The sequence below is a fragment of the Lissotriton helveticus genome, chromosome 11 (assembly GCF_964261635.1).
Source record: "Lissotriton helveticus chromosome 11, aLisHel1.1, whole genome shotgun sequence".
NCBI classification, from domain to species: Eukaryota; Metazoa; Chordata; class Amphibia; order Caudata; family Salamandridae; genus Lissotriton; species Lissotriton helveticus.
The window spans coordinates 500,999,117-502,152,549 of record NC_136072.1 but is presented as its reverse complement, the minus strand read 5'-3'; the positions used below and the strand labels follow the sequence as shown (position 1 = coordinate 502,152,549).

The 1,153,433-nt window shown below is 44.2% G+C and overlaps 1 long non-coding RNA gene across 1 annotated transcript; it reads left to right on the top strand.

The window, feature by feature from the left end:
* The first annotated feature begins 1,068,118 nt into the window (after positions 1-1,068,118).
* LOC144791077 (uncharacterized) lies at positions 1,068,119-1,068,512 on the top strand. The gene is made up of 3 exons (XR_013602293.1): positions 1,068,119-1,068,201; positions 1,068,298-1,068,378; positions 1,068,472-1,068,512. It is a non-coding gene; the product is annotated as an uncharacterized LOC144791077 (long non-coding RNA).
* The last annotated feature ends 84,921 nt before the right edge of the window (positions 1,068,513-1,153,433 follow it).

Here is a 1,153,433-nt window from a genome sequence, read left to right as displayed (position 1 = left end):
GGGATTGACAGATACGTTAGAAATCCTGTGTATCTGTCGGTGGAAAAATGGTACATTGCTGTAGTGTGTCTGGAAACATCTGCAACTCTAGAAATGTGCCCTGTCACATGGGTAAAGCCCCATGTGAAAAGGCCTGCTTCGCCCCTTACGCCTGCTTCAAGCAGGCGTAAGGATTTAACGCAGTGAGGCCGCAGAAGTGTTGCAATGAAACTTCATAGAATTCACTGCAACACTTCTACGAGGCTTTTCTGTGCTGGAACGCCCACTGTGTGTACATTATACCTGTCGCAGGTATAATGTAGCACAGGGATTTGCAAAGTGATGCATTTGCCTAGTTGCATCACTTTGTAAATATGGCACAATATGGCACATTTTTTACGCCGCCGCAGTGTCACAAAAAGCGACGCACCTGCCGCGCAAGGGGCTTGTAAATATGCCCCTATGTGCGCTTCTCTAAATCACGTTTGTGCAGGTGTTTTTTCGCACTAGCTTCCGTGAAGTTTGGACGTGGTCATTCAAATGGGCGATCTTAGCCTTCTATCTTGGGTATCCAGTCTGAGGATTACTGTGTAATTGACCGCTTGTACGATTTCTTGATGAGAACTTTGCCAACAATCAGCAATGGCTTTATTCACAATCAATTATACATTTGCTCAATCAAATCCGTTATGACTACCTATCGGCAATAACAGCAGTGAATAATTGCCTCAAATAATTAATTGTACCTGTGGTAATAAAATTCTAAATAATTCAGTGTCTCTCCTAAAATTTTAACTGCAAGGCTAAACGCCAGAAATGCTACTTCACGGTTCAGATCTGTCGATTTACCTCCTTAATCTGTGCCACTTACTTTTTGGGAGTTCAGCTTTTTGCCTTAAAGCATTGTTAGTTGAAGCAGCACGAAAAGGTGAAATAGTTGCATAATGACAGTGATTCAAGTTGGCAAATAGTCAAGTTTGATAATTCCTCATATTTCAAGCCAAATGATGCATATGCTCCCCTCCCAAATGTTAGACAGCAATCGATGTACATACGGGTTCCCCAGAAAAACGGTTGGGCCTAAGGCAATTTCAAACAGTGTCCCACACGTCATACATCAACATCACAAGATCAACCATGAACACGACAAGCTTAATGGCAGCTTCTGTCCTAAAAGAATACAAGTTGACTGTGCAGCAGAGGCCAGGATTGTTCTTTCATTTTGTAACTAGTTAAATTCAAACGTTGTTATTTAGATGTACTATCATCATCTTGAAACTAGTGGTTTGGTGGACATGTATTCAAGTAAAATGTATTAATGTTTAATGCACAATACTTACTTGCCCAAACCCATAAAAATATCTCTCGTGGTGACTTCAAATTCTGACGGTGGTATCCTGAGATGTGTAGATCAGATTCTCCAAGGACGGGCAACCAAGATGCCCTGACAAGCCTTAACTTGCTCACTTTGCCACTGGATTCAAGCAAGCCTGGCTGAAGACGGCTGAAATGCCAGAAACCGGTCCTAGGAAGCTTGTTTTCGGTCCTTGGGAGGCATGGCTTGGCAGTTCAGGCTGGACTGTTCCCATGAGGCCCAGGGTCAGACTGATTTGCATATGGCCATGTCTGAACTGGGGTGGCAGAGTGGGCTAAAGAACGGTGATGGATTAAACCCAGATCTGTTGAATGGGTGTTTGATTGGTTCAGATGCTCCGTACATCACCACCCCCTTTTGTACCGCTTAACATTCACGGCCCTGCCTGCAGAAAGTGAAAGGGTGCTGGGGCAGAGTGCAGCCTCTATTACAAAAAATATACATATACAAAACTTCAATGTTGTCACTCATAATGTTGAGAAATATGAGGGGAATGAACGTGCAAATCCATGCATATTTTCTACTTTGGGATAGTTTGCAGATAATTTAATCTGAGAGAAAGGGTTTTATGAAGCATATGAGTAAATTAGAAGCAGTACCATAGAAAAGATCTTGTCAAGTGTGAAGCCGAATCACGTAGAATATTAAGGTGCTATATACAATCAACCTCCCACCCCATGACTCCATTGGGTACTGTTGCGAGTCGGTACTATTTATCAAATATGTTATTAGAAAGATCTAAAGTCAGGAATAAAGCAGGGGTTCAGTACATTCTGCAGAGATTTCAGGCAGGTTATAGTAAATTTGATAAAAGGCATTTTTTTAAAGTCAATATGTGCCCTTTGTTACTCAGCTAGGCTGTCTTCCTCATCTTGGCTGATCATCCACTGATCATCAAGGAGATAGGTTTCAGTGATAATTCAGAGAAGGACAGAATTTTGTGGTTAATAGCAGAGGTTCGCAACACAAATGTCTGCACATTTTGTAGTGGCTGGGATTCCTAATGTCGCTCCCACTCACAGTAAATTGAGGTGGAATTGAAATTGAAATGCAGTGGGAAAGAATTACAAGTTTGGGTTCAGTTGATTTCGGGCATTTGTCTTGCCCTAAGATAGAGCAGAAACATCAGGACATTTCCCTTAAATGTTATTTTATCATCTTTTAGTTTTGTGCAGAATACATTACCATAATAATTGAATCTGGGTGATGTCATGTTATATGTATATTTGTAGAAAAGCTCTTGCTCTGTAGGTTACTTTATTTGAAATTAATATGGTGCTTTCAGATATTTCAGAAGTACAATACTCCTCTCATAGGTACTTAGGATCTGATTTAAAGGTTGGTCTATGGGTTCTCCATCACAAACATGACAGATATCCCATACACCTCACTACAAGTGCCATTGAACATAATGCACTTGTAATAAGGCAAACAAGATATTCATCACTTTTGTGACAGTGTAATCCCTCTGCCAAACCCTAAATCAGATCCTCATTTCATGCTTATTAGTCAGTACAATCTGTCAATGAAGAGTAAACTTGACTGTCTGATTGATGAAGTATCATCTAAGATTTTTTAGTAGAGGTCAGCTCGAGCATATGCTCGACTTTGGCCTTCCAATAGTGTCAACCAAATGAGTATTTCTCTTCAACCTCAGAGGTTTGTCCTTGAATGCATTATAAATGCAAAACCCTTTTGTTTGTGGTCTAGTTGCAGTCAATACATACACATCCAAGTGATTGAAGGTATGCTTTAATTAATCTCAGCCACTGGCAATTATTGTTGGAGCAGGACCTACGCAGATTTGCATGTGTTTTTGTCCATTGTGAGGTGGCAATCTGAGCACAAAAAAAAAGATGGCCTCTCATGCGGTGCAAGTAATTACCACTAGCTGAGATTAATTCAAGCTTTCCATATATCTCTTTTTTGAGTTCTACGTTGTGGCACCCTAAGTGTGACAGTTTTGTTCAAATGTGGGTCTCGTACCACTGGAAACAAGCTGCACCCAACTGAGGAGGCCCAATCTGACTGAAATCAATCTTGGGATGCTTGCGTTTCGGTTTAGAGAGGACTTTTTTTCTTTTTTTTACAGAGTTTTATATAGCGCGAACTTGACCCAAATCGGGTATCAGAGCACTTTACATAGCACCAGTTTCATTACATTAGGACACATTCATTTTTGTTAGGTATGGGTAGATTAAGTGATTTGCCCAGAATCACAGGATGTTCACCATCATTGCCGAGACTCAAACCCAGTTCCCCAGATTCAATTCAGGCTGATTGCATATAATCTGAGGTCCCATGGTGAACAAAAAACCTTTGGACTAGGATGTAGGACAAGTAATTTCCAGTGGCTGATATTAATTCTAGTACTCCATCTACCATTTTTGTTAAGATCTGAGCATTTACATTTTGGTTGATGTTCCCCCGGCTCATTTACCTACTCTAGTTGGGAGCGTTTGTCTCGGATACAGGAAAGCTCCTCATCTTCAGCATGAACATGCCTTGACAGTTTGCAAGGCCCAATATATTCATATGTAAAACTTGATTGGATTTATTACATTAAGTTATGTGGACTAAACCTACATATTAGTCATATTCAGATATTATACTAGTAAAGAAACAGAAACCCATGTTTTCTCCTTTATATGAAGAATAGGCAGATGCTGAATATATTTTGAGTGAATTAAAGGAGATTGAAGGAGTAGATTTCCAATTCAGAATGTGTTGTGGGGCTACTGGAAAATATATGTGTTTTGTTATGTTCCCACTGTTACATTTTCATTAGCAAAATATTTTATTTTAGCACAAATGCCATAAACGCACATATAAGCAAAAACACATTATCAGAGTAAGAACACATCAGATTATCATGGCCAAACTTAAAGGTGTAAAAATATACACATCTTTAAAAGCAATAGAAAATCATTCATAATTTGTAATGGTCACATGAATTAATTAGCCCGAGGGCCAGAATATAAAGCATGAAATCAATAATAGTTGGTTTTATACAGCACGTACAGAAGGACTACCTTGGTTCTCTGGGGAGATACTCAGTTTTTGTATAACTTTCCAAATTGACATCAGATAGCAGGTGAGTGCCGAAGCCATCAATTGAGCAAACTTTTAAAACTTGTCGATCAGAGCACAATTCAGGGTTGGTCCAGATTATTTACCAATAAAGGGTGGTTCTCAATTCTTTTTTATTGGAGATGGGTCTAAGCCCTAGATCCAGTCTGAGGGTGTGTAGGTGGGTGCTGATAGCAACCCTTTCAAAAGGCGCATAAATAGATTTTCTGCTGTTAGTAGTGGAATCACTTCCCTAAATCCTCATAATTCTGCACCATTTAAAGCTAAACCTAAGGCCTGATGATTATAGAGCTGGATTGCTGGAGAGATAGGGCAAAACTGTGAACCTTGGAACAGTTTTAAAATTCCCCCAGCTACTTGTTCCAATTTAAGCCTGCACTGGACTACATGGGTATGCCAGTCTAACTGCTCCATAAGTGTGATTCCCAAGTAATCAAAGGGGTGTAGACGCTCCAGAGGGGTCTCCATTATCATAGGATTGAGTCTAGTTATATAGCAATTGTTCAGGGCCATGTACGTGTTTTTCTCTTCATTGATCTCCAATCCCCTCTGCCTACAAAAACATTTAAAGTGATCCAATAATTTTTGTAGGGCCATAGGTGACTTGGAGAGATGTAGGGTGTTGACAGCAAACATAAAAGCAGGTACCCTCATGTTTGCCAGGCTGGGGGCGTCGTTGTCACATTGATACAGAAATGGAACTTGACCATTAATATATAACGTGAACAAAGTGGGTGCAAGTACACAACTCTGCATGACACATCTTTTGACAGAGATTGGATCAGTCAATTTGCCCACTGTGCCACATCAAAGCTGCGCAAAATTGTTTTGATGGTACTTGGGAAACCCCCATTCCGAAAAGCACCTGCCAGAGAGAGGATCTTGGTACCAGATCAAATGCAGAACACAGGTCCACAAAAACAACATAAAGACGACCACCAGATAATGTAAAAGTTTTCCAAGACAATAACTGCAACCAGAACACTTGATCAATACTGTTTATGTGTTCTCAGAAACCCGCTTGCAAAGGAGTCAAAATTGTATTTATGGCTGACTACTCCTTGAGTCTATCTAAGATTAACATACTAAACAATGTTGGCCGCTATCTATGAGGCTCATGCGTCTGCAGTTAGTTGCTAAAGCTCGAGAACCTTTTTTAAAGATGGGTGTGATTTGAGTTGGTGGAATAAGAGCCCCTCTCATTATAGTATTAAAGATCACTGAAAAGTAGAAACTACATATGTATACTTCATCCAAGAACAAGTCCCCAGGGATCTTATCTAGCCCTGGAGCTTTTGCCAAGGGTAATTCTCTTACTGGTCGCGCTTACTTCCAGGGGCTATAATTGAGGGCTCATTCTGATCACCTGGGTCAGTAAGCCCATGCAGCATTAACGTGGAATTGGTGGGCTGGAGCACTCTGCCTTCACAGAGTTGCCAAAACAGTTGATGGCCTTACCTGATCACTACGGGGATTCTCTAATTCTCCCGTTAGAGTATTAGGACTAGAAAAGTGGGCAACCCAATCACTTGCTTGGATGTTATTCTCAATAGGGCAAAGACCATCTTTACTCCTGGCAGACACTATATTCCAATTAATTAATTCTTGGAAAAGAAAAGTAAAATGTGACATATTGTTTTAGGGCTTATAAGATTTGTTTTTTCAGGTTAACTGAGTTCACGTTAGAAGAAGAGTTTAGAAGAAAATTACATAAAAGGGCAGAATAAGAAATCATAGAAAAAAGTGTATGGTACCGAAGAGCGAAGTAGACTAAATAAGGTAGAATGAAATGGAACAAAGTGGAGTAGAAGAGTCTTTAAGCGATTGAAATAAATGTGAATGCATTTGAAGAGGGAGAAATTGTCATACTTAGATGGCTTTAAACTAAATGTTATTTATATATAATGGTAAATGCATGAATCCCAGCTCCACATTATGTAGCATTGCAAGCTTTCTTAAAGAAATGGTACAGGTCAGTATTGATAAATAGTACATCTGCTGCTACTCCTATGCTGCATTCCAAACCTGTATGTATTTATGCACTCATTCATTTTCATAAAGCACTCAAAATAAAAATGTTGCAGTCTCAAAGAACTGGGGGCAGGATGCAGCTGACCGACCATTGTTGCGCAAGTTATTCCAAGTTTGGCATAAAATGAAAATGAAATAGAAGCCATCCATCAAACCAAGTTTTTGTATCTACAGGTTGAAAAGTCATGGAAAGGAAAGCATTCAGCATTTTAGCCTTAGGTATCTGACTAGGAAGTAAGGATAGAGTGTGCATGAAGGAGTCATGAAGTATGATAGCAAAGGTGTGCAGAATCCAAGTAGTTAGAGGCATGAAAAAATGTGTATTTAAGCCTCGAATGTATACTTTTCTCACTCACAGTGGCGAGGATGAGACATCCGGAGGGAGCCCAGTACAAGGAGTCATCTATCTACAAATGCTTTGAGTTTAGAAGGATGAATAGCTAGTATTTTTGGTTTCAGGTCCCTAAATGGAATGTAGGTTTGAAAGTTTCTTGATAACCTGGTGTATGGCCATGAACAGAAAATTAAAGAAGCAATGCATTTTAAAGTGGCATCTGTCTTTGATGGGTAGCTAGTGTCAAGATCTGATGGTTGGGATGATGTGATCAATGCATATTGGGGAGCCCATAAGACTTGGTGTTGGTCTTTTTAATGAATGAATGCAAAGTATTGAATAGTGGGGCATATTACCAAGGGTGGCGATAGGCAATTATCGCCGGTTTAGCGTCCGTTTTCGGCCGCTAAGCGGCGATAATTCTATCGCTCTATTAACAAGCTGTCGCTAACTGATGTTAGCGACAGCTTTTAGGCGATAGCGAGCGGTTTGGGGCCCGCTTTGCATGTCAGCGATATTTATCGCTAATGACATGCAAAGTGGGCGTACCCAACCTGTTAGCGACTGAAAGCAGTCGCTAACATCGCTATCGCCTATTAGCAAGGAAGGCATAGCGATGGAAATATTCCCGCTATCGCCAAAAAACAACGCCTGCTCAGACCAGTTCTTAGCCATGTTATCCAATGGGAGATGGATAACATGGCTAAGAGCATTTTGTCGCTAATGCGTGAATATCGCTGTATTTTCAGCGATATTCACGCATTTTGCCTGATTTATATCGCTTTTGAGATAAACCTTGCTAATATCAAGTTATCTCAGCTATAAAAACTGGTGATGCGCGGCGATAAAAATATTGCCTCTAACCCTACTTAGCGATAAATATCGTTATTTGTTGGTAATATGTCCCACTGTTCCCATACCTGACTCTAAAATCACAGCCTAAGTACAACAGCAAAGATCTGAGATGTCTGGCATACTTCAGTCATCCTTCTTCTTGAATCACATCATTTACCCACTAATGAGAGGACCTACTCTCTGGTATTCAACTCTTTTACGATCTCAGTCTTCATCTGTGGCCTTTCTTCCTAGTGCCTACAAGCACTCTACTGCTTCATGAGAACCACTTCCATTTTTAGATATTATCATGTGGAATGCAAGAATGATATTTTATATTTAAGTCAGCAGCCAACAGCTTCTGTATTTTTTTCAAAAAAGAAAAAAAACTAGAATCAACATTTTTCTGAGAGTGTTTTATCAATAGCTGTGGGCACCTCAGCTCCTACCCTTTGACTAGACATCAGTGAATGCCCACTAAGTAATCTGCGTAGTGAGGTGTTTAGAGAAACACGTGTCAAGGCTCCAATGACTTTGGAAAATATAAAACTCTTTTCTTGAATAGACACATTACATTTTTCTTTCAGTCAAAGATGAGCGGAGCAATAGAAATCAATAATATTGGAACAAGGGGGTATGATTTGGTGTTAAAAAAAGAGTCCTCTTGAGAATTATTTTGCAGGAGCAAGAATGTGTGCGGCTTCCCTGTTCATTCGTCTTTGCTGCTGCACCTCCAGTGTATGAAAGGGCGCTGTCCTTCAGGCCTTTCAGCCAGGCTGACAGCCGCCTTCTGATTAATTGACAAGTTAAAAAGATTGATTCCGCGTGTCAGCGCTCTAACCCTCACCAGAACAATGCGGCTGTCAGTGGGACTGTAAAACAGACGCTTGCATTAGCAGCCGTGACAGCGGTGGCGCAGGAACACATGCACCTGTCTTTATGGCGCTCCTAAACACATAGCCGCGCGCAGATTAATCATCTTGAAAGCAAGATCAGAAAACAAGCTTGTGTGGCGGGAGACTGGCAGGCTGGCATGCCCGCCCTCCGCCAGCACCCACAGATGGCGCCCATTGGGCCTAGTTGGTGTGACATCTGTGGAAGGGGGTGGGAGGGAAAGAGGAAGTTGGCTGTGCAATCAGCGTGGGGCTGTGGGACTGCACATTAACAACCCACTGCATAGCATACACCTGCCACTCATAACAAAGACTAGGAAGTTGGGGTGTATATGTATTTCCACCTGGGATGTGCAGGTGAGAGTTGGATTAATGTACACGAACCTATGGATAGAGGACACGCTGTGCAAAGGGAAAGAGGGGATATTGTACCCACTCCAAAACTTCACATATTAGCAAAAAAATAGCTATGTTGCTTATAGTGCAGATGGTGTATTCATATATTATTATTTCTGTGCAGCATACGTGGGCTTGTATGTCTTAATTGGAAGAAAGATAACCACCACTTAACCCACAGTAAATCAGGAAGTTCAATAATTTAGTTGAAGGGACATTTAAAGGTGTAGTCACCAAGAACGCAAAGCAATATGAAACAACGTGTGACGCATATGTCTATCACTAATCTCGTACACGGCAATTCTTAACCTGGGGTCTGCGGACCTTTGGAGGTCGCCTACTCGCAGTAATCGTTTTCGTCATGCTTTACGACTCTTTAGAAAATTCAATAACATTAGCAGATTATTAAAGCATGTATGCATATGGAAGCAAAATTAAAAATGTTAATGAGCTCTGTGAATTTGAAATCATTTAAAAGTGAAGGCTAAACATTAAGCTGGCATCCTTATCTTCACACGAGGAAGCAGTGTACATACAGCAAACGGAATGCACTATTTACAGTTAATGGCCTCAATTGAAGCAACATCTGCAAAAAGAGAGCTTGCATTGGATTTACAAAAAGAACAAAGTGATATGCCAGAGTCTAGCATATTTGCTAGTCTAGCATATTGCTTTATCTTTGTGAAATAAAACTAAATTACGAAAAGCATCAACCTTCCCATTACAATTTACATTTTGATTTTTGCATATGTATTTGTGAATTAAATGAAATATTTCATAATATTTGCATCTGATGTGTATTTGGTTGTATAATTTTGTGTGTTGTTTTTAAGTTTAAATCATACAAATTGTTTAGGCTCGGTCTTCCAAAACTGATTAAATGGGAGTCATCATCAGTCAAAGGGTTAAGAACGGATGTCATAGGCCAAGAAGTCTGAAAGATGCTCAGGAAGAAGAAGTGCCCCTCTACAAGCTACTACCTCCCCGCACCATATAACACCATGGGAACATTCTCCTGTACTTTCTTCACATTTTCATGCACTTACCCACACACAACACTCACCTCACTGACAGCACCCTACACCCCACTCTCTCACACTCACACAGTCCTGCATCCGCCCACACAACTCTCAACTTCCGCATGCATGTTCCTCATTACCCACTCACTCACCAAACTCACCACAGAGATCTTGGACCTGTCCCACAGCAATGCCCTGACCTACTTTTCCTCACAGAAAACTAGCAGTACTCTCCACCTGCACTTGACATCACCACAGACATCCCACCTAGCTACAAGATTGCCAGGAAAGACGTACTTCACAAGCCCAGAGGCGTAATCATCATCATCCACAAGAATACCATCAGCGGCACCACATTTATTGACACATCATCCTTTAACAAAGACCACTTGTCATTCTAGCCCCATGTAACAGCCAACTTCGCTGAAGAACCGGGTCAATCAGAACCGGCGGCATCAGGGACACGCCCGATGTCTTCGGATTCCCCTGTCCTGGCAAACAGAGACACGGAATGCTTCTAGGTGGCGTCAGAGATCCTAGAAGTCCTAGAAGTCATCACGGTATGAGTTCTCAGGAGACTGCTCAATTTTACAAAGCAAGTCATCCCTTTTTATGCCAAACATTGTGCTTCAGACAAACATTCCTAGTTTACAGTTCAACCAATCACATGTTTCCACAGCAATAAGTATTGCATAACGACAAACCCATTTTACAGTTGTCCGGCACATGATCAATCACTGAATAAACCCAACATTCTTCTTTAGACAAGCCGGACAAACCCATAATAAAAGGACCACAACCCATATCATAAATAGACCATAAAAGTAGGAACAGAAAACAGATAGAAGTAAGATAAGGCATGTTTGTGTGCAGTAAAATTTTACGACGTCCTGTGTTCTGATCCTTAATCTAGATCAGCTAAAGGGCAGGAACTGGTTCAACAAGGTCAGCTCAGGCAACAGGGTCAGTTCACTCAGGTCAAACAGAAGTCAGCACGAACTGGAGCTAAGGTATGCGTATACTTAAAAAGACTAGTTCATCCACAGTCGTCGGCCTATGTGAGGGCAACCACAAAATGGCTGCCACACACAAAATGGAACCCAAGGGTTCAAAACGAAATCCCTAAATACGTAGTGAATCCATCGGTCTAACATGACGAAAACACTCATACTTGCCGCACTAACTAGTTACGGTTCGCTAATATCGAATTCGTAACGAAACCATGCCATTTATAAAACGGGTTCAGAATTCACGGAACCACAGCCCTCCTTTTGCCCTTACATAGGCAATCACTCAGTCTGCGTCTGAGTCGATGTCAATATTCATCAGATCATCAAGATGCTGCTGGAGCATCATCCTATTACTCAGGACTTCTCTCGAGACAGGTTTCCTCACACACGTAGTAGCACAAAGGCCACATATGGCAGGGCCACACTGTACACAGAGACAACATGAGAAGAGAATCGCGAAAACCATCCCAATGATCATCAGAATCTTCCATCCCCAAGTGGATAACAATCCCCAAAACCATACAGTCAATGACCAACCGTCATTATCCACATGGATAGACTCGGAGATCTTATGTAACTTAGAAATGGCCTGGTATACTGTAGGAGCATTGTCTGGAATGAAAACGCAGCAACTCGATTGGATCACTTTACATACCCCACCACGGTCCGCAAGTATGACATCTAAAACCATTCGATTCTGTAATGTCATAAGGCGATCCGCTTGAAGCTCAGCGGTCAAATTACTAAGGGCACCGGCAGTTTCATTTATGGTGGATTCAACCACTCTCGTTAATTGCCGTAAGTTTCTACTGTTTGCCATAGGTCCCCAAAACGGTAGGAAACCCTTAAAGAAGTCTCCCACTTCTTGTCCAGTGGTATCTTCCTGATCGAAGACACCTCTAACAACTCTCGTTCTGTGGTAATCTACAGCAGCAGTATACGTAGGGGGCAACAAATACGCCATATAACATGTGCCCGAAAAATCAGGGGGCAACCATGTATATGCTCTATCATAGCAGACAAAATACGTGCCCTTAGCTGCTAAAAATGGTGGGGAAGTTTGGGACGCAAAAACATACGTCTGAGTACAAACACTCTTCCCTAACTGAGCTCTCGGATTCTTGCCTTTCCCTTGCAGACAAAAATGACCACGATGGGGTACAATCCAAATCGGAGGTGACCTTTTTCGTCTCTGCTTCTCACCCAGACTAATACTATATCCGGTTGCATTCCAGCCAACATATGCTAATAACTCATCCTTGGGAATAGTCTTATACGTTTCGATATCTCTACTCATATCTGTAATTCCCTTCACCAAGGCTTTATTACTTGAGTTATCTCTCATGGAACGCAGGGGATAGATTTCGATGGCATAAATAAACATCGTCTGATATACCCATACGGACCCATTGTAACTGAAGGGCAGAACCAGATAAGGAATACCTCTATCCATAGTATGTGGCATAAGACCACACACCCAACAATTAGTGGTGTTTACTACTAACTGGTGTTGATGCAGAAGTTGTACAAAAGATTTATTCACAAATTCCGACCTTCTAATTTGCTCGTGTTCAGGTAAAGTATGAAAAAATGCAAAGAGGTAGTAGTAGGAAAAGACATAGGTTGGGAGGTGGGTGCAGAAGTCAATTGGGAAGAAAAAACAAGATATACCACTAAGAACATCGTTATGCTAAGTAACATTAAAAGACATGTTATCAAAAAACATTTGCTACTCATTAGTTTACACAGTTTCATTTTCAAGTTCTTTTTCTCTGCAGCTCTCTCAATCTCAAAAAACTCCATCCTCTAACCGATGCCGTTCACGGCGGTTGGTTTTCTTCTGCTAAAGAATGCTTCTGTCAGCCCAGGGAACTCCCTTAGACCAACCAGAACCGTCGACCTTGCGTCTTCGGCTTGCACTCTCTAGTCTTTTCACCGTGACCCTACAGCTGAACCCGGATGGTGGTTCACAAAAATATACCAAAAAAGTTTCTTGGCTGAGAGAGTTCAGTTCCAAAAATCAAAAAGGAATTGTTCACTTTATTAGTTCATTGTCCCTAGGTCGTAGATTATAACGGTCTTTTCCAGGCTTCGTTTGACTTCGGAATAATAGTTCAGGTTCAGTGGTGTCCAATCTCAAATGCGGAGGCACAGCAGCTTGTAGAACTTCATCATCCTCACGTTCAGACCTTGTCCATGTCAAATGAGCATCACTAAATGGAATGAATCTAGGGACCTTCTCACAATCAAAATCAGCTTTACCATCCCTTACCCACTGATCATATGGTAAAGTCAAAGGAACTTTTTTACAATGGGTGGCATGCACCCAGTTCTTTTTGCCTGCTACTCTAACAGCGGTTCTAGTAACCAACAAAATCAGATAGGGGCCGGTCCATCTAGTCTGTAAGTTCTTAGTACGCTGAAATTTCTTCAAAAGAACGTACTGTCCAGGTTCAAGTACGTGGCCTGGATTTGTAGTGGCTGTCGGGAGAGTGTCATAGACCTGTTGGTGGGGAACATGTAATTTAGGAGTCAAGTCATGTAAGTAATCCACCAACATAGGGTATTCAATACTGCTGTATTCTTTCGGACGAGGCACTCCCCAAACATTCGCTGGACGACCAAACACAACCTCATACGGACTAAGTCCCACTCTAGAATGTACAGTAAAGTCCACATTTGTAAAGCGCACAATCACCCGTAAGGGTCTCTAGGCGCTGGGGGCCGTCGGGAAGATTAAGCGAGCTATTGCCCAGAATCACATGGTGCTGGGCTAACCTGCCGCCGGAGCCGGGGATCGAACCGTGGTCCCCAGATTCCAGCGTCAGTCGCACTGGCCGCGGCGCCACACCTCTCCCTCGACTGTCGTCCTTGTTGACAAAAGAGCCAACGGCAAGGCATCTGGCCATGTAAGACCAGTGCTCGCTTGTACCTTAGCTAATTTTAGCTTAAGCGTACCATTGTAACATTCAACAAGTCCAGCAGACTGGGGGTGATTCGCTGCGTGGAACTTTTGGTTAATTCCTAATCCAGAGCATACTTTCTTCATGATCTGACCCACAAATTCACTCCCATTGTCCGACCATACAATTCTCGGCAATCCATACCTAGGGAAATACTCTCTCAACAAACCTTGGCTGTAGACAAGGCAGTATTATCTTTTAGGGGGTAAGCCTCTATCCATCTAGAAAAGGCGCAAACAACCACAAGAACGTATTTTAGGTTGTTGCATCTCTCCATGTGAATATAATCTAACTGTATCACCTCAAACGGATACGTCGGAGGAGCAAAATGACCAGCTGGAGTTGGAATTCCCTTACCAGGATTATATTGCAGACAAATCATACAATGTTTCACCACGTTCTCTGCACATTTTGGGATTCCAGCATTCTGCCAAACTGGAGCCAACAACTTGCATATCCCTTTCGAACTTACATGAGCCAATCCATGAGCCATTGTACCCACTGGGAGCACATACGCATCTGGCAACAACCATCGCTGGTGTTCCGACAACTCAATCCAACAACCTGTAGAATCCAACATACCCGTACTCTCTCTCCAAACATTCATTTCCTTTTCTGTAGCTTCAGCCTGAATCATCCTCACACTTTGTATCGTGTCTTCACACATTATACCAGCCATAACCCATCTCGCTGGGCCTGCAACATACATACGGCTCATCATATCTTTCGCTGTTTCCTTCGCAACTTCATCCGCAAACGCATTCCCTCGACCAACATCGTCCACAACTTTCTTATGCGCACTACATTTTACAATTGTATTCTGCTTTGGGAGAGTGAGAGATTCCAAAAGTTCATTCACTAACTGCCCATGCTGAATTTTCGTTCCATGGGAAGTAAGGAACCCACGCTCTCTCCACAACCGCCCAAAACTGTGAGCAACACCTAACGCATACTGACTATCGGTATATACATTCACTCGCTTTCCTTCCGACAACACACACGCTCTAGTCAATGCAATCAGCTCTGCTGCTTGCGCAGAATTCTGTGGTATGCGTGCTGTCTCAACAACTGTATTTAAAATTGTGATAGCATACGCTGCAGTCGTTTCACCATTCGGAAGCTTACAACACGAACCATCAACCCACAGCGTACCATCAACATTATCAAAAGGAGTGTCCGTAAGATCCACTCTAGCTTTTGTTTCTTCCTCTGTACGAAGAAAACAATCATGCTGTGCTTGAGCATCCGTCTCTGTAGAGATCGGCAACAACGTAGCTGGATTCAACACGTTACATCTCCTAATATGAACATGGCTAGCCAACAGTGTCAACTCGTAACCTGAAAGACGTGCACTAGTAAGGTGCTGTGTCTTAGTCCTGTTTAATAAGGTATCCACTGCATGCGGAACCATCACAATCAACGTAATATTCAATACCAGACCAGCAGACTGTTGGATAGAAACGGCAGCTGCGGCTGTAGCTCTCAAACAACTTGGCAATGCTTTAGCAACTGGGTCTAACGTCGCTGAGAAATACGCGCATGGACGCTGCTTGTCCCCAAAAGATTGTGTCAACACTGACAACGCACATCCTTCTCTCTCGTGCACGTACAACGTAAAGGGCTTGCTATAGTCTGGAGTACCCAACACAGGAGCCGAACACAATGCATCACGTAATTCAGAAAAACTTTTCTGACATTCATCAGACCAGGGAAGAGGATACGGAGTATCTTTCGTTGTCAATGCTAACAGAGGTTTCGCCAACAGTGAAAAGTTGGGGATCCATTGCCTACAATATGACGTAATAGCCAAAAAAGCACGAACTTCTCTCTGTGTGGATGGCACACTCATTTGCGCAATCGCTTGAATTCTTTCTGGGGTAAATCGCCTTCCCTCCTTCGACAAGAGATGACCTAAGTAGGTTACTTCTTGTCTGCAATATTGCAACTTTTAAGGTGACACTTTATGGTAAAGGTCAGACAAATACCGCAACAACGAAAGAGTAGCCTCTTTACAAATCTTTTCATCATCAGCAGCAATCAACAAATCATCAACGTACTGAATAAGAGTAGCACCAGCAGGCAACACAAAACCATCAAGCTGAGTTTCAAACGCTTGACTATAAATTGAAGGACTTTCACAATAACCTTGGGGAGCTCTCTTAAACCGGAAGCTTTGTCCTCCTAAAGAGAAGCCGAAAATATCCCTACTCTCCTCAGCAATCAGAATGCTAAAGAAAGCATTATTCAAGTCAATGACAGAAAACCAAGCTGCCGAAGCAGGAATCAATGTCAACAAAGCAGTAATATCAGGTACCACGGGAAACTGTGGCACGACGATCTTATTGACCTCTCGAAGGTCGATCACAAACCGATACACAGGTGGCTTAGAAGCATCAGTACGCTTAAGAACAGGCAAAACAGGACTGTTACACACATTCCCTCTTGTTTCTTCAACTACACCCTTCTCAACCAAATCATAGACAATCGCCAAAAGAGCTCTCTCACCATCGCTCGATATTTTATACTGGGGAATACGAGGTAGCTTAGCATTCGTTTTAAGAGTAACAACATACGGTGGAATCTGCAAAAGACCAACATCATTTGGACCCGTAGCCCAAAGCGTATCAGGAAGCGAACGCAATTCCAGTGGCAAACAATCTTTAGACAAATACATTGGATAAATCACTTTCTTACCAAGAGTGAGCTGCACTCCCGAAGGAGAACAATGCAATGTCGCATACAATCTTTTCAGCAAATCCAAACCCAACAGATTCTCATTACGACCAGTCGTTAGAATAAGTGGAGCTTGCAATTCACAAGGCCCAATGGAAAGGGACAAAGGACTAGAAACTGGGTTACGAACTGGGGCACCTGAAAATCCTACGGAAACATTAGTTAAGCCAGACAAAGGTGCGCCAGGGAGTTTAGAATGCATAATAGAACTCTTTGTCGCACCAGTATCCAAAAGAAAAGGCTCTACTACACCTGATGTAATCACTTCAACATAAGGTCCACTCTGATCTACTGGAACTGACACTACCCCCTCTCTTTGCCCATGGCTGTCCTAGCTATCATTATAGCCAACACTCTCACCTTCGACACAGTAATCCTCAACATAATACTGGGCAGACTGTCCACTCGGAGCATTCTGTCTGTCAAAATAATTCACAGAATTCGGTAGGGAAGAGGACCGCTCATTCTGGGGGATCACACCACGACCTCTTCCTCTAGGCGCTTGCTGAAAACCACCACGACCTCTCTGACCAGGTGCACCATTCGCACGCTGTAACAGAGCCGGGCAACTATTCTTGAAATTACCTTCTTCTCTACAATAAGAACACTGATTAGGGCCAGGAAAGAATCGCTGAACATATGGCTCAGGTTTCTGTAACAATCTCTGAAATTGCAGAGGTTGCTGAAATTGAGGCTGATTCTGACGAGGCGGATAAGCTTGCTGCAAAAGAACTTTCGTCTTTAAATCTTTCGTTTTCTTCTCCGCTTTATCTTTCTCATCTTTATCCCTATTCTCCTAATATTGGGCATTAGCCAATATCTGGGCCGACGAAGAAACGGCCCATGAACTCTCAGAATCTTTCAACTTATTGGAAAGTTAGGGAAGCAAATTAAAGACAAATTTATCCACGAACAACCTTTGACCACCTTCCGTACTCATATCCTGACCACTGTGATCAATAAACGTCTCTTCAAACCTAGTGAAGAAGTCAGACACACTCTCGTCTTTCTTCTGCTTACATGCTGCTAACTTATCCCAATTCACTCGTAACGCAGGCATCATCGTTTTCATCAAAGTAATAATTCTACCTGGCAATTCTGACACCAAAGGTTCAGGTTTAGCACCTCCCTCTTGTCTACCATCTGCAGCAATAATATTCGCCCAAGTATCTCCTAATTCTGCTACATGATTCTCATGAAGAATCTTAGCCCACAAAGGTTGCGGAACTACATTACCCATCAACATATCTATATCAGCTAGATTCATGATACATGCTTCTACTGTCTGAGACAACTCCTTGTAATAACCAGCAGGATTCTTACGAGGCTCAGGTAAGGTCTGCTTAAGAGCCAAGACCTCTGATCTCTTCCAAGGAACATGTACCCATATTCACTGAAAATGCGCCGGAGCGGCAACAATACCCTGATTTACATCAGCCTGAACTGCTTCCTTCCATACAGGAGGAACTTCTCTCATTGGATACTGTCTCGCTTTTCTCCTAACAGAGGAATCAGGTTCGTACAATGTCTGAGGCGGAAGTCTAGACCTAAAAGCCAGTATCGTCTCTACGGCGTCTGTAATATCAGATTCCACTATCATCCCTTTAGCAAAATCCGACTGAACATCAAGTAGTTCCTGCGGGATCAAACCCAAATCATTATCTTCCCATTCCTGACGCAGAAACATACACATCACATTAAAAACATACCTTTGCTTAGGCGGTTCCCACTGAAAGAAAACATCCATAACTGCTGGCAAATCATACCTTGAAGCATTTATAATCCATCTACGAGCCAACAAATCCAACACAGCCCGTTCCTCGGAGCCAGGAAGCTGACTACGACTCTGCTTACGTTCCGAAACAGGGGTCATATTCAGTGACCCAAACAATGGAGACAACAGAGTAGAAACAGTCTCTGTCATTCGTTTTCGAACAGAAGGAGAAGAAGCAGACATAAGAACAGGAGAATAAGTGTTTTGAGGCAAAGAAGGTGTAGGAACAAGAACAGTAGGAGTCTCAGATACAGAAGCGGAAGGCAAAGGAGTTTGAGGCAAAGCTAGTAGCAAAGCTGGCGACCCTAGAGCGGGTTGCGCAGGAGGAGGCAAAACTATCTGTGGAGCACCGGGTGGCTGAACAACAGCAGGAGGTTGAACAACAAAGGGTGGAACAACCAGAGGTAATGGAGGCGCAGTAGCACCCTGTACATAAGGAGGTGGCAATCTCAACAAGTGAGAAATCAAAGGATCTTTCTCAAGATCTTCAATCGCTTTTGGAGGAGGGGACGGCACGGCCGGATAACATTTATCTATGGCCATACAACGCTGCCTATCTAAAACTTCACTCGCTCGCTCCTCTCCATCATCCCTATACTGCCTAGCAGCTTGTAGTACCGACATATTCCTATCTTTCCTATCTCGTTTAGCTTGTTTGATTTCTCTCTGTTTGGCTTCTTTACGCCAAAGGCAAAAAGAGTCAAACATTGCCGGCTGGGCTTTCTTCTTGAACAATTTTGTTTCTAGATTATCTAAAATCTCAGTATCAAAACTACCATGTTGGGGCCATCGTAAAACACCATCCTTTTTAGTGTAGCAGATCCATACTTCATTATAAGTAATAGGACCCACTCCGTGTTTCGAATAGAGCTCATAAGTAGGAGTTCCAACCGGAGGTATCGGACACGAGTCCTCAAGTCGGGAATCCTTGTTGCAACCACAACTAAACCATTTTCTAAGTTTGCTAAGACCAGGCATCTTATAGCTCACTAATCTAGCTTCCAACTTCAAGGGGTTATCGACTATCGATACTCTCGCAAATATACGAGCCCCTCGGCTTCGATTGCTGCAGCAGCCAAATCAACCAAGAACCAAAAACCAAGAACCAAGAACCAAACCAAGAACCAAACCAAGAACCAAGAACCAAGAACCAAACCAAGAACCAAACAAATTCGTGGGAGCGACCCACTTATACTTAACCAAAATATCTGTCACGCCACCAGAAGACCGTCTATCGTCTTGCTCTACAAATCATCTATCGAGGGTCCAATACAGGGCGACAGTCAGGGCAGCAGTCCTTCGTAGCCGTCAGAAAGCGGGAAGCCTCGCAGCAAACACCTTCAGTCCACATTCGACATGCCGAGGTCGATGAAGTGGTGGCCGTCCTCCAGAATTTCCTCACGAAGCTCCTCACGATCTTCAGGCTTGGACCGGTACCACTGAAGTCGCCCCACATTGGGCGCCAACTGAAGAACCGGGACAATCAGAACCGTCGGCGTCAAGGACACGCCCGATGTCTTCGGATTCCCCTGTCCTGGCAAACAGAGACACGGAATGCTTCTAGGTGGCGTCAGAGATCAAATTTATTGGCTGCAGCCAGTAACAGAAGTCCTAGAAGTCATCACGGTATGAGTTCTCAAGAGACCGCTCAATTTTACAAAGCAAGTCATCCCTTTTTATGCCAAACATTGTGCTTCAGGAAAACAGTCCTAGTTTACAGTTCAACCAATCACATGTTTCCACAGCAATAAGTATTGCATAACGACAAACCCATTTTACAGTTGTCCGGCCCATGATCAATCACTGAACAAACCCAACATTCTTCTTTAGACAAGCCGAACAAACCCATAATAAAAGGACCACAACCCATATCATAAATAGACCATAAAAGTAGGAACAGAAAACAGATAGAAGTAAGATAAGGCATGTTTGTGTGCAGTAAAATTTTACGACGTCCTGTGTTCTGATCCTTAATCTAGATCAGCTAAAGGGCAGGAACTGGTTCAACAAGGTCAGCTTCAGGCAACAGGGTCAGTTCACTCAGGTCAAACAGAAGTCAGCACGAACTGGAGCTAAGGTATACGTATACTTAAAAAGACTAGTTCATCCACAGTCATCGGCCTATGTGAGGGCAACCACCAAATGGCTGCCACACACAAAATGGAACCCAAGGGTTCAAAACGAAATCCCTAAATACGTAGTGAATCCATCTTTCTAACATGACGAAAACACTCATACTTGCCGCACTAACTAGTTAAGGTTCGCTAATATCGAATTCGTAACGAAACCATGCCATTTATAAAACGGATTCAGAATTCACGGAACCACATCACCCTCAGCGTCACTGTCATCTACAGACCACTGGGATTGCGTACCAATTTCACAGACAGAATCATAGACTTTGTTGCACCACTCGCCTTCGATGCTAGCAATTACATCCTACTCGAGGACCTTAACTTCCACCTGGAACATCATGCCAAATCCAACTGAACAGCAATCATCGAAGACCTTGGAAGTCTGGGCCTCACCCAACAAGTTAAGGGACCTAAGCACATCACGAGACACCTCCTGGACCCAAGTTTCACCAATTTCAAAAACATTCGAGCTGAAGGGCCCACACCATTACCCTGGATAGACCATGCCCATGTCAGTTTCAGCATATCCATCCCGGTTTAATGCACACACACCACCAACAGATCAGTCTATCGAAACTGGAATAGCATCACTGAAAATTAATGGAACACCACTTTCAACATCCATCGAACCAAACACAGCAACAGCATCCCCAAAGCCATCAAAAATTTCTGTTGGATCACCTGCTGTGCCGATTCACTGATCCCCCCTTCAACCACAGCAATACAACTAGATCCAGACCCCAGGACAGTTGGTTCACAGAGGAACTCATGATGAAACGCCAGTACAAACAACTGGAGTACAAATGGAGAATGAGCCAGAACAATGCAGGACAGGAGCTTATCAAATATGCCCTAAGATGTTACCACCAAATGATCGTACCACCAAATGCACAGCTCTTGCAGACCGAATCAATGCCAGCACCAACTGAAGCAAAGAAATCCTGCTATTTTGAAAGATTTCACATCACCATCGTCCACCTCCACCTTGATCACCCTTTCAGAGGACCTCTGCAACAATCTCTCTCAATGCTTTGTCAACAAAATCACCATCATTTAAAACAACTGCAACCCCCAGCTAGACCTTACAGTCCTCGCCAAATGCCTACCAATATCATCCAAAGAATCCATGCTAACCACAAGGCTCATCCTCAGCCCAGTAGTGACCAGCATCACCATGAAGTCCATCTACACAGGGTGCCTATCGTATGCCTGTCTTCACCATGCCAACTTCAGAGGACTACAGCCCATTAGTGCTACGCTGACACCCATTAAGAATACCTCCATCTCTTCCACCACCTTCCCAGATGCTTGTAAACATGCAACTGTCCTCCTGTTGCTCCAGAAACCCTCTGTGGGTCCTTCAACACTTGCCAACTACAGACCAATCTCCCTCTTACCATTCCCTGCCAAGATCTTAGAGAAAATGTATTTATTTATTTATTTTAACATATTTATAGAGCGCGCAGCTACTCAGATGAGTGTCCCGGCGCTAGCGGAGGCAAAGAAGTAGAAAAGGGGTGAGCAAAGGGGGTAGGGCCCGAGTTACTGCTTAAATAGCCATGTCTTCAGTAATTTCCTAAAGTGCAGAATATTTGGCGCTTGTCTGACTGTTAAAGGAAGTTCATTCCAAAGGTGCGCAACCTGAACTTGGAAGGAGCGTCCGCCCAAACGGGCACGATTGAATTTAGGCACACTCAGCCGATGTTGGAGAGATGACCTAAGGGCTCTACCAGGGATGTAGTAGCTCACTCTTTACCTAATATATGTGGCGCCAAAGCCATGGAGTGCCTTAAAGGCAATGGACAAGGCCTTAAACTTAATCCTGTGGCGAATGGGTAGCCAATGCAGCTTCCTAAGGTGTGGTGATATATGGACTCTCGGTCCCAGCATAAGTATGGCTCTGGCGGTCGTATTCTGCACGACCTGGAGCTTCCTAAGAAGGCATTCTGGGAGGCCCAGGTAAAGGGCATTCGCGTAGTCCAGCCTAGCGGTGATAAGGGCCTTGACCATGGCCCTTCTATGGGAAAGGGACAGGAGTGGAAGGAATCTCCGGAGCATTTTCAGGATTCCGTAACAGGTGCCGACCACAGATTGAACTTGTGTCTTCATATTCAATGAATTGTCCAGTTTGACCCCTAAGTTTTTAGCTACTCCCACGGAGGTCTGCTGGGGGTACATGTCAGATGGCCACCATTGTCTCCAGTCATCCTAGTCTAAATCTTCGAAAATAATTACTTCTGATTTAGCCGAGTTGCACTGAAGCTGATTCTGGCTAAACCAGTAGAAGACCTGATTTAAACAGTTCCTTATTTTATCACCATCCATAGCCTCTCCTTTTTTACAGGTGAACAGAAACTGGGTGTCATCAGCGTAAGATATAATCATGGCTCCAGCCGCTTCAGCTATTAGGGCGAGAGGGGACATGTAAAGATTAAATAATAATGGGCTCAGGATAGAGCCCTGAGGGACACCCACCTCCAAAGAAGGCATGCGGGAGGAGAAAGGTGGATTCCAAACTTCCTGCCTGCGGTCTTCTAAAAATGAAGAGAACCACTTCAACACCGTGCCCCCGACCCCACATTCTCTCAATCTCTGTAGGAGTCTCAAATGGGGCACAGTGTCGAAAGCGGCAGAAAGATCAAGCAGTATCAGAGCCGCTCTCCCACCAGAGTCAAGAGTCATTTTGATAGATTCCGATATTTCAAGGAGAGCTGATTCGGTGCTGAGACCGGCACGGAATCCAGATTGGCTCACGTGGAGACAGTTGTTCATCTCCATAAATTCGGTAGTAACAGAGTTCACATAGTTTTCGATGACCTTAGCAATGGAAGGCAGGAGTGAGATGGGTCTATAGTTGGACACAATTAAAGGGTCTGCTGTAGGCTTTTTTAGCAGTGGCAGGATTTTGGCATGTTTCCAGGTGACTGGGACCTGGCCACTGCTCAGGGATAGATTCAGTACAGTATTGACCTCGGTATTGATCACCTCGGCCACCGATGCCAGTATTTTAGCTGAGCAGGGGTCCAATGGAGAGCCAGATTTTAAGCTCTTCATGATTTTCAGAGATTGAGCTAACGTGATAGCAGGGAATTGAAGGAAGGTGGCAGTAGGTGGTGGTTTAACGTGTGGAGGTAATGTGTAAATGATTGTCTTAGATGAAGAGTTGAGAGAGGCTTGAATGTCGACTATCTTCCTATGGAAGAAGTTTGCTAATTGGTGGGTCCAGGCTTCCGAAATCACCAAAATACCACCTCAATGAATAACTTAATGATCACCAACTCTTCAACGCCACTCAGTCTGGTTTCAGACCCAACTACAGCATGGAAACTGCCCTCATCGCCGCCACAGATGACAACTACATGACTCTGGACAGAGGGGACACGGTGGCCCTCATCCTCCTGGGCTTCTCCACAGCAGTTATCACAGTCTCTCACCCATCCTCATTCAAGGCTCACATGACATCAGAATCCAAGCACACACACTCCGATGAGTCTGCTCCTTCCTGACTGGAAGGAACCAGTCAGTCAGGCTGACACTGTACATCTCTAATGCCGTTGACCTAATTTGTGGTGTACTAGAAGGAGTCTCTCTGAGCCTGACCCTCTACAACGCATACACGATTCCACTAGCCAGCATCATCCACTCTCATACCATCACTGTCTGCTCTTACCCAGATGACACACAACTCTTTCTCTCCTTTACCAACACGATGCCCAGTACTCAGATCAAGTTCAATACCTGCATGGCAGAAAAATTGTGCACTGGATTAAGACCAGCTATCAAAAGCTGAACTCCGACATGACCAAAACTGCGTTTTTGGAAAGGGCACATCACTGTAGGACTCCACCTGGTAGCCAAAAAAGCTGGGACTGACACCCATCCCCCCACCAACCCCAAGAACATCGGTATCATCATTAACAACACACTTGGCATGCCCATCTAAATTAATGCCATCACCACGATTTTTTAATGGCTCCTAAACAGCTCCAGGAAAACCATCATGCATGCCCTGGTCACAAGCAAGCTGGACTACAGGAACACCCTCTAAGCCGGGATAAACAAGAAACTCACCAGAAGCCTGCAGACAATTCAAAACTCGGTGACCAGAATCACTGTCAACATCCCATGTCAATCTCACATCACGCCACATCTGGAGGACCTCCACTTGCGCCCCATTCACAAACTAGCACAATTCAAACTCCTCACACACACTTTCAAGGCACTACACAACAGTGGACCAGCATGCCTCAGCAATTGCATCTGCTTTCACAGACCTTCCAGACACTTCCGCTAAACCAGACTCCTACTTGCACAAATCCCACACATATAAAAATCCAGATCTAGCAATTGAACCTTCCCCAACATCACTCTTACAGCATGGAACAACCTGCAGCAACACATAATATTATCCTCCTCAATTCTTGAATCTCGCAAGAAGCCGAATACCTTGCTTTTTGAGAAGTCCCACTAGGCCCTAGGGGTAGTTAGACGCTATAGAACCGGCTTTTTGGAGACCACCCCCACTAGGGAAGTCAAAGCCAGTGGCGCAGGGAAATGCCTTGAATCTACGGGTCCTTCTTACTCAAATCATACATTACCAAAGAGACCAGGACAACCAGCCGTGGAGGGAAGCAAGTAATTTATTAGCTCAAGCTAAGGACAGAGGTCCCCGAATGGTACAAAGACAATTCTATGGAGACTGCTGCTTTACTCCACAGCATTACACATATTTATAGCGCTAGCCATGCCCATTTACACAATACAAGTTCTGCTTTATTCTTTAAGTTCCTCTTTTGACATGTTCTCCGTCAGCCTCGCATGGTGTGATCGTGCCGGGGGATATCTGTCCCTGTTTACCCAATGTCGTCAGCCTCGTGCTATCTTGCCCAACCAGCGTGATCAAGTGGCATGGCCTCGTGCTACCTTGCTTCATTTGGCGTGATCATGTGGCACGGCCTTGTGCTACCTTGCGTCATCTGGCGTGATCATGAGGCATCGCTTCATGCTTCCCCTTTCTCATTGTGGTCACGGGGCAGTTGGTTTGTGACTGGCCGGATTTACCAACAATGGTCAGGAAGTAGCCGAGTCTCTGGCACAGCTGGGGCGAGGCACACGGGCGATTTCTCGGAATTGGCTCGACCACAAGGAGGAAGGAGGGTTTAGCAAGCTTCGGCAGGGACATGAAAAGCAATTGTTCACCAAGTTGCCGAGAGCATGGCAACACAAAATGGAGTCCTGCAGGCACTACGAAAATTCTGTTCAACAACGCACACTTGCTCAGTGCCAGGATACCCACCCAGGTGATAGTACACTCCACAAAACTGCAAAACTTAACATAGAAGCGTGATAAGGAAATCTGTAGTTTAGAATAAAATACTCCTCTCAGTGTTTGCTTTGCTTTATGTAGGTGACACAACTTTTACCACATGAATAGTCAAATATAATATTTTTTTACGTTGAAAAAAAAAAAAAGCGTTATAAGGAAATCTGGCTGAATATGAGATTGGACGTTACTCCAAATCTTAGAGTGTAGCCCTGCGAACGTCCCACTGCAAACTTATTATTAATCCCAGGTCCGTCCTACCGTCGTCCCATTCATTACGAAGTGCGATATAACTATCTTGCAGACAGAAAAAAAAGAATGAAAGGAATACTAGACCCCTACCCCCCTCCCACCAGGAGTACTTACATCCTACTTACCGAGCATTCCTGCTGTTCTTTTTTCTGTCTGCCCACGGAATTGGACAAGGACTTGGCTGGACCTGCAGGGTTGGAGTGGCAGTTGCGACAGTGATAAGGCATCTTCGCTGCAGGGCAGGGATAGTGCCGTCAGTATGCATATCTCCCTGGCTGCTGGGCTTTGCAGGGAGACATGAAGAAGTCGTCTTTGGTTTCTTCTGGTGGGACACTCAGAGTATCGTTACATGTACACGTGTCTCAGGTTGCCAGGCGGGCAGGGAGACGGGCATCCAAAAGCTTTTGGCTGGTCAGGACCCGGAAGCACGAGATTGTGTGAGTGCTTATTTGGTTGCCTGACTTCAGGCAGGAGACATGGTGGTATGGATCAGGCACACCACCAGATGCAGAGTGCGTGCCTGCATTATTGGTGTCAGCATCTGTTTCATCAATGGGGCATCCAGATGCCTAGGTATGCTGGTCCTGGGTGAGTACTGCACAGCGGTTGATGTTTATGTATCTACTGTGATTAGGGAAGTAGATTGCTTGGCATTTGTGGCTGTTTTGAGCATGGGCAAACATTCCAGGAAGTGGAGGTATATTGAGGAGTCCTCCTCTTCCTCTGTTTCTTCAGCTTCTTTGCATTCCCCTCCTAGGTCAAAGCAATGCAGGGAGACCTAAAGACACCGTCCCAGGGCAATCATTGCATTCTTTGGGGTTTGAGGATGAGAGTCTGGGTCCGGAAAGCCATATGGGTATATGTATTGATCAGGACATGTTGCCTGACTTGCTGAAATATGTCAAGGCGAATATGGGGTTCCCAGAGGAGAAGATTCCTGTCACTTCTTCTGGGTCCCTCCTGCTCCAGTTTCAGAGTTCTGCCACAGTGGATGTTCGATGTCATCCTTCCAACCATGAAGTTCTGAAGAGGGAGTGGAAAGATCCTGATAAGATCATGCTGCCAAGGTTTACGGCTAAGTTATTCACTCTGCAGGATATGCAAAAGGAGTTGCCAGACTCTATTCCCATTGATTCCTTTGAGGCCAGTTTGGTGAGAAGGACATCCCTGGCAGAGGATGCGGTGGTCAAGGATACGGTAGATAAGAAGAGGGGATACCTCCCTCTGGAAAGTGTATTTAGGCTCCCATCTAGCTCTCAGGGCTGGCATTTATGGTACATATGTGGCCCAACCCTGGATTTCTGATGTCAGGTCTCTATAGCGATACTTGGATGGCACATCTGACGTTTCTGGGCAGTTGGAGAATATCGAGCAACAGATAGAATTTCTCTCTAATGTGTCCTTTGATGTGGTAAGAGCGTCTGCACTGTCCGTTGGGGCTTGTGTGGCAGCTCACCGGAATATGGTCTCAAAGGACTGGTGAACAGATTCTGCACAGAAATCTTCTGCCCTAAGATTGCGGTTCCAGGGTACTATGCTGTTTGGGGCTGAGTTGGAGGAGAAACTCCACAAACTCTTTAAAGAGAAGAAACATTTGTCTTCCCTGAAGCTGGTCCTGCCTGTGAATCAATCTTTGAAGCCAAAGTCCACTTTTCACAAGCCTTCTCGGCATCAGTATCCTCGGTTTCATGGCCGGTTTCCATCTGGCAGAGGGAGGGACAGGAAAGTCAAGTCCCCTCTACTGAAGCCTCGTTCCTGACTATATGGTGGTGGGTTAGGAATTGGTGGTCGGTTGATGGATCCAGCACTTTCTTCAGGCCTTGGAGGGATCTACTTCAGATGCCTGGGTGTGGAACATTCTGAGGCATGGCTATCGAGATAGAATTTGCGGTGCCTTCTCTCAATTCAGGAGTTTGTCCTACTCCTTGGCCCTTCAACCCACAGAAAAGGGTGGTGTTGTTGTAGAGAATTTGCCCGCTTCTGTAGAAGAGTGCCATTGTGGAGAAAGGCAGGGGATTTTTACTCCATAATTTTTCTGGTGGCTAAATGAACCCGGGAATCCCAGCTGGTTTCGGATTTGAAGGCCCTGAACAAGTTTGTCCTGCACCTGCCCTTCAAAATGGAGACCCTGCAAGGGTGATCTCGTTAGTATTCAGGAATCATCTGATGTGCACCCTGGACCTGCAGGATGTGTATTACCATATCCAGTAGCGCTTCATGGTGGGAATGCTGCCAGGTGCTGAAGTGGGGTGGGGGAGGGGCAGGGTGGGGTGATGTAGTAAACTCCAGAATACGGACACATACAAATAAATAAAAGGAATTTATTTTGTTGCGCACGCTGCATCGCCAAACGCTCAGGTGCACAGGTTTTGTGCATGCAAACCCACAGCAATGAGTCTGTGGGATGGATGTTCTGACTATTTCGTGGCCATCCTAGCTGTTGTATACCTTTCTGCCAATTGCTCTGATTCTCAAATTCCTGACCTGTCTGATGGTGTGAGGGTGGTAGTGGTTCAATTTTTGCCCCGTCAGTCTTGGTTCTCCACCCTGAGGTTGTTTGCTGTTCAGGGGCCCTGATTGATTCCATGCTTCCCCTCTCCACTGCTGTCTGCACCTTTCTAGCCTCTAAGAAAGATGCGGCTGTCAGTGTGGAAGTTGAGAGGAAGCGGCTGCAGTGCAAGGGTGTCACCAGACACTTAGCGGTAGCCCTTCAGCAATCATGTAGGCCTTCTACTCTCAAGTCCTATTAAAGGCACTGGGGAATTTCCACCGTTGGTGTGAATCTCTAGGGCTGTCTCCCCAAGAGTGTTCCCTAATGGTTGTGTTGCATTTCTCTGAGATGGCTTTGAAAAACATTTGGCTGTATCTACCCGGCGGGCCCAATGGGCTGAAACTAAGGCATTTAGGTCTCCATTGGAGAATCTGTTGGAAGCGGACGATTTGGTGTCAAGGTTGTTGAGGAGTTTCTCTCTCGCCCTTTGGTAAAGCCTCTTTTTCCATTGTGGGATTTGCCCTTGGTTTTGAAGGTACTGGTTGCTACTCCCATTGAGCCTTTGGAACAGGTCAACATTAAGTTTGTTACATTTAAGTTGGTTATTTTGGTGGCCATTACTTTGGCCCGTGGCCTTGAGGAATTGGCGGGTTTGATGATCAGGGAGCCCTACTTGTCCTTTTCCGATGATTCCTGCGTTTGGATTGATGTTTTTTGCCCAAAGTGGCTTCTCAATTCCATCAGTCTTAGGAGGTGGTTTTGCATGCTTTGGGGGCTGAGCTAGAGTCTGCTGATGGTATTCCGTGGTCCTTATTGGATGTGAAATGGGATTTGTTGATTTATTTGGATCCTACGAGTTCCTTTAGGAAGTCGGACACTTTGTTTGTTTCTTTTGGGGTCTCCGCCCAGGGTGAGAGGGTCTCATCTCTGTCCATCGGTAGGTGGATTAGGCAGGTGATTGGACTGGCTTACACTCTGTTGAGGTCTCTGCCTCCTGTGGGGGTGCAGGTGAGCTCTACGCGTGGGGTGGTGGCTTCCTATTCTGTGTTATGGGGAGGTCTCCCTCTCTGAAGTTGGCAGGCCATGTACTTGGGCATTTTCTAATAGTTTTTTCAGCAATATAGACTCCAGAATTTGCTGGGCGATTATACAATTTTTGGATTGTGAGTGTTGCATGCTGTAACCTCCTGATTTGTGTTGTTTCCTGGAATAAAAATCACATTTGGGTTCTACTGTATGGTGTTGTATATGTTGTGATTTATTTTTTCGATATGAATGCCGGATGCATGGCTTGGGTATCCTCATTTCATAATGAATTGGACGAGGACAGGAGGGACCTGGAGGTAATATCCTATTACTTACTGATAATCTTCATTACTCTTGGTTGTGTTGTCCTCATCCGAATCGTTACTCCCCACCCTTCCTCTCTCCCGGACAATCCACCTTCATATGTGGGGGCTGGGTAGTTGAGATGGAATGCTAGGCAAGTAAGACTTTAAGTACTTCCGGTGGAAGGGGGTGGGGTAGGGGTCCAGTATTCCTTTCGTTCTTTTTCTGTCTTTGAGAAAGTTATATTTATTTCATAATAAATGGGACGAGGACAACAGGACTAGGAGTAATGAAGATTTCTGGTAAGTAATAGGGCATCAAGTGATTTTGGGCAGACTGGAGCTCTTCACCAACATGTGCACATGCATTTTTTAAAGCAGCTTATCTCCCACCTGTCTACAGACTATTATAGCGAAATGTGTTTTTTTGTGACCTTTACGTATTTCATTCAAAAATTACAAATAATGCAACAAATGTATCTTTATATTACGCTTGTAGGTGAAAATCGAGACTTTAGCAAAGATTTTAATATAGCTTTACAGCCCGATATTGAGGACTATACCGGTTGTACCAGAACCAGGATTAAAGAGATTTAGGCCTATAATGAGGGAGAGGGCCTTAAGCAATCGGTATAACCCAAGACGAAGGGCTATAAGGCTATTAGAATATTCTACCCACTGAGTGTAGAATGTTCTAAATTAAAAAGGCTGAAAGATAAAGACAAATATTGGAATGTTGAAGCAGAAGGACTGCGCCAGCCATCATTAGCCCTGAGCCACACCACTATCTTCAAGGGAGCTCTCAATATTCTAGTGTTGTGATAGCACAGTCTCCCCCTTTTCATTATTTTATAGGCAACGGTAAGTTACATACATTTCAAGCACAACAAACTAGTGACTTGCATACAAAACTCTGAACTTCAAGCTCCTTTCTACATATTTTAAGAATAGATGGACATTGAGAAAGTTACTTTGATACTTATGTCACATTTTCAAATGTGAATGCGTTCAGGGGCAGGAAAAAAACTATGCTTGGGCATTAAAAGCAGGAACCTTTTGGAACTATGTGGCTATGCAAGCCTATGACTGTGTAGTCAAAAAATTTCACACAACCCTGGTGCAGACTTCAGGTCTTCAGAAAAGCAGCACACATTTTTTAAAAACGCACTTTATTGAGACACATGCAAGTTAAAAAAAAACACGTCTAGTAGTTTTGTACACGGTTTCATAAATGTTTTTTGGGGGGGACAGACTTGTTGAACACGTCGTTACCATTCGTGCAGATTTTAGGGTGCTTTCGGCAGGGTCAGACTTGGACAGAAAATAGGCCCACACCTCAAATTAAAAGACTGCATGCATTTGTGCTTAATGCATGCCATGATTGTGGTAATAGCAAGGAAATCTATACAGTAATAATAAAACCCAGCCCACCACACATAAAACACTCCCAGGTTCAGCCAGCAAGACGGTCCATAATTTGATCTTTGGGGCCAGCCCTTTGGGCACTGCCAGATTGCCTTCCCTATTGGCCAGTCAGGACCATGGGCGGCTTACAGCTCAGAGGGGAAAAATCAGAAACGGCTCCCACATATGGAATGCCAGCTGCATTCGTGGGGGCTAGCCAAAAGGCCATGTTGACTGACAGAGTAAGGCACGAAATTGAAAATATAAGCCCTTTAGCCCTCCCTCTTTTCGCCTCGCACCCCGAGTAAACAGATAAAATAATAAAAAAAGCGTATAGCACATTTCTCAGCAAATCGTTTAAAAGCATTGAGCGCGCGATTCTTTACAAAACACAGCGATCAATTATCTTAAAAGCTTCGTGAATGGCGAGAAAATATTCCCCTCTTTAAACAGGTTTATTTCCATGCGCGCTTATCTTTGCTATTTAAACTTCATTGCTCGCACTTAATCTTTTGTAATGCAGCACAAGAGGGCTTATTTACTTTCTAATGAGTTCAATTGACCATAAATATTAGCCATCTCAGGTTCTCTCAAGCGGCAGGGACAGTTTTCCATTGCAGCTTGACATTTGACTATTTGCAGAGCTCCCGTCTGTTTGTTCTTGCGGGACTCACTTATCGGCTGTCATAGGTCTGGGTTCGATTTTATTTAAATGGGATGAATAAGTGCATTAGGCAGGCTGTCAGGAGGAGAGAAAGGACATGAACGCAACTTGGATGAGTGAAAAGTCAACACGCGGCAAAACACTGGTTTTCACTCAGCAAACAACACCGGCAGGCAACCGAGAGCAGCAGAAGGAAGAGACGGGAATTTGATTTAGCAAGGGAAGCTAGAAGAGGTGAATGTTTCAGAAGGATAGACAGCTGAAGGCCTCACAACATGTATTATGAGGCAGTGCTCATCCAATGGGAAGCAGCAGGCCTTACAGTCGAAGACCGCCATTTTGCAGATGGTACTGCATTCTGATTTGCAGTTACATCGGTGAACATTTACTATTTTAAAAATTATGAGCATAATTTTCAAAGGTATTTATACCCAAATTGAACTTGCAAATGCAACCCATGTTTGGTATTCACAAACATCAATTTAGACATGTTAGTGCATTTGTTCACCTGGAATATTCCACCAATATACTGTATTATCACTTGGCCCGTGCAAAGTTTTCATTATGCAGAGGAAATAAATTTCACAGCACTTTGCTAGATTTGACAAGTGTGAAATGTTGTGTAATTTTCTCCCCTGTACGCTTATTTAAGCAGTAAATATCTTGGGGAAGGATGAAATCATGGCCAAAAGACATTTTCCCCTCCAGTCTTCTGTTAGTATCTTGCGTGTGTTTGAATAAAACACACACCCCAATATTAAATTTTCACAAAAGATACCGGCTATGGAAAATTCAGTAAATACATGTAATTTCGTAAAAACGTATGCATGTTTTGCGGAAGAAAACATTATAGAATTTACCCTAAGCATTACGTGTGAGCAAATGTCCTCTCAGCTGTGTCTGTTGGCAGTCCAGAGCAGGGATTTTTGCAAATGTAGAATAACACTCACAAACTTATGAGATAGGCGTCACATTATCACCCTGGATCTGATTTAATGTAAGTCCCCAGCCTGCTTGGAAAATGGGGAGGGGACTCTCCTAAATTTAGAGGGAAAGTTAGAAGGGAAGGTCTTTCTCCGCATTAAAATAGTGCGAAATAATTTATGTGCACTTGTGTGTTATATTCACAACTGAGTAAATGTACACCTTCTTCATTTATAATTGCAACAAATGATGGACGGAATTCTGAATGATTCAAACATTCTCCCCGAGTCAAGAAATCTGGGTTAAATCCATCGTTCTTTTGCCCACTAAGCCACCCCAGTTTGGACCCAGCTATATGCAAACCAGTCTTGACCCTGTGCCTCAGGGGAGCAGTCCAGACCGAACTGCCAAGCCAGGTCCTCCCTGGACCGGTAACAAGCATACTGGGACCGGTTTCAGGGTATGTCACCCTTCATCAACCCATCCCACTTCGGGCGAAAAGTGTAACTGCAACAAATGATGGACGGAATGCTGATTGATTCAAACATTCTCTCCCAGTCAAGAGATCTGGGTTAAATCCATCTTTCTTTTGCCCACTACGCAATCCCAGTATGGACTCAGCTATATGCAAATCAGTCTTGACCCTGTGCCTCAGGGGAGCAGTCCAGATCGAACTGCCAAGCCAGGTCCTTCCTGGACCGGAAACAAGCATCCTGGGACCGGTTTCAGGGTATGTCACCCTTCATCAGCCAAGCTAGCTTAAATCCAGTGGCACAGTGAGCAAGGGACCCGCGTAAGGGCATACCCAGCCCACTTAGGGTGAAAAGTGTAACTGCAACAAATGATGAACGGAATGCTGAATGATTTAAACATTCTCCCCCAGTCAAGAGATCTGGGTTAAATCAATCTTTCTTTTGCCCACTACGCCATCCCAGTTTGGACCTAGCTATATGCAAATCAGTCTTGACCCTGTACCTCAGGGGAGCAGTCCAGACCAAACTGCCAAGCCAGGTCCTCCATGGACCAGAAACAAGCATCCAGGGACCAGTTTCAGGGTATGTCACCCTTCATCAGCCAAGATAGCTTGAATCCAGTGGCACAGTGAGCAAGGGACCCACGTCTGGGCATACCCAGCCCACTTAGGGTGAAAAGTGTAACTGTAACAAATGATGGACGGAATGCTGAATGATTCAAACATTCTTCCCCAGTCAAGAGATCCGGGTTAAATCCATCGTTCTTTTTCCCACTACGCCACCCCAGTTTGGACCCAGCTATATTTTGGTCTGCACTCACTAGTAGTGTTCACCAATCACTGTACATGAGTCACAAATGCAAGTCCAGAATCCTCACCACTGACCACCAATGTTAGATATGGGGGTCTCTAGTTGGCACCCGTAGGTACTTGTGACAAATAGGGACACTTTCGTCTAGTCAGGGTAAGGGGGTACACTCCTAAAATAACCCCTGCTCACCCCCTTGGTAGCTTGGAACGAGCATACAGGCTTATCTCAGAGGCAGTGTGTAAAGCATTTGTTTCCACATACAGTAATCCAGTGACAACACTACAGATGGACACCACACAGGTTTTATATCAAAAAGAAGTATTCTTTACATAGACTTATCACAAGACCACAAAAAACAAAAATCCACAATACTGTACTTAAAATGGTAGTTTTAGCGGAGTTCTGTTCAGTTCTTAAAATGCGACACTTTAAGTCAATGTACCCTACGATGCGTGACACTTCCACAACAAAAGGGTTGCAGCGATGGAAATGCAGCAAAGTTCCGGTGCAGAGAAATAAAGACGTGAAGATCTTCTAGATGCGGAACGCTTTTCCGATGTTGCGAGAAGTCTTGGCTCGATGAGTCAGCTGCAGCGGCGACACCCTTATGCAGAGAAGCGACGACGACGACGGCTTTGGCGACGACACTCTTCTCCATCGATGCGAGATGCTACCGCTCGATGCGACAACTGCAGCGGCGACACCCTTGTTCAGAGATGCGATTACAGCTGCTCAAACAGCGGCACGCTTCTACGTGGATGCGAGGCGCTTTTCTTGATGCGGTGCAATGCATCAGCTACAGCGGCAACATCCTTGTTCAGAAATGCGACGGCAGCGGCTGCGACGCGCTTCATCTTCGGGGTGAGACGCTTCTCTCAATGCGGTGCAATGCATCAGCTACATGGCGACATCCTTATTCAGAAATGTGACGGCAGAGGTTGCGACGGCGACACATTTCTATTTCGGTGTGAGACGCTTCTCTTGATGCAGTGCAATGCGTTAGCTACAGCGGCGACACCCTTGTTCAGAGATGCGACGGCTGCGATGGCGACACGCTCCTTCCTCTTGAGTCGCGCTTCCAGCTCCTTGCGACACACAGTTCCTAGGAAGGCCCAAACAAGCAGCAGGCACTTCCAAAGAACTCTTGGGAAGCTAGAGGTTGAAGTCTGTCGTCCCTGAGAATTCAGCAAGCGGCAAGCTCTTCTCTTAAGCTCTTGGAGATCCTTACAAGTTGAAATAAAGTACACAAAGTTCCTTTCTCCTTCCTGTGGCAGTCAGGCAACCACTGCAGGCCGATCCCCAAGCAGCCCTTCAGCTTAGGGATAGTCTCTCCTCAGTTTCTTCAGGCTCCTTTCCTCAGTAAAGGTTTCTTCTTGTTTGTCCAAAAGTGATCTAATTTATACCCCAAAATCCTTTGTCCTCTGAGGGCAGTGGGGACTTTGCCTAGTCCAAACCAGTTCTGGAGCACTCTGTTTACAAGACTCTTTCTTTCCTTTCACAGTGCAGGGCAGAAACATCAGACGCCCCACAGGGGGTGGAGCCTGGCATTGTGGAAGGCAGGCACAGCCCTATTCAGGTCCCAGGCGCAACTCCTCCCACCCATCTAGATGCAGATTTCTCTATTTACCATTGGGCTTACTCATTCTGTCTCCTAGAATCCCCCAGCCCTGTCACTCTAAAACACCAGACAAGGAATACACAACCTAGCAGAGGCAGGCTTGGATAATTAGACAAGAAAATACCTACTTTCTAATAGTGGTATTTTAAGATGCATTTTATCATTCTGAGTACAGGCATACTAAACTCGAATTTCTACTGTGTTCCCTGAGTCAGTTAGGGTTATAAGACGTAATAATCTAACTGCCCATTCTGGCCTTTTAGGACATGCCACACACACCAGGGCATGCCCTACCTTATACTTACAATGCACCCTGCCCTTGGGCCTACCATAGGGGTGTCTGATATGAAGAAAAGGGAAGGTTTAGTGACTGGCCAGTGGGTTTACTTGCCCAGTCAGCATGGCAGTACCAGACTGCACACAGGCTCTGCAATAGCAGGCCTTAGACACACTTTTACAGGCTGCTTCTGTAGGTGGCACAACCAGTGCAGCAAGCCCACTAGCAGCATTTGGATTACCAGCCCTGGGCACTGCTGGTGCACTGTACTAGGGTCTGACAGATAAACCAAACCAGACAATCATGGAATCACTAATTCATACATTAATTTATAATAGGGAGAGAATATGCACTTTAGCACTGATCAGCAGTGGGAAAGTGCCCAGAGTCATACAACCAAAAAAACAAGACAAAATACAGGAGGAAGACAAAAAGTTCAGGGATGACCCTGCAAAACGGGCCAAGTCCAACACAACCCCCTTCCAGCCAAAACGCAGGGTAGACCTATCACTACCTTGATGGGCTTCCCTGATTTGGGCGATAGAACATGGACCTGGCCCGCAACAGCAGAGGCATATTCAAGTTCTACGCCAATCTGAACCCATTACAATTCCTCTGTCCATACTCTCAGGGCCCACCAAGCTAATCCATGGGGAACCCTTCTCCTCACCTGTGGACACTACCTGTGCAGCATCTAACCTTAACTTGCTCACAGGTGTGTCCCAACAGACAGACAGCAAGCCAGAGTGACCACCGACAGTAGTCAGTGATGAGACCCAGGCCTTATGCCTCTCAGGGCACTCAAACCTCTGTGGCATCAGATTGCGGGGGGCAGTAGCCCCAGGTGCTTGGCACTCTTTGTCCATCCTCCCTGCTGTCAGGTCAGGTTTGACATCCTGGCACTGACCCACCATCCCTAGCACTGATCAGCAGTAGGAAAGTGCCCAGAGTCATAACACCCAAAAAAAAAACAGGTCAGACAAAATACAGGAGGACGGCAAAAACTTCAGGGATGAACCTGCAAAAAGTCCAACAACGAACATATGTGCCTGCGTCACCATAAATGCACATGCATACATCATGATGCACTGGCCATTTTGTGTTTTTAAATTTACTGTTCCACGATGGTGGGCGCCCATCTCAGAGAGGTACATAAGAAATATGAAAAACAGAATTAAAATAGATAAAATAACATTTTAACAAAACTGGGGGGCACTAGGTGACGCACGCGCGGAATGGCCGCATGGTCGTGAGGCTACCGCAGACCGGCTCCGAAATCTGTCATTAATCCGGCTCTTTGTCACTATTTCCAATAATAACGGTGCAGGCATCTGCCTCCGGTGCCGCGACGGTGCCAGTACGGGAGCTGCCTGTGATACAAGCATGGACCAGCGCGCGGGAGACGGCGCACCCGAGGGCTACCCCTGCTGACCCTGGAGCTGCTGGGCAGCAGGGTTGCTAACGAGAGGCCCTGGCTTCACAGGTGGTGGCTGGGCCGTGTCGGGGAGTTGCTGGGCAGGGGGCGTGGAGATGCCGCCCTGAGGTGGAACTATTGCTGGCTGTTCCTGCTGATCACGGGTGGGAGAGAGGACTGCGGTCTCTACCAGGTGTGGCCTGTTCCCCGGGACTGCGGCGGTGGAGTGCCCTCCAGCCTTTGGATTGCCGGGGCGGCCATCTTGAGGATCTTTCAGGCCTGCCGGGGCCTGCATCGGCACGGCAGGAGGAGCCGCCCCCCTCCCCGGCTGCTATGGACAGCAAAGTCCAAGCCTGGGAAGGTCTGTTCTGTGGCGACTAACCGTGCCTGTCACCCACTAGAATGAGACCTGCAGGCAGTGTGCAGTGCAGAGCGCCGCCATTATTTATTTGGCGCCAGAAGGTGAGACGAACTGCGCCGCAATTGCTGCCTCGCTTTTGACCAGTGCTGGGAGAGCGGTGTGCGCTGCAGGAGGGCGCCCGGCGGCAGGGCTACAGGGCGGACTGTGCTTTTTCTGGCAGACGCGGTGGAGAATACCTTTGGGAGGCCTGATTGAGCGTGAGGGGGAGAGAGGCACATCACGGATTGCAGTAGGAAGAAATCGCGCCAGGAGGCAGGACGCTCTTCCCACATGTAATGGTTGGGCACTCCATGCAGCATACTGTGGCAGGCGGCTGTCGCATAGTGCGGTTTCATTAGAAGGGCTTAGCCACGAAGTGCCCTGAGATGTGGGTCAAATTGACGTGGATATCGGCGTCCCGCCATCTTTGGGCGCTAGTGGCTATATGGCCTGGTGATTCTGGAGCTCCTTCTGGGACTTGTGGCGAACTGACGCCGGGTGCTTTGATTGCTGTGCCAGGCTGCTGGTGGAGTGGTGTGATCACACTACCTGCTACGCTAACACAGGGCCTGTGGAGTTAGTAAGGGGAAGAGCTGCTGCTGGGCTCAAAACCACGATGGGGCGCCCGGATGCCCGGCAACAACGACTTAATTTCGAGGCCAAAAAAGCGAGTAAACAGCAGCAGATGGAGGAGGAGGAAGGGCTGGAGGCTCTCTGACATAATCCCCCCCAGCCACAGGGAGATGATCTCAAGTCACTACTCACTGAGGTTAGACAGGGTTTTGCAACCATGGCTGATAAAATTGACACGGTTTCAACTCGCATGGATGCCATTGTGTGCACCATTGAAGGCCACGAGACACGTATTAAAGAAGCGGAACAACGTGTTTTTAATATAGAGGATAACACTACCCAGCTGAAAAGGGCAACGTCGCAAATGGATAAATTACTTAAGGTCATCGCAGCAAAGAATGAGGACATAGAGGCGAGAAGTAGGAGGAACAACATACGAGTGATAGGAATTCCGGAGAGTACAAATGCAGGGCAAATGGAGGAGTACATTGAAAATATGCTCAGGGCTGTGGCTGTGGTGGGTGCGAAACTCTTGTCTCCTCAGTTCGTGGTGGAAAGAGCACATCGGTCGCTCGGACCGTGCTTCCCCCCCATGTGACACCCCCCGGCCAATCATTGCTCGCCTCTTGAATTATAGGGACAGAGATGTTGCTTTACGAGTGGCCTGAGAGAAAAAGCATCTGTCCTATGCTGGCAATACGTTCACGATGTATCCGGACTTCATGCTGCATGTACAGGAGGAGCGCCGCAAGTTCCTGGGAGTTAAACAAAAACTCCGGCAAGCACAAATAGATTACGCTTTATTATACCCTGCTCGCCTTCGGATTACGCATCAAGGATCGCAAACAATTTTCACCACCCCACAGCAAGCGGAGGAGTACTTGACACAGTTGAAGAAACAGCACCGATTGCGACATGACCTGGAAGCTTCCCCTGGAGCACAGGTGTCGGATGGGGAACGGGGACCTTGATTCATACATGTTCTGCATTGCTTATATGCATGTCAAGGTGTATGGAAGTGGACAGTGGACTGATCTATAAAGAGATGATGGGATAAGATTCTATGCTACCCCCACTGCTTATCCAGGGATATGCAGTTATTACACTGGACAAAGAGACCCTTATGCATTACCGGTCACCCTCGAGTCAGCCCTGGGGCGCTCAGATGGAGCATATAACACCTGGGCTGAAGAGGGATACCCGTGGGCCACCTAAGCGTTGTTCCCCATGGGAGAACCCCATGTCCGTTGCTTTGATAGTTGGGCTTGTTCTTAGTCCTCTCTTTGGGTTCTGAGCGATTAGTCATGGCCCAGTTGGCCGCTTTAGTAATGTGGGTGATTGTTGGGAGGAGGGAGGGTTGTCGGGGTCTGGCATAATTGGGATGCTTCAGTGGGAGGGGGAGGTGTAATGGGGGATGTTCATTGTCACAGTGATGCTGATAGCATAATGCATGCCACCACTACTGTTTTGCAATGTATACAGGATATGGACTGCACACAGATATTACTTGTGAGCCAAGGGATAGGCTGCTGGCTTGATGACGCAAGAGGAGGGTAGTACCCTTAGGGTACTTTCTTGGAATGTTCGGGGCCTCGGAGATCAACGAAAACAGAGAAAGGTTTTGGCATACCTGGAGAGGCAGCAGATTCAGATGGCGCTTTTGCAAGAGACCCATATGCACCCAGAGCCACAATTTCGTTTGTTAGCCACTGGGCGAGCTGTCATGTGTTTTCCTCCTATTCTTCTTATGCCCGAGGTACAGCCAAACTTTGTAGTAGGGGAATACAGTTTGAGCGTATGGGAGTATTGGAAGACCCGCAAGGGAGATATGTCATACTTTGGGGGAGCCGGGTAGGGATACAGTTACAGTATCCAATTGTTACGGCCCTAATGTAGACTGTCCAGAATTCTTTACTAACTTCTGGGGCAAGATACTGGCGATTGGGTCGACTCATATCATAAGGGGGGGGGGGGGGCGATTTTAATGTAGCTCTAGATCCGCTTTTAGACAGGTCCAACACAGGCCCACTGCATTACACCAGGGCACAGGATGTCCTCCGGGGCATAATAAAGGAGGGTGGGTTGATTGACAGCTGGAGATACCACCATCCACTGCAACGTGAGGGTTCTCATTTTACGTCCTATAGGGGCACATGGGCACGCATAGACTATTGTTTGCTTACTAGAGGTCTTGGGCCCACTGTCAATAGTGTAGTGCACTTGGCCCAAGCTTTTTCAGATCATTGCCCCGTTAAAGTTACACTCTAACTGCCAGGATATGCTAGGCCTCGCCTGAATTGGCGCCTTCAGCCCACAGCCCTGTTGGATGCAGTTTTCCGAGACGAGCTCGGTGTAGAGATCAGAGATTTTTTTGCCCGGAATAAGGACTCGGTGGTTAGCGTTGAACTAATATGGGAGTCATTTAAAGTGACAATCTGGGGGCTTTTCATGTCTAAAAGCTTTGGGGTCTTACGGGATATACAGGGTACACTGCGCAAACTGGAGTTAACTTTGAAGAAGTTGGAGAGACGAATGGAGAGGGGTGAGGAGGGACAAGTACAGAGGGACTTTCGTGAGACGCTCACTGTATATGAGGAAGCTGCACATAGAGTGGCAAAATTTCGGGGTAGATATTGGACGGCTGTGTATATGGGGAAGGTGAACGCCCTGGGAAGGTGTTGGCTGCCCTTACAAGGAGCCCTCGCTTTAACACACATGTCCTGGAAATCCAGGGGTAGGATGGGGCCTCACATAGGGACACGCCACACATACTGGAGGCATTTACAGAGTATTACACCGCACTATACACCTCAAAGTGACATGATACCATTGACTTAGAGGACTTTCTGGGGGAGGTGGCACTGGGATGGCTGGGAGACACGCAACGTAAGTTTCTTAGCCTTCCGTTCGAGATCGACGAGATCAGGGAGGCTATAATGCAGCTGCGAAATGGAAAGGCGCCAGGGTCGGATGGCCTTCCGGCCGAATTTTATAAGGCTTATATTGACATTATGGCGCCTGTCTTGAAAGAGATTTACGAGGAATCATTGGAAGTGGAAGTGCTCCCTGCCACGATGAGGGAGGCGATAGTAATGAAGAACCGGAATAACCCACTTACAGGGTCTCGGCGGCGGGAGAACCGCCCAAATGTTCCATACCCTTTATACGTAGTAAAAGGAGACACAGGAGCCTTCGTCTGCAGGAGGAACCCAGATTTATTTCAATAGCCCAGGCTATGAAACAGAGTCCCAAGCTAGTCAAAGACAAGACAGAGGAGGCTGCTACTTAAATCCGTAGCTAACAAGCCTTTTAATACATTTCTTATTCCAGCCTTCTGGCTGCCAGACCATTGTTCAATCAGGGCAGTGTTTGTTGTTGATTAGCCGGATCCAGGTGGTGTTTGCAGTTAGTGACCTGGTCAAGGCAAGGTACACAGTCATTGTTAGTTTTGCTTTGATCGGGGCTTGGTTTCCTCAGGTTTCTTTGCCCAGTTGCCTTGATGAAAAGCCCCGGCTTTACGAGCCATTCTCCGATTGTCTGGATGAAAGTTCAGCAGTCAGACCATTGTCCAGATAACCTGATCATGGTGTTAAGGATGTTTTATCAGGCTGGGAGCAGTAGAGGAAAAATGAATCATTCACTCGAGGTGAGGGCCATGTGGCTTTCTGATGAATTGCAGTGAACAGGGGGTTGGGCGGGTGACAGTTCCTGGGCAGAAATGCAGGCCTGCAAAAATGGATTTTTGTCGTGCTGATAGAATTTTCCTCGTACATCAGGAAATACGACCAGGTGGGTCCTGTGAAAGTGTTTGCCATGAGATGGCAATGCAAAAACCAATGAAGTACTGTTAAAAATGATTGTCGATCGAAAAATACTTTTTTAAAACACTACGCTCTGAGCTGCTCAGATTGTTATGGGGGGGGGAAACAGGCGCGGCTTAGTTGGTCAGTACTAACGAAGCCTTATGAACAAGGAGGTTTTGATGTGCCCGATTTTGAGGTTTATTATTTAAGTGCACAAGCTCATTATGCTTATTATTGGATACACCCTCCCCGGTAGATGCCCCAGATAGCTGTTGAGGACTGGCTTGCTGACCCAATCCCACTGCATGGTATAATACAGGGACCTGTTCGGGAGCGTGCGACGCCACCTACTACTGTCACTGGTACGGTGGATGCATGGCACAGGATAGTAGCTCTGCTTGGGATGCCTCTTCTTTACTCTCCGCTGCTTCCATTGACATATCATCCTAATCTATCGCTGTTGCAGGAAAAAGGCTTCCAAGACCTGTGCAAGCGTGCAAACATTGTTCACCTGGGGAGATCTCTTCCAAGATGGACAATTTCGGTCCCTTGACCAATTATTGTCGGGTCTCCGGCCCACGCCTTTAGACACTTTTTTATATATTAGACTTAGGCAAGTAATGCGGGCCATCCTTCCGGCTTTTCCCCACGAACCAGCATGCCTTCTACCGCTACATCAGATGTTAGGATCTGAACAGGGGAAACATCTTGTCTCGTGGCTCTATAGCAGTATTCGGTCGCATAGGGCGGGACTAAGCAGTAGGTCGCGAGAGCACTGGAATACAGACTTGGGACGGGAGTTGACTGGTGAACAATGGCAGTATTGTTGTGGGCAGATGGCGCAAATCTCATCCAGTTGTAGGTTGAGAGTCATACATTATAAGTACCTGCACAGATTATATTATACGCCGGAGTGGAAATTGCGGTTCAAGTTGGTGGATACCGACAGATGCCTGCCATGTAGACAATTGGGGGCAGGATTCCTACACTTAGCGTGGGAGAGTCCGTCCATACTAGCGTATTGGGAGGAAGTCTTAACGGCGCTGGGTTACATGACTGGGAGTGTACTAGGGAGAGACCCATTGCTCATCTTGCTGGGATACACAGCACAGATCCCTTTGATGCATCGGAAGTTCACAGCTATGTCGTTACTGTTAGCTAAACGAAGGGTAGCATGTAGGTGGGGGCGGGGACGGGCCCCGAAATTTAAAGAGTGGATGGCGGATATGCTATACTGCCAGGAGCAACACACCACATATGCTGAATTGCTGCCATTGACGTCCCGACCCAAAGATATCTGGGGCCCTCTACAGGCATATTTGTCCAATACTAATAATGATGCAGGCATGACTACATGACCCCCTGTGGTTCGTTCGAAGCGTGTAGATAATGGTCATTGGTCTACAGCTCTACATGAACACTGTATTACGCAACACTGACTGCGGTCAATCGGAAAATTTGATTTGGCGATATCCAAATGTGTGTTTTTCATTGTATGAGAATTATCTGCGACACTGTATAAATCAGGGGGTGGGAGTATATGAATGATGACTGGGAACCAGATCACTGTGACATTGTTATACACAGCATATTTCTATTTGACAGTGTATGGAATCTATAAATACATTTTAAAAAAACATTTTCACAAAACTGCTTTTATGAAAATGAGCAGCACATTATAAAATTGCAACTGCCAGACCCTCTTTAGAAATTGATAAAAATCGGATGTGCAAGCAATGGAGTAGTGGGCAAGTCAGAGTGACAAATAACATTCAATGTTAACATACAGGGGAAACTAGGGGCAAGGACGCAAATTTATGAGTTACAAAGATTATTGAACCAAGAAGCCAGAACATGAACAACTATATACAACCACTGGCGCCTGCTACCGTAGGAATAGGATTGGCTTTCATTGTCCGCTCAGAGCTTTACGCTCTGCATCATTGTCGCTGGCCATGGTCCCGGCAATTAGGCGTACACGCAGCGGGGGTTGCTCCTTTAAACACCTTGCGCCACGGCTGTGGAACGCACTGCAGTTGTCATTAAGGCAGGCTGATAACTTGTTGTCATTTAGAAAAGATCTCAAAACTTGGCTGTTTGGCCAATAATTCCATCTACTTCCTTGTTCTGTGCCTTGTTGGGTCTGTTAGCGCCGGGACACTCTGCTTGAGTAGCTGAGCGCTCTACAAAACTCTGGATAACATAACATAACATAACATAACAACCCAATCCTTAAAATTACACTCTTGACATCCATCCTTAAATTTACACCCTTGACATCTATTGGGTTACAGGACAAATATCTAAATAAAATACAGCATGAGCAATAGTTTCTGGAGCAGGTGCCCTTCGACATCCCCACTTTGACCTTCAGGCCAATTCATACCACCGCAATTTCCTAAAAAAAATGTATTAAACATGAGAGTTGCTCGGATTGCAACAGATGCAGTGAGCACAATCTATAGAACATGTTCGATACTACCCTGAGAGTACAATTTAACCATTGGCTCCTGTGTGTATGTGTGGGGAGACAGCGTTTAAAACACTTGTCATACCACTCGAGTTGATAACAACGCGGACGTTACATTGTTCACATTGATACCACGCATGGTATTACATCACAAATCATTTCAACGACTTGCGCTAGGTGGCTTGCAACACCAGGGAATGTGTTGGATTTTAACCCCTTCCGTGCGGGGCACTTTCAGCAGACGTCGCGTGCACTACCTCGGTAGTGCTGCGCACGGCCGCTGAACGTTCCGGCCCCGCCCGTGCAATAGAACGTTCCGCACCAGCGCGGAACGTTCGGCGCAGCGGAGGGGTTAAATCCAACACCTTCCCTGCTGTTGCGCTAACTGGAGTAGGAATAGTAATTTATACTATTCCTAAATCCAGCGCGCCATCTAGCGCAAGTCGTTGAAATGACTGGCAATGTAATGCCATGCATGGTAACAACGCTGACGATGTAACAACCTCGTTGTTACCTACCGCATGGTAACACCACGCATTGTAACATCACATATTCGTATGTGTGTGGTATTTGTATAGCACAAATGTAGCCAAAATCTATCAGGGTGCTGTATATGGTCAGAGGCAAAGGTAAAGTCAACAGCTGATTGATGAGTTTGCCGGGTTGTGGGAGCTTTTGTGAACGGTTACTACTTTGTGATGTACTGTTCTTTAAAGACATGCATCTTCAGCTTGAAACTGAGTTAAGGAGGCCCTTATATATAGAAGGATTTTGTTTCAGATACTGGGTGCATATATAGAGAAGGCCCCCTGGGTTCTTTTTTCTTCTTGACACCTTTTTGCTTCCAGTCTGATGGTAATATGGCTGAGGGCATGCTGACAGCCACGAGTGACGGTCAGTTTGTCAGCCAGAAAGGAAGAGGGCTGGTTGTGACAGAGTTGTAAATAACACAGCTGGTTTTGAAGTTATTTAGTGCCAAAAAGGGGAGCCAGTGGAGTTCCACTTGGATAGGGTTGAAGTGGTCATATTTCTTCGGGCGTGGATGATATGTGCTGCAGCATGTGAGATGCATGTAAGATGCCCTTAATTCGGGCAAGGGAGGAGTTTGGAGGCAATGGAGTGGAGTTTTGCCACTATCCAGATGCAAGAGTATGAGAAATTGACAGAAGATCTAAAGTTGCTTTCTGTCAGAAATGGATTCTTTAGTAGAGAGAGATGGTCCCAAACTACTTTTTGGCAATTTGCTCCCGGGGAATGATGTAGATAGAGCTTGGCAGATGGAAATTCTCTCTGCCATTGTGACTGATTTTCCCTCCACTAAGGCTGCGAAGACCAATCCATTATATTTAGAGTTGTTTGCAGGGCAGACTCAGTTTCTCACCCATAGAAGAGGAATCTGACATTGAAATAGCTAATTGCAGGAGAAACAGCTGGTGTAAAATCCACCAAATTCGAAATTCCGAAAAACATGGTCACTGTAAATGTATCTCAACAAAGAGGTTGGTGCCTACATATCTAGTCTCCCCTACATGCTCAGGCTTATTTCCCAGGTTGTCTTGAGACTACAGTCATCTTAATGTGAAGGGCTGGCACCTTTTCCATTGTAGTGTTTCAGAGCGGAACTCAGCCAGACACATCACGGTGGCTCAGCTACAGAAGAGTTGGTAATTTTTCTGCTCCCTTTTCTATCAGAGTTTCGTCAACGCCTTCATAGTGCAGATGGTGAAGCTGGAGACTTTATTTGCCAAGGCATCACCACTATTCAACAAACTGAAATTCAGCAGTTTTTCCAACAAAATGATGTGATAAGAAATTTCCCACTGTTTCCCTATTTACCATAACAATCCAGTGGTGTAGTTTGGGGGTGGGGGGAGGGCTTACGGTCCACTTTTTTTGGGGGAGCAGAGGTCAGCAATTCTTGTCGTCGTCTTTAGACTCCCCTCCCCCACCTCACTCTTACCTGCACCGGCTGTCATTGGGTCCCTGGGCGGCAAACTCATAGACCGCCCTTGGCGGCAAAAGTTCTAGCTACACAACTGTATTGTTCTATAAATCATGCCCTTAGATAGTACAAAATGCATGGATTGACCTTGCTAAATCTTAACAAATGGCAAGACCACTAGGTACAACTGTTTTCAATTGTGCCATTCCAATAAATAACCAAGCAAATGCAAATAAGTCTTGTTCCTGCCCAAGTAGAGTTGCTAAGTCTGAACTACCGACAATTTAAAGAGAAACAGAAGCAAACACAGTGGCATTTCAGTCTTTGTGGCCGGAGGTGGAGAAGTGAAGCTTGAGCTGTTAGGTAACCATCAGATCAGGTACCAGATCTCAGATTTGTATATTGTAGGGAATTATGTAAATGTACTTATATAGCGCAAATCACCGACTCGGTATCTAAGCGCTTGCTTAGGGAACCCGTCCTGGTATTCCCCTGTGAGATACCCCAGCAGGGTATCCACAAGGTGAAAGCCAGGCATCCCGCCGCGAGGGGCCGTAGTGGAGATTAAGCAAGCTATTGCCCAGAGTCGCACCGTAGCGAGAATTGTTGAGTCCGTGGAATTTTTTGGAGCCCGAAACCCGCCAAGGCGGGGAATCGAACCCTGGTCCACGGCCGATCTCAGCTTCCGGGTCTGCCGCCTCTAACCACTGAGCCACGCTTCTCCACTGAGCCACGTTTCTCCAATTATGTTAGTAATCCTCACTAACCCTACACCTCTTTTACAACAAAAATTGATCAATCTGTCCTAAGTGAGTAGTATATAAGTGAGCAGTATAAGTGGTGTTAGCCTACCCTACCTGCTCTCTTGTAGTTCAACGCACAGATATAACCATGCGATGCTCATTACATCTGTTGTGGGTCAACCGCATCCGTAAGCATTGCACCTGGATTTACTCCTACTGCTGCGTATGGTCATTCTAGGGTGCCACATAGTTTTTTGCCGGGACTAGGAAATTACCAATGGAGCTAGCATTTGCACACCGATTCCCTCTTGCTTTTCCCTCTTCCGTGTTTGTTTCCCATGCACATTTTGACGGGTTTTCACCGGTGAAATCTGCACTAGGAAAAAACCAGTCTTGAGTGTCCTTTTTCCTGTAATCCTGGTTCGGACAGAAACTCACATTTGTGTCCTAATCGGAAATATTCCAACACCCTTACTGAATGCTGATGTTTATGCTCTGCCAGTACATGCACCAATGAGATTGTTTTTCTAAAATTAGACACTTCCAGGCGAGAACAAAACAAGCTTATATTTACCTCAGATTTTTTTATATAAAAAAAAAAAGGCTTTTTGGGGAGGCTGGTCATTCCAGTGACAAGTATAACGAGTATCTAATGCTACTTGTGTACTTGCGTGTCATTATTTCCAGCATTTAGGCAATTAAGTACGTGCCACTCACGCAAAGCACGCAGCACGAGGAGCTGCGCGTGCATGAACATTGTTCTTGTAGACATGACGATCTTAACTGCAGCAATTATCATCTGATGTTCTGGAGTCATCAGTCTGCTGTGTACTTAGTAAGCAATTATGGTGTAATTATAATGAATGCCCTTGTAATGTAATGTTCTACTTAATTTGTCCCCTTTCATTTAATTTAATTTTCTTCTCTCTCTGTTTTTAAGTCTGGCGTACGCCAGATTAACTGTCTCCCAGCCTCACGTTTGCAAAAATGTCCTAATAATTATACACACGTATTTACATACAAGGTCGGAGTGGCCTATAGAGCAATCCGGAAGTGCCCAGAAGGTTGGTCTGATAGATCACTGAATAGGCTGTTTGTGGGTCGATTTTATAGTCGGGTAGGGCCGGTTTTTATAGTTGATTTCTCCGAAATGACCACTAACATTGCCTGTTGCAAGCACAGATGTGTGCAGTATTACAACACACCTATACAGCTTGTCTTTACAGGTTAAAACAACCCTGATTTGCAAATGTGGGCCACTTTTTTTTAGCTCTCTCATTCACTAATGGGGGCCACTTTTAATTTGGTGCCCAGGAGTGTTTAATTTGAGCTGGTGTTTTCTGGTGCTCGGCAGAGGCACTTAAATGTCAGCACCAGCTCGTATTACAGTCTGCCGTGTGGTGGCGCTGTCTGCCTAATTAGGGATGAGCACAACAACAGCTGTTTATTAATTGAATGTACAATAACAATGACTAATAACTACCACCCAAGCTATTCTCATAGCTTTGGGGGGCCTGGAATGGTATGAATTGTCACACTTGTTAGAGTGCGACAGTTATTAGTTCAGTTGGTATTGTCATTGGCAGCACTGGCAGGTGCAATGGATTGTGCAAGCAGTAGTGGCCTTCTGGCTAGGGCCCTGGTACTTTTTTTAAAAACAAATTAAGCACTGGTGCCCAGGCCTATTTAGTGTCCCAGTACGACCCTGTATGCATAGAGAAACATTTGATCAGCACTCATCATCCATTGATCTGTTGTACTGTCAGTCACAAATTTCCTTGCTTACGTCCATCACCCATTTCCAAAGTATTAGCACAATATTTTGGTGGCCAGGTGGCTCCACTTTTAAGTATATTGGCTCGTATTCTTGGACTGGTTGCCTAATTGTCTGATAAAAGCAGTCTGGTACAATTAAAAGAGCTTTTAACAAATCTTGCATGTTTTAAAAAATTTCTATGTGAGTACTGGGCATATACTATCTCAATCAATCAATCAGGTGTGGTAAAGCGCAACTACTCGCACATGAGTGTCTCAAGGTGCCGGGGGAAGGGGGGGGGGGGTGTATCTGTGTAGATTGCATGATTTTCTTATTTTCTGTAAATAATAATAGTTATTGGGGTACATTTGCAGAATTGCATGATTAATCATTTTAACAGTATTAAACCCATCTCACATATCTGTTTTTCATGTTTACTATGTTTTAGTCCAATGATGAATGTTTATTTCGAAGATTCACCACATAAAACACATTAAAACAAGACAGCACATAAAATTAATCAATAATCAAAATAAAAAAAATGCACAATTCATACTAAATACACGGAGGAGGATGCAAAACACTAAAAAAAATCGCTCTTCAAGTGCACAATTCCCCATTGAACTATAAAAAAGAAGCCTCCTCTGCTTTCTTTGAATCTAAACTGCTTATAAAGACTTACTAAGACCAAAAACAGTGAACAAATTTGTGTCCGACTGTAATACTCTAAGTACAGTAATATGAGATCTAAAGCCCAGATTCCAGTAGAGAGGACTTTCCAGCGCAAAAAAACTGAATATGAGCAACATTTCCAACAATGTTGCAAAACAAGCAGTAACTGCTAGCATCATGACTTCAACTGGCCGTAACACTATTGGAGGTAAAATTCCTAATCTAAAATTGACCTACTGTTTTTTCGCATGATTTGGAAAATTGGATTTATCCACGATTTGAAACAGGGGAATGAATTATGATTAAAAAATGTATCAGTTAAACTTTCAATTTGCAGAATGGTGGGACTGCTCTGCAACATGACTCCGAAAAGCAATTTTGAAAGTACCCTTAGTAGCTTTTGCAATTGTTTACGGGTTAGTCAATTAATCAATCAATCAAACATTTGTAAAGCGCACTACTCACCCGAGAGGGTCTCAAGGCGCTGGAGGGAGGTGGGTGCTGCTACTGCTCGAACAGCCAGGTTTTGAGAAGGTTTTGAAGGTCAGCAGGTCCTGGGTTTAACGCAGGTGGATGGGGAGGGTGTTCCAAGTCTTGGCGGCGAGGTGGGAGAGTGATCTGCCGGCGGTGGTTGCTCTTCGGATGCGGGTGATGGCGGCTAGGCCGAGGTCAGTGAAGTGGAGCTGGTGGTTCGGGGTGTAGAAGGTGAGTCGTCTGTTGAGGTATGTTGATCCGATATTGTGGAGTGCCTTGGGAGCGTGGGTGAGGAGTTTGAAGGTGATCCTCTTGTTGACGGGGAGCCAGTGTAGATCTCTCAGGTGGGGTTTGATGTGGCTGTAGCGGGGGATGTCGAGGATGAGGCTGCAGAGGCGTTCTGTATGCGTTGTAGTCATTTCAGGAGTTTGGTTGATGCTCCTACATAGATTCCAAATAGTTTCCAGTCTATAGCCATCATTTAACATAAGTTATCCACCATAAAATAAAGTTGTTGTCTAGCCTTAAAATCTCTTCAAGCCCTCTTCTATATGGCAATAGATTTGGTGTTGCCCACTGTCTAACTCAATGCAATTATGGTTTAAGAACTTCAATATCACCTAATTTCTTCATACTAAAGTCAAAGGGTATAGAGGAAGTGCTTTTTGGAAGGTGTAATAATGATCTCAGAAAACTGCAGTCCTTCCTGGACAACTCTGTAATGTTAACACTGCCCACCATATTTCTACTACATAGAGCCCGGCCGTATAAATCTTTGCTCTATACACAGCAATCATCTGAGACACCGGTTTAGTAAATGAGGAGCCATGCATTTTCCTAGTTGCACCTGCTCTATGTAACATTAATATACTACTTTTTTTAATTTGAGCATTACGGTGAAGATTATTATCAATTTTGATTTCCAAGTAATCAAACTTGTTATCCTGTTCCAACATTAATCTTTCCATTCTCATTATGCCCCGAAAAGACCTGTTGTAATTGTAATTGCATTTATATAGTGCTTACTACCCCTGACGAGGCATCAAAGTGCTTTTTCGGCGAGTAGCACGCTACTTCAGAACCCAAAAAGGATTAGTGGTAAATTAGTATAGAGTAATATAACATTAATTTGAGCAGTTGACATGTTAGACTGTGATTTGGATTGAAAAGGATAATGGAGGGAAAAAAGTGAAGGGTTTGCCTTTATATAAAGTTTGCTAACCCTTATGGGGCGCTGAAGCGCTTTCCGGCATGTAGCACGCTACTCCGGAAACCAAGCAGGATTAGTGGGGGGATTAGTATAGGGGAAAATTAAATTAATTTGAGTGGTGTACATGCAAGTTTGTTATTTATATTGAAAAATGATAGTGGAGAGATAGAAGAGGGAAGAGTTTGCATTTACATCGCGCTTTCTACCCCTGATGAGGTGTTGAAGTGCTTTGTGGGGGATAGCAATCTACTCCAGAACCCAAAAAGGATTAGTGATGAATTAGTATAGGGAAATGTGAAATGAATTTGAGTGGTGGACATGTTTGTATGTTATTTAGATTAAAAAGGATAGTGGAGGGATAGTTCAGTTCAGTTCAGAGATCTTTATTGGATGAATAAAAAAACATCATAAAAGCACATACATACAGTTAAAAAATGATTAAATACAATCTCAGAACTCCATGTAGAAAACGTCAGTACAGATAAAAGGTAGAAACACATTTTATCTTAAACATTGATTAACTCAGACCTCTAGTGTTTCTCAGCCTTACTGACACCTTGATAAAATTCATAATACAGCATAAAGTGTGTGCGTCATTTGCTCTTTGTAAAAAGAGTAAGGCAACTTTGGCATGACAAAACTTCGCCTGTTTTAAAATGTCTACCAAATATTTCCGTCTGGGCATCCTGTAATAAGGGCATAAAAGTACAAATGAAGTGTGTCCTGCGGAGACCAATTGTCGGAGCCGCAGGCACCCTTCTGCTCAATTGTTGAGGTAAAACCTGGTGGATCAGCCAGTATATTAGGTAATAAATTGAGCCTAAAACGAGCCATTAAAAAACGATCCTGGGCGTTATGCATCAGATACAGATAAGGTTCCATACCCTCACTATTCTTAATGAGACAATGGGCACTGACTGTGCGTTTCGAGGCTTCCACTCGTACTCTACGTGTGTCAAACTGATCAAGTAGCATTTTTTTAATCTTCAGTTTTTCCAGGTTCGATACCGCTCTGGGGTTATTAAAAAGTTCCAACTCATCTAGATCTTCTAGAGTGTCCTTAATGTATTCAAGCCATGGGATCTGCTGGCTTCTGTCCCTATTCAGACAGTCTCTCATAATTTGTCTGCTTAGATCAGCCTCTGGTTTTCCCCAGATTCTTAACCATGCCATAATTGCTCCAAGCTTGACCTGATCCTCCATGAATGGTCTACCTAATTCTCTATGCGCAATTATTGCCGGGGAACTTGCTGGGATTTTTTAAATCCTTCTTAACTACTTATCTTCCTCCAGTTGTAACTGCTTGGTATCCACAAAGCCCCACACTTCTGCACCATACGTGGCTTTTGTACTACTTATGGCACCATATATGTTCATAAGCTGTTCTGGGGACCAGCGGCCAAGCCTATGGGCAAAATTTGTTATGGCGCCATTTGAGGATATGAGTTTGAAGCATCGCTCTTCTACCAGAGATTTAAATTTCAGTGCCCCATCAAAAAGCAGCCCAAGGTAAGAGAAAGACTGCACCTTCTTTAGGGTGTGGGTCCCTATCTTATACGCAAATTTCTTACAGGGATTCGTGCCTGCCAGCATCACAAAGGACTTACTCAGATTCACTGACAGATCTAAAGTTTCCATGAAATTAGTGAATCCGTCAATCAGACACTGCAGGCCCCTCGGAGTGCGGGCAAGCAGGACCGCGTCATCCGTGTACAAAAGCACCGGTATATGGCGCGAACCTGCTTTCGGACAGTCTGTATTTAGGGCAATCAGGGACCTCTCTAAATTGTTAAGGAAAGGGGCAAGAATGTACCCTTGTCTCATTCCACTGGTGCACGGGAAAGGTTCTGTGTTCTCCCCATCCATATTATAGCGCACTTTTGTGGTGGTGTCCCAATGTAACTCCCTAAGAATACCGATCAGACCTGGGTCAATACCCATCTCACACATCATGGCCCACAACTTACTCCTGTTCACATGATCAAACGCAGCCGCTAAATCCATAAACCCCATGTATATGGCTTCATTGCTGGCTTTGGTGTATTCAGCCACCAGAATATAAATATTTAAACATTGGTCACTAGTGGACCTTCCTGCTCTAAAACCATACTGGGTATCTGCGATAACACTATGTTCTTCAGTCCAGTCAATTAGCCGTTCAAGGATTACCCGACCCAGGATTTTGGCTGAGACATCGATCAGTGAGATTGGTCTATAATATTGAGGGTTGTCCGTGTTACCCTTCTTGAAAATAGGGACAATTATTGCGGTGGACCATGAGCGAGGCAATTCAGACTTGACTGCCGCATTTAAAACCCTTGTTAAAATGGGGGCCCATAAGTCTACATTGCTTAGATATAGGTCGGGTGGGGTACCATCAGGGCCTGGGGCTTTATTGCGAGACAGGCCTTGGATCCCCTTGGTTATTTCATCCAGTGAGAATTCAACGTCTGTGCTCCGCTTTCCCTCCCACCCCCCCATCTCCAGCGAGCTCATGATTATAAAGACCCTCAAAATGAGACACCCACTGGTCGGGTAGGATATTTGTCCCTATACCCGGGGTGTTATTATCCTGGAAGCATGGCCTATTAATTATTCTCCAGAATGCTGTCTGGTCTCTTTTTTCTCCAGCCTCCCTTAAATCAGCCCACGCTTCAGCTTGAAGAGAAGACTTTCTCTGTTTCAGAGCATTTTTATATGTCTGTATACAGAGAACTATCCTTAGTTTATGCCTCGGCTTAGATTTCAAGCTAGATTTTAGGTCTCTCAGAGCACGTGAGCATTTGTTATCAAACCATCTTGGTTGGGAGGTATTCCCCCCGGGGCCCTTTGCCTTCAATAGGTTTTCGACCAGGCTAGTGACTGACCGAAATGCCCCTACCAAGGGACTGCCCACTATCTCTAAATCTAGGCACTTCTCGATCAAGTTTATCCCTTTATCCATTAATGATTTATAAAAAACTTTACTATCGATTTTAGCCCACCTCAGTCGTCTACCCTGATCCATAGCTCTCAATTCGATATCCGAGTGTAAACACCTCTTGGGTCTACCTCTATCTATAAGTACTACAACCAAGGGGTTGTGATCACTAAATATGCTCCAGTCTATCCTAACAGAGCTAATACAGTTTCTGAAAAGCCTGGAAACCAAAACATAATCTATATAAGAGGAGCAACCTCTACCTTTAAAGGTAGGGGTCAAAGACCCATCATCCTCCAAGCTGGCCATATCAATCGTATGTTCCAGAGCATGAGATTTTAGGAGCTTACTAAGGGCTGTTCCCTCTACAGTGTGTTCGAAGTGTGAACCCTTCTCGATCGGGCAAGATGACCAATCACCATTCAATGGGAACAAGTTTGGGCATAGATGGCAATTTAGATCGCCCATCACTAGAACAGAAGGTTCTAAAACCCCTTTCTTGCGAGCTAGCTCCTGGCTCAGTGTGTGGTCTAGTTCCTGTATCGGGGAATTATTTCCTATTGCCAGCCCCGTGTTATAAATATTGAATAGAATCAACCTCCACCCGCCACCAGTAAATCTAGCCCCCTGAAGGGTATGCGAGGACCAGGGGGCAGTGTCCAGACTCCTTCTAGGTTTAGGTCTACATATAGCCCTAACCCTCCAATTGCCCTTCCCGATCTAGCTTTTTGTGCAGGCACAAAAAACATTACTAACCTGGTATGTGATAGAAGGTACTATCAACAGCCCATGTCTCCTGCAGAGCTATAACCTAGAACCCGCTAATATATTGTCGCCATTCTTTGTTGTCAAACTTCCCCGCCAAACCCGCTACATTCCATGACAGTATTTTCGCCCCCCCCCCTCTAATGAGTATTCCTTTATCATAACTATTGGTCCCGAGGGTGCATTTGTTGACCCATCCTCCCACCTTGCCAGCACAGGTTGTTCCCCTGGGCTAACGTAGATTGTTGCGCTGAAACCACCCGTTGCCCATTTACACTATTGGGGCCTTCTTGAATAGTATGTGGGTTCTCGTGCTCCTGAGGTTTCCCCCTTTTATGGTTTACATACAAATTTGTCAGATTCATATCAGGGGATTGTGGTGGGACATTAATATCAGTCAGCCCTGTCGTGGATTCTGCCAATTCCTGTGTACTAATGATTTCTAACTCCACCCCAAATATTTCAGTTGTATAGTTCGCTGACCTCGACAGTCAATCGTTCGCGTCCAGGACATAAGGCGACTAAAACTGTTTGTCCACTCGGCTGCACACTGTTCATTCTGCAAAAGGACCCTCCCGAATGTAATTAATAGCACTATGTGCTTTTAATCCCATCCCCGGTCTACCAAACAAGTGCCTTGCATTGAGCATAGCACATTGCATGGGATAAAGTAACCCAATGGATGCGGTCTTATCGAACTTGTAAGGCTTGTATAGCCTCTATACAGTATATATTCCACTAGACTTGTGTCCCTGAAGTTCACGATTATGCAATTACCTGCTGTATCTTTAATTCTAGTGCCTAGCCAGTTCACTCTTCTCACATGCAGGATCTCCCCACTTTTATTATCTGGCAAGGGCCTGTTCAGATTTAACCAGTTTTTTATCTTATTTTTTAGTTCAGTGTGTGTCTCTTTCTGTTCTGGCCCAAGTTCCGGGACCCCCACCAGTACAACCACGTAAGGACAGGCTTCAGGGGGTAAGTTAATGGTAGGCACGGAGTTAAAACTTCTTCCAGTGATCTCCTGCCTTGTGTGGAGTACCTCTACTGGTTTAGGGGTTGGGAGCTTGTTATTACGTGACTGCAATGGCACATGACTTGTTCCCCTATCTGCACCCGTTAGCTCTACCCCCATGCTGTTACCCACACCCATTGTTGTGTTAGAGGAAGTTGGTGCCTGGATGACAGGTTGATGCTTGTTACTGGTGCTTGTAACTTCTGTCAATAATTGAGGCTCCGTACTATTAACCATTGTGGCCGTGTTGGTTGGTGTTTTGGTAATCATAGCGGTATCCTGTGTCCTACCCCGTTTATTTAGTTCGTTTAGAATTCTATCTAGCCTGCTAGCTAGTGGTTTGATCTGGCTTGCAATAAACATTTCTAGATGGTTTTGTATGCCTGTAACTATTTGGGCCATCCACCTCAGTGGGACAGGGTCCTCTATTACTTGGGCTTCCCTGTCCTCTATATCTATGTGCTTCGATGACAATGTGATGGCCTTCCTTTTTGTTTTTTTGGCGCCTGACTTCTTTAGGTATGCTCTTCTTTTTTTACAACTAGATGCTTTCTTATCGGATACAGTTGTCAGCATTTCTGCCACAATGGGCATCTGGGCACAAGGGATATCATATGCGGGTGACACCAAGGTGACCAGGGGGGAGACCACCACTATCTCGTTGTCAATGATCTTCGGGGGGAGAATGGGTCAGTTGTTGGAGTTAGTGAAAGGCGTCTCTCAGTATCCTCAATCTCGCTAGAAACTGCCCCAATAGCTTTCCGCAGCATAATATCGATAGCGGTGGGATGTACATTCCGTGGGAGCGATAAGTTAGGCTCAGGCACTGTAAATCGGGTAGTAGGGGTGTTGTGCGATTTAACTTTTGACGAGCGGGTTTTCACACAACTAGCCATACTATAAATAAGGAGGCTAATACTAATACTAATTTGCGGGGACTACCCCGTTTTTCCTCAATACACACTCCCCTAGCAAATCAAAACACCCGGGCAATAACCGTTGACCATACCACATAAGATTTTTTAAATTTCCCGGGCTTAGTCCAAGATAACTCATAGACTAATTGTCTTACTTTGTGTAATGTTTATCAGATCAACAGGCAACAGGGGTCTTGAACACTCCTACATCCAAGGGGGGTGGCCCAGCCCGGCCTCCACCGTCCGCAGACTTCGCCCGGCGAGACCCGCGCGTGATCTTGCGACGCAGGCTTGTCCTGTAATTTATGCGCCTCCTGGCGCGGATTCAGCGTTGGCGTCTTCCTGCCGCAGGGGCTGATGGTGATTGTAGTTCCCCCCTCTGCTGCTGGCCGCGCTGTGCTGGTGTGTAGCTGCGGCGGCAGAGGAGGAAGGCTGGCGGTATGGCGGTGGGACAAAAGGTCACAATCAACACCACAGGTAACTGCCCGCAATAATGGCAGCTCCCCCACTCCTGCCGGGATTGTCCTGTAATTTATGCGCCTCCTGGCGCGGATTCAGCGTTGGCGGCTTCCTGCCGCAGGGGCTGACGTTGATTGTTGTTCCTCCCTCTGCTGCTCGCCGCGCTGTGCTGGCGTGTAGCTGCGGCGGCATAGGAGGAAGGCTGGCGGTATGACGGCGGGACAAAGGGGCACAATCAACACCACGAGTAACTGCCTGCAATAATGGCAACTCCCCCACTCCTGCCGGGCTTGTCCTGTAATTTATGCGCCTCCTGGCGCGGATTCAGCGTTGGCGTCTTCCTGCCGCTGGGGCTGACGGTGATTGTAGTTCACCCATCTGCTGCTGGCCGTGCTGTGCTGGCGTGTAGCTGCGGCGGCAGAGGAGGAAGGCTGGCGGTATGGCGGCGGGACAAAAGGGCACAATCAACACCACAGGTAACTGCCCGCAATAATGGCAACTCCCCCACTCCTGCTGGGCTTGTCCTGTAATTTATGCGCCTCCTGGCGCGCATTCAGCGTTGGCGGCTTCCTGCCGCAGGGGCTGACAGTGATTGTAGTTCCCCCCTCTGCTGCTGGCCGCGCTGTGCTGGCGTGTAGCTGCGGCGGCAGAGGTGGAAGGCTGGCGGTATGGCGGCGGGACAAAAGGGCACAATCAACACCACAGGTAACTGCCCGCAATAATGGCAACTGGAGGGATAGAAGAGGGAAGAGTTTGCTTTTATATTTATGTTGCACTTGCTACCCCTGATGAAGTGTTGAAGTGCTTTTCGGCAGGTAACAAGCTACTCTGAAACCAAAACAGAATTAGGGGGGAATTAGTTGAGGGAAATATTAAATTAGTTTGAGTGGTGGGCATGTTAGTCTGTTATTTTGATTGAAAAGGATAGTGGAGGGATAGAAGAGGGATTTCAGGGTCAAATATTTAGTTTTATTGACATTAATTTTCAGAACCAGAGTAAAATAGATCACAAAAAATGTTGTCAAGAGATTTTTCAGGCCGATTAAGGTACAGGATATAAGGAGGTTATGGTCAGCAAATAGTAATGAAGGAACAACACTGTTATCCAGCTTAGGAGCATCGTGGACACAGTCATTTATAAAAATATATGTCTACTTTAATATGTAAGGAAAACAATGTTGGGGCCAGAACGCATCCATGTCTTACACCTAACTCGACCGGGATGCGATCTATCAGCTCACCATGAATGCCCCAACGAACTTGAGTATAGTTGTGTTTGTATATCTGTATTATAATGTCTAATATATCTGCTGGAATTCCCATTTCCCTGAGGCTGCCCTATATTTTTCTCCTGGAAGAAGATCAAATGCAGCTCTCAGGTAAAAACATGTCAGTTACAGGGACTCTTTTTTGGATAATGCTAAAGCTAAAAACTTGGTCAATGGTTATTTTAGTCACTGCAAGCATAGTGTGATGGGAAATCCTTTTTTTAATTCCTTAAATGTGTTTTTTAATACATAGTGACAATAAAAGACACTTGTTTCATTTACTTGCCTTTGTGCTTAATTTGACACTTGACACAAGTGGCTCAAAAATTAAATACCCAAATACTTTATTATTTCAACGCCATATTGTGAATCTTTACTGAGGGCAAATCTCCATTACACTTTAGCCTATTATGGATATGGACATGCTTATTAAATTAAATGTTTCATTCCTTCTCCTTGATGGTTGTGGTTTAGTTTCTGACCATCAGATCAGACAGTGGCTTGTGGTAGATGGATCACATTCCAAAACCACAATCCAAATAATTTCTTATGTAATATTTTGAGGCCATATATCATTAATGATGAAGTGCTCTTAATGACCATCCCTCACATTAGTCTAATGTTTTGGTGCCATTTTCTGAGATGGTTAAAACGCGCACACACATATGCATGCACGCACATATATACACACATCCACACACACACATTAGGCATAAATATGCAGGATTTTTTTATTGCAGATAAAAGACATCATAGCTTCAAATCTATGATTGAAATACCTGTATACATTAACAGGATCCAAAGAGCACAATTCTCCAGGTGTCTTGTACTCAATATGTTTTATATTGGAATTTGCCTCTCGAAGAAATTCAAGTAAAACATCCCAAGCATACTCAGCACAGCTTAGGGTAAGAAACCATGTAGGAGTTCCTAAGTTCCGTAACATAAATGTAAGTTCTCCATGACGATGGTACCAATATTCATTAGTGCCATGCTGACATGCCATCAGATTAATCAGCTGAGATTCTAAATGATCATCTCTCTGATGCACTTTATCCATACAATTCTTTGCAGATAAATTTTGCAGATGTACTCTTGTTTTCAAAATGTGATTAACTGCATATGAAAGTCCAGACAAGTCACTTTCAAACAAAAGATGAAATGTATAAAGGATACATTGTCGAAATCTTGGATCTTCTGCATATAATCTTGTTGTCCGATATTCAGATGCAGGAATCTGCACAGGACGTTCATCATATCGTCCACCTTTTCCTGTTGGAAAAAACTGTGAAAATCAACGAGCTTCCAAGCTCTCTTCCCATACACTCATGGGACTTCCCTTTGCTTTTTTTCATTGAAACAACTCAATAGTGTTCCCCATCACTTCTTTTGAATGAAGTGGATGTACACTGTAATGTTCATAGACTTCTTCACATCTTGACATGTCCACTTTTTCAATTTGTCCACTTGACATTTCAGTATCTTCTGCTAAAAGAATTTCATCTTCTCCCATATAAACATTTTTATAGTACTTATTGTTTTTTATCAAATACAAAGTTGCCTTCCGTACTTTCCTAACATCCACTAACTCCTGCCAGATTTTCTTACTCTTAGTAGGCACACCATTAACTAGAATAACTAGTGCTTCACTTTCTACACTCTCTACAGCAATAATTTCAATATTTTTCTTTAAATCTAACGGTAAATACACAACTCTTCCTTTTATTCCTCTTTGTAAATCTGAAAGAGGCATTTTACCTGTTTTAGGCTCCACACGAACAATAGCCTGAAATGGGTGCACACATTGAATGAGAATAGACTCATAGGTATTTAAATCTATCAGTTCTGGAGGAATAGCAACCAACTCTAAATTATTATGGACAGCTCTAGCAGGCATTTAATTATCACCTAATTTGTTATAACAATATTTACAAATAAGCTTTTCAGAACCCAAATCAAAACAATTTTCTATCAACAAATAAGTTGCAAATTCCTTCCACATATTATTATTTTCTCTTTCATTTTTTAAATACAGATTAACACTCCTGGTCTGATCTTTATAGTGAGTTCGCCAACAACAAATACAAGAAAAAAATTGGCCTTTCACCTGAAAACACCTTAAACTTTGTAATTTGATCAACATTTTTTGTAATAGCATGTTCCACATTGTCTTCAACATTTTCTTCTCTTAATGTCTCAGTTTCTGCACTCTCTTGTTCAGGACCAAAGTAACAAAACTCAGAACATTATTCAACTCATTTAACTTTAGTGCTGGACTTTTTGTATGATACAATCTTCTGACTAACTTCGGCATTTGAGTATGATGTACTGCCAACATCCTGAAATGGTGAAAAACACTTTGACATACTTTCCTAGAAAGATAAGCCAGAGAATGACCTTGCAAACCAGTATTTGTCTTACTCTACAAGGGTGTAGTCCTTGCAAAATCCTAATCTTTTGTTTAACACTTTTTTTAGTGTATGCTTTTAAGAAATTGCTTCAAAGATCAATAGATTCTTGTCATACACTACAAATACTACTGCAATCCCAAGTGTACACTGGGGCTTTAGGACGTCTGCCTAGAACTTCATCAGCTATCACTTCTTCTGCATTTCTGGAAACCATTTTTTCTTTCTCAATTGGACAACCATTTCTAACCTCATAAGCTCGACCACTGGTGTCAACTGCATGCAACAAATCTTTGGTCTGAAAATAACTCTCTTCATTAAAGAAAGGCTCTGAACTTGAACTGTGTTTCCATTCCCCCCCACAAAATCACAAAAATTAGTTCTATTAATTACTCTTTTTCTTTTGGTCTTCATTAAGTGGATTGGTTTACCTAATGATCAAATTCTGTTTAAAACTAAAATAAATAATTTCCTCTTTACTTCAAAAGCCTTTTCAATATTAGATTCAATATGCTTCTTTTTATAAAACAGTGCTCTCTTGTTATATAACTTCATATCTTTCAACAAATTATGTACTACTCTATTATAAAATATTTTTTTTCGTATTTCTTTATACTGATATTCTCTTCTTTTACCATATGTTGGATCCTTTGAGTGTACATTGTTTTTTTTTCCTTTCCTACTTTTTTTACTTTTTTGTGGTTGGAACATTTTCAGTGGTTTCAACATTCTGAATATTCTTTCTGGGTCTAGTAAGATTTTTAATAAATTCCTTAGTGGTCTTAACAGCACATTTTCTCTTTTTAGTCACATTATGTTGGTCATACAATACTTGTTGTTGAGTTTTCTTCAAGTACCTGTACTTTAGCTCTCCTTTTCTCTTTGTTGATTTTTCAGGCATGATAACTTTATTTTGATGATGATAAACAGTATCTGAAAAAAATAAACATAAATAAATATATATTAATAACTTGATAAATTATACTTTTCTATTACTATACAAACACATTCTATATAGATACTGACTGATGAAATGTACACCTTAAATACAAGTGTGAAGGTGGTTAGACTTCCACATGCATAGTGCATAGAAGTTTGAAGCACTCCGTGCCCTAAAGCCTGGCTCACTGCATGAGTATATGCATACTAACTGAGTGATTATAATACTCTAAGAAGAGACAGTGGGTGAATTCATAATTGATTGAGTTTTACTTTAGTGAATGGATTAGTACATGGTACTGAAAGAGTCACTATGGTATGGCAAGAGCACTCACAGGGTGTTTGCTGGAGTGTATGCATACTAACTGGGGAATTTTAGGCCTGAAACACAAGTGTGAAGGTGGTTAGACTACTACATGCATAGTGCATAGGAGTTTGAAGCACTCTGTGCCCTAAATCCTGGCTCACTGCATGAGTACATACATACTGACTGAATGATTACAGTACTATAGGGAGAGGCACTGGGTAAATTCATAATTGGTTGAGTTTTACTTTAGTGAATGGATTAGTACATGGTACTGAAAGAGTCACTATGGGATTGCAAGAGCAGTCACAGGGTGTTTGCTAGAGTGTATGGATACTGACTGGGGAATTGTAGGCCTGAAACACAAGTGTAAAGGTGGTAAGACCACTACATGCATAGTCCATAGAAGTTTGAAGCACTCCGTGCCCTAAAGCCTGGCTCACTGCATGAGTATATGCATACTAACTGAGTGATTATAATACTCTAAGAAGAGACAGTGGGTGAATTCATAATTGATTGAGTTTTACTTTAGTGAATGGATTAGTGCATGGTACTGAAAGAGTCACTATGGTATGGCAAGAGCACTCACAGGGTGTTTGCTGGAGTGTATGCATACTAACTGGGGAATTTTAGGCCTGAAACACAAGTGTGAAGGTGGTTAGACTACTACATGCATAGTGCATAGGAGTTTGAAGCACTCTGTGCCCTAAATCCTGGCTCACTGCATGAGTACATACATACTGAGTGAATGATTACAGTACTATAAGGAGAGACACAGGGTGAATTCATAATTGGTTGAGTTTTACTTTAGTGAATGGATTAGTACATGGTACTGAAAGAGTCACTATGGCATTGCAAGAGCAGTCACAGGGTGTTTGCTCGAGTGTATGGATACTGACTGGGGAATTGTAGGCCTGAAACACAAGTGTGAAGGTGGTTAGACTACTACATGCATAGTGCATGTGCATAGGAGTTTGAAGCACTCCCTGCCCTAAAGCCTGGCTCACTGCATGAGTACATGCATAGTGACTGAATAATTACAGTACTATAAGGAGAGACACTGGGTGAATTCATAATTGGCTGAGTTTTACTTTAGTGAAAGTATTAGTACATGGTACTGAAAGAGTCACTATGGCATTGCAAGAGCAGTCACAGGGTGTTTGCTGGAGTGTATGGATACTGACTGGGGAATTGTAGGCCTGAAACACAAGTGTGAAGGTGGTTAGACTACTACATGCATAGTCCATATGAGTTTGAAGCAGTACATGTGCTAAGGCTCTGACTCACTGCATAAGTACTTGGATAATGACTGAATGATTATAGTAGTACAACCACACATAAAGTTACCAAATGCTTCTCTCACAATGCTTAACAAATGAACACACACTCACAGTGTGATTCTAGACATGCAACACTATTCACTAGTCTAGAAGAGTTAAGATGACTGCACACATTTCGGGGTACATCCTTTACAACGCAACTTTTACAATGACTTGCGCTGGGGGGGCGATCTAGGATAGGAAATAGTTTCCAACACCTTCCCTACTATCCACGGGTACTGGAGTTGGAATAGTAAATTAAACTATTCACTATCCAGCGCCCCCCAACGCAAGTTGTTGTAACGACTTGCGTTGTAAAACTTGCGTCGTAAAGGCATGCGTTGTAATAGCATGCGTTGTAACGTCATACACCCCACATTTCACATATTTCATTACTGCATTTGAGAGTACAAGCCTGACACATTTTAAAATACATAAGCAATGATTGCTTTAAAATTCTACCAAAAGCTTGGCACCATGATAGGTTTTTAACCAGTTATATATCTGCAAGCACATGAGGCTTCTCTCACAACAGTTCCCAAATGTACACTGACTCACAGTGTGATACTAGACAACCAAGACTATCCCTTGGACTTCATCAAAACACATTGACTGATCTACAAAAACTAGGGTGACGGCACACATTCCACATATTTCCTTACTGCATTTCAGTGTTAAAGCCTAACTCATTTTCCAACTACATAAGCAATGTTTATTTTCTAATTCTACCAAAACTTAACAAGAACGATTTTTAAGCACTTAGGTGTCTGCAAAGACATCAAGCAACCAAATGCTTTCCTCACAATTTTCCCAAATGTACAATGACTCACAGTGTGATTCTAGACAATTAACAGTATCCCTTGCACTTTAGCAAAACACATTTACTAGTGTAAACAGGTGACATGACTGCACACATTCCACATATTTTAGAAATACACTGTACTAAGGAAGCCTTACTCATTTTGCAAATACATAAGCAATGAGTGCTTTAAAATTCTACCAAAATTTGGCAACAACATAGGTTTTTAACCAGTTAGATATCTGCAAGCACACGAAATACCCACAGGCTTCTCTCACAACAGTTCCCAAATGTACACAGACTCACAGTGTGAGTCCAGACAACCAAGACTATCCCTTGGACTTCATCAAAACACATTGACTGATCTGCAAAAACTAAGGTGACAGCACACATTCCACATATTTCATTACTGCATTTCAGTGTTAAAGCCTAACTCATTTTCCAAACACACAAGCAATGTCTATTTTCTAATTCTACCAAAACGTAACAACAAGAAAGGTTTTTAAGCAGTTATGTGTCTACAACCACATGAAGCAACCAAATGCTTCTCTCACAATTTTACCAAATGCACACTGACTCACATTGTGATTCTAGACAAATAACAGTAACCCTTGCACTTTAGCAAAACACATTTACTAGTCTGGAACAGGTGACATGACTGAACACATTCCACATATTTTAGAACTGCACTGTACGGTGGAAGCCTTACTCATTTTGCAAATAAATAAGCAATGTTTGTAACCAGTCATATATCTGCAAGCACATGAAGTACCCACAGGCTTCTCTCACAAGAGTTCCCAAATGTACACAGACTCACAGTGCGATTCTAGACAAGCAAGACTATCCCTTGGACTTCATCAAAACACATTCACTGATCTACAAAAACTAAGGTGGCTGCACACATTCCACATATTTCATTGCTGTATTTTACTGTTAAAGCCTAACTAATTTTGTAAATACATAAGCAATGACTATTTTTTTAATTCTATCAAAACTTGACAACAAGAAAGGTTTTTAAGCACTTATGTGTCTGCAAACACATGAAGAAACCAAATGCTTCTCTCACAATTTTCCCAAATGCACACTGACTCACAGTGTGAGTCTAGACAAATAACAGTATCCCTTGCACTATAGTAAAAATATTTAATCGTCTGGAACAGGTGAGATGACTGCACACATTCCACATATTTTAGAACACAGTCTCACAAAGGGATTCTAGACAAGCAAGACTACTCGTTGGACTTTACCAAGAGGAACAGATTAATCTTATTAAAAACAAACACACCACACATAACCTCTCACAAATGAATAAGTTACTTTTCAAATTGATTTGTAGATTAAGAAGTATGTCATTCACACACCAGATTTTCTTATGCAGAATCTCTGTACTGTGAAGCTCTTAGCAAAACCAAAAAATGGCAAGCTTTCCCTCTCATTCTGCACACATATACATGTAAACATCAAATCACATTGCTTCCCACATTAATTCAAAAGCTAACAAACATTTCTATTGGTTACACATTCCAGCCCTTTCCAAATGACAGAAAGTTGAACCCTACCCCCAATCTGCTCACTGGCTGTTACCATAGAAACAGTCCATGGAACACTCAACTAAACTCATAGGTCACAAGCTCAGCAAACAATGTTGCTAATCCAAATACCAAGTTTGCTTGACTTTTCAAAATATCAGCTTATCCTATGTAATATTCCTTTCAAATACTTTTTCTTAACCAATAAGAAACATGCTTTTAAAAAACAAAAACATGCAACCTACTTTTCAGACTAGAATGATCTCAAACAGCCAATCATTTATTTTCTTTTTTCAAAACTGCATCTTATCCACTATTTTAGAAAAATCTAACTTATCAAACTGCCATTTCACATACAGAGACCATCTGAGTGCATCCAGACCTCCCTTCAAGATTCTTAGAGTGTGGATTGTGGGACACAGCTATATTATCTGGAGCCAAAGGTATGCAGAAAACAGAGGCATGGACAAAGACCTAACTTTGCCATATGTAGACATTCAATGGATTGAACAGAAAGGGTTAACGTGGTACCAATTGATGCCATTGGTAAAATCCTTTTTGCATCTCAAACACCCTGACCTCATAATTGTGCACTGTGGTGGCAATGACCTAGCACTTTGACTGGGGTAGGTCTGGAAATGCTTATAATGATACCTTTACAGAATTGATGTCACTTTTCCAACACAACTGCCTTTGTCTATTCTAACATGGAACTGGTCCAATTAATGTTGTCCACAGATTGAGAAAGCTAGGAAACATGTTAATAAATCTATTTCTGCTTTTCTCCGAGATTATAAGATGGGGTCCATTTACCACAACAATCTACGTTTCAATATGGATGGCATCTGTAAGAGAGATGGTGTACATTTTACAGATGAGGGTAACAGAGTCTTCCTCTTGAACTTGAGACTCTGCATAGGTACTTACTTGTAGGTACCAAAATATCTCAATAAACACAAGGGCTCTTTTTAGAGCCACCCAAGAACTAAACACAAAAGCTTGATGTATATCTGAACAATATTATGTTTTTTTTGCTTGGAGTCGCGCACCCAACACGTAGAAGTCGTGCACCAAATGCGCTGGAGTCACGCACCCTCCACGTTCGGAGTCATGCATCCAACGCGTGCACACCAGTGGGCCGTGCTTCGTGCGCCACTCCTAATTTTACAGTAAAAAAAAAAAATAGCCCCTAATACTAATTTCTATTATCCCCAGGGACCTCATCCCCCGGGTTTATATAAAACATTGGGGGAGACCCAATGCCCCCACGGTCCCAGCAGGCTCCCCGCGGCCTTCGGGAGCCGGCATTGCTTTTCCACATGGGGAGCTGCTAACATGCAGCTCCCTGTGTGGAAAAGCAATCTGGTTTGGATTTTGAAAGAGAGAGCAGGTTTCCCTGCTCTCTCTTTCAAAATCTAAACCAAGTTTGCTATGGGAGGGCGGAAGCCACAGCTCCCCTCCTCCCATAGCAAACAGCAGTGTCCCGGGGGTGGGCACCCCAGGACAGTGCACGAGCCGGCCGTGGGGGGTGGCGGTCCCCAGGGCCACAACAAGGCTCCAGGAGAGGGGCCACATGGCCCCCCTCCAACAATACATAAAATTCCCGGGGTGGTGGTCCCCGGGGCTTGAGGGGGCCCTTGAGCCCCCCAACCACATATTTTGCTGGGGGGGCCTTGGAGCCCCCCAACAATTTATTTTGTAGCCCCGGGGGGTGGCGGTCCCCAGGGCTGGGGAGCCCCTCTGGGACGCTCATAAATTTTAATAATTTACTCCCGGATTTGGCCCCCCCCGGGGCTCATTATTAAAGAAGCTCTGTTATATTTATTTTTTGGGCTTTGGGAGTCCTTGTGGAACCCCCTAAGCAGGTCTAGAGGGTCAGGGCATTTCTACCCTGCCCCCTTTACACATTTTGCACACTTACTCCACTAACTTCTTCAGCCTCGCATCTACCGAGGCACAAAATGGCTGCCAACACTTCCTGGTTTTGAATGTTGACAACCACTTGACAGTCAATTAGCATTTTTTTTTATATATCTTCATTGAGGCTTTTTTTACCCCCATTTTATGCAAGTGAATAGAACAGAACAGAGCAATTAATACAAATAAACCAGCACAAAAAAGTAGAAGAGAGCAAATTTACAGAAAATATCATCATTTCTAGACTTCAGTCGGTAAAAACAAAGAAAAAACAACATAAAAAACCATAACAGATGTGATAAAACAGAATTAACAAAAGAAACAGTATTAAACTCAAATAATTCCAGTAGTTGGTTAGTCCACCGCCCCTTGAATCCATTGCATTACCGGAGCCCAAATCTTCATACCTAATGTTCTTTTTTTCAGACCCTTTGTTCTATATATAGCAATTTCGATGTTATATGTAGCCAAAAGACGGGCTCTCCATGTTTCAAAAGATGGGGGGTCTGGGCTAATCCAATCTTGTGTGATACACGCCCGAATTAATGCCATAAAAATAAATACTAAACATTTCTTCTCTTCTAATACAGTGTCCGAATTTACTCCTATCAAAACTAATTCATCTGTCAAAATAACAGTCGTGCCAAACAAAACTGTCATAAAATTTTGGATTGATGAAAAAAAAATTTGGATAACTGTGGACAACGAAAAAACATATGTGGTGTGTCGGCTGCATATTCCCCACACCTACTACACGAGGTGCCAAAAGTTGTCCCCATTTCGATATCTTAAACGACGTATAATATAAGTCAAATAAAGCCATGTAATGTTGAGAACGTAATCTGCAGGTAATCAAGATTTTATTTGCTAGGGCAATTGATTCCTCAACATAAATTATATCCTTTGGCAATTTTACAGCCCATTTATTTTGAATTATTTCAATATCATCTAAACAGAAAGAAAGTATCAATTTATAATAATGTCCTATCGTTTTTTTGACAAACATACTATAGATAATCAAAATTCTCCGTAAATGAGATCGAGTTTGTATACCAAGAGAGTTGATAAAACTGTGAATCTGTAAGTACTTGAAAAAATTATTTGCAGGTATATGAAACTTATTTTGTAGTTCAGTAAAGGGAATCAGCTGATCATCTTGCCATAGATCCCCCAAATACTAAATTCTGCAGTTACGCCACCTATTCATACCTGAGTCTTGAAATATTGATGGGAGAGTGCGAGATGTTAAAAGAGGTGTGTACAGCGTGATCTTAGAAATACCTAAATGGCGCTTTATTATTCTCCAAGCTGCATAAGCTGCTTTCACTGTCTTAAATTTGTTTTTTTTAAGTAGCTAGGCTCTATGATCTTAATGAGGCATCCCCGACACTCTTCCCCTAATGCAAACTCGTATATTGAGGTGAGTGACTCAATGGTATCCGTGCCTTTTCCCCAACTACCAGTGGAGAAATAAACTGTATAACAGATGCCAAATAATAATAAAGAAAATGCGGTATGCCCCACCCTCCCCTATCCTTTGGCAAAATCATTCTTTTATACACTCTTCTCTGGCGTTTATAGCCCCACAAAAACCTAGCTGACATTCTCTCCAATTGTATAAAACAACTTAAAGGGAATTCGAGAGGGATAGCTCGGAACATGTATAAAAACTTGGGGAGAATAAGCGTTTTAAGAACATTCGCTCTACCCACTAAAGATAGGTGAAGATGATCGATGTGCTCAAGCGATGAGTTGACTTTCCTTAGCACGGTATTTAAATGTAATTCTGGAATAGCAGAAACCGGGAATGTGATTTTGATACCCAGATATGTGGTTTCTGAGACAGTTTTGATTTGAGTCGGCGGGTTCGGTCCAATACATAATATTTGCGTCTTAGCAAAGTTCAGCTTATAGCCAGAAAAGAACCCAAAGCTAGACGCTAACTCCTCAATTTTTGGTAATGCCTTCTGAATATCAGTTGTCACCACTACAATATCATCGGCGTAGGCAAGGTCTCTATAGTTCATACGTGACACTTGCACCGGTGTTATATCCTCTGTCTGATTTAATTTATTTAAAAAAAATGTCAATATAAAGAGCAAACAACAGAGGCGAACACGGGCAGCCCTGTCTCGTGCCACGAAAAATTGAAAAAGGGATAGAGTTCTGTCCTGCTAGTCTAATAGATGAAACTGGAGAGAGATAGAGAGCTTTTATAGCTGAAATCATCTGAGGGCCAAACCCTTTCAGCTGCAACATATCCCATAAGAACGGCCAAGCTACCTAGTCGAATGCCTTTTCGGCGTAATTAGCATTTAGCGCATATTCGGTATGGTGCGCTTAGGTGCACTCAGGATGCACGGATCCTGCGCAGCCATAGATACATATGTACTTTTAAATGTCTTTTTCTCAGGAACTACTGAACGGATTACACCATTTAAGCAAAAGGTACGAGACTGAACTAAGGACTACCTCTTTGCCAAATTTGGTGTAATTCCGTTCAGCAGTTCGGGATGTAGCCGCGATGAACGGTTGCTAGGGAAAGTTGCATAAGGAAAACACGTTTTGGGACCCCCCTTTTTTCTCGGCCACTGCTTGACGAATCACCCCGAGACTTTCAGGATAGGAGCGGACCGGAGCTGGCCATTAGTTTTGAATATTTCGCGTAGATTCGTCAACCGGCGCCAACGTTATTCCAAATAGAATGTTGCGGATTTCCTATGGAATATAGGTCCTAACTATAACTACCTACTGGCGACTGCCAGTAGGTAATATATATACATATATATAACTACAGGATAAACAATGCTACATAAGAATCAACAGCTCCAACCTTGCTAACACCAAAGAGAGATACCATAACAGTCTGTATGATTGGAGAAGTAAAGGCCTCTTGACTAAGCCGGAATTCACTTTGATGAAGAATGATCATCCCATAACCCCTCGAATCTACCTACTACCAAAGGTCCATAAGAATATTGACTGTCCCCCTGGCAGACCTATCATATCGGCCATAGGCAGTCTCTTCGAGAATACCAGTAAATTTATAGATTTCTTTCTACAGCCACTGGTACAGACATTACCAGCGTTCTTGAGAGACTCTGGAGATTTTCTACGTAAAATCTATGACTTTGCATGGCAACCTGACTATGTATTTGTAACATTGGACGTTCAAAGCCTCTATATTAGTATCAGACATATAGACGGTCTAAATGCAATGAAACATTTCTTGGGTGGTCGCAACATCACACTACATCAACACACCATGATGTTGGTACAGATGGCGGAATGGTGCTTAGTAAACAACACTTTCACATATAACAAACTCCTTTACCAACAGACCCAAGGCACGGCCATGGGTACTTGCTTCGCCCCCAGTTATGCTGATTTGCATATGGGCTGGTGGGAGGAGCAAGTACTTATGGCCCAACACAACCACATATACCTGGATCACATTGTTCTATATAAAAGGTATATAGACGACATCTTTGTTGAAGTAATCTATGATAACAGCCTTAACCTGAAGTTTACATGTACCACAGACACCACCAGAATTGCATTCTTAGATTTAGAGGTTTTTCAAGTTGATGGAAGGATTGAATCTAGAACATTTAGGAAGGATACAGCAGGAAATACTATCCTACATGCCACCAGCTTCCACCCTGTCAAACTAAAGGAGAGCATACCATATGCGGAATGCCTCCGCATGAAAAGAAATTGTAGTCTAGGAACTGACTTACATAACAACACAGACAGCCTCTTTTCTAGACTAAGAGAGAGAGGATACAAAGAAAAGACACTAGATCAAGCTAGAAAAGAGAGTAAAAACCTTACCCGACAGGAACTACTCAAAGTAAAACCCAAAGCAAAACCGAATGATGTTGCTCCGTGTAGTGAAAGTAAACTGTTTACTCCCAGAATGATCACAGGGTACAGCGAACACCATAGGGACCTTCGTAGAATCATGTACAAACATTGGCCACTCATCAAAATGGACCCCACCATTGGTCATAAGTGTGCTAAAGTACCTCAGTTAACTTTCCGCAGAGCAATATCAATGAAACAAGAATTGGTTAACTATGCCCCCACTGTGAACAAAAGTTTGAATACGAACACAAACAGGTTGCATGCCCAAAAAGGTTTCTTCAAATGCACAAAATGCAAGGCCTGTCTACATGGAGTCAATACTAAAATAGTAGACTTCCCCTTCAGGAAAATGTCCTACACAATCAGAGAACACTATACCTGTAAGATTGACCACGCGGTATATGTGCTCAGCTGTACCTGTAAAAAACTTTATGTGGGAAGCACTATCCATCCAGTCCATGTGAGGATCTTGCAGCACTTGCGTGCCATTAGTAATGATGATCCGACCTACCCGTTTGCCAGACACATAAATGCACACCACAGTGGGAACAAAGAAGACCTCAGATATTTTGTAATTGATAGTGTTGCACCAAAAGCAAGAGGTGGAAACAGATTACAAGCACTTAGACGCTTAGAGTCCAAATACATCATCCAGCTACATTCCAAGATACCGAATGGCCACAACGCGGATGAAGCACTAAACGTCCACCTTTAAGCTGTGCGCTCTATTTTGGAATCCTGAATTTTGAATTTCCTTAGCATCTCCTCACGTCTTAAATTAATTATTCCCAAGAAGCTGCTTGACATCTAGCTTCACCATCTTGGAAACTCAGTTTTTAAACCACATAACTCACATCAATTTTTACAAATTGATTTAACTTATTCACTTCTACCACTAAACGACATTAGTGGACACAGGTCTTTCAATCTCCGACCACAGTGCCTAGACACCCCACAGTTTGCCATTTTCACCCCCATGAGATTAGACTCCTATTTTTGGTTTATTTAATTTTGCATCGTGTATACCTCTTAATTTACCTTAAAGGGAGTTTTGTCACACATCATACAGTGCTTTTACTACACTGCCCACTTGGGCTAAATTCCCGCATTTTGCCACTGTACGTATGTTCGAATACCATCAATAGCCAGCCACATACCACTTTGGTATTTAACCAAAGATACGTTTTATAAACATTAACCCGGTATGTATGTGATGCTGAAACACTGTTCGACATTATTGCACTACCGCGATAAAAATTCAATCGCAGTTAGTGACATTATGTTTTCTCCCGAAATAGGCAATAAGACTTTTTTACGATGTTTACGCACCGGCCATTCTTTCACTAAAGCTGGCCTAAACCCTTAAGGGAATCACTAAATCACTCGATAACAATTTTAACTAAGAATTGAAACCCTGACATTAAGAGTCCCTTGTCATCATTATGCTCATATAAATCATTCTCTAACGGGGACAAGCCATGACTCACCTCTCTTCACTGCCGCCATAAACACTAGGTCTGACTGATGCTGTTGCTGGAAAATTATAGAATAGACTTGTGCTGACAGGTTTTAAGGAGGGCGAAAACTCTTTTTTCCATGTCTATAGCAACACATGCAGCAGTGAGAAAGTTTAGACACACTCAAATTCCGAATTTAGGCTCTCTTACTGTGGTCAAAATGATAAAACGTAAAGAAACGACGAGGGTAATCAATTTCAAATTGTAAAGAATTATTTACAAACATTGTTTTACACTTTAAACACAAAAATTAACAAATGTATGCCGATTTTTTTACCTTTTACCCTTTATGTCTATTACTGTGTCACATGTCAGTTTTGTCGTTTTTCTTTCAACCAATGGGTTACATTGTACCACTATATAAATGTCATTTGCACTTGGTGAAATCAGATGTAGTGAGAAAGGCGGACCTGTCCGCCGAAACGCGTCTGATCGTCTTTCTTGTAAATAAAGACCCTTGATTACGAATCCCACGGAGTCAGTGCCTGCTTTTTGGATAACTTGAACACAGGATTGGGTTCATATATATATATATATATATATTACCTACTGGCGGTCGCCAGTAGGTATATATAGTTAGGATTTTTTCTCTATGGGATTTTTGAAAATTCTATGTCTAATAACTTTGGCGTTTGTGGACGGAATTGGGTGAAATTTTCAGGAAAATGGAACATTTTGTTTCTGAGCAGCCCCTGAAAATTTGGGGGGGGTTCGTCAAGGGGGGGATTTGCACGAAACTTGGCAAAATTGTAGGGACTGGTAGCCCGATGTGCCTTTGCTAGGTCTCAATATATGTGCTCCAGTGGATTTTGAGAAATTAACGTTCAAAAAAAGATATATATCTGTAACAGCGGACCAGGCAGCGCTCCAGTTCGCGTACTTTTCGCGTTACGGAGCTTTGTGAAGCGAAGCTGATTGGTTCTCCGGGGTCTGTAAACATTGCAAACAGTCCGTAGCGGCCGCCATCTTGTCTCTCGGTAGGATCGAGAGACAAGAGGAGGCCAAAGCGAAGGGGCAAATGACCTAAGAAGGCATAGTAGATCCTCCTTGACCTCTTAGGTTTGATGTGGAGGTTTTAAAAGGGCCCCGCGGGGCAAAAAAAATAATAATAATAATAATCGAACGGCTGAATGGATTTGCACGAAACTTGGCAAAATTGTAGGGACTGGTAGCTCGATGTGCCTTTGCTAGGTCTCAATATATGTGCTTCAGTGGATTTTGAGAAATTAACGTTCAAAAAAAGATATATATCTGTAACAGCGCTCCGCTTCGCGGAGATAAAATTATCTCTGTATTACCTAGCTGTTGCTAACACCAGTTAGCGACCGCTAGTAGGAGATAGCGACCATCTTGGGCCCCACTTTGCATGTCAGTGATATTTATCACTAATGACATGCAAAGTGGGCATGCCAAGATGTTAGCGACTGGAAACAGTCGCTAACATCGCTATCTCCTATTACCAACTTTTGGAGATATTCACGCTAAGCGCGAATATCTCCAAAAGCTACCACCTGCCCTGAGCAGTTCTTAGCCATGTTATCCAATGGGAGGTGGATAACATGGCTAAGAGCATTAGCTCGGTAATGCATGAATATCGCTGACTTTTCAGCGATATTAATGCATTGCGGTCGTTTTTTATCGCATTTGCGATAAACCTTGATAATAGCAAGGTTTATCTGCGATAATTTCTGACGATGCGTAGCGGTAAAAAATTCGTTGCTAAGCATCGTTAGGGATAAATATCGCTTAACTTTGGTAATATGCCCCAACGTCTGTTAACGTTCGATTCGAAGGAAATCAGGAAGTGTTGAAAAACATTGTCTGCGCCATCTTGCCTTTTTCCAAATGCCACACTATTGTCGTGCACGGCAGTCATTTTAGATGCCTTGACCAGACCCACTCTCTGCACGCTGTCGATCCTTAGCAGAGGCTCCCCACCCTCGCAAGCATCTCCCCCAGGCACTGGTCACCCCCGCTCTCTGTCTTATGCATGGGTAATAAACCTCCCCCCATCTGCGCTGCTCTTCCCTGAGAATCACACCCTGTGCCCGCCCGACACCTCCCTTTCGCCCTATTCACTACCGCACCCTCTGACACTCCTTTTCCTCTGTGTCCGATTGTCCAGGCCGGTCCTAGGCTATCAGCTAGCCCTGCAGATGTAGTTTATGGCCCCAGCTGTAAAGAATCACCCCTCTTCAAAGGAGTTATAGTAGATCAAGGCCCACACTCGATGAGATCCGTCACAGCACACGCGTTCCTACTATCTGAAAACCATCCTGTATTGTGATTGGGGAGGGGACCGAGCCTGAAGCGGAAGATTCCAGGGATGACTCTTTGTACATCAAAGTTTTTACAATTATGTGTCACATTAAAAATATATAGCACTCCAACAAAGTAGTAGGATTATAAAACTTTAATAACTTATAAATATATACAACAAAACAAAAACAGTAAAAACATTTAAACATTTTTAGGGAAAAAGAAGGAAGTAGCCGTCGGTTGTGCGAATAGTCCCAACGCAGTACAACGTCCAGATTTCTGGACGGCACCCAGGTGATGTTGCCTGGGTGCCGCACTGATTTCGGTATCCGGCGTGGGGCGTCGCGGGGGGTGGGTCATCAGTAGCGGTCTGTTGTGCGAATAGTTCCAAGGCAGCAGAACGATGGCACCAAGGTGATGTCCAGTAAGTTGCCGCACTGGTTTTGGTATCCTACAATGCTGCTCCGAATAACGGCGTGGGGCGCCCCGGGGGGGGGGATGCGGCGTGAACGGTCCTCTCCAGGTGGAGTCTCGTCTGTTGTAGTGGGGCGCCCCTTTACCGTTTCAGTTGCCATTCCGTCCGTTTTTGGTCCACTGTGTCAAAAGCCGCAATTCAGCTGAGTTGCGCCCACTCTTGCGGTGCAGCGATAGGCGGCTGTCACAGGACTCTCAAAATGGCGGCAGGCTCTTTCCTTTTTGGGCCTGGTCCACTGAAATGGCCCTGGGACACCTTGGAAATCGGACACTTGTCTGCTAGGTCTTGGACCCCATTCTCGAAAGCGTCCCCTCCGCCTTGAGGATTCAACAAAAGTTTTGGGGGCCCCCGACTCCTGCAGGCTTCTGGTGGGGAGCGGCTGCCATGATTGCTCGCGGAATGACCACGACGGAGCCACGAGATGGTGGTGCTTTCATGCTGATGCCAGCTTCAGTCTGAAACATCCAGAAACAAGGTGGGGCTTTCATCGTTTGGGAAAAAAAAAAAGTTTTCATCCAATGAAAAGTGTTATTTTTAGGTCATATGATCAAGCCTTCCATCATTAGGAAACCAAAAGTAAAATGAACCAATGAAAAGTTTTATAAACAAGTCACATGACCTGTTATGCGGCATAGGGTATAAAATGCAGAGAAAATACGTTGGCACGTGAGGCGGCGTCAGTAGCGGACCGATGTGCGAATAGGCCGAAGGCAGCACAACGCGCCAAGATCCGGATGGCACCGAGGTGGTGTCCAGCAAGTTGTCGCACTGGTGTGGCCATCCTACAATGCTGAAAGTCGGCGTGGGGCGCCCCGTGAGGCGGCGTCAGTAGCGGACCGATGTGCGAATAGGCCGAAGGCAGCACAACGCGCCAAGATCCGGATGGCACCGAGGTGGTGTCCAGCAAGTTGTCGCACTGGTGTGGACATCCTACAATGCTGAAAGTCGGCGTGGGGCGCCCCGTGAGGCGGCGGCAGTAGCGGACCGATGTGCGAATAGGCCGAAGGCAGCACAACGCGCCAAGATCCGGATGGCACCGAGGTGGTGTCCAACAAGTTGTCGCACTGGTGTGGCCATCCTACAATGCTGAAAGTCGGCGTGGGGCGCCCCGTTGGCCTGTGAGATGGCGTCAGTAGCGGACCGATGTGCGAATGGGGCCAAAGGCAGCGCAACAATATTTTCTGAATAGAAGACACCACAAGGCGCTGAGATGCCAAGATCCGGATGGCACCGAGGTGGTGTCTAGTAAGTTGCACTGGTGTGGCCATCCTACAATGCTGAAAGTCGGCGTGGGGCGCCCCGTTGGCCTGTGAGATGGCGTCAGTAGCGGACCGATGTGCGAATGGGGCCAAAGGCAGCGCAACAATATTTTTGGAATAGAAGACACCACAAGGCGCTGAGATTCGGTTAGCACCGAGGTGGTGTCTAGCAAGCTATGCAGCTGAGTTGCGTGCGCACTTGCGGCGAATAGGTCGAAGGCAGCACAACAATGTTTTCTGAATAGAAGACACCACAAGGCGCTGAGATTCGGTTACCACCGAGGTGGTGTCTAGCAAGTTGCTGCACTGGTGTGGCCATCCTACAATACTGCTCCGAATAACGGCGTGGGGTGCCCGAAGGGGGGGGGGGAGGCGGCGTGAACGGGCCTTCCTAGGTGGAGGCTCGTCTGCTGTAGTGGGGCGCCCCTTTACCGTTTCAGTTGCCATTCAGCTGAGTTTCGGCCGCTCTTGATGCTACAGCGACAGGCGGCTGCAACAGGACTCTCAAAATGGCGGCCTGTTCTTTGGATTTGGGCCTGGTCCACTAAAATGGCCCTGGGACACCTTAGAACTCGGACGCTCGATTTTTTTTTCCTTTCCTCTACATGCAAAAAAAGGTAAATGCACGGTACGTTATACGCTTCATCTGCCACGATGTACTCTCCAGAGAAACCGAAAAAAAATATAGTTATGGTAACTATACCATGCATCGTCATATGGAGAGGTGGCACCAATTAATTATAGTGCTGCATAAAAGAGAGATTTGGAGGAGAACCCCCGACCTGCCAGTACATTCATCAAAGAAGTGGCACTGACAGCATCAGAGGCAAGGGAAACGGTCCCAAATATTTAGAAGAACTTTGGAAAGATTAAAATGACATGTTTAGATTGTGGCAAATTAATTTCATGTGGACAGATGAGTGTTACTCTATAAATACAGCATATGAACATCATCATAGTCGATGGTTGGTAGAGACATTTTGACTATATCCTGGACCTGCCCGTCCTCGCCCAAAATGGCGCCGGAATAAATGGGACTCGTAACTCCTTGTTGTGTACTGGTTGCAGAACCTTGAAATCACGAGATACGTATGCAGTTTTGAAGCACATGGCGGGCGGGGACGAGAATTGATTGAGTATTTCGACATCCCTATTGATATTAAGTTCTGATGTGTTATTGATTACTGTACTATTGAAAGTTCGAATTAACGTCACCCATGGTACTTGCCCGCAAATGTATATCTAGATAATTTTATTGTAACTGGCCCTGTCGTATTTTAATTATAAAATGTACGTCCACCGATTCCGCAACTGTTAGACACCTTAGTTCTTGCAACCTAATGGCCCGCCCGTTACGTTCCTCTACAGTGTAAATGTCTACTCATCATATACGATTACAGTTTGCTCCGTGGCCGGCCCACGTGGTTATAGGCTCGTATTTGTATAATGAAATTTTCACAATAAAGGTTTTTAAAAGAAAACATGGTAGTAGTATATACATTGGTTAAGTTTTTAATAATAGTCACTGTTTTAGAATCATTAAAAGGCAAGTGAAATAAAGCAGACCAATTACATGAAGGGTAAAAGGTATAATACGCAGGAACGCAGTAAAGATAAATGGTCAAGGGCTGTTGTGTTTTCTACTCCTGCAACATAAAGTGATCGATAAGAATCTCATATTCAGGCGTATCGGCGACTAAGACAGCAGGTCGACCCTCTTTTGCTCAACGGCTCCGTCATGGGACGAAGAAACGCCCTTTTTCTCGAAAAAAGAATATATTTTACTTGCAGGACAGTTGTAAATTTTCCGGGAAAGTACATTAGCCTGGAACATTATAACATATATTTAAGAAAAAATAATGTTCGGAAGTAATAAAAAGCGTAATTTTTAGGTCATATGACCAAGCCTTTCATCATTAGAATAAGAAAAGTAAAATGAACCAATGAAAAGTTTTATTAACAAGTCACATGACCTGTTATGCTTACGTTACGCGCTGCGCGTCGCGCCCCGGATGACTTCCGGATGCGCTAACGCGGCACGTCATATGACGCATTGCGCGACAACGCAGGTCCAGAATATAGTCAAAATGTCTCCACCAACCAGCGGTCGGAACACAACCCCTTTCAGCAGGCTAAATAGTTCTGTTAAATGACAACAGAAGGGACAGGCAACAAGAACCATCAGTCAAAGAGGGGAGGGCTAGTTCTTCTCTACCGGGTTACATTGGGGCGCTACCGGAACTGATCGAATTGGTAGTCTACAGTGTTTCTGGATGTTTCAGACTGAAGCTGGGGTTAGCATGAGAGCACCACCATTTCGTAGCTCCGTCGTGGCCATTCCGCGAGCAATCATGGCAGCCGCTCTTTATCGTTATTTTGGGCGGGGTGGGTGGCGGAGCCGAGCTGTATTGCAGCCATCATGGTGTGGAGTTCAGTTCATCTCACTAGTTTCGTATTTGTCATGAGGGGTTGTTCCTAATGTTTCTATTTTAGCGACGTCAAAAAGAGATCCCATTAGTGGCCTACTGATTTTGATCGATTCCTTTTGTTTTTTTACACGATTTTTCGTTATCTGCAAAGACTAAACAGAGTATTGCGACTCTGTGTTTGTTTGTAAATAGAGAATGAACCAAAGAGAACCAATTCTAAAACAGTAAATGCTTGGATAACAATCAATCAAATGGAGAGAGAAGCAGGCACGACGTATTACAACGGGGGCAAAGGCCTGCGTTAACTACCTTTCACTATCTGCAAAGAGAGAGTACTCCTAATAGAAATGAGGGGGGGGGCAGCATTCAAAGCAGATCAGTGTGCATAAACACGAAAATGTTTTTACTTACCACGTACTTGACATTCGACAGCTTATGATATTTGCTATTAAAAAACCATTGAAATTCACTGAAAAAACCATAGGTTAGACCATATATAGTTAGGAATTAGCATTTACAAAACCTTGAAAATTCACTGAAAAAACCATAGGTTATAGACCATATATAGTTAGGAATTAGCATTTACAAAACCTTGAAAATTCACTGAAAAAACCATAGGTTATAGACCATATATCGTTAGGAATTAGCATTTAAAAAACCTTATTTTACCCACACAAAACCATTGAAATTCCATATATAGTTAGTTGCACTAACTATATATCGCGCACCCGCAATCCACTGCTGATGATGTCACATATTACATCATTCATGACATGGTCAGTGACATCACTGATGACATCACTGATGACATCTCAAATGACATCACTGATGACATCTCATTTGACATCAATGACCACATCACTGATGATATCATTCATGTGACAATACAATGCATCTCCTCACATTTTAATATAACCTCTGTTTCACCCAGTGTTAAATACAGAGTATAATTTTTGAAACCATTGACACACCAATACTAGTTACTACATACGCACTCACTGATTCCTACGTCTACACACACCTTCACTCATTCACCCATACAATCATTCATACATACAATCACTCATCTTTACAACACTATCATATGCACTCATACACCTATACAGACACTCACAGTCTGCCACTCATCCATGGAGTTACTCACACACCTAGTCAGTCCTGTAAAGAATCAATGACACTTCCATTTTCTTGTCTATACAGTTAAACATAGAGCACCTTACATTTTCAAACATATACTAACACATACTTACCTTCTTATACAATCATTGATACAAGTACACATTGATCTGCACAGAGTCACACACCTCCCAGCCAGCCACACACACACTCAGTCTCCCATACAAATACTTGGACAATCAATCAGTAACCCACATAGTTAATCATATAGCTACTGATCAACACATGCAGCAGTTTACAGAACAACAGACATAATGATGCACAAATTAAGACAGTTTAGTCACTAACCCATGCACTCAGTGAGACACATTTAATCACTCACTCATACATTCAGTCATGCACCTACTAAATCCTTTGTCCAGACACTTATACTTCCACTCATTCTTCAATATGTAAGACACATTTTAACTTTACAGAAACATACAGTCACTGGATGTTGTCATCAGTGATGTCATTTGAGATGTCATCAGTGAGGTCATCAGTGATGTCACTGACCATGTCATGAATGATGTAATATGTGACATCATCAGCAGTGGATTGCGGGTGCGCGATATATAGTTAGTGCAACTAACTATATATGGAATTTCAATGGTTTTGTGTGGGTAAAATAAGGTTTTTTAAATGCTAATTCCTAACGATATATGGTCTATAACCTATGGTTTTTTCAGTGAATTTTCAAGGTTTTGTAAATGCTAATTCCTAACTATATATGGTCTATAACCTATGGTTTTTTCAGTGAATTTTCAAGGTTTTGTAAATGCTAATTCCTAACTATATATGGTCTATAACCTATGGTTTTTTCAGTGAATATATATATATATATATATATACTACTATTATAAAGAGAGAACTTTGAACCTTTGAGGCGGGTAAACTCAGGAACCACAGCACCAATCCAAACACCCGATACATCGTTGTAATTGTCAGGGTCTGCAGATGGACATAGGCTATATAAAAAAATAAAATATATACGTTCTTTAAAATATTTACGATTAAAAAAAAGTAGTCTCTTGGAAGTAGCGCCGGCCGCAGATTGCTCTGAAAGCTGTCAAGGAGCGAGCAGTGAAATGGATGCAAATAAACGTGCTGATCTGAACTTCGTGTGGCTTTGCTTTAATTTGGGGCTTCCTGTTTAGACTATATGGATATCGGCTATTTGCCCAGTCGAGAAGCGAGGCCCCCCTTACGAAGGGTTCGTGCAGGCTCTGAGAAGGGGCTTGCAAAGACGGAACGTAGACAAGAGCAGCTCCAATGCAGGTGGTGCTGCCTTGAGCACGAATTCACTGCTGCAAAGCGCAATCTGAGGGCTTACAGCGCTTTACTTTACTCCACTTGGTGAATACTTGGTTCAAATTGCAAGGACTGTTGAGTGGCCCCCCTGTGGGAAGAGGGCCAGCGTACTACAAGGCACAGAAGGCTTTGCGATCTAGCCACGCCCACTGTGGCAAGTGCCAGTGATTATATGAGCAGACGCGGCCAAAAACTGCTCTTCCAGCCCTTCGTGAACAATGCCTCTGAAGAAAGGATTATTTCCTGAAAGCGTCAGGCTTTACATGTTCAAAGATTGCTCTGAAAGCTGTCAAGGAGCGAGCAGTGAAATGGATGCAAATAAACGTGCTGATCTGAACTTCGTGTGGCTTTGCTTTAATTTAGGGCTTCCTGTTTAGACTATATATATATATAATTGTCAGGGTCTGCAGATGGACATAGGCTAGATAAAAAAATAAAATATACGTACTTTAAAATATTTACGATAAAAAAAAAGTAGTCCCTTGGAAGTAGCGCCGGCCGCGACGTGCGTGCTGACATCAGGAGCGCGGGGAGGAGCGGCGTACAGGAGCGCGAGGAGGAGCGGCGGACATGAGAGCGGGGAGGAGCGGCGGACAGGCGGGGAGGAGCGGTGAGTAGCGGCGGACAGGTGGTGAGAAGGGGCGGACAGGCGGGGAGGAGCGGCGGCTGAGGTAGGTGAAGCGGCCCGTGTGCGGCTCATTGGGGCCTTGAAAGTGGCGGGTGCGCTCCAGGGGACCCACGGACAACGTCGGGGCGGGCGGGGGCCCTGAAGCCTGAGACAATGTCGGGGCGGGCGGGGGCCCAGAAGCCTGATTGCTCCGGGACAACGTGGGGATGGGCTGCTAGTATATAATACATACATAATCTATACATAATATATAGAGTGTGAGAGAGAGTTATTTCTCTATATTTATATATATATGTAGAGAGAGTGTCTATATATCTATATACATATACATCACTTTTTTTAGTTTCTCTTGGGGTCGATCATGGACCCCAGGGAGAGTACACATCTATAAAAAAAAAATAAGGCCCCACAGGGGGTTGGCTCATGTATAGGAGGGCCAACCCCCTGACTATTTCAAGGTTTTTTCCCCATTTTTCAAAATGCATATTGTTTCCTGGGGGTGTGATCAAAAATCACTGTTATGCATAAAATTGCCCCCAAGTGGGGGCCGGCCCAGTACCAGGAGGACCAACACCCCCCCCCTTTACCAGGAGGACTGACCCCCGTGCCTTATCCCCGGCGGCCTAGTGGGTCCTAGTGGGATTCCTGATCATGGATCAGGGCGTGCAGCAATACACAATCAGAAATCTGTTTGTGAGAGGCATCGCTGGAAAGGGGAGACCGAACGCTTTCCAGCAATGCCCCCCACAAACACGAGGGGCATATAAACCCCCCAAAACCCTATTGCATGCGGCAGCAGAGCTTACCTGCTTCGTCCAAGCTGCTCCGGTGGGGGTTTGTGAAGTCAGCAAACCTCGCGTCATGCTGACTTCACAGATGGGCTGGAGGGGACCAGGAGAGACATGAAAATGATTCTATGTCTCCCCTTTCTTTTTTTTTTAAAGAAGGAATCCTCTTGTGCTTTGCACCAGAGGATCCTCTAAAGCCCGCTCTGGTGTTGGCAATTGGCGGACACATGCATAAAAGGGTATCATTTTTTAGGATTCGCCTAAATATTAAAGGGGTCTTAGAGCCACTCATTTACTTACTTTTACTTACCATAAGGTGGCTCCCACGTCACTGTTATTTTCTAGCTTCCCATTGGTGAGTTGCTCCTCTTGGCACCTGGGTTTCAATATTGGCTTCAGCGAGTTCAGTCCCTACCGTGGAGCATGGACCAAGTACTGCTTCCTGTGGTCAGTGTCATTCCACTCCACTCAAGTGACATTCAATCCTGGCCCTGTCATATCGCTTTTTTGCTTTAAGACATGGTGCACAGCAGCTCAACTGCTGTGAAACATGTAAGAAAAGCATTGACAAAGCCACTAGATTTTGCATAGGTGAACCCTATTGTTTTTGTCAATGCTTGTTAAACATTTATATTTCCATCCCCCACCACACCCCCAAATTCCGACATCAATACCATTAGTGAACTCAGAGGCAAGTCAGTTATCATGTAGCAGCATTATATTCCATTAATTCAAACACAAGATAATTCTTTGTACAGCACAATCCTTACATATTTCATACATTTCTTATGTGCAATAATGAAAAAAATAGGAGGCACAGTAAAATAAAATAATTGCCAAGGATCACAAAATTTGGTCATGTGGCTAAGCCTGGATTGATCCCAGATTTTCTGGTCTCACGTTGTGTAATTCAGCCACAGAAAGTCTATTGGATGATAGCTATACAGACAGAACAAAGGGGTAGCCTTGGACACGCTATGAACAGCATTATTATAGGAAAACTCTGCAAACGGCAAACAAGAAGACCAATTACTTTGGGTTGATTTGCAGATGCAACTGAGGTATGGTTCCAGCCCTTGATTAAGGCGTTTGGTTTGACCGTTGGTCTGTGGAGGAAACCCAGAGGAGAGATCCACCTCTTTATGAAGAGATTTACAGAAGTGTTTCCAGAACTGGAATATATACTGAGGATCTTGATCAAATACAATAGCCTGTGGAAGGCCATATAGATGAAACATCTCCTATATGAAGATCCTTCCTAACTCTTTTGCAGTAGGCAATTTCCTTAGGGCGGTAAAATGTGTCATCTTGGAAAATGAGTCCACTGTTACCATAATTACTTGGTTTCCTGCAGACGGGGGCAAGGAAGAAATGAAATCAGTGGACACTGTTTGCCAAGGTGCTGGAGGGATAGGCAAAGGTTGACCTAATCCTATAGGTCTGGTAGGAGGGGTCTGGACTTGAGCACATCTCGGACAGGAGTACACATGGATTTCGTGGTCTTCTCTTTTTAAAGGCCACCAAAGGGATCAAAGCAATAACTCATATGTATTCTTGAAACCACGGTGTCCTTCTATAGGAGAATTATGACAGATTTTCAAGGCCTCTAATTGCACCCTTTTAGTAGGGAGAAATAACGCCATTTATACATTGTAATGTTTATCACTTTGGTGTACTTGACTGGTCATCGTCTTCCATTCTTTTTGGTTAGGGTTGCATAGCCTAATTGGACCCTTTCAAGAAACGATTTGACGGCACCTATAATATGCTGTGGTCGATAATGTTTTGCTGAGGAAGAGTAGGACTTTCAGGATGTCTACGTTATAGGGCATCTGCTAGATTGTTTTGAGAACAGATCATGGTTAAGTAATAACGGTTGAAGAAATAGACCCACCGATCTTGGCAGCTATTCTGACACTGGATACTGCGAAGACAATGCCTGATTTCGAATGGTTCTTTAGTACCCAATAGGAACTGTCTCAATTCATGACAGGCTAGTTTCATTGCTAATAATTCTCACTCTAGAACAGAATAATTCCTCTCAGAATCTGACAGGACATGTGGTAGATAAAAACAGGATGTTCCAGACCATTGTCTTCTTGCTTTTAGAGTAGAACAGCCCCAACTTCCCTGTCCAAGCATTCGTCTCCACTATACATTTCTTGGTTGTATCAGGATGCTGCAAAATAGGTGCTTCAGTTAAGACCTTTTTTAAGGTCTCGAAAGCCCTTTCTGCAGTCTTGGTCCATTTAAATCCCTGCCAGAGGCTTTCATTTTTTAAGGTTTTGGAAATTAAACACGAGGGTGCTCACCAGTCCAGTATATCTGTTGTCTTTTATGGATCCATTGCAATCCCTGTTTTGTTGATGCGATAATCCAAATATTCAACTTTGGGCAGGTCAAATTAGCATTTTTCTGGCTTGCAGAACAGACTGTTCTGGTGTAGTCTTTACAGGACTTGAGTGACGTGTGAATGATGAACGTCAGGATTAGTAGAATAAGCAAGAATGACATCAAAATATATTATGACAGTCTGGTTTAGGAGATCTGCAAACACACTGTCCATAAATCTTTGAAAAATAGAACGGGCATTAGCCAATCCAGAGTGCATGACCCAAAATCGAAATGTCCCGGGGGTGTTCTGCATGCGATCTTCCACCTATCTCCTTCTTTGACTCAAAGCAGATGATATGCACCCCGAAGTTCTAGTTTGGTGAACAGCTGTGCCACTCGGATGGATTATAATATATCCTTAATAAGAGGCAAGGAAAACAATATTTAATTGTGAATTGATTCAATAATCTAAAATCTGTACTGAGCCATACATCCTTGGTCTTCTTTGGCATGAACAAGAGTGGTGCCCCTGCAAGTGATGATGACCGTGTAATTAGCCACTTTGAAGATTTTCTTCAAGGTATTGCCTTAGTGTCTCCTTTTTTTTGGTTTGGTGAGAGAATACACTCCACCGAAAGGGACTGTAGTCCCAGGTTCGAGAGGAATGGCACAGTCAAATTCTCTATGAGGAGGTAGTATCAAGTTCTTGGGTTTTTGGACCACTTCAGCATACCTTTGATAATGATCAGGGACTCCTTGTATCGTATTTATAGAGGTACATACTCAATCCTTCGCATTGGGCATCTTCTTAGGTGACCAATATTCCTCTTTGGCATAACAAAAATGGTGACAAAAATGTGAGGACAAGGAGATAGTCCTAGTTTTCCAAATGATATATGGATTGTTCCCGATCAACCAAGGGATTACCAATATCATGACATGATTGGGAGAGGCTATAGAGTCATTTCTTTGACTGGTCCGGAGGCAAGAGGTGTTCCATCCACTGTATGCACTTGTTCAGGTGTTTCCATATGAATGTGGAGTATTTGATTTTCTGTGGCCCAGTTCTCATCCAGATACAGTCCACCAGCCCCACATTCAAACAAGTCTAATAATATTTCCTCTGTACAATTAGGTAGTCCTAGGTGCATAGATAAGAGAAAAAGAGAATTTGATGTTTCTTTTGAGGAACAGATTGAAGGTATACCAGACCATCCTAACCTCTCTCTTCTTACAGAAGGTGGGACCCAGCGTTTCCCAATGGCTTTGGTGGACAAATAGGGCAGTTACGAATCACATGGCCAGAAGAACCACAATATGAGCACAACCCTTGTTTCCTCCCATGTTCTTGTTTTGCTTTGGACAGGGGTCTGCCTATCTGTATAGGTTCTTCTCCTGTTGAAGGAGGGGTTTCAGGCAGGGAAGTATCCATTCTACGATTAGAGGGACATGCTGTTTCTGTATATTGCTGGACACAAACCATTCATTTTTCTAGCCCTCATTCATTGAGACGGTGATTACCAGACAAAGCCTAATCCATCAGATCAGCCATAATATCTACTCGAGGTGAATGCATAAATTCATCCTTGACATCTTCTTGAAGACCTTGATGAAAAAGAGTAACTGAAGTGCATTTTACCCAAGTGGACTCTGCAGTTAGCTGTCTGAAACAAATTATGTATTGCAGGGTATTTTGGTTTTCCTGCTGAATATCATACAGGGATTCCTCAGCTGAGGTTTCTCAGCCTGGTCTTTCAAACATTTGCTTGCAAGTGGAGACAAAGGTTGTATAGTTGAACAATCGTGGATCTTCGGTGGCTACTAGGGGTGCCACCCAAGTAAATGCAGGACCAGACAAGACGCTGATCAGATATCCGACCTTATTTCTATCTACTAAAAACTGGGTTGGACAAAAGGTGAAAAAGACTGTCAATGAATCCAGGAAATACTTCAATTTATTTAGATCGCTACCATAATGAGGAATGGTGGCTGAGACCGAACATCAGGGGCTGTGTTGCAGGTGGTGCCCCGGGGCGCAACGGGCATTTACGCCTGCTTTGTTGGCCCCCGGGGCACTTTGGTATTATAGAAAGGGATGCAGACCCTTGTGCATTCCCTTCTATAATACTGATAGTGCTGGCTCACTTAAAGCACCAGCGCTATCAACAGATGTTGTTCCTGCATTTGCATAGGGGGGAGTCCTATGGAAATGAGGGAATTCCTTTCATTCTGCGCCCACGCCACATTACAGACACAGGCGCAGCATTAAAGAAGCCCTCTAGAGGCACACTGACAGTGCGCCATTTAAAAGGTGTCACACTGCCAGTGCTCTTCCTGACACTGGCAGTGTGACACCTTTTAAATGAGCAGCCCTGAGCAAGGGGGTGAAGGGGTCCCATGGACCCCACAGACATCCCCTTGCAGGTGGGTGCAGTCACTGACTGCACCAGCCTGCAAGGGGATCGCTTAACCCCTCTTGAAAGTGCAGGCGGGTGCCGCCTGCACTGTGAAAACACAGAGCAGCTGCTCCGTGTTTTCACATGAATGCGCTGCCACCAGGTCAGCACAAGTTTGTGGCTGTCCTGGGGGCAGCACATACACCATAATGGGGTGTATTATCACTGTTTGCGCCGGCACCTTTTGAAAGGTGCGCCAGGCGCAAACAGTGAGAATGTGTAATACGGCCTCAGATGTCCTAGTTGCAAGAACTTGATGGAACGCTAAATTCTCTTCTCGTAGTTGTTGCAAGTCCTGAGCTTGTTGCTGGACCGTGTGCATTAGGGCTTGAGCTGACTCCGAAGATCCATCTGAAGGCAACGCTTGAGGTACCTCCATAGTATCAAGACAGAAACAGGTTTTTGGGTGAGGCAATTTGTCACTTTTTGAGTTTTGATACCAACTTTGGTGTGCTAGAATGGTTCCCGATTCAGTTTCTTGAAGGTTCCGGTGTGCCTGAGGTAAGGGGGCCCTTTCCGGTAGCCACGGTGCTGCTGACTATGTAACGACAGAGCAGACCGTACCTTCCAGAAGGAGTCCCAAGATCTTAAACCCCAAAGGTAAAAAAAACTTTTACTGCAGACAGAGACCCCAGGAATGGAAAGGAGGCAATAGAAGATAGTCAGGGATGAAGCCAGAAATAGCCAACAAAGATGAATCATTCCAGAAGGCAGGAAACTCCAGGCGAGGACAAAGGCGCCAATGGAATCCAAATAGGAACAGAAAACCAGGGTGCTTCTGACTATGTAAAGACAAAGCAGATTGTGCCTTGCAGAAGGATTCCCAAGAGGATAAACCCCGAAGGGAAAAAACTCTTACTGCAGATGGAGACCCCAGGAATGAAAAGGAGGCAATAGAAGATAGCCAGGGGTGAAGCCAGAAATAGCCAGCATAGATGAATCATACCAGGAGACAGGAGAATGTGTGACAGAATATCGACGGACAAAAAATAGACCTACAAAAATATCGACACAGAAATATCGAAGTCAAAAATATCGAATTCCAATCTATGTAAAGGTAAGTACAAAAATATCGAGAAAAAAATATCCTTGTCAAAAATATCGATGTTAAAAATATCGTTTTTTAAAATGTTTTAATAATAATGTAAAATTAAGTAAATAATACATATAATTAAAAGAAATATAGTTCGAAATATTAAAACATATTTAAAAATCATAACTAATACGAATAATTTTTATATAAATTAAACATATACATATAAATTAGTATATATACTTACTCCACATGGTACAACAGTAGGTAAAGCGTTGGATAGCGTAGGGGTAAAAATTACTCTTCCCACTCCAGAGAGTGCAACAGTAGGGAAAGTGCTGGATAGCGTAGGAGTAAAAATTACAATTCCCTCTCCAGTGAGTGCAACAGTAGGGAAAGCGTGGGATAGGGTAGGGATACAAATTAATATTCCCACTCCAGAGAGTGCAACAGTTGGGAAAGTGCTGGATAGCGTAGGTGTGAAAATTACTATTCCCACTCCAGTGAGTGAAACAGTAGGGAAAGCGCTGTATAGCATAGGGGTAAACATTACTATTCCCACTCCAGAGAGTGCAACAGTAGGGAAAGCGCTGGATAGCGTAGGGGTACAAATTACTATCCCCACTCCAGTGAGTGTAACAGTAGGGAAAGCGTTGGACAACATAGATGTTAAAAATAACATACTTATACATGAAATAAATATTGTATTTAAATAATGCAATAAAAATTAATACCGAATTAATGATTAACAAAAGAATGTATCAATACCAATACATTTTTCTTAATTGATTACTTAATTACAAATAATTTACTTCCCACCCTATTCCCCTATAAACCCACAACCCACTCCAATAATAAATTAATACAAATTAAATAATTATCAATTAATAATAATTAATTACCAATTAATAATTAATTAACAATAATTAATTATTAATAACAATGATTAAAAAGTAATAATTACTTAATTAAAATTAAATTACTTCCCACCCTATTCCCCTATAGACCCTCAACCAGCTACAGAAATAAAACACAAAATTAATTAAAATAAATTAATAATTCCTAAAAAATATTATTTAATTTACTATAGATAAATTACTTCCCACCCTATTCCCCTATAAACCCACAACCTGCTATTGTACGAAAACACAACATTTACTTACATTTTTTTTACTAATTTCTGAAAAATGAATACATATATTTAAAAAACAGTACAATACTTAACAAGAAATATAGAATACATACATATAAAATGCATACTAAAATACATAACACTCATATAAATATCGATAGTATTAACATCTATAATTTAACTATCGATATTACTAACATCAATATTTGAAACATCGTTATTTCTTACCTTAACTTCGATATTCTAGTGGGCGATATTCTTAATTTCGATATTTTGTCCCTACGATATTTGAAACTCGATATAACTGTGCTTTGATATTTAAAAAACAATATTTTGATTGTCCATCAAGACAGAAAACTCTAGGCGAGGACAAAGGGACCAATGAAATCGAAATAGGAAGAGAAAATGAAAAACAGGAGTGACGATACATCAATCAGGAGTAAAGATGCAGCAACTGGTGCAAGGACACTCCAGCAGGAGCAGGGAGTGTTGCAACACAAGGAAATGAAGGATTCAACCCCTTATATACCCACAAACAGGAAGTGATACAACAGGAAATGAACTATCACCATTTTGGATAGGGAAATTGTAGTGAAACTGATGAAAAAGGTTGCCATCTTAGAATGCTGTAAAAACAACCCCTTTCCAGGCATTGTGTGAGCAAGGCTTTGGAATCATGGGAGGGTGACAAGGAGGAAGATGACCCCCATACAAGAGAATGGCTGCTGGAATCTTTATTATGTGCTTCCCCCAGGCCTGAGGTGAGAGAAACTAGGCTCCAACAGGGCAAAAAAACAGGGAATGGCGCTCCCTACACCGAAACCGCGACATACCCAAGATGCCACAGATATCGTAGCGGGCCAACGCACTGATCCGCGGTGTGCCTGAGAAAAGGAGAACTGCATTGCAGGCCGAACTACGGTCCACATTGGTAAAAATGAGAGCATCGTGGGGAGTACCCAAGAAGCTCTTAATACAACAGAGGGCCGCTGCAGAAAAAAGTAGTGTGCCAGAGAGGAAGTAGGAGATGCCATGAGTTGTACTGCGGCCCACAGCAGTGAAGATGAGGATGCCGTTGGCTGCAACGCGGCCCGTGGCAAGGATAATGAGGACACTGCGGGTTGCACTCATACCTCAGGGCTGTCCTTACACTTGTACCAAATCTGAAATGCTGCTTCTTCCTTGTATTCAAGGGAGGCCTTAATTAGTACTGTACAGTGCCACATGTTCCATGTCTTTGAAGGAAGCTTGTACTGGCTGCCCCTGCAATACCACATTTGTTCCATGTCTTTGAAGCAAGCTTGCACTAGCCCTGCAGAGCTACACTTGTTCATGTCTTTGAATGAAGCTTGCACTGGCACCTGCAGTACCGTGTTTGTTCCATGTCTTTGAAGGAAGCTTGTACTTACTGACCCTAGAGTAGTATACTTCTTCTATGTCTTCGGAAGAAGATTGCACTGGCTGGCACTGCTGTACCATGCTTTTTCCATTTGTTTAAAGGAAACATGCGTTGGTCTGCCAGTACCACCCTTGTACCAAGTCTCTCAGCGAAGATAGTGATGCTCTTGACCAGTGCTTTATATGTTTTGTGTGTGAACCAAGGACCCCCTGCACTGCTCCCTCTGCTTTTATCTATTTCTGGAATTTTCAGGTCTGACCAATAGACTGGTTTAGCAGTCTCTCAAGCCTTATGTTTTCTAGAAAATAATACCTGATCATGCATAGAGAAAATGGGCTTTAGTAAAGCACAATTCAGTTATTCATCAGATAGAGGGACATATGTGCAAGGGAAGTGGCGCAGTGAGGCACTAGCCTTCCTGGCTTAACGCCTCACTCCGCCACTTCAGAAACTCAGGGCTCCACCATATTTACAAGAATATGGTGCAGCCCTGCGTTTCTCCCTGCACTGTTGCCACACTTAGCAGCCTAGCGCCAGCGCAGGCACACTTGCACCGTAGTGCAAGGGTGTCTGCGTGCAGGGGGAGATTGTTTATGTGCCGGAAGTTCCCCCTTCTTGCACATGAACAATCTTTAAATGCCGCTTTGTAACTTCTGTATGTGCTGCTTAATGCAGCACACCCAGAAGTTGCTAAATGGCATTTTTATAAAAATGATTGTTTATGTGCAGAATAGGGGACCTTCCTGCACATAAACAATCATTTGCCTTTTGCTGTTTTCATGTGTGCAGCACAGCACAGCACACATGAAAACAGCAAAAACGAGGAGAAATGAAACATTTCTCATTGTTGCACCAGGATACGACCAGGTTTTCCCTGGTCTTAATTCTGGTGCTGCTTCATATTTACGCCTCTCTTGTAAATAGAAGGCTGCTTCAGAATCAATGGGTTTTGCAATGGAACACCCACAGCAACACCCATTGCCCTCCCCTTTCACGTTAATCATAGCATGAAAGGGTGACTTATTTACAAGGCAGCGTTAAGCCACATTAAGTTGGCTGTGGATGAACCCTCTTCAGCCATTGGCTTTGTTGCCAATGTTTGGCTCTGCCTAGTAGATATCCACCGGTCTTTAGAATATCAGGTTGACTGCTTACTCTGTTACTCTGGACCTCAGAAGACATTTCCTTCAGTTCATCCCCAGCAACTCACCTGCAAATACAGACTAGTGCTAATTGAGGAATAAGGAGAGTACCAACAGCTCTGTTGCTATTGGACCATAACTTTCTTATACAGACCATGAGGCATCACTGCTGCAAGCTTCAGAACCACTCCACCACCTTGAAATGGTATTCAGCATACTCCATCTTTTTTAACTGTTCTAAAATGGTAGACCAATGTGAAGCTTCACTTTTTAATGTTGTATTGATGCACTTGCCCTCTCACATTTAGTTTTCATATTTTGTTTTGTTTTTCTTCATTGTTAACTTTTTTTTATTTTATCATATGCTTGCTCCACCTCCTTGTTTTTAGAAGGCAAGTGCACCTGTTTTCTTTTACCAAGACACTTCCTCAGAAAAGTCCACAAAAATCAGACTCACATAGTCTGCTGCGCTGATCCTAGTGTGACTTATAACAGATTATATAACTTTGGAGGACTTTCAGGCTTCAGTTTAGCTTACTTCAAGAGCTTTGAATTACACTAGTGGACCAATGCACCAGATAATCAACCTGTTTCTCCTGTGCCACCATCTGTCCAAACTCTGATCTTTCCTTTTGAACGGTATATCTGTCTGTAAGCAGTGTACTTGGATAGCCATCATGTTTAGTAAATTCATTGTGAGGGAAGTGCTGATGTGAATGCAGGCTTAACATTGTCTTTTCTGAGTACATGGTAAATGGTCTATAGTTTGAAAGTTGTGCAGAGTGAGGCCTGTGTAAATGCGGCATGAGAGATGTGCCCATGTAAGGGCAGCTGTGTGGGTGTAGGGTGCCTGCATATGTCTTTGTGTGCATGAATTTTAAAAGAGCCAAACCTACTAGCTGTGGTAATGCTTTTTAGGGTTATGGCTTTGACTTTCAGAAATGCAGTCCAGGGAGTGGAATGACAATAGTGTGTGCATGAGAGGGGTAGGGAGTTTTGATATGGCAGATGCAGACTCTGTCGAAGAAGGTTGAGGAGTGTCAGGGGCAGCTGACAAACTGAGATGCCATCCTTGTGAAGGGTCCCAGTTAATTTGCTTGCACTAGGGCCCATGGCAATTTAGCTTTGCCACTGTTTTACATTTTCAGACCTGAGAAGAAATGTAGGTTTCTTAATTTGTGTATACACACTAATATCTATCAAGCAACCATTCAAGTGCTGCCTTTTTTTCTTGCCATTAAATAATACAATTACATAGAGAGACATTCCATTAGAGTGCAGGGAAATCATCAAAAATACCTTATATCAATAATTCATACAAATTCGTATAATAGACAGATTAGATGATCGTCACACTGAAGGAATAAATAATAGAAAACGAATAGGCTCAGATTTAATTCAGCATTCATATGATCTGACATTAACCCCCATATCCTTAAACCTATTGTCCGCCTCCGTGGTCCTATAAGAAAATATAAGCTGTGTTCTAAATTAAAAATGGTATAGAGTCTTGCTCTCCACATCTCAAAGGACGGGCATTTCTTCTGCAACCAAGAAGAGGCTATGATCTGTCAGGCCACCGCAGTTGCCATAAATATCAAATACCTGGCTTTCTGCGCAGACAGGCCAGTCACAGACCCCTCTGACAAGACCAATAGCAGTGCTATTCGTGTAATGGTAATCTCTTTACCGATCATATTGATTAAGAAAGCCTCCATTCTCCTGATGAATTGACTTAATTTAGAGCATGTGAAAAATATATGAAGGATGTTGGCCTGGTCAGCCCAACAGCGAAAACATTAACCATCAATTGTTCCACCACATTTAAGCATTTTAGCTGGAGTGTAATAAAGGTTAAAAATGGTTTTTAAATGCTGTGCCTTCAGATTAGAAGAAATCAAGATCTTCTCCGCCATCTCAATATTCCTGCAGAATTTCACCAGTTTATTCCATTTAAGATTTTGGGCCTCCAGATCGTCCTCCTGTATTTCAACAAAACACATATCTCTCCTGCTAATTGCTGCAAACAGAGTATTTTTGGTTACTATGACCTGGTTCAGCTTTCTCTGCAAAAAATCCTTAATCTGCAGAAACTTAAAGAAATCATTTTTGGGGAGAAGATATGTCCCACCCAATGTGGCGATTGAGTAATTATGATCTTTATTATAAAAGTCTCCTACTATCATAATCCCCTTTTGTCTCCATCTAGCCATCATAGTATCCCAGAAGATATAGGGTAATAACAATGATGCAGAAGTGGGTGTATAATAACAAATCCTATCAATCTTAAAGCATCTACAAACCTGCTTCCAAACCTTAAAGGCTGCTAAAAGAACCTTAAAGCAAGTCTTCTTATAGTAGCTTGGTTCGATCTCCTTAAAAAGACACCTCTCGAACTCTGAGCTAAACAGCATTTGATAAATAGAAGGTGCCTCTGAAACATCACTGATCCCTCCACCGGTAAATAAAATCTGCATGTTCTGCAAAAGGCATGCATAATAATAAAGTGAAAAATTAGGAACTGCCTTGCCTCCCCGATTTCTGGGTAGATTCATAAATTTCATTGCCCTTCTGGATTTTCTCTGGCCCCAGATAAACCTACCGTATATTGACTGCAAGTTCTGAAGCTGAGCACTGGTGTGCTCTAATGGTACTGACCTGAAGTAATAAAGCACTTTAGTTAATACGTTCATTTTTAAGACATTACATCTTCCCACCAGCAAGAGGTCTAAGCATTCAATTCTATTGAGCGTTTCTTTAATTCCAGCCAGCATTGGACCTCAATTGGCAACTACCAGTTTGTGCAAGCATATTCTAATTTTTGATGACTAGATACACTACTTAGTCAGTAACTCTTGGGTCATTGATGCAAGCTTGCTTTGTGCAAATAATCTGTTTTTTAGCTATATTAATTTTATTCCCAGAGAGTTGCCCAAATAAAAGAGCCAATCACTCTATTTGAGGCATTGCCACAGCTGTATCTGGGGTAACAATAGCCACATCATCCACATAGTCAAACACTCCATAATCTTCCCGCCTATATTGGACTGATTTAATAATCCTGTTGTGTTCCAACATAATAAAAAATTTATTGATTTCCAGAGCAAACAATATAAAGGAGAGCATGGGCATCCTTGTCTCTTCCCCCTGGATATAACATCTGGCTCTGATTCTAAAAGCATCACACAAATTCAGGCTGCAGGTGTCCTGTACGTAGCCCTAATGGATTTAATAAACCTGCCCCAAAGCCCAACCCCTCGGAGAACCATCCACAAAAACTCCCAGGAGACACGGTCAAATGCCTTTTCAGCATGAAGTAACGCCAGCTCCAACAGAGCATGGTGCACATTGGCCAAATCAAATAAAGTCACCACCCTGCTAATATGATTGACCGTGCCTCCTGCCGAGATAAAACCATGCTGACGGATCGAAACCAGTGGGGTAATAACCCTAGCTAAATGCATAGCCTGGATCTTTGCGTACGTTTTGTCATAACAATTCAACAAAAGAGGTAGGTCAATGTGACCCTGGTGATGTAGGTGGTTTATCTATTTTTTTTAAAATAACAATATTCACAGAATCCCAGGACAATGGTGCCTGCCCCTTCTGTGGCTACTGAAAAGTTATCAACATATCTATCTTCAACTCTTGAAAAAAAAATTAGAAGATTCTGAAAAGTAATTTATCGGAGCCAGATGCCTTACCTATCACTAATGAATTAATAGGTTCTTCCAACTCTTCTAATGTAATAAGAGTATCTAATGGCTCAGAGTCCTTGCGACTAAGAGTCTTCCAACACAGATTCTGCATCAGTGCCTCGGACACAAAATTCCCAGCTCTAACACCGGCTGCGTATAGATCTTGATAAAAAGTCCTAAACACTGTGAGAATCTTGGAAGGTGTCTTACCTAGCCTCCACGCCAAATCTTCAATAGAGGCTATCCCTCACTTGACCTCCTAATACCTAACTCATTTCGCCAAGCATCTGCCTGTGGCCTCACCATATTCATAACATTCCCTTCCATATACACGATATTTGCACACAATCTCTTTTGACCATTGTGAATTGATCCTAGCCTTGCAGCGGGCCACCTCCGTTTGCGTCGCAGTAGTTGATACAATGTCATGCAGACATTGTACAACATTGTGTTCAGCCCTTCTAGATCGTCGTATAGGCCCTGCATCAAGAGATTAAGCTGTCTTTGTTTATGAAGACCGAAACTCAGGATTTCCCCCCTGAGCCCTGTCTTTAAGGCATCCCATACTACCCCACAGGCATTCTGGTTAATTTCCAGAAATTGTGGAATCCACTGTTTAATATGACTAACAAACAAGTCATCTACTAGAAGTTTCCTGTTGAAAGAGCAAGATCTTTGGGACCGAAAGAAGGCCTGAACCGAGATATCAAATATAAGGGACTATGTTCAAATTAAACTCTGAGATGAATCTGGATTTTAACCGCTACAGCAGAAGTCCTCGATATAAAAAAATTATCTAGTCTGACAAGCTTATTATATGGTTAGGAAATATTTGTAAAAACAGGGTCAGCGTATCTCATTGTAAACCAAATAGTGATAAAACCATGATCAGATGGAAGCTGCTGCAACGCCCTGAATACCTTACGTTTCCTCCCCTTATAGCTGCTATTTCCAAATTATACCTCAGATCCATCTCAGTGAATATTGAGACCACCTCATAAGACCAAGGGTGTAAGCCAAGATGCAAGTTCTATATTGAGAAAATCCAGGATATGTACCTCATCCACATTAGATCAATAAACCGAGCATATGACGAATTTAGTAGAGCCAGCAACACATTCCGCAATCACCCAACACCCATACTTATCTACCAGTGTCCTGCCAGCTATATGTACATTTTGATTTGCCAGGATGCCCCCCCCTCGGTTTGCAGTGCACTGTTGTGTGCAGGCTAATAAAGTATACCCCAAGTCTGCCGTCATTCTATGCTTGTTCCATGGAATATGAGTCTCTTGTACACACACCACGTTGGGTTGTATTACTCGCAGCTCCATCGCAACTCTGTCTTTTAGCCCTATAATTCAAACCAGACACATTAAAAGAACAAATATGCAGCCTAGCGACCCTCAGCCCATCCCTCATCTTATCAAAAACATATCTTCCCATCTAAGAAATTTGACCTGGTTAATATAGGATTCTGTTTGAGACCATCTTGCTCCAACCTTATCCCAACATGGATTTTTCCCCCTTTCCCCCCAAACCCTCTCCACCAGTGCAACTTCCTTCCCCTGCCCCAGTGGCTCTGCACCCACACCACGCTTACATCCCCCCCTGTCCCCTACCACCCCTGTGTCCCTGCTAGAGCCCGCCCCGCTCCCACCCAACTGCTGAGGCATTAGGACCCTAGGGTCCAGTGTAATGGGAAGCTTCCACCCCCACCGATCTCCCCTCCTTTAAAAATCTCCTGCCGTGCCACATTACTTGAGTCTGCTGCATCCCCCTACCTAACACACATATTTTCCATATACCTGAGAATCAACTCAAAACCACAATTGTGATCCTAGACAGATTGCAAATACACCTTGGCTTGCACCTCGAAAGAAAAAAACTGGATATGATCAATATGAACAACCTTCAGTTTTGCAGGATTAAGGAGATAAGCCTGGACACCTTTGCCCTGGAACAATGGAATTAGTTGCTGGAGTTGCCACAGTTTGTTGACTGTCGCATGGCAGTAATTGGATCTGACAAAAAACTCGTTCCCCTGCCCTGCTGTTTTCCTGTTTGGCCGTGCAAGATCATGAACAGCCTGTCGAGCCGAAAAATTATTTAAGCAAATTATGATTGCCCTTGGTTTAGATGTTATCTGTCCTGGGTGCTGGTGCTGTTTAAAGGAGAACCGATAAGCTCTCTGAACTCCCTGATCCCAAGTCCACAGTGTATGCTCTGGAAATGTTGCCGTGAATACTTCTACAATGAATTTCCGAGCGTCCAGCCCTTCCAAGCCCTCAGGTATGCTAAGAACTCTTGAGGTTGTTTCTCCTGAGTCGATTCTCTAAACTTCCATGCGCAACTTCCATTGCGTATGGTCTTTCTGAGTCCTTAGCGAATCCGTAAAAGATCTCTGGCCCGACAGCTCGTCTCCCAACATTGAGATTCGAGTCTCCGCTTTGCTGATCCTCTCTGCAAATTTGAACATGATTTGGTGACTTGCGAATAGAGTTCCGTAGCCTGCGGCATGCCCCTTGAGTTCTTTGGCTCTCCGTCCTTGTCTCATTTCTGTGTGACATAATGCTTTGATAAATGACAGAGAGGGAGATTTCCTATGAGCTCCCTGGGGTGGTATACCTGGGTGCAGCAACCCTGTCACCCCCATGTCTCACAGGAAAATGAGTAGTCCCACGAGAGTTCCCCTGCAGCCTCTTTTGGCTCTGCCCCCCCCAGCAATTCATTTTCCACACTGTGCCTGGTTCTATGTCTGTATTCCTAGTAGCTTCTCTTCAAAGTGTAGACTGCTTGACTCACTCTAATCGTTGCCTGGTGCCTCTCTAACCCTGAACAATACTTTACGCCACCAGCAGTCTCGTCCCCAGATGAGTTGTATGAAAGAAAAGAACTTATCCCCAGAGTCTGACTACTTCAGAGCATCAGGGTTATCAAGACTGTCACTTTTGTCAGCCCAGCTCTTGTCCTTATAGCTTCCTGTCTTCAACTTTTTAGACTTCTTCACGTAGGTTCTCAGAGGCGCTATATCCTTTAACGGGGCTGATCTTGAATGTTTGTCAACTGCTTCTGTGCACGAGAGAATCTGTAAAGCAGGTATGAGCCCTGGACCAGCCCTAACAGAGGCCCCTCCACAATTCTCCCAAATCGCTTCAAGCTCAGAAGCCTCCCCAGCATTTCCTGTAGTAACCCCACTATCAAGGCTCACCTCAATGCTCTGGTCAATGCTCTGATCAGACACCCGAGCCTCCACTTGCCCGCTCCGCTGAATACCTGTACTGAGAGTTCTCCCATCTGCGGCGATGCTGACCATTTTCCAATTCATCTCCACTGGTTGTCTTTTTTTGGTTTTAGCTGGTAGAAAAAGTACCAGGAAAATTTTCTTCCCAGGGTCATCAGAAAGGTATTTCTCCGTGGCACTTTCCGGGTCAATTGCAGTACCTCCTGCAGCGCGCTGCACTCCATCGCTGCCCTTCGCCAACCCGTAAGCATCAGCCAGGCTGCGAGCTTTCGCAATCTTTGGTGGCATCGAGGTCACTGGAGAAGTCGTTCAGCATCCAAGCACATCGAACACTAGTTGGGAATCACAAGGTAGACACCAGGTGAGGCGGGATATTGAGAGTGAGCATAAAAGGAAGTAAACAGCGTGCACAGTCCAGATCATACCCACAAGAAAATCCCCAACCACATGGCTAGGCATGTAGTTCCACAGCAGTTTATAGCATACCATGAAGGGGGTTTACACGAGAGAGAGCTTACACAGTCGACTGAGCGGCTGCCATCTTGCCTCCCCCAATACTGCTTTGTTAAGTTAGCAGAGCAAGTGTTGCCTTTCGTTCTATAGTGCTGACTAATGCTAAAGTGAATACTATAGAATAAAAAGGAGCATCTAGTCAATAAATACATGCAAATCAAATATCCTAGAAATGGCAGGGGCATGTCAGTTAAGTTCTCCCAGCGATGTTGAAGAAAGTGAAAAGCTGTGTGGCATACTTAGAACAAAGCTCACATTTGAGCCAGCCATGGAAGGGTGCCATTTTCATTTCCATCTGTCCAGGACAGGGTCTTACTGAGACAGAAAATAGGCCCGGGCACCAAAATAAAATTAGCCCCCATTAGGGGAATAGAAAGCTGGAAAAAAGTGGCCCATGATTGCACGCTGAGGCAGTTTTGAAAATGTAAAGACAAGCTGTGTCAGTGTTTTGCAAGGAGTGGAAAACTGCATGGATTTTAGCTTTCTGATGGCAATTTTTGATTATAAAGTAGCAAAATCAGCAGTAAAAAACGGCCCAGCAGGCAATAAATGGGCCCACAAATAGTCATAAAAACCGGTCCACACACTAACCTGTGAGATCAGTACATCAAGTACTGCCTGATTGTCAATAGACCGGTTTGACACTGGTCCAGCTCGACATTGGTCCTGGATAGCAGACGGAAAAGAAATTGCCATCTAAAAGGCATGTCAATAACTGAATAAAGAGTGCTGTGGCAAAGCTAGGGAATACTTGAAGAAACTCTGGCAACCTAAACATTCTAGGCAAGTTCTTTGGGCTATGTCAGACTGGTAAAATATGGATGAATATTTTTCTGAATGGGATATGAGTAATTTTTCCAATAATAACTCCAGTTATGCAAATTAGGCTTGGACAATCTCCTGCATGAAAATTTGTGAGCGAGGCCTAAACTTATGCATGAATATTAAGTGACTTACCCGCTCAATGCATATTCCATACAGAATCTAAAAATATCACATTGAATATTGCTCGCACAGGTCATCCGGCTGTAAGCAACACCTGGTTTCATAGTTCTTGTGAAAAGTTTTTTCCTCAAACCTGTCTTCAGCAAGTGAAAATTATGCGTTAAGAGCGAACAGGCAAATCACAAAAATGTAAAGAAATACGCATACAGGTAGGTGTGAATTATTCGAGGTACTGTTCTTGTAATAACAATGTCACCTGGGCCTAAGGCTAACACACATTTGAGCCACAAGTGAAGATCTACATGAAGATGAATGCAAAATTTTGGAGTTCAGAGTCCCGGATTCTAAAATGCCCTCCCTTTCTGTGTTTCTGTAGACTGTTTTAAAATGAAAATGTTCAGATTGGCTGAAGTCTTTTAATGAAGACAACATCAGTTAAAGAACATTAGATAGAGGGTCCAACTTCATAGTCAGGTGGATTTTAAATATATACTCTTCTGCCATTCATACTAAGGTGTTCCATGACAATACATAGTGGCTCCTGTGCAAAATAGTGGGCTCTACAATAATCCCACTGTTGTGAGTTCCCTAAGGGCCCACTGTAGTTCCTATGTTATCCTAACTGTCAGTTCTAGGCCGCTTTTGCTTTGCACATGTTATGAAGTTACACATTTCTTTTTGTGCCACATTATCATTTCAGAAATAGGCAGCACATGTTTTTGTTATTGAGCTCTTCTGCTGGGGTTCAGTCAGTTCAGTCAGAACATTTCATATAAGATTGGACAAAACTGTGGCCTGTTTATCTCTGTGGCCAGTCAATAACAACCCTCACACATAGACATACCAAAGAGACCCAGCTGCTGTTTTCTAGAATGGCAGTTCTTATCATATAAGCAGAGACTTGCTGTTTTGAAAATAGAGACGCAAATTTCTCGTGGAGGAAGTTCCCTGGAACAAGCTTGCAAGCCTTGTGCAATCTGAAATGCAGACCAGCTAACAGCAAATGGCAGGTATGGGGCCTGGCTATAATCCCAGAGATCTGTGATATATCATTTGTGCTCACATAGTGAGGTTAGGCAACTATATAATTTGTCATTGTAGGGCTTTTTATTGTGTAAAGTCTATTGATAATGTCAATCACGTTATAAAGTTACATATGCTTCCTAATAACAGCACAGTTTCTTCATGATAGAGCACGGTAGTTTCAATAAGTATTGTAAACTTTTGTTGTGTCTCTTTTTGGCTTATTGTGTGCATGCATAAGTGAGAAAACAAAAAGGAGATGATCTGTTACCACGGTTCCCTGATGGGACTAGAGTGTTGTGTTCTAGGCTGTCAGATTACTTGTTACTCTGGGAAGGTTAGGAAGGAATGTAAGGCACTGTGAGCTCGTCAGGATTCAACTGCTTAATAGCTCCATTATGTATAGAGGGACAGGAGCTGAGAGATATTTGTAGTGGAGGGGAAAATTGATTGTCCACCAGTTTAATAATTTTCTTGAAGCTCCAGTTCTCCATGCCATAACTTAAATATTCTTATTCCCTACTCCCCCCTGACCCACACGACCTCTCCTCAATACCCTCCACTCATACTTTTAGACAGAGTGCCCTCCGCCAACAGCCCTGTCCCTGGCCACCGCTAACAGCCCCATTCCGCAGCGTCTAGCCGCCCCGCCCCCCTAGCTACAGAATAGCCCACCACAAAAGACACTATCCACACTAATCCTCACGATCATCCCAGTTAGAATGCCTTCCTCCTCGACACCCTTCCTCAACCCACTCTCCTCACCCTACATAAAACAGCACGGCCATAACTCCTTCTCGATCAACCTCCCACCCAATCTCTCTCCAAAATCTAAAAAAACCCTCAAACATAAACTAATCAGGCAATTCCCTGAATCCCTCTTTGCTGAATTATATCACTTCTCTGCCATAGGCTAAATAAAAATGGACCTCATATTCCACACAATCAGGCCCGCCTATTGGATATCCTCCCTGAAAGACAGATGCAAATCACCAAAACGACCAAGACGACACATAGCTGCAAACTTTCATTCTATGCACCCTCCCCCCTGCCACACTGCAGGATCACCTCGGTGACAATCTACTCTAACGGCACAGTCTTGATCCAAGCCAACAACGCCAACCTGGAGGCTTTTGACCTCCTCTTCCCCTCTGTAGTAACAAACATCACCCACACACTTCCCCTCCACCCGCCGCTCCCCACCCACCGGGAAAGTCAATCCCCCATACCGAACTCTCCCCAATTCCGCCTCCTGTTATCATAACCACCGTAGCGCATCCTCTGACCATCGACAATCCCCCCACCTCCAATGTCACGGCCACACCCCTGCTTTACCTCTTCCTCCAGAGCAACCCCCGGCACGGAACCCCCCGAATTCGGTTCTGGGTGACTGCAATCCACTCCCCAAGCCTCCCTTTCCCCGTCATCTACCCCCTAGCAAGAAAAATAGACTACCTCATCCCGATCCCTCACATCTGATCCTACGTCACACCCCATAACCCAAACTGACACATCCACTAACAACAAAAGTCAACACAACTCTGCCAGCACACCACCACGCCGAAAAGATCACTCCCAGCTGCAAACCGCCCCGTCAAGAAGAGACGGATTGACGACTCGCCTGCATTGAAAGCCAACTCTCCACCTTACTACAGGGCCTGAATCTTTTTCTAACCAACCTCTTGTCACTCCACAACCCCCCAACACCGACTCCAGCCCCATCTCCTCCCCACACCCACCCTAGGCCTCCCAATCCCCTGTCCTCTAATCAGTCAGTTTACCCTCCCTATTCCCAGGTCCCGAGACCAAAGAGGGCTATGGAAGCCATGTCCCCGGAGGAAGTGATCGAGCTGGCCTCCTCTTACATCACCCCTCCAACCCACAACCTGTAATCCGCAATCCAGGTAATCATTGGGATCAAAAATAAACACTCTGTCCAGAAACCCCTCAGACCCCCATCCTCCCTCATCACCATCCCTACGGAACCTAATAAAGAGACTCCCCGTACTAACTGCATGCTCATAAACTGCAGGTCTGCCACAAAACATGCTACAGAGCTGGCAGAATCCATTCTCAACCATGAAATTGACATAGCCTTCATCACCGAGACCTGGCTCAATGACTCCTCTCCTCCGATCCTGGATATGCTCGTACCCCCGGGTTTCTCCATCATCAATAAAGATAAAAAAGACCAAAAAGGCGGAGGTAGGCAATTATCCACAACAATAATCTATTGGTGTCCGAAACCGATAACATCACTTACACCTCCTTCGAATGCCTTACCGCCAACACCAAAACCACAAACAATAATCTAGTGCACTGCCACCTCTTGTACCCTCCCCCAGGCAACACCGTCATGTTCATGGAACACCTCTCAGACCTAATCGCACACTGCTCTCTCCGAGATACCAACAACATCCTTCTAGGTGACCTTAACCTCCACTGGAATGATAAAAACAGTGTTCTAGTACAAAACCTTAATGACCTACTCCATACCAGCAACCTCACCCAGCACTGTTCAAAAGAAATCCACAACAAAGGAGCAATCCTGGATGCCATCATCGCCAAACATGATGCAATCACTATTGATCACATCCTTCCGGTCGACTGGTCAGGCCATCACCTTCTACTATTCCACCTCCCCCAATAAATCTTGTCTCTTCCCTCCATCTCCGACCCCCCCTCATGGTCTAGAAACATATCGCAGATCAACACAGATGAGCTAGAAGAGAAAATATCCTCCCTCCTGCCCATCTCCCCTGAAGGCCTCTCAACTGAAGTACTCACATCCCACTACAATGTTACCATGTCCTCCATCCTAAACGAATTAGCCCCCTTGAAACTGAAAAAACCCAGGAACATGCCCTCCAGATCCTGGTTCAATGTGGCGGTTCAGAAGGAGGGACACGGACAACAGAGCTAGGTAAGTGAGGTTTTATTTTTATGAATGTCTTTTTCTTTCTCTGTGTCTGTCTTTCACGTGCTAAGGTGGCAGGGTCCAAGGTGTCAGCGAGGGCGCGGAATCTTCGAGGGCTGGTCCGCCTTTTATCCTCCTCTAGGGCTTCCAGGTCTCTCTCTCGGGCTGGGTTCCAACGCCACATGCGGGAGAAAAAGAGATGGCTTTAGCTCTCTGAACTATGGACAATGGTTCCCCTCAGGACGCCCGGGAAGTGCGGACACCGGTGGTTATGTGCTCTCTGCTATCTTAGGTGAACATGTGAGGTACAGGTAGTGAGGATAGAAAAGGGGGGTAATGGGAGAGTAAGGGACGGAAAGACAGGACGGTCTATACAATATTTCCACGGCTTTTCCACGCCGACTCAGCCAACCCGATACCCGGTCACGCACCTGTGTGAGCCACACTCCTCCGTGGGTGTGGCTGGGCGGTGCGTGGGAACGTTGGCCTCCAGGCACAGCTACTTCCGCTCTCCGCTCCTCCGCAATGTCCTCACGCAAATCTTCTCCGTCCTCCGCCGTCTCTCTTCGCTCTCCTCTCTTTCTCCAGGTGTCGAGACACGCCGAGGTCGTCACTTCCTGCTTTTTGTCCGCTCCTCTGGACGTCTCGTCATTCGGGGGCATGTACTGCTCCTCCAATGGGCTCGCTCGGCCTACCAGCACGTCATAAGGAGGTGTGTTCTCAGTTGTATCCTCGGCACCCTTAAAGGTACAGTTCTCCGAGGGAGATGGTAGGTGACTCCACCACGCTTCGGACTCCGTTTCCCAGGGGTCCTGAAGCGATGAAAGAGAGGGTTTATAATTGTCAGCTGACCACCAGTCCTTGTCAGTATCGGTCCCTGCCACCCCGCTACACTCCTTCCCCCTTAGATTCTCCCGTTCGGGGAGAGAACACAGTCTAGAAAGAAAGTCAGCATTGCCATGGTCTCTACCTTTCTTATGTTGTATGGTGAAAGAGTATGGCTGCAAAAATAGAAACCACCTCAGGACCCTCTGGTTTTGGGACTTCTGTCTGTACATCCACTGTAGTGGGGCTTGGTCTGTGAAAAGGGTAAAGTGTTTTCCCTCGAGGTAGTACTTGAGTTTTTCCACAGCCCAGCGGATTGCTAAACATTCACGTTCAATGGTTGGGTATTTTGTTTCTCGGGGGTGAAGTTTCCTGCTTATATACAAAAGAGGGTGCTCAAGGCCATCTTTTCCTATTTGTGAGAGGACTGCCCCGATTCCCTCGTCTGTAGCAACCAAAAAGGGTTTGTCAAAATCTGGGGCTCTTAAGAAGGGGCTGGTGGTTAGGGCTTCTTTCAGCTTTTGGAATGCTGCCATAGCCTCCTCAGGGGGAAACTGTATTTGTTTTGGGCTTACCCCCTTTTGAAGGAGATTGGTCAAAGGTGCTGCTAGTTCCGCAAAGTTGGCCAGGAACCTGCGATAATAGCCAATGAGGCCTAAGAAAGCCCTCAGTTCTTTCTTTGTGCTGGGAAATGGTGTGTCTCTTATGGCTTTTACCTTTTCCTCTTGGGGCGCTATAGCCCCCTCACCTAACATGTACCCCAAATATTTGACCTTGGAGTAGGCTGTTCTTGATTTTTTAGCGTTTATGTGCAAACCGGCGTCTCTTAAGGCAAGCAGTATGGTTTGCAGATGTTTCAGGTGGTTCTGCCAGGTATCACTGAAAATGACGATGTCGTCTAGATATACTGAGCAGAACCCTCTGAAAGGAAGGAGGATTTTATGCATTAACCTTTGAAATGTGGCTGGCGCCCCATGTAATCCGAATGGGAGCACATTAAATTCAAACAGTCCTTCGTCGGCGGAGAAGGCGGTTTTGTGTCTGTCCTCCTCCCGTAGAGGCACTTGCCAATAGCCTTTTGTTAGGTCTAATGTTGTTATAAAACGGGCTTCACCGATGCGCTCAATTAATTCATCTACCCTCGGGATGGGGTATGCATCAAAGGAGGAAATGGCAGTGAGTGCCCTAAAGTCCATACAGAACCTCGTGGTACCGTCTGGCTTAGGCACCATTACAATTGGAGATGACCAGCTGCTCCGTGACGGCCTGATTACTCCTAGGCGCAACATGTCCTGTACCTCTTTCCTTACGGACTCCCTTCTGGCTGCCGGAATCCTATATGGTCGTAGTTTTACCGTCTTCCCTGGCTCTGTGTCTATTCTATGTTCGATCAGCCTGGCACAACCTGGTTGATCCGAGAATAGATCAGCGAAGGGTCATAGGGTGTCATTCAGTTCCTGTTTCATGGCGGCACTGATCTCCTCGTTGATAGGTGGTCTGCTAGGGTGGTGGTATCCATAGAAGACGGTAAAGTAAACTGAGAGTTTCGGGGTATAGGTCCTATATATTTCTTTAACATGTTTATGTGAAAACATTGTTTTCTGGCTGGGGTTATTTGGAGTCTATAGGTTGTTGTTCCGATTACTTCAACCACCTGATAAGGTCCCTTCCACTCCCTCTGGAATTTGTGGGCTGTGGTTGGCATTAGGACCAAAGCCCAATCCCCTAAAGCGAGTGTTCTCCACCTTTTCCCTCGGTCATAGGCTGTTTTCTGTCGTATCTGGCTCCGTTAGATGTTAGAATAGGCCAGGTCCCTAAATTTCCCTAATTTGCTACGCAATGACTGCGTATATTCCAGAAGTGACCGTGTTTCCTCCTGTTTCTCTCTTTCCCAGGCATCTCGTGTGATTTCAAGCAGAGATCTGGGTTGTCTCCCGTAGAGCAGTTTGAATGCCGAATATGCAGTGGAACTCTGCACTTGGGCTCGTAAGACGTACAAGGCCAAGGGAAGTAAGCGGTCCCAATCTTGATTTTCTAGGGACAGCATTTTCCTCAAGGTGGTTTTGAGCGATCGGTTATAACGCTCAACCAAGCCGTCTGTCTTTGGGTGATACGCAGATGTCCGGATTTGCTGGATATTCAGTGACTTAGTGACCTCCTTCATCAGTTTGGAAACGAAGGGGGTTCCTTGGTCCGTTAAGACCTCTTTGGGGAACCCTACTCTAGCGAACAATTCCAGAAACTTTTCGGCCACATTCTTGGTGGTGGGAGATTTTAAGGCGAAGGCTTCTGGGAAGCGGGTAGCGTAATCTACGATTACTAGTGCGTAGGTGTTTCCTTTGGAGTTACGTGGCAGGGGCCCAATGATATCCATACCCACCCTCTCGAATGGTTGGCCTATTATTGGCATTCGCTGTAAGGGAACAGCTGGGGCTCTCTGTAGGTTTTTCTTCTGACACACCTCACAGGTTCTGCAAAAGGATGTGGCTTCTTTGTACAGGCCATGCCAAAAGAACCACTTCAATATATTCTGTAACGTCTTCTCTGCTCCAATGTGACCAGCAGTCAAGTGTGTATGTGCATAATACAGGACCTATTCTCGAAACTCTTTAGGGACTACCAATTGTTTGGGATCCCCTTTTTTTCCCTCCCTGTACAGTAAGTCCTTGTCTATGATGAATCTGGGATAAGGTGTAAGAGGATTACCCTGTCCTGAGTGGGCCGCCTCCCAGGCATTGAACAGTGTGGCGTCGTTTGCTTGGGCGAACCTGAAGTTACGGTCCAATGCCCACGGTTCTGCTGTTAGGAGAGTATTTGAGGTCGGGTTCTGGGTCTGTTTTGTAAACATAGCTACAAAGTCTGGGTTGTCTACCCCGAGGATCAGGTCTTCGGGAAGTGTCTCTATAGCTCCTACCTTCACCTTACAGGGTTTCCAACCCACTGGTTGTATCACAATCTCGGCCATGGTATAGGGCTTCACGTCCCCGTGGACACATCGGATAAACACCTGGGAGCCTGTCACATACTGTTGGGGTAGTACCAGGGACTTTTGTATTACCGATTGCCGGCAACCCGAATCCAACAATGCCCTAACCCACCTCTGGTTCACCATGACTCTTACGTAAAAGGATGGGCCCATTTTGGCTGTATACATGACAGCTCTAGGAGCATAGCCCACTTCCATAGGTTCTTCACTTGTTTTTTTTTTCGGGCACATCAGTGCTATGTGGTTCCGCTCCCCGCATTCGAAACACTGGGGCCCCCTCATCACAGGATATTCCACTCGAAACGGTTTTTGCTTTACGGGCTCCTGAACAGACTTCCCTCTTCTCTCTGTCTTGTTTGTTATTGGTGTTTTTAGTTTTTCAGTGTCCCAGGGATAAGTCTTTGGTTGTGCCCTATTATAAGTAGAGGCCATTTCAATCGCCTGAGCCGGGGTTAACCTGGCATGCTGTCTTAACCACCTCTGGGTAGCATAGGGTAATGCTTCCATAAACTGTTCTAAATAGATGCAGTCCATAATCTCTTCCTTGGTTTTGTTCTCTGGCTGTATCCACTTGTCAGCCGCTTGTGTCAGGCGAAAGTACAGTGTCTTAGGGTTTTCACCCGTCACTCCCTTTTCCTTGTGGAAGCGGACTCGGTAGGCCTCCGAGACCAGACCCAGGTGATCCAAGATTATTTTCTTTATTTGAGCTTATGGCGCTGTACCGGTCGAGTTCGCCACTTGGTACGCCGCCTGCGCCTCTCCTGACAATAAGGGAGCCAAGAAGAAGGGCCACTTGTCTTCCGGCCATCCGCAGGCTCTGGCTGCCCTCTCAAAGTTGGTCATGAAGGCATCCGGGTCCTCGCCAGGACTGTACTTCTGTAGTGACACACGTGAAGGATGTGGCACCGGCGTTCTCCTGTCTATCAGGGGGACACTACCTGGTTCTTTCAGAGCTCTTTGTAGTCCCTCCATCTGGGAAGTCATGGCTGCCTTGAACGTTTCCCTGTCAGCTTGCGCCGACGTCATCTGCCGTTCGACTGCCCATTCAAGCTTCTCTTGTCCTTTCACTATATGTTGAATCAACTGATCCATCTCTGCAGACGGGATGGATGGCTCAGATCCCATTTCTGACACCAGTTGTGGCGGTTCAGAAGGAGGGACACGGACAACAGAGCTAGGTAAGTGAGGTTTTATTTTTATGAATGTCTTTTTCTTTCTCTGTGTCTGTCTTTCACGTGCTAAGGTGGCAGGGTCCAAGGTGTCAGAGAGGGCGCGGAATCTTCGAGGGCTGGTCCGCCTTTTATCCTCCTCTAGGGCTTCCAGGTCTCTCTCTCGGGCTGGGTTCCAAAGCCACATGCGGGAGGGAAAGAGATGGCTTTAGCTCTCTGAACTATGGACAATGGTTCCCCTCAGGACGCCCGGGAAGTGCGGACACCGGTGGTTATGTGCTCTCTGCTATCTTAGGTGAACATGTGAGGTACACGTAGTGAGGATAGAAAAGGGGGGGTTATGGGAGAGTAAGGGACGGAAAGACAGGACGGTCTATACAATATTTACACGGCGTTTCCACGCCGACTCAGCCAACCCGATACCCGGTCACGCACCTGTGTGAGCCACACTCCTCCGTGGGTGTGGCTGGGCGGTGCGTGGGAACGTTGGCCTCCAGGCGCAGCTACTTTCGCTCTCCGCTCCTCCGCAATGTCCTCACGCAAATCTTCTCCGTCCTCCACCGTCTCTCTTCGCTCTCCTCTCTTTCTTCAGGTGTCGAGACACGCCGAGGTCTTCACTTCCTGCTTTTTGTCCGCTCCTCTGGATGGCTCATCATTCGGGGGCGTGTACTGCTCCTCCAATGGGCTCGCTCGGCATACCAGCGCGTCATAAGGAGGTGTGTTCTCAGTTGTATCCTCGGCACCCTTAAAGGTACAGTTCTCCGAGGGAGATGGTAGGTGACTCAACCACGCTTCGGACTTCGTTTCCCAGGGGTCCTGAAGCGATGAAAGAGAGGGTTTATCATTGTCAGCTGACCACCAGTACTTGTCAGTATCGGTCCCCGCCACCCCGCTACATTCAACAAGGACATTAATGAGGAAAGAAGGCAACTCAGAGCCTCAGAACGTCTCTGGAGAAAGAAGCCCTCCTCCAGCCGTTTCGATGATCTCAGAGCAGCAAGAAGAAAGTACAAACAACATTTCAATAATGAAAAATCCAACTTTTTCTGCAGCACTCTGGACAAGGCCAAAAACAGACAAAGAGAACTCTTTGACATCATCAAAAAACAAACGTCAAAGCCAGCGACATCCCTTGTCCAGCCCTCTAAAGCCTTATGTGACAGATTCGCCGACTTCTTTAACAAATAAATCACCATGATCAAACTCTCACTGGACAGTAACCTCCATCACCCCGACAAAGACTGCTCTCCAACAATTGAAACTACCACGAGAAGGCGACCAGCAACAACCTGGTCTTCCTTTGACCCATCACAGAATCTGAGATCCTCAATTTAATCTCCTCCTCCAAGCCACCGTCTCATAACCTCGACCCCATACCCTCTCAAATGGTCAAAGAGCTGAAACTCACCCTGGCTTCACTATGGTGCGAAATCATAAACAGCTCCCTAAAAACTGGCATCATACCAGATTCCCTTAAAGTCGGCCATGTCACTCCGCTTCTGAAGAAACCAGGCTTAGACTCAACCGACCTGAATAATTTCAGACATGTCTCCAATTTCCCCTTCCTTGCCAAAATCCTAGAAAAATGCGTTCTCCGTCAACTGAACAAACATATTGATAACATTAATTTGCTAGACCATCACCAATCAGGCTTTAGAAAAGGCTACAGCACCGAAATTGCAATCCTCAACTTCATGGACGACATCTTCAACTCCCTCGACTCAGACCACTGCTGTCTACTCATCCTCCTAGACTTGTCAGCAGCCTTTGACAATGTATACCATAGTCTTCTCATCAAAGTTCTCAAAGAGCGGGTAGGGGCAGACAAAGTGGTCCTCCAATGGTTCTCCTCCTTCTTCCAAAACCGCTCCCAAAGAATAAAAATCAAATCCTTTGCCTCCGAACTCCTCCCCGTGAACAGAGGCGTCCCTCAAGGATCCATTCTCTCCCCTCAACTGTTCAACATATATATGGAAACCCTCACCTCTATTTTAAAAAAAGCGTACATCCCTTTTCATCTATATGCAGATGACACCCAAATCTACTTGGAAACCACCTCCTTTAACGACATCCGAAGACTCAACAATACTCTCAGAGAAGTCCAAGAATGGCTATCAACGAACCACCTCAAACTCAATCAGGGAAAAACCAAGATCCTCCTCATCTCCAACAAGGAAGAAAACCCGCAAATCGTTGAATGGTTGAAAGCCATTGATGCCCTCAACAGAAATCTCACCCTGGCAACCTCGGTCAAATCACTGGGAATCACACTTGACCACAAACAATCTATGACCAATCACATCAAGAACTCCACCAAGAGCGCCTTCCTCAATCTGAAACTCCTCAACAAAGTCAAACCCCACATCCCTCCTACCGACCTCAGACAAGCCACCCAACCCCTGGTGTTGTCCAGACTGGACTATGGGAACGCAGTCCTCTCCGGTACAGCTCACTCCCACCTAGCCCCACTCAAAACCACCCTCAATGCAGCAGCCAGAATGGTCACCGGAATCAAAAAATTTGACCATATATCTCCCGCTCTCAGAGATCTAAAATGGCTCCCAGTGAAAATGAGGGTCAGCTTCAGAAGTGCCTGCCTCACACACAAAGCCCTGCACACAGGGAAACCGGAATACCTTGCCTCCAAAATCAAGAAGCCTCAGGAGTTCCAACTCCTTCCTACTCATTCCCCTGAAAACGTGCAAACAAAAGACTGCAGCCTGCTCTTTTGCAGGAAACGCTCAAAAAATCTGGAACGCCATCCCAGTCAACATCAGAATCACCCGCTCCTTTCCAAAATTCAAAAGCCTCCTAAAAACCCTTTACCTCAACCGCACCTTCCCGAACGCAATTACGTGATGCACACGCCTCCTCCAGGCAGTCACCTGACATCGCGCCCCCACCGGGCAGGCATCAGACATCGCACAACCACTACCTACCTCATGCCCTCTCCCCGAACATTCAACCCCTGGGTCGGCACTGCTAAGAGAATATTCCAGCATAAGACTTGCCTTCCCTAGGCTTTGAGACTACCTCTTGACCCCTCTACCTCATTGCTACTCTTCTGATCCCTCAACCTCTCGACCCTCTCGACCCCATCGACACACCTCTGGCGCTCAGCAGAACTGTAACATTTGAACTCTTCTGTATTTGCCTACCATGCCACTGTCCTGTATTTTGTTTCCTCTTCATCATGTTGTAAAGCGCTCCGATACCCTCGGGTCTGGCTAGCGCTATAGAAAACCTCTAAATAAATAAATAAATTCCAGTCTCTTGAAGCTTTAAACTTAAAGGATCATATTTTATTTGTTAATTTTGTCATTGACTTAGAAAACATTCACACATTATTTAACTGAAGCACAACAGATTACCCCCTTCTGGACTTGGTCTCCAAAGTCGCGACATTCTGCAAAACCTGGCCTCACTCACCATTCAGGGAGAAGGGGCGTTCAGACACAAGAGGGTTGCATTGACTATGCTTCAGTGTCACAAGGTGGTAACCATAGGAAGCATGTGAACGTTAGTCCCTTGAAACTATGTGCAGATTTGTGTCCTGTTATTCCACTTTCAAATTTATTGGAATCCAGAATTTTAGGACTTCAAATTCTCTATCACAGTCACTGATCCACTGGTAGAATCTTTGTAGTGGCTCTTGATCCTGAAAAATCTTTCCATCTTCAATCATTGCTACTATGAATAGCAGTGACATTGATTAGTGATGGGGATTCTGGTTTCCCAGGAAGTGCTACTTTTCTGGACCAGGCAAGGAATACAAATATTACTCAAATTTGAAGAACCTGTTTGGTATTTTGAAAGCTCAATTATTTTTTGTCCTGTTATATTACACAGACCAATCCTCGTTCAACACATTATGCCTCTCTTCCCAGACTATTAGGGACTTGCTCCAAGGCTCTGTCTGAGTTGACATTTGGGTTGCATTCCCAATTACTGAATCTGTCTGAAGGTATTCATCAAGGGTCTTGATTACTAATTACAAGGAATATCATACTGACATTCCCAGGGGTGAGAAGTACTGGTTCCAACAGGTATCTTTGCATGGAATTCCACCTATTAGAAGTTAGACCCCTTGGAATGGGTATAACTGTGCAGACATAGAATTACTGTGCAGAATTCAACACAGTATTCCCGATTCTGATGGAATTTTAAATTCCCATTTGCCACCTGCTTGGTGCAGGTGGTAAATGGAAGCAGTGGCTTTCCTGTGCAACAGTGAGTGGAATAAGGTGGGCTGTAAGGGTTTGGGAGGGAAAGAGAAAAATTCTCATTGATATTGTCGGAGAAATGGAGGCAAGGCTTGGCTGCCCTTGTAGCCAGTCTTAAGTGAGTTTACAGGCTGGAATTACAAGCCAGTAATATCATACCAGGTGTACCTACACCAAGGAAAGACAGTTGCAGGAACACTGGGTCAACTGTTGTCAGTTAGAGTGGAATTCCATGTGGTAGCTCTGCTCTCCCTGACTCACAGTCAGGACCAAAGTCTGTGAAATTGTTTGTGAGCCCTTTAACCTTCACGCTAGGGACTCTTCAGATCATTTCCTTTAGCAAATCAGTAAACAAGGGAACCATGGCCCATCTTTTCTAGTTAAAGAACTGGTAATTTTGCTGGTGATTTTGTGTCTAGACTGATCGTCTTCTCTCTTATAGTTTGCAGGTAATTCTGCAATTTGAAGGACGCCATTTCCCCGGGTCTCGCTACGTGTTTATTTCTCTTTGATTGGCCAGGGATCTATATTTTTAAAAACCTTAGGGTTAATGGAGCAGAAGGGGAATATTTTCGTGGCTAAATTTGACATCACCTTTTAATATCATCCAGTACTTAATTTGTAAAAAAGTAAATGCCAGGGCCCTTATGAAGAGGACAGGACAGCTTGAACCACCCATTGACTGTGGCAGCACTGCCAGTGGCAGCTTCAACAGAGCTACTAACCATTATTCTTGTATGTTACAATTCAGACTGTTCCGGGTCACCTCAAGCTTAAAAATGTCCTGAATGGACAACGAGCTCATCTGAATTAACAGAAAAAAATGTGCCACTAAGAGGTGGAGTTTTATAAATGCTATTGTAGAGAATTAAATGCAGGTGATAAACACTGTGAAAAACGTGCTCAAATTAGGAACTGATTTAATCGATGACTCCTTGGCTTACTTCAGTCATAGAGTTTCCTGCAGGATCATCACTTTGATCCAATGCTTTAGCTTGATGTAAAGTTCCTGACATGAATATTATGGTCTTTGTGGCTAGGATCTGTGAGTTCCCTTCCACCTACAGAATTGCTTCTGGTATGACATTTTGATACAGAAGTGGGATTCTTTGCTTGAACCAAATAGGCTTCCATATGTCTCAGAAGGATGTTGTGCCTTATTTTTCCATCTCCATCCTCCAGGTAGGAGGGGTGTTTACACCTGCTAGAAAACATATGGGCAGTAGTAATTTACATGAAAACGTCCAGATTCTTCAATATATGTAAACATTATTTGTTTGTCACATTTGTGATTTCGCTTTGGGGTCATAAGCCTTCTTGATCATAAAACGAGGAGTAAGGTATGGGGTACATGGACTGAGGTTCACATTTCCATCATACCGGTCATAGGTTGACCATGAAAGGAACACCAAGTTACTTCCTTATAAATTTCAATCTCCTGACTGAGATTTATAAGGAAGAAACGTGTCTTCCACATTATTACCTTTAGGTTCATGATGGTAGAGAAGTCCGTTCTCAGTTGGCAATCTTCAGGCAATTAGGACATTTTATGCCTGTTGAATTGCTTGAAATAAATTATCTGCTTCTCTAGCTGCTTTGGTCTTGGTGTGATTTTGTAATTTATTAATAAAGCATTGAATCCTAGGTCTACTGGAAAATACCTCAGGTGATGGGACTGGGAGCAAATAAAGAGGCATATAGAGATAATGACAGTGTAGCTTCACCCACATGTTGGGAGGTTCCAGAGTGGTGCCTGGGCCGCCCTTAACCCTCACTAAAATTGGTTTTAGTGGTGCATTATTTGTGGATGGAGTCCAAAGTGGCGCACTATTACTACACATCCAGAGAGCCTGTTTGCACCTGTGCCAAGGTCTAAGTTGTAGGTGGATTCTAACCCTCACCCAGGTGCATACTATGTGAACATGGGCAAAGTCCTGGCCTACACAACTCAGAACAACCAATGGCCATGCAACCTATTACAAAAGAAAATGTGCTGACCTGAGCGCAGATATTAACTTGTGCATGTACTGGGGGCAGCACAGTAGTAAAAGAAACACCAGAAGTTTCAAACTGCTGTGCCATACCTCAATGCAGTGGAAATGGACTGATACCTTACCCCCACCGTAAGGAGTAGTGAGTGGCCTCACCAACCTGAAGAGAAATTCCTGAAGGGTTGTGGAGTCTCCATAACCCTCCCAAAAGTTGCCAATGTAGAGCACTGACTGTGGGCTACTTCCAAGGTGGCAGACAGTGCACCTCCTGAGATTCTCTTTTGTGCCTGTGCCCCTGCAAATGTATTACCTCATTTCAATTTAAGCACACCCTCTGCAAATAAGGAGTTATCCCCAGACCTCAGGCAGGATGATGATGTGCATCTGCATGATGGCTAATTTAGAAGAGGCATTTTGCACCCACTGGATGGACATTTCTGTAATTAACAAGTTAGCAACAGATGTTCCTGCCTAGGATGTATGACCCATCTCACTTGCAAGAATTGTAACAAGGAAGAATCGGTCTCGGAATACTTGACATTACCATTATCAAATCTTGGTATCATGATTTCACATAAAATAGTCATGAATTAGTTTGCAAAAGGGTAACTATGGTAAAAGAGGACTAGTAATTCAAATGTGTATAACTAAGGAACTAAGAAAACATTCTTTTGACATGGAGAAGCTTTTGGAAATTTGTAGATAGGTACAAAAATGTAACCATACTATCAAAGCTCCAGCTGATCCTGTACAGGCACAATGCCTTTTCTTTTAGTTGGTAGAAAAAAAATGATATGAGTCCAAATGGATTCTGCTCAGAATTTAATCAATTGTTTTTGTAAATCCACAAAACTTTAATGATTTTTTGTGATACATCCAAGGTGGTGTTAATTTTATTGAAAAATAAACATATTTCCTCAAGAGCAAACTTGATGTCCTCCTAGCACGTTTTGAAATGAGGACTACAACATAAGAGGTACAAATGTAAGATTTGTCTTTAATGATAGAAGTAGATTCCTGACTGGAGGCTTTGGTCCAATTGCCAATGCTGGACTCATGTAATACATTGCTAGTGCTGCCTAATGGTTGGGGAATCGGAAAGCTTTCAGGAAATTGATCCTCATTGTGAGAGTTGGGTTTGCCACTATTTGACCTGCTGGATGAAGGAGACAGCCTTGAACCTTTGCACGGTCAGTCAATGTCTAATGTGCTAAGTGGGTGTTCCTTTTTTGCCATCACCTACACAAGCTACATTAGTTTGCTTTTAAAAATTGCTACAATTCCTTCCTTGTGTCAAGTCCTTCCTGTGTATCTAGGAATTCTCTCAGTAATTCATTCTCTGCATAACATACTTGTTTCATGGTACTTCCTTTTTCAAGATGGTTGAATAGCTCTTGATCGAGTAGAGGGCCTTTTAACTCAATGTAAACCAATACGTTTGAATCAAAGCAAAAGCCTTATTCACATCTCCAAACTGCATTGTCTAAGTGAACAGTCATTTCATGTGCTACTTTTCATATGAGTGATGAATGCGATGAGCTCTTACCTTTACCTCTCCTACTTGACAGCAAAGACTTACTGGCTTACTTTTTGAATGCCAAGAGTTAGGGATACGACTGTTACCGTCTTACTGTTGCTGATGATGCTGGCCTGCTGACAAGACACTCCAATGGGCTTAAGATCCCTTTGGACACATTTGTTGCCTTTATGTCTTATTCAAATTCCAAAATTAACCTAACCAAGACTTTTATTATGGGCTGTGGCCCAAAGAACCTCAAGTACAACAGTTTGGCCCTACAGGGAAAACATATTGCCAGAATGCATGAATTCCCATACCTAGGTGCCACTTTTGATTCAAAAGGTAGCTGGAGTCTGTGCTTGTCCACACGGGCACTGAGGTTGTCTAATGCTGTGGTTTTTTTTAAGCAATAGGCCCCCTGCTAGAAATCTATAATGGGAAATGTCTACCTCTTTAACATATGTCTCTGGGGTGTGGGATTATAAGGATGTAAGAGCCCTAAAATTGGAGGAAAATAGGGTCTGTAGAAACCTTTTGGGACTGCCTCCCAGCTGTCCCACTTTTGCTATTCATGAGGAGTTCGGATTTGCTTATGTCGAGGACTCTATAAACCATGCCCTATTATTATTATGGTGTTCGATTTGGTGCAATCCGTTGGTGGCTTCTAACAGGGATATCATCGAGGACTGCCTGTCTTCTGATTTAGGGTTATGAATCCCATGCTTTTCATATATTCAACTAGTCATTAAAAAAATGGGCAGGCCCTCAATTTATTCTAATCCCCGAAGTCTAAACTTCAAAGATGAAGGCTGGTTAAAAGTGATATTTTTGCCTCTAGCAAGAAATAGGTTGAAGTCGTTGAACTAGGTAAGGGCACAAATCTTGAGCACCTTATGATCTGCACAGCAATGGGAGCAGAGCTATACTTATGTGGTCATTATTACCTGGGACCCAATCCTCCTTGGTAATTTTGATTTGGCATTATTCGATTTTATTTATGTATTCTCCTGGGGTAGTTTGATTGATCGTCCATTACGATTTGTCCATGCGATGAGCCTATTGCACTTTTCCTTTCGTTGTACATTTTATGCTGCACATACCAAACAATTTTTAATCCCTATTTTGAGAAGTTTTGGCCTTCTTACCTACAGGTCAGATCTGCTATTCCTCCAGAAACGTAACTCCTTCCTCCTAAGTTCCAGTGTTGCTCTTTTCTAAATTCTGCCCTTTGTCACAGGGAAAAATTGCTGTTTGAGCAATCTTTTTAATGCTTTTGCCCATTTTTGTGTGTATTATCTACTGCATCATGATTTTTAATTTGAATGTTTGTATTATCTACTGATTCATGTCAGTTTATATTTAATGACTGTATGCTTGGTCTGCTTTTATGATTGTTTTTAAAAGATAGAATAAAGCTATGAATGAATTCCGAATCTCGTTTTTAAGCAATGTGTAGTTCAACAAAATGGCAATAGCTCACTATTTTATGTGGATAGCTCAACTCTACATTTTGTAGAATTTAATAAAAAAGGTCTGACTTTTCTGTGACACAATCTTCAATTTACTTCCCAGACAGGGACCATAATTTGATGAATACAATGATGCTGCCCATTAGTTTTGATTTACATCATAGAGTAACTTTTTTTTAAAGAATTAACTGAGTCATTTTAACATTACTTGTATGATTTATATAGGCCTTGTTCTTCCAATTATGTTTCGGTTTCGGTAATCCAGAGTGTTGTCCAATTATAAAAACAAATCAAACAACTGACTTGACCAGGTGCAAAATACAAAGAAAAGCAAAAAAGCTGGATCAGATAAAAATAGACAGCTGTACTACAGTCAGTGCTGAGTACAGGCAAACAGGCTTGCCACATTCACAGTGGTGTTATAACTAGAAGAGTATGAAATGTGTTCCATATAACAGGAGTGCCATTATTTTCCGTTTCTTCATTATCAATAAACATACCAAGTTAGTCTCTTTTAGATTTATCAGATAAAAATATGAAACAATAGAATAAAAGAAAGTTTTAGGGCATGAGCATAAAGATTTGATAATACACATTCTCTTCTCCTCAATGCCAGTATCTCTGAATAGTAAAGGTGCCATCAAATCTCTTCCGACCTTCACATATCTTTAATATCATCATACAAAAATGTCACAACACTTGGAGAAACTAGCAATAGCTTTTCTGGTAGAAGATTTCATACATTTGCTTTCACAGTTATTCTTGCACGTAAAAGAGGATTTATGTAACAAATGGAAAATTTCAACTGATGTAGGTCTTTATTAAAAAGGTACTTGTTTTAGTACATAAACTAGCTGTACGTGAACTAGCTATCATTCTGGGTAATGAACAAATTAAACATGTAATCGACCCTCATGTTTGAGGACTTTGTACATGTTGTCTTTTCCTTCAATGATAATTGTAATACATATGCATTATACAGACAGATGAGGATGGTCTTGTCATTAAGATGCCAGTGTCATCTTTTACTTACCTAGTGATTTGTTGATCAAAAGTATATCTAAATGATTTTCTCAATGTCTGTTTCTAGAACCCAAACACAAGAACATAAATCAGAGCGAATTGGTTAAGACAGACTATCCCACCAAATTGTGATTACCCTTGAGATTCAGGACTTAGAGGTTTGCTGTTTTTGAAAACCTCTGCATATCTCTGCGTGCATATTTTAAAATGAAATCTAGTGCATGTGTAATCAAAGCCATTGACACTAAGGGATCAACAGTCTTCCTCTAAGGATCATTTAATTTAGACTCCATTGATACATTCATTGAAAAATCTTCAATGTTGTGTAAACTATCATAAATTGTTGTATCCCCTTGTAATATAGATTAAGTACCAATAAGTCTGTGTAACAGTGTGTCAGATATTTGAACATCTTTTGCAACTCTGTTACAACTACGGTAGGTCCTGTGATAAACTTGTGCAGTAGTCCCGTGGCTGTTTTCATTAGTAGTCCTAACATTTTTAGGTTCTACAAAATTAGCAACAATGCAGTTTCTTCACATTTTTGTATCTCTAGCAACTTACCACATTACACTTGATGAGTGAAAGTGTGTTAACTTTTTGCATAGTTTTTAATATTTTGGTGAACACTATTCTGGACCTCTTATAACTTTATTATAGAGTTAGATTGACAAAAAAGTATACACTTAAATTGAAGCTCCACTGAAAAGGGGTCAAGGTTATTTGTAATTATTCTAGAAATCAGATAAAAGCTTTGGGCCTCTCTTGCCACGTAATTAAAAGTAATGGAAGTTGCTCCCTAAAAACGTAACCAGGCAGTAATTGTAATCAACTCTTACTCACATTGTGGATGATGCACTACGTATGCTGGACCAAAATGAGTCATGCCGTTTGATCCTCTTTGACCTCTCATCCGCTTTTGACACAGTCATACAGGATACCCTCATCAGTCTACTGGAGCACAGGATGGGGTTATCAGGGACAGTGCTTAAATTGTTTACTTGTTTTCCACACAAAAGATCCCAAAGGTTGAAGGTTAATCAGTCCCTGTCCAAGCCCTCTTCGCTCACTCTGGGGGTACCGCAGGGGTCCACTCTTTCACCCACTCTTTTCAACCTGTTCATGGAGCCTCTAACAGAAATCCTGAAATTGTCCAACATCCATCATCACATGTATGCCAATGACAACCAACTGTACCTGAAAATCTCCTCCCCAGACAATATAACGTCTCTCAACTCAGTACTTCAGGAAATGCAAAATTGGTTGACACTCAATCATCTGAAATTGAATGCTATCAAAACTGAATTCCTCCCCATCGCCCCTGACAAACAGTCCCCAGTCATTGCAAAATGGATGCACCAACTGACAGCCCTCAACTGCACTCCAACCATCATTGATTCTATGAGCTCATTCGGAATAATACTGGACAAACATCTGAACATGCAGAATCACATTAGTGCTCTCACCAAAGTAGCAAACTTCCATTTAAGCATCCTAAGGAAAATAAAACCATTCCTTCCCAACAACGACATCAAGACCACGGTGCAAGCATTAGTGATCACTAAACTGGATTATGGAAGTGATCACTAAACTGGATTATGGTAGTGCAACCCTTGTGGACTTCCGAGATGGAAGATGGCTCAACTTAAGGCCTGTCTCAATTCCCCTGCAAGGCTCATTACAGGCTCCAAAAGTTATCATCATATCTCGTCTGAGTTAAAAGCTCTTAATTGGCTCCCGTATGGAGCAAGGATACTTTTAAAGATTACTTGCCTGACCCACAAAGCTCTACACTTCAACACCCCACTAGATCTTGCACAAAATCCTGAGCTCTCAGAAGAATCCAGATCCTCTAGGGGCTCCAGCACCTTACCAATTAAACCACAGAAATTCCATAAAAAGAAAACGTACAATCAAGTATTCTCAGGTATTGCCCCTGGAATTTGGAACTCCTTACCGCCTGAAAGAAGACATAATAATTCTACAGCTTCCTTCAAAAAGGAAGTCAAACAGATTCTGATGAAGACATTTCTAGGCTAGTCCCCTAACCCACCAGAGGGCTCGCTATATTACTCTTGTCTAGAGTTATCTGCTAAGATTGTTATTATCTGTTTTGCCCCTGTCCTGTTCGGTTGTGATATTAACTATTGCTCCCTTCTTAAGAAAGTCAAAGGGATCTGCTGAAGAAATCACTGGTTAGACCTTCAGTCTCACCCTAGGATTTGCTCTCTTACTCCTCCCTCTATGGAAATCTTTGACTGTTGTGACCAATGTTGTCCTTTTCTGATCTAGTCTGTGCTACTGTCGTTATTTTTTGTACCCTAGTAGCAACCCTTCTGTAAAGCACTCTAATACCCCCTGTGGTCTTGTTCGGGCTATATAAAACTCTTTAAATAAATGCATTAAAAAAATAATAATAATTGTAACATGCAAAAATGATGTGCTCTGCAATTGTCTTACTTTTCTTTTGATTTGGACTGCTACATTTATTTTAATAATTAGAATGGCAAAGGTTGATTTGGGACCCTCATGTACAGACCTTTAATTGATCTAATTGGGTTCTTTGGAAATTCCTGCCACACATTTATGTGTAAAATTCGAGCTGCAGAGGAAATTTTATCAGAAGGCATGTTTCGTGAAGCTTTCTCCTCTACTCTACAGCTTAAATTCCAAGAGTATCATGAATACAAGAAAGGTAATGAAAGGTTTACAGCCGACAGCACCTTGCTTATTAGATCAAAAATCATATATGTTTACCCCATTGGTTTGTGCAAATGTCACTGATCTCAAGCATCAATTAACAAAACAATTTAAAAGCAAACAGTGGATTTTATTATTACGTTTGTTGACACATTATCTACTTAAATCGCAGATCTTAAGGCCAACACATGTTTCACATTGAGTGTATATCAGTTTAAGGCCTCCTCAAGGATTCATCAGGAAAATGAAAATTCATATTGACAGTTTGGAGTGTTGGAGCGTGAAGTGAGCCTTAATGCAATAATGGAGGTGTTGGGGTCTGCGGCTATAGATCAAAAGGAGGGTTGCAACCCAAAAGAATCTTTTTTATGAAGACATAACAAACTATTTCATCAGGGCTGTTATTCTTGGCAATTAATGTGGCTACTGTTCTTGAACTTCCCTTCAGTATTACTTTTTTCTCTTTCTCTCTTTTGCTCAATCCCTCGCATTTATTTATTATATGGCTATATTCATTATGTTACGAAACGTTTTATGTAGTGCTTTGTATAGAGAGAGTTGTATAGTGGTTGAACAGTCAAAGGTGGAGCTTCTCAGTTTTGTCAGATTTTGGGTATCGTTGGTGAGACTTATGTCACAGATTGGAGACTGGTTTCTGGTTGCTTGATTTGGGTAAGCAGTAGAATGGGTGTAGAAAAGCTTGAATTATGGGTCTGAGATACATTTAATGTACTGGATCTTTTCAGGGTCCACAGTATTCAACTAGATTGACTGTGGGATGTTGGGAGGGTGTTGGTTTAGTGCTGTATACGCTGTCAGGGTGTGGTATATTGTTTTGAATATTTGGTGCACTTGCGAGCTCAGTGAGTCCCAAGTAAATTGTGTCCCTGAGCTGTGTTAGTTGTATGTACAAAGTGCTGCCGTCTGATTTTTCTTCTTTGGGATTCTGATTGTTTATTGTGATCAGTATGTTATGTTATATGTTTATTTGTAGCGCGCGCTGTTAGTCGAAACTGTCCTGGCGCGATGAAAAGGTCATGGTGTCAGCTAGAGCAAGGGAAAGCTTACATAGTCTGCATAAATAAGTGAGTTTTTAGCAATTTTTTAAAGCTAGCAAGATTTGAGGAGTGTCTTAAGGCCTCAGGTAGGTTGTTCCACAGCTGAGCTGCACGAACCATCAGAGACTGCCCCCCCAGTCGAACATGGAGAAGCTTTTGGAAATTTTTCGATAGGTGCAAAAATTTAATCATACTATCAAAGCTCCAGCTGATCCTGTACAGGCACAATGCCTTTTCTTTTAGTTGGTAGAAAAAAAAATACTGTACTGAGTCCAAATGGATTCTGCTCAGAATTTAATCAACTGTTTTTTTAAATCCACAAACCTTTAATGATTTTTTGTGATACATCCAAGGTGGTGCTAGTTTTATTGAAAACTAAACATATTTCCTCAAGAGCAAACTTGATGTCCTCCTAGCACATTTTGAAATGAGGACTACAACATAAGTGGTACAAATGTAAGATTTGTCTTTAATGATAAAAGTAGATTCCTGACTGGAGGCTTTGGTCCAATTGCCAATGCTGGACTCCTGTAATACATTGCTAGAGCTGCCTAACGGTTGGGGAATCGGAAAGCTTTCAGGAAATTGGTCCTCATGGTGAGAGTTGGGTTTGACACTATTTGACCTGCTGGATGAAGGAGACAGCCTTGAACCTTTGCACGGTCAATCAATGTCTAATGTGCTAAGTAGTGTTCCTTTTTTGCCATCACCTACACAAGCTACATTTGTTTCCTTTTAAAAATTGCTACAATTCCTTCCTTGTGTCAAGTCCTTCCTGTGTATCTAGGATTTCTCTCAGTAATTAATTCTCTGCATAACATACTTGTTTCATGGTACTTCCTTTTTCAAGATGGTTGAATAGCTCTTGATCGAGTAGAGGGCCTTTTAACTCAATGTAAACCAATAAGTTTGAATCAAAGCAAAAGCCCTATTCACATCTCCAAACTGCATTGTCTAAGTGAACAGCCATTTCATATGCTACTTTTCATATGAGTGATGAATGCGATGAGCTCTTACCTTTACCTCTCCTACTTGACAGCAAAGACCTATTATCTTACTTTTTGAATGCCAAGAGTTTGGAATACGACTGTTACCGTCTTACTGTTGCTGATTATGCTGGCCTGCTGACAAGACACTCCAATGGGCTTAAGATCCTGTTGGACACATTTGTTGCCTTTATGTCTTATTCAAATTTCAAAATTAACCTAACCAAGACTTTTATCATGGGCTGTGGCCCAAATAACCTCAAGTACAACAGTTTGGCCCTACAGGGAAAACATATTGCCAGAATGCATGAATTCCGATACCTAGGTGCCACTTTTGATTCAAAAGGTAGCTGGAGTCTGTGTTTGTCCAAACGGGCACTGAGGTTGTCTAATGCTGTGGGGTTTTTATTTAAGCAATAGGCCCCCTGCTAGAAATCTATAATGGGAAATGTCTACCTCTTTTACATATGTATTTGGGGTGTGGGATTATAAGGATGTAAGAGCCCTAAAATTGGAGGAAAATACGGTCTGTAGAAACCTTTTGGGACTGCCTACCAGCTGTCCCACTTTTGCTATTCATGAGGAGTTTGGATTTGCTTATGTCGAGGACTCTATAAACCATGCCCTATTATTATTATGGTGTTCGATTTGGTGCAATCCGCTGGTGGCTTCTAACAGGTATATCATCGAGGACTGCCTGTCTTCTGAATTAGGTTTATTAATCCCATGTGTTTCATATATTAAACTAGTCATAAATAAACTGGGCAGGCCCTCAATTTTTTCTAATCTCTGAAGTCTAAACTTCAAAGATGAAGGCTGGTTAAAAGTGATATTTTTGCCTCTAGCAAGGTTGAAGTCGTTGAACTAGGTAAGGGCACACATCTTGAGCACCTTATGATCTGCACAGCAATGGGAGCAGAGCTATACTTATGTGGTCATTATTAACTGGGACCCAATCCTCCTTGGTAAATTTTGATTTGGCATTATTCAATTTTATTTATGTATTCTCCTGGGGTAGTTTGATTGATCGTCCATTACGATTTGTCCATGCGATGAGCCTATTGCACTTTTCCTTTCTTTGTACATTTTATGCTGCACTTACCAAACAATTTTTAATCCCTATTTTGCGAAGTTTTGGCTTTCCTACCTACAGGTCAGATCTGCTATTCCTCCAGAAACGTAACTCGTCCCTCCTATGTTCCAGTGTTGCTCTTTTCTAAATTCTGCCCTTTGTCACAGGGAAAAATTGCTGTTTGAACAATCTTTTTAATGCTTTTGCCCATTTGTGTGTGCATTATCTACTGAGTCATAACTTTAAATTGGAATGATTGTATTATCTACTGATTCATGTCAGTTTATATTTAATGACTGTATGCTTGGTCTGCTTTTATGATTGTTTTTAAAGATAGAATAAAGCTATGGATGAATTCCGAATCTCATTTTTAAGCAATGTGTAGTTCAACGAAATGGCAATAGCTCACTGTTTTATGTGGATAGCTCAACTCTACATTTTGTAGAATTTAATAAAAATGGTCTCACTTTTCTGTGACACAATCTTCAATTTACTACCCAGGCAGGGACCATAATTTAGTGAATACAATGATGCTGCCCATTAGTTTTGATTTACATCATAGAGTAACATATTTTAAAGAATTAACTGAGTCATTTTTACATTACTTGTATGATTTATATAGGCCTTGTTCTTCCAATTATGTTTCGGTTTCGGTAATCCAGAGTGTTGTCCAATTATAATAACAAATCAAACAATTGACTTGACCAGGTGCAAAATACAAAGAAAAACAAAAAAAAGCAGGATCAGATAAAATAGACAGCTGTCCTACAGTCAGTGCTGAGTACAGGCAAACAGGCTTGCCACATTCACAGTGGTGTTATAACTAGAAGAGTAAGAAATGTGTTCCATATAACAGGAGTGCCATTATTTTCCATTTCTTCATTATCAATAAACATACCACGTTAGTCTCTTTTAGATTTATCAGATAAAAATATGGAACAATAGAATAAAAGAAAGTTTTAGGGAATGAGCATAAAGATTTGATAATACACATTCTCTTCTCCTCAATTCCAGTATCTCTGAGTAGTAAAGGTGCCATCAAATCTCTTCCGACCTTCACATATCTTTAATATCATCAGACAAAAATGTCACAACACTTGGAGAAACTAGCAATAGCTTTTCTGGTAGAAGATTTCATACATTTGGTTTTAAAGTTATTCTTGCACGTAAAAGAGGATTTATGTAACAAATGGAAAATTTCAACTGATGTAGGTCTTTATTAAAAAGGTACTTGTTTTAGTACATAAACTAGCTGTACGTGAACTAGCAATCATTCTGGGTAATGAACAAATTAGAAATGTAATTGACCCTCATGCTTGATTGGACAATTTATGCAATTGAATGATATTCTGAGTGATAGAAAATCCTGCCAAATCCGACATTGGGTTTTTCTGATTGCCTTTTTATGCATACATACTCTAAACAAAATCCTCAAATTCTATCAATGGTTGAAGAAAAACTGTATCAGTTGTTTTTGTGATTCACATTTTTTTAGGTAAAAATTGTTAATTTAGATTTATTGAGGGGAATTTTCATCATTGGTTAGTAACTTGTACAGTGACTTTGTACATGTTGTCTTTTCCTTCAATGATAATTGTAATACATAAGCATTATACAGACAGATGAGGATGGTCTTGTCATTAAGATGCCAGTGTCATCTTTTACTTACCTTGTGATTTGTTGATCAAAAGTATATCTAAATGATTTTCTTAATGTCTGTTTCTAGAACCCAAACACAAGAATATAAATCAGAGCGAATTGGTTAGGACGGACTGTCCCACCAAATTGTGATTACCCTTGGCATTCAGGACTTAGAGGTTTGCTGTTTTTGGAAACCTCTGCATATCTCTGCATGCATATTTTAAAATGAAATCTAGTGCATGTGTAATCAAAGCCATTGACACTAAGGGATCAACAGTCTTCCTCTAATGATCAGTTAATTTAGACTGCATTGATACATTCATTGAAAAATCTTTAATGTTGTGTAAGCTATCAGAAATTGTGATATCCCCTTGTAATATAGATTAAGTACCAATAAGTCTGTGTAACAGTGTGTCAGATATTTGCACATCTTTTGCAACTCTGTTACAACTACGGTAGGTCCTGTGATAAACTTGTGCAGTAGTCCTGTGGCTGTTTTCATTAGTAGTCCTAACATTTTTAGGTTCTACAAAATTAGCAACAATGCAGTTTCTTCACATTTTTGTATCTCTAGCAACTTACCACATTACACTTGATGAGTGAAAGTGTGTTAACTTTTTGCATAATTTTTAATATTGTGGTGAACACTATTCTGGACCTCATAACTTTATTATAGAGTTAAATTGACAAAAAATATACACTTAAATTGAAGCTCCACTGAAAAGGGGTCAAGGTTATTTGTAATTATTCTAGAAATCAGATAAAAGCTTTGAGCCTCTCTAGCCACGTAATTAAAAGTAATGCAAGCCAATTAAAGTAATGTAAGCCACGTAATTAAAAGTAAAAACGTAACCCGGCAGTAATTGTAGTCAACTCTTACTCACATTGTGGATGATGCACTACATATGCTGGACCAAAATGAGTCATGCCTTTTGATCCTCTTTGACCTTTCATCCTCTTTTGACACAGTCATACATGATAACCTCATCAGTCTACTGGAGCACAGGATGGGGTTATCAGGGACAGTGCTTAACTTGTTTACTTCTTTTCCACACAAAAGATCCGAAAAGGTTGAAGGTTAATCAGTCCCTGTCCAATCCCTCTTCGCTCACACTGGGGGTATCGCAGGGGTCCACTCTTTCACCCACTCTTTTCAACCTGTTCACGGAGCCTCTAACCGAAATCCTGAAATTGTCCAACATCATCACATGTTTGCCAATGACAACCAACTGTACCTGAAAATCTCCTCCCCAGACAATATAACGTCTCTCAATTCAGTACTGAATTGATGATGACACTCAATCATCTGAAATTGAATGCTCTCAAAACTGAATTCCTCCCCATCGCCCCTGACAAACAGTCCCCAGTCATTGCAAAATGGATGCACTAACTGACAGCCCTCAACTGCACTCCAACCATCATTGATTCTATGAGCTCATTCGGAATAATACTGGACAAACATCTAAACATGCAGAATCACATTAGTGCTCTCACCAATGTAGCAAACTTCCATTTAAGCATCAAAACTGTTCCTTCCCAACAACGACATCAAGACCACGGTGCAAGCATTAGTGATCACTAAACTAGATTATGGAAGTGATCACTGAACTGGATTATATTAGTGCAACCCTTGTGGACTTCCGAGATGGAAGATGGCTCAACTTAAGGCTTGTCTCAATTCCGCTGCAAGGCTCATTACAGGCTCCAAAAGTTATCATCATATCTCGTCTGAGTTCAAAGCTCTTAATTGGCTCCCGTTATGAAGCAAGGATACTTCTAAAGATTACTTGCCTGACCCACAAAGCTCTAAACTTCAACACCCCACTAGATCTTGCACAATATGCTGAGCTCTCAGAAGGCTCCAGATCCTCTAGGAGCTCCAGCACCTTACCAATTAAACCACTGTAATACAATAAAAAGAAAACATACAATCAAGCATTCTCAGGTATTGCCCCTGGAATTTAGAACTCCTTACTGCCTGAAATAAGACATAATAATTCTACAGCTTCCTTCAAAAAGGAAGTCAAACAGATTCTGATGAAGACATTTCTAGGCTAGTCCCCTAGCCCACCAGAGGGCTCGCTATATTACTCTTGTCTAGAGTGATCTGCTAAGATTGTTATTATCTGTTTTTCCCCTGTCCTGTTCGGTTGTGATATTAACTATTGCTCCCTTCTTAAGAAAGTCAAAGGGATCTGCTGAAGAAATCACTGGCTAGACCTTCAGTCTTACCCTAGGATTTGCTTTTTTACTCCTCCCTTATTTGAAATGTTTGACTGTTGTGACCAATGTTGTCCTTTTCTGATCTAGTCTGTGCTACTGTTGTTATTTTTTGTGCCCTAGTAACAACCCTTCTGTAAAGCACTCTGATAACCCCCGTGGTCTTGTTCGGGCTATATAAAACTCTTTAAATAAATACATTTAAAAAAGAATAATAATTGTACCATGCAAAAATGATGTGCTCAGCAATTGTCTTACTTTTCTTTTGTTTTGGACTGCTACATTTATTTTAATAATTAGAATGGCAAAGGCTGATTTGGGACCCTCATGTACAGACCTTTAATTGATCTAATTGGTTTCTTTGGAAAATCCTGCCACACATTTATGTGTAAAATTCGAGCTGCAGAGGAAATTTTATCAGAAGGCATGTTTCGTGAAGCTTTCTCCTCTACTCTACAGCTTAAATTCCAAGAGTATCATGAATACAAGAAAAGAAATGAAAGGTTAACAGCCAACAGCACCTTGCTTATTAGATCAAATATCATATATGTTTACCCCATTGGTTTGTGTAAATTTCACTGATCTCTAGCATCAATGAGCAAAACAATTTAAAAGCAAACAGTGGATTTTATTGTTACGTTTGTTGACACATTATCTACTTAAATCGCAGATCTTAAGGCCAACACATGTTTCACATTGAGTGTACATCAGTTTAAGGCCTCCTCAAGGATTCATCAGGAAAATGAAAATTCATATTGACAGTTTGGAGTGTTGGAGCGTGAAGTGAGCCTTAATGCAATAATGGAGGTGTTGGGGTCTGCGGCTATAGATCAAAAGGAGGGTTGCAACCCAAAAGAATCTTTTTTATGAAGACATAACAAACTATTTCATCAGGGCTGTTATTCTTGGCAATTAATGTGGCTACTGTTCTTGAACTTCCCTTCAGTATTACTTTTTTCTCTTTCTCTCTTTTGCTCAATCCCTCGCATTTATTTATTATATGGCTATATTCATTATGTTACGAAAAGTTTTATGTAGTGCTTTGTAGAGAGAGAGTTGTATAGTGGTTGAACAGTCAAAGGTGGAGCTTCTCAGTTTTGTCAGATTTTGGGTACCGTTGGTGAGACTTATGTCACAGATTGGAGACTGGTTTCTGGTTGCTTGATTTGGGTAAGCAGTAGAATGGGTGTAGAAAAGCTTGAATTATGGGTCTGAGATACATTTAATGTACTGGATCTTTTCAGGGTCCACAGTATTCAACTAGATTGACTGTGGGATGTTGGGATGGTGTTGGTTTAGTGCTGTATACGCTGTCAGGGTGTGGTATATTGTTTTGAATACTTGGTGCACTTGCGAGCTCAGTGAGTCCCAAGTAAATTCTGTCCCTGAGCTGAGTTAGTTGTATGTACAAAGTGCTGCCGTCTGATTTTTCTTCTTTGGGATTCTGATTGTTTATTGTGATCAGTATGTTATGTTATATGTTTATTTGTAGCGCGCGCTGTTAGTCGAAACTGTCCTGGCGCGATGAAAAGGTAATGGTGTCAGCTAGAGCAAGGGAAAGCTTACATAGTCTGCATAAATAAGTGAGTTTTTAGCAATTTTTTAAAGCTAGCAAGATTTGAGGAGTGTCTTAAGGCCTCAGGTAGGTTGTTCCACAGCTGAGCTGCACGAACCATCAGAGACTGCCCCCCCAGTCGAACTTTCTTGAATCTGGGAATAACCACATGTCTGAGGGAGGCAGATCGCAGCTGGCGGGTCGGCTGGTAGAAAGCAAATCTGTGCTTAAGATAGAAGGGACAAGGGTCATGTAGGGCTTTAAATACAAGGACCAGGGCCTTAAAGCGCACTCTTTGGGCCACTGGTAGCCAGTGGAGCTCTCTAAGTTGTTTGCGAACGCTGAGTCTCCTAGGGATATTAAACAGGAGCCTCACCGTCGCATTCTGGACTACCTGTAATTTCCGGATCAAAAAATCCGGAATGCCGGTGTAGAGGGCATTTGCGTAGTCCAGTTGAGAGAGCACAAGTGCCCTAGCTACCGCTTCCCTAGCCACTTGGGGGAGAAGGGGAAAGAACTTCCGGAGAATGGATAGGGTGCCAAAACAAGTACCCGCCAGTCTCGAAATTTGATCGCGGAAGCACAAGTCTGCTCCGAACCAAACACCCAAATTCTTTGCCACCCCACAATCGCCACTAGGGCACGATGATCCAATGGGCCAGATGGATTCCCTAAAGTCTGCTGGGAATTGGCCATACAATAGAATTTCAGATTTGTCCTCATTGCATTTGAGGCCTGCCTGAGCAAGCCAGGCAAATACAGAGGACAAACATTGGCGGACACCCACTGCATTAAGGTTATCCTTATTCCATGTGAAGAGAAGCTGGGTGTCGTCGGCGTAGGCCATTATTTTCGCACCCAACATTCTGCCAGGTGGATTAAGGGGGTCAAATAGACATTAAAAAGGAGAGGACTTAAAGTCGACCCCTGGGGCATGCCTATCTCAACCCTGCTGCTTGAGGAGTGGTAGGGGGAAGCCAAACTTGTTGGCATCTGTCTGTGAGAAATGATCTTAACCATCTGAGAGCCACGTCCGTTATGCCAATGTCCTCTAGCCTAGATAGAAGCTGGACATGGGGAACCGTGTCGAACGCGGCAGAGAGGTCCAATAAAATTAGAGCCGCTCTGCCGCCTCCGTCCAGACATTCCCTAATGGCTTCGGTGACCTCCACGAGCGCGGTCTCGGTGCTAAAGAGGAGCGGAAACCAGACTGGGCAGGATGGAGAGCCTCAGATGATTCCACGAACCTCTCCTGCTGCCGAAAAGCAGCCTTCTCACAGACCTTGGCTAAGGCAGGGAGTAAAGAGATAGGGCGATAGTTTGAGGGAAGTAGCGGGTCCGCCGAAGGTTTCTTGATCAGCGGGAGAAGTTTAGCTTCCTTCCACTGTCGGGGTACCAAGCCTGATTGTAAGGACTCATTGACTAAGTCAGTCACCATCGGAGCTACAACCTCCGCCACGCCACTCAAGACCCTTGCGGGACACGGATCCATTGGAGATCCTGACTTCAATGCTTTTAAAATAGCCAGCACGTCCAATCCCTCTATGATAGAAAAACTTGACATCACAGCGGTCCTCTCAGTGCTACAGGGCATTTTAAACAAAGGGAGGGGTGGGTGGGAGTTCAGAGTGCCCTGTGATGCAAAAGTATTATTTATCTCAGGGGATTTGAGACTCGCTTGAATTTTTTGGATCTTGTCTATAAAATAGGCTGAAAGTTTCTCACACCATCCTGCAGACGTTGGAACTGACATTACTTCTGCCACTGGGGCCGTAAAGCTTTTAACAATGGAGAAAATGTCTTTGCTGTTATTTTTGGCCTTAATAATCCTGGCTGCATAATAATCCCCTTTAGCAGCCTTAATTGCTGCATAGTAGTCTTTTTGTGCTATCCTGAGCTCTGCTTTTGCCGCAGGGGAATACGGGAGTATGGCTGTTAATTCTGTGATTCCCAACTATTTGGAATATCTGAGCTGGATTGACTGTGTTGTCAGTCTTCTCTCTAATATTTTATGTGGGATTTTGTCCACTGTTGTATGTGTTGCTTAATATTGTTTGTGTTGTTGTGAGCATCTAGAAATTGTTCAAAACCCTTCAGTACTCTGTCTTTGGGCTGAATCAGCAAAATGTGTCTTTTGAAGGCTGTGACCACAAAAATGGGGGCAGCGGATACCCCCTTGACACCCCCGCAATCACCAAACATATCCACTGACTGAGGTGAGGCAATGCACATCTATGACCAGTCTCAAATGTTTCTACAACTAGAACTAGGGCACATGGGGACAGTTTTGATACCCTAAGCAGCAGGTGAATGAGTGAGATCATGAGGAGCAGGGAAACGGAGTGAATGTCCCTCAACTGTATTTAAACATTAAACTTTAAGCTTGGCATTCAACTATGTCAACAAACATCAATTTTCAAAACTACGCTACATGTGTACAGTACAACCCCATTATGGCTTATGGCTAATGCATTAATTGGACCAGCAATGCTTGGCTGCAGATTATGTGTTAAAAATGTAAGCACAATTAAAACCGTGCCTGTATCCAACTAAGCAGACAGTCTAATTTGTGTTGGATAGGTATGCATCTGTTATACCTTGGAGGTAAGTTTTGTTCTGAATCTGTTGATACCCACCTACACTGTGTATGTTTACTACATTGCATATGCAAGAGGTGGTTTGACAGATGTTTCATGTTGTATGCTATGCATGAACTCGCTGTCTAGATGTTCCTCCCCATGCTTTGGTGGATATATGTATTTTTCTGAACCGCTCCCAAAGGGAGCGATATAACGCATTCTAACCAGAGAAACAACCAAGTGTTGTGTCTACACTATAAGAGCGGATAAGAGGAGAAGGCCAATAATTCAGATAGTAAGATATGTGTGGCAGAGAAGTTGTCATATAAGTGTAATTATGCCACTGGAAAACAAACATAACAGTTGGAGCCGCCTTCTGAGCTGATGGCAGAAGCCATTCAAATTTTTAAAGCCAAAAGATAGTGCCTGTGTTTGTACATTTACATCACATGACTACCTACAACTTCCAATCAGACACTTCAACTTTTAATTATAAAAGGTAAGGGCATTTCCAAATTAACAAAACACAAACAGGCAGACAAAAGGCAAGTTGTGGTGAAAAAAAGAGTTAATATTTGTTTTAATCTTTCTAGCTGCTAAATTCAGTCTGGCAGTGGTAATTTTTTTATTTTTTATTTAAGCTTTATGCATTCATAATCTCTGAATGATTAATTTGTGAGTGTCTTGTTTTGTGGCTGCTCATACATTGTCACAATTGAATTGTATCACAGGTTCAGAGCTATGATGGGACTTGCATATGGCCAAAATGGTTTGCAGTAATGTTAGCAAGATTCTTGCTCAGTGGGTTTTCTTCTTGATCAAGCCTGTCATAGAATTTTATATTGAGCTTCAGGATTTTTATACACAACACTTCAGCACTTAACTCTCTGTAATGGTGTGTTGGTCCTGCAAAGCATGGACCACATAATTCTATCCATAGGGCGTTGTTTTGGAGTTTTTGCTTAAATGTTCACTACAGCCACTTACAACCACTCTATATGAGGAGACATATGACAGTGGAAATACTTCCTCTGTTTTCATTGCTTTAACTAGGACAACTAAATGGCATAGACTTGGTAGATGAAAGTTCTAAATTGTAACAGTTGCAATAAACAAAAAGTATATTTTCATGGTACACTCATTCTGGAAGTTACCCCTCCAAAAGCCACTCTACATTCATTTAAAGTATTCCCACTACTTTTCCAGACCATTTCTCTATTTCTGATGCCCCCACCAGCCACTGGCATATGATGTGCATTTCCACACTTGTTGAGTCAATGTTATATACTTCCCCATGCTTTTCCCAATATACCAAATATAGATAAATTACTCACTACTAAAAGTATTCACTGAGCTTTGAATATTAAGCAGCTATTTTTGTTTAAAGAACGTAGTACTCCCATTCACACACCACTGTGTGACATGCTTTATCCTCAAGTTCATATCCGGTCGAACAGTACCCCTGGATGGGTTTAATTCTTATCCTTTCACAGATGGGAAGGTGAGCGCTTTGATTTATATTGTGTGGGATCCAGTTTCTTAGAATATTAAAATAGTCTTCAGGACCCAAATGCTTTTTTTATTTACTTTTTGGGGGGGGAGGGGGGTCATAGACTGGGTTAAATACATATCGCAATGCGAGTGGGGAAAAATGTATCTCTGATATCTAAATGGATTGACATGTTTCAGGCAGGTTCTCGTGCTCTGAAGGGTCAATTGGCTTCTTCAGGACCATAAACGATACCTATTGATTAGGCTCTCTTGGAGTCCTATACCCTTACGCTCTTGTGCTTTGTTCTGAATGTATGTTTTTCACACATACAAACACTTTGTTTGACTGCACTAGGGCATTTCCTGGAGTTGGTTACCTGTGAAAAACAAGGAGAACAGCATAAAACTATATTTAATCAGAATGAATGCCTGATTTGGGAAACCATGTACCACTGCACACTATTTCTTGTTTTCTAGGCCCATTGTCTGGCCTTTCTAGGTTCATACGTCTTGGACCACTATGCTCCCATCTCCCAACTGGAACTTCATACTCAAGTATGTGTCATGCCACAGAAACTCACGCTCAAAGTCATGTGTGTTCTCTTTCAACCTTACTGTGATATGTGCTTAGGCAAGTGAAGTATTCACACTATTCCAAACTTTATTAGAAAAGAGGGCTGTCATGGTATTATGTGTTTTAGTATAGTCTCTCATGTGCCACTGTTTGCCTGGCAGCCTATGCTCACGAAATAAAATGGGGTACAATCCAGGAAATGAATACATGCATTTAATGGAGTTGTCTATTGCTCCAATGGATATAGTGGGAGGGCAGGCCCCGCTGTCACACTCTGGATGGAAATATGTAGGTACAATTCAAACTAACTAATCAATAACAAGTGTCTTGGTCAGGTTTTGTCCCCTAGTCCCTTTTCACTCACTACTCCATTGGGTTCCTCAGGTCCTTCATCTACGTCATCCCTGCACCTACATCGTCCATGCACTCCGCTGTCCCTCCACTGCATTGGTGGAGAATTTTCTGATAGTGAGCATTTTTTACTTCTGCCATCGTAATGAGTGGAATGGTATGACATGGTCACATGATGTGGAGGGTTCTTGGCAAATGTAGTTCCTGAGTATTTGTGTGTCAGTCTTTCTTTCATGTTTTGTCATCCTGTTCAACAGATAGTACAATTGTTGTCATGTCATGGTCACCTGACCAGGATGGTTGGTGGAAATTGTAGTTTCCGAGATATTGCTCATAGTCAAAGTGCCTGAAAACGGAAAGAAATCATCATTGTGAAAGTGAAACCTAACAGTTGCCCATGAGGTTTTTCTTGTGTATTCATGTAAAAGAGTCAGACTGAGTCCAGTTTATATTTTGTAGCAACTGCAGGATAGTCGTGCTCTCAAAAATTGAGCATTTGGGGAAATGTATTTTTTTCTACTGTGTAGGAAATTGGGTTACTGGCTGGGGGGGTGACATCCTATGCAAGCAGCAACTACACTCATTGTCTGGGTGAGGCACATGCAAACCCAAAATTAACCTCTGCTCATCCCTCGTGTGGCTTAGCACAGAAAGTCAGGCTTAACTTAGAGGCAATATGTAAAGTATTTACACAGTACTTCAAACTCTACACAAATTACAAAATAACACAAGAAAAATCCCAGACCAATTTAGGACAATGTATCAAAATGTAATGAATAAATCAAGACAAAAACAACAACAATCTAATCAGTAGAACTATAGATATCCAATTTTAAAGATTCAAGTGAAAATAGTGCCAAAAATCCCAAAAGAAAAAGTCACAAGTTCTGGCCGACCGGGATGGAGCATGTTGGACAGGCCACATGAAGGGCTCGCTCCCTCCCCGCAGGACAGGGCCCGGGCCACCGTCAGCACCATTGCCCGGCCCAGCCGCCATCTTGGACACGGCACCACGCGGCCGCGCGGCCTCAGCCCGACCCCAACCCTGGGCCTGGCCAGGCCCCGACATCCCGGCACCACCCTCCACCCAGGAGGTGAACGGCCCACTTGGCAGGTCAATGGGAGTACGAAGTGTCGACGGCTCTCCCCCGCCAGGTGCCGAGCACCCCCAGCCTCCTCAGGCGCTGGCTCCACCCCCCTGCTGGGTGTCTGGACTCCCTCATCCCAGACCTCCCGACCTCCAAGAGCGAGGGTCCGGACATCAAAGGGCGCCAGACCTATAACTGAGGCAGCCCCAGGACAGGAAGGCAGTTGTATCCTGGAGTCGAGAGACACCACGACGAACTCATCCTTGACGGACTGTTGGCGCTGCCACAGCCCTGCCTTGTGAACTATTGTCCTGCCTGCTGGCGCTGCCGCGGCCCTCTGCAACCTTCATCCTCGTGGGACCTGCTGGCGCTGCCGCGGCCCTCTGCAACCTTCATCCTCGTGGGACCTGCTGGCGCTGCCGCGGCCCTCTGCAACCTGCATTCTCGTGGGACCTGCTGGCGCTGCCGCGGCCCGTTGTAACCTTCATCCTCGTGGGACCTGCTGGCGCTGCCGCGGCCCGTTGCAACCTGCATTCTCGTGGGACCTGCTGGCGCTGCCGCGGCCCGTTGTAACCTTCATCCTCGTTGGGACCTGCTGGCGCTGCCGCGGCCCGTGCCACCTACGACCTCTTCGGGACCTGCCGGCGCTGCCGCGGTCTGACCCATCCGAACACCGAGCTCGAGGATTGTGAGCTATCACCGTTACACACCCGTACCCGTGGGTACCAAGACTGTCCCGCTACCCCCTTCCCTTACTAGAGACTAGAATTGAGAGGATCATCGTGTCCTGATCGCCCTGTATCGTACCACTCTACTACCCGAAGTGCCTATAAAAGGTGTTACCATAAGCTTTGTGTGGTGTCCATCTGTGGGGGGGAAGTTACCTGTCTGTGCCATCACTGTGCTCGGCCGACCCTCCAGGTCCCCGTCTAACATTGGTGGCTAGCGGCGCGATCCGAACCAACGCGTACCGTACAGACAGTGACTCACCCTACGACTAAAACCACAATGACGACCAAAGAGAGCGGATCGGCGGAGAAGTTCCAGATGGAAAAGCTGGAAGAATACAACCACCGAGAGCTCAAACAATTTTGCATGGACTTAGGCATTGCTACCACCGGGCTAAGCACAAAAGAAGACTTCAAAAACGCCCTAGAGGCCTGGACAGAGACAAATACCGCAACCCCCCGGGACCCCGCAGCCCCGGAAGTCAACACCACCCGGACGGAGGAACGGAGACCAGGCCCCTCCCATGAAGAGATCCAGGAGCGGGAAAAAAATAGATTACACGAGTTAGACTTGGCACGACTCAGATTAGACGGAGAATTGAAACTGGCGGAACAAAAAATAAACTTAGAACACTTACGGCTCAGAGAAGAGCGAGAGGAAAAACAGAGACAGAGAGACCTCGAAGAAAAAAGACTGGCATACGAGCACGAGTGCAAACTAGCGGAGATAGAAATACGCAAACTGAACAAAAACCTAGGGGTGCCCGAGCAACCGCACTCCCCGGGTCCTACCGAGCAGAAGGTCCACATCCCCAAGGATGTGGTCCGAGAATATCACCGGAACGACGACATACAGCAGTGGTTCAAAGCCTATGAGATTGCCATGACCGCCCACCGGGTCGCTCGAAGTGACTGGGGAGCCGGTCTATGGGGGAGATTCGTCAACGAGGGTCGTGATGCCCTGCTGCAGCTTCCGGACCATCAAATGACGTCCTATGACCATATGAAGGCCGCCCTCCTCAGTCGATATGGACTTACACCCGAAATGTACCGCCAGAGGTTCCGCAACTGCACCCGGATCCCAGGTACGACGTGGTTGGAATACGTGAACTATTTCAGCCGAGCCTTCGAGGGGTGGATCAAGGGTAACAACGTAACCACTTACGAACAACTCTTCAATCTCATTGTATGGGAGCACCTCTCCAACAACTGCTTTGTCGAGCTCAGGCAGCACCTCCTCGACAGTAAATTGACTGAACCCCGGCAGCTCGCCACCGAGGCTGACCGGTGGGAGAGCACCCGAGTGGCCCGGAGTGGGCCGAATGAGCAGAACAGAACCAACCAAGGTCACCATCGTCCCCGAGGAGGAGGAGGAGGCCCGGGCCGGGGCAGAGACGCCGCCCCGGCCGCACCCCCTAACGCCACCCCGGCTCCAGCAGGCCGGGGAAACCCCCCGATGCGCCCGGGGTTCCGAGCTAACGTGACGTGTCATCGATGCCAGCGAGTCGGCCACTATGCCAGTGACCCGACCTGCCCGAAGAACCAGGTCCCCGGGCCCCGCCAGATGGCGGCCGCCGCCCTGGGAGAAGAACAAATCTCCGAAGACACGGAGACCTATGAGTCGGAGCAGTTCGAGTGGGAACCCGCCGCCATGACCCTGGCATGCCTGGGAGGAAGAGACATGGTCCCGCGGACTCCCCTGCCCGCCAACACTCGGAAGTACAGCCAATGGGTGAGCATCAATGGGCGCAAGGCCGAGGCCCTGCGTGACACCGGGGCCAGTGTGACGGCCGTCCGCTGTCACCTGGTGACCCCAGAACAAATCCTACCAAACGTACTTTGCCCCGTCCGATCGGCAGACAACTCGGAGAGCCTGTGTCGGATGGCCTGCGTCCCCTTCGAATGGGGAGGAGTGTCCGGCATGCTGAAAGTAACTGTCCGTGACGATGCCCCCGTAGACTGCCTCCTGGGGAACGATCTCGAGAGCTCCCCGTGGGCCGCTGTGGAAAGAAGAGAGCATCTGGGGATGTTGGGTCTCCCGGACTGGGCATGCGTAACCACCCGGTCCATGGCCACCCGCACCATCCCTAGACCAGAAGAACCAGAATGGGCAGCGCCTCCGCCCTCGATCACTCCAGAAGAAGACTTCCTCCAGACCGACCACCCGGACCACACCCCAGAGGGGTCCACACAGCCCCCCGAGCTTCCCGACCTGGCTCAGTGGCGTCAAGAAGGGGGGCCCACCCAGGAACAATTCCGGCAGGAGCAAAAGACCTGCCCCTCCCTCGAGGGATTGCGACAGCAAGCGCTCGCCCAGAGCCAAGGAGACACCACCGGGGCCCACTGGGTTTATTGGGACAATGATCTCTTGTACAGCGAACAGAAAATCGCAGAACTGGGGGCCGGGCGAGTGCTGGTGGTGCCCCTCCACTTCAGAGACTTCCTGTTGAACCTAGCCCACGATGTCCCCCTGGCCGGGCACCTGGGCCAAGACAAGACCTACCACCGCCTGGTGACTCACTTTTTTTGGCCCAAAATGAGGAACGACGTATCCAACCATTGCCGGTCCTGCCCGACCTGCCAGGCCAGTGGGAAGAGCGGCCGCAAACTCAAGGCACCCCTACAACCATTCCCCGTGGTGACCACCCCATTCGAAAGGGTGGGAATAGACATTGTGGGGCCCCTGGACCCCCGAACAGCACAGGGACATCGCTTCATCCTGGTCCTGGTGGATCACGCTACCCGCTATCCTGAGGCGGTCCCCCTTCGTACGATAACAGCCCCAGTAGTGGGTCGAGCCTTGATGGGGATCTTCTCTCGAGTGGGCTTCCCCCGAGAAGTCGTCAGCGACAGGGGTACGAACTTTATCTCAAAATACATGAAGTCCCTCTGGCAACAGTGTGGGGTCACCTACCGATTCACGACCCCCTATCACCCTCAAGGGAACGGACTGGTTGAGCGGTTCAACCGCACGCTCAAAGGGATGATTGGGGGGTTGGAAGAGCCCCTCCGTCGCCAGTGGGATGTGCTACTACCGTGCCTTCTCTTTGCCTACCGAGAAGTCCCCCAGAAGTCCCTCGGCTTCAGCCCTTTCGAACTCTTGTATGGACACCCGGTGCGAGGCCCGCTCAGCCTAGTCAAAGAAGGCTGGGAAATGCCCCCTCTAAAGAACCCTCCAGATGTTTTCAAGTACCTCCTAACCCTCCGCAACCAGACCAGAAGGTTCAGAGAGATGGCAAAAGCAAACCTGGAGGCCAGTCAGGAGGACATGAAAAGGTGGTACGATAGAAATGCATCCTCCATCGAATTTGAACCCGGTCAACAAGTGTGGGTAATGTCTCCCACCGAACCATGCGCCCTGCAAGACAAATGGACGGGGCCCTTCAAAGTAATCGAGCGCAAGAGCCCTGTCACCTATCTCATCGATATGGAATCTTCCCGAAACCCTCTCCGGGTCCTCCACGCTAATAGACTGAAACCCCACTTTGTACGCTCCGAACTCAGCCTCCTGATGGCAACCGACAATGGAACCGAGGAGGACTCCGAACCCCTCCCTGACCTCCTACGGTCACGGGAGAAGGACGGCTCCGTGGACGGGGTCCGACTCTCGGAGGCCCTCACCCTGGAACAGCGCCAAGGCTGCCGAGTCCTCCTGCTACAGTTCTCCACCCTGTTCTCCCTCACCCCAGGGGTCACCCCCTGGTGCTTACACGACGTGGACACGGGAGACAGTCCCCCTATCCGCCATCGGGCCTACCGCGTACCAGATCGGGTACGGGCCTGCATCCAAGAGGAGGTGGCCAAGATGCTCACCCTCGGGATCATCGAGCCCTCAGACAGCCCCTGGGCCAGCCCAGTGGTACTGGTCCCCAAAGCGGCCGCCCCCGGCGCCACGCCGGAGCTCCGGTTCTGCGTCGACTACCGGGGCTTGAATGCGGTCACCAGAACAGACGCACACCCCATCCCCCGAGCAGATGAACTAATCGACCGCATGGGAGCTGCCCGCTACCTCAGCATCTTCGACCTGACAGCGGGCTACTGGCAGATCGGTCTCACACCCCGGGCCCAAGAACGATCGGCATTCTCTACCCCGGATGGCCACTATCACTTCAAGGTCATGCCATTCGGCATGAAGAATGCCCCAGCAACCTTTCAGCGGCTAGTAAACCAGGTCCTGGCAGGACTCGAAGGATTCAGCGCCGCCTACCTGGAAGATATCGCTGTGTACAGCCACCACTGGTCCGACCACCTCCACCACCTCCGAGAGGTGCTACAGGCCCTCCAACGAGCTGGCCTCACGATCAAGGCCAGCAAATGCCAAATTGGCCAGGGGTCCGTGACCTATCTCGGGCACCAGATGGGAAGCGGTCTGGTGGCCCCTCTGCAACTCAAGATCGCGGCCATCCAGTCGTGGCAGTCCCCCATCACCCAGACCGAGGTCCGCGCCTTCTTGGGACTCACGGGCTACTACCGACGGTTCGTGAGGGACTATGGCAGCATCGTAGGGCCCCTCACGGAACTCACCTCCAAAAACCAACCAAAGAAGGTCAACTGGACCCCAGACTGTCAAGCGGCCTTCGAGAAGCTGAAGGCCGCCATGTGCTCCGCCCCGGTGCTCCAGGCCCCCGACTACAGTCGGGAATTTATCGTCCAAACAGATGCCTCCGACCATTGCGTTGGGGCAGTCCTTTCCCAGCTGAACCCCGAAGGACTTGACCAGCCAGTGGCTTTCATCAGCAGACGGCTCCTGGCCCGAGAACGACGCTGGAGCACCATCGAGAGGGAGGCCTTCGCCGTGGTGTGGGCCCTCAAAAAGCTCCGGCCTTATCTCTTCGGCACCCACTTCCGGGTCCAGACCGATCATCGACCCCTGCAATGGCTCATGCAGATGCGGGGGGAAAACCCGAAACTACTACGTTGGTCCATCTCCCTGCAGGGGATGGACTTCACTGTGGAACATCGACCCGGCCAAGACCACGCCAACGCGGATGGCCTGTCCCGCTTTTTCCGCCTCGACGAGGAAAGTCCCCAAGAAGATGGGTGACTCTCCCCGCCTTCAGCTGGGGGGGACGCATGTTGGACAGGCCACATGAAGGGCTCGCTCCCTCCCCGCAGGACAGGGCCCGGGCCACCGTCAGCACCATTGCCCGGCCCAGCCGCCATCTTGGACACGGCACCACGCGGCCGCGCGGCCTCAGCCCGACCCCAACCCTGGGCCTGGCCAGGCCCCGACATCCCGGCACCACCCTCCACCCAGGAGGTGAACGGCCCACTTGGCAGGTCAATGGGAGTACGAAGTGTCGACGGCTCTCCCCCGCCAGGTGCCGAGCACCCCCAGCCTCCTCGGGCGCTGGCTCCACCCCCCTGCTGGGTGTCTGGACTCCCTCATCCCAGACCTCCCGACCTCCAAGAGCGAGGGTCTGGACATCAAAGGGCGCCAGACCTATAACTGAGGCAGCCCCAGGACAGGAAGGCAGTTGTATCCTGGAGTCGAGAGACACCGCGACGAACTCATCCTTGACGGACTGTTGGCGCTGCCACAGCCCTGCCTTGTGAACTATTGTCCTGCCTGCTGGCGCTGCCGCGGCCCTCTGCAACCTTCATCCTCGTGGGACCTGCTGGCGCTGCCGCGGCCCTCTGCAACCTTCATCCTCGTGGGACCTGCTGGCGCTGCCGCGGCCCTCTGCAACCTGCATTCTCGTGGGACCTGCTGGCGCTGCCGCGGCCCGTTGTAACCTTCATCCTCGTGGGACCTGCTGGCGCTGCCGCGGCCCGTTGCAACCTGCATTCTCGTGGGACCTGCTGGCGCTGCCGCGGCCCGTTGTAACCTTCATCCTCGTTGGGACCTGCTGGCGCTGCCGCGGCCCGTGCCACCTACGACCTCTTCGGGACCTGCCGGCGCTGCCGCGGTCTGACCCATCCGAACACCGAGCTCGAGGATTGTGAGCTATCACCGTTACACACCCGTACCCGTGGGTACCAAGACTGTCCCGCTACCCCCTTCCCTTACTAGAGACTAGAATTGAGAGGATCATCGTGTCCTGATCGCCCTGTATCGTACCACTCTACTACCCGAAGTGCCTATAAAAGGTGTTACCATAAGCTTTGTGTGGTGTCCATCTGTGGGGGGGAAGTTACCTGTCTGTGCCATCACTGTGCTCGGCCGACCCTCCAGGTCCCCGTCTAACAGAGCACGGGTGGAATACAGTGACCAGGTTAGTCCTGCTGAAAAGTTACCTTATCAATCCAGTGCAAAGGGTCCCTTTCGGGGTTAAGGGGGGCACAAGGAGCAGGGAAGTGTCACACATGGTTGTTGCTGTAATGTGACGAGCAGGCCTTGCATCACAGACAGTCGTTGCTGGAGCATGAAGAATCTTTTTTCTTCCCAGGCAGTTCTATCTGAGCTTTGCGGTTAATGCTGTAGCATCAAAGGTTGGTTTGACAGAACTTCATGTTGGCGGGCAGCATGAGCGACAAGGTTTTGGTGCCAAAGAGCCCGTTTGTGCTCGCGAATAGCCCAAAAACCTCACTTCAGCTTCACTGATCAGCACCAATGGTCCAGGCACGGAGCAGCATCACTGGGGGTCTGGGGTGTACTCCAGCTGGATCTGGGTGCTGGTTCAGTGGTTGGGAGTCTGTTATGTCCCTGTGTCTCAGAACAGGAGGCCTGCAGGCTAGCCCTTGGAGTCACTCCGGGTGTCCTGGGTTCAGGTGCATGTCCAATTGTTCTGATACAGACAGAAAGGTAGCAGGGCTAAAGGGGAGCAGTACTGCAAAGCAGCAGTCCAGCAAGGCAGTAATCCATCAGGGCGGCCGCCCAGCAGAATGGTACTGCTTTCAGCCCTTCTTCCTGGCAGATTCTCCAAACGTCCAGAGGTGTACTGAAGTGTTGGTGTCTGAGGTCCAATATTTATACCAGGTGCCCATTTGAAGTGGGATTTCCATTTGAAGTGCACAAGCTTTCTGCCTCCCCTTCCCTGGCTACAAACTACAGGGGGTATGCATTCTTGTGAGACAGCAAGACACAATGTATTCAAGTGTAATTAGGGCTGTGCCCAGCTCCATCCTCCCATCATGCCAGTGATGGCCCATCCAGGCACACCTAATCCCTCTATTGTGTGTGGCTGTTTAGGCAGAGACAGGCTGCAGGCACTAAATGGCTAAGGCAGGAACTTTCTAAAACTCGACAAAGGTGATTGGTTTTAACTCAAAGCATATTACTGAAGTCACAGTTAGTTAATACACTGAATTATATGTTCAAATCATCATACATTACAAATAGTTGATGCATTTAACAAGTCTTCAAAAGGGCATACCACACCTCTTTGCCACAGACCACATAAATAAAATAAATCAGTGATAATAGTGAAACCATAATAACATACCTAGAAACAAAAATAATCCTGATACATTTCAACAAAAGCAAACCATTTTCAGTGCATTTATACATTTGAAGACACACATAACATATTTAAACCAGTCCTAAATTGAGCAAGAGGGTCATATTCATGTAAATGAAAACACCAGGACCTATCAGTATTGGCAATCGGGTTCCAAGCTATCTATTATGGATGATGATCCTACCATTTCAGTCTACAGTCCATATAGTTATACAATCCATATAGTTATACAATGAGTGGAATCTCCGATACATCTAGCCAACGCGTTTCGAACCAAGGTTGCTCAGGGTTCTCTTCAGGGTTTTTGGGCTGGTGACGGTGCGTTTATTTCTAAAAAAGAATTTACATAACACTGTCTTATAATTTGTCTTAAACAGCCTCTCTCAACTGAATAATGTGCATGCTGCTTAATGGGTACATATTACCTTTTATCTTCAAAAGGGAACTAATCCCAAGATCAATATTGTTGCGCGGCGACTTGACGGCTGATTTTTACGGTTCTGAACTGAAAAAACTAAATTGATATCACTACATGGCCTAAATTTTTTTAACAATAACTGACAGATATAAGGCAAGAATTTGTACAGTCTGGAATTTTGAAAGAGAAAATTCTGTAATATTGTTTGTATGGCAGATCTGAACTAACTAACGCTTCATCGGGAAAAGAATTTCAACACGAATTTTGCACCAACATGCACAAGGAATCAGCTTTAAAACTAATAGCAGATTGGGTGTTGGATTCAACCTCTCTGGAACGGGTGAATGCCTTGAGTGTGGGATTGAATCTTTATAAATCAGAGGTATTGTACCAGTGTGGGACACTTACTTCATTTACTTGAAGACACGACTCGTTTAGACATCCATCTTCAATGTGAAACAAAGAGTGAAGTTGCCAGTGTGTACGTCCGTTTTTTAAGGAAAGAGGAAGGCACTCAATTGCCCATTGGAAGCTGAGTTGAATTATGGGCTTGTAGTGAATTCGAGCTGATAGTCTGATATCCTGGTGTTATAGCTTGTTGTAAATCTTTTTGCAGGGACAGATAACTGCATAGACTACATTTTTTGTCTTGCAATTTGAAACTTCATGATGTTTCCAGTGGATCACTGACATAATATCGATAACACAAATAACGATGTAGCAGAATATCGAGTAAAAAATATAGACTACAAAAATATCGAACTCCTATCTCCAAACAGGTAAGTGCAAAAATATTGAATCAAAAATATCGTTGTAAAAAAGTATCGATAGTCAAAATATCGAATTTTTTAAAAGTCTTAAAAGTAATTAAAAAATAATAAAATATTAACTATAATTAACTTAAACATCCTTAAAATACTTAAATAACCTTAATAATAATGACTAATTAATTTAAGTTAAAAATAAATAAACATACATTTAATTTTCAAACACATATATAAACATAATATTAATAAAACATATACAATATTTTTACCGTAGATTAGCGGGACAGTAAAATTTACTATTACCACTCCACTGAGTGCAACAGTAGAGAAAGCGTTGGATAGCGTAGGGGTAAAAATTACTATTCCCACTCCAGAGAGTGCAACAGTAGGGAAAGCTTTGGATAGCGTAGGGGCAAAAATTACTATTCCCACTCCAGAGAGTGCAACAGTAGGGAAAGCGTTGGATAGCGGAGGGGTAAAAATTACTATTCCCACTCCAGGGAGTGCAACAGTAAGGTAAGCGTTGGATAGCGTAGGGGTAAAAATTACTATTCCCACTCCAGTGAGTGCAACAGTAGGGAAAGCGTTGGATAGCTGGAAGGTAAAAATTACTATTCCCACTTCAAAGAGTGAAACAGTAGGGAAAACGTTGGATAGCGTAGGGATAAAATGTACTATTACCACTCCACTGAGTGCAACAGTAGAGAAAGCGTTGGATAGCGTAGTGGTAAAAATTACTATTCCCACTCTAGAGAGTGCAACAGTAGGGAAAGCGTTGGATAGCGGGGAGGTAAAAATTACTATTCCCACTCCAGGGAGTGCAACAGTAGGGAAAGCATTGGATAGCGTAGGGGTAATAATTACTATTCCCACTCCAGTGAGTGCAACAGTAGGGAAAGCATTGGATAGCGTAGGGGTAAAAATTACTATTCCCACTCCAAAGAGTGCAACAATAGGGAAAGTGTTGGATAGCGGGAGTGTAAAAATTACTATTCCCACTCCAAAGAGTGCAACAGTAGGGAAAGCGTTGGATAGCGTAGGGGTAAAAATTACTATTCCCACTCCAGTGAGTGCAACAGTACGAAAAGCATTGGATAGGGAAAAGGTAAACATTACTATTCCCACTCCAGAGAGTGCAACAGTACAGAAAGGATTGGATAGCGTAGGGGTAAAAAATACTATTCCCACTCCAGAGAGTGCAACTGTAGGGAAAGCTTTGGATAGCGGGAGGGTAAAAATTACTAGTCCCACTCCAGAGAGTGCAACAGTAGGGAAAGCGTTGGATAGCGTAGGGGTAAAAATTACTATTCCCACTCCAGTGAGTGCAACAGTACAGAAAGGATTGGATAGCGTAGGGGTAAAAATTACTATTCCCACTTCAAAGAGTGTAACAGTAGGGAAAACGTTGGATAGCGTAGGGATAAAATTTACTATTACCACTCCACTGAGTGCAACAGTAGAGAAAGCGTTGGATAGCGTAGGGGTAAAAATTACTATTCCCACTCCAGAGAGTGCAACAGTAGAGAAAGCGTTGGATAGCGTAGGGGTAAAATTTACTATTACCACTCCAGGGAGGGGAACAGGAGGGAAAGCGTTGGATAGCGGGAGTGTAAAAATTACTATTCCCACTCCAAAGAGTGCAACAATAGGGAAAGTGTTGGATAGCGGGAGTGTAAAAATTACTATTCCCACTCCAAAGAGTGCAACAGTAGGGAAAGCGTTGGATAGCGCAGGGGTAAAAATTACTATTCCCACTCCAGTGAGTGCAACAGTACGAAAAGCATTGGATAGGGAAAAGGTAAACATTACTATTCCCACTCCAGAGAGTGCAACAGTACAGAAAGGATTGGATAGCGTAGGGGTAAAAAAATACTATTCCCACTCCAGAGAGTGCAACTGTAGGGAATGCGTTGGATAGCGGGAGGGTAAAAATTACTATTCCCACTCCAGAGAGTGCAACAGTAGGGAAAGCGTTGGATAGCATAGGGGTAAAAATTACTATTCCCACTCCAGTGAGTGCAACAGTACAGAAAGGATTGGATAGCGTAGGGGTAAAAATTACTATTCCCACTTCAAAGAGTGTAACAGTAGGGAAAACGTTGGATAGCGTAGGGATAACATTTACTATTACCACTCCACTGAGTGCAACAGTAGAGAAAGCGTTGGATAGCGTAGGGGTAAAAATTACTATTCCCACTCCAGAGAGTGCAACAGTAGGGAAAGCGTTGGATAGCGTAGGGGTAAACATTATTATTGCCACTCCAGAGAGTGCAACAGTAGGGAAAGCGTTGGATAGCGGGAAGGTAAAAATTACTATTCCCACTCCAGGGATTGCAACAGTAGGGAAAGCATTGGATAGCGCAGGGGTAATAATTACTATACCCACTCCAGTGAGTGCAACAGTAGGGAAAGCATTGGATAGCGTAGGGGTAAAAATTATAATTCCCACTCCAGGGAGGGCAACAGTAGGGAAAGCGTTGGATAGCGGGAGTGTAAAAATTACTATTCCCACTCCAAAGAGTGCAACAATAGGGAAAGCGTTGGATAGCGGGAGTGTAAAAATTACTATTCCGACTCCAGTGAGTGCAACAGTACGAAAAGCATTGGATAGGGAAGAAGTAAACATTACTATTCCCACTCCAGAGAGTGCAAAAGTACAGAAAGGATTGGATAGCGTAGGGGTAAAAAATACTATTCCCACTCCAGAGAGTGCAACTGTAGGGAAACCGTTGGATAGCGGAGGGTAAAAATTACTATTCCCACTCCAGAGAGTGCAACAGTAGGGAAAGCGTTGGATAGCGTAGGGGTAAAAATTACTATTCCCACTCCAGTGAGTGCAACAGTACAGAACGGATTGGATAGCGTAGGGGTAAAAAATACTATTCCCACTCCAGAGAGTGCAACAGTAGGGAAAGTGTTGGATAGCGGGAGGGTAAAAATTACTATTCCCAATCCAGAGAGTACAACAGTAGGGAAAGCGTTGAATAGCGTAGGGTAGGGGTAAAAATTATTATTCCCACTCCAGAGAGGGCAACAGTAGGGAAAGCATTGAATAGCGGGAGGGTAAAAATTACTATTCCCACTCCAAAAAGTGCAACAGTAGGGTACGCGTTGGATAGCGTAGGGGTAAAAATTACTATTCCCACTCCAGTGAGTGCAACAGTAGGGAAAGTGTTGGATAGCGTAGGGGTAAAAATTACTATTCCCACTCCAGGGAGAGCAACAGGAGGGAAAGCATTGCATAGCGGGAGGGTAAAAATTACTATTCCCACTCCAAGGAGAGCAACAGTAGGGAAAGTAAATAATTCATATATAATTAAAAATAAATCAAATATTAATACCAATTACAAATTAATTAAAAATTAACTACCAATTTAATATATTATAATATTAATCAATTAAAAATAATTACAACTTAATTACAAAAAAAAGAATTACTTATTAATACGAATTAATTACCAATAACAATTAATTAATTAACAATTGGAAAATAATTAACAATTAATAAATAAAAAAATACCAATTAATACATTAAAATTTTTAATTAATTACAATTAAATTACTTCCCACCCAATTCCCCTATAAACACACAACCCGCTACAGGAAATAAATTAATAAAATGATCATAATTATCAATTAATAAATTAATAAAAATTAATTACCAATTATATTTTAATTAATTACCAATTAAAAATGAATTAACAATTACTTCAAAATAAATACCAATAAATAAATTAAAATATTTAATTAATTATAATTAAATTACTTCCCACCCTATTCCCCTAAAAACCCACAACCCGCTACAGAAAGTAAATAAATGAAATTAACACAATTATCATTTAATAAATTCATAAAAATGAATTAGGAATTATATTTTAATTAATTACCAATTAAAAATTCATTAACAATAAATTCAAAATAAATACCAATAAATAAATTAAAATATGTAATTAATTATATTTAAATTACTTCCCACCCTATTCCCCTATAAACCCACAACCCGCTCCAGAATTATATTACGCAAAAAATAAATACCATAAAATTAATTAATTAAAATAAATAATAAAATAAATATACACTTTTAACACATATACTAACATAAAAAACACGTACATATTTTTTTAAATATAAATATTAACTTACTTACCTAAAATTCGATATTTTTGTTGTCTATATTATGTCCATCGATATTTTTGTTGTCTATATTCTGTCCATTCGATATTTTGTCCATTCTATATTTTTGATTCGATATTACTGCTATTCTATTCTATATTTTTGTACTCTATATTCTGTCCATTCAATATTTTGCCCATTCTATATTTTTAACTCGATATTTTGAACATTCTATATTTTTTACTCGATATTATGACTGTATACCGTTTCCAGTGAACATGTCGGTGTCTACAAAATAGTTCATTCTATGGTCTGGTTACAAACAACACAATTGCCGCATTTATGGGGGCCTTGTACTGGTTTCAAATTCCATCTGGATAAAAGGTCGGCTTTTTTGTTAGCTGGTGACATGTTGCTCTCACTTGTTGCGTCCTTAAGCTGGCATTTTTTCTCAGGGCAAATAGCGGAAGGCCAAATGCACACCCAGAATTATTAATTAAATGCCAATTGCTACAAATTATTTTCTTGAAATTATTAGTTTGAGGACAAAACAAACACACGCATACCACTCTGGACAATGGAGTCTTGTGTTTTTTATGAGCAATTCTTCCCGTGGAGTAAACCATGTTCATTTCATAGCATGTTTGAGGAGCTTGTGTGGGTACCCTCTGTCTTTTAATTTCACATGGAAGATCTCAGCATGGGAAAAATAGTTCTCTTTTCTAGTGCAATTTCTTCAGATCCTAGGAAACTGTCCGTAAGGGAGATTCTCTTGTAGGTTCCTAGGATGGATGCTTCTATATTGCTATATATAAAAATGGTGGTCCTAGACATCACTCTAAATATCAATTAATGTGAATCTTGATTTTTCACAAAACAATTAATCAGATTGAATCTGTAACCAAAGAGAGGAGATATAATACTTGCATTATGAATTTAGTAAACCCAACACAACTAATTCAATGAAAAACATGTAACTAATAATCACATTTATATCACAATTTTATTTACATATTTATAAAATGATTACTATATTGCTAGGCATTGTTCTTATTGTTTGGTTTTCGATGTAGCGTTGCCAGTAAGGTGCTCTCAAAATGGTTGACTTCTACATACAAAAATGTCAGACAAGCATTGGTAATATGCCTTCTGGATTGTATATCTGGACTCCTGCTGTTTAGCTAGTTGACGAATTCCATCAATTGTTCAGTGTTAACATCCCATAGGCACCAGATGTTGTCTATATATCGCAGCCATTGTGCGATATAGCCAGAAAAAGGATTAATAGTGTAAATCTATTTGTTCTCAAAGAGTGGCATTAAAAGGACTGCCATCTCTGGTGCACAGGGGCATGCCATAGTGGTCCCTCTTATTTGCAGGAAAAATTGATCTTCACATTTAGAATAGCTCCTTTTGAGTGAAATGTGGCTAGCTTCAAAATTAATTCTGTTGGGACCGATGGGGGCGTGGTCTGTTTCCCCAAAATACTCAATTGCCTCCAATCAGTCATCTTGGGGAATCTGCCTGTACAAAGACACGTCATCTAATGTCATCATCAATTGATTTTGTTCATTGAATGGACGTCCTTCAACTTTGTTGATAAAGTCCATAGTGTCCCTAAGATATGAAGGGACTTCTTGAAGGAATGGTTTGAGAAAGATATCAACATATTGTGAGATTGGTTCTAAGACGGAATCACACCCTGAAACAATCGGTCGACCGGGCGGGGTTTGGGCATCCTTGTGTAACTTAGGTAGAAAGTATATCATGGGAACTCGCTGGGGCTTTTTTAGCAAGTACTCAAATTCTCGCGGGCCAAGAATGTCTTTTTCAAACCCTTCTTGGAGGATTTTAGCATTTTCTTTTGTTGGATCTTGGGGAATCGCTTGATACCATTCTTTATTGTTTACATGTTTCCTGCCTTCATTGAGATACTTGTCTTTACCCCAAACTACCACAGCACCTCCTACGTCTGCTGGCTTGATGACAACAGACATATCTTGTCTGAGTTCCTGTATCGCTATTGTTTGTTTCTTGGTTATGTTATTTTTCCAGAACTGCTTTTGACTTTCAATAGAGGCCTTGGGTGGTTGGTAGGGCGCAACTCTACAGTATTTTAACTTTCTAAAAGTGGCATTTTTAACATTGTAATTTAAAATCTGACTTTGCCATATGAAACAAGTTTTCATTAGAATTCCAAAGACACCAAACATGAACTGGTTATCTATTCCGACTTGGTAGTTACAACTTATTAAATGTAATAGGGTAATTTCTATGTTATCCTATGGGAGAGGTAGGCCTTGCAGTAGTGAAAAACAAATGTAAGAGTTTTTCACTCCCAGGGCTTGTAAAACTTAGAACTACATGCTCAACTTCTTAAATACACTCCACCCTGCCCTCTGGTCTGTCCAGGGCCTACCCTAGTGGTGACATATATGAATTAAAAAGGTTGGGTTGGGTCTGGAAAAGTTGTTTTTGCCTGGTCGAAATGGCAGCTTAAAACTGCACATACAGGCTACAATGGCAGACCTGAGACAAGTTTAAAGGCTATTTAAGTGGCTGACCCAATCAGTGCGCAGGCCTTTAATCGGCTGGCCCTGGGCACAGGTAGTGCCACTTTACTAGAGACTTCAAGTAAATTAAACATGCCAATTAGGTATAAACCAATTCTACCATGTTTTGTGGAGAGAGCACAAACACTTTAGCACTGGTTAGCAGTGGGAAAGTGTACAGAGTACTAAGAGGCAACAAAAACGGGGTTCAGAAAACAGGAGGCTGAAGGCAACATACTGTGCATCATAATTTTCTGTATTCAGGGTATCCATCAAGGGAGTATGGGCATCTGTGTATCCTATTGGCTGTTTGTGGTTGACCAGGTGACTTCATAATTCTACCTATAGTATTGGTGGATAGCTTTTAAATCCATCTCTGTTCCTCACAGACTTGAATTTGACAATTTTCCTCGTCAGGACCTGTTCCTGACAATTGTTCCATATTGACCACTTGAAATAATTTATTGTGCGGTCTGACTCTATATAGTGGGTTGCCATCCTAGTGGTCAGCCTTTTGCACTGTAAATTATTCCTTTGTTCTCCCATCTAGAATTTTGACTTGTTGCTAGTCATGCCAATATACCCCAGATCACAGGGGCAAGTAATACGTTATATGGCAAAACTAGAGGTGCAATTGGTATGGCTTGATTGCACACATTCTGTTTCCGGTCCCAAGTCCAAACTTTTTGTTGCTTGTTAAATGGAAAACACTGTACGTTCCACATGTGAAATTTCCTATAACCTTTGGGAGGTTCCACAAGCTGGGTGTTTTATCATTAACCTTCCTCCTCTTCCATGATCTAATGTGCACCAATTTATCCTTGAATTTCTTCTTCTCCTGTTTGCAAACAGAGGTTTATCCAGGTCAATTGTTCGTGTATTGTGAATTCTCCAGTTTTTGTTTATTATTTTCTTAAACTGGTTCGCAATGATACTGTGCGTAATTACACACACAATCTTCTCTTTCTTTATGTCTCTTGTGGTTGCAAGAAAACAGCCATCAACTAAATTGAGATCTGTGTGCTCCAACTGGATGGGAAAAGTCTTGATTAGATTCCTGGTCACGTCCTAAAAAGTGAGCCCCTTGAAGTATACAAAAAAGTGATGGAAGGAATGCTTGATTTAATCTCCTCCACCTGGCCTGGCAGTTTGGGCTGAAGTGTTCCTATTGAAGCAGGGTCAAGACTGATTTGCTTATGGCTGGATCTAAACCAAGGTGGAATTGAGTGCAAAATGACAATGGACTGGAATGTTGGCCAGAATAATAAAGTGGCTTAGATTAATTCAAGCATTCCATACTTCACTTGTCTGTATACTTTAGAACAAGTGAGCTCCCTCCACATCCTGGAAATTGTACCCTGAAATTTTCCAGGCACTCAGGAAGAAGAACATAAAAGAGACAACAAATATAAATAGCATTTGAAGTAGTGTTTTATTTAACATGGCAACATTTCAGCTCACAGATTGATGGGGATATAACAATACTTTAAGCGAAAGATAAGGTGCTTGATTAAATACTTTAAGATCATTGTGTCTACAGAACTCTTTTGACTATTAGTTATGATTTCCTACACTGACTTCTATGCAATTCATTTTTGTGGTCATTATTGATCTAATTTTCTGGTTTAATTAGGTTGACATCACAAATAATCAGGAATATTAATTATTTAGGAAGTACAGACATCACTCTAGCATGCTTGATATTTATATTCACTTTCTTGTCAATAGATTTCTTTATAGGTTTGTTCAGAGACAAAATCATGCTTTGCAGCTGTAAAAGACTTGGGAAAATTGGAGCAAGAGGAGGCACAGATTGTTCTGTCGTACTCTGGGTGTCATCACCAAACCTAGGGGCTCATTTATGAAGAAGTCATGCAGTGCATCGCAGCAAGTCACCCTGTTAAGCTGCACTGCGTGACATGGAAATGAAAGGAATGTGCCCTATTTAAGGCAATACAGCTCAATCCTGTGCTTTCCCATGCGCTGGCAACCATTTGGCTGTCTAGCGCCAATGCAGGCCTTCTTGCACCATGATGCAAGGGTGCCTTTGTTCCATGCCAGATTGTTTTTGCGCAGGAAGGGTCACCTTCCTGCACAAAACCAATCCTGGGAAACATTTTATATGTGTGTGGCAGAATGCAGCACAAATAGAAAGAGGAGTAAATGGGGAGGAATAGAGATATTTCTCCTCGTTATGCCTCCCCTGGGAAGGTATAAGACTTTCTTGTAAATCTGGTAAGGCGTCAAAATCCATAGCAGTTGCTAGGGAACAACACCGCAACACCCATGAAAAGCCTTCCCAGGGCAAAGTACCGCAACACAGCAATTTGTGCTGCGTTGTTTTACTCCAGATTTATGGAGCCAATCAGTGCCACGCAAAGTGGCTTTGCATGGCATAAAAAATCTGACTTAGAGGTTTGCCTCACACATGTACCATGTTGCGTAGCGCAATTCTGACGCAAGTCTCTCGTAAATATGTCACAACCATCAGGCATCTTGTGCAGACCCTTGACGTTCTTAAGATATTCCTAAAGAATGTCATCCACATTGCATTCATCAATGTAGGGCATAGGAGGCGTAAGACAGTAACAGCAATGGATATGGTATATGCTCTAAAACTGCGAAGATACACGCTCTATAAGTTTGGAGGATCAATGAATATTAGAGACACCATAAAGACACACGGAATCCAGATTGCAACCACCTACCTGGGCTTTTCAAGGATAATGAGCACTGAAAGCTGCACTATTGAAGAGATCCTTTTCAGAAAAATGAAGCACTGCAAACACTAAAAGAATTGTTACTGTTTCTCACTATAGCAAGTGAATATTTGAAAGGGGATTTAGATTTCAGTACATCATATTACGGTTAAACAAACTTTAGGATTTATGCTGGGCGCAGCACTATTATAACACATTTAATATTGTTGTAGAGTGCAAGGCCATTGGAAATATGTGGCAGGAGGGGACCAAATTATGCAGCAGGGTTGACTAAATTATGGGCAAGAAAAGTCCAATTATGAGGCACATTTTGTGTTCGTAATACTTCATTATTTGCTCATTTTTACACAGGCAAACACTGTCTGGGCAAATTTTTCACCTGATTAGTACTAGTTTAACACCCAAATAGAGCAGTACTCAACATAATGGTGATCAATCAAACTTTGCAAAGGGCTTTTCACTGCACGGCAGCACAGGTCGAAGTGCTTTTAGTAAATTTTAATCCGTCTGAGCTAGAAACATTGGGCCTTATTTATGAAGGCATTGCGCCGCAGGTGCGTCACTTTTTCCCATTTTAAAAGTGACGCACCGGCGGCGCAAGGCCTTCATAAATAAGGCCTATTATTTTTTTTGTTTCAATTTGCAGATTATGTAGCAGATGATGGATTATGTGGCAAATGTGACAAGTACATAATCATGCTGGAAAATCCACAGACACCAAATCGCATAACTCCAGTAGCTCAGGGTATATGTAGATAAATGCGTAGAGTATATGTAAGTAAGTGTTTTTCAGATAACTCATATGTTAAGCATGCTTTTGAATTGGTAATTTTATTGTACATTATGAATATATGTTAATTAAAAGAATTAAACATGAAATACGCTGATAAAGGAGCCAAAAAAAGAGACTGAACGTTTTGAAAATGATGGATATTATCCTATTGTTTTTGGCGCTTTACCGTACTTTATTAATGTGTTCCTTTTTATTCTTCGCCCAGTTTTCATTACCGATTTGCTATTTTATGTGAACTTGTATTCTTCAGTCAAAAAAAGGAAAACGGCATGGTGACATGTTGTCGGTCGATCAAGAGCTGCCTTCTTAAGTGTATAGAAGAATGTGGAACAATATCAAACATGGACAAGCAGGAGGACTGATGTGCTAAATATTTGTTATCTTTGGCTGTACACTGTCCCAAAATAAATATGTGTATTTGTGATGCAATGCTTCAGTTTGTGACATGATTGTCTAGTGCGAAGTATAGGATGCAACGTACTTAATCCCCAGAGAGAAAATCGAGAGACAACAAAATAAAGATAACAGTTGAACTCAAGGAGTCGAATAACTGAGGAAAAGTTGTGATTATATATATCCGAAGGAAAAAGTATGGATTACGTGAGTAAAAGCAATGTAGAGTTGGGGAAACAAAAAAATGATGGGGAAGTAACAAGGTTGAAAAGACAGGTGTTTAAAATGAATAAAGAGAGCACCTTAGAGGGTGGAAAGAAAGGCAGGAAGGAAGGAACACTACCTCTGATCTCCAAATTATGTCAGTGGTGCTTAGTGTAATGCCTATGAGTTGTTTAAAAATTAATAATCATATTTTCAGATAGTGGCTGATTTCGTAGGCACGCTTGGGAAATTGACCCACCACTTTTTCTCTCTGATTCTATTGCAGAGTTTCTGAAAAAGTAGTCTAAATAGCTGTCGTGAATAGTATTTCAGGCAGGAATGGCATGACAGTGCCTGGCTTTTATTGTCAGTCACTGTCACGCCCAAACCCTACATTTACCCGAGCACATGTCTTCAACAACCAGTGATGAGTTCCAGAATATGTGTTGGACCACTACCGCAATTTTCATAGCACAAATATGCATTCTTGTGAGTGTAGTCCTTCCATCTCTGCAGCATACAGTATCTCGGTCCACTAGATGGATTAATAATAGCCTGAACCGGCTTTACTAGTTATTTCTTTATTTAGACGTTTTATAGGGAACTACATGTCTCTGGTACTTCAGAGTGCTGGAATAAGTGTACTTGATTATTGGAGTCTAACTGGTTGAAGGGTATGGCAACAAAATGTGTAATGAGTCAGAGGTCGACCAGATATAAATAGTGAACATGTCCATACATTTGACTCCCCCTTCTCTGTCACTCCCAATAGGCACACATGAGAGCGCATGTAGTGGCTGAACATGAGTAGCCCCCTAACACCATGAAGGATCAGAAAATATAGTGGCGGTAACAGAAATTGATGGCTTTAACAAGTGAACATTGTTGACTAAGATTGATATACTACTATTCGGCTTTTGACTTATTTTGCAATTGTGAAATATAGCCATAGAAATAGATTCTCTGTTCTTCAAGGATTTATTATTCTTTCCCTGCTTTGCTTCTTCTATTCACATCTTTTCACAATCAAATTAGCAAATGATTGAGCAAATGTGCACCCTAGGGCAGAGACAGAGAGCTACAACAAATATTGTTATCTGCAAAGTAGTTATAAGTCAGAGTAAGTTCTACAGAATCTAGTAACATTTTAGTATGTTCTCTCATGCTGACTGAGGTCCATGTCTACTCTGTTACTCTAGATTTATCAAGCTATGCAAGGCCATGCATGGTTGCCTTGTGTGGCTTGACAAATCTCACTTAGATTTTGCATCACCTTTGCCCCCCCTCGCATGGCGCAAGGGTGATGCAAAACCTTGATAAATATGGCCTAAATGTGAGACTTATAAAAAAGCAAATACACCAAACAAAAGCAGAAATTAATCAAAAAACACTACTCCCTATAGTAGAGGAGTTGTGAGCTCATCAAACTTCTGGGAACCAATGTAGCTGCACCTGCTTCACTAATGATGGTTGCGGTCCTAAGTAGCAGGCCATATCCTCTGCTTTTATTTCACCCCTTCCCCATCATGCATGCCCAATACTTTAATCTTGAAACAGATTCAGTACCCTTTCAAAAAAAAATTTGGTCCTGCGTGTTGCCCATCTCTTTGCAGCAAGGGTGCCCTCAGCTCTAACACTATCAAGGAAAATGAGCCTCCATGGCTCTTTTGTAAAGTATTACAGTCATAATTGTGATGCTGTGGGCCCCTCACACTCCTGGGCACAATTTCCTCTGCACCTGATTCACTAATTAGATTATCTTGGGAAGCAGTCTCATCTGTCCCTTTTTTAAAATAATGGGTCACCATCTCGCTTCATCTCCCACCCGGTCATCTCTCTGAGGCCTCAGCTAAGGTGTCTCCTCTGCTGCAATTTTCTGCACTCTTGGGCCATTGGTTCTAGGCCACTGGACAGCCACTGCCGTGCAGGTAAGAACGGTGGAGCCAGGTGGGGGGATTTCGATGGAGGATGATGATGGAAAATTAGATAAATAATTTTCCCTCATCGTCGTCTGTCGAAATCCCCCCTCCCGGGACCACCGCTCTTACCTGCACGGGTCGCAGCTGCCACTGGCACATCAATGGTGAAATGGGCCCTAATGTAAGCAAGGAAGGACCATAAAACAGCAGGGTTTATGTGGCTTCTCACACCCATGGACCCAGTGCCATTGCACCTGCAGCACAAATGATATCTACTTCTCTGCCCACTCCATTTGGCTATCACACCTAGGCCCGAGGCCCAAATCAGATTGTCTGTCCCTTTGTGTTAAAAAAAAAAGAGGGGAAAAAGCCCCACATCCCTTCCTCATGTTTCTTGGGACCTGCTCTCTATGCTGCAAGGGTGACCTGATCCCTACTGCTAACATGGAAAATGGCTCCCCACACACTTTTGTGCGAGTAACACACCTATATTTCAGGTACAGTGATCCCTCAAACCAGTGCCAGTGCACCTAATGTACTAATGGTAGTAATGTTAGTTTAAAATAAATGAACCCTCATCTCTCTCCATCTTCCTCAGGGCATCTCTCTGAGCAAGCTGTCTCTCTCTGTTTGTGAACTACAAAATTAGCTTCCACACAGAGTAATGCCCAGGAGAAAGGATGCTGCCCTTTGGAAAGAGTACTTTTAATGGACTTATATACATGTTTGTGCTAAGTAAAGTGTGATTATCTATTACGAAAATGTATGCTTACAAAAAGCACTTGTTTTATCTTAAACTCTAAATCGTTTTGTGGCAGTCATTCCATACTCAGGGCCACTGGAATGATGCAATTTTGCAACTACGGTGTTTTCCACATAAACTATAGATTTGGCGCTTTTGCCACCTAATCTTTCATCTACTGCACAAACTGCTGACTTTAACAAAAAATGTGTTTCTATCTGAAATGGATCAAAAGTTACCCAAAACACAGCTACACACAGTGCTGAGCAGAGGAAGGCCCATCGTAAAGGTTGACTAGTTATGTTTCTGTTGCTTATTGCTGTATTTGGGTGTTAAACTGGTACTAATGAGATTAAGCTTTAGCTCAGGCAGTGTTAGCATGTGTAAAACTGGCAAAATAATGAAGTAATACTATCCCTTAAAGTGTTGCATTCAGCTGCATATTTTGCCTTTTGTTGCTGCGTAATTCAGTTAACCCTGCTACATAATTTGTAGGGGTGGGCGGAACTCAAAGAGTTTCAGTCTGCGGAATTCCAGTGATTTACAGAAAAAATCTGCGAGATTCCGTCAATGCACAAAAAATATGCAGCTCACGTGACAATTTAGAGCTGGTACCTCAAGCAGCGCTAACAATCTGTGCAAATTACACCATGCGTTGCGCAAGAGACTGCAGCTGTCGAGTTGATTTTGCTGCCGCTCGAGTAGAAAGTCTACTTTAATGGCAGCAAATTGAATGGCAACCCTCTGACCATGACCGCTTACATACACCGGCAACCCCTCGCGTTAGAAAATCACGCGGGATACACCAAATATCACTCACGCTTGCCAGCATGCTTATTCCGGAGCCTCATGCGAGAAAAATGACACCACACGACAGCTTGCAGAATTTGGCCGGAACTCTGCGTTAAAGAGTAACATGGAGTGACCTAAATTCCACCAATTCCAGTGGCAGAATGGAACATTCCTCCAACCCCTAATAATTTGATTCTTCCCCGACCTAATACCAGTGGCCATTCTTATACTGTATGTAATAAAATGTTTAAATAATGACATGCATATTCACAGTGGTTTGTGTTACAGGCTGGGAATCCATAGCATTATAAATACAGAAGTCAGTATTCCGCACTACACCAACTACTATTCAATTCTGTGACTATCTAATCTCACAAACGGGCATCTGCAGTGATCCCATTAACTAATTGTGTTTTTTACTGTATGTGCATTATTTTATATGCAGTTGGCTAAAGGTGAAAAAACAGCAAAATATTTCTAGAATATTTTAGTTTGTTTACCCATGTCTTGAACACCACCACCATAGCACTCAGAATCAAACTTGCCATGTTTTTTTATACACTTTAACGGCGGGATGTAAACGAACACAGCCTGAAAGCATGATAAATAAACGTAGCCATGGTTCCCGGCCATCTTTATTTACAAGTGCTTACAGATGCGTTTTGTCCCAAGGGAACACAGCCACGGACCTCCCGGGGCGGGGCTTCACAGTTTGAACACCTCTGCCCTACAGTGTCAAGGCCAAAAAACGATTTTCATTTTGTCAGGACTGGCCGTTCAATGTAGAATAGCAGAGTACGGATTAAAATACTAATCCTGTATCTCAGGAACGAGGACAGCTAGAAAAATAGCTAAACCACTATTTTTAATAGTTATTAAAAACCCAATTCAAAGGTGAGATTGAATTTTTTATAAATGTTAAAGAAAATTAACTTTTTGTAGGTTACCCTTTAACTGGCCAAGCTGTCAAAAGGCTAATTAGCATAAGCCTTTGCCAGCTCTCAGCCAGTGCTCAGCTTTGAATAGGTGCAAAATGGGTATAAAATGCCTTCCAGAAGAAAATAATAGGCTGACCTGAATGGGCAGAGATTACTCTCTGAACTCCACAGAATATTCAGAGTGGGAGCTGTAAGCATCGCTTTTGAAACTCCAATGTCAAATCCTGCTTGACAGGTCTCTTGAGCCACATGCAGTACTTTGGGCACCCATGAAAGGGAGAGCACAGAATGCCAGGACAGTTCATGTGAATCCCCTGTCTGGATGCTGTAGTACCCTACTTCTGTCCTACCAGACTTCGGTCTCTAAATGTGTTGTAGATACAGTGCTTGCTTCAAATTTGAATTTAATGTTAGATGTGGGAGTACACTAGGATTATCAAGATATAGTTCCCACTGACACCCTAGCCTCAGAGACTAAGTTTAGTGTTTCCTAAAACCTATGTCATCTTGGATTTGTCCTAACACATTGCATTTGGGCCTGCTCAAATTAAGGGAGACAGGAACTAAAGCAAAATTGGATAAAGTTGGCCCCATTGGTTAGGGCTTGCCCAGGAGTCACTCCTACCCACAAGCTGGTGCCAGGCCTAGATGTGATACCTCAATTACCCACTTCAGAACACTTTCTGGACCTGCAGAAGATCAGAAGAGGACTAGACCTGCAGTCTGTGACCTGAGAGGAGCACTAAATGGCTGGACATGCTTCTTCTTGCACCCACAACAAAGAAGTGGACTCCAAGGTTCAGTTGGTTGACCTCCTTTATGGCTACAAGGAGACAATGAGCGGTCAGAAGCAGGACCAGATGACCTGTGGCAACTGCACCTTCACTGGACCCTGCTGTTGGCCTCTACCTAGCATTCTGTGAGTCTCTAAGGGGATTTTTTTGTGAGAGGCTTGCAGCCCCCAACCGTCACCTTTTTTGATGCTCTTGCAGCGCAAGACTCTCAATCATATCTTTGAGGCGACACAAAGCCACTCTACATGGCTTTGCATGGCCCCATATATATATGGAGTAAGACAAGGCAACGCAAGTCGCTCCCTTGCCGTACTCTGCGTCAAGGAGGTGTTCCAGAAACGCTGCAGTGGGTTTTCTCTACTGAGGTTAATCATTATTATTTCTCCTCGTTTTTTCCTCTTTCCATGCGTGCTGCCTTCTGCGGCACACATGGAAAGAGAAAATTAAATTTTGAAATTGTTTTGTGCAGGAAGGTGCCCCTTCCTGAACAAAAACAATCCTGCCTGCAACAGATGCATCATTTCTCCATGGTGCAAGGGTGCCTAAATTGGTGCTAAATTGTGCAGCCGGACCAGGGAGAAGGACAGGAATGCACCGTATTTCATAAATACGGTACATTACTGCCCTCTCACATTGGCATAGGGCAGCGCAGCAAGAAGACTTGTGCTGCCCTATGCCAATTCCTCATAAATGAAGCCTTAAATGCCTTCCCCTGAAGTCGTGCATGACTTTAGAAGTGTACTCTTGTGGTTGACTGGAACTTAAAAGGCTAAGGGCCTGATTACAAGTTCAGCAGTGTGGGAGTGGGCTGCCATGCAGGCTCCCCACTCCCACACCGCCCAACTCGACTGCCAGCTGCATGCCAGATTAAGAGGTTTCTCGTGGTCTGGCAGGTGGTCCCATTGCAGTGCCCATTAAAAAGGCACCACAATGGGAGCACCGAAGCCTGTTCCTGCATGGCATGGACTGTGGAGTTCATGCCATGCAGGAACAGGGGGTACATGCACACATGGGGCCCCACCATGTGCGCCCTGCATGCATCCCCAGGCCCTGAGGCAACAGGGGGCCCTGTAGGGCCCCCTCTTTTTTCTTTACCACCACCCTTTTCATGGTGAGCTGACCCCCATGAAAAGGGTGGAAGTGTGGAAACTCATAATATGCTTGGCGGTGCGACAGTGGCACCTCAAGCATATTTCAGCCTCACGCCACTGCAACACCGCCGAGGGATCACGGATCCCCGGCAGTTGTAGCGGTCCTTTGGCAGTCTGACCACCAAACTCGTAATACGGCGGTTGGACCGCCTGTACGGCGGTGCCCGCACCCACCATGGCGACCGCCTTAGTCATAATCAGGGCCTAAATCAGAATGTAAAATCTTTGGCTGTGATGAACCTAGTTGGTGTATCTGGTCTAATCTCCATCGCTGTAAGCCCGAAATTGAGCCTAGGTACCAGTTTAAAGGAATCAAACACTATCATTGGCCCCTAGCACTTTATTTTAAAAAAAGTAATTTTTTTATTGTGCAGAATTATAATGAAGACAAAGAAAATCTTACATTAGAGAACGAGTTAATTTCACATTAAATATAGTTACTTAACCCCTCCCATGCTGATGACGAGCTCAGCTCGTCATCAGCCACGGTGCTCGTGTGCTGATGACGAGCTGAGCTCGTCATGGCCGTTAGAATGCTCACACGCGGGGATAATTCCCCTGCTGTGCTGAGCGTTCTAAGGAACGGGTGTGGCCGTGACGAGCTCAGCTCATCATCAGCACACGAGCACTGTGGCTGATGACGAGCTGAGCTCGTCATCAGCACCGGGGCGCTGTGCGCGCCCCCCAGCACAGCAAGTGAATTACCACCGCAGAGAAGGGGTTAAAGCTCATAAGATAAAAAAATACTTTTTTTTTAAAGATACATCCGGTGTTTTATAATTTCATCCTTAATAAACATAACAATAACCAAGCTTCAAAATAGAAAAAGTGATGGTAGTGCAGTGCATTCCGACCCTTTGAAGTGCCAAATCCCTTTACCCGACTTATAGAATTTGAGATCGCATATTCCTAGTAAACATTAAACTTTACATTTAGCCCAAAATTCATAGTTAACTTGGAAAGCAAAATACAATATCACTCTTCTAGCAAAAGTGTGGTGCATGTTCAGTAAAGTTCAAAATAATGTTTTAATAATTCAACCAATATCATATTTATTCAATCTGACCTTGAACCAGCTACTGACTTACTACTTTATCCATATACTTTCAGACAACTGTGAACCTGTTTATCGCACCAACCCATTTTGAATAGGCCTCCACAAAAGTTTTGGTCCAAAACATTTTATTATACCAATTTAAATAGTCTGGGGCTTTAGTTGTCCTCCAATTCTGTAGAATCAGGGACAGTGCCATAAGAGAGGATATTGCTAGAAATGCTTCCTCGCCTTTTAAAATTGGGGAGTAGTTTTGTCTGTGTCTTTCTATCCAAAAAAGTGCAATTTCCACCTCTGGGTGAAGTTTCCTCTGAAGGTCGTCACTTAGGGCGGAAAAAACATTCTCCCAGAATGGGGTCAATGCAGGGAAAGTAAAAAATATATGATGCCTGCCCCCTTGGTCCAGTTGCTGGCATCGGTAGGAACATCTATCCTCTATTCCTGGGTTTATTTTGTGTAGGACTCTATGAGTATATGAGTATAGTAAGCCAGCCAACGTGATAAAAATTACATTCTTTTAAAGTTAGCTGCTCTTAATGCCTTGTTACCACAATGCGAGATCACCTGCCACTCTGCCTCTGAGAAAGTGCACTGTGTTTCTTGAGTCATTTTATCTAGAAAACTTGATATTATGGTGCACTCCCTTTGGCTCCGTAAAAGCCTATACCAATTTCCCACCCCCTTAACTTAGTTCTAAATAGGGTAGCGCATACTGTGGCATGACTAGATGAAAGGCAGTCATTTTTTTGCAGTTGAATAATTTGAAGATACCCTAAAAAATGCTTGCATCGTATTCCATACCTCGCTTGTAAATCATGCCAATTTAAAAACCTTCACCCTACTATAAAATGGCCAAGTTCTTTAAAACTTTTATTTTCCCAGAACTTTATCTGACTATTCTATAAATATAGGCCCAGACTTTTGCATTCCGAAAGCTTCAAATATTCATATCCAGCATTGTAGCTTTCCCTGGAGTAATATCACTGAAGTCTAAGCCCATATTCCTGTAGTGTTTTTTATCCAGTTTTCTTTGGGAGTTTAGCCGTTTTGATAAAAACCGTAATCTGGGAAACTGCTTCCTGCACCATTTTCCACAAAAAACAAACTGTCCAGAGACCCCGTTGTAGCCTATCAAATGGTCCATTATATCTAAAAAAGAAGCTTGATAATAAATATAGTGGGAGTGCCAGCCCCCCCTTGGTTAATGTCTAGTGGAAGCACTGGGAGTTTTACCCTTGAAGCCTTCTTGCTCCAAATAAGCTGAAAAAAGTTTGCCTCTAAATCTTTAAAATATGACCAATTGATTTTGATATGGACATCTGAAAAAAGAAAAATCAATAATGGTAAAGTTGACATTTTTATAAGAGCAATTCGGCCGATTTATGTAAGCGGGAGGAGAGTCCATCTATCGAGTAAATTGCTAATCTTGGTAAGCATTAACCAAAAATTAAATTTCATAATGGTTGGTAACATGAATCCCCAAATATCGAATTCGGTCACGGGAGCACGCTTGCCTTTGACGATTGCATGGAAGAAATTGGCACCCAGAATTGAATACCAGAGTTTCAGTTTTATCACAATTGATTTTGTAGCTTCCAATTGATTCAAACTGTACAAACTCTGCCAAAGTGGTCTTGATATTTTGATCTTCAGGACTAAGATAGAGAATGATATTGTCTGCAAACAGTTTTATTTAGGCATACCCTCCATTGGTCCTTTTATCTCGTGGTTATTCCTGATCCTATTCGCAAGGGGGTCTATAAAAAAAAAACACAGGAGAAAGAGGGCAGCCATGATGGATGCCTCGATTTATTTCGACCATTCCTACGGGACAAGAATTTATATTAACCTGGCCTGGGCCTAGTGATATAGGTTCCATAGCATAGAAATCATTCCACTTGGAAACCCCATTCGTCTAAGAATATAAAAAAGTGCATCCCAATTTTCAAGATCAAATTCTTTTTCAGCATCCACCATCATAATTAATGCAGGAGTTTGGTTAGTGTTAAAGAAATCAAGTGCCAGTACTAAAAACCCAGTATTTGATAACATTGATCTGCCCACCACAAATCCGGTCTGATCATTATGAATCAATTTTTGTGCCCTAGGAGATAACCAATTTGACTAGATTTTCATCAGTGGTTTATAATCAACATTCAATAAGCCTGTATGCATTAATGTCTTTGGGATTCTTACCCTTCTTTTCGAAGCTGACTATGATCGATTCTTTAAAAGTAGATGGAACCACACCTCCCGCTTGCACAAAAGTGAGAAGCTCAATTAAACATTGTATTAATTCATCAGAGAATGCTTCATAAAAGAAAGTGGGAAGGCCATCATTACTGCAGGCCTTCCCGCCAGCTATTGAGGTAAGGACCCGCTGGATTTCTACAGCTGTAATTTCTGCTGTTATTTCCTCAGCCTGCATATTTGTTCATTGACGGAGCTTGGTGCTATGGAAGTATTGGCTAATCGCCTCATTTGAATCCATATATTTTGTTGCAAACAGCTTATGATAATGATCAATAACAATTTTAGCAATCTTTTCCTTCTCTGCAATGAAAAACCCGGTCCCTGGTTCCTCAAGTTCTGATATTACTGCAACCTCCTGTTTAACTCTGCTTGACCAAGCCAGTAGTTTCCCCACTATCCAACTTTCCTCATAAACATGCTGCTGGTATGTTCTTGAACTACTTATCTCTTTGAGTATAAAAAATTCCCTTAACTTCTGCTTAGGTGTGGTTAAGTGCTGCTCGGTGACAGAATGTTGCCCAAGGCTACTATTTCTCAGCATTGAAGCTAAATCAACTGTCTGTTGTAATTCTGTTATACAGGCTCTTCTAATTTTAGACTGTGCGGCTGTAAAAGCCAACATCTGCCCTCTAATTGCAGATTTAAAGGCCCCCCAAGCCAAGAAGAGTGCTGCTGTGCCCTTATTCTCCTGAAAAAAACTGATTATCCATTTCTTCATACTCTTAACCCATTGAGTATTCAAAAGGAGGAGGCGGTCCACCTGCCACCTGGACTTTTCCCTCCTCTTTGTCTCTATTTTGATTTCTATTTTAACTAATGAATGATCTGAGAAAGAATTAGCCCCAATTACTGCATTTAAACAATTAGAAACTCCATTTACATTTAACGAGACAATACGCACTTTAAGAACCATCGTATCTTGCAGGAAAAACGACATTTCAAAATTTGAAGCTTCTATATAATAAATTGATATACATTTTTCCCCCTTTTCATATTCCGCTGTTCTTGCTCTCAATATTCTGCTCTTTTTTTACTATTGCTCCTAAATCTACCCTCCACCCCCAGTCCCCTTGCTCCCCCAACCCTTACTACCCTCCCATGTACCCCCCACCTTTGGCAAATAGGGAATTACCCATCAAACCCCAAGCCAGCCTCCCCTGATTAGACCTAGGTCTGGGAGCCATGGGATTGCACCCTGAGTGAGCTACACCTCACCCTCATCCAGTGTATTCCGAACCCATTCAGAATAAAAAAAAAACATCCCCCATTATCTTTCATCATATACTTTTCAGTAGTAATTTCCTGTAGCAGCTTTTGAGCATCGTCAAGATTTGCAAACATATGAAACTTCCCTTGAACTACGACTCATAACTTGGATTGCTGAGCAATGGCTGCTTGAGCAACCTGTGCTTTAAACAAATACAAGAGTGTAACAAATTCCTTGCGCCAACAGGCAGCTGCTGTTGACACGTCTGAGAACATACGGCAGCTAGGAACTTCGCTGGTTGAGAAATGACTCTTTTGAATGGCCCTTGTAAGTATCTGTTCTTTCACTCGGAAATCTGCAAAGTTGACTAAAATTGTTCGAGGCAGCTTTGAATTGGGTAACGGTTCCTCTGGTACCCTGTGTGCTCTTGTGTTTGTTGGGTCACCTGTAAATCCTGGTAGGACGTTGTTTTTAATGAATGTTCCGACCCATTTGTGAGCTTTGGAGCCTTTACACGCTTCTGGGACTCCCACTAAGCACAAGTTGGAACATCGCAAATGATTGTCCAGCTCCTGGAGTTTGTTTTCAAGAAAATCTTTTTTTTTTGTGTCCAGTGTAGCCTGATGCTGCATCACACTCATTGGATCTTCAAGCTGAGAGATCCAAGATTCGGCCTCCTGCATTTTAGCCGGATAGCTACTGACTGCCTCTACAATTTTCGACAGAGACACAGTCTGACTTGCCTGTGTTGCTTTGAGCTCATGTATCTCGTCAATAATGAGGTTTAACATAGTTTGGATATCATATTGGACAGTATGTTCTCTTTCTTGGAATGTTTCTTGGACAGGTTCTGGCCCTTGTTTTCTGAGGACACATCTGATGCTCGTCGTGCTTGGTGTTGCTGATCCCCCTTTGGGGTTTTACCAAAGATGGAGACTATGGGCCATGGCTGGCAAACCATAGAGGTGGAATTCTGAGGCTCAAAGAGTCGAGGAGGAGTCCCTTTCTCTTTATCCAAAATACTTTGTGGTAGTGTGAGAGGTTGATCAGTTCAGAACAATTCTGCCTGTAAATTAATAGTGGATCCTCGTTCTTGTATTTGTGCAGCAGCCGTTGACGTTGGAATTATTATGGGCTTTGAAAAAAAGGACATTCCTTAGATTTACCTTGATTGGGGCTCCCTCTATATTTTCTGCTATCCAGCTCTTTTTGTTGGAAATGACCCCTTCACCAGCTAGGCCATTTTGAGCCGGAAGTTGTGCCTCAGAGCCTCCTTCTTCTGACAGTCTTTCCTGCTGAGAAGCATCCAAAGCTCTGCCATCCTCTTTTGCCCCCACTCTATTCTTCACCATATCTTCCTCTGAGCTCAGGGGGATGGGTATTGGGATTGACTCTGGACTGGATTTTTGAGAGCGCTCAGCTCTCGCTGACGTTAAAACAATGTTCATTTGAGCTGCTCGAGATTTAGATTTAGAGCCCACATTGGAATCAGCATGGGCCATTACACTGGCGACCTTTAAATGGTTTCCCATCATGACAAAGGCCAATGTGAATGGTCTTGTTGGCAAAGACCCGGACCGCAGTATATTCTCCTCACAAGAAGGATGACTGACCCAGTAGCATCAAAACAGGCAAGAATATATATATAGGCTGCCCTTTCTCAAAAGGCCTTCCGAATTTTGCCGCTTTGCCAGCACCCACTTAACCAGCGTACAAAGGGCTAAAGTTCAATAGACTGAGTAAACACCTTGGGAAACAACAACAACAACAAAAGGTGACTGCCAAACTTAATCCAATACTTCTAGGAATTGACTTCTGACCAACATTGAGCGAAGCTCCTGTACCTGAGGGTCGTCGTAGGTTTTAATGGAGCTGCAGCAGCTGCTGAATAGCACTCTCTGCAGATTCTCCTCATCCTTGAATGGCGCCACGACTCCTTCAACACCAGCCTATATCATCCACAAGAGCCGCCAAGAACCAGACGGGTCTCAGGCATCCGTGGACGCCCGACAGCAGCTTGCTTTTCCATAGCCGCAGCTTCTTCAGTATTTCAGCCTCACACAGCGGTGCACCGGATGCAGAAGCGGTATTGTGGCATTGTGTATATCGAAGGGGGGGGGCAGAGAGGTCCACTAGCGGCAGTGCATGCTGGGGTTGTGCTACTGCCCGCCCCCAGAGTGTACTTTAGTGCCCCTAGTACTTTTTGACACTTTTTTTATCAAAATTTAAAACTTTAGAAATTCATATCTCCTGTTCCCCTTGTTGGATGATTTCTTTTCATTTTGATGTCGGTATGTTTATTGTATGTTTCTCTATGTCTTGAATTCTGTTTGGTTATTTTTATTTTTGGGCATATTGCTTTATTCCTGTTTTGGTCCGGCATTAATGCTTTACACATTGCCCTAAGTTATGCCTGTCTGCCAAACTATATTCCCTGCACCTTCCTCTAAGTTACAATCCTCAGTTGAAGTTGACACACACACCTAGTGTGGATAGACAACTACACTCCAGAGACTTACATACTTTTGGGTATCTCTTCAATAATAATCACTTCATGTATTTTGCTGACTACTTGGGTGAAAACACCTGCCAACCCAATGCATACACTGACTTATTAACGATCTGAAACTCCTTGAAGGAGTTTTATTCCTCCTTCCCTGATGAAGTCCCTGAATAGCAACTTCTTACAATGCTCTTGACAAACGCTTGCTCCTCCGCATATGAAATGTAAATGGGAGTAAGAACTGTGTCATAATATATGGGTTGAACAGTGGACATATTGCTGTGAGCAGATTAAACGTGTCTCTTTCAAAGGGGAATTTTGGCTTATTCCGTTAAAGTTTTTTCAAAGGGTATATTTTACCCCTGTTAACATGATGCGCTATAGCCTCACTTCTGGCATGTACTGCTGGATATGTGGCTCCCCCACGCAGGTTTTCTACACATGGCCTGGTCCTGCCCCAAGTCTACAATTACTGGTAAAAAGCTTTGTAAGGCACCCCAGGTGATGTCCATTCTGACTTGTTTACCTTGCCTCTGATATCACCTCTTGAGTATGTGAAAGGAGTTGTTGAACCCTACTGAAAATTTGTTGCGCTCGCCTTCTTACTAGGCAAAAGAAGAATAATTATTAACTCGAGAGGAGGAGGTGTTCACAGGTATACCCACTGGCTTAAAGACCTTATCACCTGCTCTGAAAATACTGACATTTATAGCACTCTACTGTCTTCCACATCCCAACCCACAGACATATGGGGATCACCCCATGCATATCTCTTCAGCCTTAATCCGAATCTATCACCCCCCCATAGTCCGTGTCTATACACACTGCTGTGTATCTTCCTTATATTGATGTATTAGCCTATATGATATTCTGGTGAGTTGCATTTACTATACAGTATGTTGCGAAACTGAACTATGTTGTGTCCTCTTTACCCTCGTTGTCTGTTATAAAATGTAGCTGTTACACCACAACTGAAATGTCAAAACGCTTGTATTTGTTAAAATGGAAAATAAAAGTAAAAAAAAACATTAACTCTCTCTGCTCTGTGCCATAGCTTCCGGGGTGTGTGGGAGGGTGTGTGTGTGTGTGGGGGGGGGGGGGTGGTGGTGGTTGTTAAGCTCGGGATAATGTATGGTGTATAAGAGTTCACCATGATGAGGATTGTGATTATTCCTAGGTGTGGGCAGTCACACACTGCAAATAACAATCCAATTTCTTAAAATATGAAACCAATATGAGAGTAACGTTAAACTAGTCTTGGATCTCATCAATGACTGCAACCGATGTAACATAAAACTTACCACAATAGCTATGAACCATTACACGCATTATGTGGTCCTAGGTATGTGTGACTCTACCAACCTCACATGACCAAACACCAACAAACAAGAGACACAGTTGCCTGGAGGCCTTCTCATATCTGTTCAAAGGGGCACCCTGCTCGAGAAAAGTGCCAAGAAGCTATGACAATGGTAGTTAGCACACACACTGGCAATTTTATTTTAACATTACCTCCCATCCCTGCACTTGTAGGTCCAAGTCAGTTGGTATCACACATTTCAGATGTGGCTGCATTAAAAGTCAGGTTTGGATGAAGGTCTGGAGAGTGAGATGTGGTCTCTTAGCAGCTATTGTAGCTAACCTGCTGGACTGCTTAATGCATAGTGCATAATTAATGCATAGGCCACACAAACTGGAATATAAATATTTTTGCGACGATAATAAACAAAACACACCGCTGGCCTCTTCAATCCATCATCTCCTTGTCGCCAATTCAAGCCATCATGGTTTCATCCACACCATAGCAGCATTGTGATTTTCACAAGTGTCACGATCAGGATTTAAGTGGGACAGGCCTTGCCGTTGCTCTACACCGGCAGTTCTATAAAGCAGGTGCCAAATCGGGGGGCATATTATCAAGGGCTATATCTCCGCTATTTTGGCTTTAAAAGCCAAAAAAGCGGAGATAATATTATCGCCCTATTAACAAGGTGGCGCTAACATGCATTAGTGCATGTTAGCAGCCATTTTCCCCATGCCTGACCTTGCATCGCTAATGAGATGCAAAGTAGGCGTTCCTTTACAAAACAACATGAAAAAGATCGCTAACTGTACTTTGCGGTACTAACAAGCACCCATAGTGATAGTAAAAGCTGCGCTAACCGCGGTTATCGACGGAAGCTAACGTCTGCTAAATTTCAGACCTAGCTATATGTATAAAGGGAGGTGGATCATCAGGCTAAGACCACCATGGCCTATCAACAAGGAATTCCCTATCGCTGCAGTGTTATTGCTGGATTTAAAGCAATATACCCGCATTTCGCCGTATCACTGAATTAATTATCGCCTCGGAGAATAAAGTTGTTAAAGCGGGTAATAACATCCAGCGATAGCCGGCGATGAATGGAAACGCGATATGCACGCTTTGCGACATTCATCGCCATCTGTTGATAATATGCCCCCGGGTCTCTATCGAGCTCTCCATTTTTGCTCTCAGGGTAAAAAAAAAATCTTAACTCTGCAGTAGTACCACCCTTTACTGCTTTTGAGGTAACTTCAAAGAGACTCACTATAGTACTTTCACAGTCTCATTTCAGACCTGAAGCATTTTCAATATTCTATACAACGAAGCCATAGTTGTTGCTGATTTATCTTACACAAACAACAACCATTGGCAAAGCCAATAGACCTGGCTTGTAGGAGGTGTAATGTTACTTGTTGCATCAGTATTATATATCTGAATGCAATGACAGATGCAGCAAAATACAAGTTGGGTGGGACACCATGCTATGTAAGCACAGATTTTTAGCTTGCGTATATTTAAGCCACGTTCTTAATTACATCGGCCACGCCCCTTTGAGAGGCTTCCTAGTTTTTCATTCCACTTAAAGCCCTGGTCACGATCTTCTGTTTATTTTTCCATTGTATCAATGCTACCAACCGAAAACTCCATTTATGAAGTTCTCAGTTAAAAAAAAAAGAAAAAACGAATTATGTCTTGGAACGCCTACCACGATTTCCTTTGAAATTCAAGTCCACCCAACCCCACGTAGTCAGGATTAAATTCGCATGCCTCATAAACTAATCAAGCATGGCCTGCTCATCGAAAAGAGCACTTCCTGTGTGGGCCAGGCAAATTAAAATGCCTTGCCTGCTTTCCCTAAGTACTTCAAAATAATCCTTTCCATTTGGGGCCTTTCTTTCCCTCCTCACCCTTGACCCTTCTGAAGCATTAATTGGCCGCGTGCAATAAATCAGGCGTGACAGCTGATGAATGTTGGCTGATTAAAATCATTTGTTTAAAGCCGGCATAGTTTCCACTTCTGACACAACTTGGTGACATTGCCGACAGACTTTTTTTTTAAAAGCATTACTTCATGTTTTCTAATTGCTTTAATCCGAGGCCTCCATTTACAAGAGCCGGCTTGTTAACGCAAGTGACCTCTCCGCAGCTCAGCCAAAGTAACTCTCCTTAACTAACAGCAGCCAGAAACCCACAGCACACCTGTTCCTCTTTTTTTTGGGGGGGGGGGGGGGGGGGGTGGGGGTGAGATGGGAGACAAAAGCTTTTTATTCACTTTGAAATGTTGTGGATTAAATAGATGTGACTGCTGGATGTTCCGCCCTGACGTACCCTTACATCTCTTTCTAGGAGTGCGGGCACATTTATCTTACTAGGGGCCATATGAGAGAGGAATTTACGTGGTATCAATTACCCTTAATTGCAGAAGAATTTTCGAGAGTACCAGCACTTGCTGGCTGTTAAGCAATTTACGTGGGTGTTTGTGGGAAGGGGTGGGGCTGTGGTAAGGAACTAAAGTGTTAGAGGCTGTGAAAAAACTATATCAAATGATGGAAGGAAAAAGAGGCCTGGCTTTACCACGAATGTATGACGTTACAATGCATACTTTTACCACGCATGCCTTTACAACGCGGTATTTACAACGAATACCTTTACAACGCATAGCCCTTTGGGGTGCTGGATAGTGAATAGTTTAATTTACTATTCCAACTCCAGTCCGCGTGGACACTAGGGAAGGTGTTGGACAGTAAATTAAACTTATTCCCTATCCTAGAGCGCCCCCCAGCGCAATGCGTTGTAATGGTTTGTGTTGTAAAAGTTGCGTCGTAAAGGCACTGCGTGGTAAAAGTTGCGTTGTAAAGGTTGTAAACCCTTTACCGCCAGCAAAACATCAATGGTAACAGCACATGTAGAAAAGTGCAACAAAACAAGCAGTAACAAAGTTATCACACATTGCTGGGCACAGTCATCTGCACATCCCTAAATTCCCTATGCAAATTGGAATTCTACTGTAGGGTTAATTATTCCCCATATTTATTTGCAAATCTCTACATTTATTGACAAAGACCCATGTAAATGGGAATTCTGTTGCTGGGAATATAACTCAATTTTAGCACAGAGCTCTAAATTATTTCATCATATCCTCATTGCAAAGTCCCCATCATCGTCCTAGAAACCCCCCTCGCTCAAGGGATAGAAATACTGGAGCATTATTTACCCTGGTGGAAGGATTTACTTCGTTTTATGAGGTGTACCCCTATGGTAACTTCAGAAATATTTGCGTTAGTTACTAGTAATCTTCATTACTGTCATTCTTCCTGCTTTGTCACAGTACCTGATGAGTTAAAGACTCCAATAACAACCACCCACACTTTCTACCCAAATATTTTTTTTCTGTTCCCGTCAATTTAGAATCCATATCTGATAAATAACGGTCTCTTCCTGCCCAGTTCCTGTTTCTTTGTACAAAGAAGGGTGGGCCAAAAGTGCCGGGATGAGTAAGAAAGGATCAGCTTCCAAACCAACAGATTCAGACATTGACAAAGGGCCAGTGGGAGAAGAGGTTGCCATCGAATGAAATGTACCATATAGAGAATCCACACCCTCAACACTGCCATGAGCCTGAGAGGAGGAACCAAGGCCTTTTCGGCCAATAGGGTAGCACTGTTTACACCACTGTCTTCTTCCTATGAATGATTGCCATGATTCAGAGGAGGAATGCAATCATTGGGAAGTCATACAGTAGACCCTTTGGCTGTGCTACCAGAAGAGTATCTGTTCCTAAGACTAGAGGATCTTGAAATCTTGGGAGAAACGGAAGCAGAAGGGCATTGTGATTCACAAAAAGATCTATATTTCTGGTGTTACATACCGGAATCATATCACTTAGAAATTGGTGGCTGATTAGAAACCTCTGGGTTAATGGAAACACAAGACTCAGATGTTCTGATATTGCCTACCTTCCAAATATGGAATGCTTTGAGTAAGAAACTCTTTTCTGGGCATGAACAAATCTGGATTGATTGGAGGTGTCGAGTATTCAGAAAAGTCCCTTAATGACAGTTTAAATATACTTCCACAATCAAGTTGCCAAGATGCCAAAGTCATCGAGAAGATCGTCAACAGACAGCTTGCCGCCTTCCTCGAGACGAACGGATCCCTCGACCCCTCGCAGTCCGGTTTCAGAGCCAACCACAGCCCCGAGACCGCCCTCATCGCAGCCACCGACGACATCCGGGCAACGTCGGCATCCAAGAGAAGGCACTGGAGTGGATCATTTCGTTCCTCGCCGGAAGAACACAGAGAGTCCGCCTCCCCCGTATCGCTCCGAGGCCACCGAAGTCATCTGCGGCGTCCCGCAAGGATCATTTCTCAGCCCCACCCTCTTCAACATCTACATGAGACCCCTTGCTGCCATCGCACACCAACACAACCTCAACATCATCTCCTACGCCGACGACACCCAGCTGATCCTCTCCCTCACCAGAGACCCCGACACCGCCAGAACCAGCCTACACGAAGGGATGAAAGACGTCGCCGAATTGATGAAGAACAGCCGCCTGAAACTGAACTCAGACAAGACGGAAGTCCTCATCCTGGGACCATCGCCCTCCGCGTGGGACGACTCCTGGTGGCCCCCAGCCCTGGGCACCGCTCCCATGCCAACAGACCACGCACGCAACCTGGGCTTCATCCTGGACTCCTCCCTCTCGATGACCAGACAAGTCAACGCCGTCTCCTCATCAGCAAGATCTTCCGTTGGATCCCGACAGAAACCAGGAAGACGGTCACCCAGGCCCTCGTCACCAGCCGTCTGGAATACGGAAACACCCTCTACGCCGGAACCACAGCCAAGCTACAGAAAAGACTCCAACGCATCCAGAACGCCTCCGCCCGACTCATCCTGGACATCCCCCGATGCAGCCACATCTCCAGCCACCTGAGGGACCTGCACTGGCTCCCCGTCAACAAGAGGATCACGTTCAGGCTCCTCACCCACGCACACATATCCCTCCACGACCGGGGCCCCAAGTACCTCAACGACCGCCTGACCTTCTACACTCCCACCCGCCAGCTACGGTCAACCAGCCTCGCCCTCGCCGCCGTACCACGCATCCAAAAAGCCACCGCCAGAGGCAGATCCTTCTCCTACCTGGCGGCCAAGACATGGAACTCCCTGCCCATCCACCTTCGGCTGACCCAGGACCACCTCGCCTTCAGGAGACAACTCAAGACCTGGCTGTTCGAGCAGTAGCGAACCCCCTCCCCCAAGCGCCTTGAGACCCTTCCGGGTGAGTAGTGTGCTATACAAATGGCATGATTGATTGATTGATTTAAGTTAACTGTGCAAATTCATGCTTAGGCTTCCCTGATTTTGTGTGCAAAGTATTAAAAGGCAAATCAAACTACCATAATGTCCTTCTAATTGGATGAGGGAGCCTTCTCCAGAGTGGAGCAAAGGCTTTCAACTACATGCACAACTAATGTCAAGCCGAACTCAAAGTGCTGGAATCAGCCATCACGACCATTCGGACTGGAGTGGAAAACCAGGTCCCTATCTTCTGAGTTGGTGTAAGTAACTACCACTGAAGCAGACTCAAAATGGGCTGTGAACCTGGAATTAAGGACTCTTATTCCATCAGTGGAAGAGATCAATGATTGAGAATGTGAGAGGCCCATTCCCAGCTGTGCATCAGGGCCCATAAACTTACAAAATTGCTTCCCGGAGGTGAAAAAGATAGAAATAAAGGGAATGCTTAATACTGGCAATACGTCGAACAGGTGTATTGAGAACTGCGAGGGCTTTCTCAGTATGAATTTTTACCATATTATCTTGGACTCAAAACCACACTCTGCCTGAGGCTCTTTCCTTCGATAACTTGAAGATCAGATGACTGAATAATCTGATCCTACTGGAAATTGTCTGAAATACCTTGCCTATGTTTGTCTTGTACCATGCCCTACATACTCCAGACTCTAGGATGGACCGAGATGGGACTTTGCCTGATTGATCAGAAAACCAAAGTCTTGTATGTCTGATTTACAATTGTGGTATCTCTTAAAGTCTGAGCAACGGAGAAGGCCTGAATCTGGAGATGGTCTAGAAAGTGGTGGATTCCTACGATCCTGTTGTGGAGAAGAGCAAACTCTGGAGTTTCAAATTTTCTTACAATACTTAGAGGAGCCTTCAGATCAAAGACAACAACACCAAATTGTCAGTGACGTCCCCGACAGCAATTATGAGGAACGTCTGTGAGTTCCTGATCGGGATGTATTTTGTATGTCTTGTAAGTATATTTTCATCAAAAAATCTCTCTTCATTATCAACTGCTTTACTTGCTAAATTGAGTTCAATTGAAGTCAGCAGTAGGATGAACTTGTTCAGTAACTTCTGGTCTTTTACCATTCTGAAGATTTCATTACCAGGAAGACTATTGAATACCAGCCCCAACCCTTGTGTTGCGGACATACTGGAAGTGTAGCATTCTTCTGAAGAAGAATGTATCTCTGGGCCACGGAGCCTGAATAAAGTTAGAGATTGGCAGAATTGTATTGAACTCTATTCCATAGCCTACTAACACAACTTTCTGAAACCATCTGTCTGATTTTATTGTGAGCCACTGATCTTGAAACAAAGTCAGGCCTTCTCTAGCTGGCTCTGAATTTCCATTTATTTCGGTATAGTCATTAACACTGTCAAAGTTACCCTTGGGAGCCAGAAACAGCTTGGGAAGAATAGTTTTTCTGATAACATTTGGGTTGGAACAAAAATCAATTAAAATAGAACGTCTGTTTCCTTCACTTATTCATTTTGAAAGGGTCACCTGGTCCTTTCAAAGTACTTGGGAATCTAGCCAAAACAGTGTGTGGGAGATCAATTGGTCGTTGAATGCCTTATTAATCATTGACTCAAGCTCCTTACCCAAAACTCTATTCCCAGATAATTTAATTTTTAATAACCATGTTTTCTAAGAAGTTTCCACCTTCAATCCTATAAACTTTAAATGTTGATGTGCAACCATCGCTTCTTCAGTAGTCATGGCTGATGCTCTTAACACATAAAATATCATATCTGATAAAAATAATCTTCATCTGGACCACTAGTTGTGTGAATAACTGTGAGAAATCAATTCTCCTTCACTATTTGTATCCAACTAAAGGCAATCCTTAAAGCATAAGTGTAAGAAATTGGATTATCCAGGGGCAGTTGGGTACCCACCATAAGGAATGTTCACAACATTTGAGAGTGAACCTTCAAAGTCACTAAATCATCCTGAGGTGAACCCCGTTGTAGCTATGGCACAGAGCAGGCAGCCATGACTTAAGACAATGTGTAAAGTATTTATACCATACCAAACCTGTAATAGAGTCAGAATGCAATCAATAAAAATCCAAAATGAAATTACAAAAAAAATGATAATTTAATTAACAAAATGACACTAATATGACACAAATCCAATAAGGGGAACCAGAGATATGAATTTTTAAAGTTTTAAGTAGAAATAGCACCAAAAAGCAGATAGCACTAAAGATAATTAATGGTCATGGTAGACTGTCTTGGTGCAATTTGAGACTGACTGTGATGGAGCGTGGTACGGATACACCAACCAGAATTGTCCTGAGTCAAAGAGTTTACTTTCTGTTCAAATCCTTCAGTCCCAGTCCACCCCAGGAGTACGCTTCTAAGGCCCCCAGCACCTCAGGGGAGGCACTTAGAGACTCAAAAGGTGTCAGGCAAAGGCCAACAGCTAGGTCTAGTTCAGGTCCGGTTGCCACACTTCAGGTGAGTAGTTTCAGGAAGATACCTCTTTTAGTTTGTTTTGTCCATGTAATTTATTCTTATGACCCCTGGAGTCCAGTTCTTTTCCCTGGATACAAGAGCAGTGGCGGCTCGCTGAGGGAGTGCTATACGGCGGTAGGGCGGGGCAGGAGAGGGGCCGGGTGGGGGTTGTGGAGACCGACATACAACGTACAGGTGTAAGGTAAGTAATTAAATAAATGAAACTTTTGCAAGTAATAATCACATGAAGCAGATGCAGCTTGGTGGTTTATTTGTAGATAAGACCCTAAGATGTCATCAGTACAAGAGCTCAGCGGTAACTGACTCCTGTATTCCTATGTACACACAGTGGTCACTAACATTCTACAGGAATTAAAGGAACAGTAATAAAGTAGGAGAATGTAACACATCCTTCTTCTTAAATAAAAAAAAACAATTAAAAAAAACTATGTACATTGTATTGACACATTCTAAGTATAAGCAGAGTCACATTATATAATCTTTAAGCTTGACAGGTTTTACAATGATTCGTCCAGATAATCTTCTGGAACTGGAAACATCCACTTTTGGAAGTTCAGATGACGTGGGTTGAACATGCGGAGAACGAATAGATCTTGGAACAGAACTGGAACTAGATTCCCTTTCTAACCAAAGATGACGTTCTAAATCATTGCATTTAACAACATTACTAATATTCCACTTTTGTCCATCATCCAGCAGAACGCAATTACCTAAAACTTTCAATACCTTCTTGGGACGAGACCATCTGGAAGAACCATCTTTGGATAACCCAAAACGAGAAGACCTTACCAAATCACCAATTTGGAAACCACTTGCACGTTTCATAATTTTATCGTTATGCCTGTCCACATATTTCTTTTGGTAAAAACTCATCCTACTGTTGAGATTTTCTTTATAATTGCGACCTGCAGAGATCTTGAGCATCCAAGCAGGAGTCACCTTGTTACCAGCAGAACGCCCCTTTAAAAGATGAAATGGAGATACCTTGGTAGCAGAATGTGGAGTATTCCTATAACTCCAAACCAAGTTTTTGACAGCAACTTTACAATCATTGCCCCCAGAAACAGCTAATTGTATACAATCCTTTAAAACACGGTTGAACCTTTCTACCATGCCGTTCTCCCTTGGGCAATAAACAGCTGTAGTAATGTGTTTAATTCCACATGAATGCAAGTAACTTTGGAACTCTGAAGCAACGAACTGCGGACCATTATCAGTAGTGATGCTCTCAGGAAAACCTTCCCTATGAAAAACCTCCTCGCAAAAGTTAACAATGCTGGAAGCTTTAACCTCTTTAACAAATGCAACTTCAGGCCATTTGCTATAGTAATCCATTAATACAATGGCAAATTTACCTGTAATACTACCAACACTGAACGGGCCACAAATGTTTATGATCTGTTCTCAACTCAAAGTTAGTGCCCCAGACATAGTTCCTGAAATAATTAACACCCCAAAAGCATGCTAAAGCCTCTTTCTCGATGACAGAGTAAGATGATTCAGCACCTTTCAAAGTTCGTGAGGCAAAAGCTACCACCCACTCAAATTTGTCTTTCCCTTGCATCAAGACAGCTCCAAGCCCATATGCACTTGCATCCACTACGATGATCGACCTCTTGCTGGGATCATAAGGTTTAAGAGCAACTGCATTTGCAATTTCTTTTTTTACATCATCAAACACAGCTTGACACTCAGTGGACCACAAAAACTTTGCATCTTTTTTCATTAATAATCTTAAGCAGAAAACCTTAGAAGCAAAATTTGGTACAAATTTCGAGTAATACTCGGCAAGACCTAAAAAAGATCGGAGCTGGTCTTTATCAGATGGTGCCGGAGCGTTCTTGATGGCATCCAATAAATTCTTTTTTGGTTTAACACCATCTGCAGATAAAGTGTGTCCAAGATATTCTATTTCGTTGGTAGCAATTTTGCATTTCTCAGCAGCTACAGTCAAACCAGCCTTTTGAAGTTTACCCAATACATCATGCAGAATCATATCATGGTCACACTTATCAGCACCCCATACAAGTACATCATCTTGAAACACTAACATGTTGGGTATGCTTTCAAGGACTTTGCACATGATTCTTTGAAAAACGGCTGAAGCAGAGGATAGCCCAAAAGGCATTCTCAAAAACTGAAATGCACCCTCAGGAGTGATAAAGGAAGTCAGATGACGGGATTCTGGGTGTAACTTTATCTGATGATATGCATTTGACAGATCAATAGACGAGAACAATTTTGCATCTTTAACAGAAGCAATCATTTCATTAATCTTGGGTAAGGGAAAGCGATCTACCCAAATATTTTTGTTTAAATCTCTCAAATCTACACACATGCGCAATTTTCCGTTGGATTTGCGTGCCAAAACTACTGGACTAAGCCAATCAGATGCTTCGATTGGTTCAATAATGTTCAAGTTACAAAGGCGATCTAACTCCACTTTGAGTTGAGATCTTAACACTAACGGCACATTACGTACTTTATGAACAATGGGAGTACAATCAGGTTTAAGAATAATTCTGTGTTCAAATTTTTTGAGACATCCTAATTTGGGATTAAATAAATCAGGGAACTTTTTATGCAATTCTAACATATCATTGTCGTCTTGAGTTACTAAAACTTCTTCAGAATTGTTTTTATGCCAATTAGGAGAAAGTAAGACTTGGTCAGGATGGTTTGGATCAAGGATCAATCCTAAATTCCATAGTTCTTTCCAGCCTAATAAGGCTCTTCCCTTTTCTACCACATAGACAGTTCCAAGAGTGCTCCTGTCTTTAAAAATGATTTCAGATGAAAAACATCCAATCACAGGTAGTCTAATGCATAGATAACCTACAGGAGATCTTTGTGAACGAAGTAAGGTGGGTTTACCACACATTTCCCACATGGTCTTATCAATGATGGTATATAACGAGCAAGAATCAGCCCAAAGAAATAATTTGTGGTTGTTGATAGTGACTTCACATTTAGGTGGTTGAATCTCTTCAGAGATATGATTAACTTCATCGTCATTCCAAATGGTCATAACTTCAATGTCACTATCACTATTAGAGTAAAAGGATTCATCAATGAAATTTACAGAGCTTTTCCAAGCATTGGGATTCCCTGACCTGCACATTTTAGAAAAATGGCCAGATTTGTTACATTTGAAACATGTGACATTTGACGCTGGACACCAAGAATTTTCAGTGGTATGCTTGGCATTCCCACATCTAAAACAGAATTGCTTATTGTTAGGAATCATAGTCTTATTAGAAGGTACTTTGTTATATGATACAGTGCTCTTGTTGACACCAGAAAAATTGCGAGGTTTAGCTCTACTATCATGTCTAACATTATGCCTAGTATCAAAAGTTTTAGGCTTACAGGATACAGTACATACTTCACCAGAATCTTTACTGTCAGTTAACTTTCGATCTGTACCATGTGTATTATTTAACTCTTTGACATAACGTGAATTATTTTCCACTCTCCTGGCAATAGAAATAGTTTTATGGAGAGATGGATCTTTCAAGTCAAGTAATTTCTCTTGGATTTTAACATTGTTAGTTCTATTGATGAACTGATCCCTTATGATTTCCTCATGTAACTCTTTAAACTTGCAAGTAACAGCTAGCCTTCTTAAAGCAGTAACATATTGTTCTACAGTTTCCCCAACCATCTGTGCTCTTGAAAAGAATTTATGTCTTTCTACAACAATACTAGTTTTCTTACCAAAATTTTCTTCTAGTGCATTAAGTGCATCTATATATTCATCAGACAAAACTGGTTCAAGTTTTGAACAATCAAACACAATTTCCTCTTCACTGAGATCTTCATCTCCGCCTGCACATACCTTTGAATTAACAGAAGATACAATTGGTAATGTTTTCAGTACTTTTCTACCTTCCACGCCAAGACTGTGTTTGAGTAAAGCTAATTTTCGTGATGCAAGAAATACCTCCCCTCCTATTGCCTCCAAATAAGTTTCGAAGGATTCACGCCAATCCTCCCAATTCATAGGAGGTACACCAGGATCTTGTAAGAATTTGGGTGGGGCTAAAATATTATTAGTCTCCATGTTGAATAAAGACAAATTAATATAATATACACAATAACATCACAAGAATAATATTACAATTAAAGTCAATATTTTGAAAGAATGGAGACAAAATTAAAATTAACAACAAAAGTAGTCACCGTTGTCTGCGTCGATTCCCAGAAGAATACTGAAAAGGAAAACTGTTTTCTTGCTGAATACTGTTAGTTGTAAAAATTAATAAAGTATGTTTTTTTTTTTTTTTTTTTTTTTTAAATGTCCCAGAATGCTTTGTTATCAATTTCCCAGAATACAATGCGGAGGAAACGAAGAGGAAAGGCAGGTGAGTGTGTCACATCAATATTGCAGCAATAGTCAAAGTTAAGGTAATGAATAGTTGTTAAAAATGAAAAATATCGTTTATAGAGAAAGCTTGGCGAGTGCTTTGATTAGAGCGAGTTGATCGTTGTTTGCGTTTTTATTTTGGAGTGAAACGCTGGTTTAACGCTGTTGTGAACGGGGAAATCGGCAAAATGCGTTGCTATGCAACCGGGAATACAAAATGGCCGCTACGCAACGTGGTGCCTGACGCTGTCTGTAGTTCTTCCGCCTGGCGTATGACGCTTATGACGCTGGTACAGAATCAGCTGGAAGTTGTTGCATGCTGATACGCTCGAGTGTTCCAACAGATGCTCTCTCTTTTTGAAAGATGCAAAGTGAAATTACATGCCTTGTTGTGCGCTTACTCGAATAAACGAAGAAACGAGGTTTTTCACAATTTGACAGCGTTTAGAATAAATAGAATAATAGTCTTGGGGACACTGTTTCTTGGTATTAACAAGCGCTTCCCAGATAAGAAATAATAAGCGCTTCCAGAGAAACAGGAAATAACAAGGCAATAATAGTAAATTGAATACACTCACTGCATGAGACGCTGTTTTTCTTGAAATTGTTGTGAAGGTCGGTTTTGGTTATTGGTTCTTTAGTTGAAAAGAGATTTCTTTGGTTTCCATTTTTTTTTTTTTTTTTTTTTGCTTGTAGAAAAATAAAAGAAATTTTAAATTGATGAGAACATCAAAGGGTCAATTGGGTTGTTTCCTCCCTCGTCGCCACTTTTGCAAGTAATAATCACATGAAGCAGATGCAGCTTGGTGGTTTATTTGTAGATAAGACCCTAAGATGTCATCAGTACAAGAGCTCAGCGGTAACTGACTCCTGTATTCCTATGTACACACAGTGGTCACTAACATTCTACAGGAATTAAAGGAACAGTAATAAAGTAGGAGAATGTAACAGAAACAATTTACCTTGCGCACACTGCATCACCAACTTGGCGCTGCAGCGCACGCAAGGTAAATTTTTTTATTTATTTATTTACTTACCTTACTCCTGTCCGTCGTATGTCGGACTCCACTACCTCCCACCCTGCCCCTGCCCTGCCCCACCACCCCACAGTATTCTGTCGGCGAGCCACCACTGTACAAGAGTGAGCAGGTCCAGTCTTTCAGGGCTCCTCTCAGGTTATAGACAGCAGATCCAGTCCTCTTCTGATCTTCCACAAATTCAGAAACTGTTCTCAAGTAGGTGTATGGACAAAAACCTATCACACCTATTTAAGGCTAATTACTGGCTAGCGGAAGCAACAGAGGCAATTTCACATAATTTCAGGCGATGAAAAGGTAACTTTCAATAAGTTTCATTTCTAAGATACATTTTTAGGAATTTTATCTTTACTCTGGTTTTCTACATGGGACAGCTAGGCCTGCCCTAGTGTTAAAACGCTTTTGGGTGCTAGGCACTATAAGAACGTATTAACATAACATTTCTACACGTCCTACATTTAAATACCATGCACCCTACTTTGTAGCCACAAGTGTTACTTAGGGGTTACTTGATAACATTTAAAAGGGAGGTTTTTACCTGTCAAAAAGGGTTTATTTTGACAGGTTGCAGTGCATGTTTGCACTGTTACAATCAGCCTACAATGGTTCGCCTGAAGTGATTACACTGCCGTTATAGACAATGGCACAATAGGTGCAACAGTCTACTATTGGCATTTAACTATTGCCCTTGGGTACAATTTGTACAATATACAAGGGACTTATAAGCAAGTTAAATATACCAATTAAAAATATGCCAATTTGACTATGTTAAAAAGGGGAGCACTGTCACTTTAATATTGATTAGCAGAAGTAAAGTGCACAGAGTTCTAAAGCCTGCAAAAGGTGAAAGATCTGGGGTGACCACACATAAAATGTGGATTTCCTAAAGTAAGCAACATACATTTCAATTCTCATTTAGCTCCAGGACAACCGATTACAAGGAACCAGTTGTGGTATACAAATTTTGATAATCAATCAATGATTGACAGACTGAACACCACATAAGATGCCTCTATGACATCTCAAATAACAATGTTCTCCATCATTGGAGCAGATTGAGTATTTAAATCTGCCTTAAAGTGTCAGCCTGACAAACTCCTATGAATCGAAGAGATACTCAATGAGTCTTCCTCTTGATATTCTCAACTGCTGATTGCTATGACAGCATAGACAGTTGGGATGATCAAGAAAGGGAAGGGGAGGACAGGAACGCAACAGCGTGGTGGTAGAACTATAAGAACAAAATACACTGTTATTCCTAATTCCTTATTCATTATAACCCATCGTCACCGTTCAGTAGGTATTAATACCTGAAAAGAATTTCAACTTGAATATCCAATCATTTGGGTATTAGTCTGATGCTGTGATGAGTAGGGTGACAGTCTACTGAGAAAACAAATAATATAATGCAGAATTATAAACTGCCACAGATTGTGTTCTAAGATCTACATTGTCTCAGTCTATAATAAACATCACCTCCCACACCAGAAGATCGCTTATACATCACAAGGATATTTCTTCTCTTAGCAGATCTCTGTAGCACGCGTAATCAATTTAAAAGGAATGATCAAATCACCAAATGCTTCTCAAGATTTCGTTTCCAGTTCGCAGTTGGAAATTTGCCACAAATACATTGTATCTGATTAGTGCCCTTTTTCCTGAAAAGGCGGTCTTTGTTCCGTCTCCAATATAACTACAGTTTCCTTAATTGGGTCTTAGGTTATGCAAGAAAGTCAAATGCAAAAACAACAATTGATGGACAGAATGCAGAACAATGTCATACATTCACCCCAGTACAGAGATCTGGGCCTAAATCCATCGTTTTTTTGCACTCCACACCACCCCAGGTCAGACATGGCCATATGCAAATCAGCCTTGACCCTGTGCCTCATGGGAACAGTCCAGCCCGAACTGCCAAGCCATGTCTTTCCTGGACCGGAATCAAGCATCCAAGGACCGGTTTCTGGTCCACACCACTGGAGTCAAGCTATCCAGGCTGATGAAGGCTGATAGCCAGAAACCGGTCCTTGGATGCTTGATTCCGGTCCAGGAAAGACATGGCTTGGCAGTTCGGGCTGGACTGTTCCCATGAGGCACAGGGTCAAGGCTGATTTGCATATGGCCATGTCTGACCTGGGGTGGTGTGGAGTGCAAAAAAACGACGGATTTAGACCCAGATCTCTGTACTGGGGTGAATGTATGACATTGTTCTGCATTCTGTCCATCAATTGTTGTTTTTGCATTTGTCACCCGAGTAGGATGGGTGTGCTCAGACGTGAGTCCCATGCTCTCCACACCACTGGAGTCAAGCTATCCAGGCTGATGAAGGCTGATACCCAGAAACCGGTCCTTGGGTGCTTGATTCCGGTCCAAGAAAGACATGGCTTGGCAGTTCGGGCTGGACTGTTCCCATGAGGCACAGGGTCAAGGCTGATTTGCCTATGGCCATGTCTGACCTGGGGTGGTGTGGAGTGCAAAAAAACGATGGATTTAGGCCCAGATCATTGTACTGGGGTGAATGTATGACATTGTTCTGCATTCTGTCCATCAATTGTTGTTTTTGCATATGCAAGAAAGTCACTCACTGCAACACAGTTTTGTGCACCAAATGCTTTTGGAAATTCTTTGATCAATATTATTAACACAGGCTTTGCCATGCACCACTCTGTGTTTTACAATGTAATTTGGCTTTAAACCAAATGGGGCAGATTAATGGGAGGTTTGCGTTAGCAATGCATCTCAATCTGTGATGCAGCACAAGCTGTGAGTCATATTTATAAAGCGAGCCATTTTCCAAAATGTGTCGTTTTATAAGGCTTATGTGGGGCAAAGGCTGCCCTGGAACCAGCAGTACCGTGCATATTATATTATATGCAATGTAGGCCGTCATATTTATGGGTTTGGCAGCATGTTCTACATATTTGAGAAGCGCATTGCAAAGCCCAAACTGTGTCCTCATTGCTGTGCATCAGGAAATGATGCAGTGGCTGGGGTACAAAAAGAGCAACCCACGAAACATGTTGGCAAGTTCATCTACGCCATGGAGGTCATTTTACTGCAGTTAGGAGACCACCACCACCACGTACGTAGTGAAGGAGGAAGGAGAGTGCGTTCCGGCAGCGCATATCCCAAATTGACCTCAGGGAGGATGAGGTCATAAGATTATACAGACTCAGGAGGGAGTCCATCATTCAACTACTCCTCATTGATAAACTTTCTAGGGTGTGTAGAGAGGGGTGAAGTTGTTTTACACATGAGTAATATGTCAGGAGTATAGTATATAAGCGGATTAAGGGGAATCAGATGTAAGGAGATCACGTCTTTGCGTAGGGTTTAGAATCAGGATCTAATGATGTTTGAAGTAAACAGGAGAGCAAATGTATCCTCAATCGTGTCCAAAGTTGTGTGTCGTAAGATATATTCCAAAACATAGGAAGAGAATAGAGGCAAGATCAAGAGTTTTAGGTGTTGATTTCCTGTGTGAAACTTTAGGGAGGGAAGTAGTCGGCAGCAATAACTAGGTGAATGACAGCAGTAATGCAGGAATTAGCAGTGGACAAAACATTAAGGCCGTTGTTATTCACAAACTGTTCATCTGAAAGTTGCTGCAGCCAAGGGACCCACACAATAGTAACTTATTCTAGTTCAGAGCTGAAATAAGTACTGCACCACACATGACCAACCACTTGTACCACAACAAACTGACATGGAAAATAATGGTTGTCGGGACTTAAAATAAAACCCCATAGGAAATAATATTAAATCACTTAAAACAGTTACAGAATATAAATAATACATTTAGAGTCAACAATATATAAAAAAATGCATATTTATTATTTCATTTAACTTCCTCATTTAATTAAAAATTATAGAACACTAATTTGTAATAAAATATAATTAAATTACTTTTTTTTAACTTTAGGTGGGATTTTATTTTTTACTTTTTGACACACTATGAGGGCTGATCCACACAGTTTCATACCAGAATACCCACTATACCTGCAAGTGCCTTAAATATAGCGCACAATTAATTGGTCCTGAGGTTATGGAACCCCCTGAAATCAAGGGCAAGGTTGAACCAAATCATCTGCTAAATTCTCCAACATATCACGGAGTACTGCCAAATCTATCAGTCCTCCGAAATGACAGAAATGTGACAGCTATCTCTATATCAATTTACTGAATACATCAGTAAAATAATGTTATCATTTAGCTGCCAGAGGTATTAGACAATTTTGATTCTAAGGAAGAATCATCTCACAGTGAATAACATAATTTTATCCCATGTAGGTGTAATGAATTTAAATGATTTAGATGGGAAAGGATTAGCATGTGAGAAATGAAAGGAAGTCTATAAAGTTGGGAAGTTACCACCAGGTAAGTGTAAAAGGAAGAGTATGTAGTTGTGAATAGAATACTGCAAAACTGTGATTGGAAGGGTCTTTAGGTATGTGTGGATGTACGTTGTTACAACGCATGCTTTTACTACGCATGCCTTTACAATGCAGGTTTTTCAACGCAAGTTGTTACAACGACTTGCGTTGGGGGTGCTGGATAGTGAATAGTTTAATTTACTATTCCAACTCCAGTCCCCGTGGATAGTAGGGAAGGTGTTGGATAGTAAATTAAACTATTACCTATCCTAGAGTGCCCCCCAGCGCAATTCGTTGTAATGACTTGCGTTGAAAAACCTGCGTTGTAAAGGCACTGCGTGGTAAAAGTTGCGTCGTAAAGGATGTTTCCCGGTATGGTATGTACGTTGTTACAACGCATGCTTTTACTACGCATGCCTTTACAATGCAGGTTTTTCAACGCAAGTCGTTACAACGACTTGCGTTGGGGGGTGCTGGATAGTGAATAGTTAAATTTACTATTCCAACTACTGGAGTAGCATGAATACAAGAATAGCCTGCTATGTTGTTGCATTGTGTGTTGAACCACATAGATGTGAACAGAAAATAGATTCATAAAAGAAGTTCACATAGCTTATAACAGCAGAACATCACTTTTAAATGCGATATACTTTATGGCATTAAAAATATATCATGTGTAAAAGATGGTAAGAATTTAAAGTTGCGGGGAGAAAGGCATTTAGGTGGAAAGAATTGGATGAGTGAATGTGATTGGAAGGGCACATTGGTGTGGGTAGAAGTATATGTTTCAGTGAAAGCACAGTTTTCATAACGTAATGCTTAAGAAACAAATGTATAACTAAGGGAAAACCGATAAGCAAAAGACAACCACGTATTCACCCGGGGATTTCTTGGCACTGTGTAACTGGTGGTTTCTGTTACCTAATTCAATTGTTCTCATTTTTATGACCTCGAGAGGATCCAGGTCTGTGTTGACTCACCTGGCTTTGACTCTGAGACCATGTGAGGCAACACAGATTCCAGCAGTGGATGTATTAGTCCACTCAGCAATCCACAGGATTACATGGAACTAAATTAGAAAATATTATGAAATTGACCTGATAGGGTAGATTGTGATTCTTCTAAGAGTCTGATTATGAGATTATGAGTGTCCCTCTACTAGATCGCTATTTATCCAAAGTCTTCCTTGAAGTATCCCTGGATCGCCTAAGGTTCATAATCTATGAGTGTAACTAAAAAAATAAAAAAAAAGAGACTGCCCTTTGGTGCCTACCATTACACACAGAATAAGGACAGATTTGATGAGGGAAGCCTGCTTGTGTCACGTTAGTGGAATAAAGATTCGCCTTCCTGTCTCAATTTGAATGATAATATCATATTTTCGAAGAGACCAAACAAACAAAAGGACTTCAGCCCCCCCCAACATCATCTGAAAAGATTTGATACTGCATATTAGTATAAAGATTCAGCCCAGGCCCGCCTACCTACTGCCAAGGCACATGTCTTTTCCACCTGTGTCCACTCACTTTGTATTACAGGGTGGACAGCCCCAATTAGCTCTCACGAAGATTGTTTGGTAAAAGCAACATTTTCAAGCTAAGGACCCTGTGTAGCCAAGTTGGCTGCTGAGAGAAATTCTGAGAGAAACCACTTCTATTTTCACTTCTCTTAAATCAAATTAAAACAGCCTGATAGTTTAAAGCCAAGTTGTCTTCTATATTGCATGCACTTGAATATCTACTGATGCTACAATATACCCGGGGCGGATGATTGGGTGCTTAGGAATCTTTCCTATTTATTTTATTTATTTATTTATTTATTTACTGAAATGTTTTATATAGTGCGTGTCCCAAGGACAGTAGAGCGATTGAAACAGAATGCATTTTAGAGCTTGTCAAATGAAAATAGGTAATAATATGCAAACATGAACACCTCAGGTTCTGCATACAATATTTGCCACTATATACAAAGTGCAAAATGTATACATGATGTAAATACATCATTAATGACCTAAGGATATAGAGAATGATGCATTCTCTCTCAGTTAGGGAATATCAGCCAATGGTATCAATTTTCGCACATAAATGGTAAGAGAGTGAGCAATTAATTGGAGAAGGGCGAGCAGTAGAAGCTGTGAAGGAACTTCTTAAGCTCTCTTTTGACTGATGCCAAGGAGGTATTGGTCCAAATGACTGATGGAATTGAGTTCCAGGTTTTAGGCACACATATGCAAAATAATCAGTTAAGATTGCACTTGTTATTAATGACAGGGATTTTGAGTAAGAAGATATCCGTACTGCTTGAACCTCCAAATTTATTTGGTTTCTTGATAAGGTAGTGAGAATGATTAGAATGTATATGTTTGTGAGGAAGGAATGCAAGTTTAAAACTTGGTCTGCCTTCAAACGATGGGCAGTTCAAGAGAGAAGCACAAAAGTGATAGTCAAAGCGATTGGTCCCTGAGATGAGGAATGCTGCTTACTACATGTGGGTTTAAGAGTGTAGAGGTGAATATGCGTAATGTCAAAGAGGAGGAAGATATTCCCATAGTGAGGTCTGGCAAGAACATGGACTTCATCTACTTCTTTTCGGGCTAGTTCTGGCAGAAAGTGTTTGATGGTGCGTTTTAGTAATGGCATATTTGACAATGATGTTAATGTGCAGGTTGAAGCACTGTTTTGGGACAAACCCAAAGAACCTAAAGTCTTTGGTAATGGTGGACATGTGATCCAGGACATCAGAAGAATTAAGCTAGTTTTGGACTTGGGTAGACAGAGTTTGAGGTGAAAAAAGATCAGTTTTCAAGGAGTTGAATTTGGGGTGAAAGGCAGTCATCTAGTACTAAATGTTGTTCAGTTGTTGCTGAAAGGGAGATATCCTGTGAGAGAAGTCCTCCAAGTAAAGTTGGGTGTAAAGCTATGGTAAAGGGGCAAGATCAGAACATTGTGGAATTCCTTGGGTAAGAGGCAGTAGTTTGGAAAAAGATTTGTCAATCGTGATCATGTGCAAGCGTTGCAGTTTAGTGTCAGAATGAAAACCTTGTAGTTGATGGTATAAAATGCCAAAAAAAGGTCAAGTAATATCAATAGGTATGCTTTTCCGTTGTCCTAGATGTGAAAAGCATGATCAATTATTTGTACATTGATAGTTTTAGAACTATAACCAGTATTGATTCCTGACTGAAGATTGTTTGAAAATCAAAACAGTTGACTACACTTGATAATGAGTAGAGTTGGAATTCCTCAGATCTACAGAAGGCTAATCACAAGAGGGGAACTTGTCCAACTTTGAGGCAGTGGTGGAAACTCCTTTTCACAGTCAACAACTAATGAGGTTGGATCAATGTGACAGGAGATTAATTTGTTTCTCTTTGAAGGGTTGGTGAGCAAAGGATTCTTAACAGTGTTGGAAGGTTTATATCTGGAGATGACCAATAGGAGTTCAGTTTGGTATAGCTCGTCACATGAAGATTAATGGTTGAATGCACAAAATAGAGAGTGGTACGATATGGGGATAATAAATGTTCAATCATTTTGACCCTGTTCTCGAAAAAAATGTGTACATTCCTTGCATTTTCTTTTAAGTTTTTCCAGTTTCCGCTAAGGTAAGGGTCGACATAGGCTTTGTTGATAGTCTCTTAGGGCCCCATGCATCATGCATTTTTGCCCTCGCTAACGGGCCAATTAGCAGAATCGGCCCGTTTGCGAGGGCACAAAGGCCTTTTCTGATGCATCAAAGGCTTTCCATTCGCAAATTAGGTAATCACAATTTTTTGCGATTACCTAAATTACGAATGCATTTACGGAATCGCAATTCGCGATTCCCTAAATTTGATGCATCAAGGCTTTCCTAAAGGCAAACTGTGCATTCAGGACATGCTAATTACCATCAAGTTGATGGTAATTTGCGCATTCTTTGAAAAATGCACAAGAGTGACATGTGGCACACACACATGCCCTTAGGGCCACATGTGCACACTTACCTTTTAGAGGGCGTGCATCAGGGGGCCCTTAGGCCCCTGGCACCCTTGGAATTGCATTCGTAATTTGCGATTGCCAATTTGATCATCGCAATTTGCGAATGCATTCCCATTCATTCCTATGGCCGATAGGCTCATAGGAATGACAGAAGTGAGATTACCTATTAGCGATTCGCAATGTGTGGATCACTATTAAGTAATGTTTAGGAATCGCAAAATATAATGCAATTCCTACATGCATAACAAATTGTGACTCCTAAATAGCAATTCCTTAAAAATTGCCATTTAGGAATCGCAATTCCTTATGGTGATGCATGTGCACCTTAGTTTCAAAAAGCTGCTTTGATTAGTTTTTGTCGAAAACAATCTTGGATGTAACAGACAGCAGTTTAACTTCAGCAATAAGTTTTATGGGCTTGGCCCTGGTTGGTAACTTGACGGACGCATAGTGTTGAGGCTCCCACCAAGCCGCTTGGACAGCGCTGGCCATCCTGCACAAGCTCTGAAAGGAACGAGCCACCCGCCGAGGATAATGTCAAATAGACTCTGGTGAGCTACCTGGTCTCCACAAGGGCCCATCTGTACAGCGACCACAGCCTGGCGTGTCATAGTCAAAATGGTGGCCAAACAGTGAGCAGCATCCCATAAGGTGACACTGAAGATGCTGGGCGATGACTGCTCAGGACCTGTTGATGATGTGGCGTCGGGTGAAGCAAGGGCATAGCCATGCCTTTGCTGGGTGGTTTACAAGGTGGCCCCCACAGCTCCTTGGTAAGTATACTGGTGGGCATCTCAGGGTCTACCTACACAGTGTGGTCCTCAACATGGCCTGGATGAGGTGCCTTCTGGCCAGTGGGAGCATTGTTGCAGCTCGCTGGGCCAATGAGGAATTCTAGGGATGTGATAGGAGCAATGCAATGGAGGCCCCCAATATAAACATAATTTGAGCACTAATAAATCGAGCGCTTCTCTAAAAGACAAGCAACATATAGGAGGCAGGTCTCAGGGCCACCATCTAACTCAACTAGGTTGGCCAAAAATCGAGCTGCACTTACCTAGGTTGCTGCACTGGACACATTGTGCACATTGTGGCTGAGAACATAATTAGGTAAAGTACGGAAAGGTGAGCAAAGCGATTACTGCTGCTCTGCCTGGTATAGAAAGTATGGCGAGCCATGCTGAGTAATTAGAAAGTGACATCTGGGGGAAACTGTAAAAGGACCACGCATGTGGCAAGAGAATAGGCCATGACGGAGTTTGATAACCACTGGCAACAAGTTGACTTGCAAAGACAGAGTGCAAGTGACATCCTCGGGCATCATCAGACCCAATACCAGCCTCCAGGAAACAGCTAAGGGGAAAAAGGAAAATAAGAAACATTCCTGAAACACATGCCTCAGCAACCTTTGAAGAAGGAAAGCAAACCCAAAGGCAGAAAATGTGACCAAACACGACACAAACTGCACTGGTAGAGGAATAAGTCACCAGGAGCGTTCTTGCATGAGCTTTCAATGACTTCATGGGAGGAATACTCTGCATCAAAAAGCAACTAAAACAGGATCTCAAAGGAATCCATAGGAGTGTTGTGGATAAGGGAGACAGAGTGGACAACTTGCAGAGGACAGTAGATGAACAAACTGGAGAGACTAAAACCCTATAGGCAATTCTGCTGAACTAGAAGAATAACACATCATCCTCCATGCAAAATGCAAAGGCCTTGAAAACCGCTCCCAGCAGAACAATATATGTGTTTGAGGAATCCCCCAGTCTGTTCAAAACAAAGGCATTGTGGACTATGTTATAGGCTTTTTTGTGGCAGTCCTGGGAGATGCAGATGTTCAACTTTTGGACATCGATAGGGCACACAGGATGTCTCTGCTAAGACAGGGGAACAATCTAGTCACAGATGTGGTGATGAGGATGGGCGTTTACAGAGACAAAGGAAAAATCATGAGGTGAGCTTACTGATCTTCAATGGAGAAAAGATTCAACCCTATCAAGAATTGTCAGTGGCCACTGTTATCAAGCAAAAGGCTTTCCATCAGGTATCAGAATTTCTGAAAGAGAAGAAAATAGCCTGCAAATGGGGCTATCCCTTCAAATTGAGCCTCATGTGGCAAACAAAGCAGCATAGCTCGTCATTACTGTAAGCTGCTCAGAAATGATTAGGACTGCAGGGATATAGCGGCACAAGCTTGCCTCTAGCCAGCCTACACCCTGCATCCAGAGTGGCAGAGAGTAAAAAGTGGAAGACCATTTGTAAAGCCTAGCGAAGTGAAGACACTGGCTGAGAGAGACAAAGTTATCCAACGCCTCAGAATTGGTGGCAGTGAATATAACTTGCCCGCCCAAGAGTGAAGACCACATGGGGAGACTGAAGCAGTGGTGGCATGGGGGTCTGACTCTTTATTCATCTAGTTACATATTTAAACAAGCAGGGGCGAGGGGTCGGGTCCAGAGGTGGTGGGCTGGGTTTAGGACTATCAAAGTAGACAGGTTAGGCAAATAAGACCCCATGGTAATCGTTTATCTGTTTTTAACCACTACAGTGCAGGCAGCTGTTCGTCTGCCAAGGCAGAGTTTTGATATGTTGAGTAGTGTAAGGAAACAGGCTTTTTGGAGGTTTCCCCCTAACTTTTTGCCCCTCGCTGGACTGGTAGTTGCTGTTTTACCGACTCTGGGACTGCACTGTGGCCTGCTGACCAGACATCAATGCCAGTGTTCTTACCCATTGCAAAATAAAGCAAATGTTTTGATATTTGGAATAGGGACTCTGCTTATATGGAACACGCTTATGCAATTGTTCTGTATTGAATTAGCGATGATTTAAAAAGAGATTAATAAAACACTTTAAACTCATACCAAAATGTCATCATTGACCACCAGTAAAAGATGTTTAACTGTGATATGTAAATTGAATTTTAGTTTGCAGCTTCTGATTAATTCTTTACCTGCAGCAAAGATCCATAGCCTTGGGGCCCAGTAAGAGCAGGGACTTTCATTCCAGGTATGCTGAGAAACAAATTCTGAATTGTAAACCAAATATTTATGAAGGCCCCATGCTCTACCATTGATGACTCACAAAACTATGAGGTGGCTAAAGCATGTGAAATGTTCTGTAAGCTTGTGATGTATTTGAATGTTACCCGTGCCAGAATATATAACTGGGATAAAACTAAAGGTCAGGGCTGATGGAGGGACAGCCTAAAGGCTGATACCCTGACTCATATTGTGTGGGGATTTAGATAACTGATAAGCAACTGGGAGATGGTACTAACAGCCACTGATTAAATCTCTAAGATGAAAAGCACAAGAAAGCTTGGAGTGATAATTTTACAGTACAAATAGTAGAGATCACTGAGGATGCTTGGAGGCAAAATAATAATCATGGAATTGGGAGCAATGCTTATTGTGATTCTGGCGAAATTGGGAACCAAGAAAATAAATACCTACTTGGCAGAATTGGGTCTACCTGATATGGGAGGTTCTGTCCTGAAACAAGATACTGCTAGCCATAGAAGATAGAGAGAAAGCATATGAAGTCGACTGGGGACCGTAAATACCTATTTATCCCAGGAATACAGGGAAATTACATTGCCCATATATCTCATGGCACACAATTTATTCCAAAAGAAATCTCACAGATGTCAACTGAGCAAACCAAGGACAGAGAGCGAGGTAGGGAAATCTTCACCAAAGAGTTTAGAAGAATTGGTTGAAACCTACTGTGAGCTACACAAGACCTTTCTGCCTTTGTCTTTACATTCATGAGTTCAAGCATTAAGCACGCCTCACTAACATGAGGACTTAGGTGGGAGTATGTGCAAATACAATTTATTAAAATTAAAAATAGTTAAATCTAAAAATATGTCTTCATGGGCTCTTCTTGCACAAGCACTCTGACATTCTGAGGAGTTTATATCTCCACTAAGTTAATTTGGAGTGTCAGGGGGCAGACTTCTTACTTTTGGTTCTTTAGTCTTTCGGTGGAGCGACGTAATTGATAATTGCAGTCATGCAATCATTGGTAGCAACATGTATATCATAATCTTTGGGGAAAGCAAGAGAACAGAGTAGCAAAGCGAACAGTGAGATAACTGAGGTTTTAGATCCTTGGCTTCTCTCACCCAAATGTTGGGACTTTTGGATTGTCTGTATATCATTGGTTTGGAGAGAGATAGGCATGAATGAACCTGATAATACTCTGAGAAGTCTACTGGTACAGGGGCATGGGCTAATACCAGGTCCCTTTAAGATATGTGTCTGGTACCAATACAATTTAAATAAAAACAATTATTTCTGCACTCTTTTCACGCATCACACTGTGCACTGGGCATACATGTTCAGATATACTACAGCATGCGACAATAACTCCAGTGCATCCATTGACACAACTTGATAGCAAGGATAAGGTTTCAAGTTCATTTGAGAGAGAGTTGGTAAGTTGTGCCATATCCACCAGGCTTAGGGAAAGCATAGCATCCTGTGGGGTGAGAGAAGCATCTGTGCAACATTGTAGCATCAGTAAGGTTCATGCAGCCTGCTCGATAAGAGTGTGGTTGGTGATCTACACATATTCAGTCCTTACCGGATCGTATCTTACCTTGTGTTGTGATGTTTCCTGCATAGTAGTTTCGATTAAGAATCTTTCCCGAGTGGCTCCTCTCGCATGTTTGACGAACCACCATTCATACATGCCATCCGTTGCCCTGATCAACCTGTGTGGCTTGCTCATCCTGTGGAAAATACTGTCCATCTTTACTGCTTTGCATTTTGGAGATTCTTGTGAAAATCTACAAGATTGCAGTAAAACACTATTTATTTTTCTTGTTTAGAGTTTTCCCCACGTATTGGCCTGTACTTTTGCTTCCTCTAGCCTACAGTTCATGGTGACGGTACACTGGCTTGATTAGCATTAAAGGACTGCCGCAAAACTGTGTTTCGACAAAGACATCAACGAAAGGATAGGATGCCTTTTATGGAGAGCAATCAGTAGAGTCATCTGAGCAATGTGCTCTCTGCTCCTCATACAGTAGTTGTCACAATGCTGAACTTTCTCGAAATGAAGACCTTTTAATGAGGGTGCTCCCACCACAGTTACTGCCATGAGGCAGATGCACCAGGGATTGTGCCGCCAATGTTGACATGACTTCTCTGCAAGGGCCATATTGGCTATATTGGCCGTTATGCTAATTTGAAATTTTCCCTAGTGAGGCTGCTTTCAGAGGAGAATGAGCTGCCATCACCCAACCACTCCCACAGGGCCTAATTCTGATAGTGGTCTACTGCAGTTATGCCAGTTTGAACATTTATATACAGAACTGATGCCAGGGTTTATTTTGGTTACCAGTCCAGCCCTGTCTTCTCCCTGCACTGAATGCTCTATGCAGCATATGCAACCTGCTAGATAAGTGAGGGACTTTCGTTTGAAGACAAGCCAGCAGCATTTGTTATGGAACACTGGGAGGGGACTTATTGATGTTTGTGGAACATTCCTCAGAGTGAAATAAGGTGATGAGGGCCATATTGAAAAAAAAGCTAATTTTGAGTCAATGGAAAAGTGTCTCAAGCTTTTGGCGACATAAATAATACTATTGTGGGTGCTAGGGCATTGATGTCTTCGAGCTAGAGGGACGGCACCTGTGTAGTGAACTTGTCGAGTACCTCTGGGATAAGTGGCTTGTTAATGCAAAGTGGTGGTGAACCGGAGAGAGCGGTGGTATTCCCATCTAGCACACTTAGGCACTCAGAAACAAAGTTGGAGTGCCTCAGGTAGTGAAACATTTCTGCACCACTTTGTTGAAACAAAATAGGAGATTCACATTAATCACAAGTCATTGGTAAATAAGTTCTCAACTATATACACCAGTCAGACAACTCAGTAATCTGCGAATGCAACAGAATTGTTTCAATATCAAGTATGTACCAAGATCACATAATAATTATTTTGATTTGTTATCTTGATTGCTGATTCAAGGTGCACGATATGCAGTGGAAGATGAGTAGGAAGTGACTAGTTTAAAAGCGCTTACTATTGGGGAGATCATCAAAGAGGAACGGTTGACAGAATTTGATGAGAATGAGGGGTTGGTGGAAATCACAAAGTACATTGTGAAAACTATGGATACATTCAGTTGCATGAGTGATATAAGCTAGTTTGATTGGAACTGTCTGGCTGATTTCAATGGCAGTGAGAAGCACAGCCAATTCAGTGGTTCTGTTAGCGTTGAAAGGAAGTTGATGGAGGTGTTACATAAAGGGCATGGAGGTATGTCTGAGCTGAAATGACCAGTGGAGTTTGTGTTTTGGTGGCAAGGAATGGATAGAGACTTTACGAGATGTGTGAGAGGTGTATGTCATGTAAAAGAAAAGTTTCACATCACATGTAGTGAGGGAAGTTCAAATTGTGCCAATTATATAGCATCAAAGACCAGAGCAACGAATAGATGTTGACATTAGTGTTGCGTGGGAACACCCACAGCAACACCCATGGAACGCACCTTCCACGTAAAGTGCTGCATGTGAAGAGGCCATATTTACAAGGAGAGGAAAAGTCACGCAGGGTGGCTTTTCCTCTCCTTGTAAAGATGGAGAAGTGAAATGTGCCTCCAGGACGTCACAAAAAGCGACGTACTGGTGGCGCAGGGGGCTTGTAAATCTGCCCCAAAGTGTTTCATTCTCTATAACAATAATACAAATGGGGCACTGTTGGAGAACGACTACCCCTCATTGATAGTTCAAAGGGAGGAATTTGTATCTCAGTTTCAGATAAAGGGATGGTGATGATGTTGGTACAATCGAGTCTAGACTTACCCTCAGATGCGTCAAGCACCCATTTTGCTATTCCTTATTAGCAAAAAATAAGGATTCGCTAAGAAGGAATAGCAAAATGCTATGCATGAAGAAATCACAAAAAAGTTAGCAATTTCTTAGAATTCCTTAATTGCGACTCGCAACTTGTGAGTCGCAATTAAGGAATACCTCCCCATTCATTCCTATGGGCCTAGAGGCTGTTAGGGCCTAGAGGCTAGTAACTGTTGGCCCTAGAGGCCCAACAGTTACGTTTCTGCATCAGGTGCATCATCACCCCCAGCCCTGTCCCAGCCCCCTCCTTGCTTTAGCAACTACAGAGCGAGTTGGGGTCTTGATGGACCTCTTCTGTCTGCAGTTTGGCAGACAAAAGGGCACATGCATCAATATTGCTTTTTGCGATTCCTTAATTGCGAAAAATAAGGAATCGCAATTAAGGAATTGCAAACTGCAATGCATCAAGAAATCGCTAAAAAAATAGCGATTTCTTAAAATTCCTTAATTGCGATTCTCTAATGGAGAATCGCAATTAAGGAATACCTCCCCATCCATTCCTATGGGCCTAGAGGCCCTTAGGAATGAATGGGAAGACATTCTTAATTTGCGATTCTCCATTAGAGAATCGCAAATTGAGAATGCAATTTCAAGGGTGATGGGGTGTCCAAAGGACACCCTGTTGCACCCTTGAAATCTGCCTTTAAGTACATCTTGCACACACACATGCCCCAAGGGCATGTGTGTGTGTAAAATGGAACTTTGAAAAATGCACTTCAGTGCATTTTTCAAAGTTTTCGCAAATTACCATGAAGGTCAACTTCATGGTAATTTGCTCCCCTTATTTGCGAATTCGCAATTTTTTTAAGTTTGATGCATTGCATTTAAGGAATCTCAATTTGAGATTCCTTAAATGCAGTCGCAATGTAAGAAATCGCAATTTTGTGATTTCTTAAATTGCGAAAAGTACAAAAATGGTGATGCATCCCAAAAATTAAAATTGCATTCGCAAACGGCCGAATTTTGCGATTCGCACCATTTGCGAATGCAATTTACAATGATGCATGTGCCCCAAAGTCTCATAATGAACTTGGGAGGGTGAGTGAGTGAAAGGAAGGAAGGGTGGGTGGATGGATGGATGGATGAGTGAATGAATGGATGTAAGAATGGGGGAGTAAAAGGGAAAGAGTGAAAGGGAGGATGGAAGGATGGATGGGTGGGTGGGTGGGTGGATGGATTTATGGATGGATGGATGAGTGAAAGAATGGATGTAAGAATGGAAGAGTAAAAGGGAAAGAGGGTGTATGAGTGAAAGGGGGGGTTGACGGATGGATGGCTAAGTGGTAGTGTAAAAGGATGGATGAGTGGATAAATGGATGGAGTGAAAATATGGATGGATGAGCGAAAGGATGGGTGAGTGAAAGGATGTATGTAGAGATGCATGAATGAAACAAATGGATGAATGTAAGAAAGGCAGGGTAGATGGATGTCTGGATAAAAGGGTAGATGGATGAGTGAAAGCATAAATTACTGGATGGATGAATAGATCGATAGATCGATGAGTGAGTAAAAGGATGGAAGGCTGAGTGAAAAGGTGAATGCAGGGATGTATGAGTAGGTGGATGGATGAATGGGATGAAGGGTGGATGGATTGGTGTAAGAATGGATGGCTGAGTAAAAGGGTGGATAGTTGGATGAGCCAAAAGAAGGATGAAGAATGGATGGAGTGAAAGGATGGATAGATGGAGCGAAAGGGTGGATGGTTAAGTGAAAGGATGGATTGATGGAGTGAAAGGGTGGATGGATAAGTGAAAGTATGTATGGTTGAAAGTTGGACGAATGGATGGATGAAAGGGGGTGGATATGTGAAAGGATGGATGATTGAGTGGATGGATTGGTTTGAGGGATGGGTGTCCCTGGACCAGTGGCAGCTCTCCTTTATGGACTCAACAGCTACACTACACCTTCCTTGTTTTGTGGTCCACTTTTATTGTACCAAGAGTGAATCATTTTTCACTCTTGGTACAATAAAAATAAAATGCAGACCTGCTTCGAGTTCAGCAATAATAAACTGAGGCAGCTAGTAACATTGTTTGATTGCTGACACAGTTGCATGAAGGTGTCTGTGCCATTTCAGCACTGTGAGCATGTCTGTGTGACAAAGTGTATAAGTAAAAGTAATAGAGAGTCATTGAAGGAGTAAGTCAGAGTGAGTGAAAATGAGTGATAGTTAGGACAAGTATGTGTGAGAATTAATGTGAGTGAGTGAGAGAGACTGACATTGAGAATAACTAAGTGTTACTTTGTGTGAGGCACAGTAAGACTGAGTATTTCAGCATGAGTGAAAATTGTCACAGCACTAGAAGGCCGATCTATTTAAGGAGGTTAAAGCTCAGGGCTGCATCACTTTTGCGCCACCGGTGCGTCACATTTTGTGACGCACCAGTGGCTTAAAACATGCGCCATGTTGTGCCAGTGACGCATGTAGGTAGATGCGTCACTTCATAAACCCCTGCGCTACATTATACATGCTCCAGGTATAATGTATGCAGGGTGGGTGTACCCCCGCAAGAAAGGGTCATAGGAGTGGCGCAGCGAAATCTATGAGATTTCGCTGTGGCACTTCTAGGACGTTAATGTGTCAAAACCTTACGCCTGCCTCATGGCAGGCGTAAGGGTGACGCAGACCCTTTCACATGGGGCTTGCCCCATGTGAAAGGAACATTGCTGGAGTTGTTTCAAGCTTCGGACACAACTCCAGGAATGTGCCACTTTTAGCACTGACAGATACGTCAGTTATACTGACGTATCCGTCCTTGCGACATGATGCGTCATATTGTAAATAAGACGCATCATTGATGTCGCAAGGAGGGTGCACTGAGAAGTGACGCATTGCTGCTTTCGCGCAGCGATGCGCCACTTCTCATAAATGAGGCCCCAGGTTTCCTTGAATGTACATATCTGGTGCTTGTCGATGAACGTGCCAGTTGGGGTCCTCTAAATTATGCCCTGGCCTGGCACATGCCAGTTTAATACTTTAAATTAAGAAAGATTGTAGTTCTTAGATAAATGAGGTACTAGATGAGCCTGGGACAGCCTACCAGTGAAGTACTGCAGAGCATTGTGTCAGGAACTATGTTGAGGTTTACACAGGAGAGATTGGACAACCCATTCGCCTTTAAAGAGTTCTTGACAAGGTTTTTTTATTGCTTAATTGTGAAACCCTTGTTCAAGCACTGATCCTAGGTCGGATCGACTACTGTAATGGCCTGTTGCTTTCTGCCAACGAAGGGGTGTTGGCGAAGCTACAGGTCATTCAGAACACGGCAGCTCGCCTTGTTCTCAATGTCCCCCCGAGAACTGCCTCCAAACCTCTCCTTGAGCAGCTGCACTGGCTCTCAATACGACAAAGAGCCAAATTTAAAATATGCTATCTGATCCACAAATGTCTAAATGGACAGGGGCCCCCTATCTCGAGTGGAAATTTTTCCCTTACATTCCAACTCGATCTCTTAGGTCCAGTAACAATCTCCTCTTAGTGGTCCCCCGTGCCAAAAAAACCAGACACGGGTGTAAAGCTCTTTCTATTACCGGACCCATTCTATGGAACAAACTCCCTCTGTCTCTGAGACAATGTAAAGAACATCTTACATTCCGGAAACTCCTGAAAACTGCTCTATTCAGAAATTAGATCTAGTTTCCACTCACCCATTCACTACTTCTGTTATTACCGGCTCCAAAAGCGCAGAGATACTCCAGTCGGAGTCGATTCAAGCGCCATACAAACCAACAAATAAATAAATAAATTACAGGTGTTTTATAGTTACCTAATCAGGGAAACGTTTAAAAATATATACGTTTTGGATCCCTTAGGGTTTGTCAAGCTTAGGCATGCGAACTGGTTTGTCACCTGGTGCATCAATGCTCTTTTGGGGAGACTGGTTAACAAATATAAGGAGACATAGGTACTTTTCATGTGGAAGTTTTGGTACCGGCGTTCCTTGTTTACTCAGTAGTGACCTTTGGGCTCATAGAGTAGCACATGGGTAGTTATTCACCCATTCGTTCATAGATGAGAGAGTGTGGGAGGTTGTGTATGACTTTCACATATCTTCCCTTATGACACAAGTTATTTCACCACCAAATGCGAAAGCCCAGGGACCATTTGTTTCCTGCGTGTGATACTTGATCCTACAGAAATATAAGAAATAATAAGGGGTAGCACCACACCCACCAATTGGTGACATGTTTCTTCATTGGTATTTCCTCTCACCTCAGTAGGTCATTGCCACATGGGTGGGTTCAATAAAGCCTGGGAGCTGTAATATAAACTATTTTCTGGACAATTACAGGAGTCCAGTTTGTTGCTAAAGATGGTTATGGGTATACCCAGTTACTAAATCCATTATGGTGTATGATCTGGTTACGCATTTCCAGTTGTTTATCAGCCTTCTTCGACATGATCAGAAGCGAATGGGACTGAACTCAGAAACAAACCTTTATGTTGACAATTGGAGGCATGCCTAATGAAGAGGGTTGATTCAAATTCCCAGAAGAAAATATATTATATACAATTTTAGTCAAATCGAAAAGGTGAGTTTTGCAAGATATTTCAAGGAGTTGAGAATTGTTGCAACAATATGCTGGTAGCCTTTAGGTTACTGCTTTGAATCCAATCAGCCAACTTGGTCTTTCATCTTCATGAGATAGATAACATGAGTGACGTACAGCTGAATCGGCCAATGAAAGTATCTACTATTCACATGCCAAGATATAACTTAGAGGGTGTTATGATGCAAAGAAACTCGCAAGACAAAAGTGCGAAAAAAAAGGAAATGGCCTTGATTTGCCTGTGTGCTCTGGGGGCTCAGAGCGTTTCCCCTCAAGGAGCTCGCCCCTCCTTCGCCCCTCCTTCAGAAGAAAGGGCAGCATCTTGTTAACAGACCCCCTCTGCCCTGCGCGGTATCTGCATACATTAAACTTCAAGCCAGCCCCCTCCACTCCTGTCTCATGACAATGATTAATGGATTCGGAACATACATTTTTCTGCACCACTGTGTTTAACTTACAAACCATCACAAATGTTTTCAAAGTAAGATATATCCTCATTTCTCTGCCAAGTGCGGGAAGCAGGAGAATAAAGTACTGTGCCTGAAATGTAAACTGCTCAGCAAAGGAACATTCCGGTTTGAATGCAGTTGCAGGATAAGAAATCAAGACTTTGCAGATAAACACCTTCAGGATAAATGGGTCCCATTCAGCTGAGAGTTTTACTGGCTGTGTTTCGCACAAATATTCTCTCTTGAGAAATGACTGCTCGGCAAGTCAGCTGGGCTTTCACCCGGGCCTTGCCTTGGTTGAATCAATTCACTATTCGGGCAACCGCACTTCAACTAACCTGGGACAATCTAACATCATTACAACATTTGTAGATGTACCATAGGTTGAGGCCAGTAGCATAGCCAGTGTGTCATGGTTGCTAGTGCACAGAAGCAAATGTGGATGTGACCTAACAACTAGGGCGGTCGACCTCAAATCTGGGAACCAGGTTCACGCCTCGGCAAGGACGCCCAACCTGTGATTCTGGGCAAATCACTTAATTTCCTGTGCCTAACAAAAGTGATTGTGTCCTTGTGTAAGGCAACTGGTGCTCATGTAAAGCGCTCTGATACCTGATACCTTCGAGTCTATATAAAACTCTGGAAAAATAAAAAATATGACCTCTGACCGCTGTTTAAATGGAGAAATCCAGCAATAATCCGGATTCAGGTGGTAATCAGATCCCTGCACCCAGTGCCACTGCACCTGCTACTCTGATGGAAGGTAAGCACTTGGTGAGGCAGTTTCTTTGAGGTTGGTGTTGTGTTGCAATACGCACTAAGCTACCTTTATTGTCGGCATTACTAAGTCCCTTCATATGAGTTATCCATGGCTGTATCCCTGGAGGTATAGACCTCCATCCCATTGTGAGAGGGTTGGGGTTCCTGTGCCTAAAATTACCTGATATAGAAATACCACGCCCAGTTTTACTTTATGCATCTCTGCACCTGGGAAAACCACTCGGTGAATACGGGTAGACACCTCCAGAGCAGGGGTGGCTGAAGGAGGGAGTTATTGATGTGAGGATTGTAGTCTATTACATTATACAGTTGTGCGTCTTTACAGTGTAATGCACTCGCAAACCAGTCTTGGGTACAGTCAGGCTAGTTTGTAAAACCTTTAACTATCCTGGGTACCTGCCGCTTCAGGCAGCAAGGCTTAAACAAAAGAACTAGGGTATAATTTATAAGAACCAAACAACGAAATAAGAAAGACACACAACACAAAAGAAATCCGACACAATTTTCTAAAAAATAAAATAGATTATATTTTCATTTTTAGACACCAAGTTGAGCAAAATCTGCTAGGGGGTTCCAGAGATGCAGATTTTCAAGCAAAACGTAAATTTCAGCTTTTTTAGTCCAAAGCACAAACAAGCACTGGTAACCGTAAAGTTTAGAAACTTTTCAAAACTTTGAAAGAGATGTTTTCGGCTTCTCCGGCCAGCGTGGGGTAACCAAATCCAGTAGGGAGAAGGTCAGCTGTAGGGAGTAGGGAGGAGTTGGACAGTTACCTCATCACCAAAGTGGTCTCAAGTCAAGTCCAGTTCACCACCTTACATGATGACACCATAGATTTCAATTGAGTGGTCCGAATGTTGGCGATGCAGGATATTAGGATGCTAAAAGATGATCTGGGTGCTGTGCAATTGATGGAGGTTTTCTTGTAGTTATTCCTCATTCCGCGGGTAAGGTGGGGCAACTTTATCCACAGGGGTTGGTGTCTTGAAGTCTCTAGAAAGCCAGCTGCAGCTTGCTTACTAGTCTCCCTACACAGGGGGCTAAGCTGAATCCTTTGGTGAAGGCTGATGTCCTTCTTTGGTGACCAATTTGGACTCAGACATCACTCTTCAGCTGAGCAGACTCGGGTGCAACATTTGGCTATCGAAGATCAGTCTCTTGGATTAGCCAGCAGTGGTCAGAATGTGGGTACTGACTTTTTAAAGTGGGCGTTACAGCTTTGATGGCCCTGGTGCTGGTTCCAGGGCCTCAGCCGACTGACCCTTGGAGCTACTTCTTTGTTCTGGGACTAGGAAGTGACTTTTCCATGAGCCAGGAGACACAGGTATAGTTCTCTCTTTGCGAGCCCAGGGTGTGGCAGGTGCAGTCCAGCAATCGGTGCAGCCTGTCCTGCCAGGTGCAGAGGGTCAGCAGGACAGCTACCAGGATCCATCACGCCCTGTGACGACTTCCGGATATTTGTGGCATCTAGAAATCCCAGACTGCACTATTCAATCCACTATCAAGATGTCTAAACCATTCCTTGGATGCTAGGAGTTTTATAGCCTATCCTAGAGGTGTGGCTACCTGTGGGCTATACACCCACTGGAAAACTAGTTTGGGCACTGGTTTCCCCTCTCTGTTCCAGCTGCCAGCCTGTCTACCTGAACAAAGGGACTTCCCTTCAAGAGTGCGATTGTCATTGCCCCAAAAGGTGACTTTGCCTTTGAAACATATCTTTTGATCCAACACCCTGAGAAGCTTCCTTTTGATGGGTAGGTAACACCTATCTGTAGAAGGCTTCTATTGTGCCTGAGCCTTAAGAGTCATTCACACTGCTCCCCAGGAGAGAAGAAGGTTGTATGGTGGCCAGCAATTGTGCGAGGTCACTGGACGAACTGGGCATTAGAGTGACACATTTATAAAAGTTGCTCTTCCTTAAAAGTGACATTAAATTTAACTTGGACATTAAGTCAGATGTTAAGGGAAGCGGAGATCTTGCCATAGGTTCAAATGGCAAAGTTGGATGAGCAGTCTAGGCTGCAGTGGCAAGCTGGGAGCCATTTTATACTTTGTCACAGGCAGGGTGGCATAATAAATGCTGCAGCCCGGGGGGGATACTCTGTCTTACATGCCCTGTCTGCCTTTGGTATTATATACAATGGACTTATAAGTAAGTCAGTTTATGCCTACTGAAGGAAGCCAATTTGACATATGTTTTGTAATGAGTTAGGACACTGGCACTGAGGTCTGGTTAGCAGGCCTCAGTGCATTCTCAGAGTTGAAGGACCAGCAGCATCAGTCCAAAACTTTGGTGGCGAAATCAGTGGAGGGGGAAACCTGCAAAAGGCCTGTTTCCTCTCAGTTGGGATTAGGAAACCCCAGCTGTAATCAGACAGGAAGCAGGAGACACCCCAGGAGAAGAGTGACACAGTGAGCTATGTGTGAGCACAGAGGGGCCATTGTGGCAGGTGAGGAGTCACCATAGGTCCAATCTCCTCACCCATAATTCAGTAAGGGTGATTAGATATGCAGAGCACCTCCTACACCTGGCAAGCTGGACAAGATGTTCAGGTTGACATACGGGCAGCAAGGAACAGATGTCCAAATCTAGCAGCAACCCGTATTTGAGAGGAGCAGGCCAAGTAATAGGGCAGGCACCCTGGCCGGGGAAGACCGAGGTTGAAACCCATGACTTTAGTTCAAAGGAGCAGACTAACTTGGATGGGCACCTCCAAAGCCATGGCTAAAGGTGGTCATCAGAGGGTGGTGGGCTAGGGGCAGTAGAGAGGGTGGAGGAGGAGGCTGCACCTCACACCTCGAGAAGATCGCTGTCACAGTGCAAAGACTCCCAGAGTTTTAAGGACTTAGCATTGGCAGCACTGAGAGATGATGTGAGTGAAGAGTGCAGAGCTGCATCCAGATCAGATGGGAAAAAAATAATTCCTGCTCTTTCAGCCTATATCCTTGCTGCTAGAAGTCAAATTTATGAGCTCAGGATACCTTGCTAATACTCCTAAAGCATACTTGAATCCAAAGGCAAAGATGAGCACAACATCTGTACTTTTTAGGTCGAGCATTCAAGACCACTTGTATATAATTTAGTATATACTTATAAGTGTTTAGGTCGAGCATTTGAGACCTCTTGTAAGTACTTTAGTATATACTTATAAGTGTATGTACTTTGTGGGCTCTCGAGATCAGCCCTAGGACTTGTCTGCTTCTGCTTAGGGACTTTTTTTCTGTTCAACTTCCTCTATTTAACTGTATTATTAGAAAACGACCAGTGGAGGTCAGTAAAATACCAGAATTGCTTTCTGCCTGTTTAACTGCCTCTATTTAACTGCCTTTATAGAAAACGATCAGTAGAGGTCAGTAAAATACCAGAATTACTTTCTGCTGAGGGACTTTATATTTGTTTCTCTTTCTGGGAACTGCCTCTATTTAACTTTCTTGATAGAAAACGACCAGCAGAGGTCAATAATATACCAGAATCACTTTAGCATTCTCTAGATTCCAGTCCATAGAAATTGTCATCCACGAGCACCCGCAGACAATAATATTTTTTTCAACTCTTGTATTTTCAGTGATATGACCACCGAAGGCCCTGATTTTATATTAAAAACAGAGCTCCGGACTATACCATTTCCTGCTGAAAGGCAATATTTCTCTCCATGTGTTCCCATACATGGCGTGTCACGCAGTTTGGGGCTTACTTTCCCTCCATGTTAAAGAACAGCACATGTTTCAGCACCGAGGCTAATGTGCTGCTTAGCAAAATACATATAAGGTCCGAAAGGCCAGAACGATTGCATTGCAAATGCTTGTTCTAGACATGTTTTGGTCCTGCACCAGCGTTCTCTAAAGCTTTTACAATGCAGCAAGCAAGAATCTGCTAAGAACTTAACTAACTCTCGCCTAGCTCAATGTTGCAAAAAGCCTCAATGTGGTTTTATTGAGCTAACTTAATTAAGAAAGTATTTTTCCTTGCTGTTATTGAGTGTAATAAGTTAATTTTCTGAGGGGTTAATATTGAGTGCAGAACTAGCGCACTAGTATTTTAAGTTGAGAAGTCAATGCAATGTCTCAAGCAAGCGGTTGTTGATGTTAATTATCTCTGTCTTATATTCATGTTGTAAAAACAAATCATGCCATCTCATTTGAGAAATTTCGAAAGAACGTTTTTCCCTGCTGCTAATTTAGAGCAACAGGGATGATTGTTTGAAGGGTTAACATTGAGAGGCGTACTAACGCACATGCACTTTACTGGAGAAAGTCCACTCCCATGTTTCTATCTAGTGCAATAATATATTGACTCCTGAGGGGCTGATTCTGAGGGCAAAAATAAATCACGTGCACTTTATGCTCTTAGATCCATGCTGTGGCCCTTTTTCGAGATATTTCAAATGAGAAAGTTAATTCTTGCTGCTAAACCTGGCGTAATTGTGATGACTGTCCGAGCTATTATTACCGAGGGAAGTCCAAACGCACTTGCACTTTGTTTAAGATATTCGAAGAGGTTTTCATTTGTGAAAGTACTTTTCATGCTGTTCCTGAGTGCAATAATATGCTGACTGACTGAGGGGAACATTTTGACGGCAGGATTAACGCATTTGGACTTTGTCTCTACAAGCTCTTATCTTGTTTTAAGCATGTAGCGGCCCTGAACTAAAATCACTCACTTTTTAGGTTTCGCCCTGGCCGTAGCACTGCGTAGCAGTGCTCGCCAGGGCGAAATCTTATGATCCTACAGTGTGGGACTTTGTCCCGCCTTCTCTTCCATTGGCTAGCTCCTTAAATGGAGGCTAGCCATTGGAAGAGATTGGCTCTCAATCACTCTTTCCCGTCAGAACGCGATTCAGGGGCGTTTCTGTGTCTTTTTTTAAGTCCTGCCCCTTGTTGCCTGGGCCGCGCTGTGAATGGCTGCCGGCCCGGGACACCCCTGTGACGTCATTCCCCGGGCGCTGTGATTGGCTGCCGGCCCGGGACCTGACTTGTTTCTCTTTGCTTCCTCGCTTCCCTCCATCCTAATTGCTTTTGCCAACTGCTTTCTGTCATGTGCCATGCAGTGGGTTTTGCTGTAAAGCTGGCGAAAGATCACTGTTGTCTGGATGGGAATTTCTACCCCATCTCGATTTTCGTTGCGCAGTGCTATTCCAGCACATTCTCTCCCGTTTTCACCGTGTGTCTGTATTACATGAGCTGAATATTTCAACATGCTCGATGCAGGGTTCCCGTCGACTGCAGTGGAAAAAGCCAGGCCGGGTAGACTCATGATATCAGCTCACTACATTCCAGTACTGCTACATTCACACGGTCTTCCTTTTAAAGACAAGATATCCTACTGTAAATCCATACCTGGGTTTCCGTGTTGGGCAGGGGCTGATTTGACATGGATCTGCGTGTATAAATACTATTTGTATTTGGATGATGCGGCCGCCCGCCTTAATGAGGCACAAACCTCCAGAAACTAACAGCAATCATAGCGCTAGCGTGCTACCAATGACAGCTCGAAAATGGATTAATAGCCCGGCCCCTTCCCTCCTTGGAGAATCGGGAAGTGTTTACTCCGGACTCAGACCGATGCAGATTAGTGTCCTCACTTTCACCTGCCCCAGGGCACTGCGCAGCTGCAGCACTAGTGTCAGCTGCAGAAGCAAGCAGAGTGTCACCCAGCAGCAGCAGCCCTATAATTAAAAGTTTTAAAACAGAAAGGCAAGTAAAGATGTAATTTTCGTAACATGCGCAAGTGTGTCTTGTTTAATGCTTAAGGACGAGGGACGTGCCCAGAAAAGTGTAACCTCTCATTTCTTGTTTATACTCTGCTCGGGTAGTAAATAATGCTGACAGCAGTTCAGGCTAGCTGCAGACTGGTAGGAGGGTTAGAAGCTTTTCAGCTGCCGCTTGAAAAAAACGTTTTCCCCCTTTGTTTACACTTGAGCCTTTCTTGACTATGAGGAAAGGCGTGACCCCCGCTACATAATTTTATGTGCATTTACAACACAGCGAGTTAAAACCTGCGTTGCTCTTCGCTTTGTTGACATTTCAGGAGCGTGTTTAATAGAAATGTTTACATATTGTGTGTGATCTCCTAAATGAAGGCCGAGTTCTGTGTGTCACTGTGATTCATTGCTATCTGAGCACAGCTCTCTGCTGCCATAAGGTAGAGGCAGGTTCCCACCCTGTGCATGTCTGCAGCTGAGCACTGACCTGTGCCCGCCGAGAGCCCGGGGACGGGGAACAGCTTCAAAGCAGTTGGAGCACCTGTCAAACATACTTTTTATAACTTTACTAAGGAGAATAGGCATCAGTAGTGCAGCAGGTGCAGTGGCACAAGGGCCTAGAGACCTGAAGGGTACACTTAACCCTGCTCGTTGCTGCATTTTGCTAAATGTTCTGCAGCCAGGGGACTCATTTCCCTTGCTTGCAAACTTAGTATGCCTTGGTATTTTTATCTTAGTCCCAATTCCAGGGAGATGTGTTGGTAATAGTCTCAGGGAGATTTGTCCAAGGGATTATCGAATCATCAATTTCAGAATACTCACTAATACTCCAGATTTCCCTGTAATGGATACAATTACCCACAGTGTGCCCTGTAATATTCTAGAGACCACAAATTCCATTGAGATTTCTAGAACTACCTCTATAGGTCACGGGAAAGGATAGGTCTGCCCAATAATCTTCCGACATTGACACAAGCACCAGCAGAGTTTTCCTGCCCACCTTCACAGCCACTATGTGATATCAGCTCTTCAGCCTGTGTGATGGCAACATATATCTCAGAACTCGCGTTGGCACTGAAGTGTGAGGTGGCATCTGTATTCATCATCCTGTGGAATATTTTAGGGAACTGCCCATTGCTAAACAGAAAATGGCTTCACATTAAAAACAGTATTTAGACATATTGAGTAATGTATTACTAAGGAATATTTAAAATCAATTTAACATGTAATGTCACGAATTGTTGTAACATTCTGTAAATAATCTATATGTACATTTGACTAATGGAACCAATGGTATAAGCTTTTTCATTCTCTTAGAATTGCCCTTTAACTTGACTTTTATACTTGCTTTCTTTTCACTCTATCCTGTACCCGCAATTCATGGTGAATTGAGAATATGGAAATTCATACAAGGACGCTTTCCAAATTATTACTCTTAAGTCACCAGGATTGTCTAATTCATTCTTTCATTTCCCAGAATCATATAACTCAGCAGTCAGCGTGTGGTTCATCCTTTCTGCACTTTAGTTAATGATTCAGTTGTGGTATAGACACTTATATTTTGCCATCCAGTTGCTCTTAAAACACTGTTTCAGTTTTAGGTCACAGCAAACCAGACTCACAGCCTACCAGACAGTGCAGCTGTCTGGTTTGCTAAAGATATGTTGGCGACATTCAGAAAGTTGACCTAGGAATGCATTCCGCTCGTTGATTGAGAGTGACTTTGTGGTTTGTAACTTACAATTTCTTGCTTTCTATTTGCTGGTTTATTTGCTTTAGGTTCTCCAAGTTCAGTTCCTCCCTCTCATTGCCTAACACCTGTTTATTGTATTCTTCCACAAACTCTATTTCTGGAAACAGGCCTTTAAATTTTGTTCCTATCTTGTCACATTTGCTGTGCATTCGAAGACTGAGGTCAAATGTCAGATGCTGTCTTCACCAAAGGGTGCTAGTTTAGTTTTCTTTCTCTGACTTCAAAGTGAGAGGATTTACCTGAAAATCTTGCTGGATACTGGAGGTAGGAAAGAGTTTTTTTCTTGCACAGGACAACATTTAAATGAAGTATGTACGTATTTCAGAATATATGAGAATTAGGAACACAAATTAAGCCTTTTTTTTTAAGTGTGTTGGAATCATATACTTTAATATGATCAAAACAAATCAATCAACAAGGTGATGCAATTTCAACACATTTTAGTTTGTGCACTGTATAGTTTTAATAGTAAAATTGTATAACTGTAAACATTTGTTGTCTGTAATGGCAGTGCGCTACCATACCGTGCATACTCCGCTCTATGCCAATCTACTCTCCACCATTCCACACCACTGCACTCTACTCTGCACCACTCCACTTTACACCACTCCACATCACTGCACTCTGCATCACTCCACTCTATGCCACTGCATTCTATGCCACTTCACGCTATGCTGCTCTAATCTACCCTGTACCACTCTACTCTATGCCAATGCACTCTTTGCCTCTCTACACCACTTCACTCCTTGCCACTGCATTCTACACCGCTCTAGTCTAGGCTACACCTATCTACTCTGCACAACTCCACTCAGCACCACTGTACTCTATGCCACTCTGCAACACTGCACTCTACGGCACTGCACTATTTGGCAGTATACTCTATGCCAATGCATTTTACTCTGTAACATTCAAGCCTATGCCCCTGCACTTTACACCAATCCACTGTACGCCACTCTAATCTACTCAGCACCACTGCCCTCTATGCCACTGCACTTTGCACCACTTTACTCTACTCCATTACACTCTATGCCACGCTATGCAACTGCTTTCTACCCTGCACTACTCCACACTACGCCACTTCACTCTACTCTGACGCAATCTACTCTATGCCACTGCAGTCTACGCCACTCTACTCCACTCTGTACCACTCCACTGTATGCCACTGCACTTCTACACCACTACACTCTTAACCAGTGCACTCTATGCCAATACAGTCTACACAGCTGCACTCTATGTCACTGCACTCTATGCCATTGCACTCTACTCTGCATCAATGTATTATGCGCCACTCTACTACAATCTACCTTTGCACTCTCACACTCTACTCTGCAACACTGCTCTCTCTGAACTCTATGCCATTCCACTCTGCACTACTCCACTCTATACTACTCCATTATACTACATTGCACTCTAGGCCACTACACTCTGCTGAACTATACTCTACTCTGCACCAGTCTATGCTACTCTACTCTGCACCACTGCAGTCCATGCCATGCCATTACACTGTACTTTGCACTCTATTCCGCACTCTATGCCACTCAACTCTACTTTGTGCCACTTCCCTCTGTATCACAAACATCTACACCACTCCACACCACTCTACATCACTCTACTCTAAGCCACTTTACTCTATGCCCTGCACTCTGTGCCACTGTACTCTACGCCACTCCACTCTGCACAGCTGCACTCTACTGTGCACTGCTCTGATCTACGTTACTGCCTTCTATGATGCTGCATTGTATGCTGCTGAATTCAACACCACTTAACTCTGTACCACCATACTCTGCAACACTCTATGTCAATGCACTCTACACCTGTCCACTCTACTCAGTGCCGCTCCAATGTATGTCACTATACGCAACTCAACACCATGCCACTCCTATACACAACACTCTCTGCCACTCCACGTTGTAACACCCTATCTCACCATTCCACTCTACGTAACTCTGCTGTACTTCACTCACTTTTTGACATGCTGAACAGCAGCCACGCTGGTGAACAACATGACTGAAACACATTGGCAAAGCTAAAAGCTCTAGCATGGGCAAGACCTATTGGTTTTTCCAATTGTGTTTTCGGCTGTTATGTCAATACATGAATCCTTAGATGTTGCAAGCTTTTAAAAGTAGTGCGGGTGACCAAATCTAAATATCTGCAGACCCAAGTATTGACTGACAATGAGAGAAGAGCATGTTGACAGAGAAGTTTTATGATTCTTGACAGTGAAGGCGTGACATCAAATCTGACTACTTGGGGCACCTTTGCATATTGCTTTTTTTCGAAAATGTAATAACATAACGTAACATTACATAACATATTATAATTACTATAACATGAAACATAACAGAACATTAAATAACGCACAACATGAAATATAGCTCATACCATAAAACACAAGCAAGCACAAAACACTTGTAATATCCTAACACAAAAAATATAACAAACAACATTGCATAGCACGTCAGAAAACATAATGCATTACACAAAAACAACAAAAGATAATAGGACACACTATAGTTTAACATAGTAGAGCACAGCACGAAGATCTATATTTGGATAAGCTTCAAGCCACCCTTTTTGGAAAATTCATGTAACATGGATGTAATGTTCTATATTGTTTTGAAGACCCTTTAGCCACCAGATAGGGACGGGGATTGCAATCTACAGCCGTGAAAACTTGACCGCATGTTTCTTGCAGCATATTAGTCCCAGCAGTAGTTAGTGTCTCGGCTCTTTTTGAGAGTGCTGTTTCTGAAGGCCTGTCGCCAAAGGGGTTAATTCAATTTTTGGCCGTATTGCCCGACCCCTACGATAACTGGCACGACTCCAACTTGTCTAGTACATTATCTTTCTTCACCCAGTATAGTCCTGAGGAAGATGGGGGAGTAGAGGAAGATTTCCACCGAAACGTGTGACAGCGTTTTTAAAACTCGCTGTTGTATGTCTTCTTCCAAGGAGGATTCAATATGACTGATACCTTCTATATTATGAAGCCCTTTGTTATACAACAGGAGCCTTATTTTAAATATGAAAAAATGGGCCTTTCAAATAAAAGGTCATTGTGTTTGTAGTGGGTGGTTAGTTTGAATTACTCTGGATCTCTTTATTTGCTAAGTATATGTAATTAAACATGATGAATTAAAACATTTTGTATGGCTTGTAAAAAGTTAAGCTACCATTTGAGATAGTGCTACACAAAGATAACAGTAGACACATTCTAGGAATGTCATGGGATTATCTGGGGTAAATCTGTGTGTGGCTCTGGGTGTGTGTGTGTGGCTCTGGGTGTGTGTGTGTGTGCTAGTAATTGCTGTCTGCTGAGCTCGTCCATAGGGTACAATAGGTCTCACATATGCGAGAGATTAAGCTATTCGCAATGTAAATGACAATGCCATTTATTTATCTGTTTTCAAAACCAACACATAAATACAAATTTTGTCATTTACAATGCCAATAGCTCTAACTTTTCCAAAGGCGAAACCGTTGCATTGTAAATCCTTGTTTATATTATATTATGAGGTCTCTCCTAAGTTATTTTATTGGGGAAAGTTTTCTCTGCCACTAAAGTGGAGAAATATTATTCTGATTGCTCGAGGGGTTTAATAATGAGGAATGTACTACGCACTTGCACTGCATGCTCACAAAACTAACAGCACTTAAATATCCTCGACCGCCAACGTATGCACTAGCTGCGCTACATCGTATTATAATTATCTGGTCTATTGTTTAGCCAAAGATACTTAACACGAAAACATAGAAAAGCATTCCTTGGTTATATAACTATCTAAAAATGTTAAACTGTTGAAGCCAATGGACTATTTGTATTTTTATCATTTGTGATCTTAAAGTTATCTGTGCTTTTTAATTGTAAAGTAGTGTTTTACATTTTAAAATAATTGTTATGGCCTATTATGCCTAAACAATAGAGATATCGACTTTGACAGAGCTGCTTTCAGATCAGCAGTGGTGGTGGTATACAGGATACGAAAAAAGCCTGCTATGGACTCAGGTTGGCTGAGTGGCTAGGTGGTGAGAATGAAGAAGGTTGTGGAGGAGCAGAGGAAGAGGCTACTGACAGCCACTGTTCAGAAGATGGTGAAGTGGTCATGGAGACCTGGGAGAAAGGGGCAAAGAGACTAAGCAGCAGTGACAGTGCCCGCAGCTGCAGAGATGTAAAGGGGCACTAAAAAGTAACAATCGTGAAAAGATGATGGGTTTGGCAGGGATCCAGAGTGTGACCAGTGTTAGGCCTCAGAGAAGCACACTGGAGACTCAGAGAGACAAGCAGGCAGTTGTCTTTAGAACAGACTAAAAGAGACAGGGAGGCAGGGGCAATAGACCCATCCAGTCAGAAACCCTGAGCAGGGACAAACATAAGGGCAATTATTTGGGGAACTGGTGGGATTTCTTGGGGGGCCCGGGAGGGGGGGGGGCGTTGAGGAGGCAGGAGCTAATGACAGTAGAGCTAGCAAACGGAGTAGCCATGGGAGGCATGAATCAGTTTTGGTTTCCAACGATTTCAGAAGGTATGGTGTGGCTAATGAGACAATTTGTAGACATATGAGGACAAAGCAGAATTAACCACAACCACACAAGGGTGGGATTATGGGTCTGTGCAGGCAATATAGGCTAAAATAGAAGGAAGAGGTGTGATTAGGGTGAATGCAGAAGTGGAGCACAGGATTAAAAAAACAGCAGAAAAGGGTGATATGTTAGGGGCCAATAGTGTGAATATGGAGGGGAAAAACATCAATAAGTTGTGTGTGTTAATTAGAATGGTTATGGTGCTTTATATGGAAGTGGTGTATCTATTCAGGGGACATCTAGTAGTGAATACTAAAGAAAAGGTATAGGTGAATCTGTACATTTGTATATTTCAATGCATACATAGAAGGTAGGGTTCATAGCTGAGGAAAGTCAGCTTGCAAGACACCTCAGGGTACCAAGGAACATTGCTACCAGGACAGGGGCCGTTATAATGTACACCAACATTATTTGTGAGAAGAAAGCTGAGTCCAGTGTGGCACTTTTCCATTATCTAGATGAGACCAGAACAGCCAGTATTAGTTTTGGGGCATAGCTTTCATGCAAACAAGAGTTCAGATCTAAAAGGAGTATGAACCCTACTAAATAGTAAGGTGATTTAGATAAAAAATTGTGTCTTCATTTCACAACACCAAGGGGCCCATGCCAGGGGTCATACAGCGAATGGTTTGCGTTTGTGTTTCCTCAGTGTCTCATTCTGGGAGGAGAAGGGGAGTTAAGGATGGGCCCAGCTAGGAATGATGGAATTGAAGAACCGTAATAACCCACTCACTGGGCCTCGGCGACAGTGGAACCGCCCTAGTCTTCCATGCCTTGCATACTTAGTAAAAAGGAGACACAGGAGCCTTCGTCTGCAGGAGGAACCCAGATTTATTCAATAGCCCGGGCTATGGAACAGAGTCCCAAGCCAGTCAGAGACAAAACCCAGGAGGCTGCTACTTTACTCTGTAGCTTACAAGCCTTTTATACATTTCTCATACCATTCTTTTGGCTGTCAGTCCATTGTCCAATCAGGGCAGTGTTTGTAGTCGTTAGCTTGATCAAGGCAATGCTTGTAGTTTGTGACCTGGTCAAGGCTTGGTACACAGAGCATTGTCCACTCTATGCTTGAAGTTGGTGACCTGGTCAAGGCTTGGTACACAGAGCATTGTCCACTCTGCTTTGATCAGGGCTCTTTCTTTCAGGTCATTGTTCAATTGCCTGATCAAAGCCTGGTCTTTCAAGTCATTTGTTTATTTACCCTGACTAGAGTCCAGCAGTCAGACCATTGTCTAGATAACCTGATCACTGTGTCAAGGATGTTTACCTGGCTGGGAGCAGGAGATGGAAAATGAATCATTCACTTAGGGTGTGAGTGTCTTGTGGCTTTCAGTTGACCTGCAAAGAACAGGGGGGGTTGGGTGTGCGACAGTTCCTGGGCAGAAATGCAGGCTGCAAGATGGTTTTTGTCGTGTCAGTTTAGAATTTCCTCAGGCATCAGCAGAAAATGACCAGGTGGGTTGTGTTGAAGTGTTTGACACGAGATGGCAATGAAAAAGCAATCGAGTCCTGGTACAAATGATGTCGGTCAAATGAACACTTTTCCTCAGAATGTATTTATTAAGAGTTTTATATAGCGCTGGCTAGACCCGAAGGTATCAGAGCGCTTTACATGAGAATCAACAATGTTACAGAAAAAGATCAACAATTACACAATGAATCACAAAATAATCAATACAATTAGGAGAGGAGGGAAAGGAAAGAGAAAAGTAGTGGAGGGGGCAGGAGAGGTGAGAAAGGGAGGATAAGGCAAGAGACAAACAAAGAGAGACTAAAAGGAAGTCTGTCAAAAGACCGACTGGGTAGGTGACGAACGAGGCGGGAATCCACAGTCCATCTCCCCTATAGCTAAACCAGGTAGCTCCATCGGGCATCAGACAAAATAGTTCAGTCAATAAAGGACTGTGCTACTGCTACTTCTACAGATCCAGCACAATATATTGAAGGATGGGGACAGACATCTTGTTATTTAGTGCTTCAGGAGGCAATGAGCAGAGGTGGGGGTCGAAGTGAAGGGAGAAGAGGCAATATTAGGATTGGGGGGTGGGCGCATATGCTCCCTGATGGGTCAAAAGCCAAATTTTGGCAGAAAGAATGTATTTATTTAAAAAGTATTATGTAGTGCGAAAATGACCCTAGAGGGTATCAGAGCTATACAGAGATTTTCAGAACAAGTAAGAGGAGACAAGTGTGGTAAGACAGCAAAGTGTACAAAACATATACAGGAACGCACCTCCATAATAATGGAGGGGATCAGTATAGCAGACATACAAAATGTCATAAGTAAGCAGAAGAGCGTGAAAAAAGTAGGCAAAAGAACATTGGTGTTGAATACAGCAAAGTGAGCTGGAACAATAAAGGATGTGAAGAAGCCCATTAGGCTTGGAGGTCCCGCCAGAGCTTGGCTGACAAGACAATAGGCCGTGGCTAACCTCTAATTCAGAACAGTATTCATCAGCAAAGCTTTCACTTCCTTTTTGAAGGACACTGTTGACGGGTTTAGTCTGGTTTCCGTAGGCAGGGAGTTCCAGATTCTCGAGGCGATACCTGAGAAGGTCCAGTTATACGTTTTAATTGAAAAACAATTTTGGGGTTTAAACAACATGGTACTGGAACTCCTGGAGGATCAAGCACTGCCAGAAAGATTCCGTTTTTGTGCGAGGTACGGATGCGTTTAGAAATGAGGGGCTTTATGGGTCATGCAGGCAAGTTTTAGTTGTATCTTTGCTTCAAAAGGTAACCAATTTAGAGATTTCAAATCTAGAGAAATCTGTTTGCTTTTATTGGAACCTGTAATGATGAGCCTGGCAGCAGCATTCAAGGAAGCCCAAAGAGGGACCAATCTGCTCCTAGGTAGACTGCAAAGGGATGCAGTGTCATATTCCAACCTTGAGATGGCAATGCTTGCACAGTGGACTTGAAGTCATCAGGGGGATGAAGGGTTTTATATTCCTTAGGATGCTCAGTTGGAAGTTCGCTCCTTTGGTAGTTACGCTGATGTAATGATGCTTGTTCAAGTTCTTATCCAGTACTATTCTCAGAGATCTCGTAGAGTCTATGATATGTAGTGTGCAGTTGAGAGCGGATGGATTTTTCTGATATTTTTCCATAATTGGGGCGTGCTTGGGAGGGGAGATTTGAAGTAATTCCGTTTTGAGAGAGTTAAGTTTGAGATGGTTGGAGGTTAGACAATTTTTATTTTTATTTTTTATAAATCTTTTTATTAAACAGACTCAACATAGAGGTACCGTTTAACAATAGTCAATAAGGGGGTTTGCAGAAAAACCAAATATGCATACAAATACAATAGTATAGTTAGTTGGAATTTATGGGGAGGGGGGATCATCACAGTCAACATCACGGAGACGGGTACATATGTTGCCGCGGTATTCATTCCATTCATTCATGCCCATACCTTAGACCATTTTCGGGGGCAGCCACGGGCCATGTGAACTGTCTTTTCTCTTCGCATACACCAGTCAAGTCTTTCTTCCAATCTGTAACCGTGGGTGTTTGCGAGACTCCCCAGAGTTGTGCAATATTTCTCTTGGCGATCATGCAGCCGAGCGTGACCCATTGCGTGGTATAGGTGTTTAGGTTGGTAGGTTCCCAGATGTTAAGGAGGTATCTGGGCGCTTCTGGTTTAATTTCTACCTCCAGTGTTTCACTCATGACTGCGTGTATTTTACGCCAATACTCCTGGATCGGCTCACAGTGCCATTTTATGTGTATAAACGTGCCCATTTGCATGCAACCCCGCCTACAAGACCCGTCCGTCAACCCACCCATGTGTACCAACTGGGGACCTGTCATGTAAATTCTGTGCAGGATCTTTAGTTGCACCAGTCAGAGTCGCGCCAGGATTGCAACTGTTTTGGGGGAGGAGACCACCACCTGTCAACTTTCATCGTCTAATTCGATTCCGTCTCCAGTCCATTTTTCTCGTAGTGTCAATAGGAGGGTTTTCCATATTATTAATGAGTTTTCGAAAAGGTTAGTGAAATAGCCTTTTTAGTTAGGTGGCCGTCCAGTAGGCTGTCCTCTAATAGGGAACTATCTGGTGGAGTGGAGTTAAGGGTCAACATTGTTTTCAAAGAGTGTCGGATTTGTAGGTATCGAAAAAACTCATAATCTGCCAGCGCGTATTGACTTTGGAGAGTGTCAAAGGGTTTCCCGCCCTCTGTGCCCCATAGGTCCCTAATATGGGAGATGCTGATTAGATTCCATTTATAAAAGCCTTTGGAATTTCCCAAGTCTCCAAGTTTCTGTGAGTCCCACAAAGGTGTGGCGAGAGTCAACTTATTGTTCCAGCCGAGCTACTTGGTTGCGGAATGCCAGATTTTAACTGTGTGGTTGGTGGGGCCAGTGAGTGGGTATCTGTCTGGTTTAGAGTAGAGTGCACCGGAGTAGGTCCCGTTCGGGAGAAGCCAACGATCCATAAGAAACCCTGGGTTATCAGGGCACCCTTATGTGCAATGATGTATCGCTGTAAGGTGTGCTGCCCAGTAATATTTTTTAATGTTGGGTAATCCGATTCTGCCATCGTACCAGCTGAGTGTGAGTTTTTGCAAAGCAATACGCGGTCTCCCTCCCCAGAGGAAGTCTCGCTGGAGCCCTTCAATTTCTTTGAATGACGAGTTTGGGACAGGGTCTGCAGGGAATATAGGAAGCGGGGTAGGGACATAATTTTAAATAATGTCGCTTTGCCCATAAGTGAAAGCGGGAGTGACTTCCAGTTTGCGATGTCACTTTGTAGTGGGGGAACCAGGTTACATGCGTATCTGACAGAGGGGTCAAGAGAAATGAATATTCCTAGGTATTTGAAGCCTTCTAAGACTATCGGTATAGGGCAGTTCAGGTGTAAAGGAGGAGGGCCCCTCCAGAGGACATATAGAAGTGATTTTTGCCAATTGACGCGAAACCCAGAATATCTGCCAAAAATGGCCAGGATGTCGAATACAGCAATCAGGGTTCTCTTGGGGGACGTGAGATACAGAAGGATATCATCCGCATATAAAGAGATACGGTCTTCCCAGTCTGCCGACCCTTGCATGCCACGGATCATTACATCCTTACAGATCCATGCCGCAAGAGGTTCAAGGGCCAAAGCGAACAATAAAGGAGAGAGGGGGCACCCATGATGGGTCCCCCCCGCTAAGTGTGAAGGTCTCTGATTTCCTATTGTTCACAACAATTTGAGCCATCGGTGCACTATATAATAGTCGCACCCAGCAGCAGAAAGTCGCTCCAAATCCCAGTTTTGCAAGTAGGGCAGAGAGGTAATGCCACTCCAATGTATCAAATGCCATAGTGGCATCTAGGGAGACTATGATTGCATCCTCACGTATAGTCGATACCCTGCCCAGGACCCCGTGCACTCTACGCAGGTTTAAAGCAGTGTTCCTCCTTGGCATAAACCCTGTTTGATCCGGGTGTACTAAGTCCTCTATAACCTTGTTCAGCCTATTAGCAAGCACTTTAGCTAAAATTTTGGGTTCATCGTTTAGCAATGATATGGGGTGACCAGTGCTCTGTATTTGTCCTGGTGTAAGCGGAGTGCGTGAAGGGCTACATGGGTGGCTTCCGAATTGACGTCTTGTTCAAGACGGTAAGTCTCTTGTTCTATGTCAGAGATGTCTTTTATCCTGTCTTTTTTGGATCCCGCTATTAGGGAGAGGGCTTGGCCCCGGCACACTGTATTAAAGGCTTCCCATAATATTTGCGGGTACTCAACGGTGTGTTCGTTCTCCAAGAAATAATCATCAATAGATTTACTTAGGTCTTTCCGTATTTTGGGGTTTTTGAGGTGCCAGGGATTTATAGGGGCTACGCGTCCCACTTGTGTGTGGTCTAGGACCATAGAGGGGAATGATCGGAAATACCTCTGGCCAGATGTCGGATCTCGTGGATATTCGTGACTTGTGGAGCTGGGACAATTATGTAGTCAAGGCAGGAGAGACTGTTGCGCACCCTGGAATGAAAAGTGTGTTGAATCTTGTCCGGATTGTATGTTCTCCAACCATCTACTAGCCCCATCGCCTCCACAAAACTAGAAAAAGTGTGTGCGGGTTGGGGGGTTGTGTGAGGGGGGTGTCCGTCTAGTGAGCCCGATATTATTGAATTAAAGTTGCCGCCGAGCACCAGGTGCCCGTCAGGCAGAGTTAGCAGCACAGCACTGAGGTCAGTGAATGTTACAGCCTGCATCCCTGGAGGTGCGTATATTGACATGAAAGTCATGGTTCGGCCCTCCCAAGTGCCCGTGACCCCGATATATCTGACGCGGTCATCCACACATGTGGACGTGAGTGAGAGAGGAAATAATTTTTTTTGCATGATACCACCCCCCTGGAATTAGATGCAAAGCCAGCGTGTGCCACCATTGAATAACCCCATCTATGCATTGCTTTGCACGTGTTGCCTATGAGGTGGGTTTCTTGGAGTAGTACAATATCCGATGATAGTCTCTTAATATATTGCAATACAACACTTCTCTTAATCTTGTCCCAAATTCCTTTAACATTCCAACTCAAGATTTTGACTTCTTTGTTACACTGTACTCCCATTGACATGTACATAGGTCGCACCTACTGGCATCACATTTATGCACTGTACCATTGAGATAACACAAAAAACAACAAACAAGAAAAAACAATCCCTCCCACCAACCCCCCACCCTGCTCCCCTGCACTCCGGGCCCATAACTGCCCCTGATTCTTAAATGCAGAGTGCCTGTCGCCCAACAATATTACTAAAAGAAGAACATGGGGGAGTCCTTAGTGCACAGTTAACCCCTTTCCTACAGTTACAGATTACAGGTGCATTACATGGTGGCTACCCGGAACACGGACTATTAAAGACTTCAATACTTCGGTGTATAGTTCGAAATCTTCGCGTGCCAAGAGTTCGCGGCCGGAGCACAACTTATAGAGGAAACAGGTGGATTAAAGCCATCAAAAGCCTCCTCATGAAGATTCATTATCTGTCTCAATGGTCATTGAAGCTTCTTTCTGGTCAGGTTCTCCAGCTGTCCAGCCAGTCAGATGCTACCTCTGGTTGGTCGAAGAAGCGGGTTTTCCCAACGATCCCAACTCGCAGACGCGCAGGGAAAAGCATGCGCTTGACATCCAGGAAGGAGCGTCAACGCATTTGCACTGCCCTGGTGAAGTCGGGAAAGAAGGTGATTTCTGAGTTGGCCAGGTGGATCGGATGAGCGACCCTTGCTGCTTGCAGAATTGTACCCCTGTCTCTATAGTTTAGCAACCGGGCCAGTATCGGACGGGAGGGGCTCCCGGCTTCGGGCGACCCCTGGGCACCCTGTGTGCTCTCTCGATCACAAACAGCTTGGACAGGCACTTCGGTTGCAGATTCGTTGTGATCAGGTTTTCAATCAACAGGTTTATGGTGGGACCCTCCGATTTCTCTGGCACCCAAAGAACTCGGATGTTGTTGCGACTCAAGCGTCCCTCATAATCATCCAGCTTGTCCTCTGTGAACTTACGGAACGCTTGAAGCTCCCTGACATCTGTTTGCAATTGCGAAGTGTCTTCCACAAGGCTGGCGGTGGTGAGTTCCAGCTGCTTGACCTTTTCCCTATATTTTGTAAGATCAGCCCTGATCAGTGTCACTTCCGAGGAGAGGGTGTCAATGGATGTGTGGACCCCTGTGATAGCTGCCATTAAGTCCTTCATAGTGGGCTCCGTAGGATCCTGCTCCGCTTTGTAGCTTGTCACCAATTCCCTTTCACTTGGGCAGGTCTGCCTTCGGGCAGGTGTAACGATCGAGTCTGCTTTGTTGGGATGTTTTTGTGCCCTTTGCATTAGACATGGTGAGGGCTTTTTCAGTTCTTCGGGCCAACAGTGCGCCAGGTGGGAATTCCGCCTGGTCAAGTCCACCTCACCAGAGTGCCAGCTCGGGACGGTGAACCAAAGCCAAGTGAGGAAGGGCGCTTAGGGTGTTGTTCGCAATATAGGCACCCCCACCGCTCCCTGCAGCAATCTACGTGCACTATGTGAGCTGCGGCGGCTTCTCCACTCCTAGGCTGCCAAAACCAGTGCGTGGTGTGTTTGTTTTTATGTCCCAGGGCACAGGGCGCAAAAGTTAGCGTTGCTCTCTTCGGCAGGGGCCAGCAGCAAAGGCTCAGGTGGAGGAGCTCGAAGGGTGCGAGAGAAAGGGAGGGAGGGGGGTATTGCACTAGGGGCCCCAGGCAGCTGGCACCACTGGAGTATGAAAGTGAAGAAACGCCTGTTCCACACTCACCAAGTTAGGCCATTCTGAATCTCTGCACTGTTTGCTTAGATAGCCCTCCGAGACAGGACCAGTGTTGCAGTCCGCATCATAAAGTGAGGCGCGAACTGTCGATGTTTCAAAGGTCTGGGCCGTGCTCATGGCAGGCTGGTGTGGGTGCTTTAGATTTGCGGCCCCTCCGGGATGGTTTAAGGGGGAGGCCCACAGGCACTCTAAGATCTTGCTGCAGCAGGCGCAGCCACGTCAGGTCTCCGTCCGCACCACCGGAGGGCCCCAGGCAGAGCTCCACCCAATCTCAGGCCCCAGCTAGGTTGCGGGTGTTGTCTTGTGAGCTTGGGCATGTTTTACTCCTTCGCGTATGAGCACACCCCCATAGAAGGCCACCCGAGGCTCATGGTTCGGTCGTCGGGACCCGGCCTCGTCGCGGCAGGTCCGTCCCGCAGACTTCAGATAGTGGGCCGGAACAAGGGGCTGCAGCAGAACAGTGCTCGGGGTGCTGTTCGGTGGCGGTGTGCCTCACTTCCGAGTATGTCAGCCTCCCCGGGGTTGGGGGGGTGCCGCCCGCTCACTCGGCGTCTGCGATGGCAGGCGCTCCCACAAAAGGCCCAGACTTTTCCGATCAGATGGTCTCAAGCACCGATGTAGATAACTTTAGCCCCCGACATCAGTTGGGATTGAGGCAGTGAGCACCGCTAATCCTCCGGTGCATAGATCCAGCACCGGGGGATCGGATTAGTGCAAGGGATTGACGGGGTTGGTAAGGAGGCTCCGGAGAAGCTCTAGCAAGCATCCATGTTGCTTCACCACAATGCCACACCCCCAAGGTTAGCCAATTTTGGGTGGTTTCAGTTTTCCATATTTAAGCCCCAGAGTATCCTTTTCCCCACAGGCTATTACAACACAGTTGTTACAACTACAGCATTGTAACTACGCATACCATTACCCCGCAAGTCATAACGACTTGCGGAGGGCCAGAAGGGGTTGGATTTAAAATTCAACACTTTTTCTACTGTTGCACAGACTGGAGTTGGAATAGTAAATTATACTATTCCATCATCCAGCGCTCCCCTTAGAGCAAGTCGTTGTTATGACTTACGGGGTAATGGTATACATTGTTACAACGCGATCGTTGTAACAACCACGTTGTAATAGCTTGCAGGGAAAAGGCATGCGTTTTAAGGAGGCATATTCAAATTTAAGGTCTGCAAGGACAAAGTGGTTATCACACATGACAAATTGCTATAGAATGTGAGTAATGACAGTCTTCGCTGAGTCCTTTCTGGAGGATCTGATCATATCTCCTGTATGGGTGGTTTCAGAAAAAGTTACAGGAGAATTATGGATGATACATCATTTGTTGTGGCTGGAAGGGATAGCAGTGAATGGTTATCTTGTGCTGCATGAATTACAGTGGCATACTTATATATTTACACAACAGTCACACTAGTGAGGAAATGTGGGAAGGAAAAGGAAATGGGAAAGACTGGTTATCAAGTCAAAACTTCCTCTGCTGCATCTGCATCCTGGTGATTTTCAACGGCTGCATATTCAGTTTCAAGGGCACTTTTTGTAGACAAATCCTTGTGTAGGAGAGTAGGGTCTGCAATCCTATGATCACCCAGATTTTTGCTTTTTGCTGCACTGGTTTACGACTTTCCCTGGCTGTGGGCCTGCTAATCAGACCCACAGCCTAGCTGTTCTCTCTATCCAAATTGTACTCAGGTACTGAATTGGCACTGGGCCCTCTCCAAGTCCCTGTACCCAGGGCTGAGGTGCACCCAGAAGTCTCCCAGGGGCTGAAGCATGTATTGTGCCACCCCTGGATTGACTAACTAAAACTGACACAACTGGCTGCACGACAGCTGGGGCAAGGTGGTGTACTCACCCTTTACTTTAGATATAGTATACCTATATCTAACCCTAAAATGGACACACAGATCTCCTATCAGTCACTCCTATGGCAGGCCTTAACAATCCTGAAGGCAGAGTGCTTGGAATCGTGTGAGATGGTGCTCTGGCATGAGCTGAGCCTGTCTGCGGCTTTCGGGATCCATCCCTTAGCCGTTTCCATGATATCGCATACCATATACTCTTAAGTGCATTATAATCCTCGCGGTTAAATGCCAACTCTGGTATTGCTTTATCAAAACATGTCGAGTAAGGTGTCATACGAATTGGAATACTAACCCCTCGCCAATTCTGGTGACGGGGTTAGCATTCCACCCGTCTAGAGGGACACGACATGCATGTAACCTATAACCCGGTTAAAAGTCAGACAGAGCCTTAGCATCCACAAAATGGATGCTGCCACCGAGACACAAGTCTGCCCTCCTGCTGCTGGGAGTCCTCCCAGAGCAGGAGATAAGGACAAAGGGTTTCCTGCCAGGGGCGGTGCCATCACCGTCCCAGACAGGGTTTTGTGTATTGTAGGTAGGCAGGGCTTTAGAGGAAGGTGACTGCACGTGGCACCCCGGTGCTCACTGTGCATAGGCTGGCTGGAACCAGTTCCAGGGACACTCCAGACCCTGTGCTGGGGAAAAGCCCGCCAAGGAAGTGGGTGTAACCACCCCCCTCCTGGTCCCACCCCTAGGGCAGGACTTAGTCGCGTGCCAGCCCCCTTTTCCCAGATAAAGGTAGGGACTGGCCCCCTTCCGAATCAGATCATCTTTGAATCCTGAAACTACTTTCCACGAAAGGAACTCAAGACTTCTTCCTAAGATTTCTCCCTTGTGACTAAGGAGTAGTCACCCTGCATCCGCAGGCACCATCTAAGAACACTGCGGTCTGCTGCACGTCCTTCCTCCGGAATCCGACTGCCCAGCTCGACGAGAACCGGCTTCCCTGGCACCTCTGACCTCTACCTACATCATCAGTCACGCTGAGATTCGTGGGTGTGACGAGACCTCGAGGGACCGGCCATCTTCAAGACTGCACGACTTCTGCACAGCAAGCCCACCGAGTAATTTCCTGGTGAGTGCTTTGGGGTCCGAGAAGCCCCCACCCTGAGCAGCTCCAGCACCGAAGAGCAGCCCCCCAGCATCTCCACGATCGGCGTGGGGCCCTTCTGCTTTTGCTTTGCTCACCGCGTTGTTTGGCTACTAGCCCGCTGGCTTGTGGCCTTCTGAACGACGCCCGACGACATTTCTGCTGCTGGTCTGGTTGCTCCAGACTGGCCCTTGCTTCCCTCCATCGGAGAAGTACCCTGGACCCTCCTGGTCCGCCCAAGACGCCATTTTAGGTCCACCGCGTGGGCCTTGCATTTGCCAAGACTTGTTGCCCAATCCTGGGTCCAGCGACGTCGACAGCAAGAACCTTCGTGGGACAGCTCGCACCTCCATCCTGGTCACCGACAACGCCTCCTGGTCCGAGAGACTGCAGAGCCCAGCAGCGCCCACTCACCTGACTGCGGTGACTTCGCCCGGTGCCATCCTGGTGCCCACTTAATCACTGGCTAGTGATTCAAGAACTTGGTCCCCTCTGCTTTCAGGTTTCCTTCTTCCTTGATCCAGGCTTGGATCCATCGAACTTTCCTTCACTGGTCGCCTGCCAGCAACTTCTTCCTTCCAGGCTCCTGGTCCGGCAACGAGATCCCCGACGTCTTTTCAGACCTATGCAGCTGCAGCCCCTGGGCTAGGTAACTTCGGCACTTCGGTGTCCCAGCATAGCCTCACTATCCTAGGGTCAGGATCCACTGTCGTTTTCTCCCTACCAGGTCGGGTTCGCCCGTGAACACTAACTTTGCCTTTACTAGCCTCCATAGACTTTGTCCCGCATCCCGCGTGAGAGTGCACACTCTGCACCCGAGTCCCCTAGGTCTCCTAGAAGTAATCTAACGATTCCCTAGTCAAGTCCTAGCGATTCCAAAGCCTATTAGTACTGTACTTACCTGCTAGTAATTTCGCATTCCACTTTTAGAATATATGGTTTTTCGTGCCCCTCGGGCATTTGTGTATAACGTGCTAACTTAAGTATTTTCATAAGAGTTTTGTTGTGTGCTTAGCACCCTGTCCTCATAAAGAGTACAGGGTTGTTGTGATTCTAATAAATACATTGTTTATTTTCATAACACTTGTGTGGTGTCCTTTCACTGGGTGTTCAAGGGGTAATGTGATGGTAAAACAGCTGGCTTAACACGCCCTCTAGAGTCTTAGCTTTAGACTGCTCGTATCCATGCTACTAGGATAGCTGGTCTATAAGGTTGACTTACAACCAATCATCAATAAGGGTTGTTTGGACTGATATATAGTGATCACTAGAATAGTGAACACTGCACATCAGGCCAACTTCTCACATTGGTGAGCAGCGGTTGGGATTTGAGCTTGCTGTTGTTTTACCACACATGCCCTAAGAATATCTTGTGAAAGATCACATAAGTACTAAAGGTACATATAACTTAGCTTAGAATACTCTGAGTTCTACTGAACCAGCTGTTGTAGCTCCTAGGGCCTAGCACACCCTAAACTACAACTCTAGCAAGGGATCAGTAGGCAAACATATAGTGTAGGTAAGTACACCACTTACACCTCACTAGAAAAGCATGTCGACTCAGGGAGACTCTACTGAGACTCCCCTGGTCAGTGATGACCCTCCACAGGTCACTTCAAGATATGCAGCTCTCAGTTTCCATGAGATGAGACAGATCTGTGTCTCCAGAAAACTGAAGCAGGGGTCTAACCCCACCATTCCCTTTCTGATAGGTCTCTTAGAGACATATGATGCCAGAAAGCTTTCTCAGTTACATGAGAACATGCCAGCCTTAGAGGGAACCTCTGAGGATCCAGACCTTCCCAACATTGCTACTGCAGTTGAGGAGGGGGATCAGGAGGAACTCTCTGGGGATGAGGTAGACAAAGGTCTTGAGGTAGTCAGAAGGCTAACTAGGACCAACTTAGACTTACTTGGGCTAGGATCTGGGGGCCCCCCAGTAATAACCCGAAGTGGGCCTAACCTTGGAGTTAGGAGAGATAGATCTCTTTCTAGGGACTCCAATAGATCTCTGCACTCTAATGCCTCTTCTCAGGGGAGAAGAAATCCTCCACAGAGGAGGTTTGCTTCCCCTCAGAGAAGGGAGCATGAAGCTAGGATGAGACAAGCTGAACTAAGGATTGAAAGGGAAGAACTTGCCCTGGCCAAAGAGAAGCTTGCCTTTGCTAGAGAGCAGCAGATGAGTGGGTTAGCACCCACTGGTGGCAGCAATCTCCCAAGAGATAGAGAGAAGGGTTTAGATACTAAACACCTGACTAAAATAGTGCCCCCCTTTAAGCAAGGGGATGATATCCAGAAATGGATGGCTGCTCTGGAGAGGGCCTGCACTGTGCAGTGCATTCCCCAGAGTCAGTGGGCAGCTATACTGTGGCTCTCCTTTGATGGTAAAGGTAGAGATAAGCTCCTCACTACAAGAGTGGAGGATGCTAACAATTACCAGGTCCTGAAGAATACACTGGTTGATGGGTTTGGTTTAACCACTGAGCAGTACAGGTTGCTGTTCAGAGACACCCAGAAAACTCAGTCTCAGGACTGGTCTGACTTTGTGGATTGTGCCACTAAGGCTTTGGAGGGCTGGTTACTGGGTAGCAAGGTTACAGATTACACAGGATTGTATAATCTAATGATGAGAGAACAAATTTTAAACAATTGTCAGAACCAGTTGCTGCACCAGCACCTTGTTGATTCAGATCTGACCTCTCCCCAAGAATTGGGAAAGAAGGCAGACAAATGGGTCAGGACAAGGATCAAGCAGAACCAGAACCAGAACCAGGGTGGTCAGAAGAAAGCAGACCAGAAGGGTAATGTTAAGAATGAGCAAAATGACCAGAAGTCTTCACCAGGTCCCCAACAAACCAAAGAGGGTGGGGGTCAGGCTTCCCAGAAGAAGAAGACTCAAGAAGGCCAGTCAAAAAGGTGGTGCCAGTACTGCAAAAGTAAATCTCACTGGTTTAGTGAGTGCACCAAGAGAGGAGGACAAACTCCTACCACTACAGCCCCTAAGGCAACTGCACCCCCTAGTACAGTCAGTAGTGGTAGTGTACCTCCCAAGGCATTAGTTTGGTTAACCTTGGGTACTGAGGGGTCTGACAACTTAGTTGGCACACTCACTCAGGCTGTCCTTGTCTGTACAGGGGATGTGGATATGTCCCCTGAGATAAGTCCCAATACTTTGGGCAAATACAGGCAGACACCTTTGATAAATGGCAAAATGGCTCAGGCCTATAGGGACACTTGTGCCAGTGTCACCATGGTGACACCTAACTTTGTGGACCCTGGACAGATCATGCCAGGTACTGATTTCCTGGTGACCAATGCCAGCAATGTCACTACTAGTCATAGTGTGGCAATTGTGGCTTTCTCCTGGGGTGGAGTGAAGGGACAAAATAAAGTTGTAGTCAGTTCAGACCTCCCAGTTGATTGTTTGTTGGGCAATGATTTGGAGTCATCACAATGGTCAGAAGTGGAGCAGAGGACTCACATGGAGATGTTAGGCTTGCCAGCACATGTGCTTGCTGTGACTAGGTCACAGGCCAGAAGATGCCCCACTGAACAGGTGCTGGATCCTGAAATGATGGACCAGACACCTTCCAAGAAGAAGAGCAGTAAGGGTAAGGCTTTGCCTTCCCCCTTGCCCCGGGTTGAGGATCAAGTCTCTGAGGAGGCTGATCTAGAAGAGCTGAGGGAAACTGAGCCTAAAGAGCTTGAACTTGATCAAGTTGAGTTTCTGGGCTCAGGGGGACCCTCCAGAGCAGACCTGGGGAAGGAACAGTTGAGCTGCCCTTCCCTTGAACCCCTCAGACAGCAGGCTGCTGCTGAGGCTGCAGGGAATGCCACAGGTGCCCACAGGGTATACTGGGAAGATGGACTCCTGTACTCTGAGTCAAGAGACCCCAAGCCTGGTGCAACCAGGAGGCTGGTCATCCCCTTGTCTCTGAGAGGTTTCCTTCTCACCTTGGCCCATGAGATTCCCCTTGCAGGTCATTTAGGTCAGACAAAGACTTGGGACAGCTTGTCTCACACTTTCACTGGCCCCATATGAATGAGAATACCAAGGAGTTTTGTCGCTCCTGTGTCACTTGCCAAGCCAGTGGTAAGTCAGGTGGCACAACAAAGGCCCCCCTCATACCACTACCTGTGGTGGGGGTCCCCTTTGAAAGAGTGGGGATTGACATTGTTGGTCCAATGGAACCCCAGACAGCATCAGGGCACAAGTTTATACTGGTGGTGGTGGACCATGCCACCAGGTACCCTGAAGCTATTCCCCTGAGGACCACCACAGCCCCTGTGGTGGCAAGAGCCCTAGTTGGAGTGTTCTCCAGAGTGGGTTTTCCAAAGGAGGTCGTTTCTGACAGAGGTACAAACTTCATGTCAGGATATACTGCAATGTAATGCTATGTGTTTGCGTTATGTATATATGCTCATGTATTGTTATTAAAAGTCAGCGCGCTCATCCCAGATCCAGCCCCAGCAGCTGCTGGGCCCTGTCATCCTATTCCTATGCAGGTTGTCCTGTTCCTGTCCTTATGCTGTATTAAACCTGCAAAACTCCTACTACCTCGAATCTTGACTCTTATTTATTGAGCTATCTGTTATGATATATGTCTAGTCAAAAAAGAGAGGTATTATTTATTTATTTACCACAATCTGACTGCCATGTGGAAAGAGTGTGGTGTGAACTACAAGTTCACCACACCCTATCATCCACAATGCAATGGGCTTGTTGAGAGATTCAACAGGACCCTGAAAGGGATGATTCATGGACTACCTGAACCTCTTAGGAGAAGATGGGATGTCCTGATCCCCTGCCTCTTGTTTGCTTACAGAGAGGTCCCACAGAAGGGGGTTGGCTACAGCCCTTTTGAGCTTCTGTATGGGCATCCTGTAAGAGGACCCCTGTGTTTGGTGAAGGAAGGATGGGAGAGACCTCTCAAAAAGCCTGCAACCAACATAGTGGACTATGTACTTGGTCTCCGCTCCAGGATGGCTGAGTATATGGAAAAGGCATCCAAAAACCTTGAGGCCAGCCAAGAACTTCAGAAAGCTTGGCATGACCAAAAGGCTGTTCTGACTGTGTACCAGCCAGGACAGAAGGTGTGGGTGCTGGAGCCAGTGGCCCCAGCAGCTCTGAAAGACAAATGGTCTGGGCCCCACACCATCATTGAGCAAAAGGGAGAGGTTACCTACTTGGTGGACCTTGGAACTCCCAGGAGCCCTCTCAGAGTGCTCCATGTTAACAGGCTCAAGGCATATGTTGACAGGAAGGACATGAGCTTGCTCATGGCCACAGATGAGGGACAGGAGGAAGAGAGTGACCCTCTCCCAGACCTGCTCACTCAGAATCCTGATGATGGATCAGTTGATGGTGTTGTCTTTTGTGGCAGCCTCTCTGAACATCAGCAACAGGATTGCAGGCAAGTTCTGCAATCCTTCAGACATATGTTCTCTCTGACACCCAGCCAAACTGATTGGTGTACCCATGATGTTGACACTGGAGACAGTCTGCCTGTCAAGAGTAAAATCTACAGACAGCCTGATCATGTTAGAGACTGCATCAAAACTGAAGTGCAGAAAATGTTGGAACTGGGAGTCATTGAGCCCTCAGATAGCCCTTGGGCTAGCCCAGTAGTTCTAGTGCCAAAGCCTCACACCCAGGGTGGTAAGAGAGAGATGAGGTTTTGCGTAGACTACAGAGGCCTCAATGCAGTCACTAAGACTGATGCCCACCCAATACCAAGAGCAGATGAACTTATAGATAAATTGGCTTCTGCCAACTTCTTAAGTACATTTGATTTGACAGCTGGGTATTGGCAAATCAGGTTAGCTGAGGAAGCCAACCCAAGACAGCATTTTCTACCCCTGGAGGGCATTATCAATTTGTGGTAATGCCCTTTGGACTGAAAAATGCACCTGCCACCTTCCAAAGGTTGGTGAATCAAGTCCTCACTGGGCTGGATGACTTCTGTGCAGCATATCTGGACGATATTGCTGTCTTTAGCTCCACCTGGGAAGATCACCTGGTCCACCTGAGGAAAGTGTTAGAGGCTCTGCAAAAGGCAGGCCTCACTATCAAGGCCACAAAGTGCCAGATAGGGCAGACACAGGTTGTATACTTGGGCCACCTTGTAGGTGGAGGCCAGGTCCAGCCACTGGAGAGTAAGATACAGGCCATCAAGGACTGGACTCCTCCAATCACCCAGACTCAGGTTCGAGCTTTCTTGGGCCTGACTGGGTACTATAGGAAGTTTGTCAGAAATTATGGGTCCATAGTGACCCCTCTTAATGACCTGACAAGCAAGAAGATGCCAAAGAAAGTTCAGTGGACAGCAAGCTGTCAGAAAGCATTCAATGACCTAAAACAGGCCATGTGCACAGCACCTATCCTCAAGAGTCCAGATTACTCCAAGCCATTCATTGTCCAAACAGATGCTTCTGAGTTGGGTGTGGGAGCTGTTCTGTCTCAACTGAATTTTGATGGTAATGATCAGCCTATTGCTTTCATTAGCAGGAGGTTGACACCCAGAGAGAAAAATTGGTCAGCTATTGAGAGGGAGGCCTTTGCTGTGGTCTGGGCCCTGAAGAAGCTGAGGGCCTACTTGTTTGGCACTCACTTCACCATTCAGACAGACCATAAGCCCCTCTTGTGGCTAAATCAGATGAAGGGTGAAAACCCCAAACTGCTTAGGTGGTCCATTTCCCTACAGGGGATGGATTTTACAGTGGAGCATAGACCTGGTACTGATCACAGCAATGCTGATGGGCTCTCCAGGTATTTCCACTTAGAGCAAGAAGACTCACCTGGTCAAGGTTAGTTTATTGTCCCAAAGTTTGGGGGGGGGGTCATGTAGGAGAGTAGGGTCTGCAATCCTATGATCACCCAGATTTTTGCTTTTTGCTGCACTGGTTTACGACTTTCCCTGGCTGTGGGCCTGCTAATCAGACCCACAGCCTAGCTGTTCTCTCTATCCAAATTGTACTCAGGTACTGAATTGGCACTGGACCCTCTCCAAGTCCCTGTACCCAGGGCTGAGGTGCACCCAGAAGTCTCCCAGGGGCTGAAGCATGTATTGTGCCACCCCTGGATTGACTAACTAAAACTGACACAACTGGCTGCACGACAGCTGGGGCAAGGTGGTGTACTCACCCTTTGCTTTAGATATAGTATACCTATATCTAACCCTAAAATGGACACACAGATCTCCTATCAGTCACTCCTATGGCAGGCCTTAACAATCCTGAAGGCAGAGTGCTTGGAATCGTGTGAGATGGTGCTCTGGCATGAGCTGAGCCTGTCTGCGGCTTTCGGGAACCATCCCTTAGCCGTTTCCATGATATCGCATACCATATACTCTTAAGTGCATTATAATCCTCGCGGTTAAATGCCAACTCTGGTATCGCTTTATCAAAACATGTCGAGTAAGGTGTCATACGAATTGGAATACTAACCCCTCGCCAATTCTGGCGACGGGGTTAGCATTCCACCCGTCTAGAGGGACACGACATGCATGTAACCTATAACCCGGTTAAAAGTCAGACAGAGCCTTAGCATCCACAAAATGGATGCTGCCACCGAGACACAAGTCTGCCCTCCTGCTGCTGGGAGTCCTCCCAGAGCAGGAGATAAGGACAAAGGGTTTCCTGCCAGGGGCGGTGCCAGCACCGTCCCAGACAGGGTTTTGTGTATTGTAGGTAGGCAGGGCTTTAGAGGAAGGTGACTGCACGTGGCACCCCGGTGCTCACTGTGCATAGGCTGGCTGGAACCAGTTCCAGGGACACTCCAGACCCTGTGCTGGGGAAAAGCCCGCCAAGGAAGTGGGTGTAACCACCCCCCTCCTGGTCCCACCCCTAGGGCAGGACTTAGTCGCGTGCCAGCCCCCTTTTCCCAGATAAAGGTAGGGACTGGCCCCCTTCCAAATCAGATCATCTTTGAATCCTGAAACTACTTTCCACGAAAGGAACTCAAGACTTCTTCCTAAGATTTCTCCCTTGTGACTAAGAAGTAGTCACCCTGCATCCGCAGGCACCATCTAAGAACACTGCGGTCTGCTGCACGTCCTTCCTCTGGAATCCGACTGCCCAGCTCGACGAGAACCGGCTTCCCTGGCACCTCTGACCTCTACCTACATCATCAGTCACGCTGAGATTCGTGGGTGTGACGAGACCTCGAGGGACCGGCCATCTTCAAGACTGCACGACTTCTGCACAGCAAGCCCACCGAGTAATTTCCTGGTGAGTGCTTTGGGGTCCGAGAAGCCCCCACCCTGAGCAGCTCCAGCACCGAAGAGCAGCCCCCCAGCATCTCCACGATCGGCGTGGGGCCCTTCTGCTTTTGCTTTGCTCACCGCGTTGTTTGGCTACTAGCCCGCTGGCTTGTGGCCTTCTGAACGACGCCCGACGACATTTCTGCTGCTGGTCTGGTTGCTCCAGACTGGCCCTTGCTTCCCTCCATCGGAGAAGTACCCTGGACCCTCCTGGTCCGCCCAAGACGCCATTTTAGGTCCACCGCGTGGGCCTTGCATTTGCCAAGACTTGTTGCCCAATCCTGGGTCCAGCGACGTCGACAGCAAGAACCTTCGTGGGACAGCTCGCACCTCCATCCTGGTCGCCGACAACGCCTCCTGGTCCGAGAGACTGCAGAGCCCAGCAGCGCCCACTCACCTGACTGCGGTGACTTCGCCCGGTGCCATCCTGGTGCCCACTTAATCACTGGCTAGTGATTCAAGAACTTGGTCCCCTCTGCTTTCAGGTTTCCTTCTTCCTTGATCCAGGCTTGGATCCATCGAACTTTCCTTCACTGGTCGCCTGCCAGCAACTTCTTCCTTCCAGGCTCCTGGTCCGGCAACGAGATCCCCGACGTCTTTTCAGACCTATGCAGCTGCAGCCCCTGGGCTAGGTAACTTCGGCACTTCGGTGTCCCAGTATAGCCTCACTATCCTAGGGTCAGGATCCACTGTCGTTTTCTCCCTACCAGGTCGGGTTCGCCCGTGAACACTAACTTTGCCTTTACTAGCCTCCATAGACTTTGTCCCGCATCCCGCGTGAGAGTGCACACTCTGCACCCGAGTCCCCTAGGTCTCCTAGAAGTAATCTAACAATTCCCTAGTCAAGTCCTAGCGATTCCAAAGCCTATTAGTACTGTACTTACCTGCTAGTAATTTCGCATTCCACTTTTAGAATATATGGTTTTTCGTGCCCCTCGGGCATTTGTGTATAACGTGCTAACTTAAGTATTTTCATAAGAGTTTTGTTGTGTGCTTAGCACCCTGTCCTCATAAAGAGTACAGGGTTGTTGTGATTCTAATAAATACATTGTTTATTTTCATAACACTTGTGTGGTGTCCTTTCACTGGGTGTTCAAGGGGTAATGTGATGGTAAAACAGCTGGCTTAACACGCCCTCTAGAGTCTTAGCCTTAGACTGCTCGTATCCATGCTACTAGGATAGCTGGTCTATAAGGTTGACTTACAACCAATCATCAATAAGGGTTGTTTGGACTGATATATAGTGATCACTAGAATAGTGAACACTGCACATCAGGCCAACTTCTCACACCTTGCTTGTGAGTTCTTTCATAGCATGTGTATTCATTGAGATGTTTAGTGCATTTTTGGTTTGGATTCTGAGGGAGGTGTTGAGGTCTAAACAAGTGCTGCACTATGATTTTTATTTAAGAGTCAGAGCAGATGTGTTGGGTCAGAGCTGGAGGTTTATGTTGATATCTGAGGAGATGTAAATGATGAAAGGACTTTGTTCATACCTGATATTCCTTAGGATCCAGACTAGTTAGCTGCGGTTTAGTTCTTGCTAGCAGACAAATTGGCAAAACTGACAGCTTTATTGCTGGAAGTGTTGAGCAGGAAGAAGAGTGTGTTGAGATTTAGGCAGCAGGTATTGTGTAATTTGAAATCCATGATTTACAAAGTGTTCTCACTGTGTACTGGAGTACGGATCATGCATCACTTGACAATGAAAACTCTCTTGAATACAAATTGGATATTACTAAAAGTTGTGTTTTTCTGAAATGTACCCAGTAATCTTAGAGTTTGGGTATAGGGAATCATTTGGCACACTAAAGTTTGAATAACCCATAATGACAGGAATTCTGAGGAAGCTTTTTCAAAATGTGTTTTTGCGGACACTGACCTACAATAGGAATCCAAAAATGTAGTGAAATTCCATTGATAATAGCATAAGCAACATCATCCTGCATTTTCATACTTCTCCCAATTAAAACTTGGAGTGGGCAGGACTACCATCCAGGATAAGAAAAGCCCAGAAATGTAACTGTGGAAAGTGCAAGGAAGGCGCTTTGAATGTGTATTGATTTGGGAATGTGAGTAGCTGCTGTATTTAAGAAGGAAATGTCCAGCGGCTAGGAAAAACTACCAAGCCCAGATATTTCAGAAAACTACACATGTGGGGTGTTGCCTCTGTTGATGCCACTATTTTATTTACCCAGAAAAAGCAGACTTCCCTCACATTTCTGTAACAGAAAGTTCTGGACTTTATGTTGAACATCAACAGTCCCACCGCCCAATATTCCTATATTTCTGCAGATAGAAATAGTACCTCTCCTGTATATTTGCCAACAGAAAACAAGGACAACCCAATGTGATAAAAAGGAACCTGGGTGTTATGTGCACAACTGTGGGTCAGTAAGGAGACCAACCAACATATACAAATATTTAATTGAAAAATAATATTAAAACATGCTGTGTCCCAAGTGGTTATACTGTGAAGATTAAGTTAACTTGAGTATATGTATGTGTATGTACAAAAATAAATGACTGAAGTCATTGTATTAAAGCTTGATATACCCAATCTTTCTGTTATGCTGTTGATGACGTTTCAACCCTTTTATTTATTCAGGGTCATCATAAGGACAGAAGTATTGGTGACACTAATGCCCACATGCATCAAGGTAAATTGCATTCGCAAACGGTGCGAATCGCATTTTTCGTCCGTTTGCGAATGCAATTTCCTGATTTGGGATGCACCAACCTTTTTCAGAAATTCGCAATTTAATAAATTGCACAATTGCGATTTCTTAAATTGCGAATGCATTTAAGGAATCTCAATTTGAGATTCCTTAAATACAATTCATCATACTTTTAGAAATTGCGAATTTGGAAATTAGAAATGCAAATTACCATGAAGTAGACCTTCATGGTAATTTGCGAAAATCTAGAAAAATGCTTTTAAATGCATTTTTCTTTGTTACATGTTACACACACACGTGCCCTTGGGGCATGTGTGTGTGTAAGATGTATCCAAAAGCAAATTTCAGGGGTGCAACAGGGTGTCTTTTGGACACCCCTGCACCCTTGAAATTGCATTCCCAATTTGCGAATTTACAATGATGAATTACAAATTGAGAATGCCCTCCCATTCATTCCTATGGGCCTCTAGGCCCATAGGAATGAATGTGTAGAAATTCCTTAATTGCAATTCTCAATTAGAGAATCGCAATTAAGGGATTTTAAGAAATCGCAATTTTTTTGCGAATTTCTTAATGAATTGCATTTTGCAATTCCTTAATTGCGATTCCTTAATTTTCGCAATTAAGGAATCGCAAAATGGAACAATGATGCATGTGGGTGTATAAGTATAGCAAGCATTTACAATGCAAGAGGTCTCGCATTTTGGAAAGTTAGACCTATTGGCATTGTAACTGCTAATGTTTTTTATTTTTTTTTTGTTTGTGGGGGTGGAGGGAAGGAAGTTGTGCGAGCCAGCCTGTAAAAAATAAAGGTGTAGCTGCCATTGTTGCTGATGAGGAGCAGCATGACGCGATACATAAAAAACCATATAACGATGTTAAAATACAGTTGGTTGAGCTGCGCAATCACCATTGTTTACGTGCGGCATTGCGCGGTACTATAAAAACATGCAAATAAATACTAATTTGCAAAAAACAATTACAAAAAAGGATGCTTGCTTAAATATTAAACTAGGCGCCACCGTTGTTGTTAAAATGAATGTGGGTGCCTTGCTGAAAGCAAAAGGTTGGCGCCTGAGGGTGGGACGGCGATGCGGAGAAGAGAGTGGAAAAGCAGGCGCCATGCTGCAACATAAAGCACGGCACCCGTGTAGTTAAAATAAAAGCAGGTGCTGTGCTAAAACTTGAAGCGTGGCTCCCGAGGGCGGGATGGTGCTGAGGAGCCAACAGTCAGGAGAGCGTGGAACATAAAGGGTGGAGTCCACATTGTTTATACAAAAGCGGATGCCGTGCTGAAACCTAAAGTGTAGCACCCGGGGCTGGATGGTGATGAAGAGGAGACAGTCAGCAGAGAGTGGAAAAGTGGGCGCCGTTGCAGGAACTCATGTTGTGCATGTGATAGGAGAAATTAATTTAAGCAAATTGTGCTCACAGACTGCAAATGAAACATAAAGAGTAACAACACACTTAAGAGGGCCGGTCCTCATGGGAGGTTGCAAAAGGAGACAAGGCGGTACTAAGGAGGGACTATTAACCCTATTCACGAATCAAAAACAACTATTTAGAAAGGACAATAACAGGAGCCAAATGAAAAGATGGGCAGAAAATGGGCAGAGATTCAAGTCCATACCTGAATACAGCATGTCTCGAAGAGACATCGCAAGTGCTGCCTAGACAAGACCAAAAATGGGGAATGGAGTAGCAGTTCAAAATATATAGGTGTGGATGGACCTAATGGACATGAGCAGGCAAAAACAATGATGGTATGACATTTGTAGACTGTCAATGTGGTTTTCAAACACATTTAACCTATTCCTGGCTCATACAATATGTCCACCCACACATGATGGGGAGAGATGTTTTCAGGAAAGGATTAGAAATGTCTTGTGGAGTCATTTTTGCCATTTGTCAGATGTTCTAGAGTTTTTTGTCACAGAAAAATGTAGCAATTGTGATTTTTTTCACTTATAAATTGATGTTGTAGGGTAATTTGGGTAATCAAACAGAGACTTATACAGGTCACATTACCTCGGATTCCCCTCAGTCCCTACTTTTTAGGAATGACTGGGGTTGGTAGATTTATTATGTGCTAGCTCACCCTAGACCTACAGACCTCCATGTGGAAGCTCCCCCCTTCAAAACCATTCCTTGTTATCTAGTATGTGCATGCCTACTCCAACCCACTGAAAATGCACTGACACCCATGCATGTCTGATACTCCTATGTTTTGAAAAATAAATACTTAAAATTTAACAAAAGTCACAGATTTGCAGATAAGAAGGTCCAGGTATGCTTGCTGGTGTATGAGTGGTTAGGGATTTAATTATTTTAAACTCTACAGTTCCTTGTATTTGAAACATTAAATTAGTTATAATACAAAGTTGCACTAAACTCTGTACACCAGAGATTTGTTCCCAGCAGTTCAACTGATTAACGTCAGGTCTATGAAATTAAATAAGTAATACTCTGGAATGTTCAATGATTGAATTTCAAGGGCAAACCTCCCAATGGATTTCTTTGGAAAAACAAGTATACACGTGGACCCGCAGATGACAAAATGTTAGCTGTTTACAATTGAAGATTTCTTTTTACATATAAGATGTATTCCACGTTATATTTCAGTATCTTCAAACACCACAACGATTATTGTGAGAACAGGTCAGGACCTGCATCAGCACAAAAAAAAAAAACATTGGCCAAGTCAATAGGTCTTGCCTTTACAATGTGAGTACCAATCTATTGACTTGGCCAATGCTTATTTGTGACGTATTGTTTACGGGGAAAAAAGTAAAAGTAAGAAACATTTAAAAATAGTGGAAAAGTAAACACATATTCTACAGTATTTAAGAACTGTACATTGAATTCAATATTTTCAAAAGTGACCTGCTCTACTTTCAAATTCTTTTCGCTCAACATTATTAGAAAAAAACAGTGTCAGAATTGAAAGGAAAACACATGCCAAGACCTAATTTACTTTCCACAGGACTCAGAAATGAAATATGCTTCAGCAATTTGGTCTTCCGGATAGCCCAGGAAGCAGATTAATGGGCCTTCAGGAGAAGAGGCAGCTCCTTTTCAGCCAATGCGAAGATCCTCTTCTTCATCATAAGCCATCTGAGAGCAGCAGCCAGCCCCTCATCCGTAAAAGCTTATGTGTCCTAAGGTCTGTGCATTAATGCAATATGTGGGATGCAGGTGATAAAATGAAGATAATTTTTAAAGTCCATTTAGTCATACCCTTTCCTCTTTTGTATACTTGAGTGTGACACCCTTAGGGGTCGATTACAATGTCATTAGTAGGGCTCCAGATGGGATTCAATATTGTCAAATCCGATTCGAAACCCTTGAATCCGACCAAATCGGTCATCCTTCCGGACGGCCGAATTTGATGCGCTGAAACCGTCCGGGCTGTCAGAATCGGTTCCGAATGCGATTCGCGAAGCCCAAGTCATTCGGAGCCGATTTGTACGGCCCAATGGAGGTGGTTTCCCTAAGAGCGAGTACGATGACCGATTCGGACAGCTGTTCCAAATCGGTTGAGCGAGATGAAACAGCTTTGGAAATTGGTCTTTGGGGGCCCCTTTGGGCCCCCTTTCACCCATGGTCGCCCGAACGTGGCCTGTAGGGGTACCCAAGGGTCCCCTCTTTCCAAGCATGCACAATGTGGCAGGCACCATGGGGTGCTCGCCACAGGGTGCCCACTTTTACCCGACAATCCCTTTTTTCAATGGGAGACTGTGTTCGCATGCGGTACACAGACTTTTATTGAAGTCAATGGGAATCCGAACAAACCAAGTCCATAAGCATACAGACACATCGGCTTTACCCAGCTGATGAGCCTTAATAAGGGTGAAACCTGTCCTAGATTGCTTGTGTTCTGGCTCAGGTTGGACTTGGCCTGGCAGTTCGGGCTGGACTGTTCCCAATTGAAGCAAGATCAAGACTGATAGGCATACGTCTGGGTCCAATCTGAGGTGGCATGTTGTGCAAAATAACGATGGAGTGGGATGCGGCCCAGGTAAACAACAGTGACTGAGATTACTTCACTTTTATATACTTATTTAGTCATATCCCAGCAAACATATAACTGTTGCTGGGTTTTTATACACAAGCCGGGAAGGCTGGGAAGCAACTCACGAGAGACGGAAAACATAAGGTGTTTCATGAAGCTCCTATGAGAAAAAAAGTAGTTGTCTGATTATGAACAGCAGAAAGATACAAGTCACCCAGTTATAGGATGGGAAAAAAATGCTATGCTCCAGCAGAGGGCAAACACAATAAAAGACAAGAAGGCCACCAAATAAGAAGTAAGCAAAGAAGAGTAACAGGAAATCTAACCAGTGGTAAGCAGAGAGAGGGCTGTAAACCCAAATATATTTTTGGTGTAATTAACCAGGGATCTTTCGACAGCAGTCAACTAAAGGCTGCCAGTAGGCGAGATCTAAAAACTAATAAATTAAAGAATATTCATCCATTGAGTTCGGAACTACATAATGGATACAATCAGAAAGCAGCTCAATTACAGCATTGTCATGATTGGTCAGAGCAACGCCTGTAAAGTTCAGTCTCACATACAAAATGTGTGATATTTTGTAATTTTTTTCACCTTTTCTTTCGTTAGAGTTTAGTGTTTTATAGATTGAATGTATTATTTTTGGCTTTAACTGTTTGCCTATTGGACAGCATGTATGCTTGCAGTTGCTTCAGAGTGCTTTTTTCTGTCAATGAAGGTCTGAAGATTAAGCGGGTGAAGTCGCACCATGCATCTGTGCACCAGGGTGGCTAAAACGTGTGTATGCATATTTTGCTGAAGGCAGGCCCAGCATATATCACTTGTAAACTGCCTCTTTAAATATTTGATAATTAAACACTAGTCTGTTTGCACAGAAAGCGGGAAAGAATTATATTTGAGTAATTTAGAAATTAGCTTTCAGATTCTGAAAATAGTTTCGAGAACAGCACGCAAATGTTATAAAATATGTATTTAGCAATTAGAGGAATTAATCTCTTAAATATACCTGTTTGCACTGTTAACGCTCACTCCTGCACCATGCTGTTTAATAGGAACATAAATCACTTGAGAATCTTAGTCAGGGATTTGGGACGGTTTGATTTCCCTTCAACAACTGTGTTTTACTCCACTATCAATACAAGCACCGGCAAAGCCAATAAGCCTGGCTTGCATTTTGAATTCTCAATAAAACATTTAAGAAAAGCTTGCTGCTGTGAGAAAACAGAAGAAATAATAATTTCTGTGCGCTGTGTGAATGTATGATTAGTCAGTGTACTTTTGAAGTGGAAATAGTCCTTCATGTTTTGTTTTGGTTAGACCCCAGTAGAGATAGGAGAAGTCGATAGCATGAAACCAGAAAGAAATACTCCTCTGGAATGAGCGAAGTATCACTTATTGTACATTTTAAAGTGTTGATAATAATCAGTATTGCAAATACAGCTATGCTGTCAAGCCAGCCATGAAAAAGAAAATATGGTCATATGCGGTGCATGAGTGGGAAGTAGGTAGGGGAATCAAGGGATATTATGAGTGTAGTAGAAAGGGATGGAAGCTAAGGGGCATATGTATGAAAATCCCTGTTTGCGATTCTCAAACAGAGATTTTTTGAGAATCGATATTTGAGAATTGCAAAAAGGATGTATGTAGAAAATCGCGATTTTTTTAGCGATTTCTTAGTCTTCCTTAATTGCGATTAGCAAATTGCAAAATCGCAATTAAGGAATGCTTTCCCATTCATTTCTATGGGCCAGGAGGCCCATAGGAATGAATGTGAAGTCATTCTCAATTCGTGATTCGCAATTTGAGAATCGCAAATTGAGAATAATTTCAAGGGTGTAAGGGTGTCATATGGGCACCCTGATGCACCCCTGAAATGAACATGTGTGCGCACATGGCGCACACACATGCCCTAAGGGCATGTATGTGCACCACATGGCACCTTTACAAATGCAAAAAAGTGCATTTGTGAGAAAAAACCCGCAAATTTGCGATTTCTTAAGGAGAAAACGTACAACTTGGGTGCTTGATACATAGCATTTAAGGAATCGCAATTTGCGATTCCTTAAATGCTTACGCAAAATTAAGGAATCATAAATTTTGCGATGCCTTAATTTTGCGATGAGAAAACATATCATACATCGGCGTTAGCGATTTTTCATTCGCAAACGCTGTATTTTTGCGAATTGCAGTGTTTGCGAATGAAAAATCGTTTGATACATATGCCCCTAAGTATCCTATTTGGAGGGAGAACAATATTTTCAAAACTGAACAAAATTATTATATATTGTGTAGGACCACAGGGCAGAACATTAATACACAGAGAATTTAGCCACATTTTAGGGTTTTGATAGCAATGGATAGCAATGTCAGCCAATCCAACAAATAATACCCTCAATCAACTTTTGCGAGAGAGTTGTAAGCAGGTGCGCTTATGGAGACTAGGAGAACATGTCTATATTACCTGGCTCCCAGTTCCATAAGGGTATTATCACATGATAAGCCAGATCTGTCTTTCTCTGGCCCATGTAGCTGGTCAGTTGCCTGGCAGCAGAGTTGCAGCTTAGGACCTAGAACTGGTAGTTACAGACTGCATTCAGAAAAATCAGATTGGCTTTCACACCCAGCACAACAATGAATGCACTAATATCTAACATGACATTTATAAAATATATCACAGCTGCACCTAGGGCCCTGTTAACAAGTTTAGCGGTCCGACTGCCGCATCAACCTCCCCTACAACACTGCTGCATCAGCAATCATTCACCCCGTATTACGAATTGTGCTGTCTGAAATGGCAACCACAAACACTGCAGTCTTTTTTTTTTCTTTTTTTTTTTCTTTTTTTTTTTAATTCAAATCTTTTTTATTGAGGAATAAAGATGAAAATAAAGACAATACAATAAGTCTTACAGTGTACAAATGGACAAAAATGTTGGCATAAGGACGCTTACACTAATCAAAGCAAACCAAAAAGAAAGGAGGGAGAGAGAACGAGGGAAGAGAGGAGAGAGGAGGCGAGAGAGAGCAAGAAGAGAGGAAAAGAGGACAGGTGTATCCGTAGAGCAATAGCAACTGGTTTACCCAGACCTGACACGCTGCATGCGTAACAGGAAATATACAGTAGGCATATATAATCAAACACACACAATTCTATATAAATCCCATATTGGGAAGCTAACTTTTGGGATGCGCTTCACGGGGGTTCAAAGTGGGAGGATGACGCATCCAGGGATGACCAGAGTTTGGAGTTCGAGGGCTTCCAAGTGGCTGACTGTAGCGCAGGATTGTCCGCCCCCCTTAGGAAGGAGAGCCATTCTAGCCACATTTTGAAGCTGACTCCAGCAAAGTCTTTCCATTTGTAAAGTATGACCTTACACGCCAATGTCAGCATAATATCAAGCAGTTGTCTGTCATGAATATCCGGCAATTGCTCCTCCAGAGGACCCAAAATGACGTATATAAATTCGTGGGTAGGTGTGATTCCAAGCACTTGTTGAATATATGTAAATATTTTACTCCAAAATGTCCGCAATAGGGAACAATTAAAAAGCATGTGTGCCAAGTCGCCAGGTGCTTCTGACAGTTCCAACAGTTAGGCGTATCCCTCAGTTTACATTTAAACAATCTCTGAGGGGTCCAGAACACTCTATTTAACAACATATATTTCGTTTGACATAGGATCGGGGATATCTTGTTTGTTAGCGCAGTGTTGTGTATCACCTCCCAGTCTAACACAATGCCTGTGGAGTTAGGCTCCGACTCCCACTTACTTTCGGTCATCCTATGTGGTTTCTTGGGCAGGGGGAGGAGTAGTTTATATATTCTGGAAACAAAATGATCAGCATGGTACAGTATTCGGAGGCGGGTCACCAGCCAGGGCGAGTCTTTATTGAGGGAGCATTTGGAGATAGCAGCCTTTAGTTTCAGGAACTGGTAGAATTCTATGGGTGGTAAATCAAATTTCTCTTGTAATGTCGAAAAGGGTAGGGGCTTACCATTATCATAGAGGTCATTCACTATGTGTATACCTTTTGCAGCCCATAGTTCCCAGAAAAGGGTCTTCCCTTCTATCCGGAGCATAGGATTATGCCATAATGAGAGCAGGGTGGATCTCTTGAACACCAAAGCAGTTTTATGGGACTGGTCGAGTCGGAGGAGTGCCCTTCTAGTATTAAGTAGGATGTATTTAGAGTGGGGTACATGGGCCAAGTACATGGTGAGGAGAGCCGAGAGGGGTGCATGTGCCATTAGTGAACGTTCAATAGTTAGCCATACTGGAGTGTAGGATGTACCATCAACCAGCCAGAGGGATCCTTGCTTGCAGAGGAAGGCTGTTTGGTAGTTCCTGAACGAGGGCAGGCCCAGGCCGCCCTTATCTTTTGCTAGTTGCAGCTTTTTTAGTGATATCCTGGCTTTTTTCCCTCGCCACAGGAACTCTCCGAACAACCTGTCTACCTTCTTGATGAATTCTTCTGAAAAGGTCATGGGGAGCATGCAAGCTAGGTAGTTGACTAGAGGCGTGCACATCATTTTAAGAGTCTCAACCCTACCCCACCAGGACAAAAATTTAGGTGACCAGCTGTCTAGCAGCGTGGATATCTTTTTTAACGTTAAGTCCTCATTTAATTTCAGAGTTGTAATCAAGTCCTTCTCGAAATCTAGGCCCAAATATTTAAAAGCTTTTGGTTGCCAAGTGAGACCGGATGATCCCAGGATTTCTTTACCCCCGATGTTGTTTAGTAACTTAACTTCTGTTTTATCTTTATTCAGTTTATATCCTGATACTCTAGAAAACCCCTCAATTGTGTTCATCAAGGCCGGGATAGCCTCGTCAGCTTTTTCCGTTAGTATCAGCACATCATCAGCGTATGCAGTAAATTTCACAGTACAGTCATCAAATGGGATCCCAGCAATGGCGTCATTATGTCTAATATGCCACAGAAAGGGTTCTATTGCTAGTAAGAACAGAGATGGTGATAACGGGCAACCTTGTCTCGTCCCTTGTCTTAAACAAAAAGAGGAAGAGAAGGAACCACCCGCTCTGACCTTAGCAGTAGGGCCGGCATATAGAGCCATTACAAGTTTAGTAAACGTCTCTCCTAGATTGAAGTTGTGTAAAACTGCCTCAAGGAAGGACCAATCTACCTTGTCGAAGGCTTTCTCTGCATCCAGTGTGACAGCTACCGTGGGGGTTTTCAAGAGTTTTGCTTTCTCTAGGGCATGGGCTAGTACTCTAGTGTTGTCACTAGACAGTCTATGTTTTAAGAAACCCGCTTGAGACGGGTGTACGAGGGTAGGAAGGACTTTTTGCAACCGGGCTGACAAGATCATGGCTAGCACTTTACAATCCAGATTAATCAGGGAAATCGGCCTATAATTCTTTGGTAACGACGGGTCTTTGCCGTCCTTAGGCAAAACTGCAATAGTCGCTTCTGCCAACGTGCCCTTCACCTTCCCCGACTCCGTAAACTCATGAAAGAGGTTCAAAAGAGGATCAACCAGATCTGCCGCAAAGCTTTTATAAAATTTAGCCGTAAAGCCATCCGGCCCCGGTGCTTTCCCACATTTCAATCCCCTGATCGCTGTTTGCACCTCTTTGGTTGAGATCGGCTCATTGAGACTAAGTTGTTGCTCAGGTTTTAACTTTGGTAATTCACACTTCTGTAGGTATTCCTGAATCTTATCTCCATCTACCAATTTGTTTTTAGCGTATAAGTCCTCGTAAAAGTCTTTAAAGACCTCAGTAATTGTTTGGGGGTCCGAGTGAGCAACTCCCGCCGAGTCCCTGATAACATTAATAGCATTCTTTTGCACTTTGAATTTTAAGTATGCCGCCAGGCTCTTACCGGCTTTATTAGATTCACATAGCTTAAACCTTCGCTTCCTATCCAGCCATACCCCCGCCCTTTCGCTCACTAGCTTGTTATATTCGTATTTCCTGTTGGTCATAATATTTAGCGTTTCCCGGTCCCTTGTCATTTGGTGTTTGTTCTCTAGGGCAGCTATCTCAGCCTCCAGCCCTTCTAGCTTTGCATTACAATTTCTGTTCATTGCCGAACGGATTTTGATGCACACTCCCCTTATTGTACTTTATAGAGCCTCCCATCGCACTAGGTCTGAAGTGTCCCCTCTCGCATTAATCTCCAAATAAGATCTAATAGCTGCCAGAATCTCAGCTCTATATTGTTCTTTGTGTAGGATTTCTTCATTGAATCTCCAAGACGTTTGTTTAGGTGATGGTTTAGTGTTACTGATGGATAGAGATATGCATGAGTGGTCCGACAGTACCCTTGGTTCAATTGATGTATCCTCTATCCTTGCGACGCCATTTTGTGTAATGAAAATGTAGTCAATGCGGGAGAATGAATCGTGAGGGGAAGAGTAAAATGTGTAATCCCTATCTGTAGGGTTTTGAATTCTCCAAGCATCAATTAAATGAAATTGTTGACATAATTTAATGAAGGCATTATGCGACTTGTTGGGTTTGAATGCACACTTAGAATCCCTATCTAAGGCTGGGTCAAGTGGAAGATTAAAATCACCCCCAATGATATGTACCGCCGTATCGGGTATCGTTGCAACCTGCTTAACTAAATCCTGCCAAAATTCTAAATCATTAGTGTTAGGTGCGTAAACATTAGTGATAAAGAATTCCGTGTTGTCCCTAGAGAGTTTCACCGTGACCCAGCGACCTTTTTCATCTGATGAGGATGACAGTAATTCTACCTTGGACTTTTTTGACAATAAGACCAGAACTCCATTCTTTTTACCGAGTGCACTAGATCCTACAACCTCTGAATAAAACTTGTTGCGCAGAGTGTAGAATTGTTTAACATCTAATTTGGTCTCTTGCAGTAGAACAATGTCCCCCTTCTGCCTACGCAGATAGTCTAATATCTTTTGTTTTTTAACGGGCTGATTCAGACCCTTAACATTCATGGACAGAATTTTCAATCGGTCAAGTGAGGTTGTACCAAGTGGAGTGGACAGTGGTGGATGTGACATTTTACAGTAGTATATGTATCATGGTTATTCCATGAGAACCAAGGAAAGACATCTTACCCGGTGTATTATGTAAAGAACACACTGTTTTGCTCCATATGATGGAAAACGGTCGACAGTCATGAATACACATTCGGGTGCCTAGGGATATATCACGAGTGGCCTGAGTACAAGTATACAAACACATCATATGCATGATACAACTTGTCCAATCAAGAATAAAGGGACAGGCCAGAAGAGAAGGAAGAGAAAGAAGAGATAGAAAAGAGAGAAGTGGCAAGGAAATTAGAGGAAGAAGAGTGGAATAGAATGAAGGAAAAATAAGAGAAAATAATACGGACCATAAAACACAACACCCATCCCCCCCAATCCCCCACAGCCCCCCACCCCACCCACCCCAACTGTAGTACAGAAGCATGGCGACGTGAGGAAAACCGCAGTAACCCTCCCGTCTAAACTAGTCATGTACAGACATTGGAACTATTATGCATAACACAAGTGCATATAAACATTACGCAAGCAGCGGAATGATGAAATGGTGTGGCTGAGCCAACATGCAATCAATAGTACACTTCCACTGTATGTTCCTTATAAATCGAGAAAATTCCTGAGCGCCTACTAGGCTATGGTTATCGAACAGAAATCTGAACAGAAATCTGATAATACAACAACATGGACCATTGTAAGATATTATAGCATCATATCCTTCATAAAAGGCTCGTAATGATTAGCAGATTCTAAGACAACGCATCAGCGGTGAGTAACCTAAATAACCTAAGGAAAAACAATAGATCATCAACAAACATTCCCTTAATCAGAGAGTTTTCAATGCTGCCGGAGTGTAATCCGGTCTACTCCGAGTAACCTGCCAGTGTACCGGAGTCTGGAGTTAAGCAACACATAATAGCAGGTCTACGCCAGATCAAAACGAGAGAAGTAAAGTGAAGTAAAGTGAAGAAAGCTTTAGTTCAACCCCTTGCGCCATATTTCAGGGTACCATAATTTCCCAGTGCAAGAGGGCTTCCGTAAACTTTATGCCTCGCAACAGACAAGACCATTAGACTTTTAACATGAACAGAGCATAGAGAGCTTGATGGGAGTACTAAAACCCAGACGTGTTCATTTGTACCCTGAAGCTGAAGCCGAGGCTGTTAGACCATTCGGGTTATTAGTTTCCATGTCGCGTTCCATATCTCGTTCTTCCACGTCTTCAAGCATACGTTTGAGCTTCATGGGGTCCGTGAAGTAGTGAGACGATCCTCGTATTGTCACCCTGTACTTTGCTGGGCCCGCAAACCCAAATTGGTATCCCTTCACTCACAGTTGCGGACGTAGGGCAAGGAAGGCCTTCCTTATTTCCACGGTCTCTTTACTGTAGTCTTGAGAAATGTATACCTTGGAATCTTTCCACAGAATATGGTTGTGCTTTCTCACGAACACTGCAGTCTTCATGCTGGGACCGCAGCGGTCTGCAATCTTGGCAGTGCACCCTCTGACACCGTCAGGTCTACGGTCACAACCCCAAGCATATTACAACTACACAGTGGTACTTCCGGCCTCCCAGCAGGGGTTAACGAAGGGCGGTTACCCAACTTGGTAGATTGCCATGGTATGTGTGAGAAAAAAAACTCACAACAGTGAACATTGGATGGATTTAAAAACTACACAGCTAAATTGCTTTGGCAAGTAGACACACCTGCAAATCACACTATAAAACACCCCCCCTGACCAGCATCCTTTGCTTTCCAATTGTGGCCCACAAGACAGGCAGTCATTTTCTCAGCTACCCATTTCAACTTCCCATTTAGCACTCTACACCACCTGTAATTTTTGTTTTTCACCTTTTTCTCTGTATCACTTGTTTGTGTTTACTATCATATAGTTACTCACATTTTATTTTTCACCATGCCTGGCAAAAAAACTAGACCCGAGCGTAAAACGCTGCTCCGCTCACAGAATTCGGGCACTCCGTGGAGGAACAAAGAGTTCCTGAATTCCACCTTTCGGGTGCAAAGCCGAGGTTTTTTTCGGTTCGCAACCTTGTGTTTTGTTTTGGCACTCATATGTGAGTGCCAAGATACTCTCGGGCTGCTTGCCAGCGCGCATGATACTTCTCGCACCACTAGCAAGCTTCCACGAGACATTGCGCTCACTCGCACAGCTTCTGGCTGCGATGGCGCCAATCTAGTGCACATCAAGTTCAAGTTCAGGTATTTATAAAGCGCACTACTCACCCAGAGGGTCTCAAGGCGCTGGAGGGAGGGGTTTACTTTTTATCGAATAGCCATGTTTTCAGTTCTTTTCTGAAGGAGATGTGATTCTGAGTAAGGCGGAGGTGGGTGGGGAGTGAGTTCCAGGTCTTGGCAGCTAGGAAGGAGAAGGATCTGCCACCAATGGTGGTTTTTCGGATGCGCAGGACTGCGGCGAGGGCTTGATTGGATGATCTTAGTTGGCGGGTGGGATAGTAGAAGGACAGTCGGGTGTTGAGGCATTCGGGTCCTAGATTATAAAGGGACTTGTGTGCGTGGGTAAGAAGGCGGAAAGTAATTCTTTTGTTGACGGGAAGCCAGTGGAGGTTTTTTAAGTGACCGGTGATGTGCTCTTGGCGCGGGATGTCTAATATGAGTCTCGCTGATGCGTTTTGGATGCGCTGGAGTTTTTTCTGCAATTTTGTTGTAATTCCGGCGTAGAGTGTGTTGCCATAGTCCAGTCGACTCGTGACCAGTGCATGGGTGACAGTCTTTCTTGTTTCGAGGGGGATCCAGCGGAAGATCTTTTTGAGAATGTGAAGGACGTTGAAGCAGGAGGACGATACGGCGTTGACTTGTCTGGACATTGAGAGGGAGGAGTCTAGAATGAAGCCAAGGTTACGTGCATGGTCTGTGGGTGTGGGCGCAGATCCCAAAGCGGAAGGCCACCAGGAGTCGTCCCAAGCTGAGGGGGAGGATCCTAGGATGAGCACCTCCGTCTTGTCTGAGTTGAGTTTTAGGTGGCTCTGTTTCATCCATTCGGCTACTTCTTTCATACCTTCGTGAAGGTTGTTTTTGGCGGTGTTGGGGTCTTTGGTGAGGGAAAGGATTAGCTGGGTGTCGTCGGCGTAGGAGATGATGTTGAGGTTGTGTTGACGTGCGATGGAGGCGAGGGGACTCATGTAGACGTTGAAGAGGGTGGGACTGAGTGAGGAGCCTTGAGGTACGCCGCAGATGACTTCGGTGGGCTCTGAGTATAATCGGGGGAGTCGGACTCTCTGTGTTCTCCCGGCTAGGAATGAGATGATCCAGTCCAAGGCTTTTCCTTGTATGCCGATGTTGTTGAGGCGTTGTATGAGGGTGTTGTGACAGACAGTGTCGAAGGCGGCGGAGAGGTCGAGTAGAATGAGGGCCACTGTTTCACCGTTGTCCAGGAGTGTTCGAATGTCGTCGGTCGCCGCAATGAGGGCGGTTTCGGTGCTGTGTTTGGCTCGAAAGCCGTTCTGTGAGGGATCCAGGGAGTTGTTGGATTCAGGGAAGGCTGCTAGTTGGCTATTGACGGCTTTCTCGATGACTTTGGCCGGGAAAGGGAGTAGGGAAATGGGTCGGTAGTTTTTCAGATCTGAGGGGTCTGCTGTTGGTTTTTTCAGAAGGGCGCTGAGTTCGGCGTGTTTCCATATTTCTGGAAAGGTGGCGGAGTCGAAGGAGCCGTTGATGACATCGCGGAGTTGGGGAGCGATGATGGAGTCAGCTTTGTTGAAGATGAAGTGGGGGCAGGGGTCAGAAGGTGAGCCTGAGTGGATTGAGTTCATGAGGCGAATGGTGTCTTCAATGGTGATTGGGTTTCAGGAGTTGAGGTAGTTAGTTAGAGGGGTGGGATCTGAAGTGGGTGGGGTGAGTTGGTCATTGGGAGTATTCTTGAAGCTGTTGTGGATGTCGGCAATTTTGTTGTAGAAGAAGGAGGATAGCGCATCGCAGAGGTCTTGGGAGTTAGTGATGTCGTTGGATGCTGCGGGAGGGTTGGTGAATTCTTTGACGATATTGAAGAGTTCCTTGCTGTTATGAGAATTGTTGTCGAGACGGTTCTTAAGTGCTGATTTCTTGGCGGATCGGATCAGTTGGTGGTGTTTGCGGGTGGCTGTCTTGAGGGAGTCCATGTTGTCTGAAGTTGGTTCTTTTCTCCAATTCTTCTCCAGGGTGCGGCATGTCTTCTTGGATTTTTTAAGGTCATCATTGAACCAGGGAGCTTTTTTGCTGGATGATTTCGACAGGTGTTTTTTCAGGGGTGCTAGTTCGTCCGCACTGTGGGTAATCCATTGCCTGAGGTTGGTGGCCGCTAGGTCTGGGTCCGTTGCCAGGGTGGGAATGTTTTGGCTGAGTGATGTGAGGAGTTGTTCGGTGGAGATTTTGTTCCATTTTCTTCGGGGAATGGGTTGTAGACGGTTGTGGGTCAGGGTTGTTTTGTAGCTGAAGTGAACACAGCTATGATCCGTCCAGTGGAGGGCTGTAGTATGATCGAAGGAGATGTGCTTGCTGGAGGTGAAGATAGGGTCGAGCGTGTGTCCGGCTATGTGAGTGGGGGTGTCAACAAGTTGTTTGAGTCCGAGATTGGACAGGTTGTCCAGAAGGGTGGTGGTGTTGTTGTCGTGAATGTTGTCAAGGTGGTAATTGAGGTCTCCTAGAAGAATGTAGTTCTCGGAGGCGAGGGCGTGCGGGCTGACGAAGTCAGTGATGTCGTCACTGAATTGAGATCGGGTGCCTGGGGGCCTGTAAATGAGTGTTCCTCTAAGTGTGGTCCTGGGGTCGGTGTGGATCTGAAAGTGCAGGTGTTCGGCGGTTGCAAGATTTACGTCAGAGCTGGTTGTAATTTTGATGGTGTTTCTATGGACGATGGCGATGCCTCCTCCAGTTTTTTTATTGGTGCGGTCTTTTCGAATGATCTTGTAAGTGTCCGGTATGGCTATGGCGATGTCGGGGGCAGAAGATGCATTCATCCATGTTTCAGTAAGGAAGGCGATGTCAGGTGACGCAGTGTCGATTAGGTCCCAGAGTTCGGTTGCATGTCTGTGGACCGAGCGGGTGTTCAGTAGGATGCATTTCAAGTCGTTGGGTTCGGGGCTGTGTGTGGAGGAAGTGTGTTTGTTGAGGGTCCTGACGCAGTTGAACTTACAGGAGAGGCAGGAGAATGGGCCGTGGGTACGTCCTGGGGTAGCTTCGCAGCAAAGTGGGGTACGTCCGGCGTTGAGGGCGAGGAGAGTGGCGGCATCATAAGTTACTCTGGGGGGTTGGGAGCGGCATAGAGCAGGGGGACGGGCGCTGGGCACGGTCCAGGCGCGGACGGGCGTAGACGGGCTTACCTTTGGCGCACCTTCGGCGCGAATGGGGCGCGACCGCTGCGCGTGAACGCTGCGCAACGATGCTCCTAACATATATGGAGAGTGGAAGGGGAGGGGCGAGGGAGGATCAGCTGGGAGGCGGGTGCGTGGTTGAGGGGGCGGGCTCCGGGCAAAACAACAACAACTGTGCAAATGGCGCCGAGAACGGGAGAGCAGACCGGGTTGGGGGTGGGGGAAGGTGAAATTGATAATCCACGCGGTGGCCAACACAGCAGTATGCAAACAAATGATGTGGTAATGTCCACTCAGCAGCGCAATACAGGCACTCCAAATAAAGTTAAATAATGCAGGTACAGTCGGCAATCAGATGAGCGCGAGGAGATGACAAACAAATAAATAAATAATACTGTAGGCAAGACAAGCGCCGATACAGGGCAGCAGTGCAGCGCTAACGATACCAGGCAGTATGGTGCAGGGTCGAGCAGGGGCAGAAGGGAGCGACCGTGTCTGACGAAGCCAGGACGGTCACAGCTCTTCTGTGCTCTGGGGGAAGCCTTGCCTCGTAGTGGGAGGGAGGATCAGCTGGGAGGCGGGTGCGTGGTTGAGGGGGCGGGCTCCGGGCAAAACAACAACAACTGTGCAAATGGCGCCGAGAACGGGAGAGCAGACCGGGTTGGGGGTGGGGGAAGGTGAAATTGATAATCCACGCGGTGGCCAACACAGCAGTATGCAAACAAATGATGTGGTAATGTCCACTCAGCAGCGCAATACAGGCACTCCAAATAAAGTTAAATAATGCAGGTACAGTCGGCAATCAGATGAGCGCGAGGAGATGACAAACAAATAAATAAATAATACTGTAGGCAAGACAAGCGACGATGCAGGGCAGCAGTGCAGCGCTAACGATACCAGGCAGTATGGTGCAGGGTCGAGCAGGGGCAGAAGGGAGCGACCGTGTCTGACGAAGCCAGGACGGTCATCGGGATCGCAAATGGAGCACCCGTGCAGCTTTTGTGCTCGAGGTGCATCTGAGAGGCTTCTAGAGTAAATTTTCTTCTCAAACTGGCCGGTGGAGGTTTTTTTTTGCAAAATGTTTTTTTCTAAATCTTTTTTTTTCAAACAGGATAGAAGTGCCCCAGAGACTCCAACTTCCTGTTCCTGTCCAGCAGTCTTCTCCCAGTGCTTTGTCACTCTCCTTTTTGGGGATTTGGAGCTGGAAGGATCACTCTCCTTGTCTGCTGCAAATATACCATTGGATTTAAGGACTTTGTATTTGAGATTTCACAAGTAAGTTAAGAAACTGGGGTATAAGGGTGTTGTGTATTTGATTGAGGGCATGCACCTGGATTAATTTGTAATTTTATTCGATTTTTTAAATGTATTGTGGTGTGTTGCCTGCAGTTTTTGTAGGGGCTTAGTTATTATTTTGCATGTAATGTATCTTCTTTTGTAAAGGGAAAAAGGTTGCACAGTTCAGTGCATTTTCTTCTCCATGTTTTTTAATGAATACGTTTGCAATATTGATTAATTCTCTAAGTGGCCTAGTCTGCCAAAGGGCCTTCCAGCCAGTGCTAGCCATGGGTGCATGAAACAACTATTTCTGTGGTGCCTGTTTAATTGAAACATCATTTAGGCCATGGATTACATTGGATTAAATTGTAAAGTGTGTTTTTGGGGGTATTTCAGGGGTTTATCTGCAATCAGTTTATGGGTGGAGTAGTTATATTTAATCCTTTGGAGGATGTATGTTGTTGTAAACTTTCTTAGTTCAGTTAATTTTCATATCAGGCATTACTGAATGAATGCTCCTTTTTCAGTGTTACCAATTCATGCCTCCTTTGTCTGGCCAATGTGTGAGTGTGTTTGCCATAGGCCACCATTGGTCTTTGTTCCCCATGCCATGTGGCCACAGGTCATTTTGTATAGTCAGTGCCCATAGGCCTGTATGTGTTCTTTGTTTGTGGGCATGCCTCCTTGCTTGCTGTTTCACCATGTGGTTGGTTGCCATTTTGTGTAGTCACCCAGTGTGCTTTTGCCATAGGTCTGCATGCTCTTTGTTCCCCATTCCATCTTGCTTGTTGTTGTGATCATGTGGCTGGCGGCCATTTTGCACAGGCAGCCAGTGTGTTTCTGCCATAGGCCTGCATGTGTTCTTTTTTTGTGGCCATGCCTCCTTGCTTACCATTTCACAATGTGGTTGGTGGCCATTTTGTGTAGCCAGCCAGTGTGCTTTTGTCATAGGCCTGCATGCCATCTTTGTTCCTCATCCATTCTTGCTTGTTGTTGTGATTATGTGCCTGACGTCCATTTTGTGTAGGCAGCCAGTATGCTTTTGCCGTAGGACTGCATGTGTTTTCTTTGTTCCCCGTGCCTTCTTGCTCAGTGTTGTTGTTCTTGTTGACCATGTAGCACTGGCTGGCAGCCAATTTGTGCACTCACACCTTGGAGCTCAGAAGGAAAAACTAAGGACCCAGGTCACCCTCCACTCAAAATATGCTCAACAACAAAACCTGGTCCTATTCCTTGTAGGCAATACTTTCTAACATCACCTGTCTACTATTGTATGTGGATTTACTTAAATCTAACACTCACTATATTTCTTTCGACAGGGTGTTCCTTCCTAATATCTTCTAAAACCTGTGTGTGTCTACATGTGTCTGCGTGGCTATCATCCAGGCAATCTACTACATGTGCATGGAAAAATATGTGTGTGGAAGGAAGGAACCTCACGGGAGCTACCACAGGGAACTGCTGACTGGTACTCGTCAGTTTGTTCCTCTTATCATCATTGGCTCCTTCCCACCATAAATGAAATAAATTGCACGTAAATATGATGTAAAAGGGAAAATAATGATAAACAACTCAAAAAGGTGATTCTACCTAGTTACATTCATGTGCACTTACCCCCCTGGGTACAAGAACCGCTATTCGGTGCTCTACCCTGTCTAAAAGTGGGTTAGATATCCCTAACTATATGATATTCTTTATTCTGTGCTGGGTATCTACTCCTATTAAAACCTACACTCTAAAGTTGAGCTTCGTTTTAATCCATAAGAAGCCAACATGTTTCGTTGCCTATCTGTCTTGGTCGGCAACTTCTTCAGGGCTGGGGGTTTTCTTTGCCACACATTACCGGATACTTCCAGTGTTTAAATCTGCAGACACATAGACACACAACAACAAAGATAAAAACATAGAGTGACACTGATAAATATGTTGCCCATCTTCCAAACGATTGTTTGATGTACCAACTGTATTCAGGACATGCTGTGTTTACCTTCACGAGGGTGCCTGTCGGCATACCTGTGATTCCTCATATGCCAGTTTTAACTGTTAGTCCCCCATCATGTGGTACGGTCGCTGTATGTCAACCTAAAAAACATGTTGTATATCAAGTCAGTTTTTTTATGTCAGTTTTTTTATCGGGTCAGGTTTTTTACTCGTGTCCCAATTGGTTGCTTCCTCCCCTCACTGTCACGTCTCCACTCAGCACTTCAACCCCTTCCATGCTCATGACGAGCTCAGCTCGGCATGCAGTACACTGCTCCTGTGCTGATGACGAGCTGACCTTGTCATGAACAATGCAAAATCGGGATGCACAGAGGGGGAATTGCCTTAGCACTAATGGAGTTAAATAATTAACAAGCATCGCCCGCTACGCGGATGCCATGATGCCCGTGCTACTTGGTTTTGTGGCGGGTCAGGGTTTGCTCGCACTCATCATCTAACACACTCGCTGCATATGCAAGCCAGCCCCTGCATCTTTCCGCCCTGACACAGCTGCGCTGGCACATTGCGCGAGCCTTCCTCACACAGTGCATCGTACCATCACCTTAGTCGGTCTTAACTCGTATCGGGCTCTCGTTCCCCCTGCGTTCGGCTCAATTCCCAATGGTTGTGCTTAAGCGGATGCTCAAGCATGGCTTGTCATCACGTACGTACGTATGTCATCTGACCCGGTGCCCACTGGCGGCCATCTTAGAGTGGTAAAAGATTGCCGATGTCTCTAGTATACTGGCATTGTTATCCTATTAATTCATTCCAGCTCGTTTAGAATGAAACCTATTCAAATAATTATTATGTGAGCCCAAACCTTGGAGAAACAGCCACTAGCATGTATGTGATGTTTGCCGACAGTACTGATACTGGAGGGGCCCATGTGGTATATCGTTATTGTTTTAACTGCCTATTTCTCACTGTAATGAAATAGTGTATGCTGTTCCCCACATGTCATGTACTTCAAATGTTAACAATATAGCAATTCTGTCATCCTTAAACACCTCACTCATAGGGACTAGTGTAGCACAGTGATTATTGTTCGTAATATCTCTCAGATCTTCTATAATGTTGCACAGCCCCTATCATAGCCCTGTAGACCCCTATATGTGTCCAGGTTCATATTGCATACACTCGGGAGTGTGTTGGATATAGGTATTGAATATTTAAGGCGTGTCCAAACAATTAGCTCAGGAGAGCCCTACTGGTATGGCGTCATCACCGTGTGATTACCGTATTCCATTTAATAAGGTCATTCAGGCCTCTTCTGTCCGCTTGTTCCTGGTAAATCCAACGGTAAATCCAATGCAGTACCAGAGAGAAGTATGTGGAGTTAGCCAGTGTTCTGGTGAAGAAACTGGAAAATCGTGCCTATCCTAAAAGAGTCGTGAAGTCAGCATGGAAGAGAGCACTCAATACACCGAGGGAAGCACTACTGGAGAGAACTACTAAGGATAGAGGAGAATGCTTACCTGTGGTCACTACGTTTGACCCGTTATCATCGAGGATTCGACAGATTCTTAGAAAACACTGGCATTTATTAAGTACTAGCCACTTTAATATGCCTCCTTCGTGGTTCGCACTCAAGAGATCCCAAAACTTTAAAGACACATTGGTACACTCACGTGCTAGACAGGAGGCATCAGCTTTAGACACACTAGCCGGACATTATCCGTGTGGAGGATGTTCCGTGTGTGGGCTAACTGAAAAAACCAAGAGTGTCCAACTAGTGAATGGAAGGACTTGGCATTTGAACAGCTTAACCAATTGCAACATGGCCAACGTAATTTATCGCTTGACGTGCCCATGTGGTCTATACTATATTGGCCTAACAACGAGAAAGGTGAAGATCCGCATACAAGAACATTTGAGCACGATCAAATCCAGTCGACTGACGACTAGACTGGTTGAGCATTACAAGGAGTTGAAACACCAACCCAGAGAAATTCGATGGGTAGTCCTAGAAAAAATCCGGGGAGACCCAACCAATATTGAGAACAGGCTGATAATTAAAGAAGCCTGTTGGATTTACCAGGAACAAGCGGACAGAAGAGGCCTGAATGACCTTATTGAATGGAATAAGGTAATCACACTGTGATGACGCCATACCAGGAGGGCTCTCCTGAGCTAATTGTTTGGACACGCCGTATCCAACACACTCCCGAGTGTATGCAATATGAACATGGACACATATAGGGGTCTATAGGGCTATGATAGGGGATGTGCAACATTATAGAAGATCTGAGACATATTACAAACAATAATCACTGTGCTACACTAGTCCCTATGAGTGAGGTATTTAATGATGACAGAATTGCTATATTGTTAAAATTTGAAGTACATGACATGTGGGGAACAGCATACACTATTTCATTACAGTGGGAAATAGGCAGTTAAAACAGTAACAATATACCACCTGGGCCCCTCTAGTATCAGTACTGGAGGCAAACATCACCTACATGCGTGTGGCTGTTTCTCCAAGATTTGGGCTCACAGAATAAGTCATTTATTTGAATAGGTTTCATTCTAAACGAGCTGGAATGAATGAATAGGATAACAATGCCAGTATACTAGAGACATCGGCAATCTTTTACCTCTCTAAGATGGCCGCCAGTGGGCACCGGGTCACATGACATACGTACGTACGTGATGACGTGGCACGCTTGAGCATCCGCTTAAGCACAACCATTGGGAATAGAGCCGAACACAGCGGGAATGGGAGCCCGATACGAGTTAAGACCGATTAAGGTGACGGTAAGATGCACTGTGTGAGGAAGGCTCGCGCAATGTGCCAGCGCAGCTATGTCAGGGCGGAAAGATGCAGGGGCTGGCTTGCATATACCGCGAGTGTGTTAGATGATGAGTGCGAGCAAACCCCGACGCGCCACAAAACCAAGTAGCACGGGCTTCATGGCATCCGCATAGCGGGCGATGCTTGGCAATTATTTAAAGTGCTGAGTGGAGACGTGACAGTGAGGGGAGGAAGCAACCAATTGGGACACGAGTAAAAAACTGACCCGATAAAAAAACCGACATAAAAAAACTGACTCGATATACAACATGTTTTTTAGGTTGCCATACAGTGACCATACCACACGATGGGGGACTAACAGTTAAAACTGGCATATGAGGAATCACAGGTATGCCACAGGCACCCTCGTGAAGGTAAACACAGCATGTCCTGAATACAGTTGGTACATCAAACAATTGTTTGGAAGATGGCCAACATATATATCAGTGTCACTCTATGTTTTTATCGTTGTTGTTGTGTGTCTATGTGTCTGCAGATTTAAACACTGGAAGTATCCGGTAATGTGTGGCAAAGAAAACCCCCAGCCCTGAAGAAGTTGCCGACCAAGACAGATAGGCAACGAAACATGTTGGCTTATTATGGATTAAAACTAAGCTCAACTGTAGAGTGTAGGTTTTAATAGGAGTAGATACCCAGCACAGAATAAAGAATATCATCTAGCTAGGGATATCTAACCCACTTTTAGACAGGGTAGAGCACCGAATAGCGGTTCTTGTACCCAGGGGGGTAGGTGCACATGAATTTAACAAGGTAGAATCACCTTTTTGAGTTGTTTATAATATTTTCCCTTTTACATCATATTTATGTGCAATTTATTTCATTTATGGTAGGAAGGAGTCAATGATGATAAGAGGAACAAACAGATGAGTACCAGTCTGCAGTTCCCTGGTGGTAGCTCCCGTGAGGTTCCTTCCTTCCACACACACATTTTTCTATGGACATGTAGTAGATTTCTTGAATGATAGCCACGCAGACACATGTAGACACACACGGGTTTTAGAAGATATTAGGAAGGCACACCCTGTCGAAAGAAATATAGTGAGTGTTAGATTTAAGTAAATCCACATACATTAGTAGACAGGTGATGTTAGAAAGTATCGCCTACAAGGATTAGGACCAGGTTTTCTTGTTGAGCCAATTTGTGCAGCCAGCCAATGTGGTTCTTTGCCATAGGCTTATATGATTGGTTAAAATAGCGGTTTTCTAAAATATATGCTTGAGGGTAATTTCACTTATTTATAAAATTTTATGTATATATTTTTTAAACTTTCGTTTTTAATTTTTTTTTGTAATGCTTTAATTCACTTATTTATTTATTTCATTTTCTAAATTATTTTTCTCTTCACATTTTAGGAACATCCGGCATCAACCCCATATTTGCTATAGGTGCACAACAGTATACATTGTCTAAGAATTATTCCATTGTCACTGCACCTCCCTGAGAGCCTTATCCCAACTTGATGCACATAAAGCAAACAGTTACATCTGTATGTTGTTGTTGTTGCTCTTACTTATCCTTCCTGAGTGTACAGCATGAAAGTTTATGTTGGTGTGGTGTTATGAATGGATAGTTAAACTGTATTGCTAATTATTCATAGTAACTTAAGTAACAACATTAAATGATATTGTTGGTTTGTACTACTAATTCAACTGCCACGTTTCATTGATCTTCTTCTTGCGTGTTTGCTTTCAGGTGCACAAGAGAAGTGACATCACCCACAGTGCTGCCAGACAGAAGGCCTGTGCATGACGTGATGCATGACTGACTACACAACATGGGTATCTCTTCAGCTTTTGAAGCTAAGTGCCATTGAAAACTGACAGCTTCAAGATGGCCCCAAAGAAAGGTGCTCCCAAGAAAGTGGCAGTGAGGAGGAGAAGAAGCAGAGTTCCACCACTGGCATGCTGAACAGATCCTTTTTCGGAAAACTTGTGCTTGTCACACAGGCCTCCGGTGAGCAAGCTGAGATCAACACTCCTGCATTAACAGCACCACCCTCCCAACCTAAGCCCAAGACCATGTCTGTCAGTGAGGCAGCCACTGCAATAATGTCGACGCCGACGAGTAGTGGCATTGAATTGGACTTGTCCCTTTCGCAAAGTAGTACACAATCGATTCAGGAAACAGCATAAAGTGGACAGGAGCGGCAGCCACAGCCAGCAATAGTACAGTTGCCTGATGTTGGAGCAGAACCGGAGGTTGAGCTTCCTTCCAAGCAAGAACTTCCTCTTTTAGAATCATTGGCTTCCCGATCTCCAGCAAGGAAAAGGAAGGATAGCACTCCACCACTATCTCAAAGCACCTCTTCTGATGATGATGATGATAGGGACATGGAGTGGACCCCTGCAGAGTTCAGGAGACAACTGGAGAGGCAAGAGAAATGAAAATTTCCTGAAAGATTTAGACTTATGGAAGGGGGTGATGAGGAAGATGATGACCAGGCAGTCATGCTGGAAGATGACATAGAGGAGTCTGACATTGCTATTCAACCTATTCCGAGGGATGTAGCACAGGTAGCACCGCCATCAGCTCCCATATTTGCAAAGCTCCACCTGAGACTTGCACCAACCACTACCTCAGGAGAAGCAGAGAGGCAATCAACGACATGGCATTGGCAGTGGCACAGTAAAAAAGTACTCATCTCCAGTTTGGGACTTTTTTTAAGGTTAGCAAAGAAGGGGAGCACATTGCAGTATGCAGCATTTGCAGCACATGTGTTTGTGGTGGTAAGCCTGGTTAAACATTATGGTACTGTAGGCCAAATGACCAATATAAAAAAGCACCAGACAATCAAGTGGGAGGAGTGGGAGGAGCCCCTTAAAAAATTCTGAACATTGGCGCTGTTCTAAGGAGAGTTGGGGAACATTAGCTACGAGTATAAATCCAATCATGGTGGACGGTGATGATGAGGAAGAAGAGGGGGACATCTTCACGCAAAGCAATTCTGTCCCCAAATGTCCCAAAGATTTGGAGTGAGATGCAGATACCACGACATACAGTGACTGCCCCACCACAAAGCATATTGCTTGAGTCTACTACCACCATCTACTTCTCAAAAGATGTCTCTTTCACTGGCCTCAGAAAAGAAGAAAATTCAAACTAATATTACGGGCATGTTTAGGCAGGAGGGGCCCTACATGCGGAACCACCTAACCTCATATTTGTACAATGGGATGCCAACAAAAATATTAGCGCTGGACCTCCTCCTTTTATCTTTAGAGGAGTCGGATTCTTAGCGTTTGTGGCAGCCATTTGCCCGAAATGAAAGGTACCAAGTCAGACCTTTTTGCCAGAGTTGCTGTTCCAGTGCTGCATCACAATGTGTTTCAGTTGGTTGGACAAGGTTTGCAGCAAAGGATTGTTCACACCATCCACTTGACAACAGACATGTGAACCAGTTGTCAGGTGACTAATTACATGTACATCTTTGCACACTGGATCTCTTTTGCAGGGGTAAACTAAAAGATATCTGCAGGTCTTGGCCCTGAATAAAGTTTTAGGAGTATTCAGTGGCATGCTTTAGTGGCTTTCTTTCCCTCGGAGAAATCACATACAGCTGTAAACATCTTGGAGGAATTTAACAGCAAGGTGTATGAATGGCTACAACCTATAGGTTTCAGAATTGGATTTGTTTCCACGGACAATGGCAGTAACATGGTCATGGCCATGTCAGACTGAGGCTATTTCAAGGTCCTGTGTTTGGCCCATTGCATCAACCTGGTGGCGCAAGAGTTCCTCAGAAAAGAAGACGTAGTCAGCAACATCCTGACCTGCAGAAGAATCTGCTCTAATTTCTGCCACTCTCTTAAAGTCTGGAAGCAGTTGTGGATTATTCAGCATGATAATAGAGCACCAGTTAAAGCCCTGATACAGGAGGTGGCAATACATCGGAACTCGACCTTTTACATGTTGCAACGTCTGTTTTAGCAGTATTTTTATTTAGGATGTGTAATGCGCGTAGCTGCCTCAGCGACAAGGCGTCCCAGTGCAACCAAAAACCCCATAAACCCAGGACCGAACAGTGAAACAGTAACAGTTAGACTACCTGCAGGGGAAAGAACCAGGTCTTTAAGGCTGGGGATGCAGTTGGGAAAGCAAATGCCTGACACAGATGCTTGCCCTTTTTAGGTTTTCACACAGGAAGTTAGCAAGGAGGACAGTACGATGGGCCAAGCTATCCCTTTGTTGCATCTCCTATAGAACAAGGTAAAGAAAGTGTCTGAAAGGTTTATCCCGCAGGTGTGAATGAAAACACAGAAGCATATGCCTTGGTTTAGAGCTTAATCCTTCACTTGGCTTGCAATACAAGGCTTCAACATGAGATCATCGTGTCCAATAAGTACATCTGTGCCACACTACTTGATCCACTGTACAAAAACATTCTGCCCAATTTCATTCCTTTTTCTGAAGGGGAGGTTTTAAAATGCAAGTGGTGGATTGTAGAACAACCTGGAGACTTGGAAGAAGAATGGCTGAATTACAAGTCCCACCTTGCAGTTCTGGGGGGCCGCGTTCAACTCTCAGAGAGGGCAGTCTTGTCTCACAGCTGCCAACAACACCATCAACCAGAACACCAGCAACATCGGCAACAGAAGGACCGGACCCAACCTCTTCATTGTGTTGATTTCAACTGGCAGGGCTCAAGTCCAGTGCAGAGGTGATTGCAAAACAGGTTGAGCAAGTGGCAGCACCAATGACCATCCAGAGACTGTTCCAGGAGTATCTGGATTATTCAGAAGAGGTCTATGTGAATCAAAATACATTGATGTATTGATATGGGAAGATGCACCAATGGCCAGAGCTTAGCAGGTTGGCAATAAAGTATCTGGATTGTCCTTTCACCAGTGTGTCTGCTGAGCATGCGTTCGGTGCAGCTTGTGCGGTTGTTACATTGAGAAGGACCAGTCTCTCGCCTAAAAACGTGGAGAGATTGAATATGAAAAAAAAACATTTTATAACACACAATTTCACGGTTCCTAAAACAGCAGCTAAGGAGGAAGAGGAGAGTCGTTGGTCTGAAATTTAATCAAATGTCTTAGCTGATCAACGTCTGGGTGAACCACCTGAGTTTGAGGACAAACTTTAGTTCCCGGACTAAGTATGCCAGTGGAGAACTTTTTAATTATTCTCGTTGAACTTCTATCTTTGCAAAAAAAAAATACTGCCCAACCATTTTGTTGGTCACATTTATTGCCACATTGCGGTTGGACCAGTGTGCATTGAAGAAGTCTCCACAATCACTTAATGACACTGGGGACAATGCCTGCCCCGCATGCCTATTGCCTATACCTTTTCGCATCACTTAACACTAGAAGGTATGCCTCAGAAGACCATTGATTTACAAGACTGCTGGCTGGCAAATTCTAATATGTTGCCTGCATCAAATATAATTACCTAGTTCCTAAACTGCCTGTGATTGGACTGGAAGAGGCAACTACAACTGTTGCAACAGTGAGTGAGTGATTGTGTGGGTGATAAGGATGATTGATGATTCACGTGGTGGCAGGCAGTGAGGGAGGGTGTTAAACTGTAATGTGAGTACTTGTCGGAAATGATTTATTTGCAATGTTTAGGGCCTGAGTGATGGGTGATCATTTTTCCCTGGAGGTGATTGGCCTTACAAACTTACTTAGCGAAATTTAGTTAACCTGTATGGTCGACTCCTATGATCTTTCTGTTTTATTCATTATCTAGGATGGCTGCCCCAGATACTTATTTGATTTACATGACTGCCAAATTCTAATCTGTTGCTTGCATTAAAGGGGGCATGGTGAACCTCCCACCATGCTTGGATTGGAACAGGTAACAATTGCACCAATAAGTGACCAGATTAGCGAGTGCCTGTGTGGGATGATTGATGCAGAGGCTGACAGTGAGGAAGGGTGTGCTGAACTGTAATACAAGAAACCTCTGTAAATTATTATTCATTTGCAATGTTTGGGGCCTGAGGAATGGGTGATCATTTTTTCCCTGGAGGTGATCGGCCCTTTTCACAGCCAGATTTAAAGCTCCACTCTTTTTCTGGTTCTTCAGAGACCAGAACATTCCCTGTAGTTAACATACAAAAACCTATGCAAAATACTGCAATTTTGTTTCTATACTTCTTCTTTAACAGTAGTGCACTACGCATCTATCTTGCTTAGATTATCATGATGACTGGTCTGGAGCGAAGTTACTCGGAGTCAGGTCTCAGGAGGAGGATAGAAGAATTTGTGGTGGAACCCCTAACCTTCTTCCCCTGGACTGTGTGATTTATACCATCAATTGATCACACATTTGTTGGGGCCTATGTGGTGAAAGCAACACCAACTTACTGCAGGGTCTTCTGAGCAATAGCCCGCACTAGCCCATGTAAGCATGAAAAATTATCCATATTTTAGATATAGAATAAAGAACATCAGTCATCAGTATCATCATTCAGGCCTTGTGTTGGTGAACTGTAAATGCCTAACCCAAACTTGTCCACTCCATACTTTGAGTCCATTTTTTATAATTTGAGTATTTTATAAATTAATACTACAAGCTCCCCAATAGGCAAAAGTAATAGTATCGCTATTTTTCCTATTTTATGAGTACCAGTCATTCTCGTTGTTTCATCATCTAGTTCTCAGGTGCCAATTCTGTATAAAGCTTTGCTAAAATATAATCTACTAACTCAGTGTTTTTATTTCCATTTAGTTGCCTACAATGGATAATTAATCATTAAGATTAACCCTACAGTTGGAGCTCACCTGGATGGAAATGGGTCCTTACTTCTGAAGTTGTGATGCCTTCCCTGTTAGTTGAAAGTTTATTTATTTATGATAACGGAACTCAATTGAGGTCCACATAATTATTCAACAAACAGAAAAAGGCGATAAAATTCCATAAGAGAAAGTGCATAATATCAATTTGTCAATATAGTGGCAAAAAACATTTAAAATAATGGAACAATTTAAAACAAAACATTTCATTTGGCGGGTTAAACATTGCTTCAATAAAATCAGAGGCTGTAAAGATACCCATTTGAAGACACATAGGTCTTAACCATTTGCGTCTAAAAACCATGAGTGCCGGACAGACAAAAATGACATGATACACGTCCTGGGAATTTAAATTACAAAAATCGCAAATATCGGAGCGGCCATACCATTTAGACAGAAGACAATTCAAAGGGAGTAAATTATGCCTTAGCAATAAGGTAAATCGCCGGACTCCATGAGGGATATTCCAGGATATATATAGCTGAGGTTTTTCATTTGACAAAAGCTATTAGTAAGAAATATTCCTCTCTTCAATTTACTCGCCCCTCTGTCTATTCTATAGCCTAGCTCCCAAGAAGCCGACTTTAATATCGACTTCAATTGTGCTGCGGATAGTGAGAAAAGGTCTAATTCATCTAACTGTAATAATACAACTGCCTGTCGAAAGTTCCTTACAATTGAAGAATAAACATTAAAGGTACCTAATAGTTCATGTTTTATGAGATGTCTCAACGTACCCGGCATTCCTTTGGCTAGGTTAAAAACCCAACGCACCACACTCGCAACTGCCTGGGCCCAGGAACTACGTAGACCGAATTCCAGTCTCAAAGAGGACGTAGAATTTGCTGTACTTACAGAGGTGAGGTTGCGTAATATTTTTCCTTCAGTTGAATCTTAAAAAATTCCAACTTGTCATATCCACTGTTTCTAGTCCGTATGTGAGGGAAGCGGGAATTTTTGCTCGGAATACCTCGAGCAAAATGGAAAAGTACCTTCTGCCTGTCGCCTTATAGAGAGAAACTAGGCTCTTTCCTTGAACAAGGGCGTTCCTGCTATTGTTCTCAATATGGACTGTGTCACTTAAACTACTCGTGACAACTTTTCCGAGGAAAGGGTAAGATTTCACTACTTCTAGTCTTTCCCCTCCAACAGACCAGCAGTAATTATCATATTTAGGTTTTTTCCTTCCCCGGAAACACATTATTTTACTTTTTGAAATGTTTATTTTTAGGAAATGGGTCTCAGCGTATGTATTTAGGGCATATAAGCGACCATTCAAGCCTTTTGGGGTAAGGTCCAAAATTAAAATGTCATCCGCGTACATTAGGCATACTATTGGAGTTCCCCCTAAAACTGGAGCAATGCCACTGCTGGATAGCAATAAGGCCTGGGGGAGATCAGCTATGTATAGTGAGAACAAAAGGGTAGCCAATAAGCAGCCTTGTTTAAGTCCATTAATCGTAGGAATAACCCTAGAAAGACCTCTCTCCCCTCCCATTAATACTCTGCACCAAGTGTCTGTATGTAGGGCAATAACTAACCTTAATAAACTTGAGGGCATCCCTAGATCAGATAACTTCCTCCACAGCAGAGATCTGTCCACCTTATCAAAGGCCGTAGAGAAGTCAATAAAAGCACCATATACACCTCCTCCTCGGACTTTGATATATTTTTCTGTTAAAACCTGGAGTGCAGTAAGATTGTCTAGGGTACCGTGTTGTTTTCTAAAGCTAGTCTGCTCAAGTGGTAGTATTTCTGTCGAGGATACCCAGTCATTTAGAGAATTAAGTAAGCATTTGGCGAAAACCTTAACGATGGCATCTAGGAGGGCGATTTGTCGGTAGTTTTGGGGTGAATCTCTTGCCCCCTTTTTAAAGAGGGGGACCAATAAACTTCCCTTCCAAGATTGCGGAACAATGCCTTTGGTGAAGCAGAGTCTAAAGACTGGATATAACATTTTTCCCCATAAAATACTATGAGATTTTAGCACAGAGATTGGGACTTCATCAGTGCCCATTGCACCGGATGTGCGCAGACTCTTAATGGCGGAAACAATTTCCAATTCGGACAGAGGTCCATAAGGTAACAAATCGTCCTGTAGCTTACCTGGGTCAAACATCACATCATTGCCACTATATAGATGCTGAATGAAGTCAACCCAAGACTGCTCATTAATAGATATCGGCAAGGGTCTAGACCTTTGCCCACATCCTTCTCCGATTAATGACCAGAAAGTCTTAACCTGCCCACTACTGGATGCCTCACGGAGTTTAACCCATAGGGCATCTTCTTTCTCTCATTTTAATCTGGCCTTAATTCTATTTCTCCTTCTTCTTAAGAGAGTTATCCTTTGATTGCTTTCGGGTATATGAGAGAGATACTGATCCCTAACCAATTTATTTATTTCTATGTTTAAATAACGAAGGTCAGAAGGGGTTTTTGGAGTTATTCTCCCGGGAGGGGACTTTTTTGCTTTAGATTGTAAAGTATGTAGAAAGGAAACGAAACACAGTAGTTCATTCCCTTCCTAAAGGTGTAAGTTCTCTACTGTGTATTCCAATATCCTGACTAAGCTTTTAATAGCCCCTGGGTGCCAATAACAAATCCCTTTTTTAGTATTAAGATTCAATAAGTCTTCCCCGATATTCCATGCTTCCCTTTGGAATGGTATTACATTTAATTTGACAGACAAGACATTATGATCACTGAGATCAGTGATAAGTACAGTCAAATCCTTCAAAGAACTAAAAAAGGAGCTATCTACTATCATATAATCAAGGATCGAGCCACCATTCCTTGATTTATGAGTACAATGAGCAGGACTATCTGAGGGAAGCCTACCATTAATTATAATGCAATCTACTTCGGATAAACTCTCCAAGATTATTTTCCCTCTTTTATTAGTTTTAATATTCTCTGGGAATACAGCTTCTGATATCAGGAGTGTTTCCTCTTTTAGCTTATTCCTGAATAAATCCAGGGCACTATTGGATATTTTACCATCTAAATCTCCCAATAATAAAATATGAGGGGGAGACTTAGATTCCTGAAGATTCTGTATAAAAGAACTAATAGTCTTTATACCAGTATTATAACATAAATCTGGTGGTATATAGGCATTTATTAGCACAAATGAGTTCTGAGGGACATCCTTAGCTGAGTTCGTCAGAGTTATTACCTGAAATAATTTATTCGGATCCATATAATGAGAATAATTCCAATGAATTTTGTTGGACAATAAACAAGCTAGTCCTCCCTTCGCACGCCCTCTCGTAGAAGGGGTGGCTCTACCCTCTAATACATAAAAATCTTTTACCCCCGGGAATTTCCCCGCCAACCAAGTTTCCTGCAAACAGATCACATCTGCCTCTATAGATTGCAGCAATAACAACTTCTCTTGGCTCTGTGATAGTCCAGCAATATTCCACGATAATATTTTTAATTCCCTGTTATTGCCTCATCTATATTCAGGTAAGACGACTAGTATGTAGAAAACGGAACTAGTTAACTTAGTAAGTATGTATTTTAATGCTACTATTATTAACCTAGGATTTTTGTAGACAATATAGGTCATGGCAGCATTGCCCATAATGGTCACTATAGTTAGAGAAGTACAATTGTATAACTAAGCACTACACTCTCCTACAAGCACATATACAGGCTGCATAAAAGCTGAAGGCAACAGTGCAAAGTAAAAGTAAAATAGACTACTTCAGGCTTAAATTTAGATGTAATTAAAATAGCTTCCCCTTTATTTATTTTTCACAAAGAAATCCACCCTCTCCATCCACACAACATTGCCCACCTCTCTCCCCAAACAAAACTAACCCAAACCCCAAAGTCCCTAAAGTCAAAATGTCTAAAGAAAGTCACTCCCATTCCCTTTCCACCCTCTTCACACAGCCCTAACAAACAAGTCCCTCCCACCAAAAGATATTGTTTTAGAAAGTGTTAGAAAACGGCATTGTGGATATTGGTCTGGAGCTGTTCCAGGCTCTTCTCCATTGTGATGAGCTGGCCTTCAATGGAGTCCATCCGCTGCCTGGTGATGTTATCAGTGTGGGAAGTAGTGGCAGCAGTTGATGGAATCTTGTGGTGGTGCCAGCGATGGGATGGCCAGGAGGCTGGTGGCTGAACGGGACCAGCTGCACTGGGACCCTGCTGAGAGGTGTTTCTGTCCTCCTGTTCCAGGACCACCAGCCACCTGTACTCTCGCTGGATATGATCCAGCCTATGCTTCCGCAAATGGGCCACTATCTCATGCCTGTTGGGCAGTCCCCGCAAGGGAAGCGTGTTGTATGCTACACACACTAACACTAATTAAAACTAACAACCAAGAATACAAAGAAATTCACAGGTATTGTATTTTATTTTTCAACACCAGGTATTAAACTCTACGTGATTACTTCATATTCAATAAATAGCCCCAAACAGGGAAAGGAAAGAAAGGGACGGGGTAGTGCTCAGAGGAGTGTAAAGTCAAAAAAGAATAGACACAGTCAAAGAATCATGTGATATTTACAAATACTCAAAAAAAATGTTATCCAGTTCAAATGCATAGGCCAAAAATCAAGGCATCCATTGATAAACTGTTAGCTAATGACATTCAACGGTCACATATTGCGATTAGAAGTGTTAGGGGCATGTGCCGGAAGTCTTCAAAGAAAAAGCCGTCGACGTTTCGACCCCTATCTGTAGGCTACGTTAAGTCCTTAGGCAGGGTCTTCATCAGGACATATACAGGAAAGAGGTGGAAAAGGGGCAATCCTATCTGAAAAGTTAAAACAGGGGGGGAGTCAGAATTCTAGGTGGTAAAATAAATTACATCCATCTTGTTAGACAGTGATACATTAATTATAATTATTACCATAGAGTCAAGGCCCAGCTAGGCTCTAGACGTTGGAATTTGAGGCAACCACGCAATACGTCGTAATCAGTCTCAGCGATATTAATTCGTGAACTACAGAGGAGAAGAAGTAAAACATGCAACCAGTGGGGTGGTTACTTATCAATGAACGTGAGCTACTTGATTAAATTCCTTTCTTGGACATCTCAATTTATGTGGATAAAGACCGCTTACAAACTACCCTTTATAGGAAACCGAGCGAGCGCAACTCCTTGTTGCAATATGGGAGTCATCACCCCAGAGGCCTCAAAGACAACCTACCGGTCGGGCAGTTTCTCAGAATCAGGAGAAACTGCTCCACCCGAGCCAACTACATCCAGGAATCTGAGATCTTAAGTGAGCGCCTCATCTCTCGAGGATACCCGGTCAGGATGGTGAAACGAGCCAGGAAAAGGGCTTGGTATAATCCACGTGACAATTTGTTGAATCCAGAAATTACTCACCAAACAGGGACAGACCGGATTATCTGTGTAACTACTTTCTCGACACGGAGTAATGAAATTAAACGCATTATCAATCAGAATTGGTCTCTGGTGGCAGATGAGATTGAACAAATGCATCTCCCTGTGGAAAAGTAAATTTTGTCATGTTCTGTGTCCCTACGTGTCATCCATCATATGTTATGTGTGCATGATTAAATATGCATATGTACTCCCCATGTCCGATTAATGACGCAATTATAGTTGTGTCCACCTCTGGTATGTCATTTCCCAGTCCCCGTGAATACTACGAGTATCAGGTCTATGTAAAGTTATGTTGCCACGTTTCTTAGTGTGCACGTTATTTCATTATAAAGTCCCCGTTTCTAGGCCTCAAAAGGGCCTGGACATCAGATTCAGCCCCTGTCTCCTGAACCCTCGCTGAGGAGCGATCCAGCCCCCACCTGTATCCTCAACCTTTCACTTACTTCCTGCCTCGCAGTGCCCGGTGCAGCTTGGCTCTGCCTCTGAGTCTGCCAAGACTATGTTATGATTCCAGTTATCAGTTTAGTCCTCCTTCTCTGCATTCCTAAGCTACTGAACTGCATCAATAGTTTCCGTCATTGTCTAGCCTTTCCGGATCCATGTAAGAGAAATACTGTATTTAATGGTCATTTAATATTCTTCATCACGCACTACATGTAGAATAAATGCATGCTCTAGCCTTAGAGTCTGTTAGCTTTTCCCCTCATGACTTCTAGTTTATATCAACATGTTCCCTAAACATCAGATACTAGATAGGGTTTAGGTACATGTCGCTCCGACCCTCCAGACTTTAGTCTCTGCTCCTAGCACAGAGTTCATAGCCCCCAGCTTCTCCTAGTGATACGTCATTACCAGTTTGCGCGCACCACCAGGTCCCGGCTCCTTAGGTAGCCCCCTCCTATGTTTCCGCCCATTCATGACATATTCTGTTACGTTTGCATCACATGTCTGAGTTACACCTTCTTTTTACCCTTATCTTTCGCGACTGCTACGCGTCACGCCTTCTGCTCCACCCACTGCTACGCCTACTGCAATGTAATGCTATGTGTTTGCGCTATGTATATATGCTCGTGTATTGTTATTAAAAGTTGGCGCGCTCATCCCAGATCCAGCCCCAGCAGCTGCTGGGCCCTGTCATCCTATTCCTATGCAGGTTGTCCTGTTCCTGTCCTTATGCTGTATTAAACCTGCAAAACTCCTACTACCTCGAATTTTGACTCTTATTTATTGAGCTATCTGTTATTCATTCATTCATTCAAAAATAGATCCGGTATTATTTATTTATATACCACATAATGGCGCCCGAATAGGGACTTGCCCTTTCCCCACGCGTCGGTGAAGCCACGCCGACCCCCTGACCCTCTGCAGTCGTGACGGAACTCTTCTGCGCAGTGGCAGATATTTCTGCTCAAGTATCCCTCAGGCCCACGGAGGAGACGGAGGAGGCGGTCCAGCATCCAGACGAGACGGTGGAGGAACGCGGCGAGTCCCGACCAGAGCCCAAGCCAAGAGTCCAAGGTCCGAGGTATCCGGAGGTCCACCCGTAACTGAAGTCCGAAGTTCGAAGTTCGTCGTCGTAACAGTCCAGTCCAGTCCGAGGCCTTCCGTTCTTGCTGCCCGGTGAGTACCGTTACTGGGGTGGTATCTAGACAGGGTCAATTTAATTGACTCTGGTCTGTGGGTTGGTGGTACACAGTCCCACAAACGAAGTGTCCACTTCGGTGGATGCGGGTCCTGACGTGTCTCTTTAAGAGACCGGTAAGTTTCGTACTGTTTCAGCAGTGCATCTAGTTTCTGTTCTAGTCAGTTCTGTTTTCGAGAAATTTCAAGTATTTTCAGGTGGTATTCTGTTCGAACTGTTATTCATAATGTTCTTCATGTATTTTAATGTTGTGGTATGAGTGCGACGTGATTTCGTGTTTTCATTGTGTATTGTATTATGTCCAGATTATAGTCCAGTCATGCCGCTCTTCTCAAAATTACGTCAGTTAAAAACTAGAAAGGGTCTGCTAGAAGCAGCAGTTCCCGTCCCGCCCAGGGACAGTCCAGGTCACTTTATGTATCAGAAACATGGCATAAGTGCCATATTGTATCTAGATTTATGGGTAGAGTATACCAAACAGTTAGAAGAAAAGTATAGATGGCCCGTATCAGGTACGTGGGATGCCGAGTGCATCATGCGAGTAGAAGAAGCATTATGGAAGAAGAAAGCCAGACAGTCACAGAAAGATGCCATCGAGTTATGGCGCAAAGAAGCTCATAAAAGAACCGAAAAAGAAATCAGAAAGTCAGAACTAAGTAGAGAATCCCAAGAACGAGCCCAAGAAAGAGAATTAATCGAGATAGGTGAACGAGTCAAAGCTGAACAATCAGACAGACAGAGGAATGCCCTCATTAAGGGTATGTATCCTCTTCTTGCCGAAGGCTTGCCAAAAGCGACCCCAGAGGCATCCAGTAATTTTCCGCCACCATTAGTTCCGACCAAGCTACGTCACAAACCGACCGCAGCTGATATTTTTATTTCGTCCTATCTGGACGACACAGTCCCCGAATATGCAAATCCTGTTCGCGCTCCGCCAGTCCCTGTAAATCAGGTAATTCTTGCTCCTCCAGACACCGGGGTGCCCTTAACAGCCCCCCCGGGTCAGCCCGCCATACAAGTCCAGCCCACGTTACAATTACCCACCCTGCCAGGACGAAAAGCATCAGTTGATGATTCTAGTTTAGGGGCCGCAGGAGGAGGTCTTCCTCAAACCCCGCCGCCATACAAACGTTTATCAGCACTCGAATTACATGCTCAAGCATCACAGCGTACTCCCAAGAGTAATAAGTCTGTTGCAGAAATCAGGCAAACCCTTGGTGAATGTGTCTATGACCCAGTTCCAGGCGAGTTTAATATGGTTTTATATTCCGTACGCGTAAGGAGAGTGACCGAGTATCTAGTCACCCTGCCGAATATGAAAGAAGATCTAGATAGGATATATCGTTTCATCCGTACAGGGGATGACCCACAAAGTATTAGTGATGCCATGTCTCAAAGGAAAGCCGAGATTCAGCGTATGATATTAAAATTCTTAATTAACTGTCTAATAAGAGAACAGGATTACCCGTCTAAAGACCCGGAAGAAATGAAAACTCTAACAAAGTGGAGTGATAATATAGCCGAAGGAAAGCACAATACCATTGGTGCCATGGAAAGTATGTACAAGAAAATCCGTAGAGAGATAATAAAGATACACGAACAGCGTAAAGCAGCACAAGTAAGCGAGAAAGAAAGTACCTCTGATCCTGAAGAGGAAGACGATGAGAATACCGCCAGAATAGCGTATGTAGGAAAATCTAGATTTCCAGATCGCCATTTACGCCTAGAACACAAGAAAATTTTCCATCATCCAGCACCAGAACAAGGTTCCCTAGAACAAGTATTTCAAGCTACCGATCACATTCTGAAATCACGAATCGGTTATAGTGAGTTAAGTACCATGCATGAACAAGAAATAGTTCGGTCAGCAGTCCGATGGATTACTGATTCTACCACTTTTCCAGACGAAATAGTGGCACAAATGTTTCTGAAAATGCCCCCAGCCGAGCAGCGACTGGTGGGTATGTATATGATTCAGCACCTCATTACTTTGTATGAGGGTCAACACTCTGATCCAGGTCCGTTACATGATATCCTGAACGAGTTACTCCAGTACAAATGGAGAGGTCTAGGTACCGATTTAATTAGTGTCATTCTAGAACAGCGCCACAAATATAGAACATTCTTAAACCCGCATTTTGTTCATGTCTCACCCCCAGAAAGTAAATCATTCTACATAGACAGACAGAATCCGTTACGAGAAGTCCACCCAGTCAGAGGAGCGGGTGGCGAAATGCAGCGAGTGTTTGTATACACTCCGATCACAAAGATGGAACTCCTCGAAATGAAGAAATTAATTCCCTGTCATGACAAAGATCCAGCAGGGTTCCATAGAGAATTAAAAGACATGCTCCGTATGGGAGAATACACTTACCCAGATATCATTAAAATGTTAAAGGTTCTGTTGCCCGCAGGGGTGTATGAAAAGCTTAAAGAAAAAGAATGGGAGGTGGGAGAGAAAAAGATCGATTGGGCAGTCCTAGAAGCTGAAGATAAGATACGAGTACCAGGTACTGGTCTAGGAGAGAAATGTAAAGAATTACCAGAATTATTAATTCAAGTTTTACCCAGATTATTAACAACGAGAAAAGAAGACTGGGATGCAATCTCAGCCTGTAAACAGAAACAAGATGAAGATATTAGTGATTTTTATTCTAGGTTTGAAAAGTGCTTTAGTATCAACAGTGGCCTCAAGACAAGTAGTGAGTCATACCCTCACCTTTTTGTTACTAAATTAGTCGAGAATTCAAGCCCACAAGTTAAAAACCGAGTTTTGAAAGTCGAAAGCACCTGGCAAGCAAATACTCCGTCCCAGATGCTCCAGATGCTCCAGTATCACCAGAATAGAATCAGGGAAGAGCAAGAACACGAGAGAAAACGTATGAAAGACACGAAAATGAAAGTGCTAGTTGCACAATCTGTTCCTCAAGACAGTCAGAAGAGGGGTCAGAATCAAGCCAGTCATCCTGCAGCTCCCGTTAAAGGGAACTGCAATTATTGTAAACAGCCAGGTCATTTTATAAATGAGTGTGCAGTTCTGAAACATAACATAGCTACTGGTAAGACTAAAGAAAGACCACGTCCGCCTAGACAAGAACAAGTTTCACAGACTCCTCCGTCACAGAATGCACCACAGACAGTTACAGTACCGCAGCCTATTGCTGCAACACAGTATGTCACATCGCAGATGTACCAGTATGCACAGTCTGAGTATCCAGAGTATCAGCAGTATTCATGAAACAGCCTAGAGAGGGAGGTAGGCTTGCCCCTCATCGAGATACCTGTAGATCAAGAGGGTCCCTATGTTCACAGTCAAGTATTAGGGAAAGACAGAAAGTTTTTGATTGATACAGGGGCAAGTAGGACCACAATTAGTCACGCCGAAGTTCCAGGGGCTCCGCTCTCAGGCTCAAGAAATGTTTCCCTTGGATTTTCAGGAAAGCCTATCGTGAATGAGATCTCAAAGCCAGTCACTCTAGAAGTAGGTCCATTGTCCCGCACTACTGATCTGTTACTTACTAAGTCATGTCCGGAAAACCTATTAGGCATTAAGACATTGAAAGAGTTAGGTGCAGTTATTTGCTGTTCCCCAGAGGGAATACGATTGTTCCTACGTGACTTTAAGGGTCACTATGTATTACGAGATTTTGATCCCAGACTGTCTAAAGTCCCGCAGCATTTATGGGCGCAAGGTCCAACTGATGTAGGTTACATGCAAATCACACCCCATCGTGTGACCCTGAAACCAGGTGTAGTGTTACCACGAATCAGGCAGTATAGATTGCCACCTGAGGCTGCAGCAGCCTTATCCAAAATTATTGACGAGCTCATGGCTCAAGGAGTAGTTGTAGAAACTGACTCCAATGTATGTAATTCTCCGATCATTCCAGTCATGAAACGTACTGATCCAAATGCACCCCCAGTATATCGATTAGTGATCGACCTACGAGAACTTAACAAATGTATTATTCCGCAGTACCCAGTTGTCCCAGATATCTCTTCCCTATTGACAGCCATTGATTCCGAAGCCACGTTCTTCACTGTCATAGACCTCAAGAACGCATTTTTTAGTGTTCCCATCCATCCAGACAGCCAGTTTCTTTTCGGATTTTGTTTAAATGGAAGGAGCTATATGTTTACACGAGCTCCTCAAGGTTTCACAGAAAGTCCTAGTATTTACAGCCAAGCACTTAAGAGACAACTAGACAATATTCATATGCCAACTGACACTGCCCTGCTCCAGTATGTCGATGATCTATTGATCACAGCCCGTTCTGAACGTGACTGCGAGCGAGCGTCACTGACGGTTCTGTATTTCCTAGCCGAGATGGGGCACAAGGTGTCCCCTTCGAAGCTTCAATTCTGTGTCCAGCAAGTGGTCTACTTAGGACACTTACTGTCCAAGAGGGGTAGGCAGTTGACACCAGACCGTATCCAGTTAATAGCGAGTCTTCCTCAGCCCAGAACCCAGAAGGAGGTACGTGCTTTTATTGGCCTCACTTCTTATTGTAGACAATGGATTCCTCAGTATGCATTTCTAGCCAAGCCACTGATACAGTTAACGACACAGGAGGCAGCCGTATCGACTGTTCTCCCTTGGACATCTGAACATACACTTAGTTTCAACGAGTTAAAGAAAGCTTTATGTCAAGCTCCAGTTCTAGCGACACCGAACTACAGTAAGCCTTTTACACTTTTCGTTGCTGAACGTGAAGGTACAGCATTATCTGTTCTTACACAAGATCAAGCAGGACAATACAAGCCGTGTGCTTACTTTTCTAGCACATTAGATCCGGTCGCCCAGGCTTTGCCTGCGTGCCTCAAGTCAGTTGCAGCCACAGCACTAGCTATCAGACAAAGTGATTCCATAGTTTTAGGACACTCTCTGACAGTACAAGTTCCACACTCCGTGGAAGTTCTTTTAAACCGAACACAAACTCAGCACTTGACAATTGCACGTTTAACAGGTTATGAATTGACACTGTTTCAGCCACACATAGATATTAGACGCTGCAACATCCTGAATCCTGCTACACTGTTACCATCAGTTAATTCAAATCCAGCCACACATGATTGCGTGGAAGTAGTTAACATTACGACAAAGCCAAGACAAGACCTGACAGACATTCCGTTACCAGATCCTGACCTGACACTTTATGTGGATGGTTCATGTATGAGAACTAGTACAGGAGAACTAGTCGCTGCGTATGCAGTGACTACTGACACCGAAGTTATTGAAACACACCGTATTGATACCCTGTCCGCTCAAGCAGCAGAGCTAGTTGCTCTGACACAAGCCTGTATACACGCCAAGAACCTGAAAGTTAATGTTTACACAGATTCACGTTACGCATTTGGAGTTGTACACGACTTTGGAGTGCTCTGGCAGGAGAGAGGTTTCATGACTTCTCATGGAACCAAGATTCAGCATGGTTTCCTTATTCAAGCTCTGTTAGATGCCATACATTTACCGACATCTATCGCTATCATGAAATGCAAAGCACATACGAAAGTTACTGACATTATTTCTCAAGGTAATGATCTAGCAGATCGCACAGCCAAGCTTACAGCACAGACTCCAGACATTCCAGTTAACATGACACACACTCCAGATCCGACTACATGTATGACCGTTAAGGACCCTACTCAAGATGTCATAGATATCCAGTTACATGCTACTCCCGATGAAATCAAGAAATGGTCTGAACAAGGAGGGGTCCAGACAGATCAAGGATGGGTGACGAAGGGAAGAACCACATGGTTTCTCCCCGACTCTATGGTTCAAGTTATCATTAATACCGCACATAGTCCAGCACATTTAGGAGAAAAAGCAATGTTAGACAGTATCCAGAACATTTGGTTTAACAAGCATTTACGAGCTGCAGCCAAGCAGAAAGTCCGTGCCTGTATGATATGTTGTCAGTTTAATCCAGGTAAAAGTGTCCCGGTGGAACAAGGTGGATTCCAGCCTCCTGACCACCCTTTTGAGGTCCTCCAGATGGATTATATTCAGATGGAGCGATGTCGAGGTTTCAAGTATGTCCTTGTAGTTGTATGCGCTTTGTCCAGATGGACAGAAGCATATCCAGTCCCAGATTACACAGCCGCGACCACTGCCAAGCAGTTGGTTCGTGAATTCTTCCCTCGATATGGACTCCCTAGAGTCGTATATTCTGATAACGGTCAGCCATTCTCATCTGAACTGATGAAGCACGTTTCCCTGTTGTTGGGGTACCAGTGGAAGTTTCATTGTGTACGCCATCCTGAAGCAGCCGGTCTAGTCGAGAGACATAATCAGACTCTGAAAATCCGAATTGCCAAAATATGTAAAGATAAGGGTGTGGACTGGCTAGTAGCTCTGCCAGTTGCTTTGTTTTATATGCGCATGGTCGCACATTCCAGATCAGGTCTGTCCCCGTATGAGGTCGTTTTCGGCCGCCCCCCTAACATGTGGGGTACTCCTAGACCCCGAAGTATTACTGATGTTTCATGTAATATGCTGACAGATTACCTAGCTTCCTTGATGTCTGCCCTCAACTCATGTCGTTCACAGGTTGCCGCCGCATTTCCAGACAATACCGAGGTGGCACCGCATGAGATCGTTCCAGGTTCGATGGTGCTCGTCCGGAACTTTGACAGATCAAGTCCGCTGGAGCCACGTTGGAAGGAGCCCCGTCAGGTCCTCCTCACCACCCGTACAGCTGTGAAATTGGAAGGACGCCGCGGCTGGGTGCACCTTTCGCACGTCAAGAAATTCTACGGATTAAAGCCGGTCTCTAAAAACATTTCCCAGGATATCAAGACTTGTCAAAACATTGTTCCTAAGGACTGTCCCGCAAATGACATTGACACAACCCCTCCCCTGTTAGAGAAAACTCCGCAGCAGGAGTATAAGCAAAAGCTAAGGTCTAGTAAAATAAGTCAGTCAGTTTGATTGTATAAGTCCTCCCCTAGGTGAAACGGTTAGACTGTTTCTGACATGTATAAAATAGACCCCCATAGTGAGAGAGTTAGTCAAAACTCAAACCGATGTATCGTTTTTCTAAGTTTCATATTATTCATCAGCATAATGATTTCCTGCACTAGTTACGCATTTTTCCTGTGTTTTCCAGTTCCTCATGTAAATAAGTCTTCTAATGTTACAGTAGAACACACGTTTAGTGATCTGCCTCCTCATGAATATTCATACCGCCTCGCGATGCGCAATAACTCATTTATCCGCATGTTACATTACTCACACCAGACCAGCAATGCCACTAATTGTTGGGTGTGTGGTCGACTCCCCCCTTTCCAGACGTCAAAGGGAGTTCTGCCACTTTTTCCTTATCCATTTTCACATAATGGTTCGTGTGGAGCATGGTCCACGTTAACGTCATCCTCAACAGATATGTCTTTTCTTAACAGCACATGTTTCCCAGACAAGCAAGGTTTCCCCCACAGAACAGGTTTAGATCTAGAAAATGAAGTGTATAATTTAGGTAACTATTCTTCGAATTTTATGGTCCTGAATGTTCAGTCTGATACTACTCCAGACTCACCTGCTATTTCAGTATTACCAGTCAAAGGCGAATTATGTGTCCGAAATAATGGTTCTGTACATGTAGGACATAGTGACTGTACTATTATTGTCAAGTATAGTGACAGTGGGAAATCTATTTTTAAAGCTTCACGTCATTCTTATTTTGTTTGTGGTCAAACCGCATATGTTCATCTGCCCCTCGATTGGGAGGGAACCTGTTACATTGCCTTCCTACTGCCACCTGTTTTTCTAGCCCCACCTGACTACCATAGGAATTCCTTCCTAGTACATACTAGACACAAGAGAAATCTCCCGATTGTCGACTATACTGAAACTGCTGCAGAGCAATTCATTGATATTGATAAAGGTGTTTTCCCTTATTTAGGCACAGTTGTAAATAGTAAGCTAATTCGTAGGTTAACAAGAACCCTTGAAGCTGTAGTAGATGAGACTGCCTCCGCTCTAGGTAACTTAACCGAAGAGCAATCCTTTATGAGAATTGTCGTGCTCCAGAATCGTCTCGTCCTTGACGTCATACTGGCCGATAGGGGCGGGGCCTGTAGAGTCCTCGGATCCAGTTGCTGCATTTTCATTCCAAATAACGCGCCGTCTGTTTATTCAGCTATAACCAGACTTCATAAAATTGCCCATCTGTTACACCAAGATCCAGGCACCTGGACATGGTCCGGTTGGTTCTGGAATATAATTTCTGCATGGGGATGGAAAATATTGTCTTTTCTAGGTATAGCAGTAGCGATCATATTCAGCTGCTGCCTCTGTATACAATGTGGCCCTGCGATTTGCGGCATGTGTGCTACCTCTTGTATTCCTAATCCCAAGCCCCGTTCTAAATCCCGTTCCAAGACAATTCGAGATGAACAAATGGTACTGTATGAAATGATAGATGGTATCATGAATATTGATGTTTCCTGATGGAAACGTAGTGACAAGGAAGGAATGTGGAAAAGTAAATTTTGTCATGTTCTGTGTCCCTACGTGTCATCCATCATATGTTATGTGTGCATGATTAAATATGCATATGTACTCCCCATGTCCGATTAATGACGCAATTATAGTTGTGTCCACCTCTGGTATGTCATTTCCCAGTCCCCGTGAATACTACGAGTATCAGGTCTATGTAAAGTTATGTTGCCACGTTTCTTAGTGTGCACGTTATTTCATTATAAAGTCCCCGTTTCTAGGCCTCAAAAGGGCCTGGACATCAGATTCAGCCCCTGTCTCCTGAACCCTCGCTGAGGAGCGATCCAGCCCCCACCTGTATCCTCAACCTTTCACTTACTTCCTGCCTCGCAGTGCCCGGTGCAGCTTGGCTCTGCCTCTGAGTCTGCCAAGACTATGTTATGATTCCAGTTATCAGTTTAGTCCTCCTTCTCTGCATTCCTAAGCTACTGAACTGCATCAATAGTTTCCGTCATTGTCTAGCCTTTCCGGATCCATGTAAGAGAAATACTGTATTTAATGGTCATTTAATATTCTTCATCACGCACTACATGTAGAATAAATGCATGCTCTAGCCTTAGAGTCTGTTAGCTTTTCCCCTCATGACTTCTAGTTTATATCAACATGTTCCCTAAACATCAGATACTAGATAGGGTTTAGGTACATGTCGCTCCGACCCTCCAGACTTTAGTCTCTGCTCCTAGCACAGAGTTCATAGCCCCCAGCTTCTCCTAGTGATACGTCATTACCAGTTTGCGCGCACCACCAGGTTAGAGGTCCCGGCTCCTTAGGTAGCCCCCTCCTATGTTTCCGCCCATTCATGACATATTCTGTTACGTTTGCATCACATGTCTGAGTTACACCTTCTTTTTACCCTTATCTTTCGCGACTGCTACGCGTCACGCCTTCTGCTCCACCCACTGCTACGCCTACTGCAATGTAATGCTATGTGTTTGCGCTATGTATATATGCTCGTGTATTGTTATTAAAAGTTGGCGCGCTCATCCCAGATCCAGCCCCAGCAGCTGCTGGGCCCTGTCATCCTATTCCTATGCAGGTTGTCCTGTTCCTGTCCTTATGCTGTATTAAACCTGCAAAACTCCTACTACCTCGAATTTTGACTCTTATTTATTGAGCTATCTGTTATTCATTCATTCATTCAAAAATAGATCCGGTATTATTTATTTATATACCACATCCCTCTACATTCCTTCAAGAGGGCTAAAAATATACGGGACATGGTGGTGCATTCATATTTGGAACCAGTGAGTCAACCTACTCTTACGACCATGTGGAACCTGCCTCCATTGGTAGGACACCATAGATGTGGCACATGCACCGCATGTGACACCACAATTCAGACTAAGACTTTTGACCATGGCGGACGCACTTACAACTTAAAACATTACACAAATTGTAATTCGACTTGTGTTATTTATATTGTTCAATGCCCATGTAGTTATGTTTACGTGGGACAAACACAACAGAAAATCAAATCCCGGATCTCTTCCCATAGCAGTCGACTGCGTTGTAAAGTGGTGGGTGCCCCGTTAGTAGAGCATTGGGAAAAAGCAGGGCATGTAGTGTCTGACTTAAGGTGATTCGTAATTGAAAAGGTATCCCTGGGGAGAAGAGGGGGGAATGTGTTGACAGTATTAAATACACGTGAATCCAAATGGATGTCCCTTCTAGACTCGATTAAAAATGGCCTTAATGAACAAGACAGTAGTCTGGCACAACTGGCAGCATTGGGTTAATTTGGTTTGTCAAGGTAATTTCTCTAGACCGATTATGCAGATCTGAATATCCATCAGTATAACTATAACCATCCATTGATACTCGTCTACACTCTCATGTTGGAGAAGTGCACGAGACTCTGCTCCTGTACGAGGGTATCGATTCATTACTTTTTGTACCCCTTGTAAATACACGCAATGTTACTCGCCTTACAACCTTGTGTTAGAGAGTTGCGCGGGACCAACAATTATTGACTTATGGTTGAACTGTTTATCTGTAATGAAAAAAAAGTTTCTTTGGATCATGGTAAGAAAACTCGTTTACAACCTCCTGTGAGAGTGTTGCACGAGTTTAAGGTAGTTGTGATAAAATGGCCATTCCTCATTTAAGTGGTCCTCCATGTAATGTTGATTTTCAGAAAAATATATACAATTCTAGAATTATCACTAACGTGGTATATTTATTGATATATATTAGACAGGTTTTTCCCTGTAGCGCTTTGGCAATTATTACACAAAGTGCCCTTGCATTGCGATAACAGCTTGCATCGCTGTAGCTATTAAGTAACTCTTCCCTTTTGTTGGGACATCGTATTTGACTCCGCCCTCAAACTCCGCGTAGCAGTTGTTGCGGATTTTATGCTGACTGGGACTGATCACAGCGGCTCTCTCTTGTTTTTCGGTGAGTTTGTTCGCACCTTCTGAAGCATTCCACGGCCAATTGCCATTTCAGACCCTTGACGGGCATCTCCGCTTATTTCTGTAGGATTGATCCTTACTTACGCGGACGGAGCGGCTGCCCGTTCATCGCTTCACTTGACCCGTGGGCCTGCGGGATATCGTATGTTTGCTGCATATCCCATTACAGAGCACTGACGTGCCGTAACGAAGGCCGGTTGCCTAATTAGGCCTCCCCCCTGCTTTTAACTGGGAGGTACGTCATACTAATTTGATTCCTTTGCACGAGTTGTGTACTTTCATTCCCTCTTAGCAGGCCCACAACGGAGTTTTTGTTTTATATTTTACAGTGATTTCCAGCGTTAAAAGATCCGGGGCCTTAAACTCTATAGGTCACCGAGTTATGTAAGTAATTGTGCTTCCTGTTATTTTAAAAAAACAACTAGTGGCCTTTTGCCATTGTTGTCCTTGATGCAACATAAGCCCTTTTAGCCTTTTATGTGATTTAAGGCAAAGGGCAAGCCACAACTCAGTGTAGATTAAGCATTTGTACACAGACCATTAAGTCCCTTCGAATTTAGATTTTTGAATCCATAGTTTACCAACTCTGGCTGTACCCCCGTTCCTCCAGACACCGTCACACGGCAAATGACTACTGGGTGACAACACTATACTCACCATTCGGCCGAATGGTTGAAGTTTTTTTGTAAGTCTTGCTCCCGGTTTTTAATCAAGTAGCTCACGTTCATTGATAAATAACCACCCAACTGGTTGCATGTTTTACTTCTTCTCCTCTGTAGTTCGCGAATTATTATCGCTGAGACTGATTACGACGTTTTGCGTGGTTGCCTCAAATTCCAACGTCTAGAGCCTAGCTGGGCCTTGACTCTATGGTAATAATTATAATTAATGTATCACTGTCTAACAAGATGGATGTAATTTATTTTTACCACCTAGAATTCTGACTCCCCCCCTGTTTTAACTTTTCAGATAGGATTGCCCCTTTTCCACCTCTTTCCTGTATATGTCCTGATGAAGACCCTGCCTAAGGACTTAACGTAGCCTACAGATAGGGGTCGAAACGTCGACGGCTTTTTCTTTGAAGACTTCCGGCACATGCCCCTAACACTTCTAATCGCAATATGTGACCGTTGAATGTCATTAGCTAACAGTTTATCAAAGGATGCCTTGATTTTTGGCCCATGCATTTGAACTGGATAAATTTTTTTGGGAGTATTTGTAAATATCACATGATTCTTTGACTGTGTCTATTCTTTTTTGACTTTACACTCCTCTGAGCACTACCCCTTCCCTTCCTTTCCTTTCCCTGTTTGGGGCTATTTATTGAATATGAAGTAATCACGTAGAGTTTAATACCTGGTGTTGAAAAATAAAATACAATACCTGTGAATTTCTTTGTATTCTTGGTTGTTAGTTTTAATTAGTGTTAGTTTGTGTAGCATATAACACGCTTACCTTGCGGGGACCCTTCCCTTACATGTACGATATACTGCCCAGGTCCCCGCGACTGCATGGGTTCAACCCCCTTTATTGTAACGTGTTGGGCAGTCCAGCTGGAACAGCAGTAGCAGCTGTATTGAGAAAAACAAAAAAGACAAATTGTAAATAATGCAAACAATTGTTTTAAATTACTGGGTGGCACAGCACATTGCTGGTCCCCTAGGGTCATTGTATTTTGATGTGATTATGATTAGGAGAGTCACAAGGTCAATTTTATGTTTTACCCACACATGCCTTGCATAACAAACACTGACTGTGTGGCAGAAAAGTATTAAAAGGCAGAATAACCCCCAGATTAAAAAAACAGTGATTTGATTCTTTTTTCCTTCTATATGCTTTTTAAGCAAAAATAATGAAGCTAAAACAAGCTAAAATACTGAAGCCATGCTCATTGCTGGCCAGCACGTCAAATTATTTGCTACTGTCTGCAGCTTGGACAGCTGTAGTTGACAATTATCTTTTTTTAATTCCAATGGCCATGCTCTTTTCCACATGCATTTCTCTTTCTACCCTGACCCCAAAGAGACAGATGAATAATAATTAAGATACTACGTCCCACACCTGCTCATTTGAAAAGCAGATATTAATATTATCATGTCTGCCGTAAGCAGACGTTGGGGAAAATTTATCTGACTGACTGCACTATAGGGAAAAGAATGTGCATATAGGTTTAGGCGCATTTATCACTGTGTATCCTATATGCCAAACTTGACATCAAATCATACACTTACTCCCACTTTACTCTGTGGCCTCGCCCACCACCACATATTTCCAACAAATTCATTCACTTCACATGGTTATAAAATACCATGTGGCACATGCCAATAATGGATTTTCCAATTTGGTAGGCCGGGATGGAAGAACGTAGGTAAAAATAAAGGAGTGAAATACTAAGAGGTGACTGAGTGGGAGAAGGAAAGGACACACATTGGGTGTTTGGTTTGCAATGCATTGAAAACATTGTAAATGTCAGATTAACTGAAGCACAGCCAACACTGCAGTCACAAATTGACCTATACTACACTTCAGTCATAGGTGGCAAGAAAATGCCATAGGTGGGGAGGGGGTGATCAATAATGTGTAGGATACATCTGGCTCACTTAACAAATGCAGTGAGTCAAGGGAGTAAAATAAAAAATAAAAAATACCCTCCACTTTGAACCATAGTTTTGATAACCCTACATAAAAAAGTAAGCAAAGTAGGTGAGCAGCATGCTCCTCATGAAAAGAGCTGCCTTGCTTAATCATCCAAAGAATCCAAACATAAACCCAGTATTTTGTATTTGTAAAGTGCAAACTAATCACTCTTAAGTGTCTCAAGGCACGGGGGCCATCGAGAAGATTAAGCGAGCTATTGCCCAGAGTCACATGGTGCTGGGCTCAGCTGCCACCAGCGACGGGACTCAAACCATGAGGCCCGCGCTCCGGAGTCAGCTGCCCTGGCTGCTGCTCCACACCTCTCCATCTTCCAATATTCATTCATCCTTTCACTCTGCTAACTTACCCACAGCCACCATGATTAAGCTTTACTCTCTCTCATCCAGACTTTCACCAAAATTTACAATCCATTATCCATCCATTCAATTATCCACCCTTTCTTCTAACAATCCTTTCGGCAATCTATCCCTTTTTAGTTTTTAGACAACCATGCGCATTTTCACCTACCCACCCTTTCACTCATATACCATTTCATTTCTTTTAACCTTCCATTCTTTCATGTTTCCCTTAAGGTATCAATGATCATTATATGAGCTTTTGATCAGTTGCAGATAAAAGAGGCTATAGTCTCAACCACTGCTCCAACTGGTAAAGCTTGGGTGGGGGGGGGGGGGGTGGGGGGTTCACGGTCACATGTTGAGTTGATGACTGCCTGGTACTAGATAGTGAGAATAGTAATTACAAGAAATGATGTGACTTACCAGTGTCTGTTCCTGCTGCTGCTTCTTCCCCTCCAACTTACTCATCTGGGTCTCCTCCTGCAACGGCACTGGAGCCAGAATCAATGGTGTGCTGTGTGGCTAGAATAAAACCTTAAGCATATTTTAGATGCCAGATAAGCCACCCAAATGCAATACAGCACTACAGTGCAGTTAGCACTGCAATATCGTCTAACAAAAATATCCCCTGGGCATTTGATTGGTGCACAAAGTTAGACAATGCACTGGGATTGGGACCTCATACTTTTTTTCCAGCCAAGCTACGCTGTTCTGGGAAACTGCTGGTATACTGTATTAATAAACGAGACATTAGCACACAACATTGGGGGGGAAGATGGTCCATGATGGCCATGGTCATACTCTCGTGAACTCAACTGTGTTAGAGCATGTGCAGGAAAAAGAAAGCCTTCTCAACAAACATACATAATGAATTTTATTTATAATACTAGCTTACTGGGGCCTGCAATCTTTACAATAGACAGAACCAACATTCCAGTACCCCACGATTCTACCCTAAGTCCACAACAATCATGAAACCCAACATCAGGGAAATAATAATATTAATAAATAATAGGACTTACTGGGGTTAGCAGAGCCCTTGGCTGAGGCACTGATGGTCAGCCCCAGCTGACCAGCTACTCCCCAACCTGTCTCCTGAACGCCCCTCTGCTTGCCCTTGGGTGCGGAATGATGTAAGAAATGAAGAAGATAAAAAATAGATTAGCGATTCAGTTAATCATCTCCACAAAATCTTTATGCCAAACAAATGCAGTCACATTATACTTCTCTAAAAACAGATCACCTATAGTAGTAATTTCAACTCGAGTTGCCCATACTAAGCCTGAAATCCTTATTCCAAATTTCCTAAACAAAAACTACATTTGGAGCTAATGCATTGCTATACATGATAATTGATTTTATTCCTATTTCTTAACCCTTTTGATGGACAAACTCAGTCTCCCTTTTTAGCAATGCATTGATGCATACTACACATTGCTGTGAAATAAATAACTTGGAACAGTACGAGCTACATAAACAAAGCCAGAGAGGGAATGCACTACTCACTATATCACTGATTCACTATAGTGACAGGAGAACAGTCTGCAATGGCTTCTTAATGAATCAGTCAAACTGAGCTCCAATGATGAGTACGATTAGGTAGCGGTGAGCACCTGCCTAGCAGAAAATAGAAACTGGGTCACACAGTAACATATCAACATAAACTAAAAGTAACTTACCTCTGAGTGTGAGCAGCATTCTATTCAGAATTATTTTAATGCATTTTTGAACACAAACACAACAAATAATTAATACTCACAGAGCCCCGGAATCTCGATGCCTAGCATGTGGAGCAGGTCCTCTTCCCGGTCCATGATGTCCACCCAGCAGTGTGTCAGCTGCTGGACTATGCACTGAACCTGGCTGGTGTGCTGCATGCACCGGCGCACCCACCCCCAGTATAGCCGACACTCCCGCAGGGGGTATCCGCTCCCAGGCCTGTCACCTGCTGCCAGCATTGAGTGGACAAAAAAACAGTGCTGCCACCTCCTCCTCACCAAAGATCACCCGGGGTTGCACACCGGGACAGCGTCACAACCCACAAAGCCATGGCGCAGGATGGGTTCAGTAACAAAAAGGAAAGAGAAAAGGAAAAGGAAATAAGAAAGATAAGGAAGTAAGGGGGAATAACAAAAAGTCACAAAAACGTGTAAATAATATCGCCAAAACATTAAATACACAAACACAAATACACATGCTAATATAACAAATAAAAATGAGGGGTAGATTAGTTTTAAAGGGGGAGGAGTGCACACATGAAGAGAGATTACATTTTAAAAAACAAGATGGCCGCGCTCATGCGGACCTCTTGGTGCCATACGTGCGAGTTTTAGAATGTGAAAATGCATTTGATAATCGCGTGGTGCTGTTCGTGCACGATTTGGAACTTCGAGGACACACTCCACGTTCCTTTTGCAATTCGAACGGGCACCCAGGCAAACTCTGCCCACTAGTAGAAATTTGCGTAGCACGGCAGAGTTATTTTGCCACTTTGCCAAGTTCCGCATAGCACAAAGCTGCAAACTCTGCCCAGGCCACAAAAAAACGCACTTCACTGAGCAAGAGTTGACAGTCATGATGGATAAAATCATTAGACTAGAGCCCCAACTTTATAGTTCCCAAGTACAGCATACTCCTCTCAGTAGGAAATGGATATGTGGGACAATATGGTCAAAAGAGCGAAAGCCGTTGGTACCACCCTGCGCACACAGGCTGACTTTAGGAGGAGGTGAACTGATCTCAGGTTGATGGTGCGTACCAGGTACAACAACCACCACCTGGAGGCTCAGAGGACTGGTGGTGTCCCTCCCAGTGCTCCATTACAGTTTCTTCCCTGGGAGGAGAAGGTCTTGGCCATGCTGCATTCAGTGGGCTTAACAGGAACAGATAGGCTAGTGGACTCCAGTAAGTTACACTTCAATATCAGAATACTACAATATCCTGTTTGCACTCAACTCTGCTTTTGCTATTGTGTTCTCTATCTACTTTCCTCACGTGCAATACTCAAAGGGCCTCATTTATGAAAAGTCTTGCATCTCTGTGGTAAAACAGTGATGCATCACTTTTCACTGCGCACTCCTTGCAACGGAATGGAAGCGCCATATTTACTGTACGGCACTCCATGTCGTAGGGAATGACAGATATATCAGGAATCTTGGCTTATCTGTTGACGCAAAACTCATGAATTGCTGGAGTTGTGTCGTAAGCATGACAAAACTCCAGCAAATGCATGGGAGAGGCCTATACACATTGCACTGCGTCACCCTTACGCCTGTCAGGGAGGGATAAGGTTTTGCTGCAGTGGTGTCCTAGAAGTGGTGCAGTGCTGCACCACTTCTACAAGGATTTCTTGTGGTGGAACGCCAATGCTGCATACATTATACCTGACTCATGTATAATGTGTGTATGAACAACAGGAGTAAACCCATAGACCACGTCGGGATGGGTGTGGAGTATAAACAATAACAATTCCCAACAGGTATCAGTTTGAGGCAGTTAAATGAAGTATGCAATCTGCATTACATAAACAAGAAACAAGGAGGCTCGAAAGTTTTAAAAGCTTGTTATTCACCAATTCAAAGGAGGGTTTTTCACATGGAAATACAGTTAGGCGGCACTGTACAGAGATGATCATGTGACAACCCGAAGGCACTTGGTGAGTAGTGATATATACAATAAGTGAAGGTGAAGATGCAAGTGCTGAAGGTGGACAGCGTGAATGGCGCAAGGTGACAAAGAAATAATACAATGATGGCTCCGCAGGATCAAGTTACAATCACTTAAATCATTAAATAAACAATTTTACAGGAGCACAAAACGTAAAATGCGCCATGGAATTGCGCTGTGATGTCGACGGCGTTTCGATCCCCGTGAGTCGGGATCGTCATCAGGACAGGGTTGTCGAATTCAAACAGTGTTATGCACGCAATATCAATCGCGTGAATGGCTGGAGACCTGGCGGTGGCTGCAGGTGCGGCGTCTGATTTGGAATATGCGTAGCCACGGGCCGGACCAAGGGGGCTGCGCCTGAGTGCAGCAGGGCGGCCAGAGGCGGTGAGGGCTCTCAAACATGCGGGCGGCTCGCGGTGAGTGCACATGTTTCGCAAGGGGCTCATAAGTAAGCCCCACAGTATCTGAGATGTGGTTTGTCTGTTTCAATGTGTATTGTTCAATATAAGACCACATGCATCAAACTCCATGACATGTCACATATTGCAAAGTTGTCTGTAAGCTGATTATCATCAAAATACCAATCCAAGAGCCATGATATGTGTGAATATTTTAAAGTATGATCTATACCACATGCATGTTGGCAACAGGTATGGTATGATAACCATTTGTCAAATGTTGGTAAACTGAGATTGAAATGACTCCAACTACCAAGACTAGTTCCAGTTGATGGCATCCTTTGTTTAGATCGAGTTTTGAGAAGATCTTGGCCCCATTGAGATGTGTGGTCATGCCTGATATGTGTGGTCCCAATGTCATTTATGCTTGATTGCTTTGGTTGGCTGGTGCATCCCAACATATATTCTCATGTCTCCTTTTGTGTCCTTCACTAGCACCACTACTATTGGGGAGACCCATGATGATGGTTTCCTGGAGGCTACAATGCTGTTGAGCTTGAGGAGGTGTATGTTGTCTCCCTCCTCAGCCTCCTGCAGTTGTATTGCTACTTGTCTGTGCCCTTGTGCTACCAGGCAAATTGCTTCTTTGATATGCAGTTTAACTCTGACATCTCTCATTTCCCACAGCCCATTTTACAGCACTGAGAAGTTCTGTGTTACCAGGCGGCTGACTTGCACGCTGAAGTTCATGGCTATCAGTTCATTGGCCCTGAGAAAGCTTATCACACAGGCATCTCTCATTTTTCCATGTAAGACTTGAAGGGCCGCCTTTATTGACACTGATTGGTAACTCAGAGTCACTTCAAATAACCCCTAAGCTCCAGAGGGTTCTGGGCGCTGACTACTTATAGACTTCAATGTCAGTTTGCCTCAGGATTGATTGTATATTTTGGAATTCCTCTATGCACATTACATTGACTGATGCTCTGTTGTTGAGGGTGAATGATACCGGTTGGACATTATCTTTCATGTGAACTATAGGGCATTTGATCTCTGCTCCTACAGTTTTCACTTGGCAAATGTTTTTGTTTGGGTACTTCACAGCTAGTATTCCTGGCATTGTCACTCTCTTGAGGCAAGCTATGCCTTGGGCTGGTGTTAGGTCATTCAGTACATGGATTTTGGCTGCTATCTTTTCTCCTTAGTGTTGAGGTTAAGCTATGAATTTTCTTTTGCATTACAATGGCTTTGCTTCTACCCACATGTATATTTGCATGTGGGCCTCAGCATGGTGTTGCGTGCATTTCATGCTGGTCAGTTCCATTGTACAGATGCCCTTCATTGATGCACCACTGTCTACAATGGATTTTGCTTGGTGATCTTCTATCAGGAAAATGACTGTCAAAGTTGGAATTCTAGCCCAGCAGATGGACATCAAGAGGATGCAGTCTACGTCCGCACTACCCTTGGATGTGGAGGATGTGGGTGACCTCTGGATGATGATGTTTAGAGCCAACTTCAGGAGTTGGCCTTGATTGCTCATATGTGGTACCTTTCTTTCGTTCTTGAATCTTGTGTCAGTGTCTAAGGGGTCCAGTTTTTTCCCTTAACTTGTTTGTCAATCAGCCTTTTCTCACCCTTCTTGTGCTCGTGCGACAGCTCTGCAATATTTTTCCTTCTTGCATCCTTTGTCTGTTTGACCCATGGCTGGTCATCTTCCTTCATGTGGATATACTTATACACCTGTAGCATCTCCATGATATCTATCTGGACAGTGTTCCTTACTTCTCAGGGCTAGCACATTTTCCTTGAAGGAGTTGGTGTATTCCACAATTGGTTGTTTGTCTGCCCTGTTATCCACTCTTGCTGCGACTAACATTTTGTTTAGTGTGTACATTCCTTGAGCATTCTCCATCAAAATAACTCAGATTGACACACATATATGATTTGTAGGCGCATAGCTTCTGTATCATTGAATTGATTGAAATGGCAAACACTTGGAACCTTTGACCTTGGGCAGATTCTCCAGCAGCATCAGGGTCGGGCTGTCCTCCGCTCGACTTCACGGGACGGGCACTGCTCCGCCTTTCCCCTCGGCCGGGCTTGGCTCCGCCGAGCCCCCCCCTCCGCACCAGGACTTCAACTCCCATCAGCCCTACCTGCGGCAAGGACGCCGCCTACAACTGTGCGTGGCGCCAGGAGGCGTTCAAAGGTGGGACCGGGGCCGAGGACCCGGTGCAAACACTTGGAACCTTTGACTTTGGGCAGATTCTCCAGCAGCATCAGGGCCGGGCTGTCCTCCGCTCGACTTCACGGGCCGGGCACTGCTCCGCCTTTCCCCACGGCCGGGCTTGGCTCTGCCGAGCCCCCCCTTCGCAGCAGGACTTCCACTCCCATCAGTCCTACCTGCGGCAAGGACGCCGCCTACAACTATGCGTGGCGCCAGGAGGCGTTCAAAGGTGGGACCGGGGCCGAGGACCCGATGCAAACACTTGGAACCTTTGACTTTGGGCAGATTCTCCAGCAGCATCAGGGCTGTCCTCCGCTCGACTTCACGGGCCGGGCACTGCTCCGCCTTTCCCCTCGGCCAGGCTTGGCTCCGCCGAGCCCCCCCCTCCGCACCAAGACTTCAACTCCCATCAGCCCTACCTGCGGCAAGGACGCCGCCTACTACTGTGCGTGGCGCCAGGAGGCGTCAAAGGTGGGCCCGGAACCTCGTCCCGCGGGACGCACGCGGGAGCGCGCCGGGACTAGCCGGGCGAAGCCCGGGCCAAGGGCGGGCCCGTTTAAGCCCGTTAAAGACCGGGTAAGACTGGACTGGGCCACCCCATTAACATTTGTAGTGCGATACCTTCTGTCACCATTATATCATTATTTTACAATTGTAGTTACACTGTAACCTCTTTGATTGTTAAGTTACCCTGACCATGTCTCCAAGAGGTACCAGAAGTAGAAAAGCACAAAGTGCTGCCCAGGTAACTGGCCCAATTGATCATTTTATTTCTAGGGCAAACGAGGCTATAGATCAGGGTATAATCCTGCTGGAACGGAGGGTCTCGAGGGATTTGGCCACGGCCAAACGGTCCTCATTGGCCTTGCGCCCTTCAGATCCCGGCTCATTACTGGAAGAGCGGATTGATTCTCATACTGTCCCAGGTACTGTCGACTTGTCTGTTTCCTCGGAGCTATCAGATTCACAAACATCATTGTCTTTGGAGAGAACTCCGACTCTTTTTTCTAGTCCGGCCAGAGCAGACCCCACTTCAGCACTTAACAGGGGATTGAGGGAGGGAGCGATACCCAAGAAGAAAAAAAATCAAAATACAAATTCCCGCAAATCCAACTGCATCACGAATCAGTTAAATCATCTATCCTCATCTATTACCCAGTCTCCCCATCAAGCTGCACTGTTACAACAAGAGCCAAACTCTACTCCTGTACAAACAATTATCCTTTCTACAAACACCGCTAACCTTAGTGTTAACAGTAATACGGGAGGAGGGTGTGAAATTTGCCGTATAAATAACCAACTTCTGCTCAGATTAGCGGAACTAATTAAATCCTACGTGCAACCTATCGAACAGACTCTGTCAAAGATTGAAAAACAGATAGCAGTACTGTCCTCAGTTTCAAAAACCCATAAGGGTACAGATCCCGGTCAAACTGTGGCGCAAAGATCTAATCCCAAATCCACTAAAGAAGGGGGGGTAGCCCCAAAACCGACCATCACAGTGTCAGCAGTCATAGAAAAACCTCCATCTACAGCGGTGAAGAAGAAGGGTCCCGCTGTAACAAATGGTTCCGCTGTAACAAAAGGTCCTGCTGTAACAAAAGCTCCAGCTCCCGTACCTACTCAGGCGCCTGCCCAAGCTAAGCTACCAGGGGTCCAAAATTCTATCCCTGTGACTAGGAGGAGGGGTGGCCATTCGATCCACCTACCCCCAGAAGCTAGTCCGTACGTGGTGATCCTGACTGGGGTTCCCGAGTTGAGTACTAATTCGGAAGAACCAGGCTGGTCACTGAGAAACAAAGTACTACACTGGTTATCCATTAATAGACCCCTTCCACCATATTCAGTCACCAAAGTCACATCGGTCCGCAGGGTCCCATGGATAGGTAAAGAGCCCAAAAGAACCCAGGGAGACTGCGGCATCGTTAACTTTGAGGATCCACTAACAGCGGAGCATATATGCTCCTGGGAGAGGCAATTAACTAACGACGGCATTGATACCAAAAGACTATCTTATTTCTATCCACCGACACCCAGATATAACGACGGTCCAGAATGGAACTGGACCCAAGTTGGAAACTGGGATAGAAGACGAGACTGGATAGATTGGCAGGGACATGGAGGTAGAGACGCTGCTCCTTCTTTTGGATGGAGAGGTGTTCCACTATCAAATAGATATGATTGCTTGGAAATGGTGGATTGACCACCACCCCCCATTAATCAGGATAGTACAGGTCTTACCCTTCACGAGGCTAATTTATTGCATCCAGCCTATTGTTCCTCGACCCCACATTGCACGGAAGGTTCCGTAGTTTCAACGACAAACACTAGACCAGTAATACCACCCTCTAAAGTAGAATTGGCCCTCGAACCATCAGTCCCCCGTGAAGTATTAGCATCGATAGTGCCCCCTAGTGTTATTAGGCATTTACCCCTCCCAAGTTTAACCGACCGAGACTTAGAAGATGATAATCCTTCTGGACCTAACGAACAGCTGGCATCTCATCCTCCTGTTCCCAAAACACAGACATTTTTATGCCCAGGAACTTCACCACCTGTGGTTTCTTCGAGTATAGGTAACGCAGATACCTCTGGCCGGTCGCTCTCCGTTTTATTTTGGAACGTAGCAGGTCTCCGTTCTAAGATAAACCTTAAACCATGGTTAGATATTGTGAATGCTCACCAAATAGTATGTCTACAGGAAACTTGGGCCACCGAGCCCATGCACATTCAGGGCTACAAAACCTATCACGTTCCAGCCAGTACAACAACTCATGGTAGATCAAAGGGAGGCCTAGTAACATATTTTTCTAACAACTTACCCTCAACGAGCATAACAGTACTGCTTACCAACGTGAGTTTCCAAATTGTAATGGTTTCATTTAATAAGTACATGTTGTATCTGTTTATTAATTTTTATAACAACCTTCACCCTATTGATTGTGTTAAGATTTTAATCGAAATTACTTCCTTTTTAAAGGAGCAACGTAATAAGTACCCCTCTCGTGTTTGCTATGTGATTTGGGGGGGGGATTTCAATGTTCCTTTGTGTAATAATTACAAGAAAGGTATTTGTGGTCTCCAAGATGAACACGATTGCCCCTTGACTCATTTTTCACACTCGCTCTTAGGCAATACCCTGAATGACTGTCTACTCTTTTCTCCCTTGAGCTGGAATATGCCAACGACCTGGCGGACCCGCCTGTTGAATTCAAGCCTACATTTCACGGTAGGGGTCTGTCAAGTCTTATTGACTATATTCTATGCTCCCAAATATTAAAGGGACAATTGCAACAGTTTAATACAGGTTCAGATATTTCCAGCGATCATTTCCCTAATAGTATCACCCTATCAATTAACATCCTTTTACCCCAACCCACCAGGATCAGTCTACTAAACCAACAATCCTTGACCATGGATAAGATAAACGGTTTTTCAGTAAAATGGTCTAAAGTCGACCCTGAAACAATCATTGGCAAAGCCATCTCCAAAGCCCTCCCTTGGTTGAACAACTGCCTGGCAGAGGATTCCACCCCTCAGCTGATAATATCCAGCTTTTTGGAGATCTTAAAAATCATACGGGCAGAATTACTCTGTCACCATAAACCCCGTGATCAGGAATCTACAGGATGGTTTGATTCTACCTGCCGCATAGCACAAACCGCTTTAAAAAGAGCTCTCCACAGTCATAAAAGAGGTCGAGTTGAGATCGCTAATCCCAGAAAGGCTTACAAATCGGCTCAACACAACCGAAAAAAGGAAATAAAGAAAAATCTTTGGACACAACTACACGAGAGCTGTCTACGTAAAGACAGCTCCCTGTTTTGGCGCATAGTTAAATCTCCCTTTTTGGTTGATGCCACAGCCTCCCAACACTTAAATGTGGCTGTGACGGCTGACGAGTGGGTGGCTCATTTTTCAAAGATATTTGGTGGTTCATCCGTCAACGCTACAAATGAGGCCCAGATGGGCAAGGGCAGTGCCCAAGAACCAACTTTCCCTATTGACCTCTACTTCGACCTAAACGAAGTCATTAACGCACTTTCATCCTCCAAATTAGGCAAAGCCCCCGGCCCCGACGGAGTCCCTCTCGATATCTTTTTAAACAACCTAGAACTTTGGGCACCCCTCGTCACCCAGGTAATGGCAGCAGTGTCCAAGATAGGCCTAATAGATTCCTGGTCTTCCTTTATTCCCCTCCCTATTTATAACAAGCATTGGAAATGCAATAGGTCTCGCAATAGATAAGTTTGAGTTTTGGATATGTAAAATGTCAAAGTTATTTTGTTTTGTGTGAGTGGCGTTGCGCAGGTGAGTGGCGTTGCGTGGGTGAGTGGTGTTGCGTGGGTGAATGGCCTTGCGTATGTGAGTTGATTTTGTTTTGTGTGAGTGGCGTTGCGTGTGTGAGTGGCGTTACGTGGGTGAGTGGCGTTGCGTGGGTGAGTGGCGTTGTGTGGGTGAGTGGCGTTGCGTGGGTGAGTGGCGTTGCGTGGGTGAAAGTGGTGCTGTGTGGGTGAAAGTGGCACTGCGTGGACGTGAGTGGTTTTGCGTGAGTGAGTGGCGTTGCGTGGGTGAGTGGGGTTGCATGTGTGAGTGGTGTTGCGTGGGTGAGTGGCGTTGCGTGGGTGGGTGGTGTTGCGTGGGTGAGTGGTGTTGCGTGTGTGAGTTGCGTTGCATGTGTGAGTGGCATTGCGTGGGTGAGTGTGGCGTTGCGTGGGTGATAGTGGGCTTGCGTGGGTGTGAGTGGCGTTGCGTGTCTGAAAGTGGTGCTGTGTGGGTGAAAGTGGCACTGCGTGGGTGTGAGTGGCTTTGAGTGAGTGGCGTTGCGTGGGTGAGTGGCGTTGCATGTGTGAGTGTTGTTGCGTGGGTGAGTGGCGTTGCATGTGTGAGTGGTGTTGCGTGGGTGAATGGCCTTGCGTATGTGAGTTGATTTTGTTTTGTGTGAGTGGCGTTGCGTGTGTGAGTGGCGTTACGTGGGTGAGTGGCGTTGCGTGGGTGAGTGGCGTTGTGTGGGTGAGTGGCGTTGCGTGGGTGAGTGGCGTTGCGTGGGTGAAAGTGGTGCTGTGTGGGTGAAAGTGGCACTGCGTGGACGTGAGTGGTTTTGCGTGAGTGAGTGGCGTTGCGTGGGTGAGTGGGGTTGCATGTGTGAGTGGTGTTGCGTGGGTGAGTGGTGTTGCGTGGGTGAGTGGCGTTGCGTGGGTGAGTGGCGTTGCATGGGTGGGTGGTGTTGCGTGGGTGAGTGGTGTTGCGTGTGTGAGTTGCGTTGCATGTGTGAGTGGCATTGCGTGGGTGAGTGTGGCGTTGCGTGGGTGATAGTGGGCTTGCGTGGGTGTGAGTGGCGTTGCGTGTCTGAAAGTGGTGCTGTGTGGGTGAAAGTGGCACTGCGTGGGTGTGAGTGGCTTTGAGTGAGTGGCGTTGCGTGGGTGAGTGGCGTTGCATGTGTGAGTGTTGTTGCATGGGTGAGTGGCGTTGCGTGGGTGAGTGGTGTTGCGTGGGTGAGTGGCGTTGCGTGTGTGAGTTGCGTTGCGTGTGTGAGTGGCATTGCATGGGTGAGTGTGGCGTTGCGTGTGTGAGAGTGGGCTTGCGTGGGTGTGAGTGGCGTTGTGTGTCTGAAAGTGGTGCTGTGTGGGTAAAAGTGGCACTGCATGTGTGTGAGTGGATTTGCGTGAGTGAGTGGCGTTGCGTGGGTGAGTGGCGTTGCATGTGTGAGTGGTGTTGCGTGGGTGAGTGACGTTGCATGTGTGAGTGGCGTTGTGTGGATGAGTGGCATTGCGTGGATGAGTGGCGTTGCGTGGACGAGTGTCGTTGCGTGGACGAGTGGCGTTGCGTGGGTGAGTTGTGTTGCGTGTGTGAGTGGTGTTGCTTGGGTGAGTGGCGTTGCGTGGGTGAGTGTGGCATTGCGTGGGTGATAGTGGGCTTGCGTGGGTGTGAGTGGCGCTGCGTGTCTGAAAGTGGTGCTGTGTGGGTGAAAGTGGCACTGTGTGGGTGGGAGTGGATTTGCGTGAGTGAGTGGCGTTGCGTGGGTGAGTGACGTTGCATGTGTGAGTGGTGTTGTGTGGGTGAGTGGCGTTGCATGTGTGAGTGGCGCTGCGCGGATGAGTGGCGTTGCATGGATGAGTGGCGTTGCATGGATGAGTGGTGTTGCGTGAGTGAGTTGCGTGTGTGAGTGGTGTTGCTTGGGTGAGTGGCGTTGCGTGGGTGAGTGTGGTGTTGCGTGGGTGATAGTGGGCTTGCGTGGGTGTGAGTGGCGTTGCGTGTCTGAAAGTGGTGCTGTGTGGGTGAAAGTGGCACTGCGTGGATGTGAGTGGCTTTGCGTGAGTGAGTGGTGTTGCTTGGGTGAGTGGTGTTGCGTGGGTGAGTGGTGTTGCGTGTGTGTGGTGTTGCGTGTGTGTGGGGTTGCGTGTGTGTGGGGGGGTTGGGTGTGTGGGGGGTTGTGTTTGTCGGGGGGTTGTGTGTGTGGGGGGTGTGTGTGTGGGGAGTTGAATTATTATTTACCTTGCAACCGAGCAGCTTCTGTTCACAAGCTTGAAAGCAGCAGTTACATAAATCGAGAGCTGCAGCATGCCCATGGCTCGCCAGTGCATGTTACAAATGAAACAAAGCATAATGTATTCGGATCGCATTACAAAGAAAGCCGCATGTAAAATCCAGACCCTCTCTTGCCACAGTGTATTAAGGCAGCACACAGAGAGGGAAAGGGGAATATTTTAACCTCCTCTGGGCTCATGGAAGAAAAAAAATGGGAATCAAAAGGCGCGTGTCTCATGACATACAAGCCATTTCGTGTAAAAATGCATCAGCTAAAAGGCAGGGCGCTGACAGAAACACGAACTTGCCAACAAACACGAGCCTGCCAACCAAATGTAAATATTCTGCATGCAGTGGAGCGCGAAGAGCAGCACGAAGAGCAGCACGAGTCCCTAATGTAAAATAAATACGCTGTGAGTAGTGAAGCGTGAAGGAGACCTCGAGCCTTCAAACTGAAAGGGAAAAGGCGCGAGAATCAAAAAGCGACGGATATCTCAGGCTGGAAACACATTAAATATTAGTGACAGCAGGGGAGCTCGAGCCTACTAATTAAATATAACAAAGTGTTTAGGGAGTCACGGCCTGCGGCCGTGAATAAGTGACGGCGGGGGGGGGCGGGGAGCAGAGCCTTTGATGTGGCCTGGCGCAGGAGAAATGCTGCTGCTGCTAATTAAATATAAAAAGTGTTTAGGGAGTCAAGGCTGCCGAGAGTAACAAGGCAGTGCTGGGAGGGGGGCTGCGCACCAACTGAAGTGCTCTGGTTGCACGGCCTGCGGCCGTGTGAAGTGATAAGCCTTTGAAGTATGTCACGGCGCCTGAGGGGAGAGAAGAGAAGGCTCGTGATGTGCGAGCGAGTGGGAGGGAACAGCAGGGGGCGGAGAAGCAGATTGCCTTCAAGGCAGGAGGCAGGCAGAAGGCTCGGGCAAGCTCGTGCACGAGAGCACATGCACTCGTGAAAAACCTCTTTTTTGGGCTCTTGGTGAAACTCTTGGTTTCACTGCTATAGACTCGTCCTATTCCATTCCTGCGGAATGGAAATAGGCCGAGACCTAAAAAGGGTGAACGCAACAATCCAGCCTGTTATAGGCCTATCTCCCTCCTGGACTCCTTGGGAAAAGTCGCAGGCCGCCTGATCCTGGAACGTCTCCAGGATTGGGCGTCAGGGAATAACATCTTAACCGACCTCCAGTATGGATTCCAGGAGGGACTTGGCACAGTTGAACAGGCACTGAATCTCACCCTCTTAATAGGCAAGTATGCAGGGGCAAAAGGTGGTAATTTGTACCTAGTTTACGTCAATCTCACCGCAGCATTCGACTGCGTGATACATTCTAGGCTGTGGCTCATTCTTAGCGAACTAGGGGTAGATCCCCCACTTATAAAATTTCTCCGCGAGCTTTATTCTGATGCGACCGCTTGCGTGAGATATGGGATCGGTGGTGAATTATCTCCCTCATTTCCAGTAAACAAAGGAGTTAGACAGGGCTGCGTCCTGGCTCCCTTTTTATTTAATTTGTATACCAACGGGCTGGAATCGGCCATGTTAGTAGGGAGTCAGGACTGTCCGTCTATTAATCATCGCCCTATTCCCGCTCTCCTATACGCGGACGACTCAGTCATCCTAGCAAGAACCTTAATCCAGCTACAAAGGCAACTGGACAATTATTGCCAGTTTATGCTTTCCCTAGGGTTGAAAGTAAACAAAAGCAAAACATTTGTTATGCACTGTGGCCGCAAGGCGAAGAACCCCAAACCTGTTTTTATCGAACAAGTTAGATTGGAACGTGCCAGGGAATATCCCTACCTAGGCATTTTAATGGATGACCAATTATCCTGGAAGCAAGCAGTGTCTAGTAAAAAGTTATTATATCAGAGAGCAACCTCTGCTCTTGTTTCCTTTTCAACTAAATTGGGCAAACCTGCCCCACCCGAGTTGCTTAAAATTTACCATGCTAAATGTCATAGTGTAGCAACTTACGGTGCAGGTGTCTGGGGCTACGCTCCTGTAGACGACCTACAAAAGGTCCAAAACGGGTTTTTAAAATACATCTTGGCTCTCCCGCAAAGCGCCCCAATTTACGGTTGCCATATTGAGCTCGGCATCGATTATTTAACAGACAACATCAGATGTCAACCGATTCTCTTATGGCACCGTATTTGGAACAAACCGCAATGCCATTTAACCCGTTCACTAATAACTGACTGTTTACCCTTTGCCAGCTGGAGCAAAATCCCCTGGCTCCTTTATGTCTCCAATTTTTTAAAGCATCTGAACTGCACATCTTACTTCTCCGAGCCCACCTCAGTAACAGATATTTCTAGGTGTGCCCTGAAAAACCTCTGTTTAAATCATCTCAGAGATTTGCGACTTTCCCAAGAAGTAATTAAGCCAACGAATGTGCAGATCTTAATGGTCCAGGCCTTGCCTGGTATACAGCCTTATTTAACTTTTTTCCTATCTAATCATGAAAAATTTGTTCTAACCAGGTTTCGTTTTAATTCTTTCTTTCGTCTTGTTACCTTCCCTACTGTGCAAAACTGGTCTCATGATTTGATTAAATGCCCATGCGACGGAATTTTACCTCAATCCACATTACATGTAACTTTGTTCTGCCGTTTCTACGAGCAACCCCGTAAGCGCTGGATTATCCCCCTTCTCCGTGCAATGGGCCTGCGAACGTGTCGGCCAGCTTTTCTGGCCCTGCAGTCATTAGACTCACAATATGTTGCTAAATGTGTAGCTTGCTTCTTGAAATCATGTTTGAAAATCCGCTGTACAGTTTGAGATACCGTTCATAGGATTCCATGCCTTTTTTGGAGGGGGCTCTTCCCGCCCCCTCCCGCCTGGACAGAAAAGTGCTGCGGGTAAGGGACCTCGGCGTTATTCTGTTGAGAGAGGGTCTCGGCGCTTCGTGACAGTAGTGCTCTTTGCTGTGAGCTTTTCAATTTCATCTCTTCAACCAGCCCACTCCTCGCGGCCCCCGCTTCGTGGGCGCCGCTCGAGGCAACTACCAACTGGACACATCCCCTCTATTGAGGAGCTGAAGGAGAGCCACCCACCCTTGCGGGACTGCGAGGACCAGCGGGCGTTGCTCTCCTGACTCGCCGCAGCTGGTCCTCTTCCTGCCCCCTCCCGCCTGGACAGAAAAGTGCTGCGGGTAAGGGACCTCGGCGTTTTTCTGTCGAGAGAGGGTCTCAGCGCTTCATGACAGTAGTGCTCTTTGCTGTGAGCTTTTTAATTTCATCTCTTCAACCAGCCCACTCCTCGCGGCCCCCGCTTCGCGGGCGCCGCTCGAGGCAACTACCAACTGGACACATCCCCTCTATTGAGGAGCTGAAGGAGAGCCACCCACCCTTGCGGGACTGCGAGGACCAGCGGGCGTTGCTCTCCTGACTCGCCGCAGCTGGTCCTCTTCCCGCCCCCTCCCGCCTGGACAGAAAAGTGCTGCGGGTAAGGGACCTCGGCGTTATTCTGTCGAGAGAGGGTCTCGGCGCTTCGTGACAGTAGTGCTCTTTGCTGTGAGCTTTTCAATTTCATCTCTTCAACCAGCCCACTCCTCGCGGCCCCCGCTTCGCGGGCGCCGCTCGAGGCAACTACCAACTGGACACATCCCCTCTATTGAGGAGCTGAAGGAGAGCCACCCACCCTTGCGGACTGCGAGGACCAGCGGGCGTTGCTCTCCTGACTCGCCGCAGCTGGTCCTCTTCCCGCCCCCTCCCGCCTGGACAGAAAAGTGCTGCGGGTAAGGGACCTCGGCGTTATTCTGTCGAGAGAGGGTCTCGGCGCTTCGTGACAGTAGTGCTCTTTGCTGTGAGCTTTTCAATTTCATCTCTTCAACCAGCCCACTCCTCGCGGCCCCCGCTTCGCGGGCGCCGCTCGAGGCAACTACCAACTGGACACATCCCCTCTATTGAGGAGCTGAAGGAGAGCCACCCACCCTTGCGGGACTGCGAGGACCAGCGGACGTTGCTCTCCTGACTCGCCGCAGCTGGTCCTCTTCCCGCCCCCTCCCGCTATAAACCGGAAACTGAATCCGCGTAGGTGGGAGCGCCCGGGAGCGCGCCGGGAGAAGCCCGGGACAAGGGCGGGACCGTCTGTGGCCGTCCGGGGACGTACGGGGACGGGACGGGCCACCATATTTAGACATCTGCGTCGGACCCTAGGAAACACGGAGAAAAGCAGCAAATCTCCAATGTAGGTCGCGGAAAGAACTAACAGAATTACCGTGACCAAGACACAGGTATAGGAACAGGGAATAGTCACTGACTTATGTGATTTCCAAACCTACATCTCCAGTAGACTTCAAACAGTCTCTTAAGATAACTTCAAAAAATGTTACCCACTGGAGTAAGAGTAACCTCACATTCATCAGAGGATATCCAGGCAACTCCAATGGCATTAAAAAAGTTACGATCACGCACAATATTTATGAGACGTATGGGCACTGAGGAAGCAGTCAGGAAATCTTCCGATAAAGCATTAAAGCACGGCCAAATATCTAGTACCCCGGCAATTAGCAAATACTTTTCTGCTCTATCACCGAAAAAACAACTATCTATTATCAACTCTGAAGCAGGAAACAACTCTGACCTCATGGAAATTAAGGAGGAAAAACAGTCTCCCTCTCCGAACCAGCAACGCGCACACAACTTAAGTGATTCAGATTCCGAGGGCAACCAAAAGAAAAACTCATTAACTGAGGATCTACAAAAATTGGATCACGAGGTGTCTCATTCTACACCCCTAACGCCGACAAAACCTCTAGGTAGCCAAACCTGTTTTGAGGATTCTATGTGCAACAACACGAAGTCAGTAAATGATAAATCGGAATTACCGCTAATTCAAGAAAATCTATTTATCAGCTCTCCGGAAAAATCACTTCATCACCATTCAGTACATGAGTCTTTCCCTGATCCTTTTTACCCAAACCTAAATTCTGCAAACCCTGCAACACCCATGTCAAAAGCTCTTTTCTCCTTGCAGGAAATCCTGGAATCGGTCCTCACTCATCTAGGTCACATCTTAGCAAACTCGGATGATACCCTCGATGTTCAAACAGGTATACTTAAATTTTTAGTAGAGGAAAAAAGGAAAAAAGACTTAACTAATGTAACGAAAAAACAACAAGAATCTGACAAGACGTTATATTTGGAAGGTCACTTAACAAATTGTATTACAAATACACAGTCTCCAAACAAACGTGATACAAGCACACAAACATCTGAAGTAGTAATACTAGAAATAAAAACAAAGGAATCAAGAAGAACTAACAGATCACCAATTACATACTCACTCAAGAAGCTATTCAGAGAAGAACCAAAAAACATAACCAAACACTACTCCATTTTTTCGAAATCTACAAAAACAACAGATTTACACCAAACCGGGTGTGGTAATGAGGCCCAGGTAACAACCATCCAAAATGATCTTGAAGTAGACCGCAAGGACGAGATCTCTAAAACAAATGGAACCTTAAGTGCAAAGGGGAATAAAAGGAGAAGAAAGCCACTAAGAAGAATTCACAAAAAAAAGTGCGTAAACTCAAATTCCAAAAACCAACAACTCCGACAAAAATTGTAGAGGGTAAAAATGCTATAACAAACTCTAATACTTCCATACTCGAGGTACCTTTAGTTAATCAAACTAGATTGAATGTGAAATCTTTGAACCCAAAAGCAGATGTATATCTCCCGGCTTCATCACTTCATAAAACTGGGCTGATAACTAACGGAGTAGGAGAAAAAGACATCAGTAAATCTTTGCCTGGGGAAGGAATATCATCAAAGCATCTAATAATTGAAGAACTCTTCCCCACAGACAATGTGCCACTGAATCGAGGAAGAATAATCAATCTTCTTCAACAAATATCTTCCCTACACTCTCTTACAAGTAATGAAATAGACTTGGTGACTTTCCCGAAAAAAGAAAATAACAAACTAGCGCTGGTATCATTTTGGTCACCAGTACTTCCAGGGATAATTATCAGAGAGAAGGAAATATTACATAAAAATGGTTACGATGTAATTGCAAGAATAGAACCCAGGAAAATCATATATAATAAAGGATTCAACGGCCTATTTAATACTGTTACACAAAGCAAAAGTCAGCATAATAACTTCACTAACTGGGAAGAGTCTGTACCATATGTTTTGGGAAATGACACCCTAAAAATCCAAGTGAACAAAGGTGAAAGGACAGTATGGAGTCATGATACAGAAGGAAGCGATGTCGAAAAAACAATAAAATCTTGGGCTTGGATATCGGAGACACTAAACAGTAAAAAAATCATTAATCACCAACAAAATACTGTTTAGTAAAGGCTTGAGCATCACATCATGGAATACGGCCGGGAAAACCACTAACAAAATGACCGATGCCACAAAAAATCACCCAGATATCCTGGCCCTCCAGGAAACTTGGGCAACAAAAACCTTCTGCCAGAGAGGATACTACGTCTACGACATCCCTGCAAAGAAATCCAATCGGGGCCATGCAAAGGGTGGACTGGCAATCTTGCTAAGCGAGGAATACTTATGGTCTCAAGAAAATATCGAGACAAATTCTGAAAACTTGCAGTGTATCAAGGTGGCATTGAAAACACAACCTACAGCTTCCCGCAATGCAATATTGCACTTTAACATTTATGCCCCACCCGGCAATAATCATGATGCCCTTTTTGGTGAGATAATGGAAACAATCAATAATATACTTGACGATCGCACCCACATGCCATATCTAATTATGGGTGACCTGAACGGAAAAATTTCAAACATCGAAATTGGAAAATGGGCTAATTTATCTAAAGAAGAATCACTGGAAATGTCCTTCCCAAAATTCCCTAAGGTGAGGTTCCGTGACAATTTTAGGTGATGTTTTCGACTCGCACGAATATGGTCGAGTCTGGTATCTAAGAACCGTAAAGGACGAGTTTAGTAAATGTGCACAGTTTCGCTGTGCTAACTTAAACCGTTCATTTGATATATGAGTTTTCCATCTGTACCCACGGGTTCCATCTTAGATACGGCATCCATTTTGTCTCTTGCCCTCAAGTAGCCAGCGAACGGACACTGTCCGCTTCGCGACCCTGGGACTCCCACGATATTTGCGGAAGACACATGTTCTTTGTAAGTGTCTTTATGATGAGGGGGATGATACTGTAAGACAGATGGCCCCGCTCGAGGCTCATCTTGCCGTGCCAGTTTATTGTCTCAGCCGTGCATCTCATTAGGCACGTCCCTTTGATGCCTATATCTCGTGTTTCCCGATACCTCCCCTTTACACCCTTTTCGACTCTCTCACTGTTTCCATCTTCCTCTTCACCTGTTTTAGTTCCTATTTCGATCTGTTTTACTGCCGATTGGAATTCACTAATGTTGGGAAGATGGGTTTTTACAGTTGGGAACCGCCAAATGTTTCCGCACTTATGTTCCGGACCTTATGTGTATCAAAGTGACCAAAGCGACCCCTCTGAGGGATAATTATGGGAACCGGGTTGTAAACTTTGTGTATCATGATGTCCTATGGGTAAAAACTGTATAAAAGGAGCGATCCACAGAACCAATTTGAAGCAGTCTCCCCAAGTTGCACGTGTTGTACTTGTCGTGACTTCTGTGTTCCCTGCAGTAATAAACCTTGAATCTTTGACGCCGAAGGAAGTGTCCCGTGTCTCTGTAGTTTGTGCGCCGAAACAGGTATCCCATGAAGGTTATAGGTGTTGTTCCCTGGCACCGCTGGTGCTGATAAAAGTCCAGTCCTTCAGTTGGCGCCCAACGTGGGGCGACTTCAGTGGTACCGGTCCGGTCCAAAGCCTGATGTTCGTGAGGAACTTCGTGTGAAATCTCCGAGGGAAGGTGCACCCCGCTTCATCGATCCTGTTGTCGAAATAAGTGGCCCGAAGTTTTTCCCTGCGAAGATTCCCGCCTCCTGACGGCTGCGACGGACCGATGCCCTGACTGTCGACCTGTCTTCGACGCCCGGCGTAGACCTTTGTACAAAGCGAGACGATAGACGGGCCTTCCTGGTGACGCCATTGAAGTTCTGAGTTAAGTATTTGTGGGTCGCTCCCAGTCCTTAGTGATTGTTTTTAGCTTTTTGAAAGCTTTGGTGTTAACCTTTAAGGTTTTTGTTGTAATAGCTCATTGAGCTTTGTAATAGCCTCCTCAGGCTTTGTGGTAATAGCTCTCCGAGCTTTGTAATAGCCTTACGGCTTTGTTGTATTGCATGGTTCCATTGCATTTGTGGTTCTTAGTATTGGTTCTTAGTATTATTTGACAGTTGCAATTGCCAAAAACCGAGGGTTTTGACTTACACGAGGTTATATTGCTTCGGTAATCCTTGAAGTTTGATACTAGGTTAGTGTTCACGATGCCTAGCCATAGTGATTTGTTTCGTATTTTCAAATGTTGCGCAATGGATTACCGGTTGGAGGACTCATGTCCGATACCTCCAGTTGGAACTCCTATTCATGATCTATATAGTCGACACGGTGTGGGTCCAATAATCTATAATGATTACTGGATCCGCTACACAAAGAAGGACGGTGACCTTAGATGGCCACCACATGGGACTTTTGAACTTTCGATTTTAGATAATCTTGAGGCTAAATTATTTTTAAAGAAAGCTAGGCCAGCTATGTTTGATTCCTTTCGGATATGGCGTAAAGAGGCCAAACAGAAAGAAATCAAACAACTTAAAAAGGATAAAAAGCAAGACTTTGTTCCGATAATGCAAGCTATAAAAGAAGGTAGACAAGACAAAGAAGAAAAAGATATGGAAATAGCTACTAGATTACATCATATGAGAATGGATAAATGTTACCCAGCTTTGCCGAATAATCTAGAAAAGAAAGAAGAAGATATGAAGGAGGATTGCTTGCTATCATACTTGATGAAATCACCACCTCCTTATGTACAGGGTGCTACTGCTCCTGTAGTTCCTCCTGTAATACCTCCTGTTGTTCCTCTTGTTGCTCCGGCGGCTGCAGGTCAGCCCGCTGTTAACCCTACGTTTGTTCCACCACCTGTCCTCGTTTCTACTGCTCCTGTATCTGTACCTTTGCAGACTGTTGTTTCTGCTACTCCGACTATCTTGCCTGTTTCTACTATGCCTTCTTTTACCTCTCGTGTTGTTGCTCCTGTTTTTCATTCTCCTTCTGTTCGTAAGCGTGTTCCTAATTCTGTTGCTACCCTTTATTCACCTCTTCCTGGTCCGTTATTTTCGTCGGATTCATCTGATACTCCTCAGAGACGGAGTCAGATCCCTAGTGGTAGGGAGAAAGAGACGTTAGTAACAATGGCACATAGGTGGATAAGACATCCTGCCAATTACACTCCACGTGTAGTGTTCGATACGTTTTCTCAGTTTAATGAGCCTACGCAGAGATTCGTATTTGAGGAAATGTGTAATTTTTTGAGAGAAGAATGGTACAATAATGATGTAGATGATGTACCGTCCGACATAATTGAACTCCAGAGTCACTTTTCGAATGGTATGATTATAGGAGACGATGTACGACGTGCCGTGGAACGCTTATTAGCATTCAGACCCACAGCACGTTCTCGAGCGTCATTAGATGATACCACTGAGAACTGGAAGGCAGTTCCTGGTCAGTATCCTATGAGAGAGGTTCCGCCGCTATGGGTCCCTGGTGACCCCGGTGCAAACCCTCCGGTTTTACCACATTTCCAAAGGGTGTGGATACATCTTCCATGGAAACGATCGGAAGTTTTGCAGGTGAAGCAATCCTTACCCGATCCGCGTAAAAATCCGGCTGGTTATTATAAGGAGTTATCACAACTGGTGGAAGCTTCTATTATGAATATAGCCGACATCGACATGTTGTTTGGCAATATTGTACCGCAACCAGTTTGGGCTAAAATTCGTCAAGCTAATCACACAGTTGAATTAGGGGGTGATTGGGTTGCACTGCTAGCAGCTGATGCATTACAAGTTGGTGGGGCTAAACCTGAACAGTTGATCTTGGATTTGCCTCAGAGAATCATTACGCTCATGAAAACTCTCATGCCCGCAATGAAGGTGAACTGGGATAAGTTATCAGCTTGTAAGCAAAAGAAAGACGAGAGTGTCTCAGATTTCTTTACAAGGTTTGAGGAAGCGTTTATCGACCACAGTGGCCAGGACATGGGCGCTGAGGGAGGTCAGCGGTTATTCGTTGACAAATTTGTGTCAAATTTGCTGCCTGAGCTATGCAACAAATTAAAGAATTCAGAAAGTGCGTGGGCAGTCTCAACCCCTGCGCAAATATTGGCAACGGCCCAGTATTACGAAAATAGGGAAAAGGAAGAAAGTGATCGTGTAGAAAAGAAAACTAAGGAGCTCAAAACGAAGGTTTTGTTGCAGCAAGCATATCCTCCACGATCGAATCAAAATGATTCACAACAACAGTATCGACCGCGAGCACAGATTGATAGGATACAGCAGCGTTCTGACAACTTTGATTATAGATCTACACTAGGATATAATCAGTGTGCATATTGTAGGAAAGAAGGACACCTAAAATATGAGTGTCTTGCTTTAAAAGACCGTTTAAATGGTGTGTCAGCTCGAGGAAATCGTGGCGGTGGTCCTCAACAGGCACCACGTGGTAGAGGTCATGGTACATTCCATAATCAGAATGACCGTTATCAAAATCAATCGGATGCAAATAATTGTTTTGACCAGCGGAATGCGGGATCAGTCCGGTCTGCACAGTATAATGTGGATGATTATTATGTAGAGCATGACACTGTTGCAAATGACCACTATTAGGACAGCCAACGACAAAGAGAGGGAGTAGTGTCAGTTCCGGTCGATCAGAGTGGGCCTTACGTTGCAGTAGCTACATCGGGTGTAGTTGAGCCTTTTCTGTTAGACACTGGTGCGACGAAAAGTTCCATCATGCATTCAAAACTCCCTGGCGCACCTTTGTCTGGCTTAACGAATGTTTCCGTTGGATTCTCTGGCGCCCCTGTTAGTAACCCAGTCTCTAACCCTTTGCCTCTTATGATTGGATCTCGTGAGCTAACGGCTCCATTGATTCTATCTACAGGTTGTGGCGAAAATCTTTTGGGCCTGGATTTGTTGAAACGATTATATGCAACATTGTATTGTTCCCCTGAAGGAGTGGAGCTTACATTAGGAAGGAGAGTGATCTCTCCCATATATTTATCGGTTGATAAATTCCCACCGGAATTGAATTCCCTTCCTGCGTCCTTATGGGCCACAGGTCCCAATGATGTGGGCCTGTTAGATATTCCACCCTATGTGATTCAATTGAAACCAAATGCGCGATTACCGCGTTTACCTCAATATCGTATTTCTCTTGAAGGCGAACGAGCACTGTTAGGAATCGTTTATGATCTCATTGGAAAAGGTGTTGTTGAAGAAACTCGTGGAAACGTGTGCAATAGCCCTGTATTGCCAATTCTGAAACGAACTGACCCAAATAAACCTCCTGTGTACCGTTTTGTTATAGATTTGAGAGAGGTAAACAAAATAGTGGTTCCGCAGTTTCCTGTGGTTCCCGACATTACGGCTTTACTAACAATGATTCCGGCATCTGCCTCCTGGTTCACAGTGATCGATTTAAAGAATGCTTTCTTTAGTATTCCAATTGCAGAGGAAAGCAGAGACCTGTTCGGATTCTCATTAGGAGGACGCAGTTTTAGACTGAAACGCGCTCCACAGGGTTACTGTGAGAGTCCATCAATCTACAGCCAAGCACTTAAAGGTCAGCTTGATGACTTGGTATTGCCTAAGGGTGCAGCTTTGATTCAATACGTTGACGATCTTTTAGTGGCAGCTGATACAGAAGCTATTTGCAAGACGGCTACAGTATCATTATTGCAAAATCTACATGACTTGCACCACAAGGTATCACCTTCGAAACTACAGTATTGTTGCCAAGAAGTTACCTATTTAGGTCACTTATTGTCAAAAGAAGGGAGAAGGTTGACCCCAGAGAGAATTGCAGCAATTTCCCGAATGACTGTGCCAAAAACCCAGAGAGATGTTCGTGCCTTTTTAGGTATTACGTCCTACTGCAGACAATGGATTCCAAACTTTTCATTGTTGGCGAAACCATTGATAGCCCTTACATGCAAAGATGTTTCATCCCCAGTACCTTGGTCTGAAGAATGTCAGAAAAGTTTTTCTGAATTGCGTGATGCGTTGTGTTCGGCTCCTGTGTTGGGCACTCCTGACTACAGTAAGCCGTTTACACTATACGTTCACGAGAGGGATGGTTGCGCGTTGAGTGTTTTGACACAACCTTTTGGTGGTAAGCAACGCCCATGTGCCTACTTTTCTTCGACTTTAGACCCAGTAGCAAGAGCCTTGCCAAGTTGCTTAAGGGCAACAGCGGCAGCTGCGGCGTCCATTCGACAGTCTGCAGGTCTAGTCATGGATAATATGCTCACGGTAATGGTTCCGCATGCAGTTGATACTCTATTGAACCGAACGAAAACTCAACATCTGACGAGCGCAAGATTGTCTGGGTATGAGTTGACGTTGCTGGCCAGTCATATACGGATAAAACGATGTAATGTGTTGAATCCAGCAACATTGCTGCCGATCGACACAGAATCAAGCAGTGAAGCAGTACATGACTGCTACCTCAGAACTGAGGAGGAAACCAAGGGTCGCATTGACCTAAAGGATACTCCATTGACAGATCCCGATGGTACTCTGTATGTGGATGGTTCTTGTTTCAAATTACCAAATGGTGATGTAACAACTGCGTATGCTATAGTTACATTGAAAACGATTGTGGAGAGCGCAAGGTTGAGTCAGAATTCAGCTCAGGCTGCTGAGCTCATTGCCTTGACGAGAGCATGTGTGTTGTCTAGAGATAAACGTGTGAATGTGTTTACAGATAGCCAATATGCGTTTGGCGTTGCACATAGTTTTGGACGGTTATGGAGAGAGAGAGGTTTTCTGACATCGCATGGTACGAAGATTCAGCATGGCCAGCTTGTGAATGATCTTCTGGATGCACTTACGTTGCCTAAGCAAGTGGCGATTGTTAAATGTAGTGCGCATCGTAAGGTGACGGATGATGTTGGTTGTGGTAATGCATTTGCGGATGAAACTGCTAAAGAGACTGCCCGGAACCTTAGCACTCGAATGTATGTGACGAGTTCGGTAGAATCTAGTATGTGTGAAAACACTATCGAGAGTGTGAAAGCAATTCAGAATGAGGCCACCGAAACTGAAAAGACGGAATGGAAAGAAAGTACGGGGAAGTTGGATGCGAATGGTTGTTGGATTGACTTGTCGGAACAGAAAAGATGGATGTTGCCTGATGCGTATGTGCTGGCTGTTGTGACTATGGCACACGGGTTAGCACATATTAGCGCGAAAGGTATCTGTAAATTGCTGTTTCCTGTGTGGAAGAATGATGGTATTACGAAATGTGCTGAACGTTTGGTTAAGAATTGCATGGTGTGTTTGATGCATAATCCTGGTAAGGGCACTCCCACTCCACCAGGCCATTTTGCCCCTCCTGCATACCCTTTCGAAGTTATCCAGTTAGACTTTATCCACATGGAGAGATGTAATAACTTGAAGTATGTATTGGTTGTGGTGTGCGCATTTTCCCGATGGATTGAGGCCTACCCCCTTAAGGATAATACGGCTTTGTCCACGGCAAAAATTTTACTCAAAGAATATTTTTCCCGTTACGGAATGCCTAGAATTGTGTGGTCAGACAACGGAAGTGAGTTTGTTGGGAGCGTGATGAAGAGTGTGTGTCGCGGATTAGGGATTGTTCAAAAATTTCATAGTGCCAACCATCCTCAGTCAGCCGGTTTGGTTGAAGGGTATAATGGCACCCTTAAACTAAAACTAGCAAAGATTCAGGCTACGACAGGTCTTTCGTGGCCTGACGCTTTACCCTTAGCATTACTGTCAACAAGGGCAACTGTACACTCCCGAGTAGGGCTCAGTCCCTATGAAATAGTGTTCGGTCGTCCTGCCAATGTTTGGGGGGTCCCTAGACCAGGTGTCTTTTGTGAACTTGAGTATCCAATGTTAATCGATTATCTTCATGACTTGACTGCTAAACTGAGGTTAATTCACCAACAGGTTCACGAAGCATTGCCAACACAGACGGAGGGTCCAGGCCACCAACTCCAACCCGGAGATTGGGTGGTGACGCGCAACTTCTCACGCAAGAACAATTTGGACCCTAGATTCACTGGACCCTACCAAGTCCTCCTTGCCACGAGAACTGCAGTTCGTCTTGAGGGGCGCAGAAATTGGGTGCATGCTACCCACACCAAGAAAGTCCCCATTCCGTTGCCAGCAGTCTCGTGGGTGAGGAAAGGCATTGCATCAACTGAAACCGAAGGATTGCCGGCATTTGTACCTTTCAGCGACGCACAACCTGTCGGAGAATCCTCAGTGCAGCAAAGAGGCATTATTGAACACTTGTCATCAGAAAACTCAAGACCAGAGCATTCAGCTGATCAACAGGGCGTTGTCCCTTCAACGGATCTTTTGTTTAACGAACAAACACGTCCTGGGAAAACCCGATATTTTTTAAGATCCAGCACTAAAGACTAATAAAAAACCCCGTTCTGTCCTTTGACAAGTGCATTATCCCGTTTTCCATGATCAGTTTGAACACTCACACCATTGTAATTATTTTGTATATATTCATTGAGCTTCGTTCCTCACACTTTTTGTTTCCACAGCTGAGAGACATTTGTTTTTGATATATATATATATATATATTGTGAAATAAAGGCCGTAGGGCCGCGCGTGTACTTCCTTCTGGTTAGTAGGTCTTGACACTAGGTTAAAGACCGTCGATTCCTGGGAACTCCTAGGAATTGACTATTGCTACACAGAACGAAGTGCGTCAAGAAACGTTGCGGACGGTCATAGGAAATGGCATTTTTGAAGCTGATGGATTTGGAAAGAACTCAAGCAAGAAGATTCAAGCTGCAGCAACTCAGTCGTACCAAATGTTTTATATTCCAAATATTCGTACTGTTTATGACTATTTCTGCATTTTTGGTAGGTGCAGTGTATTACACAATGTTTCACTTCTTGTCTTCTATCATACCTACTCCTACCCCTGACCTTAAACTCATCCCCACTGACTCTCCTCATTCTTTTCACATCTTACCTGAACACGAGCAGGCTAGACGTGCAGAATTCCGCAATAATTCCTTTATTCAGCTCCTTCATCAGCACCAGTTAGTGGTTAACACTACTAATTGTTGGGTGTGTGGGTTGATGCCACATACTACGGATAAGGGAATTCCATATCTGGTGTTACCGTATAGCTCCCAAGGGTCTGCTCGAGCATTTCAAACAATGTTTCGAAGCGCACTGGGTTTCCACCCCATTCGAGAACCACGTTCCCCTTACTCTGGTCCTACTTCGTACCAAAAATCTTTATCGATAGCAATAGAGGATTTAGATAGCGATATCTATGATCCTTCGCTTATCCCTGAAGAAGAGGTACAAGCCTATAGGGTCCTAAGTAGAGGCGAATATAGTGTGTTCACTAATGAGAAACAGCTTAAAAGCTCGCCTCCGATATGGGTCGTACCCCACATTGGTAATTTTTGTTTAATAGGTCGCGGCCGTAGATCGAAAGCCCGACTTGGAGAGAGTGCTTGCACTGAAAATTACATTCTGCCAATGGTCTCCTCCCCTGTGTTCCTGACTGCCAAGGGTACCTACTTTATTTGTCATGATCGTGCATATGCATGGTTGCCCTCTGACTTTATAGGCGCATGCTTTATTGCCAACTTGTTGCCTCCAACGTTCACTGTAGATGCAGATTATCACAAGACTAGAGTTGTAAGAGGAGTAATTAGCGAAGAGGATACTACCGGTCAAGAGGCAGGAGACTTTTTCAAAGGTTTTCTTCCGTTTTGGGGACCTATGGTTAATAGTAGAAACCTGAGACAGTTGACTCGAGTGGTAGAATCGACAGCTAATATTACTGCCAGTGCCCTTGGTAATATCACCACAGAACTTCAGGCGGATAGACTTATGACGTTACAAAACCGTATGGTTTTAGATGTGATCTTGGCAGATCGAGGTGGGGTTTGTAAGGTGATCCATTCATCTTGCTGTATTTTCATTCCTGATAACGCTCCGACTGTCTATCAAGCCATCTCGAGGTTGCATAAGATCTCCGAATCCATACACGTGGATGTAGGGGATTGGACGCTACTTGGATGGTTTTGGGGCCTGATGTCGACTTGGGGTTGGAAAATTCTGACGATCATTGGAGTCGTTGTAGTGTTCCTGTTCACGTGTTGCCTTTGTGTGCAGTGCGGTCCTGCCTTATGTGGCCTCTGTGCTACAACGTGTATGAGACAGCCACCTGTTACCGAAGGGTCTCGATTGAACAGAGCTATGCTACAACAACATCTCGAGGGTCTGATGAATATCGAATATGATTCCGATTAGTGTTTGCCTACATGAGGGCAAAAGGAGCGTCTGAGGTTCCGTGACAATTTTAGGTGATGTTTTCGACTCGCACGAATATGGTCGAGTCTGGTATCTAAGAACCGTAAAGGACGAGTTTAGTAAATGTGCACAGTTTCGCTGTGCTAACTTAAACCGTTCATTTGATATATGAGTTTTCCATCTGTACCCACGGGTTCCATCTTAGATACGGCATCCATTTTGTCTCTTGCCCTCAAGTAGCCAGCGAACGGACACTGTCCGCTTCGCGACCCTGGGACTCCCACGATATTTGCGGAAGACACATGTTCTTTGTAAGTGTCTTTATGATGAGGGGGATGATACTGTAAGACAGATGGCCCCGCTCGAGGCTCATCTTGCCGTGCCAGTTTATTGTCTCAGCCGTGCATCTCATTAGGCACGTCCCTTTGATGCCTATATCTCGTGTTTCCCGATACCTCCCCTTTACACCCTTTTCGACTCTCTCACTGTTTCCATCTTCCTCTTCACCTGTTTTAGTTCCTATTTCGATCTGTTTTACTGCCGATTGGAATTCACTAATGTTGGGAAGATGGGTTTTTACAGTTGGGAACCGCCAAATGTTTCCGCACTTATGTTCCGGACCTTATGTGTATCAAAGTGACCAAAGCGACCCCTCTGAGGGATAATTATGGGAACCGGGTTGTAAACTTTGTGTATCATGATGTCCTATGGGTAAAAACTGTATAAAAGGAGCGATCCACAGAACCAATTTGAAGCAGTCTCCCCAAGTTGCACGTGTTGTACTTGTCGTGACTTCTGTGTTCCCTGCAGTAATAAACCTTGAATCTTTGACGCCGAAGGAAGTGTCCCGTGTCTCTGTAGTTTGTGCGCCGAAACAGGTATCCCATGAAGGTTATAGGTGTTGTTCCCTGGCACCGCTGGTGCTGATAAAAGTCCAGTCCTTCAAAGGGTAATAAATCGGATAAGAGAGGTAGGTCGCTATTATCACTACTACCAAGTATAAATGGGACAATACTTAACGGCAATACGGAAGGTGACATACCGGCATCATATACCAGACGGGGAAATGGAACTTCTTCTACTCTCGACTATTTAATCTGTGGGATGGATATAAAGGAGTCAGTTACGTACCTGTATATCTACTTGACAGAAGAGAGCGACCACGCTCTTCTACATTTAACTACCCTCTGGATGGCCTATACCTCCTTTACAAACCAGTCAACATTTCATAAATCTACAACTGAAGTTAATATCAACTAGAGGCGGATCTTTTGGAATTCTTCCACTTTGGACAACATAACTACACTGGTCGCTCATACTCAACTGTTAACTAACATCTATTCAGACGACCCCATAACGAATTTCGAATATATAGTCAATAACCTTAAGAACGCGCTCATAAATAAATCACAACTGGCCAGTTATGGAAAAAGCATAACCACCAATAAAAATAAAAATCGGAACTCGCCTACTGCAAAAAAGCTTAATAGACTCATTCGAGCACAACATTTGAATTTCTCAATAACAACTAAGGCAGAAATCAACAAACTAAAAAACCAAATACGAAGAGAGAAAAATAAGCACAAAAAACTGCTGCAGGATCGCAACTGGGTTGATATCCAAATAGCAGCTAAACATCACAATCAGCGAAAATACTGGTCTCTAATTGCTAAAATGACTGGATCGAAAAAGAAACTTAAAGCTATCCCAGTCTCGCCAGAGGACTGGGAAATATACCTGCACGACTTATATAAACCAAACCCATCTTACCTTGAAGGGAAGGATTTTGATACTATTGCGGAAAGGAATGACATTAAAATTACTAAGACCTCGTCAATTTCTATCGCAATGCATATCAGAAAAGCGAGAAGCACTGGCGCTTCAGGCCCTGACCAAATTCCCATCAAGGTCCTCCAAACAGACCCCAAGGAGTGGAGCCAGATGCTTTCTCCCCTTTTTAATTACATCTTAGAAACCGGAGAAATACCGAAGTCTTGGCAGGGAAGTACCATCATTCCAATACACAAAAAGGGGAATAAAAACATAGCCAGTAACTATCGGCAAATAGCGCTGATGGATGCTTCTGGTAAAATTTTTGCCGCAGAGGTATTAGATCGATTACAAACCTGGGCATTTTCGCAGGGTCTAATACCAATGTTTCAGGCAGGATTTCGACCCAACCACTCCGTCATCGATAATATAGCAACACTTCAGACCATTCTAGACAAATATACAGTAGGGAGATCACAATCAATATATGCAGCATTTATTGATTACTCTACTGCTTTCGATCCAGTGGACAGACCGACTCTGTGGAACAAATTGAGGAGGTTGGGTATTCCCGAACAATTGCTTCGGGTTGTTGTTAATCTCCACAATAAGACATGGTGCCAAGTTCAAATGGGGAGCGAAAAAGGTTTGACTAATATAATTAGCACGTCCAATGGCCTCAAACAAGGGTGCCTTTTAGCACCGATCTTATTCTCACTGTATCTCAGCGACCTACCCCTTCATCTGCAACAAGGCTCCAGTTTGCCCCCAAAGATCGCTGCACAAAGCATACACGCCTTATTATATGCTGATGATATAGTAATGTTGGATCTTACGCCCTTTGGATTACAAAGACTTCTCGACATTCTACACAAATACTCGAAAGATAACTTTTTAATTCCCAACCTAAATAAAACAAAAGTGGTCTCATTCTCCGGTAAGAAAAAAGGTGTAAAGTACTGTTGGAGGTTGGGCGGAGAATACATAGAAGAGGTCGAGGAAAACACATAATTAGGTAGGATTTTTTCAAAGAATCTGAAAAATATTAAGCAAATCAATCATCTAAAAAGGAAATCCGAATTACACGCTGGGGCCCTTTCGAGACTGTATTCGGCCACTGGGAATAGGCATTTTTCCACATTACTAAAAGTGTATAGAGCAAAGATACCTCCTGTTTTATCGTATGCCACCGAACATATTGCTATAAAACAGTGGTCCTACATGGATCTAAAAGAAGGAAAAATACTAAAGAAAATCTTGAAAGTCTCTGCATCAACACCAGTGCAAGCGCTAAGACTTGAATTTTCGATTACTAGAGCATATGCTACAGCGGTAGCTAACATTATCAGGTGGGCTTACAACCTCCTTCACGCTAAAGAAGGCTCACTACGATTTATGTTAAAGATCGAGACTTTTGATCAAAACGCTTCACACTCTATATTTTTCAGAAATACGACAGTGGCATTTCAATTAGCTAAAATTAATTCTGAAATTTTGTTGACTTGGTCACCCTCACAACTCAAACTTTTCCTAAAATGTTTTACCCCTAAACTGAGTTTCGACCTTGATTACTCACATTGTAGCAATTTATCTCTGCACAACCCTTACACCGAGTCATTGGAGTATAAGCAAGAACAGCCATATTTAGGATTCTCCCTCACTCATGGCGCAAGGAGAGCAATCACAATGTTGCGTTTGGGTATTTTACCAGTGTCAACCTTTACTTCAAGGTGGTCTCCAGGCAGATCCCCGCTATGTACTCTTTGTCATGGGGGAAATCAGAACATCGAGCACCTCTTGTTCATATGCCCATATGCTAAAGTAGTAACAGCACGGTTAAGATATCTAGACCCTATATATCGGAATTGTAGAATTGATACTGCAAAAGAATTGCTACTTGCATGTAAACAGCCTCCCAATGAATTTGTTTGTTATAATTTTTACAAATTTTTCAAACCTTTTTTGACATTATATTGACTTGTAAAGAAAATTGTTGTTTATATAATATTTGTGGTCCTCAGCTGAGTACCAAATCAAATAAAAACTAACTTTGAACTTTGTACACAAATCTGTTATTATTGTTTTTAATTATGGATTTTTAAGTCAACCAGTTTTTAATTTGTATCATACATTGGGATTTAATCTTGTACTGTAATGTTATGATGTACTTTTTACGGGCTCGGCGACGTCACCACTTCGTCAGAAGTGGGGCGGAGCTGCGAGCCGTATTGTTAAAGGTATTCTGTTTTGTGGCTAATAAATTCCTCAGTGCGCGAGCTTTTTCAGTCATTTTGTTTGGCATCTGCATAGTGATTTGTCTTCGCTGTGCTGTCTTTTTAGTAGCCTTGACGCGATAGGCTACATGTAATTTCCGGTCGCCATTGTTGGCATTTTCTGTGCGGTTATGCGCACGGCCGTCCATAAATATCAAGTAGGAGCTGTCAGGGAGGTGCTGTAATGGAATCCAGATGCTGTGGGCGCGTTCACCATTCTGCAGTGCATTTGGTGGGCGCGCGCCATGCAAAGCACAACATTTGTCTGGTGTGCATCACAGCCGGGTGCAGACAAGAAGATTCTTAAGACGGGAACGTTCCTTGCTCCGTGCCTTGTGCCGAGTGCGAGTGGTTTTCACAGCTTCCTGTTTGGTGTGTCATTTTTTTGAGTCATTGCACAACCAGGTCATTTGTGAAGCAGGTAAGGGTAGGTGCGTGCGTAGTCTGCCTTAGTGTCAAAATCATTTTTTTCCGACTATATTTGGTGTTTGCAGTTTTATGTAGCGTGAAGTCGATCTGAAGGCAGTAGATGATATTAAATTAAACCAAGCTACATTTATTAGGCACGGGGAGTTTAATTGATGCTTAGAAGCATATGCTGGTAAGATGCTACCGTAAATCGAGCATTTTTAATGGCGACAGTTCTGTCTGTTATGCTACATTTTTTAATTGCTTTGCTGTTGCTCTTTTCTATTGGGTGGCATCATATGATTGGCTTAATTAAACTGATGGCATTTGGTAATGTGGGAGAGGGATAGGGTCCTAAAGCTCCAGCAGTTCCTAAGAGCGTATTCTTTTCAGTACCACCACCACCACCAGTACTACCAGTACTACAGACACCAGTACTACCACTACCACCACCACCAGTACTACCAGTACCATGACCACCAGTACTACCACTACCAGTACTACCACAACAAGTACCACTACCACCACCAGTACTACCACCACCAGTACCACCACCACCAGTACTACCACTACGAGTATTACGGCCAGCAGTACCACCACCACCAATGCTACTGCTACCAGTACCACCACCACCAGTACTCCCGCTACCAGTACCACCACCACCAGTACCACCACTACCAGTACTACCACCACCAGTACTACCACCAACAGTACTACCACTACCAGTACCACCACCTCCAGTACTACCACTACTACCACTACCAGTACCACCACCACCAGTTCTACCAGTACCACCACCACCAGTACTAACACTACCAGTACCACCACCACCAGTACTACCACTACCAGTACCACCACCACCACCAGTACTACCAGTACTACCACCATCAGTACTACCAGTACTACCACCATCAGTACTACCACTACTACAGCCACCAGTACTACCACTACTACAGCCACCAGTACTACCACTACCACCACCAACAGTACTACCACCACCACCAGTACTACCAGTACCACCACCACCAGTACTACCACTACCACCACCACCAGTACTACCAGTACCACGACCACCAGTACTACCACTACCAGTACTACCACTACCAGTACCACCACCACCACCAGTACTACCACCACCAGTACCACCACCACCAGTACTACCACTACCAGTACTACGGTCAGCAGTACCACCACCACTAGCACTACCACTACCGGTACCACCACCAGTACTACCACTACCAGTACCACCACCACCAGTACTACCACTACCAGTACCACCACCAGTACCACCACTACCAGTACTACCACCACCAGTACTACCACCACCAGTACTACCACTACCAGTACCACCACCTCCAGTACTACAACTACTACCACTACCAGTACCACCACCACAAGTACTACCAGTAACACCACCACCAGTACTACCACTACCAGTACCACCATCAGTACTACCACTACCAGTACCACCATCAGTACTACCACTACCAGTACCACCACCACCAGTACTACCACTACCAGTACCAACACCACCACCAGTACTACCAGTACTACCACCATTAGTACTACCAGTACTACCACCACCAGTACTACCACTACCACAGCCACCAGTACTACCACTACCACCACCACCAGTACTACCACCACCACCAGTACTACCAGTACCACCACCACCAGTACTACCACTACCAGTACTACGTCTACCAGTACCACTACCCCACCACCAGTACCACCACCACCAGTACAACCACCACCAGTACTACCAGTACCACCACCAGTACTACCACTACCAGTACCACCACCACCACCAGTACTACCAGTACTACAGCCACCAGTACTACCACTACCACCACCACCAGTACTACCAGTACCACGACCACCAGTACTACCACTACCAGTACTACCACTACCATTACCACTACCACCACCAGTACTACCACCACCAGTACCACCACCACCAGTACTACCACTACCAGTACTTCGGCCAGCAGTACCACCACCACTAGCACTACCACTACCGGTACCACCACCAGTACTACCACTACCAGTACCACCACCACCAGTACTACCACTACCAGTACCACCACCAGTACCACCACCAGTACCACCACTACCAGTACTACCACCACCAGTACTACCACCACCAGTACTACCACTACCAGTACCACCACCTCCAGTACTACCACTACTACCACTACCTGTACCACCACCACCAGTACTACCAGTAACACCACCACCAGTACTACCACTACCAGTACCACCACCACCAGTACTACCACTACCAGTACCACCACCACCAGTACTACCAGTGCTACCACCATCAGTACTACCAGTACTACAACCAGCAGTACTACCACTACTACAGCCACCAGTACTACCACTACTACAGCCACCAGTACTACCACTACCACCACCACCAGTACTACCAGAACCACCACCACCAGCACCACCACTACCAGTACTACCACTACCAGTACTACCAGTACCACTACCACCACCACCAGTACCACCATCACCAGTACTACCACCACCAGTACTACCAGTACCACCACCACCACCAGTACTACCACTACCAGTACCACCACCACCACCAGTACTACCAGTACTACAGGCACCAGTACTACCACTAACATCACCACCAGTCACTGGCATTTAAAATGCCAATAGCTCAAACTCTCACAAGTGTGAGACCTCACAAGAAGGACATCACAGACAGCAGCTGTGCAAGCTTCTTACACTCACAAGGAGACCACAGGCAGCAGAGGTGCAAGCTTCTCACGCTCGCAAGAAGGACATCACAAGCAGCAGTGGTGCAAGCTTCCCTTACACACTCACAGCAGGTACTGTGCCAAGGCAGCAGCAGCAACAGAGCAAGAGTCCCTTACAAAGAACAGGCACAGCACAGAGATGCACAATGCAATCTTCTCATACTCACAGGCAGCAGCGGTGCAAGCTTCTCACACTCACAAGAACGACATCACAGGCAGCAGCAGTGCAAGCTTCTTACACTCACAAGGAGACCACAGGCAGCTGAGGTGCAAGCTTCTCCCACTCACAAGAAGGACATCACAAGCAGCAGCGGTGCAAGCTTCTCACACTCACAAGAACGACATCACAGGCAGCAGCAGTGCAAGCTTCTTACACTCACAAGGAGACCACAGGCAGCAGAGGTGCAAGCTTCTCACACTCGCAAGAAAGACATCACAAGCAGCAGTGGTGCAAGCTTCCCTTACACACTCACAGCAGGTACTGTGCCAAGGCAGCAGCAGCAACAGAGCAAGAGTCCCTTACAAAGAACAGGCACAGCACAGAGATGCACAATGCAATCTTCTCATACTCACAGGCAGCAGCGGTGCAAGCTTCTCACACTCACAAGAAGGACATCACAGGCAGCAGCTGTGCAAGCTTCTTACACTCACAAGGAGACCACAGGCAGCTGAGGTTCAAGCTTCTCCCACTCATAAGAAGGACATCACAAGCAGCAGCGGTGCAAGCTTCTCACACTCACAAGAACGACATCACAGGCATCAGTAGTGCAAGCTTCTTACACTCGCAAGGAGACCACAGGCAGCAGAGGTGCAAGCTTCTCACACTCGCAAGAACGACATCACAAGCAGCAGCTGTGCAAGCTTCTTACACTCACAATGAGATTACAGGCAGCTGAGGTGCAAGCTTCTCCCACTCACAAGAAGGACATCACAAGCAGCAGTGGTGCAAGCTTCTCACACTCACAAGAACGACATCACAGGCAGCAGCAGTGCAAGCTTCTTACACTCACAAGGAGACCACAGGCAGCAGAGGTGCAAGCTTCTCACACTCGCAAGAACGACATCACAAGCAGCAGCGGTGCAAGCTTCCCTTACACACTCACAGCAGGTACTGTGCCAAGGCAGCAGCAGCAACATAGCAAGAGTCCCTTACAAAGAACAGGCACAGCACAGAGATGTACAATGCAATCTTCTCATACTCACAGGCAGCAGCGGTGCAACCTTCTCACACTCACAAGGAGACCACAGGCAGCAGAGGTGCAAGCTTCTCACACTCGCAAGAAGGAAATCACAAGCAGCAGCAGTGCAAGCTTCCCTTACACACTCACAGCAGGTACTGTGCCAAGGCAGCAGCAGCAACAGAGCAACAGTCCCTTACAAAGAACAGGCACAGCACAGAGATGTACAATGCAATCTTCTCATACTCACAGGCAGCAGCTGTGCAAGCTTCTTACACTCACAAGGAGACCACAGGCAGCAGAGGTGCAAGCTTCTCCCATTCACAAGAAGGACATCACAGGCAGCAGAGGTGCAAGCTTCTCACACTCACAAGGAGACCACAGGCAGCAGAGATGCAAGGTTATCACACTCACAAGAAGGAAATCACAAGCAGCAGTGGTGCAAGCTTCCCTCACACACTCACAGCAGGTACTGTGCCAAGGCAGCAGCAGCAACAGAGCAAGAGTACCATACCAGTGTAACGTAGCTATCATTGTGCAGCACGTGCAGTGGCACCAGTGTGGCATAGCTACAATTGTGCAGCAGGTGCTATTGCACCAGTGTGGCATAGCTACCCTTGTGCAGGAGGTGCAGTGGCACCACTGTGGCATAGCTACCATTGTGCTGCAGGTGCAGTGGCACCAGTGTGGTGTAAGTATTTTTGGTGGAGCAGGTAGAGTAGTACCAGCACTGCCACCAGTGTGGTATAGCTATTATTACTGGAGCAGGTGCAGTGGCACCAGTGTAGCGTAGCTACCATTGTGCATCAGGTGCAGTGGCACTAGTGTGGTATAGTTATCATTAGTGGAGCAGGTGCAGTGGCACCAGTGTGCTATACCTATCATTAGTGCAGCAGGTGCAGTGGCACCAGTGTGGCGTAGCAGGTGCAACAGTGTGGTGTAGATACCATTGTTCAGCAGGTGCAGTGGCACCAGTGTGGTGTAGGTACCATTGCTGCAGTAGGTGCAGTAGCACCAGTGTGGCGTACGTACCATTGCTGCAGCAGGTGCAGTTGTACCAGTGTGTAGTAGCTACCATAGGCACTGTGGCATAGCTACCATTGTGCTGCAGATGCAGTGGCACCAGTGTGGTGTAAGTATCTTTGGTGGAGCAGGTGGAGTAGTACCAGCACTGGCACCAGTGTGGTATAGCTATCATTACTGGAGCAGGTGCAGTGGCACCAGTGTAGCGTAACTACCATTCTGCATCAGGTGCAGTGGCACTAGTGTGGTATAGTTATCATTAGTGGAGCAGGTGCAGTGGCCCCAGTGTAGTATAGCTATCATTAGTGCAGCAGGTGCAGTGGCACCAGTGTGGCGTAGCAGGTGCAACAGTGTGGTGTAGGTACCATTGTTCAGCAGGTGCAGTGGCACCAGTGTGCTGTAGGTACCATTGCTGCAGTAAGTGCAGTAGCACCTGTGTGGCGTAGGTACCATTGCTGCAGCAGGTACAGTTGTACCAGTGTGTAGTAGCTACCATAGGTGGAGCAGTTGCAGTGGTAGTGTTCCGTAGCTATAATTGTGCAGCAGGTGCAGTGGCACCAGTGTGTGGTAGATGGCGTTGCGTAGCAGGTGTAGTGTTATCAGTGTTACTTATCTATGCTTGTGCAGCAGGTGCAGTGGCACCAGTGTGGCGTAGGTGTCATTGGTGCAGCATGTGCAGTGGTACCGGTGAGTGGTAGCTACCATTGGTGGAGCTGGTGCACTGGTAGTTTTGCTTAGCTATGATTGTGCAGCAGGTGCAGTGGCACCAGTGTGTGGCGTAGTTACCATTCGTGGAGCAGGTGAGGTGTTATCAGTGTTACTTAGCTATGATTGCGCAGCAGGTGTAGTACCACCAGTGTGGCGTACCTACCACTGTGCAGCAGGTGCAGTGGCACCAGTGCACCTCATTGGTGTAACACACTCACTACCACACACTCACCACCACAGACTTACCATCACACACTCACCACTACACACACAACCACATACACAACAACACACCACCAGCCGTCAGTGCACGCTATCACCAGGGCCAAACACCATCAGCCATCAATGCACACTTTCACAAACAATAAACACCACCAGGCGTACAACACCAGCCGTCAGTGCATCCTTTTACAAGGCGCACTCACCAGCAACCAACAGTGCACCCTTTCACCAAACGCACACACCATCAGCCATCTGTGCACGCTTTTACTAACTACACACCAACCAGCCGTCAGTGCACCCTTCCACAAGGCACACACACCTCCAGCTGGCAGTGCAGTACTTTACCAAGCACACACACCACCAGCCATCAGTGCACAATTTCTACAGGCAGTCACGGCCATCAGTACATGCATCGATTGTTACACATCCACAATTAAGTATTGTAGCAATCTCAGTATGGTACACTTTAGTTTTAAACATATTCATGTAAAAACACAGCATGCCACCATTGCTACAATTATAATCTAACACACATAATTCCACTACACACCACATTAACACACTCCATAACACTTAGCAAAAATACATTACCATTTACAATGCCATTAGCTCAAACTCAAATAAATCCGAGCCCGATTGCATTTCAAATGCTTGTTATGATTTTGCTAAATGCTAATCGAATAAAAGTTTTTGAAAGAAAGAAAGAAAGATTGAAATGGCAATGTTTGCAACATTTTTCCGGTTGATCTGCAAATTCATCATTTTACTCACCTGGGTTTTGTGCTGCCCTATTAAACATGTGTGTCTCGTACTCCACATTGTTTGTAGGATCGAAATTGTTTGTGAGGGTGTCTTTCACATTCTGGTATGTGGTTATTTCTTCTTCCGAGAGTTTTTGAGGACATCAGTCACATCGTCTCCCGCAAGGTTCTTTATATATTTGATTATTTTGGTCTCCTATGTTTCCTCCTCTGCTTCAATAAAGTTGTTGAATTTCTCAATTTACTCTACCCACCTCTCACCAAAGTTCTGCTCTTTAGCTGTGTCAAATGGCAGTGGCAGTTTTAGGAAAGAAGCAGCATCATATTCTCGTGCACCTTGACATGGTGCTTGTAGGGGTTTTCAGGCTTTGTAACCATGCTTTGTAATGGGGCTGTGGCTGTTGTTTCTTCAAGATGCCTTCCTATTCTGCTGATGTCTGTGTTGCCTGATGCTTCTGCTGCTCTCCTCTTTATGCTCTCTGTTGCTCTCTGGTGTTTGTGGTGCTCTGCTTCTTTGTGGCTTTTTCTCTCTGATGTCTTTGTGTGATGTACTTTTAAAGACTCTAGTCAGCAGCTGCTGTTATATAATATGGCTGCATCAGGGTTCGCACATGTTCCTGGTTTTCAAATGATGGCGCTTATGCACGATCGTGTAATTGCAGCCTTCTTTCATGGACTGTGGAGACATGTCATGAGATGTGCTCTGCTTCTGATACCTGAATGCAGGCTGCTGAGTTGCTTCATGTTAACGGTTCACACCATGTATTGTTGGAGGTTCCTGTGCATTGCAGTGCTCTTGATATGCAGAGGGAGGGTTGTGGGCATTCCCCCTGTGTGGTCCCTTTATTGACTGGTGTGGATGCCCATAGGCCTAGTATGGCCCTGCTGGCCTATCCACTCTGTTGAGGTCATGAATTCTTCATTCTGGCGCCTTCTTCCTGCTTGATCAGTGTCCTGCCTATTGGACGATCTGAGGGTCCTTTATCTCATACTCAACAGCAGGCAAGATAGAGTTTCGAGCAGCATTGTTTATTCACACACCAAGGTGGAGAATGCAAATGCTATGAATAAAGGAAATGCCTACCACTAATTTACGGGAAGAAGGATTTTGTGTTCACTCTCTTGCCATGCAAAAAGCTATCACTGATTACACCTCTCCAGCAGTGCACACTACACCTAGTACTGGGGGCCAAGGGATTTCACAGCCAAGGAATTTGTTTTCAACAAAGCAGAAGAGTAAACGCACTGCACACTACACAGGGAGAGAAGTTGAGGTGTACTGAAGGGTTGCAGTCTCAGCAAATGAGTTTAAGACAGGCTCATTTTAGTACTGAAGGATGGTTTTCCTGGTGAACGGACGCTAACTTGCTTGGTCTTCAAAGTCTGACAGAGCTCTGGGGGTGTAAGCATGGCAAAGACAAGAGGTCTCTGCAGTGAAGCCTATTGCAGATACATACACATCTGTGGTGGCCAGCTTTGAATTGGTTTGTAATAAAGGCGCAATGACATTCTTTGACCACATTTTTTGTATTTGAACAACCACATTCATCATTCAATCTTTATTTCGATCGATTGATCATAAAAGATATACAATAAACACATTATTTAAAATTTTAAAAAAGAGTAATAAAACAGAGTAACAATTCATCAAACAACGAGGGATTTTCAAAAGTCTCACGCCACCTTTATATACCGGGATCTGGCATACCACATCGCTGTCAAAGATTTTGCCAGAGCAAACACCGTTGGCGGGGATAAATCTGTCTTTAAAACTCTGAATGCAGGGAGAAATGTTCTAAATCCCAGGTTTTTAAGCAATGGGACCAGCCAAAATCGTCTGCTTTTATGGTAGGCCTGACAGAAAAAGATAACATGAGCTTCGTTCTCTTTAGTATGGGCACAAGCAGGGCAGATCTCAGTAGAAGACTGACCAGCCCATGCTTTAGTGAAAGTCTTTAGAGGAAGAGTCCCATACCACCATTGCAGGAATAGTTTTCTTGTTAAAGCAGGAGCCATTCCGTCCAAGACGCTTTCGGGGTTGTAAGAGTCTTTAATTACAGTAAAACGATGTGTCAAAGATCCCTCTCGCACACTGGCCAGGACTCTGGTAAGCATTTTATCATAGTAGGCTCTGGAGAGCGCTTTCCTAGTGATCCTGGTGCTTGTGCTTTCTTGGTGGGACCACAGTTCTGATATTCCGAGGGTCTCACACATTGTCCTAATGTAGTTCAACCAAGGGGTCTTGGTAGCATTGGGTAAAGTTAAGAATTCCTGGAGCTCAGATCGATAGGAGGTGAGATCTTGGCTACTCCAAATGCGACGCCAAAATGCTAGGGGTTTAGGCCCCAGTTCTTCTGTGATGGGCCTCAAGGCCAAGTCCAGTCTCAAGGGCAAGAGTGGGGTACTTGGTGGGAGGGCAGACAGCTGCCTTATGAATTTATTTTCTGTCATCTGCAGGTTAGAGGATGAGGTATGACCCCACATCTCTCCCCCGTAGATTACACCCCCGCGCCTGCGTTTTGTAAATTTGGATGGCGGGGTTTAGGGGCGGAAAGATGACTTGGACACTATTCTCATAATTCCCCCCACCTTCTGGGCCAGCTTCATATTAGCTTAAATCTGATGTGCCCCCCACGTCTGGTTTTGGTTTAGAGTTACCCCCAAATACTCTATGGAATAAACCCTTTCCAAACGCACTGAACCGAGAAGGGGATTTGGACGCTTTGGACACTTGGGATTTAGGATCATAAATTTAGTTTTTTGGGGGTTAATTTCGAGGCCCCTTTCTGTGCAGAAGTCTAGGAAGCCATCAAGCACTCTCTGTATGCCCATCGGAGTTTTAGATAGCAGCAGGGTGTCGTCCGCAAACATGATTGCGGGCACCCTGCTGCCAGTCAATTTTGGGGCATCAGTATTAGCAATCCCGGTCAGATGTGCGATTACCCCGTTCACAAAGAGGCTGAACCACATTCAAAAATGGCCACAGTGGTTCCGGCAGATTCTCGATAGCCATCTTTGAATAGGTTTGTCAAATAGTTCACCCATTACTTATCGGTAATCTTCATTACTCTCACTCTTACTTTTCCTCAACCCAGTCATTTATTGTTAGGAAAGTAAGATCTGCTTTTATGGTTACCTCCACTTTTTGCCTGTTGTTATGCTGTTTCTGACTAGTCTGACTGGGATCCTGCAAATCAGGACTCCAGCCTCTGTGCTTTCGCCCCTAAATTGTATATGGTAAGTACTTAGGTACACCCCAGATGGGCTACTTGTGTACCCTTATAAGTCACTAGTATATGGTACCAAAGTACCCAGGGCATAGGTACACCGGGGGTCTTCCATGGGCTGAAGCATGTATTATGATACCCAAGGGAGACCACTCAAACTGTGACTACAAGCCTGCCATTGTAGCCTGTGAAAGCCACTTACAAAATATATACTTTTGCTTATATCTGAGGTCACTGCACTCAAAACCTATAAATTACCCCTAAGGTAGGCCTTTCAATCATGAAGGCAGGATGCTTTGGTTCTAAGTGTGAGGGTGTCCCTGCATGAGCGAGACACACCTTCAACCTTCGGAGTCCATTCTACCGGGTTGTAAGGTAAGTGCATCACCAATTACGTTATATAGAGTATCCATGCGTCATTACGTGATGACCATCTCTAAACTGGCTGTAATGAACCCTGTCATGTTTGGTATCAAACATATTGGAATCACACGGGAGATATGATTCCATGCACTTTAAAGCTCCTTGTGGAGGCCCTCAGTGTTCCCGGTAGCAGTCTTCCAGAACTGAACAGCAAGCTAGGGCTGCTGCCAATTAGAGACATGTTTCTGCCCTCCTGCTGCTGAGCTAAGCTCAAGCAGGGGAAGGTAGAACAATAGATATCCTGTCACAGGGAGGTGTGACCACCTCCTAGACAGGATTTAGTGCATCGGGCTGGTGGGGGCGATTGCCAGCGCCACTGAGACAGCTTGATGTGCACATTTGGTGCCCTCCTTGCATACTCCAGTTCAAACTAGTTTCGGGAGCCATTGGCGCCCACTCTGCAAAACTGGACAAAGGACATGGGAGTATCCTCCCCACTGTCCGCCCCTCCTCTCGGAGGGACCCCTGAATCGTGCTGACGCTTTCCTTGGGGTACTTATGGGCTTATCTGAGGGTGGGTCCCTAGATTTGTCGGACAAGATTCAGATCAAGGCACCACTTTATCTTCAACTGTCTGGGAACTCTGGACTACGCTGGACCTCGATTGGCCAGCCCGAGACTGCAACTGGGAAGACTCCTGCATCTCCTGGTCTCATTGTTCTGTAAGTCTCCTGCAATGTCTGTGCTCCATACAGGATCCTTGCAAGGCCTGTGGACATCTAAGACACCTGAAGGAATCTCCCTTGAAATGAAGGAGTCACCTCCCTGCATCTGCAGGCACCGCAACAAAGCTGACCAGCTTGCTGCTCCTGGGCTCCTACGGACTCCGAAAGGCTCAGCAACACAGGTGATGATTCTGCAAATCCCTTGAGGCCTGCAATGTCTTCAAACCCAGTTTGAGGCCAGTATCCCTCATCGGAGTCCCCGGGACCAAACCCCTGTGCACCACATTAACTTGCCGTTCCCAAGGCTTGTTGGCTTTCTTCACCAGAGAAACTTTCGGGATCCACGAAGCTCCAGCCTCAGGCATCCCCTATGCCCAAGATCTTCATCCTCACCGCATATCTAAGCTGTGGGCCTGCATCTTTGGTGAACTGCTCATGGTCCTCATGCGGCTCCTGTGTCTCTGGCCTGTGGGTCCTCTGGAGGGTTTTCTTTGACTCCAATGGGCTCCCCTGATTGCCTGCCCGGGGCCTACTCTAACTCCCCTGCTAGTGGTAGGTCACTTGGACCTTGCTGGTCCTAACTCTGCACCTTTTTCGCTTGCCACGTTGTTTGCAGTTGCTGAGGCTTGTTGGTGCTCCCGACAGACAGCTTGTGAATGACTCCTGGTCTTCCACAACATCACCTGGTCCACACAGCTGCAGCTCCAAGGACATTGTCAACTCTCTTCATCTACCGACATCGGTGGGCATTCGTCTCCTGTGCCTCCTCGTCACTTTGAGGTGCATAGACTGTCCTCTCTGCTTGCAGGTACTTCTGAACTTGAATCCACCTTTCCGTTCCACCTGACATTTTCTCCATCTTCAACAGTGGCATCTTCCTTAAGTTGTCCATGGAGTTCAACTGCGGTTTCCAGCGCCACTTCACACCTATGCACTTGGCTTCTCTGGTGTAGGTATCCTGGTGCCTAGGGTATCCACAGGTGGGGTAGCACTCCAACCTTCTCTCTTCCACAGGGTTACTTCAGTTTCCACTAGGAAGGGTCTTACTTCTGTAAAATTGCAACCGCGACTTACCTATTGACTTGAATTGAGTACACTGTCGTGTTCCCACAATGCACACGGCCTTCGTGGGGTTGCTGGGTACTTACCTCGGGTGGTTCCTTGGGTCCCCAGCATTTCTACGCCCTCTGGGTACAGTCTTGACTCGAGTCGCGATTTGCATCCCTCTATTTTAGTATATGGTTTGGTCTCCTCCTGGCGAGCACTGTGTATTACTACCACTAACCTGTTTTTATTGCAAAGTATTGTGTGCATTGTGTTATATTTCTGGTTAGCGAATGAGTGTTTAATAATAAATACCTATTTTTATAAATACACTGTTTGGTTCTTTTTCACTTAACTTATACCATTACGATTAAGATCTGGAAAAACAAAGTGCTTTATACTCCTTCTGGACTAATCCTGAAGGCTGCTCTCCACGGCTACCACTTAGAGAGCGTTCTACGATTGTCTAAGACCACTAAAATCACCATAAAAGTTGACTGGATTAGTGCAGGTTTCTACACTTACATAAGTGAGTACCATATACTAAGCCAGCCTCCTACATTTACCTATGAGAGATATTCAATCACAGGACAGGAAACAAAACATGTATTGTAGTAGGCCTACTCACCAGTGCTAACTCCCTTCCAGAACCAGCTGTCAAACATAAAAATACCAGCAGTTGCGCACCCTGGACTGGTCAGAACGAACTCAGACAAAACCCTGTCAGAGGATGGATCACTTCGATAGAGGTTTTATTAGTATTGATGAAATATGTAAACATTTCTCTACCCTTCTGCATGAGCAACTCAGCCCAATCAAGGAGTGATTGACCACTTTGGAGGCCCAAATAACTAGTTTAATTAAACTTATCCAGTTGGCTATTAGTCAAAACAATACCACTGGTTGCAACGACACGCATGCCTGTTGTCTCGAGCATCAGGAAAAGAGGGAGGTATTCTGCTCCTTAAGAACAACAGTAAACCTGAGCGCAATCCCTTCGGTGCCTGTTTTGTCCTCTACCTCTAATCTTATCACTATAGCAGCTGGATCTTCCTGCAATGGCACTCATATTGACCCATCTTTGAGCTTCATGAGTGCAGGTCCCGGTCAACAATGAATTAAACGTCTTGGCTCCCAATCCCAGCACCTCGATCTTAAACTTACCTCCAGCCGCATGTCCTTATGTGCTGATATTGACAAGTGTGCATCCGCTAAAGCCTAAATAAACTGAGACTTGGGAGCAGCTGCACAAAAGGATCGTTCACTGGCTCAGCATCCACAAAAACTTTATTGTGGCAGAGGGCAACAAGAGCCTAATGCTGTGTAGGGTTGGATAGGTGGGTCCCTCATTAAAAAACATAGGTGGAAACTGTATTGTTGTGAACTTTAGCCAACCACCCACTGTCAAGAAACTGCTGGGGTCCCATGAGGAGGATCTTCGTGCATCCAAAAGCATTATTACTCTGTCCCTCGGGTATATCTCTAAACCCCTTAAGCAGGTGATACACCAACCTCCATATACTTACTAGCCACAGTCAGATTTGGCCATGGTTTGTAGTAATAGATATATTGCCCTATCAGGTCTCATAGAGATCAATTGTCTTGGGGTTCCTGGGCCATCTTCCAATGGCATTATGTCAAAGCAGTCTGTGGTTTTCCGGACCACCCATCTCTAAGTTTAAACATCTTCACCCCAAAGATAAATGGCCCCAAAGTACACCTTCCAGAACGGCAACTATTTATAAGAAGTTTTTGACATCCTGCTGTTTCAAAATGTGGGACTCCTACCCTACTGTGTTTAATGGGTATCTATGCTTCAGTGAACTGGCTGCTCCATCTCATTCTGGTTGCGCCTCGGGAGGCCTAACCATTTAGATAAACCTATCTCTTGGAAGTCACACCATGGCCAGTGATTTCCAAGCTGTGCTATACAAAGGGGATTTGGTTCTGTACCTAATTAACTTTTATAACAATGATTTTGTTAATGTTCCAAACTGCAGGTTCCCAGGTTTATTCAAATATATTTTAATTCACTCATAGGGGGGAAACAGGAGAAGGGCAGCAAGTGTTTCTGTGCTTAGAGGAGGACTTTCATGCAAGGTTGCCCCCACCCCAAGATCAAGGGAATGGGTTGATATTGACATAGGCACTGATTAGAGGGGCAAGAACCCGAGGTGTTTCTCTCCTCAATGGATTTGCACAATGCGTTGGAGGAGGCGGGTATGGGTGATATGCTGTTGCCAAAATTCAGGGGCAGGAACAGCTCATCCGTTATTGATTATATCTTTGTCTACAGTAATCTAATAATTCGGCTGATGCACAGCATCATTATATGCTCTAAATTGGGGGATCACAACCCAATTAAGGAGTAGCTCTGACCATGTCACCCAGGGCAGAATTTAATGTTGGAGCAGGATTCTGCAACTTAAAGCCATCTACAGATAATCTCCGAGTGTGTTTGAAACTCCCTAGCCCACCCCAATCCCTAGGTAAATTAGTTGTGTAAAATGCAGAGCTAGTACTTGAGTGCCTGGCAGATAAATGTAAATGTAAATGTCATGGTATTTATAGAGCGCACTGTCACCAGACGGTCACTTTGCGGTGTCGCCTATTCGGCTACCTGGCACTGATACTCATACCGCTGTAGAACCCCTCCTGGCTTTCCCTGTGAAGTGTCCACTCCTGGGCACCCCCAGGGTGAAGCCAGGCATCCTTAGCGCTGTTGGGGCCGGTGTGGAGGCTAAGCAAGCTATTGCCCAGAGTTGCAGCGCGGGGCCCGTGATTAGAATAGGCACCGAGGTGAGAATTAACAGGTCCGAGGAAATTGAGCCCGAGACCCCGCCGAGGTGGGAATCGAACCCTGGTCTCCTGGCCAGAACTCTGCATCAGGGTCTGCCGCTCTAACCATTGAGCCACACTCCTCCACTAGGAGGAGATGGGAAAGGGGAGATAGTTAGCTCCTTTGTGGCATTCTGTTTCAGTATTAAAAAATCCCTCTCTAAACCCATGAAATCAGCCCACATGCCTAAGATGGCTTGATCAGAAGTGCTCAGCAGCAAATCGAGCACTACAGAGAGTCCTAAATGTTTGTCTGACGGACCCCGCTGTTGTGGCCATTCTTTGAAAACAGTATAAGAGGATCACAACAAAGAGGTTGAAAGCAGTTATCACTCAGCAGTGGGACATCCTAGCTCATGCAGCTTTCACAAAAAATAGTCCTTTTGGAATGTTGTTTCAGACATGAGATCGTCTAGCCAGACGGTGAGCCCGATCAGCCTTCACATAAGCAGCGAGGCACGGGGGCACATTTTTCCCAAATTCACTCTGCTAGGGAGCTTGTTCCACAGGTCTTAGAGATGGTGAATCCCTGCCCCAATATACCGGTCACATTACAGGAAGTTACAGCAGCTATACAGCGGAGCGCAGGGGGCAACACACTGAGCCCCAATGATGTACCCATTAATTTAATAAAATGCAACATCAATCTCTAGAGCCCTTTGCTGTCTAATGTATTTAATACTTTAAATCATGCACCTATAACTGGCTCCTGGCCCTTATCCACCATTCTACTGATCCTTAAGAGGGGGGGATCGGTTTCTGCCAAGCTGCTATTGAAGAACCGGGTTATTTAATACCCAGCGGCGCCAGGGGCACGCCCAAAGCTTTCGGGTTCCACCTGTCTTAGAATACAGAGACACGGAAACTTCTTGGTGGGGGCAAAGATCCAATTTATTGGCTGCAGCCAGTAACAGAAGTCCTAGAAGTCATCACTGTATGAGTTCTCAGGAGACTGCTCAATTTTACACAGCAAGTCGTCCCTTTTTATGCCAAAAATCACATTCCAGACAAATACCTAATATTTACAAACTGTCCAATCACATGTATTCACACCAAAGGTATCGCATGACAGTAAAACCCACTTTTCAGTTGCCCAGCCCATGATCAATCATCGGTCAAACCCAACATTCTTCTTTAGACAGGTCGAACGAACCCATAATAAAAAAGGGCACAACCCAATCGTAAATAGACCATAAAGAAAGGAGCAGAAACAGGTGAGAGTAGGATAAGGCATATTTGTGTGCAGTAAAAGTTTATGATGTCCTGTGCTCTGATCCTTAATCTTGATCAGCTAAAGGGCAGGAACTGGTTTAACAAGGTCAGCTTCAGGCAACAGGGTCAGTTCACTTAGGTCAAACAGGAGCCAGCACGAACTGGAGCTAAGGTGTACATGTACTTAAAAGACTTGTTCAGTCACAGTCATCGGCCTATGTGAGGGCAACCACAAAATGGCTGCCATACACAAAATGGAACCCAAGGGTTCAGAACGAAATCCCTAAATACGTAGTGAATCCATCCGTCTAGCATGACGAAAACCCTCATACTTGCCGCACTAACTAGTTACGGTTCGCTAATATCAAATTCATAACGAAACCATGACCTTTATGGAACGGGTTCAGAATTCACGGAACCTCACTATTGCCCCATCTTGTTGATAGGTAAATACCAGCAAAAAGTCTCAGAAGGACCCTTTACAATAGGCTCATTGAGTGAGCAGACGCAGATAAAATCATAAACCCCTGCCAATACGTTTTTTGCAGTCTCATAGGCACGATAGAGCAATGCCTGAACTTACACCTGGTATTAGGTAAGTATACAGTGGCTAAGTAAACCCCTTTGTACCTCGCCTTCATGGACCTGTCTACGGCTTTCGACTGCATCAACCACTCTAAACTATGGCTACTTTTACTGGAAATGGGGCTGGACACAACGCTTGTCCATCTCCTGGCATCCCTGCTATAGAACACAAAGGCCAGGATTAGATTTGGTAAAAATAGGGAAGTATTCAAGGAAATTTGCATTGGGCATGGGCTGCGACAAGGGTGCGTGCTTGCCCCGTGGGTGTTCATTTTGTACATTAATAAACCAAGCTCTCGTCTGATCTCCTGTATTGTCATATTCGGATGACGTCGTATTAATAGCTTTGCACGCCTAAAGATCACCGCTTTCTAGTTCATTCATTTGTGCAATTTATGGCCACCCTTGATTTATTAACACATTATTCAAAATCATTTACAATGGCATGGGGTCCTAAGAGCACTCAGCTCTCAAGTTTTGTGGTAGGCACTAATCGATTGTTAAGCACAACCACTTTTTCCTACCCTAGTGTTACTTTTATTGCAGCTGGCTCATGGGCACTGGATATAATACAGAGCAGAAAGAAGTGATCCAGAGTCGTAAGTTCACTTTTTAACCTCCCATTTCCCCCCAGCGGCAGGGCCTTCACACCACTGCTGCAGATATTGGGGCCTATTAGCAACAAATAGCGATATTTATCACTAAATGCGCTTAGCGCATTCTTTTTAACGCCGCCTATCGCCGGATATTATCGCAGAGATAAGGTGCTATTAGCAACGTTTATCTCTAAAGCGATAAAATATCTTGCGATAGCGGCGAAATGCGAGAATATTGCTGAAAATCCAGCGATATTCTCGCATTAACGCCAATGGGGGCTCAATCTGATAATCCACCCCCCATTGACTATACAGGTAAGTCAACTTTTTAGCAGGCGTTAGATTATAGCGATAATCGCGCTTAGCGCGATATTTTTTATCGCTTCGCCTGCCTTGCTAATAGGCGATAGCTATGTTAGCGACTGTTTTCAGTCGCTAACAGTTTGGGTATGCCCACTTTGCATGTCATTAGCGATAAATATCGCTGACATGCAAAGCGGGCCCCAAACCTGTAGCTATCGCCTAAAAGCTGTCGTTAACTGCTGTTAGCAACAGCTTGCTAATATGGCGATAAAAATATCGCCGCTTTAGCCAGGAAAAAGTCCCGCTAAAGTGCCGATATGGCCCTTCATAATATGCCCCATAGACATCACATTGTGTTCCGATATCATCTTATGGGGCAGAATTCTGGGCATTGGAATTCCTCGATTATTGAGGTGAAGGAAAATCATTTCTGCAGAAAACTTTTGTTCATCTCTTTTTCCCAGTTTTTCTTCCATAAGGAGCTAGATCTAAGTACCTGAGTAATTGAATTCGAACACACCCACTGCTGTTATGGCTACCCATTTGGAAAACCGAAGAGGCCCACCTAAAGATTGATATAATCAGCAACTGTTTTATTGCAACAGAGGCCTCTCCATCCCATGGTTCGCCTATGTAAAGCAATCTTTTGAACAGATCAGCCTAGCTCAAACCTTTTGCAGTGCAGCATCGAATGTCAACCCAGGAAGGAAGAATGTTCAAACCCTATTATAAGAACAAGCACAAGAGACACAGCTAAGTGTTGAAACATTAAAACCTACAATTCCAGCTTCCTTGCAGTTGAGTTCTGAAACCGTTACCAGCAACTATTTATTTGGCCTCAGCAGATGATGGGATGCTCTCTACCGTTTCATTTTAGGGTGGACAAAATTAAATACTTGCTTTGTTTTCACTAGGCTTTCAGAGTAATCTGGAATCAGTCCGTGCCCATGTAATGACATTTCTGGGCAAACCATGTTACATTTTATCTTTTTTGTGGTTTATTTGAGATTTGCTAAAAAATGTGGAACCTTTTTTTATGAAGTCCAGAAACCTGAGGCATTGTATCCAGGCTTACCATTTTTTACACAACATTTATCCTGAGCTAACACAAATTTCACTTTGCAACCAATTTATAGATCACAAGTCGCTGTTTGTTTTCTTCTTTTCTTTCCTTTATTTCATACGTAGATTGTTCACAAAAACCTCCTAGCCGACACGTGTTTCATCTGATAAGGAGTTAATCCACAGACTTCTTCAAGGCTTGAGTAGATCAGTTCGACCTTTAATCTCTTATTCAACACCCCTGCCACAGCGTCATGGGGGTTCAGTTATCCTCTTGGTCTATTTCACGTTAGTTTGGCCCGTGGATAGCATCTAAAATCAGTCTCTCTCCATATTATATAGTTTGGGTATTTTCCTCCTGTGACGATATCTCGTCCTCCATGCAAGGGTTTCTGAACGCCAGAAACCCTTGCATGGAGGACGAGATATCGTCACAGGAGGAAAATACCCAAACTATATAATATGGAGAGAGACTGATTTTAGATGCTATCCACGGGCCAAACTAACGTGAAATAGACCAAGAGGATAACTGAACCCCCATGACGCTGTGGCAGGGGTGTTGAATAAGAGATTAAAGGTCGAACTGATCTACTCAAGCCTTGAAGAAGTCTGTGGATTAACTCCTTATCAGACGAAACACGTGTCGGCTAGGAGGTTTTTGTGAACAATCTACGTATGAAATAAAGGAAAGAAAAGAAGAAAACAAACAGCGACTTGTGATCTATAAATTGGTTGCAAAGTGAAATTTGTGTTAGCTCAGGATAAATGTTGTGTTGTATATTAGGGCATTGACTGGTTCATGCCTGTTGTGTTTAGATTGGTGGCCTAAACTCTATCCTTGGAGCTTTTTATATTTGTTCCTTTTGACTATTATCACTGGTACCCGGCGCAACTATAACCCAGCCATCAATTTCTTTGTTTACCATTTTTTACAGCAGTCATATGATGATAAGACCTGTTTTTATGTACGTTGTCTTTTTACGCGCTTCGATACGATCATGGGGTACAATGCACCCTGACTAATGTTTTTGAAGTCCTATATTTTATTTCTTCTTTTATATTCATGTACATAATGAGTGTGTGTCACTATGTTATGTAGGCTTGTTTGCTTGCTTAAAAAGTATTGCTGAAACTGGACTGCAATATATGTTTTTATTGCTTATTTGGACTTTTATGGCTACTTCACAAGCAAATAAAGTTTTTGAACTGAACACTGTGTGACTGAAATGTTCTTGGGCAGGACAAATGCAAGCATAGAGCCATTGATTCTAGTGGTGAGAACTAAGTTAGACATCAAAGTCACCCAGTCATGAGCAAAGGGCTGCCCCAAAGCACAATCTATAAATATTCGAAGTAATAGATCACATGAAAGTCAGTTAATCAGAGACATATATCAACACCATCTTGCCATGAGCAAGAAGCTGACCCAAAGCCCACTCTAGGTATAAAGCTGTCTGCAACAAAGAACAACAAGCATTTGCAATGTAATAGGTCTCGCATTTACGCGAGTTTGACCTATTGGCATCGTAAATGACAATGGCTTTTATTTATGTTTCAAAAACCAAAACATAAATAAAAGGCAATGTCATTTACAATAAAAATAGCTCAAACTCTAGCAAATGCAAGACCTATTGCATTGCAAATGCTTGTTATGTGATGCATTTGCTCTTTTATAAGTCTCAGAATTAGTGTGGATTATGTGCAACAGATAGAGCCTATGCACTTGCTCGCACAATACTTGCCATACAGTTTTTGGAGGGGGGGCTGACTTCTAAACATTTTGCTTAAGAGGGCTCAGAGCAGAAAATCTTGAAGTCTTCTGACTTATATGACCATGGAATGGTCAGTGAATTATTGAAGCAGACAGTAAGGGTTAACAAAATGTAAGCTGCCACTCGCCGACAGGTTACAATGGGCTTATGCAAGGTGCGGGCATCGGACGGAACAGACAACGATCCCACAGTGCCTACACGCGCCTCCCGATATTGCATTCATAAAGCATCCCTTTTTGAAGCATTGTCATCCGTGCTGCAGTAGCGTAACGCAAAATGATGGCTCCCCCCGAAACATGTGAAGATTGGCCCCATAGTCTCCCATAGCTCAGACATTTTATTTTTGTTTAAATCTGTTTTTACATTCTTGCAAAAGGTAACAGTTGCATGTAAAGCTGTTTTCTACAGTAAAAGGCTAGGGTGAGATACATGCGTAACCATTAATCATCAGTATAATATACAATTAGTTTTGTATCAAGTACACAGTTTGTAACGTGCAGTTTCTTCTTTCAGAAAGCAAGGACAACATCTGCCCTCCGATCATCATTACACACTATGTAGAGTTACAGCGAAGTACAATGGAATGTAGATGGGACAGTTATGGCGCTTCGCAAAAGTCCTTCCAGTACATTCACCTTGGGCTTATGAACAGATGAGATAACAAATAATGAAAACAGTAACAGTGACCTGCACATATGATCTTTTCCCCTTTTCCACCGCACATGTCTACATCATAATTTCTAATTAATGCAGCACTTGTCATTTCCCGTCTGTGGTGTCCACGCCTGCGCAGGCACTTAATTGGCATATCTCAGACATTCATTAGCCTTGGGCTGAATGGGGCCCCTCTGAAGGGTTTGGGGACCCCCTGAACGATTAGGGTCCCGGGTATGAACCTTGCTCTCCCCCTTAAGCTCAAGGGTTTCATGCCTGGATACCCTCATGGGTGACGAGAAGCGCTCTGCAAATCTACTGGTTGATTGAAGGCAGAATAATTCAAATAATGGGACGGAGGTTTACTGTCCAAAGATTCGGTACTGTAATGCTGCCATTAATAATAACAAAGAAGGTCTTTGGTACGTCACTGGAAACTGTCCCAGTGCCGCGGTGGCCGCTCCAGGATTTCCCTGCTAGGTTGCTGCTGTGACCCTCCCATGACCCCAACCACTCCCTTCTAGTCTCAGCTTTTTGCAGTGGAGGTTAGCTTGAATATTTTTGCCTGGGGTAATTTTGTTTTCCAGATTGGCCCTGGCAGTGCCTTTGCTCTGCAAAACACCATTCCATTTGCACTGCAGCCCAGCGCTGCTTGCGGCCTCTCGGCGCATCCTTCCTCCTAGCCCCTCGAGTGTCCTGCCAAGGATCGTTCGGTGATTCCCATGAAAAAATCTGGATGATACCACAATAACAGCATGGATCATACTTTTAAACATTCACAGGTCAGTCTGCTAGGGAAATCCCCACTTCTTGGACAAGGAACCGGGACACTCCCGATCAACACCACCTGGCCCAGGTCAGGCTGATCTAGCGCCTAATAGGGAGCAGAGCTAACAGGTGAGCTGTCACCTCCAGGAGGAACCTTCAGATAGCGCATGTCAGCCCCATCACAGCGCCTATATATATCCATAGCGTACAATGGGTGTGTTGTTAATACAGGCTCGGGGTGGGAGCCTGCTGTGGAGCTGTGGAGTAAATCACCTTCTAGGCAGGGCACCGCCCCCTTCACATTCTGCCAGGTTCACCCCCCTGCTAGCCCCACGTGGGAGGCACACACACGGCTGATAGGAGCAGCCATTAAACTGGCTCGATAACTCTCTGCTCAAGGAACATTATAAAGTGCTACCTCGCACCAAGCGCAGCTGCCCGAGGGCGTGAAGCGCCCAGCCCTTAATCACGCCACGGTGCTCCAGAATCTGATAAGAGGCAGATTAAGGAGAAATACACTACAAATGTTGGCAAAAATTACGGACAGAAGAAAAACAAGCATTAGCTCACCGTGTGCTGTTGACCATGATGCATTGGGTGGAGTTGCCTAGAGTTATACAGAGCATGCGGCACCGGGTTCATATCTAAATCATTCTGGTAGAGTGACCCTTTGGAGTCCGCCCCTGTCTCATTTTGTATGCAAAATGTGAATTTGTAATAGGCAGCCTGCTTGTAATTAAACTGACTTGTTGTCTTAAATACAGACGTTTTTGTTACTGACATGGCCAGTATCGATATTTTTCTTGCACGCTGCCTTATGTTTATGCCTGTGTCCGTTCTACCAGAGCAGACATCTTTCCGATTGAAGTTACAGGCATTTTTTATGAAATGACACAGCCAGCATTGAACTCTAACCGCTGGTATGCTCAGACGCATTGCTGTCTGTATGTCCCCTGTATTCCAGTTCCGATCTATGGCGCGTGGTGGGAGAGGAGACGCCATGCGCGGGCACATCACCAGTCCCTGCGTGCACATGGTTTGTCTCCGTTCGCGAATGAAAGCGACAACAATAGAGTGTCGCCAAGCGAAGCCGCTGCGCTGCGTTCGCTAGGCAAGACCTAAAAAGCTGGCAAGCAGGCAATGATGCCCAATGCTTCGTTGAACAAATAAACACTCATGCGCCCCTAATTAGCTCACACATGGGCTTACGCTATGTGTGAGCATTTAGCAACTCCTGGGTTTTGGCCAACAGCATGTTGAATGCAGGAGACTAAGTCAAGGTTTGTGATAAGCTGTGCTAGCACAGAAATCTCATAAACATTTTATAAACAGCGCCACTTTTAAACTTACAAAAAGAATCACCAGTTTCCATGCCAATTTCTTCTTCAGGTCGATTAATCTGTGCCACTGTGTTAGAATACAGCACAACCAAAATACATTTCTTAATAAGTCATCAACTTAAAATAATTAACATTCAATCAATGATGAGAAGTTTGGTGAAGATATAAATAAAAGTTGTACTTTCTGATTCAGAGATTATTCTGTAATTTTGTCTTTTTATTTAGGTTTGTCAAATAAGTCTGTTTACAGAAATATCAAGAAGAATTTGGTTAGAATTGCATACAAAATAACAGTGTGTTCCATAAAGAAGTTCACCTCTTTCTTAATCTAAAGGATCAAACCTTAGCTAGCCAGAACCCATAAAAAGTTCCCTTGGAAAAGAGCAAGAGTAAATATGGAGCATCAGGCTAATAGCTATAAGAGGTTGAACTCCCCATAAAGATTAGTTCTGGAAACTCCGTAGAGTTCTCCAACAGCTGCAGTAGCAACCGTTAACACAGGTGTAAGAAAATAATCACAGCAGTAGTTATGATCAGTATGGAGAATTTCTCCAAAAAGTCACAGCAGTAGCTCATAGTAATTTCAGGCTGGAGTAGCACAGTTAAGTGCTTGAGAGCATGGCAGGGGGAGGGTGTGCATAGAATGCATTGCCTCTCTAACTAGCAACATGTACTGTAAAGAAAAGCACAAAACATGTTTCAAACTCTGAATGTTAAATCATCTCTAGCCAACAAGAAAGGATCTTCCGATGGTCTGTTGTCTTCTCTTTCGATTCCAACTGTAAACGTCCATGTTGACATGTTGTTATTTGAACATAGCTACAGCATATTACAAAGAGATACATCTAGGAAGGTACTCATGAGAACCTTTACAAGCATACTCTGTTAGCTGCATGAAATGAAACATTAATATCTAGCATGCTCTGGTTAGATCATGAGACTCAAATCTATAGCAATATACTTGTGTATTATAAGCATGTGGCAGAGGTAACTATCTAAAATATGATTAAGTCATATGGTATGAGGAAGAAGAGAAATACATTTTGAGGCAAATAGCACATTTCACAAAGACGTTAGGTTCTACAGCTCAATTATAACGTTAAATCCGCATTTACAAAAATAAATTAATTTTATTAAAGGGAAAGGAAGGAATAACAGAAAGTATTGAGACCTAGCAGTGAAACAATGACAGGAATGGGAGCTTTCTGCAGAAATTAGTAGCATTTTCCCTTTCTACACATTTAAAAGCACATTTTGTCTACCCTCTATATTGACACGCATTTTCTACGTTAATGTCAAGACACATTTCTACATTGTCATGTGGTACATTTTCATCAAGATTGTAAACTTCCTCAATCTTTCGTCTGGTGATTGTATTAATCATCACATATCTAGGTTTCGCATGTGAGTCCACTTCAGAGTACAATTTCATTGTCAGTTCAGTCTTGTCTTTTTCTTTTCAAGGCTCTGAATTTCAATGAGTTCATGTAATCGTCATTCATACTGCTCCTCAAACCCAAATTTACTCATAACATTTATATTCCAACCTTTCCATACTCTTGCTGAATATGTATTTATTGCTCAAAAATTGTGCATAAAGAAATATAAGACTTAGCCCCACTATCAATCAATCAATCAAGGGTTAGTTAAGCGCAAACACTCACTTGTGAGGGTCTCAAGGCGCTCGGGGAGGTGGGGAGCAGATCTGTCTAACTGCTGGGGTCATTGGAAGAGCCAGGGGCCTTATTTATGATGGCCTTGCGCCGCCGTTGCGTCACTTTTTCCCATTTTAAAAGTGGCGCACCGGCGGCGCAAGGCCTTCATAAATAAGGCCCCACGTCTTTTGGTCCTTCCTGAACTGGTGTAGGGTGGGAGATAGTCTGAGGTGGAGGGGTAAGGTGTTCCAGGTGTTCTTGGCAGCGAGGAAGGAGAAGGACTTTCCTGCGGTTCTGGTCTTGCGGATCCATGGGAAGGTGGCCAGGGCAAGCTGGGCAGAGCAGAGGTGTCTTTTAGATGTGTTGAAGGAAAGGCGGTTGTTCAGGTATGCTAGTCCGGCATTGCGGAGGGTCTTGTAAGCGTGGGTGAGGTACTGAAGGTTATTCTTCTGTCTTCCGGGAGCCAGTGGAGTTTGCAGAGGTGTTGCGTGATATGGCTGTGCCGGGGGGAGTTTGAGGACCATCTGGCTGCGACGGTCTGAACATTCTGGAGCTTGCAGAGGTTTTTCTGGGTAACGCCGGTGTAGAGTGCGTTGCCATAGTTGAGTCTGCTGCTGATGAGCGCATGAGTGATGGCCTTTCTGGATTTGGTGGGGATCCATCTGAAGGTCTTTCACAGCAGGCGAAGGGTATTGAAACAGGCCGAGGATCCTGAGTTGATCTGGCGGCACATAGTGAGCAATGCGTGCAGTATGTTGCTGAGGTTTCGTGCATGGTACGTTGGGATGGGAAGAGTTCCGAGCACAGAGGGCCACCAAGTCTCACTCCATGCAGAGGGGGTGGATCCCAGGATGAGGACTTCTGTCTTATCTGAAGGCGATGTGGGCTAACGGGGTTTTGTGGACCCTCCAGGTCATTTCGAGTCATCTGCAGGAGCATCTTGATTCTTGGAGGGCAGGCATGTACCAGCTTGCTTTCTTGATGTGTTTGCCAGTGGCTTTCTTGAGGGGGCCCAGGGTGTCTGCACGGTTGCGTGCTGTTGTGTTGGCGTCTGAGGTTGACGGTGGGGAGGTGCTGTTGAGGGCGGTGGTGAGCTTGTTCCAGCTTCCGTGGGGGAAAAGGTAGGCGTGCTTGGGTGCGGTAGGTTTGTTGAATCAGAATTGGCTACAGTGGTGGTCCGTCCAGAGAAGTTCCATGGTGTGGCTGTAGGAAACGCTATTTACTGTGGTGAAGATGGGGTCGAGTGTGTGCCCTGCTGTGTGTGTTGGGGAGGTGACTAGCTGTTTCAGTCCTACGTTGGTGAAGTTCTCTAGGAGGGAGGAGGTGTTCGAATTGTTGAGGTGGTCCACGAGCAGGGTGTAGTCTGTGGATGTGAGGGCCTGAGGTGTGATGAGGTCGCTGATGGCATCGGTCAATGGAGCGCGGGCCGGTTGGTCTGCAGATGAGGGTGCCACTGAGGGTGGTTTTCTGCTTGGTCTGGATCTGGAAGTGCAGGTGCTCCATGTGGGTTGTGGGGTCGTCTGGGTGGGTGGTCAGACGGAGGGTCCTTTGTGGACGATGTCGATGCCTCCTCCTGGCCGGCAGGGGGAGTCCTTGTGGATGATCTTGTAGCCATTGGGGATGCTGATTGCAGTGTCTGGTGCTGAGCTAGCATTCTGCCAGGTTTTCATAAGGAAGGCGGCGTAGAGAAAATCTCAGATCTCTGTGGCATGTTTGTGGAGGGATCCCACCTTGAGGAGGATGCAGTTGAATGGTTTGGGTGTGGTGAGGGTGAGATGATTGGGTGACGGAGCTGGGGTACAGAGGTGGGTGAAGGTGCAGCAGCAGTGAACAAAGGAGAGAGGGCTGTGGGTGTTGCTGGGCATCAAGAGCTGGCAGTTGTTATTGCACCTGGGGTTTTGATCATGAAGGCTGCTGAAGTCGTAGCAGAGGCGGTTCAGGAAGCCAAGGTTCCTGGCGCTAGGTACGGTCGGGTGAGGACGGGTCATCTGGGTGGCGGGAAGCAGGGAGCGGGAACAGGGCAAGGGAGAGGCTGTAGGGGCAGCAGCAGCCGAAGGAGGCACGGGGTAAAAGAAAAGGGGGCACAGAAAAAGAAAACAGGAAAACAGGCAAAAAAAGCACAGAGAAGGAAAAAAGGTATATGAAAACAAGGCAGAGAAGACAGAAGGCAGAACAGCAGGAGAGCAGAATGCTCTCCCACTGGACCACCATCAATGAGATGCAGGCGGGAGCCTGTGGGTGTAGGAGGGCCTCCAACATCCTGACACGGAGGTTAGAGCGCACTCGGGGCTGTACTTAGCTGGTGGAGCTGTGCAGGGAGAGAGAATTTTTACTGATTAGGTCAGTGGGCTTGCTCCTATCACTATTGGCAGTAGAATAGCCTCCAATATACCTTTTTCTGCTGTTGAAAACCAATTTCCAGTTTGTGACAACTCCTCTTCCAAAATTTGTAAACAAACTCGGTGTTTCCAATTTAGGATCTAACCCTGATACATTATTTATGAAGCCTTCTATTTCCCTACTCTTGTCAGGTGTGTATGTACAAACATTTGTTCATTTAAGCATTTTGCAGACTCCGCCCTCTGCTGCAAGTAAGATGTCTAAGGCAAGTCAGTCCTGTACAACCATGGACTGTATAGCAATTAGTTCTGTATTTATTACGAGCAAAGTTCTGGATGTGCTGGTCGCCATTTCGTTGACAACTGTTGACAACTTTCTAATCTTTTCACTATTTAAGTTTATGCCTACAGGTAGAATGACAGCTCCAAATGTGTCTACTACTAGTAGAGTTCCTGTGTTTTTACTAAGTTTCTATCTGTGTGCACGTGTTAATGTTAATGCATCTAAACTCTTCACATGAAAAGTTTTCAGAATTATTATGCCAAAATCGCAGATTCCCTCTGAGTTAACTGGTAGTGAGAAGAAAGGATTCTGTTCACAAATCTAATAAACCCCTGGAATAGCAGTTTCGCATCCCTGTAAAATTTCCCAAGATCTACTTGTTAATTCGAAAGTGTGTTCACAACTACTAATCCCTACATGTCTAGTCCTTTTGGGTGTCTGTCATCTGTACAGAAAAAGTTTTCCTTTGTGTTGTTAGTCAGGTCTCAGTCTAGCGTAAATCATCTTCTTTCTAAAATCATTTTCTTACTTCTTCCAATCATTCTCTAAAACATTACTCTTCTTGTTAGTAGTTCTTGTCATGTTAGTGTATCTTTCTTCTAAAGCCGTTATATAAGCTTTTTTCTATTGGTCACATTAATCAGGTTAAAATGTTTGTATAAGCCTTCACACTATCTATGGGAAAAGAAATAATACCACTTCTTGTTAATTCGAAAGTGTGTTCACAACTACTAATCCCTACATGTCTAGTCCTTTTGGGTGTCTGTCATCCGTACAGACAAAGTTTTCCTTTGTGTTGTTAGTCAGGTCTCAGTCTAGCGTAAATCATCTTCTTTCTAAAATCATTTTCTTACTTCTTCCAATCATTCTCTAAAACATTACTCTTCTTGTTAGTAGTTCTTGTCATGTTAGTGTATCTTTCTTCTAAAGCCATTATATAAGCCTTTTTCTATTGGTCGCATTAATCAGGTTAAAATGTTTGTATAAGCCTTCACACTATCTATGGGAAAAGAAATAATACCAGGCTGTGTCCATTCCCTTTGCTTTCAAGCGTAAATTAATGTTTTCTATTAATGACACCCTGGAAAGAATTAGATCCTGGTTAGAAAAGAAATACTCAAAATGTCCTTGCCTATAAACTAATTTCCATAGGATGCTGCATGAAATAGCACACGATAAAGGCATGTGGTAATAGGTAACTTCTTCTGAACCTGAAGTAGGTAAATGTGCGAATATGTAACGATCCTTTGCATCTATAGCATTAGTGTATTCTTGCACTAACCTAGAATAAACATTAGTAAAAAAATCATTTTTCTTATAGCTTACAAAGGAGTAACTAAAGCGGTCTTTCCAAGTATTGTAAATAGGTGTGTTAGTGAGGTTCTTTGCTTTAGGGTTTGAATCTGGCTCTAGGTAAAACCCCTATTAGTACTGTGATGATCAATATTACTGTTAGTACAAAAATTGAACCCATGATATATTCCCACTTATTTCTAATGCAACACATTCTCTGAGGCAGTTCAATAACACTTAGATCAATAGCTTGTACCATGTTTTTATATGTAGCTTCTTTGGTGCAGTTAATATTATTTTTCTCAGCAATCAATCTTCTAACCAGACAATCCTTAACTCCACCCGTGTTCCTCTAAAATGCCATCCCTATTCTTCTGCAACTTTCAACTCGGGTCTAAGTTGATCGTCTGTAAAACAAAGAATTAAAACAGCAAACATTCAATAAGCATAGTTCAAACATTCTTTCTTCAGTTCCGTTTAGCTTCAGATTACTTTAATCAGTCTCGTTTTCTCTTTTTCAGGAAGGTTCAAATAGTTCAGGATTCATGTTGCACAAATCTTCCAACATGACATTCAAAGCAGTGTTTCCATAGTGCGATCGTTCAGATGCAGAATATCTGCGACAGGGCCCTTGTGCTCTTTTCGATCATCTTAGATTTTACTAATTTGTTCTGTGCTGCCTTCGTCCCTAGACTCAGCCTCTTAGGGTATTATTTCCGTGATTCAAGCTATTGAAGAACTTCTCCTTGTATTGTTGTTTTCATAGCTTTGTGGCCATTCTATTTGTCGATTTGTTCTCCTTGTTCCAGTGCTGGTTCCTTCCCCTGATTCTTCTTCTTCTTGTCTTGGTATCACATCGGCAGCACTTTTACTCTGTGATTCAATCAATCAATCAAATCCAGCTTTATTCGGTTAAAAAAGAACAACCATAAAAGCATCCTACAAATAATAATAAACATCTTCACAATTCATCGCAGTCTGTACATTAAAACACATATGGTTAAAAATTCTACTGTACATGAATATACAAAATGGACATGATACAATAAAAGCAAAAGCGGGAGATAGTTTGTACATAAAGTGCCATGTGCATAGTATATAGTATGGCAACAAAACTGCAACCCTGAATATCATTAATCAATATGCGTCCTATCTTCTTCATAAACGTGGGCCTCGAGATGTGAGTTATATTTTCTTCTTCTAATTGCCATCTGAATGTAAACGCCACTGCATTAAAAATTGTGGTGCCCGATTCACAAATGTAATCCGAGACAAAATCCTGACTTTACGACTTTCGGTATTCACAAAGGGCATTTAGGAGTAGTAAAGTTAGGATTTTGTCTCCGTTAAACTTAAGATTTGGTCTTAAGTTTGACTTACACTTCAACTGGTCACACTTCATATGAAAATGAGTGTGTTTCTGCGAAAGGGACCCTAATTACATGGTGGGCCCTAATCTTTGGTTTCCCTTTTCCACACAGCATCGTAAATGTTATTTTCAAATTAAGTACTACATCCTTTTCCTGCATATATTCTGCAAATTTCTCGATTAGGCACTGAAGCCCATTATCAGTTCGGGAAAAAAGGACCACGGTGTCCTCAGAAAGCAAGTTGGAGATGACACGTTTACCAACTCTAGGTACATCAGCATTTAGCTTTTGAAAACCTTGGTCTACTCCATTTACCTATAGGGAAAAGAGGAGTGGTGCGAGAACGCATCCCTGCCTTCTTCCCTGTGTTACTCTGAAACTGGTAGTGCACTCTTCTTCTGGCCCACATCGAACTCTTGTATTCAATCGTTTATATATTTGTGACAGCTATGCAATAATATCATTAGGAGCACCTACGAGAGCCACGGGTTGCCATCATTGTGAATGATTCACTAGGTTGAAAGCATTTGTGAAGTCAACAAAACACAGGTGTAAATGGCCCTTTTTTACAACTGTATATTTACTCATTATTAAATGAAGGTTAATGCACTGCTCAACAGTCCCTATCTCCCTTCTGAATCCATACTGTGTTTCTGTAAGGATTGAATTTTTGGTTGGCCAGATTTCCAATCTCTCCAGAAGGATTCTACCTATCAATTTTGATATTTTGTGTCTTAGTACATTGACAATCAAACCAACTAACATTTTTAGGAACTATCTTATTTGAAGCCCCCAGAGATTGCAGAGGTAATATTACAGAAAGCCCCAATGATGTGACAGTCAGAAGAATCCTCCTTGTGACGGATCTAAATATCATATTGCCAATCGTACATTATTCTATCGAACAATTTGATAGTGAAGAACCGGAATAACCCACTTACTGGGTCTCGGCGGCGGGGGGACCGCCCAAGTCTTCCATACCCTTCATACGTAGTAAAAGGAGACACAGGAGCCTTCGTCTGCAGGAGGAACCCAGATTTATTCAAATAGCCCGGGCTATGGAACAGAGTCCCAAGCTCTTTAGAAACAAGACAGAGGAGGCTGCTGCTTTACTCCGCAACTTACAAGCCTTTTATACTTTTTCATTCCAGTCTTTTGGCTGTTAGTCCATTGTTCAATCAGGACAGTGTTTGCAGTTGATAACCAGATCCAGACGATGTTTGTAGTTGGTGACCTGGTCAAGGCTTGGTACTCAAATCATTGTTCACTCAGCTTGATCAAAGCACGGTCATTCAGGTCATTGTTCGATCACTCTGATCAAGGCCCAGCAGTCAGACCATTGTCCAGATAACCTGATCAGGGTGTCAAGGATGTTTACCAGGCAGGGAGCAGGAGATGGAAAACAAATCATTTACACAGGGCGTGAGTGTCTCACCGGAAGGACATTCCAGGTCTTCTCTCAAACAGCAGGCTCAGACACTCATGTTTTTGAACATGGTGTACCTCAGGGCTCTGTACTAAGTCTCCTTCGATTTAATTTGTACATGAGTGCTCTGGCTAAGGTAGTAGAAGAAGCAGGTCTATTAATGTATTCATATGCGGATGATTCACAATTACTTTTCTCTCTCACATCTGAGAATACAGACGCCGCATTGACTCTCAAACGCGGATTAACAAAAATAGCTAGCTGGATGCATGAAAATTTTCTCCAATTAAATGGGGAAAAAACGGAAGTTATCATCTTAGGTAAAAATAAAAACCTGTTGGGCCCTCAACATTGGCCAAATGAAATGGGTAAGCCCCCTGTTCCAGTAGCACAAGCACGCAATTTAGGGGTCATCATTGATGACTCTCTCAAGATGCACAAACAAGCTGAAAAAACTGCAACAACCTGCTTCGCCATCTTAAAATGGTTGAAAAAGATATGCTGGATGCTGCCGTAGCCAACAAGGAACACCATGGTCAATGCCTTGATCACTTCAAGGATTGACTACGGGAATGTCCTATATTTAGGCTCAAATAAAGCAACCATCCGTAAATTACAGACAATTCAAAACTCAGCGACTAGATTAATATGGAGTATTCCTAGACACACCCCTACTACTCAATATCTTCAGGATCTTCACTGCTTGAAGGTTGAAAACCGAATCAAATTTAAGGCGTTATGCTTTATGCTTAAAATTAACTCTGCTAAAGCCCCGAAATGCCTTCTGTCGCTGGCCCTTCCATATTGCCCATCTCGCTCTCTGCGCTCCTCCACACAAAGAAAATGTATTATTCCTAAAATCAAGCTGTCCCTCATGGGAGGCAAATCTTTCCGCTATCAAGGGCCTGTACTATGGAACTCCTTGCCTCTCTCACTACGCAATGATGATAACTATCTTAAATTCCGCAACATCTTAAAAACCTGGCTTTTTAACATTTAGGCCCTCTCCATCCTTTGGCTCAGACATCCTACAAATTTCGCTCCGGGAAACCCTTTGTGGGTAGCTGTCGCGCGTAACAAATGCAATAAATAATAATAATAATGGTTTTCTGTCAAACTGCAAAGAACAGGGGGGGAGGGTTGGGTGTGCGACAGTTCCTGGGCAGAAATGCAGGCTGCAAGGTGGTTTCTGTCGTGTCAGTTAGAATTTCCTCAGGCATCAGCAGAAACGACCAGGTGGGTCGTGTGGAAGTGTTTGACACGAAATGGCAATGAAAAAACAGTGAAGTCCCGGTACAAATGATGCCGATCAGAAGAACACTTTTCCAAAGACCTTCCTTTTGCCATTGAGTGGCAAATACTTTAAGAAATGTCAATGTTCATAAGGCCATCGGTTTCTTGTTGGAGCATCATCATCATATTGGTGTTGTGAATGTTAGAGGGTGGAGACTTGATGGTCTGGACACACATTGTACAGAGCAGTGGCAGGCACTGAAAGCACAAACAGCAGGAGACCAGGACAGTTACTCCCAAGGCAAGGAAGATGAGGACCCTCCACTCCCACTGGGAAAGGAGGCCCCAGATCCAGCCTGTGAGGGACCAGTTGCCTTCATCCAGATGAATTTCAGAAGAAAGGCGATGCAGACGTTGGATGGCATCGTACACTGTAGGTGCGTTGTCTGGGATGTACACGCAGCAGCTGGAGCCGATCAATTTACACACACCACCACGATCAGCAAGGATGACGTCTAGGACCATGGGGTTTTGAAGCGTTATAAGGCGGTCCCCTGTAGCTCTGCAGTGATGTTGCAGAGGGCACCAGCTGTTACTGTGATGGTGGCTTCGAGGACCCTGGTCAGTCCTCGTATAGCCCCACTGTTTGCCATGGAGCCCCAGAATGGAAGGAAACCTTTAAAGAAGTCCGTGGTTTCCTGGCCTGCTGTAGCCTCGGCTGATATGACACCCCTACGTGAGCGACGCAGAGCGCCCTTCATCAACAGGTGGTAACCCCCATGGGTAGAACATGTTGGTGGAAGGGGGAAGGCCAGATAGCAGGTACCAGATGAAATAGGTGTTGGGGGATGCCTCCAGCTTCGTTGGAGATGTAGAGTTTAAAGCTTCTGTGATATCACAAGTACTGGTACCAACTTTCTTAGTCCCTAGGCCATGGATGCAGACACAGCCTTGCATATTTATGACATTCACAGTCTCTTATTCATCGGGCAGTATCCTTCTTGTGCGGAATCTGGAAAATGTTCGTCGAGTGGTTGTGTTGAAAACTACCATCTCACCGAGTTCATCTGGTGAAAGTAGCGATGTGGATGAGCTGGTCAGGCAAAAAGGAGCATTGGCATGGCCAGATCTGTTCCGCCAGAAGTCATCCCGAAATGTTCCAAGGGCAGAGTTGGCAGTACCATTGACAGTGTAGGCCTCCTGTATCAACATCCACCATGCAAGACAAGACCCAGAGATGGAAAAGAGGTAGGGAAAGAATGGGACAGGGTGTATCATGGAATGCAGCATCTGTCCACAAACCCAGCAGTTGGAAGTGTTCATGATCAGCTGATGATGATGCAACATTTGGATGAAGGTCTTATTGAAGAATTCTGCACGGAGGGGTATTTCGTGGGCTGGTAGCGTTTAATACTGGTGCTCTGCAGGAGTTGGGGTAGGAGTTGTTGAGGTAACAGGATGGCAGATTAGTAACAGCCAACCAAGGATAGACAGGATGAGGGAGACAAACAGCGTCACCACGGTGGCCATAAAGCATTTACTATGTCGGAGACTGACATATTGTTTCTGGATTCGGGTGTTTTGGACGACCGTCATTGTGCTAAGCCAGGGACCTCTAGTGGCTGTCTGTGATTGGTGGTTGCTTCACTGGGTGCAGGAGCCAAGAGTTCGTCTGACACACCAGCACTACTCTCAGCCGGGGGAGATCACAGCCCTACAGCCTATAAGCACCAGGCGAAGTCAAGGGCTAGCCTTCCCTCGGGGCGCAAGTTATATCAGTTGGAAGTAGGGACAGTGTGGTCGGGAAACAATTGTTCTTGATGTTGAGCAGAGTTAAGGGAGGGTTCCACCCTTCCTTTCAGTACGCTGTCACTCTCTGCTTCCGTAGATGTAAAATGCAGTCTGGCATCGCTGATATGGCACAAATGTCGGGACTGTTTCTGTTTCTGAGTATCCTTGTCCTTCCCTCACCCACTGATCATAGAGGAGGGGCAGAGGCACATGCCTGCAGTGGGACGAATGCATCCAATTCTTCTGACCTTCTACTTTCACAGCGGAGCGGGTGGCCAGCAACACCTGACGGGGCTGTGTGCAGCAGGGCTCGAGGCTCTTGGTCCGTTGAAAATGTCTTACTAAGACCCAATCCCCAGGTTGGATAACGTGTCCTGGGCCCTTGCTTTTGTCAGGTATGGCCTCATGCACCTATTGATAAAGAGTACGGAAGGTATTAGCTAGACTGCACAGATAATCAGTTAATACAGGGTATTCAACATCAGACAGTTTCTTAGGCCGCGGGACACCCCATACATTGGCAAGCCTCCCGAACACAATCTCATGGGGGGATAGCCCTATCCTGGTGTGGGCCTTTGTTCTTGTAGACAATAGGGCCAAGGGAAGATCATCAACCCAAGTGACACCTGTCTCGGCTACTATTTTGGCCATTTTGGGTTTTAGGATTGCATTGTACACCTCCACCAGACCTGCTGACTGGGGGTGGTTAGCTGCATGAAATTTTTGTTTTATACCTATTCCATAATTTGAGCCGTAAAGTGTGTCACTCCAGACCAAGAGGGGCAAACCGAATCGTGGGAGGTACTCTTTTAATAGCACTTTGGCTGTAGTGATAGCGGGGCAGTCTTTGACGGGGTAGGCCTCCACCCATCGGCTGAAGGTACAGACCACCACTAGAACACATTTCAAATTGTTACATCGGTACATCTGGATGTAATCCATTTGGAGGACTTCAAAAGGAAAGGTAGGAGGAGAGAATCCTCCTTTAGGAATAACTGTGCCTTTTCCTGGGTTATACATTAGGCAAATCATGCATGTTTTAACTCGCTTTTCAGCATATGCTGGTATCTTAGAGTTGTAGCATGTAGGTTCCAACAGTTTACATATCCCTTTTGCACTAATGTGAGCAGGATCATGGGCCATCATAACTACTGGTAGCACATGACTGTCAAGTAACATCCATTGTCTTTCCATAGTCGTACGGACCCAGCAACCATCAATTCCCTCCTTTGCTAATTGCTCCTTCCACACCCTTAGTTCCTTAGGAGTAGTATGGGACTGAATATCGATCACACTTTGTACTGTGTTTTCAACCATGCCCTCGTCTGCCACCCACCTAGCGGGACCTCCTACATACATTCCTCCCCTTTTCCTAAGAGCTGTTTGTCTGGCCGTCTGGTCAGCCAGGGCATTGCCTTTCCCAAAATCATCTTTCACTTTCTTATGGGCCTTACATTTTATAACGGCCACCTTTCTGGGGAGTGTCAGGGAGTCTAACAATCGGTGAATTAGGGGGCCATGTTGAATCTTGGTCCCATGGGAAGTAAGGAAATTCCTTTCTTTCCATAACCTCCCGAAGTTGTGGGTCACCCCGAAGGAATATTGGCTGTTGGTATAAATATTTACCGTCATCCCTTTGCTTAACTCACAGGCTCTAGTGAGGGGTACAAATTCTGCTGCTTGAGCAGAGCACTGCAGAATTTGAGCTGTTTCTACTACTTGCCCTAATATCGTGAGGGCGTAGGTGGCTGAGGTGTTACCATCTGGCCCTCTGAGACATAATCCGTCCGCATACAGTGTGCCTTCTGGTTCTGCTATCGGGGTATCCTGTAAGTCAACCCGTCCCTTCGTCTCCTCCTCTGTCCTAAATATGCAGTCATGTGAGTCTAAGCGGGCATTCTGAGTATCCAGTGGGAGTAATGTGGCGGGGTTTAGTACAGTGCATCTCTTGATGTTAATGTGGCTGGAAAAGAGTGTAATTCATATCCTGTGAGTCGTGCGCTAGTGAGGTACGGTTTCTTGGTGTTATAAAGGAGGGTATCTACAGAATGGGAGACCATCGGAGTCAGGGGGAGTTCCTGACGATCCCCGCACTCTGACGGACCATGAGGGCGGCCGCAGCGGTCACCCGTAGGCATCCTGGGAGAGCCCACGCAACAGGATATAAGGTGGCTAAAACATAGGCACATGGCCGATGGTGACCTCCTAACATCTGGGTCAAGACAGCGCATGCACAGCCCTGTGTCTCATGTACAAAAAGAAAAAAAATGTTTGCTATAATCAGGAGTACCGAGGACTGGAGCAGTACACAGAGCCTTTTTTAAATCTTGGAGGGCCTGTGCATGCTCTCTAGTCCATGGAAAGGAACTGTCTGATATGTCTTTAGTGGTGAGGGCAAGAAGAGGTTTGACCATGGCCGAAAAATTTGAAATCCACTGTCTACAGTATGAGGTTAGGCCTATGAAGGCTTGCACCTGCTTTTGTGTTCGTGGGGCCGTCATAGCATTGATAATGGCTACATGATCAGCGGTGAGCTGCCTTCCCTCCTTCGAAAGGAGATGACCTAAATAGGTTACCTTCTCATGACAAAACTGAAGCTTTTTCAAAGAGACTTTGTGATTATGGAGGGCAAGGTGGCATAACAAACAGAGAGTAGCTTCTTTACATGATGGGCCAGAATTTGCAGCAATGAGGAGCTCGTCTACATATTGTAATAGTGTGGAGTTATCAGGGAGTGCCAATGAATCTAGTTGACTTTTGAGGGCTTGACTATAGATACTGGGGCTCTCAGTGAAACCTTGAGGGGTGCACCAAAATCTAAAGCTCCACCCACCAAGGGAGAAACCCAAAAAATGTCTGCTTTCAGGATGTATAGGAATGCTTAAAAAAACATTCTTCAGGTCTATGACAGAAAAGTGCGTTGCGTCAGAAGGGACCATCGTTAAGAGGGCTGTAATGTCGGGGACAACAGGCTATTAGGAGATTGTTATTTTGTTAAGGCCTCTCAGGTCAATCACGAATCTGTATATTTTAGGGAAGAGAGCATCTCCATTGGTCTTTTTAAGGATGGGAATAATGAGATTGTTATAGATATTGCCATGTTAGACGGGGACCTGGAGGGTCGGCCGAGCACAGTGATCGCACAGACAGGTAACTTCCCCCCCCACAGATGGACACCACACAAAGTTCAGGGTAACACCTTTTATAGGCACTTCTGGGAGTAGAGTGGTACGATACAAGGCAATCAGGACACGATGATCCTCTCAATTCTAGTCTCTAGTAGGGGACGGGGTTAGCGGGACAGTCTGGGTACCCACGGGTACGGGGGTGTAACGGTGATGGCTCACAATCCTCAAGCTCGGTGTTCGGAGGGGTCAGACCGCGGCAGCGCCGGCAGGTCCCGAAGAGGTCGTAGGTGGCAATGGGCCGCGGCAGCGCCAGCAGGTCCCAACGAGGATGAAGGTTACAACGGGCCGCGGCAGCGCCAGCAGGTCCCACGAGAATGCAGGTTGCAATGGGCCGCGGCAGCGCCAGCAGGTCCCACGAGGATGAAGGTTACAACGGGCCGCGGCAGCGCCAGCAGGTCCCACGAGAATGCAGGTTACAACGGGCCGCGGCAGCGCCAGCAGGTCCCAACGAGGATGAAGGTTGCAGAGGGCCGCGGCAGCGCCAGCAGGCAGGACAATAGTTCACAAGGCAGGGCTGTGGCAGCGCCAGCAGTCCGTCAAGGATGAGTTTGTCGCGGTGTCTCTCGACTCCAGGATACAACTGCCTTCCTGTCCTGGGGCTGCCTCAGTTATAGGTCTGGCGCCCTTTGATGTCCGGACCCTCGCTCTTGGAGGTCGGGAGGTCTGGGATGAGGGAGTCCAGACACCCAGCAGGAGGGTGGCGCCAGCGCCCGAGGAGGCTGGGGGTGCTCGGCACCTGGCGGGGGAGAGCCATCGACACTTCGTACCCCCATTGACCTGCCAAGTGGGCCGTTCACCTCCTGGGTGGAGGGTGGTGCCGGGATGTCGGGGCCTGGCCAGGCCCAGGGTTGGGGTCGGGCTGAGGCCGCACGGCCGCGTGGTGCCGTGTCCAAGATGGCGGCTGGGCCGGGCAATGGTGCTGACGGTGGCCCGGGCCCTGTCCTGCGGGTAGGGAGCGAGCCCTTCATGTGGCCTGTCCAACATGCGTCCCCCCCAGCTGAAGGCGGGGAGAGTCACCCATCTTCTTGGGGACTTTCCTCGTCGAGGCGGAAAAAGCGGGACAGGCCATCCGCGTTGGCGTGGTCTTGGCCGGGTCGATGTTCCACAGTGAAGTCCATTCCCTGCAGGGAGATGGACCAACGTAGTAGTTTCGGGTTTTCCCCCCGCATCTGCATGAGCCATTGCAGGGGTCGATGATCGGTCTGGACCCGGAAGTGGGTGCCGAAGAGATAAGGCCGGAGCTTTTTGAGGGCCCACACCACGGCGAAGGCCTCCCTCTCGATGGTGCTCCAGCGTCGTTCTCGGGCCAGGAGCCGTCTGCTGATGAAAGCCACTGGCTGGTCAAGTCCTTCGGGGTTCAGCTGGGAAAGGACTGCCCCAACGCCATGGTCGGAGGCATCTGTTTGGACGATAAATTCCCGACTGTAGTCGGGGGCCTGGAGCACCGGGGCGGAGCACATGGCGGCCTTCAGCTTCTCGAAGGCCGCTTGACAGTCTGGGGTCCAGTTGACCTTCTTTGGTTGGTTTTTGGAGGTGAGTTCCGTGAGGGGCCCGACGATGCTGCCATAGTCCCTCACGAACCGTCGGTAGTAGCCTGTGAGTCCCAAGAAGGCGCGGACCTCGGTCTGGGTGATGGGGGACTGCCACGACTGGATGGCAGCGATCTTGAGTTGCAGAGGGGCCACCAGACCGCTTCCCACCTGGTGCCCGAGATAGGTCACGGACCCCTGGCCAATTTGGCATTTACTGGCCTTGATCGTGAGGCCAGCTCGCTGGAGGGCCTGTAGCACCTCTCGGAGGTGGTGGAGGTGGTCGGACCAGTGGTGGCTGTACACAGCGATATCGTCCAGGTAGGCGGCGCTGAATCCTTCGAGTCCTGCCAGGACCTGGTTTACTAGCCGCTGAAATGTTGCTGGCGCATTCTTCATGCCGAATGGCATGACCTTGAAGTGATAGTGGCCATCAGGGGTAGAGAATGCCGATCGTTCTTGGGCCCGGGGTGTGAGACCGATCTGCCAGTAGCCCGCTGTCAGGTCGAAGATGCTGAGGTAGCGGGCAGCTCCCATGCGGTCGATTAGTTCATCTGCTCGGGGGATGGGGTGTGCGTCTGTTCTGGTGACCGCATTCAAGCCCCGGTAGTCGACGCAGAACCGGAGCTCCGGCGTGGCGCCGGGGGCGGCCGCTTTGGGGACCAGTACCACTGGGCTGGCCCAGGGGCTGTCTGAGGGCTCGATGATCCCGAGTGTGAGCATCTTGGTCACCTCCTCTTGGATGCAGGCCCGTACCCGATCTGGTACGCGGTAGGCCCGATGGCGGATAGGGGGACTGTCTCCAGTGTCCACGTCGTGCAAGCACCAGGGGGTGACCCCTGGGGTGAGGGAGAACAGGGTGGAGAACTGGAGCAGGAGGACTCGGCAGCCTTGGCGCTGTTCCAGGGTGAGGGCCTCCGAGAGTCGGACCCCGTCCACGGAGCCGTCCTTCTCCCGTGACCGTAGGAGGTCAGGAAGGGGTTCGGAGTCCTCCTCGGTTCCATTGTCGGTTGCCATCAGGAGACTGAGTTCGGAGCGTACAAAGTGGGGTTTCAGTCTATTAGCGTGGAGGACCCGGAGAGGGTTTCGGGAAGATCCCATATCGATGAGATAGGTGACAGGGCTCTTGCGCTCGATTACTTTGAAGGGCCCCGTCCATTTGTCTTGCAGGGCGCATGGTTCGGTGGGAGACATTACCCACACTTGTTGGCCGGGTTCAAATTCGATGGAGGATGCATTTTGATCGTACCACCTTTTCATGTCCTCCTGACTGGCCTCCAGGTTTGCTTTTGCCATCTCTCTGAACCTTCTGGTCTGGTTGCGGAGGGTTAGGAGGTACTTGAAAACATCTGGAGGGTTCTTTAGAGGGGGCATTTCCCAGCCTTCTTTGACTAGGCTGAGCGGGCCTCGCACCGGGTGTCCATACAAGAGTTCGAAAGGGCTGAAGCCGAAGGACTTCTGGGGGACTTCTCGGTAGGCAAAGAGAAGGCACGGTAGTAGCACATCCCACTGGCGACGGAGGGGCTCTTCCAACCCCCCAATCATCCCTTTGAGCGTGCGGTTGAACCGCTCAACCAGTCCGTTCCCTTGAGGGTGATAGGGGGTCGTGAATCGGTAGGTGACCCCACACTGTTGCCAGAGGGACTTCATGTATTTTGAGATAAAGTTCGTACCCCTGTCGCTGACGACTTCCCGGGGGAAGCCCACTCGAGAGAAGATCCCCATCAAGGCTCGACCCACTACTGGGGCTGTTATCGTACGAAGGGGGACCGCCTCAGGATAGCGGGTAGCGTGATCCACCAGGACCAGGATGAAGCGATGTCCCTGTGCTGTTCGGGGGTCCAGGGGCCCCACAATGTCTATTCCCACCCTTTCGAACGGGGTGGTCACCACGGGGAATGGTTGTAGGGGTGCCTTGAGTTTGCAGCCGCTCTTCCCACTGGCCTGGCAGGTCGGGCAGGACCGGCAATGGGTGGATACGTCATTTCTCATTTTGGGCCAAAAAAAGTGAGTCACCAGGCGGTGGTAGGTCTTGTCTTGGCCCAGGTGCCCGGCCAGGGGGACATCATGGGCTAGGTTCAACAGGAAGTCTCTGAAGTGGAGGGGCACCACCAGCACTCGCCCGGCCCCCAGTTCTGCGATTTTCTGTTCGCTGTACAAGAGATCATTGTCCCAATAAACCCAGTGGGCCCCGGTGGTGTCTCCTTGGCTCTGGGCGAGCGCTTGCTGTCGCAATCCCTCGAGGGAGGGGCAGGTCTTTTGCTCCTGCCGGAATTGTTCCTGGGTGGGCCCCCCTTCTTGACGCCACTGAGCCAGGTCGGGAAGCTCGGGGGGCTGTGTGGACCCCTCTGGGGTGGGGTCCGGGTGGTCGGTCTGGAGGAAGTCTTCTTCTGGAGTGATCGAGGGCGGAGGTGCTGCCCATTCTGGTTCTTCTGGTCTAGGGATGGTGCGGGTGGCCATGGACCGGGTGGTTACGCACGCCCAGTCCGGGAGACCCAACATCCCCAGATGCTCTCTTCTTTCCACAGCGGCCCACGGGGAGCTCTCGAGATCGTTCCCCAGGAGGCAGTCTACGGGGGCGTCGTCACGGACAGTTACTTTCAGCATGCCGGACACTCCTCCCCATTCGAAGGGGACGCAGGCCATCCGACACAGGCTCTCCGAGTTATCTGCCGATCGGACGGGGCAAAGTACGTTTGGTAGGATTTGTTCTGGGGTCACCAGGTGACAGCGGACGGCCGTCACGCTGGCCCCGGTGTCACGCAGGGCCTCGGCCTTGCGTCCATTGATGCTCACCCATTGGCTGTACTTCCGAGTGTTGGCGGGCAGGGGAGTCCGCGGGACCATGTCTCTTCCTCCTAGGCATGCCAGGGTCATGGCGGCGGGTTCCCACTCGAACTGCTCCGACTCATAGGTCTCTGTGTCTTCGGGGACTTGTTCTTCTCCCAGGGCGGCGGCCGCCATCTGGCGGGGCCCGGGGGCCTGGTTCTTCGGGCAGGTCGGGTCACTGGCATAGTGGCCGACTCGCTGGCATCGATGACACGTCACGTTAGCTCGGAACCCCGGGCGCATCGGGGGGTTTCCCCGGCCTGCTGGGGCCGGGGTGGCGTTAGTGGGTGCGGCCGGGGCGGCGTCTCTGCCCCGGCCCGGGCCTCCTCCTCCTCCTCGGGGACGATGGTGACCTTGGTTGGTTCTGTTCTGCTCATTCGGCCCACTCCGGGCCACTCGGGTGCTCTCCCACCGGTCAGCCTCGGTGGCGAGCTGCCGGGGTTCAGTCAATTTACTGTCGAGGAGGTGCTGCCTGAGCTCGACAAAGCAGTTGTTGGAGAGGTGCTCCCACACAATGAGATTGAAGAGTTGTTCGTAAGTGGTTACGTTGTTACCCTTGATCCACCCCTCGAAGGCTCGGCTGAAATAGTTCACGTATTCCAACCACGTCGTACCTGGGATCCGGGTGCAGTTGCGGAACCTCTGGCAGTACATTTCGGGTGTAAGTCCATATCGACTGAGGAGGGCGGCCTTCATGTGGTCATAGGACGTCATTTGATGGTCCGGAAGCTGCAGCAGGGCATCACGACCCTCGTTGACGAATCTCCCCCATAGACCGGCCCCCCAGTCACTTCGAGCGACCCGGTGGGCGGTCATGGCAATCTCATAGGCCTTGAACCACTGCTGTATGTCGTCGTTCCGGTGATATTCTCGGACCACATCCTTGGGGATGTGGACCTTCTGCTCGGTAGGACCCGGGGAGTGCGGTTGCTCGGGCACCCCTAGGTTTTTGTTCAGTTTGCGCATTTCTATCTCCGCTAGTTTGCACTCGTGCTCGTATGCCAGTCTTTTTTCTTCGAGGTCTCTCTGTCTCTGTTTTTCCTCTCGCTCTTCTCTGAGCCGTAAGTGTTCTAAGTTTATTTTTTGTTCCGCCAGTTTCAATTCTCCGTCTAATCTGAGTCGTGCCAAGTCTAACTCGTGTAGTCTATTTTTTTCCCGCTCTTGGATCTCTTCATGGGAGGGGCCTGTTCTCCGTTCCTCCGTCCGGGTGGTGTTGACTTCCGGGGCTGCGGGGTCCCGGGGGGTTGCGGTATTTGTCTCTGTCCAGGCCTCTAGGGCGTTTTTGAAGTCTTCTTTTGTGCTTAGCCCGGTGGTAGCAATGCCTAAGTCCATGCAAAATTGTTTGAGCTCTCGGTGGTTGTATTCTTCCAGCTTTTCCATCTGGAACTTCTCCGCCGATCCGCTCTCTTTGGTCGTCATTGTGGTTTTAGTCGTAGGGTGAGTTACTGTCTGTACGGTACGCGTTGGTTCGGATCGCGCCGCTAGCCACCAATGTTAGACGGGGACCTGGAGGGTCGGCCGAGCACAGTGATCGCACAGACAGGTAACTTCCCCCCCCACAGATGGACACCACACAAAGTTCAGGGTAACACCTTTTATAGGCACTTCTGGGAGTAGAGTGGTACGATACAAGGCAATCAGGACACGATGATCCTCTCAATTCTAGTCTCTAGTAGGGGAAGGGGGTAGCGGGACAGTCTGGGTACCCACGGGTACGGGGGTGTAACGGTGATGGCTCACAATCCTCGAGCTCGGTGTTCGGAGGGGTCAGACCGCGGCAGCGCCGGCAGGTCCCGAAGAGGTCGTAGGTGGCAATGGGCCGCGGCAGCGCCAGCAGGTCCCAACGAGGATGAAGGTTACAACGGGCCGCGGCAGCGCCAGCAGGTCCCACGAGAATGCAGGTTGCAATGGGCCGCGGCAGCGCCAGCAGGTCCCACGAGGATGAAGGTTACAACGGGCCGCGGCAGCGCCAGCAGGTCCCACGAGAATGCAGGTTACAACGGGCCGCGGCAGCGCCAGCAGGTCCCAACGAGGATGAAGGTTGCAGAGGGCCGCGGCAGCGCCAGCAGGCAGGACAATAGTTCACAAGGCAGGGCTGTGGCAGCGCCAGCAGTCCGTCAAGGATGAGTTTGTCGCGGTGTCTCTCGACTCCAGGATACAACTGCCTTCCTGTCCTGGGGCTGCCTCAGTTATAGGTCTGGCGCCCTTTGATGTCCGGACCCTCGCTCTTGGAGGTCGGGAGGTCTGGGATGAGGGAGTCCAGACACCCAGCAGGAGGGTGGCGCCAGCGCCCGAGGAGGCTGGGGGTGCTCGGCACCTGGCGGGGGAGAGCCATCGACACTTCGTACCCCCATTGACCTGCCAAGTGGGCCGTTCACCTCCTGGGTGGAGGGTGGTGCCGGGATGTCGGGGCCTGGCCAGGCCCAGGGTTGGGGTCGGGCTGAGGCCGCACGGCCGCGTGGTGCCGTGTCCAAGATGGCGGCTGGGCCGGGCAATGGTGCTGACGGTGGCCCGGGCCCTGTCCTGCGGGGAGGGAGCGAGCCCTTCATGTGGCCTGTCCAACATGCCACGTGTTTCCTCCACTACGCCCTTGTCCATTAATTCAGATATTATTGTTAAAAGGGCCATTTCTCCTTCTGCGTGTAGTTGATAGTGCCGGAGGCGGGGGAGAAGTGCACCTGGCTGGATGCGTACCACATGAGGGGATATGTTGAGACACCCAACATCAGTGTCTGATGATGCCCAGAGGGAGGAAGGTAAAGACTGCAATTCTGGCGGGAGGGGACCGGACAGATACATATAGGAAGCTGCGGTGGGAGAAATTGTTAGGGATACACCTTGGGGACTACATGATATGGTCGCATATAGAGCTTTCAGTAAATCCATGCCTAACAAGTTTTAACTGCAACCTGTAGTAAGGGCCAAGGGAGTGTCAACATGTGCAGGGCCAATATCGAGAGGGAGGGGTTCAGAGACAGGGCTCATCACAGGTGTTCCTGGAAAACCCACGGAGACATTCATATTGCCAGAAAGGGGTGCCTCCGGGATTGACAGATGTACAATAGAAGACCTGGTGGCCCCAGTATCCAAAAGAAAATTCTGATCGTTCCCCACAACAGACATTTGAACATACAGGCCCCTTGATCCACTGGTATTTGCACTCTGGTAATACCCCTTTCCTTGCTGTCCTATGCTTGGTAGGACCCTGTCTCGTCAACTTCGTAATAATCATAATTGTAATAAGTGCGTGTTGCTTCGTACACATCAAACCTATTGGCCGGGCGCGTCCGGACTGGAGCGTCATCCCTGGGCCTATCAGCCTGATTCATGTAGGTAAATTGCACTCGCAAAGGGCCAGATTCTGAGAATCTGGCCCTTTGCGAGTGCGATTTTTGCATTTGGTATTCATGATACCAAATGCAAAAATCGCTATGTAAGAATTCGCATATTTGCGTGGAATGGCATTTAAGGAATCTCTAATAGAGATTCCTCAAATGCTATTCATGACACAAAACAAAATAGCGATTTTGGACTTTTGGGGCTGCTATTTACCGACATGTCAGACCTGTCGGTAAATAGCAAAAACTCAGAAAAATGCTTTTAAAAGCATTTTTCAAAGTTGCATGTAGCACACACACATGTCCTTTGGACATGTGTGTGCGCAACACCTGTCCAAAAGTGCATTTTAGGGGTGCTACAGGGCGTCCTTTGGACACCCCTGGCACCCTTAAAATCGCTATCTTAGTTGCGAGTAGCAAATTGCTACTCGCAAATCCCCATTCATTCCTATGGGCCTCTTGGCCCATAGGAATGAATGGGGAGTATTTGCGAGTAGCAAATTGCTACTCGCAAATAAAGAACATGTAGGAATCGCTATTTAAGTAGCAATTCCTACATGAATGCCGTTTTGCGTGTCCTCAATAGCGAATCGCTATGATTCGCTATTAGGGACACGCAAAACGGCATGTACATGAATCAGGCTGATTGTTCTTTATCCTGTGGATGGGGTGGGCCGTGGTCCCTAGTCGGCCTCCCCTCCCTGGGAGCGCGAGGCCGAGTCTTCCCTGTTCGGATGTTTTCAGCTAACACGGGACACTCATCTATCCAATGGCCGTACCCCTTACAATAAGCACACTGATCTGTTTGGAGGGCTCCCTTATGTTGAGGGCTGGAGGGGGTAGACTGGCGAGCCCTCGGAGGGGGTTGTGGTTGAGGTCTGAAATTCGGGGAGGGTAAGCCTGCTGCAGAAGTGCCTTAGTCTTAAGATTCCTAACCTTCTTACTTTCCTTGTCTCTATCTTCATTCTCCCTATTCTCGTGATATTGTGCCATAGCCAAGATACCAGTCATAGTTTGGGCAGACCACGTACTTTGAACTTTCTTAAGCCTGGCGGAAACCTCAGGAAGCAAGTTGCTGACAAACTTATCGACCAATACTGGGCCAGAACCTGGGGTCCGGGGATCCAAACCACTATGTCCCTTGTATTCTGTCTCAAAACAGGTAAAGGAGTCAGCCACATTCTCATCTTTTCGCTGCCTACAGGCGTTTATTTTATCCCAGTTAATAACAGTTTCCGGGAAAAGTGTTTTCATAAACGTTATTATTTTACCGGGCAAAGTCAGGATGGCAGCTTATGGTTTAGTCCCTCCTACCCTTGCACCTTCCATAGCCTCTAGGTCAGCCCATTTACCTCCCAACGCCACTTCATGGTCAGTATGTCGAATCTTGTCCCAAATTTCAGTGGGGACAACCGTACCAAAAAGTAAATCTATATCCTCAAGAACGAGAGTACCTGCAGATATAATCTGACCTAATTCTCTGTAAAAGGCAGCCAGATTCATCCGGGGATCTAGTAATTGTCCTTTTAACTGCATTAATTCTGACATTTTCCAAGGAACATGAACCTAAAGCCTGCGCCAGTGTGCCTCAACAGCCCATCTGCCATTATTTTGGGCATCGGTAAGTGCGTTAACAAAGACAGGGGCCGCCTCTCTCATTGGCATAACTGTTTCTAGAGGGGTGTTGGAAAAAGCGGTCATATCACGGTAACCATTAAAGCAGACATAGCGCCAAACATCCCCTTTCCCTTAACATCACCTCTTCTTATTTGTGACCTAAGGTCCATTAATCCGGTGGGTATCTGCATAAGCGCATTCTCAAATCTTTGCATGACCAGCGTACACATGTTTTTAGTCCAGGTGGTCTGTTCCATAATCATCCACTGGGAAAAGGTGGACCATATGTCTTTAAAGCCATAAATATTCCCGTTATTTATCCAACATTCACACTGTTGCTTCTGTAGGTCATTTTCTCGAAGGGATGAAAAGCCGACTGCGGAGCGCAAGGAGGCCTGTCGGGGGGAATTCAACAATTTATATAAATCCTGCTTAACAGTAGACCACGGGGAAGTAGAAAAAGGGCGGGTAGGGGTAAAGCCGCAGGGGTTGGGCGGATGGAGACTTGTCATTCCCGCAGCGAGGACAGGGTTAGTGGGCATGGTCGGTGTCATAGGAAAAATCGGGAGGGTTTGTGTGAAAGGGAGAACAGTAGGAGGGGCAGTGGGAGCAGGAGTGGGCGGTGGCGGGGGACATACGGGGTGTGAGGCATCAGGGCAGGGTACATTGGGGAAGATGCAGGAGGGCTTTCTAGCATGGTATCAAGCAAGGAATCCCCTTTCTTCTCCCCCTTCAATATGGCCCTTTCCTTTCTCCTCACGAGCTGGATAACATTTTTGCACCCTGGCCCCATGCTCCCTCTCGGCTATTAGTCATTTGATTTTGAAAATTTTCTCTGGCATGGTTGGCCATTGACATACATTCCTGTTTCCTTTCTTGAGCCTTCTGCTTTCTAGCTCTCTGCTCTATCTCTTGCTTCCAAAATCAGACAGATTCAAACATAGACAGGCGCGTTTTTCTTTTCATTAATTGTTCCTCTAAGTTTGCGAGAACTTGGGAATTAAAGGAGCCATAAAGTGGCCACTGTAATTCCACATTACTTTGTTTTGTATATTTTACCCAGAATGAGGAAAAAATTATGGCAGAAGGGCCATGTTTAACATACATCGTATGGCCAGGGGTCCCTTCTGGAAGAAGTGAACAAGCCGCCTTCAGCTGGGAGTTCTGTGTACACATACAACAACATAATTTCTTGAACTTACTACTGACTGGCATGCTCTAAAAAACAGATAACAGACACCAGCATCATACAGACTTGGTGGGTGATCAGTCCAACCTTACCTGAGAACGCGGTCAAGTGGCCCAGACCGGGTGGGGAGGAACAACGGGCGAGTCGTTCGGCTTACCGGATTGCAAAAATCCCTCGGGTAGGGTACCTTCGTCGGAGTCTCTCCGTGCACCCCCTCACATCCACCGGGCCTGACTTTCGTGCTGGTGGAGTCACTGTTCAGGCGCCATTTGAAGAACCGTAATAACCCACTTACTGGGTCTCGGCAGCAGGGGAACCGCCCAAATCTTCCATACCCTTCATACGTAGTAAAAGGAGACACAGGAGCCTTCGTCTGCAGGAGGAACCCAGGTTTATTCAAATAGCCCGGGCTATGAAACAGAGTCCCATGCTAGTCAGAGACAAAACCCAGGAGGCTGCAGCTTCACTCTGCAGCTTACAAGCCATTAATACTTTTTCATCCCAGTCTTTTGGCTGTTAGTTCATTGTTTAATCAGATCAGAGTTTGCAGTTGATAACCAGATCCAGACGATGTTTGTAGATGGTGACCTGGTCAAGGCTTGGTACGCAAATCATTGTTCACTCGGCTTTGATCAAGGCTCAGTCTTTCAGGTCATTGTTCAATTGCCTTGATCAAAGCCTGGTCTTTGAAGTCATTGTTTAATCACCCTGATCAAGGCCCAGCAGTCAGGCCATTGTCCAGATAACCTGATCACGGTGCTAAGGATGTTTACCAGGCTGGGAGCAGGAGATGGAAAACAAATCATTTACTCAGGGTGTGAGTGTCTCGTGGTTTTCAGTTGAACTGCAAACAACAGGGGGTGTTGGGTGTGCGACAGTTCCTAGGCAGAAATGCAGGCTGCAAGATGGTTTTTGTCGTGTCAGTTAGAATTTCCTCAGGCATCAGCAGAAATGACCAGGTGGGTCGTGTGGAAGTGTTTGACACGAGATGGCAATGAAAAAGCAATAGAGTCCCGGTACAAATGATACCGATCAGAAGAACACTTTTCCTCAGGGGTATCGGCAGAGACACTAACCAGAACTTTAAATAGTATACCCTGTGTAGGCCAAGAGGACTCTGACAGTGGGAGAGAGACATCTGCTGCATGGCTGGAGACTGCAGCAAATAAATTGCCCCCCTTGAAGGCAATCATTCATAAAAAGTGCTCTCCTTCTGCTGCCTGGTACAATAATAGGCTTAATGTGCTTAAACAAGGTTGCCGCAGAGTGCTTGCTTGGTTTTATGTGAGAGGGTTCCCTAGCATGAGCTGAGCCCCTCTGCAGCTTTCGGAACCATCTCCTTATAGCTGTTCTATGATATAGCCATACCATATACTCTTAAGTGCATTATAATCCTCGCGGTTAATGCTAACTTTGGTTTGGCTTTATCAAAACATGCCGTGTAAGGTGTCAAACACTTTGGAATACTACCCCCCCCCCCGCCAATTCTGGCGGCGTGGTTTACATTCCACCCTTCTAGAGGGAAAAGACATGTATGTTACTGCTTTACCCGGTTAAAGTTATACAGAGCCTCAGCATCACAAAATGAATGCTGCTGCCACAGACACGAGTCTAACCTCCTGTTGCTGGGGGAAAATCCAGCAAGGGTGGCCTGGACAATAGGTTTCATGTCCAGTGAGGTGCCAGCACCTCCCCAGACAGGGGTTTTGTGTATTGGGGCAGGGAGGGCTGCATTCAGTGAATGCATCTAGACACTGCCTGGGGCACACAAGGTGCGCCATGAACAGCCCGGTTCAAACCATTTGCTGGGGCACTCCAGCCCCAGCTCTGGTGTGAAACTGGGCAAAGGGAAAGGGGTGTAACCACCCCCTTCAAAGGTCCACCCATAGGAGGGACCTAGGCAGGTAATCCAGCCCCCATCGTTAGTATAAGTATGGGAGCTGTGTCCCCAGGACTTCAGATTATCCTGGAACGAAACTTTGATACACAACTCTTAGACCTTCGAAATTCTATTCTGACTAGAAGATGGAAGACATCTCCCTTGTGGTCCAGGAGTGACCACCCTGTTCAAACAGGCACCAACAGCAACTATGCCGGTCTGCAGTTTCAAGGCTCCCACCAGAACCTGAAGACTCTGCGACTCAAGAACTAGACTTCCAGACTTCCCTGACCCCGACCCACATCCACAGCAAAGCTAAGACCCGTGGCGACACGAGAGACGTTTGACCGGACATCTTGGACATCCTGCATTTTGCTACCTGCACTCCTTTTTTGAAGCCTCAGTGAGTTGTGCATTGGGATACGAGAAGCCCCAGCCCCAAGCATTATTTGACCTGAAGCCCAGTCTCCCACACACCACGAGTGTCCTGTGGGCCCCGCCTTTACATTTGTGCTTGACGCGTCTTCCCGGCTCCATGCCGGTTGACTAGTGAGCCCCCTGAAGATGCCATCTTGAATCTAACTTGCGATCCTGGTTGCTCCAGGCTTGCCCCAGCTTTCTTGCAAAGGAGAAGCACCACAGACCTTGCTGGTCTGCAACAGGGCCAATCTTGACATCCTGCGTGGGTTGCAGTTCCCTAGGTTTGTTGGATCCAATCTGGATACCAATGCTGCAGTCATCTTGATCCATTGTGGGACAGCTCAAATTTAGCTCCTGGTCATCATCGATGCCTCCTGGACCTCGTGGCTGAAGAGACAAACTCACCTTCTTTACCCTCAAGCACGCAACATCGCCTGGTTCCTTCCTGGTTCCTTCCTGGTCACTGGCTAGTGACCTAGACTCTGTCCCCTCTGCTTTCAGGTTCTTCACTTCTTTGATCCACCCTTGGATCCACCCGGACACTTTTCCTCTGGTCACCTGCAGCACTTCTTTGCAGCTCTTCATAGAAAACGACGACGAAACCCGACATCAAAAGACACCTATGCACCTGGCTTCCGTGGGTGAGGTAACACGAGTACTCTGGTAGTCTCGAGGGCATTGGCTCTCCTAGTGTCTAAGTTTAAAAGGGTTCCGTCCTAGTCCATCCGGAAGTGTCCTTAACTTGTAACTTTGCAACTTTTACGAACTCCATAAAAAAGTCAATGGGAGCCTGCGCCTGTGTTTAGACACTGCGCGCGACTCCCGTGGGTCTCCTACTTCTTAACCTTTGGTTGCTTAGTGTAGCCCCAGCGATTCTACAGGCCCTAGGCCTGCTTTCTAACTCTCACGTAGTACTTTTACCGCTTTCTTAGTATATGGTTAGTGAGGCCCCTAGGGCATAACATATACTGTGCAAATTAATGTGTATTAACTGTGCGACTTGTATTGTATTTTTACCTCTGACCTCATAAGAGGGGGTTGTGTTTAGATTAAATACATATATATTTGATATATTTGATATATACCTTGTGTGGTGTCCTTTCATTTGGTATTCAAAGGATTATATATGGTAAAACAACTTGCTTAACTCGCCTACTGAAGTCTTAGCCTGAAGACTGCTGGTTCATGCTACCACTAGGATAGCTTTCTATAAGGTTGACTTTACAACCACCATCAATAAGGGTCGATTAGACTGGTACAAGGTGCCCACTAGAACTAGTGGACATCATATGCCAGGCTAACGTCTCACATTTCCTACTCTCTCCCCCAAGCTGGCTTCACAATATCTCCTGAAAACCTATGCATCACCTTTAGAAGCCTGCCCTCCAGAAGGTCTCCTTATGGCAGCCAATATTATAGCCGATCCTCTTTGTAAATTAATGGATAATTTGATCCTCTACGGATCCTATTCTCGAAGCTGAAAGCAACCTATCATTAGGCCTCTCCTAAAAAACATGAATCTAGACTCTACTATCGCCCAATCTCCTTGCTCCCTGTCTCAGCAAAGATTCTAAAAATGCACCTTAACATCCAGTTGATGGAAACTGCGGAACAGCATCTTTGGCTTAATGATTCCCAGTTTGGTTTTGGGAAACACCATGGGACAGACACTACCTTAATATCAGCCACTGACTGTATTAGGCACATGATGGATAAAGGACAAGGGGTGGCGCTGATGCTGTTGGATCTGTCAGCAGAATTTGATACCATCTCCCCTGTGTTGCTGCTGGATAGACTCCAAGGTCTTGGCATCTCTCATCAAGCATTGGCCCTCTTGTCCTCTTCCCTTAGGGAAAGATCCCAAAGGGTGAAATTACACAACTTCCAGCCAGACACCTCTTCCTTACCTTGTGGAGTGCCGCATGGCTCAACATTGAGCCCTATGCTTTTTAATCTTTATGTGGCATCCTTAGCGGCGGTAATCCATTCATTTGGATTAGAGGTAGTTTTGTATGCAGACAACACTCAGATCATGGTGTCAATCCCCAAGAACTCATGCTCGATAGCTGAGAACATCTTAGGTTGCATGACTAAAGACGGAAGTTATGATTTTTGGCCCAGGGATATCAACAGTAACTGCTGGCCACACTCCTAAGGAACATGTCCTACTCCGGGAAACAAGACTAAGTACCTTGGAGTACTGATGGACACTGAACTTAATTATTAACGTCCAAATGAATCATACAATTCCTACTTGAACCTGGATTATAAGGATGCTTAAGAAAATCTTCCCATTAATCCAGCAGCTGGCATGCAAGCAGGTAGCTCTTGCCCTAGTAATGTCCAGACTTCCCCCGGCAGACCTCTCCGTTCATCGCTTTAACTACTGCTCGCGGCACCGAGAACCAAAAAAAAGAAATGGGGTGATATGGCAATTTCGATATCCGCGAGCAAACTTTGGAACTCCCTTCCATTAAATATAAGGGCCATCCCTCAGCTTCTGCCCTTTAGTAAGGCTCTAAAGTCCTGGCTACTTTCCTTGTAAGTTCCTTCTGAAGCTGGTGTACTAGTTGATTTCCTCCAGACAGCAATCTATAGCACCTTGATCTCCTTGGGTAATTGCTGCACTTAATACATTTCAAATCAAATCTAAGGACGTAACCTATCCTAGCCAGGACCCATAAAGAGTTCCTTTGGAAAAGAGCAAGAGAAAATATGAAGCATCAGGCTAATAGCTATAAGAGGTCGAACTTCCCATAAAGAGTAATTCTGAAATTTCAGCCCAAATCCCCAAAAACTGCAGTAGCAACAGTTAGCAAACGTGTAGCACAGCCAGGTGCTAGATGGCATGGCAGATGGAAGATCTGCATAGAATGCATTGCCTCTCTAACGGTACACATACTATATAAAAAAACACAAAATGTGTTACAAACTTCGAATGTTGAATCCTCTCTAGCCAATAGGAAAGGATTTTACGATAGTCCGTCTTCTTCTCTCTCTTTCTCTCTCTCTATTTCTACGATAAAAGTCCATGTCGACATGTTGTTATTTGAACTTTGCTACAGCGTATTACAAAAAGATACATCTAGGAAGTTTCTCATGAGAAACTTTGAGAGCCTATTCTGTTAGATGTTCAGTGTCCCATTGTGTAACAATCGGCTGCTCTATGAAATGAAATATTAATATCTAGCATGTCCTGGTAACTTGTTCATTATAAGCATGTGGCAGAACTAACTATCTAAAATATGATAAAGTCATATGGTGTGAGGAAGAAAAGAAATAAATTCTGCAGCAAACAGCACATTTCAAAAAAACATTATGTTCTACAGTTCAATTATAAAGTTAAATCAGCATTTACAAAAAGGCATTTCTTTTATTAAAGGGAAAGGAAGGAATAAAAGAAAATATTGAGGCCTAGCAGTGAAAGAATGACAGGAATGGCACTTTTTTGCAGACATAAGCAGCATTTTCTCTTTTTTACTCTTGTAATAAAAGCACATGTTCTCTAACCTTTATATTGACACACATTTCCTAAGTTATTGTCAAGATGCCTTTCTACATTGTAATGTGTTAAATTTCGTAAAGAAATGTAAACTTCCTCAGCTGCATGCCCCAGGATTCTTAGTTCTGTTTTCAAAAAAGCAATCAAGGTGTTACACAACAGTTAATGAAAATACGGAACACACAATTTAGTCACGTAGTTGACAAGTTTATTTTGATGGCTGTCAGGAGATTCAATCAGTTTCATATTTTCATTTTTTTGCAGTGTTTTTCGCCACACCCTACATTCTAAACAAAGGTGTGCCCTTTCCAACTACATGCACTCGTCTAACGAGAATAGAGTTGACTACTGGCAATATGTTGCCATAATTTTTATTTATTTGAAAAGTTTTATATAGCGCCAACAAGACCCAGACGGGTATCAGAGTGCTGTACAAAATAACTAACGTTGACATGAGAAAACAGCATGACTGCAGTACAATAGGGAGACATAAGAGTTACCTGAAACATAAAAAGTAAATGGGGTGCAGTGGGAAGATAGAGTAGCAAGTGATCAACAGGTAACAACCCTACTAGAAGGGTCTGTGAAGTTTTAGCAAAGCACTAAGTCAAAAGGACAACAAAATACATCTTGAAACACAATGTAAACGATTGTCAAGCAAGAGAAGGAAGTGACTAGTAAATGTCATAGAGGCTATTGTTGATATAGTTCATCCAAAAGTAGCCATTTGACTTGTTTTTTAAATGAAGCAGTCGAGGGGTTGTCTGTGATCTCCATCGGAAGGGCATTCCAAATTCTTGGAGCCATCCCAGAGAAGGAGCGGTTGTAAGTTCTTTTTTTGTTGAATTTAGGAGGTTTCAGTAGTAGCGTATTAGAGCTTCTTAAGTTCCGGCTGGAACTGGAGAGCTCCAGTTTTTATGTCAAGTAAACAGGGGTATTGAAGTGAATAGCTTTATGTGTCAGACAAGCTATCTTAAAGCAGATCCTTGCTTTAATGGAAAGCCAGTTAAGATGAATTAAGTCAGGTGTAATATAACCATGCTTTCTGGAGCCCGTGATGAGTCTGGCAGAGGTAGAGAGGAGCTAACCTAGTTTTAGGTAGCCCAGCTAGGTTCACCAAACCATATTCTAATTGTGAGATAACTAGGGATTGGACTGCTCACTGGATGTCCTCAGGAGGTAGGAAAGGCTTGATTTTCCTGAGAGTGTTGAGCTGATGATTGGCACTACTAATGGTGGCATTGATGTGCACTTGCATGTTTAGTAATTTGTCCAGGGTGACGCCTAAAGAACAAGCGGAGTCCACCATATGCGGGGTGCAGTTGAGTGCTGAGATTTTTTTTATCCCGTTTTGTGTAGGGGCCAAATGGTTACGGGGGTAATCAGGAGAAATTCTGTTGTGAGCGTATTTAGTAACAGATGATTATGCGTAAGCCATCGTTGAGGTTTTTTTAATGAGAAATGTACAAAGATTCCTTCCACTGTGAAACTAAAAGTCGTAACAAAAGGGCGCACCCCCAATGGATCATTGGATGCTAAACCCCGGTGCCAATGAAAATAATAAATGGAATCAGGGTAAAATTGGTAAGTTCCCACTCCATAACTGTAATGAGGCATACTTGCCCAGCTATTCACCAATCCTCCAATTCGATGTAGTACACAGTAGTGTCTTCCCTCTGCTTCCAGACTGGTTCTGCATTTATTCATCTAATTTATTCATCTAATGGTGTAAATTGCGATTCTCCTATTAACATGACCAGAGAATCTGGATTTCATTAAAGACACGGAGGCTAACATTATGCATTAATCTTTTTAATGCCACTCACAACAGCCGCTTACATCACAAAGGAATAATAAGAACAAGATGACATCATGGCAACAATATAAGCCGTGTGCTGTAGTAGAGCTGCCTCTTTTAAATGCAGATGAACGAAGATATGACCAGGCAGGCCATAACTTGGAAAGGAGATGAAGAATGGCTTGAAATCCTTCGTAGAGGGAGAAGGAAACTTAGGAATTCGTTAATTTGAATTATCTGCAAACAAAAGGAAGAACATCAAAAAACTGAACTTTAGAGGAACAGAGAGAATCATAAACTTAGCAATTACATTTGAAGTAGAAAATTCGATTTCGTGGTAGAATACACATTAAAAACTCAAAAGTTAATAATTAATATTGACCAGAGTATCCTCCATCTAAGGGAGGGAAGGGGGGATAATGTTAGCCTCCGTGTCTTTAATGAAATCCAGATTCTCTGGTCATGTTAATAGGAGAATCGCAATTTCATTACAAGACAGAAGGCTACATTATGCATGTTGGTAGCCCTGAAGAACAGCATCTGAGACATGTTCTATGGGTTTGCAGTAATGATGTGCAAAGGTAGAAGCATTAGACCAGTCTGCACAGTTTAGAATTACATTCAACTTACCACCGGACCAAAAGGATTTGCTGGACATAGCACTCCTTAGAGAGTGAGCTTGGAATTTAGAAAGATCAATACCAGCAAGGCTCATGGCCAACTTGACCCATCTAGCGATAGAGCAGGATGAGATGGGTTTAAATGGTTTGACATAGGAGATAAGAAGTTGATTAGTATCAGATGGGCGAAGGTCTTTCATTCTAGAGTCATATTCTTTCATGCAATTTACTACACAAAGTTTTTTGCAAAAATCAAAACGAGACATTTTCTGTTAAGAAGAGAGTTATCAGGCCAGGAACAAAACAGTATCAAAACAAATTGGAGGTACCCCTGTGATCTGTGGCAGGGAAGGGGGTGTATCAGTAGGAACATTTTTTTGGGGATCCCTGAATTTATTTGCTAGCTGTTGGCAATAGCAGAGAGTATTCTTAGTGGACCAGATCTAGCTTCAGACGGACAATAATGTATATTATTGCACATTCGACTATTCTCTTCACTAGGCAAAATTTAAGATTTAAACAGCTGAACCCAGAAATTTTTTTTAACACACAGATGAAAGTATCAGTCAAACAATTTTTAAGTAGTATAAAAAATGATCATAAATTTTATTGTTAAGCTCCCAAATTGGCTTACAATCTAAAAGGATAAAACACACATATAAAAAACATCATGAAATTCATAAGTCAAAGTTAAAACAGTAGTCGACGCAGCGTTTCGGTGCTTTTTTCTTTTTAACACCTTCTTCAGGACTTTTAAAACATTTGACTCCAATTGCTCTGTTTTGTGTGAGCGATTGGTTGCAAAATAGATTGATTTCACAGTAGTTTCAGCACATATTGTTAGTGGCTCAGGCACCTCAGGTTTCCTTGAGCTCTTTCATTTGAATGATGTGCTCTTCTGGTTGCACGGAGGAGCCACCGTTAGTGATAATAAAATGGAGCTTCTATGATTTATAAGCCTTTTGTAGATAAAGGTTACTTCTATGGTAGAGCTTAATCTTGCTCGTTTGTACGCTTCAGTCAAAAAGTTTCTTCTTGTTTTGATCTGAGGGCCAATCTTTTGGTAGGAATTCGGCCTCCCTGCTCCTCCGTGACGGCGTCTTCTTTGGGATTCCAAGAGATAGAAAATAAAATCAGACATAGTCTTAGTTCTTCTGTGTATTTCAAACTTAACTCCAAACATATCATAACATCTGTGAGATATATCTAGAACTTTGACGTCGGAGACTCTGCGACAAGAAATGAGACATAAGAGAGAGGCAAGTTTAATAGAAAGACATTTTCTGTTAAGAAGAGAGTTATCAGGCCAGGAACAAAACAGGTCAAGTAACAGTTTTACATCCCACACAGATTGATATTTAGGCCTGGGGGGCCTTTTAAGTCTGATACTTTTAAGGACTCTACAAATAATAACATTCTTACCTACCGTCTTACCGTTGACAATAGAGTGTCCTGCGGAAATTGCAGATCTATAGCAGTTAATAGATCTATAGGAGAGGCCACTGTCGAAAAGTTCCACTAGGAAGCTGACTATATTAATGATAGGAGCTTCCACGGGATCCAGGTCCCTCTCCAAGCACCAACTAGGCCATTTTTTCCAGATGTTATTATATCTGTAGTGTGTACCTGGAGCCCAAGATTCACCGAGGAGTGTAAGAGCAGATGTCAAAAGTCCAGACAATTGGTTAGATTGCCTGACACTTTCCAGGCAAGAAGGTTCAGGTTCCCTGAAAGAACCAGGTGGTGATCTTCTCCGTTGGCGTTTAGGAGGAGTCCTTGAGAGGCCGGAATCAAGAGGGGAACGTCGCAAGAAAGTTCCAGAGCTGTGGGGAACCAAGCTTGAGACGGCCAGAAGGGGGTTATCAGGACGAGAGAGCACTGTTCCTGTCTCACTTTCTGCAGAACCCTCTGGATCATAGCAAAGGGGGGAAAGGCGTAGGGGTGGAGAGGAGCCCATGTTTGAAGGAAGGCGTTGACTGCGAGAGCACCCGGGTCTGGCATCCAACTGAAATATTGTGGAAGTTGGGAGGACAAATGGCTTGCAAAAAGGTCCACATCGAAAGGACCCCAAAGGTGAGCTAGAGAATTGAAGATGGTCGTATTGAGTTTCCAATCGCTGAAATCTACTAGAAATATCGAGTTCCAATCCGCTGAGAGGTTGGATTTCCCGGGGAGGTATTCTGCCCTCAGGGAGATCTTGTGTTCTAGACAGAACATCCAGAGTTTCTTGGCCAGATCTGATAGGTCGGTAGATTTCGTACCGCCGAGGCGGTTGATATATGAGACTGCAGGGACGTTGTCCATTTTCAGGAGAACGGATCTGCCCTGAAGAGAATGTCTGAAGCTCATCAAGGCATAGAGCCCGGCCGTCATTTCTAGGAAATTTATATGGTGGGAAGCCTCCGAAGGGGTCCAAACGCCACCAGTGTCCTGATCGAGGAGACGAGCACCCCAGCCATGAAGGCTTGCATCTGATTCTAGAACGAAGTCTGGAGTTGAACCAAAGATAGCTCTTCCGTTCCAGGCGTCCAAATTCTCCAGCCACCAAGAAAGTTCCAATCTGGCTTGTACATCCAGAGAAACTTGGTCTCCGTACCAAAGTCCGGATCTGAGAGCTTTGGCTTTCACTCTTTGAAGAGCACGGTAGTTCAGAGGACCAGGGAAGATAGCTTGGATCGAGGAAGAAAGAAGACCAAGGAGCGTGGCTAACTCTCTGAGGGAGAGAGACTGATGTTTGAGAACAAATCTGATCTCTTTCCGAATTTTGGCAATCTTCTTGTTGGGGAGTAGGAGGAGGCACCTGACGTGTCCACGGTGAAGCCCAGGAACTCCAGAGATTTGGAGGGTAAGAGGATGGATTTTTCCCTGTTTATGATGAAGCCAAGGCTTTCTATGAGGTTCATGGAGGTTCGTAGATCTTCTAGGATCTGTGAGTGAGATTGGGACATTATCAGAATATCGTCTAAATAGATGATGAGGCGAATACCCCTGGCTCTCAGGATAGAGACTATCGTTCTCATTATTTTGGTGAAGCACCAGGGGGCGGATGATAGACCGAAGGGGAGGGCCTGAAATTGAAAAAGGTGATTGTCCCAGATGAACTGGAGGAAGGGCTGATGTTCCTTTGCCATTGGTATGGTAAAATAGGCATCTTTTAAGTCTAATTTGACTAGCCAATCTCCTTCGAGAAGAAGATCCCTGAGCAGATGGATGCCTTCCATCTTGAAATGACGGTATACTAGATACTTGTTTACTTCCCGAAGGTTTATTACTGGGCGCCAACCTTTGTCCTTCTTTTCGACTAGAAAGAGGGTGCTCACAAAGGTCTTCTGAGACCAAGGAACTTCTATTATGGCGCCCTTCTTTAGCATGGACGAAACTTCTTCTTTGACGATGTTTTGATGATCTGCTGAAAGGGTTAGGGGTTTTGGAGTGGTAGTTTGGAAAGGAATCTCTGTGAAATCTATCTTGAAACCCCCAACAGTTTCTAGAACCCAAGGGTCTTGAGTCAAGGATTCCCAGGTGTGAATGAAGTGTCGGAGTCTGCCGCCGACCATTGGGGGAAAGGAAGGAAAGGCACTTACTTGAGGAGGTGTTGTTGGTGGCACCGCGAGTGGGGAAGCCTCTTCCGCGTGAGCCTCTGCCTCTCTGTGGGAAGTACTGTCTGGTGTTGGAGGGATAGAAACCTCTACCCCTTCCCGACGAACCTCTTCCTCTTCCATAAGTGAAGGGCCGGAAGTTACCTCGGCCGGAAGAACGGCCTCTTCCACCGGCCTGTCCAAAAACACGCTTCATGTTGTTTTGGGCTCTATCCAGAGCTATAAATGTAGCCACATATTTCCCTACAGTTTTAATCATGTCCTCCCCAAAGAGGAGGCCATTAGGTTTAGAGGACGGCTCCTTTTCAGCCAGATCCCCGAGTTTCGGGTTGATCCTGATGAGTACCGATTTCCTCCTCTCGATGTTTAGAGAGGAGTTAGCGTTTCCAAGGAGCACTATGGCTCTCTGGCTCCATCCCTTAATTAGGTTAGTGTCCAGGGGGGTATTGGAGATGTAAGATTCCTCAGCAAGGTCGAGGATCCTAGTGAGGGGGCCTAGAAGGTCAAGAAGACGATCTTGGCAAGCTTTAAGGGCTCTTTCCAGGCCCTTCCTAGGGTCCTTTCCTAGTTTAAAAAGGAACTTAATCAGGTCGGGGTCTAGATTAGGTGTTTGACAGACCTTTCCCTCAATAAAAGGGCGAGGGCACTCCGATCTCATGGTATTACGTGATTCTCTTTCAAGAGAATTCCTCAGCCATTTGGTGACAAATTTGGCTACATGTTCGTGGGGGTACCACCTTTTACTGTTAGGGTGGGAGATGTTCCTGGGTGAGAACATTTCTCCGCCGAGAGGATCAAGAATTGCATCCTTTGAGGACGGGGATGAGTGCGCCTCGGATATATTATCAATGTCCCACTCATTAGAGTCTTGTTCATCAAGGTCTAGAACGAATTCATCATCGGGTTCATGAAAGAATTCATCTTCCTCTGAGCTGGAATTTACACATGCACAGGTAATAGTTGCGTCGCTATGTACGCCCAACAAAACTGTGCCACTTGGGGCACCTAAGCCATGCGTGCCGCGAGGGGCAACCTTTCCTTTTGGGGCGCTTGGGCCTCCCGTGCCTTCTGAGGTGCTTTGACCTCCCATCTCATTTGAGGTAGTGCGACCTCTTTCAGTGCTTCAGCAATGCTTTGTTTTTTTGGTGGCTTTAGAGTGTTCAACCTCCGCTTCGGGGGTATTTACATCGAGGGGAAAAGGTCTTTTAGTAGCCATAACCTCACGCAATGTACTTAACATGCAGGATCTCATTTCCTTTTGAAGGAAAGATTTAAAGGCATCACTGTTATGGTTGGGTGAGCTTGCCATAGCATCATCTGATTCTAAATCAGACATGGCAGGTAAGTAAGAATAATAAGGTATCAGGGGGTTATTCCTTATTATTAAAGAGATTAAATAATTATTAATGAAGCTAAAGCTTAAAGGATATGGAAGTTTGGTTATGGATATAAGTGGAGTTAGGTAATAAATCACCTTTCTCTTTTTTAATTTTTTTTATTATTTTATACTAAGAACCTAAATTAAACTCAAGTCGGGTATTATTATTAATAATTTTGCTATTTTCGCTAAGCTGTATACCAGTTTAAAGATTCGAGGCAAGGAGCAGCAGCTGTTTAGTAGGAGCGCAGTCGGTAAAGCCTTGAAACGGCAACCGATGCGCTCGAGCTGCAAGAGATTGAGACCGAGGAATGGTCCTTGGCAGAAACACAGCGTTGCGTTGCTGTTGCCAAGGGTCTTTCCTCGAATTGAAGTCAACGAGGGAGCGATGTCGGGCTTCGCCGGCTTCGCTAGTCGAGAGGCGGTATACCGCGGTATAGCGCTGGGGATGCGGGGAACCGTCCACAAGGAAGAGGCAGATTTGCGTGAGAAGGGAGAGGAGGTAGGAGGGAGTGTGCGCGATGCGCAAGGAGGAAAGGGCGCGCGGCGCGCAGTTTATCGGGGAGGAAACTACTAAGCTGGGTAAAGGATCGACAACCATACATTGGAAGTCGAGGGAGGGTGGCGGAGGGGATCGCAGGGAGACACAGCGATCGAGGGAGGGATGTGGAGCGAGTCATATCGCAAATTCGGGTTATAAGGTGCCATAGTTCTAAATAACAATAGACATGATCAACAATAAAGCACAGTAATAATAAATAAGCATATTGTATCAAATATAGGCACCATATGAGAATACAAGGTAAACAGTAATAAGGAGTTACTTATCTGTTGTGAGGCGCATTTAAAAGAGGCAGCTCTACTACAGCACACGGCTTATATTGTTGCCATGATGTCATCTTGTTCTTATCATTCCTTTGTGATGTAAGCGGCTGTTGTGAGTGGCATTAAAAAGATTAATGCATAATGTAGCCTCCTGTCTTGTAATGAAATCAAGCAAAACTGGAAATGAAACAAAAAAAGTGGTATACTTATGATTCATTTGCAGATACAAAATGGGAAAAAAGTATAAAACAAACTAAACAGCTAATGATGGCACATTACTTTTTCAAGATTTCAAAAATCCCAACAGAAAGAAAGACACCAATACAGATTAAACATTCCTGACAGGGCTCCCTCTAGGGGCCTTGTGACCATTGCATGCCCACAATAGGGCATCACTACATAACAGCACCATAGGGCCATCATGGAGGGAGCTCATCCATAGGCATTGATCAGGTGCTGCAGAGCATGCCCAGCTGTAGTGTATTTCCTATATCCCTATATCCCTAATATGCTCTGCGCATTGGCATAACATACACTATAGATTTGACATAGGACTGAGGTCAGTATGTCACTATCGAGTATATTAAACTTAATTGTGTATGTGCCAGCTAACTCAGAGGTCACTAGAAACTTTCTTGAATAAATAAGAAGGGATTAGTCTCTGACAACCGCATAAACATGACTACTTTGTGTCCCCTAGAACCGGAACAATATCTTCAGAGTCGTGGAAACAATAGATAACTATTTCACTCAGTCAATCGTGCATGTTTTGTTTCTACAGAGTTGCATAGAAATAAAGAGACGGCGTTTCAATGAAAAGGGTCTTATTTCTCATGCAAGAGATATGAACTGATGCAATTGTTAGACAGAGTGCGAAGTATAATGCGTACAGCATAAACAGTAATATAAAATAATACTGTAATAGCATTGTTTGTTGCTATGACATATATAAAAATACATACAAACCTAGGTCTAGTACGAGGGAAGAAGTAGGTGCTGGTTTAGCATAGGTTTAATTTTGCCAAGATTTGCCAAAGGTTTCTCTAGGTTCTAATAAGCTCCATACCTTAGAATGAGAGGGGTTGGTATCTCTTTCCCGGGACTCGATTTCCCAACACCCCGTAATGGGAATCAGAAACACTGGAGCTGGATTCTCGGCAGGAGGATGACAGCGTCTAGTCAGTATGTCAGCTGGGGAGTTGGCTTCCTTCTGTACTTGCTGTGGCGAGCTGCGCCGTGCAAGTAGGTAGTCGAACTGCACCGAACCACACCGTGCTTTGACATAGCAAGTGAAGGTATATTTATACCTTGAAGGTGTTTAGGAATGCCAGTATTGATGTTGAAGTGTGGCATATGAACGTCATGAACAAACCCCTAAGGAATAGATGTTCATGCATAATAAATGAGTTCTTGGAGAAATCAATATCCAAGCAAGGGGAAGTCCCTAACGGCTTAAGAGTCTGGTTTTCCAAGAACTCGTTGTGACGTAGATGAACGGATAGAAGTAGCCATGCCTGTGTTTGGGAAGCGTGGACTATGCCTAAATAAGGAATGGATTTCTGTGCCTATGTAATGGCAATGTGAATTATACCTATATAAGGGCATGAATCGGGAAATTCATTCGGAATCTAAATCGATACACAACACAGCCACTGCCATTCCTTGCAACCTCATCTCTGGTGCATAGGGGACAAAAGCCCACCTGGGAAAGGTGTGGCCAAACGGCCAGAGCTGCACACTTTGGAAGCAGGGAACCAGGTTCTAGTCTGGAGTGGGCTTAACGTCCTGTGATTCTGGGCAAATCATTTCATCTCCCCAGGGGCCTACCAAAAAATGAATGTGTCCTAGTGTGATATAACTGGTGCTCATGTAAAGCAATCAGATAACTTCAGGTCGAGTTTGCGCTATATAAAACTGAAAAGAAAAAAAAACTCTGCACCTTTACGTAGCTAATGAAATACTTTAATGCTCGTATACTTTGCACGATATGGTAGAAACCTTGTGCCCATAGAGAAGTAAGTGACAAGTTGTAAAATACCTATACAATTTAGGGGAACAGTAGTGAGGCAAATGAGGTGCAGTGACTCTCAACATCAGCAAGCATTGGCAAAGCCAAACCATCTGGCCTTGGCAAGCATGCAGTTTTTTTTAAAACATATGTAATGTGCAAAAGAAAATTTGAAAAATATGAAACATAGAGAAAAAGCAGATTAGCAATAAAGTGCACTCTTTTCAGGTGGCTGTGCATGGGCAAAATGCTATCAGTTACAGTGCATGAGACCCAGTAGCTGAAGTAGGTACACCCATTGTTCCATGCTGTTTGCTCGAGTGGGTAGAAGCAAAATGTGAATGATGTTTGAGCAGAGTATGAAAAGGTTTAACCCAAAGTCCTATATATGAATATATGCCTTCATTTTATTATAATTTTTTGAGAACATGAGACTTGCAAGACAGTTAAGATGTCCTTAGGTCAGACATACAAATGTCATGCCATGGAAATATTAACCCTGCCCCATCCAAGCGAAGTCTAGAGAAAGTTAAATGCCTCAAGAAATTTACCAGTGAGGCCTCAAGAAATTTACCAGTGAGGGCGTAACCTGCTGACACAGAAAGTGCCCATTTACCCAGGCGGTTTTAGTATCAGTGAAGATAGCCATGAGGAACTAATGTTTGTATGACGGAACAATGCAGGGAAATACTTTGCATGTCTTTACATCGCATTTTTTACCCCTAATTTTTTGGGAGCGCATATGCTTTAATAACACATGCCTATTTCATGCATTGTTTATATATATATCTATAAATATAAAAAATTTGTTTGTGCGGGGAAACCCACACCCCCCAACTCACCCTAAATGCATGGTAAAGGCATGTGTTGTAAAGGCAAATGCGTGGTGAAAAGTAAAACATATAAAAAATGTGTTGTAAAGTTTGGTATCAGGATCTAAAAGAAATAGCCACATTTCTCCGACCTTGAAAGCACTGAACTGGCTGCCCTATGAGGCAAGAATACAACTAAAGGTTGCCTGCATGACCCATAAAGCACTACATAACAACACACCCAGTTACCTACCTCTAAAGGTAGAACGATCTGGAGGATGCAGACAACTACGAAGCGCGAGTTCGTACTTCTGAAACCACAATCCTTTCATAACAAGAGAACTGGTTGCAGAGCTTTTTCATGGATCGCTCCAAGAATTGGGAACTCCTTACCTCCAGTGGTACAGGGAATCTCTTCCTTTACCGCCTTCAAAAAAGAGGTAAAAAAATTCCTAATGAACAAATTCACGTCCTAAGACTTGATTCTATGCTGACATCGAGTCACCGATATGATTCTCATATCACTGGCTACCTCTTGTGGATTGAAAGAGAACATTATATGTTTGTTTATTTCCACAATACTGACCTGATGCTCAATAAATGTATATAGTGCAATGTCCTGTTGCCCTCTGGGATCATTATGTGTTGTCCACAGGTCACCTATGTTATCTTATACTATGTGCCTCTTTTGTAAGTGATTACGAATATCAAATGCGTGTATACTACCTCATTTCTTATGTCTTTATAACTATATACTGTAAAGCGCTCTGATACCCTCATGGGTCATGTTCGCGCTATATAAAACCTTATAAATAAATAAATAAAGGCACAATATGGTAGAAACTTCGTTGTAAAAGCTATTTCCCTAACCTAATGACAATGAGTAATAAATTAACATTGACTGGAGAAGAAAAATATTATACTATAGAATGTAAACAAGAAACTGGAGGAGAGGGTGTAATTCTTTTGCATTTGGGTCGATATAGGTTAGGTGTGTGATCCATCTGTAACATTGGCAAGCTTCTTCAAGGGGTGTACTCATGTTGACCATACTCGTCTGGTAGTGTGCCACAAAAATAGTACTGTGCTGTGGACTCTTAGGATTTGTTGTGGTTCAAATTACTGTGATGTTATTTCCACATTTCCCAGTGCAAATCTAGAGACTGGTCAATTCCTGGCACACCAAAGGCAGCAGAGATCCATAGCAAACACTACGGGAGGCAAGTATTATGATGTATACGTGCACATGCGTCACACCCCATGTGCACGTACACACGATGACGTTGCGGTGGACATTACTCCGGGTCCAGGTCTTTCCCATTACAATCCGGTTTTTAACCTCCCAGCCACCCGAGGAGAGGGGGGGAGGATTGATTATATTATAGAGGATTGTGGTGACGTGCTTGTAAATATACAGGATGTGATGTTTATTTATTTATTTATTTATGCGATTTTATATAGCGCAAACTTTACCCGAAGGTGTCAGAGCGCTTTACATAAGAACCAGTAGAAAAACATAAGGACTTAGGATTACATGCATTACATAGAGGATACAAACAGAAAAAAAATTGCAAATGTACAAGATGTAAAGTCACACAAGGAGGAGATACAAATGGATATACTCTAAGAGTCACATAGGAATGGTAGATAGTACAAAGGTCTGCTGCAAATACTAGTGATTAGAGTTATCTCTATATACATAGGGAAGGGATACACATGGATATACTCTAAGAGTCACATAGGAATGGTAGAGAGCACAGCGGACTACTGCATATCCTAGTGATTAGAGATATCTGTATATACATAGGGAAAGGATAAGACTGGATATACTCTAAGAGTCACATAGGAATAGTAGAGAGCACAGCGGACTGCTGCATATTCTAGTGATTAGAGTTATCTCTATATACATAGGGAGGGGATATGACTGGATATACTCTAAGAGTCACATAGGAATGGTAGATAGTACATAGGTCTACTACATATACTAGTGATTAGAGTTATCTCTATATACATAGGGAAGGAATACACATGGATATACTCTAAGAGTCACATAGGAATGGTAGATAGTACAAAGGTCTACTACATATACTAGTGATTAGAGTTATCTCTATATACATAGGGAAGGGATACACATGGATATACTCTAAAAGTCACATAGGAGACTAGTGGTTAGAGTTATCTCTATATACATAGGGAAGGGATACACATGGATATACTCTAAGAGTCACATAGGAATGGTAGATGGTACAAAGGTCTACTGCATATACTAGTGATTAGAGTTATCTCTATATACAGAAAAGCAGAGTTCCATAAGTGTCGATGCAGTCACAGCACAAAGGGAGGGTGGGAGGGATGCAGGGGTATGGAGAGAAGGCAAAGCAGAAAAGGGAAGAAACATTTGAATATCATCAATGGGGAAAAGGGTTAAAGGACGAGGGAATGGATGGAGGGTCAGAGTCCAGAGAAAACTGTCCGAAATCAGCAGCAAAATGGCGGCCAGGACTAAACAAAAAGTAAAGAAGTCCAGGAGAGAAGGTGGTGGTGTGGTACGGCTCCCCGTCACCCACCAGCAGCATGTTGCCCAGGTGGGAGATGAAGCTGGAGGCCAGCCGCAGGCGCGTCTCCATCTTGGAGAGCTTGCGGTCGGCCGGCTCGGTGGGGATGAGGGTGTGCAAGGTGGTGAAGGCCGTGTTGACGCTGTTGGTGCAGTCACGCATTGGCCGTGCGGCGCTGGCACGGCAGCTGGTGGGTTGTGTGTGGATTTATCCGCCCTGGAAGTTGTGTGGGAATCGGCGGCGGGCCGGCAGGGGGGCAAGCAGTGTGGACTCCGGGAGCAATGCAGCCTTGCTAGGCAGATTCACAACACTGGTGCCATGCGGGGGGGAGGGGGAGTGATCCGGAGATCAGGCCCGTGCTGCAGGACCGCAGGGCATTCCGGTAATGGCAGTGGCCCCAAACCGGCAGCAGGTCGGGAGGCAGGCCAGAAAATCTGAGAGAGGGCCGCAGGATTAACAGGAGGCCGGAGAGAGGTTAGGGCGAGCCAGTGGAAGTGGCGATCGCCATCTAAAGGTCGCCGCCGGCCGCCATCTTAAAGTCAGGCATGTGCTGGGAGGATTCCCTCGGTGGGGGTCGCCGCCAAAGTGAAGCTGAATAATCTGTCCCGTCAGCTGCGAAAATCAGCGAAAGTCTTGGCAGGCCGGGAGAGCGCAGGTCACAATCCTACCTACTAGCGGCGACCGCAGTCGGTGGAGTCCACGGCGAGGTGCCGCCCGCCATTTTGAGCGCCACTGCCCTCTCTTCACCTCAGGGAAATCGAACGTGTCATTACTCCTCCCCTTTTCTACTGCCACATAGGGATGGCGGCCATGTTGAGTGGATTTTTTGTATGTCAGCTGGGGAACAGGTTCTGTGGGATGGAGACAACATCTCGTAGGTGTGGACTGTAGCAAGGAAGTTGGATTAGAATGTAATGCACAGTTTCTAGAAAGGAGCAGCCCAGCAGCAATCATGGGATGGGAGAGTTAAGTGTCAAACTTGGTGGCCAGGAATGTGAGGGAAAATGTTCATATAGCGGAGAGAGCAAGAAAACACATGCACTCCCACGCAGTGCAGGAAACAAAAGAAAATGTAGTTCCCTAATTTGAGTGGTGGAAGGATAAAGGTCACCCAATCAAAATGGCTGTGCTCTAAATGTGGGACAAACACAAACATAGGAAAACAACATTGACTAAGAAACAAGCCAATGAAATTGACTAGAAAGTCATCAACTGATAAGAGCGTTGACCAAAACACTGCTGTAAATATGTTTTGCATTGTAGGCGGAATGTATTTGACAACAGACAGCTTAAGCCTTTTGTATGCGAGACCTAAAAATAAATGGCATGATCGGTATGGGGGTGCGAGGTAGGGTGAATATGCAGTGTCCCATGGACCACTTAGTCATCATGTCCACAGCTGCCATTTCTAAAGTAGAAAGTGTCTGAGACGATGCACTATTTTTGCGAATCTGCAGCATCTGCTTTGACACGTCAAAAATAATTGTTACTGCATTACCATTTTAAAGAGGAAGGGGGCGCGCTCCTTTCTCACCACTCCACCTTCCATCCAAATGGCAATAGGCTGGAAAATGTAATTGGTAAAGTAACTTGTTGACATTGCACCTTCACTACACCGACCTGCAAGTACCCAAAATAAATATCTTAACATGTCGTTCGGTTGTTTAAAAAATCGATAACTTTTGGGGTTCTCAGTCTGAATAAAGTCAGCGTTTAATCGGGAGGAAATTTACAGTAATGAGATTACTGGTAATGCTAGGGCAAGAATTTTAAGCTAAGAAATCATGTTACACACGTTTAGCCCTTGAGACAAGACTTCACACATGTTCCCTTCAAAATTACCTCCACAATTTCGATGTGGGAAAAGCAATATGATTTTACCATGTTGTAAAGTTACATTTACAATGCACACGGGCGATAAAATCTGCGGTAATTCGGTTACCGCACACCCCCACCATTTATTCGAGACTTTCAATGGCCCCAAAATTGGAGACGACAGTTCGTCTGTCAAAAATAATTCACATGCAGGGTGACAGTGCAAGCAAAAAAAAGCATGACGTGCTTTGAAAAAATACACACACAAATGCACCTTATCTCAAAAATGTAATTCATCCCAAACCTAATAATGTGCAATTGATCATCTGAAAATTCAAGAGCTATTTCAAACTCCGTAAAAAATGAGGTTTTCCGCCGCGGCTTAAAAATAGTAATTCATGATTGTACGGCGTGTGTGTGCGCCGAGCAGACCAAGCAACAAAGAGCGTGGCTTTGTCTGCAGATAGTGAACTGTTAAAGACGCTGGATTTATAGACCAGCTAACATCTGCAGACTTGAGTGCCCCGGCCTCCTAACAGCACCCTCCGGAGCGAATCTTCTCGCGCTCCACATCTGGTAATTCTGGAAAATGGTATGTGTAACCCAGCCCAGAGCTGTGCTCTGCACGGCTATAAATCTCCGCTGCCCTCCTCTCCCCCGCGCCATAAATCTGAGTTGTCCCTGTCGGTGCTGAAGCCAGAGGACATCGGTTTCAAACAGTTTCTCTGTCAGATGGCTCAGCGGGCAATAAATCACTCCCAGCACCCTTCTCTTTCATGTCGACTTCTCTGGGGTAGACAGAAACACATTTTAAATACTTCCATCCCTCTTGGACGCCTGTCTTCCTCAGCCCCGGTTCTGGGGCGGCCAGAACTGAGAACTTTGATGTGACTTCAGTGGATAGAAATATGCGTGTTTCTTAAAAGCTAGCTTGTTTTTTGCTACTTATTAATATTTCTGCGTTCTTTCATGGTACAACTTGAGACGTTTGGAATGCATATTCTGTCAGTAAATAATTAAAAAAAACAGGCAGCTGAAGTCTCTGAAAATGACTTAAGGCCTGGGCCATCAGAAAGAAAAGTATTCTGTTCACATGCGCTTGTAGCATTTGTCTTGGTCTGTGCTACCTCGTTTCCTTTTCAAACAGTGGAAGATTATTTTCAATCGTATATTTTCTGCTCTGTTTCACCCACCGGGACCGAGAACCGGGACGTGTGAATTGTTTGCCCTAGACTACCGGAACTTCTCCTTGGCCAACGAGAGTACCGGTACTCACGGGGCAGCAAAGTAATGGATATGCACCGTACTTTAGGTTTATTTTTTTGTGTTGTTAGTGTTATATAGCGGGAACTCGGCACGAAGGTATCAGAGCGCTTTACATGAGCACATGTTGCATTACAGACGGACACATACATTTCTGGACACGGTATAATTAAGTGACTTGTCCAGAATCACAGGATATTTGAGCCTTCGGCCAGACTCGAAACTGGGTGCCCAGCTTGAAAGTCTGCCGCTCTCGCCGTTGAGCCACATCCTTGCTGCTCACTAGCCGGCAACAAATGAGTCTGTCCATTTTAGCGCTGCACTCTGACAATCTACCATTGTCCTGTTCTGCTGCTTGCTAATTCAGCAGTGGCGTAGTTGCATTTATTTAGAGCTGCCTGCAAGTTTGACATGGGCCTGTGTGGCACGGTGATTAATGGCACTGGGCTCAATAAGGCCCTGTGGAGTCAATCACACGTAGTAGCATAGTAATGTGACAGGGCCTGCTGACTCCAACATCTCATGACCGGTATAAAATGTAAGTGAAGACTGCATGGCGGAGCAGCAGAGTAAGCCAGCGCTTGATTCGGGTTAGGATGAAGGTGGAATGGGGCAACAGTGAGGCACGGTGGATGGCAAGCAAGGTACATCAGAGCGAATATTAACGAATGTTAGCGTTTGTAAAAACAAATGTATTGAATGCTGTGTGCGCATGCATGAGTGCTTGTTTGTCACTGTGTGTGCATGTACGTGAGAGTTGTCGTGTCCTGAAAGGGTGGGCGACCGACAGTAGGGCGTTAGGACCCTGTGGGTCCTGAGGGAGAGTGACCAGGTCGTCACCGGACACCAGTTCCGGTGACAAGACAGGAGGAGGACAGACAAGGACTAGGACGGGGACGAGTAAGGACGTGCTGACGAGTAGCTGTACGAGAAGATAATAAAAGGAATGCCCGACTAACCTGTGTCCTGTGTCTTGGTGTGCCGCTCAGAATGGGACAAGAACATGACAACTGGCGACGAGGGTAAAGAAACGGATCGACGCGTGGATCGACGTGTGTCCAGCACGTGCACCATCGTGGAAAAAACGAGGTGCTCACCCTGGATGCGCCGCAAGTAACATGGAAGACGGGAAGAGCGACGCGGGAGCCCACCAGACAGCGACAGTGGAAAGATGCAGCAGATCGCGGTAAGCGCTAAGAACAAGCGCGGGCCTTTGAAAACAAGACGCGAGGTCCCGCGAGAGCTTAGGAGTCTCGGCGGCCATCACTAAGTCAGGCGGCTGAGCCAATAAAAGTGGAAAACGAAGGAGGAGGCCATTATGAGGTCAGGAAAAGCGAGATTTCGATCGCGAAATCTCGCGAGATAACGGCGGCCATTTTAAATGGGACATTGGAGAAATAGGCCATAAGAAACAGCGGGGCTGCCATTTCAAGGCCAGGCGAAGAAGAAAACAAGTGAAACAACATTGAAAAATAGACAATTAAAGAACACGAAGAGAAACAAAGGTAAACAGAGGTAGAAAGGGACTAAAGATCCCCACAACAAAACAACAAAGACGAAAAACAAGGGGCAAAAGAAGATAAAAGAGAAGAAAATAAGTACAAAAACAATTAAGGCGCCAGAGAAAAAGATGAAGAATAAAGAAAAAGGAGCACAACATAGCATACCAAAAGAAACAGAGACTCAAGAAAAGATAATAGGAAACAGCAGAGCAGCCATTTCAAAGCCAGGCAAAAGGGCAAATAAGAAGAATAACACAAGAAAAAGTGAAGAATAAAGGATAAACAAAGCGAAACAAGGGCGCACAAGTGGAAAAAGAGCAATAAGACAATGGAGAAGACAGTGCAATAAGAAAAGAGAAAACCAAAGAAAATAAGTGAAACAAAGATAAGGACATAAACAAAAAGACAAAAGACAAAGAGAAACAAGGAAAATATATAAGAACAGAGCAAAAGAGAATGGAAGAAGCCAGAGAAGGCTAAATAAACAGAGCAGAACAACAAAGAAAAGAAGGACAGAGATCGCACAAGAAAGAAGAAAGAGCAAAGGAGAAGTTACAAGGCAATAAAGAAAAGAAGAAAGAAGAAAGAGAAGTAAAGTAACAAAGTAACAAGGAAAGAAGGGACAAAGACCACTCAAAGGAACAGAAAGAAGAAAGGAGAACAAGGAAGAAAAGAAAACAAAAGGAAAGACACAAACATAAGAAATACGTCGCAGGAAAGACGCAAATATAAGAAAACAAGGAAATAAAGAAGAAAAAGACTAGGAAAGCCCAGAAGAGGCCAAATAAGAATTTTATAAAAATAAAGAAAAGAGAGAAGGACAAATAAGAAAGAAGTAAAAATAAAGGAAAGCCAGAGAAGACTAAATAAAGGACAGAAAAAAGAAATAACAAAGAAAAGAGGGACAAAGAACAAGAGACAAAAAGAGACACCACCATGCTAGCGATCCAGGAAGTATCGAGGCACGAGATAATAAGTGAAGAACTGTCAGAAGCAGAGAAAGGCATCTTAATGGAGGAGACACGGATAGCAATGCCTTACAGAATGTGCAAGACGAGACTGTCACAAGTGGAAGATAAAATAAGTACAGATCGAAGGGACTTAACAATAAAAGACAAGGAGGCAAAAGGACAGAGGAAAGCACGTGGTGATCACCGGAAACATGCATCTGGACTAAAACTGAAAGAAGGCGACATGATACTGGGGCGACAGAAACAACAAAAGAAGTCTGACAACCAACTATCTAGAAACCCACTAACTGCGACGCAAGTAAAAGGACTAATGATTACAGCAGCAGCATGTCAACACGACATGACGAGAAACTGCTCACACTCAAAGGAGCTGAAGACTGGAAAAAGAAGAAGCATCAACGGAACAAGTTGCAAGAATAACGGAGGAGATAGAGGACAAATAAAGGAAGATGAAGCAAGGCTGAGAAGAACATGCAAAAAAATCACAGAGACAATTTGTGTGAAGAGAGATAAAATGAGCAGGTTTCTCTCTCTCTCTCTCTCTCTCTCTCTCTCTCTCTCTCTCTTTCGTTCTTTCCCCTTCATCAATGTAACTGTGAATAAGGACTGTCAATGGTGGGCGACAGTGATTATGATAAATGTGTCATGAACATTTGTTTGCAACAAGGGGGAGATGTCGTGTACTGAAAGAGTGGGCGACCGACAGTAGGGCGTTAGGACCCTGTGGGTCCTGAGGGAGAGTGACCAGGTCGTCACCGGACACCAGTTCCGGTGACGGGACAGGAAGAGGACAGACAAGGACTAGGACGGGGACGAGTAAGGACGTGCTGACGAGTAGCTGTACGAGAAGATAATAAAAGGAATGCCCGACTAACCTGTGTCCTGTGTCTTGGTGTGCCGCTCAGAAAGGGACAAGAACATGACAAGAGTGTTGTGTGCAGTGTCCATTATTGATGTTTAACAGATGAGTCTTTTTGTTAGAGTGCTATCATGCTGTTTAATTTTAAAGTTTCTTTTTAAAGAGCCCACACTATTTGTAATTGTGAATAATGGAAAAATAGGAAATGTCTCGATCCCTTTAACCCCCTTCACCGCTGATGACAAAGCCAGCTCGTCATGGGCGTTACCTGCGCTACGCGCATGACGAGCTGGCTTTGTCACGTAACGCGGGTTTTTTAAAAATCCAGGGCACAGCGGGAAAACCGCTAGCGCGCATGCGGTTAAATGTCCTCCCCTAGCCAGACCCTAAGCATCACCTCTAACCCCACCCCCAGCCCTGCCCCCCAAACCCCATCCATAGTCTACAACTCAGTTTGGAGAGTACCATCACTTATTTTGTCCAATTTAAAGCCAGTGCTTAATTTAAGCCGGTGGTTTCCAGTGCTCCACACACTTTATTGCTGGCGCAGGCCTTTAATTGCCTGACCCTGCACGTATGACAGCTGCCATATGGTGGCACAGTTTGTGTAATTTAAAGATGAGCATAAAAGAGTTGTTTGTTAATTCAATACACATTAACAACTAATACCACCACCAAGCCATTCTTAAAGCTTTGCCAGACTCAAACAGTCTGAATTGTCACCCTTCAGTATGATAGTTAGTAGTTGTGTACGTACAGTGGCAGTGTGTGGCTCAGATTGTGGTGGCCTCCTGGCGAGGCGCCGGCACCTATTATATTACAAATTAAGCACTGTTTAAAGCACTGCTCCGTTTGCAGAAGACTTGGACAATCTGAAATCCATACAGGAGCCATTTCCATGAATAATCCAGGTAAATGGTCACCTATGGCACCCTCTGCTGTAGCTGCGAGGGAGTGTCGCTCCTGAAGTCACTGAGCAACAACAACACTACTGGAAAACCAATGAGAGTTGTTATGAAAATATGCTGTTTCTATGGAGTCAGTCCTGTCCACACCCTGCAAAACTGATCTTTTCTGCTTCACTAAATTGCTCCTCGGCCCAAAACAGAAACTATGCACACGCACACCCTCTTTGGTTCATGCCCTGCCTTTGACATTGTTGACCCCAGTGTGATTCTTTAGCCCCTCTCCTTGTCCAAGCACACGCAAATATTTAGAGTTTGGCAGACAGGATACCCCATGCCCCATCCACCTATGACACATGTAGTACGGCTGATGGGATTCCCACCACATTTTGGCGGAGTACCCTGTCCGCCGTACTCTAAGTAAAACTCATAGGCAGAAGGCTGGAAGAGAACTCAGAGAAAATATGCTGCAAAAAATAACATCGTAGATACAGTTCGCATATTTCTAGGCGTGATCCAGATCCACCAAGCCAGCACAGGGCTCTACATGAGTGTAAGGTTCTGCAAGATACTGTGTAAATGGTACAAGAGCATAATACAATTACATAATAGTTAAAAAATATATGCCACAGAAAAATGGGAGTTTTTATCACAATTGGTATCAGCCCTGGTAACACATATATACTGACAGTAGCTAAAGGCAAGAGTAAGTTAGGGACTAGATGCTTCCATAATGTCTTTGAAATCGAAATGACGTAGAAGCAGTTGACAAAAAAACTTTTCTGGCAAATTCCCTTGCCAATTCCTCTTTAACAGTATCAACCCATGGTTAGCGACCCAATAAAAATGGGGGTCACATTCAGGTTATCCTTGTGAATTGTACAGCCTACACGCTGCTGACTCTGGAGTTCAAACCACAGACCATGTATAAAACTGGTAGGCTGGAGGCTCCATTCGTTTCTCCTATCCAGCTTCTTACACTTTCTCCAGCTGCTAATTTCCTTGTGATGGAAGCTTGCCTTCCTTGTCTTTTATTGTAGTTGGAGTGTTGCAGCTTTAATACTCCCTAATTCACTTATATCCCCAGACAAAGTACATAGCTGAAGTCCCTGCTGGTCATGATTCAAGTAATCTTATGCTGAACAAGGGCCTTAGCCAGGCAAAATACGCCCTTTGATACACCTGGTATGGGGCCTGCTCTCATGGTAGTTGTGGCCAGACATGTCTTTAGCCATTTTCCCCTATTAATTTTTCAATACTGCAGTGACAGAGTGGAGGACCTGTGTCTTTCTCTGGGCTAACACTGAACATTGATTTATGATGATGCTGTTGTGGGCTTGTATTATTGAAATGACAGTGGAATTCAAATGTGTGAGTTGCTCAAGCTATATTGATTTTTAATGATATATACCATCTAAAATAGTAGGTTAGTGGTTCGCAGAGCGCCAAAGTTTAAAGTTCATAAACCGCTTTCTGAATGAAAAGAATTGGGCCAAGGTCTATGACAGCCCTGTTGAAGCAGATACTCAGTCGGGATGTGATTCGAACAGGTGACTACCTATTGTAACCATACTACCTATTGTAACTGCCTATTGTATCAAAGATCTGTATAGCCGGTAGATTTTGAGGAATTCTTACATTCGAATTTCCATGACATTTTTAACACACTGAACAACAACATCATCATCACCGACAATAACATTTGTTCTTTTGTTTCTCATTCCAAAACTCAATAACATTACTTGAAAACAAAGAAATTTCCCAAGAACAACCTTGTATGGAAAAAGACCCAAGCAGGGCCCAAACACCTGTTACAAAAACAATGTTGTTCTGAACTCAATGTAATTGTTTGTACATAAAACATACTGTTTGCCCATAGTCAGAAAGGAATGAAAGACGTTCTTTAATCGAACAGTAACATTCTAACCCTGAAATTCAGCTTACTGCTCTAGTAAGCTGGTAGAAAAACCTGTTCTTGATAGTCGTTGGGTGGATGCAGTAGAGTTGCGCTCGGACAGATTGCCTGCCGGCTGGATTGACATAGCCCCATAGAGTACATTTTGCAAGGACGGCGGTTGGTTTTTAAAAGTTTTTTTTAAATTTCCAGTTTTACATAGCGCAAAGTCGGCTGCAAGTAATTGGAGCGCCTTACGTGAGCCCCAGTTAGCCACTTATACACACAATGTCAGATTAATTAATGTTTTTTAATCACAGGGAGGTTAAGTTATTTCTCCTAAATCACAGGATGTTAAGCCAACGCCAGCACTCGCACCTGGTTACCCAGTTCCAAAATCTGCAGCTCTGGCCGTAACTTCTCATCCCTTGTTGGGACGGAATGTAAATGGGCTGGCACCATGGCCTGAGTATCAGAATGCATGTGAAACTGGTACCCTGGCAGTTAGATGACCCTGTGACCATGCTAATCTATCATATGCATTGAGTCATAGGCCTGTCCATGCTATTGCTAGGTACTGATAGGAATGCTATTCTTATTCTTAATCACAAATAGGGAGGAGGAATCCGTGTCCGATCAGTTCCCCAATTCAGATATGAAAATCAAATGCAAGATGGACACTTGTAACTACGTTACACCTTGTTTTATTAAGCAACCCTCATAAACGTCATGTTTAAGTTGTTTTGCGGTTTATTTCGTTTTTCTGCCCCACATGAACGTTGTGGCATTTATCATTGGGTTACCTAATGTGCTTTATACTCAAATGATGTGGTTCCAGTGATTCACTAGGACCATCCCAGAGAGGGCTAACGTGTCTCCTTTTTAGGAAGGATTCCTCACACTGTTTGTTGAAAGTTCATCATGAATTTATTTATAGTTATTCTTCAAACTCAAATTCAGTTTAAACGGTTATCATTTTCTCCAATGAGGCATCATTGTCAAATTATCATATCCAATGCATTTCGGGCTCTACCATAGCCCTTCATCAGGGAATGACATAGCTGAAAGAAATAGTATAAGTATGGTAATGTAACTAATTGTCGTTCACATACTGTAACAAAAACACTTTAACCTATGACTGTTGCACAAAGTTCTCATGATGTTATAAAACAGTTGCCATGCATATCGTAATTAGCCATCGTGACAAATAGTTCTGGTCCATAGCCTAAATAACATATATTGCAGTATCGATATCGGTGAACAAAATGAAATAAAATTAGACACGTTGTCAACTCACATGCCTGGTGCTGTTCTTTAAGTGTTTGTGCACTGAAAGTAAAAGAGAGGATATGTCTAAACTGTGTCCTGTTTGTTAACTGCTCCGTGAGCATCCTAAATACATTTTCGAACAAGGTGTTCGTGAATGGACTAACCTTTTCAGTATGCCGGATAGGCTGAAACTTTTCCCAACCGTCTGTTTACTCAGAAAACGGCGTCTCTCGAAAGATTGTGCGCCGTGGCGTGTGTTAGTTAATGGCCGAGTTGCGGTCATGTGATCAACAAATTCGAAGACAGACTGTGTCTGTCGTGTCTTTTTTCTACACGCTGATTTCTCTGTAGTCCTAAGGTTGAAATAGTGGTGTGTTGGTCAGAATGGTCATTGTGTGATATCGGTCAGCGTGTGAAGTTAAAGAGGGAAATAATAAAAAAATAAAAACATGGGGAAAAAAGTGGAGGGGGGTGTGTTCGAACCACCGGAGTAATATGTATAATGAGAGTGTTGCACCACTAGGCTGTCGTGGTCCTAAGTGTTTGAGGCTCAGATGTGTTTAATCATAGGGGTTACATTATCACTTATATCAAACACAGTGGTACCATGTGGTACATAAGGGGCAATTTACAAGTAACACGCAAATTCTATGCGATCGTTCAGTCCATTCGGTTTCTGTGTACAAAGTCTGTATATCCAGAAGTTCTCTCTTTGTAAGAGATGTTTAGAGTTGTCTCTGCCTTCAATTTTCTTTACGATTTGCAGAATTAGGAATTTCAGTTGGGCAATGTTGTGCTTTGCGTCATGAAAGTGGGCTGCTATTGATGACTTGATATTGTTTAGACGAATATTGGATTTGTGTTCTGTGATCCTCACCTTTATCCGGCGTTCAGTCTTTCCAATGTATACTTTCCCACAGGGGCATTTCAAAGCATAGATAACATTAGATGTGTTGCATGTGTCGTTTACTTTTAATTTGATCTTGTGACCTTTCATTGGATGGTAAATTGTATTTCCTCTCTGTACATTATTACAGTGACCACAGTTAAAACATGGTTGTGTTCCTTTATACGTTTCAGTGATTGTAGTCTGTGGTTTGATCATCTCTCCCAGGTTCTTTGCTCTGGTGTAGGCGAATAGTGGAGGGTCCTTAAAGCTATCATTAAAGTCTGGTGCTAGTGTTAACATTCTCCAGTGTTTACATATTATCTTCTTGAATTTATCACTTGTTGTAGAGTATTTAGATACCGCTACTATTCTGGTTTGTTCCTTTTTGGTGGTCTGTTGCAATAGAGAGTCTCTGTTTATCTGCTTGGTCTTTGCTTTGGATTCCTCGATAATTTGTGTTGGATATCCTCTCTGTTTGAATTTGTTGCCCATCTCCAAGATTTTTTCTTCCATTTTACTAGTAGTAGATGTGATCCTTTTTATTCGTGTCATTTGGGAGAAAGGTAAATGTTTTTTGAGGCTGTGTTCATGAAAGCTCGAGTAATGCAGTAAATTGTTCCTATCTGTGCTTTTGGTATACAGTTCTGTTTCCAATCCTGTGGTCGTTAGATTTACTCTTACATCAAGAAATGTGATGGTTGTTTCAGATATTTCCCATGTTAGTTGTATCCTTTCATCCACACAATTAAATTGGGTGAGTGCTGTTATTAACTCTTCTTTGGAGCTCTTCCATAGGATGAAAATATCATCAATATATCGAATAAAGAGTTTCAGATTATCTCGCCATTTTGTTTGTGAGAGAATGTGTGTTTCTTCATAAAGTTTCATAAATAGATTGGCGTATACCGGGGCTGCTGAATTGCCCATGGCCGTGCCCACTAGTTGTTGGTACCATGTTTCATTATACTTGAAATAGCTCTGATACAAGGAAAAAATCATCAGCTCCACTAAGAATGTTTGAAATGCAATGTCTAGATCTGTATCCATGAGGGCTGCTTCTATTGCCTCTATGCCTAGGTCATGTGGTATTACGGTATATAGAGACCGTACATCTGCTGTACACAGTATCAGTTTCTCCTCTGGGTCAATATCGATCATTTGTAGCTTAAGTATGAAGTCCGTAGTATCCTTTATGTACGTTTGCATCTTTTTGACTGAGGGTTGTAGATATTTATCTAATAGTTGTCCAATGGGTTCGTGTAAACTATCTCTGGTGGATACAATTGGTCGAAGGGGTGGATCATACAAGTTCTTATGGATCTTAGGAACCATCTGCAGGGTAGGACTCTTAGGATTGTCTTTGATCAGAAATCTTTTGGTTTTCTCGTTGATAATACCCATATCGTATGCTTTGTTAATAATTGTTTTCAGAATTTGCATGAATTCATTGGTAGGATTATGATCCAGTATCATGTAGGTATTACCGTCCAGGACATGTGCCCTGACTTTTTGTTCATACATACTTCTGTTCATTACAACAATTGCACCTCCTTTGTCCGCTTTGGTACATATGATTTCCTGATTTAATGACAATTGTCTTAATGTGTCTCGATCTTTCTGTGTTAAGTTCTTCTTGCCATGTTGATGACACTTGATTTTATTCAAATCCTGTTTGGTCATTTGTTCGAAGATATCGATGGTCTTGTGGCTCATAGGTGCTTGATATGAACTCGGGGACCTCAGTCCCATTAGTTGATCAGTTTCCACCACTGTTGGTTTTGGTACAATGTTATCAAAAAAATGTCTTAATCGGATTTTGCGCATGAGTTTGAAAAAACTAACTTCCATTTCTAAATTGTCTGTGTTGTATGTGGGAACAAAGGAAGTTCCCTTTTGTAGAAGTTGCTTCTCATGATCATTCAATGGATAACTACTTATGTTAATTACTAGTTGTTTTTGGTCATTTTCTTCCTGTCCTTGTTCGTTCCTGTGGTACTCCTGGTGATTGGGGCGTCTTTCTCCCGCTCCTTCTCTTTTTCTCTTGTTCTTTCCTCGCCTGGGTCGCCTTTTTGTGACTGGCCTTGGTCTAAAAAATGACTCGTGGTGGTCTGCATACTTGTTGTGGGTTGCTGGGTTTCATCTGTGGTTAGTGTTGACATAGTTTGTTGACTACTGGTGGTGGGCTGCTCAGAAGACTTAGGTGTTTTCGGTACTTGTCTGGTTCTTTGTGTTGTGTCACTGTCCGATGAGGAAGTTTCTGTTTGTGAAGTATAAGTTTTGTTCACTCTTCTCCGGGCATATACCTCTGCCCAGGTATATACTTCTCCAAGGCGGTAGTCCATGGTGTCTCTTTTGAATTTTCGTATCTTCCTCTCGTTTATATCCCTTGTGTATTTATCCATTTGTACTTGAATGTCTGCCAATGTTTTAGTTAGTTCATCTTCAGATATCAATCCAGATAGTTCTGTGGATATTTCATCTATTTCCTTAGACAGTTCTCCTAGAATTTCGGATAATTCCTCTATGATAAGGAGGATCAAATCTAATGAACACTTATTCAAGATTTCGTACCATTTCTCCTGAAACTTTTTTGAGTTCTTACATAAGGACGGTTTGAGAGCAATCCTTAGACCACGTGGTATGCGCAAATTTTTATGATACTTGACTAATGTGCTTGCATGCATTTGCTGATTGATCTTCCTTTTAAATAGATAGATTAGTTGTTTTATACTTTGCTCCTTAGTACGTACGTTGGACTCCTGTGAGATTTCATCCCTGATCAAAGCGTAAATTCTGTCCGCTTCGTCTGTTTTAAATGCGAAAGTGGAGGCTCTGGCCTTAGTGCTCCTCGAAATTTCATCGTAATTGCTCATGCTTTTATTGATGCGTGCTATCCGTCCTATTGAGGTTGAAGTATTAATACAGAATTGGGTAGATGCACAGCTGATGTAGATTCTGATTAAATCATAGTTTAATTGGTCCCCTCTGGTGGCGTCTTTACCCCAAACACGCCTTATCTTGTACTCAAATGACTTGATATTGTTTAGACGAATATTGGATTTGTGTTCTGTGATCCTCACCTTTATCCGGCGTTCAGTCTTTCCAATGTATACTTTCCCACAGGGGCATTTCAAAGCATAGATAACATTAAATGTGTCGCATGTGCCGTTTACTTTTAATTTGATCTTGTGACCTTTCATTGGATGGTTTATTGTATTTCCTCTCTGTACATTATTACAGTGACCACAGTTAAAACATGGTTGTGTTCCTTTATACGTTTCAGTGATTGTAGTCTGTGGTTTGATCATCTCTCCCAGGTTCTTTGCTCTGGTGTAGGCGAATAGTGGAGGGTCCTTAAAGCTATCATTAAAGTCTGGTTCTAGTGTTAACATTCTCCAGTGATAATTTGACAATGATGCCTCATTGGAGAAAATGATAACCGTTTAAACTGAATTTGAGTTTGAAGAATAACTATAAATAAATTCATGATGAACTTTCAACAAACAGTGTGAGGAATCCTTCTTAAAAAGGAGACACGTTAGCCCTCTCTGGGATGGTCCTAGTGAATCACTGGAACCACATCATTTGAGTACAAGATAAGGCGTGTTTGGGGTAAAGACGCCACCAGAGGGGACCAATTAAACTATGATTTAACCAGAATCTACATCAGCTGTGCATCTACCCAATTCTGTATTAATACTTCAACCTCAATAGGACGGATAGCACGCATCAATAAAAGCATGAGCAATTACGATGAAATTTCGAGGAGCACTGAGGCCAGAGCCTCCACTTTCGCATTTAAAACAGACGAAGCGGACAGAATTTACGCTTTGATCAGGGACGAAATCTCACAGGAGTCCAACGTACGTACTAAGGAGCAAAGTATAAAACAACTAATCTATCTATTTAAAAGGAAGATCAATCAGCAAATGCATGCAAGCACATTAGTCAATTATCATAAAAATTTGCGCATACCACGTGGTCTAAGGATTGCTCTCAAACCGTCCTTATGTAAGAACTCAAAAAAGTTTCAGGAGAAATGGTACGAAATCTTGAATAAGTGTTCATTAGATTTGATCCTCCTTATCATAGAGGAATTATCCGAAATTCTAGGAGAACTGTCTAAGGAAATAGATGAAATATCCACAGAACTATCTGGATTGATATCTGAAGATGAACTAACTAAAACATTGGCAGACATTCAAGTACAAATGGATAAATACACAAGGGATATAAACGAGAGGAAGATACGAAAATTCAAAAGAGACACCATGGACTACCGCCTTGGAGAAGTATATACCTGGGCAGAGGTATATGCCCGGAGAAGAGTGAACAAAACTTATACTTCACAAACAGAAACTTCCTCATCGGACAGTGACATAACACAAAGAACCAGACAAGTACCGAAAACACCTAAGTCTTCTGAGCAGCCCACCACCAGTAGTCAACAAACTATGTCAACACTAACCACAGATGAAACCCAGCAACCCACAACAAGGATGCAAACCACCACGAGTCATTTTTTAGACCAAGGCTTGTCACAAAAAGGCGACCCAGGCGAGGAAAGAACAAGAGAAAAAGAGAAGGAGCGGGAGAAAGACGCCCCAATCACCAGGAGTACCACAGGAACGAACAAGGACAGGAAGAAAACGACCAAAAACAACTAGTAATTAACATCAGTAGTTATCCATTGAATGATCATGAGAAGCAACTTCTACAAAAGGGAACTTCCTTTGTTCCCACATACAACACAGACAATTTAGAAATGAAAGTTAGTTTTTTCAAACTCATGCGCAAAATCCGAGTAAGACATTTTTTTGATAACATTGTACCAAAACCAACAGTGGTGGAAACTGATCAACTAATGGGACTGAGGTCCCGAGTTCATATCAAGCACCTATGAGCCACAAGACCATCGATATCTTCGAACAAATGACCAAACAGGATTTGAATAAAATCAAGTGTCATCAACATGGCAAGAAGAACTTAACACAGAAAGATCGAGACACATTAAGACAATTGTCATTAAATCAGGAAATCATATGTACCAAAGCGGACAAAGGAGGTGCAATTGTTGTAATGAACAGAAGTATGTATGTACAAAAAGTCAGGGCACATGTCCTGGACGGTAATACCTACATGATACTGGAGTATAATCCTACCAATGAATTCATGCAAATTCTGAAAACAATTATTAACAAAGCATACGATATGGGTATTATCAACGAGAAAACCAAAAGATTTCTGATCAAAGACAATCCTAAGAGTCCTACCCTGCAGATGGTTCCTAAGATCCATAAGAACTTGTATGATCCACCCCTTCGACCAATTGTATCCACCAGAGATAGTTTACACGAACCCATTGGACAACTATTAGATAAATATCTACAACCCTCAGTCAAAAAGATGCAAACGTACATAAAGGATACTACGGACTTCATACTTAAGCTACAAATGATCGATATTGACCCAGAGGAGAAACTGATACTGTGTACAGCAGATGTACGGTCTCTATATACCGTAATACCACATGACCTAGGCATAGAGGCAATAGAAGCAGCCCTCATGGATACAGATCTAGACATTGCATTTCAAACATTCTTAATGGAGCTGATGATTTTTTCCTTGTATCAGAGCTATTTCAAGTATAATGAAACATGGTACCAACAACTAGTGGGCACGGCCATGGGCAATTCAGCAGCCCCGGTATACGCCAATCTATTTATGAAACTTTATGAAGAAACACACATTCTCTCACAAACAAAATGGCGAGATAATCTGAAACTCTTTATTCGATATATTGATGATATTTTCATCCTATGGAAGAGCTCCAAAGAAGAGTTAATAACAGCACTCACCCAATTTAATTGTGTGGATGAAAGGATACAACTAACATGGGAAATATCTGAAACAACCATCACATTTCTTGATGTAAGAGTAAATCTAACGACCACAGGATTGGAAACAGAACTGTATACCAAAAGCACAGATAGGAACAATTTACTGCATTACTCGAGCTTTCATGAACACAGCCTCAAAAAACATTTACCTTTCTCCCAAATGACACGAATAAAAAGGATCACATCTACTACTAGTAAAATGGAAGAAAAAATCTTGGAGATGGGCAACAAATTCAAACAGAGAGGATATCCAACACAAATTATCGAGGAATCCAAAGCAAAGACCAAGCAGATAAACAGAGACTCTCTATTGCAACAGACCACCAAAAAGGAACAAACCAGAATAGTAGCGGTATCTAAATACTCTACAACAAGTGATAAATTCAAGAAGATAACGACCAGCCTTTTTCCACAAGAAAAAGACCTACAACCGAGCATTCTCCGGAGCGGCCCCCAGAATATGGAACTCCCTCCCTCCAAACATCAGGATGATTCAAAATACCATGTCATTCAAACGGGAACTGAAGAGCCATTTGATGAGTAAATACCCGACATAGAAAAACTAAGATGACTGAGACGGTCACCTACAAGAATGGAGGTCACTTCTCGTCATGAAACATGACTGTTGCCGTGTTCAAGCTGAGACTAGACACCTATATCTATATCTCACAGTTAAACATTATAACTGCTACCTCATTGTATTTATCTACCCTTTTCATCCTTGCGATGCACTTGAATACCTTATAACCCTACCCCACCGAGCTAGATGTGATATTTCTGACCTGAGCTCAGCCTGCTCGTCATCTATTGCTAATCGGGCATTTAATAGGGGTATATATATTTAATTCACGTCCCTACAATACACTGCCTTCTACCTCATATCTATTTGTTACTATTAATGTTAATATAATGTCTATATGTCATCTCTTTCTATGTTAAGCTACTACTGCTAATTGCACAGATAATAGGAACACTCATGTCTAATCACAGCGTTGAGTATAGTACCTGCTACCTCAGATCAATTTGCTATTATCAATGCTATTTGAATGTCGATATGTGTATTTCTTTCTTTCCTTGTGAAGCGCTCTGATACCCACGGGTCTTGTCCGCGCTATACAAAACTCTATAAATAAAATAAATAAATAAATAAATAAATGTAAACACTGGAGAATGTTAACACTAGAACCAGACTTTAATGATAGCTTTAAGGACCCTCCACTATTCGCCTACACCAGAGCAAAGAACCTGGGAGAGATGATCAAACCACAGACTACAATCACTGAAACGTATAAAGGAACGCAACCATGTTTTAACTGTGGTCACTGTAATAATGTACAGAGAGGAAATACAATAAACCATCCAATGAAAGGTCACAAGATCAAATTAAAAGTAAACGGCACATGCGAAACATCTAATGTTATCTATGCTTTGAAATGCCCCTGTGGGAAAGTATACATTGGAAAGACTGAACGCCGGATAAAGGTGAGGATCACAGAACACAAATCCAATATTCGTCTAAACAATATCAAGTCATGAATAGCAGCCCACTTTCATGACGCAAAGCACAACATTGCCCAACTGAAATTCCTAATTCTGGAAATCGTAAAGAAAATTGAAGGCAGAGACAACTCTAAACATCTCTTACAAAGAGAGAACTTCTGGATATACAGACTTTGTACACAGAAACCGAATGGACTGAACGATCGCATAGAATTTGCGTGTTACTTGTAAATTGCCCCTTATGTACCACATGGTACCACTGTGTTTGATATAAGTGATAATGTAACCCCTATGATTAAACACATCTGAGCCTCAAACACTTAGGACCACGATAGCCTAGTGGTGCAACACTCTCATTATACATATTACTACGGTGGTTCGAACACACCCCCCTCCACTTTTTTTCCCCATGTTTTTATTTTTTTATTATTTCCCTCTTTAACTTCACACGCTGACCGATATCACACAATGACCATTCTGACCAACACACCACTATTTCAACCTTAGGACTACAGAGAAATCAGCGTGTAGAAAAAAGACACGACAGACACAGTCTGTCTTCGAATTTGTTGATCACATGACTGCAACTCGGCCATTAACTAACACACGCCACGGCGCACAATCTTTCGAGAGACGCCGTTTTCTGAGTAAACAGACGGTTGGGAAAAGTTTCAGCCTATCCGGCATACTGAAAAGGTTAGTCCATTCACGAACACCTTGTTCGAAAATGTATTTAGGATGCTCACGGAGCAGTTAACAAACAGGACACAGTTTAGACATATCCTCTCTTTTACTTTCAGTGCACAAACACTTAAAGAACATCACCAGGCATGTGAGTTGACAACGTGTCTAATTTTATTTCATTTTGTTCACCGATATCGATACCGCAATATATGTTATTTAGGCTATGCACCAGAACTATTTGTCACGATGGCTAATTACGATATGCATGGCAACTGTTTTATAACATCATGAGAACTTTGTGCAACAGTCATAGGTTAAAGTGTTTTTGTTACAGTATGTGAACGACAATTAGTTACATTACCATACTTATACTATTTCTTTCAGCTGTGTCATTCCCTGATGAAGGGCTATGGTAGAGCCCAAAATGCATTGGAAATGATAATTTGACAATGATGCCTCATTGGAGAAAATGATAACCGTTTAAACTGAATTTGAGTTTGAAGAATAACTATAAATAAATTCATGATGAACTTTCAACAAACAGTGTGAGGAATCCTTCTTAAAAAGGAGACACGTTAGCCCTCTCTGGGATGGTCCTAGGGAATCACTGGAACCACATCATTTGAGTACAAGATAAGGCGTGTTTGGGGTAAAGACGCCACCAGAGGGGACCAATTAAACTATGATTTAATCAGAATCTACATCAGCTGTGCATCTACCCAATTCTGTACTAATGTGCTTTATGCCAGCCTCAAGCCTGAGGCGAACTCTTGTGCAGCGTGGCAGTGTCCCGAGATGTGCATAGATACCCCCACAGTGAGGATTTGGATAAAAAGCAAAATGCATCCAAAAAAGAAAACACTTTAATAAAAATCAGGGTGCGATTTGCTATTAAAATATAATGGGTATGTACTGAGATCCGCGTCTGGTGCTGGCTCTGGTCCAGGGGCAGAGCCAGCACCAGACGCGGAAGACGCCGATAAGTGTGGCCTGGGACCATGAGTCCTATCCTCTGATGATGAAAATAACCTACAATATTAAGGTATAAAGAATTAATTTGACAGTGGATCACTAAATTGGACCACTGATTTCTGCACAAATTGTGAGTAAAGAAATTTTTAATTTTGTCGTGTTGTCCTGACGAATGCTCCATAGACCCGGCTGGGCATAAAAGGAGCAGAAACATGTTGACTCTGGAGTAAAGTGATATGTAAGGATCCAGTGACTTGATCTCAGTACATACCCATTATATTTTAATAGCAAATCGCACCCTGATTTTTATTAAAGTGTTTTCTTTTTTGGATGCATTTTGCTTTTTATCCAAATCCTCACTGTGGGGGTATCTATGCACATCTCTGGACACTGCCACGCTGCACCAGAGTTCGCCTCAGGCTTGAGGCTGGCATAAAGCACATTAGGTAACCCAATGATAAATGCCACAACGTTCATGTGGGGCGGAAAAACGAAATAAACCGCAAAACAACTTAAACATGACGTTTATGAGGGTTGCTTAATAAAACAAGGTGTAACGTAGTTACAAGTGTCCATCTTGCATTTGACTGATAGGAATGCACCAGCATGCCCTGATAGCTGGCATGTGACTACTGTTCATATCCAGGGTTTGTCACGTAAAGTGGTTGTGGTAGCATACAGAGTTTTGTGAATCAATAGTTATTACCAGAGCTATTCCTGTGTCTGAGTAGAGTGCATTCTACAGTACCCACTCATGTTAAGATCCTCTTTCGTGTGAATCCTAGACCCTTGCACTGACATTCTGTGTGTTTGTTGAGTGCATGTATGTGCAACAGATGTGTAGCACATATACAGTGGAGGGGCTCTGTGTAAGGTGATAATCAGAGCAAAGGGACTAGGTGTATCCATGATGAATGGCAAAAGATGGAGGGTGGATACAGAGTTTCCAGACTGTGGAAGTGTATTGACTGCAATCCTGTGACTGACGGATGGAGAGCACAAATAATGAAGTGAGTGAGGACGGAGACAAGGCTTCATATCGAAATCCAATGAAACTCTTGTTAGCAATAGCATAAGGCTGCAGATTAGTTCTTCCTGAGTACTACGATTTGATAGATGGTAGCAGTGAGGGATGGGAGAGCAGTGTATGTTGTTTATGATTAGGAAGTTTCTAGGCTGGGCTTGTAATTTTTAGGGATGTGCAAATTTCGCAGGGGCCGGTCCATTGGGGCTGAGAGGCCACGCCCCCCACCTTTCACCCCTCATGAACAGTGTCTGCCAGGCTGCACAAAGGTCAGCCTGACTGACACTGTTCACTTTCAGGTCAGTCAGCCAGGAGCCCGACTTACGCATTTAGCACAGGCTCCTGGCTGCCTGAGCGGAACTTTGCTGGGCTGAGCAAGTCACAGCTCCTGTGGGCGTGATGTCCTCAGCTTAGCAAAGGTACCTGAGGCCCTCCCCTCAGTGACGAGGGCTAGAGTCACTGATTGTCACGCACTTGGATGCTTCAGTTTTAGGCCCTGAAGCGCCCAGGCCTGAGTGCCAATCAGTGACACTTCATCACAGAGTGGGGTGGGGTTAGCAGTCTCACTGACCCCATCACACTCTGTGATGATGTTGGGACTGCTGCCTTCCCTCATTGGCTCTCCTGCAACCTCCGAAGCAGAGCTGGCTGCAGGTAAGTGTTTGGTTTTCCTTTAAACTGTTTGGTTTGTGCATGCGTGTATGTATGAATGTTTTGTGAAGAGTGTTGTGAATGGATGTGTGTGTGTGCATGCGTGTGTATATGAATGTTTGATGAACAGTGTTGTGAATGGATGTGTTTTTGTGCATGCGTGTGTATATGAATGTTCGATGAACAGTGTTGTGAATGGATGTGTTTGTGTGTGTGTGTGAATACATTGCTTTGAGTGTCATGAGTATGTGAGCGTGTGAGTGAGAGTGTGTCCTGTCTGCCCCCTCCCTTCAAAAAGTAGTTACCGTCCGCCACTGGAATTTTATGTAATTTGCTTTCATGTAATTATACAAAATTACATCAAAATTACGTGAATTTCTGTGAAATAAAAATGTTCAATTTTGTGCTATATTTGAGTTGTTCCTTCCCTGTTTTGAAGACTTGTACTTGGAGCCAGCATCATTTCTATCTGCTGTGCAAGCCATCACTTCGCTCAAATGCTCTATTTGAGAAACAGCCATAAAATTACATTTGAAGGAGAACAAACGCAAACTGTTTCAAAAGTTGATTTCTCCTCATGTGTTGGGAAAATGAGTATAAAAGTGGGGCCCAAACCACCCAACTGTTTTCTAGTTCCTAGTTCATCTTAACCAAGGAAGGGAGTGCTTCATGGAGTACTTGAATGAGTGCTATATGGCCGGGGCTGGTGTCTATGTGGCCACCAGACTCCCAGTGGTGAGGGGACATCCCTTGTAGTTTGCAATTCTTGCAAAGATAGGGTCTGCCTCATGTCTAGAAGTCTGCCTGTCAGCAGAGAGGTGGAAGATGATACCTGGCCCAGCAGGAGGAGAATCTGCCCCAAAGGAGAAGCCCATCAAGTTTCCAGCATGAGGGACACCCAAAAGAAGCTGACCGCCAGTAAGTGTGACGACAGGTGTTACCCGTGTTTTGTGGGGTCTACAGGAGCAGATCCCATTGGGAACTGAGCCAGCTTTTCAAGTGAGAAGCAACATATTGTTGCCTTGTGCCCAACCATGTACTCAAAAAGACAGCTGCAGTTGCTATCTGTCATCACAGTTTCCCCAAGAGTAAAGAATGTCATTACTGATCTGAATGCTCTGATGCAGCCCAAAGGCAGCAACTACCAAAGACAACCACCTGCTGACAATTTGGCCCGGGGGCTGCAACTGCCACAACTGGGCACCCGTCTGCAACCGGCTTGGTAAGCTGCAACTGCTAAAGACAAGCACTGCCTTACATGTCTGTGACACCACTGAGACTGATTCAGCCCAGCATCAATAATGCCACTGCTAGAGCTTCGGGTATGCTGAGCACATCTGCCAGAGCCACCAAAGCTTCAGCTCCACTAAGCGGGTAAAGCTGGGCCTAACTGTGAACAAAGTGAAAGACATAGGCCCAGATTTACAAAGAGTTGGCGAAACGCAGGGCAGCAAGCAAAGTTGCTGTGTTACGCTGTGTGAACTTGAGAGAGTACAACTGAACCTCTTCTGCAAAGAAGTGGCGCATTTCTGTTCACTCCATGCACTGGCACACTTTCAGCAGCTGTCTGTCATTGCAGGCACCCTTGTGCTTTAGTGCAAAAACGCCTGAATTTTATCTGGCATAGTTTTTGTGCAACACAAAAAATATGCTTCACAACAATTCTTTGAATATGTATGCACCACATGTTCAAAGAGGAAAAAAACAGGAGATAGAAAAATATTTCTCCTTGTTACATCAGCCTCTGGGAGACATCACATTTTGGTGCAAATACATGTCTACAATTTGTAGATATGGATATGTGTCAAAATCAGTGGTTAGATGTACTGGACCACCTATGTACCACCCATGGAACGCCCCCTTGATGCAAAGTAATGCAAGGCAGTGCATTACGCTGAGTTACTTTTGTTTACAAACCACAGCAAAACACTATTTGTGTTGAATTGTAAATACCAACCTCGATTTTATGTCAGGTCTGCATTAAAAAAATGATACAAGCCAGACTGTAGCGAGGTGGGGAGGGAGCCGACCCCTGATGACTGGTGGGTCGCTGACGCTGAATCCCCTCCTTCCCTCCAGAGAGACTGGGAGCCCTGGCAGAGCGACACCGATGCCGAAAAGGAGGAAGGAGCCTTTAATTGGGCGTTCATCAACGAAGAAGAGTCCACGCCCCCTGATGACGTCCCGGAGTCTGGAATGGACAAGAGCCAGGAAGCCCTCTACACGGTGTGCAACGTCACCCCGGAGGAAGAAGGCGGTCGGAGTCAGGAGAGAGGAGTTCGGAATCTGGAAAGCGTGTGGAGAGGCGAGGAGTCCCGTGAGTGGAGAGGCGAGGAGTCCCGTGAGCAGAGGAGAGAAGGTGAAGACGGCGAGAGACAGCCAGGAGGCCAATGACCCCACGAATCGCCGTGCCACACTCCCGAGGGAGGAGTGTGGCTTCAGCAGGTACGGCGGCGTTTGTCGGCCTGGGTGGGGAGGAGAGGTGGCCCTCCTGGGTAAATTGTGTAGTCACTGTATATAGTCTTCCCAGTACCCGCGTTCCATTCCTGTGTCCCTACCTCCCCGCGTACCTACCCTCCCTTACCTGCTTGCCCTTCCCTTATCTTTCCCTTCACTCTTCCCTCACACTGCCCCAGCACTGTAGATAGCTGTAAAGCACATACCAGCGGTGTCCCCGGCACTCCGGTCTTCCCCAAAGGGCTATCAGAGTTAAATACTTGAACTAACGGCGGTCCCTCTTGTTGGTTCTCTTTTGGCTGGACGACGAGGGGAGGTGGGGAGAAGACTCCCGAAGACCGCCGACGGCCAGAAGGAGTACCCCGCGCCAGAACAAGCGTAATCCACTGCAACCACGGACCAATCCGGATTCGCCCGGGAAAGACTGACCTCACGCAGCAGAAGAGCATTGTTAAAAATAAAACCCAGTTTACCCAAGAAAAGTCTCCTGTCTGTTCCTGACCACCAACCCACGCTACACAGACACAAAATCTTTGTACATTTGGGCCAGAGTGCACAACGGAATCTTCTTGTCAACGACATACTTTTTGCCCTCATGAACTGTCTGGTAAAAGGTATTGAACTAACTGATCATTACACTAGTCAGTGGCATACACCTGAGAGAACTGCACTAGTGCTTAATTAATGCCTATGCCCAAATGATATACTGGGAATAGTGGACATTAGAGTTTAAAAAGAGGGTGAAGGGCATCAGAGAGGGTGTAGAAAATTACTTCAGATCCTAGATGAGATTGCAATCCTGGTAATGTACCTTTATTGATCTGTGAGGTATTTTGTTTTTCTGAAAGATGAAAGTACTTTTTTTCAAATAAACATAAACAATGTCCTTGACATTATGTTATTGTGTCTCTTGGTTGACTGGTAAGTTCTGAGCTCTTGCCCCTACTATACTTCCTTGAGAAGCCTTTGACTCCTCGCGCAAAAATCCTGCCAGTAAAGTGTGGAAAGGTTGTACTTGGCCCAGTTTGAAGAACCATAGTAGTGCGGCCTCCAGACATACAGAGGCAAAAAAAACAACCATCACTTGCCACTGTCTGTACTCTGGCCTGTAAACTGGGTGTGACAGGGGTCGTTTTTCACTTCTCCTTGATGCGGCCTTTGTATAAATATAGCTACAACCAAGTCAATTTTGCAAATTAGCATTTTTGAAACAGAAGGAATCCAAATCAACACCGTAAGACTTCCTTTTGATCCTTCTTAGTTTAAATGGCATATTAAAATATACACACCAACACCAGAATTAGTATGAAGAAGGAACAATTATGAAAGAATAGAGTGGTTAAAGAACGAAATGTAATAGTTTTTATGGTCTGGCTTGACAGCGCAGCTGTCACCAGACAATAATTTGAGTATCAATAAAGGGGCTTTGGCTCCACCGACATGTTGGGAGCCAGGAGTACATGTTTTGAATGGGCAGACATTGTCAGCTTCCAAAAAAATGTGCTTGCTCTCCACACAACTTTGATCGCTTTATTTATCCAGCTGCTCGAACTTTCATGGACACACACATGTCATAGGAATGCCATTAGAGTGTCTTAGATAACTAGATACTTTATGTTGTTTTTCTCAGGCAGCAGCACAGATAGGAAGAGGGCAGTCATCAAAGTACATGCTTTTGTAGATCTGGCTTAAAAGTACACTGTCACCTTACCTTTTAAATTACACCAATATAATTCTACAGTGCTTTGCATCCACATAAATGCATATCTATTCCCATGCTATTTATTTTATTTTTGGTTGAGCAATCCATGATACTGCATGTGTTTTCCAGTGCCTTCCCACATGTGCTTCTCCCTGACAAATACTCCCCCCTATGTTGCTGTCTCACTCATGTTGCAATCACTCTGTCATGTGCTACTAATCTCTCCAAATTCCCTGAGCTGTGTGTTGCTTTCTGGCTTGTTTACTTCTCTCCACCCTATTTATTGCTGTCCCATTGCGCTACTTTCCCCTCCCTGTTTCTTCTCCTCCACCACACCCACAGTCATTTTTTAATTTTTTGGGAAGGATGGAGGCAAGCCAATCAAACAGATGGTAAAGAAGCTAAGGACAAGCTGTGACAAGGAAAGCCATTAAATAAGAAGCAATCAAATCAGAGTGGAATTAAAGCCAACAAATGGTAAGTAATCTGAGGGTATTTACTCCCCTGTGATGCCTTGGTAAGCGCATACAGGAAGCAGGCTCTTTATATGGTGGAGCAAAAAGAGGTACACTTTGTAAAGCGTCCAGGCAAACCCCAATTGGTTTACAGACACACAAATGATATCCCAAATGCTCTCTTTTGTGGTAGTGTGGGCGAGCAGTTATGCGAATTAGAGGGTAGTGCTAAGCATTTGTTGTACTCACAGAGGCAATAAATGAAATACACACTCAAGAATAAATCTGAGATAATATTAGAAAAAAAAGTAATATTTTTATATACATTTTGAAACGAAGAACTTCGTTATCACGTAAGTACATTTGCAGTTATGAATCTTTGAAGGTAAGTAAAAGAGTTCCATATCATTGCTTGACTATGGAAGGAAAGGCATGTGTTGTATACAGTTCTTTGGGATCCGTTTCTGGGGATCTCCTTTGAGACTCAGGGTCGTAGGGGGCCAAGGTCCATAGTACCACCAGCAGTTACTCATTACCCACCCTGGGGTGTCCGGTTGCAGATGTGGTGGTCGGGTTGATAGCTGTGGGTGCTATGCCCGTGAAAAGAAGGGGGGCCACATAGAAACAGGCTATGGAGGGGGGCTTGGGGACCAGTTCGAGAGCTCCCAATGGGGGGCTCGGGTCACAAGGGTACTAGTGACAAGGGGGCACAGACGTATTGATTTCTTGGTACCCAGGCCAGGGGCACTTGGGTGCAGAGTGAAAAGGTCAGCTGGCTCTGTGCGTCCGGGAGTCTTGCGGTTGTCAGTCTTGCCAGTTGAGGGTTAAAAATCAGGACAGCTGGGCTCCTCAGGAGTTGGGTCTCTGTGGTGCCGACATCCCTCAATAGATGTTCAGTCTTTGTGTATCTGGAGTCCAGATTGGACTCTCACAGTGCTTATTTTTTGCAAGGGGTCCGGTACCCCAGGTATTTGTTCTGTGCAGATTCAGTTGTGCCTGGGGTCTTCTCACTTGATGAAGGGACAGATCTTCCATTCAGGAGCACAGCGTCCATTGGACTGGCTGGGAAGTGGCAACTTGGTTGACCGGACTTTGCATTTCGGTGCCTGCAGACTGCAGGGAGAAGCACCTCTATTCCAAGGAAGCTCTCTTGGCAATTTGTGAAGGACTGGTAGTCTCCTGGTGTTCTTGGAGACTGGTTATAGAGAAAAAGGGAGGTACCCTAATATTAGAAATAGGGACAGGGTGAGTACAGGTTGTAAAACAAGGAGTCCCGATTACAAAAGCACAAATATCTATGCAAACTAGGTCATATATTCAATAACAAAAACCAGAGATAGAATTGTGTCAGCAAACACCACAGAATCAAAGCCGTACAAAGTAGTTAAAAAGGATAACTTGTGTCTATTTATTACATTCACATATTATAGGAACAATACATTCTACAGGTTAAAAACAATTCATACAATAAAAAACATTTTAGACAATCAATTTTAAGAAAACAGGGTCGACGCAGCGTTTCTGTGATTCAGAGGATGTTCACCTTCAACAGGACAGTTTTCTCTCGCTAGTTGAGGATTTTAATTCCTTCTAGCTTCGGTATCGCCACTTAGATTGGCACAGAGAAAGGTGGGTTGCAATTCCCTTTTAAAGCAGACTTTCACTAGATTGGTGTTCAAGAAGTGTGGACCTTCGTTGGTCGATATCCAGATGCGACTGCAAAGTTGACATATACTAGGCTCCTTGACAGGCTTTTGAAAGTTGATTTTTATTGTTGATAAGTCGGTGGCTCCAACGAAGGTCCACACTTCTTGAACACCAATCTATTGCAAGTCTCCAGAATGTGTCATTGGTCACAATTGTCGATACTGGGTGCCGGCAGGCAGGGTTTGACACCAAAAGTCCAAAGCAGTCTTCGGTTCTCACTTTTATCGCAGATCTTCTTTGGCCTCTCTTCTTGATCTGTCAAATCTAAGTCCCCGGTGTCAGAGGTAGCAGCTAAATACTCAATTTAGAGACTTTACAGGGAGTGACAGGTTGTAGCCAATGGGCTATTTACCTTTCAGGGTGTCTACATCCTCAATATGACCACTTTGTGTGGAAAGTGGGCATAACTCTGAACCAGAGAGACTAATTCTGCCAAAACTAAGATGGTGGAATTCTAAAAGTCGTGTCCACTTCAGGTAGCCCAAATCAGGAGTAGTATTAGCCTGAGAGGGGAGCAAACCTCCTGACTAGCTAATTCTCCCATCTGTCCTGTTGCCAAATGCGCCTGGGGCAGGGGTTGGCATTTCCCCTGTCTGGGGAGGTCATGGGTCACATATCAAAGGCAGCTGAGGCCTTTGAAGCCTCATGCCTTGATATGCTGATTACTTAGCCATCCTGCTTGGAGGAGGTCACAACACCTCCAGCCGGAGCAGGCATTGTTACTGCCTTCAGAGAGGGTGGGTTCTCACACGCAGGGTGTCAGAAACCTGTCCTTCACGGCAGGCTGGTCTGCAGCAGTCAGCTAGTGCACAGGTATGCAGTAGGTTTTCAGAGGCCACCTCTAAGGTGCCCTCTGGATGCATTTATCAATAAATCCATCACTGGAATAAGTGTGGGCTTTTTCATACAAGTTTCAGTGAAGCCATCATGTAGCTGGGTAACTCGTAAACACCATTGTCCAGCACATGTAATCAAAATGGCTTCTGTGTTCATTTGTAACATCTAAGAATCGAATTAGACATCACAGGGGCATATTTGCTCATGCAGAGATGTCCACATGTGTAGTATAGAGCAACCTGCATTAGGGTTGTAAGGCCTGCTGTAGGAGTGACTTTCTTATACTACATGTAGCGTCTGCAGGCACGGCACACAGGAGGTGTGCCATGTTGTGTCTTCACTTTTCCCTGCACCATGGCATGCAGTCTGCAATGGCAGTTAGCATGGTTGGTGCTGAGGAGTCTCTTAGGGTAGCACAAACATGCTGCAGCCCTCTGTGACCCTCTTTGGCTTCCCTGCCCTAGGTACCAGGGGTACCATTTACTAGGGGCTTACAGGAGGTGCTGGTGGTATTGCCTATTGGGGGAAAACTGTACATTTTTGGAGAAGAAATCTGGCACTTAGGACCTGGATAGTAGGACCTCAGTACACTTCTGTCAAAATTGCATTCGATACCTGGCAAAAAGTGGGAGAGATGGTGTCAAAAAGGGGCACTTTGTGAAAGTGCAAAATAAGTCTTTTTGCAATTGTGGATCAACTTAAAAACGGAATCTGTGTGTGCTTGAGTGATAATGCATGCACATGCATTCATCATCATGCATGAATGTACCTATAAAATAAAGCAACTGCAGCTCCATCATCATGTGATTTTTTTCCTTTTGGCCATGTTGCACAACATCAGCGAAAAATACTTCCTGCCCATCCTGCACAGTATCGCCAAAAGGAATTGGCAAAGCCAATAGATACCAAAGATGAGACCCATTGGCTTTGCCAAGGCTTGTCTCGATTGTTCTTTTATTGCTTTGACATATTCTCTGGTCCTTCCCTATGACAGAATTCCAAAGTTTTGACATTCTCTTAACATGTTCTCCTCATTTGCTTTCCTTCTCTAAGATATATGTTCCTATCTTTTCTCCGCAGGCACGCTATCTTATGTTCAGTCTATCTTCTCATCCCAAGCGTTGACTTTTGCACTTTTCTTTCCCTTGTTTACCACTTTTTTCCACATTTCTTCCTATCTGACAGCTCCTTAGACTTTGTCCATCTTTTGCTCCCCTCGCCACAACGACTCTCAATTTTAATAAGAACTGTGCAGAAAGGTCACACAAAATTCAAGGACAATAAAATATAAAATCCATCACTTTCATCAGTGGAAAAAAAGAAACAATCTGGAATTCATGGGCAAGATAATTAGCAAGACTCAACGAACCGTAGTCATCAGCAGAAACCAGTCATTCCGGACAGTGAACCACTGATGTCTGACCCGATCATAATCTATCTTCGTAGATTTTATTATCCCCATTAATACAATGAACATATTAATCTCGTCTGATTAGACTGCGAAGTCGATACAGCCGAATGTTGGCGAGCCTTTCATTTACTCAACGGATCTGCCCTTTCTTTATTTTAGGTACTTTTTGCTCTCGAATGTAATATTTTAACAATCAACAGTGATCCCGAGAAGAAAGGCAGTTAAAGTATGATGAGAAAACACTGCCCTTAGTACCTCATGATTGCAATCTATCCTTCACCATTAACTTCATTGTAATGCACCTCATAAAGCATTTATATAAGTCTTGTTGTTGTTGATGAAGATTATGAAAATTTGATATAGGTATTGAACAATGGTCCCTGTGTACTGAGATTATAGTGTGTACCTTATAAAAGTGTAGACAGTCATATTTAGTGGAGAAGTGTGGCTCAAATGGTTAGAGTGGCAGACCCTGATACAGAGGTCTGGCCCGGGACCGGTGTTCAATACCCGCCTCGGCAGGTCTTGGGCTCAATTTCCTCGGACCTGATAATTCTCGCCTCGGTGCCTATTCTAATCATGGGTCCCACTCTGCAACTCTGGTCAATAGCTTGCTTAATCTCCACAACGGCCCCAAAAGCGCTGGGATGCCTGGTTTCACCCTGGGGTGCCCAGGAGTGGACACTCACAGGAAAAACCAGGAAGGGTTCCTAAGCGGTATACGGACAGCGCTGGGACACTACCTCAGGGAAGTAGCTGTGCCCTCTATAAATACCGGTACATTTACATTTAAATATGCAGCATAAATACGAGTGTAGAGGATGTGGCGTAAGGGCCGGAGCTGCCGACTTTGGAACTAGGGAATCAGGGCCCAGATTTACAAAGTTCTTGCATTACTCTGCCCTGGGAAGGCGTTCCATGGGTGTAGGAATAACCATGTAACCCCCCATAGTTTGTGGTGCATTCCAAGATTTAATAACACTAGTAAAGCTGAGAGTGTGCCAAATGCTATCTCTTCCCAGGTGATGCGCAACAAGTAGAACAAGGAGAAATATATCTATTTCTCAACGTTTCTTCATCTTTCTACGTTTGCTGCATTCTGTAGAAGGAAACATCCTCAAGGATTGTTTTTGTGCAAGAAGGTGTCCCTTTCTACACTAAAACGAATCCAGCTTATAACGCAGGCACCCTTGCACCATAGCGCAAGGGTGCCTGCGTTAGTGCAAGACTGCACTCAGTTCACCAGCATAGGGATAAAGCAGCAATGCGTCCTATCTTAATACTCAGTAGCCACACTACATTAACAATAACTCGCACCTTGCACTGCTTATACCCTTTTATGTTATATCACTTATATTATCTAACATAATAGCATTTAGAATAACTCTTATGACATTGCAAATCACATAATTTGTGAGAACTCAGTGCATTGCAGACTGGGGAGTTATAGTTAATGTAGTGAGGCCATCGAGTTTAATACACTGCGTGTGGTGGTGAGCTAGGTATAATCATTTGAATGTGTTGCATAAATGATAAATTAAAGGTTTAAGTATAAGTTTAGAATTTCACATTTTTGTGTAGTTTAAGCTTGGCTTGTAGATAAAGAATAAATAAAGTTATAGTCAATTCAATTTATTTTATTATGTTTGGCTCTTGGTAAGGGCCGCATAAAATTCAAAAAACAAGTACAGACAAAAAAGACAAAAAATAAATGAATACAATGCATCATACATACAAAACTGATTTCATCCATAGAATCATCGACATGAGAAAGCAATGTCAGACCTCTCCAAATTTCCTTAATAAATAGCTAAAAAGCCTTTAAAAAAATTAAAAATATAGAAGCAAAACATTTCATTTGGAGGACAGTGTAAAAATCGTAGAAAAGTATTCACATCAAAAATACCCAATTGGAGACATATCGATTTTAACCATTTAAAACGCAATGGACGGAGTGCAGGACAAATCAACATAACATGGATACGATCCTGAATACTCAAGTTACAGAAGTTGCACATGGGAGAGGTTCCATACCATTTAAAAAGAAGTGAATTTAAGGGCAGTAAATCATATCGTAAAAGAAACCATAATCTACGAATACCATGGGGTATATTCCATGTGGCATAGGGTTGGGCCAAATTCATAGTATAAGAATTAAGGAGAAGATCACAACCCCCTTTTTCTTGTATTGTATTCTTATCTATTTGATAGCATAGCTCCCACGATGCCTGTTTTAACACAAGTTTTAGCTGTGACGATGAATATAAGAATAACACACTTTCATCTAACTTTAAAAGTGACACAGCTCTTCTGAAATTCCTTACTAATCGTGAGAACTCTTTAAAGTTGCCCAGCAATTCCTTTTTAAGGAGGGCCCTCATCGACCCTAATTCGGCTCTGGCCAAGCAAGCCACCCATCTTACCAGGGCACATAGTCCCTGAACCCAGCTGCTCCTAAGGCCAAAGTCAAGCCTACATGCTGCCAAAGAGCACGAGGTATTAGGGTGGATAGGGATCTTAAGAGTTTCCCCTCGATTTTGTTACAAAAATCCCAATGCTTCAACTCTATAAGTTCTATGCCGTATAGTATCGTAGGGGGAATCTTAGCCCTAAACACTTCAAGGAGACAAGCAAAGTGTCTCCTTCCAGTAGCAGAATAAAGGGAATTTAAGCCTTTGCCATGCGCAAGTGCTTTGCGTAAGCTATGCTCGATATGGGGCCTCTCACTCAAATTGGCCGCAATAATTTTACCCAAAAAGGTATAGGTTTTAACAACTTCTAGTTTTTGACCACCAATAGACCATCCAAAATTTACAGAACGGCATTTCTTTTTTCCAGCGATGCACATCATTTTGCTTTTAGATATATTAATCTTCATACAATGTGCATCAGCAAAAACGTGTAAAGCTTGCAGCCTATTAGCGAGACCTTTGGGGGTTAAATCTAAAACAAGAATATCGTCAGCGTACATGAGACAAGAAATAGGGGTCCCACCTACCACCGGGGCTATACCCACACAAGCAGACAAAGAGGCAGGAAGATCTGCGGTGTATAGTGAGAACAATAGTGGTGCCAGAAGACAGCCTTGTTTAAGGCCGTTCTGGGAGGGAATCTTATGCGAAAGTCCCCTCTCACCCCCCTGGAGAACACTACACCACGTTTCTGAATGAAGAGCTCGTAACATCTCCAATAGATATAGTGGTAAACCAAGGGCAGCTAATTTTCTCCACAGCGTTCGACGATCGACTTTATCGAACGCCGTGGAGAAATCAATAAACGCCGCGAACACCACTCCTCCTCTTACACGTGAATATTTATCAGAGATCACATGAAGGGTGGTAAGATTGTCCAGTGTACCGTGTCCCCTACGGAAACCAGTTTGTTCACATGGTAGAATATTATTCTCCTCGACCCAATTTTCAAGCAAACTTAAAATACATTTGGCAAAAACCTTTCCAACTGAGTCGAGGAGAGCTATCAAACGGTAGTTCATGGGGCAATCCCTAGATCCCTTCTTAAAAATAGGGACCAATATACTTCCCTTCCAAGAGGCTGGGACAGTTTTAGTATCAAAGCAGGATTTGAACAATGGGTAAAGAATCTTACTCCAGAATAAATGTTCCTGCTTTAAAACCGTCATGGGGAGTTCATCAGGTCTCATTGCGCCGGACAAACGCATGTTCTTTATGGCCATTTCTATTGTTTTCTCTGTTGGATAGTCGATCGGATCCTCAGATGTGAGTTCAGGGACACTATCTAAAGCTGTGGCTTCGTTCCCTGCATACAACTTCCTAACATAAGAGGACCATACCTCTTCAGAGATGGGTATGGGAAGAGGACTGCTTCTAGTGCCGCATCCCCTCCCGACTATGGACCAAAATTCTCTAGTTTTGCCATGCGCAACTGCCTCCCGCAGGCTTATCCATACTAAGTCTTCCTTCTCCTTTTTTAGACTCGCTTTTAGTCTGGTTCTCCTTCTTTTTAACCTCGATATTTCTTTAGCTAGTTCACCTGATCTGCCTAGATATTGCATTCGCACTAATTTATTTATTTCCTTATTCAGGATGCGCAGTGCACTAGGAACAAATGGCTTTTTCCCCAAACCACTGACCTTTTTTGCATCTAGGGTGATCTTTCTCATAAATTTTTCAAAATTAGCAATTTCAGAACCATACCAGCCATTTAGTTCTAATATAGTTTTGCATAAAATATCATGCACACCTCTTATAGTAGTGCTGTTCCAACAACACCTACCCGAAGATCCCTGGAAGGAGACGTCATTGTTACCAAGAGACCAGGACTCAGTGGGTGGAGGTTTAAAAGAGAGAGTTATGGTAATTATGCTGTGATCACTTAAAGAGGTAGGGGCTATCATTAGGTCCTGAACATATGGGAAAATATCAAAGTCAGAGATCACATAGTCAAGGATAGAGGAACTGAAAGGAGACTTGTGAGTAAACTTCGCAGGCACATCAGAGGGAAATCTCCCATTTAAAATGAGCCCCTCAACAGCGGATAGTTCCTCCAGGAGAATCTTCCCTCTTTTATTTGTTATTATTTTGTCAGGGAAGAGCGATTGTGGGATAAAATGAGCCTCTTCTTTGGGTATATTTCTAAATAAATTTAAGCTAGCATTAGAGATTTTACAATTCAAATCTCCAACTAAAATAACATCAGGTGGAGAAGAAACATTCTTGATCTGTCCAATATACTGAAATACTTGCTTTAATAAAATATTATAACAATCTTCAGGGGGGATATACACATTAATAATTACGACACCCGATTTATTTGGAAAGCTATAGTCATTTAAAGGTGTGCGTATATTATACATTTAAGGTATAACTATACCTTAAGAATTTGTAATGTTTGTGCAGTTTAAGTTTGGTTTATATAGAAAGAATTAATGACGTTTTCCCAACTATAACAAAGATTTAACCTTTATTTTTTTCATTGAATTCCAATTTCTTAAAATAAATATGTGTTGGAAATCATATAGTTTACTGTTGTCGAGGGGAGTATTATTAAGTGGAGTGTGATACAGTATAATGGAGGAGAGTGTTGTATAGTTGACTGTCATAGAATGTAGTATAGTATAGTATAGTATAGTACAGTGGAGTGGCACAGACTATTGTACAGTTGAGTGGTATAGTGTAGCATATAGTGGAGGTGTTTATAGTGCAGTAGTAGAGTAGAGTGGAGTAGTGTCTCATACAGTAGAGGATAGTAAAGTGGGGTTTAGTGATGTAAAGGGAGCTGCGCAGAGTGACAAAGATTGGAGTAGTGTGTTGTACAGTGGTATAGAGTAAAGTGGAGCGCTAGCACGGAAAGGAGAATATTATTGTACAGGGGAGTGCTATAGCATGGAATATAGTGTGGTAGAATGGAGGGGCATAGACTGTTGTTGAGTGGAGTGCAGTGTTCTTGAGGAGTACAGTGGAGTGGCATTAAGTGGAGTTTGGTAAAGTGGAGTGGGGTACACTAGAACAGTGTATAGTTGAGTGGGATAGAGTGGAGGAGGATACAGGGAGTGGAGTGGCGTACAGGGGATTAGAGTGGTGGCAGGCACAGGAAAGCACAGTGAGAGGGGGCACGCGTGGAGAATCCAACAGACGATGGAATATGTCATATTTATTTATTTAATCATACCAATTCTGTCGTCTGTCGAACTTCCCCCTCCCACCCTGCCATGCCCCACTGCGCTTACCTGGCTGGCAGTCGCTGGTGGAGTAGCATAGATAGGAAAAGCATAGAGTGGAATGGGATAGAGTGGAGTGACATACAGGGGAAAAGTAAATAGTGGAGTTGTTTAGGGAGGAGTGTCATAGTGTGGAGTGGCATACAGTGGACTAGTGTACAGTGAAGTGGCATAAGGGGGTGTGGCGTAAACAGTTGAGTGGCATACAGTGAAATAGTGTACAGTAGAGAAGCGTACACTGAAATAGAATAGAATGGAGTAGTGTATAGTGGAGTGTCATGGGGTGGAGTGGGGTAGACTGGAATAGCAGACAGTGGAGTGGCATAGTGTGGAGTGGCATAGAGTGGAGTGGCATACAGTGGAGTAGCGTATGTAGCGTTGAGTGCAGTGAGATGCAGTGGAGTAGTATCTAGTTGAGTGGCATAGAGTGGAGTGGCATAGAGTAGAATAGCATACAGTAGAGCGTTGTAGAGTAGAGTGGCATAGCGTGTAGTCGTGTACAGTGGGATCCTGTACAACAGAGTGGGCGAAGAGTGGAGTGGTGTAGAGTGGAGTGGGTTAGAGTGGAGTGAGGTAGAGTGTAGTGGCATACAGTGTAATAGTGCAGAGTGGGTGACATACAGTGAGTTGAGTGGCATAGACTGTAGTGGCGTACAGTGGAATAGCATAGAGTGGAGCAGCATAAAGTGTAGTACCATAGAGTGGAGTGGCGTAGACTGGGGTGGTGTAGAGTGTAGTGGCGTAGACTGGAATAGCGTAGAGTGGAGTGGCGTAGAGTGGAGTGCATAGAATGGAGTGGCAAACAGTGGAGTACGTACAGTGGAGTACTGTAGAGTGGAATAATGTTGAGTGTAATGGTGTACAGTGGAGTGACGTCGGCTGGAGTGCCATGAAGTGGAATAGCATAGAGTGGAGTGGAGTAGAGTGGGGCTGCCTACAGTGGAATAGTATAGAGTGGAGTGGCGTACAGTGGAATTATATAGAGTGGAGTGGCATAGAGTGGAATAGTGCAGAATAGAGTGGTGTTGCATACAGTGGAGTGATGTAGACTGGAGTGATGTAGAGTATATGAAAGAATGAATGATCTTTATTGTATGATTGCTTAAAATCTTTTACAAGAGTGATAGTATGAAAGAAAGACTCTAAATATAAAAGACAATGTAAATTGTGCCATAAAACTATGCCATATAAAAATTTGAGGTATTGTTGTGTTTATTGCCAAGCGAGGTTAGCAGCCGCCCGAGACGTGGGGTCAAGTGATTAGCGAGTACGGGGTGAAGCGACACTACGCAAGGCTTAAGCCATAGAGTGCTAGGGCATGCAATATTGTGGCGTTCAGGCATGCATAGGGTTAAATTATGCATGGTGCAAGTTTTAAGGTTAATGGGACAGAAAGGAAATGATAATCTACCTGGTTCAATAAACATCTAAAATCGGGATCGCTGATTGCATGCTGTGTGAAGTGTGGGTCTATTTGGTGCATGGAAGTGCACAAAGGCCTCAGCAAGAGATTAAGCCAGAGATGAATAGGGTCCTGGATGAAGAGTCAGAACTGACCTAGAGTGGTGCGTCCTTCATGAGTGCCAGTGTGCGCCTTGAAAGTCAAAGTTGAGCAGTGTGTGTGTGAGATCGTTGAGACCAGTTTGTATGGGAAGCTCCTCCAATCGATGTTACTGCAACTCTTGATGATCAGCAGCTTGTAAGCTATGGCATTTTTGTCTCAGTTACTTTGGTTGTTATTAAGATCCTTGATGCTTCTGCGTGGAATCTAAGGATTCTTGCAAGGGCCATCGGTTCCATGATGGTGAAATTAAGCGCTATGGCCTCTTTGCATGTTCTCACACCATTTTGCAAGTTCTTAATTATTGTCGCCTTTGTCCCAGCAAAACTGGGCAGCAGCAAATGATGTGCTCGGCTGATTCTATGTGATATTGACACAGGCGGCATCCCTTACTTCCAAGCCATCTGTGTTTCCAGCGGGTCCTGTAGGCCCAGATTGGCAATGTGTGGAGCCTAGTTCTCAGTATGTTCAGTATTGCTGTCCTCCCCAGCCCTGCGTTCAGATATGGTTGACTTACTGTGGTTTCGTGTGAATAGGCAAGGCCCTCAGCACCAGGGATGTGACTGATTAGTTTGAGGTCCTGTACCCTTGAGATGCGTTTGCCCTGTTTTTTTCAGCAGACTTTTCAGGCTGGCCATTGTAGGAGGTGTATCGATTCTAGTTTCTGAGGGCCAGCCCAGTGTCTCATTTGTCTTTTGAGAGGTACCTAGCCCAGAGGCTCTTGTTGTCCGGAACACTGCTTTTAATACATCCCTGAATGTGTCAGGTCCCGCCTTGGACACCCTTGAGTGCAGTTTAATCATATCTTTTTTTACATTCGATGTCCATAGTTGAAATGTTAAACTCCAACCAAATCAGTGTGCGCCTAGTTGGGTTTGTAATATTAAATACCTTTCGGTAGGGTGTTATGTGTAGTTGTTCCAGTTTTTCAGCGAGTTGGCCCAGGAAGACGAAGTGGCTGTAGCTCAGTGTAGGAATCAGTTTAGCTTGCATGACCCGTCGGACACCCTCTGCAGGATGGCTTTGGAGCTTGTGATGTAGAGTATAGCGGCATGGAGTAGGATAGCATCCAGTTGAGTGAGGTATAATGGAATGGTGTAGAGCTGAGGGGCATAGAGTGGAGTGAGGTACAGTGTAGTGGCGTAGAGTGGAATAGTGGAGAGTGGAGAGGTGTAAAGTGGAGTGACATACAGTGGAATAGAATAGAGTGGAGTGGAATTCATGGGAAAAGTGTACAGTGCAGTGGCATACACTAGACTGGCAGACGGTGGAATGGCATGGAGTGGAATATCGTAAAGAGTACTGTCATGGATTGGAGCTGAATATAGAGGAATAGCACAGAATGGAGGGGTGTACAATGCAGTGGCGTACACTGGAATGTCGTAGAATGGAGTGGCCTAGAGTGTAATAGCGTACAGTGGAGTGTTGTAGAGTGGAGTGGGGTAGAGTTGATAGTAATAACATTTCTTAAATTCCCAATTTCCGATTAGGAAATGCTTTGTACATTTGCTTTGGGATTTGCAAATAGGTAATCTCTATTAGCATTTCTTAAATTGCATTCACAATTTGCAATTTCTACCTGGCAGAAATCTCAAATTGCGACTGTTTTTTGGCCTTTGTACATATGAAAGGCTGTTTTGCATTTCTGAATAGTTGGCAATTGTGATTTTGCCCTTTAAGAAATGCAAAAAGCTTTCATACAACTGGCCACAATCGTGAAAAATTGAAAGTACACTGTATTACATTATGTTCGCAAAATGGGGGTGTGAGGTTCTGTGAATTCTGAACCCGTGGGTTCCATTTTGTGTATGGCAGCCATTTTGTGGTTGCCCTCACATAGGCCGATGATTGTGGCTGAACTAGTCTTTTAAGGACATGTACACCTTAGCTCGAGTTAATGCTGACTCCTGTTTGACCTGAGTGAACTGACCCTGTTGCCTGAAGCTGACCTTGTTAAACCAGTTCCTGCCCTTTAGCTGATCAAGATTAAGGATCAGAGCGCAGGACATCATAAAGTTTTACTGCACACAAACATGCCTTATCCTACTTCTATCTGTTTTTGTTTCTTCTTTTATGGTCTATTTACGATATGGGTTGTGGTCCTTTTTATTATGGGTTTGTCCGGCTTGTCTAAAGAAGAATGTTGGGTTTGTTCAACTTGCATGTCCATGTCAGGCATTTTTGCATGCTTGCAAAAGCAAGGACTGCCCCTTACTTTTATGCTGAGTTTTGTAACCCTGAGCATATATAAAGCCTCTGTTCTCTGTACTCCTCAGACTACCTCATTCAGTTGCTACGGCTTCTGTGTGACGTGGCCTCACTTATTAAATTTAATAAAGATGTCTTTTCATATTTTTAGCTTCTGTGCCAAGTTCTTTTTTCTATTAGTAAGTATTCCCTGAGAATGAAGACTACATTTCTTCAGGTTTCGCCATGCAAGATGGCCAAATCGGAGAGCCTTTATAAAGCTCCTGGCCCAGAGAGCGAAATCCTCCAGAATCCTCTGCAACCACGATGTTTTGTGCCTGTGAACAGGAGGGCATGAGCGCCTAACTACTCAGGAATTGCTCTGGGGTCCCTGAGAGAAGTCCTGCACTCCGCGGACAAGCAGTGTTGGGCTCCAGTGTTGACCTCCCCACAAAAGCGTCCTGGTGGAGAGTGTGGTTCCCGCAGAATGGAGCAGCTAGGGGGCAGTGGGGCTTACCGCTGTATTTGAGACATGAAGGGTGATGGACTGCTGCATTGGGAGTGAATCCCCACGAGGTCCTGCCAGAAACTGCTGAGCACAGCCGGGCAGGGGGCAAGATGCAGAGCAGGCTGGAGAGATCTTTGCAAGATGGCGGTTCCATGTTTTCGATACCACTGCTGTCTGGACCCATGGCACAGTGCAGCTGTTGCTGACCCCTTCATCCACGTAACAGCAAGTACAACTCTGTCCGTGAGTGTGCCTCTGGGTGAAGGGCCGAGGAGGGGGCCCAAATCCTTACTGCCCTGCTGAAGGGAGTGGTCAGAGCTGATACTGTGCTCTCTGGATGTTGCATATGGAGACGGCAATAACTGAAAGTGGTAGTGATACAGGGAGCTGCCCTACCGGACTGCAGACCTCTTGCTGCATTTGAGAATACTGTGCATCTCAGCTTGGACTGTAATGCCCCCGCCTATCCTCTTTTTTTTTTTTTTGCAGAGTTTTATATAGCGTAAACTAGACCCGAACCGAATCAGGTATCAGAGCGCTTTACATAGCACCAGTTACGTTACATGAGGATGGACACGCATTCATTTTTTAGGCACGGGGAGATTACGTGATTTGCCCAGACTCACAGGAGGTTTTGGCGTCGTTACGGAGACTCGAACTCAGATCCCCAGGTCCGAGGTCGAGCGCCCTAGCCGTTCGGCCAACTCCTCTCCCCTAAAAGTAGTGCCCGCCTCTGGGGGAGCTGGCTGCTGTCTTGAGTGGTCTTGAAGGCTTACAATGGGTGCTAACCGAGTCTTTCCTTTATGAATGTCGGAATAAGTATGACCCTGAATTTTTACACACTGCCTCTTGTATAGTGGTTGCTCAAAGCCCCCCATGGCTTGAATAGCCATGCACTGAAGCACAGGTTCTTTTTGGCAGCACTGGAGTTGGTCCCGGTGCAGCCTGAGGGGGGTGCTGGGCCCCACAGAGTACAGAAACCTTACAGACAGCCTGATCAACTGCAGAGTGAGTGGGGACATTGAAACTATGCTCATCTGACATTGCTGGCAATTGAGGGAGGCAAGAATCGGAACTGCGTGCCCTGGCGAGGTCCATTCACGTTGTCATAGACTGCACTGCATTGTGCACTGGCCCACTGATTTGAATGTGGTCCTTGACAACCCTGCATTTGAAGGGCCTGTGATAGTGTCCAGGGATACAGCAGCCTAGCAGACAGCATTTGGCCCAGTGGTGTGGTGCCCTTGTGGGTGATTATGAAGCAACCAACCATTCTGCAATATAGACCTTGGGGGCCCTGTGAGACTTAGATACAAATGTCTCAGCAACAGTAAGCTAATAGATGTGTTGCAGAACCTCACACAGAGGTGTGGTGTGGGGCTAAAGAAGCTTGTCTAGCTGCTTCGTAGGGATGCCCTATGAGGCTGTGGAAGAAGGAGCAGACAGGCTGAGGGGAAGTGCTCTCTTAGCTAACACTTTGGTCTACTTGTCTTCTCTGTATATTGTGCCATTGGATATAATTCATCCTGGTGAAAAATAAGCCACAGAAGGGGGGACAGTCCAAAAAATTTGGACAATACACTGTATCAGGTCCTAAACCAAGTGAGTTGGGACAGGGGGTGGAGTGAGCCAGGAGCAGTGAGAACCTCAACAGAGCACCATTGAAATCCTGTAGGCCATACAGGGCTCCCAAGTGGCACTGGAAGCTAAGATGGACATTATGACCATGGATATAAACCACCCGAGACTAGACCTCCGTAAGGTGGTTGAGAGGGCCACAAGCACCGAGAAGGAAGTAGACATGCTTCGTAAACACATCCAAGATCTGCAGGCAATGGCGGAGGGTCTAAAGTGCAGTGCAACACAGATGGAGGATCATTATGAAGAAGCCGAAGGGCAATCCAGATGTAACAATCTCCACTTTCTGAGTTTCCCTGAGTAAGCAGATGGCCCTTCTGCAGAGCTCTTTCTACGGGATTGGATAACCAGCACTCCCCAACCTCCACAACTCTCTAAGTTCTTTTCTATAGAACAAACCTACCATTGGCGTGCTGCCCATGGCACTCATTCAATTATAGGGCCAGAGACATAATTCTTTGACATGTATGGGCCCACGTCCCTCCAAGCTATGAAAACGGCACTATACAGATTTTCCCTGACTGCACAAGGAAAGACCAGGATCACCGCAAAAGCTTTATGCAAGTCAAGAAAAGACTAAGAGAGCATAATATAAAATACAGCTGATGTTCCCGATCACGCTTTGTGTCCAGCACAATGGCAGGGTGTTCTTCTATGAAAACCCACAGGAGGTGGCTGACTGGATGGAACCCGGAAGATTGACACAGACGGACCAGAACTTGGAGTGGCGGGAACAGAGACACCGTGGCCAGCGGGGCTTGGCTCGCAATCAAGTACCACATTTGTGGCAGACTCGCGACCTCTGCTGAGCGGCAAAGAGAGCATATCCTAGTCTGCTCGGCCGGCACACTGCAGGCTGAGATGGGACCTTTGGAAATACAAAATCCCTATTCACCACTGTACCTAGTGCAGGAAGCCCAAAGTGATAAAAGTGTGATGGGGTGAGTGGCCCCCTGCTGCTTGCTGAGTGAACATTGGCCCCATGATTCAGGTAAAGCCACAAGCTGGGGGCAGACCATGAATATGTAAGACATTGTCTGGTGCTCGCCCTCTTTCACTGGAGACAATTCATGACTATGGGGGCCTATGACCACTTGTGCTACTTTAATCTTCGTGTCAAGACAGTGCGGGTGCTAGGCCAACATGAACTGCTGAGCTGTCATCGGTGGTTCGTGACTAGCAGAGGATCTGGTGTTATGGACTGAATCTACACTTTGTGATAATCTAGTTGGGGTCAGGGAGTTTGGGAGAGAAACTGGGGCGGGATTTACGGCCGCTTGACAACTAGTTGTGCCAGGGAGGGTTTAGTGGCTACTGCTTGTGGGAGGGATAGGGGTGGGACGTAAAAGTGTTTATTTCAAATTACTGTTTTTCATTTTAGAATCGCAATGTTATCAATCAATCAAGACACTTATAAAGCTCACTACATACCCGTGAGGGTCTCATGGCGCTGGGGTGGGGGGTGATGCTACTGATCGAAGAGCCAGATCTTGAGGAGTCTTTTGAAGGCCAGTAGGTCTTGGGTCTGCCGTAGGTTGGTGGGGAGGGTGTGCCAGGTCTTGGCAGTGAGGTGGGAGAAGGATCTGCCACCGGCTGTCGTTCTTCGGATGCAGGGGACTGTAGTGAGGGCGAGGCCTGCGGAGCGGAGCTGGCGGGTGGGGTGTAGAAGCTGAGACATCTGTTGAGGTATGCTGGGCTGGTATTGTGGAGAGCTTTGTGTGCGTGGATGAGGAGCTTGAAGGTTATCCTCTTGTTGATGGGGAGCCAGTGCAGGTCTCTCAGGTGGGGTGTGATGTGGCTGTGGCAGGGTATGTTGAGGATCAGATGCGCCGAGGCGTTCTGGATGCGTTGCAGTCGTCCCAGGAGCTTGGCTGACTTTCCTGCATAGAGGGCATTTCTGTAGTCCAGCCTTCTGGTGATGAGGGCCTGGGTGACTGTTCTTCTAGTTTTGGTGGGGATCCACCTGAAGATCCTGCGGAGCATTTGGAGGGTGTTGAAGCAGGATGAGGAGATGGAGTTGACCTGTTTAGTCATGGAGAGGGTGGAGTCGAGGATGACCCCTAGGTTGCGTGCGTGCGGTGGGTTTTGGGGCGGTTCCCAGTGCGGTTGGCCACCAGGAGTCATCCCAGGCCGAAGGGCTGGATGAGAGGATGAGGACCTCTGTCTTGTCCGAGTTCAGCTTCAGTCGGCTGTTCCTCAACCATTTGGTGACGGCCTTCATGCCTTCATGGAGGTTGGTTTTGGCGGTGTGAGGGTCTTTGGTGAGGGAGAGGATCAGCTGGGTGTCGTCGGCGTAGGAGATGATGTTGAGGTTGTGCTGTCGGGTGACATGGGCGAGGGGTGTCATGTAGATGTTGAACAGCGTCGGGCCAAGGGAAGAGCCCTGTTATGCTTAGTTAAGAAGGGTAATGGAGCTTCCATGGATGAGGGGCACAAATCGTGGTTTTATAAATCCTGCATCCCAGTGCTTGGGACTAGACTAGCATTTCCAGCTCACACATGGAGGGTCTGGGTGCTAAATACAAGTTGATAACATGGAACGTGTGGGTCTCAACAGTCCTACTAAACGCAACAGGGTTTATGCAAACCTCCACAGATATGGCATAGCGGTGGCCTTTCTACAGGAGACTCGCATCTGGAGAGACATTATAAAATGCTGAGAAGGAGGTGGAACAGACAGTTCTTTGCTGCCTCCTACTCAGGGTATGCCAGGGAACTCTAATATGGATAGCCCCGGGATTCCATTCAGGCCCATTCGGGAGTGCCCGATGCTGAGGGACGCTATGTCATACTGAAGGGGACCCTTAATGCATGTGATTTATATCTTGTCAACGTATATGCCCCTAATGTTGATGATGGGAATTTTCTAGGTACATTGTTGAAGGCTGTGCAGATCTCCCCGGAAGTAGAAGTCATCCTGGCAGGTGATCTCAATTGTGCATTGGATGGTGGGATTGATAGATCTCGCCTACCCCCAGGCACTAAGCCCCACTTAACCGCTGCCTTAATCTAGTTGATATTTGGTGCCAGTGACAACCAAACACACATGCTTACTCCTGTTATACCCCAGCCACAGGTACACACAGCCATTTAGATTGCTTCGTCATGCACACAGCAGCTGCCCACAGAGTAGGAGATGTACATTACATGGCCCACAAAATATACAAAGAACTGTTCTACCTGACTTGCATTTCTTCACTTCGGGGCCTATATAGGCTCCCGACCCTGGCCACAATATAAAGATTCTGGACAATTACACTTTATATTCCTTGTATCATTTTAATTTTATGTCTAATCTTGTCATTACTATCACTTTTTAATTTTTTTATTTTTATTTTCATGAATCTTTTACTTTGATTAAAGTAATAAAAAAGTGAATAACAATATATACAGTGCTAAACAATAATATGTGCTTTATTATACAGTGTAATACAATATGATATACCAATTCATTTCATTTCATACACATAAGCCTTATTTTTGATTTTTGAGACACAAGGAATCAAGGAATCTTTTCCATATATGTGCATTATTTCATGAATTGAATATACTCATTCTTAACAATAAACTACCCCCATATGGTCTGAACCACTCATTCCTCATATTCACACACATTAATTTCCAAATGTTGTCATCCATGCTTTCTTCCACCATTGTTTTACAATCACTATCTAAAAGCCAATGGGGAAATGTCTATTTGCTCAACCGTTGCTGTGTTGTAGGTTGGAGTTTGGTAGGGTTCAGACTTTTTTTAGGTTTTCTTAGGGGGCTCCTTTTCTTATAAAATACATTACTTGGCCTGCTACATCTCAGACCACTCCCCACTTCTCCTCACATATTCACTCCAAAGACATACACAACGATACCATTGTGGAGGCTTAAGGCTTAAGGCGAAGCATTAGTGCATCAGGCCTTCAGGATGGATGCAATAACGCATTATTTCCAAACAATTTGGGAAACAGCGGGGATTAGAGCAGCGGAATGGGATGCCATGAAGTAGTGATCCGAGGGGCATGTCTAGCAACTACGGTTGGTACAAAATGCACTCTGAAACAGGACCTGTCACGACAGGAACTTAAACTAGAAATGTTTGAGAGGTGACTATCAGCAGACTCCACAATTTTAAAAGTCTGGAACAGGCAGCGGTACAGGACAGGGTGTGTGAATAATTGTACCAACTGGAACAGCAGACCAAGAATACGGCTAGGAGGCGATGGCATTTAGAGGGCAACAAGGCAGGCCACCTACGGGCATGTGTTTGATACAATCTGAGGTACCAATACACCCTATTTTGGCTGTGATGTCTATACTCAAAAGACTATTAATTCTGTTTTTGCGGGGCATCTGCGTACGGTGTATGAGGCACAGCAATATGTTGGAGGGGTCCAGGAGATAACTGCCTATTTAGAAGGGCTCCCACTGCAAGCCTCACCTCAGATGACTGTGATGCACCGATAAGTAGACAGGGGTTACTTGCTGAGCTGAAAAATTGTAAAACAGCTAAACCGCTAGGGGGTAATGGACTTCCAGTGTAGTTTAATAAATTATTTCTGAAAATCCTATTAGATAAATTACTGGTAGTGTTTGCTGAGGCCCTCAAAAATGGGAGATCAGCTTGAATAGTGGTGCTCCTAAAGCCAGATTAAGATCCCATAGAGATGGAATTGTACCGTCCCCAATTTATGCTAAATGTGGATCTCATGCTTCTTAGAAATGTCCTGGCAACATGGCTGCTCCCCTGCCTCCCATGACTCATTCATGAAGATCAATTGGGCTTTATACCACAGAGGAATACGCTCCACAATATACGTAGGCCTGCTGTGCATATAATGCACGCACAGGAGATATGGACTGACCAATATGCTCTTGCTTTTCTGGATATAGAGGAAGCTTTCGGTTCAGTGCAGCTGGATTATATTTAGCAGGTGATTCCCATTCAGAGTTAAAAGGTGTGTGCTGGGGCTCCTGCCACAGGACCTAAAATCGCGACTGGGCAGGCACTTTACGATACTAGACCTTACTGTGGTGAAAAGATGCATAGCAATCCACTTGTTTACACCAGAACTGTTGTCTGGAAGTTGCCATGGTTGACTGGCTCAGGATATGCCGTAAAAACTCTTTGTGTGTACTAACTAAGAAGTTACATTATGTGGTACTACCGTCGTATGGACTGAAGAACTGACAAACTTTGCAAGTCTTAAGACCTTTTATCCCACTCTCAGTGCATCATGTTGATGTTTACCTCTACAATGAGACATAGATACTTGCCTTACATCATTGTCAACATTGTAGTTAGACATGTTGTGATGTGTGCTATTCCATGTCCTGTATGCTACTGGAAAGTGTCAATAAAGAAATTTATGTTTCTAAATTATTAGATAGTACAGTTTATTTTTAATTTTTTAACATATATATATATATATATATATATATATATATATATATATATATATATATATATATGTAATATATATATATATATATATATATTTATTTATATATATATATATATATATATATTACCCACTGGTGGTCGCCAGTAGGTAGTTCTAGTTAACGTATGGCCCGCTCCGGCCCGCCTCTATCCTGCTTAATATATGCCTACAACAGAACTTTTTTACGTTTGGAGGTCAAGCCTATCAACAATTGAGAGGGGTGGCCATGGGGTCTTGCTTCTCCCCCAGCTTCGCGTGTTTGCACATGGGGCTGTGGGAGGAGCAGACCCTGATGGGACAGCACAGAACAACAATGGAACAACATGTTATATTGTACCTCAGATACATTGATGATCTGTTTTTTATCTGGAGGGGTTCTAAAGAAAGTGCTATTGATTTTGTTGATAGGCTGAATGTTAATAATTTGAATCTTCAATTTACCTCAACGATCAGTGAATGTTCAGTCAATTTTCTGGATGTGGAAGTTTATATTAAGAACAACAAAATAGAAACGAAGTTGCACAGAAAAGTTACCGCTGGTAACACGGTATTACATGCCTCCAGTAACCATCCTCGCCATTTAATTCGTAGCATCCCCTATGGGGAGATGTTACGAATAAAACGTATTTGCAGTACTGAGGAGGAATGCAGAATTGCTCAACTTCAGTGCAAGATGCGGTTTTTGGAAAGAGGCTACAGTCATAAAATGATAGACAAAGCTATGACCAAAACAATGAAACTCAAAAGGGAACAACTAATAGAACCTTGTATAATCCCTACTACTGTTATTGAAACTACGACCTCACCAACAGAGAAAATACAGTGTAGAGCCATTGTCACATATAGTCAGCAACATGCTGAGATTCGCAGGATCTTTTCAAGAAACTGGAATCTCGTACAAGGAGATCAAGTGATAGGTGATCTAAAATGTAATAAACCAGAGATCACATTCAGAAGATCGTCTTCCTTAAGTAGTGCCATTGTAAGCAATACCTTAGAACTCCCAAAGAAGTGGTGGGAACGAATTACAGGTTTCAAAAAATGTCAAGTTTGTAAGGCCTGTAAGCACGCCATCAATAAAACCCACTATACGAGTCCTTTCCATGAGAAACCAATTGCCATCAGACAAAAGCTGGGATGTAAGACAGAATATGTGGTATACGTATTGGTATGCCCATGTGATCTTCTGTATATAGGCAGTACACGTCTTCCTGCACATAAACGCATCCTACAGCATTTAAGAGCTATTTCTGGAAAGGATTCAGCCTATCCAGTGGCGAGACATTTCGAAAAATGCCACCAGAGCAACCCAAAACTATTAAAATACTATCTGGTGGACTCTGTTTTACCTTTGAGGAGGGGGGGAGACAGAGACAGTAAATTACGTCTACTAGAAACCCGATATATCCTTGAATGTAACAGTAAACAGCCTGGTGGGCTTAACAGTACGGAGGATCTATACACCTGTCTATAATCTGAAACATTACCTCATGGTGGCTTTCACTGGTACTTGTACGTCTGATTAAATACTGTAAAATCTATAACATATATGGCAGCCTGAGTATTTTAATTTTTAATAAGAATTTCATATTTTGAATCTTATCAGCACATTCACTTTAAATGGAACTTTTATAAACGACCCATCACGAAATTGGATGGTTCCCCTATACTAACTTAAAAACCCACTTGGGTAGTATTCGTTTTAATACTGTTATAAATCACGTTTTCCCCGAACTATTATGATACCTTTGATGGAACTGTGGCAATCGTTTCCAAAACAACAGCACAAATATGAAAAAATATCTGTTTTGGAATATGTGAGATGTAAATAATAGGTGGTTTTTTATATATTTATTGTACATTATGTAAATGTATGAATTTAGAGAAACCCTATATATTTGTATACATATGTGATTTTAGATTTATATATATATATATATATATATATATATTTTTTTTTTTTTCTAAAAGGATTGTTTTTAGGAATTTTTCCAGTTCTATGAAATTTTGAATCTAATCTTTTTTTTACAAAAAGTATTGGAATGATCAATTTAATTCTTATGGAGGTTCTAATTAATATGAATGGGTTATTATTCCTTTTGTTTGGGGATGTGACTATGGGGTTTAAAAGGGCACTATGCCCAGTACAATAATGTGATGTGTATCCCTTTAAAATTTGAATGGGATTCTAGACTGATCATGTGATCAATTAAGCTATTTAAGTTACTTCCTTTCTTCTTACCATGACATGTGATCAAGCCTCGGCTGAGGTGAAACGCGTCATGGCGACTGGTGGGCTGTTATTTCATCACGAATAAAACTCACTGACAACAGAGCACGGAGTTTGTGGCTTTACTCTAATTCCGTTTTACTACGTGGCGTGGTGTGGCTACACTGTGCCTTGTTGTTCCGGACTCAACGCAATATATATATATATATATATATATATATATATATATTCCAAAAAACACCTTTGCAGGCAGTAAAAACGCACTCGAGAGATCTTTTCCTTTTCAGTTATTTATTGCACACAGTTCTTGCAGTTACCAACGCGTTTCACCGCCCACAGACGGCTTGTTCTCGCTGGAGTCCCCTAGCAAATAATTTCTGGAGCAGGACACAGCCCTACGTCTGCAGAAGAGAACTACCCCTGTAAGGTAAGGGTGGACTGATCATCCACCAAGTCTGTATGATTCTGTTATTGACTTTCGCAAAAGCCAAGTTGTTATTGACTTTTGCCAAAGCCAAGCAAGCGAGGTGAATTTTTAAAACCCGCTGGTGTTTGTTCTGTATGATTCTGCTATTATTGTCCTTTACAAAAGAAAAGCAAGCGAGGTGAGTTTTAGGAACCCACTGGTGTCTGTTATCTGTTTTTAAGCATGCCGGTCAGTTGCAAGTTCAAGAGATTATGTTGTTGTATGTGTACACAGGACTCCCAGCTGGAGGCACCCTGCCCGCTCCCTCCAGAAGGAACCCCTGGCGACACCATGTATATTAAATATGGCCCTTCTGCCATAATGTTTTCCTCGTTTTGGGTGAAATACACCAAGAAAAGTAACGCAGAGTTACAGTGGCCACTTTATGGCTCCTTTGACTCCCAAGTACTCGCCAACTTAGAGGAACAATTAATTACAAGAAAAATGGGCCCGTCCATGTTTGAATCTGTCCGATTTTGGAGGAAAGAGATAGAACAGAGAGCTAGAAAACAGAAGGCGCAAGAAAGAAAACAAGAACGTATGTCAATGGCCGACCACGCCAGAGAAAATTTACAAAATCGAATAACAAAATCGCTAGAAATAGCTGATAGGGAGCATGGGGCCTGAGTACAGAAATGTTATCCAGCCCGTGAGGAAAAAGGAAGGGTCCATATAGAGGGAGGAGAAGAAAGTGATTCCTTGCTTGATAGCATGCTAGAAAGTCCTCCTGCATATGCCCCAATGTACCCTGCCCTGACATCTCACACCCCGCATGCCCCCCTACCACCACCCACTGCTGCCCCCACTGCCCCTCCTACTGTTCCCCCGTCACACCAGCCCTCCCGATCTTTCCCATGACACCGACCACACACGTTAACTCTGTCCTCGCCGAGGGAATGACAACAAGTATCCATCCGTCCAACCCTAGCGGCTTTCCCCCTACCCATCCTTTTCTTGTTTCCCCGTGGGCTACAGTTAAGCAAGACTTATGTAAATTATTGAATTCCACCCGATTGGCCTCCTTGCGCTCAGCAGTCAGCTTTTCGTCCCTTCAAGAGAAAGACCTACAAAGGCAACAGTGTGCATGTTGAATGAATAACAAAAATATTTATTCCTTTAAAGAAATATGGTCCACCTTTTCTCAATCGACAATTATGGAACAAACCACCTGGGCTGAATACATGTGTGCTTTGGTCATGCAAAAATTTGAGAATGTGTCTGTGCAGATACCCACCGGATTGATGGGCCTTAGGTCACAAATAAAAAGAGGCGATGTTCAGGGAGAGGGGATGTTTGGTTCTATATCCGTTTTAGTGGCTTACCGTGACATGACTGCCTTTTCAAATACCCCTTTAGAAACAGCTATGCCAATGAGAGAAGCGGCCTCTATCTTTGTTAGTGCCCTTACCGATGCCCAAAATAATGGCCGAGGGGCTGTTGAAGCACACTGGCGCAGGCTTTGTGTTCATATTCCTTGGAAAAGGTCAGAAGTGATGCAGTTAAAAGGACAGTTACCAGATCCCCGGAAGAATCCGTCTGCCTTTTACAGAGAATTAGGTCAGAGTATATCTACAGGTACTCTCGTTCTTGAAGATATAGATTTACTTTTTGGTGCGGTTGTACCCACTGAAATATGGGACAAGATTCGGCATACTGATCATGAAGTGGCATTGGGAGGTAAATGGGCTGACCTAGAGGCTATGGAAGAAGCAAGGGTAGGAGGGACTAAACCAGAAGCTGCCATCCTGACTTTGCCCGGTAAAATAATGACGTTTATGAAAACACTTTTACCGGAAACTGTCATTAACTGGGATAAAATAAACGCCTGTAGACAGCGAAAAGATGAAAATGTGGCTGACTTCTTTACCCGTTTTGAGACCGAATACAAGGGGCATAGTGGTTTGGATCCCCGGACCCCAGGTTCTGGCCCAGTGTTTGTCGATAAATTTGTCAGCAACTTACTTCCTGAGATCTCTGCCAGGCTTAAGAAGGTTGAAAGTACATAGTCTGCCCAAACTATGACTGGTATCTTGGCTATGGCACAATATCACGAGAATAGGGAGAACGAAGATAAAGATAAAGAAAGTAAGAAGGTTAGGGATCTTAAGACTAAGGCACTTCTACAGCAAGCTGCCCGCGGGAATTTTAGACCGCAACCCCAATCCCCTCCAAGGGCATGCCAGTCTACCCCCTCCAGCCCTCAAGGTACGGAAGCCCTTCAAACAGATCAGTGTGCTTGTTGTAAAGGGTATGGCCATTGGATGGATGAGTGTCCCGTATTAGCTGAAAACATAAGAACAGGGAAGACTCGGCCTCGCGCTCCCAGGGAAGCGAGGCCGACTCGGGACCATGGCCCACCCCATCCACAAGATAAAGAACGTAGGCCCAGGGATGATGCTTCCGTCCGGCCACGCCCGGCCAACCGGTTTGATGGGTACGAAGCAACACGCACTTATTACAATGAGGATTATGACGAAGTTGATGAGACAGGATCCTACCAAGCGTAGGACAGCCAGGAAAGGGGTATTACCAGAGTGCAAATTCCAGTGGATCGAAGGGGTCCGTATATTCAAATGTCAGTTGTGGGGAATGATAAGAATTTTTTTTTGGATACTGGTGCCACCAGGTCTTCTATTGCACGTCTGTCAGTCCCGGAGGCACCCCTTTCTGGCAATATGAATGTCTCTGTGGGTTTTGCAGGGACGCCCGTGACCAGTCCTGTCTCTGAACCCCTCCCTCTCGATATTGGCCCTGCACATATTGACGCTTCCTTGGTCCTTACTACAGGTTGCAGTGAGAATTTGCTAGGCTTGGATTTACTGAACTCCCTGTATGCGACCATATCATGTAGTCCCCAAGGTGTATCCCTAACAATATCTCCGACTGCAGCTTCCTACTTGTATCTGTCCAGTCCCCTCCCACCAGAGTTGCAGTCTTTACCTTCCTCCCTCTGGGCATCATAAGACACAGATGTAGGGTGTCTCAACATACCCCCTCATGTGGTACGCATCCAGCCAGGTGCACTTCTCCCCCGCCTTCGGCAGTATCTACTGCCCGCGGAAGGAGAAATGGCCCTGTTGACAATAATATCTGAATTGATGGACAAGGGCGTAGTGGAGGAGACACGTGGCAATATCTGTAACAGTAAACAAAAGTTTTTGGTTAGCGCACAGGCTTTGAACGTGTTTAATTTGTGATATTGTAGCGTGCTCCCGTGGTATCACTCTCTCCCCCTTGGAGTGTTATGCATGAAGATTTGGAGCGTCCTCTGTGTAGGGGACGACCCACTGGGCACAACTTGAACCGCTGTTAAGCGTGTAACACTTATAAAAATATTTGTTCCAATCAAGGTGAAATTCTTTTCAATGATGCATTTATTCGAAGATAATTGTTGTCATTAACTTCCAGGTTAAATTCATATTCACAATATTCACATGATTTTATAATCCTTAGTTTTTTTCAAAAACCGTTCCCGATGCATTTCGTGCACATGGTGCACTTCTTCAGGGGAATCTAAACGTGAAAGATCAAATGAACTCGGTATGAGGATAGAATCCTATTATACATGTTAACAAACATTTCTCATTATCAATTTAAAACATTTATGAGACATGCAACCTATTATCAGAAAAAAAGAGACTTGAGTGATAATGATCAGCATTACAAACGAGGAAAAAGGTACAAGTTACCTAAACATAATAAATGGCTAAACAAACTTCAAACTTTTTTTTTTCTACATTTATCTCACCTCAAAAGACGTAGCATGGCTAAGCAACCAGATTTAAAGAAACATGGCAACATATGATGAAATAACCAGATTAACAGAAACAAGAGCAGACACATTTGCATTCCTAGACGATGATGCAACCAAGATCTATGCTCTCATCAATGAGGATACCACCCCGTCAACAAATAAAAGAAATAAAGAAAACAATTTAAAACAACTGATATACCTAACGAAAAGAGAGATAAATCAGCGACTCCACGCGAGTACATTAATAAAGTATCACAGAGCACAGAGAATTCCCAGAGGTCTGAGAGTGCCATTAAAACCATTATTGTGCAGAAATAATCCGAAATTTGTAGAGCGTTGGTACGCAATATTGAACAAGTGTTCCTTGGATTTAATTTTACAAATAATTGAGGAGTTATCCAGAGTTCTGGAAGACCTACACAAAGATATAGCCATCATCAAAACAGAACTGGAAGAAATGACACCCAAGGAGGATTGGCAAAAAAGTCTGGTCGACATTAAAGCACAATTGGAGAAATTAGATTCCCCTGAAGAAGTGCACCATGTGCACGAAATGCATCGGGAACGTTTTTGAAAAAAACTAAGGATTATAAAATCATGTGAATATTGTGAATATGAATTTAACCTGGAAGTTAATGGCAACAATTATCTTCGAATAAATGCATCATTGAAAAGAATTTCACCTTGATTGGAGCAAATATTTTTATAAGTGTTACACGCTTAGCAGCGGTTCAAGTTGTGCCCAGTGGGTCGTCCCCTACACAGAGGACGCTCCAAATATCTGTAACAGTCCCATTATTCCTGTTCTTAAAAAGACTAATGGAGATGCTCTCTCCCCTAAAATATACAGATTTGTGATTGACCTGAGAGCCCTTAACAAAATAACAATATCCAAATATCCTGTTGTCCCCGACATCACTGCCCTCTTAACGATGGTTCCCTCTAATGCCACACACTTCTCTGTCCTTGACCTAAAGAATGCCTATTTCAGCATACCTATAAATCCTGACAGCAGACAATTTTTTGGTTTTTCCCTTGGTGGGCGGAGTTTTAGATTCTGCTGCGCCCCTCAAGGTTTTACCGAGAACCCCAGTATCTACAGCCAAGCCCTAAAAAGCCAACTAGATTCCTTGGAACTTCCTGACAATTCCACGTTCCTCCTCATTGCTGCAAATTCTGCCCCAACATGTAAAAAAGCTACTCTCTGTCGGTTACGCCACCTTGCCCTCCATAACCACAAAGTCTCTTTAAAAAAGCTTCAGTTTTGTCAAGAGAAGGTGACCTATTTAGATCATCTCCTCTCGAATGAGGGAAGGAAACTCACCGCTGATTGTGTAGCCGTCATTAATGCTATGACCGCCCCACGGACTCAAAAGCAGGTACGAGCTTTCATAGGCCTAACCTCATACTGTAGACAGTGGATTTCCAATTTTTCGGCCATGGTCAAACCCCTTCTTGCCCTCACCACCAAGGATATATCAGACAGTTCCTTTCCATGGGCTACAGAGCATGCGCCGGCCTTCGAAGATTTGAAGAGGGCCCTGTGCACTGCTCCAGTCCTCGGTACCCCTGACTATAGCAAACAAATTTTTCTTTTTGTACATGAGACAGATGGTTGTGCATGCGCAGTCCTGACCCAGATGTATGGAGGTCACCAACTGCCATGTGCCTATTTTTCAGCCCCCTTAGATCCTGTTGCGAGGGCTCTCCTAGGATGCCTATGGGCGACAGCTGCGGCCGCCCTCATGGTCCGTCAGAGTGCGGGAATCGTCATGAACTCCCCTCTAACTCTGATGGTCCCCCATTCTGTAGATACCCTCCTTATTAACACCAAGACACAGTACCTCACTAGCGCACGACTTACAGGGTATGAACTGACACTCTTTGCCAGCCATATTAACATCAAAAGATGCACTGCACTAAACCCCGCCACATTACTTCCACTGGACACTCAGGATGCCCGCTTAGACCCACATGATTGCATATTAAGGACAGAGGACGAGACAAAGGGACGGGTTGACTTACAGGATACCCCGATAGCAGAACCAGAAGGTACACTGTATGTGGACGGATCATGTCTCAGAAGGCCAGATGGACACCTCAGCTGTCTACGCACTCACGACATTGGGAAAGGTAGTAGAAACTGCTCAGATTCCGCAGTGCTCTGCTCAGGCAGCAGAACTAGTGGCCCTCACTAGAGCCTGTGAGTTAAGCAAGGGTATAACAGTAAATATCTACACCGACAGTCAGTATGCCTTCGGGGTGGCCCACAACTTCGGGAGGTTATGGAAAGAAAGGAATTTCCTTACTTCCCATGGGACCAAGATCCAACATGGCCCTCTAATTCACCGACTGTTAGACTCTCTAACACTCCCCAGAAAGGTGGCCATTATAAAATGTAAAGCCCATAAGAAAGTGATAGACGATGTCGGGAAAGGCAATGCTCTGGCTGACTAGACGGCCAGACAAACAGCGCTTAGGAAAAGGGAAGGAATGTATGTAGGAGGTCCCGCTAGGTGGGTGGCAGACGAGGGCATGGTTGAAAATACAGTACAGAGTGTGCTTGACATTCAGTCCCATACTACTCCTGAAGAACTAAGAGTGTGGGAAGATCACTTAGCAAAGGAGGGAAGTGATGGTTGCTGGGTCCCTACAACTATGGAAAGACAATGGATTTTGCCTGACAGTCACGTGCTGGCAGTAGTTACAATGGCCCATGGTCCTGCCCACATTAGCGTAAAAGGAATTTGCAAACTGTTGGGACCTACATGGTACAACTCCAAAATACCAGCATATGCTGAAAAGCTAGTTAAAACATGTATGATTTGCCTAATGTACAACCCAGGAAAAGGCACCGTTACTCCCAAGGGAGGATTCTCTCCTCCTACCTTCCCGTATGAAGTCCTCCAAATGGACTACATCCAGATGGACAGGTGCATTAACTTAAAATTTGTCCTGGTAGTGGTCTGTGCATTCAGTCGATGGGTGGAAGCCTACCCCATCAAAGACTGCACTGCTATCACTACCGCCAAATTGCTACTTAAGGAGTACCTCCCACGCTTTGGTTTGCCCCCTTGGTCTGGAGTGACGACGGGACACACTTTACAGCTCAAATCATGGATTATGTCTGTACAGCATTAGGCATAAAACAAAAATTTCACGCCGCCAACTACCCCCAGTCAGCAGGTCTAGTGGAGGTATACAATGGCATCCTAAAAACCAAAATGGCCAAAATAGTAGCCGAGACAGGTGTCACTTGGGTTGATGCTCTTCCCTTGGCCCTACTGTCCACAAGAACAACAGCCCACACCAGGATAGGATTATCCCCCCATGAAATTGTGTTCGGGAGGCCTGCCAATGTCCGGGGTGTCCCTCGACCTAAGAAACTGTCCAATGTTGAATTATTGACTGATTACCTGTACACTCTAACCAACACCTTTCGTACTCTTTATCACCAGGTGCACAAGGCCATACCCGACAAAAGCGAGGGCCCAGGACACGTCATCCAACCTGGCGACTGGGTCCTGGTGAGGAACTTCCAGCGGACCAAGAGCCTCGAGCCCCGCTGGACACAACCCCGTCAAGTGCTGTTAGCCACCCGCACCGCTGTGAAAGTGGAAGGTCGAAAGAACTGGGTACACTCTACCCACTGCCGGCGTGTCCCTCTGCCTCTCCCTTATGATCAGTGGGTGAGGGAGGAACTGGGAGACACAGAGACAGAGACAGTTCCAACCTTTGTCCCATTCAGCGATGCCAGACTGCATTCTACATCCACTGAAGCGGAGAGTGACAACATACTAAGAGGAAGGGTGGAACCCTCCCTTAACACTGCTCAGCATCAAGAACAATTGTTTCCCGACCATACTGTCCCTGCTTCTGACAGATATAACTTATGCTCCAGAGGGAAGGCTTGCCCTTGACTTCGCCAAGTGCCAATAGGCTGTAAGGCTGTGATCCTCCCAGGCTGAGAGTAGTGCTGTTCATAAGACTGAGGTAAACCAAAAGGGCCCTCGGCCCCTGCATCCAGTGAAACAACCACCAATCACAGACAATCACTAGGGGTCCCTGGCTTAGCACAATGGCCGCCTTCCCAAACACCCGTATCCAGAAACAAGATGCCAGTCTTCGACATAGTAGATGCTTCATGGTCACCGTGGTGACGCTGTTTTTCTCCCCCCTCCTATCTATCCTTGGTTGGCTCTTACTGATCTTCCATCCTGTTACATCACCGACTCCTACCCCTACTCCTGCAGAGCATCAGTACTATACACTACCAGCCCACGAATGACCCCGCCGTGCAGAATTTTTCAACAACACCTTCATCCAAATGTTGCATCATCACCAACTAATCATGAACACTACCAACTGCTGGGTGTGCGGACTGATGCCACATTCCATGCTACATCCTGTCCCATTCTTTCCTTATCCATTTTCCATCTCTGGGTCATGTCTTGCATGGTGAATGTTGATGCAGGAGGCCTACACTGTCAATGGTACTGCCCATCCTCTTCTTGGTACATTCCGTGATGACTTCTGGCGGAACAGATCTGGCAATACCAGTGCTCCTTTTTGCCCGACCAGCTCTTCCACATTGCTACTACCACCATATGAACTCGGTGAGATGGTAGTATTCAACTCCACCACTCGACAAACATTTTCCAGGTTCCGCACCAGAAAGATACTGCCTAATGAAAGAGACACTCGGAACGTCATAAATGTGCAAGGCCGTGTCTGCATCCATTGCCTAGGGACTAAGAAAGTTGGCACCAGTATATGTGACATCACTAAAACACTAAACTCCACATCTCCTCCGAAGCTGGTGGCATCCCCCAACACCAATTTTATCTGTGGAACTGCCGCCTACACTTGGCTCCCCAGTAACTGGTCTGGTACCTGCTATCTGGCCTTCCTCCTCCCACCAACATATTCCACCCATGGGGGTTACCATCTCTCAATGAAGGGCGCCCTGCGCCTCTCACGTAGGGGCATCATATCAGTCGACGATACAGCGGGCCAGGAAGCTGGGGACTTCTTTAAAGGTATGCTTCCATTCTGGGCCCACTTGGCAAACAGTCGAGCTATATGAGGACTGACCAGGGTCCTTGAGGCCACCATCACAGTAACAGCTGGTGCCCTCTCCAACATCACTGCAGAGCTGCAGGCGGACCGCCTCATAACACTCCAGAAGAGAATGGTCCTAGACGTCATCCTGGCTGATCGTGGTGGTGTAAGTAAATTGATCGGCTCCAGCTGTTGCGTGTATATCCCGGACAACGCACCTACAGTGTATGATGCCATCCAACGTCTGCATCGTCTCTCTTCTGAAGTACATCTGGATGAAGGCAACAGGTCCCTCACCGGCTGGATCTGGGGCCTTCTTTCCCAGTGGGGTTGGAGGGTCCTCATCCTCCTTGCATTAGGAGTAACTGTCCTGGTCTCCTGCTGTTTGTGTTTTCAGTGCCTGCCAGTGCTCTGTACAATGTGTGTGCAGACCATCAAGCCTCCGCCATCAAACATTCACAACACCAATATGATGGTGATGATACAGCAAGAAACAGATGGCCTTATGAACATTGATATTTCCAAAAGTATTTGCCTCTCAATGGCAAAAGGAGGGTCTGAGGAAAAGTATTTTTCGATCGACAATCATTTTTAACAGGACTCTATTGGTTTTTGCATTGCCATCTCGTGGCAAACACTTTCACAGGACCCACCTGGTCGTTTTTCCTGATGTACGAGGAAAATTCTATCAGCACGACAAAAATCCATTTTTGCAGGCCTGCATTTCTGCCCAGGAACTGTCCCCGCCCAACCCCCTGTTCTCTGCAGTTCATCAGCAAGCCACATGGCCCTCACCCCGAGTGAATGATTAATTTTTCCTCTCCTGCTCCCAGCCTGATAAAACATCCTTGACACCATGATCAGGTTATCTGGACAACGGTCTGACTGCTGAACTTTCATCCAGACAATCGGAGAATGGCTCGTTAAGCCGGGGCTATTGATCAAGGCAACTGGGCAAAGAAACCTGAGGAAACCAAGCCCCGATCAAAGCAGAACTAACATTTGACTGTGTACCTTGCCTTGACCAGGTCACCAACTGCAAACACCACCTGGATCCAACTAATCAACAACACACTCTGCCCTGATTGAACAATGGTCTGGCAGCCAAAAGTCTGGAATAAGAAATGTATAAAAAGGCTTGTTAGCTACGGATTTAAGTAGCAGCCTCCTCTGTCTTGTCTTTGACTAGCTTGGGACTCTGTTCCATAGCCCGGGGTATTGAAATAAATCTGGGTTCTTCCTGCAGACGAAGGCTCCTGTGTCTCCTTTTACTACGTATGAAGGGAATGGAAGATTTGGGCGGTTCCCCCGCTGCCGAGACCCTGTAAGTGGGTTATTCCGGTTCTTCAGGGGGCCAAAAGGGGCCCCCTAGCCCCAGGGACCGCCACCCCTGGGGCTTTATATTAAAATGTGCGTAGGGGGCATGTAGCCCCCCAGCCCCAGGGACCGCCACCCCCGGGCATTGTGAATCAAGCTCTGGGAACTGCCACACCCACGGGCTTTATCAGAATATATGTGGGGGGCTCACGGCCCCCCGCAGCCCCAGGGACCACCACCCCTGGGGCTTTTTTTATTAAGTAAAAACCCTGTGTGGAGGGGCTCAAGCCCCTCCACACGCCCCAGGACCGCCAACCCCTGGGGCAATAAAGATTCAAAGTGGGGAGTCCGTGATGGACCCCCCAGCCCCAGGGACCACCACCCCCGGGGCTTTGTAAAATATAGGAGGGGGCCACGCGGCTCCCCCTCCTGGGGCTTTGTCGTGGCCTTGGGGACCGCCAACCCCAGGACCGGCTCCCAGAGTGTCCCGGGGTGCCCACCCCTGGGACACTGTAGTTTACAATGAAAGGGCGGGAGCCTTGAGGCTCCCGCCCTGTCATTGCAAACTGCTTGCTTCATTGAAGCGAGTAGTAAAACCTGCTCTCGCTTCAATGAAGCAAAGCAGATTGTTTTTCCACATGGGGGGCAGCATCTTAGCAGCTCCCCCTGTGGAAAATCAATGCCGGCTCCCGCAGGACGTGGGGAGCTGACTGGGACCATGGGGGGATTGGGGCCCCCCCATGGTTCCCAACAGAGAGGGCCAGGCCAGCCCCAGGGAATGGGGTCCCCAATGCTACAAGTGCCCCGGGAGGGGGTCCACCTGGCCCCACTCCCCAAAAGTAAAAATAAATAAATAGAAAGGCTGGCCCCGGCGGAAGGGGTCCCGGGGCCATAAGTGGCCCGGGAGGGGGGCCACGTGGCTCCCCTCCCCAAAAGTTGAAAAAAGAAAAAGCCATGCCCCGGGGGATGTGGTCCCCTGTGCTTAATAAGGCCTCTGGAGGGGGGCCATGAGGCCCCCTTCCACATTTTTTTTAGTTTTAAAAAAAAATTAAGGGGCAGGTCCTGGGGGATGGGGTCCCCAGGGCCAACAAAATAGAAAAAGAAGGGGGGCTACTCAGCCCCCTTCTTAAAAAAAAAGATAAACTGGCATCGTGCCGGAGGCCACGCCCCTTCCTTTCATCACTCTGCAAACGTGCAACCTGGTGTATTTTCAGATGGGGAACAAATTCCCCTTGAATACTGGGTGTCCCTGTGGGCCAACTAGCCCACCAGGAACCTCCAGTATGTGCCAGGGGGCTGCGTTGCAGAGAGGTGTTCTGAGGCCACGCCCCTTTTTACACCTCTCTGCAACGCAGCTCTGTGGCGCATAGTGGAGGTAGCTGGTGGGCTAGGTGCACCCCAGGGACCCACAGGATTGAGGAGGAATTAAATCTCTAACTTAAAACGCGCCACAGGGCATGTTTGCAGACAGGTCACCTCAGGCCACGCCCCCTTTCTTCACCACTGTGCAAACGTGCCCCGTGGTGCGTTTTAAGTTGGGGAATTAATTCTCTTCCAATACTGAGGGTCCCTAAGGGCCAACTAGCCCAACAGGTATCTCCAGTATGCGCCAGGGAGCTGCGTTGCAGGCAGGTGTTCAGAGGCCACGCCCCTTTTTACACCTCTCTGGAATGCAGCTCTGTGGATTCCAATGGACTTAATCACCTTAATGCCCCATCCCCTGCCTACACAGTGGTGAAGGGAGGGGATGAGCCTGAGGTGATGTGTGCAAATGCGCCCTGTGGTGCTTTTTAAGTTGGGGAAATAATTCCTCTTCAATCCTGAGGGACCCTGGGGGCCAACTAGCCCACCAGGTGCTTCCAGGAAGCGCCACTGCGCTGTGTTGCAGAGAGGTGGTGCAGGCCGTGCCCCTTTTTACACCTCTCTGCAATGGTGCTTACTGGACGTACCTAATGGGCTAATTTGCACCTAGGGACCCTCAGGATTCAAGGGGAGTTAATCTCTTAACTTAAAACGGCCACAGGGCGTGTTTACACATTTGGGAAGGGAGGGGACGGGCCTGAGGTGACGTGTGGAAATATGCCCTATGGCGCGTTTTAAGTTGGGGAAATAATTTCCTTTTAATCCTGAGGGCCCATGGGGGCCAACTAGTCCACCAGGTGCTTCCAGTAAGCGCCACTGCGTTAAGTTGCAGAGAGGTGGTCCAGGCCGTGCCCATTTTCTCTGCAACGCAGCTCTGAGGTGCTAACTAGAGATACCTGATGGGCTAGTTGTACCCAAGGGACACTCAGGATTCAAGGGGACTTCATCCCCCAAATTAAAACGGCCACAGAGCGTGTTTGCACACGTCAACTCAGCAGGTGGGGTACTGCTTGCAAGCTGATGATTAATTAAAGAAAAGAAAAAAATGAACTTTATTTGCTTCCTGTGGCCTCTCTCATGCTGGTGCTTCCTGTTGTTGGATTAATTTACGGTCTGGCACGGCCGTCGAGAGGGGCTCACTGCTGAATTGCGGGTCCGGTCTGGCCTCAAACGGGAGCTGGACTTACCGGGAGGAAGGTATGCAAGGTACAGTTCAGGGCTGCAACTTGCATCAAAGCTCGATCAACGGCTGAAAAGCAGGGCAGTTACAACGCCATGTATTATGCACCTACTCACATGGGGTTTAAACTTTTGCAAAATTGGGAAGTGTAAAGCGCACCCACTGTGGTATTACTTAATTGAACTACAAACACCAGGAGGCTGTGCTGACAGCCGCGCCCATCGGGGCAGGTGTTCAGAATATGCAAATGTGCGCGAGTAGCGCAGCTTTTCACTTCTCCTGCTGAGCCACTGAAGAAAGGACAGAAATCCTGAAACGGGTCTGGCAATGATGTTTGATGCCTAATCCTGGTGGGTACTGCTTGCAAGCTGCTGATTAATTAAAGAAAAGAAAAAAATGAACTTTATTTGTTTCCTGTGGCCTCTCTCATACTGGTGCTTCCTGTTGTTGGATATATTACCTACTGGCGGTCGCCAGTAGGTATATATAGTTAGGATTTTTTCTCTATGGGTTTTTTGAAAATTCTATGTCTAATAACTTTGGCGTTTGTGGACGGAATTGGCTGAAATTTTCAGGAAAATGGCACATTTTGTTTCTGAGCAGCCCTTGAAAATTTGGGGGGGGTTCGTCAAGGGGGGGCTGAGAAAAAAGGGGGGTCCCAAAACGTGTTTTTAACATTGAGTTTTCCATAGGGCGGTTGGCCTCACTTTTAGCCCGAACGGCTGAATGGATTTGCACGAAACTTGGCAAAATTGTAGGGACTGGTAGCCCGATGTGCCTTTTGTAGGTCTCAATATATGTGCTACAGTGGATTTTGAGAAATTAACGTTTAAAAAAAGATATATATCTGTAACAGCGGACCGGGCAGCGCTCCAGGACGCGTACTTTTCGCGCAACGGAGCTTTGTGAAGCGAAGCTGATTGGTTCTCCGGCGTCTGTCAACATTCCAAACAGTCCGTAGCGGCCGCCATCTTGTCTCTCGGTAGGATCGAGAGACAAGAGGAGGCCAAAGCGAAGGGGCAAATGACCATAAGGGGGAATAGTAGATCCTCGCTGACCCCCTACGTTTGATGTGGAGGTTTTAAAAGGGCCCCGCGGGGCAAAAAAAAAACAAAATAATAATAATCGAACGGCTGAATGGATTTGCACGAAACTTGGCAAAATATAAGGGACTGGTAGCCCGATGTGCCTTTGCTAGGTCTCAATATATGTGCTCCAGTGGATTTTGAGAAATTAACGTTAAAAAAAAGATATATATCTGTAACAGCGCTCCGCTTCGCGTACTTTTCGCGTTACGGAGCTTTGCGAAGCTGATTGGTTCTCCGGCGTCTGTCAACATTCCAAACAGTCCGTAGCGGCCGCCATCTTGTCTCTCGGTAGGATTGAGAGACAAGAGGAGGCCAAAGCGAAGGGGGAAATGACCATAAGGGGGCATAGTAGATCCTTCCTGACCTCTTAGGTTTGATGTACCATTTTGCCAAGTTTGGTGTAATTCCGTTCAGCCATTCAGGCTGTAGACGTATGTAAATGTCCTATGGAAAATTGCATGGGGAAAACACATTTGAAAGTGTTGAAATTTAGAACCAATTAAAATGTTACTTTGGTTTTGTATTTGTGTGTGATGAAAGTTAATTGGTTATGTATATATGTCAAATGAGAGGAAACCACAGCCATTTTGTGATACTACTGTCTGAGGTACATTTGTGAGGAATTTTTGGTGGTGAATTTCTGGTGTTTGATTTACACAGTACTAACACTTCTGCTACTTTTAAAAAGGTGAGTTGTTAATTTGTAAGGGGAACTATGTTGTACACTTGAAGATAATTTGAAAAATGTTTTCTGTTATTTATTTGCAGTCCTTCTGTTATACTAAATACTTGATAAAGTTAGTTTTATATTATGTATTACTAAAAACGATAAATGAAAGTGATTATTTTTTTCTGCAATTTACAGCAAGCAATTTCAAAATAAAATGGCTCACAATGAAGAGACCGTGGCAATTTCTTTTGAATTGTCCACTACATTGATTGAAATTGAGAGCACCAATAATGAAATATTGTCACAAGGAGGACATGACTTGTATGATTCCATTAGATTGATTGAAATGGACAGCACCAAGAATGAAATATTGTCACAAGGAGATGACTTGAATGATTCCACTACATTGATTGAAATTGAGAGCACCAATAATGAAATATTGTCACAAGGAGGAGATGACTTGTATGATTCCATTAGATTGATTGAAATGGACAGCACCAATAATGAAATATTGTCACAAGGAGGAGATGACTTGAATGATTCCACTACATTGATTGAAATTGAGAGCACCAATAATGAAATATTGTCACAAGGAGATGACTTGAATGATTCCACTACATTGATTGAAATTGACAGCACCAATAATGAAATATTGTCACAAGGAGGAGATGACTTGAATGATTTTTTTGATCAATCTCTTGATGGCGAATTTATCGAGTGTTTGGAGACCATACAGTTACAAGAATCATCATTGGAGACTTTTAATGAGGACATTGCTGATGAGGACATGTTACTAGTTCTTTCAAATTTAGAAAATTCTGAAGAATAAATTTATATTTAGAAATCAAAAATTGTTTGAGACATTATTCATTTTTATTTTTAATTTATGAGGTTGTAGCGAAGTGATTGTAGTATAAAATGAGACTTATAGTATAGAGTGCAACATTTTTATGTTACATGGTAAGTTTACTCATATTTACTTCCCTTCTGCCACTATATTATCTCCAATGTGTATTTGACATCTCTTCTTCATCTCCGGCCTCCTTTCTCTCACTGTGTGTCTCCGATGCATCTTATCGCTGCTATTTTGTGTAATTACAGAAGAGAGTAAAATAAAATAGTTTGGAACGTGAAAAGGGGGCAAAGTAGAGTACTCCTCACCCCCTAGGCCTTTTTAGGCGGTCCCAAAAGGATCAGTTTCTGCTTTCCTGAGAGATTATGGTATGAGTTCCATATACCACAATAACTTGCATTACAACATGCAAGATATCTATCTCCTATTACCAACTTTTGGAGATATTCGCGCTAAGCGCGAATATCTCCAAAAAGTAACACCTGCCCTGAGCAGTTCTTAGCCATGTTATCCAATGGGAGGTGGATAACATGGCTAAGCGCATTAGCTCGGTAATGCATGAATATCGCTGAGTTTTTAGCGATATTCATGCATTGCGGCCGTTTATTATCGCATTTGCGATAAACCTTGATAATAGCAAGGTTTATCTTCGATAATTTCTGACGATGCTTAGTGGTAAAAAATTGGTTGGTAAGCATCGTTAGCGATAAATATCGCTTAACTTTGGTAATATGCCCCAACGTCTGTTAACGTTCGATTCGAAGGAAATGAGGAAGTGTTGAAAAACATTGTCTGCGCCATCTTGCCTTTTTTGAAATGCCACACTTTTGTCGTGCACGGCAGCCATTTTAGATGTCTTGACCAGACCCACTCTCTGCACGCTGTCGATTCGTAGCATGGCTCCTCACCCACGCAAGCATCTTCCCTAGGCTCTGGTCACCACCGCTCTCTGTCTTATGCATGGGCAATAAACCTCCCCCCATCTGCGCTGCTCTTCCCTGAGAATCACACTCTGTGCCCGCCCGACACCTCCCTTTCGCCCTATTCACTACCGCACCCTCTGACACTCCTCTTTCTCTGTGTCCGATTGTCCAGGCTATCAGCTAGCCCTGCAGATGTAGTTTATGGCCCCAGCTGTAAAGAATCACCCCTCTTCAAAGGAGTTATAGTAGATCAAGGCCCACACCCGATGAGATCCGTCACACCACACGTGTTCCTACTATCTGAAAACCATCCTGTATTGTGATTGGGGAGGGGACCGAGCCTGAAGCGGAAGATTCCAGGAATGACTCTTTGTACATCAAAGTTTTTACAATTATGTGTCACATTAAAAATATATAGCACTCCAACAAAGTAGTAGGAATATAAAACTTTAATAACATATAAATATATACAAGAAAACAAAAACAGTAAAAACATTTAAACAACGAAGAGACCGTGGCAATTTCTTTTGAATTATCCAATAGATTTATTGAAATTGACAGCACCAATAATGAAATATTCTTGTCAGTAGCGGTCTGTTGTGCCAATAGTTCCAAGGCAGCAGAACGCGCTGAAATCTAGATGGCACGAAAGTGATGTCTAGTAAGTTGCCGCCCAGCAAAAAACGGCGTGGGGCGCCGCGGGGGTGAGTGAGTCCAGTAGGCACCACAGCTATTCTTACCGGCATTGCAGAATTACTGCTGGGGACAATGCCTGTGCTGTAGCAGGGTCACAGCAGAAACAAAAAGGATTCTGTTGAAGATGTTGTTGGTTTTCAATTTGAAAACAGTTCTGGTGTCAACTGCTATGCTAATGTAGTGGTTAATGTTTTGTTTTCTCTAGAAAATGTAAAAGAGGGGGAGGCAGTCCAAAGTTCCGTTAAAAGGGCAAAGGAAAGGATCGGTGGTTTGAACTATCAGTCAAAAAGGGGAGGGGGTGCAATAATTTTTCCTACCGGGTCACACTGTGCTTTCACCGGAAGTGAGGTCTGCAGGATTCTAGTAATTCAAAGTGAGGCTGGCGCCAGCATGGGAGCGCCGACGTCCCGCGGATACAGTTTCGTCACTCCACGGGCGATCATGGCAGTCATTCCCCATCGGTGGTCGGAGACTCCCGCGGCTCCTCTAGAATCTTCAAGGTCGTGGAGGACTACGGTGGTGGAGTCAACCAGTGACCGGGCCATTTCTTTATGCTGGGCCCGCTCTTGCCAGGTCGACCGCCATTTTGAGAGTTCGGCAGCTACCGGCGATCGCGGGGTCACATGAGCGGACGGGCTCCACCCTGCCGGGCGAGACGTTGCAGCATGGCCACAGTGGAAGAACCCTTTTCCGGGCGCCTGGAGCGCTGAGGGTGCAGCTGGGAAGCCTCCACCTGGGGAGGCGGGAGAGGCCTGTTCGCACCGTCTCTCCCTCCCAGTGCACCCCACGGCGTCTCGCTTGAGATTTGTTATGGCCGGACCAGGCGATGAGGACGAGGGGGGGGGGGGTCGGAGGCATGTGCAAGACATCCCCCCCCAGTGTTGTCGCAGCCATTATAAAAGAAAGAAGTGTCCCGTCCGTCTTCGGGCCGGGCTTCCGGTGGATGTCGGCCGGACGCCCCTGGCTCTGGCCCCATGAACGGGTTTCTTGGTTTATCGGCTGCAGCCGGATCCCGTCGGCCTCGGCCCCCCGACCGTTGGTGGTCGGACCGGAAGAGCATGTGGCGGGACTACCTGCAACTCTCAAGGGCCACCGCGGCCGGACTGGGAGAGAGAGGGGAGGGTCGAGGAGACATTCCCCCCCCCTGCAACTGTTCAGCGTTGTAAAGGCAATCCCCTGGCCGGGTCCCGCTGGCCTCGGCCTCTCCTCCGGCTACACCCTACGTTAGGATCTCCTGGCCGAGGCGTGGCAGCAGGACCTGCCTTATATGGGCTGCTCCCGGCTGGGCGTAGCCGGAACCCTGCCCCACCTTGGAAGTTTCCAGAGTGGGGGTGGATGTTCTACTGACTTGCATTTTCCCTAGTCTATCGATTTTTTTGGCGTGGCAGGCGGTGGGACAGCGAGGGGTGATTTGGTTTCTCTTACTGTTTTTCTGGTCTCTCACCACTGGCATATTTTAACGTTTTCTTGTTTCTAGGACATTAATAGGTTTTATCATTACGTTATGTTATCGTTTCTTTGTTCGTTGTTTAATAAAAGTTCATGTTCATCAGTGGCCTACTGATTTTCGTTTTCCTATTTTTTTCTTTCCAGGTTGTTTCATGGTAAAGTTTCTGTTAACAGGATACAGTGATCACTTCGTTATTATTGCATATGTCCTTTTCACTAGGGGTGCTCTCTGGTCAGGCCAGATGACGTATCTCTAGTAAATGGTCCGGGTGAAAAAGGTGCATCAATCAGTGGGGAGTAGATAGGCATGATAGATTACAACGGGGGAGAACGGTCCGCATTACGTACCCTTCCACTACTTGCAAAGATTTTCCTACGTTTATTTGCAAACAGGGAATACCTCCAAAAAGAACTAATTCCCAAACAGTCAATGTTCGGACAATCAATCAATCAATGAGGAATGAAATAGGTACGACGTGTTAAAGGCTTGCGTTACCTACCCTTCACTATCTGCAAAGGGAGAGAGAATATTCCTATTCTTCCTCGTTTGCAGGTAGAGAAGATCCTTAAGAGAATTAACTTCGAACAATTCAATGCTCGATTGAAACAATCAACAAGGGGTACTGTGAACACAAATGAACGCCGCTTATATACATACGCATTGCTATTTTCAACAGGTTGTTCCTAATGTTTCTATTTTAGCGAGGTCAAAAAGAGATCCCATTAGTGGCCTACTGATTTTGCTCGATTCCTTTTGTTTTTTTACACGATTTTTCGCTATCTGCAAAGACTAAACAGAGTATTGCGACTCTGTGCTTGTTTGTAAATAGAGAATGAACCAAAGAGAACAATCAATCAAATGGAGAGAGAAGCAGGCACGACGGATTACAAAGGGGGCAAAGGGCTGCGTTAACTACCCTTCACTATCTGCAAAGAGAGAGTACTCCTAATAGAAATGAGGGGTGGGGGGCAGCATTCAAAGCAGATCAGTGTGCATAAACACGAAAATGTTTTTACTTACCACGTACTTGACATTCGACAGCTTATGATATTTGCTATTAAAAAACCATTGAAATTCACTGAAAAAACCATAGGTTATAGACCATATATAGTTAGGAATTAGCATTTACAAAACCTTGAAAATTCACTGAAAAACCATAGGTTATACACCATATATAGTTAGGAATTAGCATTTAAAAAACCTTATTTTACTCACACAAAAGCATTGAAATTCCATATATAGTTAGTTGCACTAACTATATATCGCGCACCCGCAATCCACTGCTGATCATGTCACATATTACATCATTCATGACATGGTCAGTGACATCACTGATGACATCACTGATGACATCTCAAATGACATCACTCATGAGATCACTGATGACATCATCCAGTGACTGTGTGTTTCTGTAAAGTTTAAATATGTTTTACATATTGAAGAATGAGTAGATGTATAAGTGTCTGGACGAAGGATTTAGTAGGTGCATGACTGAATGTATGAGTGAGTGATTAAATGTGTCTCACTGAGTGCATGGGTTAGTGACTAAACTGTCTTAATTTGTGCATCATTATGTCTGTTGTTCTGTAAACTGCTGCATGTGTTGATCAGTAGCTATATGATTAACTATATGGGTTATTGATTGATTGTCCAAGTATTTGTATAGGAGACTGAGTGTGTGTGTGGCTGGCTGGGAGGTGTGTGACTCTGTGCAGATCAATGTGTACTTGTATCAATGATTGTATAAGAAAGTAAGTATGTGTTAGTATATGTTTGAAAATGTAAGGTGCTCTATGTTTAACTGTATAGACAAGAAAATGGAAGTGTGATTGATTCTTTACAGGACTGACTAGGTGTGTGAGTAACTCCATGGATGAGTGGCAGAGTGTAAGTGTCTGTATAGGTGTATGAGTGCATATGATAGTGTTGTAAAGATGAGTGATTGTATGTATGAATGATTGTATGGGTGAATGAGTGAATGTGTGTGTAGACGTAGGAATCAGTGAGTACGTATGTAGTAACTAGTATTGGTGTGTCAATGGTTTCAAAAATTATACTCTGTATTTAACACTGGGTGAAACAGAGGTTATATTAAAACGTGAGGAGATGCATTGTATTGTCACATGAATGATATCATCAGTGATGTGGTCATTGATGTCAAATGAGATGTCATCAGTGATCTCATCAGTGATGTCATTTGAGATGTCATCAGTGATGTCATCAGTGATGTCACTGACCATGTCATGAATGATGTAATATGTGACATGATCAGCAGTGGATTGCGGGTGCGCGATATATAGTTAGTGCAACTAACTATATATGGAATTTCAATGGTTTTGTGTGAGTAAAATAAGGTTTTTTAAATGCTAATTCCTAACTATATATGGTGTATAACCTATGGTTTTTTCAGTGAATATTCAAGGTTTTGTAAATGCTAATTCCTAACTATATATGGTCTATAACCTATGGTTTTTTCAGTGAATATATATATATATATATATATATATATATATATATATATATATATATATATATATATATATATATATATATATATAAATATATATATATATATATATATATATATATACATATATATATATATATATATATATATATATATATATATTCACTGAAAAAAACATAGGTTTCAGGCCTTATATAGTTAGGAATTAGCATTTAAAAAACCTTTGAAATTCACTGAATAAAACATAGGTTTCAGTCTTTATATAGTTAGGAATTAACACAGCTTACACAACAACAGACATACTGATGCACACATTCAGATAGTTTAGTCACTAACCTATGCATTCAGTAAGACACATTTAATCACTCACTCATACAGTCAGTCACGCACCTACTAAATCCTTCATCCAGACACTTATACTTCTTATACTTATACTTATACTCATTCTTCAATATGTAAATCATATTTAAACTTTACAGAAAAACACAGTCACTGGATGATATCATCAGTGATGTCATCAGTGATGTCATTTGAGATGTCATCAGTGATGTCATCAGTGATGTCACTGACCATGTCATGAATGATGTAATATGTGACATCATCAGCAGTGGATTGCGGGTGCGCCAAATATAGTTAGTACAACTAACTATATAGGAGCAATTTCAATGTTTTTTTATATGCTAATTCCTAACTATATAAGGCCTGAAACCTATGGTTTTTTCAGTGAATTTGCAAGGTTTTTTAAATGCTAATTCCTAAATATATAAGGACTGAAACCTATGTTTTTTTCAGTGAATTTCTAAGGTTTTTTAAATGCTAATTCCTAACTATATAAGGCCTGAAACCTAAGGTTTTTTCAGTGAATTTGCAAGGTTTTTTAAATGCTAATACCTAACTATATAAGGCCTGAAACCTATGTGTTTTTCACTGAATTTCAAAGGTTTTTTAAATGCTAATTCCTAACTATATAAGGCCTGAAACCTATGTTTTTTTTCAGTGAATTAGCAAGGTTTTTTAAATGCTAATTCCTAACTAAATAAGGCCTGAAACCTATGTTTTTTTCAGTGAATTTGCAAGGTTTTTAAAATGCTAATTCTATTAGCAGATAACGTTTAAATATGTTAATATCCTTGTGGGACCACCCGAGCAGCCCTAGGGATCTGATTTTTGGACCGGAGCAAGATGCTCTCTGATTGTGCCGTATTTCTTGCCTTCTGCCCCCCTGATTGTGCCGTATTTCTTGCTTCTGCCCCCCTGATTGTGCCATATTTCTTGGCTTCTACCCCCCCTGATTGTGCCGTATTTCTTGCCTTCTGCACCCTGATTGTGCCATATTTCTTGCCTTCTGCACCCTGATTGTGCCGTATTTCTTGCCTTCTGCTCCCTGATTGTGCCATATTTGTTGCCTTCTGCCCACTAATTGTGCCGTTTTTTTCTTGCCTTCTGACGCCTGATTGTGCCGTTCGTCGGGCCTTCTGTCCCCTGATTGTGTCGTTTTTCGTGCCCCTGCCCCCCTGATTGTATTATCTTTGCCAGTGTTTGTTCGCTGCTGGTATTGCCTTTGCCTGTGTTTCTTTGCTGCCGTTATTGTCTTTGCCAGTGTTTCTTTGCTGCCGTTATTGTCTTTGCCAGTGCTTGTTCGCTGCTGGTATTATCTTTGCCAGAGCTGTGTGGGCTGTGTGGGCTGTGAGAGCTGTGTGAGCTGTGAGAGCTGTGTGGGCTGTGAGAGCTGTGTGGGCTGTGAGAGTGTGGGCTGTGTGGGCTGTGAGAGCTGTGAGAGCTGTGTGAGCTGTGAGAGCTGTGTGGGCTGTGAGAGCTGTGTGGGCTCTGTGGGCTGTGAGAGCTGTGTGGGCTGTGAGAGCTGTGTGGGCTGTGAGGGCTGTGAGGGCTGTTTGGGCTGTGAGGGCTGTGAGGCCTGTAAGAGCTGCATGGTCTGTGAGAGCTGTGTGGGCTGTAAGAGCTGTGTGGGCTGTGAGAGCTGTATGGGCTGTGAGAGCTGTGAGAGCTGTGTGGGATGTGAGATCTGTATGGTCTGTGAGAGCTGTGTGGGATGTGAGATGTGTGGGCTGTGAGGGCTGTGTGGGCTGTGAGAGCTGTGTGGACTGTGAGAGCTGAGTGGGCTGTGAGATCTGTATGGTCTGTGAGAGCTGTGTGGGATGTGAGATGTGTGGGCTGTGAGGGCTGTGTGGGCTGTGAGAGCTGTATGGGCTGTGAGAGCTGTGAGAGCTGTGTGGGCTGTGAGAGCTGTGTGGGCTGTGTGGGTTGTGAGAGCTGTGTGGGCTGTGAGAGCTGTGTGGGCAGTGAGGCCTGTGAGAGCTGTGTGGGCTGTGAGAGCTGTGTGGGCTGTGAGAGCTGTGTGAGCTGTGAGAGCTGTGTGGGCTGTGAGAGCTGTGTGGGCTGTGAGAGCTGTGTGGGCTGTGAGAGCTGTGTGAGCTGTGAGAGCTGTGTGGGCTGTGAGAGCTGTGTGGGCTGTGAGAGCTGTTTGGGCTGTGTGGGCTGTGAGAGCTGTGTGGTCTGTGAGGGATTACTGACGAAATATCGAGGGACAAAATATCAACTACCCAAAATATAGATTCCAAAATATCGACAGACAAAATATCAAATGCCTATCTACAAACAGGTAAGTACCAAAATATCGAACCCACAATATCGTTTATATATAGCTGTGTGGGCTGTGAGAGCTGTGTGGACTGTGAGAGCTGAGTGGGCTGTGAGATCTGTATGGTCTGTGAGAGCTGTGTGGGATGTGAGATGTGTGGGCTGTGAGGGCTGTGTGGGCTGTGAGAGCTGTATGGGCTGTGAGAGCTGTGAGAGCTGTGTGGGCTGTGAGAGCTGTGTGGGCTGTGTGGGTTGTGAGAGCTGTGTGGGCTGTGAGAGCTGTGTGGGCAGTGAGGCCTGTGAGAGCTGTGTGGGCTGTGAGAGCTGTGTGGGCTGTGAGAGCTGTGTGAGCTGTGAGAGCTGTGTGGGCTGTGAGAGCTGTGTGGGCTGTGAGAGCTGTGTGGGCTGTGAGAGCTGTGTGAGCTGTGAGAGCTGTGTGGGCTGTGAGAGCTGTGTGGGCTGTGAGAGCTGTTTGGGCTGTGTGGGCTGTGAGAGCTGTGTGGTCTGTGAGGGATTACTGACGAAATATCGAGGGACAAAATATCAACTACCCAAAATATAGATTCCAAAATATCGACAGACAAAATATCAAATGCCTATCTACAAACAGGTAAGTACCAAAATATCGAACCCACAATATCGTTTATATATATATACTTTGTAAAAATATCGAATTTCTTAAAAATAATGTAAAATTAAACAAATAGCTAAAATAAATAGCTAAAATATACTTAAAAATACTTAAATTACCTTACAATTATTAAATAACTAATTTAAGTTATAAGAAAAAAATATACAATCATATCTGTGAAAACATATATATTTATTAACATAATATTAATAAAAAATACACAATGATATTACCGTAGGATATTACTATTCCCACTCCTGGAAGTGCAACAGTAGGGAAAACGTTGAATAGCGTAGGGGTAAAAATTACTATTCCCACTCCAGAGAGTACAACAGTAGGTAAAGCGTTGGATAGCGTAGGGGTAAAAACTACTATTCCCACTCCAGAGAGTGCAACAGTAGGGAAAGCGTTGGATAGGGTAGTGGTAAAAATTACTATTCCCACTCCAGAGAGTGCAACAGTAGGTAATGCGTTGGATAGCGTAGGGGTAAAAATTACTATTCCCACTCCAGAGAGTGCAACAGTAAGGAAAGAGTTGGATAGTGTAGGGGTAAAAATTACTATTCCCACTCCAGAGAGGGCAACGGTAGGGAAAGCGTTGGATAGCGTAGGGGTACAAATTACTATTTCCACTCCAGTGAGTGCAACAGTAGGGAAATCATTGGATAGCGTAGGGGTAAAAATTACTATTCCAACTCCAGAGGGGGCAACAGTAGGGAAAGCGTTGGATAGCGTAGGGGTAAAAATTACTATTCCCACTCCAGAGAGTGCAACAGTAGGGAAAGCGTTGGATAGCGTAGGGGTAAAAATTACTATTCCCACTCCAGAGTGTGCAACAGTAGGGAAAGCGTTGGATAGCGTAGGGGTAAAAATTACTATTCCCACTGCAGAGAGTGCAACAGTAGGGAAAGCGTTGGATAGCGTAGGGGTAAAAATTACTATTCCCACTCCAGAGAGTGCAACAGTAGGGAAAGCGTTGGATAGCGTAGGGGTAAAAATTACTATTCCCACTCCAGAGAGTGCAACAGTAGGGAAAGCGTTGGATAGCATAGGGGGTACATTTGACTATTCCCACTCTAGTGAAAATAAATTAATATAATGCACATAATTATCAATTAATCAATTAATACAAATTAATTATCATTTAAGAATTAATTAATTACCAATTAAAAATTATTTAACAATTTAATCAAACTAAATACCAATTAATTAATTAACATTTTTAATTAATTATAATTAAATTACTTCCCAGCCTATTCCCCTATAAACCCACCACCCGCTACAGAAAAGAAATTAATTTAATTCACATAATTATCAATTAATCAATTAATAAAAATTAATTATCAATTAAGAATTAATTAATTATCAATTAAAAATTCATTAACAATTTATTCTAAATAAATACCAATTAATTAATTAACATATTTAATTAATTATAACTAAATTACTTCCCACCCTATTCCCCTATAAACCACAACCCGCTACAGAATTAAATTACGCAAAAAATAAATAACATAAAATTAATTACTTAAAATAAATTACAAAAATATATACACTTTTCACACATGTACTAACATACAAAACACTTACAAAAATTCGATATTATTAAAAATTCGATATTTTTAATAAACTATATTATGTACTTTGATATTTTGACTGTCTATATTTTTTAAATCGATATTACATTACTTACCTTCAAAACGATATTTTTGATGTACATATTCTGTCCATTCGCTATTTTGTCCATTCTATATTTTGGAGTCGATATTTAGGTTAGTCTATATTTTGGAATCGATATTTTGACCATTTACCGGCTGTGAGAGCTGTGTGGGCTGTGAGGGCTGTTTTGGCTGTGAGGGCTGTGAGGCCTGTGAGAGCTGTGTGGGCTGTGAGAGCTGTGTGGTCTGTGAGAGCTGTATGGGCTGTGAGAGCTGTGAGAGCTGTGTGGGATGTGAGCTGTGTGGGCTGTGAGGACTGTGTGAGCTGTGAGAGCTGTGTGGGCTGTGTGGGCTGTGAGAGCTGTGGGGGCTGTGTGGGCTGTGAGAGCTGTGTGGGCTGTGAGAGCTGTGTGGGCTGTGAGAGCTGTGTGGGCTGTGAGAGCGTGGGCTGTGGGCTGTGAGAGCTGTGAGAGCTGTGCGGGCTGTGAGAGCTGTGTGGGCTGTGAGAGCTGTGCGGGCTGTGAGAGCTGTGAGAGCTGTGTGGGCTGTGAGAGCTGTGTGCGCTGTGTGGGCTGTGAGAGCTGTGTGGGCTGTGAGAGCTGTGTGGGCTGTGAGGGCTGTGAGGGCTGTGTGGGCTGTGAGGGCTGTGTGTGGTATAGAAAGAGTGGTCCCTGACCAATTAGGAATACATTTAAATCTTGTAACAAACATTCATTAGCAAATATATTGGTAGTACACTATTGTTTATTCACATAGTGTCAATACGTGTTTCACTGTATTTTTTCATTTTTAGTTTTTATACACATATAATTAACATTTTTACAGTGCCCACTGTACAGGGAAGGGGAGGGGTAGTGCAGTGATCAGAATTGGTGTGGGTAGGTGAAGTGACAAATCAATTGCAAATTGCTTTTAACAATTGAAAATGGCTTCTCAAAAGAGCCATACAGGAGTTCATCCAAAATCAAGTTAGCATTATTATAACATCATATTAAACAGGTGTTCAAAATCACACTCTGATTATGTGTTCCAATTAGATGGTCAACGTTTCGACCCTCGTTGTAGGGATGTTGCCCCTTACATGGCGGGTCTTCTTCAGGACAGGGGGAGTGGGGTGGGCATATCCTATGGTGGAAAGGTATGTATAAAATATTTTTTTTAAAATCACTTAATGAAAGCTATATACGCAGAGGTACATCAATTGGCATCATACGTTAGTGTAGACCCTAAACTCAGGTCCAGATGGACCGTAAGGCAGAGTACCGAGCTTGTTTCTGTCTATTGTGGCCTCTGGAGGCAGAAAATGATAACAATTTAATTCTGTCTAATGTGGCCAAAGCTGTCCATTGTATCCTATTTAGGACCGAAATTGATTACAACATAATCCTTTACAAATTGGCAAAACTGTCTAGATGATCTCTGAAAAAGAGAAGAATTAACATAACTGATAGGTCAATTAGAAAGAGTCTTCACAGAATTCGATTACCACGGTGCTTCATAGAGTTCCACCTATTAGTCACTCATTGACAATTACTTTGATCGGAGCGCTATATCGGGCGTAGATTGTGAGTACTGAATCTACCTATTGGGAGGCATTACATGGACACAAGTGCCGATATTATTAGGGTTACCTTATTTCTGGGTACTTGAGCAATCCAAAGAAGGTGTTTTGGAATCACGTTATTGGCAATCACGTTCCTAAAAAATATATATATATGCATGGTGTCAGGGTTACACTAATGTGTGGTTAACAACGGCAGTATCGCGTCACAGGCTATATGAATTTACCTGGTGCTAGGCAGAGGGTCCTCTTTGTTATTGCAAATCTAAAGGGAATAGAATCGATGTAGCCCGTAGTTAGATACGGCTCACGCATTGTAAATTCAGTGTGAATTTTAAAAATTGAAAGGAAAACAAAATGTTATCGTCCCTGCTATTACCTGAAAGGTAGCGTCCCGATCTAGGCCTGGGTCCTAGTTCTATTCTGACTCGGTCGCTTCAAAAAGGGGGGAAAACCATGTTGTAGTTAGGCTAGGTAACTACGCAACCGGGAAGAACTAACGTAAATCTATTAGTACACAGGGGAAACGTGCAGAGCATCGTCCATTCCTACCTGGGGAAAACGGGTCAGAAATCCTCGTCCCCGGCATCCTACACCTTCTGCAGTCACTCGGCAGTGTTAGGCTTGCGTTCGCTGGAGACAGAAGACAAACACTTCCGCACCAAGTGACCGCAAAGGCAATGGTAGAAAGCCTACGCTGGTTGCCGTGGTTACTAAGACGAATAGTTTATGGTTCTCTTGTTGTAGGTTTTAGAATTCCTAATTTAGGATTTAGATTAAGTTAAGTGCAACAAAACTTCCCGTAAATTGTTAATGGTGGATTTAGATTAAGTTAAGTGCAACAAAACTTCCCGTAATTATAAAAAAAAAATTAGGAAGGGTTGCTTATTCAATCCAACAGTATCGAGTCCAAGGGGGTCCATATTATGCATATTGCCAGGGGTACGATTCGCACTAAACCCAGGGTATGGGTGAAAGTCTAGGGACACATATTTTATTCAATTATTTGGAGTGTGGTCCATATATAAAAATAAGGGTTACTTTTGTCGTATGTCAGCTGCAGTATCTTAAAGCGGACCACGTAATTGCCATCGCAGGGTATTAGAGTGGTCTAAAGTGGACACAAACACATTTGAAATACCATATATATTCATCAATCGTTAAATGGCCCCCTTGGATTACGTAGATATTTACAATAACGGAACAGGGTATAATGCACACCATACAATAATTCCAAAAAGACCAAAAGGTATTACTTCTTGTCAAAGACCACGTAACTACCTCACAGGGTGTTATAGTGGTCCATACAGTGATCAAAATTGATCCTAAGTAATTGTAGAATCTTAATGAAAGGCTCACATTAAGTGACTTGGGTTATAGATCTAGAGTTGGGAGACTCAAGGAATTGACCTATAGGAAAGTTAACCTGTACATTAGATTGTTGCCATCTGTATAAAACTGCTGTCTAATTCATTCAGTCCCTCATTGATGGAATTGAAGCGGGTTATCCATTTCATCTCTCACAGATTCAGTAAGGAGCAGATATTACCACCTCTAGGTCCGAGATTGACTTTCTCCAGGACGATCCATTTAAGGTCCTCTGGTCCATGTCTTAGTGTTTTGAAATGGTCAACCAGGGGGGCGCCCACTGTTTCACATCTAATGCGACTGCAATGCTGTAGAATTCTTGATTTCACTTTCTGCTGTGTTTGCCCTACATATATCATCTGACAGGGGCATACAATACAGTAGATGACATCCATGGTATTGCAGTTTGTGTAGTGTTTTAAAGCAATTTTGTGATGTTTATAGACAAACTCCTTCTTTTCAAGGGTGTAGTCACAGGCTTTGCAATTGCCACATCTGTGGTGTCCAACAATGGGTGGCAGATTCTACATCGATGTTAGTGATGGTGGCACTCATGTCTCTAGGTAAGAAAGGACCACATGCTCTCGAATATTTTTAGCCTTTTTGAACGAATGCATGGGCGGGTTTCTTATTCCAACATCATCACTGATCAAGTTCCAATGCTTATTTATAACTTTTTTGATCTCGTTACTCTTTGTAGAGAACGTCGTCACACAAATTAGACGGTCTGATTCGGGTTCATCTCGCCTGCTCCTTTGTAGAAGGGATTTGCGGGGCCTAAACCATGCTCGTTTTCTTGCTCGTTTGACCATCCTTTTGGGGTATCCTCGATCTATCAGACGCTGAATTAGCTCTTCCGACTCAACCATATAGTTCTCTTTCATTGGGGGCGGCATTTGCCCCTAATTCAGCGTCTGATAGATCGAGGTGTGGGTGGGCCAAAGCAGAACAGGCCAAAAATGTATTTTTAAGAAATTGTAGCGTTCAGGATTGACAAATTAAGCACAGAGAATTCTACTGTTTTGGGGTCATCCTAGTCACAGGCCTTTGGCCCACCCACACAAGTGAGGTATCATTTTACTCGGGAGAACAAGGGGAACGCTGGGTGGTAGGACATTTGTGCCGGCACGGAGATCCCACGCAAAAATGTATGGAAAAGTGTTTATTTAACCTAAATTTAAGGTTTGCAGGGAATTCTGGGTAGGAAAATGTTGGGGGACCCACGCATGCCATACCTCCCTGGACTCCCTCGGGTGTCTAGTTTTTAGAACTGTTTGGGTTTGGTAGTTTCCAAAGATGGCCACCGAGCCCCGGGCCAAAAACTCAGGTGCCCCCCCCAATAATAAGGTAGTTTTGCTAAAGGTAATTTTGAAGTCTCCACCGTACGATTTGGGCCTTTTCCTGTTGCAGCCACTATGCCTACCCACGCAAGTTAGGCACCATTTTTATCGGGAGACCTGGGGGAACGCTGGGTGGGAGGACATTTGTGTGAGTCCAGTGATGCCACGCTTTCCCACACAAAAATGTGTGAAAAAACTGATTTTTTTCAGCTAAAATTGAGGTTTGCAAGGGATCTGGGTAAAGGGACGTTGGAGGATCCACGCAAGCCATACCTCTTTGGAAGCCCCCGGGTTTCTATTTTTCAGAAATGTGTGGGTTTGGTAGGTTCACCTAAATGGCCATCTAGCACGGGGCCAAAAATCCAGGTAACACCCCTTGCAAAAGCTGGTGGTTTTCACATGGGCAAAGGGCCCGTTTTCACTGCAAAATTGCGGTGCGACCACGTTGCGCTTTGCGCTGTTTCCTGTCGCAGGCATTAGGCAGACCCAGGTAAGTGAGGTACCATTTTTTCGGGAGACCTGGGGGAATGCGGGGTGGGTGGAAATTTGTTGATCCACTCAGATTCCAGAACTTTCCACCACAGAAATGTGAGGAAAATGCGTTTTTTTGTCCATTGTTTAGGTTTGCAAGGGATTCTGGGTAACAGAACCTGGTGGGAGGCAGTCGAGTGACCCCATCCTGAATTCCCCTGGGTGTCTAGTTTTAAAAAATGTATAGGTTTGCTAGGTTTCCCTAGGTGCCGGCAGAGCTAGGGTTCAAAAAAGAAAGGTGGGCACTTTGCCCAAAAAGGGCCCGTTTTCACTGCGAAATTGCGGTGCGAACACGTTGCGTTTTGCGCTGTTTCCTGTCGCAGGCACTAGGCAGACCCAGGCAAGTGAGGTACCATTTTTTCGGGAGACCTGGGGAAACGCGGGGTGCATGGAAATTTGATGATCCACGCAGATTCCAGAACTTTCCACCACAGAAATGTGGGAAAAATGCGTTTTTTTTGTCAATTTTTTAGGTTTGCAAGGGATTCTGGGTAACAGAACCTGGTTGGAGGCAGTCGAGTCACCCCATCCTAAATTCCCCTGGGTGTCTAGTTTTCATAAATGTATAGGTTTGCTAGGTTTCCCTAGGTGCCGGCAGAGCTAGGGTTCAAAAACAAAAGGTAGGCACTTTGCCAAAAAAGGGCCCGTTTTCACTGCGAAATTGCGTTGCGTTTTGCGCTGTTTCCTGTTGCAGGCACTAGGCAGACCCAGGCAAGTGAGGTACCATTTTTTTTGGGAAACCTGGGGGAACACGGGGTGGGTGGAAATTTGTTGATCAACGCAGATTCCAGAACTTTCCACCACAGAAATGTGAGGAAAATGCGTTTGTTTTGTCAAATATTTAGCTTTGCAAGGGATTCTGGGTAACAGAACCTGGTGGGAGGCAGTTGAGCCACCCCATCCTGAATTCCCCTGGGTGTCTAGTTTTCACAAACGTATAGGTTTGCTAGGTTTCCCTAGGTGCCGGCAGAGCTAGGGTTCAAAAACAAAAGGTAGGCACTTTGCCAAAAAAGGGCCCGTTTTCACTGCGAAATTGCCGTGCGAACACGTTGCGTTTTGCGCTGTTTCCTGTCGCAGGCACTAGGCAGACCCAGGCAAGTGAGGTACCATTTTTTTCGGGAAACCTGGGGAATCGCGGGGTGCATGGAAATTTGTTGATCCACGCAGATTCCAGAACTTTCCACCACAGAAATGTGATGAAAATGCATTTTGTTTGTCACTTTTTTAGGTTTGCAAAGGATTCTGGGTAACAGAACCTGGTTTGAGGCAGTCGAGTCACTCCATCCTGAATTCCCCTGGGTGTCTAGTTTTCAAAAATGTATAGGTTTGCTAGGTTTCCCTAGGTGCCGGCAGAGCTAGGGTTCAAAAACAAAAGGTAGGCACTTTGCCAAAAAAGGGCCAGTTTTCACTGCGAAATTGTGTTGCGTTTTGCGCTGTTTCCTGTTGCAGGCACTAGGTAGACCCAGGCAAGTGAGGTACCATTTTTTTGGGGAGACCTGGGGGAACGCGGGTTGGGTGGAAATTTGTTGATCCACGCAGATTCCAGAACTTTCCACCACAAAAATTTGAGGAAAATGCGTTTGTTTTGTCAATTTTTTAGCTTTGCAAGGGATTCTGGGTAACAGAACCTGGTGGGAGGCAGTTGAGTCACCCCATCCTGAATTCCCCTGGGTGTCTAGTTTTCACAAACGTATAGGTTTGCTAGGTTTCCCTAGGTGCCGGCAGAGCTAGGGTTCAAAAACAAAAGGTAGGCACTTTGCCAAAAAAGGGCCAGTACTGACTGCGAATTTGAGGTGCGACCACGTAGCGTTTTTTGCCGTTTCCTGTCGCAGGCACTAGGCAGACCCAGGCAAGTGAAGTACCATTTTTTTCGGGAGACCTGGGGAAACGCGGGGTGCGTGGAAATTTGTTGATCCACGCAGATTCCAGAACATTCCACCACAGAAATGTGAGGAAAATGCGTTTTTTTGTCAATTGTTTAGGTTTGCAAGTGATTCTGGGTAACAGAACCTGGTGGGAGGCAGTCGAGTCACCCCATCCTGAATTTCCCTGGGTGTCTAGTTTTCAAAAATGTATAGGTTTGCTAGGTTTCCCTAGGTGCCGGCAGAGCTAGGGTTAAAAAACAAAAGGTAGGCACTTTGCCAAAAAAGGGCCCGTTTTCACTGCGAAATTGCGTTGCGTTTTGCGCTGTTTCCTGTTGCAGGCACTTGGAAGACCCAGGCAAGTGAGGTACCATTTTTTTGGGAGACCTGGGGGAACGCGGGATGGGTGGAAATTTGTTGATCCACGCAGATTCCAGAACTTTCCACCACAGAAATGTGAGGAAAATGCGTGTTTTGTCAATTTTTTAGCTTTGCAAGGGATTCTGGGTAACAGAACCTGGTGGGAGGCAGTTGAGTCACCCCATCCTGAATTCCCCTGGGTGTCTAGTTTTCAAAAATGTATAAGTTTGCTAGGTTTCCCTAGGTGCCAGCAGAGCTAGGGTTCAAAAACGAAAGGTAGGCACTTTGCCAAAAAAGGGCCCGTTTTCACTGCCAAATTGCGGTGCGAACACGTTGCGTTTTGCGCTGTTTCCTGTCACAGGCACTAGGCAGAGCCAGGCAAGTGAAGTACCATTTTCTTCGGGAGACCTGGGGGAACACGGCGTGCATGGAAATTTGTTGATCCACGCAGGTTCCAGAACTTTCCACCACAGAAAAGTGAGAAAAATGCATTTTTTTGTCAATTTTTTAGGTTTGCAAGGGATTCTGGGTAACAGAACCTGGTTGGAGGCAGTCGAGTCACCCCATCCTGAATTCCCCTGGGTGTCTAGTTTTCAGAAATGTATAGGTTTGCTAGGTTTCCCTAGGTGCCGGCAGAGCTAGGGTTCAAAAACAAAAGGTAGGCACTTTGCCAAAAAAGGGCCCGTTTTCACTGCGAACTTGCGTTGCGTTTTGCGCTGTTTCCTGTTGCAGGCGCTAGGCAGACCCAGGCAAGTGAGGTGCCATTTTTTTCGGGAAACCTGGGGGAACACGGGATGGGTGGAAATATGTTGATCCACGCAGATTCCAGAACTTTCCACCACAGAAATGTGAGGAAAATGCGTTTGTTTTGTCAAATATTTAGCTTTGCAAGGGATTCTGGGTAACAGAACCTGGTGGGAGGCAGTTGAGCCACCCCATCCTGAATTCCCCTGGGTGTCTAGTTTTCAAAAATGTATAAGTTTGCTGGGTTTCCCCTAGGTGCCGGCAGAGCTAGGGTTCAAAAACGAAAGGTAGGCACTTTGCCAAAAAAGGGCCCGTTTTCACTGCGAAATTGCCGTGCGAACACGTTGCGTTTTGCGCTGTATCCTGTCGCAGGCATTATGCAGACCCAGGCAAATGAAGTGCCATTTTTTTCGGGAGACCTGGGGGAACGCGGGGTGCGTGGAAATTTGTTGATCCACGCAGATTCCAGAACTTTCCCCCACAGAAATGTGAGGAAAATGCGTTTTTTTTTGTCAATTGTTTAGGTTTGCAAGGGATTGTCGGTAACAGAACCTGGTTGGAGGCAGTCGAGTCACCCCATCCTGAATTCCCCTGGGTGTCTAGTTTTAAAAAATGTATAGGTTTGCTAGGTTTCCCTAGGTGCCGGCAGAGCTAGGATTCAAAAACAAAAGGTAGGCACTTTGCCAAAAAAGGGCCCGTTTTCACTGCGAAATTTCGGTGCGACCACGTTGCGTTTTGCGCTATTTCCTGTTGCAGGCACTAGGCAGACCCAGGCAAGTGAGGTACTATTTTTCTCGGGAGACCTGGGGAAACGCTGGGTGGGTGGAAAGTTGTGGATCCACGCTGATTCCTGAACTTTCCACCACAGAAATGTGAGGAAAATGCGTATTTTTCCCCAATTTTTTAGGTTTGTAAGGGATTCTGGGTATCAGAACCTGGTGGGAGGCAGTCGAGTCTCCCCATCTTGAATTTCCCTGGGTGTCTAGTTTTAAAAAATGTATAGGTTTGCTAGGTTTCCCTAGGTGCCGGCAGAGCTAGGGTTCAAAAACTACAGATAGGCACTTTGCCAAAAAAGGTCCAGTATTGACTGCAAAATTGAGGTGCGACCACGTTGCGTTTTGCACCGTTTCCTGTCGCAGGCACTAGGCAGTCCCAGGCAAATGAGGTACCATTTTTCTCATAAGACTTTGGGGAACGCGGGGTGGGTGGAAATCTGTTGATCCACGCAGATTCCATAACTTTCCACCACAGAAATGTGAGGAAAATGCGTTTTTTCCCCCAATTTTTTAGGTTTGCCAGGGATTCTGGGTAACAGAACCTGGTGGGAGGCAGTCGAGTCACCCCATCCTGAATTTCCCTGGGTGTCTAGTTTTAAAAAATGTATAGGTTTGCTAGGTTTCCCTAGGTGCCGGCAAAGCTAGGGTGCAAAAACTACAGCTAGGCACTTTGCCATAAAAGGGTCAATTTTTAACTGCAAAATTGAGGTGTGACCACATTGCATTTTGCGCCGTTTCCTGTCGCAGGCACAAGGCCGACCCACACAAGTGAGGTACCATTTTTATCGGGAGACTTAGGGTAATTCAGATTTGTAAATCAACTGTTATTACCTATTGAGTTTTCATGCATTTCTCCCTTCCCAATGAAAGACATTGTGTAAAAAAAAAATCTTTTTGAAAAATGACCAATAACACTCATGCTAGTATGAGTATTTCCAATTTTGAAAATGTGCAAATATATACTGTTTCTAAACTCTATCATTTGTACCCAATTCAGAAATACATAGGTGTCTTTCATACCGATTTTTCCATGTATACATTTTCCAAGAATAAGTGCTCTATACCCAGTAAATAATAAAATACCATTGTAAGTTGCTGCTCAGTTTTTGGCTCTGGGTTCGTCGGGTTCTTGGTGAAACTACAAGTCCTATATATCCCCACAGCCAGGAACGTCATACGGATGTAGCAGTACATTGATTTCAAACAGCTGTCAAAATTACAAGAAGTTACAGGTGAAAACGTTGAGACAAAAGGCTTGTTTTTTCAACTAATTTTCAATTATTCCAATATCTAACTGTTAGTTTCTATAAAGAAACCTTCGTGGATTTAGACAAATGACCCATTTCTGAATTCAGAATTTTGTCTACTTTTTGAAAATGTATAGCTTTCCAGGATCCATTATTGCTTTCAAACTCATTTCTACCATTAACTGGAATGAGGTTGAAAGCTCTAAAAATAGCAAAAATAGGCTATGTCCCAGAAAAATGCCAAAACTGTGTGAAAAATATTGGTTCTCTGACAAAAGACTGTCATTCCCTAAAAGCTGAGAACATGGAGATTTCAGCCCCACAAACCCTTTTTTGATAACATTTGCAGGGAAAACCCCAGAGGCTATCATTTGCAGCCCGTTTTTCCCAATTTTCTGAAAAAAACAAAATTTTTACTGTATTTTGCGTAATTTCTGGGACCCCTGCAAGGGAATCCACAAACCCTGGGCACCTTTAGAATCCACATGATGTTGGAAGAAAAGGACGCAAATTTGGCGTGGATACCTTATGTCAGTGGATCCCAAAGTGTGCGCCGCGGCACCCTGGTGCGCCGTGATGAGAAGCCAGGGGCGCCGCGCCGCCACGCAGGATGTGGGTCTGAGAAAAAAATATCAATATCCTCAAAATGCAGTGAAACTGCGAGCTGCCGAATTTGGACCTGGGGAACAGAGTTCCACCCTCGTCGTCAGCTCAGCATCCTCTGTCATTCTGGGCAAATCACTTAACCTCCCAGCGCCTACCAAAAAAAATGTATCCTTGTGTAACGTTACTGGTGCTCTTTGGGTCGAGTTCGCGCTATATAAATCTGCAAAGAAAACAAATAATAAAAAAAATCTATCTGATCAAAACACAGAAAAAGGGCAAAACTATTCAACTGCCAAATGACATTCACGAACGTTCCTATTATGACGGCAGTTTCATATTCATGCGCAACGTTGTAGCAAGTTCATTATCAGGCAAAAAATCATATTATTGAAGACATATCTTTTTGATTCTTAAACGGTGGATTTATTTAATGATTTTGTGTGCTGCTTAATAAACCTGTGGCGGTATCCCAGTGTTCTCTCTGGGTGCACAGATAAGCACAACATGACTGTCTTTAATCTCCATCCAAAGCAAGGGACCGCATGGGGCTGCCTCTTGCTTATGAGTATGTTTTTGATCCATTATTTGTCCTTGTATGCACCTGCATTTTTGCTGCTGTTTTCCAGTCGAATTTCCAATCGCTAACTCCCACTGTAATCACTGAAACTCACATTTTGTTGTGAGGGCTATTTAATACAATTGATTTATTTCCAGCAGTATTTATGCCTGTGTTTATCCCCAGTATATTATTAACTCGCTTCTGGGAAAATATTGTGCCTTATTTGAACAACAAATTGCATGTAAAGCTGTTATCTTTCTTTACCAGTGTGATACCTAGAGTTCTACTGATAATCTAAAGTGTATCCCTAAAATATTCTGTTCTTCAACTAGACATGGACAGAACCTAGACTGTCCATGTCTACTAGAGCCTTATCTGAATGAAATTGATAGGTCATCTTCTTATGCAAATCATCTCATTGGCCTCAGCTGCAGGCCCCCTATCACTCCGTGGCACCAGTCATTTGGGAGAAAGAGCCTTTACAATGAAGCCGGAACCACGCAGGCTTCATCATGCATGTGTTTAGGCCCCACCCGCCCACCGGTAAAAAAAATGGTGGGGAGCCATGGCCAACTGCCAATTAGGTCAAGGGAGCCACGGGTCAAAAAAGTTTGGGAACCACTGCCTTATGTGGTCAAAACATTACAGGGGCCTAAGCTTGCACTACCCCAAATCGTCAAAAAAAGGCTTAGCACAGGAGGGGAAAAGGCCTAGCAGCGAAGGGGTTAAATACAAAAACGTTGTTTTCTAGGCACAATGTTATCATTTCCATTAGCATGGAGTTGTGTTCATAATAATCAATATGTCTCTTGCCCAGGAAATATTTGCATGCCTGAAGTCCAATTGAATGTTCAATATTGGAATATAAGGAGACCACATCCATTGTGACTAGTTTGAAACCGGTTTGCCATGTTACTCCAGTTTTTGTAATAGATCCATGGTATCTCGAAGATAGGAGCTGAGATCTCTTACAAGAGGTGCTAGGAAGTGGTCAATATAGTTCGAAATTGGTTCTAAAATTGATCCATTTGCAGAGACTATCGGTCTCCCTGGAGGATTGACTTTGCTCTTGTGTATTTTTGGGAGGTGGTAGAAGGTTTCCATTGTTGGATAATTGACTGTCAGATATTTTCGCTCTTCTGAGTTGATCAAACCTTTTTCTGACCATTTATTTAAATATTGTGTTATTTTGTCTCCAATTTCCTGTGTGGGGTCTGTTGGTAATTGACTGTAAAAGTCTTCATTCTAATTATTAATTAATTAAAGATAAATTGCTTCCCGTCCTTTACCCCTATAAACGCCATAACCCTCACCTAAAATTAATTACTCAATTTCTATAATTCGTTTACTATTAATTAATTAATATTAATTATCAACTAATTATTAATTAATTAAACATAAATTACTTCCCACCCTTTAGTCCTGTAAACCCCACAACCCACACCTAAAAGTAATTACCCCGTTTCCATAACTAATGTTCAATCAATTAATTAATATAATTTAAAAACAAATTATTAATTAATAAAAAATTAATTACTTACCACCCATAACCCCTATGAACACCACAACCTGCACCTAAAATTAATTACGCAATTTCCATATTTAATTTGTCATTAATTAATTAATGTTAATTAAAAAGGTATTATTAATTAGTTTAAAATAAATTACTTCCCACCCTTTACCCCTATAAACCCGACAACCCGCACCTAAAACAATTACACAATTGCCATAAGTATTTGGCAATTAATTAATAAATATTAATTAACAACCAATTAATAATTAATTAATATTAAATTACTTCCCACAATTAACACTGTAAAATCTCAATTAAATGAACATTAATAAATAAGAAATAATCATTCATTTATTAAAATTAAATTACTTCCCACCCTATTCCCCTATAAACCCATAACCCGCTATGGAACTAAAAAAATTCAAAATTTAATTAAAATAAAATTAATAACTACTTAATATTTAACACATATATAAAACTGATAAGCAATTCTTATACAAAAAATACATCACATACATTTAAAATATATACTAAAATTCATAACACTTTCTTACCTTAAAATCAATATTCTTGACCATGATATTCTTGCTGTCGATATTTCTGAATCACGATATTTAGGACTTGATATTTCCGTAGCTCGACATTTCCAACTCAATATTCTGTCTGCACAACGCAAGCATGTCTGCGTCATGGGGAGATTGTTTTCGTGCAGGAAGGGGCACCTTCCTGTACATGAACAATCAATTTAGGTGATTTCCTCTTCCAGTGCGTGCTGTAAAATGCATCACGCATTGAAAGAGAAAAAAAAATAGGAGAAATTAAAACATTTCTCCTCGTTGCACCTCGCTACTCCACCCCTAGGATGGCGTAGCATTCTGACACATTTCAAGATTTGCGATTGCTCGTCAATCTGGAAATGCATCAGTGGACATGGGTGTTGCGTGGGAACAATGACAGGAAAGTGTTGCGTGAAAAGGGGCGATATTTACAAGCACAAGTGAAGTCATGCAGAATGGCTTTACGTGTGTTTGTAAATATCACTCAGCAGGTTGTGCCGCCGGTGCGTCACGCAACGTGACGCACCGGCGGTTCAAGGGGCTTGTAAATCTGCCCCTAAATTTCCCACCGGTGAGACTAGTGTTTTGGAGAAGAGACAATTATGCTCAATGTTCTTTCCTCATGCTACCATTGTCTGTTCTCCTTTCACTCTCGTTTCAAGTTTCCTTTCTCTCCTGTACTTCATCGGCGCTTTGAGGCACATAAAGTGCTACACAAATTTCCTACATAGAATAACCTACAGTGAACAGACCATGTCTAAAACAAATGCAGCATGTTTGTGGCTCTTTTTTTTGCCTAGGCCAACAATCCTGAAAAAATAGACTATCAATTCTGTAACAATGAGTACACATCTGGACTGCAGTACATGAATGAAATAATATAGCGCTTTGAAGTGACATGCCAGCTCTTCATAATAAGCTGTCCCCAAATAAATAATGCAGTGCGAAATGCATGTATGCACCTTCACCATAACTTCCATGTTTTGTATCAGGATGAGATTTGCTATTTTCCACTATTACTTTCATTAAAGGACCTTTGAGGGAAATTGTCTTCATGTAAGCACAGAGCTGTCAAAGGTGAATGACACATTTTGTCTTTTGTTTTTCAAGTATGTAAGAAACATTTGTGTATTATAGTTTTACTTTTATTATTGTAAGTTTGGCTAAAAACAATACCAGCAAACAAAGTTTTGTTGGTTAAGAAGACAGCTCTGGCTGACAAATATTTGTTATGCTGGAATAATCTTGCATAATTTCCGAATTTTCCATTTCCTTATGAACACGGTGCACTGATCATTTTAAAGTTCATAAACACGGATCTGGGGTGGTTAAAATAGTTTTTCCTGTGTACTAATCCCATCTGAGGAGTCTGAAAAGTGTTACAATGTGATATCGATACAGGATCGCGAAGGGGGGTGAAGTAGGCCCCCATTCCTAATACCAAATCTGTATCTTACAATGTTTTGTGGCCGAAATCTGTTTGCAAAACATAGATTTTTTTATAGCCTTTATTTATTTCAGTAGTAGACGGTTTAGCATTTTTATAGCAACATTTACACTCAATTACATCTACAGAGTACCAGATTTACAATTACAATAGGATCACTTGTAACAATTTCTTATAACTTGGGTTATAACACAAATGCAAGATATTATTACAAGATTTGTAATCCTTGTACAAGGAAAATGAACTACATTAAAAATTAAGTTTGCTTTATTTGTAAACGATCACAGACTGGTGGCCTGCTGAACCCACCACATCCCTGTGATTGCCTCTAATGGTAGTGGGTTCAATTTGCAAGCTAAGGGGGTCATTAGTCCGCCCGCCATCCCATCGGTGAATGGGACCGCCCGTCATAAGGGCGGGGGGTCCCGTGGGGGACATTAGGATGCGCCCGCCACTGTGGCAGGCGCATCCTGCATGTTTAGCATTGTGGCGGGCGGTGCACTCAGCCCCGCCCGCCACAATGCTAAACATGCTTGTGATGCATTTACGTAAACAAAGCAGCAGGTACCGCGCGGTGCCTGACGCTTTGTTTATGCAAATGCAGAGGGGTACCACAGGTACCCCCGTGTGCACCCCCCACCCCTCCTTCACTTTGGGGGCCCGCTGGGTGCCCCCAAAGTGAAGACCGCATGCCTTTCCGTAGCGGCATCGCCGCCACGGAAAGGCATCTGTCCTGGCCCATCTTAATATGGCTGGCGGTGTCTAATAGACACCGCCACCATATTAAACCTTTACCGACCCGGCCGCAAGGCGACCGGGGCTGAAAAGCGGCAGACGGTCTTTCCGTCCGCCGCGGTCCCCCGCCTTACTAATATGGCGGGGGGCATTCAGGAGAGGATGTTGGGCGGATTGCCCCCGCCAGGCCGGCGGTGTGCGGGGGCAATTCGCCCGACATCTTAATGGGCCCCTAACTCATTAATATTCATAAGGTAGGTTGCATTGCAACCCACTACCATTGCGAATTGCAAGAGCCGACCAATATTAGTACAAAGGTCGCTTATCAAATATCTTTAATGGTCACAAAAACACTGGTCTCAATTTATGACCAGCATTTTGTGACCAGTTATTCATGCATCTTACCCACAGCGGGCTATTTCAATTGATATTTGCCCACGTAGACTCGTTGTAGTTGAAAATGTGTCTCCAGGAACATTTTCTCCTCAAGTCAGTCTCCTGCCCGTATCTCACATGACTTTTGTGCATGAGGTAAATACATTCGCAGAACACAGTTTCTTGAGACCTCGGTGAATTGTGTTGCATGTAACATGCGTTATTGCCAGGAAGTTGAAGATATATTCTTTTAATTGCAAATTTGGCACACTCTTGGTTGCATGCTTTTATGTTTTCCTCACACAAAAAAGAGACTTTATAAAATGACATACGATTTGCAACACCGTTACCTTATATTCACTATCTTATCTTGGGCCACTAAGCTCCCCGCCTCATAATTCAGTTATCCATTGTTTCAGAAATGTCATCCTTATTGGCAAACGCAACCTGGCCAGGCACCGAGGTGATTGGTGGGCCCATTGTGCTTCTCGGTGGCAGATTTATTGTTCTCGAGGCCTGGGACTGCAGGTTGATTTCCCAGTATCCCGAAGACGGTAATGCAGGGGTGCACTCAGCCGGTCAACAGAATATATCCGCCTCCTTTGCAGCCGGATTGAAGTCAGCAGTCCTGCAAAGCACTCTGCCGATACAGCAAGCGCTGATGTATGGCCGCAGCCGTTCCCAGCGCTCCCTCCACTCTGTCTCCGCATGGAACAATACGCGATTAATTGATTTTGTGTCGCTGTTTTAGTACGGAAAATTAATTTCCGAGCAAGCTTGTTTTCAGAGGGTAGGACCAGACATGCCAACCCTCCCGATTCAGGCGTGAGACTACCGATTTGAAGGCTAGTCTCCCGCCTCCCGATTCCTAAAAGCAAAAACCCGATTCCTCAGGGGTTTCAGCTGACAGGGCTTGGTATTGTGTAAAGTGCTAATTCTTCCAGCAAAGAGTGGCGATGCAGGGGCTCTCGAAGGTGTGAAAAATCAACAAAGCGTCATTAACAAAGGAATCGTCTTTTAATGACCTGCGAAGTAGGGGGGGGGGGGGGGACTGTTTCAGCCCGGGCTGCCACAGGAGGGGTGGGGGGTGGGGGGTGCATGCACTGCCAACAACCTGCCAGGCCAGTGCCCAACACTTGTATCACCCTCTCTGCCTGCCAATATGCTCCATGCTTCTGAAAGGTAAGAAAAAAAAACGGGCATTTGCGTTTCAATTGTCCGATCCTATAGAAGCACACCAGCCAATACATGCCAGTAACCCGAGTCAAAGCCCCATTCTCCCGATTTTTTATTTTTTTTAAACCTCCCACTTTGCTTTCCTGAAATGTTGGCATGTATGGGTAGGACTCCTCTACATGCAGAGTAATTCAGTCCGCTAAATTATTCATGAACGAAAATAGTGATGGAGTGCAAGGCAGGCGAGCCCCAAGCCACAAAGTGATAGTCTGCGTTATTGATACAACAATATTCCACTGATGCTGCTGAATAATTCACGGCTACAACTCAATCTCGCGCCGAGCGATACTCTGAATGGGGCTGGCACGGGAGGGAGCCGTTTGTGTGTACCCAGAGCGAGGCTGAAGGGTCAGGGAGACACGTAACAACAGCTACCAGACAATTGATTGACAACATTCTATTTCAAGCACAACTCTGCCCCTAGTGCTGGGATTTAGCAGTGGATGATATAAGGCATCTTTCTGTTTAGTCAGAAGGAGACATCCTACGCACGTGCGTTTCCTTTCTTCTGGCCCACTTGCTATGTTGGGAAACAGTCTCACTTGGTAAGAATGGAGGCGGGGCTTCAAAAAGGCGGGACCTGACATTGATAGCCATGATGGACATGAAAGGTGGTTGGACTTGGTGAGGTGGTGGGGTGTTATCCACAGCTTTGCCGCTCTTACCCTCCACTACAAACAGAGGAAGGACTCTTAAATGGCATCTGCTGTCCTAAAGAGGTTTCATAATCCGTAATGAATTTTTAAAAGTGCCGAGACTATACATGCAAGCTGGAAACATACTATGGGGAGTGTGTTCCAGCTCAGTTGGTGCTCACCGTGTGATTTTGGCACTTCAGCTGGTGTCTGTGACGTGCAAATATTGTGGGACACATGGTGGCTCTCTGTGAGTTGGCAGGTCTGATTACAGATTCCTATTGCGGTTAGGGTCGGTGCAGAAATTGGAAAAGCTTTACTCTGGGAACCCATATACTGGGGGTCAAGGTATGGCAGAGGAAAGGGGGTGGAGATACGAGAATCTGACTATCAGCTTATACATATACTTAAAAAAGAATCTGTTGCAAAGAAATTGGCAACTAGCAAATATTTGGCAGTAAATCTGTTCTATATTGCATAACTGGTCACAAAGGGGCTGCATTATAAAGTATCTTATGGGTTTAAGACATCTGCTTCCAAGATAATTGTGTTCCGAGCAAAATTGAGAGGAATATAATAGGGTAAGATAACAACAGTGGCTAACACAGTTTTTGGATAGTTCTGTGTTTGCCCAGTCACAGTTTTGAACCATAAAGTAGCATAGCTGATTAATGTGACTGCTTTAAAGCACATTGTGTTACATGCAGATCACAGATTTGTATTTTATTTAGATTGGTGGTTTTGGGGAGTGGGCAGTAGGCCCTAACGATCCCCCATTGGGACCTTCACGCAGGTGGCGGGATGCAATGGCGATGGGCCGCCCTGATAGGTTGGGGGTGCATGGGGAGGGTTTAGTTAGGAAGTTAGGGTTTGAATAACAGTTGCCAGATGCCATTTTAGATTTACGGGCACCTCGGCTGATAGTGATGGTTTACAACTTTTTCTCAGTTGAGGAGTTTTTTGTAATTTTGATTACCCAGTGTTGTCATAGCGTTAGTTATTAATGAGGAGGTCCACCAGGTGCTGCTGATATCGCAGGATGCAGGCAGGACAGACCTTTTGGCATCCGGGACCTTGGAGGATTTGCCAACACAGGCCGGGCGGCGAGATGCTGGGGGCGTCTGTCATGGTCCCCCTTAAGGCAGGTGAGGAGAGGGGGATTTGCTAGCTCATAGGGGTGCGGTAGGCACTGCAGCGGGCCAGCTGCCCCAGGCCTCTTGGCCTCGCTACGCTGTGGTGGGAGGCAGGAGGCAGAGTGTGAGCTGCCGGCCCCTGCGCTGCTATGGTGCATGGGGCTGGGCCAGTTCATCATCTGGGAAGCATCTGTGCGAGGCAAGGGGGCCTGCTCCACAGCTGCTGGGGCATTTACCTGTGCAGGCAGAGGGCACGCTCACATGGGAGCAGCGCACCCTCTGCCGAACGACTTATCTAATACAGCTCTCGAGGGGATGGCATTAAGGCAGGAGACCCGCCCGGCCCACGTGCAGCATGCAGAGTGCAGCTGGCCATTTCCTGGGCAGTGGGTGGTTGATGAGGCAGCTCAGGCCTGTGCACCTAGTGGCAAGTGCAGCGGAATGGCCCTCGTGTGGCTGGAGAGTGCAGGGATCACGTGGGGGAGTTTTACTAGCCAGGTGGCTGGGGCGGGCCAATGCTATGCAGGGCCGGCTGCTGGATCTTTCTAGCCCGCATAGGCTGGGCATGTGTCAGGACACCACCTCTCGCTATGACATTGTGGAAAGGGAAAGGGGAAGTATTCCTGAGCCCCAGTCAGGCAGTATTTCAGGCCTATGTTGCTGATAGCAGCTACGCAGATCCCGTGGTGATGGGCTACCCAGCAGGTGGGGTCACGCATTGGGGATGGTGGATCTGCAGCCAGTGGCTTGTCAGGGAGGGTGGCGGCGCAATCAGTGCAGGTCGAGTGAGCCACACCTGGTAATGAGTTGCCCGAGAGTGGACATGGTAGGGTTTTGGGGATGGGAGGTTTCTTGCACCCAGGCTAAGTTTCATGCTTTGGGTGGGGGGGAAGTCTTTCAGGATGGAAGCCCGGGTAGGTGGGTTCAATGTTATGATCCCCCATTTTCTGGTATTAGACAGACAGGTCAGGAACAGATTACGGTCAGCCTGAGGTTACAGGCAAGATGGCGGCAGAGATGGCACCTGGTTAACCAGAAAGGTTCTAGTGCGGCCTGTCTACCCCGGTCCGAAGGCAGAGCTCACATCCTTGTGGGGAGCTCCAGGGCAGCGGTGGACCATTGGGCGGAGAATTGAGGACAGGGATCTGCCTTGCAGGATTTCGACCCTTCACAGGATCTTTATGATGTACAGTTTGGTGATGACGGAGTGGGTGATGGAGAGGTGTGGGGCACGAGTGTTGTCTGCTGGAAGTGTTTGATGAGGATGGATGGGATTTGGATTATGGTGAGATGAGTTGGAAGAGGGAGACTGTCGACAAAGAGGTGGGGGAGAGTGAGAGGTGGTTGGCACCTTAGGAAGTACAAGGGGGACGGGTTGTAAGTAACCACAGGGGGAGTATTGGTGTTTAGCAGCGTGTTATGGCTCCAGCAATGAGGACAGTGTTCGTTCAGAGGGAACAGAGACTGGTGTCAGGACAGATGGCGTTAGGGTGGGCACCGGCTTTGAGGCCAGGTAAGATAAATTCCGGGGGACACAGTCATGCAAGTGGTGTGGAGGTAGGGGTACAGTAGGTGGGAGTTGACACACTAGTGCAGGCAGTGGGTTTGCGTTTGTCAAAGGGTAAGTATGTGCAGGAGCAGTGCACAGGTATGGATGTAGTCGGAAAGAGGGGCAAGAGAAGGGGGGAGTGAGTGTAAAATTTAAAGTGGCATGGATACAGGTCGAAGAGGGTATAGGGGAAGGGGACAAGAAAGAGAGTAAGGATGTTAACTGCCATACGCTACCTTACATGGGAATTACAAAGCCTTTAGGAGAACATCTGATGTTAGCAACCAGAGAGCCCATTTGGAAGGGGGAGTATATTGAAATTTTCAGGATGCTACCTCAGGTAATACAGGTGAAAGAGGGATGCAAGAAAGAGGAGTACTAGCTGTCTCGCAGGCCAAGGATACCTGTTAATATTGAGAATTGGACAGCCGCATTTCTTATATACACAAATGTGTATTGTGAGAAGTATCCAGAGAGGTGTGTAGCGTTGTTCAAATATCTGGATGCCGTGCGGAAGCCGCAGATTACTTTTGGAGGGCGGGTGTGGGTCCTTTACGATGAGGAATTTCGAGCGTGCATTATGGAGGACGCGGATTGGTCTGGGGAATGTCAGATTTTGAGCTGTTCTTACAAATTATGACACCTGACCAGCCAGCCCCATCAACCTATATGGCAAGTGGCTGATGGGTAATATATAAACCCTTTCGGGGGTGTCCTACCCCAGCTGGGGTGGGTGCAGCGGGCAGAGGTCAGGTGGGCCAGAAGGAGCGTGTTGTTCCTACAACAGAGGGCTATGTTAACAGGAGTTCTGTAAATACAGACATGAGTGTTCAAAGTGTGGAGCTAATCACATGCTCACACAGTGTGGTCCTCAGGGTGGGGTTTTTAGCCAGCAGGGGGGTCAGTGGTCAGGTCCCATTGAGTGGGGCAGAAGTGGGGGGAGCAGAATCCCATGAGCAAAGCTGCTTACTCCAGTTAGGGTGAGTAGGTTGAGACATTGGCTCAAGTTATTGGGGTCACAGAAGGAATGGGAATTGTAATTGCCCAGGTTTCAGTTTGGTTGTCATTTGTGTTATGGGGGCCCCATAGTGTGCCAGTTGGCAGACAATTTTAAGTCGGCATGAGATCACGAAGAGTTGATATGGAGCAAACTGATGAAAGAAGTGAGTGAAGGTAGGATGGATGGGCCATTTGCTGATTGGCCACTGGAGAACTTAAGGATCTCGCCAATTAGGGTGGTCCGAAATAAGGAGCCAGGGGAGTTTGGTTGATTCATCACCTTTCATGGCCAGAGGGTTTGTTGGTAATTGACGTCATTCTTGAGGTGTGCAGCAGGGTGCATTATTGGTCTGTTGACCCAGCTGTTCAGCTGGTAAATGTCAGTGGCATAGGCACTTTAATGCCAAAATATGATGTAAAATCTGCTTTTAAGTTCTTGCCAGTACACCCTGTGGACTACGAGTTGTTGGGTATCCAATTTGGAGGCTAATTCTTTGTTTACAAGTTGTTATCTATGGGTTTTTCAGTTTCTTGTTTGAAACTTTCAGTTCTTTCTTGCAAAAATTGTTTACTCATGTAACAGGAAAGGATGTCATGAAGCACTACTTAGATGATTTTTTCTTGGCGGGTGCACCAGATTCACAGGATTGCCAGGAGAGTTTGGTTCGGTTCCAGGAGTTGCTGGAGGAATTTGGCGTCCCCTTGGCCCCTGGAAAGACAATGGGGCCAGTGCAGGTGATTACCTTTTTGGGAGTAGAGTTGGACTCCGTTCAGATGGAGATCAGGTTATCAGAGGGGAAGACATTGCGATGCCTTCAGCTGTTGGACAGGATTTTAGAGAAAGGAACGCTGCAAATGAAGGAAATGCAGTTTTTGCTAGGCCATTTGAGTTTCACCTGTAGGGCAGTTCGAGTGGGCTGGACTTTTTGCCGGAGGTTGGTTTGGGCTCTGGCAGGGACTGGACTTCCACCCCACTGGGTTTGACTTAAAGCCAAATGAAGGAGGCCTTAAGGCTTTGACAAGTATTCTTGACTGAATGCAATGGCATTCCCATGGCTGAATTGGGGGAGTAGTTTGAGTGGTTCATCCAGTTGTTTTCAGATGCAGCTGGGGTTCATGGTTTCAACCTTTTCTGGCAAGGGCGATGGTGTGCGGAGGAGTGGCCAGAGGAGTGGAAGCAGGGTGAACAGAGTATTGCCTTCCTGGAGTTTTTTCCTTTGGTGATGGCTGTGTGCTTGTGGGGCTGTCAATTTGCAACAAAACGGTTTTGTTTAACGTGGACAATATGTCATCGGTGAACTGGTTAACAGGCTGTTGGCAAGGTATCCCCATGTGTGGCAGCTGTTACGAGTGTTTGTGCTGGAATGTTTACACATGAACGTCATCTTCAAATCATGACATATAGCGGGAGTTCAAAGTGAGACTGCTGATAACCTTTCTCATTTTCAGTGGGCCAGGTTCTTTGTTCTTGCATCGTGGGCCAACGAGATCAAGACTGTGATGCCTGCTCATTTGTGGTCTGTCGGTGGGAGCATGTGAAGCAGCTTATACTGGGCTCTTTGTCAATGTCCACTCAAAAGGCATATTGGCTTGCTTGGGGAGAGTTTGTCAAGTCTGAGGCGGTGTGGCATGCTAGCTTGAACAGGGGTCAGGAGAGGAGAAATTATGTGGTAAATTATTATATCCTTGATTGATAATAGTTTGTCAGCTGTTACCATAGTAGGTAAGCTGGCAGGCATGGCATTATTTGGGCAGATGTTATGTGGTTACGAGCCGTCAGCAGGGGAAATGGGAGGAGGAAACTGGAGGGGTGGCCCCAGGAGAGGGTTCCTGGGGCAAGGGTGCGGTGCCCCATTTAACGTTGGACATTTTGAAACAGGTTATCACCAAGTTGCCTCAGGTGTGCAGGAATAAAGGGGCTTTGATATGATGTGGTTATTTTTCAGGGCTTTTCGGGTAGCGGAGGTGGTTGTTTCCAAGTTGCAGGCAGGCATTCATAGGCAGGATGTTCACATGATTTCAGGGGTGGTTCAAGTGTGGCTACCTAGGTGCAAAATGGACCAGTCCGGTTGTGGCACATGTGTGATGATGAGAGCTTACCCAGATATACGGGTATGACATTGGGAATGGTGGATAGGTTTTTTGACATGTAGACAGGAAGCGTTTTGCGGCATCACAGGTTTTGGGGGGTTAAGGAAGGCCCTCAGTGCTTTGGGTTGCAAGGCGCAGAAATTTGGCACGCTATTGTTCAGGACTGGGATGGGTATGGAGGCAGAATCCAGGGGTTGAATGGCGACTGCGATTCGAAGAGTGGGTTGTTGGCTGTCGGACTGCTATCAGTGCTATCTGCGTTTGGGTTGGGTTTTCAATGATGTTCATTTACACAATTCTTTTTCTCGTAGGTTGTGTTGTGGGTCTGGCAAGGGCCATATTGAGGTTTGGATTTGTGGGCACTCATTTGAGAAGTGGGCGGTGAGGCATGCAGACAACACGAAAGGAGGACAGCAATCGGGACTGCCTGACACCGTCATTCAATTAAAATGGTTTGGCAAAGTTGGCATGAGGTGGATTTATATTGAGACGTATGCGTTTTTGTAAACCTCAATTGAAAAACAACATTTGGTAGCTCTTCTCTGCTATGAAAATCTATTTTTCAGATATAGACCTATTCCTTAATGGAGAACATGTAGGTGTTCTTGAATTCCAGATTTCATCGTCCATGCTTGCTGGAGAGTCTATCAGGAGGAGCAGGAGGTGATGTGAGTGACAGTGTGCGTGTTCACTGCGCGCACAGGACAAGAATGTCCTTAATTATCATACTGCTTGAAACCAATTTTTGAAGAACCTTTTAAAGAGTGACTGAGCATGTGTGAAATCAAACTATTCAGTAGGTCTGGTATTTCAGGAATGTGAGGGGCTACCACTTCTTCCCATAAAAATTGTTCTTCTAGGAGGCCAGGGACAGACTGCCTATAGGGCAATCTGGCAAAACCAGAAAAGCGGGTTTGACAAGTCAGTATGTGGGCCAGTTTTTTGGCTGTTCGTGGGTCTGCTTTATGGTCTGGTGGACTGGTTTTTACTATCCATTCTCTGATATTACAGAAAACATTGTCTGCAGCAATAGACATGCATACAGATTCCCGTACCTTACACAGCACCTACACAGTATGTCTTTCCAAGTTCAAAACTGCTTTTTTTGCAAATGTGGCCCCCTATTTTAGCCTTCTGATTCTATAATGGGGGCCACATATATTTTGGTGCCTGGGCCTACTTTCTGTCCTAGTCCAATCCTTTGAAAGTCCCAGTATGCTAGACATCCCTCTAGGAGCAGGAGAGGCCTTAGGGATATAAAGGCTGAGAGTGCCAGCATTAGACTGACTTGAACCACATGTGGGAAGATTTGCAATGGTTGTAAATAGCGGGGAGCAGTTGGGAGACTGGACTTGTCTGACTCCCACTAAAGCAATCAATGGACACTGTATGGCTGTTCGCTCACCTGTGGATATACGGTTGAACATTTATGTGTGGTACAGTCCCTCGGGTTTCCTCAGTCATCGACCTGGTACAAAGATAAGCCTTATTCAGATGTACCACGAGAAGCTTGGGGTTACATGATCTATGGGCCAGATTTAGAGTTTAGCAGAAGGTACTCCATCTGTCAGGACAGCAGAGGACATGGCCTCCATTATCCTGTCGGACTACCATTTCTCAGGTTTTGAGATGAAAGCCGGGCTAGCAGCCTTCTGTGTATTGAAGGGAACCACCATTACATAGGTTCCCTTAAAGGTTAAAAAATGTTTGGAAGACATCCGCCATCTGTTTTGATGGCCATTCACCAAATCGTTACCATTTTTTTTGTTTTGCAAAAGCAAACTCCCAAAGTGAGATTTAGTTTTTGAAAAACAAAAAACTAATGACCCCAACACCAGTCAATTTTTTTTCATTGTGTGAGGGTCATTATTGTTTTTTTAGCGATGGTAGAGAGAAAGAGAGAACATTACACCATCTACCCTTCAGAGCAGCAAGTAATGCTACTTTTACAACTGACCCTGCTTGATCAGGCCATCAGAAGAAGCTTTCTGTCAATGGAGTCAATGTGGGAAGAATCAATGTAAACCTTACTCTACGTCCGAAAGGTTGTTTCTTTAAGAGGAACAATGTGCCTTCTTGAGTGTGTGTGCTCAATATACAAAATAACTTTTTAGGTCTGGTGTTTGTCAATACCTTTTGGTTTTGCCACCATTATATGTGTAATATACCGATAGGGGCATACAGCCACCCCATCTCATTCATTTGTCTGATATTGTGTCATTCACGTTCTTCTCTGCTCACTACAGCATGCAGCATGGGCAATGGGCAGTGATTTATTTGTAAACAAGTAAGTGCTGGTGCACAAAGGTTTGCACAGACGAAAGTGGCAGGTGATGTGAATATTAAGGTGCCAAATACCAGTTCTGATTCCACCTCATGCCTCTTTCATTCACCAACAAACACTCCCTGCCCATTTATCTTACTCTTGCAGGTTATTTTTCAAGGAGCACAATTTTATATTGACATGATTAACACATTTATTAGCAATGTGTGATTTCCATTGTTTATTTATTTATTTATTTATTTATTTATTTAGGAGTTTTATATAGCGCTAGCCAGACCCACGGGTACTGGAGCGCTTTACAACAAAGGTGATGGGAAAATCACTACAAAAACATAACAATAGTATGCATAGAGATTCACTGCGAGTCAAAAGTCTCCGAACAGAATGTAGCCTTAAAAACCAGAAAAATTACAAATAGAGGGGTGATATACACAGGGGTGAGGCAGGACTAAGTTGGTGGGAGGGTGAGGTAGAGTTTTTGAACTTAGGGTGACTAGATGTTGTGGTGGGCGAGAGTCTGCATTCAGGCGGTAGCTATCCATTCGGCGGGGAGTTGTTGAGGAAGAGGTCTTTGAGCTGCTTTTTGAACTTTACGAAGGAGGGGTTAGTCCTGATATGGATTGGGATGGAGTTCCAGATTCTTGGAACATTTCCAGAGAAGGATCGAGAAGAGGCTTTTTGTTTGCGCATTTTTGGGGGGATGAGGAGTAAGGTGTTTGAGCTCCTGAGGGTCCTTGTCTGGCTGACTTACTTGAGTTTGGCCGCCAGGTAAGTGGGCTTCCCAGTGTGAAGGGTTTTGTGCATGAGGCAGGCAGTTCTGAAGTTGGCACGCAATTCAATTGGGAGCCATTTTAAATCTGTGAGTGCCGGTGAAATGTGTTCAAATTTCTTCACTCCATTGACCATTCTGGCTGCTGCATTTAGAGTTGCTCTCAGAGGGGCTAAGTGGGATTTTGCCGTTTCTGTGAGGGTTGCATTCCCGTAGTCCAGTCTGGAAAGCACCAGGGGCTGAGTGGCTTGTTTGAGATCGCTTGGAGGTATGAATGGTTTTATTTTGTTGAGCAGTTTAAGGGTGAGGAATGCGCTCTTGGCGGAGTTCTTAATGTGTTTGGCTATATTTAATTTTGGATCCAGAGTGATTCCCTGTGATTTAACTGAGTCGGTCAGGGTGAGGTTGCAGTTGAGGGCATTGATTGCTTTTATCCATTCTGTGATTTGGGGGTTGTGCTCCTTATTGGAAATGAGCAGGATTTCTGTCTTGCTCTGGTTCAGTTTCAAGTGGTTGCGTGCTAGCCAGTGCTGAACTTCCCTTAGAGTGTGGTTTAGTCTATGAATGTCTTCCGTAGAGGAGGTTTCGAGATAGATCTGGTGTCGTCCGTGTATAGGTGGAAGGGGATGTTTTTTTTTTTGAGGATGGAGGTAAGGGCTTCCATATAGATGTTGAAGAGTTGCGGAGAGAGAACTGATCCTTGTAGTACACCCCTGTTGACGGAATGTGAGTCGGATAAGAAGTTATTGATTTTTATTCTTTGGATGCGATTCCGTAGAAATGGGGTGAACCATTTTAGGACCACCTCGTCCGCTCCTACTCTTTCTTGCAGTGCCTTAATGAGTAGATTGTGGTCCACTGTGTCGAAGGCTGCCGATAGGTCCAAGAGTACGAGCAGGCAGCATTGATCCATATCAAGGGACTTTCTAGAGTTTTAGCTAGGAGTGGGAGATTGGAGACGGGTCTGAAGTTATTTAGATCGTTGGTGTCCACTCCTGTTTTTTTTAATAGTGGTGTGATTTTGCCAATTTTGAAACAGTCAGGCATGACTCCAGTTCTCAGGGAGCTATTTATAATCTTGGTCCAGATCGGGGCTAGGGTGCCTTTAAGCTTTTTGACCAGTTTGCCTGGAATGGGGTCCACGATATGAGAGGAGGAGGTGGAGCAGGAAATCCTTTTTTCAATCACAGCTACAGAGATAGCGTTAAAAGATCTCCAGTTTTTTGGGTGGAGCTTGTGATTAGTGCCTTCTATCTCAGCGAGCGAGCTGCTGCAGGGCGGTAGTCACCCAGAGAGAGCTCAATCTTTGTGATTTTGTCTTGGAAGAAAATGGCAAAGTTGTCACAAAGGGCTTTAGAGGCCTGGAATGCTGAAGCAGGGGGCTTGGAGGTTTGTTGTCTGATTACATTGTGTAGTTCTCTTGGTCTGTTTTTTGTGTTGTCAAGAACACTGCAGAAGAAGGCCTTTTTGCCATCCTTGATGTGTTTATTGTATTCCCTGCGTACTGATTTGAGTCAATTGAGGTGGATTGTGGATGGGTTTTTCCGCCAGAGTCTTTCATTAGTTCTTAGTTCTCTTCTTTCAGAGTTTATGCTTGTATTGAACCATGATCTTGATGGGGTGTTCCTTACCCTTTTTTGTTTGCACGGGGCTAGTTGGTCTAAGATGGCATTCATAGTAGTGTTATAATGGGAGGTGAGTTCGGTTGTGGAGAGAGTGTCAGTATCGATGGGGAGGAGTAAGCTTACTTCTTTTTCCAGGTCAATGAGGGGTATTTGATTTAGATTTCTCACCCAGTGGGTGTGGTCTTGTGTGAGGGGGCAGCAACAAGTCATTAGGTTGATGTGGAAGAGGATGATGTGGTGGTCGGACCAGTCTACAGGCAGGATACAATCGATAGAGACAGTGTCAGCTTGGGCAATAATAGCATCTAGAATTGAACCTTTGTTGTGGGTTTGTTCTGTGCAGTGTTTTGGATTAGGTTATTGTTGTGTAGAAGATCGTTCAAGGTTTGTATCATCGAGTTGCTCACCTCGTTTCAGTGTAAGTTGAGGTCACCTAGGATCATATTGTTAAAGTCCTGAAGTGCACAGTGGGTTATCAAGTCGGAGAGGTGTTCACCGAAAGTGGAGATTTTTCCAGGGGGATGGTAGAGGAGATGGCAAACTAGGGGTTTGTTGCCGCTCGTCTTAATGGAAGCAGTTAGACATTCAAATGAGTTGTAATTGAGGGAGTTAATTTCGGATATGGAGATGTTGCTCTTGTGGATGACTGTGACACCCCCTCCTCATTGTATTTGTCTGTCTTTATTGAGGATTTGGAAGCCTGGAGGTACGAGCCTGTCCATGTCTGGGAGGGACAGTGTGTTCATCCATGTTTCAGTGATGAACGGGATGTCAATGTCATGGGCCAGGAAAGTTTCAGCCAGTTCTGTTGCATATTTTGTAGCCAATCTGCAGTTTATAAGCATGCATTTGGTGGAATTTTCTTCATTGCTGAGTCTCTCTGTTGGGGGAGCCTTTGGAATAGAGGAGAGGAAGGCTGGGGGTCTTGACGCTTTGGGTGGAAGGCAGGGAAGGCAATTTCTACAGAAGCCAGTGATGACCTTGATCTTGGCGTTTAGGGTGGTAGAAGGGTAGGTGTCATAAGAGGAGGCCACTTCTGTTGCTTCTCTCTCGGACATTGCGGTTTTTGTTCTTTTGGGTCTCTGAGTTTGCTTCGAGAGGGGGGTTGTGTTCCATCTGGACCAGGGAGTCCTGAGAGGTCTAGAGTGATTGTTTTTGTTGGTTATGGGTGTGGTCTGTGGGTGTTGGCGAGAGCTCTGACGAGAGGTGAGGTTCAGTAGGATTTCGTTAAGGACCTTTATAATATGTTCAAGCTGGCTTTCTAATAAAGCGAGTCTCTGCGTCATCTCCCAGGAGGGAGGTAGGGAAGAGTCCGGGCTTCGATTGTCCTGGTTGGGGTTGGTGACGGAAGGGATGGGCTTGGGATTTGGAGGTTGCGTTTTAGAGATGGAGTAGCCTCTATTACCCCTGTGGGTGGCCTTGGACATGAGGAGTGTGGAGTCTTGTTTAGTTTCCGTCGGCCCTCTCAGGCGCGTAGGTGGGGGGAGAGAGCTAGGGGTCATTGATTTATGGTTCAGTTCAGTAGCTGATTGTGAGGAGTAATAATTTAGTGAGGGGGGTTGTTTGTCAGGGGGTTGAGATGTCTCTCCTACGCTGTGCCAAGGATTGGTATTGGCAGGTAGCTCTGAATTGTGCATTTTCTGGGGGTGGTGGAGGGAGGGAAGGTTAATGGGGAAGGTATTGCACATTTCTAGGGGGTGGTGGAGGGAGGGAAGGTTAATGGGGAATTTAATAACACATGTATATTAATCATAAAATTTGTAGTAGGTGATCGTGGTAGCATGAACAGCATTCAAGGTAATATACTATGTAACTTAAGTGAGCTGCAATTTTATTTTCATTTTGAATGTCATATTTTACATGTTTATGTCTGAGAGGCCTGCATATCTAATTTTCGTTTCTTTTGCACGTTACTGTTTTTCCACTGCAGATGATGAGGTTTTCGAGATGCTATTTTCTAGTTGTGAATAGTTTATTGTTATGTATTAGACGACACGACCAACACCGACGACACCCTAACCACCGCCGAACACCTGCACTTCCAGATCCACACCAACCCGAAGACCACCCTCAGAGGCACCCTGATCTACCGACCCCCGGGGCCACGCACACGATTCAGCGAGGACATCGCCGACTTCGTCAGCCCGCATGCCCTCCCCTCCGCCGACTACATCCTCCTGGGGGACCTCAACTTCCACCTGGAGAACAACAACGACCGCAACACCACCAGCCTGATCGACAACCTCGCCAACCTCGGACTCAAGCAACTGGTGTCCACCCCCACCCACCTCGCCGGACACACGCTCGACGCCGTCTTCTCATCCAGCAACGACGTCACCTTCAGCCACACAACAGGACTCCACTGGACGGACCACAGCTGCGTCCACTTCACCTTCAACAGATCGGCGAGCCACCACCACCAACAACAGGTTGCCCGCAGAAGCTGGAGCAAGATCACAGCCGACCAGCTCGCCGCTTCCCTGAGCCAGCACCCTCCCGCCAGCTCAGCGAGCCCCAGCCTGGCCGCCGACAACCTCACGAAGTGGATCAGCAACTGCGCGGACGAACTCGCCCCACTGAGAACCCCACCCAGCAGGCCCTGCAGCAGGAAAACACCATGGTTCACCGACGAACTAAAGAACTCCAAGAAGAACTGCCGAGCCCTCGAGAAAGCCTGGAGAAGGGAGCCTACCACGGACAACATGACCACCCTCAAGCTCGCTACCCGGAAACACCACCAACTGATCCGCGCCACCAAGAAGAATACATACAAGGATCGTCTGGACAACAACGCACACAACTGCAAGGAACTCTTCACCATCGTAAAAGAGCTCTCCAACCCCAGCGCCGGAAGCAATGACATCACCCCGTCGCAAGACCTCTGCAACTCCCTCGCCTCCTACTTCCACAACAAGATCGCGGACATACACAACAGCTTCAGCAACCAACCAACGCAAGCCACAACCGCAACAACGCCACCCACCACCACCCTCCGCACCTGGACTCCAATCAACACAGAAGACACCATCCGCACAATGAACTCCATCCACTCCGGATCTCCAACTGACCCCTGCCCTCACCACGTCTTCAACAAGGCCGACGCTGTCATCGCACCCCACCTGCGGGACATCATCAACACATCCTTCGACACCGCCACCTTCCCTGAGAGCTGGAAGCACGCCGAACTCAGCGCTCTTCTCAAGAAACCCACAGCAGACCCCACCGACCTCAAGAACTACCGCCCCATCTCGCTCCTCCCGTTCCCGGCCAAAGTCATCGAGAAGACCGTCAACAAACAGCTGGCAACCTTCCTCGAGACGAACGGATCCCTCGACCCCTCACAGTCAGGCTTCCGGGCCAACCACAGCACCGAGACCGCCCTCATCGCTGCCACCGATGACATACGAACTCTGATGGACAACGGAGAAACAGCGGCCCTCATCCTCCTAGACCTCTCCGCGGCGTTCGACACGGTCTGCCACCGCACACTAGCACAGCGCCTTGGCAACATCGGAATCCAGGACAAGGCACTAGAATGGATCATCTCCTTCCTCGACGGAAGAACACAGAGAATCCGCCTACCACCGTACAAGTCAGAGGCCACCGAAGTCATCTGCGGCGTCCCTCAAGCATCCTCACTGAGCCCCACCCTCTTCAACGTCTACATGAGCCCCCTTGCGGCCATCGTACGCCATCACAACCTCAACATAATCTCCTACGCCGACGACACCCAGCTGATCCTCTCCCTGACCAACAACCCCGCCACCGCCAGAGCCAACCTGCACGAAGGGATGAGAGAGGTAGCCGAATGGATGACGACCAGCCGCCTGAAACTGAACTCGGACAAGACGGAGGTCCTCATCCTGGGCGCCTCGCCCTCCGCCTGGGACGACTCCTGGTGGCCCTCCACCCTGGGCACCGCACCCAAACCAACGGACCACGCACGTAACCTGGGCTTCATCATGGACTCCTCCCTCTCCATGACCAGACAAGTAAACGCCGTCTCCTCGTCTTGCTTCAACATCCTGCGCATGCTACGCAAGATCTTCCGATGGATCCCCACCGAGACCAGGAAGACGGTCACCCAGGCCCTCGTCACCAGCCGACTGGACTACGGCAACGCCCTCTACGCCGGAACCACTGCCAAGCTCCAGAAGAGACTTCAGCGGATTCAGAACGCCTCGGCCAGGCTCATCCTCGACATCCCCCGACGCAGCCACATCTCCGGACACCTGAGAGATCTGCATTGGCTCCCGGTCAACAAGAGAATCACCTTCCGTCTCCTCACCCACGCACACAAAGCCCTACACGACCAAGGCCCGAGCTACCTCAACAACCGGATCAACTTCTACACTCCTAAGCGCCTCCTCAGATCAACCAGCCACGCCCTCGCCGCCGTCCCCCGCATCCGAAGAACGACAACAGGAGGAAGATCCTTCTCCTACCTGGCCGCCAAGACCTGGAACTCACTCCCGACCGACCTACGCCTGACCCAAGACCACCTCTCCTTCAGGAAGAAGCTCAAGACCTGGCTGTTCGAGCAGTAACGGCACCCCCCCCCCCACCCAGCGCCTTGAGACCCTACGGGTGAGTAGTGCGCTCTACAAATGTCATGATTGATTGATTGATTGACAGATAGTGAGGTTCTCTTTGAAAGAAGAAGATGCCTGCACGGGAGAGCGACTCGACTCGTGGTAAGAGCAGACAGTATCTGAAATTCTGTCCAGTGTAAAAATTCAAGGATATAGCCATGCATGAACCGCTGTGTTGCCCTGAGAAAAAGGGGAATTTACCTGCTCCTACAGCCTGGAGTAATAAAGTTGTCTCCAGAAAGTGAGAACAAGCTGTAATGTTGCAAACTAGTGCCTTTTTGATAATAATAATAATAGGGGGATGTTCCTTAGACTAGGGAAGAGATGTTTGCTGACTTCGAACAGAAAAGATCCTTCTCACCTCTGATCATTGTCACTATCCAAGTAAAAGACTTTATGCCTAAGTATTCATGTTCTCTTTTCAGAAACCTTTATTTGTTTTTCTGAAACTAACACCTTGCCTTAATTGCCTACCAACATGCTCTTTCCTGATTAACACCTACTTAGTTTAGATTAGGTGTTTCTTTATGGATTCACTGATAGAATATCGATGCCCAAAATATCCCCATACACAAATATCGAGTCATAAATATTGATGTAAAAAATATCAACACCCTATATTTATAATGGTAAGTATAAAGATATCCGAAAAAAATATAGATGTAAAGAATTATAGATGTACAAAATATCGATTTTTTTATTTATATAAACATTGATGTTAAATATATAAAATAAAAAAGTTAACTAAAAAAATAGATTTAATATACATGTTAACAAATATAAGAAATACTTTTAATTAAAAAAATATTTAAACATACATATATAAAATGAAATATATATATCTACTTACTTTAAAACAATTATTACACTATTAATTTTAATTTCTTTTATAATTTTATAAATATATAAAAAAAATACGAATACATTTATATATATATATATATATTTACATACACTAATAGCATAAAATCTAATAAAAGCATTATATTATAAAATAAAACATTAAAATATTTAAAAGTCTTTAAACTTACATGTTGTACTCCAGTGAGTGCAACAGTAGGGAAAGTGTTGGATAGATGAGGTGTAAAAATTACTATGGCACTCTAGTTAGTGTAACAGTAGGGAAAATATTGGGTAGCAGACTAGTAAAAATGACTAATCCTACTCCAGTGAGTGAAACAGTAGGGAAAGTGTTGGATAGCAGAGGGGTGACGATTACTATTCCCATTCCAGTGAGTGCAACAGTAAGGAAAGGGTTGGATAGTGGAGGGGTAAAAATTACTATTCCCACTCCAGTGAGTGCAACAGTAGGGAAAGTGTTGGATAGGGGAGGGGTAAAAATTAATATTGCCACTCCAGTGAGTGCGACAGTATAGAAAGTGTTGGACAGCGGAGGGGTAACAATTACTATTCCCACTCCAGTGGGTGCAACAGTAGGGAAAGTGTTGGATAGCGGAGGGGTAAAACTTACTATTCCCACTCCAGTGAGTGCAACAGTAGGGAAAGTGTTGAATAGCAGAGGGGTAAAACTTAATATTCCCACTCCAGTGGGTGCAACAGTAGGGAAAATGATGGATAGCAGAGGTGTAAAAACGTACTATTTCCACCCCAAAGAGTGCAGCAGTAGGGAAAGTGTTGGATAGCGGAGGGGTAAAACGTAATATTCACACTCCAGTGAGTGCAACAGTAGGGAAAGTGTTGGATAGCAGAGGGGTACAACTTAATATTCCCATTCCAGTGAGTGCAACAGTATGGAAAGTGTTGGATAGCGGAGGGGTAAAAATAACTATTACCACTCCAGTGAGTTCAACAGTAGGGAAAGTGTTGTATAGCAGAGGGGTAAAAAATACTATTCCCACTCCAGTGAGTGCAACAGTAGGGAAAGTGTGGAATAGCACAAGGGTAAAAATGACTATTCTCACTCCACTTAGTGCAACAATAGGGAAAGTATTGGATAGGGGAGGGGTAAAAATTACTTTTCCCACTCCAGTTAATGCAACAATATGGAAAGTGTTGGATAGCAGAGGGGTAAAAATTAATATTTCCATTGGAGTCTGTTTAAAATTAAAAACAAATAAAATGTCATCAACAATACAAAAGATTTTAAAAACAAAAAATAAAACTAATATAAAAATATTAAATATTATGAAAGATAGAAACAGATTATAATGTTAAAAATATCTAACAAATACCTTGAAAGATTATTTTAAAAAGTGTAAAAATAATTTACAAACAAAAAACTATATTTAATAGAAATTATTTATAAACAAAAACATTAATTATTACATAAATGTAATCTTTTTTATTTCCTTCCCTTTAACACCACACAATTCACAACACACATCTAAATTAAAGAAAATGATGCACCTCCGTAACTAACACAATTAATTATCAATTAAAGAAATATTAATAATTAAAAACAAATTAAAAAAGATAAATTAATTTACTCCCAAAATGTTACCCCTATAAAACCAAAACCCACACACAAAATAAAAATCAACAATTACCTTAAATACGTATCAATTGATGAATTAATATTAATAATCAACTAATTATTAATTAAACATAAGTCACTTTCCACCCTCTACCCCAATGAACACCACAACCCACACCTAAAAAACATTACACAATTTCCATAACTAATTTGACATTAATAAATTAATATTAATTAACAACAACTTAATATTTAATTTAAAAGAATTTACTTCGGACCCTTTACCACTATAAAGCCCACAACTTACATCTAAAATGAATTACACAATTGCCATATATACATTTCAATTAATTAATTAGCATTAATTAACTAATAATGATTAATTCATTATAAATAAATTACTTCCCACCCTATTCCCCTATAAACCCTACCGGCTCTTAAAAAAATGACACAATTAACATAATTAATTAATTAATAATTAACAACCAATTAATAAATAATTAATAATAAATTAATTCCCACAATTAACACTATAAAATATACATTAAATACATATTAATACATAAAAAATATGAATACATGTATTATAATTTAATTACTTCCCACCCTATTCCCCTATAAACCCACAACACGCTCCTAAAAAAATTACACACTTAAAATAATTACCAATTAATTAATTAATCATAATTAAAAAAACAATTAATAATTAATCATGAATTAATTTTCACAATTAACACTATACAATCTAAATTAAATAAATACTAATACATAAAAAAAATATTATAATTAAATCACTTGCCTCCCTATTCTCCTAGAAACTCACAGCCCGCTACAGAACAAAAAAACGCAAAATGTTATTAAAAAATAATAATAACTACTAAAAATGTAACACATATATTAAAAAACAAAAGAATTTCTGATACAAAAAAGTAGATCACATACTTCTAAAATACATACTAAAATACATAACACTAATTAAAACATCGATATATTTAACAACTATATTTTTGCAAACAATATTAATAACTTCGGTATTTCCAAAAACGATATTGTTTAACTGCAAGTTGATATTCTTAACCATGATATTGTTGCTGTCGATATTTCTGTATCACGATATTTCCAACTCGATATTTGTGTATGTCGACATTTAAGACTCCATATTCTGACTGTACATCTCTTTATGGAAGACACTTTTTTGGATATTTTGTATTCTTTATGTGGTTTTTGTTAATGTTCTATATTTTCTTATTTTGAAATATTGGTTCTTGGACCATTTAAGATGTAAAAAAAAATGTGTCCTTTGATCAACCAATATTGAAAATCTTATTCACTCAAACAGCACATATATCACTCCGACTTAGGGGCCGATTATGATTGCGGATAATCCGCATCCTCCGGGCCGGTGGAAGCCACCGCCGGGCCGGAGGATGCGGATTAACCGCTGCGGACTGAAGAAATACCACCCGTCAGATTCGGATGGCGGGGGGATATTTTTTCCATCCGCAGCTTTTCTTCCGCGGTCGCCTTCCGACCGCGGCGGAAAAGCTCTAACATGGCTGGCGGTGTCTATCAGACACCGCCAGGCATATTAGGATGGCGGCGGTTCCATGCCTTTCCACGGCGGCATTTCCGCCGTGGAAAGGCATACGGTCTTTTCTTTGGGGGCCCGTTGTGGGCCCCCAGGGGTGAAAGGGGGGTGGGGGTTGCACATGGGGGGTACCTATGGTACCCCCCTGCCTTTGCATGCACGAAGCGGCAGGCACCACGCGGTGCCTGCCGCTTCGTGCATGCAAAGGACAACATGCACTTTTTAACCTTGCGGCGGGTGCTGCTTGAAGCAGCATCCGCCGCAATGTTAAATGTAGGGGATGGTGACAGCCAGGGTGGCGGTCACATCCTAATTGCCATGGAGGGACCGCCGCTGCCCATGCGGATGGTCCCTCTTCCTCGGGGGTGGCGGAAGGACGCAGGTCCGTCCGCCATCCTAATAGGGCCCATAGTTCCTATTGTAGAAGCAGTATGCCAACACACAAATGGTAGTGAAATTATTATATAGCAATTTATTACAATCATTAAAAAAACATTAAAAAAGCATGACTAGTTAAAAACACCAGGACATTTGATCATATACAATTCATCTATCTATATATTAAATAATCACACACTAGGTCAAGAATTAAAGAGGAAAGAAACAGAAATAGATAAAAAGAGAGTAGCAAGAGTCAATACACTATATGCTAAAGGAGCTATCGCCGAGTTAGCAGCACTTCATCGCAGCCAAAGTTGCGATAAAGTTATCACCCCATGCACAAGCTAGTGCTAACAGCCCATAGCACCAGTTTACCCGCGATAGCAGATGCAAAAAACATTGCCACAGACGACCCCGGCAACTATCGCTAATGAGATGCAGTGTAGGCGTTCCCGAGCAAAAAGCCGCGATAACACCACTCCGCCGCATTCTCAAAGACCAGTCAGATCGGCCATACAACCACAAAACATGCGATAAGGTGCGTTAGCAGCAGCTCTGACCTGGTGTAAAGTCGGACGGCAACCTGCACCACAAAAGGGAGCCCAGCCCACAGCCACACCTGAAGAACAACAGATGCCACAACACTATATGCCCAATGTTGTGAAACTCTGGTCTTATATTACTACCATAGAAGCCTTTCCACAACAACACGTTTGATTTCTTATAAGCATGCTTGTCAGCCTTAAAGAGAATAAAAACATGTTTTGAGCCTTGAAAAAGTCCTGCGGGCGAAACACGCGTCGGCTGCTGCTGTATATTCTGAAAATAAAGTGAAAAGTTGCAAAAAAGACTTAATTTTTGGGACTGTGATTGAAGCACTTTTTGGTACCTTAACCTTGGAATATTGGAACAATCAACTGTTGGAAGCACATTGGTGGGAGATTGTCCCACAGTGATCTCTGTTCTTTGAATAACCTCTGTTGTGTTTGAGATTATAGATATAGTGATAGAGTGTGCTCTGGTGCAGCTTCATTAATTTTGTGCTCTGGACCATTTTGGTTTCGAGATTTATTGCTACCCTGGTGGGTGGATATGTAGACACCATCTCTTGAGCACCTCCTATCACTTGAATTAAATATTGTATATATAGGCTTAGAATGTCCCAAGATGTGCAGACCGTATAGCAAACCCACAACCTGTGCCACAATATAAAGTCAGACGGCAGCCTGCACCACAAAAGGGAGCCCAGCCCACAGCCACACCTGAAGAACAACAGATGCCACGGAGCTACTGATCATGCAGCTCTGAGCCCCAACAGGCCCACAACACCCACCACCACCACCCGCAGGCCCGCCACCACCCCTCGATCTTCCCGCACCACCCCCCTGGACCACCACAGAGGTAGCGCAGACACAGAACGCTGACCTTCAGAAAAAGCACCAGTCTCACAGACATGACACCAGAGTATGTCATTGCCCACTACAGTCTCAAAAGGACAACCATCCTCCACATCCTGAACATCATTGCCCGCAGGCTGACGGTACCAACACAGCGGACAACCAACATCCCTCCACAGACAAAGCTGCTGGCTGTGATGCATCTGTTGGCCTCTGGGACCTTTCAACCAACAACCGCCAGAGTAGGAGGAGTCTCACAGCCAGCCCTATCAAAGTTCCTCAAACCTGTCCTGGATGCCATCATCAGCTTGGTAGCCCAGTACCTATACTTCCCCCACACCGCACACGAACAGCTGGAGACCAAGCAAGGCTTCTATGCCATAGCTGGATTCCCGCATGTTTTGGGGGCAATAGACTGCACACATGTCCTTCTTGTGCCCCCTGCCGACACTGCACACAATTACCGCAACAGAAAGCACACACATTCCATCAATGTGCAGGCAATAGTGGACCTCCGGGGACTCTTCACCAATGTGGTCGCCAAATACCCAGGCAGTGTGCATGATTCCTTTATCTTCCACCAGTCCATCACCAACCGTCACTTCCAGGATGGCACCTACGGAACAGCACTGCTCGTTGGTAAGTACCAAATGAACACACCACACACCTAAACTTCAGAATCATGCAACTCACAACGCTGGGAATGCACTTATTACAAACTCACATACAACATGCCAAAAACATGCCCACCCACCAGACACAACAGCACAACTTACTGTGGGAACCTGGGATAGCCATGTACACAAGCCATCAATGGCATGACACCTCAGCCACCCAATAGCAGATTCTGGGGAGAGGTGGGAACCAGGCATGTGTGAAGAAGGCATGAACACAATGCCAAGTGTGGCATGGATGTGCTGGCCAGACTGCAGTATACATACCACACACATATCCATGTCAACACACACCGCTGGTGTTTGGAGTGTAGTGGACAGTAGACGCAACCATGTCACCCCAGCCAGTGGGGAAGATCAAGGAAATTTAGCTTGTCACGTCCCCCCCTTAAGCATGAGCGGAGTGGGCTGGCCCTCAACATATGCCAGGCCAGCGTAAGGGTGTGGACAAAAGGCACGAAACTTTGGGTGTGGTCCACTTCCGGAATGCCCAACGTCTCTGTTAGGGCGGCGCCTCTCACCCCACCACGTGGCTGACGCCGTCGCTGTGAGCGGTGTTGCCTGAGATCCTGTGCACTGGCTGCACCCCGGGCAGCTGGTCCCCAAACCTGTCTTGCCCGCCCCTGCGCACCCAGGCCTCAATGCCCAACTGCAGACACTGGCATGTGTTGAAGAGGGCCCACAGCGGGCCCCTGCAAGCTCCAGGCCTGAGACCCATGGCAGCCTTCTCAGACCATCACGGCCTCCGCGACACAGGCCGGCAGAACTCCATTCTCGTTGACGTACTCCACTGGCATACACAGTGGACAAATAGGACACACCTTTGGAACTGAGTCTTGATTACGCCATGGCAGAGTACATTTTTAGGGCTCGGCTGAAACGCGCGGAAGCGCGTCTCCGCCGAAGCTCTTTTGTCGGCATGTGTGCTTCCCAGGAGACAATCCTGGCCGCGCGCTTTGCCTTTGAGGCGATTTGAAAGTGGCACGCGCCGACTGGCACGCGCCGCGCTCGGCCAGGCTGTCTCCTGGGAAGCACAAACATACCCAGGCACACCTCCCCCTGCACGCATGCGGCCACACACACACGAGCGCAGACAGACATGCAGACACGCAGACAGAGACACTCCCCCCCTCCCCTGCACACAGAGACACACACACAGGAGCGCACATACACGCACACATACAGAGACACATGTACACACATCCACACCGTGATGCCTTTAAAATGTGGCGCGCATGGCCCTTGCGGTGCAGTTTACCCTATTTCTAGACGTGGCTCGCACCCATCCATGCCCGGTCGCCTGGCGCCCTCTCCCGGTCCCTCCTCTGGGTCTTGCTCTGCTCCCCTCTGCGGGTCCCCGTCCTCCGTAGCTCTCCAGAGCGACCCGTGGCGGAGAGTGTGTGTCCGTGCCTGCTACCTCCGGCTTCGCTGGGAAGCCCCGAACTCCTTGTTGCTGCTTGATGTGGGAGTCCTTGGGGCCACCCCGACCCCCTGTTGGTCCTAAGTTCTCTGCCGCGCTCCGGGCTCCTCTCTGCGGCTGCAGCTCTCTGCCCCTGACCTCTGCCTCCCTCGGCTCGCACACTCCCCGATCCCTCTCTCAGACCCCGGAGGTCTCCGCTCCTCCTCTTTCTCCCGGCCCGCACTTCCCTCCTCCACAACTCATCCCCCTCCCCTGATTTGGACGTCCTTTTCCAGGACACCCCTCCCCTGCACCTCCTCCTCCTTCTCTCTTTATTTATTTATTATTTATTTATGCTTTTTTCGATAGCGCGGACTTTTTTTTAAGTGATGTTTACAAAGTTTAATTTCATTCTTTTTTATTTTCTGTAGGTAGGTTTGACAGAATTTCTATTCTATTTCCAATTCATTAATTTGAACAGTGAATGGTTGCTAATTTAACCTTCTCTCTGATAACCGTATGAACAAGGATAGGGAAACCAATTTGTGACGGAGAGATCAGAATGTATCCGCCTCCACCAGTCCAAGGTGGCGGCTGGCGAGCAGATAATATAGAGATCATGGGAGGAGAGGGGAAGCGTAGGAGAGGTGCAGCTGGTGGGCAAAACCTGGTAAAACTGCACTAGCCGTTTCTAATACGAGTTGTAGAGAAGACCAGGGTGCTTCGTAAAGACGACGAGCAGAGAGATGAGGTGAAACCAGAGCAGTCACTGCACAGAGAGCTCCGGATCGAGAAGAGCTGAGGCCATAACTGCAGGAGCAGACCTGGCTAGCAAAGACCCCAAGGAGATGGATCAGGGCAGGACCCAGGTGATCCAGAGGAGGATTGAGACTGAGACGGAAGAGGTGGGAGTAAATGAGTTTACACTTCCAGAACACAGCTACCTGAGTGAAAAAGGAGTGGAGTTCCCTGACGTCCCTGTCCACGGTCAAGACTGTGACTACAGGCCAGTAATGCATACATTTATGTTTAACTAGCCCAACTGGTAGCCCTCGAAGTGGCAAGGGTGACATTAAAGAGTGTGCACGTTTCTAACAGGCACTTGTTTGGCACTGAGAGTTGATGTGGTGGCGGACAACCCTAAAAAAACGAACGAGTTAATCCAGAGCCTGGTACAGGGGTATTTTTTGTGCTTCCCATTCAGGGCCATTCTTCGTGATCAGCGTTACCAGGAGGCCGAAGAGTCCATCTTCACAGTCCTATTTTTTTTTTCCTTCAAGAAACGAATCTAAGAAACATATATGACTGAATTCTTGATGTAAAGTGGCTTTTTTTGTTGGTGTCTAGATTTCTGCATTCCGGTAAATGATTAACAGGCTGCTCACAAAGCAAAACAATGTCTGTTGTTTCATAAACAGTAGGGTAGGTGGGGGCAGTTCTGAAGACGTGAGAACCGATATTTTAGGACAGGCGGCAAATAAAGTGCTGCATCCAGAAAGTGTCAATGGCAGAGATGTTTTGAGAGTTCCAGAAACGGTGTTTCAACCTCGTTTGATAAATGGTTAACCATCACTTTCATAAAGCAAAGAGCATGCCAAAGCCTACACATCCACCATGCGTACTTACATCAGATATAACTCTGTTGATACACTAATTTAGCACTACTTGAAATGCACTGCGGAAAATAAATAGAACTTGACCAAGAACAGAAGAGAGAACGTGAAAAGTAAAAGAAGGCTTTGTGCTGTATTCCCAAACTTTTGCCAAAAGAGCATTTCACCAGTAGTTGCAACCTAAAATCCAAATAGAAGCCACAATTGAAATTAAAAAACAAGAGGTAGTAAAAACTGTGAGCAACCAAAAATACATGAGGTAGTAAAGGTAATAGTGACAATCGTGAGCAAACAAAATACTTGAGTAAAAATTGTGAGCAACCAAAATTACATGAGGTAGTAAAGGTAATAGTGACAATCGTGAGCAAACAAAATACTTGAGTAAAAATTGTGAGCAACCAAAATACATGAGGTAGTCAAAAGTGCACAAGAGGCCCCCTCCTGCCCAGGCATCGGAGCAGCAGCCACCTGGGTATATATAACCACTGGAGTACGCCATAGCCTGTGCCATCACTCACACGGAGTCTGACAGCATACGGGGTTACCTGGCAACGTGCACTGTCCTCCCCTTGTAATTGGTAGCCTCCACTAGTATTCCCGTGAATACCTGACGGCGCGCACAGTTGCGCACATATAGTGTATGTAAACAATGATTGGAAGCCCCAGGGAGCAAATGACACCATGCATTATTACCTCGGGCAGTACCCCACAGAATGGATTGTTGCCCATAGGGAATAGGGCATATGTGCAAGCATGCCACGTTAGCCCTGCACCACACCCGGTAGTAATAGCATACGGGCTTTAATGCCTAGCCTACATTATTAGTCCCAGGCAGTACATGCAGTATGCTTTGTTGGTCACGGGAATATTCAACAGGATGCACTGTTACCGCTCCCCCCACTCCCCCCCCTTCCCCGATCTAACTTGCAGTTTTATCCCCAGCCTATCTGACGCCTGCATTGTTAGTCCCAGGTTGTACATGACAGCATGTACTGTTGGTATCAGACACGGAATTTCTGAGTGTGTGCACATTTACAGCATGACGGCATAAACTGTTAGATCGAGGTGGTGTTTGACAGCATGTTTTTTTTACCCTACAACATGTATTGTTATTTGCTCCATTATTATTCCCAGGGAGTATCTGACTGACAGCGGTCACTGTTGCGAACACAGAGATTCAGTAAACCTCCATTTTTATCCCACAGGGAGTAACTCACACCATGCATTGTTACCCCCAGGAGTAACTCTCAGAATACAATGTCATTTATTTAAGATTTAAAAAAATAAATAAAGAGCAATGCCAATAGCTCTACCTTTAATGCTGCCGAGACCATTGCATTGTAAATGCTTGTTTAAGGCTGAAGTTATGTCACTATACTCCCTTCAATGTGGTGCCACCAAGGCTGTGCATAGGACTCACACCAAACGTGTCTGTGGGCACTTGCTGACCGCAGCCTCTGTCTGACACTGCGGCCAACTAGGTTGTATTTTTGGAACTGAGACTTGATATCTTCATGGCAGCGTACATGTCACAGTGCGCAAGGAGATGAATAAGGGGAAGACGTGCTTCAGTGCAGAGGAGAAAAGGCTCACCTTTACGGAGGTGATGGAACACTACCAACAACTGCACTGGTGCCACTGACTCTGTGCAGCTCATGCCTACCACACGTGGCTGTGGCCCCCTGATGACCGCTGGCTCCTGCACACACTGTGGTGGAGTGGGTCACCCATTTTGAACAGAGTCTTGCCCTCTACATGGCAGAGTCAGTGTCATCGTACAGGCCTCATCGCAGACTGCATCCCCTTCCAGCTCTGGTGCCCCAGAGTGTGTGCCCTGAAATTCATGGTCGATCTCTGTTAGTACATCGGTGGCGTCTGGGCCCATGGGCTGGAGGTTGTCTTCCTCTACATGTAGCTGATACTGACAAGGTGGAAAAGTGGAGTCTGTAGCATTTAACTCCGCCATTTGCCTGTTCCTGCTTGCTTCTGCCCTCTGCATCATGCCCTGGAGGGACACCTTTCACTGTCCCCTGCAACCGTCTGTGACATTCCCTTTGGACATTGACGAGTACACACTCAGCTCGCGTGGCCATACCTCAGTGCACCGCAAGTCACCGTCCCATGGCAGTGTGCCTGTGCTGGCCGCTGTGCATCCGGGGCCACAAACTCTGTGCTGCTCGTCAGGGACACATGATGTCGGTACCGTGTACTGTTGTTTGTCTGCTCACTCATGTGGTTTTTGCCAGCACCACCCAACCCCTGAGTGGTGGCTTACACTACCCAACACCCATTCAGCACAAGCGTCACTGGAGATGCGACTCTGGCAATAAAAGGGGCCGGGCGCACATGCCCGTAGCCAGTCCCACAAAATCACTCGGTGTCTGTGTGGTCATTATGTATGCATGTGGGACCGGGGCTGTTCCACATTACATTGTGCTGTGTACAGCGTGCGCAACCATGTCACTGCAGGCAGTGGTGTAGACCTGGGACATGTAACCGTTTCGTATCTTCATGTGTGCTTAAGCGGGGTGGACAGGCGTACAACAGTACTGCTAGGGGTGTGGCTTCTCCACACGTGGATCTGGGTGTGGTTCAGCGTGGGCCTCGCCAAGGGTGTGGCTGTTGCGTGTGTCTCTGTTGTAGTGTCTGCGGCACCCATCCCACAATCGACAATGCTGCTATGTGGCATGCCCCAGTGTGTGTGGTCGGCTGAAGGGGTACATGGGGGAGGGCATGCCCGCTGCCAACTGGCCATTACAGCAGCAGGAGCCAAATGTGTACCCTCAACTGCCGGTAGAGTGCAGCCAGGAGGGTTCTGTACATCTGTGTCAGACCTGTCCTTGCAATGGGCCTACACACAGGTGGCCAGCCACATTCTGCGCAGCATCACCACTGTGTCGTACTCAGGCTTGTAGACATGCGCAGACATGCATGTCAATGGTGTGCCGTAGGGGTGCATGTGATGTAATCTCACTGCGCACACTAGTGAATGTGCTCGGGTGGGGGGGAGGTGCAGCAGTGAGGGTACGTAGTACACAGGGATGCAGCTCATGTGCAACACGCAGTACATGTCATTCAGGAATCACTAGGTCACACATATCACACACCAATGAACCAGTGGGCATACCAACACATCATGCATCACGTAGTCGTGACTCATGTCTCTCTGCACTGTCTCAGGTGACCAAGGATATGCACTCTGCACTTGGACGATGACACCACTCCGAGCCCCGTACACACATGACCAGAGGCAGTACAATGTGGCCCACAAACACACCAGGGGCATCATAGAGCGCACATTTGGCGTGTTGAAGTCACGCTTCAGGTGCCTGGACATCACAGGTGGTAGGCTCCTGTACAGCCCAAACCTTGTGTGCAAGATGATAGCTGCATGTTGTGTATTGCACAACATAAGTGTACGCAGCAAGGCCCCATGGCTATGAGTGCCAGATGCCCCGGACGATGATGATGAAGATGAGGCAGGTGGACCACACCCCATTGCAGCCGCAGCAGGAATAGCCCGGACTACATCATTAACAATTTCTTCTCTGGTTGACATCACATTGTGTGGGTCCTTAGCAGTCATGGCACAGTACATTGACTGACCACAAGCACTGCATGTGCTAATAAAAGCATTCTGATACACATTCCCTGCGTGCATGTCACTCATCTGTACAGGCACTTCACTCAGACAAGTGTGGGTGTGACATGTTGTGCTGTCAATTGAGGGATTTGTTAATAGATGGTGGGTGTGTCACCTCTGTGCAGTGAGGCTGTTCATGGTGTCACATATTCGAACTGCCAGTTCTGTGTGTCACAGTTGTTAAAGTATCCCACTCTTCGGCGTTTCAGATGTGTCCCAAATCATTCCATTTTGGCTGTCATTTGTGGCCTACAAGTGGCAACAGGGATTATTTTGTGCTCTGATATGCGCCGCCATGATGCAGCAATGCACCCTGTGTCTCAAGTCCCACGGCATGGGCAACATGTACGTAAGAGGGAGTCTCTGCCCCTACATTAGTTTGTGCTTTCATTCTTGTTTGATCATGGACATGGCACGTCGGTGTGCAGGGGGTGTTGTTTTTCCCTCTGCAATGTGAGGGGGAGATACAATTTCACAGTGTGCACCATGTTTGTACCCGCATTGGCGCAGGTTATATACTGAATGCATGTCGATGTACATTGTGGCTGTTTTTAGGGAATTGCCTATCTGATTTGGACAATGGCCATTTGTTCTGCATCACAGCAGGGGGTTGTGCTAGCACGCTGTAATTTCACAGTTTTTTTACTCTGCTTTTATGGTGCATTTTGCCGCCAGACGCAAGGGATTTGCAGGCCGGTTGCTGGTTTTCAGTGTTTTTGTACCGCAATTGGTCTCATCGCAAGATTTTTTGTGTTTGAGTTTCGCATTTGTGCGGCGTGCCGTTAATTTTAACGCAGACATTTGACTCGTTATCTGGAGAATATCGCATGGTACCGCCGCGTTGAGAATGCTTAGTTAACACGGCGTAATTTTCCCACGTTAGGCTGCGATGTTGGAAGTTGCGTTAAGTTAATTTTGCGATGGTTATCACACGTTCTTGAGAATATGCCTCTTTGTCATTAAAAGACCATATCCGTATTAAGATGGCGTTGAGGCTGAGGCCTGATATACAGAAAACATTCAAAATCTAGTAGATGGATTATGTAGCTAGTGCGTCAACGCGTTTCATTGGTGTTTTCTGATTAGACCATTTTTGTCAAGACATTCAGTATTACTCTCTAACAATATAAACAAAGAAAATCTATGATTAGAAACATAGAATTATTGCACAGCACGTTAACATGAGACATTATTTATACAAAAATACACAAAGATACTCATGATATAACAGCACAATCAATCTAATGCATAAATACAATTTCTAACCAAATATAACAAATCTCACAACCCGTGTTCAAGACATTACTGCTTCAACAATCATAGTAAATACTCTCCTAGAGTCCCAGGAAGAAACATAAATACACTCATTCATTCTCTCATTAGTTCTCCCCCAAAGGTAAAAGACCACAGAGGGTCAAACCTGTGCCTCAGAGGTTTTATTAGTCATAATACCGCCATAGGAAGGTAGCATCAACCTCACCTTATGATTTTTAAAAAGCACAAAACTCCAAGGGTACTACTTGAGTTCGTCCAGTCCCTTTTTCAGGAACAATGCTAAATCACAAAAGATCTGAGAGAAGACCAAAAAGACTATCTCAGTGTACACCTTACAATTGTACACATGGAACACACAACGGAAGGGAAGGCATTAAACAATTTGTTACTTACCCACAATTTGGTAAACACATTAGATCGTTGGCATCCCGGGCCTATTTCTCATTTGCCCCCGACCTGTAAAGGCAGAGGTTCTGCAACTATCATTGATTTTATATTCGCGACAGCACCTTTGGGTGCGGTCCCAGGATCATTTAATATAGATTACAGTGCTTTTAGCGACCATAACCCACTGACACTGATACGGACAGGGCTGGGTCATTCTACCTTAGGTTCCCATAAGCCCCTGGCATCCTTACCTCCCACTGATCAGGGTAGGCGCCTTTTATGGGGGAACATAGACGTAAAGGCCTTTAACCATAGCCTTTTATCCTCATGTAAGAAAAAGATAAGCCCTAACACACCGAGCGAGGACATTTTAAGTTTGTTTTCCATCATCGCTCAGAGAGTATCCGGTCTTTTAACCACACAGGCAGCGGGCGGGTTCAGGTTTCCCCCTCATGGTTTGACCATAAGTGTTTGCAGGCCTTAAGGAGGTTAAAAGCAGCCTTGAAACAGGTGCCACGGGAGAAAGATAGAGTGTCCTTGTGCCGTTACCTTTATAAAGAGTTGCTGAGTAAGTGTAGGCTCCAACTCCAAAAGCAGGCCTGGGAGGATTAATCAAAGCGGGTGAACTGTGGAACTCAACTTTATTTTGGATAATCATCAATAGCCCTTGCTTCACTGAACCAGCCAATCCGACAGTTTGCCACCACATTACGCCAGATCAGTGGGTGTCTCATTTTGAAAAAGTTTATAATGTAGGCTGTCTTGGCAAGAGCAGCGTAGATATAACTCCCTGTGTGGCGGATTCCAACATTAGTTTTTCTTTGGAGAAGGTAGCCTTGAACATGGAGTTCTTTGCATCAAATAAGGCCCCAGGCTCTGATGGTATACCCCGGACCTTTTCCGTGATAACACCGAGGTTTGGGCTCCCTTGTTGACACAAGTCTTCAGAAGACTCTTCAGGACCTGGCTCTTCGAGCAGTAACAGCACCCCACCCATCCCCTCAGCGCCTTGAGGCCCTCACAGGTAAGTAGCGCGCTCTACAAGTACGCTGATTGATTGATTGATTGAAGTCCTAAATGTGGCTACCTCGAAAGGGACGTTGCCCTCCTGGTCCACCGATATCATAGTCCCAATCTTTAAAAAAGGAGACAAGGATAATCCGCAATCTTGCCGTCCAATCTCCCTCATTGATGCTGTAGTTAAGGTCCTGGGTCAGGTACTTCTATCTAGATTGTCTTTGTGGACCACAGATAACCACATCCTATCGAAAGGCCAATATGGCTTCCGGGAAGGCTTGTCAACCACAGACCAATGTCTCAATCTTTACCTCCTGATATCTAAATACACAGTGGCCAAAAAGGGCGTTATGTATTTAGCTTTCATGGACCTCATGTCCATTTTGACCGGGTAAACCGGTCTAAGCTGTGGGACATAGGAAACCTTGTTAGGAGTTGATCTTCCCATCATTCATTTACTTATATCACTCCATGCCCACACGACGGAGGCAGTGAGATTTTGTCATGAGGGAGATCTTTCCAATCATTTTAACTGTACACTTGGGGTTCGCCAAGGCTGTTGCCTAAGCCCTTTTCTATTCACGGTCTATATTAATGGCCTCGAGGCTGCCCTTCTGGTCCTCCAATCAGACTCCCCTAGAGCAGGAAGGAGAGCATTGCCAGGCCTACTCTATGCTGGCGATGCAGTGCTCATGGCTCTTACAGGCCAGGCCTGCAGGTCTTAATAGACAGTTTTGTGGCATTTATGAACAGCCTGTACCTGTCTGTGAACTATACCTAGTCTTACATCCTAGTGGTGGGTCCCCGGGGGCTCCGGACAAAAAGCTTTAAATCTGGCAACTATACCCTTGGTAAGGTCCCGGCTTTCCCCTATCTGGGAGTGCTATTTGATGATAAACTACAGTGGGAAGCCCTCTTAGAAGGGAAGCTGAGCGAGCTGAATGAATCCTTGGGAGCCATTACTAGTTTTGCTAGTAGACTGAGTTCATGGGCACCGGAGGTCATTTTAAAACTGTAAAAGTCTAGAGGTATAGCAAGAGTCGTATATGGCAGCAAAATCTGGGGGTATGTGCCCACATATGGGTTACAGGTGGCGGAGAACAAATTCTTGCGCCGGATTTTGCGGGCCCCCCAAGGAACGCCAGCCTGGTCTGTCCATGAAGAGCTAGGGATTGGTTATGTGGCGGACCAAGTGGCAATCAAACCTTTAGGGTGCTGGATATAGACATGGACTTTTGCATATGAGAATTTAAATCGTATGATCGTATTGGATTGCCTGGCTCTGGAACATGGCAAAAAAATTCCCTGGAAACAATACGTAAAGGAGTCCTTCCAGGCGCTAGGCAGGCCAGATATTTTCTTTGCACATCTCACTTTAACTGTAAACCGCGAAAACTCTGAGCTTAGTAAACCCTCAACAAGGGACTATGTAATGTTCAAATCGGTATTGGGCATTGAACCATACCTCTCTGCCCTTTCCAGTGCGCATGATCATTCCTAATCACACGCTTCAGATTCAATCAGCTTCATCACTATTTAGCATCGCCTGCATTTTTTTTTCTCCTGCCTGGCCAACGTGGTCCCTGTGGCTGCGACCTTTGATCTCCTCAGGACACTTTACAGTTTATATTACTGTGTAAAAAAATGTCAATGCCCAGACAATGCTTCTTTCGCCCTTGTTAAAAAGTTTGAAGTTTAGGCAAGGTAAAGTGGCTCTCCTGCACTTGCAGTTGTTACCTAATCCCCTCACACTCTGTGCAGTGATAAGTTTCTTGCGCACCGCCTACGGATCTAGGTTATCTGGAATTGACTGAACCTGTGCGGTCTGCTCTGGTTAAGTTCTTTTACCACGTAGGTGTGGATACCCCTGTCCACTAGAGTATTATCAATTTGTACTGTTTTAAACTTTTTTATGATGATTTAGCTGTTTGAACTGTATTTTATACTTGTCATGTGATGTATTTTCTCTTTTTTGCACGAACGCTCGGTGTATCTTTTATGGATGCAATACACCTGAATAGAGAAATATATATATATATATATATATACACATATATATATATATATATGTATATATATATATATATATATATTCACTGAAAAAACCATAGGTTATAGACCATATATAGTTAGGAATTAGCATTTACAAAACCTTGAAAATTCACTGAAAAAACCATAGGTTATAGACCATATATAGTTAGGAATTAGCATTTACAAAACCTTATTTTACTCACACAAAACCATTGAAATTCCATATATAGTTAGTTGCACTAATTATATATCGCGCACCCGCAATCCACTGCTGATGATGTCACATATTACATCATTCATGACATGGTCAGTGACATCACTGATGACATCACTGATGACATCTCAAATGACATCACTGATGACATCACTGACGACATCTCAAATGACATCACTGATAACATCTCAAATGACATCACTGATGACATCACTGATGACATCTCAAATGACATCACTGATGACATCACTGATGACATCATCCAGTGACTGTGTGTTTCTGTAAAGTTAAAATGTGTCTTACATATTGAAGAATGAGTGGAAGTATAAGTGTCTGGACAAAGGATTTAGTAGGTGCATGACTGAATGTATGAGTGAGTGATTAAATGTGTCTCACTGAGTGCATGGGTTAGTGACTAAACTATCTTAATTTGAGCATCATTATGTCTGTTGTTCTGTAAACTGCTGCATGTGTTGATCAGTAGCTATATGATTAACTATATGGGTTACTGATTGATTGTCCAAGTATTTGTATGGGAGACTGAGTGTGTGTGTGGCTGGCTGGCTGGGAGGTGTGTGACTCTGTGCAGATCAATGTGTACTTGTATCAATGATTCTATAAGAAGGTAAGTATGTGTTAGTATATGTTTGAAAATGTAAGGTGCTCTATGTTTAACTGTATAGACAAGAAAATGGAAGTGTCATTGATTCTTTAACAGGACTGACTACGTGTGTGAGTAACTCCATGGATGAGTGGCAGACTGTGAGTGTCTGTATAGGTGTATGAGTGCATATGATAGTGTTGTAAAGATGAGTGATTGTATGTATAAATGATTGTATGGGTGAATGAGTGAATGTGTGTGTAGACATAGGAATCAGTGAGTGCGTATGTAGTAACTAGTATTGGTGTGTCAATGGTTTCAAAAATTATACTCTGTATTTAACACTGGGTGAAACAGAGGTTATATTAAAATGTGAGGAGATGCATTGTATTGTCACATGAATGATATCATCAGTGATGTGGTCATTGATGTCAAATCAGATGTCATCAGTGATGTCATCAGTGATGTCATTTGAGATGTCATCAGTGATGTCATCAGTGATGTCACTGACCATGTCATGAATGATGTAATATGTGACATCATCAGCAGTGGATTGCGGGTGCGCGATATATAGTTAGTGCAACTAACTATATATGGAATTTCAATGGTTTTGTGTGAGTAAAATAAGGTTTTGTAAATGCTAATTCCTAACTATATATGGTCTATAACCTATGGTTTTTTCAGTGAATTTTCAAGGTTTTGTAAATGCTAATTCCTAACTATATATGGTCTATAACCTATGGTTTTTTCAGTGAATTTCATTGGTTTTTTAACAGCTAATATCTGTAGCTGTAAAATGTATTCTTCTTTAAATCCAAAAATATATTTTATATGTTTATGAATAATTTTTTTTAAAAATATTTTTTTTTCTTCGTTCCCGCTTCGCGAATCGGGAAGCTTCCCGTTAGCTGACCTTGATGCCGCGAAATAGACCGCGAGCCGGTAAACGTTTCTTTACCGCAACTGCCGCGTTAGAAAACAACATCGTGACGCCTCCCGTCCGCATGACGTTTCACGTTGTCGCGTGATACGTCATATGACGTGCTACGTTAGCGAACTGGTACGCGAAGCGAGTCGCAAAGCGCAGGTTTCTGGAAGCAAACCGGGAGGCCCTGCAAAGCGCTTAACGTAAACACAGCAGGTCATGTGACTTGGTAATAACACTTTTCATTGGTTCATTTCACTTTTGGTTTCCTAATGATGTAAGACTAGGTCATATAATCTAAAATGAACACTTTTCATTGGTTGAGAACTCTTGTTTTTCCCAAATGATGAAAATCCCTCCTTCTTTCCTCACTCTGACTTTCATCATTGTGAGAGAAAGACCCTTTGTGATCACTGAGCAATGGCTTCTTTAGTAGCTTCAGCTGGTGCTTCCCCACCACCTCCACCACATCCAAGGAAGAGTGGACCACCTGCTCAAGTTATAATTCAACAAGAAGAGGAAGAAGAGGAACAGGACGACGAGCACGAAGAGAGGCAGTTTTTGCCTGAGGAGCCCAGGACGTCTCACCGGAAAGAAAACTTCATTTGGCAATTTTTTAAAATTCCCAAAGGTCAGAAAAAAGTAAATGCAAGATACGTAACTTGCCTTATATGTCAAGATAGACTGTCCAGAGGGACCGAGAAAAAATACAGTTTCGGAAACTACACAATGCATCGCCATATGACTAGGTGGCATCCTAACAACTACAGTGCTGCACAGTTTCGGAACGACCTAGATAATCTCCCTATTATGGCCAGAAGATCTGTTGTACCGGAAGTAACGGGACCAGAGGGCAGGGAGATAGTGCCAAATATACAAATGAGATTTGGTGAAGTAAAACACGTCTGCGTACATTGCGATGGATTCATTTGCTACGGAGAAAGAAGCATCGCTCTGATCAACAGAGCTATTGACTATCATATGCAAGTTTGTACGAAACGCCCAAAATAATAAATACTTTTTTTTGTTTTGTTGCTCCTGTTGAGCCCTTTACAATGAATCGTTTTCATTGCCCCCTCCAAGAAAAACCCAAAAAAATATAAAACTGTTCAGAAAAATTCAAAAAAAGTAAAAAAATGTTCAGAAAAATAATAAAAAAAATATAAAACAACAAAAACAATTAAAAAAAAAAGTTCTTTTCAGAACTACCTCCCCGTTATTAAAAAATTGGTACAATATTTGGAACTGTGCCAACCTCTATTTCTCTTAGTTCGCTTCCCAGTTCGCTCGCCGGTACGCGAACCGGAAGCGAACCAAAAACAGTAAGTATAAGGGAAGGAAACAGACACTTATGTTAAAAGAAAGACAGCTATAGGGGAGTAAACTAGAGATACTATTACCCGTAATCCACTGCTGATGATGTCACATATTACATCATTCATGACATGCTCAGTGACATCATCAGCAGAGGATTGCGGGTTTTTTGGCAACGTGCCTTATCCACGGTTTAATAACGCTGCCTTTTGCTTTATATAAGTTTTCAAATTGTATGAAATATATACCAATAGGTCGTTATGAACCTTTAGGTAGTGCTTTTCTTCATGAGGTCTGGTCGCTTCCATACACATACAGATGTTTCAAAGATGATCAAGAAGTTTATCTGAATGGAGAGGAATGCACTGAGACGCCAGATCCTTCACTAATGTGTAGGCACATACAGTTACACGGTTCATGCAACAAACACCGACCAAATATGGCTTGCGTGTTGCAAGGCACGCCAGTTCCTGCTATCATCCCCACGTTCAAGTTGTTGGAAAATGGTAGTTATTTGATGCTCAATAATGAAGATTGTTCTGGGTTAATTAAAAGTATTCCTTTTATCGTAACAGTAAGTGAACGGGTTATTTGCTGCAGAAATGTTCTTTTTCCTCCCACACATGAACATAGGGAGTTTTCAATCTCGCCACAAATACCAACCTTGGGAGCAGATTTCAACGGCATGGCAAGAATAAGAGCTCTTTTGTCTCAGAGAGAGGTGGCCTTGAGTTCGGCCCGTGAAACTTTCGTGCTTCACATAGCGAACACCCGTACAGAGGTGCAGACCCTTTTAAATACTGATTCGCCTTTGCATTTCAGCGACATGGTTCGGACTATCTTTAACGCATCCTCCACAAAGGCCCTGGCGCACTTTTTTAAAGTTGTTACCAGTGGTCTCGTGATTTCATTTGAGAAAATCTTTGGAGTCATCCCTGCTTTCTTTCATTCTATTTTTTCCACTCTGCTTCGTGGATTGCCATTTTTACTTGCATTACCAGCGGACGCTCTTGGCTTTTTTTTAAATATGGATGTCCCTCCTATGCAACCTCCCGCCCTGCAGCTGCTGACACTGTTCCGCAATCGCATGCTAGAATATTATGGCACAATGCCGTTGGCGATATTAAGCACGGCATATGGATTATCTTTTCGATTCTCCTACTTCACCTGTGTCCAGCCTGTATTTCACTGCCTGACCTGTGATTTCGATTGGGCCATTGATTTGTGTCTCTGTGGACCGGTTTCTCCTGACGTCGACTTTAATCAGCTGATGACTCCTATCATTACTCACGAGTTGGTTTGTCCTGGCGAAAGGATTATGGCTGTGGCATTGATGCATGGACTAATTGGTCCCTGGAATTTACTGGCGGCAACACAGTCTTTCTTGGAACAGAGCTTTCTTGAAAACCCACCGAGCTGTCCTCTGATGGTGATAGAGGATCCGGTGCTGGGAGAGCACGTATGTTCTTTTCCGCTTTTAAATTGGATGGCTGAACTCTTTTCGGATGAAGACGGTGACTTCCTATTGGAGGCTGTTGCAGCTTATTTTGCATACACAGTTATGTCATAGACCTTTTTCATTTTTGATATGCTGAGTACTAGCATTTCATTGACAATTCATTGACTTATTTGTCAAGTTTTTATTATTTAGCTTGCCTATTGGCTTAAGACTCGATAAAGTACTTGGCTGTTTTATTTTTCTTTAGCATTAAATTTTCCTAGTTTTTAATATTTTACCTTGCAGACCGTCCACATATAAAGTTGCAATCTGCTCTCATGAGATGGCACTTCTATTATCTTATTCAGTTCGTTTCCGGATCATGGGGAGGTGTCATCTAGGTCCTGGATATCTTTACACCGTGTTAAGTTAGCATGGGCTCATTACCGGTTTAAACGCCATTTTTCCTTTTTTGCAACTTCTGCACACGACACTTAGTTGTTGCTTTAGCTTTCAACCTAATAGTTCATCGTGATTTACATGAGAATAATATGTTATTGCTCTACTATCTGCTTTACTTGTTAAACTATATCTGTACAGCGAGTGCTGAAGTTTCAAGAACAACACGATACAGAATTGTTATGAGGTCTGATCTCCACGACTTCATACTCATAACATAAGTGCAGCTTCTGCCAATTCTGGGCATGAGGCGGGTTTTATATTGCTTTGCCGAACACACATACACAACACTTGATGCGGTTCACATGAAGAGAGAGCTGGTGTATGCTGATGTGATTCCTTCAAATCTAAGACACTAAAGTATGGGCACGCCCTAAACCAACACAAAGAGACCTTCTTAGCAAATAATATAATATGTGTATTAGGGAGGGTGAGATATAAGCAGCCGCGGGCCGTGGAGGGAGTTACGATGGGGCAGGGAGGCGGGGAGGGGGAGGGGCAGGGTGGACCGACTGTTCATGAGTTCCACGTATCCTGAGGTACTATAAGTTCATATTCTGGATTGTCTAAACATTGAGAGTTTGTTATATCCAATGTGACACTGTACCTAGCTTGCTAAGGGGTTTTTGAGTACTAAGGTGAGTTTTGGGGCACCCTAATTCACCGAGGTTCCAATCCTCTGTCCACAGTTCTGTGTGAGAACAGAAACCCTACGACAGGGGCACCCCCGACCCTTCCTGGAGCTTCATCACACTTGCGATACAACTCCAGCAATGCGCCACCTTTACGGCACAGTTACATCACGCATCTGTGCTGTTTTTGCCCCATGATGCGCCGCATTGTAAATGCAGCACACCATAGGTGACGGAACAGCGGCACAGAATGACTAACACATCCCTGGTGATGCGCCAGTCATCATAAATCTATCCCTATGCTTCTTATCTTGTTCGAGATGAACCGCCATATGTATCATCAAAGTTTTTTGCATTTCCTAAATAGCGAACTTTAAGGAATAAATAGCGATTCTTTACCATTCCTAGTTTGCGATTAGCTATTTGCTAATTACAAATTACCCATTCATTTCCTTCATTTCCATAGGGCGATTGGACTCACTTTTGAACGGCTGAATGGATTTCCACGAAACTTGGCAAAATTGTAGGGACTGGTAGCCCGATGTGCCTTTGCTATGTCTCAAGATATATGCTCCAGTGGTTTTTACGAAAATTAACTTTGAAAAATATATATTGGGCTACATTGGCCTATATATATGTTGGAGCCCAAATGTAGCCCAATGTAGCCCAATGAAGCCCAATGAAGCCCAATGTAGCCCAATGTAGCCCAAAGATGGCCGCCAGAGACAAAAAAAACAAATGTAGCCCAAATATCAGCCAGATGTAGCCCAACTATAGCCCAGTGACAGAATGACCAATCAGCTTCGCAAACCTCCGTTACGCGAAGCGGTGCGCTGTTACAGATATATATCTTTTTTTGAACGTTAATTTCTCAAAATCCACTAGAGCACATATATTGAGACCTAGCAAAGGCACATCGGGCTACCAGTCCCTAATATTTTACCAAGTTTCGTGCAAATCCATTCAGCCGTTCGATTATTATTATTATTATTTTTTTTTGCCCCGCGGGGCCCTTTTAAAACCTCCACATCAAACCTAGGGGGTCAGCGAGGATCTACTATTCCCCCTTATGGTCATTTGCCCCTTCGCTTTGGCCTCCTCTTGTCTCTCGATCCTACCGAGAGACAAGATGGCGGCCGCTACGGACTGTTTGGAATGTTGACAGACGCCGGAGAACCAATCAGCTTCGCTTCACAAAGCTCCGTTGCGCGAAAAGTACGCGTCCTGGAGCGCTGCCCGGTCCGCTGTTACAGATATATATCTTTTTTTAAACGTTAATTTCTCAAGATCCACTGTAGCACATATATTGAGACCTACAAAAGGCACATCGGGCTACCAGTCCCTACAATTTTGCCAAGTTTCGTGCAAATCCATTCAGCCGTTCGGGCTAAAAGTGAGGCCAACCGCCCTATGGAAAACTCAATGTTAAAAACACGTTTTGGGACCCCCCTTTTTTCTCGGCCCCCCCTTGACGAACCCCCCCCAAATTTTCAAGGGCTGCTCAGAAACAAAATGTGCCATTTTCCTGAAAATTTCAGCCAATTCCGTCCACAATCTCCAAAGTTATTAGACATAGAATTTTCAAAAATCCCATAGAGAAAAAATCCTAACTATATATACCTACTGGCAACCGCCAGTAGGTAATATATATATATATATATATATATTCGGTATGTGGACGTACAAATAGCCAGCAACTAGATAGATAGACGAAGCAAGTCCCCTAGATAGTGCAGAATTTCTTTATTCAAAGACCCAGCACCAGTCCGCCATGACGCGTTTCGGCTTCACCAAGCCTTGATCACATGACACTGACATGGAGGCTGACCACCCATTTTAAAGTGCATAATGTTAATTTGCATAATAGATACAGAAGAGTTACTGACACATTCTCAATCGCGTAATGCACATGGAAGGACTTAACCCAATCCTAGTAACCAAACCCTTACATCAGCATAAAATGTTTATACACAGATATTCAGTTTATGGTAGTTCTCCCAAAATGTTGCACAAAATTGTAAAAATTGAGAAAGCGGATGAGGCAATTACGAATAATGTTAAAACACTTAAATAAATAAACTGTTTTAAAACAATAAATATTCTTAATCATTGCCCCAACTGCTAAAATGTGTATACAATTCTACCGTATGCTTGCATTTAAGCAACAGAGAAAATATAAAACACACATTAATGCCAGAACACATGTAAACTTTATATTGGGTTTTTAAAACTGGCAAACATTCAGCCCTAGTGGACAAACAAGGTGCAAAAAATGAGTTAAGTCCGTGTGCAAAGTTGCATTGTCAACAGGTAGAGTACTGCCCTAGTGGGCAAGACCACTGTGCAAAATACGCTTTTATCACTGTGCAAAGTTGCAAACCTGACTCCATTATACAATAAATATAAAGTGCTACCAGTGAGTTTAAAATATATAAGACAGATGTTAAATATCATGTAATTACATTCGTGTGGAGGACTTTTTTGTGGGGTAGTTCATTATTTCTTTACAGTCGTTCCGGCCACTGTTGATTGCTATCTGTATAATACATTATCAGCAAAATTACTCCAAAGTGGTTACTGCCTGTTATAAGTAAGTGTAGCAATCTTCACTTGTATTGAGCCCGTTAGGCATCTTGGTGTCTAGTAGAGTAATGTGCCTGGTCTCCAATTTTCTCAGCGAAGACTCCCTTTCGCCACCTCTTCTCTGTGGGGGTACAGTATCAATCACAAAATAGATTAAATGTGAAGCATTTCTAGCGTGAACCTTATCAAAATGCCTTGCAACCGGGTATGCTGGATCTGCATTTGTTAGAGCTCTCAGATGTTGCAAGATCCTTTTGTACACATGTGGTCTGGTGCTCCCTACATACCTCAGACCACAGGAACATTCTAGTACATACACTGCATATTCTGATCTACAGTTCAACTTTTCTTTAATCTTGATAGGAGTTGGAAAAAGTGGAGAAAGATATATATATATATATATTTTCTCCAACGTCGCTTAAACAGTTGCTTCTCCCACAACAAAGAGACGATAGTGGCCCCAAGTATTGTGCCAATCAAAGTTTCTTTATTGTTTTCCAACCAGCCAGTCCGCCATGACGCGTTTCAACCCCTATTGTGTCTTGATCACATGACGCGTTGCCATAGCGGGATAGGCGTTATAAAGTGTTCAGCCAAGAAATGGTGTAATGCTCACATAGACATAGTAAAGTTACTTTCTAGTGTAATACTTTACAATTGTGCAAAATCGCCATACAATGATACAGTTAATATTGATCAAGGTGCATAAAATGTCAATTACATTTTTGTAGAAGCATTTCACGTATAACAGCAAGTTTATCACTTAATGTGCAAAGTGCAAAAAAATGACAATTATATTTTCGTAGCAACATTTTGGGTATAGCAGCAAAATTATCACTTAGTGTGCAAACTTGCAGTTAGATAGTAGCAACTATAGAATAACGTTGCCCAACTTTTCCTAAAGTGTGCAAAATTTGCAATTTTCATCCTCATAGCAGCATGAAAGTATGATACCATAATATTCACATAGTGTGCAAAATATGCTTAATACATAGCAGCATCAAACTATTTAGCAGCAAATATGATCCTATAATGTGCAAAATATGGTTAGCCCATCACAATTACCATAAATAAATATATAAATAAATGTATAATAAATATATAAATATATAAATATATACACTCTAACGATCTGAATAAAACCATCAATTTATACAAATCATATTTCCTTTCTAACACATCCATTTTGATGTTGAGCTATGTTCTCATAATGCTGCATGCTATACCATTTATCAAATTAATAGTACGTGGTATTAATACCAGATTTCAAACCATGTCGCATATTCCTACCATACAGGCCATCTGCTCAACTATATGTAGGTATGGTTTCTACAATTCATGCACTTTGGTATGTTTTTATATTTCTTTTTCAAAACAATTGTGTCTATCTCTCGCATTGGTTCTATTTTCAATCAGTGAACCCTGTTTCACCTTGCATATAACAGAACGTGGTGTACAATGATAAATCCGCTGAAGTATGCCATATATATAAATATGAAGGAGGGTCACACTAACTTCCCGCTGGTCCTTTTGAGCGCGCACTCTAGTACAAATGAAAACATTCATTTTAGGGGCCATGCTTGTGACGGGTAATAGAAAAAGACAAAACCTACACTAAAGTCATGGGGAATATCCACATACCTCAAAGGTATCCAATAACTGCCAGCGTAGTATAGGGAAAACATATAATCCTTGCAAATAGGATAGAACTTCCTACTTGTTCATGAGTGCTGTAGAATAATATTCCTGAACACCCTTAATTCAATTGGGTCTGAAAAAAAGGTAAAAAATCAACCCTTTCTTTTTTATAAAGTGGTCCCGTGTTCCAACTAGCGAATAAACTTAACGGTAAAAACACTGTTACCGACCCCCTCACTTCAGGTAGATTTATACAGAGAATACTCTCTACCAGGGTTTTAAATTGAGCCTTGCATCTCTCCCACCAACAAAATCCCCCTCCATGTCAACATAAGAAAGAGTTGGTCACTGTTGGTAAAACTCATATTATAATCCCCACAAAATAATATTATAATCCCCCGCACATAGTAAGGGAAACAGACGTTTAATATAAGAAATTTTTCCAAAGATTAAAGTCACAGAGCCAGTAAGCTCGCCTCATATTTCTCCCCTCACTGTGGCTCCAAGTGCTTAACAGTTCTTAATCTAACCGAGAAGCAGGGAGAGGGACCCATATTTTTTCCTATTGGCACAGGGTATGACACTATTCCGTGGCCATCTTGTCTAGATATTCAAACACCTCACCAGCGCTCGGCGTCGGCGTTATAAACGCAAACCTAATTAGCCTGAGGCGGAGGGGCGGAGAGTTCCCAATCAATTGGTGAGAAAGGTCAAGCTCCTCCCTCCTCTTAAATCGGCTTCCTAATGCAGAAAACAATACCCCATCTTAAGATGGGAGCGTAATGATGTATCCCTCAGCAGTAGGTGCCACCAAAACTTTTTTGGAGTCTTTTACGTAGTAATTGTATCTCCCTACAATGGGCATACTTGTAAAGCATGGTATTAAAACTTTGTAGGAGTAATTTAAATAATTTTCTTCACCCTACGTAAACCCCATATGTACAGCGTGGTACTTAACCAGAAGAAATATATTAGCGAGAGACGTCTCTTAAATATGGGCAACAACTCTGCACTTCAAGAGGCTTAGGTGACCGCCAAAATAATATGCAATCAATTATCAATATTTAAAACATACTTAACCAGACGCTGTATGTTTTAATAAAAAAACAATGTGGCCCCTCCCACCTCGGCACAAGGAATATATGCGGATCAAGTTGGATAATATTGCAAATTTGGGGGACCATTTAAACCTGTAACATGCTGCTTAAATTTTAATACTTAATTAATTAACTACTTTAATTTACCTAAATGTCTTAATACATCTTTTCAACTTAATATAATTTTCTTTGCCATTTCTTGTTGAGCCCCATTGGTCTTCATTGTTTTACAAAAATTATGCAATGATTGCTCCTAGATCTTTCTCAATGGTGACCAAAAAAAGATCCATACAGCCAGTGGCAGGGTTTGTATGATGATTACACCCAACGTTTAAGATTTTAAAATGCCTGCTCCATCATTTTCATCCCTGCTTTCTCCATTTCTCACTGTTTTCTGCCTTCCTTTCTTTTCCCGGTTTATCTTTTCTCTATCTTGCTGTGGAACAAAGTCTGTTGATGAAAAATAAGTGCTGGTCCACAAAAATAAATGTCAAAGTCACATGGGTGATGTAAGGGGAATACCACAGGTTTTTACAGGTCAGTGAGGAGAATGGGATTTGGGGAGATGAGCCAGGCCTGTAAGGACAATGTGTCCAGCAATCCAGTCTTCCTGAGGGCACAAGGTGCTCAAGACCTCTGTGGAGTCATTTAGACAGTCTATCATTGGTGTAAAAAAACACACCACTCCCATGAACTTCAGGGCGAAGAGTGCCAGGGAGTTTTGGTAGCGGCCCAGCCAATATAACAGCTCGCTCACTGGCTCAGAGGTCCACAAAGAAGGATAAGCTTTGGTTTATGATCACTAGTTTTGAACTTAAACTGTTTAACTTAAAGTTGTAGGAAGCACAGGCCAATTGTAAATTCTCAGGCTACTGTTAGGACAAAAAGCCTTAAAGTTAACCCTGTGGGCAGCCAAAGAAGCAGAAGCTATGAAACTGGATATGAAGTCCAAAGTCACCGTGGCCCACATCTCCAGCATTACGCAACATCACCCCCCTCAAAACACTACCCCCAGAGCAAAAAAAAAAGAAAGATCTGTATCAAAGAATTGCACCTAGTTGTGTAAATCAATGACTACTGATTTGCTTTAAGCATAGATCTGCTGCCAAATATATTTGTGTTTCCTCAATCTAGGGCTTGCAATATTCAATCAAGTGTTATTGCTGTTCTGTTATTGCCTGTTACTTTTTGTCACATTACATTGTAGGTCAGAGTTTTAAAACATAACGGGGGTATGTATGCATACATAACTCTCATAATGAGGTTTCGTCCCTTCCCTGGGTATTACATGTCACAGTGAATTTCCCAATTAACCCATTAATCACCAGTGGGGTAGAGGAATGCTAGATTAAGAAGTACCATAATAATACAATTTTTTTCATTGGAGGATGTCAGATGGAGGTGTGCCCAAGGTTTTAGAGGGAAAACAAGGCTAGGTCTGCTTCCCTAATTCAATAATTCGAATGCGGCACAGCACAAAAGGGCCTGAAAAAAATTACATCCAGCAACATCATCACATGAAGTCTTGCACAACTTGCTGGAGAAGCTGAAGGTCTACCTAGCACCTAGAAGCCTGTTTGTCTGCTTTGAGAGAAAAGGAGGATGCCTAGCCACACAGGAGGAGAGCTTGTACCACAGGAGAACCCAGCTATGTTTTCAGCATGAGGTGTGCTTAGACTGCCATTGGGAGCGAAGTTGGAGCTTACCCATGTTGTGAGGAGTCTCCCATTGTGGCCCCAACAGTAGACATCACACAGAAATTAAGTCAAGAAGTCATGTCACACTGTCCAGCACATGTGCAGTGCCCACATGCTTGGTACTGTGAATGCTTGACCTCATAGGATGAGCTGATGTCGCCGGCAGAACAGGAGCTAAATCCAGCTAATCGCAATAACTGCCAAAAGAAGTACCACCTAGAGAGAGCCCATGCTGGAAGCAGTCACTGCACAAAGAACACCTGTCCGATCTCAATCCTGCCATACTGCTCCCTCAACGGGGTTCCAGTTCCAATGTAACCGTTACAATGGTGCCATGTCAGAGGTGACGCTGATGAGAATACCAGCCGTAGGAGAGCCCACCAGCGCCAGCCAACCAGAACATTACAAACAGTTAATGGTAGGGATGTGCAAAGTTTGCATAGTTACGCAAAACTTCAGCACAATTATGCAAAATCACGTTATTACATGAAATGCAAATCTGTCAATTTGCGTTATATATTTTAGCGCAAACTGCATCTTCACATCAATTTTTGACACTCAGCACAATCCGGAGCTATGCATAAGAACAAAAGCACCACAGAAAACAGTCACTGGTTTCAATTGTTTCCTTGTATTTGCAGTAAATTTTTGTTGTGAATGGTGTTTTTGCTCTAGATTTTTACTGCGATTAGTGCGTAGTTATGCAAAGTTGCGTAATAGTGTAATTTTCTGAAAGTGTAACATAAAATTTCATAAATTACGTGAATTTACATAATTTAAAGTTAGGCAAGCCTAGTAACGATGCCTTACACGAGAGACTATAGAACAGGCGCTTACCATGTCCTGCAGTGGGAACAGTGATTTTTGCATAAACAACCCTTTAATTTGTCCATGGACACTCGAACTGAACTGTGTCATTGGGGAACTAGTAATCTACACCAGTGTCTAATCCGTGCTTCTGACTAGAATCTAAGAGCTAAAGTTTCGGCACAGTCTCTGAGAAAGTGGATGGGGGCCATAGCTGGTGGGTCATGCTATGGGGCATCATAGTTGCAATAGTAATCTTGAACCTGAAACCCCCCCCTACCCCACTCCCCCACTGAATGGTGCTTTACTCAGTTTACTGCTATAATAAAGGATTTTCATTTTATTAAGATAGGCACTTGGCTGAACAACATATTTATTGTGTTTTTGGTTGACTGTGGAGTTCTGAGATCTTGCACCCACTCTACCTCATTGAGAAGCCTTTGACTGCTCATCCTCACTACCCTGACAGTCAAGTGGGGAAGGGGTTGTTATTGGACCAGTTTGCAGAGCCATAGCTGGACGGACCCCAGAACACCAATGCCAAATTATTTCAACTACTGAGGATAGGGCCCAGTAGCCCCTGTCTGCACTGTGGTTCCCTTAGTCAGGATCTGACAGGGGAGTTGTGTAAAACAAAAAAGAATGTTGCACTAGCAAACAATTCATTCAGGTGGGGATCTCTGGATATGAAAATAATTTTCTTGTTATTTGGTTTGGCCGCTTTTTCTCACGAGTCCCGTTTCCCTTTACAGCGTTATCGCTAATGAGGATCTGCTCCTAAAAGCTGTATTGAATTGCTAACGTTTTCCTTTTAGTATTTCATTTTCTTTAAACAGCAGATAACATTCTATGCTTCAGTTTTAATGAATGATTTTTCGTGGGAAAACAATATCATATAATCCGATATTGTACCGGGGCATTTTTGTTTACGTATTTCACTTTGTTAATCGTTTTTAAGAATGTTGTGGAACAAAGAAGTTAAACGAGTAAACTCAAACTAGCAAAGATCTATGAAGAGAAAACAACTATTGAACAACAAACCACCACTATGGGAGCGAAGAGTTTCCTTCAAGCTGGAGACATGAAGAGCTTAGAGAGATTAATGACAATGGGCACAACAACTGCCTCTCAGGAAACAGAAGCACTAATGGAACTACACGAATTCCAGCCAATGGAAGGAGCTGGAGAAAGTGGTCTGAAATTAACATCAAAATACTATCCAAATTTACCATCAGACAATAAGATAGCTATTTTTCATGAGGCGATAACAGAAGAGCTTTCTAAAGTTAAGAACAGCAATGGTAAAAATAATCTATCCAAAAAACAAATAGATGCTCTTAAAACGATACTAGTAGACAAAACAATTGAAATAAAACCCACGGATAAAGGCGGCAATATCGTCATCATTGACAAAAAAGATTATATAGCGGAAGCAAGAAGACAGCTGATGGACCAGGAATAATACCAACAATTGATTAGGGATCCAACAAAAGAAATCCAAGATAAATTGATGCCACATCTACAGAAGTGGCTTCAAAATGGGTTGATTGATGAAGATGAACATCGATACTTGAACAAAAGACATCCAACTCTAGCCACTTTCTATTGTCTTTCAAAAATTCATAAAAATAGAGAGAATCCACCTGAAAGACCAATAGTGTCGGCAAATAACTCACTATTGGAACCTATTTCTGACTACGTTGACAACTTTCTAGCACCTCTGGTAAAAAATCTTAGTTCATATCTAAAAGATACAACAGATCTTCTAAAAAAACTGGAGGAAATCACATGGCAGTCGACTTACAAACTTGTAACGATGGATGTAGTTTCATTATATACCAACATTGAACACTCCACTGGAACTCACGCTTGCAAGTTTTTTCTGGGAAAGAGAAATATACAATATAAAGAACATAACATCATGTTCAATGAAATGATCTCCCTGTGCTTAAATAATAACATCTTTTTTATTTAACAAACAAATCTTCAAACAAATAAAAGTATGTGTCATGGGCTTTTCATTCTCTCCCAATTATGCGTATTTAACCATGGGATGGTTTGAGCAAAAAGTGGCATGGAACACAGAAAACTATGAATTCCGGGAAAAGATATGTTCTATGGCTCCGGTTCATAGACGATCTCCTAATCATTTGGGATGGCACCGAAATTGAATTTAATACCTATTTTGACAAATTGAACAACAGCTCAATGAATTTGAAATTTACCTATGAGATCAGCCCCAAGCGAGTAGTATTCCTAGACACGGAAATTTACGTGGAAAATATCTCCCTTCAAACAACTTTACACAGAAAGCAAACAGCGTCGAACGCAACATTACATGGAGAAAGCTTCCACAGTGAATCTCTAAAGTGGATCATCCCATATGGGGAGTTTTTAAGACTCAGAAGGAACTGCTCAGAGGACATAGAATTCACAAAACACAGTCAAAAAGCAGAAGATCGATTTCTTAAACGCAAGTATCCCAAAAAAGTAATTGAAAAAAGTCTGCAAAAAGTGATGAATCACAATCAAAAAGACATCTTACAGAAACCTACAAAGACAAACGAATCGGATAAACAACAATAAGACTGATAACAACCCTCAGTGCAGAGAACAATAAATTGACAACAATAATTAAAAAGCATTGGGGAATTCTGAAATTAGATCCAACTTTGTCAAAACTTATTGGCGACCATCCCAACATAACATACCGTCGAGCAAAGAACATAGGAGACAAAATTGTTCATAATCATTTTCAGGAAGCACCCATAACAACTTGGCTTCGAAGAGAAGGCTTTTGGGCCTGGAAACAATGCAAAGTATGCAAAATTGCAGCACCAACAAAAGAAATTGACATCAAAAAGGGCACAAAATGGAAGATTAGACAGTATCTAACTTGCAAAAGCACCTATGTAGTCTACATGGTAGAGTGCCCATGTAAAATGCGCTACATTGGGAGCACAATCTTTGAAGTGAAAAAGAGAATGCTGGAACATGTTCGGGCCATAACACATAAAGATCGGTCAAATGTCATCGCAAAGCACATGGAAAAATATCATGCTGGCAAATAGGAGTCATTAAGATATTGTGCCCTGGAACAAATCCCGCAATCTGAGAGAGGAGGGGATCGTACAAAGAGCCTCAGACAAAAAGAATCACGACACATTGTAACGTTCTGAACCCTTGACCCCAGAGGACTCAAACAAAATGAGGAACTTTATGTACACCTATAATCAAAAAGAAAGAGCATAATAATTGGTACATCAAAACAAAAACATACAGTTACATAAGAACCAAATAACTAAAAACTCACCAGAGAGTGAAAAAAGTAGGAACAAAAAGAAAAAATGCACCAAAAAAACTATTGCAATTCTGAGAGAATGCAACTTAAATACCTTGTGAATTGTGAACAAGGATACGAACGCTCACCAGAGAGCATGAACTGAACGTACATTGTTACAAAATGGGACCTAAAGCACATGTGGCCAAGTTAAATAATGTATTTAATTAAGCACTTAAGAAATATGAGCACTTTAAATGTTATCGATAAACTCACATGTTTGTAAGTTTTTGTAAAAGTTAACTACACTAACCACAATGCACCACATTCAAAAAAGGAAGTAACTAGGTCCAATTAAAAATAAAAGATGTCTGTTTCAAGGGTGCAGTATCCGGTGATCTAGCCTTGAGGAAAGGTGAAACGCGTTGGTTACGGCAACGATTTGAAATAAAGCCGCCTTAAACTTCTACAAACACGAGTGAGTGTGTTTTTCTAAACAGAATCAGACTGTTGTGAGGCAGGAGATTTGTTCTTGTTCATTGAAACCGGCGTGGCCCTGCCGGAAAAAACGCACCGCCTTGGATCAGAGCACCAGCGTCAACTCAGAGGGCTACAATGTGGCAATATATGTATATATATGTATATATATATATATATATATGTGTGTGTGTGTGTGTGTGTGTATCTTAATATCTTACTATTGATGCGATTGTGGTGACAACACATAGTCACATGAGGAGCTTTGCTTGGTGCATTGCTGTGCACCTGCTGTTACGAGTGGGAGGCTGTAAGATGTAATGATGGAGACGAACAAACTAGAAATGTATCTAGTTTTCATACGTAGGTTTGTGAGAGGATATGAACATTTTATTGAGGTGACAATCATTGGCCAAATGTATGACTCGGGTGCCGTGTTGTGTATATGATTGTGCTTGGTGTTATGCCTACTCTGTACTGTGCGAGTAGAGTGAAGGCGACATATTTCTGGTTTTTGAGGTTTGCAAATTTCCATTGACCAGAGTAAAAGGTGGACAGGCATCATTGTATTTGGTAAGGCATATCTGAAAAAATCGGGGCATTGTCAGCATAGGCTTGAGTGCATGTATTAATTAGGAGTGCAGCATATACCAGCTAAAGGATCGAAATGAGCAAATAATAGTTAACGGTCAAGTAATTTAACAACTCAACCAATGGAATATTTGTGTGCCACATGGCACTATTTCTTGCATGTTTTTATAAACTTTGTTGGCCATTGGAAACATTTGAATTATGTCATATGCGGAAGAACTTGAACACACCATTAGCTTGGCCTAAGAATGCTGGGAAATGATAATTTCAGCAACTGGAGCTTCAGGCTACAGCAAGGTGCATCTTTTTTATGTCATGTTAAGGACAAATTTAGGTCTGGCGTGACGCAAGATCTCTTGATTTTACTAAAATTATATATACAATGTGATTACTTATAAAGGCTTTTAGCCAGACCTCTTTATCGGCTGCTCTGTTATTGTGCCATTCACATTTTTCTCCTGTCCACTACAGCATACAGCATGAGGCAGTCAGTTCTTTTTTTGCAAAACAATAAGTGCCAGAGCCCTCGTAGGAAGGCCACCGCAGCTTACATCAGCCATTGCACCTGCCAGCACTGCTAATGACAGTACCAACGCAACTATTAATCATCACACTCCTACAAGTGTGACAGTTCATAATATTTCAGGCTCCCAAAGCTATAAGCATGTCTTAGGAGGGAGGTATTAGTTGTTTTTAATCTATACTGAATTAATAAATAACTGTTGTTCTGCTCATTACTTAATCAGACAAACAGTGCCACCATGTGGCAGCTCTTATATGTACCAGTGTTGACAATTGATTGCTGGTGCCCAGCACCAGAAAAACACCGGCTCAAATTAAGCACTGGAGGCAGTGGGTGAACCCACTTCAGACGTTGGCTAAAATTACAGTGAGTGAGGGTATTCTTCCCTTTCACATTAATCACATCCAAAGTAGTTCCCTTCAGTGCCAGAAACTACACTGACAATAAGATCCATTTGAGACCAAAACCTTTTCTTTTTATCTTTTAGCCATTTCTTTTAGATTGCTATGGGTCCAGGAGCTTCCCCAACATTCAGGTTTTGCACAAGCAAAACAGCGATTGACAACATCAAAAGACTGGTGGCCAATGCTAGACCTAGTTGCTTTGTCTGTGTGTGTTCTACTCTGTAAGATAGGATGGATTCTTATGTAATGTTTCCAAAAATAAATCAGAACCTATTGAATGAATGGTTAGGCATACCTGTGCTGTGCTGAATGTATGTTGGATGTGATGTGATCTGTTTACTATGTTTTACATATATATCTATATCTATATAGATATATATACATACATATATAGATATATGTATATATTTTTTCACAAAAAAAACAAAGGTTACAGGGATGCTATACTTAGGCTCAGATTTCACTGATACAAAACCATAGAAAAGCAGTAGTTATAGTTACCTGAGCTAACTATAATGTATGCCCCCCAGTGCACTGTTTATGACCTCACATATTACATCACTCATGACATGGTCAGTGACATCACTGATGACATCTCAAATGGCATCACAGATAACATCATCCACAGAACCACTCACACATCCACTCACACCCCATACAACCTCTCATACCCCCACTCAGACACCCACACAACCAGTCACATACCCATTCACCGACCCATTTATGCTGACTGTATTTCTGTTAGACATTTTCTTACTCATTGTAGCACGTATACTGCATACTAGAACACGATAGTTAAAATAAACGTTTTCAACTTTTCTCTTGACTCTGTCAGATCTTATTGTGGACTAGTACGAGTGTGAAAGCGATGGGGTGTGTTCTGCTACCATGATTCCTGAGACGGTCGGACGTGTTATGTTTTGGGGTGTCTAATCACTTGTTCCTCTGTGAGTAGGAGAGCAAGTGAGGCACTATACCTAGTCGGTCCCGGGCTAATGGGTACTCAGGTGGTAGGATGACTCAGTCCCTGCCTCCTAAGGTTCTATGATCCCATGCATACTTTTGTGACTCCACAGAATCCCTGCAATATGACGTCCGTGGTGGGAGGGCTTTTCATCCTCTGTTTGTAGGGATCACCTATTGCTGGAGGTTTTTCACACTTGAATTTTAAAGGATTTTGACCTTTTTTGGGGCTACTGTTTGAATCCCTTTCTTTGGCTTAATGGCTCAACAAATTGCGATTCCGGGTCTTTGCCATGTGGTGGTTACTCAACATTTGTTGCAGCATGGAGTCCCCAATCCTTCAGGAGTACCCTAATGCTGTTCCAATTTAGGAAAGAGCTAAAGACACACCTCATTATAGAACACTACGACATGATGCAGTAACTGCCAACTTTCAATCTTACAAACCAGCTACCATTACTGAGTCTTTGTCTTTCACCCTGTAAAGCGCTTTGCTGCCTTTAGGCTACGTTTGCACCATATATAAATTTTTACTACACTCATATATACATACTTACACGAGTGATGCCTTTGTAGATTTCACCCAGCATGGGAGTTGCATGTTTCTTGGCCATAACCACTTAGCCCGTTATGTAAAGTTGAACTAGAAACTACAGCTTTTCTGGGTTCTGCCCTATTTAGCGAATGCCTCCTGATCTTGTAAATCTATTGGCCTTTTGGCCGGTGGGCTACCAGCAAAACAGTTCGGGATTGTTTGGCAAGTTGAGACTCTGGTATCAAAAAGCAAAGTGGTTTTACTGCCCCTAAATGAAGTAAGGGAATTGATTTGAGTTGGTAGCATGGAAAAGTTGTTTGAATGGCTCAGGAGCACATCCATCTTCTATCATGAGTTATCCATTTCACTAATCTTTACGTGTGTCCTCAGAGGGTTCCCTGTGAAATCAAGTGTGACCTTGACCTGGGCATTCCAACCTCACCAAGATCACTTTTGCAACCAAGATAGGATCTACATTTCTTTGGGTGGAAGGGTTTGAGCGTTGGGTAGAGGAAAACTCATCGAAAGAGAAATTGATTTACCCAGCCAGCCCGAGCAAGTGCAGGTCCTGTCCACCAGGGCTGTGCAGGAGACTGCAAGGCTGGAGTAGTGGCAGGCGCTGCCACTCACCCATGAGTGCATATGATTGTGCACACTGGCAAGTGTGGTTTCTACGCCTAGTGATCACGCCATATAGGAGAAGCCCAGGCATTAAAATTCATAGGTACCACGTGAGACTAGAGACTGCATACAGTCAGTCAGTCGTTGTCTTGTACTAGAGGGCACTGACTGTATTTTTGACCTGATCTTTTTGTGCTAATGAACAGGCTTGGGAATATCTTTCAAGCAGTATTATTACCCCAGGGACACCTGTAAATAATGTATGCACTCTTTGCATTTTATGTGTAGTTTCTAGATGAGTGTTATGATTAAAGACCTTTTTCTGTTAAAAAAAGCACTGGCTAGACAATGAATAATTGCTAGTATTTGCTGGATTGAGTTCTGAGTCTGTACTCCGCACCACCTTGCCGAGTATGCCCTGGAATACTTGACTTCTCTACCCAAGTGTCAAGTGTTAAAGGGGCGCATTTGGGGCCAGATGTAAGTAGCCCAATACCGGTCGGTAATGGCCGAATTTACCGATTTTCGGCCGTTACCGACCGGTATTGGGCATTTGGGATGTAGTGGACCCAAAAACATCGGAATCGGTAAATTTACCGAATCTGTAAAGTTACCGATTCGGAAACCTTACCGAATCGGAAAAAATACAGATTCGGTAAATATACCGATTCGGTAAAGTTTCTGAATCGGAAAATTTACAGAATCGCAAAAATATACAGAATCGGTAAATTTACCGAATCGGAAACTTTACCGATTCAGTAAATTTACCAAATCGAAAAATAAGATATGGTAAAAATGAATTTTGAGATGTAGGTAACCTCTTAAATACCGAATTTGCATGAAATTCGGTATTTAAGAGTCGGTATTTACCATGGATTGAAATCAGGTGGTAACCAGGTGCAGGCTATAAAAAAGGCCCCAAAATGCAACATTTTCACCAGAATGGCGGCATTCTATGTCATTGCGAGGCGGCTACGGCTACAGGCAGAAGGAGAGAGGGTCTGGAGGAGGGAGGAGCAGGTGTACAGGCAGAGGATCACTCTATTCCAGCTAACTGAGCCAGAGATCCTACAAAGGTACAGGCTGGCTCCCCAAACTATCCTGGACCTAATCAGGGACCTCCACCCACTATTGGACCATCCAACCACAAGGGCACACGCCATCCCAGCCCATGTGAAGGTGCTGTGCAGCCTACACCTGTTTGCATCTGGGAGTTACCAGAGTGTGGTTGCTGTGGTAGGTGGGGTGTCCCAGAGCTGTCTATCCCGTTTCTTTAAAAAATTCCTTGATGCCATGCTGCAGAGAATGCACCACTACATCAGCTTCCCTGCAACGCATGCAGAACTGCTAAGGACAAAGACAGACTTTTATCAGATGGCGCATTTCCCAAACATAATTGGCTGTATTGATGGTACCCACATACCAATATGCCCACCTGCTGCCACAGAGTACATTTATCGGAACCGGAAGTCCACCCACACCATAAATGTACAGGTTATCTGTGATTCCAAGTACATGATCACTGACCTAGTAGCCAAATTCCCCGGGAGTACCCACGACTCCTACATCTTCCAAAACAGTGGTATCTACGCACGCCTGACAGCGGGGGAATTCGGAGAAGGATACTTGCTAGGTAACACACTGTGTGAAACTCCCTTGATACGTATTGCAGGTGGATGTGTGTGTGTGCATGTGAGTAATGTTTTTTCTTCTTACTATTAGGGGGCAGTGCATATGCCCTCCGGTCCTTCATCCTCACTCCCTACCTCAACCCTACAACACCAAGTCAGAGGAGATACAACAGGGCAAACAAAACAACCCAAAACATTGTGGGGCGCACCTTAGGGTATGTGGAAGAGCAGGTTTCGCTGCCTCCATAAGAGTGGAGGGGCCCGCCAGTACACACCAATCACCTGCTGCAAGGTGATTGCAGCCTGTGCAATGCTGCACAACCTTGCGGTCAAGAAGGGCACAGAAGTGGATCTCTCTGATTAAGAGGACCATGATGACGAGGAAGCAGTGCCTGAACCACACACATCTGGAGTTGCAACACCAACTGATGGCAGACACAGATGGGATGAGATCACACACAACTACTTTTAAGTAATTAAAGAGACACAGACAGGTGGAATATGCACCAAATGTAGTTTAATTGTGTAATGATGTAGGTTTTTAAAGCACAAATGTGCAACAAAAAGTATTTAACTTCAATGATGTCAGTCCTGGTACACTTCACCATGAACTGTAAAAGTTATTTCCTTCCTCGCTTCCCAGTGCCACTTGTATGTTGCTCACCGTGCTCACTGTCTTGCTGGCCTGTGGCCTCAGCGTGGCGTCTGCTCCTCCTCGTTTCTGGGACAAGGGAGCTTGCAATGCTGCTCCTGCTTGTGCTCTCCTCACTTACAGGCACATCCAGAGCTGCTGTATGTGCAGTTTGGGCATTTAACTGCGCCTCAAGAGCACTGGTCATCCTGCCCATGCCCCTAGTGACCTCATTGGTGTTTTGGGTCATAGCCTCCTGCATGTTACTGCTTCTCCTGCATAGCAGGGACGTGGCAGTGGCCAGGCGGTTGATCGCTTTATTTGGGCCATGAGCACGCTGCCTTTCTTTGCGCCTTGCATCAAAATCAGTGTCTAGTTTGGTGCATAGCAGCTGCACCGAGTGGCTAATTCCGCGCATCCCTGCTGCCATCTCTTTGTTCACTTGTACAAGCTCACTGATGCCCTTTCCTATGTCTCCTATGTTATTGTTCAGGGACCTCGTTTGGCGTTGGCATGACTGGATGGCTCTTCCCTGCATCCTCTGTATTCTCACCATGCTCCCCTCCAGACCACGGAACACACTTGGACCCTCAACAGGTACATCTGCTGGCCTTTCTTGGACTCAGCGGCGTCTTGCACCACTATGGGCCACCCCTGCACTGGAGTGCGTTGTACCAGAGCTAACATCTACAGGCAAGTTGTGTGTTTCGCCCCTCTCCATGTCAGCTGCTGATGACTTCATTTCTAGGAGTGGGGCCACAACATGCCTGCTTGGTTGTGATGCAGGTGTTGTATCATGCTGTGATGCTGGCATTTCTGGGGCTGACAGCAACAGAGGGGATTGAGATCTGCGAGGGGACGCCTGCAACTCTGGAGCCATTTCTGAGTCTTGTGCTGGAGGATGGCTACTCGATGCACCTGTGTCCTGTGGTACGTTCTGGGTAGTTGTACCTGGCTCCTGACTCTCCTCCCTCCCTGGTGGTGTGCCTTCAGTCTCCTGCGAACGCCTGCGAGACGTTTAACCTGTGGACATATGAGCGTACATTAGCTAAGCGCTACTGTCTCACAGTCACTAAAATTAAATATTTATCACATTAGCTTTATTCTCTATGCAATCATTTCCCTAACTAGTTGTTTGTTGTGCTGTATGACATGTTCTTACATTTCCTGACTACATATCACATGATGCATTGCCCCTGTATAGTGCTAGCAGTACTGGACTGGGGTTAACTTGCCCACAAAGGGTACAGGTAAGGATGATGGTATGGGGGGGAATGCTGTGCATTTGTCTTACCTTTTTTGCTTGCAGCTCTGGCTGAGCTGTCTACTTCTCCCAGTCCGCAGACGCTGTCTGGTTCAATGGTTGAGGCCACCATCTCCTCCAGGTCAGTAAGGGGGGGTGCTGGGTTCCTGCCTCCGCCAGTTTTTGATGCCTACTTGTGGTGTTCAACCAATTTCTCTTTGGTTTGGCTCCTGAGGTCATAAAATCGCTTTTTCAGGTCCTCTGTGTCTCTGGTGGTCACCCCAACTGCATTAACGTTGTCCAATATGTCCAGCCAGAGTTTCCTTTTGGCAGATTCTGCCACAGTGAGGGACTGCCTGCCAAACAGTTTGTGGTGCACCTTCACCACCTCCTCAACAAGGACCTGCAGCTCCATGCTGCTGAATTTGAGTTTCCTCCTCCTCTCAGGCTGCTCTTTTTCTTTGCTGCTTGCCATTTTGCAGTTTTAAAAGTTCACAAAACCCTTTCTGCTGCTCAGGGACTCAGCTCAGCTCCAACTGCCTTTCCAGAAGCTTTTTATTAGTTGCAGCTGCCTGTGTAGCCACTTCCTGGTAGGAAGGGGGAGGGTGGTAGCACCTGATTGGCTGCCTACTTAAGTTTCACTTTTGTTTGCTTTCCGATTTGGTATTTACCGAATCGGTATTTACCGATTCTGTATTTACCGATTCGGTATTTCCTATTCATTCCTATGGGCCTTTTGGCCCATAGGAATGCATGGGGAATACCGAATCAGTAAATACTGAATCGGTAAATACTGATTCGGTAATTTCCGATTGACCAATACCGAATTTTACCGAATCAGTATTTTTTACCGATTTTTTATCTACATACCATTTACCGATTCTAAAATACCGAATCGGTAAAATTCGGTATTTTATCATCGGTAAAATCGGATTACCTACATCTGGCCCTTGGTGCTCTATTTCGGGTCCAGCAGTACAGTAAAACCGAAGTGTGCAAACTAAATATCAATGTAAAAAATCAGTGGTACTAATTATTGAGGACAAGCTATCAAAAAAGACATATTGAAAGGTGAGTCCGGAGCTTCTATGCCTAACATCACATATCTATGACTATGCAGGACATATATCTTCAAGGTATATAGATGTAGAGTTAAGAGTAGTGAGGCTCTGATTCCCTATATGCACATACCTTGTGATATGCTGACCTCGATATTGTTGTACCATGTTATTCTTCTTGTTGATATTCAGTAGTACATTCTAAGATCTTTAATCTAGTAGTAAAGGGCTCTTCTGGGTACATTCCGAGCCCAGCAATCCCTGATTATTAAGGGGTTACTAAAAAAGTTACCAGGGGGGCAGATTAGACAGCTGCTGATTTTTGGCAAGTATCCCATTTCCACAGCATTTTAAATGATCGTCTTAAATACAAACACAGGTTTCACCAAGGTGCAATTTACCAGGAAAATAAATGAATACTTTGTTATGAAGGAAAATATATGTGAACTCCACCCTAAGCAAGATACAAAAAACCTAGGGCCATATTATCAAGAACGGCGATAACATCATCGCCGCTCGGTACTTGATAATATGCCCTTTTGAATTCCCATCGAAGCCTAGGTTCACACCAGAACCTGGTCTTCTATGGGAATTCACAAGGGCATATTATCAAGCCCCTTATCGCCACTTTAGCTGCAGTTTTCTGCTGCTAAAGCGGCGATAATGTTATCGCCGTTCTTGATAATATGGGCCCTAGACATTTACTTATAATGTCTACCCAGAAAGGATTTGTTGAGAGGGGAGTTTTTGAGTTGGTGAGAAATGCTGTCGTGTGATCTACACAGTTTATAGTGTGTATAGGAAAGTGATTTGGGGGGAATGCACAGTTGTATTCAGTTTTAAAGGGTTGTTATTAACCCGTTGCATGCTCGTGATGGAACCGTTCCGTCACGAGCCTCAGGTGGGCTGTGCTGGTGACTGAACGGTTCCGTCACGGCCCGCTCGCCGCGCCTACGCGGCGCGAATTCCGCGCCTGCGCTGAGCGTTCTAAACAGCGGGCGGGGCCGTGACGGAACCGGTCCGTCACAAGCACAGCTCACCCGAGGGCCGTGACGGAGCGGTTCCGTCATGAGTACGGGAGCGCCGTGCGGCCCCGCCTCCCCCCTAGCGCTGCGGCGGAATAGCCACCGCAGCTAAGGGGTTAAGAAGTGATATTTGGCTACCATGTCTCCTGGCTTTCCTATCACAAAACACGAGTTTGCACCCAGAACGCGATTACCAGCCCACTTACAATCAGTTCTTGAATTAAAAAGTTATGCTTTTGATTGTGAGCTTGACGGAAAAAGTCTGACATAGAAAGCCTTGCCATTTCTGTGAAATTAATTCATAAATCTTCTGATTATAAAGTAGATAATAAGTAGAGAGTAAGAAGAAATGGTGAAGAATGAGGATGTGCAACAAATTCTAATGTTCTCTACGGGTATGGAAGAAAAGAAACAGAAGGTAGTTAGTGGCATTGGTTTAACTGTAAATTTCAAAACAGAGAAAAGGCTATTTTTACTGTTCATTAGCCAAAAAGAATCTCCTTCCTGACTGGACCTTCTGCTACAAATTTTGGTGCAGAATGCATTCATGGGATTGATGAAGTTGTGTGGGTTCATATATTTATTTTTCATCTTGAGGAAATCAGTTTAACAATTCTTCGACGACAGCCAATTTTTTTACTTTGTTGAAAATGTCAGCACTTTGTTTGACGTTCAAATTAAGATTGAATAATAAAACGTCAAGGAGTTGGGGGGGATGAGAGCCGTTGGTTTGTGGGAAAATAAATATAGTAAATGGAAATAAGAAATGTCATTCAAGCGTATGCCAATCAATAGTTGCAAGTAAGACTTTGGAACGACATACTGCATAGCAATCTTTGATTACCTAAGATGTCACTTTCGGTTTTAAGCCACGTGCAAAATAGTTCTAGAAACATGGGTAAGGGCCTACCACTGAGAAGGGACGGACCTACGACTGATTTTACATTGGAGACCAAAAGGATTGTCCTATGCAGAGATCATGGCAATATCGTGGTGAGAAGCAGTATTATGCGCCCTGCATCCTACATTCATCTCAAACACATGCCTAAAGCATTATACCACACCGGGTCTTGGTCAAAAGCGTCACAACAGCAGATACATCAGGAGCTGTGGTCTGGAAACCTAAGGGGATAGGTACAAGATAATGACGCAGCACGGCGCTGCAAGCCATCTTGCTGCACCGAGCTGCGTCATTACGAAAGTGCAGGGATCCATAGGGGCAGATTTATGAAGCCCTTGCGCCACGTTTACGCCGCTGTTGCGTCACGCAAGGCGGCGTAAACGTGGCGCATCCCTACGAACGATTTACAACGTGACGCATCTAGGCAGATGCGTCACGTTGTAAAGCCCTGCGCCGTATGTGGGCGTTCCGGCGCAGGGTGGGCGTTCCGGGGCAGGTGCGCCTCGCAAAAGTGGCTGAGTGAAATCTATGAGATTTCAATCAGTCACTTTCTACGTCACTTCCTTACGCCTGCTTGAAGCAGGCGTAAGGGTGACGCACAATGCATAGTATAGGTGGCTCCTGTGCATTGCAGGAGTCATGTCGCACTTGCGACATGACTCCTGCAATGCGCCGCCCGTACGTCGAGAGATGCGTCACGCATCCTCACTTCCTTGCACCATGGTGCGCCGCATCATAAATGCGGTGCACCATGGGTGGCGTAGCAGTGGCGCACCGTGGCGCATGTTAACTGGCGCATCCCTGGGGATGCGCCAGTTAACATAAATCTGCCCCATAGTATTTACAACAAAACAACGCATACAGTGCTTAATTTGTCAAATTATAAGTGCCGGGGATCTCAGACGGCCACCGCAGTTTGCACCACTCATTGCCACTGTACTCACAGAAATACTAACCAAAAAAAAACGAAGTGTGACGATTCAGACTGTTAGAGGCTGTCAAAGCTTTAAGAATGGCTTAGATGCAAGGTATTAGTTGTTGATAATGCATGTTGAATTAATAAAAAACAGTTTTTCTGCTCATCTTTAAATTACACAATCAGTGTCACCATGTGACAGCTGTTATAAGTGCAGGTTCAGGCAATTAAGTACCAGGTGCCGGCAATTAAGACCACTGCTCAAATTAAGCACGGGACGTATCTCCTGTGCTTTCCGCTGCATTGGCACACTATAGGCTGTCTATTGTCAATGCAGGCACCCTTGGTGCAAGGGTGCCTGCATTGCAGGGGTGAATGTTTTTGTGCAGAAAGGGACACAATCCTACACAAAAACAATCCTAATAGGTGTTTTCCTCCTGTGTGTGCTGCAGGTTCTGCAGCACACACAGAAAGAGGAAAACGCCTATTAGGATTTTTCTATGTGTGCTGCAGAACCTGCAGCACACATAGAAAGAGGAAAAAACTAAGAAAATTAAAGGTATTTTTCCTTGTTGGGCCCCTTTTACGCCTCTCCTGGGGAGGAATGTGATGCATTCCCAGGTTTACGAAACACTGTAAATCTGGGAATGCATCAAATTCCATTGGTGTTTCTTGGATACACCCACAGCAACACCCATGGAATGCCCTGTTCATGCAGAGTAATGCGTGCGAGGGGGCCATATTAACAAGGCCACTCAAAGCCAAGCAGGGTGGCTTTGTGTGGGCTTGTAAATATGGGCCAGCACACTGTGCCACCAGAACGTCAAAAAAAGTGACTCTCCGGTGGCGCAAGGGTCTTGTAAATATGCCCCAAGTTTGAGAGACTATAGATTGACAACAGATGGTGTTTGGCTCTGGCAAGCTGGAGAAAACTGCCTACTGGATGCTGATTCCTCTGCCGTCCTTGGCCCTGATCTCAATTGTTGAAGTAATAGTGAGTCACACACAAACTTCCAACTGCGACTTACTCTGTGTCACAACCTCCGGCCTATTGTGCACCCACGGGTGATTTTTGCCAGCTCAAACCTGGGTCCTTTCAGGAGGACTAATAGCTCATACATATTGGTTGCTTATTTGGTGTGCTAAAGTGGGGTGACCTGCACTATTAGTGCATTATTCCCCATTCCATAATATTCAAAGAAGGAAAAGGCACAAATTCTGAACCTCAGCATGTGTTGAGTGCACAATTTTAGCCTATGAGGCAGAGAAATTTGCAGCCCACTTGTGAAGGGGCCCTAGAAGCCAAAGGACCTAATAGCATGACGGGGTGTGCCATGTTGTCCACAATCCACCAGGCTCTCATTTTGGATGGCATTGCCCTATCAATTAGGGAATGGCAGTGTTGATAGTTTTGACCACAGGTACTGTGAAATCTGTGTAAGGGTGGAGGAGGACTTATTTGCTCTCTATCTCTCTTGCTTCTCCCTAGAATCTCTCAGATAGCCTAGCATGATTTCGACTCTCTGTTAGTCCCTGGGCCTTTTTATGACAGGCCCAATCTGATATCTACCTTCTACCTTTTCTGGATCATTGTTCTACTCTACTGCTCCTTCGTTCACTTTCTCACTCTATCTGTGCCTTTCATGCTTCCTACATCTTCCCTCTCTGGATGACTGTTCTCAACTACCCCATGCACATTTTCCATTCTGCGAGATGCAAGCTTTTTGGGGTATATCGTTCAATTTATAAGGCTTTGCCTCATCCCCTCTCTATGGATTGGTCCTTTCCTCTGAACTTAACCTTTTTCTGATATTGTGTTTCACACCAAAGTCTGTAGAAGAAGCTTTTTGGCTACTTAAAGTACTGTATAAAAAAACCAGAACCAATACATTACACAACACTAGCATTCTTAGACCTCCCGTAGGTCAAGCATTTTTACATCATCCTTTTGCAAGCATAAATTTACACCATCGAAGAACCTTTGCATAGACATGGTACACCTAAAGCATCCAGCAGAATCATTGCTAAAACATCACAGTGCAGGGTCAGCCGTCTGAAACCACCCCAGAGAACCAGCACTCCTGCACCTCCACATCCAGAATGACCATTCATACATAATCACACATGTGGACTTAAAACATAACACCTCCCAGAGATCCAGCACTCTTGAGCCATCCAGAACTTAGCCACACACTCCATTTCAAAACCTAAGATTTTTATACCCTCCCCTAGGACTAGGATTCCTACACCCTCTTGCAGAACCTGAGCTCTTAAACCCTCCCATGGAAACAGGATTCTTAAATAACTGCACAGAAACAATACTCCAACACTATGCTATAGAATCAGCCTTCATAGGTTATTCATGATCGACTTTCCTACTCAATGACAGGCTCTGACTCTGCAAAGCAATTGTGAGCATTCAACCTTCATTTTACATCAGCTTCTTAAGCAAAAGGAACAGCCCTCAGTTGTAAACATTCTGCCCTAACATCATGAATTCTTCCCTTAACAAGTACTATACGCCTGACTTCCTAAAGGCCCCTACAAGAAACCGGGCAGTAACTAAGCTAGTCACATCACATGCTGTTTGTGTTGGCTAAACGTAGGGAAAATTATGCATGTACCCAACTGAAGAATTAGAGGGCTGAAAACTGTTTAGGTTAGTACACAGCAACAGCTCTGCTACTATACATGTAGTCAATGACACCCTTAACATCTTAGAGAATGTTTATTATGCTTCCTAGTCATTCTTGACTTTTCTACTGCATTCAACACTGTAGATCATAATATACTCTCAAACATATTCCAGAAAGAGGGCCAAAATATGGATATCTCATTTTAAACTAAGCCTAAACTCTTATAACCTGTAGTTCTTATTAATTTGTCCTTCTCATGATGATACCACAATACCAGACTGGTTTTGATCCCTCTCACCATTGGGGATCACACTGTTAGTAAAAAGAGATTCCGATTGGATGAACACATTAAACATTTGGGGCCATATGTATGAAGCTAATTTTTCCTTGCAAACGCTGCGATTCGCTAAAAATAGCGTTTGCGAATAATAATTAGCAATTTCCTATGTATGAAGCCAAAACCACATCGCAATTTAAGGAATCGCTAAAATAGGGATTCCCAAAATTGCGTGAGTCAGAAATCTGCGATTCCCTTAGCGATTCCTTATTGTGCGTACTGACGATGACATCTACACCCACTACAGACTGGAGGAGGACAGTATACTAGAATTAATTGAAGAACTCAGACCCTATCTTGAACGCCCCACACACAGTACACAAGCCATCCCCACTCACATCCAGGTCCTGTGTTCACTACACCTGCTGGCCTCAGGTAGTTTTCAGGGGGTGATAGCCACAGCAGGAGGGGTGTCACAAAGTGCCCTGTCGCGCTCTTTTCATGCGTTCCTCGATGCCATGGCACAGAGGATGCAAGACCACATACACTTCCCCAGCACCCCACAGGAACTAGCCCAGACCAAGCAGGACTTTTACAATATTGCACAATTCCCCCACGACATAGGATGTATCGATGGGACACATGTCGCTATATCACCCCCCTCAAACAATGAGTACATATTCAGGAATCGGAAATGCTACCATTCACTTAACATACAGGTGGTGTGTGATGCTAAAAACATCATCACTGACATAGTAGCAAAGTATCCAGGCAGCACACATGACTCGTTCATCTTTCGTCACAGTGGGCTATACCGTAGACTCTCAAGAGGCGAATTTGGCGAGGGATACTTACTAGGTAAATGCATTTAAACATAGGGCACATTTCTGCTGACTCCTATGTGAAATTCAGTGACTAACCTTTTACATTTCAAACCACAGGTGACAGTGCCTATGCAGTCCGGGACTTTATCAGGACACCCTACTTCAATCCTGCTACTGCTGGGGAGCGGCGATTCAATCGCGCACACATTTCCACAAGAGGCACCATTGAACGGACTTTTGGCATACTGAAGAGACGATTTTGATGCATTCATAAAAGCGGAGGAGCACTCCAATACAGTCCAGAAACATGTTGGAAAATAGTGGTAGGATGTGCCATGCTGCACAATATCGCCACCAGGAAAGGCACATCAGTGGAGTTGAGCGAATCTGAATCCTCTGACGTGGAGGGGCCTGGACCTTAAGGCATGGCAGCTGGTGTCGCTGGTGCTGCAGCAGGCCGCCAGAGGCCTGATGAGATCATGCGCAACTACTTCTAGGTATGAAATAATGACACAATGACAACTCTAATGTGTGTAACTGTGTTTTAATGGCATGAGAAACAATGCCACATATCTTCCGAGGCAACTACTCACACTCCTAGTAACATGCACATGTTAAAGTCACAGTGCAACAAATAAACCGGTGTGACTGCAAAGTCATTCTAATTGTGCGTAGCAGGCCGATTGCTCCTGCCACTACGGCGCCTCTCCCTGGTGGGTGGTGGGGTGCTGTTACTCCGCACAGACTGGGCGTCTTCCTCCCTGGGAGTGAGTACTCCAGGGCCTGCAGTACGGAGGGCCCTCAGCTCGTCCAGAGCAGATGTTGACTGCACAACTGCAGTGGCGATATCCTGCATGCCATGTGAGAATTCATGCTGCATTAGTATGCTGCGCCTGTTCTGGAGGTTGATAGCAGAGGCCAATCTATTGATTGCCCGTGTATAACAGTCCATGTGCTCATGCTCTCTGCGCCTTGCTGCACCTTCTGCTTGCAGCTCCCCACAAAGTGCTTGCATGGCACCCCTCACTTCTCCCTGTATGCCCCTGAGCCCTGCCCTCACCTCTCGCTGTACCGACTTTATGCTTTTTGCCTGCAGGCGCTGCACCTGGAGCATGTTTAATTCCAAGCCTGCAAACACTGATTCACCTGCCTGGTCCCCAAAGCTGCTGGCCGTGCAGTTCCTACGCCTGGCTGTGCCCTGTAGACCTTGGATGTATTGAGGCCTGGACTCCAGCTGTGGCTGTGTGTCATCGGACTGCAGATTGTTGTTGCTGTCCCCTGCCTCGTCCTCCATTGGTGGCAGTGGCCTCACTATGTACCGCCTCTGTCTCTTCGGAGGATTGACAGTGCTCTCCTCCCCATCTGAATCTGGCACCTGCCCTGCGTCTCTAGTGTCTGGATGTTCCCTCACTCTCCCACTGCCTGTTGGCTGTGTAGTTGCTGGTGCTGTGAACAGAACAGCACACATTAATTTTATTAACACATTTGCAATGTGAAAATTAAAAAAATTAACAGTTTGGGTTCACATTCCTTGTTCATTCCCCTTTCTTATCCTGCACATGCCAAAATTGGCTAGCGTAATTGTTTACACAACTTCAATTTACATGTGACTACATCTCCCATAATGCCTTGCTGTTACTGCCTTTGTACCTGCTCTAGCATGAAATGTGGTTCCCCTACCTTCTAGGTTGCAGAAGGGGGTCTGGGGGGTGGGGTTTGGTGTGTGATGGTATGCTTCTTACCTGGTCTGGATGTTTGTGGCTCCGAGCTGTCTAGGTCAGCCACGCCCGTCGTGCTCTCTGGTGCCAGAGTACCCTCCGCTAGTTGCTCCAGAGGTGTGGATTCTGGCACAGTTGAGGTCCCTCCACCGGTGAGTTGTGACTGCTCCAGCCTGGTAGCTACCTTTTCTTTAGAGCGCTGGCGCAGGTCATACCAGCGCTTGCGTAGTACCTCCACACTCCGGTGTGTCACTCCCACCGCATTCACTTTAGCCTGTATGGCTGCCCAAATGCTTCTCTTCCTGGTCTCTGGCACCTTCATGGAACTCCTCCCAAACAGCAGTTCGTGGTTTGGCACCATCTCCTGTATCAGGGTCTCAAGTTCTGCCTCAGAAAATTTCAATTTTCTCTTCCTGGGACATTCTCCTTCCTGCTGTTGCTGCTGCTGTGTTCCAGCCATTTCCATGTTGCCACTTTCAGCCATGGTCTAACTGTAGCAGTTTTCAAAATCTCCCTCTCCCTCTCTGTGACTCTCCCTCAGCAGCACTGTTGCAGCATGGGTAGTCAGTCACTTCCTGGTAGTGATGTCATCAAAATGCTCCAGCTTTCCGATTGGCTGTTTAGCGAAATTCGCAAAATTGCAATTTTTCCCGTTACGGAATCGCTAATTTGCGATTTTTGGGGGTTTTAGGAATCGCTTTTCGGAATCTCGCAAATAAATAGCGATTTTTACCGAATCACTATTTGTTTGCGATTTGTTACATACATAGCGATTTGCGAATCGGAATCTGCGATTCGGTAAAAATCGCAAATTCTGATTCGCAAATCGTGAGCTTCATACATATTGCCCTTGGTCAATTGCACTCAACTCCAACTGAGGTTTAAAAAACATTAAAAAATTGTGTTCCTAAGACTTTAACAGAATCAACTATGGCAGTACCATCCTGATTGGCCTTCTCAAAGTCCCCTTACGTTTGTGTCTTCTGGCTGACATCTGCCTTAAAGCCCACATCACTCCAGTGCTAAAATATCTCGAATGGCTCCTCCTCAAAGCAAAATGTTCCTGCGAGCCTGCTTGGATTACCTACAAAGTAGTTCATGTACATATGCCAATATACCTCTTAGAAAAACTTTACATTTCTGGAGGAATTCACTCTTCCAGAATCCAAGGTGCTCTACTTCTGGACATCCATAAATCTCTGAAGCACAAAACATTGAAACATACTTTCTCTGGAGCAGCCTTACAACTATGCAACTCACTTACCCAATCCCTCGGGAAATCTCCTTCTCTCAAAAACACCTTGACCAAGAAGTAGTTTTAGCAATATATGCCTATGTTGTCCATGTGACACTGACATACACCCTGACCTTGTATTTCGAATTTGCTAGTTTCTGTTTTCAACGTCAATATAACCAGTAAATACTCAGACAATATTTCATTCAGATCTCTTCTGACTTTTTATAGGTATTTTTATACGTACATGTGCCTTAAATCTTTTTCAGTGATACCATAGAATCTTCTGTGCATGAAAGGACCTGTCACTTATCTCTACTTCTCAAGTGGTCAAGATTAATTTCAATATACTGCTGCACATTAATTTTTATAAGTATCTTTTACGGCTATACCTTTGTATATTCTGCTCTTGCAAGGACGTGTCTTCCTATACTTTTTACAATGTCACAGATCCTTTATTTTTCAGATCAAGTTTCCCACTTTTGCTTGTAAAATAATATGGACACACACCTGTCTGTAATGATGTTATGTACTGCAAATGCTTTTTCTGTAATATGCTCCAGCTTCCATTCGACCTGGCCCTTTGTCTAGAAAAAAGGAGTGTCTGGTAGTGCATTAGAGAAGCATTAGGTGGAATCAGGACTAAAGCAGCTTTGATATTCAGCTCCCCTGATCTTCGATAGCGCCGGCCCTGGTCTTCTTTGCAAACTTTGGGCACCGGTACTTCTTGTTTTACAAATTAAGCACTGATCCAGACACATAAAATCACTACCCATAATACATTTTTCCTGTGACATACTTGCATATTTGGGATGACCACCACCTCCGCAGGTCTCATTCCCTATTCTCTACCTTGCCTTCTTCCTCCAATAGTGGGTCCTCTTTTATTTATTTCTTGCCCCCCCCCCACACACACACCGCCCCACCTCTTACTCTGAAGCCACCTGACACTTTTTGGTGACTTAAGGATGTTATACATTACTTTACAAATAGCATCATAAAACAACTGGTTATTGAAAGCTATCGCTTGCAAGGACTATATACAGAAAGGATTCCGCAGTTAAACTGGACTGGTATTAAAAAAAATACTATTGAGGTTTATATGCGTCATCGCATGCACATTAAGCTCCACTTGGCTGAAATCGAGCTGTTATGAAACACCTGCGATGAAAGGATTTATGGAGCAATTTTACCTAAATTTCCCTTAAATCAGAGCCAGGGTAAATTCTGATGACCGCACTTCCAGCGCATGAAAAAGAAAACTCTGTTCTGGATTTCACAGAAGTACTAGCCAATAAACCCTCTGTCATCCTTTATTAACAGCGTTGGATCAATTATCCAGGAAAACAATCAATTGGGGTAGCAGATTTGGGAAACACGTTTTAACAGGCCAACGTTTTTTTAACAGAACAGAACAGGCACTAGTCGCAGGAGCAGAGCTGTAAAACGCATTTTCTCACTTGTTCCAAACCTTTCCTGTGTAACTGCTTTGTAACATTCGCCAGATGTACTGTGGCAGAACTCAGGCCTATAACCTCGGTGAAATGGTAATAAATCCCGCAGGATGCTAACACGCTTGTAATTTACAGCTCTGCTAAAATGAACATTATTCCAAGCTAAGTGTATTCTCGGAGGTGCGAGGCGAATGTAGCAGGATTCCTGCTGACAGCAGACTTTCTTTTAAATGTCATGCATACACTCTCATTACGTCCAAATTAAAGCCCAAAAGATCAGGGGCTGGAGGCCGAGCCTGTTAACATTTCAAACTTCAGCTAATCAATTCCATCATCATAAAAGATCCATAGAGGCCTTGGTAGGGAAAGGGGTAGAATGACCAAGTTGCCTTTGTGGAAAAAGGAAGGGGACAGACTTTAACTAGATCTTTGTATCGTATCTGTCGACTGCCCCTATGCTATGAGTCACTTTGTGCCAATCATGTTTTATTCTGCCAAAATGCACTAAGGATTCTGGGACATGCAGTTTCTATTTAGCCTGCTAGACATGCGGTTCTAAAAATCCCATTTTGTTTTTAAATAAAGCACATCTTGGATCCCTTGCAAAATATAGTCTCAAAGCAAAAACATAAAATAAACATATCAACCACAGATAGATAGCACAGCAAACATAAAAAATAAAACCATTAATTATCGAAATCAGACAAATAAATAAAATACATAAACTTAGCAATACATTGTAGAAGATTTCAATGCTTACTTGTAAGTTGTTGCTGCCAAACAGCAAGTCCTCAGCTGAGATTTTAAAACTGGAAACAGGTGCTTGTCTTTAATAGATTTTTTATTTTTTTTATTTTTTTTGGGAGTTCAAAAACTGCTTTATTGTATAAGAGGAATCACAATACACAGCTTTTTGCGCCTACAACCCGGAGGCCGGCAGCATAGGAAGGTAGCCATAACACAGCCACGTGGCCGGCATCCCTGAGGCCCGGCAGCATAGCAATACATGAATGAGGATGATAACACAGCCGGTGTCGAAGGGCAATGAAGGATAAACAGCAGCAGAACAGTTTTTCTTTTGTTTTTTTGTGAGTGTTATTCATACCCGTAACAGTAAACAGAAACCCCCAACAGTGCAAAAACTAAGAGGCAATTCATGTCCGTTCAGAAAGAGAATAGGCAATACAATACGCTGGTGTGGCAATCCAGGCAAGGCAGAGGTGGGCAAGGCACTACAGCCGCGTCCTACTAAAGCCAACAGCTGTCCATCAGCACCACAAGAAGCAATGCATGCGGCATCCTGGAGTGTTAAGTAATAGAAAGAGTATCGGTGTGTGCTGGGCATGGCGTATGGAATCCCCGAGTGACATAGGGGGGTGATAGACAAATGGAAGAAGGGAGATCCACAACGCTGGGGATTGCGTGGGGCCCGAGGAGTAGGTCTAGTCAGGTACGGTGAGAGGGTGAGAGGCCCCGGCATGGACCATCCAGTAGGGACCACGGGTACATGAATGGGATCAGTGGTCGGGTCCAGAGTCCAAGCTAGGATTTTAAACAGTAACAGGGGGGTCATCAGGCGGATCTGCGTCATCTGAGCGTGCGAGCAAATAGCTCACTAGTGGACCCCAGATGTCGCTGAGCCGACTCGAGATGGGCAGTAACTCAGCGAATGTATTGTGTTGATCTTGACAATAGGTCAGGTCCGCCAGCCATTCCTTAAATTTGGGCACTCTGCCTCGACCCCAGCGGCACGCCACACGCCTCTTGGCCAAAAGCAGTGCAATATCGACAAATTTCCGGCAAGATCTAGGGATCTGCCAAGTATACCCGAGAAGTGTCACCAGTGGATCCATGGGTACCGCTTCCCCCGTCATCTCAGTAAGGGCCCCTGTTACCTGCTGCCAGTAGCACTCCACTTGGAGGCATCCCCATGCCAAATGCAGAAAGTCTGCATGCTCGGCGCGACAGCGCTCGCAGCGATCATCATCCGCCAGGCCGAATCTGCGTTTCCTCGCCGGCGTATAATACACCCGCTGCAGGAATTTATAATGTATGATTTTCAATCTGCTACTAGCAGAGATGCGCGAGGTGAGTGCACAGCAATAATGCCATTGCTCGTCGGTAATGTCAGTGTCTAATTCTGTAGTCCAGTGCGTCCGAGCACTAGAATCCGGCGTCGGGGCTGCGCCCCTGAGCTGACGGTAAAGGCCGAAGACCAGATGAGCTCCATCCTGTGAGCAGAGCAGGAAATGAAGTGGAGACAGAACCTCGGGTTCATCAGGGAAGTCGGGCAGGATGTCTCTTATCCCCGCCCGCAGGCGTATATAGTAAAAGAACTCTAGAGGGGTGTGGCTATGCGTCGCAAAAAAAAGTTCCGCCGACTTAAAATGACCATTAGAAAACAAGTCACCCCAGCAGGTGATATGAATCCTTGCACAAAGGTTGCGGAAACCTTGCTCCAACAACAGGGTAAGAGTAGGATGATAGGTGAGCGGCAATCTCGGCGAGTAGGGCAGGGGACATGACAATCTCTTGGCTATACGGTGCCACGCGTCCAATGTGCAGGAGACCGAAGTATTCGGCGTGAGTATGGACGTTATTGTCTTTAATAGATTTTGACGGAAATTGCAGAGTTTAACTCCATTATCTTCTAGAATTTGTTTCCCCAAAAATATGAAATATCAAGTGGCATTAATTTTGAATCTGAGCTAGGCAAATATTTCGACTGTGATCTCTATTGGAAATCAACTTTGTAACATTGTCCAAACCAGGAGCCATATTGCTCTAAATGCCCCACGAGCACAACAGGCGTGTGCTCCTGTTGTCTGCACCCAGGAGGAGTTTTGGTATTACCGAAGCGACCACCGATGCTTGCATGACCCCTTCTAGAACACAGATCATGTCAGCCCTACACGTGCACCAGTGAGATCTCAAAAAGGCATTCGGGGACATGATATCATGCAAATGAAAAAACTCTTTGTCTCAACACAGGTGCCATATTACAGATGCAGGTACAAAGGCAAAGAATGTGTCAGTGGGCACACTAAGGTGACGTATAGTAAGCACATCCTCCAGCCGCCCCCCAAGAAATGGTGGAAAATGGGTCCCATTGACCACCCGACTAGACATCCACCTGTAGGAGGGAGCAGTCACTCACTGCATCTGCCATCAATAGGATCTCTGCCCCATTTCAAATGTAGGGCAGTTGGTAACTCCTTTGTAAAATGAGGACCGTTGCCTTCAAACAAGCAGTCCAATACTTGCTAATGCATTGCCCCCAGGGCAGGGGAAAGTTTGCAGCTGCTCTGGGGGCAGCACATTAACTCTAATGGTCCGCACTGACCCAGACTGCACCAACCCGCACCCATGTAAAGGTGCACAACAGCACAAACAAGGACAGTGCGCTCTACATGAAATGAGGGCCGAGGAGCTCTCAGCAAGTACAACATTAAAGTGAGCTAGCTAGATTATATTTTTTGGGAAACTGGTAACATATCTAAGTAGTTGCGTCAAGGAGTCAGTATTCCATTATTTTTTTCTGGCAAAAACATTCCCATTCAGCTGGTTCTATTTAGCTGCAACATCGCAAGCAATTTAACAAAAACATTCAAACGGGAAACATCCATTACAACACAATCATTACTACGACCTACCTTTACAACGCGGCTGTTACAACGCAACTGCCTTCACATCGCATGCCATTACAATGCATGTCACTACAACGCATGTCACTACAACGCATGCCATTACAACGCATGTCATTACAACACATTATAAGGTAAGTAATGGAGATTATTGTGTATTAGAGCGGGTATGGGTTTTGGGGTATACAGGAATAGTCATTTTACCCTTATATTATCCAACACTTTCCCTACTGTTGCACTCACTGGAGTGGGAATAGTAATTTTTAATCCTACACTATCCAACACTTAGTACATTTTACCCTTACACTATCCAACACTTACCCTACTGTTGCACTCACTGGAGTGGGAATAGTATGCTTGTACACCTACACTATCCAACACTTACCCCACTGCTGCCCTAAAAGTATTATGCGTTGTAATTGTATGCATTGTAAAGGTATGCGTTGTGATGGAATGCATTGTAATGGTAGTTGAAAAAAATGCGTTGTAATGAAATGCATTCTAAAATAATGCAATGTAATGATAGTTGTGCTGTAAAGACAGCATTGTAAAAGCATGCGTTGTAATTACATGCGTTGTGATATCATATTTTCCATTCAAAACAGCAAACATGCCAAGAAGCAACTGTAACAGGTTTCTGTTTCGTTGTTTGGTCAATATAACAGGGAGCAAGACAGCATGTAAAAGTGTTAATTGACCAACTTCACGACCGTAGCCACCAGGGTTTCAAGACGAAGAAGCGTGAAAAATTACTCCCACATTCTGTACACTGCAAAGGAGTCCACTAATCAGCTTTGGGAACAAAAGTGCCTCAGGTCGCACCAACCGGAGAAAGACTTCATTAATCTAACCATTGAATCAAAGCCAATTTTCAGCACCCAGCCGTGGCCCGTGGAGGGAGTTCGGTGGGGCAGGAAGGCAGTGCGGGGGAGGGGCAAGGTGGGCAGTGGTAAACCCAGGACCAAGATCATGAAGCCCTTTGTACACAATGCAGAGTGCTTTAAAGGAATCCTCTGTGTGACTGGGAGCCAGTGCAATTTTCTAATGGAATTAGACACCAAATGGTATTTTGGAATTTTTAGAAGCAGTCTGGCAGCGTCAATTTGTAGCGTTTGCAATTTGTTCAGAATGTATTTGTGAGAAGACTAGTTATGCCATTACGTGTGATGTGACAAGTGTTTTCTGAAGGTGTGCTGGGATGCCTTAATAAGTGTGTAAAATGCTATGTAAGTGTTACAACACAACACACATCACAAAACAGGTATCGCATTGGCAGCAGCAGCTCAAACCTGATAAACAATTGTAAAAATGTTGTAGCCATGCAAGGGTCCATCACACACTGAAGGTTACAATAGAGGTTTCAAAAGTTCATGCTTGCATGCACACACAAACACACCCATGCACAAACTGTACACAACCATCTCATGCCTTTGTGTACACACACACATAGAAGAATATGTGCAACAGCAGAACAAAGATCTCTCACATAAACATAAGAGTAATGGCAACAGGAAATAACAGAGATTCCTTCTTCTACAACAGTGATCAGTTACAGAAAATATAGTGCCATTGCAAGCAATCAGACTTTGCTTCTGATGTTCTATTTCCGTACTGTAACGAGAACATTGTCTTTCAAATACCAGGGTAGGCCCAGATGCAAGTCTGTGGTTGATGCATGCCATTTTGAAGTGGATTCTGACTTTGAGGAGAAACCAGTTGAGGGGACAAGGATAGGATGGGTCATATCGGATGTGTTTGAGGGAATATTTCTGTTATTGGAAAGTGATCAGCGTTTGGCTTGCGGCCATTTAGGTGTGACAGATATAAAGTTTGAATCGTTGTTCTAAAGGCTGAAGGCCTGATGGAAGGTTCTAGTTGTCTAAGAAGGTGAAGTTGGATAGAGGCAACTTAAAAGATATGGAGATATGAGGTACTAGGGAGATGCTTTGGCTGATGATGAATTTGTCCCAAGAGTACAAAAGTGGGTATGGGGCTATGGTCAGTGAGATTTACCAGCCAATTTCTGAACTGTAATTGGGGATCATCTAGAGCATAGGAGGATGAATTCAGTTTTTGAAAGATTTAGTATTAGATTAAATTACCTTATCCACTTTGGAAGATTTTCTAAGAAGACTTTTGAAGTAGTAATGTTGGAAGTGTTTTACATTTTAAAGAAAAGTTGAGTATCATCAGCTTAATCCATTTACTTTTAGGCATTGTATCAATTGGTCTGTGTAAAGGTTGAATGATAAGAAGAGAGGATTGAGCCTTGCGGTAACTGCAGTTGGGAGGTAGGGGAAGGTGATCTGAAAGGCGACATTTTTGGTTTTTGCCTATCAGACAGCGCAAGTAGTCTGGTTTGCAAAAGACCTATTGTCAGCTTTACAGTGGTCTTAGAGCTGGCCACTGCTTACCACTGTCTTTCTTCTTTATTGTCTCTCTCATTTGTTTACATTTTTTCTTTTTATTTGTTCACTTGTATGGAGTCTCCTTCCTAATCTTGTGTTTGACCCTGGAGCATAACCTCCTTACCTGTCCCTTTCCACTACTTCCTTTTCGGGCACTATTCTCTTTTTGAATAGGCACTCCATGAGAGTGCATGTACTTTCAAGCTGTGTCTCTTGTGTGCTTCTCTTCTCAACTCTGGCACGCTTTTTGTTGGTCTTGTTCACCTGTGTATTTGCCCTTGGGGTCTTCCGCCCTACATTGCCCCTACATTGCTTTCTTGCGTGTATGCTTCTCACTTAACTACTACTTCCTCCTCCACCAACTTGCTCCCTGTTGCTGCCCACCACCAACTCCCCAATCCCTGCTCCTGCCCCCTCCGCCCCCCAACTAGTTGTTGATGATCTCACCTCCCCCATGTGCAGTCTTATTTAAAACAAAATCATTTTGTTGAGGTTCAGGCACAACTAGCTCCTGGCCCGTCCACCTTAAAAGTGCTTTTGCGCTACATCTTTTTTTTCTACTAATCCATCTCTGTAAATAAACATTAACAATAAACACAAATATAAACATGATCAAACATGAAAGTGTTCAATAATTAACATTGTATTACACAGCACATGAAAAAACTATACTCCACTCTCAATACCAGTAACAAGCACAATGAATATACAATTGCAGAGGGGTGAAATCTTTTATTTGCCCATCCCTTGGAGCATCGCCTCTTTACTTGTGTACTTCTTCTGCTTACTTTTCGGGCATCATTTTTTAGGTCTCACCTAGGCAGCACAAGCACTGCCCCTTGAGACATGCTGTATCTACTGTATTCAGCAAAAATGCTTACAACCCTTTTTATTATAACTTAACAACATGCTGCCCAGCAGCCACAAATGCTCCACAACAGTGCTTAAAGACATTGGCAAAACACTTATAATATCCCAAAGGTAAGACCTATTGGCTATGCCAAAGCTTGTTTCTTTTTGGTTAAGGACTCCATGAGGGTGTATTTGTTTTCCAGCACTCTCCCTCTTCCCCACTCGGGCACGCTCCTTGGTGCTCTTGTTCGCCACTGTACTTGCCCGTTTGTTCTCCACCCCTACATTGCTTTCCCCACTCGTGGTCTTTTCCCTCAAGTAATACTTCCTCTTCCCACTAGCCTGCTCCCTGTTGCTGCCCACCTCCAGCCACCAACTCCCTGTTCCTGCTCCATCTGCCCCCCAACATTAGTCATTGATGATCCCTCCCCTCAAGTGAAGTCTTGTTTTAAATTGTTTATTTTTTCTTTTGCGTAGGACCAGGAAACAACTTGCTCCTGGACCATTCACATTAAAAAAGCTTTTACACTACTTCTATTTATTTTACTAATCCATCTCAGTAAATAAGCAATAGACAAGAAAATAAACATGAAAACGTCCAATAATTAACATTGTATTATACAACAAATGAAAAAAACTACTCCACAGCCCATATTAGGAGCAAGTACAATTTAGTATACTTTTTGAGCATACTATTGTGGTGGGGTGACACTGACCTGCACGCTCACCAGGCTCTTAATTAAAGACTAAATAATTGTAGTTTGTTCACTAACTGAAGGAATAGTGTACTTTGCCTTTCAGAAATAAATGTAGAAATACAGTGACTTTTCCTAAATATGCCAAACCTGTCTTCAGAGGTAGCGCAGTAGTGAATATTAGCAGTACTAAAGGGCAATTTCAGCATGAGGAAATATTGCAAAGGTGCTGGGGAATTAATGAGTGGGCGTGTTTCAGACGGCCCCCACCGTCATCCGCACACGCCCACTATGATTTCGGACGGCCCACGCAACGGGTTAAAAAAAACATTGTTTATTCATTTTCAAAATTTCATGAAATTTTTTTACAACAATCAACACTTCCCTCCCCCACCCTCCGAGGTCACCATCAACCTGTGCCCTCGGCTCCCTAACAGCAAAAGTTGTCCATGGTCCTGAAGAACCGGAATAACCCACTTACAGGGTCTCGGCGGCAGGGGAACCACCCAAATCTTCCATACCCTTCATACGTAGTAAAAGGAGACACAGGAGCCTTCGTCTGCAGGAGGAACCCAGATTTATTTCAATAGCCCGGGCTATGGAACAGAGTCCCAAGCTAGTGAAAAACAAGACAGAGGAGGCTGCTACTTAAATCCGTAGCTAACAAGCCGTTTTATACATTTCTTATTCCAGCCTTTTGGCTGCCAGACCATTGTTCAATCAGGGCAGTGTTTGTTGTTGATTAGCCGGATCCAGGTGGTGTTTGCAGTTAGTGACCTGGTCAAGGCAAGGTACACAGTTAAATGTTAGTTATGCTTTGATCGGGGCTTGGTTTCGTCAGGTTTCTTTGCCCAGTTGCCTTGTTCAAAAGCCCCGGCTTTACGAGCCATTCTCCGATTGTCTGGATGAAAGTTCAGCAGTCAGACCATTGTCCAGATAACCTGATCATGGTGTCAAGGATGTTTTATCAGGCTGGGAGCAGGAGAGGAAAAATGAATCATTCACTCGGGGTGAGGGCCATGTGGCTTTCTGATGAACTGCAGAGAACAGGGGGTTGGGCGGGTGACAGTTCCTGGGCAGAAATGCAGGCCTGCAAAAATTGATTTTTGTTGTGCTGATAGAATTTTCCTCGTTCATCAGGAAAAATGACCAGGTGGGTCCTGTGAAAGTGTTTGCCATGAGATGGCAATGCAAAAACCAATGGAGTCCTGTTAAAAATGATTGTTGATTGAAAAATTATTTTCCTCAGACAATAATACCAGAATCATACAGAACAGACACCAGCAGGTTTTAAAAATTCACCTCGCTTGCTTGGCTTTGGCAAAAGTCAATAACAACTAGGCTTTTGTGAAAGTCAATAACAGAATCATACAGACTTGGTGGATGATCAGTCCACCCTTACCTTACAGGGTAGTTCTCTTCTGCAGGCGTAGGGCTGTGTCCTGCTCCAGAAATTATTTGCTAGGGGACTCCAGCGAGAAGGCGGTCAAGTGGTCCAGACCGGGTGGGGAGGAACAACGGGTGAGTTGTTCGGTCTACCGGAATACAAGACTCCTTGGGTAGGGCGCCTCCGTCGGAGTCTCTCCGTGCACCTCCTCACGTCCACTGGGCCTGACCTCCGTACTCGTCGAGTCCCTATTCGGGCGCCATATGAAGAACCGGAATAACCCACTTACAGGGTCACGGCGACGGGGGAACCGCCCAAATCTTCCGTACCCTTCATACGTAGTCAAAGGAGACACAGGAGCCTTTGTCTGCAGGAGGAACCCAGATTTATTTCAATAGCCCGGGCTGTGGAACAGAGTCCCAAGCTAGTCAAAGACAAGACAGAGGAGGCTGCTACTTAAATCCATAGCTAACAAGCCTTTTTATACATTTCTTATTCCAGCCTTTTGGCTGCCAGACCATTGTTCAATCAGGGCAGTGTTTGTTGTTGATTAGCCGGATCCAGGTGGTGTTTGCAGTTAGTGACCTGGTCAAGGCAAGGTACACAGTTAAATGTTAGTTCTGCTTTGATCAGGGCTTGGTTTCCTCAGGTTTCTTTGCCCAGTTGCCTTGATCAAAAGCCCCGGCTTTACGAGCCATTCTCCGATTGTCTCGATGAAAGTTCAGCAGTCAGACCATTGTCCAGATAACCTGATCATGGTGTCAAGGATGTTTTATCAGGCTGGGAGCAGGAGAGGAAAAATGAATCATTCACTCGGGGTGAGGGCCATGTGGCTTTCTGATGAACTGCAGAGAACAGGGGGTTGGGCAGGTGACAGTTCCTTGGCAGAAATGCAGGCCTGCAAAAATTGATTTTTGTCGTGCTGATAGAATTTTCTTCGTACATCAGGAAAAACGACCAGGTGGGTCCTGTGAAAGTGTTTACCACGAGATGGCAATGCAAAAACCAATGGAGTCCTGTTAAAAATGATTGTCGATCGAAAAATACTTTTCCTCAGTCTGTATGCACCAAGTACTATCCCAGCCAGGCCATGTATCTGACTTCCCTATTCCACCCTCTCATGTGTCTTGCCAGACTGCACTAGTCCTCTCCTGTCCAGCCTTTCCATATTTAATCTACATTTTTGGGGCATCCTCTCCCCTCATAGATGACCTTTTCCTGCACATAGCAAATATCCATTGTGCTTTCCCAATCTCTCACCACTGGTACATCTGCAGAACTCCATTTACTCACCAGTTCCCTAGTTCCCTCTTAGAAAGAAAAAGGTCCAACTTGAAGAGGATACTCTGCTAGGAGTAACCATCTGATCCACTCCAAATCCTTAACAGCACTAAATGTGCCCCTGGTTCTATATGTATGCCAGTGGCCCCCACTGATCTGTGCATCACCCATTCCCAATACACGAGGAGACAAGACAGTTCCACATTGTATGAATAAATGTGCCCTCTGCCCACAGGCTTGCTGGCACCCTTAATCAGGAGGGTTCCCTATTTTATGTAGTTGGACCCTAGTATAGTATATATGATGAAGAAAATTAAGTTGTATCAACTGGTATCATGCCTTAATTGCTGCTGTCCTCAAGAAGTACAATGCATCCCCGGCCTCATCCTCTATCTCTCCCATGACCCACTGCGACCTGACCCTTAAGGGCTCTATGTACCCTTGTGTGTTTCTCAACAGTGTCTGACATGTGAAGGAGATTGACTAGGAGAGCACTGGGGCATCCAGCAGTCCGTACTCCAGGGGAGAGTTCTCCATAACTTCCCCATCAGATGACACGGCTGACCTCAGTGCATGGCGCAGTTGGAGGTAGTTAAACATTTGGGAGGGTGACATATAGAAATCCACCCTAAGATGGTCAAATCAAACCACCATCCAACCACATCCCACACCTCAGCAAGGGTGTTGATTCCAATAGCATCCCATTCCCGGAAGCCCACAGAGACCCAGAACTGCGCCCAGCCATGTGTCCAGCCAAAGAGAGGACTTTGGTGTGAGCGACCTGTGCCAGCCCTTTTCTCTATTCAGCGTATGTCAGACCACCAGTAATGCTCTCATCACTGGAGGCATCCACAGGTACTCTCCCACCATTCAATATGTGCGGATACTCTTATTCCCACATTGCCTCTTGGTCCAGGTGGTAAGGTGGGACATCTAGATGCCAATATGCCCACCCATTAGCAACGCTGACCTGGGCGGCCTCATGTTTGCACCTTACACTCGTGAGTACTATGACCCTCTTGTAGTTGGGGTGCTGATAATTGGAAAGCACTATTTTTGGTGCCACAGCAACGTTCTCAACAAGGAATCAACAGCCTTAAAAAATGACTTGGGTATGTCATACAGGCTTTTTGGAGTAGATGCGTAAAGCGAGGTAGGGTCACTATTCAAAACACTGCCACTCAACCCATCTTGGAGAGCACCAGCACCTCCCAGTACCCAACGTCCAACTCTAATCTCCGGAGGAGCGGTACCAGATTATCCTTGTAGTGGGAGTCCTCTGCCCTGGAAATCCAAGCTTCCAGGTATTTAAAATGCCAACGCTTTATCCTCAGCGGCATGGAAAGACTCAGCTGTGCACTCCACATACCCACCGGAAAGATCAAAGACTTTTCAGCCCGTAGTATTTCCCATAATTTGCAAATATTTCACCCACCCTACCAAGGTTCTGGTCAGGGTTGCTAGATATAACAGAATATAATATGCATAAAGCGAAATGCTATTTTCCCATGGGGGTCCCACCTCCAACCTTCAATCTGGGCACACATTTGTACCGACTCAGCCAGCGGCTCCATCGCCAACACAAGCAGCATCAGAGATAGAGGACAGCCCTGCCTCATACCACAATGAACTGGGAAATTTGGGGAGAGGACCTAATTTACCTTAACCCACACCCTAGGATTTGTATAGAGTAGGTGGGCCCAGGCCAAGAATTTGGGCCCAAAGCCCATCTTCTCCAGAACTGCGAACAGGAAGGGCCAGTCCACCGAGTCAAGGGCCTTATAAACATCAAGGGAGACCACTGCCAAAGTCACCCCACCCTCTTCACTGCTGAAATATTATTCTGGATTCTCTGAAGGTTGAGCCTACTAGAGCTATGACGCATAAACCCATTATGGTCCGGGCGGACCAAGTCCAAGATAACACCCCCCAACCTGTTGACCAAAGCTTGGTCAAACTTTTGGTCTCTATATTGAGGAGTGAAATAAGTTATAAGAACCCCATCTATCCAGCAGTGTCCCTTACGTAAGAATAGGTATCTCTATTATCATTCTTACATCCTGTGGGAGCTTCCATAACCAGTGTGTCTCTCCATACATCTTATGCAGCAGAGCTTCAATTTTAACGGACATTATCCTCATGAGCTCCATCCGGAGTCCATTGGGGCCTGAAGCCTTCCCAGTCTGCAAGAGTGAGAAAGCGGTTTGTTTATCGCCCCCGTCAAGTCATCTTCTAACTATAGCACCCGCTGGTGCCCCAATGTTCTACAGGGCCATTCACTGACAAAGTCCAGAAGATCTGAACCCTGTGCAGGCAGCCTCTCTGTTATAAAAACTCTGCAAGTATTCTGCTATGACCCTCTCTATTTCTTCGCTACCTGTAACCCTCACCACCACAGGGCCCATGATCTTGTTAATGTGCAATTTATCCACGCCCCTAGCTGCCAGCCATACTAGAAGCTTGACTGCCATATCCCGCTTCCTGTCTCCTTCCTTGCTTGGACATGCACACCTGTCTCACCTCGTTCGTCACCAAGCCTCAATACTCCTCCCTTTTCTGAACCAGCTTCTGGGTAAGCTCTTCTGTTGGGGTGTGGGCATGCTTATTCTCCAGGAGTCGGAGGTCCCTTTTTGCTTTCCAGCAATCCCACTCCCTCTATCTTTTATACCCCACCTCTCCCGAAACTATCTCTGCCCTTATAGTAACCCTTTAGGCCGTCCTCAGGGTGGCTGCATTTCCCACTGACTCAGTATTTTCTGCAAAATATAATTCTAGGATCCTGGTCAACCTTGGAACATCCAAGGGATTAGTGAGGCACCATGCTGCCATTCACCACTTGCCTGACACCAAGCGCGGTGGTGTCAATGTGATCTTTAGCGGGTAATTATCAGAAATTCTTTGCACTTTGTAGTCCGTCTATGAGACTGTGAAGGATAAGTCTGGGTGTGAAAAAAGTATCTATTTGGGAATGTGTGTGTGGACCTCCAGAATAACATGAAGAATCCCTGGCCTGACTGTGTAGTGACCTCCAAATTTCTGCCAGACCCAGCACCTGGACAGACCCCTCCAATTTCCCCCCATGGGATTGCTGTACATGCCAAACGTATGTTCAGTCCTATTGGGGGTCCATGATCATATTAAAGTTGAATCCCAAGAAGGACATTGACTGCGGGACGTCTGCTATAATGCCTCCCATGCTACAGAGCATATTCGCTTGCGGCCCATGGGGGATGTACACATTAATAAAGGTCAGTGTTTCACCCTCCTAATCCTCCAAGACCGGTACATGCTGGCCAAGGACAACTGTCCACACACTCGTCACCTGGAGCGGTAGGGAATACTTCACCAATATAGCCAGCCTGTGGGCCTGTAGTGAATCCTACGTGGCCTAAAACCTTACATTTCCCCCACCCCAATTCATTTATTTTATTTATTTAAAATGTATTGTATAGCGCGAACAAGACCCTGAAGGGTATCAGAGTACTTCACAGTAATGGAGGGAGGAAACAAAGTAAGGGGACATCGAAGAGAGGGTAAGGGATGGTATCATAATGAGCTACTTAGATTTGACAAGGATGCAAGCAAACATTACTTAATAAGGTAAGGCAGAGAATCATAGACATTACAATTGATAAGCAAAACAAAAACAGCAAAAAAAAAGGGACATTTCGCAAACAGACGAGCCATGACCAATTAAGGCAGGAACTTCTTCATTAGGATTGATTTTACTTCATGTTTGAAAGCAGCTGTGTATGGGATTCTGTGAATTTCCGGTGGGAGAGAGTTCCAGATCTTAGGTGCCACACCAGAGAAGGCTCTGAGCCTCATTTTCTTTTTGCGAAAGGTCTGAGGTTTCAGTAGTAGAGAATTTGCACTTCTTGAGCCAAGTAGCCAGTGGTTTTGAAGTGGAGGGCTTTGTGCGTTAGACAAGCAATCTTTAGTTGTATTCTTGCTTTGTAGGGTAACCACTTTAGAGATCTTAAGGCTGGGGATATGTGCTCATTCCTTTTTGTATCGGTGACCAGTCTGGCAGCAGCATTCAACGAGGCCCTGAGCGGGCCAATGTATATTTGGGGAGGCAACTAAGCATTGCGCTCCCATAGTCTAGCCTTGGTAGGACAAGTGCTTGAACCACCTGCTTAAAGTGCTCTTGGGGGAGGAATGCTTTTACGTTTCTAAGAATCCTCCTTTGGTGGTTCGCACTCTTGCACATCTTACTAATATTTTTCAAGTTCAAGTGCGAGTCTAGGGTGATTCCAAGAGATTTAGCTGAGTCAATGATAACCGGGGAGCAGTTGAAGGTCGAGAGGTGTATCATGCAGAGGTCAATCTTGGGGGTGTGCTTAGGAGGAGAAATGAGCAGGAATTCTGTTTTGGCTGTGTTCAGCAGGAGGTGGTTTTCATTAAACCAGTTTTGGGTAATCGTCAAGGAGGAGTTGAGTGAGATGAAGCTGATTTTCAGATAAAGTTGCGTGTCATCCGCATACATATGGAAAAGAATGTTCATGGATGATAGAGCGTTCGCTAGTGGTTCCAGAAAAATATTAAAAACTATAGGAGAAAGGGCAGATCCTTGTATGACCCCCATGGAGAATGCAGTCGGATGGGATAGGGTATGATTCACCTAACTCTTTGGGATCTATTGTGAAGGAAGGAAGAGAACCATTGCAGTACCAAGCGGGAAAGGCCCAGCCTATGTTCCAGAATAGCTAAGAGGCTGTTGTGATTATATGTGTCGAATGCAGAAGAAAGATCAAGGAGGATTAAGAGGCAGGGTTCATTATGGTCTAGCATGCTTACGATGTCATCAATGATGTAAATGAGCACCAATTCAGTACTGGGACCACTCCATAAGCCAGATTGGTGTTGATCCAGGAGATTGAAGGACGTGATGTGTGAGCAGAGTTGTGATTCTATGCATTTTCTACTACCTTAGCCAGAGTAGGGATGTTGGAGATGGGAGGAAAGTTGTTGAGATCAGATCTGTCCGCATCAGTTTTTTTTAGAATGGCTGAAACCTGAGCTGCTTTTAGACATTCGGGGATATTGCTTTGAGATAAAGAGGCATTGACAATTTTAGTCCGGAGGGGGATAAGGGCCTCCTTCATTTCTTTGAAGACAGACGGTGGCATTGGGTCGCTGAAGTGATTAAACGGGTAAATGCTAAGAAGGGTTTTGTAGATGTCGTTTTCACTGAGGGGCGAGAAGTTGCCCCAAGTGGCCATGTTCTTAGTGCTAATACTGAGAGGCTTTAGACTTGCAGAGAGGACAGGATAAGCCGTAATCTCGAGTGCTGTAAGAAGGGCCCTCTTGGCTTCAAGGTCAAGACTGATTGATTTAGTTTTCTCCAAAAAGAAGGTAACCAGATCAGTGCAGGAAGGTGAATTGACTGCTGAGTCGAGGTGATTGGGAGCTATCTCTGATTGCTGTTTGACAATTTAAAAAAGTTATTGATGGGGATTTGAGGCTTGTCTAAGTTGCGCTCTGAAATAATCAGCCTTAGTCGTCTTGATTTTTTTTATTGTAGGAGCTCCTAACCGATCTAAGGACTTGTAGATGATACACAGAAGGTTTTGATCTCCATAGACGTTCAGCTCCCCTTAAGTTGCGGTGATCAGAGTTTAGGTTGTCCTTGAAACATGGTTTGAAGAGTATGGAGGCAGCATTTTTTTGTTGTAGAGGTGCTATTGAATCCATGATACCAGCGATAGTAGAGTTAATAAAGTCTGTGAGATCGTGAACATCAGCCAAGTCGTCTTGGGGGGACAAGGCATTTTTACATTCGCTAGCAAGGCAGTCTGTGTTAATATTCATGAGGTCCCTTTTCCACTGTTTAGTTTTCTTGGGTTGGATCTTTTTCTGTATCACCTCCCTATTGATGAAGAAGAAGATGCTCTAGTGGTCGAACCAATCACACAGGATAATGTCCTCCAATGTGATGGTATTACCTTTTGAAATAATGAGGTCCAGAATTTCACCTTTGTTGTGAGTTGGCCGGTCACAGAATTGAGTACGGTCCATATCAAATAGAAAAGCGTTACGACAGATTACTTCTTTGTCATTAGGTTTAGACCAATGAAGGTTGAAGTCACATAGGTATATTTGATATATTGAGTGGTATTGAGGAGATAATTTCCATTAGTTGTTTGATGAAGAGGAAATTATCACTAGGGGGGTGGTAGAAAGAATGTAGTTTGCATACAGGGAGGTGGTTACTAGAGATGTTGAGGCTAAGGTATTCAGCTACGGATAAGGTGGAAGTCTCCATGTGGGAGACATGTACTGTGTTCTGGTGTATACAAGCTAATCCACCTCCCTGTTTAGTGGTTCTGTCTAGACGGATTATGTAAAGCTGGTGTGCGATTTCCCCTCATGTATGTCTGCTGCAGAAATACTGAATACAGGTGCGCCAGGTAAGGAGAACCGCTGCCTGGCTGACCAGGGCACTTATCTTGAAAACTTGTCTGTTTATTTCACAGAATTCCAAAAGTTTAAAAATGCTTTCTTCAAATTAATACCACGTCATCCAGGGTTCATGGTTTTTCCTTTTAATTTTTTGAAATGGAAAAATTTCTGTTGTACAAATCACATCTTGGTAGTAGTTGCACTTTAAACACAAATTATCTTTCAACCTAATGCATTTCGGGTCATTGATGACCCTTCTTTAGGGTTCTCATCATAATATTCGAGCTGGTATGAGAGAAATTCTCACTCTGGAAATATGTTTCTTTCCAAACCACGGTCTTAAAACTGGCCGCACCCCTAATTCATGGTACATCGATCGCCCCATCAGTATAAAACATGTATTCACCCTCATCAAAGCCCAATGTCGTGGACACAGTGCTGACAAAGAGGAGTTCATGAGGAATGAGATTAATTTGTCTTGGCTCCGCTCTCTCGGTTCGCAGCCTTCCAGTGTGCGGATGGGGGAAAGAAGTTACCATCTGCCTCAGTCCCAGCAACCACCAAGAGCCCAGTAACATCTCTTATGATTTCCCAGGTGCCAGTGGTGTCACCATTGATAGGGTTGGCCACCCATCTCAACCTCCAAGATCTCCTCACCAGAATACTCTATCCTGCCCCACAGCACATCCCACCTGATGCCTGTCTCCTGGGTCCATTGGCCGTGAAGTGCCTCCACAACTTTTGCTCGCTCGGATTCCACCTGGTCTCTGGACGGCCCAAGGTTGTCCTCCTCCGAGGCCTGTTGCGCCACTTGTATTCATACCATTCCTATGCTGATGGTGCACCCTGCACGTTTTTGGGGGCCGGGTACCCCTGCCGCTCCAGCTACTAACATGTCTCGCCAGGAGTGGAGAAGTACATTTAACTTCCAGAACAATGTGGTTCCTCGTAGGGAAGAACAGAGCATGTTTTATGTCCAGGTTCTTCAGATGCCTTTTGACTGTCATGAACGTTTCCCTTTGCTGCTGCACAGGCGTGGTGTAGTTCGGCTAGATATTGATAGTGGCTCCCTTCACATGTCAGGGGCAATGTGCCATTGCCCTTTGCAGTGTTGTGTCCCTCTCGCGATAGAGCCCCTGGATATGGCGACTTGCCAGCAACTTTATGAGATAGTTCCACTTTGAAACATTTAGATGCCTTCTCCTCCAGTACCTCTGTAGCAAGCAAATCCTCAAGAAACAGTTCCATTAATGGGCCTTCCGTCCCCTCTCAGAGGCCCACCACAGTGGCGCTCCGGGCTTTCTGTTCTTGGGGCCGCATCCGGTGGGCACTGCAGTCATGAATCAGGCCTGTGACACTATGTCACTCACCCAGCCGCTGCACCCCGGGCATGTGCACCCCTATAGTCCTTACCTCCATCAGCCCTCCAGCAAGGCCTCCAGCCCCACTGTCCACACCCCCCTCAGTCCATTCAGGGTCCCAAAGCTCCCCCAGTGGGTGCAGTGCATGACTATCATCCCAATCTCGGCCCCCTGGGAAGTGCATGGCTGAGGAGGGGGTCCTTTCTCCCTGCTCGATAAGATCCTGATATTCTCAACAACCAAAATCCCCCAGGGCCCTCTAGTGGCCTGTCCACGTCCCATTCACTACCTGTGTTGAAGGGGTGCATTGGCGCGCACACTGCAGGGCAAGACAAAGGCCCCCAAACTTCTTCAGGTAGCCGGGGAACTCACTGCTTACTTCACTGCCATGGCACCTGGCTTGCTCCAGACTCTGTCACCGTCTTGCCATGGCCGCATCCATTCTAATTGGGGCCTCCAAGTTCCTTCAGTGGGAACAGCATGTGATACGGTCCCCAATATTTGCCCAAGGGGAAGTGCATTACTGACCAGGGGCCTCCTTCCACCCATTCGATTTGATCCTGGGCTTTGTGCTGTCCCAAATCCCCCACTCCCTCCAGCGGCCTGCCCGTGGCCCGTTCAGCACCTGTGTGATTGGAGAGAGAGACCATAGGACAAGATGAAAGGCCCTCCAACTATTTCAGTCAGCCAGGGACTTCACCTGCTCTCCTGTTGCTTGCGTCACGCTGCAGTGCCCGTCTTACTCCCGACACTGACGCCATCTTGCCAAGGCCACTTCTCCACGAGACCACCTTTAGCACAAGCCACCACGCCTTCCTCCAGGCCTAGTGCCTCCAATCGGAGCCTTCACAAGGTTCCATATGGATAGGGCCTCTCCTTGCTAATTGCAAAGCCAGGGGGAGAAGGAGAAATGGCCTCAATCAGACCTCGGGCACCGGAGCTCAGCTGCTACGCCGCTGCCTCAATGTGTCAATTTACTGACATCCTTAACTTTGAAACACTCAGATGTCTGTACATCTAATCTAACACCAGGCCCGTAAACTCAGAGAAGCTCATAAGGGAGTCAAAACTTACCCGTGCCTGAAACTGAATGTTCTGGTGTTCTCGATTTATCATTAGGGCACTCGGGACATCTTATTCAGATCTGAGAATCAGACCTGCTGAGCCACTTTGTGGATACCCGATAGTACATTGGCTTGACTGTCTTTGAGCCTCCCCATGGGTATACACTAACTACATCATGTGTTATCTATACATATTTTGCAGTGTAGTGATTCGGTCAATATAGTTGGTGTGATATTATTGGCATGCGATATAACTTATATTGCATGCCAATAATATCACATCAACTATATTGACCGAATCACTGCACTGCAAAGCAAGTATAGATTAGAAGATATGAAGTTGAGTGCAGTAAATGTATATTTCGTTTGAGGAAGTAATGATCGGAGTTGTAGTGGATGCGTTATTGTAGGCTGATACTGTCGACCTCAGTATAATGTTATTTAACCTCCTCAGCAATTGTAAGCTGAAGGGAATGTGTATAGGTGACATGCAGTCTACCAACCAGTCTTCCAAGGACGGACTCTTTTCCCAGAGAAGTTAGATCTTCCTAGGCGGGGTCAGTAAATGGTCTGACTGATGAAACCAATCGCAGGCAGATTTTTTTTCCCCAAAGAACACGTTGGTTTAATACCCAACTAAAACATACACAAGTAATTGGATTCAGTTCAACCTGTCAGATCTAATTACAGTGTTCCTCCCAGTGTACAAGCTGTGGCGAAATCCAATTAACAGCAGCAGGCAGATCAGGACAACAGAGGTCACCGGAGCATCCCCTGAGAACTGGAGTTACCGTTAGCAGGGCAAGAAATGTGAGAGGTGTGTGACAAGCAGAATGGATAAAGTTGAGTGGCACTAGAGGACAGGTATGGAGAAAGGTATTGTGGACTTGGGACCAGAAACTGCGGAAAACACAATAGGGCCCTGGGACAAGTGGTTTGGGATGGAGGTTAGGAGAAAATGGGAAATCAGTTCTAGAATTTGAGATTAGGTGGTCAGAGAGGTGAAACAGAGGGATATCAGTGTGTAGGACTAGAGGATATGTGCAAAAGAACCAGGATTCATGCCCAGACCAGTAGCTGACGGAGGCAGGGTTGTGCCAAACTACTCCATAGCCATTCCGATTTTGAAACAGAATCCCTTTTGCTTATGAAATGAAGCTTGTATGCATGCTGAAAAGGACATGTAAGCCAGTCACCCAAGTTAAATATATAAAACAGAGGGAGAACCCTTCATTATGCCTAGATGAGAGGCCCCATCTCGCTATCCACTCCCTCAATTGTATTTATGGTATATGATATCTTGTGTAATATATGTTATGATACATTATCTTATATTGACAGTTGAACATAACATAAGTTATCTTAAGCTATATATTGTGATGTGCTATGTTTTACACTACCTGTTATATAATAAGGAATAGGCTGTGTGTTGCATTTGCTTGTTGTATTTTTTCTCTTTTGTTATATTATGTTGTTATGTTGACCTTGCACATTTGTATTAACGATTACCTAAAATCATTACAATGTATAGGCCCGCCAGAATGTGAGGTCATTTACTTTTAAACAGTATGTTCTACATTAAAAACATAAGAGATTATTATTTAAATTATCTGTTATCTGCTAAGAAAACAAACAATTGAATTGCAATATTTTAAAAGATTTTTCCTGCTTGAAATCGTGAGCTTTGGTTAAGGTGGGGCAGAAAAAAGAGTACAAGTAATACAAATAGTACATCACAGATGCATTATTTCCAATATACACAAGTGGTGAGCATCAAAACATTTTCCCTCTATGTCTCTCAATGTAAATTCAATAGACTTTGTCAATCTTCCAACTTGGCTCGTATCAGTACCTCACTCATATAATTTTTCAGCATCAGCAATTGTAGTTATGTTTAATTTGATATGATATATTATTGGAAAAGAGCCTGGCTCTCAATGGAGTGGCTTCATGGTGCAGTGCACAACATGAAACTGAAGTAAGTCTGAAATGTTGAGGAACGATTCTGGCAGATAAAGGAACAGCAAGCGATCCTCAATATGTTGCATGGAATTTCAGGTGGTGGAACTTGTCTTTGCTTTTCAGTCATGACTTGACACAGGTTTCCACATGATCTCACCCAAACCATGTCATTGAAATCGTAATCATTGTTACTAATCCCACAATCAGGCGTGCAACACCCATTGGCCTCAAAGGGCTTAAGCCCGCCCCCCCCCCCCCTCCCCGTCGTGTGTGGCAGCCCGGGATGAGACACTTCTTCCCGGGCCCGCTCACAGCTGCACCCGAGCACTTCACAGGTCTTTAAAAGACCTTGTGCATGTTAATGGGGCTTTGTTGTTGTTTCACTCCTTCTAAGAGTCCCTGCAGCTCGACTCTGCTGATTGCCTAAAGATTCAGCCCCCCCGAATTTTTTCTTAGCCCCCCCTCCGCAATTTGACTCTAGTTGCGCCTCTGCCCACAATGCTAGGTGCCTCAAGAGTCAGCATGCCCTCTTTCCCACCTTTGACCTGCAATGCCAACCCAGATGATTGTGCCCAACCCGCAGAAGGTCACATACAATTTACTGCCACAGGTGACATTTTAATATACCATCACCAGCTGTGAAGAACTTCCAGATTTATTATTTATTTGCTCACAGCAAAGACCTACGCAGCCAACTTCTCTGCTTCCAAAGCAACCATTAATGCTAAATTTAAATATAATTATAAACAATTCTTATATTAGAATATGAAAACTCTGAACAATGTAGCTTTTTTAAAAGCAGCAAGAGTTCATCTGAAACTATCTAAATCAGGGGTACTCCCTCTAAATCCATGAGTGCGGGATCACTGCCAGGTTTTCAGGATATCCACGGGATATGTTTACATACAATTAACCTAAATTTAGTCCATTTATATATTAAGTGGTTATTTCTGAAAATTGAGTATAGATCCAGCCCTTTTGGACCTAGCCTAGCCGTTTTGCATTTTGAAACTCCTGGGAGATGCTATAATTATGCGTATACTGCTCCCCCACCAGAGCACAACACTATGCTGGACCCATGCCCACCTACTGACTGCTCATGAGGTTTGGAAGAAGCAGACAGTTGGCATCAGATGATTTGGTATGCAGGGGAAAGATATTTCTACCATTACCCGAGGGAGAGCTGGCTACCAGGTATATTGTTAAAAGTCGGTGCAGTCAGCAATAGCCGGGATCCCCCCTTTCTATATGCTCCGTGACTCTATTGGAATTGCTGTGCTTGAAGAACAAATTACCTCCTTAAAGCCACATTGCATGCCAGTAAAGATTTGGTTCCCGGGTTCAACGTTAAGTCTAATTTTGAATTTTTATCCTTTTATGCTTTTGAGCATGTGCTTTTAAGCTCTTGCTGCAATTTATTTTTTATTTTCTATTTGGATGGATTGCTAAAATCTAACTTTATCCCAGTTATCTATCCTGCAATATCCCCTGACAGAATCCCCTTTCACTCTCTCTGCAGCTAAGCCCCTTTATGTGTCCACCAATACCCCTGCTCCACCTGCTTTGTCTGATCTGTAATTTCCCAATCCACATCCCTTCAACATTTGATGCTCCCCCATTCCCTACACTGTCACACATCTTTAAATACACCTGCAAAGTTGATCCTTGCTTTGGATGCCAAGGGCTTGAAATGTGATGGTGGCACGCTTTGTGGTTACGTACTGGATTTCCACATATATGCCGTCTGCATTGGATAAGTATTGCAGTTCCAAGGTTAGCATATATTATTCGCCTTGATTTCACACTGAAGCTCTGTAGTGTCCATTGAAAGAAGGAGGACACACATATAATTGAACACTGTGTGTGCAGCAGTTGCCCTCAAGGCTGTAAATAAGCCTGGTATCTGAGAGATGCCCTGTAGACGTGTCGTTCATGGTACACCTGGGCATGAACTGCCTGAGGAGAGAAGGTATACTCTGCTTTTGCAGACACATATGAGGCCAGCCTACTGAGACCTGGGTGAAGCCTGACCGAGCTGTCATGAGGATCAGCAGCATAAATGGCAGGACTGAAATTAAAATAAAGTCTGAATCTCACTAGAAACACGGACAAACTGTACCTATTATTGAGTACTTGCCCAGCCCACATCTGCCCTGGAGCCCATTATTAGGCACCAATCGCAGTGGCCGGCAAGAAATGCAGCCTCAATCCATTTAACTTAGTCAGAAATTGCCCATCCAAGAGCTCGAGCTGAACTTTGGGCATCTCTCCTTTTATCTGAGAAACTTGGTGTTTGCTTTGTTTGACTTTCACCAGGGCTGGAGAAGCCACATTTGTTAGACTGTTCGACCATCTTTTTGCAAAAGGTTTGCTAGTTTTAATTGTTTAAAGGTTTGGTAGTATCTAACAATGAACAGGTGTGTCCATAAATATATTCTATTGTGCTGTATGCCTCAAAAGACTTTGTCATACCAGCTGCTAACCACAACTTCCACCCCAATCTAATTTTGCGATAATTTAGCCTCAATAGCCAGATAAGTCCATCTTCATAGGAGCATTTGCTAGAAATTTGTGGTTTTCACAACCTGTTGGTTGCCACTCAAATGATATCCTTTCATCAAACCATAACTCAAAATTTGTAACTGCTTCAGCGGGTAATGGTATATGTCCTAGTTCCAATGGGCAGGAAAAAATGCATGTTGTCTTCTGAGACGGCCCCATCTTAAAGGTTTTTGGACCCCAGTAGGCCTTGTTCAACCAAACGTATATGTGTTTTGGACGACATGTTATGTTTTTCTTCCTCTTGGCTGCCCAGAGGAATATGTAGCTGGATATTGTCTGCATTCTTGCATTGCATCATTATCCTCTTTATTGTCACAAATGATTCTATATGCGGTGGGTGTAGTGTTAGGCTTAAATGGTTCGGATAATACTAAATGCAGTGCCCTACTACTATCTTATGACTACAGCTCACAAATATCTTTGACATGTTACGTTGTGATAAAGCTATAGAGCACTCTACCCTACATGCTTCTGAACACCATTCATTGAGGTCTATGTTATAGGGGGTACTAGACAAAATGTACCAAGTGGTCTGCTATCCTGGGTTCTAATCACATTGGAGGCAGGACTCGGCTTTGGTGAGTTCTGAGCGCAGTGCATGTGCAAGCTGGGTTCTGAGCCAAGTGCATGCAGTGGTCCACTACATTGGGTTCTAAGCAACATAGCTGCACCGTCCTACAACACTGGGTTCTAAACACAGTGAATGCAGTGCTCCATCATGCTTGGGTTCTAAACAACATACATTCAGATCTCTGTCAAAGTGGGTTCCAAAACCATCTACTAGGGGTTCTGCTACACCAGGTTCAACTGCATGGGAGTGGTATTCCATGCTGAGTTCTGAGCACATTCCATGTGCTTGCAGGGTTCTTAGAATACTGTACGTGTCAGGCAAGCTTCTAATCACAGTGCATGCAGTTCTCTGCCCTACTGAGCTCTGAATGTTGAGCACTGTTCATATAGTACTCTGTCATGCTGGACTGTGAGCACATACAGTGCATTAAATGGGCAGGTACTATCAGGTACTAATTTCCTGCACTTCCACAATTTGGGAAGGGTAGAACAAGCAGTTCTCATCACTACTTCGGTGCTTTTAATGGGAAAGTAGGAGCACTTCTGAGCAGGAGACAGGTACAAGGAGGGCCTGCACTTCTAAATTTCAATTTGATGCACAGAGCATACAACTCTCCACAATCCTGAGTTCAGAAAGAGGTGCTTCCAGAAGTTCCAGATCTCCACCCCCATGCTGGGTTCTAAGCGCAGTGTGTGTGGTGCTTCGCCTTGCTGGGTTCTAAGCACAGTGCGTGTGTGTGGTACTTTGCCTTGCTGGGTTCAAAGCGCAGTGTGTATGGTGCTTTGCCATGCTGGTTTCTAAGCGCCGTATGTGTGGGGCTTCGCCATGCTGGGTTCTAAGCGCAGTGTGTTTGGTGCTTCGCCTTGCTGTGTTCTAAGCACAGTGTATGTGTGGTACTTCGCCTTGCTGGGTTCTATGTGCAGTGTGTGTGGTGATTTGCCATGCTGGGTTCTAAGCACAGTGTGTGTGGTGTTTTGCGATGCTGGGTTCTATGTGCAGTGTGTGTGGTGATTTGCCATGCTGGGTTCTTAGCACAGTGTGTGTGGTTCTTCGCCATGCTGGGATCAAAGCGCAGTGTGTGTGGTGCTTCGCCATGCTGGTTTCTAAGCGCAGGGTGTTTGGTGCTTCGCCTTGCTGTGTTCTAAGCACAGTGTGTGTGTGTGGTACTTCACCTTGCTGGGTTCTAAGCGCAGTGTGTGGTGCTTTGCCATGCTGGGTTCTAAGCTCAGTGTGTGTGGTGCTTCGCCTTGCTGGGTTCTAAGCACAATGTGTGTGGTGCTTCGCCATGCTGGGTTCTAAGCACAGTGTGTGTGTGGTACTTCGCCTTGCTCGGTTCTATGCGCAGTGTGTATAGTGCTTTGCCATGCTGGTTTCTAGGCGCAGTGTGTTTGGTGCTTCACCTTGCTGTGTTCTAAGCACAGTGTGTGTGTGTTACTTCACCTTGCTGGGTTCTCAGCGTGGTGTGTGTGGTGCTTTGCCATGCTGGGTTCTAAGCGCAGTATGTGTGGTGCTTCGCCTTGCTAGGTTCTAAGCGCAGTGTGTGCGGTGCTTCGCCTTGCTGGGTTCTAAGCACAGTATGTGTGGTGCTTCGCCATGCTGGGTTCTTAGCGCAGTGTGTGTGGTTCTTCGCCATGCTGGGTTATAAGCGCAGTGTGTGTGGTGTTTTGCCATGCTGGGTTCTAAGCGCAGTGTGTGTGGTGCTTCGCCTTGCTGGGTTCTAAGCACAATGTGTGTGGTGCTTCACCTTGCTGGGTTCTAAGCGCAGTGTGTGTGGTGCTTCGCCATGCTGGGTTCTAAGCACAGTGTGTGTGTGTGTGTGTGGTACTTTGCCTTGCTGGGTTCTAAGCACAGTGTGTGTGGTGCTTCGCCATGCTGGGTTCTAAGCACAGTGTGTGTGGTGCTTCGCCTTGCTGGGTTCTAAACACAGTGTGTGTGGTGCTTCGCCATGCTGGGTTCTAAGCACAGTGTGTGTGGTGCTTCGTCATGCTGGGTTCTAAGCACAGTGTGTGTGGTGCTTCGCCATGCTGGGTTCTAAGCACAGTGTGTGTGGTGCTTCGCCTGGCTGGGTTCTAAGCGCCGTATGTGTGGGGCTTCGCCATGCTGGGTTCTAAGCACAGTGTGTGTGGTGCTTCGCCATGCTGGGTTCTAAGCACAGTGTGTGTGGTGCTTCGCCTTGCTGGGTTCTAAGTGCAGTGTGTGTGGTGCTTCGCCATGCTGGGTTCTTAGCGCAGTGTGTGGTGCTTCGCCTTGCTGGGTTCTAAGCACAGTGTGTGTGGTGCTTCGCCTTGCTGGGTTCTAAGTGCAGTGTGTGTGGTGCTTCGCCTTGCTGGGTTCTAAGTGCAGTGTGTGTGGTGCTTTGCCATGCTGGTTTCTTATCGCAGTGTGTGGGGCTTCGCCATGCTGGGTTCTCAGCGCATTGTGTGTGGTACTTCACCTTGCTTGGTTCTCAGCGCGGTGTGTGTGTGGTGCTTTGCCATGCTGGGTTCTAAGCGCAGTGTGTGTGGTGCTTCGCCTTGCTGGGTTCTAAGCACAATGTGTGTGGTGCTTCGCCATGCTGGGTTCTTAGCGCAGTGTGTGGTGCTTCGCCTTGCTGGGTTCTAAGCGCAGTGTGTGTGGTGCTTCGCCATGCTGGGTTCTAAGCGCAGTGTGTGTGGTGCTTCGCCATGCTGGGTTCTAAGCATAGTGTGTGTGGTGCTTCGCCATGCTGGGTTCTCAGCGCGGTGTGTGTGTGGTGCTTTGCCATGCTGGGTTCTAAGCGCAGTGTGTGTGGTGCTTCGCCTTGCTGGGTTCTAAGCGCAGTGTGTGGGGTGCTTCGCCATGCTGGGTTCTAAGCGCAGTGTGTGTGGTGCTTCGCCTTGCTGGGACCTAAGTGCAGTGTGTGTGGTGCTTCGCCATGCTGGGTTCTAAGCATAGTGTGTGTAGTGCTTCGCCTTGCTGGGTTCCAAACACAGAGTACGCACTTCTCCTTACATGGAAGTCTCTCTTGTAAGTACTGCTCCCCACCCCCACACACCCCTGCCTCCCGCCTCCCGTGCTCACTTCACAGCGCCGTGCTAGGATTAAATTCAAAACTCCTCTAGACATCTCCGAGGCAGGATAATCAATCACTTCATCACTGACACTACGGATAAAAGCAGACTAAAATAAAAAATACAGTTATGACTGCTCAAAGCATCTGTTTTAGGGAATTGGACTCATAAATCAAAGCACTCTGTCAGAGCTGGTAGCAACAGTGGAGTACAGTGTTTAAGCATCTCGTGTCCTTTACGTAAAGGCAATTTCCCAAAATGTCAGCAGGAAAGCATTACAGATAACACATTGTTTGTGTCTTTGACCTAGTAAGTGCTGAAATCACAGCTCTTATTCTGACATGAGAGGATTTTTCCCTCCAGTTTTTGACCCCATGAAATGTTTTTGTCGGCAGCAGTCTACATTTTCCTCACACGAACACCTCAGGGTGCTCAATTTGAGTAGAACTTTTCAAGTGAACCCAGGCTGTTCTGTTTATCCAAGAAGTGTCCTGAAATGAAAATTGCGGCAAGAATCGCTTCTCGTGGCTGGGTGAACCCGTTTGACGGATTAGTGACGTTCTAGATGTCTGAGCATTTATTTTATTGAGCACGCGTTTCACGTCATCACACATATTTTAACAAACGTTTCTTAGATTTTTTAATATGTTATATACTCTTTTCAACATTGTTAGATGTATCACATTAGCAGGGAGACTTTGCATGCCCCCATGACCTCTCCAAGACTGCTGCTCATCCATACTATTTGGATTCATTCATCAAAATGCCAGGGGTATTGAAAGCTGTATAATGCCTCATTTTCCCCCCACCAACTTTGTCCTAAATAAAGCTTCATGACAGGCTTCTAGTTGTGGAAGAATGCCTTTGGAAGATAACAAATAGAAACAAACAAAAGCAAACAAGCAAGCAGGGTTTTTGTAGCTTTTGTTACTTTTTAGCTGTTGTCTACAGAAAAAGTTAATGACCAATTGCCTACATTACTTTAATCATGGTTGGAGGGCTTTGTTTTTCTCAGTTCTGTGCTCCTTAATCACTGTCATTCTTCCCTATTCTTGTGCTTGTCCCACATCTCAAGAATGGCTTCCTTACAATCATTTTGATTGACTAACTCGTATACTTACAATGCTTACTTTCGAGGAGCTACTTTGTAGGTCCAGCCTACTGACAGCTTTTAGTTGTCTGTCCGCAAAAGACTTCTTGTGGACCATATCCAAGCTTATAGTGCGCCTTGAACCCTCCCAGTGCTTACCATTGGTTGGCGTTATTGTCACTTTCATTTGCTTACTTTTTATTCAAGAGCTTGCCTTCCTCTTCTTGTGGCTTTCCCTCCAATGTAAAATAGCTTATTTGCTACCCTTTTGATTGGCTGACTTGTATCTTTCATTAACTTACATTTAGGGAATACTTTTTTTCTTTTTCATTAAAAACTCCATGACATCTCTTTTTCTATAATATTCTCTTTTTCTATAATGTTTTCCCACACCATTTTGGTTCTTCCTTTCCTTTCCTTTCTTTTTCTCTGTCTCTCTTCTCTTCTTCCTATCTTTTTCTTTCCTACTTTCCTTTACTTCCTCTCTCTCTTTAATTATAACATTACTATTTCATCATATGTTATTTGCCTGACTGTTTATTTTAATTATGTTATGTATGTTTTATTATGGCTTCTACCCCTCCTCCATTTTATTGTTTCAATTTTCTCTTTTATCTTATGTATTTGAAAACTCAATAAAAACTTCTCAATCAAAAAAACTCCATGACAGTGTGTGTGCTTTCTAGCTCTCGCTCATGTGCTGCTTTCATCACAAAATATCAGCCCTCATTGTTTCCCCTTCTCCCACCTCTGACTCACTCCTCCACTGCTCTCTCGCCACTTGCGTTCCATTAACAAAATGCTTAACTTTCTTTTATGACGGCCTAGCAGCTGTCATTTATTGCTGAGTTGCTCAACATTTTAAAAAGCACATTCGCTATAATAAAAATGATTTCTTTTTATTTACGGATGGATACAAGTGGTGTCCACAATCAGGGTTCCATAAATACACAGAATAGGGCCAGTGTCATTCTAGAGGTGCGTGCATGGGTGGTTACTCATGTGCATACTTCATCACTCATATGCACACCTATTGCTGAGTCATCTCCCTTTTTTCTCTGTTTCTGCCCACACTGCATAGAATATGCATAAGCACTGGCAAAGTCAATAAGTCAAACATGGCGCAATCTATCGACTTCCCCATTTTTTTGTGCCTTTAGCACTCAATGGGAGTGAATGTGTTTGCTTGCACTCTCCCCTGTCCTCTATGTACTATGCCCCCCTTCATACTCCTGCCCTCCTGCACCTTCCATGCAGCTCTCCCACCCCTCAGCTCTTCTGCTGCTTTCCATCTCCATCTCGCTCGTTTTTTTTAACAACCACACCTCCATTTCTCCAACACTCTCTGATACCCCTTGATAGTGGCATTTATATGCTTCTTGCACACTCTGTCCATGTTTAATCTCTCCCCCAATTCCACACAGAACATGGTGACCACGTGTGTCATCATGTGGCATCTTGCAACATGACAGCCTTATTGACAGTTTGGAAGCAATGTGGTGGACATCTTGAAAGAATAGAAAGCAATGTATTCTATACTTTTAGCATGGCTGTCTGATGCCACAGACTATGTGAATGGCAACGCATTATTAAATTATTCAACGTTAACACATCCAGTAGCTATGAATACAAATCAGTGGCAAGGCAAGACCCATTGGCATTGCCAATGCTTTTTTTATTTCTGTTTCGGTATTCCATCCAAGTGCATCTCTTTCCCCCCTCTCTTCCATCAGCTCTGTACCACCACATTACCTCTATGTCATGCATCCTTGTGCCAGTCATGACTCCTTAGGTTGACACTTCGTCCAGTCAGGAAATACAAACCAGAACATGCTGTGTAAAGCAAGGCCCTCCCATTCTCCCCTGGCACCATATAATACTTGGTTAATCCAGCATCTGCCTGTTTTGTTTTTCGTACCTTTGACCATGACAGGAACAGTAGGAAATGCACCTTACTTTAAATAGATCTCTGCTGGGCTTGGATCTGTTTTTAATCAGGGGCTTTTTTTAACAATGGTCTCTTGCTGGGAGTGACTCTGAAAAATTTAAATATAATTAAGCAAGGCTTATTTTGTTTGTGTACCTTGTGGATCAGGTGTCAAGTCGTTCTCAACATTGTTTTCATCATTTGCTGTAGAATTGGTTTTTGTGAGGCTTGGATCGATTGCAGCATACTCATTGTCGAAGAAGAAACGTTTGGATGGTAGTGGATGCTTTTGTCAGTTGTTTTCAGTTCCCTAAGCATGGAATGATGGCTAAACCCAGAAGAAAGAAGCATTTCAGGATCTGTTGACTCTTATTGTAGCAGATTGGTTCTGAACGTGCGTAGGCTTTCAGATTGCATTAGGAGGTTCCCAGTCAAACATTTAAGATGCTGCATTGAGTCAGGTGAACTCTATGTGATTATTGGGCCGACATTTATTTGAACATTTGTGGATATTTGGTTTTCTTGGTGTTGGAAATGGGAAAGCAGACTAGGAAATTGCATTATGTGAACTGAGTCCACATCTTCAGCATCTTTGAAGACCTCTTCTCCTACACGGAACAAGAGCACGGAGCTGGAAGAAGAGAGAATCAAACAGCTTGTGTTTGGAATTATTATGGGACTCAAAAAGAAGCCTTTGAAGGACAAATCTCCAAAATCTATGTATATTGCTGATGATTTGTCTGTGTATTCACATTCTAGGAGATACAGAGATTATTCCCTACCAGTCGCTCGTCTAATAGGACGTAAACCCAAGTCATATTAAACTACAGGCTTCATGGTTCAGTGTGGAAGAATGCCACCCCTATAGTCACACTTTCCTCAAGAGGATGGCATTGCCTCTGCACCAAGCGTGGACCCCCTTCCACTGCAGTATGTAGTTCCTGTAGTTCGGGTTTATGTCCTATCTGATGTGGGAGTAGTAGGGAATAATTTTCCTTTTCGCATGTCATGATACATTATGGGTGAGACTATCACTTAAATAACTTTTTATGAACCTATACTACTTCTTAACTGTTATAAGACAGAAGTGGCAATAAATTGAGATTCTCAAATATCTTGTGTGATAATTGTTTAGACAGAAGCATGAGATACTTGAGTATATACCTCTTTTCTTTCTTATGGGTTTGAAGGTCCAATACAAACCATTCTTGTGGATACTTGTTCAAAGGAAAACCCTTTTGGTTTGTAAAAAGGATCCTCACCCTCACTGTATAGGCCCTTCCCTTGGTTGATCTATATATGGAGGAGATGACAAACTCATGAGTAATGACTGGCATTAGGAGGTAGGAACATCATTTCCTTATGTCCTAATATTTCCCCGGGTTTTTTAACCATACGAACTAAAGGTCGGAATAAAATAGTCATTACCCACTAGCCAGGTATTTTTAAAGTTTCCCTTCCTTTCCCCCACTCTTTCCTCTCAGACCATCTTATCTCTCATAGTCAACAAAAAGTGTTCCCGCGTAGTTCGTCTGATTGAAGCACACCCCGTTCCGCAGCGGAGTCGGAAGGACCCTATGATGAAGCATGCCACCTAGGGGCAACCCTGGAGGAGGAGGGTTTCACAGAAAACTTTGTTTTCTCCAGAGCACGAACTAAGCTTTCCCAAAAGTTGGGTTGGGGGCCTTTTTTCTGAGTTATGAACCCTGTTTGGAGGGCAGCCCCAGCTCTTATCTTCTAAGTCCCTTTGTATTTTAGTTTTCATGGCATGCGGAAGCCAGGACTAGAATTAATGAAGATATCTGGTGAGTATTCCTGGTCAACACCCTGTCTCTCTACCCACTACCATCACTTGTCCACTGCTCCTGTACCCCTCACCACTCAGTGCCTCATTATTACTTTTTTCTGGCTTGCATATTGTGGGACCTAGCTGCTGCACACTGCTGCCAGACTGCTCACTTTCCTATCTATTTCTCCACAAACCCGCCCCTTCCTATATCGCCCTTTTTTAAAATAATGTTTTGCCTGCAAGGGCCTAGCAGCTGTGCACATCTACCGACTCACTCCCCTCTTGGTTCTAGCACTTAGATATATACACACACACACACACAATCTTTTTTAATTTACCTTTCTAAATTGATCATTGGCCATGTGGGAACAGTATATTAAAAAGGCAAAATGGCTGTCAATGCGTCACAATGTAGGCACTCACATGCAACCAGGTAGCAGCTGTCTTGGACCTGTGTTCCAAAATGGCTGAGGTGCGGCATGTAGCTCTACATAAAGAGCAAGGTACTAGCACATATTGTTAGGATCATTCCACCGTGTTTTCTACGCCCATTTCTATTGACTCATTACAGGTAGAAGCCTCAACAAAGTGTTCCAGTAATTAACAAACCACTTAGCAAATACCTGTTTGCGCAGTATTCATTACAACTGTGTTGAAGTTTGCAACACCTGGTAATTAACAGATACCATGATGTCCGATAACATTTGACAGGCCCAATAAAGATTGAGAAATGTTGATTTTGATGCAAAACACCCAAAAAGTCGTGTCATTCCCGAATTTATGAGGGCTAAGTCTATAACAGGTCATATTTATCACACCTGTTAAATTTAGAACCTCAAGGCATAGAATTTTAAAGGGTTCAATATATTGCATCCCCCACCAGTGAACTTACAATTGAGGCAGTAGTGAGAACGTTGGCTCGACACTACCCTCATCTCCAGAATTTGGTGTTCACCCTCACTTGCAAAACTCATATCTACTTTGAAGACCACAGCCATTTGCAGACCAGGAACAACTGCAAGTAAAAGGTTTCCAGCACCCAGAACCATATCACATTAAAGTACTACACAAGCAATACCATCACTAGTTCAGAACCTTTTTAATCCCAGGGAAACCTACATCATGCAGAGAATGCCACTCCCAAACCAATACCATTAGTGAAAAACGGTAATTGTCAAAAATGAGTATCCCAGATTTCCAAAATGAAACAAGTGCAGGATGACGATAGGACTAGTATTTCACGAAATAAATTAGATATACCAATATGCATCTTAAAGTTTCCATGCATGCAGCCCCATCCAACCCGTCAAACAGGTCCCAGTCAAGTCCACACATTTCATGTGCATTGAATTTGGTGCTGCTCACTTTAATAGGAAAGTCCCATATCTGTTTTGGTGCTAAGAAATATATCAATAAAGTTGTAAGTTCAATGCGCTATCGGGCTCTGACAATTCAAGAATTTCAGGGACCATCCTTTGAGACGGGCCAATTAAAAAAAAAAAATACAAAAAAACACCTCTCAACCTTTCCAAACCTCAAGGCGGTAAAAACGTGTTAATAACTCACCTCGGCAACTCATTTGAAAGTAAAGAAGGATTTGTAAATTGCTTGGTGATTGAGAACCAATGGGTCATTAATCATGGACACGTCAGGCTGACAGCGCTAGGAAAGCCAGGCCGAATAATGGCTCATACTTCACTGAGCACTGCAGGAAGCACGCGGGGAGCCCGCGCTCATTAGAGACACACCTTCCGTCGGCCTACGCGGAGCTCGACTGGAGGCGCGCGCCCTGCTGCTGCGCAGAGGGAGGCGCACAGATTGGGTCAGGCGGGCTCCTTCACTCACTCACGCTCGTGGTGAGAGAAAGAGATCAAGAAAGGGAAGACAGGGAGGAAGGAGGTGTCATAAGGAAGGTAGACTCGACAAGAGAGCTCTACCTTGTTCATGCATTCATCACAGGGAAAATCTGCACATAGAACAATGTAGTAGTCCAGTCCTCTAAGGCGGAAGAGCATTGTCCCACTGCCTTGAAATCTATACTACTATTATAAAGAGAGAACACAAACCTTTGAGCCAGGTAAAACTCGGGAACCACAGCGCCAATCCACACACCCGATACATCGTTGTAATCCTCAGGGTGTGCAGATGGACATAGGCTATATAAATTAAAAATAAATACGTTAGTAAAAAATATAAGTTAAAAAAAAAGTAGTCCCTTCTGAAGTAGCGCCGGCCGCGACGTGCGTGCTGTCATCAGGAGCGGCGTACATGCGAGGAGCGGCGTACAGGAGCGGCGGAGATCAGCGTGGGGAGGAGCAGTGACGAGGAGCGGCGGAGATCAGGGGAGCAGCGGACATGACCGGCGGACAGCTGGAGAGGATCGGCGGGCAGACAGTGAGGAGCGGCGGCGGGGAGGAGCACTCAGCAGCGGATGAAGTAGGGCGCCAAGTTACCAGTCAGCAACGTGAAGGAGGAGCGGCGGCGGGGAGAAGCGGTAAGCGAGCCACAGGTAAAGGAGGACAAACAAACGTGTGCAGGAAAAAGTAACGTGGGCAGGTTAACAGGAGGAAAAACAAACATGTGCAGGTGACAAAAGCGTACAAAGTGGAGCGGGGAGCAAACGGGCCATTACAGGACTAAAAAGTGAAACGGGGCATTACAGGAGGAAAAAGTGACTTGGGCAGTGACGTGGGCAGGTTAACAGGAGGAAAAACAAACGTGTGCAGGGGACAAAAGTATACAAAGTGGAGCGGGTAGCAAACTGACCATTACAGGAAGAAAAAGTGACGTGGCAAGTGACGTGGGCAGGTACCAAACAGGGCATTACAGCAGGAAAAAGTGACATGACCAGTGAGGTGGGCAGGTTACACAACATCAGGGCGGGCGGGGACCCTGAGCCATAATTGCTCCCGGACAACGTCGGGACGGGCTGCTAGTAGTAAAATAAAGAGAATTTTTTTTATAATAACGTAATGTTATTATAATTTTATTTTGCCTTCCTGCAGCAGCTTTGCATGAAGGGGTAGTGCTGCAGAACAGGGATTAGTGGTAGCACTCTCCTAAGTGCGCAATAACACAGTAATACGCACTTTACCTGTTCTCCTTGCAGGCTGCATTACAGCCTGCATGGAGGACATGTCCAGGCCCCAGTCCCTGGCTGAGCGCCAAACCATGTGCACAGACCAATCACATTGCTGCATTGTGATTGGTCAGGGGAGCCTGGCTACCTGCTTCCTGTTTCATTCCTGATGCGAGGAGAGACGATGGAGAAGGCGTGGCGGTAAAGTAAGTTTTTCTTCTTTTTTTAAATATCCCCTAACTCCCCCCGCCCTCTCTCTGCCCCGCCTTGCCACCCCAGATCCATGCCAGTCGCTACTGGGTAGTACAGAACGACCTACAAGTCATACGTGGCATGAGACAAAAAAATGACAACCAGATTAATTTAATACAATAGATGAGTGCAAAATGTAGCACAGAGTACAGAGGTATTAATAAAGAAATGTGATATGTTCAGTTCATGGACTCATTACTACCAAAGAGTAACATGCCGAACTTAAGAGTACTTTCCATAAATTACTAAACAATTTGAAAAAAACGAAGAGGCAAACTAAAGAAAATACCTAAAGAACAGACAAAACAAAGTTAAGTCTGTAGATAGACCTGTAATAGAAACTGTACTAGTGCATAGGCCAGGCTCAAAAGACCATGTAGTAAGGCTAGGTTCCACTTCAGGGAATGGTTCACAGCATTATTAAGTGTAACAGTACTCTGTGTAAATCTCATGAGGATCTCAATGAAACCTCCAGTTGCAAAAAATCAGAATTGCACCAGAATTTTATCAGGAGCCCATTGCATTAGCGATTCAGATGGGCACCACATTACGCTCTCAACAATGCAGTATGTTGTAATTTCCTAAATGTCTAAGTTGGTACATTCCGTTCCCCCTCCCCTTCATGCCCCTGTTGGGTTGACCCTTGGCGCTGTCAACATTCTAAGTCACACTCCTGATCAGTACCTGACTGGCAGGGCTATGGATGTCGTTTGATTTTATACCTGAATAAAGAAACTCAACTTATTGGTGGTGTGGTTAATTATAATACTGGCGACGATTGTTGGGAGGAGGCCAACGCGCGACATCCCCTCCATTTCTTACCCAGGACCAGTGAAGTGAAGGAGGAAAAAGGAAATAAAGCGGAATTCAAGTACGACTACGTGAGGATGATTTACATACCCTATTGTAGTGAGACTGCAAGTAAAGAAGAAGTGAATATATACAAAAGGACACTGAATACTGAGCAGACTGAGGAAGAGAGGAGGTGCGTGAAAGGGAAATAATTGTATGTGCACAATAAAGGTCGGAAGAACGTATGAAAAAAAAAAGGAAGAAGAGGAAGAATTGAGGCGGATCGGCTAGCTGGGAGATTGAGAACAGCTGTGAGGAGACCGATCTGCTGGCGGTGATGGGCGTGTATGAGGAAATAAAAAGGTACTTACAGTGCACTTGTGCAAGCGGGAAATTGGCTGCGAGGCGTCTGTGAGGCAGCACTTCCTGAAGTGAGCGGAGCCTTAGTGGTGACCGGAGCAAGTAGCGGTTGGTCAAAAAGGCGAATGTGAGGCAGCACATCGTGTGGTGAGAGGAGCCTTCGAGGTGACAGGAGGAGGCGTCGGCGTGTCAGAGTGAAGAGGGTGAGGAGAAAATCCTTAGGTGAACGGAGTTCTGTGGTGATCGAAACAAGCTGCGGCTGGGTCGTGCCGTCGGAGAAGGGTGAGGCAGCTGAGTGGAAGATCGTGTGGCCGCAGTAATTGCGTGTGCGGAGGACGCTGACTGAAAATTCCATGGAAGAGTGAAGCAATCAACAGCCACGTTAAAGAAAGGTCCACGTGAGGCGAAGCGGAGAGATTGTGGAGAAACGAAGAAACAGCATCGCTTCTGAGGTAGACTGTGTTGTGTTTTGGTGAGAAGTAGAAGAGAAGCCAGGAAGGAAAACACTGACCTAATGCATTGAAGGGGATTTAGACTAATTACGGCATCTGTGGATTCGACAGAAGGAAAACAAAGTTGGAGTGGCAATTGACTGATTAAAAAAAAAACAAACGAAATTTATGGAAGAGTGAGAACTGGCAAGAGATAATTGACAGTAAATGTGACAATAATTATACGCATGGGCATGGTATTCGAGCGTTACAGTTGAGGTGGAAATGGTTTAGAATGCAGGAGTGAATGGAAGCTTTACAGTAGACGCACAAAGTAAATTGGTTAATGGTGAGCTGAAATGTTATGATAATAGCAAGGGAAGTTAATGGTAGGAAGTGTATTTTAGAACAGTGAGATAATTTAGCAAGAATTATTACAAGTGTGATAGAATATTTCTGTCTATACAGTACAACTAAGGGGGTGATTGTAGCTAGAGACGACAGGCAGGTTAAGCGGAGTTCGTGAGAGAGCTGAGGAGACTCCGGACTTGTGAGGCGGCAAACATGTTAACAGATTCTTCAAGGTAAAAAGAAGAAGAACTACAGAAAAAAAGGAAGGAACTTTTTATCCGGGGATCTCTCACAGTGAGTAAGGAGCACCATAGGAGGTGTGACAGGAAATATTTAGCGCATGAGCAGATGTTGAAGAAATGTACAAGTAAAAGATGTGAAATGCAATTGTAAATGTGAGTAACAGGTTGGCAAAGTAAAGTGAATAGTAACGTGGCGAAATTAAGCGTACTTGCACCTGAATTTGTGAATGGTTCATAGGTAGTGAGTGAATCAGTAGGGAGCAAGGGTAGGTAAACTTAGCATATTTAGGGTATAGGCATTACACTGAGGAGGATTCTGGTTAAAGGTGCTGCGCAAATATAAACTATTAGGAGGTACACCAGTGTGTGAGTAGGACGTTTGGAAACAAGTGATCCCCTCCGCAAGTCATCATAGAAATGGCAGCAGCTAGCATGAACTAACCGCCACCCTTCCTAACAGAGGAAGGGGAGCCAGTGCTGCCATGGGAAGATTGGAGGAAGGGTTTTGAATCATATCTAGTTGCAATAGGTGCAAGTGGGTTTTCAGCTATAAGAAGGCAGAATATACTCTTGATAAATCTAGGTATTGAGGGAAGGAAAGTTTTTGACAGTCTACCAGATCTGGAAGGGGGTGTAAGAGAAGGAGGTGACATGGATATCTATGATCAAAGCTTAAAGAAACTAGAATTGCAATATGTTGACAAGATAAACGTGGTGTTAGAAAGACACACGTTTTATGGAAGGGTACAAGGAAAAAATGAGAAAGTAGGGAACTACATAGCATGCCTGAGAGGTTTGGCAAACACATGTGAATTTAATGATTTAACAGAATCATTTATAAGAGATCAGTTGGTGAGATGTACCAACAATAAGAAAATCCAGGAGAAGTTGCTGGTAAGTAATCCAGATTTGAGAGATGCCATAGAGATAGCCAAGAGCGTAGAACACACAGCAGAATGTGTGAAAGAAATGAATATACAGGAGGGGAGCAAGGTAAATGAAATTGGTGACAGTAAGGAGGACAACAGAGAAGTATGCTGTAAGGAATATAAAGGGAAAATAATTTTATAAGGAACAAAACAAAGAGAGATACAATGAGGAAAACAGACTGAAATGTTTTAGATGCAGCAGTACAGGACATTTAGCGAACAGTATCAGATGCTTGGCAAGAACAGCGACTTGCAGGAAATGTAACAGGAAAGGGCATTTTGAAAGAGCATGCAAAGATATTTAAAAAAAATCTGTGAATTTAGTAAGCAATAGTGGTGTAAGTGAAGAAGGTTATGTGTTATGCATAGACAACAAAGATGAAGAATCCGTCAGGATGGTAGCATTACCAAAGTGTGTGATTGAGCTTAATGATGATGTGATAGAAGTATATTTAGATTCTTGTTCGCAATTTACTTTTATCAACTTGAAGACATACAAGGAGAAATCTGAGAAAAGAGGTGTAAAGCTGGAAAAACCTGACGCATGCCCGGTTGGTTACAACAGTGTAAGAATACCGTTAGAAGGAATGATCACTTGTAGAATATCTTTTAAGGGAAGATGCATTAAAGGAAAAGTCTATGTGGCATTGGTGGGGTTAAACTTACTTGGATGGGCTCATCAAAAAGACTTAAGGATGAGATTAGACCCCACAGCTGAAGAGCCAGTGATACCAGTAAGAAGAAGTGTGTGTGGTGTTGAGGTGGTAGAATGAGGTTCTTCAGAGCAAAAAGAAACTTCAACTAAGAAACCTTTTTTAGCGAGGGAAACCCCTAAAGAAGTACCAGGAAAGTATTTAGGGCAGGAGGAGATGGAGCCTGCGGAGAACTCTGAATGGGTCGCGCCCATAGTAATAACAGCGAAAGGGAGCACTAACAAAATTAGATTATGCTCTGATGAGGTGAAGTGTAAGAAAATGAATGAATTTTTTCTTGGTCAGAAGGACACAGGAAGGGACACTGTAATAACTACAAATACAATCACTAAAGGAATTGGGGCAACCCGTAGCAAAGGTGTAGAAGAGGAAGAAGAGATAATTGTTCTTACTCCAAGGTCCTTCACTGAAATTGAATCACGGTATTGTGTAGAGGAGGAGGAGGTTTTAGCATGCCATGGGGCAGTTAGACACTTCCGTGCCAAGGAAGAAGATGAAGGGATACCCAAACTGGAAGCATTAGTGGCCAGTGGTTGGCCCGAGAAAAGTGAAGGATTAGGAGAGCAGAAGAAGGAGGTAAGGGAGGTCAGACACAAACTAATCTTACAAGGAAGGAACTTGTACAGTGAGAGAAACGTAGTGCTTACAGAGAACATGAGCAGAAGTAATGTAACTGTGAATCAGGAGGGTCATTTAGGTTGCAGTCTAATGGAAAACAAAGACAGAATACACTACGGGTGGCCAATAGTGGACACCATGGTAGAGAGATACATCAGACAGTGCAGTAGATGTGCTGGGAGTGATGAGACTAAAATGAGCAGGGAAGATCCCATATCGGCAGTTGAAGAACCAAATACACCAGGGGAGAGATTAGCAGTGGACATTGTAGGTCCCCGGAAGGTAAAAGGATTGGTAGGCAGATGCATCATCTCCTTGGTTGACTATCACTCCATGGCAGTGGCAATAAAGATTGTGGAAAATGTGGCTACTAGCTCGGAATTAGTGGTCTTGCAAGAAATTTTCAGGGCTGAAGGTACTCCTCAAACCTTGGTGATGGACGAAGGGGTCCAGGGTGTTCCGTCACAAATGAGTGAGTTCTTACATAGTCTTACTACAACTCATCAAACAACGGCATTGTACGGTCCTAGGGTGAATGGAATGACCAATTGGAGTATACAGTTGAATAGCAGCAGTGGGGCTAATGTGGAAAAAACCCAAGATGAAACGATTGGGTCGTACCTAGTCACGCCACCCAGTGTGACGGGGTTATCGCCATTTAAATTGGAAAAAAAAGGGAAAGAGAAGCAGCCACTATTAGGAGTCCTGCATGGCTGCGGGGGAAGGAGGAGGAGATGAATGACAAGGGCAGATCGCAGGAAGATTAAGGAAACATCAGTATTGATGTCAAGATTTATTACCAGACCTAGTTAACTGGGCAAGACTTGGAAGGTTGGAGTCAAGGTAAAGTTCTAGCTCCCCAGATCAGTCCACTCGGGATGTTCAAGTTTCTGAGAGGCTGGAAGACTACTTCATGTGGGGATTACCTTTGTGTGTGCTGTTCCGTTACGGGGTAGGAGATGTGTTGTAATTTCCTAAATGTCTAAGTTGGTACATTCCGTTCCCCCTCCCCTTCATGCCCCTGTTGGGCTGACCCTTGGCGCTGTCAACATTCTAAGTCACACTCCTGATCAGTACCTGACTGGCAGGGCTATTGATGTCGTTTTATTTCATACCTGAATAAAGAAACTCAACTTATTGGTGGTGTGGTTAATTATAATACAGTATTAAAGCAGATAGGTGCCGAGGACTTGAAATTACTGTACACTCGAACAGCACATTCAAAAGCTAGTTTGGAGCATATTTTATATATCTTAAAAGAAAGTATCGACTCTATTGAAAATGACATATTTTACATTAGCTTCCATTACTATTACAATTTAAAGCAAATACGCGATTTTCCCCTAAGGATGATGACAAGTGTTAACCAATGTGGAGGGTCGGTGAAAGTGTTTTGCCTTTCTAGATGAGGTGACCTTAACTTGCCCCTTTCTTTCCTCACCCTACCTTTGCCATTTCCTTGTCGTTTCCATACTCCTCTCCTCACTGTCATATCCTGGAATATATAGAAGTGCATAATGGATCACCAACCGTGTTAGTTTCCACCATAAGACTACAAAAGACATCAATGACAGCGAAAGACAAAGCTCAGCTCACCTATGACATCACTTGGAAACCCAGTGTGGAAAACACTTCTTTATTCATATCTATTCTTCGCCTCTAATATGTTTTGTATGTCACACAGAGTCCCTTCATCTAGCCAGAGTTGGTAGACTACCTGTGCGCAGAGATTCATAGGGAACCCAAGAAAAAATATGGTCCACCCAAGAAAAGCTTGGCTGGCCTTCTGTTGCCATTCAGCTTTTCCTAATTATGAACACTCAATACAGAAAATGAATCATGGCATCCTGCTAGCTTCCCTTAAAGATTCCCTCCTTCCTACAAGCAGTTCATTGGTTGAGGGTCCCTAATAGTGTGTTAAAGTGGTACCTTCTTTGACTCCTCTTTCTTTGGGCTAGCTAATCACACTAATATTATACCCTCCATAATCTGCCAAAAAACCTAAGGTGAAAGTGTACATTCAGCTGTTAAGAAATACACTTAAGTTCCAGAGCTACAAGTTGCACCTCATAACAAAATTAAAAATGATGTATATAGATTCCTAGAAGCTCTTTCATGCGACACAGCAAAGAGATCATGCTGTTCTTTTTGGTTTCAAATTTACATAAATAATTTCAGGTTCAACAATACACACACAAGTGCATGCAAAACTATATGCACATCTAGGAAAAATATTTGTAAGACATTCACATGAAAAAGTCCCCCTTCACAAAATGCATTTTGTAGTACGCATAGTAATACTACCTACATACTACAAAATGCAATTCATAAACCTAAGGTTGGAAATCTCCACCTCCATCCCTCCTATCTGTTCTAAGGGAACATCTCCCTACATATAAGTTTCCTACTTAGCAGTAAATATAGAAGGGACCAGGGGGAGTGGCGGAAAATGGGGACTGATCACTACAAAATAGGAGAGATTTAGGTAGCTGTAAGGAGGGGTTTAAGGAGGGACATGCTAATAAAAATACTTGTCCACAAAAGCCTATTTATAAACAACACTTCTAAAGTTACTACAGCTGGAAACATCACAAAAATGCACTCAAGCCCAGCCCTGGAAAGTCTAGCACCACACATGGCCACTCACTGTTGCGTGAAGACACTTATGTAGAAAACAATGAAGGCAGGGACATATTATATATATATTACCCAGTGATGGTCGCCAGTGGGTAGTTGTAGTTACATTTGCTTTTCTATAGACAGAAAAGTTTTTGGTTTGCTAAGAACTTTGGCTCTGTTTCTTAAATCTTCACAAAATTTTCCCATCAAAAATTTCATCTACCTTAGCTCCTTCCTGGAAAGTTTTGGGGTGATCCTTCCAGTTGAGGGTGAGAAAAAAGAGGTCCCAAAATAGACAAGTATTGGCATAGCCAATAGGTCTCGCCTTTGGAACCTTATAAGTGTTTAGCCATACAATAGTTGATGGTGTTGCACCAAGGATATTGTGCTGCATAACTAAATACTTATAAGGTACCAAAAGCGAGACCTATTGGCTACGCCAATGCTTATCTTTTTTACTCTGTGTTAAACACGGATGGTAGAAAAGCCCTTTGCTACAATGGATGGTGGTGCGACATTTCCTTCACATAGTGCTATTGTTTCAGCCTACTGCAGTTCATCATCCACCGCTCAATGAGCTATAATATAACTTTTTTTTCTGGGTGTGGCCTGGGGACTCCAGATGTGCATAGGGTGTATCTGGGATGTCTGGCTTGCAGGGTGCCCAACATAGTGGTAAGTGGGTGCATTGACTGGGGCTCCTAGGTGGTGTAAGCGTTGTTCCTGCACTGAGTTGGGTCGATGTGAAAAGTCTGTGTAACATGTCCTCTTGTTGCTTGGTGTGGGTACATGACGTCACATGAGACAGTGTAGGACGTGAAGTGTGTGAAGAAACATGATGTGACTGTGGAGGAGGGAAGGGGAGAGGGAGCAAACAGTGGAAGAGGCGAAGTAATTGAAGGGAGCGAGGGATGGGGGAAAAGAAACAACAAGGGCGAAAGGAAATGAAAAGGTGGCCAGGGGTGGCAATAGAGTGGAGGGTCTGAGCAGGGGCGAGGGGGGGCAGCGGGCAGCTTAAGAGACAGCTGAGCGAACAGAAAGACCGATCAAAAGATGGACAGAGAGGAGTGTAGGGAAGTAGTACCAGAGAGACGGAAGAGAAGGAAGAACATGAAATTAAGCACTGCTGGAGAGGGAGGCCAATAACTGCCCTTAGGGGGTTGCACCTGACCAGGATATGGCCATGGGTCACGGTGGGGGATGGGGTGGGGGCTAGCTGAAACTTCTTGGACCATAAGCACGCGCACAGGACTGAAGATGTCATGTGAGGTAGGAGCGTCTTGTCCAGAACTCGCAGACCCCACCCCATCCCGCACCTGGTCGAGGGGGTCAGGTTGGATACGTGCGGGTCACTTTGCTGCCAGGAAACCATGGTGGAGGGGAGGGGGGGACACGAGGAATTACATCAAAGTGTTTCAAGCGCACAGATTCAATCAGGGGGGCCATGCCCCCTCCCTGGCCCTCCGGTGCAGACCGCTCGCTGTATGTCCAGCCGGCACGGCCTGGGTGTCCGGCTCAGCCTCTCTCATTTGTGGCGGTGCCGAAGGTTTTGTTAGGGCTGTGCCGACAGCGCTGTTCATGCAGCACACAAGCAGACATGAGTTATTCAATATTGCACTCACATTAGGTGGAAAATGCACACTTCTCTTACACTGTGTTGTTCAGGGAGCCACCCCGCTTTGAGGCGCTGGAAGAAGCAGTCAGATCCCAGTCGCACATGGTCTGCTCTTCATAAGTCTAAACACAAGCACAATGACGCCTTTTAAAGGGCTGTCCACTCCATACGTGGTATTTGGCATAGACAAAAAAGTTTGAAAGATGTTTACAACATACGGACATGTGTGCGGTGTTTAGAACTGGTCAGTATGGCTTACAGAAATATATGTGAAGTATTATCTAATACTACACAACCAGCGCTATCTAATACTTCAGCGGGGGAGAGGGGGGGAGAAGGCAGTTTAAGAGATAGTCGAGCGAAAAGAAAGACCGATCGAAAGATGGAAAGAGAGGAGTGAAGGGAAGTAGTACCCGAGAGAGTGAAAAGAAGGAAGAACATGAAATGAAGCACTGTCGGAGAGAGAGAAAAGGAGTGGAGGGAGAAACTAGACAACAAGCAGAGAGCTCGACAAAGAAGTGAGGAGAGAACCTACTCAACAGAGAGACAAGTTTAACACACCCGTTGTGATCGTAGTGCAGTACACACTTACTGCATGCTGAACGGCTTACAGCAGCGGGTGTTGCACACTTACCTTAGTCATAGAAAGCAGTGTCTTTGTGGAGACTTAGGACTGCGTCCGTGACTATGTTGTCATAGGGCAGGAAACGGCTGCGTATTAAAGATGGAATAAAGGAAGTCGAGAGGCAAACAGAGAGCGTGAGACAGAAGGCGAGAGAAACAGGAGAAGACAAAAGAGAAACATGAAGATTACTCGCACCGGAGGTCTCTGCATGGTCATCTGCTAGCCCGCGAGTGGTGCTCAGGCGCTTTAAGGACAAGCAAAAGCGAATGCACGTGACCCAGGAAGAATGCAGCTGAAAGCCTGCCCATCGCTGCTCGCTCCCAAGAGCAAAAGACAATGGGAATAAACATTTTAAGAAGAGGTGGGACATGCTCCAGCCTTTGGCCAATTGCGTGATTTCATTTTTGAAAGCCACACGGAAAGGCAATTAGAATGTGTGGAAAATAAAATGCGACTCGCAGGAGTTTACCGAAAGTCTGGAGTGATTCCAAGAGGCCTTCTCTTAGATCAGCGCATGCGCCCTACGCTAGGCTCGACCTAAAAATCGTCAAGCATTTTCCATAGACTTTTTTAGAAAGTGATGTTGTAAAACTACCAAATAGAATTACATCAAATTTGGCAGGAAGCTAGATCTTGGTTCAGAGAGCATTCTTTTTGTGATTTGGTGTAAAACCTTTCAGACATTTCAGAGATATTAAGCTAGAGTCCCTCAAAGCCAGTCTTAAACAAGCATTTGCAATGCAATAGGTCTCGCAATTGCAAGATTTTGAGCTATTGGCATTCTAAATGACAATGCCTTTTATTTATGTGTTTAAAAAAACCTGCAATAATAGAAGGTATTGTCATTTACAATACCAATAGGTCAAAGTTTCTAAAATGCGAGACCTATTGCATTGCAAATGCTTGTTTAAATTGTATTTACCATCCCGTTTCCAAACTGCAAACGCACACCCCCCTCCCCACACACCTCCCCCCACATCATGCCAGCCACAACTGGTTGTTTCTAATTCTAAGTATTACTTGCAAGGTGGAGTTGGTGTAGAAATAGTTGCCACTTGATTGGTCCATAAACTTTATGATTGATGCCGATTATCACTGCTTGGGGTGGTGATGACGTATCGTAAACAGATTTCGCTGGAAAGTAAGAATCACATTGCATGCTGGGATATTGAGTACGGAACATCCATTGGGGATAAAAACGCTTAATTTAAAAACACGATGCACTTTGTTTTACTGTGGGGCACGAGGAGGACGTTGGTGCACGTTTTCGAGCCAGTCACATTGGGTGGCTTGGATTTATTTCTGACATTGCGCTTCAGGAAGGATGGGTACATGTCTACATTTTAATCACTTACACAGCTGTATTAATCTTTCCTTACATTGGCCTTTTGGGAGTGTCACTACTGTTTAACTGATTCGTCTTCATGCTGAAAAAAAAAGCCTGAGAGAAGCGGCAGCCCGATTAGTTAGATTCGAAAGGAAATAGGTTTCCTCGGATCTCGGCTGGGGTCTGCAGCCTCAGAGCAAGGTAGAAGTGCTGCTTGGCAATGCATCGTCGTTGGTAAGCAGGAGGCGCAGGCAAGTAGCGATCGGGGTGCCCACGAGCTCTATCCACAGGGCACTGCTGTGCGGGGGTTTTGGTGTATAGTACCGTGCCTACAATGGCTGGGCAGGGGTCTGTGGTTCTGCAACAGAAATCTTAGCGTATCAACTGTTTCACTTCTCCCACAAGCACTCTCCCAGCTGGCCACTTGAAGTACAAACAAAGAGAGGGAGAAGCGACACTTAGAACTGAAGCAGACTGCTCTGCAGTATACACACGAACTGTAAACAAACAAAATCCATAAACAGAATACTGCCATACAGTGGAAAACACACGCACACAAAATGCTGACAGCGTCTGCAGACAAAAAACGCATTGACACAGAAACTAAAGTTTTCACAAACTGTCACAAACAGTATGCACATAAATACATTTGTGAACAAATATACACAGAATCGGTAACACTAACAGAAAGGAACAGCCACAAGGGCCATGAGGTACTATAAGCCGAAGGCCAAGTTCTACAAAAAAACAAAGCGCTTGGCACACGGCGTGAAACTTCAGCAGGCAGACTGCAAGGAAGTGATCGAGTCCGTGAAGGTGAAGGTTTGGAGGGCGGGACCGGGCAGGATGGGAAATGCTACGATTGTTAAGAGTAAAATCGCACTGTAATGCGCTGAAACTAAAAAAAAAACAAGCACTGTAAAAACAAACAAGCATTGCTCATTTAACACTATAGTCCATGAACGCACCTACAGCGTGCGTGTGAAGTTTTCTTTTTTTTTCATTTACTGATCCAAGTTGTACTCGTAAATAAAGAAAAATAAAGCAGTGGCAAAGCTTTTTTTTTTAAGGCGGGTGGAGGGAAATAACGAAAGCTGGGCTCAGAAGTAACACGGAAAGTACTGGTGCGGGAAAGATCATAGAGGATGGCGGCTGGACAAGCAGGGCGAGAGAGAGCAACGTGGAGCACGTGAGAACAGAAGCACACAGGAGAAAGAGAGCAACGCGGAACGGGTAGAAGCACACAGGTAAAAAAGCAATGCGTGGGAGGTGAAGCACACAAGGGCAAGCACAACACTGAGGGAGTGGCGGAGCAACACGGAGCGCGGTGGAGTGGCGATGGATAAAGAGGCAACCCCCCCATTAAAAAAAAACAAGAGCGGCCGGGAAACTGAAAGTACGGCCGGCCAGCCATGAATAATTAGGGGAGGAGAAGCCGCAGAGCGCACACTGGGAGAAGCCCTTTGATGTGGTGGCGGCCGTGAAAAAATGCAATTAGGAGGGAGGGATGCGCGTGCTTGTTTGGTCACGTGATTCACGTGAACTCGAAGAAAACCGCACAGAAAAAGCCATAGTTTGACGAGTATTTTGACCACTAGAATTCTCTCCTTTTCCATTGCTGCAGAATGGGAAAAGGCGAGACCTAAAAAAGAGCCTTTTGATTGGCCTATTTGGCTTTTTTACCCTTGGGCCTTCTTGCTCCCATTGGTGCAAAGGTCCTATGGGAGCAAGGCTTTGATTGGTTGCCTGCAACATAAGAAGCAAAATGTTGTAGGCAGTCACTACAGTACTCAGAGACTTAGTCCCATGTCCTGCGTCTTATTAAAAACCCCCATAAGCTCTGTGTGAGCGGTCCCAGAACGTCACCCCTTGGGGCCAAAATCAATTAACAAAATGTTGTGATCCCGCTGGACTCCTGCAAGTCTTTTATTAATAATTTTTTATTATGGGGAGGGGGCATGCGGCCCCTACCCCGAGAATTAAGAGGCACGAGGCCCTCAGCCCCTGAGGCCAAACAAAGAATAATAGGGGGTAGGTGGCCCCCACCTCAATTCTTAAGAGGTCTCAGAGACCACATTCCCCAGAGCCAAATCCATGATAATAGGGAGGCGACATGATCCTCCACCCTAAGCCGAAATGTGCATCAGGGATCCATTCCACAGAACCAAACACTTTCATTTAAGGAAAGGAGGAGTGTGCAGCCCACCTCCCCAAGCCCAATGGGCCCCAGGGGCCAAAGATTAAGTAGCGGGGAGGGGCCCTTATGAACCCCCCTCCCTGGAACTTACAAGGGCCCAGGATCGCATCTTACATGTGTCCTGGGGAGTCCATCCCTGGGAAACAGTAGTTTTTCCTGCCCGCAGAAGCCAGGGCTGGGACAGAAATCTTCTCCCACCAATGTAGAGCTTTGGAAAGGCTCCTGCGCTCCTGTGCTCTTGCAGGCAGGGAAACTGTGATTGCTCCCACCCATCAGAGGAAAGTAGAAATAGCTGCTCCTGCCTTGCTGGAACAATACCATTTGGGGCTGCTGGACTCCCCATCTGGCCCGCAATGTTATGTTGTCTGGGTGCCTCAGGTGGGCACTTGGGCACCAATTGCTAATTAATTAGGCCCTGGGGATAGGGTTCCTGGGACCTCCTAAGCCTCAGGGATGGGGGGCCAGGCACCCACTCCCCCATACTTAATGTATGGCACCAGGAGATGGGGCCCTGGGGCCAATTTTGCCTCGAGGAGGGGTGTTACACCCCCCAATTGAAATATGTTTGGCTATGGGGATGAGGTCTCCAGGACCTCTTAAGGGTCAGGGAGGGGGCCATGTGCCCCTTCACTATAATAGATGTATGGCTGCCAGGGATGTGGTCTGGGGCGTCCATTTGGGCTTAGGGAGGAGGTGCTGTGTTCCCCTGTTCTAATAAAAATGTTTTTGGCTCCCAGGGATGGGCTCCCCGGGGAATTTGAAGGCTCATGGGGCGGCCAAGCAACCCCCTCCCTTCACCTTGATTAAATAAAATGGCCTGGGGTATGGGGTTCATGGGACCCATAAGGCTTTTGAGGAGGAGCTGTAAGCCGGGGCAGGATTGACTGCCAGTGGTCAACCCTATGTGACCCACTGCAGAAGGCCATGTACTGCAGAGATGCGCTTCTTACAGTGGGTAGGACACAGGGTGTGCCTCAGGCCATGCCCTAAGGCCCTGCAGCCAACCCCACACCATGCACATCTGAAGGACATGGGGTTGATTGCGTGCAAGGGATTGGCTGCAGCTGGCACCGCCTCACCGCACAGGGCAAAGGTCTGTGCACTGCAAGTATTGGCTTCACGTATGGTAATACAATATTACTTCAAATAAAAAATAACTGGATATTCACTTAAAAAACAAAGGTTTAAAAGATGTTATAGTTAGGTGTTGAAATAAAATAAAAACTAATGTTTGTAAGCAAAAAAATAACCCTTAATAACATTGCACCCATTTACCCAATGCCCACAAACCTTTGTAGACCTCCTGCCCCTGTTTCATTCTTGGAGCTTCGCAAGGTTTTGTCTATGGGGTACAAAGAATAAAGGGGGGTCCCTAATGGGCGTAAAATGCAATGCATTTTATATAAGCGTTTGGGTTTTGCGTAATGCGAGAACTGTCAGTTGGAATTTTTCAAAATTTGGAAAGATGATATATTATTCTAATTGTAGTTGTATTTATTTCACACTTACTACCCCTGATGAGGCGTGACAGCACTTTTCGGCGAGTAGCATGCTACTCCGGAACCCCAAAAAGGATTATTCTTGAATTTATTTTGGGAAATATGAACAAGGCTCCCTGTTTTCAGTTTTTACAGATTTTTACAAATAAATACAGACAGAAAACATTCATTTTCTTGTCTGTATTTATTTTTAAATGTGGATAAAAACGGAAATTGAGTTGCTTTTTGAGGTATTCTAAAAACTGTCTGCCATGACTGCCAGGCCAATAGATGTGTGGATTGATAGGTAAGAGGGTTAAAAAAATAAAGGAATTTTAGTAAAGAGGCTTTAACAGCAGTAGATATGCACAATGTTAATACTGAAATTTGCATATTTTCATCCAAGTGCACTGATTTTTCTTCAGCAGGGGTTGACATCACTGAAACCTGGTAGACACTCAAGCATGAGTTCATATTTATCGGTTTAATAAATGTGGAAATATATTCATTTCAGCTTACTATTTCCACAAAACCCAAAATAAATATGGATAAATACAGAAAAAAATAGCAAAAAATAAATATGGATAAATACAGACGGAAATGGCAAATAAATAAATACCATAACACCTAAATATGAATTCATTTGAGTGGTGATCATGTGAGTCTGTTAGTTGGATTGAAAAGGAAGATGGGGGAAAAGAAGAGGGAAGAACCTTGTGAAATGGATTTGGGGTGTCCTAGTAGTAAAATGAGGTCTCAGATGAGTCTAAGGAGGGATACATGAGGGAACAATTTAAAAAGGGTTATTTGGGAGATCTTAGTAGTAAAATGAGGTTTGGGAGATGCTAGGAGGGATAGAGGAGAGAGGAGTCTAGAAAGGGTCATTTTGGAGGTCATACTTGTAGAATGGGTTATTTTGGAGATCTTAGTAGTAGAATGAGGTTTGGGATGAGTCAGAGAGAGGACGTAGAGGACATACTGGCAGAGGTATAGGTTGAAACATAGCGTTGTGCATTGTAGAGACATAAATGCATTTATTTTGTAACAGTAGGAGTAAAGTAATAAATCTATAGATATATAAGTGCATGGAATGTATACATGTGTACATGTATAAGGTAAGTAATATCTCAAGATTTAAGTGTTGCTGTATTTTAAGCTAATTTATTTGTGTGTGTGTTTTTATTTTCAATAATTCACTAGTGAAGCAATTGTAAATAAATAGTTATGATAGAATTACATATTGTGATAGATAATTACATGGAGAACCATCTGTATCTAATGAAATAACATATGAAAACTAGGCAGTGACCTATGTACATGTTAAGCATGGAATAATATAACCATAATTAATATGTACATTTGTTAAGCAGACCTAAAGAATATCAATATATTTACAAACATAAATATTATTATTTATACAAAGAAACACACATATCTCGATGTATACATATAATCAAATTAAATGCTTATATACACAGGGATGTGCTGTACATTTGTGTTTGAGTATGTTGGTTATGTAGGGAAGAGCCAACTCTTGAGTAGTCTTCTGAAGATAAGATGGCTGTTTGTGGATCTTATGTTTGCGGATAGTAAATTCCATAGTTTGGCTGCTTGAATAGAGGATGTGCCACCTATGTTTCTTTTATGGTGGGATTTTGAGGCGAGGTGCCACTCTGGAGTGGAGTTTCCTTGTTGAATGTATTTGGTGATTTTTAAACCTGCTGAAAAGTGTCTCTGTTTCATGTATTGCTTTGGGGTGATACAAAGCAACTTGAAAGCGGATCTTCTGGCATCCGATAACCAATGTAGGGCTCTCAAGGCAGGGGAGATGTGGGCTTGTGGTTTTACTTGTAGGAGTAGTTTGGCATCAGAGTTCTGAATCCGTTGTAGTCTTTTTTTTGGGGTACTGCAGGTAAGTAGGGTAAGTATTTATACATTTTAAGTGTTATACATTTAGCTATATCTGTGATCGCAGTGGTACAGCAGTACTCCCAAGGTACATAGCTGTTTGGCTAATGACAACCTTTACAAAAGTTAAGAGTAGCCATGTTGTTTTCAGTTCAAGTTTCTCTGTGTTCTGCGTTACACAATTTAATGTAGGTAAGTATTTGATTTGGAATTTTTTCCGTACCTACTTTCCATATCTTTAAAAAAGTGCAGCGGAACCCCCCAAAAATATTATGAAATGAAAAAATTGCAAATACACTACAAGACACTCTATCTTATCAATATAGTGTGCTAAAGTATATTTTCAATTGTTACATATTTAATTATTTACAAAAAAGTGTAGAGAGTAGAATGCTAATTACTAAAAATTACTGCGCTACTTTACAAAAAAATGCAGTTCAGAGTACACTACTATAAAAATGTATAGAAATAAAAAAAAAATGTTAACCTTACTAAATGTTTTGGAGTGCTGCAGTACTACCACACTCTCAGCATTTAAAAAAAAGTATATAGAAACCTAAAGATATTTTGATCTACCTATTATCTTTACTAAAGTGGTAATAGGGAAAAAATATTACACTTAATACCCACATCGGAAGGCGCAATGCAGAACACAGTCAAACTGTACCTAAAGACAACATAGCTGCCTTTAACATTTCTAAAGCCAATGATAAGACAATGCGCTAATGACTTATAACCATTATGAACTGTAGTACTATGCGAGAAGCGGCCCTAGGACACTAGCTGAGCTAAGAGACTTATTGACTATTGGCCACCGCTGGGGGGAGCGTCGGGACCTGGGACCCCCCACCCAGCCGACCCTAGAGCCGAAACAAGCCGCATTCAGTGGACACTTCACCTTAGCCTACAAAGGCCGCGGAGCCGAGCCGGCTGTGTCCGGAGAGATGCCCTTCCACGACCCCACAACTATGAACTAAAGTCTTATGCAACCTAGTTTGGACGCGTTGCCTCGTGCAACGGGTCCCAGATGTTGGGACTGTTCCCCAAAGTTACAGTTTTTTCTTTTTCTTGTTTATCCCCTTACCCATTTCATTCCTTTCTCAGTCATCTCCATACGAGAGGGAGACACACAGAGCAAACAAATCAGACTTCGGGGGATGGGGGCGGCGGGCGACGGGTGGGGGTGGAGTGGACGAGGGGCTCACCCGAGTTGAGCGCATGCATCACGTAGCCACCACATGCCACACAAACTATTGAACACGGACCTCAAGGTCCTTACGCTCAATGTCAGGGGCCTGCATACAGCGAGTAAGCGGTATTCGGTATATGCATATGTGAAACGCCAACAAGCCCAGATAGCCCTCCTACAGGAGACACACTTGACGACGCAGGAAGTAGGTCAATTACATAAAAAATGGCGCGGAACCCTTTGCGCCACGGGGTACTCCGCCTTCGCAAGAGGCGCGCTCATATGGATCAGACCAGGGGTCCCCTTTAAAGAACACGCCAGGATCATAGACAGGGAAGGTCGTTATGCCATACTGATAGGTCTGCTAGAAGGCCAGTCAATCCTTATAGGGTGTGTATATGCCCCCAACACAGATCAGGAACACTACTGGAACGCCCTGACCGGTGTCCTGGCTCGCCACGCAGACATCCCCTGGCTCCTGGGTGGGGACTACAATTGCGCGCTAGACCTGCACCTCGACAGATCTCACCCCCCGCCACTCCACTCACCAGCACACAAACAAACTGGACGCTTCCGCCGGTGGTTGGATCACTGGTCCCTGGTGGATGCGTGGAGGACGTTGCACCCAGCCGAACGCCTCTACTCCTTCCATTCTATCCCACACGACTTAAGGGTGAGACTAGATAGATTCTTATGCACCACAAGTCTGCTGCCCAAGATCAGACACGCGGAGTACATGGGGAGAATACTGTCAGAGCACGATGCGCATGTACTGACTCTTCGGTGGCGGCCCCCACACCTCCCGGTCCCAACGTGGAAACTCCCCCAGGAATGTCTTACTGATCAAGCCTTTCGGCACGCTCACAGTGAATTCCTCCGGGACCACTTTCTACACAATGTGGGCACGGCCTCCTCCAGGGCTATGGAGTGGGATGCTTACAAAGTTAGCGCCAGGGGTCACTGCATCCAACAGGTGGTGGGAGTTCGGCGCACACTAGAGCGCGCCCTGAGTATAGCGGAAAACTCACTAGCGGACCTGTCTCGGGACACAGACCAAGGGGCAGCCACGCTCACACAACTCACTGCGGCAAAACTAGCGCATGCTGAGGCCATGAGGGACTTGCGTAAATATAAATTCTGCGCATATGCGACCAGAGCACACAGGGAGGGCAACAGAACGGGCACGCTTTTAGCCTGGCTGACTAAACAAGACTCGACGGCGCCGCCCGTCACGGAACTTATAGATTCACAGGGCCACCTAAAACACTCCCAACTTGACATACTGCACATTTTCCGTGACTATTACGCCACAATATACCGCACCCCGACACCGACGACGTTGCGCGACCTCCCCCACTTCTTGGGCCAGTCGAGCATGCCGACGGTCTCTCCGGCCGATAGGAAAGACCTAGACAGTGCGGTTATACCCAGAGACATAAGGGGTGCCATGTCCTCGCTAGCAAAAAAGAAAGCGCCGGGGATGGATGGATTCCCCCTGGAATACCTCCATACCTTTGCAGCCGTCCTCGCACCCCACCTGGCATCCGTATACCGAGAAGCCCTGACCACCGGCGTCCTACCAGCCTCATTCCGAGAGTCGATAGTAGTAACCTTTCCAAAGCCCCACAGGGACCCCACACTCCCGGCCTCCTATAGGCCTATCACACTGCAAACGCAGACTGCAAGCTTCTGGGGAAGCTGTTGGCCGACCGCTACAGTCGAATTCTCCCAGCGCTAGTACACCCCGACCAATGCGGCTTTGTTCCCCACCGTAACACTTCCCACAACTTACGCCGGCTCTTCCACATACAACATGAGAGCACGGATCGTTTTCCATGCGCGGCCTGTCTGATCTTTGACTTAGAAAAAGCTTTCGACACCCTGACCTGGCCCCACCTGTTCGCTGTCCTACGAGCCATCCAGATAGGCCCCACCCTGCTGGCATACACACAGCTTCTGTATAGAGACCTGACCTTCAGGGTCAGAGTTGGAAAGCTGATCTCGGCCCCGTTCTCAGTGGAGAGGGGGACCAGACAGGGGTGCCCGCTCTCCCCTCTCCTGTTTGCGCTGGCTGTGGAGCCCCTGGCCATCCGCTTGAGGCGGGAGGGAGAGAGCTGGGGCATCCCGATCGCGGGTGCGTTCCACTGCGTCTCACTCTACGCGGATGACCTACTGGTCTACGTCCGCGACGTAACGGGCGATCTCGCCCCCATCTGGAGCGCTCTGCAGGAGTTTGGAGACATGTCAGGTCTCAAAGTAAATTGGGATAAGTCGGCGTTATACCCGCTTAGCCCGGACCTGGCACCTCATGATTTACAGATCGGTGAGCAGATCCTAAAATGGAGCTCGGCGGGCCCTAGATATCTGGGTGTGCGATTGTACCATTCCCCAGCGGACCTATACGAGGGCAACCACCGGAGCGCCCTGGCGAGCCTGAGATCCACAGTGGGCTTCTGGAAGACTCTCCCACTGGCGCCCATAGGGAAAATAGCCGTAGCCAAAATGGTCAAGGTGCCCAGACTACTGTACCATTTCACTAACCTTCCCGTGATTCCGCCCCGGGCCTTCTTCCGGGAACTGGACACACTCCTGACGACGCTGATATGGGGGGACGGACGACGCAGAATCGCTCTCCGCACTCTCCAGCTCCCCACTGCGTGCGGAGGCCTGGGCGGCCCATCCTTCGAATCCTATTTCTTGGCGGCGCAACTCCAGTGGCTGTCCCATTGGACAGCAGAGAGGCAGATGGGAGAGACGGTCTCGGACGCTGGGGCACTACCTCTACCCCTTCTCAGGCGGCTCCTGATGCCAGGCTCCAAACCGGACCGTACCCACCCGGTGCATGTCGCCGTGGCCCGCAGATGCATGATGCGCATTCACAGGCTATCCAAAGAGCGGCCACTATACTCCCCGTTGCTCCCCCTGGTAGGCTTCCCTCGGAGGGAGGGGTACTACACCGACAGAGACCTGCAGACGTGGACGGACAGGGGGGTATCAGAATGGGAGGCCCTATTTCAGGAAGGACAACTGAAGACTTTCGATCAATTGATCGAATGGCACGACCTTCCTCCCGGACAATTCCTCACGCACAGACAACTGATAGACAGCTGCCGGACATATTGGGACCCGCGGGCGGGCGAACCCCCAACACACCCGGTACTGCACACAATATTGCGTATGGGTGCGGGCAGTCACCTGGTGACGTGGCATTATAAAGCCATTCGGGAACTCACCGAAACTCCACTAGATAGGCTGCGACAATCATGGGAGGATGACATAGGACGGGTTCTCCACGACACGAATGGACACGAGCGTTAGAGTACCCAAAAAAAGTATCCCGAAACGCCCGCTTTAAAAATATACAGTTCAACATTCTCCATCGAGCCTATCTGACACCCGACAAGTTACATAAATACTATACCGACACGGAATTCCGCTGCACCCGCTGTCTGATGCGGAATGCAACCTTTCACTATATGTTCTGGGACTGCCCGTCCCTGCAAGCATACTGGAACAAGGTGCTCCACACATTACGCGAACTAGTGCACCTGCTAAATGTCGCCACTTGGGAAGTCTGCGCCCTAGGCATATATAAGAGGAAGAAATCCGAGAAGCTACAGTGGCGATTCGCATCCCTGGCCCTCCTGCTCGCCAAGCAAAACATAGCCATGCACTGGAGAGCCCCGGCTGGGCCACCGGAGGAGGCTTGGGTGGGAGCCGTTAATAAGTGGGGCGCGGCGGAGGAGGCGGTCCTGAGAGATGAAGAGGTCAGGGGGATGCGCAAGCACCCTATATCTATGGAATGAGCACAACTGCTGATACAGTTTAAGCATGACACATCAGCCCAGGACACCCCAACGCCGGCGCAAACCCAAACTGGTAGCCCGCCTCGGGACCCCAGTCCCTGCACGCAACCAATACCACACACATAGCGCCCCTGTGAGATACAAGACACGCCGTGTCGACACGCCCAGAGGCGGAGGTCCATAACTACGACCTCGATTCCCTCCCCCCCTCCTTTTTGATTAGAGCGAGCCCCACCCCCCCCCATGACATGCATCGCCGGGTCTCACAGGGACGCCACCCGCTAGACCCTCGCCCTATAGCGCTTTGACCCCTGCGCTCGCCGCTGCCCGCCCCCCCCCCCCTTGCGCTGCCCTCCTCTCCCTCTCCCCCCTATGCCCCGCGGGGGAAGTTCCCCCCCCCCCCCGCGGATCCCAGTTTAACCTCAGTCGGAATGTTTAAATCCGTCGAGCACACGACACCACTGCGGGCATTAGTAACACAGGGTGGAACGCAGTCAGTGGGAAATGGATCTTTGCAACCCCAAGATCACACAGACCACGGAATCAGGTACACAAAGACATGGCATTCACTTACACAATAGAATACTAGCAGACTCAGGAATTCCCTCCATGGCGGACGCGCCCAGGAGACATAAGTTATCCTGTCGTCATTGTATCAGAATTATATTGTCATGCAATAATCGCATCTTTGTTGAATGTATTGTGACATATTTCAAAACAAAAAGGGAAGTGTAGAGGAGTTGATAGAATCACCCTCCAAAACGATGTACATAAACAAAGAGATTCTATCAATGTGTGGACAAGTATTTTATTGATAGTTTTACAGTGATGAAAATATGGTGAAAGTACTCTCTCTTAGGGTGATAAAGATGAGAGCGTTATGTGCTTTTTAAAATACCCCTCACACACTAAAAAAATCCAGTAGTGTCATGCTTCATCATTGGGGTCTTCCCGTCCCTCTACGGGGCGGGGCGTGCTACGACCTGACCGACTACGCGGGAGCACTGAAGTGGTGACAGGACTATGTGATGGTGCAGGGTGTCAGTGAAAGTGTAGGGACCTAACAATGTGTGTGAGTACAAAAATTAAAAATCCTCTGGCTAGTAGAAAAAAACTATTTATTAGCTTCTCTAGCTGGGGACGTTAAGAAGGGGGTTTTGGGGTTGAGCCGATCGCTACAACCTGGTCTACATGTTTCGTAGGCAGTCCCCTACTGCCTACTCATCAGGACCTTCTACTGGTCCCTACAAACATAAGCTCAGTTGCTAAGTATTTGTCAGCCTGTCTTCCTAAAACCTAACAGTAAAATTCCACTGTTGGTTTATGCTTCAGGGCATGAGCTGGCCAACGGGAAGCAAAATTTTTTATCAAAAATAGTGACCCAATTGTGGTCTCTGTAAAGAAAAGGGAAAAAAAGGGAGACACAGATATTTACATTTATAGCTGTGAATTTTGCGCTTTCATTGTTGTTTGCGCCACAATTTCACTCATCAAATCCATTCACCCATTACACAAAGAATAGCTTTTAGACTTTATGGACAGAGTGATGGTTCAGTCTGCCATCCCCTGGCTGTCCGTGAATGATGCCGAACAGTGGACGAAGAACACACAGATGTTCCTAGTTGTAACTGCGGTTAGTCACTGCGCTTTCATAATTGTCTGCGCCACAATTCTTCTTTTCAAATTTCATTAGCCCATTGCCTAAAGCCCTAATGCAAGACTTTATGGACAGAGTGATGGTTCAATCTGCCATCCCCTGCCTGTCCGAGTAAATACCCAAACGTATACATGCCCTTTGTAATTAGGGCTGAATCTATCTCCACATGCACACACCATCGCGACTCAATACATACAACGACATTACACAGGATTAAAAATGAGGAACCCGATCTCTCGTGCTAGTCTTAAGGTTAAGGTCACTGAATCAGTAAAATCCCCACAAACCGGGACGCACCCCTGCAATGGAAAAGTAACCATACATACTGTTGTGGCAAATGCGTTGTGCCCCATGAGCTGACAATCGGTAGGAAATCACCGCGGCGCTCTGCAAGAAAGAGAGCCACGCCCTTAGCGTATTTGTGCAAACTGTGCGAGTAGTGGAAAATATGTCTCAAGACCCACTTGTTTTGAGACCTGGGGTAAAGGTCTGTAACTTACTTTGTCCGCATTGTCCCTAAGTCTTACTTCTACCAGTCTTGCCGCTCTGCTGAATGCTCGCGTGTTGGAAGCGGTGAATCATTTAAGCTTCTCTGCGCGCTGGTGAAGGGTGTGTCCAAACACTAGCGCGCTAACTTAAAATGGCCGCCCGTAATGGAACGCGGGAGGGTGAAAAAGCGGGAGTCTATCTTCTGTGTCTATTGGCACTAAGATGTTGCCTGCACACTGTAAATCTAATTGAAAAATAGATCGTTATTCCCAGTTTGTGACAGCGAAGATTGTACTATATTGTTGGTACTCAAATTTAGCCTGCACCATCTAACTCTTAATAAATAGTTTGCTATTCACAGATTATGACAGAGGAGATTTATGCAACAACACATTAGCGCGAAAGCCATAATATAATAAACCGGTCAATAGTGGTGGACCTGGATTGATATAGCAATTACTGGAAACATGTATAAGGGGTTATTAAAATTCAGCTTGGAATCTTTACGCAGGTTGATGCCCTGGGTTGGACAAAGATATATAGGGTATACAGAAATCGCTGTGGGATATGGTTTAGAAGGACATAATTGTATTGTGGGTTGAGACTTGACCCCCGTGTTAAGGTTGGGCACAGTAGTTATGCACAGTTGGTGCTGTGTTGTAAAGGGGGTGGTTTCCACATACCAGTAAGGTATGTGGAATTAGATTTACAGTGTGCAGGCAACATCTTAGTGCCAATAGACACAGAAGATAGACTCCCGCTTTTTCACCCTCCCGCGTTCCATTACGGGCGGCCATTTTAAGTTAGCGCGCTAGTGTTTGGACACACCCTTCACCAGCGCGCAGGGAAGCTTAAATGATTCACCGCTTCCAACACGCGAGCATTCAGCAGAGCGGCAAGACTGGTAGAAGTAAGACTTAGGGACAATGCGGACAAAGTAAGTTACAGACCTTTACCCCAGGTCTCAAAACAAGTGGGTCTTGAGACATATTTTCCACTACTCGCACAGTTTGCACAAATACGCTAAGGGCGTGGCTCTCTTTCTTGCAGAGCGCCGCGGTGATTTCCTACCGATTGTCAGCTCATGGGGCACAACGCATTTGCCACAACAGTATGTATGGTTACTTTTCCATTGCAGGGGTGCGTCCCGGTTTGTGGGGATTTTACTGATTCAGTGACCTTAACCTTAAGACTAGCACGAGAGATCGGGTTCCTCATTTTTAATCCTGTGTAATGTCGTTGTATGTATTGAGTCGCGATGGTGTGTGCATGTGGAGATAGATTCAGCCCTAATTACAAAGGGCATGTATACGTTTGGGTATTTACTCGGACAGGCAGGGGATGGCAGATTGAACCATCACTCTGTCCATAAAGTCTTGCATTAGGGCTTTAGGCAATGGGCTAATGAAATTTGAAAAGAAGAATTGTGGCGCAGACAATTATGAAAGCGCAGTGACTAACCGCAGTTACAACTAGGAACATCTGTGTGTTCTTCGTCCACTGTTCGGCATCATTCACGGACAGCCAGGGGATGGCAGACTGAACCATCACTCTGTCCATAAAGTCTAAAAGCTATTCTTTGTGTAATGGGTGAATGGATTTGATGAGTGAAATTGTGGCGCAAACAACAATGAAAGCGCAAAATTCACAGCTATAAATGTAAATATCTGTGTCTCCCTTTTTTTCCCTTTTCTTTACAGAGACCACAATTGGGTCACTATTTTTGATAAAAATTTTTGCTTCCCGTGGGCCAGCTCATGCCCTGAAGCATAAACCAACAGTGGAATTTTACTGTTAGGTTTTAGGAAGACAGGCTGACAAATACTTAGCAACTGAGCTTATGTTTGTAGGGACCAGTAGAAGGTCCTGATGAGTAGGCAGTAGGGGACTGCCTACGAAACATGTAGACCAGGTTGTAGCGATCGGCTCAACCCCAAAACCCCCTTCTTAACGTCCCCAGCTAGAGAAGCTAATAAATTGTTTTTTTCTACTAGCCAGAGGATTTTTAATTTTTGTACTCACACACATTGTTAGGTCCCTACACTTTCACTGACACCCTGCACCATCACATAGTCCTGTCACCACTTCAGTGCTCCCGCGTAGTCGGTCAGGTCGTAGCACGCCCCGCCCCGTAGAGGGACGGGAAGACCCCAATGATGAAGCATGACACTACTGGATTTTTTTAGTGTGTGAGGGGTATTTTAAAAAGCACATAACGCTCTCATCTTTATCACCCTAAGAGAGAGTACTTTCACCATATTTTCATCACTGTAAAACTATCAATAAAATACTTGTCCACACATTGATAGAATCTCTTTGTTTATGTACATCGTTTTGGAGGGTGATTCTATCAACTCCTCTACACTTCCCTTTTTGTTTTGGAATTACTGGCAGCGTGCAGCTGCGGAAGTCAATCAAAGAATTCATCTCTTCACACCACCTTTTGTGGTTCTGCACTCGGCGACACCAGCAGGATAAACAGAGGACCCCCGGTTTTCTGTGTACTAGAATGGCTGACCTGGGCCTTGCATTCACTGAGGACGAGATCTCTAACCTCATGGCCTCCTTAGGTACATTTGAAGGATTGAACTCCGGATGCCCATCCTTAAAAAATAGTGATTGGGATGAACTAGAGGAACTAAGGAGAACCCAAATAAAAACAGCCATCCATGGGCTGCTCATGTCTGAGTATCTTAAAGTCAATACAGCTCCATCAGGTCTAGTAGTACGGAATGAACCATTCATATTCCTGGAAGACAAAACCTTTAAAATCGATTGGTCCCAAATATCATGGAGATGTACACGGGACTGGATTGTTTTAATCATCAAAACAGCTAGCAGATTAGCGAGTGATCTAAAGGTGGAAATACAGGCAGTGGAAGTACGCCTCAAGAGCTACGAGTCCCCAGCCAACTTAAAGAAATATCTGGATGAATTAAATAAAACATTGAACGACTTTGAGATATCTCTAAAAGACAGCAAATACGAAAAACTCCAAAAAGATACTAGTAGGTGGAGTAAAGAAAAGATCTACCCCTATATAAAGGATAATTATAAACCAGCAAATGACAATGCTTCCAATGACGGTTCATCTGATGCCGGATCCAACAGCTCTAACTCGAGCAGTAATAGAAGCCCAAGATTCCAGGGTGCACGGAAGAATTTCCGACGACCCAACAACCGAGGCATGAGGGGATGGAACAGCTACCCTCAGCCAATGATGTACCCCCCGCAACAGTTTGGCCCACCGCCATTTCAACATCCGAATGCCCCTTTTCCGCCGTGGGGTTTCCAACAAGATTACGGATATTATGACAACTCGGGTCCTTTTTTAGGGGCGCGCCGGGGACAAGCCAAGGGAAGGAATCGGAGAGGCAACTCGGTCCATTGGAGCAACGAAGACGAAGTAACTCCAAGAGTATCAACCAGGAGCATGACAGGGGCACAAAAGAATCAGAAATGAGCCTGGTTGTCAATCTGATGGGTAACGAACTATCTGAACCACAGAAAAGAATATTGGAAAAAGGCTTGGGATATGTCCCCACTAGTAATATGGATAAATTCCACCTGTGCAAGGAAGTACAGGAATTTATGAGGAGACTGAAACTGCAAGTCTTTTTCAAAGACAAAGTGGACACCCAAGAGAAAGGGGATACCGGACTCAAGCCTCGATCAACTTTCACACCGATGAATAACACCCTCCCCATAGAACTCCTGACCTTTGAAAAAGCTGTCATGAAAGACCTGGAAGCCCTCGACCCAACGCAGAAACGCGTTTTCCAAAATGTTTCAAATGAAGAACGAAGGGCGCTCCAGGACTTAAGTAACAACAAACAATTGGTCATAAAACCAGCAGACAAGGGGGGTGCCACAGTATTGATGAGTATAGATCAATATGACAAGGAGTGTACCAGGCTGTTACAGGACAAAAGAAACTACGAAATACTCTCATCAGATCCAACTGAGAGAATTTCAATCAAGATAAAGACAATGGTTGAGGAGGCACTGTCCCACGACTGGATTACCACCAAAGAAGGAGAATTTCTGTGTCAAAAAAACCCAAAGACCCCCTACCTGTATATCCTACCCAAGATCCACAAGGACCTTGTGAATCCACCGGGTAGACCGATTGTATCGGGGATCGGGTCGGTCCTCGAACCAGTCTCTAGGTTTGCAGACGCATTCCTGCGCCCAATGGTACAAAGCACATCAACATATCTTAGAGACACGAAAGATGTGCTGAATCTGCTCGAAGAGGTGTCATTTGACCCTAACACACAGCTATTAATTAGCTGTGATGTAGAGAGCCTGTATACAAGCTTGCCTCACAATGAAACTCTGGCGATAATTGAAGATGTCCTCTTCACAGATGACTGGGAGTACCAAACACCACGAAACGTGGTGATGGAATGCTGCGCCCTGGCCCTCAAGGAGAATTTCTTTGAATACAACGGCACTTTGTACCTCCAAAAGCACGGGACCAGCATGGGAAGCACATTTGCTCCAAGCATAGCTGGTCTCTATGTTCACCACCTGGAGGCTACAAAGATATTAAACATCATCAACCCATTCAGGCCAAAGATCTTAACCTGGAAGAGGTATATCGACGACATCCTTATCATCTGGGATGGCGATGATAAGAGTGCCCAACAGTTCCTGACATGGCTCAACTATCAGGATGAATTCCTCAAATTCACCAGCGTCACAACAAAAACCAATCTGGTATACCTGGATCTGAACATCTTCCCCAAAAATGGCAGATTGATGACAACAACCCATTTTAAGAGTACTTCCAAGAACTGTCTCTTGATGTATCAGAGCTTTCACCCGAGACACTTGAGGGATAACCTCCCCTACGGCCAGTTCCTGCGACTCCGCAGGAACTGTACGGAAGTTGAGAATTTTAAAACTCAATCAGATGAGCTAAAGGAAAAATTGAAAATGAGGAACTATCCACCTAAGATCATTGATCAAGCCTACAAGAGAGCAAGGAACAATTGCAGAGAAAGCCTCCTGGAGGATAAAGTCAAGAAAGTGGAAAAGCAGAGACCCATATGTGTGACCACGTACAACACCAACTCTGATCAGGTGAGCAAAATAATTAACAAGAACTGGAGGATCCTCAATAGTGGGGACTTGGAAATTCCTAAGCCAATGTTCTCGCACAAAAGAGCACAGAGTGTCAGGGATATTTTGGTTCACACCAGACCAAAGGCCAACAGGGTGAACAATACTGGCAATCCTAACTTTGTACAAGGGCATTACCCCTGCGGCGGATGCAAGGTATGCTGTCTGACCAGGAAAAGCAAAAAATTGACTTTTAACAACGGGACAACATGGGAACAAAGAACATTCAGCAACTGCAATAGTTCCAACGTTGTATATCTCATCACATGTCCCTGCAAACTCGAATATATTGGCATGACGAGCAGGGCAGTGAAGTTAAGAATAGGTGAACACAAAAGCACAATCAAGTGCAAAAAGTCCAGTACCAAATTAACAAACCACTTCCTGGAAAGTGGTCATAAACCTGAAGACATACTGTGGACTGTAATTGAACAGATCGATAACGAAAGGCATCTCCTTGAAAAAGAACAGAGATGGGTTTTTCGTGTCCAGTCCAATAAAAATGGGTTGAACGATGAAATTCCATGGGGTCAGTTATAGAACCCCCGTACCCCGCAAGACCCCCATTCCCTGAGGCACCAACCCTAACCGTGGCCAAAATAATAACAGAGGCCCCCTTCAAGTTACCAACCTTACTGGTATGTGGAAACCACCCCCTTTACAACACAGCACCAACTGTGCATGACTACTGTGCCCAACCTTAACACGGGGGTCAAGTCTCAACCCACAATACAATTATGTCCTTCTAAACCATATCCCACAGCGATTTCTGTATACCCTATATATCTTTGTCCAACCCAGGGCATCAACCTGCGTAAAGATTCCAAGCTGAATTTTAATAACCCCTTATACATGTTTCCAGTAATTGCTATATCAATCCAGGTCCACCACTATTGACCGGTTTATTATATTATGGCTTTCGCGCTAATGTGTTGTTGCATAAATCTCCTCTGTCATAATCTGTGAATAGCGAACTATTTATTAAGAGTTAGATGGTGCAGGCTAAATTTGAGTACCAACAATATAGTACAATCTTCGCTGTCACAAACTGGGAATAACGATCTATTTTTCAATTAGATTTACAGTGTGCAGGCAACATCTTAGTGCCAATAGACACAGAAGATAGACTCCCGCTTTTTCACCCTCCCGCGTTCCATTACGGGCGGCCATTTTAAGTTAGCGCGCTAGTGTTTGGACACACCCTTCACCAGCGCGCAGGGAAGCTTAAATGATTCACCGCTTCCAACACGCGAGCATTCAGCAGAGCGGCAAGACTGGTAGAAGTAAGACTTAGGGACAATGCGGACAAAGTAAGTTACAGACCTTTACCCCAGGTCTCAAAACAAGTGGGTCTTGAGACATATTTTCCACTACTCGCACAGTTTGCACAAATACGCTAAGGGCGTGGCTCTCTTTCTTGCAGAGCGCCGCGGTGATTTCCTACCGATTGTCAGCTCATGGGGCACAACGCATTTGCCACAACAGTATGTATGGTTACTTTTCCATTGCAGGGGTGCGTCCCGGTTTGTGGGGATTTTACTGATTCAGTGACCTTAACCTTAAGACTAGCACGAGAGATCGGGTTCCTCATTTTTAATCCTGTGTAATGTCGTTGTATGTATTGAGTCGCGATGGTGTGTGCATGTGGAGATAGATTCAGCCCTAATTACAAAGGGCATGTATACGTTTGGGTATTTACTCGGACAGGCAGGGGATGGCAGATTGAACCATCACTCTGTCCATAAAGTCTTGCATTAGGGCTTTAGGCAATGGGCTAATGAAATTTGAAAAGAAGAATTGTGGCACAGACAATTATGAAAGCGCAGTGACTAACCGCAGTTACAACTAGGAACATCTGTGTGTTCTTCGTCCACTGTTCGGCATCATTCACGGACAGCCAGGGGATGGCAGACTGAACCATCACTCTGTCCATAAAGTCTAAAAGCTATTCTTTGTGTAATGGGTGAATGGATTTGATGAGTGAAATTGTGGCGCAAACAACAATGAAAGCGCAAAATTCACAGCTATAAATGTAAATATCTGTGTCTCCCTTTTTTTCCCTTTTCTTTACAGAGACCACAATTGGGTCACTATTTTTGATAAAAATTTTTGCTTCCCGTGGGCCAGCTCATGCCCTGAAGCATAAACCAACAGTGGAATTTTACTGTTAGGTTTTAGGAAGACAGGCTGACAAATACTTAGCAACTGAGCTTATGTTTGTAGGGACCAGTAGAAGGTCCTGATGAGTAGGCAGTAGGGGACTGCCTACGAAACATGTAGACCAGGTTGTAGCGATCGGCTCAACCCCAAAACCCCCTTCTTAACGTCCCCAGCTAGAGAAGCTAATAAATTGTTTTTTTCTACTAGCCAGAGGATTTTTAATTTTTGTACTCACACACATTGTTAGGTCCCTACACTTTCACTGACACCCTGCACCATCACATAGTCCTGTCACCACTTCAGTGCTCCCGCGTAGTCGGTCAGGTCGTAGCACGCCCCGCCCCGTAGAGGGACGGGAAGACCCCAATGATGAAGCATGACACTACTGGATTTTTTTAGTGTGTGAGGGGTATTTTAAAAAGCACATAACGCTCTCATCTTTATCACCCTAAGAGAGAGTACTTTCACCATATTTTCATCACTGTAAAACTATCAATAAAATACTTGTCCACACATTGATAGAATCTCTTTGTTTATGTGTATTGTGACATATCCTGAACATGCAGAAAACCCTAATAAAAAAATTTAAACAAAAAAATGAACTGTAGTACTATTGCGAAATACCCCCATAATGCAGCAAAATTAATGCAACAACAGATATCACAAACTTTAAATACTTTAAAACATATAAATTAGTTACACTACTTACCTAGACTACACAAAATAATCACGTGGGACTATAATATGTAATCCTACCACATTGTAACAAAATGTGGCTGATGGTTTTCACGGAACGGAAAATACAAAGGCGTATGTGAAATACATTGCAATTAAGCATGTTTTGGAACCCCCCTTTTTTGTTTGGACCCCCTTGACTAAACCCTGCAAATCTTTTACTCCTTCCACAATGAAACGGGTGGAACAAGTATTCTAAATTTCCTGGGATTTGGTAAACGGGTCCAAGATTATTAAGGGAGAAAATATTTTTTTAAATGCATAGGTCGATAATATCAACACATTTATTTAAAAAAAAGGGGTCAACTTTTACTACTGAAATAAACTGGTAATAGATGTTAATACCAATAAAAAATTATACTTATTTATATGCAGCACCCTAAGCCATAAGTCAGCAAAACGCTGACCACAAAAAAATGAAATTTGTGACAAAAACTACATGGCTGATTTTTTACTTTTGGTGAACACAGCTATGAACCAAAAACATGCCAGGTGTGAGCCCCATGTACTGTGATATACTATGAACTTAGCATGGTACAACATAGCACAATATAAAGACCGTTTTATATAACATATAAGTTTAGTATTACTTACACTATTTACATATAGAAACAGAACATTTACATTACATATTATAATATCATTTGCAGATATAAATTTGATATTCTTTTCACACACTTTAACCCTATGTTTCCTTTAATGTACACACTCCACTTTACGCCACTCTTTTGTTTAGTTCAGTGTAAGGCCCTACAATGTACTCTATTTAAAGTATGCCACTCCGTGTTGAGACAATCCAGTATATGCCACTATAATGTACACTAATGTACTTTACGTTAATTCACTCTACTCCACCAAACTCCACTGAACACCATTCCAGTCTACAACACTAAACTCTATGATATTATAATGTTCCCCACTGTATTCTATTACACTTGTGTGTATGACAGTTTCTGGACACTGCTACACTGTACTGCTTGCAACTGTAGGCTATTTACAGTATGCAACTCTAGTTTATGCTATTTCACTATATGCTATTCCACTATGCCCCACTTCATCGTACAGTGATGGAGCGTTGGCCAATTAGTAAATGGGGAGGGGCACACAGCCCCCCTCACCCAGTCAATTTTGTCCTCGGGGACCTCATCCCCTGGAGCCTAGACACCTTTTTAATTGGGGAGGGGGCACAGAACCCCTCACTTGGCTGATTTCGGCCCCTGGGACCCAATCTCCACTTCCTGGTCAATCATTGAAGGCGAGCAGGGCACACAGCCCCATCTCCCTGGGCTGATTTGAGCCCTGGGTACCCCATCCTCCAGGACCCGGCCAATCATTGAAGGAGGAGTCGATATCTGCCCCAGGAACCCCATCATCTGGGGGACGACCAAAATTAAAAGGGGAAGAGTGAACACGGCCCCCCTCCCTGGGCCAGTTTTGACCCTGGGAACGCCATCTGCTGGGCCAGGCCAAATACAGGTGGGTGCCCTGGTGCGGCAATGTGTAAAGCTCGGACAAATGTTTAAATGTTCAATGTGTATGAAGTGATTTAACTTGAACACTTGATAATAAATATATCAATACCCAAGAATTAAATTGTTTGGGTATAGAATCTGCTTTGAAAAAAGAGCAGCAGAATCAAACCGTGACCGTGTGTCCTTGATTATAAATACTAGTATATTGTCCTACTCGGTCCCGTAAAAGACAAGACCCCACATTTTCTTACTACTGCCCACCCAGGGCATCCACCATGTTCTTGTTGGGGGTCAAGGCTCCAGCGGTCCCAGCCAGCTGCCCACCTCCTGTGGTAGCCACATTGCTCCTGCTTGCAGGGAGTAGCTGAAAAATGCCCACATCACTGCAGGCAGGGGAAAAGACTTCAGCCTAGGAGACCCTATCCTCTGGGGCCCGGCCAATCATTAAAGTCGGAGGGGCGCATGCATCTCCCTTCTCCGGGCTAATATTGGCCCCAGGCACCCGTCCCCGGGACCCAGACAATACTTAAAGGGGGAGGGGGCAAGCCGTCCCCTCCCTGTGCATATTTTGGCACAGGGAAGGCCATCTGTTGGGGCCAGGCCAAATAATTTTTGGTGCGGGTGGGTGTCCACCCAGGGCATTCATTATGTTCTTGTTGCCAGCATCAGGGGAGCCGCACGTTTCCTGCGGCCCTAGCCACCTCCCCGCCTTCAACAGTAGCCGGTATTGCTCCCGCCTGGAGGATGCAGTTACAAATGCTGCTCCCGGCAGGCCGGAGTAATATTCAGATCTGTTTCCCTACCCTCATCACTGTGGACAGGGGAAAAGATCTGAAGTTCACTCCCAGCTGGCGGGAGCATTTTTAAAGCTCCTGCAGTTGGGAGAAGACTTCATGTTTATTTTCTCTTGGTGGGAGCTTTGAAATTGCTCCCGCCAAGCTAAGGCAAACACAGGTATCCCTGTCCATACCAGTGTGGGCAGGGAAACCACTATGTTGGGGGCACCAGTGGACATATCAGGACCTGCCCAGTGGGATGGGGCCCCAGGACCACTAATGGCTCTGGGGGTGCCCTCCCTTCTGAAAGTGTGGTTGGGCCCTGAGGTATGGGGTCCCTGAGGGCAAAATCAACTGGAGGAGGGAGGCTGCGTGCCCCCTCCCACTTAACTATAAGGCTCACCCCGGGGTCTCCAAGGCCAAAAGCGGCAGAGGAGGGTTCTGCGTGCCCCATCCCAATCAAAATTAATGCCAGGTCCTGGAGGATGGGGTCCCTCGTGCCGAAATCAGCCTGGGGAGGAGGGCCACACAGATCTAGAACCATCCTGTTAGATTGGACTTCACATTTAGTGATTTAGATTTCCCCTTGTATAGACAGCAAACCTGATACTCTTGTCTGAGCATAAACATTTACTGTTAACCTTTTGTATTGCTGTGACTGAACTTCTTGTTTTCCTAATATTAGTCTACCTCAATTTCTTCCGGATGTTGAGCTATCCTGTTGCTAGTCTGTATCTTTATAGCATGGAGTTATGAATCTTAACTTGATTCTTTATTTGTAATAAACCTTCTTAACCATAGTTACTGTTTCCTTGTCCTTATTGTGTAGCTAAATAGTTACATTGTTAATTGGAATTGATTGATGTTATGTTAACGCCCATCACATCTTAGTCGGAGAAAAAGGTCCATCAGAGGACCGATGGTAGGAAAGTGGGTTCAGAAAACGCTGGATCACTCTGATGCATGTCTCCTCTATTTGCTTCTTGTAGTCCTCTTATTTACTTACCCATTTGTGTATAAATGTTAGTTTTCTCAAACACCCCCCACAGTTTTTTCTAGAAGTGGCATAATCTATAAATGAACATGATGGTGCATAGATTTACTGTCTGGTAACTTCTTGTCCAACCTAAGCCCTTCTTCTTATCATCCTGCTTGCTACTGAAGGGGGATTGTGAGGAAAGGAATATACATTTAGACCTGCTTACATTCTGTTTTAGCTGCTGCCTCCATGACCCCTGAGAGAAGGGATAGCATAGGCAGTGTGTGTCATGCTGCCGCCATGACCACTGAGAGAAGGGATAGTATAGGCAGTGTATGCCAACAAGTAAGTCATGCATAACAGCTGCAACCCCTCTCTAACCCTAATTGACCTGTATGTTCGTGCTGCAAGTATAGAATGATCCAGAAAAGCCCTTCGGACAGATTTACTAACTTTTCATGTAAAGTGCAGAAATGTCCGCAATAGGGCTTAAACTCCATAATTCCGATCCCACTCACAAAGGGGGACACCTCCTTGACCTACTCTTCTCCAACTGCCCCTCTTTGCCTTGTAAAACTACCTCTCAGTTGGACTGGACAGACCACTATCTGCTAGAATTTGACCTTCCGATAACAAACAAACGGCCACCCAACAAAACTCTTCCTTCAATATGGCGGCGCCAGTGGCATAAAATCACTACAGAAGGATTACAGAAGATCTGGAAAAAACCCAAATTTCTTGAAACAGATAGGGTAGAAGATACACTAATCAAATTCAATGATTCACTTATGGAGGCAATAGATAAGTTAGCCCCACTGAAACTTTACAAACAATTCCCCACTCACAAACAGGAAAAATGGTACACGGACATATTAAGAACTGAGAAGCAAGGGTGTAGAAGACTGGAGAAAAAATGGAGGAGGTCACACCTCGTTGAGGATAGGAAAGCTTATTTAGAAGCCCAATCAAAATACTATAAAAACATCAGAAAGGCTCGTAAAAACAGTCTGGCCCAACAAATATCAGAGGCAGGCAATTCCTCGAAGGAATTATATAAGATACTTGAATCCTTTGTAAAGCCCACAGCATGTGTGAGCTCGGATGACTTCTCACTGCTTCTCTGCAATGAGATATCCTTGTTTTTCGAGAGCAAAATTAATACCATATATGACAAAATCTTGCAAACAACTAGCACCAACTGTAGCAACCATGTTCCGACTACATCGCAAAAAAAAACAGTATCTTTACTTTCCTTTCCTCCAGTTTCCAACATCGATCTCCCCCTCTTAACCAGCCATATAAAATCTGGCTCTCCTAATGACCTCATTCCAGCGAAAATGATGGCTCCCCTAAACTCCTTTCTAGGCCCACCTATTCTAACCATCATAAATCAATCCCTTAGTGAAGGACAGGTAACATCTGAGTGGAAACAAGCAGTAGTCAATCCCATTCGTAAAAATACCACACTACCCTGGTCTGACCTTTCAAACCTTAGACCCATCTCCCTCCTACCCTACCTCAGTAAACTCACCGAGAAGCATGTTAACACCTACCTGTCGAAATACATCGAGGCAGCGGAGGGCCTGGACCCATCCCAATCTGGTTTCAGGCCCAATCACAGCACTGAATCAGCCCTCCTCTCCGTGACCGACAACATCAGGATGTCACTGGACAGGGGGGGATCAGTGATCTTAGTGCTGTTAGATTTGTCCGCTGCCTTCGACACGGTATCACATGAACTTCTTCTCGAAAGACTGAGTGATGTGGGGGTAGGAGGAATGGCTCTATCATGGCTGCAAAGCTTCCTGTCTGGCCGTACTCAAGGTGTCAGACTGGGCTCTCATTCTTCACCATCAAGAGTGCTAACTAAGGGAGTGCCACAGGGCTCGTGCCTCAGCCCCACGCTTTTTAACATTTATGTGGCCCCCTTAGCAAATCTGATAAGATCCTACGGATTCACTCTGGTGTCATACGCTGATGACACCCAGCTTTTGTTTCCCTTTCAAACCCTCACACCAGCAATTCAGTCATCATTTGCGGATGGGATGAGAGCAGTAGCACATTGGATGGCTCAAAATTTCCTCCAATGTAATGTGTCCAAAACCGAGGTTATGGTGTTTGGGGGGGGCGACTCTTCTGTGCTCCCCAGAATGGTGGCCCCTGGAGCTAGGTCCTGTCCCCAACCCTAAGCCAATAGCAAAAAACCTCGGCGTCAAACTAGACCAGGCGCTCCTGCTTAAGGAGCACACCACTCAAGTGGTAGGTGCTTGCTTCCATGTGGTGGGGTTATTGCGGCGCGTCTTCCCATTTCTGCCAGACCATCATAGAAAAACACTCATTCAAACCCTTATAATAAGCAGAATAGATTACTGCAACGGACTATATCTATCGGCAAATGAAGAACAGCTACATAAACTTCAGGTTGTCCAGAATACGGCAGCTAGACTGGCTCTCAATGCCCCTCCCAGAACGCCTTCCCGCCCTCTACTTCACCAACTTCACTGGCTGCCAGTAAAGCAGCGCATCAAATTTAAAATGTGTAGTCTGATACATAGATGCCTGTTTGGTACTAGCCCCAAATATTTAAAAGAAAAATTTGTACCATACACCCCTGGACGTACACTACGATCAAGTTACCATCAACTTCTACTGGTCCCTAAGATAAGAAGAGCCAGACAGGGAGGTCGAGCTCTGTCTTACAAAGGACCTATCCTCTGGAATTCCCTGCCCTCTGAACTGAAACAGATCAGGAATCTTGAACTATTCAGGAAAAAACTCAAAACTTACCTCTTCACCCTGCCATAGAATTATTCAAAACTCCCTCATACAGCTTCAAGTCACACAGTAAATTGTCCAATGTAAGCAACAGCGCAGAGATATCCCTTCGGGAATTGACTCAGGCGCTTAACAAGCAAATAAATAAATAAATAAATAGTGCAGCACCAAAGTTTGTGCATTCTGTTGGGTATAAGGGAGTGATCATGATACACTATATCTACTAAGATATTGCACAGTTTTACTCTCTCTCTTCACTAGTGCACTTTAAGCTGCCATATGCCAAAGCTGTTACATTAGGGTAAAAGGGTGTGTGCATTCTGTCAAGTATAGGTTTTGTACTAGAAGGATTCCCTTCCAACACAAAAATTATGCTTTTTTCCCACTTTGTATGTGTGCTGCATTGTGCAGCACACACACAAAGCTGTAAACAATGTGGAGACTTTTAAAAGTTGCTCCGCTGCTAAACTGTTACACATTCCTTGAGGAGGTGAATATATTTGGTGCAGATTCCTTTCTATCACTGTTAGCAGATAGGGATTTGCACCAAAATCCATAGGTGGTTACATGGAAATGCAGAGGTGCCACCCATGGTACACCCCCTTGATACAAAATAGCACAAAGAAGTGCTCCTTTGCATTATTTTGGGCAACTTTCCAACACAACTCATGATTTGCATTGGAAAGTAAATTTCACTACAATATTTCGCCATGACCCAAACCTAGTGCAGAGTGTTAGTACATCTCGGCCTTCGTTTCTACTACTATGCACTTTCAATGGCAGATAGAAGCCCTCTGCACCAGGCCTGTGGTGGAAATGGAAGAGTCAAAATAAAAACAGCTAATGGTGCAATCCGGGATCCTCCTTCATCGCCTCTGACACAGTCAACTGAAATTCGAACTGCCCTGTTTATATGAGGAAGACTGCCTTGTTCAAGGAGAAAATGCCACACATTTTGTTTTTCTTCTGTATTGAGACATGTTTTAAATGTGTGGTTTTCCCTGCCCATGATTGCCTTCATTTAGTGTGTTGAATAGTGGGATTTGCAGTCCAACCTCTGTACTTTGTCCCTCTCATTCCTTGGTGACAAATCTGTTTTCCCTCCAAATTTCTCCTTTGCTCTGTGCTTAGGCCTGTGTGCTCAAACAGTGCACCCCCAGCCACCATTTTGTGTTCACAAGCCAGTGAGGCCAGCCCCCCTGCCCCCCCCTAGCAACAGGGATTTTCTACATCAGAGGGTGCTTCTGTGAGCTGTATTTACTGGGGCCTGTGCACATCGTTTTTTTGCCAGCAGGGGGAGTAAAGCTTTATTCAAACATTAGTGTTAGATTTCGAGTTAGTGACGCCTTTACCTGCTGAAGTCCAAAGTTGTGGATTGAGCCTGTCGGTCTCCTAGGAGATTCTGAACAGGAGCAAGCAGCTTCCAACTCCCTGGCCAGCAAACCTTGTCTGAGGTTGCTGGGACCTTATATGGTGTGCTGGTGGTTGGCACATGTGTACACTGATTGGTGGTTGTATCTGGTGTTTCTATTGGGTTAGGGTTAATGTCCTCATTGGTTGGGTATTTGAGGGTTCTGACTGGTTTCTCGATCTGTGATTCAATCATTGCAGGGTTGGGACTAGGGCTAGGGTTCGGATTTCTATAGGAAGTAGGGACTAGGGTTCCTATGTTATTGGTTGTTGGGAGTAGGGTGGGACTAGGGCTAGGGTTAGACCTTCAATTGGAAGTAGCTATTTAGTGCTTCTGGTGTGATTGGTTGTTGGACCAGGTGTGGGACTAAGAGTAGGGTTAGGCTTGCTATTGGAAGTAGGGACTAGGGCTACCTGTACCATTGGCTGCTTGGACTTGGATTGGGACAAGTGGTAGGGCTAGGGCCTTTATTGGACGTAGAGATCCGGGTTTTTGAACTGATTGGGTGCTTGGACTAGGGTTAAGATTGGCTGCAAGGTCCTGGTCTCCTATTGGTTCTAGAAGTTAGGGCTAATGTTGTGATTGGATAATGTTAGGGCTAGGGTTCCCATTGGCTGAAGGGGTCACCTGATTACTAGGGCTACAAAAAAGGCCAGGCTTAGGGCGTCTCAGCCCGGGCGTCGAGGCTAAGGGTGGAGAGGACAAGGGTAGTTGCCTGTTTGGGCCTGTTAAGGGTGGAGAGGACAAGGGTAGTTGCCTGTTTGGGCCTGTTAAGGGTGGAGAGGACAAAGGTAGTTGCCTGTTTGGGCCTGTTCGAGACTGATCGGGACTAGGGCCAGAAATGCTGCCCTTTTTCTCATAAAAAAAACACAAAAAAAACCCTTCACCCTTTTATCCCTCCACTATCCTTTTTTCTATAAAAATTAACAGACTAACATGTTCACTTCTCAAATTCCATGTTCCATATTCAACTATACTAATATACTGCCCAAATAACTGAATAACATATCTACTACTCAAATTACTTCATATTTATACTATACTAATTTTCAACACTAATCCTTTATGGGTTCCGGAGTGGCGTGCTACTCGTCAAAAAGCCCTTCAACACCCATCAGGGGTAACAAGTGCTATATGAATGCAAATCTTTCTTCCCCTTTTATCCATCCGCTATCCTTCTCACTCCAAGTAACAGACTAATATCCACCACTGAAATTACCTCATATTTCATCTATCCTTCTGCTATAATTCCAAATCCAAATAACTGACTAACCTATCCACCACTTAAAATGTACTTGCATGTTTCACTATACTAATTCAACACTAATCCTCTGTGGGTCCCGGAGTAGCGTGCTACCCGCCGAAAAAGCGCTTCGACGCCTCGTCAGGGGTAGTAAGCGCTATATAAATGCAATTACAATTACAATACAATACAATACATCAATTGTTTAAGGAAAGTGTACATCAAAGCTTTGATTTTTTTCTTCCTCTTTAGTTTGTTTAAGTAATATAAATGTGGAGACAGCAGTGCCTAAGTAGTCCCAACAAGAAGGAGTAGACCTCGCTATTCTTCACAAACAGCTACCTCACTCACTGAGAAATGCCAGCCTGCCCAGAGCATTCTTTGCGGCCTCGGACTGGCTCTTAAAAGCCTTCCAGTCAGCAAGAGCCCCCTCATTATTTTTTAATGTCGCTGTAACTTTATGGCTTCATCAGCATTTGCAATTTGTTAGTTGTCCAAGCTGCAATAAAAGTGTTTTCCAGGCCCTGGAAGGCCCAAACAGGCTTTGTAAATCTCGGCTCCTGGTTTATGGGTATAGTAAAAAAATCCGGTCCTGGCGGTGTGACAGGACTAATAACTTTTTTTTTATCAAGTGTCTAATTTTGGAGGAAATGAAGCCATACATGAAATGTAGGTCTGGGAAGGCACCCAGGCATTGACTCCTTTCTGCCTCTGCGTACTCCATGCCAGCTCATGAATGTTTCACTGTGGCTATTCTCTAGAAAAACAGTTTGTGGGCAGTTACTTTAAGGCTCTGCGGGGCCAATTACGAACGTGTCACGCAGTGCAGAGCAGCGCAGCGCAGCGCAGCGCAGCACGCAACCTTGCTGCACTGCACTGCGTGACAGGGAAAGGGCAGGAATGCGCCATATTTAAGTCCTTCCATTTCTCCTGAGCTGGTGCTCTTTTGGCAGCCTGGCGCCAATGCAGGCACCCTTGCAGGGAGCCTCAGTTACATGCAGGATTATTTTTGTGCAGGAAGGGGGACCTTCCTGCACAAAAGTAATCCTGTGAGTCATATTCCTCTTTCTATGTGTGCTGCAGAATGAAGCACACATAGAAAGAGGAAGTAACAAGGAGAAATACAGATATTTCTCCTCATTACGCCTTCCCTGGGAAGGCATATCTTTTTGGTGCATTCCCAGGTCTACCAGTTCTGGTAAATCTGGCAATGCATCAAAAAACATAGGAGTTGCACGGGTACACACAGGAAATTCCCATGGAACACCTTCCCAGGGCAGAGTAAGGCAACGCAGCAGTTTGCGCTGTGCTTGTTTACTCCCGATTTATGGAGCCACTCAGGGCCACTCGAAGGGCCTCATTTATGAGAAGTGATGCATCGCTGGGTGAAAGCAGCGATGCGTCACTTCTCAGTGCACCCTCCTTGTGACTTGATGGATGCGTCATATTTACTGTATGACGCATCATGTCGCAAGGAGTTACAGATACGTCTGTATTTCTGACGTAGTTGTAGGCGCAAAAGTGATGCATTGCTGGAGTGTGTCTCAAAAGTGACGCGACTCCAGCAATGTGTCCTTTCACATGGGGCAAGCCCCATGTGAAATGACCTGCATCAGTCTATCGCCTGCTGTGAGGCAGGCGTAAGATATTGACAAATTTGCACCGTAGAAGTTGCGCAGTGAAATCTTGTAGATTTCACTGCGTCACTTCTACGAGGCTTACTTGCGTGGGAATGCCCCCCCCCCCCTGCATTCATTATACTTGACGCAGGTATTATGTAGTGCAGGGTTTACAAAGTGACGCATCTGCTGAAATGCGTCACTTTGTAAATAGAATGCAACAGGGGGCATGTTTTACGCTGCCGTTGCATCACAAAAAGTGACGCAATAGCAGCGCAAAACTGATGCATGCCCTCATAAATAAGGCCCAAAGTGCCATGCATGGCTTCATACATCTCATTTAGGACTTGCATCACTCTTTCACCACCTTGTGTGGTGCAAGAGCGACACAATTGAGATAAACTTTTTTATACTTGTGATTTTCATGTAACTGTAATTATTATGTTTTGATAATTGATTCATTTTTATGTATTGTCATGTATCTGTTTGAATTTTTAACCCAGATCAATCTGCTGAAAGCTTTGTTTGTTTTTAATATGAACATTATTAAATGTTAGATACTGAACCTTTGTAGTTCCACCTCTTTTTTAATAGTTTGACAATTTATAATACCATAGAGCCTAGGTTGTTTTATCTCACTTGTTTTTCCCTGGCCTACGTTTGGTTTATTCATTCCTTCAGGGGGTCCTTGATACTTAATCGTAGCAAGAGCGACACAATTCAACTCGTAAATAGGCACCTGCATGTTTACAATGTTACATGTCATATTCTGAATTTATACTTGTCTGCTTCTAACAAGAGTCTTTGCACATGCATGCTACTCCAGCACATGTGCAGAGCACAGTTTCATGATAGACTGTTTCATTTGATAGTGGCTACTTAGAGAGACGCTGGGGCATATTTACAAGCCCCTGTCGCCACCACAACGTCACTTTTAGTGACATTGTGATGGCGACAGGAGTTTCGCATTAAGCCACTTCATGTGGCTTAACTCTGCCTTGTAAATAAGGCCCCCTTTCACGCTACACTTAGCACAAAAGGGGCAGGCAATGTGTGTTGGGTGGGCGTTCCACCGCAACACTGATTGATATAGACGCTGCCCCCTATTTACAAGTGCAGAGTAAATAGGAGGCAGTGCCAAAGTTAAGACCAGGGAAAACCTGGTCTTAAACAGGTAAAAAGAGTAGAAGTGCTTTATTTATCCTCATTTTTGCTGTTTCCCTGTGTGCTGCCTTAGGCAGCACACATAGAAACAGAATGCCAATGATTGTTTATGTGCAGAAAGGTCCCCCTTTCTGCATATGAAAAATCATTTAAAAAAAATACCTGTTTTGCAATTTCTATGTGTGCTGCATTAAGCAGCACACATAGAAGTTACAAAATGGCATTTCAGGATTGTTTATGTGCAGGAAGGGGGACCATCCTGCACATAAACAATCTTCCCCTCAACACAGGCACCCTTGCACTATGGTGTAAGAGTGCATGTGTTGGTGCTAGGCAGCTAAATTTAGTGCCTGTACAGGGGGAAACGCAGGGCTGCACCATATTCTAGTAAATATGGCACAGCCCAGCGTTTCTAAAGTGACGAAGCTTGTCGTTAGTCTTCTTGGCTTAACAACATGGCTCATCACTTTCTTGTAAATATGCACCTCTGTGCCTTTTAATGGTGCACCTTTCATTTTAGTAGCCAAAACAGGGTCCGACAAAATAAAACATGTTGATCTGAGTGACAGAGGAGGCTGAAGTTGTCAGAAACCCCTGGATTCGCAACTCGGAAGAAGTGTTAGTTTGCAGAGGAGCCTTCAGCACCACTTCACCTTCAGCTTTGCATTTTCATGTTAAAAGTGTATTAAAGAGAACAGAATATTCAATATTTGACATACAGCAGCTAACCTATTATGCCAAGTTAAAAAAAAAAAATCCTTGCACTGAATATTTTGACATTTCCTTCTCACTTTTAAAACCTTTTTGTTCAGGCTTTATAGCGCAGCTGTCTTAAAGGCCAAGGGAAAGTTATACTAAGGATGTGCATTTTTCTAGCATGACGCAAACCTCCACAAGGCAATGCAAGTCCTTCACTAGGATTTACTAAGCCACGCAAAGCCACTTTGCATGGTTTAGTAGGTACAAAGTAATGCCAGGTAGCTCTAGCCTTGCTTTGCTTTAGTTTACGTCAGGTGGACATTACATGAGTGGAGCATGGACGTTCTCATGCATCCACCCATATATTTTGAAGAAAACCCAGGATTACAAAGACATGTAAACCTGGGTTTGCACCATAATGTTGCGCCTTCCCAATGTGACGGAGTCACAAGGAGAAACATCTTTATTTCTTCTTGTTAATTCCACTTCCCACATGTGCTGCATTTTTCAGCACACATTGAAAGAGGAATATGTCTCTCATGAAGGTCTGTTCTGCCCCCCAAAAAATCCTGCTATTCTCAGCTATTTGGTATATCATTCTTAGGGTGTAGTTCCATTACAATCCATGCGGGACTAAGTACATCTGAAAAGTATCAGTTATCCCTCTTTTTGTCATCTTCAATTTATTCTATAATACACACATTTTAAAAGCAATAATAATTTTTCACTCCAAGACATATGGGTTCACTTTAAAACAAACCAAAACAATTGCAAGAGATGTCCTAGCCTCAGCCTCTGGGTTGTTCATAAGAATAAAATGACTTGCAGCTTTCTTGCTCCTGCCATATATCAACTGCTGAAATACAATTTGAATGTGCTTGGTGGTTTTGGCAAAGTTAATATGCCTTAAAACTTAAAATGCAAGCCAGACCTATTGGCTTTGCCAATGCATATTTGGTATGTAGCCTTCAGGTTATGTAGCAAGCTGGGTTTAATTAATATCATCACATTTGTAAACTCATTCTAGCCATAACTTTGTGACTGATTAATGGTGAACAGAATGAGAGAGATGGCATGTCTACAATAGTGATGTTAGCAAAACCAAACACACAATATATGGTGGTCATATACGCAGAGAGTACAAAACAACAAACAAAACATAATACAAAACATATACATTTATAATGATTAAATTCAAGTATCCTTTGTCTAAAATATCATAATGCATTGTATAAATTGTGGGGCATACTTGCCAATGTGTTGCGTCGCCCTTGCACCACGTAAGGGGGGTGCAAGGGCGACCCAAAAGTAAAGTAAGATTGATCAAGCCAAGCAAGGCCACCTTGATTGAGTAAAATGTCTTAGAGGATTGTTTTCATGCAGGAATGTGTCCTTTACTGCACAAAAACTATCCTGTTTACAATGCAGGCACCCTTGCACAATGGTGCAAAGGTGCCTGTATTGATGCTATGCAGCCAAGAGTGTGCCAGCATGGGGAAAGGACAGGAATACGCTACATGTTGCCAAATATAATGCATTTCTGCATTTCTGCCCTTTCCCTTGAAAAAGTGATAAATGTGCCTCTAATAGTTTTCTCTTTAATATGCCTCTCCCCTTTAAATACACAGGCAATCACCAAACTTGAAGGCAAACTCCAGTTTAGCTCCTCTTGATGGGGGAAAATGTGATAATGCATAGAATGCCTTCTTTCTGGCACCCTGCAATACAATTTCTAGGTGCCTGCGGAAGGAAAGGAGGTAGGATCAACTACAATTTACCAATTACAGTGTAATCCTTTTGGTCACACAGTAAAGCTCGGAGTCGATTGATGGGATTAAGTATGGATTTTTTATAAATTCAAAGCCAAGCTGATATAAATCAATCTCAGGAACATAGTATAAAAATACAGAATCACTAGAGGATAGCCAAAGTGGCGTATACAATTGATCCTAAATAACAGAAAACAGATGAGGAATTCAGTAGCCACTATGCAAAGAATGAGAAATACAATCTGATATGCTATGTCGGTTGGAAGTTTTGATCCTCTTGTCTATATTTGAGGTTGTCTAAGAAAGCCTACCAACCCCTATTCTAACTTGGGATCAGGGAAACTATATTAATTTAGGGAAGCAGAGAAAGGTGCCAGCATAACAGAACTTCTGTTGAAGTTCTCAAAGGTAAAGTATTTTGTATAGCATAAAGTCATACAACAGAGAGATTGCAAGGAGGTCTGTATCTCTTAGAGTCTAAAGGGTATCTGAACAAAGCCAAAGTGCAATGCCCAATTACACCCACCAAAAGACTCTTCCAGAATCCTAGGTCACATGTCCAATTAACTCCTGTCTTCAAACAACTAACTTGGCAGCTGTTCTCGAGATTTCTTATCTTTGATCTTTACATTAAAACATACTTGGATTCCTCCCATCTCCATACTCCGCTCAGATAATAGTCCTCCCTTTCTTTGTTAATCTTCTTATCTTTTCCAAGAGATACTCCTTCGACCGTTCACTTTCTCTTTCACACAATGTGCCTTTCTTTAACCAAGCGATCATCCATCTGCACCTGCACAGGAAAGGAAAACATTGAATCTGAAGCAAGCATTTACCCTACAAATTAAACATTGCGAAATCCTAAAGCGTAAGGCCTTTGGTCAACTTTAGTGAGTCAAGCATTTCAACGCACTTTTAAATGCATGATGGCTGATACATATACAGATACAATATAAGTGTAGAGCTATATTCAAATGGAAAAATTTCAGTTGTAAAATAAATGGATGGCATTATTAAAGAAATATGTGAACATACACGAAATACAATGTTATTCAAACCACACAAAAGTAAATATATGTGAGAACTGCAGTTTGTTGTTACTGTAAAGAAAACGCTAATATACACTTGTATAAATGTTGAGATTACACAGTAGATGCACTTTTCTGCAACTGTTCAAGTGCACTACGTTACATGATTGAGGTTACATCACCTAGGTACATAAGGCAATACCTAAACATATATGTGGCCTAGTTAAACATGAAAGGGTGGAGCCAAAATGACAGTGTTCCAAAATCCACATCACTCTTATTGGATGTATGACGTTACAACGCATACTTTTACAACGCCTACCTTTACAACGCGGTTTTTACATCGCATACCATTACAACGCATAGTGCTTTTAGGCGCTGGATAGTGATTTATTTAATGTACTATTCCAACTCCAGTCCCTGTGGATAGTAGGGAAGGTGTTGGATAGTATATTAAATACATTCCCTATCCTAGAGCGGCCCCCAGCGCTATGCGTTGTAATGGTTTGCGTTGTAAAAGTTGCGTCGTAATGGTAGTGCGTTGTAAAAGTTTCGTTGTAAAGGATGTTTCCCCTCTTATTCCACAGACAAACTTAAGTTGGACCATTCCATGACAGAAATTTGGGTTGTACTGACGGAGCAGGAGCCAGTTTTAGCCTTGATCCAAAATGTTCTTTGCCTACACTCCTCTGTCTGGGAAAGACAGTGGTGCAGTCGGAGATCAAGGACAGTTGACCTTCTCTACTCCTGTCACCCTTGGTCCCTGCCAGTTCCTCATCTAGCACTCGGAATGAAAGTAGGCCAATAGATGTATTGAGAGAGGAGCACATAGATAGGGTCCCACTTCACTAGCATCCACAGCTGGCAGATCTGAACAAAATTCTTTAAAACTCATTCTGATAAAGTCTGAGGAGAAAAGTGGAATTAATCACTGATGTCCTCAGAATCTCTGGGCTGTCCACTAGCCATGAGAGCCCAAACAGGTTGGAGTCTCTGGGCTATCAAGTAGCCATGAGAGCCCAAACATATTGCAGCAGTGCATGCTTCCTTACTCAGACAACAGATGCATTCTGTGTAGCAGCAATGCAAGGGTCCCTCACAAACACAGATCAAGAACAGCACAAGCCGCCATAGTGCATGCTCCGCCACACACGTGAAATATGCACAGTATGTGCAGCAGCAGTTCAAGGTCCCCCTGCAGCTCTCTCCAGTTCTTAAGAGTGAAAGGGTTGGCGTTGGTATACTGGAATCAGGCATCAAGAGTTGCTAAGGGTTACAAGAGCTGGAGATAGAGTGGAAAAGACCAAAGTGAGTGGCTATGCTCCTCTACATTGGAGAGTAGCTCTTGATGTTGCACAGGCTTTGGAGAGTTAGGCGGAGTGTCTGGGCCACAAACTATGCCATATGCTTTCATTGAGAATGCTACATGGGTCCTAATGAGACGCAGATCACTGTGCAAGCACGAGGGGTGGGACGAAAAAGGCACTGAAAAGGGAAAGAGATCAAATGTCAGCATACACCATGGGAGAAGAATGGTGCATGAATATGGAATGGGTATAGAATTTAGTCAGATACCTGCAGGGTGTGGGTACTGTAGGACAGAACAATACACATTAAGCATGTTCTAGGGCTCTATAGCTGGTATATGAAGCGTACTGAATTTCTGCTGGCCATTGTGCCCAAACAGAAGGACTGCATCCAAGGCAGACTTTACATTGGGCTGTGATAGACAATGGTCTGCCTTACGTTCCAATATGAAGAAGTAGGCCGTTGCATGAAGGGTGTAATTACAGCACCACCATCACACATACATTTTTCTCAGTCTCTGCAGAGAAAAGAAAGTAAGTGCGTTGAATCGAGCGATAATCTGATGAGAATTGCTTTCTTAAAACATACAATTTCATTGGTGTCCCCCTACTGCCACCAAAGAGCCACCATAAGAACATTTTAGAAGGTAAGGGAAATACCCATGCAGACCGTAGAGAAATATAGGCAGTGAATGGCCTGCTGTTTTTCTTAGTCACACAAGGGATCTTCTGGAACTTCCTTGGACAACTTGGGTGACTCTTGGGGTGGGATGAATCAATACTTGGTGCAATGCAAGACAATTTGCTGTGCTGCGTCAAATGAAGAGATCAGAAATGCGCCATATTTACTAACATATGGCGCATTTCTGCTCTCTCTACACTGGTGCACTTGTGTCTGCCTAGAGCCAACGCAGGCTCAATTGCACCAGGGCCCAAGGGCACCTCTGTTATGGCCAAGATTCTATTTTGTACAGGAAGGGACACATTTTTGCACAAAAAATCCCCAGAGATATTTGCCTCTTTCTATGAAAGAAGAAATAATGAGGAGAAATAAACATATTTCTTTACGTTATGCCTCACCTGGGAAGGCATAGCATTTTGACACATTCCATTGGTTCCTAGTCTTAGTTATTCTGGGAATGCATCAAAATCCATTGATGGATGCATAGGAACTCCCACACTGCACCCAAGGATCGCGTTCACCATGCAGAGTAAAGTAAGGCAGGACTTGTGCCGCCTTGCGTTACTCCAGAATAACTAAGCTATGCTGAGTAGCATGAGGTGGCTTTGCGTGGCATAGTGAATCTTAATGTTTTGCATTGCCTTGCCTTTCATGATGCAAGGCTAACACAAGCCATTGATAAATCTGGGCTTTTATTTAATGCATGCACATAGTCACCAGGACCCTAAAGAGGAAATACAGTTGTGTCAAGATTCTTTTATGTTGAGCATCAACTGCAGGTGTCCCTGGGAGTCAAAGGGCTGTGTAGCAGCAACAGTTGAAGGAAGACAGTACATATCCACTTATGAGAAGAGAAATAAATTGAGCTAGTAGTGATACAAAATAACAAATTCAAGGGGTGAAAGGGGACTGGGGCTCACATTAACAGTGAAACAAAGGGTAGGGAATTTTTAAAACACACTCTTTACCATTCGAACACCCTTCATACAAAAATCAGGATTCGGAAATTGCGCAGACACAGAAGTAATTCTAGTGGAAATCAGCACAGATATGTATTGTTGTCAAAATTAAGTTTATCCTTTCCGTGCTATGTGATTGATATTCTCCTGATTATTGATCCCTAATTGTAATACAGGTTTCTTCCTGTCCCTAATTTGCTAATGATTTATCTGTATGACAGTACAGGAGAAACATCATATTGCGGTTTGAACCTTATTTGCCAAATATGTTTCTGTCTTGTGCCTGGTGGATAGGTCCCATGCCCATGCCATCTCCTTCAGGCACCAAGAAAATGTACGCCCACAAAGTAGAGTAAGTATGGGTTGTGGGATACATTTTACAGATAGTCTGTGCTTGCTCAACGGGAATGGATGAACGACAGCGGGAAGTTCCAAACTGGAGTATTGCTTTTACTACACATTACATTAAGGATACAGCTATCTATGAGTTCCCAGTGCTTTAAGGAATATGTTCCTCATTCCACTACTTGCTGGGTTAACTGGAGTAAAGTTGATTGACACTGACCTTGTCTGAGGGTCTTGTAAACCTCTTTACAGGACCAAGTGTAACAATCATCATAAGACCGAACAGCTTCCAGTGTGATGCACAGAACAAATTAAGAATCATTTCAATTAAATATTAGACATTTTCTAATTAGATTCCATAGGGGCCCTAACCACACAGCCATACGGTAAGTAAACAGAGGCAGCGATAGCTGTTGAATGGCCGGTGACACTTATATGCAATGTACCTTATCGAGAATTCCAGGTAATCACTCAGAATTCTTTCAGCCACGGGCATAAACCACAAGTCACAAGCCAGATTATTAAACTGGGTTCACCAGCACACAGTGAGGGAGTCCTTATTTTTGGATTGTCGCTGAAGGTAGTCGATCCACTCATCTCCAGGCTTTCATCCTGCTCCTGGATGCAGCAAGTGTGGAACACAGTCACTCCTGCTTCCTTCCAGAGCTCCCAGATGTAGCAGATCTCCTGTGTTTCAGTATGGGTCCATTCTAAAAGCTCATGAACAATCCCGCTCTATGAGAAAGGGCCAGAGGATCAATGCTTCAGGCCCTGCCTGCATCCAGAGATGGCTTGGTGCAGCATTTCTGCTTATTTCCTCCTCACAGCCACTGAAAAATGGCACATATCACAAAAAGAAGTCAGAAAGGATGACATTGGTTAACACAGGTCCTTTGACCTCCATAAACTGATGTCATTCTGCACTATTCGAATAGTTTTTTGTTGGACCTGGCCAGCTCAGCCAGGTCACCACAAAGCTTTCACCTTTTACCTTCCATTTTTGTTTGCTGAATTCGTTTTAGTTGACCTTAGCCCTCTATGCACTTTACCGCTGCTAACTATTGCTAAAGTGCTTGTGCTCTCTCTCCAAAACATGGTTAATGTGGCTTATACCCAATTGGCATATTTAATTTACTTGTAAGTCCCTTGTAGAGCAGTATACCACATACTCAGGTCCTGTAAATTAAATGCTAGTAGTGGGCCTGCAGCATTTATTGTGCCATCCAATTAAGTAGCACACATAAAAACTGTCACTGCAGCCTGAACGCAGTTTAAATTTGTCATGTGACCTTGCCATTTAAACCACCTTGCCAAGCCCTAAACTCCCCTTTTATTACATATGTCACCCCTAAAGTGGGCCCTTGGTAGCCCATAGGGCAGGATGTTGTGTAATTAAAAGGTTGGACATGTACTTTAAAGTTTAACATGGCCTGATAGTGAAAAATGTTTCAATTCGTAATTCACTACTGTGAGGCCTACCCCTTCCTTAGGATAATGTTGGGAATTCCTTATTACATTTAATAAGCTGTCATTTTCAATTGTGAGCTGGTAAATATGTCATGTTTAGGGTCTTTGGAATTGCAGTGAATAACCCTATTAAATGGTAAACTCGGGTTTTTTATCACAATTATAAGAATTACACATTTAGAAAATTTGCATTTGTCTGCACTTAGCACTTATTGGGTCTTGGGACTGGACAGTTAGACCTTGTGTATTTCTCCCAGCTAGTCACACAGTAGAGGGGTTAGGTGTGCCTCAATGAGCCATCTACTGGCATGATGGGGGGGGGGGGGCAGAGCAGAGCACAGCCCCATTTACAACTGAATAGCATTTGCTCTGCCCTCACACAAATGGCCTAATGACCCTGCATTGTCATGTCAGCCAGCTTGGAGCCAGAGAAGGGGAGGCAGGAAAATACATGCACTTCAAAGTCACTGTCTAGAAGCTTCTCTCACCTTCCAGGATCAGGGCACCAGTATATATTACAAGCATTTGCAATGCAATAGGTCTCGCATTAGGAAAGTTTGAGCTATTGGTATTGTAAATTACACATTTTTTATTTATGTGTTGTTTTTGAAAATAGTGAAATTAATAGCTGTGTCATTTACAATGCCAATAGTTATAACTTTTGCAAATGTGACATCTATAGCATTTGTAATGCAATATGTGTTGTATTTACGTGACTTACATGTATTGATATTACAAATAACAATGGCTTTACATTTTTTCCCAAAAACTAATACATAAATAAAAGTTATTGTAATTTATAATGGCAATAGCTTAAAGTTTTGTAAATAACTTTTGTGAAGATTATGTTCAGTGTATGTTATTGTGATGAAAATCCAAGAACAGAAGTGCAATATTAACATATTTTTGTTACATTTGTAATAAAGCTTGAAACATTGAGAGAACATATTTGAACCAGGTGTTGTTGAATGGTTGCACAGATTGTTGCTGTGGTAGTGCTGATTGATGTTGTGATGGCGAACGAGTGATGCTGTGGCGTTCAGTGATGCTGTCGTAGTGCATAGTGATGTTGTTGTGCCCCTGAGTGATGCTGTGGTGGTGCGGAGTGATGCTGTATGCTATGCTATGTTTTGTTTTGCTAATCTATGTTTTGTTTTGTTATGCTATGCTATGTTTTGCTATCCTATGCTTTGATTTGTTATGCTATGCTATGCTGTGTTTTGTTATGCTATGCTATGTTTTGTTATGCTATGCTATGTTTTGCTATGCTATGCTTTGTTATGCTATGCTATGTTTTGTTATGCTATGTTTTGTTGTGTTTTATTATGCTATGCTTTGTTTTGCTATGCTTTGTTATGCTATGCCATGCTATGCTATGTTTTGTTGTGTTTGGTCTGCTATGTTCTGCTATGCTAGTATATGTTTTGTTTTGCTATGCTATGTTTTGTTAAGCTATGCTATGTTTTGTTGTGTTTTGCTATGTTTTGTTATGCTATGTGTTGTGTTTTGTTATGCTATGTTTTGTTATGTTATGTTATGTTTTGTTATGCTAGGCTATGTTTTGTTTTGCTATCCTATGCTTTGTTTTGTTATGCTATGCTATGTTTTGTTGTGTTTTCCTGTTTTGTTATGCTATGTTTTGTTGTGCTATGCTTTGTTTTACGTTATGTTATGCTATGTTTTGTTATGTTATGTTTTGTTCTGCTATGTTTTGTTGTGCTTTGTTCTGCTATGCTATGTTTTGTTGTGTTTTGTTATGCTATGCTATGTTTTGCAATGCTTTGCAATGCTATGTTTTGTTATGTATGCTATGTTTTGTTGTGTTTTGTTATGCTATGCTATGTTTTGTTATGCTATGTTTTGTTATGCTATGCTTTGTTATGCTATGCTTTGTTATGCTATGCGAAGCTTTGTTTTTTATGCTATGCTATGTTGTGTTTTGTTATGCTATGCTATGTTTTGCTATGCTTTGCAATGCTATGTTTTGTTATGTATGCTATGTTTTGTGCTTTGTTATGCTATGCTATGTTTTGTTGTGTTTTGCTATGTTTTGTTATGCTATGTTTTGTTATGCTATGCTTTGTTTTACATTATGTTATGCTATGGTTTGTTATGTTATGCTATGTTTTGTTCTGCTATGTTTTGTTGTGTTTTGTTATGCTATGTTTTGTTATACTATGCTATGTTTTGTTTTGCTATGCTTTGTTATGTTATGCTATGCTTTGTTTTGTTATGCTATGTTTTGTTATGCTATGATGTTTTGTTGTGTTTTGTTATGCTATGCTATGATTTGTTCTGTTTTGCTATGCTATGTTTTGTTTTGTTATGCTATGTTTTGTTTTGCTATCCTATGCTTTGTTTTGTTATGCTATGCTATGCTATGTTTTGTTATGCTATGCTGGTGAGTGTGTGTGAGGGTGAGTGAGGGTGAGGGGGTGTGAGGGGGTGTGAGGATGAGAGGGTGAGAGGGTGTGAGGGTGTGTGAGTGAGGGTGTGTGAGTGTGAGGGTGTGTGAGTGTGAGGGGGTGTGAGGGGGTGTGAGGGTGAGAGTGTGAGGGTGAGTGAAGGTGAGAGGGGGCAAGGGGGTGTGTGATGGTGAGGGGTGAGGGTGTGTGAGAGTGTGTGAGGGTGAGTGAGGGTGGGTGAGGCTGAGGGTGTGTGAGTGGGAGGGGGAGTGAGGGTGAGGGGGTGTGAGGGTGAGGGGGTGTGAGGGTGAGGGGATGTGTGGGGGTGAGGGCTGCAAGGGTGTGGGGGTGTGAGGGTGGGTGAGGGTGAAATGGTGTGTGAGGGTGAGAGGGTGTGTGAGGTTGAAAGGGTCTGTGATGGTGAGAGGGTGGGTGAGGGCGATAGGGAGGATGAGAGGGTGAGTGGGGGTGAGGGGTTGTGTGAGGGTGAGGGGGTGTGAGGGTGAGGGGGTGTGTGGGTTAGGGTGTGAGGGAGGGTGAGGGGATGTGAGGGTGAGGGGATGTGAGGGTGCCAGGAGGAGCAGTTGATGAATGGTAAGCAAAAAAGCAAGAATGATGTGGGAGTCTACCAATGGTAAATAAAGGTAAGTAATGGGCGGGCTCTAAGCTCCCTTTTTAGGATAATTGTTTTCGCTGACAGCGCATGCTCTCTTTAGGTGAAACCTAAACCATGTACTTACATAGTGGCAATCCATAACCCTCGCACACCACAGCGGGTGAGAGGGGAAAAGGCTTGCAGATGCGCGCGTGGGCCAACAGAGATTACGTGGGCGTATGTGAAGAAATGAGAATCGGTACCAAATTACCAATGTGTGTTTGTTTGCTTCGGGAGGTTGGATATGTGGCGATTTAGATCAGTGGAGCCCTGTGTGTTGGTGTGAGCAAGAGAGCGGTGTAGGGAAAAGGGTTATAGCTTTAGATTTTAGGTCATGTATGGAAACGTGTATGGTGTTTTGTGTGAGAGCAGTTGGTTGTGGTTACGGTTTGTGCAGTTGCAAGGTAGTTGTGTGAAATTAAGGGGGAAGTCAAGTGTGAAGGTTTACTTGTAGGAGTAGGGAGTGAATGGAAAGGTCGGTGTGTGTCTGTGGAAGAGGGGGGCAGGAGAGGGGAGAAGCAGAGTGGGTGGAGGAAGAATCGTTGTGAATTGTTGAGCCCACACCGCCTATGTTAAAAGCAAAACTACAATCCGAGGATAAAACATGCTGTCAGCGGCACAGCGAAGTTTTGCTCATGGCGGCACGTGGCAACTGTGCGAGGGTGTACAGGTGGTCGGTGACCGTGTGTGAGGGTAAAAGAAGGCTGAGAACTTGACCTGTACAAGTCTGTGTTTGTGATGGTGAGCGAGGAAGGGGCAGTGTGTTGGGGGTGTGTGCAGTATGTGTGTGTGTGTGGGGAGGGGTCGGTTGGGGGCGCAGAGCCAGGCCTGACTGACGGACTGAGCAGCTGGACATGAAAGGGTTGCTGCTCGCTGGGAGCAAACTTTAAGTAAAACCAGGTGTGGGTTGGGTTTTACTGGCAGGCGCCAGGCCCTCCTGGAACCAACCCAGGAATTCATCAATAGTGGTCTTCCGTGCTCAGGTGTCAGAGCGCTTGTTATCAATGTACTTCACTTCTCATACGGCGCGGTCCCCACTAATGTAACCCTGGGCCTCACAAAGCTCTGTCAATGTCCTTCAGCCCTTGCCTACAGAAGTACGTACCGCGCCTTGCCAGAGCTGGAAAGCCTTTCAACTGCTCTAGTGCTGTCACTGATGCTCGAAATGGGCAGGTACTGACCGGTACGGAGTATCTGAACATCTTTGGTTTGAAGGGAAGTGTATCAGCACTGCTACAATGCATTTAATGCGAGAGTACTGTCGCGTTTCAGGAGCAGACAGGTGTTCTTTACCAGTACTTCTACATTGCCATCTCAAGCACTAGCTGTAACCCACACAGAGTTCTGCTAATGCACCCCTGTGCCCTGCTGGTCCTCTGGTACCTTGAGTACTGCCAATCCCATTTAATCCTAATTTATAGGCCGTGTTCCTGGTCCATGTCTGGGTCTCCAATATTCCCCCAAACCTTTCAACCCCTCTGCACCCAATAAGGACCATCTTCGGGGATTTCAGTCCCACTGCACCAAATAAAGACCCCCTCAGGCGTGTCTAACTCTCTGCACCTTCCTTAGACGGTAAGGACTCACTGCACACAATAAAGAACATCTCATCCCATCCCCTTACATGTATATCACACCTCACACAATGCAGGACTGGCTTGGGCATTTCTATCCTGTCTCCCTCCACCGCTGCATGTCGTGGGCTATAGAAGACCCTTATGTTGCTCGCTCTTTCATTATTCTAGCTATACCCAGTGAATTCTTGCAGCGCGTTCTCCTCTCGGCGCTTTGTTTACTTCTTGCGTCTTGAAGGCCTCGCCTAGCCCCCCGCAAAGCCCTGTGACAGACTTGCTTTGAGAAACAGCAGTGAAACATAGACCCACCCACCTACCGTAAGGCCTAGGTTCACTTGTACAGGCGTGGTTTCCTTACCTTATTCCTGTTTTATGGCCCGTTCCCTTCAAAATACGAAAAACCCAGGAAAGCCATCCTCTGTGTACTTCCGCAGCCCCCGAGAGTCTGGGCTCGCACCTGGAGGGGGGAGGTATTGAGCTGGACTCTGAAGAACTTGCGGCCACAACTGACCTAACGCTCGCGCACGCACGCACGCGCCCTCTTCTCTCTCCCACGCGATCTCTACTCTGACAACAAGCTCAGTATCCAGGCTGTGAGGAGTGGGAGGGCGGGGGCTGCCTGCGCATGCACGCCATTCCTAAGTTTCGTTCTTTGGAGAGAGCCCCGGCGCGAAAGAGAAAGCGAAGTGCCGCAGCTGAAGTCCGGGGTCCCAGGAGGGGGCCCGGGTGAAGACCAGCGGGGAGACTGCGGGCTCCCATGCCTAAGGGGAGAGCCCCGCTTCGTGCTGGCCTGGTAGAGGAGCTCGAGTGCTCTGCGGGGCTCCCATGAGAAGCCCGGCGTGTTCCAGATGGTGCGAGCCCGCTGAGGTAAGGGGGGAGAGGGGTGGGTGCCTGCGTGTGTGCCTGCATGTGTGTGCACGCGCGCATGTGTGTGTGTGCCTGCCTGCGTTTGTGTGTGCATGTGTGTATGTGTGTGTTTGCGCACTTCAGGGAATCTGAGGCAGGAGATGTGCACGGCGCCGGCCTGGACGTGCGCGTCCACAGACACCAATCGCTGCTGTTGCCCGACCCCTGTCTCAGATTCCCAGGAGGCGGGCGACATTAGATACTTCGCTGGACGAAATGCTTCGCATTGCTTTCTTCAACTCGACCTAAAAAGGAAAAATCAGACACCAACTCTTCAGTACTCTTCTGGACCTATGGATACTCTGGCAAGAAGAAGGCTTGCAGTGATGCTGAAATGACTGCAACGCTGCTGGACTGCTGCTCTGAAGGAACAGTTGCCCTGCTGTGCTGACCTGCTGTCCTTTTTCCTGAGGAGGAAGAGCTGGACCTGCATCTTCATCTTAAACCCAGCACTTTCAAAAAGACTCCAAGGGCTAGTCGGCAGGCTTCCTAATCTGAACTTCAGGGACATAAAATGCTCCTCAACATCATGCACCAGCCATTGAACCCAGCTGAAGTGAGTAACTGACCCCCCCCCTCCATTTGGCGCTGCTTTAGTCCTGGACCCTTGGCGTGACTCAGCAGGCTGGAATCAAGCTTTTGGGCTCTTTGTGCCCCCAAACGCATCCCTCCGCAAGGACCCCTCGTTGCTCGCCTGCAATTTCAACATGAAGCGCCACCAGCAGGACTCTTTGTGTTAAAGAATTGACTTTGTGATAAGCTTTCGCAACTCCCACCTAGCCTGCTCTTTGCATTACACTGGCTGTCTCCAGCAACACTCTCCCTGCTTCTCGTGGCCCCTTTCAACGCGAAAGGGACTCAATGCAGACTTTGAGAAGGTAAACTATAGCTGGTGTAACCTGGAGACTGTATCTGATATGGCAACCCAATTTCTAACATGCATTGTTTTTACTTTGTTTTGGTTTACAATAACAGAAATATGAGGGGAACGGCTCAGTCTACTGAATGTTTCTATTTTAAATAAATATTTACCCTTCGTTGACTTTTCCTTAATTTTATGCAGATATTTACCATAATATAAAATATACCAAATTAGAAATGTTCATTTTGAATAGAAGACAGGAATTGGAGATATAACTAGTGTAAGAAACTTGATTATTATTGAATTTGAACCCTCAAGGTTACTAAATTAACCTGAGCTCCACCCTCTAGTAACTTTGGCACAGAGCAGACAGGTTTAGCTGAGGGTAATGTGTAATGGATTTAAGCAGTAATAAAATGGTAATCAAGTCAAATTCCAAAACAATAAAAAAGCCAAAATTTCATAAACAAAATGACACCAAAAGGAGAAAAACCCACTTAGGGAAACTAGAGATGTGAATTATTAATGTTTGAAGGAGAACTAGTGACCAAAATGTGCAAAGCGCCAATGACAATTACAGTAGACAAGGAGGTATGTACAATATGAATCTGATCCCACTGGCGTGTGGGTGGGATACACCAACCAGGTTCATACTCTTCAAAGATTTAACCTTCTGACTTAGGGCCCGATTTAAATGTTGGCGCTAAGCATACTCCATCGCAATGGGGATGGAGTGTGCTTACCACAAAGATGATGAATTTAAAAGTGGGAGGACCATAGTTTGACCACGGTGAAGGCTACTCCATCTCCAATGTGGCCAAACTTCTCCGATAGCTTGATGGATTAAGGGCCATTTTTTACTGCCCGTCACCACCAGGCAAACTATGACAGTAGGGGGCAGTAAAAAAACATTGCATCTCAATTTAGGTTTTTGTGTTTGAAAATATAAAAACTTTGGAAACTTTGCCATAATAGGTCAAAGTTCCAGTGCATTCACAGGAATCGCCTTGGCGGAGGTTCGTGTAAATACTAGAAATGTCTGTCAGCCCTATGAGCACTTCTAAATTGGGTGGCTGGGACCTCTAACAGGGCAATGAAGTATTTTACTCTGTCGTCCTGGTGATAAACTGCTTGACCACCAAGAATCAGATTAGGCCCTTAGTCTTTTATATCACAATCCACCACATAGTCCACTTATAAAACCCCGCAGGACTTCAGAGTAGGCATTAAGAGACTCACAGCGTGTCAACTGAGGCCAACAAGGGTCCAATCCAGGCTATATCCAGTTACCATTGGTCAACTGGATACTTCCAGGGGGAGGCCTCTTGCAACTTGTTGTCTCCCTTTTGTCACACAGGAGGTCACTAACTGACTTTGGAGTCCACTTCTTTGTCCTGGGTATAAGAGGGAGATGGTCCAGTTCTTTAGGGCTCCCATTAGGTTAAAGGCATCAGATCCAATCCTCTTCTGATCTTCTGCTGGTCCAAAAAATATTCTGAAGTGAGTCTGAAGACCCCCAAATGTACGCCTGTCACTAGATACTGGGCTGGAGTGACTACTGGGCAAGCCGTTACCAATGAGATAAAGATCCCAGAGGTACCCCTACCCTGCCTTACGGCAAACAGGCCCAAAATGTAGTGTCACAGGGCATTTTCAAGATGGGGATAGTATTCGGCTGTACTAAACTTGGGCTCTGAGGGCTGGGAGTATGTGTAGGGAGTGTACTATGATAATCATAGTGCCCTCCCACAGATAGCACTAACATCCAATTAGAGAAAGGCACTGTACTCACAATAAAATTCTGGTGGGACAAAAGCAGAGTTCTTCAGCAACCAGTCAGTAGATCCACGAGAATTGTCTTTGCATCATTTTCTTTCCCTTTCAAATTTATTACATGTAGCTAAATACCCCTGTCAATCAGGATTTGACACTGTGTTGTCAAGTCAAGTCAAGTCAAGGACATTTGTATCAAGCACAAATGACATCCAAGGAGTCTCATGGCGCTTGCAGACGGCTCTGACAGGAGGTCGGGAGATTTAATTTACAAAAAGCCAAGTCTTCAGCTTCTTGCGGAAGAGGCTGTGTTCAGGGATGATGCGAAGATGGAGAGGCATTTTATTCCATGAGGCAGGGGCGAGAAAGGAGAAAGCTCGACCGCTATTCCTGGAAGTATGTATTCTCAGGGATGTTAACAAAGACTCATTGCTAGATCTAAGTTCTCTTCGGAGTTGATACCATCTTAGCTTTTGGGACCAGTATTTCGAACCGTTTCCATGCATGTGCTTGTGAACCAGGCAAAGCGTTTTAAAAAGGATTCGCTTTTTTACTGGAAGCCAATGGAGGCTTATTAGACAGGGGGCAGAGGGAGACCTTCGCGGAAGGTTAAGGACCAATCTGGCTGCAGTGTTCTGAAGAACCTGGAGCCTTTTCCGATGGTGTCCATTTATTGAGAATAGCAACGAGTTCCCGTAGTCCATTCTGTTTATAATTAGACCCTGCACTAGGGGTTTCCGGGCCTCCATGGGTATCCACTTAAAGACCTTCCTCAAGCTGCACATTAATCCAAAGCAGGTACTCACTATATGATTGATTTGGTTTTTCATGTATAATTGATTATCCATGTAAAAACCCAGATTTCGGACTGACTCCTTAGGCATTGGACAGGACCCTAACTTGGTTGGCCACCAATCGTGAGTCCAGTATTCTGCGGCTTTGCCGAAAATCATAATTTCAGACTTACTCCCATTTAATTGAAATGTCAAAAGGATGTTCACAACCCCCACCCTTCATATTCTGCAAACTCACAGTAGTCATCTCTGCCCATTCAGGTTAGCCTATTGTTTGCTCCTGGAATGCATTTCACACTTTTAAAAAAAACTATTCAAGGATAATCACTGTTTGCAAGTAACTGGAAAGTCAATGCAAATTTACCCACAGGAACATCAGACAAGGAAAAGGTAACGTTTTAAAAGTTACATTTCCTTTATATGCATTTAACATCTTATTTCACCATTGCATTGTATTTTAAATAACTATTAAAAATAGTTGTTTAATTATTTTCTAGCTTGTCCAGTTCCAGTATTTTAATCTGTACTCTGGTTTTCCACATTGGTCAGCTAGAACTGCCGCAGTGAAAATAGCCTTTAGGTGCTAATCACTGCCAGGACATGCTAACGTTACATTTCTACATGCCTTCACATGACTTATTAAAATGTAAAGCAAGGTTTGTCAAAAGGGTTTATTTTGAAAGGTTGCAGTGTATGTTCTGCACTGCTAGAAATCAGTCAACAGTGGTAGTCCGGACGCCATGTTTGCTCTGCCCCTATAGTGGGTGACACAATAGATGCTGCAGTCCACTAGTGGCATTTAACTTCCAGGCCCTTTGGTACATTTTATCCCATTTACTAGGGACTTATAGGCAAGCTCATTATAATAATTAGGAGTATGCCAATTGGACCATGTTTAAAGGAGGAACTTAGGCACTTTACCACAGGTTAGCAGGGTTAAAGGGCAGAAATTTCTAAAGCCAGCAAAAATATAGAGATCAGAAAAAAGATGAAAAATGTGTGATGACCGTGCATAAAAGCAATTTTCTACAACTAACAAACAAAAAATTATTATGAAACTGGGTGTAACAGTATTTTTGAATGCAAGGAAAAAAGCCCCTGTCATCATGTGCACCTAGGATCCCCACCATTTTTCCTTTTTGTTACACATATTTACTCTTGTGTTAAATTTTTTGGCAAACGTTTATGGGCGACTTATCCCTTTGAGTCACCATTGGTCACCCACCATCCCATAGTCAACTATGCAGCACAAAGTCACGGTGGATGGCAGCTGTTACTAATTTTTGGAGTTCATGGGTGCATCCAGAGGGGGTGCCTACTGACATACCTGTAAAAAATGAAGACCAGATGTTTATAGTCAAAGGGGGTCCTTTGCCTGTATGTCATCACCGGCACAACATTTTGTGCACCTGCTTTAAAGATTGCCCTAAGTAGATATTTATAGGTTGGAGATTGGGTGCTGCAAATGGAAATAATACACTAGATACTCAAGGTAATGTATGACAAACAACTGTGATTCAAGCTGTGAAAAAGAGTATATTTGAAGATGTAAGCAGTCACCCAACCAGTGGGTGGCATGCTCCATCTTAGGGCTGCTCCTCACACTCGACAGGGGGCAGTGTGGACTGCAAACCTCATTAAAGAGGAGTTTCTTAGGGTGTATCAAATAGGGGTACTTCTGTACGTGTTGATGCTAGTGTATAGATTTTAGTAAGGGCAGAGATAAAACAATGTTGATCAAAAAAAGGAAATAAACTTCCTTCTGGTGTACCCTAATTTTATTTTTGCCTCCAGTGGGTAAAACCTTAAAGATAGAGAGTAGTTCAACTGAAAGGAGTGGTCAACATGTTTCTACCTGCTTTAGCACTATCAGTAATGAGGCAATGTTAATCAGGACCTGCACCTCTCAAAGGGTTCTGCCTGCATTAGTACTCTAAATAATGAGGTGATGTTTATCAGGACTTACACCTTTCTGTTTCTAATAGTACAAGGAATGATTAAGTGAAAAGAGCATAAAGATACAAAAACAGTGGCCTTTTTTACATTAGCAGTCCACAGGTATAGAACTCTTATTGGGTTAAAACCGGTGCATCAACTCACCCTCCAGGCACATCATAGTGAACCTCTATTCCCTGTATGGTACCCATTATGATTTCTGTGAGAGGAGATGTCTACCTCCTAGTTTCCTCACATTAATGTATGCTACCAATAGATGACATCTCCAGCCCCACTTCCTCTTCCTGCTCTCCCTTTGATTAGGTAGTCTGGGGGATTCCATATAACCTCCACGAGAGATTACCCGGTACCCCTGCACACAGGCAAATGACTATGCTACCCTAGACTCCATGATGAGGGAAACCAGCCCCAGCTTGATTTTCTGGAACTTTTGATTGAACTGTGGGGTGCACTGGTCTGTATTTGGGAACTGTTTCTCTGCCAGCTGGCCATCATTGTGAATATAAGTTGGAAACCAGACTATTGGATGTTCTTGAATATCACTTGCATGGACTCTGTGTTGCTGAACTCTTACTGAGTGTGGAGGTAGTGTGCTACCCTTTTCCTCCTGCCTGCGAGTATCTAAGAACCTATGGAAATTCAGATTTTTTACTTTGCTACTTCTGTTGCCTAGCGAGAAGTCCCAAGCCTCCCTAAGGATTCTTGCACCAGGACAGAGCCTAGTCCAGTTGAACCCATTGCGATAAGGGAATAGCGGGCTTCCAAAGCTTCAGCCTCATCAGACACTGATATGAGAGAACATCACCTGTGCCGCTCACACTAGCTGTGGAGACAGGCTGTAAGAGTGATCGACCCCAATAAGTGTAGTTGAGAGGGTGATGACTCAGACACACAAGCACAATCCTCTTTGCACCATCTTACTGTGATCAGTTTTCTCACTACATTCTTTCGACCTCTGTGTTGTAGTCAAGCACCTAGCGCCGTCTTATAAAATACAGCACATTTTCCTTGTTAGCGCCCAGTGCATCTTTCAAAAGGTGCGCTCGGCACTATCAAGGAGAGAGCACCAAATTAGATTAAATGCGCTTCCCCCAGGACAGCCGCAAACTAGCGCTGCTCTGGGGGCAGCGCACTCAAGTGAAATAAGAAGCGGCTTTGAAGCAGCCGCTCTGTGTTTCACTAAGCAGGCGGCAACCTGCCTGAGATTTTAAGAGAGGTGAGAGATCCCCTTGCGGGCGGATGCAGTGAGTGATGTCTAGGTGGTCCGTAGGACCGCCTTCATTCCCTCCAGAGGCCTGCCATCAGGAGGTGCACAGACGGTGCACCACCTGTTAGGTGACACACTGTCAGCACACCTCCTGACAGCTTCTTTCCCTTTGCACCTGTGTCTATAATATGCATGGACACAGAGACAAAGAGATTCCCCCACTTGCTTGTGGCCACACCCTGATGCAAATGAGGGAACGCCCTCTTATGATAGCGCTTTCACTATATGTTTGTCAGTACTATCTGTATTACAGAAGGGGCTCCAAAAAGCGTCTGCCTCCTGATGCGCACTATTTACAAAGTGACGCATCTAAGCAGATGCGTCACTTTGTAAACCCCTGCGCTACATTATACCTGCGTCAGGTATAATGTATGCAGAGGGGGCGTTCACCCGCAAAAAGCCTCGTAATAGTGACGTAGTGAAATCTATGAGATTTCACTGCGTCACTTTTAGGACGCTGTTGCGTCAAAATCTTGCGCCTGCCTCACAGCAGGCATAAGACTGACGCAAGCCCTTTCACATGGGGCTTTCCCCATGTGAAAGGAAGCATTGTTGGAGTTGCGTCACTTTTGTGACACACTCCAGCAATGCGTCACTTTTACGCCTACAGATACGTCAGAAATACTGACGTATCTGTAACTCCTTGCGACATGATGCGTCATATTATAAATATGACGCATCAATCATGTCGCAGGGAGAGCGCAGTGAAAAGTGACGCATCGCTGTTTTCACGCAGCGATGCGTCACTTTTCATAAATAAGGCCCTGGGTCTTTTCCATAAAATACTACCTCCATCTTGTCAGAGTTGACTTTGACGCAGTTGGAATTCATCTAGAGGACAACTTCTGACATGCACTCTGAGAACTTGGCTTTGGTGGTGGCAGTGTCATTGGAGAGTGAGAGGATAAGATGATTGTTGTCTGCAAAATGGATACATTCCAAAGGTTTTTACAAATATGATGATTGAGGATGATTGAGGTCATGTAAATATTGAAGAGTATGTGGCGGAGTGAAGATCCCTGTGGGATTCCATAGGCCAACTTGGTGAGCTCTGAGATGTAGGGAGTAAGTCTGACTTTCTGTGTACGTTTGTGAGGAATGAGCTAATCCTCTGGAGGACCATTCCGTAGAAAGAGGCATTGAATGAGGATATGATGGAAGACAGTGTCAAATGCCACAGAGAGATCATGGTGTCACCTTGGTCCATGATGATCCAGATCTTGATGGTTGCAGCGATGAGGGCAGTTTCTTTGCTGTGGTTTGGTCTGGAGCCAGATTGGGATGGGTCAAAGAGGCGGCTGTCATCCAGGTGAGTAGCTAATCTCGTATTGATCAGTTCATTAAAATACATCAGATTTTTTAATTTCAGCCGTGCAACACTTGAAAGTCCAAAACACGGCAAGATTCAAACATCACGTTGAGGGCAAAGATATTCCGGGTAGAAGACCAAGATGTGCTCTTTAGTCTCGGGAGCCAACTCACAAGCTGGGCTCAGATTAGAAATGGAGTTCTTTTTACACCAGCTTGTGAAGGATTTCAGTGGTAAGCTGCTGAGTCGGAAGCGCTCATATAAACTCTTGGCTAATGGCGGTGTGATAATGGCCAGAAAAGACTCGAAAGATGGGGTGATCTTAAGTTAAATAAACTGATTTGTTAAGTGTCCATTGGGCCCACACATAGCACATTGTTCACAGATATAGGCCCAGTAATACGAGTGTGAAACGAATAATGCCAGGTTCATATCATAGTCTTTGGAGACCCAGCTTTTGAGACCAATTGAGTACAAATTTAAACCAGGGAACCTGCATGGGATTGTTCATGTCTGCTTATTCCCTAAGGAACTCCTTGTATTCCTTTAGCTCCAGTGTGGATCAAGGACAGTCCCAGTACGCCAAAGTGTCAGTGATATCAGATTTGAGATTTGATTGATGCCCAAATAAAAAATAAAAAAGTGGAGTTAAAGGGGTACTGACTGAGTATGCAAGAAGCAATCTCGCAAAGGTATTCTCTACAGTGGCCAGCTGCTTGGTGTCAACGAACCCCCAAACCACCTCACCAAAAATCGAAGCACTCTGAGTTTTTGTGCGGTACACTTCCAATGTAGGAGACACTGAACAAGAACATGTTTGCTTGTGTAGCCATAGAATAGCCTTGGATCTGTGCTGGATAAGTGGTGAGCTTTCATTGAGTTGGGGCTTCCACCTGAATTTACTGATAGCCTAACACTTAGGTAGTCAATACTGTAAACACTTTCTAGGGGTTCATTTCCAACTCGGGAGAGGGGTGGGCCTAACGGCTAAGGCGCTCGACCTCGGACCTGGGGATCTGGGTTCGAGTCTCGGTAACGACGCCAAAAAAAACCTCCTGTGATTCTGGGAAAATCACTTAATCTCCCCGTGCCTAAAATGAAAGTGTGTCCTCATGTAACGTAACTGGTGCTATGTAAAGCGCTCTGATACCTGATTCGGTTCGGGTCTAGTTCGCGCTATATAAAACTCTACCAAAAAAAAAAAAACTCTCACTGCACAGTTTATGACGGTCCCAAGCCCAACCACAAAGTATTTAGTATTTTGTATGTTCAAATCAATACCTCTAGGTATACAAAATGCCAGAAACATATTAATTAGAATGTGTAGTCCCATGGGTGTTATAGAGATGAGTAGGGAATCGTCCTCAAAAAGAAAAATTGGCATATTCTTATTATTTAAGACAGGCAAATCATTCTGACAGTCCAAGAGTGTCTGTACCACATCATTTATGTACAAGGTGAACACGGTGAGAGTGAAGATGCAGCCCTGTCATACTCCTCACAGAATTGGGATGGAAAGCGTTAGTTCCCCCTTTCTGCCAGACCAGACCTCTGCATAATTCCCCACATGCACACTTTTGCTATGAGTTTAACCATGTTCCTAGGAGCACTCATCTTGAGCAGAACTCTCAACAAATTCTCTCTGGGAAGAAGATCAAAAGCAACCCACTGATCCACAAAAGTCAAATGCAATTTTTGCTTCATCAGCATTCTGTATTTCCAGTAAAAGAGAGCCAGTCTAAAGACCTGCGCAGAAGTGCTGGTCTTTGATCGGAAACCTCAATTCAGAGGGGGACCCCACATCAATCTAAGGCAGGTAGACGGGGAAAGGAGAACATCAAATACGGGAGGAGTACCTGCCCTATGAGTTTAGAATAAATGGCCTCGGGGAGGTCCTATATATTAATGTAAGAAAGCCTGAACCCAAGCAAATTACGTCACGAATACAAATTTATTTACATTTATCAAAATTTATTTTTTATATATGAGTATTTGAAACTTCAGTTCATTGCAGATAAATAGACGTAATTCATCAGAGTGATCTATACCATAATAAATAGACACAAAAATATAAATAAACAGTGGTTCAAATTCCGCTCTGACATATCATCTACACTCATACGACAATCATTCACAAATCATACAACACCAAGCGATGATGGTTATAGATAACATAGGGACCGATGGTTGAATGTCCGGGTTGGTTCTGTGAGTTCCGGGATGGGAACAAACGCCAACGCGCGTTTCGGTGTGTGGCCCCGTCCGGGGCTACACCTTCATCAGGGCACAGTGAGAGGACGGAAGAGGAACCACAGACAGGCAGAAATTCTGGTGATCACAGGTAGTACAGCCTCTCTTATGAGGGCAGAGTTACTTTCAGCTTGCACCGGAATGTGATGGTAAATTCACCGGGACGTGTCTGTTTTGCAAAGGAAATTGCCCCCCAAGCATGCGCGGGAATGGAGACGCTGAGGGTTGGATCACACGACAGGAACAGTGGGGTTCCCTGTAAATAATGGTGATAATCTCCTCGATGGATTCTGGAGAGAGGGGGGGCGCCGCCGGCTGGTAAAGGGTTATTGAGGCACCCGAAGGGTGTCCAAAAGGATTAAACGGCCCATCATGTGTTAGCGTCCTAGCATTTTCTAGATGGACGTTCTATGGACGAGCTAGTGTCGGGTCGGGTCGCGGTTTCCAGTCGGCGGTCTCGGCGGTGGATGCGATGGCAAACGAAGGGCCCGACACTAGCTCGTCCATAGAACGTCCATCTAGAAAATGCTAGGACGCTAACACATGACGGGCCATTTAATCCTTTTGGACACCCTTCGGGTGCCTCTATAACCCTTTACCAGCCGGAGGCGCCCCCCCTCTCTCCAGAATCCATCGAGGAGATTATCACCATTATTTACAGGGAACCCCACTGATCCTGTCGTGTGATCCAACCCTCAGCGTCTCCATTCCCGCGCATGCTTGGGGGGCAATTTCCTTTGCAAAACAGACACGTCCCGGTGAATTTACCATCACATTCCGGTGCAAGCTGAAAGTAACTCTGCCCTCATAAGAGAGGCTGTACTACCTGTGATCACCAGAATTTTTGCCTGTCTGTGGTTCCTCTTCCGTCCTCTCACTGTGCCCTGATGAAGGTGTAGCCCCGGACGGGGCCACACACCGAAACGCGCGTTGGCGTTTGTTCCCATCCCGGAACTCACAGAACCAACCCGGACATTCAACCATCGGTCCCTATGTTATCTATAACCATCATCGCTTGGTGTTGTATGATTTGTGAATGATTGTCGTATGAGTGTAGATGATATGTCAGAGCGGAATTTGAACCACTGTTTATTTATATTTTTGTGTCTATTTATTATGGTATAGATCACTCTTATGAATTACGTTTATTTATCTGCAATGAACTGAAGTTTCAAATACTCATATATAAAAAATAAATTTTGATAAATGTAAATAAATTTGTATTCGTGACGTAATTTGCTTGGGTTCAGGCTTTCTTACATTAATATATAGGACCTCCCCGAGGCCATTTATTCTAAACTCATAGGGCAGGTACTCCTCCCGTATTTGATGTTCTCTTTGATCGGAAACCGTCTGGAAGCGGGGACAGGACACAATATTCTTCAACTCATTTTAATAGTTTTTAAGGGCTTGCCTAGTAAACCTTTTTTCAAGTTGTCAATAAGGCTTATAGGCCTGTAGTTGGATGGAGTACAAGGGATGCCCTTTTTTGTAGACAGGCTTTATCTCATCTACCCTCCAGGAAGTGGGAATCCCCCCATGCCAATCCCCCCCACAGCCAATTTAGCATTAAATACAAGATTAACATACCTTGTCCAGATCTGGGATTCTGATTTAAACAAGCCATCAGCAATTTTATCAGAGCCAGGTGCTTTTGCTGACTTGAGGAGATACATAGCATTAGCAGTGTCATCTTGAGTGAAATACACTGGGTCTGTTGCCTTAGCCTCTGCTGCTGTCACGTCTCTACTAGAGATTATCGACCCAGGGCCTGGAAAGGATTACCATCGGGGTAAAGTCCTCCAGGGCATTCAATTTAGAGAAATGGGTGATCCTGCTCTCAGGTTGAATGTGATTGTGATACATTCTAGTATTATCACTGCTACTGTGTAACAGTATTCACCAGAAGGATCTATTGTCCTTCAAGTTAACAGCAAGAAGCAAATCTTGCCAGATTTTGTCATCCCAGTTTTTCTTGGCATTTGCGAGGCCGGATTTGTAGTTCCTCCTAGACCCTTTCATCTCTACCCGTGCACATCTTTTGATAGCTGTTCTTAATCTTGTTTAGCTGTTTTACATTCACAAAAGAACCATTTGAGCAACTTGGCTGGAGCAGGCAGCCTGTAGTTTTGGTTTTCTTGTAGAAAATGTCTTGCAGCTTGGGGAAAAACAACTTGTGAATGCTAAGAATCAGGATAGCAATGATGGAAACGTTTTCAAAGTCAATTAGAAAGCCACAAACAGGTCATATATTTCTGCATACAATTTTTAGTTGGACATTACATGTGGCCAAGTTACTCTTTTATGGTTATTAGCTAACAGTGGTTCAGGTACAACAGCGCAGCTAGCAGTATTGCTCCCCTCAGAGTTTCACGAGAGAGAGATAAAAGCAAACATTTATGATCCCTGTCAGAGCGAATATCAACTGTCATGTCATCCGACAGCAGCCACAGCCTGACATCTAAAAAACATAATCAATAACACTCGTATAAAAACTTTGCTTGAAAGTGGGCATCCTCAGGGAATCTGAGTGGATCTTGCCTTTACAAGCCCTGATACCCCAGCCTACCGTGATAGAAGTCAGTTGGAGAGCAGTGCAGGAGAAATGATGCTGTTGTTTCCCAACCCAACTGGAACATATTTCACTGCTCATGTTCTGATCCTGTGATCTCACAAATGTAAGGTGATGGTTGCTGGTGGGGTGAATTATTTTATGATGGAGAAGAGCTCCTTGGCTCTGTTGATGCTTTTCTCTAACAGTTCTGTTAGGGCTGCATGCTTGGTGGCTTTCAGTTGACTGTGGTAATGTCAGAGATCAGATTTGTAGATCAATTTGACACTGTCAATGTTGGCGAATCTCGAACAATGCTCGTGCTGCTTATAGTGGTGCCTGGAGCATCAAAGGTTGCTGTTACATCAGCTGGCATACGGCCAGGTCCTGGCAGAAGTCTCAGTATTGAGGAAGACTATGGTGTGTGCGTAGGCTGTGATCCATCACCAGTTCCAGTGGGAGGGAGAGAGCAAGCAGACAGAGTGAGGCAGGGCTTCACTTGTACAGCAGCAGAGATATGGGGTCCAGGATGGCCAAGTTTGGCCAGATGGCAATGTCAGACAGGTAAGGATAACAGGCAGAGTCTGGCAACATCTTTTCAATGGAAGGACCATGCAGCGACTGTCATTAAGAAAAGGAGGGAGGGGAGCAGATCCTCAACCTTGATCGGAGCCAGATGCAAGTGAAAGGAGATGTAGATGGTTGGAAGGAGAAGGTGAACTAGGCTGGCAACAAGACAGAAAGGTGGAATAACAGTCAGAGGAGTCAAAAGTCGCAAAGAAACACCATGAGAATGTGGGGCAGAAACAGAGGTGAAAAAGATCGGAAAAAGAGGTGAAAAAGAGAAGCAAAGGAGAGGACGAGTGACAGAGAGAACATTTCTCTCTTTCCCCTTTGCACTCATGCACATCTCCCTTCTTTTTTATCTCTAACTCCCTGTTTTTTCTTTATCCTGTTTTCCTATCCCCATATTTCTACATTATTTTCTGTTTTAGCCCTTTCCACCCATCTCCTCTTTTTCATTTACCTATTGCTGTTTCCCATCTTTTCCTCACCTTTCACTATTTTCTTCATTCTAGTCTTAAGTTCGTTTTCTCTCTTTAACACTTTCCACTTTCTCCGTTCTGTGAATTAGCATTTAAACTCCCTCTCTTGCTCCTCTCTTGCGTTTTTTCTATTTCCTGAGCTTCCTTATCAGTCTAGATTATCTCCACTCCCCACTCCTACTAATCCTTTTAATTCATCATTCTATTTCCCTATCTTCCTCTAACCTTTCCTCTTGAATGATGTCCAGACTCCAAGATTCTAACTCCACCCCCTTGTCCTCCCTCTCTCTCCTGGTTTCCTATTCTCTATTTCCCTATCTTTAAATCTCACGGCCACATGTACCAAGACATATTCCTCTACTACTACAAACCCATGCTTTGTAATTCTCCTAACATAGGGGCTCATTAGGATGGCGGACGGAAGAGCGACCGCAGCCCTGGAGTAAGCGGAAAATGCTTTTTCCGTGTCCGCCTGCCGCGGACACTCCGTCCGCCATATCAGGATAGGAAAGAGTGTCAAAATTCCGTCCGCGACGGAAGAGCATGCACCGCCGCCCATCTACACCCGACCACGCGGCGGACGTAACCAATCCAGAGACTCCGCCGTACGGACTGACGTCTACGACCGTCCCCCAAATCAAGATGGCGGAAAATACACATAAAACCGCTGCGGAAAAACAACCTGTCTGAACACGGCGGATTCCCCACAGCGAAGATAACATACATAGCAGAGATACCCACCGCAAGCTGCTCGCCACCATGGACCCAGCGCTACACGCTTTCCCGATGCTCTTCGCGATCCACCACGTCCAAGTCCTGGCCCACTATCGACGACGACGCAGGTAAGGCACAAACCATTCGCTGATTGGAGGGGATTACCTGCAAGGGTCGTGACGTTGGGAGGGGGAAGTGTCATGTTACCGAACCCACTGATTAGAAGCAAATACAAATACCCAATTGTAGTACGCAAGCAGGAATGACCACGACAAACCACGACACATGATTGACTAGCTTTATTACACATAATAGGGGTATAATCACAGTGTATGCGTGAGCATGGGCAAAGTGGGCACCAGAGCAGGTACATCAGAGGCAGCACGTGAGAGGGCAGAATGCAGTATCATAGCTTCAACAGGGCATTGTGCCCAACAGAGCAGGTACATCAGAGGCAGCACGTGAGAGGGCAGAATGCAGTATCATAGCATCAACAGGGCATTGTGGACAACAGAGCAGGTACATCAGAGGCAGCACGTGAGAGGCCAGAATGCAGTATCATAGCATCAACAGGGCATTGTGGACAACAGAGCAGGTACATCAGAGGCAGCACGTGAGAGGGGCTAAGTGCATCAACAGTCCATTGCACTGACCATGTCCATCAGAGGCAGCACGTGAGAGGGGCTAACTGCATCAACAGTCCATTGCACTGACCATGTCCATCAGAGGCAGCACGTGAGAGGGCAGAATGCAGTATCATAGCATCAACAGGGCATTGTGGACAACAGAGCAGGTACATCAGAGGCAGCACGTGAGAGGGCAGAATGCAGTATCATAGCATCAACAGGTCATTGTGCCCAACAGAGCAGGTACATCAGAGGCAGCACGTGAGAGGGCAGAATGCAGTATCATAGCATCAACAGGGCATTGTGCCCAACAGAGCAGGTACATCAGAGGCAGCACGTGAGAGGGCAGAATGCAGTATCATAGCATCAACAGGGCATTGTGGACAACAGAGCAGGTACATCAGAGGCAGCACGTGAGAGGGCAGAATGCAGTATCATAGCATCAACAGGGCATTGTGGACAACAGAGCAGGTACATCAGAGGCAGCACGTGAGAGGGGCTAAGTGCATCAACAGTCCATTGCACTGACCATGTCCATCAGAGGCAGCACGTGAGAGGGGCTAAGTGCATCAACAGTCCATTGCAGTGACCATGTCCATCAGAGGCAGCACGTGAGAGGGCAGAATGCAGTATCATAGCATCAACAGGGCATTGTGGACAACAGAGCAGGTACATCAGAGGCAGCACGTGAGAGGGCAGAATGCAGTATCATAGCATCAACAGGGCATTGTGGACAACAGAGCAGGTACATCAGAGGCAGCACGTGAGAGGGGCTAAGTGCATCAACAGTCCATTGCACTGACCATGTCCAACAGAGGCAGCACGTGAGAGGGGCTAAGTGCATCAACAGTCCATTGCACTGACCATGTCCATCAGAGGCAGCACGTGAGAGGGCAGAATGCAGTATCATAGCATCAACAGGGCATTGTGGACAACAGAGCAGGTACATCAGAGGCAGCAGAGGGGCTAAGTGCATCAACAGTCCATTGCATTGACCATGTCCATCAGAGGCAGCACGTGAGAGGGGCTAAGTGCATCAACAGTCCATTGCACTGACCATGTCCATCAGAGGCAGCACGTGAGAGGGCAGAATGCAGTATCATAGCATCAACAGGGCATTGTGGACAACAGAGCAGGTACATCAGAGGCAGCACGTGAGAGGGCAGAATGCAGTATCATAGCATCAACAGGGCATTGTGCCCAACAGAGCAGGTACATCAGAGGCAGCACGTGAGAGGGCAGAATGCAGTATCATAGCATCAACAGGGCATTATGGACAACAGAGCAGGTACATCAGAGGCAGCACGTGAGAGGGGCTCAGTGCATCAACAGTCCATTGTACTGACCATGTCCATCAGAGGCAGCACGTGAGAGGGGCTAAGTGCATCAACAATCCATTGCACTGACCATGTCCATCAGAGGCAGCACGTGAGAGGGGCCAAGTGCATCAACAGTCCATTGCACTGACCATGTCCATCAGAGGCAGCACGTGAGAGGGCAGAATGCAGTATCATAGCATCAACAGGGCATTGTGGACAACAGAGCAGGTACATCAGAGGCAGCACGTGAGAGGGCAGAATGCAGTATCATAGCATCAACAGGGCATTGTGGACAACAGAGCAGGTACATCAGAGGCAGCACGTGAGAGGGCAGAATGCAGTATCATAGCATCAACAGGGCATTGTGGACAACAGAGCAGGTACATCAGAGGCAGCACGTGAGAGGGCAGAATGCAGTATCATAGCATCAACAGGGCATTGTGGACAACAGAGCAGGTACATCAGAGGCAGCACGTGAGAGGGCAGAATGCAGTATCATAGCATCAACAGGGCATTGTGGACAACAGAGCAGGTACATCAGAGGCAGCACGTGAGAGGGCAGAATGCAGTATCATAGCATCAACAGGGCATTGTGGACAACAGAGCAGGTACATCAGAGGCAGCACGTGAGAGGGCAGAATGCAGTATCATAGCATCAACAGGGCATTGTGCCCAACAGAGCAGGTACATCAGAGGCAGCACAAGTACGTGTTCCAAGCAACCCATCCCAAGGACCACAACAGTGCAAGGCTGTTCTCAATGGTCAAGGGACACACCATGTGCAATAACATGTGAGTGAAGTCAACAGCATATTAGATTGAAAAGAATCAATTCTGATGAACAAGCATCAAAGATCGAAATACAGAAACAGACAGAGAAGTACAAGTTGAGAGGATACCCCACAGAAATTCTAGAAAAAGCATCAACCAAAGTGGAGAAAATGAAGAGAAGTGAATTATTGGTCTCTAAGAGCAAACAACAACAACGGAAAACCATTTGTGTGTTAAAATTTTCTTCAGACTCCCGTAAAATTCAAAAAATATTGAATAAACATTGGCATTTGATACAAACTGAACCAGATCTTAACATGCTATTTGATAAGAAAATCACGTTTGCTTTCCAAAGGTCTAGAAACCTGAAAGAAGTGTTGAATAGTCCGATAAAACCCAAAATGATTTGGAAAGGCATGTCGAAATGTTTGAACTGCATTCATTGCAATAATGTTATGACAGGGAGTACCATCAATCATCCAACAAAAGGTTACCCTATGAACTTGTATCACTCGAGCACATGTGACACAGCCAATTGTATATATCTCATTAAATGTCCATGTGGCAAAATTTACATTGGACAAACAGAACGAAAGATCAAGGTTCGCATTACAGAGCACAAAAGCAATATCAGATTGAGTAATGTAAAGTCTGTGTTGGCAAGACATTGGAAAGAAATGGGTCACCAAATCTCCCAGTTAAAATGTATGGTGATCGAGAGAATCCTGCAACGCCCTGACATGGATCCCATGAAGCAGAGATTAAGGGCAGAATTCTATTGGATAAAAAAGTTGAACTCAACCCAGCCCACCGGGCTCAATGATCGAATTGAACACGCATGTTTTCTATGAACTATAGCATTGACTTTTGATATTTTCTGATCCCCTGAATTTATGATTTTGCAATTGAATCGTTTTACTTAAGAGCAATCTGTATAGTAGTTGTTTTACAACAACACACAAGGTGTTAAAGCTATGACATTCAAACTGCATCATTTTTTTGAAAAAACGGAGTAGGTTTCTCACGTGATCGGCGGCACTGTGCCGTGATTGGCTGCGGGCCCGATCACGTGATTTAAGACCTAGCGACTCAGACTTCCTTTTACACAGACGGAATTTGAATCTCAGGCGGGAAGACGCCACCGCGTCCTGTTGCTCGTAAGTGAGAGAACCAGGTTTCTGGTAGCGTTTGAGGTTAATGCGCTATAGAGCAGCGAGACGATTTCTTAGAAGTCGCGTTTAGAGTAAAATGTGTAATGCTTGAATGACACTGTAATATAATGCCATGTATTATGTGAGTGACTAATTTGGTCCTGTTTGCGCTTAATTTTCAGACCCCTGACGAAGGGTCATTTGTGTTATGGACCCGAAATGCATTGGGTGAATGGAAGTTTCCATGAGAATCTGTTAACGATGATATAAACATTGGATTATGTTCATTTTGGATTTTGACTCATGAACACATAATCATCGTCACAATTTGAACTACGCAAATAAATTTGATGAACTTGCAAAAATTGGAGTAGAAACTAGTTTTCTTTGTTAATGAGTGCTCAGCCTAGAGGATAGTGTGTTCTACCCTCAATATTCGTTGAAGTCAACAGCACCTCACATCACAGAATCAGGTTGAGTGTGTGAACTACCTGCCTCGGACACACTGCCAGCACCAGAAACAGGAATGTGAGACACAGCCACAGCCCGAGTGACAGACACATGGGCCACAGACCCAGATACACTGCCAGCACCGGAAACAGGAATGTGAGACACAGCCACAGCCCGAGTGACAGACACATGGGCCACAGACCCAGATACACTGCCAGCACCGGAAACAGGAATGTGAGACACAGCCACAGCCCGAGTGACAGACACATGGGCCACAGACCCAGATACACTGCCAGCACCGGAAACTGGAATGTGAGACACAGCCACAGCCCGAGTGACAGACACATGGGCCACAGACCCAGACACACTGCCAGCACCTGAAACAGGAATGTGAGACACAGCCACAGCCCGAGTGACAGACACATGGGCCACAGACCCAGACACACTGCCAGCACCTGAAACAGGAATGTGAGACACAGCCACAGCCCGAGTGACAGACACATGGGCCACAGACCCAGACACACTGCCAGCACCAGAAACAGGAATGTGAGACTCAGCCACAGCCCGAGTGACAGACACATGGGCCACAGACCCAGACATACTGCCAGCACCTGAAACAGGAGAGGGCACAACTGAGACTGTGCTACTACATGATGCATGACAGCAAACAACAGACACAGTGGCACTATCTGATACATGAGAGTCAACTGCACCTGCGCCACTGGGACCACTGAAATGATGAGCCACAGGGCTGTATGGGCCAGGAGGCAGGGTGGGCCTGGGAGCTGGATAGCTGTACTTGAGCGACATCGGGGTGGGCAGGTGTCAATGGTGTGAGTCTGCGTTTCTTAGGGATATGTGAGTGCACCCTGGACAGGACAGGACTGGCAAGTGGTGGGGACTCAAATGAATTATCACCCACCATAGGTGGAGCACCTGCCGCCGGGGGTCGGCTTTCTGGGGACGTGCTGGAGCCTGCTTGTCGTTTGCTGTGTGCCTGCCGCCTGGACCCAGAATCATGTGTTATGGGAGATTCAACAACAGGGGACTCCCTCCTCTGCTTCTGACGGGACTGGATGGGAGTGGAGGTATGGGGGTACTCCGCCGCGGAGACATCTGTTTTCCGTTCCTTCAACAACATCAGCCTCAGTGCAGCCAGGGGTGATGTATGCCTGTCCTTGATAGCGCCAGTGTCCATGGGAGAAGCCTTATCCCTAGGATGTACCTTATCCGTAGGAGGAGTGTTGTCTCTGGACTGTCCCTGTGCCCTGGACGGTGCCCTGTTCCTGCCAGCAGACTTGTCGTCTGTGGTGTACCTGTCTCCAGAAGACACCTTCTCCCTGTGTGTGTCCCTGCCCTTGGGAGATGGCCCATGCTCTGTTGTGTGCCTGCCCTTGGGAGTCTCCCTGCACTTTGGAGGTGCCTTTGTCTTGTGACTGTCCTTGTCCCTGCCCTTGGGAGTGGCTCCTTCCTTAGCAGTGTCCCTGTCCTTGGGAGTGGCCCCTTCCTTAGTATTGTCCTTGTCCTTGGGAGTGTCCCTGCTCCTTTGAGGTGCCTTTGTCTTTTGACTGTCCTTGTCCCTGCCCTTGGGAGTGGCTCCTTCCTTAGCAGTGTCCCTGTCCTTGGGAGTGGCCCCTTCCTTAGTATTGTCCTTGTCCTTGGGAGTGTCCCTGCTCCTTTGAGGTGCCTTTGTCTTTTGACTGTCCTTGTCCCTGCCCTTGGGAGTGGCTCCTTCCATAGCAGTGTCCCTGTCCTTGGGAGTGAGTGTTTGATTTGCTCAAATGCTCCGTCCATCATCCCCTTTTGTATCGCTTTGTTCGCCCTAAGTGTGGCAGGGTATGCTCAGACGTGAGTCCCTTGCTCACCTGGCCACTGGATTCAAGATAGCCTGGCTGATGAGGAATATGAATCCGAAACCGGTCCCAGGATGCTTGTTTCTGGTCCAGGGAAGACATGGCTTGGCAGTTCGGGCTGGACTGTTCCCATAAGGCACAGGGTCAGACTGATTTGCATAATGGCCATGTCTGAACTGGGGTGGCTGAGTGGGCTAAAGAATGGTGATGGATTAAACCCAGATCAGTTGACTGGGGGTGAGTGTTTGATTTGCTCAAATGCTCCGTCCATCATCCCCTTTTGTATCGCTTTGTTCGCCCTAAGTGTGGCAGGGTATGCTCAGACGTGAGTCCCTTGCTCACTTGGCCACTGGATTCAAGATAGCCTGGCTGATGAGGATTATGAATCCGAAACCGGTCCCAGGATGCTTGTTTCTGGTCCAGGGAAGACATGGCTTGGCAGTTCGGGCTGGACTGTTCCCATAAGGCACAGGGTCAGACTGATTTGCATAATGGCCATGTCTGAACTGGGGTGGCTGAGTGGGCTAAAGAATGGTGATGGATTAAACCCAGATCAGTTGACTGGGGGTGAGTGTTTGATTTGCTCAAATGCTCCGTCCATCATCCCCTTTTGTATCGCTTTGTCCTTGGGAGTGGCCCCTTCCTTCGTATTGTCCTTGTCCTTGGGAGTGTCCCTGCTCCTTTGAGGTGCCTTTGTCTTTTGACTGTCCTTGTCCAAGGGAGTGTCCATGGATTTGGGTGTATCCCTTGCCTTGGGAGTACCTTTTGTGTGGAATGCCTGTGTAGCATGTGAAGGCATGTCCCCCAACACCACTTGTGGATCCTGTGTGTGTACTCCAGTGTATCTGACGTTATCTTTCTGAACAGATTTTGCTGACCTAGGGGATGGTGTCTGTGCCCTCCGTGCCCTGACGTGCTGTCTGACGCTGCTTCTAGTGCAATAACCTGTATTAGAGTCCTGGTCAGAATATTCACTCCCCTCTGAGACACCCAGTGGTGTAGATGGGGAAACAGAAGTAGCACCCTATCCATGCGACTGTACAATGGCAGACGACACACTGCTTGCCAATGACTGAACTGTCCTGTGTAGACCAGCAAGATCGCCATGCATCCCTTCATGAATGCCACCACCTGCCCCAACTTCCTATTGTGGTCTTGGAATGCATTGATCATGTTGGTTTGCCCTACACACAGCTGTCGCAGCAGATCTACAGCCTCTGCACAAAGTGCACTTTGTGTCACCGGGGTAAGGGCGGCGGTTCCTGCACCAAAGGCAACTCTGCTCCCCCTCCTCTGGCGAGCACGAGCAGTACATGTTGCAGTGGGTGGCAGTGTGGGCCCTGTGTGCTGTGTCCCGACTGAAGGTGTCGATTGCCCACTCCCTGTCTGTGCCAACAGTGAGGACTCACCAACACTTTCTGAGGATGAGGGCGAAGGTGTTTCCACATGCGAGTCCTCAGGGACGGTCCTGTCCCCCTCTCCGGCGCTGCCCTCCTCTGTGTCAGTCTGCGTGTGCGCCAAGTCTGATCCGGATGCATTGCCTACACTGATCTCCGCCGTCTGTGGCTGAATGCCCTCTGCCAAAGCTGAAATGCACAGAAAAGAGGTGTAAGTCATGGGCACACTCACGTACAGAAGGACAAGGAATCCCTATTTACATTGCTGACAAAGTTCTTCTAGTCCCCATCCTGCACACGGGCCACCTCTACCAGTCATCCTCACATGACATAAGCGTTGGTGGACGTGACACATGTCCAGCATGCAGACAGGGCAGGAGCATGTACATCTGCACACATGTCTTGCCATGGGGCCACGGACCACTACGGCATGTGCTTCAACACTCAACTACTAAGCAAGTGGCGTGTCAACATGCCGGACCTGGATGTCAAATTACACACAGCCAATGGCACCAGCATGGCATTGCAGCGATACATACGCACCACGGAAGTCACTACTGTGTCTGGCCACCAATACATGCATTGCACTCACAAGTAACATACACAGACAGTCTGCTCACCGCTAGTTTGCTGTTGATGCACACTCAGCCGTTCGGACAGGTCAGGATGCGTCACAGCAATGATACGGTGCATGAGAGGGGTCATGGAGCGTCGGGCCAGACGTGGCGTCCTTGGAATCATCCCCAGTGTCACTTCCGCTACATTCTTGCTCAGCCTGGAAATGTCATCCCAGCGTTTGTGGCAGTGTGTATGTCGTCTAATGCACACCCCCAATGCCCGTGCATCACGTGCTATGCTCCTCCACACGTCCTTGCGAAGGTGCAGCTTGACCTACCATGATGGGAGACAAAAGGGTGCAAGTCAGTGGACAGTTGACCTGTCACACAGAGAGGGGCCACACGTATCTGTCAGCAGCCATGCACAATCCGAAAAATATGTCGGGCCCACAGTACACAGCTAAGATTGCAGAAGCCAGGAGTCATTGACCACCTCATGCACACCAACATGTCCCACACTGCACTTACCACCTGTCCGGGTGCGCTGTAGAGTCGTCCAAAGTTGCGGAGCACACCGTCCACGAGGACATCAAGCTCCGCGGCGGTGAAGGGACGAGACCGGATCTCTTTGACTCCCGACATGGCAAGATCACGGAGTATGGCAGTAGAGCAGCAGTCTGTGGTCAGCTCAGCAGCAGCAGGTCGAGGTGATGGTCACAGGCAGCAGTCGGTGGTCAGCTCAGCAGCAGCAGGTCGAGGTGATGGTCACAGGCAGCAGTCGGTGGTCAGCTCAGCAGCAGCAGGTCGAGGTGATGGTCACAGGCAGCAGTCGGTGGTCAGCTCAGCAGCAGCAGGTCGAGGTGAACAGGCAGCACTGGTTCCCAGGGTAGGATGTGTGCTTTTTGACATCACACATATATAGGGCCCTGAGCACATGTCAGTGGCATACGTCGCCAGCAATTGGTCAGCCCTGGATGCGTGTTTGTAAAAGGGCCAATGACTGGCCCTGGTGTTGCGGTGCACTGCTTCCGCTACTTTCGATTGGCCATACGCGGCCAGCGTTCCCTCTCCCCATTGGCTGCATGTGCACGGACCGTCACGCTCACACATCGGCAACCGCACGTGCAAGGTTCCGGGACGGATGCTCCTTTTGCAACAATGTCCTATCAGTGGCGCCACCATGGCGGTGCACGTATTCGGCGGGGGAGGTGCAGGCCAACACACCCTTTAGATGTAGTCAATGGACATGGCAGTTCATGACCCCCCTTACAGTCACATTGCATCATCCACCGTACACCGGCCGGACCAGCCCGGCCCAGGACCAGCCCGGCCCAGGACCGCCGTTCCGGCCATGTCCACAACCGCCGTGCCAGGGTCGGCCCAGCACCGCCGTGCCGGCCATGTCACTCACCGCCGTGCAAGGCGAGTGAACACCCGTCGGTGTACATTGCGGAAGCTGTGCACCGCCATGGCGGCGCCAATGATTGTATTTTCCAGACGCTGCACCGTGGTGTATTGGCTGCAGTTGCGTCATGAGGGTTGTGAGCGTGATAGGGAAACTTCATATGTCATGCACTATTCCATGTGTGTCTATACTATGCCCATCGGTGTGCACACAATGTGCAACACATGTGCATGTAGACGTGTTGACGTCGGGTGTGACCCAACAGACGTTTTAACTTATTCACATCTACACAGTACATCACGCCTGTATCGCCACATTCTGGATATGTTGTCAGTGTGTGGTTCATGTGAGGTCACTACAATGGTGGGGGTACACATGCATTCAGTGTAAGTGTGTTGCCTGTTGTGTCACCATGCATGTAATGTCCGTATGCTCACCATTATTGGTGTTGGCATTGGTACATGATGACATGGTGTGTGTGTATCATTATCGTTTGTGTGCATGCACTTGCATGTGTGTCTGTGATGTGGCTTCTACACATTAGGGTCATGACACACGTCTTGTCAGTAATGTTGACATGTGACTAAGTAGCGTTGTACGTGTTGACACACTTCCTGTTGCAAGTGGCTGCACATTGTTAATGGGGCAGTCCGTATTGTAGTTACTATCAGAGATGTCACACATATGAACATTGTCCTAAACATTTATCTTCTTGCTAATGTTGGCTTACATGTGATGGAGTTGCACACCTATGCGTCGTTTGTAAGTTGACTCAAGTTACATCTCTCTCCCACACAGGAGGGCTCCAAATGTGCATCGGCCATACACTGTGCTGGAGGATATGGTTGACGAGGAGGTGATCAGAAAATTCCTGCTAGATCGACGTAGATTGATGGAGCTTGTTGCCCAATTGTCACCTCATCTGCAGCCACGAAGGACGTATCCTGGTTCCATTACACCCACAGCAAAGGTGATGGCGGCACTACACTTTTTCGCTACTGGCACCTTTCAGTACACAGTTGGACATGCCGGGGGGATGTCACAGTCCATGTTCAGCATGGTACTTCGGGATGTTCTAAAAGCTATGATGCTGTACAAGGATGACTACATCCATTTCCCACGGCCGGAAGAGTTGGCAGCAGTCAAAGCAGACTTCTATGCACTGGGCCAGATACCACACGTAGTGGGTTCCATTGATGGCACACATATCGCTCTAATTCCACCACGGGCACGTGAGCAGGTTTATAGGAATCGGAAGCACTTCCATTCGCTGAACGTGCAGGTGGTGTGCCTGCCCAACAACATCATCTCCCATGTGTGTGCAAGATTTCCTGGCTCCGCACATGACGCCCACATCATGCGGAGCAGCATTGTCCCCCAACTGATGGCAAATCTGCGTCCCAGTCATGCCTGGCTTGTTGGTGAGTATGCTGTGGGGACTTTTGTGATATCTGTGTGGCATGGGGTACCCCCCAAATCTGGTAGTGATATTTGTGTCTGTCATCTCACTACATAGGCGACTCGGCGTACCCAAACCGGCCCTGGCTCCTGAGTCCCATACGTAATCCTACTACAGCGGGTGAAATGCGCTACAATGATGCACATGGAAGGACACGTAGAGTGGTGGAACGTACTTTTGGACTGCTAAAGTCTAGGTTTCGGTGCCTGGATAAGACCGGAGGGGCCCTGCCTTACTCACCAGGCAAAGTATGCAGGATCGTGATTGCCTGCTGCATGCTCCACAACCTGGCTGTGCGCAATGACATTGAACTGCTCTTGGACCCTGAAGACGAACAAGTTCCTCGGCCTCCCATCCCACCCATGTCGACTGATGAGGATAGTGGTGAGGAGGAAGGTGTGGACCAGAGGCGCCAGCTCATTGAGCGCTACTTCCCTTGAATGTGAGTAACTACCTGTTGTGCCGGTTGACAATGCCTTATGTATGTTTTCTGGTGTTGTGTGGATGTGGTGTGCATCAGCTGGGTGTTCTGCTATGTGATGGTTGCATATGTGTGTGTTCATGTATTTGGACATGCAAGTCTCCATGATGTGTGTCCTCTCATCCAATGGTTTTGTGATGATTGTGGTTTGTGGAATGTTGCTGTGCAGTGTGTTGTGATGGGTGTGATTCTGTTTCCTGACGTGTGTTTGCTCTCTCTGAATTTCCCTAGGTCACTCCCGCAGCGGCATGAATATGTACGACTTGGATCCCTGCACCTGGTTACGTCTGTTTCAGAGGCAATCATGTAAATAAACATGGAGGCAACACATCATTGAGTGTGTAAGTGGCATTTATTTACAGGTTGTGCATTGGTGCTGGAGAATATTTACAAGTAAGTGTGGGGTGGGTGAGTGTGAGTTGAAGGTAATGGCAGATGAATTGTCCGTGCTGACACCACGTTGGCTGATGTCAGGCTAGTCCAGCAGACCTGTGCCAATGATTGGCTATGTAGGACAGGATAGTTGGCAGGGTGAATGGCTGGCTCAGGCAGTGTCAGAGTCATTGTCGGCCCCTCTTGCTGCGTGTGGATGGAGCACCACCACTGCTCTCACCCACTTCCAGCCTCGGATGGCCCCTCCGTCTTTGAGGTGGAACGGAGTCAGCTGGGGGGGCAGGTTGCTGAGGGGCCACATCCGTTGCAAGGGGCACAGGGGGCGGTGGCGGTGGCGGTGGTGTTGCTGGCCGGGGAGTCTGGACACTTGGTTGAGGGGGGGTGGGGTTGTTGCGGGCTGTCCATTCCCTCCACATTGTTGTCTGCTGGCCCATGATGTCCACTATCTGGCCAAGGCAGCCCGCAATGTCCTGCAACATGTTTGTGTTGTCCACCGAATCCTGGTGGGCACGATCTGCATGTTCCTGGCTACGGTCGTAGGAAGCCTGGTACCTGGCTAGGGCTTCAAGTGACTCAGCCAGAGGATGGGGTGGGTGGCCTTCCTCAGCGCGACGGAGTGTGGATCTCCTGGTTGGCTGATGTGGCCTCGCCTCTCTCCTTTCTGGCCCACTCTCCCTGCTCGGGTGGGAGGCCGATGGCCCTGCGTCGTGCCGTGGGTTAGGCAGGGTGGCACAGGCAGGAGTGGTGGTACTGGTGGTGGTGGTGGTGGTGAGTCTGCAGCTCACTGTAGCCGGTGTTCCTGGAGTTACACAGGCGACGGTTGTGGTGGCCGGGATTTCTTGTGAGCCAGATGGCCCTGGCGGTCTGCTTGGCCCTGCACCATCCTCCGCACCGGAGCTGCCTGTGGCATCGTCCTCAGAGAGTCGGTATGGGTGTGAGGCGAGTCTTGCGGCCGGTTGCTGGTTTGACCAGTCAGATTACGATCACCTGGAGGACAAGATTGTGCTGATCAGTACTGTGGACATTACATGTTCATTTCAATTTGATGACATTTCAGTGTCCTGTCGCACACACCCCACCCACCTCTCACACACCCCCACCCCACATCCCACCACCCTCCCTGTGGACATGGGGGCCTGTTGGGGTTGTAGTGCTGGTCTCTCACACACCCCACCCACCTCTCACACCCCCCCTCCACACCCCACCACCCTCCCTGTGGACATGGGGGCCTGTTGGGAGTTGTAGTGCTGGTCTCTCACACACCCCACCCACCTCTCACACACACACCCCACCACCCTCCCTGTGGACATGGGGGCCTGTTGGGAGTTGTAGTGCTGGTCTCTCACACACCCCACCCACCTCTCACACACACACCCCACCACCCTCCCTGTGGACATGGGGGCCTGTTGGTAGCATTTTACATTTTGGTGAATATATGGCCCACGTGCATGGGTTGGGGCCTGGGAGATGTGTCTGCTCTCTGTTGTGTGAGGCTGACCATGTCGTTCTGATCGTGGTGCTTGGTTAGTACTTACCAGCCTCTTCTCCTTCCTCAAGTCCTTCAAGGCTCTCTGGGTGCAGTATGGCCAGCACCTTCTCCTCCCAATCTGTGTAGGGTATGGGCTCCGGGGGTGTGCCGCCTCCAGTGAGATTAGCTCTCACAAGGTTTTTGGCACGGATGCCTTTCAGGTCATGCCACCGCCTCTGTATCTCGTGCTTTGTCCTTGGCACAGTCCCAGACGCATTCACCCGACTGACAATCCTGTCCCACATGTGATTTTTTTGTGCCACGGTGGTCTGCTGGACTTGGGCCCCGAATATGTGGGGCTCAACACGGATAATTTCATCTATCATTACCCTCAACTCGGTCTCCGTGAATGTAGTTTTTTTTTTGGGTGCCATGGTGTGTGGTGCTCAGGGTGTGGGTTGAGTGAGTTGGGGGGTGCAGGTGTGTGTTGTGTGGTGTGTAGGAATGGTGTGGTGGGTGTTTGTGTGGTGGGTGTGGTAGGGTGGTGGATGTGTGTCTTCAATTGGTGTATGCTGTTGCTCGTATTGGGCCTCTTGCTAGCAGCTATGCTGTGATGCAAAGGATTGTGGTAGTGGGTGTGAGTCTTTTTATAGTCGTGTCTCAATGGTTGTTGGCAGTCAGGTGGTAGGTGGATGTGTTGACTAGTGTGCATTATTGGGTACTTGGGGGGGGTGTAATTGTGGCTAGTGATTGGTGTTGGTGTTTCCGGTGGGGGGTACTCCTTTTTCGTGTGTTTGCAATTTACTTCCGTCTCACGTTTTGACATAGGTTTGACGGTAGGGATGTTGTTCGTGTTGGCCTTCCGCTGTGATGCACTGTTTCTCGTTGCAATGTTTCCGCCGCGGACGTGGATGGCAGTGCGTACCGAGGTACAGGCGGCGTTATCCTAATCGCGGACACGGAGCCTTCGCAGGTATGGCGGTGGAGGTGGCTGTTTCCGCGTTCATGTGCGTCCGCGGCGGACGGGGTTTCGTCGGTTCCGTCCACTTGCGGCGGTCTCAGGTGTACTCCGTCCGCCGTGGACGGGGTTTGTTGTACTCCGTCCGCCGCGGACGGAGTTTAATGGCATTTTTATCCTAATCGCAAAGGCGGGTTCTCCGCGGCGCGGTCGGGAGTATCTTGGCCGCGTCCGTGGCGGACGGATCCCGTTTCCGTCCGCCATCATAATCGACCTCATAGTCTTCTGCCCTGAGGCCACTGTGTCATTCCCCTAACTGCTACCTACTAGGGGATTGCTCTTGGTATCTGTTACCTTTCTGAGTAACGGCTAGGGCAAGTGATAATGTCAGAGAGCATTGCAGAACACTGGCATTGCCTCTGCCACCCCCAGCCCACGTGACAGGGCAAGAGAGAACTTTCCAGGAGACAACCAGACAGTGAGGATGACCGCAGCAACCCCCAATAAGAGTCTGATATAATTTTACCCACATCTTTAACTCACAAAACTGATCAAGTCTGTACAAAAAAAATAAAAAGTACAGCTAGCCCGAGTAATTAAATGGAATGTTCGACTTGGATGCCCATTTCTTTATTAATGGATTCTCACACCTTTGACTGAATGAGTGCTGATTCTTTGATCGGTCTTAGCACAGCTCTAAAGTTTCTAAGTCAGACATAAGGCAACATCAAAGCATTTCAGTTAAAAAAAGGCAAAACTATTGGCTCTGAAATTAGCTGATTCGTTTGCTTCTGCCACACAACCTTTGTTTTGTTGAGTACAAAGATGAAAGGGAAAAATTAAAATACATTTGTCCTTCCTGTGAGTGTCATTAATAGTAGAGAGCACTCTGAAGTCAATAGCTGCTGTGATCTAGGATAGTTTTCCAATCTCGAAGCTATTCTGGAAATTACCACGAGGTAATTTCTATACAAAAGTTAGTCTCATTCTGAGAGACTTTTTTGTCTCGATCTCTTCATAAATTGAAATTTGTGCCCAAGACAGATGAGGCCCAAAGTTTTCAGCTAGAGCTCCTATTTCATTAGCCACCAGTTTGGTGCAAGGAAATTGTTCAGAATCTGCCAATTTCTTAAAGGAGTGAGACTTTGTGTGTTTTTATGTTTTGGCGTAACAGCACAGTTGCCGGCAGACAATTATGTGGGCATCTCTAGAGAGGCACTTTGGCTCCACCTGCATGTTGGGAGTCAGGAGTACATGTTTTGATTGAGCAGAGGTTTTGTATTTCCACAACAAAGTGCTTGCCTCCACACAACTATGATCATTTTTGTTTATTTATCCCCCTAACGAGTATGAACTATCAGGGGCACACACATGCAATTGTAATGCTACTAAACTGCCTTAGATAACTAGACAATTTATGGTATTTTTCTCCGGCCGCTGCACTGTTGGAATGAGGCAGTCATTAACATACATGACTTTTCAGGTCTGGCTTGACGGTGCATTCATAAGCCTGGCCTATTGGCATTGCCAATGCTTGTTCAAATATTAGCCAGACCTGCCAACTCACACAATGCCACTGTGTATTTTGAAATATCATTTTCTTTAACATAGTCACACAGTGAGAAAGCTGAAGTCACATGGTAGAAGGGAAGGCAAGGTGAAAATGCCTGCTCTTTGTGTGTTTCCAGCTCATTTTTTGATCCATTAAACAATTGATATCTACTATTGGCTTCAAAACCAGCCCAGGACATTGGTGGAAGCCTCAGCAATCTTTTGTTTTGTAGGTATGGGAGTTGTGGGGGCATGAGAAGTGCCTCTTAAGCAGTTCTCGAAAAGACACCCACCCTATCCATGACCCAAGCACATCCCCATTCCACGGGCACCAAATGCAAAGCTCTAAATCGGAAGACCTTTATCTAGTCTGCAAGAGTCTGTGGCAGCAAGTCACCATTGCAAAATGCCTTCAGCTACCCAGACCGAATCATCACAGAAGCCGATATATAGTCCCCAGGTAACATTTCATTTATTTTATGAGATTCCATGTTAAGTTAAAAATGATCATCTCTTACAACATCAATTACGATTTAAAGAGGAACCTTTCAACATTCTATTACCTTTTAATTTTAACGATAGTCCATATATTTTTCCTTATTCTCTTCACATAAGTGCCCGATAGTGTATCTGATAAATTCTCTGTACTGAGACTATAATAATTTTTACCAGCACTATGATTGTACTCCCTAAAGAAAATGCACAGCGTGAATTTGGGTGAGGGTATTGGTAGATGCTGGATAGCAGTTGAAGTTTTTGGATCATTGAAAAGGAGATTGTGTTTGAGGGAGCAAGGACAGGTTACCTTTGCATTTGCACAACACCCAGAGCTACCCGTTAGAATGTGTACCCAACAGAGAATCTGTCTGACACAATAATAACATCAAATTGTCAAGAGAAAATGGTACAGCATGCCATACAAATGGGATATTTAGATTTGTAAAGGAAATCATGCATCTTATACAATATATCCCTAACCCCTCAAGAGCAGATTGAGCCGTTGTTTGAGGTGTTGCATTTCTGGAATAGGTCAGTTACATAGCACAGAGATACAATTTACACTGCTAAACACATATAGGGCCCAATTGCAATGTCAGAATGACCGCCACTGATGGCCTGTCAGTGGTGCTCCAGCCGACATCTGTTGCCGCGGTCCGACCGCTGCATTATGATGCCGGCAGTGGGAGGTGTAGGGACCGACTGACGCTTTCAACAGGATTAAGGAGCTTTTTGGGTCATCGGTCGGAGCATAATATCCTACAATAGGGGCAGTGTCTGCTCAGGCACCGCCGTAGGGATGACAATGTCCCTTTCTGACAGCCTTTCCATGGTAGTCTGACTCCCATATAAAGGCTTTCGGGAAGGGACTTTGAGGGCGCCTAACAGGAACCTGCAATGGGGCCAGGGGGTCACCCGCGGTGCTCCCCGAAACATCCATGCTCCTTGTGCCAGGCACCACAAGATGCCTGGCACGTGGTGCAGAGATGTTTCCAAACATGCCTTTTTGCATTGAGGCTTGTGCTGCTGCCCTTTTCTGGGCCGCAGAACAAGCCTCTATGCAAAAAGGCATGTTTCCGATTGCCTACACGGTGGTCTGATCGTAATTTGGTGGTAGGACCGCCACCTACTTGTAGGGCGGTCCTGATCCCAAAACAATGTTGGTTGGACGCTGCTCCGAATGGCATCTTAATGAGGGCATTAGTTTTCCTCTGTTAATATTTGTATGTGAGTGATCCGGTTAAATCATACTGATATTCTCTATGTCTGTGCCTTGCAAACCTTAAAGATTTAACCGCAATTTAATCCCATGCCCTTATTCACATATTCAGTACTTCCCTTATGTTTGGTTATCTTCAAGAGGCAATCAAAAGACCAACCATCAGTGTCTCATTAAGAATGCCTTCTGATAAAATCACACAGATATCTAAAAAAAAGTTATCTGGTCCTCATTCCTAGAATATTCTCTGATGTAATTTAGCAAAACATGACTGATGTCATGGGTGAGGTCAAAAGCAGTACATGATGGGGGCAAGTTATGGTTAGTTTACCTAACTATAAATGGTGAATCTAATAGATTTTTAGGTATTTTATTGTAACTATAACTTCACTTTAACTTTTTGTTTCCAGTGAATTTCTAAGATATCTTTTAAAGTATGTTAAGATCCTACAAGCAAATCTAAGCCTAAATTCCTTTGTTTTCTTCATTGAACTTGGGGTTTTGGGTCCCATGCCACATCCCTACCCCATACAAGCACAGCATTGTGGAGGGTTGGCTGGAGGGGATGTCCAAAGTGGTTGGCCACTGCGGGGTCAGATAAGCCCTAAACCCAAACCTCTGCAGGTAGCGTACCCTACTTTTTTCAAAAATTCTTTGTGGAGGATCCTTTTGTGACCCTCCAACCTGTGCCAAGAAGTCAAGGGAAGCTAGCCCTGTCAGGGTTTCGGTCTGGAAGTGCCTACCTCATCCGTCCATAGCCTAATTAGGGGATCAACTGCAATTCCCAGGAGGCTTGAGTCGGATGTAGGGGAAGGCGCTGAGTATCTCTACAACGGACGCACGCGTGGTCCGGTTTTTCTGGCCGTTTGGCTGAACGGCTTCTTTGCTTTGCATGCGGCTGCTCTCTCGAGTCTTGGGAGAACTTTCCGCTATCCCTGGGAGAGCCAAGGATAGGCTCTTCTCTATTAGTTGCACTCCTGTTCTTGGCACACGTGGGTGTCCACGGACTGACTGCAGCTTTCTCAGCATGATTCCTGTATACTGACTCCCTAACTTCTAGGTCGCTTGTACTGCGGAGGGAAAAGCGCAAAAATCTCTAGGCGCAAAAGTGACGCATTGCTGGAGTGTGTCACAAAAGTGACACAGATCCAGCAATGTGTCCTTTCACATGGGGCAAGCCCCATGTGAAAGTGGCTGCATCAGTCTTATGCCTGCTCTGAAGCAGGCGTAATATTTTGACGCATTTGCACCCTAGAAGTGGTGCAGTGAAATCTTATAGATTTCACTGCGCCACTTCTACGAGGCTTACTTACGTGAGAACGCCGACCCTGCATACAGTATACCTGGCGCAGCTATAATGTAGCCCAGGGAATTACAAAGTGACGCATCTGCTAAGATGCGTCACTTTGTAAATAGGGCGCACCAGGAGGCATGTTTTACGACGCCGATGCGTCACAAAAAGTGACACAGCAGAAGCGCAAAACTGTCGCAAGGCCTCATAAATATGGCCCTAAAGGTGTGGCTATGGGCACAAGCTTTGCACCGGATTTAGCTATTTTATAACTGGATGACTTAGAAAACTCCTTCATTTTTAACGAGACCAATCTTCACGTTCATTGTATAATGCTCTGGAATCGTTATAAAGATGATGTCCTACTCATCTGGACAGGCAATGATACTGAACTTAGGACCTTTCACACATGGCTAAACGATAGATCTATAGACATCCAGTTCACAACACATTTCAATCCACTAACATTATACTTCTTAGACATTACCATTAAGGTAGCAAATAATCTCCTCTATACCACCCTATTCAGGAAGAGCACAGAGAGAAACACATTTTTGAGATACAGCAGTCATCACCGGAAGGGCTTGAAGGCATGGTTTTTTTCTCACCACTAGGCCTTAAGCTTCTTAGGTAACCAGTGCTTAGCGCCAGAACACCCTGGGGTAACCGTGCACTCTATAAGCATTAATAACATAACATAACATCATCCACGAGGTCTGAGAGATAATCTACGCTTTGGGCAATTTTTTAGAATACGCAGGAATTGTTCTCATAAGAATGATTACTTTGAAGAGTCTGAAGGATTACTATATCGCCTACTAGAGAGAGGTTATCCAAAAAGACTTTTAAAATGAATTCGTAAAAGAGCTTAGTTCAACTGAAGAGAAACCTTACTGACACCCAAATCACTCACTGATGACAAAATGAACAAAATGATGTGAGTGACCACATTCTGCACTTGCAGTAATGACATTAGACGGACAGTGAATAAACATTGGCAGCTGATCTCAGATTACCAGAATCTCAGGGATTCTCCCATCCACTCATTTAAGAAGATCAAGAGTATTAGGGACCATGTAGTCCATTCCTTCCAGGACACCCCCACACAGCCTTCCATCAGTGCATATGGCATTTACCAGAAATCGTAGGTCACTATAAATGCAGCCACTTTGAAGCTTGTAAGATCCCAATTGGGTCCAAACAATTCCAGTACAAACAATACACCCTTGACCTAAATTCCCACATGAACTGCAATACCACAGACATAAGAAACAAACTGGCTCAGCACACAACTATGTTCAGATACAGTTTTCAAATTTACAATGATATTTATAAGTCATTGATTAGACATCAGCACTGTGTCATCCCAAGTGAATCAAGTAAAACCTCACATCATTAGAGATCTATGCTTCCTTTATTCTTTTATTCTTTTGTTCAAAGGTCTCTTGTTAAAAACACAACACAAAATTCATAGCCGATGCGGCGCGTTTCGACCCAACGGGACTTCTTCAAGGCTTTTATGATTTTATGTAGTCTGTGCAGAGGGTGCACAATGAGACTTCAAGTCAAAAGGAAGTATCTTAGCGAAGTATTTCTTAGTGTCACAAAAAAGCAAAGACCACACAACTACTATATGTCGTGGATGCAAAGGTACAGAAGGGTATTTAGTAACCCTGGGTTCGTAAAATGTCACATGGCGACGTGGACCAAAGTCAAGATCTGGAAGGGTTCATCAGATTCTGAACTTTGAACAAAAGAATAAAAGAATAAAGGAAGGATATATCTCTAATGATTTGAAGCTTCATTTTGTTCACTTGGGAGACCCTGTGCTGATGTCTAATCAATGACTTATATATATCATTGTAAATTTGAAAACTGTATCTGAACATAGTTGTGTGCTGAGTCAGTTTGTTTCTTGTGTTTTCGGACCTCCAATTAGTGGGTACATAAGAAGGTCCCGTTCCCGGTTCCTTGCACCACATATTTGCTGTAACTACCGTATACTAGACTTACTTGTGCAGGCTCTGAGTGACTTGACCTTTTTTTCTTGTTCTAATACCACAGACATGATTTATGCCATTATCTGTCCATGTGATCTAATGTACATTGGGCAGACACAACAGAAAGTTAAGGCTCGAGCTTGCAACATTACAGCAGGGTGAGATGCAAATTTCCAGGTGCCCCACTAGTGGAACACATTCAAGCACATAACCACCTTCTGGATAGCCTAAAATGGTTAGTCCTTGAGAAGGTCAAGTTGGGTCCAAGAGGGGCAGCCATAAATGCTATCCTTAATGTGAGGGAATGTAAATGGATACACTCCTTTGACACTATCCACAATGGGTTGAATGAATCAGATGAAACAACTGTGCAGTTGTCCTACATTCGGAGTGATTGAACTCCATCATGCAATCATAGGACTGCATAACTATTCTATCCTTAATTATTTATTAAGAGGAGAAATCAACACTCATGTATGGTCTGTATGTAATGCTGTTCTGTATAACATCATGTTTTTCAATATTTTCCCACAGGTGAGTTAACTCTCAAGCATTATTCATGCTTTTAAATGTGTTTGGACACACGTCCATTATTGCCTAAATTTACCATGCTCAGGCATATGATATTCTCTGTGTCTTCTTGGAAATGTTTTGTAAATGCATTTTTGTTTGCAACCAATATGTTCCAGAAAACAATATTCTGGGACTCCAAAATTATTATGGTTTACAATCACCATGGTCAGTATCATGATAAACTTTATATTGCTCACACTTATGTGGCTCTTCTGTACAAAGTCTTCTTTGAGGTTTGTCAGACACACAGTAAACGTAACTGTTGCCTTCAATTTCACATGGTTCACTAGTATGAACTATCCCATCAAGGTTTTCCTTTTAATCACAACCTTTTTCACACGGGACCGACAGGGTAAGCAGTCAAACAGCAATGCTCTCGCAACCATAAACAGTGTGAAACAAGACAACAAAAGTGACAATTAAGATAGCAGAAAGCAGCAGATCTCTGTATTCGTGTTCTTATTTCAAAATGATGTTTTAATAGGATCCATGATCAGCCGACACGTGTTTCATAGTGTTAAAGTGGAGTCAACACGACTCTTCAGGGCTAGTATAAAGGTCCAGGCATCTAAGGTTTGATGCAAAAGTTAAGTACAAGTTGATGGAGTGTCCTGTGAAGATGTTGACGGGTCTGCCAATATATTCAATATATATAGAACCCTGGTTCCGGGTTTGCAGCTGTGTAACACTGCTGTGTTAAAACGTGAACACAAAATGTTGCGCGTTATATTCCAAAATGAGACTAAGCACGTGTAGGTGTTTAGCCGTACCGGGAGGGGATCCAACTGATAGGTTCTGGCTGAATTCTGGTTTAAGAATCTTCGTATGTACACAAAACTGAAAGCTGGAGTCCCTCCTCTGTGTGTTCCCGGTCGCCGTGTTCCGTTCGCCCTTAACGCACCACCCACCAGAACTCATCTCCTCACAGAGTGTAACGTATACTCTAGGCAGAGCGCCATTATCTGAAACTCCTCCAAACCCTTCAGTTGTTTTCCGACAGGGTAAGCACTTAGCTACTGTGCTCCCGACGTAGCCCGGCTCATGTACACGCTGACTTTCCCGATGTCAATAAACAGACTTGAAGAGATCAATGTTGCACTTTCAACTATTTGACTCTGCTAAAACTCAGGTATGTGGTTACACACCGGCTGTCGTCGCCCCGCTCTACCAATCTTTGTTAATTTCCCTTTTTTAGGCTCGCTCGAGCCTGTTGGGCCGCAGATATATATTTTCATTTTTCCCAGTGTTTCGATTCTGCCTGATTTTTCTAATTTGTATACGGACTACTTTTCAAGTGACGTGCCGTTATAAACCGGATCATCCATTAACTGTTTGACTCTGACATCGAGTAAGTGTCACCCTCGGTTTAACTGTATTCATTACCATTAAGGTTGTTTTTTTTCTCACATTGCTGACGTGCTCTCCATTGTTTGCAGCACATTTCCCAAATTACTGATACCATTGAAACAACTCATTATTTTGTCTGAGGAGCCTATGTGCCCATCTTTCTGATTCCTTCCACTGACACAATTGCAGCGGATTTAAGGTGAACAATTAATGACATTTTTACCAAACATATACAGTTCATGTATCCCTTGGTGATATCGCAAATCTTGTTTTAACTTCACCTTAGGTGGCTCCTCCCGTCCTGATGAAGACCCCTACATATGAACAAATATTTTGGGGTCGAAACGTTGACTGTTCCCAATTGTGTACTTGTACTGTTGATATTACCACAGTTAGATAACAGTGATTTAGTCGCTGTATCTCTATAAACTGTGTACCGTGACTTAACTTTGATTACTGAGATGGCCAGACAGGTCTTTGTATATAGTTTGTAAATATTGTACATGTTTTCCTATCTTTCCCTCTGATTCTTTCACATGAGCACTATTCTCAGCACACTATTATCACTTTCCCTTGGAGCACCTTGTATGCTGAAGTGTATTGATTACTTGCAATGTTGATAAAATACTACTTCAAATTTGAAATCTGAGTGATCTATATGGTTTTTCTGGGTGACATGACTAGATGGAAAAAGGTTTTCCCACTGTGACCACCTATTTCTGTACTGGGAGATCAATGTATTCATGCTTTTGGAGGAGATGAAGGTGTACAGATCGTAGTTTAATTCTATAGGTGGATGTATTTGGGACGTGGTAACACACTTCAGAATCAGAGATTTGATTGAAGAGATGACTGCCTTGTTAAGGTGTAGCTCAGTTTAGTGAGGCAATATGAGTTTAGTTTTTATTGAAGAATTGATTAACCAGTGTTGTGTTCTCTCTCTCTACTGGTATCCTATTCCCACCTGTTCCTGTCTTATTCTCTTCCCTCACTTGACTGACCTATTACTCTGTGGTATCATGTCAGAGTTGGGGATGTCAAGAGGTGGACATCTTTGTGCATCACTCGGATTCTGAGGAGTACTCATCTAAGGTTCTTGAGAGCCTTACAACGTCGCCCCCTTTGTCTTTTTTTTTTTTAGATCTACTTTTTAGGACTAAGGGACAGGGCCAGCAACAACCTTTCTCTATGTGGCGTACCAATCAGAGAGCTCCAGATTTGTGACCACAGCTTTGGATTTTACGGAACTGAAATTGTGTCTCAATAAAAATATCTATTGTCCAATCAGGTTTTAATATTTTTTTAATTTTGGGCATGCAGGAGGTAGGCAAACCCAGGTTTGCTGACTTTCTGGATTAACTGTCCTGATATTTCTATAATTTATCCTCTTCGTGACCACACCAGACCATTTTTCAACACTCATTTTTCGAAAACTACTGATTAGATTTGCATCAAACCAAGCAAAGGCACTTCCTTTAGTAAAGTTTTACTTACATGCCAGGTTTGGTACAATTCTGTTCAGCCGTTTTGTTCTGAACTGAGGAGCAAATATACTACGGTAGTTAAAATTATTTGGCTTTTCTAAAGGCAGTGGGTTATCTCAGTTAAACATAAATAAAAGGTATTGACATCCATCGTGAATTCTGGAGCAATCTCTAAACTTCCTCTTGACAGGTTTATAACACTATATGATAATTAAACCAATAAATGGGTTGGCTTCTGCTTTCACAAAGCATCTATTCTCATGCCGTTCCTCAATAATTCATGCTTCAGTGCATTACCACACAATGCTTTGAGCCACTCCCAAGCACCTCACCAAGCTAGGACCTACCATGTTGATCATCTACATCCCAGATCCACTTGTGACTCCGTCAGACGTATGAAGTCCTCTACAAATTCCACACTAATAGAAAATAACACATCAAAACAAATGGATTGTATGTAAAAAGAAAATACCAGCAATTACACATGTTGCTTCAACAGTCTTCTAACAGTCTCCATTTGGGTACTGAACAAAAGAAACACAAATATTTTAGTGGAAATTAACTCAAGTGGTTAGTCTTTCTGTGAACTTGTCGAAGTTACATGCATTATAGATGTCTGAAATAACTCCGTTGGCTCCTAATGTGGCAACAAATCAAACTGAAAACACTATGCACAAATTGCAAAGTCACCCTGGGTAAAATACAAGAACAAATGGGGAAACAGTGTCCTTGCAATGTTAATGTCCACAAACTCCTATACTCTAATATAATCTTTATGGTTAAATTAATCATATTGACCGAAGACACCAATGAGAAATAGCTTGCTCTCATCTGGAGCTTTAACTAGTAAAACATTATTCAATAAATTCCAGATTTTTTATTTTAGAAGATCTCTGAGAGTTATTCTGACATCACTGGAAAATGCCCCTTCCATTTATGGAAAATGTTTTACTGACATCTGACCCAGAGAGCAAGATTGCTGTTACCACTCAACTACATGCATTTGGGCAAGATAACCAAGAGACAATCAGCACCATTAACTGGTCACGGGGCAACAAGTCAGTGCATTAAAAGTCATTCATATAAATAGAATAAATACAAATATGGCAAATAAGTTCTCGTAACTTAGTTGACTCACAGATTAAACCCATGCCTAGAAACTCCAAGCTCCAAAAAGCAGCACATTCTGAACCCCTTTTAATTTGGGAATTCACTGATTCTGAAGTATGCTTCCACCTCAACTTCCTCTTGGTCTTCCTTCACTCATTTCAAAAAGTAATTTAGCCCTTCCCCTTGAAGAATTTCCGCACTTGTTTAATACAATGGCAGGGATATTTTTTTAGACTTTCTTGCTGCATTCTTTGTCCACCCTTGATCTGACCTATTCCCACCAAAGTCTACTTCCTAGTATCCTTAAATAACATTTGTTTATCCAACTTATCCTGCGACCTGACCCTTATAATATGACTAGGACAGATTCGATTTTGGGCTCTGAAGCACCTTTGTTTTTATTTCTTACACAATCAAATTTTCTAACCTCAATTTTGTTTTTGCATGCTTGCCATTAAGAAAATTAACTTCCACTCTAATGCAAACCATGCAAATGTAATTATCTGCGCCTAGCTCAGAACGTGTAGGGCACTATATAGGTGTCAGGTAAATCATAAAGTTAGGGAACATATTAATATTACCAAAAATAATAGATAATATAAATATAGATTAAAACTGAGAGGTAAGCAGGACTGCTAGGTTACAGCAAAAGGAAACAGTGAATAGTCAAATATTTGTAATTGTATTAATATAGCGCTTACTACCCCAGACAAGGTGTTGAATCACTTTACTGTGAGTAGCACGATACTCTAGAACCCAAAGGATTAGTGCTGGATTAGTATATGGAAATATAAGTTGCTAATTTGAAAGTTTAACATGTGAGTCTGTAAGTCTGATTCAATATGATAACGGAGGGACATGAAAGGGAATAGTTTAGAATATTTAGGAGATCATATTAGTTATATGAGGTTTGGGATGAGTCAAAGGAGGGATAGAGGAGGTAAGAGTCTAGAAAGGATTGTTTCGGATATCATAGTAGTAAAGACGTTTGGGATGAGTCAAGGGAGGGATACAGGAGGGAAGAGTTTAGGAAGTGTTATTTTGAAGATCATAGTAGTAAAATGAGGTTTGGACTGGGTCAAGGGAGGATAGCGGAGGGAAGGGTTTAGAAAGGATCTTAGGGAGATCATAGTAGTAATATGAAATTTGGGAGGTGTCAGATAGTGGAAGTAGAGGCTATATTGAGAGAGGTATAGGATGAGACCTAGGGTAGGTTTGGGACGAGTCAGAGAGTGGAGGTAGAGGATATATTGAGAGAGGTATAAGGTGAGACATAGAGTAGCGCAATGGATAGAGTTTTTTTCTTTCTACAGTAGGAGTTAGTTAATAAATTATGTAGATACATAACTACATAGAAAGGGTATAGATGTATAAAGGAAAATAATAAAGAGATATAAAATCGTATTGCATAGATTTAAATTTGTGCAAGTATGGATAGATAGTTAGAAATTCAGACTATCAGGTGTTGTTGAACGTAAAAGCTCATTTATTTGTTTATTTTTATTTAAAAAAAATATTTCATGTGTTCCTCAATGTTTTAATAGTGAAGCATGTACAGATAAAATTGCTAAGATCATATTTACATATTGTTATAGATAAATAAAATAGACAGAGTCCCATTAGCATATAATCAAATAACTTGTATCTAAACTATGCAGTAACCTATATCCGTAATGCATAAATGTATATTTATTTATCTATATATTTTTTTTTATTTAAAATATTTTATTGAACAAAAGCAGAGTAAGTAATCAATTGGCAGTCGTGATGTACAAAAATTGACATAGAGGGTATACATTACAGCGGTGCATCACAAGTGCAAGTTCGGGGAGGACCAGTCCTGGTCATCGCCATTTCAGTTGTAGGGGAAGTACAAAGTTTGCCTCTATATATATTCCAATGACCCCACTTCTTATCCCAAGTTCCAGGACACCCCCTGACCTTGTACACAGTTTTTTTCAGACAACATACATGTATCCATTGCAGCGACCCATCTGATCAAGAGCGGAGTATTAGGCGAGCCCCATTGCATTGCTATTTCACGTTTTAATAAGAGGAAGCCTAGGGCCGCCCATTGTCGTTCTAGCGCAGTGAGATCTGTGGGGCCCCACACATTAAGGAGTCCACCTTTAGGAGACAGAGGGACAGGTTTTCCTACTGCATCAGACATCTTATGAGTCGCTTGCCTACCAATCTTGGCTAGAAGGGGAGTAGACATGTATGTTCTGTGTAGTATCTTTAATTGTATAAGCCTGAATCTGTGGTTGATAGCCGACTCGCGCAGGGACATTAGTGCCGCCTGCCATTCAGCATCTTCCATAGCCCCAATGTCGCCCTGCCATTTGTCTCTCAGAAGTTGGAAGGTGTTAGGCATATTATGACATAGTTTGCGATAGGTAAAGGAGATGGCCTTGGCCTGAAGGGGTTCTGATAGTAGTCTATCCTCAAGAGGCGAGGATTGTGGAAGAGAAGAGAGATCAGGGTTATTAGTGAGTATGGCATGTTTGATTTGGAGGTAGCGGAAGGCCTCAGATTGGGTTAGATCATATTTCTTCTGGAGCTCCGCGAATGTCAGCAGCCTGCCCTTATGAATCATATCTCCCAGGGTGGAGATGCCGATCATGTCCCATTTGTCAAAGCCCTGATAATGGCAGAGGGAGCCTAGCGTGTGTAAGGCCCAGAGTGGAGTGGACAACGTGTGAGTGTCTGACCAGCCGAGGCGCTTGTTCGCTCGGTGCCAGATTGTCAGTGTTTGAGACATCGGGCCTATATAGCGAGTACGGGAAGGTTTACCATATAAGGCCTCAAGGTAGCCCCCTCGGCCCGTCTGATATCGTTCAAGGTGGAAAGCAGGGTTTGTTGGTGGACCATATAACCAAGAGTTAGTGGCAGTCAATTGAGATGCCCAGTAGTAAAGTCGAATATTTGGCAAGGCAATACCACCATCGTACCACCCCAGCGTTAGCGAGAGAAGAGCAATGCGGGGAGATCCGCCGTCCCATAGGAGGAGGCGGAGGTCTCCCTCCAGTGTAGTAAAATAGGAGTCTGCAATGGGAAATGGGCAATTCTGCAAGGCATACAGAAAGCGGGGGAGTGCAAGCATTTTAAAAAGGGCTGCTCTGCCTGGGAGAGACAGAGACACCGATCTCCAATGTGATATGTCGTTATGAAGTCTTTGTAGCGAGCCCTTTAGGTTACGGTCATAGAACATTTTGGGGTCTGGGGTGACAAAGATGCCGAGGTACTTGAAGCCATCGTGGGCCACATCAATCGAATATCCCCTCGGGAGAGGAGGAAGTGGGCCGCGTAGCCCGTATAGCACTGATTTGGACCAATTGATGGAGAAGCCCGAGTACTTGCCAAAATTGTGATGACGTGCAATAGACTATTAATAGAGGATTTGGGGGGTGAGACGTAGACGAGAATGTCGTCTGCACATAGTGACATCTTGTCAACTGTATCGTCATTCCACCGGAGGCCTCGGATAGAGTTATCCGTTCTAACCCAATGGGCCAAAGGCTCTAGGGTGAGCGCAAACAATAATGGGGATAGGGGACAACCCTGCCTAGTTCCCCTGTGTAGAGGAAATCGTCTGGATGTGTGACCGTTGACATAAACTTGACCAGAGAGATCAGTATAGAGTAGTCGGACCCATTGAATAAATTTGGGACCGAAGCCATAACGGAGTACGACCTCGAAGAGGTACGACCACTCTATGGAGTAGAAGGCGAGCGTAGCGTCTAGGGAGAGGATATCTGCGTCTTCTTGGAGATATGGTATTCTACTCATAACGTTGTGGACCCTACGGAGATTAAGCGCCGTGTTACGGCCTAGACGCAATCCCGACTGATCCTCGTGGATTAAGGAGGGGAGGACTGTCATGAGTCTAGTAGCGAGGAGTTTCGCCAGAATTTTCACCTCGGAGTTAATGAGGGAAATCGGCCTATAGGAGCCGCAATCAGTAGCTGGTTTATTCGGTTTGTGAATAACAACTATCGATGCCAATCATTGGTCTAGCGGCAAGCATCCGGCATCGTGGCTCTCCTCGAACATAGCCCTCAGGTGTGGGAGAATCTCACCCGCCATGCCCTTCAGAAATTCAATAGGGACACCGTTGGGGCCCATAGCTTTACCTGATTGTATGGTGAACAATGCGATGCCAATTTCCTCTGGTGTGAGGTCTGCCTCTAATTCCTGCACGTCAGTCTCAGAAAGAAGGGGTAGGCGCATTTCATTTAAGAGTAGTCTAGATTCCTCGGCACTGTGGTGCGCCCTAGCTGTGTATACTCCCTCCAGATGGGTAGCAAAGACCTCAGCTATTTCCCCGGGGTCTGTGATAGAAGAATGGTCTGGTCCGGTCAATTCCGGGATCCATCCAGAGCCTTGCTCGCGTTTTTCGAGCCATGCCAGCATTTTACCTGCTCTGTCCGCCAGTTCATACGCTCGGTGGCGAATCTTTAAAAGTTTGGCCTGTGCTTTCTCCAAGGCTAATGCTTTATACTCTAGTTGTTTCGTTCTGAGACAAATTGCCGTCTCTTCCGAGGGGTTCGCGTTGTGGGTCGATTCCAGGTGGATTATGTCTATCTCGGCCTGGATTAGGTGTTTACTTTGTTTGTGTATACAGCCTGTTTTGAGAGCTAGCGCCTTCCCTTTGAGTACAGCCTTATAGGCTTCCCAAATGGTTATAGCTGACTTCACGGATCCGACATTTTCTCTGAAGTAATATTCCGTGTGCTCTAGCAGGCAGTCTTTTATGTCGGGGATTTTTAGAAGCCAAGGGGTTATGATTATGGGGCCGCGGGATCTCTGGCGATGGTACGTGAAGTCCACAAGAAGTGGGGAGTGGTCTGAGATGCCCCTAGGGAGCCCTTTAGGATGGCGGAAAAGCTCTATATCAGTTGTGGGGGAGAAAAAATAATCTATGCGAGAGCTACTATTATGGGCATTAGAGTAATGTGTGAAGTAAGAAGTAGTCGGGTGAAACGATCGCCATATATCTTCGAGTCCCATCGCCTGTGTAAAATCTAGGAGATCAGAGCTCTGCCTATGTGACGTACGCTGGGGGTGTTGATCAAGGGTGTCGTTCATTGTCATATTGAAATCACCCCCAATAAATGTATCTATATTTTTAACCATAAGTAATATACACAGTTGTTACACAGAACTAAAGAATATCTATATATCAATATCTATATTTTTTTCAAACCATAAGTAGTATACATTTTTATACAAAGAAATGGACATATCTAAATACATACATCTAATCAGGTTATACAAATGTACGTGCACAGGCATATGCTGTACATTTGTGTTTGAGTGTGGTGCAGTCTCTGGAGTAGTCTTCTGAAGTTGAGATATGTATTTGTGACTCTTATGTTTGGGGTAATGAATTCCATTGCTGGCTGCCGAACAGAGAAAGTTGTACCACCCATTGCTTTTTTTTTCTTGTATGCTATGGTTTTGAGGTAAGGGGACAATCTTGCAAATAGGTTTCTTTGTTGTAAGTATTTGGTGATTTTTTTCCTGAGAAAAAGTGGTTCTGTTCGATATATATTGCTTTATGGGTGGTACAAAACAGCTTGAATGTGGACCTTCTGGCAACTGGTAACCAAAGTATGGACCTAAAGACAGGGAAGATGTGAGTTTGTGACTTTACATGTAGGAGTGGTCTTACAGCAGAGTTCTGAATTTGTTGTAGATTTTTCATTGTTGATAGGATGATCTGTGTCATAGGCCATTAGCATAATCAATATTTGACAGTATGATGAGAGATAATAGTAAGGACCTTGTGTAGAAACCGTAGGCGTGGAAAGATGTGTCACAGAATTTTCATGGTAAAAAAGCTTGAACTTGCTGACTTGTTCCCTTGGGCATTCATTGATAATTTGGAGTCCATGGTAATTCCAAGGTTTGTTACTTCCTTAGACACTTTAGGAGGTAGTCCCATGTCATCAGGCCAGGCACAGAGTGGGTCATAAGGTTTCCAATCACCATATGTGATTATTCCAGTTTTGGAAGCATTCAATTTGAGGTGGCTCCACGTTGTCCACTGATCAACAACTCTGAGGCACCTAAAGATTTTTGAGTTTTCAATCTCTTTGGGGCTTTCTAGCTGAACTTCATTTATCTTCACCAATAATGACTTCATGTAGATATTGAAAACCATGGATGACATGATAGAGCCTTGAGAGACCCCTGCTTTTATGAAATAATGAAAGACATGCAGAAGTACTGGAGACTAGCTGAGGCAGAGGAGCAATATCAGTATAGGCCAGAAAAATGCTTGTTTAAGAAAATAGATTGTTAAGGCTTTAAGGAATAGTAAACATATGAAGTATGATGGTATGGAACGAAAGTGAGAGCTCCATATGTGAAGTGAGGCAGCAGAAAAAACCTGGTCAAAGCGTGTATCACTTTGAATTTGAGAATGTCTAAGTGCAGTACCACATTGGTCCTGTTCAGTCTGGTGCCACCAGAACCATACAGGCTGTTTATCAAATACAATGACTGCCAAAGAACACGTGCTTTCATGTTCCCAAAGGCATTTTAAAGAAAATGATACACTACAGTGGCAGCTAGTGAAGTTAGAGGTGAATGTGTGGGATGTAATCAAATATATGGCTATTTGCAGAGTTGAACACAGGCTTTAATGTAGGGAGAAATGATACATGAAGTTGTGAAACAGTGGTTATACCTCCATCTAAAATAGACAGCATGTGAGTGTGAAGGACCCCACAATTCAGACACCACAAAATTTACCTCAACAGAACATCTACAATATAGATGAGTCGGATGCAGTGTTAAACCTCAATTTCATGATGCAATGTATCCCTAATGTGTTGATAAGGCACTTCCCAGCATATCACAAATATAAAAAATGCAGTCAATAAAATAAAAAGATCCAATCTATTAAAACTCAAGGAAATAGAAATGTGGTGGCTGACTGTTTGTCGAGGTTGCTGGTCAATTGTTTGGATGAACAAGATTTGGCCGCAAAAGATTGGATGGTGGGTAGAGTGAGTGTGGTGGAAGGATGTTGCATTCAGTGTCGTGGGAAGGGGGTGTGGTGAGTGACCCAGGTGTCATCACTGGGGGGGGTGACATAATGGCAAAAATATGTGTTTTAAACAAGAAATTGTCCGCATTGGGTACCACCTGACCTTGCTACGCCACTGGTTGTATGTTGCATGAGGAATGGGTGCCAGCCTTGGTAAGGGATGTTGTGTTGAAATAAGTGTTGAGATATGTTAAGATGGGTGGCCGAAGAGAAGGCAAGGTTCTTTTCAGTCTGATGAATATCGGCAAGTGGGTGACAAACTATTGTTGATTGAAGGGATACTGTGGAGGAATGAGGTGTTGGTGGTGCAGGGGGAGCTAAGAAGTCATGTCTTGGGTCTGGCACACAAGGGACATTCAGGAATGAGTGCAATGAAGCAGAGGTTGAGATCTGCATACTAGTGGCCTGGCATGGATTGTGAGGTGGAACACAGTATTCAGAATTGTTTGGCATTTGCATGGAGTGATAAGTCACAGAATATAGTGCCAGACCTACCGGTGGTAATCAATAAGATGGATGCTTCATGGAAGACAATTGAGTGGGACATTTCTGGACCTTATGGAGTTTTAGGTGCTAGAACTGTGTTGGCTTTGGTGGCCATGGATTACCACTCCAGGTGGCCGAAAGTGAGGTTTACTAATCAGGTCACTAGGCGAGAGGTGATTGTGTTTCTGAAGAAGTTGTGGAACAGAGATGGAGTCCTGGAGGTGATAGAGACCAATAATAATGTGCAGTTTGTGTTATGTGAAATGAAAGATTTTTGGGAAAAGTATGGTTTGGAGCAGTTCTGTTTATCGGTCTATTATTCCCAAGGGAATGAATTGGTTAAGCGGTGGAACAAAACATTAAAGGAAGGATTGCATCTGGCTTTGGATCAGGGTGGTTCATGGAAGAAGGCGGTGTGGAAGTTGATAAGGGTGTATTGTACCACACCCAATAGCACCACTGGGAAATCATCTTTTAAATTAATGAGAGGAAGAAAAGCAAGGATGTTGTTGTCTGTTGGAGTGCAGAGGAGGAAAGAGCGGAAGCGTGTTGTTGGAGTAGAGGGCATAGGAGGCACAAATTCCCTAAGCTGGTGGTTGGTGATTGGGTGCATGTACTTTGTGGATGAAAAGGAAAGAAGGGAATGTCTAAGCTCTCTGGTCCGTTACAAGTGAAAAAGACGAATGCCCATACAGTTCACCTGAGTGACGGAACGCTATGGAATATGAAAAAAGTTGTTAACCTGGCTCATTGCATTACCAATGTGCTTGCGGGAGCAAGAAATATGACGTGCAGCCCAATGTGTTTCTGAGGCCAATCAGGAAAGGAAGGTTCCGGAGAGCACCTGAATGGGTTATGAACTATGAAGTGCACTGAAGCTTATTTCAGTAATTGTCCCTGTTTTTACTGTTTGGTATGTCCATTTTGGTAGAGCTAGCATATGTTTTCTTCACACTATGTCATTCAAGATTTTACATGAAGTTGTTATGCTTCCTTTAATTTAATATAGATTATTTGTATTATCGCATTTCTGTTATCTATTTGAGGCTTGTGGGCAGGGAGGTGTGAGGCATTCTGCGTCATGAAATGTCAGAGGGGCTTAGAAGGGTGGCATTCGAGAAGTAAGTTGGGAGCAGGCTGGGAGGTGCAGAACAGCTTCCTCTTAATTACAAATAAACTACACGTACCTCATCACCCTGCTAAGCCTCCCTCATTCAAGGACATTGTGGCAGACGCTATATTTTATTGCACAAATTCTTGTTCACAAGCCTCACACAACACACACTTAGCAGTCGTTGTCATACGTTTCCTCATATTCACTGTCCTGTCTGCAAAATTTGGTATAAAGTTTGAATAATATTTGGCTAACCCCAAAAATGAACATAATTCGTCCTTGTCTTTAGGAGTTGGGGCATCTTGTATGACTTTTACTAACTTCAACTTAAGTGACACACCTTGCTCATCCAACCAATATCTCAGATTCCCTACTCCATCCTTTTCGATCTTACATTTGTCCAACTTTGTTGTTAATCCACTATCACGCTATTTTGACAACACACTATGCAAGCTTTTGTCCTGTATTTCCTTGTTTTTGCCGAATATCAGAAAGCCATCATGGAAATACGTTATATTTGGCATTCCCTGGAAAAGGTGGTGCTTTGCCCTTTGGAAAACTGCAGACACTGACACCAATCCAAAGGGTATGCTCACAAACCTGTATGCTCTCTCAGGTGTGACAAATGAGGTTAGATGTCTCGACTCAGGAGGCAATTAGATCTGGTGGCACACAAATGATAAGTCTAAGGTGGAAAACACGGAAGCCCCTTTTACCAACATCAGCATATCACCAATGTTGGGCAAAGGATGTCTGTCCACCCATATCTCTGCATTGAGATCCCGGAGATCCACACACATTCTCAGATTCCCATTGGCTTGCTTTGCCAGCACAACTGGAATCAGCCACTCTGACACCTCTATCTCCTCGATAACATTCTCCTCTCACAACCTGCGCAACTCCTTGCTCATAGGCTCTCTCGTAACAAATGGCACAGGACGCACCTCATGTACTTCGGATGTAGCATTGTCTTACAGTCTTATTCTATGCATGAACCCTTTGAAAATCCTAGTCTGTCACTGAAAACCTCAGGACATATTCTTTCCAACTGTTCTGCGGTACCCCATTGACACAGGGTCTTAAACTGGATTCTGGCCCAATTACTTGATCTGGATGATTGGGATCCAATTTTATCTGTAACTCCTTCTGTTGCAGCCAACCCAAGAAACAAGATCCATCCTTCATGATGTACACATTTGATATGTACGAGACACCCTTTGCTCTCTTCCCTGCCACTGAAGCTTTCTTTTTTATTAATAATTCCTTTCTTTCAACTTTCTCTGAATTTCTTCAGATCATTCAAGTCCCTTGTCTTTTCAACGAAAATACATTTTGTCATTTCTCCTCACATTTCTCATTTTACTGATGTCAACTTCACATTAATCAGTCAATTCCTGAAGCTTATTATATCCCTCATTTGCACACCTTGCTGATCAAATATCTAAATGTTCTATAGAACCTTGCCCCAGTCTCTGGATTTCATCTATATATGGAAGAGGTCTGGATTTCAAAAGATCATAAAAAAAGTTATCTTACTCCTCTGAATCGTGTTCTTGATTTTGTTTCTCTCTGTCTCCCTCATCTGTTTTTTGTTTTGTCTGTCATCTCTTAGACTATTGCAGGGAAAACTCTCACTCCCTCTATCGTATCCTTCCTCCAACATTTCTCTTGATGATCTAATTTGCCTTCCAACCATTGTTTAAATGAACTCCTCACCTTCTTCTTCTTCATTTTTCTTTCTCCCCTTTCCGTGTAGCCATCCGATCTCATTTGCTCAATGCCTCAGACTCTGTACGTCTAAGTAACAGTCTAGATAACGGCTTTCTGTCATTCATGGATTGTCTCAGGGAATCTAGCTTTCTAATGTTAAAGGTACCCTCTAAAAGAAACTGCAAGTCCTATTCAGAAGAGGTATTTTCATGCCATCCAGAAATCCGGGAACATATATAAAACCCATTGTCCATCATGATTTCATATGCAGGCTTATCCTCTGCAGCAGGTTTATTTGTAACTTTAGGCTTTTTTCAACACATCATCTATTATTTTCACTCAACATAATCTGAGAACCAGACAAAACAAAAGACCAAACAACAACCAATCCTATCCCAACTATTCAAACATTAACCAATCACAGCATGGCTTTGTCAGCAACAAACCAATGGATGCACAGCTCTGGGGTGAAGTCTCACCAATCCCAGTGTGACTCCTCGGCTGACTAACTAATCACGGGTTGACTTGTCTGTGAATAAGAAAACAAGTGCACAGCTTTTCTCAATACAATCTAAATAAACCAAATTAAATCTTGTATGCTCAACCTAAATAGGAGGAAAATCAGCAAATTATGCTAAGAATAAATTGTAATCAAACACGTTCACAACACTTGTCAATCTTAATTCACACCAAGCAGACTCCTGTCCAGTGGCAATACACCTTCCTCTATGTATTTACTCCAGTGCACCAAGGAGCAATAAACACCAACCTAGATTAAACTCGAAAACCCTTAAAATGAATTTTTTTTCATTCAGGCGACCTTATCGTGGTGCATGTGATGTCTCACAAAACACACTACCTTTGTACAGTCGAGCTAAATAAAAATATCTTGGGTTTTGACAAATTTGATAACAAAACCAATCAATAATAAAAACTTTGGGGCAGATTTACAAGCCCCTTGCACCTCATTTACGCTGCCGTTGCGTCACTTTTGTGACGCAGCAGCGGCGCAAATCCTGCTCCATGGTGCGGGGGTACTTACAACGTGACGCATCTGGGAGATGCGTCACGTTGTAATGCCGTGTTACGTAAGGCGTTCCTGTGCAGGGGGGGCGTTCCTGCGCAGGAACGCCTCCTAAAAGTGGCTGAGTGAAATCTACAAGATTTCACTCAGTCACTTTTAGGCCCATGCTGCGTCAAAACGCTGCGCCTGCCTGAAGCAGGCGTAAGGATTGACGCAGCAGTAAGGATTGACGCAGCATTAACTAGATAGGGCCCCCAGAGCATTGCTGGAGCTGCATCTGTGCTGTTTTTGCACCATGGTTCGCCGCATTGTAAATGCGGCGCATCCATGACGGCGGAGCTGTGGCGCACAATAACTGGCGCATCCCTGCTGATTTGCAGGGATGCGCCAGTTATTGTAAATATGCCCCATAAACTCTTTGGACACAAATCACAAATAAGAATAGCCCATCAATATCACTGTAATCAAACCACCAATTGAACCTAAAATAAACATTGCATAATCAAACGCCTCACACACATCGTAACAAACCATAACCCAATACAAGACTTGGCACTTCAATAGCATACTAGAAAACTCTCAGACTCAAGAATCATTCTGCCCTATTGATCCAAATCATTCAGAAACAGCACTGGAAGTCAGGTACTTGACAATATCCACCAAGAATCCACAGTGGCAAATCCAATAAAACTAAGGAGTTGACAACAAAGGGAAATGTCTACAGCAGAAAGAAGGTGGTCTTAACTTGCAACCATCCTCTGCTTCAACAATTTGTGGGCTCTGTGGACCCTGCAATTCAGGCACACCAACACTTTCCTAAACAGAATGCACACCATTTCGATGAATTGTAGACAGTGTTAAACCTCAATTTGATGAGCCAATGTGTCCCTAAGGTAAGGCACCTCCAAGCACATCAAAATTATCAGACAATACAGTCAATAAAATATAAGAACCCACTCAGTAACTGAGTTCTATATTAATGGAACAGTTAAAGGGTTTTATTACGAAATTCAAAAGTAATGCAATATAGAGTCAGTGCCATAAAGGTTCTCACTAAATAGGGAATACAGAGGAATGCAAAACAAAATTATTCTAAGTCCCAAGTGGGCGACAAAATATGGAATGAAATGGACAGCATACCTAGTAGAATAGTAAAGTCTCCCTCTCACCCCAAGAATTAAGAGTTTTTATATGATATTTTCATATATGAAATTAACAGTACTGCAGACTTACTGTTGTGTGAGAAAATGCATCATTCCATAAAAAATCTAAGCACAGCCAGAGTACTGCAACAATGTACAGGATGTATTTTCGCACTTTTGTGTGAAAATACACCCTGCACATTGTTAATGATGCACAAAAATATAAATGTACACAATTTTTAACACATGTACCCTCACAGTGGAACAAAAGTTAAAAGAAGATAGTAAAGGCTTGATCTTCAAAATGAATTAGAGCTGATAGGTGTCTCAACCCCTCTTGCGGCCTCTGCTTAGTGGTCTTGCCCACCCCATCCCTCATCGACGACTGGAAGAAGTGGCATTGCAGGCCTTGAAGTGGCTGGCCACATTCTTGGCTAAGTGCAGTTTCCAGGTTGGAGGAGGGTCTTTTCTCTCTTCCAGTCATCAGCTGTTTTGTGGTGTCCCACAGGTCTCTTCTTTGAGCCCTGTACTTTTTAACATGTATGTCTTCCCTTTATCAGATATCATATGTTCCCTTGATTTCAAGATGGTATCTTACGCAGACGATACCCAGCTGATCATTATGCTGGCACCGGATACGGACTCTGTCTCCACGTAACTCAACAACTGCTTAGTAAAAGTGTTTAAGTGGATGGCCGCTAATTCTTTGAAATTGAATGGTAGGAAAACAGAGGTCTTCGTTTTCGGAAACAATCCTTCTCTATGGGAGGAGGTCATTTGGCCATCTTCCCTAGGCAAACATCCTTCCCCTATGCAGAAATAAAGAGTCTAGGGATGTCCTTGGCCAACCATTTAACCATGGCCTCCCAGGCAAAAAATGGTGGCTGACAGCTGTTTCGGTCTTTTCAGAGCCCTGAGAAAGGTTCTAAAATGAATCCTGGTAGTGTCATGTTCTTTAGGATAGTCCCATCATGTCCCCACCCATTACATACATTTTGTCCCATCCACACGACATAACAATAATACACAGGTGACCTTTTACATTGTAGCTTACTCCTGTATCTTCGACACCAGGCTCTGGGTACCCTATCTTAATCCCTGTACCTGATGTACATAAACATGTCCCCAGGCACTGCAGATTTAGTCTGTATAAGAGTCACCACTTTTTTCATCCATAACCTACAGCCAGCTGTGCATTTTTTTTTTGTTTAGAAAAGGATTAGCAAAGGATTAGCGAATGTTATCAAAACATATCGATTCTAGAAGAAACCATGGAGTGACCACTTTAGTATAAAAGACCCTCACTCACCCTTACAGACAGAGAGGCGAATTCCTTCCAGCCTGGACCGAGATTCTGCAGGCTGATCCTTCGACAGAGACCTGACATCCCTTGTGGGGTGCCATCCTCTACACAGTGACGGGGTCCTTTCTTTCAGAACCATCAGGTGAGGGGTTAGCACTTCCCCGGGGGATTCTTGGCTCCATAAGAATATATCCTAGCACTTGGATACACATGCTTCACCTACATACCTAGGGTAGCTACATTTAGGTAGGCTAAGCATTGTAGGAGTACGCCAATGCTATTGCTTTATATAATCTGTTTTTATTCATCTTATTATCACTATGGTAGAAATGTATCTGCTATTCACGATATTGGTGCTAGTGATCACATTTGTCTGCTCCTGTCTTTTGATTGTTGCAGCGAATATGTTTCATACTAGACTGATGCTTGATCAATAAAAAATATTGAAACTGTTCCAATTGTCATTCTATGTGTATTCTGAGAAAAGTAAGCACAAGTGACTAAGTGAAAAATACTGTATTGTTTTCCATGATACCTAAGGAATCAGAGTTGTCATGTTCAGTGGTTGCCAGAATCTACATACACATATGTGGAATGCAGGAGGGTGGTAGTGGCACTGTAGAGCTAGCTGGTCTAACAGCTGACTCAGTCTGTCTGCACACCAAGCCCTCAGTTTAGGTCATCTCAAACATGCAGGTCCTGGGGGTCCTAGGAACTACATGACAGTAGAATCACGGAGAATCATGATTCAAGGTCTAATCTTATCATGCCTTGACTATGGCAACTCGCTGTATTTAGGCAGCCCAAAATTTGTACTAAAACAACTCCAGATTAATAAAAATGCTGCCACCTGGATTTTGTTAGGTATTCAGATACCTCAGTCAGCTGGCACGGCGCTTAAGTATCTTCATTGGCTGCCCATAGCTTCCAGAGTACAATTTAAGGCATTATGCATTTTACATACAAAAACAATGGAGAGAGCAAGGGTTATGTTCACCAGAGTGAACAGGGAGTACTCCTGTACCCCTGGATACAATAGTAGAAAAAACAAAATGGAGGAGTACCACCAGTGAGAATTCACAAGTCGCTGTATGGGTGGACGGTTTTCACAAAGTGGAGGAAAACTCTTTTTATTAAAAACCCCTCACTCATCACCTAGTGATGACATGCTTCATCATCGGGGTCCACCCTAATGACCTAGAGTCATCAGGGTGTGCTTCAACACCTGATTGCAGTGGAGCAGGTTGTGAGTGGTGGTGCGTGAAAAAATGAAAAAAATCAGTGTGTTAAAAATTGTCCTGGTTTGAACTTGTAAAATAAAGATTTTTTATTGGCAAGCAACTGGACAATGTTAAAATCGTGGCGAGATAAAATAAGGGCAACGATGAGCCCGTGTATCTCTGTAAATGATAGGGTCTATGTGTTGGGTCTACATGTTTCAACCTTAGCGGTTATGGTAAACCAGGTTTTCGTCAGGACCTCAAAACCAAGTTGGTGGACGGTCTGCGTCCCCTAAAAGACGCACCCAATCCTACCACATGGGACCACTGGATGGCGAAAATGTGCCCGTGGTATTAGCTCGCTCCACACTGGGTGAGCTAAAAAAATCAAAACACCTGTAAAAGAAAATACGGACATTTGTCACAATATTGAGCATATTTACAAGCCTGTAACGTAGTGCAGTGCTTCAACGTTGTGTCAGCATGCTGTCACACCCAGTTACATGGTGAATTCAGTGGTAGCATCATACGTATAGCGTTACCGGTGTTGGGCTCTACTCCAGCATACTTCTAGAGGAGGGAAGTGTTGGTGCACAATGTGGGATGGTGAAAATTACCCACAACTTGCACACAGAGGGAGTATTGTGATTTTTTCTATTCACAACTCTCACGCAGTTCATAAAATCATCACCGCGTGTTACTAGCTCGCATACTGACTAGTTAGTGCGAGGCTATATCCAATTGGATAGTGCATGCATTGTCAATGAAAACTGTATAACACAGAATAAAACAAACACAACACAGACACAAGACAGACAAAGAATATATAACCAAGGCTCACTCTCAGTGGAGTGTTCAAGGACTTCATGGGACAGGGGAGGTTACCCTCGTGAAAAACGTATTCTCTAAAAGAATGATATTTTAAAAGAGGCTGTTAATGCGGGCAAGAATGGATAATGTGCATCAAAATCGTGTCCTGTGCGCGCTCGCTTTGGCGCTTGTTGAAAAGACACACCCGCAGGGAAAAAGGCTTCTCTACTCACAGTTTGTTGCCGAGGAATTCAGATTGTAACCTACTGCCTGCACCGCCCCGTTAGTACTGGGCTGGGTGAAGGCGCGAGTAAAATAGATTGCAAGCGCTTCCGTGATGGGCGTGGTTAAGCCGCGATCACGTGCGCGGAAGCCCGGCAGAGACACTGGGACGGTGGCCGCATAGCCTCAAGTAGTTTCAGCCTAAGCGAGAGATCGAATCTCGGGCAGGGTAGTTAGAGTAGATGACAGGCTCGGAGTTATAACATTAAAAAATTATATATGAAAAAGATGGACAGAAAAACCACCAAGTACAGTCCAGTGATTATATAATAGCCACTGACTTGAATGACTGTTCAATTATTAGTGACTACATCATAAACAGCCATATTTAAGGAGAGTTCTCAGATAGGTCTGGGGTGTATGGACCGATTAAAACCCCAATAAAGAACCCAATCATTCTTTTACAGAATACGTTTTTAGGGCTCGGGCCTACGTCACACGAAGTGGGGCGGGGCTTCCGAGCTCTAATGTTATTAAAAAAAAAAGTTCAGAAAGGGCTGTGGGCTGCCGCATTCCAGAAAGCGCGCGGTTTTTGCGTGTGGTATTCTGCCATGTGAATGGTAATTGGTCCAGGCAAGGCTGTGTTTAAGTAAGGCAGCACGCCATAGGGCTTTGGAATTTTTGCAATGTCCACTTCCTGCATAAAGTGTTCGGACACGCGCAGAAGAATACATAAATCCTCAATTACCAGCTGTCCGAGGTGCCGGTAATTGAAGGCAGATGGTGCTGGGAGCGTGTGCACTGATATGTTTTTTTTCCCTTGAGCTCTGTGTGCGCGCCGGCAAACCCGCGCCTGCTCTTTGACCGAGGTAGGCTAAACAAACATTGGCAAAGCAAATAGGACTCTCCTATACAAAATCTGTTGGTTTTGTCAGGGATATGTTTAGCCATGTTGTACAGCAGCCTGGCTGCTATGCAGCACAGCTAAAAGTAAAAAAACAAACAAAGTGCTTTGATAAGCACTCGTGCCCACTCACCCGAACTCAAACTTTTAATGTCAAAATAGAAGATCACTTTAATTTACTGCCCTCATAACAGACCCCTTGCAGTAGCTCTTGTTGTCCTCTTACCAGATCCCTTGCATCTTCCCAGCTATTGCCAGATTCCTCACTCGCTCCCTGTCGCGTCACCATGACTCACTCTCTCCACCCTTTCATAAAAAAAACACTCCACCTCGCTTTCCTCTCACTGGGAGCCTCACATTTACTCTCACAGTCCGGTTACCAGATTCCTACTGCCAATGTACCAGATCACTCATTGTAGAGTGGCGGTGCAGAGTGGCGGTGCAGAGTGGTGGTGCAGAGTGGCGGTGCAGAGTGCAGAGTGGGGGTGCAGAGTGGCGGTGCAGAGTGAAGAGTGGGGGTGCAGAGTGGCGGTGCAGAGTGGCGGTGCAGAGTGCAGAGTGGCGGTGCAGAGTGGCGGTGCAGAGTGGCAGTGCGGCGGTGCAGAGTGGCGGTGCAGAGTGCAGAGTGGCGGTGCAGAGTCAAGAGTGGCGGTGCAGAGTGGCGGTGCAGAGTGGCGGTGTAGAGTGGCAGTGCAGAGTGGCAGTGGAGAGTGGCGGTGCGGTGGTGCACAGTGGCAGTGCAGAGTGGCGGTGCAGAGTGGCGGTGCAGAGTGCAGAGTGGCGGTGCAGAGTGGCGGTGCAGAGTGGCAGTGCAGAGTGGCGGTGCAGAGTGGCGGTGCAGAGTGGCGGTGCAGAGTGGCGGTGCAGAGTGGCGGTGCAGAGTGGCAGTGCAGAGTGGCGGTGCAGAGTGGCGGTGCAGAGTGGCGGTGCAGAGTGGCGGTGCAGAGTGCAGAGTGGGGGTGCAGAGTGGGGGTGCAGAGTGGGGGTGCAGAGTGGAGGTGCAGAGTGGCGGTGCAGAGTGGCGGTGCAGAGTGGCGGTGCAGAGTGGCGGTGTAGAGTGGCGGTGCAGAGTGCAGAGTGGCGGTGCAGAGTGGCGGTGCAGAGTGGCGGTGCAGAGTGGGGGTGCAGAGTGGGGGTGCAGAGTGGCGGTGCAGAGTGGGGGTGCAGAGTGGCGGTGCAGAGTGGCGGTGCAGAGTGGCGGTGCAGAGTGCAGAGTGGCGGTGCAGAGTGGCGGTGCAGAGTGGTGGTGCAGAGTGGCAGAGTGGCGGTGCAGAGTGGCGGTGCAGAGTGGCGGTGCAGAGTGGCGGTGCAGAGTGGCGGTGCGGTGGTGCAGAGTGGCGGTGCAGAGTGGCAGTGCAGAGTGGCGGTGCAGAGTGGCGGTGCAGTGCAGAGTGGCGGTGCAGTGGTGCAGAGTGGCGGTGCAGAGTGGCGGTGCAGTGCAGAGTTGGTGCAGTGGTGCAGAGTGGCGTGCAGAGTGGCGGTGCAGAGTGGCGGTGCAGAGTGGCGGTGCAGAGTGGTGGTGCAGAGTGGCGGTGCAGAGTGGCAGTGCGGCGGTGCAGAGTGGCGGTGCAGAGTGGCAGTGCAGAGTGCAGAGTGGCGGTGCAGAGTGGAGGTGCCGTGGCGGTGCAGAGTGGCGGTGCAGAGTGCAGAGTGGTGTTGCAGAGTGGCGGTGCAGAGTGGCGGTGCAGAGTGCAGAGTGGCGGTGCAGAGTGGCGGTGCAGAGTGGCGGTGCGGCGGTGCAGAGTGGCGGTGCCGAGTGCAGAGTGGCGGTGCAGAGTGGCGGTGCAGAGTGGCGGTGCAGAGTGGCGGGGCAGAGTGGCGGTGCAGAGTGGCGGTGCAGAGTGGCGGTGCAGAGTGGTGGTGCAGAGTGCAGAGTGGCGGTGCAGAGTGGCGGTGCAGAGTGCAGAGTGGCGGTGCAGAGTGGCGGTGCAGAGTGGCGGTGCAGAGTGGCGGTGCAGAGTGCAGAGTGGCGGTGCAGAGTGGCGGTGCAGAGTGGCGGTGCAGAGTGGCGGTGCAGAGTGGCGGTGCAGAGTGGCGGTGCAGAGTGCAGAGTGGCGGTGCAGAGTGGGGGTGCAGAGTGGCGGTGCAGAGTGCAGAGTGGGGGTGCAGAGTGGGGGTGCATAGTGGCGGTGCAGAGTGGCGGTGCAGAGTGGCGGTGAGTGCAGAGTGACAGTGAGTGCAGAGTGACAGTGAGTGCAGAGTGACAGCAGAGTGACAGTGAGTGCAGAGTGACAGTGAGTGCAGAGTGACAGTGAGTGACAGTGAGTGCAGAGTGACAGTGAGTGCAGAGTGACAGCAGAGTGACAGTGAGTGCAGAGTGACAGCAGAGTGACAGTGAGTGCAGAGTGACAGTGAGTGCAGAGTGACAGTGAGTGCAGAGTGACAGTGAGTGCAGAGTGACTGTAGAGTGAGTGCAGAGTGAGTGCAGAGTGACAGTGAGTGCAGAGTGAGTGCAGAGTGACAGTGAGTGCAGAGTGACCGTGAGTGCAGAGTGACTGTAGAGTGCAGAGTGACAGTGAGTGCAGAGTGACTGTAGAGTGCAGAGTGACAGTGAGTGCAGAGTGACTGTAGAGTGCAGAGTGACAGTGAGTGCAGAGTGACTGTAGAGTGCAGGGTGACTGTAGAGTGCAGAGTGACAGTGAGTGCAGAGTGACTGTAGAGTGCAGAGTGACAGTGAGTGCAGAGTGACAGTGAGTGCAGAGTGACAGTGAGTGCAGAGTGACAGCAGAGTGACAGTGAGTGCAGAGTGACAGTGAGTGACAGTGAGTGCAGAGTGACAGTGAGTGCAGAGTGACAGCAGAGTGACAGTGAGTGCAGAGTGACAGCAGAGTGACAGTGAGTGCAGAGTGACAGTGAGTGCAGAGTGACAGTGAGTGCAGAGTGACAGTGAGTGCAGAGTGACTGTAGAGTGAGTGCAGAGTGAGTGCAGAGTGACAGTGAGTGCAGAGTGAGTGCAGAGTGACAGTGAGTGCAGAGTGACAGTGAGTGCAGAGTGACTGTAGAGTGCAGAGTGACAGTGAGTGCAGAGTGACTGTAGAGTGCAGAGCGACAGTGAGTGCAGAGTGACTGTAGAGTGCAGAGTGACAGTGAGTGCAGAGTGACTGTAGAGTGCAGAGTGACAGTGAGTGCAGAGTGACTGTAGAGTGCAGAGTGACAGTGAGTGCAGAGTGACAGTGAGTGCAGAGTGACTGTAGAGTGAGTGCAGAGTGACAGTGAGTGCAGAGTGACAGTGAGTGCAGAGTGACATCAGAGTGACAGTGAGTGCAGAGTGACAGTGAGTGCAGAGTGACAGCAGAGTGACAGTGAGTGCAGAGTGACAGTGAGTGCAGAGTGACAGTGAGTGCAGAGTGACAGTGAGTGCAGAGTGACAGTGAGTGCAGAGTGACTGTAGAGTGCAGAGTGACAGTGAGTGCAGAGTGACTGTAGAGTGCAGAGTGACAGTGGGTGCAGAGTGACTGTAGAGTGCAGAGTGACAGTGAGTGCAGAGTGACTGTAGAGTGCAGAGTGACAGTGAGTGCAGAGTGACTGTAGAGTGCAGAGTGACAGTGAGTGCAGAGTGACAGTGAGTGCAGAGTGACTGTAGAGTGAGTGCAGAGTGACAGTGAGTGCAGAGTGACAGTGAGTGCAGAGTGACAGTGAGTGCAGAGTGACAGTGAGTGCAGAGTGACAGCAGAGTGACAGTGAGTGCAGAGTGACAGTGAGTGCAGAGTGACAGCAGAGTGACAGTGAGTGCAGAGTGACAGTGAGTGCAGAGTGACAGTGAGTGCAGAGTGACAGTGAGTGCAGAGTGACAGTGAGTGCAGAGTGACTGCAGAGACAGTGTGTCAGGGTGCACATTGTGTGAGTGTGCAGAATGAGTGTGCAGGGTAAACAGTGTGTGACTATGCAGGGTGACATTGGGAGTGTGCGGGTGAGCAGTGTGTGAATGTTACGGGGCAGTGTGTGAGTGTGCAGAAAACACCACACACACATAACGCACACACAAACCACACACCTCAGTCTCTCAACACCACACACTTGTCACCACTCAACACAACACACTCACCACCACACTCACTCCCCAGGCTCACCCCCACAGACTCACCACCACACACTCACCAGCACACAGAAAACAACACACACAACAACACCCCCCCAGCCGTCAATGAATGCTTTCACCATGCACAAACACCAACAACCATCATCCATCTGTGCACGCTTTTACCAAGCACACACCCACCAGCCGTCAGTGCACCCTTCCACCAGGCACACACACCTCCAGCCGGCAGTGCACTTTTCCACCAAGCAATCGCCGTATGGTACACTTTACTTTTAAACATATTCATATGAAGCACAGCATGCCACCATTGGTAAAATTACAGTTCAACCAACATACTTCCACTACACACCACATGCACACACTCCATAACACATGGCAAAAAGACATTGGCATTTACAATGCCATTAGCTCAAACTCAAATAAATCCGATCCCGATTGCATTTCTAATGCTTGTTCACGAGGGTAACCTCCCCTGTCCCATGAAGTCCTTGAACACTCCACTGAGAGTGAGCCTTGGTTATATATTCTTTGTCTGTCTTGTGTCTGTGTTGTGTTTGTTTTATTCTGTGTTATACAGTTTTCATTGACAATGCATGCACTATCCAATTGGATATAGCCTCGCACTAACTAGTCAGTATGCGAGCTAGTAACACGCGGTGATGATTTTATGAACTGCGTGAGAGTTGTGAATAGAAAAAATCACAATACTCCCTCTGTGTGCAAGTTGTGGGTAATTTTCACCGTCCCACATTGTGCACCAACACTTCCCTCCTCTAGAAGTATGCTGGAGTAGAGCCCAACACCGGTAACGCTATACGTATGATGCTACCACTGAATTCACCATGTAACTGGGTGTGACAGCATGCTGACACAACGTTGAAGCACTGCACTACGTTACAGGCTTGTAAATATGCTCAATATTGTGACAAATGTCCGTATTTTCTTTTACAGGTGTTTTGATTTTTTTAGCTCACCCAGTGTGGAGCGAGCTAATACCACGGGCACATTTTCGCCATCCAGTGGTCCCATGTGGTAGGATTGGGTGCGTCTTTTAGGGGACGCAGACCGTCCACCAACTTGGTTTTGAGGTCCTGACGAAAACCTGGTTTACCATAACCGCTAAGGTTGAAACATGTAGACCCAACACATAGACCCTATCATTTACAGAGATACACGGGCTCATCGTTGCCCTTATTTTATCTTGCCACGATTTTAACATTGTCCAGTTGCTTGCCAATAAAAAATCTTTATTTTACAAGTTCAAACCAGGACAATTTTTAACACACTGATTTTTTTCATTTTTTCACGCACCACCACTCACAACCTGCTCCACTGCAATCAGGTGTTGAAGCACACCCTGATGACGCTAGGTCATTAGGGTGGACCCCGATGATGAAGCATGTCATCACTAGGTGATGAGTGAGGGGTTTTTTAATAAAAAGAGTTTTCCTCCACTTTGTGAAAACCGTCCACCCATACAGCGACTTGTGAATTCTCACTGGTGGTACTCCTCCATTTTGTTTTTTCTACTATTGTATCCAGGGGTACAGGAGTACTCCCTGTTCACTCTGGTGAACATAACCCTTGCTCTCTCCATTGTTTTTGTATGTCTTGGCAGCGCACAGCTGTGAGAGTTATTAAATAGCAGCACTGTCTTCTTTACTGTCTACACGGAGAAGGGGACACGACTATTGACCATGGCAGACACCCAAGGCTTAACATACTCTACTGATGAAATTTACTCTATCATGGGCAATCTTGCGGCGTTTGCAGATGCAAACATAAGTAGTACAATATCCCAGACATCAGACTGGGACAAATTGACGGAAATGAAAAAGAACAGAATCAGAACCATCCTACACGGCACTATACTAAAGGAGTATGTGACGAACCAAATGGCACCCAAAGGCTTACTAGTATCCAATGCCCCTCGTATCTTTCTGGACGATCATGAATTCCGAAGAGACTGGGCACGTATAGCATGGCATTGCACTCATGATTGGATCATGCTGATCCTCAAGACTGCCCTACGCCTCTCTGAAAAAATCCAGATCGAAATACAGGTGACTGAAGCACAAATAAAAACTAGCATCACGGGATATAAAAAGAAACTAGATGATCTCAACAAAGAGATGAATGAATATAGGGACAACCTTACCCAACAGAAGGTACAGAAGTTCCAGAAGGATCTGAAACGCTTTTCCTTTGTAAAGGCCTATCCCTATTCTGATGCTGACTACAAAGCCTCCACAGGACCGGATCAGGACTCTGATGCATCCAGCAACACGTCCAACAGCTCCAGCAATAGTGGTGGCTCAGGGAATGGAAATCAAAGACAAAGACAAAGAGGAGGATTTAGAGGACATTACCAATGGCCACAATATAACCAACCTCCTTTCCCGACACCATTCATGCCAGATCAATCATTTCCCATGTATGGATGGCAACCACCATTTCAACCGCACTTTTTTCCACCCAGCCAGTACCGCCCTCCTTTTCAGAACAGAGGCAGGCGCGGAAGAGGTCGGAAGAGAACCGGGAACAATGTGCAGTGGGAAGACGAGGACCCAGTGGGCAACAACACCAGGAGCAGAGCAGGAATGAGCAAACCGGGACCAAGCAACAAGACGAACTAGTCACCAACCTTTCCTCAAGAAGTCTCACTATAACCGAAACCAAAGTGCTCAACAAAGGCCTTGGCTTTGTACCCACGAGACACTTGGACAAATTCAAACTCCATTGCGAACTGGCCAATTTCTTTCGGAAACTGAAACTCAAAGCATTCTTTGAAAAACACCCAAGCAGTGAAAATGACGAAACACCCAACGAAACAGGCCTTAAAATTAAGTCAAAGTTCACACCACCTCCACACACTATTCCTGTGGAAATCCACACATTTGAACAGGCCGTGTTCAAAGACATTGAAGAAATGAGGGAACCCAGACAATTTGAAAACAACAGCAGGGCAGAATGCGAAGCAATTATGCAATTGAAGAATGACAACTCAGTCATAATAAAACCGGCTGACAAGGGCGGTGGCCTGGTTGTCATGAATAAGAGTGATTATGACACTGAATGCAGGAGGTTACTTAGTGACATCAAGAGCTACCAGCCCCTATCAAGAGACCCAACTGAGGAACTGAGAGCAGAAATTCTGGAACTTGTTGAGACAACTGAGGCCTCTGGTGCAATTTCTAAACAGGAAGCGGATTACCTCTGCAAAACGGAAGGAAAAATCCCGTATTTCTATACTTTGCCAAAGATGCACAAAGGAAAAATCCCCCCCCCAGGAAGACCGATCGTGTCAGGGATTGGTTCACTCTTGGAACCGCTCTCTAGGTTCTGCGATTTCTTTCTGAAACCTATCGTACAATCTACACCAACGTACCTCAGAGATACAAAAAACCTGCTAACACTCCTGAACAATGTACAAGTAGATGATGAAACCATCCTACTCAGTTTTGACATTGAGAGCCTCTATACGAGCATTCCTCAAGATGCCACCCTAGATGTTCTTAAAAGCGTTCTGGAAAACAACAGTTGGGAACACCAAACACCAAAAACATTCATCTTACAGTGTGCCATGCTCGCACTCAAAAGGAACTATTTTGAATATGAGGGCTCCCTGTACCTCCAAATCGGTGGTACATCTATGGGCAGTGTTTTTGCTCCTAGTATAGCCGGGCTATATGTCCATAACTTTGAAGAGAGGCACATCCTTACACAAGAGAACCCCTACAGAGATCATATCAAGTTTTGGCGTCGTTATATTGACGACGTCTTGGCAATCTGGCAAGGACCTGAAGAAACACTCAGAGACTTTACCATCTGGATCAACACTCGAGATCCACACCTCAAGTTTACTCACACGTTTGACAAACAACAGATGATCTTTCTGGACATAGAAATCAAGAAAGAGGGGCAGGAATTAACAACCAAAACACATTTTAAGCCCACTGCTAAGAACAATCTACTGAGGTACGAGAGTTTCCATCCCCGTCCGCTCAGAGAAAACCTACCATATGGCCAATATCTGAGACTACGGCGGAATTGCAGCAAACTATCAGATTACAAACTTCAAGCTAAAGACCTCACCTGCAAACTGAAACAACGAGGGTATCCCAACAGAGTAATTGAGAAGTGCCAAAAAAGAGCAAGGAATCAACCTCGGGATGCTCTACTTGAAGAAAGCATGGCCCAGAATGATTCTATTCCCCTCACATGTGTTACAACGTATAATTCCGTTTCAAACAGGGTGAGTAAGAGCATCAACAAACATTGGCAAATCCTCAACACAGGCACACTGAAATGGGACAAACCGCTTTTTTCTTACAAGAAAGCACCAAGTTTAAAAGACAGCCTTGTTAACACAAGGCCAAAAAATGCAACGAATAACTCTAACCCTAGCATTACCGAAATGTGGAACTTGCCACCAATCATTGGGCACTTCAAATGTGGAGATTGCAGCGTATGCCATCTGACAGAGAACACGAAAACACTAAATCTCGAAGAAGGTAGAGTGTGGGAACAGCGCAAACACACGAATTGCAACAGCACCAACGTTGTGTACATGATCACATGCATTTGCGGAAAGAACTACATTGGCATGACGACCAGAAAGGTCAAACAACGTATCTGCGAGCATCGCAGCACAATACGCTGCAGAAAAAACGCCACCAAGTTGACAGACCATTTCCTGGGTGCGAACCACACCCCTAATGACATGAGATGGACTGTCATCGAGCAGATTCCAAACGGACCCAACTCCCAAAAGATCCTACACGAGAAAGAACAACGTTGGGTGTACAGACTTTCTACTCATATCACGGGCCTTAATGATAATATCCCTTGGGCCTCAGTACTCTAATTCTACCCACTATTCTTTAAGCAATATTTTGCCTACTTATGACCACCTAATGAGCTGTCTATTTTTTCTACAAACATGAACGAAGCGCCATGGCCAGGCACTCCTGTAATGAGAATTAGTCTTGGTTTCTACCGGTTTTTTCCGGATAACATAGCCACTTAATTTGGCTGTGCTCAAATTACAACATTGGGTTCTTTATTGGGGTTTTAATCGGTCCATACACCCCAGACCTATCTGAGAACTCTCCTTAAATATGGCTGTTTATGATGTAGTCACTAATAATTGAACAGTCATTCAAGTCAGTGGCTATTATATAATCACTGGACTGTACTTGGTGGTTTTTCTGTCCATCTTTTTCATATATAATTTTTTAATGTTATAACTCCGAGCCTGTCATCTACTCTAACTACCCTGCCCGAGATTCGATCTCTCGCTTAGGCTGAAACTACTTGAGGCTATGCGGCCACCGTCCCAGTGTCTCTGCCGGGCTTCCGCGCACGTGATCGCGGCTTAACCACGCCCATCACGGAAGCGCTTGCAATCTATTTTACTCGCGCCTTCACCCAGCCCAGTACTAACGGGGCGGTGCAGGCAGTAGGTTACAATCTGAATTCCTCGGCAACAAACTGTGAGTAGAGAAGCCTTTTTCCCTGCGGGTGTGTCTTTTCAACAAGCGCCAAAGCGAGCGCACACAGGACACGATTTTGATGCACATTATCCATTCTTGCCCGCATTAACAGCCTCTTTTAAAATATCATTCTTTTACAGAATACGTTTTTCACGAGGGTAACCTCCCCTGTCCCATGAAGTCCTTGAACACTCCACTGAGAGTGAGCCTTGGTTATATATTCTTTGTCTGTCTTGTGTCTGTGTTGTGTTTGTTTTATTCTGTGTTATACAGTTTTCATTGACAATGCATGCACTATCCAATTGGATATAGCCTCGCACTAACTAGTCAGTATGCGAGCTAGTAACACGCGGTGATGATTTTATGAACTGCGTGAGAGTTGTGAATAGAAAAAATCACAATACTCCCTCTGTGTGCAAGTTGTGGGTAATTTTCACCGTCCCACATTGTGCACCAACACTTCCCTCCTCTAGAAGTATGCTGGAGTAGAGCCCAACACCGGTAACGCTATACGTATGATGCTACCACTGAATTCACCATGTAACTGGGTGTGACAGCATGCTGACACAACGTTGAAGCACTGCACTACGTTACAGGCTTGTAAATATGCTCAATATTGTGACAAATGTCCGTATTTTCTTTTACAGGTGTTTTGATTTTTTTAGCTCACCCAGTGTGGAGCGAGCTAATACCACGGGCACATTTTCGCCATCCAGTGGTCCCATGTGGTAGGATTGGGTGCGTCTTTTAGGGGACGCAGACCGTCCACCAACTTGGTTTTGAGGTCCTGACGAAAACCTGGTTTACCATAACCGCTAAGGTTGAAACATGTAGACCCAACACATAGACCCTATCATTTACAGAGATACACGGGCTCATCGTTGCCCTTATTTTATCTCGCCACGATTTTAACATTGTCCAGTTGCTTGCCAATAAAAAATCTTTATTTTACAAGTTCAAACCAGGACAATTTTTAACACACTGATTTTTTTCATTTTTTCACGCACCACCACTCACAACCTGCTCCACTGCAATCAGGTGTTGAAGCACACCCTGATGACGCTAGGTCATTAGGGTGGACCCCGATGATGAAGCATGTCATCACTAGGTGATGAGTGAGGGGTTTTTAATAAAAAGAGTTTTCCTCCACTTTGTGAAAACCGTCCACCCATACAGCGACTTGTGAATTCTCACTGGTGGTACTCCTCTATTTTGTTTTTTCTATTATGCATTTTACACCAAGCAAAGTACAACACAGGCCCTTCTGTCCTACAGCAGCTGGCCTTTCCACATCAGGTAATTAGGGAACTGAGATCAATGAATCTTGAATTGCTTTCTGTTTTCAGAATCTAGAGAGCTAAAAATGGGGATAGGTCATTTAGGTCTCATGCATCAAAGCTTTGGAACACCTTGCCCATTGGTATTAGAAGGGAGGACAACTTTGTTAGTATTAGAAAAAAAACTTAAAACCTATCTTTTCCCCAAATTCTAAACTTTTTAAAACTTTTGAATCATTCACTCCAACCAGTCCAACAGCGCTGGGAAGCCCGATCTTGGGTAGCCATGTGCTTTATAAATCTTGGAGAAAACAATAGAATGTGACCTCAGGAGGCATATTCACCTTTTACCCATCAATTAATCAATCATGTCAAGTAAGTCATCGGACGTTTCATAAAGCACAAATATCTGTTCTTTCAGTTTTGTAGCTCCTTCATTATTACCAAAGTCTTGATTCTGTAAACAATATTCGGAATATCAAAGAATACACACTCCAAAAAAAAATGGAGTTGGTAATTTCCTTTCTTCCTTTATGCGCGCTTCTTTCTATACGAGCGTTTTCAGAAATCTTACTTGATTTATGATTGCTGTTTCTTTTGTTGCAGATCGGACAAGTTTCCCCTTGGGACCGGAAAGGAAGATTTGCCGCGTTGGTGTCACCATGGAAACCCTGCCGAAGCTGGATCACCGCCGAAACACTTCTTGCACTGGGAAGGTGCCTTGAAGACTGCAGAGGAACACACGGGACTGGAGTTGCTCTGGAAATCAGGTGAGGAAGAGGATTCAACGAGCACAAGAGAGCTCTGTTGTAATGAGGGGCCTTTTGTACTGTTTCTTTGGGTGGGGTTCTCCAGTTAGGGTGTGGTTAGGAAAACATGGGAAACATGCTTCAACTGCCATTGAGTAGTTATGGTGAAAATTGAATTTCCACCCAATCACGCACTGTTCACTTGGCGCTGCTGCGCTTTCTGCGATTTATTCTTTTTTAATCCAGTTGAAACCACTCCTGTGTTTATTTTCATGAATTTCCCTTTTATTTGTTTAGTATACTCTTTTGTTGATAAATTGTCAATTCATTTTACAACAAACATATAACTTTTTACTTGCAAACACAGATTCGCAGTACATATTTACATTGCAATTATTCGTTTTTGTTCGGCACTAATATTACATTTCATTTAATCAACTTTTCTTGGATGAGCCCAATGCATTTCGGCACTTGTGTGTGCCTTCATCAGGGGCAATCTCTATGAAAAAAGATAAGAAACATGGTGTAAGTGTCCTTAGTTTAAGTGGGGGGTTGCCTTTCTATGAGAACTGAATATGCGCCTACCTGTTTGTGCTGGCTGTGTCCCTTTTATTGTGTTGTATCTCGTGATAACCTTTACTCTTCTGTTGACAAATACAAATAAAAATACAGAACCACCTGTAACTTAACCACTTGAACTGATATGAATAATAATTTAATTCCACTGAATTTCCAACATACCTCCAGTACTCTCACGTGTTGCTAGTGAGAAAATGTAAAAGAACAACCTTAGTTTTAACTGCTGTATTCAATGCACTGCTTCCTTATTCATAACTTAAGTATTGAAAACATACCTCCAATGAAAATGCCTTGGTTCTCTGTAACACACAAATCACAACTTTGCCTTAGTCACCACTGCAAATGACACTCAACAAAGAAAAACGGGTCGCAGTAGCTCTCCGTGTTTTTACCTTGTCTTGCTCTTTATCTTCTTTGTCTACAAGACCGAAAGGTAACGTTATCAATTGCCAACAGTGCCCGTTTTCTACCGCTTATTCCCCAGATTAACCGCGCTGCCTCCATACCTGTGCCAACTGCTTATGCCGTGATGTACAAATTCCGACCGAGAGCTACCTTGCTTGTCTATCCCGCTTCGTTGAAAACACCGCTTAAACCCAAAACAACTGCACGATGATAGCAATCGACGACGGACTGAAACGACAGTCCTCGTCTTCAAACAGTTTTGGTAGACGCCATCTTAACACTGTAATGATCAGCCTTATTAACATGGCCCACTGCGCCATAAACATTATATAATGCTACGTGTCACAGCTTTATCTTTACACTACCTGTAATTTGAGTGTCCCACTGTGAGGGTATGTCTGATATATATTTAAAACCCTATTTGCTATGTTAAAGCTTTCGTGTTTAGCTCAAGACTGTCCGCCCCTCATGTTGGCAAATGCTTTGACTTCTTCCTATCTTCAACTAAGGCAATGTGGTCTACTATTGGAAATACCTGGAACCTATTCAATAGTATTTTCGTGGTTGGTGATACAATGTTTAAGTTACTAGTTTTGAGAACCTTATTTCAAATTTTATGTGTACCTAATCACCTCATCAATGTATATGCTATTTGTGTGCTCGTCTTTCAATGAATGATATCAGGTCTCATATCACGTGGTTATTCGGGTCATTACTCATGATTCAGGGTACTCAATTTTTGGACTACATCTTCAGCAACTATACATTTTTTTCTTTAGCGCTTAGTGACATTGCTATTAAGAAATACAATCTCCTGTGTTTTAGTGATTATCATTCACCATTATCTCTACAAAAAACACGCTAAGTCATATTTATCGTTAAGCCCAGTTGGCGTCATGGTCTGTAGATGTTTAATCCAGAAAAGTTCTCGTTGCAGTAATTTCTGGTGATTATTGACTCCTTGTTTCAATGGGACTTGTTCCAGAATTTGAAATCTTAATTGCGAAATGCTATGTTTCTCTTGGATCCAATGTAGTACCAGTGGCGAGGTTAAGGAGTTATTACGGATTCGGCTTTTGTGTTCTGATATTCGCACTTTTATCTTGCGCTCTGTCTTGCCGATATACATGCGACCACAGGGGCACTTGATTCCGTACACCACGTTTTGCGTGTTGCAATCACTTGTGTGTCTTAATCGTATCTGTTTGCCTGTCGTAGGATGGGTGCATATATCTCCTGTTATTACGTTGTTACAATTGATACAATTATGACACCGGATCGTTCCTTTGTCAGTGTGGCCTGTCTCTGATTGTTGTTTGAGTTTCAATTTTTCTTTCAAATTTAGCCCTCTGGTATAGGCATGTAATGGTAATTCTTTGAATAATCCGTGAAAATCTGGTTCCTGAGTTAATAACTCCCACCTTTTGTTGATGATACTCTTTATTTTATTTGATTGGGTCGTGTATTTTGTTACGAATACCATTCTGTCCTTTTGTGATTTGGGTCGTGTTTGTAATAGTTTCGATCTGTCCATAGCAGTTACCTTTTCAATCTGTTCTTGAAGTATGGTGTTGGGATATCCCCTGTCCTCATATTTCTTCATTTGTCTCTTCAGGGTTTCCTCGCATGTTTGAGAGTTGGAACATATTCGTTTTATGCGAATGAATTGAGATAATGGTAAATTTTTGATTAGACTCCTCGGGTGGAAACTTGAGTAGCTTAGAGCACTGTTTCGGTCTGTAGGTTTTGTGTATAGTTGTGTTTCAAATCCATCTGTAGTCTTGATAACTCTGACATCAAGGAAGTCAATCATTTCATTGCTAATCTTGTGTGTGAATTGTATTCTTGTCTCCACCTGATTGAGGGTTCTTATTAGGTGTTCCAATTTGTCTTGAGTGTCGTCCCAAATTAAAAAAATGTCATCTATGAAACGACAGTAGAACTTTACATGTGACCATTCTTGCCAGCTCATCAGATTTTGTGACTCAAATTGGGCCATAAAGGTATTCGCGTATGCTGGGGCCCCAGCAAAGCCCATGGATGTTCCAGTCAATTGAGCAAAAAATGTGTCTTTCCATGTGAAATAACTGTTATGGAGACTGAATTTTAATAACTGTAACAAAAAAATTTTTTTGTCTGTCGGTATGTCATCCAATCTGAGCAGTGCCCATTCCACAGCTTCTAGGCCTGCTGTATGTGGTATTGATGTATAGAGTGCCACCACGTCAATGGTGCACAGTATCCAGTGATTTTGGTAGCCTTCCTCTATCCAGGATAATTTGTTCAGGAAATCTGTTGTGTCTCTGATATATGAACCCCATTGTTGAACAAATTTTTGTAAATGATGATCAATGTATTTTCCTACGGGGTCAAAGATGGATCCGCACCCCGACACTATGGGTCTAAACGGTGGATTGGTAGGGTGCTTATGTATCTTTGGAATCATGTATATATGTGGTCTTTTTGGATTTTTGACTGTTAGAAATGCCACTGTTTGATCATCCACTATGTCATTGAGTTTGGCTGTTTGTAGTATTCCTTCCAACATTTTCTGAAGTGTTATAGTTGGATCCGAGGGCAATTGAAGGTATGTATCTTGGTGGGAAACATGTTCGTGTACTTTGTGTTCGTAATACCAGGTGTCCATTAGCACCAATGCTCCCCCCTTGTCAGCTGTTTGTATTGTTAATCTCTCATCATTGGCCAAATTATTAATTGTGTGGTGTTCGTTTTTCGTCATGTTATTATATCTTTTCCTCTTGTAATCAAGTGTCTTCAAATCGTTCTTCACCATGATCTCAAAGGTGTCGAGCATTTTATGCGACGTTGGAGCTTGAAAGACACTTTTTGGTCTAAATAGTTTGTCTGATGTTTTCATTTGAACATCTGTTGGTTCAACCACATTGGCAAAATAATGTCTTAATTTGAGTGTTCTCATGAACCTGAAAAATGCACCTTCAGTTTCCAATTCATTCGCTGGAGTGGTAGGCACAAAAGATAATCCTTTGTTCAACGTTGTTATTTGTTGTGATGTTAGCGATGTTGACGAAATATTTATTATTAGACTACTGTCCGTCCGCTTCTTAAAGCCTTGCCGGCCACTTCCTCGCCTTGTTTTGCGCTTGATATGGATGATGTTATTGGTGTCGTTGGTGGTTGTCCTTGATCCTGGTCCTGTGACAAAAAAGCTGTGTGTCTACTTGTTGTTGCATGTTGACTGCTGATAGTGGATAATATCTCTCCTTCCTGTGTGGCTCTCACTGGTCCTCTCTGTATAGATGTCTCCTTATCAGTGACCAGACTCTCTTCTGATGAATGTTGGGCCGGTGTTGTTTTTTTTGAAGGAACAAATTTGCGACGAGCGTAGATGTCTGCCCAAGTGTACACCTCGTTGAGCTTGTAATCTATGGTGTCACGTTTGTACTTGCGCAGCTTTCCCTCTTGTAGTTCCTTCTCATATGTCTCTAGTTTAAGATTAATGCCATCCAAACTGATTTTCCATGAGTCCGCTTCCATCCTAGACTCCAATTCTGTTTTCAATGTGATTATTTCCTCCTCAAGTTCCCTTATGGTTTTAGCAAGTTCCTCTATAATGAGTAATATTAGATCTAATGAGCATTTGTTGAGGATACAATACCACTTGTCCATAAACTTCGTGTTTAGATTGAATCGGAACAACATTGGTTTTATTGACAGACGTAGACCCCTCGGTATCCGTTTCGCTTTGTGATATTGGATTAAGGTTGATGCATGCATCCTTTGATTTAATTGTCTGCGTGTAATGTACTCCAGTTGTCTTAGTTGCTGACTTACGGACCCCCCATGTGCTTCCATATTTCTGACTTCCTTTATAAGAGAATAGATTTGGTCTGCTTGATCATTAGAAAAAGCCAATGTGTTGGCTCTATTGTCCGTAATTGCTGTAATTGTTTCGAATTGCATCTTGATGGTTTGGGTGCCTCCTTACTTGTGACTGAATAGTAACTGGAACAGAATTGTAGGAGCACTCCGAGTTTAACTAGTTTTCCAATCTCGTACACTGGTGCCGTGATTGTGAAGGGTTGTCAATCCTGGTACTTAAGTAGTTATGGTGAAAATTGAATTTCCACCCAATCACGCACTGTTCACTTGGCGCTGCTGCGCTTTCTGCGATTTATTCTTTTTTAATCCAGTTGAAACCACTCCTGTGTTTATTTTCATGAATTTCCCTTTTATTTGTTTAGTATACTCTTTTGTTGATAAATTGTCAATTCATTTTACAACAAACATATAACTTTTTACTTGCAAACACAGATTCGCAGTACATATTTACATTGCAATTATTCGTTTTTGTTCGGCACTAATATTACATTTCATTTAATCAACTTTTCTTGGATGAGCCCAATGCATTTCGGCACTTGTGTGTGCCTTCATCAGGGGCAATCTCTATGAAAAAAGATAAGAAACATGGTGTAAGTGTCCTTAGTTTAAGTGGGGGGTTGCCTTTCTATGAGAACTGAATATGCGCCTACCTGTTTGTGCTGGCTGTGTCCCTTTTATTGTGTTGTATCTCGTGATAACCTTTACTCTTCTGTTGACAAACACAAATAAAAATACAGAACCACCTGTAACTTAACCACTTGAACTGATATGAATAATAATTTAATTCCACTGAATTTCCAACATACCTCCAGTACTCTCACGTGTTGCTAGTGAGAAAATGTAAAAGAACAACCTTAGTTTTAACTGCTGTATTCAATGCACTGCTTCCTTATTCATAACTTAAGTATTGAAAACATACCTCCAATGAAAATGCCTTGGTTCTCTGTAACACACAAATCACAACTTTGCCTTAGTCACCACTGCAAATGACACTCAACAAAGAAAAACGGGTCGCAGTAGCTCTCCGTGTTTTTACCTTGTCTTGCTCTTTATCTTCTTTGTCTACAAGACCGAAAGGTAACGTTATCAATTGCCAACAGTGCCCGTTTTCTACCGCTTATTCCCCAGATTAACCGCGCTGCCTCCATACCTGTGCCAACTGCTTATGCCGTGATGTACAAATTCCGACCGAGAGCTACCTTGCTTGTCTATCCCGCTTCGTTGAAAACACCGCTTAAACCCAAAACAACTGCACGATGATAGCAATCGACGACGGACTGAAACGACAGTCCTCGTCTTCAAACAGTTTTGGTAGACGCCATCTTAACACTGTAATGATCAGCCTTATTAACATGGCCCACTGCGCCATAAACATTATATAATGCTACGTGTCACAGCTTTATCTTTACACTACCTGTAATTTGAGTGTCCCACTGTGAGGGTATGTCTGATATATAAAAAACATTTTTTGTTACAGTTATTAAAATTCAGTCTCCATAACAGTTATTTCACATGGAAAGACACATTTTTTGCTCAATTGACTGGAACATCCATGGGCTTTGCTGGGGCCCCAGCATACGCGAATACCTTTATGGCCCAATTTGAGTCACAAAATCTGATGAGCTGGCAAGAATGGTCACATGTAAAGTTCTACTGTCGTTTCATAGATGACATTTTTTTAATTTGGGACGACACTCAAGACAAATTGGAACACCTAATAAGAACCCTCAATCAGGTGGAGACAAGAATACAATTCACACACAAGATTAGCAATGAAATGATTGACTTCCTTGATGTCAGAGTTATCAAGACTACAGATGGATTTGAAACACAACTATACACAAAACCTACAGACCGAAACAGTGCTCTAAGCTACTCAAGTTTCCACCCGAGGAGTCTAATCAAAAATTTACCATTATCTCAATTCATTCGCATAAAACGAATATGTTCCAACTCTCAAACATGCGAGGAAACCCTGAAGAGACAAATGAAGAAATATGAGGACAGGGGATATCCCAACACCATACTTCAAGAACAGATTGAAAAGGTAACTGCTATGGACAGATCGAAACTATTACAAACACGACCCAAATCACAAAAGGACAGAATGGTATTCGTAACAAAATACACGACCCAATCAAATAAAATAAAGAGTATCATCAACAAAAGGTGGGAGTTATTAACTCAGGAACCAGATTTTCACGGATTATTCAAAGAATTACCATTACATGCCTATACCAGAGGGCTAAATTTGAAAGAAAAATTGAAACTCAAACAACAATCAGAGACAGGCCACACTGACAAAGGAACGATCCGGTGTCATAATTGTATCAATTGTAACAACGTAATAACAGGAGATATATGCACCCATCCTACGACAGGCAAACAGATACGATTAAGACACACAAGTGATTGCAACACGCAAAACGTGGTGTACGGAATCAAGTGCCCCTGTGGTCGCATGTATATCGGCAAGACAGAGCGCAAGATAAAAGTGCGAATATCAGAACACAAAAGCCGAATCCGTAATAACTCCTTAACCTCGCCACTGGTACTACATTGGATCCAAGAGAAACATAGCATTTCGCAATTAAGATTTCAAATTCTGGAACAAGTCCCATTGAAACAAGGAGTCAATAATCACCAGAAATTACTGCAACGAGAACTTTTCTGGATTAAACATCTACAGACCATGACGCCAACTGGGCTTAACGATAAATATGACTTAGCGTGTTTTTTGTAGAGATAATGGTGAATGATAATCACTAAAACACAGGAGATTGTATTTCTTAATAGCAATGTCACTAAGCGCTAAAGAAAAAAATGTATAGTTGCTGAAGATGTAGTCCAAAAATTGAGTACCCTGAATCATGAGTAATGACCCGAATAACCACGTGATATGAGACCTGATATCATTCATTGAAAGACGAGCACACAAATAGCATATACATTGATGAGGTGATTAGGTACACATAAAATTTGAAATAAGGTTCTCAAAACTAGTAACTTAAACATTGTATCACCAACCACGAAAATACTATTGAATAGGTTCCAGGTATTTCCAATAGTAGACCACATTGCCTTAGTTGAAGATAGGAAGAAGTCAAAGCATTTGCCAACATGAGGGGCGGACAGTCTTGAGCTAAACACGAAAGCTTTAACATAGCAAATAGGGTTTTAAATATATATCAGACATACCCTCACAGTGGGACACTCAAATTACAGGTAGTGTAAAGATAAAGCTGTGACACGTAGCATTATATAATGTTTATGGCGCAGTGGGCCATGTTAATAAGGCTGATCATTACAGTGTTAAGATGGCGTCTACCAAAACTGTTTGAAGACGAGGACTGTCGTTTCAGTCCGTCGTCGATTGCTATCATCGTGCAGTTGTTTTGGGTTTAAGCGGTGTTTTCAACGAAGCGGGATAGACAAGCAAGGTAGCTCTCGGTCGGAATTTGTACATCACGGCATAAGCAGTTGGCACAGGTATGGAGGCAGCGCGGTTAATCTGGGGAATAAGCGGTAGAAAACGGGCACTGTTGGCAATTGATAACGTTACCTTTCGGTCTTGTAGACAAAGAAGATAAAGAGCAAGACAAGGTAAAAACACGGAGAGCTACTGCGACCCGTTTTTCTTTGTTGAGTGTCATTTGCAGTGGTGACTAAGGCAAAGTTGTGATTTGTGTGTTACAGAGAACCAAGGCATTTTCATTGGAGGTATGTTTTCAATACTTAAGTTATGAATAAGGAAGCAGTGCATTGAATACAGCAGTTAAAACTAAGGTTGTTCTTTTACATTTTCTCACTAGCAACACGTGAGAGTACTGGAGGTATGTTGGAAATTCAGTGGAATTAAATTATTATTCATATCAGTTCAAGTGGTTAAGTTACAGGTGGTTCTGTATTTTTATTTGTGTTTGTCAACAGAAGAGTAAAGGTTATCACGAGATACAACACAATAAAAGGGACACAGCCAGCACAAACAGGTAGGCGCATATTCAGTTCTCATAGAAAGGCAACCCCCCACTTAAACTAAGGACACTTACACCATGTTTCTTATCTTTTTTCATAGAGATTGCCCCTGATGAAGGCACACACAAGTGCCGAAATGCATTGGGCTCATCCAAGAAAAGTTGATTAAATGAAATGTAATATTAGTGCCGAACAAAAACGAATAATTGCAATGTAAATATGTACTGCGAATCTGTGTTTGCAAGTAAAAAGTTATATGTTTGTTGTAAAATGAATTGACAATTTATCAACAAAAGAGTATACTAAACAAATAAAAGGGAAATTCATGAAAATAAACACAGGAGTGGTTTCAACTGGATTAAAAAAGAATAAATCGCAGAAAGCGCAGCAGCGCCAAGTGAACAGTGCGTGATTGGGTGGAAATTCAATTTTCACCATAACTACTTAAGTACCAGGATTGACAACCCTTCACAATCACGGCACCAGTGTACGAGATTGGAAAACTAGTTAAACTCGGAGTGCTCCTACAATTCTGTTCCAATCAACTGCCATTGAGACAATGTGCTGAGTATGCAAAAGTGCCCCTGAGCTCAAACTGAATATCCAGTTTATTCCTGCATCGGGTTGTTCAATGAGTATGCAAATGAACCCCCTGAGCTCAAACTGAATATTCAGTTTATTCCTGCATTAGGTTGTACAAACAATGTCACTTTGGCCTATGCTTGTGCAGAAGGAGCCAACTTGAAAACCCCTCATAGTAAAATATAAAACAAGGAACATTATTTATGACAAAGTAAAAACAAAAGACAGACAGGACCAATCCTCATTACACAGTATGGGGCTGGGTTATGTGCTTAGTACAACCCCTAACAGGCAGCAGTGACAGCTGATGGGTCCATGGGTGTCAGCTGGTGAAGCTAGCTTGCAGTTGTTGTTGCGACCTGGATTGAGTGCGTAGAGTGCAGCTGGGTTGTAGCGTTGGCGGTTCGGAGGTCCATGGTTCCTGGTACTGGTCGTGGTCGGGTCAGGGACGCGGCCACGCAGCGACGCCCATTAAGTAGGGGTCGGGAAGGGCTGGACAGCTGGGAGGGGAAACTGGATGGGGCTGGTCGCGCTTGGGGGGAGGGGTAGCGAGGGCAGAAGCTGCGGGAAAGAAAGCGGGTGAGAGGCGCACAGAGTAGAAAAGTGAGAGGAGGATAGAAATTGATAGTGACAGTAAAAAGGGTGAAAAACGAAGGTGAAAGGAAAAGCAAGCAGAAAAACGAAGGAAGAGAGAGATTGAGAGGTCCACTGGACCACCAGGGATGAGGCGCAGGTATAGCCTGCGGGCGGAGGAGAGCCTCAAACACCAACACAGAGTGCAGGGGCTCAGGAGGGCTTCACTTGATGGTGGAGCTGCGAGGGTGGGAGAGCAATTTCACTGACAATAAGTGTTTTGCAGTGACATTCACCTGCTTGCTCACAGCTGTATTTTTAATTATTCCCTTTAGGTTAGTGTTGGAAAGCTGTCTGTCTTTTTATAAATAATAACTCTTTTTTCTTTAAATAATAATTAGTATTTTCACTTCGAATGTGTCCAATATAATGCTGCTGGTTGTAATCTCTCCCAGAAAGGGTGACCTATTAAGATAGTTCGAAACTCAGGTAGGAATCACCTAGTTGTTTGGAAGATTTGATGTAGTGAGCCTATACTTTAGAATTAGGGATCCTAGGGCCCTGATGAGTGCCCCAGAACAGATGGGCTAGTTACTGTAGGCAGAAACATGTTGGCTAGTATGAGACAGGTTTGAGCCATTGTTCTCTGTTTACCCACCCGACATGGTAGGTTTACAGTCCGACCGTCGTTTTTAGATGACAGCGGTCAGAGTTCAATCTGTTGGACGATTCCGACGTGGAGCCTGTTGGTGCATCAGAAAGACAACATAATCCCTTAATGACATTGGTTCCACCGTCAGGATTATGATGTCGGTTTCGAGTATTCAGACATACACAAATATTGAGTTGTAAATATTGTGATGCAGAAATATTGAATTTAAGGTAAAAAGTATCGTTTTCAAAAATATAGAAGTTTAAAATATCTATTTTAATTAGTGTTATGTATTTTAGCATGCTTTTGTATGAGTATTGATTATGTTTTTTTTTAATATATGTGTTAATTTTTTAGTAGTTTAATAATTTTGCATATTTTAGTTCTGTAGCGGGTTGTGGGTTTATAGGGGAATAGGGAGGGAAGAAATGTAATTATAATTATTAATTTTTATTTATTTAATTGAGATTTTATAGTGTTAATTGTGCTTTTTTGTAAATGTTATGTGTGGGTTGTGGGATTTATAAGGGTATAAGGTGGGAAGTAATTTACTTTTAATGAATTGGTTGATAATAAATATTAATTACTTAATCGGTATTTAATTATGGTAATTGTGAATATTTTTTTAGGTGTGGGATGTGGGGTTTATGGGGTAAAGGGTGGAAAGTCATGTATTTTTAATTAAGTAATTAGTTGATTATAAACAATAAATAATTGATCATTCATTTTGCTAATTGTTTAATTATATTTTATTAGGGTGTGGGTATTGGTTTATAGGGGTAAAGGGTGGGAAGTTATTTAATTAATTAATAATTAATATGAATCAATTGATAATTAATAAGGGTAATTGTTTAATTTTTTGTGTGCATGGGTTTTGGTTTTATAGGAAGAAACATAAAGACAAAGATTGAAATGTTGGCGCAGAAGGCTTGTAGCAGCCATTATAAGCCCAGTGTTTCTCCTTTGTCTTCAATTGAGCTCTCAACATTCCAATGTTTATGTTAAAAAACACATAGAAATTAGTTGAATAATAAAATGGTTAAAGTGTAGTTATAAGTAAGTAAGGTAGTAACTGAGCTAAGTATAGCTTGCACCACATTGATGCACTGCTTATGGCATCACAAACTACAGTTTACTGATGACATCTGAATTCTATAGTAGTTCAAGTTACATATAGGTCAGTCATCTAAACTGGTAGTTTTATTATTAGAAGACCTACATGTAACTGTACTTTAACATTTGTTTTTTGAGCTAATTTCTAAGGTTTTTTAACATAAGTTTAAGTAAGATTACTACCTTACCTACTCCACTTTAAACTTGTTGTTGTTATATATATTTATATCCACGTTTATGTATATATGCCATGACAGTGAAAATGTGGCCCAATAACATATATTATTTAGACCGATTGTACTAATAAACATGTGCTCATACATTTATACGGGTAATGGAAATGTCAAATATGAGTTTATTAAAACAGTACAGGAAAAGTGAAATGAGAAAATACTTTTTACTGCCTCACAAATTTATTGTAATAATTACTTTACACAAGGATACAGCTCTTCTAATAACGACAATGGGCCAGATGTCCAACCCTAAATTGCATGCGTAAATGGGTTTGCGATCTGTTTGAGCATGCAAAATGTTACAGGGCCATGTACAATTCCTAATTAGCGAGTTGCAATTTATTTTCGACTCGCTAATTAGGAATTGTGAGTTGCTACTAGGAAGGGGCGTGCCAAGGGTGTCCCTTCCTAATAGCAAGTCTCTACCCTATGTAAGAATGTTTTACAACCGCAATTGCAAAACACTAGCAAACTACCGCCTGTAGTATTTGAGGAATGAAATGAAGCAAAATAGTAGTTTCTTCTTATGTTTATTCTCCAATGAATGAGCACGTCTGGTCAGATCGACAACCCACAGGAAACTGACCAACAGTAATATATGGACCATTCAATGACAGTAATACTAGAATGTGGTATATGTCATCATGTAAGGAATGTACAAGTCTTAAAGAAACACTTACAATCTTAACATTATATAATTAAATAAACTAACATACTACATATCTTCCCCTCTTTGTTTTTTTTTTTTTTTTTTTAAACAAAAAAAAAAACAACTTATTTATACACATAAAACTCCTGAAATTTTGAAGGTCTAATGACAGATCTACCAAAAGAAGACTTCTGGACGGATCCTCTATTTTGGTGAACAGGTATACAATCATCACACACATTAGAAGCACAGGCTTCATTATCATCAGCATCTGAAGGAGAATTGACATTATCACAAACATTTGGAGGAACAACCTTATCTTGAGAACAATCTGTATTTACAAGTGGATTAGAATCACCTGAATTCTGAACAGAATCTGAAATGTCGGATTGAATATAATCAAAACACCAAAAATGCCCAAGAGAAACCTTCGAAGTATCTGAAGAAACATGTTCATGCTGGTGTTGAGATGGAGCTAAGCGACTTAAATGCCATTTTTCACCATTCTCTAAAGTAACAGAATTCTCATGAATTTTTACAACCTTTTTGGGAGGACTAAATTTGCTCTGACCTTTGGGTACCTTCCTAGCATTTTTAATACAAACAAAATCTCCAATATTTAACTTGACAGGTCTTGCACCATGTTTACAGTCATGGTATAATCTATTTTTAGTTTGGGCAGAAGCCAATTTAGAGTTTATTGCTTCCGTATCATAGAAAACCATATCATTCCTTTTCATCCAACCTGGATTTGTTTTTGAAAAAGGGATTCTACAACGCATCAAAGAAAAAGGACACTTGCCAGAAGAAGGATGTGGAGTAACTCTATACGCCCACAACATTTTTTTACATTCATTTTCCCAAACGAGATTTGACTTAAAACACAACTGAATAGTATTTTTTATGACCCTGTTAAGTCTTTCCACAACTCCGTTACAAGAAGGGTGGTATAAAGGTGTAAATTTATGGTTAATTCCTTTTGAACTGAAAAACAATTGCATTTCTTTAGACTTAAATTGAGGCCCATTGTCAGTTAAGACAGAAGAAGGAGAACCTTCTTGGATGAAAACACATTCCAAGAATTCAATAATAACAATTGTGTTGGCCTTCTCGACAACTTTCAGTTCAAACCATTTAGAAAATAAATCTACAATAACAATAATAAATTTGACATTGTTATCAAACCAATTGACAGGTCCCATGATGTCCATAGCTAACTCTTCCCAAGGAAACTTGGGAGCAATAACATTTCCTAAAGGTGGATTGAAAGTTTTCTTTGATTTATCCGAAACTTCACAATTAATGCAAGCCCTAACAAGTTTTTCTATGTCATTATCCATTCCAGGCCACCAATACTGGTCTCTCACCCTGGATTTTGTCCGAGAGATGCCCGGATGACCTTCATGGGACAACTGCATGATGTGAGATCTAACAGACATGGGTGGAATTACTTTATCATTCCTAAGTAGAAATATATCGGATATGGAAAGTTCATCACGGACTTCCCAAAAACCTCTCAAAGAATCGTTAAGATTCTTTTTGCAAAAATCCTTCCAACCCATTACAACTTTGGACTTAACTTCAGTAAAAAGTTTATCATCAGAGTCAGCTTTGAGCCATTGTTCTTTAGAAATACTGTCAAAAACGTTGCAAATTGACATAACATTAGCAACAGAAAAATCATTCCAGGAATTGCGGTCAGCCACAAAAATCGGTAGAGAAAATCTGCTTAAAAAATCCGCAATAATATTCTTTTTTCCTGGAACATAATTAATGACAAATAAGAAATCCTGCAAGCGCATGGACAATCTTGAAATCCTAGCAGTGGCTTTATACAAACCTTGTGTGGTTAATAATTTGGTAAGGGGTTTATGATCAGTTCTCACACAAAATGACATACCCCAAATGAATTTTCTAAAATGTTCTAACCCCCACACAACTGCTAAAGTTTCCCTTTCAATTACTGAGTATTTTTCTTCAGTAGGCGTAAGGGACCTTGAGGCAAAAGCAACTACCACTTCCTGATCCGATTCAGACAATTGAGTTAGGACTGCCCCTAAGCCTTTAGAGCTGGCATCAGTAGTAACGAATGTAGAAGCAGAGGGATCAAAACCTTGTAAGTTGGGGGCACAGCAAACAGCCTGTTTAATAATTTCAAAAGCTTGTTGACATTCCTGTGACCAAACAAAAGGTACTTTGTTCTTTAAAAGAATACGCATAGGAAAAGTTTTTTCACTAAAATTAGGAACAAATTTGGAGTAAAACTCCGCTAAACCCAGAAATGATCTCAAATCATCTTTCGATTTAGGAGCAGGAGCATCAGAAATGGCCCTTATGAGTTTAGTCTTAGGCCTAATTCCTTGGTCACTGATTTCATGGCCTAGATACACAACTTTGTCTTCTGAGAAAGTACATTTAGAAATTTCTGCAGTTAAACATCTTTCATCAAGAACTCTCATAACTTGTCTCAATCTAGAATCATGTTGCGTAGCATCTTTACCTAACACAAGAATATCATCTTGGAAGAAGATGACCCCAGCCATATCACCGAATAATTGTGACATGAGGCGCTGAAAAACTGCAGCCGCAGAGGCCAAACCAAATGGCATGCGGCGAAAACGGAAACAACCAAAAGGAGTACAAAAAGCAGTAAGATCACGGCTGGAATGATGTAATGTGATTTGGTGGTACGCTGAAGATAAATCCAGCGTAGAAAAGAATTTAGCACCACGAGTTAAGGACAACATTTCATCGATTCTGGGTAACGGAAATTGATCCACAACTATGTTATTATTTAAATTTCTCAAATCAACACATAAGCGGATTTTTCCATTGGCACGTCTAGCGACCACCAATGGAGAAATCCACTCCGACGATTCAATAGGTTCTATGATACCACTCTCTTGTAATTTTAATAGATCATTTTTAACCTCATCTCTGACAATTAGTGGAATGTTTCGTACCTTATGAATCATAGGTACAGCATCACTCTTCAATCTTATGCGGTGAGAAAAACCTTTGAATTTTCCAATCTTACCTGAAAAAACATTCGGAAACTCTTTGAGAATCCAATTCTTGGTATCTTCACTCACCCCAGTAACAAGGACTTGTTCAACACTGTTAGGATCAAGAACAATGTGTAAGGATCTTTGATCTCTCCAGCCTAAAACAGGAGGACCATCAACAGCGATGTACAATTTACAAAATGCAGAACGATGTTTGAATTCAAAAATCAAAGAACGAAAACCTAACATTTCTATAGTATTACCAGTAAAGCTCTCAGTAAGTATGTCACTTGGCTCTAAGTGAGGACCCAATTCATTAACTAATTCTTTCTCCCAAATTTTTTTGTTGACAATAGTATATGGAGATCCTGAATCAGCAGCAACTTGAACAGGAATACCCCCAAATTTCACAATGCATAAGGGTTTGCTTCTATCGTCTTCTCCAACAACTAAAACAATATTACATTGTGCATTAGCAGAAGAATTGGGAGATGACAAACTTATGTCAGAGTCATAGTCAGAAGAAGTATCAGTAATACATGCTACTTTAGTATGCTGATAGGATTTCTTGTTGCACACTTTAGCATAATGACCAACAGTACCACAATTGGAACACTTTGCAGATCTAGCAGGGCAATTTTCAGAGCTCGCATTATGATTTTTATCGCCACATCGGTAACATGCAAAAGAAAACGAGCTGCCTTGAAACGGTTTGTTCTTATTAAAAGCTTTCTTGCTAGATGTAGAAGAAGAATTTTTATTGGTTTGGAATTTCCTGCTTGTATTCTTTTTTGCATACAGACTTTTCTTCTTATTATCAGAAATATTGCTCACAGTAGGTGTGGAAGAGGATTCAGATTGTTTAGATAAAGCTTTAGAGCTTCTATCTGATAATTCAGCTTTCTTTAGTAAGGTAATTACATCCTTAAGGCTAGACTCTCCTTCAATCCAAAGCCTGTCTTGTATAGTCTTGTTTTTCGTGCAAACTACAACTTGATCTCTGATCAATTCATCATGTAACACACCGAATTTGCATTGCGCAGCCAGAATTTTTAGTTGAGAAACATATTCTTCAACAGATTCGTTCTGTAGCTGTTTGCGTTTAAAAAACGCGCGTCTTGTAACACCGATGCAAACTGTAGGTGAATAGTGCTCAGTTAAGTCTGATAGTGCAGTCTTAAATTTGTCATAATCCCCAGATCTATCAGGTTTTTGCATTTGTTCGTAAACTCTGAGACCTTCAGGACCGAGACTGTGAAGTAACATTCGCATTTTCCTATCAGATGACAAGACACCAACATTGTCCTCCAGAGTGGCGATGTAATTCAAAAAATAATTTTTCCACTCATCCCATTTTATTATTGGATCACCTGGAGAGACTAAAAATTCTTTAGGTGTACTAATGTTAATATTAATGCATGAGGATGATGTAGAGGCTGTATTGGTAGAAGTAGAATCATCAGTCATGTTTTATTTTTAAAAAAAAAAACGAATTGAACTGATTAAAAGACTTGACTAAATTGTAAAATGAAATAGTTTGAAAATGTCAATACAAAGTAAATATCAAGTATTAATTAATAATACCTTACTTTTGAATGAACGCGCTATGAACGCGCTATGAAGAAACATAAATTTATCCTTTGCGTGTAAATTTCGAAGAATATCCGATGACAGACGTGCTCGGAGAAGTTTCAAAATGGTGGCACGTACGCGTCACGTCAGGTCACGCTGATTGACCTGAGACGTGGTGACGCGTATCAACACACTGGAGCGTTGCTAAGTACCGGCGTTACCTCGAGACAAGGCTGCGGATGGAGCTCGAGAGTTGGTGCGAGCGCGGCTGCACTCGAAGCAACGGAAAGCGTTTGTAGGTAAACACCTTCTGCGCGAAGGAATGGGAGCGTACAATTAAAGGATTTAACACTTTAACTCACAGTTTTTCGCTTCGCCGCCTTAGTTATCCCGATGGTTGAGTTGAGGAAACGTAGGTTCGTTGAATGAAACCGGCATACATGGAAAAAAATTCTTCTTTTTTTTTTTAAAATTATTTTTGAAGGAGTCTTTTTAGTATCCCAATCGTCGCCAATAAAATGTAGTATTTGAGGAATGAAATGAAGCAAAATAGTAGTTTCTTCTTATGTTTATTCTCCAATGAATGAGCACGTCTGGTCAGATCGACAACCCACAGGAAACTGACCAACAGTAATATATGGAACATTCAATGACAGTAATACTAGAATGTGGTATATGTCATCATGTAAGGAATGTACAAGTCTTAAAGAAACACTTACAATCTTAACATTATATAATTAAATAAACTAACATACTACACCGCCCTCTTCAAGAGGGTGGTAATGGAGATGCAAATGGCAAGGGGTCTCCAGGGGACCCCTTCCCCTTTGTGTCGGGCTCCAAAAATATTTTTTTAACGGTAGGCACCTGCCCTAAAAAAATTAAACGAAAAGGTTTAATTTTTTCTTTTTGTAAATGCACCCCGATTTCTTTTAAGGAAAACAGGCTGCATTTAAAAAAGCTAATGTTTCATTAAAAACCAGTCCCAGACATGGAGGCCTGCTGAGCCCAGCAGGCCACCATCCCTGGGAGGGCCAGCCATTCCCAATGGGGTCGCAAATTGCGAGTGGCTCGCTGTACATAGTCTAAAGCCATGCACAGCAGTGAAGGGGGTTGACTGCAGGTGGAGGGTTGGGACATGGCTTAGCCACAGGACCTGTGGTCAACTCCCAGTGCGCGTAGCCAAAAGCCTTGCGCGCTGTGAGTTGCCATTCCCACACGGATAGGTGCAGGGCCTGGCCTCTGGCCAGGCAAAACAGCCAACTCCTGGTGAACATGGCTGAAGGCCCTGCACATTGGGGGTTGGCTGTCCACAGAGGGTGAGGTGCAGCCCCTGGCCAGGAGCTAGGCCCTGCACCCTCCCACACTGTGCACAGTTGAAGGCCATACGCAGCAGGGATCACACGTCTGTGGTGGGATGGGGGCAGGAAGCCATGGATTACACCCAACTCCATTTCACACGGCTGGAGGCCCATACAGTGGAGGTCTGCCGAGGACTGGTAGCAAGGAACTCTTGCTTTTGGAATATGATAAAAAAATCCAGAAATTAACAAAAAAAACAAGGTAAAGTTAACGTATGTTAAAAAAACTGAAACTCACAAAAGAAACCATAGTTACAGGACAGGTAAGGCTACAAATTAAATCTGAAATTCACAAGCTATGATTCAGATCGAAATCCAGACCTCTCACACTAAACGCTATGCTCATGACCTCACTATGGGGCCTTATGGCGGGCGGTCCCGAGTCCTGCTAGGATGACGGGCGGACAAAGTCCGCCCGTCATCATAATGACCCCCTATATGTCTACTAATAAGTTACAACTTCTAAAAGCTAAACGTTATTAAACCCAAATACATAATCATGCATGCATGCATGCTCATCTATGTCGCCGTGGTATGGGAAATGTGATATGTCATCTCACCTGTGAGATGATTAACAACATTTGTAATTGCATCTATTTCATTAACGGTGTGATCATGAGCAGTGGATTTGATGTGTGTAATGTCTAGTGTCTCCCTTGCAATAGTACCCAGATTTTTTGTAATATCAACAAGGAAAAATATGTTGTCCTTTTCCTAAACTTTGAATATACATGCAAGTGTTTGTGTTTATTTGCAATATATTACTTTCAGAACGTGAGATTTACTCTCATTAGTTTGTCACCCGTTTGTTCGTTCATCACACTGTGGTGACTTTAGCCATTGAAAAATGATGTCTGTGTATTCTCAAAATGGGGGACAGATCTATTATAGATCTGTTATAAACCTTTTCAAGGTAGACTGCACATAGTGGTTGTAGTTTTCCAGGACCACACCCACATTAGCAAGTCTTAAGTTGAATACCTCTTTGAATGGTGGTCTTTCAAGACCCACAACCCCTTTCTTTGAGTCCTTTCCTGTGCTCCCACTACTACGTGAGCTCCTTTTCAGACTGCTTTTAGCAAAGGCACAACAATTATTTTCAGAACTGCAAGAGTGCCTTCTCGGCTGCTCCAATTTCTAACAACTTTATCAGTACGAGGAGGGTTGTGCCCTAATTTTTAGTATGGTAACATAGTTTTCATGTTGAATGTTTTTTGCTGGAAGCGACGGCAACTGTTTAGTCACTTGGCAACTAGCGGGAAAGACTAATACAGTGGGGTTTAACATTAGCTCTGAATGGCCAAATTTGTGATAGATTTTTAGGATAGCACATTAGACGTCTTTAAATACAATGGGCCTGATTCACAAAGGTAAACTGAGACAAAAGTCTCACTTTGAGTTTCCTGTTCAGGCCAGCGAGGGAGGACAACGTAGGAGAGATGCAGCTAGGAAGCAGCAAGAAGGTACGTTTTTTATTTTATTTTTTAACTCCTGCTTCCCCTGTGACCTCTCCCCACCCGCCCCTGCCCCTACCTCCGATCCATACTGGCCGCCGCTGCCGCTTGATGTAATGCATAAGCTATTTAGCCAAGAAAGTGCTGTGCATATTGTGTCTCATTATGCAAAAGGAACCTTGGTGAAGACAAATATCCAGACTTACCCCGAGCGCTGTCCGATCTTTTTCATATGCTGGCTACCTAAAAAAGTTAATGATATACTGTTTGTCCAAAAAATAAAGAACCCTACTGTTGTCAAAACAATTAGCTAGACAATAAAGGGTGTAACCCACCTATGGGCTTCTAAAACTGCCTTTGTTATCATTTCCTTTCTCATAAAGGAGATACTTGCTTGTTGCTCTGTAGGGATTTAATCACCAAGTGCTCATCCAGCTATTGAGCCTGTGAAGACTCCCAACAAATATTTCAGGGTCTTTGTGTCCCATTGATATGATCTTGCCCAAGAATGGGGAAATAGAAATACCTTGGCCCAGATTTACTAACCTTCGAAGCAGCGCAAAGCAGCAAGACAACTTGCTGTTCTGCGTCAAAAGGAGCGAGTAGGAATGCGCCATATCTACTAAGATATGGCGCATTCCTGCTCTCTCTCTGCCCAATAAACAACATAAGAAATGCCAATACTGATCTTCCTTCACTATATTATTTTCACTGGGATGCAAGAAACCATTCAATGTGGCCCAAAAGTTATTAATCCTTATCTTTTTATTTTTTTAGATGAAAGGTTTTTCTTTTGATTACTTTTTTTTAAACATTATGAAAGATTATTTTCAATATTACAACCATCACAACATACACAGAAAAAAACCATTACAATTATACAGTCCATGAGAGATATTTTTCAGCATGGTTGTGATTGATCCAATAGTTGACTAATGGTGCAGTGTGAACTTTTTTTCGAATCCTCGATTTATGCTGAGTGATCCTTTGACGGACTTCTTGATTGGTTTTCCCAATGTACAACTTGGGACTCGGACATAAAATGCCGTATACCACATTTTTTGATTTACAGATGCTAAACATCTCATGTTTCCAATGGATATTTTTAGGTGAGAATAATGAGCCTCCTAAGGTTTGATTACAGCTGACACAAGTAGCGCATTTATGTTGTCCTTCCACTGGCCGTAGGCTCAATTGTTCACGTAAGGTACTTATTGACGTTGTCGGCAATGATGCCCTAACCCCTTGATGTGCTAAGCTGCTTTCCTTTTTTAATGCAAACAAGGGAGGCTTTACAAGTAGTGGGTCCAAGTTTTTTAGCAAATGCCAATTTTGATTAATTATTATTTTCAGATGGTTGGTATTGGGGCAGAATGTGGTAACACAAGCTGCACGATCTAGGGCTGGTTTTTCTTTCTCTTCTAAAAGTGTTTCTCGTGCTGTCCATCACGCTCTTTTTGCAGCATTTTTTAACAGTTTTTTTGGATACCCAGGGTCTTTTAATATTTCTGTCAAGTTGTTTGCATGATTGGTATATTCGTCTTTGAAGGAACACTGACTTGAATAATGTAATGCCTTATTTTGATCCCTGGGTTTCTGATAGAGGGTGGTGACCAACTTCCCATTGGAGGCATAAACCTCGAAATCTAAGAAAGTCATTCTTTGTGTAGCATGTTTCAGGCTGAATTTTATGTCTGCTGACCTTGTGTTGAGCCATCCGTGAAATTGCAACAACTGCTCTGTGTTCCCAGTCCATACCATAAAAATATAATCGATGGAACGGACCCAATTTGTAATCCATTGGACATACGGATTATTGTCATGGATGTATCTTTCTTCGAATTTGGCCATTTACAGCACTGCTAGCTCTGGCGCAAAGGGACAACCCATCGCTGTACCCTTGGTCTGGAAGTAAAAATCATTCCCAAACTTGAAATAATTTTTACAGAGTGAGAAACTGGCCAATTTCATGATGTATTCTGTTGGTACCATTGTTGGTTTGGTTCTGGTTTCTAAAAAGGATTCTATTACTGATAGTCCACATTCCTGTGGTATCTGAGTGTACAACAACACTACGTCAAGTGTAACTAATATGTGTGTACCTGTTTCAAAATCCATAGTCTGGACTTTGTTTAAAAAGTCCGTTGTGTCAGGGAGGTAAGATAATACCTCCTGCATGAATGGTTTTAAAAAGAAGTCAACATACTTTGATATAGGCTCAAGTATTTACTCACAACCCAAAACTATTGGTCCTCCTGGTGGGCAAGATTCGTCTTTATTCCCTTTTCTGCAAAATATACATTAGTGGAATTCTTGGGTATTTCTTATTTAAAAGTCAAATTCTTTTTGTCCTACGATTCCTTGGTCCAGGCCGTTTTTAGGTTTTGCCTAGCGAAAGCTGCGCTCTGCGCAGCTTTTTCGCGCAGGCGAAATCCTGTTGAGAACTGTAGGGTGCTTTGGGTCGGCCCTCGTCATTGATTGGCTGGCTCCGTAAACGGAGCCTTGCCATTGGACGAGGGGCCTGTCCGTCAATGCCGGACCAGACACGGGGGCGTTCCTGACATTCTTTCCCTTTTGCCGACGTCACGCGACGCCGGGAACGCCCCCGAGTCTGGTCCGGCATTGCCGGGACCTGCGTTTGCTGAAGTGTCGGGTTTCTTTGCTGTGGCGGAACAAATTGCAGGTAAGCTCAGCCCACACTCTGGTAAGCAGCTAAATTACTCCCAGGTCAATCAGGAACAGGCGCTCTCCCCCCGGGTGCCAGGCTGCCCCCCCCTCGGCCCCTCCATCCTCTCACGCAGGATCTCCGCCACCGTTCAGCAGGTTCTGCGCGGCGTTAGTACCTTTGTTCCCCCTGGCATGCCTGGCATTCTCAGGGCCCAGCCTGACTACCCACACGTCGAGATGTTAAAGATGGATTTTCGGGCATTATGCGCAGCATTGTGGCGGCCACAAAAAGCGCCGAGTGCACACACAGTTGAGCCGGCCCCTGCCCTGACGCGTTCACATCGAGAAGCTGAGGTTAAATGTTTACGAAAAGCATGGAATCTGCTTGCAGCGGCGGTAGGGGCGAACGGAGGGAGGGGCTGGATTTATCGCTTTGGTTTGGTGATCTGCTGGGTGGTGTGTGGCGAGTGGGAGGGACGGTGGCGCGCCCGCAGATTCCCCCTCTATCACACTCGCCTTCTCTTTAGATCATCGTCATGGTGTAAACAAACAAGCTAAACTCCCGGAGATTTACAGTGCCCGGCGTCCGTGACTTCCTCTGCCGCTCTGTGAGATATTTCCGTACAGGCAGGCTAAGCTCTTTCCATTTTATACCTCAGCGGCTTTATAGCATCTTGAGGATTTTATTTTAAAGTGCCAGCAAACACTCCCTGCGCTCCCCGTTGGAAGTGAGCACGACGCTGCTATCTGCATTGTGCGGCGGGAAACTTCCTGTGTGTATTGATCCCTTGCTGAGAGCACTGTCCGTCATGGGGCTGCTTTGTCTGGCAGTCACTTCCATTTGACTTTGACTGACTGAGGGAGCCTGGTTTATTTGTAAAGGACAACAAGGATTTTCATTTATAATTCCGGCAGCGGGGACGGGTGCTAATGACAGAGCCCTGAATAATGAGGGCGCGGTATTCAAGGCAGGAAGGAGCGCGGCCGGGGTTGCCAAATGCGGCAGCCAGAGACGAGACGGACTGCAGGGAGCGCAGGCGGCGCCGGCACTCAGGGATCCACATCTGCAGCACGCCCTGTGTGACCCTGCACACCCAGAGAGATCCGCAGCACGCCCTGTGTGACCCTGGGCACCCGGAGAGAACTGCATCAGCAGCACGCCCTGTGCGACCCTGGGCACCCGGGGAGAGCCGCATCTGCAACTCACCCTGTGTGACCCTCGGCACCCGGAGAGATCTGAAGCACGCCCTGTGTGACCCTGGACACCCGGAGAGATGACCGTTGAGGATGGCGCGCCCCTTACGGAGGTCAGACTGCCCATTTCACGTCCTAGAGAGAGGGGGCGAAAAGGAGAGGAGAAGTGGGAAAGTTTGAGATGTCGAAAATGAGTGAGAAAAGTGAACGAAAAGAGAGCGGAGGGCGAAAGAAGACAGGGAGAGAGGCAGTGAGGGACGGAGGCACAGAGGAGAGGAAGATAAGCTGAGCAGTGTAGGGGGTTGGGGGGTGGGGGTGTAGAGAGGCTTGGAAACGGAGACGGGGTATGTTTGTGTTTCGGGTGCACACGCGCGTGAGCGTTTGAGTCACTAGTTGTCTTTTCCGAAATTAATTTTTCAGTTGTCTTTCTTAAATACGCTGATATTCCCTTTCCGTTTGTCTGTTATCTCGGCATTGCTTTATTTTTGTTTTTAAAATGCTTTTGTTGTTGCAGTGAATCATTTTCTGTTTGTGTCATTTAGGGTGGGTCAGATGGGGTTCTAGGCGCCTCCAGGTCAGATTTTCACTCGGGTCGGAGCCTTTGATTTACTGCTTCCTTTCTGGGGTTTTATTGGTGTTGTCGGCTGCGCCGTCCTTTTCTTGTAATTATAATTCGGGAGAAGTAAAGTGAGCACGACCCCGAGTGCTGTGGAGTGGAGTGTGACGTCCAAGTTCAGGTCTGAAGGACGGAGTCAAAGCTTTAACAGCAGCAATATTCAAAGTGCCGCCATAACTACTGGAGTGAAGTGCTGTGTCTTTGGGGTTGGAGGGTTGTGCGGCGATGTCCATTCAGTGCCGCCTGTAACCACCAGTGCAAAGCTCTGTGGAGGTCCCGGGTATATCCCTTCAAAGTGCCACCCGTACCTACCGCTGTAAAGTGCAATGTAAAATGTAACTTGGAGAGGGTCTGGATGTTGAGTGTGACCTGAAGCTTTTATTCCCTGCATAGCAGACAAGTGGTGTCCAAAGTCTCGCTGCAAGAACTGTTTTTTGTTGCAGGTTTATAAAGCATGAACTCGACCTGAAGGTATCAGAGCGCTTTACATGAGCACCAGCTACATTACACAGTCAAGGACACATTCATTTTTTATACCTACAGGGAGAGTGAGTGTTTTGCCCAGAATCACAGGACGCTGTGCCAACGCTGAGACTCCAACACGGTTCTTCAGATTCAAAGTCGACAGTTTTGGCCATTAGGCTACCCCCCCCCCCCCCTAAAAAAAATGAAGAGGGGAAATAAATAAGTGAAAGTGGAGCTGATAAAAAAGTTGGGGCGGTTAATCCTTAAATACATTCAGTAACCTATTAATAAATAGCAAAGTGCAGATGGGTGTGATCTCGAAATGCCACGGGAACGTTTAGGAGACTTTAGTCGAAAAAATGTCCTTTAAAGTGCAGTGGAAGGAAAGGGATTCCCTGCACTTCAGCTTCACAATATAAGTGTACCGCGTAATGTGTGCTAACGTGTTCATCCGAAGTGCAGCGGTGCTGTCTAGTATAGTATTTACGGTTGGAATGAGTTAAAGTGTAGGCGACATCTGTACACACAAAATGACCCGGGTATATGGATTTAAAGTCCAGTGATTGTGCACAAGCTTAAATTGAATTAGTGTGTGAATTTAAAGTGAAAATCAAATGAGTAATGTGCTTTGAACGTGCTGCAGGGTGTACGTTTAAATACGTTACTGAATAACGCGCAGCTGACATAGGTGCCCTTAAGTGCAGAAGGGTGTATTCGAGTAAAGTGCTATGAGAAGGGAGCCAGGTCCTCACCCAGAGGGACAGTGCGTCCATTTAAAGTGCAACAAATAATGTTTGAGGGTGCAGTATGTAAAGTGCAGCACTGGTGCATGATTTTCGAACGCAGCAGGCACCTCTTGTGCTCCGGTGATGTAGTAAAGTGCAATTGAGGAGTGCCGTAGGGGGTGTACAGTGCAGCGAGGGAGTACAAGAGTGTGCATTAATCGTGCAGCTAGCAGGGTTTCGTTTGCAGTGCAAGGGTCGTTGCTGACACGTCTCTGTAGGGCACATCAATTGTAGTAGTTGCAGGTCGTCGGAAGAGGATACATTGCGACGATTTTAGACTACCATATTTGAGGAAGCCTCATCTATGGTTTGTTTTTCAGGTGTGGTGTGAACCAAGATCTTCTCGTTCTAGTAATATCATATATTTCGCTCTTACTTATAGGGCGTTCAGGCAGCCCTCTTCACCCATTGGTCTGCTGTTGTGCCATTCACACTTCTCTTCTGCTCGCTGCTTTGAACCCCCTGGCCCAGCCCACTTCAGCCATTGGCTTACTGCATCCTGAGCGAGGGCAAAAGCAAACCCTGTCAAAATGAACACATCCACACGCAAAGTAGCACCCCCTCAGGGGCCACTTTGACACTGTTTGTTTCGAGAAAAAATGCGTGTTTATATTTTTTTAAAATATTAGTGAAGGCCTGGCAACTTCAACGGCGGCGTTTTATGCAATCGATGGCAATACAGAACAACTATTAACCAAACCCAAAGCCTGGAACCCAACGCTAGATGGATTGGCTTTGCTAATGTTTGCTTTCCTATGTTGCCCATTGTTTGCGAAGCTCCAGTTACACAGAAGTCCGAGAGAGATACTCTGCGCAGTTTCTAACCATTTCTAAACCTCCAGGCTTGTCCTCAGTCTCCCTCTGTGTGCAGTGAGTCCCTCCTGGCTTGTCCTCAGTCTCCCTCTGTGTGCAGTGAGTCCCTCCAGGCCTGTCCTCAGTCTCCCTCTGTGTGCAGTGAGTCCCTTCAGGCTTGTCCTCAGTCTCCCTCTGTGTGCAGTGAGTCCCTCCAGGCTTGTCCTCAGTCTCCCTTTGTGTGCAGTGAGTCCCTCCAGGCTTGTCTTCAGTCTCACTCTGTGTGCAGTGAGTCACCCCATGCTTGTCCTCAGTCTCCCTCTCTGTGCAGTGAGTCCCTCAAGACTTGTCCTCAGTCTCCCTCTGTGTGCAGTGAGTCCCTTCAGGCCTGTCCCCAGTCTCCCTCCCTGTGCAGGGAGTCCCTCCAGGCCTGAAATGAGACTCCGCCTTTGTGCAGCTAGCTCATGCAAGTGGGTTCTAGCCTGCACCAAAATAACAGATACAACTTGGTTTTGTTTTTTCTTGCCTTCTGCCTTTTGATTGTGCCTGTGCCTGTTCCCGCCCCCCCCTCCCGCTGTCCGTGTCTCCGGCCCCACTTGTAAATGCTTGTTTTATTTTTGCAGTATATTTCCTTGGGAAAGCACATGTCTGTAGTTGCATTTGGGGAATGAATCTCTGAAACTGAGATCTGTTTTGAATTTGGGAAGTGCTTCTCTTAGAGACAGCAGCATAGTGTGGGCTGTGAGAGCTGTGTGGGCTGTGAGGGCTGTGTGGGCTGTGTGGGCTGTGAGGGCTGTGAGGGCTGTGAGGGCTGTGAGGGCTGTGAGGGCTGTGAGGGCTGTGTGGGCTGTGTGGGCTGTGTGGGCTGTGAGAGCTGTGAGAGCTGTGTGGGCTGTGAGGGCTGTGTGGGCTGTGTGGGCTGTGTGGGCTGTGAGGGCTGTGAGGGCTGTGAGGGCTGTGAGGGCTGTGAGAGCTGTGAGAGCTGTGAGAGCTGTGTGGGCTGTGAGAGCTGTGTGGGCTGTGAGAGCTGTGAGAGCTGTGTGGGCTGTGAGAGCTGTGTGGGCTGTGAGCGCTGTGAGGGCTGTGAGGGCTGTGAGGGCTGTGAACTGTTGGCAATGTAAATAACAATGCCATTTATTTATAAGTAAAAAAAAAATAAGAAATGTCATGAGCAATGCCAATAGCTCTAACTTTTCCAAAGGCGAAACCATTGCATTGTAAATGCTTGTTTAGGATTACCATGAGATCATTTTGAATTTTCACTGTGGGATCTTTATTCATTTTTCTGTAACAATCCTCCATACTCAATTGCCTTTTTACTTCTGCCATATAATCCGTGGTGCTCCATATCACAATGGATCCCCCTTTGTCTGCTTGTTTGATAGTTATGGAAGGATAATTTTTCAGATTGATGATGGCCTCTTTTTGAGCCTTTGATATGTTGTGTTTGACATACTTCTTCTTTTCCATGTCCGTTATAGCTGAAAGGACCGTTCTTTCACAGGTTGTCACCTCTTTAGGTATTTTGCTGGAGGGTGGGCAGAATGTCGATTTATTTCGAAGTTCGGTGACTTCCGTGTTCTCAGACATTGGATTTTCAGAGAAATGCGTTATTAGACGGATCTTTCTACAAAATTCGATGACTTCAGATTTCATTTTCACAAAGTTTGTGTTCTTCGTTGGAACAAAGGATAAACCTTTTCTTAAAATGCTGTCTTCTGCATCAGTAAGAACACAATTAGACAAATTGTAAATGGGTGATGACGTTAGGTTTTGTAGTACCGTTGCCTGGTTGTCATTTCCCAGGGTTGATTTACGTCTGCTTTTTCCACGAGGCTTCTGCTGGCCTCTGCCTAAAAAAGGCCCTCCTTGTGGTTGTTGGTTATTTGGACGACGGTTACTATTAAAACGTCTTTCGTTATTATGGTTTTCTCCTCCAGAAGATGATGAAGTATCTGACAATGAAATGAATTTGTTGTGTGATCTTCCCTTGTAGTCGGGTAGGAATCTTCGCGATTCAGGAGGTGAATAAAAATCAATTTGTATGTATCGATATGTTGTTTCCAAAGAAAAATTCAGTTTGTCCTTTTCAAATTTGATCTCCTTTTGATTAATGGTGTAATCCTTAAATTTGGATATTTCTTTTTCAACCTTTGCTAGTAAATTTTTTGAAACCGTCAATGTTGGGTTGTCTTTTATTTCTTGTTCTAATGCGGCAATCTCTGCTAGCTGTTGATCTGAAATCCATTTGGCAGTCTCCACCATTAGGACCATTGCATCTCTGCTGCATTTAGTTTCAATGCAACTGTAACCTTTTTTGTACAAAGGATCTTCCGTGAAATTAACGGCGATGTTACGTATTTGTAAGCCTGCTGGGACAGTTCCTGCTTTTAAATGTTCCAATAGAAAATGACCATGCAAGTCAGTCCTAATCTGCTACTTCTTTAGTCTCATCAATTTGTCAGATTCATTTTGTGTTTTTGCTGTGGCGCTCAATAAAACAGAAGCAAATAAAGGGGGTGCATCTAATACATTTTTAATATGACTTTCACTATAAGCGAAAGTATCTTGTTCAGTCATAGTCAAACAAAAAGTGGACAGCAAACAAATCAAACTACAAAAAACACTTAATACGCACCATATACCGCTTGGCGTTCTAATCTCCATTCTAACTCCAGACAAACTTGTTTGTCATGAGGTAACCTCGCGAGTCAGCACTCGCTAACAACGTGATACCAAAAAGGGGTTCTGGCTGCTATCAGCAAGGCTAAGCCCAATCATCAATAAACAACATAAGAAATGCCAATACTCATCTTCCTTCACTATATTATTTTCACTGGGATATAAGAAACCTTACAATGTGGCCCAAAAGTTATTTATCCTTATCTCTTTATTGTTTTTAGGCGAAAGGTTTTTCTTTTGATTACTTTTTAAAAAAATATTATTAAAAATTATTGTCAATATTACAACCATCCAAACAAACACAGAAAAAATCCAGTACAAATATACACAAATAAATGACATACAGTGAAAAACATTAATAAACAAAGACTGTTTTTCAACAATACATAAAACATTTAAGACACACAACGGACACACACCCAGACAGGTAAGTTTCTCTTTACAAGGTTTCAACCTTCTATTCAGGGCAATGTACAAACAGTGTATACAATTAAGAAGGAAAAAACTCCGGACTGTTTTTTGTACATTCAGTTATTCAATTACTAACCAATGTAATTATTGTGAGAAACAGTAACAGGCTTGCATTTTATGGACACTGTTTGAAAGGAAACTGGTCTACTAAGATATGGCGCATTCCTGCTCTCTGTCTGCCCAGGCATACTTGTGGTTGCCAAGCGACAAGCAGGTATCCTTGCATCTTGGTGCAAGGGTGCCTGCGTTACAGTCAGGACTGTTTTTGTGCAGGAAGGGACACATTCCTGCACAAAACCAAACCCCAGAGGTATGTTCCTCTTTCTATGTGTGCTGCAGAATGAAGCACACATACAAAGAGGGAATAACAAGGAGAAATGATCATATTTCTCCTTGTTGTTCCTCGCCTGGGAAGGCTTAGCATTTTGATGCATTCCCAGGTGTTAATCTTAGTACATCTGGGAATGCACCTAAAAGCACGGATGTAAGGGTACACCGACGCTCCAACTATGGAGCGCTATACCCATGCACTGTAACGGAAAGCAGTGTCTTGCGCTGCTTTGTGTTACTCCAGATTTACTATGCCACACAGAGCCGCACAAGGTGGCTCTACATGGCACAATAAATCTTACTTAAAGGCTTGCATTTCCTTTCATCGCAAACAAGGGCTTGCATTGCCTTTCAACGCACACAAGGGCAATTCAATCGTTGATAAATCTGAGCCCTTGTGTTTAAAAAACTCAAAATAACAACAAGCTATCAGGCCAGGTTGATACATTCATTCGTATTTTTGGTGGTTAATTTTCGCTAGCCCTGAAATTCCTTCATCCTTTACCTTGGCACATATCTGCAGCAGATACTCCATTTAAAGGGAAACCGAGAAAGCGTTGCACAAGCAAGCAGTCTTTAAGAAAAAGCATAAATGTGGGGTAGTGCTGAATTTAAGTGCTATTTTCAACTGCATCGCGATCAATTACCTTCATAAAAGGTTAGTGAAATGGAGATTGTCCAATTGTCAACCCACTCAAACTTCAAAAGACATGTTGCTCTTTACATGGAAACTGGAATGAAAATGATGTGTATTTATCAGGTGGGATTTAAAAAAAAAGAATGTTCACATTTCCTTTGGAAAAAAAGAAGGGGAAGAAGATCCTCTCTTGTGTGTTTCAATTTTTTTGTAGTTTGCCTGATGCTGGCCTCTGCAGATGAAAAGCCAGTGAGTACTGTATCGCCTTTTAAATCTGTTGTCAGTGCCCCCATTGACTGTTATCATTTGGAATGCACTGGTTATTCTGTCGCTGTGTGTTGTGAAACTTCTATTTTAGATACTATCTAATGGACCATAAATATGCTTAATGACTGTTGTGACTGCATTCTTGTGATTAATGGTGTTGTGATACATGTTTATACAGCCCTTCTCTCACCTACATTACAAATCAGTGAACAGTCTAATCCGGTTTTCAGACTAGTAACACCCTACAGTCAGCGCTTAATTCTTATGAACAAAAATAATAAATGCTGGGGCCCAAAGGTTTCCTTAGCCACCCACCGCCGGGGCTGTTGACTGTCAGGACTGAGGAATATCTAGGCTACCTAACCCTGGCTCCACCTCATTTCTCTTTCCTATACTTCCTGTCTCTTTATCTCACTCTTAAAGGTTCTTTTCCATCCCTGCTTTCTCTCTTTGTCATTTTATTTCTAACTTTCCCTTTCTCCTTCTTTCGCCCTTTTCCGCCTTTGTCTTTTGCTTTGGGGCAAATTCTGAAGATGAAAAATAAGAACGAGCCCTACATTTTAGTGCTGGAGTCAGGCACTGGAACCCATTGCCACAAATTAAGCAATGCAAATAGCCCCTTACATCCCTTCACCTGAGGCAAACAGTCTGGCTGATGCAATGTGTAGAAGTAATAAACACAAAATGGCACATGATCTGGATTCCAGGAGTATAGGCGGCCTCATGTCATGTACAAAACAAAATGAAAGCGGTGCTACAATCATTCTTGTGCAGAAAGTCTATCTTCGTTCTATAACATAACGACATTCCAGCCAATCAGTGTTTTAAATGAGCAGATCCTGGAGACACTTAGCACCTGTCTACTTGTATGTAATTCTTAAGGGTGTGTACTGTCCTTCCACGGGTGGAGTACTTTATGGGAAGAGTATCAGCACTTTTCAGCGGTTAGTAGCGCCTCTTATTTTATTTCCAGTCACTTAGCAAATCATGATCATGAAAAACTGGAATGCAGGAAAACAAACCCTGGATTTTGAAGTCCTTATTTTTGTTCCACTCTCTTAGCATATGTTGCCATATTGTGCCCATAAGTTGCAGTTGGTGTATGTGTGCCATAGTGAGCCCACATACCATTGTGCAATTTGTTATTATGCTTTAAACAACCATTTTGTTTAGACTGATTGTAAGAAAGATGTCGGTGCAATTCCGTGGCAGACTTCTAATAGTGTTTTTACTTTGGCGGAGATAAGAATAACAATCCAAGCAATCGTGCACCAGTTGAATGTGATTGGTTACAGTTAGTGCAATGGGGTAATTGCAGTTGCATAATATTAGCCCCTGCGTCCCCCATGGTGCGGAGGGGGGGGCGAGCTCCAGGGGGCCCTCTCAGCTCAATGCACTGTTAAGTTTTTTGTGGTGGGGCCTCCTCCAAGTACTTTGCAGGGGGCACCTCAAATGTCTTTATGTCACTGGTGTAGTGTCCTGCAGGACACGTTCTAGTGTCTCAGCAGACACTGAGTTAACAAGCCACTCCCTAGAGGGCTGGACACACTTGCACCCGACACCCATCCCTCACAGGTGATGTGAGCCTGTTAATAAAAGGGCCCAGGTGCATGTTCTTGTGGCCAGTTCTAATACTATACACATTATGTCTGTATATTTCATTTATTAAGAATGTGGGCCTAGGGCCCATGACTTTACATGGCAGCGAAGGTTCTGAGCCCCCATGCTTTGCTGCCTCCAGTCATCCACCATACCTGGTGAGGAGCGTATTGGCGTGGTTGAGATTACCTGCCCAGAGGAGGGGTCACTTCTCCTCGCCGTGAAGGGTGAGAGGGAAGAGATTGCTTGGCCTTGGTTGCTGTCATCCGATGTGAGCACAGGAAGTGAGAGCAGCACCCTACCAACACAGTGAGCCATGCAGGCTAACATACAGCCAGACACACACCTCAGTGCCATATTGGCACATCTAGACCTTGCTGAGCTCACTGCAAGCACCCGCCAGTCGCACCGCTGTGACAGGTGTCAAGGCAATCACCTGCACAAGCATTACTGCATTACAGAGCCTGAAGCGGTCACTGCCCCCACCCTCACACAGAGCGGCAAGAGAGCCAGTGGACCTGCTTCCCCTGAGCAGGCCAAAAAACTGGTTACTGCAACCCTGGCCCACAAGGGAGAAGAGCACAACGTTAGTGAGGCAGTGCTGCACCGCACCAGGGCTGTGTAAGTGATTCTAGTGAAGCGGACCTGCCGCAATCAACCTCCTCCGGAATACATAAGCCAGCCCTGCTTCCAGCATCAAGAGTCTATAGTGCCCAGCGACCTCACCCTAAGCAGGAGCACAAAGGAAAAGGGTGAACACTGTCCTTGCCAGAAGGAGGACACAGAGACTATTTGCCTCCTCAACAGGTGCCAAACAGTGATGCAGGGAAGTTAGTGTGGCGAATCAAAGGCAGCGATATCAGCTGAACGCAGATGATGGACGCGGCATGGCCCAGCAAGGTATGCCAGGGCCCACAACATGTCATGCTCCATATCAGGTGAAGTACTCGTAAACTGACCCCACCTGTCACCATCTGTCCCAGCGAGAGGAGAGGAGCCCCTCACAAAAGGCATAGGCAAACTCCCAGGTCAGAGTGGCTTCCACCCGCCATATATCCCTTCGCAGGTCTGTACCTGCTGTGTACCGAAGTGCCTGCTGCTGATTGTAGTCACCACCAGTAAGAGGAGACCGGTTGCATCCCGCAGCGGACTGGCTGACAACCTGGCCATCACACACCTGCACGACGAAAAGAGAGGCTGTTCGAGAGTGAAGGAAGCTGCATGAGCTGTGGTGCCAGGTGTGCTACACCAAGACATCAGACACCCAATATCTTGCCTCGACTGCTTGACTGAAGTCGTAGCAGGCCTGAGCAGAGTGAGAGGTGAGTCGATGTGTTGGCAAGCAAGAAAGGAGCTAGCTGCAGTCCCACCTACCGGTGAATAAACGCACTGCACTGACCATTGGCACATGTGAAGCAGCCTCACGGGGCTAAGTTCTAAATCATGACAAGCTGCCCTCCATCACAAGATCTTGCAGTGCTCCACATACCGGAGTGCAGAGTTTGCGAGTGGCCCCATTCATCCTCAGGGCCGCAGGCAGGCTGAAATGAAATGGAGACATGCCCAGTGTGCACAGTACACCCTCCCATGTGGCAGTTGGCCAATACTGCATTGCTACTAAAGCAGACGAAACCCCTTTTGTCTCCCATGACAACTAGACTGCACCAGAGGGGATATGATCCCTAGCATGAGGGCAGAGAGGTGCAGGCAGGAGCAATTAGTTTTGGTCCTGATGAATTGCCGATTGACCCTCTTGGCAACGTTGGCATGAAACATGTCGACCCCACCTTATTACTCATATTTGTAGCTATCAAGGTACAATGTGACTTAAGGATAGCACCTCTGTTTTTACTTAGTCAAGGGACATTTACCCCATAAACACCCCTTTGGTAACCTTAGACTATTTTATACACACTCCTATTACCACCCTATTTACCGCACCATACCCTTTCATGCAATCATCTAACGGTGTCAATAGATAAAATGATCTCAGATAAAGAGCCCCCAGGCCCGTCAGGCAATGCAGCACTGGCTTGATGACAGCACCCTATGATGAAGCATGACACTGTACTGAACTATGGGAACGCCATCCTAACAGGGACACCGAAAGTTCACCTAGCCCCACTAAGGTCAGTCCTCAAAATGGCAGCCCGACTCATTACTGGTGTAAAAAGATTTGATCAAATCACACCAGTTCTCAACTCCCTCAACTAGCTTCCCATGGAAGGTAGATGTATTTAAAAACTGGCCTGCATCACACACAAAACCCTTCACTCACCTTCCCCCAACTACCTTAACAGCAAACTAGATGATCTCAAGACAATAGTACAATCCCTAGTCCGCTCCAAACTGGACTATGGGAACGCCATCCTAACAGGGACACCGAAAGTTCACCTAGCCCCACTAAGGTCAGTCCTCAACATGGCAGCCCGACTCATTAGTGGTGTAAAAAGATTTGATCAAATCACACCAGTTCTCAACTCCCTCAACTGGCCTCCCATGGAAGGTAGATGTATTTATAAGCTGGTCTGCATCACGCAGAAAATCCTTCACTCACCTTCCCCCAGATACCTTAACCGCAAACTAGTAAAAGCAAGAAAATCCAGAACTCTCAGAAGCTCCAACTCACTTCTTCTCCTCCCTCCGAAAGTGAAAAGGAAAACCACTCAGTGTCGATCCTTCTCTGGTAATGTACCCAGGATGTGGAACTCACTCCCTAGAGACCTCAGATGCAATCCCTTCTTCTCCTGCTTCAAAAGGGACTTGAAACTCCTTCTCCTCAACAAATTCTTTACGACGAAGGTCAACTAACCTAGACTCTAATAACCTAGTTGACTCCCCCCTCACTTGACCATCAAGGATAATTGGGTACTGGACTGTCCCAACCACCTACTTTATTTTGTCTCCCTCCCCCCACTGTTTGCCTAATTGATTATGTTTGTGTTATGTTTTTGCTTATATTTCTCTTGCTTCCTTAGTTCATGTTATGTAATGCAAACTTTATCTCTCACTGGTTTGGCCTAATTATTACGCGTTTGCTTATATACGTTTTCCTTCCGTAGATCTTGCCATGTAATGTAACCTTTTTATCCTGTGTATATGTGAAGCTCTCTGATACCCACGGGTCAAGCTAACGCTATATAAAACTTTTAAAAGAAATAAACCATACCAGGTGTGATCCTGTTGGTCGGCTTTGTGATTCCACCGGACTGTGAGTCGACATTTCCTACTAACGAGGAACTATCCCCCCTTAAGTTTTTAGCAAACAGTCTTCAAGGAGGAGCATGAGTGTAGGGCTTTTTTAAATAAATAGCTCTCCTTCCCTCTCTTGATGATATAAGGACATGTAACTCCTACAGCTTGTGACCCTCACTGTCTTATGTAACACATCCTGTACATTGATTTACACACATATGATTTATTGTCAATGTACAATGTGTACATGTGATGCAAAGTGCTCCAACACCCTGGATTGGGATGAGTATCTCTATAAAAGAAATAGAACAAAATAATGAGATTTAAATAGTTATTTGTGTTAATACTGGGACAGACCAACACATCTAACATTCTTACAGTGCAGCATATGTATTATATACAGGAACTGAATAAAGTCAAAAACATTCCTCTCTTAACTACCTGTGAAGTAATAACAAGCGGTGTGAGTCCAGCTAGCTCCCAGCCAGGATACTCATCAAAAGGAGGCCTGATAGCCCCTTAACTTCTGCTCTTTGGTTTGAGCCCAGCTGTAATTGAAAATACCAAAGCCCCCTCCACTGCATGTTGCTGCTGGGACCGAAAGCAGACATTGTGCAGGGCAGGCACTGCTGAATATGTCCCTGTGTCTGAAAATTACACCGGGATGAGTTCCGCATATTCCTTTGGAGCTCAACTTTTAGGAAGTGTGGACGGCGATCAGCCTGTGAAAAGAGTGGGTAGACGCTAGCTACCTGAGTGCATCTTCGATTTGTACCCTGACCTCAGGGGCTGGCCTGTTAGGCCTGAAAAATGGATGTATGACGTTACAACGCAGGCTATTACAACGCCTGCCTTTACAACGCGGTTTTTACATCGCATACCATTACAACGCATATCGCTTTTGGGTGCTGGATAGTGAATAGTTTAATTTACTATTCCAACTCCAGTCCCCGTGGACACTAGGGAAGGTGTTGGATAGTAAATTAAACGTATTCCCTATCCTAGAGCGCCCCCCAGCGCAATGCGTTGTAATGGTTTGCGTTGTAATGACCGCGTTGTAATGGTAGTGCGTTGTAAAAGTTTTGTTGTAAGTGATGTTTACCCTGAAAAATTGATCCATCTCTCAAAGCGAGACCATTGGCAAGAAGGTCTCGCCTTTTGGATCTTTTGGCTTAGCCAATGCGGTGCTTCACCGGCAAAAAGCAATATGCCTCATCCCTAAAAAAAATAGAAAGAAAGACAATCACTGTTGCATCATTCTGCAGGCGTGTGTACCCGCCAACATGTATATCCACTTCAGCAGAATGATGAAGTTGCAATTTTCATTTTTAGAGTAAGTTGAACAATAATTTACCAATGAAAAAAGCATGAAACGTTTTGAGAAAAAGATTGAGTAAGAAACAATGTGATGTTGTTATCCAGAGTGTTGAAGCAGAGTGTCACTTTTCTCACAGAAGCTCACACTATGCCCTCAGCCCGAACCACGGGCAAAGGTACACTTTCCCACAAAGACAGAGACACCTCTTTCACTATTCAAATTCATTAACACAAACTAACTTAGAGAAGTTGTTTTCCCACGTTCTGTCTGATCTTGCCTCAGACAAAAAAAGACTAGCCTGCTTTGTTTCTCTTGGCTAAGAGTGCAGAAGGTTTACTTTGTGTGTTAAGGACAGAGTGAGATGAGAAAAGGGTTTGCTTAGCCGCGCTCTGGCCAAACAGAAGTCAGATCAGAAACTATTTGTTTACATTTCAGATCTTTGAATGTCCACCGGAGCGCGAGACAGGTTTATGGAGAGGGGAATAAAATGTTGACGGATGGGTCTGTAATCAGGTGCAGGCAGCAATAAATCACCGGAATGCCAATAAACGTTCCAGGAGAACCAGTGAAAGGTCACTGCAGTGTCGCCATACATCTTCCACCACCAAACAAAAGGCAGCCAGGCACACTGGGAAACGGGATACCGGGGCAGGCATCTGTCAGGGCTAATTAAGAATTAGCAGTGGGTTTTACACTTAGAACTGCCACAGTTCTGCTTTAAATAACCGAAACAACTGCGGGGTGGCTTCTGTAACATATGGCCGCGTGGTCAGCATGAAGCGCCTCCCTGGAGATTTGTTGGGGATGGAAAGGCCAGGCAGAGCCCCATAAATCACATTTCAAGGATTTTATGGGTAGGCTCTGCGTGTGATCTGCGGGGGTTCAAGTTCTACGATGGGTGATTTAGGGTTTTTAAACAGGCTTTCTTCTTTGGAGTCATGTCGATTTTATAAAAGATGACTCGCTCTTCTAGGAAGTTTCAGACAGTCTTAAAATAAAAAGGATCATGTGTTTGTCCTTTGTGGCTCAGTGATGTTAATCTCTGTCTGCATTACAGTTTAGGGCAGACACGAACATTTTGTCTCGGGGATGAAAGGTTTGCAGCTTTAATTCGTCCACAACCTCTGAAGCGGAAGCTTCACCCAATACATATTTTGATCGTTGCATGGCCAGCAATGCACAATCCCAGCTTCATCCAATCATTTTATCTCATTCAATATAACTTTTTTTATTTATTTTTTAGACTTTAACATCTGGAAGTTAGCGTTTGGCGGCTGTCTTCAGCATTATCAGATTTGATAACCTCGAAAATGACAAATGTAAGGCAGTTGTAAATATTTAAACGTTACAAGACAGGAAACCCAATAGATGATATGAATAAAGGGTTTCAACACAATGATAAACAAAGTTTTAAAAACAGACTGCTATGCTTCTCGCATTTATTCGGCTACCAACCAAAAAAAGGAGTAATTTAGAATTTACAGAAAAATGCCAGTTCTAGCACTCAATAATATTAAATGTGTGTTTCCTTTGTTTGATACCCAGTTTCAAACAACTTATGTCTTCCAAAAAATGGAGTCGACTCCACCTTCACTGGCATCCTACATCACTTTAAACTTTGCTAGATGCTTCCGAGCCATAAACCCTATAACAAATGTTCAATGCAACCCAGAAAACAAAATCTTTCAACTTATTAAGGGTAGCACAGACTTCCTGAAAAAACACTTTGACACACTCACCCTAGGCATTCTGAAATTATTGAACTCCCTAAGCCAGGGACGCGAGCCAGGATCCCTAAGATATGCAATGATATGCATTTTGAAGAAGATAATGGATGCCCCTCTATGCTATTTGCACATGCCTTGGTCTAAGAGTGTACAAAGATAAATGTTAAGACTTGTTTTTTTTTTTTTTTTGCAGAGTTTTATATAGCGCGAACTAGAACCGAACCGAATCAGTTATCAGAGCGCTTTACATAGCACCAGTTACGTTACATGAGGACACACTTTCATTTTTTTAGGCACGGGGAGATTAAGTGATTTGCCAAGAATCACAGGAGGTTTTGGCGTCGTTACCGAGACTCGAACCCGGTTCCCCAGGTCCGAGGTCGAGCGCCTTAGCCGTTAGGCTGGATCTGTGCAGAGGTTCTGGCTAGAATTGTTGGTCTTAGTGCAATAGAACTGATGGAAGCATACATGGCGATAGTCCACAACCTGGCATGTGAGAAGGTACATTACTTGCCACCGTACCCAGTGACATTACCAATAGAGAACAGCCAGTGGCCATCCAGTAAGCTTGATGAGCTGAAGGCTTGCTAGGAACGCTCACACCCTACCTTCAGCATCCTGCTGCATAGATTGTGGGCACTGCACAAAGGGCTTTGCTGAAAACCATGTATAGAGTACTTTGCCTTTCCCCACGGTATCTGCAAAGTATAGCTTCAGGCCATGCCCGGCATGTACTACAACAAATCACACTTAAAAGAGGGGGAAGAGGCTACACTCCTACTCCAACCTCCCTACTAAACATCCAAAAACACAAAAAAGGAATAAGAGTGCCAGGAAACCTACAAATAGTATGATTTGTAGCACACACTTGGTTTAACTGCCCTCATCCACAATTTGTGGCATGTTTCCTCATAGGGCCTGCTACAACACCCTTACGCAGACGAACACCTGGGGTGGAGCAATAGGGAGGAGGAAGAAAATACAAGCATAAAATAATAAAAGGGATCTGAAGAAATAATAGTGCAGAAGTGAGAATATACAACTGGCTCAGGAGTGTGTGATTACACTTTTAGTTCTGAACAAACTGGTCAGGATAAAAAAATATAAATAAAGGACTGTGGTCCCCACACCCCTCCTCTCTGCAGGTTAGTCAACCTGTTTCCGCCAAATATTTCAAGCCCTACACGGGTCTTCCGGCTTTCATCAGGACCTACTCTCCCCTTGATTCCCCTTATTTCCTACCTTCAATTGATAGGGTGAAGATAGACCCAATCTGAAAATTGGGCTGAAATTCACACTTCAGTACTACTGAGGGCCTTATTTATGAAGTCCTGCAACACTTTCACGCTGCTGTTGCGTCACTTATTGAGGCGCTGCAGCAGTGTAATGCTCCACATTGGGCCATATTGACAAAGTGAAGCATCTTAGCAGATGCATCACATTGTAAAGACCTGCTCTGCTCTACATTATACCTGTGTCATGTATAATTGTGCAAGGTGGGCATTCCCCCGCAATAAAGGGCCGTAAAAGTGGCACAGTGAAATCTATGAGATTTCACTGCGACACTTCTAGGACGCTACTGCGTCTATATCTTATGCCTGCCTCACAGCAGGTGTAAGACTGACACAGGCCCTTTCCCATGTGAAAGGACACATTGCTGGATTTGCGTCTGTTTTCAGACACATACCAGCAATATGTCACTTTTATGCCTACAGATACGTCAGAAATACCAAACCCCAGAACAATACCAGAATCAAGATTCAAGGCCCTTCCGTACCCGGAAGAAAACATGTATCTACAAGTGGTGTCGCTATATAGACCGGCATATTTATGATTTGGGACGGAGAAGAATCACAACTCACTAACTTCCATAAGTGGTTAAATTTAAGAAGTGCAGAGTTTAATTTTACTATGTCTAGACATCGCAAAAAGATACATTTTCTAGATGTGTATATTCAACACGAGAGCAGTCAATTAGAGGTTAGTTTGTATAACAAACCCACAGACCAGAATACACTCTTACATTTTTCCAGTAGTCATCCCCGTACGCTAAAGGAAAATCTGCCATATGGACAATTCCTCCGCGTCAGGAGGAATTGTACCAATAAAGAAGACTACTTTACCAAAGCCAAAAAACTCAAGGACAAACTAGTAGCCCGTGGCTACCCTAAGAGATTGGTGAAAGTTGCTCTTAAAAGAGCATGGAACACACGTAGAGAAGTGTTACTTATCCCTAAACAACACAATAAGAATACTCCCTTGACATGCGTACTGACATATGACCCAAAAGGAAATCGAGTTAAGAAAATTATCCAAAAGAACTGGAAACTAATTGAACCCCTAGGAATTCTCAAACCACTTTTTGCTTTTAAAAAAGGAAAAAATATTCGGCAACAAATGGTGAGAGCAGCTAGACATACTAAATCCCCCAAAAGAGATCTGAGGGGCCTGCTGAGGCTACCCCCAGTGGGTGGGCACTTCCGATGTCAAAACTGTATGGCATGTAGGTTAACAGAAGATTCCAAGCAGCTAGACATCAATGGTCAGACACATTATCAAAAAGTATTTTCTATCTGTAATTCTAAGAACGCAGTGTATTGCATAAAATACCCATGTAACAAATACTACATGGGCCAAACGACACAACCCATAAAAAAGTGGATTTTGCAACATAAATCCAGGATAAAATGTAAAGTACAAGGGGCTCCTTTGGAAATCTAAAGAGAACACTCCCTCATGACCACAATTATTTATACATAAGAATTAATCACAGAAGCCAAATGTGAGCACCAAGGCTAATCTATAAACTCACTAGGCAAGATACTGCCAACAACACTGAAAAAAGTACAGTTTTTATTTTCATTTCATTTTGTAAAATACTTTTTCATAATTTATACAAATCCATAAATATTGTAATAGATATTATATTTCAACATAATTGAATCACAAATCAACATAAATAAGAAACACAATACATGTAATCAAATCATTGAACCCCGGGGAGAGACAACCGGAAGCATCACAACAACTGAATCAAAATCGACTCACACATATCCACAACCACATTCACATTCATAATATACATGGGGAACACAATTACAGAATGACCCAGTAACTGGGATGACCAAAGACAAAAACTGCCCAGTGGCAGAATGTTATAAAGGCCGTGGTCGACGCGTTTCGGTGGCTGTATGCTGATAGAATGCCACCTTCATCAGGACCTGCCAGATATACTGCCCCAGAACAAGGGGGACAACAAACCACTCCACCCGGGAAAGATAAGATCATTCACCTGCGGTGGTTAAACCACATAGACCATGTGTAGAGGAACAATAATCCAGAATTCAAAGACTTCAATTCCAGAATCTCACACATTTACTTTCTTTGCTTCTGTAAGATGTTCACGACACAGGAACAATCGGATAAAAGAGTACTGTCGCAATGCCCCCAGTTGGACTTCCAAACTTCAAAGCACTATGATCAGTCCATAAATCCTTCTCCTTCTTAATTGTCCGACATTTACTAAATTTCAATATGTGGGAAGCAGCGAACAGAGAGAGTCATTCAGTCAGTGAGAGAGTCAGTCACTCAGTCAGTGAGTCAGTCAGTCAGTGAGAGAGTCAATCAGTCAGTTCAGTCAGTGAGAGAGTCAGTCAGTCAGTGAGAGAGAGTGAGTCAGTTAGTCAGTCAGTGGGACAGAGTAGAGAGTGAGTCAGTGAGAGAGAGTCAGTCAGAGTATGAAGTGTGACACAGGGGCAAAGAATGCAAAAACAACAGTTGATGGACAGAATGCAGAACAATGTCATACATTCACCCCAGTACAGAGATCTGGGCCTAAAGCCATCGTTTTTTTGCACTCCACACCACCCCAGTTCAAACATGGCCATATGCAAATCAGCCTTGACCCTGTGCCTCATGGGAACAGTCCTGCCCGAACTGCCAAGCCATGTCTTCTCTGGACCGGAATCAAGCATCCTAGGACTGGTGTCTGGCTATCAGCCGTCATCAGCCAGGATAGTTTGACTCCAGTGGTGTGGAGAGCAAGGGACTCAAGTCTGAGCATACCCGTCCCACTTGGGGTGACAAATGCAAAAACAACAGTTGATGGACAGAATGCAGAACAATGTCATACATTCACCCCAGTACAGAGATCTGGGCCTAAATCCATCGTTTTTTTGCACTCCACACCACCCCAGCTAAGACATGGCCATTTGCAAATCAGCCTTGACCCTGTGCCTCATGGAAACAGTCCAGCTCAAACTGCCAAGCCATGTCTTCCCTGGACTGGAATCAAGCATCCTAATCAAGCATCCTAGGACCGGTTTCTGGCTATCAGCAGTCAACAGCCAGGATAGCTTGACTCCAGTGGTGTGGAGAGCACGGGACTCACGTCTGAGCAGACCCGTCCCACTTGGGGTGACAAATGCAAAAACAACAGTTGATGGACAGAATGCAGAAGAATGTCATACATTCACCCCAGTACAGAGATCTGGGCCTAAATCCATCCTTTTTTTGCACTCCACACCACCCCAGTTTAGACATGGCCATTTGTAAATCAGCCTTGACCCTGTGCCTCATGGAAACAGTCCATCCCAAACTGCCAAGCCATGTCTTCCCTGGACCGGAATCAAGCATACTAGGACCGGTTTCTGGCTATCAGCCGTCATCAGCCAGAATAGCTAGACTCCAGTGGTGTGGAGAGCACGGGACTCACGTCTGAGCATACCCGTCCCACTTGGGGTGACAAATGCAAACACAACAGTTGATGGACAGAATGCAGTGCAATGTCATACATTCACCCCAGTACAGAGATCTGGGCCTAAATACATCGTTTGTTTGCACTCCACACCACCCCAGTTCAGACATGGCCATATGCAAATCAGCCTTGACCCTGTGCCTCATGGAAACATTCCAGCCCGAACTGCCAAGCCATGTCTTCCCTGGGCCGGAATCAAGCATCCTAGGACCGGTTTCTGGCTATCAGCCGTCATCAGCCAGGATAGCTTGACTCCAGTGGTGTGGAGAGCACTGACCGGTTTCTGGCTATCAGCCGTCATCAGCCAGGATAGCTTGACTCCAGTGGTGTGGAGAGCACGGGACTCACGTCTGAGCACACCCGTCTCACTTGGGGTGACAAATGCAAAAACAACAGTTGATGGATAGAATGCCAGAAACCGGTCCTAGGATGCTGGATTCCGGTCCAGGGAAGACATGGCTTGGCAGTTCGGGCTGGACTGTTCCCATGAGGCACAGGGTCAAGGCTGATTTGCATATGGCTATGTCTGAACTGGGGTGGTGTGGAGTGCAAAAAAACGATGGATTTAGGCCCAGATCTCTGTACTGGGGTGAATGTATGACATTGTTCTGCATTCTGTCCATCAATTGTTGTTTTTGCACGGGGCAAAGAAGCCACCACAAAAGTTCAGGGCATACATAGCATTTGAAGCAAAAAGAAGATCAGTGCTCTAATGCATTTCACTGGGTCTTGGGTAAACCCTGCTTCAGTTGTCACAGTGACTGCACCTATTCGAAAGGATTGGGCTGAAAAATGTGATGGGGTAATTCAGCTTGCCTTTAGGGTGAAATACATTCCCTGGTCTGGAACACCCTAAATTCGGGTGGATATCTAAATAGGCCCTCCTGTGTGCCAATATTCAGATTAAGATCGCTGGGGCTGGATGCGGTTCAATGAATGGTTCTATCCTGAAATGGTCTGTTTTTGACCTGTATAGCTTTATGACAATTTATTCTGTGAAACATGTAGGTCATGATACTGTGGACTCCCTAAGTCATCCTGCTTAGACCTTCTCATGAGCTTGCCAGCTCTAAAGGTGAGAGTGTGTGGCCTAACGGCTAGAGTGGTTGATCTCAAAGCTGGGGTGTCGGGTTCGAACCTTGGCAGAGACGTTCAAAGTCCTGTTATTCTGGGCAAAATACTTAATCTGCTTGTGCCTAACCAAATGAATCTGTTCATCTGTAACACATCTGATGCTCATGTAAGGCGCTCTGGTACCTTTGAATAACGTTTGCAGTATATAAAACTCCCCCCCCCCCCCAAAAACAAAAGGTGATAGAGAAAGCAGCAGCAAACAATTTCAACTTATATGTTGAACTAAAAACTTTGCGAAGTGGTGATAAAATTGCTGTCTATTTTTGTGTGTCTATAGGTCTCCTGGCATCTTTCCCAGGGGCCGTCAAACTGGCCCTACATGCTAACTATTCCTGTACTAGGAAGCTGTTTCCCCCGTCAGTTTTGCAAAGAAGCATATTGTTGACACTTGTGCCCTGGCATATGAAACCGCACTGACCTGTTTCTGCAGGACACCTAGGAAAAGACATAGTAAGTTGACAAAACAAATTTTGCTGATCCTATACACTGGTAGGAAACATCTGCAATTTGGAAAAACATTCCCATAAGCCACTCATGTGGTCTTAACGAGAGATGCTGCCCCTAGGACAGCAATGTAGGGCACCAATCCTCCACAGCTCTTCAGGGAACTCTGACATCCACTCCTCTGCTTCTTGGAGGAAGATCTGGAAATCCTGTAGGTTGGAGCTACAAACAGCATCAACAGTATTATTGTAAACCTCCAGAACATGTCTAGCTGTGAACATTATAGTAAGCATCATGCAGAGGATCATCAGCTGTTTTAATAGTCTCAATGTCTTCTTTATGATGCTCACATTCGGTTAATGATATCTACAAGTACTGTATTGCCAGGCCAAAAAATGACACTTCTCTTCGTGAATTCTTATAACCTTTGAAACAACAGCTAAGATGTGGAAGAGTGTTTTGTATTCCTCACAGTGACAGGAATGCTCACACATGGGTCTCGTGCTCACTGTAGCATTGGAACCAAGTTACACACGACTGATGAGCCCTAATCAGGGCATAACTGTCTTAGGTTGCAGGTGTTCTGGTTCAGGCAGGACCTGGCCTGGTAGTTCGGGGTGGAGTGCTCCTATTGGAGAAGTGGCAAGACTGATTTGCATATAACTGGGTGCAAACTGAAGTTTCATAGTGTGCAAACTAATGATGGACTGGGATGCGACCTGAGTAATTACCAGTGGTTGAGTTTAATTCAACCATTCCATCCATCACTTTTTTGTGTACTTCAAATCATGCAGGTAGGCATTTGGTGGAATCTACTGAACCCATAAACAGGAAATCACCTAGGTCAGGTGTTCCCAAACTTTTGACTCCTGAGGACCCGCACTGAATCACTACTGGAAGCCGGGGACCCCCAAGCAATTTGTACAATTTAAATATCTTTTTAAAAATGACTTTTGAAGCAGAGGCAATATGAAGAGGGAGACAGCCTGAATTGGGTCTATTGGCATGGACATGTATGCATACAGCAGTGTATTATTTAGTGGTACCCAAGGGCTTGTGGAATGTGAGCAATCAGACAGCAGCACGAAAATCCTACTGCTGATCCTGGCTGCATCTATTTTTACCTGCCTGCCAAGTAACAGTAACCTATACACATGTGCCTTTCAATGTTTTATTGCTTGTATTGTATTGCCTGTATTTTCATTGTTGTGTCTGTGACTGCTGTTGTCTGTCTTCCCCTGCTGCCTGTACATGGTCCGTGCCCCTTTTTAGGTCTCGTGACCTATCAATGTGCATGCGCATTGAGAGAAGCGAGACTATAGGGCTTTAAACAAAGTTTACCTAACTGTGGCAATTTGGTGCTGTGCCCGTGGCTTTTAGGTCAATGCGCAAGCGCATTGACCTAAAATGCGCGTGCACATCACCAAATCGCCGTCTGTTCCCTCAGCCGCACTCCAGGCCCCTGCTGCTTTCACACCCTCTCCCCGCTCCGCCCCCTCCCCTGCCCGCCGTGTCGCATTTCTCCTCCCCCCCTTCTCTGCCTTCCCTCCGTCGCTCCGCCCCCTCCCCTGACTGCCGTGTTGCATCACCAATTTAGGAGCCAAAATCAGAATTGAGTAAAACATTCTCAGCGAAATAATTAGCAACACAAACCTGCTACACCAACTTGCGCAGAAAGTAGTCATACCCCATAGATCACGTGATCTACCAAGACTTCAAACAAACAAAGTGTCACAACTCTATAGGTTAGCTTAAGGAACAAAGGACATGCACCCCACTGCATACATTATGGAGAAACAACACTGAAAATACTCTAGCCCCACACGGCTTTGGCTAAGGTCACAATGGCGCACCCACCATTTGGAACTCATTCAAAGGGAAATCTTAAAGTCCAATGGCCGGCGGCCGCCTTTGAAGTGAAGCTTAGCTTCACTTCAAAGGTATCCGCTCCCCCTGCTTCACACGTCTCACGGCCGGCAGGCCGGCTCGTATTTCTCCTCCCTCCCTCGCCTCCCTCCCTCAGCACTGACGACGCGAAAGATTTACCTCCAGCAGAACGTGTCTCATCGAAATCACAATTGAAAGAAGCCTGCAGGGCCAGGCAGAGATACCTGAATCGTGCACCAACACAAGATAAGGTACAACAATTAGCTGCCATTTTTTTCAGTTAAGTGAGGCGAGTTTCACGTGACCGACACCGAGCCACCGTGAAACCTGCTGGACGGGAAGTTCCAGTTTTAAATCCACGGCCGCTTCAGGGGCGTGCACCACTCTCTGTACACAATAACAGAAGCACACATGCACTGCGGGTCGCGCGCCTCTCCACGCCTGACTGCGAGGCCTGTTTACGTGCATCCTCTTACCTGCGCTCACCCCGTCTCGTGGTGCTTTGTTTTTCTGCCCATCTGGCGCCTTCCTGTCCAAGTACTTTGTGATGTGCTCGGGCAATCCCTTCAAAGGGGCGACAGGTGGAACCAGAATGAAGATTGAGCGTTGTCTGATTGCGCTTAACCCACCTCATCACGGAAAGGTGTTTTTGACGCTATTTTTTTATAGGCTTTTACAGACTTCCCGTTCAAATCCTCAAGTTACAATACATTATGTGGAGGTTAAATATGAACTGCTACGGTCTAATTTGAAAAGGTATATTTTTAATATTGGTTATTCGATTCTTAATTTATGAATAGTTCTACCAAATGCTTTGATACCTACGTGCACCCAGGGCTCACATAATGTGTGTCCTTCATTTATATGTGCAGTTTGCATCCCATGAGCTGCAGCATTTGATGCCCTAATGGTTAATTTTAGAGCACAAACTTTGTTGGGTTAACAAACCCCAAGGCTCCCCAGTCTTGATTCCACAGCTTGTATCTTTGAATGGGTGTTGCTGAACAGTCCTCAGATCGGCATGTTGTGGTTCCTGCTGTAATTGTAGTTACGCATCCACCATGACATCCACCGTCACATCCACCACCACATCCACCACATCCACCACCGCCACATCCACCACCGCCACATCCACCACCACATCCACCATCACCACCACAACCACCATCACCACCACATCCACCACCACCACCACATCCACCACCACATCCACCATCCCCTCCACATCCACCATGACATCCACCACAACCACCACCCCATCCACCACCGCATCCACCACCACCACTGCATCCACCACCACCACCGCATCCACCACCACCACATCCACCACCAACGCATTCACAGCATCCACCACCACATCCACCATCACCACCACATCCACCATCAAATCCACCACCACATCCACCACCACATCCACCACCACCGCATCCACCACCACCGCATCCACCACCATCACCACACCCACCACCACTACATCCACCACCACATCCACTACAACCACCACACCATCCACCACTACCACCACCACCGCATCCACCACCACCATCGCATCCACCATCACCACATCCACCGCATCCACCACATCCACCGCATCCAACACCACATCCACCATCACCACCACATCCACCATCACCACCACATCCACCACCACATCCACCATCACCTCCACCTCCACCTCCACATCCACCTCCACATCCACCTCCACATCCACCTCCACATCCACCACCACATCCACCACATCCACCACCACATCCCCCACCACATCCACCACCACCATATCCCCCAGATCCACCACTATCACATCTATATGTGTGTGTGGCTCTGTGTGTGTGTAGGTGCAAATGCAATGTTCTTGGATTTTCGTCACAATAAAATACACTGAACATAATCTTCACAAAAGTTATTTACAAACGTTTAAGCTATTGCCATTATAAATTACAATAACTTTTATTTAAGTATTAATTATTTACAAAATTAAAAGCCATTGTTATTTGTAATATCAAGACATCTAAGTCACGTAAATACAACACACATTGCATTACAAATGCTATAGGTGTCACATTTGCAAAAGTTAAAACTATTGACATTGTAACTGACAAAGCTATTCATTTTGCTACTTTCAAAACCAACACATAAATAAAAAAAGTGTCATTTACAATACCAATAGCTCAAACTTTCCTAATGCGAGACCTATTGCATTTCCAATGCTTGTTCTTCCCTGTGTTCCCCGTGCTCTCTCTGCCTGGTCTTTCCTTCTGTACCCCTCGCTGCCCTGTGTCTCTGCCAGGTTTTCCCTTCTATTCCCCTTGCTGCCCCTGTGCCTCTCTGCCCGTTCTGCCTTCTGTTCTTAGCTGCCCCTATATTTCTGTATTCTGTATTTTGCCTCTGTGCCATTTATTTTTTGTGCCCGTCTGCCCTCTGTGCCACTCGTTTTCCCCTCGTTTTTGTGCCCGTCTGCCCTCTCTGTGCCACTCGTTTTTCCCTAATTTTTGTGCCCCTTTTGCCTTCTGTTCCACTCGTTTTCCCTTGTTTTTTGTGCTTTTCTGCCCTCTGTGCCACTTGTTTTCCCCTTGTTTTTTGTGCCCTTCTGCCCTCTGTTCCACTCGTTTTCCCCTCGTTTTTAGTACCCTACTGCCCTCTGTTCCACTCGTTTTTGTGCCTTTCTGCCCTCTGTGCCACTCGCTTTCCCCTAGTTTTTTGTGCCCTTCTGCCCTCTGTGCCACTTGTTTTCCCCTTGTTTTTTGTGCCCTTCTACCCTCTGTTCCACTCGTTTTTTGTGCCCTTCTGCCCTCTGTTCCACTCATTTTCCCCTCATTTTTGTTCCCTTCTGCCCTCTGTTCCACTCGATTTTGTGCCCTTCTGCCCTATGTCATTTTTTGTGCCTTCCTGTCCTCTGTGCCACTCGTTTTTTTGTGCCCTTCTGCCCTCTGTTCCACTTGTTTTTTGTGCCTTTCTGCCCTCTGTTCCACTCATTTTTCCCTCGTTTTTTGTGCCCTTCTGCCCTCTGTTCCACTCGTTTTTGTGCCTTTCTGCCCTCTGTGCCACTCATTTTCCCCTCGTTTTTTGTGACCTGCCCTCTGTTCCGCTCGTTTTTCCCTCGTTTTTTGTGCCCTTCTGCCCTCTGTTCCACTCGTTTTTCTGCCTTTCTGCCCTCTGTGCCACTCGTTTTCCTCTCGTTTTTTGTGCCCTTCTGCCCTCTGCTCCACTCGTTTTCCCCTCGTTTTTTGTGCCCTTCTGCCCTCTGTTTCACGTGTTTTTTGTGCCCTTCTCCCCTCTGTTCCACTCATTTTTTGTGCCTTTCTGCCCTCTGTTCCACTCGATTTTTTGTGTCCTTCTGCCCTCTGTTCCACTCGTTTTTTGTGCCTTTCTGCCCTCTGTTCCACTCGTTTTTTTGTGCCTTTCTGCCCTCTGTTCCACTCGTTTGTTGTGCCTTTCTGCCCTCTGTTCCACTCATTTTTTGTGCCTTTTTGCCCTCTGTTCCACTTCGTTTTCCCCTCATTTTTTGTGCCCTTCTGCCTTCTGTGCCCTTTGTTTTTTCCTTGTTTTTGTGCCCCTTTTGCCTTCTGTTCCACTCCTTTCCCCAGCCGCTGTGCCCCCTGCGGCCCCGCACCCCTGACTGCCCACTGCCCATTCGCTGCCCCCGCCTCCCGAGTGTATTGTTGTGGTCTCGCCGCCCCTGCACCAACATTCACAGCTCTTGTGTGCTGTGAGGACACATGGGCGTTTCATTTGAAACCCCTGGTGCTGTGATCCTAAAGCCCTGGGATAAACCCTGGCACACAACTTGGCCCATTTTTCTTATTCAGATATAAATTAGGCCAAGGCAGCAACCAATGTTATCACACAGGAGTGGGAGTAAAATTAGGAGGAGGATTTGCTGGGCTCCTTCCCTTTTTCTTTAGATTTTTAATGCACCTAAATTCTGGGTGAGAGGAAAGTTCACAGAAGGATCATACATGCTTGAATTTTACACATGGAGCCTGTCGGAGGGAAATCCAATTTCTACAATGGTGGCTGGGCCTGCCAGGCACCACTGTAAGGATTCTGATGTCCTTCTCCACCAGCCGTTTCATGGCATTTTACCCGCCAGGGAAAGGCTGGTGGAAAGGGACATTCCCTTGTTGCCCCCTGGCCCTCGGCTGGGGGATTTGGGGGGCACCTATGGTGCCCTCATATCCGTGCACCATGTGGCAGGCACCGCATGATGCCTGCCGTGTAGTGCAAGGAAATGTGTAGTGTACCCTTTTTGTACTGCGGCTTGCGCTGCAGCCCGCAACACCCACTGCAATACAAAATATAGGCATTGCGACTGTAGTGGTGGCGGTCGCCACCTAATGCCTATCGTGGGACCGCTGACAGCCTGTCGGGCGGTCCCATCTCCGATAGGATGGCGGTCGGATGTAAGTCTGACCGTCATCATAATCAGGTCCATAGTTTTTAGTGTTATTTGTAATATCGTTGTAAAAAATATCAATGTACAAAATATCTTTGTATATAATATAGTTTGTAAGTGTTATCTAGTATGTGATTTATAGTAGCGTGTTTGATTGTATATGTGTATTATTTTTTATATATGTTTTTAGTTAGATAATTTGTTAGAAATTTGATTTTAAGTTGTATTAATGTATATATTTAATTGCTGAATACTTTTTTTCAGTAGTAGAATAATGGACTTTTAGAGGATAAGGGTTGGAAGATTTTAAAGAAATGTATGTTTTTAAAATAAATATTTAGTAAATTATTTTAAAGATCTACAAGTTAATAATTGTTTTTGTTATTTTTTAATATTCATTGTTTTACTCATATTTTAATGCAATGTCAATTCAAATATATAGTAAAGGGATTAAGATTTAAAAAAATATAATCAGATCTAAAAACATACAAATATTTTTAACAAAGACACATTTTTTGAATTTTTTTGCAATTTTAAAATGCATTTTAAAAAAAATATTTAAACTTGTGTAATACATTTTTAGATTAAAACATGTTATTCATTTTTTTGCCATAATTATATTTTAAAATAAAAACATATATTTAATTTTTTTAATATATGACTATTAGTTTTGTATTATGATTTTATTTTCAGTTTATTCTTTAAAGTTTATGAATGGTAGTAATTGTTTTCAACAATATATTTGTTTTTAATAGTCATTCAAATATTCATTTTAAGTATTACATTTCAAATATGTATATAATGGTTTCTAGTTTAGATTAGTGTGTTTTTGCATGACATTTTAGTTAGTTTTATATAAAATGAAATGTATGATTATGGAGTATTGATTGTGTATGAGAACTTTTTAATATGTATTACCTTGTATAAAATGTTTTATTTTGAAGTAGATATTGTAAATTTCATCTCTTTAGCATCCAACACCTTCTTCAAATAGCCTTAGATTGGAGTGGGAATAGTAAATGTCATCCCTTTAGTGTCCGACCTCTTCCCCCAGTATGATTATATTGGAGTGGGAATAGTAAATACCACGTGTTTAGTGTCCAACGCCTTCCCCAAATTGGTTTAGATTGCAAGGGGAATAGTAAATGTCACCCTTTTAGTGTAAAAAACACCTTCCCCTAATTAGTTTAGAGTGGAGTGGAAACAGCAAATGTCAGCCCTTTACTGTCCAACACCTCCCCCCAATATGGTTAGATTGGACTGGGAATAGTAAATTTCACCCCTTTAGTGTCCAACACTTTCCTCAAATCGGTTTAGATTGGAGTGGGAATAGTAAATGATGCCCCTTTAGTGTCCAACACCTTCCCCAAACTGGTTTTAATAGGAGTGGCGATAGTGAATGGCCCTCTTTTAGTGTCCAACACCATCATCCAATATGGTTAGATTGGAGTGGGAATAGTAGCTGTCACCCCTTTAGTGTCCAACACCTTACCCAAATTAGGTTGGAGTGGGGACAGTAAATGTCTCCCTTTAGTGTCCAACACTATCCCTCAATATGGTTAGATTGGCGTGGGAATAGTAAATGTCACCCATTTAGTGTCCAATACCTTGCCCAAATTAGTTTAGATTTTAGTGAGGTCAGTAGGTTTCACCCCTTTAGTATCCAGCACCTTCCCTCAATATGGTTTGATTGGAGTGGGAATATTAAATGTCACTCCTTTAGTGTCCAAAACCTTCCCAAACTGGCTTAGATTGGAGTAGGAATAGTAAATGCCTCCCCTTTACTGTCCAACACCTTTTCCAAATTGGTTGAGATTGGAGTGGGAATACTAAATATTACCCCTTTTGTACCTAACACTATTTTAAATGATTTCTGTTTGAGTGTAATCATTTAATTTTATCGTTTTATTAAAAAACATTTGTATTGCTTTTATTTACCTCTATTAGAAATGCTTTGTGTCATTTTGTTATTATTGTTGGTGATTAGCAATATAAAAAAATATATATTTGCACGTTTGTAAGCAATAACATTATTAATCAACTTTTTTTAGAAAATAAAGAAGTCACACATTTTTCTCTTTTTGTTTTTAATTTTTATTTATTGCATATATTACATTTGTAATCATATACACTTCAAGTAAAATAACAATTTTATAAATAACACATTTTTCTATTATTGTTAATAATACAAAAACATGTAAATTATATTATATAGATTAGTATTTTGTACATTTTCAACTTTTATTTTCCATTTAACAATTATTTTTCATAACCTTTTTATATACATATATGCATATGTTTTATTAGTATATATTAAATAATTGTATATGTTGTATACTATTATTTAATTTATACTTTACCATTTTTTCATATTTCTTATAACATTGTTGGATATGTTTTAAATGTTTAATGATTTTTTACATGTTTTAAAACATTTTATCGACATTTTACAATATTTCTCATTCGTTTCTATGGGGAGATAGTCTTTTTTTGTTTCATTTAGAAGGCATTTTTTACCGCTACCTTCTATTTTGTAATCTATTTGTGAACCTGTAGTCTATTTTCCTAGAACCAGATCGCCATGAGGTGCTGCTGTTTGTTGAAACCAGCAAGTCCTTTTTTAAGGGTTTTGAGCGAAGGGGGAATTTAGGAGGGAAGACTAGAAGTTAGTTATAGTGTTGGTTGTGGGTTTTTTGTACATGTAGATGTATTTCTGTTTTGCACTAGTTTGTAGTTTTACGTTTTGTACAGTAGTTTTGTAATGTATCATTATGTTATGTCAAATTGTGTGATGTTAGTCATATTTTGATGATTAATTGTTATGTATATGAATTTAAGGTTGTCGGCGGAGGGGAGGGCATGCGGGCTGACGAAGTCGGTGATGTCCTCGCTGAATCGTGTGCGTGGTCCCGGGGGTCGGTAGATCAGGGTGCCTCTGAGGGTGGTCTTCGGGTTGGTGTGGATCTGGAAGTGCAGAGGGTTGTGTTGATATCCTGCAGCACCCCAATGAGTTGGCCCATGTGGGTGTCGTGGGTGGCCAGCTCCTGGTATATGTCTCTCTGCAGCTGCTTCATCTCCCGGATTTTCATCAATACCTGGCTCATCATGTCTTGGGAGACCTGATAGGCTCGTCCACCTCCACATGTCCCGTAGTGTTGTCATCACTGAGGGCTTCATCCAAGGGTGGAGTGGGAGTCTGTTTGGTGACCAAGCTCTGCTTAGGTGCTGTACCAGATCGACTTGTTGTGAAATAGAGAACATTGTTGTTGGTGGAAGTATGGAATCTGCATCCAAAAATGTTGTGTCACAGTAAGTTGAGACCTAGGAATAACAAAATAGGTAGAGATTACTACTGTGATATATTTCTGTGGTATTTAAGTTGTTAAGAAGACATTTGGAGACATTCATATACATTAAACTAGAATTGAGCAGCTCATTAGATGTGCTGATATGTTGCATTTTGGATTGAGGGATGAACATGACATCTCCCAAATATTGAAGGCAACACAGTGGAGAAGTAACATGTGCATTTTACCATTCTGAGGCCTAGGTGTGTACAAAACAGGCAATCACACATCTTGGTTGTATAGTTAGCATTAGTCATCATGTGAGCTGTGCAGAGTCAATGGGTCACCTTCCACTTCTGAGTTAGCTTAATGCTTAACAAATATTTGAGGAACAGACTCTCAGCTCAGCTCACTCATGCCATCAAAAGTTTTGTTTGAAGAGATCAGGAACCATCAAGCTAAGTAGGCAGAAATGTCTCTGAGTAGACCATTGTTTGTAGATTGCTCAGTCCATGAGTAATGAACATCAGTTGTAACATGGCAGACAAGTGAGAACGGGCAAAATCAGAAATTCATCTTGTTTTGGGTTACAGAAACGGGTCCTCATTGTAGCTGTAGTCATTTCAATCTCTACTTGCCAACACTTGACAAATGGATAAGTCCATGAGAAGTGGAAATCATTTGTAACATGTGAGACCAGTGAAAATGGGCAAACTCACTATTGCATCTTGTTTAGAGTTAGAGAAACAGGGCCTCATGGTAGCTGTAGTCATTTCAATCTCTACTTGCTAATACTTGACACATGGTTAATGTAACATGCCTGTTGCCAAAATGCAGTTGGGCTGGACCATACATTTACATATTGACACATAGAATGAGTCCCGGGATGATAATATCGTAGTAATACACTTACAGACACCATTGTAACATACATGTGGCATGTAATGGAGATTGATGCATGTGATCTTATATGCAACAATATACATTTAAACTGACAATTAAACATATCTGACACTTTGAATACTGCATGTTAGGAAAGTAGATAAAGAACACAATAGCAAAAGCTGAGATGAGATTAAAGCAAACAGGAGAGGAAGTGTTGTGACAGTTAGGGGCCCATTAGGATGTCTGGCGGATCGCCACCGCCATACAGGCGGTGGCGATCAGCCCAACATCCGTCACCGGCCGCCACCCATTTCCCCCTGCCATATTACAATGGCGGGGGGACCGCGGCGGACGTAAACACCGTCCGCCGCTTTTCCGCCCCGGCCGCAAGGAAAAGAAAGAAAGAAAAAGAAAAAGGGTTCATATGGCTGGTGGTGTCTTTCAGACACCGCCAGCCATATTAGGACGGCCAGGATCAGATGCCTTTCCGTGGCGGCAATGCCGGCACGGAAAGGCATGCGGTCTTCACTTTGGGGGCCCCCTGTGGGCCCCCATGGTGAAGGCGAGGGGGAGTGCACTTGGGGGGTACCTGTGGTACCCCCTGCATTTGCATATGCAATGCGGCAGGCACAGCGCGGTGCCTGCCGCTTTGTGTATGCAAATGCATCACAAGCATTTATAGCATTGCGGCGGGTGCTGGTGTGAAAACCGCCCGCTGCAATGTTATGAATGCATGATGCACCCGCCACTATGGCGGGCATATCATAATATGCTAGGCGGGACCGCCGCACAGCTCACGGGTGGTCCCGTTTTCCGCGAGGATGGCGGGCGGGCAAAGTCCGCCGCCATCCTAATGGGGGCCTTAGTGAGGTGTAACTTATCAGACTCCACTCCCCGGCTATTCCTGTCAAGCCCTCTGAATGCAGGATGGCCAAGACCTTCTCCTCCCATGGAAAGAGTTGCAATGGGGCGCTGGAGGGCCATCACCAGTCTTCTGAGACTCCAGGTGTTGCTTGGAGGCCAGAGAACGCACCTTTGCCCTCAAGTCATACCACCACTTCCTAATTTTTCTCCTTTGTGCACAGAGTGGTAGCTACAGCATTCACTTTGACGACTATCCTGGGCCACATTTCAATGTTCCTACTGAGAGGAGTAGGTATGTTGGACAAGGGCTCCAAACAATTGCGGCTCCACTCTTATGATTTCATTCACCTTGACAACTCCGCCTATGAAAAACAAGGATTTTTTTGACATCACATACCCGCCGCAATGTTAAAATGCCATGTTGTGCTTTTCACTGCACTACGTGGCAGGCAGCACACGGTGCCTGCCACGTAGTGCTGTGAAATGTAGGGGGTACCATGGGTACACCCCAAGTGCACCCTCACCTCCCCCAACACAATGTAACAAATCCTCACCAGCCCCACCGGCTTTAGCCAGCATCCTAATTTGGTGGATGGTGCCTGCTAGGCACCGCCACCATTTTAGGCTATCTGGACCGTCTGCCAGGCAATCTGTGAGATTGCTTTTGGCGGTCCCATGGCGGATGGTCTTTGCGTCTGCCACGGTCCGAGCACAATTCCCTCTGCCATCATAATGTGGTGGGGGAATATGGTGGTCAGATTGCAGAAGTGACGGGCCCCTTAGTGCCGATTTTTAGAGGTTTCTCTATATGCTTTGATTGAAATGATAGTAACAGCCTTGCCTGGCTGTGTGGGGGTAAATTTTAGAATGGTTTGGATCATGGCTTGCTCAAAGTCTATGATTATTTTTTGGAGTAGTAGTTATTTTTTTGTTTTATATGGTCTAAGAGGTTGTAGTAAGTGCTGCTTTGTTTATTTGGTAGTAGGGTATATATAAAAGAAATATTTTTCTTTTGATATTCAACATCCAGGGTTATGGGACACCAACTAGGCCCCTCTCACGCACCTAAATGTTCCATTTGGTGGAATGGCCGCCGATGAGAAGCCAGTGAGAAACGCTGTCAGGGAGCTGCAGTTAAAGATCAGAAACTGATTCAGCTGTGACACAGCGCCGGAGGAGAGAGAGGCGAGACAGCGCGGGGGGACCGCGAGAAAGCGCGTACACGCCCCAGACTGCCAAGGGGCCAGGACCGGACTGCCGGCCCCTCCCCCTTGCTCCGGGGGCCTTAAGAACTTCTCGGGCCTCCCGCTTCGCGGGAGACGCAGCGCCGGAGGAGAGAGAGGCGAGCCAGCGCGGGGGGACCGCGAGAAAGCGCCTACACCCCCCAGACTGCCACGGGGCCAGGACCGGACTGCCGGCCCCTCCCCCTTGCTCCGAGGGGTATTTAATTGACTAGCTCCTCCCGCCACGCGGGACGCGCACGGGCACACCGGGCTAAGCCTGGGCAAAGGGCGGGCCGTCTGTGGCCGTCAGGGGCCATATGAGGCCGGGCCGGGCCACCCCCTTGCCATTTTAATTGAGGAGCGAAGACACACGATAATCAAGGTAAATTCTGAGTTGAGTACCGGAGCCTGCAATCATGTCACAAGGGATGCCACAACTGAGCAAGCGAAAGGGGGCTTTAGGCATTTGGATGATTTCATCGTAAGGGCCGAGTCGGTGCTCATCCACCAAATCCAAGCTACAGAAAGACGGGTATCCTTAGATCTTGCAGCACCTCAATTACGCCTGTCTATTGGGGGCCCAAATGAGTCACTCCCTGCTGCGAAATTAGGAGCTAAACCTGTGCCACTGAGTCCGGACATAGAGATAATAAAGACCCCACCGATCATAGCCCACATTAACCAGGACCCACATGCCCCAGCTAGCAACACGCGAGGTAAGGTAACTAAACGGCAGATATTGACTGCTCCTGTATTGGGTAGTAAGACTAATGTATTAAAACCCAATCAGGTGGAACCTAGAAGAAAATCAATAGATTCCAATACAGCCAACGCGAGGAACAACAAAGGTGGGCCTGATATTGGAATACCTGAGGCTAGACCAACTAATTCTATCTCCACCCAGACTGAATTACCTTTTGTCAGTGGCTCTAATACCCATGATTTGGGCATCGAAATTTTGGACACCCTGATGGAAGGCTTTGAATCTAGATTGGATGACTTAATGGGGGTTTTTGCTATGAAACTGGATGGCCTATGGAAAGAAATGCATAAAATAAATGATGTAGTAGTGAACATAAAGAGGGTGGGAGAGGGTATAATTGCTCTTGAACCTACGTTGGCTGGTTTATTAAATTGTGACAAGGCCCCTAATCTTCACAGAGTGGCTGATACCACAGCACCACCTCCAACAACTCAGGGCGATAGTTGCGGGACAGGGGGGCACACGCAAAGGAAATGCAGGCAATTGCAGATCCCCTAAGCCGTCCTTAAGGCCAAATAATGGCAGCAATGATGTAACCCGAGCACCCAGGGAGCCAAGTCCTATCAACAACCCGGACGTTTTGCATCTCCCTCCGGCCTCTGTACCATATGTCCGGGTTTTAAGCGGAGTTCCCCCATTAAAAAAGGGACAGAGGGAGTCTTGGTCCGACTTGCAAAGAAAGCCAGTAGACTGGCTTTGCAAGCAAAAACGTTTTGAACCACAAAGAAGGGAGGACATAATTGTGGCAAGAAGAGTCGGGTGGGTAGGCCCCTCCCATAAATGCATTCAGGTAGATTGTGTTGTTGTAAATTTTAGAAGGCCCCAGCAGGTTCACCATCTTTTGTCTATTAATGATGCAACCTTTAATCCTCCTACCGATATTAGTGCTCTTCCTTTAGGTTACTTTTATAAACGTCCAACCACCCCTAATAGTGGTCCTGGAACAACCATACCCCTGTCTACTGATTTTCAAGTTTTCCAAAGTCTGGACCAACAAGATTGACCACCAACACCCTTAGACTTTACGGCTGATAGTATCTCGTCAACTGGAGTTACACCAATGGCACCACTCTGTGCTCACGGGAAGAAAGACCTAGCAAAAAGGGATATTGGTGCAAGTTTGAGCATACTCAGCTGGAATGTGGCAGGTCTCTGATCGAAACTTGATAATACTGAATGGTTAAACTCAGTAAGGGAACACGATATCCTTATGTTCCAGGAAACTTGGGCTTGCAAAAACCTATATATTGAGGGATTTCATTGTTATAGTGTCCCTGCACAAACACCTAGGATGGGGAGGCCATCAGGGGGTTTGTTTATGGGATTTAAGGTGGCAGCAGGGGGAACCTTCAAAGTAATCCCAACAAATAGTTTAGACCTCCAAGTAGTATTGTTTAAAAGGTGTATCCAATTTTACTTAATGAATTTTTATAATAATGACTTTCAGTCAGTTCCTAACAAAAGCTGCTTAAAGTTATTTGATTTTGTTTCAGACTTGGACAATCAATCTGCTAAGGAAGACCCTTTGGGAATTTTAGTAGGTGGTGACTTTAATGCCAAATTTCAAGGTCAGCCCTCTGATATGGACACAGCTCTCTGTGCACAACCCTCGCATATCAGAGGCCGAGAACTCAAAAGACTGATCAAATCGCACAACCTATCCAATGTTATGAATTCAGTCGTAGGTTCTCATAGGAATAATCACCCGACATGCAGAGGAAGGGGGAGTGGTTCTATAATAGATTATGTTTTTGTATGCCCTTTAATAGAAAAACTGGTGGCATCTGCCGCGATTATACCTTCCGACTTTGGGGACCATAACTCAATTAAGGTAACATTAAATATAATCGGAAGGACCATCTCTCATATTGAATGCGGGGCGGCAAACCTAACGGTTTCAACAGATAACCTAAGATTATGTTGGAAGGGGGCTGACAATGCAGAAATCTTTAGGACACTGGCAAAAAATAACATGTCTCTGATTGAGACCTGCCTTTCCCTTGAACCAGCACCTGCGCAGTTAATTGAGGATTTTGGGAAGATATGCCGGACTGTCAAAACTATCAAATCTAAACCTGCCAAAAAGGTGGCATCTGTCTCTAGTTGGTTCAACCATGATTGCTCCGAAGCAAATAGGAACCTCAGCAGGGCTCTAACTACTATTCCAAGATGCCCCATGACGGTTAAACAGGCAAGACATGATTACAAGGTGGTAACCAAAAATAGGAAAAATGAAGTTTTGAAAGAACGTTGGGACAAGCTGTCGGATGCTGCTAACCTAAAAAACGGCAAGATCTTTTGGGCGGCAGTGAGGGAAGTGCGTTCCATGGGGCAGTCAATGACGCCAATTGGCTGCAATATAACTAGTGAGGCCTGGGTGGATCACTTCTCAACTATTTATTCTGTCCCTTCTCATCTGATCAACCCCTATCATTGGTAACCCAACACCCATAGACATCGGCATTTCAGAAGTAACTGAAGCAATCAACCAAAGCCTAAGCAATAAAGCGCCTGGCCCCGATGGGCTGCCAATAGATCTAATTAAATGGAACCCAGCTTTCTGGGCCCCCTTGCTTTTGAATATTTTTAATAATCTGACTACGGCAAAGATACGATACATGGGCCAGAAGTATAGTAGTACCGATCTTCAATAAAGGCGATAGGTCACTTCTGTGTAACTATCGCCCTATCTCCCTAATAGATAACACTCTCAAAATTTTAGGTAGAGTCCTATATAATAAAATCATAGATTGGACAGAAGCAACCAATATTTCAGACCCTTGTCAGTTGGGTTTCAGAAGCAAGGTAGGAACAAGGGAACAATGCCTCAATCTGAACCTAATCATTAGTAAATATGCCATTGCCAAGAAATCCCCGGTCTACATGGCTTTTATGGATTTATCCTCAGCTTTTGACCTAGTAAATAGGTCAAGGCTGTGGGCAATCCTTCTGTCCAAGGGTCTGGACGAAAACCTGGTTAACTTTCTGGCTTACTTGCACAGAGATCTTAAGGCCCAAGTAAGAATTGAGGCGGGATGTGAGGTTTCAGGATCCATTAATATCGGCAGGGGGGTCGGACAAGGTTGTGTGTTGGCCCTCCTGCTCTTTATTATATACATTAATGACCTGAATGCTTCCCTGAAATTGGCAACCCAAGATGTTCCATATATTAATAAAGTACCCATCTCTGCGCTGCTCTATGCCGACGACGCAGTTTTAATAGGTCGCATATCAAATTCACTACGCCTCCTTGTCCAAGATTTTAATATTTTTATGAAAAACTTAGATATGCAAGGTCATTTAAAAAAATCGTTTTTAATGAGCAGCGGCCCGGGTAAACATGCTATACGCCCGATTGTTATAGACGGGCATAAGATGCTCGCCGTAAAATCTTTTGTATATTTGGGTTTGGCCTTTGCTGCGAACGGCTCCTGGTGTGAGCACTTAGCTCACGCCAGGAGCAAGTTCTCAAAGGCCAACAATTCGATCCTAAGTATTCTCCGCCCCAAGACCATGGGAGCAGTATTAGCCATACAAAAAATGTACAAACTTCAGTGTATCCCGGTAGCCACATATGGCGCTGAGATATGGGGGACGGTCAACTGCTCTGATATACAGCAGGAGGAGAATAGGTTTTGCAGGAAATTATTGAATGTCCCAATCTCAACCTCCCATTACATATCCCACAAAGAGCTCAATATTAATTGTATTACTGATTTTATTAGGGCCCGCCCGGCACTTATGTGGATCGCAGTGTGGAAGAATGAAGCAGCCTCCATGATCCAGACAATTATCAAGGACTGTCTAGGTTGTGCTAAGTGGCTAGAAATCCCATGGCTGAGTGGTGTGTTGAGTAGTTTGCGCAGCATAAACGTGAAAAGCATTTTTTAGGACCCTAAACTCGCTACCTTGGTTGCAAAAAAGGAAATGCAGAACGCTCTATACTCCCTATATAAGACCGAGCGGGAGGTAGCAGAGGCCAGAAAAATTACTGTGCACAACTACATGGACATCGAACGGTATAGTCATCCACTTCATATGTATTTGTCCTTACCAATGAGCCGATGGGAGACGAGCCTATTGCTATGTTTGAGAGCTGGTACAATTCGCTACGCACTTTCCTTCCCACCTGGCCATAGTCCAGACTCAAATTCGAACCTGTGCCCTTGTGATGGGAGGAGTGAGCAAACTATCAAGCACTTTATATTTTTCTGTAAATACTATACCAAAAATTTTAAACAGTTTTTCTGTTCTTATTTTAACAAGAGAAGACCGATTAGCTTAGAGGCAGCATTTTGTTCTATGTTAGCTTTAGATGATGTGGACCTTATTTTTCGCACTTGCACTTTCTTAAAATCGGCAGTAAGGGCTCGCAGATCAATGATTGACGTCTGACATTATTATAAATAGTTATGTATTGTGACTTAATTGTTCTGTTACCTTAATAATAATCAATTTGCACTGTGATGATGTATAGCTTTGCACAAAGTCGCTTCGGATTTGTATAATTAATTTTTAAATTATTTTAATGGTCAATTTTCTAGTATGTACTTATTTTTGTGCTTTTATGGGTACTGTCATATCCGAATAAAGATGAACTGAACTGAACTGAACTGATATTCATCATGTGTGGTGTGTTTCTGAGCGAATGGCATGGGACATATTTTGAAGGTTCCATCCATCATCCAGGTTTGACATTGGGCAAGTTTTATTAAGGTGTCTGCTATAGAGGATACTAGGATTTGTTTCTCATTTTTACATTGTCATATAAAAGAAGAGGTTCTTCATTGCGTATTATTGTTAAATTTTTTGATACATGTATGTCTTGGTATCTTTTAGGGGCAGGTGGAGTATCACTGGTGGCTTTTTTAGTTTGTGCAATTAAACTTTTTAAAGTGGGTTTAGGTGGTAGATGCCCTGATACGTTCGTGGGTTTTTAAGTAGCATATTTTTCCTGGAAGCTAGTGATTGCCTCTCCTATATCCTGCAATAGTTCTCTCACTTCTATTTCTGTCTCATTATTGTGGTGGTTGTGCTCTCTTACATGAATAACAACATCACATTTTGTAGTTGCCCTTCAATAGAATGCATTAGAATAAGATTTAGTACATTTCTAGTTTATATTTTCTGCTGAAGCGCTTTCTTGACTTTAGGTGTAGCCCATGTGATTTAATAACTATTATTTTTCTGTGAAGTGATACATTTGGCAGCCTCTGTCACTGTATCTGAAAGCAGCGCAATGGTATAAATATATATTATATTTTAACTTTTGTTATTAACATATAAAAAAATCCAACAACTTCTATTTACTATACTTATGTGTTTGTTCCATTTTGACGTTTAACATGGTTGGATGAAAAAATGTTTCATTTTAAATGTTAATTTATTGGTACTTAGAAGCTGAGGGCATTAGGTTTATTTTTGATTGTTATTTAGGTGAGTTTATACTTTTTTATTAATGTATAAATGCTTATTTTTTTATGTATTTTAACTGGTTTGTTATAGTTGTTTTTTCTGACAGTTCATAAGTTTTCAAGTCTTAGGGCCTCATTAGGATGCCACCCTATCGGAAAACGGGACCACCCGCCTTAAGGGCGGGGGTCCCGGGGGTGCCATTAGGATGTGCCTGCCACAGTGGCGGGCACATCCTGTATTCTCAGCATTGTGGCGGGCGGTGCTCTCTGCACCGCCCGCCACAATGCTGACAATACATCACAGCATTTTCATTTCCAAAGCGTCAGGCACCGCGCGGTGCCTGCCGCTTTGGAAACGAAAATTAAGGGGGGTACCACAGGTACCCCCCCGTGTGCACCCCCCCACTCACCTTCACTCTGGGGGCCCGCAGGGGGCCCTCAGAGTGAAGACCGCCTGCCTTTCCGTGGCGGCATTGCCGCCGCAGAAAGGCATTCACTCTTGCCATTGTAATATGGCTGGCGGTGTCTCATAGACACCGCCACCATATTCAACATTTTCCGCCCCGGCCGCAAGGCGACCGGGGCGGAAAAGTGGCGGGCGGTGTTTTCTCCCGCCGTGGTCCCCCCCGCCATACTAATATGGCGGGGGGGAATACAGGGAAGGATGTCGGGCGGATTGCCCCGCCAGCCTGGTGGGGGCAATCCGCCCGACATCCTAATGGGCCCCTTGGATTCTTTCTTTTAGGAAGTCTATCTAAAGAGATAGACGTTGGAGAGTGTGCTAATATTTATTTTCTATTTTCCATTTTTAAATTTAATAACAGTTACTTTTTAGTATGAATATGAGATGTACTAGCTTGGTTAGGTAGTTGTGGAGATGGATATATTTTTTCGTTAATGGTCTGGTGAGAGAATTTGGCAGTTTCCTCGTTTTGCACTGTTTGTCGTTTTTGAAGTATTTAGTAAGCCATATATATTGTTGATTACATTGTTTGTTTGGTTTTATTGGTTAAAGTTGCTTCTAGTTTTATTTTATTGGTTGGTTTCGTTTTTTTTTTTTATTAGTTGAGGCCATCGATGGTAAATGCTAATTTAGGTTTTATTTTTGATGTATGATATATAGTTTGATATTTTTGGAAATAAAAATATTTATACATTTTTTTATATTTATGCTGGTGTTTAAATGTCTGTAGTATAGTCACAGGAACCTCTTTGCTATGGCTATTACAGGCCAGTTTCCCTTCCATCCGGCCAGGCAAAGCTCTTGGATAAATATGGTAATGAACATCTTTCTGCCTTTCTTGAGTATAATGATGTCCTCCACTCAACTCAAATGGGGTTAAGACCACATCATAGCATGGAAACAGCTCTGCTGGTGGTGGTCAAGGAAATTAAATGTCTCTTAGACCAAGGAGGTTCAGCAGCCATTATCTTATTAGACCTAAGCACGGCCTTTGACACAGTTGACCATCCCATTCTTATCCATGGGATCTTCCAAGTGGGTTCTCTTCCTTTTTGAAGAGTAGTCCTTTCCAGGTATTTGACCACTCCTGGTATTCTGATAGTCTTTCATTGAGCTGTTAGGTGCCACTGGGCTTATCTTTGAGTCCTACTCTATTCAATCTTTACTTGTTTCCTTGGCCGAGAATGTCCGTTCCTTTAGGTTGTCTCTGGTTTCTTATGCAGGCGACACTCAGCTAGTGATTTCCATCTCCCCTGGGTCCAGCTCTCACCACCTTAGTCAGCCTCCCTGTCTTTTTGAAGTGGCCATCTGGATGGCAAATTGCAAGCTTAAGCTTAATGAGGATAAGACAGAAATCTTGGTATTAGGCAACAATCTTAGTAAGAATGTTCAAACTCCTGTGTCTGACTGTCTACTCCTAAATAAGTGATAAAGAGTCTTGGTATATGGTTGGATTCCAGTCTCACCATGGAGTACCAAGCAAACAAATTGGCAGCAAGTTGCTTTGGTGTGCTTAGACTTTTTAGAAATGTCTTAAACTGCAACCCTTCTTAGCCAGAATACTCATTCTTCAGGCCCTTGTCATCTCTCGCCTGACCTATGGTAAAGCTACTTATCTTAGCTCTCCTCGACATGTGATGAAAAGGCTTCAGATCACACAGAATGCCACCACTTGTTTTTTGTTAATCTTCCTAGGCACCAATTTGGTAGGAAGTCATTGCCATTTCTTCACTGGCTCCCTGTGGGAAAGCATGTTCAATTTAAGCCTTGTGCATTTTGCATATGACTTGTCATAAGAGAGGTCCTGCTCTGTTAAGACCGCTAGCTAACCACTACATTCCTGGAAGGTTACTTGGATCTTCCTCTGCCCACTTGCTACAGGTTCCCAGAGTGAGAAGATCTCGTTGGGAAGGCCAGTCATATTTGTGCATTTTATAGTTAAGCATAAGAAGTCGATATTTTTGTAATTGATGTTTAATTTCTGCCATTTTTGTGTTTAGATATTATATGCATCGATATTATGACAGTGATCCCTTAGTGCATCAATATTGCAGTATTACTCAGTGAGTTAATTGCTAACTGGCAACATCTCTTGCGACCTGAAGAGCACAAGTTTGAATTACTGCAGAGCTAATTCTGCAATCCACAATCCTAATTTTGATAAATACACTACCCTTAAATTGTGTAGTATTAAAATACATTTGAAACAGGAATAGCTATTAAGTGCTTTATAAAACACACATTATTTTATGGAAGTACACTGGGCACATCTACAGCAGACACAGTGACCACAAGTGGGTGGTGGTAAACCTGATCATTGCGGGGTTCAACCCAAAGTGGAACTCCTTTGACATTGGTGACTAGTGCCCTCATGACCAGGTCATGACAGTATTGGCTGGTGGCAGCATATTGGTAGTGGAGGGGTGCCAAAGGTTGAGGTTAAATCTGGTTAGGGTAACATGATTGCACTCCTTAATTCCCTATGAGTGTACGATATGTATTTAAAGGACGCTTGAATACATAAGGCTTCAGATACTCCAGAATGGATTTCTTTCTGGTTTTAATTAGCCCACGTCTGTAGTGTGCTTCATAGTGGTAGTAGTAGCCAAAAAGTATGGTGTTTCCCTTTGTCAGCCTGCCATTTTGGTTTTCAACACTCCCACACCACAACAGTCATTGTAGGCCAGAAGTTGATTAACTGTTTTGGCATCATCTTGCTCAATGAAGCAGAAGGATGTGTTTGTGTCTTCCTTTCCTGGATCATGTTAGGTCCATCAGGTCAGACTGCATCCTAAGAAAAAGAACACCTGGACCAAAGACTATGGCCAGCGGTAGGGCAACTCCAAAACACAAAGCCCTTGTAAATGAGTAACTGGCCTATTACACTCATCCATTATCTAGTTCTCTCAAGAGGGACTAACTTATAGTAACTGACTGGCTGTGTGAGTGTCTATATCAGATACACAAACACAGTGGACATTATGGGATGCCTACTGTTAGAAGTGGGTGAAATATCCACATAGCAAACGAAACACAAGAATATTGCCTGTTTTTTTTTTTAAAGGCGCTGTGAGGGAGCAGGCAATTTGTTTACCTAAAGCTAACTTCATTAAGGTAAATACATTTGCCCCGACCCATGAAAGTGCTCTTCCTTGCAACTTATCTTGTCTATGTGCCATGCTTGTCTACAGGGTCCACCTGGCAGGCAAGCGACACACAAAATCTTACCAATTGGGAAATTTGCTTTGTAGAGTGAAGGCCAGGGCTGCCATTGTAGTTAACTTAATGTTATTACCATTAAGTTAACTACAGTGGCCAGCCTCTGACAGTGCTGGGTGGCACAGTTATTTGTCTTTTTGTGCATTCCTCAATGCATGGAACAGGGCATTCATGTTTTGCAGGGCATTTTGGTTGTGTTCCTCCTGCTTTTCAATACTGGGCACACGGATGTAGAAACGGCATAGTCGCCCACTGTTTCAAATCTGCTTACACACATTGAACGAAGGATTAGCAGTGCCAATCGGTTTTGCTTACCTTTATAACAAGTGCAAGTGATTGACATTCCCAATGTTTGTTTATAATAGTCTTCAATGTTTGTCAAGACTGATGTTCCATTTCTGCTGGAATTTTTCTAGGTAGCACTAAAATGCAGAAAACTGGTGTTTAAATGGGGTTCTGTTTTCGTAGATCCAATGGTGCGTTCAGAGCAAGAAAATGATGAATCTACCAGAGGTAAAGCAAAAATGCTTTTGAGAGCAGGTCAAAAATATAAAGGAAGGAAAGCCACAAATTAAAGCAAGTCAAATGAGATTGACAAGAGAGCCATCCACTCTTGAGTGAGGATTATCTCTGTGGAGTATTGTATACAATTCTGTCTCCAGCAAGACTGCAAAAAAGCAGGTTATCGAGAAGCAGGTAAGGGGGTAGCAACAGAGAATAAAAAAAGCTGGGTTGGGCAATTTAGCGAGAAACAGCATATGAGGTAAAGTGTAACACGGGGAGAAGCACACGAGGGAGAGAACAATGTGGGGGCAGCGGGGAGAAGCACATGAGATAGATCAAAGCAGAACATGGGGAAGAGAGTAAGACAGGAGAGAAGTAATTAAGGAAGACAGCAGCTCTGGGGTAGGGGAGAAGCACATAAGAGAGAGAAGAGCATCATACTAGTGAGAGAGAAGATTGGAGCACCCACATGTACTCTTATTGAGTGCCTAACAAAAAAAACAAAATAATAGTTCTCTAAAGTGAGCAGTGGCAGGATTAGTCAGCCAAGCATAAGGATTATAAAGAGACTATGCACTACGGGAGGGACAAACACAAGATGGACAAGATGGTACAAGGAAACCCATTGAATAAGAGGCATTCAAATTAATGTGAAAGCCAGCCAATTCTAACTAATGAATAAGCCCACAACAGGTCTTTGACAACCAGACAGCTTGCGCTCTCTGGTAGGAGAGAGCTAAAATTATATTTTGTCTACCCCTGTCTGCCATTACAGAAGAAACCAGTCACGGTTCACATTTTGAAATAATTGAGCCACAGGACAAAATGACACACAAGGCCACTAGAGGCATGCAGAAGTGGAAGATACAATTATGCACCAGGGACTCATTCAATGCGTTCAAGAAGGGAGAACAAAAGTTTTAAATTTTACAACACACAAATTGATTTCAAGACTCAATTTGTCTCTTGATACATATTTAAGAAAGAGTAACTTTTAAAAACATTTCACTACACGTTGTTTCATTTACTGGATAGTACAACAGTTGAATCACTGCTTTTGCTAATTTGTGTCACATTTTTTATGAAGAGGTGTCTTTAGAATGTTATATCTCGGTGATTAAAGAGCAGAACACACAAATAAAACATGGTCTAATGTTTGTACAGCTTCATTACATAGAGTGCATAATCTGTCCTCCCATTTTACATGCTGCCAAGCATCAATCACACTAATTAGAGGAAAAAACAGTTTAGCATGAACAATAATATACATCTACGAACTCTGTGATTAAAATTCCAGCTTAGGTAGGGTTGAGGTACTGCAACTCGACCAGATTGTACTACTTCACTAAACCTCTGATTCTTACTACATAGTCTAATATCATTTTCCATCGATCAATTTTTCATAAATACTTTCAAATATTTTTTAAGTTGGTAATGGTATTACATTTCGTAAGTCTTCCTTATTGAGGCTAACATGCTTAAGTGCGTAGCTAAAATTTGTTGTTGAATACACCTTCTACAGGTGTAAAACATTGTGTAGGTAATAGCTTCCGGAGAGTGTCCTCATTTGAGTGTATTGGACGATAGCCCTAACAAACGAATTACAGCTGCCAAACCCCTAACAAATGTGCTTAATTAAATCCATTTATTTTTTTTAATATATTTTTATTAGATATCTGGTGCATACAAAAAATCAGTTAAACACATATATTCCAATTAAGCAACACTATGTCTTAAAAATAATGCAATTAATAATAAATACCTATAAATTCATCAAGACACAGCGATATACAAAGGGTCACATTCTTCCGGGATGGTTAAAAGACTTTAAAATGTACACTCTAGCATCCCTCCATTTTTTAAGGGGGGCCCAGATGTTCTGCCCCACCTCCCTCATCCTTCTACCCCTTCGGGAATAAAGAGATGCTTCGATGTTATGGATACCTAACAGCCTTGACAGCCACATCTGAAATGAGTGTGCCGTGGAGTCCTTCCAACCTGCAGCCAGTAATATTTTTAAGACTGCAACACAAATAAATACAAATGCTTCCTCCTCCTTTTTCAACCTCAGATTAGAATCTATTCCAAATATCATCAGAACCGGGGATAGGGTGATGTTAACCCCTAGCAACCCCTCCCAGAATTTTTCCATCTCCTTCCCTAGCTTATTCAGTGTGCTGCAGTCATAAAACATATGCACCAAATTTGCTGGCCCCTGGGAGCACCTTGGACACCTATCATCGTCCCTTTTCCCTCACTCAAAGTTTAGCTGGAGTATAATACAGCTTATATAATGTCTTGTAATGTTGTGCTCTAAGGTTCGAGGGGCGAAGTAGATTGCTTGCCAGCTTCAATACTTTATCTAGATCCACATCTGGGTCACTCAATTTCAACGCCCAAGAGGCCTCCACCTTATCCATGTCATCTTGCATTGTAGAAATCAAGTCCCCATAAATCATACCAATCCTGGTACCCCTAGCCAAGACATACTCAATAATCTTGATTTTACATCCAGGGGTAATCCGGGGCCTAATGGTTACTAGAGTTTGAGAGATTTGTATGAACTTAAAGCTTTGATCCAGCGCAATTCCGAATTTCCGCTGCAAATCTACGAAACTCAGCGGGGCAGCCCCATCCCAAATGTCCCCTATTCTTCTGATTCCTTGACACTCTCAAGATGTCCACCATCTATCACTACTCAGATGAGGAAAAAGCTTTGAGTTCCAGAGGGGTGTATAGTAATTGTACTTCGGAATTCCCAGTAATTTCTGAACCATTTTGTACACCTTCCACACACTATCCAGTACCTTGTATCTTTTTTTTATTATAATATAGTCAGTCTGTTTTACGCAGTAGGAGCCCCACTGCTTCCTTCCCCAGCAACAGTTCAAAGATAGATGGGGGATATACATTTCCAAGTAGGCTGTTCGAAATATTCGTGGCACTGTCCACAAGTATCACCATTTGACTAAAAGGACATGCCACTAAATAATACTGAATATTCGGGACCCCCAATCCTCCTCTCTCTTGTGGTAAAGACAGGTAATTAAGAGATCTTCTTTTTTTCCATACTGCCACATAAAGTTTATAAAGACTGATTCAATAGATTTTAACACACTTTCCCCCACCATTAGCGGGATCGAGCGAAAGAGATATCATACTTTCTGGAGCATGGTCATTTTTAGCACGTTAGCTCTCCCTATTATAGACAGGTGGCTGGAGTCTACCCTTTTTAACTCAGTTGTCATTGATTCCACCAGCGGCTCAAAATTTTGTTTAATTATAGACTCCATTATGGGGCTGATTCTGACCCCCATTTAGATTGCCGAATCCGTATATATTCCATCCCGTTTTATAATATTATTTGAACAGATTATCTGAGTCTTATTTTCCTTAAGAAGATACCCCGATCAACACCCAAACTCTGAAGTTATTGCCCTCAAGGCGGACATAGCAGTATCCGGATCAGTAGTTGTAGTTGCCAAGTCATCAGCATATGCCAACACCTTGGTTTCGAATACGTTGCACACCACAGAATTAATGCCCTCACACCCCATTATCTTTCTTATTAGAGGGTCAATGTAAAGGGCGAATAAGATTGGAGAACAGGGGCACCCTTGACGTGTCCCCCGGGAGATGTATATTTTGTCCGACCCGCTGCCCATTAGCTGGATTCTGGCATACGGATCGACATACATTGCCTTGATGGCCTTTATTATTTTAGGACCAAAGCCCCTCCGTTCCAATATCCCCCATAAATACTTCCATGTAACGCGGTCAAAGGCTTTTACGGCATCGAGAAGGATCATGGCGATCCGGCCCTCTGTGACAGCCTGCGCATCAAACAGCATAATGGCCCGCCTCATGTGGTCCATTGTTCCACGACACGAGATAAACCCATACTGCCACGGGGAAACCAGACCGCCAATGACCCCTCCCAAAACCTTCGCGTATATTTTAATGTCTGCATTTATGAGGGATATTGGACGGTACGACCCGGGGTCTTCCTTAGATTTGCCCTTCTTATGGAAGACAATTATGTTCGTCTCTTTCCAAGAATCTGGGATTTCTCCAGAAACTGTTATAACACATCTAGCAATACAGGGGCTATCACTTCCTGTAGGCACTAATATAGTTCCGATGGGATATTATCCGGCCCTGCAGCTTTGCCAGCTGCTGAGTTCTGCAGAGTGTTCACCACTTCATTCAATTGCAAGTCACTATCTAATACAGCTTTCTCCTAGGCAGCCAGAATATGTCCAAAATCTTCAAAAGCTAAACTGGCAAGCTCTGCCCTTAAATCCATTTCTAATCCATTTCTAAACGTAGTGCCTCAATTAGTGCCATCATATTTAAGGTGTAAATAAAACACAATGTCTTGCCCTCAAGCCTATGCATAAAGTGCCAGTGGTCAATGTGGATTGTCTCTATACTGTATAACAGAGTCAGAGGAATTTTCATTTTCTAGAGTTGAGAGATGGTTAAAATGCCATCGAGCCGTTGCTCTATAAAGTGCTTTAAGTGCATTTGCATGGTCCGTCGCCCTATTAATCAAATGTGCTATATGCTCACTATCAGTTAAATTAGAAGGGATGATTTTCCCTAGGTAGGGGTAGGATTTAACTGTTTAATGAGAGCTCCCAGTCTAGGGACCGCCATATGGTGTAAATCCTGGGGAAAAGCCCCCCCCCATTTAGACTCACATCCGTCGGGTTCCCAGGGAATCGATTTTAAGATCCCATATTGCTGTTGTGACGCAACGAAGGTCTTGGGTCTGAGCTGATATCAACAATGACCCGCGGCACCTACGGTGTAGAGCCCCCCACGATTCATTACAAGCGAGTGGCGCCTAAGACCCAGGGACTGCCGTAACCAGGTGAGCCCCGCTCTCTACCTGGAGGTGACTGGTAGAGAGGGTCCTGCTGCCTCCTCGCTCCTGACTAACCTGTGGCCGATGTTACTCAATCGGTCCCTGCTGCACCAGGGCCGAGTGACAAGTTGGACTCAGGGATCGCTGTGGCTGGGAGGAAGGAGGAGGCAGCCTCCCCTGTATGGAGCCCAAAATCCCCTCGCTCTTGAATGCCCTGCAGACTAGCCCCAGGCGAGTGAGGAATGGGATGTAGAGACTACCATGAAGGGGGGGTGATGACAGTGCTCTCTGCGGCGAGCTCTCTGACCCCTCGCATTAAAGCTTCCTGCTACTCTCCTCACCGGTCTGGACTGGATCCCGCAACTTTGACTCCATTGCCACAGGTCCCGTCCCATCCTGTACGGGTCCCATCCCATCCCCTACATGCGCCTTCGACTGAACGAGCACCGCTAGCACCCCAGCAATGGCGAGAAGATCATACTCTGTAAATATGTAATATATATTTGCCAACCCTAATTGTTTCAACTTTTCTTAAAATGCAATCTTGAGTGAATATGCAACTTGTATATATGTTACTCTAACCACAAGTATCTGTAGAAACCATATGTACAGACTACCATTCTTTTTGAGTTTAGAGTTTATCTGTTTCGATTCTTTTATGTAATTTGTGTACTCTGAAGTCCGTATGTAATGTAACTGCTTCTATTATAAAGCGCTCTGACACCTTCGGGTAGAGTTTGGCTGTATCAAAAAAGACATGAATCAATAAAATACTACCTAGATGGCAGCTGTATTTCATGGATGCACAACAGCCCCTTGCAAAAAACTTTACGATCTTACTTTAACTTATATTCACCTTTCAAAAATGAGTTTCAGCATAGACAGATAGAAAATATTGACAATTCTGTAATCCTTTTGGAGTGATATCTAGTAGGACAATGTCTTCCGCATTTAATCAAATGCCCAAAGAATGAGACACCAATTTGGGAGCGTCACCGCCTACCTGGCCCACCAATTCTGGCAGGTCAGTAATGTATAATGAACAAAGAAGAGAAGCCAAAATACATCCTTGTTTTAAACCTTTCCCAGTATCTAAATTTGATGTAACGTCAGGCTGCCTCCAACCATGACATGGCACCATGTGAAAGAATGTAAGACAATGATAGGCTTAAGATGACCCTCCAGAATTCACATCACCATAAGTTTCTTCCACAGGGTAGGCCTGTCCTCAATTTTGAAAGCAGTGGAAAAATTATTATAGGCGGCGTAGAAAGGCATACACCTCCTCTGAACATACTTTTCCAGGATTAGCTGGAACGCAGTTATATTATCCAAAGTGAAGCAATTTGTCCTGAAATCAGCTTGTTCAAAAGGCACCATTTTATTTTCCTCTACCCAACAATGTAGATTATTTAAGACACACTTAGCGAAAACTGCTCCCGGTGGCATCCGGTGACGTAATTTTCCTATAATTACTAGGGACAGTGATGGAACCTTTTTTATGTAGTGGGAGGATAATTCTTCCTCTCCAATAATCAGGCATCACTCCAGTTAAGAAGCAGTATTTAAATAAGGCTGTCAGATATCTAGCCCATAATTCAAGCTCTAACTTTATGACTGTAATCAGCAATTGGTCAGGGCCTCTTGCACCTGTACTCCTAGCATTGCTAAATAGATCTTTCACCTGTGACCTCATTGGACAAAAAGGGATAAGACTTTCTATATTCCCAGGCCCAGTATCAGGAGAGGCAGTACCCATGGAATTATTTTCCAGGTTATATGAAGCATAAAGGGAGGAAATATAGGCACACCATTCTGAAGAAGGAATATTATTAACTTTAGGTTTAGTGATGTTGCCCTTTCATTCCCCGATAATCTTCCTAAAGAGTCTACAATTTTTTTGTTTCACTGCTTCTGTAATGTTAACCCAAGTTCTATCTGCCTGATATTTCGACTGTGTTAACATCCACCTAGTTCTTCTTCTTTATAATATGCTTATTAAATGATTTCCTTCTCTTAAGTAATACATTGCAGTCTTTGCAATTTGTTTAGCAATTTATTAAAAATAAAAGCTTTATTAAAATTTTTCACCTGCTTCCTTGTTCCATTCCATGGGTTTTCTGGATAAGTTGAGGTTTTTCTTACACATTTTCCCATGTAGTTTACATAGTTATCTACAGATATCCATCCGTGGGTAGAGTTATCCTCTAAGGCTAGACTAAATTAGATCCCAGGAAATCCAAAGTGTGTGACAATATGGGCCACTTTCTCTTGTAATGTTAACTGGCTATTATATCATTTCAATAAACATGATACAAAAGGGATTACAATGCAATGGAAAGGTGTCTTTAGAAATAGCTATACACCAGGTATTGTCAAAAATGTTACTCACTAATAAATAATGATTTTGACTTGCATGGAAGCACACAATCAAAATGTATCCGCACTGTTCTGTTTAACTCCCAGCATACAATAAATGGTGGGGCATATTATCAAGCAGGGCGTTAAAATTATCGTCGTTTTAGCTGCAGAAAACTGCCGCTAAAGCGGCGATATTGGGCTTGATAACATGCCCTGGAGAATTCCAATAGGAGCCCATGTTCACACCAGAACATGGGTTTCTATTGGAATTCACAAGGCCATAACATCAAGCTCATTATCACCGCTTTAGCGGCAGTTTTGGCCTCTAAAACCGCGATATTTTTAACTCCCTGCTTGATAATATGCCCCGGTGTGCCTATTTTATTCTGTGTGTCCCAATTATTTTATAGTACACATGTTCAGTTTCAGATTTACTCTGTCCTCACACTAAGGCCAAAACTGTATTTTATATTAAATATGTCTATTGTAAGGGTCATACCATAAAAAGAAAAGTAAGAATCCCATTTGAGGCGCTTTGAATTTATTTTTATTTTTTTCAAAAAGCATAGAGGTGTAATATGCCAGTCCATTATGTGGATATATTAATACTGCCTGTTAAAACATTTCACGTTAATAATAACATTGTAATACCTGAATACCGCAATCAGCAGTTGAAAGCAGCCAAGGAACCTTTGCTTAGTGTTTGCCAGCTCAGTATACAATTTGTGATTTGTTTTGTACAAAGAAAAACATTGAACCTGAGACCGGAAACTTGGCTCTCTCATCTGAACAAGTAACAAAGCCCAGGACTGAAGGAAAGAACAGTTTTGAAGGAGAAAGAAATAATCTACCTGAGAACGTGCCTTTTTCAGCTTGTAACTACAAGCTCAGCTGGTCCATATGCTACAATGAGGACCAGCTGGACATTTCAGAGCAATCCAGAACACAAGCTCCCAGAAATAGTACTTCAAGTCGGATGTGTTAATGTAGATTTTGACGGCTTCCAGATGAAAAGGGTTAAACTTAGAGATAGTGAGACAGTGGTCGAGTTCTATGGTCATGTGAGTCAACTAGTCATCACATGGACCTCCAACATAACATAGATGAGTAAAATCCGATCGTTCAAGTGTAATATTAAACTAATTTATTACACCAGGGACCCTTATATGTAAAGGACGCACTCCTATGAAAAACGAAGCGTCTGCTTTGAGCCGCTCTGTATTTTCACAGTGCAGGTGACAACCTGCCTACACTTTTAAAGGGGATATCTGGGTGGTCCATGGGATCCCCTTTCCCCCTTCCAGAGGCCTGCCATCAGGGGGCGCACTGACAGTGTGCCACCTTTTAGATGGCGCAATGTCAGTGCACCTCCTGAGAGCGCCTTTGCCTCTGCGCCTGCGTCCATAATACGGCACTGTGCAGAGACAAAGAGATTCCCTCATTTGCATGGGGCACGACCCCCATGCAAATGAAGGTACACCCCCTGAAGATAGCGCTGGTGCTTTAAGTGCACCAGCACTATCGGTATTACAGAAGGAGCCGAACAAGTGTCTGCAGCCCCTTCTGTAATACTAAAGTGCCCCGGGACATGCAAACCGGGTGCAAAAGTCCTTTGCACACTCAGGGCACTTATGAAATACGGTTCCAGATCTTGCACATATCTGATCTGTCCCAGGAAGGCTTGCGCGGTTCCCCCACCGCCGAGACCCAGTAAGTGGGTTAATCCGGTTATTCAAATGGCGCCCGAACAGGAACTCCACGAGCACGAAGGAAAGACTCCAATGGAGGTACCCTACCCGAGGGATTCTTGCAATCCGGTAAGCCGAACGACTCGCTCGCTGTTCCTCCCCACCCGGTCTGGGCCACATGACCGCATTCTTGCTGGAGTCCCCTAGCAAATAATTTCTGGAGCAGGACACAGCCCTACGTCTGCAGAAGAGAACTACCCCTGTAAGATAAGGGTGGACTGATCATCCACCAAGTCTGTATAATTCTGTTATTGACTTTCGCAAAAGCCAAGCTGTTATTGCTTTTTGCCAAAGCCAAGCAAGGTGAGTTTTTAAAACCCGCTGGTGTCTGTTCTGTATGATTCTGCTGTTATTGACTTTTGCAAAAGCCAAGCAAGCGAGGTGAGCTTTAAAACCCGCAGGTATCTGTTATCTGTTTTCAAGCATGCCAGTCAGTAGTAAGTTCAAGAGATTATGTTGTTGTATGTGTACAAAGGACTCCCAGCTGGAGGCGGCTTGTCCGCTTCCTCCACAAGGGACCCCGAGCCATACGATGTATGTTAAACATGGCCCTTCTGCCATAAGGTTTTCCTCATTCTGGGTAAAATAAACGAAACAAAGTAACGCGGAATTACAGTGGCCACTTTATGGCTCCTTTAATTCACAAGCTCGCCAACCTAGAGGAACAATTAATGAAAAGAAAAACGCGCCTTCTATGTTTGAATCTGTCCGATTTTGGAGGAAAGAGATAGAGCAGAGAGCTAGAAAGCAGAAGACTTAAGAAAGAAAACAAGAACGTATGTCAATAGCCGGCCACGCAAGAGAAAATTTACAAAATCAAATGACAAATCAGTAGAAATAGCCAATAGGGAACATGGGGCCCGGGTACAAAAATGTTATCCAGCTCGTGATGAGAAAGGAAAGGGCCATATGGAAGGGGGAGAAGAAGGTGATTCCTTGCTTGATACCATGCTAGAAAGCCCTCCTGCATATGCCCCAATGTACCCTGCCCTGACGCCTCACACCCCGCATGTCCCCCCACCACAGCCCACTCCTGCCCCCACTGCCCCTCTTACTGTTCTCCCTGTCACACCATCCCTCCCGATTTGTCCTATGACACCGACCACGCCCGATAACCCTGTCCTTGCTGAGGGAATGACAACAAGCCTCCATCCGCCCAACCCCTGCTGCTTTACCCCTACACGCCCTTTTCCTGCTTCCCCGTGGTCTACAGTTAAGCAGGATTTATATAAATTATTGCATTCCCCCGACTGGCCTCCTTGTGCTCTGCAGTCAGCTTTTCGTCCCTTCGAGAAAATGAGCTACAGAGGCAACAGTGTGAATGTTGGATAAATAACTGGAATATTTATGCCTTTAAAGAAATATGGTCCACCTTTTACCAGTGGACGATTATGGAACAGACCACCTGGGCTGAATACATGTGTACCCTGGTCATGCAAAAAAATTGAGAATGTGCTTATGCACATACCCACCGGATTAATGGACCTTAGGTCGCAAATAAAAAAAGACGATGTTCAGGGAGAGGGGATGTTTGGCACTATGTCTGCTTTAATAGCTTACCGTGATATGACCGCTTTTCCCAACAACACTCTAGAAACAGCTATGCCAATGAGAGAGGCGGCCCCTGTCTTTGTTAACGCACTTACCGATGCCCAAAATAATGGCCATGGGGCTGTTGAGGCACACTGGCGCAGGCTTTGGGTTCATGTTCCTCGGAAAAGGTCAGAAGTAATGCAGTAAAAAGGACAATTGCCAGATCCCCGGAAGAATCAGCTGCCTTTTACAGAGAATTAGGTCAGATTATATCTGCAGGTACTCTCGTTCTTGAGGATATAGATTTCATTTTTGGTACAGTTGTCCCCACTGAAATTTGGGATGGAATTCGACATACTGACCATGAAGTAGCGTTGGGGGGTAAATGGGCTGACCTAGAGGCTATAGAAGAAGCAAGGGTAGGAGGAACTAAACCAGAAGCTGCCATCCTGACTTTGACCGGCAAAATAATAACGTTTATGAAAACACTTTTGCCGGAAACTGTCATTAACTGGGATAAAATAAATGCCTGTAGGCAGCGAAAAGATGAGAATGTGGCTGACTTCTTTACCCGTTTTGAGACAGAATACAAGGGACATAGTGGTTTGGATCCCCGGACCCCAGGTTCTGGCCCAGTATTTGGCGATAAGTTTGTCAGCAACTTGCTTCCTGAGATCTCTGCCAGGCTTAAGAAAGTTGAAAGTACGTGGTCTGCCCAAACTATGACTGGTATCTTGGCTATGGCACAATATCACAAGAATAGGGAGAATGAAGATAGAGAAAAGCTAAGTAAGAAGGTTAGGGATCTTAAGACTAAGGCACTTCTGCAGCAGGCTTACCCTCCCCGAGGTCGCGATGCCCGTGGGAATTTCAGACCCCAACCCCAACCCCCTCCGAGGGCTCGCCAGTCTACCCACTCCAGCCCTCAACGTATGGGAGCCCTCCAAACAGATCAGTGTGCCTATTGTAAGGGGTACGGCCATTGGATAGATGAGTGTCCTATGTTAGCTGAAAACATCCGATCAGGGAAGACTCGGCCTCGCGCTCCCAGGGATGGGAGGCCGACTAGGGACCATGGCCCGCCCCATCCACAGGATAAAGAACGCAGGCCCAGGGATCACGCTCCCATCCGGCAGCACATGGCCAATAGGTTTGATGGGTATGAAGCAACACACACTTATTACAATGATGATTATGATGAAGTTGATGAGACAGGGTCCTATTACCAGAGTGCAAATTCCAGTGGATCAAAGGGGCCCGTATGTTCAAATGTCAGTTGTTGGGAACAATCAGAATTTTCTTTTGGATACTGGAGCCACCAGGTCTTCTATTGCACGTCTGTCAGTCCCGAAGGCACCCCTTTCTGGCAATATGAATGTCTCCGTGGGTTTTGCAGGAACACCTGTGACGAGCCCTGTTTCTGAACCATTCCCTCTCGATATTGGCCATGCACATGTTGACGCTCCCTTGGTCCTTATTACAGGTTGCAGTGAAAACTTGTTAGGCATGGATTTACTGAAAGCTCTGTATGCGACCATATCATGTAGTACCCAAGTTGTATCCCTATTAATTTCTCCCACCGCAGCTTCCTATATGTATCTGTCTGTTCCCCTCCCACCAGAATTGCAGTCTTTACCTTCCTCCCTCTGGGCATCATCAGACACTGATGTAGGGTGTCTCAACATATCCCCTCATGTGGTACGCATCCAGCCAGGTGCGCTTCTCCCCCGCCTCCGGCAGTATCGACTGCCCGCAGAAAGAGAAATGACCCTTTTAACAATAATATCTGAATTAATGGACAAGGGCGTAGTGGAGGTAACACGTGGCAATATCTGTAACAGTCCCATTATTCCCGTTCCTAAAAAGACAAATGGAGATGCTCTTTCCCCTAAAATATACCGATTTGTGATTGACCTGAGATCCCTTAACAAAATAACAATCTCCCAATATCCTGTTGTCCCCGACATTACAGCCCATCTTAACGATATTCCATTCTGACGCAACACACTTCTCTGTCATAGACCTGAAGAATGCTTTTTTCAGCATTCCTATACATCCTGACAGCAGACATGTTTTTGGTTTCTCCCTTGGTGGGCGGAGCTTTAGATTCTGCCGCGCCCCTCAAGGTTTCACCGAAAGCCCCAGTATATATAGTCAAGCCCTAAAAAGTCAACTAGATTCCTTGGAACTCCCTGATAATTCCACCCTATTACAATATGTAGATGACCTCCTCATTGCTGCAAATTCTGCCCCAGCATGTAAAGAAGCAACTCTCTGTTTGTTACACCACCTTGCCCTCCATAATCACGAAGTCTGTTTGAAAAAGCTTCAGTTTTGTCAAGAGAAGGTGACCTATTTAGGTCATCTCCTCTCGAAGGAGGGAAGGCAGCTCACCGCTGATCGTGTAGCCATTATCAATGCTATGACGGCCCTATGAACACAAAAGCAGGTGCGAGCCTTCATAGGTCTAACCTCATACTGTAGACAGTGGATTTCCAATTTTTCAGCCATGGTCAAACCTCTTCTTGCCCTCACCACTAAAGACATATCAGACAGTTCCTTTCCATGGACTAGAAAGCATGCACAGGCCTTCCAAGATTTAAAAAAGGCTCTGTGTACTGCTCCAGTCCTCGGTACTCCTGATTATAACAAACTATTTTTTCTTTTAGTACATGAGACAGACGGCTGTGCATGCGCTGTCTTGACCCAGATGTTCGGAGGTCACCATCGGCCATGTGCCTATTTTTCAGCCACCTTAGATCCTGTTGCAAGGGCTCCACCAGGATGCCTACGGGCGACCGCTGCGGCTGCCCTCATGGTCCGTCAGAGTGCGGGAATCATCATGAACTCCCCCCTAACTCTGATGGTCCCCCATTTTGTATATACCCTCCTTAATAACACCAATACACAGTACCTCACTAGCGCATGACTCACAGGATATGAACTGACACTCTTTGCCAGCCATATTAACATCACTAGATGCACTGTACTGAACCTGCCACATTACTCCCACTGGATACTCAGGATGCCCATTTAGACACACATGACTGCATATTAAGGACAGAGGAGGAGACGAAGGGACGGGTTGACTTGCAGGACACCCCGATAGGAGAAACAGAAGGTACACTGTATGTGGACGGATCGTGTCTCAGAGGGCCAGATGGTAACACCTCAGCCACCTACGCCCTCATGACATTAGGGCGAGTAGTAGAAACAGCTCAGGTTCTGCAGTGCTCTGCTCAAGCAGCAGAATTAGTGGCCCTCACTAGAGCTTGTGAGGGACATGGGACAGAAACGGCACTGCTAATGGCGGTGGAAGAACTCAGGAGTGTTCTGGATAACGGAGGGAAGGCCGCCTTGGTACTTCTGGACCTATCGGCGGCCTTCGATACGTTTAGCCATGAGACACTCCTGACCCGTTTAGCAGAAGTCAGAGTTCATAGTTCGGCACGTGCTCTTCTGGCATCCTACTTGTGCAATAGTACTTTCTCAGTAGAGCTGGGGGAGGCAAGATCCAAATCATTTAGCTCACCGTGTGGGGTGCCCCAGGGGTCATCTTTAAGCCCTACCCTTTTTAATCTGTATGTAGCCCCGTTAGCAGGAATCATAAGGGAAAGCAGCTTTATCCCAGTTTCCTATGCTAATGACACCCAGATAGTGGTGTCTATTAGCAAGGATGTCAAAGAGACTGCGGATAAATTCAGATCATGTATGACGCAAGTCAGACAATGAATGCTGAATAACTGCCTGAAGTTAAATGGGGATAAAAGCGAAGTACTGATGCTTGGGGCTGATCCAAACACCTGGTCCCTGGAGTGGTGGCCAGGCAGCCTTGGTAACTGTCCGGCCCCAGTAGAAAAATTGAAAAATCTGGGTATGACTCTAGACATCAAACTCTCATTTAATGCTCAGGCCAGTAAACTGGCTTCATCAGTCTGGTACATTCTGAAAATGATTAGAAAACTTCTGCCCTACATTCCAGCTGATGCTCGGAAAACGGTGGTGACTGCCCTGGCCTTGTCAAGGATAGACTATGGAAATGCCTTGTATGCTGGGGCCAAGGTCCAACTTCTAGCAAAACTACAATGTTTGCAGAATGCAGCCGCAAGGCTGGTGCTGGACATTCCCAAATATGAGCCAACTTCCCATAAATTAAAAACCCTTCATTGGCTCCCCATCGCCAAAAGAGTGCAGTTTAAATCGCTATGCCTGGCTTATAAGGCGCTTCACGGATTTGGCTCGCAGTTCTTAAAATCCCATCTGAAACTGTACGAACCTACCAGGCTTCTTAGATCCAGCCAAGACAAATTAATCCAGGTTCCGAAACATAGAAGGGCCAGATGGGGAAGGAGAAGTTTCTTACTACACACAGCAAAGGTATGGAATCTGGTCCCAATCTCCATTAAAGACAGTCCATCCCTGCTCTCTTTTAGAAAAGCAGTGAAAACTTGGCTCTTCACTGCCTGCTAGACTCTGTACTGTCGGCCTAGAAGTCTTTGACTGTCATAGCGCCAAGACGCCCATGGGCATTCGCACGTTCTATAAAATGATAAAAAAAAAATCAAAACAGTTAAGTAAAGGGATGACGGTAAATATTTATACTGACAGCCAATATTCATTCGGGGTGGCCCACAACTTCGGGAGGTTATGGAAAGAAAGGAATTTCCTTACTTCCCATGGGACCTAGATTCATCATGGCCCCCTAATTCACAGATTGTTAGACTCCCTGACACTCCCCATAAAGGTGGCCATTATAAAATGTAAGGCCCATAAGAAAGTAACAGATGATGTTGGGAAAGGCAATGCCCTGGCTGACCAGACGGCCAGACAAACAGTTCTTAAGAAAAGGGAAGGAATGTATGTAGGAGGTCCCGCTAGGTGGGTGGCAGAAGAGGGCATGGTTGAAAACACAGTACATAGTGTGATTGATATTCAGTCCCATACTACTCCTGAGGAACTAAGTGTGTGGAAGGATAAATTATCAAAGGAGGGTATTGATGGTTGTTGGGTCCGTATGACTATGGAAAGACAATGGATGTTACCTGACAGTCACGTGCTACCAGTAGTTACACTGGCCCATGGTCCTGCTCACATTAGTGCAAAAGGGATATGTAAACTGTTGGAACCTACATGGTACAACTCTAAGATACCAGCATATGCTGAAAAGCTGGTTAAAACATGCATGATTTGCCTAATGTATAACCCAGGAAAAGGCACAGTTACTCCTAAGGGAGGATTCTCTCCTTCTACCTTCCCTTTTGAAGTCCTCCAAATGGATTACATCCAGATGGACCGATGTAACAATTTGAAATATGTCCTAGTGGTGGTCTGTACCTTCAGCTGATGGGTGGAGGCCTACCCGTCAAAGACTGTACCGCTATCACCACCGCCAAAGTGCTATTAAAAAAATACCTCCCATGATTCGGTTTGCCCCGCTAGGTCTGGAGTGACAACAGGACCCACTTTACGGCTCAAAATATGGAATATGTCTGTACAGCATTGGGTATAAAACAACAATTTCATGCAGCTAACCACCTCCAGTCAGCAGGTCTAGTGGAGGTGTACAATGGCATCCTAAAAACTAAAATGGAAAAATAGTAGTCACTTGGGTTGATGCTCTGCCCTTAGCCCTACTGTCCACAAGAACAATGGCCCACACCAGATTAGGGCTATCCCCCCATGAAATTGTGTTCGGGAGGCCTGCCAATGTATGGGGTGTCCCACGGCCTAAGAAACTGTCTGATGTTGAATACCCTGTATTAACTGATTATCTGTACAGTCTGACTAATACCTTTCGTACTCTTTATCACCAGGTGCATGAGGCCATACCTGACAAAAGCGAGGGCCCAGGACACGTTATCCAACCTGGTGACTGGGTCCTGATCTGGAACTTTCAACGGACTAAGAGCCTCGAGTCCCGCTGGACACAGCCCCATCAGGTGGTGCTGGACACCCGCACTGCTGTGAAAGTAGAAGGTCGGAAGAATTGGGTGCAATCGTCGCACTGCAGGCGTGTGCCTCTGCCCCTCCCCTATTATCATGGGTGAGGGAAGGATAAGGAGACTCAGAAACAGAAACAATTGAGACGTTTGTCCCATTCAGCGATGCCAGACTGCATTCTACATCTACGGAAGCAAAGAGTGACAGCATACTGAAAGGAAGGGTGGAACCCTTGATTAACTCTGCTCAACACCAAGAACAATTGTTTCCCGACCATACTGTCCCTTCTTCGACCGATATAACTTGCGCCCCCGAGGGAAGGCTTGCCCTTGACTTCGCCAAGTGCCTATAGGCTGTACGGCGTGATCTTACCCGGCTGAGAGTAGTGCGGGTGTGTCAGACTAAGGTACCCCATAGGGCCCTTGGCACCTACGCCCAGTGAAGCAACCACCACTCACAGACAGCCATTAGAGGTCCCTGGCTTAGCACAATGGCTGGCGTCCAAAACACCAGAATCCAGAAACAATATGTTAGTCTCCGACACAGTAAATGCTTCATGGCCACCGTGGTAATACTGTTTGTCTCCCTCATCCTGTCTATCCTTGGTTGGCTGTTGCTAATCTACCATCCTGTTACCTCACCAACTCCTACCCCGACTCCTGCAGAACACCAGAATTTCACACTACCAGCCCACGAATTACCCCGCCATGCAGAATTCTTCAACAACACCTTCATCCAAATGCTGCATCATCACCAGCTGATCATGAACACTTCCAACTGCTGGGTTTGTGGACTGATGCCGCATTCCATGATACACCCTGTCCCATTCTTTCCCTATCCCTTTTCCATCTCTGGGTCTTGTCCTGCATGGTGGATGTTGATACAGGAGGCTAACACTGTCAATGGTACTGCCAATTCGGCCCTTGGAACATTTCGGGATGACTTCTGGCGGAACAGGTCTGGCCAAGTCAATGATCCTTTATGCCCGACCAGCTCATCCACAACGCTACTATCCCCAGATGAACTCGGCGAGATGGTAGTATTCAACTCAACTAATCGACGAACATTTTCCATATTCCGCACAAGAAGGAAACTGCCTGGTGAACGAGACACTGTGAATGTCATAAATGTACAAGGCCGTGTCTGCATTCATGGCCTAGGGACTAAGAAAGTTGGTACCAGTACGTGTGATATCACGAAAGCTTTAAACTCCACATCTCCTCTGAAGCTGGTGGCATCTCCCAACACCTATTTCATCTGTGGCACTGCCGCCTACACTTGGCTCCCCCGTAACTGGTCTGGTACCTGCTATCTGGCCTTCCTCCTTCCACCAACGTATTCTACCCATGGAGGTTATCACCTGTCAATGAAGGGCGCTCTGCGCCGCTCACGTAGGGGCGTCATATCAACCGGCCGGACACCAGGGACTTCTTTAAAGGTTTCCTTCCTTTCTGGGGCCCCATGGCCAACAGTCGGGCTGTACGAGGACTGACCAGGGTCCTTGAAGCCACCATCACAGTAACAGCTGATGCCCTCTCCAACATCACTGCAGAGCTGCAGGCAGACTGCCTCATAACGCTCAGAACAGAATGGTCCTAGATGTCATCCTTGCTGATCGTGGTGGTGTGTGTAAATTGATCGGCTCCAGCTTCTGCATGTGCATCCCAGACAACGCACCTACAGTGCGCGATGCCATCCAACGTCTGCATCGCCTTTCTTCCGAAATTCATCTGGATGAAGGCAACGGGTCCCTCACAGGCTGGATCTGGGGCCTCCTTTCCCAGTGGGGGAGGAGGATCCTCATCTTCCTTGCATTGGGAGTAACTGTCCTGTTCTCCTGCTGTTTGTGCTTTCAGTGTCTGCCAGTGCTCTGTACAATGTGTGTCCAGACCATCAAGCGTTCACCCTCTAACATTCACAACACCAATATGATGATGATGCTCCAACAAGAAACTGATGGCCTTATGAACATTGACATTTCTTAAAGTATTTGCCACTCCATGGCAAAAGGAGGGTCTGAGGAAAAGTGTTCTTCTGATCGGCATAATTGGTACCGGGACTCCATTGTTTTTTCATTGCCATCTCGTGTCAAACACTTCCACACGACCCACCTGGTCGCTTCTGCTGATGCCTGAGGAAAATCTAACTAACACGACAACAGCCATCTTGCAGCCTGCATTTCTGCCCAGGAACTGTCGCACACCCAACCCCCCCTGTTCTTGCAGTTCAACAGAAAGCCATGAGACACTCACACCCTGTGTAATGATTTGTTTTCCATCTCCTGCTCCCAGCCTGGTAGACATCCTTGACACCGTGATCAGGTTATCTGGACAATGGTCTGACTGCTGGGCCTTGGTCAGGGTGATTAAACAATTACCTGAAAGACCGGGCTTTGATCAAGGTGATTAAACAATGACCTGAAAGACTGAGCCTTGATCAAGCCGAGTGAACAATGATTTGTGTACCAAGCCTTGACCAGGTCACCATCTACAAACATCGTCTGGATCTGGTTATCAACTGCAAACACTGCCCTGATTGAACAATGAACTAACAGGCAAAAGACTTAGATGAAAAAGTATAAAAGGCTTGTAAGCTGCGGAGTAAAGCAGCAGCCTCCTCTGTCTTGTTTCTGATGAGCTTGGGACTCTGTTCCATAGCCTGGGCTATTTGAATAAATCTGGGTTCCTCCTGCAGACGAAGGCTCCTATGTCTCCTTTTACTACGTATGAAGGGTATGGAAGGCTTGGGTGGTTCCCCCGCCACCGAGACCCATTAAGTGGGTTAATCCGGTTCTTCAGCCATCAGCCATCATAGGTGTGATGGCCTGGTAGGGTAGGCGGACCATCATGTCTATGTTCGACTTTTAATAAAGCAGATGTTTAAAAAAAAAGAGTTTCTTGTTTCCTTAGGAGAAATAGTACTGCATTTAAAAATAACTACTGAAAAAATGTGTTTGAGAGTTGGAAGTGGTCCCCTGAGCTAGTGCCTACTCCCCAACAAACATTTTGTTGAATTTCATAAAGGGGGAGAGGTGTCCAGGAGGACCCTTCTCCCTTGCGAACGGCGTACCTCTCCATTCGCAATTTGAAATGGACGCCTGCAACGTGCCCCTTCCAGTCCGTATCAGAGTTGCTCAAAGTTTACCGACTCCAAAAATGGTTTTACTTCAAAACACATTTTAATGATCACAAACCGCAAAGTGAATTGTTCATGACAGTTAAAATGCTTAATACATCTGACACCTTAGTCGTCATGAACCAGGGGATGGCAGAAAATTGACACTGAAGAGCTATAACAACATGAAACAGAATGTTGGTACAGGCCTTTCAACCTATTACCTTTTACTGTTGTAGGGATATCTTTTCTCTCAGAAATCTTAATGTGATGTTCTAGGTGGGTCGTTGGAAGGTACAATGATGATCTAAACCTGTTCTGTGCACTTACAAAAATAGTATGTTCTCACATGTGAGTCATTTAAGTGATGGATATGTGCAGTTCAATCAATCAAGTGCATATCTGTACATTATTGAAACAATATATTCAAAGGAAAGCCAGGTGAATCACTTTGTGAGACTTGAAAGACTCTGATTGAAAATGGGGTCTTCAATGATCAGTAAAGTGTAAGGATTAATGAGCCAAAATATGTTTCCCAGAGGCATGTGTAAACACATCCCATACTGCAAATGTGCATTTGAATTCCTTTACATGAACTTTTGAATATACAATCATTGACAGCAGGCCATGTGGATCAGTGTGTCAAGCACTTCGTGACTTCTTGCTGACTGCAGACATCTCTTTTTCGGTTTCTTCTGAACAGAATGCATGCAATTTCAGCTAAATCAATTGTTATTAAAAAAGAAGCTTAAAAACGGGCGTAGAGCCCGCCCACTACTTACCATTACTTATCAATGGTTGGCTTCCACATCACTCCGTGGTTTCCTTGCTTCTTAATGGTGATGCCTCCTGCTTTTAAATGTGACTCACCTGCTCCTACTTCTCAGGGCTTCTGTCCCTGCCACTGATCATGGACACATGACAGACTCCTGTTTGTGGCCAGTGTCTTTCCGCTTGCCTCACAGCGCTCCAGATTTTTTTTAATGTTTTGCTGTGTGCTCTAGAACAGCACATGGCACTGTACTGTCTCACCACCCCCAACCTTGCATCCCTCCTTCCACTGTCTGTTGTTGCTTCTCCCTCCCCCTCCCCTTAAAACTCATTCATATTGTTTTCCCAAACACCCACCTTCTGCTGTCTGTTGCTACTCCCTCCCTCCTCCCACACACCCTCCCTGGTGTTGCACAACCCAACTGCATTTGTCATTTTTCTTCCCTCCCCCCAGCAATTTTGTAGACATATTGGACATCAGCATGAGCTTCTGTGCATGGCTTAACCCTTTTGGGTCGTCGGACGGCCCTCCGACATCACAGTGGGTGTGCGCGGAGGACGCTCACCCAGTATTTTGCAGCGGAATTTGTGCCGCAGTCATCGCAGTCAATGATTCCCACATCATAGTGCTTTTTCTCTTTAATATGTCATGTTGCACAGCTCATGCAGCTGTGCAACGTCTAAAAAAACATTGACAAAGCCAATAAATCTTAGCTTTTCCAGTGCTTGCTTATCTTGACCTGAAATCTACGGATTTTTTTTTTAGAAAATGGTACTTTATGCAGTACTTCTGACATATCTAACCACTACAAAATAACAGTTGTTAGTATTATGCAATTTAACAATGCTAAATTTACCAGCCACGGATCAATGGAAGGCTGTGTTGGTATTGCAGGAGCGGCCCATGCAGGTAAGAGCAGTGTGGCAGGGTAGGGAGATTCAACAAAAGACGACGAGAGAAATGTAATTATTTGTTACATTTTCCCTCTGCTGGCGTCTGTTGAGCTGCCCCCACCCTCACCCCGGCCCACCGCTCCTACCTGCACGGGCCGCTCTTGTGGTATTGCAGAGACTTGACCTTGCAAACTGCAGATCATCCTTGCCATGTTGGCCTCTAAATATTGGCAGTTCAGACCTTTCTGAAGGCTGCGATCTGGGGACCCCTTCCTTATGGAGTTCCTTCTTGTGACGATAACAAGTTTTCCATCACTGCACCCAGGATTTGGACACTTTATGCTACTGTATTTGTTCCCCGAAACTAGCCTTACTTGTTTTAGGAAAACATGGCTCTGTAATTAGTAATTTTCAGATAGACTTTCTGTCTGTCGTATGTCTTTATTTTAATTAGGAGTTTCATGATTTAGCGCCAAAAAGCTTAGGTGTGTATCTCTTACATTAAACTTAATTTAACATCCACAGCAGTGATTGTTTATCTCACTAGGTCGTCCTCCCCAGGGACATCTCAAGGATTTGGGGGGCCCTGGGCTAAACGTATTTAGGGGGCCCCTCTTCAGAACAGCTATGATCCACTTTCAGCTCTTTCATGCCCTCTTTGGCTTGGACACTGGTTCAATTTCTATATGTGTTTACATCTAATATTCATGGATAGTGGTGTGTATTTTCAATATTGTAACACAGCAGGAGCTCACTAATATTACTGAAAATAATCTCTGTGACACCCTCTCATTTCTTAAATGTCTGGCCCTGTTTTGATCTAAAAGAAACTTTTTTAATGTATTTTACTTGAAACAAACACAACATTTCTCTGCAAAATATCTGTAATGGACTCCCACACATCCTCCACATTAAAAATACTTAAAGGAAAACGTTTTTAAAACAATCTGTTTAAAAAATATTCAAGGTTATCAGAACAAGACTCTGCAGAACAGAGCTGGCTCTATCAGGGGCCCCCATGATAGTCTGTGGCCCTGGGCCAGAGCCTATCAGGGGGCCCTATGAAAGGCTGGGGTCCTGGGCCAGAGCCCACTTTGCCCTCTGGACTCCTCCCGTCTCCTGGTGCAAGCAAGCTGCCCCAGGACCCCAGAATCTCCCTTATACTGCATCTCTTCAGGAAAGAAATTAAACCTCACCTGTTTCCTCCCATTCTTCCTTCAACATTCCCAATCCACTGCCTGCCTGACCCAGTTAATAGATAATATAGCACTCTCTCACACGTGCATAACAAAAAGTCAGACCTTACCTCCTTATAAGTGTTCTGCGCACACGCGCTCACCACAAAGGATCATCGTCTCTATTTATTTCCACTAATTAGCACTTAGCCACAGCATATGAGGCAGAGACCTGTGTATAAATAACCCGCGTTGCTGCTTATTCCATTTGGACAGCACACCATGGTTTTAATTACTCTGTGCCCGTGTTAATTGTTTACATTTAATTGCCAGATGCTTTATGTGTTAATTGCCTGTTGTCATTGACATGCAGAAGAGGTGTTTGCTTGATGGTAATATTTAAAATGTCTCTTGAATCCCGACAGATGGAAACACTTTGGGAGGCGCAGCTGTCAATTCTCATTCATAGGGAGTGATACCCAGGAGTACTCACTCTCTCAACCTCAGGCTCAGCTCTCAACACTGGTAAACAAACTCACAGACAAAGCTGAGCATACCCGACCGGGAGTGAGCTGCATGATCGAAATGCACTAGCAATAAATGCAAGGTTGAGAGAAACTCTGACAAGTATAAATGCGCACATTTGATCTATAAAGCTATTGATCTATTTTTGAGTTTTTTAAAGCGCCGAGAAAAATAATATACAGCGACGGAGAATTAGAAAACTGGCCCATAATGTCCATTTCCTTCCAACATCGTGCTCACTGGCATAAGTCTTAGGCTAAGGCTTTTTAAAACACAGTTTTTTAGTGGTAAAATAAACTTTAATTCTTGAAGTGCATAAAACATTGAAATATACACTTTAAAAGTTATCACACGCACACTGAATAATGTTTAGTAGCTACTAAGAACAGAGCTAACCCAATTATCAAATCTAAACAAGCACTGGCAAAGCCATTAGGTTACGCGTATGTGAGGCATTGGCTTTGTCAATGTTTTTCAGCCGCAGCGCGACAAGTGTGCAGCATGGCTGAAATTTTTCAAAAAAGGGACATGATGAGGCTAGCATTGGGGAACACGAACATTGGGAGGGAGGTCGAAAGCAGATTAACATGGACAACATGAAGGCAGCTGAGTGCAGGGCAACACTGACAGGGCAAGCCAACATGGACAACGGGAGAGAGGACGAAGCATCTCGGGCAACTGGAGGACGGTGGGCTTGTGGGGGCAAGCCAACACGGACAAGGGAGGATTATGGAGGGGGAGAAGCACACCGGGCCATCAAAGACAACTGGAGGGCGAGTGAGGTCAAGTCAACACGGCCAATGGAAGGGAGGGTGGAATCAAGGGAATACGGACAATGGATGGAGAGAGCTTGTGGGGGAAAGCAACAATTATAGGAGATGATCACGGAGGGGGAGAAGTACAGGAGGGAGCGAGCAGAAAATAGACACACTCTGGTAGGGTGCCTAAACATTAATACAAAAGTAGGGCCCAAAGAAATGACCAGTGGAAGGACGCAACTAATGCTTCCATGCTGAAAGGGAGGGACAAAGCCTACAGAAGATGATCAATAAGAATCAATCAAATGAGAGTGACAATAAAGCCAATCAATGGTATGCAATTATCAATTTCTAAGCCCACTGATACAAAACCAAATGTCTCAAACAGACAGCTCTTGAGAACTAAAAACAATTTACCTAAAAGATCTATTGCATATTGTCATGAAAGGCTGAGTGCTTTATAAAAAGTGGTTTTAAAAACTTCCTGCAGGTAACCAGAAATAAAGGACAGACAATTGATAAAAGAGAATGGAAAACTGAGTGAACAGCTGCAGGTTCCTTCTCATGCCTGTACCTTTAGAGAAGGATTGAGTATAGCAAATACTGGTCGCTTTCCAAACCATACCACCAGCACCGCAGACCATAGTTTTGAATTTGGTAAGCAATGTACTTAAAAAAATTTGTTTTACTTTCCTAAGGATTTTAAAGTACAAGACATAGAATGTTTCTCTACTAAATTTTCATTATCCTGTCTGAGCGATATACATAGTGCTTAGTTTTTTCATGGCTATTTCTACAAGGAGAGGTTCCCAAGATTTAATACTTCCAAGCAGAATATCAATATTTTTAATTTTACCAATCAATTTTAGCAGTTAACTTTCCCAATTCCATGCACTGTTTGTGCTTCATTCCATCAAATGTACGAGATTTTATTTGCATTTTCATCTATAGTTTATTTGAAATGTGTATCACGCAAATACCAGCCTGTTCACCCAAGAAATATAATTACATTTTATAAGTGTGTTTTTTTAGCAATTTCCTGAAAAATAAAAATAAAAATTTGGGACCTCATTCAGTGGAAAAAAATAACATTTTCCTTGCATAAAAAACAGGAAAGTGGCTGAATCAATGATAAACATCACATCACATGTGGTTCAAATAACAAAAGAGCAATCTGAAGCTTCCTGTTCCCTGTCTTCCTGCCCCCATTTCGGGTCATATTTTCAACATGGACCACATTGTGCAATGTTTGAAACCTCTGAATATGAAGAATGATTATTCCTCCAAGAAGACTCGAATTTCACCAACCTCTGCTTATTCTGGTGGTCTAAGTATGAGTTGCGATCTAGTGACTATTTTGCAAACCTCTGAACCAGAATACCTAGCTTCAAATCACACCTTGCCTGTGATGCAGCAAAAGAATCTGGTTATGCTTTACACGACACATAAACCAATCTTGACAATGAAAACACAAATGTGCACTTTGCACACGACTAGAAAAATTACATCAAAACTGAGAGAAGTTGAAGTGCCAGCACCGTAAAAGTGTGCTTGACTATGTAGAAACAGTAGAATAAATCAAATAGTGAATTTGAGATGTTTAGTAACCGATTACTTTATATTCTTAACAAAGATGTCATGAAAATTAATGATGAAATTTAGCATTTTATTGATCTCTTTGTAGAGCGCCATAACAAACTCAACAATGGTGCAACTCATGCATATAATGTGCTATATGATGGAAACTTTCAGTATAAGTGCATAACTTTATAAAGATGTTTCCATCATAGAAATATTTTTATTTTAATGATTTTTAGAAATAGTTTACATGTTGCTACTTTTTGAAATTGTGGTAGTAGGCCACAATGAGAGTTGAACATTTCTGTGTTACAATCACTGACAACCTTACAAAATGCTCATATTTATTTCATTATACCTGCACTTAATTAGGAGTTTATTTGACTAAATCAGGAATGTTAACCTTAAAAAGCATTTGGATTGATTTTCTTCTTAGGCTGCATTATTTCATAGCCTTGTGAAATGGACTTTGATACATTTCCTCAACTGTTGCTTTATTTGGTCTTGTTCAGGCAACATTCTTTAAGCCACAAGAGACTTTCTTACAGCATCTCTTTGTGCATGAATGGTGGGAAACTGAAATTTTGACTATATCCATGGAGAGCATCAAAGTAAGTACGCTCTTTGTCAACTAACCTGTGAGGATGGAATGGACAGTTGTCTCTCATGATGAGCATGGGAAAGTATGCTCAATTATCAGTTTGTTCCTGGAGAACGGAAATAATGGTCACATGATCATCAGGCCATCGTAGGATAACTATTGATGTCACCATGGACAATTTGGACTACAAAAAGTGACTTTCCTAAGAGGAGGGAGGCATCCTCATCTGCATTTCCCTCTCCTCGATTGTCGACTGCCTGCCAGACTTTTTCTATCATGCCCTTGCTGATGAACTTGCCTATTGGACAATTTGGAGCAGTTTGGTGAGAGACCAGACTTGAACTTTTTCGATGTATGCTTCATTCCCTTTGTCCATGCCCATCGACTTTACCCTAGTGGATTTTAACTTTATTCCCTTTGTCCATGCCCATGGAGTATTCCCTAGTGGAATTTAACTTAATCCCTTTGCCCATGCTAAGGGAACCCGTGTGAACCATCCTCCTGCTCTTGTTTGTGGTGTAGGTGGTAGTAATCTCTAACGATTGGAACTATCCTCTTATGGATGCCTGTATCTAGACATAGATTTACTTTGGCTAAATGTGTAATTTATTTTTCGAGCTGTAAAACTCATGAGTGCGCTTCTTATAAGCATTGATTTTAGATCTTTAATACAATAACCAAATTATTTAAAATTGCCTGAACCTTTTATTTTGTCTCAATGTTTTTCCACAGAAGCTGTGCCTACCATTATCTGATTTTAAATGTATACTAGAAAGAGTCATAGATTAATTTCAGAACATCAGGTTCTTTTGCTCTTGATCTGTGTAGCTATTGGTTTGTATTTGTGAGTTGGCTGCCAATTAATGGTCTTCATTGGGTGGCCGACAGATGAAGATCCTGATTTCTCACCCCTCACTACGACGAAGAAAGACCCATCAGAGGACCATCGCCTCTGAGGTGAAGTATAGACTATGAGTGAAATCCTACCTGTAGGGGCCCACTGGGATAGCTAGGTTGAATTTGAGTAAAAGGTTTATGCTGCAACACCTGTGTAACCAAACTTATTTTGTGATCCTGAATAAATTACCTTCTCCAGACATCAACAGTTCGACGCACAAACCCTGAACGCTTTCAAGAGTCACAGTGCAAGCGTGGTGAGAGAATGGCATGCAGCAGGTACATGTATTTCCTGGCAACAGGCAAAGTGGGTTTGTGGCTCTAGGTGCTTCAATCCTTGTGTTCATATGTGAGGCTGGTCTGGTAGAGGGCTGGCTGGGCAAGAACCATCTGCTGTGAGAGAGTATCATAGTTATCTGTTCAGTAAGTCACCAGAACAAAGGTGACAACCTGGAAATCCAACATCGTTATCAGATTTTCTCCTGGCATTACTTGTCTGACTTGCCATGCAAACAAATTATTTTGCATTCTGTTGTGCTGTTCTCCAAATTAACTGCATGGTCTGGCATTGCTTGTGTTTCTGTCTGGAGAGGAACTAGAATGGTAGTTCCAGCTGGACTGTTTGCACCGAAGCAGAACTACGGATGATTTATTAGTGACGGCAGACCCCTAGTTTGGACCATGCCCCCATCCAACTCACCTAAATCAATGACAATACAACACTACTCTGCCATGGGTAAAAAGGTTTGTGTGTTATCAACAATTTCACACAAAGATTACAACTATAAAATTCAAGCATCAAATGTAACCAGTTTCAGGCATTCATTGGAATAGTTAATAATCATACAAACTAAACGTACAAATAATACTTCTATTAAAATTATGCAACCAATAGCAATGATTGTAGCAGCATCTACCCCCTCTGTATGGGACAACACCTGGTGGCTCACCACCCTCGGCAACCCCCCCAATTCCACAGACCATGCCCAAAACCTCGGCATCATACTCGACTCTTCCCTATCCATGACCCGACAGATCAACGCTGTTGACTCCACCTTCTTCAACACCCTCTGCATCCTTTGAAAGACCGTCAAATGAATCCCCACCGAATCCAGAAAGACTGTCACCCTCGCACTCATAACAAGCAGACTGGACTACAGAAACACCCTCTATGCCTGAAACAACAAGTCCCTGCTCTGCAAACTCCAGACCATCCAGAACACAGCGGCCAGAATCATCCTCGGCATCCCACTACATGAACACATCACCCAACACCTGCGAGGCCTCCTCTGGCTCCCTGTCAAGAAGAGATTAACCTTCAAGGTACTCACCCACGCCCACAAATCCCTCCACAACACAGGACCCCAATACCTCAACGAAAGAGTCTCCTTCCACGTACCCAAGAGAAACCTCCTCTCCGCTGACCACACCCTTGCCAAAAGCCTGGGCAAAAGCAGAGCCAGAGCGGGTGAAAGAGCCTTCTACATCACGGCAATGACCTGGAACGATCTCCCAATCGACATCAGATGCTCCCCCACTCTGCACACCTTCAGGAAGAGCCTCAAGACCTGGCTCTTTGGTTGACTCAGAGATGCACCCCCTCCCTCCCCAGCGCCTTGAGATACTCATGGGTGAGTAGCACGCTTCACAATTCCCTGATTGGCTGATTGATTGATTGATTTACAACAGAGCCAGTCTCTGAGATGTCACAGCACTAAGGGCTGAATATCCTTTACTCCTGCATGCTTTCCCAGACCTCATCAGAAGACGCAGAGGAGCCAATTCAGGTGACATCGCACCTTGATAAAAGTGTGACTACAGGGCAACGTCCCCACTCTGCTCCCGTATTTGGAGAATTAATAGTGAAACTCGGGCATGACCCAGAGTGTGCCAACAGAGGGTGAGTATTGCCATATTTTTTCTTCCATTGAATGATTGATTAGGAGGGATTTGATCATAAGGGATCTGTATCCTGAGGAAGTCCATCTAACCCATAGTGGCAGTTGGATTTGGTTGAAACATGTCGGTACAAATTAATTGGGCAAAAGAGACATAGATACCCGTTTAATTTCAATCATGCCAAGTGGAGCCCATATTAAAGAAGCAGGGGTACCCACTTAGACAGTTTTAATCACATATTTGTTTCTGTAGTATGGATCCCTTTAGAGAAAAAAACGTTTCTTGAAAAAAATAGCACTCCACCATGAGAATTGGTCTGGATCATGGTGCAGTAGTGGCCCAATGATGAATCATGCCACTATTAGTGGGTGAGGGCAATCTTAACAATTGTATGTGTTGCCCAATACAAATTTAGATGCTCTTTTCTCCCTCCTTCTGTTTTCTCCCAGGGCAACCCAATTTGGGTTGGGGTTACTTTAGTCCTTCCTTGTGTATGATTTTCAGTGTCTTCTTTAGAGAGTGAGGGAAAGCTCAGTCTCTTGTCCCTTCTTTGGTATGTATGAAGAAACCACCTATATCCCTGGGGGGACAGTCCCTACCCCTTGCAGTCTTGACCACCTGCCATGGTCCCACCATATCCTCCTGTACACAAAGCTGCTAAACAGGCTGACTGTGAGAGTGGGGCTAGAGCCTCTTGCCTTGCAGTGGTGACTGTGAGATTATTCCCGCAAGCCAGTGTGGATGTCCTTTGCAGAAATAAGAGTTAATGTCCATCCCCACAGTGCTGTCTTAGGAGGTATATTTGGTGGTGAAACGCTCTATCCCTGAGGGGAGTAGGTGTTGTTTGGCGCTAATCAGCCACCACTCAAAGATCCTGGGTGGTTGGGTAACTGCACAATCTCCTGCATTAGTGGGGTGCTTGCTGCTCCTGGCTACGCAATGGAGCAGTGTAATTTGGACCGGCTATTTTAATATAGAATATGCCAATACTTAAGTTTATTTCTGGTGTCTCTTTCATTGGGGTTCTTTGTAGCGTCCATACAGGACATAACCAATAATAAAGTAGAAAAAAAAAAGTATAGTTTGTGATAGTTATTTCTTAAGGCTTTTCTTCTCTTCTTTTTCTGGGCTTGGAGATGTCACTTCATAGTCATTCTAAAAAAAACGTTTAAAAAACTGGATAAGTCACTACTGGCATTCAACTCCATCCGAGTGACGGGTGGGTTAGTACTGTGCTTCTTCTTTTACCAGGGTCTTGGTGTGGTTATTTTCTTAAGTGATAGTGATGACCCTTGGGTTTATCGTGCTTCAGGCATAACTTAATGGAGGGTGATAAAGGTTAAGAAAGAGAGAGAAAAGAAACAAATCTCATGTCACTTCATTCCCCCCTTTCGTCTTTATTTTCTACGTTCTCCCAGAGAAACTCCTTTTTTTCCCTCTGCATGTACCCTGCTAAACAATCTTTCATGCACCTCGGAAAGCCATGCCCTCCCCGTGACATGGCTGGGAACAGGAGCGGATCGGTAATCCGGGTTTCTCCCTTCAGCGGGTGTCCTCGCGTTTCCTCCCACTGTCTTCTCTTCTTCTGAGTGTTCTCTTCCCTCTCGTTCAGCAGATTCCACACTCAGAACATGTAACAAACTCCTCTCACTCTCGGGCTGGTCCTCTTCATTCAAGCCTGGGTTCAGCATCTTCTAGCCTCTCACGTAGCTTCCTCTCCCGACGTCTTTCTCAGCCACGCCTATCGTTTCTTGTCCTTTTGACGTGTCACTCACGGGCGGAAGATCATGTCCTTTTCCATCTACCTGACTTCCGGTTGTGGTTATTGACTGTGGCTGGATGAAGTGAAGGGGATATTAGGTTCTGTCATTCTCTCCGACGGGAACTTGACATATCCCCATCCCTGGATTTTCTGATTGGGAAAAAGGAGAAATCGGGACAAAACTACAGGACCTCTCCCTGCTTTATGTCGAACTTCAAACTGAAAGGGTTGAAGGTAAAGGAACCATCTTCTAAGGACTCTGTAATTATTTCCTTTATTCTGGCTTTACCAGGTTATGGGAGCATGGTTCATAAGGAGTATAAACATTTTGACCTCAAGATATTATCGGAGTTTCTTAATGGACCATTTGATAGCTAAACATTCTTTCTCTATAGTGGAATATGTAGTTTCCAGAGGACTCAATTCCCTTCTGATAAAAAGGATGTTTTTTTCTTTTCCTTCATTATCGTGTTGAGAGAGAACGGCTACTAGGCCTACATCTGAGGCATCCGTGTGCAAAATAAAAGTATTTTCGAAGTCTGGGGAAATCAGAATGGGCGCTAAGGTAATAGTTTCCTTTAAGGTTTGGAATGTTTTCACTACATCATCTGAGGAGTGTTGGAATATCATTTTAGTGGTACCCTTTTTTAAAAGATCAGTTAAAGGCGCAGCTATTGTCGAATACCCTGGAATAAATCTTAGATAATACCAGATTAATCCTAGAAAGGGCCTAATTTATTTGTTGGAAAGGGAATTTCAGTGAAGGCTTTAATCTTCTCAACTTGGGGTACTATGAGGCAGTTTCCTAGGAGGCAACCTAGATATTTTACTTTATAAAAGCATACTCTTGATTTTTTTGCATTTATATGTAGGTTGTCCTTTGTTAGTTCATTTAAAACTCTTGTTAGGTGCAGTAGATGGTCTTCCCACATACGGCTGAAGACAACAATGTCATCAAGATATGCAGAGGCGTAATCTCCGTGAATTTTAAGGATAAGGTTCATTAAGTTGGAACGTGGCAGGGGCTCCATGAAGCTCAAAGCAGAAGCACCGTAAATTGGAAAAAAACGAAAGGAGTAGAAAAGGCAGTTTTTTCTCTGTCTTCTATTTTTAAGGGGCACATGCCAATAACCCTTAGTTAGATCTATAGTGGTTATATATTTGGCATCTCCTAACCTTTCAATTAGCTCTTCAACCCTGTGAAGAGGGTAGGCATCTAATTTAGAAATGTTGTTGACAGCTCGAAAGTCTATACAAAATCATATACTTCCATCAGGTTTCGGGACAAATACTATGGGAGAGGACCAGCTACTTTGTGAGGGTTCGATGACCTTCAGGTTTACCATGTTTTCTATCTCTTGGAGTACAAGTCAACGCCTTGCTGCGTGGATCCTATAAGGCTTTTGTCTTATAACCTTTCCCTCCGGGTAAGGATGGGATGTTCAATTAGAGTAGTTCTTCCTGGTTTATCCAATACAAACTAAAGAGAAGGGCTACAATGTCTTTTCTAACTCCTCCCTTTGTTCTCAGGACAAGTCATGATTTATAGATAACTGGTCTAAGGTGGATTTAGTATGGCCTTCCGTAGGCACAATGTGCATGTCTCTTGGTGGAGGTCCTAGCCATTTTTGTAGAAGATTTCTGTGAAAAGTCTGTTCTTTATTGGTTCCCATCTTTAATTTGTGTGAGAGGTTTCCAATTCACTCTATGACTCTGTAGGGTCTTTCCACAATGATTTTAGTTTTTTTGAGAAATCAGGTAGTAAGACTAGGACCCAGTCACCTGGTTGGTGTATTCTTAATCTTGTCTCCTTGTCATACATTCCTTTTTAGCTCCTTTGACTCTTCTCTAAATTGCTATGTGCTAGTTTTCAGAGTTTCCCTAGGCGGGCCCTCAGCTGTAGAGTTTACTCAAAAAGATTATTAGTCCCAGGTTCCATATTTTTTTTCCACGCCTCCTTAGTGATTTCTAAAAGTGTTCGGGGTTTCCGCCCATGGAGTAACAAGATGAACATCCTAAACTACTCTGCACTTTACCGCTTAGTAGAAAAAGAGCTAAGGGGAGCACTTGATCCCAGTTTCTTCCTTCACCTGTAAGCATCTTCTTCAATATAAGTTTAAGGGACCCTTTGTAACTCTTGACTAACACATCGGTTTGAGGATGATACACCAAGGTTTTAATATGTTTAATACTCAGCTGTTTGCAAACTTGGGTCATAAGTCATGAGACAAAGGGTGTACCTTGGTCTGTGATGATTTCTTTAGGGAACCCGACTCTAGAAAAAAACTCAATCAAATGTTGAGCGATGGTCTTTGCATCCGGTTTGTGGATGGGAAAAGCTTCTGGAAAACGGGTAGCATAGTCCACTAAGACAAGTGCATATTGGCAACCTTTTGTGGACTTTGGCATGGGGCCTATCAGTTCCATTCCAATTCATTTAAACGGGGTGCCTATATGGGTAGAGGCTGGACAGGCGCCTAAGGGGGGATGTATGGATTCTTCTTTTGACAGACTTCACACTCCTGACAGTACTTTTTTATAAGTGCAAAAAATCCTGGCCTGTAGAAATTCCGGAGAATGTCCTTAGTTGTTTTTCTGGTCCTGAATGCCATGCTGAAAAATGGGAGTGTGCATAGAACATGATCTGGTCCTGGTAATCTAAGTACTAATAAGTACTAATAAGTGAGGAGGGTCAGTGGCACCTGGTATCCAATATAGGAGCCTGTTTCTTTTTTGAAAATGTGGGAAAACCTGTGTATTATTCTGTTGGGCCTTTTGCCAAACAGAACGGAAAAGAGCATCACTCATCTGCATAAAACGAAAATTGCTATCTGTCATCCAACACTCAGGGGTTAACAAGGCGTTCCTTTGTGCTGAATTTTTGACATGTTCATTAAGTCCCTTCACCCGGTTAACCGCAGATTCATAGAATAAGTCTAAGAACTGGGAATTGTCAGTTCCTAAAATAACGTCTTCAAGTAAGTTAGGAAGGACACCTATTTCCACCTCATCCTCTTTTTTACCTGTAGAAACCAACAACTTTGCTACAGGGTATGTTTTAATGTTGCCATGCACACACCTGCTTTGTACAAATTTCCCAGGTATCATTTGTAATGGAGAAACTAATTTGGCTTGTACAACCGACTGTCGGAGTCCAGTAGGGCAGTCGTCCATTTTTGATTAATTTGAACACTTACGAAAAAAATAGGGCCCATCTCTTGAGTGTAATATTCAGAGCTTGGGACGCAGTTGACTTCCATTGGTTCTTCAGTAGACTTTTTATTCTTACAAAAACGGGCTAGATGGCCCCATTCACCACATTCAAAGCACTGAGGTCCGGTTGGAATCTGAAGCTCAGGTTTTCTCTGATGGGTTTTCCTTATATTGCAAGTGGTTTTCTGGCGTTTTTTGTCACTATGAGAAAAAACTGTTTTAAAGGGATACCTTATGTTCCTATCAGGGTCTGAGGAAAAGGGTCGTATTTGAACATGAGAGAAAGTAGTAGCCATTTTGACGGCTTGTTCACTGTTAAAACCTGAGTGTTCACACAACCGTCTCTGAGTTGAAGGAGGTAATGCTTCTATATATTGTTCCAAACATATTTTATCCAATATTTCCTCTTTAGTATGATTGTTTGGTCTTAACCACTTGTCAGTGGCAGCTCTCAATTTAAAATAAAGGACTTTCAGGGTATCTCCTGGTTTCCCCCTTTCTTGCTTAAATCTAAAACAGCAGGCTTCCTCTTCTAAACCGGCCTGTTCCAACAATATTAATTTCACCTCTTGGTATGTGGCTTCCCCTTGTGGGTTAGGGGTTTGGTATGCTGCCTGTGCATCACCAGTCAATAGAGGGGCCAAGTAAAAAGCCATTTCTCTATTGACCAAGCACATGCTCTTGCAGCTCATTCGAATTTAGTGAAGAAGGCATCCAAGTCGTCTGCTGGCAAGAGTTTTTGTAACGTTATCATAGGGGCACTAACTACTGGACCCCTATGGCTGGTTAATCCGGAAGTTATATGTAACTGTTCTTGTGCCAATTTGTTAAATTGCTCTGTTTGGGCTTTACGGCATCCCTGAATATTTCCCAGCCAGCCTATGCTGATGACATCTGGCGTTCCAGAGCCCATTCCAAGTTACGCTGTCCTTGCACTAGGTGTTGGATTAAATCATCCCTTGTTGTCAATGGAAGAGATTTTCCGCATTCGCAACCACTTGTAATCTGGTGCAAGTAGTTTAATATAGAAGAAGCCAATACTTAAGTTTATTTGTGGTCTCACTTTAATTGGGGTTCTTTGTAGCATTCCATACTCAGAATGTGTAACGAACACCTGTCCCTCTCGGGCCGGTCCTCTTCATTCAAGCCTGTGTTCAGCGTCTTCCAGCCTCTCACGTAGCTTCCTCTCCCAACGTCTTTCTCAGCCGTGCCTACCGTGTCTTGTCCTTTTGTTGCGTCACTCAGGGCGGAAGATTGTGTCCTTTTCCATCTGCCTCACTTCTGGTTGTGGTTATTGACAGTGGTTGGATAAGGCAAAGGGGATATTCGGTTTCTTCATTCTCTCCGACGGGATCTTGACAAGCATCAAAAAGGGGAGGCCCTGAGTCGACCACTCTAAATTCCCCTGCAACACCATGACCAAGAAGTGATGAGAAATTCACGTATTTTGCTTCCTGTCCCCGATTCCATGGCTCATGAGACAAAGGACAGGAAATACATCATGTCTCCATGGAGCCTCTCCTGCCTCAGGGTAATGAGTAGCAAGATCTTGGGAGGGGCGTGGCTCCACAGGTTTTAGCCTCTAATGCTACGCACACCTATGGGTGTGCGATCTGATTAAAGTGATCCGAGACCCCTAGTTTGGATTATGCCCCCTCCAACTCTACCTAGTCAATGACAAGACACTACTACTCAGCCATGGGTAAAATGGTCATGTTTATTTATAATCTCACACAAACATCACAATCATAAATTTCAAACAGCAGATGTAAACAGCTTCAGAAATTCATAAGAATAGTTAACAATCATGCAAACTAAAAGTAAAAATAACACTTCTAAAAAAATTGCACATACATTAGCAATGATTGTAGCACATTTACAACTGAGCCATTCTCTGAGATTTCACAGCACAAAGGTCTGAATATCCTTTACTTCTGCATGCTTGCCCAGACCATACAGGTGAAACTACTTGTATGCCTGGGCAGTGGTCCAAACACCTTGCTCTCTTTACTACCTGCCATTGTCCAGCGACCCCCGGAGACCAAGTTGTCAAAGAGGCAGACTGTGAGAACAGGGGTTAGAGCCCCCTTGCGCTGCACTGGTGACAGTGAGACTATGGCCTCAATCTAGTGTGGATGTCCCTTGAAGAACTAAGTATTGCTGTCCATCCCCTCAGTTCTGTCCTAGTAGGAATTTTTGGTACTCTGGGAGGAGTCGGTGTTGTTTGCCGCTGATGGAGCGAGGTGGAGAAACAACATTTTCGGGTCGATTCCGATCCGGTAAAATCCCCGTCTGTACGATTCGTATCCGGAGCCGTTTCCGTACGACTCGTACGGACGCCGTACGACCGGACGATTCCGATCCCGATCGGCCGACCCGGGCGCGATTCGTACGGTACACGTCGATTCGTACGGAAAAGCGCACGATCACCTACACACCGTACGGCGCGTACCCCCCATGATCGCAGGGGTACGCGCCGTACCCCTGTGATCATGGGGGGTACGTGCCGTACACCCAGCGTACATGGGGTACGTGCCGTACACCCACCGTACATGGGGTACGGTGCGTACCCCATGTACGCTGGGTGTACGGCACGTACCCCGCATGATCACAGGGGTACGGCGCGTACCCCTGCGATCATGGGGGGTACGTGCCGTACCAGGGGGGGCGTTTCGTACCTGTTTCGGCACGAACTCTGCGTTTACGACTGTTTTCGGCTCCCGTAGGAAAAGGGTCGTACGGCGCGTACCCGACACGGATCGTACTTGCTGGGTCGTAAAAACCAGCCACGAACCGTAGTGATGTCGCGTACAGCCAGTTCCGAGTGCAACTCGTACGGAGATCTGAGTCGTACGGAGTCCTGTACGACTCGTACGGAGTTTGGCACCTGGTATGGATCGTACTTCGTCGTACGTACGGGATGTCTACGGGTACGATTCGTATGGGGAAAAAACTCTCCGTACGACGATTCGGAGCGCATTTTACCGGATCGGAATCGACCTATTTGTATACCCCTCGTAAAGTCATTTCCTCATAATTGTAACCTTTATTAATTGTGTGGTGTGGAAAATATGAATCAACGTAGTATAGAATGCACACACAAATACATGTGGGAATACTAATCTGCTTGCATGGAGAACTAAAACTAACTAATTCAGTAATGATATCTTGTTGTTTACTAATGCAGAGCTTTAAATTAATCAAAAGCGGCATAAATGTGCTTTCTGTTTATGAGTTTTGTGGCAAAGACATGGAGATAAGTGAGTATATCACGCATATGTGTTGCTTGTTTTGCTAGGTAACAACTAACGGGAAACCTTAGTATGAGGGGAGGTAAACAGAAGGGATATATTTCAATAATTAACATTTATTTGTGTTTGTTTCTACGATAGTTCCCATTCTGGCTTGTGAGGCCTACCAAAACATGGAGGCTTTCGATTACTGTGACAGTGAAAGATACTGCGAACGCGTGGCAGAAACCGAGAATGAATGTGAGCTGCCTGTGCCTGAACGAAAGCGGTTCAAGAACAATTTGCTCTAGAAGTCCTGATGACTGCCAAGAGAATGAACATTTGAGCTACTGGTTCATGTAGTAGCTAGTTGAGGATGTGACTAGGCCAAAGACTTTCTCAAACAAAGGACTCTTTAAAATTCAGCTGATGCCACGAAAATTGAATTTTAGTATGATGAGGTGATGCTCATCCACCCTCAAATGAGCCAATCAGAACTTGAGTTTGTGCTGATAGTTACTTTTGTAGATAGATAAAGTTAGTGAAAAAGGTATCTAAAGTCATGACTTTTCCTTAAGAAAAAACTCTTTCGATTTCATCCTGAGATGCTGTCGGTATGCTGATTTCCTGAGATGTAAGATTCTTGAATAAATGTTTTATTTCTTTGAGTGAGAACCGAGATTTAGTTGAGGTTATTAGTTAGGGAAGTTAGGAGAAAATGAATTTTGGGAACTATCTGTCTTTTGCTAATACTTGTGTTCTGAAATCTGAACAATACTGTCTATTTCCGAATTTCTGAAATAAAATGAATATAACTGTTTGAGATAAAAATGTTCTTCTTTAAAGTAACATTTTGAATAAAGAAAATAAATAAAGCGAATAAAGTCCGTTAGATATGATAAACTTTTAATAAAAATTAGATAAATGGAGAAATAAGCTGGTCTTGTATTTTCCTACGCCTAATTTTTTACTAGCAGATTTGTCGATCCTAACGGTGGTGTGTCTGAATAAAATGTCTTGTTGATAAAAACCATGGTAAACTCATTTAAACTGCAATGTACAGAGAAGTGCACTCTAATCTATTACAATGATTCTTATTTTTCTTCTGCCTCATAGGGGAACCATTTTGTACCTAGAAGTTTGGTTTATATGACTGATATATAGGTTTCTTTATCGAACGTTATCTACTAATAATGTCGTCTTTGTTACAACAATTATGCCGCACCGTAAATATATGAAATGCAATTGAGAACCCTAATTTTTGATTTATATATTAAAACAATCGTTGTTTTTCTTTCTTGAACTATATAGTTCTTGGCTTTTTATCAGACAACCAGGAAACTCTCAATAGCTCCGGTATATCCAATCTGACCTATGATTTAAGGTAATATATAACCAGCCAAATAATTTGGTTAATTAGGGAAAGTAGTGATGGATCTTTGATTATTAGTCTTTTGAACCATGACATTTTATGACACTTCTGATATATTTGTGATTCATATGAGTTTCTATATAGGTCCCTACTTTTATATTTTTTTTGTTTTACCCTTGTACAGCCCACTATAGCCGGCTTGGTTTAAGAAGCAGGACATCTGTGAACCATTGGTGCCCCGTATGTTAATACACCCACTCTTTAGTATTCAGCACTAAGGTTTAGGCGAATATTTGATAATTTAAATCAACAAATCAAGTGGGAGTGAGGTAATAGTCATATCAATTGCTGTTCAGTAAGAAGAAGGAGGTCCTTATCCATGACAATTTTAATATATCGTGCTCCACGTTCCCAACATCATTGAAAGGGACTATTTTTAGAGGACTAATTTTTAAGTAAGTTGCACCATATAACATATCTGGCAGGACTAGCAGTGGTTTATCAATACAACCTATGAGCACTATATAATAAATATTCTTACTTTCCAGAACTCTATCATTCTATGAAAACATTGCAAAACCATCTAAGTCTTGCATATTCACGAGGGATCACTGACATAACCTCGACAGACCGAATATCGACTGTACAAAATATCGATGAAAAATTATCAACTACAAAATTATCGATTGCCTATACTTAAACAACAAAACACAAAAATATCGAAACCACATTATCGACTAAAAAAAACAACGACTACAACAATATCGACTAACAACATAATCGATTTCTAAAACATCGATTATCACATCTTTAAATGAAAAACTGACAAAATATCGAATACAAAAATATAGATAGCAAATTTATCGTTTTTTAAAAATATCGAAATTACTACATCCTTGAATAAATCACTGTAATATCTTAAAATTTAGTCATACTATTCATATTTATTCACTAATTGTTTCTAAAAAGCTATAAAACATACTATATATTTTCCTAACACAAAATAAATACAAACATACATTTTATAATACATAAACAATGTTTCGAACAACTAAACATTTCTTACTGCATATTATATATATTCCTCCACTTTAAAAATATAAAGATAACATTACCTATACAAAATAAGGCCTTACACATTAAATAAACGTTAATTGGCGTCAACCCATCTAAGGAAAGCAATTAGCATAACAGGTTAAAAAATTCAAATCCACAAATTAAAACAGACTATCAATTTAAACATCCTACTTCAGAAACTATTAGACTAATACTATATAAACAAGATTACAGCAAACTAAAAATGCAGCCTAAATCTCCTAACTAAAGGAAGACGAAACTCTGCAGGATTTCTGAAAGAAAACGTATTGACTTCAACATAAAGACAGCTACACCTATATAAAGTAAGTACTACTACATTATTTTCCATCGAAAATGTAACTCTCAAACCTCACACCTATGTTTAAAAGCCAAATACCTAAAATATATGTTTTTTTTTACTATTTATCCTACAGACAAAAAGAAAATACAGAAGACCTAGACAACACCTGGACATCAAAAGTTAAATATAAATAAGTAAGTATATAATTTAAATGTAACTTCGACATTTAATAGATAGGTAACTAAATAGAAACTAGCTAAAAACCTCTACCAAAATATCATAAATAGTTCTAAAATATTTGTACACATTTTCTCAACTTCCACAGGTACAAAAATATATACACAGAAAATAACAGTTTGAAGAACATCAACACCTGAAAAGAACTACTTGAAATTATGAAAAGATTTACAGGTAAATCAGAAATGTGTTAAACTGTATTATTAGAATACAACATTATTTTATCAAATAATGTAATGACATTCTCTTTTAATTACCTCCTAGCACTACAATACAAGCATGACTGAATGAGCTAAATTCATTTATTCACAAAAAGGGAAAATGCTTCTTTGTTACATGGGATATGTCTACACTCAAGAGAAACAAAAAGATTTGAAAGTTTTTTGGAAGTGTACGAAATATTATGCCAACAAATGTTATGGTAGAGCTATAACTCAGGAAACTACTGTTACTTATACTAAGGAACATAATCACCCACCCAATGTAACAGAAATAGAGATTAGACAAATGCTAGATTCCCTTAAAGAAGCTAGTACTAGTACTGATCAACCAACAACTGCTATTCTGAAACACCATTTAAGTGTACTTCCCCAACATGCTTCTAGCCAATTACCATCTATCGAATCCCTAAAAAAACTATAGCTAGACAAAAAAGAGCAACATGCACTACTCCCACACCAAAAACTTTTGAAGAAGTGCAAATTCCCCCTGAACTCTCTGTAACTCACAATAAAGATGATTTTATACTCTATGACAACAAATGTAAAGATAAAAGAATTATACTGTTTGCCACAGCAAACAACATGACTAAACTTACCCAATGCCAAACTTGGATGATGGACGGTACTTTTTCTGTATGCCCCAAAGCTTTTTATCAATTATACACTATCCATGGTCATTTCCAAAATGCTAATATCCCATTCCTTTATGCCCTTCTACCAAACAAACAGCAAGCTACCTATCACGAAATACTAACTGAAGTCAAGCAACATACTAACAACTATTTTCCACAAAAAATTATCATTGACTTTGAAAAAGCAATGATAAACAGCATCCTTAAAACATACCCACACACAGCAATACAAGGTTGCTATTACCATTTTAACCAATGTATCTGGCGACATCTACAACAATCTACCTTGAGTATCCAATACGCCACTGATAGCACTTTTGCTTATCAAATAAAAAAACTCATCGCCCTAGCCTATGTTCCACTGACAGATGTAACTGAGCACTATAACGTGTTAATAGACAGCCCCTACTATAAAAGAAACAAAGAAAGACTAAGCCCTATGCTTGACTACTTCGAAGACACATGGGTAGGAAGGCTACACAGATCAGGCCATAGAAGACAACCCAAATACCAAATAGCTTGGTGGAATGTCTACCTTAGCACACTAAATAAGGAAGCAAAAACAAACAATGCAGTTGAAGGATGGCACAATGCCTTCCAAGCAACTACAGGCCGAGGAACACCTACCCTTCACAAATTAATACAATCCTTACAAAAAGAACAGAGTTACCAGGAGCTCCGAATGGAGCAATCAGTAACTTTGATCGGACCTAAACTCACCAAAGAAAGGAAAAAAATGTATAACACACTCCAAAGTCAAGTTACCCTCTATCCAACTAGCAAAGGACTAAACTATCTATCAATGATTGCAAAAACTATTCTTTAAAACATAACATAACTATACACGTTACATTAAGCATTTTTTTTTAAAATTCCTTAATTTTTACATGTAACAATTTGCAATTAAATTATCAAATACATAATATTAACATATATAAAATGTATTTAGATAATGTATTTACAAAATGTTACATACAACGTAACTAAAGCAAAAATTAAAACAGTTTCCCCACCCATAAAAAGTTTTGTAAATACTGACCTTTCTGTTGCACCTTCAAACGTAATCCAATTCCAAGCAATCCATACGACACCATAGCAAAAACCCATACAATCCATGGAAGCCCAAAAAAAAATGCAAAAATACAAGCAAATCCATAGCGACTCCTCTCCAATGTAATACACACGATATACCATTGAAAACCCGAAAATAGTAATTTTTTTAAAAAAACGCTCCTGGAAAACGTGAAAACCAAAATATTTCTGTGCAAAAATAAGAGTATATAATACTCGTCACACAACTCTGATCGAAAAAGAAGGACCTCCTCAAAAACAGTAAAACGCGACGATAACCTGGAAAAAATAAAATACATACCCACCCACACAAAAACACCCATACATATATAAAAAGACATATTTATACACCAAACATATTATCTTTGTAACATTTAAACATATTAGCTCACGTCACACACCTACAACTAAAACGCGGTAAAAATGAAATATCGTACACTCTACCTAACACCGAAAACACAATCTTCTCTTAATAACCCTATGTACATAAACTTAAACACACCACACATACACTAACACTAACTTCATTAACTTCTAAAATACAATAAAAACAAACTTACCCTCTCTAACGCGAAGCAGCATCCAACCGCGATCTGTTGAAGCACCAAATAAGCCTAAATAACATTACGCGGTTAAAAAGTAGTCCCTGTATACAGCAAAAACCTCTTTAATTTCTATATTCCAACACTTTAAAAAAATACACTGAGTATTATATTAAGTGTAAATAATTATTTAAATTGTAGAAAATTATTTCTTAAATATTCATTACTTTCAAATAATTATTCAACTGTTATCTGTTACTTTAAATAATATTTTATTATTTATATATACATTGTGAAAATAATCTATATGTTAAACAAATGTGAATATATAACCTTGTTACAAATAATTTGTTTATAAAAATAGCTCATATTAGTTTAAGCATTATGTATGTATATACAAATGTATTTGTGTGTTTATCTATGTAAAAATTAATATTATAAATATGTTAAATACTCATAATATTAATTTGTAAAAAAATATGATTACTTTGTAAGAAACAAAAATGTTACTGTTATAAAACAAATATACATATTTATCTATGACAATATATTCAATGTCTATGTGAATAAAATAATTGTTATTAAATGAAAAGTACATATTACCAATTTGTTTCTTTAACTAATTAAATTACAATATATGTGAATAAACATATAATTATTTAAATATCATTTATTTGTTAAAAACATATATATGCACTTCATATATTTTGTTGGATAATAAAAACTGTTTACTTACAATTTTCAATAGAAATAAAAAATACATCTCTACTTACAATTTATTTTTTATATGTTAATAAACTGTTTTTCATTTATTCCATTTAACCCTGTGTATGTTTCCTTCTTTATTATTCTATATGAATATTAATTACATATGAAATATTCTATTTAAAAATGCATTTTAAATTTTAATAAATTTAAAAATGTATTTATCTTTTAACTACTACAATAACAATAATTATAATTAATACAAAAAATTTCTATGTAATTTTAAAACTTTATTATAGTATCCTACCAATAATAATTATTTGTATTAAAATTGTTTTCTTATTTCCACTGCACCAATTATAAACTCACAAAACCATACTACACATTAAAACCATACAAATTACAATTCCCACTTCACCAATTGTAAACTCATGGAAGGTGCTGGACACTGAACCCATACTAATTACTATTCCCACTCCACCAAGTATAACATCAGGGAAGGTGCTGGACACTGAACCCATACAAATTACTATTCCAACTCCACCAAGTAAAAACGTAATTTTTACCCTGTACCCAAAAACCCCAAACTGACCCTGAACCCTAAAAATACCCCTTTACCCAAAAACTGAAAACTTACCCTGAACCCTAAAAATACCTCTTTACCCAAAAACTGAAAACTGAACCTGAACCCTAAAAATACCCCTTTACCCAAAAACTGAAAACTGACCCTGAACCGTAAAAATACCCCTTTATCCAAAAACTGAAAACTGACCCTGAACCCTAAAAATACCCCATTACCCAAAAACTGAAAACTGACCCTGAACCCTGAAAATACCCCTTTACCCAAAAACTGAAAACTGACCCTGAACCCTAAAAATACCCCTTTTCCCAAAAACTGAAAACTGACCCTGAACCCTAAAAATACCCCTTTACCCAAAAACTGAAAACTGACCCTGAACCCTAAAAATACCCCTTTACCCAAAAACTGAAAACCGACCCTGAACCCTAAAAATACCCCATTACCCAAAAACTGAAAACTGACCCTGAACACTAAAAATACCCCTTTACCCAAAAACTGAAAACTGACCCTGAACCCTAAAAATACCCCTTTACCCAAAAACTGAAAACTGACCCTGAACCCTAAAAATACCCCTTTACCCAAAAATTGAAAACTGACCCCGAACCCTACAAATACCCCTTTACCCAAAAACTGAAAACTGACCTGAACCCTAAAAATACCCCTTTACCCAAAAACCCAAAACTGACCCTGAACCCTAAAAATACCCCTTTACCCAAAAACCCAAAACTGACCCTGAACCCTAAAAATACCCCTTTACCCAAAAACCCAAACCTATAACATTTTAAATATAATTATATACTTACAAATACTTACGTTGTAATGGTATGCGTTGTAAAAGTACCTGCGTAGTAAAAACATTCATTGTAAATACATGAGTTATAATGGTATTTGCGTTGTAAAAGTTTCGTTGTAATGGTAGTGCGTTGTAAAAGTTGCGTGGTAAACGTTGTATACCTTTAATAAATATTATTATTTCCTTCTTTATTATTAAATTACTTCCCACACCATTCCCCTATAAACCCACAACCCGCTACAGGAAATAAAAAATTTAATTTAACATAATTAGCAAGTAATCAATTAAATTAAATTAATTACCAATGAAATTTTAAATAATCAACAAATATTTTTTAATTAACAATTAATTAAATATTACTAACAATTAATAAATGTACATATTTAATGAATTATAATTAAATTACTTCCCACCCTATTCCCCTATAAACCCACAACCCGCTACATGACATAAATTATTTAAATTAACATAATTACCAATTAATCAATTTAATTAAATTATTTACAAATTAATTTTTATATAATTAAAAAATATTATTTAATTAACAATTAATTAAATCTTACTACCAAATCATAAATTTACATATTTTATTAATTATAATTAAATTACTTCCCACCCTATTCCCCTATAAACCCACAACCCGCTACATGACATAAATTATTTAAATTAGCATAATTAGCAATTAATCAATTAAATTAAATTATTTACCAATTACATTTTATATATTTGAAAACTATTATTTAATTAACAATTATTTAAATATTACTACCAATTAATAAATTTACATATTTAATTAATCGTAATTAAATTACTTCCCACCCTATTCCCCTAAAAACCCACTACCCGCTCCTAGAAATTATTATACTATTTGAATTAATTTTTATATTTATTAATTTTTTATAAATTTATTTTCAATATAAATAAATAAAAAAATAACATAAATTTAATCATGACTGTCGATAACACAACTTTCGATATTCTTAAAACCGATATTTTGACTTTCGATATTTTTAAACTACTAGAAATAACGATATTTTTTACTATCGATATTACTTACTCGATATTTTTTCAATCGATATTTTTTAACATACATGAAAATCGATAAAAAATACATCGATATTACTTACCTCGACATTAATGCCATCTCGATATTCTGGAGTCGATATTATGTCCAGTCGAAAATAAAAACTCGATATTTAGACTGCACACCATTCACGAGAAATATAAAAGTAAGTTTCAGCAGAAATATGGCAATCTTTTGTAGTCTGCTTGTTTTCTCTTTTCCTAGAATTTTAATCCAAATGTTGCAATTCTGTACTCAAACAAGACAATAAGCAGATGTGTATTAGTTTCTTTATCGTGGATACTGTTGGAGGTGCTTTAGACATGTAGACTATTTGTCTTTTGTACTTTTGTATAATTGTATTATATTGTAGTTTTCGGATAATGTGTATTCATAATTTTCTAGTTCATTTGTCTCATGTTGTAGACACTATGCAATGACCAAACAGAAATAGCTATAAGAAAATTAGTAAATGTAATGCAAATATTTTATATTTTACATATTTTTTATTTTTTTTTAAATTATATTGTAGGTTGCTTGTGGTAATTTCCTGAAGAAGGCGTTTGAAACGCCAAAACGCGCGTCGGATTTATTGTCGTATTGTATTGTCAAACTTAATTTTTAATAACATGCATTTGTAATATTGAATAAAATATAGTTTTTTAGACATATAGTTTACTGTTTCTGTTGAGTCCTCCACAAAGTGTTGTTTGTATAATTTTGTAATTGCCTAGGAGAGATTTTTTCGCACATGGCTTCTGGTCTTCATCAGCATCACCTGGTTCTCACAGCTGCAGCAACAAGGTCACCGTATTCTCTCTTGAACCTCCCAACACCGGTGGTGCGCATTGTGCTTCCATGCCTCCTGATCACTTCCGAGTGACATAGACTCTGTCCCCTCTGCTTGCAAGTTCTTTTCTTCAAGAATCCACTCTTGGATTTCACCGTTCTCCTTAATGTGCTTCTTCAGAGGCATCTTCTTTGAAACCTTCCATTATCATCAACTGCAGATTCCGACGTCCCTTCACCCCTATGAACCCGGCTTCCCTGGTGCCGGTAACCTGGTTCCTGGGGCAACCACGGGTGGGGTAACTCTCAAACCTCCCGTCGTCCAAAGGGTTTCTTCGGGGTCCTCTGGGAAGGGGCCTTCTTCTATAAAACTGCAACCTTGACTTCTCCATTGACTTCCATTAGGCACGCTGCTATGTTTCCACTCTGCACACAGCCTCCGTGGGGTTCCGGGGTAGTTCCTTGTGTCCCCATCTCCTATGAGTCGTCTGTTCCAAGTCCCGTTCTCCTTGAAGTTTGCATTCCACTTTCTTAGAATATGGTTTGGTCTTCCCCTGGACGCCAGTGTATATTTGTGCTACTTACCTGATTATTTTGAAGTATTCTTGTGTGTATTGTTGATATCTCCGGGTAGGAGATATACCAATGTTTTAGTGATTGTGTTGCATAATATATAGCCTTATTTTTATAAACACTGTGTGGTTCTTTTTCATCTAATCTACACTGTCGATTAAATGTGGTAAAACAAGCTGCTTTACACACATCCAAGATAAGCCTGAAGGCTTTTCTCCACAGCTACCACTTTGAGAGCTTTTTATGGTTGTCAAAGACCATTAAAATCACCATAAGGGTTGCATGGATTAGTGCAAGGTGCATCACTCCTGGGAGATTACACCACATACTAAGCCAGCCTCCTACAACCACTAACACCAGTTCTCCAATATACTTCTACCACCAGGGCACAAGTCCTAAAAAAAAGAAGTGGAGCACTAATCAAGTAATGCAGTATGTAAGTGACAACACAGCGCATGACATTGCATGTGACATCACAACCCATGACCTCACAGGACATGAAATCACAAAAAATGACATTAGATTCTAAGAACTTGCATATGTTAAGCAGGTCTATCATGAGTACATTCAAGTGCATTACAATATTTCACAAATTAGAGTTTGCGTCAGAGTTGTGCCAAAAAAGTGATGCAACCCGGTGCAAGATCTAGGTATCCATGTTAATGTTATTGTTAATGTTAAGGCTATTTGTAGAGCGCATCTGTTACCAAAAAGGTGTCCTGGCACTAAGAGAAGTTCTGAAGAGGAATCAAAGAAGAGTAGTAGGGTTTTTTTTGGATCAGTTTGTAAAAAGCCAAGTTTTTAGTGTCTTTCTGAAGGCGAGAAGGTTAGTCATGCTTCTCAGAGAGAGGGGATGTGCATTCCGTGCCCTAGCTGCATTAACTGTGAAGCTTCTGCCTCCCCAGTTAGCCTTCTTCACCCTCGGTATTGTTACCATCTTGGCATCAGAGGAACGTAACGTTCTGGTCGGGGTGTACCATTGGATGAGTTGTTTAAGGAATTCTGGCCCTATTCCATGGAGGGCTTTGAAAATCAAGCACAAGGCTTTGAATTGGGTGCGTTTCCTTACCGGAAGCCAGTGTAGGGCTTTGATTTGGGCGGAGATGGATTCGGCTCTAGGTATGCGGGTGAGTAATCTGGCCGCTGCGTTCTGCAGAACTTGTAATTTGTTCACAGATCCCTCATGTATCTTTAGGTACAGGCTGTTGCAGTAATCTAGCCTAGGCATGATTAAGGCAGTAACAATAGTTTTTTGTGCTGCTTTAGGGAGAGATGGCAATATTTTTTTGCAGGATTTAAGAATATAGGTGGTAGTCGAGACCACTTTATTGATCTGGTCCCTACAGTTCAATTTCTCATCGATCCAAAAGCCCAGGTTTTTCACTTTTTTAACTGGCGTGAGAAGCTGGCCTAGGTCTATTGGCCAGCAATCTGGTGTCCAGAGGTTAGGATTATTTCCAAACAAAACCACCTCTGTCTTGTTGGAATTCAACTTCAAACAGTTTTGGGCCATCCAGCCCCCCACGGCACTCATACAGTTCTGTAGCCTCCGGGGGGGCAGTCTGAGAACCGCCAGGAAGAAGGTTCACGACTATCTGGGTATCGTCGGCATAGGATGTTAATGTGAATCCAAATGATTCTATAAGGGGGGCCAGCGTGGAGACGTAAATATTAAAAAGGGTCGGGCTCAGAGAAGAGCCCTGAGGAACACCACAAGGCAGAGAAAATGGCTCTGCTTTGAATTCTTCAAGAGCTAAGGTTTGTACTCTATCCGTTAAAAAAGATTTAAGGAGTTTCCATGCAGAGCCCTTCACTCCTATCTCCTGTAGACGGTCCATCAACACCGCATGATGGACCGTGTCGAATGCGGCAGAGAGATCCAGCATTATCAATGCCGCATTGCCTCCTTGGTCTAAAATCATTCTAATCTCTTCTGTGGATTTTATGAGTGCAGCTTCAGTACTGTGCCCTCCTCTGAACCCAAACTGGGTTGGGTTCAGGGCTGAGTATCTTGTAGAAAGGTGTTCAATTGAGCATTAATGTTCCTTTCTATGACTTTTGCAGGAAAAGGGATTCTAGAAATAGGTCTAAAATTGTTGGGATCGGAGACATCCAGATTGGTCTTTTTTAGCAGTGGTAGAATTGAGGCCTGCTTCCACTCTTTAGGGAAGTACCCCACCGAATACATAGTATTGAAGATCGGGGTCAGTGTTTTAGAGACAGGCTCTGCAGCTGAAATAACTACGGAAGTGGGGCATGGATCCATTGGAGAACCATGTATACATGTATTTATTAAAACTCTGCCAGAAAGAAATTGGCAACAAGGAGAACTGTAGCAGTCTATCCGTTCGGCTTAACTGGTTACACAATCGGCAGTTTAAAATACTGTATGGGGTTAGGGCACCTGCTGCATAGATCTTTATGTACCCAGTAAATCTCAGGAAATAATAATAATAATAATGGTAAGATAACTCTGGAGGTTAATGCTTTAGCTGGAGAGACAGGTGTTTTGTCTAGTCCCAGTTTTGAATCAATGTAGCATAGAGGGTTAATATGCCTCACGCAAAGCACATCATGTGATATACAGATGATGGGCTGTTGTTTTATGTAGATGGGTAAGTGGGTTTTTGCTTCTAACACAGAGATCCTTTAGTAATTTGCAGTTCATAAATTTTAATCCTTCTAATATAGCCCAGCAAATTACAAAGGAAAGGACGACTCCTACACCTTGTACCCCTCACTGTCTTCTGTAACACATCCTGTAAATTGATTGACACACATACGGTTTATTGTCAATGTGTAATGTATATCTGTGATTTAAAGTGCTCCTACACCCTGGTTTGGGTTAGGCAGTGTTATAAAAGAAATAAGACAAAATAGTGGTATTTAAAGTGTTATTTGCGTAAATATTAGGACAGATCAACACATCTGACACAACATAATGCAAGACTTGTGCTTAGACTATGTCTGATGCTAATTGTTCTCATGTTTCGGGGAAAGTTTCAACTGCTCAAGATATAAAAAAAATACAATTTCATCAAAACATTAGGCTTTGAGTGGCGAATTGCACAGTGTGAAACAATTAAATGAGGTAGGGTCCAGGGTGAGGAGGGACAGGATGTAGTCAGCAATCAACAAACGACCTCTCTTTCTTTGTCCTATATGTTCAGACTGTAGGCAGGTGGTGAGAACGAGGTGTGAGAAATTCCTGGAGCTTTTTCAGCACAACAAAAGGGAAGGTCACAAGACAAGTGCAGGGTCATTAGCACGTCAAAGCACTTGGGCTTTTACATACCAATGGCCCTGCCGCAGACAGGGGAACTCTTTTGATGAACAGTATGGTCGAAAATAAAGACTTAACACGACACTGGGCTACTGACTGACTTGGGTGGCATAGAGAGTGCAAAAGGATGGATTAGCTCACGATCAAGCGATCGGCAGTAGCCTAGATAAAATCAGATATTCCTTTCTTACCTTTTGTTTGTTGAAGTTCTCAAAATCTAGGTTTTCACTCCCTTATGACTGAAGCCTGCTTGTTATCTGAGCAAGTTCCAACAAGTCTGTCAAACCTGGCAGACTATGTGCTGTCTAGAGGCCTCAAGCACTCCCCGTGTTTTAGTTCCAGCCTCGCCAGGCCATCAGAGAGCAGCCAGTCCCTACCTTATGGCGATATCTTGACCACTGAAAATCCAGTCCAGGCCACACTAGATCAGGCATGTACCAGGGCCAAGACTTGAGAATTTTGCAGAAGGATCCTTTTCTCATTTTGGTAGCTCTGTTCTCCCAGAAGGGGCATAGCCGACAATGGTGCAGCAGGAGTAGTGTACCCAGGCGTGAGACCAGCCTACTGTAGCCCACTTTTTTTTTTTACCATTTTCAAATCCAGTCGCCCATCTCCCTTGCTTGCATTAAGTCTAGTGCCAAGTTTGCTATGCCACTGCTCCCAGTTGGAGAAGCAACTAAGGAAATGAGGAGTTCCCCAGTACTCCCCCGACATGCACATTTTCAACTGTGAGGCCCACAGGTAAATTTATCTGTCAGAGAGATTGCCAGAGACGTCTGACTGTAGACACTATGTGGATGGTGTACGACCCTTCATGTTAATGTAGCCATTTCCCTTAAATTTAATTTCTGCCAATCCCTGATTCCTCTCACTGCACTATTCTTTCTTTTTTCTCTACACCTCTCATGCTTCTCTTCTTACATGCCTAAGTACCGCTAGTCGAAAGACACTTTTGTACTAGTAAGTGTGCTATGAGAAAGAACATCCACCTTCAAGGCTCCTTTATCATCCCCTCTGTTTCTACTGTCTTGTTTCCCTTCTTTTACTCTCTCATGCTTCCCCTTTTTAATCTCTGAACCTTCCTGTAGCGCCCTCGGGAGACCTTATGTTCACATTAGGCGCTATACAAATTAACAGCAGAACAGAATTTTAGCTGTCACAGCCGTAATACACTTCAACCACAAGTGGAATTTTTTAGATATGGTTCAGTGTATTTGTGTGGGGTGCAAGACCTGGTTAATGATGCAAAGTATGTCAGTGAAACACTGTCCAACGTGGGGTGCTTATTATCAGAAAGTAATATTTTGTACAGCACTTTACAGTGGATGGATTCCCCAGATTTCCTCTCGTTGGGCCTGGTTCACAAACTGTCACACTCCATGAAAAGCAAGAGTAAATCACTCCTAAAACAGGAGAAATAACATTCCACAGAACAAGGTGTTTGCATCCGTCCCCATATCTTTGACGTCCTACGATAGTTATCACTAGTGCAGGAAGTGAAACAGGAAGATGTTGGTGAATTCTCACTGCAATCTGTTTGACAGAAAGAGACCCAGCCTGCCTTCCTTATTTAACCCTCAGAGATGTATTGTAAGCATCTGAGCTTGTGTTTTATCTTCAGCACTTCAGTCCAAACAAGCTGATGTGCACCAGGAAACAGGCACGGAGTCTGTTTTCATTTTGCAGACAGGTTGTTTATTGAAGAAATGGGTAATGTAGAGAGGGGATCAGGGTTGAACAGTTAAGAGGTAAACAGATAAAACAACCCATGTAGCAGTTTAGTTCCATGCTTTTTCCCTGCATTATTTGCCTTTAACAAGCCTAAACCCACAGAGTGCAAGGTGACAGCTCTGTAGGCCGCTGCCTAGCAGCGCAAGCACAAGAAGCCCTAAAAGAGAAGCAGATTTTAGCAAAGGCCCTACAAGTGGGCTTGTTATGGGGAGGGGGGGGGGGGGGGGGGGGGGGAGCAAGAGTGCTTAAAATTCAACATGCAATTTTCTTGTGGTGTTTTCTGGGGTTATGAGATTCCTTACACTAGAGCTGCACAAAGAAAGGCAACTGTAGCTTTCTGGTTAACAGAGAAAGGGGCTAAAGGGAGAAACTCCAGTAGACATAGAGAAACCGAGGCCTGAAACAAGTGAGTGTGGGACGTAGAGCAAGTATCACTGCTCTTGGGAGGTAATTTTGTAGTAAATGTGCCTGAGAAGACAGCAATCATCAGGTATGTAGTAAAACTATGAGACAGATGTACTGTGTGTCGCTTGGCCAAATGTAAAAATCTGTGTATGCGGTTTGACGGGAAACAGCCTTACAACTCCACATTTTCCATGCAATGCCTTTAACTCACATCCTCTACCATGCAATGCCTTTACCACGCATTGCCTTTACCACACAGGTCTTTACCACGCATATGCCTTTACCATGTATGCCTTTACAACAAAATGGTAAGAATATAGCAGATAATTGTGTATATAGATTGAATATACCTCCTCTTCCAACTCCCCACTTAATAAATCATTCTGTTTTTGAAGATACTCTTGTCAATGTAAGTCCTGTGGGTAAACAGCATTAAAGGAACAGAAGATTTATAAGACAAAAAATGCCACATAGCATTAGCCAGCTACAACCCTTCCAGACATCAGACACAGTTATTGACTTAAGTGGAGGGCTCCTATCACCAGGTGATTTTAACCTTTTGCGCAAAAGCCTCTATTTCTGGCCTGCACCCAACGACCATAATATGGCCAACATGATGAGAGACCTAAAAACCTCCAAGAGAAGATGCAGACTTGCAAAATACTTTAATAATAATGAATATTGATCTCCCAAGCTACCTTTCAGATCCATTAATGAAGTTCAGCCATCCCAAATCATGGACTTCCCAGTGTGGTAGCAATCCTGTCATCGGTACATTCATTTTATCCATCAACAAACTCATCAAGGAACCAACACTTAATATATTTTATTTATTAAACTTTATTTAGGCTGTTACAGCCATGAAAGCACATAAAAACAGAGAAAACAAGCTACTGAGAAAATCAGAGGAATAGTCCATTCGCAAATGCAAAAATACATAGCACTTAAGCAAGTGTGAGCTCACTTTTAGGGAATTCGGCCGGTAAAATACATCAAAATGGGGAGTATAAAAATATCTAAAAATATAAGTTAATATCAAAAGTTTAAAACAAATAAAAATTTCATATTAAGAAGTGACTAACAGTCTTCCTCAACTATCAATCATATAGTTTGTTTCAATCCTTATAGTATAGCAAGTGTATGGGTATCTATAATAAGTCTCACACAATTCTTGCACAGCATAAACAAACTACGAGTGTCCAGAGCTCACATTGCAGCTGTCAATAAGTCTCACATGATTCTTGCACAGCATAAACAAACTACGAGTGTCCAGAGGTCACATTGCAGCTGTCAAGAAGATACCTACGCTTTGACCACATTGCAAATACAAATTTTGATATCACAACAGCAGAAACCAGGTCAGTGTCTGTTTTTAGAATCCTGTAAATTTCTGTATAGTTTCTGATACCCAGATTCCTGCAGAGTTGGATCACCCACTTAGATCGGGGACTCTTGTATGCCGGACAGAAGAAAACCACGTGAATCACGGTTTCTTCCTCCATTAAACACCCTGGGCAAGGACGACCTAAAGTGCCTCCCCGCTTGTTTGTTCGGGCGTTAAACGGCAGGGTCCCATATCTAAATTGGAGATACAGTTTTTTTGCTAAGACGGGTTGCATGGTGTCTATCACTTGCTCAAACCTATAATAGCACTTAAAATCAAGGAACCCGTAAGTTAGACTAGAGGAATCAACAGTCTGTACAATGCGTGCCAACTTATATTCCTTCATAGAACATGCTAATGACTTTTTTGAAATTTCCGCACATGAAATTTCAGGCTTAGTCCATAAATATTCCCTCCCCATTGCTCTAAATGTGTCCCTGATAAAAACCAGCCCGTGGATCCTACCCTACCCCAACGTAAACAGTACCACTTTTAATTCATCCCTATAATGGGCCAGTTCTGGGGTACTTCAAAGGCGTCGCCAATACCTCAATGGGTGCGCCAATATTAGATCTGCTATAGGGAAGATGCCCAGATCCATTCTAAGTGGTACAAGGGGAGTATTTTTTGGGAGGCTTAGAATCTGTCTCATAAAACCATTTTCGGTTACAGTGAGAGTATTTTCTTAACAATGCCCCCACAGTTCTGCCCCGTAAAGGGTAGATCCCCTAGTGTCAGGTTGCTTCTTCCTCAGGGTCTGGAGTGATGATATAAGGGGCCCACCTCTCAATACCTCCAACTCTGATTGTAAGGATTACACAGAGTATTGAAGTGATTAAGCGGGGGGGAAAGGGAATTAGGAAGGGAACAGCTGGGAAGGAGATCTGAAAAGGAAAAGTTACTCACAAACAAAAATACAGACACTTTCCTTTGCACAAAGACGTAAATCAGGACATCAGATTCTGTCCTTCTATCAGGAACTAGCTTAAGAGCTTTGTGGCTTGTGTTTATTCAGACAATCAGACTCTTAGTTGACCTTTCTTAGATCCGCTATATTGTGGCGATAATACTTCACTTCAGTATAAACTGCTCAAAGGCATAAGTGGCAGAATTCGGTTTAGGACTTTCTATGACTAGGTTTTCAATCACCTAGACAATCAGTGTCTTATATTTCCTTATTTTATGTGACTTTAAAAGTATTCCCAAAAACATTCCTGGAACTACTTATAGAAAAGAATCACACTCGTGAATATGGAAATGAGCTGGAGAAAACATGCATAGATTTTCTACTGAACAAGAATCACACTCATGAATAAGGTAATGATCTTGAGAATCAAAACAAATGTTTTTAATAATTCACTGAAATGGTTTTAACAAGATTCACAATCTTACCTGTAGAGTACGACCTACTCTACTTCTGAATCTGGGTTAGTGACAGGTAATCCCCCAAAAGCTAGCCTCACCGGGAGCCGATCAAGAAGAGAAGCCTCAGCAGATTCTAAACTCCTCCTGCAGCTCAGCGAGCGTTGTAGCAGTCTTCAGGCACTCAGAACTCTCCACCGATCAAAAGAAGAAAGCTGGCCTCACCGAGAAACAGAGCCCCAAGATCCTCTTCCTCCTTCATCAAAAGACGCTGAATAGTGAGCACGGGGAACTGGGCGCGGCCGCTGACATCATCGTAGGCACGCCCATGCCAAATCTCACGCATCTCGCGTGAGATGCCAAATCTCACGCAACCTGAGTGGGAAAAAGTTAGTAAAGAGAACAAACATACTAGGACACAAGAACATGCATCTTTAAACATTTTCGCCACCACAATCCTCCAGGGGCTACTCTATGACTTTTACCACATAAAGGCTGATCGCACAGGAATAGGCGTATGTGCCTACAGGATGGGGCGTGCCCTAGACCGCAAGCCGCCTAGTCCTGACACCTAGCTTGTATTTTAAAAATCTCTAATGGTGGGCTTATATCCTTTAGGGCCGAAGTTTTATGCAATTTAAGAATCCCTCCTATGGCCTGGGTTAGCTTTACATTTGCCTTGTTAATTTGTGTTTCTCACCTTATTTTATCATTTAAGGTAAGTCCAAGATAGTCAAAGATGGAAACCCTATCTAAAGGGCTGCCATCCATTACAGGGTGTGGGCAGTTGGTGGAATTCACGTTAAAAACCATATATTTTGTCTTAGTAATGTTAACCACCAGATTCCTCCTCTTGCAAAACTGGCTGCATTCCTCTAATACACACTGCATCCCCATGGGTGATTTCGAGAGGAGCAGGGTGTCATCCGCAAACCTCAATGCAGGAAATTTGCGGTTTGCCAGTTTTGGTGGGTCAATATCTTTAACAGCAAGAAGGTCTTCAATCAATCCATTAAGAAAGAGGGAGAAAAGAGTAGATGCAAGCACACAAATCTGTCTCACCCCGTTTTCTACGGAGAAAAGGGATGTCAATTTACCATTCTTGCCAAACCGAACCCTAGCGAAAGTTCCCTCATGGAGGCACCTAAACTGATGACATAAATACGGTGGGACACCCATATCTAACAAAATGGCCCACAACTGGTCGCGATCCACCATATCAAAGGCAGATTTTAGATCCACGAATGTAAGATACAAACTTCCACCCTCAAGTACTATATGCTTCCAATAGATCAGTTGTAACCTAAACAACTGATCTATGGTCGAAATTCTACTTCTAAATCCGGCTTGAAGAGGAGTTAAGATGTCATGATCCTCCATCCATTCATGGAGTCTGGCCAGTAGGACTCTAGCATATATTTTTTGGGACACATCAATGAGACTAATGGGTCTATAATTTAGAGGGTCAATTGGAGATCCTTTTTCAATTCAATTCAATTGATCTTTATTTCGGCACTACTTGGCCATAAAAGATTTACATGACATGTACATTTCATTAATAAAATGCATATTAAATCCACTAAATAGACCAATTCAATGTTAGTATCAGTAAAATCAGTGTGAATATAAAAATGACAAATGTGAAGAAATGGTACATGCCTAGCTTATAAGCAATGTGATACGGAGCCCAGAAATTTTACAATATGAGTACATACATTTAAACCACTAAACAAATAAAACCGAGTGAACATGTGGTTAGTGATTTCGACCTTATAGCTTTAGGCCTTTTTTCCTGCGCACAATGTAGATGGAATACAAACAAGCATTTACAATGCAATGGTTTCGCCTTTGGAAAAGTTAGAGTTATTGGCATTGTAAATGACAAAATTTGTATTTATGTGTTGGTTTTGAAAACAGATAAATAAATGGCATTGTCATTTACATTGCCATTAGCTTAATCTCTGCAGTCACTCTGCACTCTCTAGCACTCTCCACTCCCTCTGCACTCTCCACTCCCTCTGCACTCTCCACTCTCCACTCCCTCTGCACTCTCCACTCCCTCTGCACTCTCCACTCCCTCTGCACTCTCCACTCCCTCTGCACTCTCCACTCCCTATGCACTCCCTCTCCACTCTGCACTCTGCACTCCCTATGCACTCTGCACTCACTACTCTGCTCACTCACTACTCTGCTCACTCACTACTCTGCTCACTCACTACTCTGCTCACTCACTACTCTGCTCACTCACTTTGCACTCTGCACACTCACTTTGCACTCTGCACACTCACTTTGCACTCTGCACACTCACTTTGCACTCTGCACACTCACTTTGCACTCTGCACTCACACTCTGCACTCAATTTTATCAAATACCGAGGAGAGGGGACTGCCTGGAGTGTGCTTATGTGGAGAGAGAGGCCGCCTGTGAGTTAAAACACCCCGTCATTTCTGCTCCACGTAGCCTGGGTGCATTCTCCAGGGCTCCCGTGACTGACATAGGGGAACTAGGTATGAAGCATCCACTCAGTACACAGGGCAGGCTGCATCTGAAGCGGATGATTAAAGTCCGTGAAAAAAAGATGTAAGTAAATGAGGAAGTGAATTTACACAGGGCACCAGTGCACTGCACACGAACGGTTGATGTACTCACCTCATTTCAAGCTCTATCAATTCACTTTGTGGTCTGTGGTTACAGTTCAAAATAATGCACAAACTGGATGTCAGGGAAGCCCTTTGTCTGATGATACCCTACGAACGGCGGTCTCGGAGCAGGGATAGTCACAGCTGGGCAGAGCAGAATTCAACCAGTAACTCGTAAGTCTTACTCAGCCCCCAGCTTGGCCTGCAACGTTCAGTATAATAATTGGAAATGTACTTCCTAGTACTTCACTTCACACATTCTCTCTCTGCAGGTACAAGTCTTATTGGACAGATCCGAGCCCGTATCTTCTCCACTGTTTAAGGACTCCCGGTCGTCAAAGAATGTTTCACTTAATATTTCGAAAGGGGCTCTTCTCTTTACTCTCACTTACTTCTTCCTCATCTCTCTTCTAAACTCCACACCCAAAACACACAATGCTCTGCTCTCCGAACTTCCTCACAGCGACAACACTCTTTCTTAAAAGGGCAACGGCAGTCCTGCTCTTTTAAAGCGGCGATAGGAGTTAGAGGAAGGAGGATTGTTTGGAGAGAGAGAACGTTCCAGGATGTCACTCAAAATCCAATGATAATTAAATAACAATGGAGGTGGGCGAGCCAACGAATTAACTGTGAGAGCTGAGCATAGGTTCTTTTATATTAACTGTTGTATGCGTAGCTGCTAATTCCTTCACTGGCCGGGCCGTGGTTCTATTCACTCTTGAGATGAAGCAAGACCCTGGATTTACTCGGATTGCCTTGTGCAGCCCTGTCAAGTGTCACGCTTTCCAGGTTAAACTACCACCTTTTTATAATATTTCTGCATCCCCGACAGGGACTACAAATTACCACGCAATTTCGTTGCACTTACCAGAGTCGGCAAAGTTGTCTGAGAAAATACAATAAAGCAGATGGTCGCGCACATTCCGCCCTATAGTTTATAGGAGAGAGGGTCCGTCTGCCCATAAAAAAAGCCTATATATAGGCTCTGTTGAATTCAAAGTGAAAGTTACTTTCTAAACGAGTGAGATCTTTGCAAAAAAAGAATTAAATAAATAGAAATATTCACATATTTTAATATCATTTGTTCTGAGGATGGGGAACATATGTCTGTGTGAATAACTTAATTAATGATGTGGGTGAAGAGTTCCGATCTCAACCCTACGAAATGGACGCCAGGAGGCTCGCACGCTCTTATGAATGTGACTAATGCCTTTGGCCACCTCTGCTTTACAGGAGGACAATTTGCATTCTGCCCATTGACGCATCTCTTATCTTTTTAATTTACCAAGAACGGACTCCAAAGTCCCGGAATGTTCGGGTCAGTGAAAGGACATTGTTAACTGACCTTGCATATGTACTGCAGAAGCATCATGACTGTTTAAGGCAGAAATAACGAGGCAGTTCACGCATCTCCCCGTCTCTCGGCTGGTGCAGCGCCCAGAATCTCTGCACTAGTAGTAAGGCACTCTTACCCGCTGTACTTTGCAACTGGAACGATGGTCCGCAGCGGCTGGACAACTCCCCCTTCAGCGCCACGGGAGAAGTTGGCCAGGGCTCTCTCCAGCTGCTGGATGAGTTCAGGAAATCTTAAAAACTCCTCGACGACTTCTGCCGCTATGAAAGCCGGGCGCGCGCTCATGGTGGCAGGGTTCACAGCTGAAGAGGGCTCGTGCTGCAGGTCCTGCTGCAGTACAGGCGAGCGGTCAGCGAGGTTCGGCCACGCCTCCTCCTGTGCTCGGGCAAAACGAATCATCCAATCGGGACCCCAGTTCTGGTGGGTAGAAGCCTTTCCAGGCAAAAGGGTGCCTTGCAACTCACAACACGATACAGCCCAAGCTTGTGGCATGTGTGTGCTCTGCCTCTGCCAAAAGTGCATTTAAAGGTTGGCGGATGTCACCGCCTGATGCGTGACAGGGCAAATTTACAATGAACTGAGCTTAGAGGTCGCCTCCTGGAATTTTTTAGGCCTTAGTTACTTAAAGTGAAACTACAAGACAACAAGCACCTACGAGGACAGGGGGGGGGGCGGGAGAGGACACGAACGGCGGGAGAGGACACGGACGGCTGGAGGGAGACGGGAAACGTGCACAGGACAGCGAGGGGAGGGGGGACGGCGGGAGGAGGGACACGGAGGAAGGCAGGACAGCAGCAAGCACGGCCCGGCCGGACCAGATTCGGGGGCGTTCCCGGCTTTTGGCTGACGTAGCATGACGTAGCCAAAAGCCAAAGATTCTCGGGAACGCCCCCGAATCTGGTCCGGCCATGACGGACGCCTCTCTGTTCCAATGGCTAGCCTCCATTTATGGAGCTAGCCAATGAAATAGAGGGGCGTATTCAAGGCACCCTTACTAGAAACTACAGATTTCTCTGGAGGCGGAGCTTGCGCTCCGTTCCCCAGCGAAACCTAAAAAGAAAATGCACTCCAGAGAAAGAGAAAAACATGGCATCCTGACGCCATCTACTGGCATCTGCACGTAACATGCCCCTTAATTAATGAATACGGCAGCTATGCTTCAATAAAAAACGTATATACAAATACATTTTTGCTAAAGGTGTGTGGGTGTCTGGATAGTGGGCGGCGTGGAGGATAATACACCTACTGTCATGGCCCTGAACATGAATAAAACTGACCGTATTTAACAACTTAATGCCCCCTATAGTGAAACTCCTCATCTCCCACAAGCTCCCTCCCAACCGACACCCACTCCCCAAACCCCCTCCCAGGTGTCTGCTCCCAGTGGTGACATTTCAATGTTGCACATCTCAAGGGACAAACATGAAAAATGTAAAGACTTCCTTGTCAGCTGTGCGAGCTTGGCATTTCCACCAAGAGTTTGAAAAGCAGTACCTAAAGCAATGCATTTAACAGCAGTTTCCCCCACGCGATTGGCTAAACAATGTTACGTTTTACAAGCAGTTTAATAATCTGGACATTTCGCATGATATCCCCCACCCCTTTCAATAAAGTGAAGAGCATCCCATTTTACATCTTCCTCACACTTTTTTTATCTTCCCATTCTAATCGTTCTAAATGCAATAATCGGTTCTATAATACGAACGGCCATCTACTTTTGCAAGGGGAACGATAAGAGAACGGAGAGTTACATCGGGCCTTAAAACCACAACTAACAGTGTGAGCTCCTGAGGCAGCAACCCCCCCCCCCCCTCTCCTCCGATGGTGTTCCCTGGTACCCTCGAACTGCTGGGTCAGCAAGTTTTTGTACTTCTGTATTTTGTAGAGGTGGGTGAGCCAACAAATTAGGAGGGAGAGCCGAGCCGATGGTCTGGCTTGACTCGAAGAGCCTGAGCTTGACGCGGGCCCTGAAAATATTTGGTACGTAAATCATGCAGAAAAGTAATGTTAGCATAGGATAAAGACTTTAACATTTCAAAAGCGTGCATCTTTGTAAGTCGGGAGTGTTTCACTTTTATAAATGTGATGACAGCACTGAGTTGAGCGCTATTTATTAGCAGTATTCATTTATAAATATGAATTTAGAAGCATTCGTGCACCCCTCTCCCCACGGTGATGCTATTAGAGAGCCGTGTCTCAGGCTGTTACAGATGGAGAAGTGTTCTGGTCTCTTCCGAGGGGCTTCTGTACAGCTGAACTGATATGACATTGCTAATGAAAGTTAATATAAAAATGACTTCGCACACTGATGACATCAGTTGTCCATAAGTGCATTTTAAAAAAAAACTTCACATGTAGTTTGCACCTATAAATGTATCTATATATGTTCAACATTTGTTTATATAGGCACGATATGAGAACATTGCATCAAGATGGAATATATCTGCCAGATAGGATGGTTTTGTGTATTTTAGATATATGACGACATGTATAGGATGATTGCAGTGTAGTACTGACATACAATGAATTGCTCTATACAGGATGACTATGTTATTGGAAGTGATATACAATGTCTGATGTTAATATTGGATACATTGTTAACGGATATTCCAACACTGTATGTTTATCGTAACATTGTGATACATTCATCAACATATTCACGCCTCGAGAGTGATCATTATATCTACAACTTCAGATAATATCAGATGACATTTAACTCACTTAGGTGTCGCAACTTTGAACAGAAGACTGTTGAGCACATTTATGGCAATGGCTTATACTAGCAAGTATAGGTACTCTACAACACATCACACGGTTGTCTACGTTCTAGGTGATCGTTCCTACAGGCAGCATGACATTATTTATCTCAGGAAAGTACGGCTTCTATGGGAAACTACATTTCCCATAATACATCGCGTAGATGATGTTATGTCTTAACAGACTTGTTTAACTTCCTAGCACCGTGTAGCATTTATTGCGTTTTCTTTTCTGCTCGAATATAGATTTAGAGTGAACGAAACTTTTATATCATTTTCTTTTAATTAACAACATTTTTTGGAATACGGGAACAATATAACACCGACAAACACAGGACCGTCGTTCACATTGTCCTTCCTCCTTTTCTATTACCGGCACTCTTTTAATATCGTATGGTAACTCTCCGCGTCACCTTACAGCTAGAAGATTGAGAGTAAACTTCGGAGGTTTTGAACACTATCTTGAACTAGCGTTAAACAAGAACTTAGGTAAGAACCGCGCTATAAATTTGATTTAATCTTGAGCAGTTAGACGTATATTCTTTTCTCTTTTTGAAACAGCGTCATTCGAGGTAATGATATATTTTTCTTTAGTTGCAACAATCCAACAATACGAGACGAACTGAGCACACACCGCGGTATCGCCTGAAAGTCATTACTCAGTCGGGTCAGTCATTACGTGTTACATACAGATTTATTTCAAACAGGATTGATTTTTTACAGGGAATTAGAATACTATTGACATAACTTGAGGAAGGCAGGACAGCAGCAAGCACGGCCCGGCCGGACCAGATTCGGGGGCGTTCCCGGCTTTTGGCTGACGTAGCATGACGTAGCCAAAAGCCAAAGATTCTCGGGAACGCCCCCGAATCTGGTCCGGCCATGACGGACGCCTCTCTGTTCCAATGGCTAGCCTCCATTTATGGAGCTAGCCAATGAAATAGAGGGGCGTATTCAAGGCACCCTTACTAGAAACTACAGATTTCTCTGGAGGCGGAGCTTACGCTCCGTTCTCCAGCCGAAACCTAAAAACGGCTGACACTGAATACAGTTACTTGTGTTGCATCTGATTTGATCATTCTCAGTGCCACCATGCATGACCTTATTCCCAAAAGGTTACATAAAGGTTTAATCCATTTCCTTCTGGCCAACACATAGGCTGGACAGAAGAATAGGATGTGCTGGTCATCCTCCTTGTGGTTACCCTCACACAAGGTACATATTTCGCTAGTCGTGGGGTCCTCAACAACATTACCCCTTCTAGACCAGCGTGCCAAGGTTGTGTTGGTCATAAGGTCCTTTTTTAGGGCTCGGCTATAACGCGCTGAAAGCGCGTTCTCGCCGAGAACTATTGTCGGCGTCTCAGCAGTCTGAGACGCCGAAGTGTGACAAGACCTGGCCGCGCGCAGCATTTTTCCATAGGATAACGTTGTGCGCGCGGCCAGGTCTTGTCTCCACGGCATTCCAGTGCTGACCGGATCGCGTCCCGCGCCTCTCTGGAATGCAGGGGGAGTCTGCAGAGAGGCGCGCGGCCACATGCTACAATAATGTTAAGCATTCCCATACACATACACACAATTGCACAGACTCCCACGTGCGGTCCCACACTTATCAATACAAAGACCCATGCACTCGGACACATAATTGCATATATACACAGACCAAGAAACGGACATACACATGGGTGTATGTGGACACGTATGGACCAAGACACATAAACGCAAACACACACACCCAGTTACTGACAGCGAGACATGCAGACACTCCCAGGCATATATAAACCAAAGTATGCACATGTATTGATACTTACACGCAAACACATTGAAGCACATGCAGGCACATGTGGACACAGAAAGAAACCAAGACTGATACACATACACTCATCATATAAAAAAATCTAACAGACATATCACCATTGCTTGTTCCGCTTGTGCTGTTTGTCGCCTTGCTGCCCATTACAGGGCTGAAATTTCAGGTGCTAGGATGATGTAATATGTAGATTGACTTAACAGGGTGAAACACGCTGTATACTGGGGTACGTAGTGCCACAGATATCAAGCGGTTTCAAGCCAGGGGAAGGGCGGCTCATCCCTACTTTCAGTTTATACGTGTTTTGGTACGTAGAGTTCCGAGGCCTGTCATTACTAAGTGAAGTAGCATGCCTGCTCAAATACGTAGTCCTGATATCTCATTCAGTTCTTTGTGTTCTGATGGATGTAGTTCCGGGGGAACATGGAGGGGAGAGGCAAAGTTGCCTCGGAGTCAGTTCTGTATTGTCCTGTCCTGCCTCTGTGTAGAGTCACTTCTGTGCATTGTACTAGTTTAACCACACAATGAAGTAATGTGTATAATGTGGCCATAGCATATACTGAGCAGTTACAATGCTTTAATTCAAAGTAAACCAGTGAATTGCATGTGGTTCCCTACATTAGACTGGTCAAGTGATGTACAGGTATTACAGCACTTTTCAGGTCTATCCAGGACTGGTCCGCCAGAGGGAGCTGGGTCCCGGCCAGATTTTCAGGAATCTACAGAATGTGTACAGCTACTCAAAGTATAACTCATTTATAGAGTTAGTGGCTATCCTGAAACAGTAGCAAGGAGCTAGTCCTCCTTGGGCACAAGTTGGACACCCTTCCTTTGACAAATGTTCGAGTGAAATGCCACAATGTTGGCGATGCAGCACTATAATCTGTTCGCATGAAGTGTAGGCTCAAGTGAGTGCCCTGCCTACCCTCCCCATATCGCCATTGTCTAACCCAGGGTGGTGTGGAGTGGAAAAACGATGGATTTGGGCCCAGATCTTTGGACTGGGGTGAATGTGTGACATTGATCCACATTCTGTCCATCATTGTTGTGTTTGCAGTTACCGCTCTAAGTGTACTGGGGATGCTCAGACGTGAGTCCCAGGCACTCCACACCACTGGAATCAAGCTAGCCGGGCTGAAGAGAGGTGTTACCTCGAAACCGGGCCGGTCCTCGGATGCTTGTTTCCGTTTTGGGAAGGACATGGCTTTTGTAGTTCGGACTGGACTGTTCCCATGGGGCACAGGGTCAGCGCTGATTTGCATATCGCCATTGTCTAACCCAGGGTGGTGTGGAGTGGAAAAACGATGGATTTGGGCCCAGATCTTTGGACTGGGGTGAATGTGTGACATTGATCCACATTCTGTCCATCATTGTTGTGTTTGCAGTTACCGCTCTAAGTGTACTGGGGATGCTCAGACGTGAGTCCCAGGCACTCCACACCACTGGAATCAAGCTAGCCGGGCTGAAGAGAGGTGTTACCTCGAAACCGGGCCGGTCCTCGGATGCTTGTTTCCGTTCTGGGAAGGACATGGCTTTTGTAGTTCGGACTGGACTGGTCCCATGGGGCACAGGGTCAGCGCTGATTTGCATATCGCCATTGTCTAACCCAGGGTGGTGTGGAGTGGAAAAACGATGGATTTGGGCCCAGATCTTCGGACTGGGGTGAATGTGTGACATTGATCCACATTCTGTCCATCATTGTTGTGTTTGCAGTTACCGCTCTAAGTGTACTGGGGATGCTCAGACGTGAGTCCCAGGCACTCCACACCACTGGAATCAAGCTAGCCGGGCTGAAGAGAGGTGTTACCTCGAAACCGGGCCGGTCCTCGGATGCTTGTTTCCGTTCTGGGAAGGACATGGCTTTTGTAGTTCGGACTGGACTGTTCCCATGGGGAACAGGGTCAGCGCTGATTTGCATATTGCCATTGTCTAACCCAGGGTGGTGTGGAGTGGAAAAACGATGGATTTGGGCCCAGATCTTTGGACTGGGGTGAATGTGTGACATTGATCCACATTCTGTCCATCATTGTTGTGTTTGCAGTTACCGCTCTAAGTGTACTGGGGATGCTCAGACGTGAGTCCCAGGCACTCCACACCACTGGAATCAAGCTAGCCGGGCTGAAGAGAGGTGTTACCTCGAAACCGGGCCGGTCCTCGGATGCTTGTTTCCGTTCTAGGAAGGACATGGCTTTTGTAGTTCGGACTGGACTGTTCCCATGGGGCACAGGGTCAGCGCTGATTTGCATATCGCCATTGTCTAACCCAGGGTGGTGTGGAGTGGAAAAACGATGGATTTGGGCCCAGATCTTTGGACTGGGGTGAATGTGTGACATTGATCCACATTCTGTCCATCATTGTTGTGTTTGCAGTTACCGCTCTAAGTGTACTGGGGATGCTCAGACGTGAGTCCCAGGCACTCCACACCACTGGAATCAAGCTAGCCGGGCTGAAGAGAGGTGTTACCTCGAAACCGGGCCGGTCCTCGGATGCTTGTTTCCGTTTTGGGAAGGACATGGCTTTTGTAGTTCGGACTGGACTGTTCCCATGGGGCACAGGGTCAGCGCTGATTTGCATATCGCCATTGTCTAACCCAGGGTGGTGTGGAGTGGAAAAACGATGGATTTGGGCCCAGATCTTTGGACTGGGGTGAATGTGTGACATTGATCCACATTCTGTCCATCATTGTTGTGTTTGCAGTTACCGCTCTAAGTGTACTGGGGATGCTCAGACGTGAGTCCCAGGCACTCCACACCACTGGAATCAAGCTAGCCGGGCTGAAGAGAGGTGTTACCTCGAAACCGGGCCGGTCCTCGGATGCTTGTTTCCGTTCTGGGAAGGACATGGCTTTTGTAGTTCGGACTGGACTGGTCCCATGGGGCACAGGGTCAGCGCTGATTTGCATATCGCCATTGTCTAACCCAGGGTGGTGTGGAGTGGAAAAACGATGGATTTGGGCCCAGATCTTCGGACTGGGGTGAATGTGTGACATTGATCCACATTCTGTCCATCATTGTTGTGTTTGCAGTTACCGCTCTAAGTGTACTGGGGATGCTCAGACGTGAGTCCCAGGCACTCCACACCACTGGAATCAAGCTAGCCGGGCTGAAGAGAGGTGTTACCTCGAAACCGGGCCGGTCCTCGGATGCTTGTTTCCGTTCTGGGAAGGACATGGCTTTTGTAGTTCGGACTGGACTGTTCCCATGGGGCACAGGGTCAGCGCTGATTTGCATATCGCCATTGTCTAACCCAGGGTGGTGTGGAGTGGAAAAACGATGGATTTGGGCCCAGATCTTTGGACTGGGGTGAATGTGTGACATTGATCCACATTCTGTCCATCATTGTTGTGTTTGCAGTTACCGCTCTAAGTGTACTGGGGATGCTCAGACGTGAGTCCCAGGCACTCCACACCACTGGAATCAAGCTAGCCGGGCTGAAGAGAGGTGTTACCTCGAAACCGGGCCGGTCCTCGGATGCTTGTTTCCGTTCTGGGAAGGACATGGCTTTTGTAGTTCGGACTGGACTGTTCCCATGGGGCACAGGGTCAGCGCTGATTTGCATATCGCCATTGTCTAACCCAGGGTGGTGTGGAGTGGAAAAACAATGGATTTGGGCCCAGATCTTTGGACTGGGGTGAATGTGTGACATTGATCCACATTCTGTCCATCATTGTTGTGTTTGCAGTTACCGCTCTAAGTGTACTGGGGATGCTCAGACGTGAGTCCCAGGCACTCCACACCACTGGAATCAAGCTAGCCGGGCTGAAGAGAGGTGTTACCTCGAAACCGGGCCGGTCCTCGGATGCTTGTTTCCGTTCTGGGAAGGACATGGCTTTTGTAGTTCGGACTGGACTGTTCCCATGGGGCACAGGGTCAGCGCTGATTTGCATATCGCCATTGTCTAACCCAGGGTGGTGTGGAGTGGAAAAACAATGGATTTGGGCCCAGATCTTTGGACTGGGGTGAATGTGTGACATTGATCCACATTCTGTCCATCATTGTTGTGTTTGCAGTTACCGCTCTAAGTGTACTGGGGATGCTCAGACGTGAGTCCCAGGCACTCCACACCACTGGAATCAAGCTAGCCGGGCTGAAGAGAGGTGTTACCTCGAAACCGGTCCGGTCCTCGGATGCTTGTTTCCGTTCTGGGAAGGACATGGCTTTTGTAGTTCGGACTGGACTGTTCCCATGGGGCACAGGGTCAGCGCTGATTTGCATATCGCCATTGTCTAACCCAGGGTGGTGTGGAGTGGAAAAACGATGGATTTGGGCCCAGATCTTTGGACTGGGGTGAATGTGTGACATTGATCCACATTCTGTCCATCATTGTTGTGTTTGCAGTTACCCTCCCCAATCCTTCACTACCCTTATTGTCCAACACTCCCACCATCTACTACCCATCACACTTCTACACCATCAACCAAGGGCGGGGTGTCGAGCCAATGAGAAACCTGTTCTTCACTAATAGGTATAATTTTAACAGTGTATGCGGGCTGCGCGGTAGCAGTTGTGCCTAGTTCTGGAGGTCACTTCTGGGACAAGATCTTTTATCCAGTGTTGAGCTCATTTCTCTGTGGCATAACGAGCACTCGCCTATGTGAGGTCCATTGGCTTTCAGTGTTGTGTTTTTAGTCATGTTGTACAGCAGTGGAGCTGCTGTGCAGCATGGCTAAAAGTAAAAGAAAAAAAGTACTATTACACTGTCAATGCTGGCTGCTTTATAGCGCTTTTTGGTCTTTTCTACCTTCAACCATGGTGTACAACAGCCATGCTGCTGTACAACATGGCAAAAAAACATTGGCAGAGCCAAATAGCATTACTGTTTGGCCTTTCAATGTTTTTTAAGCTATGTTGTACTGCTGCTGGCCTGCTGTGCAGCATGGTTTAAAGTAAAACAATAAAAACGCTATGATGCAGACAGCGTTGATTGCGTCGTATCCCTTACAATGTCAAGACCTTAAACTCGCGTTACTATTACACTGTCAATGCTGGCTGCTTTATAGCGCTTTTTGGTCTTTTCTACCTTCAACCATGGTGTACAACAGCCATGCTGCTGTACAACATGGCAAAAAAACATTGGCAGAGCCAAATAGCATTACTGTTTGGCCTTTCAATGTTTTTTAAGCTATGTTGTACTGCTGCTGGCCTGCTGTGCAGCATGGTTTAAAGTAAAACAATAAAAGCGCTATGATGCAGACAGCGTTGATTGCGTCGTATCCCTTACAATGTCAAGACCTTAAACTCGCGTTAATTTACAATGCTAATAGCTCTAACTTTTGTAATGCCGAGACCGTTGCATTGTAAATGCTTGTTATAAATTGGGATAATCTCCACCCCAGCCCATGTGGGGGGAAGACAATCCATTAAGGATCGCATTAAAAAGTAGTTGAAGGTATGGGGCCCACACTGCCTGTTCACTTCTGTACAGGTCCCCAGGGATTCTATCTAACCCGGTGGCCTTGTTTGGTAATACCTTCTTAATTGCAGATGATACCTCGACTAAAGTAGAGATCGGAACATCCATATGTGGAGCTAAAATTCGGGGTTTGCATATATTCCCAGTCACATTTTGGGTTTGTTTATAGCTAGAGTATACATTTTTAAAATGAAGGCGTCAGGCTTCCTCACTAATATTAGGCTCCATAGTAGACTTGCCTTCAGCTCATCCAGTATGGACCAGATTCCAGAAGTCTCTGGTGTCTTTATGGTCTAGGGCATTTTTGATTGCCTGCCATCTTCCCAATTCCCAATCTGCTTTTGCAGACGTGAGCATTTGTTTAAAAAAAGACCTACTTTCCCTAATACTTGTCCTATCGCCCTCTCTAAGGCATGTCAGGAGAACTCTTTTCGCATCTCTGCATGCCGAATTATACCAAGGACTTTTTCCTCTTGGTTGTTTACTCTTACTTAATTTATTACTATAAAAAAAGGGTGCCAAATTTTCAACCAGATCCTGGTGAACTCTTCCCATTTCCAGATTGTCTTCCTCACAGTAACCTTCGCCTGTGAGAAGACTTGCCTTTTCCAACATTGGGATGACACTTAAATACATTTCCGCTATGGTGTCTTCAGACTGGGATATTACACCCCAGCGGATGCGTCGGCCTCCCTCTACCACTACTAGATTGTCAGGATGGTTGTATTCTGAAGCGTGCCCCAATTCTGGTACATGTGCTTCAAGTGTTAGGACCAACAGATTGTGGTCACTTTCAGCCCGCGAAGAAACGCAGAACTTTTGTACTTTGTTCCACATTTCAATATTAATGAAAATATAATCTATTATCGATTCCTGGGCTGGCTTATTATATGAATAGGCTTGGATTATCATCAGGAAACCAGCCGTTACAGGCCCTCAGCGAGTATGTTAGTGTTAGGGATGTCATTTGAAGGACCAAAGGAGTCCATCCCCTTATTGGATAAGCATTGGCTGCCGGGATTAATAGTGTTGCATCCTCCTCTGATGTGATTGATCGTGTCAGCCCATTTAAGGGTTCGAAGTGGCAGTTAAAATCACCACCTATTATGAAAGATACATTCCCCGAGTGAGTAGCAAGTAAGGCCGTCAAATTATCCAAAATTGACGATGCACACCCTTATTTAACTGGCCTAGAATAGACATTAATAACTGCCAGGTTGGGAAAGTTTACCGTGGAGAGGAGAATGCAAAGGATATCCCGTGTATGGGTGTCTAAGCGCTTCAAAGTGAACCCTAAGTGTATACCCACCCATATACACAGGCCCCCTGATGGTCTACCTCTCACATCTTTCACTGCTGGCTCACTGTACGATACAGAGACAACTTTGTGCAAATTATTTAAAGCCCAGGTTTCCTGGAATAAACATATCTCATAGTCATCCACAAGATTGCCCCAATCCGCCTGCTCTAGTTTGCCCTGCAATCCTGCTATGTTCCATGAGATAACCTTGAAGCCATTCACACTTGTTTCCATCCCACCCTCAAGATTCAATTCAGATTCTTGCTTGCTCAGGATTTTCACTCCTGGACTGCTAATATTAATTATAGGGGTTTGGGGGTATAGTTCCTCCTCACTATTTATTACACTGGTGTATTGGGAACCAACTGCCATGTTACCCACATCCTCCCCAGGGCCGGGCAAAGTTTTCCTTACAGTGTCTTCACAGCCAATATTCCCCCTGCACTCCAACAATTGTCCTGAGAGATCGACCCCCAGACTCAATAGGGGGTCACAAGAATGATTAATATTGGTGGAATTAATTGAGCAATTTGGGGCTAGTCAGTTAACCATATCCAAGATACTATATCTGTTTGTTAACTTTTGATAACATTACCAGAGAAGGAAGAAAAGCTCTCCACCATCTTCAGCAGAGAATGGATGTCATTTTAAAACTGGCAGTCAAAGGTAGTGCAGTGGTTGCCAGGAAAGTAAGTGATTATATCAAGGGGGGCATGAGACAACTAATGGACACCAGCACTTACAAACCATTAGAAACTGATCCCACAGAAGAGTTGAAGGAAGAAATAAAGAACATGGTTGTAAAATACAGGAGTTTAAATCTCATTAATGACATAACAACAGATATACTTGTTCATCCCAAACCAAGACCTGGGAGATTTTATATACTTCCCAAAATGAATAATCTTGGCTGTCCCATCATCTCTGATAATGATACGGCCACTGAGAGACTATCTTTATTTGTCGACCTGCACATCTAGTCGATTATCCATTAATTCCATTATTTGTTAAGGATACAAATCACTTTCTTTAGATTATTGAAAAATGAAACCAAACCTACAGATTTGATGATGACACTCTTCTGACTACATTTGGTGTTAATTCATTATACACCAATATGCAACATAAGGATTGGCTTATGGCATTATGTGAACCTCTTAAGGACTGTTAAAAAGCCATCAGCAAACATGCTTATCAATTTTGCAAGAGCTCTTCATAAATCCAACAAATTTACCTTCAATAGTAAACACTCTCTGCAGATACAAGGGACTTTCTGTGGCACTCGGCTATTTTCATCCTATGCAAATATGTTCATGGCCAAACTAGAGGACAATATACTTGCTACTTCTAGCATCAAACCACTGGTATGGCTACAATACATTGATGACATTTCTAATATGGAATGCAGGAAGTAGAATATTGGAAGAATTTATAGCTTATATCAACAGTATCCATCCTACCATCCCATTCTCCAGCAGCAATACTAAACAGAAGCATTGTCTACCATTTCTGGATGAGCTACTCACCATTTATGAACAAAAAGTATAACTGATCTATACCACAAGCCTACAGATGATCATTTGTACCCGAACTAGCATTCATGTCACCCACATCACACTAAACTCAGTATCATCTACAGTCAAGCACTCAAAATAAGGCAATTCTGCAGCAATGAGGACACCTGCAAAGACCATCTACAGGAGCTTGCTATGTGATTTGAAAAATGCTCTGCATTTCATACAGAAACAAACTGACAAGGCTTTGCAGTTACCCAGGGAATCACTTAGGGGTCGATTACGATGTCGTCCGGAAAGCAGTCCGACCGAATTGTTTCGGAATGGTTTCCAACCGACTTGGGTTTGAGAAGTCTGACCGACCGATCACGATGTGTCCTAGTATGCACATGTATCATTACAGAGAGTGGTCCCAGAATATAGGTCAGTCCCTCCACACACCTTACTATGCACATCCGTCATCTGAGAAGAGGTCTGAAAGGAGAGGGTATTCCCTCCGCACACCCAACTACACACACCCACATCTAAGAGAGAGGTCTGAAAGGAGAGACCAGTCCCTCCACACCCTCCTACACACACCTATCATTACAGAGAGAGTTCTCACCAGAGAGGCCAGTCCCTCTCTACCCTGTACTATGCACACCGGTCATCTAAGAGAGGTCTGAAAGAGCCCAGTCCCTCCGACACCGTACTACACATACCAGTCATTACAGAGAGAGGTCTCAGCAAAGAGGCCAGTCCCTCCCCAAACCCTGCTATGCACACCCAACATCTGAGAGAGGGGTATGAAATGAAAAGGCCAGTCCCGCCCCACACCATGCTATGCACACCTATCATCTTCAGAGAGAGAGAGGTCTGAAAGGAGAGACCAGGCCATCCACACACCCTACTACACACCCCTATCATTACAGAGAGAGGTCTCAGCAGAAAGGTCAAGTATTACTGTATTTGCACTTTAAAGTATATGGTGACCTGGCTATGATTATGATATATTGCATATTTTGCACAATACTTGGACAACTGGAATAATGTCTTGCATCTGTATTTCAAATTGGCCTACAGCACTATATGCATACTTTTGCATAATGTTTCAACAACATAAACAATGTTATTCAAAGCATTTGAATTGGAAATACTGTATTCAAAACATTTACACTTTAAATGAGTTGTATGCGAATATTGCATAATGCTCTAGCAATCGATAGGTATTCCTATGCTTGCACTTTTGAGTATAAGGAAACAGGGTTTATGATCATGGTTTATTGAACATCAATTTGATTCTAGTACTTTGAAGTGGAGTTTCGCATTTTGCACAAATATTATGACTAAAGTCGGAAGTCAAATTTGTACTTAGATTGATTACAAATTCAAATTTAGCACCTCGAACCTTGAAGTATTGGCTGCAACTTGTCCTAAGAAACTTTTCACGCACTACATTGTCAACCAGGAAAGCGACAAGGCATCACCAAACCCCTTCTTCAATATGGCACTTTTTCTAATATGTCCACCTCTTTATACTATCAACTTTTTTATACTATTAGTTGTTAACTTGATAGCGAAGAGCTCATACAATAACAGAGCAAGAAAAATGAAATTGTATTATCTATGTATAACATATTGACGTGTTTATCTCACAAAATCCTGTCATTAAGTCCATTTTTGCATGACCACTGAGCAAACTGCTCTACTATTACTATGCCTCTTGGTACTTTACCAAATTATAAGAGATAGATATAAATCTTTGAAATAATGGAGAAAAAAAGAAAAGGGTGTTTGAATTGTGAAACCATAGTGGGGTCTTACGTACCTATGTTAGCAATCCAGTTGTTTTTTAAACGCAATGGTGGTGGGGTAAGGTGTTTTCCCTGTAGAAGTACACTCTGCATTGAGCAACTCTATGACCCTGTTAAAGGCTATGGCTGAAACGTGTTGGTCTACATTCTTGCACCTTATGCACAAAAGAAAATAAAGGATTGTTTACGAAAACGGAATCGTGCCACTTACTTCTTTCCCGCGTGGTGAAAGGAGACAAACTGATGAACTTATGAATTTGGGATGTTGAGAAGTATTCGTAGTAAAATATAATAATATATTTAATATATAATAACATACATGGAAATTGGGGTATCACTTACCTGATATATACTTACAATTTTGTTGTAAAGTAATGTGTGGTTAGGGCTTATGCAAGGTAAAGATTTGAATGGTAAAGGCAATGCTTGGTAAAGGAATTGCGTTGTAAAGACAGCATAGTAAAGGCATGCATGGTAAAGGCATGCGTTGTTCTTTCACACATCCTGGTTTTGCTCACGTGGCATGAAGGCGTACTTAAAAAGACTGAAATGTATGTACATGAGGCTAGGGCACAAGCAGGTTGCCTGGGTCAGATATTGTATACAATCAGCAGGAAATTTAAATTGAGACAGTGAATGATTAGTACTTCATGAGGGAGTGAAGTACATCCAACATCAAGACGAGTTTCTATACAGTCTCACACTCTACCTAGGCTCCGTGGATGTGGCATATTCATTCTATATTATGGTGGAGGCATGTGGTATGGCCCAGGAAGAGTTTGGAACACAAAGTGGTAAGCTCCATGGATGATGCAGACTGATACTAACCTGTATGGATTGGAAAGAGTGAGGGCTCCTGTTATACAAGACCAGCTAGCTATGACACCAAAGCTGTGGGTTAATTTGACACAGCCACCACCCCCTAGCCCATTTTGATATTCCTAAATTAATGTGGTCCACAGATAATCCAGGTTTTAGGTGACTGAAAATCTGGAGACCCACTTCAAGATCTCAGTTGTTTAAACTAATTGTTTTATCTGCAAAGTGCACTTCACTTTATTTTACAGCTTCTTTCCAATACGAGTCAGAATGTGCACTGGAAGTAAATACCAAAACAGCACTTTGTGCTGGTTTGTGTTACTTTTGTGATGCAAATCTAGGGCAAAGTGTTGGAAAATATGACCCACAAATTCAAGATATAAAACATAACATGGTGGTTGGAGTTGTCTATGTTAATAAAAACATATTACTGCCCAAAGGAATCTTTTTAGCAACCTTAGAATTATGAAAGGTTGAAAAGAAAGAAAAAAGATTCTAAACCCATGCCTTGCTGTTTGCATGCAACACGTTGATACCAGTTCATAGCTCAATGTGTTATATTAGAAGGATGGTAACTTATGAAGTGCAAGTTAAAGAAGGATCTTGATGACAAAAGCTGTAACTCACTGAGCTATGTGCAAAAAATACAAACCATGATAAGCATGCTATACATTGTTCTTTGCAGCAGGAACATAAACCACCTACGCTGCTTCAGAGTAAGTCAAAACTATCACTGGACACATCACAGATCTCTCCATTAAGTGCATTAATCAACAGCGATAGTATGCTGTTGGTATTATGCGCAAAAAATGCAGTGCACACAAAGATGTCTGCAGGCTGCTCTTATCTTTAATCAATCTGTCATTCACATAGCGCACCCTCGACTTTAGCACCTAGCGTAATGTGGCACAGGTGTCACCGCTCTAAAGTCGGCACAGGTTAACAGTCGCCATCGCCAAATAGATGAAAAACAGCTGCCTACAACAAAACACCAACAAATCAAAAGTACTCATCATGGACCCAACCCCTGATGCATGGAACAACACCTGGTGGCGCCCCGCCCACCCCCACGGACCACGCACGCAACCTGGGAATCATCCTGGACTCCGAGCTCAAATTGGACCGCCAGATCAACTCCATTTCGCCATCCTGCTTCCACACCCTCCGCCTCCTACGTAAGACCTTTAAATGGATCACCCTTGAACACAGAAAGACCATCACTCACGCCATGGTCAACAGCAGACTCGACTATGGCAACTCACTCTATGCCTGAATAAACAAAAACCTCACCCGCAAGCTACAAAACATCCAGAGCGCAGCTGTGAGACTGGTCCTCGACCTGCCAAGACACTGCCACATCTCCCAACACCCCACACACTCCACTGGCTCCCCTTCGAAGCTAGAGTCACCTTGAAGATGCTCACCCACGCACAAAAGGCCCTCCACGACATCGGACCAGCATACCTGAAAAGCTGACTCAAATTCCACGCACCCCAAAGGACCCTACGATTAGCCCAGCTCTCTTACTCCGTGGTCACCCTCACCAGAAAGACCAGATAGGGAGGACGCTCCTTCTCCTTACTCGCGGCCAGTGCCTGGAACGCCCTTCCGCTCCGCCTCAGACAGACAACATTGCTCCCCATCTTCGCAAGAAACCTCAAAACCTGGCTCTTCGACAGACCCCCTTCTTGATGGACTGGAAGCTGCAACCCCCCACCCTCAGTGCCTTGAGACCCTTACAGGTGAGTAGTCACGCTCAACAAACGCCTGATTGATTGATTGTTCAGTATCTACACTTACTAAGATCATGGTCTTGATCCCGCTTGGGTATCAATGAAGAGATTTTTAAGGTGTGTTTTGCATAATATTGCTTTCTTAGGTTTAAACACATCCTTGATGCCTGATTCCGTAGACCACAATGCCTACAAAGTGTCTTCATTCCTTTCTCATCTAAAGGCAGGATTAGGCTACTTTGTCCAAAGTCTCACCAAACCACTATGGCAGGATTCCCAGCTCAGCACCCCTTCTTATCATTACTTTTAGGTGATATCCTAATTACCATGAATGGAGGAACTCCACTGGTAAAATTATATAGCAAGCATTGGCAAATCCAATAAGTTTGGGTTTAATATGCTGACTCCTGCAGTGTTAGCACATTACAGCGAGACAATCAAGAGGGCACCAGAATGAGGAGACAGATTTGTCCATATTTGCAAAGTAGTGCCACACTCCATTCACTGCAACAACTAGAATGGAGGCAGAAGAATACAATTAACAAGTAATAGCACAAGGTGGGAGATAAATATTCCATTCATCTTTGCCAAGAAGTGATTGACAAAGTACCATCCAATGGCTGAAAGAGACTGGCCAAAAAAAATTGGTGGCTGAATGGGGCACACCCAAAGCCCACTATCTATATATATATATTATAAGGAATACGTCTGCATGACAACAGCACGGGCAATCCAGACCTTAAAAGAAGGGCTGTTACCATTACCTTATCTTAGTCTTCAAACATCATTTGTTTCTTGTGGGGTTTGTTACTAGGGTGTACATAGAGAATCCAAATAATTGAATAAGAGTGAATCATGAGCCAAATAGTGTATATGCAGTGAGGGACTTTCGCTATGAATATGCTATGCTAGGAGTATGAGCTGCACAAGGATCAGAATCTTTGTACATATGAGGTCCCCTTGCAGATACCTGGGAAGTAAGGCAGCGGAGGGCTAGAATATTAGAAGCTCATCATCACAATCTGTAGTAGGAGGTGTCCCGTCATTTTGCTTTTGACCATCTGTAGGATTAGTGAGTGAAAAAATAGAGGTGCTTACAGTTGCAGTTATGGGCCGCGCCACTGGAATTATACCAATGTGTGGCTGCGCCAATTTTAGCATAATTACCGATTTGTCACATGATCTGCAGCATAATCTGCAGTCTTTCACAAAACATATTGCTCTAGCTCAAACGGTTCAAAAGTTACTAGAAATGCAGCAACACGTGTTCCAGCGCAGTGGAAGGCCCGTTGCAATGCTGGACTAGTTATGTTTCTGTTGCGTATTGCTATATTTGGTTGTTAAACTGCTACTCATGAGATGCAACCGATGCCCAGACAGTGTTACCCCATTCAAAAATGCAGAGATAATGAAGTAATACTAAAACAAAATGTGCTGCATTATGCTGCATAATTTACCTTTTGTCGCCGCATAATTTACTTAAACCTGCCACATAATTTGGCCCTCTCCTGCCGCATAATTCCAGTGGCCCTGTTTATAGTCGATCCATTTAATAACTAACTGAACCCCAAGTGGTCCTATCACTTTTTAAAATGGACACCCAGCATTCTCTCATAGTACCTCATGAGTTTCCCTGTAAAATGATGTGATCATTCTGCACCAGGAATAACGGAAATAATGGGGTGCCATAGTTACAGAGTGCAGTATTATTACAGCATTACACAGCTTTCATAACATGGTACCAAAACGAGTGGCCTAAATGTTGTCTCAAAAAAGATCATGTCCTAGGTATCCTTGAGTAATTTTCTGACTATTGGAGTCAATAATAGAAAATCTACACTCAATGGGAAGAGATGTTTCTTTAAACGGTACTTGGGCCTCAATATTTATGTCAAACAATATTTTTGTTATGGATATTCTGACATACAACCGGCTGAGAAATAACCACAGACTTTTGTGTTTGTGCACTGATTGCAGCAGATATTTCCATCGTTCGATCACTTTTTCTCCAGATAAATTCTGCCTGGTAAAATGTATAGGGGTGAACCAAGAGGTGCAGTTTTTTTTTTCATAATTCTCAACCCCCTACGTCCAGAAACTCTCGTTGGCGTCCAATTTAGGATTTTTGGGAAACTAGGTTGTAGGCCCTGCTGAGAGTTTATGATGACACACCGCGCACCTTAGATTAAACTCACGCCATTGGAAGAAAGTGTTTCCCGCCAATCCGCGAGGCCGAGCAGCCGGCTGCGGAGGGCACAGGAATGCCGAAATAAGGCTGCCATTGCTCGTTTTGCCGAGGCTGCTCTAATCCCAGGGGTTCCTCACCACTTACCGAACCTGTCTTTTCCCGGTGTTTTTACACAGTGCGGAAAATTGGGTAATGAAAGCAAAGTCACACATTTCAGCTTCATGTTTCCCCAAGAAGCAAGGGCGACTGTCAGTTTCGTTGCGAAAGATTGTTTATGCTCGCTGGTGTGAAATCGAGAGAAAGAGAGAGTGCGGTGCACAGAGGGAGAGAGAAGCTGCCCTGCCCAGGATGACAGCGGTACATTCATCCTCCATGCTACAGCAGACAAAGAGCTGGCGGTGTCCGACTGGGCTCCATAAATCAACGGCAGGAGACGCTGTACCTACAGCTTATAACACTGCGGATGACACGCACGCACAATGATGCACGCAGAGCCGCCCTGTCCCTCTCCCCGCCAGGCCGCGAATTCTTTATGCGCTTGTTCAAGTTCAGTGACCATGCAAGTCGCAAAAATGCAGACCTTGGAAAGCCTCTGAACGTCTGTGGGTCGACATTAACAAAGAATATGTAACGAATGTCTTTTCTTACAACTGTATCCTACCTACCCTATAATGTGAATCGCTTTGATATCTTCCAGGGTCTTGTTCGCGCTATACAAAGTTTTATAATTAAAAAAATAAAAATAAATAAAGGGCAACAAGCTGACCACATTCAAATTCTGATGGCTACAAAAAAATGAAAAGAATACCAAGCATCTGTCTCGGGAGTAGCTCCTACCTAGCTTTGTATCTAATCTATTGTATGTGCTCCAGGGTTTCTTCTGCTTAGAGAATCCTCTCGGATATATCAGATATAGAATGAAAAAAGATGGCGGGCCCAAGGCAGCACTGCGCATTTGGAAGATCTGACGCATGACGTGTTGGCCTACCTTCTTTATTCTGCTTGTGCTTCTGCCCATGCCCATTTCCTCCATCACTTCTCCCCAACTCCCTCGTGGCTCTGCTCATCCATCATTCTCCATCATCATTCCACTATACAGATGCACAGGCACATATTGTGGAGACAGTACATATGACCCCTAGGCCGGGGAAAGCGCCATCTTATAAATCTGGTTTTAGCGTGGTCATTGTCTCACCTGTGAAGACTATGGTTAAAGTGTCACAATTGTCATGGGGACATGAGGCTAACCTGTCTTGGTCGCTTGGCAATGCATCTGCCATCTTGTTTGCATTCACAGATCAGGGAGTTTTGGCGTTGCAGTGTGGTCTAGTGCCCCCTATATCATGCAGCAGAATTTTCATTGGACGATGAAGTGACTGCAGCGTCTAACTGTCATTTGAGTTGTATAATCTGTTTACCAACTGCCAGATACATTCTCCTGCATTATTGCGCACACACTTGGATACGCCACACCCACCTGCATTAGAATTGTGGTGGACCAAGACAGGATCATGTTAATTGACTCTTAAACACCACAGGATGTCACTTTTCGTGTCATGTTTATTAAGTTGCAGTACCTTTTAAAGACCATCAATCAACGTGCAGCTCAGGAAGGAGGGTCAACACACCCATCTATCACACTCTTTCCTCATGATGGCTTGGCTAAGTGGCTGAGTGGTGCCGACTATCTTTTATCACGACGTTGTACAGAATGCTGCAGCCAAACTGGTTTGCAACACAACTAAGTACAGCTCAGCCTCGGCCTGTTTGAAAGATCTACACTGGCTACCTAGCAGACAAAGAGCCAAGTTTAAGCTCCTTTGCCATGCGCATCGAGCATTATATAAACTTGGCACTAGAATCCTGCAGGACAAACTGGAATTCTATGTTCCCTCCAGTGACCTTAGGTCCGGCAGCCTTGCTCTGGTCAAAATTCCACTCATCAAAAGGGTCAGGAATGGGGGGGTTACTCCGTTACCTACCTGGCAGCTACTCACTGGAACAACCTCCCATAAGAGCTCTGTCTCTTGGAAAATCACAGTAGTTTCAGAAGGAAATTGAAGACGTGGTATTTTTCAGGACTCAAGTAGGGACACCTTCGGATTTCGGGCTCCTAATCTGATGTATTTATCATGCACCATTTCCCACTCTAAACAGTTTTCCATTCATCCTAGCGCCGTAATGTCCCTTAGGATGAATGTTGCGCTTTATAAACACAAATACAAATACAAATACAAATACAAATGATAACTCAACTCTGTGAGCCAGTTTAACATGTTCTCAAATGTGTACAAGGCCAAGCCTGGCATTTCCGCAAGGAATGATTGCAGCATCTCATAAACAAGCATTTGCAATGCAATAGGTCTCGTATTAGGAAAGTTTGAGCTATTGGTATTGTAAATGACAAATTTTTTATTTAGGTTTTGTTTTTCAAAATAGCGAAATTAATAGCTTTGTCATTTACCATGCCAATAGTTCTAACTTTCGCAAATGTGACACCTATAGCATTTGTAATGCAATATGTGTTGTATTTACGTGACTTACATGTATTGATATTACAAATAACAATGGTTTAATTTTTTTTAATAATTAATACTTAAATAAAAGTCTGATGCCTGATGTTTGTGGATGTCTGACGCTTGTGGATGTCTGACGCTTGCGGATGCCTGACGCTTGCGGATGCCTGATGCTTGCGGATGTCTGACGCTTGCGGATGTCTGACGCTTGCGGATGCCTGACGCTTACGGATGCCTGACGCTTGCGGATGCCGGACGCTTGCGGATGCCGGACGCTTGCGGATGCCGGACGCTTGTGGATGTCTGTTGCTTGTGGATGTCTGTTGCTTGTGGATGTCTGTTGCTTGTGGATGTCTGTTGCTTGTGGATGTCTGTTGCTTGTGGATGTGTGACACTTGTGGATGTGTGACGCTTGTGGATGTCTGACGCTTGTGGATGTCTGACGCTTGTGGATGTCTGACGCTTGTGGATGTCTGACGCTTGTGGATGTCTGACGCTTGTGGTTGTCTGACGCTTGTGGATGTCTGACGCTTGTGGATGCCTGACGTTTGTGGATGTCTGATGCCTGATGTTTGTGGATGTCTGTTGCTTGTGGATGTTTGATGCATGTGGATGCTTGATGCTTTTGGATGCCTGACGCTTGTGGATGTCTGATGCTTGTGGATGTCTGATGCTTGTGGATGTCTGTTGCTTGTGGATGCTTGATGCTTGTGCATGCCTGACGCTTGTGCATGCCTGACGCTTGTGCATGCCTGACGCTTGTGGATGTCTGACGCTTGTGGATGTCTGACGCTTGCGGATGTCTGATGCTTGCAGATGTCTGATGCTTGCGGATGTCTGACGCTTGGTGATGTCTGACGCTTGGTGATGTCTGACGCTTGTGGATGGGCGGATGGGCAGGACACTTGTTGAAAGAAATACAGTGAAAAGCGTGCAATAGAAACACGCCAGTATAATATGAGCTCTCCCTCCACCAATCAGCATAGTTGACAATCCGTTGACTTTCCGATGAGGGGGGGGAGGAGGGGAGGTTAGTCATGAATATAAGAGAGAGAGATCCCTTTAAGCTGAAAGCAAATGGACAGTTTTAAGAGGGAGATAAAAGGTTCGAAAAGAGGGTGACCCATTAATGTCTGTGCCTGTGGATGCATTTTGTCAGGATGGTGAATATGTGATGAAAGAAGATGGCAAAGGCACAAAAAAAACGAGCCTAACATGGGCAGAAAAAACGCGGACGCGAAATGAAATCCCTTTGAAGTCAAGCTGCTGAATGATAGCGAATCTGAAAGGCCTCTAGGAACCTGTAAAACAAGCTCTTGGCTCTTGGCATTGCTGTGGGGAGGGGGGAGGAGAAATGCGAGTCACGGCCGCCAGGCCGTGAAGTGTGAAGCAGTGGGCGGGAAAGAAGATCCCTTTGAAGCTGCTGGGCAGAAATGCGAGCTCACGGCCTGGCGGCCGTGAAGTGTGAAGCAGTGGGAGGCAGGAGCAAATGGTATGGGGAGCCTTTGAAGAGCAAGCCAGAAACACCAGGGGGGCGGAGAAGCAGATTGCCTAGGAGGCAGGCAGAAGGCTCGGGCTCGTGCATGTGCACATGCACTCGTGGAAAACCTCTTTTTGGTAGACCTTAGTTTAAGTCTTGGTTTCACTGCTATAGACTCGTCCTATTCCATTCCTGCGGAATGGGAATAGGCCGAGACCTAAAAACAGAGATGTCCATCCAGGTCTCATGAAGGTTCTCAAGTATGACCTTCAGCGTGGGTGTTTAGGAGGGTAGAGGGTTTAAAGGTGGGTGAACTGGGCTTTATGAGTGATATTTACAATTCCATTGGGAATGAAGTTATTCTGGTGAGTTCACTCTCAGCTTCTGACCAGGGATGCAGTGTGGACAGACACCACCAAGCAGCAGCGGCCACTGCAGGTAAGAGCGGCGTCGCTGGCTGGGGGGGATTTTGTAAGACGACCACAAGGGAAAAATAAATAAATAATTAATTTTCCCTCATGGTCATCTCTCGAAATCCCGCCAGCCGGCCCCACCGCCCCACCACTCTTACCTTCAGCGGTCACGGCTGCCACCAAGTCTTTTGTAGGGGACTATATATATATTGAAGAATGTCTGTAGAAGACCATATGAAGGTGCAGCAGGCATAGGCAGTTGTCATTGTCAGCAGGCACAAGGAGGGCACAAGTGCAGGTCAGTCTCCCTTTTTCATCACTGCAAGTACTTAATGGTTGTGCCTGATCCCAATTCACAAGCAGTTGGTGACGCTTCCACCTGTTGTGTGCAGGCAGTGCCATGTGTGAGCAAAATACTCCACCTTGGCTATCAACCTCAGACTGTGTTGGCCAAAGAGGTCCATGGTGCAATTTTTTCCCCTTGCCGCTCTGTCGACTACAATGCAGGTTGCAGTAGATGGATTTAATGACATAGTGCTGGGTCCCTGGCTCAACAGAAAGGGACTCAGCCATGGGTGTGTCTGCTGGAAGCAGCTAAAAGGTTTCAGAGTTCCTGCTAATCCCAGTACTCCTGTACAAGTTCTAAAGTTTCTGTGCAAGCCCTATTTGTCTGTGCGCTTACACCTTATTGTGTCCAGCTGCTGTGCCAGTACATTGATGAATCAGTACCCTAACCATTCAATGCCTAAGTTGTTGTGTTGGCCCTGGCAGGAATAGTCCATGGTTATCTTAGATATTGATCTGTCTGTTTGATGGCCATGTTGTGAAATATTATGCAGACCTGCAACAGGTTCACAGTAGCTCTACACGGCTCCTACATGTGTCAATAAATGCCATAAACTGTTGTTTGAGCACTCCAGTGGCTCAGTAGTTCATCATGCGTGGACCAAGACCAACTTCCACATCTGCATGACAGATGTCACCAACTGTATGAAGGACAACTGCCTGAAGCTCAACACGGACAAAACAGAGGTACTGGTTTTCAGAAACAAAAGCTCCTCATGGGACGCATCCTGGTGGCCCTCAGAATTCAGACCTACTCCTACCCCCACTGACCAAACTAGGAACTTAGTCCTCATTCTGGACAACAAGAAAACCACGATGACTCAGTTCAGCTCCGTCTCCTCTTCCTGCTTCTTCATCCTGCAACTTCTTCATTAGATATTCAAATGGCTATTCCAAACCTCTAGACGCACCATCACCCAGCTCCTCATCCCCAGCCAACTTGCCTACGGCAACGCTCTCTACGTAGGGATTGCAGCTCTCCTCCTCCAATGACTACAGACCATACAGAATGCCACAGCTAGACTCATTCTGGATCTCCATAGATGAACCCAAATCACCCCCTACCTCAGGGACCTCCACTGGCTCTCTGTACAGAAAATATGATAGTTCAAGCTCCTGGCCCATGCATACAAGGTCCTATTTGAACTTGGACCACCACCTGAACTACCATCAGCCCACCAGACACCTCCTCTCTGCATCCCTTTCTCTAACCCTCACCTCCCCAGCTGGTGTAGCAGATGCAGAGGTCGCTTCTTCTACTACCTAGCAGCGAAGACATGCAATGAGCTACCCTTTCAACTACAGACCTCCCCATCTCTTCCAGAGTTCGGAAAGCCCTGAAGACCTGGCTATTCGGCAAATCAACTGGACCCTGACAGTGCCTGAATACCTTCACGGATGATAAGACGGGCTCTACAAATCTACTGATTGATAGAATGATTGCTGTGTTTCCTGTTGTACCTCCTTTGTGTCCTGTTGGATGGATAGTGACTATGTATGCTTGTGTGACTGTTCATAAAGTGCATACCTAGCTAGCTGTAAATGATGTACAGTGTGAAGAGAGGGAAACAGAGGGTGAAGGAGGAGGCACTTCCTCACTAGTAGGGGTTACTCTTCATGAGGCATCATGGGAAATCTAGACAAGTGGAGGAGTGAGGAAGAATCTCCATCAAGATCAGTAATGAAGAAGTTGTAAAATAGGAGTGCACCCAAGAAGAGGTTGTCCATGTCGTCTCTTCTTCTTTGCACTTTTGATCTCTTGTTCGGTGTTGTGATGACTGCGCATTTTGTGAAGGATAACTGTAATCTTGATATTGTTTAACAGGTAGAGTGGCAGGATTACAAGTTTGAATGGGACATAGCAAATGTTGAAGATGATGTGGGAAACTAGTTGTAGTCAATGGAGTTTCTTGATGGGACGTCTCTTCATACTTTCTCAACGAAAGGATACGCTCAGTTCATCCAGCTAGTAGACACTAGCAGTGGGTTACTGCAACCCCCCCCCCCCACAGTGTAAATGCAGCCCAGTGACCATCTGCACAGCGTCTCTTGGCTTCATCCAATAATTACCCATATAGCCCTGGCAGTTGAAACAGTGAATGCCAGTAATCTGCTCACCTCTTGGTGATTGCTGTGAATGGTAGCAGCATCAGCTGGACAGATTGACACCTCCAGTTTTTCAGCCTCTGTCCCATTTCTAGGTCTTTCGGTTCAGGCCAATGAGGGCCAAGCTCTTTCATGCTGCTGTAAAAAGAGTCCTATGCTCCATAATTTGGGTTGTCAATCCCCCACATCGAGTGTTGGCGTATTTGGTTCAATAATTAAGTGGTCCCAGAGCAGACCACATGGGAGGTGCATGTAGAGGGGGCTCCCTGTGAGTTTACAGGAGGCTGATGATGATCTCTCAATACAAACATCGCTTCTGGATAAAGAGCAGTGTGCTGAGCCTTCTCGAGGACTTCATGCCTCAATGGCTCTGCTGGGATGCAGGTGTTGCACCTCACTGTCTCTGATCTGAGTTCTCAGCATACTGGACCCATTGACATAAAGTAAGAGGGTGACACAGAGGTCCTCCAAGAGGTGCCAGGGCACTATGCAGGAGGGTCCGCCAGGCAGGCCATGGTGGGGTGTGCACTTCTGGGTCAGAAGCAGTCCTTGGAGTCTGTGTGAAAGCATTGCAGCTTTGCAGCTCCCCTTTCTACCTGTAGGAGACCAGGTACACATGTACTGGCCACAGCGGTGCCCAGTCACTTCAGAAGGCTGCAGCGGGGAGATGTGCCACCAATATGGACACTTGGGTAAGCAAGTAAGAGGCAGAGTGACTTTGAGCTCTGAGCAATAGCTGACCATCTTGAACCAGCAAAGCCCCACCTCCCATGTCTGAAATTCCGAATGAGTTTGATTTTTAGAAATCAGAATACTTTCATTCATACTGTGAGGCGTGCCTACAGACACCTTTTTGTCTCTTGAGTATAATATCCATACTAAGTGTGGGCTTTTGCTGGCTTTCTTGTCAATCTCATTTGCTTATTTCTTAATCAATTAAATCTTCCTTTTCACATGTTTATTCTTCCCATGGAGCATAGCTTCTTTACAATCATTTTGACTGAATGACTTGTACCCTTCCATGGTTCACATCAGGAAACATTTATTTTCTTTGTGCCCTTCATGGGAGTGTGTATATTTTCTTTCTCTCTCCTCCACGTGCTGCTTCCCCTTCACACTAGCACCCGCACACTATCAGTATTGATACCCACCCTTCTCTGCTCATATGTAAAAGTGCAACAACAATTTATTAGGGTAGTTTTATTTGACAGGCTTCATTCCACATGTTGCATAAAAGCCTAGATCTTGGCACACAAAGTCAATAATTATGGCACTGGGGAAGGGTAGGCTATTGCATTCATTCAGCAGTATTTGAGATGGAAAGTTTGCTTACTATGACTGGACGGGATATGTCTGTTCTCCCTAAGGCTCATTACTCTGCTTCCCAGGTTGATGCAGAGCACCAACTAGGAGGCGCATTTGTTCCGGTCTCTGTTCTTGGCAAGACTTTTGCTTTAAGATCTGACACATCCTTTTCCACAGTCTCAGACAGCTGTTATGTTCTCTTGAGTACCTGCAACTAGTTCTCTGTATCTTAATATTTTTAATAGGGATCAAAACCTCAGGCTTCCTACATTATGTTCATATTTTTTTACATGAAAAGTATTTGAAAAATAAGCCATGCCATTTATAGTAAAATGACAAAGGACTCTAGCCAAACACACATGTACAATGCAGTCATGAAGTCAGTTGCTACACATGAAATGTGCTGATGTATGTTTCATTGGTCAGTTCATGATTGGGTACCACCTTCCTAAGGACTTGGATCTGCTTGCTCTCTTTGAGATGGAGAATGCCGATGTTCATTGTAAGAATTCAATGAAAACGTATTAAGGAACTCAACTCCATCTCATATCTTTTTTAACTAATCTGATCTAGTCAGTGGTTTTCTGGAATTCAAAACATTTTAAACTCAACATGATATATATATATATTTCTGAAATGTCAAAAGTTTTGAGGAAGGTGAAACACAATTGTAAAATGACCACTGAAACATATATTGATGCAGTCTAGTGTAACTACAGACTTTATGACCATCGAGGCCCTGCACGACTCTGGACCCGCCTTCATCAACTGTCTGCGATTCCACACTCTCCAGACACCTCAGCTCCACCTACCTCGCACTGGATCATACACCCCGCATAAGACGCAGCATATCAGGAGGACATTCTTTCTCCTACCTCACAGCCAGAGCCTGACACGACCTCCCCCTCTCCTCAGGACCTCGACCACCCTTCAGGAGTTCTGAGGGTTTCTAAAAACCTGGCTATTCAACTGAGACCCTTGACCCTGCCAGCGCCTGTATTGTATACCCTCATGGGTGACAAGTCGTTCTCTACAAGTCAATTGATTGATTGATTGATTGATTGATTGACCATGGTGTATCAAGATTGTTCAATTCAGATAATCTTCTAAATTTGGGATCATATACTTTCTCAGGGTGGCTCCATTTAATAGTGCATGCTTGTTGAGAGTCCTATATCATTTATTCAAAGAATATTTTCGTATGAATAATTTCTGTATTCAATACAGAAATGTTTGTATGCTTTGGCATATATAATTAGCTATATTTGTATATGCACTACTTAATAAATAATTGCTGATTACGTAATTTGTTCAGAACAACTTTCTAATTCTTGTAAATTTCAGCTTCTCTAAATCATTCTAATCACAACCTGATATGTGTGTGATTATTCTGGTTTTGATTCTTGTTGAGAGCGAAATTCTCTTTATTGCTCCAAAATATTAGCAATTCCCAATTGAGAGGGCTTGATTTTGAAAATCAAATAAATAATCTTAATTTTTTTTTTACCAATGGTGATCAGGAAACTATGGATGCCTGCATCAAAGAGGTTCTATTTTTGTGAATGAAAATGAAGATCTGACAGTGTTGGTTTTGGGGTGATGCATAATGTGAAATGTATGTGGGTATGTAATGATCAATAGATGTTTTCAGGTGATTGCATAATGGTCTCGACCACAGTCGGGCGGTAGTAAAAAAAAGTTGGTTACAGTTAATGGTAAAGAGGTGAGTTAAAAGTGCTTGAAACTGTGGGAGGTCCAATCATTTTTTTTTACAAAAGTGACCTCATGACTCCATACAGGAATCTGTATTTAGGATCAACCAAAGTGGCAAAAAACAATGAGAGCCACCAACGATTAGTTGGATAATCTGTGGCAGGCATAGTGGTCAGGTTTGTACTGGCCTCTGGAGCAATCAGCCAATGCCCAATGGGTTGGTCAGATAGATCAGTGTCTGGGTCGGTTTTTTAGCAGTTTGTGGGCCTGTTTTATGGCAAGGTGACTTGGTTTTTACTGCTGGTGTCCTTGATATCACAAACCTCGCCTGCAACAAACAAAAATGCATACAGCCTCATATATCGTGCAAAATTGTCACGATTCGCTCCCTGTGTTCTCGTGTCCACCACCAGGGGGCCACATTGTGGGACTTTCCAGTCTTCTAATAAGCTTCCAGATCATCCCCTGCATGCATATCCTGACTTCAGGCCATTTGGACACTTATTGGGAACTGACATCCATTCCCAATCCATGCAGGGTTTTGTGAAAGCCACCCTGCTTATACTTAAAGCCAGCCTACTCATGCCTGAAACTCCATTACCCAGAATTCCCTGCTCACTGCTTTGTCTCCATCCCTGCAGGCCAGGGATGGGTGGAGGAATTCAACTCACCTGTGGCTGGCTGCTGCTAGCCTGCTCACACCTGCTGCAAGTGATTATAAGCTCTTATAAGCCCCAGTTCCCTTCAGGCCCAGGTTGGTCATTGTAGCTGTTTACCGGTGATACCAATCCTTGGTTCCAGAGTTCCCTGAGCTTTTGCTATTCTTGTTTCCAGTGTTTCCTGAGCTTTAATTATGCCTTGTTCCTGACCTGCTGCTGTTTTCCCTGTTCCAGAATTAGCACTGCCTGCAGTGCGACCCTGACCCCATAGCCTTAGAATTCCTTGTTCCTGAACTGCAGCAGTTTCCCTTCTCCTGAATTAGCACTGCTTGCAGTGCTACCTTGTTTCCTGAGTTCCTGAGCTACAGCTATTCCCTGTACCTGAATTAGCACTGCCTGCAGTGCTACCTTGCTTCCTGAGTTCCTGAGCTATAGTTATTCTTTGTTCCTGGGCTTAGCTATTTCTAGTTTGCTGTCTTTCTATTCTGCTGTCTTACTTCTGTTACCTTGTATGTTTGTTACCTGCTTTCTGCCAAGTTTGCCCTGTGATTTCCTTCCTTTCCTGTTAAGCACTCCTACTTGTTAGCTCCTTGTCTATTGTGCTTGTGTTTAGTTTTACCCCCTTGCTGTTACTGCCTTGCGTGTTCCTGTTTGATTGCCAGGATCCGTGGGCACAGCTGACTACCTAGGTGGTGTTTCTTGTTCACTGTGAGTTTTGTCTTTGAGTTACATTTATAATATCACTATAGGTATAAGCTCCACAGACCCTGTCTTTGCATGCATATCCTACATGTGGGTATTTGCAGTCAGTATCTGTAACAGCAATTGCGGGTAAGAAACTTACTGAGCTTCAGTCTTACCGTGTGGAGCTCCTGAGTGCTTTACCCCACACCCTCCTTCATTGTTAATGTTGTTTCATATACATGTCTTGCACATTCATCCTGGGTGTAGTTATTCAGAATGCTAAATTGCCTTGTGAGTGCCCTTCCTTTCTGAGTCTTACCCATCTTGTTCACTTATACAGGCTTTCCCTTTGGATCCCTTTTTCTCCTCTGACTCCCTGTATGATCCTGGGCAGCGCTGTACTCCCCTTCCTGTGTACGTTTTCTACCCAGTTCCTAGTCCTTGCCCAAGTCCCTGACTGTGTTCCCCACATAGTCCCGGACAGTCCCTGACAAAAATATCCACACAGCATGTCTTTTAAAGTTCAGTATTGGCCTTATTTGCAAATGTGATCGTTTTTTTTTTAGATATCTGGAGGCCACTCTTTGTTTGGTGTCCAGGGCTATTTTTAGTCCCAGTCTGACCATGATGATAGTTAAGGGATGAAGTGTCACCAGAATTGTGGTGCTGTAGATAAATATCAAAACAAAATGGATACTACTGGTCTGTCAATACAGTGACAAACGGCAACAAAAAAAGAAACTATAGCAGCTAAACCTGTGTTATGCTGGAAAGGAATCCCATCAGCCCACCAAATGGCAGAACTTCATCATCTGGGATTTGAAAAGACTGGTATGTGGTAGCGCATCTCACTTTGTGCAATCGTGAGCTGTACTAACTCAAAACCACCAGTGATGGATCAAGCCATGAATGTAAACTCTGTGGTGCTGAAAAACTAATTTTGCAGTGATACTAATTGTGAGAAAAAAGTATATGTGCAGTTTAAAATTGACTACCATGATAATAGAGATAATTTTTATTAAAGGCTTATCATAGTGTCAAAACTAAAAACAGTATGTAGATAGTTTGTCAAAATAACTATCATCAGTTGACTAGATAGGTCTACATGTTTCAGCCATTGTGGGAGGTAGTAAACCACTGGCTTTCTTCAGGACCAAGGATAACACTACTGCAAAAACGATAGTGAAAAATCATAAATAATACGTTTTATCCGACCATACATGTAGCTCCAATGTGTAGGATGAATGTTCGAAGAATTGATTCTTTCCTAGAAAAATACACACATAAACTAAAAAACTTGACTATAGAAACACATGTATTAGCCGTATATACACAATCAATTCCTTATTAGACACCGCCAGCCATATTAGGATGGGGGTGAATACATGCCTTTCTGTGGCGGCATTGCTGCTACGGAAAGACATGCAGGGATTGCTTGCGGGGGCCCTTTGTGGCCCCCAGGGACTCTGGGGGTGGGGGATGCACATGGGGGGTACCTATAGTACCCCCCTGCAGTTCCATGCACATCATGGCAGGCACCACGTGGTGCCTGCCATTTTGTGCATGGAACTGCACGACATGCCTTCCTGGCATTGTGGCGGGCGGCGCTGAGTGCACCGCCCGCCCGCCTGCCATTTTGTGCATGGAACTGCACGACATGCCTTCCTGGCATTGTGGCGGGCGGCGCTGAGTGCACCGCCCGCCACAATGACAGGAATGCAGGATGCGCCCGCCACTGTGGTGGGCGCATCCTAATGGCCCCCAGGGAACCCTGCCCTTATGGCGGGCGGTCCCATTTCACGATAGAATGGCGGGCGGCCTAATGGACCCCTATGTTTCAACTCACCCTTTTCTACTAAGAGGTTTTGTCAGGTGAAATGACAATTGTCTTTTAATTATTATGCTGTGCTGCTTGCTATTTTGCATTAAAGACTGTTTAGACTTTGGGCTTCCTGACGTGTTGTGCTTCATTTTTAACATTGGGTAGACCTAGATTCATATATTCAAGGAATCTTATGAGCACAACCTTGAACATTGATGGGCCGATTCACAGAACTAATCTGAGATAAAATTCTAAACGTACTACTTTTGGTATTCACAGAAGGCATTTAGAAGTAGTAAAGTTAGGACACCTACCTTTACTACTACTAAATGCCTTTCCTGAATAATGAAAGTCGTTTAGTTAGGATTTTGTCTCAGTTTAGTAGTAGTAAAGTTAGGAGTCATATTTTTACTACAACTAAATACCTTCTGTGAATTCCAAAAGTAGTAAGTTTGGGATTTTATCCTAAATTAGTTCTGTGCATTGGCCCCTAAGTTTGTTGTCTAGCACTAGCACTGCAATATCTAGTAAGATTTGAGCAATGCCAAAAGAGATTCAGGAGTGAGCCTGTTGCTCCTCAGTTCCTCCTGCAAAAATCCATTAGAGATGTTCTATCTATGCAGCTTCTCTGGTGTGTGGTACCATAGCTGGCTATTTTCACTTGTGCTTCTTGGCCATGGTTACTTTATGAGGATCGCCTGGCTCTCTTATACATATATTGCTCCATGCGATATATAAGAGACCCAGGTGATGATGTCAGTGAACACCCTGCCTATTGCAACCTCCCACCTTGTCTTTTGCTCTGATTTACCTAGGAGATCTGCATGTGGGAATATGTGGTATATCTTACAGAGGAGACATTTGTTTCCTTTATTGTAATCAACATTTCTCCAAATTAGTTAGGGATCTAGACACATATGCAAACCCTCCAGGAATTCGTGATTTGCAAAAACATCCTAAAATCGCCAGTTTTGTAAAAATGCTGCAATACTCGATGTTCACAAAACTGCCCGCGAAAATTTGAAAATGCGATCTATGCGACAATATCCTGGGGGGGTCTGTATATGGTTTTAACAATAGTGCAGGACTCAATGTCTTATTTGTAATTAGTGCATTTTCTCCTTTTCTGGTAACCCGTTGTCTTGATTTGCTTAAAGCATTTCTTCCGGAGAGGTTAAACGAGTCTCATGGATACGCCAGTTGGAATAATCATCCCCAACACCAACCGTAGAGAAATTGGAGTTATTTTAATGGGAGTAAACATTGATGGCGACAAAGTTAGGGGTATATTATAAAGAACGGCATTAAAATTATCGCCGGTTTAGCGGCAGATAACTGCCGCGATAATGGGCTTGATAATATGCCCTGGAGAATTCCAATAGAAGTCCGCATTGGCAGCCCCCTGTGAGACAAGTTCTACTAAGCTACGCATGACGTAGCCAGCAATTTTCCAAGATCCAGCGCGCAACGCCCATTTCGAATGGAGGGACCTCTTTCTTCTCCCGATTAAACCTGTAGGCAACCTTACATCGTTAATTATACACCACGTGACCTACCTCACGGTAGCTCCAGCGCGCCACGCCTCTATCGCCTTGAGGCGCCCACTCCCTTTCTGTTGTCCTTAGGAGCGTCAAATCATTACAGATTTCAATTACGTGACCCCTCTGATTTACATTGACCTGAGTTCCCGCCATCTCTAGGCTCGCCCTGCATTCTTTCAATACCCTCCGCAGGCCACAATCATTTTATTGACTTTTTAACCATTGGGTCGTGGCATTTACCACACTACATCCAAGATGGACTGGGTGTCTCCACTAGAAGTAGTCTCCTGTTGAAGCTGTATTCATTTACCTGTATGATCTACCAACCATTTTGCAGGCTACTGTACTCATCTATTCAGCCTGATATACTCCTGTGGCACTCCTGAAGAAGGCACGCTCCGTGCCGAAACGCGCGTAGAGCATTGTAACAACTATTATCATCTGCCACAATATGCCCATTGCCCTCATTTCTTCACTTTTTAATTCCTTGTTGTACAAGTATATTTAATATATAATTGTTGTCTTTTGATGTATGTATGTATTGTGTCGTTTTTGATAAAAGTGCTCACCGCCCGTTACTCATGGTATATACAACACAACTGATGTATAGGCACCTATATCCATATATATGTCTTTTGATTATTGCTTTTTGATGTTTTAAAAAATATTTTTTTTACAAAAAAAACTTTAATAAAAGAATAACTATCATGTTTTAAATAGTTGTCCATTACTTGCACTGAGCTTGGGTTATCCCCCACATCATGTTAAACAAATCAATGTAACATACATGTTTGCCACTGTCTAGGAAAGTTCTTTTTGCATATCGGTAATTTACCCTGTCCTAGGAGCGCTAGAGTTTTACAGGTGGTCCTCTTTCCTTACGTTGAATTCCAATAGAAGCCCATGTTCACACCAGAACATGGACCATTGACAGGTTAAGGGCTGCCAAGTTCATAAGTACTTTTGACATGAGATCAGGGCACTGGTAGATTGCCCTAACTGGGGGTGATAAGGCGAGGTCAGCATTCTCCCTCCAGGGGGACATTTCCAATTCTGGGTAATGTCTTTGGATTAATGAATGCCTCTGCCATCTTCCACAGGTCGGTAAACTGGGTCCTAGCTAGTTTGGAGTAATTTAGTGCGCCTATCTATAAGATATTGCAGTCTTCAGCTGCAGCTGGGAAGACCTCATTCCCCACCTCAAAGAAGTACTCCATGGCCCTGCAACAGGTAGGCTTCACTATCAAGGCAAGTAAGTGCCAGAAACAGTAGGGATCTGTGGTGTACTTGAACCTCCAAGTTGGCGGGGGTTACATGCAGCCTCTTCAACCCAAAATTCAGACAATATTGACCCGGGTGCCTCGCAGGACCCAGACCAAGGTGAGAGAATTATTGGGCCTCACAGGTTACTGCGAGATGTTTGTAAAAGGGTATGGGAGCATTGTGTACCCATAACTCAAATTACATCCGAGAAGCAACTCAGAAAGGTAATCTGGGAGGAGGTTGTCAAAAAGGATTTTGACACCCCAGAAGGAGGTCATGTTCTCTACACTAGTCCTCAACACACCCAACTTCAGCAAGGAAATTGTGAACAGACAAACAAATGCTGCAGAGCATTGCATTGGGAAAGTTCTCTCTCAGCTTAATGAAGAGGGCCTAGATCAACCAGTAGCCTACATCAGCTGACACCAACAACCCATGGAGCAGAGATGGTAGGCTGTTGAGGTACGATCATTTGCAGTGTTCCAATCTCTGAAGAACTGAGGCCACGCAGTTTTTGCTACTCAATTCTACGTGCAGACAGACCGCAGGCCTCTCAGATGGCTCATGCAAATGTAGGGATACAATACAAAACTGTTGAGGTGGTCCATTTCCCTACAGGGTATGGACTTCACAATGGAACACCGCCCTCAGACTGAACCCGCCAATGCCGATGGTTTTCCCAGGTTTTTCTGCCTTAGTAATGAGAACTCCCATGATGGTGAGTAGTTCTCCCCTGCTTTCTGCTGCGGGGGACCCATGTAGGAAATGAGCAACTTTTGCGTGATGACCCGCCAGATTTTTACCTATTTATATAGCTGGCTTTAGAACTCTGTGCACTTTTTCCCTGCTAACAAGTTTTAAAGTATCTGTGCTCCCCCTTTTAACATGGTCAAGGTGGCATTCTCCTAATTGGCATATTTAACTTGCCTATAAGTCCCTAATAAGTTTTATAAAATGTGCCCAGGACCTGGAAGTTAAATGGTGCTAGTGAACTGCAGCACCTATTGTGGCATCCACTAAAGTGATAGTGAAAACATGACTTCCAGCCTATTATTGTAGCTTGAGTGTAGCAAAGAAAAACATGCATTGCGACCTGTCAAAGTAAACCCCTTTTGGCCAGTAAAAACATGCCTTTTAATTATTAATATGTCATCCCTGTATAGGCCTAGTAGCCCACAAGGCAGGATGCATGGTATTTTAAAGTAGGCGGCATAGACATCCAAAGTTAGTATACCCTTAAAGTGACTTGCCCCCAAAAGCTATTTTCATTGTAGGAAGGCTGGCTGGCTGGCTGGCCAAAGAGAAACACAGGGAGCAATATTAAACACAAATACTGTTTCTCTGAAAAGGGACTAGTTACAAAATGTAAGCACTATTTTTAATAGTCCAATGCAATGGTAAAGTCAGATTTCTAATAAATATTAACAATAAGTAACATTTAGAAAGTTACTCTTTAACTTTCTGATCTGTCAGGCATCTAACTAGCATAATCTTCTGCCAGCTGTCAGTGTATGCTCAGCTTTGAATTGGTGTGAAAAATATGTGAAATGCCTCCAAGGAGCAAACAATAGGCTGACCTGAATGAGCGGAGAAATTCACAGACAATTCATGATGGGGTTTTTTGTCTCCTTTTCACAGCAAAGTGTCAGATCCTGCTTGACAGATCTCTTGGCCCACATGTAACACTTGGGGCACAGAGGAAAGGGAGAAAACAGGATGCTTAGACAATTTTTGTGTATCTACTGTCTGGCTGCTCGAGAGTTTAGCTTTTGTCCTACCAGATGGCTGTCTCTGGCTTTGTTGTGGGTACAGTGCTTGCTTCAAACTGGATTTTCATGTTGGATGTGGGAGGAAACCAAGACCATAATTAAGGCTCCCTGCTATCCATTTTTACTGACTGTTACAGGTAAATACATACAGAAAACAATGTGTTTCGTATCTGTATGCATTTTTAAAAATGGAAAAATACAGAAAATTGTGCTTCTTATAAGTAACTGTCCATGCTGTCCTTCATAAATACAAAGAAGAGAGCCAAAAAATAAATATGAATGAATACAGACAGAAATGTTAGAAAAATAAATACCAATAAACCGGGAACCCTAACCATAATACACTCCGCCACATACATTTCCAGACCTCAGAGCCCAAGTTTAGTGTGGCCAAAGACTTTCACCATTTTGAAGATGCTCTGAGACATGGAATTTTGGACCTGTTTATAGTAAGGCAAACAGGAACTAGTGAAAAGGTGGGTAGAGTTGTCCCCAGGATAGATTATACTATTGATTAGGGCATACTGAGAAGTCACTACCTCACCAGCTAGTGCCATGCATAAATGTTGCACCTCCAGGAAGCCACGGGAAAACAATATCTAGACTTGGCATAAGATCAGAAGAAGACTGGACTTGTGTTGTATTTTATTACCTATGTAGGTTGGGGATGTTTCTGCATGCATTAGTTAAGGTCTGGCAGTATGAGGTAGAGGGATTCTAGAATGGAATATGAGGGGCTGGGCAGAGAAAAACAGTACTTGGTCTTTGACTACTGCGAAGGGTACTGTGGTGTTGAATAAACCTTTTGTTTGAATGTAATACCTTTTTGTCATTGGGTTGAATATAACAAATTGCTGTGTTTAACCTGAAAGGAATCCTGAAGACTAGACCTGCTCCCTCGTATACCTAGGACAAAGAAGAGAACTCCAAAAGTCAGTAGGTTGACCTCCTCTGTGGCTAAAGGGAGACGACAAGCTGCAAGAGTCCTTTTCCTGGAAGTACCCAGCTGACCATTGGCAACTGGACCTAGACTGGACCCTGCTGTTAGCCTCTGCCTGACTCCCTGTAAGTCCATAAATGCCTCCCCTAAAGTCTTGGATGGGTGGGAGGGGGGGCTTTAGAAGTGTACTCCTGTGGTTGACTCGGACTTTAAAGAATAAGGCCTGATTTAGAGTTCGGTGGAGAAGTTAGTATGTTTCAATGGCAACAGAGCACCCTCTCTGCCGAACTGAAGGTCCACCAGTTGCATTTAGAGTTGGGCAGACCTTCATTATGTCGTTGGCAGAGACCACTCCTTCTCCGCCACCAATATAAACTTCCCACAGTCCGATAGAGTAAGGGCTGTCGAGGTTTGGCCATGTGCCGCTTACTCTATTTAGTGTGGGCGAACACATGGCCAGTTTTCACTGTCTGCCACCACCAGGTAAAACCTGGCAGTAAAGAGCAATGAAAGCTGCAAAATGTCCCTCTTGCCATGGTAGAAACCCCCCATGGTGAGGGGAGCATTTCTTTTTTACTTTCCAAAACAATTTCCCGCCTTGTTTTTTTTTTTAATAAAAAAATACTAAGCATGGGCGTAAAATCCGTTCCGCTCGTGGATTTTGCGGATTTCCGGTAAATTCGCAATCCGCGAACTCTCGCGAACTTGCCAAAAATTCGTAAAATCCGTGCGAAGCGGATTTTTTGCTTGGTCGCACTTGCCAACTAGAATACTATACAATTTCGCGGGAGTAAACACTTGCGAACACGTAGATGCGGCGGGCAGCGACAATCTCGAAATTGCGAGATTGCAAAATTTGCACTTTCGCACAAGAAATCCACCAGCAGGCAGCATAAACCTTGAAAATTATGATTTTTATCAGAATAACTCCTCAGGTTGAGTCTATTTTGGGGGGTGGGGGTGGGAGGAAGGAAGTGCCCCACAGTCTCCAACTTCCTGTTCCTGTCCACCAGGCTCCTCCCAGTGCTTTCTTCATGTGCTGGTCACTTTGATTTGGATCTTGACCTGGAAGGATTACTTTTTGTGAATGCTGCTGGATATTTGGATTTTTGCAAAACTGAATCATTAGTAACCATTCCCTGTAGTGCTTCCTGAGGGGCCCCTTCAGAGTTCATCTGCCTACTTGCAACTATTCTATGACCCTGCTCTGACCCTCAGAGAAGGCTCAGAGAATAGCTACAAGTATACAACAAAGGTCCTGTTAAAAAAATTACACTGCAACAGAAAGCAATTACAGACAAAACTGAAAGCACTCAGCAGGTGCAAAAGTTCAATCTTATCATTAGTAACCATTCCCTGTAGTGCTTCCTGAGGGGCCCCTTCAGAGTTCAGTTGCCTACTTGCAACTATAGTAATTGAGGATCGCACAAATGATAGACATATACTAAATAGTATATATGACCTCTGTCCAGCCGGACAGGTGTTTATTTTTCAAGTATAGTAATGATTTTTTAATTATATAAAACAAATATACAAAAGTGGGCACAGCCTGTGACCCACAGACAACAAGACAAAACAAGTGACAAAAACAGTTGTGTGAAAACGCACAAACGCGGTCTGTACTTATTATTTGGTTTTACAGACTACAATTCATTCATAGCAACCCATTGTTGATCAAAATTCATGAGATCAAACCAACATATGGAGGCTTTAAGTCGACGACGTTTCGATGCAGCTGAGTAATACATGCATCATCATCAGGACAGGGAATAATGTGTCATGTTTGTCTACAGAGCCTGTTTCAATCACAGTGCCTCTATAACAATTTACAAAAATTCACAACCACAATTACAAGGAAGGAAGAAGAAAAAACACATGGACAAAGTTAGACATAACTAGGCATGGGTGCATTGTACATCAATGACTAACAGACTTTAAAATCCAGTATCCAACCTGGATTGGTGCCATTGTGCACATGCTGGTGATCCGAAAAACGGAATACATTTACTTAAAAGACGGCGCAGTGGGAAGAGCACGTGCTTGTAGTCATATTCAACTTATATGTAGATGGAATAGTGAATTACCGCACATGCTCGTGACCATGCTAATCAAAAAAAGGCGAGTTACACTATACATTGGATCTGTTAAAACACGGCGCAAGGGGTGAAGAGTGTGAGAATTTGGTTCGGGAATTATCGTGATGTGGAGAGATTGTGAAAGTGAACGTCCAGCGCAGTGTATGGTAAAGGCTAGTGCGAGTGTACACCGAGTAAGCGTGAAGTCTCACACAACCGAGGACGCCTAAGTCTCGTAGTTACCTCGTAAGGGACAAATTTGAGTGCTCTTTGTCATATTATAAGGAATCCTGCGTGGCAACGTGTCTATAAAAAACGGGGAAACAAAATTTCGCTGTTAAACGGGAGACCGTGTAAATAAGGCTATCTGTGCCTCTAGCCCGGTAAAATTATACTCACAGTAACTCCGTGGTTGAGGAGAAGAAACTGGGGAAAGAGGAAGTAATCAAAAAGGACGTTGGGCGTTTACATGGTTTCGAATTATTAACGTATACCCAAGCCAAACTTACTTATTGTTGGTTCTCGAGGCGTGTGCTCGTCGCGGTCCGAAAGTGCATCATAGTTATCTAAATAGAGATTGAGTATGCATAAGCCAGGCATAATGGGCTACTACTAGAATAGGGCAGGAAGTCTCAGGAGCAGTACTCACTTGTTAGTACAGCGTGATAGCCGGGCAAATGGGTTCTGGCGGTGATCGCTGCTAGGTAGTGGAAGGGAGCTGGTAGTTATACTCGAGAAAGGACTATGCGCTGAGGACAGTGTCTAGGGCGGCCATCTTAAAGTGGTGATTTTAAAGTGAACACCATAGAAGTGAAAATGCCGATTGATCATATCGTGACATATTAAAATATACATTTGAATTAAAAACTATATTGGTAACATAAAGCAAAGGCTAAATGATTATTCATAACAAGGAGGTCCAATCTTCAACTCTATTAAGGCCATTTCTTATACTGTCCGTTCTCAAAATCCAATGGAGCTCGACTTTGTTCAAAATTTGAGAAATGTCTGCTCCTCTTGGAGGTGCTTTAACTTGAGTAATCACAGTCCAAGTGAAGTCATTTTCTGTGTGACCTTTTTCGAGAAAATGTTCCACCAAAGGTGCATTGGCAGTTTGACAGCGGATACGGCTTCTATGTTGTCCCATCCTTAGCTTGATTTTCTGACTGGTCTGTCCTATATATATCATCATACAAGGACAGAAAATTGCATACACCACATTATGTGAATTACAGTTAGTAAAATAGTGCCTTTCATATTTGACTGTTCCATAGATGAATGTTTTACCCTCTAAAGTAGAATCACATGAGACACATTGGCCACACTTTGCATGCCCTTTCAAAGCAGGTAAATTCCACATATCATTTAGAGTATTTCTTGGATCAGATTGGGGAAGCAAAGCACAGACCAGGTGATCCTTTATGTTTTTTGCTCTCTTAAAGGCAAACATTGGTCGGTCCAAATTCAGAATACCAGCATTTACAAAGGGCCAATGTTTTAAAACACTTTTTTTAATCGCATTTGACGCTGGTGAAAAGGTGGTCACACAAGTGATTCTTTCCTGGTTATTCTTACTATGGGGTTCTAGTAGTATCTCCCTTGGGCAGTGCCATGCTCTTTTTACAACCCAATGCTCAGAGACCCATTGTGGCCAATGCTAGCTGGAGTCTATCTCAGACTGAACGTGCTTATTCTCAACTGGAGAAACAAATCTTAGCTGTAGTAAGGGCGCGTGAACACTTCCATGTGTTTCTGTATGGAAAGCATTTCACCCTTGCCACAGATAATCAAGCATTGCTCACCATTTTTAGAAATCTGAAAGCCAATATGCCTCTCATATTGAGAGATGGGGGTTTGAGTATGCAGGAATATAATTACACTATTGTGCACAAATGGGGAAAGATCTAAACCCTGCAGACTACTTTTCACGAGTGCCACTACAGCTACAGCGTCATAGCGCAACGCCCAAAGTGGTTCAGGCCTACATCAATCTAGTAAAGTTAAGTGTGCCTGCAGGTCTTTTTATTGAACATACCCTGACAGTTACCAATACTGACACAGACATGACATGTGTAAGTTCAAGGAAATCATTACAATCATGGAGGAAGCAGACCTCACCTCTTACCATAAATTCAAAAATGTTTCTGAAGAACTTACTGTTACACATGATGGTGTCATACTATGAGGGACAAGAATAACTATCCCTGAAAGCCTGAGGCAGCATGTGATTGAACTGGCACATGAAGGACATTGTGGCATTGCCGCAACTAAAAGATCCCTGAAGGATTGAGTATGGTTCCCGCATTTTGATGAACGAGTTGTAAGGGAGCTTAAAGCCTGTCATCTGCGCAACTGCCTGTCTCCTAAAACAACTCAGCCCCCATTGAACATGTCTGATGTACTTGAGCAGGCTTTGGAGAGTATTGCTGTTGACTTCTTCTGACCTCTCAACAATGGACATCATCTCATGGTAGTTGTCATGAGTACTCACATTTTCCTCTAGTGGAAGACTTATCATCAACCACACATGACAGAGTCATTGAAAGCCTTGATGACATTTTCACAACATGGGGTGTTCCCTCCATTCTCAAATCTGACAATGGTCTACCTCTCAAAAGCAGAGAGTTCAAAACTTTCTTAATCGTGTGAACGGATCACTGACAGAATAAGGAGGAGAAGAATAACGACCTACCTCAATATCGAGGTAAAAATATCAAATGTGACAAAATATCGCCTTCCTATCTATAAAAAGGTAAGTACAAAAATATTGAATCCTAAATATCATTGTTAATAATATAGTTTGCTAAAATATCGACTTTTTTAAATGTCTTAAAAGTAATATAAAATGAATGAAATGATAAATATAATTAAGTAAAACATACTTAAAAATAATTTTAAAAGATTAAAATTAATAAATAATGAAGGTAAAGTAAAAAAGTAAACATGCATATTAAATTTGTATGTACATATATTAACTTAATAATATTAAAGAATAATTAATATTTTTAATTATAAAATATTAAAAACACAATTTAAAATATAATGACATATATATATATATATATATATATATATATATATATATATATATAAACCTATAATATCAATATAAAAATAAATGATATCTTATAAGATAAAACAGTAAAAGAAATATATTTTTTTTAAATAATATTTTACACTACATTAAATATAACATTTCTGAAAATGTTGCATAGCGTAGGGAATAAAATTACTATTCCCACACCAGCGAGTGGTACAGTAGGGAAAGTGTTGGATCGCAGGTGGGTAAAAATTACTATTCCCACTCCAGCGAGTGGAACAGTAGGGAAAATGTTAGATAGCGGGTGGGTAAAAATTACTATTCCCACTCCAGCAAGTTCAACAGTAGAGAAAGTTTTGGATAGCGGGAGGGTAAAAATTACTATTCCCACCCCAGCGAGTGCAAAAGTAAAGAAGGTGTTGGATAGCGGGTGGGTACAAATTACTATTCCCACTCCAGGGAGTGCAACAGTAGGGAAAGTGTTGGATAGAGGGAGGGTAAAAATTACTATTCTCACTCCAGCGAGTGCAACAGTAGGGAAAGAGTTGGATAGCGGGTGGGTAAAAATCACTATTCCAACTCCAGTGAGTGCAACAGTAGGGAAAGTACTGGATAGCGGGAGGGTAACATTTACTATTCCTACTCCAATGAATGCAACAGTAGGGAAAGTGTTGGATAGCGGGTGGGAATTTTTCAAAATTAATTTACCTCCCACCATTTCCCCCTATAAACATCACCTACAATATTGTAAAATATTAATAAATTAACACATTTATTAATAATGAATTCAGTAACAGATAACAATTAACAATAAAACGAATAACCTTCATATCTAAATTAATTCACACAATTAACACTATAAAATAACTTTTAATAAATATATACAAAATAATAAAAAATACATTAAAATGATATTACTTCCCACCCTACTCCCCTATCAACCCTCAGCCTGCTCATAAAAATAGTACACAATTAACATGTTTACAAATTAATTATGCATAATTGATGTCTAATTAATTACTAATTAATAAAAAAATAACACAATTGACATAATTACCAATTAATTAATAATTGTTATTGATACATTTATAATTAATTACTAATAAATTACTTAACTTAATTAACAATATAAATGATTATATACTAAATTATTAATTAATAAAATAATGAATTAATTAATTTCAACTAAATTACTTCCCACCCTCTTACCCTAAAAAACCCACAACCCGCTATAGGATAAAATTGCACAAAAAGTAATGAACCTATAATTAATTAATTCTAAATAATTCTTTACAAATATATTATATTTCAGTTACTTCCCACCCTATCCCCCTATAAACCCACAACCTGCTGCGGAATTAAATTACACAAAAATTCATTAACATAAAATTCATTACTTTATAAAAATTCAAACACACATACTAAATATATACATATTTTTAACACAAATGCTAACATACAAAACACCCCAAAAGATGCTACTAACTTCGATATTATTTAAATCGATATTTCTTACCTTGATGTCAATATTCTTAACCATTATATTTTTGCAAGTCGATAACCTGTCCACTCGATATTAAAAACTCGATATTTTGTCTATTCGGTGCTTTGATTTCGATATTATGACTAGTTATCGTTTGAACATAAAACATTAGAAAAGTGCTCCTCTCAGGGCCACTGGCATATGGCGTCGCTGAACGATTTATGAGTACTTTGAAAAGGGTGATTCAACGTGCTGCACTGGAAGGCATCGTCCTCAAGTCTGCTCTGAACCCAGCCCTTTGTGCCTACCATTCCATACTCATTCCACAACACGAGAATGTCCGGCCACCTTGCCGTTTGGGAGAGCTGTTGGAACGAAGATACCTCAATGGACCACCAGTCAGTCAATAGACCCTGACGAGATTCGAGTCACTGAAACCTCTTGCAAATGCAAAATGAAGGCCTATCCTGACAAGTGATGACATACTCGAAATACAGTCTTTGAGTAAAAAACATATGGTAACTGCCCAACAACCTGGAAAATCCATAACAAGTGACTCATCACACTTTAAGCCTTTTCCTCCATGTTCATCAGTTCAAGACCTTGAAAGTGAGGCAAGCCAACCTGAGTGCCCTAGTCAAGCATCCAACACTTCTCTCGGGAGATGTCAGATGAAGACGCCCTTCCTCTATCTCATACAACTAGATCTTAAAGGCTGATGCGAGCACCTCAATGATTCATAAAGGAGTTGTAATGTGTATATGTGTATATATTTGTTCTTACTTTTTATTTAATAACGGGGGAGAGGCTGTGTCCTGTGTTTATGTGCATGAAGACTCTAGTGGCCCACAGCAAACTCCTCCCAAGTATTACATATTCTGATGGGTGTGACTGGCGATGGTTAATAAAGTTTGTGACGCGGTACGTTCAGTTAACACTTGCAGTCTGGCATGGTCATTTGTATCCTGCTGGGGTTGGGCGGACACTGCTGTGTTAACTAGTTTCTCGCTCTGCCCTGAGTAAAAGACCTTGCCTTGGTTTCTGCTCTTGGTACGGTGCAAGTGTTAGCTGTCTGCCCACACTGTAGGCACTGCTGCACTTTGCCACTCCGAGGAGGTCCTCAGCTGGGGATGCTTGACCACACACCACTTCTGTCCTCCTGTCCTCACTCAAGACCACTGATAGGTACACTCTTTCCCCTTGCTCTGTCGTAACCATGAGGTCTCTGCCTCTTTTGCGTTAGCTGGGCATGAGTAAGCTGTGTGACAGTGGAAAACTCTGGTTCCCTCATCACATGGATTCCATCTTGGGACACCTGTGCATGACCATGAACAGAAACCAGAAACCTCCTGGATCCGCAATGCAACAGTTTCAGCGCTGCTTTTACGGGCACCAGATCAATCCCCGTGGGGCCAAGTCCATACCGGGTAAAGGAATGCTCACATATGCTTGGCATGTTGAACAAAGCCCAGACTGAGAGGTGGTGAGCACATCCTGCAAGCCCATCATCGTGGCCATGCACAAGCTTCTTGGTCGGAAGTGAATGGAGTAAGGTGTGCTCTGCTCTGGCTCCCAGAACAGCCGCCCAGCATTAGTCATAATCCTTCATCTTCCAATACCCTCTGAAGCCAGCAACAATACCAAGGCCGGAAACCGTAAATTGGGAGGTTTCTGAAACAGAGCACGATTAGACTTTATTAGCACGTTTTTCATTAGGAAGAAGATGGGTCAGTAACCGGGCAAGATGGTCTGCTGTTAGGAAGCTACTATGAAACAAGCTACTTAGTTTAGAAGTTGACTTGATGACAGCAGAACGTGAACCGCAATAGCAAAAGACTGATCCCCACTTGCTATTACCAAAAAGATACTCCTATAAAGAAATGCCTGATAGGCTCTGCATGTATGATTATCAAGTATATATAGCAGTCGGGCACACCGAGAAGGGGGGCACAACTGGATGCCTACTAGCTAGGTTGGCTCGGTCTGCCTACCTCACCGACCTAACTGCCGTAAGGTGTACAGATGGCAACTACACCATGAGACATTAGCAAATATTTTGTGGATTTCTATTGTGACCTACACAAAGGGCATGAACCCATAGCCGAGAATGAGGAACAGCATTTTCTGTATGGTGCAGCACCTCAGAGGTTGAGGTTGGAGCAGGTAGAAGACCTTGACGAGCAGATACTATCTAAAAAGGTGGAGACTGCAATCTCGCAATTAGCAACCGGCACAACACCCAGATATGTGAGAGGTTTCCTTTAAAATTATAAAAGACATTTAACATTTAAGGAAGCCATGATTAAACGGCTAACTGCTATGTTTCACGTAGCGTTTGATAAAGGTACAAACCCTCCCCCAACTATAGAGGCCATGATTGTGAAACTGTTGAAAGTAGATTGTGACTTGCTGCATGCCGAATTGCACCACCCACTGTCAATGTTGAACTTGGATTGCAGCATTTTGGGCAAACTACTGGTGAACAGTGTTATGCCTTCTGCATTTGGTCCACACCTAACCAAGCGGGACCCTACTTAGGAGGAATTTTATTCCAACATTTGGCAGACTATTCCTTTTCATTGGTGAAATCCCTACACAGATTACTAGTGATATCACTACACAGCGGCTGAGGGAGGCCAGGGTTTTCGAGGATAGGGAAAGCTTTTTATTCCCTGGACTGGACTGGAGTTACCTCTGGGCTGTTTCAAGCTACATAGCATTTTGGCAATACAATGATAAGATGGATACAATTGCTATGTACGAATCGTACGGCTAGAGTTAATACTGGTGGAATGGTACTAGATACCTGGGAATACAGCATGACACCAGAGGGCTGTCCATTATTTAAAGTTGAGCTATAGGGCTGCCGCTGAGTGATTAAACGAATCGTGTGATTCCGACAGTTTTCAAGGAAGGTCTGCAGAAATGATTCCTCAAGGAACTTTTCCTTCCTTCCTTCTCTATTTTCTCACTTCTATTTTCTTTCCTTTTTTTCATTTTTCATTTAATTCCTTCCAGTCTCATTTGTCTTGCATTTTCTTTTTTCTTCCATCTTTTTTCCCCTTGTTTGCAAGCGTATTTTTTTCTTTTGCGCTCTCACTCCTTTTGCCTCTCACTTACCTTTTCTTGCTTTCTGTAACCGTGTTTGGTTCTTTGGACCCCCTCCACACAACTGTGTCATTACATCCCTATTGCATCGTGATTTATTAGCTTCAGCTTCTATCTTGTGACCCGGAAGTCACCGTTGAAAGTGAAGAAGAGGCACACAAAAACAATGTAATCTTCCTAGTGTTACAGCGCAGAAGCTGATGAAGCAGGTGATTCAGTATAACCTTGAGTAATCTCAGGCCTCAGGTATGGCATGTCCTGTGCTGCAGTGGGGTTATGGGCATTTGCAGAATACAAGCATGTCTCTTGCCCGCTTATGACATTTGTTTTGCTGTGGAGCAGTAACCATATAGGCTGCCTACCAGTTAGTCTCCCATCCCAGGTGCACAATTTGCTGTGTCGCCAACAGGGACTTAAAAAAAGTAGATTCTTAACTTCATGCAAATGAGGCTTCCAATGCTTGTGCTGACATCAACATATGTCTCTGACAGCTGAGGATTCCTCCGAGCAATCCAGCAACAGGATTAATTTTGTCTACCAGCGTGAAGAAAGGTGAAAGAAAAGGGAAAATGTGTTCCCGGTATCCCATTAGACAACCGGGGAAAACTCAGAACTCAAGCAGTTATCTTCAGACGTTCATAAATATTTTGATGTGTCAGTAATACCTGCTCCTCCCTCAGCCTAAACTTCTGATGTACTAACATTCTCGCAGTGCATTGATATGCAAAGACGTATAATATGTCCCCTGTATCTAATTATCTGTCAACCTGAGGCAGTTTGTTTTCCAAATTGGCCTCTCGGCTATGACTTTATGAGGCCATAAAGAAAAGAAAGGATGCTGGAGCGGTGCAGGGAGATAGGAGGGAGGCTGGAGCTACAAATTATGTCTTTTAATACGCCTTGTTCTTGAGGGTTCCTGTTCTCGTTTATTCCTGCTGTGTTGGTTAAAGTATCATGACACAAATGAGGGTCAAAATAAAAGGCCTAATCGTTCTTGGGTTTATCAAGGCCCCCTTCCTATTTTCCTTCACGTCTCTTACCTCTCGGTTGTGGTCATGAATGATTGTGTATTCCTATTTTTATATTGTATGTTTTAGCACATTTTAATAGTGTTCCTCTTATTTTGTTTGTGCATTTTCGGATACTTGATGGGGCGAAGGTTTACTAATAGTATTTGTAACTAAGGACTTTGCTGGTTACTTGTACGTGTATTTTTTATAATTATTGTTTTAATGTATTGTATGATCTTATTGCACTTGCACTTTTATGGTCTATCGACCGAAATAAAGTAATGGATGCAAGGGCACGCAAAATGAAATTGCCCGGTGACAAAATTTGCTATTACTAAATTTATTCATGTTTACCTGCCTTCTCAAATACCCCCAGACACCATAAGGTGTTTGTCTCACAGCTCCCTAGTCAGAGACACTCTTCCATCAAAATCCTTAACTCCTATTGAAATTTTGCTGCCAGACCTATCTCATCTAATGAAGCCTCAATTTAAGTGCATTTTTATTGGCATTTCATCAAGGGCTATATAAAAACATTCATGGTTATGGTGTCGTCCATAAGAAGGACATTATGTGCAGGTTACACAACTAATCAGTCCAAGCATTTAAATCGTTAGCAGTTCCTTAAATTACCAGTCTTGTGCCAATTTAAAATAACACTACTGACAAACTTGGAATGAGCACAAAAAGAACAGAGAAAACTAAAGAGAACAATGCAATAACAGAAACTAATGAAGCAATATTTCCCTGATGGCTTAACTGCAAAGGGGGTGGTGTCTGGAGGCATAGGTATGGGTTGGAAGCTTAGGCTATTACACATGTGCTGAGAGGGATACAAGAGCTGCACATACGTCTGATAATATTATCCGTTGGAGGGGATATTTTATTCTAGTAGGGGAATGGGACATGCACCAACACCATTCATGGAACACACTCTTTAACATCGTATGTTGTATTCACATGGGGTCAACTTTTTAAAATCTAAAATGGGATGTTTTACCCATTTCTCATGGTGGTCTGGTATCATAGTTTCTAGCCTCAGTGGATTCTATACATAGCTCAATTAATTCCCTGTTGATTGGGATTTTGCTAAGACCACAGGGGTCTTCCCAGCTAAGCGCCCTGATTTACAGATTATATATTTGTAAACGGCTGCCTCCCATTGCCTAATAGGCAGGCCTATAGTGAACTTCCAGTGCATAGTGAAAGCCCGTTCTGACAGGATGTACAGTAAATCAGGAAATCTGTTCCCTGCCTTGCGGCACTTAGGGCAAGGAATCAGATATGGAATCAAAGGGAATTCATTCCCCGTTCTCAAAAAGATCCCCCAGTGTGAGGAATAACCCACCCTGTTGAAGAAAGCCACTCTCAACCAGAAATTGGAGGATGTAGCATTGGTCAACCTCATACTCCCTGAGCCACCTTTACTACTATGCTTGCTATCATCATGCTGGAGCAGCCCACAGCCTCTTCCCTTAAGAGAACTGTTCAATGGGAAGCTGCTAGCGGTAATGGCATCAGAGAAGCCTCTCTATTTTGTGACAACTACAACAACAATGTGATGGATGGGATACTTGATTTAAGTCAGCCACTGACAATCAATTAGAGCCGCATCCAAGTTCATTGTTTTTTACCCACTGTGCTACCCCTGGGCAGAGCTTGCAGAGTCATGCTACGCGAAACTCCACGATGTGCTGAAAAAACTCAGCCACACTACGCAGAGTTCCACGAGTGGTAGAGTCCGGTACAGCGCTGTTCGCACTGAATTTTAGCACCAAGAGTTTCTACCAGGCTGCAAAATCAGCATGAGCAGCATCATGCGGAGTGCCACAGGGTGTTGCTTCTTTCTGCCGCTCGAGTAGATTTTCTACTTGAGTGGCACCTTCCCAACGCGAGCTGCAGCTTTCTCAATGCGAGCAGTAGTGACCTGTTGCGACCGCCCACATTCACAAATCTTGCTGGTAGGTGGTCTAGCTCGCAATTTCTCTTGCTCACGCTTACCAACTTAACATTGGTGAGCGTGTAAGAGAAAAAACTCTGCTCTGCGTCGCTTTGCAGAGTTTTTGGGAACGCCACACTTCACATGGAGTGGACAAATGTCTGCTAACTCCACAGGAGGAGTGGAATTCTTCACCCAACGTTAGTTTGGACCCAGTCATGTGCAACTTACTCTTGTCCCTGCTCCAATAGGAACCGTCCAGCCAGATTGTCAGGCCAGGCCCTCCCTGAAGAGGAATACAAGCAATTCAAGACCTGTTTCACCCTAATTAGCGCTCACCTGTTGGGTGTAGATGATTTCCAGTAGCACAGCAAGCATATGGCTGGGTCCAAACTGAGGTGGCATGGTGGGTAAAAATAATGGATTGGGATGCAGCTCATGCATATGCCAGTGGCTGAGATTAATTCCAGCGTTCCATCCATCATCTTGTTTTTGATACCCTATTTTGTAAAGCATGGCAGTCCCGGTATCTCCTAGTGTTTCATGCATTCATTTCATTTTCTTTCTGAAAGTAGACCCCCGTTTTGGTATAACAGATACATCTCTGGGTGCGTGTGTTCCCTCACACACAAAGAGGATTTGGCAGAAAGGCCAGAGCTGCCAACTTTGGAGCTGGCTAACCAGGTTTATACATGCTGACAGACCCAATCCAGGGGGGAGAGTCCCGATTGATTTTTAAGCCCCAAAATGCTTTTATTTTTTGTGTTCTCCCACCTAAAATTGCCTCTGCTTCAATATAAGCCAATGGAGGCATGTGTTCTGTGCCCCTTCCGCTGGGAATGACTGGGCTAATGGCTTTCTCGGTTGGAGAGTTCAAGTTCCCATAGCATATTAGAATCCTAATAGAAGCATGGCAGGGCCTGCAGTTTGCCATAGGTAACACTTCCCATCCATATACTATTTGTGCCTTTGTCCATAAGGCAAGAAAAACCTTTAGGATGCCAGACCAGCGGCACACTTGCACACATAAAACACATACACACACACACACAAATTCTCACACAGACATATTCTTACTATATCTCTTGCACTCTTTTGTAAATGTGATCTCTGTAACACTCACACACGGACACACTGTCATTCACGCTTCCATTAGTCAATTTGCTTTTATTGTGTTGGAAAATTGTGCCCTGTTTCTTCAGCTATACCTACCTTTTCTTTTAGCAAAGCTTAATAAAAACATGTTCTCTATATGCTATTCAAAAATATTAGGCCTTGGTGCTGTTTTGAGGATCCTGTGCCATCCCGCCCCTCAGATCACTCTCTCCTTGTGCACCAGTCCCGTTATTGCAGATGGAAGTAAGTAGGCATCTAGTACTACGGAAAGAGCAGGTATTCTGTGGGTGCCTTTGAAGAAATATGTGTATATTAATGAGAGTTGTGTAATTTTCATATGTGCAGAGTAAGAGATGTGCTCATGTAAGTGCTGGGTGATGGTGAATAGTGTGAGTGAGTGCAGCGTGAGTTGTGTGAGAGTAGGGTGAAAAATGTGGCAATGTGAGTGTTGGGTGAGCTGCATGAATGCAATGTGAGAGTAGGGCCCATGTGAGTATCAGGTGAGAGTAGTGCATGCAGAGTGACAGGAGTGAGTGAGGGGTGGTGTGACTGGTGTAAATGTGGGGTGAGTGGTGTACCTGTGTGTCGTTCAGGGAGAGCGGTGAGAGTGAAGGTTCATCTGCAAGAGTGACTGCTGAGTTCATGGTGAGACGATGTAGTGCAGAATGAGTGGTGTGTCCATGTGAGTTCCAGCAGACTATTGTCCCTGTGAGCAGGCAGGATGAACAGAGTGCCTGTATGAATAAAGGCCGAGATGTTTGTCTGTGTGAGTGCAAGACGAGTGGAGGAGATGCAGGGTGAGTGGTGTGACTGCAGAGTGAGTGCTGTGCATGTTTGCATTGTGTGAGTGCAGGGTGCGTGCTGTGCCCATGTGAGTGAAGGGTGAGTTGTGTGAGTGACAGCAGTGCCTATTAGTGCACAGTGAGTGATGTACAGTGTGAGAATAGGGTGAGAGGAGTGACTGAAGGGTGAGTGATGTAACAGATGAGTGTAGGTGTGGGCAAAAGTGCAGAGTTGGAGAACAAATGCATGATGAGTGATGTGCTTATTTGAGTGGGATTGCAGAGTGACAGGAGAGTAAAGTGTCACATGAGTGCAAGGTGAGTAGTGTGCTCGTGTAAGTTCAGGGTGAAAAACCTGAGTGTATGGGGAGTGGTGTGAGCGCAGTGTGATCGCTGTGAGTGCAGGGTGAGCGGTGTGCTCATGTGACTGCAGGGTAAGTGGAGAGGGAACGGCCTAAGTTCATAGCAAGGGGCATGAGTGCAGTGTAGTCGCTGTGAGTGCAAGGTGAGCGGTGTGCTCGTGTGAGTGCAGGGCAAGAGGAGGATGAACAGTGTGAATGCAGGGTAACAGCATAAGTGCAGTGTAATTGATGTGAGCCGGCGAGTCTGTTGAAACCCTTCCGGATCTTGATGGACTAGGAGCTTCTACTTCGTCTCCTACCATATGCGGCTTACAAAGTATGCCTAGAGCAGTTACACCACCGTGCGCTTGCCCAGTTCCCTCAGCTCCTGTGCCTTGACCATGTTACAGGCACTGGCCCGCTCTCATTGTTTGTTTTTAGATTGGATTAATTCCACATCTCAACAGCTGATGATTTAAAAATCACATTGTGCTGGGATTTTGGATACCCTCGTGGACATTCTAATCAGCTGGATGCCCTAAGTGCGACACTCCGCAATTCCTTGCGGGTAAGTGTTCCCTCCTTTTACGTTCTTCACACCTACTATCTTGCTTAATTATCATATGTTTATCTCATACACATCCAACTTTCTAAATTACAGACTATTCACCAATGGGAATAGCGACCTGGCACCAGGATTAGGTTAGTAACTCCTACACCCACCTAGACATGTACTTTTAATTCTGCAGTCCGTGCCAATAATTTTGCATTTGCATCTCTAGGTTGCCTACTTGCCTCACTTAATCACGCTGTCCTGAAGAAGACCCACAAGCGAAGGTTTAAAATTGCCCTCTACGCAATTAATCGGGTCAAAACGTTGACTTATACTCCCAATTAAGGGCAGGAGTATTACACCATACCACCATGCCCTATTGTCTGATGTTGCATTTATGCACCCATGAGAAGATGACAAACTCAGTTTAAAAATTGGATTGAAGACAGGCCTTACCTATCTGGTTTGTGTTATACTAATTAACCAGTGTTGATTTGAAACTGTAACAAGCATTGGCATAGCCAATAGGTCTCGCCTTTGGGACCTTATAAGTGTTTAGCCATGCAACACTTGACTTTTTGCACCAAGGATATTGTACTGGATAACTAAACACTTATGAGGTCCCAAAGGGGAGACCTATTTGCTATGCCAATGCTTGTTTTTTTTAAGGACAAGCAGTGCTATCAGCCTCCAGCTGCCAATTAGTCCACCGCATCCCACGTAGACGCTGCAGCCATCTTTGAGAGAGGTAGAGAGAGAGGTAGAGAGGTATTTATTTTTTATTTATTTTTAAAGTTTTAAATAGCGCTAGCTTGACCCGTAGGTATCAGAGCGCTTTACATACACACAGTAAACAGCAGAAAGGACATCACATTACATAGTAGGCCGGCAGTAAGGAAGCAAACCAAAGGAAATAAATACTGCATGGGAGATAAATATGCAGTGCAGCTGAGGGAATTAATAAAAAGAAAAAGTTGCGAATGACATAGTACAGTCACCCACTATCCTTGAAAGTCCATAGAGAGAGGAGACAACTGGGATAGAGAAGTCTAGGTAGGTTGACGTTGGTCATGAAAGTATTTGCTTAGGAGATGGAGTTTCGGGTCCCTTTTGAAACATAAGAAGGAGGGGTTGCATCTGAGGACTCCAGGGAAAGCGTTCCATATCCTGGGAGCGTTGCCAGAAAACGATCGGTATTGGGTGGTTTTCTTTTTCAGTTTCGGAGGAATAAGAAGGAGTGAGTTGGAGCTTCTCAGTGTTCTGGATTGACCTGCTCTTATCAGTTTGTTATTTAGGTAGTTGGGGGCAGGGGAGTGAAGGGTTTTGTGTGTGCTGCAAGCCAGTTTATTGATACATCTCCCTTCCATGGGAAGCCAATTGAGGCAGTTGAGAGCTGGAGTGATGTGTTCAAATCTTTTAACTCCAGATACAAGTCCAGATGTCCCCTAACCACTATTGCACCACAAGACTGACGAAGAACTTGTCAGAATGAGGAACTTATCAAAATGTGGAACTGTGTATTGTACAAATGGGCGTGGTTAGCGCTATAAATATGTGTAAGCTGTGGAGTAAAACAGCAGACTCCGTAGAATTGTCTTTGTACCATTCTGGGACCTCTGTCCTTAGCTCGAGCTAATAAATAACTTACTTCCCTCCATGGCTGGTTGTCCTGGTCTCTTTGGTAATGTATGACTTGAACAAGGAGAACCCGTAGATTCTAAGGTGTGCCCTGCACCACTGGCTTTGACTCTCCTAGTGGGGGAGAGGTCTCCAAAAAGCTGGTTCTACAAGAGAGAAAGGTAGAGGTAGAGAGAGGTAGAGAGGAAGAGAGAGAGAGATGGGGCTGCATTTGCGAAGGAGGCTTGATTTAAATGCTACAACGCTATCACTGCTACCAGGGACAAGGACAACGATTCATACCTGGGGGCTGCCACATTGTTTCTGTTCCCGCTCTTCTTCCCGCCATTACTGCCATCAGGGGCAAGGACTACAAGTCCCAGCACTCCCCCCCGCGGCGCTTACCACCGATGCCAGCAGGAAGCGCTGGGAGGCACTTGAAAACTGGAGGGCTGCTGGAGCTTGCGGGCTGCATTTGCAAAGGAGGCTTGATTTAAACGCTACCACGCTATCACTGCTACCAGGGGCAAGGACAACGATTCATACCTGGGGGTTGCCACATTGTTTCTGTTCCCGCTCTTGTTCCTGCCATTACTGCCATCAGGGGCAAGGACTACAAGTCCCAGCACTCCCCCCCGCGGCGCATACCACCGACGCCAGCAGGAAGCGCCCGGAGGCGCTTATAAAACGGAGGGCTGCTGGAGCTTGTGGGCGGCATTTGCGAAGGAGGCTTGATTTAAAAGCTACCACGCTATCACTGCTACCAGGGGCAAGGACAATGATTCACACCTGAGGCTGCCGCATTGTTTCTGTCCCCACTCTTGTTCCCGCCATTACTGCCATCAGGGGCAAGGACTACAAGTCCCAGCACTCCCCCCGTGGCGCTTACCACTGACGGCAGCAGGAAGCGCCCGGAGGCGCTTGAAAACCGGAGGGCTGCTGGAGCTTCCGGGCTGCATTTGCGAAGGAGGCTTGATTTAAACGCTACCACGCTATCACTGCTTCCAGGGGCAAGGACAACGATTCATACCTGGGGGCTGCTGCATTGTTTCTGTTCCCACTCTTGTTCCTGCAATTACTGCCATCAGGGGCAAGGACTACAAGTCCCAGCACTCCCCCCGCGGCGCTTACCACTGACACCAGCAGGAAGCGCCCGGAGGCGCTTAACAACCGGAGGGCTACTTCCGCCCCGCAGAAAGCACGCGGGCGTGTGCCGGGCAAAGCCCGGGCCAAGGGTGGCCCTGTCTGAGACCATCCGAGGCCGGATGAGGCTGGACTGGGCCACCCCTCGAACACTTAAGGAACTGTAAGTTTATTGATAATCTGGACTTTATATTTCCATTAGCCCATTTGACATTCCCTCTGTTTCTGAACGTAACATAGCGTAGCCTATAGAATTAAATGGCGGCACGTGTAGGGAAAGGAAGAAAGGCAGCGACAGGTGGGAGTGTTACGGGGACACTGGACCAATTCATAACCAGGGATACATCAGTATTGGAGCATGAAGTAGCTCTAACAGAACGGCGCCTCTCATTAGAACCGCTGTATTCAAAACGATCATCACTGGGAGGATTAATGTTAGCAGTTACGCCAGAGCAAGCAGAAAAAAACCTGTGATATTTTTGTAGTGATGCTTACCGGCCACTGGAGACGACTAATCCACCTGTGACACAAGATGCTAGTATCATTGCTGTAACTAATGAAACAATTGAGTCAGTCTCAGATAACACATCTATCAAAACTGCACCACGCTTTTCAACAAGATCTACATCTAAAAATAACTCTAAATCTCAAACTTCAAAACAGCCGTTAGGATTGGGACCTAATGCAAAGAAGAAACGTGGAGGGGGACCTCAGAAGGCAAAGTGCCCAAAGTCAAATAAAACGCCTAGAATAACTAAAAATGCTGTAACACAGACTCTAGCCATACCAGAAACTACATCTTTAATGATATCTTATCCCTTGTCAAAGCCAGTGTCTGTGAATCTGGCTTATCCTAGTGTGTTTTTGCCTCAACTTGCAGAAGGTTTTATGGAGAAAATTGAGCACTTGATTAAGTCATTAATGTTACCTCTGCTAGAGAGGACAAAAATAATTGGTGATAGATTAGGAAAACTCGAACAAGCAACCCTAGTTAACCATGATATAGTGAACAAATATGCTGAGAACATTTCTAAACAAAGTGTTGTGAATTCAATTGGACATTTTGCAAGTACAAATACCCCACTGTCTATTCTGATTGTAACTAATACCCCCTCCCTGTTAATAAATGGAACCAGCCAAGATGTTATAGTTTTAGAAAACAAGACATTGACCTTAGAAGGGGGGGAAGACAAGGGTTGGGGTGGGGGGATTGGCAAAGGTATCTGGAGACGTCGGGTTGGTTAAAAAAGATAGATGTGCAGTCAAGGAAACACAAAATACTGTAAAACAAAAGAGTACATCCCCACGTATTGACATAACACCAGAGTCATTCCCATATACCGTTGTGTTAACGGGGGTCCCTGAGTTGGATAAGGATAAAATAGAAACTTATTCTGAACTAAAAAATAAAGTAACTTTTTGGCTGACTAAGGATAGACTTCTCCCGTCTCATATGCATGACAAAATCCTGCATGTTCGAAGAGTAAGTTGGGTGGGCCATAGACCAAAGGACCTAGTTGGCGAAAGTATTATTGTTAATTTTAGGGACAGACGGGTAGTCTGTCATATTTGCGATTGGACCCAACAAGAGGAGTGGGTGGAATACAAACTTTAGACCTAAGATATTTCTATCCTCCCTCTTTTTTTGCCCCACCAAACTTCTATTCCCAGGGGCCACAAAGAGGAGGTACTATGGTTGCATATAATAATCAATTTAATATGCCTACCTCTAATCATTGTAACACTCTTTACGGGCTTGAGGGGGTGGACTGGCTGAGTATTGGGAATTTTAGTGCTGTTAAATTGATGCCTAATTCCTCAAACATAACATCCTCGGTTGAAGTTGCCCCTGAAGGACTAAACTGTTTACAAGTAGCCTCTAGGGTAAGAGCTGGGGTAACTGATTCCAAAGAGCCGGTTGCACTGAAGGATAGTGCCACCGTAGCAAATATCCCGATTGAAGATTTTATTAATGTTAATTGCAATTCTGGCTGTACTGGTCAGGTCGAAACCATACCGAAGAAGGGCAAGTGGTCGATAATGTTTTGGAAAATTGCGGGCTTAAAAACTAAGATGTCTAATCAAATCTGGGTGAACCTTGTAAATGAATTTGATATAGTAAGTTGACAAGAAACCTGGGTAAAGGAGGAGCACCACTTGTGTGGTTTTAAAAAAAAAAATTCACCAGAAATAGGCTCAGCACATGGTAGAGCCAAAGGGGGACTTGTGCACTTATGTATCGAATCTTTTTAAATGTGAAAAAATGGAGATTCCCATTAATAATAGATATTATCATATGGTTAGGATACATATTGACAAAGTGCATTGTTTGATTATCGTACATTTTTATAATAATGCCCCGGTGGAGGTAATGAAAGAAAGGATTAAGTTCAGACCTTAAATATCTGTTAGGAGGGAAAACTAAGGAAGTTTTTGCTGTCTGGGGAGGGGACTTTAATTGCTCATTATGTGAAAGAGGAGAACAAGGAGTATGTGGTATATTTTTGAATAAAGAGATTAGTTTATTGCACTTTGAACATACTGTATATGGGGACCTCGTGAATGAAATTATGTTTTCGTGTGACATAGGCTTTGCAAACAGAATTTGTCAACCTGAGATCCCTTTTTGCCCCACATTTAATGGGAGACGTGCACTTTCAACAATTGATTTTATTCTGACTTCGGCCAGAGTTTAGTTAGGAAATGATGAAGCGAGATTCAGAAATAATTTTTATTTCAACTCGTGAAGTCACACTTCCATAAATAAATTAATAATGCTAATAATTTGTGCTGTGTGTGTACTAATTCAATCTAGTTTAAAGTTGCATTTTCACAGAACACGCGGGAAATTAACATGTGTGCTCATAAATGTGTATTATGTTGCATTCTCAAGTATGTGGAAAATAATAAATTAATCTTGTCTATTGTCATGTCATGACTAATAGCAGCTGTTGTTAAATAATGGCATGTGCTTATTTTGCTTTCCTTGTCTATGTGGTGTCACTATATTCTCTATAGGTGCATAAAGAACCTTGCTGGATTAAGTGAAGAATGGTAGATATTAAATGCTGCTTTATTTGTTGGCTTCTGCTAGATAATTTAGATTAATGGGTTAATTATTAGCAATGATGGGTGATAACAGAACAAACTGTATTTCTTTCATTAATTATTCTTTGTGTTTGTTTATATAATAGTTTTACAAATGGAGCTTAGAGATGGCTGCAGGAAAATAGTACACTTTTAAAAGTGGCGCAGGAGAGGTGGCGCAGAAAAATGACGCTTTCTGAAAGAGGCCTATTGATGAAAATGGCTCAAGAGAAAATAATTCTGAAAGGATGGAAAAAGCCTCTGAGCTTTTATTTTGAAAGGTTTTGGAATGAACTGCTAAAAAGATGACTCTTTGGAGAAATTTGCTAACACATGCTAACGTGCCACGGGAGTTAAGAGCGGACAGGCTCAAGGTTGAAAGGAAGAATCGTGATAGATTTGCATTGCTTGAACAATCTTTCGCTACAAAATGTAGCAGCCTAAGGAAGAGCTGCCAAGACTTCTACATGAACAATGAACTAGTGAATTTGCCCGGGCATGTAAGAAGGAGGTGTCACAGTTTACTGTGGTACGAGGTGGCTCAGCCAATGGAGAACTAGAATTCGTCTGCTGGAATGTGAAAAATAGTTAGCTCAGCTTAATTTAGGGTATAAGAATGGGTTCAGAGAACAGATAGTTGGCTTACGCTCGAGAATTCTGGAGGACGTGTTATGCTGATGGACTAATCACGTGAGGAAAGCAGTTTTATTAATTACTTTATTTCTAGGTGATGAGAGTAGAGACAAAAAGATAGTTAGGATTTTGGAAATGCTTAATTTTACTTATTCCTGCTAATGAATAATAATTCTTGATTTATGCTCTTTTTATTAATACTGAACAAATCTTTCTTTATGACATTTTCTAATGCTTGCTTAATAAAATACCAAAACCTAAGTTTTTCTAGATGTGTTTAAATAAACTTTCTAAAATGACAAGCTGGTCTTGATTATTGTAGATAGTTTAAACAACATATTTAGATCTTATCGCCTCATGATTCAGTCGCTCTAATGTTGATATGGGCCTAGTGTTGTAGTGTAAGTTTGGTGGTAGTAGATAGTGTCATTTGTGCAATATTTTGGTGAGAGCGCTGGATCAATTTCATGGTAGCCATCGGACGGTTTTTATATGTTGTTTTTGACATACATGTTACATGTTTGACACATATATGTTGGTATATTCATAGGATTAAATTTTAACACATGTTAAGTTTGTTTTGTTTTGTGCTATATGTGAGTTGTACCGGTACAAACTGTGTGATGAGAAGGTAGTCACACAGGGCATTTGATCTGTTTCAGAGTAGTGATATCGCCGTGTATCACAAGTGATATCGCCGTGTATCACAAGTGTTGTGGCCGTGCAACACAGTTTTAGGGCTAGGTGTGAATCTTGTATAGTGAGGATTAGCTAAGAAATTTGAACAGCATGAGAATAGGGACAAAGCGCCTGTTGTAAAACTCACTGTGATAAGAGTATTAGTTATATTCGAGCTTGAGTGAAGGGTAGGGTAACGTCGGTGCATGATTATCTATAAACAGGTGAGAGTCCTGTAGGGGTACATGTTTTATATCTATAAACAGGTGAGAGTCCTGTACGGATAACGTCGTTATTCTGCTAACGGTGCATGATATCTATAAACAGGTGAGAGTCCAGTACGGGTTTCATGTGTGTTTGAATTTAGGGATTTTTCATTGTGAAAGTGCGAGTTTGTTTTGTAATTGTGTTCAAGTTAAACTTTGAAATGTCACTTGGTTGTGCATTCTGAGGGAGATGAGTTCATATATTACTTGTTAGAAGGGTAGAGTAAGAGTTGCTCTACTGGCAATTGAAAATTATTCTATGAGAATAGGGCCGACTATTCCAAGCTGAGAATACTTGAATGTATGTAAACTATCCTATTTAGAGGAACAGACAGATGAGTTCGTTTTATGTACTTACTAAAATGTACCAAAAGTAATTCTAAGGTACTTAGGAATGTTCTAGGTAAAGTCTGTACCATTCTAAGACTTTATAAAGTGTTGCACGTTGTTTAAATAAACTTAAAAGCATTGCGCGCTATTTAAATCCTTTTAAAAGTGCCCCGATCGAAAAATTGTGAGGGAGGGGCTGTTTTAGGAGTGAGAGCGTGTGGGGAGAGCCTGCAGCCGCAGCTGCTGCATACGTCAGAGCTTGCCGCGCTCTGATTGGTTGTTGTGCCCTGAACTGTCAGAGCAAAGCAACGCTCTCATTGGCTGAGGTGCGAGTATTATTTTAAAGTGGTTCCTGGTTTTTGTGGATGTTTCCCGATCGCGCTATTGATTTAAGTTGATTATATGCACATCGCGCGTGGCGAGTGTTGTGTTGCTTGGAGCGCGAGGAGAGACTATAGCAGCAGCGGTGACAGAATGGATACAGCCATGTGGTGATTGGCTGGGCTTGTGGTGCGCTGATTGGCTGGAGCGCTGTGTGATTAGTTTGGTATTTTATATTTTGAGCAGTGGATTAGATCAGCTGCTTTACCGTTAAAATTGCGCTGTCCTATGCGAGTGCGGAGCATTTTGTGAAGGAGGGGGGCTGTTGAGGAGCCGAGTGGGAGAACTGACAGCTGCAGCGGCTGTCTACGTCAGCCGCCGCGCTCCCATTGGTCCAGAGGCCGACGTGTCATAAATAGAGCCGCGCTCCTATTGGGCGAGGCTCCGTGAGCCCCGCTCTGATTGGGTGAGGTTCTCCCATTTGTTAATATATGGTTTGGAATGTCTTGGGGCTGCCTCGCTCGCTCTGATTAAGCTGTGAGGGAAAAGCGTGTCACAGCTAATGTGGGCCAGAGACTGCGCCCTGTATTAAAATACTTCCCAAAGTAAAGCGCGAGGGGAGAGAGACTGCAGCAGCAGCAGCATACATCTTGGCAAAACTGCTGTGTTGTGATTGGCCAATGCGTCGCCACTTGGCTGAAGCAGTATAAACAGTGCTGTGATTGACTGTAACTCGCCAACAGTGATGTGACTGGCTGTGACGTGTACAGTCACGTGTGAGGAGCCGCGACCTGATTGGTCAGAGCTTCGTGTAGATAAACTTTTTCTTTTTTCTTTTTAAGGGAAGGCTGGTGAGCGTAGTGGAATCGCGCTACACCAGAAGAGTTTTAAAATTTCTGATTGGTTGAAGTTAACTTGTTTATTCCTCAAGAAGAGTTGTGTCCTGATTGGATAGGGACACTGCAGTGTCATAGAGAGGCCGCGACCGGATTGGTCGAGACTCGGTGGGCATTCTGGTTGGCTGAGCGCTGTGCAGCCACACGCTGATTGGTCAAAACACTCGTGATGATGCACATTGTTTACTTTTTGCCAAGGATTTAGTTTTTTTCATGCTATTAATGCCCAAAGCTTCGTTTTAACATTTTATTTGTTGCTAATATTTACCACAATATTAGGAAATAGGAATATACTACAAATTAGTGAATAACAGAGCAGGTACCGTGATTAGGACAAAAATAGTAGCAAAGGTGACTTGAGCAAGAATATTAGTAATATTAACAAATTTAGGTAAAAACAATTGCCATTAGAATTACAAATTAAAGGATTTAGAGATTCCTGGGTGTGAGGGTCAGAAGAAAACAGATTTGAGTTAAAAATTTTGTTAAAGGGGTCAGAAGAATTTTACAGTAGAACAATTAATTTAAATTTAAAGCAAAAACGTCAGGTTTTCTTTTTCCACAGGTATATGTTGCAGAAGGCGTGTAAGTGAAAAATAAGTACATTTAAAAAACATGTGATTATATGTTGATATTTATTGTTATAAAAAAAAATATTTTGCGTTGCTATTGTTTTTGCAAAATAATGTTTTTCTTTCCAGGTTTATAAAAAATTAGTGATATAGGTAAATTAGGAAATATATTAAATTGACCGAGTTATAAGGTTTTCTATACCTGATAGTGTTAAATTAATTAATTAATTGATCAGCAAGCGCTGCAAGGCAAATTTAAAGAGTACATTTACCAAATTATTTAAAGAAAATGTCTTCCTTGTATAAGAAAATGAAAAAGGTTGTTGCTAAATGTGAGAGTAAATTAAAGATTCCAAAATTAGCGAATGTTAATAATAAAAGTGTCAGAGTAGAAAGTATTGATCAGTGTACAATTGATGTTGTAAATATGGATCAGAACAGAAATTCAAGAAGACCCCCAGAACAGATTAATGTAACGCCAAAAATACCAGATCAGATTAAAAGAGTCCCAGCTCAAACTTCTTTACAAATTGACGTGACAGAAAAGCATGATGAAATGCCTAGTACTTCTGGAATTAATATTCCTGATTATGTGAATTCAACGAATGATTTAAAGGAGTCCATGAAATATATGGAAGAAGTGACAGTTCCTGTGCTTAGAAAAGATGAAACTAGTCCTGCAGTTTTAAAGGTCCCATTAACTGAAAAGGTTTTTTCTATTGTACTTGAAATTGAACTAGTAGGGATCAAAACTCAGCGAGAAACAGAAATGACTTCAGTTCTAGCAGGTGAGAAGTCTGATACTGATCTAATTGAATTAACACAGTCAGACGAGTCAAAATTATGGTCAAATGAAAAGGAAAATGAGATAAATTAGCTAAATAAAGAGCTACGAATACAGCGACAGGTAATGATTCAGCAGATTGAGATGGCTTCATTGCCATTGCAAATTTTTGTTAATGAACAGGCAGAGAATACAGATACAGGATTAAATATAGAACAAGAAAACAGTCCACAAAGAATAGATGTACTTCCAGAATATTGGAATGAAAATGATGTTCTTTTGAGTGAAGACATCCAAATAAAAGATACAATTGATCAACAGATTAAAACTTTGACTTCTGCAGGTTCACTTATCAGAAATGCAAATTTGATTAAAGGGTTGATTGATGACATTCAATTGGCAGAAAGGTTTGCTGTCGTGATATGTGCAGCATACAGAAAGAATGATGAACATGCTTTGAGTTCACTAATACTAACATCTGTAGTTGAAACTTGGCAGGGAGTCAAAGATTTACAAGATGATGCAACTCATGAGGAGAAAAACACATGGTTGAGAAACACATGGTTGAGAACAGATGATAGACAGCGAGATGAGGATGAGATTTGGATACACAAGGATGACAGAGTAGTTTTGCTAAATAGCATGATTACTGACATGGACAGAATGTACCATAAAATTGCAGAATTTCTTTACCAGAGGTGTCTGGCTTGCCAGCAAGTGAACACAATTAAGAGAACAGTTGTGAGATTGGGAACAGAAGGACAGGAGAGTGATTCATTCACTGGATTACAAATGGATTTCATTGAGATGGCACTGCATGACAAACTGTGCTACATTTTTGTGATTATCTGTTTGATTTCAAAATGGGTTGAAACATTTCAGATGCGACATGATGATGAAATTACTGTTGCAAATTGACTAGATGGCAAAAGACATATTGAAAACAGACTGCTCCATTGTACAGATAGAATAGAAATTTCAGGTGTTGAGGAGCATGAGAATGTTACTATAAAAGTCAGAGATGCAAAAATGTGCCTAGCTGCAGGTACAAAGTGGACAGATGTCCTTCCACTTGTTTTGATGTTTCTGAGAAACACTACTGATAAAAAGACAGATTTAAGTCCACGTGATATTATGATGGACAAGGTCATGAGACAGACATTTATACCAGAGAAAAGAATGATGACTATCAATAATAGCATCAATTTGGAGAACTGCAGGAATTTATCAGATGAAATGATCTCTGTGTCTGATGAAGATGAAACTAAAGTGCAAACAAGAGAAAAAGAGCAAGCACTTGATCTGTTACCAGGTAAAAGGATCAGGAAAAAGGTTCGTCTAAAAATAAATTGTCTAGTGCCAAGGTGGCAGAAAAGGAGGCCAGTCAGTCTTGTCACAACAAATGCAGTGAAGTGCAAAAGACTGAAGAGGTGGATTGACACTGGCCATACTTTTCGTGTAACTACACCTGAAAATCCTGATGAGGATAATGTCACAACTGCTGATTCAGATTCTGAAGAAGAGCCTGAAAGGAATCCAGATCTTGAAGATCGACAGGTTGGTCGACATCTGGAGAGTTTGATTGAAAAACAAGCCTTGAATGAAGAAGACTTGAAATTTGTGACTGAAGACTCAGAAATTGATGAAGATCTGCTAGAAAAAGAAGCAGAAGAAGAATGTGATCAGATTGTGATTGAAGACCAGGAGAGTATTGAAAAGCAGAAAAGTAGCTCTGAATGCAGGAACAAGAATTCTGAAACTGGGAAGTTGAAGGTAATTGAAGAAAAAGAAGAAAATGAATTGCCAAGTACCAGTTACAAAGATGACGTTCCTAACGGAGTGAAGCTGCCGAGTAAAGAAGTACCTGAGTCTGAAGTTGAAATTTCTGACACTGAAACTGATGAAATTGATGAAGATTCTCAAATAAGAAAATTCAGAAAAGGAGCTTGGAGAACAGAATGTAATGTGACCAAGCAAAAGAAGAAATTACCAAGAAAAAGTGATAACTGGTCAGGAGAAAATGAAGGCCTAAAATTCAAATTGAGATACAGATCAAAGAAACAGATTGATGAAAAATCAAGTCAAAAAGATTCTGAAAAGAAAAGTGAGGCAGGAAAGAAAATGGAAGTGATACCTGTAATGGAGGTAAATAGTTGCAGTCAGGAAAAGATTGAAGAGAATAGTGACAATGATTCAAGTACTTACCTGTTAAAAATTTAAGGTTTTCTGTTTTGGCATAAGGCTGAAGAAAATGTGTTAGATGACACAAGGTCGAAGAAATTCTGTTAGCTGAAAAATTTAACTTGTGACATTAGGTCGAAGAATAACTGTTAGAAGGTTTAAGTATATAAAAAAAAAATATATATTGAAAAAGGGGGGTGTTAGAAATTTTTAGAAAATTGTGTTAGAATTGTTTTTAGAAAATTTAGACAAATTTTTTTAAAATTTTTGTTTTATTTTTCTTTGCAAGCTTAATGAAAATACATTCAACAAGCTCAAGATGCTTAATTTTAAATAAATGTTGTAAGATGTCTCTGATATATATGCTCCTAATAATTCTGCTTTGGTTAATTTAGGTTGTTATTGTTCTTTTAGACATTAACAAGGAGAAGTTTAAGGTTAAAATGACAAGCAAGATACTGACACTTTATTAGTTATAGTTTTTGCAACACTTTTATTGAAGCTTAGTTGTATGTTACACAAGAGAAAGAAATAGAACTAGAGGGGTTTCTTAAAAATAAATATGAGAATTGTAGATAAACTGATGAGATAAGCCTTTAAAAATACTAACACAGGTGAAATTGAATCATGTTCATCTTAGATAAAATTTTTGCTAAAATTTTTGGTGTGGTTTGGTGATTTTAAAATCACTAGATGGGGGAGTTGATGAAGCGAGATTCAGAAATAATTTTTATTTCAACTCGTGAAGTCACACTTCCATAAATAAATTAATAATGCTAATAATTTGTGCTGTGTGTGTACTAATTCAATCTAGTTTAAAGTTGCATTTTCACAGAACACGCGGGAAATTAACATGTGTGCTCATAAATGTGCATTATGTTGCATTCTCAAGTATGTGGAAAATAATAAATTAATCTTGTCTATTGTCATGTCATGACTAATAGCAGCTGCTTTTAAATAATGGCATGTGCTTATTTTGCTTTACTTGTCTATGTGGTGTCACTATATTCTCTATAGGTGCATAAAGAACCTTGCTGGATTAAATGAAGAATGGTAGATATTAAATGCTGCTTTATTTGTTGGCTTCTGCTAGATAATTTAGATTAATGGGTTAATTATTAGCAATGATGGGTGATAACAGAACAAACTGTATTTCTTTCATTAATTATTCTTTGTGTTTGTTTATATAATAGTTTTACAAATGGAGCTTAGAGATGGCTGCAGGAAAATAGTACACTTTTAAAAGTGGCGCAGGAGAGGTGGCGCAGAAAAATGACGCTTTCTGAAAGAGGCCTATTGATGAAAATGGCTCAAGAGAAAATAATTCTGAAAGGATGGAAAAAGCCTCTGAGCTTTTATTTTGAAAGGTTTTGGAATGAACTGCTAAAAAGATGACTCTTTGGAGAAATTTGCTAACATTTGCTAACGTGCCACGGGAGTTTAGAGCGGACAGGCTCAAGGTTGAAAGGAAGAATCGTGATAGATTTGCATTGCTTGAACAATCTTTCGCTACAAAATGTAGCAGCCTAAGGAAGAGCTGCCAAGACTTCTACATGAACAATGAACTAGTGAATTTGCCCGGGCATGTAAGAAGGAGGTGTCACAGTTTACTGTGGTACGAGGTGGCTCAGCCAATGGAGAACTGGAATTCGTCTGCTGGAATGTGAAAAATAGTTAGCTCAGCTTAATTTAGGGTATAAGAATGGGTTCAGAGAACAGATAGTTGGCTTACGCTCGAGAATTCTGGAGGATGTGTTACGCTGATGGACTAATCACGTGAGGAAAGCAGTTTTATTAATTACTTTATTTCTAGGTGATGAGAGTAGAGACAAAAAGATAGTTAGGATTTTGGAAATGCTTAATTTTACTTATTCCTGCTAATGAATAATAATTCTTGATGTATGCTCTTTTTATTAATACTGAATAAATCTTTCTTTATGACATTTTCTAATGCTTGCTTAATAAAATACCAAAACCTAAGTTTTTCTAGATGTGTTTAAATAAACTTTGTAAAATGACAAGCTGGTCTTGATTATTGTAGATAGTTTAAACAACATATTTAGATCTTATCGCCTCATGATTCAGTCGCTCTAATGTTGATATGGGCCTAGTGTTGTAGTGTAAGTTTGGTGGTAGTAGATAGTGTCATTTGTGCAATATTTTGGTGAAAGCGCTGGATCAATGCAAGCCTAGTTTTGATGTCAGCCTGGATGAAAATGCAGTTGATTCAGCAATTATTAAACATTTTTTAATTATAACCTCACACATTAAAACTAGCCTGTGGGTTGAAACGAAAAACTCTAAAGACAATGTAGTCAGCTGGTTTGATACAGCTTGCACTAAGGCTTATTCTAACCTTAAAAATGCACTAACTGTCCCTGATAGAGACCAGATTTTAATCAGGGAACTGCGAAAGGTTTACAAAAAGACACTGAAACAGAGAAAGGATACCCTGAAAACTGAAGCATGGGATTCTTTGTGTGAGGCTTCTTTGAGTAGAGACACTGTAGCTTTCTGGAAAGCAGTTAATTTACCTTTTTTAAATGATAAAGCTAAGGCTAGGATAGAGATAGCCATTTCCGAGAGTGAATGGACAGAGTATTATGCAGATCTATACAGAGCCGCGACCCCTCCGGATCAAATTCCACTCGTAAATGTTGTGGATAAGGAGATTTTAAACACTAATAAGAAAATGGACCTGTGTATTACTTGGAATGAAGTCACCCTGGGTATAAAAGCTAGCCTGGGAGGTAAGGCCCCAGGCCCCGATGGGATGCCAGTTGATTTGTATAAAAATAACATGGCCTTATGGGGCCCTCTCCTCACGTAACTTTTTAACGCATCGTGTTCGAATGGATTGCTATCTTCTTGGTTTGAGTCTATTATTGTACCTATATTTAAAAAGGGAGATAGGACAAGTTGCTCGTGCTATCGCCTAATATCATTTTTAGATTCAACCATTAAGATTTTTGGACATGTAATTTTAAATAGATTGCAAACATGGGCTGACGAACATTCAATAATCAGTGATCTTCAAAATAGTTTTAGGAAAGGCCTTGGCACTATTGACCAGGGCCTTAATTTGTACATTCTTTTAGAAAAATATACCAGAGCTAGGGGAAGCCGTATATTTTTAACTTTTGTCGACTTAACGTCGGCTTTTGGTTGTGTCACCCATAGTAAGCTTTGGCTGATCTTATAAAAACTGGGTGCGGAGGAAAACATAATATTTTTTCTTAGGGAGCTTTATATGGGGGCACAGGCCACAGTCAGATTTGGTACGAATGAAGAATGCACTAAGCCTTTCAGCATCGCAAGAGGAGTGCGGCAAGGATGCGTGCTTGCTCCCTTCTTATTCACAATTTATATCAATGATCTGGAAAGTACATTGCTCCGGGAGTGCAGGGACATGCCCATGATAGCCAATAGATCTGTCCCAGCACTATTATACGCGGATGACGCGGTCTTGATGGCCCAGACATCCTTGGTCATGCAAAGGATGGTCACATCTTTCTCCCATTTTATGACCAATTTGGATTTGAGAATAACTGTACGAAAACATTTTGTATGAATTGTGGTCCTGGGGCACAAAATAAGAAGAAAGTAATGTACATTAATTCTAAACCGCTGGATTTTACCCCAACTTTCCCGTATTTAGGTATATTGTTTGAACAAACTGGCTTATGGAACACTACAATAAAGACAAGGAGGCTGTTGTTTTGAAAATCCACAATGGCCCGTACAAATTTTAGCAGAAAAATGGGTAACAAAACAATTGGGGAACTTTTAACCGTTTACAGAGCGACCTGTGTAGCAATTGTTACATATGGTGCAGGAATATGTGGATATGCAAGTGTGAAATCACCTCTTAGCAGTCCCAGATGGTGTTTCTACGTACATTTGCCACGCTGAACTGGGCCAACCATATATAGAGGATGTTATCAAAGTCAAACCGGTACTTCTGTGGCATAGGGTATGGACTACGGAGGAGTGTGTTTTTAATCGATCGATTTTGAAAGAGGTGATGAATTTGGATAACGTCAGTAAGATAAGATGGTTATTTTACGTAAAGATGTTTCTCATACAAATAGGCCACCGGGATTACTATGATGATCCCTCATTGATGTGTCATGTGTCTAGGAGAGAATTGAAAAAACAGTGTATGATGCATTTGGGAAATCGTAGAATGAACACTGAAATGATGAAAAGTACAGTGGTTGCCCACCAAAATTAACAATGATCACTAGCAATATCTAACCATATGTTAAGCTACACATGAGTGATTTCGAAAGGTTTCTATTGACGCATTTTAGATTAAACATCTTATTTATATTCTTAAGTTTCCCCAACGTGAATGACTGGACAAAGCAACTTAGTAAATGTCCATGTGACGATTTGTCCAATCAATCGGATATGCATATACTGCTATTCGGTAAATGCTATACTGTTCCGAGGAGAAAATGTATTGTGCCCATATTGAAGATTATGGATTTTAATCAGTGCCGCCCTGCTTTTTGAGTTATCCAGAAATTAGATAATATATTAACTATTGCATCTGTCTCTGCTTTTTTATGTTCTTAGATATCGAAAATCAATGTATGCTTGAAATGTAAACAACCTATTTTTTTATTGTGTTATGATTGTTTTTTATATATATGTATATGTATATTTCCCTTTTACCCTGTGATTTATTAATTGTACTTTTATGGTTGTTTTCTTATATAATAACCGAATAAAGTTATTAAAGTAAAAGATAGAGGGCCATATGTATCATTGAAATTCGCATTCGCAAAGGCCGAAATTCGCCGAATTTCGGCCTTTGCGAATGCGAATTCGCAAAATGGTATGTATTAAGCAAAATGTGGTTCAAAATAAGGAATCGCACAATTTGCGATTCCTTATTTTGCGATTGCATTTAAGGAATCGCAAAATTTGCGATTCCTTAAATGCAATGTATGATGCAAAAAAATATTGCTAATTGTCCCTAAGGAATCGCAAATTACCACCAACTTCAAGTTGGTGGTAAGTTGCGAATTCCTTTAAAAAACATTTTTTTAACAATCAAAAGGTGCCATGTGACACTCATACATGCCCTTAGAGCATGTATGTGCGCCATATGCGCACACATGTCATTTTCAGGGGTGCAGCAGGGTGTCCTTTGGACACCCCTGCATCCTTGAAAATATTCTCAATTTGCGATTAGCGAATTGCTAATCGCACATTTCCCCTTCATTCCTATGGGCCTCCTGGCCCATAGAAATGAATGGGAAATTATTCCTTAATTGCAATTAGCAATTTGCTAATCGCAATTAAGGACTTTTAAGTAATCGCTAAAAAGAAGCGATTTTCTACATACATACCATTTTGCGATTTCTAAATAGCGATTCCTTAAAAATCGCTATTTAGGATTCGCAAAACGGAATGTTGATACATATGGTCCAGAGAGAGGTAGAGAGAGGTAGAGAGGTGTAGAGAGGGGTAGAGAGAAGTAGAGAGGTAGAGATAGAGAGGTAGAGAGAGAGGTAGAGAGTGAGAGGTAGAGAGAGAGGTAGAGAGGCTGGGAGAGAGGTAGAGAGAGAGAGGTAGAAAAAGAGGTAAAGAGAGAAAGGTAGAGAGAGAGGTAGAGGGGTAGAGGGAGAGGTGGAGCGAGAGGTAGAGAGAGAGGTAGAGAGAGAGAGGTGGAGAGAGGTAGAGCAAAGTAGAGAGAAGTAGAGAGAAGTAGAAAGAGGTAGAGAGAGGTAGAGAGCTGTAGAGAGAGAGGCGCCGTTAAGTTTGATTACAATTTTTTTTTTTTTTTTAAGAATGCTGACATCGCAAGTGTGCATAGGGAATGAAACACGCTACGATGGTAGAATGTAAGTGCCAGGGAACACGCTTACCTGAATAGTTTTGCTCGATGTAACAGTAGTCAGCTGCTGTCTTGAATGAAGCTGTCAGCCCACTGTAGAAATACCATGAATGGTTTACGTCACGGTTTCCACGCTGAAAGCGTGCGCGGCCCGTGACAGCAGCTAAATGCTGTTGCTTGTGTAAACTGATACTGGAGAGGGCACTTGTCAGTATCATTGATACTGAAGAGTTACTGACTCACAACAAAACTCGGACACAAAAATATTATCCAAATAACGTGCTGCTTATGGTTAAAAAGCGACGTTCCCTTCAAAAATAAATATGGTAATTCGAGAATGCCGATTGACCCTTACGGGAGGACTGTGTTATGGGCATTCAGAAGCAGAGCTATGGAGGAAGGAGAAATTGAATAAGAGGCATCTAAGTAGGAATCTGCAAGCGGCAAAGCGGCTGTTATTCCAACATGCAGACAAGCCCGGGAGTGGTGCGTGAGTGCGTGCGCAGTCTGCTATTTTTGGAAGCTCATACTCGTGCTTGTGGTGCGCCCCTGCTCGCTCCCGCAAGGTGGATGCCGCCACAAGCATGAGTATGTGCTTCCAAAAAGAGCAGAGCGACGGCTAAAGGTCTTCCTATGCAGCACATGTGCGCTGCATAGGCGAGACCTAAAAAGGACCTTCACGTTGTACAGCCTTTACTCTGTTATCTCCCCCTATCTTTTCCTAAACACAAGCACCTTTCTTCTATGCACTTTTTTCCTTTAGCAACCCATTTATCTCTAGGAATATGTGGAATTGTCATTACCATCTCCTTGTATAAATTATATCTTCTTTTGCATTATAAAAACGAGGATATGTACGGGAAAATTGTGGGTGCATTTTTCGGTATTTTTCTTTTTTCTTTCTGGTGCGCATTAATGAACGGTTCTGCTTGATATGTATCAATTACCAGCTGCTGAATATTTGAACAGCCTAACTCAAGAATTTCTCCTTCCTTTGTGTTTATCTAAATCAATCCGGGACCATCTGTTTTTCATATTGTGAGTATAGGGTGAACACTGAAAGTTGCAAGTGATTTGAGTGTCATGTACGTGCACGGTGAGCGGTTTGCTTGTGTTAGCACAGGGTATGAGCATCAATGGGTGAGTGCATGATGAGCAGTGGGAGTGCAGTGTGATCGCTGTGAATGCAGAGTGAGTGTGAAAATGAAGGATGAAAGTTGAGAATGAGAAGTGAGTTGTCTGAATGACGGATGTATTCCCAGAGACCTGGAGTAACTCGGCATTGTAGTGACAGCAGGCATAGGTTTTCAGATATAAGTTAAACTATTGCTATTATGACATCAATCAGAGATGAAGGGTGGAGGAAATAAGTAATTTGCTGATCCTGCAACAAACTTTAAGTCTTGTGATTAGGGTTACCAGCTGGCCGAATTTCTACAGGCACCACTGGTATTTTGATGTCCTGGCCAGTACAAAAATAAGCTAAATCACCCGACCTCGGTACTTTTAGCACTTATCTGTGCATACTTCAAACAGCTAATATAAATTGAAAGCACTTTTAAATGTGTTCTAGGGCAGCATTAAGGATCCATAACTAATATTTAAAGAAACGAAGACAGAAAAGTCATGTTACTGGATCAGGCTGTCCTGGTCTGGTCAGGTAAGACAGATATTATGAGATAAATTGCTGAAACAGAAATCAGCTCACTTTACTCAGACACGAATGAAAGGAAGGTTGACGAGAAACAGTATGCAGTGACAGAAGGAAGCACGGAAGTAACAAATATTATTGTACCATCCAGGAGACAAACCAAAGAAAGCAGATCACAAAACCACAATAAACAAAAAGATACATAGACCATATGCAGGGCACAAGTCAGGGGTACCGGTAGGTACACAGTGTCCACCCACTATTTTCAGGGGGTGGACGCCGTCCACCCTGCCAAGAAATTGAGCCCCTAAGAAGTATATTATACAATGCCCGAGCAGTCATAGATCGGTATTCCTGTTTCTAATTACAACATACATTCTCACAATGCTATTACTGATGATTTGATGTTTTCCCCAATTCTCTACACTGGCAGAGATACCGATAAGTGCACCACGTCCCACATTATAATGCTCATGTGTAACAATAGCAGGTTACCATACACCAATTGATAAAGATACATATAAGATTTGATGAATACTGTATCACAAACACTGGCTTGATTGTCGGTGCTAATGTACGAGTTTCCCCCTAGTGCACAAAATGTACAATGTATTACTAATCGTACAAGATACCAGTATCTGTTCTATATAATTGTCTTTCCAGCCCTGAGGAAGCTGTGGGTTCACTCCCGGACGACGAAACACGTGTTGGCTGGAACAATCAAAAGAAGAAAAAAAAATCACAAGAAACCAAATTTGAATAGCATTGTGAATATATTTGTTGTAATTAGCAACAGGAATACTGATGTATGAGTGCTCGGGCACAGTATAATTTATATGGCAGATCCCTTTGGTTCACATTTAGAGGGCATGGGGGATTTCCCCCTCCCTTGAGCACCATAGTAACTGCGTATGTTGTGCTATCACACCGCTAAGAGTGAGCGCCAATACCACACGGGGCGCTATCACCCAACACAAAGTTCCCCCACAGAAGTATGTTGAACTTGTCCCAGTGTAATTTCCAGACACTGGGACACGTTCAGCAGCCCCTGTACAGTGTCTGCTTTCCATTCCCAGCAGCAACATGCAGGCAGTGAGGGGGCTTTTTGTTCACCTCCAGCTGGTCCGGAGATAAAGGCCATAGCTAAGGGGCCATCAGGCCTCCTTTTGTTTGAATATGCTGACTGGAGCCGGCCTGGCACCTCACACTTAAAAGTAAATGAGAAACAAAGGCACACAGCTTGTTCTCTCTTCACAGGTAGTTAAGAGAGGCATGCTTTTGACTTTGCTCAGTCCCTGTATATAACAGATGCATGCATGCATGCACTGTAAGAATGTCAGATGTGTTGGTCTGTTCCAGTATTTACACAAATACCAATTTCAACAGCACTTTTTTTTATTTACAGCGCTACGCATCCCATTGCAGGGTGTCAGAGCTCTTTACAAAACATGCACATTATACATTAACAATAAATCATGTGTGGAAATCAATGTACCAGATGAGTGACACGAGACAGGGTTACAAGGTGTAGGAATCACATGTCCATATCTCACTGTGCTATATTAGAAAGATTACAATTTATGAAGTGCAGGTAACAAAAGTATCTCTGTGTTAAAAGCAGTAACCCACTTACCTATCTACATCAAATACATATCTGTCATCTGCATGTTACATGATGTGCTTAGCAGGAGACACATTAATCTGCTATACTACTTTACTTTGATTCAAATCTGGGACTTCACAAAACACAGATCTCTACCACAAATGTGTTAACCTCCAGAGTTATCTCACCATTACTATTATTCATTGAGTATGTATTGGGCACCTTTACAGTAGATGCCTTAACCCAATCAAATATTTTAAAATGCAGCCTTTGCAACCAATTAAGCAGAACATATCTACCGTCATGCTTCTCCTTGTTGCAAATATCTTTGTGGCAGGGTTTAAAAAAAAAGAAATGTATTAGTTGAGGCCCAGATTTTGCATCAGGATTGTGCCACTTTTTTGGCACAACCCCAACGCAAAATCTAATTTGTTATATATCTCATAATGCGCTTAAATGTACTCATGATATCCCTGATAAACATATGTGTGAGGTCTTAATATCTGATTTCACTTCTTGTTATGTCACTTCCTGTGATGTCACGTGCAATGTCACACGTCGTAACATGCTCTGTGATGGCACGTCATGCTTTCACTTGCATACCACTTAACTTGATTAGTTCCCCGCTACTGTTTTAAGGACTGGTGCCCTGACCATATGAATCAAGAGTGCCCAAGTGTCGATTTGAAGGGCCAAAAACCTATACATTATAGATTTTATTTACGCCTGAACTCCATCTACTTCATTCATCAGCGATTGTACAAAAACATATATGCTGTAATAGTATACTCCTGCCATGACGATGCTTTGTAATTACTCATTCAGCAACGAGAACATGCACAGCACATCACACGTAATTACGGTAGCTGTGACATACGTCCACTTATTCTTAGGAACCCATGAAACAGGGAGGGGAGGGGCACGGGAAGCCCGCCACATGGGCGGGAAATTGGAGAAAGGAGGCGGAAGACACCACATTCATCTCTCATTAGTCCTCCTCTGATCTCGAAGCCGTTAATTAGGAGCTGCGTCAGCAGCCCGTGGTGAACTCTCGCCCCCCGCAGTGGGAGTGGTATCTGTGCCAGTGATATCCAAGCAGGCAGGCTCGGAAGAATTCCTGTACCCACACCAGCCAGCATGATTAATGGCACACAGGAACAGGGAAAGAGAAGAGGGGTCAACAGCTGAGTGCAAAGCAAGCCGCTAGACAGGGAGTAATTAAGATACTTGGGTAAATATGATTAATGGGCTGAAACTGGCAGGGTGTGCAGTAAACAAGAACTAACCAGATGGCGCCCCCACCCCCCCCTCCTCTGTGAAAAGCAGGCTGCTTTGGTTTGATCCGCTCAAGTTTGTGCGGCTCTGAGTCTAACAATCTCCTCAGAAGACAAAACAGGAGATCATGTTGAGTTAATCAGATGAATTATCAAATCAGCCTTTCCCTCCCGCCTTCCAATAAAAAAAATGAGGCTTTTTTTTAACAGAAATTAGAGCTGCTGTTAATGAATTGCTTGGGACACTGTAAATGCAAATGATATAAGCTCTTACTAGGCAGCGGGAGGGGGAAAGGGGGTCGTAATTAAATGAAACCATCCCTTAGTGAAATATAGTCTACCATTTATGACCGTCAGAAGACGGGAAATATGGAGCAGCATTAAACGGCACTTATCAGGTGCACAAAAACAAAATAGTGAGGAATTGAAATAAATTGGTTTACAGCTAGTTCGTAGTGACGGAGAGGCAGGCGGAAGGGAAGGGAATTAGGTATTTAACATCAAACTGAGACCGCAGGATGTTAGAAAAGTGCAGGGAGTGAAACGTATGAGGCCTTGTCATGCATATTTATTCAGACATTATTAACAAGAAATAACATCTGTAGTATTTTTATTTTATTTATTTATAAAGTTTTATATAGCGCTAGATAGACCCGTGGGTATCAGAGCGTTTTACATACACAAAGTAAAAGAAAATTGCATAACATCGCAGGACATGAAGATGGATAAAGATATAAGCAATGACATAATAATTATGTGTGCAGTGAGGGGAGAAAGACGCAGGTGGTTGAAACAGTCAGATAACACCATCCTTGGAGGTCCAAGTGAGGGGGAGTCCATTAGGTTATTGGTGCGTAGGTTGGTTGACTTGGTCAGTAAAGTATTGTTTAAGGAGACGGAGATTCAGGTCATTTTTGAAGCAAGAGCAGGAGGGGTTGCATCTGAGGCCAATAGGGTGTGCATTCCACATCCTGGGTACGTTACCAGAGAAAGATCGGCACTGGGTCGTTTTCCTTTTCAGTTTCGGAGGGATGAGAAGAAGAGAGTTGCTGCTTCTCAGAGATCTGAATTTTCCTGCTTTTACCAGTTTGCTGTTTAGGTAGTTGGGTGATTGGGCATGAAGGGCCTTGTGTGTGATGCAGGCCAGTTTGTGAATACATCTACAGTCCATGGGAAGCCAGTTGAGTGCGTTGAGGGTTGGTGTGATGTGTTTGAATCTTTTTACACCAGTTATGAGTCGAGCCGCCATGTTAAGGACTGACCTTAGTGGGGCTAGGTGAGCTTTTGGTGACCCTGTTAGGATGGCGTTCCCGTAGTCCAGTTTAGAAAGGACTAGGGATTGTACTATTGTCTTGAGATCATCTTGGGGAATGAAAGGTTTAATTTTCTTGAGGTGTTTTAGAGAGTAAAGTGCACTTTTTGCAGAGTTCTTGATGTGGTCTTTCATTGACAAGTTCTTATCCAGGGTGATGCCTAGAGACTTTACCGAGTCAGATAGGATGAGGGAGCAGTTAAGAGCATCCAGCTCCTTGTGCCAGTCTTGCATTGGTTGGTGATTACTTTTCGGAGAGAACAGTATTAATTCTGTTTTGTCCGGGTTCAGTTTTACGTGGTTTGCGTTAAACCAGGTCTGGATCTTGGTTAGCGTGACATTGAGGTGTCGGACGTCACTGAGTGATTTGATTTTGTAGTATATTTGTGTGTCATCTGCCCATAGGTGGTATTGAAACCCGGCTTGTTTCAGAATAATTGCAAGGGGTTCCATGAATAGATTGATGGTGAGAGGATCGATCCTTGCGGGACTCCAAGTTTGACTTCAACTAGAACAAAGAACACCTATACTCAAGAAACCAGGAGCTAACCCCAACTACGTGGTAAAAGTTGCGTTGTAAAGGATGTTTCCCCCCAGGAACACGTCTTCCATGTCTGTTAGGGAGAAGCAAGTTATTAGGTCGGTTAGTTCTTCAGCGAATAGGGTACGTTCACCAGGAGGATGGTAGATGGTGTGAAGTTTGATGGGCATGGTGCCTTTGACTGTAAATTCAACACCTACGTACTCCAGAGTCACGTATTCTGTGGATTTTAATCTGGTAAACTGTGTTTTTTCTTTGTAAATGATAGCTAGGCCGCCACCTGATTTGATCGGTCTATCGTGTCTAATGATGTTATAGCCTGGAGGGGTGAGAAGGTCTAGGATGGGGGTAGAATGGTCATTGTGCCAAGATTCTGTGAGGAATGCAATGTCTATTTCTTCCGCGAGTATAATTTCAGCAATATCTCTGGCATGTTGTACTTCTGATCCACAGTTGAGGAGCATGCACAATAGAGGGCGGGGAGCCTCAGTGTTGGTGTGAGCTGTATGTATAGAAGTGTATTGAGCAGGGTGTCTAGGCGAGAGGACAGGTCTATGGATTCTATTTGTGCTCACTAAAACTGGGATTGCACAAGAGGCCCTGTTCTGGCTTATTGCGAGATAAGCGTCGTTGATATCATCTGTCTCTCGTTCTGAAATGGGGCGGAGAGCTCGGCTAGGTTGATGTGCCTGATATCTCATAGTATTGGTGGGCCAAGGGGTGCCAAGAGGGGCCATGGAAGAGGCTGCATGGGGGAAGGTGTGTAGCTACCCAGAGTGTGTGAGCAAGGTGGCTTAATCTGGTTGGGAAGGTGTTGTTGAAGATGTAGGAAATCTGCCGCTAGGGAGTCTATTTTCTGCTCCATTTGGGTCAATAGCTGGGTAAGTGTGCTGAAAGGGCATATTGCCTTTGTTTGGAGCAGCGTATGACTGGGATCTGTGGAAGGAGAGGTTACTAGGTTGTGGGATTGAGTGACATCATTGGGATTAGGAGTGGGGATAGATTGGACGTGCATAGTCGGTTCGTTGTTGCTTCTGGTCAAAAGGTTGGGAGGAGGTGTTGTGGGTCTTGGGTCCAAGGGAGGGGAGTGAGCCATGGTTAGGGGGAAGTCTGTGTCCATGGGAATGGCAGTGTTATTGGAAGTAGGGGCTATTTGGGCATGTGGCGGTGGTTTGGGGGAGGAAGAGTGTGCCGTGGTTCGAGGGAGGTTAGTGTCCGAGGGGTTATCGGTGGCATTGGATATGGAGATGGTTTGGGCAGGCGGGGTAGGGACAGTAGTGAGGTTGGGGATAGTTTGCGAGGGTAGAGTCGAGTCTCGTGAAGTCGAGGGGGGATGCTTGTAGTGGGTTCAGTAACAGAATGACTGTTGTTTGGGTCTAATCTGCCTAGCTCAGAATCAGCCTTGCACTGTTTATTAACTGTGCGTTTGCTGGATCTGGTGGTGGCGGTTTAAGCCATTGTAGAGGGTGTTTGACGGGGAAGTGTGATGATAGGGGTGGTGAGATTATAATTAGTGATGGTGGATGTCCATGAGTAGAAGTGTGGGTCGTCCGGGGAGGGAGATTGGGTCAGTTCTACGTTTTATATCATGGTGGGGGGGATAGGGGAGATTGGGTTTGATGGTATTGCTGAGTTAGAGAGGAGTTTAATGTTGGGAAGTGCCGATCAAAAGTGGTGAGGTGCGGGTCAGTGGCCTGTATGATAATGTTTCCTGTTCTGAAGATGGAAATTGTGAGTTCCCCTTTAAAGGTAGGGGTGATGGTTCTGGAGATTTTTTCGCCATAGGGAATATTTACAGACTTGGTGACTTGAAAGTGAAGAAGGAAGGTGTTTTTCCACTTAGTCGGGCGATTAGTGTAGAAGATGAAGTTAGGTTTCATCTTGCCGTTAGTCACGGTGTAGAAGTTGTCAACTATAAGTGTTTCCAGGTGCTATTTTAAGGTTCTGTGCTTTAGGTACTTTTTAGCATTACTGGTCAGATTTTTTGGGTAATTTATTGACCATGAGCTGGGTCCATAACACACAAGTTTAGAGTTCTGGCTGGGGTTTGGCGGGTGCATAGTTAATGACTGAGAGTTCAGGCTCTATATGGGTCGATGGGAGGAGAGGATAGTTGCGCATTTGTGTCTTGTTGCAGTGAATGGTTGGTCTAAATAGTGAGGGAAAAGCCAATTACTGATCAATCTAAGATGGTTGCAGTCATCTTAGTCCAAGGGTTGTCTTCTTTTTCAATTTTCTTGGAGAGATCAAAAAGTCACTCCATGTATGATTATGTAGAGAGGTGGATGGTAGCAGGAGTGGCCTGTAAGCAGCAGGGTGCCCGTGCCAAGATTGCTGCAGCTAATGTTCGATCAGTCTTCTTTCTATTTTTTGAAGCGGTAGAGATGAGGACCTCTACTGTCTCTATGGTTTATCTCATCCTAGTAGCCCTTCGTCTGGGGTCACTCTAGAAAACAACAATAAAAATCAATGACCATTACATTCTTGACCAAAAATATATGTTTTCCCTCTATATTATTGTCCATATTACTTCCGACACGTGCCCACATTCAACATGTTAAACCACGGGATCTTTGTTCAGGTGAAAAAGGTTTCAATTCTTAATCCAAAACCAATATCACAGTCAAAGTGCGAGTCCTAGCATGTAATGTATGTTGAGACTTCCGTTTCCAGCAGAGTGCTCCCACAATAACTGTACAGAGTGCAGCAATACTTTATCACAATCGTTCTGGCAGCTCTGGTATTAACTGATTTCCTCCCCTGCCTAAATACTCATTACTGTTGGTTCCGTACCTGCCATAAGTGTTTTAAAAGCCACCGATCCTGTTCTTCTTTCCGAAAAGTGATTTATCGCCACCTCTGTCCCTCCCCTATTTAACCAACATAAATTACCCACTTACTTCCTGATTCCCCGTCTTTTCCCACCATAATGCACGTTAAAATCAATGCCACGGCGCAAAAATGCAAAACGCAAACACAAAAAATCTTGCGATGAGGCCAATCGTGGTACAAAAAGCAGCGAAAACCAGCGACAGGCCTGCAAACCCTACGCGTCTGGCTGGAAAATGCACCATAAAAAGTACAGAAACAACACACCAGAAACAATTCAAATCGAGTAGCAACCTGGATGCACCCTAACCGAGCGCAGAGGCCAACGCGAACCCTACAACCCCCACAGACCACAAGCAAGGAACAACGGGGACGTGGACGGCCTACGAGAAGAGGGAGAGGAAGATGGGGTGCAGTCCTCAGCAAAACCAGATCAGCGTTGCAGAGCTGACACAACACTACCATCAAATTACCCACAAGTAGACCACCTGGAATGCAGTCGAAGTGCCGAGGATGCCAATCGAGGTAGCCAAGAGACGCTGGCATGATGTGACAACCTACACCAGGCAAAAGCCTGCTGCCAACAAGAAGGCTGCAACAGTGACAGGAGGTGGGAGTCCAGCACCACAGAAGGAGCTGGAGGAAACCGAGGCCATAGTCATCAGTGGGGAGACGGTGCAAGGAGTAGGGAGTACGGACACAGCCCGAGAGGACCTGACACAACATCAACAGGGTGAGTAACGACCAGGGACTGGGGGGACAGGGGGAGATAGGCACAATGACACACATGCACAACGAGGTGTAGCACACGCACACCCACAATTGCCCTGGATCATTTCTCTGATCCCTGTGGCACACTGCAGCACACACACATAGCAAGAACAGCACACCCACATTGACGACAACTCAGTACAATGCGCAAAGCCGACACTGCAGAACAGAGGACACAAGTGGCTCCGCACACTCGCAGTAACATGCCTACTACATCTGACAGAACTGGAAACTGTGAAATGACAATGTACGCGTACTACCTCACATCCGTCATGTAGTCCAAATGCACACTGTCCCGCAGCAATATTCAGCACCCCCAAACAGTCACAATGTACATTGTCATACAGCCTGCATGTAAACAAGAACAATGCGCCAACATACATGTCAACACAATGTCAACATGCATCTCCCCTTCACATTGCAGAGGGGCACATAACACCTCCAGCAGAGCACAGAAGACAACACATCTGTGATACCGGAGAGGACCACCACACCTATGACAGCAACGCCCTACAACAGCCCATGGACTTCCCACGTAACCCACCACCAGGACCCGGGCAGCTAAAATACTTAGAGGAGAACACAGACCCTGCAACAGACCACACAGCAGGAAGCACCCGCAAGCACAACTGGTGCACGACACTTCACCCACCAACACATGGCACCCCAATGCCAGGTGTCAGCACGCCAAAAGGAGGTGGCCGAACAGGTGTGGGTGGGGTCCGAACCCATGGAAGGCGAACTAGATCACATATGTTGGTATCTATTATCCTTCAGGGACCACCTACACCCCACAAAGGAGACCCACACTGCCATACAGACACATACAGATGCACATTCACAGTACAGAACCAAGCCCAGGGGCACGCAAATAGCAGTCACAAACCCACGTTGGCTCTGCGTACGATGGCCCAGGCCACTCCCCTTACGAATTGAGTGGGTGACAACAAAGCTACATGTCCAGACTCCAACCCCCTGCCTGCGGTGACATGTCTGCACCGGCTGTACACAGCACAATGTAATGTCGTAGGCCCCAGTGCCCTCATGCATACAAGACCACAGGGACACATGCAGATATTATGTTGAACTGGCCATGGGCACGTGCGCCCGGCCCCTTTATTGGCTGGGTCACATGTACAGTAACGCCCGTGCTGGATGTGTGTGGGGTGAGTGTAAGCCAGCCCGTACGGAGTGTTTGGTGCTGGCAACAACTTGAACAGTGAACACCATTGAGATGGAAACAGAAAACACAAGCATAACAGGGTCAACTGCTGAGCAACATAGAGGTAGCCAGAGCAAGTACAGAGGTCACCCAATATGCAAACAGAAGTGTCCGTGAGTTGCAGTGCACTGAGGTTGGGACACTAGAGCTGAGCGCACTCATATGAAGAAAAAGTCTAGGATTGTGTCCCTTCGAGATATTCCTGATGCAGATGCAGTGGGGTGCGTTAGACCTGCATCATCTCCCTCATCAATGTCCCAGGTCTCCCACACTGCTTGAGGTGACATTGCTGGCAACCTCTCCAAAGCACAAAACTCCATCAGTAAAGGTCCATGGGTTGCGGTGCACTGAGTCAGTGGCACCTGGAGCACTGAGCAGGGGATCAGGGGATCAGGCAGAAGATGGCATCCAAAAGAGGTGTGAGCAGTTCCGTCAGTCTGCCAGTACCACCGTTTCGACTCTGGCAGATGGCAGTTGGAGATGGTCCTGGCGATGGTGGCGTGTGCCTCCTGAGGTGATGCGACGTCCGGGCTGGTCAGGACTCGATTTAATGTGTGAGCCCTGGTGAGCCGCAGTTGAGGCCGGAGACAGCAGACAGCACAGGGCCCCACACACATGGCGTTGATGACCCCAAGGCCATCACCTCAGAGGCCATCCAATATCTCAGAAGAAGGGGTCCCGGACCTGACCAGCACAGAGTTAGTGGCCCCAGATGCACAGCGGCAGGCTCAGGCACCCTGCCACGGGACGGTGACTTGCGGTGCACTGACGTAGGGCCACGCTGACTGGGCGGGTCATCATCTATGTCGAAGGTGAATGTTGCGGGGGACAGTGGAAGGTGTCCTCCAGGGCATTGGAGAACCGGGCCTTATGGGCCTAGCGGCGCAGGGCACGCCTAATATCTCCGGGTTCACCTGCCTTGTCAGACAGAGACACGAGACACTCTGTTAGGCGTAAAAATTAGGTTTATTAGCTGCAGCTAAGCACAGTTATCCAAGAAGTACAGAAGTATATTCTTAGGAGACTGCCACTTGATTCCATGGCGCACAATCTTTTATAGTACACAGATTTACGACATGTCTTCTTAACACATACACAGCTAACCAATAGGAGAAGTTGGCAAACAAGCTATCGAATGTCCCAAATACGCCCTTCTTTCAGACCCCGTGTTCTCTCCTCCCCTCAAGTTAATCAATGCTAGTGCATGTAATTCAATTTGCAAGTGGCAGGACGTATTTGCGTGTTTCAAAGGATAGTTGTGTAATAGGAGAATACAAGGAGAGAATAGCGAAGGCCAGTCAAACAAGATAAAGAGAAGGAAGAATGGTGAGACTCAAACAGTCAACTAAAACAGGGATCAATCAGTCTAGACATGGATTAGCAAACTCGGCAAGTCCCTGACATCGGTTTCGTAAACAAGGACAGAGGGTTACTTTTAACTAAAAGAGACGCATAGCAGCTGGAAAGGCAAAAACACCATGTTCGCCGTGCTGCCTGAGTAAAGGCAACACAAAATGGCGGCTGGACACAAAATGGCGGCTGAATACGAAGCGAAGTCGAAAATCGCAGAATCTCAGCATGATGCAGAAGGTTTGATCTTATTCGCAAGCAGCAAATGGTGGAGTGGAAGGCGACAGCCTTGTTGTCAGGATCAATTTGGTATCAGCTACATGAGGAAGAAACTACCCCCTAATCCATTGACTCAGACGCCACCAATGTATGACCAGTGAGTGTCCATGAATGTCGGGGAACAGACTTAGTGGCACCGGGGCTGAGAGGGGATGCAGTCTGAGATGATGCCAGTACACTGATATGAACTCTGCCATTGCTAAAAAAAGACTCTGTGACCTACTGGATTGCAGTGTGGGCTGTAGGCAGCGGCCAGCAAGGGCCCACAGCCACGTGTCATTGGCTCGTGATGCACAGTTAGTGACACCAGGACAGTTGTCGGTAGTGTTGGATCACCTCCATAAGCGTCATCCTCTTAAACCTCTCCTTGCGTACAATATGTACTCTGCCATTGAAAAATCAATGCTCAGTTCCAATTGTGTGACCAACTTAACTGCAGTGTAGGTGGTAGGCGTTTCCAGCAAGGGGCCACAGAAACGTGTGGTTGTGATGCTCTGCATAGACATGTGTCACCACATCGAAGGTAGTATAGTGATGTAAAGTCTGCATTGCCATGTGTACCTGGCCATTGCTTGATCAAGACTCAGTTCCAAATGTGTGACCTACTCGAGCTTAGTGTGGCCCTGGAGCAGTAGTCTGTGTGGGCCCACAGACACGTGTGGTTGTAATGCTATGCACAGACTTGGTGGCACCACAACGAAGGTAGTATAGTGATTTAAACTCTGCCATAATTAATGTTTTCTGCCATTGTATAATCAAGACTTAGTTCCAAATGTGTGACCTACTAGTACGCTGTGTATGCCGGTAGAGTACATCAACGAGAAAGGAGTACTGCGGGCCCGTGTTGCAGAGGCCGTGATGGTCGTAGCAGGTTGCCAGGGTTGCGGGCCTCGGGCCTGGAGCTTGCAGTGGCACGTGGTGGGCCCTCTTCGACACACACTAGTGTTGGCAGGTGGGCATTGAGGCCTGGGTGCGCAGGAGCGGGCAGGCCTGGTTCAGGGACCTGTGTCCCAGGGTGCAGGAGGTGCACAGGATCGCAGGCAACTCCAATCACGCGACGGCGTCGGCTTCGTGGCGGTGTGGGGGGTGCCGCCCTGGCAGAAACGTTGGGCATGCCGGAAGAGAACCACGCCCAGAGCAATGTGCCTTTTATTCACACCCCTACGCTGGCCTGTTGTACGCCAGGCCAGCCCACTCCGCTCACACTTACAGGGGGGAATGTAACAAGCTACATTTCCGAGTTCCTCCCAACTGGCTGGGGTGACATGGTTGCGTCCACTGTCCACTACACTCCATACACCAGCAGGGTGTGTCGACATGGATATGTGTGTGGTCTGCATACTGCAGTGTGGCCATCACATCCACACCACACTTGGCATTGCGACATTCTCATTCCTTGGTCACTTGCCTCCTTCGCACATGCCTGGTCCCCACCTCTTCCCACATCCTGGTATTGTGTGGCTGAGGTACCATGCCGTTGATGACAAATGTACATGGCTGGCCCAGGTTCCCACAGTAAGTTGTTCTGTCGTGTCTGGTGGGTGTGCATGTTGTATGTTAGCTTGTGACGTGTGCATTTCCTGTGTTGTGAGTTGCATGATTGTGGAGTTGAGGTGTGTGGTGTTTTCATTTGGTATTGGCCAACGAGCTGTGTTTTTCCGTGGGTGCCATCCTGGTAGCACAGGTTGATGATGGACTGTCGGCAGGTGTCGCGCTCATGCACACTCCCTGGGGGGTGGACGGCGGCGTTGGCGGGTATTACCCGGTGGTCCAATATTGCCTGGAGATTGGTGGGATATGTGCGCTTTCTGTTGCGCTTATTGTGTGCAGTGTTGCCAGGGGGCTCAAGTAGGACATGTGTGCAGTCAATTGCTCCCTGACATGTGTGGGAAGACAGCTGTGGTGTTGATGCCTTGCTTGTTCTCCAGCAGTCCATGCGCAGTGTGGGTGAGGTTTAGATGGTGGGGTACCAAACTGATGGTGTCATCCATGACCGTTGTGAGGGACTTGGATTGGCCTGGCTGTGTGACTCCTCCGACTCGTGGGGATGTTGGTTGGAGGGTACCAGAGGCCAACAGGTGCATCACGGCTAGCAGCTTGGTTAGCGGTAAGATGTTGGTTGTCCGCTGTGTTGGTACCGTCAGCCTGTGTGCAATGGTGGTCAGGATGCGGAGGTGGGTTGATCTTTTGTGAAAAACAAAACATTAAGGGAGGTCTCAGGGAAATTTTAAAGACCTGCAAGGTGTGTTTCCCCTATAAAACGTACAAATACCACACAGCACCTCGGGTCTAGAAAAACAGGTGGAGAGTGAGTCAGGGAAAGCAAGAATGAAAATATGTCAACAGGTTAAGACAACAGCCAACTCTAATGGAAAAGAGAAACTCAGTTGCCAGCACCCATCATTCACAGATTGTGAGATTTCATCATTTGGGTCTGGCCTCCTCTCACTAGGGAACTCAATCTATGGAATTGACTGAGATACCCTTCGCTGATTGAAGGACTAGAGGATGGCTGATGACGCCACAGAGTACAACATAGAACCCATAGGCATATATTCATGCTATATGAAGAGGGTTTCTACCACAAGAAAAATAAACTTGCAGCGCTAAATGATACAAAAAGGTGTGTTAAAAATAACTAAGGTAGCTCTATACCAATTTTATTACCAGAGTGCACTTGTCATGTTTAAAAAGTAGTATGCCAACATTTGAAATTATCGAATGTTAAGCAATGTAATTAGGTCGACATGTTTCTGCCCTCACAAGGATCTATAGGTATCGGGGCATTCTTCAGGACCAGACAAGCAAGAAATATAAAGCTGCTGCTACTATGAAAAAGTGAAAAAATATACTGTGATGAATGTCAAATGAAACATTTCATATACTCCACCAATAATGTCCAACTGAGAAGTAGTGGAAGATTTTACCGGTAACCTGTAAAGACATTACACATGTATTAGAATAGTGCTTCCCGCAACTCACAAAACCACCAAAAAGACAGCCTCTCTTGATTTAATGGGCTGAAATGAAACCTAAAATGGTTTCAAAATAGTCTGTATAACGCATACAATACATACACTTACCCATATTGATTGGGTGTCAACCTCACCTCTACCTGGTAACTACTCAGGGAAGGGGGCCCCGCTCTGTAACAAAAAGCGATGTGCATGATGCAAATAGTCATGGCATAACTGTCTATCACACAATTCTTGATAATTCAAACTCCAACACAAATGCAGTGCACTCTCAAAACAAACTACATCCTTGATCAGTTTCAACAACCACAGTATTGGAACGCATGTTGAAAATAGAATGTGCAGTCCATAGCTGACCATGGTTGCTCACATTTAAACATGCAAAGTAAGTCTACTGTCGAATTTCGTATTATGTTGTGTGACAAGAACAATGTCCTATATCTTTATTTAACAATCTTTCTAAGTCATAATAAAACAATGTAAACAAGACCGAGAGACTGAACGGGCAAGCATATCTAAAGCCCGTAGATATCACAAGCCTGACGGTGTATGGTTAATAAATATATCATTGAGTCTCGTATTAGCCAATGTACATATCGTGGACTAAAAGTCAGCCTTTGTAAAGACAGACGTCTCAACCAACAACAGGAACATGTGGGCAAGTGTAGCGAATAGTGCCGGGTTGGCCTTACCTCTCCGTCGGTACCCCAGGGCGGTCGTTGAGTAATGAATGGCGGCTGCCATTGCAGATTCCTTTATCCCCGGGTGTAGGCTGGCGTCAGAGGACCAGACAGGTGTCTCATCTACTGCCTGCCCAGAAACCGACGTATGGTGCTATTGCGCATGACTGCAGGGAACAGTGTTCCACGGTTTGCACATAGTCATAGGGATGCTGTGTAGTGTATAGGTTGTTGTTAGTTTTTACACGCTAAACTGCATGAAAACTTTATTAAAAAAGCTCGGCCCGTTGAACAAAGGATATTATAAACGGGCGATGTATTGGTCTTCGTCTTAACAACAACTAGTTTGAAAAAGTCCGCTTAGCACAGTGAAAGGGTTGCTAGATGTAGTGAAGCTCACTGCATGTTGGTCGTCTATACATATACAATCTTGTATGTGCAATAGTAAAACAACACCACTAAGAATATCCTACCAGACAAGTGGGCATGCACAAGGGGAGGTGCTATTTACTTCAATGTATCAGAAAGTTTACAGTGACAACCATGGTATCTCGTCATTGAGCCCCAAAAGGTCACTTTTTAATCTAGTAGATCAGTGTCTGAGTGTCCCGCAGCTATGTAGTGATTAGTGAGTTTGGTCGCACTTCTTTTGCACCGAATCTGTCAGTCAAGGGACACTTCCCTTGCGGAAATTGCTCAGTTTGCCCCTTGACTACTCATCAGACACAGGTGGACATAGGTACATCTTTCCCCTGGGTGCTCAACAAACATACTAATTGTAATTCTGAACGTGTTATCTATTTGATAACATGTCCATGCCACAAGAGATACGTGGGCATGACTTCACGAAAAATTAAAGTGAGAATCTCCGAGCACAGGAGCACCATTCGGTGCAAAAGAAGTGCGACCGAACTCACTAATCACTACATAGCTGCGGAACACTCAGACACTGATCTACATTGGGTCATTTTAGAGAAACCATACATCCCTGCCCATGTCACAGATATCCAACACTGTCTTCTACTTAGGGAGCAAAGATGGGTATTTAGATTAAAAAGTGACCTATGGGGCTCAATGACGAGATACCATGGTTGTGACTGTAAACTTTCTGATACATTGAAGGGAATAGCACCTCCCCTTGTGCATGCCCACTTGTCTGGTTGGGTATTCTTAGTGGTGTTGTTTTACTATTGCACACACTACAGCGATTTGTGCATCAAGATTGTATATATATAGACGACCAACATGCAGTGAGCTTCACTATTTTGAAACCATTTTAGGTTCATTTCAGCCCATTAAATCAAGAGAGGCTGTCTTTTTGGTGGTTTTGTGAGTTGCGGGAAGCACTATTCTAATACATGTATATTGTCTTTACAGGTTACCGGTACAATCTTCCACTACTTCTCAGTTGAACATTATCGGTGGAGTATATGAAATGTTTCATTTGACATTCATCACAGTATATTTTTTCACTTTTTAGGGCTCGGGCCTACGTCACACGAAGTGGGGCGGGGCTTCCGAGCTCTAATGTTATAAAAAAAACAAAAGTTCAGAAAGGGCTGTGGGCTGCCGCATTCCAGAAAGCGCGCGGTTTTTGCGTGTGGTATTCTGCCATGTGAATGGTAATTGGTCCAGGCAAGGCTGTGTTTAAGTAAGGCAGCACGCCATAGGGCTTTGGAATTTTTGCAATGTCCACTTCCTGCATAAAGTGTTCGGACACGCGCAGAAGAATACATAAATCCTCAATTACCAGCTGTCCGAGGTGCCGGTAATTGAAGGCAGATGGTGCTGGGAGCGTGTGCACTGATGTGTTTTTTTTCCCTTGAGCTCTGTGTGCGCGCCGGCAAACCCGCGCCTGCTCTTTGACTGAGGTAGGCTAAACAAGCATTGGCAAAGCAAATAGGACTCTCCTATACAAAATCTGTTGGTTGTGTCAGGGATATGTTTAGCCATGTTGTACAGCAGCCTGGCTGCTATGCAGCACAGCTGAAAGTAAAAAAGCAAAGAAAGTGCTTTGATAAGCACTCGTGCCCACTCACCCGAACTCAAACTTTTAATGTCAAAATAGAAGATCACTTTAATTTACTGCCCTCATAACAGACCCCTTGCAGTAGCTCTCGTTGTCCTCTTACCAGATCCCTTGCATCTTCCCAGCTATTGCCAGATTCCTCACTCGCTCCCTGTCTCGTCACCATGACTCACTCTCTCCACCCTTTCATAAAAAAAACACTCCACCTCGCTTTCCTCTCACTGGGAGCCTCACATTTACTCTCACAGTCCGGTTACCAGATTCCTACTGCCGTTGTACCAGATCACTCATTGTACTATCATTCAGTGTCCTATCATTAAAGACTTGCTTCACCCTAATGTTCATACCAGTTTTTCAAACTCATTCCCAGATCACTCACTCACTGCCGAAGCAGACACTGGTACATCCTCCTGTGACCAATGTCAACAGTTCCCTTTCACACAAAGCCTTCGCAGATCCCACGCATTCACTTCCCCCTCACACCTTTTCCCACACCTCCTGCTTCTCATACAAGCCTAGCCACTGATTTCTTGCACTAACAGCCTTCTCCTTTTCACGCACACTTCACTCCTGCTTCATTTCCCTTTTATTTTTCTGCCCCAATGCATTTCGTTCACTCATTTAACAGAATTATATTGTTTTTCCCTACAAAGGGAAGGCCTCCTTTACTTTGTAAAAAAGATATGGTTTATCTTGTAAGCAGGTATCTAAAAAAATATGGGTGCTGCTCTCAGTAATACATTACTTTCAAAATCGCATGTACAAATTGCATGACCTTTATATACAGAGCTCAGTGTGAACGATGTGGCTTGTACACACCCAACCATACACACCCAACCATACACACCCAACCATACACACCCAACCATACACACCCAACCATACACACCCAACCGCACACACGCACACAACCGCACACAACCGCACACAACCGCACACACCCACACAACCGCACACACACAACCGCACACACACACAACCGCACACACACACAACCGCACACACACACAACCGCACACACACAACCGCACACACACAACCGCACACACGCACGCACACACACAACCGCACACACAACCGCATGCCCACGCACACAACCCCACGCACACCACCACCACACACCCGCAGAGTAGTGAGTGCAAAGTAGTGAGGGCAGAGTGCAGAGTAGTGAGGGCAGAGTGCAGAGTAGTGAGTGCAGAGTAGTGAGGGCAGAGTAGTGAGGGCAGAGTAGTGAGGGCAGAGTAGTGAGGGCAGAGTAGTGAGGGCAGAGTAGTGAGGGCAGAGTAGGGAGGGCAGAGTAGGGAGTGCAGAGTAGGGAGTGCAGAGTAGGGAGTGCAGAGTAGGGAGTGCAGAGTAGTGAGGGCAGAGTAGTGAGTGCAGAGTAGGGAGGGCAGAGTGCAGAGTAGGGAGGGCAGAGTGCAGAGTAGTGAGGGCAGAGTAGTGAGGGCAGAGTAGTGAGGGCAGAGTAGTGAGGGCAGAGTAGTGAGTGCAGAGTAGTGAGTGCAGAGTAGTGAGTGCAGAGTAGTGAGTGCAGAGTAGTGAGGGCAGAGTAGGGAGTGCAGAGTAGGGAGTGCAGAGTAGGGAGTGCAGAGTAGGGAGTGCAGAGTAGGGAGTGCAGAGTAGGGAGTGCAGAGTAGGGAGGGCAGAGTAGTGAGGGCAGAGTAGTGAGGGCAGAGTAGTGGGGGCAGAGTAGTGAGGGCAGAGTAGTGAGGGCAGAGTAGGGAGGGCAGAGTAGTGAGGGCAGAGGGCAGAGTAGTGAGGGCAGAGGGCAGAGTAGTGAGGGCAGAGTAGTGAGGGCAGAGTAGGGAGGGCAGAGTAGGGAGGGCAGAGTAGGGAGGGCCGAGTAGGGAGGGCCGAGTAGGGAGGGCAGAGTAGGGAGGGCAGAGTAGGGAGTGCAGAGTAGGGAGTGCAGAGTAGGGAGTGCAGAGTAGGGAGTGCAGAGTAGGGAGTGCAGAGTAGGGAGTGCAGAGTAGGGAGAGGAGAAGTGAGTAGTGAGTAGAGTAGTGAGTAGTGAGTAGAGTAGTGAGTAGTGAGTAGAGTAGTGAGTAGAGTAGTGAGTAGAGTAGTGAGTAGTGAGTAGAGTAGTGAGTAGTGAGTTGAGTAGTGAGTAGAGTAGTGAGTAGTGAGTGAGTAGAGTAGTGAGTAGTGAGTTGAGTAGTGAGTAGAGTAGTGAGTAGTGAGTAGAGTAGTGAGTAGTGAGTAGAGTAGTGAGTAGTGAGTAGAGTAGTGAGTAGAGTAGTGAGTAGTGAGTAGAGTAGTGAGTAGAGTAGTGAGTAGTGAGTGCAGAGTAGTGAGTAGTGAGTAGAGTAGTGAATAGTGAGTAGAGTAGTGAGTAGAGTGCAGAGTAGTGAGTAGTGAGTGCAGAGTAGTGAGTAGTGAGTGCAGAGTAGTGAGTAGTGAGTAGAGCAGTGAGTAGTGAGTAGAGCAGTGAGTAGAGTAGTGAGTAGTGAGTGCAGAGTAGTGAGTAGAGTAGTGAGTAGTGAGTAGAGTAGTGAGTAGAGTAGTGAGTAGAGTAGTGAGTAGAGTAGTGAGTAGTGAGTGCAGAGTAGTGAGTAGTGAGTGCAGAGTAGTGAGTAGTGAGTAGAGTAGTGAGTAGAGTAGTGAGTAGAGTAGTGAGTAGAGTAGTGAGTAGTGAGTGCAGAGTAGTGAGTAGTGAGTGCAGAGTAGTGAGTAGAGTAGTGAGTAGAGTAGTGAGTAGTTAGTGCAGAGTAGTGAGTAGAGTAGTGAGTAGAGTAGTGAGTAGAGTAGTGAGTAGAGTAGTGAGTAGTGAGTGCAGAGTAGTGAGTAGTGAGTAGAGTAGTGAGTAGAGTAGTGAGTAGTGAGTGCAGAGTAGTGAGTAGTGAGTAGAGTAGTGAGTAGAGTAGTGAGTAGTGAGTGCAGAGTAGTGAGTAGTGAGTAGAGTAGTGAGTAGAGTAGTGAGTAGAGTAGTGAGTAGTGAGTAGAGTAGTGAGTAGAGTAGTGAGTAGAGTAGTGAGTAGAGTAGTGAGTAGTGAGTGCAGAGTAGTGAGTAGTGAGTGCAGAGTAGTGAGTGGAGTAGTGAGTAGAGTAGTGAGTAGAGTAGTGAGTAGTGAGTAGTGAGTAGAGTAGTGAGTAGTGAGTGCAGAGTAGTGAGTAGTGAGTGCAGAGTAGTGAGTAGAGTAGTGAGTAGAGTAGTGAGTAGAGTAGTGAGTAGTTAGTGCAGAGTAGTGAGTAGAGTAGTGAGTAGTGAGTAGAGTAGTGAGTAGAGTAGTGTGTAGAGTAGTGTGTAGAGTAGTGAGTAGTGAGTGCAGAGTAGTGAGTAGTGAGTAGAGTAGTGAGTAGTGAGTGCAGAGTAGTGAGTAGAGTAGTGAGTAGAGTAGTGAGTAGAGTAGTGAGTAGAGTAGTGTGCAGAGTAGTGTGCAGAGTAGTGAGTAGTGAGTGCAGAGTAGTGAGTAGTGAGTAGAGTAGTGAGTAGTGAGTAGAGTAGTGAGTAGAGTAGTGAGTAGAGTAGAGAGTAGAGTAGTGAGTAGAGTAGTGAGTAGAGTAGTGAGTAGAGTAGTGAGTAGAGAGTGCAGAGTAGTGAGCAGTGAGTGCAGAGTAGTGAGCAGTGAGTGGAGAGTAGTGAGCAGTGAGTGCAGAGTAGTGAGTAGTGAGTAGAGTAGTGAGTAGTGAGTAGAGTAGTGAGTAGAGTAGTGAGTAGAGTAGTGAGTGCAGAGTAGTGAGTAGTGAGTGCAGAGTAGTGAGTAGAGTAGTGACTAGTGAGTAGAGTAGTGAGTAGAGTAGTGAGTAGAGTAGTGAGTGCAGAGTAGTGAGTAGAGTAGTGAGTAGAGTAGTGAGTAGTGAGTGCAGAGTAGTGAGTGCAGAGTAGTGAGTAGAATAGTAAGTAGAGTAGTGAGTAGTGAGTAGAGTAGTGAGTGCAGAGTAGTGAGTAGAGTAGTGAGTTGTGAGTGCAGAGTAGTGAGTAGAGTAGTGAGTAGTGAGTAGAGTAGTGAGTAGTGAGTAGAGTAGTGAGTAGAGTAGTGAGTAGAGTAGTGAGTAGTGAGTGCAGAGTAGTGAGTAGAGTAGTGAGTAGAGTAGTGAGTAGTGAGTAGAGTAGTGAGTAGAGTAGTGAGTATGGAGTGCAGAGTAGTGAGTAGTGAGTAGAGTAGTGAGTAGTGAGTACAGTAGTGAGTAGAGTAGAGTAGTGAGTAGTGAGTGCAGAGTAGTGAGTAGAGTAGTGAGTAGAGTAGTGAGTAGTGAGTAGTGAGTAGAGTAGTGAGTAGAGTAGTGAGTAGAGTAGTGAGTAGTGAGTGCAGAGTAGTGAGTAGTGAGTAGAGTAGTGAGTAGTGAGTAGAGTAGTGAGTAGAGTGCAGAGTAGTGAGTAGTGAGTGCAGAGTAGTGAGTAGTGAGTGCAGAGTAGTGAGTAGTGAGTAGAGCAGTGAGTAGTGAGTAGAGCAGTGAGTAGAGTAGTGAGTAGTGAGTGCAGAGTAGTGAGTAGAGTAGTGAGTAGAGTAGTGTGCAGAGTAGTGAGTAGTGAGTGCAGAGTAGTGAGTAGTGAGTAGAGTAGTGAGTATAGTAGTGAGTAGTGAGTAGAGTATTGAGTAGAGTAGTGAGTGCAGAGTAGTGAGTGCAGAGTAGTGAGTAGAGTAGTGAGAGAAGTAGTGAGTAGAGTAGTGAGGTGAGTAGTGAGTAGTGAGTGCAGAGTAGTGAGTAGAGTAGTCATTAGTGAGTAGAGTAGTGAGTAGAGTAGTGAGGTGAGTAGAGTAGTGAGTAAAGTAGTGAGTGCAGAGTAGGGAGTAGAGAAGTGAGTAGTGAGTAGTGAGTAGAGTAGTGAGTAGTGAGTAGAAAGTAGTGAGTAGAGTAGTGAGTAGTGAGTAGAGTAGTGAGTGGAGAGTAGTGAGTAGTGAGCAGAGTAGTGAGTAGTGAGCAGAGTAGTGAGTAGTGAGTGCAGAGTAGTGAGTAGTGAGTAGAGTAGTGAGTAGAGTAGTGAGTAGAGTAGTGAGTAGTGTAGTGAGTAGAGTAGTGAGTAGAGTAGTGAGTAGAGTAGTGAGGTGAGTAGTGAGTAGAGTAGTGAGTAGTGAGCAGAGTAGTGAGTAGTGAGTGCAGAGTAGTGAGTAGTGAGTAGAGTAGTGAGTAGTGAGTAGAAAGTAGTGAGTAGAGTAGTGAGTAGAGTAGTGAGTAGTGAGTAGAGTAGTGGGTAGAGTAGTGGGTAGAGTAGTGAGTAGAGTAGTGAGTAGAGTAGTGAGTAGAGTAGTGAGTAGAGTAGTGAGTGCAGAGTAGTGAGTAGTGAGTAGAGTAGAGAGTAGAGTAGTGAGTAGTGAGTGCAGAGTAGTGAGTAGAGTAGTGAGTAGTGAGTAGAGTAGTGAGTAGAGTAGTGAGGTGAGTAGAGTAGAGTAGTGAGTAAAGTAGTGAGTGCAGAGAAGTGAGTAGTGAGTAGAGAAGTGAGTAGTGAGTAGAGTAGTGAGTAGTGAGTGGAGTAGTGAGGTGAGTAGTGAGTAGTGAGTGCAGAGTAGTGAGTATAATAGTCAGTAGTGAGTAGAGTAGTGAGTAGAGTAGTGAGGTGAGTAGAGTAGTGAGTAAAGTAGTGAGTGCAGAGTAGTGAGTAGAGAAGTGAGTAGTGAGTAGAGTAGTGAGTAGTGAGTAGAGTAGTGAGTAGTGAGTAGAGTAGTGAGTAGAGAGTAAAGTAGTGAGTGCAGAGTAGTGAGTAGAGAAGTGAGTAGTGAGTAGAGTAGTGAGTAGTGAGTGCAGAGTAGTGAGTGGAGAGTAGTGAGTAGAGTAGTCAGTAGTGAGCAGAGTAGTGAGTAGTGAGTGCAGAGTAGTGAGTAGAGTAGTGAGTAGAGTAGTGAGTAGTGAGTAGAGTAGTGAGTAGAGTAGTGAGTAGTGAGTGCAGAGTAGTGTGTAGAGTAGAGTAGTGAGTAGGACATCACAGGCAGCAGCTGTGCAAGCTTCTTACACTCACAAGGAGACCACAGGCAGCTGAGTTGCAAGCTTCTCCCACTCACAAGAAGGACATCACAAACAGCAGTGGTGCAAGCTTCTCACACTCACAAGAAGGACATCACAAACAGCAGCGGTGCAAGCTTCTCACACTCACAAGGAGACCACAGGCAGCTGAGGTGCAAGCTTCTCCCACTCGCAAGAAGGACATCACAAGCAGCAGCGGTGCAAGCTTCTCACACTCACAAGAACGACATCACAGGCAGCAGCAGTGCAAGCTACTTACACTCACAAGGAGACGACAGGCAGCAGAGGTGCAAGCTTCTCACACTCGCAAGAACGACATCACAAGCAGCAGTGGTGCAAGCTTCCCTTACACACTCACAGCAGGTACTGTGCCAAGGCAGCAGCAGCAACAGAGCAAGAGTCCCTTACAAAGAACAGGCACAGCACAGAGATGCACAATGCAATCTTCTCATACTCACAGGCAGCAGCGGTGCAAGCTTCCCACACTCACACGAAGGACATCACAGGCAGCAGCTGTGCAAGCTTCTCACACTCACAAGGAGACCACAGGCAGCTGAGATGCAAGCTTCTCCCACTCACAAGAAGGACATCACAAGCAGCAGCGGTGCAAGCTTCTCACACTCACAAGAACGACATCACAGGCAGCAGCAGTGCAAGCTTCTTACACTCACAAGGAGACCACAGGCAGCTGAGGTGCAAGCTTCTCCCACTCACAAGAAGGACATCACAAGCAGCAGCGGTGCAAGCTTCCCTCACACACTCACAGCAGGTACTGTGCCAAGGCAGCAGCAGCAACAGAGCAAGAGTCCCTTATAAAGAACAGGCACAGCACAGAGATGCACAATGCAATCTTCTCATACTCACAGGCAGCAGCTGTGCAAGCTTCTCACACTCACAAGAACGACATCACAGGCAGCAGCAGTGCAAGCTTCTTACACTCACAAGAAGGACATCACAGGCAGCAGAAGTGCAAGCTTCTTACACTCACAAGGAGACCACAGGCAGCAGAGGTGCAAGCTTCTTACACTCACAAGGAGACCACAGGCAGCAGAGGTGCAAGCTTCTCACACTCACAAGAAGGACAACACAGGCAGTAACGGTGCAATATTCTCACACTCACAAGGAGATCACTGGCAGTACACACCACATGAACACACTCCATAACACATAGCAACAATACATTGGCATTTACAATGCCATTAGCTCAAACTCAAATAAATCCGAGCCCGATTGCATTTCTAATGCTTGTTCATATTAGCAGCAGCTTTATATTTCTTGCTTGTCTTGTCCTGAAGAATGCCCCGATACCTATAGATCCTTGTGAGGGCAGAAACATGTCGACCTAATTACATTGCTTAACATTCGATAATTTCAAATGTTGGCATACTGCTTTTTAAACATGACAAGGGCACTAAAATTGGTATAGAGCTCCCTTAGTTATTTTTAACACACATTTTCGTATCATTTAGCGCTGCACGTTTCTTTTTCTTGTGGTAGAAACCCTCTTCATATAGCATGAATATATGCCTACGGGTTCTATGTTGTACTCTGTGGAGTCATCAGCCATCCTCTAGTCCCTCAATCATCGAAGGGTATCTCAGTCAATTCCATAGATTGAGTTCCCTAGCGAGAGGAGGCCAGACCCAAATGATGAAATCTCACAATCTGTGAATGATGGGTGCTGGCAACTGAGTTTCTCCTATCCATTAGAGTTGGCTGTTGTCTTAACCTGTTGACATATTTTCATTCTTGCTTTCCCTGACTCACCCTCCACCTGTTTTTCTAGACTCAAGGTGTTGTGTGGTATTTGGGTTGATCTTTTGTGCCTGTGGTGGGCTAATACATTCTCTGGTGTTGGGTCTGTGAGGTTGGTGCATTTTGGGAGGATCGCTGACTTTGTCTGCGCTGCCTCCGTGTTGGTCGGGGTGTGGTGGGGGTCCATGGGAGTGGGAGGTGTTGTGGCCCTCTTGGGGCTCCGAGCTGCATGTTCAGTGGCTCCATGGTATCTTTTGTTCTTCATGTGTGGCTCTGGGCTGGGCTCCCTTTTCTGGTGCAGGCTGTGGTCCGACTTTACACCAGGTCAGAGCTGGTGTTAGTTTACTGCTGCTAACGTGCCTTATCGCATGTTTTGTGATCTTACTGCAGATCTGGCTGGTCGTTGAGAATGTTGCGGATTAGTGTTGTTGCAGCTTTTTGCACGAGAATGACTACTCTGCATCTTGTTAGCGGTAATTGCCGGGGTCATCTGTGGCACTGTTTTTTGCAGCTCCTATCGCAGGTAAGCTGGTGCTATGGGCTGTTCCCACCAGCTTGTGAATGGGGTGATAATTTTATCGTGACTTTGGCTGCGATAATGTGCCGTTAAGTCGGCGATAGCTTCTTGAGAATATGCCCCTGAGTGCAATACATTATATATGGTTTGCCATGATGTTTTGATCATGTACACACATTTTGATGTTGAGCATTTAACAGCCTCTTACTCTGTGACTGATTAGTCTCCAGGTCCAAGTGATCAATGAATACTGGAGTAGTAGTGTGTATATATATTTATATATATATATATATATATATATATATATATTACCTACTGGCGGTCGCCAGTAGGTATATATAGTTAGGATTTTTTCTCTATGGGTTTTTTGAAAATTCTATGTCTAATAACTTTGCCGTTTGTGGACGGAATTGGCTGAAATTTTCAGGAAAATGGCACATTTTGTTTCTGAGCAGCCTTTGAAAATTTGGGGGGGGTTCGTCAAGGGGGGGCCGAGAAAAAAGGGGGGTCCCAAAACGCGTTTTTCCCATGTTAATTTCCATAGGGCGGTTGGCCTCACTTTTAGCCCGAACGGCTGAATGGATTTGCACGAAACTTGGCAAAATTGTAGGGACTGGTAGCCCGATGTGCCTTTTGTAGGTCTCAATATATGTGCTCCAGTGGATTTTGAGAAATTAACGTTTAAAAAAAGATATATATCTGTAAGCGCGGACCAGGCAGCGGTCTGGTTCGCGGACTTTTCGCGCAACGGAGCTTTGTGAAGCGAAGCTGATTGGTTCTCCGGCGTCTGTCAACATTCCAAACAGTCCGTAGCGGCCGCCATCTTGTCTCTCGGTAGGATCGAGAGACAAGAGGAGGCGAAAGCGAAGGGGCAAATGACCATAAGGGGGAATAGTAGATCCTCGCTGACCCCCTAGGTTTGATGTGGAGGTTTTAAAAGGGCCCCGCGGGGCAAAAAAAAAAATAATAATAATAATCGAACGGCTGAATGGATTTGCACGAAACTTGGCAAAATTGTAGGGACTGGTAGCCCGATGTGCCTTTGCTAGGTCTCAATATATGTGCTCCAGTGGATTTTGAGAAATTAACGTTCAAAAAAAGATATATATCTGTAACAGCGCTCCGCTTCGCGTACTTTTCGCGTTACGGAGGTTTGCGAAGCTGATTGGTTTTTCGGCGTCTGTAAACATTCCAAACAGTCCGTAGCGGCCGCCATCTTGTCTCTCGGTAGGATCGAGAGACAAGAGGAGGCCAAAGCGAAGGGGCAAATGACCATAAGGGGGCATAGTAGATCGTCCCTGACCCCCTAGGTTTGATGTGGAGGCTTTGAAAGGTTCTCGCAGGGCAAAAAAATATATACCGTTTTTTTAGTTTTTTTGCGTGGAGTGCGCTCGGTTCGCGAACCGGGAAGCGTTCTGGGGAGCGTACTTTCTTGAAAATTAGTGAAAAAAGTTAGAGTACAATAATAATTGTGAGTGATCAGATGTAGGGTAGCTCTGAGAAGAGCTTTTGGGTTTATGGTACATTTAGGTACTTATAAGTAGGTACCAATGCACATTCTTAAATTCAGAGTGAAAACTCTGTTGCCCTCATCTGAGAAGTGAACTCCATCTCCTCTGTAGATATCTTGCATGTAGTAACGCAAGTTATTGTTGTACAGGGAGCCCATTCCATGGTCTCTCATGTAAGCTGAAACAGATTTGTTTACATGCTTCCTCGATTTCTCAATTTGTGGACAAAATTGGTTCGACCACCTCCATTTCTGTCTTTGGCATATATTTGAATATACCAAGGCAGTCTGAGGAAAAAGTGCCATCAATTGCTCAAAGGTGTCCTTTAAAAGCATTTCCAGACCTACCCCAGTCAAAGTGCCCAAATCATTACCTCCACAGTGCACAATTAACAGGTCAGGTTTTGGCAAATGCATAAAGGTTTTCACCAATGGTATCAATTGGTGACATTTTAATCCTCTGTGGCCAAACCACTTAATTTCCACATCTTGTAAATTGAGGTTAGGTAAATTCCTGTTTTCAGCGTACCTTTGAGCCCAATAGATGTAGCTATGTCCAACAATCCAGACAGAAAACATGGCGAGAGAAGGTTCTCTTGCAGTCAGATGAAGTGTGGCAATGAAATGGCAGTTGAAAAAATGAGAGTGTAAAATGAAAAAAACTGAGGAGTTTCTGTGTTAATGAAGCAGTAAGAGTGATTGGTGGATTTTGATTGCTGAAAACAGAAAGTTAGTGTGCATGGATGAGTTCGTTGAAAGATGTATTTTGAGTGGCGAAGAAAAAATCATTAAATGAAAGAATGCTTTGGATATGCAGGTGCACTGAGAGTTCAGAGTTCAATTGCAACATTGTTGTGTGAGAGGTCTTGCAAGAGGTGGTTGCTATGCAGAAAAAGCAGAGAGGGGGCAGAGGGGGGAAGGGTTTTGCTTTGAAAAAAAGTGAGGGAAGAGTTTTGATTGGGTGACATGAGAGATCTGTGTGAGGAATTACAGCATTTCTGTGCTTTTGATAGCTGCAGACTCTGGAGTGCATACCTTTTGCTCTGCTGAAGACAAATTGGTGTGTTTCTGAGACTGTTTTGAAACTCAAAGTACTTGCTAAGGTGAGAAAAAATTTCTTTAATTTAGATAGAAAATAGTGTGCTTTAAGGAGAAAATTATGAAGAAAGTTGTGTTTTTCAAATGTTGCTTTGTCTCAAGTGTTTCACAAATAGATTTTGTTTGTTTGAGAAATTGTAATTGGAGAAAATGTGAAGTATTAGTACTGACAGGGCTTTTATGTGCATAGGAGCTGTGGAGTGTTTTCAAATTATGACTTGTAAATCGTTTTTGAGAAAAAGCAATGGTTTTAATATTGATGAGAAGGACATAATGGTGTCTGCTTCTTTATAAGGTAATTGAGAGTCTTTCCCATTTCAATGTAAGAAGTTTGTCTGTGGAGCAAATTGCTTGTAAATATGCTCCCACCTGTGCATGGCAAATTTAGATTTTGAATGTTTCCGTTACATAGGCATGTTAAAGGTGACTGAAACATGCTGCAAAGGCAATCAAAAAATGCTTTTATGTGTCTTAAGGACATTTTAAGTCATTTCCCCATGTGCAGTGTTTTCAAATTATGAGTTGAAAATCGTTTTTGAGGTAAAGGAATGTTTTCAAAATTTATGTGCGCCATATGACCCCAAATTTTTTTTTCAGGGGTGCAGCAGGGTGTTCTTGAGATACCCCTGCACCGTCGGAAAAATTCGTAATTTGCGATGAGGTAATTGCTAATCGCAAATTGCACCTTCATTCCTATGGGCCTCCTGCTGCATGGAAATGAATGGGTAATCTTGCTGAAATGCAAAGTCGAATCTGTATTTAAAAGGGTCTGCATCTCTGTACGGGTGTTCGCTATGTGAAGCACGAAAGTTTCACGGGCCGAACTCAAGGCCACCTCTCTCTGAGACAAAAGAGCTCTTATTCTTGCCATGCTGTTGAAATGTGCTCCCAAGGTTGGTATTTGTGGCCAGATTGAAAACTCCCTATGTTCATGTGTGGGAGGAAATAGAACATTTCTGCAGCAAATAACCCGTTCATTTACTGTTACGATAAAATGAATACTTTTAATTAACCCAGAACAATCTTCATTATTGAGCATCAAATAACTACCATTTTCCAAGAACTTGAACGTGGGGATGATAGCAGGAACTGGCGTGCCTTGCAACACGCAAGCCATATTTGGTCGGTGTTTGTTGCATGAACCGTGTAACTGTCTGTGCCTACACATTAGTGAATGATCTGGCGTCTCAGTGCATTCCTCTCCATTCAGATAAAGTTCTTGATCATCTTTGAAAATCTGTATGTGTATGGAAGCGACCAGACTTGATGAAGAAAACCACTACCTAAAGGTTAATAACGACCTATTGGTATATATTTCATACAATTTGAAAACTTATATAAAGCAAAAGGCAGCGTTATTAAACCGTGGATAAGGCACGTTGCCAAAGCAGTCAACCTTTTGGATTTATACTGGAAATGTTAAAGGAAGAATTACGGAGTAGGGCCTGTAAATCTTTAATAGACAACGAGTAAAATTACTCCAACCATCGTATTCCTCTAACTCCGGGATAGTAGGGGTGTTTAATTTTTTAGAAGTAGCCAATCCAAAGCATTTGGTCTGGGAAATTGTTTCATTCACAAACAACATATGTTTTGGGATGAGACATGCACGGTGGAAAGCCTCAGTGCCTTGTACCTGCCAGGTTCGTGAACCCCAAACTGATGTAGATCCTGGATATTTTTACTCTGTATTACGTTAGCATGGTCTCATTACTGGTTTAAACGCCATTTTTCCTTTTTTGTAAGTTCTGCACACGACACTTAGTTGTTGCTTTAGCTTTCAGCCTACCTGCGTCAAGATCTATGCCTGCTTCAAGCAGGCGCAGGGTTTTGATGTAGCTTTGTCCTATCTGATTGTAAATGCGGCACACCGTGGGTGGCAGAGCAGCGGTGCACGTTAACTGGTGCATCCCTGGGGATGTGCTAGTTAATATAAATCTGCCCCTTTACATTTAATTATGTGCAGGGGACACAGAGTAGGTGAGGTTTATCCAAGGTTAAGAAGAGATGAGTCCTGTTCAGTGAAAAATTGAAGATAGGCTTCAGTATATTATATACTTAAGTAGTGTGTTAAGTTTTTGATGACTGTTATTAATTTACTGTTGGGTAATAGTGGTTAATAACATTTTTTATTATATTTTACCACAGATTCAACTGCACATTATTTCAAGATTTTAGGATGCCTAGCAAAGAAAGAGTAAGAAAGGCTGGAAAACGTCAAAGACAGCAGGAGCATGGAATATTGCAGCAGTCCTCTAACAAAAAGATTTGTCAAGTCACCAAGAAAGCACCGGGTAAGAGTCGAAAAACAGTCATAAGAAATATGTCTAGTAAAAAAAATATTACTACAGAAAATGTTTCACTCCAGAAAAGGAGACCGAATTCAAATGGTAAGGAAAGGCCAATGAGAAATGTTACTGCTAGAGTAAGAGATAACTCTATGCATGAAAGTAGAAGGAAACAACAGTTTAGGGATATTCGTAAACGAATGTTCCGCAACAGGATAATTGGGAATTTGTTAAAAAATATTAAGAAAGGTCAGCAGAAAGTGGTTTTTTATAAGAGAAAAAAAATAGTTGAGAAAGTTATTGATCAGGCCTTTGAAATTAAACGTAAGTTATTTATTTTGACAATCAATAGAATTAGGAAGCTAAACAAGGTAATTTATGATTTCAAAAGAAATAGTAGATGGAAGAGAATAGTTAATCGTAGTAATTTTTGTGAAGTTTTTTCTGGAGAATGGATGCATAGTTCAAGCTCTGAGGCATTTTTTAATGAGGAGAGTTATTTCCAGGATAATGATTTGGTGCATGCAGTTGACACCAGTGGTCGAGCTTATGAAGTGAAAGATGGTTGTCCAGTTGAAAAAGAAAAACTTGTGAGAACAGAGATAGAAGAGGTGTTAGGTAATGAGGTTTTAGGGAGACGTCCTAAGGGTCCTGTGTACACCTGGAAGTGTAGTAGTATTTGCAGTGTACGACAGGATTCCATCAATTTGCTTTGTGATTTTATACGGTCATTTAGTAAGAAAAGTTTGAAGCAGAAAATGAAGTTGTTGCAAGAATTAGATCCTTGCAGAGTGAGAGAAGTGATAGGTTTGCATGGTCATTCACTGGCTTGTCTTTCCAGGAGAGTATGCCAGAGTGTTTTTCATCATTTCAGGATGCTAGCAGTGCATCATAATAAAGTGAGGAAATTAGTTAGAATGTTGTATTATGCTAAGAGTCCAGCAATTATGCTAAAACAATTATGCGCTGCTCTTTTGCATGGTTCTGAAATAGATGTGAAAAATATATGTGAAGAAATTGAGTTTTGTTACTTTGGAAGTAAAGAGGAGAATGTTGAAATTGACCAAGAAGAAGAGAGTAATGTGGAAGATAGTGTACAGGTTTCCAGTACAGATAATTTCCAGAGGGAAATTGCGACGTTTGAGGTGAAATCAAGTGAGAGGCCAAATTTCACTTGTGTGTGTTGTCGACGCACTTATTATAAGAATCAAACTAAGTTAGTGGATTTATATGGAAAAAGTGAAAGGGAAAATAATAGTGAATGGAAGGATTTTACAACATACTTGATGGTAGAAAATTGTTTTGATTTGGGATTGGATCAACGTGTGTGTACTTATTGTTGTAACAAATTAAATCAAAACCAGATGCCTGCTAGAGCAGTTCATAATAATCTGGAATTGGTTGAAATTCCTTCTGAATTGAAGGATTTAAATACTTATGAATCTATTTTGATTCAAAGTATCCATCCCTTTCAGGCTATTGTAAGAATGGAGCCAAAGACAGGGAAATTGCCTCCATCAGATTTACAGAGAGGATTAAAGGGAAGAGTTGTTTATTTGCCTCTAGATTTGAAGAAAAACATTAACACAATTGGAGTAGAAAAAGTGGAAGAGGAACCTCTGGTTATCTTAGTTAATGGGGTTCCGACAAAGAATAAGAAAATATGGCAAGATTTAGTAGATGTTAGGAAAGTCAAAAGGGCAACATTGTATTTGAAAAAATATAATAAATACTATAAAAATGTATATGTTGCAGAAGAGGAAGTAAGTGAGGAAGAGGATAGCGATTTGTGTGCTGGTCAAATTGAGAAAGTAGAACCCTGTACTAGTGAAGAAATATATGAACATTATAGTGTTCATCCTTTGCATTCCAAGGAAGTCATGGGGAATGCTATTGAGTTGTTTCAAATGAAACAAGCGAAAGGGAGTCCCATTAGTGTTTGGGAGGAAAGTTTGGAAGCTCGGTGTTTCCCACAGCTTTTTCCAACAGGTCAGGGAGGAAGATATGATGAGCGACCTCATCAAATTCCTGCTTCTGAATACCGGACTTTGCGATTGTATGCAGGAGATCCTAGGTTTCGACAATGCATTCCTTATTTGTTTCATCTCCTGTTTGAAAGCGATCTGTCTGGACTGTCATATGCAGTGAACCACATCTTGAAAAGTGGTATACACATGCAAAACATCTCGGCAAGTGACTTTATGGATAAAGTCAATGTCCAAGACAGTATTTTGGATTCTCACCTGATTAATCTCATGGCGTGTCAGCGTGGTACTAATGAGTACTGGTACCGTCGTCATGGTGATTTAAAATGTATGCTGAGGAACTTAGGAACTCCCACATGGTTCCTCACTTTGAGCTGTGCTGAGTATGGCTGGGAAGACTTACTTGAATTTCTACGAGAGGCAAATGCTAACGTAGAAAACATCGAATTCAAGACACCCGGAGAACTGTGCTCTTTGGATCCAGTCAATGTATGTAGGTACTTCAATCATAGATTTGAAGGTATGATGTCTTTCATCATGAATAAGAAGAATCCACCTCTTGGAGAGGTGTTGGATTTCTTCTGGAGGAAGGAGTACCAAGCAAGAGGTGCTCCTCATATACATATGTTGCTGTGGATCAAGGATGCACCTAAATTTGGAACGGATGCAGACGACTCAGTGATGAGTTTCATAGAACAGTATTCTACGTGTGCTGTTCCAAACGCAAAGGAGAAAAAAAGCCTACGAGAAAAAGTTCTACGTTTCCAAAGCCATCGATGTGGAAAGTACTGTCGTCGTAAATTCCGGAACAAAGACAAGTTCTACACCAAATGTCGTTTCGGCTTTCCACGATCGGTGATTTCTAAAGGAAGAGTGAACAGTTTGATGTCTTCGCTGCGACATAATGTGATGAAGAAATCACCTAAAAACACATACAATTTGAAGAGGAACGAAGAGTCTAAGTACATCAACGACTACAACCCGGTGATTTTGTCCATGTGGAATGCTAACATGGATATACAGTTTGTGGCTGATAACTGTATGGCTGTGGCTAGGTATGTGACATCTTACATCACCAAAAAAGAGAAGACAGAATTGAAGGATATGTGGGAGGACATTTCCCATGAAAAGAGCCTCAGCAAGAAGTTGTACAGTTTCAGTCTGAAGATGTTGTCGCATCGAGAAATCGGAGCTTACGAATGTTCTGACCGGTTGTCTTCAGCAAGTCTCTATGCCAAGTCCAGGAGTATCGTTTGGGCGAGTGTTGGTCTTGCTGCAACGCGTAATCGAGTTCTGAAACCTGTGCGGGAAATTGAGTATTTGGCGGAAAAGGAGCCAAACAGTACCGACATTTTGAAGAGCAACATGTTGGATACATATTATCCAAATCGAAGCAGTCACCTCGAGAATGTTTGTCTGTATGAGGTTCTGCAAAATTACATATTCAAGAGGAACATCAAAGAAGATACTGAGAAAGGAGTGTATGCTGTAATAGGAAGTGAGGGATGTCTGGTCAAGCAAAGAAAATGCCACTTGATAAACCATCGAAAATTGAGTGGCGAATCTCCTGAAAAAAAGGAGTTTTTCTATTTAGCACTTTTGCAACTTTTTAAGCCTTGGCGTGCAGAAGAGGAACTGCTTGGAGATTTCCTCTGTTACGAAGACTCTTTCAATGCTGCCAAGGAGACCATAGAATGTCCTGCTTTTCTCAAATATGTAGAAATGTTGAATGTGGAAATTGAGCAGGAAGCAACGATTGCAGCCGAGATTGCCAGAGACAGTTCTCAGGACAGTCAGAGTTCTGCTTCATTGAGTCAGGATCCACTAGGAGGACCTCTTATCGAAAATGAAGCTGCCACTGCTATGAATGAAGTGGAAAGAGCCATGGCACATGCTCAGGAGGATGCGGTTAACTTAGAAGAGTTGGAAAGACAACTCAACGTTGAGCAGAGGAAAATATATGACGAACTTACCATGCAAATTGATCATGGATTAAGTCATGATAAGAAAGAGTGCTCATGTACGTCGTTGAAGCCTGTCCGACTGTACGTGAGTGGAGAAGCGGGAACTGGAAAAAGTTTCCTTATTAAAGCAATTTCATGTTATTTGCAGGAAAGGACAGAGTCATCGCTGTCTTGTGTTGTCACCGCTCCAACTGGACTGGCAGCACATAACATTAAAGGGATTACTTTACATCGTTTACTGATGCTGCCAGTGGAGCATGACAACAAATTAGAATATCACAAGCTATCTGGAGATGCTTGTTTTGAAGTTTCAAGAGTCTTGAGGAAAATGAAACTTCTTATCATTGACGAAGTAAGCATGGTTTCCAATGTTATGCTTGCCTTTGTGCATTTGAGAATGCAAGAAGTTCTCAAAACAGAGTATGATGTGTTATTTGGTGGCAAACACATCATTGTTTTTGGAGATCTTCTGCAGCTGACACCAGTGAAAGGGCAACCTGTGTTCAAAATGCTCACGCATGAAGATACCAGGAAGTGCTTAGGGAGTATTGGCAACGTCAATATATGGTTAAACTTCAATTATGCTGAACTGCATGAAAATATGCGTCAGGCAAAGGATGAAGTTTACAAGACTATTCTACAAGATGTTAGAATTGGAAAAGGGACCGAGCATGGGAAAGAAGCTTTACATGCACGATTACTGACAAATTTATATCCAGACGAAGATGTTGTGCCTGAGAATATTTTTCAGAAAGTTACTGAGAAAAAATCTGGAATATGTTTGATGCCAACTCTTGCAGAATGTGCCAAATTCAACAACAAAATGTTGCATTTAGAAAAGCAAGAGATTGTGAAATTGGAAGCTATTGACAGAGTAGAGCATATGGGATCAACAATTATTTTGTCTGAGAATCTGAAAACAAAATTGGATTCATTAGAGAAGAGTATATCTAAAACTGCGGGTTTTGAAAAGACTCTGAATGTGTGCTTGAACTGCCGTATAATTTTAAGAAGGAATTTACATGTTGAAAGAGGTCTGGTAAATGGATCAATGGGTAATGTTGTTGATTTTGTGAAATACAGAAATAGAGATGGAATTGAATTTTTAAAAATTAAATTTGATGGCATTGAGGAAGTACAGCTAATTGCTCGTTGTTCTGCTAGATTTTTGCTTGTAAAAGACTTATATGTTCGTCGTAAGCAGTTTCCTGTTTGCTTGGCATATGCGGTGACAATCCATAAATCGCAAGGTTTAAGTGTAGACTGTGCATTGGTGAATATTGGCAGTTCTGTGTTCAAGGAGGGTATGGCATATGTGGCATTGTCACGAGTTAGGACTTTATCGGGATTGTACTTGATTGAGTGTGATGTCACAAACATTTGTGCGGATCTAGATTGTGTTAAGGAATACAATAGGTTGAGAAGAGAGTATGCGCCACATTTGCCTCAGTATCCTTTGTTTGAGAAACGTGTGGTAGGCCGGAAACGAAGAAATGTGACCAATACTGGGGAGGTTGTAGCAAAAAGACGAAAAGTTGATGAACCTGAAATTATAAGCAGAAACAAAAAGGATTCTGTTGAAGATGTTGTTGGTTTTCAATTTGAAAACAGTTCTGGTGTCAACTGCTATGCTAATGTAGTGGTTAATGTTGTCTTTTCTCTAGAAACTTTAAAAGAACAGATTGTGGTCAATTCGGATCAAAGATTTTGCAGTTTGTTAAATTCTGTGTTAGAGAAATGTAGCACTGATAGAACAAACATAGAAAGTGTGTCTGAAATTCGAAATCTGTTAGACAGATGTTCAGGCCAAACACAATTCTCTCAAAATAGTCAGCAAGATTGTCAGGAGTTTTTAATGTATATGCTTGATGTATTGCATGATGAAGGTGTAGATGTAGATCACCTGTTTGGGCTTTCTTATCAATGGCAGCATGACTGCGAGAATTGTAGGGTATCAGCTACTACTAGTGTAGACTCAGAAAGATTTATATATTTAACTTTGCCAGACAGTAAATCAGTCTCTTTTAATAAGCTAGTAAAAGCAGCTGATCACAACATGGAGTGTAGCCAATGTAAATCTGAAATGATGTCCACTTTATTTATACGAACATATGGCCAGTATGTCATTTTAATGTTCCAACGATGTAGGCCTGATGGAACAAAATTGACAACTTTAATTAAAAATTTTGTGGCTTCACAGTTGTCAATATCAGGAAGGACTTTTGTAACTGTAGCAATTATATATCATGATGGTCCTTCAATAACATCAGGACATTATACAGCTTATTTAAAGTGTAGAAATGGCTGGTCATTCTGCAATGATTCTGTTTTAATTTTCAAAAAAAAATTGCCATATGACCTTAAAAACTCTTACCTGGTGTTTTTAAAACCAAAATTTTAGGGAAAGAATCTCGGGATGTGCTCTGAGGAATTTCAAGAAGTTCTTATGGCTCCTACACTATTTGGCCTTGAGGATAAGTGTAGTACAGAGACATAACTTCTAACCATAAGACTGGACGTCATGGAAAAATAACTGCACTTTGAATGAGTTCAGAAAAACTATTTCTTTTTATAAGCTAATTGAAGCAGCGAATCAAAACATGGAGTAGAGGGAATGTAAGTCTGCAATGCTGTCTACTGTTTTACATTGCTTTGTGATTAAAAGTGATGTAGAGAATTAAATAATTGTACTAGTCATAAAGGTAGTGTAAGTCTGCTTCATAGTAAGCAGTATCAGTGTGATAGGAAATGTAGAACATGATTGAGCAAGAAGGGGAAGATATTACTAGTCCAGGATTGTGTAAATGATCTTCAACATTTTAATTCTGAAAGTTGCGGAAATGCGAAAAGACGGGATTGGCTTACAAGAAATCCAAGAGTTATACATGGCTCTGACACGATTTGGCCTTGTGGAATCGTGTGGTAGAGAGCGAGAAGTCATTTATTGTATGTAACATGTTTTTGAAAACGATGGAAGTTTTCTTTCAGAAAGTGGCGGGTTGAAAGTAATAACAGCACAACAGAGTGTAAGCTGTTCATAGGACATCCTTGGCCGTCATGGAAAGTAAGTTAACTTTAAGGAGTTCTGAATTCTGATTTGTAATGTATGGGTTTTTTAAACACAATCATTTTGATTGTGTTTTTTTTTCCCCGCTGTTATATGATGAATACCTTCAAGTCACTGTTTTAGTGAAATTTGATACATTCTGAGAACAGCAAAAATAAACCATTTAACATGTATAATTAATTCTGTTCTGTTTGCATTTATGATGTACATGTAGAACTGTGTAGGAGGCATGGAGAAGGTGAGGCTTCTGTCAGTGTCAAAGTTGTTGCATACAGTGCTCATATTCTACGTAGTCTTTTATATTTCATTACTTTCACTGTTTCTGACAGATCTAAAAAATTTTTTTTTAAAAGAACAGTAAGTATAAGGGAAGGAAACAGACAGTTATGTTAAAAGAAACACAGCTATAGGGAATAAACTAGGGATACTGTTACCCGCAATCCTCTGCTGATGATGTCACTGAGCATGTCATGAATGATGTAATATGTGACATCATCAGCAGTGGATTACGGGTAATAGTATCTCTAGTTTACTCCCCTATAGCTGTCTTTCTTTTAACATAACTGTCTGTTTCCTTCCCTTATACTTACTGTTCTTTTTTATAAAAAAAATTTTTTGGTTCGCTTCCGGTTCGCGTACCGGGGAGCGAACTGGGAAGCGAACTAAGAGAAATAGAGGTTGGCACAGTTGCAAATATTGTACCAATTTTTTTATAACGGGGAGGTAGTTCTGAAAAGAACTTTTTTTTAAATTGTTTTTGTTGTTTTATATTTTTTTTATTATTTTTCTGAACATTTTTTTTACTTTTTTTGAATTTTTCTGAACAGTTTTATATTTTTTTGTTTTTTTTTCGGAGGGGGCAACGAAAACGATTCATTGTAAAGGGCTCAACAGGAGGAAGAAAACAAAAAAAAGAATTTATTGTTTGGGGAGTTTCGGACAAACATGAGCATGATTGTTAATAGCTCTGTTGATCAGAGTGATGCTACTTTCTGCGTAGCAAATGATTCCACTGCAATGTACGCAGACTTGTTTTACTTCACGAAATCTCGTTTGTACATTTGGCACCATCTCCCTGCCCTCTGGTCCCGTTACTTCCGGTACAACAGATCTTCTGGCCATAATAGGGAGATTATCTAGGTCGTCCTGTTCCTCTTCTTCCTCTTCTTGCTGAATTATAACTTTAGCAGGTGGTCCACTCTTCCTTGGATGTGGTGGAGGTGGTGGGGAAGCACCAGCTGAAGCTAGTAAAGAAGCCATTGCTCACTGGTAACAAAGGGTCTTTCTCTCACAATGATGAAAGTCAGAGTGAGGAAAGAAGGAGGGATTTTCACCATTTGGGAAAAAAAATAGTTCTCAACCAATGAAAAGTGTTCATTTTAGATCATATGACCTAGTCTTACATCATTAGGAAACCGAAAGTGAAATGAACCAATGAAAAGTGTTATTACCAAGTCACATGACCTGCTGTGTTTACGTTACGCGCTTTGCAGGGCCTCCCGGTTTGCTTCCAGAAACCTGTGCTTTGCGACTCGGTAAGCGTACGAGTTCGCTAACGTAGCACGTCATATGACGTATCACGCGACAACGCGAAACGTCATGCGGACGGGAGGCGTCACGATGTTGTTTTCTAACGCGGCAGTTGCGGTAAAGAAACGTTTACCGGCTCGCGGTCTATTTCGCGGCATCAAGGTCAGCTAACGGGAAGCTTCCCGATTCGCGAAGCGGGAACGAAGAAAAAAAAATATTTAAAAAAAAAAATTATTCATAAACATATAAAATATATTTTTGGATTTAAAGAAGAATACATTTTACAGCTACAGATATTAGCTGTTAAAAAACCAATGAAATTCACAGAAAAAACCATAGGTTATAGACCATATATAGTTAGGAATTAGCATTTACAAAACCTTGAAAATTCACTGAAAAAACCATAGGTTATAGACCATATATAGTTAGGAATTAGCATTTAAAAAACCTTATTTTACTCACACAAAACCATTGAAATTCCATATATAGTTAGTTGCACTAACTATATATCGCGCACCCGTAATCCACTGCTGATGATGTCACATATTACATCATTCATGACATGGTCAGTGACATCACTGATGACATCACTGATGACATCTCAAATGACATCACTGATGATATCTCATTTGACATCAATGGTCACATCAATGATGATATCATTAATGTGACAATACAATGCATCTCCTCACACTTTAATATAACCTCTGTTACACCCAGTGTTAAATACAGAGTATAATTTTTGAAACCATTGACACACCAATACTAGTTACTACATACCCACTCACTGATTCCTACGTCTACACACACATTCACTCATTCACCCATACAATCATTCATACATACAATCACTCATCTTTACAACACTATCATATGCACTCATACACCTATACAGACACTCACACTCTGCCACTCATCCATGGAGTTACTCACACACCTAGTCAGTCCTGTAAAGAATCAATCACAGTTCCATTTTCTAATCTACACAGTTAAACATAGAGTACCTTACATTTTAAAACATATACTAACACATACTTACTCTCTTATAGAATCACTGATACAAGTAGACATTGATCTGCACAGAGTCACACACCTCCCAGCCAGTCATACACACACTCAGTCTCCCATACAAATACTTGTGCAACCAATCAATAACCCATATAGCTACTTATATAGCTACTGATCAACACATGCAGCAGCTTGCACAACAACAGACATGCTGATGCACACTTTCAGACAGTTTAGTCACTAACCCGTGCATTTAGTAAGACGCATTTAATCACTCACTCATACAGTCAATCACGCACCTACTAAAACCTTCATTGAGACACTTATACATCCACTCATTCTTCAATATGTAAAACATATTTAAACTTTACAGAAACACATAATCACTGGATGTTGTCATCAGTGATGTCATTTGAGATGTCATCAGTGATGTCATCAGTGATGTCACTGACCATGTCATGAATGATGTAATATGTGACATCATCAGCAGTGGATTACGGGTGCGCGATATATAGTTAGTGCAACTAACTATATATGGAATTTCAATGGTTTTGTGTGAGTAAAATAAGGTTTTTTAAATGCTAATTCCTAACTATATATGGTCTATAACCTATGGTTTTTTCAGTGAATTTTCAAGGTTTTGTAAATGCTAATTCCTAACTATATATGGTCTATAACCTATGGTTTTTTCTGTGAATATATATATATATATATATATATATATATATATATATATATATATATATATATATATATATATATATATATATATATATATATATATATATATTGTTAGCAAATGCGCTCCTGCGCTATCAACAGGCACTCTCAACGCTCCTACGCTCCTAGCCATCCGGCACTTCTCGCCTCTCGAGTGCTCTGTATCTTCACTTTTCCTCATTGTTTCTCATGTGCCCGACGCGTTTCGAGGCTGAGCGCCTCTTATTCATGGGGTCTTCAATAAAGGAAAGGCATTTCACTCACCCTTTGTCATCCAAACTTTATTTCATTTGAAAGGAACGCCCTAAGTGGGCGTGGCTTGTCTTCTTAGCCACCAGGAATGATGGTCATTGTAGTCCATAGGGGGAGTGTCGATTCTCCTTGAGTAGGTTGCCTGCCTTTATTGACAATTAAACCAAATGTTTATACCCTTGAGTAGGGGGAAACTTGAAGAGAAACAGAGCTGTCTTTCCAAAGGAACGTTGAACCACAATAACAACCGCTGAGTGCGATGTCATGGCCTCTCCGCGCTGCGTCCAACTTATCTGCAACCGGGGATGGTGCTCTGCCGCACGGCCAGGCGCAGCCGTGTAAAATATAATGTTAGCAAATGCGCTCCTGCGCTATCAACAGGCACACTCAACGCTCCTAGCCATCCGGCACTTCTCGCCTCTCGAGTGCTCTGTATCTTCACTTTTCCTCATTGTTTCTCATGTGCCCGACGCGTTTCGAGGCTGAGCGCCTCTTCTTCATGGGGTCTTCAATAAAGGAAAGGCATTTCACTCACCCTTTGTCATCCAAACTTTATTTCATTTGAAAGGAACGCCCTAAGTGGGCGTGGCTTGTCTTCTTAGCCACCAGGAATGATGGTCATTGTAGTCCATAGGGGGAGTGTCGATTCTCCTTGAGTAGGTTGCCTGCCTTTATTGACAATTAAACCAAATGTTTATACCCTTGAGTAGGGGGAAACTTGAAGAGAAACAGAGCTGTCTTTCCAAAGGAACGTTGAACCACAATAACAACCGCTGAGTGCGATGTCATGGCCTCTCCACGCTGCGTCCAACTTATCTGCAACCGGGGATGGTGCTCTGCCGCACGGCCAGGGGCAGCCGTGTAAAATATAATGTTAGCAAATGCGCTCCTGCGCTATCAACAGGCACACTCAACGCTTCTAGCCATCCGGCACTTCTCGCCTCTCGAGTGCTCTGTATCTTCACTTTTCCTCATTGTTTCTCATGTGCCCGACGCGTTTCGAGGCTGAGCGCCTCTTCTTCATGGGGTCTTCAATAAAGGAAAGGCATTTCACTCACCCTTTGTCATCCAAACTTTATTTCATTTGGAAGGAACGCCCTAAGTGGGCGTGGCTTGTCTTCTTAGCCACCAGGAATGATGGTCATTGTAGTCCATAGGGGGAGTGTCGATTCTCCTTGAGTAGGTTGCCTGCCTTTATTGACAATTAAACCAAATGTTTATACCCTTGAGTAGGGGGAAACTTGAAGAGAAACAGAGCTGTCTTTCCAAAGGAACGTTGAACCACAATAACAACCGCTGAGTGCGATGTCATGGCCTCTCCACGCTGCGTCCAACTTATCTGCAACCGGGGATGGTGCTCTGCCGCACGGCCAGGGGCAGCCGTGTAAAATATAATGTTAGCAAATGCGCTCCTGTGCTATCAACAGGCACACTCAACGCTCCTAGCCATCCGGCACTTCTCGCCTCTCGAGTGCTCTGTATCTTCACTTTTCCTCATTGTTTCTCATGTGCCTGACGCGTTTCGAGGCTGAGCGCCTCTTCTTCATGGGGTCTTCAATAAAGGAAAGGCATTTCACTCACCCTTTGTCATCCAAACTTTATTTTTTGAGGGTGACTGCTGAAAGCGCAGGTGCGCTCTTTGCTAGACTTGTATTCCACACGGCTGCCCCTGGCCGTGCAGCAGAGCACCATCCCTGGCTGAAACAAACCGGCAACACAGCGCAGAGAGGCCTGAGCGCTGCACTGTGCAGCGCTGCAAAAAGGTTCAACGCCCCGAGGATAAAGACTGCTCTCCGATCCCTGAACTCTCCCCCTACTCAAGGGCATAACTAACTTGGCGAAATCTGCTCTAAACCGGCAAACCTACTTAAGGGATGAAATGACGCCTTCACCTGGGACTACACTAGACGACTTAGCCACGCCCACTTAGGGCGGTTTGTTCTAATGAAATAAAGTTGGAACCTCGAGGTGAAAGCACTGCCTGTTTCTTGCATCAGCCCCATGAAGAAGAGGCGTTGGCCTCGAAACGCGTTGGGCGCATGAAATAATTGAAGGAGAAAACGGGGATTTCAGAGCACGAGGAAATATTAGGCTGGAAGGCACGGAGCATTGAGGGTGACTGCTGAAAGCGCAGGTGCGCTCTTTGCTAGATATATATATATATATATCAGGCACACCTCCTCCCACCATTCGTGAAGAAGCAGAGACCAACACGGGGACGTAGGAGGAAGCACTTTTATTTGACATCAGGCATAATGCATTTCGGCCAAGGCGTGGCCTTCCTCAGATGCCGTCAAATTACTTTCAGGTGACTCAGTCCTTCATTTGAATCTCACTGCCACAGCCTCATTGGATGCAGATCGTCACACCCCCTCATTAGAATTCAGCACTCTGTTTAAGATTCGAAGGAACTACACCCCCTAGAATCCATTGCACAGGTAAGTTGTGCTTGTGGTGTGTCCTTGTGGATAACGATATTGTGGCAGTGTTTCTGAAGGTCAACAGTCCATTCCTTGCATGCTTCCTCCTGTCCCCACGTTCCAGCCCCTCATTGTCAATTGTCAAGCAGGCAGGGTTTGAAAGGACAGTGCTGATTTCAATGCCGCCGTGAAGTCACAGCCAGCTGTGCAGCCGCACAGAGATCCAAAATCGTGAGAGGCGGGCTCCGGGTAGTTGCAATACCTTGCAGAAGAAAGCTGCCGAGGCAGGGACCAGATGAATCCCGGTGCCACTTGGAGGAACGGGGTCTCCGAAGCGCGTATCTGGAAACCTACGCAGTATATCAGGAACACCTCCTCCCACCGTTCGTGAAGAAGCAGAGACCAACACGGGGACGTAGGAGGAAGCACTTTTATTTGACATCAGGCATAATGCATTTCGGCCAAGGCGTGGCCTTCCTCATATATATATATATGCACATACACACACCCACACACAAACGCACGCAGAGCCCCATTCTTAAGATGTTCAGAGGTACCAGTGGCATCGTAAAAAGTTTGTAGTTTGGAGTTATTCAAAACCTCTGACCCGCCGCAGCCAGAGAAGAATCGGAACCTGCTGCAACTATCAGTCCATGACTTCAAGGTGAGGCAGAGGTTACTCCGGCTGTGCCTCAAGGTGTGTTCTACTTGGGCATTGTGCGGCTGGATGAAGGGGTTGGAAGAAACCCAGTATATTTCAATAGAATACAATCAGATTTAAACTCGCAAAGACTGGATGGAACAACCCGTTCTCACTGGAGATTTAATACAAACTTTAAAATTGGAGGGCTGTCAGTAATAGCACAGTCAGGATTCAAAAGGACAATTCTGGGGAATGCTGGAAGATGCAGTCTTTTTGAGTGGCCACAAACTCTTTTTTTTTTTTTTTTTTTTTTTTTTTTTTTATTGAACTCAATCCAGACAGGTACATAACAGAACAATGAAAAGAAAACTGAAAAGAAAAAGAAGAGAGCATATATTAAAAAAACAAAAAACAAAGAGTACAAGGTGAAATCAAGGTGAAATCATAAACCATCATAATTATAAACATAATCATAATCATATTCATATTCATATTCAAGAGTTTCTCATTGATAAGAAAGAAGGAATAATAGAATAATAGGATAAAACAAAATTTGATACAATAGGTAATTACAAAAGGTAATACCAGACCTTTGATGAGTCAAGGATTTCCACCAATAATTCACAAAATATATTAGATCAAATAACAAGAATTTTTAGATAATACCCTATTACATATATTGTAGGTTATATGTTACCTTCCGTCCCATCAAAGCAAATCTAGATAAATGTATTTAATCCTGCTTTCCAGCTCAACACTGGAGACCAAATTGATTCTCCCATTCTTTTCCATTTAAGCCCTCTGGTAGAATATATTGCTCTCCCGAAGCTGAAAACAGCTAAAAAACGAGCCAGCCACATCTGGAAGCTTGGTGGTTCAGTTTCTTTCCAGCGGGCCGACAAAATAATTCTGAGTACCGCCGTACCTATAAATAATAAATTTTGCTCATTCTTAGATAGAGCGATCGATGAATCATGTCCTAAAATAAACAATGAATCTGTTTCTGGAAGTTTATGGCCAAACAGCACCTCCCAATAATCCGCAATCATACATTTGATTTGAACAAGTTTGGGGCAACTGCTTAGCATATGTATTTGATCAGCTGGTCCTTGTGTACATCTTGTGCATAAGTCATTTTCCCTTCTACCCCAGGAATACAGTTTAGCGGGTGTATAATAAAGACCAAAAATGGTTTTATATGTTTGGGCTTTAAGGTTGCTTGCCCTAAAAAGTCTTTGGCTCAACTCTAAACTTTTATATATATCAACATTGGGATTGCTAAGTTTGGCTGCCCAGCTAGATTCAGTTTTTTCCAGATCATCTTGTACATTTACAAGGAGAAGATTATATATAACACCAATTCTTGTGTAGGATCTATTAATAGCCTCAAAAAGATCTATTTTCTGTAACTCAAGGGTGGGTCTCTTAGCCTTGAGGATTGTATATATTTGCACATATTTAATATAGTCCCCATTAGAGAGATGATATTTATCCTTAACGTCTAAGAAAGTAGTTTCTAACTCATGTACAAGGAAATCTTTAACACGCAGAATTCCAAGTCTCTGCCATTTTCTTGCTATAATGTCATTTGAAAAAGGCAGGGTCGTCTTCGTATACCACAAAGAGGTATACCTATTCCATTTAGTAATGTGCAGGTGTTTAGTAACTTTGCCCCAAACCTTTAATGCCCCATTTATGATTTCATATTTCCGATCATTGTTGTAATCTTGTGCCTCAATCTGTTGTAAAAACAATCCATTGGCCTTATCCCCTAATAATAGCTCATATATTGATGGTGGAATATTGTTATCAGGGGTTAGTACCTTTACATTAGAGCTAATCAGTGGGGTCATTTGTTTAAGAAGTGCGGCCCAGTGATACATACTAATATTAGGAATTGCCAACCCACCTCTTTCGATAGGTAGAGACATTAATTTATGAGACCTTCGGATTTTTCCATGTTGCCAAACAAACTTAATCATAAGGGATTCAAGAGTTTTTAAGATCTTAGGATCTATGGGGAGTGGTATTGCTCGAAACAGGTAAAGGCATTTGGAAAGTATATTCATTTTAAGGAAATTAGCCTGCCCTATAATAGACAAGTTGAGCCCGTTTACTCTATCCAGATCTTTTGTAATTTTTTGAATCAATGGGATAAAGTTATGGTTGATTAAGGTTTTAACATTAGGAGCAATAACAATTCCTAAATAAGTAGCATTTGCAGCTCTCCTTTGATCATTAAAGTTGATGTTGTCAGTACATAATACAATTGTCTTCCTTTTATTTAAAGAGTATCCAGAATAGATGCCATATTCTGTGGTTATAGCCTCAATTTCCTCCATAGCCTCAGTCGGGTTTGATGTTAAGATCGCAATATCATCAGCATATGCTAATACTTTAGTAGGAAACGGGCCAAGAACAATTGGGTTAATACTAAAACTCTCAATAAGTTTTAAAATCCAAGGGTTGATATATAGAGCAAATAATAAGGGGGAGCAAGGACAACCTTGCCTCGTACCTCTAGTTATACTGATATCATCAGATTCAAATCCCATCAGTTGTACTTTAGCTTTGGCAGACAGGTACATTGATCTTGTCGCCTTAATAAATTTGGGGCCAAAATTATTTAGTTGCATAATTGCCCACAGGAAATTCCACGAGACGCGGTCAAATGCCTTCTCGGCATCTAATAGTATCATTGACATTCGGCCCCCCGTGACCGTCATGGCATCAAACAAGGCAATTACTCTAGATGTATGGTCCATTGTTCCTTTGCCAGGAACAAAGCCATGTTGCCACGGGGAGACGATTTGCTCAATGACACTGCTAAGTCTCGTGGCTAACACCTTGGCGTATATTTTAGAATCCTAATGAAAATTAGGCCGGATTCTTCCTCCAATGACAGTGAGGCAGCATGTTAAAGAAGGTGCAGACAATCCTGGAAGACATGAGCATTTGAAAAAGGCACACTTGCTGAAACGTGACATGCATTTTGAAATAAAAGGAATTTCTGCACTTTCCATCAGACTTTGTATGTCAGAAAGGCCGACACGGAAAGGCTCTTGGAAAGGGACATCCAAATCTCAATGGAGGGGCCTCTGCAGGCACCACCTCCATTGTAGGCATTAGGCCTCCGAACTTTGCTCCAATGGGACCCAAGATCTTGTCGGAGGTGGCGGGTGGTCCCTCCAACAACATTGCATTGACCGCAGGCATTGTAACCCGGTGGTCTGACCGATGACTTGGATGTCGGACAGACTCCTACCGATGCCTGTTTTTGGCAGTCCGTCCGACATCCTGCTGAGGTCCTCTGTTCTTAATGTGTGAATAAATTTCTTTCCAATAAGTCTGTACTTGCAAACAGGTCCACCACATTTAGACAAAAGTACCCACTTCACAACAGTATTTCAAACATAACACAGGGCTGCTAAACATTGGGGCAATCTAGTTGGTCAATAGGATACATACATTTCCTTTATGCTGTGTGCATGTAGATGTTACAGCTCTCGTGTACCAGATTGTAACTCAGGTGTTCCCAGTAACTCTATTCCCAGGCCTCTTTCCCATTGAAGTACATAATTATGCTACATGCAGCATATTTTTTTTATAAAGTAATATTTACTCTGTGCCTCACTCTCATTACACATTCGATCTTGTATACTCTTTTTCTGGACTTGTTCTATATTATTTCATTCACAGAATTTACTTCATGTAGGCATAAGGTGCACAGACATGGTGGACTGACCTTGAAATGGCTTCTTTTGATGTTCTTTAACAGTAGCCGCGAATTATTGGTGATAAAAAAGACAACACATTTCTCCCCTTAATTGTTGTAAATCAAAATACATTTAGATTGTGACACTGAGGGGCATATTACCAAGCAATAGCGATAATTATCGCTATTGCTTGGTTAGAGACAAAATTTTACCGCTGAGCTGCGGCGATTTTTATCGCAGATAAACCTTGGTATTACCAAGGTTTATCGCAAATGCGATAAAAAACGGCCGCAATGCATGAATATCGCTGAAAAGTCCGCGATATTCATGCATTACCGAGCTAATGCTCTTAGCCATGTTATCCACCTCCCATTGGATAACCTGGCTAAGAACTGCTCAGGGCAGGTTTTAGCTTTTGGAGATAGCGATGTTAGCGACTGTTTCCAGTCGCTAACATCTTGGCCTGCCCACTTTGCATGTCATTAGTGATAAATATCACTGACATGCAAAGTGGGGCACAAGATGGTCGCTATCTCCTACTAGCTGTCGCTACCTGGTGTTAGCGACAGCTAGGTAATAGGGAGATAATTTTATCTCCGCTTTCTTGGCTTAAAGCCAAAAAAGCGGAGATAAACCCCCTTGATAATACGCCCCTGAATTTCTTGTACACCTTTGAGTGGGGTTATCCTGATCCATTTGGAAGGATCTGAATTGTGTCGGCTGTTATGCTTTAAGTTATTCTTCGATGTACTGTTTGCAGAGGCCGCAATAATATGATGATTATTACAGAATTATAAACCTATTATTGTATATCTAATATACAGCGTGAAGATTGCTCTTCACGGATAATGCTGACAAAAGACTGTGTCATAGCCCTGTAATTATTTTTAACTTGTCTCAGTCTTGCTGCATAATAGCTAGAAATAATAGCAGCAATAACTTTTGTGAATGCTGTAGTAAAATATGTGGATGCTCGCTCGATTGCCAAGCATATACATTAAAGATTGCTAGTGTTGATGTAAGGATAATTAATGCTTTACTCTGATTTAGACCGTGGCTGTCTCCGATGTTTGATAGATGGTTGTTTGTAATGTCCTCAGCCGCAATATTTTTTATGCTGTAAAATGCATCCAGCACTGTAATGAACCATAATTCTATTATTATTCTCTTTGCTGTTTTTTTACGGCATGATAGTCTGGTGTTCAATCTATACTTCAAGACAAAGTCAATTAAAGCGAATTCAGAGCAGATGCATGAGGAGAAAATCTTGAGGCCGATTCACAAAGGTATATTTACATGAGTAGATCTACTCAGTGTAGATCCACCGCTACATCTAGAAGTAAATCTCCACTTTGTTGCTATTCACCATTTTACGAGTGGAGATTCATGAGTGGGTGGAACCTCTTGCAATCCACTTTATATCTGTAAAGCTACTACAAGTAGTATTCCTGCTGCTTGTGGACATATCCAACACCAGGGCAGAGATCTTCCTATCCACCAGCCCGCCAGGCCAGCAGAGGCTATGGCCGCTACTACTCTGGTAGAGAACTGGCCACCATATTTAGAGGTCTTAGTAAGCAGGTAGAGATATTTGTGCTTTCAATGGAGCTGCCACTCTGGCGGTTCTATTGAAAGCCCTGATCCTTTACCAACCAGGCACCATACCTGAGGCACCTGATCAACAAAATATTTTGTTTTCAGATTGGGAATTTGTTTTTTGTAAAACAAATAATCAATAGACCTGACATGTCAAGAGTTTTATTCTTGTGCTTGGGGGCCACTGTAGATTTTCCCTGCTTGTGCAAAAGAAATCTGTAGACATCTGCCTACCGTAGGCAGTGCAAGGTGATAGTATGACCCTTGCCCAGTAGTCGATGGGTAAATGCAGGCAAAGGCAGCTTAGGCCTTGCTGGCAAAAACCCATGGGCAGTTTACAAGCCACTTGTGCCTCCATGTGCCGCCATTGCATCACTTTTTGTGTCACAATGGCAGTGCAAACAGTGCGTCCAATTTACAACGTGGCACATCTAGAGAGATGCGTCGTTTTGTAAAGCCGTGCGTCACATTATACCTGCGTCAGGTATAATGCATGCAGTGAGGGCGTTCCCATGCAAAAACCCATGTAGAACTGACACAGTGGAATTTACAACGTTTCACTGCGTCACTCTACGCCTTCACTGAGTCAAAATCCCTACGCCTGCGAAGACCAGGCGTAAGAAATGACGCAGGGCTTTTTGAATGGGACTCACCTATGTGTTGTGGCGCATTGCTGGAGTTGCGTCGCTTTAATGAGCAGCTCCAGCAATGTGTCACTTTTGAGCCAACAGATGGGTCAGAATTTCTGATGCATCTGTTAATCCTTGAGCTATTGAGCACTGTATTGTAAATACAGTGCGTCCATGGGCATTTGGCGCTGGTGCAAGGAAAGTGATGCATCTATGCAGATGCGTCAATTCCTTGTAAATCTGCCCCCCAGTGGTTTCCCCGACTCTCAAGCGGAGTACGATGGGAACTGGCTTTATGTTGGTTCTCCTCCTCCATCAAGCTATAAATGACATGATGAGTGTTTTAATGTGAATGCTTACCTTCATATTACTTGTGTTACTGTAAAAACATTTCTTTACTGCATTTCAGTGTTTAAGTATCCATATTTTGGGGAATACTTTACAAATATCATAATACCGAGCCAAATAACAAATATTCCAAATAACATATATTGGTATGTGTTCAATGAAAAATTCATGTATTCCAGCCAGGACCTTCTCCTAAGTGTTGGGCCAATGGCCAATTGATTAGATTAATAAAATGAAGTGTAAGCAAACAATAGCATTCATTGTCCTACATGATCAGAATATTCCTAGATTTTTTGTATGCGTTACTGTTCTTTTGTTCTATGGTATAAATATGCTTTTTTAATCTCTCCTACTTCTGATGAGGGTCAATCTAAGATGATACATATGTATTCATTTAGATTATCTTGTGTTACAGAAGATACCTCACTGCTGATATTGCTTTTTTCATCGGAAAAATATTATAAAAAATTGTATTAAAAAAAGGATGTCATGATTCCAGTCTCCTGTTAAATTACAAATGATGTTTCAAAAGATGATAGGGAAAACATGTTTTTAAAGAAATGCAGAAAAATATCTCCTAATGAAGTAGGCGAGACAGAAGATTGCGTGGACGTTCGTTGACAAGCCCCATCACCAAAAGCAACATTCATCTTAGAGTTCCAAAATCCTGTAATGGTGACATGAATCACCTACTGTTATTTCAGAATTAACTTAAGGCAATTCTACAACAGGCATTTGCAATGCAATAGGTCAAGCATTTGTGAGAGTTTCAGCTACTGGCTTTGTAAATGACAATGCCTTTTATTTATCTGTTTTGAAAACCAACACATAGTTAAAAGAGAGTGATGTTTAAAATTACCTCCTTGCCTGTATGCTGAGTTTAATAGTGCAGGCAGGGGCAAGTCTTCAGGAGGTATTTTTAAACATCACTCTCTTTTTCACCTTTTTCCCGACTGTCAAAAACCAGATGGTCTTCCTCCGGGTGGAGGATAGGAGACCGCCTGGAGAACTGGAAAACTCAGGCGGTAAAGACCCAATGATGATACCATACACCTAACCAAAAAGGCGGAGAATCAAGATATACTGCCCCGATAGTTAGAGTGATTGAGGTTTTTTTTACAACTTACATACTCTGGCATTACTAGACATGTAATCCATTCTCACTTGATTATTGTACATCCTGTCCTCGCCAGCTGCCCACAGCGTCCAGACTTCTGCTCAAAACAAAAATATGTGTACCTTCTGCCCATCCGAAACAAAGCAGGGTGTCTTTGAAGCGAGCGCTGTGCTTCTCCACAGCTGAGGCAAACAAGAAAAGAGTGCACAAAGTACCTTAAACAAAAAAAAGAGGAGCACCACAGTAACAGGGGCAGTTGCCTGGGAGGGTTGGAAACACTAAAAGGTGGGACTAACTAAACCTATCCACCAAACAAAAGCAGCCCTTTATGAAGAGCGCTAGCAGAAGCCAATAGAAAACATGGGCAGTGCTTCAAGTGCATATTCAGATACTATATGCCTCGGAGAGCAGCGCATGCACGCTTGCAGACTCGACCTAAAAAGTGGTGGAGGACTGACCAGCATGGTCTTTTTCTGCATGTAAGCAAGACAAGCTCCATAATACAATTCTTCATCTTCACACAGGAATCAACAAACAGTAACACTTAGGATGTCCTAATACATTATTTTACTGCCTCCTAACTGTGCAGGGCTCTAAGTAAAATACATACCTACAAAGATAGCATAATTTTCAATTTTAAAGAAAAAATCAGGCTGCTATAACTGCTGAAAGCAGAATAAAGTAGTTGTAATACTTAGTGAAACAGTAATAAAAGTAGTACAACATGGTACCAATTACTTTGTGCTGACTTCAACATCATCATGTACTGGGAATATAAAAATGAATGGAATTCATATAGTTTAAATAAGCAGCAAACAAGCAAGAGTGGGCAAGAGGAGGAGGAGCCAAGCAGCGAACAAAGATGGCTGCATAAGCTCCCGGCTCCGTCGACCTCCGTCTGTTGCTTGATGTTCCTGCCAGAAATTCTGATTTCACGCCCGACCCCCGTACGGATCAACTATTACTGAAACTGGCGGTGTGGTCCCGAGAACTTTACCACCCTGACTGACGGAGTTTTGTTGTGTGGAAGATCTCGGCCTAACTTCTCCTGTGAGCCGGGACCTCGAGTACTGGCCCTGCTGGGTTTCAGTTCAACAACAACGGCCGTGGGACCCAGACAGGGTCCGGTCGCTTGACTTGAAGAGTATCCTGTCCCTAGTTTGGTGGAGTGCCTTCGGTTCGGTACACACTGCGGAGGTGTATATATCCTGTAAGTGGCTGTGAGGTCGGGGGTCCCTGTCCCGGCGGCTGGCGCCCACGCTGGGTTGGAGCCCCCGCCCGAGATGCCCTATCACTGCTTGAAAATGCACCTTCAGTCCCCGCCTGCCCTGCTCACGTTTCTGTCCCCGGAGGAACTGTGTACTCCGAGGGACACACAGATGGCTGGAATCGAGCAAGTGGAGGCGGTGCGGGGTAACAGCAAGCCGTCCTTGAGAACCGTAATGGCCGCCATTGGGGAGCTTCAATCATACACGGATGCCATTTTCTTCAATACGATCGCTGGCAACATCGTAACTGAACGATTGTGTACGGACCCTGATCTGTCTGGAGACTTTGGGCTAGCAGTTTTTCCCACACTACCCGCGGAACCGGATAATCGAGACCCCACTTATGACAAAGCCTCGACACCATTGCCCAGACCACAGAGTGCTAGCGGACTTGTTAATCTGGAGAAATGCCCGCCAATATCGACGCAACCGTCTAATGTGGTGTTCACGGAACTGCCCCTCCCTGGGACTACTGATAACAAGACTCGACGGATGCTGATCTCGTTTTTCGCCCGAGTGGTTCTTTCATGGCGGTGGAGATCGGGATACTCGAACATTTGGCTGACGAAGGCGAGTGTCATGGCGGCGGATGACTACGGAGGACTGGGGAGTTTGTTCGGACTCATAATACCGGTTCATGAACTGCCTAGGACTTTGGTTTCTCCTGGAGTTGTGATGGTGCCGTTTGATAGACTCCGTATGAAAAATCGCAGGGGTCAAGGGTGAGACTGTTGGCCTGGTTTTGATTTAAGGGGTGTGTGAAGGACGAGGGATCCGCCATTTTATTGATAGCGGGAGGTGGGACGGTGTCAGACGTCTTCCCTGTGTGATATTGTTCATAACTTTATTGAGTGTTGGCTGGATTCAAGACTAGGGTTGTGCGTTTCAGACGGGGGGTAGTGAGAACGGGGGCATGTGTGATATTCTTCTCCTCCTCTACTTTTCTTTTCTTTTCTTTTCCTTTCGTTTCCTTTCTTTTATAACTCTATATTCTTACTATATTTCGGGTTTTGGATACTGGGCGACAGGCACGCTGCTAGGGGGGGTAGGCCGTAGCCATGTGCAGGGGTGCAGGGTGGGGGGTTGGGGGGAGGGGTTTTATTATTTTTCCGTTCTTTGTTTCTATGGCCTTTTTTCTTCTCGTTTTTCTGGCTTTCCTTTTACTTTCTCTTTTTTCTGGGATTGGGATCAGTGAATCTGGTTAATTTTTTGGAATCTCATGGATATGTCGTAACCCGTGCCTCTACATTTACTGTGTCATCGACATCAATGGGCGGGCGCTTGCCTGGTGAACATAGTGACGGTATGCATGCTTATATTGATTCGCTCGTTTAATTGATTTTGTTTACAGTGTTGGACTCGCTTATTTGACCCGCTCATTCGATGATTATGTTCTAAAATTTGGCGCCTGATCCCTCCCCCTTTCTTTCCTATTTCTCTACTTCATATGTGAATTTCATTCGTCTTATTCGAACCTATCCTGATTTTAAAACATAAATTAAACCTCATGTATCCGGTACTATGATCCGTGTGTGCCGAAAAGTTTGTGCTTCTATTGTGCTGCCGTGCCTCCGGGATGTTCGGCTGAATAGCTGTGTGCACTTTTTGCATAAATAAAGGTTTTCCAAAAAATTTTTTTAAAAAAATTAAAAAGAGTGGGCAAGAGGGTTACTAAATAGGTGGACGTTATAAGAGGGAGGGTACATGGACGTTTGGGAGTGCTGCGTGTTGATCATTCAAGTAGTTTCAGACTGCAGTGAGATGCCATCTGATGAGAGGTGTCACCATTTGCTTGTTGAAGGGTGCGTGCTTATTTGATCACAACTGGGATCTTGTTCCAGATTTTGGGGGCCTAGTAGATGTTGGCTTTCTTGTTTTCTCCTTTTTCCACCTCCAATGGTTTGATGTTGCTGATACAGTAGCTGCAGGTGCTACTAGAGATCATTAGCTAGGGGGAAAGGTGACGGTTTTCTGTGTAGTGCACCATAAATGATGCAGCAAGAAAATGCAGACAGGCAGGAGCAAACAGCCAGGCGCAGTCAATTAGGTTTTTAGAGAATGAGTGTTATCCTGGTGAACATTCTGAGTTTCTTTATCAGGGGGCTCCTACATGGAGGACACTTTCAGGAAGGTTAGATTGGGATCGGCACACATGTCAGGAAGGCGTTGCCTCCATAAAGGTGTGAGAGGATGAGAGCTTGCTCAATGTTTTGTATGCCGTGATTGGCTGGGCAGAGAGTTGCAGCTACCATTGTAATTCATCATAACAGTCCCTTGGGCTCTAACAAAATGACAAAAAGTGGAACAAGGGGTCTGGTTGTATGTGAACTGACCCCATGGCTGGAATATAAAGGGTGTTTGAAAGACCCCTGATGTGTATAATATGTTGAGAAACAGGTTTTTCTTTACATGTGCAGTATTCGCGAATTCGCTGAGACTGTCAGGGCGGCCCCCGTGTAACATCGCGACAAATCCCTGAATATCGCCGAAAACCTTTTTTTTTTTTAAATACATTCACAGACAGATTCAGACACTAAAGCTTTCACTCATAGATGCACTTAGAGCTTCATGAAGCCTCTCCCAGACCCATTCAGAGACACATACACCCACTCACAGACCCACTCAGATACTCACACACCCACTCACAGACCCACTCAGAGATTCATGCACCCACTCACAGTCCCAGTCAGAGACCCATGCACCCATTCAGAGACCCACTCAGACATTCATGCGCCCAGTCACAGACCCACTCACATACTCATGCCCTCTCTCACATACTCACTCAGAGACTCATGCCCAGTTGCAAACCCACTCAGAAACTCATGCACCCACTAATACACACCCAAGAGGAGACCAAAACAGAGGCTCACGCATCCACTGTAAAACATTACAGGTTACAGTTATGAAAACAATTCTAGAGAAACTTTGGAAATTCACTGGAAAAAAACGAAATGTTACAAGAACTTTATAGTTAGGAAATAGAATAAAAAACACCTTAGAAATTGACTGAAAAAAACAAAAGTTACAGGGGTCTTATAGTTAGGCTCCCAATTCACTTAGACAAAACCAGCAAAATTCAACAGTTATAGTTACCTGAGCTAACTATAAATCACGCCCCCGCAATCCACTGCTTATGACTTGACAAATTACATCTCCAGCATCGTCTCAGCCCTCTGGAAACTACCAACAATGAAGAAGGCTACTAACTCACGTGGAGGAACAAATGGTCACTAGCGTCAAAAGAGAAGTTTGAAATCTGGAGATCAAACTGGGCCAGATGGCCTACCACGCCCTCAAAACCTGCAATTACTGCATGCTGGTCCGAGCCATCCTCTGCTCTGGGCACACTCCTACAAGGGAAAACCCAGATGGTAGCGAGCCACAACAGTGCCCATACATTAGGCCCACCAAGGGAAATAAAGAAAAGCACAGAGCAACAAAGGGCCACACAAAGGGTGCATTGGTAAATTAGGACCATCTCCTCAAGGGGGCACCTACGCTCTACTGCCCGGGAACATAAACATCTAGTAAGGGAGCATAGGAGAAAAGTGCAGGAGGTCGAGTGGATGGAAATGCTCGATTTGATAGTGGGAACGAAACAACAGCAATTCTGGCAATACGTTAATATAATATGTCTGGGAGATAAAAGTAGAGGGAATTCCATTCAAGCTGAACAATGGACTACTCATGTTAAATCCCTCTATTGTGAGCCTCAAAACAAATACTCCTTGACCAACCCTGCTCATAAGAAGTTGGCAGATCTAACCGACACAGCAATGAAAGCACCCTTAAGGGAACATCCCCCATGGGGTGAATCCAACATCCAAGTCCTAAAGAAGATCAGAAAGGCCGGTACCCCCAGCCCAATGGGCTTCCTGGGTCTCTATTTAGGGAGGAATCAAAGTATTGGAACTTGATGTTAGAGCTTATGTAAGTTGAATGCTGGCTCCTTGAAGGGGTCCTAGAATCTTGTAGGTTATCCTTTCTCCAGCCTATCTTCAAGATGGGTTCTAACACTGACCCAAGAAACTATTGGCTAATAGGACGGTTAGACACCAAGGGCAAAGCAAACAGGATTGTACTGCTCCAGAAGGGTTCACTGACACTACACTGATATAAAAAATATAGATGTAAAAAATATCAATGAACAAATATAGACGACAAAAATATAGATTACCTATACTTAAACAGGTAAGTACAAAAATATCGACAACAAAATATCGGCGTAAAAAATATAATTGTACAAAATATCGATTTTTATATATATATAAAAATAAAATAATAAATATTAAATAATAAAATTATTTGTAACAAAATAAATTCAGTTTATTATACATTGTAACAAAATATAACAAATAAAATATTTTAAAAAGTAAAACATAATAATTAATATATATATATTTACTTTAATACAATGAATACACTGTTCATTGTAATTTCATTTATAATGATATAATTATATAAACATATATAAATATATATGTATATATCAATAACATAAAATATAATTAAAAAAATTCTATTATAAATTAAAACATTAAACTATTTAAAAATATTTCATCTTACATTTCCCAATACAGTCAATGAAACAGTTGCGGAGGGATACACATTAATTATTCCCACTCCAATGAGTACAACAGTAGGGAAAGTGTTGGAGAGCAGAGTGATTACATTTACTATTCCAACTCCAGTCAGTGCAACAATAGGGAAAGTGTTGGATAGCGGAGGGGTAAAAATTACTATTCCCACTCCAATGAGTGCAACAGTAGAGAAAGTGTTGAATAGCAGAGTGATTACATTTACTATTCCAACTCCAGTTAGTGCAACAATAGGGAAAGTGTTGGATAGCGGAGGGGTAAAAATTACTATTCCCACTCCAATGAGTGCAACAGTAGAGAAAGTGTTGAATTGCAGAGGGGTAAACATTCTTATTCCCAGCTCCAGTAAGTGCAACAGTAGGAAAAGTGTTGGATAGCGGAGGGATAAAAATTACTAGTCCCACTCCAATAAGTGCAACAGTAGGGAAAATGTAAGATAGCAAAGGGATCAAATTTACAGTTTCAACTCCAGTCAGTGCAACAGTAGGGAAAGTGTTGGATAGCGGAGGGGTAAAAATGACTATTCCCACTCCAGTGAGTGAAACCATAGATAAAGTACTGGATATCAAAGAGGTAAAAATTACTATTCTCACTCCAGTCAGTGCAACAGTAGGGAAAAAGTTGGATAGCAGAGGGATTACATTTACTATTCACACTCCACTATTCAGTCAGTTCAATAATAAAATAAAAAAAAATTATATAAATACGTTAAAATTAAAATACAAATATATTTAATATTAAAAATAAAAACATACATATATATGACAAATATCTACAAATATTATATAAAATAAAATAAAAAGCAAAACTTCAAACAAATAATTATTTTTAACTAGAAAATATTTACAAACAAAAACATTATTAGATGAATATATTCATTTTATGTCCTACCCTATGACACCACACAAATCACAACTCACATCTAAATTAAAAAAAAAATTACTTTCATAATTAACATAAATAATTACCAATTAAATGCAAGTAATAACAATTAATTAACTTCCCACACTTTAACCCTCGAATCCCCACAACACACAGCTAAAATTAAACTGTAAAACATATTTTATTTAAAAAAACTATTACTATTAAACAGCTAATTATAAAGTAAGTAACATTTATTTAATACCCACCATTTACGCCTGTAAAAGTAAAAACCACACAAAACAATAAACAATTACCTTAAATAAATACTAATTAATTAATTAATATTAATTAATAACTAATTATTAATTAATTAAACACATATTATTTTGCAACCTTTACCACTATAAACCCCACAAGATACACCTAAAAGTACACAATTTCCATATTTAATTTGTAATTAATATTAATTAACATCTAATTATTAATTAATTACACATAAATTGCTTCCCACCATTTACCCCTATAAACTCCACAACCCACACCTGAAATTAACTACACAATTGCCATAATTAATTTTAAATAAATAATACAAATTAACAACTAATTATTAATTAATCAACAATAAATTACTTCCCACCTTTTAACCTTATAAACCCGACAACCCACACCTAAAATTAATTACACAATTCCCGTAATTAATTTTAAATAAATTAATTAATACCAATTAACAACTAATTATAATTAATACAAAATTAATTACTTTCCACCCTTAACCCCTATAAATTCCAAAAAGTACACCTAAAATGAATTACACAATTACCATAGTTAATTACCAATAAACTAATATTAATTAGCAACCAATTATTAATTAATTAATGTTAAATTACGTTACACAATTAACACTATAAAATCTCAATTAAATAAGTATTAATAAATAAACAATAATCATTAATGTAATATAATTAAATTACTTTCCACCCTATTGCAATATAAACCCACAACCCCCTACAGAACTAAAAATGCAAAAATCAATTCATATAAAGGTAATAACTACTAAAAATGTAACACATATATTAAAAAATATAAATAATTCTCATACAAAAATAATACATCACATAAATTTGAAATATATACTAAAATACAAAACACTAATTAAACAATCGATATTTTAAACAACTATATTTTTGCAAATGATATTAAGCACTTCTACATTTTTAACCCCTTGCAAGCTGCCGTCGGCCAACGGCCGACGTCAGCACTACCTCTCTAGGGCTGCCGTCGGCCAACGGCCGACGCAGTCCCACCCACTATTCAGAACGCCCGTACCGCGGCAGAAAAACCGCCGCGGTTAAGGCGTTAAAATCGGTATATCTTACCTTAAATTGATATTCTTGACTGCAATATTCTTGCTGTCGATATTTCTCACTCACGATAATCAGGACTCGATATTTCTGTAAATCTACATTTAAAACTCGATAATTTGTCTGCACACCTTCAGAAGTTAACGAAATGGGCAAGGCTTACTACCCTTCTATTAAACATGTTTTCATGCAGGATGGTCAATGGTGGACAATATAGTTGCTCTCTCATACTTTGCTCATCAAGTTGTAACCCACATATCACTGCAGTTGTTTGCATGTTTCACCGACTAATCAGCCACCTTTGACAGAGTTGCCTGGAACATCTTATGGCAGAAGTTAGCGGGATGGAACATTTGCACCACAATGCTACGAGCAATCATGTCCTTGTACACCAGGACCTGGGTATGAGTTAAACTCTTGGGGGGGACAGCTACCACCAAGATTGACACAGATCAAGGACTCAAGCAGGGCTGTGTGTGCCACCCATGTTAGTTATTCAATTTATATACCACAGATTTGGGCCCGGCTTTAGCACAAGCTGCCCTAGTCATCCCAAGAATCAGAGACAGGAGAATCCCACTCATGCAGTACGCGGACGACCTAGTGCTGTTCGACTATACAAAAACCAGTCTGCAAAAAGCCCTTAACGCTCTGAATATGTATAATCTCAGGAATTAGCTTGGGGCTAATTGAAGCATATCAAAAGTAGTGATCTTTGGGACATACCCAAAGAAGAGTGTAGTTGGCGGCTAGGGCCAATGAGGCTGGATTGTGTACAACACTATAACTATCTGGGAGCATGGCTATGTGAAACCGGCAGACTGAGTGCAGCTAAATAAAATGAAAAGCAAAGCCAAAATGGCTACATATGCCTTGTGCAAGTAAAACACCACACTTGATAGCCAAAATTCTACTGCGATTCGGAGGGTGTTCCATGCCAAATTGCTCCCCGTGCTCAACTACGCCCAACAAGCATATCCAGGTATGCTGGGTACCGCCCTAGAAAAGATTCAGTGCACAGACTACAAAAAGTTATTCTATCTTCCACCTCAAACAAGGAACACTTTGTTATGACTTATAATGGGTCCTCCCTTGTGTCTGGACAATGCTAAACCTCTATGAAGAGCTATAATGATAGCGAAACATGTGTCAGTGGGTGCTTTTACTCATTTCAGATTGGTTTGGATGGTATTTTACCAATCCAGAGCTGTAAAACTGTGCCTGGCATGGCAAGAGGTTTTTGTCATTTTAGAGCTCGGCATGGATAGTACTGTGCTAATCCTATGTTTAAAGACTTTGCTGTAAAAATGGCAAAGGACTTTGTCCCTTTCTATCTAGGCGTGGAAGGAACGGTGTAATCCTATGCTTAAAAACTTTGATAGAAAAACAGACATTTGAGTTGAGCAAATTCATAGTGTCACTGGTGTTGTCGGGTGCTCTATACAGGAGCTGCTCTCCTCCTAAAGTTTGCAACGACCCACATACATGTGTGTGTATTTATATATATATATGTATGTATGTGTGTGGATGTGTGTGTGTGTGTGTCGATAGAAGATGTTTTGGATCGCCTGCAGTTGGAGTAACTGTGAGAGTTCATTCATTGCACAAATGTTCCATGATGATATACTGAAATCACATTATCCTCAAATATCTGCCCTTTATGGTTTTTTGCGTGAAACTAACCACTTTTCTCACATGACAAAATACATCCATAAGAAAATGTTGATCTTCTGCATGCTTCACATCAGGATCCGCAGAGACCTGCGCGCAAAACGAGAACAATTTCTTATTTTCAACCAACTCCATCTGTCCTCCCCAACAGCTATAATCGCTTCATTATCTATCCACAACAAGCTTTGTGATCCTGGTCGTCAAACCAGAAGAGAGCAAGCTGCTTTGTTCTGGGAATTTTCCAGTCCCACCAGATCATTACCAGTGATGACATAATTGATCAGGCTATACCCTTCAGCCTAACAGGCCGTGTGAGGTCTGCCTCAGTTGTCAGTTTTCATTCATTGTGAATGCCCGATGACTTAGGCACTTTGCCTGCTCCAGATGCCTCAGCTTTCAGGCTGGCAAGTATTCCTGCCTGTTCTCATTACCTCACCTTCTCGGTTATTAAGTGTAGCTGAAAGGAATGCCTCCCAGTTTATAAGATCTTAACCTCCAACCAGAGGTGCATTTGCTTTTAAAAAACTATAAAGTTGCAACACCAGAGAAACAAGCATAATTGCCCCATAATTGCATAGATCCCTTGCATAATTGAAGCTGCAGTCCTTTAGTGACATTAGTAGATTTCTGTATTTTGGAAAGTGATGATAATAATCAATTTCATTCTGATTTTTACAGATCAGGTCTATTCAGACAATCTGATTAAAAAAATCAACAAAACTCTTATCTGTGTAATTTGCCAATAATATAGTCACCAGTGCTCAATGGAGCGATGTGGGTAGCTATGAGAAAGGGTGTGCAAAGTTTTTATTACTCATGCATAGTCTCTTACACTGCCCACATATTGAACTACCAAAGAGTTTTCTGCTTTTCCAATGCCTACCCACTGGTGTAGTTTTTCTCGTGAATGACACTGTTATAATCTGCGTAATTTGGGGATTATTTCCTTGCACATGGTATGCCAAATTCCTAACTCTACGCGGTTATGCCACGTCTCGAAGTTAACCTGCTAGTCACCGTAAAATGACAGCGCGGGAGTGCAGTAGCAATGAAAGGAACTGGAATGCAAGCAACCTTTATTTTCACTAGTAGTTTTTGCACTACTTTTTAGTGTTCAATGCAAAATATGTCCTTGTGTCAAAATTGGTACAAGGCCGTTTTTGATGCTAAAATATAGTGATAAATGAAGAATTTTCATTTCACATATGTTTAATTCCAGTACTTTTTCTGAAATTTCATGCAATTACATGAAAGCAAATAAGCTGAATCTCGCAGTCTCACATATCTTAATTTTACAATAAACAACTTGCAACTTCAAACTCCCCTAGGAGCAGAAACCCAGAGGAATAGCATTTGGGGTGGCTAAACAAATACAATGTTTCTTTGTTCTTTATTTACTTTTAGACAGTGTTAGTATTACTAAACTTTAACAGGCTTGACATTGAATATATTTTGCAGCCACAGAACATTAACTTTGAGTCAGTGGTGGCAAGCAACTTGTAGAAGACCAGTTAAGCAGATGGAGTGCAGGGTAGTGAGTCAACTAACAGTTTAAGGAGGTTTGAAAATGGAGAGGTGGTATTGAATTGCACTGTTAAAAAAGCTGGAAACAGTTTGTAGACAGCGGGCCTATTACAAGAAAAGTCTTAAGTAAGACTGCAACAAATTGTACTTATTATTGTAAATTACATCATGTACGTTGGTATTACTTGTTACACCTATTATAAATTAGGATTTGTAATGGGTTTATCATCAAATAAGAATGTTTACTTCACAACAGACTATTAATAGTATTCAATTATCTTGTAGTATTACAGTTAGCTAGCAGCAGGACTAGGACAACATGCCCACATAACCCATAGGGAGGAGCCTGTGGTAACCTTCCTTGACAGAGAGCACAAGGAAGGAGTTGGAAGTGGAAGATGACAGGTAAATAATCACAGATTCAACAATGCTCTTCAGGAAGCATTCAGTACAATACTCACACCAACATCAGGTCCTGGGAATGAGTGAGAAAATGTTTCTATTTACAGGGGACCACAAGACTTCGCTTGAGGTGTTAGTAGACTACCTCTCGGGTACAGAGAAGCTGTACTCCCTAAATAAATTAGCGACTGTATACCACGCCCATTTTTCACTGGAACTTGGTCTATGGGTGGTGCTCATTAGAAAACCCTTAGAAATTTGTGGTCTCAGTGGTTGCCAACAAATCCTCTAGGGGGGACTATAATTGGTTTCCTAGTAGCCTCTTTCATCAGAGGCAGCATGGACACAACATAAAATAGTGAAACTCTCAGGGAAAATGAAAACAATTACCATAACAGGACACCATATAGAAACATCTGTGGAAATGTGTCTTTACAGACGCAAAAGAGAACTGCTCATGTTATGTTCCAAGCAACCTTCACAGAAACAGTCAGAAAGGGGTAAGCTTGTTTTCCTCAATTGTTCCCTGGCTATTGTTGGTGTGCAGTCATCTATTGATTCACAAATTGAGAGACTTGGGACATCTTGCTAACAACTCAAATTTCGCACTAAAAGTAAACGAGAAGCCCACCAGGCACCTGTGAATTCAATTGGTTAACTTTATCGACACTCTCGTTTGTTTGCTTCTTATTCAATTGATTGCTTTCGTCTTCTTGTATTTGTCCCTTCTCTGGAGCATAGCCTCTAAACAATCATCTTGAATGGCTGACTTGTATACTTCCACTCCTCACATTTGGGGAACCTCTTTTTCTTTTTCGTCCAGTACTCCATGACAGTGCATCTTTTGTTAAGCTCTCTCCCCTGTGTGAAAATTCACTCCTTAAATGCCACTAAGCACTGTGGTGTTCCCCACCCTTCCCATCATGCCTGTAAAAGCACAGCAACTGGGCTACTTCATTGTCACGCTAATTTCCTTGGTTGTCATTGGTCAGCGTGTGACGGTTTCACCTTCTCTTTGTGTGTTTGTCCAGTCCGTGGAGCACAGACCAAGTACTACTTCCTGTGGGTGGCCTGTGTCCTTCTACAGGTCACTTGCTTCCAGAGGTACTTTTCTCTAAATGTAAGTTCTACCACTCCATAAGAGAGTGTGTGTGTGTTTATTGACCATCTCCCGTTCTCCTACCATCCTGCTCCACATTGTTGTTTGCCAATACCGCTCTCATATTGTTTCCCTGTCATCAATGCTTGCCCCTTCCCACTCCCACCTCCTGGATTGTTGCTTTCACGGTTCCCCATTTGCTCCTTTCACTTGCCTATTCACCATCTCACGCCTCCATTGTAGCCTGATCTTCATTGCTTGCTTTGTCCCCAAGCCCCTCTGCATTTTTGATTGAGCCATTAAACCCCACCCGTCCCCTGACATTGCCTCCCCATCCCTGCATACCCCTCCTCTGTCATTGCTTACTAATAAAACGATGAAAGTGAGTCATTTAAAGTTGAAAGGCTTTAAAGAACACCCACCGGAAAGCTAGTGGCTGCAACAGAGAACTTTTCCCTGCCAATAGCAATCGGATATGAATCAAACAGTGGTTTCCACTTTTTCCATGGCAGGACAGGTTCACCTTGATCACTTAAAATTGAGGGGGTTGACTCATTCCACTGGCCATTGACATGCTGAAAATTAACTTAACAAGCTAATAAAACAGGCTAAAATAATTATCTAAAACAACAATTCAACATAAAGAAAGAAAAATAACAAGTTAACTCAAATTTTTTGATGAGCATATTGTTCTTAAAATGTAAAGTTGTTGTGAATTCCCCGAAAAACTTGAAATAAAAACTAACATAATAGGTTAAAGTAAATAACTTATCTCTCAAAATGTTATCCTTAGTTTCACGATCGTGACCTCTTCAGAAATATTTTCTTTTACATTTTTTTTTTAAGTTGAAAGGCTTTAATGAACACCCACCGGAAAGCTTGTGGCTGCAGCAAGATAATAACTGAAACTCACCACCAGTTGAGTCAACACATACTAGCTGATGTCATTTGCATTCCTAACAAGGAATGCTAAATTTAAAGAGCAAGTTACAACACATCTCCCTTTTTAATAAAATAAACAAAAATTAAAAAGGAGAGAAAAGGTAAAGATCATTGAAATAAAATAAAATAGGAAAACAAAAAACAAATCACAACAATTACTTATGGTAATAGTCTGGTAAATACAATGGGGACTTCTTAGCTCTAGTACTGCGAGTAAAAGAATCAGAACAAGCTTTGTTGTTGACACACTGAGATAAATCATTTAGTGGCAGTTTGGTCTGGAAGCGTTGAGACTTGACATACACATCCCCCTTTGTACATTTAGTCAAACGAAACATGCTCCAGACATCCCCACCCACAAGCATGACAACATTGTTCATAACTTTGATATTACGCCTTGGTCCAAAATATTTAGATTTACCTTTAGGTGACCACACTGCTTTTTTAACAAATACAAGATCACCCACTTTCCATACAAATTTTCTTGCCCCCATTTTAATATCAAATCTCCGTTTATTATTGCTTTGATATTTTTTAACTCTCCAGTTATTTACAACACAGCCCCTGTCCTTTACACTCAACCATAAAGGATTCAGTTTAGAACCAGCTGTCCTTCCCTTTAGTCTTTTAAATGGAGAACAACCAGTCACACTGTTTGGAGTATTCCTCTGTGCCCATAACTTCTCTATGAGAATGGGCTTAGGCGGAACTCTCAACTCTAAAGCAGTTTGGGCAGAAGCTCTAATCAATCTATTCATGTTCTTGACTAAACCGTTTGCCTGGGGAGCATAAAGAGCAGTTTTGTGATAGGTGACGGATAAATCCTTAAGGAAATCTGACATCTCTTGAGAAGTAAATTGAACCCTGTTATCTGAAACATGGATATCAGGAACACCTTCACATGTGAAGGCATCCTTGAGAAACTCAATACTATTTTTTGATACGACAGAACTCATGCAAGAGGCAGACACCCATTTTGACGTATAGTCAACAAGGACAACAACAAATCTCTCAGAAGGAGCCATATTGTCAAATGGACCAACTATGTCTACTGCAAGTTTAGACCAAGGACGTTCCGGTATGGCAACAGGAGAAAGAGTAGTCCTCACCTTCCTAGATTTGTCATTACCAGCACAAATTGTACAATGCCTGACAATTTCTTCAACATGATGGTCAACCTCTGGCCACCAATATGACTCTCTGACCCTTGCCTTTGTAAGACTGCGTCCAAGATGCCCTTCATGTTCAAGATTGATTATTTTTTCCCGCATCATAAATGGGGGTGTCAATCTATCACCACGGAACAGCTCACCTTTAACAATGTTCAACTCATCCCGAACGTTCCAGTAACCTTTTGCGCAATCCGGAACATCTTTCAAAGAGGGCCAACCATTAACAGTTAAATCCTTAACTGGTACTCTGGCTTCAGCACTGACAACACAATTCTGCCATTCATCTTTGTTGAGAGCTGACTCCTTCACCCATGAAACATTCAGCCATTCACGATCACTAGCAACATATTTTTGCAAAGGCATTCTAGAAAGGAAATCCGCTGGAATATTTTTAAGTCCAGGCAAATATTCCACACAAAAATTATATTCCCAAAGACCCACAATCTATCTTTTAATTCTTGAAGTGGTGCTCTCAACATTCCTGCATGAAAACATGTGCACAAGGGGCTTATGATCAGATCTAACTAAGAATGGCAAACCCTGCTGACCCTCCCCCGCTAAGCCTGGCGCGGATGCTGGATGCGGGCGAGTGGCTGCCTACGCTGCTGCTTACTGGCCTCATTTTTAAATTGATTGTGTTCTGCGCTGACTGCTAGCGCTTTAATTTTAAAAATTGCACTGTTTGCACTGTTTGATTTTTAACTGTGTACTTTCCCTCTCTACTTTCCATTTTCGTTACCTGAGGCGGATGCCGGGTAACATCTTGCTCTTAGCCTTTCGTGCTCTTAGCTTTTCTTACCCTTGCGCAGTCTTATTTTTCTGCCCCACTGCTCAGGTTGGTTGTGCCGTGCAGGAGACTCCCCCGCTGTTCCCCGTCCTCACTGCCGATTAGGTGCCGCATGAGATTGTGGGATGTGTAGTTAGAGCGTTTTGGGAGCGGCCATCTTGGGGGGAGCCAGGCACGCTGGTCGGCTGACTAGTGGTGCAGTTCTCTCGGCTGAGACGGCATAAATTTGAGCATGTAGGCTGCCCAGGTTAGACCTGCTGACCCTCCCCCGCTAAGAATGACGCGGATGCTGGGTGCGGGCGAGTGGGTGCCTACGCTCCTGCTTACTGACCTCATTTTTAAATTGATTGTGTTCCGCGCTGACTGCTAGCGTTTAATTTTAAAAATTGCACTGTTTGCACTGTTGGATTTTTGCCTGTGTACTTTCCCTCTCTACTTTCCATTTTCGTTACCTGAGGCGGATGCCGGGTAACATCCTGCTCTTAGCTTTTCTTACCCTTGCGCAGTCTTATTTTTCTGCCCCACTGCTCAGGGTGGTTGTGCCGCGCAGGAGACTCCCCCGCTGTTCCCCGTCCTCGCGGCCAATTAGGTGCCGCATGGGATTGTGGGACGTGTAGTTAGAGCATTTTGGGAGCGGCCATCTTGGGGGGAGCCAGGCACGCTGGTCGACTGACTAGTGGTGCGGTTCTCTCGGCTGAGACGGCATAAATTTAGAGGCCCTCAACTCCGCGCAGCGGACGCGCATTGCGGTCACACCTCTTTCGCGCCAAAGGAGCGCCTAAGGAAAGCCCGTCTGCGCCCGTCAGTGTCCTAGAGGTGGACCGTTGCGGACGGGCGGGGCTTGAAATATCGCTCTTTGCAATTTGGCATCATGCTAACATACACTGCAGCCGAGCTTACCGCTCTTAATGGTAAGGATAGTAATTGTTGTACTGTTTTCCCTTGCCGGCCAAAAGGCAAGAGGCGATGTCCTGGCTGTGGTTGGTTACCGGGCAACGCCCATGCTTCGTCTCCTTTGGCTTCTCCTAGAAAGAGCTCATGTTTGCTCTTGAATACTAGATCTTTGAGCAAACATGTTTTAGACATTCATGAGCTATTGGGGGAAGCAAGGCCGATCTGTCTATTTCTTACTGAGACATGGCTGGGTGAATGTTCGAGCCCTGACATAGCCGCTGCTATCCCTGCTGATTATGTCATCTTTAGGAATGATAGGGTGAATGGCAGGGGTGGGGATGTTGCGAAGGTGGTTGATAAGCGCGTTACCTGCTCCATCATTCAAACTGATGAGATCCAGGGGTGCGAGGCCCTGGGGTTTTCGCTATCCATCTCTCCTCACCAATCCTGCGCTGGGTTATTGATTTATAGGCCACCGGGACCTACGGGTTCCTTCCATGAAGACCTTCAAGCAGTGGTGTCGGCACTCTGCCTAAAAATGGAGCACTGCCTGGTATTGGGGGATTTTAACATTCACATGGATATAAGGAACAATGCTGACACTATTAAGATCTGTGACACTACCTCCCCTCTGGGTCTCTCCCCATATCTTTCTGTCCCCACGCATAATAAAGGTCATACGCTAGATCAAGTTTTCTCCACTATTCCTATCGATATCTCCTCACCTGCACCGGTCTTATGGTCGGACCATTTTCTAGTTAATTTCCAAATTATCCATATTGATAAATCTTCGCGTAACATGTTCAGTCGCCCTCTCCAGGCCTCTCGTGCCCATCATCAAGTCACCCCTGAGATGTTAGAACAGGCTTATCTTTTCCACCCCTGCCCGCTGTCTGGCACTTTGGAGAAGGACCTTGATCTCCAGCAGACGTGGTTTGTGGAAAGACTAGATGAACTAGCCCCGGTAACAACTTCCCGCAAGCCCGCCTGCCGGGTTTCTGCTCCTTGGTTCACTGCAGCCTTGTCAGTGAAGCGACGGCAATGTAAGATAGCTGAAAGGGCGTGGCGGCGCCATTATGACACCACGGCTAAGATGGCATACAGGGTATCCATTAAGTCATATCACAGCGACAATTTGTTGGAGAAGAAAGCTTATTTTTCAGGAAGAATCGAGGCTGCCACAAACACCAGTAAAGAAATTTTTTCAATTGTGAAGGAATTCACTTCTCCTAAGATGAGCATGGCTCCATGCTCTCGCTCTGAATCGTGGGTCATCTTATTGGCTGATTTTTTCACCAATAAAATTAAGTCCATTCAGGACTCCTTTCTGCTGTCCGGGGTAGTGGCAGACTCTGGTGCTTGCATTCTTCCCTCTTCTTCTCTGATGGGTGGGGACTCCACTCTTTCGGAATTTCCTCTGCTGTCAAACATCATTGGATCTTCTTACTAAATTAAAATCTGGCTTCCCCCTGGATCCCTGTCCGGCCAAGTTTCTTGCTAGAATGGCTGAAGTGATTAATCCCTTAAACAATCCCGTGCTTAATCTTTCTCTCAGCAAGGGTGTGGTTCCTTCAGCCTGGAAGCAAGCCCTTATTATACCGCTTCTGAAAAAGCCTAATTTGGATCGGGTGGTCCATGGCAATTATAGACCTATTTCCCTCCTGCCAGCCTTTGCCAAGGTTGTTGAGAAACATGTTCACTCCTCCCTCTCCAACTTCCTTGAGGTGAATAACATTCTGCACTGCACTCAGTCGGGTTTCCGTGCTAACATGAGCACAGAGACAGGCTTGCTGGAAGTAACGGAGGCAATCAAGGAGGTTTTGGATGCGGGGGGTAAGGCGATGTTGGTGATGCTTGACCTGTCGGTGGCCTTCGACACCGTCCCCCACGGTGGTCTCCTCACAAGACTCAGTGAGATCGGTCTGCGGGGGACGGTGTTCAGCTGGTTTAAGTTCTTTCTAGCGGGCCGGCGTCGAACGATCTGGGCCCCTCCGTTCTCTGCCGTGGTGCCGCCATTAGAGGTGGAAGTCCCTCAGGGCTCAATTCTGAGCCCGACTCTTTTTAACATCTTTATGGCCCCCCTGGTGGCACTGGCGGAATCGTTTGGCGCCCAGATCGTGTCATACGCCGATGACACCCAGCTCCTGTTCACTTGTGATAAGGGGTCTGATTTCGATGGGGAGAGCATCAGAGGCTGCCCGGGGGCGGTGTTCAAGTGGTTCCAGCAAAACAGCCTGAAGTGCAACTCGAATAAATCGGAGGTGCTATTTTTCGGCTGCCTGCCAGATCCTAGGTGGCAGTCTTGGTGGCCTGTGGACATGTTCCCTCCGTTGGCTGCTTCTTCCATGGCCAAGAACCTTGGAGTAAAGATTGATAATGGTTTGTCGTTGAAGCCCCAGATTCTTGGCCTAGTAGGGAAATGTTTTGGCCTCCTCAAGATACTCCGAAAATTCCTTCCTTTGCTTTTGCAGGTACATAGGAAAGTTACGGTGCAGGCACTAATTGGGTCTCGCCTTGACTATGCCAACGTCCTGTACCTCGGATTGCCAGAGTATCTTCTCCAACGCATGTAAGTAGTCCAAAACTCAGCTGCGCGAGCCGTCTTTGGCCTCCAGCGGAGAGCCAGAGCCTCTGATCTCTTGAAGACACTTCACTGGCTTCCTATCTGGAAACGAATTATTTTTAAGGCGCTTACTCTTGCCTTTAAGGCTCTCCATGACATCGGTGCTAAATACATCCGAAGACGGTTGGCTTTTTACCAACCATCTAGATCTCTGAGGTCAGCATCCCTGGCCTTGGCCTCGGTCCCCGTTATTAGGAGAGCGCGGATAGGAGGCCGGTCTTTTAGACGCCTGGCGCCCCTACTATGGAACACCTTGCCGGTGTCTCTGAGAAAGAACGTCAATCTGTTAGCTTTCAGGAAGGATTTAAAATCATGGCTGTTTGTCCAGTAGTGCTCATCTCCCATCTGCCTGTTTCCCTGTCGTGTTAGGTCTGAAGCGCCAGGACACTCCTCGGAGTAGCTGAGCGCTATACAAAACCCCCCGTAACATAACATAACATATCAAAATCTAAAGTGATTGATGGCCCATGAGCAAGCCAGAGCCTCGTGTTCGATCACTGAGTAACGCTCCTCTGCCCCTTTTAATGATCGAGAGGCAAAGCCAGTGACTCTTTCACTGCCATCCACCATTTGAGATAGAACAGCCCCTAAACCTCGCACACTGGCAGCTGTCGTCAAGATAGTCTTCTTGACAAAATGGCCTAAAGTTGGCATCCTTGCAATTTCTGCTTTCACCTTATTAAAAGCATTAACACACTCATCATTCCAATTGAAAACAGTACCTTTTTTCAAAAGTAGTCTTATAGGTTGCATTACACTTGCAAAATTGCAAACAAACTTTGAATAATATTCGGACAAACCAAGGAAAGATTTTACTTGGTCTTTGTTGGAAGGAGGTGGTGAGGGGGAATATTTAAACTATGGGTTCAAGCTCTATATGGTAATCCTAGAGTCAAACTGATGTATTTAGGTACACAATCGGAAATATTCTCTATATTTCGTGGTACTCGACAATTTGCCCGCTCTCTCGCCTTTTATTTGCACTTTATATTTAACCTTTTATTTTCTCGTTACAAGCTAATCCTCAAATCATCCCATTAAGGCAAGGCACAAACACATTAAAGGTAACAGCCCATGCAGACGATTAGGTATATTTTCATCCGATCCAGTAAAGGCTATGTCAGAAATAGAAAAAGAAGCAGATAGATTTGGAAAGGTAGCTGGATGTTAGCTAAATGCACATAATCACATGTGGTGGTAAATTTGAACTCGGGGGATAGCTGAAGCGGGGTAAGCACTATAGCTGTTTATCTGGGGTCAGAATAACAGCGATGGTTAGCCAAATAATTTCCTTAAACTATGAGTTATTGATTAAAGAAACAGCGATCCAGTTGAAAAAATGGCACAAACTTCCGGTCGGTATCCTCGGCCGTGCCAATATAATTAAAATGAAGATATTGCCAACATTTTTATATCTCTTTAGATCTATTCCTTTACGTGTTCCTAATAGTTTTTTTAAAAGGTTGGATGGTCTCTTTAGCAGTTTCCTATGGGGTTATAGGACAGCACGCAGGGCCATGGCTGCATTGAAGTGTCCTTTTGAACAAGGGGGCATAGACTTCCCAGATCTTAAAATGTATTTTTGGGCTTCTTTTACAGCTCGTTTCCAGAGTTTACTTATTTCTTCTCGCTCCCCCTTTTTTCATCAACTGCTATTGGCAGAAAACAGTAAGATGTATATTTATAAAACTACAGATCCTAATTACTTTAAGCGGGTAAAATTCAAGACTGTGCGAGATACTATTTCTATATGGAAGACTATCTTTAACAGCTTTGACCAATCCTACTATCACGATAAACTCCCGTTGTGGGGGAATCCAATGTTTCTAGAGATTTTTTATGATAATGTATTACGACAGTGGGCGGATTTTGGGATTCAGTCCTTGGGGGATTTATTTGATCATGGTGGGTTTGCTTCATTTAAGAAACTACAAATTTTTTTAACTTACCCGATCAGATGTTTCTTAAATATCTACAAATTAAAAGTTTCTTGGTGACGCATTTAAAATTAACCAATATTCTTGAGTCGGATATATGGGACCTATTATATCAAGACAGTGCTAAATTCAAGATCAGTTGAATGCATAAGCTTCTTACTAGTAATAGAAAGGGGAATTGTAACAAACTAGCTCATAAATGGAGCACGATACTTGCGGAGGAGGTCTCGGAAAAGGACATAGAGCAAAGTTTACATATTGTAAAGAAGTCTGTGCACGCCACTAATTTACAAATGCAGCAGTTTCGCACTATTTGCAGCTTGTATTATACACCAGAGAAAATAGCTAAATGGGTTCCTGTAGGTACATCGAGCACACGTACAAAATGTCCCAAATGTGATCTTTATGCTGCAAGTTTGATGCATATGTTATTGGAGTGGCCTAAATTGAAAGATTTTTGGCAACAGATAGGCCAAGTCTGCTCTCAGAAATTAGGGATTGATTTTTCTCTAAATGCAAGGGATATTATACTAGGACCTAGTATGTTTAGTCATCAACAAAACCAGTTACTACTGATTTTGTTTGTGGTGGCTAGATTGGTCGCTAGAGTCTGGATTAGCATATATCCTCCTAATATTGGTGATTGGTGGATGCTGTTGAAGGAAATATATTCAATGGAACACATATTGGCAAATTCTAGGGCCTACAAGCCCAGAACAAACTTAACTCTGTTTGGGGACTTATATCGGAATGTTTTTGATTAGGAACTCAGTATAATTGCTTACGTATATTATGCCTCTTGTTTTATGTTAGTTTTTATATTATTTTTGTGCTTCTATGTTTTTTCTTTACTTTTTTTATATTTTAATTTTATTCCTGCCTATTATTATTGGATTGAATTATTGAATTATTGTAAGATTGTTTATGTTATTTTACTGACTTGTTGAATAATAATGATTTTTTTTTATTTTTTTAAAGGAAGGAGGTGGTGCTTGTAGTATAGCTTCAGCTAGGTCAATTTATGGACTGATGCCCTTTCCAGAAATGGAATGTCCAAGATATGACACTGAATTGACCCTGAACTTGCACTTCTCACTCTTCAAGGTAAGCCCATATTTCTCCAACCTAGATAAAACACTAAAAAGGACTTCATCATGCTTAGCCTTATCTTGTCTATGGACAAGAATGTCATCCAGAAAAAATATTGCAGAATTGATACCTGACAAAACATTTTTCATTACTCTTTGAAAGCAAGCAGCTGCACTTGCCAGACCAAAATGCATTCTGATGAACCTGTAAGCACCTAAAGGAGTTACAAAAGAGGTTAAATGTCTCGAATCTTCATGGAGCAGGATCTGATGGTATGCTGCCGATAAATCCATAAAACTAAACAATCTTGCTCCTCCTAATTTTGACAAGGTTTCATTAATATTTGGCAGTGGTTGCCTGTCAACCCAGATTGAGTTATTCAAACTTCTTAAGTCCACACACTTCCTAATTTTAGTTCCTTTATCTTTAGGTGCCAAAATGATGGGAGCAAGCGATTCTGAAGACTCTATTTCCTCAATTACTCCCAATCTGAGTAGTCTGTCAATTTCCTCCTGAAGTGGTTTCATCATGAGGTTAGGCACCTTCCTTACCTTATGTACAACTGGTTTTGCATTATCTTTTAAAATATTTTATGTGTGAAACCATTCAGGAGACCAAGTTTGTCACTGAAAACTCCAGGAAATCTTTCAACGATGTCCTGAACATCACTCTGTAGAGAAACTAACATAACCTGCTCAGGTGCATTTGGGTTCAAAACAATGCCAAGTTCTCTTTGGTGGCGCAAACCTAAGAGATTATCGCCACGCTTAGCAACATAAACTTTGCCTACCGTTTCTCTACCCTTTAACACAATGGGTTGTACAGAGTATCCTATCAAGTCAATGGTTTGTCCTCCATACCCAACAGGATTAATGTCAGGTGCCAAAAGTTTTATTCTTTCAATCCCAAAAGTGGAAAACCAAAACTTTTCGCTTATCAGCGTATACGGGGAACCAGAATCAGCTAAAACTGAAATAATTTCATCTCCAGTGTATACATCACACTTAGGCATGGTCACAGTGTCAGAGTCCACTGACTTTACATCATTTACAGGTTCAGGTGTGCCATCAGTGATGCAATGAATTGCTTGTTGTGAAAATTCCTCATCATCATCAATCAAATTAACTTTGTTGTTCCTACACATTCGGGCATAATGACCTTTTTTAATAATAATAATAATATTAATACAGAATTTTATAGAGCGCGTACAGTTACCTCAACCGGAGGTGTCCCGGCGCTAAGTGAGCAGTTCAGAGAGACAGGGAGTAATACCAGTGGTTCAAATATTTTGAATGAAGAGCCAAGTTTTTAATAGCTTCCTAAACCCAATTTCTGTGGTTGCCGACTGAATGGCCAGTGGTAGGGCATTCCACAACTTCGCCGTGCTGGCCGAAAAGGACCTGCCGCCAAGCCGCGCCTTTCTAGCTCGCGGGGCATGTAAGTGGAAAAAAAAGTTTGAGCGCAAGAGTCTTGCCTGGTCATACCTAGGAAGTCTAGTTTTAAGATAGTTGGGGCAGATCCCGCGAAGAGCTCTAAAGGTCAGGGTTAGTGCTTTGAATTTGATTCTGCTTGCCACCGGCAGCCAGTGCAGTTCGCGCAGATGCGGAGAGACATGTTGTTGAAAAGGAATATGTTTCAACAGCCTCGCAGCCGCATTTTGCACGGACTGCAAACGTTGAGTCAAGTATTTAGGTAGGCCCAGGTAAAGACTATTTGCATAATCCAGCCTTGAAGTAACTGTCGCATGGATTACCATTTTACGACAATCAACCGGTAGGAGCAGGAGGAATTTACGCAAATTCCTCAATTTACTCAAACACCCTGCTGCCACCTGCTGGATGTGGGAGGAGAAAGACAGGCTATCATCCCATCTCACCCCCAAATTTTTTGCCTTTGTACTGGGGTGAGGTGCAGCGCCCATCTTAGATGGCCACCACAAATCCGGGGAGGGGTGGGCGCCTTTCCCAAAAAAGATCACCTCCGTCTTGCCCGCGTTCAATTTTAGTTTGTTGGAATTCATCCATCTGGCTACATCACGGAGACACCCCTTGAATTTGGCAAAAGCTGCCTCCGACACTTCTGAATAGGGAAAGACAAGCTGGGTGTCATCAGCGTATGAAATTGCAGTGACCCCACATTTGGCAATTAGGGTGAAGAGTGGCATTAGATAAATATTAAAAAGCAACAGGCTGAGTGCCGATCCCTGAGGGACCCCGCACCCCAGTCCCTTCGGTTTAGAGGAGAAACAGCCTAGGGCCACTTTCTGTGACCGATTAGTCAAGTAGGAATGCAGCCACCCGAGAGCGTTATCCTGCAGGCCAATATCCTCTAAGCGCCGCAAAAGTCTGCCGTGGTCGACAGTATCGAAGGCAGCAGATAGATCCAGGAGCACCAGCATAGCAGATGCTCCTGAATCTAAAGACCACCTAACGGACTCCGCTACCTCAATCAGGGCGGTCTCGGCACTAAAACCGGACCTGAAATCCGATTGCGTTTCATGCAGGATTTTATTCTCCTCCGTGAAACTATTCAATTGGCGCTGCAACCAGTTTTTTCATCATTTTATCTGGAGCAGCCAATAGGGAAATTGGGCGAAGATTACTGAGATCCTCCGGATCCCCACTGAGATCCTCCGGATCCCACATTCCTGCAATTTGTACTTCTTGCAAAGCAATTAGGAAAATGAGGCCTTTGATTTTGACTTCCGCACCTGGGACATTTGAACTTCCCGTCCTTATTTGAATTCAAATTAAACTTCTGTCTGTCAGGTTTGGTATAGCTTTTCTCTTGCTTACTATTTGCTTTATTGACACTTGCAACTTGGACTTCAGGTGAAGTACTCTCTTGGTAATCTTTGTTTATATTGGCAACAGGGTCAACATGGTTTGTGCTTTTACGTATCTTTGACCCACTTTCAACAATGGTTATGGCCTCTTTTAAATTTGGATTATTTGACAACAACTTTTCTTGAATTTTTGGATCATTTGTATAGCGGACAAGTTGATCACGAGGAAGAGAGTCAGTCAACTGTTCGAATTTGCTTGTTTGTGCTATTGACTAAAGCTGCAGCATAATTGCCAACTCTCTCTCCTTTCGCTTGAACACGCATTAAAAATGTGTGCCTTTCCATAACCACATTTAAACGTGCCCCAAAGTGTCTTTGTAATAAGAGAATACTCATTTCAAATACATCCTTTGGTTCTCCTGCCCCTCTACCTATGTGTATAGGATCTAGACTGTCATAAATATTCCTCCCCTCAATGCCAAGGCTATGTAACAAAACACTTTGCTTCCTGGCAACAGAGAACTTTTCCCTGCCAATAGCAATCGGATATGAATCAAACAGTGGTTTCCACTTTTTCCATGGCAGGACAGGTTCACCTTGATCACTTAAAATTGAGGGGGTTGATTCCACTGGCCATTGACATGCTGAAAATTAACTTAACAAGCTAATAAAACAGGCTAAAATAATTATCTAAAACAACAATTCAACATAAAGAAAGAAAAATAACAAGTTAACTCAAATTTTTTGATGAGCATATTATTCTTAAAATGTAAAGTTGTTGTGAATTCCCCGAAAAACTTGAAATAAAAACTAACATAATAGGTTAAAGTAAATAACTTATCTCTTAAAATGTTATCCTTAGTTTCATGATCGTGACCTCTTCAGAAATATTTTCTTTTACATTTTTTTTTTAAGTTGAAAGGCTTTAATGAACACCCACCGGAAAGCTTGTGGCTGCAGCAAGATAATAACTGAAACTCACCACCAGTTGAGTCAACACATTCTAGCTGATATCATTTGCATTCCTAACCAGGAATGCTAAATTTAAAGAGCAAGTTACAACACTTACCCCGTGCCCTTTCCTCAATGGCCTCACATCATCGTTTTCCCCATCCCCCACCATCCCCCTATTGTTGCTTGCCCCTTTCCCTGCCCCATACTGCCAGAAAAAAAACGCTATGATGCGGTCACCACTACATGTCTCATAGTGCTTTTTTTTAAGCATTGGCAAAGCCAATACGTCTTGCCTATGCAAGATTTATTGACTGTGTCAATGTAATTTTTACCATTTTGTACGGCACAGGAGCTGCTGTGCATCACTGGCGAAAGTTAAAAAAACAGCATAATGACAGGCCAGCATTTATCTACCATTGTATCACTTTTTTAACATTCAGCCTTGCTGCCCAGTAGCTGTGCTGCTGTATAACATGGTAAAAAACATTGACAAAGTCAGTAGATATTGCATAAGTGAATTCTAATGTTTTTGCTAATGGTTTTTGTTTTTTTATATATGCTGCATTCCACATGTTACATGAAAAAGCAAACTTTGGCACATAAACCTATTATAAAGCTGGGGCATGTGCCATCTCTTGCACTCACTCAGCTGGAGTCTGAGGCTGAAGGTGTACTTAGCAGAACACTTCTCCTGGATATTCATAAATCTGCCCCGCTTTTCTGCATATGAGCAAATGGCTGATTTCTGTGGAAAGTAACTGAGGCGTGGCAACTGTTTCCCTTTTCATTCTGACTTTTCATATTCTTTTTAATTCTGTTCAGAGTTTCCTCAGTGAAAGCTTTTTAAAAAGAAACCATACCATTTATAAAGTTTAAACATTTAATTGAATTTACATTTTTGAGATAGCATAAGATATTTGTTTACTTTTCCTTCAGTATTTTTTGATGTTTTTTATTTTATTTTTTGTAAACAATACTTTACAGACATACTTTAGTAAACAGCCTCTCTAAATTTGAACTGTTATGACTTAGAACACGTTCAACTGTACTAGAAGTTAACCTATTTTCTTTTATACTGTTTATCGAATGTTCACTTACTCATTTAATGTACAGAGATGCTTAATAACTATCTATAGGACTAAACTAAACTATTTTAGAATTACAGTGCTTTTGGACTGTGAAGTGCTCTGATACCCAATTTTGGGTCTTTTTCGCGCTATACAAACCACTAAATAAAAATAAATAAACCAACAACTTTGCACTCTTATAAAAGCAAGACCGATTGGCGTGAGCCAAGAGCTTTTGATTTTACTGTAATTAAATATATATGAATTTAACATATAGAGTCTTTCCGCCAGTCCTCTTCATCCATTGGTCTGTTATTTCATCAAATTATTTTCCTACCACTACAAAATACAGTATTCGTCCATGGGTCACCACATCAGCTATTGGCTAATTTCACTGTAAGTGATGTTTTTTTCTATTTCACAAGTAGCACATAAAATAGTTCATTTCAGTGGCAAGGAAACAATGAAAATTTCAGTTTTCTGATACCCAAACTCTTTTTGCATTGGCAATTGTTTGATTTGCTAATGGTGAGGGTCCGACAGCTGATATGTATTTAAAGAACATTTGCAAAAAGCAGGGATATTTTTTCACCCAGTTTACAATCTAATTGTAGGTTCAAATTCTAAAGTATAGAGCCCTCTGCTTTGCCAATAACTTGGATTGGGTCCCATGTTCACTGTGCCACTGGAACCAAGCTACACCCGGCTGAAGAGTCCCATTCAGGGCAAAACTAGTCTTGGATTGTTTTTGTCAAGCATCAAGACTGATTTGCATATGGCCAGCTTCAAAGTGAGGTGGCATGGTGGGCACAGAATGATGTACTGAAGTGCAGCCCGAGTGATTGCCAGTGGCTGAGATAAATTCAAGCATTCCATTTATGACCTTGTTGTTGTCAGTGGTGACCCGTGCAGGTAAGCGCAGTGAGGCGGGGCGGGCCAGGGGCGAACGGGGAGGAAGTGACAAATGAAAGAAAAGAGAAAAGAAATGAATAAAACCACCTAGCTTGCACTAGCTGCATCATCGAGTCGGCGATGCGGCGAGCATAAGGTAAGTGGTTTATTTATTTATTTTATTTTACCCATTCCGTCGATTGTCACTTCCACCCTCCCCACCACCGCTTACCTGCATGGGCCGCCACTGGTTGTTGTTGCACTTGACAGTAACTTGTGCACTGCTTTATGAATATACAAAGGTTCATCAAACAAAAGAGTGTTCCACATCTGCTTGATCCTTGAAAGCTGCATGTAGATTATTCACAGTAATTGTGCAGGGGTTCCAAAACGTTATTTCTCCAAGAGACAGGGATACGTTCAGATGTTAATGCACCAAATTAGATATGTTCACCGGGCGAGGTTTTTTGTACATTTTCCAGAATTTGGTGTACATCTGTGCAGGCACATTCAAAGAGTTTGTAAATTTCAAATAGTGGCAAGTATGCTTCAGGCCATTCTTTTTTCCAAATCTGACCATCGGCTCATGAATCAGTTTGTGAACATCCAACTAAAATTTGAAATAAAGCTGAGTGTCAGATCTTTTTTCCCAAGAGTTATTTCCGTATTTACAGACAACAAAAGGAGTTCATGAACACCTAAAGTCTGATTTTGCCCAAGCTGAATGAAAGTGCTTTTACATTCGCCATTACTCACTATGAAGCAGTTTGTGTAGTTTGCCAACTCTGTATCACAACAATAAATCATGTGGTTGTGTAATAACACAGTTTCTCCAGCGAACAACAGTGAGCAGTGTAAGTGGCCCTTTGCAACACCTGGGTGCAGAGCTCTATTAGATCCCAAGACTTCAGAAGTAATTGATATATTTACTTTATTTATGCACCTTTATGTAATGCAGACATTACCCAAAGGTGCTGGAGAACTTTACAGCAAGAATAGATCTTTACAGAAGACACATAAATGTCATTATACAAAGATGTTGCAACATGTACAATAATGAGCCAAGAGCATTAAAGTTTGGTAAATTGCAACAGTCATAAATATTGAGTAACAGGATGTTGATTGGTGCCAAGTACAGGACAGAGTTCAATGAAATTGAGTTAGAGAGGTAAACCGCAATGCATCTATCAGTGGGGAGACGAAACGAATGAGGTTTAAAATAGAGAAGGGAGATTAACTAAAAGGTCTTTGAAAAATAGGGTTTTCAGCTCAGATTTGAAGATAGCATTTTGTAGGTTTGGCGGTAAGGAGTGCCATACTTTGATCACACTACCTGAAAATGATTATGTATCATTCCTTTTTAAAGGTCGATAGATCTAGCAGCAGTGCTTCGGTGGTCCCTGCTGGTCTAGCACAATCTGATAACTTAAGCTTGTCAGCCAACTAACATGGAGTGGATTTGTATAGAGTCTTGTGAGTGACATGTGATATGTTGTATAGAGCCCTGGCTTCAAAGAGCAGCCAGTGACGTGAAACCAGAATGGGTGAAATAGGGTCATTCCTTTTAGCCTAATAGACAAAACTTTCTGCTGAAAAATACGAATATTTAGGGCGTTTCATGAGCCAGGCCACAAATAACTACTAGTCACAATATGAAATAGTTGGCAACCATTTTGCAACTTCCAAAAGTGAGCAGCCTCAACATGCATATGAGCACTGTGATCAAAGGGACTTGGTAGAGGACATGGTCAAAAGCAAAGCATTGTACCCAGATCACACTAGGCAAGGCTAATAAACTGGGGGCCTAATTTATGAAAAGTGTTGAATCGCTGGACAAAAAGAGCAATGCAACATTTTTCAGTGCGCCCTCCCTACGACACCATGGATGCGTCGTATTTAAGTACGGCACTCCATGTTTCAAGGATTGACAGATACATCAGGAATCCTGCTGTATCTGGTGGCGCAGTAATGACACATTGCTGGAGTGTGTCGAAAAACAGACGCACCTCAAGCAATGTGTCATTTACACAGGGGCGAGTCCCATGTAAAAGGGCCTGCATCAGTCCTTTCGCCTGCTGTAAAGCAGGCGTAAGGATTTGACATAGTGAACTCATAGAAGTGGCTCAGTATCATCTGTGAGATTCACTGCATCACTTCTACAAGCCTTTTTTACTGGGGAACGCCCACCCTGCATACATTATACCTGACTCAGGTATAATGTAGCGCAGGGGTTTACAAAGTGACTCCTCTGCCTAGATGCACCACTTTGTAAATATGGTTCAGTGTGGTGCATTGTTTACACCGCTGCAGAGTCACAAACAAATGATGCAACAGCAGAGTAAGGCCTCACAAATAGGGCCCTGTGTTCTGCAGGCTTTGGTGCATTAGGATTTGGCAGATGACCAAAAATAAGAACTTATCTGTTGCAAGGAGCATACAGTGGTGAGATGGTGTTACAGTCTTTATTGGAAAATGGACAGCACACAGCCACTCCTGCCTCCCTTCCTAGCTCTTCCAACCATCTGCCCACTGACGCTCCCGCATTCCGCAACCACAAGACAACATTCCAAAAGCAGGATTACATGCAGCAACCCTAGGTAAAGGGGAAAGGATACAATACCATCTTCCCCTTTAGCACAAAGGGAAAACAAAATGATATAGTGGAAGAACAATGAAAATATATGCAATGCTCTACATGAAACTCTTGGTTAAAGGCGTAATCTTGTGACCCATAAAATGCTTACAATACAATAAGTGGAAGAACAATAAAAGTGCATGCAATGCAATACATGAAACTCTAATTCAGTGATACTCAAAGTATGGCCCGGGGGCCGGATGCGGCCCTCCTGACATTTAAATGCGGCCCCCCTGGGCAGCAGCAGCACTGGGCTGCTGTTTACTCGATTCACCTTCATTTTAAAGACTGCCACTAGATGTACATGCTTTGCTTCCCCTACACCCACTTTACATCCCCGCGCTCTCATCAGTGCTGCCCCTGGTCACACCATAGACCAAACTTTGCGGCCCCAGGAAAAATGTTTGTGAGTACCCATGCTCTAATTCAAGACGTAATCTTGTAAATGTCTGTGTGGATTGACAACTCTCCTGCCAAACCCCCTTGCGATAGGCATGGAAGTGAAGGAAACAGCAACTCTGACCTGGCTATCTCTGTCTCTGAGAATCTCCTGAGGAATCTCCTGACAGACCATTGCACCAATCAAAAACACACCCACTGAGGCACGCCACTGGATGCGACAATGGAGTCCCCACCACACCGGATGTTACACTTGGACTCATCAGCTGTCTCAACATCATTGACAAACCACCATCCATTTTTCCTTTCTGCACACTCAGCAGATTTCTTTTCCATAAAATCATTATCAGCTTCCTTGTCATACCTCGTGACCAACACAGTGTTCCTTTTGCTACACCATCTTTCATTCTGTACCAAAATTGCATGACTGAACATTTTCACCACAAGTGTGGCAGGGAAGAATTTAGAACCATTCTTCTTTTGACCATGTGGCCTCTTGATTCTCACCACATCCTCTACCTGAAAATGCATGTCTTTAACTCTAGTTAAGGCCTCCTATCTCTCCTTGCTCTTTCTTTGACCATTCTGCTCCCTGTTATGCACCTTCTTTATGTGAGGTAGTTTGCTACAGGCACTGGTCCTGTCTAACGCCTATGCTGGAGATAAATCACATGACGAATTCCTGCCTCTTAACAAAACAAATAGGGAGATACCGATGGAGGAATGAGGTGTGTTCAAATAACTCCATAATCTGTCCTGAACAGACTTCAACACTGCCTCCTCAGATGCCAAAGCTACTTGGATGCATTCTTTCAATATTCTATTGACCCTCTCCAGCATTCCATTCCCTTGCGGACTGAAAAGGGCAACTGAAAGATATTTGATACCATGGTCACTAACAAACACTGCATGACAGATGATTTAAACTGTACACCATTGTCAGTAACCAGGGCTTGGTAAAAGCCTTCTCTTCTGAAAAGGGAAGAGAAGAATTTGATGACAGCCATGGTGTTAAGTTCCCTCATGAACTTGCATTCCACCCTCTTAGAGAAGTATTCAACCACCACCAAAGCATATCACATGTCATAGAGCAGATGATACATGGACCCCACAAAATCCATGCCCAACCTTTCCCATGGACCACCGGGAAGATCAACCGGACACAAAGGAGTTTTGTGAGGGCACAATGATTTATCCGCCTGACTGCCCATACCAGGCCAACAGTAAAAACTACGTACCCTTTTCTTTGTACTTGTCATGCCCACGTGGCCTCGATGAATTAAACTCACCAAATGGAGTCTGAGGACGCCTGCAGGAACCAAAAGACTCCTATACAGCACCACACCATACTCAATAGACAATTTGTCTTTGACTTTATTGTAAGGTTTAAATTCATCGCTCACATTTCTATTGTTCGGCCAATCCCTCACATTAAATTCCTTTACCATGAATTGGCACTTGTCCAGTTTAGAACATTCATTCCATTCATCCAAAGATAGTGCCTCTTCAGCAGCCATAAGTTTGTCTACTATTCTCACCACACATTCGAATTCCTCATCCTCTGAATTGCTAACTCCATTGCTGACTGGGCATCAGAGAGAAAATCTGTGAGATTTTAGCTCCAGGAATGTGTCTGAAGTCAAAATTGAATTCATACATAGGAGCAAGAAGTCTCACTAATCTGGGACTAGTCTTATTAAAGCTTTGCTCAGACAACAGAAACACTAAAAGTTTGTGATCCCTGACCCCAGAAAAGTTCAGACCCTACAAATATGTCACAAAATGACTGGTCGCCCAGACACATGCCAATGCTTCCCTTTCTATAGTGCTGTAGTTAGGTTCTGGTTGGTACCAACATCTGGAGGCGAAAGACACTGTATTTTCCTTTCCATTCACTATCTGGGAACGTACTGCCCCCAGATTCACACCACTGGCATCTACCATAACGAATGATTTTACATCATCTCTGAACGAGAAAAGAGCGGGAGCTTCCACAATAAGTTTCTTTAAAGCCACACAAGCTTCTTACTCTTCAGCTCCCCACACAGATGCTTCACCTTTATGCAAAAGCTTCCTGAGAGGTTCTGTTTGAAGAGCAAAACTATCAATGAATCTAGAGTAATCCTCACAAAGACATCAATTAATCTATATCAGCAGGCTCAGTACTGAATTTAATTGTGTCCACTGGATTACTCTTAGGTTTGATATCTGCGCCTGAGAGAAAATAGCCCAAGTACTCAACCTCAGGTACCATGAAAATGCCTTGGGTTTCCTTAACTGTGAACTCTTGGCCTCTTAATTTCCCCAAAACGTCATCCAGCACCCGCAGATGTTCCTCTTCAGTCTTAGTAAACACCAGTACATTGTCCTGATAGGCCAACACCTGCCTGCAGACCCCAAACAGCCGAAACATCAATTTGAGAAAAACTGAGGCAGCTGAAGCCAATCCAAAAGGCAACACAAAAATCTAAATGCTCCAAAAGGCATATTGAATGCTGTAAGAGACCTGGAACCACTGCTTCACTCTACTTGATGATAATCTGCACTGAGGTCTATGGTGGAAAAGAACCTGGAACTACCTACTTTGGCTAACATCTCCTGAATCTTAGATAAAGGAACACAATCTACCAGGATGTTTTTGTTCAGGGATCTGAGATCAACACAGAGCTTCATGTCTCCATCCTTTTTCTTAGCTATGACAATAAGGGAAATCCACTGAGAGGAGTCAACAGGTTCATTAACTTTCTCAGAACACAGGTTAGCTAAGTGAATCTTGTTATGTTATGTTATGTTATGTTATGTTATGTTAAAATGCGTTTGTATAGCGCACGGCTACTCTAAAAGAGTGTCCCGGCGCTTTCCACAGTCAGCTACAGTGTAAAAACATAACATGAATAACAGATCCCAAAAGCAGGAAGAAAGAAAGATCCACCTAAACAGAAAGATTAAAAAGCCAAGTTTTCAGGTTCCTTCTAAATTGAAGCAGATTGGAAGTGCTGCGAAGTGCCAATGGAAGCGAGTTCCACAACTTGGAGGCCTTGAGGCTAAAAGAGCGCCCCCCCGTCCGGGCCTTCCTCACCCGTGGGACCACCACAGTAAAAAGGGATTCAGAACGCAGAGAGCGTGCAGGACGATAAAAGGCCAATCTCTTCTGCAAATATCCCGCACCTGACCCAAAGAGAGCTTTGTGTACCAGCGTCAGGGATTTAAACATAATCCGTTTCCGGATTGGCAACCAATGCAGCGTCTGCAGCAGCCCAGAAGCCCGTGTTCGTCTATGCAGACCAAAGATCGCACGGGCTGCGGAGTTCTGTGCCACCTGCAGGCGCTGGACCAGATAGTCCGGTAAGCCTAAAAAGAGGGCATTGGCATAATCCAGCCTGGATCCGATTAGCGCCTGCACTGTGATCCGTCTGTGCTCCGCAGATAGTAAAGGAAGAAACTTGCGGAGCATTTTTAGAACACCGAAGCAAGTGCCGGACAGGCCGAGGACATGCGCTCTCAGAGAGAGCTTGTTGTCAAGCCTAACACCGAGGTTCTTGGCGACCTGGGAGGACTGCGCCGGAGGGCACATTGCGGCCGGCCACCACTGCCGCCATTCGGGATCGATGTCACAGCCGAAGAATAAAACCTCCGACTTGCTGGAGTTGGCCTTCAGGCTATTACGCTGGAACCAGCCGAAGACCATATCCAGGCAGTCCCGTCTCTCCCCATCAAATGGCTGATCTTTGCCACAAGTGAAGAGGAGTTGCGTGTCGTCGGCGTAGGACACGATCTGGGCTCCACAGGCCTCCACCGCAGCCGCCAGAGGGGACATAAAGATGTTGAACAATGTCGGGCTCAACACAGATCCCTGTGGAACCCCAACTCCCAATGGCGGCATCTCGGCAGAGCTCTGGGAAACCCAGACCGTCTGGCGGCGGTCTTCCAGAAAAGATGTAAACCATCTGAACACCGTCCCTCTTAGGCCGATGTCATAAAGCCTGGCGAGAAGCGCCTCATGGGGGACGGTGTCGAAGGCCGCCGACAGGTCCAACATGACTAACATGGCCTTGCCACCCACATCCAAGGTCTCCCTGATGATCTCAGAGACCTCCACCAACGCTGTTTCCGTACTGAAATTCGGACGGAAACCGGATTGGGATGGATGGAGCAAATTGTTGGTTTCGAGAAAGCTCGACAAGACACCATGGACATGTTTCTCCGTGATCTTAGCCAAAGCCGGGAGAAGTGAAATTGGCCTATAATTGGCCAATACCTCGGCATCAAGACCAGGCTTTTTCAGGAGGGGGATCACCATCGCCCTTTTCCAGGTGCGAGGAACAATCCCCTCCCGCAAGGAGGCGTTGAGGATCGGGTTGACCAAGGGATCCACCACTGCCGCCATCCCCGCCAAGAATTTGGCGGGGCAGGGGTCCAGTGGTGAGCCAGATTTAAGGCTGGCCAGCAGAGTCCGAGACATGTCACTGGAGACAGGTGGAAAGTCAGCCAGTACTGCCGTGGACACGGGCGAAGTTCCAGGTCCTACCCCAGAGCCGCAACCATCCTCCAACAAGCTCTCCGAGAAGGAGGCCTGAATTGCCTTAATCTTGTTGGTGAAAAAGGTGGCAAGATCACACGCCCACGCCTCAGGTGATACAGGCGGGGGTGAATAAGAGGTCGGGGACGTGAACTCCTTCACTATCGTGAAGATCTCCTTGCAGGAGTTCACCGATGCCTCAATCCTCCTAGCAAGATAGTCCCGCTTGGCGCCAAGGATATCCCGGTGATAGGCCTTCACCATAGACCTATAGGCGAGTTTAGCCTCCGCATCATACTGAAGGCGCCAAGCCCGCTCAGCAACCTTACAATGGCTGCGAGCCAGACGCAGCGCCTCGGTGAACCATGGCGCAGATTGCCGTATCGCGGTGGACCGGGGGGTTACCTTTGGGGCGAGAGTATCTAACCTCTCCGTCAACCATCGCTGCAGGGCCTCGGTGTCTCTTTCCGGGTCGCCCGAGAGAGAACACGGATGTTCCATGAGCGCCTGCTCCAACATGGCAAGCGTCACTCTGTGCAAAGCTCTTGAAGCAGCTCTGGGCACTGCGGGGGCACAGATACCAGATCGCCCGATTTCCAACACAGAAAACCCAATCAGCCAATGATCCGACCAGAGCACCGGCCGTGCAACGATGTCAACAATAGGGACAGAAGAGAACACCTGGTCGAGGGTATGCCCTTTCTCGTGAGTAGGCCCTAGCACAAACGGAGCCAGGCCAAGCGAAGATGTAATATCTAGGAGTTTGATACCATCCGGATCATCCGAGACATCAAGATGAAAATTAAAAACGCCTGCCAACAGACAGTGTTGCGCCGACAGTGCCAACTCCGAGATGGCTGTCTGTAGGTCATCCCAAAAGGAGCCCACCGGGCCAGGAGGCCTGTAGACCAACAGTCCCTTAAGCGCTTGACCAGGAGACAGTCTAAGCGTAAAACTCAGGGATTCAGAGCCCTCGATGGAGTTCACAGGGAGAACTGAGCAGGAAATGGTTTTCCTCACCACCACGGCGACTCCTCCCCCCCTACCCTTAGCTCTGTCTTGGCGAAAGATATTATAGGTTGGAGGGATCGCAGAAAAAATATCTGGGTTCGATGCCTCTCCCAACCAGGTTTCGGTCAGGAGCAGGCATAACGGATTCTCCCTGACAAGAAGATCGTGAATATGTAGGGCATGTCTTGCTACCGATCTAGTGTTCAACAGCAAGCAGCGATGTTTCACGTGTACCTCGGGTGTTCTAAGGACACTACACTGTGCCCCCGTGGGCGACCAGCCACAAGCCGGACAGTGACGTTTCCCCCTGTACCGACCAGGGAATACAGAGCGACATAAGCAGGATGAAATGCGCAGAGCGTGAAGAGTCGCCGAGGAATAGTGGATCATCCTTACCCTCACCTGACCCAAATCCTCCACCGCCCCGCCGCCTCCGGGACGCTGACGGGCGCAGACGGGCAGGACTCTTCAACTGACTCCTCACACTTAAGGGAACATTCCTGACATTATGCACCACCAGTACGGCATCGTCCTTAAGCTGAATTTCATGCTTAAAACCCTGAACCAAACCTAAATTGTCCTCAAACAGTGCTGTGTGCTTCTCTAATAAATTGGAAACGGATAACAGAGGTGTGACTGCATTGCCTAAAGAAATATATAGTCAGTGCCCGGCCATAGCACCATGCTAAACATCCCCTGATCTTGTCTTCCCAAAAGGTTGTAACCTTTTCTTGCAACATAAACTTTTAGGGAGATGGCTCTATCTTGAAATGAAAGAGTATCTGTAAAATGACCTATCAAATCAATACTGCGATCTCCAAATACTAGAGTGCGTATGTCCGGAGCAGCAACTGGACTGACCCTCACTTTGACCAATATAGTTCATCAGTAATTATGGTGATATTAGATCAAGGTATAACGTACTTAAATGTAAATGTGGTCAGTGGATGTGTGTCAAAGTTAGATACTGAAAAATATATTAATGTCAATGAACATTCATTGAGGGGACAATGAAGAACATTGTAGCAGAGCCATATATCAATCAATCAATTAGTTTATTTGTTACGGAACTCCAACGGAGGTCCACAAAAATACACCAATACATCGCACTGGCACAGATCACCCCGTTACGGGCTTTAGGGTGACTTAAAGCCATATCTCTTGCCGTACTAATCATGCTTATTGACTTCTTTAGAAATAACTTCAATACAGGCTTTGAAATGGGTAAATCACAGTTTAAATTAAGCCCAAATAAATGGTTTGCATTGGCAAATGATCTAAAAAAAAGCTGATTAATCTTTTAATTTTACAAAAATTTTCAACTTCAAGGCGGCCCTTAGGGTGCCTTCATCCCCCCAAAAAGGGAGTTCCCCCACCTCAGAACTGCTGCCAAGGACAAAATATACGAAGAAACTAAATGGAATTCCAGACGAAGAACATGTGGGACAGCCAAAGAATTTAAATTACAAATTTGATGGCCTTATCGAAAGAGAGCCAGTAATTCCTATCCAAAACATCTGCAGCGTAAGTTAATGTTGGGGGGATTTTAACCTTAAATACTGACAGAACATGATTAAAATGACGTCTCCCACAGGTCTTGTAAAATCTATTTAGAGCTCCGGCCTGGGAGGCGGCCTTGTCAACACACCTTTTGAATTGCTCTAAGTGACGCCCATTTTTTTAGAAAACCTTCCCCAGATACAGATACGTATTGACCAATTCAAGAACTTCGTGCCCCAACAGCCACTTATATCCTTTCTTTATTGGAAAACCTTTCTTGCGAAAGACTAAAATTTAGCTTTTAGCAATTTTGATTTTCAAACAATGGGCCTCCGCATATTTAGTTAAAACATCCAGACGACGCTGCAAACCAATGGGAGTTAAATCAAAAATTGCAACATCATCTGCATATAGTAGGGAGCCAATGAACATTGTACCAATTTTAGGGGCATCCCCCTTCACTGAATTTAATTTCTTGGGGAGGTCAAAAATATAAAGAGAAAACAAAAGGGGGGCCACCAGGCAACCCTGCTTGAGACCGTTATGTGTATTAATCCTGCAGGAAAGCCCCTGCGAGCTACCCATCGTCACTTGACACCAAGTGTCTTTGTGTAATTCAATTATAAGGCCCAGAAGATGGTATGGCATACCAAGATGAGAGAGCTTTCTGTACAGCGTCTGACGATCCACTTTGTCAAACGCTGTGGAGAAATCAATAAAAGCTGTATAGACTGACATATTTTTTGAGAAAACATATTTCTCCACAATGGTCTGCGTTCCGTGGTTCTTTCGAAAACCAGCCTGTTCTGGCGGTAAGATGCTCTGGTCTTGGGCCCATTGCTGCACATGCTGAAGTATGCTATTTGCAAATAATTTGCCTGCAGCGTCCAGCAGCATGATCTGTCTAAAACTAGTAGGTGACCTTTTAGAGTCCTTTTTTTATACAGCGGGACTATAATGCTCCCCTTCCAAGATGAAGGAATACTAATCGATTGAAAGCAGTAGTTGAATATTGGCACCAGGAGGGCTCCCCATGCAGCCGGATCCTTTTTAATTAGCATAATTGATATACCATCCGGTCCTTGTGCACCGGAGGTTCTAGCGTTCTTTATATAACCCATCACTTCAGCCCTTGACGGGGGACCATACAACACAGACAGCCTCCTCTATTACAGGCATCTGAAAAGGCACTGAGCTGTTAGATTTATATAGTAGTGAAATGGAGTGAACCCACTCCCTTTCTGGGATCGGAATGGTGAGTGCTCTCTGTCTAGAATCACAATACTCTGCGATCAGGTGCCAATACTTTTTTGTATCTTTAGCTCTCGCTGCTTCTCTCAACCCTATCCATTTTGCATCCATCTCATCTCTCTTTACTCTTAATTTATACCGGCCTCTGACTCGCTTTAGGCGATTAATTTCCCATTGCACATATTTAGAAAATTGTTTGTATTGCTTCCGAACTAAATTGTTAATTTCGTAATTTAAAGCCTTCAGGATAGAGGGATCCTGATTTATTCTACGTCGGCCAGAGGGTACTGAGCTTACATTTTTTATCTCCCTCATTTGTGCCTCAAAGAATTGTATAATATTAACGGAAAGGCTACCATACTGTTCTGGAAGACTTTTTTTCAATATCGCGCCTACCTCAACGATATTTTTATGTGTCCAAAATGAATGACTATTAGATTTATTAAAAACAATCGAGCCCTGGCACAAGTGCCCTTGATTCAGTGCGGATAGGTTAAAGGCCAAAGTCAAGCATATTACACTGTGATCACTCCATACTGATGGAATAACCTCTAGATTTTCACAGGCCCCAAACATTTGATACAAAATAGCTACGTAGTCTAATAGGCTTTGTGTACGGGAAGACTGAAAGGTAAATTGGGCTGTTTTATCAACTGGTATCCTCCCATTTAGGATGACCAAGTCTGTACTTCTAATGCTATCGTGCAGGAGGAATCCCCGCTTGTCCGTTTTTATTTTATCCGGTAAAAACGACTCGGGAATGTGCCAAATTTCTCCCTTATCTGGGTTAGGATATAATACCTGCGACGAATTGGAGATTTTTGCATTTAAATCTCCCACTAATATCACTAGAGGGCATTCTTCCATGGTGGCTATCTGTTTGATATCTAAAAAAAGTGAACTCAACACATGGTCATAATTTTTCCCTGGGGGGATATAGAGATTTGCCACCAGGAAGAAGGAGGGCCTATCGGACTCTCCCAGGCATGCCAACTTCAGGCAAATGCAGAGATTAGATGGATGGTAAAAAACTTTCTGATTCCAATTAATACTGTTCTTAAGCAAAATGGCGATGCCCCCACTAGCATGTCCCCTTTCAGAGTGCTTAGCATAACAAGAGAGAGCAAAAAACCCATTACAATCGAGATCTTTGCATGCCCAAGTCTCTTGTAGGCATATAATTAGAGGATTTAAAGATTTTAAATAATTAAATTTTTCTTCATCGTGCCCCAGACCAGCCATGTTCCAGGACAGAAGTAGCCCCCCCTGGCTACCTCAGAGGAGCACTTCTTTCTACCTCTGAACGGTTGGTATTCAGGGTTTTTGCTACCCAACTCCACTGGGCTAAGTCATCTTCTTTATTAGGCGGATGACACGCAACTACAGAATCAGGCACCAAGTTTATTGAACGGCCCTTTTTATTTAATGAGACCATAATATTTTTAGCGTTGCCCATAGGAGACTCGAAGTCGGGGCTCATGGCGTTCAACACCACGGGATTACCTGGCTTCAGATCTTGAGGGCGTGGGATTGTACTACACCTAGTAGAGTGATCCTCAAAATTTGCTATAGAAGTTATATCTGACTCTCGTTTTAAAAAGTGCTCGCTGTTCTGTATGGCTAAGTTGGCCACTAACAGGCAACAAAAGGTGACTCTAGAAAGGGAAACATTCTCGTGCTGGATAATATTCACATTTAAAATACCCCTGCTTTCTAACAACTGCAATGCCTCTATTTCAGAAAAGATTTTGAGAAGGAGTCCTCTATATATCGGAACAAATTCGGACTCAAATAGCCAAATGAAATCCACTATGGGCGATGAAGCGGTCTGCACCGTATTGACTTTCTTTACCGCATTTCTTTGTGGAATCCATAGAGGCACCTTATCACCATTATTAACCACCTGTACCTTCGCGTTGGACTCGATCTGTGTGAGAGACCCCACCTCTAGTTTACCATCTGGTTCAACCCCCCGAACTGTGGACCATATTTGAAATGTAGGGTCTCCACCTCCCAATATATTTCTCCTCCCCAAGGGATCATCCCCCTCACTAGGCAGAAGAGGATGAGGTACTAAAGGGGACTGCAGCGGGAAACTTGATGATGCCGCTACTGCTCCAGTAGCCCCAACTCTCCCATTAGGAGACGGAAGTGCTGCAACTGGGTTTCTGGGTGTACCTTCTCCAGTGAGTAGTTGACAACCACCCTCCTCCGTAGCAGTCTGATCAACACTCTGACTATCTGGGATCTGTGGGAAGTGTAACTTTGACATTTTTCTTTTAGGTAATCGTCTTTTCCTTTTTTGTTTCTTATTCCTGTTTTCTCCTTTGCAGTTTATTAAGAGCCCACCCCTCTTCTCTACTTTCGTTCCCAAGTCCATCAGGGGGTTTGGAGGTTGGGCCTGAGGGGCAAATGGATTTTAGACCTCCCCCTCTAACACTCCCACGCCTTTTTGCCCAACATGACCCTCAATATTCTCTGCTTCCTTAATGGGTTCACTGGCCCCCCTTTTCCCCTTGATAAATAAAGGGTAAAGTTTTAGTGGGACGTGTCCCAGAAGAGGGCCCACTGCAGCTTCCTCAAAGAGTAAGCTTAAACCTAGCTCTTCATTTTCAAGGTTGCAGGAAGCTTCTATTGGGGACAGTGAGAAGAGAGGTGTACCTGCCTGAACAGACACGTCTCTGTGTTCTACGCAGGGTGCAAATAAAGGGGGACTAACATCGATTTGTTCATCCTATCATGCAGGTATAATGGAGGGGGGAATAATGGTGCCTAATTTATTTACTTTTTGTATTTCAAACAGCATTACAGAGATCATTTCCAGCATATGATCTGAACTAAAAACAGATTTCTCCAACAAAGACAAAATAGAACTTAAAAGTCTTTCAATGCATACAATGAATTCCGAAGGCACACCATCCCTCTCATTGCTCAACTTGGGTTGTGAACAAGGCAAAAATACATCATGAACATCATGAGCATCGTAGACGGACTCCACGGAGTTACCATTCAGGGGGCTTGTACTACAATATAATAGGGGTATTGAGAAGCGCCTGAGGGGGGAGTTTACGGTGCACATGTTCTTCTCCAACGGACTGCTCATTGGATACCCGCTCTTCACAGAGTTCTTCGCAGGGTGTATGTTAATGGCTCCCCACCCCCTTGTTTAAACATCAGTGTCAATGTTTGGGAGTGTAAAGTCTTCCCTTAAGTTGGGTTCTCCACTAAATTAAGCCTTTTCCACAATTGCAATAATATCCTTCCCGGCATCCTCCCTAGTTCCTGCAACATCCCCAAACACACCCTATACACTGAGGGGTATATTATCAAGGGGCTTTATCTCCGCTTTTTTGGCTTTAAAAGCCAAGAAAGCGGAGATAAAATTATCTCCCTATTACCAAGCTGTCGCTAACACCAGTTAGCGACAGCTAATAGGAGATAGTGACCATCTTGGGCCCCGCTTTGCATGTCAGTGATATTTATCACTAATGACATGCAAAGTGGGCGTGCCAAGATGTTAGCGACTGAAAACAGTCGCTAACATCGCTATCTCCTATTACCAACTTTTGGAGATATTCGCGCTAAGCGCGAATATCTCCAAAAGCTAACACTTGCCCAGGAGCAGTTCTTAGCCATGTTATCCAATGGGAGGTGGATAACATGGCTAAGAGCATTTGCTCGATAATGCATGAATATCGCTGACTTTTCAGCGATATTCATGCATTGCGGCCGTTTTTTATCGCATTTGCGATAAACCTTGCTAATAGCAAGGTTTATCTGCGATAAAAATCGCCGATGTGCGGCGATAATTTTTGTCTCTAAACAAGTTAGAGACAAAAATTATCTCTATTGGTTGGTAATATGCCCCTGAGTCCCTTGCCGATGTTCCCCTCCATAATGGCAACATATTTACCCTCGATCTTGCTGGATGATTTTTTTCTGCTCAGTGAAGAGGATTCCTGATTCTGCTGGTTAAGAAGATAATCCGAACCCATGACTGCATGCAGATCAGCGTCTGAAGCAACAGGTATACCAACAGCTGGAAGCTCCGTTTTTGATGGATTCAAAGGGGTGTATTGGCTATGTTGTGACTGTTGAAGCCATTGGATTGGATCGTGACCACAAGGACCAGGAACCAAGTTTGTCCTTGAAGATATATCTCATAAAGAGCTAATTGGTTTATCTTCCGTGCCTGATCTTATCTGGCCCCTTGCCCCTTCTTGGGACATTTTCGAACTCCCCGTGGAACCATAAGGGTTTCCCTGAACTTTCCCTGTAGACAGGGGGGGCGATGTTACTAAGGCAAACTTGGAATGCATGCTATCTTGTACCAAAATTGCCTCTGCAGGAACAGTCAGGGGGGCTTTCCGAAAGAAACCCGTGATAGTTGAGTGAGATTGAGATTTATAGCAAAGATGTTGTAAATTTTTTGTTCCACTATATGATCTCCTCAATTTCCTTATACAGCTAGGAGATGAGGTAAGTACGCGACCGGAGCGTCATTTTTTAAGTCATCTTGTGCATAGGGTAGAGATTTTTGCCGCTGAAATGCTCTTGAAATATACAGTGCGGTTCGTGCTTCACCAGGAGTTGCAAAGGTTGCTTGCTGGGCTTAACTGGTGCCTGGTGCCTGGTGCCCAAACCAAATCAAAACCGGCACTGAGACTGAGGCTTTAGCTTAGGGTAAGACCACGGTGTTCTATGTTTCATCCCCTGCAGCTCTGCACTCGATGAATCGGGAAGCCTGAGACAGGGACTCCGCTCTCCTGGCAAGGACCGCTGTAGCCCCCTCACAGCCTCCTGCAAATCCCACGACTCCACACTGCAGCCTCTGTGTACATCCTCTATCTAATAGTCTTGCTACAATTTGCGGGATCCGCGGCTTACCGCAACACTGCAGCAGGGCAACTCTTACACCACTCCTGCTGTGATCCTAGACTTTCGCTATAGCTGTAGCACTGTAGCACCTGGTGCGGCTTGCGGTTTCTCGTGTTCGCAGTTCCGCGGTTCTCCTGAGCTCCCACTACCACCACCGCTTCACCGCCGCCGCTGCTACTGCCAAATCTAGAAGCCCGGCAGTAGGTTCGGGCGGTAGGTTCGGGCGTACTCAGGTGCCAGCCGGTGGATCTCACCGCACGAGAGTCACTCGCAGCCCCTGCCGTAATGTTGAAAAGCACAGGGCGGTCTACAGCTTCAAGGAGTTATGGCCCGATTGAGGGGAGCCAAGTGGGACCAAGTGGCAGCCCAGCCGGCCCGCTCCAGGTGCAGCCCGGTACTTAGACGCCCAAAAACGCCGAGCTCTGGAGCCTCGCGCAGCCTCTCGCACCCTGTCCCCTTTCCGCTCCGACAACCCAAGCTGGGCTATGGGTTGGGAATCAGGGTGTAAGGATAGAGGAGGCCTCCTTTTCTAAACTTTACTCTAAATACTCTATACATAAATAATAATAATAAGACCAAGTGGCAGCCCAGCCGGCCCGCTCCAGGTGCAGCCCGGTACTTAGACGCCCAAAAACGCCGAGCTCGGGAGCCTCGCGCAGCCTCTCGCACCCTGTCCCCTTTCCGCTCCGACAACCCAAGCTGGGCTATGGGTTGGGAATCAGGGTGTAAGGATAGAGGAGGCCTCCTTTTCTAAACTTTACTCTAAATACTCTATACATAAATAATAATAATAATATGTAAACAACATAATACATTTGATAAGTGGTTAAGCCAGAATATCTAAATACATTTCTACACACCTTCAGTTTTGCGGGGACGTATGTACTCACGTTTCCACAACTGCCAAATTACAGTCGATACGAGAAGATAGACCTGAGATAGCAAGGTCCAAGTCTGAGAACACGACAGAAAGAACGGAGAGATTTATCAATCAGACAAACAATGAACAGAACCGGCTCCAAAGAGAAGAGCCGTCCTCGCTCATGAACGAAAAAGCCACCCTGGTAGAGCATACATCGATCTCGAGAATAATGCCCCATGACAACCAAGAAGTGGACGAGGGAGAAGATATCAACCCCCCTACACCTCCCTTGAGTATAACACCAACACCATGCAGACTTTCACCCACAAACGCACCCATGACAACACATAACGGAGCGAGCAATGACGACACCCCCAATAGTAACGGAAGGAACAATCAAACATGGGTTACAAATGAAAGGGATACGGAACAAAGAACAGATCCAATAAAGAGAAGAATAAAATACAAACTCCGGAGCAATAGATCTGCCTACCCTAAGAAATCACATCAGAACAGGAAAGATATTAATATGCTCCAGAAACTAGTAAACAAGATGGCACAAATCACTATAAATACCTCACAGGCAATGGATAAAATCGAGGAGATGATGACGAGCATTCACTCTAAGGTCACGCACATCCAAAACGTGATACACCGCTCACAAAGAAAGAGTAACGAAACGATCTGGCAGTTGAAACATAATGACAACAGACCGAATAGGGCAAAACCTTTATCAAAGGAGGAAACTCTGGCCTTAACCCGATCGTACGAAATACCGGAACACGAGAGAGAGGAAAGAATCGAAACAGTACTACTCGACTCAAACAGAACATCGAGAAAGAATGATAGAACATCTAACCCTCACAATCTACAACAGGTACAACTCACAGCCACAGAGTATAAGAATGGAAACCTCAGCAACAAAGAAAAACCGCTGACATGTCTACTACTCAACTGTCGGTCGGCAACGAAACATGCGTCGGATATAGCTGACCTCATCATCAACAAGGACATTGATTTAGCAGTCCTTACTGAAACATGGCTTACGGAATCCTCATCCCCTATCATGGATCTCCTAGTACCACCCCAATTCAACATTTTGAGACTCGATAGACCCATAAAGTAGGAGGAGGCATAGCCTGCATTCACAGATCCGATATTGAGGTCAAACAAATCCAAGCCGACCCCCTAGAATCAAGCGAATACCTAGGTCTTAATTTCAGAACAGCTACCAAACAAAGATTCAACCTCCATTCTTTTTACCATCCACCAGGAGACAGCGAAAAGTTTACAGAGGAGCTAATGGAGATCAAAACGACCAACTCTAATGACGGCGTCAATAATATATTTCTTGGCGACTTCAACTTACACTGGGAGGACCACAACGACAAACTGGTCAAATCGCTGAAAGATTTCCTTGCTGAACTGAACCTTACTCAACTATGCACACAACCCACACATTCGAAAGGAGCGACGTTAGACTGGATTATTGCGCGAAACAAAGATACAGCAATCCTCTCTATAACACCATGCGACTGGTCGGATCATCATGCCATAACATTCACGATACCTATAATGGAAAAAGGCACAACAAGACAACCCCTCAAGACCAAAAAATGGGTTAGAGACACAAGAGATGCAAACTTAGAGCTACTAGTGGAAAGCTGTGAAAGGGACCTAAAACCTCATAACAACCTGCAGAACGTAAACGAACTGACCGAACACTATATAACAACGGTCGAAGCTATTGTCAATAACACCATGCCATTAAAACTGAAAAATATCTCGGAGAAGACAAAAAATCCATGGTTTAATGAATCGCTAAATGAAGAAAGGCGCAAATTGAGAATGGCCGAACGAAAATGGAGACAACACCCTTCATCCCCAGAGCTGAAAGCACTCAGAAAAATTAGAGGCCAATATAATAAAATGATCGTCAAATCAAAACAGGAATTCATACGGTCAGAACTGGATAGTGCCAAAAACAGACCACGAAAACTCTTTGAAATCCTAAAGCAACAATCAGACAAATTAGCCAAATCTGCCCATGAGAACTCAAAAATACCCCTAAATTGTGAAGAATTTTCTACATTTTTCACAGAGAAGGCGAAATCACTAGAATCAGAGCTCAAAGACGCCGTGGCAAACAACATTCCCATTGAACAAATGCCTACGAGAGATACCGCCGTTACAACGGAGAGTACCATAACAAAAAATAAGGCAAGTTGGGATACGTTCGAACTATATGACCAGCACAGTATCGCCAAAACGCTTTCCAAAATAAAACCAAACAATCACTATCAAGATCCCCTTCCCGCAAAATGTGTAAAAGAAATCAATCACGTTTTGATTCCAATATGGACCGAAATTATAAATGCCTCACTATCACAAGGGATCCTCCCTGACTGCCTAAAAACAGGTCAAGTTGCCCCCATAATCAAAAAACCCACAGCAGATAGATCAGACCCAAACAACTTTCGCCCAGTGACCAACATCCCGCTACTGGCCAAACTAATTGAAAAATGCGTACAGAACCAACTAAGCCAACACATCACCAAGTTCTCACTGCTTGATGAATGCCAATCAGGATTCAGAGCAGGGCACAGTACTGAAACAGCGATCCTCCATATTGTTGACGATGCGCTACAGGCACTTGACCAAAACAAAGCATGCCTACTGATTCTCCTCGATCTGTCGTCGGCCTTCGACACCGTAAATCACGAAGCATTATTGTCCAGGTTACGGGACAGGATGGGTCTGTCAGGAATTGTGCTGAAATGGTTCATCTCTTTTCTACAGAACAGATCACAACGATTCCTGGTCAACCAGTCAATTTCACCTCCATGCCCTATTTCAATCGGAGTCCCTCAAGGATCAACGTTATCCCCAGATCTGTTTAACCTTTACGTTGAGCCGCTTACAGAAATTCTCCAAAAAGCACAGATATCGTATCACATGTATGCAGATGACACGCAAATATATTTAAAGATCTCCTCCCTAAAAGACTTGGAACTAGTGAACAAGGCTTTAAAAATGGCTCTGCAATGGTTAACTACCAACCAACTGAAGCTTAACGCCAACAAAACGGAGTTCCTACTAATCTCACCAGCAAGGAGACAAACGGAAATAAAGGAGTGGACGAAAGTGGTGACTGCGCTAAACTGCACCCCAACATTAATCAAGTCAGCGAAATCTCTAGGAATCACTCTGGACGAGAATCTAGACATGAAAGCCCACATCAACTCAATGGCCAAGAATGCTCGATTCCACCTGAACTACTTAAAAAAACTGAAACCATTCATCTCAGAGGCGGATCTCAAATTGGCTATCCAGTCCTTAGTTATCTCTAGGATTGAATATGGCTGCACCACCTTAGCGGGCTTACCAAAAATGTCCACAGCACCATTGAAAGCATGCCTAAACGCTGCGGCAAGAATTATCACCGGATCCAGGAAATACGACCATATATCGCCACACTTGAAAGCTTTAAGTTGGCTACCCTATGAAGCAAGAATCCAAATGAAGATAGCTTGTATCACCCATAAAGCGCTACACCACAACACCCCAGGATACCTAGCGAAGAAAATCCAGCTATCGGGAGGGAATCGACCAGCGAGGAGTACTGAAGAATTTCTACTACGGCCAGCCTTTTTCCACAAGAAAAAAACTTATGACAGAGCGTTCTCAGGAGCTGCCCCCAGAATATGGAACTCAATTCCCCCTATCATCAGGAAGATCCAAAATGTGGCTTCATTTAAGCGAGAAGTAAAGAGCTTTCTGATGAAGAAATACACTACCTAGAATAGATCAGTCACGAACTGACAATGACCTAAATATCATACTTGTTTACACATTTTACCTATGATAGAAATATATCCACCTCTGACTTTATTTATCATCTACCTCTTATCATCTACCTCATATTTGTTGTCCGTATAACTGTTTGATATATATGTCTACCTAGAATAGATTAGTCACGAAATGACAATGACCCAACTATTCATACTTGCTTACACAATTTACTTGTGATAGAAGTATATCCACCATTGACTATATTTATCATCTACCTCTTATCATCTACCTCATATTTGTTGTCTGTATAACTATTTGATATATATGTCTTTTTCCTACGCCTTATATGTTATACGTTCTGATACCCGTATAACTGTTTGACATATATGTCTTTCTCATACGCCTATATGTTAAGCGCTCTGATACCCACGGGTCTTGTTCGCGCTATACAAAAATTTCTAATAAATAAATAAATACAGTGTTCCAATGACTAATATTTTCTTTTAGTATTACTTGTGTTGTGCTATAACCTTAATATACTAGAGTTACGAATAAGGAAAATTCTTTTTTGCTCTTTTTTGAACCAGTGACTCTATTGCTCCGTTCAAACCCAAACTATCAACATTATTAGTCTTTTTTTAGATATTGACTACCAGTCCAGGTGTTCTACAAGGTGTCTGCTTGTAAAACACCAATTGTGCAGTGGGCTTACAGCCCGCCTATTGATTTTCATTGTTTGGCTTTATCTTCACTCTCATTTTCTTGCTTCTTATTCAACGGCTTTCCTTCCTCCTCTTGTGTTTGTCCCTCTGCTGTAGCTTATCCTCTTTTCCATACTTTTGATTGGCTGATTTGTATCCTTCACTTTAAGGTTACTGCTTTTTTAGGTCAAAGCCTACCAGACAGCGCAGATGCCTGGTTTGCTAAAGACATCTTAGTGACATTCAGAAAGCTTTCTTGGGAGTCTATTCCACCCATTTCATACCATTGGATTTGTAACTAACATTTTCCGGCTTTATTTGTTTTAGGCTGTACAGGTTCAGTTTGTCCCTCCCAAGAAGCAAAGGCTTTTCAGACTGCCTCTCCTTGTATTCTTCCACGAGTGCTCTTTTGTGTAAACAGGCCTATAAATCTTGTTCTCATCTTGTCGCATTTGATATGTATTCAAAGTCAGAAGTAGATGTCGGGCTCTGTCTTCCAAAGGAGCTTGGGGCCCGATGTAGGTCGGTCGGTAACGGCCGAAAATCGGTATTTTCGGCCGTTACCGATCGGAATAGAGACAACGGGATGTAGGAGGCCGAAATCCGGCGAAATCGGCGATTTTACCGATTCGGAAAGTCACCGAGTCGGTAGGATTCCGAATCGGAAAAAAGTAGGAATCGGAAAAAATCTCCGATTCGGTAGAATACCTAATCGGAGATTTTTCCGATTCCTACTTTTTTTCGAATCGGAATCCTACCGACTCGGTGACTTTCCGAATCGGTAAAATCGGCGATTTGGTATAAATTCCGATTCGGTGAAAATCCGATTCGATGCGAAAAGCTTAAGATTGAGATGTAGGTAAGCACTGAAATACCGATTTTGCTTCAAATTCGGTATTTCAGAGTCGGAAATTACCATGGATTGGAATCAGGTGGTAACCAGGTGCAACCTATAAAAAAGGACCCAAAATGCAGTTCTACTTGCAACATGGCAGCTTTCTATGTCATAGCAAGACGGCTACGGCTACAGCAGGAAGGAGAGAGGGAATGGCTGAGACAGGAGCAGGTCTACAGGCAGAGGGTGGCCCTGTGCATGCTGACAGATCCAGAGATCCTACAGAGGTACAGGCTGGAGGCAGACACCATCAGAGACCTCATCAGGGACCTCCAACCCCTGTTGCAGCACCCCACCCCAAGGGCACACGCAATCCCTGTGCAGGTGCAGGTGCTATGCTGCCTACACCTGCTGGCGTCTGGCAGCTATCAAAGTGTAGTTGCTGTGGCAGGAGGGGTGACCCAGAGCAGCCTGTCAAGGTTCTTCCACAAGTTCCTTGATGCCATGATCCAGAGGATGGACCACTACATTTCCTTCCCTTCCACCCATGCAGAACTGGCACAGACAAAAGCTGAATTCTATCAGATGGCAAGATTCCCCCACATCATTGGCTGCATAGATGGCACACACATACCGATTTGCCCCCCTGCTGACACGGAATACGTATACCGCAATCGGAAGTCACGGCACACCATAAATGTGCAAGTGATATGCAATGCCAAGTGTGTGATCACTGACCTGGTTGCAAAGTTTCCGGGGAGTAGCCACGACTCCTATATCTTCCAGAGTAGCGGTATTTATGCACGGCTGATGGCAGGGGAATTTGGCGAAGGATACCTCCTAGGTAAGACACAGTGTCAGACCCCCATAACCAAAATTGCAGTGTGAAGTACATGTATGCATGTGAGTAATGTTACCCCTTCTCCTTCTAGGCGACAGTGCATATGCCCTACGCTCGTTCATTCTCACCCCTTACCTCAACCCCTCAACACCCAGCCAAAGGAGGTACAACCGTGCCCACAAAAGCTCGAGGAACGTAGTGGAAAGGACCTTTGGCATCTGGAAGAGCAGGTTCAGATGTCTGCACAAGAGCGGAGGTGCAAGGCAATATACCCCCATCACCTGCTGCAAGATTATTGCTGTCTGTGCAATGTTGCACAACCTTGCAGTCAGGAAAGGCACTGAGGTAGAGTTATCCGACTACGAGGACCCTGACGATGACAATGCTGTGCCACTACCACTACCTGCTGGAGTCTCTGCACCAACTGACGGCAGATACAGGCGTCAGGAGATCACAGACAACTATTTCTGAGTGAGTACAGATGCACAAACAGGTCAATGTATGTTTTCAGAAATTAAATTTAATAATGTTGCATCAACGTTACTGCACTGATGTGCAACAAAAGAAAAGTTAAACAAGAAGGGGTACGAATGTCCAATGTCCGGGTTGCCTCACCCGCAGTGGCAGTCTTATTTTTTGCTGCGCTTAGCAGGCCCACTAGGATGAGCCTCACCCCCTTCTGAATGCCCTGCAGCCTCAGCTGAGCGCCTGCTGCTCCGGCGCGGCTCTGACGCAGCGCTGGCCGGGCTGCTGCGGCTGCTGCTGTCCCCAGCCTCGCCCAGGACGGGATTCACTACGGTGTTGGAGATGAATAGTGTCTCCATGGCGGTTGTAATACGGCCCATGCCCCTAGTGACCTCGGACATGTTCTGTGTGAGGCTGGCCTCCATGTTTGCCCCACGTTGGCATAGCTGGGCAGTCGCAGCAGCAAGGCGGTTGAGTGACCTGTTCTGCACTCGTGCATCCCTGCGACGACTCACCTCATGGTCATCCAACCTGTTGCAGAGCTGGGTGATGGCAGTGGTCATTCGGCCAATTGATGTCGCTATTTCCTTGTTGCTGTCAACGAAGGTCTTGAAGCCCTGTGTCATTTCACCCATCTGCAGGTTGTGCAGGCGCAACTGGCGATGGCAGGCCAGGATGGATTTCGCCTGCATCCTCTGTATCGTGACCATGCTGGTCTCCAGCCCTGCGAAGACGCTGCCTCCCGGTGCTGGTATTGGGCTGCTGGTTGCACGTGGCCTACGTGGATTCCTGCTGCCCTGCTGTGTGTGCTCTGGTGACGCTGGTGTCACGGGGTCTTGTGCAGGAGCCTGAGCCGCTGCCCCCTCCATGATGACTAATGGAGCTACAATTCTCCTCCGGGCCGGGGAAGTGGCAGGTGCAGGGTGGCTCTGTGGTGGTGTGTTCTCCGGGGAGAATAGCAATGAGGGCGACTGAGACTGAGACAGTCGGGGGGAGTGTGGAGTTGTGAGGGAATGTCCAGTGTCCTCCTCATTTGCCAGGGCACAGCTGTTGTCCTCCTCCTCCTGTGCTGCTGCACTGGTGCTTGCCACCGCCGCACTGGCTGTTGGTGCTGGAGCTGGTGCTGGAGCTGATGCTGCTCCCCCGCCTGATGGTGCCCCTAGGTATAAAGAAGCATTTGTCAAGTGGGTGCTAATGTGTTCCAGTCACTACTATTAAAGCATTGCACATCTCATTACAAACACGTTGATGCTGTATTACTGTTATTTATCTTATGCTTGTGCTGGGCATTTTTGGTAACTTTTGCAGAGTACATTTAGGAAGATGCATTGCTCATGTCTGTTGCTAGCAGTACTGGCCTGGGGTTTGGCTGTGCATTGGGTCTGTAGGGGAGGTGTCTGGTATGGTGTGTCAAGTTGCGCATGGTTCTTACCTGTAGCTGTAGCTCGGAATGAGCTATCCAGGTCCCCAATTCCCACGACACTGGCCCTCTCGATGGTGGTCGCCACTAGTTCCTCCAGCTGAGTGAGGGGTGGCGCACGGTTTGTTCCTCCTCCAGTGAGTCCAGCCTGCTTGTGCAGGTCGGCCAGTTTGCGCTTGGTCACGCCACGGATGTCATAAAACCTCTTCTTGAGGTCGTCTAGGCTCCTGTGGGTGACACCAACTGCATTCACTTTCTCCCCGATGTCGATCCACAGCCTCCTCTTGGTGCTCTCCGGAACAGTGAGGGACAGCCTTCCATATAGCTGGGTGTGCACCCTCACCACCTCCTCCACCAAAGTTTGCAGCTCCATGGTGCTGAATTTTGGATTGCGCTTACGCGCTGCCTTCTGGCTCTCTGTGCTGGTATCCATGTCTCACAGGGATCCTGCTCACAATGCTGCTCTCTCTGTGTTTGCTCAGCTCAGGCAGCTTTCCAGAAAGTTCTGATGAGTTGCACCTGCCTGGGTTGCCACTCCCTGTGGGGGAGGGTGCTTACAGCTCATTGGCTGATGTCTTCAGTGTCACTCAACCTGCTCGGCAAAACGGCATTTTCCGATTCGGTATTTACCGATTCGGTATTTTCCGAATATGTTCGGTAAATACCGATTCGGAATGTATAATGCCTTCCTATTGGCCTTTCGGCCCATGGGGCGTATTTATTTTTCCGATTCGGCGTTTACCGAATCGGTTGGTTCCGCATTTTTTTATTACCGATTCGGACGTGTCCGACCCGGCCTATACCGAATCGGTACTTGGCGATTCGGTACGTACCGACTCTCGATACCGAATGCTACCGATTCGGTATTTTTCCGATGTTTTTTTCCTACATATCATTTTCCGATTTTGAAATACCGATTCGGTACGGATCGGTATTTTAAAATCGGTAAATGCGTTTTACCTACATCGGGCCCCTGGTGTTTACTTTTCTTGCTCTGAATTCACAGTGAGAGGATTTCGTGACTATCTTGCTGGATACTTGGGGTCGAGGAAAAGGTTTATTTTCTAGCACACAAGTGAACTGCTCATGTATTTCAGAATGTACCAGAATTAGCAAAGCACAAATGAAACACATTTTTTGGTCTGTTCTGTAGTGTGTTGGAAACAAACACATTATTGTTTGTGCCCTTTATAGTTTTATTTGTAAAACTGTATGTTTGTGCAAATAGAATGGCCATTTCAATTGAAAATATGTTGTCTATAATGGCAGTGTTCTTCCACACCATGCATGCTCCACCCTACACCAGTCCTCTCAACTCTATGCCACTCCACTGTACTCCACTCTACTTGACTCCACTCCATGCCACTCCATTGCACAACACTCTATGCCTCTCTGCTCAACAACACTCTACTCCACTCTTCACCATTCCACTCTACAACACTGCACACCACTCTCATCTGCACCACAAAGGTTTAGCCATTCTGAACAGCAGCCACGCTGGTTTACAACATGGCCAAAACACATTGTCAAAGTCAACAGCTCTTGCATAGGTGAGACCTATTGGCTTTGCCAATACTTGTTATTTTCTGTTAACAGTTCCATTACAGTGCATCTGTTTTCAAGCTTTCTCCCTTGTGTTGTTCGCCTCTTCCAGGGACCACCTAACCTCCACCCACATTGTTATTTTCATTCTCGAATGCTCCTCACTCTTCCTTGTGTGCTTTTCCCACAAATTCCCTGCTCTCTGTGCTGCTCTCTCTCTCATGTCCTTCTCTTATGCCATGTGTTCCTTTCTACCTCGTGCACACCTGGTCTAGCTCTCTGGTGCTTCTCCTTCCTCCTACTCTCCATTGTGGACTCTGCCTCAGTGCTTCCCCTCTGGCCCTGTGTTTCTTTCACATGTGTGTACTGCTTTTCTCTTAACATGCTCCTGTATTGACCCCCAGAGGAGGCACCCGCTTTTTAGGTCTCAGCGTCTCGATGAGACATGTTGTATATATTCTGTAGGGCTTACAGCCCGCCCATTGCTTTTAATGTGTTACTTCAGGTGTCCTTTAAAAAGGCTTGCTTACTAGTGGCTAATCTTTCCTATTTATCCCTCATTATCTCGTTTTGTTCCCTCCCACGGAGCACCTCCCAACTTGCTTGTAGCCTTATTAGTAACTGTTTTAGGAACTATTTTTTTCTTTGTCTAAGCACACTTCACACGGGAGCTCGATGTTTTTTAGTCGCTCCAAACTCGTTTCTGTAAACAGGGCTGTCATTCTTGTTCTTATCTTATCAAATTTGCTGTGCATTCAAACACTGAGATCAAATGTCAGATGCTGTTTTCAAGGGCATCTCTTTAATTTTCCTTCTCTGACTTTAAAGTGAGAGGATTTTCCCTGTCCCCAACCCCCTCCCGCTTCACTGCTTGGGCCTGCCTTCAACCCCCTCCGTTTCTGTGAGAGTTCATTTGTAGACCTACAATTATGTCTATTGCTTGTCCGAGTTCACTCTATCCATTCTCTGTTGCTGCTGTGCATTTAAAGACCATGATCAAATGTCAGACGCTGTTTTCAAGGGCTCCTCTTTTTTAAACATGTAATTATTCAATCTTTAACAGTGCTGCTTTCCCATCCGAGAAGCTGGCCTCTCTGGCTCTGGGCTTTGGAATGGGTGGTGATTGCGTCATCCCCATGAGGGAGAGTTCATAACCAGTGTCACACATGTTTTTTGTGCTGCCCTCGAAAATCATTCTCCAAAGACCCGGCATGTGACTTTTGCTACAAGCTCGTTCCTCTGCCTGGAGCGTGGGTTTTCCTTGCTCTACACAATGGGGAAGTGGACATCTCAAGCAGGACATGACATGTCCATTTGGAGCTGCCAATGGACTCACACAAGCAGTAGGTGAGCTGTGAAACATCCTGTCCTAGACCGACATGGGAGGGGGTGTGTGGATCCTTATCTGCATGTGAGTTGGCTATCTTGCTTTTGTTTTGGAATTGACATTTTGAGGTGCCTTTCACATGGCCTGAAAGCTTTCCAAGAATAAACCAGACACATGCAAGCATAGGTTGGCAGCATCACCAGGGACACTTGGCTCAACCCAGCTGACACCCCTCTGACTTTTTATAACTCAGGTAGACTCACCTCTCTTCACCTCCCTCCACCCCAGAAACACTCAGTTCACCAAAGGTGTGTGATCCTCTCACGCCAGGGGCCCCACCAGCAACTAGGGCTTTTACATCAGATAGGTACATTCTGCTGACCCATGTATGCAAACACACCTTGTCCTAGTTCCGGTCCATTACAACAAGTGCACTATGTCTTCGGGTACACTTATCCCAGGCGCAGTTGAATAGGCATGTACTCACTCATTTCACACTCTACTTCCAAGGTACATGCTTTCAGCCGTGCTCACTTCTTTCTTTCAATGTACACTTTCCCAACTGCTGGCACACCCACCTACAACAGGAACATTCTTCTCACTACTGGTACACTCCATTTACAAACATCTCACCCTAGTTATATTTCTTATATGTCTTTAACATACCTCCTCCTACCCAGTTGCCTCTTTCCCCAGTTACATGTGCATCATCTGAGGTACACGCACCTTACCCTGGACAAATATCCTTCAATCAGGTACGCTTCCTTCAGTTCAGTACTTTCTACGCATATCGGATACATTTTCAACCCAGTTATTTTCTCTCCTTTCCAGATGCTTTGGTTGACCTTGGGTGTACTACCCTCACCTCGGGTACAATGCCTCACCCCAAGCACCATCGCCTGTCTTCCTGTACTCTGTTCTCACCTCATGTGCATTTGCCTCTCCCCAGGTACAGAAGCCTTTGATTTACCTTTTACAAATGATGAGCTTTCAGGCTCCAACACCTCAACTAGTTTTTTTCTGAAACTTGCCAACTTTGTGGTTGGTTCTGGCTGGCGTCTAGTATTGCATCTGCTACATGCGCCTGCAAAGGAGAACCGGTTTGAACCTGCAAGTCAAGGGTGCCAATCCCGATATAATGGCGCACTGAATTAGTGAGTTGCTGGTGCACAGAGCTGCATGTACCCTGACATGATGTATGGGTATAACCCCTATAGATCTGCATATAAGTTGCTGGTACCTACACAAATAAGGTAACTAAGTGGGCTAGCATGCCTGCTGCAGGTGTGCATGCATGTTTTGTGTGTGTAAACTGCCAACATCTGCATATGTTTAGATTATAACCAGCAGAGATTTTTTAAATAAATTGCAGAACACATTTGGAAGTCATGGAAGATAGCTAATGTAGTTAGTTTGCATGTTATTTTGATCAATGTGTAACCGGCAGACATCAGTTTGAATCCCGATAACAAAGCTCAGTTGGTTGACTTGCCATTTGCTGTTACCTCTGTTTTAGTCTGTAGTTTATAGATTGTTCTTGCTTTGCGTCCTGCTTCATTTTCCACCGTGGCTTTCATTTATGTTCTCTATATGGTCCACTGTGCTTTGCTTCCACAGTTTATGGTTTGCCTGCTCACCTCTTCCGGTGCATTACTTCCACTTCACCTCTCTGAGCTATGCACTCAAACTCGTGTAGGTCTGTTTGCACGCGTTTTCGATTTGTGCACTATTTGTAATTCATCACTTCTTTATAACTAGAATCAGTGATGCAAACTGCTACATAAGAAACAAGTTATTTTCTCAAACCTATAGCACTGTAACTCACTGGTATTGGAACCAGTCCTGCTCGTGTCACATTCGGAGAGATGAAAGACTCCACAGGCCAACCAATATTAATAGTAGTGCCGCACTGTCTCTCACACAAATCGCAGCAACATGTGCATTAGCCCATAATATTATAATAATATGAGGTTGTCACTGCAGTGGTGTTGACTGTATTTCGCTGAAAGCTCATAGAGGTTTTTACATTTTCACTGGTGCGTGTTTTACTTTTTTCACCAGGACTATGTAGAATGTATTTGCTTGTATTTTGTTCTACTGCAGGTGCGTACAAAACCTTATTCGCCAGAAAAGAAGGGTTTTCATTTTAGTTAGATAGCAAGGTATGAGAATATGGATTTTTGCAAGGAGAAACGCAGTAACGAGGAAGGAGGGGAGTTCCCATGGAGGAAGCAAAGAATGGCCAAGGACGAATGAAGTAGCAAATTTGTGCTGGAATTGTGGAAAGTTACTTGATACAAACATGTGACTTACCTTGAATGCAATGAATGTCTTATGCTGTAATGAAGTGGAGGTCAGGGAGACATCTTAGGACTTCATGAGGTACAGACCTCTGCTTCTGCTTTGTGTGGCTTCATGCTATTTGACCCTTAGTTGGAGTTTCTCGTACTGAAGACTATGACAGCTGACACCTTTCTATTTTCCATTCGAACCCAATGCTTCTTGGTTCAGGGTGGTCCCTTTTAAGGCAGTGTAGGGAGAGATAGCTTGCACATGGATACTTTTGAGAATCATTTGATGCAATTTAATGTTCAGCGCTTTTTCCTGATTAATTGCATCATCATCATTGAACTAGTTGTACGCGTTTTGTTATATAGGGTACATTTCTTTAGGAGATTTGGGGCGATATGTATGAAAGTACTGATTTGCGAATCTGAATCTGCGAAATTTACCGAATCGCACATTCAGAATCTCAAATCGGTATGTATGAAAGAAATCGCTAATAAATAGCGATTTCTTAAAAATCGCTATTTATTAGCGATTTCCCCAAATGTGATTCCTTAACATGTAGGAATCGCACAATATGCGAATTCGCTATGTAAAATCGCAGTTTGTGCGAAAATTCGCAAAATTGTGCGAAAATTCGCAAAATTGCAATTTTCTAGAATGATCCAATCAGGAACTCTGGTGCAGCATGATGACATCACAACCAGGAAGTGATTGACTACCCATGCTGCACCTGACTTCCTGATTCAGAGGCAGAGTGAAGCTGTGTTTGGAACAGTGCAGTGTGCACCTGGAGAAACATGGCTGAGAGTCCCAGCAGCAGGAGAGTGAAAGCTCAAGGAAAAGAAAACAAAAGTTTTCTGAGGCAGAATTGGAGGCTCTGATCCATGAAATGGTGTCAAACCACGAATTACTTTTTGGAAGGAAATCCAGGGAGGTGCCAGAGAGTCGCAAAAGGAGGATCTGGGAAGAAATCCAGCACAAGGTGAATGCTGTGGGTGTGACACCCCGGAGTGTGGAGGACCTCTGAAAGCGCTGATACGACCTGCGCCTGCGCTCCAAGGAAAAACTAGCTGCCAGGCTGGAGCAGTCCAGGTTAACAGGTGGTGGGACCTCATCTGTTTCTGATTCCACACCCCTGGAGCAACTGGTGGAGGGGACCCTGCAACCAGAGAGTGAGGGAGGAGTGGCTGATTTGGACAGCTCTGAACAGCCAGCATCTGGAAAAGGTAAGAACCATGCCCTCACACCCTTAACACCCCCAACACCCCCCAGCAGTGAGCCAGGGTCAAGAAACAAGATAGGTAGTCCAGAGCAGGCACACAGGCAGACCCAGCAATGCATCATGGGAGATGTAGTCACATGCAAATCAAAGTTTAAAAATTGCAGCTAAAATAGTCAAACATATTTTCTGCCTGGCTTGACAGTGAAACAAGACACCAATGTACATGTAATAGGTGTGAAAATGTTATTTATACAGTGCAAATCAGTGAAGTCAATTAATGTGTGCTGTTCTGTCCACAGCACCATCTTCGACACAGCCCTCAGGCAGTGTGAAAGTCATTGAGTCAGGAGAAGCAGGCCAAGATGTCAACACTGATGGGGAGGCCAGCCCTGTGACCACTCACAGACGAAGAAGGAGACACATTGTCAGACCTCTAGCGCCAATTCAGGATGACGCAGATGGAAGTGGCGAAAATGTAACAAATGTGGACACCCAGCCAGAGCAACAGGGACCCGACCCAGACCAGCATGTCCCACGAAGTGCTGCCAGGCGCAGACGAGGCACGGCCAACATTTTTGAAGGGCGAGGCGAGGAATCAGTTTATGCAGGACTGGAACTCAACATGTTGCAGGTGCAGCGCCTGCAGGCAAAAAACATAAAACTTTTACAAAGGGAGGTGAGGGAGGGTTTCCGTGCACTCAGGAATTACATGAAGGATGGCCTACAGGCCGTATGCGATGAATTGCGTACTGAGGGTAGTGCTAGGCGCAGAGGTTGGCAACGCCAAGACAGGTACACCCGGGCCATCAACCGCCTGGCAGCTATATGTAGCATCCAGGCCAGGCGCAGCATTGAGATGCAGCGGCAATTCACCCATGCTGCACAAGATATAGCAAATGCGCTCACGCAAGTGACCACTGCTGTGGATGAGTTGCGCCAAGTACGCACAACAGGGCCGGGAGTACTGACTCCAAGCGAAGAAGATAATCAGTCAGGTAGGAGCAGCACCACCCCACCGCCAACCTTAGAGAGACGCCGTAGTGGCAGGACCAATAGGGCTACACCTTCAAATGAACATTAGACTGTGCATTATCTAACTTGTGAGTCACACCTTTACTGTTCTGTGCACTGTGAATGAAACATGTGCTAATTATATCTTGTATGACTAATGTACGTTTTCAGTTGATACATATCCTACTATTAAGGATTAAAAACAACATTCACACTCACATGACTTGGCATTGTGTCGTTTTTCCTTACCTAGAAATAGTTGCGCGTAATCTCATCACGCCTCTGGCGCCCAGCCGCTGCTACAGCTCTACCAGCTACCATACGTCCAGGTCCAGGCCCCTCTACATCAGAGGATCCTGAGTCACTCAGCTCCACTGGTGTCTCTTTTCTTATTGCAATATTATGGAGCATGGCACAAGCCACCACTATTTTACAACACGTATTGGGGCTGTATTGGAGTGCACCTCCACTTTTGTGGAGGCACCGGAATCTGCTTTTCAGGATCCCAAATGTCCGTTCGATGGTGCCTTCACTTGCATTGTTGGGATTGAGGTAGGGAGTCAAGATGAAATTCCATACTGCATAAGCACTGTCACCTGTGGGTTACATAAAAATATGTTAGCCTGTGACATGCACATGGTAGTTGGTAGTAATGACCCCTATGTCGGATGGTATTTACCGAGTAGGTATCCCTCGCCAAACTCCCCTCTTGAGAGTCTACGATATATCCCACTGTGTCGGAAGATGAATGCATCATGTGTGCTGTCAGGGTACTTTGCTACAATGTCAGTAATGATGTGTTTTGCATCACACACCACCTGAATGTTCAGTGAGTGGTAGCATTTCCGGTTTCTGAAGATGTATTCATTGCTTGAGGGTGGGGATATAGCAACATGTGTGCCATCTATACATCCTCTCACATGTGGGAAATGTGAATTTTGATAGAAGTCCTGCTTTGTCTGTGCTAGTGCCTGTGGTGTGCTGGGGAAGTAAATGTGATGTGGCATCCTCTGAACCATGGCATCTAGGAAGGCATGGAAGAATCGCGAAAGGGCACTTTATGAAACCCCTCCTGCTGAGGCAATCACCCCCTGAAAACTTCCAGAGGCCAACAAGTGTAATGAACACAGGACCTGTATTTCAGTGGAGATGGCATTTGGCCTGCGTGTGGGGTGTTCAAGGCAGGGTCTGAGTTCTGCAATTAAATCATTTATGCTGTCTTCCTCAAGCCTGCTCCTCCTCAAAGCGCTGGGAGATGGTGACGCGCAAACGGGATATCCTCTCCTGCCGTAGCCTCCTCTGTGCAGCAGCTCTCAAACGCATCCTCCTGGCTATGATGTAAAGGCCCGCTATTGTGGTAAACAGTTTTTTTAATTCTGTAGCTGGTTAAATAGTTTGCACCTGGTTACCACCTGCTTCTACTTTGTGGTAATTGCGATTCTGTATTTTGAGAATTTTCAAAAATCGCTAAATGCGAATTTTTCATACATCTCATTGCGATTTTTTTTTTGCGAATTTTGCTAATCTGCGATTTTTAAGCGATTTCCTACATTTGCGATTTTCCATTTGCGAATTTCGCTAAATAGAAATTCGCAAATGTACAATATCGCAAATTATTTGCAGAATGGCACTTCTCGCTAACAGTGGAATCGCATTTTTTGCGATTCCTTAAATTCAATGGCTTTTGCATTCATACATGCCGATGAGCAGATTCGCATTCGCAAAGACCGGAATTCTGCGAATTTCGGCCTTTGCGAATGCGAATTTGCTTGATACATATAGCCCTTGGACTCATCTATTTGTCCTGTATGATAAAGCTGAGGTTGATTCAAATCAATCTGTTTCTAAATTTATACTTAAACCTTACTAATCTCAGATTCAGTTGTTGAGGGTATTACTGTGTGACTGTATTGGGTACACTGTATTGCAATTTAATTGTGAATGTTTCTTCCCTCTTACCTCTCAAGCAGCTAAAAAAAACATCTGAGCAGAAATTTTTAAGTGGGCCCAAGCTCTCTCATTTGGTAGCAGAGGATAGTTTGCTCTTGAAGTACAGGGAGATAGAATCTAACCTAGAACAGTCTAGACCTAACCCCAGTGGCCCTAGTCCAGAGTCCAGGATTAGGAGATGGAGAATATACAGAGATCCAGTGGTTTACACTGAAACAGTTGAAGAGGGAGTATTAGTAGGGTTGTGTGTATGAGGATTAGGTTTAGCTTGCGGTGAAATAGTAATTGTGTGATGTCTTGCCGATGTGTTGTGAGAGTTGTGTGAATGTGGTGTTAAGTTGTTGAAGTTGAAGTTGTTATCGGGTCCTACGTGACCTAAAATCCTGGGATGTATGATAAAGGTGCAGAAGATACCATGTTGTAATTGTCTGCTGATAATTTGGCACAAGATCACAGAGAAGGAAGGTGCTTTAGCATTTCCACGCTATGTTACATTTAATTTGAGGATAATTGACAATCAGAGAGGAATATTCTTTGCAATTAAACCATTACCTAGACCTACACAGTTTGGAGAGCTTAATGCATGGCTTCATGCAGTGCATGCAAAATAAATAGACAAATATCAATGGAAAATGAAGAAAGCGATGTGCATATATACAGACACGAGATGAGATGAACAACAAAGGAGATGGAGGGTAGATATGATTGAGGGAGCGAGATTATACCCTGCAATAATGAGTGAGAGAAGTGATACTGGAAGAGAAAGAAAGAGAAGAGAAAAGAAGAATGCAGGAGATGGGCCTTTAGACAGTGATAGTGACACAAGCAACATTCTATTAGATGGACTGTTAGCAAAATATTCACTCCCATATAATCAGTCACACATTGGATGTCGGGGAGATATAGATGTTCCTAACAGTTCTGGAGGTGCTTCTGCTCTGGTTGCTTCAAGCTCTGGTGTCGTTGGGGTCACATCAGCAGGCATGACACAAGCTGTAGTGGGAGGGGATATGGGAGCATGTGCTCCTGATCCTTCGGCAACTTATAATTCTAATCCAGCTTCAAGGCCAGATGCTCTTACAGTACTGGTTACCGTTGGTCTTATAGTCCCCGTGTATGATTGTAGTCCGTTTGGGATTTAAAGCCAGAAAATGCCTACCCCTACAGAAGTGAGGGCATCAGAGAAAAGAATAGATGGCCCCAATGGGAGATTTGTTCCATTAACTCTGATGTTCCATTAACTCTGATGAATGAGAATTGACTTTGTGCAGCGAGTGCAGATCCCTCTGCAGTACAGAATGGATTTGGACCCATAGGGTCCTTTCCTTGATTGACAGCCATGGATTCAACTGTATGGGAGACACTCCCAAATGTACATAGCAGCACACCTCAAAAATGAACTTCCCCAAAAAGAACTTCTGAGAGCCAACTTATATTTGATGTTCAAGATTTAGAGCAATGGTTAAAGCTGGAAAATAATAATTCAAATGAGAGTCACAGTACAGAGACGAGCCATGGAGCTATAAAGTCGGCTGTAAAAGTGGATCTGATTGATGTGGTTAAATAAAAAGCAAAACTAGATGAAATAATAAGTGGGAGTCTAGAGCTCAATCGAATAGATACTTACCAACAAAATGAATCGTTATTCACGAGTAAAGATGTAATTAGGAGAGAGAGACGGGCTCACGAGAAATTATCTGAATTGGCTCAAAAATATGATGTTGACATAGAACGAACAAAGGCTTTACAGAAGAACCATAGACTTGCATTTAGCAATCAGGACATAGAGAACCTGAGATTACCAGGGTTGAAGACCCGAATCTGAGAATTGGATTTCAGCATTCGAATTTGGAGCACATTGGACAAATGAGAAAAGAAATGGGCTAACAGAAAGGGTTCGAAAAGAGCAGCAGTGAACCACCTCCCATAGGAAAAAGGGGAACAGGTATCCAGGCTATCCCTTTGCAAGAAGTACCTAGTGGAGATTATGTGCATGTGCCTTGGAGTAGAGGTGAGCTTGCAGAATTTACAAATGATTTCCTGAGATTAAGAGCGAAGCCTGTAGAGTGGTACAAACAGGTCGATCAATTTGCGAAAATTTCAAAGGTGCTGTGGATTCATTTGAATACATTGTTCGATATTGTAGTTCCTAGTGATTTGTGGTCTGCATGTAAAATAGCTACAGAATGGCCCAAAGGCGAGCCTGAGAGGGATCCAGTGACACATGGTCCGTCACCTATAGTGATGAAGAAACATAAGCAGGTGTTTACTTGGTTGGAAGCTAAAGTGCTCCTGCAGTATAGTGATTGAGTAAATATTCACAGGATGACTCAAGAACCTAAGGAGATGAGTCATGCATTTAATGAAAGCAAGCTTTCAAACAGTATAGTGGAATTGACACCCTTGAACGCAAGGATATGGGACAGTTTGTGTCCAGATTTGTGACTGAGTTGAGGCTTGAAATTTGTATAATGATTCAACAACATTAGCTTTGTTGACAGAATAAATCAGTTGATGAAATTCTGCTTAATACTAAATATTGTTGTGATGAGATTGAGATTAAGCACAAGAAGTTGAAGGGAAATGTGATGGGGGCACAGAAAAAGACTGCTCAAAGAGATCAAATTCAGCCTTATGTAGGGTATACTGTCCCTAGTAAGGGAGTCTACCAGTCAGGGGCTCCAGTGAAACAAGGTGGGAATGTCTTCGGCAGGGAAGAGGACGAGATGCTCCTATAGATACAAAGACAGGAATTGATGTTCCCACATGAAAGAGATCTAATCCATGTCACTATTGTAATAAATTGGGGCATTGGAGGCTCACAAAGAAGTAAGTGTATGAGACCGGGTGACGGTATAATCTCCTTGTTGCACTTGCTATTCTATAAAATTTGCTTTTTAGGCTAGCACATGCTCATGAATGATCGTATCGATGCGATCATCTTCTGAGCAGTTGCAGTGCCTGCCCTCTGTTACTGAGAACTGCAGTCACGCAGTCTGTCTCCGGTTAGTGCTCTTCCATTTTCCCCTCCTGTCCATTGCAAGCTGGTACTTCGAGAGGAGGAGCTTTCTTACTTTCCCGCGGTTTGCAGTCTGCAATTTGAGCAGAGCGGAGCTGTGATCAGGACCAGGAACCAGACCGGACCCGGACAAGAGCTGGTGGCCAGAGGAGCAGGGGCCAAGCGAAGATAAGTCGGGTCGAGTGGGTTGGAGTGGTGGTTGGATTGGCAGATGTTAACGCTCCTGTCCCCACTCCCCTCTTCAGCCAGGCCAAATCACTGGAGGAGTCGTTCTTCCAGTTCGAAACACATAGAACTATCCTTTCAACGCCATCCCTTCAACTCAAGGATCCATGAAAAAAGGAACATCCCAGTAGGACCCCGGGATGGCAGAGCGACCATCTTCCTGCACTCCGAAGCAACAGGGAACACCATGCTCAGGCTTCCTTTGGTGAATCCAGTTGTTCCCCAACACCTATTGTGTGGCCACTTCTGCTCAATACCTTGGACACAATCGGCAAAGCCATGACCCTCCATGCTGACAAGCTAGATACCCAAGTAGACCTTTTAAACATTCTAGCAATTCATGTCCAGGGGGTCGTACAGACACTACACATCTCTAACAAGATGATCACAAAGGTGCAACAAGACAGGGACACCACACACCAATCGGACAAACTCCTGGGGGCACGGGCACCTCCCCAACACCAATACAAGCAAATAATCCTGCACCCACGGCCGCAAATGCCCCTGATAACTCAAACATTTTGGCCTCCCAGTCCTTTGACAACATCGATCAGTCACCAAGGAAGCCGACAAGAAATCAAGCCACTAACCAAGCAGGAGAAAAAACGCCTCAGAAAAGCGAAAAAAAGCAAACAATCAAGATAGTTAATTAACGCAATCTCCGTCAAACCTGAACAGGGAAGGAAACAAAACGATAATGACGGGGTCTCAAATGCTACGGTTGGAAAAAGCTACAAGGAACCTTCGACCGCCCCATCCGACTCTCCCACTACACTTAGTAGCCCAAACCACATCAAAAGGGAACAACAGTCATCAGTTTATTTAATCCTCCAACCAGGAAAGAGAAACAACATTCTAATACCTCGGTCACACAAACAGCAAAACTTGTACCCCCATCAAATATAGATACGAAAGAAATAAGCATGATGCATCCTAGAGAGGTCAACATGATCAAGGATAACGTCAGAAAAGACTGTTGCAACCTTGTGATAACCGACAACCCAAGTCCGGGAAGCAATAACATTACCAACATAAGGGTCAACGCACTTCACGCTCAACACACCAACGGCTCTCCGTTCCCTCCTTTGACACACTTAGGGCCCAAAAGGGCAGCCAAAACAATGGAAAGGGGTGCTGATAACGTGTCGCAGCATGACCCCTTTTTATAAAATAAAAAACTGGACTTTATTCCCCACTATGTTTCAAGGGGCAACCACGACATCCTCAACAGAAGCGTTCTGTTAAAACTATTCAAAGCTCTCCCTCCCATGAGCCATATTAATACTAGTGGCCTCGACAGTATAGAGTTCAAACAGAACCCGCATTCCAGGGAATTTCAAGAATCAACTACAGCCACGTTCGCAGACTCTCTCTTTATTGAGCAAATCTGGCAGCAGAGGGACCCTCTTCAAAAGTGGGGCATCAAGTTAAAAAAGATCGACCCTCCGTGCTATCGAAGCCCACTACACCCGCCTATACATTCAGCGGGCCTCTTTAAAGGTGCCAAAGGCCCAGTTAACTGCAGCCCTCTACCAGGTATAGACTCTAAGGCCAGGACAATCACTTTTACTCACTATGAAGCCAGCCTGTCAATAGGATCTCAGCACTTAAACATGGCCGGAACATCTCAAGCCTGGGCATGAAAAACCCCATATGCAGCCACTAATCCACCTAAGGGCTATAAAATCTGCTCCTAGAATGTGTTTGGCCTCTGCACGTAACTAGAAGACCCATACTTTATGGAGTTTATTACACAGTATAACCTACTCCTCTTCCAGGAAACATGGCTAACAAATTCTACACCTCTTGTCGGCTACAAGAAATTCCTGAAACCAGCTAAGAAGGGGACCGACCAAGGGAGAGCAAAAGGGGGTCTCTCTACTTTTATTTCGACTGATACTCCCGGACTCGCCTCTGCCATAGACCTCGACTCCTCCTGGTTGCAATCTACATTTACATGCATACCTGCGCTGAAACAAAAAACGGGCAAGTATTGAACATTTGCTAGCCTCACTTGCCACACTAAAATTCTCCTACCCTGACACCTACATCATTCTGTCAGAGGACTTCCATATGACCTTATTGCAAGAGACAAAAGGCACTAGGGGACACACCCAGGTCCCAATTCGACACGATCCCATCAGCAAGAGTTGCGCTGCTCGCCTCCATGACCTTTCAGTGCACGTGATCAATGGTCAAAGCCCATCAGACTGCAGAACAGCATACACAAGGGTCTCTAAAAAGTCAGCCTCAATCATCGACTACACTCTTACGGATCACAACCGCGCTCCCCATATCAAAAACTTTAAAATCATGGATAGAGCAGAAAGCGACCGCCAACCGCAATCCTTCACGCTCTTAAGAAAAATCGCAAACCCAGTCCTGGTTAACGTAATGCCACAACAACTGCATCGCTACAACTTCAAATGTCTCACATGGAAAAAGGACAACATAAGCAACTTTATGGGTACATGCATTAGCATTTTGCAAAAATCCAAAACAGAACCATCCGCATCCAGGCCTGGGAGTAATTCATCAGAGAACTAAATCAAAAATGCTCAAATCACGCTACTATTGAAATGAATGAATGTGAGGGGGTGCACTCCTGATGCTCTAGTTAAACCAATACATTTTATATGGGGTGCAGCAACACGCAAGGGTAGTCGGCCCTCACTGTGTAATCAGACAAAATTACAAGCACAGAGACTTGAATGTGTTGCGCACTGTTCACCTGGTGTGAAAAACACCACTCTGTATACCTTTACTTAGCCCCTGATGAAGGAACTGCTTCAAGTTCCGAAATGCATTGGGCAACGGCAAAGAAATACTGAATAATCTAATATATGTGATTGTAATCACTTTTGTGTCTTTTTAAGCACATGATGTTATATATGCAAAAATCATTGTGATGAAACAATGTAAACATTTCATTTTGGTATAATGATTTATTGTGATCTAAGCAAAGAAAGATAAAAATAAAAATAAAAATCAGAACATACTGATTTAATTAAAGGTATACAGAGTGGTGTTTTTCACACCAGGTGAACAGTGCGCAACACATTCAAGTCTCTGTGCTTGTAATTTTGTCAAATCACGCTACTGGCAGTAAAGCAGGAAACCCTTTAGGGGCAGCATGGATAACCAAAAGCCTCAGAACTCAAAAACAGCACTTGAATAAATATTTACGACAATTAGGAACTCGGGGCACACCCTCCTCCCAAGACCTTCTGCAAGAAAGCGTTCCATGAACACCTTTGGGCAAAACTCCATTGCTCTTGTAAACAAAGAGACTCCAAGAGCTTTTGGGAAATTATCAACCAGATAAATAATGGTAGGAACCGACACCACAACTCGGACGTAATGGAGGGAACATGGAGAGCTCATATGGAATCACTATACAAAAAAATCCAACCCTAGGCATCGCTGACTGCGGCCTCCAAACAAGGAACAGAGTTGCTGCCAGAAACCTAGTAAAACACGACTCCCCCTCTGATTTACTAGACTTTCCCCGGCGGATCCTTAAGGAGCAAGTCTTAAAAATAATTTACAAACTTACGATCCGAAGGTGCCCCAGGGGCTAACGGCCTCCCAAACGCTTTGTTCCGGCATAATCCACTACTGTGGGCAAACCATCTGACCACTCTTTTCTCCGACGTTTTTGCCTTCAATATAATCCCCGACTCCTGGAGGGGAAGTATCCTCACCCCAATATACAAGTCAGATTCTTGTTCCGACCCCTCAAATTATAGATTGATTGCGTTAATCCATGTGGAGGCAAAAATATATGCATCAAACCTGCTGACAGACTTAGAGGACTGGGTGAGACGAATAAATCTTATTCCTCACACATAAACCGGATTTAGGGCAGGGATGGGCACTCTTACGGACATTTCTGCCGTAAGCCTCCTAGCCAATCAAGCCCTCGGAAAATCAAGGCCACTGTACGCATATTTAATCAACCTTAAAACATCCTTTGACAAAGTCTCGAGAGCCACGCTATGGGCAAAAATGCACAATTGGGGGGTTCCAGCCAAGTTGCTGGAGGCCATAATCAACTTTTATTCTCAGACGTGGGTCCAGATCAGGAAAGGCGACAGGTGCAGTATAACTAACAAGATCACAACTCTTAACGGGTTAAAACAAGGGTGTGTGCTGGTGCCCTGCCTTTTTAACCTTTACATCGCTGACCTGGACGAGCACCTTCGGTCGATTCAACCTGACCCTCCAAAACCTGGCACAATACCTACACCTAGCCTTCAATAGGCGGACGATATCCTTCAACTGATGCAAACGCCAGTAGGCTTGCAATGATTAATCACCGAACTTCGAGCTTAAACCACCTCGGCTCAACTATCCATCAACCACCAAAAAACGAAGGTAATGCGCTTTGTCAAACATCTTAAAGCAGTGAAAGATCATACATTTATTTGGACCTTGGACCAACAAACCCTGACCGAGATGGACTCGTACATATACCTAGGCTTTCAAATTGACTGCAACCGTCACTTCAAGATATATAACCAAGGTTGCACGAAATCCAAACAGCTGCAGTTCGCCTTCAAAATCCAAAAAAACAAGCTTGCAGGCTGCTTCACCGGTCATTAGCTAAAGGTTATCGCAGCAAAATCCCTTCGCTTCATCTCATACGGTACATAAATCTTGAACGGCAAAGACGCCACAGGTCTAAACCTAGCACAATCAATTCTGTTAATAAAAAGTGTTTGCAATCCCGCGTCATATTCAGCAAGCTCAAATTCGGCTAGAATACAGTCTAAGAAATCAGATCCCCGATAGACAAGGTGCACTAGTCAAGTACTATTGGAGGATGAGGGACGCAGAGGACAACACAGCCGCTCATCACTGTTGGGTTGAGATTGAAAACCAAGCCACGCTTAATAAATCAATCTTCAAAGTTCTGAAAGCTTCACTCTCGGCACTGCAGCTAGAGGAGGCCTGGCGTATTGCTCCTACCTACACTGGCTTCAAATCTGCGGTCAACAAAGCCATAAAACTGAATTCTTTATCATTAGACAAAACAGCCCTAGCAAAAAAATCACGTGACTGGACCGTTATACAGACATATCAGAGGCTGCAACCTCAACCTTATTTGTTAGAACATTTTCCTCATCAGAAAATGCACTTCTTTGCGCTACTGAGGCTTGGGTCATATCCATCAAAGGACCGAACCCCGAAATGGAAACATTTATGGCAATCAAAGGAATGCCGCCTATGTGGAGTAGGGGATGAGTCTTTACTGCATCTAATATACATCTGCCCGGTCCTAGCAGAAACATGAAAAACGGTCCTTTGGGAGGTTTTCAAGAAGGAACAAATAAGAACTTGTAGAGCAGCAGTAATTCATTGTCTCAGGGGCTCATGAATCCAATTGTCCTGCAGTGCCAGAAACTTTTTGAACTTTTTGAAAATCGCGGCAAGTGAACTGGACAAAATAGAAACCACCAACCAACTCAAATAGTTTTAGAACATTCAGCCTCGATATCCATCTATTGCACTGCTTGTATGTTTTGATACTTTTTAAAATACTACTACTTGCCTTCCGACTAACATCTATGTGCTTTTCCATACTTCAAAAAAAAAATTTTTAAATGTATATTTCATGTGTGTCTTACCAATGGTGTTTTTTTAATGAAATCAAATAAAAGTATGTTTGATTCTGACCCTGAATATCGCAGTAATCCTGAAAATCAGGAGCTGAATGAAGGGTCTAATCAATCGCAGGGTAATGTTTTGCAACCTCAGAAATGCACCCAGACCGAGATTGCAGAATTCAGTTTATTTATTCATTTATTTATAACGTTTTATATAGCGCTAGTGGGTATCAGAGTGCTTTACATACACAAAGGAAAAGAAAAAAATGGTATCACATCTCAGGACATGAGGATGCATAAAGATATGAGCAAAGACATAATACTTATGTATATAGTGCAGGGGAGAAAAACGCAGGTGGTAGTAACAGTCAGATAACCACCATCCTTGAAGGTCAAAGTGAGAGGGGAGTCCATTAGGTTATTGATGCCTACGTTGGTTGACTTACCGCCGATGCTGTAACTCTACTGAGTTACGCCGGCTTACACGCGTCTCCTGGGGGAGTCCACCAGTCCTCATTCCACGCGTCGAGGTCTTCCTCCATGGCAGCGTCCTCCTTACTCTCGGTCTCCGGCTTGGATCCACAAGGCTCGCTCTGCATGGGGGATTCTCCCTGCTCCGGCTCCTCGGCGTCTCCTTGGTCTGTGTCTTCTTCTTCCTCCGCCGCATTCCTCAAGAGAGTCTCCTTATCTGTACCGCCTCTGATTGGCTTCCCGTGGGGGGCGGATTCCTTGTCACCTTGCAAGGGAGAGGGTGTGAGGAAGTTGTTAACCCTGTGGTGGCCTTCTTGATTTCCCTCAAAGGAATTGTGTGGAGTATCAGGGCAGGTTTTGGGGTGCCCCCACACGGGTTCTTACCGACACATAGGTATACCAGGGGTCTCCCATGGGCTACTGCATTTATAGAGCCTCCAATGGGAGTCCACTTAAGCTCGGACTACAGGCTTGCCATTGCAGCCTGTGTGATCTGCTGTGTGCACCTCTCATGACAGATATAAGTTGTAGGAGAGTAGGGTCTGCCCCCCATGGCCACCCCCAACCCCCGCTGCGATTCTCTGGCCCCTCGACCCCAGTCTGACCGTGGCCCTGTCAACCAGGAACACAGCCTAGCTGCTCTCCCTCCAAACCGACACCATGCACCCCAGGCACACACCAGACTGACCACGGGCCACCCCCGTGAGCCCCCGCACAGTGCACCCTAGGCACCCAGGGCACAGGTGCACCCCAGGCACACCAGGGGTTGCAGCATGCACCGTGCCACCCGCGGTCCACCCCCCAAACTGACACCACAGGTCCGCCCACACAGCCCGGGCAAGGCGGTACAACCACCCCCCACCTAGACATAGTATACCTACATCTATGTATACTGACAGACACACATGCACCCACAAGTCACTCCCACGGCAGGCCTCAACAATCTCGGAGGCTGAGTGCTTGGCCCCATTTGAGAGGGTGCCCCAGCACGAGCCGAGCCCCTCTGCAGCCCTCGGACCCATCTCCACAGAGCTGCTCCATGATACGGCCACACCACACACTCCCAAGTGCAACACAATCCTCGCGGTTATGCCAACCCTGGCCCGGCCCCACCAAAACACATCACGCAAGGTGTCAAACACCCTGAAACACCACCCCTCACCAGTCTTGGCAGAGGGAGAAGACATGCAGCCACTGGCAAACCCGGCCAAAGCCAAACAGAGCCTCAGCATCACAAAATGGATGCCGCTGTCACAGACACGAGCCTGCAATCCCACCGCTGGACGAAACTCTGGCAGGGGAGGCCCGGACAACAGGCCTCCCATCCAGGGAGGTGCCGGCACCCCCCCACACAAGCCCCCATGCACTGGGGGCAGGGAGGGCTGCGTTCAGCTAATGCCCTTCAGACACTGCCTGGGGCACACATGAGGTTCCGTGAATTCTGACCCTGGGTCGTAATGGTCGTGGTTCTGTTACGAGTTTGGTAACAGCGAACCGTAAACAGTGAGCTCAGCAAGCATGAGTGTTTCCGTCATGTTACATTGATGGATTCACTGTGTATTTGACGATTTCGTTCTGAAACCCTTGGGTTCCATTTTGTGCATGGCAGCCATTTTGTGGTTGCCCTCACATAGGCCTATGACTGTGGCTGAACAAGTCTCTGGGACATGTACACCCTAGCTTGAGTTTGTGCTGACTCCTGTTTGACCTGAAGTGAACTGACCATGCTGCCTGAAGCTGACCTTGCCAAACCAGTTCTTGCCCTTTAGCTGATCAAGATAGAGATCAAAGAGCAGGACATTGATGAGTTTATGATACACGCACACACTTTCCTATCTTGCTTCTCATCTGTTTCTGTTCCTTCTTTTATGGCCTATTTATGATTTGGGTTGAGGTCTTTTATTTTGGGTTTTTGTCCGGCTTGTTCACAAGAAGAATGTTTATTATGGGTTTGTTAGATGATTAATTTTGGGCTGGACAAACCGAAAAATGGGCTTGTCATCATGCTCCTGCCTTTTGTCGTGGAAACATGTGAGTGGTCAAACTGTAAATAAGGAATGTTTGCCTGAAGCACAATTTTTTGTATAAAGAGGGATGGCTTGCTTTGTAAAGTTGAGCAGTCTCCTGAGAACATACACCGTGTTGTACTTCTAGGATCTCTGTTACTGGCTGCAGCTAATAAATTTGATCCTTGACGCCACCAAGAAGTACCCCGTGTCTCTGTATTCTAAGACAGGTGGACCCGGAGACTTTGGGCATTTCCCCTGGCGCCGCTGGGTTCTAAAAACCCGGTTCTTCAATTGGCGCCCCACGTGGGGCGACTTCAGCGGTACCGGTCCAAGGCTGAAGATCGTGAGGAGCTTCGTGTGAAAATTCTGGAGGAAGGCCTGCCACTTCATCGACCCCTGTATGTCGTCGTATGTCGTCGTGGTCCGAAAGTCTTTGCTGCGAGGTTCCCCGCTTTCCGACGGCTACGAAGGACTGCTGCCCTGACTGTCGCCCTGTCTTGGAGCCCTTAGACGATTTGTTAAGCGAGACGATAGACGGGTCTTCTGGTGACGTGATCGATACCTCAGTTAAGTATGAGTGGAGCGTCTCCCAGTCCTTAGTTTTTGGGTATCCTTTGGGATCTTTGATTTGGGACTTGCAAGCTCCAAAGCCGAGGGACTCGTGTATTCACGAGACTATCGTATTCGATATTCCCTTGAAGTTTGAAGCTAGACTAGTGAGCGAAGATGCCTGGTCTTAGCAGACTTGGTAAGATATTTTGTTGTGGTTGTAAGAGGGATTCCCGATTGGAGGACTCGTGTCCGGTGCCTCCGATTGGAACTCCGACCTATGAGCTCTATTTGAAACATGGCGTGGGCCCCGTCACGTATAATAAAGTGTGGATTCGCTACACTAGAAAGGACGGTGTCCTAAAGTGGCCCCAATATGGTAGTTATGACACGGAGATTTTAGATAATTTAGAAGTTAAACTCTTCAAGAAGAAAGCCCGGCCGGCGATGTTTGACTCTTTCCGCCGCTGGTGAAAGGAAGCCAAACAGAAAGAAATTAAATTAGCAAAGAGAAATAAAAGAGAGAAGGGTATTTCGATAATACAAGCTGCTATACAGTTTAAAGATAATGAAGAAGTACAAGCGAGTGAGCAGTTGCACAGGCAACGTAAAATGGCGATTGATAAGTGTTATCCAGCTTTGCCACCACATCAGCAAGATGCGACGAAGGAACTTGAGAAGGATCCTTTGATGTCCCATTTGTTGAGGTCGCCACCCCCTTATGTGCAGAGTGCTACAGCACCTCCGCAACCTTTAGTTGCGCAACCTCCGGTTGCTTTGCCTCCGGTTATTGCACAGCCGCCAGCTCCTCTTCAGTTGGCTCCTATTCCTCTGGCGCAGCCTTCTCAAGGGCCGCCGACTTGACTACCTGCTCCTCTCCAATTCTTACGACTTTGTCTCCTGTTCTTGCTACTTCTTCTGCTACCGCTCCTATATTGGTTTCCTTTCAGTCTGCCTTGTCTCCTGTCCTTCTGTCAACTTCTCCTTCTGTTCGACAGAGGATGACTGATACAGTTACTGGTTTCCTTTCTCCTCTCTTTGTGTCACTAGGTATGACCCCTGTTTCAGAGCGTAAACAATTACGTAGCCAATTGCTGGATCATTTGCCACGTAAATGGGTTACTAATACTTTGAGATATGATTTAGAGTCTATTATGGATGTCTTCCGTCAATGGGAAGCACTGAAGCAGAGGTATGTTTTTGATGAAATGTGTACTTTCCTTCGTGAAGAATGAGAAGATGGTGATTTGGGACAGACTCCGTCTGAGTTGTTCCGTGTACAGTCCGAGTTTGCGAAGGAAACTATAGTGGGTCTCGATGTTGAGAGGGCAGTTGCGACATTGTTGTCGTTTAGGAGCGAGTCTCCTTCTCAGCTGTTGTTTGAGCCTGATCCTTCTGTTAGGAGGAAAGTGCGACAATATCCAATGAGAGAGGTTCCTCCAGTGTGGAAAGAGGCCGTTCAGGCCGATGTTAATGCTGGTATTGTTACCTGGGTTAATATTGGTGCTGCGGATGGTCGACAAGTTGATGGTGCTAAACCTGAGCCTCTAGTTGCAGAACTTCCTGGTAGGATCGTTACTTATATGAAGACTTTAATGCCTGCTATGAGAGTAAACTGGGACAAACTGTCTGCGTGTAAGCAGAAGAAAGATGAAAGTGTGTCTGATTTCTTCACTAGGTTTGAAGAGACGTTTATTGACCATAGTGGTCAAGACATGAGTACGGAAGGTGGTCAACGGTTGTTTGTTGATAGGTTTGTGCATAACTTGCTTCCCGAGTTGTGTACTAAATTAAAGGATTCAGAGAGTTCTTGGGCTGTTTCCTCATCAGCACAGATATTGGCTACTGCACAGTACTAAGAAAATAGGGATAAGGATGAGAAGGATAGAGCAGACAAGAAGACTAAAGAGTTGAAAACAAAGGTTCTTTTGCAGCAAGCGTATCCGCCTCGTAGTAGCCAACGTGATTATCAGCAGCCTCAGCAGTTTCAGAGAAACTCGCAAAGGTTTGAGTCTTCTCAACCGCGTTTTCCTGTAGGCCCTAATCAGTGTGCATATTGCAAAGAAGAGGGCCATTTTAAAAATAGTTGCCCGGTTCTGTTACAGCGCGCGAATGGTGTTTCTGGTGTGAGAGGTTGAGGTGTTCAGCAAGCTTCTAGAGGTAGGGGACGTGGTGTGTTCCCCCAGAATGCGCGTTCCTTTCCTCCACAAAATTCAATGAATTGTTTTGATCAGCAAAATGGTGCGTCTGGTAGGACGACTCAGTACTATGCTGACGACTACTATGTCGAAGGTTAGAATATGGACGGTAATGATTGCTAGGACAGCCATAGACAAAGAGAGGGAGTTGTTTCAGTTCCAGTAGATCAGAGTGGACCTTATGTTGAAGTGATTACATCAGGTGTGTCAGAGCCTTTTCTGTTGGATACTGGTGCTGCGAAGACTTCTATTATGCACTCTAAACTCCCTGGCGCACCTTTGTCTGGATTGACGAATGTTTCAGTAGGATTTTCTGGCACCCCAGTTAGAAACCCAATTTTTAGTCCCTTGTCTCTTTCTGTTGAACCTTGTGAATTCGAAGCACCCCTTATTTTGACGACAGGTTGTGGTGAGAATTTGTTGGGATTGGATCTATTGAAAAGATTGTATGCGACACTACAATGTTCTCCTTCGGGAGTACAACTTACATTAGGTAAGAGAGTGATCTCTCCGATGTATTTGTCGAAAGACCGACTCCCAGCCGAATTGTCTTCTCTTCCTGATATTCTTTGGGCTACTGGTCCTAATGATGTGGGTCTTTTGGAGATACCGCCATATGTTGTGACGCTGAAAGCAAATGTTCGAATGCCACGTATTCCCCAATATATGATCTCTAGTGATGGTGAAAGAGCGTTGCTAGCGATCATTTATGACCTGATTGAGAAAGATGTGATTGAAGAAACGAGAGGTAATGTGTGCAATAGTCCGGTTTTGCCTGTTCTGAAACGTACTGATTCTTCACAACCGCCTGTATATAGGTTCATGATCGATCTTCGCGAGGTGAATAAGATTGTAGTTCTGCAATTTCCTGTTGTTCCAGACATTACTGCCTTACTGACCATGATTCCAGCTTCAGCCACTTGGTTTTCGGTGATTGATTTGAAGAATGCTTTCTTCAGCATCCCGATTGCCGAGGAGAGTAGAGATATTTTCGGCTTCTCTTTAGGAGGTCGAAGCTTCCGGTTCAAGCGCGTCCATCAATCCATCCATCAATCTATAGTCTGGCTTTGAAAACACAGCTTGATACGATTGTCTTACCTCATGGTGCTGCCCTTGTTCAGTATGTCGACAATTTGTTAGTTGCTGCTGACAATGAAGAAATTTGTAAAGAAGCTACTTTGTCGTTGTTGCGTCATTTGTCTGACTTCCATCATAAAGTGTCTCTTTCAAAGCTGCAATATTGTCGACAAGAAGTGACCTACTTAGGTCATCTCACGTCGAAGGAGGGAAGAAGATTGACCCCAGAAAGAATTCATGCGATTGCAAAAATGAGTGTGCCAACCACACAGAGAGAAGTGCGCGCTTTCCTGGGTATTACGTCGTATTGTAGACAGTGGATTCCAAATTTTTCGCTTCTTGCAAAACCTTTGATAGCTCTTACTGTTAAGGATACTCCGAATCCTATTCCTTGGACTGACGAATGTCAGAAGAGTTTTGCAGAATTGCGTGATGCGTTGTGCTTGGCTCCTGTGTTGGGTACTCCTGACTACAGTAAGCCTTTTACACTCTATGTCCACGAGAGAGAGGGATGTGCGTTGTCAGTTTTGACACAACAGTTCGGCGATAAGCAACGTCCATGTGCGTATTTCTCGTCGACTTTGGATCCGGTAGCTAGAGCGTTGCCGAGTTGTTTGAGAGCCACAGCGGCAGCGGCTGTCTCTATTCGACAGTCTGCTGGCTTGGTGATGGATAGTACGTTGATTGTAATGGTTTCACATGCAGTGGATACATTGTTGAACAGGACAAAGACACAGCACTTAACTAGTGCTCGATTATCAGGTTATGAGTTGACACTCTTAGCGAGTCATGTGCATATAAAGAGATGCAACTCGTTGAATCGAGCTACGTTGTTGCCGATTTCAGTGGAGATAGATGTTCCTGAACAGCATGATTGTTTTCTTAGGACAGAGGAGGAAACGAAAGGGAGAATAGACCTTAGGGACACTCCTCTTTCAAAGTGTGATGGTACCTTATGGGTAGATGGTTTGTGCTTCAAGCTTCCGAATGGTGATACGACTGCGGCATATGCTGTTACGACTTTGCACACAATTGTTGAAGCTACACGTATCCCACATAACTCAGCTCAAGCAGCAGAGTTGATTGCATTGACAAGAGCGTGTGTGTTGTCGAAAGGGAAACGAGTGACTGTGTACACTGATAGCCAGTATGAGTTTGGTGTGGCTCGTAGTTTTGGACGATTGTGGAAAGAGCGTGGATTTCTGACTTCGCATGGAGCTAAGATTCAGCATGGTCAGTTGGTAAATGAGCTTCTTGAGTCACTTACTTTGCCGTTGCAAGTTGCGATCGTGAAATGCAGTGCACATAAGAAGGTTACCGATGACGTTGGTCGTGGTAATGCGTTTGCAGATGAAGTTGCGAAAGAAACGGCAAGGGATGTGATGAGTCGAATGCATGTTGCGGGTCCGGCGAGATGGGTTCCGGATAGAGGAATGTGTGAAGATACGATAGAAAGTGTGAAGTCAATTCAAGCTGAAGCTACAGAGAAAGAGTTGAGCGTATGGAGAGAGAGTACGGGTAAATTGGATTCGAATGGTTGTTGGGTTGAGTTGTCAGAGCATCAGCGATGGTTGTTACCCGATGCGTACGTGCTTGCAGTGGTTACAATGGCGCATGGAATGGCTCATATCAGTACGAAAGGGATTTGTACGTTGTTGGCTCCAGTGTGGCAAAATGCTGGAATTCCTAAGTGTGCAGAGAATGTGGTCAAGATTGTATGGTTTGTCTGATGTACAATCCTGGCAAGGGAACCCCAACTCCAGCTGGTCATTTTGCACCTCAAACGTATCCGTTCGAGGTTTTGCAGCTAGATTTCATCCACATGGAAAGGTGCAACAATTTGAAGTATGTACTCGTGGTTGTTTGTGCCTTTTCGAGATGGGTAGAAGCATATCCCCTGAAAGATAATACTGCCTTGTCCACAGCTAAAGCCCTTGTTAAGGAGTTTTTCCCTAGGTACGGTTTACCGAGAATGGTCTGGAGTGACAATGGGAGTGAATTTGTGGGTCAAGTGATGAAGAGAGTATGTGATGGTTTAGGAATTCGTCAGAAATTCCATGCTGCAAATCACCCCCAATCAGCTGGTCTAGTGGAGTGCTATAATGGCACCCTTAAGTTGAAATTGGCCAAGATACAGGCGAGCGCTGGTCTTCAATGGCCTGATGCTTTGCCATTAGCACTTTTGTCAACTAGGATGACTGTACATTCTCGAGTGGGACTTAGTCCATATGAGATAGTTTTTGGTCGCCCGGCAAACATATGGGGAGTGCCGAGGCCGACAAAATTCAGTGAAATCGAACACCCTGTACTGCTTGATTACCCGTACGAATTGACGGCTAAATTGCGTGTCTTACACCAACAGGTTCATGATACATTGCCTCAGGCTTCTGAAGATCCTGGACATGCCATTGATCCTGGCTCCTGGGTCTTAGTGAAGAACTTCCAGCGGACAAAGAACGATCAGCCCTGCTGGACCGGTCCCTACTTGGTGCTATTGTTTACGCGATCTGCAGTACGGTGCAAGGGAAGAAAAACTGGATCCACTGCATACATTGTAAGAGGGTTTCTTTGCTTCTGCCGTACGACCGGTGGGTCCAGGAGGGCATTCCTGATTCAGAAACTGACACCGTGCCTCGTTTTCTGCCTTTTAGCGATGCACGTTTAATTGGGACAAGTTCTGAGCGTGAAAGTGACGATCTTCTGCAAGAAGCTGTCCCACCGTCAGTTCGTTTGGACACTTCTGAACCCGAACTCTTGTTGCGTGATCAGACATTGCCTGGAAAAGACTGTTATAATTTGCGACCAAGAGTTGTGGGACTAATAAAGTGAAAATCCTTTTTGCTATTTCTGAAAGTTCAGCTCTCCCATCTGAGAAACTGTTTTGACTGATTTTTGTTTTACGAACCGCCATCCGGATTCTGCTGTAGGGTCGCGGTGTAAAGACTTGGGAGTGCAAGCCGAAGACAGAAGGTCGACGGTTCTGGTTGGTCCTAGGGCGTTCCCTGGATTGACAGACGCATTCATTAGCACGCAAGACCCAACCGCCGCGAGCAGCACGGTTAGAGGATGGAGTTTTTCGAGATGGAGAGACCTGTTAAAGAAATTAGTTTTAATAGCAAAATGTGCCAAATTATGAGTAGAAAGTGTTTTTTGATATTATGTCTTTTCATGTTACTTAGCTTGATGATGTTCTTGATGGGATATATTATATTCTCTTTTCAAGTGACGTTTGCACCCACTACATTACCCATACCTTCTTCTACTGTTTCTTCGCATTCTTTTCATCCTCTGCCTGAACATGAGTCCATTAGGAGATTGGAGTTCGTTAATAACTCCTTTGTTCAGCTTCTGCACCAACACCAGCTAGTAGTGAACACGACAAATTGTTGGGTGTGTGGCCTTATGCCCCATACTACCGATAAAGGTATTCCTTACCTGGTCCTGCCATTCAGCTATAATGGTTCCGTGTGGGCATACAGAACGATGTTCATCTATGCTCGTGAAGTCTACCCCCTACGTTCTGTGAAAGACAATCCAAAGAATAGTGCTCTAGTTAAGGGAATAGTCAATATGATTAAAGGAGCTAGTTCCTTTGAGACTATCCCGAGAGATGAGACACTAGCGTATATTGGATGGAACGTGACCGGATATGGAGTGGGTCTGAGTAAAAACCAGCAAGCGAAAAGATCCTCTCCGATTTGGATTGTACCCTATCAGGGTCATTTTTGTCTGCAAGGTAATGGCAAGAATCCGAGAGCTCAGTTAGGGAAAAGTATCTACACTGAGACGTATGTTTTTGGGTCCCAGACTTCCCCATCGTTCCAAGCAGCTAAGGGTACCTATTTCGTCTGTTACGATAGAGCATACACATGATTGCCCCCTGATTTCTCAGGCACATGTTTTGTCTCGTTCCTGTTGCCTCCTACGTATACAGCTGCGGCAGATTACCACAAGACGAGAGTTGTTAGAGGTGTCTTCAGTAAGGAAGATACTGCAGGACAAGAATTGGGAGATTTTCTGAAGGGTTTTCTGCCGTTTTGGGGACCTATGGTTAACAGCAGGAACATACGGCAATTGACGAGAGTGGTTGAGGCCACCATAGTTGAAACTGCCGGTGCCCTTAGCAACTTGACTGCTGATCTCCAGTCGGATCGCCTTATGACTCTTCAGAACACGGTTGCGTTAGATGTCATACTTGCAGATAGAGGAGGGGTATGTAAATTGATTCAATCGAGCTGCTGCGTTTTTATTCCAGACAACGCTCCGACAGTGTACCAAGCCATTTCCAAGCTACATAAGATCTCCGAGTCTGTGCATGTGGACGAAGGAGATTGGTCGTTGATGGGATGGTTTTGGGGATTGTTATCCACTTGGGGATGGAAGATTCTGATGGTCAGTGGGGTGGTATTAGCTATCCTTTTCCTGTTCTGTCTTTGCATACAGTGTGCTCCTGCTATATGTGGCCTTTGTGCTACCTCGTGTTCGAGGAGACCTGTCCAGAGAGAGTTACTAAGTACTAGGATGATGCTACAGCAACATCTTGATGATCTGATGAGTATAGACCTGGATTCAGATTGACGTGAGTTTAGGTCATTGCCTATATAAGGGCAAAAGGAGTGTCTGAGGTTCCGTGAATTCTGACCCTGTGTCGTAATGGTCGTGGTTCTGTTACGATTTTGGTAACAGCGAACCGTAAACAGTGAGCTCAGCAAGCATGAGTGTTTCCGTCATGTTACATTGATGGATTCACTGTGTATTTGACGATTTCGTTCTGAAACCCTTGGGTTCCATTTTGTGCATGGCAGCCATTTTGTGGTTGCCCTCACATAGGCCTATGACTGTGGCTGAACAAGTCTCTGGGACACGTACACCCTAGCTTGAGTTTGTGCTGACTCCTGTTTGACCTGAAGTGAACTGACCCTGCTGCCTGAAACTGACCTTGCCAAACCAGTTCTTTCCCTTTAGCTGATCAAGATAGAGATCAAAGAGCAGGACATTGATGAGTTTATGATACACGCACACACCTTCCTATCTTGCTTCTCATCTGTTTCTGTTCCTTCTTTTATGGCCTAATTATGATTTGGGTTGAGGTCTTTTATTTTGTATTTTTGTCCGGCTTGTTCACAAGAAGAATGTTTATTTTGGGTTTGTTTGATGATTCATTTTGGGCTGGACAAACCGAAAAATGGGCTTGTCATCATGCTCCTGCCTTTTGTCGTGGAAACATGTGAGTGGTCAAACTGTAAATAAGGAATGTTTGCCTGAAGCACAATTTTTTGTATAAAGAGGAATGGCTTGCTTTGTAAAGTTGAGCAGTCTCCTGAGAACATACACTGTGTTGTACTTCTAGGATCTCTGTTACTGGCTGCAGCTAATAAATTTGATCCTTGACGCCACCAAGAAGTACCCCGTGTCTCTGTATTCTAAGACAGGTAGACCCGGAGACTTGGGGCGTTTCCCCTGGCGCCGCAGGGTTCTAAAAACCCGGTTCTTCACACAAGGCGCCCAATGAATTTCCCAGTTCAAACCGGTTGCCGGGGCACTCAGCCCCAGCTCCGGCATGAAACTGAACAAAGGGAAAGGGGTGCAATCACCCCCCTCCCAGGTCCACCCACAGGAGGGACCCCACAGGCAGTCCAACCCCTAAACCCAGGACAAGCACAGGAGCTGTGACCCTAGGACCCCAGACCACCCTGGACGAAACCCCAAAACATACATCCCGGCCCCTCAAAGCTCCATCTCGACTGGAAGACATCTCCCTTGTGGTCAAGGAGCGACCACCCTGCTTAAACAGGCACCAACAGCAACCTCGCAGGTCCGCACCGTCGAGGCTCCCGCCAGACCCCGAACACTCTGTGACACAGGACATGGACCACCAGACACCTCCGACGCTGCTTGATGACCCCAGCAAAGCTGAGACCCGTGGCGGACACGAGACACGCGGGACCGGAACTCCTTGACATCCTGCACCCCGCTAACTGCACTGACTCCCGAGGCAACTCGCAGCTGTGCACCGGGGCAAGTGAAGCCCCAGCCCCGAGCACCATTCTCACCGAAGCCCAGGCCCCCACACTCTACGAGTGTCTCGTAGGGCCAGCTCCCGCAACCCCAGCCCGACGCGCCCTCCCGGCTCACTGCCGGCCGGCCAGTGAGCCCTCCGAAGACCTCCCCCTAAATCCAACCTGCCTTCCTGGTCACTCCAGGCCCCCCCCAGCCTCCCCACAAAAGAGAAGCGCCACAGACCCCGCCAGTCCGCAATGAAGCCAATCCTCAAATCCCGCGTGGACCGCGCCCGCCAAGGCCTGCCGGGTCCAATCCGGACATCGACACCACAGCCAACCAGGTCCCCCGCAGTACAGCTCGAATTCAGCCCCCAGGTTGTCATCGACAACCCCGGACCCTGCAGCCGCAGAGACATGCCCCACCAAAAACCACCCAACACCGCCTGGTTCCTTCCCGGCTCCCTCCCGGTCACCGGCAAGCAACCCAAACTCTGTCCCCTCTGCCCCCAGGCTCCCCAGATCCTCGATCCACCCCTGGATCCACCCGGACACCCCCCTTCCGGTCGCATGCAGCACCCCCCGCAGCTCTCCACTGAAAATGACGATGAAACCCGACACGAAAAGGCACCCATGCACCCTGCCTCCCCAGGCGAGGCAACACAAGCACTCCGGCTCTCCCGCGGGTCTCGACTCTCGAAGTGTCCCAGCCCAAAAGGGTTCCACCGCAGTCTATCCGGAAGCGCCCCAAAACCGTCCTTACTCTACACTAGTGCTACCTACTCTACTGTTAGAACAACAGAGGTTCCCAATATACCTCTCTTTGGAAAAACAATCCAAGTTGTGGGAGTTGCAAATAAAAGATTGTCAAACCGCCTGTCAGAAGAAGTGCCTGTAAAGATAGGGACATTTGAAGATAATCATTCATTTTTGGTGTGTTTTTCTAGTCCCGTGTGTCAGTTAGGACGTGATCTGCAGTGCTGTGCAAGTTAAATTGCACCATTTTTGCACACCAAAGGGTATTGAGCTCCAGACAAAAGATGAGGATATTTCCTTCAAACTGGCAAATCAAAATTTGCATGTCTCATTTTCCCCCATGTTGGCGGTAAAAGACTTACTGTTTGATCGCAGAGACACAGTCAGAGACCTAGTTTGGGACTTTTTGGGAATGGACATTGGACTCATCACAGTAGTTGATCCAATCCATATCAAAGTTAAACCAAATGCTGAATACCCGAGAACCCCACAGTATAACCTAACACCCGAGTCAGTTGCTGGAATTACACCTGTGATTGAGACTATGAATGAGTAAGGTATTCTGAAACAGATACTGGGGAGTTCATGTAACTCACCCATTATGGGCTTGCAGAAGCCTAGTTGTAATCACAGCATAGAACAGGATCTCCATAAAATTAACAATATAGTGGATCCTTATTCCGTGATACCTAATCCTTCTGTGATATTGTTACATATGCCATGTGAGGCTGTATGGTTCACTGTTATTGCTCTTTGCCAGGCCTTTTTCTCCATTCCCCTGCACAAAGATAGCCATTTTTTGTTCGCTTTGCGGCAGGCGATCCTGTTTTAACATGGTGCTGTGTCCCACAAGGGTTTACGGAGAGTCCTTCCATTCTCAACCAGAACCTGAAGATGAATCTAGAGTCTCTAGTCATGTCTTGTAATTCTTTTCTTGTTCAGTATATAGATGACCTTTTGGTTGCATCAGATACTCAAGTAGCATGTAAAACTAATATGACTGCCTTGTTGAACCATTTGGCTGAAAATGAACGTAAAGTATCCCCAAGTAAGTTGCAGTACTGTATGATGGCAGTGCTCTACTTAGGACATCACATTGTGAAAGGTGCAAGAAAGATGTCACAACAAAGGATAGCGAAGATCATGCAAATATATCTACCCCGTATGCAGAAGGAAGTCATGATGTTTCTGGCAATAGTGGGCTACTGTCGTCAGTAGATACTCAGCTTTTTCCTGATGGTTAAACCTCTGCAGAGGTTGACACACAAGGATGTGTCTGATCCGGTGCCCTGGGACAATGATTGTTTGAATGCATTTCTGGAGTTGAGAGAAAGTCTCAGTTGCGCTCTTGCACTGGGAATGCCTGAGTACAATAAAGTGTTTTAGCTTTTCTGCAGTGAAAGAGAAGGTTGTGCTCTCTCAGTGTTGACTTGGAATCATGGAGATGCTTTTAGACAGCTACCTACTTCTGAGCTACTTTAGATCCAGCAGCGTCAGCATTGCCCGGATGTCTCAAATCTGTAGCAGCATCAGGTGTCTGCATTGAGAGATGAAAGAGCATCGTAATGGATCACCCTTTGACAGTTTATGTGCCACACTCTGTTGACATACTGTTGACTAGAACACATGCTCAGCACTTGACAAATAGTAGGCTCACTAGATATGAGGAAACTATCTTGAATGCTGAGAATGTAACCCTGTAGAGATGTTCAGCTCTGAATCCCATACTCACATTACCCGATTTTGATGCGGATGAGACCAAAGTAGAACATGACTGCCTCGATGTCACTTAACTGTGTGCCAAGCCACATCCAGACATAATGGATGTGCCATTGCCTGAGCCTGATTATTATGGATGGCTCCTGTCTAAGAGACAATGAGGCAACTTTGAGGGCTGTCTATGCTGTCTGTACAGTTACAGGAGTGGTGGAAGCTGCCTCGATTGAAGGAGTATTCTCTGCGTAGATGGCCAAATTGATTACCTTCACACGAGCATGTTGTGTTTCAGAACAGCTGAGGATGAATATATTCACTGATAGCCAGTATGGCTTTTGTGTTGTTCATGGCTTTGGATAGTTATGGTCTCAACAGGATTCACAACTTCATCAGTGTCCCTCATCCACAATGAAGAAAACTGTTAGAGGCTTTACAAATGCCTAACCAGATTGCAGTTGTCAAATGTTCTGCTCAGTGTAAGGGAAACTATTTTGTAACTGTTGGAAATCGTTATGCAGATGAGGTTGCACGTTATTGTGCCCTAAATGTTTTCATTTTTAATGGTGAATTTCCAAAATGAGGGAGCAGATAAGATCAATTTTAATCTTTTGATGATCATTGCCAACACATGAGACGAAGTAAAGAGATTGCGATAGGAAGTTACTGAAGTAGAATAGCAGAGTTGGATTAGAGCAGGATGTGTGAAAAGAGATTATGACATCTGGGTTTCAGGAGATGGGAGACCAGTACTGCCCAATAGTTTGTTGCCACCGATGGCGAGGCACTAACATCGATCAATGCATGTAGGAAGAGATGACATGGTGAGGTTGTTAAGCAAAACCTGGTTTAACCTAAGGTTTCAAGTAATGACTGAGGCATTGTGTCATAGATGTGTGACTTGTCAGCAAACGAATGTGGGGAAAAGGATTGGTGCTACATTGAGTCACATAGGGAGATCTGGAGATCCTTTCATCATAATGCAATTGGATTTTGTTGAGATGCCAGCATGCAATTGATTGAGGTACATTTTAGTAGTGGTGTGCATTGGTGGAAGCTTATCTGACTAGAAGATGTGATAGACTCAAGGTAGCTAAGCTGTTATTGAGGGAACTCGTTCCAAGATTCGGATTTCCAACCTCTTTAGAAACAGACCAAAGATTCATTTTAATAATGAGGTTCTGAGAATGCTATGTGCATGTAACGGCGTGGGTCTGCCGTATACTCCTGTTCACGACCCAGAGACAGTACATCAGCTCTCACCTACCTCCTTCCCTTCTTTCTGCTCCCTACAGAACGTCAATGTTGAGTTCCAAGATCAAGAGAACGATACAGTAAACTGGCCCTTTAACTTTGAGATGGCTGAGGAGTGGGCGGGCCTACACCAAGACGGGGAGACGTCTTAAACGAGCAACTGCCAATCAGGAGTGTGCTTGTTCACCCGGAGGGAGAGAGTTGACGAGTGGAGCGGTGAGGAGAGGAAGAGCGTTACGGAGGAGGAGATCCTCGGAAACCACGAGGAAGCTGAGACCGGAGGAAGAACAGCGTGTACCTCGGAGGAGTAGCCGAGTCGCCCAGCCATACACCCAGGGGAGGTGTGTGGCTCACCCAGGTACGGAACAAAATCAGGGGTTGGGCCGGACGTAAGGGCGGTCCTAGTGCATGATCTTGATATCCCCCTGTCCCGGTGTTCCCCTACCCTGAGCACTATCCATCACTTGGTCACTGTACATAAGCAAGTGCACGGGTTGCCTTTTTCCTCACTCCTTTTCCCTGATATCGATACAACTCACAGAATAGTTCACTCACAAAGTGCTGTCTTGTCTTGTTTATTTCGAGAGTCAAGACGGAGCCAAACGAAGTACTTCCTCGACGGACCCGAGAAAGATCTTGTCGAGCGGAGCCTTCGAAGCCCTGCCCTCGGAGGTACGAAAGGAGCCGTTCCCCACGTCGGACTTTGCCCAGGAGAAAAACGTGTACTGACTTTCTGTATAAATCAATAAACCCTACGTTAACAAAGACCCGCTGGTTGCCCATTCCTCCTGCGCCCGTCACAGTGCAGCATTGTGAGTGGAGCAGATATTGCATTATATTTATTAGTTAGAAGCTCCAGGCATTGTGGAGCAGGTCAATGGCATTCAGAAATCCAGGTTAGCTAAAGCGTGTGCTTCGATGTCTCTAAAATGGAGTGATACTTTGCTTCTTGTGCTAATAAATCTTTGTAGTATACCTGATCAAAGGACAGGATTGTCGCCCCATGCGATCATCATCGGAAGGGCTATGTGATTGCCTGCGAATAGGCATGTAAACATCACAGATGATTTGGTGCTCAACTACTGTAAAGGATTGGTTGACCTGGTTCATTCTGTATCTCACCAGGTTGAAGTGGCTAAAGCCCCAACACATCAGGAGCAGTGTCATGACCTTAGTCCCGGAGAGTGGGTCATCATGAAAAAGCATGTGAGAAACAATTGTCTACAGCCCCGTTGGTGTGGTCCGTAACAGGTTATTTTGGTTACAACGACTGCTGTGACGTGTGGTGGCATTCCTAACTGGATGCACGTATCCCACACTCATAGGGTCCTGTGTCCAGGCCCGGACTGGCCGTAGCGGGCACCGGGCAATCCCCCGGTGCGCCGCAAGGGTAGGGGCCGGTTTTCGGCCTCTGGGGGCCGTTTTTGTTACAGGTCCGCAGCGTTGCTGCAAAAATGGCCCTGTAACAAAATCGCCGAAAACAGGCCCTGGTAAAGAGCGCGGTCGCACCCCCAACCCCCCCTCCCCCCGGGGGTGGGGGGCCGGCCGAGCACCTTGCCAGGGCCGGTTTTGGTTCCCAGTCCGGCCCTGCCTGTGTCCCCTTGACAAAGTAACAGCACCTCTCCCAGAAGAGACACCAGCAGAGGGTGAAAGGCCACGGGAAGAGGTTAGCCAAGCTGTAGGGAACCAGACAGAGCTTGAAACACCACTAGAGAGATCTGACGTCGATCAAAACGTATTAGAAGCTGAAACTGCTTTAGAGTAAGCCAATACTGTGGTGGTGAATGAGTCAGATCCCGACTCCAACGGAGGAACTAGTGCTGTGGGACCTTTATAAATAAATAAAATAAATTAGTGGTAGTGGGAGAAAGCTGGCCAAGAAATCAAGTGAGGAGAAGACTGAAGTTGCCTTCTGAACAAACACTTGCACCCATAGTGGAATCATCTGGAGAATCTGAGCTGAGTGGAGACGAAGGTAAAGGGCCTGATCTAAGAAGGTCCAAGAGATCGAGGGTGCCCTGTCAGAGATCTTCTTCTCCTGAATGAACTTATCGTGCTAAAAATGACAGTGAAGGCAATTTTTTTAAAATTCGGGAATAATAGTGGTGATTCATCTGAAGTTTTCAGATCTTGAGCTGAACTTTCTTCTTACTTTTGAACTGCCTTATCCAACAAGACTGAGGAACTTTAGACACCTAGTACTGAATGAAGCTGGATTTCCCTATCTGGATTCAGGGGAATTTCCTGTGCTTGTAAATGGACTGAACATCATGATATTAGAAATGTTCATTAATGAACTTGGTCCTTTTATCAATAAAACTAACAAAACAACTGGTAGCCAGGAATAGACAGGGCGCACTACCACAATGATAAGGTTTAAGTTACAAGCAAATAATTACAAAGTGCTTCTAAGGGTGGAAAAAGGGATTGGCTATCATGCTAACCCACAATCCCCACAATGGGGATATAAATTACAAGGAAAAGCTTTTCCTCCCTGAGCAATAACAGTAATATGTAATGTATATATTAAATTTTTGGAAAGTTAAATACAAAGTACAAATAGTCATCAAGATAAAGTCGGTCAAAGTTAATTCATTAATCCATGGTAGGTGTTGTCCAAAGTAAATTCTTCCAGTCGTTCTTGTCCAAAAGTTAATTTATTCAGTTCTGATATTGCAAATGTTCAAAGGTAATCAATATCCAACAAACAGCCAAAACAGCCAACACGTGTTTCGTCAAGCATAAATCCGTGCAGTTGACTTCATCAGGGCTGTAAAGAACATATGTTTCATTACAAATACGATCCAAATTGTTAATTAATTCTTCAACAAGACATAATAATAATAACTTCACTTATAGGTAAAGTAAATATACCAAAGAATTAGCAAAATAAGAAGATAAGTCAATAGAGGATAATAGAACAATACCCAAAGAGTAACTCGAAAGAATAATTTTAAGGATACAGCAAGTCACCAGGGTTAAGAAATCCACCTTAGTGCACAACTCCACCAAGATAAAATCTTAAGATAATATATAATAATTCACCTTCATAAACACCAAAGAGATATCGTCCTTAATATTCTAGTTACTCCACTAGCATTAGGCCAGAACTCTGAAATAAATTTAACTTTACAAAAATTGAATATATACGTTACATATTACTGTTATTGCTCACGGAGGAAAAGCTTTTCCTTGTAACTTTTATCAATAAAGATGTTGAATGAACTTTGTTAAGTTGCTTAAGAAGATTACCTATGCCCAAAGAAGAATACAATTAGGTTTGCAATCTAGATGAACACAGAGTAGGGCTAAGGAAGCCTCACAAAGATTGTACATACTTTTGTAAGTAAAGTTGGAACAAATAAAGACTGATTTTTCTGTTTGCACAGGTGGAGACCCACAGAGAAGATTCTGTTGCTACTATTTCTCTATCAACTTGGTCTAAGTCTAAATAGTATGGAAACTAATACATCTAATTGTAGATGTAGGTACATAGTAGGTGCACTAATAAAAATGGTAGCGTTGGGCTTAATATATCTGCTTGTGATTATATTCAGATTCCACTAGCGCTGTAAGAGAAACATATACTTGACCAGAAATCATCGCACAAAATAGATCTATCTAGAGGAGATTAAAACTTAAATACTTACACTAGGTTGCTTTATGAGAATGTTGATGTGATGGAATCCAGAGATTGCTACGTTTATATTCATTTACCCCCTTCAGTAGTTGAAGGCATTACTTACGGTCATATACCCTTAACACATTGTATCAATCGTAGTTTACTATTGAGTATTTTCTATAGAAAGATTCATTTCCAGTACTACTATTCTAATTATGATTTAGTTCTTTCAGAAGTTCTTTTATTCAAACACCTGGATAGACATTCATATACTCAGATTACTGAAACTGCCGGTCGATATTTTTCCCCGGTTAAAACAATAGATACTGCTTATGTACATTGACACAATTTAACCTGTATTCTCACTGACATTGAAAAGAAATTCTTAAATCAAGTAGAAGATAGGTATAGAGAAGTAGAGACTAACAAAACTAATGAGACACATTTTCCCATTTGGTCACAAGAAGTAAACGATCAGTAGACAGCAGGAAAGGTGGAATCTGAGAGAGAATGAAAATTAGATGATACAATAGAGTAGTTGGGGGAGGTAATGAATTAACAGACCAGTTAGAAATAGACAGCTAAAAAGAAAATTAGGGTGAGAGACAGAGTGATGATAAAGAGACAGGTGTAAAACTGACAGCTGAGAGAGAGGTGGGAGACTATTAAGAGATGGAGAGACTGACATATGAAAAACAGATGTGTGGGGGAGTAATGCATTTGAGGGAGAATTCTAAAAACAGGCATCATAAAGAAAGAAGGAGTAAGAGGTGGCTGAGAGAGAGGTGATGAAAATAAAAAAAGACACTTAACTTCATTCCTATAGTAGGACAGTGGAAAGGGGGACATCCGAACATGTAGACCGCTTACCAGTACCAGTGTCATGCACAGCCAAGTTGTGATGTTACCCCGCGATGTTAAATGTATGTGTAAAATTTCTTAATGAAATACTTTGAATTAAAAAAAGAAACAGTTGAGAAACAGACGTTTGCAAAAGAGGGAGAAAAAGATAGTAGACAGAGGTCGAGGGAAAGTGGCAAGTGAGAAAGCAGCAGATGATGTGGAAAAGATGACCAAATGGAGGAAACAGACAACAAAGGAGAAATGACAGGCAGGAGGAAGCAAAGGCAGGGGATTGAGGTGAGATGAGGGAAAGTGCAAGGCTGGGGAGAAAGACAAGATATGACAGGCGAGAAGTCAGAGACAGAGCAGGGAAAAGGAACACACAAGACTGAAAGTTGATAAGGGAGAAAAGAGAGGTTTGAGAGGAGAGAATGTGACAAGATGAAAGCCAATGACGGGAGAGGTGTGGCACCGCAGCCAGGGTGACAGACTCCGGAATCTGGGGATCACGGTTCAATCCCCGGGGCTGGCGGCAGGTTAGCCCAGCACCATGTGACTCTGGGCAATAGCTTGCTTAATCTTCCCGAAGATCTCCAGCGCCTAGAGACCCTAACGGGTGATGGTTTGCCCTTTACAAATGTGGATTATTATTATTATTATATTATTATAATGAGAGACAAAGGTGAGGAAAGTAGGCACATTCTCTTGTAAACATATTAACAATCAGGCACCATATGATAATTGTACACTCATCTAGCATGAGATGGGAGCGTGCATTTTTTGCAGTTTTGTGAAGGCAGGGAGATTCCATCAGGAGTCTTTGATGCCCACAGGCCTTGCAAGGTTCATTATGGAGCACAGGTACAGACGATGCAGCAGACTGGAAGAGAGACGAAGTTGAGCCCAAATGAAGTCCAGAGTGCCCAGACGGTAGAAGTTGAAGTGGTGTCTATTTTGAATCATGTCCCAAAACAAATCTTGGGGCCTACACCCAGGTATGCCCTTAAGTACCCTAAGAAGAGGATTGGGACAATGGGGAGTATACTCCCATGTCCTTTGTCCAGTTGCACACCAGAGCAGGAGCTAACGGTTCCCAGAGCTGGTTTAAACTGGACTATGCAAGGCGGCACCAAATGTGCCCCTCATAAAGACTGAGTGGTGCTGGCAAGTGCACCCAACCGGCCCCAATACACTACATCCTGTCTGGGAGGTGGTCACACCTCCCTGAGACAGGATACCTATTGTTCTGCCTTCCCCTGCTCAAGCTAGGCTCAGCAGCAGAAGGGCAGAATCGTGTCTCGGTCGGCAGCAGCCATGTTGTGCTGTCCTGGTCTAGAAGACTGAGAGCCCAATGGAGACCCGTTCCAGTGCTTGGAATCATACCTCCCACACTGTTTACGGTGTAGGGGTATGATTCCAACATATTTTATACCAAACATGATCGGATTCGATACAGCCAGTTTTGAAATGGTCATCGCGTATTTACACGGTGCCCCTCTTTATGGCATATGGCTGATTCACTTACAACCCGGGAGAATGGACTCCATAGTCTGTAGGGGTGTCCTGCTCATGCAGGGGCACCATCACACTTAGAACCATGCACCCTGCCTTCAGGATTGCAAAAGGCCTGCTATAGGGGTTACTTATATGTTTTAAGTGCAGTGACCCTAGATATAGGAAACCTATATCTTTCGTAAGTGGTGCTAGCACCAGCTTACACAGGTTGCAATGGCAGGCCAGTAGTTACAGTTTGAATGGTCTCCCATTGGTGGCATAATACATGCTTCAGTCCATGGGGGACCTCTGGTGTACCTATGCCCTGGGTACACTAGGGGCTGACAAGGGAGCCTTGGTATCCAATCTGGGATGTACCTAAGTACTAAACATAACAATTCAAGAGCGAAAGCAGAGAGACTGGAGTACTGATTAGCAGGATCCCAGTCAGACCAGCACCAGGCAAAAAGTGGGGGTAACCATAAAAGCAGATCCTACTTTCCTGCACACGGTTTCCCTCATTTGGATGGTTAATGGTTTCTTTCATTTGTATGGTGCAATGGCTTCTCTCCTTTGTATGGTATAATGGTTTCTCTCATTTGTATGGTACATGTTTACTCATTTCTATGGTACACTGTTTTCTCTAATTTGTTTGGGCCAATGGTACCTCATTTCCATGGCTCAATGGTTTCTCTCCTTTGTATGGTACAATGGCTTCTCTCAATTGTATAGTTCAATGTTTTCTCTCATTTGTACTGTACAACGGTTTCTCTCATTTGTATTGTACAATAGTTTCTCTAATTTATATAGTACTATGGTTTCTATCATTTGCATGGTACAATAGTTTCTCTCATTTATATAGTACAATGGTCTCTCTAATTTGTATGGGGCCACGCTTCAGTGCACATGAGGAAACACCTCTTTGACCTTGTAATGGAGCAATGTGCGCCCATGCAATGTGTATTACAGAAGAGGCCCGCAAGCATTTGTAGCCCCTTCTGCAATATGAGTGGCCAAAGCAACAAAAGATAAAGGAGGCACAAGTGTACACAGGGCACTCCAGTAATCTGCCTCAAGAATCTCATTTCCTTAACATTTTTAACCCCTTCCACGCTAGCTTCCTCGCACGCTGATGACGAGCCCAGCTCGTCACGTAAAGTGCGCTTTTAAAAATCTCAGCGTACGAGCGGAATTCCGCCCGCACGCATGCGGTTAAAGTGTTACACAACCAAACAGTTTAGTTTCAGGGGGGCATGTGGGCAGACAGCACTTGATCCGGGTTTGGAAAGGATTACGGGGTCTCCAACCAGTAGCTCGTGAGCTACTGTAGCTTTCCAGCTACCTCTGAGAAGATCACCTGTGTGCAGCCCAGTTTATTAAATTAGAAAGCTTTTGCTTGGTTGAGTTAATAGACATATAACACAATTTAAATTATACAACACTAACAATATTAGTAGCTCTCAATGCATTTTATTGGACATAAGAAGCTCTCAGTACAGAAAAGGTTGGAGACCCCATGTACCTTCTGTTTTCAGCAGGGGCTGCAATACCTCCAGATCTGAGTAAAGAGATGGCTGTTCATGGACAGGTCCTCGAGAGGTCCCACTCAGATCTCCAAGCATTCCAGCTACAAAAGGGATCAAAGACACATTGGTGTTCAGGCCTTCACCAAAGACAAGATGCACCGCACTGAGGGGCATATCGTGAAGGGGCCGCTATATAATTATCTCCGCTTTCGCGCCCGTTTTCGGGTGAAAAGCGGAGATAATTATATCGCATTATCAGCAAGGTCACGCTATCGCGTAAATCCTTTCCTTAGCGCCCTTTTCCCCATTGCCCAGCTTTGCATCCCTAATGAGATGCAAAGTTGGCGTACTATGCCAAACTTACATGGAGAATGTCGCAAAACGACATTTCTCCAATTAACAAGGAAATAGCTAACCTGCTTAGTGATTAATAAAGAAGCGCTAACCGCGCTTAACGCAGGTTCCTGTACACCTGCTTTCAATCTTACTTAAACTAGAACACACAAGTGTGGCTGGGCCCAATGGGAAGGAGGGTAGGCAGGGCCTCACAATATGAACATAGAAATGATTGCCTATGCCCCCAAGTTAATTAAAGTACAAACTGACTTCCGGTACGAGTAAACCACAAATTGTTAGTTTACACAAAACATTTTATGTTTGTCAATTGAATACTCAGTTTACAAAAAGAGAGAGAATCACAATAAGCAGAACTCAGATCACTATCAACCTCATGGTTGAGTCATATATACATTCACAAATAAATCAAATTCAAAAGTGCAATACCCAACAAAATGGTGAATAATTATAAAAACATTAACTTATTCACAAATGCCAACATCACATTGAATACATGGACCATAAAAAACTTTTTACGTTTGTGAAACTAGGGCTCTTTGTAAATGTCTAGAAACCCAGAGAGAAAGTGAGAAACATCATTTGAAACAGTTGTTATGCTCACAGAGCCTGAATAGGAGCTATTCAAATGGATTTCAGGAACCAAAAGCAGTTTCCGCAATAAATGGCAATTTTGAAAAAAAACTACTGCCGACGCGTTTCGAATCCTGATTCGCAGCTTGCAGGATTCTCATCAGGGCAGATTCTATCTAGTCCATGGGCACTATTTAAAATAAAAAACAAAAGCAAAATTTTACTATCTAGCGCGACTTCTAACCATCAGTCTCCGGGCAGTTAGGTAACAAAAACAGTTTGTACCTTGTGTGATTACTGCCCACAGTTAATCATGGATTGGAAGGAATGTCGTCTGTGCTTGGTGGCCTGCACTGCAACAAAGTAATAGAGTCAATGAGCGTTGGCCGAATGCGCAGGAAAGGGAGGTTGGAAAAACATCTGTTACTCAGTTACCTGCGTTTATGTGGAAGCCGGGCCACATCTATGCCGCTAATGGTGAAGTTCTTTTAGTTTTCTGGAAAGAAGGCGGTGGAGTGCGTCTTAGTACACTGTTTATTCACCAATTAAATAATCGCATGAGCCCCTTGATATTCAGGAAGGCACTTACTTGGACGTTGGTCCGCAAAAACCTCAAGGTGGGTTCTGTTATGTGGCCCCTGTTCCACCATGCAGAGAGACAGTTGTACCTCTGTTGGGAAAAGCGGAGGGCACCATGTTACCGCTTTGCTATTTGATTCAATTTCAAGCGCTAGTCGCGTTTAGATTAAGAAATTGAGCTACTTACTTGAACAAAAATTCGCGGTACCCACAATGGGGGCTCTGTTACGAGTTCTTCACCAAGCGCTCGAATCAATATCTGCAGGGGAATGGGAGGGGGATGCATTACCGCATTGACATGTCAATATTAAATGAACAGTTTTCGGGAACGGCTGCTTCCATGCTTACCACAGTGTCAATTCCGATCAAGCATACTTGCTCCACAGCGGTGTCTCAGAGATGTGAATGTCTCTGGGCGTCGCCGGTCAGGTGGCCAAACCATCGAACTTGTGGCGGGCCAATCAGGCGGAAGACCTAGTAATGGGGCATGCTGGGACCTGTAGTGTGAAACATGAATTCAGGTTTTGGCTGACCAATAAGGTGCATTATGGGACATGTAGTGTCCAACAGCATGCACAAAATGATTATGCTCTATTGATTTCACTGAGGCTATTAAGACCCTTATTTACACTGTCAAACTTTAGGATTAGATACGCCTCTTTGCGCAACAACATTGTATCAACGTCACGGAAGTGTTTAGGGTCAATCCATGCCAGTACGGTCCATTTAAAATCAGACTCAGAGTGACCATTACTGGTAAAGTGTTCCACCATGGGGGCTGTGATGACTTTTTTCTTAAGCCGGGAGCGGTGCTGGGTAATTCGGGCATTAATCGGCTGGTTTGTTTTGCCAACATAAACTCTGTCACATGGGCAGACCACCGCATAGACGACATTTCTGGTCTTGCAATTTGTGAAGCTGTCATGCTTCCATCTGATGCCATTGTTTACAAAAACGTCACCTTCAATGGTGCTTGAACAAGAAACACAATTGCCACACTTATGATGTCCGCATATGGGTTTCAGATTCCACTGCGTGACAAGGTCGCTTTTGGGTGCTGTGATATGACTGTCTGCTCTGATTAAATGTTGTCCTATGCTTCTGTTCTTACGCATAGCGAAGATGGGTTTTTGGAGAGGATACTCTAAAGACTCAAGAAGATGCCAGTTATTCCTAATTATGTTTTTGAATTGGTTCGTGTGTTGGCCGAATGTTGTCACACAAACCAATTTTTGCAGATCTTTCTTCTCTTTCTTTTCAAGCAATGTCTCCCTGGAGGTAAATTTGGCCCTGTTCTTAGAGTGTTTTAACAGCTTTTTGGGGTATCCCCGTTCTGCCATCTCGTTGCAGAATCGTGTTGCATGAGAGTCAAAATCACAAAGGTTAGTGCAATTTCGCCTGATCCTCAACAGTTGCCCGTAAGGCAAATTATTTTTTAACGATTGAGGATGCGAACTGGTATAATGCAAAATGGTGTTGCGGTCTGTTTCCTTTTTGTGCAAGGAGGTAATTAGCTTAGCCTCATGGGTGCTTACCGTGACGTCCAGGAAAGTCATTTCTTTTGGACTTTGGTTGAGTGTGAATTGGATGTCTGGGTGCCTAGCGTTCAGCCACAAATGAAACTGCTCGACGTCCGCCTGGCTCCCCTGCCACAGGAGCCAGACGTCGTCGATGTATCTTAGCCACTGAATGATCTGTCCTGAAAAAGGGTTGGCACTAAGGACAAAACGCTCCTCATATTGTGCCATGTATAGCACAGCCAGCTCCGGTGCATAGGGACAACCCATGGCTGTCCCTTTGATTTGAACATAAAAGCTATTTTCAAACTTGAAGTAGTTACTACGGAGAGTTATCTCTGCTAATGCCACAATGAAGTTGGTGGGTACCCGGTGGGGTCTCTCCCTTTGGTCTAGATATAGCTCGATGACCTCAAGAGCCTCATCCTGCGGTATCTGGGTGTAGAGCGAGGCGACGTCAAGTGTCACCATCAACTCAGTCCGGTCATCGAATGGGTGTCCCTCAATCTGTTTAATGAAGGCTGTTGTGTCGCTAAGGTGCGATCGGACTTTGGCAATACATGGCTTTAAGAAGAAATCAATGTATATAGACACTGGTTCGAGCGCCGAGTCGCAACCCGAGACAATGGGTCTGCCCGGGGGTACCTTGTCGTCTTTATGAATCTTCGGTAAGAAGTAGAGAACCGGAGTTCGAGGCATTTTCTTATTGAGGAATTCATACTCTTTAGGTCCTAGAAAACCAAGGTCCAAACCCTCCTTGGTAAGTCGTGATATTTTGTCCTGAATTGCGTGGACTGGGTCTTCTTTTGACGGTCTGTACCATTCCCTGTTATTTACATGTTTTAAACCTTCGGCAAGGTACATGGGGCGTGGCCAAAGGACCACGGCCCCGCCCTTATCGGCTTGTTTGATAACTATTGAAGTGTCAGATTTCAGATCACTAATAGCTTTTTGTACGCCCTTGCTGATGTTATTCTTGGAAAAACTTTGTTTTCTCTCAAGTTTGGTAAGGGAAGACAGTACAGCCTGTTCAAAGGCTATGACTTGTTTTGGAATGTTTAAAGTTGGGGTGAAACGTGATTTCACTCTAAGTCCAGTCGTTTCCTGTGTGGACGTCATTTCGGCACCCGCGAAGAAAGCTTTTAACCTTACCTTGCGGCAGAAGTCAAGTGCTTCTACTTTTAAAAGTAGAAGCACTTGACTTCTGCCGCTAGGACCTAAAGAGTATGAATTCCTCAATAAGAAAATGCCTCGAACTCCGGTTCTCTACTTCTTACCGAAGATTCATAAAGACGACAAGGTACCCCCGGGCAGACCCATTGTCTCGGGTTGCGACTCGGCGCTCGAACCAGTGTCTATATACATTGATTTCTTCTTAAAGCCATGTATTGCCAAAGTCCGATCGCACCTTAGCGACACAACAGCCTTCATTAAACAGATTGAGGGACACCCATTCGATGACCGGACTGAGTTGATGGTGACACTTGACGTCGCCTCGCTCTACACCCAGATACCGCAGGATGAGGCTCTTGAGGTCATCGAGCTATATCTAGACCAAAGGGAGAGACCCCACCGGGTACCCACCAACTTCATTGTGGCATTAGCAGAGATAACTCTCCGTAGTAACTACTTCAAGTTTGAAAATAGCTTTTATGTTCAAATCAAAGGGACAGCCATGGGTTGTCCCTATGCACCGGAGCTGGCTGTGCTATACATGGCACAATATGAGGAGCGTTTTGTCCTTAGTGCCAACCCTTTTTCAGGACAGATCATTCAGTGGCTAAGATACATCGACGACGTCTGGCTCCTGTGGCAGGGGAGCCAGGCGGACGTCGAGCAGTTTCATTTGTGGCTGAACGCTAGGCACCCAGACATCCAATTCACACTCAACCAAAGTCCAAAAGAAATGACTTTCCTGGACGTCACGGTAAGCACCCATGAGGCTAAGCTAATTACCTCCTTGCACAAAAAGGAAACAGACCGCAACACCATTTTGCATTATACCAGTTCGCATCCTCAATCGTTAAAAAATAATTTGCCTTACGGGCAACTGTTGAGGATCAGGCGAAATTGCACTAACCTTTGTGATTTTGACTCTCATGCAACACGATTCTGCAACGAGATGGCAGAACGGGGATACCCCAAAAAGCTGTTAAAACACTCTAAGAACAGGGCCAAATTTACCTCCAGGGAGACATTGCTTGAAAAGAAAGAGAAGAAAGATCTGCAAAAATTGGTTTGTGTGACAACATTCGGCCAACACACGAACCAATTCAAAAACATAATTAGGAATAACTGGCATCTTCTTGAGTCTTTAGAGTATCCTCTCCAAAAACCCATCTTCGCTATGCGTAAGAACAGAAGCATAGGACAACATTTAATCAGAGCAGACAGTCATATCACAGCACCCAAAAGCGACCTTGTCACGCAGTGGAATCTGAAACCCATATGCGGACATCATAAGTGTGGCAATTGTGTTTCTTGTTCAAGCACCATTGAAGGTGACGTTTTTGTAAACAATGGCATCAGATGGAAGCATGACAGCTTCACAAATTGCAAGACCAGAAATGTCGTCTATGCGGTGGTCTGCCCATGTGACAGAGTTTATGTTGGCAAAACAAACCAGCCGATTAATGCCCGAATTACCCAGCACCGCTCCCGGCTTAAGAAAAAAGTCATCACAGCCCCCATGGTGGAACACTTTACCAGTAATGGTCACTCTGAGTCTGATTTTAAATGGACCGTACTGGCATGGATTGACCCTAAACACTTCCGTGACGTTGATACAATGTTGTTGCGCAAAGAGGCGTATCTAATCCTAAAGTTTGACAGTGTAAATAAGGGTCTTAATAGCCTCAGTGAAATCAATAGAGCATAATCATTTTGTGCATGCTGTTGGACACTACATGTCCCATAATGCACCTTATTGGTCAGCCAAAACCTGAATTCATGTTTCACACTACAGGTCCCAGCATGCCCCATTACTAGGTCTTCCGCCTGATTGGCCCGCCACAAGTTCGATGGTTTGGCCACCTGACCGGCGACGCCCAGAGACATTCACATCTCTGAGACACCGCTGTGGAGCAAGTATGCTTGATCGGAATTGACACTGTGGTAAGCATGGAAGCAGCCGTTCCCGAAAACTGTTCATTTAATATTGACATGTCAATGCGGTAATGCATCCCCCTCCCATTCCCCTGCAGATATTGATTCGAGCGCTTGGTGAAGAACTCGTAACAGAGCCCCCATTGTGGGTACCGCGAATTTTTGTCCAAGTAAGTAGCTCAATTTCTTAATCTAAACGCGACTAGCGCTTGAAATTGAATCAAATAGCAAAGCGGTAACATGGTGCCCTCCGCTTTTCCCAACAGAGGTACAACTGTCTCTCTGCATGGTGGAACAGGGGCCACATAACAGAACCCACCTTGAGGTTTTTGCGGACCAACGTCCAAGTAAGTGCCTTCCTGAATATCAAGGGGCTCATGCGATTATTTAATTGGTGAATAAACAGTGTACTAAGACGCACTCCACCGCCTTCTTTCCAGAAAACTAAAAGAACTTCACCATTAGCGGCATAGATGTGGCCCGGCTTCCACATAAACGCAGGTAACTGAGTAACAGATGTTTTTCCAACCTCCCTTTCCTGCGCATTCGGCCAACGCTCATTGACTCTATTACTTTGTTGCAGTGCAGGCCACCAAGCACAGACGACATTCCTTCCAATCCATGATTAACTGTGGGCAGTAATCACACAAGGTACAAACTGTTTTTGTTACCTAACTGCCCGGAGACTGATGGTTAGAAGTCGCGCTAGATAGTAAAATTTTGCTTTTGTTTTTTATTTTAAATAGTGCCCATGGACTAGATAGAATCTGCCCTGATGAGAATCCTGCAAGCTGCGAATCAGGATTCGAAACGCGTCGGCAGTCGTTTTTTTTCAAAATTGCCATTTATTGCGGAAACTGCTTTTGGTTCCTGAAATCCATTTGAATAGCTCCTATTCAGGCTCTGTGAGCATAACAACTGTTTCAAATGATGTTTCTCACTTTCTCTCTGGGTTTCTAGACATTTACAAAGAGCCCTAGTTTCACAAACGTAAAAAGTTTTTTATGGTCCATGTATTCAATGTGATGTTGGCATTTGTGAATAAGTTAATGTTTTTATAATTGTTCACCATTTTGTTGGGTATTGCACTTTTGAATTTGATTTATTTGTGAATGTATATATGACTCAACCATGAGGTTGATAGTGATCTGAGTTCTGCTTATTGTGATTCTCTCTCTTTTTGTAAACTGAGTATTCAATTGACAAACATAAAATGTTTTGTGTAAACTAACAATTTGTGGTTTACTCGTACCGGAAGTCAGTTTGTACTTTAATTAACTTGGGGGCATAGGCAATCATTTCTATGTTCAATCTTACTTAGCCATGTAATCCAATGGGAGGTGGATTACATGGCTAAGTCCACCCTGCCCTATCAGCAAGGTATCACCTGTCGCAGTACGATTATCGCTGGATTTCCAGCGATAATCGCACAGTTTTGTAGCTAACGCTTGGATTTCTATCGCTTTGGAGATAAGCGTTGCTGATAGCACGTTATCTCCGCGATAGAATCCAGCGATAGCCGGCGATAATTATCCTAGCACTAAGTGCGCTTAGCGATAATTATCGCAGGTTGTTGCTGATATGCCCCTGAGTCAGGCCGCTTTCAAGGGCTCTGTTTTTGATTGACAGACAAATTGGCACTGGTATTATTACTCGGAAAAGATTTCAAATTGAAAAAAAGCTTCCAGACGAGACTAATAAATAACCGTGGCTTAATTAGTGATTTTACCCAATTTTAGATAAAATAATTCAGGACAGTGAAGATTCAGAAAAGTCAATGCCTGCTCCGCCTCCTGGTGCCAGTCTTGCCTCTGGCATTTTCAAGGCTCTAATTGGTCATGGAGTCTTGTTTATTTAGGCATTATGGAGTTGCGATGTACATCCTATGCGGCCTGACCAGAGTTGGAGTCTTGCAGTCTGTATTACATATTTTTTTCTAACTTTCATATTATCACAATCTTTGGTATATGATAGTTAAACCTAGAGAGGTCATAGCCATGCCCCTGGTTTATCTTGTTGGAATCCTTGGGGAAATACATGTAGCAACCAAAATAGAACTACAGCTGATTTTGTAACTGATGTGTCTCTTTGGCAACCTTGCACTTACACTTTGCAACTTGAGTGGTGTCACTTCCTGTGATGTAAACAGATCGTGTGACATCGCTTCAAGAGATGCGGTTGTGTGAAAGGTCATGTCACATCCCAATATGTCATTGGGGTCAGAGGTAGGGTGACCATGCCTCTCGGATTTGCCGGGAGAGTCCCTGGTTTTCAATAGTTGACCCAGCAGATTTTGGTAAATTAGGCTATATCCCGGTTTTTAGAGAGGTTAAACTGAAAACAGAGAGAGACACTTTTTTAGGTGTTCCAAAGCAGGGCGAGTTAGCAGCTGTTATGAGAAAGCAATTTAATTAACAGATATGAAGCTGGTTTTAAAAATTAAATTTTATTTATTTTCTTAGTGCCTCTTATGGGTTTCTATGTTGGTGAGCGCTGTCCTACTTTGCCACTTTGTTGATGTAAAAGTGTAGTCCTTCCTCTATTTTTCTGCAGTTTCCCCGTTTTTGTGTCGCAGGATCTGAGCACCCAAGTCAAAGGGCACATAACCTTCCACTGCCGCGGTCACTTTGATGTATGGACCCAGGGTGTCATAATGCTAAATTGAAACACAAACACAATACCTGATCGAAAGCACTGCTTCGAAATGTATGAGAAAGAAAAGGGTATGGACTATGGAAACCTGAAACATACTGAATGGGAGACTGGTTCCTATTTACAGTGCACAGCATCCTTCCATGAGGTAAAACATATTCATTTTTACAGCATGGTAGAAATATCATTTCCTCTTCCTAATTCGGGACTCCGGGAACGGTCCATCTCTATTTGTAATATCGACGCGAGGCGCAGGCCTCTTTGTGAGTTCGCTGCAAACCAGGAGCGCGAATGGAACTGCAGAGCAGCTGCCTCATAATTATAACTCCTCATCACGGGCGTGACAAAACAAGTTGTGGCATTCGGGAAAGGTCTGGAAAATAGGTGTCAGACCTTAACTAATAGTGATTGTCCTTCCATTCTATTGTAATTTACATTTAATTCGCACGTTTCATTTCCATTTAAAATATGATTACGGTGTTTTGAGGCCCATCGCACCTGTCCACCCGCATTAGGGGAGCTGGAAATAATGCAAGGTAGCAGGAACCAGGGACGGCCCGGCCTGCTCTGCCTTTGGATTGTGAACACATGCTGCCGTTCGAAGGGTCTGAGGTAACTACGATACACCGGGGAGAGGCGTGAGTCTACGCGGGCAGCCATATTGTCCTCCACTCAGTAGTACAGCGGGTCAATTGAACAGATTGTAAACATAGATTTAATAGATTTTAGAGACGAATGTGTGGACGAACAGAGAGAGGCTTTGTGGATGAATGAATCTAGAAACCTGTTCGAAGCTAGAGACAGGAACTGGCATATTTAGGTCAATGAATTTTATATGAAATATCCACTCAAAAGATGTATTGAATTTTAATGAATCGCTGCTATTCAAATGGTATATAATGGACTTTTGTATGAATTTGTTTTATTGTAAGATTTTAATTAATCAAACAATAAAGGATATCTATGGTTCTGTAAAAAAAAAGGTCAACAGAGATGCAAAAAGTTAGCTAAGATAAAAACACAATGGACGGGCAAGATGGGCCTTACGCAACGGGCAGTGTGCGAGAAGAAATGTACTGGCCAGGACAGGCGGCCAATGGTGGCCACATCTTTTCAAAAGTTTGTGGGCTTTCTTTCATCCCTGAACGCCACTGGTTGCACGCGGACCGGCAGGGTCACCTGGGCAGCTGACAAGGGGGATCAGGTGAGCTAAATAGGGGGCGATCTCATCTGTTGTTCACCTTGCTGTTGGACCACTATTGATGGACGCCAACGCTTCTCGATGACAGCACCACCTGAGCTGCCTTTTTTCTCCACCCACCTATCCTCTTGGTCAACGGAGAGGGACGAAGTGGAGGAGGAGTTGTGTTTTGCTACAAAACAGGTGGACAACTTTGGCATCTGGTATAAGTGCAGGCAATCCAGGAGTAAATTGGCCTTAACTGATGTCCCAACCAGGAGCAGGGGTCCACAATCTATAGAGCAGGGCTGGTGATGTATGCTACAGCAAGAGTCCAAAGCTTTATATAACGCAACACCAATGGATGTTGCAGGGGTGGATTGAACCAGGTATGCCCATTCACCAATGGTGGCCAGGGAAATATCATTTTGAGTGACCCTGCCAGAGTGAGTTTTTTGGGAGACCAGTCTTACGCTGGCCCAAGCTTCCTGTATCCTAAGGGAGCAAAGAGGGTTCGCCTTGTGAGGACAATGAATCGGAGGACCTGTTGGGGGGGGGGGTCCCCTTGCTTGGTCCAGGACAACAAAGCCAGGTGATGCCACAGGGGATGTGACCTGAGGGGTGGCCAAACATGATTGTGAGAATGGAATGTATGCAGGAATTAAAATTGTGTTAGTTGTTCACAATACTGTCATTTTTTAAACTAATGTAAATCTTTCTCTGTATTGCTTTGTCGAATATAATATATGCAATGTCAGTAATTCACGTTTATGATAGAGAACAAAAATATGGCATTAGAATGGCATAATTTCTCTAATGCAAAAATGGTGTGGTGTATTGGGCCATTACAGTGATAAAAATTTGCAGTGTTAATATTCAGATTCCATGGAGATATTACTGGTCTCAATGCAGTGCCTCACCTGTGACACATGAATGACAGTTATGCATGCAGGTAGATGGACGTACACGCAGATGTAAAGAGGGATAGACTGATATACAGAATGAGACAGTGACATAGATAGATGGATGGACAGACTGACAGAGGGACATACGGACGGACAGATAGAATGGTAGATAGATTAACAGACATTTGGATAAGCAGGCTAAACTCCGGATGATGCAACCTCGTTTTGGAAACGGTATGCTAGGCACAGACGCATACATGTTTATTTTGTTTTAAAAAGCAACAAAAATAGGCTGTGGTAGTGCTTTTTTATGGCTACCCAGACCCAGTATTGAAGAGGATGACGACACAGGGAGCAGAGAGGAGGAGAGCGAGCCGAAGAGAAGGGAAAAGGAAGTGGGAATTGAGGATAGGAGTGGTTTGGGTTGAGATAGGGGTAGTGGGGTTTCTTGGAGGGCATTGTTCATACGGCTCAGTTTTCTATAGGAGTATGGCCAAAAATGATTAGATGTAATATTTCTTTTATAGAGAGGTGTCTGCTCTCTAAAAAGCTGGAAGATGCAGCATTTTACATTTTATCATTCTCACCGTCATAGGAGCCAAATGCTGAGAGCCAACGTTTTCTTAATGCTTGATAAATGTTTATGTGCAACATCAGTTTTCTATTTATTCTCGAAATTGGAGACATTTCACGACTGATCCCACGAGATTCCACAAAATATTCTACCAGAATTCTTGATTAATTCAGCGCAACCATTCTCGTGTGTTCTATCTTATGGCTGTCATGTTTTTTTCTGGATTTGATCAATGGTCTTTAACAGTGTGCCTGTCGTGATGGATGCTATTAAAAGGTTTGGACATACTTCAAAAAAATGCTTTTAACAGTTCGATATGCATACGCAAGAAACATTTACTTTGCCGAACCCTTTCGAAGCTATGCATATTTTGCAATTGGCATCAAAATGCAAAATCTTTACTGAAGCTCAATTGGTATCTTGTTTGTAGGGTCGAAAGTCCCTGTCGCTACATCCATGTGACTACTTGCTCCATATTTTACCCATATGGCATACCCGGCATGTTTCTTGTGCAGGAGTGTGCATGAGAATACTTAGACTCATGAGAGGTGGGTGACTGTGTTCGGCTCCTCTGTGGATGTATATAGTGCCTATGGTAGTAGGGTACTTCATAGGGCTTCACAGTAGTCAAAGCAGCAGTTTTACCTTCTCCCTGCATGTTCCTCTGTTTTCCCCTGTCTGTAGATTCAATGTGAATTCTGATACACATCCAGTGAATGATACAGGGATTTCCTTTTGTTGCTCTTTGGGCCCGGACCATCCTCTGAAGAACCATTAATGGCAAGGGTCCAGCATGTGTGACTCCATCCCATCACCTTGGCCTTGTAGTCTGTTACCCGATGTAAGCCCCTGCACCCACCCAGGATCTGCTGACGGTGGTTGGTGATTACTCATCTGAGATTGATGCCACCACAATTAACTGTGGCCTTCCCACTCAGATTTCACCAGCAATGGTTTTGAGTAGTGTGACCAGGAAAGAAGTGCTTGCACTATGAACATAGGTCACATGGCATGACATGCCCATCATAACACTGCTCCTAAAACAGTGTGGTGATACCCACAACCCTCATCTTCTTTCTAGTCAGCAGATGAACTTATGCCGAAAACGAGTTAGACTACACGACAACTATCCGAGTCATTTATGAAGAGAGAAAACATTGACATTGAGAAAGCTCGGACCCAATTAAACATCCCTACTAAACCAGATGATCTTTTTAGCTGCATGAGAGGAGAGGGAGAAAACTATCACCATTAAATCTATTTACAGTATAACCAATTTGGTTACACAATAACTATTTGACAACTAAAGTAGAGATAGTAAGTTTAATTATAAATTCAGAAATAGATTTATAAAAATCAGTCTCAGCATCACAGTATAGAAATATAGGACAAACAGAATGAGTCCAAATCTCCTAAATAAATGTACCCTATATAACAACTAGCATACCACTAATTTGGTTATGATGATGCAAGTGATAAGGAAAAAGGATTGAACATTAAATTGCACCAATTGATCATCAAAGGTAAGCATGAGCACACTAACTCTCCTGTCACTACCTTAAAAGGACAGCCCTCAACTAAGAAGCATTGAGTAAAAATGAATAATATAAAGCAATCGGCTGTCAGAGTGTTCAGTAGAAGAAACTCCAACCAAGGGTCATGTAGCATGAAACCACATAAAACAGAAGAAGTGGCCTGCACCTCGTGAAGTCCTAAGATGTCTCTCTAAGCCTCACTAAGTTACAGCATAGGATATTAGTCTGCATTCAAGGTAAATCACGTGATCCGCTCTGGTAACTCCCCACGATTCAGGCACAAATTGGCTACTGGCACCATCTTTCCCACATCGATAAGATGCTACTTAATTCGTCCTTGGTCATTCTTCTCCTCCTCCATGGTAACTCGCCTCCTTGCTCGTTACCGGGTTTCTCTTTGCCAAAATCTGTCTACACATACCTCGCTATCTTACTAAAACACAAACACTCCTTTACTAAATATTGAAGCTTTGTTCTCACAAGCTGTTGAAACAAAATTGCAAGCAGACACATTCTACATTGAAGGGTAAATCAAATTAAATGTCCAACTAAAACGTGAGCTTGTGCTGGAACCATACTTGAGTAATTTCAAAAAGGGGGTGGTGATGGACAGAGTATCTGAGTTAATCTCCTACCCAGTCAACAGATTGGTCCATCACCGTTTTTTAGCTCACTGCACCATCCCAGTTCAGAACCTGGCTATATGCAAATTAGTCTGTCCCTGGCCCAGTGCATCATGGGAACAGGGCAGACCAAACTACCAAGCCAATTCTTCACTGGAAAGGAAACAAGCTTCCGGGGACCGGTTTCTGGCATTACAGCCGTCTTCGGCCCGGCTTGCTTGAATCCTGATGGTGCAGTGAGCAAGGGACTCATGTCTGAGCATACCCTTCCAGACTCATGGTGGCCAAAATAATTTCAAAAAGGGGGTGGTGATGGACAGAGTATCTGAGTTAATCAGAACACTCCTACCCAGTCAACAGATCAGGGCTTGATCCATCACCGTTTTTTAGCTCACTGCACCATCCCAGTTCAGAACCTGGCTATATGCAAATTAGTCTGTCCCTGGCCCAGTGCATCATGGGAACAGGGCAGACCAAACTACCAAGCCAATTCTTCACTGGAAAGGAAACAAGCTTCCGGGGACCGGTTTCTGGCATTACAGCCGTCTTCGGCCCGGCTTGCTTGAATCCTGATGGTGCAGTGAGCAAGGGACTCATGTCTGAGCATACCCTTCCACACTCATGGTGGCCAAAATAATTTCAAAAAGCCATCCTTGAACCATACTTGAGGCCACATAATCATGTCAACTTAATAGTGCGCAGGGTTACAAATATGTGCATATTACTAAACACATTGCAAATGCAGTTTCTTAACAAATGAACTAATTGCAAATTTTGACATAAAAGGTGTCCATTCAAAACACGCAGATATGAATATAATTTCTTGCTACATGTATAAATGGCTAAACATTAGTCTACACATTCATCTCATATCATCAGCTTCACAGTTGGACAAAATATAAGCTTTACCTTTCTCTTAAAAGTTTAATATATAAGTATTGCAGGAATCTCGTTTAGTCACATTTCTAAGCACACCATTTATAAATCTCATTAATTTTCATGTGGAGTCCTTTAAATATACAATACCCAAATTCTCTTAGTTACGTTATTCACACAGAATATATTTGAGTGCCGACTATACATGATCACAATGCACTCCTACAGTATCTCAGGGTGGAATCAAAATTAAGCTGCTCCAACAGTAATAGAAGTGTGCCCTTGACCAGTGCTCCTAGAGCAGAGGCTCCACTTGGCTGTAGTAAACTAAAGAATTGTAACTATATCTTTTCCTTGCAGACACCCCTCTCTCTTCACAGCGCAGACAAGTTATAGAGAATCTTATGATATATGTCAGAGAATTGCAGTGCTGTAAAACGTCTAAAAGGTTCAGAACATATTTCCTCTTAAAAATTAAAAGTATTGTATCTTTTACTTAAAAAATGACACTGAACTAGAGTATTATCTTTATTTTATTTTAGTTCTTGACACAGCGCATCAAGACCCTGGGCACAGGGTGGAAAAGCACTTCACAGAATGACAATTGGCATGTAATATAGGACATATAATGTGAGACATTGATATCTTTGTTGTACAGATTTAGGAAGAACAGGTACAATAGGCGAGTACAGAATGCAAAACATATTTTAGGAGAGAACATTTACTCCACACCATCCTTCAAGAGTAAGTCTTACTTGTTTTACGTCTCTCCCTCTTGACAGTCACATCATAAACATGATGTGCTTGAGCTTTCAGTATCAGGTGGTTCTCTTGTTTGCACTGACAACTGCAATGCTTGCTACAAGGATCATCTAGTTTTAGTTGAGGGGCATAGTCCCTAGAATGTTTTCCTAACAACCCTCTGCCAAGTTCAGCAATCACAACATACATATAAGACTAAATTAATCTTGGGGCAGTGGTGATTTCTTGAATTGCAATATAAGAAAGTTGTCTTTTTTGGTGGCATTGGCATTCACAGAAAAAAGCAATTTTTCCTAATATCTCAACATTGTCTCTTATATTTTACCAGAATGGGGGATAAAATTTGCCAGGGCCTACTCTATGTTAAAAAAGGCTAACCTGTAATAGATAAGTGCAGTCCTTAAACCATGTGTCCTACTTTATTGCATTTCCCCCCTATTGGCGCATGAGGTGATGTTCTCGGAGCACCGACTTAGACGGCATGAAGTTCAATATTTTACAAATTAATTGTCAAAAGAATAGTAATTTAGCCATGAATCACCAACTATATATGCATTACACCACTGAGAGTAGCTTACATCACACTTGGTCCATGATCAGATCACTGCTGGTGACTGCAACACTAAATTTGAACCACTCAACTCTCTTTCTGTCTTAAGGACGAGGGAGGATGAGGAGTAGCTTCTCCCTAAGCTTACTTCCAAACCTGCCACAAAATGGCCAAAAGTGGCCTCTCAGTTGTTTAATTTTTGCATAGATTATGCACTTATAGTCTTAAATGGGCATACCAAGTCTGATAGTTGGCCCTGTCCTATTTTTTTGTCATAGTTCTTTTTATTGACAACTTTTACATCATACATGTATGACATGAGAGCCAGTACTCATAGATGTATGCTATTGTCTGTTACAGTCTTATATTATGTGGCTCCGAACCTGTCCACTTATTCTTTACAGTTGCTTACCCCTTCCCTCATAACAACAAATGAAAGAATCATCCTTCCCCATGACCCTTTCACCCTCCCCCTCCCTATCCCAACGTTCAAATGAACAAACTTAAATGAAAATAATCAAAACAGTGTAGGGTACACGACCAGGGGGACTAGTATTGAGTTATATTATGTATTGGTGTGCAAAAGTGGATGAAGTGTCCGGGGATGGGGCTCTAATCTGTAGGTTTCTGCCTTCTCCCGGTGTACCAGTTAGAATTGGAAGAGGTTAATGCCCTCATTCTGGATGGGCACGCCAATAATGGTAGCCCTGTCGAAAGATAATTGGTTAGACCCCTATGTGTATTCAAATTTTTGAAGTTGTCTCGAAAAATATCACTTAACCTCTCCATTGTAAGCGCCTGCCAGAGATTTGCATGCCATTGAGTGAGAGACAGTGCCTCTGGTTTTTTCCAGGCTGCAGCCACTGCCATTTTTTGCTGCGCCCAGGAATATCCAAACAATATTCTTGTCCGCCTTTGTCTGATATTTTAAGGAATCTGTCCTGAGTCCTAATAGAGCGAAGGAAACTATTTCTGGTAATGGATAACCCAGAATCTCTTTTATATGGGCCAGTATCTCGGACCAAAACGGGCAAATATTAGGGCAGTCCCACCAGATGTGTTGGAAATCACCCAACAGACCGTATCCCCTCCAGCATAGGTCGGACGTATCTGGGTAGCATTTTTTCAATTTCCTGGGATTTAAATACCAGTCATACAATATTTTGTAAAGTGCCTCTCGGAGACAAAGAGCATGATTATGTTTATGTATGTCCCTCCAGAGAGCCTGCCAGTCTGGAATTGGTATGTCATGTCCCACCCAGTGTTTGCTCCCAGAATGCCATATGTTGCGGCAATTGACCTATTGTGGAACGTAGCAGTAGTGAGTAGAGGAAGGAGATAATGCCTTTGGTGCCTTGGGTCTTTTTCACAAAGACTTCAAGCGGGGTAAGATCCCTTGTGCTAGCCTCCCTCGTCCCTGGCTGAAGCACCCTGTGCCTTAGTTGTTGATAGTGGAAAAATACTTCTTTTGTTAAATTGAAATCTCATTGACAGTGTTCAAAAGTGAGTATGTCAGTGTTGTGGAATAAGTGTGATAGCATCAAGCACCCCCCCCCTCCCTTCATGTGCCAAAGGGGCACGTCACTAAGCCTGGCTGAAATGCTGGGTTAAAATGAATCAGGGTGAAGGGAGAGGGAAATGTTGACCATGGCGACGTCTTATGTACCTCGTCCCATATCCTCAAAGCTGTCCTTGTGGGAGTGCTAATATATACATTGGCTGGTCAGACTACTTAAGGTTTCCACAGTAGATCCCAGATGACTCAACTTGTTATTGCCCTGTCCATATGTAGCCAATACTTGTCTGAAACGCTTTGTGACCACTCTATGATAACACACAACTGTGCTGCTTTATAATACATGTTAAAGTCTGGAAGACCTGACCCTCTCTCCGTACCAAATTTCCAAAGTAGTTTAAAGGGTAGTCTTGCCCGTTTGTTCTGCCATATGACTTTGTTGAGAACAGTTTTAAGTTTATCCAGAGATCCTGTTTCTAGTTCAATGGATAAGCTTTGAAACAGGTGGAGGAATCGAGGAAGTTCCACCATTTTTATTGCATGTATTTTCCCCAACCAGGAAAGATAGAGTGTGGCCGATCTTTTTAGATCTGAGATCAACGTTTGTAGTAAAGGTGAATAATTGGCCTGGAATAATTGGGAAAGTCTTGGAGTTAGTTTTATGCCTAAGTAGGTGAGATTTTTTTGGGCCCATTGAAAAGGTGAGGATCTACTGAGTATCTCCATCTCACCCTCCGATTGCGTCAGATTCAAAAGGGAGGATTTGGATATTTTGATGTGAAATCCCACCATTTGCTCAAATACACTTAGCTCTCTTAGAAGGGTCGTCAATGATTCCTTGGACTCTGTAAGGGGAAGTAGGATGTCATCTGCGAACAATCAAATGGTATGTTCTTCTCCCCCAAAGGGGATTCCTCTGACCTTCTGATTGGCTCTAATGCCATGGCTAGAGGTTCAATACTCAGGGCAAGGAGGAGAGGCGAAAGTTGGCAACCCTGCCTTGTCCCTCTCTCCAATCAGAATGGGTTTGCACTAGCGCCATTCAAGAGAACCCTAGAGGTAGGGGCACCGTTGTTTGCTTGTATCATGGTTATACATTTCTCCCCAAAACCAAAGCACTAGAGTGTTGTAAATAGAAACGCCCAGTCAACGCGGTCAAACACGTTTTATGCGTCTAAACCTAACATGCGTTTTTACTCGTTTTTTCAATGGGATGGAGGACTCGTCTGACATTGTCGAGTGTTTGATGCCCCTTTATCAACCCCGATTGATCCGGATGTATGACTTCGGGCATCATGTCTTTCAGACGTGAGGACAAGATTTTAGCATCGAGATTGAGAAGTGCTATAGGAAGATAGGAGCCACATAATTGCAGATACTTTACTCCTTGGGAAGTACTATTGTGGGCACTTCTCTCATTGAAGGAGTGACTATCCCCTCCTTGGCCATGTAATTGTATAGTTTAGTCAGGTGAAGAATTAGTTCCACCCCATATGCTTTATAAAAATGAGCCGTTAGCCCGTCCGGACCAGGAGATTTGAAGAGTTTTAGATTGGCTATTGCTAGTCGTACCTCCTCCCGCTGATGGGTTCTGCCAGCCTATCATGTTGTTTCTGCGTTATCTTGGGCAATTCTATTTTATCTAAATAGCTTGTTTGGAAGACTGGGTCTGTGTGTTCAGCCTTGTACAGGGCCTGATAAAATTCCCCAAGCACTTCCGCTATGCGGAGATCTTCAGTTTCTATTGTTCCCTTCGAGTTTTGTAATTCGCTGAAATACTTGTTGTCCCTCTTCACTCTAAGCTGTCTCGCCATGTTCATTCTCATCTTATTCCCCTGAGCGTATGACGTTTGTTTCAGCCTCAGTAGTGTCATTTTGGCCCGGTTTGCATATATTGCCTTCAGTTTACCCTTAGCTGCGGTAACTTTCAGTTGAAGAGGTAGACTAGCATTCTTATGCGCGTTTCCTAGAGCCTGAAGCTCAGCCTCCAGAGAGCCCCTTTTTAGGCCCCTCTGCCTATTTAATTCTGTTGTTGCTGCGATACAGTGCCCCCTCAGCACTGTTTAAAGGCATATCAGTTGTTGGCTGTAGGGGTGTCTTGGGAGTGATTTAGTTGGAAAAATTCCTTTAATGTTTTACGAAGTTTGTCCTGCACTAGTCTGTTGCACAGTAGCTCTTGTGGAAAGAACCAGGGTGCATACCTGGGTGTGCGGACTCGCCATTCGAGGGAGAATGTTACAGGGATATGATACAAGATGATCATAGATTTAATGCCAAAGGTCCGTATATTGCCTTTTAATGTCTGACTCATAAAGATATAGTCCAGTCTTAAATATGTACGGTGGATATGTGAGAAAAAAGTGTAGTCCTTGTCTGAGGGATGAACCTCTCTCCATATATCTATTAAGCCCAGATCCCCTATTGCATTTTGGCTGTTTTTTAAAAGCTGCTAGTCTGTGCTCTATGTGGGTTTGTGCTATCCATTCTGGAGTGCCAAGTAAGGTTAAAGTTGCCCATAAGGATCACCTCCCCCTCTGCAAAGTTTTCCAGCATGTTTAGTGTCTTTGTAAGAAAAAGGGAGTTAGTTGGTATTCGGGGCATAGATTGATGTCACGGTACACAATCTTCCACAAGTACGCCCCTTTACCATCACTGTTCTACCTTCTTTGTCTGTTTTGTGACTTTCTAGAAATTTCAGTGATGAGTAGATCATTATCGCTATCCCATTGTGTTTAGTGGAGTTGGATGACCGGAATATTTGGGGATGGTTCTTATGTTTGAGTCTGTGGGCCTCTGAGCATGTTAGGTGTGTCTTTTGTAGGGCGACTGTCAAAGTGGTCATCTAACAGATATTTCCATATTTCATGATGTTTTGCTGGAGCATTTAGCCCTCGTACATTCCACGTAAGCATCTGTATTACCATGTTTTTGTTTGTGAACCTTCCTCTAGTGGCCTCACTTGATGCTCCCCATCCTCCTTCATCCCCCTTGCCCCGATCCCACCCTCCAGACCCTCGCACAGCTTCTCCCTGCTGTATTATTAGTATTTGAGTTATTGCCACTGTCGAATAACTACTGAAAAAAAAGATAACAAACATCCCCACCTGCTACCCATGCTTAAACCTTCCGGAACAATCGGTCCTGGATTGATCTGTGTATTCTTGATCATCGATTTCCTTTGGGGCGGCAGGTCTATCATCACTGCCTTGGCTTCTGTGTTTCTCCCATGCATCGGATCAAGACCATGCTGTCCTCTCTCACTTAGCACAATAGTGCATCTGTTGGTCTACCATCCGTGCCGCTCTCTGGTGTTCCTTTCTCCCTGAAGCGGATAGCCAATGCATGACCTAGGATAACAAGACACACTCCCAGGGTGCCTCGATCCCTTGGTGCTTCGGGCCCTCCCTCAGAGTTCCGGTTCTGTGTGCCTTTGAGGGAAAAGAAACAGCCGCCACATGGCTTCCTCATCCTTCGCCATTGTTCATTTTCTTATTTGCTGTTTAGGTGCTCTCTGGGTGAACCAGGGAGCAGTCTCTATGTTCCCACCTGCAACCGATCTTGCCGACTCAGCCTCTATGTAGCCCGATCATTCTTGTTTGTCTCCAGACCAAGTATATTCATGGCTTCCTCTAGTTCTGTGCAATGGTACTGTCTATTGCGATGTTCAAATGCTAGACCAAAGGGAGAAGTCCATCTGTATCTCACATTGTCCTAAAGCAGTTTATCGATCACTGGGCGAAACTGTTGGTGCCTTGCCAAAGTAGCTGGAGAGATGTCTTGAAAAAGCGAACATGAGAATCCCTGAAAAGACACCTTGTCGGTTTTCCTAGCCCTTTGCAGAATGGCCTCCTTTACTCTAAAAGAGTGTAACTTGACTAGTACATCCCTTGGTCTCTGATTCACTCCTGTTGGGGATCTTCTCACCCTGTGCACTCTGTCTATTTTAATCTTGAGGGTGTTATTGCACAGGACCTTGTTGAGTTCTCCTGTTACAAACTCCTCCAAGTCTGGACCCTCTGCTGCTTCCTCTAATTGTCAGATTCAGATATTATTGCTTCGGGATCTATTTTCGTCATCTTCCATTTTCATTATCGCCATTTGTAGTTGTGTTTTCAGGGTTTGTGTCACATTCTTCTGCTGTTCAACATCCTGCCCTAGCATTTGAATTTTGTTTTCTATGTCTAGAGTCCTGCTGCCTACAGAGTCAATGTCCTGCCTCAAGGTGAGTAGTTTATCATTCAGGTCCACTTTGAGCTTGTCAATAGACGTGGCTACATCTGTTTTTATCTCCTCACATAATTCCTTTTTAAAGTCATGCAGCAAGGCTAAAAAGTCCTCTTTTGTCAGTGCCATGCTCTCATCTGCTCCTGCTAGTTGTAAGGTAGTGGACTGTTCTGTGGAGCCAAAATAGTTGGAAACCCTATTAATTTGGGTCTTCTTTGGTGGCATAAGGATGATCTGAGCTCCTGACACCCGAATCAGGCGGGAACTGCTAATAACGAAGTTTCTTAGGCTGCCTCTCGGTCCTCCAGGGCTGCTGGCTTCTCACTGTGAGCTCCCCTACATGTACCAGGTAAGTCCTTCTACTTTTAATTTTGTCTCACTGGCAAATCCTGAATGCTGACTACCCGAGTTCTCCCCTTTGGTGCCTTAGACGACTGAGATCTAGTGCATGGATTATGATCTCTGAGGCCTTACATCAGCTTTCCTTGGTTCCCTGCAATGATGAGTATCCGTTACTAATTTACCCCGTATGAGGAATTCAAACTGCCTTTAATTTCCTGCTTGGCCCAGTCCTTTGTTTGTTCTTTCCCTCCATCTTCTAGTCTTTTTCACCTCACCGCCCCTGACACTGGTTGATCGATGCCTTGATTTTGTCCTGGTGGCTCCGTTTTAAAAACAGGCAGACCCCGTGGGGGATTCCAGTTAAATCAATAGCCGCAGGGGGACCCAAGACCTGCAATCCCCTGTTCTCCCAGTGTCAATGCTCACTGCAATGTCTAGGCTCACCTGTTGATACTGGCAGCATCGTAGCTCCTCTCCGCTGTGCTCCGCTCCCCAAGGCTTCACCAGCACAGCGCTCTGTTCTTCTGTCGTGAGCCTTTCCCTCCTCACGGACTCCTCGGATCACTGGCCCTGGTAGGTGGTTTTGGGGCTGTGGCTGTGTGTCATTTCCTACTCCCCGGGAGCCGCCTCACTGCTTGTCACCGCTTTGTTTGATTCCCGGAAGTTGGCCCATCCCCCATCGGCACACCATCATCCCCCTCGCGGGTTTCGCCGGCTTAAAGGCAATGCTCCTTCTCCAAAGCACCTACTTAAGGAAGCGACAAAGTCCCTGGTGCCAGCGCCACCCTTTATCTTGTCGCTTGCAGGCTTGTTGGTGTCTATTTACCGTCTTTACATCTTGTGGCAGCGGAGCTGAGACAGATTACGTCCTCTCTGCCTTCTTGGTTGGCAACGCCCCCCTTCCCTACTTTTAAAAGAGGTCTGTATATTAATCATATAGAGTATAAACTGTTGGATCTGAGACTTTGGTCATATATGATAGATATGTTGTTTGTCAACCAACCAGATGGCTACCACAACATCCTTGTTGCTGAATTTACCCAGAGTAATGGGTTTTTTGCAACTCCATTGGCCCTCACAAATAAGTGTAAGAACAGAAAATGGGCCACCAATATAAGTGGTGAATCTGCTTGGGAGCAAGATGGCGTTAGTGTGAGTTCTTGCCACCCAGCCGCTCACGCCGTGCAGGAGAGTATCGGCAGCAGGCTATGCTGCCTGACCCAGTGATGCTGATCGAAAGTTGTGCAGAACGCAAGCGGCCTGTCTCTACAGTCAGACCGGCGGGGCTCCTTTGGACAATAGACAAGGCTGCGGGGTGCTCACCTTTGCAAGAGCACTTTGGGAATCTTTTGCTTGCTGGCTGGTTTGCTCCCTTTTTACTTTGGTCACCATCGAGCTGACACTCCGGTCCAAACGAAGACGGAGTCAGAATATGTCGACCCAGGGAGCAAGAATCATCAAAATAAAATCGGGCCAAGCCAGCGCCACCCAAGGAGACGCCGAGGGGCCGGACACTTTTCCCAAAGGTAAACATGAGACCAGCGGTCTAAAAAAAGCGATGGGGAGACCTGGGGGTGGAGGAGCCCCAAAGGACGGTGCATGACTCCAGCCCTTTACTGTCAAACATTTCTCGGTGGTTAAGATGTGAACATCATGTAATCAGCTGACACCCTAAAAGAAAATAGTATCTCTGTCCAGTCTGGGGAAATCGTGGTACCTAGGGACCAACTACATGGTACAGAGGTACCGGCTGGCTCCATGGATTCTATCAAATCAGCAGATTCTCCCATAGCTTTTACTAATGGAAATACATGCTCCGCCGTTGATTTGAGGTAACGATACCACTCGCCCCTCGTGCCCTAGCCTCTGCTTCGGCTGCTAGTTTAACCAAGGTGGTATCTAAACTTCAAACAGGTGAAGCTGCTCACTACAGCCATAGCTTGGAAGATATTCTAGGCCCCCATCTCCTCAGACCCCCAAACTTATTGGTAAACATTTATATTCAGTATCGGATGGCTCTATGTCCGTGACAAAAGACGGTGTAACCAGCTCAAGTGATGACAATCTCTCTAATAACATTGACACAGATCTTCCCAAAGAAACAGGAACTGTTCAGTGCCAGAAAAAGCTACGCAACAGGGCAAAAAGGCATAGCCAGCTTAAGTGGGATTACTCAGACTCTCAGATTTCTTTTCCCCTCTGTGAAAAAGATGTAAAGATCTCACTGTGGGAACATTTTAAAACCACACCAGAGTCTAGGGTGGACCCTTCTTTAACTTCCATACTGGTCTCAATTAAACAATTTCAAGAAGAGGTTCTCTCTGACAGCTGTCTTTCTAAAGGGGCTGCCGAAAAGCTACAAGGGGGTATGAGGAAGCTAAGCAAAATCTGCACCGATATCAACGATTGTGTTACCATGGTTGAAGGCCGCACAGAAAGCCTTGAAGCCAAAGTAATTACTTTAAAAGATCAAGGCTCTTCCCAAGCTGCATGTCTGACTGATCTAATGATGAAGATGGAAGAGTAGGAGAACCGACAGCACCAGAATAATCTTTGCCTACTAGGGATTCCTGAAGGGATGCAGGGGGAGGACTCAAGGCGCTTCATCGTGAAACTCCTGCAAGGCTCTTTTCCCGAAACACTCAAATTGTAATTGGGACCACGAGGTTCAGCGGGCACACCTCTTCTCCTTTAACCTAAAGCAATGATGTGTTGGCAGCAGCTTCCTCAGAGAAAAACCCAGGGTCTTTCTGGTGTTTTTTGGGAACTTTCTCCTTAGATAGTTGGTCTATGAACAAGCCCACCTGAACTCCCATAAGGGGTCTAATGGGGTAATGTTCTTTGTAAAACCTGATTTCTGTCACGTTACAGTAGAGTGGAGGTGGCGCCTTCGCCAATTAATAGTCCTCTTATAGCAACAGCGCACTCAGGTGTTCCTAATGAACCCTGCCAGACTAAAAGTTATCCTAAACAGGTCCTCTCGGATCTTTCTGTCAGAGATCAAACCTGGTGAATTCTTGGGGGAAATCTAGGCAAAGAAGGGGCCTAGCTAATCTGTATTTCATCTGAAGAAGACTCATTTTCTAGATCTATTGCTCTCCTACTATTTCCCTTCTGTTACTTCTGTTACAGTCTGACTCATGGTAGGAACAACAAGAGGGCACTGGTAGGTCTGTTTAATGGGGAAAACTTCTCTTTCTTACTTGCCGGCATATCCTAAATCATCGTGGTAGCAATATACGGCGTGGCCTGGTGGCAGGGATTCACACATGACAACCATCATTGAGGGTCTTCCTGATTGCTCTATTTTTTTTGGGGGGGGGCTGGGGAGGATTGGGGGGCCAGCAGCACTGTGGTAGGGGAAATATTGGTGTTTTTCTTATATCGTTGGTCTCAGTCACTTTGAAGTTAGGTTATGAAGTTATGGCACTAATGGTAGGGCGGTTAGTGGAAATGAAGGGGGAAAAAGAGGGAAAAATAGGAGAAAGATTTTGGTGATAAAGGAAAAAGAATTCTCTAGGCTTCATTGCATATAGGATAATGATGCTCTTCATGTCCAGAAAGGCGAAGTAGTTTATGCTGGACCGCAGATGTGCTCTGATTGTACCTCTGATTTTACTTGGTATGTAACCTGCATGATGCTTAACTCTGGCCAATTGGTCAAAATTCCTACATGAATAAACTAAGTAATCTTAGAATTTTCTCAGTAAACATCTGTGGCCTGAACGATGCTCTGAAGAGACAGAAGGTGGCACGCAGGAAACACACATCAAGGAATCACAGAAAAACCTGCTGAACTCATTGGGGTATAGATTTATTGGGGGACCTCTCAGGGTGCGCGGGTGAGAGGTGTAGGGGTTATGGTTCAAAGGAAACATTCACTAAAGCCTGTCCGTGTGAAATCTGACTCTCTTGGAAGATGGGTCATAGTGGAATGCGGTCTACCTCCCAATTTCTTTTTTACTATATGTTCCATATATGGTAGTCACAAGGATGATCCTGGGGTAATTAACTGGATCACAGGAGAACTGGCCATTGGAATCTCCCAATTTTCATCTGTGGCGACCTTAACATCAATTTACCTAGTAACTGGAAAGTGAGTGACCAATGGATTTATGTAGGCAGGAAGCCCAAAGTACATCAGACTATAATAAACCTAATGCACACTCATGGGCTTAGCGATGTGTGGGCCAGTTTAAAACCTAATTAATCAGGATTTACATATTGTTCAGCCCCACTCTTTCTTTGGTTCAGGACTGTTCTATGGACACCGCTCCGCAATTTATGTCGGACCACAATCCACTTATTTTAAATATTGGGGGGTTGGGATCCAGTGGGGAAATCTCCAATTGGTGCTTTGAAAAAGCTTTGCTATATGATGCTGGATTTCAGATGCAGATGCAGGGCTGGATCCAAGAGTTTCTCGAGATAAACACTGGTACTGCTTCAACTATGGTGGTGTGGGACGCATTGAAAGCGGGTATCAACTCCATAAGGAAAAATAAGAAAGAAAAAACGCAGATCTGTAAACTACAAGATAAGATGATAAAAGCAGAGGAGAAACTAACTCGGGCAGTTCAGTCGGGGGCGGAAATTGAAGCTGCACAGATAGAAGTGGTAGCCGCCAAAGCCGAAATTTGGTCAATATTTGCAGAGAGGGTGGCCGCTAAATGGGCTTCTGCACATGATAAAATCTATGAGTGCAGCGAGCTCATCGGCCATCAGTTGGTTATCAGAACCAGGCAACAGGTCTACCCCAATGAAATACTCTTGATACAAGTCTCTACAGGAGAGATTACTAACGACCCAATTAAAATCCAAAGGGCATTCCGAGAGTTTTATAAGAATCTTTATACAGAGGAGAACACCAGGTCACCGGATTTGAGAGAGGATGAGATCTCTAAATATCTTCATGCAATCTCACTGTCTCAACTCAGTGCGGAAGATCATGACCAACTAGAAGACCCTCCGACCTGGGAAGAAATTGCCATAGCCTTAGCAAGCTTACCAGATGGCAAAGTGGCTGGCGCCGACTGTATCCCGGTTGAGTTTTATAAAAGGTTTACCCCCCAAATAAGAGACCTCTTTACAACTCTAGTAGGTTCTATTTTTAACAGGGCACTTCCACTTGCTTCATGGTCCACAGACAAGATTGTAATCTTTCCAAAGAAGTATAAGTCACCACTGGGAATGGGCTCATAGAGCCCAATCACACTCATCAACTGTGATTCTAAGGTATGCTCCAAAATGTTCGCATCCAGATTATCTTCCAAAACTGAGCCCTTTGTTTTTAATTGGCAACATTTGTTTATCCCTAAGAAAGGTACTACAGAACATATTTGGGGGACCATCACCCTGTTCGACACAGCTCAGATCTCAGGAGACCAGATCTCACTAATTTTACTCAATGCTGAAAAAGCATTTGATCGAGGCTCTCCTGGCAATTTCTTTGGGGCGTCATGAGTATGATGTGTTTTGGGCCTAGAGCGATCCAAGTCATTCAAGCTCTATATCTAAATCACACAGCCAGAATTTCAACAAATGGGAAACTGACAGAGCAGATTGAAATTTCACGGGGTACTCGACAAGGCTGTTCCTGTTCACCGCTGCTCTTCGCCATATACAATGATCCCTTTGTTAAGAAAATTGAAAATAATCAAAAAATTCTGGCTGTGAGCAGGTTTGGCTGGAACACTAAAATTATGGGCTCTGCCCACGATCTGACCCTGAGACAGCCATTTTTTTATTTATTTATTTAATTAATGCGATTTTATATAGCAGGAACTTTACCCGAAGGTGTCAGAGTGCTTTGCATAAGAACCAGGTGCAAAATATAAGGACTTAGGATTACGTGCGTTACATAAAAGATACAAACAGAAAATATTGCAAATGTACAAGATGTAAAGTCACACAAGGAAGAGATACAAACAGAAAGAAAAATTGCAAATGTACAAATAGTAAAGTCACTCAAGGAAGGGATACAAAAGGATATACTCAAAGAGTCACATAGGAATGGTAGAGAGTACAATTGTCTACTGCATATACTAGTGATTAGAGTTATCTCTATATACATATATACACACAGTAGATTTTCTCAGGTCAAGACCCAAAAAAACCAAAAAAACAGAAGAGTAGAGTTCCATTAAGTGGGGTCGAAGGGGGGACGCAGTCACAGCACCAAGGGAGGGTGGGAGGGATACAAGGTCATGGAGAAAAGGCAAATCAGAAAAGGGAAGAAACATTTGAGATCATCAAGGGGGAAATGAGGGAAAAGGGTAAAGGACGAGGGAATGGACAAGATAGCGGGTCAGAGTCCAGAGAAATGCGGCCGAGAGCAGCAGCAAAGTGGCGGCCAGGACAAAAGAAAAAGTAAATAAGTCCATGAGAGTCCGTGGCGTAGTTTCTTTCATTCGAATGTGGCTGCAGGGCTGCTGTCTGCATCTGGTGTTTTCATGGCCCCGCTGCTTTGTTTTGGGGAGGGGTGTGTGTGCCCCAAGGGCTGCTCCGCACGGGCCCTCTCTGCTGGCCCAGAATTACGGGGGCTGCTGCAGACGTGGGGCAGCCAGGGAGCACGGCCAGGGCTCACCTTTCTCGGCGGGCCCTGCATGGTGATCCTGTGATCCATTCTAGCATTTGAACAGGAGGCTCAAGAGTTTGGGAAGATTTATGGATACGCACTTAATGAAGGAAAGACGCAGATCATTTTAAATAAGGAAATTAATTGGGTGGATAGTAGGGTTGTTCATAAAGCTAAATATTTGGGGGTTAACATCGTAGCCGCCACCGACTTGATTGTAGAAGAAAACCTGATCCCGTTGGCGGTAGAAACTAAGAGAGTGCTTAATCTTATAAACAATCTACTCTTGACCATAGTGGGGTGGTGTAATGTTCTTCCCGAATTACTCTATATTTTAGGGCTATCCCTCTAGAATTCAGTAAAACAATGTTTCAGAGGTTTGAACAGCTCTTCTCTCAATTTGTCTGGGCTTATTCTCACCCTAGGAGGGCCTTTAAGCTGCTTTCCCTTCCTTGGGAGGGATGGGGCTGGGCGCTTCCTAATCTAAGATTGTATTATTGGGCGACAGTATTACAGTATTGTACAGAACTTCTACACGAACACTCATCTATTGCCACCATGGGACTCCCGTCTCCCTTTTAATTAAAACTTGGGGCAGAGGCTCGGGCTGTTTGTGGCGGCAACTTGAATATGGACATTACAAAAGGGTCAGATTTAGGACCTTGCTGAGCGCCTACAGGGTCTTTTCCAATAATAGCAGACTTTATGGGCTGGGCAGACTGAATTTTTATACTCCCATTAATAACAATACTAACCTGCCAGCTATTTTTGGGAGATCATATCTCCAAAATTGGTATAAAGCGGGCATTTTATTATTGACCTTAGAACTCAATTCAACCTGAGCGACAATGAGACTTTTAAATATTTTGCCATTAGGGATTTCCTGGCCCGTAAGATCGGTGGGTCTGTTGGGTTTTCAAAAATTGACCTCATTGACAAGCTAAAGGACCCCATTCTACCCCGTATTGGGTATATATAATCTGCATTGAGCAGTCAAATGCCTGATGACATGGTCAAGATTGCAAATAAAGGGCAGCAGAAATTGGATATTCCCGGCAATACTTTCTATCTTGCCTTGTGATCTGCCCAGAGCGACCTGCTGTCAGCTAAACCACAGGCACAATTTTATAAGACCGGCTTCTTTTTGTATATTACACCCAGCAGAATTGCTAAATGGGGAACAAGCAAAGGAACGCTCTGCCCTAGATGTTCAGTTTAGTGTAGACTCTGTCCATATGTTTGCCACCAGTCTCAAATTAGAGCCATCACCAGATATAATACAACATTTCTTAAGTAAAGTCTTATCTCAGGATACCCAGCTAACTCCCACGATTATCCTGTTGGGTATGCAAGACATGCTCAATAGAAAGAAAGGTAGAGCGGTAATTTTTGTAGCCATGACCATATTCAGGAGTTGTATAGCTTCTTCCTGGATAGATCCAAATCCTCCATTGTTTTCCCAATAGCTGGCCCGATTGGTAGCAACTTGTATTCTTGAGAAGGCTATTTATACAAAAAAAGGGCATGCAGGAAAAAAAAAAGGGATTAGTTATAAGGGATGGCTCAACCAGACGAACTCTTAAGGGTTCCTGCTATATGTACATCATTTTATGGCATGTCTATATTACAGTTTGGTTGTCATACTTTACCTCTATGGAGATTTTTTTTATTAATCCTTTCTGGCCATTATATATGCGATGTTTACACAAAGGTTTAAATTATCTGCTTTTGGCAGGGGTATAATTATTTTTATGTTTTTTGATCCAAACTGATGCACTGATATTTTATGTGTTCTACACCATCGGGTTTTATCGCTATCATTACAGTTGTAAACATGAATTGCTCTTTTGTCTTGTTCCCTTTACGGACCTAAAAAAGTGACTACTGCTTAAATGCAATAGGTTCTTCTCACTGTGGTCAAACCTTATTGTATGTGACAGTGGTGGGGGGTGATGGATAGGGGGCTGGTCGCAATGATTTTCTCACTCTAGTTTTTTTGTACTGCATATTTATAAAAATGAATAAATATTAAAAAAAGTGGTAAATCTATCAAGGCCAATATTTATAAATCTTTAGTGACTAAGTTTGAACCCCTGGCTTTTACGCTGCAATTTAATGTGAGTATTTCTAACATTATTTCTCAACACTTTGAGTTGTTTAAAACTCTCAAAGCTTTATTTAAAAGCAAGTCACCTGGCTACAAGCCAGATCTACATCATGTCCCTGGTATACAGCGATCAGTCAGTCTGCCAAAACTAAAGCTGCTCTTCTTCACATAGAGAAATTTCCTGGCCCTGATAGTATACCTGTGGATCTTTTCAACTCAGAGCCAGATATTTGGGTCCCATCTCTAAATATGCTAACAAATGCTGTATCAAAAGGTGAGGAAATATCGGAGTCATAGTGAGCAGCCATAATTGTTCCTAATCATAAAAAGGTGGCCAATCAGCTTAATTGACAGTACTCAAAATACCTTCTGCAACAAGTGTTATTTCGTATGTAGGAGTGGATGGATGACCACAAGGTTCTGTCCCATCTGCAGGCAGGGTTTTGTAAGAACATCGGGATGATAGACCAGATATTCTGTTTCATGACCATCTCCTGGAACTTTGCCACCACCACAATTAAGAAAGATCATCTATATGTAGCCTTTATGGATATGAGGGCTGCATTTGGTCTGGTGCTGAGACATACCCTCTGGGAAATACTGGATCAATTGAGGTTGCCCCAGGACCTTGCTCATCTATTGGTCAACCTATATAAAGATATATATGCCCAGGTGAAGTGGAATCAGGGATGTGTCTTAGCTCCCACCCTCTTTTCTACGTTTATGAATGGATGGAGTGGTAGAAGTGTTGAACAACTGACAGAATGACGCCCCTAAGATAGCGGGTGTTCATCTCCCTGTATTGCTCTTCTCTGATGATACCCTGTGATTCTCTTGTACACTGATGGGCCTCCATCATCTCTTTAATTTTGGGGGCTTTACTAAATGCAAGGGCCTGAAGATTAATACAGGCAAATCAAAGCCTGTGACCATAACTCTCCAGTGCTCATATAGAAACAGCTTGAAGGTGGACGGATCAAATTTAGATCAAGTCAGGATGTTTGATTATTTGGGCACCAGGTTCATGTGGAAACATACTTGGAGCATGCAGCTTCAAAAAGTCAACTCCCTCTTGTCTCATAGATCAGCAGCAAGTGTGAGGAAACATAAAGCTTCAGTTAGTAGAGCTGCTTCCCCACTGTTGAGTTATATAGAGCAGTGACCTAAGGTGGTGTACTCTATGGGGCAGAAATCCAGGACTCGGGGTATTCCTCAAGATTTAAAATCACAGAAAATAAATTTGTAAGACAGTATTGAACGTCCCAGTTAGTACACCTTTAATTCCTTTACAATGTTATTTGAATTTTAAAGGAATTAATCATATTGCTCGCCTCAAAATCTTGACCTATTGGGCAAGAATATAGACAACCTGGGAGTTCCTTCCTTATTAAAAAAACTTTGCAGGAACTAATTCTTTTTAATAAATCCTATAACACACAGTGGTTGAGAGCCGTGAAATCTTTATGTATTCAGTTAAATATGATGGCTATGTGGGAGAATCAAAACAAGATGGCTAAAAATGTAGCCAGTAAGATAAAGGAAACAAAACATACTAGGGACACGTCTTGCAGAAAATATGGTGTGATAAGAGGTTCTGAAGGGATTGTTGGCAAATCTTTAAGCCATAAATGTGCCCCATAATTTTAATTATACCTCTATAGGATAATTCCTGCAGAGGCTAACTCTCTGTATATACATTTCTGAATTCTGTACATTGCCACTTAGGTTCTTGAAAGTGGAAGCATGATGATAGAGGCTCAGAAGGATGTTCATTTTGCTCTAAAACGGTGGAAACTTGAGGTCCTTTTAAAAAAAAAATTTATTTTCAAAATCTTTCTTGAGAAAAGGCAAGACAGAAACAGTACAGCATGCTCTATCTCAGTGCAGTACATACAATCAAAAGCAGAACATGTGCTCCATGAAACATTAACGTCAGTTGTCTACACAATGGATAAACATGGAAAGAATATCACAGCTCCATCACATCAAGGTCCCTCCCACAGGGGAAAAATCACATCTAGCGTCATTGGCTATAAGAGGGCCAGAGAGAAGGCGGTGGAGGCGCCCACTACAGGGGGGGTGATGCAGTCACTGGCCAGCACCGGTGGCCGCCGCAGACTCAGGGCCGGCGGGGAGCGTGGGAGAGGCAGCGCCACTAGGGTGGGAGCGGGAAAGGAGGTAGGTAATCAGAGGGCTCCAAATATCAACAGGACGGGATCTAGCCGGCATTAAATCCCAGAACTCTGACAAGAGAGTCTGACATCGAGAGGCATCTTCAAGCCAGCTTTCAACCTTGGGAGCCGGCTTGCGACCCCAGCACATGGCCACCCTATGCCTAGCGAGGACCAGAAGCATCGCAATCAAGCGGCGGAAGCCGTCCGGGCAGAACTTAACAAACCCTAGGAGGCACAGAGGTGGATCAGGCTGCACTGTCGCACCAGTGATGTCAGAAATAGCAGAACAAACTGCCCTCCAGAACTCCGAGACCTTTGGGCAAAGCCAAGCCAGATGGGCAAAATCTGCCGCAGGAGTGGCACAGCGCATTCAGTTGTCGCCAGGAATGAGCCCGAGCCTATGGAGTCGCACCGGGAGACAGTAGAACCTATGCAGATACTTGAAATTGATCAAGCGCAGCCGGTAGTTCGGGGACAGCTTCCTCGTTTGATTACAACAATAAAGCCAGTCAGCTGGCGAGATCTTGGCTCCAAGATCAGTTCCCCATGCCTCCCGAGCACGATCTGAGGTAATGGGAACGGACACCAGAGTAAGAGCATATAAAGTTTGGTGACCAATTTGTGTGGGGACGAGGAAGTGTAAATAAGATCCAGAGCGGGCATATTGGCTGGGGGCTGAAGGAAGGTGGAGTGCAGCTTCCGACATGTGGCACATAGCTGGTAGAACAGAAGCGTGTCCCGTGGCCCCGATGCGTCGGGAAGCGAAAAAAAAGTGTTCGCCAGATAGAGATCCGCCACCGTCGCAAGGCCCAGGCGTGCCGCACTCCTGGACAAACTGGAGGCCTGGAGAGAGGGAAAATCCGGGTGGTTTGTTATGAGCACAGATTTGGCGGAGAGCAATGGGACGTCAGACAGCCGGCGTAGGCCAGACCAGGCCTATCGAAGCATTGCGACCGTGTCGACCTCAGCTCGAGGGCGCACTGCGGGCGCTAACAGAGCCGTGGACAGAGGCAAGGGGGAAGCTAAATCCCTCTCAACTGCAACATGAGGCTGGTAGGGAGATGGGAGGATCCAGAAATTCAGGAAACTAGCCTGTGCGCACAGTGCATATAGCTTAAAATCTGGCGTGCCCATTCTGCCAGCAGACATGAGAAGAGTAAGAATATCATGGTATGCAGACAAAATATCGATGTGTTAATATCGATATACCATAATATCGAGTTTGAAATATCGAAGGGACATAATATAGAAGGTAAGTAATGTCGAATTTTTTAATATCGAAGGGAAAGAATTTCGGAGGTAAGTGATATCTATTTTGTTAATATCGATGTAAGTAATATCGATGTTACTAATATCGATATTAGTAATATCGATGTTACTAATATCGATTTTTATATTATTTTTATGTATATTATTATGTATTTAATATGTATTATTTTTTTAATGTAATTTAAGTACATTTTGCATTTTAGTACCGTAGCGGGTTGTGGGTTTATAGGGGAATAGGGTGGGAAGTAATTTAATTATACTAAATTAATTTTTCATTTTTTAGGCATTATAAAATCTTTTAAATTAATTGGTAATTAATTTTTATTAATTGGTAATTTATTTTAATTAATTGATTAATTGATAATTATTTTTGTAGCGGGTTGTGGGCTTATAGGGGAATAGGGTGGGAAGTAATTTAATTATACTAAATTAATTATTCATTTTTTAGGAATTATAAAATCTTTTAAATTAATTGGTAATTAATTTTTATTAATTGGTAATTTATTTTAATTAATTGATTAATTGTTAATTATGTTTGTAGCGGGTTATGGGTTTATAGGGGAATGGGTCGGAAGTAATTTAATTATACTAAATTAATTATTAATTTTTTGGGAATTATAAAATCTTTTAAATTAATTGGTAATTCATTTTTAGTAATTGGTAATTATTTAAAAAAAAAATTGTTATTGCTTTTTGTAAATAGTTTAGATTAATTCAAGATTTTATTTTTAATAATTTAAAATATTAATGATTTATTATAAGTATGTTATTTGTAACTTCTACGCTATCCAACATTTTCCCTACTGTTGCACTCTCTGGAGTGGGAATAGTAATTGTTACCCCCTAGGCTATCCAACACTTTCCCTACTGTTGCATTCTCTGGAGTGGGAATAGTAATTGTTACCCCTACGCTGTCCAACACTTTCCCTACTGTTGCACTCTCTGGAGTGGGAATAGTAATGTTTACCCCTACGCTATCCAACACTTTCCCTACTGTTGCACTCTCTGGAGTGGGAATAGTAATTTTTACCCCTACGCTATCCAACACTTTCCCTACTGTTGCACTCTCTGGAGTGGGAATAGTAATTGCTACCCCTACGCTATCCAACACTTTCCCTACTGTTGCACTCTCTGGAGTGGGAATAGTAATTTTTACCCCTACGCTATTCAACACTTTCCCTACTGTTGCACTCTCTGGAGTGGGAATAATAATTTTTACCCCTACGCTATCCAACACTTTCCCTACTTTTGCACTCTCTGGAGTGGGAATAGTAATTTTTACCCCTAGGCTATCCAACACTTTGCCTACTGTTGCATTCTCTGGAGTGGGAATAGTAATTGTTACCCCTACGCTATCCAACACTTTCCCTACTGTTGCACTCTCTGGAGTGGGAATAGTATTTTTACCCCTGTGCTATCCAACACTTTCCCTACTGTTGCACTCTCTGGATTGGGAATAGTAATTTTTACCCCTACGCTATTCAACACTTTCCCTACTGTTGCACTCTATGGAGTGGGAATAGTAATTGTTACCCCTACGCTATCATACAATTTCCCTACTGTTGCACTCTCTGGAGTGGAAATAGTAATTTTTACCCTTACTCTATCCAACACTTTCCCTACTGTTGCACTCTTTGGAGTGGGAATAGTCATTTTTACCCGTACGCTATCCAACACTTTCCCTACTGTTGCACTCTTTGGAGTGGGAATAGTTATTTTTAACCCTACGCTATCCAACATTTTCCTTACTGTTGTTTTTTTGGACTTGGAATACTATTTTATACCCTCTGTTATTTAACATTTTTTGTATTGTTTTAGTTAATGCATTATATAATTAATGTTAAAAATAATAAAAGTAAATTAATGTTTTTGCATAATTAATTTGTTTTTATTTATTTTATTAATTTTAGGTGTGTAGATGAATTTGTAATTTATAATATTTTTAATTATTTATAAGTTATTACAATAAATATTAAAACTAATTATCAAGTAAGTAAATATATATTATATGTCTATGTTTAATACATTTTCTATTAAATTATGTAAATTACTTATTAATTTCAAATAATATAAAATAATTTTAACTATGTTTACTTTATATTTTTAAGTGTTTTTTAATTAATTCTACATATTTTTCTAAATAAAAAAAACAATATTTTTTTTAAACAATATTTTTGACATCGATATATTTTTTTCGATATTTTAGTACTTACCTTGTTGTAGATAGGATATCAATGTTGTTTACATCGATATTATTGCTCCGATATTTTTGTATCTCGATATTTTGGGTTTCTATATTTTGTCATAGATCCAATATCATAAGCTACTCTTGATTGTTTACCTGCCCAGACCAATGAAATATTTAGAACGCAATTTGTGAAAAAAAGTGCGCGGTAAAGGGGATGGGAATATTTAAAAACAAGTAAAGACATTTTGGAAGAACCACCATTTTGGCGATGGTGATGCGGCCCACCAAAGACAGCGGGAGCCTACTCCATGATGGGATCTTGGATTCAAGCCAGCCAACCTCGCATCCGAAGTTCGATCTCCACAGTTTGTCCAAATCTCTGCTGAGCCAAATGCCCAAATATTGCGTTGGGCCCAAGGCCCAGACAAAGGGAAAGTCGAGGGGAAAAGGCACCGTGGCGTCAGTCAGGGGGAAGAGTACCGACTTGCTCCAGTTTACCTGGATGCCCGACAGCCCACCAAATCGAATGATTTCGTGGACGAGGGGGCTAAGGTTCTCTGGGGGGTGACGAACATAAAGCATAATGTCATCCGCATACATTGAAACAAGTAAGGCACAAGACAAAAACCCAAGGCCCCTGTGGGTATGGTGCTGCTGCAGCCTGGCAGCCAGGGGCTCCATTGCTATAGCAAAAAGCATGGGCGATAGTGGGCACCCATGACGCGTACCCCGAGCGATAGAATTAGGGTCCGAAATTAGGCCATTAATGCGGAGACGTGCTGTAGGGTTAGTATACAGGAGTCTGACGTTGCGCAGGAAGTGGTCGCTAAAACCCATGCGTAGCAAGATGTAGAATAAAAAAGGCCACTCAAGCGTGTCAAACGCCTTGGTGGCGTCAAGCAAGGCAGCCACAGCCGGTAGATCAGGGTTAATTTGATGCAATACCGAGAAAATCGTACGGAGGTTATGGGAGGTCGCCCTCCCAGGGATGAAACCCGATTGATCAGGAAGAGCGATGGTAGGCATAAGCAAGAGAAGACGGGAAGCAATCAATTTAGAGAAGATTTTGTTATCGATGTTTATAAGAGACAGGGGACGGTAGAAGTCGCGGCGGTCCGGAGGTTTATCAGATTTAAGAAGGAGGGTTAACAGCGCATCGCGCAGGGAGGGCAGAAAGGAGCCGGAATCAAACGAGTCATTATACACTGCAGCGAGATGTGGCTCCAGAAGACCGGCAAACGCCTTATAGAAAGAGGCCGGCAGACCATCTAATCCAGGGGCCTTGTCGCCGGGCAGACTGTTGATGGCCGCCAATATTTCTTCTCTGGAGAAAGGTTCATCAAGAAATTTGCGATGGTGGTCTTCCAGCCACACCAAGGCGATGGAGTCAAAATATTGGTCAAAGTCCACTCGCGGCAGAGGTGTGCCAGCGGAGTAGAGTTGCGAGTAAAAGTCAAGAAAACTGGACTTGATGATTTCTGGGGAGGTAGTCCTGTCCGAACCACCGCCACTTAATGCTGTGGTACAAAAGGGGGTGGTGATGGACGGAGCATCTGAACCAATCAAACACTCACTACCCAGTCAAAAGATCTGGTTTTAATCCATCACCGTTCTTTAGCACACTCTGCCACCCCAGTTCAGACATGACCATGTGCAAATCAGTCTGACCCTGTGCCTCATGGGAACAGTTCAGCTCGAACTGCCAAGCCACGCCTTTTCTGTACCTGAAACAAGCTTCCTAGGACCAGTTTCTGGCATTTCAGCCGTCTTCAGCCAGGCTTTCTTGAATCCAGTGGCAAAGTGAGCAAGGGACTTACGTCTGAGCATACCCTGCCAACTTATGGCGAACAAAGCGGTACAAAAGGGGGTGGTGATGGACGGAGCATCTGAACCAATTAAACACTCACACCCAGTCAAAAGATCTGGGTTTAATCCATCACCGTTCTTTAGCCCACTCTGCCACCCCAGTTCAGACATGGCCATATGCAAATCAGTCTGACCCTGTGCCTCATGGGAACAGTCCTGCCCGAACTGCCAAGCCATGCCTTCCCTGGACCAGAAACAAGCTTCCTAGGACCGGTTTCTGGCATTACAGCCATCTTTAGCCAGGCTTGCTTGAATCCAGTGGCAAAGTGAGCAAGGGACTCACGTCTGAGCATACCCTGCCAACTTAAGGCAAACAAAGCGGTACAAAAGGGGGTGATGATGGACGGAGCATCTGAACCAATCAAACACTCACACCCTGTCAAAAGATCTGGGTTTAATCCATCACAGTTCTTTAGCCCACTCTGCCACCCCAGTTCAGACATAGCCATATGCAAATCAGTCTGACCCTGTGCCTCATGGGAAAAGTCCAGCCCGAACTGCCAAGCCATGCCTTCCCTGGACCGGAAACAAGCTTCCTAGGACCGGTTTCTGGCATTTCAGCCGAATGCAGCCAAGCTTGCTTGAATCCAGTGGCAAAGTTAGCAAGGGACTCACGTCTGAGCATACCCTGCCAACTTGGGTCCGACTTCCCCATAATGAGAGACCCAGCCGGCACGAGGAGTCCCACAGGAGGCAGGAGGCAAAGTAGTTGGGAGGGGCGCTCTGTCCACAAGCAGCAAGAGGCCAGAGGCAGATGAAAGTCTAACAGGACCCCCCACCCCAAGGAGGCCGCCTCAGTCAGAAAGGAAAACCCCTCTGGTAAAAGACAGTGGGCGGCCAAGGTAGTGAGTCTGTGGAGAGTGCAGTGACACTTTATTGGCGTAGCGGCAGCCAGATGAGGTAGCCCAACAGAGGCCCAAGCAAGCAACAGAGCGGCACAACGCGAGTGAAGCAGCAGTGATACCAGGTCGTGGAAAGGTGGGAGGGAAGCTAAGAAGTTGGCAGTCCACACGTAGGCAAGGTAACCAGAGCTGGCCACACGTCCCAAACCAGGCCAAGAAACACTGAGGGTAGAGAGGCCCCCGGCACCCCACAGGCCACAGGGGGCAAGGCCGGGCAGAGGAAGCACAGCCAGGGGGCAGGCGCGATGATCAAGGAGACTCGGGTCTAATGCCATCTCCGGAACCAGCTGGGGCTGCCGTACTCGCCTGCAAAGGGAGAGGAGCGCTCCGCACGGGAGCTGACATGTGCAGGCCAAGAGCAGGGGGGGTACGTTAACGGTGCTCCCGCGGCACCCCCCACAGCTGGGACCAGGCGAGCAGAGGGCAGAGTCAACAACACCGCAGGCTCAGGGCCCGACCCGCAACACAGTCCGCGGGGAGAAAGTCCAGGCTGGAGGAGATGTATCCGGGAGGCGGGAGAGGCGCCGGGCAGGATGGTGTCAGTGGAGAGCAGCACCCTCAACAGCGGGACAGGAGATCCACCGAAGGGGGCGGGGGCGGGGGCAGCCGCTGAGCAGAGGCAGCGCTAGCAGGGAGACGCGGGGGCCCACTGCTCACCTCACCGAACCCCGGTGCCAGCGGCAATAGCAGGAAGCGGCAAAGGAGGCGTAAGGACGGTGCAATCAATGCCCTGGCACCCCGAGCCGGACGGAACAACCTGTGGGCCCCCAACTCTGCCAGCAAAGCCCCAGGGGCAACGCCACTCACCCGAAGGAGCCAGCCGCAACCCCCGATCACGCACCAGCCGTGCGCCGCACCAGAAGTCCGCCGCAGCCCAGAGTTGAAGAAGGCCGGCCCTTGCGGGAACAGCAAGGCGGGCCCAGCGTCGGTCTCGGGTGGCACAGCACCGGCACAGGACACAACCAAGAGACAGCAGCGGGACGATTCGGCACCCCACAGAGAGCGGAGTCTGGAGACTGCCGTGAAGAGCAGGTAAGATGAAGGCGTCTGCAGGATAATACCGGATAATTAAGCTTGGCCGGCAGAGCCCACTCAGAGTGTGGCCATCTTGCAGCCGGCCAAGCCACGCCCCCGTCAAGATGGATCCTTCAGTTATGCCTAACTTAGGGATCAAACATAGTGCAGTGGCCTTATGCATATTAAAAAATGACACAGCTGAACCAATTGCATCTGCTCTTTCAAGATGTCTAAAATAGGCACAGTCACTTCGAGCTGCTGTAGTGAAGACCCATTGGAAACATCTTCGGAAAGTGTTATGTACCTTGGGGTCACTTACTTTTTGGCTGCCTTGTTATATGCATCTCAAATTTGCTTGTGATGGAATGTGAGGTAAAACGTGTGTTTTAGTATGTTAACATGAAAAAGGCATTTCGGACTTTAGGTATAAATTATTTTAGCATTTTAGGGATTGTGAACCTATGCTGGTAATAATTGTATACTTTCCTAGATTTGGGCAAAATGTAAATGGCATGTGAAATTCGAATGTGTAAACGAAACTTGCGAAACTGGTGGCATCTTATCTCATGCAAAGAAACTGGGTTAACTTCAAAATGGCTAGTCTTTGTGCAATTAACTTAAGTTGATCTTGGACATGATTTAATTCTTTTATGGACGTTGTTTTACTTGCAACTGCTATTTAGAGTTATCGTACTGTTTAATCTCTTTATATCAGTGTATTTTTATGCTGTTGTTTAACTACAGCGAAGTATGATTATTAATGCTGTTATTATGTACATGTATGGTTGTTGCGACCGAAATAAATACTTGAAGATGATAGGAACTTAGCCATGATGTGAAGCAATCCTTTTTACATTTTCTCCAGGGTTCTCTACATAAAATTCCTTTAGGCGCAATATAACACAGGCACCTTTTGTCTTATAATCAAACTGAAATCAAATCTGTGGTGAAAATATTACTAGAAAATGCTGAAAGCCAATGACATCAAGCAACTAAAAGCACAATGTCGCATGTAATATCCAATCTCAGTAAAAAGATTAGGTAAGTAGCCAGTTATTTCTTCTAATTTGATGGTGACCTTATTTGTTAATAAATTGACTGTAATTGTGCCTCCACATTAGGGTCTCGTGCATTTTTGTGCCACCTCCAGCTTGAGTATGGCCCCCATGAGGGAGCAACTTTCTTTGTCCTGCCATGCAAGCCCTAAAACTCACTTCAGAAAGAATAAGATTATAGCTACTGTTACTCAGATCAACAACAAGAACATGAGGTCTACTAAACTGTGAATCAGATAACCTCAGATGACGTGTATACATACCCTGCCTACAAAGCTATCTCTCATCCTCATTCCAAAGAATGTGCTTGAAGTGCACAGTAATTCACTGTACGGCAAATAGAGAATCTAGGGCCATATTTTGCGATTCCTTATTTTGTGTGTGGCTTTTTGTGTGCTACATAGCACACTGCCCAAATTGCGATCACAAACGCTGAAATTCTGCGAACTTCAGCATTTGTGATCGCAATTGGGCTACCTACATATGACCCCCAGTCATTGGATCTGAATCATGTATACATACCCTGCCTACAAAGCTATCTCTCATCCCCATTCCAAAGAATGTGCTTGAAGTGCACAGTAATTCACTGTACGGCAAATAGAGAATCTAGGGCCATATTTTGCGATTCCTTATTTTGTGTGTGGCTTTTTGTGTGCTACATAGCACACTGCCCAAATTGCAATCACAAACGCTGAAATTCTGCGAACTTCAGCATTTGTGATCGCAATTGGGCTACCTACATATGACCCCCAGTCATTGGATCTGAATCATGTATAGAAATCATTGCGAGCTATGCTTTATCTGAAGAGTGGTGGCAGGTCTATCTATTACAGGGTGAGCCATTGGTCAGGTAGGCCTTGAGGGAAGTAGCATTGTGAAGGCTAAGTTAGGTGTCTCACTGCCCACTGTCTTGCGGCATATTATTGAATATCCACTTAGAGGCAGACAAAATGCCTGAATAGAAGTAAGATTTTTTCAGAAAGAGCTAGCATTACTGCACTTAGTAAGATTGTGTCTGAGTGGGATTATCCATCATATAGTGTCATGCAACCATCATCAGAGGTGAGAGAGCGCAAATCTGAAAAATGTAGAAGTGCACCATATTTACAAGCACGTTGTATTAGCTTAATATAGATCACATAAGAGTGTCAAACTTATAGAGTGCAAATGTATAAGAGTGTTTAGTTAGAATAAGAATACATATATCAGAGTGAAAAACTAATGTAGAGATGTTAGAATGATGTTGAAATCTCATGTTGTGTAACTGTAGTAAGGGAAAATGTAACTCTGCAAACCATAGAAATGTGTAGGCCACATGGCATTACACAAGAAACGTAAGATGCTGCTACACTGTTACTTAGCGTGGATTTTTAATGTGGTTGCAATGCAAAGTATTATTGATCATAGAACTGAAATATATGTTTATAGACGGGTTTCATTTAATCATGTGTGTAATGAGTTAGAATACTGTTTAAACAAAGAAATTAAATGTTGCAGAGTGCAGAGGCCCGTTTCATGTAATTCTAGTAGGCCTGAATAGATAAAGTCATTTCTTTTGATCTGCATGTGCTCGTTAGAGAAAGGTCAAGCAAAGCACAAAACGCAGAGCCTGTTACATGGTTTACGACTAAGGAGATATGGTGGAGGCCGGAATTTGGGGCCCACAGAGAAAGTGTCTGTTTGCAGGTGCGAGGGGGTTTAATCAGGAAAGTGATGAATAGGCTTTGTTCAGAGAAGCCTGGCACAGGCCTGGAGGAGGCTTCAGGAATTTCCTGGGGGGTACCGTCCAGCCGGAGAGAAGCTTGGAAAGCAAGGTCAATGCTAACGATGAGCCCAGAGGAGTACCAGCATGGAAATTGCCGCCAGAACCAACACCACGTGAGGGGCGTCTCAAGGGGCATTTCTATTGGAAATGTGATTTTGTATTAGGGACAGCACCCCTGGGTGGAGTTAGAGCAGATGGTCTGAGGAGCCTAAGAGAGCGGATGGGTAGGCAGATAGGTTAACTGCAAGAGATCGATATTCAAAGAAACTAAGGGAAGTGAGTGATCTTCTTTGGAAGTCACCACGGCTGACACCTTCTTAGGTAAAGATCTTGCTAAGTAGGGATGTCACTTAGTTCAGTGTAGGGATAGACTAACCTGACTTTTCCTTTCTGTAAATGACTCTCAGGTTGCAACTTGTAGCTATTCTTGCAACTCTTATGATATTCGAACTGCTCCTGATAATATTCTTTTGTAGACTAAGAGCATTTAGAGAATTTCTGTTTATATTGATACCCGTATATCTTTTGAACCTTATTTTGAGATGTTTGTATCTCCAGTTATTTTTGGCTTTACAATAAACTTTTAAACCTTATCCGTGGTTGGTGGTTCTTTAGAGTGGTGTAAGTCTTTAACTGATTGACCTAGTAGTGGATTGCCTTTTACTCAATGACAGGTACCAACGATTTAGTCGACCTGAACTGGGATCTGGAATAATAACAATAGACCAGAAATCCCGCGTTAACAGTTGGTAGCAGAGTGAGGATGGTTACCTTCTTGAGGAAGGTGATCTAGACTAGGTTAGATTATCCCAAGGCCCCTAGAGATCGAGAGATGAGCAGCGGAAGAATCGCCTGCCGAAGATGCTGACGGTACGAGAGAAGCAGCAGTGTCGGACGAGAGTGAGTATAACAAGGGTCATGCGTGGACAGATTGTGGTGTTTTGTGTTGTATCTGTATTGTAATGTCTTGCGGAGTTGAATGCCTGTAGTGTGATTGAGGGAAGGTTGTGAGCGCGCACAACCTGGTAAACTGGTAACCTGGTAAACGGGTGAACTGGTGAAAATCTTAAGTTAGGGGTAGAGCTTAAGTGGTTCGGGTGTATCGAATATCCAGAGTAGTTGTCGACCAGAGTAAGGGGGTCATGAGGTACCATTGATCGCCCGCAGGACCGAGATAGGCGGAATGCAAGAGTGAATGTGTGGGTAACGGACGCTGGCCGAAAGTTACCGTGTGCAAGTAACCTATCAGAGAAGGCGATTGTCTAGACGTACACGGAAAGACATTTCGTCGGTTAAGGTGACAATTACAGTTAGACTGTGGACGTACAGTCACGGAAAGTGATCGCTTGGACGGAAGTAATCATTTTTCGGAGTATGAATGGGACGCATGCATGACCGCGGAGACGAGCAGAGAAAGGAGGGGAACTGCTGCGAAGGGGGAGAGTGACGTCAGCTAGAGCCGCGCTGTGATAGGGCGGTTAGTGTGACGTTGGTTAGAGCCGCGCTGTGATAGGGCGGTTAGTGTGACGTTGGTTAGAGCCGCGCTGTGATAGGGCGGTTGGTGTGACGTCGGCGAGAAGCCGCGCTGTGATAGGCCAGTTAGCGAGAACCGCGCTGAGATTGGTGGATTGTCATCAGGAAGTAAACAAACGCGGAGAAAATAGAAATTGTAGGTTTTGAAAATGAAGTGTTTTAAATGTTTGAGAGGGATTTTTAAGAGAAAAAGAAGAAATTCTTATTATGGGGAAGAGGCACCGCCAGAGGGTACACCAGCTTACTATATGGCAACGAATGTTGGCTTGCATACTATACTGTGGATTAGTGAGTGGAGTAAGATTACGGAAGGGAATGAGGAACTGATTTTTCCGAAATACGGAACGTTTAGGTTGGAAGTGTTACATCGGCTGAAAGCAGCTATGTCCTCATTGAGACCTTCGCCTAGACCAACACAGTTTGAGGCCCTTAATGCATGGATTAGGGCGGCACACGACAGGAATCTGAACCGGCGCCAAGAAAGGGTGAGGCGATCAGTAAGAGCAGTGCGAGATGCACAATGGGATGCAGACGCTAAGAGATGGAGGGTACAGGCAATTGAGGTGGATAAGTTGTACACAGTGAGAGACGTTGCAAGAGAAAAGAGCCTCATGGAAGAGGATGAAGAGAGCGAGTCGGAGGACAACGTGATAAATAGGTTGTTAATGGATAGACCACCTCCAGACAATAAGGAGACAGAAAGCACGGAACTCCCAAAGGAAGATAGGGTTGGCATAGAGGGGTATAGGCCACTCCCTATAACGGATTGGGTACCTACCAAAGGTGAGGGTCACCCCAACATAGTACCATACAGAGTGTAGTCGGAAGGGTTGTGGTACAGAAGACGCCAGCAACGGAGAGGGTTGAATCTTATGAATTGCCAGATGCTCTTCAAGTACCCGTTACCATAGGACCTATACGGTCGATTTATAACCCCGAGAGAGACAAAGAAGCCGAACAGGTACGGTTATACAGGGAAAGAGTTGAAATAGAAAGGAGAAATAACACGACAAATGCCTGGAGGCAACTACCAGGACCGGTGACGTGGAGCACCCCATTGGATTCAGCAGTGAGTCCCACAGCAGAAAAGGGGGGTCAGAGAGGACCGATGGACCTGAGGGGACCACGGCCGAAATCCTATAAAGAGCTAAGGGCTGACTTGAGACAATGGGATGGGTCCACAGAAGCACCGACCAACAGGCTAAGAGGAGAAGCAGAATGGGGAAATCGAGGCAACGGGACATTATCTCACTGCGGGGCTAGCAAAAGTAGTCGGGAGTGGGATGGTAAAAGTCAGGAGACTAGAGGAGCTACATGTCATATTGACGGTGGAAATGGGCAGGAGCAGAGAGAGAGAAGCAGAGGGTGTGGAGAGAGGTCTCGTTTCATTCAAAGTGAGGGAGACCAAAGGTCACGAGAATACAGGGATAGATTTAAGTGCACTCACCACACACCTGATGATAATGTACAGCACTGGAATCAAGGGAACAGTGAAAGATCTCGCCATACATCGAATGATCAGAGGTCACAGGAAAGTAATGAGGAAAGGGGGAGTAATGGAATGTCTTACCATGCACCTAGAGAAACCAGGCAGGATGGGGATTGTGGGACTATGGGAGATAGGAGAGTGTTTCACTACCCACCCAGAGAAGATGGAACTGCATGGGACCTGGAGAGGTGGGAGCATGGGAGGACTCCTCATAACTCGCCTGAGCCTAGACGTAGGACTCGGAACTGGGATGGGAGAGAGGCAAATGGACCTTCTAGGGATAGTGTACTGAAAGCTGTAATAAAAGCCAAAAGACTCGATGTGTCTAGCTTGAAATCTGACTTGGACGAGATAATAGATGGTACGTTGGCTTTAGATAGGATCGACATGTACGAACAAGATGAGCTGCTGTTTATCGCAAAGGATATTACTCGAAAGGCGAGAGCAACTCATGAGAAACTGTCTGAACTGGCAGACAAGTATATGGTAGATTTGTCCAGAACAAAGACACTGCAGGGTAACCATAGGTTGCAGTATTCAGACCAGGACTTACACGAGAAGAGGACAACAGGATTAAGGACACACATAAGGGAACTGATCACAGGAATAAGAGCCTGGAGAGATCTGGACAAATGGGAAGAGAGGTGGTTCAAAAAGGGAACTGTTCGGCGGAGCATGAATGTGATGTCTCCGGAGGGAAGGCTAATGCGGATGGAAGCATTCCCTTTGCGAGAAATAGCGAATGGGAATTATGTACACGTGCCCTGGAGTAGAGGAGATCTAGCTGCATTTACCAACTCATTTCCAAAGTTAAGGGAAAATCCAGGCGAGTGGTACAAGCAGGTAGAGAGGTTTGTCAAGATCTCAAAGGTATTGTGGATTGATTTGAACACCTTATTTGACATTGTGGTTCCAGGAGACTTGTGGATAACATGCAAGGTTAGTGTCGACTGGCCAACTGCAGAACCAGAAAGGAATGCTATTACTAATGGACCGTCAGAAAGTGTCATGGTAAAATATGAAAGGGTAATGACTTGGTTAAAAGAGAAGGTGTCACCACAAGATATAGATTGGGTAAAAATAGACCGAACAAGGCAGGAACCCAAGGAGACAGTTCATGAGTATTATGAGCGATTGCTGAAAGCATTCAAACAATACAGTGGACTCGATGTAATGGATCCCAAGGATATAGGACAGTTTGTATCCAAGTTCGTTTTGGGGTTGAGACCTGATATTTGTTTGATGATTCAGCAACATTTAATTTGTTGGCAAAACAAACCATTGGATGAAATTTTGAGATATGCAAGATATTGCAGTGATGAGATAGATTCTAAGGCAAAGAAATTGAAGGAGAAACTTATGGTAGTACAGATGCAGTCAGCTGGAAAGGGTGGACAGCAGCAACAGGGAACGGGGACAATGGGACGGAAATCAAGTAATCAGAATAAGAACAACGAGGAAAGCCTGAGACCTAGAATAGACTTTGCCACATTGAAGAAGACGACAAAGTGCCACCAGTGTCACCAGGTGGGACATTGGAGACGCGAGTGTCCCTATAACCCTGAAAACGGAGAACTAGAATTAGAGGAGGAAGTTCAAGAGGTTCCAGTTCAAGGGGTGACAGTGTCAAGAAGCAAGGTGGCCAAAGGGGGGACTTCGGCTCCATGAGCTCAGTTTCCGCAGCCACCAAAGATTGCGACTGGGGGAAAGGTTTATAGACAAATGCCTCTTTTTATAGATGAAGAAAAATGTTACTACATTGATCCATTGACAGGACAACGTGTAAGCAGAGAAGAGGACTGTACCCTCGGGGCAGTTCTAGAGGTGGATCAAAGAGGACCGTTTGTTGAGGCTGAAGTAGCAGGATGCCCCACAACATTCTTGGTGGATACTGGAGCTACTCGATCAACTTTGAGATCGGCGGTGGTTCCAGACCTACCAATGTCGGGGGAAACAATTCAGGTGGTAGGAGTCGCAAACAAGAGAATGACTAGCCCTTTGACAGAACCAGTGTCAGTGAAAATAGGAAACTACATGAATGAACATCAGTTTGTGGTTTGTGATTCTAGTCCTGTGTGTCTGTTAGGAAGGGATTTATTGTGCAAATTGAACTGCACAATATACTGCACACCTCAGGGAGTTGAGGTACACACGACAGATGATGATGCTACTTTTAAGGTTGCTAATTCGAGAACATGCATAGAACTGTATCCCACTCTGACTGTGGAGGACCTTCCCTGGGACTTACGCGAGTCAGTGCCATCAGAGGTATGGGATTTCACTGGAGAAGAGATAGGATTGATTAAAGGGGTAGAACCAGTGAAGATCATGGTAAAACCAAATGTCGATTATCCAAGAACGCCTCAATACAAATTGACCCAGGAGACGATTGCAGGAATAAAACCCGTGATCGACTCTATGATTCAGCAGGGAATACTGAAGGAAATCGTGGGTAGTCCATGTAATTCCCCGATTATGGGTTTACAGAAACCTAGTGGGAAATTTCGAATAGTACAGGATCTTCGGAAAATTAACAACATAGTTGTTTCATGTTGTCCAGTGGTACCGAATCCATCCGTGATATTATTTCAGATACCATTCCAAGCTGAGTGGTTCACCGTGATAGATCTTTGTCAAGCTTTCTTTTCAATTCCATTAGATGAGGAGAGCCAGTATCTTTTCGCGTTTAAAATGGAAAATCGCGTCTTAACATGGTGTAGAATCCCACAAGGATTCACAGATAGCCCATCAATCTTCAACCAGCTGTTGAAGAAGAATCTTGAAAGTCTAGTACTGCCACAGAACTCGGTTCTGGTCCAGTACATAGACGACCTGCTTGTTGCGTCAGGAACAGAAGAAGCTTGTAAGATAGACACCATCGCCTTGCTGAACCATTTAGCTGAAAATGGACACAAGGTGTCTCCGAGCAAATTACAGTACTGTCTGACAGAAGTACAGTACTTGGGTCACCGGATAGAAAAAGGAAAGCGTAAGGTGTCACCAGATAGAATAGAGGCGATAATGAAGATGAACTCGCCTACGACACAGAGAGAAGTCAGGATATTTCTAGGAATGGTTGGTTATTGTCGACAGTGGATAGCTAACTTTTCACTGAAAGCAAAACCCTTACAGAAACTGACGCACAAGGAGGTGAGTGATCCGGTACCATGGGACAAGGAGTGCTTGATGTCGTTCCTACAGCTGAGAGAGGACCTGTGTCGTGCTCCAGCTTTGGGGATGCCAGACTATCAGAAACCATTTTCACTTTACTGCTGCGAAAGAGAGGGATGTGCTTTGTCAGTTTTAGTGCAAACTCACGGAAATGCCCGTAGACCAGTTGCATACTTTTCGGCTACTTTAGATCCGGTAGCCGCAGCGTTGCCCGGATGTCTCAAATCCGTTGCTGCAACAGGTGTCAGCATTGAAAGGAGCGAGAACATTGTCATGGGACACCAGCTAGTGGTGTATGTACCGCATTCTGTAGAATTGTTAATGACCAGGACCAAGACACAGCACTTGACCAACAGTAGGCTCACGCACTACGAGCAAGTCATTCTTGCTGCGGAGAACGTGACCCTTAAGAGGTGCTCTGTTTTGAATCCTGCTACGTTGATGCCACTTCCGAATGATATAGAAGGCGAAGAATGTGAAGATCACGATTGCCTTGATGTGACTGAACTATGCACGAAGCCCAGACCAGATATTGTGGATGAGCCGTTGATTGATCCCGATGAAATTTTCTTTGTTGATGGCTCATGTATAAGAGACGATACTGGTCGGTTGAGAGCAGCTTATGCTGTATGCACCATTACTGGAGTTGTGGAAGCCGCTTGCCTGGAAGGAGTACACTCCGCACAGGTAGCTGAAATCATTGCATTGACCCGTGCCTGTATAGCAGGTAGCAAAATTAGAGTCACCATTTATACTGATAGCCAATATGGTTTTGGTGTAGTTCATGATTTTGGGCAATTGTGGTCTCAGAGAGGTTACATGACCTCCTCTGGTTCGCCTATTCGAAATGGAGAATTTGTGCGACTGCTTTTAGAAGCATTACAAGGTCCAGATGCAGTCGCAATCGTTAAATGTGTAGCACACACAAAAAGTACAGATTTTGTGTCACAAGGAAACAGATATGCAGATGAAGTCGCCCGCTATTGTGCGGAGCACGGGTACTCTTTCACGGAGGTGGAAGTAGGTGGGGTTCAGGAGAAGACAGAATTAAACATGATGTTAGAAACTGTTGACACTTGGGAGGATTTAAAAGGCATGCAAGATAATGCACCTGAATCTGAGAAGAAGGCATGGGAAACAGCAGGTTGTGTGAAAAGTGAAATGGATTTTGGGGTTTCAGCAGATGGAAGGGCAGTATTACCTGAGGAATTGGTGAATCCAATGGCACGACAGATACATGGTCCAGTACACTTGGGAAGGGATGCCATGCTGAGGGTATTTAGGCAGACTTGGTATTGCCCTAAGTTTAGGATTGCAGCAGAAGCCGTGTGTAAACGATGTGTCACATGTCAGCAATTGAACGTAGGGAAAAGAACACCAGTTACACTGAGTCACATTGGGAGGTCTGGGGGGGCCTTTCAATCGAATGCAATTAGATTTTATTGAGATGCCAAAAGTCAACCGCCTTAGGTATGTTTTGGTGGTTGTATGCATATTTTCCAGATGGGTTGAAGCATACCCTACACGCAGGTGCGATACACTCACAGTAGCAAAGTTGTTGCTTAGAGAGTTGATACCGCTCTTCTGGGTGCCTGCCTCTCTGGAATCGGACAGAGGGACACATTTTAACAGCGAAGTTGTGAAGATGCTTTGCTCTGCATTGAATATTGATCAGAAATTGCACTGTAGCTATCGACCAGAGGCTTCAGGGATTGTGGAGCAGATCAATGGGACACTGAAATGCCGGATAGCCAAAGTATGTTCATCAACATCCTTAAGCTGGCCTGATGCTTTGCCTTTGGTGCTTATGAGTATGCGTAGCACACCAGACAGGAGGACAGGACTCTCTCCTCACGAAGTTCTAATGGGGAGGGCAATGAGACTGCCGTCTGTTCCAACTACAGCCTTATTGAACGTTACAGATGATCTGATCTTGGATTATTGCAAAGGGTTGTCTGACGCCATTCATTCTGTGTCTCTTCAGGTACAGGCTGCTGAAGTTCCATCCTCCAGAGATCTATGTCACGACCTGTGTCCAGGTGACTGGATCCTGGTGAAGAAGCATGTCCGGAAGAACTGCCTAGACGTGCGCTGGAAGGGACCCTATCAGATCATTTTAACGACGAACACTGCAGTGAAGTGTGGAGGACTGCCAAATTGGATCTACGCATCCCATGTAATGTATTGTTTTGACTTTTATGATTCTTTGCCGGAATCGAATAAAGTTTTTTGAATGAATGGATCCACGCATCCCATACTCGAAGAGTTCCAGCACCTCTAGAAGAAACAGCTCCTCTCACAGACGAAAATCCAGCTGTGGAAGAAGAATCACAAGAGGGGATCAGTCAAGCTGTGGGGGTGTCTGAAGAAACTGGGAGTGCGACAGATCCAGAAGGAGAAAGGCAGGACGGCAGTGAAACCGAAGTTGCCACTGAAGGAGAAAGCTGCTGTGAATACGGCTCAGAGACAGATCAGTACCAAAGTGATCAAGAACAGAGTGTGAGGACAAGAAATAGCAGAACAAGACGTGGAGAAGCTAGTTGGCCCGAAAGAAAGCAGAGGCCGAGCTTGAAGTCAATTCTAGAGAAAACTCTTACTCCTATATCCGAAGACTCAGATCCAGACGAAAGTGCACAAGGACAAGAACAGGAAGGTCCGAGACGATCAAGGAGGGTGCGAGTGCCTTGCAGAAGATACGCTACTCCTGAGTGGACCTACCTCGCTGCAGATGTCCCAAGCACGCAGAACGGGGAGGGTGAGGGAAGTGACCCTGACCAGTACTGATCCCATCATAATAGTGGAAATAAAGTTGCTAATACCAGGAGTGGAGGTCGAAGGGTTGCTGACACTCAATATCGTCTATCCTCCTTACCTGAGCGGAATAAGAGACTTGGTTCTAAACAAAGTAGAATTTCCGGCTTGTTGTTCAAGGTGTCCAATACTTGAGGAACTCCTTCTTCGTTTGGAAATATTAGAGTGTGTGATGAGAGTTGTTGGAACACGTATAATTCCGGATTGCTAAAGGCTTGTGAAGACTTTGTAAATAAACAGATTGAGAGTTAACCTAGCGCCAAGAGGAAGAAGAAGAAATTAGGGACTTCCATTTTAGCGGATGGAGAAGGGCTAGGGTTGTCTACTGCTACCGAACTCAGAGACTGATTTGCGGAGGGGATTGTCAACTTCCAGGTGTGGTCCGAAGGGCTGAAGAAGTAAAGAGAAGAGACTTTGTGCTGTGAAAGAAAAGCAGAACTACACTGTTTGAGATCATGGAGGCTGGCAACCCGAACCGCAGGGTAAAATGCATAGTAGGCACACTTATAGTGGGAGTGATATTTCTTATAGCTTTAGTGGTTACCATATCATATGTAGTGGGACATGAAAACGAAGTAAAGGCAACAAAAGTAGCAAAAGGTGTATCGACACAGAGACCTACTACTGCTGGTCAAAGGGGGGACAATACAGAGAAAGAAAAAGCTTTGCTAGCAGCTGAGACTCGTAGATTGCACGCTGATGAATCCAAAGGGAATTTTAAATCAAATGCTTATGCTAAATTGTTGTATGAATACATTGACGTTATGGAGGCGAAGAATTGCTATGTCTGCATGCAATTGCCAGCCTCTGTCGATGAGGGCATCAGGTACCATCATCTTCCATTGACTTATGGAATCACATGTAGTTTGTTGCTGAGCATATTTTATGAATGTGATGGTTTTGAGTACTATTTTTCTAATTTTGATTCAGTGTTACCAGAAGTACCGAATTACAAACACTTGAATAAATGGGATTATTACAAGAGTGAGGACAGATTACAGAAATTTTTCCTTCCATGGAAAACTTTAGATACATCACATGCACAAAGAAATAATTTGACTTGTAAAGTGTCAGAAATTGAGAAGAAGTTTATAGGGCAGGTGGATGATCGGTACAGGAGACAGAAGATCCTAAAAGCTTCAGGTCTATGGAAAACAGATTGGACTGAGGAAGAAAGATCACACAAAAGAAAGGGTAGCAGTGGTCCAATAGCATTAGATCGAGAGAAAAAGGGGAAACTATGTATACATAGGGGTAAAACCTATTACGAGAATGTGTTTGTGGGAGAAGTACGTTGTGAACATGCTTTCCAATTAGAGTATTATTCCAAGGATTTCCTGAAAGAAATGCAGGTGATCCCAAATGTATATTTTGTTTGTGGAAGAAATGCCTATGTGAAACTACCGAATAATTGGTATGGATCATGTTATTTGGCAATTGTCTTCCCCAAAATATACCATGCTGAAGATTTAGAGTCTAAAAAGGGAGGAACTCAAGCAAGAGGAAGAAGGGATGTAAACTCTGAGGTAATTGGAGACGTATTTGGTGCTGTATTCCCTCTTTTAGGGTTAGTACTAAATGACATCAAGATTAGAAGATTGGCAACAGTTGTAGATAGGTTATCTGCCAGTACTGCTAGATCATTAATGCTGGTGGAGGGAGAGATGCAATCGATAAGGGCAATGGTTCTTCAGAACCGACTTGCTCTAGACGTTCTGTTAGCCAAAGAGGGAGGAGTCTGTAAGGCTTTGAAGGTCCAGGAATGTTGCACTTACATTCCAGACAATTCAAAACCTCTAGAAAAGTACATACGGAACATTACTGAAATTCATCATGAAATAGAGGATTTGACGCAGGTAAATGTGTGGGAAAAAGTAGGTCAAGGAATGGGTAAAGTTGGAGGTTGGTTTGCCAACCTAGGAAAGGGTTTCATTTGGTACATACTAAAACCTATCATCATAATAGTGATTTGTGTAATCACTTTGTGGGGATTGGTGCGGCTGTACACATGGTACAGATCAAACAGGTTGGAGAGATCCATGCGAAAGCAGGAGAGGAGATTAGCTGCGATGCAGGAGAATCAGTACAGGAGTCTGAGGGCTCTAGAGATGATGAAGCGAGGGAATATTGCAACGACTTCAGTTTGAACAATCTATACTTCAGAGAGGGTGTTGTGATGGTGATGACTACTGAAAGTCATCAAAGGGGGGATTGAGAGAGCGCAAATCTGAAAAATGTAGAAGTGCACCATATTTACAAGCACGTTGTATTAGCTTACTATAGATCACATAAGAGTGTCAAACTTATAGAGTGCAACTGTATAAGAGTGTTTAGTTAGAATAAGAATACATATATCAGAGTGAAAAACTAATGTAGAGATGTTAGAATGATGTTGAAATCTCATGTTGTGTAACTGTAGTAAGGGAAAATGTAACTCTGCAAACCATAGAAATGTGTAGGTCACGTGGCATTACACAAGAAACGTAAGATGCTGCTACACTTTTACTTAGCGTGGATTTTTAATGTGGTTGCAATGCAAAGTATTATTGATCATAGAACTGAAATATATGTTTATAGACGGGTTTCATTTAATCATGTGTGTAATGAGTTAGAATACTGTTTAAACAAAGAAATTAAATGTTGCAGAGTGCAGAGGCCCGTTTCATGTAATTCTAGTAGGCCTGAATAGATAAAGTCATTTCTTTTGATCTGCATGTGCTCGTTAGAGAAAGGTCAAGCAAAGCACAAAACGCAGAGCCTGTTACATGGTTTACGACTAAGGAGATATGGTGGAGGCCGGAATTTGGGGCCCACAGAGAAAGTGTCTGTTTGCAGGTGCGAGGGGGTTTAATCAGGAAAGTGATGAATAGGCTTTGTTCAGAGAAGCCTGGCACAGGCCTGGAGGAGGCTTCAGGAATTTCCTGGGGGGTACCGTCCAGCCGGAGAGAAGCTTGGGAAGCAAGGTCAACGCTAACGATGAGCCCAGAGGAGTACCACCATGGAAATTGCCGCCAGAACCAACACCACGTGAGGGGCGTCTCAAGGGGCGTTTCTATTGGAAATGTGATTTTGTATTAGGGACAGCACCTCTGGGTGGAGTTAGAGCAGATGGTCTGAGGAGCCTAAGAGAGCGGATGGGTAGGCAGATAGGTTAACTGCAAGAGATCGATATTCAAAGAAACTAAGGGAAGTGAGTGATCTTCTTTGGAAGTGACCACGGCTGACACCTTTTTAGGTAAAGATCTTGCTAAGTAGGGATGTCACTTAGTTCAGTGTAGGGATAGACTAACTTGACTTTTCCTTTCTGTAAATGACTCTCAGGTTGCAACTTGTAGCTATTCTTGCAACTCTTATGATATTCGAACTGCTCCTGATAATATTCTTTTGTAGACTAAGAGCATTTAGAGAATTTCTGTTTATATTGATACCCGTATATCTTTTGAACCTTATTTTGAGATGTTTGTATCTCCAGTTATTTTTGGCTTTACAATAAACTTTTAAACCTTATCCGTGGTTGGTGGTTCTTTAGAGTGGTGTAAGTCTTTAACTGATTGACCTAGTAGTGGATTGCCTTTTACTCAATGACAGGTACCAACGATTTAGTCGACCTGAACTGGGATCTGGAATAATAACAATAGACCAGAAATCCCGCGTTAACAGAGGTGATTATACTTAAAGATGTAATAATGCAGTCAAGGGTTAGTCACTGGCCAAACATTCATTAGATGGTTCTACCCATGGTGGGGAAGGACATAATGTCCTTCATAAAGAGATGGTCTATTGGGGATTGTTATTGTACATGAGAGGGAACAAACATCCCTCACATTGTTTAGCCTGGAATTAAATTTCAGCCATCAGACAAGATGTTAAATGATGTTCTGTACTGAAAGAAGTGGTGATGGTTTGAGCCTTGAGCATAGTGGGAAGTTGCTCAGGGGCCACCTTCAAGGGGCCGGTGGGAAATATAGCTTTCTATTTGACATCTTTCTATTCTGTTTTGTTACCTGAAAAACTCTGTCTACCTTTTGTTCTGACTGTATCTTTCTCTCTCTCTCTACCATGTGTCATCTTTAAAAATGTTTTGGTGTCCCCGTCAAGACACATTTCAACAAAGTTTAATATTTAATGTAATAGTATTCTTCCAAGAACTATGTGACACCCCGGTGGACTTCTTCCATGATAAGATCTCAGCCATCTACGAAAATTTCAAACCTCAACCACTGCTGCCAACAGCATCAGCCTGTTCACACCCTCGAATACAAACCCCAAACATTGGCTCACCAATTGGGACCCTCCCACATCTCAAGCCACCATCTCCATTATGAACTCTGTGCACGCTGTAGCATCCATGAACCCTTGCCCCCACCACATCTTCAACCTCAGGATCAAGATGATTGGCAACTGGCTCAAGAAAGTCCTGACCAACTCTATCACCTCAGCCACCTTGCTTGAGGACTGGAAACATGCCGAAGTGAACCCCTCCTGAAGAAACAATCCGCCAATCCAGCAGAACCGAACAACTACTGGCCTATCTCCCTGCTCCCCTTTTCAGGGAAGGTTCGCGAAAAGGCAATCAACCAGCAACTCACCAAACATCTGGAACACATCAACCTCCTGGACCCTTCTCAGCCCTGATCACAACCACTGATGACATCAGGGCACTTCTTGGATCACAGCTAAACAGCAGCCCTCATCCTGGAACTGTCAGATACCTTTGACAGCTTCTCCTTCACATCTTGTTCAACAGACTACACCATATTGGAATCATGGGAGACACTCTCAAATGAATAACCTCATACCACATCAGAAGATCCCAGAGTATCTTTCTCCCACTGTTCACCTCGGGACCCAATACGATCATCTTCGGCATCCCCTAAGGATCGTCCTTCAGCCCCACCCTCTTCATCATGTACATGACTCTCCTGGCCAACACTGTCAGATCGCACAGACTCAGCATAATCTCCTATGCTGATGACACCCAGCTTATTCTCTCACTGTCAGAAGACCCATCCACTACCAGAACCAAGTTCCCCAGATGTATGGTAAACATTGCCAACTGGATGAAAAACAACTGTCTAAAACTCAACACGGACAAGGCAGAAGTCCTCATCTTCGGGAGCAACACCTCGCACTGGCTCGATGCATGGTGGCCTGCTGAACTCAGCCCAATCCCCACACCAAAAAACTATGCCCACAACATCTGCGTCATCATGGACAGTAAGCTATCAATAAAGAAACAGATCTTCCCTGCTGCTTCTAAACATTACACATGCTCCGCAATGGGTGTTGCTGGGGGCGTTCCCAGCAGCATCCATGGCTTTTTGACACTGCTCCAGATATACAAGAAATGGTAAATCTGAGGCAGTGCCAAAAACAGAGATGTAAGGGAGGCAGACCGAGGAGAAATATCTTTTTTTCTCCTCATTTTTGCTCTTCCTACGTGTGCTGCATTCTGCAGCACACATATAAAGAGGAAAAGCCTATTGTGATTGTTTTTATGCAGGAATGTTTGCCTTTCGACACAAAAAAAATCATCTCCGCAATGCAGCCACCCTTGCATCGTGGTGCAAAGGTGCCTGCGTTGACGCACAGCAGCCCATTGTGCGCCGGCGCAGGGGAAAAGGACACAAACGCACTGGATCTGAAAGATACGACGCATTCCGGCCCTTTGCTTTTGCCGTAGGGCAGCGCATCATGAAGGCCTGCTGCGGTGCCCTACGGCAAAACCTCATAAACAAGGCCCTGCATGTTTTCTAGGGTGCCATATTACCTTCCTGTATCCTTTAGCCAAATTCAGAGGAGCCTTCCATTTAGAAGTAAATCACCCACCAACCTGTATTTTGCAGCGCGTGATCTTGTACACATTCCCAGCGCTTCTTTGTAATCAGCAAAGAGCAAATCGCGCACTTCGTTAAAGTAGCCCCTGGTTGTGTTTTCGCTCCATGTTTGGAGTCGTGGAATAAATTTAATGCGTTGTGAAATAAAAGCAACGAAAGACAGTGATCTATTGCACTAGGAATGGTGTGATTTGTGGTTTCAGTCACATTTCCAGCATAAATTGCAGAAGCACTGAAGCAGCAATTCCATCAGGAGACGCATCCTCCACTGTGGCAGGGCCTTCACTATAAATCTATGTTCACTGCAATTTGTCCTGATTAGCTCAGATCTCCATAGACCCTTATTTGCCTTTGAAACTTAGTTTGAAGGACGACCAATGGACTCTTCCCTATACAGCATGGTACCCTCATGACCAAGATGATGAAAACTGGGAGGCGCTAAATTGAAAGGGGTGCAAGTAATAATTTTCTTATTAAATGCATTTATCAAGACATGCCCTAAAGGCACTTGCTGTTCTGTCTAACTGGCAATTCTATTATTGTAGAAGACTTTGTGAATGATAACGAATCACTGTATTTACTAGCAATCACTCCTCAAACACGTCGCAGAGACCGTGTCATTTTAAAGGTTTTGCGGGCCCCGGACAAGACATTCTGTGGGGGCCTCAGTTCAGAAACAACTTCGAATTCTATTACTAATTTCTTACTAATGCAAGCCGACATGATGCCAAGAATATTAAATAGTATGTGAAACTTCGGTGAAATATGTCTTCCCTGGAAAGCTAAAAATACTTAAGTGGCACTGGGTAGAGGGATAGAGTCAGAAGTAAAGGCAGGCAGAGAATTTTCGATAGCGAAATGGAACCAATTGCCCACTTTGTCCGTGCTTTAAAATGTCTCTGTGCAGAGACATCCTAATTTGAGGTGTGCGTAACTCACGTAATTTTCTCTGACATAATAAGTGTGATTAATTATGTGAGGAGCGTTATCTACCATTTGGTGCCATTTTCTTTTAGCAAAATGCACCCTCGCTTCCAAAATGGAGCTGGGGATGCTTATTGAACTTCAAAAACCGTGCTGAACACAAACAGCTGCTCGCGCAAGAAATCACTGTCCACACTTCTTCAAGGAGCAAGAAAGGCCACTTTATTTTAAGACAGGTGCATAATACATTTCTTGAACACATTCATTATTTATTTATATCATAAAATTCCAATCTACACATTATGCCTAAACTCCCTACCTAACAGAACCCGAAACTAACTCTTGACTAATACCCCCAGGATTACCCAACGAGCTACCCTTCAGGATGGCCAACCCGCTCCAGGCTGCCCACCCCACTAGCCAAAACCGCCTCCTAAAAGAACAAAGACACCTGTCCTAAAAGTGGCAAGGCCCGAAGACCAGAGCAGCGCCCAGAGCACCGTCAAGTAAAAACCTAACTAAGGAATAAAGGGAGGGAGGGTGGGGCAAAAAGAACCTCCCTTCCCTTGCCTCCCTCTAACGCCGTGCCCAACCGCCAGCCTGACTTCCCTTTAATACCTCCCCCCAATCAACCCCACCTGCTTACTGATTCTCGCGCGAACACGCCCAGGGAGAGACCAGCTCGCGCCTGGCTCTCCCTGGGTCCCCCCTCGCGCAAGAAATCACTGTCCACACTTCTTCAAGGAGCAAGAAAGGCCACTTTATTTTAAGACAGGTGCATAATACATTTCTTGAACACATTCATTATTTATTTATATCATAAAATTCCAATCTACACATTATGCCTAAACTCCCTACCTAACAGAACCCGAAACTAACTCTTGACTAATACCCCCAGGATTACCCAACGAGCTACCCTTCAGGATGGCCAACCCGCTCCAGGCTGCCCACCCCACTAGCCAAAACCGCCACCCAGGAAAACCTTTAGCGTTTTCCTGCCCCACCCAAAGAAGGAAGGGAAGGAGCACCCCACAACTGCACCTGAAGGACTGTGGCAATTAAATCTCTAAGCTCCAGAAGGAAAAAGAACTGCCTAATGCAGATAGATGGACCCCGTCCACACAGAATACATACTTCCCTGAAATATTCCAATTACGATGAGCCAACTGTATATACATAAATGATGACAAAACGTCGTATTGTTCTCTTCACATTGCGTCCTGCCTTCTCCATGGCGGAATAGCTCCTTGCCCCAGTCCATCGCAATCGAGGCACGAACTCCGTCCACATCACCATGGTGCTCACCCATGTGCTCTTGAGGACTACGAGATCATGATACATAAACTTTAGCAAGGTCAAACCTGATAGAGAAACTAAGGCAAATTCACCAACATGCAGCACCAGTAGACCCGAAGGGCCCCCCCCAACCCTTTGAAACCATAGAAGCCAAAGCAGGAAAATACCGCCCAAACGCATGCCCCCTGCGCCATGCCAGGAGAAATCATGTGTCAGACTGCTGAAACCAAGAGATCTCCCACAAAGCTGACGCGCAGCGACTATAGCAGCCAGTTTAACAAAAGAGCGCCCAGGATCCACACCCCCTATTTATCCAGCGACTGGGGCCAAAGACCTAGGGGAAAAAGAGAGGTCCGGCAAAGCAAAGGCGGACTACTTCCTCCAACAAAACCTTGCGGAGGACAGCTAACACTGAGAAACAAGGATGGGACCGCCATCAGTATGACAAAAACTTTGTCCCCTGAGATACGGCGAGGAGAAGACACAAAAAACCTCCCAGTCCCCCACAGGGCAGCATGCATACACACCGCTGCACCCAGAAACACCCCACCTGCCCCTCCCCATCTGATCAATGTTGGACATCCTCGGCCACAGGCGTACCCTGACATGGTCCCCCCACCACCTCGCCGTTGACCCTCCCCCACTCAACCCCTCAAACCCAGCAGATCAGAGGCCCAAAATGCCCTGAAAAATACCCACACAAAGCACAAACGAAATTGCTGTGGCACTCCAAAGCATCATAGCAGCACACCTCCCAGTGCGATAAAAGCAAATGAAGCAAATCCAAGGGGCACCGGCCGCCGTAGCTTCCAACCACCAGCCCGGAGCCTACCCACCCTTTCAGAACTGTACGAAACAATACCCCCCCCCAACCGAAAACCCTCCCCCACCAAAGCTGACCATAAACAGACCCCCTGCCAACCGGAAATCATCGAGAGGGAAAGGCCTTAGTTCGCTAAACGTAAAAACAAACCGCAATAAAAATTGTGCATCAGCTAAACCAGCCGTGACCGTACCTGCCATCCCCACCAAACTGCAAAAAACTCAGGCCAGGCCTTCAAAGAACTCCGCCGTGCAGAGGCAGCTACGGAATGTGCTACCAAAATGGCGGACCCGGCCACATGAAACAATACGGCGCGAATCTGAATTCCCCCCCCCCCCCCCCAGATACACAGAGCAACCCACAACGGGAAGAGTTCCAAAAAACGCAATGCTGCGACCGTATCCTTTCCCGCGCACTGGCCAGCCAGCCGCGCACCAACGACCTTCCCAATATGCCGAAGCCATGAGCTCCTTATGCATCCGTGAAAAAACTGCCACCTGCCACACCATGTCCTCGTCCGCAAAAAACAAGGACACGCCACTGACATCGTGCAGGAAACGCAACCAGATATTCAAATCAGCACGGACAGCAGTTGTAAGGCGCACACGAATGATGAGGAATGCCGGCGCCTGACATCGAGAGGCCCAGATGTCGACAAAAACGTCCTACCCGCCCGAACGACCCAACAAGCAAAATTGAGGCACCCCAAAAGTTTCCGTACGTTCCGCAGCCCACTTTGTGGACTCCCAACACCAAGCGTATGAAATCAGTCATCTCCCGCACGGTAGCAGCAGGCAAGCGCAGCAGCATAGTCGCGGTATCAATCGCAATCCCGAAGAAAGTCAGAGATGTACAGGGACCTTCGGCCGTAACCGGCGCCAGAGGAAAGCCCAAACCCCGGTCATAGCCTGAAAGATTACCAAAGCCGCCTGATACTGCCCGGACTGACCCCCCACCCCCCCCTGTAAAAGAAATTAATCAAGGCAATGGCAGACCAAGAAGCAGCCGCTGACAAAAATTGAAGCGCCACTGCAGAAGGGTACTGAGGGTCTCAAAGAGGGAACATGACACCGAGTAGCCCATGGGTAATACTTTATGAACATAAAAACATCCCCCAAAATGCATACCAAAGAAACCCAACAAAAACCACTGAGGGATAGGAAGGAGCCGGAAAGCCGACTGAGGACACTCTTTGCCAGCAAAAAACCCCCAACGCCTGCCCCGCGAACGAGCCGTAAGGCGTCATCCCCTGAAGCATAGGGCACGGTTGAGGCAGCTGGGTCAATGAATTCGGTGACGGATGCACCCTCAGGCCAGGACCGACGATGGAGGAGGTGAAAACTCCCCCATCGCCTTTTGGGGACCGCCCCCCAGTGGAGAGACGATCCAATCAGAGAGAGGACAACTCAGAAAAAGGACCTGCAAACCGATCCCTCAGCATCCAACTTCTGCTGCACAAACCTGAGAGCACTCCCTCACCGACCGCAGAATGTCAGACCACCACCCCACCCGGAGACCCTGATAACCAAACCGAAACCCAACCCTGAAAAAACCCAGAACAAAATCGCAGCAGCCTCAAAGTCAGGATAGTCCACCAACCGCAAAATCAGAATGTGCTGCTCAATAGGAGTAGGAGCCCTCATGTGCAAAGTGCGGAGGTTGTCACCTACCCCCTGAACCCCTCCCCCGTCCTGCAACCCGCAGTCCGTGAAAACACTGTGTGAGAGCATGCCGCCCCCCCCCCCCACACTGCACACACTCGTGGCAATCGTTTTGGCAGGATACTATCCTCCGTAACCATGTGTGGAACAGCCACGCCATCCCCAAACTGTAGAAAATCATCCCCCGTAGGTTGCATAGTAGAAACATTCAAAAACCACGGCCGCTCAAGCCGCAGTGTCAGAGCGACTCGCTCACCAACAATCCCATCCCCCGCACCAATTAATCTTATACTCTTAACAGGGAGACTCTCCCTTGCTGCGTGACAAGTTTTTTTTTTTTTTTTTTTTTGTTTTTTACAGCCACCCCATCCCCAACTGTAGAAACATCCCTTGTAGATTGCACATCAGAAACATTCAAAAACGCACAGGCCGCTCAAGCCCCGTTGCCAGAGCGACTCGCTCACCAAGAACCCCATCCCCTGTACCAAACGATGTGGTACTCGTAACAGGGAGACTCTCCCTAGGGTTCCACACGGACCATCTTACCTCCCGGCAACTGTGCCGACTTCTGCTGAACCATCCAGTTAGCTAGCCCACTCCCCCTGTGTCACTTACCGCCGCGTGGTCCCACATGACTCCTGCAAAAATACGATAAACAGGGGGTTGCCCCAGCCCACCCCTCTGGGCCCGTGCTGCCAAAAGCCCAATTCCCTTACCCCGCAAACCCCCCACCTACCAATTCATCATCTTGTACATCCAAATAGAAATCTTCCCAGAAAAATGAAAACTTGTGCCCTGCCACTTGGCAGCGCCCCATCAACAATTCCCCCATCAGAAAACTGCCAGTCAACATCATGAAAGCTCCCAGAAAAAATGAAAACTTGTGCCCTGCCACTTGGCAGCGCCCCATCAACAATTCCCCCATCAGAAAACTGCCAGTCAACATCATGAAAGCTCCGCGCGCGCAGAAAACTTCCAGAAGAGAGATCCGCTCCAGATCCCTCTCCCGTGATCCCACCACTGGAAACAGCCGTAGGGACAGCTCCCAAGCCCGAAGAAACAGTCCCCAGCCGCTCAGCCGGAGGAACAGCTCGAAAACTGCGGCCGCTCAAACCAGACCGAAAAAATCCGCAAAAACTACCTCCACCCCACAGAGGCAAGGGAAACACCCCAAGAGGACCCAGCAACCGTCGCCAACCCAGGAGCACCACCCACCCGGGCGCCAAACCCACCCCGGGGGGCGGCAGGCACCCCGCGGCAAGCCGGGAACCACACCGGGCTGGTGACAGAGGACGCCCACCATGGCCAGAGGCTGGAGGGAAACAAGGGGGGGGGGCAGCGGAACCAGAAACCATGAGCCAGGGGGGGGGGGGGGGGGGGGGGGAGAGGGGGAGAAAGAGCAGTACAGCAAAACAAGGGGGTGGGGGCAATTCTGGGCAGCCCTGGGCCAAAGTGCTGGGGAAAATGCAGGAGGGCTTGGCCCAAGCACAGGGGTGGAGCGAGGCGGCGGGTAGCGCTGCCCAATCACCCAAATGGGGCGAAGCCCCGCCTGACAAACCAGGCACTGAAGGGTGAGGGGCCCCCGGCGAGAGGAGCATGAACACGTGTCACGGTGAGGCACGTAGGGTCGAAAAATCCGCCCTCGCCGGGCCCCCAGCAAAAACAGGAGACTTCCTGGTCCTGACAGGAGGGGACCCAAACATACGCGGGGCCTGCCAGCCCACGGAGCGACCCCGCCCACCCCCCGGGCGCCCCACACAATTCAGCAACTCACAAAGGCAAAGGCCTACCTGCTGGCGGGCGCCCGGGTCGCCGGCGGGGTCCCCGAGTCCGCAGGAACCTGGGCCGGCATCTGGCAAGCCGCCGGCATGGCGGCCCCTCCGCCGCCTTCGTCGTCCGTGTCAAGCGACACCAGCAGCCGCCGCCCGCGGCCCGCCCTCAGCAGCCTTGCGAGAGGGGGGGGGGGGGGGGAAGGGGCCGGCCGAACCAACCCACGCCTACCGCCGGCACTCCCAGGCAACCTGAGGTCCTAGCACCCGGCGTCGTAAAGCGCCCGGACAGCCCGCCCGACCTCCGCCGCCTCCTCCATGGCCCCCCTGACGGAGAACAGTAAGCGGGCGGGGCAAAAAGAACCTCCCTTCCCTTGCCTCCCTCTAACGCCGTGCCCAACCGCCAGCCTGACTTCCCTTTAATACCTCCCCCCAATCAACCCCACCTGCTTACTGATTCTCGCGCGAACACGCCCAGGGAGAGACCAGCTCGCGCCTGGCTCTCCCTGGGTCCCCCCTTGTGCTCTCTTAGTTCACTGTCCCTGTACTCCTGCGGTCAGATTTTTGCCGTGGGTTGCTCTTAATTGTGCGAGTGGTCATAATTGAGTCATGTGGTGTTACAAGAGTAACGAGGAATTACCAAAATTACTCTGCGTACTCCAGCGTAATTAAAATTTCGCCCACGCCTAATCGTAATCTCCTTGCACAGAATGATGATGGCTTTGTCTCTTCCCACAGAACTATTTCAATAAATCTTCCTCCCTATGGTGACATCATAATTCCTCATTTTCCATTTATGACAACGAATGCCTTGCTCTCCCTCTTAGAAAAACATAGGGGCATATTCTCAAGGACTCATCGATGAGTGATCGGCATCTTATCGCAGCCAAAGTGGCGATAAATGTATCGCCCCATTCATAAGCTGGTGCTGACAGCCCATATCACCAGTTTACCTGTGATAGCAGCAACAAAAAACATCGCCACAGATGACACCGGCCACTAACGCTAAAGATATGCAGAGTACCCGTTCCCGTGGAAAAAGCTGCTAAAACATCACTCCGCAACATTCTCAACGACCAGCCAGATCGGCGATAAGATCACAAAACACGCAATAAGGCACTTTAGCAGCAAGGATTTAACATCTGCTCCTACCAGGTGTAAAGTCGGACGACAACCTGCACCATAAAAGGAAGCCCATCCCAGAGCCGCACCAGAAGAACAACAGATGCCATGGAGCTACTGATCATGCACCCACCACTCCCAGGCCCGCCATCCCTCCCGGACTACCACAGAGGCAGCGCAGACAAAAATAGCGGACCTTCAGAAAACGCACCAGCCTCACAGACCTAACAACAGAGGATGTCATTGCCCACTACAGGCTCAAAAGGACAACCATCCTCCGCATCCTGAACATCATAGCCCACAGGCTGACAGTACCAACACAGTGGACAACCAACATCCCTCCGCAGACAAAGCTGCAGGCTGTGCTGCATCTGTTGGCATCTGGTACCTTCCAACCAACAATTGCCAGAGTCTGAGGCATCTCACAGCAGGCCCTATCAATGTTCCACACAACTGTCTTGGATGCCATCATCAGCTTGGTACCCCAGTACCTTTACTTCCCCCACACTGTGCAGGAACAGCTGGAGACCAAGCAAGGCTTCTATGCCATAGCTGGCTTCCCGCACGTGTAAGGGGCAATCAACTGCACACATGTCCTACTTATGCCCCCTGCCGACACTGCACACAATTACCGCAACAGAAAGCACATGCATTCCATCAATGTGCAGGCAGTAGAGGACCATTGAGGACTCTTTACCAATGTCGTCGCCAACTACTGAGGCAGTGTGCATGATTCCTACATCTTCCGGCAGTCCATCATCAACCGGCTCTTCCAGGATGGCACCTCCGGAAATGCTCTGCTCGTTGGTAAGAACCAAATGAACACACCACACACCCTAACTCCACAATCATGCAACTCACAACTCTGGTAATGCACATGTTACAAACTCACACACAACATTCCAAACAACATGCTCACCCACCAGACACAACAGCACAACTTACTGTGGTAACCGGGGCTAGCCATGTACATGAGCCATCAACGGCATGGCAGCTCAGCCATAAAATAGCAGATCGTGGGGAGAGGTGGGAACCAGGCAGGTGTGAAGGAGGCAAGTGACCCATAAATGAGAATGTACACAATTTATTTATTTATGTATTTATTTCAAAGGTTTTATATAGCGCTACTGGACCCAAGAGTATCAGAGCGCTTTACAAGGCAGGTGAAAACAAACAATGAAATAAACAAAAAATTTAGCAAGAACGAGTTCGAAAATGATAGTGTAATCAGCATGTCTAATGGGGCAAAGAGAATAGAGATAGAAATTAAGATGGAAATTAATAATGAAAGTTAGGAGAGAAAGGGGGGTGAAGAGAGGGGGAGTAAGAGTATGAGGGCATGAGAGGGGAAGTAAAGAGGAGTGCATAATAGAGGAGAGACGAGTGAACATGTAAGGTGTCATTGACATTAGATATCCCAATACTTGGAACATGTACAGTGTCAGTAACATTAGATATCCCAATATTTGTTGAGAAGAAGTATTTTTAGTTCTTTTTTGAAGAGAGGGTAAGAGGGGTTGCAACGGATATCTTTTGGGAGTTCCAGATTGTGGGAGCGTTACCAGAGAACGCACGGGATTGGGTCTTTTGACATTTTAGTCTAGGTGGGATGAGGACAAGGGAGTTTGTGCTCCTCAGAGATCTAGAGCAACCTGCTTTGTGTAGTTTTGCTGCAAGGTAGAAAGAAGTGTTTTGGTGGAGAGCTTTGTGAGTGATGCAGGCAATCTTATAGGTGGATCTACCTTCTATTGGGAGCCACTTGAGATTTTTGAGGACGGGGGAGATGTGATCAAATTTTCTACAATCAGAGATGAGTCTAGCAGCAAGGCTGAGCAAGATGGATTTTAGGGGTGTCAGCCAAAGTGGCGTTGCCATAGTCAATCCTGGAAAGGACCAGCGATCGGACAAGAAGTTTGAAATCTTCTGCAGGAATGTTATGTTATGTTATGTTATTTGTACACTTCTATAGCGCGCGGCCACTCCACTGGAGTATCCCGGAGCTTTAACGAAGACTCCCAACCGAAGATGGGGAAAAACATAACACCAAAAGGGCATACAAACACAGAAACAGCATCAAGATTACGGGAAGAGCCAAGTCTTAAGGGCCTTGTGGAAAGACAGAAGACTAGAGGTCTGTCTTAGAGAGATTGGAAGATCATTCCAGGCATGAGGGGCTAAGTGACGAAAAGACCGTCCTCCTGCTCTTGCCCGTTTAATAGTGGGAACACTCATCTTTGATAAGGACGAGGATCTAAGAGATCTGGGAGGGGTATACCAAGACAGTCGTTTGGAGATATATTTGGGGCCTATGCCATGCAAGGCCTTGAAAGTCGTGGTCAAAGTTTTAAACAGAATCCTTTTTGCAACTGGGAGCCAATGCAATGTGGCAAGAAGATCCGTGGCTCTGGCTTTCCTTGGAAGACCAAAAATGGCTCGGGCTGCAGAATTCTGGGCGATTTGCAGACGCCTGACCAAATATTTAGGAAGTCCCAGAAACAGAATGTTTGCATAGTCCAGCCTGGAGCAGATCAGTGCCTGGACAATAATTTTTCTGTGCTGGATAGAGACTAGGGGGAGAAATTTGCGAAGCATCCGCAGGATGCCAAAGCATTTCCCAGTGAGAGATGAAATATGTGGTCCGAAAGATAGCTTGTTGTCAATCACCACTCCCAAATTTTTGGCTTTCACAGACGAGCTAGTGGGAGGAGACATATCTTTCGGCCACCAGGTTTTCCAATCGGGTTCAGATGTACAGCCAAAGAAGAGCAGCTCCGACTTGTCGGCGTTGCACTTCAGCCCAAAGGTTTAAGTTTCTTAAGGTGGAGAAGGGTGAAAATAGCGCTTTTGGATGCATTTTTATTGTGGGGGATGAGATTAAGATTCTGGTCAATACTGATGCCTAGGGATTTGACAGAATTAGAGGTGGAGAGAGGGCAGTTTAGAGCTTTGATGTCATTTAACCAAAGTTGAATGGGAAGAGAATTATTTTTGGGGGAGAAAATTATGATTTCTGTTTTTTTTGGGGTTCAGTTTGAGATGGTTCAAATGGAACCATGTTTGAATTTTTTTCAGGGTCTCATTGAGGTGAAGGATGTCTTTGTGAGATTTGATCTTGTAGTATAATTGGGTGTCGTCAGCATAGAGGTGGTAGTTGATATTAGAATGTTTGAGGATGAGGGTGAGTGGTTCCATGAACAGATTGAATAGGGTAGGGGAGAGGATGGATCCTTGAGGGAGGCCGAGTGAGACAGGTTGGGGTTTAGAGAGGAAATGACTAAGCTTGATTTGTTGAGATCTATTTTGTAGGAATGAGGAGTGCCAAGTGTGGCGTGAATGTGTAGTCCAGACTGCAGGATGCATACCACAGACATATCCATGTCGACATACACTGCTGGTGTTTGGAGTGTAGTGGACACTGAACGCAACCATCTCAACCCAGCCAGTGGGGAAGTTCTTGGAAATCTAGCTTGTTACGTCCCCCCCTGTAAGCGTGAGAGGAGTGGACTGGCCCAGTGTACGCCAGGCCAGCGTAGGGGTGTGAATAAAAAGCACGTAGTTCTTGGCCTGGTTCTCTACCGGAATGCCCAATGTGTCTGCCAGGGCAGCGTCTCTCACTCCGCCACGAGGCCGACACCGACGCCATGAGCAGTGTTGCCTGCGATCCTGTGCGCCGCCTACACCTCGGGCCGCTGGTCCCTGAACCCATCTTTCCTACCCCTGTGCACCCAGGCCTCACTGCTCAGCGTGCCGACACCGGCGTGCCGACACCGGCGTGTGTCAAAGAGGGCTCACCAAGTGCTGGTACAAGCTCTAAGCCCGAGGCCTGCAACCTTGGCAGCCTCTTCAGACTATCACAGCCTCCACGACACAGGCCCGCAGTACACCTTTCTCGTTGACGTACTCCGGCCTACACTACGGTCAAGTAGGTCACACATTTGGAACTGAGTCTTGATTTCTCAATGGCAGAATTCATATGTTCATGGGACATTTGATATCACTGTACTCCCTTCGATGTGATGCCACCAACTCTGTACATAGCATTCCAACCACAAGTGTTTGTGGTCCCTTGATGACTACAGCCTTCGGCCTACACTACGGTCATGTAGGTCACACATTTGGAACTGAGTCTTGATTTATTAATGGCAGAGCTTATATCATTGTACAGGCCTCATCGCAGACTGCATACACTTTCAGCTCCGGTGCCACTAAGTCTGTTCCCCGACATCCATGGACACTCACTAGTTAAACTTTGGTGGCATCTGAGTATATGGCCTGGGCGTTGTCCTCATCATCATGTAGCTGATACTGACTTGGTGGTAAAAAGGATTCTGTAGCATTCATCTCCTCCATATTGCCATTTCCGCTTAGTTCTGCCCTCTGTATCATGCCCTGGAAGAACACCTTCCACTGTCCCCTGCAACCCTCCGCGACATTCAACTTGGACATCGATGAGGACCCACTCAGCCCACGTGGCCCTACCTCAGTGTACTGCAAGTCACCGCCCCGTGGCGGTGAGCCTGTGCCGGCTGCAGTGCATCCAGGGCCACTATTTCTTTGCAGCTCAAGTCATGGACCCTTGCTGTTTGAACTTTGAACTTCTTATTGTCTGATCAATGTTGTAGTTGTTGCCAGCACCAACCACTCCCTGAGGGCTGTCCCCCCCAAACCCATCCAGCACAGGCACCAGTGGACATGTGACCCTGGAAATAAAAGGGTACGGGCGCTCTGGGCGTGGTTAAGTGTTGGCCCTGCCAAGGAGGTAACTCATGCGTGTGTCTCTGTTGTAATGTCTGCGCCACCCATCCCGCAATGGACAATGTTGCAATGTAGCATGGCCCCGGAGTGCGGGCTCGGCCGAAGGGGTGAATGAGGGAGAGCAAGCCCGCTCCGACTCCGGAATCATACATGCCAACTGTTGTGTGTGTGTCGCTATTACCGCAGCATAAGCCAAAGGTCTACCCTCAACCGCATGGCGAGCACAGCCAGCCATGAACTTCACATCTGTGTACGCCCTATCCTTACCATAGGCCTACACTCACTTGGCCGTCCACAATCAGCGCACAGCATCACTGTGTCGTAGTCAGGCCTGTGGACATGCGCAGACAGGCATGACAATGGTGTGCCGTAGGGGTGCAAGTGATGCTGCTGCGCTACGCACACTAGTAAATAGGCTCGGGGGAGGGAGGAGCAGCAGCGTGGCTACATAATACACATTGATGCCGCTCATTTGCTACAAGCAGTACATGTCAAACATGAATCACTAAGTCACATATATAACATACCAATGAACCAGTGAACCTGCCAACACATCATGCATGACCAGCTATTGACTCATGTCTCTCTGCACTGTCACAGGTGATCAAGGATATGCACTCTGTGCTTGGATGATGACACCCCTCCGAGCTCCGAACACACCGCCGAGAGGCAGAACAATGCGGCCCACAAATGCACCTGGGGCATCGTGGAATGCACATTCGGCGTATTGAAGTCATGTTTCAGGTGCCAGGACATTACAGGTGGAAAGCTCCTGTACAGCCCAGATATCGTGTGCAAGATGATCGTTGCATTTTGTGTGTTGCATAATGTTGGACTTGGCCCTTTTGGCAGGTTCACCCCTAAACTTTTTGCTTTTAAATGTGACCTGATGTTATATGTTTTTGGGCTTCTGCGCACTTTAGTACTGTGTCCCAGTGTAAAGTGCGTGCGCAGTCTGAGTACTTGTAGTGAGATTAGCCTTCCCTCCCATAGGAATGCATGGGGGATGTGTGTGTCCATGGTAATTCCTGATGTGAGAGGAGTGCAGGGCAAGTTTTGTATGTGCGAACTCGTGAGAATATATTCTGCGCACTAGTGTGCGCAGGTTGAATGTGTCTAGTGGAGAATTGCCACTTTTAGAAGTTGGCACTTATGTGTGCAGTGAGATGTGAATTACCTGTCTGGCTTGTGAGTGACAGGGGCTGGCTGGTGTGCTTGGTTCCAGGATCCAGGATGGATATGCCCCATGGTGAATAGGGAGATCTGCATGTAGATGGGAGGGAGGAGTTGCACCTGGGACCTGAATAGGGCTGTGCCATCCCTACACAATGCTGGCTCTGCCCCCTGTGGTGCGTCTGATGTTCCTAGCCTGTCCTGTGAATAGGGAGAGGGGCTGAGCAAAACAAAGTGCTCCAGAACCAGTTGTAACTGGTTCTCCCCTTGCCCTACAGCTTTAGACATCTAAGAGAAGGCGGAAGGGGCACGAGGCACATTGTCGGGGCCTGCCCCCGCCGCATGCCAGCTCCACGCCGTTCGCCCAGGGGAGAGGAAACTGGAGGGCCAACAAAGGAGTTCCGGTGAGTGGGGTCATGGAGGAAGGGCCCGGTTGGAGCCTCGAGGGCTCAGTGTGCTGATCAGCAGAGTCCCAACTTTTGCAGCAAGGAGTTTTGCCCAGGCAGGAGAGGTGGAGTGAGGCCTCCCCGCCCCCCTGTTGGGAAGCATTGCGAGGGCTCCACAGAACATTGCGCATGCAGGGAGCAGTGCCAGAGGAGACCGAAGGAATCCCTGCCACAGCCGGTGAGTGGGGCTGTAGTCCTGGTGTAAGGGGGTGGGAAGAGGCATACTTTTGTTGCTTGCCCCCCTCCATTGCGTTCTAATCCATGTTCCCTGAGGCACAATTGGTGCCAGTGCTTATTCCTTGAGCGGCCCCACCTGCCAGAGGGCCGCTCCAACGTTGGCGTGTGTTGCTATTGTCCCAGTGGAGGGACTAACAGGGCACAGTGGTGCCTGTGCCATCTTTCCGATTTTACAGCTGCCCAGCAATTAGTGGGCAGCTGCCACGTTTAGGCTTGGTCTTTCACTTCATTGCTTTCGCTGCTTTGTGCAGCTAGCCCTGACTGTTGGACAAAGGGCGTTTGAGCACCATGGAAGGCCAGTTGGCCTGGGGACAGTCATGTGTTGTGCCCCCGCTTGTGGCACACTGTGTTTATGCCTAAATGAGATGTCTACTGCGCAATGCCTTTATGCCCGGTTTCATACCTCTATCTGTGTTTTATGATTAGGAGGTTGTTTTGCGTATTATGGTTTATGCATGGGAGATTATGTTTCACTGTGTGATTTATTCCTAATGTGATGACTATTGCATAGTGTGGTTTACATTGCAGAACCGTATGCTAAGTTCCTAACTTGTGCCAGTAGTTACTGGTTTATTTATTTATTTATTTTGAAAGTTTTATATAGCGCAAACAAGATCTTTGCAGATATCAGAGCGCTTTACAGACGAAGGGTACAACATGTGAGTAAATAACAATTGGGGTGGGGAAGGTACATGTGGGAGCATAGTCAGCCAGATACATCAATAATGATACAAGTACAAATAAGTAGTAGCGTAAACAATCAGGTAGGTCAATAACACGAGTCATACAAAAATGCAAAAAGATCAGTAGAACTGAATGGTACAGCGCCTGTAAATATCATCCCCAGTAATAATTCAAGTGTGTTGTGCTCTGCATTCGCTATTTGGTGCTACAGTATTCTATATTCTACATCTACCATTTCTACTAAGTGCTGATTCTGACAGTGGCCCACGTGGCCCTGTCTTGTGTAAATAACCCCCTGTAAATACTGCCCGTACCAATTGGCACAGTGTATCTGTGTGATTATGATCTAATGTGTTTATGGTAATACAAGGGCTATTTTTATATATCACCTTGGGTGGAGTTCCTTTTTGTGGTGTGCCTAGTGTGTTGCTGCTGTGTGTGTGTGTGTTGCGCAAATGCTTTATACATTGCCTCCGGGATAAATCTGACTGCTCGTGCCAAGCTACCAAGGGGGTGAGCAGGGGTTATCTTGGCGTGTAACTCCCTTGCCCTGACTAGAGTGGTGGTCTCTGCCTGGCTTTGGCGCAAGCCTTAGCCAACCAAAGCTCCCATTTCTAACACACAACATATGTGTATGCACCAATGCCCCATGGATACAAGTGCCAGATGCACCGGACGATGATGAGGACGATGAGGAAGGTGGACCACACCCCACTACAGCCACAGCAGGAATAGCCTGTAGGAACATCATCATTGACAATTTCTTCTCATGAATATGTCACATTGTGACAGTCCTTGGCAATCATGGGACAGTACAAAATGACCACAGGAACAGCATGTGCTAATAAATGCATTCCAAGACACATTCCCTGCATGCATGTCACTCATCTGTACAAGCACATCACTCAGACGAGTGTAATTAAAACATGTAGTGCTAGCAATTTCATGATTTAAAAATAGTTGGTGGGTGTGCCACCTCTGCACAGAGAGGCTGTTTAGGGTGTCACGTATTCATAATGCCAGTTTTGTGTGTCACAGATAGTACGGAATCCCACTCTCCAGCGTTTCACATGTCTCGCACACCATTACGTATAGGCTGTCATTTGTGACCTACAAGTGACAACACGGCTTCTTTTGGGGTCAAATTTGTTCCACCATGATGCAAGGATGCACCCTGTGACTCAAATCCCACAACATGAGCAACATGTACATAAGGGGAAGTCACTGCCCCTACATTCGTCCATGCTTTCATACTTGATTGATCATGTATTGGCTGACTGGCTATGTGTTCCTAACTTCGTGTGGCAAGTAACTTAATGATGTTTTGGGAATGCACGCACCCCTCCAGCCATGTGTGCTTTATTGGAGCTGATCTCACCGGACCACTGTGGTGTTGCTGTGCTTATCTGGCCCTGAGTTTCCTGTTTGCGTGTTTGGCTGCCAGCTACATGCCACCCCACCTGTGATGTGTCGAGCAGTAACCTCAGGTCTACGTTGCAGAGCCTTCATGACCACTTATTTCTGAGTTGAGGTTGACCGAGAGTTCATAACGGGCAAGTTTGTTAATCGTGATGCGATTTCGCTTGTATATGGAAGTGTGTCATTATAAACAGTAGAAGTGATTTTATCAATATTAACATTCGCCCCACTAGTTGAATTTACAACTACATTATCTAATCCATACTTCATGACAGTCTCATTACTGAGGACATGTTATTCTTTAGTATTAGCTATTACTATTTTCCTAGTTACTTGCATTCTACCTAGTTTGAGGATTGCGTTTTTACTGCAGGAACTCCCCAATTATAGGAAACCACACAAGAACAATACAAATATTAAAGCGGGCAAAAGGGACTTGCAGAGTCCAGTTAGCCACTAGGGGAGCCATGAAAACCAGTTCAACCACCATGCCTGCTCAGGGGCACTTCCCTCCTCATGCATGTCTCTTTGTGAATTGTGCAGTGCATGGATGGCAAGCATTAAAGTCCATTTGACTAGATCCTTGCCTGATATAAACATGCTGCAGGATGCTCCGATCTTGGCACACTCTCTCTCCCTCCACTGTGGTCATTAAGTCCAGCACATATCGATGTTGCATCACCATGATGGCTCTTAGTTCTTCTTTGATTGCATTATGGCCAAGCTCAGTGATGTTCATCATCTTGAGCAATTCCCACCTGGTTATTTGTAACCAATAGGCATTCAATTTCATCTGCACTGTGAAGAAGGGTATGGACTCTCCTGCTTTTATTTGTGTCTCTGAAAATAATCTGAATTCTTCCGGTATGTCCTTGTACAGAGTCCAGCCAATATACTCAGCAGTTTTCACGAGCCTGATGCAACAGAGTCATCTTCTTCTTTAGTGAATGTTGGTGCAATTTTGACAGATCTTCTCTGGGAATGAACAGGTTTCGGGGTGTGTATGGTAATGAGGGAGCAGAGGGCACGCCATCTGGGGACTAGCTGAGAGTTGGCAAACTCACCACACTGCTAGCATTTGTCCATCAGCGTGGAGGTGCTGCATTACTTGTCCGAAATGTGCAGCACTGTGCCACAGTTTTTATTTCTTTCCACTGTAATGGTTTCTTTACCTCTGAAACACAAAGAATACAGTGCAATTTTCCGTACAATTAGTGGCTGCCCTTCCCCTTCTAACCACGTATACATATTCACCTCAGTATCCCAGATTTCTTGACAAGGGGTATCTATGCTGTGGTTCAACCCTCCCCTTCGAGACTCATTTTCCTTTATAGGATCCAGGTGGTTGGCCCTACACTGGAACTCCATGACTGGGGTCCCTTTGTTTTTAAATAAAGCAGCCCCAGCATTGCTATGGGCAATCCTGGAACCACAGATGGCAGCGGGAGCGGACGTGTTCGTGCATTGCTGTGGTGGTTTGTCTACCTCCAAGAATATCTTTACTGGAAAGTCTCAGGGCCAAACAGTATCCTCCCTCATAGTACCCCTCATGCACATCCTATCTAGCTGGGTCTGAATGTCGCTAGGCTGGGTGAAAAGGTACAATACTGTGGGATTGGTTTTGTATTGGGTCAGATTCACTACTACTCTTTGGGGTTCTACTCTGTTGGCTTGTATCTTGGCCCAATCCTACATAGATATAGGTGGAGAAGATATTTTGCTTTTTCGGGGGCTACCTCTTGGGACAATTAAAGCCTGTCTGTACCTACTGCATGCGATATCAGCGAACAGACGTAACATGACCTAGCTGTTGTCTTGGAGCCTAAGGTGTTCATGTGCTGATACCACATGTTGTATAAGAGGGAGCGGTGTATTGCATGCGGAAAGCTTGTGTTGGATTTGGTGCAATTATAAGTGATAGCTTCGGGGTAGACTCCATCAGACTGGACAGTACTTTGGTGATGAATGGATGCAAAAACAGCCATAGTAGGCAGAGGGTACATAGAAGTCCAACAATATATAACTTATTGAACATTGCAGGTCTTGGGATTGGATCCAGGGGAAATGTCTGTAATCTTCTGGTGATTGGGGGTTATTGACTTGAAAGTTCAAAACAAAAAGTTCAAGATAAAAAGTTCAGAGTGCAGTTCATGGGGGATTTGTCATTGAAGGCTTTAGCACGCATCAGAGAGGTGGAGCCAAGCATTTATCCCTTCCACCTTGAGGGCGGTTGGTGTGGTGAAAACTACTCGGTAGGGCCCGTCAAACGTGGCTTGCTTCCATTTCTTTACAAAGTTTCAAATGAACACTTCCTGTCCAGGTTGAGGTACTTGATATGGTAGCTTGGCATTTTTGCATTTGGAGTTCTGGTGGTGGACTTGCTTAGATAGGATTCTGATGTTTTTGTTTTTTGGTTAATTCAGAGAGAAACATATGCAATTTGTTCCTTAATGCTTGAGAGCTAGCCGCGGAGCTCAGTTTGGACCTAGTTTTTGGGATGGGCATCCCCATCAATCTACCAGTCATGATCTGGAGTGGTGCGTGGTGATGATCGCTGATGGATGTATCTCTCAGCGCAAACAAGGCTATGGGCAGACAGTGGAGCCATTTCTTATTAAGGCTTGTTCAAATTTGGCTTATTTTATTTATGATTTGATTTGGAGATTTATTATAGTGCATGAGTGCCCAAGGGCGTCTAGGAGCTGGTACCGAAGCATTTCAAGAAGGTTGCCTATGAAAGAGTAAAAGCATAGTTTTAGTTGTCAAAGAGCCATGTTTTTTGTAATTTTCTGAAAGATAGCAGTGTGGGCTGTTTTTTATATCAGCCGGTAGCGAGTTCCATGGTTTGACTGTCTGCAGGATGAAACTTCTTCCGCTCCAGCGAGCTTTCTTAAATATGGGGGTCTGTAAATGTTTGCTTTGTGATGATCTTAAGTTTCTGGAGGGTACATACCAGGTCAGGTGTTGCTTCAGGTATTGGGGACCAACACTGTGCAATGCCTTGAATGCTAAGCACTGAGATTTAAATTTGATCCATTTTTCAACTGGGAGCAAGTGTAGCGTTCTCAGTCCGTGGGAAACTGGTTGGAATTTAGGAATATCAAGCAGCAGTCTGGCTACCGCATTATGAAGACGCTGCAGCTTAAGTAAATGCTGCATTTGAATGCCCACATAAAGGGCATTACCATAGTTCAGTCCGGCCAGGGCTAATGCTGTCACAAGTATTTTGAAGGTTTACGGCCGTATAAAAGGACAAACTTTCCTGATTATCTTTAAGATGAAGAAGACTGTAGAGGTGAGATTACTGATCTGGTGTTTAAAGGTAAGATTACCATCATCTATGAAAACTAGGTTCTACACCTTCTTAACTGGGACTGGCAGATCTCCCAGACTAGCAAGCCACCAACTAGGTGACCAAAAGGAGGTGTCAGTACCCAGCAGGAGGACCACTGAAGAACCGGGTTATTTAAGACCCAGCGGCGCCAGGGGCACGCCCAAAGTCTTCGGGTTCACCTGTCTTAGAGTACAGAGACACAGGACTCTTCGTGGTGACGTCAAAGATCGAATTTATTGACTGCAGCCAGTAACAGAAGTCCTAGAAGTCATCACAGTATGAGTTCTCAGGAGACTGCTCAATTTTACAAAGCAAGTCATATACCAAAAATCACATTCCAAACAAATACCTTACATTTACGAACTGTCCAATCACATGTATCCACACCAGAGGTATCGCATGACGGTAAAACCCACTTTTCAATTACCCGGCCCATGATCAGTCATCGGGCAAACCCAACATTCTTCTTAAGACAGGCTGAACGAACCCATAATAAAAACGACCACAACCCATATTATAAATAAGCCATGAAGGAAGAAACAGAAACAGGTGGGAGAAGGATAAGACATATTTGTGTGTAGTAAAACTTTACGATGTCCTGTGCTTTGATCCTCAATCTTGATCAGCTACTGGGAAAGGAACTGGCCTAACAAGGTCGGCTTCAGGCAAGAGGGTCAGTTCGCTCAGGTCATTCAGAAGTCAGCTAAAGTGTACATGTGCTAAAGACTCGTTCGGCCGTAGTCATCGGCCTATGTGAGGGCAACCACAAAATGGCTGCCATATACAAAATGGAAACCAAGGTGCAGAACGGAATCTTCAAATACACTTCGAATCCTTGTGCGTAACGTAGCGAAATCACTCGTACTTGCCGAGCTCATCGGTTACGGTTCCTCGTTACCCAAAACATAACGGAACCATGACATTTGAAACATGGGTTCAGAATTCACGGAACCTCAGACCCTCCTTTTGCCCTTACATAGGCAATCACTCAGTCTATATCGGGGTCGATGTCAATTCTCATCAGATCACCAAGGTGCTGTTGAAGCATTATCTTGTTCCTCTGTGTATCTCTCGAGACAGGCGATCCCCTGACACACATAGTAGCATAAAGGCCACATATGGCAGGACCGCACTGTATACAAAGACAACACGAAAAAAGAATTGATAAAGCCACACCAATGATCGTCAGAATCTTCCATCCCCAAACGGATAAAAGTCCCCAAAACCATCCAGTTAACGACCAATCTCCTTTGTCCACATGTATAGACTCAGAGATCTTATGTAACCTGGAAATGGCCTCGTAAACTGTTGGAGCATTATCTGGGATAAAAACGCAGCAACTCGATTGGATCACTTTACATACTCCACCTCGATCTGCAAGTATGACGTCTAAAACCATACAATTCTGTAACGTCATAAGCCGATCCGCTTGAAGCTCAGCCGTCAGATTACTAAGGGCACCGGCAGTTTAGTTTATGGTGGATTCAACCACTCTCGTCAATTGCCGTAAGCCTCTACTGTTAGCCATAGGTCCCCAAAACTGTAAGAAACCCTTAAAGAAGTCTCCCACCTCCTGTCCAGCGGTATCTTCCCACGGTGGGGTACGACCCAAATCGGAGGTGACCTCTTTCGTTTCTGCTTTTCACTCAGACTAACACTGTAACCAGTCATGTTCCATCCAACATAAGCCGCTAATTCTTCCTTAGGAATAGTCCTGTACGTATCGATATCTCTGCTCATATTCATAACTCCCTTCACCAAGGCTTGGTTACTTAAGTTATCTCTCATGGAATGCAGAGGATAAACTTCCAGGGCGTAAATGAACATAGTCTGAAAAGCCCATATCGACCCATTCTGACTAAATGGCAAGATCAGATAAAGAACAACTCTACCTGTAGTATGTGGCATAAGACCACACACCCAACAATAAGTAATGTTTACTACCAACTGATGCTGGTGTAGTAGCTGTATGAATGTGTTATGTACAAATTCTGACCTTCTAATCTGCTCGTGTTCAGGTAGGACATGAAAAGAATGCACAGAAGTAGCAGTAGAAAAAGACATAGGTTGGGAAGTGGGTGCAGAAGTCAATTGGGTAGCGAAAACAATCCCACCCACCAATGCTAACGTCATGCTTAAAAACATCAGGACACATGTTATCAGAAAATATTTGCTGTACATTAATTTACACAGTTTCATTTTAAAGTTCATTTTCTCGGCAGCTCTCTCTGTCCCAAAAAACTCCATCCTCTAACCGTGCTGTTCGCGGCAGTTGATTTTCTTCCACTAAGGAATGCGTCTGTCAGTCCAGGGAACGCCCTGAGACCAACCAGAACCGTCAACCTTGTGTCTACATGGCTTGCAATCCCAAGTCTTTATACCGCGACCCTACAGCTGAGCTCGGATGGCAGCTCGAAAAAGAAAAATAGGCCAAAACAGTTTCTTGGATGAGAGAGTGCAGTTCTCCAAAAACAAAAGGAAAAAATTATACTTTTATTTGTCCATTGTTTCTAGGTCGTAAATTATAACGGCCTTTACCAGGCACTGTGTGATCTGTAAATAAGAGTTCAGGCTCAGTGGTGTCCAATCTCAAATGTGGAGGTACAGCTGCTTGTAAAATGTCGTCGTCCTCTCGCTCAGAATTTGTCCATACTAGATGTGCATCGCTAAATGGCATGAACTTCGGCACTCGTTCTGTCTCTGAATCACCAATACCATCACGGATCCACTGGTCGTATGGCAGAGGTAAAGGCGCCCTCTTACAATGTACGCCGTGGATCCAATTTCGCTTCCCGAAGACCTTCACCGAAGTTCTTGTGGACAGGAGCACTTGGTGGGGGCCGGTCCAGCGGGGCTGCTCGTTTTTGGTCCGCTGAAAATTCTTCACCAGGACCCAGTCACCGGGATTGATGGTGTGGCCTGGATCCACAGATGCTGGTGGCAAGTTATCATGAACCTGTTGATGCAAGACACGCAATTTAGCCATCAGATCATACACATAATCCACCAACACAGGATATTCGATGTCACTAAACTTCACTGGCCTCGGCACTCCCCACACATTCGCCGGACGGCCAAAAACGATTTCATAAGGACTAAGGCCAATCCGGGAATGCACTGTAGTTCTAGTTGACAAAAGTGCCAATGGCAAAGCATCTGGCCATTGGAGACCAGAACTCGCCTGAATTTTGGCTAACTTTAACTTCAAAGTGCCATTGTAACATTCCACTAGTCCAGCTGATTGGGGGTGATTTGCGGCATGAAACTTCTATCGTATTCCCAAACCCTCACACACTCTCTTCATGATCTTCCCCACAAACTCACTTCCGTTATCACTCCACACCATCCTTGGCAATCCAAATCTAGGGAAATATTCTTTGAGCAAGACTTTAGCTGTGGACAAGGCCGTATTATCTTTTAGGGGGTATGCCTCTACCCATCTAGAAAAGGCACAAACAACTACAAGGACGTATTTCAGGTTGTTACACCTTTCCATGTGGATAAAATCCAATTGCAGAACCTCAAACGGATACGTCGGAGGCGCAAAGTGACCAGCTGGAGTTGGAGTTCCCTTGCCAGGATTATACATCAAACACACCATACAATTCTTGACCACATTCTCAGCACATTTGGGAATTCCAGCATTCTGCCACACTGGAGCCAACAACTTACAAATTCCTTTCACACTAATGTGAGACAGACCATGTGCCATCGTAACCACCGCAAGCACATATGCATCCGGCAACATCCATCTTTGGTGTTCTGATGGTACACAGTCAAAATATCGAGTTTTAAATTTCGACCTACCAAAATATCGTGTTTGTAATTTCTAAGGTACAGAATATCGATGTCAAGAATATCATAGGACAGAATATCGACCCTAAGGTAAGTAATATCGAATTTATTTATATCGCTGTAAGTAATATCGAAGTTAGTAATATCGATAGCATATATATCGATGTAACTAATTTCGATGTCACTAATATCGATATTTGTATTATTTTTATGTTTTAATTATGTATGTGTTATATGTTTCTGTTAAATGTTTAAATTCATTTATATTATATGTGTATTATTTTTATATATTAATATATTTATTTTTAAGTAAATTATATGTGTTAGTACCGGAGCGGGTTGTGGGTTTATAGGGGAATAGGGTGGGAAGTAATTTAATTGTAAATAATTAATGAATGTTTTATGTATAAATAATTTTTTATTTAATTATTAATTGGCAATTAATAATTTTAATAGGTGAATTAATTATTTAATTGGTAATTAATGTTAATTTTTATTAAATGTTATGTTTTAGTACCGGAGCGGGTTGTGGGTTTATAGGGGAATAGGGTGGGAAGTAATTTAATTGTAATTAAATAATTTTTTTATGTATAATTTATTTTGTAATTACTTATTAATTGGCAATTCATTATTTTAATTGATAAATTAATTATTTAATTGGTAATTAATGTTAATTTAAATTAAATGTTATGTTTTAGTACCAGAGCGTGTTGTGGGTTTATAGGGGTATTGGGTGGGAAGTAATTTAATTGTAAATATGTAATTATTTATAAATTTTTTGTTATGGATAATTAATGTACTATTTAATTATTAAATGGCAATTAAATTATTGAATAAATAATGAATTTTTTTAATTGGCATTTTATATTTGTAATTTGTAATTATATTTTGATCAGTAGAAAAAATTAATCAATTAATTGGTAAACATTTTTTTATTTTTTTTTAAAATTTTGTTTATTGTTTCTTTATTGTTTTTTAATTGTGATTTAAATTTAAAAAATATATATTATTTTTATGATAAATAGTTTAATTTTTTATATGTATTATTTGGTGAGTAATATTTAATTATTATTATTTATTGGTGTTTGTTGTTAATTTATTGTCAATTAATTATTCAAATGTTATTGGTTTTATTAATTATTAATAGTTTTTTATTGATGTTAATGTATTAAAAAAATTAATTATACATTATTTCAAATATAAACATTAATTATAAGTATGTTAAAATAAAAATGTACGCTATTAAACGCTTTCCCTACTGTTGCACCCTTTGGAGTTGGAATAGTAATTTTTCCCCCTATGCTATCCAAAGCTTTCCCTACTGTTGCACCCTCTGGAGTTGGAATAGTTATTTTTCCCCCTATGCTATCCAACACTTTCCCTACTGTTGCACTCTTTGGAGTTGGAATAGTAATTTTACCCCTACGCTATCCAACGATTTGCCTACTGTTGTACCCTCTGGAGTTGGAATAGTAATTTTTACCCGTATGCTATCCAACGTTTTCCCTACTGTTGTACCCTCTGGAGTTGGAATATTAATTTTTACCCGTACGTTATCCAACGCTTTCCCTACTGTTGCACTCACTTGAGTGGGAATAGTAATTTTTCCCCCTACGCTATCCAACGTTTTACCTACTGTTGCACCCTCTGGAGTTGGAATAGTAATTTTTACCCGTACGCTATCCAACGTTTTCCCTACTGTTGCAGTCACTGGAGTGTGAATAATAATTTTTACCTACCCGCTATCCAACGTTTTACCTACCGTTGCACTCTCTGGAGTGGGAATAGTAATTTTTCCCCCTACGCTATCCAACTCTTTCCCTACTGTTGCACTCTTTGGAGTTGGAATTGTAATTTTACCCCTACGCTATCCAATGATTTCCCTACTGTTGCACCCTCTGGAGTTGGAATAGTAATTTTTACCCGTATGCTATCCAATGATTTCCCTACTGTTGCACTCACTGGAGTGGGAATAGTAATTTTTACCCACCCGCTATCCAACGCTTTCCCTACTGTTGCACTCTCTGGTATGGGAATAGTGATTTTTTCCCCCTACGCTATCCAACTCTTTCCCTACTGTTGCACCCTTTGGACTTGGAATAGTAATTTTTACCCTTACGCTATCCAACCTTTTCCCTAATGTTGCACCCTCTGAAGTTGGAATAGTAATTTTTCTCCCTACGCTATCCAACGCTTTCCCTACTGTTGCACTCTCTGGAGTGGGAATAGTAATTTTTCCCCCTACGCTATCCAACGTTTTCCCTACTGTTGCACCCTCTGGAGTTGGAATAGTAATTTTTCCACCTACGCTATCCAACGCTTTCCCTACTGTCGCACCTTTTGGAGTTGGAATAGTAATTTGTCTTTTTACGCTATCCAACGCTTTTTTTACTGTTGCACCCTCTGGAGTTGGAATAGTAATTTTTACCCATACGCTATCCAACGCTTTCCCTACTGTTGCACTCACTGGAGTGGGAATAGTAATTTTTACCCACCTGCTATCCAACGCTTTCCCTACTGTTGCACTCTCTGGAGAGGGACTAGTAATTTTTCCCCCTACACAATCCAACGCTTTTCCTACTGTTAAATCCTTTGGAGTTGGAATAGTAATTTTTACTCTTACGCTATCCAACGCTTTTTTTACTGTTGCACCCTCTGGAGTTGGAATAGTAATTTTTACCCATACGCTATCCAACGCTTTCCCTACTGTTGCACTCACTGGAGTGGGAATAGTAATTTTTACCCACCTGCTATCCAACGCTTTCCCTACTGTTGCACTCTCTGGAGAGGGACTAGTAATTTTTCCCCCTACACAATCCAACGCTTTTCCTACTGTTAAATCCTTTGGAGTTGGAATAGTAATTTTTACTCTTACGCTATCCAACGCTTTCCCTAATTTTGCACCCTCTGGAGTTTGAATAGTAATTTTTACCCTTACGCTATCCAATATTATTTATATTTATTTATGTATTTAATATGTTACATAATGTTGTATTTAATTAATTTTTAAAATATTGAAAGTATATTTAATTGTTTTTATTTATTAAATATAATTATTTATTACTATTTATGTATTTATTTTATGAGTGTTGATGTATTTGTAATTTATAGTATTTGGTAATATTTTTTAATTAATTAAAAAAAATATATATATTATTATTAATTAAGTATATATTAAATATTGTATGTTTAATTTTAATTAAATATTAAATATGTATTATTTATTCATTTTAAACATTATCACATATTTTTAAATAAGTTTAAATTATATATAAGTATTATTAACTTAATGTAACTTTTTTTTTTACACAAAAAAACGATATTTTTAATTACGATATTTTTAACATCGATATTTTAGTTTTGATATTTTTGTACTTACCATGTTGTAGATAGGGTGTCAATATACTTGCCTTCGATATTCTAGCGTCGATATTTTGTCCGTCGATATTCAGACCCTCGATATTCTGTCATAGATTCGTTCTGATAACTCAACCTAACAACCAGTCGATTCCAATCTACCTGTAGTTTCTCTACACACGTTCTTTTCACTTTCAGTAGCTTCAGCTTGGATTGATTTCACACTTTCAATCGTATCTTCACACATTCCCGCTGCACCAATCTATCTAGCAGGGCCTGCAACATACATTCGACTCATCATATTTCTCGCTGTTTCTTTCGCAACTTCATCCGCAAACGCATTACCACGACCAACATCATCCGTAACCTTCCAGTGAGCACTACATTTCACAATCGCAACTTGCTTCGGCAAAGTAAGTGACTCCAGAAGCTCATTCACCAACTGTCCATGTTGAATCTTAGTCCCATGCGACGTCAGAAATCCTCTTTCTCTCCACAAGCGTCCAAAACTGTGGGCAACACCAAACGCATACTGGCTATCGGTGTACACATTAACTCTCTTTCCCTCAGATAAAATACACGCTCTTGTTAATGCAATCAACTCTGCTGCTTGCGCCGAATTATGGCTCACTCGTGCAGTTTCAACAATCGTACATAATGTTGTTACGGCATATGCTGCAGTCGTATCACCATTCGGGAGCTTGTAGCATGACCCATCAACCCATAGTCTACCATCAGGATCCAAAAGAGGAGTGTCTTTCAAGTCGACTCTCCCTTTTGTTTCCTCTTCCGTCCTCAAAAAACAATCATGCTGTTCCTGACAATCTGTATCCACAGAGATCGGCAATAATGTCGCTGGATTCAGTACATTGCACCGCTTGATGTGCACATGACTAGCCAAAAGCGTCAATTCATAACCCGACAACCTCGCACTAGTAAGGTGTTGAGTCTTGGTTCGATTTAACAAAGTGTCCACTGCATGTGGAACCATCACAACCAACGTATTGTCCATCACCAATCCAGCAGACTGTCGGATAGAAACAGCCGCTGCCTCTGTAGCTCTCAAGCAACTTGGCAACGCTCTAGCTACCGGATCTAAAGTCGACGAGAAATACGCACATGGACGCTGCTTATCACCAAATTGTTGAGTCAAAACTGACAATGCACAACCCTCTCTCTCATGGACGTACAGTGTAAAAGGCTTACTGTAGTCGGGAGTACCCAACACTGGAGCAGAGCACAACGCATCACGCAATTCAGATAAACTCTTCTGACAATCGTCAGACCAAGGAAGAGGATTCGGTATATCCTTACAAGTCAATGCCAACAGAGGTTTGGCCAGCAAAGAAAAATTCGGAATCCACTGTCTACAATACGACGTGATACCCAAGAAAGGACGCACTTCTTTCTGTGTGCTTGGTTCAGTCATTTGCGCAATCGCTTGAATTCGTCAACCTTCTTCCCTCCTTCGACAAGAGATTACCTAAGTAGGTCACTTCTTGCCGACAATACTGCAACTCAGAAGGTGACACTTTATGATGCAAGTCAGACAAATGTCGTAACAAAGAAAGAGTAGCTTCTTTACAAGTTTTCTCATCATCCGCGGCCACTGACAGATCATCCACATACTGTATAAGAGCAGCACCAGCAGGTAACACAAGAGTATCGAGCTGAGTTTTCAAAGCCTGACTATAAATGGAGGGACTTCACAATAGCCTTGGGGAGCGCGTTTAAACCGGAAGCTTCGCCCTCCTAAAGAGAAGCCAAAAATATCTCTACTCTCCTCAGAAATTGGAATACTGAAAAAAGCATTCTTCAGATCTATAACCGAAAACCAGGCAGCTGAAGCCGGAATCAGGGTCAGCAAAGCAGTGATGTCTTGAACAACTGGGAACTGTGGCAAGACAATCTTATTAACCTCTCTAAGATCGATCACAAACCTGTAGACAGGTGGCTGAGAAGAGTCAGTGTGCTTTAGGACAGGCAAAATCGGGCTGTTACACACATTACCTCTCGTTTCTTCAATCACATCCTTCTCAATCAAATCATAAATGATTGCTAAAAGCGCTCTTTCACCATCGCTAGAAATCCTATACTGGGGGATACGTGGCAATTTGACATTCACTTTAAGCGTTACAACGTAAGGTGGAATCTCCAAAAGACCCACATCATTAGGACCAGTAGCCCAAAGAGTATCAGGGAGAGAACGCAATTCCGGTGGAAGCCGATCTTTAGACAAATACATCGGAGAGATCACTTTATTACCCAATGTAAGCTGTACTCCCGAAGGAGAACAATGCAATGTCGCATTCAACCTTTTCAACAAATCCAAGCCTAACAAATTCTCACCACTACCTGTCGTTAGAGCGAGAGGTGCTTCCAATTCACAAGGCCCTATGGAAAGAGACAAAGGACTAGAAACTGGATTACGAACTGGGGCGCCAGAGAATCCTACCGAAACATTCGTCAAGCCAGACAAAGGTGCGCCAGGGAGTTTAGAGTGCATGATAGAACTCTTCGCTGCACCAGTATCCAAAAGAAAAGGCTCTACCACACCCGATGTGGCTACTGCAACATAAGGCCCACTCTGATCTACTGGAACCGACACTACTCCCTCTCTTTGTCTATGGCTGTCCTAGCAATCATTATAGTCAGCATTCTCACTCTCAACATAATAGTCATCAGCATAATACTGAGTCGACTGACCAGATGCAATTTTCTGTTGATCAAAGCAATTCATAGAATTTTGTGGGAGAAAGGAACGTTCGTTCTGAGGAAACGCACCACGTCCTCTACCTCTTGACACTTGCTGAAAACCACCACGGCCTCTCGGGGCCGGCATACCACTCGCACGCTGTCGCAACACAGGGCACTCATTCTTATAATGACCTTCCTCCTGACAATACGCACACTGATTCAAACCCAAGGGTGGTCTTGGAGGAAAATACCCAGCGTTCTGTTGCGGCCTCTGAAATGGTGGAGGTTGCTGAAACTGTGGACATTGCTGTGATTCTTGCTGATTCGAGCGAGGTGGATACGCCTGCTGCAAAAGAACCTTTGTCTTTAGGTCCTTAGTCTTTTTCTCTACTCTATCTTTTTCGTCCTTATCCCTATTCTCATAGTACTGTGCAGTTGCCAATATCTGGGCCGACGAAGAAACAGCCCAAGAACTTTCAGAATCTTTCAACTTATTACATAGCTCAGGCAGTAAGTTAAAGACGAACTTATCTACGAACAATCTTTGCCCACCTTCCGTACTCATATCCTGACCACTATGATCTATAAATGTCTCTTCAAACCTAGTGAAGAAATCAGATACACTTTCGTCCTTCTTTTGCTTGCATGCTGCTAACTTGTCCCAATTTACTCGTAATGCTGGCATCATCGTTTTCATAAGATTTATAATTCTGCCAGGTAGATCTGCCACTAGAGCCTCAGGTTTAGCACCACCAACCTGTCTAGCGTCCGCAGCAGCAAAATTGAGCCATGTGTCACCTAATTCAACTGCATGATCCTCATGACGAATCTTTGCCCATAGAGGTTAAGGTACTATGTTACCCAACAGCATATCTATATCAGCCAAATTCATGATGCATGCGTCAACTGTCTGGGACAATTCTTTATAATAGCCAGCTGGATTCTTACGGGGATCAGGTAAAGACTGTTTAAGCGCCAAAACTTCTACTCTCTTCCATGGCACATGTACCCATACTCTTTGAAAATGTGCTGGTATAGCTGGGGGAATATTATTCGCACCAGCAGCTACCTCTTCGCGCCATACTGGAGGAACTTCTCTCATTGGATATTGTCGTACCTTTCTCCTGACTGAATCAGGCTCAAATAGTCGCTGAGAAGGGAAATCGCTCCTAAACGCAAGTATCGTCGCAACTGCTTTCTCAACGCCGGGACCCACTATCGTCCCTTTCGCAAACTCGGACTGTACAGTAAGCAACTCCAACGGGACCTGACCCGATTCAATATCTTCCCATTCCTCATTGGAGGAAAGTGCACATAACATCAAAAACATACCTTTGTTTCGGTGCCTCCCACTGTTGGAAGACATCCATAACTGATTCTAAGTTATACCTCGAAACATTAGAAACCCATCTGCGAGCCAAGAGATCTAACACTGCCCGTTCTTCGGGACCAGGAAGCTGACTACGCATTTGTTTACGTGCAGAAACAGGGGTCATACTCAATGACCCAAGGAAAGGAGACAAAAGACCAGTAACAGTATCAGTCATTCGTTGTCGAGCAGAAGGAGAAGCTGTCATAAGGACAGGAGACAAAGTATTTTGAGATGATAGAAGCGTAGTGTTAGTAGCAAGAGAAGTTGAAGGTACAGGAGAATACGGCAAAGTAGTTCCAGACAAAACCGATAGCAAAGTCGGCGGCCCCAGAGGGGGCTGCGCCGTAGGAGTAAGAACCAGCTGAGGAGGAGCCGGTGGTTGAGCAGCAACAAGAGGTTGTGCAACTGGAGGATACGGAGGTGCCGTAGCACTCTGTGCATAAGGGGGTGGCAATCTCAACAAATGTGACATCAAAGGATCCTTCTCAGGGTCCTTCGTTGCATTCTCAAGAATAGGTAGCAATGCTGGATAACATTTATCAATAGCCATATTATGTTGCCTATCTGATACCTCAATTGCTTTATCTTCTTCGTCTTCTTTAAACTGCCTGGCAGCTTGCATTATCGACAACCCCTTTTCTCTCTTATCTTTTTTAGCTTGTTTGATTTCTCGTTGTCTGGCTTCTTTACGCCACAGGCGAAAGGAGTCAAACATTTACGGCCGGGCTTTCTTCCTAAACAGTTTTGTTTCTAGATTATCTAAACTCTCAGTATCAAAACTACCATGTTGGGGCCATCGTAAAACCCCATCTTTCCTAGTGTAACGGACCCATACTTCATTAAACGTAATGGGGCCCACGCCGTGTTTAGAATAAAGTTCATAAGTCAGAGTTCCAACTGGAGGTATCGGACATGAATCCTCCAATTGGGAATCCCTGTTACAACCACAACAAAATATTCTCCCAATTTTGCTAAGACTAGGCATCTTCGCTCACTAATCTAGCTTCAAACTTCAAGGGATTATCTACAACGATAGTCTCACAAATATACGAGTCCCTCGGCTTTGGAAATTGCAATTTTCAAATCAGAACTAACGACCAAACAAACCAAGAACCAAGAACCAAAGACTAAGGACTGGGAGCGACCCACTTATAGTTAACTGAGGTATCAGTCACGTCACCAGAAGACCCGTCTATCGTCTCGCCTTACAAAGCAGCACAAAGGGGGGTCCAAGACAGGGCGACAGTCAGGGCAGCGGTCCTTTGTAGCCGTCCAGAAAGCGGGAAACCTCGCAGCAAAGACCTTCAGTCCACGTTCGACATACCGGGGTCGATGAAGTGGGGGCCCTCTTCCGGAATTTCCTCACGAAGCTCCTCACGATCTTCAGGCTTGGACCGGTACCGCTTGATGTCGCCCCACATTGGGCGCCAACTGAAGAACCGGGTTATTTAAGACCCAGCGGCGCCAGGGGCACGCCCAAAGTCTTCGGGTTCACCTGTCTTAGAGTACAGAGACACGGGACTCTTCGTGGTGACGTCAAAGATCTAATTTATTGACTGCAGCCAGTAACAGAAGTCCTAGTAGTCATCACGGTATGAGTTCTCAGGAGACTCCTCAATTTTACAAAGCAAGTCATCCCTTTTTATGCCAAAAATCACATTCCAAACAAATACCTTACATTTACGAACTGTCAAATCACATGTATCCACACCAGAGGTATCGCATGATGGTAAAACCCACTTTTCAATTACCCGGCCCATGATCAATCATCGGACAAACCCAACATTCTTCTTAAGACAGGCTGAACGAACTCATAATAAAAACGACCACAACCCATATCATAAATAAGCCATAAAGGAAGAAACAGAAACAGGTGGGAGAAGGATAATACATATTTGTGTGTAGTAAAACTTTATGATGTCCTGTGCTTTGATCCTCAATCTTGATCAGCTACTGGGAAAGGAACTGGCCTAACAAGGTCGGCTTCAGGCAAGAGGGTCAGTTCGCTCAGGTCATTCAGAAGTCAACTAAAGTGTACATGTGCTAAAGACTCGTTCGGCCGTAGTCATCGGCCTATGTGAGGGCAACCACAAAATGGCTGCCATATACAAAATGGAAACCAAGGTTCAGAACGGAATCTTCAAATACACTACGAATCCTTGTGCGTAACATAGCGAAATCACTCGTACTTGCCGAACTCATCGGTTACGGTTCCTCGTTACCCAAATCGTAACGGAACCATGACATTTGAAACATGGGTTCAGAATTCACGGAACCTCACCTCAGTCTTTCTGCCATTCAACGTTAGGCAGTTGGAGCTCATCCACTGGTTCACCTGGGTCATACAGAAGTAGAATTGATCTGCCGTCTCATCCACATTACATGAGATAGACACAACTAACTGGGTATCATCTGCATAGGAGACAACTGAGAAGCCAAACTGCCTGATAATTGTAGCCAGGGGGTGACATTAAGGTTGAGCAGTGTAGGTCTCAGAGAAGAGCCCTGTGGCACCCCACAGGGGAGCATGAATTGCTCAGAAGAGAAAGCTCGCTCCCGTCTGTACAAATGACACTGTGTTAGATAAACAGGATTTAATCAATTTGAGGGCTGTCTGTTTTAACCCTACATCTGACAGCCTATTGATCAGTATATCATGGTTCACTGTGTCAAAAGCTGCTGATAAATCTAATAATATTGGGGGCAGCCTTGCCTCCAGTGTCCATGATTGTTCCAATGTCTTCGGCCGCCATGACCAAGGCCATCTCAGTATTATGCCCCTCCCGGAAGCCATATTGAGAAGGGTCTAATAGTTTAGCGGATGAGATAAAAGCTGTGAGTTGTAAATTTAGCACTTTTCCAATACCTTTGCTGGGAACCGTAGTCTGGAGATTGGCCTGTAGCTGGTGGGATCAGCTAGATCCAGATTGGGTTTCTTCAAAAGTGGAAGGATCTAGGCTATTTTCCAGGCATCAGGAAAAAAACCTGAGCTGGTAATCTCTTCAAATACAGCCCCCAGTCGTCCACTGATAAGTTCA